The 1153433-nt window shown below is 37.9% G+C and overlaps 45 protein-coding genes, 21 long non-coding RNA genes and 1 other non-coding gene across 82 annotated transcripts; 33 read left to right on the top strand and 34 right to left on the bottom strand.

Annotated features, from left to right (window-relative positions):
- Window positions 1–5001: 5001 nt before the first annotated feature.
- LOC135078820 (uncharacterized) lies at window positions 5002–5741 on the bottom strand. Its single transcript, XR_010258678.1, has 2 exons — window positions 5470–5741; window positions 5002–5340 (listed from the first exon to the last, which is right to left on the bottom strand). It is a non-coding gene; the product is annotated as an uncharacterized LOC135078820 (long non-coding RNA).
- Window positions 5742–8800: 3059 nt separating this feature from the next.
- LOC135078817 (uncharacterized) lies at window positions 8801–26443 on the bottom strand. The gene is made up of 2 exons (XR_010258675.1): window positions 25045–26443; window positions 8801–8836 (listed from the first exon to the last, which is right to left on the bottom strand). It is a non-coding gene; the product is annotated as an uncharacterized LOC135078817 (long non-coding RNA).
- Window positions 26444–36326: 9883 nt separating this feature from the next.
- LOC135078440 (uncharacterized) lies at window positions 36327–43517 on the top strand. Its single transcript, XR_010258609.1, has 2 exons — window positions 36327–36627; window positions 42602–43517. It is a non-coding gene; the product is annotated as an uncharacterized LOC135078440 (long non-coding RNA).
- A 12454-nt stretch (window positions 43518–55971) lies between these two features.
- Window positions 55972–59061, top strand: LOC135078622 (uncharacterized). The gene has a single exon (XM_063973151.1). The coding sequence runs from the start codon at window positions 55972–55974 to the stop codon at window positions 59059–59061; it is 3090 nt and encodes a 1029-aa protein (XP_063829221.1).
- Window positions 59062–72367: 13306 nt separating this feature from the next.
- Window positions 72368–117589, top strand: LOC135078788 (protein 5NUC-like). The gene is made up of 4 exons (XM_063973337.1): window positions 72368–72487; window positions 101992–102215; window positions 104743–104896; window positions 115187–117589. The coding sequence occupies exons 1-4, from the start codon at window positions 72485–72487 to the stop codon at window positions 116597–116599; spliced, it is 1794 nt and encodes a 597-aa protein (XP_063829407.1). The 5' UTR covers window positions 72368–72484; the 3' UTR covers window positions 116600–117589.
- Window positions 117590–119247: 1658 nt separating this feature from the next.
- Window positions 119248–121716, top strand: LOC135078618 (protein OSCP1). Its single transcript, XM_063973147.1, has 2 exons — window positions 119248–120823; window positions 120911–121716. The coding sequence occupies exons 1-2, from the start codon at window positions 120712–120714 to the stop codon at window positions 121714–121716; spliced, it is 918 nt and encodes a 305-aa protein (XP_063829217.1). The 5' UTR covers window positions 119248–120711.
- Window positions 121717–124385: 2669 nt separating this feature from the next.
- On the bottom strand, window positions 124386–140834 carry LOC135078616 (uncharacterized). The gene is made up of 11 exons (XM_063973145.1): window positions 140762–140834; window positions 140130–140336; window positions 139515–139670; window positions 138183–138283; window positions 137484–137768; window positions 134010–134188; window positions 131339–131478; window positions 130164–130345; window positions 129169–129361; window positions 127652–128119; window positions 124386–127361 (listed from the first exon to the last, which is right to left on the bottom strand). The coding sequence occupies exons 1-11, from the start codon at window positions 140832–140834 to the stop codon at window positions 127135–127137; spliced, it is 2211 nt and encodes a 736-aa protein (XP_063829215.1). The 3' UTR covers window positions 124386–127134.
- A 343-nt stretch (window positions 140835–141177) lies between these two features.
- On the bottom strand, window positions 141178–143508 carry LOC135078787 (uncharacterized). The gene is made up of 3 exons (XR_010258668.1): window positions 143392–143508; window positions 141735–141845; window positions 141178–141364 (listed from the first exon to the last, which is right to left on the bottom strand). It is a non-coding gene; the product is annotated as an uncharacterized LOC135078787 (long non-coding RNA).
- A 3891-nt stretch (window positions 143509–147399) lies between these two features.
- LOC135078439 (uncharacterized) lies at window positions 147400–149119 on the bottom strand. The gene is made up of 3 exons (XR_010258608.1): window positions 148926–149119; window positions 148219–148461; window positions 147400–147536 (listed from the first exon to the last, which is right to left on the bottom strand). It is a non-coding gene; the product is annotated as an uncharacterized LOC135078439 (long non-coding RNA).
- Window positions 149120–149413: 294 nt separating this feature from the next.
- Window positions 149414–161144, bottom strand: LOC135078614 (nuclear pore membrane glycoprotein 210). Its single transcript, XM_063973142.1, has 16 exons — window positions 160890–161144; window positions 160659–160800; window positions 160285–160405; window positions 159581–159668; window positions 158965–159195; window positions 157803–158274; window positions 157566–157651; window positions 154654–154833; window positions 154156–154287; window positions 153836–153967; window positions 153017–153102; window positions 152391–152554; window positions 151403–151531; window positions 150825–150967; window positions 149970–150177; window positions 149414–149578 (listed from the first exon to the last, which is right to left on the bottom strand). Exons 1-16 carry the CDS (start codon window positions 161051–161053, stop codon window positions 149414–149416), a joined length of 2643 nt encoding a protein of 880 aa, XP_063829212.1. The 5' UTR covers window positions 161054–161144.
- Window positions 161145–161406: 262 nt separating this feature from the next.
- Window positions 161407–175170, top strand: LOC135078613 (uncharacterized). The gene is made up of 10 exons (XM_063973141.1): window positions 161407–164146; window positions 164228–164389; window positions 165089–165307; window positions 166627–166781; window positions 168037–168262; window positions 168950–169130; window positions 169242–169361; window positions 170590–170696; window positions 171504–171620; window positions 172317–175170. Exons 1-10 carry the CDS (start codon window positions 161564–161566, stop codon window positions 172422–172424), a joined length of 3978 nt encoding a protein of 1325 aa, XP_063829211.1. The 5' UTR covers window positions 161407–161563; the 3' UTR covers window positions 172425–175170.
- A 3348-nt stretch (window positions 175171–178518) lies between these two features.
- Window positions 178519–182861, top strand: LOC135078438 (homogentisate 1,2-dioxygenase). The gene is made up of 10 exons (XM_063972996.1): window positions 178519–178676; window positions 179041–179213; window positions 179443–179539; window positions 179647–179830; window positions 180002–180122; window positions 180200–180330; window positions 180473–180627; window positions 181164–181290; window positions 182034–182215; window positions 182658–182861. The coding sequence occupies exons 1-10, from the start codon at window positions 178662–178664 to the stop codon at window positions 182790–182792; spliced, it is 1320 nt and encodes a 439-aa protein (XP_063829066.1). The 5' UTR covers window positions 178519–178661; the 3' UTR covers window positions 182793–182861.
- Window positions 181666–181747, top strand: Trnas-uga (transfer RNA serine (anticodon UGA)). The gene has a single exon. It is a non-coding gene; the product is annotated as a tRNA-Ser (tRNA).
- Window positions 182862–183036: 175 nt separating the features above from the next.
- LOC135078796 (chromatin assembly factor 1 p55 subunit) lies at window positions 183037–195197 on the bottom strand. Its single transcript, XM_063973352.1, has 10 exons — window positions 195013–195197; window positions 194709–194886; window positions 194339–194454; window positions 193889–194093; window positions 193720–193794; window positions 191738–191920; window positions 189944–190061; window positions 187084–187214; window positions 185391–185568; window positions 183037–184761 (listed from the first exon to the last, which is right to left on the bottom strand). The coding sequence occupies exons 1-10, from the start codon at window positions 195032–195034 to the stop codon at window positions 184669–184671; spliced, it is 1299 nt and encodes a 432-aa protein (XP_063829422.1). The 5' UTR covers window positions 195035–195197; the 3' UTR covers window positions 183037–184668.
- A 649-nt stretch (window positions 195198–195846) lies between these two features.
- LOC135078786 (uncharacterized) lies at window positions 195847–197642 on the top strand. Its single transcript, XR_010258667.1, has 2 exons — window positions 195847–195970; window positions 196056–197642. It is a non-coding gene; the product is annotated as an uncharacterized LOC135078786 (long non-coding RNA).
- LOC135078785 (transcription factor A, mitochondrial) lies at window positions 197570–202124 on the bottom strand. 2 transcript variants are annotated; one of them, XR_010258666.1, is made up of 6 exons: window positions 201942–202124; window positions 201431–201638; window positions 200953–201111; window positions 200683–200876; window positions 200223–200593; window positions 197570–197695 (listed from the first exon to the last, which is right to left on the bottom strand). XR_010258666.1 is itself a non-coding variant. In XM_063973336.1 (5 exons), the coding sequence occupies exons 1-5, from the start codon at window positions 202013–202015 to the stop codon at window positions 200482–200484; spliced, it is 747 nt and encodes a 248-aa protein (XP_063829406.1). In that variant the 5' UTR covers window positions 202016–202124; the 3' UTR covers window positions 200104–200481. The 2 variants fall into 2 exon arrangements, 1 of the variants encoding a protein (XP_063829406.1); XM_063973336.1 differs by lacking the exon at window positions 197570–197695 and having other exon boundaries at window positions 200104–200593.
- Window positions 202125–203881: 1757 nt separating this feature from the next.
- Window positions 203882–204419, bottom strand: LOC135078783 (uncharacterized). The gene is made up of 2 exons (XR_010258664.1): window positions 204327–204419; window positions 203882–204127 (listed from the first exon to the last, which is right to left on the bottom strand). It is a non-coding gene; the product is annotated as an uncharacterized LOC135078783 (long non-coding RNA).
- A 4073-nt stretch (window positions 204420–208492) lies between these two features.
- On the bottom strand, window positions 208493–253575 carry LOC135078782 (frizzled-4-like). The gene is made up of 3 exons (XM_063973334.1): window positions 252416–253575; window positions 213792–213970; window positions 208493–210077 (listed from the first exon to the last, which is right to left on the bottom strand). The coding sequence occupies exons 1-3, from the start codon at window positions 253324–253326 to the stop codon at window positions 209434–209436; spliced, it is 1734 nt and encodes a 577-aa protein (XP_063829404.1). The 5' UTR covers window positions 253327–253575; the 3' UTR covers window positions 208493–209433.
- LOC135078784 (uncharacterized) lies at window positions 224849–232634 on the bottom strand. The gene is made up of 2 exons (XR_010258665.1): window positions 232023–232634; window positions 224849–226893 (listed from the first exon to the last, which is right to left on the bottom strand). It is a non-coding gene; the product is annotated as an uncharacterized LOC135078784 (long non-coding RNA).
- Window positions 253576–253987: 412 nt separating the features above from the next.
- Window positions 253988–254416, bottom strand: LOC135078612 (frizzled-4-like). The gene has a single exon (XM_063973140.1). The coding sequence runs from the start codon at window positions 254414–254416 to the stop codon at window positions 253988–253990; it is 429 nt and encodes a 142-aa protein (XP_063829210.1).
- Window positions 254417–255910: 1494 nt separating this feature from the next.
- LOC135078781 (uncharacterized) lies at window positions 255911–264288 on the bottom strand. The gene is made up of 3 exons (XR_010258663.1): window positions 264215–264288; window positions 263416–263520; window positions 255911–261343 (listed from the first exon to the last, which is right to left on the bottom strand). It is a non-coding gene; the product is annotated as an uncharacterized LOC135078781 (long non-coding RNA).
- A 24651-nt stretch (window positions 264289–288939) lies between these two features.
- Window positions 288940–290825, bottom strand: LOC135078779 (glyceraldehyde-3-phosphate dehydrogenase 2-like). Its single transcript, XM_063973333.1, has 2 exons — window positions 290734–290825; window positions 288940–289941 (listed from the first exon to the last, which is right to left on the bottom strand). The coding sequence occupies exon 2, from the start codon at window positions 289937–289939 to the stop codon at window positions 288941–288943; it is 999 nt and encodes a 332-aa protein (XP_063829403.1). The 5' UTR covers window positions 289940–289941; window positions 290734–290825; the 3' UTR covers window position 288940.
- A 704-nt stretch (window positions 290826–291529) lies between these two features.
- On the top strand, window positions 291530–296338 carry LOC135078609 (uncharacterized). The gene is made up of 7 exons (XM_063973138.1): window positions 291530–291716; window positions 291789–291912; window positions 291979–292094; window positions 293330–293432; window positions 293648–293808; window positions 294036–294196; window positions 294268–296338. Exons 1-7 carry the CDS (start codon window positions 291633–291635, stop codon window positions 296249–296251), a joined length of 2733 nt encoding a protein of 910 aa, XP_063829208.1. The 5' UTR covers window positions 291530–291632; the 3' UTR covers window positions 296252–296338.
- A 27-nt stretch (window positions 296339–296365) lies between these two features.
- Window positions 296366–302961, bottom strand: LOC135078802 (PI-PLC X domain-containing protein 3). Of its 5 annotated transcripts, none has more exons than XM_063973359.1 (7): window positions 302728–302961; window positions 299690–299803; window positions 298997–299159; window positions 298659–298788; window positions 297931–298089; window positions 297349–297545; window positions 296366–296839 (listed from the first exon to the last, which is right to left on the bottom strand). In XM_063973359.1, the coding sequence occupies exons 1-7, from the start codon at window positions 302780–302782 to the stop codon at window positions 296599–296601; spliced, it is 1059 nt and encodes a 352-aa protein (XP_063829429.1). In that variant the 5' UTR covers window positions 302783–302961; the 3' UTR covers window positions 296366–296598. The 5 variants fall into 5 exon arrangements, with proteins under 5 accessions (XP_063829429.1, XP_063829432.1, XP_063829431.1 ...); XM_063973362.1 differs by lacking the exon at window positions 302728–302961 and adding an exon at window positions 300129–300282 and having other exon boundaries at window positions 296367–296839; XM_063973361.1 differs by lacking the exon at window positions 302728–302961 and adding an exon at window positions 299904–299968 and having other exon boundaries at window positions 296367–296839.
- Window positions 302962–305278: 2317 nt separating this feature from the next.
- LOC135078778 (6-phosphofructo-2-kinase/fructose-2,6-bisphosphatase-like) lies at window positions 305279–333642 on the top strand. Of its 2 annotated transcripts, none has more exons than XM_063973332.1 (9): window positions 305279–305772; window positions 314090–314433; window positions 321254–321388; window positions 322545–322705; window positions 323103–323492; window positions 324375–324596; window positions 329295–329529; window positions 330795–330922; window positions 332180–333642. In XM_063973332.1, exons 2-9 carry the CDS (start codon window positions 314100–314102, stop codon window positions 332285–332287), a joined length of 1713 nt encoding a protein of 570 aa, XP_063829402.1. In that variant the 5' UTR covers window positions 305279–305772; window positions 314090–314099; the 3' UTR covers window positions 332288–333642. The 2 variants fall into 2 exon arrangements, with proteins under 2 accessions (XP_063829402.1, XP_063829401.1); XM_063973331.1 differs by having other exon boundaries at window positions 330795–330931.
- Window positions 333643–336807: 3165 nt separating this feature from the next.
- On the top strand, window positions 336808–381680 carry LOC135078795 (NAD kinase-like). Of its 7 annotated transcripts, XM_063973347.1 has the most exons (10): window positions 336808–336964; window positions 339234–339365; window positions 367425–367508; window positions 369058–369187; window positions 373065–373259; window positions 374130–374232; window positions 374921–375118; window positions 375924–376081; window positions 379268–379350; window positions 380127–381680. In XM_063973347.1, the coding sequence occupies exons 2-10, from the start codon at window positions 339235–339237 to the stop codon at window positions 380338–380340; spliced, it is 1296 nt and encodes a 431-aa protein (XP_063829417.1). In that variant the 5' UTR covers window positions 336808–336964; window position 339234; the 3' UTR covers window positions 380341–381680. The 7 variants fall into 7 exon arrangements, with proteins under 7 accessions (XP_063829417.1, XP_063829420.1, XP_063829419.1 ...); XM_063973350.1 differs by lacking the exons at window positions 336808–336964; window positions 339234–339365; window positions 379268–379350 and adding exons at window positions 341316–341571; window positions 378808–378890; XM_063973349.1 differs by lacking the exons at window positions 336808–336964; window positions 339234–339365 and adding an exon at window positions 341317–341571.
- Window positions 343867–345761, top strand: LOC135078798 (uncharacterized). Its single transcript, XM_063973354.1, has one exon. The coding sequence runs from the start codon at window positions 343972–343974 to the stop codon at window positions 345142–345144; it is 1173 nt and encodes a 390-aa protein (XP_063829424.1). The 5' UTR covers window positions 343867–343971; the 3' UTR covers window positions 345145–345761.
- A 5317-nt stretch (window positions 381681–386997) lies between the features above and the next one.
- Window positions 386998–387664, top strand: LOC135078437 (large ribosomal subunit protein mL41). The gene has a single exon (XM_063972995.1). The coding sequence runs from the start codon at window positions 387111–387113 to the stop codon at window positions 387597–387599; it is 489 nt and encodes a 162-aa protein (XP_063829065.1). The 5' UTR covers window positions 386998–387110; the 3' UTR covers window positions 387600–387664.
- Window positions 387665–389346: 1682 nt separating this feature from the next.
- Window positions 389347–403837, top strand: LOC135078809 (1,4-alpha-glucan-branching enzyme). The gene is made up of 14 exons (XM_063973374.1): window positions 389347–389549; window positions 390946–391115; window positions 392527–392744; window positions 393037–393181; window positions 396014–396104; window positions 396565–396774; window positions 396987–397058; window positions 397601–397772; window positions 398451–398660; window positions 399390–399561; window positions 402510–402694; window positions 403067–403204; window positions 403308–403421; window positions 403523–403837. The coding sequence occupies exons 1-14, from the start codon at window positions 389437–389439 to the stop codon at window positions 403568–403570; spliced, it is 2058 nt and encodes a 685-aa protein (XP_063829444.1). The 5' UTR covers window positions 389347–389436; the 3' UTR covers window positions 403571–403837.
- Window positions 403831–405883, bottom strand: LOC135078793 (glutathione S-transferase C-terminal domain-containing protein homolog). The gene has a single exon (XM_063973341.1). The coding sequence runs from the start codon at window positions 405689–405691 to the stop codon at window positions 403850–403852; it is 1842 nt and encodes a 613-aa protein (XP_063829411.1). The 5' UTR covers window positions 405692–405883; the 3' UTR covers window positions 403831–403849.
- A 3447-nt stretch (window positions 405884–409330) lies between these two features.
- LOC135078801 (mitochondrial carrier protein Rim2) lies at window positions 409331–420087 on the bottom strand. 2 transcript variants are annotated; one of them, XM_063973356.1, is made up of 8 exons: window positions 419799–420087; window positions 418582–418741; window positions 413692–413849; window positions 412306–412484; window positions 412020–412132; window positions 411320–411539; window positions 410278–410380; window positions 409331–410088 (listed from the first exon to the last, which is right to left on the bottom strand). In XM_063973356.1, exons 1-8 carry the CDS (start codon window positions 419837–419839, stop codon window positions 409968–409970), a joined length of 1095 nt encoding a protein of 364 aa, XP_063829426.1. In that variant the 5' UTR covers window positions 419840–420087; the 3' UTR covers window positions 409331–409967. The 2 variants fall into 2 exon arrangements, with proteins under 2 accessions (XP_063829426.1, XP_063829427.1); XM_063973357.1 differs by having other exon boundaries at window positions 413692–413759.
- Window positions 420088–420148: 61 nt separating this feature from the next.
- LOC135078812 (uncharacterized) lies at window positions 420149–424980 on the top strand. Its single transcript, XR_010258670.1, has 6 exons — window positions 420149–420594; window positions 420690–420847; window positions 421210–421266; window positions 421699–421768; window positions 422222–422412; window positions 423051–424980. It is a non-coding gene; the product is annotated as an uncharacterized LOC135078812 (long non-coding RNA).
- Window positions 424981–425536: 556 nt separating this feature from the next.
- Window positions 425537–427618, top strand: LOC135078436 (superoxide dismutase [Mn], mitochondrial). Its single transcript, XM_063972993.1, has 5 exons — window positions 425537–425693; window positions 425772–425950; window positions 426519–426657; window positions 427052–427206; window positions 427359–427618. Exons 1-5 carry the CDS (start codon window positions 425662–425664, stop codon window positions 427502–427504), a joined length of 651 nt encoding a protein of 216 aa, XP_063829063.1. The 5' UTR covers window positions 425537–425661; the 3' UTR covers window positions 427505–427618.
- A 6842-nt stretch (window positions 427619–434460) lies between these two features.
- Window positions 434461–597036, top strand: LOC135078608 (kinesin-like protein unc-104). Its single transcript, XM_063973137.1, has 41 exons — window positions 434461–434588; window positions 450308–450340; window positions 514511–514674; window positions 529514–529596; window positions 535983–536061; window positions 537104–537264; window positions 537850–538034; window positions 541409–541520; window positions 541927–542070; window positions 543312–543475; window positions 543848–543987; window positions 544501–544545; window positions 546168–546302; window positions 546739–546939; window positions 547395–547552; window positions 548757–548922; window positions 549328–549500; window positions 558984–559098; window positions 559747–559880; window positions 560730–560941; window positions 562592–562798; window positions 564546–564683; window positions 565142–565272; window positions 565605–565775; window positions 566190–566370; window positions 573056–573146; window positions 573325–573423; window positions 574319–574531; window positions 575205–575343; window positions 576111–576231; window positions 576599–576701; window positions 577031–577205; window positions 577753–577865; window positions 578734–578866; window positions 579319–579401; window positions 580391–580523; window positions 581413–581578; window positions 589940–590138; window positions 590984–591120; window positions 592001–592102; window positions 593460–597036. Exons 3-41 carry the CDS (start codon window positions 514575–514577, stop codon window positions 593500–593502), a joined length of 5385 nt encoding a protein of 1794 aa, XP_063829207.1. The 5' UTR covers window positions 434461–434588; window positions 450308–450340; window positions 514511–514574; the 3' UTR covers window positions 593503–597036.
- On the top strand, window positions 455571–456837 carry LOC135078435 (uncharacterized). Of its 2 annotated transcripts, none has more exons than XR_010258606.1 (2): window positions 455571–455815; window positions 456675–456837. It is a non-coding gene; the product is annotated as an uncharacterized LOC135078435 (long non-coding RNA). The 2 variants fall into 2 exon arrangements; XR_010258607.1 differs by lacking the exon at window positions 455571–455815 and adding an exon at window positions 456097–456590.
- Window positions 521474–523628, top strand: LOC135078800 (uncharacterized protein K02A2.6-like). The gene is made up of 2 exons (XM_063973355.1): window positions 521474–522089; window positions 522794–523628. Exons 1-2 carry the CDS (start codon window positions 521692–521694, stop codon window positions 523557–523559), a joined length of 1164 nt encoding a protein of 387 aa, XP_063829425.1. The 5' UTR covers window positions 521474–521691; the 3' UTR covers window positions 523560–523628.
- A 5734-nt stretch (window positions 597037–602770) lies between the features above and the next one.
- On the bottom strand, window positions 602771–638705 carry LOC135078807 (vacuolar protein sorting-associated protein 11 homolog). Its single transcript, XM_063973372.1, has 17 exons — window positions 638554–638705; window positions 638222–638290; window positions 637949–638122; window positions 636943–637095; window positions 635743–635873; window positions 635232–635382; window positions 634282–634719; window positions 633025–633300; window positions 627855–628074; window positions 626850–627072; window positions 619712–619870; window positions 613946–614103; window positions 613320–613401; window positions 612712–612927; window positions 611641–611763; window positions 604380–604570; window positions 602771–603295 (listed from the first exon to the last, which is right to left on the bottom strand). Exons 1-17 carry the CDS (start codon window positions 638566–638568, stop codon window positions 602913–602915), a joined length of 3162 nt encoding a protein of 1053 aa, XP_063829442.1. The 5' UTR covers window positions 638569–638705; the 3' UTR covers window positions 602771–602912.
- A 391-nt stretch (window positions 638706–639096) lies between these two features.
- Window positions 639097–644480, bottom strand: LOC135078797 (beta-1,4-galactosyltransferase 4-like). The gene is made up of 8 exons (XM_063973353.1): window positions 644251–644480; window positions 643841–644046; window positions 643592–643724; window positions 643327–643418; window positions 642993–643179; window positions 642436–642558; window positions 640856–640945; window positions 639097–639346 (listed from the first exon to the last, which is right to left on the bottom strand). Exons 1-8 carry the CDS (start codon window positions 644403–644405, stop codon window positions 639139–639141), a joined length of 1194 nt encoding a protein of 397 aa, XP_063829423.1. The 5' UTR covers window positions 644406–644480; the 3' UTR covers window positions 639097–639138.
- Window positions 644481–644636: 156 nt separating this feature from the next.
- Window positions 644637–645444, top strand: LOC135078816 (uncharacterized). The gene is made up of 2 exons (XR_010258674.1): window positions 644637–644804; window positions 645069–645444. It is a non-coding gene; the product is annotated as an uncharacterized LOC135078816 (long non-coding RNA).
- Window positions 645445–645536: 92 nt separating this feature from the next.
- LOC135078805 (beta-1,4-N-acetylgalactosaminyltransferase bre-4-like) lies at window positions 645537–661518 on the bottom strand. Its single transcript, XM_063973366.1, has 8 exons — window positions 661515–661518; window positions 660852–661117; window positions 658091–658226; window positions 657685–657782; window positions 653115–653304; window positions 651180–651302; window positions 650980–651075; window positions 645537–650696 (listed from the first exon to the last, which is right to left on the bottom strand). Exons 2-8 carry the CDS (start codon window positions 661003–661005, stop codon window positions 650564–650566), a joined length of 930 nt encoding a protein of 309 aa, XP_063829436.1. The 5' UTR covers window positions 661006–661117; window positions 661515–661518; the 3' UTR covers window positions 645537–650563.
- An 8132-nt stretch (window positions 661519–669650) lies between these two features.
- LOC135078815 (uncharacterized) lies at window positions 669651–900804 on the bottom strand. The gene is made up of 3 exons (XR_010258673.1): window positions 900492–900804; window positions 828214–828258; window positions 669651–669741 (listed from the first exon to the last, which is right to left on the bottom strand). It is a non-coding gene; the product is annotated as an uncharacterized LOC135078815 (long non-coding RNA).
- LOC135078434 (uncharacterized) lies at window positions 743075–744115 on the top strand. Its single transcript, XR_010258605.1, has 3 exons — window positions 743075–743475; window positions 743661–743799; window positions 743885–744115. It is a non-coding gene; the product is annotated as an uncharacterized LOC135078434 (long non-coding RNA).
- Window positions 900805–901527: 723 nt separating the features above from the next.
- On the bottom strand, window positions 901528–914889 carry LOC135078777 (beta-1,4-N-acetylgalactosaminyltransferase bre-4-like). The gene is made up of 8 exons (XM_063973330.1): window positions 914797–914889; window positions 914425–914487; window positions 912641–912785; window positions 912246–912343; window positions 911584–911767; window positions 910852–910974; window positions 901757–901852; window positions 901528–901676 (listed from the first exon to the last, which is right to left on the bottom strand). The coding sequence occupies exons 4-8, from the start codon at window positions 912304–912306 to the stop codon at window positions 901529–901531; spliced, it is 612 nt and encodes a 203-aa protein (XP_063829400.1). The 5' UTR covers window positions 912307–912343; window positions 912641–912785; window positions 914425–914487; window positions 914797–914889; the 3' UTR covers window position 901528.
- Window positions 914890–915669: 780 nt separating this feature from the next.
- Window positions 915670–922053, bottom strand: LOC135078776 (uncharacterized). Its single transcript, XR_010258662.1, has 3 exons — window positions 921720–922053; window positions 916741–916903; window positions 915670–915753 (listed from the first exon to the last, which is right to left on the bottom strand). It is a non-coding gene; the product is annotated as an uncharacterized LOC135078776 (long non-coding RNA).
- Window positions 922054–922101: 48 nt separating this feature from the next.
- LOC135078775 (uncharacterized) lies at window positions 922102–923319 on the top strand. The gene is made up of 4 exons (XR_010258661.1): window positions 922102–922130; window positions 922322–922444; window positions 922797–922892; window positions 923083–923319. It is a non-coding gene; the product is annotated as an uncharacterized LOC135078775 (long non-coding RNA).
- Window positions 923320–923325: 6 nt separating this feature from the next.
- LOC135078774 (sperm flagellar protein 2-like) lies at window positions 923326–928836 on the bottom strand. The gene is made up of 2 exons (XM_063973329.1): window positions 925473–928836; window positions 923326–925369 (listed from the first exon to the last, which is right to left on the bottom strand). The coding sequence occupies exons 1-2, from the start codon at window positions 928775–928777 to the stop codon at window positions 923326–923328; spliced, it is 5349 nt and encodes a 1782-aa protein (XP_063829399.1). The 5' UTR covers window positions 928778–928836.
- Window positions 928837–929011: 175 nt separating this feature from the next.
- On the top strand, window positions 929012–930972 carry LOC135078773 (uncharacterized). Its single transcript, XR_010258660.1, has 2 exons — window positions 929012–929138; window positions 929222–930972. It is a non-coding gene; the product is annotated as an uncharacterized LOC135078773 (long non-coding RNA).
- A 316-nt stretch (window positions 930973–931288) lies between these two features.
- LOC135078794 (PAT complex subunit CCDC47) lies at window positions 931289–945431 on the bottom strand. Of its 2 annotated transcripts, none has more exons than XM_063973342.1 (11): window positions 945290–945431; window positions 944572–944712; window positions 944144–944238; window positions 943674–943778; window positions 942828–943002; window positions 941774–941907; window positions 940833–940991; window positions 935619–935809; window positions 934269–934422; window positions 932617–932751; window positions 931289–931496 (listed from the first exon to the last, which is right to left on the bottom strand). In XM_063973342.1, exons 2-11 carry the CDS (start codon window positions 944705–944707, stop codon window positions 931392–931394), a joined length of 1389 nt encoding a protein of 462 aa, XP_063829412.1. In that variant the 5' UTR covers window positions 944708–944712; window positions 945290–945431; the 3' UTR covers window positions 931289–931391. The 2 variants fall into 2 exon arrangements, with proteins under 2 accessions (XP_063829412.1, XP_063829413.1); XM_063973343.1 differs by lacking the exon at window positions 945290–945431 and adding an exon at window positions 944924–945086.
- Window positions 945432–945865: 434 nt separating this feature from the next.
- Window positions 945866–946885, bottom strand: LOC135078433 (uncharacterized). Its single transcript, XR_010258604.1, has 2 exons — window positions 946619–946885; window positions 945866–946503 (listed from the first exon to the last, which is right to left on the bottom strand). It is a non-coding gene; the product is annotated as an uncharacterized LOC135078433 (long non-coding RNA).
- Window positions 946886–953622: 6737 nt separating this feature from the next.
- LOC135078772 (lysozyme-like) lies at window positions 953623–964991 on the top strand. The gene is made up of 4 exons (XM_063973327.1): window positions 953623–953787; window positions 960230–960415; window positions 963049–963122; window positions 964458–964991. Exons 1-4 carry the CDS (start codon window positions 953721–953723, stop codon window positions 964605–964607), a joined length of 477 nt encoding a protein of 158 aa, XP_063829397.1. The 5' UTR covers window positions 953623–953720; the 3' UTR covers window positions 964608–964991.
- A 1823-nt stretch (window positions 964992–966814) lies between these two features.
- LOC135078431 (uncharacterized) lies at window positions 966815–967944 on the top strand. The gene is made up of 2 exons (XR_010258603.1): window positions 966815–967148; window positions 967701–967944. It is a non-coding gene; the product is annotated as an uncharacterized LOC135078431 (long non-coding RNA).
- A 245-nt stretch (window positions 967945–968189) lies between these two features.
- Window positions 968190–971086, top strand: LOC135078771 (lysozyme-like). The gene is made up of 4 exons (XM_063973326.1): window positions 968190–969276; window positions 969754–969930; window positions 970323–970396; window positions 970912–971086. The coding sequence occupies exons 1-4, from the start codon at window positions 969222–969224 to the stop codon at window positions 971050–971052; spliced, it is 447 nt and encodes a 148-aa protein (XP_063829396.1). The 5' UTR covers window positions 968190–969221; the 3' UTR covers window positions 971053–971086.
- A 459-nt stretch (window positions 971087–971545) lies between these two features.
- On the bottom strand, window positions 971546–987351 carry LOC135078770 (low density lipoprotein receptor adapter protein 1-like). Its single transcript, XM_063973325.1, has 6 exons — window positions 987123–987351; window positions 978379–978555; window positions 977804–977909; window positions 973594–973768; window positions 972904–972963; window positions 971546–971966 (listed from the first exon to the last, which is right to left on the bottom strand). Exons 1-6 carry the CDS (start codon window positions 987169–987171, stop codon window positions 971886–971888), a joined length of 648 nt encoding a protein of 215 aa, XP_063829395.1. The 5' UTR covers window positions 987172–987351; the 3' UTR covers window positions 971546–971885.
- Window positions 987352–993216: 5865 nt separating this feature from the next.
- On the bottom strand, window positions 993217–994988 carry LOC135078430 (inhibitor of growth protein 5). The gene has a single exon (XM_063972992.1). The coding sequence runs from the start codon at window positions 994782–994784 to the stop codon at window positions 993963–993965; it is 822 nt and encodes a 273-aa protein (XP_063829062.1). The 5' UTR covers window positions 994785–994988; the 3' UTR covers window positions 993217–993962.
- An 8544-nt stretch (window positions 994989–1003532) lies between these two features.
- LOC135078811 (actin-binding protein WASF3) lies at window positions 1003533–1037264 on the bottom strand. The gene is made up of 10 exons (XM_063973376.1): window positions 1037034–1037264; window positions 1021177–1021340; window positions 1018735–1018886; window positions 1017723–1017991; window positions 1016322–1016502; window positions 1014948–1015079; window positions 1014159–1014312; window positions 1010415–1010539; window positions 1009289–1009504; window positions 1003533–1003808 (listed from the first exon to the last, which is right to left on the bottom strand). Exons 2-10 carry the CDS (start codon window positions 1021296–1021298, stop codon window positions 1003615–1003617), a joined length of 1545 nt encoding a protein of 514 aa, XP_063829446.1. The 5' UTR covers window positions 1021299–1021340; window positions 1037034–1037264; the 3' UTR covers window positions 1003533–1003614.
- Window positions 1004470–1005261, top strand: LOC135078813 (uncharacterized). Its single transcript, XR_010258671.1, has 2 exons — window positions 1004470–1004983; window positions 1005074–1005261. It is a non-coding gene; the product is annotated as an uncharacterized LOC135078813 (long non-coding RNA).
- Window positions 1030290–1032168, top strand: LOC135078429 (alcohol dehydrogenase 2-like). The gene is made up of 4 exons (XM_063972991.1): window positions 1030290–1030423; window positions 1030832–1031002; window positions 1031200–1031354; window positions 1031945–1032168. The coding sequence occupies exons 1-4, from the start codon at window positions 1030319–1030321 to the stop codon at window positions 1032099–1032101; spliced, it is 588 nt and encodes a 195-aa protein (XP_063829061.1). The 5' UTR covers window positions 1030290–1030318; the 3' UTR covers window positions 1032102–1032168.
- On the top strand, window positions 1033004–1035656 carry LOC135078607 (15-hydroxyprostaglandin dehydrogenase [NAD(+)]-like). The gene is made up of 5 exons (XM_063973136.1): window positions 1033004–1033108; window positions 1033270–1033506; window positions 1033645–1033818; window positions 1033951–1034105; window positions 1034296–1035656. Exons 1-5 carry the CDS (start codon window positions 1033004–1033006, stop codon window positions 1034447–1034449), a joined length of 825 nt encoding a protein of 274 aa, XP_063829206.1. The 3' UTR covers window positions 1034450–1035656.
- Window positions 1037265–1038898: 1634 nt separating the features above from the next.
- LOC135078767 (diphosphomevalonate decarboxylase) lies at window positions 1038899–1040244 on the top strand. The gene has a single exon (XM_063973323.1). The coding sequence runs from the start codon at window positions 1038986–1038988 to the stop codon at window positions 1040159–1040161; it is 1176 nt and encodes a 391-aa protein (XP_063829393.1). The 5' UTR covers window positions 1038899–1038985; the 3' UTR covers window positions 1040162–1040244.
- A 202-nt stretch (window positions 1040245–1040446) lies between these two features.
- LOC135078768 (small ribosomal subunit protein RACK1) lies at window positions 1040447–1042354 on the bottom strand. The gene is made up of 5 exons (XM_063973324.1): window positions 1042176–1042354; window positions 1041676–1041884; window positions 1041188–1041394; window positions 1040829–1041080; window positions 1040447–1040714 (listed from the first exon to the last, which is right to left on the bottom strand). The coding sequence occupies exons 1-5, from the start codon at window positions 1042282–1042284 to the stop codon at window positions 1040532–1040534; spliced, it is 960 nt and encodes a 319-aa protein (XP_063829394.1). The 5' UTR covers window positions 1042285–1042354; the 3' UTR covers window positions 1040447–1040531.
- A 726-nt stretch (window positions 1042355–1043080) lies between these two features.
- LOC135078764 (serine/threonine-protein phosphatase 2A catalytic subunit beta isoform) lies at window positions 1043081–1066099 on the top strand. Its single transcript, XM_063973322.1, has 7 exons — window positions 1043081–1043353; window positions 1047133–1047342; window positions 1054994–1055298; window positions 1057513–1057698; window positions 1059238–1059291; window positions 1060858–1060937; window positions 1062112–1066099. Exons 1-6 carry the CDS (start codon window positions 1043252–1043254, stop codon window positions 1060928–1060930), a joined length of 930 nt encoding a protein of 309 aa, XP_063829392.1. The 5' UTR covers window positions 1043081–1043251; the 3' UTR covers window positions 1060931–1060937; window positions 1062112–1066099.
- A 135-nt stretch (window positions 1066100–1066234) lies between these two features.
- LOC135078762 (solute carrier family 25 member 16-like) lies at window positions 1066235–1089584 on the bottom strand. The gene is made up of 6 exons (XM_063973320.1): window positions 1089182–1089584; window positions 1088818–1089044; window positions 1072000–1072188; window positions 1071200–1071356; window positions 1069542–1069683; window positions 1066235–1068112 (listed from the first exon to the last, which is right to left on the bottom strand). The coding sequence occupies exons 1-6, from the start codon at window positions 1089243–1089245 to the stop codon at window positions 1067935–1067937; spliced, it is 957 nt and encodes a 318-aa protein (XP_063829390.1). The 5' UTR covers window positions 1089246–1089584; the 3' UTR covers window positions 1066235–1067934.
- A 207-nt stretch (window positions 1089585–1089791) lies between these two features.
- Window positions 1089792–1091208, bottom strand: LOC135078765 (uncharacterized). Its single transcript, XR_010258658.1, has 4 exons — window positions 1090855–1091208; window positions 1090460–1090770; window positions 1090296–1090358; window positions 1089792–1090104 (listed from the first exon to the last, which is right to left on the bottom strand). It is a non-coding gene; the product is annotated as an uncharacterized LOC135078765 (long non-coding RNA).
- A 9032-nt stretch (window positions 1091209–1100240) lies between these two features.
- LOC135078761 (putative nuclease HARBI1) lies at window positions 1100241–1103476 on the bottom strand. Its single transcript, XM_063973319.1, has 5 exons — window positions 1101489–1103476; window positions 1101137–1101418; window positions 1100595–1100982; window positions 1100381–1100514; window positions 1100241–1100291 (listed from the first exon to the last, which is right to left on the bottom strand). The coding sequence occupies exons 1-4, from the start codon at window positions 1101741–1101743 to the stop codon at window positions 1100384–1100386; spliced, it is 1056 nt and encodes a 351-aa protein (XP_063829389.1). The 5' UTR covers window positions 1101744–1103476; the 3' UTR covers window positions 1100241–1100291; window positions 1100381–1100383.
- An 8976-nt stretch (window positions 1103477–1112452) lies between these two features.
- Window positions 1112453–1129690, top strand: LOC135078759 (sialin). Its single transcript, XM_063973316.1, has 11 exons — window positions 1112453–1112773; window positions 1116317–1116531; window positions 1121216–1121306; window positions 1121389–1121537; window positions 1122957–1123104; window positions 1123641–1123810; window positions 1125534–1125683; window positions 1126273–1126405; window positions 1127381–1127536; window positions 1127716–1127801; window positions 1128151–1129690. The coding sequence occupies exons 1-11, from the start codon at window positions 1112740–1112742 to the stop codon at window positions 1128328–1128330; spliced, it is 1512 nt and encodes a 503-aa protein (XP_063829386.1). The 5' UTR covers window positions 1112453–1112739; the 3' UTR covers window positions 1128331–1129690.
- Window positions 1129691–1129738: 48 nt separating this feature from the next.
- LOC135078758 (5-methylcytosine rRNA methyltransferase nsun-4) lies at window positions 1129739–1136860 on the bottom strand. Its single transcript, XM_063973315.1, has 10 exons — window positions 1136715–1136860; window positions 1136439–1136625; window positions 1136084–1136327; window positions 1135606–1135781; window positions 1135201–1135329; window positions 1133227–1133410; window positions 1132452–1132572; window positions 1131531–1131655; window positions 1130967–1131104; window positions 1129739–1130255 (listed from the first exon to the last, which is right to left on the bottom strand). Exons 1-10 carry the CDS (start codon window positions 1136799–1136801, stop codon window positions 1130108–1130110), a joined length of 1539 nt encoding a protein of 512 aa, XP_063829385.1. The 5' UTR covers window positions 1136802–1136860; the 3' UTR covers window positions 1129739–1130107.
- A 1646-nt stretch (window positions 1136861–1138506) lies between these two features.
- LOC135078606 (uncharacterized) lies at window positions 1138507–1149589 on the top strand. The gene is made up of 10 exons (XM_063973135.1): window positions 1138507–1138855; window positions 1139453–1139633; window positions 1140084–1140703; window positions 1141048–1141225; window positions 1143848–1143995; window positions 1144849–1144951; window positions 1145554–1145651; window positions 1146248–1146379; window positions 1146792–1147053; window positions 1147842–1149589. Exons 1-10 carry the CDS (start codon window positions 1138698–1138700, stop codon window positions 1148032–1148034), a joined length of 2073 nt encoding a protein of 690 aa, XP_063829205.1. The 5' UTR covers window positions 1138507–1138697; the 3' UTR covers window positions 1148035–1149589.
- Window positions 1149590–1153433: the final 3844 nt, after the last annotated feature.

Here is a 1153433-nt window from a genome sequence, read left to right as displayed (position 1 = left end):
TTGGGAAACGGAAGATAGTGATTAAGAGAGAGCTGTAGCTTTCAGTGTGTCTTTTAGCTTTCAGTGAATTGTTACAAGCATTTAATCTTGTGTTAAAAACTTTTTATGCCTATTTTCAGGACTTTACACTGTACATTCTTACATTCTGTACAGAGTGATTGTTTATCTTACTATGCTGTCATCCGTACAACTTTGTAATCTATGTAATAAAACCTTGGTAGAGGTAAGAATTTATTAGAAGAGCCTTCATCTGTTCTTTTCCCAGAAACTTTCAGAATAAAGAAAAAACAATCAAGAAGCAAAAAGTAAATTTTCGCGCACTTAGCCCGTTGGCTAGAACATTTGGTGTTACGAATGAAATAGGCCTGAACATTAACTATCTGAGTGCCACAAGTTAAGTACATTTCTAATTAGCTTTTTTCTGCGGCTTTGCCCATAAAAAGCTTATGGTGCTTCAAAAACCGCTATAGAAACTTGTAAATTTTCTATAGGCTACACATTTCGGAGAGGAATTAATTAAGGCAGATTATGTACCATCCTAGACTGCACCTCACCTAAAACATAAAAAAATCTTCTTGGCAAAACACCTAAACCTATTGGTGAAAACCACGAGAAAATCCGTATAATAGTTTTTCAGTTCATCGCGTAAAGACTGAAAGGAAGACTTTGTTTCCTGACTGCTTGTTGAATACAAGATATATTTATCTATGCTCTTAGGTCTAAAGTAAATATATTTGAACCTTTATTTTCCCAGTCCCATCGTCCTTTAAATGTTTAAGTAGATTAGGTAAGAATAGTAAATTGCTCGTGCTAATTTACTGTAAATTAAAGGCGCCTACCAAAGGGACTACAGATCTGACCCGAGCAAGCCGCCACATGTGACGGGTAAAATTGGAAAAACCCCAAGGGACTGTACTGTACTCTCTCACTAATCTACTACATTTGTAACGGAAAGAGACTGAAAGCAAGAACACATGAACCCCTCATGAGCAATTAATCTTTATTTATGTAACTTCAACTACACATTGCGAAGAACAGACGGCCGATGAGGCAGCAAGGTTCTGGTGTGGAGGTCACGTACCAGAAAACGCAGCATGAGACGTGGTGACAAGGTGGACGACGTCTCATAAAGGTAGCAGGAAGGCACTGGATACAGACCGCTATCAACCGGATGATTTGGAAATCATTGGGGGAGGCCTATGTTCAGCAGTGGACGTCCTGTGGCTGAAATTATGATAATGATATAATTACAACCTGAATAAATTACACAACACTATGAAGTTGTCTAGAAACAGGTTGCGTTGTTCAATCTGCTGATACAATTTTTTCATGTGGAAACTTAAGTTCTTTTGATGTTTGTTATTTGTTATTATTAATTTAGTAAATTGGTTAAATTACCCAGACGTCTAGACAGTATCGCTACACAATAAAAACACGTTTCAGCTCAAATCGACTGTCAAATGATTACATTTGTGTGACTTGTTCCCAACGAGTCACACCGACACGAGTGACAGTGTATTCGTTGGGAAAATAAATTCAGTCACACTGTTATTGATTCACACATTTATTATCTTTTTTATGAAGGTATAGGACATTTTGTAGTTTAGCAAAAAGGATCCAACCCACAAAGTCGTCGAATATGAGTGAAGTATACAAAAGTGGTCATTACGATCTATATTACCAATATTATCATGTAGCAAAAAGTGTCAAATGTAACATGGTGTGGTTTGGATCCTTATTGCTAAACTGCGTACTTATAAAGAAACAATGTACAGAAAAAAATACATAAAAAATCAAAACACTTCTAAAGTTTACTGCAAGAAAATACAAGTTTGAGTGTGACCGACAAGTAATAGTGTGACTTGGTGGGATTTTTGCCCAACGAGTAACAGTTTTGCTCGTTTTGGTGTGACTCGTTGCGAACAAGCGATCTCAGTTGATGAATTTGTTAGTATGACCGACGAGTAAATGTGTGACTTTATGGGAATTTTCCCAAATAGTAACACTGTTACTCATTTCGGTGTGACTTGTTTGGAACAAGCGATCGCCGTTGATGAATTCGTGCCTAAATAAATCAAAGTACTTATTTTAAGGTTCCAAGGCCAGGCCTGTTGGTTAAAGGTGTACAAACGACCTCGTATAGACAAATACACATAATGAAAGGACGAATATTCATGACAACTCTGTGGTTCACGCATTTCCGTTTTCCTTAATTAATTTATGTTCACGGATTTAATTGTTTGAAACGGGATCACTGGAAAGGCCCATCGGCACAATTAATTGTTTTAATTATCATTTGTCTGTGGCATGTTTGTTAATTGTGTGCTTTTAATAATTAATAGCTGAGTATTTCTCAAAAAAAATGTACGTAACGAAACGGTAGTAACGAAATAGTAAGGCCATAAGGCTTGTTATACATTGGCGAAATATTGTGAATGCTCTTCATTTATTCAATTCGAAATATTTGTAAGTATGCACCCAAATACGGGGTAATATTAAGGGGTTAGAAATAAAATAAGGGAGTAATCATTCATACTATTTTAATAAAATTATTTTTGTTCCATCATGTTTATCCATTTTGAGTCGTTCTCTGTAAGCTTTGCCTTTCGGCATTGGTTTTTGGCGGCATTCCTAAAAAAACAAAAGAAGTTTTCACATAAAAACGTAATCTAAATGATTTGATAATTTTTTGCTGGCGGCACTTCTGTAAAGCAGATAGTATCCAATCCTTTTGTTATAACGCTCTATATTTTTTGAAATAAATTAAGTAGTGAATATTACTATGCTTAGTCAGGTAATAACAGTATACACTCAGCATTATGTTGTACTTTTTCGTAACGTAACGAAATTCGTAAAAAACGTAACGAAATATTAGACAAAATGAGATCAGAAACAAGTATTTTTTTGATAAAATTTGTTACAGCAAATATAAAAGCTTACTAAATGTTCGTACCACACGTATTACAAAAAATGGTTAAATATAAAATCGCTGATTTTACTGCCTGTTACGAAAAAGTAATCCCACAAAACACACACGTTTTCACTAATTTTCGCGATAGATGTTATGGCGGAGACGTCAGGCCAACAGCCATTCAGAGTGCAGCTATTGTTGTCCGTGTAAAATAAATACGGAATTGTTCAGAAACCATGGGAAAGTAGAAATAAATCGTAACTAAAGAGTAAATAACGAAATAGTAAATGAGAGCGACTCATTTTGTTTTTTTGCTTTAAATTGCCAATTCATTATGACACCCCATAGAAAATCAATTTGATACCGAAACTGCGATTACTGTAGAACGATAATACAAAGAAATTTACAATAATTTAGTTACGTATCGCTTTTTATGAAACAAAAATACATGAAAAAGCTAGGGTGGCAAACAGGTTTTTGTATGAAAGGTAAAAAAGGACTATTTTTAAAATATCTAAATATTTGGTAATAAGTAGGATTATAGCTATAATTCTTCGTTATCTTAAAGATTAATATTCATCCTTCAAAATTGTGTGTGTTTTTTTTGTGTGATGATTTATAAATATAAAACTTTTGAACTGTTTCAAAGCACACTTTTTTTTTTCAAAATGTACATTTTTTTTGAGAAATACTCAGCTATAAAAAGATATCAAATTACTTTTTAAAGAGCCGATGTAAAGTTCTAAAAAGATAAGAGAAATCCAAAACTGACAATCACAAGAAACATTTTAGTAATTGGATCAGCATAATTAATTTTCATTTTATTTACAATATTATAAATACTTATGAAACTGGTAGATAACTACTTACCTACATCTATAATCTTTATTTTGCACAAAGTAAGAACCTATGTAATTTATATTACAGTAATGTTATTAAATAACAAAGAAAAAGTAAATTAGTTACATCTTCTAGTAATCTGTTGGCTTCCTGAAAAAAATATTTAACTATGACCTCATAGAGAAAGCTTCAGATGACTATGGTTTGTGACGAGATCCCATTCATCGATTATTACTTTTGCCCTCAAGGGACACCCTGAAATAATTTCGTATTGCTTTTCCTTCTTCGTCGTATCCATTTTTAAGATACCAACCACCATCGAAGCTTATTTTTTTGTTTGTCATTTGCGATAATACTCTGTGATGAAAGAGATTTTTTGGCTGAAAATTCAAAGTTTAAATTCCTGTAGGTAAATACATTATAGAAAAACATCGACATGGGTATTAATGGTCTAGTCTAGTATCAGCCGCTAATATTAAAGTGAATAACAGTCATATTTTATAGACAATTATAGACACATTTATTTAAATCCTGAAATATCCAAACCAAAACTTCAAACAGGTGCAAAACGTGATTTTAAATCATTTATGTGAGACACAGATATAGATCTGTGCGAGTCCATCTTTCCTCCTTCCATATATTTCCATACATAAAGAGAGCGTAATTTTTAAATACTAATAAATTAACTTGAAGATTTCGAATAAAGTATAATAAATGTGATTGATCCAACGTAAATCAGATTAAGTTCGTTTAAATTCATTCGTACCTAATAAACAAGTAACTTTTTCCTTATCCAAAACAAGAATTATTTAAACTTTTCCCGCTTTTTTCAGGCTGAAAAAAGCTCCTAACCACGTCGAACCAATAATTCACAAGAGTCGTGCTCTATTAGCCACAGCGGGCACTAAAATATAGGCTGCGGCACATAAAACGACCGTAAAAGCAATTGGCACCGCTGTAAAACTGATGCGTGAATCCACCGATAGATGGCGTTGTTTGATGAAATGGTTATTTTCTTAGTATTTTCAGAGATAACACTATCAATAAGCCCTTGTTATTCATAAAATAAAATAAAATGCAATTTATATTTAGATTAAAATATTTTTTGTCGCCGACAGCTAGCTTGCTTTGATGCAGTTTCAAATTTTCAGATATACAGTAACATATAGGTGTACCAGAATCTCATGGCAAATGGGGAAAATAAACTTTGTTGAGTGCAATACTGGGGAAATTGGATTAAACGATCTTGATACTGTTTAATTTTTATTTATGACTAATATTAATGAACATGAAGTACGAATGCCTACCTATACATTTTAGGTATGTGTATGAAGAATGTTGTTATACATCGGGTTTTTAACATAGGAACATGTCTTGAAAAATAAGTAAACCGTATATTACTGTAAATAATTTTATTAAGTATCATACTTATAACTTATCACTTCATTTAGAACTAGAAAACGATTCTAAGAAATCCACTTGCATTTCTTGTTCTTCAAATAGATGAAACTTGCTTGAAATCTTTTTCAATTTTCTTTACATGGTCATAACATTTTCACCATTCCTCTGCACCAATGCATGAAATACACCTGATAACCCCGATAAAGCAGCTACTAAGTAAGAATAATATAAAAATAAACATAACCCTCCTTCTGACGCAGTAAGGTAATAAACTAAATGTAGGTAGGTTAGTATAAAAACATTTCACTCCAACTTACTGTCAACTCAACGACGCGCTTTAAAATCAAAGATTGACTTTGAATTATGCCTTATTTTACAATACACTTTGAAAACAATATGACTTGCTTGAGTTTTTTCGTCTTTTTCACAAAAATAACAAATAGGCATGAAGAGATTACAAAATTTCTGCAGCGGCTGACAGATCTCTTGATTTACTTTGACAGGTGACAATAAAGCCATAGACAATGGCCATATGAAAAACACACTTTTCCAATATTTTTGTTTGCCATGAGATTCTGGTACACCTATACCAACCAAGACTCCTTTCACCGTTTTCTCTATTTTTTTACAGTTTCCACGCAGGTGATAATTACTTCGGTCCTTATTTGTCATTTTTGTGAATATAAAAAAGGTATTTTTTATGATAAGAAGAGTAGAGTCATTCGTGTTAAGTAATAAATCTTTAAGATATTGTTAAAAAATATATTATTTTAAAAATCACAGGATCGCAGCATTATGTAAACAAACATAAGACCATGATACACATAAACATTTTGAAGATAAGCAGCTCAAAATCCAATGATTTATCTTTGGTGAATGCGGAAATTGCATTCTACAGGAAATTGAACCTGACACTGATCTACACCGACACAAGCAATAACCAGGTAAAAACCAGCCGTGACGTCAAATAGAAAAATATAATAGAACATAATTCATTTTTATATGCAAATGCATTAAAGTAAAAGTAAAAAGTCATTTATTGCCAACAAAAGGTTAAGACAATGTATTTCTAGCGGCTGCTACACTAAGCGAGTCTTCCAGTGACTTGGCCCACTTTTAGCTTGGTCCACGGGCCGAGTTGCTGGTTTGAATTTTTAAATAGTTTTTCTTCCAGTGACTGGGCCCAACTTCAATGTTTTATTAATAAATTAAACACCAAATCAACAAAAATCTACTCTAGAATCTTGTGGATGGTGGGCCCAGTCACTGGAAGAAAAACTATTTAGAAACTCAAACCAGTGACTTGGCCCATGGGCCAAGCTAAAAGTAGACCAAGGCTCTGGAAGCTGTGCATGTGTCGCGGCAGCCTTAACAATACCTACACAAATTATAATTTTATTTTAAGTATCCATGCTTTAAAGCTCCTGACAAACTGAATTTAATTGACATAAAAGACAATATGGTCATCTAATTTATGCTACAGTCATGTATTCACTTACTTTACGTGACTGGACCACCACCTTAACAATAGATAGGCGTGCATAAAATGTAGACAGTCAGATTTTAATTTCAAAGAAACTTATTGAAAAGTATTTCAAAGATTTCTAATATTATACAATGGCAAAATTATGGAATTCTTCACTCGAAATGATATGCCTGCCTCGCTGTAAATTGGATCCGAGACCTCACGACTAAGGTATACGAGTAGCTATGTAATAGTCATGAAAATTGCTCGCATATTTTTCTATTTAATTTTTATACACGCACAACTAAATAAAATGCCACTGCGAAAATTGAAGTGATGTCTGTACCTTCATTCGAATGCTAATTTTATTGATCTAGGTAACTGTCTCTTACGCCCGTATTCACAATTAAAAACAATACTATGAGGTCTAACAGTGCGCGTGGACGCACAGGGTCACACGCAAACTAATCACAGAGCTCTATTGAACGCTGTGTGTTCGATTTGCTGCTTCGCTTTAGCAAGTACCGTTTGTGAAAACTGTTAATTATTTTAGATTTTCGACATGCGTTGTGATTGCAAGGCAGACGCACATGATGGTAGTCTAGTTGTAAATCTGATGCAGATGGTGGTCTACTGTAGTGAATTTATTTTATTTGATTTTATTTATTAGGACAACCAACAAGACAAACACGCATACATGGAATTACTATAACTAAAAGTGCTTAGAACTAAGTGCTGTCTTAATTAAAGGCTGCCACGGCATGCAATGTGGACAGTTGCAAATTTAAAAACTAAGAAATAAAAACACAATTATTCAGGTATTTGCTGCCGCTGTAAGGGACCTCAGCACAGCGCGCCTAAATTTCAATGGCGTATAACAAAAAATGTCGACGTCACATGCTTAATTTAGGCATTCTGTAGCTTCTTTCTGACAGTTTCAATTGAGCAATAGCTCAATATTAATTACAATAGTAATAACCAACCTTGTCAGATTGTAGGCACTGACATAGCCTGATCAAAGCAAAACGAGACCTTTAAATTTTCAATCAAACTGGGAACCACAACAAAGTGGTGTATTTCTCTTTTGTGTGCCTACCTGAAAATTGAACTAACCTAGTTTAAATCTAGGTTAGTCTAACATATCGGATTTTAGCATCACGGATTTTTATATTTTTTTAACCGTATTTAGATTTTTATGGTCATAGTATCTTTATGTTTTCTACCAAATGCAATCACATTTCAAAACGTATTTATAAACCACCCTATGTATACCTGAACATTTATAGGTTAAAGATTAACTTATAAATGTACATTTTCTTTCACGGAACGCATGGATTTTTACCCACGTCTTGGCAATTGGCACGTGACTCGCCCCAAAGGACACCAAACATACTGGATGTATGAAATTGACGTAAAAAACCAAACTTTTCTATGTATCCCCTTTTTTCACCCCTTTAACCTTTTTTCAAGCTTAAGGCCCGGTTTCCACCAAGGCAGAGCGGAGCGGAGAGGTGTTTTGAATAACCTATCAGATTTCATTATTCAGGAAACCAAAAAATCCGATTGGTGATTCAAAACATTTTTTCGCTCTGTTCCGCCCTGATGGAAACCGGGCCTTATGGTTGTGAGAATTGTGAATTTTACATTAATCGCTCTGTAAGTCGGTTATTATTCTGAATAATTACAGCCAAACTTCATTACACGTTAATTAAACCAGTGAAGTAGGTACAGGTCATCGTCCTTTAATAGCTTTCCATTATGCAGCCTGCGTAATTAACGTGATAGTGCCGTAATACTCGCAAATATTAATTGGAAAAGTCCAATAAGTGGTAAATAATTTGGTAGTTTCTGTACGTGTACGGGCGGGAGACAGTGGTTGTAAGGCACCGCTCCCGTGCCCGGGATATGCGGTCAGGAAGGGAACTAACTCCCTAGTGAGCCTAGAGTCCCTATTCCCTAAGACATTAAAGTCCCTAGAGCCCTAGCCCTGCCTAACAATAGATACTTAGACATAATAAGGGTTTGATAGGAAGGAAGCTGTGCCCAGGTCGCCCAGGGTAGCAGCGTTAGGACGGCAGATAGGCGGCGGGGACCCGCTGCCAGCCCGGCAGACTCACCGGACTTATCATAGCGACGGCTAAGGGTGTCTTGGCCGCAGCGGGGGGAAATGAGACACAACGACGGACGGTTGATATCTGGTTTATTGGTATTATGTTATGCTATTTATACATGGTTTATTGTTTGTACACATTTAAAGGTATTTGTTAGTGTGCCGTCGGTGTAGAGTGCCGACGGTGCACGCTGAGGGTTCATGGGTCGCCCGGCGGTCGATGCTGACGGTGCAGCAGGATGTACGATCGTGCTCGTACAGTACGTAAATACATTGTTTACTTTTTGGTATAAAGCTTTGCTTTTTACTGCGTATTATATACCAACAATAAAATAGCATGAATAAACATACACAATGATTATAAAATTGATGGCAGAATTACTCTTTGAAAAGTCTTCAGCATTTAAAGCACCCTAACTTTTTATTAAATTTATTTTAAGACTGTTTTCATATACGAGTATAGTTTGGACACTGCAGGGGTGGTTATGAATTTGTAATAACCATTAAATTTTATCAAAAAAAACTGTTGACAAAATTATAACAAAACCAAAGCAACGACTTTTGATACTTATGTAGGTATATACTTGATGATATTAATTTTAACCACTCGCATGAAAACCAATAGAAAATCCAGACTTATCAAACCCCAATTATTAAATGAAATACGGCATAACCCGTATTGGTTTACGTTTATTTGGTCTGCACGACGTGGACGTTCCCTTTGCACGGACAACAGCACATCAAGGTCAACACAGTGAGTCTTATCTCGATGAGATACAGGCTATTTTGCAACAAAAATGAAGTCTGATGTGCTGCCAACTGTACGTGGAACATGAAGCCGTTGTTAGTTTGAAATCCAACTGTAATTTGTGCACAATGGAATTCTGAAAACAAAATGGAAGAATCCTTTTGATCGCTCATACGGTGAAGTGGATATCCCAAAGCGAGTGTAGTTCCATTTACATTCCGTTTCCAACTGGAACTAAGAGACCCTTTTAAATTTTTTTGTTTTATGTTTCGGTGTCCACTTTTTATTCCGGTGATTTGAAACTATCAACGATTGCTTTGTCTCTATGATTGTACGTGGTTACAGGTGATATTTGATTTTAGATTTTAGTGTTCATCTTTTTCTCGGTGCCTGGGACTTTGTCTGCATACAGTTATAGAGACGCCTATTATTATATCTATTTATGCACAATCTTCTAAGTCGGACACTCTTGTCAGAGTGGTCGTAATTAGTAGGTGCATGCACCTCGTCACCCCACCATGGTGGGGTGATGTGAGCTCTCCTGGCGATGTGCTTCCATTTCTGACGGTTAGAGGCGTCGCGAGTACACTGGACCATGGTAGACTCAGTGGCCTTTGTGATGGCGTCTATCCAGCGGGTTATGCACAATAAACAATCTCTTCAGCCAAATGACGTCCACTGCTGGACAAAGCCTCGGGACCAAGGATTTCCATAACGACCAGTTCTGCGCTGCCTGCATCCAGGTACTTCAGGCGTCCTTCACCAGATCGTCAGTCCACCTAGTGAGGGGCAATACAGTGACTTATTCTCTTTATATTTTACTAGCGGCCGCCCGCGACTTCGTACGCGTGGATCCCGTTTTACCCCTTAAAGGTTGAGTTTCGTAAAATCCTTTCTTAGCGGATGCCTACGTCATAATATCCACCTGCATGCCAGATTTCAACCCGATCCGTCCAGTGGTTTGGGCTGTGCGTTGATAGATCACTATGTCAGTCAGTCAGTCAGTCAGTCAATCAGTCAATCAGTCAGTCAATCAGTCAGTCAGTCACCTTTGAGTTTTATATTTATATAGAAAATAGAAAATAGTCAAAAACACATCAGGCTGTAATTTTTTGTTGCAGAATAACACCCTTTTGTTGTTTACACAACTAGTCCTGTATGCTAAGTACTTGTCAATATATGCATTATCAAACATACCGTAACATTTACGCCAACCTATTAACATACTTAATATTCATAAATCCACGTTTTCCCAGAATTTTCCACCGTGTGCGTTTCCCAATTGGTTTTCGTTTCATCGGTTTTATTACGTCCAGTGAAATTGACAGCCTGTATTAAGTTTTCGTAAAATTTCACTCTATTTTACAATCAGTACAGTCCAAAATATCTGCATTTGCATAAAACTTATCGATTTCAGAGTTATTAAAAACCGTCATGGAGATCTGACGACATCATCATCATTTCAGCCATAGGACCTCCACTGCTGAACATAGGCCTCCCCCAATGATTTCCACATCGCCCGGTTGGTAGCGGTCTGCATCCAGCGCCTTCTTGCTACCTCCATGAGGTCGTCGGTCCACCTTGTGGGTGGATGTCCCACGTTGCTCACGATAGTATAATATTTGTATTACATAATGTATTAAAGATTGCTTACACAAGCTTATCGATAATTATGTATAGGTAGGTAATTAGGTAACACGTGTATTAATTATGTTTAGCTAAACTAATTCGCACTTAGACCGCCACTGCTCGCCACAGATTCCAATCATTTGATTATAATCTAACTAAACCATAATTTACACAAGATATTAGAAACTCATTCATTATACATTAACTGCTTGAGGGATGTTTCCTGGGTAAAAAAGCAAGAGTTTTAATTAGTCCGTCAGTTAGCCTATCAAAAACTACTCGAGAAGTATTTTTCACTTTTTAAAACTAATGAAAATGTAAAGAGATAAAGCGTGCCAAAGTTCTAAAGAAAAGGCCCGTGACGTCAGTGAGTGCGTAAAAGTGCAGCACTTTGTGATGTCGCGCGGAACTTCAACGCACTATATCTTTGTAATTATTTGTTTGATTGACAATTCAAAATATACGTGTCCATTATTTTTTTATATTAAAATTGACGGACTAAAAAAAAAATTTTTAGGAAACTAGCCTATTCAAGTCACGTCAACAAATCGTTTAAAGTAAATTATCTTTGGGTATTTTTAGCGCAGCTAATCCAAAATACAGTTATGTACTTTATTGAAGTTAACGTAAACATTTACAGATTTGGGGCAATTTTTTTTCAAATAGCGACGCTTGATTTCTCGAAAACGGTTCGAGCAAGGTTCGAGCTAGGGACGTGTGGGTGTGATGGGAAACTGCATAATTTCATGAAATTTTAGTCTTGGAGCGCTTCATGAAACACCATTGTGCTTTTTGTTTATCATTTACGCATCAAAATAGTTGTTTCGAGGAATACCTAGACGCGTCGCCGCGACACATTACTTTCTATCCATTTCTATGAAATATCGTCGTCATAGCTACCATACTTACAAATAAGACGTGGTTCTCACTCAGACTTCAAATAATTTGCACAGTCCAATAACGATTTCTAGCACAAAACCATGTAATCATGCGTGTAGAGAACTTCTGCGAATAGAATGTTACATTATTCATATCGAATAGCCACTGAGCCGTAACACATTATCAATATGAGTAGTATTCAGTCAGTTTAATGTACCTACCTAATATGATAATATACACGTATTGATTGATACACATATTTTTAGGAATCACTACCTCTAAAACTATACAGTCGTATTTATTACTTTAACCTAACTTTATTATGACCCTACAAAGTCATATCCAGTTTAAGAAAAATCAAACACCAGAATCAACCATGAAAAATACGTTACGTCTTACGTAGGAAAAAAAGACATGAAAAATCCCACTCTAGAAACATCGCAAAGCTTCTAGGCACTCGAATGCAACGAATAAATAATAATATTGAAGAAACGTGGGAGAGAGACGTAATGAGCGTTTTTGTAAACAGTTCTCTATTTTTCTATCATTAACTTGTTTCAATATTTTGCGTTTTCCAGACTAAGTATTATAATTTGCTACAATATTAATCTTTAACATGCACTTAAATGGTCTCTGATTTATATCAGAAAATATATAACATAATTAAAATTCATTAATGTTAATACTTAATTAATTTTGTATGTTTGTTGTTTTATTTTACGCAAGCATACAACAAGCATACAAGTCAAAGTGGCGTTTGAGCTTGTCTCATTTAATTGCTATTTTCTAAAAATAATATTATTATTAAGAAAATAAAAATGTTTATTCAATTTCAGTTTATTAATAATCTATTACTTATAATAAATCTGTAGAGAGGTCAATTCTGTACATGAAATATATTTTCAAAATAACTATCAGGGGGTGATTAGTGATCGATACTGATGCCAAAAATGCAATCAGTAAAATTTTTGTCTGTCTGTCTGTCTGTCTGTCTGTCTGTCTGTCTGTCTGTCTGTCTGTCTGTCTGTCTGTCTGTCTGTCTGTCTGTCTGTCTGTCTGTCTGTCTGTCTGTCTGTCTGTCTGTCTGTCTGTCTGTCTGTCTGTCTGTCTGTCTGTCTGTCTGTCTGTCTGTCTGTCTGTCTGTCTGTCTGTCTGTCTGTCTGTCTGTCTGTCTGTCTGTCTGTCTGTCTGTCTGTCTGTATGTTCCTTATAGAAACAAAAACTACTTGACGGATTTTAACGAAACTTGGTACAATTATTCTTCATACTCCTGGGCAGGTTATAGGATACTTAGGAATTCCCACGGGAACGGGAATCAGAAGGAAAATCCTTTTATATGAAAAATCTAAACCGCTTAAGTTAGACGCTTGAAATTTGGCATGCAGGTACCTCAGTAAACATAAAGCTTAGTTACAACAGGATATTGCAAAATTCCCACGGGAACGGGAGTTAGCGGGAAAAAACATTTGTATGAAAAATCTAAACCGCTTAAGTTAGACGCTTGAATTTTGGCATGCAGGTACCTTAGTAAACTTAAAGCTTAGTTACAACAGGATATTGCAAAATTCCTACGGGAACGGGAGTTAGCGGGAAAAAACATTTGTATGAAAAATCTAAACCGCGTAAGATAGACGCTTGAAATTTGGCATGCAGGTACCTTAGTAAACTTAAAGCTTAGTTACAACAGAATATTGCAAAATTCCCACGGGAACGGAAGTTAGTGGGAAAAAACATTTGTATGAAAAAATCTGAACCGCGTAAGATAGATGAAGGGGGGGTAAAACGAGATCCACGCGTACGAAGTCGCGGGCGGCCGCTAGTAAGAAATATACTGAAATTGAATAAATATAAACTTTGTTAAATGGATATTTATTGTAATTACAATAGGTGTTATTTTGCATCAAAAATGTATAGTCTGTTAAGATTTCTCCTGTATATTATTTGACATCTACAGCATAATTATCTTCCCTCTAAAGTAATGAATCCTAATGAGTCTACGACTCCAGACGTCTCGTAATCTTACCAATCAAATTGCGTTTGTATTGCCTCTAGTTCAAAAGCGACGTGAAATAACGAAGATTTACTTATTGGTTCTCTTATTAATGTCGAAACGTTGAAATTCCTTTGAAATGAATGTTGAGTTGAGAATGCTGAGAACTTTGTTAAAAAATATTTATAAGAGCTCTTGCATACACAAAAGTAAGAATTTAAAAATTTATGGAAATCCTTGGGGGAGGCCTTTTTCCAGCAGTGGACGTCATTTGGCTGAAACGAACGGACGAAGAATTAAAAAAACCTTTTCAAAACAAATCAAATCATATTTTCATGGGTTTACATAGGTACATACAGTAGTGGTTACAAGTGTTTAAGTTATTACATATTGTTACAACTTTTCTTCATGAATACTCAATTTATTATTGATGTTATCCCCTTTAAGAGTCACTAATTATCAAAACCCACTTTATACTCGTAAGTATGTTTAATTTGCATTCTTGTCCTTCGAATATGTTTACGGCTAGTTTCAGCAATCTGGAAATTCTGGAATTTCCATTTCCAAGAAAATTCCATTGCGATCTGCAGACAGGATATTCTGCGCATGACTTAAAGCGAAAGGCTGCATTCCAGAAACCTGGAAGCAAAACGTTAGGTTCAACATCGATCCGATAACGACACATTGCTGGCATAAACTTGTCACTTCTGACTTGCATGCTACTTGCATCTAACGCCCGTATTCACAAACGATGCTTGCTTAAGTAAAGCAGCAAATCGAATGCATAACGTTAAATAGAGCTCTGTGATTGGTTCATATGTCACCCTGAGCATTTACGCGCACTGTGAGACCTCATAGTAATGTTCGTGAATACGGGCGTAAGTATCGAACAACATAGCGCAGGCAGAGGTAAAATTATTCGCTTAGATTTGTCTGGAGAGCAAAGTAACTGTACGATTTGAATTCGATTGGTTAAACGGTTCAAAATGTATCATGAATGCTTTATCGTTGCATTGCATTCCATCCGGTAACTTTCAGAAACCCATCTATTATTAAAAAAAAATTAAACAGTGATGTGTATTATACCTCCTATTTTGTAAGAGTATTTTACTTTTCCATAACTAAAGCACAAATACTCATGTTTTTCCTCTAAATGTCCGTGGTATCCTCTGGCAACAGGAATGTCGTCTATTTTCAGTTTTCAGTGCGAGCTTTGTGGTCGGGGACTGAAAAAAGGGTAATATTATTATGGAATTTACATTTTAGTTTTGCTTCCTTAGCTTAATTTATTTTTAAGGAAACTGTGAATGTATGGTGTATGTTTTGTTGGTTGTCCTTAAATAAATAAATAAACATACTTTGAAGTAAGTTTTTTAGGTTGTCAATTTAATAGTACCACCTAGTGTTGTGGACATTGATATCTTTTTACAGTCACATATTACTTTGCTGCCAAGCAAAGTTCTTTACACGGCACCTTTGAAAGAAGCTTTTCAAAAGCTTATTATGTTTGCCGCCATCGAGAAAATCGAAATTTCCAAACTGGCAGCTAGCCAAAGGCTGTCCTTCCGCCGTGAAAGGCCTTATGGACATTGAACACCTATGTCGTGTATTATCCAGTAGTAAGGATGTGCTGAGATTGGTTTCGCTCGAATATTGATAACGTTTCGATATGATATAGGTTTTTAAGTAACTTAAATAATTATGTAAGTTCACAATAAAGGTAGATTTTACTTTGTTTCAAGTAGAAAATTAAAACAATATTTTTCGTTATGACAGTAGACCTACTCATGACAAAAAAGTGCCTGTTTTATGATATAGTGCTCCGTATTGCTCCGACAGTTTAACAATAAATTAATAATTAATGCAATAAATCTTTAAAATCTTCCTCTCTCCTAAAATGCAGTGGCCGACAGGGTCCATAATTGTATCTTACCTTACCAATAACACCTTTTGTAAACATTATGGAAGCAATAAACTATTGAGTATTGAGTAATAAACCGTAAACAAACCACCCTAGTAATCTTAAAGCCAGAGCGCTAGGATTATTTCATAGTGTAGTAAGTATCGACTACACACAGCACTAGTAGGGCTACCTATCTCCTTATCTATCCGAACCACCGATGAGCCAGTCAATGTAAAGCCTACGTAATTGAAATCCGTCCAAGGGATCGTAGGTCATATTAGAGAGCTAATTTAGTCACTGATGGAAGCTTATTCTTGAAGAGCTTTAAATTATGTTTAAAATACTTCTGTAGAGTAGCGGAGCTTTCAAAACTGTCAAAGAGTAAAAGGATCGCATCGTGATTCACCTCTTTACGTATTTTTCATTTCAGTATTACTGAAGTCAGGTTAGACTTTTGCATGTAACCACAAAGAAAGTCTGAACTTTCTTTGTGGTTACATGCAAAAGTCTAACACAGCTTTAGCGATTATTATTATTATCTTTGATATTTTTCTTTCTTTCTTTCTTTCTATTTAAACTAAGAATATCTGTGGCTGAATTTATTCAACTTACTGCACTAGAAGCAATTGGCATGTTTAGTATGATTCCTTTGACATACTTACCGTCCACACTTCGTTTATTTTAATTTCGTATTACAAAGGCTCATTTGCATTTTACTGTTTACTGAATGGACCTAACAACGACTAATTGTCATGTTCACATCAGGAATGCTTTTAAAGCGCTTTACAAAAAGCCTATTTGCAGATAATAAATGACTCTTATGACTTTCATAAGTGTCCTTAATGCCCTAGTAGAGCCTAGACATACAGTGAAGCCACTGGGTTGCCATTTACGTCGATTCAAATTAAGCTCTCGCCAGGCTTTGCGTAAGGTTAGATTAATATTTTATGTGAGATAACGAAATGATGTAAGTAAAATTTTGACTTAATTCGTAACTTTTGAATAATTCTGAATGAATAAGTGAAAAATATTCCTATTAATATTTAGATAATACTTATTATTTACATTTCAATTAATGACAACATTAGAACGCTTGTTTAGTGTAAATAAATAAGCGTTAAATATTTAAATGCATTTAATTGGTTTTGAAACCCTACTAAACTACAGCTTCGGGTGAAAATAAAGAATAAGGGTTTCTTTGTCAGGACTACGGAACCCTAAAAAAGTGATATTAGATATTATTTTATCATTAATTTAAATGTGAAAAGTTACTACCACAATAATGAATGTTAGTGGGGTTTAATTGTTAAGAAAAAATATTTTTTACTTCTTAATCTGCATTGGAAAAGCTTGTAATTCCCTTTTATTCTGTTTTCTGTAACAATAATAGACTTATTTCAAAGAAATACTGTAACAATTACCATTTTTTATGACATTAACTTGTATAATCGTCTTATAGGAAGAGACGCGTTCATTAGGCAAATCTCAGAAACATAATGCTCAAACGTAACCTGGAAATTCGTCTTTATTCTAAGACGAGAGCTTCACAAGGCAAGTTTGAAGCGGATTATTGGAAATTTCATTGCTATGCTGAGCACAACAGCGTTAACAGCTCATAGAGCTAGCCTGAGACCTAGGACCTGGTAGGGAATAAGAGCTATTTTAGTACACAATGATGATGATGATAATGATCATAATAATATGATAACATTACATAAAGTTTAATAAAGTTAAAAACAATATACGAGTAAGTATTAAAAGTAGGAGTTTGATACAATATTTTATGTAGTGTTGGATTATGTAGGTGTTAACTGGGAGTTATTTTTACCCATTACAAAGGACACGCCTAGATCGTAGTTACACAGGCAGGTAATAATTCTTAACAAACAATGGAAGAACCTCTTGTAGACTTGCTTATTAGGTATTTAAAGTCTTTATTCTGATAATATCTACAAAATCTATTTAAAAAATCTGGTCCTAGAAATTTTAGTACTTTCAGTGTTTCTAAAAAAACTTATTGCGGAAAAAGCAAACATAAGGTTTATATAAAAGCTCAGATTCAATTTAAAACGGGAGACCTAGACCACTATGTACTGCCAGCGCGTTTCCGGGACTACATAAACTGAGTATTGATTTTTACATTTTACATAGTGAGCTATCGGCACATAGTTTGATGTCCGGATACAATCCGAGCTGAACAATTTTCAGCCGCAGGCTACTTTCAGCATTTCACAAATTGAATGAAGCATAAATCCGTTACCTGGGAAATTAAGATGAGCTTTACAGCTTTTATACGGTTTCTTTGTCTTCTTATATTCTAATTTAAGGCTTATTTCGTTTTTATGAAAAATACGACTAGACTGCGTAGCTACGAGTAAGTTAAACGAGACGTTCAAATTAAAATTGAACTCAAAGTTATTAATCATTCAATCCAAAATCTATTAAACCTTTGAACTGACAAAGGATTTATATCGTTAGACCCGTGATCTTAGGCTGTGCTTTGTTTACGTGCGTCAGTAAACGCCTTAATTGCCGACGTCGGCACCTTGGGAGCATGTGGAATCACCTGAGCGCGGCAGATGCGTCGCAGCTGCCGGCCGGGCCGCTAGCTCCGCACCGCGCAATCCGGGATAACAGTTTTATTTCCCCGAATAAACTTTATCAAACAAAGCGCCCCGCGCCCTGCATCTGTCCGCCCAGCTGGCCGGTGCAGCTGGCGGCCCCGTCTCCCTCGCACGCACGCGCGCACCCCGCGCCAGAGCGAGACGGCGCCCTCGCTGTAAGCGCCGAGGCCCTTCAATTCCCTGCACGGCCCATTCGCAGTCAGTATCCCGCCGGCGACGCAATAATGACGAGCAAAAGGAAGTGCGAGCGCGACATCACCGACCGCCGCGCCAAGCGGCAGCGGCGTCGCAAGCGGTCCCACAGCGAGCCGGCTATCGACACCGACAGCGCTGAGAAGCGTCAAGCGCTGAAACGTCTTTTTGGGAGATTGTGCTCGGTGGATGTGGACTCCACACGCGACGAGGAACCGACGCTGATGGAGAGCGAGCCCGAGGAGTCCATGTTCGGAGACGAGAACGAAGACCCTCTGCTGGATTCGGTGCCGGAGGACATGGACCCGGAGCAGCTGGGTTTCCTCGTGTGCGCTCAGGAAACGCTGCGCTTCCTGAACGTGCGAGGAATGCCGCCGCAGCACCCGGTGTTCATTCGCCTGCGCTCGCGCCTCCTGCGCGGGATCGACGAGATGTCCGCCGCCTGAGATACGCTTGGCCCTGAGCCTCCAAGAAGAACCAACTAATCCCCCCTCTTCGTGCCTCCCAAAGACCCAGTCTATTTTCTGAGTGTTTTATGTTTTGTGTATAAAGTGTTTTACTCTTCTATCCCTCCGGCCTTACACGGATATTCCGGATCTGACCCGGACGTTGGTTCTTAATATGTTTACAAACAACAGGTGGCCCGGATTGGGTATCTAGTCATATTCTAGTCAAAATAAGAAATATATTTGTTGAACATAATGTGATAACTTTATTATAATACCTAATTTGCGAATTATATCTTCACTTATTTTTCCCCTAGTGGACTGGTGAACTATTAATTGTGTACATTTTAGTTGTATTCACGCTCAAACTTACTTTAACTCGTTTAATTTATTGTTGAACTATTCTCGTAGCTATGTGTAAGAAATAAATGTTTGTATATCTTATATAAAAGTTGGCGTAATTAAATCAAAAAGAAAATGTTTAGATCATGACAGTTTGTGAAACAATGTTCTGATACGTTTTGTTTCGAAAAACATTATAAATTAGCACCAAAATGTTTAAAAACGTTTAAAATTATGTATGTAATGGTTCTTAATAAATAATCCATATGTGACAAATAGTTTATTTATTTTACGAAACCCCATTTAGTAATATTTCTTTGGATAAAGTTGAATTCAGGTAATAAAAGTAAATATACGTAGACACACACTTCTGATTCATGAGCAATTATCCAGTTTGTGGAATTCAATTGAAAATCAATTTGTATAGATGGATTTTATTAAAATTTACTACAAAATTAGTATAAATACCATTTCTTAATCTAAAATTTATAATAGTTGGAATTTCTTGATACAAAAATTGCATAGGTATATTATTATATTGCAACAGCCTAGGTAATTATAAAAATAAATATGATACGATAAATACATTTATTTTTCATATCTTGCAAAAGTTTACCTTAAAATCTAGACTAGACACTTTGGTTATATAGTTACTAATTATTGCTAAAAATTACAATACTTTATAAATCGTTAATTTCTAAGTAAACACATTGAGCTTACAAAATATACATGATTGACAAAGAAAATGCTATGTCATGCTCAGAGAATATAACATCATGCTAAACAGTCGGAGATCTTACACAGTGGTAATAGGCTCTATTTTGCAAACAAAAATATTTAGTCTAATATGCGTTCGACTGTACCTAGTCACCTCTGTCTGTCCCAGGAGTATTGTGTCTCCACACAGCACAGATAGATCAAGACAGATTGGAAGCTATATTTACCCCCTTCTAAACATGAATACGGAGAAAGGCCGTATATGAGCGATAGAGTATAGAGTATTCCCAGGTGTCTAAAGTGCTCAATATTCTGCACTACTACGCTATATTATTGCGTCTACACTATATTACAAATAAATAGGTATATTAATATTATATAGAGGAGAGATTTGACTGATTGTTTGTATTGAATAGACTACGAAGTTACGGCACTGATTTGAAAAATTCTTCCACCATTAAAGTTCTACATTATCCCTGATGAACATAGCAATAGAATATGGATGCAATAAAAATGACGGTACGAAATTCGCCGGGATAGCTAGACAAATACAAACACAAATACGGAGGAAGGCTATACAGGAGACATGCGGTATTCCCAAGTGTCTAAAGTACTCAGCATTCCGCACTTGTGTTGAATATGGTGCACAAAGTTCAATATTGCTGTACAAAAAATTATTGCTTTTACGTTACTTTGTTTATAGAACAATATCAAGAAGGCTAGTTATAGTTTTGCAACTGCGGGAGGAAATAATTTCATGTTAATTCATATTTAAAGGACTCTACACACCAAGCCCGTTATTATCCTTTCTGTAGTTATAAGTAGGTATGTAGTACAATAATTACAAAGTTAAGGACTAAATAACGCATATGCAATAATTATGGTTATTTGTACCTTGTTTACTTACAATTTCTCAATTTGAAATCAAAAAACATGTTGTTCGAGGTAAACATTTTTGTTTACTCCGAAAAACCTTTTAAGTCTATTTTTATAAGTAAACATTTTACGAATCGCTATTTCTAATATTTTGTAGAGCGTACTTGATACCTGTCGCACCCACTCAATATTGAAGGATTACTTACCCTCGTACTAAAATAAATAAGAAGGTATTTAGTCTAACTTTTTACTACCAACGCACTATTTCAAGATTTTGAAGACTGTAAAATGACGAATAGAATCTATCAATAACTCTAATTGAATAATTTAGTATATCAATTTATTTTCCAATAATTGCAAAGGACACTTAGAAAAGTTGATTATGATAATATGGTTAATGTTTTAGTTTCTTTGAAAATGATAAAAAGTTAATCAATTGAGTTACATAGTTAATTGGTGACGTCATTTGCTTGCACGTCAATTATGGTGGTGGTTGCCCCTATTGGCCAAAAATAAATTAATATGACTCCATGCTTTTGATTGCCAGTAGCTAACAAATAGAAATTAATCCTCCGTGACATTTGCTGACCTTTCGCTGTAAATTCAAATTCACCAACTACGTTGTGCCCAAAACTCATGCACTAATTTTAAGCTAGTATTGAAACCACAATTGTGCACACAATATATGCCTGTATCTCTTTAATACGAGTAAATGCCTATTGGTTTGCTTTCATCAAATTTAATATTGGAAAATGGACGGCAAAATACAGAAGTACCAAAATACGCGGCTTAATCCTTTATCCAATAGGTAGAGATTATGAATCATTCATTTTGGACCTTAATTCATTTGCATAGTGCTCAAAATATGTTGGCATTAAAATTATTGAGGATTATGAATCACGGTAAAAAAAACAACGAATACTTATCAAATAAAGTACCTGACAACAAATTCTTTACAAATCGAAAGTTTAAAAAGAAAGAAAGATTGTTAAACAGTTTACATATAGTTCCAAAATACTGGACTGTCCTGTCGATGACATTGACAGTGGGGCGCCACCGTCAATACCGGATCGCTGGTTCAGATTTTTGCCATGTTGGAAACCATATAGTTGAACGATGGTAGCGCCCCCCTGTCATTGAGTTTGGCGGGACAGTTCAGCGTGGGTCATCTATACCAAAACCGCCAAGACGACGTCATAAGTCAACGACTTTTGACAACTTGTCAAAAGTCATTGAAATCACAAGTCGTTAACATGATCCTTTTGAAATAAAACCGCCGACACTAAGGCTGGGTTGCGCCATCTTACTTTAACTTAACAGGGTGGAAATTTGTAATGCCACCTGGAGGAAAAGTACTACATGGACCTATAAAAAAAGTCGGACGGATTCTCATCAACAAAATACTGTGGTACATTAGGATATACCAGCTCGCCTGTACGTACAGGCCGGCACGCACACATTCATACCCTGATACACCACTTCGAGTGCAAACTTCACACAGTTGACACATTTACGCGGCGAAAAAAAAACACAAATACGACATGTCTTGCGTGGTAAAATTGTGTAAAAACCGTTCTGATCGAACGAACAAAAATCAAGGAATCACATTTCACAGGTAAACTAATAATCTAATCACTTATTTCCCCGATTTTATAAACATTAAAATATTAAAATCAAACGTCAATCACCCGACAAAATAATACGTTAAAGGCCAGTGTTCTCAGTTATTTACGTGGGAAAATTACCCGAAAAGTGGGAAATCTATAATTTTAAGACTTTTTAGGTGTTTATTACGCATACTATTGAAATAAAATAATTTATCATAATAACTGTGTTTTAATGGGATATATTTTCGTAGGGCGTGGAACTGCGAAATTCAAATTTTCTTATATTAGTGTCAGGTTGTATGTTAAAATCTATCAGAGATAATAATATTGATGATACATAAGATTATGATTACGTAGGTACACAAGATTGATCATTTGTAACTGCGTGAATCGTACCTGACACTGACTTGCAAACAAAGTAAGAAAATTTGAAAATTTCGCGTCTACCTCAACGTATTCATCTATACTTATAATAAATCTGTAGAGAGGTCAATTCTGTACATTAAATATATTTTCAAAATAACTATCAGGGGGTGATTAGTGATCGATACTGATGCCAAAAATGCAATCAGTAAAATTTTTGTCTGTCTGTCTGTCTGTCTGTCTGTATGTTCCTTATAGAAACAAAAACTACTTGACGGATTTTAACGAAACTTGGTACAATTATTCTTCATACTCCTGGGCAGGTTATAGGATACCTAGGAATTCCCACGGGAATGGGAATTAGCGGGAAAATCGTTTTGTATGAAAAATCTGAACCGCTTAAGTTAGACGCTTGAAATTCGGCATGCAGGTACCTTAGTAAACTTAAAGCTTAGTTACAACAGGATATTGCAAAATTCCCACGGGAACGGGAGTTAGCGGGAAAAAAACATTTGTATGAAAAATCTAAACCGCTTAAGTTAGACGCTTGAAATTTGGCATGCAGGTACCTTAGTAAACTTGAAGCTTAGTTACAACAGGATATTGCAAAATTCCCACGGGAACGGGAGTTAGCGGAAAAAAACATTTATATGAAAAAATCTAAACCGCGTAAGATAGATGAAGGGGGTAAAACGGGATCCACGCGTACGAAGTCGCGGGCGGCCGCTAGTCTTTCATCCTTTTCAAATGGCACGATATAATTTCGTCTAAATTTCCAAGTAACATATCTGCCCATCTATGTTTTTCTTAAGATAAATGGGTAAAATGTTTTGGCTAACATGGCATCCCTAAATTCACTCACACAATAGACAAACGCCAAAATTTTGCGTCACAGTTTTGTTGTAGCGCGAGTTCCGTCCGCCTTTTTTTATAGGTCCATGAAGTACTATTAATACTGGATGACTGACTGACTGACTGACTGACATAGTGATCTATCAACGCACAGCCCAAACCACTCGACGGATCGGGCTGAAATTCGGCATGCAGGTAGATGTTATGACGTTGGCATCCGCTAAGAAAGGTTTTTACGAAACTCCACCCCTAAGGGGGTAAAACTGGATCCACGAAGTCGCGGTCGGCCGCTAGCTCATACATAAAGCGGGCTGCGTTCCCTTTAACCTGACCGTAGACCGCAGAACGCATCCTATGTGGTAAATCCTTTAAAGGCTCTCCAATAAAACCATTATTTGTCTCGCTTTAAATCACGATAATTAATTGATTGACATGACTGAAGAGAGAGGGAGCACTAACTAGACAGGCTGGAATGAGTGAAGTTAGTTACAGATCGAATCAATTCAGTCTGAACGTTTGATTCTAAAATAGATATCTGATTTTTCCAGTGGAAAAGATTCAGGAAAATGGAAATCGGAACGTAGGCGTTTGTGATTACCCAGGAAATTGCGGCAAATCGATGTTGAAATAACTTTTCTCTAAGCAATTTTAGTATTCACAAGGATTTATTATCACATGCTATCATCACCTGTCTTTTGGACAGAGTTGAACGCTAGTGGTTCTAGGTTCAGTTTCTAAAAAGGTCAAACATCTACTAATTATTTTGCGTACTTATTTCTCGCTTAATCAAAATATCAAGCTTGACTTGATCAACCTGATTTTACGGGGAGAAGGATTACGTGCTACGATCTAAGCCATTTTAAGCTATGACTCAGTCTGACACCAGCATTTTAAACTCTGTTTTACACCTAACATGAAAGAAAACATAATTATAGAAAATTCGACGACAGATAATGATGTCATAATGATTTTTCTAAACGCTCGAGTTCTACAATGTAGAATTATAGAATAGATTATGTAGAGCCTACACTACATTCATGTGGATAAAATATTCATTCAGCCTTAACACACCTACCCTACATTCAAACACTTTTGGCTTGCTTGATTTCTTGCCGTTGCAGAAGTAAAATATTAGGGATGTACTAAGACCGCTCAGAATACAGAACAAACCAGAAGGAGTGTTCGATAACATTTCTACGCGGCAACTTGTGTCCAAAATACTTCCCCTCCCGCGCCCCTCTACCCCCTTTAGTGTTACTAGCGCCGTGTGACACCCCCATTTTTGGGGTAAAATTATGTAATTTTTTAAAGAGATGTTAAACAAGTAAAAAATAAGTAAGTGAAATAAGTACACACGGCCAGTGTTAACTATCCATTTCCGTTTTTGCTCTCGCTCTTATCAAATGGTGATTCTTTGCGATAGAACGAGACGACATGACTGGCCATAGGCATAGATAGTACCTACCTACCTATGAATTTAATTTTTACTCCGAAGTAACTAAGTGTAAGATGATTATTTATTTCTATTAAATAGTGTAATATATGTACTATATTTTATGTAGGTATAATATGTTATTTAAAAGTCAATTACAAAAGTCGAATATAAATTTTAGAATGCCAAGTAAAACAAAAAAGAAACTTAAGGTTCTTTATTATGTAAACATATCGACAACAAAACATTTGTTTACGGCGCAGTAGTGCTTTTAGTTTAACTTTTCTTGGAGTGAAAAACAGAATCCAAATCAAAAACATCACCAATACTTAAATTTGATTGCGAGGCAACTCTGGCTGTGTATCCTGAAAAAAAATCAGAGTAAGTATGTAAGCAATAATTAATTACTTAAAATTATTATTAAATATACAAATATTGCTGCTGCTGATCTGTTGATACCAATGCCTTACTTTTGAATAAATGGGAAAGTATGAAATTCACGATAGTAATTTATTATCTCCTCATTATTAGGGAGTAATATTATAAATTAATTCAATATATTGAAATCAAATCAAAATCAAAAATATTTATTCAGTTTAGACCACAAGTGGCACTTATAATTTAATTAATCAGGTTGTCATGTCATGGATGAAATTACACTAAAAACTAATTAAAACAAAAAGGATGGGGAAAATATTCCATTATTCTGTGGTAACGCTAACAAAATTAACGCGTGAATTTTTTATAAGTAGACAAATGTAATTCAATATAAAAAAGTAGGGTAAAATATTCCGTTGACCTGTGGCAACACTTACAAAATACAACCGTGATTTTTTTTGAAAATTATTATTTAATTAAAATGAATTGGAAATGTGCTACTTACGGATAAAACATGATCCCATGCACTTTCTTCGTAATTCCAGTAGCATTCTTACATGTTGGAACGGCACAAGACGGCATAATTTAATTATAAAGTGTCAATCTGACGGATATGTAAACAATGCGCGCGCCGGCCATTGACTGATTGCTTTAAAGTCAAAGTAGTGCGATTTGGAGTACTTTATATGAATACACATTTACGCCCGTTGACGGTTTCTGGTTTGTTCCGTATTCTGAGTAAGACCGTAAAGTAACAAATAATTAATATACACTTACACATTTTAAACGGCGTCATCTAGTGCATAACTAATCAACACAGATTTGAATACATTAATAAAATATATTTTTTTATAAATACACCCAGACCATGTTTTAGTTACATCACGCCACATCATTTTCAAAGACAAAGTAACGAAGTACTAATTTTACTACAGCCTTGTTATACGTCCCATAATTCATTTATTTGTTACAAAGAAATTGCTTTGTAATAAATAAACGAATTACACAAGCTTTCAGTGCTTCAGCCTTCAGCTTACATCTCTGGAATTTTTCCATTTTGTAACCGAGGTTTTCTATTGCAGCAAACTTTAGAATCCTTTGACTTTGAGACTTAATAACTAACATTCCCCGTAAGTTTATTTGCTTTTAACCTTACAAATAAGTTAATATGGAACTCTACTTCTTTTTCAGAAAGTCCGCAATGATGATGGAATCAAAGATGAAAGATTTTCTTTTGTTATACGTAGTGGCATATTGCCTTCCACGCCCATCTGGTCAGCGTGAGAAGTGTAAGTCAAATCCTCCCTTTGCCTCTCGTGTTGAAAGAGAGAGCCATGTTCCTACAGTAGAGACCGAATGACGCTGATGACTCGAATATCTACATTTCTTCTTAAACTAATATTCTTTTAATTTTAATTTTATTGCACGATTACTACGATCTGTAACTAATGTCGCTTCCTTTATACGCGTATTCCAACAGCATTCTGTTCCATTGCTCTTGTGTGAAATCATCCAGTTTTTTATTAACGTACTCTCTCAACAGCGCTTTATAGAATTCGTGTGCTGACTCCGATGGCTTCGGTAGCGTTTCACCTTTTGTCGTCGGTGTTACTGTTTCGGGTATCATTCTGAAACAAAAGAAGGTTTTGAAATTGTGAAAACTGCCAGACTATCGTTCCAATTTTAAACTATTCGATTCAAATATTTTGAATTTCGATATTGGAAGGGTGACAAATCGGTAGATTGTAACTTTGTGGCAGGCATAGGCAAGAAATTCCTGTACCAATCTAGCCACTCATGTTTATATTGAGGTTGGTAATCGTTCTTTACCCTGCACAGCTACTACGGAGATACCTAAGGGGATCAGTAAGACCAAATTCACTTTAAGTAGGATTGTAATAAGTGCGATTTATAAAAAAAAATATTTAATAATGTGCTGCATGGCTTACAGCAAATATTAATCTTAAAATATTCCACATTAGCACAATGAACAGAAAAATTCAAATTCAAATTCTTTATTGCTCCATGTTGATATACAAAGGTTTTTACTTAATAGACATTACAACTACTGCACATTGTCACAGAATAAGTAATAGTCATTGTGAGCTATGTAGTTATGATAGATGCAATTTCACAACAGAAATGTAGAATCTGAATTCTGATGTGCTGTAGCCTGTATATTCACTCAACGACACAACTCAAACTTTAACTGTAACAATTAGGTACATAACACAAAAATCACTCTTATTCCTAAGGGAATACGGGCAGTCTGAAGCCCAACATTTCATGTCCAATATGATCTTGTTGCTTAACTCAAAATGCAATTTCATGATATTAACTTCGGATACTGAAACCTTTCAGAGTTGTAATTTTCCTCGTTTACGTGTAAGAGCTCTTTCCCATGGAGACGTTCCGTTTTTTGCAGTACTGTTTTTTTGCAGGATGCCGTTTAGTATACGTCTTGTAAAATATTCACTCATTTGCAGTGTCTCGCTATAAACCGATCTGTTAGAAATTGGAATTCGGTTTTGTCATTAAACTGGACCAGTAAAAAACAGGATCCAGTTTAATTACAAGTATTGTTTAATAACAGTGTTTCCATTAGCAGCTTCAATACCACACAAAAATGTAACTGTATAGTGCATACTTACTCTCGTGTGAACACACAAGTCCACTTTTACGGGACCCAGTAATGCAGGATCCCGCAATACTGAATAGCCTTGTAAAGGGGCTTTTAGTAAGCGTAGCTACGAGAAAAATCTTGAAACTACAAGAAACGAGTTTACCGTAACTCGCCGCGAAAATATCATAAGACGATTTTGTAAAGAACTTCCAACCAAGTTTATTAATAACTTCGTAAGAGCGATAACTTAAGAGTGCCTACTCTTTGCAAAGAAACAACCTACTTATTTTCATATTATGTTTTCTGTTAACCTCTTTTTGAAAACAGAACGTTTAAAGAAAGCATTCAAATATTTCATTTCCTTTGTTACTACATCTCTAACTTCTACACCTTATTTTGTTTGAGGAAGGAGGGTGTTTTATTTTTCTTAATTTAAGTAAATGCTCGTTTCTAGAGATCCTCTGTATAATAACTGTATCGCTTGCTTTTTGTTTGGGGCCGAACCCTGACCTTACCTAACCATTATGTTTTAACCCAGTCACGAAATAGAAACCCAAAAGAAAAGGAAGATTTCTACTGACAATTTCTAAAGAAAAAAAAGAGGAATAAATTATATGCACGATACAAGCTTTCCCAATTATTATTATACAATAATTATTGTATAAATCCTTATAGTACAACTGCATTTCAGAATAAAAGCTTGTTTTAAAAAAGCCTTTTTATAATCGTCCCTTTTGTAATGAATGAAGTACCTATACAAAGGATAGAATAATAACACAAATAAATTATGTATTGTATTATATCATGTAATTGCGTCATGTAAGACGTAGGTATAATTATATTTTGCGGTAAATTAATATTTATAGCGGCAAAACACAATGTTTGTCCATTTTATTCAGAATGTAGACTTAAGGCCTAAAATCCAACAACGAAACGCAATAAGTCTAGCCTATTTCGAGAGTTCAAGAGGGCAATTGTCTCAATTGGTCTCAATATTGATATAATAAGTCTTTATGCTATACATTTCTGTTGTGAAATCGCCCATATTGCAACTGAATAAGATGCCAAGTGTTAAGCTTAACGTGCCGTAGTGTTGTCTGTATTTTAAAAGTACGAACTCTTTTTTAACGATAGTCGAAGCGATGACAGTAATAATAGAAGGGTTTGATGTGATTGTAGTTTTTTCGGCGAATATCGTACCGCCTATGTTCATCAGAAATGATGTGGGATTCTAATAGTGAAAGAATTTCAAAATCAGTCCAGTAGTTTCGGAGCCTATACAATACAAACAATCAAATCTTTTCTCGTTATAATAATAGTGTACATAAATAAAAAAATGCCTTTATTTTAATTATTGATCTGTGAAACACAAAGCAGCACCCACAATAATATTTCTATATAACCGTTATCGCTAACAAACCCGATGCACCGCTCGAATTCGTTGAAAAATAATAACAAAAATATAGGTTACGACCAAACGGAAGCAGGGGCACCTCGTATGAATGACTCAGACACTTGCCAGACCATATGCTACGCAAAAAAAACATAAGAAAAACAACACACCTTGTCTTAGCACCCAGTTCTTGGACACCTCAAACTTTATAAACACACTTCACTACGGGCTTGCGAGCGGGAATACACTGCACCGAACGTATCGACGGGGACCATTCACGACATTTTTTCTCTAACAATATCCCGTCAAACAATTATAAACTTTGAATGAACATAACAGAGTAAGAATTACAATGACGCCGTTTGCATAGGGGTGCGATCTATTTGTATTTTACCCCAACATGTGGCCCTGGATGAGGCAGTAATCCGTACAATGGGCGTCAATAAAACATTGTATTTTGATTCTTGTAGCGTTGATTTAAAAGCGGGATAGAATGATAGGTTGAGGAATATTGTTTTCGATGACGGTTTTCAAAAGAGGTTCGCCTTTGTGGGCCAAAATGATGTGTAGGATAGTGGAGCAACAGTATGATAGTGATTGGCAAGTTCCACTGAGAGATTTTAGTTTGTTTAATTAAAACTATATACTTAATAAAGTTTCGTGAATAAGGATATGATAAGTATCTAACGCCCGTATTCTCAAACGATGCTTGCTTAAGTTAAGCAACAAATCGAACGCACAGCGTTGAATAGAGCTCTGTGATTGGTTCATGTGTCACCCTGTGCGTCCTCGCGCACTGTGAGACATCACAGTAATGTTTGTGAATACCGGCGTGTATGGTACTTTTTACTCTTAAAGAAGAAGGCATTCTAAGCAGAAAAGTTTTCGTGTGGCGATGTAGTGTAGGCAGACCCACTAGGTAGACTGACGATATGGTGAAAGTCGTGAGAAGTAGGTACCTAGATGCGAGCAGCGCAGGGCCAGTCGATGTGGAAATCCTTGAAGGAGGCCTTTGTCCAGCAGTGGACATTATTTGGATAAACAAACCCTCCAAGCTACGCATGTCGCGAGCTTCAAACCGTAACCGCTCGGAAAATCGGAAAACAAGCGCATGAATGTGTATGGCTAAGTGCAATTGTGGAACTGTACATCGCAATTTACTGACAAATTTTCTGAATTTTGTTGGTGCCAACCTCTAACGCACGGCAAAATTCACGTCGCATTTCGTCGCATGCGATTGTGAACGCAGCGATATGGATTGAGTTTCCGAACGCGCACACAACGCGTAATTGGAGTTCGCGTTTTGTTTTTTTAAAGACCAATGCCTGTTTTCACAATCAATCTCTAATTTTTAAGTGACCCCTATGGTAACACATAACAGGAATTTTGTTTGCATAGGGGTCACTTAAAAATTAAGGATTGATGGTGAAAACGGGCATCAGTCTTTTTTATTATTTATTCAATACCAATCGTTCCTTAAATACTGGCATTCTTCTGAGCTGGATGATTTTGGAAAATGCATATCTGTTTTCCGTTACACTTTCAACCCTAAACTACCCTATTTCCACTCTTAATACCTTTTCAGGAATTTTGATCAATGAAAATAACTCAATAGTTGGTGAACAATTAGAGTTTTCATCATTTCTTGTATTACAAACATTGATCCATATAATTTCTGCATAAAACCAAAACTTACTTATAATATCTTTATCACATGGTTTAATACCGCTGACTTACGAGTTTATCTACACTGTAAATAATATAATAACGTAAATACATACTCATACTCTTTGTCGCGCTGATTGAAGTTTTATTAGTTTACAATATTATGATAAATTGCTAATTTATATCTGATAACAAATAATAGCAAGGGTTATTATTTACAATCACCGGCACAACAGACTTATATTTTTTGTTTTAAAATATCCCTTGTACAGTCGCGGAATGAAAAGGTTCGTCACCTTAGTGTCGGTTTTCGCTTGCACTAGGTACTGTAAGAGGCAAACCTGCCAACATAACCGTGCAAGAAACAGTGCTGCTAACATTTAAATAAATATGACGTTTGCTAACGAATAAGGTTTTGCTTGTTTATTTTTCTATCCCATCAGTGCAATGCTACAAAATGTAGTTTTTATTTATTTAATAGATAATGGCAGGTTGAACCAACAAGAAGGTTTTAGTTTTTCAATCATAATAATCTTCTTGATAAGTTAAATCGTCAAACAACTTTGATCTGAATAATTTTGAACTTTACTGGCGAACAGTTAAAGATTATTTTCTCTAACTCGAGATTATTCTGTAACATAGTTTCAAAAGGTAATATGTGCTCGCGATTCGTTGAAGGAATCAATTTGAAAACTGACGAACCTTTTCATTCCGTGACTGTACCTTATACTTGTAGGTACTTGTACTGCACAATGCACATGGTACCAATTACAATGCTTAGCATGATGTGCTGTCCATACATACCAAATTACACTGAAATAGATTGTATGACAAGGTGAACAGACGACCATTAAAGGTAGCAAGGAGCTGGCTGCAGGCCGCTACCAACCGGTCAATCTGGAAATAATTGAGAAAATTGTATGTTCAGCAGTGGTCGTCCTGTAGCTGAAATGATGATGACGATTATGATGAATTAAATGAAATAAAATTACTTTACTTTTTATTTTACTACGCAAGGCAGAAGAGACAATAACCATACAGCTTCTAAAAATAAAAATAAACACGTGAACTTTCCTATAATGATGTTGAAAAGCTTATTAATAGTAAATCTATAACGTTGTCAAGCTGGCAACCCATTAGCGTGCTCCTTTGTGTATGACGCGGTTCCTGTTACAGAAACATAATCCCGACAAACTAGAATGGCAACATTGGCAACAAAGACTTTGAAGCACAAAAGACTTGAAATAGTTTGGTATCTCTTACGCTTTAAGTCATATTAATTAAGAACTAAAATGTTTATATGCACTATCGAATTTTCAATGCATACTGGCAACTCACGTAAAATGTAACGGTGGTTACAGCCACAGAATAATAATAAGTAGGTACTTTACAGCTAAATATGTGAGTTTTGTAGTGAATGCAATTATTTTCTTCCTCTAATTCCCTTCTTTCCCTCTAATATAACTACTGTGTGTGTTAACCTATTTGTTTTTAATGCTGTTTTGTTATTTTCCTATAAGCCTAGGCGCAGACCACAGACTTTTCATCGGCCGATAGTTGGACCCGATTCTAATTTGTATGAAGAAGAAGTGCACTTTCATACATCTCCAATCTCCATTCTGATTAACAGCCCGACTCAACTACCGGCTATTACTTATTCTGTGCTACGGGTCAACTAAAAGTCAATGGTCTGCGCTAGGCTTAAAATATCGATTTGTTTCACTTTTTAAACTAAAAGTAAAAATGTAGCTTGTTCAAATATTGTCATGAGACTTTTCATTCCACACTCTATTTTAGTAATAAAATTCACTGACGCAAGCAATAATAGGCTTAAAGTGACGGGCCTTTTCACTCCCCTCTGCATACGTCCAGTAACGGGATACTGTCAGATTCAATAATAGGGCAGTGCAGTGATAAACCAAATCAGGCTCTAGATGCGTTTGGGGGCCTTAATTGGATGTGTTGCTCGCCACGTCAGGATATGTAGACACGCATTATTCTGTTTGCAAGGAGTTAAGCTGAGTTAGTTTAGGATCTACAGCTTGACCGCCAATAAAAACCCAACCAGTGAAGGTCAAGCTTGTGCCGGGGGAAAGTTAAAGTGTCATTGAATCCACAATGTTATAAATCAGAGGAACATAAGAAGGGTTTGAACTTTTGAAGTTAACGTTCGTCTCCAGTGCAAAGCGGATGACAAGTGTGCCAAAACAAAAGTTAAGTAACCTTTTCTTAAAGCTAAGTCAGTTTGCACATAGCTGAAGCAGTTTTCCAGAGTTGTGTGCAGACTGCCTCTCCAAACGCTTCTTCTCAGCACTTGGCCATATTACTGTCCCCAAGCATTGGTAGGATTCATCATCATCATCATTTCAGCAACAGAACGTCCACTGCTGAACATAGGCCTCCCCCAATGATTTTCATAATGCCAAAACCGGTTGGCAGCGGCCTGCATCCAATGTTTCTCCGGTCCATCTTGTGGGTAAACGTCCTACGCTGCACTTTCAGGGTACGTAGCCTCTACTCCAGAACCATGCTGCTCATAACAATGTGGTAGAGTTGGGACGTGTAAAAGTACTCTTTGAGAGCCTACTGACAAAAATCAATAAGTTTTAAGGAAACTAAACTAACTTATTTTATTTAGCTCTTGGCCTGCAACTGGTTTTATCGTCGTTATTCAAGGATAGTATTCACTAACAGGTATATATCTATTTTAAAGTCTGTAAACCTTTGAAAAAGAGGCACACAATAGTGACCGTGTTTCTTGCGCTGCTTCTTCTCAGCACTGGCCCATTTATTGTCCTCCTGAGGCAGTGGTAGGGTTAATACTGAGACGTGTAAAAGTTTTTTTAAAGCCTATTTGCAGAAATAAATGAGTTTTTATGCTAACAGTATCGGGCCAGATTCAGTCGAAGCCAAGATTAGAGCAAAGCCGGGCTTGATCAACCTATTGTCAATGTGGTTGTTTAGGCGTCCATTGTATTGGATTGATGTCTCCTAAGCTTAGCTCCTGAGGGATTAATAATGTTGCTACATACAGAGAGCTGTCTTCTAGATAAAGGGCTAGATGAAGTAATCAGTTTTAGTGGTTATCACGTGTACTTACTGATTATAATAATTATGCATGAATTACTTACTGATTTTCTTCAACAAAGAATAAAGTTATTGACTATTCATCAAATGCAAATGCAAAGATCGAAAGCAAAATATTTCGCTAAGTACCTACTTACTTAATCATTACAACATACAAATAAAGTTAAGATAATAATAATCACAAAACAATGCACTATCAATTTCACGCAAACATTACTGTGTAGGTAAATAAGTGAGTTATGTCTTAGGGACTCTCCCTATCAAAGGAAAAACCTGTGTCAAATGATTAGTATAGAAAACATGTCTCATTTTTCAAAATATTGGCAGGTACTTTCCTACCATGGCATGGCATTAAATTAAAAAACAATTTTATGAAGTCTAAAGTTTGGAACTAGTACTGTTTGATTCATGTCACTTAAATCTAAATGAAAGCATAATTTTTTCGTGGCTAATAATACAAAATATCAATTATTTCAGGTATGTCCACTAAATCCTCATGGTATCAATGTACCCTGTTTGCCGAAGGGGTAAATTATGCTTTTTCGAGGGGTGCATTATAGTACACGTCCAAAATCAAACGCCATCAGCAGATTCTTTTTAGCAACAATTAAATTGAAAACTGATACTGACGTTCTTCCTCAGTTGGATTCTAAATAAAGTGATGCGTATCGACTTCACTAATCAGCAATAGGTATTCCTAGGAACGAAAGAAGAAGTCCATAGAATAGGAAATCCTGCATAAATCATAGGATTTAAGTGATGCAGCTGTGCTATTAATCAATGATTGGTCTATGTTCAGAAGTGCATGTCCTGAGGCTGAAATGATGATGAACATAATAACAAGTGAACAGCAAAGTTCTTTATGAAAACTTCCTGCTGTTATCTGACAACTGTCAACAGCACGTAAACCATAACCGTCATACTCTCCGACGAACCTTAGTTTGACCTAGAAAAAAACAAGATTTAAAAATAAAACCGTAATCAAAAATTCTCAAAAACTCCACTAAATAAATCCTAGAGCATCAGAGAGGTAAACCAGCCTCAATTACACCATCCGATAAGAACAATAAAGTGAAACAATACAGTTATCAGTTATGTCAAACTTTACGCGTCGTTTGTAGGCCGCGTGCACACTCGTGGGAAGTGTGGCACGGACACGTGACTTGCATTATTGTATTGAAAAAAGGGTTGCATTTCATTTAGTTTTTTTTTTCTCATTTTTTTCTCATGATAATGAATTTAGGATTAAGAGACAAAGGGAGATAAAAAAAAGAAATTATGTCTTCCTAAAGATTTATATTTATTTACTCTTAATAACCTGCGTTGATTTGCGCGACACTAAATCACATGTCTTATAAAATAATAATGACATCACTTCTTAGACATTCTTGTGCTTTAAGAGACTCTGATATCACTTAATAAAATTTTCCACATTATAAATTACAATTTTCTTTCAATATTGACAAATTTACATAGACACGGACTCACTATTACCAATTTCCGCTGTCCTTTGGACCTCTTCATACCCGTACTACAATGTTTGCATTAACTAACATCCGCTATATACTTTAGTTTGAAAAACTCATCAACAATGCAAATAATGTAACACGTGTTTCACAAATAAATATTTTGTATTTGTTTAAAAAACGTTTGTCCAGCATAAGGGCGCTTTCAAATTAGGCGTTTTGAAACGGACAAAATATTTAAAAATTCTATGACTGCTGCAATGGAATAAAAATGTCAATTACCAACAGTTAGTGTGCGGCCTTGCAAACGCACGACAAACGTCCGTCTCAAAACGTCTAATTTGAAAGAGCTAGACTGATCGCACATCCATATTCGTGGCACGATTTTGCCACGCGCCGCGCATGTGTGCCGCGCCTTACTCGGCCACGACGTTTATGTCGCATAAACGAGCTAAGTTTACAAACGGCGCCTGCGCAGATCGCACGTTAGCACGTTAAGAGCCGCGGTTCGTGACACCTGACAAATGTGAAGAATCAACAAAGTTGTGTGATAACATGAAGGTGGCAAATAGTGGAATTGTTTCGAGTTAGCGAAAGTGATTGTCACGTGAATTATTTAATTCTTTCATTTCATTTTTTAAACGCATCTGGAAGTTTTCACCTGTTTGTTGGAACTATTGTTATAAATGTAAGTACTCGTACAATACAGTAACTTTAGACATGTGCGTTAATGGCCACTCTCCTTTTATGGCTTAATCTTCATGAAGGATACTTATGCATACAATTGATATTGTTACCATAATATTGATCTCGTCTTTGTATGTATCAAAATAACTATGACTGTACCTTTAAAGTGATGAAGTATATTTATCCAAAATATTTTTAATACGGAGTATAAAACTTCCTGGTTGCCTAAATAAGTCTTAGGCTGGGTTGCACCATCTTACTCTAACTTTGACAAACGTCAAAAATTTGTCAAACTCCATACAAAAAGCACCGGTTATTGTTATTATTACGGTTAAAAAAGGTTGTGGAACTCGGCCTTAGTTATGATACTTGACAGTTAAAACAGCTGTGTCAATTCTAAAACACTTGCATAACTGTAGATTCATTTCCTAGTCTTCGTGCAGTTTCTTTGATAATAACTCTTTTACAACTTCTTACATAGTTACGTGCAGATTTTATTTTATCGCAGGTGAATAAAATTTGTTAATTAAGGCAAGTGTACACATCAGTGCAAAACCGTGACTTCGCTAATTATTGAAAATTGCTCATTAAAATCAGTCGTGTGGATAATAATGTAGGATGTTTACAAATCATACCCCATTAACCGTGCAACTAAGTTAAATAAATAAATTGGATGTGAGGCAAAAAGTCACCTCGTATTTTTCACGTTTAAAAACTAATTTTGTCTGTTATAAAACCTAAACCTTTTTAAGTTCTTCAAATCCTCGTACTAATAATTGGTACCTACTACATAGGTATATGCGAACTTGATCTAAAAAGAAAAAAAAATACTCTCAAAACGTTGGGAATACTATTAGCTATCTGAAAGATATTTCATAATTAACTATTTATTCTAAACATAATTTTAATGGTTTTTGGAACCATTCAAATTATCTTTATTGGAACTTGTATTAGAACTGCTGTTTTTTATACATAACAATCAAACTATTTGTCTGCTCATCCAATTCCATACGAACATAAAAAAGATCAATCTACATTTCATTTGCTATGGTTAACACTAAATTGAAATGAGAGGCAATCAAAGTAGAAGCGTGTAATACTACGCTCAATCATCTAACTCTACCACTCAGCAAAAAATCAATAGATGGACTTTGACCGTTGTCTTGTAACTTAAACCCTTACCTAACTCAACACTAAAGACTGAGTCGATTCAGTTGAATTTATAAGGGAGTAGATTCTGCCCGCGACCTTCCTCAAATGAAATTCGCGTAGTTTTCAAAATATGCTCTCTTTATATCAAAATAAAAGGTCACTGACTCACTCACTAATCACGAAATTTCAGAAACTACAAGTTCGAGTAGTCTCAAATTTTGCGTGGGGGTTCCTTTTAGAACGTAGGTGCTGCTCACTAAGGCGGGATTTTGCAAAATTCCACCCCTGAGGGGTAAAACGGGGTCCACGCGCACGAAGTCGCGGGCGGCCGCTAGTCTTATCGTAACTGTAAAATAAAATAGAATAAATAATGTAACGTTAGTGAATTCAGTCAAAGAAAGATTCTTCTAACTTCCAACTTCAATCACATGATTTACATAAAGGTAATTTGGTTACAGGAGACTACAGAGACACTTAGGTACGTACCGTATTCACAAACAATGCTTACTTAGGTGAAGGAGCAAATCGAACACACAGCGTTAAATATAGCACTGTGATTGGTTTTAATGTGTCACCCTGTGCGTCCACGCGCGCCGTGAGACCTCATAGTAATGTTTGTGAATACGGGCGCTAATTATTAACATAGTTTTTCGAGTGTATGTATGTGGGTATGTGGGTATGTAGTATGTATGTATGTATATTGTATATTTCTTTGGCACTGCCTACAGCCTAAACGGCTTGACCGATTTTAGCGTGAGATGTATCGTTAGATTCGTCTTAATCGTGAGAGTGACACTGGCTATATTAAAATTGAAAAAATCAAAATGGCGGATTTTAGGTGCCATGTCTTAAAAAAAATATTTTTCTCAAAACCTATTTGAATATATTTTTTAATAAAAGATTGGACGATTTTTCCCCATTTCCTTTATTAGATCATAAAAACTTTTGGCTACATAAGTTGTCAAGTGTGAGCTATAACACTTGCTTTTTTTACAAGGTTTACCTTCCAATTAAGTAGGCTTTGTCGTTACATGAGCCTGAATTAATAATGCTGTTGACGGATTAGGTGTTAAAGGTCATAATCCAACGCCTGCTCCTGAGCGGCTCATCGTTATCGAAATATTTTGTACCCTAATTGGGTCTCCTCCAAAAAAAGTGTATTAATCTATCTTTTATTAGCTGGTATTTTTCCATTTTATACTACAGAGCTATTTGGAAGGTAGAAATATTTTTTGTATTTAGTCTAAAATCCTTATTAAGACTACAACAGAAATCCGTGTAGGTACATGTAACTTGTTTAATTTTGAACCAAAATGGCAGCCACTCAGCATGTGTTATTCTAGGCCAGGACTAAGTTATGTAGTGTTAAGTTAGTAGTGTTAAGTAGTTAGTAGTAGTGTAATGTTGAGTAAATTAATGTAGCAATAGAAGAAGTCCTTTCGCCAAAAGATCTATTATTCACAAAATGTCACTACGATACAAAGCAAAATTGAGCGTGAAGTCATTGAGATAAATGTACTATTATTTTAATGCGTGAAGCATGCACGGTCTGTCCATCATTTTTCAAATTTGCTATGCATTTTATCTAAAAAAATATTATGTCATCACGACTAAACCAATTTGCTGAGCCATTATGTGTTGCTGCGAAACACATCATGACTGCATGAGTATGCAGCCGGGTTAAGATAATGCGCGCTGTGATATAATCTTATCGATGCTTTTACATGGCAAATGTATGGACTTATCACATTAAATCGACAAAATGCCTCAATAAAAGTTTGTAAATAACAAACTTGTTTCAGCTGAAAGTAGCTTTACTTTCTTGTAACAACTTTTTATTTAGAAACTTAGTAATCAGATGCTTACTTTTGATCCTTTTTATCCCAATCCCAACTAATATTATAAATGCGAAAGTAACTCTGTCTGTCTGTCTGTCTGTCTGTCTGTCTGTCTGTCTGTCTGTTACGCTTTCCCGCTTAAACCTCGCAACCGATTTTGATGAAATTTGGCATAGAGATAGTTTGAGTCCCGGGAAAGAACATAGGATAGTTTTTATCCCGGTTTTTGAAACAGGGACGCGCGCGATAAAGTTTTTCTGTGACAGACAAAATTCCACGCGGGCGAAGCCGCGGGCGGAAAGCTAGTAAGTAATAATATGTCTTCTTTAATGCAAACAAACATTCTATGTCTACTTGTAACATGTCCAAATATTAAATAAACGACATCAAACGGTACGTTTAACGTTATCCAAATTCAAACAAGTGAGTTATTAAGGGGTGCATCACAGAAGCACAGTGTTTGCTTCCGTCCGGAAAAAAAGTCGTGTATCGTGCGGAAAATCCGGACGTTCCGGGAATTACACGGACCGTATCCGGGCGTTTGCGTTTGTGCAGTTTAGGGAACTCGCAGACGAGCGACAGTATATCGGCGACTGATCTCTCTCTCTCTCTCTCTATCTCCGAACTCCTAATCGGAACCGTTTAAGATCAAAGTAAAAGATCGTGAATTCATTACAAGACTGAAAAAAGTTATAAGGTAATTTATTTTCATTTTCATACATTTGGAACATAGAATCTCACATTATGAAGTGTAAACGACGAGACGAGAGCCGTGAATACTATATTATTTAATATTTTGATATCTTCAAAATACCTGCATACTTTAAAGTGCCAAAAGTAACACTTTTCGATCGCAAGCAGTTGCCGATATTACTATTGCTCGTCTGTGAGCTCTCACAGACGCAGTGGTGCGTCGCGCTGAGAAATGCACAATATTAGCTGGCAATAACTACTTCACTTTTTCATCGCTTTACGTAAAGGTATGCGTAAAAAAAGTAAACATGTGCATTTATGTTACTCGTACGTTTGCTTTGAGAAAGGCACTTTCAGAAGAAAAAAAATCTTGATAAGAACACGTGGTGGTCTCTGTATTTTTTTAAATAGTTGTAGAATAGGTAGATAAAGGGGTTATTCCGTATTCGACCCACGACAACTCAACCCACTCATTATTTTTCCTTACTCAACCCAATTTTGCTCCTTACTCTACCCACAACAAATTTTTAATTTTATGTTCCTTATTCACCCCAAAAACATTTCTAGCTCAACCCATTTTAAAACCACTTAAAAAATATAAGATTTTTATGTACGGTCGGAATAAAAATATATTTTTTAGAAATTTAAGCTCAGTTATTTTTTGTGTTAAGATCGTTGTATTAAATAACACAAAATCTCATTAATTTTCTTGTGTTGAAGTAAAATATGTATAAATAAAGGTACCTATTCTAGATTCTTGTATCGGATAACAATTTACATGAAATATGTTTGTCACAATGTACGAATATTCTATTGTCTTAAGATTGAATAATATTTTAGCTATGCTGAAAATACAGTTCAACGTTTGGAAACACAATTGTTTTCAGGCGTTTGACGTCATAACTAAACCTCTTTCTTAAAGTGAAAAATTAATAAAATTAAATTTACATAAAAAAAGAAATGGAAATTACTACATTTTTTTTATAAATATAAATAAATAAATATCTTTTGGACAATTTCACACAGCGCTATCTAGCCCCAAAGTAAGCTAATAATGATATATTAAATGAGTGTGACTGTTCTTTGGTAACAATAACAATTAGTATGCAGGAAGGAAGACTCGTGTCAAAGCCACAATATTCATACGCCATATCAACTATAAGGGGGCGTCCATTAATTACGTGAGACAATTTTGGCTATTTTTTAACACCCCCGCCCCCCTTGATGAGATTTCATGAGATTTTGCCAGACCCCCTCTCCCACCCCCTTATCTCACGTGAGATTTTCCAAAATGTATATTTGCAATGTAAATGAGATAATTCATGCTTCGAAAATATTATATTTTTTAAAAAACACCCGACTTGCGTAAAAAAATTAACTGAAGTGATAAAACAAAACAATTTAGGCCCAGTTTTTACTTTTAGTACAATTTTTAACTGTTAGTTAACATTTTGTTAATATTAAAGCATTGGTAGCAAAATTCGACAAAAAATGTATTGGTTATTTTAACTGCGGATCTAAAAACTGGGTCTGTGTTCACAAATGCAGACGGAGGATTTACTCTGTTTGTTGTGGAAAAAAATTACGTGATATTTCTCGACACCCCCCCTCTCCCCACATGAGATTAAGTGAGGTTTTTCTGGACCCCCTCCCCCCCTAAAAGTCTCACGTAATTAATGGACGCCCCCTAAATGCTCAATGTAGAAAAATGAAAAAAATATCAATAGAAGCCCGGCAATACTCTATCCCCAAAGTGGCCACTCCGTTGCATGCCACCATATTTTAGATTACGCACCGTACAATAGTTTGTGACGCCCAAAGTGGCCAAAAGGTTGACAAGACAACACAACCTTATTCCAACTGTAACAAAGACGTGTTGCGAACTTTTTGCCCACTTTTCGTGTCACGAACCATTTGACGTTGACTGAACCACTACTGCCGCGAAAACCTACTCGGTTTCAATCATAACAACCACTTGGGAATACACCGTGATCAAAGTTGTGAGAAGTAGCTAATAAAATTCGATTTCAAAATAAATACGTTTTAAAAATCCATGTATCGAATACCAATGAATGCGACGCAATTAAATTCCAGTTTAAAATGAAAAATATTTTTCAGTAATCTCCAATTTTCGTTTTCAACAACATTTTGAATCTGCACTGAATATTTTGCTTTATCGAAAATTTTCGCTGCGTTCCAATTAAAAATAAAAACACGGTTCCATGTACCGACAGGTTTTATTCGAAGTATTGCTCTTCAAACAATGGTTCATTTATTTATTTTTTGTTTCAGATACGGTGGCTGTATTTGCACAAATGTGGACCTACTCGAGTGTGGACATCCCGGGCTCTCGTATGAGCCGTACGGACAGAATAAAAATCTACTTGTCAGAGTGTGTTGTGTGTTTTTGTATAGTGTTCTTTATAATCTGTGTGGGGTTACTGTTGTACTTGTTTTTCCATCTGTACAGTACTGTGACGAGTGCGGGGAAACTCGCGGGCTCTTTGGTAGCTGAGAGCTAGTGTTTACACTTTGCAGCCTAGATCCTTCTATTGATGTTAATGTGTTTAGACATGTGACAGTATTACAGCATGGACCAACAAACCAAACCAAATGGTGCCAACTTCGTGACGTGAAGCGACTGCAGTGAAGTATCTCAATAAATTTATTATTACAATGTATTCTCATAGTTTAATGATGCAATTTGTAAAATAGAAAATAGATAAACATCCATAATGTTTCTCCAATTGCAATATTACTTTACTGGAAAATAGTTGTTTTTCCAGGTATAGTTTTCCTAGATTATTTGAAAAAATATGAATACTAAAAAAAATACATTAATTAATATTACTTAGTATACTTAGTTTCAATAAAATGTTAAAATATTCTCAAATATTTTGTAATAAAGATAATACTTTAGAAGAACAATACAAAATAGACTTTTTGAAAACAGTTACCCCTTATTCATAAATATACACCGTACTCTTTACACCTAACAAGTAAATGCGACGTCAAATGATAATTTTACAAAGTAGAGACGTTTTAATGTAAACAGCAATAACTGTGCTGCTTTTTATGAATAAGATGTAACTGTTTTTATTTAACTTTTATTCCTTAAGAAAACCGTCTGTGATGTTAACTAGTAGTTATAGTAATATGTTATTTGTTAAACAATATCCAAATACATAAACGTTTTACCTAAAAGAAACGTTTTCTTATTTACCTTTGTTATCAGCATTGTGTGGGGAATGCAAAAAAGATTTCGTTCTGAATTAGTAGGAAGTCTTTGTATGGCAACCTTGGAGGTTTTTATCACGTTTAACATCACAAAGGCATATCTTGTGTACAGACGGCACATCAAGCTAAATACTGAGCTTTATGTAGTTGTAATTGAGTCTATTTTCCAACATAAATGCACAGTTTGATGCGCTGTAGAGACGGTACTACGCAAAACAAATTTAGCCATGTTGACTCCACTCATAAGTCTCACTCTTATGAGAAGACCGATGTAAATATGTAGTTTAGAAATGGCGAAAAATTATCATTTTTTTAGGTGAAAAGCAAGTTGGATACATAATATATTGACTATTCTAGGACAGCCTTCGTAGCCTTTAAAATGTGAGTTTTAGTTTCGAAATCGCTTCGCTCTGGCGTTTTTTATGTTGTTACTTCGTTCCCTGAAGTGATTTCGAAATGTGAACTATTATGCAAAATGTCATTTTGTCTCTGGAGGGTGAGATTTATTGGAATGGTCAATAGTCAGAATAGATAAACTTGATCCTCACCCATCCCAAGAAAACAAACGAATTCCGTACTTTTCTATTATCAAAATGTTTTCGAGTGCACGAGAATCACATACGTAGGTATTTAATACTGATTTTTTCAGGGTAATCAAAACACAAATTTAAATGTATTACTACTACTTCAAAATGATTGAATCATTTTGAAGTAGTTAGGTAAACTGTGATAGTAATTTACAACAACACGAAAACTGAAACAATACCGTACTCTTTAAAATTCGCGCAGCATATCCGTTTCAATAACCAACTGCATTCAATTCTGGTTCATAACTCATGCAGGTAAGGTGCACTTTATTGGGCGGTTCATTTTCCTACTACCCTCCTGTATTATTACGTGTCTGTTGCCGAATAAAATCAATATCCGGTTCGGTTTAATAACCGTAGTTTTGCAGAGCGCCCGGATGGCTAATTACGGAGTAAAACTGACAGAGTCCATGAGCAATTACAGGAATAACCGGGATATATTCGCCATCGAGTGCAGGAACAGCGGGGTATTAATTTTGATCAAGCCCATTTTTAATTATGCAGACGCAGGTTCCATGTTTTAATTTTAAAGTGCTTGAAGCCGCGATAATTAAGGGAGGAGGTCGACTCTATCGAAGCCAGGTTGAGCCACTGGTCGCCAATAACTGCCAAGACCGCCATGGCCGCCACAAGATTTTTCTTATCTTCTGACATTACAAGAAACTTATTATACTTGTTTGAACACGGTACGGAATTCCTGAGTTCTAGGAGTAGTAGCCAAATGTCTGACTACATATTTAAGCGAAATAGCACCCAACTAAATGTATATGGGAAACAAACAATCTCTACTTTGATGTACACTTACGTCCTACTCAGACTTTAGGCTTCAAGATGATTTTTTATATCTACCTACCTACATTCATAGTTCATGGCGGCCATCGACTAAATGAAGCACTACCTTGTCCAACCTGTGGCGGCCACAAATGGCCGAGTGAGTGGTGGCCCTAAAACACCTGACCACTACCTAATGGATTATAATGGATTTTAAAAATGAAATCCATATAAAGCTTGCAACAGACATTTTCAACGAACACACGGGTGAGTAAAAGGTTTTTCCATTTCTGTAATCGAATATCAAAAGTAGAAAAGCGCTGGATAAATACAAACCACGAGTTCACTCCGTTAGCCGTTGCAGAGCACACAAACTAAAATACTGAATCCGTTCGGCTTTACTAACTCATACTGAATTTCATACAGCGAGATGTACTCGAATGTAAAAGTAAGTACTAGGTTTAAGTAATTATTATTATTTATGACATGTAGTAGGTATAAATTGTACGTAATAGCAGTAATAGACGTAGCATCTTTGTGTCATTTCGTGTTTCATAGTGACACCAATTACAATAAATATCTTGAAAAACTTATAAAATTAAGAAACTGTGTTCTACGTAGAGAAATTATAATTTCAACATTAATAATACTGTCAGTCCACATCTTACAGTCTTCGCTAAATAAAGGTGTATGTAATACGACTGGAATAGAGATTTAATAAATTGATTAATGTAAAGTCGAATACCTCTATTCTCAACACCAAGGACAATTCTTTAATAATGTAGTCATCTTCATTTGTTTGCTAGAAAGCCTAGCCTAGCCTAGGCGTCGACTTTATACCGGAGCAGTTTATAAATATCCCTTTTTATCGTTCTCCTTGAACCTGAAGCTCGTTCAATATTCATTAGGAGAACCTTCTGGAAAGTTTCTCACAGTCCATCAAACTCGACCTGTATTTTGTAATTAAAGTTACATACAGAGTATCCCAAAAACAATGGATAACCCTGCAACTATCGATAGGCCTCCTCATGATTTCTCTATATCAATTTTTGACCTTATTAAAAATATTTTTTAGAACATTTTTTTTCTATATTTTTTAGAAAATTGCCTCCCGCGATTAGTTTTTTCTGAATCCAATTTAACAAAATATGTAGTTCAAAAGTATTTAAAAAAGATAGAAAATCAAGGAAAATTGAATTGTTTCGCATTGCAATCACAGGTGGCAATTAAAAAATTTTAAAATCTCGAAAATTATGACTAGTCATAATTTTTTAAGTAGAGAAACCATAGTAAGGGTAATCAATAGTTACAGGGCTATCCATTGTTTCTAGGACACGCTGTATTAGAATATTATTAGGTAAGATAAGGAAAATACTCAATGTATTTGCTTGTATTGTACCTTTCGAACAAAACGTTACATTGCGATGTACAGATAACATGGCTCTCTAGCGAATACTCTAGGTCTAGTATATGCATGCACACCTTTAGCCTAGGTGCAGACCACCAATTTTTAATTGGCCGATAGTTGGGTCGAGCTGTTGATCAGTATGGGCATGTAAGGAAGTGCGCACATTACACCGATTTGGTATCGGCCGATTCTTCATACAAATTAGAATCGTGCCCAATTATCGGCCAACTAAAAGTCGGTGGTCTGCACCTAGGCTTAAGCTTCATGTTCAGTGCTTCAATACAGGTATGAAGTTACGGCTTAGTTTTGTAACTCGTTTGCAATTTCATTTTGGCTATTCGCAGAAATTCAATCATTTCACATTGCTGGAATTTTCCACGGCAAACACATTACAGCTAAAATCGAGGCCCAGTTAGGGGCCTTCCATTAATGATGCTCTTATGAAACGAACGTAATTGTGTACTGTGGTTTATTTTTGTATTTCAAAATAAATATGGTTCGCATAATATGAAATAATGAATATGAGTTTTCATTGAATCATCAAATATAAATTTTATTTCTGCTTGGCCGAAAATTCAACTGAAAAATGCCACATGACGTTAATTTATAACCAAATATGCAAATAATTTTGAAATAAATAAGTAAGAAAAATATTATTTACTAATTACAGTGATTATAATTCAGTCCTTAAATTCCCCGAAAAAAAAACACTGACCGAAATGTCTTCACTTAGTTACCTACTTCTTTGAAATTCTCGTAGTAATACCAGGCCTGTTCATCTCCGCGAGTTTACATCGAAAACAAAACACGCACGATTGCCCCCTACAAGAGTACTATTCGACAAGGCCTCACATACGAGCGAACATTGACTCACGCACGCGTATTCTTGTGTATGATGGAAAAAAATAAAGAAAATGGTGTACTAAATACTGTGCAGTATTTAACTGCCTAAATAATAATAAAAACACAGAATGTACTTTTTTAAGTTGCCTCAAGACTGAGAGATTTACTGAGAGATAAATAAGTAGTTAATATTATTCATGATAATTCATGCTAAATCATGTATTTCCCCCGCCATTTTTTGCAGATTGGCACCTCACGTCACATCATTTTACCGAAGTCAGCCCTATAGCTTCGGCGCAGTACCGATCACTGACGTTTGTCAACAAAACTTCTGACAAACTTGCTTGACTCTTGAGACAAGCTAAATTACACCATATTGTTAATGACATTGAGCATACATTTTTTTAAATACCTTCGCGAAGTAAAACTTCTGTACGTAGTACTTATTATTATTCTGTGGTAATACAACCTAATTCAAACTAAACAGTAAATTAGTTAACCTATCATAAACAAAGAGCTAATTAAAGAGGTCTTAATCAGCCTCAAACTGTAACTTTCGAAAGGTCTTAACTTTAGCTACTAACAAAACTTAACCGAGAGTTACTAAATAAGTATTGAACGAACGTGTGCTCATAATAGGTTTGCAATATTAGGCTCTTACTCAATTTTGGTTAAAACCGTCATTATTATTAGGGGATTTGTCTCTAAAAGGAACACAACCCTTTCTTAATCGCCAAAAGCAACATGGAGGATTTGGCCTGCACACTATTTTATTAAAGTACTTACAATTTTCAGGTCTTTTTAAGGTAAGTTAGAAAGACCTCGTATTTACCCGACTGCGCCAGAAGAAGGGTTATTACTACTATTTCTTTCAATCCTTAGCGAACGTGGGTACTCAAATGGGACCCAGACACTGTATCTAATGCGTAACCTTGTGGCGGAATACTTAGTTTATTAACAGATATGATTATGCGTTCAATGATTCCTCGCCATACTTACAAAGGAGATCAAACAATTCATGTGTACAAAGCATTTGACAAGCCTATAATTCTTTTGTTTCATAAGAAAACGAAAGACAATGCAGTAAAAACTTAAAGATATGGTGTAGACACATTTTTTCGCGACAGCGTGAAGTGAGACGAGTGTATTTAATTATAAAGACTCTACCATGGGGCATTTCACGCGAAGCGGACAGCGAAAATCAAGTCAGGTTTTGGATTTTGTTCATATTTGGATTAAATGTACTGCTATATGACCTGAATGGATGTGCATCATTATAATTTTTTTATGAAGCTTAGTTTATTTTTTATGAGCGTTCAAAAAATTGGTAAAATTTTAGGAACAGATTTTTCTGAAGCTATTACTGCTATTATTACATTTGATTAAAAACAAACTGACTATTGGACTTTTGAGAATAAGTAACTGTGTTTCTTACTATTTACTACAAATTTGAAATTTCTTTTTTGTTCACATAGAAAACCGGAAGTAAAGTTTTAAAATCGAATTTTACAAAACTTCGGTATTTTTAATTTTTTTTATTTTTATTTTAAAATATACCTAGTAGTCTATAAATAACGTGTGTAAAGTTGTAGAATGGAGTCTGTATTGCTTTTTGATTTAGACGCAGTACAGTGCCAGCGCGCCGCAATGAGCGTCATACTGGCTATCGACATTTGGCTACTGTATAAAAATTATTTGTTCGAAAACAACTGAAACGTTAATATTGTTGCATGCATACTCTTAAACAATTATAATTTTGACTCGGCGAACTTCGTACCGTCTAACAGACAATGATTGTTGGCATTGAGATGGTGCGTATTACGTCGCGGACTACCCACATCACATCTTATTGAATAATACACTAAAAACATAATTCTTCTTTTTTAGGTAGTTGGCTAGCTACCTCCATATCAAATTTCATCAAAATCTGCCGAACCGTTCTTGACTTATAAATCGTGTAACTAACACGACTTTGTTTTATGTATAAAACAAAGAACGGCTGAACAGATTTTAATGAAATTTGGCATGAAGTTAACTGGCACCCCGGACTAACATATCCCGACTACCCAAAAAGAAGGGTAATGTTTTAATAGTATTATCCAATAAGTTGTGGGTGGTCTGCGACGTAATACCATCTCAATGCCAACAATCATTGTCTGTTAGACGGTACGAAGTTCGCCGAGTCAAAATTATAATTGTTTAAGAGTATGCATGCAACAATATTAACGTTTCAGTTGTTTTCGAACAAATAATTTTTATACAGTAGCCAAATGTCGATAGCCAGTATGACGCTCATTGCGGCGCGCTCGCACTGTACTGCGTCTAAATAAAAAACCAATACAGACTCCATTCTACAACTTTACACACGTTATTTATAGACTACTAGGTATATTTTAAAATAAAAATAAAAAAAATTAAAAATACCGAAGTTTTGTAAAATTCGATTTTAAAACTTTACTTCCGGTTTTCTATGTGAACAAAAAAGAAATTTCAAATTTGTAGTAAATAGTAAGAAACACAGTTACTTATTCTCAAAAGTCCAATAGTCAGTTTGTTTTTAATCAAATGTAATAATAGCAGTAATAGCTTCAGAAAAATCTGTTCCTAAAATTTTACCAATTTTTTGAACGCTCATAAAAAATAAACTAAGCTTCATAGAAAAAATATAATGATGCACATCCATTCAGATCATATAGCAGTACATTTAATCCAAATATGAACAAAATCCAAAACCTGACTTGATTTTCGCTGTCCGCTTCGCGTGAAATGCCCCCCATGACATTTGAAATTGTTGCTTATTGTTCTAACATTACATAATAATGTATACAGGGTGTCCCAAAATTAGCACGTCACACTGACACTGGAGGAGTCTAAGACGTATCGAACAAGCATAATTTATGTCCATAGAAAAGTTTCATAAGTTTTCTACTTATTTTTATTTGACTATATTATCAACGCTAGTTACAAACTAGCGTATAGAAAGCCCTGCAAATGCAATTAAGCGTTAGAATCTATTCTCTATGCCATTCTTATTAATTATTCACACATTGAGTCACGAAGCAACCGAGCCGTTATCATATCGTCGGGTGTCAACGTCACATTATCAACAATGTAGAGGACGAAAATAGTACTAGCACCTGACAGCTTGTATCTCTTTCAGAGGGCCTATTCCGTACGAATGTGCCCTTATTTTCGGCACTTTCCATCTCTTTTATTCATGTTGAGGCTATATTTAGAGTGACAAAGAGAGTGGATGTCATGAAAGCCTCCAGTGAAAATCAGAGTTCTGTTCTTAATTATCTGGCTGTCATTTTGAGTAGGTACTCAACTTTACACGTAAAAAAAACCTACACTAAAAAAGTAGAAAAATAATTACTAATTACCTACTTATTTATTAGGACGAATTATTAATATTTATGTAGGTATACCATGATTGATACTTCTGGAGTCGGTGCCAAGATTATGAAACATGTAAAGTTTGCCTGCACCGACTCCAAAAGTATCAATCATGGTATACCTACATAAATATTAATAATTCATCCTAATAAATAAGTAGGTAATTAGTAATTATTTTTCTACTTTTTTAGTGTAGGTTTTTTGGAGTCGGTTTTAATTTTTTTTATAAAATTTTACTTATTTCTTGCTTTTTAGTTAACTAATTATTACCTTGATGTTACCACTGAAGGTAGGCAGTACATTTAGACCATATTCTTAATGTATATTATAAAAAAGTTCATCCCCAATTTTCCACCCTTGGGGGTGAAATATTTTCTTCAAATTCACATGAAACCACTCTTTTGATAATACCTATTCAACAAAAAAATAATCGTTCAAATTGGTTCATAATCGGCGGAGATATTTCGTATAAAAAAGTTCATCCCCAATTTTCCACCCTTGGGGGTTGCTTTTTTATTATTAAATTTAAATGGGACCACCCTTGAGGTATTACCTATACGCTGAAAAAAGATTTGTTCAAATCGGTTCATAATTGGCGGAGTTATCGCGTAACAAACATAGAAAAAAAAAAAAAAAAAAAAAAAAAAACATACGGGTCGAATTGAGAACCTCCTCCTTTTTTTGAAGTCGGTTGAAAATCATACCTTACAGGTGTATTGACGATTTTTACGTGTAAAATTTTAGTACCTACCAAATAAAGATTCTTCTCTTTCTTTTTATTTTTTTCTTTCTTTATTTCGTCCGACGCCTACCTGCCTCACGCTGAAACGATGACCAGGTAAAGGTGGTAGACCTGCTGAAATTCTAGATTCAGAACGCTTGCAACTGGTGCTCATGATGGCCTAAAGGAAGGTAATAATGGGTTATATTTATAAGACTTTATAGCTGATGCCTCACAACACTCACTGAGAGGATTTCGGCACATGTGCGTGTAAAATCACGCAGCTGGTTGCACGCAGGACAAATATTTCGTATTAACTTAGGTAAGTGCCTAAAGCCAATCCGCGTTCCTGTGTAGGAAAAACATGTATTAAATAAAGAAATGCGGGCAGCAGCACGCATGCTGATTAAATCCACTCGCGTGCTGAAATCCGCATTTCAGGAAAAAGGCACTAATGAACTAAAGTTTTTATAACGGGACTATTCCCATCTCTCTATCCCACCGCTGCAACTCCTGTGTAGCCAGGATCTACAGCTTGACCGCCAATAAAAACCCAACCAATGAAGGTCAAGTTTGTCCCAAGAAAAACTAAAATGTCATTGGATCCGCAACGAAATTAATCAGAAGAACAAAGGAGGAGTTCAAAGTTAAGGTTCGACTTCCCTCCAGTGTAAAGCGGATGACAGGAGACAAAACAAAGGATAAGTAAACTTTAAAAAAAAGATAAGCACCTCGAACAGTAAGTATCAATTATGGGGACCTATCTGAGCTGAAGTTTGATTAAAATGAAGTTAAAATTTGCATCTTTCTATCAACCGGGTCCGGATGAAACTAATTACCCCTGTGACCCAGACAAAGGTGAGCCGGCCGTGCCGCTAAAAGTCGAGGCAGACCGGTAAACCGATAACCGGCAATTGGCACATCCTCACGGAATTTGCGTATCGATAATACGCTTAAGACATCAAACATGCAGGTCGTTTGATGTTTTGTCGCCATCTCACTTCTATTTTATGACTGATTCATTTATGGTAATATGGTATCAATAAACAAGACTATTAAATACCAATAAAGTAGCCAATTTGAAATAGCCTATAAATTATATTGCATTCATAGGATTGGCGAACCTCTCTTCTATTTTCTGTGATTTTACCCCTACACCTGCATAGAGGCAATAATGTGGACCAGGGCTGTATGCATTTTAACAGACTTATTTAGGAATTTGCCAAACCCTATAGCGCCCATCAAAACAATCAGACTTATCAAATCGATAACAAAAAGAGATTCTCGAATTTATTCACAATGTAGCCATTCAGAAACGTGGTCTCGGAATGAAAAGCGCTATTTGACAGTACACGGAGCTATCGTGCACAAATCAAAACGAACCGGAAATTATCACACACAGGGCCATTTGGTCCGGCATTGAAGCAATACTACCGGTTACAGGAGAGAAAACCGGTTATAGGAGGGAAAATCGGTTGCGAGGGAGAAAATCTGTCCTTGTGTTGGCTGACTATGTGATCATCTACCGAAAAACATTACCAGTGTATGTAGAGACATTCATAAAGTATAGAAAAAACTTCTGTAAATTAAAATAGAGCCAAATAAATAAATATTCGCGACAGTTTTATAACAAAATGGTTTCATGGACCCTTTAATTTTCTTCTTCTATAATTTTACACGGAAAATACCATGTGTACTTATGTAACTACCTGTAGGTAAGTCTATACTAATATTATAAAGAGGAAAGATTTGTTTGTTGTCAATAAGTTTTTTATTCTTAACGAATGTAAAATGGTTTATAAGATATACCTAGTACTTTGTAAGACAATATAGTCAACAATGTTAATCTATTTACGGAATTGGCCTAGAAAGTGGAGTCATTGACTCATTGATAAGAAGCATACTTACACCTACGAGAATAATGTAGTTTACCTTATCTATAACAATAAATAAAGTATTTTTTGTTAACATTGCTAAATGTTTAAGAGAGCTGGTGATAACCTTGTGACTTACAAATAACAATTAATTTGTTTGACACTTATTCAGATATTAAAGATGTTGCAGCCAAAACTCATAATCAGTCAAAAGTAGTTTTGACTGATGCCCTTGGTCAATATCACATTGACCAAGCGCGTTAGTCAAAATCACTTTTGAGTGTAAAAAAACAGTCAATAAGTGGTTTAGCCTTATTTAAAATTTTACCAATCAGTGAAAATTCATACAAGGTGTTAGGATTAGTGAAAATTACTAGGGAATCATAAAAATGTGTTATAAAAACATTTTTAAGTGTAACATTTTTGTGATTTGTGCATACAAAATGATCACGCCTACCTTGGGTACTAGTTTTAAGACATATGGATATGTCACTTAAAAAAGATATACCTACTGAAACTCTTTTTACCTGGTGGTGGCTGAAAGCCCATTATGTCAGTCCCTTTCATTGAACCATGACGCTTGATGATAGCTTATTAAATCTGCCACCCAGGAGAACTGAGCTGTTACACCCCACACGAAATACAAAGAGGACCACAAAAAGTGTTTTCTTAAAACAATCATCATCATCATCATTTCAGGCGTAGGACGTCCACTGGGGAACATCTAGACCTCCTCCAATGATTTCCATATTGGCCGGTTGGTAGCGGCCTTCATCCAGCGCCTTCCTGCTACCTTTTTAAAACTATCCCAATGACGTAATTCTTGTAGTAAAAATCGTTGGTGCTTTCAAAATACAAGTGTATGTTGGTATGCTTTTACCTACAAACCACAACACAGCGCCACGAAGGAAAATCGATGTAAAGGGACGCAGATCTATCCAACTGAAGCCCAACAAATTCTAAACTTTAAAAATTTTCCACATAAGGACGAAATCGACTCAAAGGGAATACTTAAGTTTGTAAGTGCGCTTTAGCGTCAAGGACTAAGTTTATTAAGACGACATTTTCTTTGTAGTAAGACACGGTCAGCTGTAATCAATTCTGAACCTTGCGGCCTAGATTTGAAAACCGGTTTTGAGGTTGGTTTTTAAACTAGCACTAGCTTACTATTTTCAATTTTGCTCTCTGATATTTTAAATTACCTACGAGCCTCATTTTTCAGAGAAGATTAAAAATTGTTTCTAAAGATTTTTTGTCAGTCATACCTACATCACTCTATCTTTCAGTTAGCGAAAATAAAATATGGAATTTACAGTACAAAGACAACCAAAGCAAGGAGATCGCAAGGAAAATCTTTCCAGGCTTAGAATTGCAGTTAGTATGTAGCTGAATTTAGTTAGTACCAGAGATTGATCTTGCCAATTTGCGATCTACACTCTGCTTCAGTTCACGCCCGCTTCTTAAGCTCCTTTTGATAATTCAACGCTCATTTTGTAGGTGTACCGTGTACCAATAACTAGTTAAGTAGCAACAGTTTGCAGGATTTCTTCAGAGCGCACGTTTTACTTTTAACAACAAAATTTAGCATTTTTTCAAAAGCTGGACGCACCATGAGTGGATTTCCATACACAAGAAACACCGCCGCAGCGCTCGACTTACTTTTGCGATCAAAATAGACAATTTTGGAAGCGACGGTAAACACTTACCATCAGGTGATCCGTCTGCTCGTTTGCCTCCTGTCACATAAAAAAAAGAAAGTCCCCAGTACGCCATTTTGATAGTGCAGCGGAACACGAAATCGCTGATCCTAAAAGTAGCACATCCTAAAGGTCCTAAGTGAGGAAATGATCTAGTCCATATCTATGTGAATTTGACAGGTCACTTTTGTATTTCTTACTTACATACCGATTTCCAACTATCCACCCAGGAATATTGGCTTGAATGAGACGTGATGGATTAGATAGTACAAAGGCGACTCGACTTATTAAGAGTAATGCGGTCAGTTGCATCCTTGTGAATTTGATGCTAGTATAACGTAAGGCGTCCTTCGTTTTGTTCTCTAAAATATCTTTCATGCTCTCATGTATCATTATGTGAAATAACTTATTTAAATAATGCCATTGTTAGCGACGTCAACCGAGAAAATACGCTAACTTATTAATTAGAATCGATTAGCAACGTTAACAGTCAGATAATGTTGTAAAATAATCAATTAGAGTCGATTAGAGATAAATAACATTCCATCTCTTTCTCACATTATCTGTCATCTCGCTTGCACATCAATTACTCTTCCACAAACTTCTGGAATATTCGAGAGAAAAAGAAACAGGACGGCAACATCGGACCTCTCGCTTCGAACATTCCAGAACATGAGAGACAGAGACAGGAATATCGGGAGAGAAAGGGATGGATATAGCCCGGGGCCCTATAAATACGGAGCGAGGCGCTCCGGGAGACAAGTTTGAGTTTATATGTATTGTTATGTTCAGTTCAGAGAACAAGTGCTCCAAGCAACAAGTGATCTGAAGAAGCAAGAACTGAGAAAAGGAAGCGAATAATAAACGCGAGAAGTCTCAGCAAGTGAAATAGTGGTTTTATTCCTGCAAGTAGCACCTACTACGCCTGACATAGTAAGGGCAAGCTCTCAACGGCAGTCATCATCGTCCGGTCAGCGCTCTCGAACACACACAAACGCATACAGTCCACTGCAGTCCACCACATTTTCCTGGTCCTTCGAGCCGGATCACCACATTTTCCTGGTCCTTCGAGCCGGATCACCACATTTTCCTGGTCCTTCGAGTAGCCGGATTACGGGAATAGCGAAGATGCCTGTCACCAGGTCGGAGAAGCTACGAGGTGCCGCCGCCGCGGCTAACGCCGCCGCCGCAGGGAGAATTACGTCGTCGCCGGTTCATGAAGGAAGTACTCCGACGGAAACCACGGATACTTCATCAACGCTGACCCCGTATCCCGCCGGGGGCGCGTCCTCACCGCGCATCGCCAGGGACCACGCCGCGCCGGCTGTTAGCACCCGGGTTATGGGAGAGCCCGGCGTGCATTTGGGAAGAGGGGAACCAGCACCGCGCTCCTCCACAGAGCAGATAACCGCCGACGTCACGAAGCCACACGAAGCACTAAGGGCCCGTATCGCGGAAGCAGAGAAGAGACGTGCCGCCGCCGCCGCCGCCGCCGCCGCCGCCGCCGCCGCCTCCACGCCCACCGCGGCCAATGTTGCCGCCGCCTCTGCCGCCGCCGCGACTCCCGCGACTACGGTGACCACCGTGCCGACTGTTGAAGGACAGTACGCGCCACCCACGCCGCAAGTGCATGAACAAACGCCGCGACTGTCACGAGTGAATCAAGACACGCGCTCCGTCCGCTCGTCAAGAAGAAGGGCAGAAATAGAGGCCAAATTAAGAGTGGCCCGCCAGGAACTGGAAGTTGCCAAAGCGGAATTGGAGTTGGCCCAATTGGATTCCGACATGGAAGAGGATCCAGAAGAAGTGCAGTACAGGCAAATGCAGAACGAAGATTGGTCGGACCACTTGAGCATCATCGCCGAGAAGGTACCGCCGAAACCACAGCCGCTACAGCCGCCGCCGACCGCCGCGCCGCTGCCGCCGCCGCCACAAGTTCTACCGCTGCCGTCGCCGCCGCCGCCGCAAGTGTTGCCGCCGTTCCCGCCGCAAGTGTTGCCGCCACCGCCGCCGTCGCAGCCACTACCTTCGGAAGGGAGGACCGATATTCAAGAATTGGCCATGGCCATCACCAAGCTGTCACAGAGGGCAGAAGGTGGCCTCACAAGACAACTGGTCGACCTCCCAAGTTTCAATGGCGCATGTGAAGAATGGCTCGCGTTCAGAAGGTCATATGAAGACACCGCGCGCTCCTTCACGCCGGCACAAAATTTGGCGCGACTACGAAGGTGTCTCCAGGGGCACGCGAGGGAGGCAGTCAAGAGCCTCCTGTTCACCGCCGAGGATCCGGAAGAGCTGATGAAGAGCCTGGAGGTCCGGTTCGGCAGACCTGGAGCCATAGCCCTGGCGGAGTTAAAGAAGATGGAAAGGCTGCCAAGGGTCAACGAGTCATCAGGGGAGATCTGCATGTTTGCCAGCCGAGTCCGCAACACCGTGGCCACCATCAGGGCACTCGGCAAAACGGAATATTTGTGCGCACCGGGGGCCGTGGAGTGTCTTTTTGAGAAGATGCCGCCGACCATGAAGTCTCGGTGGCTGATGTACCAACGTGAGCGCCGGGCAGAGGGAAAACCAGCGCTCGAACTTATGTACGACTTCATGGAAGTTGAAGCAGATATGAACAGCGACTACGCTCCCCCGGAAGTGTCCTGGGACCAGAAGAGAAATATGTTCAAGAGGCCGGTTCACCATGTCCAACAAACAGAAGGACGCCGTGAAGAACCGAAGACTGACGCGAAGAAGTGCCCAGAATGCCGAGAAGATCACTGGCTGTACGAGTGCAAGAGGTACAGGGAATCCAGTGTAGACGGAAAATGGGAAATGGCAAAGAAGGCAAGAATGTGTTTCAAATGCCTGCGCTTCAAGCACGCAAGGAACACATGCCGGGCACAGCCGTGCAAGAAGTGCACGAGGTGTCATCACACCAGTCTTCACTCGGAGAAGTCCGCAGCAACGAAGACTCAAGAGAAGCCCGTCAAAGGAGTTGTGTCGTCGGTGCACACCACGAGCTGCGGAAAGGCCTACTTGAAGATGACGCCGGTAAACCTCTACGGGCCCAAAGGGACGGCAAAAGTGCTCGCGCTCCTGGACGAAGGGTCCACCGTCACGCTGCTGGACTCATCAGTAGCAAAGAAGATTGGGGCGCAAGGGAAGCCGGAAGCCATCTCCATCGAGATGGTCGGGGGGAACGGAATGGTGAAGAGCAACTCTCAGAAGATCAACATGAAGATCAAGGGGGTCCATTGTAGAAATAAACTCAACATGGAAGCGAGAACAATCGACAACTTGAAGTTGACGAAGCAAGGTGTCGAAGAAGGAATGCTTCAGAACTGGAAACACCTGAAGAAAATTAGGAAGAAGCTGGTCTACGACAAAGAAGTACCTAGACTTCTGATTGGGCAAGACAATTGGGGGCTGATAGTCACACGGAGACTACGCAGAGGGAAGGCCTCCGAACCAGTTGCCTCTTTGACCAGCCTTGGATGGGTTCTGCATGGATGCAACACTGGAAGAAGTGATCCAGTGAAGTTAGTGCCCCACAGCAGATTAGTGGAAGATGGAACGGAAGCCTTGGTTCACCAACACTTCGAGAAAGAGGACATCGGAGTGGAACCACGTCGGCCATGCAACGACGCCGACAAACGGGCTCGCAGTGTCCTGAAGAAGACCAGCAGAGGGCATCAGGCACATCAGCGTCTCATCAAGAGGAAGTTGGAAAAAGATCCAGCGTTGAAGACTTTGAAGAAAGATCGCTTCGAGATGAAGGATGAATACACCGGAGAGGAGAAGAATTCTCAAGTTGTTGCCACATTAAAGGTAACACCAGAAGTCACTCCGGACCCGAAGAGATTCTCCGATTGGACTCAACTGCTACCTCATCGGGAAGGCAAACTGGAGGACAACGCAGCGCTTCTGGCAAAGATGGCTAAAAGAGTACCTGCCAACTTTGATGCCAAGGAAGATAGCCGGACGGGAGACAGAAGACCCTTAAGTCGGCAACGTCGCCTTGAGATTCGACGCAACGCCACCAAGAAACTCTTGGCCACGAAGGAGAGTACAGCGGGTATACCCTGGTCCGGACGGAAGAGTACGAGTCCTCGACGTGCGAACACCCGGAGGAGTGCTACGGCGACCGAAGCGACGAGTGGCAGTTCTGGTTCCTACCAAGACGTCGCATCCAGAAGAGGGAGTGCTTCGCACTGCGGGGGAGATTGTTAGCGACGTCAACCGAGAAAATACGCTAACTTATTAATTAGAATCGATTAGCAACGTTAACAGTCAGATAATGTTGTAAAATAATCAATTAGAGTCGATTAGAGATAAATAACATTCCATCTCTTTCTCACATTATCTGTCATCTCGCTTGCACATCAATTACTCTTCCACAAACTTCTGGAATATTCGAGAGAAAAAGAAACAGGACGGCAACATCGGACCTCTCGCTTCGAACATTCCAGAACTATGGTCCAGAACATGAGAGACAGAGACAGGAATATCGGGAGAGAAAGGGATGGATATAGCCCGGGGCCCTATAAATACGGAGCGAGGCGCTCCGGGAGACAAGTTTGAGTTTATATGTATTGTTATGTTCAGTTCAGAGAACAAGTGCTCCAAGCAACAAGTGATCTGAAGAAGCAAGAACTGAGAAAAGGAAGCGAATAATAAACGCGAGAAGTCTCAGCAAGTGAAATAGTGGTTTTATTCCTGCAAGTAGCACCTACTACGCCTGACATAGTAAGGGCAAGCTCTCAACGGCAGTCATCATCGTCCGGTCAGCGCTCTCGAACACACACAAACGCATACAGTCCACTGCAGTCCACCACATTTTCCTGGTCCTTCGAGCCGGATCACCACAGCCATAGTAGACAGACGAGTTTTATCTAAATACCTAAATATCAGATAAGCAAGCAAAATCTGTAAGCAACAACTAACGTCGCCGCGTCGTACCCAAAAATTACCCCTAATTTTAGTTTCAACAATCATTCATAACGTAAATAGCAAAGCAATACCCTAAAGCTCCTACTGGAAACGCAAATGCAATGGTATTACGACAAAGAGTTGCTCTAACGAAGCCTGAAGATGGTTCAAACTATTGTCAGCTCCGGGAACTACCGATTATTGTTGGGAGTTGTTTTGTGTACTTTAGGGGGTTCACAGTATGCTGCTTTCAAGTATTAAGCGCTTTAGAGCAGGGATGCACAGACTTAAGAGTTATTGGGACCAGGTTCACTCGGGCAAATTATAAACTAAAAGCGAGCCGCAGAAAATAAAAACAACTGAATAAAGGTAGCAGGGAGGTGCTGGATGCAGGCCGCTACCAAACGGTCATTATGGAATTCATTGGGGGAGGCCTATGTGTGTGTGTAAAGATTATGAGACATGTAGAGGCTCCTTAAGAGCAAAATGACGATTTGTAAGAACTATTTATTAGTCTAAACAAATAAAGAAATTTTGACTTTGACTTTGATTTTGTGGGCATTGGACGTCCTATGGCTGAAATGATGATGATGATGATGAATAAAGGTTCAGGTTCCTGACGGGTACCATGTACAATTGTACATTAGGGGGTCGCAATGATTTGTGCATCCTTGCTTTAGATGTAGTCTTAATACTTCGTCTAATATTTAAAATTGCTTAAAGTTATATGATACTTTGAGTAGTTCGCTGAAGCGAGCGGAGCTTATAGGCAGGAGCAAAGTAATGGAAATGTATTTCTTACGAGTTTCATAATAATTTGTCGTATAATATCCCCGAATATCTTTCCAAGTAAGCTAAATATAACTTGTGTTAAGAGCGTTCACCACAATAAGTCTAGCGGTCGACGAAGATCGAACTACATAGCCTTAACTTAGGTACAGTCGAATGCACATCACACTACACTACACATTTTTATTGCAAATTAGTTCCTATGACAACTACATACGATTCAGGTGTGTTTAAAAGCGTTGTCGTTACTAAATACATATGGGTCTAAATTGAATAAAGATTTTTCATTTTCATAGGACCAAATATAAGATGATTTATTGATCAATCTTTCCTTTCGTCCTCTATTAAGTAATGTAGACCATAAACAACAATGTACCACAATAGGTACGTATTCAAAGTCTGTCCGTGTAGGTGAGCCCCGAGCGAATCTAACTTTGTGTGAGACGAACCCGTTGCTGAATTAGTTTTGCTGTGCGAAATACTTTGTTATATTTATCTATTTTAGGTTTATTTTTGCACAACAACAAACAAGCAAAATGCATTATTTCCGTAAAATTAAAAACTTCGTAGCCTAAGCTGAAGTGGTAAATTTTTTTCTTCATATCGAAGACGAAAGTCAAACTCTACGTACTCTCAGGGCTCATAATAGAGGATTCAGGAAAGTTTCTACTTAAAAAAACCGATTAAAATAATTAATCGCAATTGAAAAATTTTGGTACGTAATTTTGTTGTGATTTTTTACAGGAAAATCCGCTTTAGAATAGTCATTTGCGTCTAACTTACTGATAAGGATTGATGATAAAACTAACAAGACTCATGACGTCTGCGAGACAGTAATTCCAAAAAGTAACCGCAGTCAGCATTGGGTTAAACACATTTGTAGATCAAAGTCTCTACTCTAACGCAGTCTTATACTGTCACCACGTGGTTTCTGTCCAAAAAGTCAAAGTATGCCACCATCTGAGATGCCGTCACCAAGTTAGTCGTCAGTTTGACGCTATCAGCTGCTGAGTTAGCTACACTATGCTAGTGTAATATTACAGGTTGACCAGAAATGGATGCGGAATAACTCTTTTTGGTAGTTAATTTGGTCTCCAACGACAAAGTAGGTATATCACGATCTGAGATGCCGTCATCGAGTTATTCCGTTTGGCACGATCTACTGCCGAGTTAGCTGAACGATGCTGGTCTATTTATACGTATTAACCAGAAATGGATGCGGAATAACTCTTTTTGGTTGTTAATTTCGTCGCCGCCGACAAAGGCCGACAGTCTATTGTAGCGTCACGTAATTTCCTCTAGCTTTTTTGCCATGTGACCGATCGTTCACCCCTGCCGATTGACGTTCCCAAAATATCGCGTTTTAAAACTAGGCATTGCCAAAGCCGCCGAAAACCGGCGGGACTGTCACAAGTTTTCATTAGTGCCGTGGTTCATTTACGGCCCCGGTGTGCAACGGCTAGTATGTACATTAGAAATGTATTCACACTTGCAGGGGAAATTAGACTTGGTGAATCTAATGCCGCCTTTTGCAATGGGAAACAATAATACCTAAGTATGTTCGTTCGTTTGTTAGTTCGTTTCAGCCAAATGACGTCCACTGTTGGACAAAGGCCTACTCCAAGGTCTTCCACAATGCACGATCTTGCGCGCTGCCCACATTCAGGCTCTTCCCGCGACCTTTACCAGACCGTCGGTCCACCTCGTAGGAGGCCTGCCCACGCTACGCCTTCCAGCTCGTGGTCTAAGTATGTATTTCCCCAAATATTTATTGCTGTAGCTTTTGAAATATTAAAAAGCTTTCTTAGAATTCAAAAGGAGATAAAATTTCGAAACCATTTTTATTGAAAAATGCCTATTTATCATTAAAGTTCTGTAAAAGCTCGCAAGAATTTAACAAACATTTGTAGACTTAAACTGACATTTGATATCCACTGACAAGCTACCAAAATAATGATTGAAAAACAAACCAAATAGGGTTCTAAAAACCTCTAGGTGACTTCCAAAGAGAGCCCTGTCAAATTAAAGTTTACTTGGAAAAGCTTCAGTGAAACCTTACCTGTTTACGTAAGAAAAGTTTATGTTACGTCTCACTCAAAATTGTTTTGTAAATAAAGTGTTGTAACTTGTACTGTGTTAAGTAATGTTTAGTAATGTATTCTCATTTAAAAGTAGATTTTCACTCAGTAAAAAACTCAGTAAAACTCATTTATTTCTGCAAGTAGGCTTTAAAAAAGCACTTTTACACGTCCCAGTATTAACCCTACCACTGCTTCAACAATAAATGGGCCAGTGCTGAGAAGAAGCAGCGCAAGAAACTCAGACACTATTGTCAGCCTCATTTTCAAAGGTTTACAGGTTTTCAAAATACATAGTTATAAATTTTTATGCGACTAGATTCAATTACCTTCTAGGGAACAATAGTTCTTGTAGAGACGTTGTATTAGATATTTTATTCTTAATTCTTAAAATTTTTTAGTGTTATTTTGCCTACCCTACATGTCCTCTTTAGTGATGGTACTTACTCGTTGACATTATTACTTATGGGTAAGTATCTAAAAAGAGAATCTTCTGTATCATAAAAGCAATTTAATTATTTTTTCTCAGATCACAGATCTAAAGGAAATCACAAATAAATTGGACCTCTGTACAAATTCATTTAAGCTCATTATTCTTCAAAATGAAACCATAAAAAATCTTCAGCAGATCCGAACACGTAGTAACAGGAGCCATTTTTCCTGATCAATAACCATTCGAACTGAAAACATAATCGGATTACCGTTTTACACAGACTAAAAAAAGCTAAATTGAAATTGCTAGCTACTAATGATCGAAACAGGGATTATTTTTACTTCAAAAGATTCTTATCTGCAGTTTCACTTGCTATAGATTCATGCTACAGGATGAGTCTTTCATTACATTATAACCTATTTTCAGTATAATCAGTATTTTCTTAGGCTTCAAAGTAATTTAAAATTCGATATCAAAGAAAATTGCTATGCTGTGTTCTTAAAAATTGTAACGTTTCTGCATAGCTACGATGTAATCCATCAAAAATAGGTAACTGAAAAAGATACCGTATTTTCCTTTATTTCATTCTTTTGAGCTTATGATAACAAAAGAAATGTTCAAAAAAATCACAAACTTCCCGTTTTGTCAAACAGCATCGGTCTGAAAAAAACCCTTTGTTGTGGTTCCCGTTCGATCTAACCGTTTAGATGGCGCTTCATCCCGCGCTTCAGAGCCAAGCGGGATGAACTTATCCCGCGTGTCAGAGCCAAGCGGGATGAAATCATCCCGGTATGCTGTCCATCAGTGAATACAAGCTACAGATTGTCCCTTTGCAAGCACATTCCATTTGTCTTTCACTAAACGTAGTTTTTATCCTTTGGTAATCACGACCAGGATCAGCGGTTAATGTAGGTGAAGACAGTGGCTTAACTCTCATTAAACTCATGGAACAAGTCATAAAAAGTCGTTTATTTTCCGTAAATAGGCTTTATAAAGAGCCCTTTTACACGTCCTGGTATTATTTTAACCTTATAAACTGTGCTATCACTAAAAATAACTAGGTTGGGGGTGGTAAGAGGAATCATTTTACATGTTCACGTTCATTACTCGTATACTCGTAGTTACGCGTAAGTAAGTAAGTTACTGCAAAGTTATTTAACCCGTCCTCCTTTCGCAAGGAAACAACTTATTGAGTTTGTTTTCATGAGCAAATATTATAAGCATTTTGAAAGGCATATTTGCAGAAAATAATAACTTGTTATAACTTTATTTTTAGAAAATCAGGTCGATTCGAGCTTGAGAGGTCACTTCCTATTTCCGTTTCCTTATTTACGGGTTTATTAAATAGGCCTGATTTTCTATAAATATAGTTATAATAGGTTAATTATTTTCTGCAAATATGCCTTTAAAAAGGCTTATATACGTCCCTGTATTACTTTAACTCTATCATTGCTTCAGGATAAAAATTAGGCCAGTACTAGGAAGCGCAAGAAATTCAGTCAGAAAACACACGTCACTATTTTGAGGGTACATTTTACCATCAGTCCGTATTATATTATATCTGGATTTTGTGCAGAGTGATATCGCAAGTGTGAAGAAATCCGTCATCATTTTTATGTGATTTTTATAAACTTGCATAAAATACACGTTCCGCCGTTACATGACCACTATGACGTCCATATAAACAATACACACCCAATTTTACACACCAATAAGTAGTTATTTCTCGTGTCAATAAGGAACAATGTGTTCTGGATCTCATTAGCGATCCGATAAAATGATTACACAACAATATACCTTATGTGTGACCAAAGTATTATTTTCATAACAAATTAGTTCGGTAATTAGCGTTTCGATTGTTCTAAGATTAAGATATCTCTGCGTGAGGTAAAAAAATAGGTCATTCTAATAATTTAGTTAACTGTAATTACTAATAATTATAATTAAATCGAGATTCCTAACATGCGTCTGACATAAATGAATAAGTTGATATTTCAACAATTCTTCTTAAGCTGCTAGAAATAGACACCTAAAAATATTTGGTGACTTCATAGATTCATCGAATAACAATACCAAAGAAGGCACCTTCAAACCGAAGAATTATTTGGTCTTTAAGTGGAATTTGGCATTGTTATTGTAATAATTATTTACTCGTAAGATCAAAAAATACCAAGTGTATACTTGGTAAGGATTACACATAATACTCAAAAAACCTTATTTTTCAAGTATTTTCGGAGAAAATTTTATTTATTTAATTCACGCTATACGAAGTTCCGAGAAAGCGTGGGTGTAACAAACATGGATCAGTGAAAGGAATAATCACGCAAAGGAGAAAAGTTAACTACGTCATGACGCGTCAGTAGTTAAATGGCGTCATATCTGTGACGGAAAAACGTCTTAGGTTCGAGTTACGAAACGACACTTGAGTATAAAATACACTCAAAATAAATACTAATTAAGTACACCTGTAAACTAATGGAATACAAGTATGTGTATGCGCGACGTTGAATCAAGCTTAAAGCGTCTTACAAAATACAGCTCAAGGTCTACCTTGAGCTGTATTCTGTAAAACTCTAGTTTTAGGAGAGATTTCAGGATAGAGTTAATATACAAGGTTATTTTTAGTATATACGAAACCTTAAAACTATTTGTTCAGAATCAGTAATAGAATCCATTGCAATATTTTTTATATCATATTACATTTTGACTAAATAATATTTACAAATCCATAATTTTTATTTATTTATTTTTTATTTTTATTTTTATTTTTATTTTATTTATTTATTAGGACAACCAACAAGACAAACACGCATACATGAAATTACTATAACTAAAAGTGCTTAAAACTAAGTGATGTCTTAATTAAAGGCTGCCACGGCATGCAATGTGGACAGTTGCAAATATAAGAACTAAGAGATAGTAGGTAACACAGTGAAAAATTGAAATGTAATGAACATTATGAATAAATTTCTTTTACATTATTTGCTGTGGCTGTAAGGGACCTCAGCACAGAGCGCCTGAATTTCAATGGCTTATGATGAAAGATGTCGACGTCACATGCTTTGCACAGTCTGTTGTACTCCCTTTGCAGTCTGCTCATGGTGGCGTGGTAACCCAGATTGGTTTTACTAAATTTTGTTGCGAAGGGGACATACTTGCAGGAACGTGGGAGCTTAAGCGGTACGTTAAAATTAATTGAGCTCAAAAGTGAGGGACAATCGACGGCTCCGTTGATGAGTTTATACAATAGCATACAATCCAAGAGCATCCTACGCTCCCGCAAGCTGTGCAGTTTGAAGTAGGCCAGTCGCTCTCCATATGAGGGCAGCTCAGATAATTGCCACAAAAAACGTTTCTGAACGCGCTCTATACGCTTTATGTGAACATCGTAATGTGGTGACCAGATCTGACTGCAATATTCGAGACCAGAGCGGACCAAGGACCTGTACAAAAGCACTTTAGTGGAGGGTTTTTTGAATTCCTTCGTACTGCGCAAGACGAAGCCGAGCATCTGAAAAGCCTTGGTGACGATATGGTCGATGTGTTTATGGAAACGCAGTTTCCTATCCAAGATAACTCCCAAATCGCGAATAGATTCCACCTCCACCAAGTGGTGGCCATCAATATTATAAGTTGGCAGCTGAACTTCTTTCCTTCTTGAGAATCTGATAAAATGACACTTATTAAGGTTTAAGAATAATTGGTTTTTGGTGCACCACCGAGCCAGACCATCCAAGTCCTCCAGCAATAATAAAGTGTCATTCTGATCTCTGATTTGCATAGCTAGTTTCATGTCATCTGCATACAGAAAACACTTAGCGTGATTGAAGCTGGAAGTTATGTCATTTATGAACATGTTAAAGAGGACCGGGCCAAGATGGGAACCCTGAGGCACGCCGGATGTTGACAAGAATGGCCGCGAAGAATAGCCGTTCACCACCACCCTCGAATTCCTCTGTCTAAGATAAGAGGAGAACCATTCAAGAAGATTACCAGAAATACCGAATGTAGAGAGTTTGTGTACTAGGATATTATGATCCACGGTGTCAAAAGCAAAATAATTTACGGATACCTTACTAAAATGTTCTGCGCGTATGGAAAATGTTGTCAAAGCTTAACAAACATTGCGTTGTCAACAACGAAAGTGCCGCGCGCTGTACGATGTCTACACTCGCGTCCGGATAATGGGACAACAAATAAAGCTTGGAACTTCGTGAGTTTTTAAGGTATCATTTTAATTTTTTTTTATACTGATTCTAAAAATTAAAATACGTGACACGTGTTTCGGCTTTCGTATATACAAAAAATAACCTTGTATAAGTTGTATGTTTTCCTAAAAAAGAAAATAAAAAGTTTGTTATTGGCATTTCCTTGGGTTTTAATTCTTGATTCATTATTACTCTCTAAGAATGAATGAAGAATTAAGACCCAAGAAATAAATTAATTCTTGATTCATTCTTACTCTCTAAGAACGAATCAAGAATTAAGACCCAGAAAATAATGCCAATAACAAACTGGAATCAAGCTTGATTTAAGCTACAGTACTTCTGTTTTAGTACTAATTAACAAACAGTTGACAGCACACTGCTGTATTTTACCGCTACTCGTAACACGATGGAAAAGCCGGATTGTCCACTGCAATACCTAACAGCAAGCTATGTTAGACGACGGCACATCAAGCCAAACACTGTAGCATCTTATGCAATTGTAATAGAGGCCAGTTTGCAACAAAGATGTATATTCTGTAGAGCCGTAGACTGCACGCGTCAGGACGAAATTTTGCCCATTTTCGCCATACCGCGCGATAACCGTCGCCGCCCGCCCTGGGCAATTCGGTGCCCACAGCTTTCGCATGAAACGAATTTCATAGCCATCGATATTAGGCTACTCTTTGAACGGAAACTACCAGGAAAGACCTTTTAAACTACGCTATTGGACGACATATCGCAAACAACCATTTGTTTTTACTAGAAGTCGGAAAACAACACAGATTTCAGGTACTACTCATACCCGTAGGAGCATTTTGAATTTCTAGTAGTATTTCTACATTTTTGTGAAACAAAACTTACTACTTTAATTAATGTAACTTAATTTGGTGATTATTTTATAACGTCTATCTCACTGTCGGCAACATAAAAAGTAGAAAATACGGAGAACGGGCCTACCAAGATTTGTAAAATAAATATGAAAAATAAAGCGCTTAATTTTAATACTTTACCTTATTATAAGCAGAGTGCATCTATGCGTTCATCCCTCTCAAACATACCTAAAACATGTCTGATCTTTGAAGGATAGATACTTACACAGATTGAACACAGTTTGCCGTCGCTACACTCTACAGTGAGGTTGAATACTTTACTGTATACTAAAGCAAACTTGTATGAGAAGCTTACGAAGATTTGCTTCACTGCAACTGAACGTTACAGGAATTTATGTTACCGGCAAGTTACATCCCTTTCACACAAGTTAAACATAAGTAGAGTTTCAAATATGTAAGCTCTTAGAGCAATGAATAGACGTTGCTAAATAAAGTCAGTCAGACAAATAAGTTTGCGACCTCACAAATTGATGCAACATTTCTGTAGAGCTTTGAAAGGTACCCAGAACTGTTTCCATGTTTTTAGTTTATTTTAGCCAATTTCTGTAATATAACGTCACAATTGGATTGTCAGCTCAAAATATAGTGTTCTGATCTCAGTATTGTGTTGACTGTGTTTATTTTGAGACCTCGCTGTAAGGAGCTTATAGCTTACACGGTAGGAAGCTTATATTGCATTAGGAAACTACAACTTACTTGATTGTGTATGTATGTACTATGTAGTACCCACGTATTATTACGAGTACTACGTTCATGAAATCTGGGAAAGCTACTTAGAATAGCAGAAAGTTTTTCGGAGTTCTAAACAAAATTATTTGAATTCCTTCCTCCTTTCTGCTGATGCATGCAACTTATGTCACAACAACACTGATGTTTTCTGTAAGCAATAGGCGAGAATCGGAAAAAGTGACTTTAGTCATGTAGGTTGATTATACAACAATGCTTAATTACGTTTTGAGTTGTAGTTGAAACTACAAATTATAACTTGCTGCCATGCATCATCGGATCAATTAAAAATATGAAAGCGCAGCCTCTGATAACTGCATTTGCCGACAAAAGAGGGTTCATCAAACAATTTACAATCTATACAAGTACTTAGGTAGTGTTAGCACTGGCAAAGGGCGCATCCCTTTGTGCTCTACTCGGTACACGTCCAGTGCCCGCGAATTAATAGGAATTATTTTCCCCCTCCAATGACGGTGTGCCTTTCAAAATATTAACTCACTCCGGCCCTGGCGCGGTCTGCCAATCGCTCAATTAATTGTGATTTAGTCCGTCCCTGTATGAACTACAAAACAAAGCATTTCGCGTTTAGAGCTTTGAATTTCAAACGTAATTCAAATTCCTGGAAACTATTGAAGGTTATTATATGGAGTATACTCGTAGCTTGTTTGAAATGGAATTTGACTGTAGCCCGTAATATTAAAATGTTTATTTACGTTTATCTTTTTGAATGCTTTATTAATTGCAATCTGATGCGATAGCAAATTGAATCCAAATGACTGATATAAATCTATCAGATGATAAACTACACAAAACAAGAAAATAAAAATACTCGTATAAGACGATACAGTTTAGGTAATAATATCGCTATGAAACGACCTCTTTCAGGCCACCTACGGATAGGGTAGGTTTAAAATAAGTAGATAATGTAAAATTAAAAAGATGATCAAAGGTGACTACTGCCCGTTTTTACCATTAATACCCAATTTTTAAGTGACCCCTATGGTAACACATAACAGGAATTTTGTTTTCATAGGGGTCACTTAAAAATTAGGGATTGATGGTGAAAACGGGCATGAGTTTCTTGCGCCACTTCATCTCAGCACCATCCCATATGGAAGAGGCCTATCAAATACTAAATAAAAGATTAGATTTGATGTTTTTTTATTAATAAGCTTTATTTTGGTTGGGCGTTGCATCAAAATGTAAGAGGCAATCAATATTCCTGTCATTTATCCACTATATTGTTTCTCCCTGCTGTCCCTCTGATGATGTATTCTGCGTTCGCGCGACGCTATGAACTGAAATCAACTGAAATAATTTGGGGTTGCATTCATAATGTCACGTAGGCAGTCTGTTTTCAAAATGTAGTTGGTATAGCTTGTCTTTTGACATATGAATATCACCTATCTTTGACCTCTTATACTTACTTAATAAGTGCAACCATAACGAGTGCTTTTTGTACGGATTTTCACAGATTTAAACATTTGTCAAAGTTAAAGTAAGATGGTGCAACCAAGCCTTAAATCTATACTAATATTATAAATGCGAAAGTAACTCTGTCTGTCTTGTCGGTCTGTCTGTCTGTCTGTCACGCTTTCACGCCTAAACCACTGAACCGATTTTGATGAAATTTGGCATTGAGATAGTTTGAGTCCCGGGAAAGAACATAGGGTAGTTTTTATCCCGGTTTTTGAAACAGGGACGCGCGCGATAGAGTTTTTCTGTGACAGACAAAATTCTAAAGCTAGTCCTACTTATATTTTGGGTACCTAATTAGGAATTTCATGCTTACAAGAAAACACTATTTAAATTGTGATACCTATAGCTATAGCTACTATATGAGCGCAAATTACCATAATGTAGAGAGAGTCATTTCCTCAAAATCCTGTAAAAGATTTAATTACCTAAAATACCCATATTTTATAATTCTATTCAGATATGATCCGATAACTGTTATTTCTACAGCAAGTTTAGTACAGTTGTTTTATAGAAACAGTATGTCAGTATAAATCAGTTCAATAATAATTATCAAGTGAAAAGTTATACAGCGATTTAAATTTTAAGCCCTTAATACATCTCCTACCCTCAACGAGAGCATGTGTAGTAGACACATGCCGTCTTATTAACTGAGTGTAAGTATCCCTTACATATATTGACTCAGTCCATCCCTGAAGCTCGGAGACGCGTGCGCTTTGAGAGGCTAGTATTTAGATCCAGGCCTGTGCAACCATTGAGCAAACACTGTTACGGACTCTCCGTACGACTTCAATCTACTGTTTGATTAAACGTCTCTACATTCTAAGTCCTACTCCTATGTAAAGAAATAAAATTAATAAAGAAAGAAAAGAGGTTTTTTAGCAAGAAACTATAAATAACTTAGTCTACGTCCACGTACCTACTCGTATGTTTGCGGAAATTGGAACTGAAAATTATGTAAATGCATGCATTCATAAAGATTTACTCACCAAGAGATTGAACGGTCTCAGTCCTTAACATTAGTTCACGTTCCGTTTCATTTGTTACAAAAAATCTATTATCGCAGAAAACTAGACAAATCAAATCAAATGTCTATGATTCTTAGGCTGAGTTGCGCCACCTAACTTTAAGGCTTAACTATAACGATAACCAGCGTTTTTCAAGCTCCATACAGTTTGACAGATTTTTTCGTTTGTTAAAGTTACAGTAAGATGGTGCAACCCAACCTTAAAGTTAACCATAAAAGAGAGCAAGTTTTGAAGGTATATACAGTATTAATTTTACAGCTAACAATTATTAAAACGTCGTTTATTCATTTCACCATATAAAAGTAGGAAGTAAATACCTAAAGGACCTCTACAGGTAGTAAATACCTACTTCTATCGCTTCAAATGTTCCCAGTACAGACTTGAAATAATAAAAGCTTCCGCTAAGAATTTCCTCCGACGACTAGTCGACACTCGACGTGCATAAATGGCACTTAGACTGAATTTTTAACCTACTTCGAAAAGGGGGAGGCTTTCAATTTGTGACAAGTTCTAGGGTTTTTCATGGTGAGTCACTGAAAATACTTACATATTCCTTATTATTTCAGTATGATGGCTATAACATTTCATATTTCATTTTAGCAAAGTCGTTTACAGAAGCGAAAAAAGACAGTTTTAACATTTTTAATATAACGTAAATGTAAATTTATTGGGTCTAAAATAACTCCTTATAAATAAACTATGTTATTTAATATTTTCGAACCAAATGTTTTTCTTTCTTTATCTCTTTACTTTAACAAAGTTAAGAGGCATTTTGACATCTATGTGTCGTTATCATTTTAAACATTTAAACATGTAGATTCCATAATGTTTTAATTGTACAAAAAAAAACATAATCCAATCAACTGTAATTACAAACAAAATCATGCAAATTAGTTCAATGGAAAACGCGATCGCGAGATAAACGGCGCGGTTTCTTATCATTATCGATATCAATGAAGACGCTGCGCTAGCGCATACAAGTACAGCGGGCCGCGCGTGCACCTCAGTCTGCCGGCAACCGCGACGGGGGACGCACGTATCTTTCGCGCGCGGACCGAAATATCCTCGTGGCCGACCGCGTGTCACATCGACTAATATGGTGAGTGCTCCTATTAGAATACAGTGCAATTTTAAACAGTGATTTTATGAATTCTCATAATTTTAAAATACAACACACGTGGTGCGTTTCCGCGAAATTGCCATGGCGTGCAGAATTTTCTGTTTTCTATGCAAATTTTATGGAGTATAACTAAATTAAATTCTAAAACTTAGTTTCTCGATACTTTAAACGTGTAAGGGCTTGAGCTGTAAGTGTCTTTATAATCCGTATTATTTAATTTATTGTTAACAAAATATTTTATTTTTAATGGCCTAATTTATTGAAGCACCCACGTAAATTTTATTAATTATGTTTATTTACTTATTTAAGGACAGCTAACATAACATACGCCTAAACATTATAATAACGATATAATGTACAGTGGACAGATATAAAAGAACTTACTACATAAAGACATAGTTAAAATCTAATATTTTAACATTATAATCGCGAATTTATTATCCAGCGATATATTTTTTATGCTCTACATAATCGCCAAAATGCAAAAATCTTTTTGAAGATTAGATGACCGCCAATTTTTCGCAGTCCAGTGTATTAACATAACAAATAACATAATATTCATGAGTTAATTATTTTCATCTGTAAGTAATTCAGGTGAAAAACGTGTCTCAAACATTAATTTGTATTACACTTATCTTTATTGTGACGATAAAGGCGCAAGGTGAGGAAAACACATTTTATCTACCGTGCAAAAAACAATGTGACTTTGTGGATTATAATTTGCTTAAATTGCATGAAAATACAGTTTCAGTTAATTAAAATACAGAAACATTTTTCTTACAATTAGACTTTTCAGCCTCTCTTTAGTTTCAAAAAACGTAAAAGTTTTGATTTTTCTGACCATTTAACGCCACCGATCGCAAAATCTTTTGATGCAGTGTCAAGGAAAATATCTTAAAAACTCACCACACCACACTACGTAGAGTGACTATAAAATAGTAGAAGATCTAAATTAATATCTATTTTGTACCTTGCAAAACCAAAATGCCGACTCTTGTAGAAACAAACCTCAATAAAACTGATCTAAGACTGCGAGTAATAAAATTGCAGAGTCATAGACAGCACTCGTATTGCTCTCAGACAGTTCCCGATCAATATTCACATGACTGACTTTCCCTCAGTGCTTTACCTGTATTTTGGTATCTCGTAAGTGTCAACATAGACTATTAAAGAGACACTTTCTGACTGTAGAGTCAGGACTCAAGTAGTAAATCACTTGTTTATAGTCGTCTATTTCGAAAATTATGTTTTAGGTTGGTACGAAAAAAGGTTCTACAGTAAAAAGCTTTGCGTTAGGCCCAGCCTCTTTACTAATAACATAATAACAATAACTAATGGTAAATTAGCAATAAGTAAAAACTGCGACTATGAGTCTACCTTGGTAAAATTACTTGCTTTTTTGCATCATTTTTTTATAAATTATGATCAAACGAAAAAAAGGAGTAAGTAGTGCAAAACATTGGAATTTTTATTCTTACAACCTGGCTAATTCAAATTATTTGCAACAAACATTTAACATTGCTCATGCAACTGTAATTACACTAATGAATACGTTTATCCAAATGTTGGCATTTACTTGTCTTTCATTATCTAAGGCCCTTTCAAGGATAATGAACGAATGAAATAAAATAATCGGCTTAACGAAACCAAATTTTTCTCATTAACGACATAGGTACTGTGGACGATTTATAATGTGAAAAATCATCACAGATGAATATACCTAAGTACTTGTACTTACATTATGATATGTGAGTAGTTCTCACATATTAGGAATGCAAAATTAGTAAAATTACTATTCATTTCATCAGTATTATAATGAACCTGGTTACCAGTTGGAACCAGTTTAATTAGTGAATGGTTTCTATAATAAAGGTTCAAAATTAAACTTCTATATAAAACTAATACCCGCTCTTGCTTTCCTATTCATCTACATTATAATGAGGAAAGATTTGATTGTTTGTATTGGGCCGATTTCACCATTAGAATCCTACATTATGTTGAGCATAGGCGGTTCGAAGTTCGCCGAGTGAGCTAGTAAACAATATTCAGCTACTAAAACAAATAATAATTCTAATATCCTCGTAATAATCAGGTCGCGTCTACGTATCAAGGCTTGCTCTATTATCCTCTTATGAATAAAAGTAATATGATCCAAAAACATTAGCACCGAAAAACACGTATTTGGGGTGACAATAGAGGCAAAATTATCTCTAATTAGAACAGCCTTTCTTATCCAATATTATCACAAATCAGGAAGCAAAGTTATTGAAGCTAATTCGCAGTTAGAATCACACGAATAAGATTTACCTTCTTCCCGAAAACCTAATCATTTTACTTTACCATAATCAGGTATTATCATAATTATCAGTCATCATTATACGAATACTTCATATTTTATGTACCAAACCTGAGAAATTAAATAATTAATTTACTTAAAATTTCAAAACTAAACAATGCTATGACGTGATGTTATTATAAATATGTAAATTATGTAGAGTCATAATTGCGAAACATATTTATAACATTACTTTCGATTAATGATTCATTTGTTATGTTAGGACTTATTCTTAACAAAATGGATGTATTTTGAGCAATTATCGAATATGTAAAATAATTCAAAAAATATTTAAAACCTTAAAAAGTGCGAAACTAGAGCTACGTACGTAGGTACAGTCTCAGAAACCGAATTTTTGGACAAGAAATATTATTGCTGTTTGAAATGTAGTTTCTAGTATACCTATAAGAACGCAATGCGTATTTCAAATAGGTATGTACACAAAACTTACTTGTTTGAACAAGGAACCACTTTATCTTCAACTATCTTTATTGTTTTAATCTTCGTGTTTAATATTATACAAGATGCCGTGATAACAACGGAGTTATTTCTTTGATATAAGCAAAAAGAATTACGGTAATTCGACAATATGAATTTAATTATTAAAACTAAGTAATCTACTGCCAATTTGATACTTACGGGCTTTATTGCTCAATTTGTCATAATTTTATCAGCACATGTTTGCAACATAATTTGAGTCCAGTGACTGAAGAAAAACAGGGGAAGAAAAACTATATAAAAATTCAAACCAGCGACTTGGCCCATGGACCAAGCTAAAAGTGGGCCAAGTCACGGGAAGACTCCATATTTCTTGTCATTAACTATTTTTCTCTCTTTCGTATCCTTAGCATAAAATATTTTTTCAGTTCACCGTCCCCTATTAAACTAGTGAAGATGTTATTAGGTTTTTAAAGACTGGTATTCTGTGATCGAGGGTTGAATTGCGTTGCCTTGGATACAATAGGGGAGGAATGGGACAAAATGTTGCTAGACGTCACTCAACAACGTCTGCATCCGAGACACAATGTCGCACGTGCACTTGGTTTAGATAAAGCTGGATTTAGATGCTTCACGTTCTTTGATTAATCAAAGTTTGCGTAACATAAAGCATCGCGCAGTCTAGTGTGAGGCAAACTTATAGTATGAGCTAAGCTGTCAGTTTTTCTAACTAATAAATCTGAATAAAAGTGACGCAAAGCTTTAAATGTATATTAATAAACTTGTATTTGATTGCAAAGTGAAGTACTTTATATTCAAAATATTGAGACAGTCATACAGTGGCTGAAACATCACACCTCGCTGTTGACATTTTAGCTATTCATAAAAATGCTCATTTTGAGATAATCATTTATCATGATCTTGGGTGTCTAACGATCCTATATCTCTAGCTCTCATCCTAAAAGATATATTAGACCCATTATTAGATATTATAAGAACTGATCGTGTAGATTTTTCAAACCATATTTTACAAAAATGACAGTTTATATTAGCGCAACGTAGCTTAAACGCTGCACGTCATGTTGGGCCACTTTATAATCCCTAGTGAGTTCGGGGCCTAATCACGCAATTTCAATCACACATAGTATCGCCGAAACGCGATGCGGTACCGATGCGGTCGGTAAACCATTAACCGGTGCTAAAAGTAGCGCCATAGCGCGTCTGCTATGTGCTATACAGGGTGAAATTTAAGTCTTGGCATCCTTTTAATATAAGTCTGGGTTCCACCATCTTACTTTAACTTACACACACGTCAAAAATCTGTCAAACTCCACAAAAAACACTTATCTATCGTTAAAGTTACTGTGAAAGTTAGGTGGTGCAACTGAGCCTAATCCCCGTTTTCACCATCAATCCCTAATTTTTAAGTGACCCCTAGTAACACTTAACAGGAATTTTGTTTACATAGGGGTCACTTAAAAATTAGGGATTGATGATGAAAACGGACATAAGACTCTACTCATGATACATAGTGCATTCCACAAATATGAGACAAATCCAATGAGATTTTTTGACTTTATTTTTACTATATCTTTGTATTATAGTGTGCTCTTATAAAGAGTTTACAGTCAAGCAGTTGTGTACAGTCAACGGCACATCAGCCTATACATTTTTGTTACAAAATAACACTTATTTAATACTACATCGAAATAAGATGCCACAGTATTAATCTTGATGTGCTGTCTGTACAAGATTTAATTTATTGAAATTTTAACTCATTGGATCATAAGTAGAGTCTACGCCCGTATTCACAAACATTACTATGAGGTCTCACAGTGCGCGTGGACGCACAGGGTGACACATGAACCAATCACAGCGCTCTATTCAACGCTGTGCGTTCTATTTGCTGCTTCACTTAAGCAAGTATAGTTTGTGAATACGGGCGTTATATTAAAAGGATGCCAACGATTTAAACACCCTGTGGTTCCTTTTATCTGACAAAATAGTAAGACAAGACAATCACAAAAACAATTAAAATGATAAGTAGCCACGTTATCAGCGTACCTGACCCGTTGAACAAATTTAGAAATGTCCCATTGCATTCTTCAGAGTTGACTTACTCGTATTTGTTCTTCGTCACCTGTCCAATCATGCCCTACTTCTCGTGTAGAATCTTGACAGCAAACCTTCGTTACACTCACAGACAAAATGTTTATGTAATCTGCTTTATAATGCAATTAATCAAAATAAATTTATAGTTTGGTCTATTGTTATTATTGTTTCACACAATCCCACAGTTTTTTTTATATAAATTGTTATGGATCAATTATAATTATTTTCATCTTTAAATACTTATCACAAGTATAGTGTTTTCAAGAGCATTATAAACATAATCATACTCACTTTCCTATTAATCATAATGCATAATGAAAACTTGTTATTTTTTTGATGCGTTTTATTTTAATTAAAGCCATGAACTTACTAAATTTTAATTAGTTTATACTTATCGTACTTGTGGAACTTAGCAATTTTCCATGAATCGCATAACCTTTTCATTTAAACGCAGTATCATAATAAGCATGAGAAAAAATATAAATACTTAAGTAACTTTTGACTTGGGTCTTTAAGGTTAATCATAACTTTTTGTTACAAGATCTCTCTTGCGTTAAATGACCCTCATTTTATTATTTAAAAAACTGCTGATCGACTTGTTATTATACTTTTATTAAACTTTAGAGCATTTCATTATAATAATTTCAATAATAATGACCTATTAGCACCCACCAACACTAATAAATAAACGTTATTTGTATGTTCATAATGCAGAAAATATTATAGTATTTATACACATTTTTATTCACCAAGAACAGCATTTAACCAGCCAGCAAAAACATAAAAACCTTGGTCCTCAAAAAGCCTGAGTTCAAAACGAATATCATGTTTAATACAGTTCATTCTAAAAATATCAATGTCCTTTCCTCGTAAAAAAACAAACATTCCGAATTCTTTCAACATTTATCTACACCTCAGTCAATAGGTGTTCCAGTGCCATAAAAATTCCCAAGTCAACAAAAAAATTACTCTACACTCTATGGCGACAAACACAGATTACAATAGCGGGTTTTGGCGCCAAACCAGAAAAAAGTTGTGAAAAACTGTTGTCATTGAGTGTTTGAGATACACCGACCTATTGTTGCATAGTTAGTTTGTGTTAGAGTCTATTGAAATCCTGTTTAGATCAATGGTCACTTGAAAATTATGGATCAATAAGTTTGTAAAAAATTAACGAATTTATCGGATTATGAACCAAATTAAGATAATTATGATAAAGATTTTTGTGCTATGTGTATTTGTGGGATTGCGCTGTCGTTATAAAATGAAATGATTGATTAACTTTGTAACACAAAAATGAAATGCTTTATATCAAAAATCAGATGTGATATTGGCGTGGCATGACGTGGGCGTGTCGCGGGCGTTATGTTATCACAAGATTATCTAGCTTAGGGAACTCAAATTAAAGTTTATTTTTCACATTCGTTTGCAAGTCAAGCCAAAACAAACATCGACATTTTGAGGCTGTTTACGGCTGTCATAGTCTACTAAACGCTAAATTAGACGGGAACTACGTGACATTGGCGAAATCGTGGTTCTCAAAACCAAGTCGTGGCCAAAATAAAAGAAGTAGACGGGAACTTATTGAAATGCATCAAAGGATCAACTCGTCAGAAACAAAAGACATTCAGTGGTCTATTCAGTCTCCATTCAGCTCTATTTGCCACCCTCACTCGCATCAGCTTCTCTTGTGGAACGAAAGAGACATATACCGATTATAAATATTGTTTTGCAGAATAGGGCCTTGAGTAGTAAATTGTACAGACGACAGCACGTGAAGCTAAACACTGCGGGTTCTTACGTAGTTGTCATAAAAGCCACTTTACAACAAAATGTCTGAGGTGCGGTAGACTGTATCTGGACGGCCGTTGTGAATGGGAGCCCGCATATATTATTTTATTGTTCCTCAATGGACCGTAATCGTCTCGAGGGTTACGAATACGTTGCATTATTGCAACTAATAGTAAACGCTTCCTTGCGGTTATTGTTCTAGTCTAGCTAAAGTCTATTGAGTTAACGAAAGTTATCGTTTTTATTTTAAATCTTGTTACTTATCTATTATTAGAATTCGATATACATATTCTAATTAAAAGAAAGCAAGATGCGTTGACATAAAAAGAGAGGATTGTCTACGTTACAGTAAGCTCTATGCGCATTCTGGAGTCACTGGAAAATCAGGAAACGCAAGCCGCTTCCAACCAGCTATGAAATCATCAGGATGAGGCCTATGCTTAGTAACGGACGTCATATGGCTTAAATGTTGATGATGATGATGAGGCAAATCTGATATATCATTCACACACACTAATATTAAATTAAATTCACGCATAACCATACCACACTATCAATTTATCCATCATAAACAAGACTCATTTAAACAAGTTTGGATAGATCGATATTGAGATTTGATACGCATCACTAACCAAATTTTTTGCTTGTTTCCGAAGGACTTTTTTGTGAAGTGTTCTGTTTAGATACTCTTTAGTGTCTAGTAAGTAAATTACGACAGATATTGATAGTATGCCCATGGCACAATAATGGCACAAGACCCACGTAAGTACTGGGTAAACCAAGCAAAAATATTCATTCGGCTTTGCTTTGATTTTACCTTAAGATTATGTCTTCTTATGAAAGAGGAAGGAAAATAGTAACCATGAGTCGCTATGAAATTACTTAAAGAGGTAGGTAATAAGACTAATAAGTATGTTGCTTTTAACTGTCCATTTAATAATTCTCATTCGTCATTAACCTAAAACATCCTTGGAATTCTCAAAAGATACTTATATACTTAATGTCTTATAACAAGGAATCGTTTCTTAATTATCGTTTAAATACAGCTTTTAAAATACTTTGTAATTAAATAATACTTTAAAAGTAATTCAGATTAACTCTTTCATACCATAGTTGATGTATGATAAGATTAACAAGCTGTTCATTTTTAACCGACTTTGAAATTTGACACAGTTTATTTTCGGTCTGTAAATTAAATAGGTATTATTAGCCTTTGAACAGCGGCAAAATTAGCTTATTAGGAGTAGTTCATACTTAAGTCGAAAATGAGCACGATCCAGCTACGAATCTCAATTCAAAAACGGCGTTTTTAATCCCATCCTCGTATTTAAGTAGTAATGCTTCCGAAGCAAAATGTAGATAAGTCTGTTCCGGTTCGTTTGACTCGTGAGTAGTCGCGTTCAGCGCTTTGTAACTTTCCAACATGCGCGATAATGCATCGGCCGTATTGTTATCAGTGCTAACATATTCGATAGAAAAATCGTAGGCCGACAATAACAACGCCCACCTTTGCAACCTACTAGCCGTCATGCTCGGTACCCCTGTATCCGGGCCAAAAATGCTTACAAGGGGTTTATGGTCCGTCCGCAAAGTGAAGTGTCTACCATACAAGAACTGATGAAATTTTTTTACAGCAAAAACTATAGCAAGGGCCTCCTTGTGAATTTGGCTGTAATTAATCTCGGCTCGGGTGAGCGCCCGCGAGGCGTAGGCCACGGGCCGCTCGGCGCCCGCGCCGCGCTGCGCCAGCACCGCGCCCAGCCCGTGCGCGCTCGCGTCGCACGTCAGCACGAGCTCGCGCGACTCGTCGTAGTGCACCAGCACGTCCGCGCCGATTAGTAGCCTTTTTACTAACTTAAAGCAACGATCATGAATATGTTCCCAATGCCAATGTTTTCCTTTCCTAAGCAAATCATATAAAGGTGATAAATGAAAACTTAAGTTTTTTATAAATTTGCCGTAGAAATTAATCATCCCTAGAAATGATTTAAGTTCAGAAACATTTCTCGGTGGGAGAAGGTTTATTATCGGTTTAATTTTGTCTGGATCAACTTTAATCCCTTGATTACTGATTATAAAACCTAAATATTTTACCTCTTTGTTAAAGAAATCACATTTCTGTTTTTTTAATTTTAAACCATGGTCCTGCAATATTCTTAGTACATTATTTAGGGTTTCCAAATTCGATGAAATAGATGTACCTCCTATTAAAATGTCATCCAAAAACACAGTGACATTGGGCATGTGGGCAAATAATTGTGACATAATTCTTTGAAATATTCCTGGACTCGACGACAGTCCGTAAACAAGTCTATTATATTTAAAAAGACCTCGATGAGTATTTATCACCGTTAAATTACTCGTATCATCTAACAATACCTGATTGTAAGCTTGAGATAAATCCAGCTTGGTGAAATAGTTATAACCGCTTAATTTAGTGAGCAAATCATCTATTTTAGGCACAGGGTACTTATCTACTTTTAAAACTTTGTTCAACGTCACCTTATAATCAGCACAGATACGTAAAGCGCCGTCCGGTTTATGTACAATTACCAGCGGCGTGGCCCAATCCGAGCAGTCCACGGGCTCGATGACGCCGGCGCGCAGCATGGCGTCCAGCTCGGCGTCTACGCGCGCGCGCGCAGCGCGTACGGCAGCGGGCGCGCGCGGCAGAACACGGGCGCGGCGCCCTCGCGGATGCGAAGTGTCGCCCGGCCCCCGTTGAAGCACCCCAACCCGCCGTCGAATAACTCCTTATATCTATCGACAACATCATTAACGATTACATTTTTTTGTACATTGTTCAATTCCTTTACTTCCTTTAAATTACAATTATTATTTAAAGAGTTACATTGTATAGGTATACTTGGTATGGAAATATTTAATTCAGCTATCCATTGACGCCCCAGGAGCGATGTAACCCCATCATTAAAAACGTACAAATCTAGCTTTCTACACGTTTTGTTATAATTTACTGTTACCTCCAAATAACCTAACGGCTTAACTTTACTTCCATTATAGAATCTAACCGATAAATCACATTTTTGAATAGGCAAATGTTGGAAAAATAATTTGTATGTTTGATAAATGCAAGATAAAGGTGAACCCGTGTCAACTTCCATTGACAAATTTACATTATTAACACATATTGTCATGCTCACCGGTCGGTACTGATTTAAGGACATTTGATAAATTGCTTCTTCATTTCCGTCGTCTTCGCTGCTATATGTAGCCCCGCCTTCGTCCGCTTCCTCACGATAAGTTTCCAGCCGATTCACCTTTGACCCCGAGCGGCCGCCTCTGGAACGTTCGATGCGGTTGCCGGCTTTACCGCCGCCGTGAACGCCACCGCGCCCCCATTGTCCGCCTTGATAGTTACCTCTGCGAGTTCTAGGCTCGTGGGCATCTATATTCTGTTGGCATACCCGCCTTAGATGACCCACTTTTTTACAACGGCTGCACTCGTATGTCTTAAATCTGCAGTCATTTTTCTTATGCCTATAATCACCGCATGCTAAACATCCTCCCTGTAGATGTAGCTTGTTTAGTGTCCCAGCTAAATCCATTCCCGCGGAACTACGTCGTCCCGCCGCCTCCGGCCCCGTCCGGCCCCCGGGCGCAGCCGCAGCCCGCGACGCCGATGCGCCCTCGCCGCCGTTGTGCATGCTCACCGCTGCTGAATCTCTTTCCGCCGCTTCCATGGAGTTCGCTACTGACACTGCCTTTACAAACGTAATTTTTCCCTCCGCAAACAACCGCTGTCTGATGACGTCACTCATTATTCCGCACGCGAATTGGTCCCTTAAATTCTCGTCCAAGCTTGTTCCGAATTCACAATAACGCGACAGTTTTTTTAGTTCTGACACGTAAACTGCCATATTTTCACCCACACATTGACGTCTTTGTCGAAATTTGTATCTTTCCGCTAAAAACGATGGACTGGGTTGTAGATGGTTTAACATCGCCTGCTTGACCTCTTCCAATGTCATTTCGGCTGGTTTGCGCGGGCTGCATAGATTTACTAGCAGTTCATACGCCTCCTCACCCATGAATGCGATAAGCGTCGGTAATTTGAGATCGTCTTTCACACTATTTACTTTGAAATACATATCCAGTCTGTCACAATACGACTGCCAATTGCCGTCCTTCACGTTGAATTCACTCAATTTCGACATAGTTCCGAATCACAAGTAAATTAAGTAACACTACGAGTAAATATAACGGTCGCGTCACTTTTTCAAGTCCACCCGCAGTCGCCACTGATAAAATGAAACAACGGTCTGTTTGCTATTACTTCTATTTGTGAACTGGCGAACCACACATCATACAGGAGTATTTATAATAAGTTTAAGGTTTACCCTCCATACATAACAGTTCTCAGGATAAATGTAGAGTTCTGGTGAAAAACTTTCAAAATTAGTTCCGCAGTTCTTCTTTATAAAAATGATGGAGATAACTGATCTTCGTACCGATTCCAAACCATAGTTCAAGTATCGCTGCATTGCACCAACCTCATTCTAAAACTAGCTCAGCTCACCTGTGGTACAGTCAGCGTCGAATAGTTCGTGACACCCAAGGTGGCCAAAAAGTTCACAACACTTTCTTATTCCAATTGTAACAAAGACGTGTTGCAAAATTATTGGTTACTTTAGGTGACATTAACACGTCGTTGACTGTACAACATCGGAGTGACGTTTTGGTCAACTCTCGACCACAAGTTAGAAGTCAGGGCACTGTTATGTTGTTCCCTCAAAAAGCATTTTCATCTTTACAAGGACACCAATGTAGTCACGTTGTATTCAACAACTACCTGACTTGTGTATCACAAATCAATTATTTGGTTTAATTTGACTACAAAACACACGCCTTCAAACGAGTTTGCAAATTACAGCATGCTCATAAGAAATACATCTAACTTTGTCTAGGCGAATATATTTGCTAATTCTATTACACAATACGTCTGCGTCTCAGCAGGTTTTCTTTAAAAAATAAAACCCATGCTTAATTTTTTGTGTTACAAATTATGTTAAATAGACTACGACACTTGGAGGTATCGTATTCTTTAAACTACGAAGCGCTTATGACCAAATGAAATGTGTTAAATAATTAGATAGATCATTACTTTTAAAAGAGATAACTCAAGTAGATTTGTTTAACATGTCAGTTTTTAAAACACGCGTTACTTTAGACTTTAGAGATAATATAGAGCTATTTGGGCTCTCAATTCGCTGCCTCTTATTCTAAGTTACTTAATGCCTACTTAACATTTTAGCTAGCACAACGTCAGAAAATATAATCACGTTATATTGTGCCCACGAAGAGACAAACCCCCGTCACGCAAATGCAAGTGCCATTTTGTGTTTAGAAGCTACATTGATCCTTTTATTGCAATAATTAACGCGGTTTTTCTATAGAAGATACCATCTAAGAAATTATCGTTTCTATTACCTATATCTCTAGCGCTAATTTGTATAGTTTTTTCGGCAAACACAAAGCATGACTCAAACAAATTGTTATTAATTGTTTGCTTATCGTACACGCATCTATCATTCGTCGGCGAATGAGTGGCATGCCGCGAATCGTTCTAAATCGCCTAATTACGTACCTACGTATTACCAATTGCTTCATGGCCGACACAGAGACGGAGTAAAGGCCGCCCTTATGGACAACTAGATGGTCTTTTTGGAACTGATCTAGTAGCCCAACAAAGAACAAAGGCAGATTTTTATGAATTGCATACATTTTATACACATCGTGCATTCCTTGGAGAAAAAAATCTTTTTTCAAGTTAACAGTAAAATATAACAACAATGTTCCATCTTAGTGACCCTAAAAATGTAAAGTCAAGTAACTGAAACGTGTACAACTTCTTTTATATCAAAGCTTACTAATTTAAATATTATTTTCCAGACACAATCCACAAAAAACAAACGAATTTCAGTCAACAAAACGATTTTCAAATATCAAATGGTTGCAATACGAAACGGGAGAAACCAATGAGCAGACTGCCAGAAAATCGGTGCAAAAGGCACAAAAACAAAACACTCCGTCTCATTGCACTCGGAGTTCAGATGAGAACGCCCTTAGTCCGCTCCCTAGTCAATAATCTGCAATCTATTCGCAACGACTCGACGTTTTTCAATTTTCAACGAAACGACTCACAAAGTCGACACAATCAATTCCCTGGAACTACTGGATAAGTTATGTAAATAGCTTTAGTGAGAGCAAAAAAGCGTATTCACTTACGAGTGAATGAAATAAAACTCTTTTGTAGGTACATCCTAAAATTTATCTGAATTCGACTCTGTTTAAGCGCAGGTAAACAACTCCTTGCCGAGGGCCAAACTCATTGACTTTTTTTTATGGAGTTGTCAGGATTTAGCAATAAAATTATATGAAGCAGCCGTTTGACTAAGTTGCTCTTTATGAGAAAGTTTAGTCTTTTACAGTTCGAGATAATTAAAATACTTAGTTGTAATCAACTAACGACAGTTCTGTTGAAAGAATGCTTATTAAAATTGCATCACTCTAAACTCTTCTTTGAGGTGCTTTACTTGTTCTAATGAAGTCGAAATAAAATACCATCCTCACCAAACCGTGCTAGATCCACGTGGTGAACGGGCTGAACCATTCCATAAACGACCTTTGAGACCTTTGCCCCTCAAGAAAATACCACGATCATTTTCAATGCATAAGCACCAACCTACCTAATACACTTGTTTATTTAAAGGTCATAAATCACCTACCTTGTATTTGCACTTACTGCAAGTGCAGGTGTCTTAAACAACAATCGCACCTAATTCTAACGAAATACGAGCCCAAATCGCAGTGAAGTTCCAAGCTATGTGTTCAGTTGTTAATAAAAAGTGTCCGATTGTCAATTGTCTCTATGTCTGCACGGAGCACACGGCAGCATTCTTAACCTAAAATTACGCAACTGCAGACAAGCAAAAAAGTGAGTTCGTTGAACCTAAGCTAATTGGAGAGGATTCCATCACACACCGGCCCTTGCCCGAATGTTATTAAAGGCTTCCAATAAAAACCCTTCGGGAGTGAGGAATTTTCAATTACAAGTTTGAGTTGATCTTCCGGGCCAATGGGAAATGAGTTAAACAGGTGTTGTCATGTGACAATTTAAATACTAGAGTACCTAGCTTATTTATCTGTGATACTGGTCCTTTTTTAACAAGTTAAGATATCCTAACCTGCAGGAAAAAACTATGTTATGTGAAAGGACTCTACAAAACAGCACTATGGAAATGGATATAGATAGAGTCTAAACGGCTGAACTAATTTTGATATTGAGATGGGACCTAAGAAATAAATGTGCGATATTTTTTGTGAGGAAGCTGAAGATGTTCCTTAGTTTGTAGTTTTGTAACAATTAAGCTTTTATCGTTCATGTTGGTAAAGTTCTAATTAAGTAATTCAGTGACAAACCGAACATTATTTGGGTAAAACCACAGTGACAGTTATTATGTTTTGATAAGGAATCGTATATGTAAGTTCGTCATAAAGTTGGAATTTTTATCTTGCAAAACTACAGATCATATTATTATTGTTGTGTTCGACAAAATTATACTTATGAAATTGAATGAAATTACTAAAAGATAAAGCAGCATTTTAGAAACACGTGTGAAAATTGCAAAAAAACTGCTTATTTATCTTTGACGAATATTGATCTCATTAAAAACGATAAGGGGAAGTATTACCCCCCGATATGATAACGGTAATACTCGATAAGAAAATAGGCGTTGATATCAAGTACTAATTAAAAGTTTATCTTTAATTTATGACGTATTAAAAATACAGTAAGTTAAGATAACGATTACAAAATAATTCAAATGCTCAATGAATCTTATAAGATAAAATTATTTTAGTAATTATTGTAAACAATTTTCCTTCTTAATAAACACACTTAATGAAATACCTACTCATACATATCCAGGCGTTAACGTCTTTAGATTTTAAGGAAAATAAATCGAAAAGACTGTACTTAAAATTCAATGGCATGCGATGATATAAGCCATTAGGATATAGATTAATTAATTAAATCAGTAGTTTGATTAGTAATTGCCTTGAAGTTATAGTTAACTAGTGTCCGCGACTCATCATCATGATGCTAAATGGCTGGATATTAGTCCAATCAAATCATAGATCACGTTTTATCGATCAATCGAATGATTCGATGGATACGGAAAACTTTATCGTAGTCTATATCGGGATGTCTATTGGCAAGTCACGATTCTTGACATAACCTGTCGTAAAATTTCGATAATGATCAGTAAGATGGACAAAAACCCTGGCGACTTCCGATGGTGTAGGACGCATTATAATTTTTCAGATTACAGATAAGCTTTGATATTTCAACTGGCCAACCGTTAAGTAGTCAAATCAGTTAAAGATACATACCTACTATTACCTAAATTAATGTGTAAAAGATTTTTCCTTCCTCCAGTTTTACTGCCATTTTATCGTAAGAGCACTGCTTAAGATCGTAGCCGTAAACTGCGTGCCGAGAGTCGATTCTCGACAAATAATTCTTACTAAACAATACAAGCTATTCAAGAAAAAGTCGAACTAAAATTGACCAGAAATTGATGTTTTGTGAGTTTGATAGAAGACATAACTCTGAAGTTATTGAGAGAATTACTGATAATTAGGAAGTTCCAATGGTATGTAATTTTAGGTGGTACTTAATTAATTTATGTCAATTGTGTTATTGTTTTGTACACAGTATTGAATACCAGATGCCTATGATAGTTTCTTCTTAACCAAGTAAAAATATGCTAGAGATCTAAATACACTTGAAAAGGTTTACATAGTTAACTAACTAAATAAAAAACAATAAAAATTTTAAGACATAACTTGCACAATAAATAAACGTTGAAATATTTTAGCTACTTCGCGAGCTGCACTAAGCAGACTCCAATCTCTGAGAAATAAAACCCAGATTACTTGTATATCTTATATGAATGCATTATGTATGAAGTTGAATAACAAATAACGTTCCACTTCTGTCTACTTAAAATTTAGGGCACAGTTCATGTCAATTAATCCTGATATGATTGATCTGCCTACTCCATGTTAGTAAATAAAAGGTCTAGATCGATTGGACAACCGATTGCAAAATAATCTCCTGAAGCAGCGGACAGAGCTAAATCGTATAAAAGCCGTTCACTGAAAATAGAAAAAGCTCTGAAATATAAATATTCTTTAAAAGGTATTGCAGAAAACCAATAACTATGTTTGTGCTCTTTTATAGGGCAAAATTGTTTTTGCGTCTCATTTTCTCTGTATAACATCTATGTATATTATTTTCAGTGTACCTACAAGACTTCTGAAAGAAACTGTACCAAACCAAATCTTGAATTGAACGCTACGCACGCGATGCGAATTCATTATAGTTTATACTTTAATATTTATTGTAGGCAAGGACATCACCGCCATAAATGTTACATCAATTTTATTGACGTGCTGCTCTAATGCAATGTTGATAAGGATTTAAAGACATTAATAACGACTATTAAACGTCGTTAAAAATAGTTCTGGTGTTAAAGACGGGTTTTGCTTGTTAATCGTGTTTTAGTTTTAGGTAGGTATTCTAAAGTAGCTCTAATATTTTCCGATCACTACGACCTATGTAAGTATCTACTGTGATTTTGATCCCCCTCGCCTTCCATTTTAGTTTTATTATGGAGCTTTTGCCAGCGACTTCACAAACGTGAAATTTTGTCTGTCACAGAAAAACATTATCGCGCGCGTCTCTATTTCACAAACAGGGATATAAAAAACTATCCTGTATCCTCTCCCAGGACTCAAACATATCTCTATACTTTTCCTCAAAATCGGTTTCGTGGTTTACAATATTACTAGGGATTTTGCACTTTAAACTGGCAGTTTTAATGTGCGGTTGTAACGGTTAGCGATACCGCTTACTTTTATCTTAGATCTAAATTCTGATTTAATTACTATTATCTACCTAAATAAAATATACTTAAATAATAAAATATCTAAATCTACGTAAACTACCTAAATAAATAACTTAATTAAATAATTCATATTGTTCTACACTAATAAAATAAATAAAATAATAAATCTACAAGCAAACCCGCGCGAAACAAGTTGTTAAATATTTCTTTTGTTCTCTGTCGAGCGGGCGGACTGTTTTTTATGCATGCGCAAGCGACGCGCCTACGGCCGCGATGCTCCCGCCGCGTCTCCTAGTCCGAGCCAGAGCGTTATTGAGCACGGACGTATCGCTGTCCGTCACCGCCGGACCCGCGATGTACATAATATCTTAGAAACTAAAATGTAATCGCGTATTGGTGGACCCCGCTACCGGGGTTCACGTTCACCCTCACCTTCATCTTCACCTCCAACTTCACTACAACTACCTGCCATGCATGGCCAGCGCACTACAGCCGAACTACCACCTGGCTCCTCAACCCGGCAGAGCTGCCTGTCGTGTCGGACGGCCCGTACGCACACTCTAAGTGGCCCTACACCACAGTGCGTACGGTCCCTAACCGTCTGGCGCGTCGACGACCCTGCGGGCTCACCACCAGCGAGGAACCAAACCACATAACCATCAATGCTAGCGAGGACAGTGGTTTGAATATACTACCCCGGTGACGAATCTCGTGCGATATGATAGTTTGCTCGTAACTCACACCCTTAAGGTCTCTTGCTACTTTATCCTAAATAAATGACTTGTTAACTTAAATCTATCTTTTATTTCTCTAACTAAATCTCTAAATTCTAAATATGTCACTGCTCCTAAAGCTTATAACCGTGACACGGTGTTAAAATTACGCCGACATATTAAATTATTCTTGTTCAAGATTATATCTAAAGTTTAAGGAAAATGTTAAGAATATCGGACGATGCCGTTTGAACTACTACCTGTATCAAAATGATCTTGGCGTCCAAGGCCACCAGTGATTAGAATCCTCCACGCTACGGTAAAAAACCAATCAGTTCATTTTCTCGGGAGTCACGAGTTAAGGTACATTTACATTATTACCTGACGTAGTTGGAGCTAAGTAATGGTTTTTAACCTAGCTTCTCTATTCAAAAATTCCTATTTTGTTTTTACTATTAATGTGTGTTTGGAGAGTCACAGATGCTTTGCAAATAAGTATTTTCATGCAGACCTCGTATGAATGTGAACGTATCATTAGAAACATGATGTGATTTGAGAAAATGGTAACATACGAGTATAAGTTTTTGCAATTCTCGACGTCACATGTGTGGTGGCGCTACTGTTCGTTTTTCAAAAGTTTTGACAGTCATTACACTATCGTTATGTGCATGTACACGTACACACACAAGTAAAGCTCACTCGCCTTCGTGAGTAGCAAGAACTATACCTATAATGGTACGTGTCTCTTCATTATTACAAAGCGACATCAATAGTCGGTTTTTATTGCGTTTTTTACGTCTCTGTATCTGTAGTGGCCGTTTAATCTCAGAATTAAAGTAATAATAATAGTTTGCGGACTCTTTTCTCTCTCATTCCGGTCAGTCCCCCAGGATGTAAGAGCAAGAGTGAAAGAGCAGAATAATTTCGAGTCTAAATCGAATTTCGTATCGCGCCTCTATTATTCTCCGTCACACTATAGTCACCGGAAAAAAGGGGATTATAACGATTAGATAACAGATTAAACAAACACCCCAATTTGTGTAGAGCGATAATTTTAATTGTATAACTAACTAAACATTGTAAGTCACCTCCTGTGGTGACATTACGAAGAAAGTACAGTACAGTCAACAGTCAGAAAACACAGGTACACTAACTTAAATACTGAACTAAATACTTGTACACATGACGGCAAATCAAGCTACACACAACGTATTTAGCAACGAAAGTAGTCCGCGGTAATAGAAGTAGCAACTTTTCTAACAAATAAAGCTCAAATTCACATTCTTTATTCGTATGTGCCTTTTAAGGGCACGTCCTAAATACAGCTGGTTAAAAAACATTGTCATCGAACAGTCTATGGTATGCACCTAATGATTTAAGCAAACCTATCATTGAATGTTAAGGATACTGAGATAATTCAATCCTTGAGTAGATTCTTACGAGTATCATCTGTGTTGTCGACTGTACAAGTGTACAGTCAGCGTCAAATAGATCGTGACACCCAAAGTGGGCAAAAAGTTGACAACACTAATCCCAATTGTAATAAAGAGGTGCTACAAATTTTAAGGCCACTTTAGATGTCAAGAACTATTTGACCCTGACAGTACTTAAATAGGAACAGCCTGTATATTCCATATCACGTGTGCGATCGACAATGCTGCTCACGAGCCTCCAAAGCGGACGTGTGGCTTTCGGTGTGACTGTCATCAGCAAACGGAACTGTCACTCCAGCTGTTAATAGGTACAGCCAGCGTTAAAAGTAAATATTTTATACTTCATTAGATCTTTTTGCTGATAGAACTACTGATGATAGCTGTGTCAGCTCCAAGAAAAGTGCAATAGTCATTTGCACAATGTACTCGTAGATCTTATTCAAATTGCCAAGAGATTCTTGAAATTGAAATAATTAAAAAAGTTGGATTTTTAGCTCATTAAAAGTTCTCTATCTAAATCTCTGTTAAATCTATAACATTAGTTAGACAAGCAGATAAGCGAAGCGTTCCACATTTTTACCAAACTTTAATCCCATCTGAGCCCATTAGGAAATGTACCCGTGACAAGTATTAAAACTATGCCATTAAAACCAAAGCTAAATAAAAGCTTTCAATCCATTCATGCAAGCTTTAAGTCAATATATCATATAAACAATGTAATTGGAAGTCCCAACATTGATCCACAGGTAATCACATCGTTTGCGGTGGAGTTAATGCAAATCACAAAGGGCTGCGGTCGAGTGCCATCGATTTGCGACATAATACACAAAGCGATGCTGCCACTAATTGCTATGTTTATATTGTATTATCGCATACAAATTAATTGTCTAGATTGCCCCACGTATCGCCCCCAATTCAGTGAGATCACAATCTGGGTAATCTGTAAGATTAGCCATAGATGATATCGATGATGATGATGATACCTACTGATTTCGCCGACAAAAGTGGTCAAATTAGCGCAATTTTTGGAATTCGATATTTTGTATATTTTTTTCATTAATAGCAAATAACATTACTGGTGGAAACACTGATACACTTCAGATAGATGCAGTTTATTCTGTGACCTATTATGGATACCGTTTTAAAGAGCTCCTTAAGTACTTTCATTATCAGTAACCAGTTTTTCGATATCTTGAACAGTTTAGGAATAATCGAAAAAGATCACTTATCGTTTTCCCCTGTATTATAAGGCATTATGGTTTATGACCTTTGCCTGTTTGCCTTATTTTCAAATAGAGAAATTTATTTAAAAAACCCGCGAATAATAAGAAACTTAGCGCGGTAGCATTTTTTAACACCTGGAAAATTCGCGCGGACCGATTTCCATTGTTTTCCATCCAAGGTCAAATGAATTTGAACAAACCTCAGCAGACAAATAGATCCCCGGATTAAAACAAGAACTTTTAATCCCTGGATAATATCCACAAACATACATGTAAGATTATGAAGAAAGAACGCATAATGACGCAACTCTTTAGCAAATACAATATTCTCATTATAAGAAGGACGAGTAGAAACTCTACATTTTTTATTTGATTGTTTATTTTCTTTATTTCGTAGTACCTAGTAAGGGTTTCTTCTTATTTGTGGTACATTTATGTGGAGAAAAATGTTGTCAGACTTAGGCTGAGTTGCACCTTCTTACTTGTGCAAGTTGTTAGATAACTCTTTGTTAACTTTATAATACTTACCTAAAGACAGGCACGTATATTTTTAAACATTTTAGGGCAGCTATGGAACCCAGCGCGTGAGCCAACACGTAGGTACTTGACGGACTTTTCTCTCAAAGTCTGCAGTGTCGTTCTGCATTTCCATTTTTCAAACAAACACATTTTACATTGAAATTATTTTCTCGTATTTTCTGTTTCTGTGTACTTACAGCTTAGACATAACAGAAAAAGGCATAGAATGGCCGCCGTTACCGATTACGTGGTTTAATACGTGTGGTAGTTAGAAAACTATTTACTACCGGTAATCCAGATAAGCATGCATTATCCTATAAAACAATTTTTTCTTTTACTAAAGATGGGGAAACTCTTGGGCTTGTCTTGATGGAAAGTGACGGTCAGGCCGAAGATGAAAGCAAACCTCACTTGGAATCCTCAGCCAGAGCGAACTTTTGTAACAATCCTCTTAACAATAATTCTTATGGCGAAAGACCTAGGTAAGATGGTGGTAGCTTTCTGGGCTGATTAAAAACCAACCTTACCGCGAACCAAATAGAGAAAATCATTTTGGCCCCACAGGGAATTGAACCCAGGACCTAGACTCTGCAACTAGACCATAGAGGCTAGATATTTCTAATATCTAAAATTCTGAAAACTGACAATAAAATTCAAATAGTGCAGTGCAGCAGTCTCGGAACAAAATGAAATTACTTTTTCGAGAAACTTGCTTTAGTCCATCCAAAGCGTACTGGAAAGTGCAACCTCGTAGTATGATTTAAACTTTGACACGAACATTTAACTGCTCCATGTTTGTAATTTACTCGTATGCGAATTCGCTGGGAAATATGGAAGCTCTAAACTTTGTTACATACTCACGATTTCACAATTGGTGTCTGAAGACTTTATTTATTTATCTTTACTCTGAAATTGAAATTCACTTCGCTAAATCCGATGTCAAGATACATTTTAGTACAAAGAAAAGTTCTCGAGTGACGACCACGGACTGGAAAACGAAGTGTAGGCAGGCCTCCCACTCGGTGGATCGATGATCTGGACCAAATACGTGTCTACTAGTGTGGGCAGGCCTCCCACTTGGTGTATCGACGATCTGGTGAAGGTCGCGGGGATCCTGAATGCGGGCAGCGCGGAATCGGTCAATGTTGAACCCTATGCTCAGCGGTGCACGACATTTGGTTGAAACGAGAACAAGACACTACATAGCGTTAAATGGCGTAAATAGCGATAACAAAGCTAATTTCGCTATGTGGCGAAAGCTCAAATCATTTCTCATGTCATCCTATGGCAATCCACTACTGGACCTTAGCCACAGGAGCACCATAAAGCTCAATGTTTAGCTACTTTCATTCAGCCGATGCCAGCCATTGCAGTAATATTAGGACGTAGTACATAATAACTCAATGTTGCCAGCTATCTTCTTAGTTTCTTCTTTCTTTTTATTCTTTTATTCTAAGAAATGGATTTTGCGAATAAAATATGCTCGTTTTATTAGGTAGGTGCTTATATTCTAATTTGGTACGAACCTAGCCTACTCTACACTCTGCTATCACTGTGTAAAGTGCCGCAGGAAATAAGCACTTTGTTTCCATTTTGCTGGTATAAAGTGATTTTAAAAATAAGGTGCTTTTATGCAAGTCATCTAATAACGCCGATTTCAATATTTTATTACAGTACGAGCACGGTATTAAAATTATGTATTTCAAAATAATAGTTCAAATTCAGGGAGAATATTTATATTAAATTCGGCGATTTAACAAATAATTTAAAAATCTTTTATACGGCCGAATACTGAAACGCCATTTAAATATTTGACGGCTTCTCAAATAGTTAAGCAGCTCCTAAACTTACATTTCGCATACTCAAAACAATATCTGAGCAGTTCTCAATTTTTAAGCACCTCTCAAATTAAGTTGCACTCAAACGCCACTTAAATGAATTTTCGCATACTGAAACGCCATTCAACGCTAAGCATTACTCAAACAACTGTCAAATCGTCTTACGGCCGAATACTGAAACGCCATTTAAATATTTGACGGCTTCTCAAATAGTTAAGCAGCTCCTAAACTTACATTTCGCATACTCAAAACAATATCTGAGCAGTTCTCAATTTTTAAGCACCTCTCAAATTAAGTTGCACTCAAACGCCACTTAAATGAATTTTCGCATACTGAAACGCCATTCAACGCTAAGCATTACTCAAACAACTGTCAAATCGTCTTAAGCAGCTGTTAAATTTGAGAGTGCTTGCGCGGTATCTTAAATCCTATTCTTATACCTAAATCGACCTAAATAGTGGTAAATAATGTGTGTCATCGTTATCATTTCTTTCGAGCCTCGAGGAAATACCTAGATCTAATCGCAAGAACGCAATAAGGCTGAACGCTATTGAAAAATATTATTATAATGACATGCAATTCCGAGCGAGGTTCCGCGTCTCTAAAGAAACGGTGTTGTTTCTGGATTCATAATTTGGAAGCTCTTTGAAACCCACACCAAATGCCATACAACCAGTGGACCAAATACTTATTATAACCCTACTGTTCTACGCAACGAGAAGTTATGAACGTGTACTAGGTGATATCTTCCACATCTAACAGCCAACTGTGCATCGTATAGTGCACGAAGTAACAACCAAAATAGCTGCTATGAAATCGCTTTACATAAACATGCCTATTTCTGAGGATTAAGGGGACATCGCATAGCAGCATTTCCAAGAGTTGTTGATTTGTCAATTTGATGCTCTGTCAGTCAACAATGATAAATGTCAATTGTGGTTACGTTTCGGTCCACGATCGCCACTTAATAGATTTCAACAATAAAAAGTATCACATTTAAAATTATTTTATTAATTAAATAAAAATGCAAGCATTAATTTTTTTATATGATAAAACGAGATTTATATATAATAGAAACTAAAAATAAACTGTTCTATGTTAAGCTGATTGAGTATATTTCCATAAAAGACAATACATAACCAAACGATGCTGCGTGTAATGGATAAAAGACGTAAAGTTATCATTTGTGTAAATGAAAACATACTTTTTTTGGTAAATGTTGCCATTATGTAAACATTTGAGAGCTGCTTAGCTGATCACGGCTTCAAATCCGTTGAGTAGCGTTTGAGAATACCATTTAAAATTGAAGGATACTTAAATTTAGGAGCCCGTCAGCTGAGTGACAGATTTGAGTAGTGTTTCAGTATTCGGCCGATAGACACTTATTATGTACGCACAAGATAGTAATCCCAATGAAGGCTTAAGTAATTAAGTTAAGTCCTGGCTTTACATGATTGCAGCTGGAGAGACAGGAATATACGGACTATCATATATTTATTCCCATTTACAGTTTATTCACAAAGAACTAAATACTACTAAAACCTAAACAAGACTGCAGTAACCGGACTTGAATATTCTCAACACAAACTAAAGGAAAGTCCAATTAAGTTACCGGATTAGAAACCCTCTCAGAAATATGGACTAGCTGGTAATAAATTAGAGTTCTCCGAAGCCAGCTACTTAATGCCCAGAGACCAGAGTTCTGAGAAAGCACCCCGGGAACAACTCTAGGTCTCTCTAGGGCTATCTAGGTCACCCGGGCTGTAAGATGCATCGATCTAAGCTGGGTCGTACATCTCGACATACGTTTACAGTACACGATTATGTACGCTAGTCTGTTTATTTACGTACTGAAGTTATTAAAAATAATTAAAATTTGCATGAAGGAAATACACATACTCGTAGGTACGCAAGATGTCGACTTTAAAACTACTACACTTCTAAAAGACTCAAAACCATTGCATAATATTTCATATTTGACATATTGTTACAGTTTGAGTTGCTGTCGTACGTATAATATACTAGCGGCCGCCCGCGACTTCGTATGCGTGGATCTCGTTTTATCCCCTTATAAGTTGAATTTTGCACAATTCCGTCTTAGTGAGCACCTACGTTCTAAAAGGAACCCCCATGCAAAATTTGAAATCAACCTTACAGTCAACTAGGTATGCAATACAAGAGAATAATAAAAACTGCAAATACAAATTATATTCACATAATCCTCAAGTCTCAATGTAGAACTCTGCCCACTTGTTTGCTCTTTTATAGAGTGCATCTAATTAGCAGGAAAGCTCTTATAAACGTGCCTTTTCTATTCAATTAGTGAGATTATACTGCCATTCGCTTTATAGAGAACATCTCTACCAACTAGAAAAATAATATTGGCTTCGATTTATTTCTTATTATCTTTTGCCCGCGGCTTCACCCGCGTGAAATTTAGTTTGTCACATATCGTCATAAATTATAGCCTATGTGTTATTCTGGATTATAAAGAATAATACTGTAAAGTTTTATGAAAATCCGTTCAGTAGTTTTTGCGTGAAAGAGTAACAAACATCCAGACATCCATACAAACTTTCACATTTATAAAATTAGTAGGATTGTTAGTGGTAAAGCTAATAATATTTATTAATCGCCATTAGAGAGATACGAGTAGGATATCTGGTCTGTTAAAAACATGATATCTAACAAGATAAATTGATGTTGTTGTTTTTTTAATATACAAAACAAAATAAGGAAAAGACGTTTTAACTTGAGTTCCAAAAATACTGTTGTTATAACGATATTTTTTACCGATGAGGATTATTATGTTTTCTTGCTAGTCACTTATCACTAAGCCTACCTAATTTATGATGAAATTGTATTTATTTTGTTTTTATTAAAAAAACCTACAAATAGGAAAAATTATGACATACTCAAGAAATCTATACTAATATTATAAAGAGGTAAAGTTTGTATGTTTGTACATATTATTTGTTAAATTGTAAGGGGTAATCTCAGGATCTACTGAACCGATTTTAAAAATTCTTTCACCAATAGAAAGCCACATTATTGCTGAGTTTCATAGGTCATATAACCGAAAAATTCCACGCGGGCGAAGCTGCGGGCGGAAAGCTAGTAAATAATAACATGAATGATCAAATTAGGTACATAATTATGTAACTAACAATAGCAAATCGAATGCGAAAAATTGGAAGTGAATTTGATACAGTAATTACTTTAACTGCACAAACATAAAACTTCCACTGAAGTTCATCAAGGTCCGTTTATGAAAGGACATTAAAACTTGTTAAATATATTGTTTTGCTATTAAGTAACAACGCAAAAAATGTCATAGAGCTTCCATGAACGTGGCCTAGAATCTACTCTACTCGTTTTCGTAGTACCCGTCTAAATAATACTAAAAATATATTACCACCTAAAAGATGTGGCTATGATAAGCTTAATTTTGCTTTTCTAGGTCTTTCCAAACTTTAAGCAGGTACGCCATGTAAAGCTATCAATTTCAAAACACCTTCGATTAATTGGTCGGATGATATTTTCACTATTCAAACAAGACTATTAAGTGTCCTCAACTATCTTCAAACCAAATTAATTCCAGACTGCAACCTGAGACATTTAATTTCGCTAATTGATTCGTAACTACGTTCGATCAATTGATATTGAATACAACGAAAACAGTCTGAGTAGGCGATACTCGTGGATGGAAATTTTCAACTACCCACGCGTAAACGACTTATATCTTTCAAAATCTTACAAATTGAAGCAGTGGGCGATGATATAAATACAAATAATCAATAAATAAACAGCTTTAAATGGCTACACCAGACGACCGTCAAAGTCATATTAGTTAAGTTATTACGTTAATGCAAAGACACACGTCAGAGTCAGCAGGCACTTCGCAGGCTTAGTGCCAAATAGATACCAAAAAAATTACATAAGTTGATGCTTATTTCAAGTTTCTAGCTTTTACAATGCAAGTTCTGTACATAAACCTAAAGATATTACTAGTATTACTACATTTAACAGTGCCTTGTCTCTAACTTAACTCTATCATAGAGTGAATCAAGAAATGATTAGGCTCTGCTGTAAACTTATCTCTCATTTTTACTAGTATCTTAATATGTATTACATTTCTACTAGTATCTTAATATGTAAGTCTAGATATTAGCACGTCACTACCTTGTTTAATATACCACGCAATCTTGTATACCCATTCTTATAAGATACACCATACAAGAATGCATGGTAAATTCAGTGAACTGCTCCTGAATCGAATGTACCTACTACTACTATTTCTATTTATTTATATTAACCGGCAGACAGTGGTGACTGAGTTTGTTGCAGCGCTTCTTCTCAGCACTTGCCAAATGTTGGTCTCGAAGCGCTGGTAGGGTAAAAAGATTATGAGACATGTAGAGGCTCCTTAAGAGCAAAATGACGATTTGTAAGAACTATTTATTAGTCCAAACAAATAAAGAAATTTTGACTTTGACTTTGACTTTGACTTTCTCATCATCATCATCATCATCTCAGCCATAGGACTTCCACTGCTGAACATAAGCCTCCCCCAACATATCTCTATAAAGAGATACCTTCCAGTCAGCCATCATGACAGGGTCGTTAAAAATAAAGAGAGTACATATTATTAGACAAAGAAGGTCCCGAACTATGTATACCTATAACGGAAGGTCAAAAATATTGCATACTTTTTAATTTATACTTAACTCTGAATGGTAAGCCTATCATTAATTTACGTTGCATTTATGCATCTAACAATACATTATGTACTTACTAACATTATGTACTTTTTTGCTCTATCATGATGACTGATTGCACTGCCTAGATAAATGCGTGGAACATCATTACTATAGATCTTAGATAAGAGAACATAAAAATGACGTCATTTATGTGCGATGTGAATCTTATTAACATAGAATTGCACATGTTTACGACTTTAGTTTGACTCTAGCTTTAAGAACCTATATGCGGTTACGTCAATAACACAAACGGTAGAACTTTTCAATCTTGAAAACCTGTGGAGTTTATTTTTATCGAATTGTAAAAGATACTGCAATTATTGTGACTTTTGAACTTAATCAAAATATGTACAGAAATGGAAATTCATATAAGGAAAATGGTTTCTATTCAAATTAAAATTAATACGGGTAAAATTCTAATTTCATTCATAATATTCTAATTAATACACGCCAAACCGCAAAAAAACTATAATACATCGTAATCGTCATAAATCTTTGTACTCGTATTTAATAAAAATCTAGAATTGTTGTATATCTTTAACATTAAAATGTCAAGGACTTATTTAAGACTAATAGAGTACGTTATTATTATTCTGTGCTAATAGAGTAGTTTATTATTTGCACAACTAAAAATAGCTAATAATTATTGATAAAACTGGCCAAAATCAAATTAAAAAAACCTTCAAACTTTACTGGCGAGGTGAAGAGTTCATTGTTTGAATGGGTGTTGAATTATTTAATTGTTTGATAGCTAGCACATATAGCCGAACACTTACTATCGAAGATAATATTTTAGTATTCATGTATAATAGAAAAATTAGCGTTTATTCCCGATGTCCCCCACTATTTGTCCACCACTGGTGGACATCGAGAAAAAAAGTTGCAATGTCCACCAGTGGGGGACAGCGCTACTGAAATCTTCCCGTTGGGCCCCACTGGTGGACACTGAGAAGAAATGACTTGCTCTGTCCCTCAGTGGTGGACATCGAAACCAAAAAAGTTCCGTTGTCCTCCACTATTATATTTGTGTTCATGAATACAAACATTTTAAGTAAATCTTATACTAATAATTATAATACATACATTTTTAAAGCATTTTTATTATAGTTTAAAACAATCCTTAATTTATACTGACGCCCCTAGGAAGTGTGCGTTAATCGGAACGGTTTTGTCATTTTTAATTTTCCAAGTACCCACAATGTTCATGTTATCAGAAATTATTGTGTCGGTAATGTTACTATTTTGCACTTATTATCTGTATTAATGTCGGAAATTGCAGGATCTAGTTCACGACAAATTGAAAAAGTTTACATAAATAGGAAAGGTGGGATGTTAAAAAACTGAGAATTATATTTGATACGAATTAAAAAAATATATTTTTAATAATCACGAAAACAAAACAAATAGTGGGGGACAACGGAACTTTTTTGGTTTCGATGTCCACCACTGAGGGACAGAGCAACTCATTTCTTCTCAGTGTCCACCAGTAGGGCGCAACGGGAAGATTTCAGTAGCGCTGTCCCCCACTGGTGGACATTGCAACTTTTTTTCTCGATGTCCACCAGTGGTGGACAAATAGTGGGGGAATAAACGAAAATTAGCACTAACTTGATCTATAGGCCTACCTTTAAAAAAAACAAAGGCAATGCCGTGAACATAGATATAGGCATTACGCTTCCATTTCACTTCCTTCTTCTTACTTCCTTTCGTTTCAATGCACTGGTTCGCAAATATGCGCCCCATGCCGGTCAACACAAAGAGAAAATTAACTGTCGTTTTTTGTTTCTGCATCCTCTGCTTTGTTAGAGGATAATATTGTAATGGACAAATGATAATAATTATTCACGGTTTAATTAGTCAGTCAACGTATTTTCCATCATCGTCAAAACTGATTTAAATCACATGTAGGTACGTAAATATCACTATCATGCATACTCGGAAATCACATTTACCAGAATTAATTAATTGAGCTTTCCAATTCCATCCTGTTTGATTATTGAGTTTTCGATATTTCAGCGCTACATTTATAGGGTACCTACATCCATTTTTTTTCCTGTAATAAAATTAATGTATGGACAAAAATATGGCATAAAAAGCTAAATAATGGATCTAATAGGTGCTAGTATATTTTGATATTCTAAAGACTTAATAAATAAAACGAGCACGCTTAAACCATTCGACTGATTTAGGTAAGGAATAAGTAGTAGAGATAGTAGCCTAGGTAGGAAAAAAACTACATACCAGGAACAACCAACCAGGGAATATAAAAAAAATATATCTAAAACCGAAACCTTAATTCACCTAGGCGATGCTGCGGGCAAATGCTAATCTATTAGTCTGAAACACTGTTGAGTGTACCAACTTGTAACAATGACATTTCTCTTTCCAGAACATCCTAACCCAAATAACGGCCTTTCTGGTCGTGGTGGCGCTGTCGTCAAGCAGTGTGGTCCAGTCACCCAGCGCGAAGGGAGACAACTTCGAGCTGCTCATCCTTCATAACAATGACATGCATGCACGGTTCGAGCAGACCAGCCAGCTTAGTGGCACCTGTACTGCTAAAGACAGGGAGGCGGGCAAGTGCTATGGCGGCTTCCCGAGGGTCGCTTACGTGTAAGTAGCTGGCTTATTAGGCAGTGCTACCCAAAGTGGTCTAAGATACCCTGAGATCAATTGGGGGAGAAAGAATCTTCGAGGAGGTAGCAAGGTGAAAATTAAATTGGAGGATTCTACGATGAATGAAAAACCACCATAGTGAACTTTTTGTTCCCAGTTTTGCACGGACATTGCGGGCTTAAATTAACCATTAACCCAAAGTTTATGCAACCAAAATGCTAACAAAGCACAAAATGCAAATAATATTAATATAAAATGATAAACTAACGAGATGCTCGTAAACGAATTGTATTTTTCATATAATGAATTCTTCGAATTCGAGTCAAAAGCAAGATTTAGAAATGGTTAAAATATACCTGGAAAATCAGCTACAAATTAACTGTAAAAACTTTAAAGTATCTACGCTGCATGTGTTTGTAAACTAGTTATTTAAAAATACCCGGCGCGTTCAATAAATCCTCTCTTATTTTTCAGACCTTATAGCTCGCCCAGTAATGGGTTTGGTCGAGCTGTTATTAACGTGAAATTCTGTTTTTTGTGATCTAGGTCACATGCGTCATTGGGTGATATTGATCGACACACCAGATTCAGTAAATAGTGCACACGTTTATGGTTATTTTACTGGATGTCGATACAATTTTCCGGATAGAAGCGTAACCGTAAGGCGCTCGGACATGGCATTTCTTAAGATATTTGGAACGCAAATATAGCGTAGGTACTTAGCTTTGGACTCGATGAAATATTTGCCAAGCGTTTTACATTTACAGCGTTTTCGTAAACAATGTGTTGTTATTGTTGTCGTCGTATCGTAAATAGTGCGTAGGCGTAAGGAGGAAGGAAATACTTTTAAGGATTCAAATCCCATAGAAGGCAGTCAACTTTTACGAGTACATGTGAATGACATATTATTTTAATCTTGTCTTTTTAGAAAACGATAATCTGACGCAATTCCCAATACCTACGTAAATAACCGTTAATTACCTTAGCTCAAATACGTAATTAAAACACGAAAGTGCCCGTAGCATTTGCGAAAGAGAAAATAAACCACGTAAAGTATTTACCTGACGTTTTATCCAATTGACATTTGGATTAAATAAATGACCAGCTAACCTCATTAAAATCTAAAACTAGTCGCGTCGAGTATTTGATGTCAATATTTAAATTAGTTAAACCTGATCTAGAAATAGGATCGAATTCGCTACCTTAATTGGCTTGACGCTAAACAACTCAAGCCATGTTTGGATTGGAACACAGTTTGGTAATTAATTATTTATTTCTAAAACTTTTTGTAAAATAAAACTATAATTAGGTACCAAACCCGTTTTCTCACTCAGCTTTTTCTTACCTTTGCATTACATTTAAAATATGATACGCAAAGAAATCACATTTTCTACATAATTGACCTTTTTTAATTGACCTTATTTTTACGTCGAGAATCTTTATGCATTTACTGTTATTCAATTTCCTTATTCATGGAAATCTTAGAAACGGAGTGGCAGCGCCGGATATTGAATGTTCGAGATAAAAATCAGGTCTTTTTACCTGGGAAACTACCCTAGATTTATTTTTAGGCTGTTGAAAGAAAATCATGTTTTACGACCAATAACTTCATTTAAGAATTTCTTTACTTAAACCAGTGTAGTTCACTAGATAACCAACTTAAATTACTAACTACATCGGATTACAACCATATTGGTGTCTGATGACAGTGTTGCACGACACATCAACGCTCATCGGTATCACGTTCGAAAGAAGTTGTTCTCACTGCCACCGGAGGACATTACATACAAATTCATACCAAATTACAGCAACATGGATCGACCCCTGACGCATGCATGCAATGACTACTCCCGTTACCTAATAAAGTAATCCGTCCATTGAGCAGATGATCGTAAATTCACGTAAGAGTACATAGTCTTCAAAAAACTTCTTACTACCTTCGATTCTAAGTTCTGGGTGACCTGCTCAGTGCTCATTGACATTTTTCACGTTCACTTTGTTCGTAAATATTACACAGCGCCATCAGGTCCTAAACTAAGTTAAACTGGTACTACGAGGACCAACCAATATCACCAGCGGGTGATCCACCTGAAGACCCGAGAATCTCGATCCATAGTAGTATTAATATTATAAGTTTCCCTAGATTTCGTAATAAATAAAGACCTTAAAGAGGCCCAAGTCAACAGTGAGACGACCGCCTGGAGACGCATGATACGGAGGGCCGTCGTCGTCGTCGTCTTTTCAGCCGAATGACGCGTCCATTGCTGGACAAAGGCCTCCCCTAAGGATTTCCACAAAGACCTTTCTTGCGCCGCCCGCATCCAGGCACCTCCTTCGACCTTCACCAGATCGTCGGTCCACCTAGTGGGAGGCCTGCCCACACTACGTCTTCCGGCTCGTCAGAGGGCGCTAATAAAATGGGAATGGGCCGGGCAAAGAAAGAGTTTCCCTAGATTTCGATCAGAAGCAGCTCCTTATTGTCCTATATAGCCCTAAAAGCTAACCAGCACCAATCTCGTTCCAGGGTAAAGCAGGCGAGAGAAGCAGCAGCATCAGGACAAGGCCCTCCAGTTCTGTACTTGAACGCTGGAGACACCTACACGGGAACTGCCTGGTTCACCATCTACAAGTGGAAGATTGCTGCCGAGTTCATCAACGCTCTGCAACCTGACGCTGTGGTGAGTGCCAACTTTTGATGAATGTTGAGGTGTAAGGACGAGTCATCATGTATCAGTAATACCATTAGTGCTGTGATGCAAACAGTTTGTGGTGTGAACCCCTCCCGATTTTGTGCCGTCCAAGCATTTGTATCGTCCATATTGTACATATTCTCATATTGTCCTTGTGAGCTCGCTTGAGTGAAATTAATAATAAAATTCACATTTTAAAATTATTAGTTTCGAGATGTCATGATGATAGAGAAACGCGACGGAATATAACTTCAGTCGATTTTCACTGAAACACTGTTTTCAGGCTGAATTATTGCTGTTCTACATAACAGCAACTTTTATGCAAAGAGAGAAGCTTTTAATTTAAGCCTCTGGAAAAAAGCAGGCGTAAATGTGACGTGACGTGAACCCAACGTTACATTTTATTATAATTTAATTTGTTGATTGAGGTATAAAAATATGACATGACTTTTCCCGCAATGACGTAAGCTGTATACCAGAATCATTAAATCCTTAATTAAAGTTACTCTTTGCTCAAAATTGATACAGCCTACATAAGCTATTCGAGTACAAGTTAACAAGACTGAGCGAGCAAAAATAAGTAATAAGCAACAATCAATAAATCGATAACCGTTTGAAGGATGCTTCCACGATTCCAAATAGTACGTTATTAAGAGTTCCGAGTAAAGCAATCGAGCATTTTTAATCTGAATTTCAGTGAAGCAAAAACAATTCAGTTCTCGTTACAGATGCATAGTTGACGTGAATGATGAGTACTTATACAAGCAAATGGGACTAAAATTCGTCCACGATTTTTTAAGAGACTGATTTTTATCATTCCTTTATCTAAAAAAAACTAATTATCACGAACATTGACCTCAATCACAATTTGGCAAGGTTCCTCGCTCAGTCAAACTCAACTGCCCCGTTGTGTTAGAGACATTTTGTGTAAAAATATTGTTGTTTAATAATAGGTGTAGTCCGCTCTCAGGTAAATGTCCGTAGTCGGCTATCGATTGGGCTAATTTAAAACTGCGATACCTTTTCAAACGGAGGGCTGTCTAATCAAAGATAAATAATCCCAAAGAGAATAGGCTAGTTTCCTGAAAAAAAAACTTTTAGACTATCAATTATATTATTATCAAAAAATATTGGACATATATTTTGTTATTTGCGTTAAGTTCCGCGTGACGTCACAAAGTGCTACACTTTTAAGCACTTCTTGACGTCGCGGGTCTCTTCTTTTGAACTTTGGCACGCTTTATCTCTTTCAATTTTCAATAGTTTGAAAAAGTGAATATGCGCGTCGAGTATTTTTTGATAAGTTAACTGATGTTAAAACCTTTTCTTTTACCCAGGAAACATCCCTACTCTCAGTTTAAAGAGAGGCAATAAGTAGCCCAATGTTAGCCTACCCAAAGCAACTGCCTATGTGTCGTTACGAATGTGCTTGCCGTGTTACGTGATTTCAAAGTGTGGGATATTTGTGTTATCCATGTTCATACTGACATCAACCTCATCCATAGAGGAAAACCACATACAACCTTGTAAAGAGAATTAGGTTTAAGAATTCACTATACACACACTCATATTAACAGCCGTATTCACAAACGATGCTTGCTTAAGTGAAGCAGCAAATCGAACGCAGGGCGTTGAATAGAGCTTTGTGATTGGTTCGTGTGTCACCCTGTGCATCCACGCGCACTGTGACACCTCATAGTAATGTTTCTGAATACGGGCGTAAGAGACACAAACTACGAAACGTACACAACGGTCTTATCATAGCTCAGTTATATTTACTCTATTTGACATAATCACGTATGCATGCAAACTATCAAATTTTGTGTGATACATAATATTTAAACAATTAATCACACGTTTACAGAACAATTGAAACATCCGTTGCAAAATATTTTATATGTAAACTATTAAGATAAATAATAATGTCAAAATTTTCCCCAAAATGTATCAACTTCCACAGAATACGGAATATCCAAACTCTGATAAGAATTAAGATTTACGTAAACATCGCGGGTAAATAATAGTTAAATATTCAGTCAATGGAAAAAACACAACCATGTTTTAATGTTATCCAAGATGCTGATAAGTGATTTTACGAAGACTTGTGTTCCTATACAAAAAGTAAGTTATTTCAGAGTATTGACACTAACTCACTAACAATACCTAACATATGTTTAAGAATATAAACTAATCTTTTAACACTAACACTAAACCATAATTTTATTATGTCATTCTATTTATTTTATTTTATTTATTCATGTGGTTTGGCTGTGATGAACCATACTGCTTTTGGTTAAGGTGCGTTTTTGGTTTTGGTATTTTAATTTAGTGTAGTAAAATGAACGTCATGTTTATTTTAATAAAAATATACTTTATTGTTTCTTCTCCTAACAACTTTTCAAAAAGACACGCATATTTTTCATTTCTTAAAAATTCCACGATTACCAGATGTCGAAAGACAGTTTACTAACCTAACCTAACCTTTATTATGATGAAAAAGAAATATCATAGCCTCATCAATAACCAACAATTTATGTTTATTTTTCAGTCTCTCGGCAACAATGACCTGAACACTGGACCTAACGAACCATCTCCGTTCTTAAATAACATCAATTCTCCTATATTGGCATCTAATGTTATCCTTAGCAATGAGAAAAATAACAAGAACATACAAAAATCCCTAATTTTCAACATTCAAGGACGAATGGTCGGTCTACTCGGATTTTTAACACCTGAAAATAATGTTTTGGATGGAACAATTAACATTGAATACGTTGACGAAGTCATCGCCTTATCTGAAGAAGCTAAGAGGCTTCAAGAACAAGGCGTCAACATTATTATTGCAATAGGTCACGCTAGCGTGGAGAAAAACATTGAAATAGCTAAAGAAGTTGAAGGCATTGACCTAATTATTAGTGGTAATGAAAATACGTATTATTGGAATGGAAATAATGTAGGTACAGAAACACCACTTGAAGAACCTATAGTCATTGTTCAGGAGTCAGGAAAACGAGTACTGATACTTCAATCTCAATCCTATGACAAGTATCTCGGTAGGGCGGACATCAAATTTGACTCTGATGGAGAACTTGTTGATTATACTGCAGATCCTGTTTTACTCGACACTTCCGTAGCGCAAGATGCGAAGGGGCTTGAACTAGTATCAAAATCCCATGAAGAAATGACCACATTTTCAGAAGAAGTTGTAGGGCAAACTGCCGTAGTCCTCGATGGTGAGTCCTGCAAGACTGCCGAATGTAACCTTGGAAATTTGATTGCCGATGCCATAATGTATTACTACGCAATCAGATACGAAGGAGATACCTGGACTGATGCTGCCATTGCTTTCGTTCATGGTGGTGCCATATTTGGATCCATTGCGCCCAGCAATCGTCCTGCACCAGTGACAAGGGGCGATTTATTGTCAGCACTGCCGTTACAAAGTAACATAGTTGCTGTAACCATGACGGGAGCAATCCTTAACCAAGTGCTAGAACATTCTGTAGCTAACTACAGTATTTCAAACCCTACCGGTCAATTGCTCCAGTTTTCGGGGATAAGGGCAGTTTACGATATCAGCAAAGAGCCAGGCTCTAGATTAGTCAATGCAGTGGCTCGGTGTTGGTCATGTTTTGTTCCGGAATCCTACGTCATCGATGATTGGAGAACATACAAAGTACTGATGCCAGCGGCATTGGCAAACGGTCAGTTTGGTTATACAATGCTGGTTGGTTTACCAGTAGAAGAATTGGAGTATGATGAAGTGACTTGTCTTGCTGAATTCATAAGTTTGCGGTCGCCAGTGTACCCTGATGTGGCTGAACGCATCGTGTTGGCCGGTCAAGATGATTTTGAAGACCCTACTCCAGAGTCCACATCAGAGCCTACAACTGAGCCTACTCCAGAGTCCACACCAGAGCCTACAACTGAGCCTACTCCAGAGTCCACAACTATTGACCCAGAGTCTGACTCGGCAACCATAACTACTTCAAGTATTACTGTACTACTGCTAACATCAATTCCCATGTTTAAATACTATTTTGGTTGATTTATAATTTTTTACCTTTTACATAAAAAAATATTAATTGTATTGTTGTTTTTTTCATACCGTTTCTACATGAATAGCCCTTAAAGGTGACATGAAGAGAGATAAAACAAAACGTTCTTTCTTTTTCTTCATTAGTTGTAAATATTGAACAGAATTATTCGTGAACAATGTATTTAACAATTTAAATACTCGTACGTAAGTACGTAATAATTATGTAATTGTAAAGTGCATTAAACCGTAAAAACGTGAAAGTGCAATTTCTTCAGCTGACATAAATATGTACATAGGTATGTTTTTTTATTTATGAAGGACAACAATCATTAAAGCATGCATAGTAAATTGGAATATTATATTTATCTTTTTTAACGTGACTTTACATTTAAATAATTTTCCTATCCTCCAAGTACATCAAAAACACACACATGTCCTTACTTTCTTTCGATAATGTAACACATTAAATAAAAAATCATTCATGTTTGGTGATGGCCTCATTAACTTTATGTTTATTGTAATAAGTAAATTATTTGTATTTTATTTAGTTTAATAGCAGTGGTTATTCAGTTGCATGGTTACATATTTTCCTTCCATTTATTTACTTGAAGTATCTTTTGAACACAATATCTTATTTATTCGCGTTTATTTGTTTCAGTCTTTGGGCAATCACGAATTAGATAATGGCGTGTCGGGCTTGACGCCTTTCATCGAGAACTTGACGTGCCCTGTCCTCGCTGCCAACCTAGTTCTCAACAAAGTCCCTGAACTAGAAGCCGAGCCAAACCTCATGAAATCAGTCATTTTCGACGTAAACGGGACCAAAGTGGGCGTCATCGGATACCTCACACCTGACACCAAAGTACTGGCTGTAAGAAACGATGTGGACTACATCGAAGAAGTACAGGCCATAAAAGAAGAAGTGAAAAACTTGAAGCAACAAGGAATCAAAATATTAATAGCACTTGGACATTCCGGTTTTACTAAGGATCTAGAAATTGCCAGAGAAGTCGAAGATATTGATTTAGTTATCGGCGGGCACACTAACACATTCCTATGGAATGGAACAAGTCCCGACATTGAAAAACCTGAAGGTCCCTACCCAATGATAGTGAAACAAGCGTCAGGAAGACGGGTACCCGCAGTTCAAGCCTATGCTTACACTAAATATCTGGGAAAGTTACACCTAGTTTTCAATTCTGACGGGGAAGTCGTCAGTTTAAATGGAAACCCAATATTGTTAGACAAAACCGTGCCACAGGACCCAGACGTATTGGCAATCGTCAACCGCTACAGCGGCGAAGTAAAGAAAGTAACTGAATTAGTTGTAGGATCAACTTCAGTGGTACTAGATGGCAACTCATGTCGTTTACGAGAATGTAATATGGGGAATTTGATAGCCGACGCAATGATACACAAGTATGCTTCTGAATATACTGGATATGGGTGGTCAGATGCACCGATCGCAGTGATACAAGGGGGTGGGATCAGAGCTTCTGTAGTTCACATGGATATGCCAGCCAATGTGACGAAAGGTGACCTATTGACTGTGATGCCATTTGATGGGAGTATGTCTGTGGTAACCGTTCAAGGTGAAACTGTCCGGAAAATGTTGGAGCACGCAGTAGCTTACTATAATACGAAAAGGGCGGTGGCACAATTCCTTCAGTTATCTGGCCTAAGAGTTGAATACGATTTTGCACAGCCGCCGGGGAGAAGGGTGTTGAGGGCATCCGTACGCTGTGGCCTATGCGTTGTTCCAACGTATTCCTCCCTTAACAGAACGAAAACATACAAAATGCTCATGACCTCATTTCTGTCGATGGGGGGTGATGGATTTTCCATGCTTCCCGGCCTACCATCTACTCCCTTAAACTACGACGAATTGGAATCGACGATATACTACGTCCAAAAAATTAGTCCAGTGTTTCCAGCCATAGAAAATCGAATAATCATAAACAATTATGATAAATTAGTACCTTTATATAGTTCTGCAAAAATGGCAACAATATCTGCAGCCACTTTAGTATTAGCACTAGTCACTAGATTATTGTAAAATGTATTAAACTTAGTCTGTAGACCTTATGGTTATTATAGTAACTATGTATTTATTAAACCGAGGTTGTCCTTTGTTAAGTGAAAATGATTATGTAAGGAAAACCTAAATAAATTGTAAATAATAACATATTCTGTGAAAGTATTATGCATTGTAATCCTAATATTTAAAATCCATTATATCCAACTTGGGTTTAATACAGTATTATTATTTATCGAGGTCTATTTGCCTTTACTTTATTATTACAATTTATTTTAAAAAATATTAGAAATATCAAACATAAAGTCTATCGTTATACGAATCTTAGAATAAGTAGGTGGATACCTTAAACAAAATTAGAATAGTCGTGTTTTATAGATATAGGTAGAACATTTCATAGGAATCAATAAAGATAATACTTAAAACGGCACAGGTTTAAAGCATATAAATTATAACCTTATGCTTCACCATCACACATTTTAACACAATCTCGCAAATATCATCCATACAACCGGCACTTCACAATGATGAACTTTCTAAATGCTTGCATTTTAATTAACTTCTGCATGTGAATGAATTTATTGTCGAGCGCATGATATCAAATGTACTTTGAAATCTAACACGAAAAGCATGTCCGTAACGAAAATGACACTCCAAAAGTTATAACTCATAAACTTATCGATATAATATTTCACATCTTTTCAGGAATAACCATAATGTCGGTAAATACCGACTAAACAATTTGTTTGTTTCAGTCCCTTGGAAATCATGAGTTTGACAACGGTGTCAGCGGCCTCACCCCCTTCATTGAAAACCTAACATGCCCAGTGCTAGCTGCCAATCTTGAGCTAAGCAAGGTTCCGGAACTAGAGAGAGAAACTAATCTGAAAAATACAATTACAATTGACATAGACGGCACTAAAATAGGAGTCATAGGTTACCTAACACCCGAAACCAAATTTTTAGCAGTAGAAAACGACGTTGAATACATTGACGAAATCGTTGCATTGAAAAAAGAAGTCGCCAACCTCCAGAACGAAGGCATTAAAATAATAATAGCACTAGGCCACTCTGGATACCTGAAAGATATTGAAATTGCAAAGCAAGTAGAGGGCGTTGACTTAGTAATCGGTGGACATACCAATACCTTTCTCTGGAATGGAACTAGCCCAGATGCCGAAGAAATTCAAGGCCCCTATCCCACATATGTTAGACAAGCTTCAGGTAGAACTGCTTTAGTAGTGCAAGCTTATGCGTACACCAAGTATTTAGGAAAATTACTTTTAGCCTTTGATTCAGAAGGAGAGATCGTCAAAGCTGATGGTCAACCTATTCTTCTTGATAATACCATACCTCAGGATCCAGAAACATTACAAATTGTAAATCGGTATAGAGCAGAACTGAAAAATTTAACAGACGACATTGTAGGAGAGACAACGGTTGTGTTAGATGGGCTAAGTTGTCAGTTAAAAGAGTGCAATTTAGGTAATTTAATAGCCGACGCTATGTTTTATACGTATACTGAAGGTTACAAAGGAGACCACTGGACTGATGTTCCGATCGCTATGATACAAGGTGGAGGTATCAGAGCGTCTATAGCACACGTCGACACTTCGACAAAGATATCTAAAGCTGATCTAATAACAGTTTTGCCTTTTGGCGGTAACTTAACAATAGTAACAGTGAATGGTAGTATTATATTAGAGATGCTTGAGCATTCTGTAGCTAACTACGATCTTCTTAATCCACCGGGTGAATTCCTCCACTTTTCTGGTCTAAAAGTTGTTTATGATCTAAACAGACCAGTAGGGCGTAGAGTAGTAAGCGCAAAAGCTAGGTGCTGGTCTTGCAACATTCCCGAGTACTTTGATGTGGAAAATAATAAAACATACAAAATTTTGACTAGTGGTTTCCTCGCGAAAGGTGGCGACGGGTATTCAATGTTGGAGGACTTGCCATCAGAAATCCTACCTTACAATGAACTTTACTGCACGGAGTATTTCATCAGACACCATAGTCCCGTTTTCCCTGAAGTTGAGGGTCGTACAATTTTGCTGAATAATCAAGCGCTGCAAAATTCAGCTATTTCACTGTCACCTCCATTATCATTCCTTATATCGTTGTTTGGATTGTTCATCCAGCTCCTCTTATGACGATAGACTTCGTGGATGATGTTTTAACAAAGTACGTCATATTATGTAGGTACGTCAAGATGCAGCTATAAATTTTAAGCTGTGATTTTAAGCATTGTGTAGATAAGTTTTACTGAATGTCTAACCAAATCCTACTAAATTCAGTATTAAGTAGTTCCTTATTTCATTGTTTGCATTGCTCATCCAGCTTCTTTAATGACGATAGACTTCGTGTATGATAATTTAACTTAATACGTCATTTGTACGTTAAGCTATTTAAATTATAAGTATTACGTAGTTATAATCCTTCCTACTATCCTACTTATCTATACTAATATTATAAAGAGGTAAAGTTTGTGTGTTTGTATATTTGGTAAATTGTAAGGGGTAATCTCGGGATCTATTGAACCGATTTTAAAAATGCTTTCACCAATAGAAAGCCACATTATTGCTGAGTGTCATAGGTTATATAAAAAACCGATTCCACGCGGGCGAAGCCGCGGGCGGAAATCTAGTAATATTATAAATGCGAAAGTTTGTATGAATGTCTGAATGTTTGTTACTCTTTCACGCAAATACTACTGAACGGTTTTTGATGAAACTTTACAGTATTATTGTTTATTAACCAGAATAACATATAGGCTATATTTTATGACGATCTGTGGCAAACTAAATTTCACGCGGGTGAAGCCGCGGGCAAAAGCTTATTTATGTATTAAAAGAAAACTTATTTAGTTAAAAGTGTCACATTTATAGGATTATAGGGTAAGATTTTCATCAGTATTTCTAAGTAAAATTTGTGAGAAGCGTCAATTAATATTGAACCATGAATAATAATTAGTTTTAAGTAGAAAATAAAAAGCAACACTTTAAGTACAAACAATAAATTAATTTTCAATTCGTTTGTGTATTTTATTTAACACTTTTAAAAAGGGTTGATTTTGTCACAGCCAAAATCCGGTTTGGCTAATTAGTTTCAATAAGAAGTTTAATAAGTCAACACGTCAATATCTGATAAAATCAGCCCTGTAATAATATTCCTATTCCTACCTTCCTAACTTGTATCATACCCTGTATCCTAAATCAAAGATATTTTCTAATGAAACGATACAGGTTCATATTATTACAACAAAAATAGTGAATAATAATAGTGAATAGAGCAGTATGAGAGCAAGAATGCAACTGAATCGATGTAGTCATTGACGTAGTACATAATAACAAAAACATTTGACGAATTACATAAAATATGTTATGTAGAAAAATGTATGAATATCTTATTAAATCAATACAATACAATTTTTTATATAGGTATATAAATTATCCAGTTGCAGAATGTAGTAAAAAACAAACTGGAACTGAAATTCTTCCCGGATTTCCCAAGAGAATCCTCTTTTCATTATTAAGTAAATTGTTGCATTTTCGCTCTTCTCTACCACAGTAAAATTATGTTGAATCACAAGTTAATATCTGAAGCGCAATTTGAGAAGAAAATAGAACTTACCAGGGTAGACTCCAACAGCTTTGGTAATCATCAGGCGATGCAGGCATCTGAAAAAAAAAAGAATAAAGATTGCAAGAAAGTTATGTATTAAGTAATAATTAAAAACATACATACCTACTTACAATAAAGTGAAAAGGTATCACTAATTAATTCACTGTTTAATCACGATTTGGCTAAAATAGTTCAACAAGGATTAGTTATTTAAGTTGCGCCACATTTTTGGAATTTAAAGAACAGAAGTGGTAAGCAGATGGTAAAAAAATAAAAATATTTTATCAAGTTAATAATACCTTTTAACACGTGTGAACCTTATCACTCTACGGTGTGGCCCTACATAAAGTACAATCCTGGAAGTGAGTTTTTTGTCGATAATTAATGATGTACTTTCACCCACTTCCGGGATTGCACTATAAGCAGGGCCACAACGTATAAATACCTAAGTATGGAAAATGTACATTGACTCTACCGCTCTACTTCAATCCAGTAGATGTTTGTTTGTTTGTTTGTCCTATATAGGCAGAAAGCAGAATATTTCTTAAAATCCTAAATCATTATCATTTTCTCATTTCAGTCTCTCGGGAACCACGAATTCGACGAGGAAGTCGAGGGACTTGTGCCCTTCATACATAACGTAACGATTCCTGTATTAGCTGCCAATCTCATCTTGGACAAAGTACCTGAACTTGAACATGAACCAAATTTACATAAATCCATCATCCTATTGGTACAGGGCGTAAAAATTGGAGTGATAGGATACTTAACACCAGAAACCAAATATCTAGCTCCAAAAAATAAAGTAGAATACGAAGAGGAAATTATCGCTATCAGACGGGAAGTAGAGGCATTGAAAAAACAAGATGTTAAAATATTCATTGCCCTTGGACATTCAGGTTTCATTAAAGACATTGAAATAGCAAAAAATGTCGAGGATATAGACTTAGTGATCGGGGGTCACTCGAACACATTTCTGTGGAACGGATTTACAAACGAAAAGCCTGAATATCCAGAGGGACCATATCCTACCATGGTGGTGCAACCATCTGGTAGACGGGTGCCTGTAGTGCAAGCTTACGCGTACACCAAATACATGGGCAGGCTACATTTGGTATTTGACGCAGATGGAGAAATCGTAAAATACGATGGAACACCACTATTACTCAGTCAAGATGTACCAAACGATGAAGAACTTTCAATAACTATCGACCGTTATCGTACCGAAGTAGGCAGAATAAACAACGAAGTGATAGGAAGTTCTTTGGTAGGTCTGGATGGAATATGCCGCATCAAAGAGTGTAACATGGGAAACTTCATCACGGATGCCATTTTGAACTACACTGCTAGGTATTACCCTGACTATTCTGACGTGAAGATAGCGGTGGTTCAAGGTGGCAGGATTAGGACTTCGATAGACCAAGCAGCGAAACCAATGAAAATATTGAGAGGGGATTTAATTACAGTGATTCCTTTCTCGGACACGTTAAGCATAGTGACGATGAATGGGACGGTGTTGAAGCAAGCCCTGGAGCACTCGGTGTCGACGTGGCGCCTAATCGACAGCACTGGCAATTTCCTTCAGATGTCTGGCATACAAGTGACATACGATTTAGCAGAGCCAGCGGGATCTCGCATCATAGATGCAAAAGCTGCATGTTCTCAATGCGGAGACCCTTCAATTTCTGAAGTAAAAGACGACTACGTGTACAAAGTGTTTATGCCTTCATTTTTGGCCGACGGTGGCGACGGCTACGTTATGTTTGAGAATCTAACAAAAGAAGTTATTTCGTTCGACGAGTTGAAGTGCCTCTTCGATTATTTAGGCAAATATAGTCCAATAAAGCCAGAAGTATCAAATCGTATTACGCTACTGAATAAGGACAAGCTTAAAAGTGAACCTCATAGAATAAATAATAATACAAATAGATTACTTGCAGTACCTAGTACTATCTTAAGTATAGTTCTGTTGTGCAAAGTATTATACTCATGATGATTAAGCAAACTTATTTACAATTAGGGTAGATTCATAATGTGAATTTAGCAGTATTTGTTTCTCTCGCTTGTACTAGTTACCAAAATTCAAAAACAGTGTTGAGAAATATTCCAGTTGAAATCAAACCAAAAATATTATGTAAATTAACTGTAAATAACAGATGTAGATACTTTTATGAGCAACCAGTATAAATAGAAAAAATCATATTTATTTTTGTACATTCCTAATCTAAATTGCTCTAAAGCAAATGGTATTTAAAAAAAAGATTACAAGAACCATTTCCATTTCATTCCTATAACAACCTGTAAATCTGTTATTATAACAGACCACATTCCCTACCAAAATATGGGGCATTTATGTAAAAGTTCATGTGATCTTAGTTGATAGTTTAGCAATAACTTTGCAGTTAAAGTCTACTTATTTATCTATCTATATAAATAAAAATGAATTGATGTTCGTTAGTCTGATTAAAACTCGAGAACGGCTGGGCCGATTGAGCTGATTTTGGTTTTAAAATGTTTGTCGTAGTCCAGGGTAGGTCTAAACGGTGAGCAAATACGCGCGCGATATTGTTTTTCTGTGACAGACATAATTCCACGCGGGCGAAGCTGCGGGCGGAAAGCTAGTATGTAATATAATTTACATGTACTTACATAAATGTTAAAAGGCTACTTTTCAATTGACATAAATTATAAATACTGTTATTCATAGATTTCAATGTGTAATATTATTTTGTTACCGCAATGTTATTTTTTTATTAAATCTTCTTAATTCAAAGAATTACAATTTTAACAAATATCATGAATAAATTAAATAGCAATTGAAAAGTGGGCCTTGAATAAATAGATATTTAAAGTTAGATAAATTAATCTCATTTATCATAGACTCTTTTTTACTTGTGATTTTTAACTGTTGCCAATTTTTATTTTTGAAACTGAGAACAACTACAACTTGTTACCTATGTGAACAAATGAAAAGAAAACTGAATTTTACGTCTTTTATTTTATCTCGTTACATATCATACCAAAGATTAAAAAATTACAAGCAATTGTGATCTGCTGTGCCTTATGATCAATACAGTTTGAGTATTATTTACTATTCCTATGTTCCCGATTTGGCCGACCACGTATATAAAAAACACCTGGCATGATTCTAATTTGTCATATTATACTGAGTAAGTACGACGTGATTAGCGAGATATGCTGATATTCATAAATCCATAGAGAACACGATACATTCATCATGCGCCGGTTTCTACTAGTAAATCCAATACAAAATATCTTACATTAATGATTACATAAAAGCTTTTTGCATCATAGCTAAGTACTTACAGCCGGTATGACAAAACGACGCCGAATCCATTCCTGAGTATATTCATTAGGCGAACTAACCTAAATAAAATACATACAACCCAATTGAGTTAGCTGCACACCTCGCTGGAATGTGACTCACCCTCGCACTCACCGCACAACACGTCAACGTGACGTCACGGCTGCCAGGTGCGCAGTTAACTCCACGGGGTTGTATAAAACAAATTACTTACATTACTAAAATTATACACTTTAAACAGTCTCCTATTTAATAAATATGGCACCATTGTAAATCATTAAATTAGATTTGATAACTTTAACTTGATACATTTTAGTACAAAACAATATAATAAATCAATATTTGAATATTAATAATCAACTTTCAAGGAACTCGAATAATTTGTTGTTTTTTCAAAACACATTAAAAGTATCTATCTAAGTACAGATCACCAAACTACAGGTAACATTATAACAATAAAATACAACAATATTAAAAATTAAGAAAAACAAAATATTAATAATAATCAGAAATACACAATCTAGAATAATTACCATAATATCATCGAAGAAATCGATATTCGATAATATGACGGTGGAGAAATAATATCCGATAAAGTGGTCCAGAGGCAGTGTATTTATGGAGATATAATAAAGCGAACGCCATATTTTGAACGTAATTTGTTAGACGAGAGAATACAAGATTTTAGAGCCTTCAAATCAAATGCAGAGGTCAGAGATTAATAACACGAAGTTAATAAAAAAACATTTCCTAAAAAAGTAATAACAAAACATTTTCAGTACATATCACTTAATCCTAAAAACTAATAATAATGAGTATGTTTCATTTCCAAATTACAATTTGGGTGGTGCAGCATTCCATTCCACTTGCTGGCTGTAACCATAAGGGACTAACCCACCAAATATTTGCAAGCACTGCTTTATCGATTCCTGACAGTCCGAAAGTTCCAAGCAAGGAGCATATGGCTCGAGAACCTGAGCTATCTCACACAAAGGCTTGTATATCCTCTCCGCTGTCTTCAAATCGCCCTTCTGAAGATTATCCAAAGCATCAGTATTTAAAATATTATCTTTGTGCTTCACAATCGCTGCAGGTAAATTTTTGGCTCGTTGCATTGTAAAGTGTGTAGGCCAATCGTTCACGCAAGCTTCACAGAGGCATGTAAACTTATACTGGAACTTGAGGTTTCCTTGACGTGTTTTCCGGTCATCAATTGCGTGATGGGCACTGAAACGTAAAGAAGACATATTTAAGAATCATTTCAACTACAAATACCAACATAATAACACTGCAAAAATAACGAAACTTACCCATAGTTATCATAGAGTTGCATCCCTTTCTTAATCGGTCTTAGAGCAACTAATGTCATCCGGGCTGTTCCCAATCTGTGACACCTCACTACGTTTGGAGCACAAGAATGATTCAGTAAACTGTGAAAGGCATATGGAGCACTTCCAATGTTGAACTCATCAACGAAATTTCCTTCAGCTGACTCCACATTTCCACTTATTCCATGCATATTAGTAGCACTCGTCATTATATGATGAAGTAAATTACCAGCTGCATATTTCCTAATATTATCTTGTTCCTCTTCATTGTCACTTTCTAAAAACTTTGTTTTCTGTGACAATTGCCATAAAAATACAGCTGCAGTAACTGCCTTTTGAAAAATATTGGATATAGATCTCTTTTCAATATTAGATGCCAAAGTATGTATTGAGGTATAATACTTTGAGTCATATACCCATTCATTGTTTACCTTAACATGACCTCTGAATTCTGAACCAGCATTTTCTTCTGCTTCTTGAATGGTTTTGAATAAACTGTCCCAGTCAGCGTGGTCATTTCTAGCTTTTATTACAGTTCTAAGAGCAAGAAGCTCTAATGTAGTAAATTTCAACTCTACAAGGGTAGCCATCAACGGACATTCAATTTCATGGTAATCCTTCCAGGCACTATCTTTGCATTGAACGCTACAATATAACGAAAAACAGCAGCTGTGACAAGGCAACAAATTCAAGCTTCTGGAGAGACAGTAACTGCAAGTGAACAAATATTGATGTTTCAAGAGCAGCTTGAAATAGGGTTCTTCTTGTATCAGAATATCACCAACTTTGATGTCACATTTTGCTACAACATGCCGTCCCATTTCATTACTGAATACAACTTCCAGCTTCGAACTGGCACATGGAAATCTTGGCATCTGTGGGTCTTTTAAGGTAAGCAATTCACGTATTTCAGGGCTTAACCGTTCAGATTCTGGAGTAACTTTATCTATACATATTGACTTTCTTTTATTTAATTTGTCAGTTAACTTCTCAGGGTATTTCATTGAGAAAACAGTGTCAATATCTTTAATACATTCGGCCCACTTTTCTAATGAGGAAAAGACTGCAGATCTGTTAGCTAGGGCTAGACAATAACACTCAGAATGTAGAGGTGCATGAAGCAAAGATAGATTGTAATACTGCCATGCACCGTAGTTATCGTTTCGTTGGTACTTTTTGTTGCCTTGGTTACGGTAGTATGTAGACACTTTTTCACATTTTTCAACGTCTAATATTTTTGGGAAGGCCTCCAAGCCTTCAAGAATATCATACACTATCAAAACCTTGTCATGTATATCTTTTGTGCATATTAATTGCTGTGATATTGAACGTATTTTACCTTGAGCGTTTAACTTGGCAAGAACGCCTTCATAGCAGGAATCAATACTCATGTTTATGTGTGTAGAAAACTATTGATCTTACAGTTACTCGAGTCCAAGACAGTGGTGCACAATGTCTCACTTCGCGACGCCTTTTATAGTGGTAAATCTGGGTTGTGAGATGGTGTATGTCATCGACCAGCGCTTGAGGGCACAAAATATTACTCTGGATAAATCTGAGAGAGGTTAGATTATCGTCCACCTGAAAAACATAAAACTAATTTAATATACAATGTTTGGGTCGTAAAACTATGTTTTTATATCATTTGCAGTGCTCACCGATGTGGTTACAGTGCTACTTCATCCCAAACTCCTGGACGAGCTATTTATACCGCAGCCGGTGGCCACCCACGTCGTCATCAAGCAACTGCTTCAAGATATATCGGCCACGTCTATTATGAAACTAGACGACTATTCCATGTCCAAATTATGGGATTTGATGACCATGATCTTCAAATGGCAGCTTTCTGTAGCAACAAACCAAAATATTTTTGACATTAGCCGGCGACACTTGAGAAGTGTGGCCACACTCATGCCTCAATATTTCCCAAAATGTATTATTGAGCAGGCGATGAGGAGATTTGAATCTTTAGCCCAAAAATTCACTGATGATGATTACAAATCGCTGAGCAACACCTTGATATTATGGTTTTCTGAATATCATACAAAGATTTCAGTTTTACTGAGATTGGGACTTCAAAAGAAAGATGGAACGTTTAGTTTGCCAGCAACAATAAATTCAAGGATATTACAAAATCTCGGAGAAAACATTTACATTTATGACAATAAGAAAAATCCTGCCGATGAATATGAATCTAAATGTGCTGATACTTGCGAAATCAGTTGCCTCCTTGGGACAATAGATCCTACGCCTAGCAAACAGGGAGTCATTGAGTTGCACCTGCCTATCGAATTCGGGAAAGGACTTGCTAAGAAAACAATTGAACTTCCAAGAGATACACATTTTGAGAGCATTAGCACTAATGTTAAAATAAAGAATACAGAACTTACATTCACTCCAGATATTCCCAAATCGACACAAGAGGACTTGCTGGATATGCTTCTCGAAACAGAGTGAAATAGTACCTACCATAGTACTCAAATAAAATCAATATTACGACTTGTTCCACTTATTTCGGGAAATTCCCGTGTATAAACTGTCCGACTCTACAAGATGAGACTTCTCTCTCACCAGAATTTCTATAGAGTAACGCCCGGTTCACACATGTCTCCGTTTTACTGTTCCGTTTTATCGTGTCCTTTTTTTGTATGTATTACTGTATACAGAATACTGTGTCATTTACGAAGTCGCTCATACAACTACATACGCCATCGACGAAAAAACGGAACAGTAAAACGGAGACATGTGTGAACCGGGCGTAAGTCGCTGTCTCCGCAATAACGGACCGGATATAATAACGTAAATCCCCCGCTCGTGAGGGTTTAATTTAAGGGTCAATTCTTTAACACTGGTGTTATCTTTATAACGAAGTATTAAATCTGTCCTTGCTAGCACACTTTGGAAGCATTATAATCGATTTATTATAATGCACAAAAGCATTAAACACAAGCAAATGTGCATAGTTGGGTTTTGCATAGGATCCTACCATTTAAATACACAATGAAAATCAAAATTTCAAAAAATACTTTATTACAATACTTAGCATTAATTTTACACTCGCCGATTTAAATTAATCGCCACAAAAATTTACACAAAAAACTTATTTGATATCATTTTCAATAACAATTTACACATTAGGTATACTTAACGATTCATTAGTAATTTAAACCAGCGAATGTAATAATAAACAACAGCCAGAATCACTTATTAAATTACGTTCATTTGACAAATACCTACTACCATAATTAATTTACTGAGTTCATCACACATCACCACTATCCTTATGAAATCTGCGAGAGAAAACTACAACTTTTAAAGAAGTGGTGGTATGATTATGAAACCTATTTAAGTAATTATATCACATGTTAGATATCAGTAATAGGGAAGCGGACAACTTGAAGACCTAAAATGTATGTGATATTTTCATACATCATACAAATTCTATTAAAAAACAGTATTTTTCTAATTCATGGAAAATATCACCACTCTATTGGTGTCCGATCCCCTATTAATATTACTACATTAGTAGTCGTTTTTTTAAGGCCAGCAATTTGAAATTAATGAAGGCCAAACAAAGATTATTAATTTATACAACCATTTAAACAACAAAATAATATTACAAAGCAAAGGAATGAGCTTGAATGCTACTTTGAAAACTCACTTTTTGGCAAATCAAAAAAATTAATAAAACATGGAGTTAAATTACGACTAGTCAAATCAATACGTCACAATAATTCTCAAAGTAACAAACAATGCTATTAAAATAACCTATAATAAAAGTCAACCTAAGGTCACCTATGTGGACAAAAAATATAAAAAACGTTACAAAAAAGTCGATTCTATTGAGATCTCCAAATGACCAAATACAGACTTGTAACATTTTCAACAAAAAACATGTGGCAATAAAATAAATGCTTTAAATTTCCGGTTTTTTAAACTATGAGGCAATGAGGATCATTTCGATTTTGAGCTGTGAATGCAGATTTATAGGGCTAAGAAATCCTTAATACACAGTCCAAAAATTTTTGTTCTACGACAAAAATTGACGAAGTTATGGCCAAATTACTAAAAAAGTTCACTGACCGCCCGGCGCGGGGACGATGACGTCATTATATCCGATCCGAACGCTGCCGGCGTACTGCGTGGATAGAAAATATTTTTTTCTAGCCAAACTATCAGTTTTAGAGAAAAACTTGTAATGACATTTATTCATCAGAATAAAGTAAGCTATCGATAGGTAATTTTAAAAAATAGAAATTGTGAAAAATAACGCAAAAAATCCATACGCTCATACGATTCAATGGAACGCAGAGACGCGATTGGGGTCTCCGCGGTGGTATATTTGGCGATTTATTCAAATAAAGTGTTCATAAGTGTTGTCTTCTTCCAAGTAAAATATAAAAATGTATAAGTATTAATAAATTTATTTACTTCTAACAATAAGGTATAGCTGAGGCAGATACACTCTGCCTAGGCTACAAGACATTGCTATGAAGATCATTTCGATGTAGGTACACGCAATACCTACAATGAGTACTGCAATGGGCGGGCCAGCTGCTGCAGGAAAGGACAGCTGCTCCCTCCTGGAAATCTATTTAATCTTAGCCTAGAAGCTGGGTATGACTCCCCCCCCCCCTCTCCCCAGGTCATAAGCTGGGCATGACTTCCCCCTCGGCCAGAAGTTGGGTATGATTTACCCCCCCCCCAGGCCCGAAACTAAGTATGACTTGACCCCTCCCCCTCCCCCCAGGCCAGAAGCTGGGTAAGGCTTGCCCCTCCCCCAGGCCATAAGCATAAGCTGGATATGACTCCCCTTCGGCCAGAAGCTGGGTATGACACCCCCCCCCCCCCCATGCCAGAAATGCCAGAAACTGGGTATGACTTGACCCCCCCCCCCCCCCCTCCCCGCAGGCCAGAAGCTGGGTAAGGCTAGCCCCTCCCCCCAGCACATAAGCATAAGCTGGGTATGACTCCCCCTCGACCAGAAGCTGGGTATTACATACCCCCCCCCCCCAGGCCCAGAAACTGGGTATGACTTGACCCCCCCCCAGGCCAGAAGCTGGGTAAGGCTAGCCCCTCCCCCCAGCCCATAGAAACTGGTTATGACTTGACCCCCCTCTCCCCCAGGCCAGAAGCTGGGTAAGGCTAGCCCCTTCCCCCAGTCCATAAGCATAAGCTAGGTATGACTCCCCCTCGGCCAGAAGCTGGGTATGACTTACCCCCCAAGGCCAGAAACTGGGTATGACTTTCCTCTCCCCCCCTCCCACCAAGGCCAGAAGCTGGGTAAGGCTTGCCCCTCCCCCCAGGCTATAGGCTGGGTATGACTTATCCCCCCCCCAGGCCAGAAACTGGGTATTATTAGCATCATATTATGTATTATTATGTTCAATACAAACAATCATTAAGTTACACTCACCCCAACCGCGTCTCCGCATTGCATCGAATCCTATGAAAATGTGGTTTTTGGACATAGCGATACCTATTTTTCACAATTTTTATTTTTAAAAATTACTGGTCGATAGGTTACTTTATTTTGATGAATAAATGTTATTAAAAGTTTTTTTCTAAAACTGATAGTTTAGCTGGAAAAAAATATTTTCCATCCCAATAGTACGCCGGCTGCGCTCGATTCGGATATAGTGACGTCACGCGGCCCTGCGTACGTTGACTTTTAGCGGCAAAAACGGCCTATGTTTATTACTTAATATCTTCGTAAGTAATGGTCCGATTTGGATAATTCAAAAAGATATATCTTTCTTATGTCTTAAAGATTAACGTAGATACTAGTTTTATTGAATTTTCTACAACAGTACTGATCCTCATTTAAAATTATGTCCAATGACAATTAACAATAAAATTTAGTAGCAAACCAAACCAAATATTTCGCATAGCAACAGCACATCATAGTAAAAAATTTCGTTGCAATGTGGCTCTTGTCAGCACTACATAAGTTGCAAATGTTCAGCAGATGTGCCTTCGTCCGTGTGCCTATCAACCGGGTAACATTACTACTCGAAGTGTTAGTAATCTTTGTCTATTTATTTACATACTAGCTTTCCGCCTGCGGCTTCGTCTTTTTTGTCTGTCATAGAAAAACGTTATCGCGCGCGTCCCTGTTTCAAAAACCGGTGTAAAAACTATCCTATGTCCTTTCCCGGGACTCAAATTATCTCTATGCCAAATGGCAATGCCAGATTTTGTATGGAGAGTGGCGTCTTTTTTTTTTCGCGCGGCCATCGATCAAACTTTGTTTTTTGATTACAAAATAGTGTAATAAACCAAACTTACTATGGCATGTATACCTCTAAACTCAGTCTGAACTGAGTTACGAGCATTAGAAGTTTGATGATTTTCATACTAGATTTGCTTTTTGTGCGCAAGTTTTGTAAGAAATTGCAACAAAATATTGCGCTATTTTTTATTGCACTGATTCTGCTCCATACTGATGTCTGGAGCCTTTAATGGATGGTATTGTTTGTTTACACATACAATCTCACTAGTTTGTTGCAATTTCTTACAAAACTTTGCGCGCAAAAAGCAAATCTAGTATGAAAATCATCAAACTTCTAATGCTCGTAACTCAGTTCAGACTGAGTTTAGAGGTATACATGTCATAGTAAGTTTGATTTATTACACTATTTTGTAATCAAAAAACAAAGTTTGGTCGATGGCCGTGCGAAAAAAAAGACGCCAATTTCCGGCATTGTCTTTTCATCAAAATCGGTTTGGTGGTTTAGGCGTGAAAGAGAGACAGACAGACAGACAGAGTTACTTTCGCATTTATAATATTAGTATGGATTCCCATTTAGGGCTTGCGCGCACGGGTGACTTGTCACCGTGACAAGTATCTTTCTCTTTTACACTTTTATAAAGAGAAAAAGAAAGACAACGTAGTACTTATTCTTATCTATGGAGAAATATACTGTCACGGTGACAAGACACCCGTGCGCGCAATCCCTTGAATTCCCTTGGAGTGGAGGCCAGCGTCTCAATATCATTATAATTATAAGGTTACCTACTGTCTCCCATTATTCCCGTTAATAAAACGTAGCTACTCAACTGTAGGCATACACTTAGGCTCGCATTTTTCGATCCAAATTGAAGCAAAGGTTGAAAAGCTTGTGATTGGTCTAAATATTGAAATTGAAACAATCAGTCTTTAATCTATTAGGGGCCTAAGAATAGGATAGCAATAAAGATAATATAAAAAAGTATACTAAAAGGGAAACATTTGTTACGACCATACAAGACCTTATGCAAACTGGAACCCAAATGTTGACATTAAGTCCCGTAACAGTACTAATGCAGTAAAATTAACCTTTAAACTCATCTCAGCGCATTCCTGCGCCCCGATTGCGCTAATTTCTAATGTCTCCAATTCGTTCGCGTTTCAATTCCAGTCACACCCTATTTTTATTCCAGCTAAGCTAATATACCTACATTTCGGTATCGCGATAAAGTTTACGCGTAAACAAAGACGAAACAACGAATTTATGCACTTTTCATTAAAAGTCCGAACACCTTAGTCTTAAACTAAAACACAGCAATTGTTTGACTAGCGTGTGAGATTTTTCTCACACGCTAGCTTTCTGTCAGCTTTTACTTTTACTCAAAGGCGCAATTGCGCTTCGTTTACGTTACAACTTCGTTTGTAGCTGTCAAAATGACACCGTGATACGATACGATTTGTCAAAATATTTAGCGCAATCGGGGCCTTGATCTTGGACACAAGCTTCAAAGCCTTTTCAGCAGCTTTTTGCTTCAAATTGTTTCAGACATAAACTAGAAAATTTCTAGTAGCACAGTTTGATTTTAATATTACACTTCACCACTTTTTGTCACATGTGTAGTCACGTCAAATTCGGTTACAATGTGTTAGAGAAACCTCGAGTGCACTCTGGTGGAATTTGGTGAGAAGCTGCTATCTGGTGGCAGCATACTCGCGTCTCCGTAAACTGGTGATGACGGCCCGTTGGACGCGAATGGGCTTCTAGAGAACGTTCTGGAACGATTGAAGGTGGGCGTCGTCTCGGCCGGCAGAACGGTTTGCACCGGCTCCATTGGTAACCGGATCGGTGATTTTCTTTGCAGTCTTGCTTGAACTACAATAAAAAAAATGAATTAATATAACATATTCATCATTTTGGGCTACCATAATCAAAATATAAGTCATCTTACTAAAGCTGAAATACATAAAATTAATTTCAAAGATGCGAAATATTTACTTCTCTAACTTAATTTTGCTAGCACAAGTCATAGCTTATAGCATAGCTGCGTTGAATGAATGAATTTCACCCCCACTCCTCTGTTTTTTTGACTTGACTCGGCTAATTTTCGCATAGTGTAAATCCGCCAATATAAGTAATGCTCTGCTTATCATAATAATACTCACTATACATATACGCCACAGCAATAGCAGCGACGGTCATCAAAGAAGGCAAATACGGCATCAGTATTGAGAATAGCGCTCCCAAAAGAGTCCCGCAGGTGACGTCACATTCTCTCTCCACCTCCACTTGAATCTCTTGCGCTGTCAACTTCGATTTGACGTTGACAAGGCCTACGCCACAAGTAGACGCTTCGTTTTTGACAACAACGAAGATCTCTGTATCTTTGTGTGTTATATTCAGTTTCAAGCCAGGTGATGTTGTGAGTTTGACTAGTTTCAGCGCTCGGGGATGACCGGTGACGGCGAAAGTGGTGGGGGGTTTGAGGAGGGAGACTTTGGAATGGGAGACGGATATTTGGGGGAGGAGGAGGACTTTGGTGCAAGTTCTGGCGACGCCCCATTCGGCGCACAACTCCACTTCGGAAGCGTCGGTGATCGGCGCGGCTGGGATGATCGAGCAACCCAGTTGACCTAAAAACATATTTTGCTGTTATTACAAAGTCCAAAGCCATACCGTTCTTTTATCATACGGCAATAATGTCTATTCTGTATCACTTGAAGTAAAGATTGTTGCATAACTCATTCGTCAATAATGAATATGTCTGTTAAACTACACAGGTCTTTAAAATCAATAAGTCGACTATACAGGGTGGAAACGATAAGTGATCTCACTCGATTATTTCTAAACTACACAAGATATCGAAAAACTGGTAACTGATCCTGAAAGTGCTTCAAGAGCTCTTTCTAACGGTATCAGTAATAGGTTACAGAATTAACGGGATCTATTCGAAAATTCAATGTTTTCAGCCTCCATACTAAATGTATGCCAGTCACACAAATTAAGTGTTGATTTTTTTTATTAAATAATAGACACTTAAAATGAACTCGTAAATTGCATTCTTATTTAAAATTATTCATGGAAAACATTGGTTCTAGGCTTTACTTGCTATAATATTATCAAGACATGAGTGCCATGACATGACTGTGGCAGTATTAAATGTATGGAAGTTGGAAACATTGAATTTTCGGATAGATTCAGTTCATTTTGTAACTTATTATTGGTACCGTTGAATAGAGCTCGTGAAGCACTTTCAGGATCAGTAACCAGTTTTTGGATAGCTTGTATAGTTTTAAATATTCAGTGATTTTACTAAATGTATGGAAGCTGGAAACATTGAATTTTCAGATAGATCCAGTTTATTTTGTAACCTATTATTGTTACTGTTGGATAGAGCTCGTTAAGCACTTTCAGGATCAGTAACCAGTTTTTCGATATCTTGCATAGTTTAGAAATAATCGAGTGAGATCACTTATCGTTTCCACCCTGTATTGGCAAGATAATGACTATGTAAAATGTATGGGAGAGCCACTTTTGACAGCTCATAAAACGTATGTCAATTGACTAGAGTATCAACTACTCAATAACATAAGTTCTGTTATTCAATCAGAATCACTGCGTAGCACCTCTACGCGCTTTGATGGAATAGAAAAAAAAGCGGGATCAATAAAAAATGTTTTACCATTGATGATGTCCAGCACAGGTTTAGCCATATGCGGCGCCTTGGTCCGGCACGCGTAAGGCAATTCCACCTCGACTCCGTCCACAGCGTATCTTTGTTCTTCTGAACAGAGTAAAGGACCGCCAGTCAGTAGCGAGGCTTCGATCGTGAGTGGCACCATTGATGATGGCCAGTCGCCAGGCATGAACTCCATCTGAAGAACAAATATTAGTAGAAGCATGACATTTTATTTGAAGAAAGTTATGTAGTAATACTTGACATTTAATTTAATTCTATTAATTTCTATTAGCGTTTGACAATGGGCGGAGTCAAAATAAAATCACCCGTTGTGCATGTCAGTTGTATCAATAAACAATCAATATGCATCAATCGTACAGCAGCATCAAATAGTTCGTAACACGCAGTGGCCAAAAAGTTCACAACACAAGTTATTCCAAATAAAGACGTGTTGAGATCTTTTTAGGTACTTTCGGTGTCACGAACTATCTAAACGAAAAGTACAGGCGTCAGCATATCAACAAGCTCTATGGGATTTTATATGTGTCATTTTGCAACGAAATTAGAAGACTACCGGTATCAGCTGAACGGTGACCGTGAGCGGTGGTCTGTCGAACCGCAGTGCGAGTTTGACAATTAGTAATAATATGCCACAAGGCGTGTTTTAAATCTCCCCCAACATTATAACCTCGGTTACAACTAACTCACAATAGACATGTTGACACTACCAATCAATTGACGTACTTTTTAAAACTGTCAAAACGAAACTCTCCCATAGATTTTGTATGGCACTACAAGCAAGTGACGTCACTATTTTGTCAACTCAAATAAACTACTTTTTTCAATTACAATGCGACCAAAAATCGTAATTTACAGGTAATTTAAAATTAATTAAGTTTTTAAGACCAGAATGAAGTGTCTTTTTAGAAAAGTTGTGATTTCTAATTAATGGGGAATGGTGTCAAATTGTCTATTCATTACCTAATGAAAGTACATACCTTGTCGAACGGTATCTGTTGAACAGTAGCCGTAAGCGGCGGCCTATCAAGCCGCAGGGCATGCTTAGCGGCGTGGTCCCGCGATAATAAAGCTAGTGACACGCCGCTACCGGCGTATAGACTCACGCCTGGTGGCGCACGCCAGCCCACGCCTTCTAGGCAGATCGCCCAGCCGCCGGTCGCTGCGAAATACATACGATATACACTCAACATCAAATAAACCGCACCTTCCGCGACGCGAACTTTAAAGATTTTCTTTTGACACAATCATGGCGCCCCAACAATATTGGTGTTATTTGAAAGCCCAATAAATATCCTTAAAGAAAAACACATTTAATTTTTTAATAAATGATTAACATATACCATAAATGTGACTTGAAAAAAAAACCTCACTTTGGGCTCACCTCTGGGAGCAATTAGACCATATTTTATGGTTATAAAACCACATAATGATCACATCACACGTGTCCTCTTTAACAGATGGATAGCGATTAATCCCAACTTAACAGTTTTATAGCCATCAAATTTGGCACAAGCGTAACTACCTATTTTTTTAAGAAGTGACCCTGGATCCTTCAAAAGACACATTTTTGGGGTAAAAACCTTTCTTTTAATGAAATTAAGTTTAGAACTAGGCTTTTAAATGGCGCCAATATTGGTAGGAAGTAGGGATGCATACGTTTGAAAGTGCTTGTCGCGGGAGGTGCGATTTATTTGCTGTCGAGTGTATTATAACGCCTGTATTCATACATACATTTAAATGAAGCAGCAAATCGAACGCACTGCGTTGAATAGAGCTCTGTGATTGGTTCGTGTGTCACCCCGTGCTCCACGCGCTGTGAGACTTCATAGTAATGTTTGTGAATACGAGCGTAAGTCTACACTGGAATTCACTGCCCGCTGCTCTTTCCCGATACGTTTTATTTAAAGTTCTGAGAATATAAAAACCTAAAAGGCTCTAATGCGAACAGCTAGACTGGAATTCACTGCCCGCTACTCTTTCCCGAGCATTATAGTCCGGGCCTCTTCAAAACGAGAGTGAAAAGCGCTTACAGAGCAATAGATTGCATCTCACTTAATATCAGGTGTGATTGCAGTCAAATACCTGCTTAGTGCTGCATAAAAAATCATACAGGTAGTTTAGAGATATGAGTATTTAGTAATTTTGAACATACCGAGAGTCCTGGATGGGTGTGCTTCATTCCCAGCGAGCCACACCTCGTCTTTGACGGTCACGCCGCCCGCCGAGCCTTGGAAGGCCGCGAAGGCACCCGCCGGTTCCAAGTGCGTGATAAGGAGTTCGTTGCCGAGGGCACTGCAGAAAAGTATAAAAGAAACATCAGTAAAAGATAAATAATTGAAACTATTTCTACGTGTAATTGTACTGCTATCTCTCGCTCCACAGAGTAGGAGTGGGGAAAAGCGACATACACACACCGCTTTTACCTAAAGCTAGAGTAACCGGAAAACGCAGCGTGTGACGTACATCTACAAGGTCGACATCGTAAAGGTAGCAGGGGAGCGCTGGACGGAGGCCGCTACCAATCGATCAACATGGAAAGCATTGGGGGAGGCCTATGTTCAGCAGTGGACGTCCTATGGCTGAAATGATGAGAGTAACCACTCACCTATCAGCCGAACTAGGGCAGTGATGTTACAAGCGGCGTGATAAGCTCGCGGTGTAAAGAATTCCGCAACACCGATACCTCTAGCACAGAATACATAATAGTAGCAACAGAAATTGCACTCCTTTGTGTAGGATCAGATGCCGGCATTTTAACGGTAATAATAATAATGCAAAATATCCAACGCACATGGTGCATTCGAAATCGCACCTTACTACTACGCTCACAAGAGCGCTATTTTTTTGTGTTCAGAATTGATCTACCTCACAGCTCAAGCGTCAGGGTTGTATAAGCAAAGTAAAATAAATAAAAACTTCATTTTAAGAAGCATTTATTGTATTTACGATTGGTAAACTTTAATCTAGTGGTGTTTGTATAATCGTACCATCTCTAAAGTACCTATTAATAAACTTCAGTGTTACGATAATTCGAAATTGGACAAACAGTTTTAAAAGGTGTAGTGTCGGAAAATAGACACGGTAAAGTAAAAGTTAATGTTTTTATTAGGTAAAATATTTTTTTTGCTACAGTTTTTTGTCATAAGTATTTCAAAATTATTCAAAAAGTGTAGTTTTTTAAATTATTTAAATCACTACAGTTAATTATTATTTCTAAATATTACGATTTTCCATTAAAGAAGAATAACAGTGCTGTTGGAACAATAAACCTTGATTTCAACGATGATCGACCGAGCGTGTATAGAAATACGCGTGTGCTCACAGGCGCGTCACGGCGCGTGGCGGTCCTGACTGATTTGCAACTTGAAGTTGTCGCGCGCTGTAGGTAATTATCTCGGCCGGCATAGGCGAGTGACGGAGGCCTGCCTCTAGCTCCATTGAGCAGTATCGGGTCAAGCGTACATAAGCGGCCTAGAGTTCCGCATCACCAATCAAACCTCAACCTCTCGCTTCACCGAACAGTTTGGGGTAATAAAGCGACATACACGACGCTGCTGTCTTAAACTAGGGTAACTCACCTATCAGCCGCTCGCCTGACGTGAGCGAGCTTCGGAGCTAAGGCGGTGACGTTAGCAAGCGGTGCAATTAGCTCGCGGCCTAGAGAGTTCCGCATCACCAATCGTACCGCCACCTCTAGCTCCTTTGTTATGGTAGGGTAAAGCGACATACTATAACACTACTCTAGGGCTACAATAAAGTGCTAACTCACCTATCAACCGCTCGTCTGACGTGCGCGAGTATCGGGGCTAGGGCAGTGACATTGACAAGTGGCGCGATTAGCTCGCGTCCTAGGGAGTTCCGCACGCATCACCAATCGTACCACTGCCTCTCACTTCACTGAACAGCGTGAGATAAAGCAACATACACAAGACTACTAGGTACTCTTAAACTAGGTTAACTCACCTATCAGCCGCTCGCCTGACGTGAGCGAGCGTCTGAGCTAAGGCGGTGACGTTAGCGAGAGGCGCGATTAGCTCGCGTCCTAGAGAGTTCCGCATCACCAATCAAACCTCAACCTCTCGCTTCACCGAACAGTGTGGGGTAATAAAGCGACATACACAACGCTGCTGACTTAAGCCTGCTGCTGTCAAAAAAAGCTAGGGTAACTCACCTATCAGCCGCTCGCCTAACGTGAATGAGCGTCGGAGCTAAGGCCGTACGTTAGCGAGCGGCGCGATAAGCTCGCGTCTTCGTCTGCGTCTCCCGTCGGCCAGTGGCGGCGTAGCATGGGTTGGCACCCGGGGCGATCACCCCCCCCCCCCCCCCGTCTCAAGTTCTAAGGCACCCCCTGGTACCCCCCAGGATTTTGGGGTTACTTACCGATTCGAAGATTGAAAGACAATCGCACCCCCCTCCCCCCGTATCATGACATAGACCGCAGATTTGCCAGTGAGTACTAATCTGCGCGACACTTGTGTCACCCTCTGATGCTTGGCACCCGGGGCGGACCGCCCCCACCGCCCCCCCCTTACGCCGCTACTGCCGTCGGCTCCGCAGTACAGTAGTAGTGGGGTATCGCGACATAAACAACGCTGCTGTCTTAAACTAGGGTAACTCACCTATCAGCCGCTCGCCTGACGTGAGCGAGCGTCGGAGCTAAGGCGGTGACGTTAGCAAGCGGCGCTATTAGCTCGCGGCCTAGAGAGTTCCGCATCACCAATCGCACTGCAACTTCGTCTGCGTCTCCCGCCGGCTCCGCAGAACAGTAATAGTGGGGTATCGTGACATAAACAACGCTGCTGCCTAAAACTAGGGTAACTCACCTATCAGCCGCTCGCCTGACGTGAGCGAGCGTCGGAGCTAAGGCCGTGACGTTAGCAAGCGGCGCTATTAGCTCGCGTCCTAAAGAGTTCCGCATCACCAATCGTACTGCAACTTCATCTGCGTCTCCCGCCGGCTCCGCAGTGCAGTAGTGGGGTATCGCTACTTCTACGTGAATGACCTATGTAAAATAAACAAGTCTAATTAATTATAAAAGTTCGGAATCTAAAGGCTAGTGAACATGGCATACTATTAAGTTACATTAAGGCCGGGTAGCAGAGAAAATGGCGAAAATGAGGTTTTCATTTTTCATTTTTGAGGTACTAAACAGTAAAATTAAAGGCTAAGATTTTTATTGGGCATAGTTGAGGATATTTTCTAGGGCTATTAACGGATGGAAACACGATTTGATGAAGTTGACTCGATAGAATAAATTCCCAAAGTTACCTCTATTCGTTTTCTATTTATGGTTTTATTTTTAAAATAAGCGATTTGAGATTCTAAATCTTTTACTAAACTAAAGTTCAGAAATAACTTGAGGGCTTTTAACGGATGAAATTTTTATATTGCGTCTTATTTAGTTACTATGTTAAAAAATGTGGAAAAAATCGTCCATGACGGCTTGGACAATCTCAATCAGTCGCGCGGTGGCGCTTACGAAGGACGGACGCGTGTCAGTTTTTTGGACGTGACAGTTCGCGATTTGTCAATATTTTTGACAATGATGACTTTGATGAGTCACAGTATAATAATATCAGTGTTACTGGAGAAAGCTTAAATTTTTGATAATTAAGAATTATCAATTTTGTCTACCTATTGAAATTTAAATCGTTCGCATCCTTTTAAACGAAGACTCTACTCATGATACATAGTACATTCCTCAAATATGAGACAAAACCAATGAGTTAAAATTACATTTTAATAGTACCTACATACAATCGTCTTACACTCTTTAGAAGAGCACACTGACACAAATAAATAATAAAAAATACTGTCTAAGGTCTGTAGCTAAAGGTCTACGCTGCAAGATGGAAGAATCTTCTAACCAAAAAAATAAAACCGACTTCAAATGCGTGAACACAAAAAAAAACTAAAAATTAAAAATATTGCGTATAAAAAAGTTCATCCCCAATTTTCCACCCAAGGGGGTGAAATATTTTCTTCAAATTCGCATGAAACCACCCTTTTGATAATACCTATTCAACAAAAAAATAATCGTTCAAATTGATTTATAATCGGCGGAGATATTGCGTATAAAAAAGTTCTTCCCCAATTTTCCACCCTTGGGGGTTGTTTTTTCTATTATTAAATTTAAATGGGACCACCCTTGAGGTATTACCTATACGCCGAAAAAAGATTTGTTCAAATCGGTTCATAATTGGCGGAGTTATCGCGTAACAAACATAGAAAAAAAAAACATACGGGTCGAATTGAGAACCTCCTCCTTTTTTGAAGTCGGTTGAAAAGATGGCAGATGCAGCAGATGTCAACGGATTTAAAACTGGAGTTGATGTGACTCCTTGTAGACTTGAGTCTCTAGAGCGTCCCTTCCTCCACCATGCGTAAGAATTTTCACAGAAATACTATCTAAGGTCTGTAGCTAAAGGTCTACGCTGGAAGATGGAAGAATCTTCTAACCAAAAAGATGGCAGATGCAGCAGATGTCAACGGATTTAAAACTGGAGTTGATGTGACTCCTTGTAGACTTGAGTGTCTAGAGCGTCCCTTCCTCCACCATGCGTAAGAATTTTCACAAAAATACTGTCTAAGGTCTGTAGCTAAAGGTCTAAGCCGTAAGATAGAAGAATCTTATAGCCAAAAACATGACAGATGCAGCAGATATCAACGGATTTAAAACTGGAGTTCATGTGTATCCTTGTAGTTTTGAGTTTCTAGAGCAGTGGTTCTTAACCTTTTAGTCATGAGGGACCATTTTACCAAATTTCTGTCTTGTCAGGGACCACCTCATAATCGGTCAAAACCAGTTTGACTGCAAAAATCAGTTAAAAGTGGTTTTGACCAAGGTGTGCAAGTGCACATCGTGGACCACTTGGAATGCTTCCAGGGACCACCAGTGGTCCGCGGACCACCGGTTAAGAACCACTGCTCTAGAGCGTCCCTTCCTCCACCATGCGTAAGAATGTTTCAAAAATACTGTCTAAGGTCTGTAGCTAAAGGTCTAAGCTGCAAGATGGAAGAATCTTCTAGCCAAAAAGATGGCAGATGCAGCAGATGTCAACGGATTTAAAACTTGGAGTTCATGTGACTCCTTCTAGACTTGAGTCTCTAGAGCGTCCCTTCCTCCACCATGCGTAAAAGTTTTCCAAAAATACTGTCTGAGGTCTGTAATAAAAATCTAAACTGCAAGATAGAAGAATCTTTTAGCCATTTATGAGCACTCGAACGACATAAAATAATATGATACATTTATGTAAGGGTATTTTAAGATCACAAAGTTGGCAACTCCGATAGTTGGACGAAAACCAGCGCAAAGACCCTATCCTGTTTGACACCTATAATAATTGACAATAGCTGGCTCGGCGAACTTCGGCAAACTAATGTGTGACGTGAAGTGCCAAATCGCGGAAAATGTCGGAAGAAATACATGAATTTGCATGAATTATCATGAATAATAATAACCACTTATTTACCTCTCAGTGTCTTCAGGCAACTTAATTGTGTGTTTTTATTATTATTTAGGCAGTTAAATACTGCACAGTATTTTTTACTCAGTATTTTTTTATTTTTTTCCATAATACAAGAGTACGCGTGCGTGTGTCAATGCTCGCTCGTATCTCGTATGTGACGCCTTGTCGAATCGCCTCCTGTAGGTGGGCTATCGTGCGTGTTTTGTTTTCGATGTGAACTCGCGGAGATGAACAGGCCTGGTTATATTCTATATTTATTCGATTCTAAAATATATTCCCAAAAATTTTGAAAGTTGTTTTAATTTGTATCACTTGGATATGATTTGTATTAGAAAGTGCTGTGAGTGTGACGCTTGAACGGAAGGAAGTCAACCTAACCTAACCAACTGCGTATTTCTAAACTGCGTATTTCTATACTGTGTAGCCGCGAGAGCTCTTTGGCGCGCTGTCTTCGGCGAAGTATTGCGCGCGCAGATTTTGACAGCGCGAAATACCTACTTTAGCAGAAATACCAAGCCTTAATATGTATTTTTTATTTCTTTCCTAGTTTTGTTTTTCGATCACTACTGAACTAAGCGCTTGACCATGACCATAAGAGACCATGAGGGACTTGCTTTTTTATGCACGTTAATGACTATACATAGCACTTATACCTCGCATAAAAAATGAATTAGTACTAAAGTCCCGTCGCCGAGTAGATAGAATTGCGTACAATGACCCCCTTGCTGTGTGATGGGCGGCCGCAGTAAGTGTGCGGCAGGATAGCAATATAATTACGCGCGAGCGATAAGGATGGGTAGCTTAGTTAGATTAAACAAAAGGACTCACAGTTTCTCTGTAAATATTGTTCCTCTCATCCTTATGCTGAGCCACTATAACGCCGTGTCCAGGTTTCAGAGCCTTCAGTTCTCCATTGGCACTGATTTCAAATGCGCCATCTTGGTACGCGTTCCAATTGCCTCTCGGCAACGACTTGAGGCGTAGTGTGGAGCCGACTGCCACTGCAAGGCGTTCGGATGAAGACAACTCTTTGGGTAACCCTTCTACTGAGGCCCGAATGTCGGATATGCCGAGGATCTCGATGGTACTGTCCCAGGATCTTGTTTCTGCTGCCTGATAAACAAAAAGATTAGAGTTATTAACAATTCTTGGTAAGGATATAGTCTTATAAAAATGTGACAATGTAAATAAATAATAATAATAAATAAATCTTTGGACAATTTCACACAGCGCCAGCTAGCCCCAAAGTAAGCAACTTAATGCTTGTGTCATGGGTGCTAGCTTAACGGATATACTACTTATATACTTTTTTTTTTTTTAAATACATACATATTATACATAGTCACACCCAGACCCGTCACAGAAATTAAAATTCATCATTTCAATTTTCTGCCCGGCCGGGAATCGAACCCGGGACCTCTCGGCATAGTAGTCCGTTCTGAACCACTACACCAAACGGCCGAAAAATCAATGTTAACCACGAAAGTAGCAAGTAACAAGTAAAGTAGCAAGTAGTATAAAAATCACCTGTCCCATATTCCGTACTCTGACGTCGATGGTGATGACTCCGGGTTTCAGAGGCACAACACGAACTGACAGGCCCTCAGCCACAGATCTTTCCAGCAAATCTGTAAAATAGTAGAATACCCTTAGTTGCACGGACTAAGTCGAAAAATATTTAGTGATAAATTGACTCTGTAAGTAAAACCAAAACGTCATCTCTATAGTCTGGTCCGCGAGCACGTAGAATTTTGTCCAATGACCCCAAGCTACCCATCCTTATCGCTCGCGCGTAATTATGTTGCTCGCACACTCACTGCGGGCGCCCGTCGCACAGTCGCGACAGCTATATAATTACGCGCGAGCGATAAGGATGCGTAGCTTGGGGTCATTGGACAAAATTTTACGTGCTCGCAGACCAGGCTTTAGCTGCCGAGAGCCTGCCGCGGCCTAGACAGACTGCTTGCGTTTTGGGGTGATCAGGTTGGGCAGAGTACGCCGTGCGTGTTTTGTTTTCAATGCATACTTGCGGAGATGAACAGGCCATAAGTAACTACTCGTAACTAACCGTCAGCATGTGTAGTATACAGCCTCGCAGCAGTAGGGTTCTATAAGTAGCGTTTGGAACAAGCGACGAGTAATTTTTTCTGCCAGCAGCGGGTAATTAATTGATTCGCAATTCTGTCCTGCTTCCTCACTTCACTAACTGTGGATAGAGTCTAACTAACCGTCAGCATGTGTGGTATACAATCTCGCAGCAGTAGGGTCGCGCACAGACCACGTGAGGCGGGGCAGCGGCATCAGTGACGCCAGCGCCGAAGCTGGTAGTCCATTTGCTTCCACCCATATGGGGCCCGGAGACCCGACTAGTAGACTCAGGCTCAGGGAGGCTGGATATCGGGATTATCCGGGTAGCGGAACGAAAGAGCAATGCCGAGCGAAATTGCGGACTGTCTGTCCATAGACGCGGAACTAAGTAGTTTTTTTTTAAAGATTATTAGTAATTTGTTATTACACAAATTACTAATACTCCCGTTAGCCCCTCGTGCTAAGCTAAATATGCTTGTATCACAAGCGAGCTCACCACAATAGTCGAGCGGCGGCGGGGACCGAACCCGCGTTCTCCGGATTACGAGTTGGCCAGTCCGACCCCTTCTCCGTTCGGCTATCGTGGCTTTAGTCAGTTGAGCGATTGTAGACTGAGTAGACTATTTTCTATAAGTAGCGCTTCGAGCAAGCGACGTGTATTTTTTCTGTCCGCATCGAGTAATTGATTCGCCTGCGTTCTCTTCTCCAATTCTGTCTTGCTTCCTCACTCCGTCATCTCACTTCATTCACTATAGATAGAGTCTAACTAACCGTCAGCATGTGTGGTATACAGCCTCGCAGCAGTAGGGTCCCGCACAGACCACGTGAGGCGGGGCAGCGGCATCAGTGACGCTAGCGCCGAAGCTGGTAGTCCATTTGCTTCCACCCATATGGGGCCCGGCGACCCTACTAGCAGGCTCAGGGAGGCTGGATATCGGGATCAGCCCGGCAGCGGAACGAAGGAGCAATGCCTATCGAAATTACGGACTGTCTGTCCATAGACGCGGAACTAAGTAGTTTTTTTTAAAGATTATTAGTAATTTGTTATTACACAAATTACTAATACTCCCGTTAGCCCCTCGTACTAAGCTAAATATGCTTGTGTCACGAGTGAGCTCACCACAATAGTCGAGCGGCGGCGGGGACCGAACCCGCGTTCTCCGGATTACGAGTTGGCCAGTCCGACCCCTTCTCCGTTCGGCTATCGTGGCTTTAGTCAGTTGAGCGATTGTAGACTGAGTAGACTGTTTTCTATAAGTAGCGCTTCGAGCAAGCGACGAGTATTTTTTCTGCCAGCAGCGGGTAATTGATTCGCCTGCGTTCTCTTCTCCGATTCTGTCCTGCTTCCTCACTTCACTCACTATAGATAGAGTCTAACTAACTAACCGTCAGCATGTGTAGTATACAGCCTCGCAGCAGTAGGGTCGCGCACAGACCACGTGAGGCGGGGCAGCGGCATCAGTGACGCCAGCGCCGAAGCCGGCAGCCCATTCGCTTCCACCCATATGGGGCCTGGAGACCCGACTAGTAAGCTCTGGGTGACCGAAGGCTGGATATCGGAATCATTCGGGTAGCGGAGCGAGAGAGCAATGCCTATCGAAATTACGGACTGTCTGTCCATAGACGGTAGTTGAGCGACTGTAGACTGAGTAGACTGTTTTCTATAAGTAGCGCTTCGAGCAAGCGACGAGTATTTTTTCTGTCCGCATCGAGTAATGAGGGCTATCGTTTTAGCGCTCACCAGTTAGCGCCACTGTAGAGTAAGGTCCTGTCACTTGCTAGTAGCGAAGACAGTGGCATCAACTGGTGAGCGCGAAAGTGGTAGAAGGACTATCGCATTTGCACTCATCAAGATGGCGCCACTGTAGAGTAAGGTCCTGTCAATCGCCAGGGGTGCCAACTGTTAAGTATAAAAACGATAGCCCTCATTGATTCGCCTGCGTTCTCTTCTCCGATCTGTCCTGCTTCCTCACTCCACCACCTCACTTCACTCACTGTGTATAAACAGTCTAACTAACCGTCAGCATGTGTGGTATACAGCCTCGCAGCAGTAGGGTCGCGCACAGACCACGTGAGGCGGGGCAGCGGCATCAGTGACGCTAGTGCCGAAGCTGGTAGTCCATTCGCTTCCACTCATATGGGGCCTGGCGACCCTACTAGCAGGCTCAGGGAGGCTGGATATCGGGATTATTCGGGTAGCGGAGCGAAGGAGCAATGCCGAGCGAAATTGCGGACTGTGTCTATCCATAGACGCGGAACTAAGTATTTGAGCGACTGTAGACTGAGTAGACTATTTTCTGTAAGTAGCGCTTCGTACAAGCGACGAGTATTTTTTCTGCCAGCAGCGGGTAATTGATTCGCCTGCGTTCTCTTCTCCGATTTTGTATTGCTTCCTCACTCTGTCACCTCACTTCACTAACGTCTAACTAACCGTCAGCATGTGTAGTGTACAGCCTCGCAGCAGTAGGGTCGCGCACAGACCACGTGAGGCGGGGCAGCGGCATCAGCGACGCTAGCGCCGAAGCCGGCAGCCCATTTGCTTCCACCCATATGGGTCCTGGAGACCCGACTAGTAAGCTCTGGGTCGCCGCGCGGACTCGAAGGCCGGATATCGGGATCACCTATAACAAAATGTGCCTTTACATCTTAACATAATACCGCACCGCACCAATAGAAACTGGTAATACATATTTCTAACAAATAAAGTCATCGTCACAAGATGCCTTCAGCAGTCCTGTCACTCGCTAGTGGCTATAAGAGGGTGGTGCCAACTGGTGAGCGCAAAAGCGGTAGGAGGATTATTGTAATTGCAGTGGCACCACAGTAAGGTCCTGTCATTCGACAGTAACGCCAACTGGTGGAGCGCTGTTACGATACGTTAGAAAAGTGTCTCTGCAAGAAACTTGACTAATATTTAAAAAAAAATCATGTCCTTGCATAATATCAAAACCATGACACCGCAATTCGTACCTAAAATGTTTCACTACATACCTCCACTTCAGCCTCAGCACTGGCCATCTCCACGTGAGCGATATCCGTGGCGACGAGCCGCACTCGACCCGTGCCCGTAGACAGGCCATGGACCGCGCCCGATGATGACACCTGGCAAAAGATAATAAACATGTCAAAGCTGACAACATACACATTTTATTGTTTCTTCTTTGTGGCCTCCACTCCAACCTTGCTGCCTCATTAGCCGCCAGTTACATTCCCAGATTTTCCTCAATAAATAAGAGACATTGGAATTTCAGCGGCAGAAACCGGATATTTAAAATTCCAGCGGCGAACCCTAGAGATACTTGAGTTCCAGAGGTGGTAACGAAATGTATTTTTATCCCACCAAAATCATAAATGTAAAAAAGGAGAGCCAAGTTCAATACAAAAATTATGCTTGGCTGTGGGCTTCGCCGTAAAAAGAATGGAGATCTAATTGAGTGCCAAGTCCAAATATGTATTCAAATGTGAGATCTTAAAAGAGGTTAGATTTGACTTGGCTTGACTTGGTGTTGACGTTACCGCAATGTACTTATGCTGGGCCACAGCTCGGTAATGCAGCGAGGCGAGGTAATAGCTAGATATATCGGAATTTTAGTTGCGGTGATGAGGACTTAGTAGTCCCAGCGCAGTAACAAGGTGTCTTCTTCTTATTCGTTACGCTCTAGGCAGAGCGGTCGTGGTCACGTTGAGGCGTTGTTCACATCGGTTGTAGAGGCGAATACAACTCTCCGCACGATCTCCCGCCATCTCTCTCTATTGGCAGACTGTCTGGTGCAGTCACATACGCCGTCTCCCACTGCTACCACAGAATAATAATAAGTACTACGTACAGAAGTTTTACTTCGCGAAGGTATTTAAAAAAATGTATGCTCAATGTCATTAACAATATGGTGTAATTTAGCTTGTCTCAAGAGTCAAGCAAGTTTGTCAGAAGTTTTGTTGACAAACGTCAGTGATCGGTACTGCGCCGAAGCTATAGGGCTGACTTCGGTAAAATGATGTGACGTGAGATGCCAATCTGCAGAAAATGGCGGAGGAAATACATGATTTAGCATGAATTATCATGAATAATATTAACTACTTATTTACCTCTCAGTGTCTTCAGGCAACTTAAAAAAGTACATTCTGTGTTTTTATTATTATTTAGGCAGTTAAATACTGCACAGTATTTAGTACACCATTTTCTTTATTTTTTTCCATCATACACAAGAATACGCGTGCGTGAGTCAATGTTCGCTCGTATGTGAGGCCTTGTCGAATAGTACTCTTGTAGGGGGCAATCGTGCGTGTTTTGTTTTCGATGTAAACTCGCGGAGATGAACAGGCCTGCTGCTACTTTCACTTGGTCGGTGGTGTAACAACGTGTAACCTACCTCAATGTACTTATGCTTGGCCACGGCTCTGTAGTGCAGCTGTAGTGATAGCTAGATATATCAGTTTCAGCGGCACTAGCGAGCAATATCCTGCTTCCAGTGGCAGTAACATTTATTGTTCCGTCATTTCATATTATTAGTCGTCGCGACATGTCGCGGAGTCGCAATGACAGCTAATATATGAAATGACGCGCGCATTCGTTTTCTGGCCGCGTCTGTCGCCGTGTTTTGTCGCCCAATGTGTGCTGTCGCCTCGTGCTCCGGCGGTTTTAACCTACCTCAATGTACTTATGCTTGGCCACGGCTCGGTAGTGCAGCGAGGCAAGATGGGCGGGCGGCCCGCCCTGGTGACGTAACTGTAGACGGGCGCCGGGCGGCAGTCTTGCAGTGTCAGAAATAATGCGGAGAGGGAACACTCAAGCTTGGTCCGTGAGCACGTAGAATTTTGTCCAATGACCCCAAGCTACCCATCCTTATCGCTCGCGCGTAATTATGTTGCTGTCGCGCTCGCACACTCACTGCGGGCGCCCGTCGCACAGTCGCGGTAACAGTGGCAGTAACGAGCAGTATCCTACTTCCAGTGGCAGTAACGAGTAGTGTTCTACTCCCAGTGGCAGTAACGAGTAGTATCCAACTTCCAGTGGCCGTAACGAGTAGTGTCCTACTCCCAGAGGCAGTAATGAGTAGTATCCTACATCCAGTGGCCGTAACGAGTAGTATCCTACTTCCAGTGGCAGTAACGAGTAGTGTCCTACTCCCAGTGACAGTAACGAGCAGTGTCCTACTTCCAGTGACAGTAACGAGCAGTATCTTACTCCCAGTGGCAGTAACAAGCAGTGTCTTACTGCCAGTGGTAGCAACGAGTAGTAACCTACTTCCAGCTGCACTAACGAGCAGTATCCTACTTCCAGTGGCAGTAACAAGCAGTATTCTAGTTCTAGCGGCGGTAACTTACCTCAATGTACTTATGCTTGGCCACGGCTCGGTAGTGCAGCGAGGCAAGATGGGCGGGCGGCCCGCCCTGGTGACGTAACTGTAGGCGGGCGCCGGGCGGTAGTCTTGCAGTGTCAGGAATAATGCGGAGAGGAACACTAGACGTGTCGTTACAGTGGCAGTAACGAGCAGTATCCAACATCTAGCAGCAGTATCGAGCAGTAGCCTACTTCCAGTGGTAGTGAAGAGCAGTAGTCTACTTCCAGTAGCAGTAACGAGTAGTGTCCTACTTCCAGTGGCAGTAACGAGTAGTGTTCTACTCCCAGTGGCAGTTACAAGTAGTGTCCTACTTCCAGTGGCAGTAACGAGTAGTGTTCTACTTCCAGTGGTAGTGACGAGCAGTATCCTACTTCCAGTGGCAGTAATAAGCAGTGTCTTACTTCCAGCGGCACTAACGAGCAGTAGGTATCCTACTGCCAGTTGCAATAACAAGCAGTATTCTAGTTCCAGCGGCGGTTGTAACCTACCTCAATGTTCAGAATTCAAATTCAAAATTTATTTATTTGGTAATAATAGCACACAGCACTATAACCACCAAGGTTATAATGTAATAAGTAACTAATTATCCGACCTATTCGACAGGTTATACAATATTCTTAGTAAGTACCTACTTATAAATATTAAAACACTGTAAGTACATCTAATCAAATTTTTGCACTAATGTTAATTAATGGCATTATCGCAGCACAAAAGTAGTTTACAACTTGAGTTTTTATTTTATTTTATTGGTGTTAATATCAACAATAAAACCATTTCATTATCGCATACATTGTGTATCGCAAGTTTTATCAACTTGCTTAAAAGAAATAGGTAGGTACGTATGGAAAAACTCACACGAATAAGCAACTAGTGTAAGTGGCGGCTGTGTTCAAATTTAATGAGCCCTACCCACCGCTAAGTTAAAAAACTGAGTTGCGGCCGGTAGTGTTCATCGTTCGTCCGTCAGCGCGCTTCTATGCGATACCAGAGAACTGGTTTTGCGTACTTATGTACTTATGCTTGGCCACGGCTCGGTAGTGCAGCGAGGCAAGATGGGCGGGCGGCCCGCCCTGGTGCCGCAGCTGTAGGCGGGCGCCGGGCGGTAGTCTTGCAGTGTCGGGAATAATGCGGAGAGGAACACTAGACGTGTCGTTACAGTGGCAGTAACGAGCAGTATCCTACATCTAGCAGCAGTATCGAGCAGTAGCCTACTTCCAGTGGTAGTGACGAGCAGTAGTCTACTTCCAGTGACAGTAACGAGTAGTAGCCTACTTCCAGTGGCAGTAACGAGTAGTGTTCTACTCCCAGTGGCAGTAACGAGTAGTGTCCTACTCCCAGAGGCAGTAATGAGTAGTATTCTACTCCCAGTGACTGTAACGAGCAGTGTCTTACTCCCAGTGGCAGTAACGAGTAGTAAACTTTCAGAGGTAGTTAACATGCGGTATAGTAGATCCAGCGTCGGTAACCTAATTCAATATACTTAGCCACGGCTCTATAGTGCAGCTGTAGTGATAGCTAGATATATCAGTTTCAGCGGCACTAGCGAGCAATATCCTGCTTCCAGTGGCAGTAACATTTATTGTTCCGTCATTTCATATTATTAGTCGTCGCGACATGTCGCGGAGTCGTAATGACAGCTAATATATGAAATGACGCGCGCATGCGTTTTCTGGCCGCATCTGTCGCCGCGTTTTGTCGCCCAATGAGTGCTGTCGCTTATTGCTCCGGCGGCGGTAACCTACCTCAATGTTAAGTACATGCTTGGCCACGGCTCTATAGTGCAGCGAGGCAAGATGGGCGGGCGGCCCGCCCTGGTGCCGCTGTAGGCGGGCGCCGGGCGGCAGTCTTGCAGTGTCGGGAATGATACGGAGAGGGGATCACTATAGACGACTCGTTACAGTGGCAGTAACGAGCAGTATCCTACTTCCAGTGGCAGTAACGAGTAGTGTCCTACTCCCAGAGGCAGTGACGAGCAGTAGTCTACTTCCAGTGACAGTAACGAGTAGTATTCTACTCCCAGTGACTGTAACGAGCAGTGTCTTACTTCCAGTGGTAGTGACGAGCAGTATCCTACTTCCAGTGGCAGTAATAAGCAGTAACCTACTTCCAGTGGCAGTAACCAGCATCATCTTAGTTTCAGTAGCAGCAACGAGTAGTAACTTACTTTCAGAGGTAGTAATATGCGGTATAGTACTTAGTTCCGGCGGCGGTAACTTACCTCAATGTACTTATGCTTGGCCACGGCTCTATAGTGCAGCGAGGCAAGATGGGCGGGCGGCCCGCCCTGGTGCCGTAACTGTAGGCGGGCGCCGGGCGGCAGTCTTGCAGTGTCGGGAATGATGCGGAGAGGGAACACTAGACGTGTCGTTACAATGGCAGTAACGAGCAGTATCCTACTTCCAGTGGCAGTAACGAGTAGTGTTTTACTCCCAGTGGCAGTAACGAGTAGTGTCCTACTCCCAGAGGCAGTAATGAGTAGTATTCTACTCCCAGAGACTGTAACGAGCAGTATCCTACTTCCAGTTGCAATAACAAGCAGTATTGTAGTTCTAGCGGCGGTAACCTACCTCAATGTACTTATGCTTGGCCACGGCTCGGTAGTGCAGCGAGGCAAGATGGGCGGGCGGCCCGCCCTGATGTCGCAGCTGTAGGCGGGCGCCGGGCGGCAGTCTTGCAGTGTCGGGAATGATGCGGAGAGGGAACACTAAAGCTTGGTCCGTGAGCACGTAGAATTTTGTCCAATGACCCCAAGCTACCCATCCTTATCGCTCGCGCGTAATTATGTTGCTGTCGCGCTCGCACACTCATTGCGGGCGCCCGTCGCACAGTCGCGGTAACAGTGGCAGTAACGAGCAGTATCCTACTTCCAGTGGCAGTAACGAGTAGTATCCTACTTCCAGTGGTAGTGACGAGCAGTAGCCTACTTCCAGTGGTAGTGACGAGCAGTAGCCTACATCCAGTGGTAGTGACGAGCAGTAGCCTACTTCCAGTGGCAGTAACGAGTAGTGTTCTACTTCCAGTGGCAGTAATGAGTAGTATCCTACTCCCAGAGGAAGTAATGAATAGTATTCTACTCCCAGTGACAGTAACGAGCAGTGTCTTACTTCCAGTGGTAGTGACGAGCAGTATCCTACTCCCAGTGGCAGTAACAAACAGTGTCTTACTTCCAGTGGCAGCAACGAGTAGTAACCTACTTCCAGTGACAGTAACGAGCAGTAACCTACTTCCAGCTGCACTAACGAGCAGTATCCTACTTCCAGTTGCAATAACAAGCAGTATTCTAGTTCTAGCGGTGGTAACTTACCTCAATGTACTTATGCTTGGCCACGGCTCTATAATGCAGCGAGGCAAGATGGGCGGGCGGCCCGCCCTGGTGCCGCAGCTGTAGGCGGGCGCCGGGCGGCAGTCTTGCAGTGTCAGGAATAATGCGGAGAGGCGGGAACACTAGGACCTGGAATATTGAGAACAAATAAGAAATGTAACTCCCCATGAAATCGTATGACATTTACAAACACTTCCGTCCAAACCAGTGAGTTTTCCACGCCTACTACCAGGCCTGTTCACCTCTCCGAGTAGGCATCGAAAACAAAACACGCGCGGGTGTACGCCGTCGGGTTTAATCTACAAGGGATTCCCGAGCAAGTAGTGAGTGACGTACGCGCGCGTATTCTTCACTTGTTAACTATCAAAAGTCTGACTGTTGGCATGTTTTTCAATTTACTCATTACATGTACTGAAGAATGTCTGAAATAAATGTTTGATTTGTTTTAATACTGTGCTGGACGCAGGCCGCTACCAATCGATCAACATGGAAAGCATTGGGGGAGGCCTATGTTCAGCAGTGGACGTCCTATGGCTGATATGATGATGATGATGATGATGATGAATACTGTCCCTACCATTTTGCAACGGAGAAACTCATTCATTCGTAGGACTAATTCAGTTATTTAATTGAAATAGTGTTGCATTAGCATCGGGCAAATTAAACTATGTAACTGTTGCCGAGTTGAACTGTGATGGGTCATTAATGATCTGATAAACTTAATTCTCACGGTTTTTATTTTCAATTTCAGTAAACAAAATATTACACAATATTCAGTAAACAACAAAACTTTGCATGTAAGTTTACTTACCTCAACTTCAGGACTCCACACGCCGCCCAAAGATGCTCGCACCCGTCCCGTTCCTTCTTTTAGGCCACAGATCGTGCCATCTCTCACTAGCACGTCGCCGCTCACTCGCCACTCGGGGGCGTGGCTTGTGGTGAGGTATCGGTGGGACACGCCCTTCACTAGAGCGGTAATTGGCACGCAGCCTCCGACGCAAACTGCTCTTGAAGTTGACACCTCTACGCTGAGGATTTCTTCTACGTGGACCTAGAAGTTAAAATTGAGGTAAAATCAATAACTAATTTGTAGCGAGCGAGTTTATTACATTCGGTAAAAAAAAATTTTTTCTTTTTCTAAGAATCGAATCCAGATTTTCAAATATTTCATAGACTTTCTATGAAATATTACGATTGATTTGATATTACGATGGTGTGTGTCATCATATTTTATTGTATGTTTCACAGAGCACTAAAAAAAGATGGCTCCTCGACTAAACGAATACAAACTGCGTATACATGGTTATAAGCCAAAATTTTACTACTAAAAAAAATCAAGAGTATTATTTGATACACCATACAAAAAGTTACATTCTGGTTGAACTCTAGTTTAAATTGTCATTTAGTATGGAAATGTCATTTAAAAAACCTGTGTTCGTCCCGAGTTTAACTTTTTTGTAATAACACAAAAGTTACTGAATACAAAAACAATACAGAAAATAGCAATCCACATACCTCAACGAACTGTTTCTCTCCCTGCACGCACAGGTCCGTTATCAGCAGATCGTATGACCCGGGCCCGGGCACGTTGACACTCAACGCCCCGTCTAGCACTGTCGCCGACACTCCTTTCGGGGCGTCCACGGCGTAACGGCCGCTTCCGCCGGACACTAGAATGACGTTGTTAACTGTCTCGCCTTCCCACGCTACGTTGATCTGAGAGGAAAATTAACCACATAAAAGGTTGAAAATCTTTTGTTTTATGTGTATTATCAAATCAAATGTAAAAAATTATTTAATCAAGTGAGACAAGTAGACGGAGTTTTACCATTTTATTTTTACATTTATGTATCTTATACTAGATTTGTCATCCAAAACATGATACATAAAAAGAAAATAAATATTTTTACCACTTTTTGATTGACTTATTTTCATTACACAATTTTGCAAACCAATTTTTTATAACTTAGGGATTTAGCTTGTAGTAGCTTGAAGTCTTATTTTTAATAAAGTAATGGATCTTTCAAAAGGAACCACAATGTATTTACCTTCAACGGGTCACACTTGAGCGGTCCCACCACTCGTGCCTGGATGCTGGCGGTCGCTTCTGGGATGCTTATTTTGAGAGCGCCTGTCCAGCCGACGGCTTGCTCGTCGGCGACTACCGACTATAAGGAATAAAACGTTTCAAATTATTGATATTTACAAAGTAGAATTTACATGTCAATTAAAATAAAATCCGAGCGTCATTATTGTAGTGTGCGCGTGCAACGCATCAAACAATCTCGGATCAAACTCCCCGCACCCCGCGCTTCCCTCGACCAAATATTGGTGGGGCGTTTTCATGGATGAAACGATCTATACAGTGGTCAAATAAAAACAAACGAGCTGCTTAAAACCTTAGATTTACTACAACTACCATTTTTATGAGATTCACTTTTTACAACTAAGCTTTTAAATCCTTTTAAAAATAGGCAAATTAGGTGAGTACGATGTATGCAAAATCCTTGCAGTCAATGTTTGCAAAATAACAAGGAATGTCAGCAAACTATATCTTACCTGATAATACTTGTACGGCACTGGCACGGGCGCATAATCAGGGTGAGTTTCGACCAGCAACCTGTCTGTGGATTTGTACTCTATGCCCGGGTGGTGAGGTTCAAGATCCCACGTCGCTTTGGGCCCGCGTTCGTCTAGCAACTCCCTGCCGATTGCGTCAAGCAGTACCACTCGTACTGTCACTTCGTGTCCCGGTCGCAGCCATACTCTGTAAGCAAGAAGTATTGAATAAATAAATTATTTAATGAGCTAACGATAGTAAAGAAGGAAGAATATAACAGTTTTAGTACCACAAAAATAGAACAACAGAACATACAAGAAACACCAAAAGTGTGACGCAATAAGGTCATAGTATTTACATAGAGAGATCCCGAATTCCCGATCTCTGACACACGTTAGGTCGGTACTCTTTACCCACTTGCTTTTGTCTCCTATTGTTTGTTCAAAATTGTAAAATTTTGCTAATTTTGTGTCAAATGTCAAATAAATTTATCATCTATCTATAATTTATTTATTTAAATTTCTTGCACATTATCATTATACAGTGGCGGACTTAATGCCAGATGGTTGTCTCTACCAGTCAAACACAATCTATCTAAATCAGTGTTTTTCAACCTTTTTCATGACACGACCCCCCTAGCATGAAAAAATTTTTCGCGACCCCCCGACCGCTCGCTTTTTTTTTCATACAACATTTACGCATTTTCATAATTAGATTTCTGATAAATTTATCTTTAAAACTTTACTGAGGTATTTTGTACGACCTCTCGCGACCCCCCTATAAAGGCTTCGCGACCCCCCAGGGGGTCGCGACCCACAGGTTGAAAAACACTGATCTAAATTATGTACACTTACCTAGGTCCCCCAGTACAGTTCCCAGGCGTATCGGAAGGTTCGAGTCGCACGCGCGATACGAAAGGCGCGCACGCAGCTTCAAAGTCTGCTGATTCCCGCTCGTCATCCGCGAGGGAAACCAGCTCCAAGCGAGAGTCGCCTTTCTGCACGCAAACAATAAGGTCTTTTATACACTGCGAGTTATTGCAGCGTTGCAAGCGAGAAGTCTCGACGCAGCGTCGATTAAGTCGCTATTCTTTATTAACCTTTTGGGCGCGTTACAATGTTATCCATGGAGTCATGCGGCTGTTCTTAGTTTTTAAAGTTTCAAAGTTACTATGCAATGAAATTGTATTCATTAATTTCTTTGTTCTGTTTTTTATTAAAAAGTACACCCTCATTTTATATCAGCCTTAAAAAAGATTCGATTGTAATGATTTAAACCTGCTTATTGAATCTGTATTTACGGAGTTAGCGGTTTGTCTTTTATAACCTTCTTTTTGAGCTCACTATCGAACGAGTTTGTGGTCATATTGAATTAAAAGATCAAATAAAATCCAAGGAAACATAGTGATTACAATATAAGTTGTTTAACTTACCCTACGGCACTTCAGAGTGAACAGCTGTATATCCGGGTAGCGGTGGGGCGTCGGTCCATCGCGGCTCGATAGCTCTACTATGCGGGGTTCGCTAGACTGAGGGACGAGGGCTTCGCCTTCTGCTAGCACCTGGAATAAAAATGTCAATGATAAAATTGTTGCTACTTACCGGAATTGGGTAATTATAATCTTAAGAAGTATTTGGGGTGGGGTTTTCAGTTTAAAATTAATTACTATTATATCGATTTTTTCAAACACGTAATCAAGCTACTGGTGGCGGTCGATTCGGGACTCAATATCCCCATCATGTTACCGATGGCGGTCACTCAATAATTACAAATTGTCGCGGCCACGGAACACTGGTGGTAGCTACCGACCACCACCGGCCCGTGACAGCGGCGAACAATGAACTGTGAAATGCTGAATGAATTAAGAATGTACCCACAGGTAAAGTAGCAACTGAGCGACGGGCGGCCGCAGTGAGTGTGCGAGCGCGACAGCAATATAATTAACCGCGAGCGATAAGGATGGGTAGCTTGGGGTCATTGGACGAGATTCTACGTGCTCGGCGACCGGACTTTAACACGCAGGTACTCACAGGTAAGGTAGCACCAACTAACGCGGCGGCGGCGTGCGGCCATAGCAGCGCAGGCGCAGCGCGCACTGCAACCCGCGTGGTATCACCCGCTCGGCCTCGGGACACGCGAATCGTGGATACACCGCGCGTTGTGTACACGCACTCTATAGTCCGGTCGCCGAGCACGAAGAATTTCGTCCAATAACCCAAGCTACCCATCCTTATCGCTCGCGCTTAATTATATTGCTGTCGTAACTGTGCGACGGTCGGCCGCAGTGAGTGTGCGAGCGCGACAGCAATATAATTACGCCCGAGCGATAAGGATAAGTAGCTTGGGATCATTGGACGAAATTCAACGTGCTCGGCGACCGGACTCTAACACACAGCAAGCGCCTAGGTCAGTATACTCACAGGCAGAGTAGCACCAACTAACGCGGCGGCAGCATGTGGCCATAGCAGCGCAGGCGCAGCGCGAACGGCCACCCGCGTGGTGTCACCCGCTCGGCCTCGGGACACGCGAATCGTGGATACACCACGCGTTGTGTATACGCACTCTAACACGCAGCAAGCACCATCTATCATACACAAAGAATATCATCATGATCATCAGGTCTTTAAGTCTCCATATATTTGCATGACAGAAATGACTAATTGTGAGACCTAACCATTAACTGTATCCATTTTCTGTACCACATTTAAAGCAAATAAATGATAATTCTGATTCTGATTCCACTCATAAAAGTACCTTATAAAGGTAGGTACTGGATGCAGGCCTCTACCAACCGGTCAATACAGATATCATTGGCGGAAACCTATGTTCAGCAGTGGATGTCCTGTGACTGAAATAATGATGATGAAAGTCTCCACTGCAGAAGTAAGGGCATCCGTTAAAACTCGAGCGGGCGCCCGCACTCTATAAATAGTATGAGCAGCGCATGCGTATGACATGACGCGTATGCATATTCGCGCTTATCATCAAAATAAGGAGCACAGACAGTTCAACTGACGCAAATGTTTCATGAGTAATATTGACATACCTGCCGGCTCAACCCATTGTGCGGATGTCACATTATGTGGCTCGGGGCCTTCTAGAAGAGACACCGCGAAAGACCCACAGTTGCACCTGAAACATAAATATCTTTTAAATCTCTGTCTGTCGGAACTACTACTTATGGCTGAGTCGATTTTTATCATAATACAATGAGTGCTATCGTTTTAGCGCTCACCAGTCCCAGGAGCGAGTTCAAACGCGAAGCTCAAGACCGAACGCGATGGAGGACTATTGTGGACGCCCTCTGCCCCTTCTAAAGGACATAGGACAAGTCCTCATTACAATATTGACAGTTATTGGCGCGGACTACAGTAGATAGGGACTCACCTGTGGTAGTTTTACAATATTGTCAGTTATTGGCGCGGACTTCAGTACGGCTAGCACGAAAAACTTTCGAGTTCAAATCATTTGCGTATTCGAATCGCCATCAACTCAACAATTTAGTACGAACACTGCAACAGCGCCCTTGTGAACATGTCGTAAAGTGAACTTAGTGTGAGAAATGGTTGCACGGAACTTATTTTGAGAATCAAAACTGTCACGTTATCGTTTAATTCGAAGATTGAGTATCGAATTTTGTCGAATACGCAAACGATTCGAAGATGAAAGTTGTTCATGCTAGAGGTACAGTAGTTATTGACTTAACTATGGTAGTTATAGTATTCCCCAGTAACAGGGTGCGTGGCCGTCAGCGCTATGTGTAGCTGATGCGGACGCCCTACGCGCGCGTGCCCAGAACTGGACACTTGCACCAACTCGGGCGGGATTGACCAAGCTCTGACGTCACAGTTACTACTGGACTCACCTGTGGTAGTTATAGTATTCCCCAGTAACAGGGTGCGTGGCCGTCAGCGCTATGTGTAGCTGGTGAGGACGCCCTACGCGCGCGTGCCCAGAACTGGACACTTGGACCAACTCGGGCGGGATGGACCAAGCTCTGACGTCACAGTTACTACTGGACTCACCTGTGGTAGTTATAGTATTCCCCAGTAACAGGGTGCGTGGCCGTCAGCGCTATGTGTAGCTGGCGCGGGCGGCCCACGCGCGCGTGCCCAGAACTGGACACTTGCACCAAATCGGGCGGGATGGATCAAGCTCTGACGTCACAGTTACTACTGGACTCACCTGTGGTAGTTATAGTATTCCCCAGTTACAGGGTGCGTGGCCGTCAGCGCTATGTGTAGCTGGTGTGGACGCCCCACGCGAGCATGTCCAGAACTGGACACTTGGACCAACTCGGGCGGGATTGACCAAACTCTGTGAATATTTAAACGGGAGATTACGATTAATGCAACAGATAAAACACAACTTTTAGTTTCACAAGTTTCGAATAAAGATACATAAATATGGCAGATAAAGCTACCAGAAACCAGAGCAAAGTTTTGTTGGATAACGTTTTGTTTGATAACTATCTAAGACTTTATCAGGAATTTATGAAACTGGCCCAGAATTCGTCTAATAGCCTACCTTCTGATAAAATTTCGACCTAACCTAACCTAATAAAAATTTATGCCTATTTAGATGATGTGTTATGGTAACATTTTAAGACCAATAGAATTCCAGTCTGATCTTAAAAAATTTCAAAAATCATTCAAATTAAGCATAGACAAAATTGTAACTCACTTTCCAAAAGCACGAACATGCGGGTAGTTCTTCAACTGCACTTTAACTTCGAGCTCGCCTTCGCCGCGAACGCTCACAACGCCAGCGGGTGTGAGCGAGATGGCATTAGTTGTCGCCTTCTCGCTCACCGACCAAATGACCGACTCGTTACCGCCTCCGATGTGTTTTAGCGGTACCTCTCTGTGAAAGAAAAAATAACATGAAATATATTTTTCTAATTACTCCTATGACTTTCTTTTATACTATTACCCTTTCAACTCTGCTAAATAATGCTTGGTATTAGAAGTTAGCTTTACGACAATTAGCAGACGGCGGGGATCCAACTAGCGTTCCTAGGATCTCGAGTGGGCAGTCAAACACCAACGCAATATTGAATTATTTTAGCATCAAAAACTATTAAGAAAAAACCAAATTATTATAATGAGGATCATTTCGATTTTTAGCTGTGAATGCAGATTTATAGGGCTAAGAAATCCTTAATACACAGTCCAAAAATTTTTGTTCTACGACAAAAATTGACGAAGTTATGGCCAAATTACTAAAAAAGTTCACTGACCGCCCGGCGCGGGGACGATGACGTCACTATATCCGATCCGAACGCTGCCGGCGTACTGCGTGGATAGAAAATATTTTTTTCTAGCCAAACTATCAGTTTTAGAGAAAAACTTGTAATGACATTTATTCATCAGAATAAAGTAAGCTATCGATAGGTAATTTTTAAAAATAGAAATTGTGAAAAATAACGCAAAAAATCCATATGCTCATACGATTCAATGGAACGCAGAGACGCGATTGGGGTCTCCGCGGTGGTATATTTGGCGATTTATTCAAATAAAGTGTTCATAAGTGTTGTTACAGTCATATCTTCTTCCAAGTAAAATATAAAAATGTATAAGTATTTATTTATTTACTTCTAACAATAAGGTATAGCTGAGGCAGATACACTCTGCCTAGGCTACAAGTCATTGCTATGAAGATCATTTCGATGTACACGCAATACCTACCTGTTATTTAGTTTTTCTGAGTTAAACCTACGTAACCTATCTATTCGCCGTTCCCATGGGCGGGCCAGCTGCTGCAGGAAAGGACAGCTGCTCCCTCCTGGAAATCTATTTAATCTTAGCCTAGAAGCTGGGTATGACTCCCCCACCCCCCTCCTCTCCCCAGGTCATAAGCTGGGCATGACTTCCCCCTCGGCCAGAGTTGGGTATGATTTAACCCCCCCCCCCCCCCCCAGGCCCGAAACTGGGTATGACTTGACCCCTCCCCCTCCCCCCAGGCCAGAAGCTGGTTAAGGCTTGCCCCTCCCCCCAGGCCATAAGCATAAGCTGGATATGAGTCCCCTTCGGCCAGAAGCTGGGTATGACACCCCCCCATGCCAGAAATGCCAGAAACTGGGTATGACTTGACCTCCCCCCAGGCCAGAAGCTGGGTATGACTCCCCCGCCCCCCTCCTCTCCGCAGGTCATAAGCTGGGCATGACTTCCCCCTCGGCCAGAAGTTGGGTATGATTTACCCCCCCCCAGGCCCGAAACTGGGTATGACTTGACCCCCCCCCCCCCTCCCCCCAGGCCAGAAGCTGGGTAAGGCTAGCCCCTCCCCCCAGCCCATAGAAACTGGTTATGACTTGACCCCTCCCCTCCCGCAGGCCAGAATCTGGGTAAGGCTACTAGCCCCTTCCCCCAGTCCATAAGCATAAGCTAGGTATGACTCCCCCTCGGCCAGAAGCTGGGTAAGGCTTGCCCCTCCCCCCAGGCTATAAGCTGGGTATGACTTATCCCCCCCCCAGGCCAGAAACTGGGTATTAGCATCATATTATGTATTATTATGTTCAATACAATCAATCATTAAGTTACACTCACCCCAACCGCGTCTCCGCATTGCATCGAATCCTATGAAAATGTGGTTTTTGGACATGGTGATACTTATTTTTCACGATTTTTATTTTTTAAAATTACTGGTCGATAGGTTACTTTATTTTGATGAATAAATGTTATTAAAAGTTTTTTTCTAAAACTGATAGTTTAGCTGGAAAAAAATATTTTCCATCCCAATAGTACGCCGGCTGCGCTCGATTCGGATATAGTGACGTCACGCGGCCCTGCGTACGTTGACTTTTAGCGGCAAAAACGGCCTATGTTTATTACTTAATATCTTCGTAAATAATGGTCCGATTTGGATAATTCAAAAAGATATATCTTTCTCATGTCTTAAAGATTAACGTAGATACTAGTTTTATTGAATTTTCTACAACAGTACTGATCCTCATTATACATTAGGGTGGTCCTTATTCCTAGGAAAAAAAATTTTTTTCTTATATTTTGCGGGGCACCACGTAATTTGAATATATACCATATGAAAGTCTTTCGTTATTTTTTTTTTAATTTTTAAAAGACATTTACGGGTCGCTACCAAGGTTTGAATTTTAAGTAAAAACACAAAATCTGTATTTGTTAGATTCATTTATTTTTAGCCAAAGCCAAATAAAAATATTACAAAATTATTGTTGTTACTATGAACTAAGATATTATGTACAATGTACATATTTGAATCAATTATTTTTAAGATATAAGAGTTGACTTGTTAGTATCTCGACGCGTCGGTACCATGGTCGGTACAGAATAGGGGTTGAGGGGAGAAGGGGACAAGAAGCGATTGTCTATTCTATCTATGCGATGTTCATTTGCACGTAAAATGTGATATAAACACTTAAATAAAACATTTATGAAACCATGATTTTTGATCTTCAAAGCTTTTTGTAAATATTTTGACAGCTGGTAGCGACCTCTAAATCTTAACAAAAAAAAAAACAAAAAAAGCTAATTTCATATTTAGAGGTATATAATCGAATGAGAAAGTGCCCCGGGGATAATTCAAAAGTCGAAAAATAAGGACCACCCTATTATACATACTGAATAGTGTCAGTCCAAGCCACAAAGAGTTCCGGTGGAACTATCTGCAATGGATCCACTGCAACTCCAGTCACAGTTCCTTCAACCTGAAAAGCCATTAAATAAGTCAATATAAGTATTCTATCTCTTTCCATTGAATTGATACAGTGGCTTGTCCTTAATAGCCTATACATTGGACTACAATATTTAACTTAATGTTTGTCATTTGTATTGTACATAATAACATCTACAACTCACCTTCTTATGCAATAATTTCCCTGCAATCGAATGTAGCTTAGCGGTTACTATAAACTGGCCGGCATCAAGCGCGACCGCGTCGGTAATCGTTCCATTCTCCGTGGATCTGAGCAATTCCACATTGGCTTCACCGTTCACTGACAATCGAATCAATGTTTCTTGTCCCGCGAACAAAGTATGGCCGTCTCTGTCTAATACAACGCAGTGGATGACAAAATCCTCTCCTCTTATAAGAAGTTTTGACGGTCGTAAAGACACTCTTATGCTGTGAGGTTCAGCGATCGTTAATGTTGCAGTGGTCACTTCTGTCGACCCAGACATCAAGGTGACAGTGGTGCTTCCGACCTCGGTTCCTCGGACCAGGCTGATTTTGTCCTCTAAATATGCCAGTCCTGTATCGGGAACAATCATGTTGTATAGAGTGTCGCCGACGTCTTGAACTGTTAGACGGCCGGCACGCATTCTTACGACCCTAAAAATAATAAAGACTTATTTTACGGTCGGGATAATGATAATGGATAATATGTGAATAACGTCAATAACCGAGAAAAGTGGAGATTTTCAGAGTAACCCCTGGTTCAAGTGTTTTTTAACACAAGAATTGATACTAGACTTCTCTGCTTTGTGCAGCAATACAACAAGGTCAATTTAAATTTATTTATTTGCACACTACCTATATCTGTTATGTAGGCATCTGCATCTATATAGATGGTCTTTCAAATACATAGATAGAAAGAAAGAAACTTTATTTGACACAAAAAGGAAAAAATAAAAAACAAAACAAAGGGACTTAAACCTATACACGCATATTATTTATGTGCCAAAAAGGCGCCCGCTCAGCATTAATCGAGCCACGCGTGCATGCACGCGTGCCCCGACGCTGGTTTTCAGCGGGCGCCTATCCAACCAACATTATGAATTTAAAAAAAAATAACATTAAACAAAACAAAACATTGACAAAGAAGGCGCCACAGATGGTATCCTTACTTCTGTTATTCTTTAAATGACATGTTGCATGCTATGCTTTTTGCAATCGAACATTACTTTCATTCATACACTTCTGTTTAATTTTTTTTTGGCTTATCAATGGTCACAGCAAAGAGAGAACAAAAGTAAGATAAAATAGGTATTAATTCATTTTAAAATGTTACCACAAACTCACTTGTATCGTATCGTATCCCCAGGCGCGATGTAAGCAGTAGCAGGAGTGAGCACAACACTAGCCACCACTTGCAAATGGAAGTCGGTACAAATGTCGTCCAAGCAGACGGTCCCGCGCGCGTCTCCCATTGCCTGGCCATAGAGCAGGACGATGTAGGCGCGGAGCCCGACTGCCTCTAGTTCTGTGATGCCGCGCGGCGCTTCGTAATCTGTGTCCCGCCAGCGGACTAGACTGGAAACAAATGAACAAACTGAACAATGATGATGTGGAGTATTAAGGTATAGCACACCCTTTCACAAAGTGGGCGATAACGCCCCCTTGCGGGCGCTGCAAACCTAAAGAAGGTAAGCGACCCAGAAAAATAATGGGGGCGTTGTGTACAGGTTTGGGAGGCGATTTGTAATTTTATCTATTATAGTGGTTTTAAGTTGGTGAGAAAATGGGGGTATTAAAAAAATAATTAGAAGTGCAATTATTATAGCGCTATGGAATGGCACATGAAAACGTAACATAGGAAGTACAAGGAGAAATGTGTTTTAATAGCCACTCCAATTAACTGCATTATGCATGTAAATTCAATTTATAAAATGATAGAGCATGAGAAATAAATACTTACGTCACAATATTGTCTTCTCCAGCTGTGCTGCCTACATTCTCTATAGTCCAAGTGAAACTGACTCCATCCAAACTAGAGAATCTGTTACCTGTGATAAACAAATTCACATTAAAATTACGAACAAACAAAGAATAAGTTACTAAATAAATATATCACTAATAATAAGATAACTTGATTTGTAAGTAGCATTGTAGGCTGAGTTGCACCAATTTATTTTAACTGTGATTAAAACCATTCTTCTTCTTCTTTCTCGGTCCCTCACTGATGAGGATCGTGACCACAGATAGTGTTCCTCCACAGACTGCGGTCATAAGCTGTGTGGACCGCACGATGCAAACTCCCGACTAAAACCATAACCGGTGTTTTTTGCATGGAGTTTGGCAGACTTTTGAAGTAAGATGATGCAACTGTCTGGGTGTCCACGGAAGACCAGTGTCGTAGCATTATCTACTGAGATGATACGACACCATGCTGAGTGGATACCTTTTCAGTATCATTGTATTTACCTACTCATTAAATAATTTAAAGTTTTGTTGTAAGTTAAGTGTATTGTCAATGATACTGAATAAGCATTTTTACTTTCTTTCTTCTTTCTTTCAACCCAGCCTAAGTGATTGTTACTAACAAAATATTAGACTAGGCCTCGAACAAAATAAAGATTGATGTAAGTAAAAGATGAAAGATATTAAATAAATAATAGATACCTTTGTCATCATAAGCTATGACTTCAAATGCCTCAGGAGCCTCTTCCAAATACAATTTCATAGTTGTACTCATAACTTTTAAAGAATGGATTTTATCAACATCCACATCACCACGAAGTAGCTGAAAACATACAGATTATTTAGTAATGCTACATATACTTGGCATAAAACCTTAATATTTACTCTTTTAGGGCTAAGACTCAGCCCAGTCTCTATTTCATTTTGATCTCACCAGAAAGTAATTAACTGTAATTTCTTGAATGAAACATATAATTTATGTCAATATTCTGTTCTTAGAACACCCAGGTTATCGAAAAGAGGTATTATTTAGTGCAAATTACATATTCCCGCCATTTCCAAACTTACGTGCTTACCTCGCCAGTGTGGATTTCCTCGGCCAGGATAATGACCGTGCCCGGCGCAACGCATCTCTTGGACACGGTAACACGCGCAGCCCGCGAACATCCATCTTCGTACAAAGGTTCAAGATCTATGATGTCATCGCGAGACAAACTCCTATAAATACACAAAATTACAGGTTGAATTGAATTAAAATTTAGACAGGATTTAGGCTAGATAGTTTATAAATATTAAATAATGCTTACCAGGTATAACAACCCCCCTCGATGATCTCAAAAGTAAAATTAACATTCAAATTATCAAACCACGGCAAGAGAACTCGAGGTGTGTTTATTTTGGCGCTTTCACATGGGCACATATATAAACACAATGCAAAAGCAAAAACCACCCTTTCCACCGTAAATGCCATTGTTAATTTGAGTAATTACATAGGAAAAACAACTTTAATTTGCTATTCAACCAAATATAACCTAAAAACGCAACAACTCGCTGAATTTCGATTTGAAATGTTTGACATTTTACTTTTTAAATCAAATGTCTCAAAAAACGTTCAACAACAGAAAAAATAATTTAGTTTACGTGACATTGGCGAAATCATGGTTCTCAATACCAAGTCGTTGCCATAATAAAAGAAGAAGAAGAAGAAAAATAATTTAACGGCTATGTCCTCGACAAAGATGACGTTCAGCCTACTTATTTGCTTCACATGCTTGCATTGAGACAAGAGAAATATTAAAAAACAAATATGCCAAAATGGTAGAAATGGCTGCTTGTGTTCGTCATAGTTTGTGTCGTATTTTATGTGAATTTTGTAAATATAACTCAAGATGAATGCAGAATTGAATAGAAATTGATCCAAACTCATTAAGCACTGTATAATAAATATACACATACCGCGCTAAAAATATAAGACACCACCATGTCGCTTGACAAGGCTACAGAAATAAAAGGCAATGAGATCGATAAAAGCAAACGTCGTCATAAAACTGACGACACTGTTGTTGCGACAGCGGCAATGAGTGGTGGTGATGATACATTGCAATATACAAAGATGGAGAATGTTGATAGTGCAGGGAAGCCCACGGAGTTGTGTTTACAAGGCAACTCGCACTTGATGTCGAGTACCACAAGTAGTTTGGCTGATACGCCCGGTGATTCTGGTGTTTTGTGCTTAGATAGTGAAGCCTCGGAAGCTACAAGTCAGGCTCTTATGTCACACAGCCTCATCGGGGCCGAGGAGTTAGCCTGCGACAGCCAGTATGACGCGCCACCATCCTGCTCGCAGGACATGATCAAGAGCACCACCAGCAGTCTCATGACTCGCAGCGACATAGACAATCAAAATATCGGAATTCCCGATGACATAGTTCCAGAACTTCTGGTCGAAACACTCAAAAAACCATATGAAAATCTACCAGATGTAGTTTTAAAGGCATTAGAAAGTGAAAAAGTTTGTACAGATGAAGTCAAAAAGCCTGCATTAAGAACAAGTGAGCCTAAAAAATCTTTGTCAGAGGATATTGTTTATAGACGAAGATGTAGAAAAAAGTCTCAAAGTGGCCCCAGTTCACAAAAGAAGAGAGTTTCCTTTCATGAAGATATTTTGAATAATACCAAAACAGACAATATTCATATAGAGAGAGGATTTGTGTCGTATGGTCCTGATAGTGCGTACTGTGATAGATTTAGACAAAAGAACAATATAGGTGTGACTGATAGGTTCTCCTGGTGTGCAAGTGGTGACAGGACACCCAAGTATGCAGCTGATGTGGCCCAGCAGACTATGTCTGACATTCTGACCTATGGTGACCCAAAAACAGACAGAAGTGGCATATTTGAGTACTGCCAGAACTTTGAACAAGAAAACCAAGACAATAATGATAAAGAGAACAATAATGAATCTAGACCTACCAGTAAACTTTATGGGTGTGATTCAAACAGCTCAGATTCTAATTTTAGTTGCGATTCTGAAACTTCATCCACTGATTCATCATCCTCACATTCCAATTCAAACAAAACAGAGACCACTCTCCTGCACAGGAAATGTGATAAAACTCAGAAATCATATTCCTGTGATGGTTTTGAGAATAATGGGCATGTGGCATTTATGAGAAAAACATATTTCTCTGAAGCAGATATTGATCAGTCCCATGATCGCATGAAAAAACCTCTAGAAGTATCCCAAAGCCCCAACACTGTGAAATCTGTGTTGAAAAAGAAAAGGTACATACCAACAAATATTGTGGAGGAAAGAAAACAAAATAGGAAACGGCTGAATTTACTTGATGCCAATAACATCATGGATTCCCTGAAGAATTTCTATAAGAATTTTAACTTTAACTTTGCTCCCGAGAAAGGCTTGCCTGAGAATAGTTTAGAATTAAACAATGTGGTTGAAGCTTTGCCCTGTGATGTGAATCAGAACAAGAGTCTATCCAAAAGTTTAGATTCTGGCATTCAAGCTGGTGATGAAGATGACTTTGTTGAAATCAATCTAAATGGACACCCATTAGAGGCTGAAAAGCCAAAGGATATTACAGTATCATCCAAGAATAATGTGCCTGGAGACAGAACACCAAATGAGGGATCTCCTCGGCATAAGCTGACTCTAAACATGAAGAATCAACTAGACAAGAAATCCATGAGCAAGGCTGATGCATTCCCCCCAGTCACAAAATATGTTGTGAATTGTGAGAGCACTGTTTATGAACACAAAGGTGTCTCTTACAGCTATGTACATGACACATTCCAGACTGCTTTTGATGCCCCTAAAGAGACATTTGTTCCAATCCCTGAAACTACTCCAGTCAAGGAGCTGGTCTCTAGTACCAGTAAAACAGACTTGACTCCAAGGTTTTCTGATATTGAAACATCCAGTAGGACATCAACTCCTAAAAGACAGTTCAATAAGAACATTCAAGATGAAACTGAACAGAAGAATGGTGTTCCCAAGCACTTGTCGTCACCTAAGAAGCAGAATGTCAATAGGTACAGCCGAAAATCAGCTTCAACAATTCAAAAATCTGCTGCAACTGATGAGCCTGCTCAAGCAAACAGTGACAACTGTTCCAATACTGATAATTCGACGCTAAAAGGTGCAGAGGACTTCAATGAGGAATATTTTGACAGCCCTGCCAACCAGAAACTACAATCAAATAAATCTGCTATGTTGAATAGGTACCTAAAGAATGTCTGTCAGAGAAAAGACCTGGAGCTGAAGATAAAGAACAATAAGTTCTTTCAATTCAAACTTAGAATGGAAAAGCATTTTCCCAGCATAATATTTCCTTTCAAAGATGTGTCCAACACATTCCATGTTTCCGCCGAGAGAATGTCAAGGCTCATAGACAAAGAAGTGATTGAGAACAAAAGGTTGTCGGTGAGAATGCTGACTGCTGATGAGCCTTCCTACTTTGATAGTTTCGAGGACAATGTTGCGATTGAATGCAATGAAAAGTTACGGTTGAAAATCTTCACCTACCCCAATGAAACATTACATAGGGTAACTAACTCACTTTGTATTATTTGTGATCTGTACCTAATGCCATTGCAAATATTCTTATTGTTTTTATTTTTGTTACAGATGATGAAGGTGCAATCTCCTTACAATATGGAAGATGGTTCATGGACACCTCTTCTTGTATTCATCACAGACTATGCTTTGTATGTGGCCAGTGTGAAACAAGGAGGAACCGAATACGAAATCTTATGCAGACTTCCCCATAACGAACTTGACGCAATTGCGGTGAGTGACCCGTAATAGCTGTGACATAAGAGGCTTCTTTACTTAACAACAATATAATTAAGTTATTTATGGCAAATTATCCCTGATAAAAAATGATTGCTGCTAATATCAATATAGCATAAATTTATCTCAAACTGTTATGACTACACTTGATAACAATAATATGTTTGCCTTAATATTTAACATTGTCAGTACATTAAACAAAAAACACTTTCACATTAGAGCATATTATGTTTGTTCACTTACAGTTTTAAAATGGAAAGTTATCTTATGGCTTTCTTTTTAACGCTCTAAAACCTATGCATAATATCCATAGTAGTTGTGCTCTACAAAATTAAAATATTTTGTTTCTAATATTTCATGATTGCAGTGGTTTAAAAGAATTTTGTAGTTTCATTGATTTGATTCAAGTTCAACCCATACAAAATGGTCTTAAAACCGCCATTGATTTGTGAGATGAATAAGAAAACTGCAAATAATTAATGAAAAAGAAAAGCAATCAGTCTGTTAGTTACATTGCAAAAACTGCTAGCCAATTCTGATGTACCTTGGAGAGAGACATAAAAGGATAGGCTTTTGTTGAAAATAAAACTTCTTAAAGAAGATGAAAGTTTGCCTGAGTTTTCTTATATAAGGATCATTTGCACTTAGATAACATTTAAACAGAATGATAGGCGTTAACTCGCGATTATCCTGCAGGTTGGCCCAGACCACCAGTACATCCAGATAGTGGACGTAGCAGGCAACATAGCCTGCTCAGTGGTGACTGCTGAGTCGTCACTCGGTGCTCGGCTGGCGTCTTCCCTGGAGTGGAGCGCTCGCACGTCCCCGCTGAGGATCTCAAGACCACCCGCCATGTTGCCTCTAGACTGCAGGCATCTGGCGTCCGCTGTCGCTAGGCAGAGGCTGGAGAGACGGGTATGTAATGAGCTCTATGACTACAGTAATAAGGTATATAGCCTGCTCAGTGGTGACCGCTGAGTCATTGCTGGGTGCTGTGGAGTTCCAATCGAGTTTTAAGCGTTGTTTCAGAATGATTCTGGGCTGCATTGCAAAACAATACTTCTTATGATTGTTCTGGTTCTTTTTAGTTGACTTCCTGTCATGGTATTTCGATTGTGGTCTATAGGAAAAGTTGTTGTAAATGTGGTTGTATGAAGTGTCATCTCTATCCAAAAACAGTTTCATTCATTCATGCGCATTTTCCTCCTTTGTTATTCACTCTATGCCTATGGTTCTAATTTATACAGTCAGTAGGTACTAGTGTTGATTTCCTTATTATGCAGCTGTAATAATTTAATAGTCTAGACCCAGCTAGGGACCGTATACGGTAGCTATGACTCATCCTTAACAATGTTGTGATATAACAACATTGTGCTGTGTTATGTTAACATGTATAACTATGATTAGATCGTCCAGTTAAAGAATAAGTGGTGACATCATTCATTAAAACTGTTTTAATATTTATTTATATGCTAGCATTATCCTACTGCTTGAGCAGCTTGATCTGCGTAAATTATGTTTTTGTTTTAAAAATAGTCGTTCTAAGATCGCCAAACAAACAAGCAGCTATTTTTACTGTCATTAGTGATGACGTCATCATCCTCAGTTTTAGGACGTCCTATGCTAAACACAGAGCTTCCCTTTAGACTTCAAAAGTGACTACATCCAGAAAAGTTTTGGATACCATCTTTACTGGGTCATGACTCTGCCTTTGCGTTCTCACTAAACTTTGTATCCCATTCATAATCTTCTGGGACCCAACTGCGTCTCACAATGTGCCCCATCCCGCTAACTGCACCAATATTATAAAAAAGTTAGCTGTTAAACCTGGCTGGAACAGCAGTGTTGCTCTGATAGAAACAAGTGAGTAATGTTCTTCTTTTTCTTAGTCGGGCACTCTTGTCAGAGTGGTCGTGGTTGCGCTGACGAGGTACACGGTGGGGTGTTCGATGTCATCTCCGAGGGTAGCTCTCCTGGCGATGTGCTTTCATTACTGACGGTTAGAGGCGTCGCGAGTACACTGGACCATTAACCGTCGTGATGGCGTCTATCCAGCGAGTTGGCGATCGACCGCGTGCTCTCCTGCCTTCCATCTGGCCCTAAACTACTAATCCATCGATTTCTCTTTTCTAGAGACGTGACCAAAGGACTTCAGTATTCGTAGCTGCACAGTTGACGATAGTCTGTAATGTTACCCATGTATAAAAATAAAACTATGCGTGTATTGTCTCCAGATACCCCAGATCCTATACTACGGGCGCGCGTGCTCAGGAGACGCGGGCGACCGCCTCATCGAAGCACCCGGTGCCTTCGCCCCGCCTCTCGAAGGCTATCTCATGTGCCGGACCGACAAGACCCGCCGGTTTGAGCCCTGCTACTTTTTGTTGAGGTAATTATTATATTGTATTAATTTAATTAAGACAGCACTTAGTTTTAAGTACTTTTAGTTATAGTAATTTCATGTATGCGTGTTTGTCTTGTTGGTTGTCCTAATAAATAAAATAAATAAATAAATTGTTTTAAATACCACGCCAATACGTATGCCGTGCGCACGCTCACACTGACAAAATTCGGCGCAACACCCCGCTAATCCACGCTAAATTTTGTCAGTGTGTGCGTGCGCGCCGCATACGTATTGGCGCGCTCACATACAAACCGCGCTCGGTGCGTTTCTATGAAGATGACCTACTCATTTGTATTTACTCTGCTGATATGGAGACAAGGGTGAATGTAGAAATCCCAAAGATTTTAGGCACATAAGTACTACTTGTAAGGAAACATAAATTATTACATTCTCTAATTAAACATGAAAATACAGTAATTTTCATGTTTAATTCAATATCCGCTTTCTTTTAGTTATTAGGTACATAAAATAAAGCTTTAGTAAAGTTAGTGATTATAGTATACAATATGAGTTGACCTTTATAGTCATTATTGTAACTTGTTATGAAATCAACAAGTGATTATAAAAGGCAAAAGGAATTATGACTTCATTCACTAATGAGCGCATTAGCCTCTTTCATTATAAAATAATACAAATATTTTAAAGAAGATGTTATTTTATTATATTAAGCTATTTTTATGTTGAATTAAAGAAGAATAATGGTGTAAAAATCACTTTGATTTTTGGGAATTTCGCGTTCTTTGAATTTGTGATTTCTTATTGTAAAATGCTTAAATCTTAGAATTTTCTCAATTAACTATTTGCCTAAGGACCTATGCTATAGGATATAAATGTTTGTTATATCGTTTTCATAGTATTTTTATAAAAATTTCAGCTTGTAAACTGACGCTAAAGTGGAAATTTGAAAACCTGTGTGGACTTATCTTGATAGAATTCTTAAATACTATACTAATCGAAATATTTTCTCAACTAACTATTTAGACGACGAAATTGCCTAATTATTTATGCCTATAACGTATTTGTAATGTAACTGGTTAATGATTGTAACGGGTTGAAAAAGTACTGTTTTTGGGCCAAACGGCGTAAACGCTCTTAAAGCGACATTTATGAATGAAGACCCGTGTTGAAATGGAACGTGAAAGTTTAAAATCTTATCTTTCTATGGAAGATGATGCAGCGACACCGCTCCATCGTCGCACCGCCGCCGCAACGCGTCTAAAATGTTCACTCTCTTAAACAGAGCTGGTGTTCTTCACTGGGGTCCCCATTCTCCAGACGGCGTCACCCCCTTGCCAAATAACATCGCGCTTCGAGCAGTGGTGGGAGTGAGAAGGCACCTGGACTCTTCCAGACGTCCTCATTGCTTCGAGATTGCACTGGGAGACTCCAGCCGCCTGCTATTGGCAGCGCCTGATGATGCCACGGCTTCTTCGTGGCTACAGTCGTTGCTACTTCATGCGGCCCAGGTTAGCTACAAGAGAACCGTTTGATGCCTCTGTAAGACCTTTCCTGGACTTGTCTAGATATCCGCACTGCTTTGAGATTGTATTGAGAGACTCCAGTCGCCTGCTGTTGGCAGCGCCTGATGATGCCACGGCTTCTTCGTGGCTACAGTCGCTGCTACTTCACGCGGCCCAGGTGACCTACAAGAGAACTGTTTGATGCCTCTGTAAGACCTCCTTTCCTGGACTTGTCTAGATGTCCACACTGCTTCAAGATAGCACTGGGAGACTCCAGCCGCTTGCTGTTGGCAGCGCCTGATGATGCGACGGCTTCTTCGTGGCTACAGTCGTTGCTGCTTCATACGGCCCAGGTAAGATAACACACATGAAGTATGTATTAATTAGGGCACATGAGATGTTCTCCTAAATTGAAGGAGCATAATATGGTCCTGTCAGTTTTGCTATTTGGCAGATCCACAACCTTGATTTCTTGAGTCACCATTATCGATATACCTTCAATAGACTTCAAATGATCACATGGATCTGTCCGTGGTTTTATACCAACTCTCACGAAGGTGACCAGTATCTTCTTTTCCGATATTGGGTTGATGTAAAGGTATTGAAGCAATACGACAAGTACAAGATTCTAAGCTTCAACAAAAACTCCCGATCATAGAGCACACTAAACTGATTTTAACGATTCCATTGCAGGCCTTAGAAGAAAAAGACGGTGTGAAGAAAGTGGACCCCCGGGCCGGAGAGCCGCCGCCCGCCTGCACCGTTCTGGTCACGCCCACTGAGGTGATCAGTGTCAGAGACACCCTGGATTTGGCTTTTGTGGCCGGCGCCGCTGCTTATCTGAAGGACCGGGGCTCCGAGGCGCTGCTTAAAGGTACGTTCGATTTGGTACAGACTCCTATTTAGCAGGATTTTCAAAGTGGAGAGAGCCATAGACTTGCTAGTGATCGTAAAGGATCCGCGGCAAAACTTGAGTAGTTATTAGCCTGCACTGTCCTGGTCACGCCTACTGAAGTGATCAGTGTCAGAGACACCCTGGATTTGGCTTTTGTGGCCGGCGCCGCTGCTTATCTGAAGGACCGGGGCTCCGAGGCGCTGCTTAAAGGTACGTACGAACCGGTAATCTTACTATTTAGGAAGACTTGAAAGTGGAGAGTTTAAACCGCCATGGTGACCTTGTGATCATAAAGGATTCGCGACAAGAATTACCCATTAAGTGTCTATGGGCCGAAGAATCCAAGGATTCGCGATAAGATTGATTGATCTTTCAAATTACCAAGTATGCACCTACGTCGTAACAACGGTGACCCCATCTATTGTTCAGAACGTATCAAGACTTTTTCATTGCTACAACGCGTTGTGAGCTGTTACGGTCTTTGAGCGTAACCTATACACCAGATGCATTTGTTCTAAAACTAATTTATAATAAGATAATATTATAATTTCCATCTACGGAGCAACATGGTAGTTACCATAAACTTGCAAATTACTATGTTCCTAATATAATACCTAGTTATTATGTTAAAAGGAAACCACAATTAGAATTTCCTATAACAGCTAAGGAAGTTATGTAAATGAATGAGCCGGTTTTACGTAATACCGACGTAATTCGATGGAGGATTTTCAACAATATAAGGTATTTCAACAATAAAATGATTGTTATATTACACTCTATTCATCCCAACTAATATTATAAATGCGAAAGTAACTCTGTCTGTCTGTCTGTCTGTCTGTCTGTCTGTCTGTCTGTCTGTCTGTCTGTCTGTCTGTTACGCTTTCCCGCTTAAACCTCGCAACCGATTTTGATGAAATTTGGCATAGAGATAGTTTGAGTCCCGGGAAAGAACATAGGATAGTTTTTATCCCGGTTTTTGAAACAGGGACGCGCGCGATAAAGTTTTTCTGTGACAGACAAAATTCCACGCGGGCGAAGCCGCGGGCGGAAAGCTAGTTTTACAATAAATAATAAAAATAATGAGTTATGAAAATGTATGTATAGTATCGGTACAATGACTTTAAAATATTACAAAGAAATGAATATGATATAGAACAAATTGATGCACTTTGTTTACATGTAGGTAAGAGAAGTAATGAATAACCTTGAAATAATCAATTGTAATTGTATCGTACATAGTATTAGGTATATTATATTTGATAACATTGTTTTGCTAATAACAACTTTATCATAAAAGTATCAATTTCGTTCGTCAACAGATGCAAAGTTATCGTAAGTTGTTAGTATGATAGGATTTGTCGTTTTATCATTTGAATGAATTAATCAATAAAGCATTTATTGTATCAGTTGAATGAATAGTTTATTTATCTTGTTGCAGAATATTTGGAAGAAGTGAGAACTGACGTGGAGATCCTTGCTTGCGGATCCATCAAGAACTTGACGGCGTTCAAGATTCCCGACACTGACGAGAACTGGTGCTGCTTGGTAAGAGATCTAAAACTAAGTTATTGTAAAATTCCTAAATATCGATAAAAATATTCATTCACATTTACCGGAAGGTTTTAATTCAATCTATTTCATGGCGTTCAGTGTCAGCCGACCACTGAACTATTGTGGTAAACTCACCCCTAAAACAGGCAGAATGGTTTAGCTTAGCTGGTGGGGTTAACCACCATGGGCGTACCCAGCTTTTGCAGGATCCTGGACACTTAAGTAGAACTATATCTGTCAGTCAGCGTCAAATATGTAGTTCGAGACAAAGTGGCTAAAAAGTTGACTGTAATTGTCAACTTTAGGTGTCACAAATTATTTGACACTGACTGTACAAAGGCAATACACGCAATATCCAGTAGGGCAGACGGCAGCTGCTCTCCCCTGCCAGCTCCCTTCTAGGCGTGATAAGCGACCGAGACAAAAGGCCGAGACAGGAGACTCCGACCGTTACTTAGGTTTCTATCTCTGTCTCTCACGAACTGTCGCTTATACCAGAGCAAATACAAATGAGTAGGTCATCTTCATAGAAACGCACCGAGCGCGGTTTGTATGTGAGCGCGCCAATATACGTATGCGGCGCGCACGCACACACTGACAAAATTCGGCGCAACCACGACTGGCTCCCCGCTAACCGCGCCCGTGCGTTTCTATGAAGATGACTTACTCATTTGTATTTACTCTGCTTATACATTACCTAACGTCAATTAACGATCGCGGTCTTCCGTCTCGGTCTTGTCTTTGTCGCGGTGCGTCCCGCCATCTTTATGTAACCTGGGCTTACCATATTGTGTTGCGCAGGAGTGGAGCGTTTGCGAGGCGCGTGAGCGCGGCGCGGGGCTGGCGCTGGTGCTGTCCAGCAGTTCTGAGCTCGAGCGCCTCATCGCCGCCGTCGAGGCCGCCTTCTGCGCTAGGACCGTAAGTTAATTCTTTCAAAAGATTTGCCACACTGGATGCGGTCTCCGGTCAGGCCAAAGTGAACGCAGCCTGCCATCAAGTATGAACAACATTAATGCGTTAGCTAAACTACTCGTACTCGTTTCAACGCTTCGACGAAGTTAACGAAGTTCGTAGCGATATCTACATATTTGCAACCTCGTGAATCCAGTTTCTCAGCTGCCATTGCAATATGCAGAAGTGCTAAAGATAACTGTCGACGGGAACCGAAGTTAAACGGGTAGAGTCAGACGATTCATAGATAAAGCCCAGTCTGTGAGCACGTATAATTTTGTCCAATGACCCCAAGCTACCCATCCTTATCGCTCGCGCGTAATTATATTGCTGTCGCGACTGTGCGACGGGCGCCCGAAGTGAGTGTGTGAGCGCGACAGCAACATAATTACGCGCGAGCGATAAGGATGGGTAGCTTGGGGTCATTGGACAAAATTCTACGTGCTCGCAGACCAGACTATAGATAAAACACTAAAGTCAAACTTAATATTTGCAATGCCACAAGAGCTCACACGCCTCTTGTATTCCATCAGGTTGTAGTTTATAAAAAAGAAAAGTCTAAATCATTCCAGGCTGAATATTTTTGAACTATCCTACTACTACTTATCCTAGAAATTATTTATTTTTTCAAGAATGGTTTCTAAAGCTAATTCTTATTTCCAGAGCGAGCCATTCCCGCTGAGCGTAGTGGAAGCAAGCAAGTCGGCTTGCAGCTCGGCACACAGCAAGTACGAGGCGGCGTGGTCGCACATGCTGCCTGCACACCAGTAACATTCTTGGAGGGGACTTGTGGTCAGTTAACGTAATTATTACTATTCACAACAGGACCTAGTGGATGTAAACCTTTATAAAGGCACCGGAGATCAATAGCCTATGTCCAGCCGTGGACTGCTATTCAACTACTAGTGGGCTACTTATCAACTTCTAATCAGCGTCAGCATTAGAAGAAGCGCCTAATACAATGAACAATAAAATAGAGGAGTAACATACTCACGAATTCGTCAAATCAACATCTTAGATGGTATCTGCAGAACCAAGGCAGATGCACGATCAAGAAACGACGTAGCCGTATATGAAGGCCACCCATATGAAGATGAAATACTCCATTGGGCGATTATCACACTGCACCGCGGTCCGCGTGGCTACATATAAAGAATCCCGCGCGCAGACGCGTTGTCAGTGTGTTGTGCCGCGCGTGTTTTCTATACAAACTGAGGTACTTGCATACAATGATTAAATCTTTCGTCCCGCGTACCGCGGCGGAGCGCGGTGCAGTGTGATAATCGCCTTACTCTTTGCATTTGTGATGAAGCGTTTTATGCAGTCATAATATTTAATACATAATTTGATTCACGTAGTCTATACCGTCACAATTTGAGTAGTAATAATTATGTCAAACATTTGTTTGACTCAAAGTTATTTGGGCAGAGAACTCGAATCGTACGCATAATAATTTGTTTCTTTTGTATGGGATACTAAAAGTTTAACACTTACGATATTAGTTTACAATTATTATTCTTAATCATTGGTGTTACTTTATAAAAATAAGATTGGTTAATAATTTGGAATCTCTCTATTTATGATTATTACAATGATAAAGTTTTAGTATCCTATGAAAAATATTCAACTCGGAGTTGATTTTGAAAGGGTGAAGGGGAACCATGGTTGCTGAATGCACAACTTAGTTAAAATGTACTTTAATTATTATAATTATTGCTTATCACGTTATACATAATTCACTTGTGTAAAACGTAGTTAGCCTAGCAGCTAATTAGGTAAGTAGGTTTCAAGATTTCTTAGAATTAGGTCACAATTACTCCATAGTCATATTATAATACTCGAGTTATATATTTGCTTGTTATTGTAAAATCATATCCACATTGTTGTAAGTCGATCAAAATTATTATCACAAAATATATCAGATTCAATAGGAAGGAACTTTTTAGTTAAGGGGTAAATAACTAAGGCGTATCGTGTGTAATACTGCATATAAATAATATTACGTGGTTAGATAATTTTCATGTAGGCGTAAAAGTCGTAGCCTACTGAACACCGCAGCGATGCGTATGGATGAATGAATTATTTTGTATCTTTGATTACCAACAGCAATATGGATATTTTAATATATTTTGTTGTTCAACGAATGTTACGTGCAATCCTTTATATTATACAAAAATACTAATAATGATATTTATTATGGAATGTATAATTATGATATTATATTAATGGCGATAATAATAAAATCTCGTAATGGATTAATATGTATGTATATGCCTTGCCCCCGGTTTCCTAGCCAATTAGGCTCCAATTTTACAGTTGATTGAAAATTATTAAAAGTATTTTTAGAGGACTGATGTCTTGACATTATTGGATTAAATTATTATCTATCAACCATTCATACTCACAAAAGAAATCATTTATTTGTTTATAATATAGAGCTCTAAAACCGGGGAGATTGCATCTCCCTATGTGTAGTCTATGTAAATTAATATTATTGTCCACGTTTAATAAAACTATGTATTTATTCGTATATCGTATAATAATATGCTTCCTGATACTATACAGGGTGGATGATACAAGTTGGCAAACACTTAAGTAGTTCAGAAATCTTTTGAAAATCTGCTATCGGAAGTTTCCGAAACGAGTCGGAAGATTTTTTGTTGTACTTTTAACAGTAATCTGTGTAAAAAATACAAACCAATTAGTAGAAACCAATGAATGAATGTGATAAACAAAACACACTACTCTGGTAGAATTGACAGTATGGTGTAAAATTTTATTGTGTACATTGATGTAACTAAAAATTATAAATTCTCCTTAAGTTTTTGCCAACTTAACCCTTTCACCGTTTATTTATTAAACTTCCAATTTTATTATATTTTTAAGGGTCAGTGGTCTGAGTGTGAGTTTATATCAATAGTCCTCACTAGTGAGCGCGTTAAAAAATTGAATAAAAATTTTAGTTCTTGAACGTTTCCGCTAGAGGCGCTGTACAATCCGTTATACATTTCATGTAATTTTTTTACGCGCTTAGTGTGAGGACGTTTGATATAAACTCACACTACGCCCTCAGATATCGCAGAGGCTTATGTATCGTGGAGGCGCTATTCTGAAACTTGTTGAGGAATTCCTTTTCTGTTTCGTCTCGATAGAAACTTGCGCACGTATATCGTTACTGAGCAACTTACGTGCTGAATCGTTGCCAGATCAGGAAAACTTAACGCAATTACAAGTTTCACAGAATAAGGCTGAATTGTTCGGACGCGTAGCTTGTAGATTTTGTACATGGACAAAATTCAATTTGTACCACGAACCTTTTGTAGCTTTAACTGTTTTAAAGCTAATTTTAATGGTTTCGTTACTTTAAAATTAATTTCATTTAATTGGCATTTTTTGGCGTTTAAACATGTTGATCGGAGTGTTGCATTGATGTTTTACCATACTCTTATAGTTAAAGTCCTTTTTGGCTGCTTGTTATATTATATCATTCATATTTATTCACAATGGTTGTCTTTCTACAGTGTGAGTCACGTTAAAGTGTACATATGAAAATAGATGAAACTAGACCTATTTTTATCGACAAAAAAGAGGTCAAAAAATTTTTGAGATTTTTTTAAATTTTTTTATAGAATTTTTTTTCTTCAAATTACTTATTGCAAAGAAAACGTAATAACTTTTAAACTAAGAGGTATATCCTGATAAAATAAAAACAGTAATAATGCTAAATAACAGGCAATACTAAAAAAATACATAAAGTACACAAAAAATGCCAACAAATAATAAAAAATTATACTTTTTGAAAAAAATCTGCTTTTAAATTCGTGTTTTTTTGGTTTTTGATAAATTTCTCCAAAAAATGCCCCTATAACCGGTTGTTTTTATTACTTTGTATTATTCTCTATCGTATTACCTTCGTAAAACCAAAAATCGCATGTCTCTATTCCTATCAAAACGTTTGCAATGATCGTGTGAACTAAGCCTCGCCGGGCGCGCCATTCAAAGCTTCGTTATCAACGAAATTGAAAATGGCTCTAGATTTGTAATTTTGATAAAGGCAAGTTAGATTTCAAATAAAAACAAAAGATTTCGAAGTAAAATAAGCATTTTAGTTAAAATTAAAATTGTCTCTACCTGTAGCGGAGAATAATGTTGTGGCAGGCCTTTGTTCAAACGATCATAGCAAATGTTGTGATAGGGATAGAGACATGCGATTTTTGGTTTTACAAAGATAATACGATAGAGAATAATAAAAAGTAATAAAAACCACCTGTTATAGGGGCATTTTTTGGAGAAATTTATCAAATAACCAAAAAAACACGAATTTAAAAGCAGATTTTTTTCAAAAAGTATCATTTTTTATTATTTGTTGGCATTTTTTGTGTACTTTATGTATTTTTTTAGTATTGCCTGTTATTTAGCATTATTACTGTTTTTATTTTATCAGGATATACCGCTTAGTTTAAAAGTTATTACGTTTTCTTTGCAATAAGTAATTTGAAGAAAAAAAATTCTATAAAAAAATAAAAAAAAAATCTCAAAAATTTTTTGACCTCTTTTTTGTCGATAAAAATAGGTCTAGTTTCATCTATTTTCATATGTACACTTTAACGTGACTCACACTGTATACTAGCTGTTACCAAATAATATCAATGTATTATAATATCATTTCATATGTGTATTAGGCCACTGTAATGGCCGTGTGATATTAATATATGTTAGGATAGATTCTAGTTGATTGATCGCGGGACTCGTGTATAACTTTGTAAAAAACATATACCTCTTTTCATTGTATTTCACCGAGTGGTAAAAATGTCAGTTACGCAGTTATACATTTGTGTTGCGTTAGTGTAATTTTAATGTAAAGTTGTATAGTTTACAACTCAGTTCCACATCTCAGTGTTTATCAAAAAACATGTTTTTTTTATTAAGTTGGTGTCGCAAAGGTTAATTTTACATTTATTTGCACCAGTGAAATAGTTTGTACCAATGTTTTTACCTTATTAAGAATCGATCATTTATCTAATAAATCCTTTGATATTTTGAGGTTAACCCGTGTATAATTTTTAATTTATTAACATAGATTTTTTTATCTGTAAAAGGTATTTTTTTTATTTTTGTTGACAAGGTTGTACACCGTTTTACTGCCTTTATGCACTGAAATGTAATAATGTAATTTGTTTGATTGTTCTCCAGGCTTATTGTGTTAGTGTGTATGCCTGCCTTATATTATATTGTTATGTATCTGTGATTAGTGTCGTTTTTAAGTTTCGTCGTCGCATAATATACAATTGATGTTTTAACTATTAATGCTATCGTTTAGTTGAGAACTATTTACAAAAACTGTGGTAAAAGCGCTTCAGGCCGATTTATTGTCTGTTATATTAATCCGTTGGTTGAAAATGTGAGTTGTGTTTCTATCAATACTAAATCATTTATCAAGCTATCAATTTGATAACCAAATATTTAATTAATCTCTATACAATTTATAGAAGGCCTGGCCACAAGTATTATAGTCAAAAGCTTCTTGCCTGTGTACTATAAGATATATTTATATTTTTTGAAATTTAAATTATTGGCTATGAATTTTCATTTTAAACCAATTTAGAAATTGCTGTAATCAATCAGACAATATCTTCCGTTTGATTTGTAAAAGCGGTAGCTATGTGAAGTATTATAAAAACAATAATAATGTTAATGTCATGCTGTAAGTTGTAGGGGCTACATTTAAATATAATCGTACATTTACATATTTTAAATAATGTTATTAAACTCCCTCCATAGTTGTAATAAACAGTGTCTCATCAAAATGCCAATTACAAAACCAAAGTACTTATATCTTCGAATCTAAGAGGTATTTTTGTGACTTAATTATTCGAATCAATGAAAAAAATCACTTTTTTCGGTTTGATGAGCCACTGCTTATAATCCTGTAGTAACAATTTTCTGCCCTCAACTGATCTCAAATACAACGTTCTAGAATTCTAGATCATTCTATAAAATACTGCTTACATTTTTATTCATATAAAGGGTTAATAAATATTTGCGGAAGTATACCTTGGTTTTATTTAAATCCTTTTAGTAAATTCCTAGAATATTAGTACATCTAATAAGTGCCTTTTTCCTGTGATAAGGATTTCGGCACGCGTACGGTTTTAATCCGCTTTTCCGTTTCATTATTTCACACATATTTTTTCTATTCCAAACAATACGAAATCTTTGTACCTACTGTGTGCAATCAGCAGCTTGATTTTATACGCACGTGGACTAGATCCGCACGGAATCCGCATCACAGGAACAATGCACTAAAATATTAGGACATCTTAATAAAGCTACAGACATTAGTGCAACGGTAACAGAAAAAGTTTTATTATTTTCGAATTTATAAAATTAATAATATGGATTGCATCACATTATGCAATTGCTAACAAACCAAGTATTCGCATATTGTTGTAAACAAGAAGTTTTAATAGTAAACAGGTTGAAATGCCGCGGATGCCGACGTGTTTGCGCGGACCAGTCGTCATTAGCATACTGGAAAGCCTCCTTCCAAAGCGAAGCGACGTAATAAATAGGTAATAATTAAATTCCAGAGTTCTAATAACAGTTTAGGCACATGTTTTCTTTTTAACCATATCCTAAATATGATTTATATTCAATGTCTTTACGCGTGATAGCACGATCACTACGACTAATAGTCATGAACGTGTAGGTACAAATATTTCGGATACTACACGACCTATCTCCATCCCAAAACAAATTAAGCATAAAAGTGAAAATGATGTTCACATAACCGTTGATAAGATAACAGTGTTATAATACTGTACCAACTCGAAACGTAGGCCTACAGTGTTTTTTAATTCTCCCATTTATATCTTAATAAACATCACGTTTCATTTGCATACCAGTCTTGTCGGGCAAGATATAGAATAAACAGGGTATAGATTGTGTGCCGGTGGGCACCAGTCAGTAGTGCGCTCCCGGTACACAGATCGAGTTGTATCTAGCGACATGTCCGAGTTGAAGGTGAGCCTAAAGCCTAATAAAAGTTTTATTTATAAGGTTTTTAACCCTAAAATAAATCTTAGTAGCGGTTTGAATAAGTTACGTGAATATACTATTCATATTACATAGAAGATTTAAGTAGTAGTAGATAGACGTGTATCCTGCATACCAATTACATACCTAACTTTTCGAAAACGCAAAGGTCACTTGAATCTTGAACTGGTTAGAAACCCTTTCACGCAAAAATTACTGAACATATTTTGATATCCATATTTAGTACTATTATTTATACACCAGAATAACAAGGATATAATTTACAACGATACTGACAAACAATAAATAAATAAAATGGAAATATCACAAACTTACCTACGTATCTTTTTAGTACCTCTCAGGCTTCGGTTCGGAGTTCTCTTCGGAGGACCCGAGGAGGCCTGGCTCCCTACCAGATGGCCAGAACAACCCCCAGCGGTGTCCTTACGGGCTCTACGCGGAACAACTTTCTGGTACCGCCTTCACTGCGCCGCGGCATGATAACAAGCGGTCTTGGCTGTACAGGTAAACACAACAGTATTTAAAAAACTTGATTTCCTTCTTGAACAAATCACTTATTAGTTCCATTACTTTACATAGTGTAAGTAGGATCAGCTAGCCTTTGACATGTGCAGTTGTGTTCTGTAGAATGAAATCCTTGAGTAATTTCAAGTAGATACTGCAACTTAAGGCACAACTGTACTATCCGTTTCTGAACTTGTCTTTTACCGAAACACATGTTTTTCTTCCATAGAATTCGCCCCTCAGTCATTCACAAGCCATTCAAGAAGTTAAATGTTGCAAAACATCTGACACACAATTGGGATGAACAGGAGCCTGATCCGAACCAGGTAAATACGAAATCTCACCCAATGCCTTTTTTACATAAACAATAATAGCATACAAATGAACAGCTTTTAAATAATGTTTACCTAAATTAATTCTCCTTACTTGTCAGTCCCGCTGGCTACCCTTCGACCTTCCATCACCTAATGAGAAGGTGGACTTCGTAGCCGGGTTACATACCGTATGCGGCGCGGGAGATGCTCGCTCTCGCCATGGGATCGCTATTCATGTGTACCTGTGCAATACGTCAATGGATAACAGCGCTTTCTACAGCAGCGATGGCGATTTTCTCATAGGTAACTTCCCATGTATCAAAAAGTAGAAAGGGAATTGTAATGGTCCCATTATACTGCCTTGGGGAACACCTTGATTCCATTTCATAAGCTCGACTGTAATTAATACTTCATCTACATTAACTTTGTTCTCGTAAATTGCTTAGTTTTATTTCTATTTGTTTCATCTTATAGTTCCACAACAAGGCTTTTTGAAAATAACAACCGAATTTGGAAAAATGGAAGTGGCGCCTAACGAGATAGCTGTTATTCAGCAAGGCATGAGATTCGCTGTTCACGTAGATGGACCTTCCAGGTACGTATCGAAATTAACAGTATCAATGAAGTTAAAACAATAGAGTAAATTATAAATAATAATGCTTATTCCTTCAGGGGTTACATCCTAGAAGTTTTTGACGGTCACTTCAAGTTACCAGATTTGGGACCCATCGGCGCTAACGGCCTTGCCAACCCTCGCGACTTTCTTACTCCCGTGGCCCATTACGAAGACATTGAAATACCTGGTAAGATATCTTGGTCTACACATCTACTCCTGGTTACCCGTATCCAGATTTTAGATGTTCTTTCTCGCTTCATCCAAAACATGTTTTTTTCTTTAGGAGATAACATCGGATCACACATTGATCCTTTATGTTTATGTTTTAGGCTTCAAAATCATCAGTAAATACCAGGGATCGCTCTTCGAAGCGGTACAAGACCACTCGCCATTCGACGTTGTGGCCTGGCACGGTAACTATGTGCCATACAAATACGACCTAAGCAAGTTTATGGTCATCAACGCCGTGGCATACGATCACTGTGTAAGTCACTTTTAGTTGCTCCCAATTTTTCACAGTTATATTATAAATATTGAGTGTTTCAATTAGTCGGAATACCACCACTTTTTTGTGTTGGTAGCGAATAACGTAACCAAATAATAGGGATGATGATTGGGTAATGAAATCGAAATTCTATTTAGTCCGTCAGCTCATATTTTTTATTTTTTTCTATAATCGAATAATTACAGTATTATATTGAGTTGAAATGTCGCGTGACGTCACTTTTGAGTAAAAATTCTACTCAAGCGTGACGTATCGCGCCATTTCAACTCGATGTAGCACTGTTATTTAATTATGAAAGAAAATAAAAAATATATGTCTAACGGACAAATAATTGAAATTATCTGTCTGACGGACAAATAATTGAAATTTTGTCATCTAGCCTATTCCAATGCACAACTCATAGTGACGTCAGATGTATCCATATCGCCAGCAGGCGACGCGGCGATTCCATGCTCTGTGATCAAAGGCTTTCCCATAATCCAACAGAATCTTATGTATTTACAATAAAATTCCAGGACCCTTCAATCTTCACGGTGCTGACCTGCCAGTCTACCAAGCCTGGCGTGGCAATCGCAGACTTCGTGATATTCCCGCCGCGCTGGTCTGTGCAAGAGCATACTTTCAGGCCCCCTTACTACCATAGTGAGTTCACCTAACTAAACACGACCAAACAAATTACTAGATACTTGATGAAAATTACATAAAATCAGTAAAACACATACAAGAAACAATAGAGCCGTTAGCTAATAAAAAAATACGAAAAACAAGCAGTGGTTTCTCAAAATACTATCTAATAATTCAAAGCGAATATCTCATTAAGTTTGTAGTAAATGGCTTTTGTCCAGCAGTGGACGTCATTTGGCTGGCCTGAAACGAACGAACGAAATGGCTAAAATATAAACGAAGCTGTGCAAACAAATAACACACAAGAGAGCTTAATTATTAACATCTGTGTTCACCGATTCCATGTTAGTTTGAAACTTTGAACAGCTCGTTATTTTGACGATGCATTGTATAGCTGGGGTGTCCGAGTGGTTAAGGAGTTGGACTTGAAATCCAATGGGTTATACCCGCGCAGGTTCGAATCCTGTCCCCAGCGAAAAATTTGGAATCTTTTTTGTTATGCTCAATTCAATAAAAAAAATATTTCTTTACTTTAAGGCTGAGTTCCACCATCTTTAACTTTAACAAACTTTAAAAATCTTTCTTACAGTAACTCTATATAACAAACATCTTTTTTGTCATAATTACAGTTAAACTTAAGTTGATGCAACTCAACCCAAAATTTCGTTATTCAGAATAACTTCTATTTTTTAACTCTAGCCAATCATAATACGTAACGTAAGTTTAGGTACGTAAAAAAAACTTACGTCTCCATTTTCAAGGGAACTGCATGAGCGAGTTCATGGGCCTGATCCTCGGTTCTTACGAAGCAAAAGAAGGCGGCTTCTTGCCGGGAGGCGCGTCACTACACTCCATGATGACGCCACACGGACCTGATGACAAGTGCTTCCAAGGTGCCTCTAATGAGGTACTAAAGCCGCAGAAGATTGCTGTGGGCACTCAAGTAAGTATAAATTACGAATGTACGGACGAATATTCAACACTTAAATACAAATATTAGTAAGGATAAAAAATTATTAGCAAAACACTGTGGCATCAAAGAAGCTATTGTCTAGCTTTTTAGCTATTTCTGACTGGACAAAGCGTTTACATAATTTTACTGTGTAATTGTAATTAAATGTAGATTGTTTACATTTGTCAATTTACAATATTTGACATATTAAAATTATTTAATTAATGTAAAAATTGGTACTTACGCATAGATCCCAATTATTTCATCACAATGCAATGCACTCACAATACACAAACAAAATGCAGTGGCCATATCACATGCTTTATCTACTAATTTAATTAGTCTAAACAAATAAAGATAATTTTGATTTTGATATCATAAAAAGTCTTTGGAAGTTTGGACGGCTATTAAATTAAAATTCTCCTTTTCACAGGCGTTTATGTTCGAGTCTTCCCTAAGCATGGCCATCACCAAGTGGGGCGCCGAGACATGCCAGAAACTGGACGCGAAGTACTATGAATGTTGGCAAAAACTGCCTAAGCTGTTTTCTGATAAAGTTAACATTTAATATTATTGCTGTTAGTAATTCACAAAGAATAAGAATATCCTTGTTATTTTAATAAACGGTTTTTTTCTATGATGCATTTTTACTCAGACTTAATTCAATAAGCTACTGCAAAAAGTGGTTGTTTATAACATGAAGATAAACGGTATTATTGCATACTTCATGCTAGTTAATCTAAATTTTCGTAGACATGCAGAATTCGGAAGAAATAAAATGATGAAGGAGGTGATCATTATAAAAACAATAATAATTATTACGATAGTTTTAATCATAATAATAATTAGCAGAGCTTAAAATTACATTCCATTGCTGAGTTAGCTTTATAAAATACCCTTGGTCAGTCATCTCAGACTAGGCATATCCTTACACATGATGGAAAGAAACTCAAGTTCGAAGGCACATTCATTCAGAAACCATGCAAACAAAGTTGGAAGCGACAACTATTGCCATATTATGCCTCTTTGATATAGGCTTCCAACATCACTTGCGTGTTTTCTACATAAAAGACCACGGAACCACGAGGTGCTTTCAATCCAGAACAATCCAGAATCAACCAGTTTTACCGAAAATACCATAATACCAACAGAAAAATCTTCACTTCTTGTGCCATAAGGGATACAATAAATTAAAATGGAATTCATTTCACGGTGTAAGTGAACAGTCACAACTTAGAATTTTCAATTATTTTGTTCCGCATACTTAGAAATAAAGCATCTTTTAGTGGTTTACATGCACGAATATTTTTGGCTAACTCACTTTTCAAATACAAAAATAAAATATCTAAAGCTTTCTCGAATCAAAATACGTATTTCACAAAATGTCCCCGAGATTCTGGTGCACATAAACCACTTTTTTGGACAAAGTCCGACTCATCCGTTGTCAGGAACATACCAGATATTATTACCTAATTTAAATATAATAATTACAGTACTTTTTACCCTAAAAGTAAAAATACAACCCCCTGAGTTACAAAAATGGAACACTACAAAAATAAATTTATGCATGATGCCTGTGAGATCATGGTGAATAGAACATAAATGGATAGCATTCAATCAAGTCCTATTGTTAATTTGAGTTTGCTAGCATAGCTTTTTGTCGTTGCATATGTGTTGTGGAGAGTGAGGGGGTTTCAGACGTAATAATAATTGTCGTAACATCAAATTAACATCCACTTATTGGCTAAATTCGCGTGTTCACATCGCTGTTCTGCGCACGCGCCGCCGAACGACGCCGAATGTAATTACTAGTTAAGTCAACACAGAATTACTAGTTTGTAACAGTCTTTAAACTGTTGTATCATATCTATTGCAATAGATAAAGCATTAGTGATCATGTCTACATTATCGAGCTATTGCATGACTGTTCATTTGAATATCTAATAACGCCTATTGCGATCGGTAACAATATTTTAAAGATGATTTGATTATTTAGTGATTCGAGTAAAATACAAATAAGACGTGAGAGATAGTCAGTGACTTGCCTACACATACTTTTGATACATTAATATTTTTCATTGTATGCAAATCACTCGCATGATATTATTATGAGTCTCTACTGGCAAAAACACCTTGAGAAAAAGTATACACAGCATTTAGGATCTAATTTTATAATCTTTTGTGTAATGTAATTTAGAGAACACAAAGTGGCCGTATTGCCGTATTCTTCACGCTGAATTTCTAAAATGTGTGTATACCCATTTCAATATACCGTTAACTTCAAAACAGATGATGACAGAGACTTAACGGTCGAGTGAAAGAACAAAACAAAACTAGTGGAACCTGAAACATGTAGGGTAGACGTAAGTTCACGCGGCGCGCGGTAAGTGTGTGGCGTGGCGTGACGTGGCGCGGCGTGGCGTGGCGTGGCGTGGCGTGGCGCGCTAACCGTGGTTGACGTTGACGCCCGATTCCAACTCCGACGCCGGCGTTTCCGGCTCTTCGTCGTTGTAGATGTTTTCAGCCATTTGCCACACCTAGACAAGAGAACTTTTGTAAATACGAGCAGAAACAGCACAATCTCTCTATGTGTACCTTCGCATTGAAAACTATCGTTTTTATACTTGACAGTTGGCACCACTGGCGATTGATATGACTCTACAATTTCGTCATCCCGATGAATGCAAATGCGATAATCCTTCTACCGCTTCAGCGCTCACCACTTGACGTCACTATCTTCGCCAGTAGCAAGTGTCAGAGATCTTACTTTACAATGGCGCGAACTGGTGAACACTAAATCGATAGTCTAATTACATTATAATAAATGTTATTAATGAAAACATGCTTAAGTTAGGTGTGAGTTGACAACCATAGTGGATCGAGCTACTGACCCTCGAAGTCACGACACATCTTTGGGATATTGTCGGTTTAGTCCAAGTTTTAAGCATTTAGTTAAAGGGTTAGTTAAAAGTAAAGAGCCTCATCTTTTCTGAGACTTAACCCTTTAACTGGTAAAGAGAAAAATATTTATCATTAGTTTCGTACCTTATGTTTTCTCAATAAGGTTCAAAATATGGTGGCAACAATTCTGCCACTACCAGGTAAAGGTTTAAGGGAAAGGGGGCATGCCATATTAAAAAAAACGTAAGCATAGAACAAGGCTGACCTGCATGATATTGTCCTCGGAGACGGAGCAGATGACCCAGGGCTCGTTGGGGTTCCAGGAGAAGTCGGAGATCTTGGCGGTGTGGCCGCCGTGGATGAACAGCAGCTCGGGCGGGCCGTCCTCCGCGTCCTCCGCCGTCTGCTCCTCACCGATCTTCGACAGGTCCCACACGTGCAACCTGAGACAAGAGATGGATAATATTACTACTAAAGTCCGGTCGCCGAGCAGATAGAATTTCGTACAATGACCCCAAGCTACCTATCCATAAAGCTCGCGCGTTATTGTATTGCTGTAGCACTCACAGTCACTGCGGCCGCCCGTCGCACAGTCGCGAAAGCAATATAATTACGGGCGAGCGATAAGGATGCGTAGCTTGGGGTCATTGGACAAAATTCTACGTGCTCACAGACCAGACTATAAACATACTACCACCATTCGATAAGGCCCACAGATCATGGAAACTAAAGGGAGATGTGACAAGGGGGCGGGGCCGGTGTCGCAGCAATATGCATAAAAACAGAACACATTGCTCGTGACAGCAATGGTGACAGCAGCGACGTCATAATGTAAACAGTTTATATTGCTTGCGTAGAACTAAAGATTATTCGAATGTTGAGTACTGATACTGCAGTGGATGATAATGAGCACATATTTTGACTACTAGCTGTGCCCGCGACTTTTTATGCGTGAAAACCCGATTTTGCAACATTTTTCATTTTTGCTCTGCTTCTATTACTTGTAACGTGATGGTATAGCCTATACCTTCCTCGATAAATGGGCTTTCTAACACTGAAAGAATTTTTCAAATCGGACCAGTAGTTCCTGAGATTAGCGCGTTCAAGTGAACAAAGAAACTCTTCAGCTTTATAATATTAGTATAGATTTGTGTGTATGAATTTCTAATGCGACACCAGGCCTGGCTCACTCCGCTCGGTACATCCGATAATTACCTACAGCGAAGCGCCCCGCCGGCGGGTATTATATCAGTCGAGTGTCACGCGCGCGCCCGTCAGGATGCTGGCGTGCGTTTTAGTAACTAATTCTATGATCGAAGTATTATTTAAAAATGGACATAAAGAGAAAGAAATATTATTGTGCGGCGTTCGGGTGTTTAAATTCGAAAATAAATCTACCGGATTTATCTTTTTTTTCGCTTCCCAAAGATGCTGAAAGGTATGTTGACCATGTAGGTAATCAATAATTCTTAGGATAGTATAGGAACCTAACCTACCATGACTACTGCTCAGAATGCGTTCGTTCGTTTCAGCCAAAATAAATGACGTCCACTGCTGGGCAAAGGCCTCTCCCAAGGTTTTCCATAATGAATGCGTACATACGTACCTCATAACAAATAAGTAGATTAATTATTTTTTTACTAGACACTACTAGACAGCAACCCTAACAGCGTAAGAAGAGTTCAGAGGCACGCGATAGAAAGAGACAAAACTTGTAGGTGAATAAAATTGTAGGTACGTAGTGCTGTGCGAGCTGAATTCCACTGTATCGCGTCGTAGCAAGACTCGCATTTATTTAAATCGTCTTGCGGAGTAATCCTTCTGTATCTGTACTATTACTTATTCTGTGGCGACACTGAGTTTTTTACTGAGTGCATTAGTCAGCTGTATAATTATTATTTTTCTCGAACAATTTAGTATTCCTCGATTTCAAAGCTATTCCAAATCTGATGCCATACCTCCTATCTGTGCCGCTGCTAGCCAGGATGGTCTCGTTGTGGGGCGACCACTGCACCTGGAAGATCTCGTCCTTGTGCGACTCAAACGAGTGCAGCTTGAGCTTCAGGTTCCTCAAGTCCCACAACGCCACCTGCAAAAGGAACCAGAATGAAATGATTTCTTATTACTTTCTCAATCAATCTAAGAATTAATGTAATTTCTAATACACTTTGCTCGGAAATGGATAGTATGTGTAGTAGGGTGGTCCTTATTCCTATGAAAAAAAATTTTTTTCTTATATTTTGCGGGGCACCACGTAATTTGAATATATACCATATGAAAGTCTTTCATTATTATTTTTTTAATTTTTAAAAGACATTTAGGGGTCGCTACCAACGTTTGAATTTTAAGTAAAAACAAAATCTGTATTTGTTAGATTCATTTATTTTTAAAGCCAAAGCCAAATAAAAATATTACAAAATTATTGTTGTTGCTATGAACTAAGATATTATGTACAATGTACATATTTGAATTAATTATTTTTAAGATATAAGAGTTTACTTGTTAGTATCTCGACGCGTCGGTACCATGGTCGGTATAGAAGAGGGGTTGAGGGGAGAAGGGGACAAGAAGAGATTGTCTTTTCTATCTATGCGATGTTCATTTGCACGTAAAATGTGATATAAACACTTAAATAGAACATTTATGAAACCATGATTTAAGATTTTCAAAGCTATTGTAAATATTTTGACAGCTGGTAGCGACCTCTAAATCTTAACTAAAAAAAAAACAAAAAAAGCTAATTTCATATTTAGAGGTATATAATCGAATGAGAAAGTGCCCCGGGGATAATTCAAAAGTCGAAAAATAAGGACCACCCTAATGTGTAGAGAGACACAAGGGATTCCCTTCGAGTGATGTACAGCAAAAGCTGTAGTTATTTGTCCTCATAGATGTAAGATTGTTTGTAAATGCTATTGAGCGACATGTTCACTCAGTGAAAAAGCTCATAAAATAAAGATAAAAACTAAATAGCGTCACGTACGACAGCACATTATAACATCTTATTTAGTTTGACTATTAGGACAATAATAGGCTTTTCGCCCAAATTTCAATAATTAGTTAATAATATACCTTGATGCCTATTTTATACAAATGCGTTCTTATTTTGGAAAAAAATCTCATCTCCAAGGATTATTTTGGATTTTCAATAATATTTGACATATAGCCCTCAAAAACGCTCACGACCGTCATGGCGTCTTGAAAGACGTCACGCCTTGCAAAACACAGCTGTTTTAGTACGGAAATTGTAAAGTTAAATTAATTACAAATGGATCCATCGTATTTCAAGTCCTGTATAGTGCCCCAATGTACATGCACAAGAATAAAAACGCCAAATAAGTTATTTATAGGTATACGTACCAAACAATCAGCAGATACGTAAAATATGATGTCCATTGTTTATCAACAAAATCAAGGATGTATTTTTGTGAAGATCATTTCAATGTAAGTTAGATATTTCACACAACATAATCTGATATCATGTACCTACATATTATAATGAAATTGTTGAACTTTGTTTAAGAATAAATAACAACAAAATGAGGTTAGGAACTATTCATGACATATTTACCAACAAACTTCACTTTTTTTTTTTTTATAGAAATTCACGGCTCTGGGTCAAGACTTCACATGAAGAAAAGTGTTGCCAGTCGGGTCTTGTCAGAAATTACCAGAAATGTAAAAAAATGTAACCTATTTTTAAAATGTACTCTCTCATCTTATTCATAAATGGGAAACTATAGTATTATTATACTATTTATATCACTTAGTTCTACTGTACAGTACCTATATCTAACATTATTTGCCAAAACTCGAGACATAATGTAAAATTATTTGTTGAGCCCTATAAAGAAAAAATATCTACAAATTTCGAAAAATCACCTAAACGGTTACAAAAATAACCTTCTAGCAACACTCAAATGTTGGCAATGACAATCTGGCCTAAAAGGGCTTGCACCCAGAGCCGTAAAAAACTATATTTAAAAAGATAGAAAAAATGACGTAACGCTTTCTGATTGGTGTTTGCTGTCACGTGACTTATGGGCCATTTTTTCCGAATTTATTTGCTAAAAATATAAATAATCTTTAATTATTATTTTATGTAGTTTCGTTTTTCATTAATTATACGACTATCTTAATAGTTATACAATCTTATACTGCAGATTTATTCACTGTGGATACAAGCCTATTATGTGAATATTTCAACGAACTTCGACCTCCCGCGACCTTCGCCAGATAATCCACAATATGTCTTTCGGACCGTGGTCGTCACTCGAGAACTTTTCTGCCCGGGTGGCGCAGGCCCGGTCGTTGTGGAAATCCTTAGGGGAGACCCTTGTCCAGTGGCGTAACTATACCATCCGAGGGCCCGTGGCAAATTCTGTGCACGGGGCCCTTGGCGTATTATTATAATATTCAGGGGGGGCCCGAGACCATCGCCCTGAAGCATCGCGATTAGGCGGCACGATTAGGGTCTTTACGCAGGCCGCTACCAGCCGGGTAACATAGAAAACATGGAAGGCCTATGTTCAGCAGTGGACGTCCTGTGGCCGAGATGATGATGATGATGACCACTGGTCCAGCACTCAGCAGTGGGAGTCATTGGCTGAAGCGAACAATGTGAATATTTTGTTTTTCTTCTTTTTTATGCTAGACAAGGCAGGTATTTGACCGCAATCGCACCTGGTGTTAAGTGAGATGCAGTCTAGGATGGTACATATCTGCCCTGTAAGTGCCTATTCACTCTCGCCTTGAAAACGCCCGGGTGTTCAGGAAATACAGCAGCAGACAGACAGACAGATTGTGGAGTGTACTCACAGTCTTGTCGGCGCTGCCGGTGGCGAGGATGAACTCGGAGTAGGGGTTGAAGCTGAGGCAGTTGACCTCCGCCGTGTGCGCGTCCACCGTGTGAGACGGCTTCGATGTGTTGTTGCATCTGCGGCAGAATTCTCAAATAGGCATGTTTCTTGGGTAAAAAAGCAAGAGTTATAATTAGTCCCTCAGTTAGCTTATCAAAAACTACTCAACACATATTTTTCACTTTTTAAAACTAATGAAAATGTGAAGAGATAAAGCGTGCCAAAGTTCTAAGACGTCAGTGAGTGCGTAAAAAAAAGTACAGCACTTTGTGACGTCGCGCGGAACTTCAACGCACTATAACTTTGTAATTATTTGTTTGATTGACAATTAAAAATATACGAGTCCAATATTTTTTTATACTAAAATTGACAGACTAAAAAATTTTTTTTAGGATATTAGCCTATTAGATCTTAAAATGACTACATAGTATAAAACAAAGTCGCTCTCCGCTGTCTGTCAAAGTCAAAGTCAAAGTCAAAATTTCTTTATTTGTTTGGACTAATAAATAGTTCTTACAAATCGTCATTTTGCTCTTAAGGAGCCTCTACATGTCTCATAATCTTTTTACCCTACCAGCGCTTCGAGACCAACATTTGGCAAGTGCTGAGAAGAAGCGCCGCAACAAACTCAGTCACCACTGTCTGCCGGTTAATATAAATAAATAGAAATAGTAGTAGTAGGTACATTCGATTCAGGAGCAGTTCACTGAATTTACCATGCATTCTTGTATGGTGTATCTTATAAGAAAGGGTATACAAGATTGCGTGGTATATTAAACAAGGTAGTGACGTGCTAATATCTAGACTTACATATTAAGATACTAGTAGAAATGACTCGCATACATAAATTTGAATAACCCTTTGAATGTCCCTATGTATGCTTAGATCTTTAAACTACGCAACCTACTTTGATGCCGTTTCTTTCAAGTGGAAGGTTTTTAAGTAAGTTTAATAACATTAGAGATGCAACAAAGCCAACATGACTATTCTATGATCATTTAGTTCTGACTAAAGAGATACTTTATCATGTAATGGATAGGCAAGATAAAGGAGGTGATTATGAATAGGTGCTTCCTAGGCAAATAAATGGTAAAAATTATAATTAATCAATGAGGGTTTTCGCGATTGAAAAATCCGCCAGATGGCGGGATGCGGACGTGGGGTCCGACCGCTGCGTGATTGGTGGATTTTGACATATCTGTCAATGTCATGTCAAAAATAACCAATCACGCAGCATCTGGACCCCGCGTCCATGTATCGCCATCTGGCGGATCCTTCAATCGCGAAAACCCTCATTCTTTGATTCTGTTAAATCTGTGAATTTCGATCTAACCAGGATCACCAGGAGTCAGGAACTTACATAAATTTATTGTCCCAGGTCTGTCATAAAATATGTCAATAGCAATCAAATGGCAATGCCAGATTTTGTATGGAAGGTGGCATCTTTTTTTTTTTTGCGCGGCCATCGACCAAACTTTGTTTTTTGATTACAAAATAGTGTAATAAACCAAACTTACAATGACATGTATACCTCTAAACTCGTCTGAACTGAGTTACGAGCGTTAGAAGTTTGATGTAAAATCATCAAACTTCTAATGCTCGTAACTCAGTTCAGACTGAGTTTAGCGGTATACATGTCATAGTAAGTTTGGTTTATTACACTATTTTGTAATCAAAAAACAAGGTTTGGTCGATGGCCGCGCGAAAAAAAAAAGACGCCAATTTCCGGCATTGTCTTTTATCAATACATTACCTCGTGTCCCAAATCATGAGCTTCTGGTCGTCCGCCACGGAGCCGAACAACGATTCATGCAGCAGGTGCCAGGCCACGTCTTCCACCACGGCCGTGTGGCCCGTGAACACCGACTTGGCCTCGATCACGCGGCCCTCCTTCGGCGTCGCGTTGATGTCCCACAGGCAAATGGTGTGGTCGTCGCTGTGGGATAAACATTTTTTTTTTTTTTTTTTTTTTATCTACAACGTCTTCCCATCTTGTTTGTTGGCGACCTCTACTTCTCTTTCCATCCCTGGGATACCAGTCAGTGACGCTTTTACACCATTTTTCTACTGGGTCCCGGATCATATGACCTTCCCATCTCCATTTTTGTTGGTCTATTCGGGTAATTATGTCGACAACTTTGGTTTTTTCTCTTATTGTGCTACTTCTCACAAGATAGGAACAAACGAGATAGGAAGACGACCTAAAACCAGGCCTGTTCATCTCCGCGAGTTTACATCGAAAACAAAACACGCACGATGGCCCACCTACAGGATACTATTCGACAAGGCCTCACATACGAGCGAACATTGACTCACGCACGCGTATTCTTGTGTATGATGGAAGAAAATAAAGAAAATGGTGTACTGTGTAATACTGTGCAGTATTTAACTGCCTAAATAATAATAAAAACACAGAATGTACTTTTTTAAGTTGCCTCAAGACACTGAGAGGTAAATAAGTAGTTAATATTATTCATGATAATTATTCATGCTAAATCATGTATTTCCTTCGCCATTTTCCGCAGTTTGGCACCTCACGTCACATCATTTTACCGAAGTCAGCCCTATAGCTTCGGCGCAGTGCCGATCACTGACGTTTGTCAACAAAATGGTGCTTGACTCTTGAGACAGGCTAAATTACACCATATTGTTAATGACATTAAGCATACATTTTTTTAAATACCTTCGCGAAGTAAAACTTCTGTACGTAGTACTTATTATTATTCTGTGCTAAAACTCACAGTTGGACACTATTGGAGAAGGGTAGCATGTGGCAGGTCCCAATGGAAATCGTTGGAGGAGGCCTATGCCAAGAGGCAAACTGAGCTTCGGGATATTTTATAACACAGATCTTATTATTTAACATATTTTGTAACTATTATGTAACCAAGTTCAGAATAAAAAGGCTTATTATTATTATTATTTTTATCTACAACGAGGAAGCTCTTGGCCTGCATCTCACCTGATGGTAAGTGACGATCAGGCCGAAGGTGGAAGCGAGCTTCTCAATCACCCGGAATCCTCAACCACAGGTGAACTGGCTATCTTACCTCTAACTGCCGGAACACAACAATGCTGTTAACATTGTTGTTATGGCGACAGACTTAGGTAAGATGGTGGTAGCTAGCCAGGCGAACTTAGAACAAGCCCTACCACCAACCAAGCCGAACAGAAAAATCTGCCCCCACTGGGAATCGAACCCGGGACCTCTGTGTCTGAAGCAGGTGGTCTTTCACGTTATCAAGACAGGGGTTCCCAATATTTTTTATCCCGCAGCGCACATCCGAATTTAGTGTTTGTCGGCGCCCTACCCTTTGAAAAAGACAGTCGTAAGCCAGGCGGGTAAAGACGTGGGAGTGGTAGAGTGTGAACGGTTTTAAAGCGCCAACGCGATGTAAAGGATTGACTCACGGCGCGTTCTTTACTTTCTACGACGCACACTTTGGGAACCCCAGACTAGCTAGCCCAGTGAACTTCGTACCGTCTATGTTCATCAGAAACAAATTCTATTTCTAAAATCTTTCCTCTTTATAGTATTTGTGTAGAGTCTACACCACTACTATAGGGACTCATTCTCACTGCTGCTGCAACACCTGTGTAGCCAGAATCTAGATCTTGACTGCTAAACACAAGCTATTGTCTTATAAACTTTACCTAATAGAGTATTACTACTATTCTTTAACATGATAGATTAGGTCCTTGCTAATGCAGGAAATTGTTGAAAATAATGCTTACCTAGCTGAGAGCAAGTAGCCATTCAGGTTGGGGTTCCATGATAATCCGTAACCTTCTTTCTGATGACCTCGTAATCTGGAAAAACAAGATAAAATGTTAAGTACATAAATTTTTTATCACGTAAACAAGTACATAAAACAAGTTGAAGTTGCAATCATTTAAAACCTACCTAAGATCCGGGTGGCATTCTCCTGATGGTTCTGGCTTGGATGGGTGCTTTGTGTAGTCAAAGACGAGAACGTCTGACGATGGTGTCTTTGTTGCTATGACGCAAGGGTTCTGAGGCATGTATCGTGCCCTGTTCACTTCACCTTCATGGTTGATCTTGATTTCAATATCAATCTTACCGGATACAGAACCAAAACCTCCAAATTCTGAAAAAATACTTTTTTTGTAAAATACCACATATTTGGAAAAACTTATACTATACTCTGCCATTGTGAAAGAAATTTAGATTCTTTTTTTGGATGTAGGTACCTAATTATCTTTTATATCAAACCAAGTAACAAAATATGTTATAGCAGTCTCAGAGAAAGAGGGTTGAATGCCATTCATCAACATCAACTTTGAAATTAATTTAATACCACAAGTTTTGGTATGAATTATGTTTTTCACTTACCACCCTTGTCATTATCATAGTGACTGGCATCAAACTGGGCATCCTCATTGGGCAGCTGGACGCTAGCAATCAGCAGGTGGTTCTGTTCGTCTGATGTATGTGTGCCCAGGATCAATCTACAAACATCATGTTATTAATAAATACCACTCTTCCATACAATATATCATTATTCTACTGATAAATCACACAAATAATGAGCTGGTGATTCTAAATGTTTTGATTGTGCTTTAGAAACTGGTATAATTTGTATGTAAATGTCTAGGAGGCCTGATAATAATTGCCAGGTAGACTGGAAACAAAGACTATGATAATGTACACCAAACATAACCTCACATTGATGTAAAATGCATAGCGTTCTGCACATACGAACCTGTGAACCGAGTAGTCCTTCCCTTCAGGCCTGGTAACGTCAGGCAACCACTGGGCAGTCAATGAGGGCCACTCCAAAGCATGGGTCATCACCAAGTCGTACAGAAAAGGGGTGTTCTTCTTCCATATCTTATATTCTTCGTTGATAACTCTTTCCTCCACCGCATCATCGAACGTTTCTAAAACCGAATCAATTGAAGCGATTTACATTTGATAACCAATAAATACAATCAACTTTGTCCAAACGAGCTGTCATGAACTAAATCGGTAGATGCATTTTATAAGTAGCACAGTTGAACAATTACCTCCGTCTCCTTTGTCACCCATGTTTTAACGTTCACTAAATAAGATTTACTTGTTTGTTCACTAACTAATTGAGTGATGAATTTATTATCAGATCAACCGCCCGGCCCCAAAAGGCGCCAAACAACAAAAATCCTCGGCGTTGCTACTCGCACAGAAGGCACACACACTTCCGGCTTATACTATCAGTTTAATACTTTGTAAATGAAGAAAATTAGCTGGGTTATTTCACAAGCATAAAATAAAAGGACTGATAAGATTATAATTTTAAATAGCTGAAATAATTAAGTTTTTAAAAAAATCTGCAAGTAATGATAAACAATAAATAAAATGTATTACAACTGATAGGAACAATAAATAAATGACTGATATTTTTTTATCTTTATAGATTGTCTCTGGTTTGCTGTAATCGAGCATCAAACCATCATGGAGAAGACATGGGCTAGTGGTTTATTATGGGTCACTCAACGAGAGCGACCTTTGACCTTTGAATGATTTGTATTTTGCAATATGTATGCAATATTTTGTATTTTTTTTATATGCTGACATCTTGCGTAGTTATGGGGGTAAGTAAAAGGGGTTTTGCAGGTTGGATGGATGCAGGACTACGTTAACTGCTTAATCTACTAGGAATACATTTTACCAACTCATTATTTATTTTATAATTTGAAATTCAATGGTATTATGTTATGGCCCATTCATAAGAGCAAGCATAAACTTTGCTTATGCCCTCTCCCTTACAATCCATCATTAAAGACTTTTTTAATTCTCTATGGTCTTCCTTCCTACTACGACGCGCTGTCATAACAAATGTCAAATCTGTCAATCGTAGCATCTGTCAAATCGTGAACATGGCTGATGCTGCAGCTCGTCGTGAGGCTCGCAGAAAAAGAATTTTAGAGAATTCTCACAACAGGCTTCAGCTTATATCAGGCAAAAACAGTGACGAGTTACCCAGAGGTCATTAGCGAGAACCATTTTTGTTGTGATACTTGTATCCCATGTAGCTAAACGTGCTTAACATCAATCTTATTTTTCTTTCCAGAGTCAACAAATAAGTCTCCGATACCTGAAATTTACGAGCCTACCATAATAACAAACATCGAAGTGTCTACTGATTATTCTCTATTAAATGGTATTCTTGGGAATGTCGATTCTGAAGTGGAGACCACTCATACGTTGCCATCGAGGCATGACGTCGTTGCAGCAGGTGATGGCGAGGTAGTGAATGACTTGGCAGCTTTTGCACCCTCGTCACCCCCAGAACAACCTCAAACATCGCCGTGGACGACTCTCGTGACCTTCAAATATGACATAGTACTGTTGTCATTGTTGTTACAGTTCATTCATGGTGTGGCTTCAATTCCAATGGACAACACGTATTTTTTTCTCCCACTCATAATATATTCTGTTACAAAATTAGTCTGGTTCCCCAAGCAGAGCAATTCCAATATTGCACATGTACTGTTACTGTTAAACGGATTGTCTGCAAGTAGACTGCATAAAATGTTAGAAATATTAAAATGGAGTAGCGCCATAAGCCAGGACATTTGCGTTTATTTGTTTACTACCATTTGCATTCAGACACTATTTATCACTTTGAAAGACAGTTTAGTTACTTAGTAATAGCTTGAATAGCCGAGTGGAGGGCATTGTTTTGACTGACAGACAACTTACAATAGCTGGCTAGATGAGCTCTACAGTGTTCCATAGTTTGATTGCTTGTGCCTTTATACATAAGTGAGAGGATTGACATGTGTGCGTTTTAGTCACATATTGCCATTTTAGTTTTTAATAAATCAAGAACCAGTTTTTATATAACAACCAATTATAGTATAAATTAACAGTTTTTAATTGCTCATTACAACAAATGCACATGACTAAAGTAAAATGTACTTACGTAGTGTGTAAATTCTAATCATTATTTTATTTCTATTAACTTATTAACCATATTTTTGCTTAGTTATGTCATGTGCGTCTAATATCTCTTACACTCTAATGCATTTATTTGTATTTATTCACTAATACCCCTTAAATACATAAATAATATATTCACCTGTTCTTTATATGTATAAGTTGTTTAGATAAATGATAGTAAAATTTTAATATGCCAAATTAAAGATTATACCTATCAAAGCAATATTTTCTGCTTCATATATTGACAAATTATAACATTTTTATATGAAAACAAGTTCAGCAAAATTGTATATGGCCTAATAACCTGATATTTCAATTTTTAGAAAATAATTTCCTTTGTCTTTTATATCTGCAATTATTATAACTTTGTGCAATTTTACATTTATATTGTAGTTATTATTAACAATTATGTGAATTACCAAAGTACATAATTCTTATGCAAACAAACTCAGGGTAGATTTTTTAATTATCAGGCAATATTTATACAAAATATTAGAATATCTATTTATTCTTATGATAATAAAAATTATAAAATTAGTCTGGTGATTGAAAAAGCTGCTCTGTTAGAACAATATACTTGCACTTTTACTTGTATAGTTTAAATTATCAATTTAATTCCGTTGGTGTAAATAAAAAGGTCACTCAATTGTAAATAAAAGGTTTATTGTAATTATATTTTGTAACAATTGAAATAAAAAAGGGTCTTTAAAACAGAGTTGTTGTTTATCATTGATCCCCTTCTGCCATCCACACAGCATCAAATAAAAGCTGTAATGAGGTATTAGAACATTAAAGAAATCTTCACACTAAGATTACCTACTTTTAATAAATTAGAACATCAAGTACCCTTTATTATGTAGGCCCTCTACATACTAATAAAGCATTTTAAATATTTTTTAAATTGAGACATAAAATAATGTTACTTATGATAGGAGTAATAAAATGAACAATGACAACACACAGTCGTTGGGAGAGGCTGAGGACATTAATTGCAATGTGTGGTTGCTATTCTAAACAACTTTACCTGGAAAAGTACTTTAAATACTATTCTAATGAACAATGAGATTTACACAATATTGCCTACCAAGAGATGGCGCTAGTTGTACATAAAATCCCATCCTCAGAACCATATTTTCCCATTTCATATCATTGAAATAATAAAAATATTTACTCTTCATCTTTCCCACACAATTTAAAATATTCCACATTATATGGCACTAGGATTTAATGTTAATATTATTCATTCCAAAATGAGGGGACCAACATTATGCCATTTTTAAAGGAATTTTACCATGTTATAAACAAAATAAGATGATTTACGTCGTTTATTCCTGATGTCCCCCACTATTTGTCCACCACTGGTGGACATCGAGAAAAAAAGTTGCAATGTCCACCAGTGGGGGACAGCGCTACTGAAATCTTCCCGTTGGGCCCTACTGGTGGACACTGAGAAGAAATGTGTTGCTCTGTCCCTCAGTGGTGGACATCGAAACCAAAAAAGTTTCAGTGGACACTGAGAAGAAATGTGTTGCTCTGTCCCTCAGTGGTGGACATCGAAACCAAAAAAGTTTCAATGTCCCCCACTATTTGTTTTGTTTTCGTGATTATTAAAAAATTAACATTTTTAATTGCTATCAAATATAATTCTCAGTTTTTTAACATAATATGAAGGTTGACCTTCGCGTTACTCCACCTCACCACTGAGGGACAGAGCAACTCATTTCTTCTCAGTGTCCACCAGTAGGGCCCAACGGGAAGATTTCAGTAGCGCTGTCCCCCACTGGTGGACATTGCAACTTTTTTTCTCGATGTCCACCAGTGGTGGACAAATAGTGGGGGACATCGGGAATAAAACGTTACATGCTACTAATAAAATAGCAATGTCTAATAAGAACAAAATGGAAGCAATGAAACATGTTCATGTAGTCAAAAGTATATTTACATAAACTAAAGTACATGCTAATATGTAAGAATGTGTGAAGATGAAATATCAGTGGAAAACAAATGTGATAAACATCGAAAACAAATAACTTACACCCAAATAATGAAACAATACTCAAGGTGTGGTTTAAGAAGCACTTGATACTGCTAGTATAATGTCAATATTGAACTGGCGCACTATGTGACGAAAGGCCGATCTAGATGGACAAAAAGGGTTAACTCAAATCTCCAATAATACTAGCAAGATCGATAGCCGACAATCTGGAGGTCACAATTCTGGTGATAATTTTGTGCAAGTACCCTCCAATAAATTAATAAATATTTTTGAAGTGTCATTACGGGTGGAATTCATGAAAAAATCATTCACTTTTCTGCATTTGGTCTGTCGCTATTTTAAAGTGTTTATTAAATTAATTGTGCTAAAGTTAGTGATGGATCGTGAGGTTGATGGTAAGAACTACCATTTTTATTTATTCACATTGCAAATAACTTTACAGTTGCCGAAAACATAGCTGTCGAATGTGATGGATATTACATTTTTAATGCGAACTTTGTGTTTGTTGGACCAGAAACTACATGTACTTTGTTGTACCATGGCTGCAACTTATATATGTTGTAGTCTCATTCATATTCTATTGATCAAAGTAAATTAGAAAGTGCGGACTGGTGCGGAACCTTGTCAATTTTTTTAGTAAAGCTGATGCCAAAATTTTTTTTTCGTTCTTTTTTTTTCAGAATACGTAATATTTATATCTCGAAGGGAGTTCTACGAACAATGGATAAAATATCCCAAAAATGAAAAAAATAAGCGGAATGAATATTTCGATAAAATACGAAACTTACGAGGTAACGGAGGAGTTATGAAATATTGAAATGAACATTTCCCGAATTTGTTGTAAAAATTGGCTGGAAAGTGGCTGGCATGGCATTCTATATTTTTATTCACTCATCCTTTTTATTTATTTTCAATTGCCATAAAGAATTCAGCTTTGTTTTTCTTCTTAGAAAAATGTCCATTTTAAGCTGACCTCCTATCAGGTAGTAATTCTTTATAACCGTGTATCAACGTATACTGGTTTATGTATTATAGCGTTAAATGTACCAAAACTGAATGCAATTATGACTGTTTTTGCTATATATAGTCAAATCATCAATAGATACCGCCTTTAAAGCTAATTAATATTGTCAAATAATATTGTCCATCTAGATCGGCCTTTCGTCACATAGTGTGGCGGTGAGGAATGTTCTTTACAGATGAGAAAATAGAACTTAGGAACTTTAGAGTTTTGTTTCACTACTCAGAAGTTAATTTAAAACTTAAAGAAGCTTTTAATACTACTAATTATGGTCTTACTCTTCTCTTTGTTAGTGGACTGGTTTTCAGGCTCAACTTTATCTGATTGAGCTTCTTTTAGGTCACCCGTGCTCTGATGCTTTTCTGACTTTAGCTTTTTTTGCTCTATGCTAACTTTTTTCTGATTTTCTGGCTGTTGCTGACTATTAAAATTAACGCCCGATTTAAAACTAAAACTAGTTTGTAGATCAACATTGTTCTTACTGTTAAGATCAGAGATATTGTTTGAGTCAGTTAAATCATCAGAGCACCCGAGTTCCTATTCTTTGCTCTTTTCGCTCTTTGCCTTCTTCTCACGCACAGGCCTTGCTCGTACCAGGTCAGAACGTCCTATGCCTAACATTCTTAACTCCCAGGCTTCCATGTCTTTCCTGAAGTAAAAAAATAATACAATTAGTTATCGCTAACTGATAGAATGTCAATTTCTTATTTTAGTAAGGTCATCATAATACACACTTACTTGTACTTATTCATGAGATCTAGGGCCTGCTTTTCAAATTTAACTCTTTCAGTTCCTGGTAATTTTAACCAATCCTCTTTCACCTTTTCCTGAAATTCTTTCATGTGTTTTCCAGTGAATTGATCTTTCTTTGATTGAACAAATAGGAAATAGGAAGACATTGGCTTCTTAGGGCGACCTAGTTCTTTGTATTCCTGGAAGAAGATAAAATATAAATATTAAAATTAACATTTTAGGATTTCTACTAGATTTTTTTTTATGTGTACATACAGCCTTTAATTTCCTCTTTTCTTTGGCAGCAGCCAATTCTTCTTTAAGTTTCTTAATGTCTTCTTTCTGTTGGTCTGTTAGTGATTTTTCATACATTTCTTTTATTTTTTTGTAGTCTTCAAAGTCTTTTTCATATTCTTTAACCATTTGTGACTTGGTCTGCAAATAAAGAAATCAATTTATGATGTCATAAAACAGTTTTATGATTCAGTAAAGTAGAATTTTATGATTAATTTGATGCATCATGTTTTAAGCACATTATTTAATTCAACCACTATATTAGTTGTCTTTTGCGTCTATAGATATATTATTTAATTTCCTACTAATATTTATAATAATATCTTTACCATTTTTAAACAAAATAGACCTCATAAATAAACAGTCAGTTGAATGCTGAGACTCCAGACAACAATGTAAAAGTCATTGTCTCGTACTGATCAGTACTTTGGCATATGAAAGGTTTATTACTATTACTGACCTCTGAATCAAGCTCCTGCCAGTGTTTTGAGCTCCACGCTATGGCCTCTTTGGAAGTAATTCCTGGATTTTTGGCCAGTAGAGCTGGCCGTAGTTGTGCCATGAATTTAAAAAACGGGGTCAACGGACGCTTTGGCTTTTCGATTCCAAGGCGTTCTTCCGCCGATTTTCTGGTGTAGGTGCATACCTGCTGATTTATCCATGTATTCCTGAAACGTGATTATAATGGGTTTCAATAGTGTTTAAACATTAATATGTAGGTATAAAATTGTACTCAGAACATGCGGACATAGCCTAGCTCAAATAATCTGGACATTCTTACTATTGTTTGGTTATGAAGTTATTATTTTAGTCTATAATAATAATTGCCTCAGAATTTCAAGATACTCTTCGAAAAACATTAGACCTGGCTGTAAGATCATATTTATAAAATTTGGAAAATAATTCAGGCTATCCATGATTTGATTATTTCAATAAAGTAAACAACTCAAGCATCATAACCTCAAACATACCTTCCATACAAAATGGATCTATAACTATTTGTTATAATATTATTGAGACGACAAAGCTGACTAAACGAAGTCATTATTATGTGAACTTCTAGTGATAAATCTTTACTTTCGTTTATTTAAAAATAGCATCACCAAGCAAGCAAGCAATACGAAAAATTGTGAGACACGAATGTCAAAATGACAGTTTTTTTTTCGTGACCCATGATGCTGTGACGCAAAGGCATTCAAAAATATACAAAAACCAAAAATTTTATCTTTGACGCCCAAGGTTTCATTCAAGGAGCACGTGTTTGAGTACTTATCAGTAGAGGAATCGAACCCCTAACCGGCAGCTTCACCAACATTTCTGGGAACTTTATGTATTATGTACCTATTTGAAATCCAGAGTACCTACTCGACTTTAACTGTACTGTAGGTAACTACAGTTTCGATTTGGACGACATCCAGCATATTATTGGTGTTTCTTGTTTCTCCATCGAGATCAGTTTAGCGTTCCGGGCCACAATAAGGCCTTGTAGATGGGCCGTCGTCGACGGTGTGTCATGGTACTCGTGGTAAAAGTCCAAGGCTTTGGCCGGATATACTCGTGACACCACCCTTTCGGGCGATGCTGGACGGAACCCCGTCCTGAAAAGGACGCCCTTCTCAGGGCACCGGGTTTCCTCCACACAACGCCCTGTCTCCCGGCAGTGGTGAAGTGCGCAAAGCATTTTATCTAAATCAATCATGGACGTCCACTGCTGAACATAGACCTCCCCCAATGATTTCCAATATATTGATCGATTGGTAGCGGCCTGCGTCCATCGCCTTCCTGCTATTCCTTATAATGTCGTCGGCCCATGGCCCCTCTAAGCTGTGAGTAGGGTGCCTACTTTTAGCATCTCTTTTGCAAATAGGGTTACATTTACATATACACTCGCGAGCAAAAGTATGGAATCACCCTACTTGTTCCGAGCGATCGTAAGAACTAAATGACTTATAGAAGATAAATAAAAATGGCACCATTTTAAAGGTAATATTTATACTTTAAATTAATACTATAGATACATACATAGTCATTCAGTTTTTAAGATGGCTTAGAACCAAACACAACGGGGTGATTCCATACTTTTGCTCGTAAGCACAATCGTAAGTATAGTTCCAAAATACTGACTGTCCTATGAATGACATTGACAGTAGGCGCCACCGTCAATACCGGATCGCTGGTTCCGATTTTTGCCATATTGGAAACCATATACCTAGTTGAACGATGGTAGCGCCCCCCTGTCATTGAGTTTGGTGAGACAGTTCAGCGTGGGTCATCTATACTCGTAATATCAGTTTCAAAAAAGTATCTCAATTGTTTCAGGAATAAAAGTTTAATATTTTCTTTAAAATTTTATTATTTTACACTTATTACATATTTTACATGTTATATAAAAATAACGGGGATATTTTTTAAATTTAGCACAACTATCTAAAGTCTGTCAATTAACAAGTATGCTGAAGTCTAAATTAAAACATTTCAGAATAATGCAGTTCAAAATACTCATTTATGTACAATAAAAATAGAACTGTTTTGCATTACAACAAAACAGTTATTATGTGTAGAATAAAACACAGCGTTCTGTTGAGAGAGCTGTCTATGATCTTTGCCTTATTTTAGTCTATGGTATAAGAAAACTTACCAATTGTCTCTGCTTTATCATCTAGTTTACCTTCTTCATACACCAGCTGGCACCACTTTCTATGGAAATTGGTGATCTGTCAACTTGACATTTCATAGTCGTCCAACACCAGCAAGCACTTGCTGGAACGCTGTGTTTTATTCTACACATAATAACTGTTTTGTTGTAATGCAAAACAGTTCTATTATGTGCCTTAATAAAACACAGCGTTCTGTTGAGACCTGTTTGTTATCTGCTGGTGTCAAGCACAAACGCTATGTGATATAAAATGTATTAAGAATGAAAGAATATAAAGAAGTTTAATATCACAATACAAAATAATACATTAAACAACTTATTGTACTCTCTGAGAAGCAGACGAACCAATAAGAAACTTATTAAACAAATAACCAGTCTTTAGGTTAAATAACTCAAATTATTTAGGACATCTCCTTGAGATCAACATTATGTCATTAACTTCTTATCAACCAATAAAATCATTCTGGTACTTATGGTAGGTTAATAGTAAGATCTCCCCATCTGAAAATATAAATATGTATAAACATAAACATGTTTTCATCTTGAACAATTAAAACATTACTAAAAACTTGTTATGAATAACATAACATTAAACAATTAACTATTAATAACATGCTTGTAAAATTATAAACTCATAAATACAAGATGTTATTGTTCCTTCGTAGGTCTCTGCAGTAATATTTCATAAAGGTATACATACCCCCACCTCCAATTAAATATTGGGGGTCTTATCAACTACTCTCTTGTCCAGCCAGTATCTGGATGTTACTGCAGACCAAACACTTCATGGAGAAGCAAATATTCACTGCACTTCTTGGAGAAGTAATTATTCACTAAAAATGATCTTAATCCAATTTGTAATATTTGACCTGGAAAACAGGCGTTATCATATTGTTTATGGAAATAAACAAATTTCACACATAACTCTGGGGTCTCCATTAAAATGAAGTCTTTATCAGCTCACTAATATGAAACTACAGGACATAATTATGCGTTCATCTGGGTGCTTAGCAGTCAGAGACAGTCTGTAGGTGGTTGAATCAGATTCAGATCCAAATATCAGCCAAAATGCTGACGTCATGTCTATAGCGGGGAGGTTCTGGGCCCCCCCCGCAAAACAACCCTAGATACGCCAATGTCACAATGTGATCATATTCTGATACTTCAACAAAGTAATCCTGTAATGTGTCCAAAGGAATGAGATCATGGATTCTTCGATCTGAAGCAAGAAGAAGAATGAGAGCTGTTTATCAAGTAAAATTCAATGCTAGAAGAAAGTCCAGCAGCCGGCAACCAGTCAAATTAATTCCAGTAATTTAATACTAAAGACCGGTGATCTCGGTGTACTTGGCCTTGCAAGTGAAATGGCCTTAAGGAACTGATGTACAAAAGGTAAAGGTAGATACAACTGACCTAAGTATCAGTTTTGTACTGCAAGTTTTTGCTGTAAAAACAGCTTGGCTAACAGCAGCGCTATAGTAACGGCGTAAAACATCTTTCATCTTCGAATCGGTAACCCAAAAATCCTGGGGGGCACCAGACCAGACCATTCTGGGGTGCCATAGCCCCCGGGGGGGCGGATATATATGGGGGGGTACGGACCGCCCCGCGCGCCAAGCCACGCTACGCCGCCACTGGCTACCACATCACTACCAGTTGGTAACTTGTGGTCAATGCTGTGAGATTGACCCACATAATGCATCTTATGATTGCTCCTTCCACCACCAATTTTAAATTTTGGAGAGATAACTTATCTACTTGTTGTAGACTAGGGTCTCTAACAGATCCTTTATTAGCACTGGGGCCGATGTTATTAGAATGTATGTTCCGTCTGCCATTCAAGTATGGTAACGTCTGTAGCTGGGAGGTGAAAACACTCATCCAGCTGATAATCCCAGAGACGGCTGAAGGGCGTCATAAAGAATCAGAGTTCTGATCTATTTGCCTTAATGTGGTACAAAAGATGGATAATACTATTTATTAGCTAATTTTCAATTATAATTTTACTTGTTTATTTAAGGAACACAAACAGTATAATTTTATTTAATATTTAACATCCATCTTTTGAGTCCAGTGTAACATAGTTAATACTACTGCCGTGGCCCTGGAAGCCAATAAGTCTATTTTGGGACACCCCTACATAATGAATATAGCCTCTGTGGCCGGGGGTACTAATGGATTCTAACTGGAACAAACAAGTCTCTGTCTGCGACTCCCCATACACTGAGTATGGCCTCCGCGGCCTGGGGTACTAATATATTCTAAATGGAAGCAAACAAGTCTCTGTCTGGGACTCCCCATACACTGAGTATGGCCTCCGCGGCCTGGGGTACTAATAGATTCCACCTGGGTACTACTCGACCCTTTGATGTTACAGGTGGTCTGGGATACCGTGCCTATGGCCCGGTCTGCAATCCCATCTCCTGGTAGATAACAAGCCGACAGCGTCATGTCGAGCTGTTCGGTCAAGTTCATGAGCTTGGTGGTCAATTTGAGGAGGGCCCGTGATTGAGTACCTCCTTCGTTTCTGACTGTGTCTGTGTCAGAATGTGACCTTCAGGAGCTTGGTGGTCAATTTGAGGAGGGCCCGTGATCGAGTACCTCCTTGTATCAGGATGTGAACTTCATTCAATCGATCCTGATGACTTAATGCTACATCTCCATCGCATTGGAGTGTCATCATCACTAGTAAAAATATATATGTATTTTTCAAAAGTAAATGCCAACATTACATTTTAGGTGTGCGTTGTAACACTGACCTGTAAAATTTTTGTAAAGTACTGTCTATTTTCTTTCTCTGACCTTTAATCTACTGTTATAATAATATTTTCGAAAAAAAAATAATTAGCAACCCTAGTTGAACGCCCCACTACGCATCCGCTGCGTCTGTGGACTTGGAAGTCTGTGACTTCTTTTCGCCGCAACGGCTTTGAACTAAAGTCTATGGCGTCTATACCTCTTAAAATCCTCTCAGAAACAGCTGTATACTATTGTGTATTTAGTTGACATTGACAGTTTATAATATTGTAACTAATTGTGGGTATACAAATAATAAATCAGTTATGCTTTGACTTGAGTTGATGTTGTATCTTTTACATACCATACCTATTGCTTGAAGAGAGACGTCCTCCGGGGACAGTCAATGTTGCAGTTGGCAAATGTATAAATTTTTTTTTTTTTTTTTAAATAAAGTCCCAAGTTTTTGAGCTTGTCTTAGTGCACAAATAAGATCCCAGTCCTTTAAGATATTTAGAGACATTATTCTGCCATGATGCTTCTGAGAGTATTCCAGGCTTGGGAATTTAGGATATTTGTGTTGGCTCTATTTACTTGCGATTGACATGCAAAAAAAAAAAAGGTTTCTGAAAGTCTCAGTGTCTATGAGACATGAGCGATTAAGACAGATCTGTTCTGATGACCCAATAGAATAAATTATATTTTCAGTATATTATTACTCAAATGCCACTGGCACGAGGAGTTTCCGCAACTCCACTTGACACCGCTGAGAAAAATCTGCAGTGCCGAAGACAAAATAAATGGCAGGGCTTCAGTTGTAAGATTCCTTGGAGGAAACGCCTGTGAGTCTCTGCTCTGGCAGATGAAAGTAAGTGTTCTGAGAGTTGACCTTCACTAACCGGTCGTGCATTGTGATCCTGAAGAAGATCTACATACTATTTCAGAAACTAGATAAAAATGTCTTATCGCAACATGAGCATAAAGCCCATCTTTGAAAAGAAACATTGTTTCTATTAACTTCTTATCTTGAACTCTTTTGAGAATTTTTAACTAGGTATACTCGCATATTGTTTAATTTAAATATGATAAGGTGTTCAACCAGATCTGTGACCCACCCATGACTAGGTTGGGGGAGCCTTTTGTAATGTTGTACGAAGGTTAATATTAGCAATTACCTTAAACAGTGCTCGCGTTCATTAAAAAGATTCCGCTCTTTTTTCCACAAAGAATTGCATTGTGGTTTCAGGGTTCTTGGATTATCAAGCCAGAACCAAACATTACAAAATAAAATTTTTGAAATAAATGATTAACATCTAAATTTAAGAGGCCTTTTAAGCCCAATCTAAAATAATTTTACTTATTTATGAATAGAATGGTAGTAACAATTGCATCATTCAAACAGAATGTTCAACTAGCTGCCTTTAACCCGCTATAAGGTAGCCAAAATGCTGCAATTTATCTCATTAATAATTCGCTCAGTCAGCAGGAAAAGGAAAAGTAATATTCTATCTTCCTTATGATTGATCTTAACTTCACTTTACGATAACGAAGTAACTGAAATCGTTCTTTAGAGGAACTGAATACTACTTTGCAAGCTATTACCATCTAGTAGGCTTGATGTAGAAGGTAAGTGGTGCGCAACAAAGTTGGAAATAACATTCATCTGAGTCGTCAAAGTTTCGACCGAGTGTCTTACGAGTGGGGTTAACACTTACATGGCCTCCGTCGCCTATTTGGAGGTGGTGAAGCAAACATTTCCATTTCCGAGGATGATGAGGATGAATCTGAAAAAGACGACTCGGATTTCGAGCTTTTCCTTCATCCGGGCCGACAGAAGTCAACCTTTCACCGTCACCACTCTTTACCCTTACACTCTGCATCACTTATATTTCCTATTTGCACATTTTAACTGTGTTTTATTCTTATTTTATACTTAAAAAACAAGAAGATAAAAATTTTTGCTGTGTAGGCGGCAAAAATCACAAACGCTATGAAATGTCAAGTTGACAGATCACCAATTTCCATAGAAAGTGGTGCCAGCTGGTGTATGAAGAAGGTAAACTAGATGATAAAGCAGAGACAATTGGTAAGTTTTCTTATACCATAGACTAAAATAAGGCAAAGATCATAGACAGCTCTCTCAACAGAACGCTGTGTTTTATTAAGGCACATAATAAGTGATAATAATCATTATGTATTTACATTAGAATACTATTTTGGCAGGCGGTATTCCATCCCACACAAATTGCAGGACGGAAAAGTATGTACAAAATATTTAATTAGCTTCGAAGTGATTTTTACGCAATAATTAAAACTCGCTAGAGTCGCAAGCTATTAACACTAGTAGCATATTTTCAGATCTAAGATTGAAACACAAACCTACTGAGCCTGTTATTAGCATCTTGAAGCTAATGTACCAGGACGAGAGCACATCAAGCTAGACACAATGGCATCTTATCTCGTTGTATTACAGGCTATTTTGCAACAAAAATGTATAATCTGATGTGCAATCGACTGTATGATGTTAAAGACTTAATATGATTTGAAAACATTTAAATGGCGTTTCAGTAACACTTAGATCGCAACGAAAAGCAAACAAATCATAAGGCATTTCAAATTATAAAGTATCTAACCTAAAATCAAGTGTAAAACTTCCCTTGTTTAACTATTTACAAAAAGCTTTTATATACAATATAAACACTTTAATAGGCAGTTCAAGTTAATTTCATAGTCAAACTTAAAAACTACAATTGTCTGTACAAAATTTTCTTCTAAATACGAGTGTAATCGTATCTACTTTTCTGGTTTAATTAAACACGTATTATTATATTTTTTCAGTATAGTAATAATTGTTTCATCGTATACATTTATGCAGATTGATTATTTAATTATAATATTCCGTTCAAACAAAATCTTTCACTCATAAATAATAACATAATGGCACTTACGAAATTTAACAATACTCTTATTAATACACTATTCAAACACAACATAAACTAAAACTATAAATGCATATCAGAGGAACAGCCTCGTAACTGAGTGTCTTTTAGTTGAGCAGGCGGGTGAGTCGGTCAGAGGATGGTCTCTCCCGCGGAGTAGTGGTAGTGGCGAGGTTTGCGGTAGGAGTGCTGCTGCGGCGGCCGGTAGGTGGCGTACTTGTGCACCTGGCTGTGCCGCGACAGCGAGTGCGCGTGCGAAGCGTAGCAGTGCAGCGTGAGCGGCGTGGGCGGCGGGCCCGCCGGGCACTTCGCCAGTGGCGGCTTCCGCGGCCCCGCCATCTTCCGCCACAGCGCCTTCAGCCGCGGCGTCGCGATCCACACCGCCACCATCACGCCCAGAATCTGCGACGCGAATATCCGGAACAGGAACACCCAGAACGCGGGGCGCGGCTGAGTCGACGGCTCCGGCGATGGCACCGGTGCGGCTAGCCAGTCATCTCTCCACGCGTACTCGTACATCCACGTTGCGAGGATGCACGTCGACGGAACCGCGTAGAGCGCCGCGAACGCCCCCAACCTGAGCAGGCTCTGGTCGGTGAGCGGCTGCGGCGGCGAGTTCAGGAGAGCTGACGGAGCCGGCACCGGCGCGGGCCGCCGCAACACCGCCCGCAGCCCCGACGCCAGGAACACCGAGCCCAGCAGCAGGCAGATCGCTTCCGGCACGATGACCAACGCCAGCAGCGATTTGCTGGACTGATTGCCGACGAAACATGTTCCTGTAAAAATAAAAACAAAACGCTTTAGGTAAACGAACCTGACTTCAATGAGTTGGCGGATACGGATTCTCTCTGCACCTTTATCGAGCTGAATAACATTCCGATTTCCACTAAAGCCACTCTCAAAGCGAACACCTACACAAACATACGGCGAGAAAAAAGGCTTGCATTAATAAGGCAGCGGTTAAAAGGGCCGATTTAAAATTGAAATATGAGCGTGCGAGGAGGAAAGGTGTCGTATTTAACGGCTCGAATAATGGTCGCGCATTTCTTTCGGCCGCCATAATGGAAGTGGAAATAATAAAAATAAAAGCACAATACTCGTGGCATGATTGAAACTGCAATATGCCTGAGAAACGGACCGAGAGGCACTTCGCTCGCACTTAACATAATGCTCTTCAAAATAAAGCTTTATGTGGAATGCCAATCTAATCTTAAGCTGAGATTTTGGAACTTAAGCTCTTTTTTAATTCATTTTGTTACTTTTGTATAAAAACATTTTTGAAAGTGTAGAGTCGACCTCAGACTTCATATTTGCATATCGTTTAACAAATGTTAGCTTTAGGCAGGCACTATTTTATTCATTACGGTGCCTCATTTCAATTTTCAATGCATCGTTCGCGTCTCGCGTGTAAGTGAGTGCATGTAAGTCACACAGCACGAATTATTTGCATGGGGCAGTAAATCCCGGTTTTTGCCGAGACTCAAATTTATAGCTGCGAGGCTCTCGCGCGGGTTTACACCTGATTTATGCGCAAACGTTGATACAGAGGCGGAAAATATTTTTATGTTATGTCAGGAACAGAACAGGTATGCATTTCATCGGTGAATAATTACGAACACGACGCAAAGCTGTGAGTACCCTTGTTATTTTTAGTTCATTGGTGATAGATTTATGGATAAAATCCTGGATAAGGCTCTATTATTCCAAAAATGCCTTCAAACTTTATAATTTTCACGGTTTTCCGACTCTACATTTCGTCTTGCCACCAATAACTAAAGTAAAATACGAATACGATAGAAAGAAGGGTACCAAATTCAAGAAAAACATTATTTAGCTGTATCATCATGTATTGGATACTGTACTGTACAGTTAAATTATTGATTTTATCTTCGTTATCGCTATCACAGAGCATAAGTCAACCGTAGGGGAGACTTAAAATAACTTTAAGTTGGCTGCTTGTTTAAGAAGTTTGCGTCTGCGAAGAGGTCTTAGTCGTATCTACAGAAAAGCCGCTTGAATTTACTTGTTGCTATCAGCGGCGTCCTCAAATGGTCGGTAGTCCGGCTGAAATAAGTAATAATCCCAGCTTATGTGATAAGGACTCGGTGATACGGACGTCTTCCACAATCGCCGCCTGTCTTAGTTGGAATTAAACGAAGACAAACAAAGCTACTGTTCTAATTCATTAAATATTTGTTTTTTGCTGTTTAGTCTCGCCGCCGATTGCTTAACGTTTTTTAAACGTTTAAAAACTTCAAATTCGCCGCTTTTACGGTAAAAACTATCTCGATTAAGATGTGCTTGTTATTAACTTAAAAGTAGGTTATCTTAATCACATTTTGTAATTAATAATTGCACGAGTCGGGGTTTCTTGTGCACACAAAGCTTCGGTGCCTGAATACAAAACACTCAATGCCATTATCGTTTGAATGCGTGCCCCTGCGCACTCGTACCAGATTTAATCGCTTTGAAAAAGGCCGCCGATTAAACAATCGAGGACTATAAACCGAGAATTGCTAATACCTTTGTGGCGAACGTGTGATAGAAAGTAGGTACGGAATGGTTTAGCACGGTAGAGACTTTTGGTTAAACAACGTTGGGAAATAAAATATTATAGCGTATCGACGCTACATACGCTACATTTTGTTAAGTTTATGTGATTTCAACTGTTGAAATTGTGAAAATTAGTAAAAAAAGGTTTTAACGCGACTCTACGAGTATGTGAGCAAACTCTATCAATTGATGTATTATATTTTACCTCGTAGGCTAGAGAGTGATGTAACATTTTTTGATGTCAACGAAATAACTTATTATAAATTAATAGAAAAATGGTTGTCTATAATTGATACCTTGCTGGAGGTATACATGCGCTGACCTTACCGCCATAGATGTACGTAGGATTTCAATATTTATGAAATTCATTACAGTTATGGCCACTAACTTATATGGACTCGTTCAGCCTTTAAAGGCGCATAGGTGCAGCCTCTGCGATGCATTGAACTTGTTACCCGCTCGAGTAAAAAAGTTGGTTGCACCAGGCGGTGTCTTTGGCGAGGTGGTCTACGCAACACGGGCCTGTTATAGATAATTGTGTGGTATCCAGAGTAGCTTATTGAGAAACGAGCTGTTATAACGAGCCCTGACGGATGTCCTGGCACTAGGAACCTGAACATGCATTTTCCTCAATTTAACATATATTTTTACATGAAATTATTTTCTAACAACACGCCCGAAGCTATTCAATTGGAATTTCTTATTATAAGTATCTTAATCCTTCGCCTATGATTAAAGAGGGCTTGCAGTAATTATACTAGGAAACAAATCATCAATTAAATTATTATCTTTATGATTGAACGATATTTAATTAGTTACAGCTTTTTCTACGAGTATATCAGTTCTTTAATCTACAAATTATATTAAAATAATAAATATTATGCAATTATACGATAAAGCTATATCAAAAATAGAGCCGTTGATAATGTTTCTTTTGTTTTTGTTAAGTAGGTACACTGAAGAAGTCAACAACTACCTACTCTCTGTCTATTTTCAACCGACTTCAAAAAAGGAGGAGGTTCTCAATTCGACCCGTATGTTTTTTTTTTTTTTTTTTTTTTCTATGTTTGTTACGCGATAACTCCGCCAATTATGAACCGATTTGAACAAATCTTTTTTCGGCGTATAGGTAATACCTCAAGGGTGGTCCCATTTAAATTTAATAATAGAAAAAACAACCCCCAAGGGTGGAAAATTGGGGATGAACTTTTTTATACGCAATATCTCCGCCGATTATAAATCAATTTGACTGATTATTTTTTTGTTGAATAGGTATTATCAAAAGGGTGGTTTCATGCGAATTTGAAGAAAATATTTCATCCCCAAGGGTGGAAAATTGGGGATGAACATTTTTATACGCAATATTTTTAATTTTTGGTATTTTTTTGTGTTCACGCATTTGAAGTCGGTTTTATTTTTTTTAAAAGTTAATTATTGTTTATCTACTGAATCTATCTATTCTTAAACTGAAACTTTAATTTAAAATGACGGGTTTTCAATAGCTCTCTATAATACATTAGTATTTAATGAGGAGTTTGGTTGATTAGTTAATGTCCTAATGTAACGTAACTCTCTCGAGGTTGTTACGAACACGCAGTCGCGAATGTCGCGTAGAATACCTATGTCAAGTTGATCGTAACTGTAGGTAGAATCCAGGCGCAATATAATACTTCAAATTGATGTTACCAGTGAGATGTCGCAGGTCAAATCATATCAAAGCCCTCTGAAGGTAGAACCAAGGCACGGGTTTGCGTCAAATAATACTTCAAGTTATTCTTAACGGGACTATTCCCACCTCTCATTCCTACCGCTGCAACTCCTGTGTAGCCAAGATTTACAGCTTGACCGTAAAAACCCAACCAGTGAAGGTCAAGTTTGTCCCGGGGGAAAGTTAAAATGTCATTGGACCCGCAACGAAATTAATCAGTTATTCTTACCAGTGAGCTCATCAGCATCGACGTCTCTCGTCACCAGCACAGCGGCCGCCAGCGCAGCGGGAACGCCCCACGCCGCCAGCTGTAGCAGCGAGCTGTGGCGGTTGTTGCGAGCTGTGGTGCCCGGCGCTGGTGGTGGTCGCAGCACGCTCGCTCGCCACGCGCCTGCTACGACGACCCACCTGGAAAAGACGGGGGAAAGTTTAGCATGTAACTAAAGGCACATAGAGCAACAATCTTGATCTCAGATAATCGGTTATTAACATTATAAATGCGAAAGTAATTTTGACAGCAATAGCAACCTATGACGTCACCTCTTTACCAACTCATGTGACTATTTTTAATTTAAAATAGTGAAGAAGTTTTACAGTTAAAAACTAATTGATTTTTCAGGTCTAACCATGAAGTTATTTTTTAGGTATTGTGCTTTTGGTAATGATCAGCTACCTACTTAATTGGTTGTTAAACCATAAGGAGAGTTTCTTCAACAATTACTGGATACAGATCAATCATCATTAGGAGTATATAACATTGATCTATGTACTTAACGGAACTGCATAAGAAAGCACACTGTTTAATTACGTAAGTTTCTTAAAGTAACGTCGACAGAAGTAGGTTCTTCTTAATTACTTAAGATTATAAATTCACGAATCATCATAAAACTTAAAGCGTTGTTAATTAACTAATTAATGATTTCAATTACCTATCTCGAGCCAATAAATACCGTTCTAACTTTTTTAATGAGTGATTACTTATGAGTTAGTGCACTAAGATGTAGAATTGTAGAACTCTATCAATTACCCACGTTAAATATCAAATAAAGTTGATTCAATTATTCGCTTGAAACAATTCATTAATTATTCTTAAGTGTTTAAAAGTACTTATTATTTATATCTGAATCCAGCATGAAACAAGACAATTAATTTCAAGCTTTTATTTGTGAAATGCGCAATTATAACAATTTATTACTGGTTAATTATTTATAACTATTATTTATTTGTTAGTTATTCCTTAAAAACCTAGTCCAGCCGGCTAAATTCCTATAATTCGTGGTATTGGTTTAATTTTTTCCCTACATCTACCAGGGTTTTTCAAATATATTTCTTTTTAGAAGCTTTTTTACCCAATTATTTGTAGTTTATGAGTTATATTTTTAGCGGATAAAGGCTCATTAAAAACCATTGAATATGTTATCATAAAAACTGATGACCTTTTATTCTTTAATTTAAACTCTGAATCGTTCAGACAAAAATTATTAACATTCAATCAAACAATTTGCACTTAGATTATGCGAGTAAATTCAACTAGGTATTTTCCACTACTATTCGATTATTTAAACATTGCCACCTACATAAACGGTCGTGGCAGTCCTTGAAATTATCTAGGTATTTATTTATTGACTGTTAGTATTTACCCTTGATAGGTCAAGCCAGGCAATTAAAGTAATTAAATAGCCAATAAGCATGTCGTTAAGAGCGGCCACCAGCTGTTTAAGGGCAGGTGTTTCGGTAACTAGCCGTTTAGAAAATGGCAAAACTTGTAAAATGACTGCTAGAATAAGGTGTCATCTCCGGATGGCCTAGAAATAACATAGGTTTAAATAATAGAGTCATACTCCATGACACGCAATGGAATATAATAATAGGCACAAACTCATTTTCTGTAAGGACATAACGAAAAGACTGAATTTTATAATCATAACTTCGTTTTCAAAAAGTTACCGTTATCTGTCAAGACTTAAGTCCTATATTAAAAACTCTACCGCCTTGAAAGTTCGTTACTCGTGTGCGGACGTTTGTTGAACTAGCTCCAAGTAAATTATAGCCTTTGTCAACCCTTACTTAGCTCGTTAAAAGGTCTGACAGGTAAAGCCTTCCCGCTGCGCGAGAAAGGTGTCGCCTTGTTTCGACCGCGCCAGAATAGGTTGGACTCAGTACAGGTGTGAGATGGAGAGCAAATCTTTAGTCTCTGAGAGTTTTAAAGGTCTAAAAAGGCTGGTCGAAGGTGCTCGCGGTGGCGTGTCACTGGCACTTGAGCAAACAAGAGCCCTATTTGAACAGAGCCGAAAGTGGCGATAGTCCAAACAGCGGTGTTTGCCGCTCGCCAGAATGTTTGATCCGGCCTCCGCCAACACATGTTGGTTAACATTTTACTAATGTTCTTACGATTTGCATTGTGATAATTAGGTGCTCGTTCTTCGGTGTGTATTTAAAGTGGGCCTACTTCTCTTGTGATGTTTGTAACAAAGACTTTTAAACTTCTAAGTAACTTTACCTGAAATAATTTCAAGTCCATACATTTTATTAAGCAAAGTTTCAGTCAGTTTAGAACAGCTCGACTACTCGTCTACATAGAATAAGCCTTTGTAGTTTGTAACTTAAAATTGGAACCCGTAGGCGTATTATTGTTAGTAAATACGGCAATAAAATTAAGTAATTTCGTAACAAACGTCCAATAATTGTTCGACTTAAAGGCCAATAAAGTTGTCTTCTCACTGTTTCCTTGAGCCGGTGTGTGCAGTCGTAAGGAAATGCAAATGATATTGCGGGAGAGGCGCGAACAGACATACGCTTTTAAAGTGTTTTTTTTTATTTTGGCCGAGGCTCCGGATCGGGTTCCAAGTGGCCATTAGGCGATAAGGTTATCTGGCGCCTAATGATCGGATTCACGCCGTAAAATTATGGCCAGAGAATCGAATTTACATAGTCACACGTTTTCTAATAACTGTAAAATTTAAATGTGCTTATTTTTAACGCAATATCGTATGATGTTTATTATAAATAGTATGCATAAAATCTTGAGTTTACTATTGGTGAGATAAAGCTAAGCTACCGCTATCATTTTATATGCGTAACTTTACATAATAAAAAGATTGGTTTAAAACTTGTCTCGAAAACTGAAGGGAGACCGACAGCTTGTTGTTGCGATATTTGATATTTTGAGTGAGGTTAGATATTTGAACTTGACTTAGGAGGCCACACACGAGGCAGCTTGTTGCATTCTTATTTCGACGCTCGTAAACGTCGCGACATGATGTGGTACGCCACACCCTCATCTCCAAGTGGGTCTATTCCGCAAACAGCTTCAACATTTGGCGCTATCTGCCTCTCTCACTCATAAAACGAGTAAGAGGGACGAGTACAATGAAAATATTGAAATCACTTTACAGAGTGGGACTTCAAGTTTTACAGCTGTCGTTGCGGAGGATTCGCATCGTTAAAAGCTTTGGCCAGCCCTGACAGAATTTAATATCGGTACATAAAAGCGAACAGTCCGCAATATGACTGCTTTTGTGTGATAGTGGGCAGACACCAGACACAAACCAGAACATGAAAACAATATACTCGTATTTTAATCGAATTGCAGTCTGTCTATCGTTGCCCACTAACTATTCTACGACGGAAGGCGTCTCTACATTCCTGAAATAGGTAATTTATTGACAGCCAGTATTTTACTACATCATGAATTTAGAATGTTTCAGGTATGTTACTTACATTACTTACATGTTGGCAAATCATAATATTAAAATCCTTTATCTGCTAATTTTAAGGGATTAGGTATGTAGTAGGTTAATTTAAGTAAAAATATGTATCTATAAATTCATACATAAGACGATAATGATCGTAGTCTCGTAAAAAGATGAAATAACATCAGTAAAAGTTGTTAATAAGAAAGCTCTACTCTCTACTCACATTCCTGACTAAAATTACAGGTGTTTCAGTGCAAGCATTAAGGTTAGCTTGTAAAAAGGCGAGGATGACGAAGTAAAGTCAAAAAGCAAATAGGTAATGTATCAATATATAGCGAATCAATATTATGAATGTAATATGGTGCATGCAGCAAATATGCACTACTGGCCAACTAGAACATGAGTCTTAGGTCTATTTAAAACTTAATGAATCTTGGATTATTCACTCGCTGCAGTTCGAAGAACCGAATGTTGAAGCTGCAGTGATTTCTCAGAAAACTGTTTCTCGCCCATGTTCACATCTGCATGAATGCAGTTCTCGCTTTTTTTGGTTTTGAATAAACAAGATTACAACATGACACGTTATTATAATTTTAAGGCCTTAAACCCTCGATCCTTGATAATGTAAGTCTGAGAAAATGGCGGTGAAAACAGTAAATGCCCCCCCGGGGTTTTGGCCAAACCACTAGAACGGCGCCGGTTTGGCGCAGACTAGTTTTCTTATGAAAATTTTGAGCATATGTGAAAACTAAAAAATATCGAATGAACCTGAAATTATTTTACTACCTTAGGTCTGACTAGTAGCGAACAGACGATTGATTTGTTGTAATGGCACCTTAACAATAACAGTTTTCCACTTTTATTGTTTTAGCCATGAGACCTTCACTCCTGAACATAGACTGATATTAATTCTAAATAACATCTAAGCTCAACAAATTCAGAAAGAGTAGGTATTATGTAGAGTAGATAGGTAATATGCACTTAGTCGCTAACAAAAAAAATACGGAATGACCATTAAAAGTAACGACAGTCGTAACAATAACGTAACGTAACTGCCACTACACCCACTGTGGGTGAACGCTCCCATATATCGGCCTACACTCACGTCATGCTGAAAGGGAGTTTTCGAACTATTACCGGTATAGTTAGGTATTGAATAATAGTTACTGAATTAGATAAATTATTGAATGTTTTTCCATGCCCTTGCAACATGCACAACCTTGGAAAAAATGGTATTTGAACTTTTTTCCAAGGTTGCAGAAGAAGCTTGAAATGTTATTAATTGAGAAATACAAGTTATGATAAAAATCTCAGATGATGAATGAATGACCCAGATTGATAAGACCGGATTACTGCACCTCTAATCTTACCTAGATTTGCATATTGCACGATAAGAAGGTAGATACTATTGTAATACATTTCGCCATGTAGCCATAAAAGAATCTAGAGTTCTAATGTCAAGAATGCGATCATTAAAAAGCTACAAACAATTACAGAGACGGTTGCAGAATGCGTACACGCATGATGTATGTTCCGTCGCAGGGACGCGGTTTATTTCGGGAGCTCGTAAAATCGATTACCCGTCCGATGCGTCGCGGCTGCGCGAGCGCCGCGCAGGATGCACTATTTCTGACGCGTCATCACAAACACATGTAATTGCTAATGTGCCGATCTCCCAGGCTTCGTAATTACGCGGCACGACGTGTTCGAGGTGCGAATAATTTCTGTTTTAATTATATAATTATATTTATGACTAGATTCGAGTGCAGAATAATTTGTGGCGGTGTCTTTGGGAAACTCGTAAAACCAAGCTGCTTTACAGCCTGAATATTCATTTCGAGTCGATTACGATATCTGTACGATACCTTCTTGGTTAAGAAATGGAAGCCTTAACACATCCTTAACGCATTGCAGTAATCTATCTACTTATGTGCTGCGTCTATGGTCAGAAAGCAATCTAAGTTGCCGTAGGTAGACGGACACCTTTGAACTGCTCCTTAGCTGCTCAAAATGGCGAACAAGTTCACAGCAGGTGGCTAAATATGGGCGCACTTAACTGACCAGCACCACATACGTCAGGCCAACTTATACGGACCCACCACGTCCCTCGATCGCTTATACACACACATCCTAAAGGGGAAGATTGATGGACTCGTCGAGGCCTGATATAATTGGTCGTGTTATGCATACGGATGATGGAATGGATACTCGATCAGTGTTGAGATCGTTTATGATTGATGTTTTTGGTAAGGAAAATAAATGAGCGCCCTCGGCTGCTGCGAACACAAACATTACCTTACGCGCGGTAAGTCTCAAAAATTTCAGGTCTCATTCCAGCAATTTGTTTAAGTGCTATAGATATTTCGTCGAAGGCTTGTCGAGAGCTGTTTTATACGAGTCTCCGGTTCTTGTTATGATTGCTTGTTCTTGCGAGGCTCCAATTAGTTGAATTAATTAGTGGAGATTTATAATATCCGGCGTTGTTAGCGAGACATGCTGTACAGTGTACTATTTCCACTACGAATATTTTACTCAAACGTCTTAATAGTGATTTATTTGTGCTTGAGAGAATAAGAATAGGAATACCTCTAATTAGACAAGAATAAACTTAAATTAGGGCAACGAACTTTATTTAACGGGAGGGCAATTATGAAATTAGGAGGAAGTTAGGCTTGGAAGAGCTTCAGCTTTTTGACTGTCATAAATTTTAACGTGGTTAAAAGTGGTCGGTGGATTCGTTTTTAACTAGTGCGTTGTAGAGTGTTACGAGAGCTTGGGAGAACATATTAGTTGCTATAGTTTTCAAATAAAATAAGTTATGAAAGACGGTTTAGTACGTGCATTTAGCGCTATGAGTTTATTGACTCAGCCCGGCACGCATGTTACAAAACAGACTAGTTATGCGCCTTATTCCGTCCACGTATAGAACAAAGCGCAGCAGCGTGCATGTGCAACGTTCGGATTCCAATGAACCATACCGCAAAGTAAATCACTACTTCAGAATTTAATGAAAAACTATCCGATATCGACCGGTGGCGTCTCGTTAGCCCACAATGTATAATTACCGCCTTCCTCTCATATGTTATTCCTTTAACTAATAAATATTGAACGCCGTACTGGGAACTGTGACTGGACGCATTGTACAGAACCGGTGCCGGTTGATAGGCGAGTATCGACTGGGAATAGTACAAATATCGATAACGCCAACTCGTTTACTGGTAATGTCGATAGAATTATTTTATAGGTTAAGAACGGGTTTGATCCTTAGGAATGGAATCATACCTGATTTGTTAGGTTTGTAGAGCTTTTACGTTTCTCTCCATTTGATAAATTGATATTGGATAAACCGATTCCAATGGATTCTAATTTCGGTATGTTCGGTCTTCGCTATTAAAATAATCGATGTAACTATCGATCATCTTTACCAACTCACGTTCGACATCGATTCGCTGATAGTGCGGCATCACTAAGAACCAGTTGCGCTCCTCGTTATAGAGCCGACACGACTTGTCTTTTATGGTTAGGCGTTCGGCTGATTGAGTATATTTTACGATGGCAAATTGTGAACACGCCCCAGGGGAGAGAACATATTTTCTCGTTAGTGTACAACTGCCCTTCGCTGAATAGGTCCCGATAGGTTTTAAATTCAGGCCCGTATTTATTGGCGTTCGTTAGCGTAGAGCTTACAATTAGCGTATCGTAAATCTGTTGGTAGTTTATGGAAATATTTACACCGTGAATGCAAATAACTCGTGTAATGAATAGGTGTTTTGTTTAGATTTGCATTTACTTCACAAGTTTCATTAAGTAATTTTAAACATTTCGTGTCCGAAAATCGTCTGCTCGTTTGCCTCCTATGACATAAGAAAAAAAAAAAAAAAAAAAAGAAAAAAAAAAAATATAAATAACCAGTTTTTGTTCTGTACCTATGTGTAGATTTCTTGACCATTTGCGAATGATATCTTTCAGCGCACCCAAATGTCGAAAATTTAGAACTTATTGATCAAAATTAACCCAACCAAAGTTTACCAAAGTGAATCATCAAATGAAGTGGTATAGCACCTATTGATATTTTTGGCGCGTCCAAATTAGTTTTTGTTTTTGCTTTTGAATGGAAAATGTATACATAATCAGAGATGTGCTATCGACCACCTTCGTTATTGAATCGAGAAACTTGGCACGCGTGTAAGCTCGTACGACAAAACGCACATTAAAAGCGCTGATCTGAAAGGACCTAAAGGTCAATCGTCCCCACGTAAAGCTTTGCGCAGAATTATCCAACCTCATGTACAATTGTACATAATTTAAAAATGTATTGTATTCGTGGCTCACAATTATCGCGTTATTGAAGGGCCACTGTCGAATACATTAACAGGCCTTCTGGTTGATTAATCTTGGGAATATACGGTTCCCGAAGGATGACCATCGTTGGTCTGTCGTTAATAATAATGACACCAAAAAACATAATTTATTCGCAACATTTTGTTCTCGGGTTTCACAATTGTTTAACGAGTTATCGAACAAGGCTTCTTCGGTTACGTAAAGCCTTAGGGTGGTCAATAGGTAAGTAAGCTTGACACAAAATAAGTTTCTAAAAAAATTGGAGATTCGCCTTAGTTTAATTGTGGATAATTTTAAAATGCTCGGGGCTTTTTCAATGCACTGAACTGCATTTACAGTAAACCGCTTGATCGCGGAAACATTCAGTTCTGGAGGATACCCGTTAGTAAATATCGTTGATTAGCGATAAATAAAATTAATAACAACTAAACTTACGTAAGTAATTTCAGTGTACAAACATTCGATAAAGCTTGGATATAAAAACAGATAGCGATGGGTTTTTCTTTTGATTACCCAACTACCGCTGTTTGTAATTTATCAGCAACATACTGTTTTCCCGCTCGTTATTATAACTAATGGAGGGGGGATTAATTACTAAGGTTGATTTATTTCAATACTTACTGAAGGGATCTCGATAACTGTTTGATTGACTGTTTGGCAGCTATACACACTAATTTCTAAATATTTTGTTTGATATTTTAAAAAGTACACGGAAATCACGTGACTTAGCGATAAAAACAGTCGCTCTGGATAGAAAACTACAGGACTGATAATAACATATATGTAAATGGGTACGATAACTGAAGTGTTCCTGTCAACGTCTCCGCGTTAAGCCATGTAGTAATTTATTCGTACATATTGTTTTCTCGGTTCGCAATTATCGAGTTATTGGCTATAGGCTGTAGGGGCTAGTGTCGATTACATTACAGCCTTCGGGTTGTAATTGCCTCCGAGATTGATGGAGCTGGCCGTGCTGTGGGAAGTCAAGCCATAATAACCGGTACGCAGATAGGCCACTGATCTGCAATACGAGTATGTTTCTTATGTCTTATTACTGGGAACTTCCTCCGAAAGTAGACTTAGATCATTTGGGTAAATGAGTGAGCAACTCCAATTGAATGTTTTCTTTCTTGAGACTTACATAATATACATAACATGGATAAAGATCTGAAACTCTTTGTAGATGTTATGATTTTAGAATCTAGATAGTTTAGATGCTTACATAATTTAACATGATATCATCAGGCAATTTTGACATAATTTTAATTTTATCGACCATTTTATTGCCTCGTTTGCCACATGACATTATCAGATCACAATAAACTTCGAAATTAAGCAGCGGAAATTGCTAATTAATTAAGGCGTACCATCATTTTATTAATTTAGGAACCAGACCGTTAAAGTGTAGCCGTGAATAATACAAAAACAAAAGCTGCATATTTTAAAGCACATTCGATTATAGTCTTTTTCACCTAAGATGATCCGTATGACGTTTCGAGTTTGAAAGATTTAGAGATGTCACATAACTAAACCATAGCGATTTATCTATAGATTTTTTTCGAAGAGTTAGTAAAACCTACTTTTAGAGAAATATTTTGTATAGGTGTTATTTAACAAAAAACATGTTTTTTTTAATTACAAATATTATTGTAACAATTTTTTATTGATAATATTCAAATTTCATGGTTCGTGTTCAAAAAAACGATTCCTAAAAAGTACTGGTTCTGTTTCTTTAAATTAAAAACTATTAATTTACTTTCAATGCGTTTATTAAAGTCAATAATCGAAAAATATAGTTGATTTTTGTGATATTTTTAATAACTAAGTATTCACTGCAATCGATTTATGAACCGCGGAAATAATCGATTTATTATACAAGAAATACCCCAGCACTAAATCTATTCCGTTTCACACATTGCGTACATTAAATAAAAAATATTTTTACATCGTATTTAATTAAAATATAATCAATAGACTCAGATTTTACTATATATTTCAAGACAAGTAGTTAATTTATTTTTATTATATTGCTAATAAAATACAAATATTTTTTCAAAAATATTCTGCATAATGTAGTATGCGTAATATGGATAACCTTGAAGTGTCATACGGATCATCTTACGTGAAAAAGACTATAACAAAATGTAAAATGTGTATTAGAAAACTCAGGCTGGGTTGCACCATCTTACTTTAACAAACATTAAAAGGCTGTCAAACTCCATACAAAAACACCGCTTAAGGTCACAGTTACGGTTAAAATAAGGTGGTGCAACTAAGCCTCAAGTTTTATAAGCCTGTCACTTGTCAGTCGCTTCAATAAAGTTGTATGTTTAGACGCAACGATAAATACTTCAATATTAAATATGTGTTGCAATAGCAGCTTAAAGTTTCAGAGTCATCAAAATATTCGAGTGAAAGGCCATCAGATTTTCAAATCAAAACAAACGCGTGGCACTTAAGACCGTCTTAACTAGGCTTTTAAGCCGGTGAATGACAGGCAGCCCGGCATGACAGGGCGGTTGTGAGTCTTGTGAGGCGTGGGTGATTCAAAGGGATTCGAAAGCTGTTGTTGCACCTCGGATTGTTAGGGGGCGAGCATAAGATTAACTTTTGAGGTTAGGATTAGTGCCGACGAGCTTTTATTTAAGTAGTACGGAATCTTTAGGTTCTAGTATGATTTGCCCGCGTCCATTTCAATGAATCTGATTTAAATTCGTGTTCTGTACAGAATCGTACTTATTTGGAACGTAAATTAATGTAATAATAAAGTTCAATTCTGATCACACAGCTTAGAGTTAAATATTTAACTGTAACGTACCATAAAAATCACTAGCCTAAAACATAAACCACAGATTTTCATGCTTGCAATAAGCTTCTGAAATCTATGCCATAATAGCGTTTGTTCCAAAAGCTCCTTCGTAGTTGTGTCCATTACCTTTTAAACCTTATCCCAATTCACTGACCGTGTGCCCTCCGCCTAACGATTTCGAATTAGTTCCGATTCCAAACGGTGATTATCGGTTTGACGGATTGACGCGCCGACGCAGAGCAATCGCCCAAATTGTTATAATGGCCACAGTGCCCATTGCTCATTCCACTCCCAACCACAACAAACATTACATAAACAATCACTGTGTTATGACAGCCAGCTTAATGTCATTACAGTGGTTTGTTAGTAAATATTTAATCAAGTCAAGCAAGTAACTAGTCAAGTTTGTGCGGCGAGCAGACTTTATAAAAAAACTACAACTTTAAACTTTCAATGATTTTTAATGAAATTATAAAGTACAGAAATTACAACTAAGTGTTCAGCGATTGAACGGTTCTAACCTAACTAGCCTAAGGTGCTTCGAAGTTGGAAGCCTAAAATATAATGTGTCATACCATCATCACGGGCTCTTTATATAGAGCTGATTATCGGTCCGGTGGCGTGAGGCGTCTACCGGGAACTGCCGGATGTTGATTTCGATTATAATATGTCTTTGTTCCCGACTCGGCAGTTTAGATTGTTACATTGTAATACAATATGCTTAATATGCTTATTTCGTTATCTTATATGCCTATTTAGGTACTTGGATAATGCGTGATGGCATGTTGGAGGACATAACTCCTCCCTCCTTAAGTTCGAAATCATCCGATTGCTTAATTGGAATCGGAGGGTTTCGATTACATAAATTTGGGTACATTTTCTTTATTTTATAAAATATAACTATACTTATAACTAACACAATTATAACATATAAAATTACCGTGCCAACACTAACACTTTTTATATTTATCACTGCATCACTTAACACTTGTTTTTCGGGAGATTTCAGCGCGTACGCCAAAAGCTGCAAGTTGTCCAAGTTGATGTCGTCCAGGTTTACAGGTTTTACTTCATCTGCGTTAACAGGGCCTTGTGCTACTTCAGGTAAGTTTATCTTTGCTGTTTTATGGTATTTGAAGCCTCTCGCTCCAGAGTGGCGTCGTCTGAGAGTTACCTTTTGTATTTGGAGATCGCATACTCCGTCCATTCCAACCAGGTAAGTGCCACGAAGTTGTTTTCTCGTGATTTCCCCCTTACAGGTTTCCTTCAGGGTTACCGGATTTCTGGAATACACAATCCACCAGTTTTCATAAAAAGATCTGATGTACAAGTTATTGATTTCCACGGCTATAGGTTTGCACATGGAAGTGTTAGTTTCCGATTTCATTAAGCTTGAAGTGCATAAGTCCTGTTCTTGTGTAGTAGTATCCACATTTCTGCATAGATGAAGGTTTTCATCGATCTCCTGGCATGGTGAGGGGAGTGACCAAGTTTTCGCCTCTTGTACCAGGATAAAAGGGGATTTAGGTGCAAGGATGGTGGTGATATTATTTTTATTAAGGATGGGTAAAGGAATTATTCTATAGTAATTATATATGTATGGTGTAACCAAGGGAATGCTCATAATAAACGTTATCTGTCTTTCTTTTAAATATGCTTTTAACTCTATGGTTTGTTCAATTTTAATTAAATTCGCTAATTTTGCTGGGAATACTAACTTATTAGTTATTTCAATTTGTTTTAATACATTTAACAATTCTTTATTATCGATTATTGATTGATGTAACACCTTAAGTCTACTAAAAGCTATAGCGGTTTCAATATCGTCCAAATGCGTAAAGATCGTTTGAAAGTTATGAATAAATAAATGAAATACTTGAATGATCTTGTTTTCTAATTTTTCTACGTTACTTTGATTTATCTGTCTTCTAATTATTAATAGCTCTTTATTGATTTGGGCGAAATTGTGTCGAGTAGCATTGGTATTATTGGCTATAATACCCGCCATTTCGGATAAGATCGTTACTTTATTGGCAATAGCGTCTTGATTCGTTTTTAATTCTTTAATCATGGTATCGTATCTCTCAGCGTCATCGTTATCGAGATTACCTGTGATAGCTTTAATGAATGATCCCAATGGATTTATTAGGCCGCGCTTTTTACGACTTACAGGTACTACTTGCTTAAACTTTTCTACAGTAATGAGCATTATATTATCAGTTTGCATTTTAATGTTGTTATATTCAAATGCATTTCCTATTTTAACCGTGTTACTCATGTGAGCCTTAAATTCCCTATATTTGTCTACGTTATGATCTAAATCCCTTTGGATGTTGGTCAGATTTAAGGTTTTTATCACCGTCCAGTTTTCTTCACTTATCAATGCTTGACCTTCCTTCACTGGTAGCAATCCCGGATTCTTTTCAATTTTGTCGAGTTGAAGGGCCCGGGCGCGGATTGTCAGGATCATCATCAGGATGAGGCACCTGCGGAGGACGCCTTATGTCTTTAATTGGAACTTTAGTGGGTCTATTTTTTGATATTACAGGGACTGTGTTTCTAACTATTTCACCTGAGACTTGTGCTTTTTGATAACGGGGTTTATCCTTACTTCGTCTTTCATTCACGCCTTTTATAAACACTGTATCACCCATTTGGATGTCGAATTCAGTTTCACCGCCGCGTTTGTTCCTAATGCCTTCTTTAGTTTCAATAATTTTGTCGGTTAAATATCTGTATAAGTGTTTAGTCTTTCTTACATGTTCCTTTACTAGCTGTTGCGTATATTGCTGATTAAAATCTACGTTAAACGGGCTTGAAGAGTCCGTGTGTCCGAAAGTTACTTCAAAAGGCGTTAAACCTGTCGTTGAGTGAATCGTTTGATTGTATGCCAATATTGCATACGTCATTACGGCTGCTGCGTCTGTGAATTTTTGTTCGAATTTAGCGAGTCTGTAGATCTCGATTAGTGTTGAGTGGAATCTCTCAACGATTCCCATTGAGTTGGGGTTATGTGGAGTACCTATGTGTAATTCCACTTTATTAAATGTTAACATTTCTTTTAAAAGGGCGTTATTGAATTCTGAGCCTGGATCGCAATTGATTTTTGTCGGAACTCCATAAAATGAGAAATACCTTAGCAATGCTCTAACTACTTCCGGTGTGGATCTATTAGATATTTCCATAGCCTGTCCTAGCTTGCTAAACGCGTCTACGATTGTAAGATAGTATTTGCCTTCTATACTAAACAGATCCATAAAAACTTCCTGAAATGGTTTTGTTTGAGTTTGCGTTAACTGTAATTCGGGCTTAAAAGGTTTTCTATTATATTTCATTCGTTTACAAGTTTCACATGCATTTATGATGCTTGAAACAGTTTCTTCCATTTTACTCCAAAAGTAGGTGCGTTTAAGACGCATTATTGTTTCTCGTATTCCACGATGACATGTTGTTCCGGTGTGATAAGTTAGTACTATAGCGCGTTGTTCTTGTTCATCTGTTATATGAATGATACGCTCTGTGCATTCCAAGAAATGTACAGTATCTTTTTTGAACAATGCTATTATTGTTTCCACAAATAATTTACGATGATTAGGGTCAGTGAAGTGGATAAAATGTTTTACTTTAGGTCGGGTATATCGTTTTAAGAAGTCTTTAATTAAATCAGGTCGATTTAATGGTAAATTGATTTCTAATATGCGTTGTTTGGAATTAGATACATCAACTACTTCTAACTTATCTAATCCCCGAGAATCTACTATGATTTGATTGGGTTTCGTGTCTATTGCTTCATTTAATATGGGTATACCTATGGTATCTATATCTTTAGCAGAGTGTGCTGTTGCGGAATGTGAACTACTTTCTGGTGCTGATATTGTGCTACTATTTGATGGTGATCTAATAGCTCCGTAATCATCTTTTTCTACGCGTTGCTGGGAATTAATTGAATTACTGGAATCTGATGAAATTGTCACAATACTTGATGGTTTATCATTGTCTATATTTACCTGCATTGACATATTATCCTCATTGGTGAGTACGTTTAATTTAATTCGGGATAACGCGTCAGCGTTGCTATTTTGTTTACCATTTTTATATATGATGTCATAATCAAATTCTGCTAAACGTAACTTCCATCTAGTGAGTTTACTGTTGGGTTCCTTTATCGAATTTAACCATGCTAGTGGTCTGTGATCGGTGTAAATTGTAAACTTCCTACCATACAAATACGGTCTGAAATGCTTTGCTGCCCAAATTATGGCTAATAATTCTTTTTCGATGGTACTGTATCGCGTCTCGGCTTCGTTCAGTGTACGACTTGCGTAGGCGACCGGTTTATCGCTGCCTACAGTTCCTTGTGATAATACGGCTCCGATAGCGAAGTTAGAGGCGTCTGTTGTTAAAACAAACGGTTTCTCGAAATCGGGATATTGTAACAATGGTGCGTTTGTTAAAAGTTCTTTACATGTTTCGAAAGCGGATTTGTATTTGTCATCAATTATTATTTTATTACGTTTTTTTAGACAACTGGTAAGTGGCTGTGTTATCTTGGCGAAGTCTTTTATGAACTTCCTATAGTAACCTATAAGACCTAAGAAACTTTTGATTTCTGTTGTAGTTGTGGGAATAGGGAAATCTAAGATGGCTTTAATTTTGTCATTGTTCGGTTTAAGACCTTCCTTAGTGATTGTGTGTCCTAAGTACAAGACTTCCTTGCGTAAAAATTCAGATTTATCTAATTGGATTTTAAGGTTGGTTTCTCTTAAGCGATCAAATATCTTTCTTAAGCTCTGAATGTGTTCCTGTAAGCTATTACTGTAAACTATGATGTCATCAAGGTAGACTAAACAGTGCATTCCTTGTAACCCACGCAGTACGTTATCCATTGCGCGTTGGAACGTCGCCGGCGCGGTTTTTAAACCGAACGGCATGCGCAGAAATTCGTAATGCCCCGCTTGGGTGCTGAATGCTGTTTTCTGTCTGTCATCCTTATCTATCTCGATTTGATGGTATCCACTTGCTAAATCCAAGGTGGTAAAGTAAATTGATTTTCCTAGTTTATCAAAAAGATCCGCGATATTGGGTAATGGGTATTTATCGTCGGTTGTGATTTCATTTAAACGTCTGTAATCAATGACCATCCTAAATTTTCTTTCACCTGATGCATCCATTTTCTTTGGAACTAGATGCACTGGGGCATTCCACGGGGAATGTGATTCCTGAATTACATTATCTAATAAAAGTTTTTCCACTTGTTTATTAATTTCGTCTGTCTGGACTTGAGGTAACCTATATGGTCTTACGTAAATAGGATCCTCATTTTTAGTACGGATTTGGTGTTTTACATTGTTTGAAAAGCTCAAAGGTATTTTTTCACAATAAAATATATCACGGTATTCATAGCAAAGATTCCTAATAACCTTTCTTTCCTCATCATTCATATGTTCTAACCTGAGTTTTTCCAGATTCTGCTGTAACACTTCGTCGATCTCATAACCTTGCGGTACGTCACTGATATTATTAACTGGTATTTCACTGACACTGTACGGTTCTACTGCGAATGGTTTAGATATAGTTATTGTTATATAGTTATCCGAACTATTTTGGATCACGGTATACGCGTAACCTCGTTGACAGCTCACGAGAGCACTGGGCATACGGACGCCTTGTCCGAAGTTAGTATAATTAATTATTGCGTCACCCTCTGACACAGTGGTGGGGATTTTAACACGTGACTCGGATCGCGGTGCTATACTTACTTCATATGGTGGGCTATATATTATTCGCAACTGTGCGTTATGAGTTTTTAATATTTGTTTGTCCATGTCTATGGTAGCGCCCAACTGTTTTAACAAGTCGCTACCTATCAAGCCATCGAAACGATTGTCTACGTTATATACGTAAAATTTATGACTTCCTGTGGTTGCAAATGATTTTAATAATGGAATATGGATTACTTCATTATGGCTACTACGCGCGTGCGTGCTAATGACTTCAAATGGCTCTTCGTATTTATAGGCGTTGAAATACTCGTTAGCCTTTTTCGGGCTTATGAACGATCGTGTACTTCCCGTATCTATCATAAACTTTGCTTTAATTTCAGGTATTAACACGTGTGGCAATCTTAACATTCCGTCATAATAATTTAGATTTATCACTTCCGATTTATATCCGGTGAGGCTTCTACTTGAAAATTTTCGTCATTATGAGTTTCCGGTTCTACTATTTGTTCTGATTCATACTGAGGTACGTCCTCGTACTGACCGTCGTAGTAATAATAGTACTGGTCCTCGGGACTCTCTGGCTCGGGCTCGTAAAAGAGTGTTTCCGGGGTTTCAGGGTTATTTATTAAGTTATGATGGATTGGAGCTGCTGAACGCATTGAAACATCAGTGTCCAACTTGTATGAGGGACGCTGCGCCAAAGGTGGGTTGCTTAATCCGAATTTAAATTGGTTATTTTGTTGTGGGAATTGATTGAATCGATTCATTGGAACCGAATATGGATTAGGTCTGTAGTGATTGTTATTATTACTAGGCATCCTATAAATAGGTCTAGGATTTTGATTAGGCTGGAATCTGAAATTTTGTGGGTTCTGATTTGAGAAAGCGAACTTAGGTTGATTGGACATATTATTAGGATTCTGTGGCATATTATATCTGAAGTTTTGTCCATTTGGATTAAACCTATTGAAAGGTGTGAAGTTTTGTTTGAATGGATTATTATTATTGAAAGGTATGCCAAACTTAAATGCTTGAGTTGGCGATACGAAATTCGGTTTAAATGCCGGTTGAGATTGGGTAAAGCTGGGTTTACTAGGAGGCACACCTCCTTTGTTCTTATTTTTCATATTGTACTGAAATTGGAAGTTTTCCTCCTCAGACACAATGCTTAGGGCTTGCTCTAAGGTGGTACAACCTCTAAGTCTAATCACTCTAATCATGTCTTCAGTTAGATTGAATAAAAAGACATTTAACGCGGTATTATCGTATATAATTACTTTAGCTGCTTTAATGCCTTCGTCCTCGATCATGTTGACTTTGGACATTAGCGTGCTCTTAACATTCTGAATACGATGACATAACTCGCTATACGACTCTCCATGTTTGATTTTAATTTGTTCTAGTTCGATCGCTATGCAAGCTTCCGATCTGGGGTCTCCAAAATGCTGGGTTAACACTTGTTTTAATGCTATCCATGTATTAATATCTTCGCGCTCGCTTAACAATGCCGCTGCGCGTCCTACTAATCTACTAGTTATCGCATGAAATACATAACTGTTTTGTGTTACATTTTCATCAGGGCCTCTATATATATTTATAACATATTGGCATTCCCTTAGGAATAAATTCAACGTTTTACCGTCGCCTTCAAACTTCGGTATTAAATTTAACATTTCACTAGGTATAACATTTATATGTTCCATTTTAATTAATTAACAATTTTCTGATAAAATAAACAATTTCAAAATATTTCTTTCCTATTACTAAGCGCTGGCGTAATCCTTAAAGTGGAAGGAACTACGAGCAGTAACGTTTATTATGATTTGGGATAAAGAACGTTACAAAAATTTGGGAAGAATGGTACAAAAACGGTAGCGAAGAGGTTTACTCACTTGCCGCTCACCCCCATATCTTCTCGGTGTGCCGCTGCTGCTGCTGGTGCTGCTGCTGCTGCTGGTGGTGCTGCTGCTGGTGCTGGTGCCGCTTGACTTATTTGTTTGGTTCGTGGATCCCGCCGTTGTAGACTTGATAGCCTAACCGCGATTGCTCAAGACCGATATAATCGTTATACTTTGATTATCGCGACGCGAGATCCTACCGGCTGCGCCAGTCAAGTTTGTGCGGCGAGCAGACTTTATAAAAAAACTACAACTTTAAACTTTCAATGATTTTTAATGAAATTATAAAGTACAGAAATTACAACTAAGTGTTCAGCGATTGAACGGTTCTAACCTAACTAGCCTAAGGTGCTTCGAAGTTGGAAGCCTAAAATATAATGTGTCATACCATCATCACGGGCTCTTTATATAGAGCTGATTATCGGTCCGGTGGCGTGAGGCGTCTACCGGGAACTGCCGGATGTTGATTTCGATTATAATATGTCTTTGTTCCCGACTCGGCAGTTTAGATTGTTACATTGTAATACAATATGCTTAATATGCTTATTTCGTTATCTTATATGCCTATTTAGGTACTTGGATAATGCGTGATGGCATGTTGGAGGACATAACTAACTATACTTTAATACATAACTGAATGTTTTCCATGGTTCCAAGTGGAAAAGATTTGTCTTGTTTTGAAATGTTAATAATAAAAAGAAAACTGTCGAAGAACAGAATGTCATGAATCATGGAAACTTTTGTTTTCGAATGCCGTTACTTTTTTAAGCGTTACTTACCTAATTTTAATGAAAAGTTAATTAATAATGGATATTTTTTTATACCTACTTTCGGTGTTGGTAGTGAAACTTTTGGAAACGACAACGCGGTAATATAAGCACTTACTAACTTAAACCTGTGTTACGCGATTATAAAAATTCGAGTAAAAATCTGTAATGTCATCTCGAGTCTCGAGAAGTCGTTTTACGGTTTCGTCCAATCGATATAACATACCGAGACGTGAAATCGATACAAATAATCGTGTTTGTATCGGCTGGCCGGTCGAACGGCTGGTAACGAGGCAATCGAGGGGCTCGTTTTCCTCAGAAATGCCACTTTTTAGTCTCGTTTCTTATTTTTGTGCGGCGCGGGCGCAGCGCGGGTGCATTGCCTCTATAATAAACGAGTGCAGCCATCGCAATCGTTTGGTATTGGCTCGATATAATGTTTTGTAATCTTCTTTATTGTAATTTGGAAAATAAACATTTATTGGGTTAATGTTTGCTATAAAACGTTTTATCGAAATACAGTTTAAATGGCGTAAGGAACATAAAGTTTATGAAGGTGCTTTAATTTTTTGGCCCATATCTGTAATTTTTTATCTAAGTTATCCCCCCGTGATAGTCAAAATAATCCAGGATAACATTGCATAAAGTATAACTTGGTTGCATGATGCATTTTCCACTAAATATTCGAACAAAACGAACTCTTAAGTTTTTATTATCAAAGGTTCACACATAAATAGGTACGATAAGTTTCCTTGCACTTTGCAGGTGTGAAACACTTCAGTAAACTTACGAGCTTTTAAGAATTTTATCCACTTCTGTAAAGGTTAGATCTTCCATCACTTTTAAAAACAAGCAACAACAATGTTATTTATTTAATAGGACATTTGCAACCTGTCATTGCGTGTTGTAATTTATTACATATTTAAACATTGAAATGGTATTAAGTAATGCATTACTCCTAAATAATCTAAAAATATATGTACATATCTCAATGATCTAAGAACCTTCACGGTACCAAAACTTAAGTTGAAAGTTTGAGCATCAGTTTAAAGCCCCCGTGCTTTTCCATCGCCTCTCGTTAAGAGCTTTTAACGAGCCGACCTTGCCGTAACAACTCAAACGAGACAGAGAACACCACTGTACACATTGCTATGCGCCAGACAAGGACGCACGATCGTACTGCCAACAATACCTTTACTAACAAGATAGACTCACCCACTGGAAAAAAGCCTTAAGCGCTGCCGTCATACGTTGAATTATGTAACGTATTTTTATTTTGTTAAAGCGTAATTTTAAATAAACAAACATGGTGGTTGTTTGACAGCTGCCGACACGAGTTGCTCGGCTAACGAGAATGACTCAGGCGCTGGGTGTTACCTGTTATTCAAATATACACCTTGTTTTCAAATAACAAGGCTGACTGTTGATTAGCGACCTTCTAGCGTGGAGCTTTTCTCATAAATGCCTTTTTGAAATTTATTTAAATTAGTTTTTCGTTGCGGAGAGATTCAGAGATTGAAGCTATAAAGAATGTTACAAGCGCATTTTATGAGATCGTATCGTGCAATTATAATTATAGTGTGTTTTGTAATCATAGGCAAAGAATATGGACATACGAGTTACTATAAACATCGCGTCAGGCGTTATCACACGTGTTTTTGTCACAAACGCAAACAATTTACTTTTTTGCCCTTCTTCTAACCATTAAAATATTAAAACACTTAAAAACTTGATGTTTCGAAATATTAACCACTTATTTAAAATATTATTAAAACTTTTTGTCAACACTTCATACAAAAGACATCAACGCCTCAGTCACGCTAGCAGTACCTAGTTAATTATTTTTTACTAAAGCCTTTTGTTATTAAAGCAGGGAATTATTTTAATTGATAAAATAATTAATTCCTACAGCACTGAAAGACGGTTTAATTTGAGATAAATTAATATTTAGCGGAATAATTAGTTTGCACAGCAAGTCACGGTGATGGTCACAGGGTAGTGAAAAACGAAACTATGAATAGAACGCACGGAATAATGTAAAGCATAAATAAATAATGATAAAAGGCTATCCATATATTCATATTTATTTACCAATAATATAATAATCATATTGAACTGCTTAATTTGACTTCTACATGATATAACTCGTATTTTAAAGCACATCGATATGCGATTCGCGGAACCAATAAAAGTCAAGAACTATGAAATTGGATTTAGCATGATTGCAATTAACGACTCCTGTTCACACACACCTGCCTCGTATAGGTAATTTATTAGCTGCTCCATCTGTAAATTATTGTCTAGATAGATGTAGGTAGGTAGGTACTCTTTATTGTACAGCACTAAAAACTATAATTGCACACGCTCAAGTAAAAATAATCTGGTATGGAAGAAATACAGGTTGTCCCAAAAATTAGTGTCAAGCCGAAGCCCAGAGGTAGAGCATCACTAGGGCTACCCAAATCATCGTGACTTTTGATAGTTTTCGAGTTATGATTTTTTTTACAACATAGAGGATTTTAGTTTACATTCGTGTTATGAATGTAAATACTTCTGAATCAGTTAGGCCTAGTATTCATCTAATAATTAAAAAAAATTAGGCATGTAACTTGACTATTCGCGCCACAGTGACCAAAAAAGTGCCTAAGCATAGAAAAAAACAATCATAACTCGAAAACTATCAAACATCGCAGAACATACATGGGGGTGATTAGGATAGCCCTATTGATGCTCTACCTCTGGGCTTCGGCTTGACACTACTTTTTGGGACACCCTGTATAATGAGAATGACAGCGCAAACTCGGGCTGAAGGCGTAGAAAGCACGCATTTGTTTTGTTCATCAGGCAATGTCCTTTCTTTGTCCAATCTTTATGATTTTGCTGTTGCAAGCTGAAAACAGAATTGTATGGAGCATAAGCATTATGCGGTTCCTATCAGGTAATCGATATTTTATTGATGAGTTCAGATTTATGTTTTATTTAAACGGCAAAGCCAATTAATTAGTTTTGGTTGAGTGCTTCCAAGGTGAAGGGGCAAGCAAAACACGATAGTACTCACAAATAAGCCAATTCGTTTTTCAGCAGGAATATTAAGCTGAAGAAGAAATGAAAAAAGAGAAGAAATTGACAAATCATGAAATTGGTTTCATTATTATGATACAAACTCATACTGTATACAGAAGATCCTGAAACCACTAATTCAGGATCTTCTGTATACAGCGCACATTTTAAGACAGCTTAAGTTTTGTGATCGCTTCTTCTAATAGAAAAGTTCGTTCTTTCATTCGTTTCAGCTTAATGTAGACGTCTACCGCTGGACAAAGGCCGACCCCAAGGATTTCCACAACAACCGGTCCATCTTCTGAAGTAATAATGTTCAAAAGGAGACAGATTCCTTTTCTAAAAGCCCGGTTATGTTAAAAAGAGACAGTTAATGTCCTTTTCTAAAGGCCCAGTTCACATACTCGTAGGTACACCTGCCAAGAAGTTTATTAGCTGCTCTCTGTAAACTGTAAATTACCCTAACATAATATAAACCCCGCTGTTTGCTTTACGAGCGACCACGCGTCTAAATCCCTTTATCGATTACATTTATCTATGTAATGGAGGAATGCATTCTTACTGCTCGATAAAAAATGTTGTTCCTTTAAATTACGTTCATTTTTATTCCGTATTATATCATGGGTTGAAATTGGGTAATAAATAAATGCTGTGTGAGAGAGAAGTGTTCAAATACGAAAAAAAAGTTTATATTTGAATAGTGATATAGAAAGAGGAAAAACCCTTAGTACATTATGATGCCTTTGCCTATACTTTCGACTGTCTTGTTTGTTGTATAGAAAACCTTTTTGGAATGTTTATTTATATTATCAACGATTTTATCTATTTCTCGTGCAGAGTGCTATATGAAAATCCTTGATAAACATTATTATGGCTTTACAGAGTGCAAGCATCACATTACAAACTCGTGCCCTCACATTACTGAAGGAAGAATACGTCATCATTCAACTCTTTTTAAATAGAACCTCGTAGCTCTCCATCTCGTGACCTCGTCAAGACAATAGTGCTTTAGTGATGTGCTTGGACGTGCCGGCATCGGGCACGTCCGTCAAACCTCGTTACGGCCTGCCTCGTTACTCGATACACGAAAAACGATGTCGAAAAACTATGGCGGGCCTAAGATGCTGCTTTACTTTCACGCGTGCTCCGGGCTAATATTTATTTATTATTCATTTTATTTCATTTAAAATTTAAAAAGTCTAGTTAAATTGGCTCACATCAGTCACATCACTAAAGGAAATCGTCCATGTTTTCATTACTTTTAGAAATAGTTTAGTTAATGCCTCACGGCACGGGTACAGTTAAGCATATCCGAAGGACTTTATTTTTGAATAAACTATAGCCTGTTTTTGCAATAAGTCAATTATTTACAAACAAGTGCGACTATTAAAAGAAGAAGAAATACTAGATCCTCAAGCTACAGTGTAGTAGCTCTGTAATTTACATTTTTTATTTCAAAGACAGAGTAATTTCTGCTCTATGAATTTTTATGACACACATCTTATGTTTTTTATTTATTTATATCTTGTTGGCTTCCAGCGAGGTGTGATAGCATCGGGCATCATGCAGCAGCTTAGCGCCCTAATAACATGTGCTCAGAAAGTTTCGTTGTCAGTCCGGTCCACGATTACAGCTTTGATGTGCCGCCATCTGATGCATATAGGGCTGCTGCGATGTCTAATCTCGCTTTAGAAAATTACCAAACATAAAAAAGCTACATCCTTTTAAAAGAAGTAAAATTTTACTGGTGCTTCACATAAATAAATATCGAGTTAGAAAGGTACAAACTAATTTTAATATTACTTTTAGGCAAACTGTAATTTGAATAACGTAAGTAATTAAATAAATTTTACCTTTTCTCTTTCAGCAATGTGACACTCAAAATATTCTTTTCGCGCTAGTTTTAACTTAAATAATCTTTAAACTTTTTTATCACTAGGATTTTTTTATTTTGTTAAAGAAAGAATTTTCGCAATGTAAAAATTCATATAAACTTTCGGTTTTATTCGCGCAACTGACAACCCTAGATGCAAAATAGAGTTTAAACTCGCCGCCTGTTTAGAGTGCCTAGTGTTTGAAATTATAGTAATGCTCAAGCACTTTAGCACCACGGCCACGTGATTGGCAACTTTAAATAGTTTTTCAATGGATCGACTGAGAAATCTTTTTGTGTGATCGGTAACCATAATAAGTAAAGAGTCATCGTATATTTACGATTTTTTTAAAATTTCATCTAAAAAGTAGGTACATTATGAGCTGCTTTAGCCAACTCACTGGCCTTTTTACTGTAATTAATATTATGTTATGCAACGAAATTATGCATAATGTAGAGTAGCCTGTGGGTAACTAGATATTTCCTTTTCTGAAACATGTTATTCATCACCGTTTTCCCTCGGATAAAATTAGCTCAAGTTTTAATCAGTATAATTTTCTATGCGATTAATTTCATCCAAATATGTTCAGCCGTTGATCCGTGATTAACTTTAACATAAACGTAACTTTCTTTATAAGTACTGCAGTAATTTTACTGTCTGAATAGTGAAGGGTCTTCTGAGGCGGTTCCTCGACGCGAAATTATAGCGATATTTCAACGAGAATAGTTTCTTTTTGACTTTTTAAACGATTGAATGAATTTGGCGTTAGATTTTTTAATTTTAATTTATTACAAAGCTAATTCAAATTCATTTATTTTTGCCTACTTTAAGACTACTTGTAGGCTTAAAGAAAGCTCTTCGGGACAACAAACAGACCAGTGCTGAGAAGAAGCAGCGAAAGAAACTCAGTCACTAATCGTAATCATTTTGTTATAATATTTCAACTCTAACCTATTTGTTGGTTATGAACATGATGTTTATTAAACCATACATTTTAAGTAACAAAATTGTATTCTCCCAGCGATTAAAGCAAGGAAGAGAAACGCCGTGGGTCACGTCAAGGTTTAATTTCACGCGCTCTCGTACCGTCTGCGCATGCGACTTTGTTGCGAGAGGTAATTGAATTGGACACCATTGTTGTATAATGTTCTTCGGGCTTTGTTTTACTCGTGGAAAATGCATGTTTACGGGATATGTTATTAAATTAAGTGAAGTCTGTGCCTATGGACATAGCAGTAATTTTGTTTTACTTCACATATCATACAGTTATTAATTTATATTTATTGACGATAACTATACGGGCCTTATTACAAAAAACTTAAACCCGGGATGAACACTGGTTTAATATGACATTTCCATACTAAATGTCAATTTCAACTAGTGATCAACGCGAGTTTATTTTTTTGTAAAAAGAGGGTACAAGTTTTCAGCTAATTTGATCAAGCACAAGTCAACACAAAAGTATCATTTTAAATGCAGGACATTTCAGAAACTATAACATAAAAATTCTGCAGTAGTGTGTATAAAAATAATTCTCGACAGTTAAACCGTAACAACGAGGCTTAAAACTAAATCCAACTATGAAGCGCTATCTCGGATCCGGCGCGAAGTGGAATTAAAAGCGGAGATAAAAATCCAATATTTTAAATTGGGCAACAAAATAAATTGCTGTGAAATGGTAATGCGAGGCAGGGGGAGCGCGTGCGCACGCTATGTAAACTCGGGCTCGTTATATCCAAGTTTATGGTTCATTTATGAACGCGTGTTTTACATACAATTGAGCCTTCTCGATGTATAAACTGGTTATCCTTTGTTGAAAGTTAAGGCTCGATGGGGTCAATCGCTGGGCATGAATATGTAGCTGGTCTCCTAACGAGGCTGGAGCCCAGCATGTAACAGAATATGTGAATCTGATTTGCATGAGAAACAGGCTTTGATAATCCCGAACTTCGTATTACATGCGCGTGGAAAAGTTTTTGTAAAAGGCGGCGTCGGCATAGGCATTCCGTTAGTTTAGATTTTATACGGAAAATGGACCACTGATTTAGACTGAAATTACGAATATATTGCGTTGGATAATATGCACACATTATAGCCCGTAGGCATATTTAGCGTTTATTAAAAAAATGTGTGAGATTCATTTAATGAATTATCTGCACATTAAGAATGTAGGTGTTAAGGTACCTACTACCAGAGATAGCTTTTAAATTAGTGGCAGACATGCCTGCCTAATCATATTTTACATTTATCCCATAAAAGTACCTAGTCTCGTGAGAAAAATATTGTAAAGAACCTAATACATAAAATAACAAAGCTGTAGCACTTATCAATGTATTTCCTAGAAACTGCTCTTGCATCTCGTGTTTCCCTATCTTTCCCATGGATTTGAGGACGCTGATTCAAATGCTATAGAGGTAAAGTCACGAATAAACATACATAGAAACTATTCCTAGACATCAGATCTATCCAGCTAGTCCAGACACAAACAGTAAACATAAACGTTTTAACTTAACGCATTCCTACCCGTAATATGGGACAACAGCGCAATAAAATAATTTGTTGAACTTGATTTGTTGTCTTTTGTGCTCTAATTGGAATCATATGAGGTGCGAGAGGGACAGCGATGGTAGTAAAGGGATAGATAGTGGGAGGATGCAGGTACCCGTCGGGACGGCCATGTGCATCTGCTTAACGACGTGGCTTAGACACAGGCTAAGAAAACCGTGGAGAGGTCTTTTGTTTTAACTATTGTAACTATTTTGTCAAAAAAATGTCTTCGCCGTATTATTTTTAGGAATAATATAAATAATAAAAGTTAACTGACTAGTACTAATACTGATTAAGAGAGCTAAAAGAGAAAATGACAAAACGAATAGCTATGCGAAATTATATTTAATATTAAGTTGAAATATAATAAATAATAGATTTAAAAATAACAACGATAGCGAAATTAAACGCAAGAAATAAAGAAATTAGATGTGCAAGTAGGTACAGTGACAACAGCAAATCAAAATATTTTCAAGTTAAAAGCACCTATCGACTCTACAGCTTCCCTATGCAGCGCATCTCCCAAAACGATTCGGTCGGCTTTTTGGCCTCGTGTTTAAATTACAACTGTCGGGATTTCTCCTTACGATCAATAAATCAATAAATATATGCGGCTATGTGTTGGCCCGTCCCGTACGGACATTCGTGGAAATGGTTGTTTGTTTAGGATCCTTGCGTGCATCACTATTATTACATAGGAGCTACGATACCATTTTGGTCCTACTTCCTGTAATTATACATGCGTAAACGATTTGGATTCGACGTATGATTCATAAAAGTTTCAGGGTTCAATAACACTTTGACGGGTTAAGAAATGAGAATGACTCTATGGATGACTAAAACGGAATTTAAAATTAACTGAATGCACAGTTGTATGCAAACAGAAATATCACAAGACAATGTTAGAAATGTTTGATATATCACAGCCAACTTTGAGTAAACTTCTACCGAACAGCGTTGACAATAGAAAGAAAAAGTGTGTGTAATTGTATGCACAGGTTGCACTAAACTACTGTTCAAATTTTAAAAACAGCCGGCGACCATAAATTTTGTATTTTTTTCACCGCCTTAAAAAGTGGTGGAAAAAAGTCTACCTGCGGGCACAATGGCGGTCCATATTTATTTGGGCGAACGTCGTAACATTTCACATTCGGAAAAAAGAATAACAACGCACCACGAGCTTTCTGCGAACAATAGTGACCTTGTTTCCGAAATGCAGTCAACTGATGGAAATTTATACCATTGTTACAAAAGTTATGGTTAGATTTATAATGCGCGGGCAAATATGCACATAGTAATTTTAAGTCTACATAGTCTGAGGACTCAAGTTACAGATTTGGGGTGCTAAACTATGGCTGAGTTCCACCACCTTATAACCATAGCCGGTGTTTTTTTGTATGGAATTTGACAGACTTTTGACGTTTGTTAAAGATAAAGTAAGCTGATGAAACCTAGCCTATGTGTTATTGTTATATTATACTTCGTGACTGCTTCTCTACATTCCATATATATTTCGAAATCGAATAAAAGAAATGGAAGGCTACGTGCCAACACAATATCGTTCGCAATCTTTATAGGCATTTTTGTAGACCTAAAACTATTATGACACTGCTAAACAAGTTCTCCTTTATTGAGTCTTGTTCAATTTCGATGCGTTAAACGGCAAGTTATAAAATGTTAAAAGCATGCAGTGATAGTGTGAAAATGACCCGTGAAAGCTTTTACGAACGTAAGACAAGAACGCATCGCGCTTACTTAACTAGTGATGTGGTAGAGTCAGATTTTGGAATGATGGTCGAAAAATGAACAAAGTATGTTTAATAATTGCATTTTATTTTTATAGTAACATGTACCTGATTGTACCTACATTTTATAATTTTATAGTACACTAGCTTGCCGCCCGCGGCTTCGCCCGCGTGGAATTTTGTCTGTCACAGAAAAACTTTATCGCGCGCGTCCCTGTTTCAAAAACCGGGATAAAAACTATCCTATGTTCTTTCCCGGGACTCAAACTATCTCTATGCCAAATCTTATCAAAATCGGTTGCGAGGTTTAAGCGGGAAAGCGTAACAGACAGACAGACAGACAGACAGACAGACAGACAGACAGAGTTACTTTCGCATTTATAATATTAGTTGGGACTTAATTCATTTCTAAACAGATTTTTGGTTTCCATGACTTTATAATTAGTTACTGATTACTAATGAGTAGTATAATTAATATTTGATCACATGACTAATTCATTTAAGTTTACATCCAAACCACAGATTCTTATGAAATTCCTAAAAGAAAGCGTTCTTAGGAAATTAGGCAGTATGCAGTAGGTAAGTATACCTACCTACTACCTAAATCTTCGAATGCCTCGAAATAAAGCTAAAGCCCGCCACTGCCCATCACTAGCAGGCTCGTTTGCGCGGCAGGCGCTAAATGGACGGCGCGTACGCATCCGCTGCGATGACCACACCACCACACTTTAGCTTTGAAGTTTTAGTACCAGCTCATTATAAACTAACCGTAACCAACTAAAAACACTGTTTGAAGGATGTAAATTCTAGTTTTAATAACTTACTAAATAGATTTTTGCCGCTATATCGACAAAAGTAATACTGAAGCTCTTAGCAGTTTTGCGATAGGAATTTGGTCCCATTATAAAAGACTAGCTTTCCGCCCGCGGCTTCGCCCGCGTGGAATTTTGTCTGTCACAGAAAAACTTTATCGCGCGCGTCCCTGTTTCAAAAACCGGGATAAAAACTATCCTATGTTCTTTCCCGGGACTCAAACTATCTCTATGCCTAATTTCATCAAAATCGGTTGCGAGGTTTAAGCGGGAAAGCGTAACAGACAGACAGACAGACAGACAGACAGACAGACAGACAGACAGACAGAGTTACTTTCGCATTTATAATATTAATTTGGGTCTACATTTCATTTAATGTAAGGTGTTTAAAGTTATTTAGAGATCTTGACCGTATTTCTAACAAAATGCATTAAATGTGTTGTCACCCTACTGGTCCATGGAATTGCTGAGTGCACTGAGAGCAAGTCAGCGCGACACCCACTCTCTTGTTCTATGAAGTGTGCCCACCACATTTCACGAGGCGGCCAGAACGTCATAAATAATCATAATATTGATAGCTACAGACGCCCCTTGCACAATACCGCCTTGTTTATATACACGCTGACGAAACACTCTACCAAACAAGGCTAATTACTATAATGAATTTCGCGAAAGATTTAAATATAAAATAATTACAGTAGAAAATACTGAATTACAAATCAATGGGATGTGCGAACATGCACCGGTTGTCTGCATTATATTTATGTTTTGCAAAATACATGTAACGTTAAGTAAAAGCAGTTTTCTGTAGTTACAGAAAATTGCATGTGAAGACGTGTGTATTTTTTTGCGATGCCCAATTTAAGGAAAAAATAATTAACTTTTTGCGACTGAAGTTGATAGCGACCCGCCGCTTGTGCAAACTCGTCAGGCTACGTGACCAGTTATAGTAAAAACCATGTAGCTTATTTATTGATTCTGGTGTCGGACAACCGTTAACATCGCGGTGAAAAAAGGATAGTACTGGCCGGGAAATTACTAGCTCGATAATAAGCTGCTTATTACCATAACCAACTGCGTAGAAATTAAAGTTAATTTAAAAATTCTTGTCATGAGGCAAAGTTTCCAGCGGGGCGGGGCGGTGGATAATCGGCCTTAATTACATGGCTATCCATCATCGAAAACCAACAAACGATGTGGGTTTGGGAAATGAGAGGCCACCCGCGCGGGCTGAAATTGGCCTGAGCCGCTCGCCCGTGTAACAGTCATAGGTGATAATTTAACCCCTGGAATCTGTAGGTAGGCCTTGTGTACCATAAATACCAAAAATTGCTTAGTTTGATCAAGTTCATCCGTATAAAACAAATGGAATGCTATTATCGAGCGTCCGCTGAGACATCCTAGAAAGAAGATTAGATATACTCCTGTAGCTCTGCAAGCAAAGTGGTTAGGAAAGAAGAACAGTATAAAGGTTCAAAAGCTTTTGAGGATGCATAGTTTAATTCTGCCTTTTATCATGGTTCATTGCCGTTTTAAATAAATAAAAACTCTTAGAAAGTGTGCAAATCCTGTATCCAGTTGCAGGGCTAGTTTATTCGGCGATGCGATCAGTTCGCAGCAGCGTGCGGTATCGCGGCGTGCATCGCGCAGCCCTAACAAGCCGCATTGTTGTGGAGGCTGCGCGAGCGCGGAATCCTGATTTCCCCACAAAGTAACGACGGATTTATGGGCTCGACTTCAGAGGAAATTTATTTAAATCGATATTTTTATGGCTTTTATTATTTTTAGGAATACAACGGCCAATTACCAAGAAAATGCTTTAAAAAGCAATACCTCTAAGAAGTGCTGAAAGTAGGCAAATCGTTTTCCAAAATCTCGATGGGTTGTTTTCCTTCTAAGATGACTCCCACATCACCAATATAAACATAATGAACTTAAATTAAATGAAAGCTAGAATATAGTCCAGCCACTATTCTGATACTCTCTGAAGTAGTAAGAATTTATACGTACGAGTAAGTTCAAAAATGTTATAATATCTAGAGACACTATACCAATACTTCGCTACATATCTAGTCGTTAAACTCAAACCGATCAAAACAAGCCCCCATGCTGCATCTCGTCTTATTTTTTCAATCTAGATGTTCCCAACAATTCCGAGTATACTATTTGAGTCCAACAAAGCGTGTTCCAATAATGAGGATCGGCGATACCATCGCGGTGCGCCCGCGCCGCCGCGATCCCGCGCGCGATACGCGCCGCGACTCCTTTGTGGTCGCCGGGCAAACACGACCGAGAATACATACACCAGTCGTGACCCGAAGAAGAATATCGAACGTTATTGGGAGACGTGGATCAGTCTGGATTGTTAGATGGATCTCAGTCTATACCTAAAATGGTGGTTTCATAATCAAATCTTACTTGAGTCTTCCAAAGCTTGGTGTAGATATTGCCTGGTCTGGTCTTTCTACATCTTCGATCTATCATTGTATCCCAAAAGCTTTCAATCATCCAAAGTCTTTGACTTCACCGTCTCACAATTCTCTACTTTTATCGCAACAATTTCTATGCACGTAGCATTTATTCCATCGTATCTCATCGTATAGATATTGCACCTCAATGTAATTTGCAAACTCATCAAATTCCAGGCGATTCAAGCCCTTGAATCCTTAACACAAGTTCGCTGGGTGTGTACACGTTGTTAAAAATGAAAATTATTCTGCCAGCGCAAACTACGGTTATTACATATCAGGCGGACTCGGCCGCGGGGGATCGTCTCTCTCGCTTATTGCCACATGATTGAAGACCCGCCACCTCCAGCGCAGACTTGCTGGCGTGCGAACGAGACACAAAACAAACTCTACCCCGTGAAAGACAAAGACGCAAACAGCTCAGCATCTGATTAGCATCCCAATTACAGCGCGGGCGCAGGATCGAATCTTCGGACTTTAGTGCCGTGTTGTTAGCTTTTATCGATATTGAAACAAGCCGAAACGTAATAGGCTTCGGTGATTGATAGAAAAATAAAAGCCGAGTCACAACAAGCAACGTTTCGTTAATTGCCTCGCGGAGTTAATGGATTCTTTCGTTTTTGTTTTTGCTATCGTTTATGGGTTTTCAAAAAGTGCCGGTATGATCAACCAGCATGAATTTAATATTTACTCGATACCTACTTATTCAGAAAGAGCGCCGACAAGTTAATGAGCCTATTTAAATTAATTATTTCTTGATTAAATATTTAATAATTCATTACTGTACTATTTTATACCAGCTACGTGGGTTTGTAGAGTCGGTAAGTATAAAAAGTATTGCAAGTAACGTAATGCAAAACGTAGCGTGCTACACGAGTCGTAGTTGTCGTAGTGTAGCATGCTACGTGATGCTACGTGTTACGAGCTTCACGTAGACGTACAGTGTTATTTGTAATTCGAGAACTTAGACCGAAAATGGCTCAAATGTGTGCTCAATTTTCAAATCATTTCCAGATCTGTGGAGCTTTATTTCCAAGGTGTGATATAAATAATGTCGATAAACTCTTGGCTCGCGGCAGCCCTATTAACAAGGATGCCGGTCTCGAGGCGGGCCGGTCGTGTTGAGATTACATCGGCAGCGGCAAGAAAATTTTAAATAAACAAGAAATTATGAACCCGCCGAGATTATACACCTCGCATCTGAACGGTAACTAGGAAATTACGACGCGACCAATTATTGTTGGTACTTCGTCGAATTAGTGTTGTGCCGGCCAGGCAAATGCAAGAAATATTTTGTACCACGGCTATATCGAAGTGCGAGAATCTGCAAAGCAGTAGTACTATCTTCGACTTTCAATCGCAAGTTTCAATTGCATAAAGACTTTTCGATCGAGCAGAGATAATGGACTTAACCCTCCGACCGATTTCGAACGTTTGAACTCTAGTCATGACTCAGACTGTGGTTAGACATTATTTTTCTTTGAAACGATCGGAATATGATGTTCGATTATGGAACCCAAAATTATAATAAATTGTGGAGCGTTGAGAAAGAACGAGATTCCAAAAACACAGTAGTTAGGTCAAAAACCCGGATATCGCTGTCAACGGCTCAGTAAAAAAGCCGCAATAAAACGTACAGAAACTGTTATGATTGTAGTAACGCATAAATTACAATGTGTTATATAAATTGTTCTAAACGCCAACAGTTGGATCTCGTACGGAGACTTTACGGCCCATCCAACGTTCTACGACTAAAATAAAATTACTGTTATTTACGTATGGCATTATTATAAAACAAAACCCGAAGATAAAATTCTTAAACGATTGTGCGTTGGCTGTAAGGATTAGAACACACAACCGCACCACCGATATAAATCATAGCATTAAAATATTTTATGATATTTAGCTTCTATTTCAATATCTGAACAAATAAAACTCTTGGATACTTACTAGATGATATGATTTATAAATAAGTCTCTCTCTACCGCACACAAATTAAAACAGATTCAAATAGTGCGAGGTAGGTGCTGTTTATCTTGTTAACAACAAACAATTTAACATATCTCGAGTCGAAATTATTTGAATAACAAATATCTGTGTGTACCAATCGTAACGGGCTGCTCGACGCAGCGCTTGCGCATGCCCACAAAACCAATTTGACGTTTCTCATTACGCGGCGACCACAATATGCGCTCAACTAGTTCCGTGCACACCGATCTGTTATTATGTTAATGCTAGCAGCGCGGGCGCGGCCCTACACGTTCCTTGTAAACAATTAACCGGCCTCTTTCATGTGTCAATAAAACGCGATAACTGCCTGTAATTGATGCTGCGAGTTTTGTAACTGGTGCGACGCGGGCGCACCGCTGCAACTATTGTTTGGAGGCAGCGTCCACCGTAATTACTAGCGCACGGCCCGAGCTACTTTGTATGACTCTACCTAGAAACGTTTAACATAAAAATATCGACCATTTCCGCCAATACAAAGATTAATTGATCATGAATGGACCGAAGATACTCATTTGGAGATACCGATCTACCTCCTCCCATAAGCGGCGTAATAATAAGTGAATTATTGTCTAACTAGCTTTCCGCCCGCGGCTTCGCCCGCGTGGAATTTTGTCTGTCACAGAAAAACTTTATCGCGCGCGTCCCTGTTTCAAAATCCGGGATAAAAACTATCCTATGTTCTTTCCCGGGACTCAAACTATCTCTATGCCAAATTTCATCAAAATCGGTTGCGAGGTTTAAGCGGGAAAGCGTAACAGACAGACAGACAGACAGACAGACAGACAGACAGACAGACAGACAGACAGACAGACAGAGTTACTTTCGCATTTATAATATTATAGTTGGGACTAGTTGGGATTGAAACGATGAGTTATTGCTCTTGAGTGATCTGATAACATTTGATAACTGTACACACAATGCTTCACAGAATACAAACGACACACACGACACATTCGATATTAATCAGCAGTATTAATGTCTGTCAGAGAGGGTCACTATCAAAGAGACCGACAAACATAAATCCATTCAAAATTATCATAACGAGTCTGTTTTGTAACAAATCTGGCTTTCTATGATATTCGTATCGTTAGTCATAAAGCCGAATTTACTGCTCTACGCGGAGAATACGCACACGGTCTTCCTGTTTAGTGCCTAAGGATATATGGCCGCGAATAAAACTAATTGGGTGCTGTCCGATAAGCTCGTTGATGAATATAATAAAGGAAGGATCGTAAGAGGCGATTAAAAGTTTAATCACCTTCATAAAAATCTCCGCGATTCGAGACAAAAATAAAAACTTCAGAGAACGTCCATTCGTAGGCAGAACATGAATAGTTATAGCCTCTGTTAGGATCGAGCGCGCTATTTTAGTTTTTATGTCGTGTTTCTACTGCCGTAAGGGATAATGGCGTTTTTAATGCGTCCGCCGATAGTTTCTATAAGCAATGGCGATCAAATACCTCGTATATCGAATGCCATGTACAAAACATGCCTGCGATATAAATAATCAGAATGTTCTCCGAACGTCAGTCATGTTGTCAGACCTCTCCACTTAAGTGGAGTAAAATGCAGATTTTGAACAACATAATTGTGTTCGGCTCCTTCAATGGCGGGTAGTAATCGAGCCGACGTTAAGAGCTTTCAATGGTTCAATCAACGTGACTTTTCACATGAGCACTAACTAGGCAAAGCGTCCCTCTAATTGAACTAAATAATTTCATGCTAAATTGTGAGGTTTAATTACTCACTTGATTTAAAGACAATTTTAATGATCCACAATGTTACTCCGAATGTTTTGGCTGCGGTTAAACCGGTTGAAACAATTAATTCGCTGACAATGCGTGGAATGTAAAGAAATCTCTCGGGTGTGATATAATTTCGAGAAATGTCTTCTTTAATTCGTCAGTATCGTGCAAAGTATCTGCGTTTGAAATAACTCGAATAGCACGTTGTTATAACTCAGGTGATTAATTTATTATTTTCATTCTGGCGAAGAAATGTGATTCAACAAGTATAATACTTAACTAATCACCTAAATACATACGTGGTTGAACATGAGCAATGCAAGTTTTAATTAATTACTCATATTGCGACATTTAATCAATCAGTTAATTAAGTTTTAAGCGTAAAAGTATTAGTTGTATTAAAAATTGTACTTAATAAATTTAATTGCCTTATATTACGAGTACTATTCTATGGTATATTACCTAACACTATTTAAGGAAATACAGTTAGGTAAATATGTCTAAGTTCACACAACTTTTATTATAAGTTTTGACTGCAACATGTACTTACATAGGAATAATGTGTTCGTCAATATTTTTTTACACGCCGATATCGTTCGATAGCTTTTTCAACATCGTTAAGCCAATATTTATGTAGAAATGCGAGACTGCAACTTTTTACAGCTCTTCCCTTGGCTCGAAGATTCCTAAACTTCAAAACGCAAGTCGCAACCAGTAGATAGCACTTTTATTTCACGGTAATAAAGTTCCTTTTAGCCTAAGTCCGATTAAGCCTCCCAAGCACTCGGAGGGCAAGTTTTTCTCGTATCCCATCAACAACATGTATTTCGTTACAACCACGTGAAGTTTTACAGCTGCTTCGTATTACATTTTTTGTGTACGCCGTAACTCATTTCCTATGCAGTAAAAACTGTCACTCGGTGTAATTAATGATGATAAGTTTCATAGAAACATTAGTGAGACTTGTCGTGTAGGTTGCAAAAAATATTTGCTGATATTGCGCATATTTTAGACGTGAGACAGGTAATAGGTATTTTTATCGATAAGTAAACTCATCAATGAGTTCTAATGAATAGCGTGTATAAATAGCGCGGTATTTAAATGAAGTGCGCCGGCGCATCCCACGGCGTCGTCGTCGGCTCCGTCGCCTAGCCCGTGATTTATTGGGTCTCGTTTATTTTATTTCCCAATTCGTTTTGCTTTATGGCCCGACCTTCTTCTAATCTTTTACGAAACAGTTTTTCGAGGAACAACTCTGATTTATACTGTCCGTTTTAAGAAATAGAGAACGGTGCTTTGATAACTTGATGAGATTAAAAGTTACTGTGAATATGAGGAACTAAAACGATATTGTCGCAATAATCTGAAAATTTTATAATGATAATGATGTTGCATATTCTTTTAGGTTTAAAATCTTCATTTATGTTTTGTTACAAGCTTTATATTGACTTCACTTGTTAGTATGTGTGGGACAAATCTTGCAACTGAATTTAAGACCAGTTCTCCTCAACCGATTGAGCTGAAATTTGGTATACTTATGTAAGTACGATGACAATGCAATATTATGGTACCATTGAGCTGGTCTGATGATGGAGTCGGGAGGTGGCCATAGGAACTCCTAAACAAAACGGCGGAAACTCATCGAGTTTGGGTTCGTTGGATTTGTCTTTTGGAGCACTTTAGTGTTAGATAATGTCCAGGGTCCTGAGATTAAGATATAACTAAAAAGTGTAAAATAAAATTAGAAAAAAATTCAGAATAAAAGCTTGTTTTTAAAAAAGTTTATTTTTATTATAATTTTTTTACTATCATAAGCCTGTTGAATTACCTACCATAAGTAAACTAACTGATAATACAGTTAGTACGTCAGAAATAGAATTATGGCTCGTACGATTAGTTACTGTTCTAAACCGTTTCAAAGCATAACTTATTACCGAGCAAACAATACTCGGTAGCCGGTCAGAGGAATTTGTGCCCGCTCGCGGTCGCCAGCCTTTGTGCCCGCTCTCCAGGCTGACTAGAAACAATGCTAATTACCACGATTTGTATGACAATCCTAAAAGGAACTTTCTTCATCAACTAGAATGTGCTTTCATCTCACGATTCTTTGAAATCTTTTTGTACTAGGCACTCATTGTGTAAGTACCAATCCGAGGACAAATTGGAAAACGTAGGTACCTCGACAAGTGACAAAACATAATTGATCGGCGACAAAGTTAAACCTCGGACGAGCCGCGACAAAAGAAGCAGGTATCGGTGATCCGAGCACAAAGCCAGAAAAACTATTGTGTCGGTGCGCTCGGAGGTGTCAATGAAGAATGTTCACTAATTTTGTTTTTTAGCTTTCTGTATTCTCTGTTAAAAATAAAAAATACACGTGAAAGAATTATTTCGATACGTCAATTAGTTTCCAAGATATTTAATTTTAAAAGTGCGGGCGGCGGCCGGCCCGCCATTTTATGCGCGTGACGTCATATTACAACGACTGGCTCATATTTGTATGGGTGGAATCTTGCAAACTGAATTAAGACCCACTTCCAGGCAACCGATTAAGCTGAAATTTCGCAAACACATGTGATTTGGATGACCATGCAATATTATGATGACATGGAGCTGATCTGATGATGGAGCTGGAAGGTGGCCATAGGAACTCTATAATAAAACGACTTAAATGCATCGAGTTTGGGCTCGTTCGTTTTGTATTGATGAGTATTTTAATTCTTTATAATAATCGGGGGCTAATGATGGAGCTGGAAGGTAATTCGCAATAAAACGACACAATCGCATCAAGTTTGGGTTTGGTTCAATTTTAATTTCTGTGATGGGTCCGGGTGTTAATATGTATAATAAGTTTGTATTTACAAAAAAAATTTATTTAAGTATGTTTATATCCGTTTTCTAGTGAGCGGACGCTGTGAATGTACGTCACACGGGGTCACGTGACCGTCGGCGGGACTCAATATTTAAGCGAACTTTGAATGCCTATAAAATCATAACTACTGGGTATTTTTGAAAGAAATAAAAACTAATGTATTTGTAAATGTAAAAGCTTAACTGTAACATAGGTTTCAAGTGATTTTGCATACCTAGTAACATTCTCAATTGTCAAACGTGTGTATACTGCAATTTTTTTCAATGTTGATTTTCAATTTCACTAAAATTTTGCAACATAAAGCTTTTTGGGATACCAATAAAAATTTTAGATCGTAAAGCTGCGAAGTTTATGATCATTGCACTGGAAACAAGCGTTTACACAGCGATAAACTAAAAATAAGAACCTAGTTTTTGCAATACGGTCATAAAATAAGTCGTTTATTTCGCATTTTGAATAACAAGAAAACAAATAGCAAATCACTCACCAAACCGACGCCGCCAGCCCGAAGTAGTACAGCAGGAGGAAGACGACGGCGCAATTGGGGTTGGCCAGGCCGTCGTGAGCGAGCAGCATTCTGGTTGGGGTGGTGGAGTCCTTGGCGCAGCCGGCGGCGCTGCGGCCGGCCGCCGCGCGCACGCCCCAGCCCGCCGCCGCCGCGCACCGGCACAGCGCCACCAGCACCAGCGCCCGCTCCCCGGCGCCGCCGCGCTCGCCGCACGCCAGCTGCGCGCCCACCGCCGCCAGCGTGCACGCGAAGCTCAGGGCGGCCCACGTCGCCAGCCACACCTCGGCCGCTCTTCTCTCCCCGGCCTCCCACAGCACTTCGGCTTCGCAGAACTGTGCGCATCGTCCTGAGCCCCGGACCCAAACCCAGCTGTTCGGCTTGATGAGCCGTCGGCAAGCGCCTCTCCCGGCGGCGTTGGCCGCGTCGAGGGTCACCGTGCCCACGGGAGCGGCCCGCTCGCCCGGGCCCTCCATGCACATGTGCTCGTGGTTGTTCTCAGCCGGGAACAGGGAGCAGTCCAGCTCCGCGGGCCACGGGAAGCCGAACTCGCTGAGGACCGGGTAGCACCTCTCGTATACGCTCTCGCATAAGCCTCGGCACGGGCCTATCGGCAGGGCCACCTTGTCCGTGCACATCGGCACGTAAACCGTACACAGAAACAGGTCCAGCTGGGACGAGCAGCCGTACTGGACGAGAGGGCTGAAGGTCTGCAAAGTCACATCGGCGTCCGCCTGGAGAGTGTGCCTCGCCAGGTTCGGCATTCCGGTCTGATTGTATCCGATATTCTTGCACATAGCCACTTTGATGGGTTCACATGTCCGCACGGAGGCCTCCGAGGCGGCACCGGTAACGAGGGTCACAGTCACGAGGATCGCGGCGAGGCGGTTCATCTTGGAAACGATATCCGGCGATCAGATGAAAGGATTCATTGTAGTCGAGCGTGTTTACGCGCGAGCGCCGACGGTCGGCCGCGACGCGAGCATGCGTACCGAGGCGCGCCTCAAGACGTTGTGTTAAGTCGGAGCGTGCGCCCGCCGCGGGGGGAGCTCGCGTAAACAAAAAAAGGTCCGCAGGTATGCGCAACACTGTGGCCGCGGGAAAGGGAGAAATGATGAGCGTGGTCGCAGGGCGCTCGTAGCCGCTCGGCGCCCGAGTGCGCTCGTTAGGCGCGCTGTCCTCGCGCTCGTTATCGCGCCTTATCGTAATCCTCACTTCACGGGTGACGCGCTTTATGTCGCTACATTTTTATCCAGTATCGATTTTTAGATTACACTGATAGCGCTGATAGTACTTAAGTTTAGATTTATGTTTTTAGGATCTAATTAATTTGTTACTACTGTATTACACACACCCATATTGCACCTATGTACTTCCATTAAAAATACTGTTAAACTTTTACTATGTTATTTATCTACCTATCTAAAAAACAATTACACTAATTTTCTAAAATAGTGTAGGTAGGTAGGACGTAGGAGTATTATAAAAAAACAAACAACACATCAACAAATATTTAATTCATCATAAACATGATCTACTTTAATAACTAATTACTTAAATCGCATTGGACATGATACATGCTTGCTCGTAATCATTTTCATGTTGAAAATTATCGCATTCCAGTTCCCTTGGCCAGGGGTACCCCAGCCTCTGCATGTGGTCGAAGCAGCCTTTCTTAACTCGCAGGCAGAGCCCACGGCAGGGGCCCACGCGGTCCATGCCTGGGATACACATGGGCAGGTAAGCAGCACACATGAACAGTCTTACGTGGTCCGAGCATTTGGATCTGATGATTGGGTTCATGTCGTGAAGCTCGAACTCCGCGTCCTTTTGGTCTACAAGTCCAGCGTAGTTGGGTAAAGCTGTGATGTTGTACCCGATGTCACGGCAGATGGACACTTTCATCTTCTCGCACGTATACTTTGGCTTCGTGGGGACTGCTGCTGTAGACAGCAGTACTACCGAAAGGAGTGCGATCTTCATGGTGTGTTGCCGGCACATTGGTATTCAGTAAACTAAGTGAAACACACGGATGACTTATTCTTATGAACAGTAAATCGATTGTTTATAAACGAAAGCAGAATTTGTGCACGTTTGTTTCAATAACGGATGGGAAAGGTTGTGGTTTAGTCAGCGTATTTGTTTCACAAGTGGCACGTATACAGGGTGTTAGTTAAATGGGTATATGAGCCGACTCTAGCCCATGTTAACATATGCATATAAATGGTATGGTGAAGTCAGAAATTTGATATCATCATTTTATTTTTTAAATTTTCATACAAAATAAATTTTATAAATTCCGATTCGTATGAAAATTAAAATAATTAAAATGAAGATATCAATTCGCTGACTTCACCATACTATTTATGCCCATGTTAACATGGGCTAGTGTCGGCTCATATACCCATTTACCTAACACCCTGTATACAACGTGTTAATGAAAAAGCGCAAAACCTGAAATTATTTTGTTCACAATCGAGAGTAGAATCGATTCCACTAATCAAGAATTTGAGTCAAATTTTAACAAAAAAATATTTTAATTTTAATCGTTACTTAACTTTTAAATGTGTGAATGTTGAGTTAACTACTAACCGTGCATGCCTCATAGGCGTGCATGCCTTGCAATCAGCGTGTGAAAGGTCAATACGTTTCCAGAAATGCGTAAAAAGAGATAACAAGTGCGCGGGGCGAAAAAAAAAGAGTGAATACTTATCTCCGTAAATAATCCGCGAAAATTAATTTTAATAATTCTTTTATAATAAAAATAAGTTGGGGTGTCTGAGGTTTTGCGCTTTTTCATTAACAGGTTGTAAACAAAGTTACGATTTAACCTTCAGTTAGAATTTAAGATGGATAATCGCAATCGAGCCATCTATATTTCGGCTATTATTCACATTGCGAAAACAATAACAAGGCCGTTTCACAAATTATAATACCTAAAATTGGTAACAAGAGAAAATTAAAATATGTTGACTGTTGTTGTTCAGTAAATTAAGTATAGTCAGCGAATATGTACAGTGACAGACTTCAGTATATTCATATTTTTGTTGCAATATAGCTCCAGTTACAACTGTATAAGATGCTAAACTCTTTATTTTGATGTGCCAAACTGCCAATCTAAGATTCTGCTCACGCCAAGTGTGCGCGATGACAAGCCTGACAAATTGTGGCCACTCATGCAGAAACATGCCAATCCAGCAATGATTAATTTCAGCTGCAGTCACGTCTAGACAATTGGAGCTGTATTTAAAAGATATACAAATAATATGACAGCATGGCAAAAACTTACGGCGCACTCGGATCTCTGTTAATCTTTATTCGCAGATATAAGCTTTTATTTAACGTTTTTGAAAAAAAAATCTTTCTCAATTTCAATATACAATCACCAGCATATCTCAAACAATCTGCAAAATCGCATCTACAACAAATACATATTTGAATAAATTAAAACAAAGGGGGTTAAAATAATAATACTAATAAAATTTGGAAATAAATTTATTGTACATAATTTACTACAATATTTTAAGCAGTACTGTATAAATTTTATGAAACATAATGGACTAATAATGGTACAATTTAGTAATAAAAATTGGACCAAACTGTAGATTGATAAAATCGCGCGGTTACAGCAGAATCTATAGATTTCACGTTTAATACATAATAAAAAAGTTTTTGATATTTTAAAGCCGATATATTTCTTTGCACAAAAGTTTTATTTTATTTATTTAGAGACTGAGTTTTTAAAATAGTTTGAACATGAAAATCAACCGCGCGATCTATAATAAGCTTGTAACATATACCAACATAAGAGTCGCAATAAAATATTATATTTACACTGCAAAAGGTAGTCTGCCCGCGGAGATTAATGTCCTTAAAGATACAACTAAAATAAACGATAAATACTTTTACAATAACCTTATATAATACAGGGTGATCTCAAACGATACCGGCAATAAAGGAGTCTCAGAAATAAGTCCCACCAGAAAGCACAGTGTAGCATCTCAAATAATCGCCAAAATTAGTAGTAAAAAATTACCTATTCCTAGTGGTCATCCTAATTGACTAATAAACAAAAAATTATTACATTTATGTATATTATTAAACTTTCGCTTTCAAACATAGAATGGAATTCACACAACTGACGACGATCGTATGACGACCATGAGTTGAACCACTGAGTTTGAGCTTTTTTTTAATTTGTATCTGTAGATTTTTCCATTAAGGATGACAACCGGAAATAGAACAATTTTTTCTCATTTTTGCCGATTTTTGAGTTACTACACTTTACTATCAGACGAGGGGTTATTTTCAATGGGGAGTGAGACTTCTCCTTTGCGTTGTTTATTCCTAACTAAGTATATGCAGAGGCTCCGATCAGACGTGTGCAGTTAATTGCATGGGAATGTGTACATTGACGCTTTATTTGAACCTTAATTCCTTGCAATAAAGATTAAAATACATTTAAAAGAGTATACATTCCTAGTCAAATGACTGTACCTATGCCAAGTCTTGGACATGGCATCTCCTCTCTTATAGTTCTTAAGCTTCACATTTTTACACTCCCTATACTAACTCTTTTTTTACATCATTCACATATTTTTAACAAATACTCTTTTTGATGGTAAATTTTGGTTATTTTACAATAATAGCAAAGCAAATTACAATTTTAATAAACATAAGGAATGCTATACAAGCAACTTTAGCGTTACTCGCTACTAATAAATAATTGTTTTTCAAACAACATTGAAAATAATGATAACATTGAATATAAATTTCAATGCATGTTACGCATGCGTCTATACTAGGTAAATGCCACAATATATTTTGTCTTCAACCACCTGAATTTGCTGGGTTTTTGTAAAAAGGTCTTAATGAGTACGCCTTCAGACTCGCAATAGAGAACAGTAGCATAGACACCTAATTTTATAATCATTATTTATGTATTAAATAAATAAAATAATTATAAGCCCAAATGATTTTTGGACTCGAAAAGAATACAAATAATAATGTTAGCACAACCATTCATACTAATACGATTTATAGAACACGAAAAAGAATAAAGTATCATCGAACTTCGACGGATTTCGATACACAACAATATGGACACTTTTTAGGGCAGTGGGCCTAACTTAATTTTAAGTCTAAAAGTAATTACACTTCCCAAATTACCAGACATAAGTTTGAAAGAAAAAAAGAAAAACTGTCAAGTGCAGGAATCAAAAAATGAATTTGTTAAGGTATATTCACACCGCTTATTCGCACTATTGATTAACGTCAATTATGTTAATGATCTCTTTTGTATAAAAGTTCGGCACGAAATAATGAGAATACTTCTTTACTTGAATTCAATTTTCCCTTTTAATCACCAATCCAAAAACATAACCCTCCTTCTACCGCAATCGGGTAAAAATAAAGGCCCACCGTCCTAAGTAGAAGTAATGATTACAGTACACTAACGAAATACGTTTCTAGCATAAAATATAGTAAGCCTTGTTTTATCACTTAAAATAGTTTGAAGTCTTCACAGCATCTGCCTGACTTGTGGAAATGTACTAGCTCGGTCTCTTCAAGGTGTTTACTCTTCAGTAGTTCATTAGAAATGGCACCGATGGAACTTAAAGAAGTAAATAATTTTTGAATATGATCCGATTTCAATTAAATATTTTTTAAGCATAATACTTTTCAACTACACTTAATTAATTATATAAATCGTTAAAAACATTTCATAATATAATTTTTGAAGTTTCAACTTGAAGAACGCACTCAAGAATAAAACAATATGATTATAGATCAATCTCGTTTTGAACGTTTCTCTCAACTCAAACCTCTGATATTTTTTTAAAATTCAATCCACTCATGCCATCTCCATGAAAACTACTTGCACACATCAATAAAAATAAAGTAAAAATAAAATTGTGACAAAGTAGTCTAATCATAAGTTACGAAATACTGTGATAAGCAGCAATGATGACGTTTAAAATGTTTATAGCCTCTTAACATTAAAGTATTCGTAAATAAATACAGGGTGTAAAGGACAGGTTTCTAAAGGACAATGACCAAAAATATATGGAGTGTGGTCCAAATGTCCACCACTAACGAGACCTATGTAGTAAAATAGTCTACTAAATACTGATTCATTATAACCAAACCGCAATCAAAAATATGCTGTCAGTAAAAAGTTATGACTGAATGAATAGTATGTTTTTTATCTTTTCATCCGAAAAATGTTCTTGATATCATTCTATCAATCGCACATTTTGGATTAATCTATGTGTCATAGTCAAAGGTCGATATGCAGTCTCTTCGCGGAATGACTGGTCTATCCTAGGTTTGACCAAGGCCTTCAGGCAAACCCCGAAGTAAATTCTTATATCGGCCTTTGACTAAGTCAAACCTAGAAGTGCCTAAACGGTTCAGTCAAACGTCGAAACTAAAATAATCTGTTTCGGGCTTTGCCTAGTCAATCCTAGAAACGACTGACAGACTCGGTCAAAAGTAGACGGCAAATAGAAAACCAGCCATGTGTGAGTCGGATTCGCTCACGAAGGGTTCCGTGTGACTCTTTTGTTGTATGGGAGCCCCCTTAAATACTTATTTTATTTTAATTTTATGATTTATTTTTAAAATGCAACTAAAATCATGTGAATATTTCAAGGGTTCACCTGTTTACGTTTTAATTAATATCAAGTAAAAAACTGCAACAAGTCACGTTTGCTGTATGGGAGCCCCCCTTAAATATTTAAGTATTTTATTGAATTTTTTATTTTTTAAGTGAATGATTCATGAGATGCGAGCCTGGTGACAGACAACATTTAGCGAAGTCATAATAATAGGGTCTAAACTCTTTATCCTTTAAGGTAACAGAACCCTAAAAATTAGTAATTAATCAAGATCGATCTAGAAACACTGACAACCAACCTCAGTACTGTATAAGTTTAGTTACTCGTACCTTCACCTAAAGAGATAGCTGCGCGTGCGCGTGAAAACCGACCGTCGTAACGCCTATGCAATAAGTTCAAGATCAGAATTAAGTATAGTTTAGTTTAAAGTCTTAATTCAGGTTTGACTAGTCAAACCCCGATTTCATTAAATTGAGTTTCGACCTTTGCCTGACCAAATTAGTTACTCCTAGGTTTGACTAACATTATTTAGTCAAAGGCCGAAATGTTTGGGCTTTGACTAAGACTTCTAGTCAGACCTGAGGATTGACTAGTCAAACCTAGGAGTGCCGGAACTTCGAGGTTTGACTATAACATATGCATATTGTCATGTCGCTTAGTGTGCCGTGTTAGATTCTCGCTAAAAGAAAAAAAAAATAAGCTCAGAAGAAAGACAACAATATTGGAATTATGGTCGGGTGGTCGCTGCTCCACCCCTATTGGTTGTAGGGTGATGTTATATAACCTAAAACCATCCTTGATAAATGGGCTATCCATAACAAAAATATTTTTTCAAATCGGACCAGTAGTTCCTGAGATTAGCGCGTAAACTATTACAATTTTTCATACGGTCATAACTTTTTACTGACAGCTTATTTTTTTTTCGTCCCATACTGAAAGTTAATCTGTATTTAATGGACTATAAGCCAATATAGGTCTCGTTAGTGGTGGACATTTGGACCACTTTTGGTCATTGTCCTTTTTACAGATGTCCTGAAAGCAGATTTCATCTTGAAATACAACTCCGATGAAAAAATTACAATCCAGATTAATTTTAATCACTTATGATTTTACTAACCTACCCCTTTCACCCTGTATATGACTCATATCAATAATACCTCTGTATTTACTTTTTATAAAACCAGTTAAAATTATACTTTTTAAAAAGATTTTTGGAAAAGATAATTTGAATTTTTAAAAACCGTTTATAAAGTTTTTATTCATAATTTTGTAATATTTTTTCTTTCCAGCAAATGTAATAAAGCCAGACAGTAAATAAAATATAGGTAGAGTTATAATAGTTTTGGTCGATTTTTAAGTTTAAAATTACACGGGAGACGTTAACTGCCAGGGTCGCAAAAACATTTATGACCCGTTAGAATTCGAAGCATTAGTCGAAATCGCAATAAATGTAGATAAGACAGGATATACACTTAGGTTACAATAGCTTACGAGTGATAGAACTTCGCGGGATAATATACAAAATCGGGTACAAAATATGAGGATAGATAAACGTAATTCGCATTGGAATCGCAGATTAGATTTGGCCTGAAAGTACGGTAATAGGGTAATTCATTAAAATTTTCAAATCTAAGGGGCGAGGTAGTTCGATGGGGCGCTACCAATCCCCTGATGCGTTACTGATCCACGGGTTGTCTACTGTGTCACCTTGGATTCTATGGATATCTATGGACTTGTGTGGATCCGGTTGAGTTTTGTATCAATTTCACAGACTATAAAAGAAAAATTCCACAGTTAATTAGTTCCAAAAAAGGTTTGCCAACTTTTTTTTCAGTTCATTGAAATGTAATTTAGGTTATAGAAGGTACGTAATAAGATAATACTTGGCCAATTGCGGGACAAATGAGAAAAATAAATCTGTTAAGATAGTATGTAGTAGAAAAAAAGGAAAGTTATAGTCTATAAAATAAAGAGTACATCCACGAGTCAACAAACCACCGTGACACAGCGCCAACCTCGTAATTCGAAAGACAGGAAACGGGGGACATATGAACCATTCCTTACGCAGGGCGTTTAAACGCCGCGTTTAACCGCTTCTTTATACACGTGCTTACTAGACGGGCGTGTGTGTTCCCAGGCGCACGCGCAATGCCTCTCTCTCGCGCTGTGCGTCGGCGAGCTCTGCGCATAGTGCGCGGCACACGCGGTGGAGAACCGCGTTCTGTTCCTGAAGCGACTTCACGTCGGGATCCGCCTCGCAGGACGACTCGCGAGATGGCTTGCGGTATACCTTCAACAAAAAACAGTACAACATTACTAAAGTACGGTCAACGAGAAGCGATACCAAACGTAAACAAACCCAATGTCATGGGTGAACCCGTCTGGCTTTGACATATTTTGGCGGGAGAACGAGACATTACGACAAGTACACAAGATGGGAAGAGACAGAACATATTGTCAACTCGACAGTCGTATCAACCTTTTGTATCGCTGCTAGTTGGCCGTACTTTAATCAATCTTCTTCTTCTTATCGTGTCGAATACAAACCTACACAGTGTCAGCCCAAAACTCCGCTACAAGAGTGGCGGTATCAGCAGCATTCATTAATCCTCCTGCGTGCAGTTGCTCGGACACTCAGGGCACATCATGTGCTTCATCGACTGGGGATTCTTGGAGGCTCAAACATAGAGCGTAGGTGCGGTTTTGTTCCCCAGTCGATTACTAGTCAATTGAAACTGTTTATGATCTCTCAAATCCCATATATATTGTATGGCAACTTTAAAAGCAAATTATGACGTCACGTTTTCACGAACAGCGCTTAACTGAGTCTTGGAGCGGTCCGGGAGAGGTGACTTTGACATATTATGACGTGATAGAACAAACAAATCTGAAGATCTAGTCTCGCTGACGCTTGACTGTCATAAGAACACCTTCCCGTGCCGGTCCCATATTTCAGACACTGACTCGGTTACTAGACCTATAAATTGACTAACTACACGGTAATACTATCTATACAGTATTCCAACTCGGCCATATTTTTGAAATAAATGTCAACAGCCGCGCGGTACGTCACCGTATGACAACATGCGATAGGGCTTCGCATGTTGTCATACGGTTCGGTTCAAGTGGAGTTAAAAAAGAAAAACTCTAATTAACAGTTGATTAGTTAAGTGACGCTTAAGCAGTGTTTATAAGTGAGAAAATTTAATGACTGATTAAGAAGTTAACGAGTCATTAGTTAATTAGTTGCTTAGACGTTGATTAGTTGATTTTTATAAGTAAGGCTTTTAATGATTTCGAAGACATCAAAATCATATTTTATGGTTCATCCATCATCATCATCAGGTCATTTAGCCTCCACTGCAGAAGCACGATCTTCTCTAATTTACTGAAGGCAAATTTTTATGGTCAGTTGGAAATAAATGTGTTAGGACTAGACATGTGTTATTTTTGAGAAGTTGTGCCTTGGAGTTATTAGTTTATGGTGTCAGCTAGCTGATCGGCATATGTCAACAGTGGTCATTGTTAGGGTAAAGTTATCTTTAGTATGTGGTTAATTGGAAATAAATAGTGTTAGGACTAGACATGTGTTATTTTTTAGAAGTTATGCATTGAAGTTATTGGTTTATGGTGTCAGCTAGCTGATCGGCATATCTCAACAGTGGTCATTGTTAGGGTAAAGTTATCTTTAGTATGTGGTTAATTGGAAACAAATAGTGTTAGGACTATGGCCCGGTCGCCGAGCACGTAGAATTTCGTCCAATGACCCCAAGCTCAAGAATCTTTATCGTTCGCGCGTAATTATATTGCTGTCGCGACTGTGCAACGGGCGCCCGCAGTGAGTGTACTTGGGGTCATTGGACGAAATTCTACGTGCTCGGCGACCGGACTTTAGACGCGTTATTTTTTAGAAGTTGTGCCTTCGAGTTATTGGTTTATGGTGTCAGCTAGCTGATCGGCATATCTGAACAGTGGTCATTGTTAGGGTAAAGTTATCTTTAGTATGTAGTTAATTGGAAATAAATAGTGTTAGGACTATAGTCCGGTCGCCGAGCACGTAGAATTTCGTCTAATGACCCCAAGCTACCCATCTTTATCGTTCGCGCGTAATAATATTGCTGTCGCGACTGTGCGACGGGCGCCAGCAGTGAGTGTACTTGGGGTCATTGGACGAAATTCTACGTGTTCGGCGACCGGACTTTAGACGTGTTATTTTTTTTAGAAGTTGTGCCTTCGAGTTATTGGTTTATGGTGTGAGTTAGCTAATCGGTATATCTTCAGTTGCGGAGATTGTTAGGGTTAAGATGTTTAGTATATGATTGTAGTCTGTATGCGTACTTGTCCCCTTGTACTGCTAGTTACCTCGAAGGCGCCGTGCATCTTGGGCGCGTCGTCGCGCGCGTAACCGAACCCGTCGCCTTCATACTCGCGAGGCGCAAACGCGTCGGGAGGAAAGGCTGGTTCACCCTGTTGAATATAATATACGTTTTGTACAAAAATATAAGTTGACTGTCAGTTTTAAAGTGTTGCTAACTTGAAATTATTATTTTGACAGTTCGGGTGTGGTGTTGATGGAGATGATGTCGTTATAGATATGGCAATAAGGGCTATTTTCCACCAATGCAAAGACGAGACGTGTTATAAACTCAGCTTCAGCAATAACGGTTGAGCAGAGTTCCGTTATGCTTTGGGCAAAATAATCTGCATAGCGGCCGCTTGTCTCCGCACATCTCGCCTTGTCTCTGCTTAGGTGGAAAATGGCCCTATGTTATGTCATGCCTGTTCTAGATGAAGCGGCTGCCTGGCACTCTCTTTCTGAGCTGCTTCGAAAACGGGTCGCGAGGCGAGCTACGTCCAGGTATTGAAGAAAGTGGAACCTTATTACAAGGCAGTAAGGCGCGAGGTGTCCGCGTTCGTCCTCGTTGCGCTAGTTAGAGAGTGAGCAGAGAACGCGGCCTCGGGGGAAATGGAACCCTATCTCAAGACAGTAAGGCGCTAGCTACTGAAACTCTAGCGGGCAGCGAAGTGACGTCACTGGAGATGGAACCCTATCACAAGGCAGTAAGGCACTGACCCGCTCGCCCTCGGTGCGCAAGTTTGTTAGCGGGCGATGCGGTGTCAATGGAGATGGAACCCTATAACAAGGCAGTAAGGCACTGACCCGCTCGCCCTCGCTGCGCTGGTTGGTGAGCGGGCGGCGCGCGGGCGGCGAGGCGTGCGAGGAAGACACACGCGAGGGAGATGGAACCCTATCACAAGGTCACAAGGTCACAAGGCAGTAAGGCACGTGGCACAAAATATAACAGAAGGTAAACTCATGTATGTACCTCGCTTTGCATACCTCTCTCGCTCGCACGCTCGGCCGTCGCGCCAGGGTTGTCTTGTCATGTGTTGTGTTTATTTCGTTATGATAGAAAAATGTTACTCTTAATACTATGCAAGAAAGACAATAACAGATATCCACGTATACTTATTTATATTTAGTACGTTATTATAGTAATAGTTTGCAAACAAATACACGAGAAGGAAGTAGTATTTAGTTGAGTGGTTGACACTATTATCCAACTAATATTATAAATGCGAAAGTTTGGATGTCTAGATGTTTGTTGCTCTTTCACGCAAAAACTACTGAACGGATTTTGATGTAACTTTACAGTATTATTGTTTATAACCCTGAATAACATATAAGCTATAATTTATGACGATCTGTGACAAACTAAATTTCACGCGGGTGAAGCCGCGGGCAAAAGCTAGTTATCCAATAATTCCTAAAACCTCTCTAAAACAATTCGATATTCCTAATAATTGAGTTGGCTTTCAATTTCAATTGAAATTCAAATAAATAACTTACTTACCTCCCCGAATCAACTGGTAATTTAAAAAATGAAAATTCGGTATGTATCAAGTATGAGTTTAAGCAACCAAATACGGAACAATTATAATACGACTTTTTCTGTTCACTCATTTTCGTCAATTTCGCAAAACAAAATAATATCACAGGCGGTTGACCGGCGCGTAACTCAAGCGAACCACAGCGAACGTGTGGCGAACGTCTGTCGCGCCACGTCGCGCTCGCATTCGTCCAAGACAGTCTTGCTAGGAGCGGTGTCTATGTGTGCGTGGCTCGAGCGCGTTTAGTATGGAGTTTGTCTTCTGTTATATTTTGTGCACGTGGCGTCCGCGCCAGCTTCTGCAGAGGTCGTTGACCCACTATCTGTCGCTGCTACTATAAGCAGCCAGCACGGCGTTACTGCAGATGCAACCCTATCACAAGGCACAAGTCTCTAGTTACTAATGTATTGACCCGCTCGCCCTCGCTGCGCTGGTTGGTAAGCGGACGGCGCGCGGGCGGCGAGGCGTGCGAGGGATATAAGCGCGGAGGAGATGGAACTCGATCACAAGGTCGCAAGACGCGTTCACGCTAGCTTCTGCAGAGGTCATTGACCCACTATCTGTCACTGATCTGTTTACGCGCGACATAGATGGAAATGGAACCCTATCACAAGGCAGTAAGGCACTAACCCGCTCGCCCTCGCTGCGCTGGTTGGTGAGCGGGCGGCGCGCGGGCGGCGAGGCATGCGAGGGAGACGCGCGGGGGAGATGTAACCCTATGTCAAGGCGCTAGCTACTGCGACACACTAGCATGTGGCGCGCGGACGGCGAGGTGGCGTCACTGGAGATGGAACTCTAACACAAGGTCTCAAGGCAAGAAGGCGCGTGACGTCCGCGCTAGCTTCTGCAGAGGTCATTGACCCACCATCTGTCACTGATCTGTTTGCGCTCCATATCGATACGCGTGAGGGAGATGGAACCCTATCACAAGGCAGTAAGGCACTGACCCGCTCGCCCTCGCTGCGCTGGTTGGTGAGCGGGCGGCGCGCGGGCGGCGAGGCGTGCGAGGGAGATAAGCGCAAAGGAGATGGAACCCTATCACAAGGTCGCAAGGCAGTAAGGCGCGTGGCGTCCGCGCTAGCTTCTGCAGAGGTCGTTGACCCACTATCTGTCGCTGCTACTATAAGCAGCCAGCACGGCGTTACTGCAGATGCAACCTATCACAAGGGACTAAGTCTCTAGTTACTAATGCACTGACCCGCTCGCCCTCGCTGCGCTGGTTGGTGAGCGGGCGGCGCGCGGGCGGCGAGGCGTGCGAGGGAGATAAGCGCGGAGGAGATGGAACCCTATCACAAGGCAGTAAGACACTAACCCGCTCGCCCTCGCTGCGCTGGTTGATGAGCGGGCGGCGAGGCGTGCGAGGGAGACACACGCGAGGGAGATGGAACCCTATCACAAGGTCTCAAGGCAGTAAGGCACATGATGTTCACGCTAGCTTCTGCAGAGGTCATTGAAGTTCATTGAACTGTCACTGATCTGTGTTTGCGCGTCGTCGCCGGAGGGAACCCTATTACAGGGCATTAAGGCTCAAGTCGTTGGGGTACTGACCCGCTCGGCGCGGGGTAAATGGAACCCTACACAAGGTCTCAAGGCAGTAAGGCGCGTGGCGTTCACGCTAGCTTCTGCAGAGGTCATTGAGCTGTCACTGATCTGTGTTTGCGCGTCGTCGCTGGAGATGGAACCCTATTACAGGGCATTAAGGCTCAAGTCGTTGGGGTACTGACCCGCTCGCCCTCGATGCGCTGGTTGGTGAGCGGCCAGAGCGGCGTTACTGCAGATGCAACCCTATCACAAGGCACTAAGAGTCTAGTCTCTAGCGTACTCAAGGTCGTAAGGCAGGAAGGCGCGTGGCGTCCGCGCTAGCTTCTGCAGAGGTCATTGACCCACCATCTGTCACTGATCTGTTTGCGCTCCATATCGATACGCGTGGGGGAGATGGAACCCTAACACAAAGCAGTAAGGCACTAACACGCTCGCTCTCGCTGCGCTGGTTGGTGAGCCGACGGCGCGCGAGCGGCGAGGCGTGAGAGGGAGATGGAACCCTATCACAAGGTCGCAAGGCGCGTGGCGTTCACGCTGGCTTCTGCAGAGGTCATTGACCCACTATCTGTCGCTGATCTGTTTGCGCTCGGTATCGATGGAAATGGAACCCTATCACAAGACAGTAAGGTACTGACCCGCTCGTCCTCGCTGCGTTGGTTGTTGCTGCTCTCTCTTGTAAATTTCAGAGCGGGCAACGCAGCGCCAATGAACATAGAACCCTATCACAAGGCAGTAAGGCACTAACCCGCTCGCCCTCGCTGCGCTGGTTGGTGAGCGGGCGGCGCGCGGGCGGCGAGGCGTGCGAGGGGGACACGCGCGGCGGCGGCGCGGGGGGCGCGGTGCTCTTCAGCCGGTTGAGGTCGAGCGAGCTGGAGCGCGTGTGGTTGGGCGGGGGAAATGGAACCCTATCACAAGGCAGTAAGGCACTAGCTGTTGCGACACCAGCTGGTGGCGCGCGGACGGCGAGGAGGCGTCAATGGAGATGGAACCCTATCACGAGGCAGTAAGGCACTGACCCGCTCGCCCTAACCCGCAAGGCAGGAAGGCGCGTGGCGTCCGCGCCAGCTTCTGCAGAGGTCATTGACCCACTATCTGTCGCTGATCTGTTTGCGTTCGGTGTCGCTGGAGATCGAACCTTATTACAAGGCAGTAAGGCTCTATACCTTAATTCTTTAGAAATTTCCTTAAATGTAAACAAACACTTCTGCACACAATTACACCATAATCACTTACGTGTTCATAATATTATTTCACAAGCCCATGAAACCAACTTTATTCTCACGATTATACAAGTTTGGAATCAATCTTTAAACAAATTATTTTAGCAAAATTATGTGAAAGATGAAAATTTGTGAGACTTGTCAAATTGACTTGAAGTTTAAAATTATGTGTTATCTCCATGTTGTCTCTGACACATCAGTGTTGTAACCTGTAAGTCGTAGACAATAATCGGTAAATTTAATCGATTTTATTTCCATTATTCAATTATTTTTATTACTGATTGCATTTAAATAGATTTAAATAGGGTCTTAATCAACAATGTATTTTTTCTTCATTGAATGTACTACTAATTGTTTAATGCATTGCTTTATAAAGCATTATAAATTATTTCTATAGGTACGTAAGTACTACAATAATTTCAATCCGCGATTAACGAGAGGTTTTGTCGTCTCACTAGGGCACAGATTAAAAATGTTTTAATGTCAGTTGGCCATATTTGTTTACATTTAGGGAAATTTCTAAAGAATCCGACTTTAGTTACTAGTATACTAACCCGCTCGCCCTCGCTGCGCTGGTTGGTGAGCGGGCGGCGCGCGGGCGGCGAGGCGTGCGAGAGAGATAGAACCCTATCACAAGACAGTAAGGCGCTAGCTGCTGCGACACTAGCTGGTGGCGCGCGGACGGCGAGGTGACGTCAATGGAGATGGAACCCTAACACAAGGCAGTAAGGCACTGACCCGCTCGCCCTCGCTGCGCTGGTTGGTGAGCGGGCGGCGCGCGGGCGGCGAGGCGTGCGAGGGGGACACGCGCGGCGGCGGCGCGGGGGGCGCGGTGCTCTTCAGCCGGTTGAGGTCGAGCGAGCTGGAGCGCGTGTGGTTGCGCAGCGGCCGCGGTGGCGGTGGCGGCGGCGGTTCCTTCTTCGGCGCGTATTGGAGAGACGCGGGACCCTGCAAGTGGAAATCGAAAGATAAATGGGGCGTTCGAAGTCAATCACCGCGGGCTAGAGAAGTGAATCACTAGAGAAGTGACACACTAAACTCTGAATCCTGTTCAAGATGAGGAAACAGGTATCCTAGATACTAACAAAACACTGTGACAATAAATGTGAAATACACATAAATATTCTGACGTACTTATTGTTTAACGTGCAGGAGCCAAAGATAAGAATGCAGACAGCTTGATAGCTACCTCAGGTCCATCTTTTGAATTGATTTGAAATTCCCCTTTCCACCCAAAAGTTCTTAAAACTGACCTCATCACTCATCGCGACGAGCTCACTCCAGCCGTCTTTTAACAGGCCAGCTCGAAGGCGTACTCAAAGTCGTCTCGCCGCGGTGACGCGCTAGTTCTCATATACGGTACGTACGGTCACAGAAGACGACAGGATAGAAGATAGTAGAGTCACTCTCTACTACCGACTTACCTCATCTTGTGTAGTCACAGGCTCACGCGCGGGCGGCGGCGGGAGCACTCCAGCCGTCTTCACCGGCTTCCGTGGCTGCGGGCGCTGGATGGATTTGATCTCGGCGCCGTTTAGCGGCGGCTGAGAATGAAGCAGCTTAGGACTTGCCAGCTCGAAGGAATTAACCAAGTGGTGAGGTACTAGTTCTGACGTCATCATGCGGTCTCGGTCACACAGCGGGCGACTGGACTGAAAGATAGTAGTCACACTCTAATACCGACTTACCTCATCATGCGTAGTCACAGGCTCACGCGCGGGCGGCGGCGGCAACACTCCAGCGGTCTTCACCGGCTTCCGTGGCTGCGGGCGCTGGATGGACTTGATCTCGGCGCCGTTTGGCGGCGGCTGCGAGTTGAGCCGCTTAGGGCTGGCCAGCTCAAAGGCATGCGCGAAATCGTCTCTCCTCGATGAGGCACTGGTTCTGACGTCATCATGCGGTCACTTAAAGGGTTAGGCACGCTCTAGTATTGACTTACCTCGTCATGCGTAGTCACAGGCTCACGCGCGGGCGGCGGTGGTAACACTCCAGCGGTCTTCACCGGCTTCCGTGGCTGCGGGCGCTGGATGGACTTGATCTCGGCGCCGTTTGGCGGCGGCTCCGCCGGTGGTTGCGAGTTGAGCCGCTTAGGGCTGGCCAGCACGAAAGCATGGGCGAAGTCGTCTCGGCATGGTGAGACACTAGCTCTGACGTCATCATGTGTTCACTTAGAGAGTCTCCAGGTTAGGCACGCTCTAGTATCGACTTACCTCGTCATGCGTAGTCACAGGCTCACGCGCGGGCGGCGGTGGTAACACTCCAGCGGTCTTCACCGGCTTCCGTGGCTGCGGGCGCTGGATGGACTTGATCTCGGCGCCGTTTGGCGGCGGCTCCGCCGGCGGCTGCGAGTTGAGCCGCTTAGGGCTGGCCACCTCAAAGGCATGCGCGAAGTCGTCTCTCCTCGGTGACGCGCTCGCTCTGACGTCATAATACGGTCACTCAGCGGGCAACTGGACTGAAAGATCTTAACTACCGACTTACCTCATCATGCACTCCAGCTGTCTTCACCGGCTTCCGTAGTTGCGGGCGCTGGATTGACTTGTGGAGCCGCTTAGGTCTGGTCAGTTCGAAGATGTGAGCGAAATCATCCCGTCTCGATGAGTTACTGGCTCTAACTTCATCATGCGGTCACTTAGAGGGTCTCCGGGTAGAACATTTTACAGTCACTCTCTATTACCGACTTACCTCATCATGCGTAGTCACAGGCTCACGCGCGGGCGGCGGTGGTAACACTCCAGCGGTCTTCACCGGTTTCCTTGGCTGCAGGCGCTGGATAGACTTGATCTCGGCGCCGTTTGGCGGCGGCTGCGCCGGCGGCTGCGAGTTGAGCCGCTTAGGGCTGGCCAGCTCGAAGGCATGCGCGAAGTCGTCTCTCCTCGGTGAGGCACTCGCTCTGACGTCATCATGCGGTCACTTAGAGGGTCTCCGGGTTAGGCACGCTCTAGTATTGACTTACCTCATCATGCGTAGTCACAGGCTCACGCGCGGGCGGCGGCGGGAGCACTCCAGCCGTCTTCACCGGCTTCCGTGGCTGCGGGCGCTGGATGGACTTGATCTCGGCGCCGTTCGGCGGCGGCTCCGCCGGCGGCTGCGAATTGAGCCGCTTAGGGCTGGCCAGCTCGAAGGCATGGGCGAAGTCGTCTCCAGACACCAGCTCTGACGTCATCAGGCAGTCACTCTTGGGGCTGGCCAGCTCGAAGGCATAAGCGTAGTCGTCTCGGCATGGTGAGGCACTAGCTCTGACGTCACCATGCGGTCACTTACAGGGTCTCCGGGTTAGGCACGCTCTACTACCGTCTTACTTACCTCATCATGCGTAGTCACAGGCTCACGCGCGGGCGGCGGCGGCAACACTCCAGCGGTCTTCACCGGCTTCCTCGGCTGCGGGCGCTGGATGGACTTGATCTCGGCGCCGTTTGGCGGCGGCTCCGCCGGCGGCTGCGAGTTGAGCCGCTTAGGGCTGGCCAGCTCAAAGGCATGGGCGAAGTCGTCTCTCCTCGGTGACGCGCTAGCTCTGACGTCATCATGCGGCGCCGCGTCGGGCGTGACGCGTAACGCGACGGGATGGAAGATCTTCGGGTCGCGCTCCACGGCCGATTTGTGGAAGTCGAAGTTGACCGGCTTCGGACCAGGGCTCGATACGCTCGATGTGGGGGAATCGACGAATTTTGTCCACTCCTAGAATTAGTATTTATATCACGTTAATGATAGCTTATGTCTGGTTCTTTATAATTTTGGGGTTGTTAGTCACGTAGTTGCAGACTAGGAAAGATTTTTGGATTGTAGTAAATAAAAATATTCGTATTTCTTGACATTGTCTTGACTGAGTAAGCTAAGTTGTGACAGCTAATAAGTTCATATGAACTTATGTCAAGGCAGATTAAATTTTAAACATAGATGTAATAACACACAATGAATAATTATTTATGTACCTTGTTATTTAGCTGTGGCTCCGGCTTCGGCGGAGACAAAGAAGGCGGCCGATCGGGCTCCGGTTTCTTCGCCTCAGGTTCGGTTTTATGAACGAAGCTGAAGTCTGCTGACGACCCAGAACTGAACATATCAGAGCCTAGATCCACTAGATCCGTAGTGAGTGCGGTTTGAGAGAAACGCGAGTCCACTTGAGGTATCAAACACGCGGGCAACGTGTCGGGCACCGGAATATTGTTCCGCCTCAGCACGATCAGATGCATCGCTATACTGAACTCTTCAAGCGTCAGCATCCCGTCTTTGGTTATGTCGGAGAGTTGCCAGATCTTCCGTAGATCCGGCACTGAGAGTCGAGACTTTTCGAAGAACAACCTTGAATGATAAAAAACATAATTGTTAGCAAGGCAGGAATACCAAGAGATTTGGTAATTCCCAAAAAATGTTTTAGGAACGTGTGTTGAATGAGGAAGTGTCTATTCTAGATTGTGCCGTACCTTGGCCCACAAGGCCTCTTGATCTTGGGGCCCTTTCCTTAGATCGCGATATTGGTCGGACAAACATGCCTTATATAGCTAAAAATTCTCCCACCAGGTGATTTTGAACAAGGAACTGTTTATTTTGGCTACACTTCTGCATCTGGCGGTGGGCCCCGATAGCAGGCCGCGATCAGACTGTAGCTGCGCGAACTGAGCTGCGTAGTGACGTGCCTGCGCTTCGCTGATGGCCCACGCCTCCGCCTACGAGAGTGCGGGCCGGTGTATAACCGCGGTACGTACCTAGCGGTGGGCCCCGACAGCAGGCCGCGCTCAGGCCGCAGCTGTGCAAACTGCGCGGCGTAGTGACGCGCCTGCGCTTCGCTGATGGCCCACGCCGCCTCGCCTTACTCCTGTGAGTGTATACAGCCTCGTCACGAACCTAGCGGTGGGCCCCGACAGCAGGCCGCGCTCAGGCCGCAGCTGTGCGAACTGCGCTACGTAGTGACGCGCCTGCGCTTCGCTGATGGCCCACGGCGCCGCCTCGCCTTACTCCTGTGAGTGTATACAGCCTCGTCACGAACCTAGCGGTGGGCCCCGACAGCAGGCCACGTTCAGGCCGCAGCTGTGCAAACTGCGCGGCGTAGTGACGCGCCTGCGCTTCGCTGATGGCCCACGCCGCCTCCGCTTCGCCCTCTCCTTCCTCCTCCGAAGAGTGGCGGTCCGAAGACTCCTCCTCCGTGCCTGCGGGAATATAATGCCTAAGTCACAACAGAAGGGTCACTTTGCAAACAAATTTTAGGCGCTATTTGCGGCCGTCCGCGATGGACAGTAAAATGTATAAGGCCTATACAACGGGTTCGGTACTACACGAAGCGTCCTCCCGGACGCCTATTGATCTTAATGTATAGCTCAATTCTCGAAGGATGATCATCATGCGAGGTGGACGTGACGTATCACAGCTGCAAACTATAATCCGATAATCCGGGCATTTTCAAGGCGAGTGAATAGGCACTTACAGGGCAGATATGTACCATCCTTGACTGCATCCCATTTAACATCAGGTGCGATTGTGGTCAAATAACTGCCTTGTTATGCATAAAAAAAAACGCGCAATCAACTGTCAATCAGATCCGCGTATAATTTAATGACGAATTAATACGTTGTAGATGAATTTAGCGGTATGTTAAGAACATTTCTTTCTACAATCTACCGCTTTTTCCTTTTCATTCGACACAACAGGATCTAGTTGTTAGAGTTTTTTGCATATTATCCGCCTCATTCGTAAACACCTCAAATATGAGTTCAAGTCAAAAATTAGCACAAAGCAAAACACACTGAAGGTTAATAAGTGTTAAATGTAACTAGACCAATTACTTATGAGTAAACTAAGTATGCTAATGGAATCTGTCGGCTAGACTAACAAAAACTAGGTTTTCTTTGATTACTTAAGTGTTTCTAATTGACTAATGTCCGTTTTCACCATCAATCCCTAATTTTTTAGTGACCCTTATGGTAACACATAACAGGAATTTTGTTTTCAAAGGGGTCACTTAAAAATAGGGATTGATGGTGAAAACGGGCATTATTCACTCAATTATTTAAATTCCTTTTCTTAGCTCTATCAGGGGGAACTATTGACAATATTTGACACAAAGTAAATAAATATTGATTGATATTTTTTAGTTTGTAATATTATTAGCTAAATCACCAGTTATCAAAACACATGAAAGAAACATCATTTACTTTAGTTATTTTGTTAAGAGCGTTTACGTCTAGCGTGGCATGTCAAGTTTAGGTAATTTCAATGCTATTTTTATTCACACTTAAACAATTGTGACTGTGTGCGTGTTTTCGCGCTCTATAGTCAAACCCAACTACTTTGATCCACCATCGTAAAAGTGTGCCAGGCTGTCAAGTGACAAGCTCAAACACTGACTCCAATATTGTAAATCATGGTATGGTATAAATGAGTCCTAATAAATAAATAAATACGTAATTTTATTATCAAATAATGTATTTTTAATAGTGTAAGTACATACATGTACTGTTGGTTGGTTACCTTTCTAAATAAATAAATATTAAGTTATCAAAGTTTTTTACTACATATTTTCAGAATATTTTTAGCTTATGTTCAGCAGAAAAAAATAAATTGTAATTCTGTTATTTTGTAATTTTTGCTATGTTGCAATACAACTGTTGAAATAATCTATACTTATTTAAATAAATCTGTAGAGAGGTCAATTCTGTACATGAAATATATTTTTAAAAGTCAAAATTTCTTTATTTGTTTGGACTAATAAATAGTTCTTACAAATCGTCATTTTGCTCTTAAGGAGACTCTACATGTCTCATAATCTTTTTACCCTACCAGCGTTTCGAGACCAACATTTGGCAAGTGCTGAGAAGAAGCGCCGCAACAAACTCAGTCACCACTGTCTGCCGGTTAATATAAATAAATAGAAATAGTAGTAGTAGGTACATTCGATTCAGGAGCAGTTCACTGAATTTACCATGCATTCTTGTATGGTGTATCTTATAAGAATGGGTATACAAGATTGCGTGGTATATTAAACAAGGCAGTGACGTGCTAATATCTAGACTTACATATTAAGATACTAGTAGAAATGACTCGCATACATAAAATTGAATAACTTGGATTGACCAGTCCCCGAAAGCAGCGCCTGTTCACAGACATGACGAGTGAACCAGCCATCGCTTCACTCGACCATATTAGAGGGAATGTAACGACATGTAGTAAAATAACTATAACTATTATACAGTGTGAGTCACGTTAAAGTGTACATATGAATTAAGGTAAAACAAGACCTATTTTTATCGACAAAAAATAGGTCAAATTTTTTTTGAGATTTTTTTTTATTTTTTATAGATTTTTTTTCTTTCAATTACTTATTGTAAAGAAAACGTAATAACTTTTAAACTAATAGGTATATCCTGATAAAATAAAAACAGTAATAATGCTAAATAACAGGCGATACTAAAAAAATACATGAAATACCCAGAAAATGCCAACAAATAATAAACAATGATACTTTTTGAAAAAAAAAACTGCTTAAAAATTCGTATTTTTTTGGTTATTTGATAAATTTATCCAAAAAATGCCCCTTTAACAGGTGGTTTTTATTATTTTTTATTATTCTCTATCGTATGACTTTTGTAAAACTAAAAATCGCATGTCTCTATCCCTATCACAACGTTTGCAATGATATCTATCGATCCCACGTCTCTTGCCGATTGGTAGGGGGAGGTCATTTCCAACACCCGCTCTGGGAGCCGCTCGTTCGCTCAGGGTGGGCACTGTTGGAGCGTGTCAGTCTGCGGTGGTGACTGACAACCATCTTCAGGCTTTCAACCTAAACTGTGGAGGAATGGCCCAAAGCACCCATGGCCCGTTAGAACCTGGGTCGCCCTATGTGTCGCACCCGCTCCTCTAATACAGGCAGAACTGCCTCTGTGGTGCGACGTAAAACTTGGCTGACGGTCAAGCGTACCCTTCAGCACTCTAGAGCCTAGATTCTCAAGCCTCTACCTTTCGGTTTTCACCTCTCGTGGTGCAGGCATTTCCCCTTGGGACCTCTGGTCACCTCGCAACTGGCGTCTATTCTCGGTTGTCGCCACTGAGGATAAATGGGATAAATAATATGGATTGTCACCAGTGGCGACGTATAACACATACTTTCCCAAACAAAAATGAAAAAATACTTTATTTTTTTATTTAATTTTACTTTACTTCATTCGGAAAACAAACAGTGTTAAGTAACTTATTAACTGTCTGAATATAAAGCTTTAAACCAATTATATGTTTTCGCATACAATAACTGAGATAATGTTTACTAATAAACTCAAATTATTTTATAATTCTTACGCTACAAATACATCCCAAATGTCACAAAGTCAAGTAAGACCAGATCAATGCAAATATTATTATTGTTATTTTAAATATGGGTTACAACGTCACCAATGGTGACAATCGGGATTATTTTTCCCATTTATCCTCAGTGAGACATAGTCAGTGTCCACAACCGGAAATAGACGGTCTGCGGATAGGTACTATGCGGTTTCCACGAACTACAGCAGTAGGATACTCCGCGACGACACAGTTCTGTGTCATACTCGGGCCCCTTAGGGCCATAGAATGCACGACGCAAAAGTATCCGGCGACTCGGTACGGCCGGGCTTCCGAAATTAGGCATCAACTGACTTAGTACGTCGGCGGTAGCCAAAAGCTTAGGGGTCAGAAGCTTCAAGTGGCCGTCAAATGACCACTGTCCAACTAACTACAACCCGAGGTACCGCAAAGATTTTCCGACTGGAATAGGTGTTCCCCCTACAACTGGGTCGAACCCTGTTGGCGGAGCATTCCTATTAACTATTCTGTAACCACCTATTTATGGAAAATAAATTATCAGTATTATCCTCTTTATAATATTAGTATACATTCTAATTCCAAAGAACTAAATTCTTGCTGTTCCAAATTTTCGTCATTCGTTTTCGTTTCATCGCTAAAAATAACTTACTTTTATTTCTCATTACGTCTGAAATATAATTTGTTGTCGCAAAATCTACCACCACGTGATCGCAAAATCTACCACCAAGATTTTGCGGATACACTATAAAAGTCCAGCTACGTGTCAAATATCAACGTACGCGTGACACATGTCAGCAGAGCACTGAGCGACGTGACCTCACTCTGGAACGCCTCGAGGCGGACTGAATTTGAACGATTCTTGCGCGGCGTTTTATAGTGCTTTTGAAATACTCATAGAAAAAAAAATTACAATGAATTATTTTAAATTTCAAAGTAAATATTTGAGATAAGATATTCTTCTATTATATTAAGCTATTTTTGTGTAGAATAAAGGAAGAATATTGGTGAAAAAATCACTTTGATTTTTGGGTATTTCACGTTCTTTTAATTTGTGATTTCTTATTGTAAAATGCTTAAATCTAAAAATTTTCTCAGATAACTATTTGCCCAAGGATCTATGCTATAGGATATAAATGTTTGTTAAATCGTTTTCACAGTATTTTTATAAAAACTTCAGCTTGTAAACTGACGCTAAAGTGGAAATTTACAAAACCTGTGTGGACTTATCTTGATATAATTCTTAAATACTAAACTATAGTCTATCCAATATAGCTTGATTAGAATGACAGCTGTCATCAAAAGTAACGACATAACTTTGTAGTAGCGATCAATGAGAGCTAAATATTGACGGACAAGAAATAATTCACGTCTGACCTACAAACAATATTTTCGACGACAGTGCTTCCAATAAAAATGATAATTTCGTGTAAATGCAGCGTTAAATTACACCAATAAGTAGTAATTCGAAATTATAAAAATCAAGCTAGAGTATTAACGACGTCTCTACAAGGTTATCTCGAGTTACAAAAATGTTAGTGTTGGGACATATCGACAAATGTCATATTAAATTAAAACTATTTTTTAAACATATTTAACAATTTTTTTTCTAACTAATTTTTTAACATATTTAAGTCAAGTTATACGTTTTTCTAAATGTTCACTATTAAAAACCAAAAAACATTTCATTCTTAAATAATCAAACATCGGAAATCAATCACCGGTAATTTTTTGGGTATTCATAGCACCGTTGCTCTAGAAGAGATGCCTACCGCCCTCTAGCGAGAGGAAAAAACCACTGAAGAACACTGATGATAATGACTACGACTTAGGTTGTACACCCTTGACATACATTTTAAATTTTACTATCTTTAAATTTATATCATAATTGTCATTTTTATGAATAAAGATATATGAAGAAAAATTGGGTGCATTTTTTCATATATTTTTTTCGAAAACTTATCGATACATCTATGTGAACCGTACGAAACATACCCATCACTAGTCACATTCGTTTGACAGCCGTCATTCTAATCAAGCTATATTGGATAGACTATAATCGCAATATTTTCTCAATTAACTATTTAGACGACGAAATTGCCTAACTATTTATGCCTATAACATATTTCTAATATTACTGGTTAATGATTGTAACGAGTTGAAAAAGTACTGTTTTTGCGCCAAACTGCGTAAACGCTCTTAAGTAGTTACGAACAGATAAAAAAAAGTTTATTTATGTTTTTGGCAACTATGTTTTTCATTGGTAAAATAATGCACAGAATTAGACTATTCCTTAAACAATTAGCTTAATTAGTTACTTGTTTGGGTGTGACTTATTGGGAACAAGCGTTTTATCCCATAGCATTCACCATCCATCGCAGTACATCCCATACCCAATGGACAATTTGACACCATTCTCCAGTAATTCGAAATCACAACTTTTCTAAAAAGACACTTCATTCTGGTCTTGAATTTTAAATTGCCTGTAAATTACGATTTTTGTCGCATTGAAATTGAAAAAAGTACTTTATTTGAATTGACAAAATAGTGACGTCACTTGCTTGTAGTGCCATACAAAATCTATGGGAGAGTTTAGTTTTGATAGTTTTAAAAAGTACGTCAATTGATTGGTGGTGTCAACACGTCTATTGTACATCACTTCGAGCACATACCCAGTAGCCTCGTGTGCTCCTCCGCAGTGTTGGTGGGCCACACGCCGCGGCCCGTCGCGCTGTGCTCCCACACAGGGTGCACCCGTTCCGCGACGCTGTTCGTAGGCGTGGGACTTATTGGGAACAAGCGTTTTATGCGCAGTACATCCTATACCCAATTGCACATCACTTCAAGCACATACCCAGTAGCCTCGTGTGCTCCTCCGCAGTGTTGGTGGGCCACACGCCGCGGCCCGTCGCGCTGTGCTCCCACACAGGGTGCACCCGTTCCGCGACGCTGTTCGTAGGCGTGGGACTTATTGGGAACAAGCGTTTTATGCGCAGTACATCCTATACCCAATTGCACATCACTTCAAGCACATACCCAGTAGCCTCGTGTGCTCCTCCGCAGTGTTGGTGGGCCACACGCCGCGGCCCGTCGCGCTGTGCTCCCATACAGGGTGCACCCGTTCCGCGACGCTGTTCGTAGGCGTGGGACTTATTGGGAACAAGCGTTTTATGCGCAGTACATCCCATACCCAGTTGCACATCACTTCGAGCACATACCCAGTAGCCTCGTGTGCTCCTCCGCAGTGTTGGTGGGCCACACGCCGCGGCCCGTCGCGCAGTGCTCCCATACAGGGTGCACCCGTTCCGCGACGCTGTTCGTAGGCTTGGGACTTATTGGGAACAAGCGTTTTATGCGCAGTACATCCCATACCCAATTGTACATCACTTCGAGCACATACCCAGTAGCCTCGTGTGCTCCTCCGCAGTGTTGGTGGGCCACACGCCGCGGCCCGTCGCGCTGTGCTCCCACACAGGGTGCACCCGTTCCGCGACGCTGTTCGTAGGCGTGGGACTTATTGGGAACAAGCGTTTTATGCGCAGTACATCCCATACCCAGTTGCACATCACTTCGAGCACATACCCAGTAGCCTCGTGTGCTCCTCCGCAGTGTTGGTGGGCCACACGCCGCGGCCCGTCGCGCAGTGCTCCCATACAGGGTGCACCCGTTCCGCGACGCTGTTCGTAGGCTTGGGACTTATTGGGAACAAGCGTTTTATGCGCAGTACATCCCATACCCAATTGTACATCACTTCGAGCACATACCCAGTAGCCTCGTGTGCTCCTCCGCAGTGTTGGTGGGCCACACGCCGCGGCCCGTCGCGCTGTGCTCCCATACAGGGTGCACCCGTTCCGCGACGCTGTTCGTAGGCTTGGGACTTATTGGGAACAAGCGTTTTATGCGCAGTACATCCCATACCCAATTGTACATCACTTCGAGCACATACCCAGTAGCCTCGTGTGCTCCTCCGCAGTGTTGGTGGGCCACACGCCGCGGCCCGTCGCGCTGTGCTCCCATACAGGGTGCACCCGTTCCGCGACGCTGTTCGTAGGCTTGGGACTTATTGGGAACAAGCGTTTTATGCGCAGTACATCCCATACCCAATTGTACATCACTTCGAGCACATACCCAGTAGCCTCGTGTGCTCCTCCGCAGTGTTGGTGGGCCACACGCCGCGGCCCGTCGCGCTGTGCTCCCACACAGGGTGCACCCGTTCCGCGACGCTGTTCGTAGGCGTGGGACTTTCGCTCGCCGTACTCCACGGAGAACCGTTCTTGCCTCTCCTCTGAAAGTTATATTGGCATTGTTCAATTGAAAATCGTTTTTGTCAGATGGAATTTAAATCTACAATACATTTACTGAGTGGAGGTTGCCCTGCTATAGATCGTTTCACCCACGAAGACGCGCCAATTTCTGGTCGACGGAAGCGCGGGGTGCGGGGAGTTTGATCCGAGCAATCCAAGCGTCATTATTGTAGTGTGCGTGTGCACTCATGGATAATTTAGCGTGTACTGATAACACTCAAACATTAGCGGAAGAATGGTGGGGCGCATCTTCGTAGATGAATTGATCTATACAAATAACTTACTAAGGATTCCTAATAATATTGTCGGGTGTAAGTCCAACAAATTAATAAGTATGAAATAATATAAAACGTCAAAATTGGTTAAACTTGGTATATTCGTAAAATGGTTAAAAATGGTTAAATGGTATGCTGAGTACACGCGGCGATGGTAACCGAACGCGAACTAACTTAAAGATATTAAAATAATGAAAAGGTTAAAATTGGGTCAGATTGGTAAATGCTGACCGCGCGCTTACGGGCGAGTTGAATGCACTGTACTTCGTACATATTCCCGAGGGAGGAAGAATAAGCAAATGAGGGTGCAAGGTGATACAAGATGATAAAACAATAAATTGGTGCAATTTACAAGGTGATGGTAAAAACATGGTAAACTTAAAAATTCAATTCTTATAGTCTCTATTCAACAACACTAAAATTAAACGAATTTGGCAGTTTCACTTTTTTCACTTTAGCATACACATGGTCACTTGCACTAGTACACTGGACACTCGCACTATCACACTGGTCACTTGCACTAGCACTGCGCTGCAGGGTAGCAGCGCGGGCGCGGGGCTGCGGCTGCGGCGGCGCCTGCTCAGCTGCCGGCCACCGGGCGCGCGCGCGGATCCTCCGCACGCCGTAGGCCACAGCAGTCACGAGGCCGGCACCCGTCAGGAGGTAGATGGCTATGTAGTGGTGCAAATCATGGTTGTCGAAGGATGTGTCGTCTAAGTCTTCTTTGGTATTATTCTTTATTTGTTCTATTTTCTTTCCAATAATCTCTAATTCCTTGTCAATATCAGTTTCTTGGTTTGTGCTGGTTAGCGGTGTTATATTCATGGTAACGTTCACAATGTTATTTATTGATGGAATTTCAATATTAAGAATATCTGGTTTCATTTTAATATCATTGGTCGATTGTTTGTTATGTGACAGCAAGGTGATCCCGTCGTCCTTGATGACGCATCCACTTTCCAAGGCGAGTATCCCGACCTTGCTGAGTCGCTCGATGGTAACTTGATAGTCACATATGATTTGAATGGTGCATTCACTGCAACATGAGTACAAGTAATTGTTTACTTTGTGTAGTTGCATCCAAGTGTTTTTGCATTTTGTGCTCTCTGTTTTACAACTTAGTGACTCATTTACTTTAACACAGTAACTTTGATCGGTTTTAGTCATAGCTATTGGTATTTGATGGGCACACAGTAATGTTTCAGAGTCATAGTTACTGCATTGTTGTAATTGCAAATCGGAAAATGGTATTTGTAGATCTTTTTGTATATTAATTGCTAACAGGTCTGCCACAGCAATGACTTTGTGCATTTGATTTTCGCTTTTCATAGGAATTGGTATTAATTTATAGATTTCAAAGTTATCTCTGCCTACTAATGGTATTTTAATCTCGAAGATCAGAAATTCTTGTGTAAATCGGGCCTTGACAGTTAATAAATGGTAGATTTTCATTAGGTCGGTTTGAATGTTGTCGATTGGTAATGATAGTTCTTTGGAAATTTGTCCCGAGATCATATGAAGTTCTGTAGTCAGTTGTTGGGGTTGTAACAGGTGTATATTAAACTTTCCATGAAAGATATCAGTGATGGTGGTTAATAACATTTGCTGTATGTCTTTGAGGTTCATAAGTATTCCGTTTGCTGTGATTGATGATAATGCGAACTCATTGGCATCTGAGTTTTCTTGTATTTGCTTTTGCATGGTGTTGGCAAGTTGATCTAGGCGGTTCAAATGCTGGTTAAATGCTTTATGTTGCTGGTCGATAGTTTTCTCCATTCGTTTTATAACGTTGTACTCAGATTCTATTATCGATGTGTGGTTTTTCAGTAGCTGGTGTAGATATTTTTGGTCATGTCGAAGCTTGGTTAGGTCTTTCTGGTATTGTTGTGCGAAGTCATCGTCGAGTACTCCGAACAGAGTATGGGCGATGGAACCTATGGCATTCACGAGGCCACGGCGACGACGGTGGTGGTTTTCTGGCAGTTGTCCATGGTTGATTAAAATTTCATTATAGTGTTCGAAATCTGCTAAACTATGGCGAAGATGTAGCAATACTAGTTGGCAGTGCGATGGTATTTTTTGGCAGAGTTTTTCTAAATAATCTATGTATTTTGTGACTAAAGATGTCCCGTCCCAGTATGCGTTCATATCATAAAATACTACCAGCTTCCATTCGTCTCTTATTTGTCTCATATTACTGATTTTGTCAAAATATATGGTTTGATTTTCTTTCAGGTTGGTAGTATGGTACGACTCGCAATGTGCTGGTGTGGCTAATAGCATAAGAAAAATAAGTGCCATGGATAGAAAACTAACAGTCTTTGTTTTATTTCTCAGGTTCATGGTTGGCTTACTTGGTTTGGTTTCATTAACATTTGATGTCATCTCTGGTTTTGGTTGGGGTGGTTCTTGCGATGCGTTTTGGTTTTCTTTAGGGTTAATTGGTAGAATAGACAATTTGGTTATTGGTCTTTTCAATATACCTCCCTTGGTTTTCAATGTGACTACTCTGACTAGACCGTCACTACCAGGGTGAGTCTCTAACACTCGTCCGAGTGCCCACTTTCCGGGCAACACGTGTAAATCTTGGATGATTACAACATCGTTCACTTCAATATTGTTTTGGGTATGATGCCACCTTGATCTTGCATTTAATTGCGTCAAATATTCTGATTGCCATATTGACTGAAATAGCAGTTTCAACTTGGTGGTTACAGGGGACAGCCATCCCAGAGGGTCAAAAACTTTCGATATTTCAGAAAGAAGCTCCCGTTTGGTTATCTGTAAAGTTGGTAATAATGAGATTTTTATATCAAAACTAAATTGGTCTGTTGATGGTGTCCATTTCAGTCCCAAGGTTTTGGTTGACTCCTGTTGTTTAAATTCAAATGGTTGTTGTTTATCATTCACATCTCTTTCTATTAATTTTGGTTCGTTTGATTTCCACTTCCGTAAATTGAATCCCCCTGCTTTGCACAACTCTATTAATTGGGTTTTTAGATTTTCAGCATCTTTAAGGTTATGTTGACCGTGTAATAAGTCATCCATATAAAGGTTGTTCTGTAATGCTTTGGCTGCCTCTGGATATCTTAAGGTGCCCGCTTTGGGCCAGTCTCCCCTAACCGTGGTTAATTGAAACTCTTGAAGTGGTTTATTTGGCGAATCTCTCCATATGATTTTCTGGTATCGCTGATCATCTTCATTTATGAGGATTTGTCGGTACATTTTTTCTGCGTCCGCTACATATCCTATTTTATATTGTCTCCATTTAATTATTACTGAAAGGAGGTCATGTTGTAAGTTCGGTCCGCTGTACATAAGGTCATTCACACTTAGTCCAGTGGCCGTTTTTGCTGATCCGTTGAATACGACTCGGATTGCAGTCGTGGTTGACTCAGAACGTACGACACAGTGGTGTGGTAAAAAACATTCTATTTCTTGGTTATTATGACTTATTTTCATGTGGCCGAGATTAAAATATTCATTCATGAACTGTTTGTATCCAATTGCTATTTGGTTATTTTTACATAATTTCTTTTCTAATTGGTAAAATTGAGCGATGGCTTTTGATTTAGATTCTCCTAGTTTTTCATCTGCATCTGGTTTCATAGGTAATCTGACGACATAACGACCATCTGGTTGGCGTTTTGTTTCTGTTTGGTATTGTTGTATGCAATATAAGTCTTCAGTTGATTGGTTATCTTGCTTGTCTGTCAAATCTTCTATCTCCCAAAATTTTTGTATGTCGTCATAGTTGTTCAGAATAACATTACAGTAATAAGATTTGATATTACCACACAGTATCCACCCTAATTGCGTTTGTTGTGCAATAGGTTGGGATTGGTCTTGTCTTATAATCCCGTGTAACATAATTTGGGAATATACATCGGCACCAAGTAATAGGTCAACCGGACGGCTTCGGTTAAAATCGGGGTCTGCAAGTTGTATATTGTCGAGATATTGCCATGAGGGCTTGCTGAAGGATTGATTTGGTAACTTTTTGATGAGGTTTCGCATTATGAAAACATCAGTGTTCATGGTGAAGTCATTATGTAATGATCCTACGGTAATGGTAATAACGCCCTTGCAAGTGTTTTCTTTCGCTCCAATGCCAAAGATAACGCCTTTACATCTTTGGCGTGGTATTCCAAGTTGTTGTGCTGCATTTTCAGATATTATTGATGTTTGAGACCCTTGGTCAATGAGGGCTCTCATAGTCTTGTAAGTTCCATCAGCTGCTAAGACATTAACTTGGGCGGTTGCTAACAAAACGTCGGTCATTGACTGGTGATCGTTCGACACGTGTGACACATAATTTGGTTGATGACGCTGATTATTAAAACTTGGGTTGGCAACTGGACGATTATACGTGTAAGCATTGTGCAATAGCGTGTTATGCTTTTCGTTGCAAATGCGACATGTTTTTTGTGAATTGCAATCTCTGCCATTATGATTGATTAGGCAATTTTTGCATATATTCAATTGAGAAATCGCTTTCCGTTTTTCTTGGTTGGTTAATTCTCGAAATTTGGTACACATATACAAAACATGATCCTCATTACAGATAAAACATTTTTGGGATGTATTGGTGGTGGAGTGGTTAATAAAGGGTTTATTGTCAATCTGTCTCCAAGCATTTGGATGTCTATAAATTCCTTCTTTTGGTGTCCTATATTGATTGTTGTTGGTATAATTATTTTGGTTATACTGGTGTCGTTCATTAGATGTAGGTTGTGAGTATTTGTTTGTCTCACTTTTTCGGCGAGCAGTCTCTAGTGCAATAAAGGTCTTACACCCGACAAATTTGGTCCGGCTCGAAGGACCAAATTTGTCGGGTGTAAGTCCAACAAATTAATAAGTATGAAATAATATAAAACGTCAAAATTGGTTAAACTTGGTATATTCGTAAAATGGTTAAAAATGGTTAAATGGTATGCTGAGTACACGCGGCGATGGTAACCGAACGCGAACTAACTTAAAGATATTAAAATAATGAAAAGGTTAAAATTGGGTCAGATTGGTAAATGCTGACCGCGCGCTTACGGGCGAGTTGAATGCACTGTACTTCGTACAAATATAATATAAGATACTTATAATAAACAAGTTTAATTGCATTTAACTGTTAGCTTTATGATAATTTATTTCATGATGGATTAGGTACTTATAAAAGATATAAGTAATTTTTATGTCACTCCCTTTACAAATCATTCATTTTATCAATCAATGTTATCATTTGAGTGTTTATTAAAATGATTAATTGAGGTATATCAAAAAAGTGTAAACACTTTTATTATAGGTAGGTGCTTCTGAATCTGAATATACAAATGCATAACAAGATTTTCATTTAATAAATTCAAATTAAGATTTATTTATTCATTTCTACATTGCTAAAGACTCTTTATATAAAGTCTTTATCTATGAACTGATAAAAAAAACATGGTTCCCTAAATAGCCTAATTGGTAATGATGCTAATTGGTTTTCGAACTAAAACAACGCACGAATTTGTTCTTATTACTTCAATAAACATTAAGTTCAATCACAAATAATGATGTTTACTTAAAAAATCTTTATCACAAAACCAAGTAAGGTCATTAGGTTAAGCAGTGAATGAGTGCAGTGTTCCATCAAAACACTGCACTAAGAAGGTCGAGACCTTAAAATGATAACTCAAATGTTGTGAACAATGACATTTTTCACCACTTTACAACAAACTAAACAATATTTTTTGTCGGAGACAAAATATTACTTGTATCACAGCACAGTTATTTGCTGCATTGATACAAGTAATCTATATTATAAAAGAAAGTCGTGTTAGTTACTCCACTTATAACTCAAGAACGGCTGAACCGATTTAGCTGAAAATTGTCAGGGAGGTAGTTTAGAGCCAGGAGAAGGACATAGGATACTTTTTATCCCATTATTTATTGCCATTAAGGCGGAACAAAGTTCGCCGGGTCAGCTAGTATTGTATAAATGTCAAATTATTCTTATAAATTATTCGTAACTTTGTGCTATTAAAATATTATAGAAATTGTAAGAAGGCCCATACTAACATAGACAATAAAACATTTGCATATCATCATTACTTTTGTTTTACCTGAAGCTGTAGGATGCAACAAAGTAGAAACATTTGCAAAATATATCATAACCCTAAGACATCAAGCAATAATACAATTTTCTGAGCATCTGCCATTGCTCTTTATTTTTCATTTAATGATTCATGAACAAGTTACCTAAAAGTGCTACACCAATATTTTTTTAATACCTTTTGCCCTTCCATAATTAAAAACACTTACCCCATGTGAACCTGATCTTTGTGACATGGTTTCTGATTCCATTTCCGAATCTGTGCTCAAAGCTTCTGTCGCATCGTGAGATAGAGTCTGAGGAACATCACTGTCCGATAAATTTGATGAGACTCGTATTGGCTCATATGCACCTAGATTTCCACCAAAATTTCTTTCTCGCTTTGAAATATGCTGTTCTTTTGGGGAATTAGATAATTGTATTAGGTCAGCATTCGCTTCAGAGTTCAGTGCCCATGTAAACCTTGGCAGGGGCAGGTCTAAGGGAGTTGATAACAGTTCAGGCTTCAATGCCATGTTTGTTTGATGTGCTGCTATTAGTTTCAATGCGGAATAAAATTGTTTCCTTTTCATATGATTCAGAGAAGCGTAATTGTTAGGAGCGACGCTTATGTCCATGATCTGTAATGGATAATTAAATCTTTATTGGTTTATTCAAGACTACAGTTGCTATAGTCATATTAAAGGCTACACATACCTGTTTGAGGACATCATTTGATACATTAGACGATCTAAATAATTCCATTGCCTTTAGAATAGGTATTTTCCCGTTGGACTCCTCATCGCAACATAAAAACAAATCACCGAAATATCTCATTTCGGTTTCTGTCAAATTCAGATCAGTAAATTCCATTATAGAGTACAACCACGAATTTATAGCTTCTCACACAGTTCTATTGATACACAGTAAAATGGGCAACAAAAATATCCATTATCTATTAATGTAAACCATTATTCATTGATAAAATAGACGGATTTGTAACTTGTTCATCACAAGATTTACACGAAGCAAACGAAATGTCAGTGACAGCTGCCTTGGACAACTTCAGCCATTATTTAATAGTGTAGTGAAAATGTACAAAACCGGTTTAGGCGATATTCAGTGAGCTATAAAATATTTAAATGAGCTACATTAATTTGAGTATTAATTTTCTTATAATTTATATAAATACTTAAATGAAATATTTTTAATGATTGCAAGTGGAGCACTACAGAATTAAGCTTGCTGCATCCCCTCCCTCTGCCAACTTACCCCAGCAGGGACTTTCGACCATGTCTTTCGCACAAAATAGATTTCGATGTCTTTATACCGACGGAAGAGTACCCAAGGAATCACTGTTCGACTGTTCTGTTGCAAAAATGAGTCATACAGAGTGGAATTGTGGTGGAATTTTGTAATGCCACCTAGAGGGAAAGTACTCATAATACTGTAGATAGAAATACCCGCGTGGGTGGTGAATTCCGCATGATATTCAAAACATCCTTATATATACTTTCGATGCAATAAAAATACAGGGTGAAATTTTTTAATTATTTTAGTTGGTAAAGTTGTATTTCTTTTCAAAAATAAAGGAATGTTTTCTTTGATTATTTTCTCTCTACAGTACAAAGGGTACTTTCCCTTCAGGTGGCATTACAAAATTCCACCCTGTAGGCCTCCTACCTATACCAAGGGCTGCATCACACTAAATTCCCTACTTTATTAATGATTTCTTGCTTGTTATTAAGTCAATTTTCAGCTTTGTGTAACTTTTATCTACGCGACGTAGGCAGAATAAATAAAAATACTGAAATACCTACTTTGAAACTTCTCATAGACAAAGTCAACTATTAAAGCTTTTGTGGGCCCTCTAACTCAAGATGGCGACCCCTCGAAGTCGAATCGAGTATCTATATTTTTTTTTCTTTCCACCTTTTGTAGGGCAGTCTTTTTTTCGTTCTAATAATACTTGGGCTATAAAGGAACTAAATAATGAGAAGAAAAGTACCAGTTTCTTTTGAAGGAACTGTTAAAAGGAACTACTGAGGATCTATGAGGGATAGGTATTAATGAAAGCAGTTTTTTTATATTGTTGTTATTAGTATTTCACATTCACATTTGCATTCTGATAATTTTTGAACAACAAACGATAAATTACTTATACTTAACACTACTTTCAAAGTAGTAATAATCATGATTTTATAACACAGCTATAACTTAGAACTTAAAATTATAAGCATCGATAATCTCGATAAATAATAATCATCATCGCATTTAAGAATCTACATCTCGTACTATTTAATCCTTGGTCTGGATGTACTTGATCAGATCGATGACTCTGCTGGAATAACCGTATTCATTGTCGTACCAGCTGATGAGCTTGACGAAGTTGTCGTTCAGAGAGATACCAGCAGCAGCGTCGAAGATGGAAGAGTGAGTGTCACCAATGAAGTCCGAAGATACAACTTGGTCTTCGGTGTATCCAAGGACGCCCTTCAAAGGACCTTCAGCGGCCTCCTTCACCTTCTGCTTGATAGCTTCGTAGGAAGCGGGCTTGCCGAGGCGGACAGTGAGATCAACAACAGAGACGTTGGCAACAGGGACACGGAAGGCCATACCGGTCAGTTTACCGTTGAGAGCAGGAATGACTTTGCCAACAGCCTTAGCTGCGCCAGTGGAAGCAGGAATGATGTTCTGTTGGGCGCCACGGCCGTCACGCCACAGTTTACCGGAGGGACCGTCCACGGTCTTCTGGGTGGCAGTGGTGGCGTGTACAGTTGTCATCAAACCCTCGATGATCTCGAAGTTGTCGTGGATTACTTTAGCCAGAGGAGCAAGGCAGTTGGTGGTGCATGAGGCATTGGAAATGACTTTGGCAGAGGGGTCGTATGACTCGAGGTTGACGCCGACCACGTACATGGGGGCATCAGCACTGGGAGCAGAGATGATGACCTTCTTGGCACCACCTTCCAAGTGAGCCGAAGCCTTCTCGATAGTGGTGAATACGCCGGTGGATTCTACGACGTACTCAGCACCAGCCTTACCCCAAGGAATGGCTTTAGGGTCCCTCTCAGAGAAGACGGCAATCTTGTTACCATTGACGACAAGGTTGTCACCCTGAACCTCAATGGTTCCCTTGAAGCGGCCGTGAGTGGAGTCATATTTGAATAAGTAGACCATGTAGTCCAAGCCGATGAAAGGGTCGTTGATGGCAACGACTTGGGCGCCCTTCTCGATGGAAGCACGGAGCACCAGACGCCCAATGCGGCCAAAACCGTTGATACCGATCTTCGACATGTCTGTAAAGAAGAAATATTTTTAATTTAATATAGGCTATTTAAAAAATATTCATAGTATTTATAGTATGGGCGGGTAGTATGTATGTAGTATGCTTTCAATGCGATCAACTAAGATAAAATTGTTTTATTATCGAAGGTATCCCTACCCTATTTTAATAAAGTACCTACCTACCTATGAATGTAGAAAAGTGAGAAGTATTTTATAAAAATACTTTAATATCGCTAATATCGTTATTATATTTAGGTAAATAAATATTTTTGAGCTTTCGAGTAAAAATCACAATCATTAACATTTATGATTGATTATTGTAGGTAGGTATAAGAAAAGCAATATCACATTAAAGATAAAGATGACTCAAGTCACGTAGCTTTCCAGGATCAAAATAATGCTTAATATAAAGTAGTATTATGTTCTTCATCTACTGTGACCTTGATTTCACTTTGTTATAAACCACATCCCAATGACATAATGTGGGCCGGGATACAGCCGGCGTGTGGAGGTCACATAGAGGTCAGACAAATCAGCGATGAAATATCGGCATTTATAGAAAATATATTTCATTGTTATGTAATCACAACATTTAGATAATAATATCAAAGCGTTTTAGTTGTGTTAAACCATCAAGTTGAGAATTCTAACAAGAAAAAATGTCTCAATACCCGGTACATGTTACGTGGAAATTGTCGATAAATTATTGCTAACACAATGCAAGAAACAGTGGTCAAGTCAATAAATAAAATTAGGTAGACAATGCAGCTATTATCATAATGGTAATAAGTCGAGGCACTTACCGGAATAAATTTGATGTAATATTCAAATATCACTAGACACGTACGCTCTCCACAAGACGGAGATTGGAAATGTCAAGCCAACGCTTTGAAGGTCACTAAATACATGGCGGTCGATGAATCAAAGAATAAGTAGGCATCTATGTGAACGTTTCATGAATCTTTGTTACCTATTTGGCCAAGCATAATAAATTAATATTATGGTTAAAATTATTAGTTATGCTTTTATTTGTATGTTTGAAGACTTTGAAGTTGCGTCTAAAGTTCAAAGTCAAATATTTAAATTTGATACAAATTATTTTCATAAAATCAGTTCAAAAATATAAAATAGACCTATAACGAGAAGCTGCTATGAGTTGTACCTACTTTTTATTTTCATTAAGCAATTTATAAAATTAGACATGGCATTGGCATCACCAATCTTAGCTATTAAAATGTGTTTTTTTTTTTTAAATTTTGTATAGGAATATGCCCCTAAAACGTTAGCTCATCAATTTGATGAAATATTCACAGAATGAACCTTCTGTCCGCCTTGTAATCTTTTACATCCTTATAATACCGTACATAGTGTGGTTCGGTAGCTCACCAATTTACGGTTTTACCGGTTTATAAATTAGAAAATAAAAAAACATGCAGACGAATATAAGGAAATAAATAAAACTAAAGTTTTGAATAATATGGTGTGAAAAATTAAGTATAAGATAAATGCAATATGTATCATAAACTTACCCTCTGAGTCTCCAATATATTTTATCGGAACAGAAACGTTCTGAAGTGACAAGCGCGGGTATTTCAAAAATGTCTGTTTTGTGAAATCTATCTTTCTTTCATAAATGTTTTATAAAGTTAATTCTTAGGATTTTACCATCAATATCTTTATAAATTAATTAGTTACAGCAGGAATGGTAGTTAAATTAGGGATAAATGGATTTGGACGCATTGGTCGGGTAATTTTTAGAGCCGTCCTTCAAAAAGCAGATCTAGAGGTTATTGAAACAGTAAACAACAATATAATTAGATTTTTACCAAACCAATATAATAATTCAAAATGTTTGTAGATAGCTGCGATCAATGACCCTGCTATCGACGTTGAATATATTTGTTACTTGATAAAGTTTGATTCAACTCACGGAAAACTTAGTGGCAGTGTTACACACACGAAAGATGAAATTTTTGTAAATGGTAAGTGATAAATGTTCGGTTAATATTATGACGGTGCAAGTTACATTAAAATAATATTTTTACTAGATACTCGAATAAAGATATTTCACGAAAAACTGCCCACGAGTGTGCCATGGCAGACGGCGGGGGTGCAGTACGTGATCGAGGCGTCAGGAATGTTCACAACTTTGGAAAAAGCATCGGTAAGCTTCTGTTTTGCTAATTTAATCATTCTTACGATATTCTCCTAGTTCCTAAAAAGTTTTTGTTGCCCATCGATGAATTCTCATTATGAGCAAATGTACTGCTACTAAGAGTGCTAAGTGTGAGCCGGTCTTGTCTATACCTTGATGAGAATATGTACTACGATACTCCTTTGTCAACCCTAAAAACCAAAATCGGTAAAAAATATGGTCATCGAGCATCCTCTCTATGTTCCCTTGAAAAGATGGCTTCCAATTAATAAATACCATTTACTGCCAGGTCTTGCTTCTGAAAAATGTTTCATGATTAACAAACCATCATATTTACTTAGTTCTTCACTCGTGCAACTTACGCTTTACAAAGGAGGCGCGGACGACGGGCCTCTTTTGACCCTCTCCGTAGATGACATCACAATAAAGTTTATCTGAGGGTGACCTTATCATTCTGTTATTGTTAAGTGTTTATAAAAGCGCTTTGTCTTTATTGTCTGGTTGCCAACATTATTTTCATCCCTGATAGGTTGACGAGAAGTTACATCATTTTATGAAAAAGTTTTTAAGGTGTCACCCTCCGAAGTAAACAGATTTTCAGTTTGAAAACGTCTTCTGCTTTGCTTGCCTTCGCCTGAAGATTGCACCTGGTCTAGATTTGTTCCCTTAGTTAAGAGAACGTTAACTAACTTTAAGAATATTAATCCTTCAAGCTCCGCGAATCTAGACACAATAGATAATCAATTGTTATGACATTAATTAATGCCGTCTGGGACTCAATCGGTTAAGGAACTTAATCTGACTGAACATTTTAGCCTAGTTGCTATTATGAGGCGCTGCATTGCACAAACACCTAAAATTATAATATCGGTAATTTGGTAGTGCCCGCGGTTTTTGGTACTGAACACTCCATTTAAGATTTTAAACTTTCGTGTTCCATTTCAACAAAAATAGAAAAACACGGGTCTTAACGCGACATTTATGAATGAGTTACATTATGTACTTGACAATATGAGGGTAGTTGAAAAATTTTCAAGCCCGCCCGAACAGATGACGCCGCGAGCCGCCAGTCTGCTTGTGTCCACGGCTGCAGCATAGCAGCCGAAACGTCAAGCCGTGAGTACATAATGTAACTTATCGCGTTAAGATACGTGTCTTTCTATTTTAGTTGAACACTCCATATACCTAGACCTACCTACTTACCTATCTGTTCAAAATGTCTTTTTATTTTGTTATAACCGCAGGGGCACCTTGCAAGCGACAGCGTAAAGCGAGTGATAGTGACTGCTCCCAGCGTAGACGTTCCCATGGTCATACTGGGGGTCAACGAAGATAAGTGCAATACAGGTGAGCTGGTGATTAACTTTTTACGTGATATTAGAGGACTTTCATCATCATAAATCATCATTGACTACCTTGTGACAACAAAGATACGGAAAAAATACCTTCCATTTACTTCTAATTCTAATAGCTGTTCAATTTAGACGAAGAACTCGAAAGAGTCAAGTTTTTATACCATTAAGACTAACACCAGCTTAAATACATTTTGACGTTTTTCATAGGTCAAAAGGTTATTTCCTGTGCATCGAGCACACTGTATTGCTTGGCACCCATCGTGAAGGTGCTCGAAGACAGCTATGGAGTGGCTGAGGGCTTTATAACAAGCATACACGCGATGACACCTTCTCTAAAACCTTTGGACGGGCTTTGCTTACGGGGAAAGGTAAAATTTACACGACACACCCTGACCATAAAGTACGACTCAAAATATGACTGCGATATTAAATAAATTTAAAAAAATGGTTCGCTTTCGCTGCTACCCGACCTATAGGCAGCACAGCAATCTGCCAAGTCCTCAATGAACCTTCGCGATATGATTAACACCTAAAGTCTTGCAACTCCTCATTATACGACATGCACCTAATCTTATTTTCTTTAACCTCTGTACAGCATTGGAGGGACCACAGAAGCATCCATCAGAACATTATACCGGCAACGACCGGAGCTTGCAAAGCGCTCGGGAAAATCATACCGCAAGTCAAGGACAAACTTGCAGGCCTCGCATTTAGAGTGCCCATAGTTAACGTATCTGTGTTGGACATCACTATACGGTATAATTTAAAACAATTTAAAAAAGAAATTCAATTACACAAAAAAAAGTCATCTATATTTTGTTCCACAGATTAAGCTCAAACACAACAATGCGTAACATTATTGAAAGCATAGAAAAAGCTAGCAATACTACGATGCGAAACATAATAAAGATTTCCAAAGAAGAAGCGGTATCTTCAGATTTCATTGGAGAAAATCACTCTTGTATCCTAGACGCAGATTCAAGCCTTCAGTTAAAACCGAACTTCTTTAAACTGGTGTGCTGGTATGAAAACGAATACTCTTACGCATGTAGAGTAATTGATTCAATTTTTCTTTCCGAAAAACAATTGCAAGCACATTCACAACCTAAAATACCATTAAAAACCAGATCACTCAAAAAACAAGACATGGTTCAACAAACCGAATGCTGTAGAAAAGAAATACTGTGCAGTGCATCCACGGATACAGGGTTGAAATCAAAACAACGACTACTTATGCTAAGAAAGCAAATATCATCAAATCATTCTGGGACGACGCAGTCAATAAATATCACCAAAGACACCAAAAAAAGGAACGAAATATTTAAAATATGGAACGACAAAGAAAGCGTTACGACTACTCCTCGCCAAAACAGAAACTCCTTCTTCCATAGCTGTGTTGCTATCACACCCCAAAGTCAGGAAGAGATTGACTGCATCAAAGCGCATGAACGATTAGAAATGCTTAAAAAAGAATTCTCTAAAATGGTGAACATCACTGAAAACCTGCTGAAGAAATCGTATATAAGCAATATCCAAGTAAATACGGAAAATAAGACCATGCATGAAGAAAAAAGTAAATCAGCAAATGTTCTACCAGACATCAACGTAGAATCGATTAAACGTAGCTGTGAACAATTTTCAGAAATTTACGATAGAGCTCAAAAGTCTAGTCGCACGCTTGACATGGGCGGTGATAACACAACTAAAATTAGTATACAAGATACCAAACTATTAGAAAGTCAACGTCCAAACTTATTTCCCAAGAATATAGCACAGTTGCACTTAAATGCACATAAAAGAGCAAGTTCCGAAATACAAAATAAGTTGATAATATTTGAAAACATTCCTAAAGAAAAGTCGGCACCTATGGTACCTATGAAATCCAATCAACAAGTTGGAATGAATAACTCTTTCAAAGCTCCCGTTTCTGGAAATCAAGAACTAAAATCTATCTCAAAGGAGACGACAGTTCAATGTGTATTAGTAGGAAATAAAAAAACTAAGAGTGAAGGAAAGGAAAATGATACGACAGACAGAATTAATGATTCAGATAGGGTGAACTTCAATAATAAAGTAAGAAAAACAGAAAGTAGATTTTTCCCTTTACTTGCAAGAAATAATGGAACGGAATTCATTCGCACCAATGAGGTGACGCCTGAAAATAATAATGAAAACGTGCCGCTTAAAACAATAAGCGACACTAATGATAAAAGTTTTGTAAATAAATTAAAGAAAGAAATTATTGAACTGGATGAGGTGAATAAGGTATGTATCCATGATAGCCCTGTGGAGATAGAATCCGGGCCATTAGAGAAAACTTCAATTGTTAAAGTAACAGAATCTGACAATTATCAGGATGATGATCTCCCTAAAAGCTACTTGGAAAACGTTAACAGCTTCTCCCCTGAGCACATATACACAGAATCTGAGCACACATCTAAGTGTGAAAGTCCCGACACCACAAGTGTTACTGTAAGCAATGTCGAAGTTAATAAACACAAGCAAGATATTTATGATAAATTGGACAGTATCAGTGGAACAGATTCTAATAACTCTTTTCAAATTCATGAGAAAAAGTCTCAAATAATCAGTTTGTCTGATTTAACAACTTCTTTGGAGGATTTAGCACGATTGGATAAGATATGTAAAATTATTGAAATATCTGATGAGTTATCAAATAAACTATTTTCGGCTCTTGATACCGCCGAAGGCATCGATGTAAAGAAAAGGAAATGGTCATTTAAAGATTTGTGCGAGAGAATTAAACTTGATGATTTCTGTGACAAAATATTTGGAAAGTCGAGTGGTTAATAAATTTGTTGTGAATCTTGATAAAATTGTTTTGTTAATTGAAAGAGTGACGTTTTTTTATTAAAATAAACTTTATTGCAAGATCTCTGTAGAAGTTTCATTCATTCAGTAAGTACAAAATATAAAAAAAACTATAATATCAATAAGGCACTGAGTCACCCTTTCAGATTATTTATAACATTTAAAATAAACATAATGCAACATATCACAGAAATTATTTTGTAAATAACAGGTACGTAGTCAATAAAGTAGATTCTTAAAATAGCACTTATTGTTATGTAGCTACCAAAAGTCCCATCCAACCTATCCCTATTTATTATCAGAATGTACTGTAACATTTTAATATCTCACCCGTGGTTATGATAAACTTGATCTGTATTCTTCAGGAGTTTTAGATTCATTTGTATGATAGTTCTGGGGAAGATTGCATCTTCCATTTCGACGAAGTCCGCTATAACGACGTTGACTGGCGTACGTGCGCCGGCGATTTGAGCGAGAGGAGGCCCTGGTTCGAAGTCCTTGGCCAGTTTTGGTAGGATTTCGTCTTTTACAGGAGCAGCACACTTGTCCCGTAAAGTAGATCTCCATCTGAAATGTTTATAGCAAAATCATTTAATGATGAATATTTGCCAAATAGAGGCTGCAGTTAACAAATGCACAATTTCAAAGTAATATACAGGGTGTTAGGTAAATGGGTATATGAGCCGACACTAGCCCATGTTAACATGGGCATATAAATGGTATGGTGAAGTCAGAAATTTGATATCATCATTTTATTTTTTTAAATTTTCATACAAAATAAATTTTATGAAATCCGATTTGTATGAAAAATAAAATAATTAAAATGAAGATATCAATTTTCTGACTTCACCATACCATTTATAACCATGTTAACATGGGCTAGTGTCGGCTCACATACTCATTTACCTAACACCCTGTAAATAGACAGACTAAATAAAATGTTTTAACCTTGGTTTATACAGAATGGAGCAAATCCTAGCTAAGCCCTTTAGAAGTAGGTATACCACAAGGATCATTTTTGAGTCCACATCTATACAATATTGAATTTTTTGTAAAATCTATCAACATTAACCTACCTAAACACAATGAACCTAGGCGTCGGCGTGAGTACGGCCTGATGCACGAATCCCATGCCAGGGTGGCGTCTGACATTCGTGAGGAAGTGTAACAGGTCATCCACGGTATCCTTCTGCGGCCAGGGTGAGGGCATCATCTGCGGCTGCCAGAACTCATCTGTCGCGTATACCGATTGGTGGCGGTACACGACAACTACCTGGAAATGTGTTGGTCCATTGTGTGATTGGCATGTTACTGAGCTCAAAGCAAAAGAGGTTTTATTAATCTCACCTAATGGAAGCGCCCTATGTCATTAGGACGCCATGGTGGCGATGTCTTGAGCTACCAAATAGCTACAGCTTTGGTATTTCAACCAGGTTTGGTCAGGTCTCATATAACTGGACTTTTACATTTTATTATTGGCGCGAACTGTTGGCGCCATGGTGTTCTAATGAGATATGATAATTATGGCCCTTATATGCAGATGTAATATTGGCAAATGTGCCTATTTACACTTGCCATAAGCAGGCCCAAGTCTTGTTGCTTGTGGAATACATCAGCAGTTTCTTGAATGTTTGCATTTTGTTTCAAACTTGACTTACTTGTTGCCTAAGGCGTTCGAGTGAGTTGAGGGTGATCCTTTGGAGATCCATTTGCCTCGGGACCAATCGAGGACCATATAAGTTGAGTAAATATCGCATTAACTTCTGGTGGTCTTCAGGCTGGAACCCATAGAAGTGCTGGAAGTCCAATATCACCACCTGAAATTGAAAACAATAATTTTTGCTGATTATTATTTATATAGAAATAAACAGAATTTCTTAATGTTTCTAACTAATATTGATAATAATTGATGCACAATTAAATCAGGGTTCGAAAATATCCGATATTTATTATAAATATCAAAATATCGGATATTTATGATATATATCCGATATATATCAACTTTGATATATATCAAATTTGTATGAAAGCTATACTATTATTTTATTGTATTATTTATGAATACCATTGCATATGTGTCACATAAACATGTTTTTAATGTTTTTAAAACTTAAAATCAGACAAATAAAGCAAAAACATAAAATCTTCTTGTAAATACAGCAAAATCAACTAAAAAACAAAAATCTTATGTGAAAAAGTACAAATACAGTTACAAATTTTAAAAATTGATATATATCATCAAAACCGGCTGGATATATATAGGATATATATCCGATATATATCAAGATATATATCCCTTGATATATATCCTTGAACCCTGAATTAAATTAACGAAACTTTGATTTATGTGTGGAGTGGGAAAACTGCTGCAAGTTGTTATAATTACCTCTCCAGGATGTGAGTCAATAAAACTTTTGACTTGATTCAATCCTTTCGATATTTCGTCAGCATACAACCCATGAGTAAAGTAGAACTTATCCGTGTCTTTTTTTGTTGCAAGCCTCAAGTCAAAGTATCTGAAAAGTCATTGAGGCACTTTTTAACGTCTTAATAATCCAATCAGATCAATTACTAACATTAAAGAAATTACAAGCATGAGGTACAATATTGCATACTTACTTGTTTTCGAAAAGAAGTGTAACCTGTTTTTATTTATATCGATAAAAAAGTTAATTGATTGAATACTTTGAGCCAAAGCAAATGTTAAAGAAATTTTGAAGGTACCTAATGCCTATAAGGAGTTGCTGCATGGTATCAGTGGCCTGTGTTATGGTCCAGCGTAAGATCGTACCTCGGAAGAGAGGAAACAGTCGGTGGAGGATTGGTTCTGCATCGGGAGCGAGTTCACTTGATCTGTTGATGCCAAATGTCATCGAGTCGTGACTACCTGAAATGATCAAGTGACTATCTAAATTAATACAGAATGAATGTTTACAAATGAGCAGAGCTACTTGAATAATTAAAATAACTCTAAAAAGTAACATATTTAAACTGTTTAACCTAATAATATATTCAAAGATAATCACTTCTTTCACACACTGAAATAAATAAGGGACTGCACGTTTCATGAAATAAGTTAGACTTATTTCGATGTTGTTTTTCATGCATTGTGTTAATTCACTGGGAAATATTACTATTTAATCCATTAATATTATGACATAAAATAGAACCACCTCATGAATTGATTTGGCTTTAGATACAATGTTACATTTTCATGGCAATTCTAAAAATGCTGGCTTGTGCCAATTTTATTTCAATACTCATTGGTGATACAATACATTAAACAGTGTGAAATATTTTGGTGTGCAGAGAGCTGTAATAGACAGGTAAGAAAAGAAAAAAATTTTTGTTTTACAATAAATATTTGGTGTGTAAGAAGTCTCATAGTTTTGATAAAGTAATTAGAAATATTATTACCTGGGATAGCCAAGTAGATAAGTGGTACATTCTTCAACGGCTCTGGTAGACTTTTCATCCAGTATTCCAAATTGATAATTTGAGCAGAACTATCCTCCATGGTGATTGCAGCTACTAAGAAAGGACATAACTTTTTATTTTATATGAATTATAGTGTATCTTATTACCTCTAAATGACAATATTTTGTAACTAAAACAGTGCAATAAGACTTACATACACTTTTACAAGCAAAAGACGAAACAATGAATTACAGTCACAAAGTATACAGTATCACGTCATCTAAATGGTATAATTTAACCTTACCCGCCCTATAATGGTCCCGTTGTAAAAGCCCTTCATATTGTGAACATTCTTTGTTGATTTGGTTACAATAAATTGTCGCATTTTATGTTACAAATCTATTTTAATTAATGCAGCAATTTCGGAGCTTTTTCTTACCCAAAACAATAATCCGATAATTATGATTGGTACCGGAAGTGCATGAAAAACGTTCTGTATAAAACCTTCAAAATTTTGCAGGATAATACAAATGTCACTTGTAAAAAATTGACGTTCGGTGAATGTCAAGAAGCGTTTCGTTTTCATCGGTATGTCATTTTGTTTATCACAATTCGCACTCTTTTTTAATTAGGTATATAAATACCTAATTAACTTTTTTAAAAAATAAAACCGACTTCAAATGCGTGAACACAAAAAAAACCTAAAAATGAAAATATTGCGTATAAAAAAGTTCATCCCCATTTTTCCACCCTTGGGGGTGAAATATTTTCTTCGAATTCGCATGAAACCACCCTTTTGATAATACCTATTCAACAAAAAAATAATCGTTCAAATTGATTTATAATCGGCGGAGATATTGCGTATAAAAAAGTTCATCCCCAATTTTCTACCCTTGGGGGTTGTTTTTTCTATTATTAAATTTAAATGGGACCACCCTTGAGGTATTACCTATACGCCGAAAAAAAATTTGTTCAAATCGGTTCATAATTGGCGGAGTTATCGCGTAACAAACATAGAAAAAAAAAAAAACATACGGGTCGAATTGAGACTGAACCTCCTCCTTTTTTGAAGTCGGTTGATAATAAACTAATTAAACTTAGTTTTTTGTTTTTACTACTAATGCAAATAAGTATCCCCAATATTTTTTTGCGAATATTGGTAGGTCATCCCTCTTTCTTTCATTTCGTGTGTTGGTTGGTCGCATTCTAAAATAGGCAGGGGCAGGGTGCGAGTTGTGGTTCTGGGTGCAGGCACAGGTGCAGGGTTCGATTCAGATATTCATTGAAAGTATTTTATTACAAAAGATCACGGCTGGAGCCCTTTGAAAGAATGATAAGTTCGGAACTTATTTATTATAATTCTTCAACGAAATGCGCCAGGTGCCATTTCGTCTTATGTATGAAAGAATACGTAACAAAAACGGTACTTTCGGTTAAATATGAATTAAGCTTAGATTAATAAATAATAATACTTGTTACTGATATCATTCCCGTATTTAATTTTTGAAAGCCAAATTCAAGCAAAATACGCGTCGAATCGTAGTACTTACTTATGATATGTAACACTAGTCACTTTCTTTCGTCTTTCTGATGTATTTAGACACCCTTTCACAGCACAAACCGTCATAATTAATTAAAATTCGTCAGACGTGTTTACCAATTTTTCACTTTTACATGTGACGTTTACGAGTGAGCCGTTCCGGCTCATTAAAAGCTGCCTCACCTTTCGTGCACTGACTATCTATCTAGGCTTTATTAATCTAAGGAATTAAGTATTAAATATTAACTTCTGAAATAAAGATTTTGTTCTATGAAAGTAGTTGGAAAGCACATGGGAACATGGAAAGCATTGGGGGAGGCCTATGTTCAGCAGTGGACGCCCTGTGGCTGAGATGATGATGATGAAAGTAGTTTACCTAGATATTGATGAGTTACCTAGTAGGTTGCAGACAGGTAAGCAGCTGGTAGAATAGCTACTTAAGGCTAGACAAGTAAATAAATAAATAAATATCCTTTGACATTTACACTGACACTGCGCTTCTAGTCCCAAACTAAGCAAAGCTTGTGCTATGGGTACTAGACAACGGATATAAACATACTTAAATACTTTTTTTTGTAAATACATACTTATTATACATAGAAAACACCCAGTCCAATACAAACAAATATGTTCATGCACACAAATGTTTGTACCTACTGTGCGGGAATCGAACCCGCTACCTCCGGAATAGTAGTCCGTTTCGAACCACTACACCAAACGGCCGAAAGTTATATTCATAACTAGTACCTACTTAGTCTAGTAGGTAGCAGGTAGGAAGGCTATAGTTCACAGAGATCAATCTAACATAACAATGAACTACCAAGTACCTTGCTATAATAACTATGACAATATTATGAATGTGTTACCTATTGTGTTTTGTATAAAAATATTTTATAATAAATTAACTTACGATAAAATTGCTGCCATGGTGCTTATGTAAATAAGTTCATAAGTTTTGAACATCCAAATACTAAGTAGGTACCTACCTACTTACTTTAGCTATCAGCATATTTTGACCTAAGTGACTTCAGTAAACGACAAACAAAAAACATTACAAGATAGGTAATCAAATATAGTTACTTAAATAAAAGAATAAATGATACGATTAAATAACCTAGATGAATATGTAATGTAAATTGGTAATGCTCGTAGGTGCGCTATAGATTAGCCAAGTTCAAGAGTTCAATCTGGTTCAATTAGACCACTGGATCTACTTAAATCTACAGAAAGTGGGTAAGTATACCCTACTCTCAAGAATGTTTAAAACGAAGTAAATACTAATGAATGAGGCCTATACTAATAATGGAAATGTTGAAATTTTATTGAACGCACGCACTGTTTTTCTTTCTTTGTAGGTAGGTACCTCCTTTGTTTATGTCATCGATCACTGATTCACATAGGGCACTGAGTATAGAATGCAGGCTGTTAACCAAAGCTTCCTTCACCACTTGAATTTGCATAACGTGGAATGTTAGTTTGTTGAAACAAAAGCACGTACCGGTAAAAAAGAGGACAACGCCGAATTTCATTTTTTTAACTCCACAAACACTCATTAAGCAGCACGCATGTCCTGTAAATATTTGCGACTACCCACAGTCCTCTTCACTAAACACCGTTAGTTTGTATGTGATCGTAATAAGAATTATTACACGTATGATCGTCGAGTCGAGAGGTAAACTAATGAACTTATCATGCAAGTTCCGAGCAAATACAGACTAACTGGTACAGTGCGGTTAATAAAAGCAAAATTAAACACACACTTGATAGGGAGTGCTTTGTTAAAAACTGTGATCCAACTGATTTTCTGGCAGATTAGGTGAAAGGTGGGTAAAACGAGCCGTCAAGTTTTTGCACTCGGTTTACTTTGGTGCGTTAATTTTATAGCTGACCTTGATTTTTTATCAATGTCCCCATGTTTAGTTAGTACCTACTTAGCAAATCAGAATTTATTTACGCACGTGCTGATTCTTAAATGCCACTCATTTCACTCCATTGCGAGCTTAGTATTAATTAATTTCATATTATAATTACATTAGACGTCGATAAAGTAAATGAAATTGTCCTAATAATATATATGAAAGTGTGTAAACCTCAGCACTTGATTACGTAGACCCAGTTTCAAAGATTTTTCAGTTTTAGTACGCATTAGCATTGTCGTGGTTAAATTGAATGATGTACCTATTGTTCGTAACTACGAATTTTTCTCGTAGCTTTTTTGTTTAATGATACTTTAGCAATAAAAAAGATACAAAAGAAAACCGCGCACCGACTGTAGCAGTTGATTCCTAAGTTATAATTCGGAATCAAGATGATTTAAAACTGATTTTAAATCACTTTAAGTAATTACACGCTCATTAGATGAATTTTATATCAGCCTTGACTTAGGTTTTAAGAACCTCTTTGCTAAAGGTCAATAATTATGCAGTTAGACCACTTAGTTCAATCAACAATTAAGGAATAATTAATTACTTAGGTTGCTTAGGTTTTATTTCTTAAGAGAGGAGAGAGGTCACATACGTACTTACTTACTGACTTGATCGAAATAGTTTTCTTTACTATTTCATTTATCTTAATCAGTTTTAGTCGGCAATTAAGAAAGCTAATTACTCAGACACTTACTAATTTTCCTTGTTTTTCTCTTTTAGTTTTTGCTAAGTACACCTAAGTGTTACTTAGTTAACTGTACTTGTGATATAAGACATATTGTTGTTTAATATACTTAGTTTAATTTTTAAGGAAGGATACAATAGTTGACTGAAATTATAATTTTCTTATGAACCGCATGCATGTCGGTATTTTCCATAATGATTAAGTAAGTTTGGAAACAACTTCCATATTTTCCCGTTGAGATGTTTTGAGGGGCTTACGAATTGAGTTGCTTTAATTTGATCTTCCCGCAGGACCGTTCATTGTGGAGAACCTTGGGGGAGGCCTTTGTCCAGCAGTGGACGTCATTTGGCTGAAACGAACGAATTTGATCTTAATCTAATTTTCACTGAAGATTTTCAGTTGTTTCTATCTTCAGCCTGAACAATGTATAATTAATGTGATATGGGACATAAATGGCCCACGCAGAAACTGGGCTTCGGGCTAAATGTCTACTTTTTATTGGATAGGTTACTATACATAGATATTGTACATACATAAGAAGTTCAACTTGGAAACCTGTTACGCTATATATATAATTGGTAAGCTTTGTGTACTTTATGTAAATTTCATTTTCTTTACCTATGCTCAATAAATCATACATTATGTCAGTATAGGCTGTGGTATAGGCAGCAATGGCGTACCTGCGTATTAAATTATTATTATATTATTTACCTTCATGCATACTTTGCCTACCTGAATCATTAACATTTATTAGGCATGCATTAAGTAGTCATCATATGGAGAATTCCTGATCGATCAATAAGGGTATATATTATATAAAACTATCATTATAACTACCTATATAAGGAAAAACTACATTGTGTATCGAGAATTTATTAACTGTCGTCAATTATATCGTCATCAATGTGCAATCCATTGAATATTAGCCATCATTATCAATTAGCCCATGTAGGTAATAAGTCATAATTATTTACTTTCATTTTGAACCTGCTATAAAGGCATTGTATCCCGAAATGATTCTACTCAGTGCACAGTAAATTGTAGAGCTGCACCTGTCTAGTTTTAGTTGTCAACTATGAGTACTTAGAGCTAGAAAACTAGCTTTCAATTAGTTAAATTATTAACTGACATCAATGTTTAACAATGACCAAGGTAAGCAAAAAAAAAGATCCATTAAAATTAGGTAGAGGTAAGTTGCCTACTTAGGTAAGTGGATCTGTGGATTTACCTATACTGACGATTCTTCAGCGCATTTCATTGGCCTGCATCCTGTACATGAATGTGTGGTGTGGACAGGAAAAGCCACGAAAGGCACACAGGCAGGGCACGGCAGGGTGCCCACATTACACCCACATGCAAACAAAACAGCCGAGTTGCCACGAAACTTGCCGAGCAAGAATCGATGTCACCCGAGCCCCGCGTGTTGTTGGCTGGCTGCCTCGCTCCCTACCACATTATCTCGCTTTCGCCACGCCACACAACATCACACGACCTCGCAGTCCACGCTATCGTTCACATTGGTACGGCCATTTCGTCGCACTGCGTAAACAACCTCCAAAAAATCGTCTTCAGAATCCTCAAAAACACAACTCGAACATCGAAAGTTCATTAATTTATCGTTAAAATGAGCAAAATAAGATCCGGTGTGAAGTAAACCAGAGAAGATTTTGTTCGGACTGTGATTTAAACAGAACGCGTGGAATAAGACTGCTTCAAACTGTATAATTACTGTGTAGTATTCCCAGTGAGATGTTGGGGGAAAGTGTTGATTGACAAGTTGAGTTCAGTTGTTATTTGGGACTTGTTGCGAATGTGTATTGAAACGTTCACCGCTATCCACGGGCGCACTGCTATGCGCCACGATTTGGTGCATTTTATAAGACACACTTCCTCTGACCACTATTGCGAAGGAAGAATTTAGTTATCCTGGCGGGTAAGAATTTTTATTTATTTACTTTCACTAATAAAAATCACCCAAAAATACTACGTATCTTAAAGACCTGGAGATAATAAAGCACGCTGGACAAAGGATCCCACAACTAAGGAACATCATAACTTTTTATTAAATGCTTCATTCATCAGCCTCCATTTTTTAATTGACTTAAAGCAAAACAAAGGAATTTACCATCCACCTCCACTAACTAATGGTTTAAACTTTGCATGCATGGTACAGACTGCATGCAATCAAACAAAGGAATAAATTAGTATCATACTTGACTCGTCTACCTTGCACGCAAGTTTTGCCAGTAGAAGCCAATTTCTGCACTTTTTAACAAAACCAACACTGCATTCACCATTTAAAGGCGCAGAAGTAAAACTGGAATACTTAATGCAAATAGTAATGTAGGACAACTAAATCCAACGTTCCATTCAAAAGAATGGTCTAGAAGATCTTAGAAGATTTCTACTCCTATTAGATAACTGTAGCTTTAAATTCATCTACTTTACGTCCATTATGAGATTCATCTACTTTAGCTCCGAGAAATTGGAGCGAAAAACTAATCAGTACTTATTTAGTCCACCCGACTAAACGCGTTATTTTTCGGCCTCATTACGAAATAACATTTAACTTTAAGATAATATCGAAAAATACCAACAGAAGACGATTGATCTTTAAAAGTAGTTTCAAACCAGTTTCAGCTTGATGTTCTGTTACCAGTTCGACAGTTTCGGTAATCATGCATGAATAGAAAGCTTCCTAATGAGATCCTGTTATTATCTGTCTGGTATCTGGGTTATCTTCGTAACCTCTGATAAAATTCATAGACGGGACAAGGGACAATCTAAAGAGGAATACCTAACTGACACGCGTGTAATAGAACGTGCATCTATCTGTTCACTTGGTGCACATAAAGAAATACTTTATTCTTTGCGCCGGAGACTAGATGGGTCTATGTCTAGTCTAGACGTTTCTCAGCTCAATGACTTCAACATGTACCTAATGCGCTGCTTTTAACGCTAGAGTGACAACACTGTCTACTTAAAAATACCTACGACATTTTAAAATTATGTTTGAAAAAGTCAAGAATGTTCTGGAGAAATCTAGATAGGTGTTCCTACACATTATGTAAGGTTTTCAACTCCGAGGCTGAACTCTTCGTTGAGGATTTTTCCAACCTGTACTGTGCCTTACTTACACATTATGCAAACAGAAGTTCATTTTCTGAAGGAAAATGTAGTTAGGTCGTTAGGTTGGATATTCTAACTTTTATGTTTGAAGGAAGCAAGTCACAATCATGAAAGTGCATGCATTGCTAGCCTCATAGTCCAGTCAATAAAGCATTGTAGATGGAAAACTGTAGAACACAATTTCTGACTTCAGGACTTTATTTAGACTAGTTAGGAGGTAAACATAGCAAAAGTCCCCGCCCTTAGCCCTTGAGCCGGCGGGGAGAGGGGCGTTTAAAGGTGCCACTTTTCGGTTTTTCGCTTAATCCTCGGAAACTATGCGTCCTAGTGACATGACTACTTTGAACCAAAAAAAGCATATTCAATTTGCTACAGATGAGATAAACAAGTTTTTCTATAAATTGTATAGTTTTCGCGGCATCTGCTCTAGAAGGTCTGTAATATTGGAAATTTTATTTTTGTCTTACATGTTCCCATCAGGAGAAAATCGACTAAATCAACATTGAGCAATCATTCTAGACATGCGGGAGCATGTTAAGCCTAGTTCCAGCGAGGGGACTACACCGTGCGTATATTTAGACGAATCACTTTGAGCCACTTTTGAGTCCTCATCACTCAAAAACTACTGTGCATTAACACTTCAAATTTGGCTCATGTGTTGAGACTTACAAGATATACATCAGTTTCAAATTTCATAAATCTGCCTCAAACGGTTCTTTAGATATTGACGTCCAAAAATCTACATGTCTGACCTATAGACCAAATTCTAACCACTTCCAGATGACCTCGAAGGTTCAAATTTGGCATCCAGAAAGGTAGTTATGTAAATACAAAGGAACAAATAAAAAAACAGTAAATTTTAACATTTCACATGTGATAGATAGATAGTAGTGCTCTAAATATCGATTTTTAAACGTCAATACCTAAATAACCGTTTGAGGTATATTTATGAAATTTGAAGCTGATGTACATCTTGCAAGTCTCAATACATGAGCCAAATTTGAAGTGTTAATGCACAGTAGTTTTTGAATGATGAGGAGTCAAAAGTGGCTCTAATTGGTTCGTCTAAATATACGCACGGTGCAGTCCCCTCCATGGAACTAGGCTTAACATGCTACCGCATGTCTATACCGTTTGCTGAATGTTGATTTAGTCGATTTTCTCCTGAAAGGAACATGTAAGACAACAATAAAATTTCCAATTTTACAGACCTTCTAGAGCAGATGCCGCAAAAACTATACAAGATATAGAAAAACTTGACTGTCTCACCTGTAGCAAATTGAATAAGCTTTTTTTGGTTCATAGTAGTCATGTCACTAGAACGCATAGTTTCCGAGGATTAAGCGAAAAACCGAAAAGTGGTACCTTTAAACCCCCCTCTCCCCGCCGGCTCAAGGGCTAAGGGCGGGGACTTTTGCTATGTTCACCACCTAACTAGGCTAAATAAAGTCCCGAGGTCAGAAATTGTGTTCCACGGATTTCTCTCTACACCGTCGTTAAGGCATTCATTGACTGGACTATCAACGTTCAAACTATATCGCAAAGTCGCACTGTTAAAAAGAAATGGCCTAGATAATTCAACAGAATACAAGGACATTTAATTTAGAAATCCTGCAGAAATACCAAGAACTATTTATAACGCTGTAAAAGTAGAGTTTTGGGACTAAACAACAGGTTTCAATTTAACAATATAGTTAGTGTTTTTGTTCTATGACAACGGAGTACTAATGAGTATCAACATCAACTGATTATGATATTTTTCGTAACTGTAAACTCATAATTTGAGGTTTGTCACAGTAAATATAACTGTTATTGATCATTACTAGAGCATTAACGTTTAGAAATGGGAGCACCGGCTTCAAAACGTGACCCGAACACGTGTAGTGAAAAAATATTTTGGCATCGTACGATACCTATCTAAAATACCTACGTCATGTTCAAAATGGAGATCTCCTCCAGGCGCCCCACCCAGATGGACTTTGGACCAAAAACTTAAATTTGCATGCGCATCGCGCAATCTATTTTAATGCTGAAATAAAACGTAAACAAACAGCTCTTAAAGTATTTCCGTACAAAATTATGTGACTACTCTAAAATGTTGGATTGAAGCACATTTTCCAGCTGTAAACATGTAAGCTGGAATGGTATAAATTCAGTTATAATTTCAAACAGAACAATGTAGATAGGTAAAAGAAGAAGAACAGGACAGGTTGAATGAAATGATCATGTACTATTAAATTACTATTTGGTTAGTCATATTGTAAATGATAGCACTTCGTACACAAGTAGTATATTATTATATCTCTAGTTCATTGTAACCTAATTACACTGTACCTACATAATGATAAGAATAGTAAAAAAAACTCAATCAATCACGTTAGATGTGGGCGTTTTATTTGAAAATAGTAGGTACTTACTATAATGTCTTTGGATTTATGAATGAATAAAAATAAACTGCATCGATAATAAATATTGTTCGTTTTGCATGCATTTAGTTACTAAAACCCTCTTTATCATGTAACATTCGATATAGTCGCTTACTTTATTAACTACTAGCGGCCGCCCGCGACTTCGTACGCGTGGATCCCGTTTTACCCCCTTCATCTATCTTACGCGGTTTAGATTTTTTCATACAAATGTTTTTTCCCGCCAACTCCCGTTCCCGTGGGAATTTTGCTGTTGTAACTAAGCTTTAAGTTTACTAAGATACCTGCATGCCAAATTTCAAGCGTCTAGCTTAAGTGGTTTAGATTTTTTCATACAAATGTTTTATCCCGCTAACTCCTGTTCCCGTGGGAATTTTGCAATATCCTGTTGTAACTAAGCTTAAGCTTTAAGTTTACTAAGATACCTGCATGCCAAATTTCAAGCGTCTAACTTAAGCGGTTTAGATATTTCATACAAAAGGATTTTCCCGGTAATTCCCGTTCCCGTGGGAATTCCTAAGTATACTATAACCTGCCCAGGAGTATGAAGAATAATTGTACCAAGTTTCGTTAAAATCCGTCGAGTAGTTTTTGTTTCTATAAGGAACATACAGACAGACAGACAGACAGACAAAAATTTTACTGATTGCATTTTTGGCATCAGTATCGATCACTTATCACCCCCTGATAGTTATTTTGAAAATATATTTCATGTACAGAATTGACCTCTCTACAGATTTATTATAAGTATAGATTTTGTGTAATATGCAATAAAGATTCTATAAGATTATTGATTTTTATAATAATGCTGATTATGGCTATTACGAATCAGTTATCCTGACAACTGGGTAAACACTTCAAGTGAACTAATTACCTGTAACTTCAATGTAAATATTTATCTTTTAGTATCAGTTGTAGATCGAGTGTAAATGTAGAGCGGAAAGAACCTAGGTGTTTTGCCTACGTAGTTTATTGAATTGTCCTATTAATATCGTAATTTGATGCTCATAATAATTTTATAGCAGTTGCATAAACATGTTATTTAATAGCAGTCATCTCGCATTTCAAACAGCATTAACAGAAACAGAAATATAAAATACGCAACACGCCTTGACCTAGTACAGTTATGCGGGTAAACACACTTTTTATTACGAAACATAGTACCTAATAATGCGTTAAAAATACTTGTATTATCTCTAAATGAGCTTGACAGAGTAATAGCCATAATATAACACTTCCTTTGGTAAACAATATTGAACTTAATTGAGTAAGTTATCGATGAGAATTGTTTTTCAGGTTAAATGGCTACTTTATAACTATGCCACCTTATATGGTTATTAACAACCATACGCTATGCATTATAATCAACTACCTACACAACACTATAGCGGTCAAGTCTTGATTTTCCATAATGACCTAAAAATAAATAAATAAGTGCTAATTTAGAAGTTTTTAGTCGCTGTAACTGACGTAAATCGAATCGTTTAGTCGCACTCGTTTTGTTAAAAATGTATAGGGTCATTAATGTCTTCGCCTTCAAGTCCGTTTATTGCGTCATCTAGCCTTAGCTAACTACATAGTTATGCTTGTAAAATATGTAGCTGATACGGTAACGCCTGCTACACATTAGTGTCTGACTTGTAAGCTAAACAAACATTGGTTTATGAGCGAATAAACATCGTATACAGCTGGTATTGTAGAACTGGTAATTTTAGTCCAGACGGTTGTTGTAGATAGGGGGAAAAGGGGGTAGTAATTTAAATTTTAGTAAGTACTTGATTTGCAAGCGAAGCAAAACAAACAAACGGATTAATCAAAGAACAAGCGAGAGCTAATAAAATGCGCAGTCGTTGTACCTAACTACCTGTCGCAATGAAGATTTACTCCACACAGTTGTTGTAAGTAGGGGGAAAGAGGGTAGTAACTTAAACTTTTGTGCTTGACTTGCAAGCAAAGCAAAACAAACAAACCGATCAAACAAAGAACAAGCAAGAGCTATTAAAATGCGCAGTCGTAACTACCTATGGCAAAGAAGATTTACTAAACACAGTTGTTGTAAATGCTTAGGGGGAAAGAGGGTAGTAACTTACTAGTAACTTACAAACTTACTTTAGTGCTTGACTTGCAAGCAAAACAAAATTAAAACGGATCAAACAAAAAACAAGCAAGAGCTATTAAAATGCGCAGTCGTTGTAACTACCTGTGGCAAAGAAGATTTACTCCACAAAGTTGTAAGTAGGGGTAAAGGGGGTAGTAACTTAAACTTTAGTGCTTGACTTACAAGCAAAAAAAACTTAAACGAATCAAACAAAGAACAAGCAAGAGCTATTAAAATCCACACCTATAACCAACCGTCGCGAAGAAGTTTTTCCTACGATTTATCTGTAGTAATAAAAATATCACCAAGCCAGCTTCTGCAATCGTACCTCTATTTACATCAGCTGTCCCTGAGAGTTTACTGAACTGCAGAATGTGAACAGAGAGAGGAATAAAACGGACAGATTGTACGGTATCCATCCAAACTCGTATATCATGCTGATTTACATAATTAATTATATAAAACGTATTCACATAAAATGTAAAACATTTATAGCCAGAATCTACCTTCGTTAAGAAAATAGATAAGGTACTTATTTTTCATTACTATATTCCTATCCTATCACTCTAAACTAATACGTTTGCTAAACATTTCAGGAGCGAATGTTGAAATTAGAATGGACTTTTTTCCTATTTATAGCACCTAAATATTTGAACGATATTTATGCCAGCCAAAGTCAAGTGATGTATTTTTTTTTTAATAAATTAAATCTTTATTCAATAACTTAAACTCCAGGCTAATCTTATGCTACAAAAGATAAAATTATACATGTGCCTGAACTAGGAAAATTTTCCTGTATCTCAGTGTTTGATATAAATTGGACGGTAAAACTTAAGTGCTTTCTTTTCATTAGATTTTGTACAGATAATCTCTTAAATGCAAGTTGCAAAGTTACAAAAAGCCGTTAAAATATCTTCATTTAACAATGTCCTGTCGAACGGTGGAAAACAACACGTTTAGTAGGTAGGTATGTATACACTAAATATTCAACATCCGCGTTGCACAAAGCGGCGGTGAAACAAGGAATAATGCTAACAACATATGAATTAAACATCGGCGATTATACAATAAATGTTTTTACTTTTATCACAGAAGCATAACAAGAATGAGTTGTGGTTGCAGAATGACTCAAAGAATAAAAATTTGCTGACTCGCGATTTAGAAATTTTGAAAACTGAAGTTTATCTACTGAAATATACATTTAATTGTCTCAGTGGTTTCTTAGACTGACTCCACATTATTTTTCTTTCGAATCAAACGAGTTAGAAGACACTAACACAACCCAGGTGCATTTATTTATGACTCTACATTCGTCTACTCGTGGCAGACTCTACCAACATTTTTACCAAACCACGCGATGCAACTGATCATTGGGACTATTACATACGTACATATAACGTTGTTTATTCTAAGAAGGCGAATGTAAAATATTGGAATTCTTTAAAAGCTTTTTTTTCATACAAAAGACTTCAACTGCATCCTTTCAAGGCGTTTTTTTCCGCCAACATTTTTTAGCTGTGTTAAATCGAATTTTATAGTCGGTACTAACTAGTGTACTGATATAATTCGAGACAGCAATTTGATCATTTATCTAGCATTTAGGCAGACAAAAATGATAAGATACCTATAAATAATATTTATGAACTCATCACTAGCTGATATTTTTTGAGTTCATTCAATTTAATTCAAATTACTAAAAACTTCTTCTTTCTCGGTCCCTCACTGATGAAGAGCGCGACCACAGCTGAGGTGTTAATTATAAATTCAACTACATTTTAATTTTCATTTCATGAAACTATAAATAAAGACCAAATTAAGGACACAATATCGCTAAGTAAGCGTTTTCACCGACCAGCGAAAACACCGTGCATTCGTCTTGCATATTGCGTCGCTCTCTGGGTTCCATTTTTTTAGACAGTTATTTTGGACTTGGTTGTGACAAAGAAAACTTAGTATTTGCAGGACTTCCCGAAGTGCGTTTAATTTATTAGCTTAAATAATGGCTTTTCATAAAAGCTTTACCGGCCGCATGTTACTGAATTAAGCTCTATTTTCGAAGTTCTTTGAAAGTATCAAATCTTCCACTTTTAGTTTACAACTCCCTGATAACTTGTATAAAAATAAAACACACTTAAATGGATCCAGGCAGTTAATCATTCAATATAAATATTTTATGTCACGATCCGATATTTAATGACAATTATCATGTTCCTTGTGCTCTAATTTGCTTGAAAATAATATTGAGATGAGTAATGCGTGTACTTAATTACACTTCAATGAATTAATCACGTCGTGATAGATAACTTAGGTTAACTGGCAAGGCAAATGCTATGGTTTGACATATACAGGGTGTCCCAAAAAGTAGTGTCAAGCTGAAGCCCAGAGGTAGAGCACCACTAGGGCTACCCGAATCACCGCGATGCACCCAAAAAGTAGTGTCAAGCCAAACCCCAGAATATCTGGGGTTTGGCTTGACACTACTTTTTGGGACATCCTGTATATTTGGTTATTAATATCGTGTACCTACACATCGGTTTTACGCATTTCTGCCTGTTCTCGCTGCAGCTCCAAATTAAACCCATGTCGTTTTGTTTCAGGTCGCTATTGATGGCGTTACTCCGCATCCAAGGCGATTGGTATATTTATATTTGGCTTATTTACTGCAAAATCTATTCGGCCATTATATGGGTGTTCGGTAATCACTGTCGCGGAGCTGATAAGGTCCGTTCGGTGATAACCGCCGGGGCCGGCGTACAGTCGCCCGCAGGCCTTCACCGAGTGCGCTCGCGCCGCAGACGATCGCAGCACCAGACCCGAACCAAGCTCGTCGCGTTAGCCAGGAGACCTTCGCTGAGGAGAATCGTGATGGCCCCAGGAGCGAACGCCGCACACGCTATGATGGAGGATAAAGAGAAGACCCTTCACGGAGCTTTAGCCACCGGTGAGTTCTTAATTTTTTATTTTCACACCGGTTTTTCGAAGACATAAACATTTGGATGTGCAGGTGCGGAAGTTTAGGAAATTCTGTGAAACGTTGGTCGCTGCCCAAATCGGTCAAGTGATTTCTTCGCGGCCCTTTCAGTGCTCTGCATCGAGAGTTTGCTCGTGTCATTGACACACATTCTCGAGCCTTTAAGTTTTATAAAGTGAAAGCAATTTACTGGCTTTAACATTGATATAGCTGCTATAAATGCCCAAACATACAATCTCTACAACAACAACGACTATTTTGACCGATGAATTGGCATAGCGAATACTTAAATCACATAAACATCATCAATCGCATGTGCTTGATTTTTTGAGTTGAAGAAATAGAAAATACAAAGAACTTTTTAATACCTTGCTAAATTCGAGTAATTTGGATGTCTGTTTATTAAAAACTATGCCGCTCTCTTCCGCAACCACTTCCTTACAGTCACGTCACTGCTAAGGTCAGCTTATAAGAATCAATTATACTTTTAGAATAAAATCGGCTTTTAACAAAAAACAAACTTGATTCTCGTCGGTACATTTATAGATACTTGCACAATTTGTAAGTGGATTTACACGACGATTTTCATGATTAATACTTGCTTATCTATTATCTTTTTTTTAATAAATCAATGTGATTAAGGGTATAAAAAGATCAACGTTATTATACGAATCGTTAGTCATTCAGTGATAAATCTATGTTGATCAACTTGCCTAATAATTGCTTCGGTTACCGGTAATTAGCACTAGTTTCTTGGCACCCGCACAATAAGAGAAGGTCCAAGATCGGGGCTAAAAATGCTACAGCAACATTCAAGCAAAACTCAACCAAAAGTACAGCACATAAGAATCATTGTTATGTGCAAAATGGTATGCTGTCTGGTGAAACCAAAGGCATTGTCTCTGAGTGGGTAACATATTGACACAAAGAACATCTTGCTGTCTCCAATCACAGAGAAGCGCATCATCATGGTTCGAGCCAAGATAGCTCTTATAATTTGGCCAATTTCTCCAAAGAAGCTGATCATTAATTTGCTACTTACTTCACAACACCATACAAGAAGTACCTATTTTAATTATTTTGAGATATACCTCTACAGTGATATATTTTTAAAATAAACAGCTATGCGAGTCCGAAAATAAAGCAAAGACTCACCTTGCCGAAAGAAACATCTAGATTTTTTGTGAATGCACAAAGCCTTGAATTATTTCACAAAAAATTAGTTAATGCCACTTTTAGTAAATTATATTAATTTTATAATTAAAAAACCTATTTATAATGGATAGACTACATCGTAAAGACTATTCATAATAAACATTTGGCAACGACACGTTTGCCCTTTTGAGAAACCACTTTCTATCTTCTAACGCTGTTAGGCGGTCAAGTCACTGAATTAGACTTATTAGAGAACTTTAAACCATGGAGCCTTTTCTTCAGAAGTCACAGTTAGATTCAAAATTACCGCTTTCAGCAGTGTATGGTTTTATTTTAACCATTTACCTGCCTGAAAAGAAGAGGCTAAGGGCACACAAAGACCAGCTAATCTAAATTCATCTTAGAAGTTAACTGTTTCTGGATCTATCTAGTATTAAAACGAGCTTCAGGAAAATTTCAAATGAAATAGTGTTGTTTAGAATATAATCGTAAATGATCACGTTTGTGGGAGTGTGGAGTTTATGATCATTCCAGTATCTTGTGTACTTTTCCATGCCATGAGTAGGCATAATGATACTGCCCAGCCTTCTCTAGATGCGGCGGGTGATCATATATCAGCGGCTACAAAACAATGTTACGTAGGTTCCCGACCTCTGAATCAATGGCCTTAAATGAAGCCGAGCTGATTAAAACAATAAGATAGCAATCGGGAATATTCTGAAGATTAATAATTAAGGAACGTGTAATCAAACAAAGTCTAGAAATAGTCTTATTGTTAGCCTTTCGTTTTTGGATCTTCATTTTTTAGTCGTCTCTTTGACATTTACAACATGTTTCTTTGTCATGAGTTCACTCATCTCTCACAAAAGGTCAGGAATAAATCTTGAATCTTCATTATTTGTACTTCTTCAGAAAACTCTACATTACCAATAAACTACCCTACTCTTAATTAATTTTTTTAAGTTTCATAGTCTTGTTCAGACTTTATATTACAATTTTTTGGAAGAATAATCACTGAAATGAAAATGAAGTTTCATTCAACAAAGCGTAATTAAGTGTGAACATTTGTAACTAGAGTAGGTAATAGTGTATTTTTACGTTGAGAAATTTTAAAATAGCAGGGTCGCGGCTCGCATGTTGAAATACGCAAAGTCGCCATTTTTTGTACTGTTCATGCGAATACTGAAACCAGTCGATCACTCATCTTTGAGACAGAAACACAAATGTAGAGGTTTACTGAATGTACTTAATATTTTAACCAATATACGTCATAGGAAGTAATTTTAATGTGAAACAGTGTAAAATAAAAATATGTTTATAGAAACAGTTCAACGATCAACAAAACACACGAGTAACGTATAACCATTTTTATTGCGTGTAACAAGATAAGCAATTGCGTTCGCTTATTTTCAGCCTAATAATATTTGGTTTCCATGCTGAAATAATTGTTCGGGCGACGTGGAAGCACGCCGTGTGACGTAGAGCCACGCCCCCGGGCCTTGCGCAGGCGTCGATCGTCGGACAAACAACTGCCTATGTGGCCGCCGATTTATCACGAGTAACATTAATTGCCTATCAAATTCCTATCTTAAACGAACGATAAACGCGAAAAATATTACAATAAATCACAAAATGACATCATCTAAAAGCAGTTTTGATTAAATGTCATACACACTCGATCAAACAAGTTTGTTTTCCTTTGTTATCACGTTACCCCCTATAAAGCTATCGGTGGGAGTGTTGCTACGTACACTATCGAGCCTTCGGTAATTATAAACTGTTTGCTCGGCCAGCATAACAAAGACATTGACGAAACTCAATATTTTGCTATTAGAGGCGTGACCTAACACTGATAAAGTGGTGTGATAAACAGGTTTTGTCAATATGTTAATACTATTATGGTACCACTCCAGCGCTAGCATTTCGGGTTAAGTTTGAAGCAAGTTGGTCTCTATCTAGCTAGAGGCTTAACATGTAAACGAACTCTTGTTTGATAATGAAAACTTCTTAACAAACAAGCGGTTATTTAATGAAGATAGCATAGGTACTTGCCTGTAATGCAGGCAAGAGATACAAAGCCTTAGCCAAATACCTTGGTAGATTTTTACAGTCTGCGACTTATTCATCCTTGTACATATTAACCACATGAGGAATTATTAATTCATTAATGATCTTATAGTCATTATTTGCTAATCTTAATCGTTAAAGATTATGTTATGTTTAATTTTATATTAAAAACAAAAAGTTGCAAATCCCGTTTTAATTTTTTATAACATAGCTTATGCAGATTGTAATGATAACATTAATTAACAATTCAGGTTTGTTTATGGTCCATTAATATCCAGCACTTCAGACTAGGAATGATATTGCAACCATTCTAGACGTTGACCACAATTTACGACATCATTGTCCTCTGAAACTGCTCGATTATCTTTATTTATTGTGATGACAGTTATATTGAGAAGTGAGGGTAGAAAATATTTCTCCTCACTATTATTTTTAGCCATTGTCCAAAATAACTCAATCTTATTAACCAATCGAATAAAGTATTTACTTGATGCTAATCATGCCTTAATGATGTTTTCATATGATGATACGCTCGGGTTTATTAATAATGATCATGTTTTCCAATCTTAATCAGAGATTGATCCTAGGGTCACTTCCAAGGAACTACGTCAGGAACTGAATGATTGAAAATAAGTGCGCTTTATTGATAATGACACGGTTTTACGGCGTGCTCTCTAACGTCATCTAATGGTCAGGCCACTGCGTGCATCATTCAGGGGTCTAACTATTTCACGAATATTTTATCTGTAAGGCAACTTAGTCATTGCAGTCAGTCAGTGGATTCTTCGAGATTTTACTGAAAGCTAGGAAACTGCTTTCATTAAAATCTCGAAGAATCCACTAATGATGGATGAAAAAAAGACTACGGACAGACACTTACTCGAAGACAGTGGAAAGATAGATATTTTTTCTTCATATAATTTGACTACAAGTAGACGAAGAATGGTGGGAACGAGAGGTGAGAATAGTCCCGTGAAGTAGACGAAGAATGAATAATACTCGTATATTTTTGCACTCGGTGGAAAAACATACGACTGTCAACGTGACTGCTAAATCCACCAGACCACACACATTTAAACAGTTTGGGTCGACGGTATTGATCTTTTTTATCAGCTCCAAAGGCCATAGAGTCGCGTGGATCGTTCTGCTAAATATATCCAAGCCATTTCGGTCGTCAGCTCTATATCTTAATCAATCTCTAAGCTCTCGTTTCAATTGCAGTTTATGAGTCTAATTGAGATGGTTACAAAACTGCGAGGTTATAACGACCGCGACCACGTGTGGCGTTGACGTCAACATGTTGGAACATGGGTTATTTTAGAATTAAAACATTATGAGAAAACACATTAGCGAGGCATTTTTAACTTTAACGCGATTGTGTGTGAAGATCGATTTGAATTGTTATCCAGAGAATATTATCAAAAGTATCAGTCCTATCTATCCTACCTACGTGTATGAATCAAGATTTATCATAAATTCTGATGTGAACAAGTCTTGGGGACTTCTTGTAACTTTCCCTTATGACCTTTTAAAATAAGCAAGCATTAAAGGATAGTGTCGTTGCGTGTGCTAAGTAAATCGATCGCTTCCTACACTACACGGAGAGAGCAAAGTCCACGCGCGTTGGCAACGATCGTCCACTCAACGCGCTCCATCGGACCTTGTTACGATGCTAGCATACTATTTCTGGACCTAACCTATACCTTTCCTAGCTCGACCATCTATGAACCATCATTTGGCATTATATTAAAAAAAAATTACAAAACTTTGGCTCTCACCTAACAGGTTAGGTAATAACTAAAAATATTTGCATTACAAATTGACGTAAATTTTCCATCGAATGGTTCAATAGAATAGAATCTGCAAATGGCTCTTGGTTATAAAATGATGTGATGGCTAAAAGGTACGTCATTTATAAACGACGTGTAACATAAAGAGCATGAATGAAAAGCAATAATAGTAATGATAATATTGATAGGTAAGTAGTACCTATTTTCTCAAAACAATCTGTGTTGACCATCATAATAACTGAAATGGCCACGTGTATGTAATCTAAAAGAGAAAGAGGGAAAACCTATTGACTTTTACGGGTATTAAACTGTTTGTGTTGGTCGCTTGATGAATAAAACAAGCGAGACGAGGGCGCGCCAGCACACCGCATTTTTATTGGCCGAGCGTGCAGAACGTGTATAATTGTATATTCAAGATACGAGTGTTGCTGATGACGCAAACGCCCAAGCCCAACCGGTTGCAATTGGCACTTGATATTCTACATCAAGTTAAGTTTCACATTCAGTCGCAGCTTATCGACAAATGAGAATTTTCAATAGTTTTTACCTAGTCGAATGTTATTTCAACACTGGGCCGGACGTTATTACGACGTTAACATTTACAATCGGCATTTTATTTTTCAGTTTTCTCACATACTTACAGCTGTTTAAACTTTGAGTCATTGCTAAGAATTTCAACACAATGCAAAAGTGAAAGACGGATGATTATTTCATTATTTAAATAACCTTACATGAGTATAGGGGACAGATACTTGTTTACTTGGCTTTGAAATATTTTGAACTTACCATATCGTTGTGACCCGGACAGACAGCGACGGTCTTGATTATAAACTATAGATAAAGTTTGACAATGTTGTTCTATTATAATTAATTATGCATAACATGTTAGAAATGCGAACACATACTAATTTAATCTAAATAGTAACTACAAATTGCTAAGTGACTGGCGGAGTGGGCGGCGGCTAACTCTATTATTTTATCAAGAACAAATAAAACATAATAATAAAGAAGAGATAACCACGTATCCTTCTTATCGAACCAAGAAGCCTTAGTTAAATATTCTTCTATCTCAATGCAATATGTTATCCATATTATCATTTATGTCAGTTTTATAACTACCGGGTACTGAAAAATCTACACACTCAAAATTTTCTCCGAACCACCAAAGTTCCACAAATTCGCTAAATGAGTAGTTAAATTTATTTTTCAGGAGAATTCTGAATTTAGCTTCAACACGCGCACGGCAGAATCATAAAAATATTATCTTGACCGCACGTCGACACCATCCGAAAATAAAGATTTCATTATCGTTTCAGTGGATGAGTCCGAAAGGCAATATAATTCTTCCTTTATAGGAAGAAAATATGGTGATTCATTTTGTCCATTCATGATGAATGCAATTTTTATTATAATTATAATCACATTTCATACTATATAAGTAGTAAGGCAGTAATTTATGGCAGTTTACTGTTTGACTTAAACCTAGAAACACCACAATGCGGGATCTCCAAGTTTTTGCATCTGCTACCAGCCATCTTTCTGAACATCTACCAAGTGAGCATTATGCTACGTTTGAGGATGTGGTTTTTATTCGCGAACCCGTTTACTTAATTCTTCTTTTGTTTTACTTATCCCAAATATCGTGATCTACTTTCAAAACCCTTTCGTCTTTTGTTTCACTTATTCCAAATTTCGTGTTCTCCATTCGAAACCGTTCGTATTTTGTTTACTGATTACGAATTTGTTTTGACAGCCAATGTTTTTCTCGTTTGCTGCAGTGTCGATGCGCACGCGCCGCATCAGCCAGTTCGCGCCGCTGCTGATAGCGCTGGTGGGGCTGCCTGCGCGCGGCAAGAGCCAGTTGGCTCACCGTCTCTCCAGGCACCTGAACTGGAATGGAGAGAGCACTAAAGGTAATTAAAGCAAAATTATTCTAGTTTAAATTGATTTGAATAAGCTATAATAAGTAGACTTACAAAATCACTCACCACAATTTAAATAAATGATTAAAGCAAAAAGTTGAGTTGTATCACCAATTTATCCATTTAAAGCTAAAAGTCAGCAACATTAAGACATAATAAAGCGTAAATGAATATAATTTTATACATATTGGCGTAGTGTTAATGTTTCTATAAACATAGAGGCGTAGTAGACTCACAGTACCGTGACCTAGATAGTACCATACTGTTGATCTTGGTTTCGCTAATATTATGATCACGCACAGCTTCAGTAGGTACATTATCTATTTTATTTGCTCCAATTTACAATGGGGAACATCTCGTGACAGATTTAGGCCTATTTGGACTTTGGACTGATAAAATTAACAACTGATCTCATGCAAACAGATTTTAACAGGCTGATATTTAACTAAGTATGTGGAACACATAATACCTACAAAGCCTTCACCAGACTGCAATGATGACATAGTACTTATGTGAGGTCATCATACAGCGACAGTAAATATTTGCTAGTGCAACAGTCATTGCCCAAATTACATTTGAACATAAGATATAGGTATCTATAGCGCCAGCAATAAAATATTGTTCATAATATTATGATCAAGCAACCTTCACGTGATCAGGTGTTTACCAATTCCAACTATTTTCGTGTATTTGAACTTGTTTGACCTCTTCTTTCTGTTTTTTCACTATCGTTAGGTATAATAGGCAACTTTTACCTTTAACGCTAGGTTATCCTCTGTTTTGTTTACCTTAACATCTCTCCGACTCGTACAATATTTACTACTGATTGCCTCATTAATTAAGAACTCTGCCAATATCATAGACGTTTTTCCTCGTGGAATTATGTTCTGTTCATTTTTAAGTTGATTGGTTTAAAATACTTATTGGTGTAATCTAAGGTATGCGCTGAGGTATTTCTCATGCCTATGATTCGTTCCGTTTCATTTTCTTTCTCCGTAGCCAAATGGAATTTAACGTGCAGGTATGCGGTAATGCTTCTTTCTTCTGGGTGCCAATTCCTGCCTCATTTTCAATTTCGCGCGTCGGGTTATTAGTTTTTAAGCCAGAATTTGTTATAGGTTTTGACTTGAAGTATTTTTTGTCTCAGTGTTCGACTGCAGCGAGTACCGCCGCCGGCACATGGCTCTCTACTGCAGCCACGACATCTTCCGCGCCGACCACCAGCAAGGATCCGCCATCCGCCGCCAGAGCGCGCGTGAGGCGGTGCAGGACGCAGTGCTGTGGTTGAAGGACGGGAACAGTGTTGCTGTGAGTTCCACTAATAATCAAACCCTATCCGTTAAAACACTCCATTCTATATCAAGAACCCATTCAAAAAAAGTTATTTTTTACCTATTCCAAAGTTCGGTCTATAGCGATAAGATCATAAGACCTCTGAATAGTGCTGCTCTACTTTCCCGTATTTATCTTAGCTTAGTAACTGCCTTGACACATTCTTATGTTTCTTTAATAAGCTGATGAGAGTAATATCTGAAGGTTTGAACAACATCATACAAATGATATTTAAAAGAAAGCCGACAATCTTCTGTCTTTCTCTACATTTTCCTTTTTTCAAAGTTTCGGATAAATCCATGATAATTCAGAAGGATCTATTTCCAATTAGGTATTAAAAAGACGAGTTTAAAACTCAGTTTTCTCTTTCCAGATTTTTGACGGCACCAACATAACCAAGGAGCAGCGTCGGGAGCTGAACGACTACTGTCTCAACGACATGGGCTTCAGGATCCTGTTCATCGAGTGCGTCTGCGAGGACCAGGACATGCTCGAGAGGAACATCATTGAGATACTCCACTACTCCGCCGATTACAAGAACATGAGCGAGGTGGAGGCGGTCGATGATCTCAGGAAGAAGCTGGAGCATTATATGCGTCAGTACGAGCCCATTGACGCTGGTGTGGAGAACATCAGCTTCGTCAGGGTCGAGAATATGGGCGAGACCGTCACCGCTCATAAAGTGGCCGGGCAAAAGGAATCCGGCATCCTTGGATACTTGTCCGGGATGAGGGCTCTGCCTCAGACTCTTTACTTCACACGGGTAATTATCAGACACTAATTAATCTAGTATTTCTCCGTTACGTAATATTGAATGATCTTGCGGAGCCATTTATACTTATCATAGTGAGTTAGATAAACATGTTTTTCACATAGAATCCTATTTAGTCTGCAGCGTAGTTCATTAATCAGGCACGCGGATCTACAAGAAATAGTACTCGTAGATTGAGTGGGACGCATTTGTAAAATTTATTTAATAGTATTTTTACGTGTGAACAGTTGCTCTACTTTTTTGCCTTTCAATGCTGAGAATGGTCCTTCGAAAATCTAGTGATAGTTATAAGGATATAAATATTATCTACTTTGGATCTCTGATTAGAAACGACAACCATTCCGTGTGCCAAGTGCGTCAATAAGCCCAAAATATATTTTGGAGAACACATTTTCCTAATCTCTGCATTATACCAGTTTTCCAATTAGTCATTTAACTATTTACAAATAAATGAATGAGTATTGTTACAAAATTTTTATTTGGTTTTTATGCAACTATCCGCAACAATATTTTCATAATATTTTTTCCATCTAGCACTTAGTGTTATCGAGTTGAAATGTTTCACGTTATCTATGTTTACTTTTCATAGCAAATGTAATGGCTGAACTTTATTTCGTCATGACCGTCCGATGTTTTATCAAATCCGATTATTATCTTTCAAGCCTAAAACAAGTGTTGAATTTGAATTAGTTGCTACAACATAATTAAGTTGTTGGCATATCCTGTTTCACACCTAACAGTTTTGAAAAAAGATAAGAAGGCTATGATTCGTTTTAAAATGTGTTCTTCTTGCCAACTAAAGAATTTATGTAACAGTTCTAGTATTTCCATAAGAATTTTCGCTTTATATCTGACGATAAAATATCTTTTCAGCACGGTGAAAGCGAATACAACGTGCTCGGGCGCATCGGTGGCGACGCATCGCTCTCGGCCCGCGGGCAGCTGTATGCGCGCGCGCTGGCTGAACACATGAACGCGATCGGCACCCGTGACGCCATTAACGTGTGGACCTCAGAACTTAGGCGCACCAAGCAGACGGCCGCGGAGATCAGGGCCCCGAAGCGAGCTGTGAGGGCGCTCAACGAACTCGATGCTGTAAGTTTTTTTTTAATTTTCTAATCGTTTTCAAATGGCAGTGACATTTGGTGAATTATTGTCACCAGGGCAGTCTCCACTGCAGAAGGATCCTCTAATTTACCAGATACAAATGGAGGATTTGGGCTAAATCTCATGTGGGATTCTCAAAAGATGACTCTTTAATTTACCAGAGGCGAATAGAGGATTTGGGCTACATCCATATTCCAGATGTTCCTCATTTATATCAACTCCTCCTTTGCTCGTTGTGGGTTCTAAGAACATATGCCATCCTCTGGAACCAACTCAATTTTACTGGTTTTCTTATCGTGATGGACAAATGTTAGTGTAATGACCCTATCCAATCAGTACATGAGCCAAGGATCTTGTCCACTCAAAAGAACATCACCTACTTAATGATAACGAACTAAAATTATAAAAGTCATACATAAACATTATGAAAAACCCGCGAAATTATCAAGTTGACTACAACGCTAATTAAATTGATATCGGAGTTTAAAATAAAAAGGTAAACGTGTCTCTTACATCATCATATCAGCATAATAAAAACCGATTACATAATAGTAATTGCCAAGATGAAGGTTTTTTCGCCTCGTATATCTAACAACTGCCCGTAATGAATAATTAACTAGTTGTACCTATAGGCGGTCCAGATATAGATCGATATCCTAGCTATACTAGGGCAGGTGACCCGGTTTTGGCCATTTTAAGAATTTTTTAGACTTTGAGGCTATATCATTTTACAGTTTTTGTTATCACGGACTTATTTCTTGTAAAAAGTGATTAAATATATTTAGATCTAGCCTAAGGATACATTTTTTTTTATAATGATTCAATGGAAAAATAATCCTGTAGAAAAGAAAAAGAAATGGGAATTTGTGCCATTTTTGGCCAGCTTTACCCCATTTCTGGCCACAGTCATGTGCCAGTTCTGGCCATCAAAATTCATAAAAAAAAAACAAAAACTACTCGACGGATTTTAACGAAACTTGGTACAATTATTTTTCATACTCCTGGGCAGGTTATAGTATACTTAGGAATTCCCACGGGAACAGGAATTAGCGGGAAAATCCTTTTGTATGAAAAATCTAAACTGCTTAAGTTAGACGCTTGAAATTTGGCATGTAGGTACCTTAGTAAACTTAAAGCTTAGTTACAACAAGGAATTCCCGAAATTCCCACGGGAACGGGAATTAGCGGGAAAACGCTTTGGTATGAAAAATCTAAACTGCTTAAGTTAGACACTTGAAATTTGGTATGTAGGTACCTTAGTAAACTTAAAGCTTAGTTACAACAAGGAATTCCCGAAATTCCCACGGGAACGGGAATTAGCGGGAAAATCCTTTTGTATGAAAAATCTAAACCGCTTAAGTTAGACGCTTGAAATTTTGCATGCAGGTACCTTAGTAAACTTAAAGCTTAGTTACAACAGGATATTGCAAAATTCCCACGGGAACGGGAGTTAGCGGGAAAAAACATTTGTACGAAAAAATCTAAACCGCGTAAGATAGATGAAGGGGGTAAAACGGGATCCACGCGTACGAAGTCGTGGGCGGCCGCTAGTATGAAATATAATATCTCAGCTTGAATTGAAATCAACATTAACCTATAGTATAAGTTTATGCGGTTAGTACTGGAACAATTTTCTTTTCACAACACCGATTTTTTTAGTATTTGGTTTCGATGGTAACTCTGAAAATGAATCGATTACTTATATCAAAATAGCTAAGTAATTAAATTGAAAAATCACGATAAAAACTAAATGGCCAAAAGTGGGGTTCTTCGTGCACCACTTTTGGCCATTCATGTGGCCAAAGATGGGAAAAATCATTCATTCTGGCTCCATTAGTGGCCACCTCTCATAAACCCCTTAATAAACAAATAGCGATAAAATATCATTAGTACCACTTAGACAGTGTATTCTTTATTAAGGATTAACATAAACATTTAAAAAAATAAGAAGGATTTAGAAAATAATGATTGTTTACTCACCCGCTCGCCTTAGCCTTTTTGCTAAGACTTAAAACAATTAACGCTTCTCAAAAAATAATGACTTGTTGGATTGAAGTGAAGCTTGACACATCAAAGCTGTTAACGCTATCAGTGTTGCTAATATTAGATATTTTTATTCCCGTAAACCATAGAGTAAAATATTAGTCTTTGCCTTAGTTATAACGATTTGAAGTTCTAAATGGCCACAAAGGGGTCGGTGGCCACAACCGGGTCACTTGCCCTACTACTTACAAGCTATACTCAAGCTGTAGGTAGGAACAGAATTTATCCCGAAATGTCGCGCAAATGCAATGGTCAATCAACTCTTTCTCAAAGAAAATCAACAAGACGCACGTCATGTTGCTCAATCGTTTCAACAAACATCTTTGGCGTCACATTTACGCATTATTGAATTTATTTATGTGACAACTAGGTTTAAAAAAACCCTGTCTACTTACTTGTGCTTATGCATGCACGTATGAGATTATCTTTCTTAAGCGGACAAAAGCCTACAATCATGGCTTATCAGCAGATTTTCAGGCGTGATGTTCAAATACGAAAAGTAAACAGCACCTACCCTTACAAATCAATCTAAAAATACACCTGTAAAATAGATATTTCTAGACAACATCTGCTAACAACCTAAATAAACAAAAAGATGAGTTGACATTTATCGCATAATAATTTACAAAGAAAATAGAACCGTGATGTGCATCATAGACCGAAGGTTTATGGGCTAAGTAGACACGACATGACTTCTATAAATACATGGGCGGAGTCATCTATCTTGTTAAAGTGCTCTGTAACCGTTACCACAGAATAAGTAATAGTACAGGTACAGAAGGATTACTCTGCAAGACGATTTAAATAAATGCGAGTCTTGCTACGACGCGATACGGTGGAATTTAGCTCGCACAGCACTACGTACCTACAATTTTATTCACCTACAAGTTTTGTCTCTTTCTATCGCGTGCCTCTGAACTCTTCTTACGCTGTTAGGGTTGCTGTCTAGTGAAAAAATAATTAATCTACTTATTTGTAATGAGGTACGTATGTAGGTAAGTATGCATTCATTATGGAAAACCTTCATAGTAGGTTAGGTTCCTATACTATCCTAAGAATTATTGATTACCTACATGGCCAACATACCTTTCAGCATCTTTGGGAAGCGAAAAAAAAAGATAAATCCGGTAGATTACTTTTCGAATTTAAACACCCGAACGCCGCACAATATTTCTTTCTCTTTATGTCCATTTTAAAATAATACTTCGATCATAAAATTATAATCATACTACAACGCACGCCAGCGTCCTGACGAGCGCGCGCGTGACACTCGACTGATATAATACCCGCCGGCGGGGCGCTTCGCTGTAGGTAATTATCGGATGTACCGCGCGGAGTGAGCCAGGCCTGCCGTTACTTTGTATTGTTTACAATAAAGACCATCCATTATGATAATTTAAGCTATACCTAGAATTATCTTTGCAAGCAAGCATTACGGGAGCTGGGGGGTTTCAGTATAAAAGTACTAATCTGTACTTAACTCTCTTTTATCAACATAAATCTGTATCTGCTAAATCAATCAATATCTACGATATCAATATTAACATCAGTAGGTAAAATAGCTAAGTGCGATGTCAACTGTAGGTAGCAAACACCGTTGTTTACAAACCTCATTAGCCAAAGTAGGTCGCCCTAAACAAATTGGCTTGGCATGCAATTCTACGTATGATGGATTTACGACCGTATGCTCTATGGCGACCTACATCAATGCGATCGCGTGGATATTTCCGATCGACGTTCAGCGAAAACTACGGAAAATTACCTACGACTTCTTCATTTCTACGAACTATCGAATAAATTTTCGACAGTGCACTAAATCTATAATTAGTGCCAGACAATGTGACGGCAATTCAGTCGACATTGAAAACATTTCGGGAACGGAAAATACGCAAATTGTGAACAAAGCTTTAAATAAAGACCAGGAACTTTCATTTGTGATGTCAATGAACCGATATCCGAGTTTCTATAGATAGTAATTACTTAATTGAGATTTAAAAGAAACGCATGTGCCAAGAGTAAGAAGTAGGAATAAAACGTCCCGACAGTAGTGTATCGAGACTATATCGGTATCCCGACCATGAACCGAAAGAGCGAGTGATACGAAACTTATTGTATTTTATCTCGTGATGCGAACTTTGAACTACATCTTAAAAGTGATCGATCATCGGCACGATCCGTGATGTTCAAGACATGAGACATGACTGATGATAGGACTCATTCTTATCTTTTCAGGGACTTCTTAGTAATCTAATAAATGCCATAAAAATGAGTGATAGACCTACATTTTTAATATTCAAGGAAATGCAAAGAGTAGAGATCGTTTGAAGGCCAATAATCTTAAATGTAGGTACCTACCTCTCCATTTCGCTCTACCTACACTATTGTCAGATTAATTATGATCTTAATGTTGTATGTACCGTGTCTGAAAGTAAACAAATGATTTGATTGATTAATTGATTGTAATAAAATCTGTGTGTTATCAATGCACCGCTCAAAGATAAACGATCAGACTCTGTTTGGTTCACCAGAATATTCCAGCGATCGAAGAAGATCGAACATGCGTTCCTCAAATCTCGTAAGCGGCAGTCCTATATCATAACTGCCATATCGACGCCTAATCTTAATTGTTTTTCTATCTTTCAGGGAATCTGCGAAGGCCTAACCTACGAGGAGATGCAAGAGCGGTTCCCGCAAGAGTTCGCCTGGCGTGACCAGGACAAGCTGCGCTACCGTTACCCGTGGGGGGAGTCGTACATCGATATCATGACGCGCCTGCGCCCTGTGCTGTCGGCTTTGGAGGACGAACACAATGTAGTGGTGGTTGGCCACCAGGCAGTACTGAGGTGCATGCTCGGATACTTCCTGGATGCTAAGCTTGGTGAGTTGACAATCTGTTCTAAGTTGTAGTAGTAGTAACTAGTAGTAGGACAAAATGATTAAGTATTTAAAAGAAAAATGTTTGGGATGCTTAACTGCCTAGCTTGCATAAATATTTATAACTATGACTGTATATTTTTAACTCTGTTAACTCTTGAAGTAGAGCCTGACAATAGTGACTAAGTGTCTTGCGCTGTTTCTTCTCAGCACTGGCCCATTTATTGTTCTGAAGCAGTGGTAGAGTTAATACTGGGACGTGTAAAAGTGCTTTTTAAAAGCCTACTTGCAGTTTTTACAAGTCACATTTTTCTGAGCTGAGTACACAGGGAAATCTTCATCTTCATTGACTGAGTTTCATAGGATTTGATGATGCAAATTCTAGACTTCAAAAAGTTTTCATGATGGAAATAAGAGATGGGATTCTCCAGCTCTGATTAAAAATGTTACTATGATTTTTTTTATTAGATGTTAGATTCTACTAGATTTTGATGTAAACGGACCCCACCCATCACCGATCAGATATGGTTAAGTGCAACGATAAAGAATGGTAAATACATCGATAAAGCTTAGATCTTGAGCGTGATATGATATGGCATTGTAATATGCGTATTTAACAACAAAAAACATCATCGTTCTACGTCATAAGGGAAAGTTTATCCTTACAAAACAAGTTTATCTGAAACGGAGATCTGTAAACAGTTAAAAATAATATGGACAATGCGAGTAATGAGATTTGGCTCTGAGATTATTAATAAGCCTTTATCGTCCAATTTGACGCATATCTTTATTGATTAGTGTCGTTTTAAATATCGATAAAGGTTAACTGTAAATACCTATTAGACAACTTCTATTCTTAGAATTTCGTCACATTTGCTCGAGATATAGATAGTTTCAACCTTGACAAAGACTGCCTGTCTCAATACAAACAGAACTTTACAAAGTTTTAATTTTATCTCCAATTTATCGCAGTCTCAAAAATACTGGATGGATTAATTTTAATGAAACTATCATACACTGTTAAATATCAGAATAGCTTTTCTATATTTTAGGCATAATAGTGCGGGCAAAAGCTCCACTAGCTTTTTGGGCAAAATCTAGTTATTTTAACATTCACGGGTTCAGGGGAGAGAGCTGGAGAAGGTCTATGCCGAAAGTCACGCCGAATTGGGAGACATAAGTACTATGATAAATAGAACTTGAAAATGTGTTTTGCCACAGGTAGTAAATTCGAAAGAAAGAGGCTTTATAATTATTGTTATTTTACAGACGAACTGCCGTACATGAACGTGCCTCTCCACACCATCGTGAAGCTGACCTCGTACGGGTACAAGTACAACGTGGAGATGATCAAGATGCCGATCGACTGCGTCGACACGCAGCGCCAGCAGCCCAAGGTGAGCACGGTAAATATTTGGCTGCAACGCAACCGTCATTTTATATTATTAGTTTATATTAGACTACAATATTGCAAATATTAATTTATAACATTGACTCCGGAAAACGCAGCGTGGGACGTCCACCCAAAAGGTGGACCGATGACATCATAAAGTTAGCAGGGAACGCGCTGGACGCAGGCCGCTACCAATCGATCAACATGGAAAGCATTGGGGGAGACCTATGTTCAACAGTGGACGTCCTATGGCTGAAATGATGATGATGATGATTGACACCATTTGTCAATGAGTTAGCCCAATGGTGTCGCTGTCGGACTGGCCGAATCGAGATCCGAGGAACGCGGGTTCGAATCCCCGCCGCTGTTTGTGTATTGTGGTGGACCCACTCGTAACACAAGTATAAATTAGCTTACCAAGAGGGGTTAACGACACTGTTAGTAATTTGTGTCGTTCTCGAATAAACAAACGTACTGTCCGACAACAGTATAATTAATTAGACTAAAATTAAATGTTATGAGCGCTAAGGTTGTCAACTTTTCAAACCTTTGTGTTAGGCTACTGCGTTTCTGGTCGACTAGCAGAGACTGTTAATTAATTAAACCAGCATACAATTTATTTATAGCTACGATTTAAGCTAAAAATAGCAAGATTAAATGTTCAATATCATGTTCTGCCCCACGCTCTCGTGCTGGCACTTCGGTCCGCGCACGTTTCTATCACATTTTGTGATTCTAAAAATTTATTGGCTCCATCTGATTTGCATCGGTCGGTTGAACTCATGACACTTTATGTAGGTAATGACAACACCACCGAACAACACTAATGACACGTGTAAGATAAATAGCAACCTCAAAAGAAAGAAATCCACCTCTAAATTGCGGTAGATAAATTATTTTAGTCAAGATAACTTATTTTTAGTCATTTACGAATGATAAATAAACTATGAAATCATACGATAATGGATTATCTTAATCATACGAATTTACGTTATTTATGATAAAACTAATGACTGGAAATAAATTACAAAATCATACGATGTCGGAATAATCATACGAATGAAAGTACCGAATGATAAATGATTCATTTCAGTCTGTAATTTCTGTATGGTCCAAAGGTTGACTGAAAACTTGTTCACTTGATAAAAAATACGGAAAATAATATAAAATATAGATAATAGTAGTAACTGTTTTTATTATTTTATAAATAAATAAGAAGTTAATTTTTCAACTCATCCTAACCTTCTTTTTTAAATTCCAGAACTGCTCCATCACGAGGAGTGCGTCTGACGCGCTGGTGACGGTGCCGTCGCACTACGACACCCTCCCATCCAACCTGTGGCAGAGCGCGACCGAGGCGCAGGTCTAGGCCTCCGGGCCCGGGGCCAGCTGCCCCGCACCTAGCACTAGGGCTCCGCCCTCGAGTGACGCCTGACCCGCCCGGGAGTGGTCCGCGGCTGTGAAACGCTGCGGACCGAAGACGCGACGCACACCCGTTGTGAGAGTCGACCTCCACGGAAACAGACTTTGGAGTGCTTGATTCCTGTGTCGAAGCGCGTTGAATTTACCTAGCTTTTATTCTAAATCTAGTATTAGTCTGCGAGCGTGGAACGCTCGCCAACGATCTGCGATCACCCCGTTAGCTCAATCGTAATTTGTACAAATTTTCACATGTGACAGTGTAAGCTTCCAATTATTGTAATAAGACTGAAAGGTGTAACCTATCCATGATCCAAACCGAGTCAAATTCATTCGTTTTACACTAGAAACATTTATAGATTAATTATTGTGTTCTTCGTATAAGCAAGTATGAGATAGCTCCCTTATCTTATCGGTTCATTATTTTGGTTAGGTAATAGTACGCTATTTTATCTAGTATAAGCACGTCGAATCTAAATATTTGCACGTAATTTACTCTTAGGTTGCAGTTTTCATTTTAGTAAATAAAAAAATAAGAATCATCTTTTTAGCACTTATATTATTCGCAGTATAGAGGGTCTTCAGTAATGCTTGTAATGTTTAAATTAAGTAATTTAGTTTTACATTAATTAAAAATTGAACTAATTAACAATATTTTTAAGTGGAATGGAATTAATCTTACGTTTAGTTTAGATAGTTGGTGGTTTTGCGATAATATTTTGTGCTATGCCTAATTATACGTTATGTTCATCTTTTGCATTATTATCTTTAGTCCTAAGCCGGGATTTGTTTCGCAATTTATTTTCAAGGGTTTTTGCTATCAACTTGCTTACTGTAATCTGTAATGAATGGACATGGTGGCAGTATCTGAGATACTGGTCAGTTAGGGTAAGACGTACGTACTTATAGTTTTTAAGATTCTCTCTTACAGTACCTAGTTCTCCATGTATTGGTGTTATTGAATTTCTAAGATTGGATCACTTGCAAAGTTGCAACTGATGTCATGTTTGGCATTTAGGATCTAGCGAAGTAGCTGTTCGTATTTTGCCACCGTAGAAGTTTAGGGTGGTAAAATAGTAGATTTTATTCTATCATTCAGCATTTCACAAGTGTTGTTTTGAAAGATAGGACTAGGACAGCTTTGTTCTCATTGCCTTTGACTGGTCAAATTATGGTGGTCTTTACACCTACATAAACTGCAAGTTTATTGCTATGATGTTGAGTTTCGAATTATGTTTGATGAGATAATAATTTTTAGAATTACAATCTCACTGTCTTTTTAAAATAAATACTGTTTAGTAGGCACCAAGGTTGTTTTATTTTCCTCCTTAGTTATAAATAAGTAAGATAGAGCAGATATCCAATCTGCATAAGTATTCTTATTGTTATGATAATGCATCTTTGGATCGCTCTCTACTGAAAAAGCACCTGGCATTTGTTCGTGCTATTTGTAGAAAGACGTGCCAAATGCGAATTTAGAAATAAGACATTTTCCTCATCTTGCAACTACATTTTTTTGAGTTTATGCGGATTAAACAAAAAATATTTTACATAGCTCGTAATTTTCTAATTAGTCATTAAATTACCTATTATAAAATCTTGGCTCCGCAATTTGTTACAGAAGTACTTACCTAATAGTTAATTATTTAACAATAGTACTAGGTAATCACATAATGAATTACTAATTAACCTTTTTGCCCTTTGCTTCCTGAGAGTAAAAATATATTTTTCAACATCTCATTGATTCTCAACTAACATCAATCCGTTATTGTTAGGAAGAAACCTTTATGAAATTTTGATGAATGGTCTTTCAAAACTTAACTAGCCCCAGTCGTTATTTATTAGGCAATGCCATTGTTTAACACATCAGATGCACGACTAGTCGAGGGTGCAATTAATCACGAGCAGACAACATCGTGATCGAACGGCCAGACGGTTTGCTGACTGAGCGTTCTGAAGGTCACGCTCGTGCCACTAGCAGATTAACATCTGTTGGTATGAAAGCGACGTGAGATAAAGTCGAGTTGGTATTGTCAGGAGACAGTCACGAACGTGCAGGGTCATGCGCAGGTTACGGTTTACGGTCCTATGAACAGATTTTATTATTTTCACTCACACACAGAACACCCAACTTATGTACCTACAAGATGGTAAAACACATACACGAGCCTATTGAATAGGGTTACCGCTTATCTGATAAGGTTTTAATGACAAGTTGATAGCAGAAGATTAATTAGTCTCCTAGGTAGATCCTTAAGATCTAGGGAGGAATGGTGACGAACTGTGACGCTTGCCACCACACCAGATGTGACTGACCACCTCACCACCATGACCATTCTGTCAAGAGTGATGAAGAAGATGGTAATTTCGGCAATACCTATTGGCTCCGTGCACGATTACAGCGCCAACTAGCGTCCACAACTTTGTGGGTTCTGTCACATTGACATTTAGGTCGTATATTTGTGAAAAAATATCGAAATGAAAAAATAACAAATATTTTCAACGAATAAATTGTTGTGATACCACGATTTGGGTGGAAAAAAGGTTTTGAAATCATTTTGGTCATTCAAATCAAATGAGGTAAGTCCAAAAAGTGTGTTTAATTTTGATTGTGTCAGGGTTTGTTTACTTCATTTATAGTTGTAGTTTTACAGTAAAACAAAAAGAAAAAGCTACTTTAACGGTTTCATTATATAACAGTAAATATATTTAAATGTTTCTGTATCGCTAGTAATAAATTAAATATCGTTTTCAGATCGAAATGAGTATCGTTTTGAAGACCGGGTTTGTGAGAGTTACAATATCAAATTCCAACCACAAACCGTATTTAAAGGAAAGTTGTTGGTATTGGCTGGACAAGTCCGAGATGTAGAAGAATTAAGAACAAAACAAGGGCAGAGTTCTATAATTCACGCTCTCATCATAAGGCAAACATCTGTGCACAACAACTACTGTGACTCATTTTTGTACTACCACGTTGTATAGTTTAGTTATTTCCAAATTGTAAACGGCTATTAAAACAGCCCTATCGAAATACAGTCCACTCTTTTATTTAAGTTCCCAGTAGGACCCTTTTCATGCGATTAATTAATGATATTAAAATGTATTATGTAGAATCGCTTTGCCATTGACAGATACATCTGATGACAGAGCTTACATTATTTCTACTTTTGACCACCATGAGCGCTGCGATAGATTATGTCCCCCCCACCTAGTACTTCGCACCCAGCGAATACCTTTGATTTCACTCCAAAACGAGATAGACGAAAATTTACATACACTCTTCCCAAGGACTACAGACTGTGCTACAGATGTGAGAAATACCTAAGTTCATTTGAACAAATGTGGTCATTTTTACCCAACTGCGTCAGAAGGAGGGCTATTGACATATAGATTGTAGACGGATAAAATCTATTAGTGTCATACCTTTCCAAGTTAGTGGTAAGCTAGCTAAATAAAGCTATTACGGATCACGCCCTTCATTACACCATATGGCACAGTCTCACGATTGAAACGTGAGAAATTATTTCATTAGTTAGATAACACCGCAATAATGAAATGGATATGAAAAAAATATCTAAGGTACATCGATGACTGAATAGCAGTTACAATGAAGAAACTTAAAAAATCCACAACTTACTAAATCTATAAAAAAATATGACTCTCCTTCTGACGCAGTCGGGTAAAACAAAACAGGCGGTCTTATAGCTAGGAAGCAATATCTTTCGCACAACCCAGGAAATGAACCGAAGTGGATAAGATTAATGCAATTCTGCTGATGTTCCAAAGATTTATACCTTAGACCTTAAATTACCTACATATGGGCGGGTTAGATACATACTGGATTGAGAGAGAGACGGGTGGGTGAGTGACCATGACTTTACTATGTAGCCTTGATTTTGACGACATAGTAAATTTACTTTATGACATAGAAACAAGCAGAACTGACAGCCGATGGGGCAGCAAGGTTCCGGAGTGGAGGCCACGTACCGGAAAGCGCAGCATAGGACGTCCACCTACAAGGTGGACCGACGACCTCATAAAGGTAGCGGGAAGGTGCTGGATGCAGGCCGCCACCAACCGGCCATTGTGGAAATCATTGGGTATATCATATGGCTATGCTCAGCGGTGGCTGGAATGATGATGATGATGATGATGATGATAATGATGATGATGATGATGATGATGATACGAAAAACACATATTATAAAGCTTTTGCATTTGGTCAATTTTCTAACATATCGCTTAGGTGCATCACGTCGTTTCTGTTTGGTGAATCGAAACTGAGTTTCAACCGTCGAGAAAACTTGTCAATATCATTAAAACAACAGAAGGTAGGTACATTTCTGGGATGGCGAGAAAAGTGCTACAAGCAATAATGCATCTCCATTGAGAGTGAGAGGCTTCGACTTGAGCTTCGACTTGACCGTGACTTACTTCATTGACGGATCGCGCCCGGCTCTCGGCGCACACGCACGCATTGTCATACAAATCGCGCAGTGGCGTACACGCGACGTTTCCGCGGTAAACAATACGACACTCGTTTGAATTTCGAACTGTGAACATTTGTGATGTGCCAGTGACAGTGTTGAGATATTTTTAAAACTAAAAATCTTCATTTAGTTATGTAAGTAGTTATGTTTTCGACGTCTTCCTTCAGGTATTTAGGTATTCTGGATGTCGAGCGATTCAGGATACCCCCATAACTATGAATTTACGATTATTTTGCTGTAAACAATATTGACATTGGGAACTATTATAACCCCAAAAGTATAACGTTAGGAACACAGAAAAGAACTTGTTCCTAGACTAATTACAAAATCAATTTATTTTCTCTTTGTCTAAGTTAACGCGTTGACAAGATGTAGATTTCTTGTGTTTAATCCTCAAAACCAGTTGTGGAGTTGAGTTGGTACAATGTAAACACCTACGATGACGAGTTTGTCTAAATAAAAATTTGATTGCCAATAACAACGCTTTTTGAATCTTCATTCTGACGGCTGTTTAAGAAAACGAAAGATCTGCCAGCATTATACAGTTGATTATCAGCTTTACTGAATGATAAACAATTTCCTTAAGTGTACCTGTGCATTATTTTTAGTCCTATCGACAAAGATATCATCGTAATCATGAGTAGGTAGGCTTACTCATCAAACTGTTTTTACTCTGCGATATTATGCCTGACCATGATATCACTTTCTACCTACGATATTGTAAAGAAAAATACCCAGACTAAACCGCAAATGCATTTAATTTTATTTTACAAAAAGTTCCATACAGGAAAAACCACTTCCAAACTCTTGATCTAAGTAACTAGTCTGACAAATCTACTTACGCGCTATCTTGAATTCCAAAATAACGTTTCAAATAATTAAGAACAAATACAAGTAGATTCTGTACCTACTTACTGGGGTTAATGTATGGAACTCGTATACAACAATAAAAAGTATACAGGGTGTTAGGTAAATGGGTTTATGAGCCGACACTAGCCCATGTTAACATGGGCATATATAAATGGTATGGTGAAGTCAGAAATTTGATATCATCATTTTAATTTTTTTAATTTTCATACAAAATAAATTTTATGAAATACGATTTGTATGAAAAATAAAATAAATCTTTAGACAATATTTTAGTCTTCCTCATGAATCACTGTTGGTGGAGAAACCCTCATGAAAATCCGTTCAGTTTTTGAATTTATTTTTAGTTTTGAGGCAGACAGACGCGCGCCGGTGGACTTTATAATAAATAGGACTTATGTAGTGACAACAAGAAATAACGAAGAAAATAAATTACCTAAGTAAACTGATTATTATGTTTTTTGCTGCCATTATAAATCATAAATTCTACCCTGTCAGAAAACAGTTACGTAGGTACCTACTACCAATGTGGAAGGGTAATACGTATAGTTACACAGGCCCTGTGACTTCTTTCAGAACTGACACCTCTATACACCTCAAACTTTCATATAATGCTTGAGATTTTAGTATTCTGGGCCACCTATGTTAAACTAACGGCTACTTTAAGCCTTCCGATGATAACCAAAGGTTATTTTACCATTTACGCTATCACATTCGACCCTGTCAACATAGTTCGCCACACATGATGCTAACCGTCAGTAATTAAGTCTCAGTAAGCTGTCGAGGTGCTCGCCTTGAGAACTGGATCCCAATAAAATTTATTTAGGTACAACGCCTATGCATTCAATGATTCGGCTACTCCCAACCCAATCGCTATTATCTTCGGATAAGGTTTAAAATTGCACGAAAAAAATACTGGGGGCAGGTGAATGACGGCGGTGTCATACGAGATACGACATTGATGAAATAGGTCACAACTGTAAGTGAAATTACTTGTTGTTATGTATGGCAGAAACCTATTATACTTGATCGTCTCAGGCAGGCTATGCCTATGGGTAATAACACCTAATAAATAACCGATAAAGGCACGACCCACGAGTTCTAATTAACAGGTAGATACTAGGTAGGTGATAAAGGTTCTTTGATGAGGTTTATAATTTAAGGCTTTGATAAAGCGTTAATGGTACTTAATTAGTAAGTAGTCCATAGCGCAGGCCTAGTTGACTCTATAAATGTAGGTAGTAATTTATTACATCCATGCAGTTCTGGTACACTTGCGGGAAAGACACAAGCGCGAACACTCAAGCACGAATAGCCATTGCCCATTTGTGAACATGCGCTTGCGCATGGACACATTAATACGCATTTATTATGTTCTGTCCACCCTCACCCATGTGAAATGCAATAAAATAATTTGAATTTGACACTGGCGCGAAAAGATATGTAGGCCAAAACCTCCAGACTAATAAAATGACCCAATGATGATGATGATGTAGGTATAGACATCACGTATTAATCAGAATTTCTTTGTTACAGAATGAACGAACAGGATTTAATGGTGGCCCGAGCTTTGGCAGCGGAGACGAAGGAGAACTCACCCGGCGGGTCACCAGGGCCCCTAAGGAAAACGCTGCTCACAAAAGTAGCAGATAGACTAAACACATTTAGGTAAGTTAAAATAGGAATCTAATAAGACACTGCCAAATACCCAGAAAACTCACAAGGAACATGTAGACCTACCTATTCACCTACATACTTAATACTTTGGTAGGTAAATCGTGGCTATAGAAATCGCAGATACAGGTCAGCTAATTATTCGTCCCTGATCAATAAACCACACGAAGCCATTTATTTTTGTGACCAATTTTAGTAGGTAACTCGGAACAAAAACGCTTGAAGACAGAATCGGACTGCTGCACATCACACACACTGTGTCATACACATGAAGCTAAAGATAAAAATGGAGGCCACACTTGGAACAAAAACTTGAGTCAAATACCTACTTATCTCTATCTCGCTCTCTGTGGGCCGACCTCTCTTTTTAGTGTGGACTGTAGTATTGCCATCTCCTTATTTAAATCTCCTAGTAAATTCTTCGAAATAGCCAATTCACTAACCAAATCAGAAGTTAAACAAATAAATAATTAAATATTTGACCTACGATTACCTAATTAAATTATAAATCACAAAATTGTCGGCCGTCTAGGCTAAATGTGTTGGCGAATCAGGGAATTACAATCCCAATTTCTGGGAAATCGGTACCATGTGGCAACATCGGCCCAATCCGGCCCATCATGGCGGTTGTTTACTAAGTATTTTGTTTACTATGCAGTTAATTTCGTTTGAGATGGACCTAATCATTGTTTTATCACAAGAAATGGTGCAAAATTTTGTAGTGCGTGGTTGCGGTAGTACGTGGTGTCCCGGAAGTGACTTAAGATTCCACGCGTAAGTGTTTATTTCGTGATTTCCGACATTGGATCATTGTAAACATATTTCTTTGTATAGGTGTACCAGAATCTCATGGCAAATAGGGAAAATAAACTTTGTTGAGAGCAATACTGGGGAAATTAGAATAAACGATCTTGATACTGTTTAATTTTTTACTTTTATGACTTTAGTATTTTTGAACATGAAGTACGAATATACATTTTAGGTAGGTATACGGTATGTGTATGAAGAATGTTGTTATACATCGGGTTTTTAACATAGGAAAATGTCTTGAAAAATAAATAAATCGTATTATTACTTTAAGTAACTAATTTTATTATGCATCATACTTTTAACTTATCACTTCATTCAGAACTAGAAAACGATTCTAAGAACTCCACTTGCAATTTCTTGTTCTTCAATAGATGATCAAGATAAAGAGATAAAATCTTTTTCAATTTTCTTTACATGGTCATAACATTCTGACCATTCCTCTGCACCAATTTGTGAGATATACCTGAAAACCCCGATAAAGCAGCTATTAAGAATAATATAAAAAACATAACCCTCCTTGTGACGTAGTTGGGTAATAAACTAAGTGTCAAAACATTTCAGTCCAACTTACTGTCAACTCGACGACGCGCTTTAGAATCAAAGATTGACTTTGAATTAAGCCTTATTTTACAATTCACATTGAAAACAATATGACTTGCTTGAGCTGTTTTTCGACTTTTTCACAAAAACAACAAATAGTCAAGAAGAGATTACAAAATTTTTGCAGCGGCTGACAGATTTCATAATTTTCTTTGACAGGTGACAATTAAACCATAGACAATTGCCATATGAAAAACACACTTTTCCAATATTTTTGTTTGCCATAAGATTCTGGTACACCTATATTTACACAGTAATTTCTTCATAAAACGTTTTGCCAGTATTTACACTTATTATTTAATGATACCTATGTCAAGAAATAAAGATTTTACATTGAGTTTCATTGACTTTGAGCCAATTTATAATTTTTGTTTATTTAGAAAGAGAGAGTCTGCCTACAGAGAGCGAGATAGTGATACATAGGTTGTGCTTCAAGTAAGTATTCGAAGTGTGGCCTCCATTTTATCTTTAGCTTCATGGTCACACACAGCTGACAATGTCAAAGTTGATCTGTCAAAGACTGCAAACGTCAGTCTCTCAAATATTTTCTATTTTCAATGAATAACCTATAAATGGTTTCATACTATCTGCGTTTTTACTGTGTAAAATTATTTAAGTATTAAATTAACCGCTTAGAATAATGGCAGTTATCTGACTTCATGTACTTAATTCATTCAATGCTATGATTGAAACATGATAATGTGATAAAGGATTGGAATATGACGATGGAGACTAAAAGTAAATCTAAATACCCTTCCACCAGTAAAGAATCTGCTGAAGAAGAAGATCGGTATGTACTAAACTTGCCCATTTATGTAGGAATAAAAGCCATAGCTAAAAGCACACCAGTTTGATACTACTTAATATTTTAACTCATAAAAGTTTATTACTCACCTTTTGTGGACAGTGACTTCGTTCGTTTTGTTTAATTTTTAACTTATCAATTCAAAATCAAACATAGACCGCTTAAAGTAGGTACTCAAATTCCATCCAATTTGTTTTCGGTTTTGTTTTACGGTTTTTCTTGCTAAGTTACATCACTAGCTCAACTATTATTTTTTTTATTTATTGTACAGCTTTGGCACGGCTTTGGGTACAAGCCTTTTTAGGCCTAGTTACGTGTCAAGAAGTGTAAACACTCACGTGTAATAATATTTTTCAAAATAAAAATTGCAAACTTATTAGACGACCGACAGTTTTGTTGACAAGCACAATGAATCACAAACTAACTTTTGAACAAGATTTTACACAATAGATTAAGGTCTTAGGTATTTGTGCATCTTGTTGACACTTTTTTGTGGCTGGCATTACGTTGCAATCGTATCGCAGAATCGATGAAGCGCGTCTGGATTGGAGACGTTAAAAATTACCGTAATCGGGGCTCTGTTTGTGACTAAACTAATTTGTGAACTGCAAGTAACGATTTTGACTTGAAACGGAACATTACTGTCATTCTATAAAAAAAAAGTGTCTACAGTAGGGGTGTCCACTTTGAAAAAACATCGATGTTTTTTTCGATTCGATATATTGAAACTGTACATCGATTTCTTTCGATGTATTGGAAGAAAACATCGATGTTTTGTATAAATCGAGTACTTTTTTAAGATTTTTTATAATCCACTAATTTAAGAATTGTATTATTAAAAAACAGTAAAAGCCATACATGAGAAAAATCTTCATTATACAGTGTGAGTCACGTTAAAGTGTACATATGAAAATAGATGAAACTAGACCTATTTTTATCGACAAAAAAGAGGTCAAAAATTTTTTGAGATTTTTTTTAAATTTTTTATAGTATTTTTTTCTTCCATTTACTTATTGTAAATAAAATGTAATAACTATTAAACTAAGCGGTATATCCTGATAAAAAAACAGTAATAATGATAAATAACAGGCGATACTAAAAAAATACATAAAATACCCAAAAAATGCCAACCAATAAGAAAAAATGATACTTTTTGAAAAAAATCTGCTTTTAAATTCGTGTTTTTTTGGTTATTTGATAAATTTCTCCAAAAAATGCCCCTATAACAGGTGGTTTTTATTACTTTGTATTATTCTCTATCGTATTACCTTTGGAAAACCAAAAATCGCATGTCTCTATCCCTATCAAAGCAGATTTTTTTCAAAAAGTGATATTTTTTATTATTTGTTGGCATTTTTTGTGTATTTTATGTATTTTTTTAGTATCGCCTGTTATTTAGCATTATTACTGTTTTTATTTTATCAGGATATACCGATTAGTTTAAAAGTTATTACGTTTTATTTACAATTAGTAATTGGAAGAAAAAAAATTCTATAAAAAATTAAAAAAAAAATCTCAAAAAAATTTTGACCTCTTTTTTGTCGATAAAAATAGGTCTAGTTTCATCTATTTTCATATGTACACTTTAACGTAACTCACACTGTATATTAAAGTAAGAACAAAAAAAAACATCCGCATTTATTTTTATAAGTTTGTCCTAAGTATTTCCAGTGTTCTTTTGGAAGACTTTGCAAAAACAACAGTTTATTTCAACGTTTGCCTTTCAGCCTATTTCTTTGTTGATTGACACAAACAAACTCGCCAACCGACACGCGTGACGCGACATTGACATAGCAGAGCCCCGATTACGGTAACTTTTAACGTCTACAATCCAGACACGCTTCATCGATTCTGCGATACGATTGGTCAAAACAGCTGACGTACGCTGTTGAACGACCAATCGTATCGCAGAATCGAGAAGCGTGTCTGGATTGTAGACGTTAAAAGTTACCGTAATCGGGGCTCAGTTTTTTTTATTGTCACTAGAGACACTACTCACTGCACTCGTACGCAGTGTTGCCAACATTTTTAAAATACAAGTTGGGTTGTCCGTATAAGTAAAATTTTAGTGGTCAGACTTGAGTTTTATGAAATTTTAATTGGTTATCATCAATTCGATGTTTTAACACTGAAAACTTAAAAACATCGATACATCGAGTATTTCAATAGCTTTTCAAAACATCGGATCCATTCGATGTATCGCATTGTAAACATCGATGTTTTCAATACATCGATGTATATCGAATATCCCTAGTCTACAGTCTACTGTCAAATGTGGCGTCAAATTGTCTTTGTCAATCAATCATTGACACAATCAATCAATCTCGAAACAAAATCAACAAAAAAGGTATTCAAGTGTGTAAATAATTCTTTTAGAATTTAAAAATGGACTCCAGCGTGGAAACGATTCAAAAACTTATGAAATGGATATCGATAAACACCTACGAGATTGGTAGTGCACATTGGGTTGACGTTACTCATATCAACAATCCTCACAGTTTTTACGTTCGACCAACTTTTTGCCGTAGATATTTGCCTAAAATAAATGACTTTATAGAAAATACACTTCCAGACGAAATGATTGTGGGTTCAATCGTAATTTACAAGTCGAAAGTGTTGCAATGTTACGTACGAGGTCGTATCATGTTCGTGAAAACTGAGAATGATGTTACAACGTGTGACTTTTATGCCCTAGACTTCGGTTGTTTCGAAAAGCAAATACCCTGGAATAAGACTCGTCAACCGTGTATTGATACTATCGACGTTCCACCCCTGGCTTTACATTGCCAGTTGGCAGATTGCAAGCCCTTTGATGAGACTTGGAGCATGAGGGCTATAGAAAGCATGAAGTTCTTTGTAGGAAAAGAGCGAGCTAGAATGTTAATTAGAGGCAAAACTCCCGACGCTCTCATTGTGGAACTTGTTAACTCATGTCCTGAAGACATTGCTACAATGTTAGCACTCAGTGGTGATACTACCCTCGGTTATAGTGATAATATGATCAGTAGATTCTCGCAAACAGAACCTGAAAAGCATTATTACACCTATAAGGAGTATGATTGTGGCAGTACATTGACTGTGAGAGTCCAAGCAGGTGATTCTCTGGAGGGTTTTTATGTAGCAGAAGTAAAGGATTACACGGTTTATTTTAATGATAGAGAAAACTTTACATATTTCTGTAAAATTCAAAAGGATTTGGAGCCCGATGATGTGAAAGAGGATATGGCAGTGGCAGTGCTAACGATGGCCAACGGGAAATATGAGCGTGGGCATATTAAGGAAGTCAACAAACAAGAAGAAAAAGTGACAGTACTACTGGTTGATTGGGGCAAAACGGTAACTGTTCCGTTCATGAGACTGAAACCCATGACCAACGAGACGTTTTTCCTCCGTCCTGTGCTGGCAATGTATTGTAAGGCAGAAAAAAGTCAAGCTTGGGACAATGGACTTAGCAAATTTTTGTTTCCTGGCTATCAATTCAAGATAACTATTGTTGAAAGTGGAAATGGAGAGGGATTACCTTATGTTGTAAATTTAGAACCTCTGAAAAAAACTTAAACCTCTTTATGTTATTTTGATTGGACTTAAATTATATTAGAAGAGAGATTAAGACATAAAAGTAATACAACAAAATTCTGAATTATGTGCCACTTTTAAGATATAGGAAATATTTACTTTGATTACTTCAGATAAGTAATTTATTATTTTTAAGGCACAGTTATAAGTATGTATGTATGTATGTAGAGAAGAAACTAAAAAATAATATCATTAATGAAAAAATATGTACTTACAACTAACCTGTATTAGTGATTTCAATCAAATAAGTTTCAGAAGAAATATTAATATTGTAAGCCTTAATTTAAATTTGATTTTAAATTCTAAATTTTGTACATACCTACATTACACATTTACTGCATTTTATCATTATAATTCAATATTATGTTAATTTAGAGTTTATTTTAATGTTAAAACCTAAGTCATTTTGCTCAAAGAGTAATATGCAATCAATCTGTCTTTATTGGCTGTTTATCTGATTAGTGTAATATGTAATTACCTAATTCATTTTAGTTCTTATTATATTAGTCTTAGGTAAATATATTCAGTCTTGTATGAGACAAATATTTACATTTATGTAGTAACAAAAAAGACTTAAAATACATTTATTTTATTGTGAATTTGCATTTTCTTTTCAATTAACACCCAAAGATCGAGTGACTATTAATGCAGTCTAGTGTTTAGAGCAGCGGTTCCCAAAGTTGTCTGGGCTAGGACTCATCTAATACAAGTTGCCAAACTCGGGACCCACCTATAGGAAATTTCGCCTGCTGCCCAGTGGTTGGATCAGTAGGGTGGTGTGTCGTTCTACAGGTAGGGCCCACTCAATGTTCGCTCGCCCACCACTGGATCGCGACCCATAGTTTGGGAAACCCTGGTTTAGAGGATTGCACATTTTGTTATAGTGACTTGTCTGTCCAAAGAACCGTTCTCTCTCTAAAATCTGGACGAGATCACTTCATAGAAATAAGACCGCCTAAATTTTCAATTTAGTATTTATTCTATTAGGCGGTTTTGCGTGGTATGCCATAAAGATAAAGAATGTAACGCCCATACTCACAAATATTACTATGAGGTCTCACAGTGCACGTGGACGCACTGGGTGACACACGAACCAATCACAGAGCTCTATTCAACGCTGTGCGTTCGAGTTGCTGCTTCACTTATGCAAGCATCGTTTGTGAATACGGGCGTAAGTACCTACCATATTTATCAATGCAATTGTACATCTCTGATTAATAGCGTCGTTACATATCAGGCGTTTTCATAAATTACGTATTTTATTAAGAAAAAGAAATCTATTCTAAATAAAGTCTGTTTATAACTAATGACTTTAGTCCCATCACAAACTACGAGTTACTTACGAGAAAAAAATTGAGGCGGCTGCTTTGCCTTTACTTACCTTCATAAACCATATTGCACATCATACTGTTCCAAATAATGAAGTTTAATTTATATTTCTGATTTACTTTTTATAAATCCCACGCGTTTACTTCTGTGACACGGTTTCATTCACAACAAAAACGAATACCCGTTTCCATTACACTATACTATTTTCTTGCTCGCTTGTTTTGAAAGAAAGAAAAAATGTTTATTTAGTATCAACGACAATACATTTCATGTTTTCGCACGCGTTCGTCGTATGTTCATAAGTCATTATAATGTGCTCTACACAGCCCATCTAGTCAGCAAGAGGATTGTAGGACAAATCCTCTCAAAAGTAAATTGGAGAAGATCTTCCTCCTGCAATGATGACAATAATTTCAACTCTAATGCAATACAAGAGTCCCAGACTGAAGACTTGTCGACCGATAGTTTAATCGGACTGTTTCAGCATGAAAGTATCTGCACATTACATCGATTTGATTTGGATTGTTAAAAGCCTTCAAACTATTTCGATTAAAAGTCTGCGTAGACACTAAGGCCCGTTTTCCACCAAAACGGAGAGGAAAGATGTGTTTAAATAACCAAAAAGCTAAACATGGAGGTGTGATGATGACGAAATCTGATTGGATATTCAAACTCATCTCTCCTCTCCACTCAAAGTCAAAGTTTTTGTCCGTACTTAGAGGCCTTTTCCATGGCGCTTATACACGTCCCGAATAGCTTGCTCTACCGTTACCACTGGTGGGAATCCGTACCGAAAGGTTCGGCCAAACCAACGCGTGCAGCCTGTATGCGCGACGGCAATGGGCGATCAGTAGGGTTGCCAACGCGCACTCAGGCTACACGCGTTGGTTTGGCTGAACCTTAAGTAAAAAAATCTCGTTGCACAATGGAAACGCAGCGACCTGGCTGGCGCAGCCGCGCGGCCGCCGCCCCGTTGACTCATGCGGCACGCCGCGACCCGCCAGGAATGTAACAGTTTTAGGACGATGCCTTTTGGCTTCACTGACCGCACCGCGCCTACATTTCCTACACAAGACTTAGAACATGTGGCAATATGCGCTAATATTAGATTTTATGCAGTTTGAGCTAGACAAAAGCTTTAGAACTACTAAAATACTTACCCACCCATGTCTCTGGACTTACTGCACACCGAACCTTACATTTCTATAAAAGTTTATTGGTTTCTCAGCTAGGTTGTTCAGCCCCCTTGATAGTACAATCAATAAGCACGCTATGGGTTTATTCCAAGCTATTAACTTTCCAAATATCCAATTGGTTTCTTGTGAACGAATAGACAATGATGTGGGTGGTAGCTCCTAATGACCTTAGACATTATCATCATTAGGGCAATTTATGTCATGTCAGTCTCCACTTCTCCAGTGCAGGTCGAGGAATATGACGGATCCTCTCTTATTTTATGTAGAGTTTTCTTCATAAGAACATAGACGGACGTCTTCATCGTTCAATTCCAATTACTTACGTCTCTACTAAATTACACGAAAGCAAACAAAACATTTCTCATTCGAATACAATTTATTATTTGCAGGTGATTACAATTATCTCTAATGACCAATTAAAATTACTTTAATGTTTCTTCGTAAAAAAGTAACAATTAAGAAACGATATTTTCTGCCTCTGTACTTTCCTCATTTGTCTTTTTGTTCGTAATATCGCAATGAAATTATTTATTATTGTATATCAAATTGATCTGCTCATAATTTTAATGAAGCACGAAGGAGAAAATCTATTTCTTATTCATTAGTATAATAGTGTCTAATCGTGAAATAAAAATGTTACTTCATTTGGCAATTGAAAGAAAGAAAGAAGAAAGCAAGTTATGGACCATTTTTACTAATACGTGTAATTAAAAACTGAATCGTCATGTTTAGTCGTGATTAGCCCTTAAAAATCAATTCAAGTCTAGGTAAATTTCGTTACTTTTCAAGCTTGCCTAATTCAGGAAAAACGTTATAATGGTACTTAGGTATTATCTTTAGAACTTTTACTTCCATTTAACAACAATTTAAGATTCAACATTTCCTGAAGTCTGTGAAACAAAAGTAAAAGCTCAAAAGCTGTTTTGTGCAGTCTCTACATTTGAAACTGTTCCGCATTGTTTGTGCAGTCTCTACATTTTAAACCGTTTCGGATTGTTTAAAGTTGTTGCGCTTAGCCATAGACCGTTGAAGACAAATTAAGCTCCCGAATTTGTGTCACGAATCGCCGCCGCTTATGATCCGTAATTTGCGATAACGGGCGTCCAGACGGCTTTTGTTTGCAATTTTCGAGCACTCTACAGCGTCGTGTTTCGCTCGCAGCAACATACACCGCGCGGATAACGCCGGCATCGCCGTACAGTCGGTCCGGGGCTCCACGCGAGCTCTCACGTACGCTCTGGCGTGGCCGAACTCCGCATACGTTTCCGTGTAACTCAATAATTCACAAACTGCAATCCCGCGTAGCCTTGCCATACACAAGCATCCAGTCAAACGAGCTACATGTGTCAATTTTGCAACGCGATTTCGCGCCGCACAGCAGCAATCACCGTGCCCAAAATTTCAAGTCAAACTTTAGCGGAGTTTTGAAATTGGACGTTGAAGTTAACGGATCGATGGTAGTGTGATAGTTGACGGTAAACGGCTTTGGATTCTCGTACAAGTGTGATGTTTTGATTGCTGGAAAAATGTTATCAATGGAGTCTCTTTGGTCGGGGTCGGAGAGCGAGCTGACGACGCTGCGGTTGTGCAAGAGCGCCGTGGAGAGGACCGAGTACCGGCTCAGTCGCCGCAAGCCTTCCAAGAGCCTGATCCCGCAGGCCTTGCTGCACGCTCTGCCGGAGCCGCAGCCCAAGGCTCACCGCCGGCGGCGATCTGGCACATGGCCGTAAGTCCGTCCACTCCTTAGCATTCACGTCACAAGCACGCGAGTCATGTGTTTTGTCTCAAAACACGCCGAAAAATATTCCCACAGCTCCATATGTATCAGAAGTTAATACTGTTTTCTAGAACCACATATCGTGTCCTTGGGCAAACTGCATGCTTGTTGATGTTGTAATGCAATGCAATCCAGTGAGCGTTAATAAATCGGTGCATAATCAAATTAGGCCCTAATTATAATTCAAGTTTTACCTACTTTCGCCGTGATAACTCATTTCTTGCGTTCTGAACGATATTTACAAGTACCTACTCTGGCTCGTACAGCTACAACGATAAAATTCATTTGTGTGCTTTTTTACTACACGAGTGTATTGTACTGATAACTCGTGTTTGTCTAATAGATTTTGTTTGAGGAAAACCTTTAATATTGTTATTCTAGTTTATGCTGCGTTACCTCCTCCTCCGGCCCTGCAGTATCTAAGTGGATGTAATCTTCAAGGCTTGGCGTGCAAAAGGATGTTATGCCCCAATTACTACTGACAACATTGCTTTGCCTTTTGGCTGTTTTCTGCTTTTCGAATATCTTCTTTAAGTTTATCTTTTTCAAAGAAATACGTCTTCTAGGCATTATCTTGCTCCGAGGCCATATCGGTCTTAATTTAATCATCGCGTTCGTTATCATAATCATGACAAACGAAAAGGTTTGATATAATCGTTAGTCCGCACCTGAAATTATTCGCATGATAAGCTACTTTATTCAGGTTATGCCTTCGCTCGTGACCATTTTCACGAATATTGATGTCAATTGACTGTCAAGTGCTAATTAATAATATCGGATTGTTTTATAACAATATTTCATATTTGCCGTTATAAAATAAGCGACAACATGCAATATAATTTATGATCCCTGTGTGCGATATTTCAATCACAAAATTCACAAATTGACTGCAAAATCAATTTCTCTATTTTGTGGCAATTTTTTTATAAATTGTCCACTTTACCCGGTTAAAATAGACATAAATAAACAAGATGCGGAATGAGATATAAAATGGCATTTCAAATGGATGAGTCACCATACGAAATGCCGTTAATGGTCCAGTCTCACTAACATGGTTTAGCAACTTGCATCCAGCTAGACTTGTTTTTGACCTGTCGTTTGCAAACCGTTGTATTGACATTTAGGTCTCTATTATTAACTTCTGTAGTCCTGTATAAATAACATTATATTTTTATAAATACATCAGTTATTGTTGTCTGAAATCTTTTCCTACGAGGCAAATGTATTTTACGTATGTTTATCCGTTGTTTAATTAGTAATTACCATGGTACGAGTACAACCCCCTGTGCGAGAGAGAAAATGTATTATCTAATTAATATTCTGGTAGAGTTGCGTAAACTTAAATCTTCCCCAATTTATGACAAGTTTAAAGAACAAAAATATATTTACTAAAAGTCTCAAAGGTAAACCTCTCTACATGTAGTATTTTTCCGATGACCGCACTTATTGATCTTTAAGAGATAGTTTTCCTTTTAAAGAAAAAAATAAGCCACCAGTTTTGCGGTGGTCTGCTGTCTGTCGCTGCATGCATAAGGTTTCTCTCAGGTTACCCTATATCTCCGTAAACACATTTGTGACGACCCAGATAGCTCTCGGTGCGCGACTGCAACCTTCGCACAAATTGCCCATTACGGCTCTAATCATTACTTTTATCTGAATATTCAAAGGAAATGCTATTTCGAAATCTTACCTCCATTCGGCTCCGGCTAATAAGCAGTTTTGAATGCCTTTTGTTTCTGCTTAGAATTAATCAATCTCTCTCATACGTAAATACTGCGCTCTACATAAATGCTCTGCTATAAAAGACCTGATATGTCGTTTATACTGTATACGGGTTATGATATAGGTATTAGAAAACAGGGGTAGTAGCCTAGGGGCTACCCCCTGAGCAAAATATTTGACGATTTGTACCTACTATTTAGTCATTTTAGTCTATTACAAATAAAGATATTTTGAATTTGACTGTCTTCTTGGAACAGTGTTCGCTAGCAAAGTGGGTATGTGAGCTTTCAAGTATTTATTTATTGTTAAAGATTTACCAACAACATTTCAATTTACATGCATCGTTACAAAAAGTATCACCTGGTTTTCAAATAATTGGTCTATCCTCAGCTGGAAAATCCATCTAAATGATACCTTTAATATTGTTTTCAGGAAAATCTCATGAAAGTCGGAAAATTTTTTAGGGTACTGGTATTCTTTGTCATGCTTTGCATCTACCGAATGAAAAAGATTTTTCCACATTGTAAACAAGTGGCAGTTAGACGGAACCTTAGAAAAAATCTAGGTAGATATAATTGGCTGAAAGCTGGTCAATCAACGCTCGAGCGTGTCAAAAGGTTCTTAGAAACTTCCAGTCAGTTCGACTTTCCCACATTGAAATGCATAGGAAAATGCAATAATTAAGTCTGTTTTAGTATGACCAGTTCCATCAGTAATGGCATGGCACTGCGCAGGGAATCTGGTTCTACACGTTTTAGCTGCGGCTAGATTCTAACTTGGCTAGGTATTTATTGATTAATAAGATTGATACACGTTTAGTAGGGATGTTAGTTATTAATTTTAAATTGAGTTTATTAGAAAGTTGGTTATTATAGCATTTATGAATAAAGTTATAAAGATTTTGTAATCAAACGTCCGGCGGAATGGGCTTATACCGTACATTGACATGAGCAAAACCAGATCTTTTTCCAAGGCGTTGCTTGCCATTAAAAATATGATAAAATTGTTTTACAAATTGTCTGTGATATAATCAAATATTTATGTAAAAAAAACTGTGTTTTCGCTCTAATTTCGCACCCGGCGCGTGTTGCACAATGCTCGTGCGCATTGATTGCAAACATTCATTTTGCATAATACAATGTTAATCAACGATCTTTCAGGATTTCTTACTTTCATTACTGGTTTTTGAACTGATACATTATTAAATTATAAATAACTTGAAAAGACCGAACTGTCTTATTCGATTCGATTCCCGCCTTAGGCAGTTCGATTTTTTCAAGTTATTTATAATTTAATTTGAGATACGACTCTTGATGCTAGAATTTGTAATAACTATGATACATATTAAGTAGTTCCATTACTTCTCAATTATTATCTCAGCGATAATAAAACTGTTTTTATCCGAGTTCAGGCATTATCAGGAACTCACGAAGCAAGTTCATCAGGTTTGATATAATGTAGCATTGTAGTGAAGATTTTAAATTTCTGGAACTTTTAGTTACTGTTTACATACGAGTACTTACAATTCAATTTCATGATCTTTCCGTGTTCTACTAGCTATAGCATTGCTCTAAGAACTAGGTGATGCATGAATTGCATGTGTGTTTATGGATCTACAAGTGTCCCTAGTCCCTACTTGACAGACTCTACCTAGATAGCTAGATTTGAAATTAAAATTACTGATTGGTTGAATTAGTCATGTTTAAAAATAATTACTATTGTTTCATCAAGTGATTTTATATCCCATCCAAGTACTGCAGTAATCGATAGAGACTGCCTAACATTACGTCTTGCGTGTCTACGCCGAGCGTTTGGTGTGCACATGAGTTATTCAACAGATAGCCTGGCTCTGGTCATGCCGACTTCATTAATGCATGGCTGTATCATGAGCCGACCTTTACTTGTTTGTTTTGTGACTAACCAAAACCCGCGGTTTCTCTTGCTGCCAGAATTGAACTTTCTACTTTGTGGATATTTTTCGATATTATTGCTGCTTCATTCATCCATTGTATTTTGACTTGAAATTGCAAGTCGCACAACATTAACAGAGAATTCAGTAAAACTGAATTTTCCAAAATTAAAGCAAAACAATCATTTGCATATGTTCCAGCCCAGTTCATACAATTAGTCTAGAAAGCATTGAATATTATAATCGAGTGAAATTCTCGTACGTCTGGATCATTGTGTGTTTGTGGCTGCTTTCTAAAATTCACAAATCCTTTTGTGTTTAAAGCATTCTCGTAAATCTCACCAGATTTCTGTAGATTTTCTCAGGACTTAGATGTCTAGTTAGTCATTAAATCTGCTGCTAATTACCTTTTTTGGAACAATTTGCGCTGGAATAATCATCTACTTTTATCTCTGGATGTACATAGATTGTTATTGTTTACTAGCGGCCGCCCGCGACTTCGTACACGTGGATCCCGTTTTACCCCCTTCATCTATCTTACGCGGTTTAGATTTTTTCATACAAATGTTTTTTCCCGCTAACTCCCGTTCCCGTTGGAATTTCGCAATATCCTGTTGTAACTAAGCTTTAAGTTCACTAAGGGACCTGCATGCCAAATTTCAAGCGTCTAACTTAAGCTGTTTAGATTTTTCATACAAAAGGATTTTCCCGGTAATTCATGTTCCTGTGGGAATTTCGGGAATTCCTTTCTTAGTGCACCTCTACGGTACCTAAGCTACGTCCCTTATAAAGTTCAAGTGCCTACGTTTAGCCGTTTAGGCTGTGCGTGGGTATGTCAATGAGTCAGTCATACAAAAGGAATTTCCCGCTAATTCCAGTTCCCGTGGGAATTTTGCAATATCCTGTTGTAACTAAGCTTTAAGTTTACTAAGGTACCTGCATGCCAAATTTTAAGCGTCTAACTTACGCGGTTTAGATTTTTTCATACAAATGTTTTTACCCGCTAACTCCCGTTCCCGTGAGAATTTTGCAATATCCTGTTGTAACTAAGCTTTAAATTTACTAAGGTACCTGCATGCCAAATTTCAAGCGTCTATGTTACGTGGCTTAGATTTTTTCATACAAATGTTTTTTCTTGCTAATTCCCGTTCCCGTAGGAATTTTGCAATATCCTGTTATAACTAAGCTTTAAGTTTACTAAGGTACCTGCTTGCCAAATTTCAAGCGTCCAACTTAAGCGGTTTAGATTTTTCATACAAAAGGATTTTCCCGCTAATGCCCGTTCCCGTGGGAATTCCTAAGTATCCTATAACCTGCCCAGGAGTATGAAGAATAATTGTACCAAGTTTCGTTAAAATCCGTCGAGTAGTTTTTGTTTCTATAAGGAACATACAGACAGACAGACAGACAGACAGACAGACAGACAGACAAAAATTTTACTGATTGCATTTTTGGCATCAGTATCGATCACTAATCACCCCCTGATAGTTATTTTGAAAATATATTTCATGTACAGAATTGACCTCTCTACAGATTTATTATAAGTATAGATAATTTTGGCACAGCAACGCACCATCCATTATAATGCTGCCTTGTCCAGCTGCCATGTGTAACTGATTCATTGTGAATCAATCAATGGCCGACTAGATCCTATTGTGGTCATCAGGACATAAAACGTTTAGACACCTATGCCATAAATACATTGGCTATGCTCTATTACATAATATACTCGTACTACCTACTAGTACTAGTAGATTGTATTGTAGGTGAATAAAGTTTTATTTCATTTTGCGACTCTATTTTTTAATTATTTTACTTTTAAATCGTTTCCCTACGCAGTTTCAATCGATGAATAACTTTTGATCGTCAAAATAAAGTGAAAATTTTATAATTCTAAACTATTTCTAAGCCTGGAAATGTAATAGGCCGTAATTGGACACGAATGTATTTTCTAATTTTCAGTTTTCTAACGCGAAAAATATGTCTACCTAAAATTATTACTATACAGACTGGCCGTTTTTAGCTGGATAGAAATTAATGTTCCTCTATATTGAATCCTATTGCTTGATAACAAACTTGCATACCATCCTAGGTAGGTATCCTATAAAAATCCGGTAAATGTTACAATATGTATAATAACATTTTATTCCATTACCTCCGTCCAGTAAAGGTTTATGTTTATGCCTCGGTTGTCATGGCAATTTTACGTGTCTGGCTTTATTTTATTGATAAAAATGTTTTGTTTTGACTGAATAAGTAAAAACCTTCTGGCGTGAAATTATTATTTTAACGCTAAAAACAAAGTATGTACAAAGTTTATCAATGTCTGCCTGTTTGTGTGTTAGGTAATACAATCTTGTTTATTTGCGAAACAATAGATGTTCATTCAATATTGCTTTATAATTATAACAAAAATAATATCAGCTGATTACAAAGTTTTAATTGAATAATATGTAATATTTATTAGTTTATTTTAGTTACTACTTACCTACTCATTGAATCCAACTTACATCGATTAATAAAGCCGGGTTTCCAGCGCGTTTTGACCTACACAAACACGATTAACAAGAACATGTCAACATCCAACCGAATTGCCTACAAAAAATGTTGAATGTTGATATGTTTTGTTGATTGTGTAGGGAAAAACGCGCTGGTGACTCAGCTTAACTTTAACCAAATACCTGCTATACCTAGGTACTCGTATCTATGTCCCATTTACATTTTAATGCATAATTATACTTTTTATATTTATTTATTACCCCAAAATTGGACTTACACGCGCTGACTATTGTTGCACCAACCTCCCAATGCGTCTGTGACGCACATTGCCCCCAAGTAGATAGTGAAAGTTATGTGGACTGTGGTACAGCCTTAACTCCGCACTCGCAAGCTAAACCCGCCTTTATTACAACACGCATACGAACACCAATCGAGGTAATCCGTAGGACCCTGTTTGATCATAAATTGTACAAATTCACTTTCTGTGACTTTTTGATCAATCGTGAGAAAGTTTGCGGGCAAGGGATATATTCTCGAGATATCCAACCAATTTAAGGAAAGGTCATCTCCTAAATGCCAGGCTGTAATATTTATTACCTTCGTTATAAATCGAAAGCTAGTCTTTTCTGTTTTTTTTTTCACATTTCAGCAGACCAATCTTCCTCATCTTCTGGTTCAATTCATTGGATCCCATGAGATCACAGTTCTCTTAGATTTTCATGATTGCCCCATCAAGCTCCCTATCTCCTGTTCATGTGTGACTATCTCAGTTTCAGTTCTGAAAAACTATGACACCATGAGCATGTTCAATGACTACTAAAAGGTCAGTTACGTAGGTACTCTCAGTCTATGGTAGGTTTATACAATCTTGTGAGAGGTTATTAAAGTTATCTTTGACGTGATAAGGCTGCACTGGGTCACATCTGTCACAACTCCAACACAAACCATTCGAGTGATTTATAATAATACACTATACGTACACGGCTCCTACGATTCTAGATAAGCATAGTCGAGAATATACTACCACCGTGAGTGATATATGTTTGCTTTCTCATAAAATTGAACTGTATTCAGTTTAATATACATGAACTATGAATATATCTCTCTTCATGCATCATCTTCAGCCTATCTTACAGATGTAGAGTAAGAGAAGTTCATCCGAAAGAACGAATTCCTCTTTCGTTAATGATTCCGGGTGAAGCTCGTTTCCACCGTAGTCCTGATCATCACTTTCCATCAGGTGAGGAGTTGCAGGCTAAGAGCTTCCTCGATGTGGATTAAAAAAATCTATCAATCTATCAAACATATTGTGACTTTGTCTCGTCAACCGAATTAAACATAAAGGTTTTTTTTTTCTTTCTATTTGGTGCCCAAGGGATGGTGTATTATTTTCTTATGCATAACAAGGCAGTTATTTGACCACAGTCGCACCTGATGTTAAGTGGGATGCAGTCTAGGATGGTACATAATATCTGCCCTGTAAGTGCCTATTCACTCTTAATTTATTACCTATTGGCCAAGGAAGGTGCACTTATGCTTAAATTAAACCTACTTACTGTCTGTCACCTTGCGGTAAGGACCTCGTACTTTGGACCCCAAACAACCGAACACTAGCAATATTGTGTCCTTATAAAGATTCGCCAATGGATGATTATGTTATCAAGTGCATATTAAAATTTATTTATGTGCAATCATGAATTGCAAAATGAGAACCACTTTAAAACGCGAAAATTAAATTTGTACGTTTGTTATCGCTTAGGTATCTACGTAATTTATTAGAAACTCTTGTACTCGTATAAATAGATTTTGTAAAATTATATCCCACCAAAAACATTCTGTAAAAAACTAGCCAAGTCTCGATGGAGCTGCTTGTTTATCTCTAAAAAGTAATGAAATCTAGACAAAGTCGTGCCAAGTCTATGGTTCCTTACTGCGATTTCTTTATTATTATAGTTAATGTTGTGTGACTTGGCCGTTGAAGGGTACAAAACCAGGTGCTCCATGACACCATTGCACCAATCTGTCGCCAGAACCGCTACCCATTGACGATGGAAAATTGCACTTTGAAAACGTTGATTCAATAACCAGTCAATACTCAATACTCAATACGTTTATTGCTTCCTTAATAGTACATTTAGTTGTTACATAGTTATATTTGGAGATCATTAAGGACCCTGTTGGGCGCTGCAAACTAAAAATTTATAAGAGAAGGAGGCTTCTTTTTATCATAGATAGAAAATTATAGTTTAGGTACATTGCTAATGAATTTTATCGTCTAAATATTCTTTTATGGTGTAAAATCAAGTCAATGTAGGCTTAATAAAGCTGGGTATTTCAATAATACTTTTGTATGATTATCTTAATAAAGATTGTTCAACGGCCAAGTCACACAACATTAACTATAATAATAAAGAAATCGCAGTAAGGAACCATAGACTTGGCACGACTTTGTCTAGATTTCATTACTTTTTAGAGATAAACAAGCAGCTCCATCGAGACTTGGCTAGTTTTTTACAGAATGTTTTTGGTGGGATTTCACTTCTTTTTGTAGAAAGTGGCATAATTATTTAACGTCGTCGCCTTATAATATTATTGTCATTTTTTTACGATATTAAACACAAATAAACTCAACGACCTTTAAAATGGACCTTAGCTAACTTTACGATATAATAAAGGAAATCAACGAAATGAAAATTACACAACATTAAAGTTCATTCAACTTAATCGACGGGGGGGTCTAGAAAAGAAAAAAATCTGGACACCACGGTGCAGAAAATCGACGCTCAAAGTGCTAGCGCCATCTAGCGGTGAGCGGTACAGGCAAACACCACGGTGTCGGTATAGCGCTAGTAGTGAATGTGGTGTTACTCCAGATCTTCGATTTTACTAGTTTTTATAGTTTTCCCTTTAAGTGGCCATTAAACCCTAACTCTGTACCAAATTTCAGCTCTCTGAGTTTATGGGAAGTACTAGTTCCATTTTGATGATCATCAGTGAGTGAGTGAGTGAGTGTCATAAATGCGAAACTTTGCTGTCGCTTAACTTCGGAACTAAATGACCTACAGACTTGAAATTTTGGATTTTAAGTATGTGATTATAGCTTACTAGATGACGAAAATTTCTACGTTCTGGTCTTATCCAGAGGTTCTCAAATAGGCGCCTGAAAATGCGGCGAAATGGTTCCAGTAAAGATGGTACGGCAGTGTTTGCTTCGCGCTCGACTTGGCGGGGGCACTGCCGTGCCCCCAGATTATTGAACATTATCTAAAACATCCATGTTCAATGTTTAATTATTTTAATTTCCTGTTACATACCTTCATGATTTTCGCAGACAATTTATTCTGTAATTCCTTGATTGCTACTGAAAGTTTTTCGTTTCAAATTACTTTTGTGCATTTTGTTTGCTTCTCCAGTTTGGACTATGCAGTTTATTGTCTCTTTCAATTGAGGATAAAATGTTATTTTTAGTGTCGTCTAATATTTTTAAAGTGATTGACAAACGGAAATATTTCTATGTATCAGTATTCCGTTTCCTATCAGTGTAATCTACACAGATACTACGAGTAGATACTGTTCATCATCTCTTGATGACACTTATGATGTTCTCTAATACAATACAAATAATTACGACTTGTTTAATAGCCATGGCAGGTTGTATTTACGTCATTCACGTGCATGTACCTACTATTAATGTAGTATTGTTATATTTAGTATATAATAATTAGTATTTTCCTTAACAGTTCGAAACATATTCCATACCATAAGTCCAGCGTACTTCGTACCACCTATGTTCATTAGAAATAATTTAGAATTAGTTCTAATGATTAAATAATTTTCAAATCGGTCGAGTTGTTTCGGAGCCTATTCAATACAAACAAACGAATAATCAAATCTGTCCTCTTTAAAATGATAATAATAGTGAATAATGATAATAGCTTATTTGCAGAAGACTTAGTATAAAGGTTCACATTGCATTAAATTAAATGAAATTGTAGATAAATATGCGAAGTATTTCTTTAAATGGGTTGCTTGCGTGACATAACAGTAAATATTTTGATTTGCTTGTGTTTGTGACCTTTTTCTGTAATATTGTTATCGGTCATTCTCACGATTAGGCGTTCTCAGCCTAATTACCATATTATTTTTGAAATTTGGCTTAATTGACTTAAACTCATTTAAATATAAAACACATGAAAAGTACGAATTTAACAATCGTAAAGGCGTCAAATTATTCAAAGCGGTTTTCGCGTAAATGAGACCCAAAAATTTTATGGTCACGGTAATTAGATAAGGCTAATACTTAATCTAACGGTAATTAGAAAAGATGTGTAAAATAGCAAAAAAAAAAACATCTTGCATTGATAAATTTGTACACAAATACATAGCGTCATATAAAAGGCTGTAGATACTCTTAATAACCCTTTGCAAAAAGAAAAACACTAATTTCTATTATTTATTGTATTATATTTTCAGTATACTGCAAGAATCGAGGCTATAACAGGAACACTTAGTTTCAGCAAGAAGGGGCTATGTGTCACATTTGAAATGAGAGCATTTAGCTGAATCAGAATCTAAAATATCATCATTTATTTGCTTTAAATGTGGTACAAACGATGGATACAGATAATGGATCAGGAGGTTTCACAAATTTGACTTTTCGGTAATGCATATTATATCGAAAAATGTATTAATAAATATAAGTGTCTTTTTCCTCTTTTTAATCTATCTGTGATCAGCCATTACCCATTATCAGATTAAATTGAATTTGTAATAATGACAGTTCCAGCTCTGTATATCCCATGATTTGTCACCTCGATTCTTTTACAATAAGTTTTCAGATTGATGCTATTCGCTTTCTCCTGAGCCTGAATGCAGAATTCTCAGAATTTAGAAGGGATGCAGCAAATAGATTTCATGACGGTCTAGTCTTTGTTTGTAAGCTTTACAGGAATTTTCTACACCCTCTTTGACGTTTGGTATCATTTCAGTGGACTTTGTAAACCGATGCCATAAATGTCTACATGGGTCTTAGGATGCATTTGTATTTAGTTTGTTCTCCAAGCTTCTTCTGCCCAGTATCCATTGCATATCACGAAGTTTTTTTTCTATGCATGCATAACAAAGCAGGTAGGATGCAGTCTAGGATGGTACAAAGTGCCTAAACACTCTCGTCTTGAAAAGGCCCATTGTCTGTTCATTTGTTCCCTTTTGTTCTTAATGTGATCACGTCAGGTAAGTGTTACTGTTGGACCATCACATCTTCTTAGGGCAAAGTTAACATGGATAGATTTTAATGGTATTATATTAGAATTAATTAATGATTTAACATTATCAATGAAATTAATATTAAACATAAATAACTGGTACGAGACATGTTTCACGCAGGGGTGACATCTCCTGGCCATCAGGACGCTCCGATTTCACTCCAGCTAACTTCTCTTTGTGGGGTTACCTTAGGGGTTAAAATATACTCTAAAATCCAACAACCATGCAGCAACTGAAGCTGAACATTCGTCATGAAATCGAATCTATTTCGAGGTAACTCTAACGAAAGCTTTTCAAAATTTTGATGTCAGATTGGAAGAAAAGTCCGTAAAGTTGTAATGCGAAAGTCTAGGTATTTTATAATCATACTTATTCAATCGTGAGTGCAATTTAATGCATGCATGTAGGTAATAACTGCATACAACGGTGATTATAAATATATGGTAATTAGTACATGGAAATTAGAAAACGATAGTTTTTCTTCAAAATTTCCAAAATCTGCAGGGTATGCAAATACTGTCTTACTATAACGTATGGAGGCCAAAGTACTGATTCTATTTAAATCAACAACGTGGATCTACCTTCAAAATTCTAGTTTAAAAATAAGGACATGGTAAATAGAAAAATTGAAAACCAAAGATATGGTAATTATACTTTTACGCAATTCATCGACGGTACGCCAACGCAATAGACGTCTACTTGCTTACAGGTCATAGAACTAAGGGCTCGCGCCGCACGCGTAAATGATGTGTCAAATATTATTATTTAGGCTTGTGTGCCCAAAAACAAAAAACGTCACGGGAATTAGGATTTTCCCTCGGACAAGTAGTTTTTTAATTCTAATTATTTACAGAATGGTTCTATTAAATAGATATTTTGCTATGCATAAGATAATCTTTTATACTCTTTAAAATGTTGAATGGAGTAAACCAAATCTTTACGACATAAAAATTACAGCCAACTTTTAACATTAAGTCGGTGTGCGGACGCGTAACGGTAATTAGAGAACAGAGGTTCGTGAAATTAATTTAGACACAAATACTTAAAATAGAGGCCTATGATTTAATGCACAACTGGATAGGGTTGTTAAGTAACATATAAAAATACTTGCATGTCTCTATTTTGTCATTTTTAACGATTTAACAGCCCGGACACGCAAAAACTAGCTCATCTGAGAATGGCCGTTATTATTCGTTATCACAACTGTTAGATAAACCCCGCTTTTGTCATGACTAGAGCATATCACGATATGCACACGGTGTTCACCGGCTATCCTCGTGTTTTATTGATAACGGATTAATGAACTGCCAGGTCAGCTATACGACCTACTTATTATGTTGCTAACGAAATTGAAAACGAAAATAACACAGCAGTGTGTTTTCACTTTCATGCTTAGAAGTTAGAGAAGGAAGATAAAATGTTGGCTGATCCTGGGCAGTATTGGTTCTTTAACAAGTGCTTAACTATTCTATACTCATTTTGATACTAGTGTTTCAAGGAAATCATACGAGGAGAAAATATGCAGTGTCATGGTTATAATGTTATGGCACAAGATACCTACTTTAGGACTGTCAGTAACGAATTTAACTTATCTTCTATGACTACTTATTTCTCCAAAGGATTTTCTGACAACAAATAATATTGTCTATCTAATGATCTAATCTAACGTTTACAGAGATGAAATGGACTTAGAAACTAAGCCTACTAATACAACCAATGATACTGCTAAAGGTAATATGACATACAAATTCAAAAACGACTCTACACTTCGAATCTTTGAGGTGAATACGAAAGAGAGTAAAATTTTAGAATTTGTGAGACAAATTATGCTTCTGAGTGTACAGAAGTCAGTAAGTCACAAACAAAAAGATTACGTAAGTCACATAACATAAGTAACGCAGTCGTAACAGCCTAACAATCGCACTTGGATCGTAGAGTATTGCGAAACATCGCAATTTTCTCAAAAACTAGTTATATTTTCATCTTTGTAAGATAAAAACTAGAATTGTTACCAAATCAAGAGTCTAATAACTTACTTTTCCACATTTGTGGAAGTCGTGCCATTGAAAGAACAATGTTTTGTAAGGTTACCTAGTTACTGATTGTTGTAAATTCAAATAATTCTGGAAAATAATATGACAATCATACTCACTTTTCTCATAGTACCGAATATCAAGTTCATATTCAGGTAACTTAACTACCTTCAATTTTTTAAGGGGTACTTCTACATGGCTGATGTCCAAGCTCATTAAGGTGCACATGAACGGTTAGAAAGATAGAGAACGAAGAAAAAATTAGACAAGAATTCATAGGGAACTCGGGAAGGAATTAAATGATTCCCCCCACCCTAGATTCTAAGCGTTAGACTGCATCTTAACATGAGGTGAGACTGCGCTCAAATACCTGCCTAGGTTTATGCAGTTGAATAAAAATAAAAAAAACAATTGCAGACGTTACAATACTCAACTTAGTGGAAGGTCGGACCCACGAAGGCTAGCCAGTAGCGATCGCGTCAAAGCGATCAGTTTTGAAATCGCGGCGATGCGCTATGTCGGTCAATGCTGCGAGCTGACACCTCGCTAGCGCCTGCCCCCGGCCCATGGCCCATTCTTACAGCATCGATGGTAACTACTAAGAATTTAGACATTTTTCTTACCTACGAAGAACGAGGCTCTTCTCGCGAAAACGATGTTATTCTTGGTGAAAATGTAGAGTCATTAGAGTTTTTTTTTTTATCTAGAGATTTAAACAAAATAGTGTCATAGATACTATTCCAATTACATACCTATTCGTTTAATTATTGAAATTTTGTTTGATCATTAATCATCATCATTAGTAGGACGCACATAAATCAACAATAAATTAGAAATTATCATTGGACGAATTAAAAGCTCCATGAGTTAGAAGTAAACTTAAAATTCTGCTACCTTGGAATTATCGTATCTACCTTCTGCTGGTTTGAATGTGTCAACTCGACCAGTAAACACGGTCAGCCATCATGGACTGTCGCTTATATCGGTCAATGTCGATTCAGATTGGATTCGTAAACAACTCTTCATTAAGTTTTTTATCTAAATAAACTGACACAGTAGTCGAGTTAAGCACAGTGGATGAACATTGTTTACGCAAAAAGAAAATATTGTGAAACGTTTTCAATTTATCGACAGCAAAACAAAGGGCAACCGTTCATGATGTGCGCCAGCGCAAGAGGAGGTTGGTGACCCGCATAAACAAATCCAAGCGCCTCACAGACAAGGAACGTCGATACTGATAAGATCGTCCCCGCCGCGAACTGTCACTACTGTCAGATTTGTAATCTTGCCCGGCGTGTTCACATCAAGGTCGCGACTGTCACTCGAGTGACTCGAGACGATCGGAGGCTTCGGAGTGCGCTCGCGTCAGTCGCTTGCGCGTCTTCCGCGCTCGCTATTCGAGTACCCCCCCTATTATTTCACGTGTAATCTTCAATAATGCTTCACTCGATTATAATCGAGTGTTAGCAATCAAACGTTAATAGTGCGTCAAGTTCCGGCAGTGTAACCTTCGTGGATGCGCGTAGAAAAATGTTTACGCGTTCAAATCGGCAGTTAGATCGTGGATGTGAATAAAAATGTGTGTTTCGTGCATGTGATTAACTTAAACAATGTTGCGGAGGCAGTTCTCTTGCGAGTCCGGGAAGACGGAGCTTGTAAGGGCTAAAGAGGAATATTTTGATCGAAGGTAGATTATGCTTATGTTAAGATTGCCGTTCGCGAACAAACTATCAACCCAAAACTTTTTAATTTATAAGTTTCGAATAACAAACAGTTCCCAAACATAACAAAAACATTGTTTATCTCGGTCAATAAAAACACGCACTGCTAACCGAATCACTATTGTTGCTGATTTTGCCACAATTGCAATTAAAAAAGTAGGTAAAGTAACGTAGCGTTAAAACGGACACTAATGAATGTATGTGAATAGCGCGATGGCGTGGTGGTTCGCGAGCCTGGGTACAATGTCCAGTGCAGTGTCGGGTTCAAATACCAATGAATTGCTGGAACCAAATGCGGGAGTTATTTATTTATTTATTTTATTAGGAAAACATACAGCTTATATAATACAAGTAGCATACAAAAAATAAGTCTTACTTTAATAGTTATGCTCTTATTTTGAACCGACTTAAAGTAACAGGAAAAAAACAAAGTTAAAGATTATCAGATTATTATTAGTTGAGAAACAAAGGTCAGTGAGTCCAATAAAAAGCGAGAAATAAATAAATAAAAAATGACTCCAAATATGACGTTATATGTTATTTACCTTATTATTGTAACACTTGCATCTTACATTCCTGTTTTGATAAAAAAAAAACTGAATTCCAATGGACTTCCCTATCTTGTGTAAATAAGTGCTTTATTTAAAAATTTATTTACGGATGAAAGTTAATTATAAAATTATGTTAATGTATTCCAATTTCGGCACAACCTGATACAGTGGTAGTGCTTTATTTTTCAACTAGTTACAACATTACAACATTTCCTGAAAACAAACTACCATTATATCATTATAAGGACTTTTAATTTTAAAAATGTATTATTGAGGGCATTCATAATATTATTTACCTATATTTACTAACTACAAAAGAAAACAATGCTTAGAAAGATCAAGCCACTATTACGAGTATCTAAAATATTTTTTGTTAAGTGTTCTGTGTGTACAAAATATTTCAAAATAAGAGAAGTCATAGCCTAAATACATGCAACTGGATTACTGGATGCAAAGAATGAAGGCATAGGCAATGAAAATGATGACTCAGCAACTGAGCAATTTTTTTGCAATGGGCAGTGGGAACGGAGCACGAAGAACCGCGCAAGATTTTTGGACCGAGATAATAATATAAACTTAACGTGCTATGACGTCATAACTCAGAGGCACTTGTAAAAATGTTCTAGGGTCATGCTAACAGTGTCACATCATGTCAAGTGAAAAGTCGTACCTACTAAAGTTTCTGCTCGATTGATAGTAAAGATATTTCTTTTGAAGATGAAAATTGAACGATTCACCGGACGAACGTGACTTTACTTGGTGAATACGATTTTCCAAGCAGAAAGTTTGAAAAAAATCCTTCACTAAGCTTTTTACTGACAAACTTTTCTGAAATCGAACCATTGATGAATCAATCAATTATTTCTGTTTATTTTCTTTATTTATGGTATCACAACACTGTACAAGTAGGTACTCACTAAGTACCTTCCTAATGATTCATCCTCCATAACAATGGGCCTCAGTAGACGATAACAACCGTACTTAAGCAGTGATTTCCGTTTTTATAAAGTTTTTCGATATCATGTCATATAGACAACATTCAGAAACTGTTGTACGACTCATTTGCAAGGTCGTCAGGTTAATGTCAGGTTCTTGTTCCATCGCATTGTATTTTAATTCTTCACTAGTCAGGGTGCTTCATTTAGAAAGACACTGTTAAAAATTTGTAGCGCTAAGGCTGACATTTTTTGCACATTGCACCACCTAACTTTAACTGTAAATACAACGATAACCGGTGTTTTTTGTATGGAGATTGACAGATTTTTGACGTTTGTCAAAGTTAAAGTAAGATGGTGCAAGCCAGCCTAAGAGTCGCATTTCGAACAAAATTTTGAATAACTTGAAAAAATGTATTCATGTTATTAAAAAAAACTAAGTTGTTGATCGTATGAATGCGCCGACGCAGTAATATTAGAAACGCAGGAAAACAATAATAACAATCTCAATTATTAATCGTTGAAGCGAAGCAGAAAGATCTTTTTAAGATTATTTTAACTCTGCATTAAAACTAACAGTTCTATTTGACTTAAGTTGATAGAGACAATTATTTTTGAACCTAGGGAAAACTAAACAGTGAAAGTGGACCTAGTTTAATAAACTTATGGACTAGATGAAACTAAAACCAAAGAGGTTATAGAATTACATTTCCTGGCATAATATTTATCCTGTCAATGTTCTTGCATTGCTAAAAAGATAAGACTACAGTCCGAAAATTTGAAAACAGTATCACCCTGTTTATAGTATAATGACGAATACGTTATTAAATAAATCAAAATAGCGTTTCCCTGCAGTACATTGTTTGGATGTGGACAAGTGATACACTACATAACACGGTTTGTCTTTGGACATCGCCATGGAATACGTTCAGGTATAATGACGGTGAATCAGCGTAATTTGTCCGTGACTCTTCGTATTTTCTCGTAGTGAACCTACGAGTTTTTTCAATGAATAGTTTTCTGGTACTTTAAATACCTGTGCGAGTTTATCTTCGAAAGCCCGGATGTACCACACAAGTAGCTAACTAAAACCTTGTAGTCATTAACGCCGAGACATGTACGAGGGCAATTTGGAAGATTCGCCGGATGTGCCTCCAGAGGAACTGAAACTTTAGCGATATTTAAAAAATCGCGCATATCGAAGTTCCTTATCTGGAAGCACATTCGGTGTTACTAAGAACTCGAAAAAGTTTGTCGGTTAGTCTCACAAGGTGATGTTTTTAGTCAAAATGGTGTCAGTAACATGTGATTGTTTATTGTTTCAGGAGAACTAGATCTCTGAACGCCCCCTCGCCTATACAACAGTTCGGACCATGCGGCAGGATAATGAAAAACTCGGCAATGGTAATGTGAGTAACTTTTCTTTATTTATAATAGATTTTACCTGTTTTACTCCAAAACGCAGCGTGGGACGTCCACCTACAAGGTGGACCGACGACATCGTAAAGGTAGCAGGGAAGCGCTGGACGCAGGCCGCTACCAATCGATCAACGTGGAAAGCATTGGGGGAGGCCTATGTTCAGCAGTGGACGTCCTATAGCTGAAATGTTGATGATTACTCCAAAAAATCACTATAGAGTTAAGTCATTATAGTCTATTTTTAAATTCGAATCGGTAACGTTTCAATTAAACCGTCACGTTTTACGATTCAAATGTCGTGATGACTTATCGCGTGAATACTTTTGTATATTATTGTCATTGGATCTAAAATAACAGTCGCTAATTCAAATTAACAGGCCACTTTTCGATATTTAGGCAACAAGGCCTTTCCACCCATCTTAATGTGCCTTTTGTTGATGTAAAGGCTCAAAATGGACGTCTCCAGATATTATTGGGGAAACACCTAGGTAATATGGAAAATTAAAAATGTTAAAGCTAAGTTACCACTCCAAGTATTTTTTTCATTTATTTAACAACTAAAATAGGGTTACGTTTAGATAGCTTTAAAAACCACTAGGGTTTGAAATAAAGCTAACGAGTTCACAATTTATGTTATATCTTGATTATTCTGTCTGTACCTACCTATTTCTGTCGCTGCCGAATAGGTAGAGTTAATGAATATGTAGATAGAAGCGCTTCGAATACTTACGTAAGTATAATGCAAATGAATTTATTTTTATTCCAAAATGCAAATACATGAGGTCCACAACAATACAATAATAAATAAAAATCGGCTGTAAGTAAACACACACTCGATATTTTGTGTTACCATCAGCACTAAAAACATTTTATTTCAATCTAATTCTCTCAAAAAGGAAATAATATTAATACTTAAATGATTATTTGATGAATAAATTATATTAATTAAATTACCGTAAGTAACATTTTTTTGTTTAATCGGAATCAGAAGTCAATTAATTTGACACAAGTGCATACGTAATGAAGTTAATAAGTTCCGCATGCATTTTATATTGACGATACTCCTACGCAAGTCTGGTTCCTTATTTTAGAAATTGTCCTTATTTAGTACCCTAGCTCTACTGTCCATATCATGGTGTTTTTTTTTCATTGATTTTTAACCTTATTATGATAAGCAAATGTGGTTATTTTTCTTTAATTACAAATTAGTAATAGTCCCATTAACCCCTCGTGGTAACCACCTAATCATTAACTCAATCATTAATTAGTGAGTTCACTACAATAGCGGGGTCGAACTCGGGTTCCTTGGATATCGAGTCGGCCAGTCCGACCCCTTCACCGTTCGGGTGTTAACCATCTCCCGGCCCTACACTACAGTTTGTTGCGGCGCTTCTTCTCAGTACTTGTCAAATGTTGGTCTCGAAGCGCTGGTAGGGTAAAAATATTATGAGACATGTAGAGGCTCCTCCAAAGCAAAATATTTGACGATTTGTAAGTACTATTTAAATGGTCAATTTTTGACGTTGACTTTGATTGCAGGCAGATCCAGGACCCGGCGTCGCAGCGGCTGACGTGGTACAAGCCGCCGCTGACAGTGCTGGTCATCAAGAAGGTGCACGACGCCACCATCTTGGCGCCCTTCGTGCAGCTCGTGCACTGGCTGGTTCATGTGAGTGACTTTCTTATTTATTTTATGCATGACCAGGCAGGTATTTGACCGCAATCGCACCTGGTGTTAAGTGAGATGCATTCTAGGATGGTACATAATATGCCCTGTAAGTGCCTAGTCACTCTCGCCTTAAAAAGGCCCGGATTGTAGTTTTCAGGAAAGACGGCAGCAGGCAGCGAATTCCATAGTCCCCTAGCTGTTTGCATTATAAAAGTCATCGAAACGCTTAGTGCGAGCTTGTGGAATGTTGACAATGTAGGGATGGTACGCTAACCTGCGTCTGGTTCCCCGGTGATGGAAGGGAACTTATTATTACAGCTCATTCCCTGGGCACAGGCCTCGCGATCGAGGGGGTTCTGTCTGGTCAAAACATTTTGAACAGCAACCCTATTATTTTTTTCAATTGCCCTTTCCCCTTAGTGCAAAGCAGGGCCTCCAGTAAGTAAAATATACAATCCGTACCTACATAAAAAATATCCTAAGACATTTTCCATAAACAAACATAGCCGCCTGGAGTCTGGACTATGAAAGTAGGTACACTACTGTGTTAGGGGTAGCAAACAACGGATGTAAATGATTTTATTCTGAATAATATAGATGAGGTGCACATTCTAAAAAAAAAAAGATTGATGATCTGCGAAAAAATTGCACTTTGTTTTTTTGTTACTGTGTTACATTTTTATGACACAAACAAAGTGTGATTTTTCCGCATTTTAGGTAATAATAGTTACAAATTAAGCTACGTGCGATATTTTTTAAAAACAATTACATTGTAGAGTTTGGATTTCATAATTTAATAATGATAAGAAGCATAGGAAGATTATCGTTAAACTACTAATATTAACATAAGAAAAATCTTATACAAATGGATATGAATTTCTGGAATAGCTGGAAACTAATCACGAGTTCAAGGAACAACGCATCAGAGATGATTCAAACCTGCCCTAATTATAGCGTTCTCCAGGTTGATTCAACTTTGTATCGGTTTGTTGACTCAGATCCACCGGCCCGATCGATCCCCAATCGAAGAAACAAATGGCATAGCAATAAAACTGAAACTCTTCAGAAACTCGTGACTTTCTTTTGTTTTAAACTTTCATTAGTCACGAATTGAAATTAACTCTAATGGATTTTAAGATAAAAACATAGCTAATGTTGATAGCATTAGTTAGGTATTGTGAGACTATGTTATTTATTTTATTTTACTAATGAAGTTTTTCTTTTTCTTTCGCTTAAGGATTTTCTGTAATTATTTTCATTATCGAACCCAAATCGTTAAAAATATTAACTGTCAAACGACACGGTTAGCTTTTTTAAACTATTTTGAAACTCGAGAAGTATCCACTCTTACTTGAGTGAGTCACGGTAGCAGTAAGTCGATACGACCTCTCGAGGCGACAAAGTGTCGGATTTGAGTGTAATAATTCTTTAGTAGGAACCCGTTCAAATGCGATGGTTTGCCATTTGATGTAGGTACTGTAGGAATTACTGTAGCACTAATAAATAAAAATTATCTGTGAGAAAAAAGTTTGCGTAATCCCGTTAAAGATTATGCCAAAGGGACTGCTATGAATAAGTCATCCAAGTCGATGGCCACTAGACGAGTAATTAATTAAATGTCCCCGGAAGGCGGCTAACGTGGGCATTTAAAGCGAGGACGCTTGTCCCTCACGCGAACCTCGATCAATACAACATACAACGACCTCATACTCGTACAATTATAATTAGCGCAGTAGACGTGGAGGTGACCTAACTACGTTTCGTTGTCCTAACACAAAAAACCTGTACTTACTTACTAGACTAGCATCTGCCCGCGACTTCGTGCGCGTGAAAATACTTATTTTGAATTATATTTCCAGTTTTTGCAACATTTTTCTTTACTGCTCCGCTCCTATTGGTTGTAAGGTGATGTTAATAGCCTAAAGCCTTCCTCGATAAATGGGCTATCCAACACGAAAATAACTTTTCAAATCGGACCAGTATTAGTTCCTGAGAATAGCGCGTTAAACCAAACAAACTCTTCAATAGTAAAATTTGTAACATTAGTAAATTAGTAATATTAGTAATTACTAATTAGTAATATTAGTAGGTACTTAGTAGGTAGATTAGTATTAGATATTTGTTTCTTTTGTCCAGCCAGAAATAAATGAGCTGTAGAGAACTTGATTGATTTTCTGGACACACATAATGGTGCAAACTATGTAAATAATTAAGATTTTTATTTAAAAGATGTAGTTAGTGTCTCTTGGACACCACTTTGCCTTGATAAGGGATATATCAAAAACAAAGGTTGATCAAAGCCACCCACGTTATGCGAGGTGGCTTTGATCAACCTTTTGTTAATGAAAAGGCCATTTGTTTTTATTACACTACTTATGTTACTTTATTTGCAACAAATAAAAAAAATGTAAGTTATCCATTAGATTGCCGCGCACACGCCAAAATATTCCACGTTTTCGTTGCCTCCCATTCAACATTCACATAATGTCAAAATGTCTGTGTCCATATCGAGATTTGAGTAGGTCTACTCAACCTGCTTTCCTTGTGTAATTAGATCGAATGCAACTCGCTTTCCCACTTCGACCGATATTAGCATACTCGTACGACGCATAATAAAGGGCAATCCGATGTCTGTCCGGCCGATCTGGATTGTTTGTAAAATGATCTTTGTTTCTTTGAAGGACCATGTTATTTTGGTGTCAAAATAAATCACTATCTTCTTTTTATAACCCTGCCTTTGCAGTTCTTTTTTAACCGACTTCAAAAAAGGAGGAGGTTATAATATAACCATAACAACATATTATGTTCGACTGTATGTATTTTTTTTTCTATGTATGTTCACCGATTACTCCGTCAATTGTGGACCTATTTTCAAAATTCTTTTTTTGTTCGATAGGGTACACTTGATAGGTGGTCCCATTGTTACCAAGTCAGAATCTGATGATGGGATCCTAGGGAAATCGAGGGCAACCCTAAAATTTTATAGGCACTTATATCGTTTTTCAAACTTTTTCTTAAGTTATTCAAGTATTTGCTCCTGGAAATCATCATCTCATATTGATGAGCTGATGATAGAAGGTAAAACTCCTTAATGCTTAGGAGTTGGAGGATAATTCTTTTAATTTTATAGATAAGTATAGTTTCTAAAGTTATTCAAGTGTTTACATCAGATATTCATCATCTCATCACGATGAACTGGTCATGGTAGGTACAACTTCTTAATGCTTTAGGAGTTGGAGGATAATTCTTTAAATATTATAAGTACAAATAGACCAAAAAGCAAGAAATAAGTAAAATTTTATAAAAAAAAAACCGACTCCAAAAAACCTACACTAAAAAGTAGAAAAATAATTACTAATTACCTACTTATTTATTAGGACGAATTAATATTTATGTAGGTATACCATGATTGATACTTTTGGAGTCGGTGCAGGCAAACTTTACATGTTTCATAATCTTGGCACCGACTCCAGAAGTATAAATCATGGTATACCTACATAAATATTAATTCGTCCTAATAAATAAGTAGGTAATTAGTAATTATTTTTCTACTTTTTAGTGTAGGTTTTTTGGAGTCGGTTTTATTTTTTAGTTATTTTGTTATAAATCTTTCGGGGTGTTCGGGATGCTTAATCAATACTTTTTAGTGGATATCTGATAGTATTATTGAAACTTTAACCAGATAAAAATATTATTATTTAGGATTGTGATTGTAGTTAGAATAACTTTATAGCCCTGTGAAATTTTTGAGACTGTTCAACACACTTATTATTTTAATCTAATTGCCTCAAATGGGATTGAATTCCCGACCTTTCGCTTCGTGGGCGACTCTTTTAACACCACTCCTTAACTTCTTTTATCATCTTCTTCTTTCCAGGACAAAAGCATGGTAGTGTTCGTAGAAGCAGCGGTGCTGGATGACACGCTGCTGGCGTCATACGGCGACTTCTCGTCGGTGCGCGAGCGCCTGATGACCTTCCGCGCGGGTACCGACGACCTGACAGACAAGATCGACTTCATCATCTGTCTAGGTGGAGACGGCACTTTGTTACACGCCAGCTCGCTGTTTCAGGTAAACAAACGAAGTTTCAATCGAGTCAAGGAATTTGCAAATGAGCTAAATGCCATTAACAAAATCACAAAGCAGCAGCAGCAGCTTTTGAAATACCTTCGTGTTGCTAACAACGAATGGCATTTCATAGAAATACATTTAAACTAGTAGTGTCCCGACAAAACATCGTCTGCCACTGGTACGTGGAGTCTGCTACTAAATCATACCTTTACTGCTTAGTTAATGAATCGTAATTCCATTTCCACAACTTATGTACCTCATGTTTTTGTTTTTAATTAATTTATTGCATGATGCTTGATAAATTTTTCACGACCAAAAACACAGAATGTTCAAAACAAAGGTCGACTTTTGTTTACCCTTGGTAATTGAACATTATGAGCGTGACAGCAAAAAATTAAAGGTTATAATAGGATTTTAATGGCTCCTGGGTGTAGGTAAAGTTTTCCCAAATGAGTGGTCGTTAACTCCATCAACTGAGGACTGCAAAAAGTTGAGTGATGAAATTAAATATAAGAGCTGTAGTTTTTGTTACATAAGCTAATGAGATTATGGTTCAATGTTTTAAATTAAGCAAACTTTTAGTAAGGATATAAATTATTCGCAATTAGTGTGATGGCACAGATTCACTTATAATATTTATGCGAATTATTTTACGTTATGGTGCAATTGAACTTATTATATTTTTTGCGACAAGTCCTCTTGTTTTTCGTGCATTCAATTTCCGCCTGATGCGGAAAATGGGATTTTACGTGTGAAGCTGAAACAATTTTTCTCATTTTCCCCTATTCAATTCAGAGAAGCATGTCAGGGGAAATGTGAATGTCCCCTTAGTTTTTCAATATTATTAATGTATTTTTTTCTTAATTTCAGCAATCGGTCCCTCCTGTGATGGCATTCCATTTGGGCTCGCTAGGATTCCTCACGCCCTTCGAGTTCAACAACTTCCAGGAGCAAGTTATGAACGTTCTAGAAGGTAAATACATACATGCTTACAAAGATGCAAATAGATTACGGCAATCGTGTAGGTAAATCGGGCGGGAGTTTGCATCATGCGGTCCACACAGCTTATGACCGCAGTCTGTGGAGGAACACTATCTGTGGTCGCGATCCTCATCAGTGAGGGACCGAGGAAGAAGATTGAAGTAGGTAAATAACATGAAATCTAGAACTGAAATTGAACTGTCTCTACTAAATTATTTCGGTTTGCAGTCTATTAGTTATTTATTTAGACAGCTATATGCTTGCATGATTGCAAAAATATTTTTATTGTTGTGACCACACCGGCTTAAGTACAGCGTTAATTACCTCGGCATTGTTACAAATGATGACGAAGTGATATAATGAGCCAAGTGGGTTTTTCGACACACAGTTAAATAGTTTGAATAAAGCGATTACGCACTGCATTAAATTGTATAATAACGGTCTGCTTGGAATCGGATCGAAAGCAGTGTTGATCACCCTTATGCGATAAATGTTCTAGATCTTTGGACATTTAAAACGCAATTTTCAAGAGCATTTTACGCTATCCTAGGATATTAGAGATAGTTCCTCTTGCACTGAAGGATAAATGGCTTTATCACGAATAAGCTTTATATGAAATCACACGCATGTATTAAAGCCATTTAAGGATATTGATTAAAACCTACCAATTTAACTTCCAGGTCACGCGGCGTTAACGCTGCGATCGCGACTGCAATGCGTGGTGCTGCGCAAGAGTAATGACCACAGCAGCGACAAGAAGAAGCCCACCACTATTCTAGTACTTAACGAGGTGGTGGTGGACCGCGGGCCCTCGCCCTACCTCTCCAATATAGACTTATTCTTGGATGGGAAACACATTACCTCTGTGCAAGGAGACGGTAAGTCCATGCGATATTAGTCCTTCTCTCTCTCTTTTTTTTTACTATCCCGCGGATTTATTGCCGCGGTGATTCTGCCAATTCTTTCTTTTGAAAGTTCAATAGCCCAGTAATCTATTGACGTCACTAGCGAGCGTCAGTCAACGTCAGTTCTTCGTAAAGTTAACTGACAAATAAATAACCGAACATAGCTAAAGGCTGATTCATATTCATTCATCGTGGTAGATAAGTAGGGAACTAAATTTTTACTTGATTTTTCTGTCAAGTTGGTGGGCGGGGTTTGTCAATTGACACGTTCTGACAAGCAATTTCATAGTAAACAAGAGCTTGACGTTTAGAATTAAGTTAAAATTTAGTTACGATGCTATTTGATTAATCAAAATTAAGTTAAAATTTAGTTACCCACTTAACTACTTAATACGTGTAACTAAACCAGCCATAAATGAGAAACTTTCATACATCGCTGTACTGATAAACGAACTCATCAACAATCGAGTCGTTCGGTGGTTAACGAATATTCGCGAATTTAATGGTACTAAAGCCTGGTCCGTGAGCACGTAGAATCCCGTCCAATGACCCCAAGCTACCCATCCCTATCGCTCGCGCGTAATTAATTATGTTGCTGTCGCGACTATGCGACGGGCGCCCGCAGTGAGTGTGCGAGCGCGACAGCAACATAATTACGTGCTCACGGACCAGGCTTTACCCACATGTGATTGATGACCGCTGTTGTTCACTCAGTTGCCATTATTATTCGTTCCAAGCCTTATTGCAACCTATTAAAGATCCAAATCGCTCGTTGCAGGCCTGATCGTGTCGACGCCTACCGGTAGCACAGCATACGCGGTGGCAGCGGGCGCCAGTATGATCCACCCTTCGGTTCCAGCCGTGATGGTCACACCAATCTGCCCACACTCGCTGTCCTTCCGCCCCATCGTCGTACCGGCTGGCGTCGAGCTCAAGGTATGGTATCTTTTTAATGAGGGCTATCGTTTTAGCGCTCACCAGTTAGCGCCAATGTAGAGTAAGGTCCTGTCACTTGCTAGTAGTGAAGACAGTGGCACCAACTTGTGAGCGCTAAAGTGGTAGGAGGACTATCGCAATTGCACTCATCAAGATGGCGCCACTGTAGAGTAAGGTCCTGTCAATCGCCAGGGGTGCCAACTGTTAAGTATAAAAACGATAGCCCTCATTGAACCAAACTCCTTAGAGTGTTTCATTCTCTGTGGTTTTGAACTTTTGACATCTTTCCCGCCAAAACTAAAAGAAGAGTGGCGGTGCCGGCCGTCATAGTCACGCTCATCTGTCACACTCGCTGTCCTTCCGCCCCATCGTCGTACCGGCCGGCGTCGAGCTCAAGGTACGGTATCTTTTTTTTGTTGTCTAATGGCAACAAAACTACAGTAGGCGCGCGAGTTCATGTCCATCCTGAGGAATGCGGTAGTGCTGTTACCTAACTAATTATGCTAATGTCGATATCGATAATTATTACCAATTAAGTAGGTCAACCTTATCTACTTATTCCATATTTTTTGCAACTTATAAGTAAGTATAAGTAAGTAAGTAAGGCCCCGATGGACATGAACTCACGCGCCTACTGTACTTAGGGTGTATTCTCTGTGGTTTTGACATCTTTCCCGCCAAAACTAAAAGAAGAGTGGCGGTGCCGGCCGTCATGGTCACGCTCATCTGTCCCACTCGCTGTCCTTCCGCCCCATCGTCGTACCAGCTGGCGTTGAGGTTAAGGTACGATATCTTTTTAATGGAACCAAACTCCTTAGTGTTTTATACTCTGTGGTTTTGAAGTCTTTCCCGCCAAAACTAAAAAAGAGTGGCGGTGCCGGCCGTTGTGGACATGTCTATCTGTCCCCACTCGCTGTCCTTCCTCCCCATCGTCGTATCGGCCGGCGTCGAGCTCAAGATATCTTTTTTTATTGTTTAATGGCAACCAAACTCCTTAGAGTGTTTCATTCTCTGTGGTTTTGACATATTTCCCGCCAAAACTAAGAGAAGAGTGGCGGTGCCGACCGTTATGGTCATGCCTATCTGCCCACACTCGCTGTCCTTCCGCCCCATCGTCGTACCGGCTGGCGTGGAGCTCAAGGTATGATATCTTTTTAATTGAACCAAACTCCTTAGAGTGTTTCATTCTCTGTGGTTTTGACATCTTTCCCGCCAAAACTAAAAGAAGAGTGGCGGTGCCGACCGTCATAGTCACGCTCATCTGTCCCACTCGCTGTCCTTCCGCCCCATCGTCGTACCGGCCGGCGTCGAGCTCAAGGTACGGTATCTTTTTTTTGTTGTCTAATGGCAACAAAACTACAGTAGGCGCGCGAGTTCATGTCCATCCTGAGGAATGCGGTAGTGCTGTTACCTAACTAATTATGCTAATGTCGATATCGATAATTATTACCAATTAAGTAGGTCAACCTTATCTACTTATTCCATATTTTTTGCAACTTATAAGTAAGTATAAGTAAGTAAGTAAGGCCCCGATGGACATGAACTCACGCGCCTACTGTACTTAGGGTGTATTCTCTGTGGTTTTGACATCTTTCCCGCCAAAACTAAAAGAAGAGTGGCGGTGCCGGCCGTCATGGTCACGCTCATCTGTCCCACTCGCTGTCCTTCCGCCCCATCGTCGTACCAGCTGGCGTTGAGGTTAAGGTACGATATCTTTTTAATGGAACCAAACTCCTTAGTGTTTTATACTCTGTGGTTTTGAAGTCTTTCCCGCCAAAACTAAAAAAGAGTGGCGGTGCCGGCCGTTGTGGACATGTCTATCTGTCCCCACTCGCTGTCCTTCCTCCCCATCGTCGTATCGGCCGGCGTCGAGCTCAAGATATCTTTTTTTATTGTTTAATGGCAACCAAACTCCTTAGAGTGTTTCATTCTCTGTGGTTTTGACATATTTCCCGCCAAAACTAAGAGAAGAGTGGCGGTGCCGACCGTTATGGTCATGCCTATCTGCCCACACTCGCTGTCCTTCCGCCCCATCGTCGTACCGGCTGGCGTGGAGCTCAAGGTATGATATCTTTTTAATTGAACCAAACTCCTTAGAGTGTTTCATTCTCTGTGGTTTTGACATCTTTCCCGCCAAAACTAAAAGAAGAGTGGCGGTGCCGACCGTCATAGTCACGCTCATCTGTCCCACTCGCTGTCCTTCCGCCCCACCCATCGTCGTACCGGCCGGCGTCGAGCTTCAGGTATGGTATCTTTTTTTATTGTTTAATGTAATGGCAACCAAACTCCTTAGAGTGTTTTATTCTCTGTGGTTTTGACATCTTTCCCGCCAAAACTAAAAGAATAGTGGTGGTGCCGACCGTCATGGTCACGCCCATCTGCTCCACGTGGAGCTCAAGGTATCACATCCCTACTGTGTTTTATGCTCTGTGGTTTTGACGTCTTTCCCGCCAAAACTAAAGGAAGAGTGTTTCTGTTCTCTATGCTGCAAAAAACCATTATGGTGGGAGCACACGTGTTTCACAGTGGCGACGAGAATAACTGATGATGATAATGAATTCGTCCATAGCTCAGGGAACAATCCCAGTCGCGCAATATCCATTTTAATAGTTGCTAACAGACTGGCCCTATAGATAGGCATAAAACTCCATACATGTTCTTACCCGACTCTAATACTTTATTATTTTTTTACATAATGACACACACTTATACACATACAATTCTAGATCGCACTGTCCCCGGAGGCGCGGAACGCCATGTGGGTGTCGTTCGACGGTCGCAGCCGCCAGGCGCTTCAACACGGAGATAGGTACAAAACGCCGTCGCCCGCCGCAATCCGCATGCCGTAGCACTTCTGTACACGCTTACATAACCTTTGCCCTGTGTAGACTAATGCCACCTCTGACTAGTGTTGTTTGTGTCATTCGTAATACCGGTTTTTAAAAGATTATTTTATTAGATTTATAGAAGTTGACGGAAGCCGTTGTAAGATGTTTAGAAGCCGGTAGTGAAATGTTAGATTTAAACTGGTCGGTAGTTTGGTAGGTACAAAATAGTGTTCGTGAAATAGATACCAAGTGTTGCGTGTATGATCGTTGTGGTATCGATAGTTGTTGATTATGAATCGATGTAATTAGGGTGAAATCCTAGTTCTACTATGTAGCTAAGCTGAAAAGCTTGTTTCAGATAACTCCTAGCCTAGAGGCCCGCTCGGCGGCCAGTGTTTCCTTCGACGGCCGGTCTCAGTTGGTACTCAGGCCCGGTGATAGGTAAACAACTAAACTCGCCACACATCATTCGAACATAAACTTCATTACTAGGGCACAAAGACTATAATCCGATGCCCGTTTCACTTGGGGAGTAGGTTGAGGTGGTCATTTAGTTGTAGTATGTACTAATATAGTTATGTATTGCTTTGCACGTGTTTGTCGCTTTTGTACATAAGTAATTTTGCTTTAGCAACTAATTAAGTAAACCTGTTTAAATTGTTTTAACCAAGATCGCGTCCAGATGCTAAAGCTATACAGGGTGTTCGGTAAATGGGTATATGAGCCGACACTAGCCCATGTTAACATGGTGATATAAATAGTATGGTGAAGTCAGAAATTTGATATCATCATTTTACTTTTTTTAATTTTCATGCAAAATAAATTTTATGAAATCCGATTTGTATGAAAATTAAAATAATTAAAATGAAGATATCAATTTTCTGACTTCACCATACCATTTATATGACCATGTTAACATGGGCTAGTGTCGGCTCATATACCCATTTACCTAACACCCTGTATAAATGTTTCGTATAATAATATGTTTGTGTTTCAATATACATATTACACGATCATTGAAACATCGAGTTTATAATACGTGACGAGCGTGGTGTGACGATTTTTAATTACGAAATGTAAATTAAGATTTATTAACTTTTTACTATCTCACAAACTACATTCTGTTTATCGTATCGCCATGTAAAACGACCGTCACGTATTATTACTGTGCGTCTGCGCGCGATATAGAACTAGCTCTAACGTACCAATCGTTCCAGCCTCTACGTGACCACGTCGGTGTACCCGGTGCCGTCGATATGCGCACAAGACCAGATCTCGGACTGGTTCGATTCCCTGGCGGAGTGCCTGCACTGGAATGTTCGCAAGAAGCAGAAGCATATGGATGAGCTGAGTGACTTCACGCACTCCTCAAGTGACACTCTCGACGACCTCGAGCAGAACCACGACGCTCCCGCCAACGCACACGCGTGACTCGCCTCAGCCACTGTGGCGTGACAGCCACAGCCACTGCGGCGCGAAGCCACCCGGCAACGAAGTTGACAACAACCTTTATAAGGCATCGACTGACTCAACTTAGTGTTTTCAACTCACGATAGCCACTATAATAATGTTCGTAATCACATCACTAGAGCTAGGTATTGCCTTCGGTCGTGACGTCACTGTTGCAAGCACTAAATTGAAACGCCTCTATTCCACAGGGTCTCATTCTCGAAAGGCGAAAGATAGTTACGAACCTCGTGTTAGCATGTCGATAGGTTAAGTTTTTATATCGCATAGGTGTGTAAGGCAGTGGTTATGTTCGTTGCGCGCGAAATTGTTGTTAACTGAGCTATATTGCTCGTCGTATGTTAAAAGAATTATTGTTGGACTTATTTACATTCCCTTAAAACAATGTAACCTACATGGCGCATTGAACTGTTCGTATTTTTTTCTACACGAAGGCTTTTATTTCCAATAAAGTTATTTTTATTTAACGAAAGGTTACAACTGAATATTTTACTTTTGTAGTTGGAGCTCAATATACAGGGTTTCCCATAAACAATGGATAACCTTGTAACTATCGAGAAGCCGCACATGGCCTCTAATATTTAATTTTGGCCAGGTAAAAGTACCTATCATGGTTTTCGAGATGTTTAAGTTTTTTGTATTTTTAGAAAATTACCACCTGCGATTACGATGCGATGTAATGTAATAAAATTATCTTTTATTTTCTTTTTTTTAATACATTTGAAATAATTTTCTAAAAATACAAAAAAAAATCTTGAAAAGTTTGATACCAAGGTCCAAATTTGATATTAGAGAGATCATGAAGAGGCCTATCGATGGCTGCAGGGTTATCCAGTGTTTTGGGACACCCTATAGACTCCCACTTAAAATGAAAATGGGACAACATTTGGATTATTGCTTCTGAATTTAAGTTTATATTCCAAAACGTTGTGGTGCTACCTAAATATTTCAGTGCCAATATAAATAAGAATAAGATTTGCCACTGGTGTTCAACGGAGCACAAAAATAGGTGTATTAACTCTTGCATAATTTTAGGTTGCGTTTCAATATTTTTATAAGTGCAGGGGTTGGATTGTTCCTAGGTATTTAAATAGGGTTTGCATATACCTAAAATGATCGTTATCTTCTCTGTACAAAGTGTACAAAACAGATTTGTTAATCCAAACTCCAAAGGACTGGAGTATGTTTGATTCTTTTAATTTTGTCTGTTATTTGAATGGAGGTTTGTTTGGTGTTCACAAGTTTAAATAAGATGAAATGTATATATGTTTTACTATTGTAAATTATACAAATTTGACTTTAAATGTGTTATACCTATTATTTTCCATGACCTAATGTCCATCATTGAATGCTCTCTTAGCGTGAAATCATATAGTACGAGAGCCCACAACCAAAATTTTTGTCTCATAGCAATACGGCCAAAACCGCATCAAATCGATAGATACGATTATCCTGAACTCGAAAATACCAATATCAGACATTTTCCGCGTAGCGTTTGATCTGACCGAATTTTCAAAATTGTCAAAGAATTTTACCGAACTGCATCATAGCAATATGTCTGATTTGCAGACTGTAGTTGAATGATAGTTCTGAGATACCGGAAACATTATTTTCAGACGTTAGTGGTGTAGCGCAAACCCATAAAATCACTTAAAAAAATTAAAAATGAGACAAAAAAAAATGTCTCATAGCAATACGTCTGAAAATCTTTTTTATTAGTAAATTTTGGTTATTTTATGCGAACAAAACAATTTTCAGACGGAAATGTGAACGCATTAAATTTTGAGACCGTTTTGAAAATGTTAACAAATTTTACCGATCGGTATCATAGCAATATGTCTGAAAATTGTTGGACATGATAAAATAAGTTATCCACATGTGAAAAAAATTTATATCAGACAAATTAAGTGTAGCACCTTCTCTATCATACAACTTTTTGATACACTTAAAGTGTCTGAAAACAGGTTTTTGGTAATCATGGCAGCAATACGAAAAGTTGAAAAAAAAAATTATCCGTATTGCTATGATACAGGTCGGCTAAAGGACAATGGGCAAAATGGTACCCGGCTCCAATAGATATGTGTTTAGTATCGTTTGAAAGGTCTTACCAAGATGAACAACTTTTACTATGACCACCATCCTCAGATCTGGTTGTGTACGAAGATATACATACTTTTTTGCAGAATGGTACCCGGCTCCAATAGTTATGTGTGTAGTGTCATTTGAAAGGTCTTACCAAGACGAACAACATTTACTATGGCCACCAGCCTCAGATCTGGTTGCGTTCGAAGATAAAGATACTTTTTGTGTAACCTAAGTATCATACAGTATGAAGGGGGACGCGCTCGGGGCAGGGCATCGACGAGATGGTCGGACGCGGTGAGGAAGACGGTGGGCGGGAGTTTGCATCGTGCGGTCCACACAGCTTATGACCGCAGTCTGTGGAAGAACACTATCTGTGGTCGCGATCCTCATCAGTGAGGGACCGAGGAAGAAGAAGAAGAAGTATCATACGTGTCCATCGTATGGTACTTAGGTTATGCGAGGCAGGAAGCGTTTACTGCTCCAGCATCCTTCCTTAACTCTATAATTATTGATGGGGATAATTGTGAAATAAATATTTTTATTTAAAGAAGTACTACCCCCTTATTAATAAAAAGTTACACCTAGGGAGAACCTTGGATTAAAATGACATTTCCATACCAAATAACAATTTAAGCCAGAGTTAACTAGGGTGTAAAGAAGAACGGTCACGCCCCATACAAAAAAAACCCAGACCCGACAGAAACGAGACATACCTCAGTTTTTTTGTCATGTCTTAATTAGTTAAATTATATATTTTTTATATTCGAAATCTATGTATAACACCAAAATATTACCCTTTGTTTTTGTTTAGGCGTTATACAAAAACTAATACAAAATGCTTATTTATCACCAAAATTGGTAAATGTATGTACCTAAATGTCTATTACAGCTGCTATGGAATGTATCTAGGTGACCTGGAGATACAACCGGATTATACAGGATGGTTATACATATGGAACGATAAGTGATCTCACTCGATTATTTCTAAACTATACAAGATATCGAAAAACTAGTTACTGATTCTGAAAGTGCTTCACGAGCTCTTTCAAATGGTACCAATAATAGGGTACAGATTATGGAAGCTGGTAACATTGAATTTTTGGATTTTGTAACTTAGGGGCCGTCCATAAATTACGTCATCGATTTTTTCAGATTTTAGACCCCCCCCCCCCCTACAATCATCCTATCGTCATTTCTTGATGACCCCCCCCCCCCTCTCCCAAAATTGACGTCATTACCAGTTTGACAAAATTAAAACATTGCAGATTTGAGAAAAATAGGGTATTATAAAATATGATTAAAACACTTGGTTATAGAATCACTTTTTATTATTTTTTTTGTATGTTTATTATGAGTTATTTTAGTATTATACGCGCCTTAGCCGCCTCTCACATTTGGAGTCTCACTTACTAGGTGTGCTGGAAGAAATTTCTTTTTAGAAATAAATTTAAAAAAAATCTTTTTGTACGTGAACAATAAACTATAAATAAATAATAAAAAAAATATAAAAATAAATCTTTGGACAATGAGGATCAGTACTGTTGTAGAAAATTCAATAAAACTACGTTAATCTTTAAGACATAAGAAAGCTATATCTTTTTGAATTATCCAAATCGGACCATTACTTACGAAGATATTAAGTAATAAACATATGCCGTTTTTGCCGCTAAAAGTCAACGTACGCAGGGCCGCGTGACGTCACTATATCCGAATCGAGCGCAGCCGGCGTACTATTGGGATGGAAAATATAGGTCATAGTCATAAGTCATAAGTCATACCCAGCTTATGCTTATGGACTGGGGGAAGGGGCTAGCCTTACCCAGCTTCTGGCCTGGGGGGAGGGGGGGGGGGGGGTCAAGTCATAACTAGTTTCTATGGGCTGGGCGGAGGGGCTAGCCTTACCCAGCTTCTGGCCTGGGGGGGGGGGGGAGGGGGGGGGGTCAAGTCATACCCAGTTTCTGGCATTTCTCGCATGGGGGGGGTGTCATATCCAGCTTCTGGAGAAGGGAAGTAATATCCAGCTTATGCTTATGGCCTGGGGGAGGGGCAAGCCTTACCCAGCTTCTGGCTTTGGGGGAGGGGGAGGGGTCAAGTCATACCCAGTTTCGGGCCTGGGGGGGGGGGGGGGGTAAATCATACCCAACTTCTGGCCGAGGGGGAAGTCATGCCCAGCTTATGACCTGGAGAGAGGATGGGGGCGGGGGAGTCATACCCAGCTTCTAGGCCAAGATTAAATAGATTTCCAAGAGGGAGCAGCTGTTCTTTCCTGCAGCAGCTGGCCCGCCCATGGGAACGGCGAATAGATAGGTAGGTACGTAGGTTTAACTCAGAAAAACTAAATAACAGGTAGGTATTGCGTGTACATCGAAATTATCTTCATAGCAATGTCTTGTAGCCTAGGCAGAGTGTATCTGCCTTAGCTATACCTTATTGTTAGAAGTAAATAAATTAATACTTATACATTTTTTTATTTTACTTGGAAGATGATATGACTCTAACAACACTTATGAACACTTTATTTGAATAAATCGCCAAATATACCACCGCGGAGACCCCAATCGCGTCTCTGCGTTCCATTTAATCGTATGAGCGTATGGATTTTTTCCGTTATTTTTCACAATTTCTATTTTTAAAAATTACCTATCGATAGCTTACTTTATTCTGACGAATAAATGTCATTACAAGTTTTTCCTAAAACTGATAGTTTGGCTAGAAAAAAATATTTTCTATCCACGCAGTACGCCGGCAGCGTTCGGATCGGATATAGTGACGTCATCGTCCCCGCGCCGGGCGGTCAGTGAACTTTTTTAGTAATTTGGCCATAACTTCGTCAATATTTGTCGTAGAACAAGTTATGGGTGCTAGCTTAACGGATATACTACTTATATACTTTTTTTTTAAATACATACATATTATACATAAATAAGAATGACGTCAATTTCGAAACACCCCCCCCCCTATCTGTCATTTACCGTCATCCACAGACCAACCCCCCCCCCCCCTAATTTTGAATGACGTAATATATGGACGGCCCCTTATTATTTTTTCCACCCTGTATAATCCGGCTGTATCTCCAGGTCACCTAGATACATTCCATAGCAGCTGTAATAGACATTTAGGTACATACATTTACCAATTTTGGTGATAAATAGGCATTTTGTAGTAGTTTTTGTATAACGCCTAAACAAAAACAAAGGGTAATATTTTGGTGTTATACATAGATTTCGAATATAAAAAATATATAATTTAACTAATTAAGACATGACAAAAAAACTGAGGTATGTCTCGTTTCTGTCGGGCCTGGGTCACAGATGACCGTTCTTCTTTATTTATAAAGGAGTTAAAGTTTTATTACTTCTTAATGGTTTTATTATGAGTTGCTAAAGCGAATAAACCCACAAGACCCTATAAGTCCACCCACAAGATGGATCGACGACCTCATAAAGGTAGCGGGAAGGCGCTGGATGCAGGCCGCCACCAACCGGCCACTGTGGAAATCATTGAGGGAGGCCTATGTTCAACTGGACGTCCTATGGCTAAAATTATCATGATGATGATGATGAAAGCGAATAAAGGGCTAATAGCTTGGGTAGTTCATCGTAGGTATAATCCTTTCCTTTTCAATGCTTCTTTTAGTTATATTAATAGATTGTAGTCATAATACATACTCGTATACATGGATGATTGTGTTATACTTTCATTATAATACTTAGTGGAATTACTGCTTTCAAAACGTGAATTAGAACTGGCCCCATAGCAGACATTTTCCTACATCTAAAGGCCTTTTAAAATATATATTGGTTATGGCTATTGGAGCGGGTACCACTTTCCATACATTTGTGCCCATCATCCTTTGTTGACATTTTCAAAAATGCGCTCAGGCTATATGCTACGCGCAAAATGTCTGAAAACAAACTTTTTCGTAATACAATTATAAAATCTATGTACATTTTCACTATCAGACGTATTGCTATAATACCGACTGTCTTTTTTTTTGACACAGCAGAAATGGCCTCCCACGCATTTGCTACACTTTCGACCGTTACTACACACCTAGTCGGGTTCAGAATCATACAATCTAACGATTTTATAGGGTTTTTGCCGTATTGCTATGAGACATGGTTTTGGTCGTGGGCTCTCGTACTAATAGGACCAGTTTCAACCAAAGCTGAGCGAAGAGGTGGTGTGGTGTGGAACTTGTGGAAGTAATGAAATAGTTGGTTATTTAGACACATATCCTTTCACTTTAGTGGAAAACGTGCTTTATTCTCTTGACGATCATTTAGCGTTAATTCCTCTATGTAGTTTAGTAATGACAATGAGTTGACACGATCATAAATTATACCCAGAAAGTACTCTATTTCAAAAGGCATTCAAGCGCCCGCCCTTTTGAATCTTTATTTCGAAGTATAGTAAAATGTTTAGTTGATGATATTATGGCAACTTTCTAGTCATTCTAGCTCATAGCTCAATACGTTAACAATTTAAAGATTAATATCGGTTTTATGCTACACTATCATTGACACTTGGTGTCAAATTTTTAAAAAGAAAAATGCCAAAGTGACAACTAACCTAAAAAATTTATGAAATCAAAATAATTTGGTATTTTGCAGTATTTTGGTTCTTTTGGCAAAGATAAACTGAGCAAAATGTCCAAAATTTCTAATTTGATCAACTTCTTTTCTAAAAGAACTATCTCCTTGTCAGCACCTAGAGAAGGTAAGAGGAATTTTAGGAAATTTATAATTCCTAACAAAAGGGGTTCTCGTATACACAAAAAACAGCAAATGGGTGAAAATCCTGAACTGCCGGTGGACAGGAGAGGTGTGCGTGAGACAGGCTATAGGCTCAATGGTCGATTTGTGAATGTTCCCGAAATGATACCAGAATTGATTGTACCTGACCTGAAAAACTGTGACCTAAAGCCCTATGTCTCGTATAGAGCTGCTGATGTTATACAGAGTGAATTCACAGCACAACAGTTGTTCGACGCAGTCTATAGCAAAAAGATAGTCACTGATTACAAAGAAGGAAAGTTGGATGTAGAAGGAAACCCGTTAGAACCATCAAAAGAAGAAAAATTGCAACCGGAAGAGGCTGTGGCTGCTGCCAGAAGAACAGGCTCTGACTTACTTTGAATAATTTGTTGTTTATGTAGTAATATAGCTGTAAATAATTAAAATGTTAGATAAATTACAAATAATGTTTTTTATTTAATACACCTGCCTAATTCTAAAATATTTGCATAGACTGTGGGGCTTAGCTACATAAATCATTTTAGGCTCATATCCCACTAATATTGTACTAACATTCTTAAATACCTACCTTAATATAATTAAATTAGCCTTATAAAAATTAAAAAAGTTTTTCTCCACCCAAATTGAGATTAACTCAACCTATAGTAATTGAATCTGAAACCCGTTGCCATCAGGCACTTCAGAAACCACACACAGGCACCTATAGCATCAAGCCCTCTGCCCTATATTAACCTTAGGATAGAGCGTGAAAATATGTAGTAATGTCTAAATGGCGCCAGACAGCAAGGGGTGCATTGAAAACGCATTTGTTTAATATTGTGGAATACCAAATAAATGTGATGCGTAAATTGGTCATCAGTATGGTAGGGCGGCAGCCGCTGCGCCGCACTGGCTGTGGATGATCGCTCATTCATTTGGGTGGACTATGATCTGAGGGTGGAGCCCTCGCTCTATGTATTCAAATCTTGATTTACCCTGGCACTGACTCAGCATGTTATGATATAGGTACCTAATATCTGGTAAGCTGAAAATGGACCGACCGAGCGAAAAGTTTTTAAACGGTGCGCGGTGCGTTATTGGAACTCGCAGATACAGCGGTCGCGTTGGGACTCGTAGTTACTCCAACTTTTTATCAGTTTAATCACGCCTGTTTACAACTTTATACCACGCGACGAAGTTATACGTTCATAATAAATAGATTTGTTATCATTTTTATTTTATTTACATTGAGCCGAATGATTTGATCATGTCTAAGTCGTGCGTGATATTTTTCAGAGACATCCATCAACTACAAAAGTATGTTGTTGAACCTAGGTTCTGAAAATGAAAACTCGATTCGTAAGGCATGTTTCAAACAGCGATAATCGCGTAGTTAGTAATAGGTACCACCTTAGATTAATAAAGCCGGCACCACCTAGTTACATTACAAACTTACATTACATTTATATTGTAGTTATCAAATCGTAATGGCGCAGTTACCGCCGGTCGCGACCGGCTAGGCCACACGTGGTTAGGATTCAAATTCAAGTATTTTATTCAGTACATAGGCCCTTTCCAGGGCACATATACATACGAGTATAACACTTAATACATGGATACTGGCACATGATCTATTCTGTGCTACGGCTACCGCTACCGCCTCGTCAATGAAAACTAGCCAGAAAAGCGCGCCCTGACTGACCACTCAACACGGCCTTATACAAAATCAGCGACCCTAACAAAATGTTACAAGTACACTCGAAAAGTTATCTTATAACGAATGAATGTAGGTACTAAACTGTACCCGGAGCACGAATAAATTAGTTCTCGCTATGGTATGGTAGTCGTTTTTTTTAAACAAAACCGCTACGGTTTGTGTAAAGAATAGGATTACGAAAGTTATTCGTGCTCACGGTACCATGACTGTTATTTATGAATGACACACAAACTAGACTAGGCACCAAGCTTAGATTAAATTTTAAAACTATTTTTTAGAAGAGTGAGGGTATTTTATAATAAATATCAATGCGAAGTGGCTATAATGACATCGAATATTATGTGCATGTGTTGTTTAACAGGCACGGAGACAACGTTGACCCCAAAGTTTATCAGATGAAGCAGTCTGGAGTTCAGAAAATAATCATCGCTCCAGTATCATTTAAACTAAAGATACCAATTCGCGCGGTTGTGAGGCGCGTGCGCAGTTCGAGCCGGTTTGATATCTACATACATATTTATAATGGGTGGTAACTATTCCGCGATGGATCCGATGGAAGTTCCTGTCCCGGACCTAACGAAATTATTCGAAAGAGATGGTTATTTGAAGCCGTACGAACGGGAAATTCGTCGCAGGTAAGTCTTAACTATCATAACTATATTCGTGTATGAAAATTACGTGTGTTTATAAAGTTTATTTACGATAAAAGTGTTCTTTTACTTCTTTTGAGGTTAACTCAGCTGTGTTTACTAGTCGCTACCAACTAAGCAAAAAAGCGCTTTAATCATTCACGGAGCGCTGTTTGCAGTATTTCACACTTCTTACTACGTTATGCCAAATTAAAAACGAAACTTTAATGAAAAGCTGAGTTAATCTTAATAATTTTGTTATTTGGTGCCCAAATCTTTATTTTTCATGTCATAAATAAATGTAAAATGTAGGAATTTCATTAGAAAAATATCTTTGTCAATACAATAAGCAAAGTTGTAGGTAAGCGCTTTATTCCCGTGCATGTTGCTTACAATGTCAAACGAAAGGTCATTCATTGATATGAAAGAGAAGCTCGAAAATTATAATCCTATGTTCGATAACAAACTAACAACCTAGGCCTAGGCCTAAGTATTGATTAAAAAGAACATGCACGTTAAGTCGTAATATCAAAAATTGTTTATATTAGCTTGCTGTAGGTAAACTGTTGAGACACCAGAATATTTGTTGTCTACAAACAGTAACTACGAGTTTATTTGTAGGTATTCTATGTAGGTAGGTAGCAGCGTTGCCAGACGTCCCGATTTTGGCGGGACGTCCCGATTTTTAAATCAAATTTAAATGTCCCGCGCGGGACAGGCTCGGTCCCGCTTTTCGGAGAGAGACACTCACTTCACCAGACTATTGTTTGAAACGCCATAATATGGCCATAATATTATTCTAAAAAATAACACTTTTTTATTTTTTTTTCTTTTTTTATTCTAAAGACGAATTTAACGATAGAGTAAATCTGATTTAAAATATTATTTTTTTGTTAAAATACATTTTCTATGGCTACCTTTGCTATCTATTGTCACGTAAACGTAATTTTAAGTCAAATAAAAAGATAAATATTTGAAAACCTTTGATTATATACGTTTTTTTACTATGTCCCGCTTCTGACGGAAGAATCCCGCTATTTTCACTCAAAAAGTACCAAAGTCCCGACTTGGCGAAAAAAAAAACTGGCAACGCTGGTAGGTAGGTACTATAGGTATTTATTTACCTACCTTTACCTTCCTTATGAACTTACAATACTTAGATACTTTTATAATAGGTAAACGACACAAACTTAGGACACAAAATATAACGAGTAGGATATATAACGAGTAGGATTGGCTTATGCAGTTAATTATGATGAGAATTCTTAATTACTAAACTCCGTTTCGAGTTCGAGCTATCAAATAAAACACCTTACTTTATAAGTTAGGTCGTAGTTAAGAGAAAGCTTTAAAGCTTACCTTGCTTTATCATTTCATTACTCTCCCAACTTATACCTACCAGATATGCGTGCTACAAGGACCTCTGGGAACGCATCGAGTCTTGGGAGGGAGGCGTGGAGGGCTTCACCCGAGGGTACAAGTACTTCGGGCCACAGTTCCACGCAGACGGATCAGTAACATGGAGAGAATGGGCGCCGGGTGCCCACACCATGCATCTACAGGGAGAATTCAGTAAGTCTCAAGTCTCAACACAACAGATGGGGAAATTACTCTTTATTAGAATCACTAGAGTGATAGAGTTGGCTGCCACTCTCTTTAATCTCTTTTCTTTTTTTCTTTCTTTAATGGCAATCCGCGGCAGTACTTAACTATGTGCCGTGCCAGAGTCGAGTAAAACGGGGAAACGGGGATATTAAAATATTTTCGGCAACGGATTTAAATTTAGCAGAAAAGGTTATAAAACCAGCATCCGTCATTGAGATGGAATTTTTGATAACGAATGATTTCGTTACGAAATGCATAGGTAAGTACTTACAAGATTTAATGTTTATTCAGCTAAGTAAAAACTGCAATTCAGAGTGAAAATCAAAATGCCTGTTACTGTATGTGGGTACCTACTTTTATTTTAACCGATCGGACATAAAACTATTCAAAAGAATGTGATGTAGGCCCAAAATACCGTGTGCATTCATTCAATGCGTGGCGAACTCGTGGGCGACACATGGGCCCGCGAGTTTCAGCTAAACTTGTACCACCAACATGTACCTACATAAACACGGTTGTGTGTCGCGGCGATCGAATGCAAATACTTTACCTGCCACTTTAAACTTACTTTGTTTGTTTGGTATTGAGATAATACTTTATCAGATATTTATTATAGACACAAAATTAATTCATCATTAACAACGTATTCACTACGCAGACGCGTTAGACGGCCGCATAAGTAACTTAGTAGTTTGCGTACCGAACCTAAACCGAAGTTGCGGGTTCGATATTACATGTAATTTATTTATTTAGTAAACGTACTTACTTACAAGTTTAAAGTTTTTCGCCAGTAGATAATGTTGATAGATAAGAGATTGCAAGTCCTTGAAAATATTAGTTATGTAAGCGATAACACTAATGTTGTTGACGCCGTACTAAGTATACAGGGTGTTTGGTAAATGGGTATATGAGCCGACACTAGCCCATGTTAACATGGGCATAAAAATGGTATGGTGAAGTCAGAAAATTGATATCTTCATTTTAATTATTTTAATTTTCATACAAATCGGATTTTTTAAAATTTATTTTGTATGAAAATTTAAAAAAATAAAATGAAGATATCAAATTTCTGACTTCACCATACCATTTATATGCCCATTTTAACATGGGCTAGTGCCGGCTCATATACCCATTTACCAAACACCCTGTATACACGGGTTACAGGTTACGGTCATTATTTTCTATCTTAATCAAACCAAAAGATACCACAAAGTAGTAAAGTACCAGAGTACCTACCTTTACTTGTTAAGAGATACTATAAGTAAGCACAGAATAATAATAAGTTAGAGATTCTATCTACCACATTTTTTTATTTTTTACCTTTAGCACCAATGCAATGCAAATAATTTTATTACTTATTCATTCTAATATTTTCCAGACGGCTGGAACTCAAAGAGCCATCCATTCAAGAAGCTGGAATTCGGCAAATGGGAGCTGCACATTCCCGCCAATCCTGACGGCTCCTGCGCCTTCAAGCACGACAGCCGAGTCCAGATCATCGTGAATGACCACCTCTACAGGATCTCTCCCTGGGCCAGCTACGTGAAGCCGTTCGAGGGATTCACGTATCAGCATTTCATTTACAAGCCAGAGCAGGTATTAATAGATTAGGTTTACTGATAACCTGCATGTCTGCTATTGTTGTTTTGTACACTGCATAGAAACCATATTACAGAACGATAACCTAAGACCATAAATCGATAACACGTAGGTAATTACTTATCCAGTTTAATAGTTTACTTATTGCTGGTCAACAATCTTATATGTATTGATATTTTAACTTAATTAAAGTAGGAGTATAGGTACAAATACCTGCTCACCTGCTACGTATTTAATATCGACAGTTTTGAATCAATTTTCTTTTCTAACTTAATTTTAAAACTTTTAGCCATACCAATTCAAACACCAGAAGGTGGATAAGCCAGCGTCACTCAGGATTTACGAATGCCACGTTGGTATCGCCACTTCTGAGGGCAGAGTTGGCACCTACACTGAATTCAAAGACAACATTCTTCCCAGGATAAAGAAACAAGGTACAACACCCAGACTTATTTGAAAGCTGTGTTTTTTCTGTTTTGATAATAGCAGAAAATGATTAAAGGACAATGGGCAAAATGGTACCCGGCTCCAATAGATATGCTTCTAGTGTCGTTTGAAAGGTCTTACCAAGACGAACAACTTTTACTATGGCCACCAGCCTCAGATATGGTTGTGTTCAAAGATAAACATACTTTTTTGCAAAATGGTACCCGCTCCAATAGCTATGTTTGTAGTGTCATTTGAAAGGTCTTACCAAGACGAACAACATTTACTATGGCCACCAGCCTCAGATCTGGTTGCGTTCGAAGATAAACATACTTTTTGTGTAACCGAAGTATCATACGTGTCCATCTTATGGTAAGGTAAACGGCTACTAGTTCGTGATAGTACGTAAGTTCGTAAGTTTTTTTTCTGGCTCAAATAATAAGCAAATGGAATATTATTTATAAAAATTCTTCATTACTACAAAAACTCTATTATTTAAGCTATCTATAAAACCAAGTACCAACATTGTGGCGCCAAAAATGAGAGCAATACGAAGCTTCAAACTCTCAGAGAGCCAAAAACAGCCGTGCGGCTTGCAAAGGTTGCTCTCACCGTAAGGTTAGCGCTCCAACTTCTTAAGCTTATAAAAAGGCGAAGGAACGTCCATTTAAATAAAACTTGTAATAGTGGTTTCATGTGTTCCTTGACAATTGATTTGGCTTAGAAAAAAGTTATATGAAAACGTAGAATTCCTTTAAAATTGCGATTAATTGACTCACGAAATAGCGTACATATTATTTTTCGGGTGTCCCCTATTTCGTGACACTACCGATTCAAGGATATTATGGATAACATTTTGATGCTTGGTTTTTAAATAATTATTTATAATAATTTAAATGTAAGTTATGAAACAAATAATGCATTTATTTAAGTTTCTCATGACCTAAATTCGGTATATGTTTCGTTCACTAGAATTTATATGACACGAGTTTGAAGTTCACATATATGACCAATTTTAAGATAAATTAGCATAAGTAGTACCAGCATAATTTTGGTTTTATTTCGATTTGTTTTATTTATCTTTGTTTATTTGTATTGTATATGGGATAGATAATAGTTAATTGACACATTTTGACAATAATCCATGAATTTTACTTGGGGAATTTGGAATAATCAGTATCACGAAACAAGGAACCGTATTATTGTTACTTTTTTCCAAGTTCGTGATATATAAATGTATGGTGTTAGGTACTTTTATGACACACACCATCAAAGAAATCGACATATTTTTTAGTTTTTAATACTTACCTACCTAAGAAATTAATTAATTACTTACTTTTTATTATGAGTCATTGGCGTATCTGGGGTTATTTTCAGGGGGGGGGGGGGGGGCTACCCTCACTTGAAACAGCTCCAGGGGTGGGATTATGGGGTTACAACTCAAATCAAAATTTTATGAGTACGAAGGGGGGGGGGGGGGGGCAAGTCCCCCCCACATTTCTAATGGTTGATATAAATATTTTCACATATCGCTAGAAATAACAAATCTAAATTTTATGGGTACGAGGGGGGGGGGGGGTTAGGTTCCCCCCCCTACATTTCTAATGGTTATATAAATATTTTCACATATTGTTAGAATTAACAAATCAAAATATTATACCAGACTCACATTATTTCTTATGAATATTTCAGGTAAGTAATATCGTCAATTTCACATAATTATTTTATTCTAAATGTATATTTTCGTTTTTAAATTTATTAAACCCTTAATCATTATTAAAATATCCTAACTGTATGCATAAAACATTATCCCGAAATAGGGGACATGAGTTCACGAACTTAGAAACAGAGCAAAATTTTGTCACGAAACAGGATCCAAACAAGAGGTCCGCAGAACAATTAATATAAAAAAAAGTTCAAACTATATAACTATAAATTATGTATTAACTTACTGTCAAAAGACCAAAGTTTAGCATACAAAAGCTTTCATATTGATATCATGCTTGGTTATTTTTAAATAAAATGTTAAAGTCGTAAGAGCCTTAATATACCGAAGTAGGGGGCACTTACCTTACTTCTTAGGTTATGCGAGGTACGAATGTTTACTGCTCCAGCGTCCTTCCTTAACTCTATAATTATTGATAGAGATAATTGTGAAATAAATGTTTTTATTTGAAGAACTACTAGCTACCCCCTTATTTAAAAAAAAGTTATTCCTAGGATGTACCTTGAATTAAAATGACATTTCCATACCAAATGACAATTTAAATCAGAGTTCAACTAGGGTGTAACTTTTATTAATTAAGGGGTTGGAGTTTTATTATTTCTTAAGGGTTTTATTATGGGTTGCTAAAGCGAATAAACCCACAAGACCCAATAAGTCCACCCACAAGATGGACCGACGACCTTATAAAGGGGTAGCGGGAAGGCGCTGTATGCAGGCCGCCACCAACCGGCCATTGTGGAAATCATTGGGGGAGGCCTATGTTCAACTGGACGTTTTATGGCTAAAATGATCATGATGATGATGATGAAAGCGAATAAAGGGCTAATAGCTTGGGTAGTTCATTGTAGGTATAATCCTTTCATTTTCAAGGCTTCTTTTAGTTATATTAATAGATTGTAGTCATAGTACATACTCGTATACATGGATGATTGTGTTATACTTTCATTATAATACTTAGTGGAATTACTGCTTTCAAAAAGTGAATTAGAACTGGCCCCATAGCAGACATTTTCCTACATCTAAAGGCCTTTTAAAATATATATTGGTTATGGCTATTGGAGCGGGTACCACTTTCCATACATTTGTGCCCATCATCCTTTCTAATATCTTTCAGGATACAATGCTATCCAGCTCATGGCCATCATGGAACACGCGTATTACGCGTCATTCGGATACCAAGTCACAAGTTTCTTTGCGGCTAGCAGGTATGTAACCTTACCTAGTCCTTTCATTCGTTCGTTTCAGCCGAATATGACGTCCACTGTTGGACAAAGGCCTCCCTTAAGGATTTCCGTAACAACCAGACTAGGCTGTTCGCATCCAGGCACTTCCCGCGACCTACACTAGACCTTTGCTCGGTCCACTTAAGTGGGGTCCTGCTAACACTACATCTTCCGGCCTGCTCCTTTCATTTTAAGTAGAATCTTAATAAGTACTTAAATAGAAGTTTTTAAAAAAGGCGTTTCACTAGGTACTTAGGCTTCAACCACATTGTCCAACACCTGTCATTGGTCGCGCGCCCTGTCATTGGCGGCGATGGCGATCTGCACGCGTTGGTGTGGTTGAAGCCTTAGCCTAAGTTTTAAGATTTAAATGTTACCTGCTTATATTATTGCTCAATCTCGAATTCTCGAGTAACGGACGATAACATTACTCATGTTTTAGTCGCTACGGCACCCCTTGCGAGCTGAAGCAGCTGATCGACAGGGCGCACGAGCTCGGGCTCTACGTGCTTCTAGACGTGGTCCATTCTCACGCCTCCAAGAACACCCTGGACGGGCTTAACGAGTTCGACGGAACCAACTCGTGCTACTTCCACGATGGGCCGCGCGGCACGCACTCGCTTTGGGACAGCAGGCTGTTCAACTACTCAGAGTGAGTTTTAAGGGATTTCAAACAATGTATTTTCAGAGTTCTCAAGTCGATAAATTCACACATAAATTGCACATTCATTAGCATATATGCTACAATGAGTGAGAGAAGAGTTTTCTGAACTAAATAAAATCGAATAACATGTCGACATTCATTTTAGAAGGAAAAAAGAAGTTCTCTGAACTAAGTAAATGTACCTTTTGTCTTTGTTTCAGAACTGAAGTCCTCAGATTTTTGCTATCCAATCTCCGGTGGTATCAAGAAGAGTACCAGTTTGATGGATTCAGGTGAGCATTTACAAAAAATAATTAAGCGAAATAAAAAGAATAAAGCAATTAGGTAACTAAATAGCTTTTTTTATGCATACAAGGCAGATATTTTACCACAATCGCACCTGATGTTAAGTGGGATGCAGTCTAGGATGGTACATATCTGCATAAAATATCTGCCCTGTAAGTGCCTATTCACTCTCGCCTTGAAAAGGCCCGGATTACTTATAGTCTTTTATGTATACTTATCTACTATTATCCTACTTATTCTAGACTACGTCTACGTGTACCTAACACCTTCTTTTAGGAATACCTGCTTTCATCATCATCATCATTTCAGCCATAGGACGTCGACTGCTGAACATAGGCCTCCCCAATGCTTTCCATGTTGATCGATTGGTAGCGGCCTGCGTCCAGCGCTTCCCTGCTACCTTTACGATGTCGTCGGTCCACCTTGTAGGTGGACGTCCCACGCTGCGTTTTCCGGTACGCGGCCTCCATTCCAGAACTTTTCTGCCTGCTTTCCCCTGACATAAAACTTATGGTAAATACTTCTCCAGGTTCGACGGCGTGACGTCAATGCTGTACCACAGCCGCGGCATCGGCGAGGGCTTCTCGGGGCACTACGACGAGTACTTCGGGCTCAACGTCGACACCGAGGCGCTCATCTACCTCATGCTCGCCAACATGCTGGTTCACAAAACTGACAACAGGGCCATCACCATTGCTGAGGTATAATATGTAGGCACATTTAAGTAGTTCGTTCGTTTCAGCCAAATAACGTCCACTGCTGGACAAAGGCCTCCTCCAAAGATTTCTATAACGACGGTCCTGCGCTGCCCGTTTCCAGGTACTTACTTCCTGCGACTTTCATCAACTTAAGTAACTAGGTACACTTTTATTAGAGTAACCTAGAAGTGTGTTTCTACTTAGGTACAGTCAACTCATGCTAATGGAATATTCAAAATCATAAGATACTGACAGAATAACGGCCGATACGTCGATGTCCGACCCAACACAGGAGTTTTTGAGTGAAGGCTACACGTGTCGTTTTTTATCATCTCTTTTACCAGTTTTAATTTACTAGGAAAAGTGTTCTTTAGATGCCAACTTACAGATTTTTTAATGATTTTTGCATCCATTGTTTCATCCATAGTTGTTTCTGTCTGGAACTCTGCAGGATCTATGTAGGTACCTACCCGTACGTAGTTAGTTACTGCACTTGCCAAGGCGCTATTCAATCGCCAGATGAGATAATATAGATGTCATACTAAGCATTAAGTCATTATTTATAAGTAGGCATTAAGTCCGCCTTATGTACAATGTGTTATGTGCATTTAAGTTTAAAATAAATAAATAAATACTCCTCCGCACAATGGATATCCAGCTAAATGCTATTAACCAATCCAGGACGTATCCGGCATGCCCGGGTCCTGCCGGCCGGTCACAGAAGGCGGCACCGGCTTCGACTACCGGCTGGGCATGGCCATCCCCGACATGTGGATCAAGCTGCTGAAGGAGGAGCGCGACGAGGATTGGAAGATGGGACACATCGTGCACACGCTCACGAATCGACGCTGGATGGAGGGGACAGTGGCTTATGCTGAGAGCCACGATCAGGTGGGAAAGAGTTATTTAACTTATGCTTCAACTACACCAACGCGTTCAGATCGCCATCGCCAGCGCGATTTGCCGTTGTTGTGGTTGAACTTGAAGCTTTAGTGGGTGTTCCATTTAAGGCTTTACTACTTTGATGTTTTTTTAGATAGGGACAAAATTAACAAAGGAATTAAATTTGCTGTAGTAGGCATCAGGCAATGCTTTGAGCACACGTTATGTCGTTTTGGCGAAATTTTTATTAGCAGCTCTTTGCAGTCATTCTTTTACTACACACGACACGACCTGATAATTTGCACAGTGTATTTTCGTAATTACGTTAATTACGAAAAGACAAGCCTAAACTATTAGTTATAGTGGCGGGTGCGTCTCAGTCTGAAAAGACAACGAACGAAAATTTTTCACAATACGCTAAAACATTCGGTTTAGTGGTGCAGTGGTCGACATAAACCCTCAGAATACTGTCTTCTTTTGTTGTCTAAGTAATGAGGGCTATCGTTTTAGCGCTCACCAGTTTGCGCCACTGTAGAGTAAGGTCCTGTCACTTGCTAGTAGCGAAGACAGTGGCGCCATCTGGTGAGTGCTAAAGTGGTAGGAGGACTATCGCATTTGCACTCATCAAGATGGCGCCACTGTAGAGTAAGGTCCTGTCAATCGCCAGGGGTGCCAACTGTTAAGTATAAAAACGATAGCCCTCATTGGACCATGTTTTAATCAAAACACATTCCCCAGGCGCTAGTAGGCGACAAGACGATCGCGTTCTGGCTGATGGACGCAGCAATGTACACGCACATGAGCACCCTGAGCGAGCCCAGCGCCGTCATCGAGCGCGGCCTCGCGCTGCACTGCATGATCCGGCTCATCACGCACGCGCTGGGAGGCGAGGCATACCTCAACTTCATAGGTCAGTGGCTACCATGCAGGAGGGGACTAAGTCCGGTCGCCGAGCAGATAGAATTTCGTTCAATGACCCCAAGCTACCCATCCTTATCGCTCACGTGTAATAATGCTGTCGCGCTCGCACACTCACTGCGGCCTCCCGTCGCACAGTCGCGACAGCAGTATAATTACATGCGAGTGATAAGGAAGGGTAGCTTGGGGTCATTGGACGAAATCCTATTTACTTGGCGACCGGACTTTAGACGGTCGCCTTCTGGCTGATGGACGGGCGATGTACACGCACATGAGCACCCTGAGCGAGCCCAGCGCCGTCATCGAGCGCGGCCTCGCGCTGCACTGCATGATCCGACTCATCACGCACGCGCTGGGAGGCGAGGCATGCCTCAACTTCATAGGTCAGTAGCTACCATGCAGGAGGGGACTAAGTCCGGTCGCCGAGCAGATAGAATTTCGTTCAATGACCCCAAGCTACCCATCCTTATCGCTCACGTGTAATAATGCTGTAGCGCTCGCACACTCACTGCGGCCGCCCGCAGTCGCGTGCGAGTGATAAGGATGGGTAGCTTGGGGTCATTGGACGAAATTCTATTTACTTGGCGACCAGACTTTAGACGGTCGCCTTCTGGCTGATGGACGGGCGATGTACACGCACATGAGCACCCTGAGCGAGCCCAGCGCCGTCATCGAGCGCGGCCTCGCGCTGCACTGCATGATCCGGCTCATCACGCACGCGCTGGGAGGCGAGGCATACCTCAACTTCATAGGTCAGTGGCTACCATGCAGGAGGGGACTAAAGTCCAGTCGCCGAGCAGATAGAATTTCGTCCAATGACCCCAAGCTACCCATCCTTATCGCCCACGTGTCACCGTGCCACCGGACTTTAGACGGTCGCCTTCTGGCTGCTGGATGCGGCGATGAGACGCTAAGTAAGGTAAACGACTACTAGTTCGTGATAGTACGTAAGTTCGTAAGTTTTTTTTCTAGCTCAAATAATAAGCAAATGGAATATTATTTATAAAAATTCTTCATCACTACAAAAACTCTATTCTTTAAGCTATCTAAAAAACCAAGTACCAACATTGTGGCGCCAAAAATGAGAGCAATACGAAGCTTCAAACTCTCAGAGAGCCAAAAACAGCCGTGCGGCGTGAAAAGGTTGCTCTCACCGTAAGGTTAGCACTCCAACTTCTTAAGCTTATAGAAAGGCGAAGGAACGTCCATTTGAATAAAACTTATAATAGTGGTTTCATCTGTTCCTTGACAATTGATTTGGCTTAGAAAAAAGTTATAAGAAAACGTAGAATTCCTTTAAAATTGCCATTAATTGATTCACGAAATAGCGTACATATTATTTTTCGGGTGTCCCCTATTTCGTGACACTACCGAATCAAGGATATTATGGATAACATTTTGATGCTTGGTTTTTAAATAATTATTTATGATAATTTAAATGTAAGTTATGAAACAAATAATGCAATTATTTAAGTTTCTCATGACCTAAATTCGGTATATGTTTCGTTCACTAGAATTTATATGACACGAGTTTGAAGTTCACATAAATGGCAAATTTTAAGATAAATTAGCATAAGTACTACCAACGTAATTTTGGTTTTAATTCGATTTGTTTTATTTATATTTGTTATTTGTATTGTATATGAGATAGATAATAGTTAATTGACACAATTTGACAATAATCCATCAATTTTACTTGGGGAATTTGGAATAATCAGTATCACGAAACAAGAAACCGTATTATTGTTACTTTTTTCCAAGTTCGTGATATAAAAATGTATAGTGTTAGGTACTTTTATGACATATACCATCAAAGAAATCGACATATTTTTTAGTTTTTTTTAATACTTACCTACCTAAGAAATTAATTAATTAGGTACTTACTTTTTATTATGAGTCATTGGCGTATCTGGGGTTATTTTCAGGGGGGGGGGGGCTACCCTCACTTGAAACAGCTCCAGGAGTGGGATTAGGGGGAGGGGGAGTTAGCCCCCCCCACCCCATTTCTAAAGGCTTGTATAAATATTTTCACATACTTATCGTCAGAAATAACAAATCAAAATTTTATGGGTACTAAGGGGGGGAGGGGGGAGGGGGGGTAAGTCCTCCCCACATTTCTAATGGTTATATAAATATTTTCACATATTGTTAGAATTAACAAATCAAAATTTTATACGTAGGTACGTACCTAGCTAGACTCACATTATTTCTCATAAATATTTCAGGTAAGTATTATCGTCAATTTCACACAATTCATTTATTCTAAATATACATTATCGTTTTTAAATATATTAAACCCTTATTCATTATTAAAATATCCTAACTCGATGCCTAAAACCGTATCCCGAAATAGGGGACATGAGTTCACGAACTTAGAAACAGAGCAAAATTTTATCACGAAACAGGATCCAAACAAGAGGTCCGCAAAACAATTAATATTAAAAAAAGTTCAAACTGTATAACTATAATTTATGTATTAAGTTACTGTCAAAAGACCAAAGTTTAGCATACAAAAGGTTTCATACTGATATCATGCTTGGTTATTTTTAAATAAAATGTTAAAGTCGTAAGAGCCTTAATATACCGAAGTAGGGGGCACTTACCTTATGGTCTCAAACTTGAACCACTTGAACTTACAGTTCAAGTCAAGTTTGAGTGCACTGCGCACTGTAACGTTCACACTGCGCACTCTATGCTTATAACGTTCAAATCAGTGATGAAGATGCCAATTTAACAAAAACGAACTACTTATCGCAAGTGCAACCCTTTCTTGAAGTTTGAAGGTGAATGTAGTTAATATTCGTAAGATTACTACGTTTTCTCTTTCGAGAAGAGGTTTTCAATAGAAAAGTATATTTTGTAACAGACGCTAGTCATATACAAAGGTTACCTACTCGTAAAATATCTTAAGTAAACTTATCTTCTTCTGTTTCCCCACAGGCAACGAGTTCGGTCACCCCGAGTGGCTGGACTTCCCGCGCGCGGGCAACAACTCGTCGTACCACTACGCGCGCCGCCAGTGGCAGCTGGTGGACGACGACCTGCTCAAGTACAAGTTTCTCAACCAGTTCGACCGCGACATGAACGAGTTAGATGAGAAGTATCGCTGGCTCGCCTCCGACCCTGTGAGTATACATACCTAAACTACGTAACATAAACGCAAGTTTGAGATGATGGTGCTTTTTCACGCAAAAAATATTCGATGGATCTTTATGAAACTTTACATTTGGGTGGTTTTCGAACGCATTAAGACATGTGTTAAAGAGTCACATGAGGCTGACGCCTGGATTGGGACAGATGCTTAGTCTGTAATATTTTGTGGGTAGGACAAAATTATACTGTCGTAAGTTCGTAACGTCTGTTGTTTTAGCAATTACCTAAATCAAATATGGCGGACAACTACGTCACTTGTAATTAATTAAATGCATGGGTGGTAAATATACCCGACCCATAGAAAACCTAATCGTGATTATATCTAACGATTATACCGTTCCCAGGCCTACGTATCTTGCAAGCACGAGGGCGACAAGGTGATCGCGTTCGAGCGGGCGGGCCTGCTGTTCGTGTTCAACTTCAACGCCTACCAGAGCTTCACGGACTACAGGATCGGCGTCAATCAATCGGGCAATTATAAGGTATTTTTATATATTTCGGCAAAAAGTAAAGCACCTAAGTAATTCATATAAACCACCATTTATGAACTTAACGGAAATAACGGATTTGTTTTCTCTATTTCAGGCTGTACTTTGCTCCGACAGTAAGAAATACGGAGGTTTCGGCCGTGTAGAAACTGATGGTGACTCCCATTTGACGCAAGGCACACCTTGGGCCAATCGAAATGATTCTATACAGGTAAATATATTTTAATTACCTACTAGACTAATTTTTGAACTGAGATTTTTAAATTTCAAAATTTACCATAATTCTACTGAACTTTTATTGTTTGCTTGCAGGTTTACATCCCCACCCGTACTGCAATAGTGTATGCCCGAAGTGATTAAATATTACTAAGTTTTTAATTAATTTTATTTCTGATAATGTTGATTTTATTATACAAGTTTTGGTTCTTTTAGGACAATAAAAGGGCTTCAAATCTTAGCATGTAGGTATGTGTAATAAACTAGTTACTAGTCTCAAATTGTTATTGAGTCAGTGATATCACTGAAATTCATTTTTTTTTCTATTATAGATTTAATTCATTTGTTATAAAAATGAAAGACTTATTTTAGTAAGAACTTATATTTTCCAAATAAAATTGTTTATTTTAAGATTATCTTTATTTATGCTGGTATTCCAATAAGTAAGTTATTCTTAGGTGTACATGTTAGTGGCTTTAATCTTGATAATGTGACTTTATATCCAAATTCTTCAGCTAGGCGGGCTCGGTCTGAATCTATTATCGCCATGCAGCGAGAGCCTCTGACCATTAATGGATGCTCTTCATGAGTCTGGTCTGCTGCATGACCTATGCACAGGTACTGGTCAATGTTTACATTGCTGAAATTATTGCTTCTAGGATAAGCCAACCTGTCAGTGGAGTGTAGGGAGCCATAACAACATGGACATAGGACAAATTTGGCATTGGCCTTCAAACATTTGTCCAATACTAGATCAGTTGCAATACCACAAGCGTGCAATGCAATTCCAATGTCAAACTTCCCATTGAAAAAGTCCAGGTTACATTGAAAGAAGAAAACATTCTTTAATTTCATTTCATGTACTCTTTTTCTTGCTCTCAAAAGGGATTGTTCTTTATTTTCTAACAATATAATGGTGCATTTAGGCAACAAGTAAGCTATAAGGATGCCCAGGTGACCGCTGCCACTGCAGAAGTCTACAATTATGTCACCATCTTTGGCTATGTCTAACACAGGTAAAGTCAGATTCTCTAGTTGTTGAGATTTTCTAATGATTCTGGCATCAGGTAAATGTCCAGCTGTAGGATTTGCACCATCTGGAATATCATTCCAGTTGACTTCTGAATCAAAGTTATTGGCTGTGATATTTAATTCCATTCCTTCCACTAATGCGCTAAGAGCATTTTCTATATCATGTTCTTTGGTAAATAATCTCTTTTTGGGGTTGTGTCGAGATGGATCTCTCTTGTAAAGGCTCACTCCTTGCATCTCTGGCACAAATATATTCTCAATAAACAAAACCTTACTTTCTACCATGTTCATTAAATCTCTAATAATTTGTATTTCAGGCTGCTCCAGTAGATTTGTAAACCATTTAAATGTTAATGGTAAATGTGATTTAAAGACATCTTCCCCAAGAGCTTGCATGATGATGTGATATGATGGCAGCAGTACCATATCAGCAAGGGTAAAAAATGGACCTTCAGCAAATTGGTGACTGATACCCAAATCTTCAATTTTCACAGAACTTTCTATTTGAAGCTCTTTTTTTGTATTAGATTTCCATTTCCTTGGTTTAGCGGCTCTACTAGTTTCCTTCTTTTCCAGACTGTTTAGGCTGTCAGCTGCCTCAACTTTGGCTTCAATATTTTTTTTGTTTTTATTTATGTCTCTTGCCATTTTATAAACATTGTGAACTCTAACTGGTTTACTCAAATGGCTCTCAAAGCATACCAAAGGTTTTGAAACCTCATAGAGCTTTTCTGTTAAGTCATTATTGGTTTTATTATTTACAACAGCAAGGATTTCTTTAGCCGTTTTGATTATATCAACTTCACAGAATTTAGTCCAAACAGAGGCTTCATTGGGCACCTGCAAGCAACCCTTGCGGAATCCTAACAGGCCCTCTTCGTGTTCTTTCGGACTCTGAGGTCGAGATCTGTATTTTGTGATGTGTCTGGCGACTGCACACAGACCAGTTATGATTGTATCTTCACACATTACTACCGGATAAACACATGATGTGACTAGCCATGGTACATTCAACAAATCGGCGAACACTAATGTATCGTCATAATTATTAAGATACACAGCCTCCTCTGATTTAGACTGCGGACAGGATATAAATTCCAATTTAACTTCGGCTGGCGCACAATATTTAAATAAACAGTAGGTTATGAAAGATTGTAGTGGAATAGCTAATTTATGTGATTGAATAAACTCATCATAACTTGTATACGTTTCTAGAAACACAATATTATCCATTTTATTGCACTTTCATTTACAAAATTCAATTAAAAGCAAAAGCAAAGGAGAAATAACCTAACTTTTTTACCCAACTGCGACTGTCAATGTCAAAATCAAAGGCGTGTTCCTTTATTATTAGTAACTTTTACATATTGAACTGAAAAAGTTTATAAAAACGTAACTATATGCATTGCATTAAAGTGAATCGGTATTGTCACCACACTACTTTTTTTCAGCATAAATTTGACATTGACTGACAGACAATTGACATCACAGATGAGACAAATTGACATTTTCTAGTTTGTATGTAGATGTAGGTTAAAACCAGATAAAACTTATTTATTTTGAACAAAATATAAATTGATCGAGGTTGCCATTCATTATTCATCGCTCTTTAAGTTTTTCCAGTAATAAACTATATACACCTATCATACTTTGAAGTCATAATGTTGGAGGTTATAAATGGATTTCTTATGATTTACTTCATTGTCTTATGTGTCTTCAATGTTTTTGTCCCCTATTTAGTGAAGCCAGTAAGTTATCTGTTACAATATCCTACTAATATTATCCTCACAATGTACGATCAAATAATAATATGAAATCATTATCTTCAGATTGCAGCTTGCTTTAGCAGACCTTCCAATGAGGAGAGAACAATATGGGCAGAAGTTGTTAAACTAAAGGCTGAGCAAAAGACTATCTCCATGAAGGATGAATTTGCTGCTTATTCCAAGATTCAACGCAAAATCAATAAATTAGAAGGACAACTCAAAGAAGATTCTCAGTCTCGCATGAGTAAGAGTATTGCAATCAAGGGCTCAATCCAAATTATTCTACAGGTAGTTTTAGCTTTAGTAACAGTTGTGTCAGTAATTTGGTTCAGACGTGAACCAATAGTAGCTTTGAAAACCAATCTTTTCCCATTTACCACCATGTTACGATACCCAAGTGACATGCCTAACTCAATTTCCACACATGTATGGGTATTGGTGTCCAATATATCTTTGAGAACTCTGCTGAAACCTATTATTTCATAGTTTTATTATAATGGAGAAAGGTTTAGCTTAATATTATTTATTTGTACATAAATAAGGGTTTAGAAATTTAAAAACTGCCAGATTTTGTTTTAACCATTTATTTAAAGAACTTCATAGAATTTTATATTCAGTCCAACTCTGTCCCTAAAATTATATAATATTTAAAGATCTGCCTACCCACAATAACCATGTTTGTATATAATTGCAATTTTTGACAAATTATGAACATATAACATACAAAATTAACATCTTGGTAGCTTCATATAGTACCATAAACAATCAATTTCGATCAGATATTGACTTTAGTAAATTACTATACTAATGTGATTTCTTTCTATATGAATATGAGGGACAGGATGTCCTAAGTTGTGCTTTATCTGTGCGTAATGTAAGGGATAAACTTCAAACTAATATATACAAAAGCTCTATATCACAGCTTACCATTTACATTGTGAGCTAAAGCCCTTTCATTTGTGTCAAATATGAATTTACAAACTTGCACTTTTTAAACATTAATAGTATAATAATTGTTTTGTAATAATAATTTCTGGACTACGGCTGTTTCTTTGTCATAATTTTTAATTTGATAAACATTATTCAAATTATAATTTTCAACTGACAATAAAAATTGTTTACTTTTAATGACTTACATATTTTTGGACAAATATCATTATTCTTCTACACAGCTATTGACTAGTCTAATTGCTAACAAAAGATTTGAGTTTAACATAATAATAATAATGTTAAGGATCTTTTCTATCAAGTTGTGGAAGTAGAAAAAGAATTATTTTATGCAAGTTATTAACAACTCTGATTGAACACAAATAAACTATGTTAAAAATCAATGAATTTACACAAACCATTTTATATCAAAATAAAGTAAGTGAATAAACATGTTATACAAAATATAGACTGGCTACCAAAGGCAAAAATGGTTTTGTTAACTTATTTTGATCACTGACAAGAACATAAATTCAATGTCACTGGGGAAGTAATCTTGAGACTAGAACTATGTATGACTAAATTTTTATCAAGTTAATCAGGTTTAATCATTTTACTGATGTGATGATGCATGAATGAAAGACACTATATTTGACATGTGTTCTACTACAGGCCTAGCATATAACCGAGTCAGTGCTTATGGTATGGGAGGAATGATGTGATAACATATGACGTGACAGAACAAATCAGTACGGCTAGCACGAAAAACTTTCGAGTTCGAATCGTTTGCGTATTCGAATCGTCATCAAAAGATTTAGTACGAAAACTACAACAGCGCCCTTGTGAACGTGTTGTAAAGTGAACTTAGTATAAGAAATCAAAATTGTCACGTTATAGTTTAATTTGAAAGTTGAGTATCGAATTTTGTCGAATACGCAAACGTTTCAAAGACGAAAGTTGTTCATGCTAGAGGTACTGAAGCACATATTAACCTCTCCTATGCTTTGTCTTAGATCTGTGCAACCTCCGTCAACTGCTATGTCTCAGATCTAAGACAAGACTACTTTGTCATTTTGAAACATCATTTGAAAACCGTAGCAGTTGGGGGGTGCAGTTTTGCGCGGCTCAATAGCACGCCAAAGGTTAAGTTTTTCTGACGTTTGACGTCACATAAACCCCCTCCCGTGCCGCCCCCTTACCTCAGGCACTGAGTCAGTTATGTGCTACCAGCCTTACTTATAAAAATCAACTAATCAACGTCTAAGCAACTAATTAACTAATGACTCGTTAACTTCTTAATCAGTAATTAAATATTTCTCACTTATAAACACTGCTTAAGCGTCACTTAACTAATCAACTGTTAATTAGAGTTTTTCTTTTTTAAATCCACCTGAACCGAACTTCAGACCAGTTCTAATGCCAAAATGCCGAAAGCCAATGCTAAAATTAAGAATAATAAACGTCAAAGTTATGTCAAATGAAACGCTGTCTGTCAGTCAACTGTCAAGTCTACAACAACAAACAAACAAAAGTACTGTAGCGACTATGTCCCACATACGCCATATTAAAATTATGTACCAATTATAATAATATACACTAGATAATTGTAATACTTCTTGTACAAACTTAAGATGTAAATGCTTTGTTAGTTTTTAGCGCAATTTTAAGGCATGGTAATTTTAGTTTCTCACGCACATGCACCCTTAGGAAGCCTTTAGGATTTTATTGTCGGAATGTTTAACTCAAGTCTTTTTAGTGTTTCGGGTTTCGCCGACGTAACATGTGGTGTATTATTAGTCCATTGAATTATTTTAACTGTGTAGGTATTAAGAAACACCAACCGTTGTAATGTCTATCTATTGTTATACTTTCACTTTGTATTATGTTTGCGTCAACCTTTGCCATGTGTTTCATGCTATTTTTTGTGTGTATCTTCGCGCAGCGCAGCAACACAGCGCGTTGCATGGCACGTCACGCATCAGCTGTTAACTTTTTGATCCGCCATTTTGGTAATTAGGGCTTTAAACAAGGGTCCGACGCTGTTTAACTTGACAGTTATTTAAGCAGTCACTAAGACGTTGGTTAACACTAATTATCGTTTTTAAGTTAAGATATTATTTAATAGACCGTTAAACTGTGTCTTAATTTTAATAAACGTTTATAAGTAAGGCTGTATATCTTTAATCTGTAGTTCAACTCATTTAGCGTCAGATTTTTGTGCTCTAAATTAAAAATTATGAAGTCGTGTATGGAAAAACCTAGGACGCGTGTCGTTGACACGGAAACATCGCTTTGTTGTGCTATATTGCCAAACTGAGTGATCTATCTTGAGCCTTACTTGGTAGGCTGGCTGCCTATAGAATCAATATAAAATTTAGTGCTTTCATTAATATATTTTATCATTACGAATAACAATCATGATTTTTTGATCTTAGTCATAAGTACAACTGTTATAAACAAAAATTCACTTAAATATACAGTGAATTAAAATAACAAATGTAAGCAAGCTTCTATAGTTACTGTACAACACTAATCAACAACATCTACATAAATCAGTCACTTATGTGGCACAGTGAACGGTTCACTACTTTATTACACTTACTAATAACACCCTTAACTAAAAACAAAATAGATTCGGCTGAATTATATTTACCAATCTAATGCAAAGCTCTGCAGTAGGTATATCTTGGACATCTACAGTCTCCTTGGACAAGGTCTAGTAATTTTCAAATTATAAATCAACTACATGCAGCTCATCCCGCATGGGAGACTAATAATTGTTGAAGTTGCTTGGTAGTTCTAAATTTTCTCAATTGCTAAGTGTTTTCATAGAAGGAACTATTGAAGTGTGTCGTGAGGAGGTAAACAACAGCTTCGTACGTTGACATCATGATCGCCGTGTTGGGTATTTGACGCACCAGTTGTGTGCCAAGGCCCCTGTAAAGAAATTTATACTTATCAATAACTTTCAATCCTTGACATAGGTTTCTGTTTGCTAGAGTAAGAGATTAGGGTCATCTAAATTTTTAATGCCCGAGTAACTTAACTATGACGAAAGACTACTGTGATTCGAATGTTAATGTGTACAAAATGTATTTAAAATGCGTGTTAGTAACAAAATCTTACCTATAAACTCCGCGATACCCCTCCTCCATCCAGACCGTGTGCAAAGTTTGCCAGAACTTTCGGTACTTGTCGCCTTCCTCTCTCAGTCTTGTTCTTGCTACCTCTGTAATGAAAAACAAATTAAGATGAGCTTGTTCTGAGGCGAGGCGATTGCGTTATGGTTCCGATTACGCGTGCCCAACTCCATAGGGAGTTTCATAAAGAATAGATCCTGTGCTCCGACATCAAAACTTGTATTACCCTCGTCTTATTAATCATTTAGGCATGCATATAAATACTGGTGGCGACAGTACGACCACACAAAATGAAAACATTTTCCATCGTAAGTCTTGTCCTTTTTGTGATTATAATAAATAATTATGTATGCAAATGCGGAAACATTACAACAGCTAATATCCGGTCTCTGTTGAAAAGCGTGTAAAAAACATGTAAAAAGTAGCAAAGAAAAAATTCATATCGCACTTTAACGAAATTTGGATTTTGCGGATTGTTCATTTGTGAAACTGATCATGAAGGGGAATCCTCAACATGTGGATAGTATCCATTATGAAGAAGAAACTAAGATGTCGATAAGAATGAAGATGCGACCGTTTTCAGATATTCTGGTCCAAATGGACATTGTGACATCAATATCTGTAATTATGTGAAACTAATTATGAAGAATAAAATAAGCACGATGCGACTGTTTCCGAGATATTCTGGCCTAAATGGACAACAAAATTTGTCGTGGGCGTAGTTCTGTGAGTGATCATGAAGAATCCTTATCATGTGGATAATCAATGCACGAAGCGACGATCGCTGGCGCCGTGTTGGAGCATGGAAATGGGCATTTCTGGATTTTTGGTATTTGTATTTTGCTGATCGATTGACCGACGACATCATTAAGGTAGCAGGAAGGCGCTGGACGCAGGCCGCTACCAACCGGGAAACATGGAAAGCATTGGGGGAGGCCTATGTTCAGCAGTTGACGTTCTATGGCTGAGCTGATAATGAAGATTTTGCTGATTATCCTGTGAAACTTCTTATGACATAAGACCCTCACCATGTGGATAAGCAATGCACGAAGCGACCGTCTTCGAGAAGGCGCCTGCTCCCATGAACTCCAGGAAATCCCGCGGCGAGCGCTGGTCGCTGGGAATCCCCTCCCGGTTACGCGCGGCCATCAGCCGAGCCTTGACACCCTCGTACAACACGAAGTGGACCACCGTCTCGCTGATGCCCATGTAAGACGCTGTTATGCCTTTGTAGAAACCCCGTATACCCTGTTAGGAAATGTGCCTTTATTAGCTATCGCTTTTGGTTGCAAATGCTCTCCTAAACAATGTCGACTCTACAATAATAATATAGGTAGATCCGCGTAACTGTCGCTTCACTCGTTTTACATCCTATTTGTCGATAAACCATTTGTAGAATTTATAGAAACGTTGATACAGCACGCAATGTCATCAAGGCGTGTGGGTAGTATGGTATATTCCTTGTACTAGTTGGCATAAATCTTAGACTCCAATAATTCTTACAAGAAATATTCGAATTTGTTATTCTAAACATGGCCACACGAGTTATTTTTCAAAATTAATTAATAATAATAAGTGATTATTGGGAAGTGTTTAGTGAAAGAATCTACACAAGACGATAAAAACATACAACGGAAATGTATTGTACAATACTTTGTATAACCGGACGACTTTTTATTTAATAATTATCGTATCAGTCATTCATTCATTATATTAATTACTAATTACCGTTCTAGCGTATATCCTCTTGATACACTGCACTGCCGTAACGTTCTGCCCGTCTAGTTGGAGCCGAGTCTTTACGAACCATATTGGGTTGGTCATTGTGCACGATACGAAACCTGAAATGTATGACACCGTTACAATCTCGTTTTCGCTGTCAACGACCTTAAAACTAAGTAAAGGTTCAATGAGTAAAACAAAGACATGAAGGTATTATTTTTTTATTTTATACGTAACCGTCTTGTCTTGCAAGTTACATAATAGGTACTCGGGAAATATTCAAGTATCTTACCTGCAGCGCTAGCTGCGGAAAGGTGAACTATAGGTGTGTCTGGAGGTATGTTCTGATTCAGGATAGCCTTAGCCTGTGAATACGTGCAGAAGTAGATGGCCCTGGAGGGCGCCACCCCCACAATGTTCGGGCCCAGGCCCTTGAACAACGCTCGCGGTCCCTCATTTTTGACAATGTGTCTGCAAGCGTTAAGATCAAGGTTAATCAATCACCTTTAACACAAACGTAGGAGATAACGTCCATGACGTAAATCCCAATCGACTCCCTCGGAGATAATATTTTTGTTGTCAACATCTGACTAAAAATATCATGTTTTGAGTTTATCCCGTCAGCTACAGCTGAAGCGAGCCGCGGGCGGTGTAAAATGTTTCACGGCCAGCACTTGTGATTCTCGGGGATATCGTCTAAGTATGAAAGGCCAACTGATAAAGATAAGCGATCAGCCAATATTAGCGGGAGTCGCTAATCAGAAAATATTTGGCGAACCAATGGGTCCAGTGCAAATCCGGCTCACGCGTGCTTCTCGTGACAGCGCGCGCGCATTTGCTTCTTATCTATTAACACAAGCGTGATAACAATGTCAGTTCCAGGCGGTTCAAGCTCCTTCTATTTGCCGGTGGCAGATTATTGTTTAAACAAACATAATCTCGACATGATATATTTTTTGTAGTTTTCCATTGTAATTCAATTGGCGTTGCATCTAATTTCGTGAATCATTCATAAGGTTGACAAGTGAAACAAGATAATCGCGCGGGGAACAGTATGCGATCACGTTTGGTCTTCACATAATAGTCTGGAGCACGCGATGGCTCGACGCCAATATGTCACTTAGGCTAAAATACATATAGGTAAACGATACAAACACACATAAAACTGCACATAACACTTACACTAGTAGAAAGTTGTGACATGTAATGTTGAATGAACTTTTGGCTCTGATAAACGGATATTTCTAAGGCACTGTACGCACCGGGAGGATTTGTGTTGCGAGCATTCGTTGCGCGAGCGATTGTTACGTAAAGCACAATAATATTTTGTCGCAAAAAATCGGCTACACCCTCTATCAGTCTAGGGTTTGTTATTTATTCAAACTAAATTCTCCCAGTGTGCACTCTCATTTCATGATGACAAAATGGTGATCTGTTTTTTTAACATTTAATTAATCGTAAATCGTGCCGTCGCAGTACTCGTATGAATTCGTAAAATGCGCCGTGAAGTATAAAAAGTTGCATTTATGATTCGTTCAGCGAGGTAACAAATGGTAATATGCATTACGAACCATGTCACGAGTTACGTTGCTCAATGGTCTTACTAACAAGTTCTACAATGGAATTTCATCACGACAACAATGTTATTGACGGTAAATGGTTGGTGAAGACTGCTCACCTGATGCATTGGATAAGGCTCATCCTGGAGGTGGTCCTAGCGTGGCCAGCCCTCGCGTACTGCTGCACCTGACAATTGTACGACATCAGCATACGATCGCCCTGCTTGCTGTATGCGAACATCGCGCCCATCGTCCGTCTGTAGCCCCATTTGGCCTCCTGCATACATGGCCAACGTTATGATGGGACCATCGCTTGTGTGAAGCGTCATAGCTCGGCCAGGAGTTGCCGCTTTGTGAGCAGATTTTATTTTACAATTTATAGAAATGTAGAGACGCGCTTCCCGCTTTCAGTTTACAGCTTCAACTCGTGGCCGAGCTATTTTTTATTAAAAGAGTGAAACTGCACTGCAATAGCAGATGTTGAGAAGTGTGAATGTTGAGCTATTGAAGCTGCATTTATGTTATGTTTTCAATTGATAATAATATTGCAAGTCGCACATGCCAGTGAAACGGAACAACGTTTGGACTTTTTAATGCTTTGCACATATTTACATCTGAGAAAACTACAAGTGAATCAGTTATTACTTATAGTATGCACGTTTGCTGTGTTTACTACTTTGTGACACAATAGTCAATAACTACGCTTTACACAAGTGATGGCGTAGGTATTTTTGAAATCACATTTCAGGGCTAAATGTTTCCATACGGCTACGGACCTATATCCTACATCATTCGTTCAATATTCGACGTTATATTATTACATCAAAAGAAGTCAACATCTTTGTAACACGCTTCTCTGTGCTGTACAAACTAATGTAACGAGATAGAAACCCTACATGCGCTGATTACACCCATTACACAAATAGACGAGATAAAAGGCAACTTACTACGCAAAATATTATTATCTCAAGTATTGACTCGATAAGTAATCCAATACCTAAAGAATAATTGCATTATTAATAAGTTTTGATTACAAAATAAATACCTAAGTGCACACCATTATCTCAAGCCAATCGGATGCAAGCGTCGGCCTCCTCCTCCATGGCGTGCTAAGTATAGCTCGACCTTGAAACTTCGTTAGGTTCAGTACATCTTGACATTGCGTAAGGTCAATGGGAATTGCGTCTTTGTGGAAGGATAATAACTTAATAAGCCAGAAGACAACAGTTTGATCAATCAACGGAAATGTCGAGCAACATGCAGCTAAAGTCATTTATTACTTTATTACGTGGTTTTTGTACACCAGTGTTGCCTTCTAAAAGAAGTTGAATGCAGATTATAAAACTGTAAATATTATATGAACAAACATAACATTACTCAGATTAATGGACTCTAAAATACAGCTGAATGTGTAATTTATGAAGGACGAACTACGCAGCAAATTAAATAGACGGCGCTAGATTCTAACTTTATTATGTAGTAGACGTGGAGGCCTAATAATAAATTAAAACTTGGACGAATAAAACTATGGATAAAGACAAAACGGTTTCAAGTGTTATAGAGATTGATAAAAGAGAATCATCATCATCATCATTTCAGCCATAGGACGTCCACTGCTGAACATAGGCCTCCCCTAATGATTTCCACAAAGGTCGGTGTAAGCATCTAATGCCTTCTTGCTACCTTTATGAGGTCGTCGGTCCACCTTTTGGGTGGACGTCCTACTAAAAGAGAATAATTCAATAAAATGTAGTAGCATGTTAGAGAGAGACCACTTTGATAATTTGATTGTTTTTTTTTATTGAAATAAGTCGACTGTCGAGTATCTATTACGATTAGTAATCTCTTCTGAAGTAACATGAAAATCTAGGTGAGGGATGTACCCACCTACATTGTAATGGGATCAGTCCGGTCATCAATCATTGAATTGTATTTAATACTTTTGTACGAGCCAAAATCAAGATGTCCACGACCTACTTTTCTCACACTACAACGAACGGATAATCTGCTATCTATGAACTACATTCTGAAGGCAAATAGGTTTTTTACAAAGATAAACCTACTTGCTGAGACAATATGTGCACGTAACATTCTGTTTCATACAGTATCGCATAGGATCCGGGACACTATAATTCTTGTTCTTGTTTGATGTTCTGACTAACTTTATGCAGTAAAATTATTTTAAGATTTTAAGCCTAGTCAATCACAGCATCTAAAAATAACAATCGGTTTTACAGTCTATTACGAGACATTGAACTGCTGATTTCTGAAGCAAGAACATGGCAATTTTCGTAGGTACAACGGAGCAACATGATTTGGCTTGCAAAATGTTTAGGAGCCAATCTTTGGACTCGAGCCAATGTGGCGGGTCACTAGCTCCATAATTTCTTTTAATCTGCCGTAACGCCAATGAGTACACAAATGTCATCGATAAATAATAAAATGATTCTTACTATCACAACAATTACCTAACTCCAAAGTCAGAGTTTGTACTATGGCGACTAGATAACGGAGATACACGTGAATAATAATACTTTACGTACACAAAAAACGTCATTGACTCCGGATATTATGTGCTAGAGCTTATTACGCTAGCATTTTTTACCAGTGGGATTCGAACCCATAACACCTGTCGATTTAGTCGTAGCCGTTTAAAGGGTGCTTTAGAAAAATATATTGAAACAAATTCGATTAAAAACATGGCATCCATGTGACATTACACCCAATTATGCGAATCATTATCGTCACAATAATAAGTAATAACAACGTCTTGCTTGATATTACTTAGCTTGATAGATCGTTATTCGTTTATGATATCGTAAGAAGTGTAGTTACGTCAGTATACAGCACGATGATGATGACCGTAGAATACTGTTGATGAATTGATACAATTGTCCCTATTATTCTTTCCAACCACTTATTGTAATATTATAATAAGTTTAGAAAAATACCTATATTTCTCATTACCAGAGCATTTGAGTTAATCGTGGGTAAGTCATTAAAATTGTAATTTACTTACCTATAAAAAAAGGAACTGTATTATAAGATTTTAATTTTATTTTAGTTGAACTGTATCAACTCAAATATTTGAAGAGCTTATGATTTCATCCATTGTGCAAACAATCCGTGTTGTTTTGGTGCAATGCTACAAAATAACAACTGGATCAATAATAGCTAAGCTGCTAGTGCCAGATGTCTTTCAAGAGAGAGACAAAGCATTTCGTAAATTACTTGAATTTAAGTAGATTGAGACAAGATAGCCCAGTGGGCCATTCATAATCTGAGGTCGTACGATCGATGCTTGGCCTGTACTACGGAGTTCAGGGTAGTAAAAAAGCGTAAGAACAATAATATCGAAGGAAACCTAGAGCTTAAGACTGGTTACGTTGGGCTTACAGTGCCTACAGTATACCTATATAAATAAATAATAATAATAAATAATAATAAATTAATATTTGCTTATATTAATTATGTTTAAGCATGCTGCCAGCTTATCACAGTAAATTCTCTACAGGGGTTTGTTTATCAAAAGAATGTCAATAAACAATCATATTTAGTTCGATCCAGTTTTATCCGAATTCGACAGACTGATTACGTTTCGTAGAAAGATGTCGCCCTTCTTTTGACGCAGTTTACAACAATTTAAGATTAAAAAAGTTGATACTCATGGCCATAAATAAGACTGGATTATAATCAATTGATATTGATTAATCGTATTTACCAAAAACTTATGAGTAAAATTACGTACGCCTATATTTTCTTTTGGTTAGGGTAAATAAACAGGAATGTTGTTTGGGTGGACGATCAATTGGCAAAAGGCGTATAATTAAATTATATCGACTTTTGTTGACTAGTTAGCAAATAAATGCAACAGAAAAAATATTTAATTGGTAATGTTCCGCGATGACTTTCTTTAAATATTGTTTATCAGAAAAGCGAAAGGATATAAGAATTACACACAAATGTGTTAGTTAGGTAGGTATTTGAGGACCGCGAAAATGCTGATAAACCTACAATAAGAATTCGCGCCGACAACAATTATACTTCATCGACTGTTTTATGTTTATTCTTATAACCACACCTATTTTTACATTAACTTACGTATGCAAACATAATCGAAAACCGGGTGATAATACCTACCAGTTAATGATAATCTTTTTTAAACAACAATTGCTTTGTTCCTTTAGGTATTACACTTATTACATTATATTAGCAGTGGTTCCTTCATACTGGGTAGGTATTGCGTCATATGTTATAGATTTTCTCTTCTAGGAAGAAGGGACATGATTTTCGATTGTGCAATATTTTGAATTGAAACTTATAAGTTGCTGTTTGCCTACAATAATTAGACAAGTCAAAGTTACTTTGTTAGTTTATTTAAAATGAAGGAAATATTTTTAGGATTTTAATTTTTACTTATTTAAACTTTACATAATTTTACTTACTACATGAAGTAATTATAAAAATACCTTAAGCCACTCTATAGATTTAAACAGATGATAGAGCACTTTTTGGTTTCTCTGTTTCTTAATTTTCTATACATAATACACCCTGTATAGCCAACCCTACAACTTGGGCACCAATTTAATCAAGGGGAGGGGATTTTTTTTAATGAGAATTCAGAATTAAACCATTAGTAAACATAGTAAGCTCTCTATCCTTGATTACATATTATCTTGCTGTTTATGTATATTGTGTAATCAATCACATGGCATATTTAATAGTAGGTATACTTGTATACTTAAAAAACAGATAATGAATACCAGATACTTGTAGTTAAGTGTTATTAATTATAGATAAAACACTGTTGGGGAACCACTTTAGAGGCAAATTATAATGTTCTTAGTAAAGTACCTAATTTAAACATTTAAAGTATGCATAAGGCTGTTGTTAAGTGTAGGAATACCAACATTAATCATACGAAATATAATCAGTAAATGTCAAACATTTGAGATAAAACAAAACATACTTTAGGTATGCAACTGAAATGTAAAGAGCAAAGTCCGTACCTGATGTTTGGGAATTTTTGAGCAGACTTTCCTTGTGCTGGTAGCATTATCAGATGGAGGGGGGCCCGGTGGTGGCACCCCTACTCCTTTGGACGACTGAAGACGAGTTTTGACCACTTCTAAGGGGCAAGTTACAACAGCACCAGCAGTTCCAGCCACTCTGGAATCAAAACAAAAATATGATGATTTCCAATTCAATAAAAAACTTGCTATGCTGTCATTTCCTCTTTTTTTCTTCTGGCAGATATTTAGGGTTTCAGACCAATTGCTAAGGAGATGAACATACCTAAATTGACACCTAAGAATATATGATCATCCATTAATCCAAAACTTTTATAAATAATATTCTTTCTTTCTTTCAAAACATTAAGTCAAAAAGTAAGTCATCCATGAATCCTGATATAAAATGGTCAGGCCTATTACAATTTTATGTACTAAAGAACCTCCTAGAAACATTTTTGGTGGAAATCACCTACTGTACCTAGTTGAATTTAGCGGGAATCTCCCACTTTAGTTGAATTTTCTAACATACAGTTTACTGGAAAGTTTTTGTTTTGACTGCTCTATGTAGGTGAGATAATTGCTGATAGTATTCCAGCACTTATCTGACTGTGATGGATGGATGTGTTCAATTACAAAAAGCACTTTTCACACCATATTGACCTGGCAACACTAGACTTGGGTAAAATTAACCTCGCATTGGTGCTGAGCTGAAACCATGTGATGTTGATTTTTTAACAGTCAAAGTCAACATTTTTATAGGTGTTTTGTAAAAGTTAGAACCATAGAATATGAACTTAGGTGAATGTGTTGTGCTATAAAGAGTTTCCATCAATATTTGAAGTTGAAAAACATATTTTCAATTGTTTATTTACATTTTTACTGCTTTGAAAGGCCATCAAAATATCATAAAAACAGGTCCAAAAATACGTTCAATACACAATAAAGATAGTGACAAGGTCTTGTACTTTTGACATCACAAATTTTAGCCTTGTAAACTTATACATTTGGGTTCTAGTTGGAAAATTAGGGTTAAATAAATATTAACATACCAAAGTTAATCAACCTTTAATTAGATTTAATAAAAGCGTTGGCGGAGAGCAATCGTAAACAACCTTTCGCCACATGTGCCAATGATCAGTACGATTATATTAGTGATATAGATGAAGGTAATGATAACTACAAGATTAAGGTTCATACGGGGAAACTTTACTCACCCGCCGGCAACAAGGTGTATAGCAGTATCTCTCTGAGACATTTTAGCGCCACAAGAATAATTACATGACTGCAAATTGCGACTGTCTATAAATAAACAAATGCACTACTACTACTGCTCAATATAGTAACATACACACAACTTCGATACTTGAAAGTGGAAACAGGAAAAAACTTTATTCTCACGAAGATCGATTATTGTCTATATGTATTGAGATCTGATTTTCATCAGTTTTACGTGTAATTTAAAATATAAATCGGCGAAATCCTTCACAACACCGCACTTGCACGTCGTACCACGGGGTGGAAACGCCATAGTGTTTGACAGATGGTTAGTCAAATGTCATTTCTAGGAGCATCCACATAATCTCAGCAAACATAGCCTGTAGGATTGGGCCAATTAAAAAAAAAAAGAGCATCCTTTACGTCAACTGTCATTTTAATGACATTGACAGGACAGTATCCACTCATTCATTCGCTGATTTTGCTCGCTCATTCAATCAATCATTCATTCACTCAATTCTTTTCGAAATTCCGAGAAAAAAATCTTGATTCCGAAATATTCGGAAATAAAAGCAAACAAATAATGGCCATTTTACCGTATTTACATTGTTTACCGTATAAACAAGATGGTTTCTTATTATCACCAAATGCATCGTGACTGGTTGCTCGTCCACCAAGTCCAGGGTTTTTTCTCTAGCACGTGATGAAGCATTGCAGGCTCTAAGGATACAGTACCTCCTGCCTGCAAATCCTTTATCAGGAACTATGACAAAGGAGCAACTTCGTCAAAGAAAGGCAAGTCATATTTTTAGGTTATTAAACAACCTTCCAAATTGCTATAAAATTTGCTGCAATTTCCCTAGGACTGAACTGACTGATTTTTGTTTCAGGTCTGCCAATCACATTTTGAGGATAAATAAATCTAAAACAATCTATTGGTTATGACAATGATGAATGGATGTCCTATTTTTTATTTATCCATGAAGAAAATAATAACATCTCGGCGACCATCCAAGCTGTTGCTGATCAGGTCATCCAGTAAGTTAAAGTAAGTATATACCTAGATTCAACCATAAAGTGTTTTGCAAGTACTAATTTAATTAGTCTATACGAATAAAGAAAGTTTAATTTTTTGATTTGACTAAAAAAGTAAACAATGTTCTTAATAAGTATTACTTTTATTTTAAGATCAATCTACTTAGTCAATAAAACTAAAATAGAAAGAGATATTTTACTACATTTCAATAAAACAAATTATCCTTATTCTATTTGTTTGGATTAGGCACCTTACATAAATTATATTATTGACACGGTAACTTACCACTAAAAATTGAAACATTAATTTTAACATTTAAGATTTCAATACAGGATGTTGCAATAGATGATTATTTATATTTTTTTTCTTTCTAGCTGCTAATAGAGATAACTTCAATTCAATGTTGTTGCCAGATAATGCTGTGAGTGAAGGTATGTTCAACTCAGTTGTAAATAATACCTAAGTACTTTTAAATTGATGAGTCACCTACAATATTCTTTGAACATAATTTATAATTTCAATACGTAATTTAAACTGATTTTTCGTGATAGTAATTTTTCTTTTGTAATGTTTTGTAAGCAATACCTATATTAATTCTGCAAAGAAAACTCTTTCTTGAGTTATTTAAATTATATTGTTTTGTATGATAATTAATTGTACATTAAGTTTTACAGGATTTTGCCAATATATTTATATTTAGTAGAGGTTGCAGTATTCTATCTTATAAAACTATCTTTTTAAATTAATTTTACATAGTTATAACACAGGTTATACCATCATACTTAATTAATTTTATAGGTTTATTTTATGCTAATTTTTTAATTGTGTAATAAATTTTAATTATGTTTTATTAAATATTTCAGAAACTATATCCTGCCATCTACATCAGAGCCACATCTGTCATTATGGATAATATTATTGCTGCGTCCTAAGGTATCATAATAATGTATTTAATTTATTTAAATTCCTACGGGAACGGGAGTAAGCGGGTAAAAACATTTGTATGAAAGAATCTAAACCGCGTAAGATAGATCAACGCACAGCGTAAACGGCTAAACCTAGGCACTTGAAATTTGGAAGGGACGTAGCTTAGGTACCGTAGAGATGCACTAAGAAAGGAATTCCTGAAATTCCCACGTGAACGGGAATTAGCGGGAAAAAACATTTGTATGAAAAAATTTAAACCGCGTAAGATACATGAAGAGGGTAAAACGAGATCCACGCGTACGAAGTCGCGGGCGGCCGCTAGTATTCTTCTAAAATTATTAATATTAAGTATTTCAGTTACATATTTTGATGCTTTTTTCAAAGTAGATAATTAATTTTACGTAAGCGTTTATAATATGTTTAATACATGTATTATACTATTGTTATTAATTATTTCAGGTTCAGCTTGCAAATAAACCCATCAAGCAGAGGCGGTACACACAAACAAAAGGTGGACTCTTTGGTTTTTTTAAAACGGAGCCCGAAAGCGTATGAGCTATTGCGCCACATATTTATATTGCCTAGTCAACGATCAAGAAAATGAAGGTATTGAGTGAAAAAACTGCCGCAATGATACAGCCCCAAATTTGGTAGGTTTGACAAACGCTCAATAATATCATTTAAATGTAAATTATGTACAGTCGAGTTCATAAATATAAGTGCAGTGCCAATTTAAAAAAATATTGTAAGCGTTTTAACGATCATACAAATCTAAAACAAATTCAGACAAATGTAATCATAAGCTGTTCATAAATATGTTGCGGTAACGCAGTATTGACTACGCTACTGCTCTATAATCTGTTGATAATGCGCATGTGCATATACCTTAAGTTGTAAAGGCATTAAAGGTTTATTTTCGTGCGCCATAATGACTGTGATTTCATGGATAAGTCCACGCATGCTGTTTTTGATAATATTAAATTATGAAATAAATAAAAAAAATCTGCTCTTTACGTAAATCGATTAACTTACTAATAATTCTGAGTCGCTCATAAAAAATGGCAACACCTTAAAGAGTCACCCAGTATGTAGTAGTATTATCCTTAATAATATTGTAAATGTTACAACAAATTGAATCTGGTTTAATATGAAAGGAATAAGCGTCGACAAACATCACGTGCGGGTACAAGTCGCCAATTTGAGTTCTTTTTCTATTATTATAAACCGCTTATTCAGTCTGTTATTATTTGTAATAAGAATCATAATAATGTAATTCAAATTGTTTCAGATTCCGGCCCAGTGTATAGTTTTTTTAACTAAAGTTTTTTGTTATTTTTGCCTCAAGAATGTACTTATTGTGAATTTATTTGTTAATGGCTGTATAGTTTTACTTGAGTCAAAGAAAATCGTAGTTGTTGTATAAAAAAATAATTTATAAATCTATTAGGGTACATTTTACTGTCGTCTTTTTTTTCTTAGAAACTTGCAGTAGATTATTCACTTTTTTGGAAACTGATAATTACTTGTTAATACCATAATTTATTATGGAAAATTGTACTGTTAAGTAGGTAATTTTTTTTCATTACCTTATAGTAGATAATGTCTTTTGTTGATGGCTGTATAGTTTTACGCAAGTTAAAGAAAATCGTAGTATATTTTTTTCTACACAAATTTTAGTTATAAGATGACATATATGATTGTTTGTTTGTTTGTATTGAAGAGGCTCCGAAACTAAGTACTGGACCAATTTGAAAAATTATTTCACAATTATTAGAATCCTTTATTTTCCCTAATGAAGATAGGCTATAACCGGATTTTTACAGGCGGTACGAAGTTCGCCGGGTCAGCTAGTTTCTTATAAACATGCAAATACGGTAAAAATGATTCATTTTGTTAATGGCTGTCTAGTGTTACGCAATTACAGGTAATCATCATTTTTATTGTAAACAGAATTAGGTACCATTTATTTATAACTAGCTTTTGCCCGCGGCTTCACCCGCGTGAAATTTAGTGCCACAGATTGGCATAAATTATACCCTATATGTTAATCTAGATTACAAATAATAATACTGTAAAGGTTCAACCAAATCCGTTCAGTAGTTTTTGCGTGAAAGAGTAACAAACATCTACACAAACTTTCACCTTTATAATATTAGTAGGATTTATAGTCAGCGACAATAGAAATGTTCGCTCGCTTGAAATTTTGTAAACAATTATTGCAAAAAGTTAATATTAATTTATATTATTCTGTTCTGTTGGCTTCAATGGTGGGTAACCTATTAATTTCAATAAGTTAAACTCTAGGTAAAATTGACATTTAGTATGGAAATGTAATTTTAAACCAGTGTTCATCCCTTTCATAGAGGAGGTTTAATTCTCTAAGGTTCATCCCGGGCTTAATTTTTTTTGTATAATGGGTTTTATGACTGAAATTGACTCAAACAGAGATAAAATAACTAAGAGTCTTTAACATTTACTTACTTGGCAATTAAAGATAGATTTACTCAAATCCTACTTCGTACTATGTAATATTATAAATGCGAAAGTTTGTATGGACGTCTGGAATCTGAATGTTAACAGGTTTGTTACTTTTTCACGCAAAAACTACTGAACGGATTTTGATGAAACTGCAGTATTATACTTTATAACCCAGAATATCTTTGAATGCAGTTCCCTTTCTTTACAAAAATAAAGGAATGTTTCCTTTGAGTAAAATTTTCTATCTACAAAGTTCCACCCTGTATAATTTATGACGATCTTTGACAAACTAAATTTCACGCGTGTGAAGCCGCAAGCAGCAGCTAGTTACTAAATATTATGTTCATAAATAGTTCAGTCTCAATGTTATTGATGAAAATAAAGCCCAACTAGACTTTATTTTCTATTGGCGCGGTAGGTTTTCTTTTATTTTTCTTAAAAACCTACAGTTGATGATTCTGTGAATTAATGACTGTATAGTTTTACTTACTAATAGTATTTCATAGTTTCCTAAGTTTATGGTGCTTACTTATAATTATCGAGTTCAGCGGATGATTTTTTATTCCATTATTATTTTGTAATTTTCCTTACGGAATAAGAAATCATCCGCTTGGTATATTATCTTCGAACGTGTAGATAATTCTAAGATGTACTTCATGTTCAGACTCAAGTGCTCAAAAGATAGGACCACCTTTGTAATTTTGTTGATAGTTGTATGCATTAGTTTTTAAGTTGTATTTTTATGAAATAAATTTTTTAATAAAACTTATGTATTTGGTTTTTTATTTCTATAAATAATTTGAAATAATAATGTACCCGTACCATTATTGGTGCGGTAACGTTACTCGTTATAAAATATATTAAAGCGGTACTGCAACGTCGCTAAGGCAGTCGTTATTAAAAAGTTACGATCTTTTTTTTTTTTTTTTAGCGCTACCCAATGGAAGTCCATAGATGCCGGAACTTTTACTATGAACGGACCAATCATAGGGCCGTTTCCTATCTGTCCCTGTCTCATCTGTGCGTCGTACTTCGTAAATAACACACACAAACATAAAAAAGTCTCGTGTGAATATGAACGGCGCGCACACAACGGAAGTTGCGTACGTGACGTGATCCGCGACGACATGAAAACACCAACTGCGGTCCAACAAAAAAACTTTATCATTGTAAAAAAAATAGCTTAATGGAATACGCCCAGTCTCAATGATTTGAAATCGATTCTCGAATCGATTCAACAACATTGTAGCACAGTAGATAAATCAAAATCTACTGTGATTGTAGTGCCCATCCTTAGCTTGTCAAACTGACAGCTGACTTTTCGAGTTGCATAATTTTTGCAGCTGATTAATAAAATTTCTCGAAATACAGAAAGAAAAGTGCCGGTTCTTCGGCAGTAACAAATCAATCGTTTTATAAACATGTTCGCTTCACGCCGGGTTGGATCTTTAGTGTAATTACAGTTTTTTTGAAAGGATATTGATTTTTCTTTCCTAGCTGAACTGTTATTCAATAATCGTATTTGTTTTAGTTGGGCGGTGGGTGGTGCGAGGCAAAAGCACTGCCTGCCCAACCTGCCGTACGAGTACAATGCGTTGGAGCCGGTGATCAGCCGCGAGATCATGAACCTGCACCACAGCAAGCACCACGCCACTTACGTCAACAACCTGAATGTTGCTGAGGAGAAGCTCGCTCAGGCACAGGCTAAAGGTAAGAGTCTTTCAATATAGATCTATCTACATTAATAACAAAATGTATACAACCTACTTGTGTGACTAGTTCTTGTTTAGGCATAGTTTCTCCATCTTATTATTTTGCATAAAATGTAATGAAGTTAGCTAATAAATGTCCCCAACCTTTAAATATGGAAACAGTCATTTACATTTTTAATTGGTTTGATAGCAGCCGATACTAACGTTATCCTGGGCCTCCTAAACACCATCAAGTTTAATGGAGGTGGCCACATGAACCACTCTATACTCTGGAATAATTTGACCCCTATCAAAGCTGATCCCTCGTGTGAATTTTATTGTGCAGTTGAACAGTAATTTTTTTTCTTTTTATAACATGTTTTATTAAATAGTTATGCATAGTTTTGATGTAATTTACCAGATTTTATAGCTTTTAATTTGTATTTACTGAATAGTATATGAATTGATGTCCTAAATGTAATAAATTAGTCATTGTAGTCTTGATTATGTATTTATGCTACCTTAATTACTCTTTACCTTTAACCATTTTAAAGTGTGACTTTTGTATTATTGAATATTTGCTACAGGTGACATTGAGACGGTCATTAACCTGGCCCCAGCCCTCAGGTTCAATGGTGGTGGCCACATCAACCACACCATTTTCTGGCAGAATCTCTCGCCCAATGGGGGAAAACCCTCTGATGAGCTCACCAAAGCCATTGAGAAGTATTCAAAATTATATTTGCATGATTTTTTGAATGTCCATTGTACTATAAAATGTTTTTAGTTCATTAAAGCTTTTATGTGCCTTTGTGAATGATAAGAAATCTTAAACTACAATAATATTCTGCACTACAATAACATTAAGTGTTATCAGTCTACAATAGTCACAACAAATATGATAAACAGCTACCTTTATTTGCTTTTTATTTCGTAGTAGAATTCTTTATTTTTATATTCAGTTAAATTATTGCAGTTGTAGTTAATTTTTATTATGTGCTCCAAAATTTATTGTATTTTTTTCTATTAAATAAGAACACTACCAGCTTTGTGTATACATTAATCTATTAAAATATCTATACAATACATAACTCAGTGACTCATTATTTGAAATTTCCAGAGACTTTGGGTCATGGGAAAACATGAAGAACCAATTAGCGGCTGCGTCGGTCGGCGTCCAAGGCTCCGGTTGGGGCTGGCTCGGCTACAACAAGCAGATGAAAAAGTTGATGATTGCCACATGCCAGAACCAAGACCCTTTGCAAGCCACCACTGGTGTGTACCACATGTACCTTAATTGCTTACCCTGCTATAATTGATTTCTGCTGGAAGAGACTAGTATCTTTTAGTTGCTGTCATTAGTTATATTTTTTATACTTATGTATTTTGAGAGCCTTCATTTCAAACTTACCTTTCTATATTTACAGGTTTGATTCCCCTGTTCGGGATTGACGTTTGGGAGCATGCCTACTACCTGCAGTACAAAAATGTTCGCGCTGATTATGTGAAGGCAATTTTCGATATCGCAAACTGGAAAGATGTCTCGTGCAGATACGAGAATGCCCTGAAGTAAAATAAATACCTCAGCATTTTTAGGATTAAAGCTTTAAAAAAATTGCAAAACTCACAAGGTGAAAGTGCATTAGATTGTGATAACCAAGTTCTTGAATAACATGTAATGTCCTTATTTTGAGTTTTATTTACATAAACATTCATAGTCAATTAACTCATTCCTAAACTTTTACAATTTCAATTTGTACCACACAATCAGCATGACCCGCTATCCTTATTCTCCAAAATCCCCAGCTACTGAATTAAACTTGGCACAGAGGTTTAATGTCTGCTACCTTTGAAGTCATTACTTTTATCCAACCAGGTATTTGTGATCGGTTGATTTTGCTAGAATACAGCTTTTTATTGTAATAAACTACAAACGAATGTACCACTTTGTAACGTTAAACTGAAAACTACTGTACCGCTTTGTAACGGTATTTTTTTTAAAATAACGTTACTGGTTATTTTAATTTCTAGAAAAAATATTTTCCTGTGAAACGAAACGGAGCGTTATCTGTCAAATCAGCCAGAGCTGTCAAATCAAAGAGAATGTCTCCAACTTCCTCATTGGCCCTAGAGCAATTCCAAGTATACCATCAATAAAAGCCTAATTAGAGTCATCAAACCTCTCAGTCATTCAATTAGAGCCATTAAAACTTCATAACTATGAGTTGTTTTCTATGTGTAAGCTGAGGACACGTGTCTCCAGCTGACACATCTGTATCTTCGTAAATATTTATGCTACGATAATGTATTATACCTCAAAAATTACAGTCGAATCCAAATAGTAGGCTTTCCACTTTTCAAGACTTTAGCTCAAATACTGTTAAAACCACGATCAAAAAACTATGTGCGAGCTGGAGTACCGTGTCTCCAGCTTACACATCTGTATCTTCGTAAATATTTAAGCTACATCAATGTTTTATATCTCATAAATTAAAGTCGAATAAAAAAACCCGACTTCAATTCTTTCAAAGCTTTATTTCGAACCGTTTTCGAACTACGAACCGATACGTATGTGTAAGCTGGTGACACGTAACACACGGTGGATTATTAAAACCGTATAAGTTAGAGTTGCGTTTTAAAGATCAAATAATTCGTTATAATTGAAGTACACACGAGACATAATTTCAAATCTCTAGGCCTCTTAGTTTCAGAATTAAAAGCCAAAAACTATTTTCCCGCCAAATAATTCAAATAATATGGGTCGACTGCGACGTTGCCGTTCCGTGCGTCCACTAGAGCAGTCGAATTTGAACCTAAAAACTAGTACTGTTTGAATCATTTTTATTTGTAGTTTAAATCATTTAATTTCGATTATAAGAATTTTAAACTAGGAGCCGGCTGATTTCTGTATTGAGTACTTAATAACCTATATTTTATTAATAAGAAAAAGCTAGGTAAAACAAAATTATATTTTAATATACAAGTATACAGTGTGAGTCACGTTAAAGTGTATATATGAAAATAGATGAAACTAGACCTATTTTTATCGACAAAAAATAGGTCAAAAAAATTTTGAGTTTTTTTTTTAATTTTTTATAGAATTTTTTTTCTTCCAATTACTTATTGTAAAGAAAACGTAATAACTTTTAAACTAAGCTGTATATCCTGATAAAATAAAAACATTAATAATGCTAAATAACAGGCAATACTAAAACAATACATAAAATACACAAAAAATGCCAACAAATAATAAAAAATGACACTTTTTGAAAAAAATCTGCTTAAAAATTCGTATTTTTTTGGTTATTTGATAAATTTCTCCAAAAAATGCCCCTATAACAGATAGTTTTTATTACTTTTTATTATTCTCTATCGTATTACTTTTGTAAAACTAAAAATCGCATGTCTCTATCCCTATCATAACATTTGCTATGATCGTTTGAACAAAGGCCTGCCACCACATTTTTCTCCGCTACAGGTAGAGACAATTTTATTTTTAACTAAAATGCTTATTTTACTTCAAAATCTATTGTTTTTATTTGAAATCTAACTTGTCTTTATCAAAATTACAAATCTAGAGTCACTTTCAGTTTCGTTGTTAACGAAGCGTTCAATGGCGCGCCTGGAGAGGCTTAGTTCAAACGATCATTGCAAACGTTGTGATAGGGATAGAGACATGCGATTTTGGGTTTTACAAAAGTAATACGATAGAGAATAATAAAAAGTAATAAAAACCACCTGTTATAGGGGCATTTTTTGGAGAAATTTATCAAATAACCAAAAAAATACGAATTTTTAAGCAGATTTTTTTCAAAAAGTAATTTTTTTTATTATTTGTTGGCATTTTCTGGGTATTTCATGTATTTTTTAGTATCGCCTGTTATTTAGCATTATTACTGTTTTTATTTTATCAGGATATACCGCTTAGTTTAAAAGTTATTACGTTTTCTTTGCAATAAGGAATTGGAAGAAAAAAAAATCTATAAAAATTAAAAAAAAAAATCTCAAATTTTTTTTGACCTCTTTTTTATCGATAAAAATAGGTCTAGTTTCATCTATTTTCATATGTACACTTTAACGTGACTCACACTGTATTAAATAACGAACTTGTTTCCAAAGACTCAAATATTTGTGGCGTTTCTAAACGCAACCACTTTAATTTTTATTTAAATACCGTGAAGTCCCACGATTCTGCCACGTCAAGTGGCAAAAATGGGCAACAACTATACAGGGTGGAAACGTTAAGATAACTTAAGTGATCTCACTCGATTATTTCTTAACTATACAAGATATTAAAAAACTGGTTACTGATCCTGAAAGTGCTTAATGAGCTCTTTCAAACGGTACCAATAATAAGTTACAGAATAAACTGGATCTATCTGAAAATTCAATGTTTCCAGCTTCCATACTAAATGTATGCCAGACACACAATATTAGAAGTGTAATTTTTTTAATTTAATAATAAATACTTAAAATAAACTCGTAAATTGTATTCTTATTTTAAATTATTAATGAAAAACATTGGTTTTAGGCTTTACTTGCTATAATATTGTCAAGAGATGAGTGTCATGACTGTGGTAGTACTAAATGTATGGAAGAAGGAAACATTGAATTTTTGGTTAGATCCAGTTTATTCTGTAACCTATTATTGATACCATACCATTGGATAGAGCTTGTGAAGCACTTTTAGAATCAGTAATCAGTTTTACGATATCATATGTAGTTTTTAAAATAATGTGACTTTACCAAATGTATGGAAGCTGGAAACATTGAAGTTTCGGATAGATCCAGTTTATTCTGTAACCTATTATTAATACCGTTTGAACCGTTTGATAGAGCTCATGAAGCACTTTCAGGATTTTCCAATCGCGAAAGCCCTCATTGAATTCTTCTTCTTTTGTTGAAAAAAAAAAAATTAACAATATTAACATCACAAATCACAATCACTACTAAGACATCACAAAATAGACGAAACACAGCATTTTGCACAGAATTGGCCGTAAGGATCTATATCCATAGCCGTAAAACTTGTATTAAAAAAAAAGATGACAGTTGACTGCAATATTGAGAAACAGTCAGTGTTGCCAGAAGGTTACTTTTGTAACCTTTTAGCTGATTTTTGAACTGCTTTGGTTACTTTTAGGTTACACTAATGAAAAGGTTACTTTTAGGTGATTTTTCGGAATTTGTAGAATTAACTTTTACAGGTTATTCAGTAAAAAAATATTAATAGTGTCAATTTACAAATTATTTAAATTGAAACGTGACACTCAAAATGTTGATGATTTCCAATTAATTTTAACACTTTGTATGAATTTTGGCTGATTGGTAAGATAAGAGTCGAAGATGAAAGTTGTTAGTACGAATCAGCTTTATGAATCAATATGATAATAATATCAATCGCACGTGTGAGGGTTACTTTTTTTTCTATTTCTGGTAATTTCTGACAAGACCCTACTGGCAACACTGGAAACAGTTTAAGTTTAGTTAGTAAAATATGATTTATCTGTGGTAATTAAATAGATTAATTAGATTTACGAATCTCTGATGGATGAGTGATACCCGACCCGAGGTTTCCGCCAACTGGGACCGCAATCAACTAGGACCGCGGTCCCAATCGCCAGATCAGTAAAAATTAAATACTTTTCTGGGACCATTCATAAAGGACAATGATCAAAAATGTATGGAGTGTGGTCCAAATGTCAACCACCACCTATGTAGTAAAATAGTCTACTAAATACTGATTCATTATAACCAAACCGCAATCAAAAATATGCTGTCAGTAAAAAGTTTAAGACTGAATGAAAAGTCATGTTTTTACCTTTTCATCTGAAAATTAATGTTCTTGATATCATTCTATCCATCGCACATTTCGGATAAATCTATGCATATTATGTCATGTCGCTTAGTGTGCCGTGTTAGATTCTCGCTAAAAGAAAAAAAAAACTCAGAAGAAAGACAACAATATTGGAATTATGGTCGGGTGGTCGCTGCTCCGCCCCTATTGGTTGTAGGGTGATGTTATATAACCTAAAACCATCCTTGATAAATGGGCTATCCATAACAAAAAGAATTTTTCAAATCGGACCAGTAGTTCCTGAGATTAGCGCGTAAACTACTACAATTTTTCATACAGTCATAACTTTTTACTGACAGTTTATTTATTTTTCGTCCCATACTGAAAGTTAATCTCTATTTAATGGACCATAAGCCAATATAGGTCTCATTAGTGGTGGACATTTGGACCACTTTTGGTCATTGTCCTTTTAGTACGATACCGATTTTGGAATGAATAATATATTTTTTTAAGTTATCTATGAGTGAACCTAGTCGCTGGAAGAAAAATATTTAATTTTTATCGATCCAGCGACTGGGACCACTGTCCCAGTTAATTGCGGTCCCAGTAGCCGGAATCTACGGCCCGATCGCGAACGTCTTCGCTTTCGCTTCGCGAAGCCCACACTCGGCCTCGTCGGCACGCGCACCGACGATCGCCAAACGGCTAGAGTACCTTCTGTACTCGCCACTCTGCCTGGTGAAGCTGGAAAAGCTCCTCCAGCTACCAGCGCGCGTCCCTTCAAAAAAAAAAAAAGCCAGAAACCTCCCCGACCCGACCGTGGATCACCAGTATTCTACTACACAGTAAAGTATAGGGTAAGGTGGGGCACAATGTTACAATGCATATTTCTCCGTCCCTTTCTATTAGTTGTATGATGTTCAGCGGCTCAGTTCAGCAGCTCTTATGAGCTTGACAAACGTGTATACCAACATCATACAACTAATAGAAAGGGACGGAGAAATATGCATTGTAACATTGTACCCCGTGTAACATTGTGCCCCACCTTACCCTACCTAGGTTATTAAAAGTTGATCGATCTGTGATAAATAATTTACCTGATTAATTAGTTTTATGAAGTAGGAATTTTATTTCATTAGTGATACCCGACAAGAACGTAGATCATCGGATTTCTAGTAAAGTGTATCTACCTTAATTATTAAAAATGTTAATTGATCTGTGATAATAATCGAGCTGAATAAAAACGTTTTTGATTGTTATTTTAGTATTTCATTCTAGCTATTATATTTCCAAGAATAACCTGGTTTTGCCATGTCTGAATACAGTTTTTTTTTCGGTTTCGGTAAAACCGGTTTTGTGAACCCCTAAATCTCACCCTTACGTTCATATAAAAAGAATGTGCGTAATCTATACGTACATAAGGCACCTAAAATAATAGAGAGGAAAGAATTGATTGTATTGAACAATGAACCGTCTCAGCTATAAAAGACCCACTAAACTGAACTGTCCCACCAAACACATTGATAGGGGGCGCCACCATTGTTCACCTGTACAAGGTTTCCCAAAAAGTACTGTCAAGCCGAAGCCCAGAGGTAGAGTATCACTAGGGCTACCCGAATACTCGATTTTTTCAAGTTATTTATAATTTTCAGATGATATGATAATGATGAAAATCTTTATCATATTTCAAAAACTGGGATAAAATCTATCCTACGTCCTTTCCCGGGACTCAACCATTTCTATGCCAAATTTCATCAAAATCGGTTCAGTGGTTTAGGCGTGAAAGCAAGACAAAGTTACTTTCACATTTATAATATTAGTATAGATGCAATGTTTTTGCCTCGATTAAATAAAACATTGTGATCAAAATAAAAACTTATTATCAAAATATTTTATAGGTTATTAGGTACTCAATACACAAATCAGCCGGCTCCTAGTCTAAAATTCTTATAATCGAAATTAAATGATTTAAACTACAAATAAAAATGATTCAAACAGTACTAGTTTTTAGGTTCAAATTCGACTGCTCTAGTGGACGCACGGAACGGCAACGTCGCAGTCGACCCATATTATTTGAATTATTTGGCGGGAAAATAGTTTTTGGCTTTTAATTCTGAAACTAAGAGGCCTAGAGATTTGAAATTATGTCTCGTGTGTACTTCAATTATAACGAATTATTTGATCTTTAAAACGCAACTCTAACTTATACGGTTTTAATAATCCACCGTGTGTTACGTGTCACCAGCTTACACATACGTATCGGTTCGTAGTTCGAAAACGGTTCGAAATAAAGCTTTGAAAGAATTGAAGTCGGGTTTTTTTATTCGACTTTAATTTATGAGATATAAAACATTGATGTAGCTTAAATATTTACGAAGATACAGATGTGTAAGCTGGAGACACGGTACTCCAGCTCGCACATAGTTTTTTGATCGTGGTTTTAACAGTATTTGAGCTAAAGTCTTGAAAAGTGGAAAGCCTACTATTTGGATTCGACTGTAATTTTTGAGGTATAATACATTATCGTAGCATAAATATTTACGAAGATACAGATGTGTCAGCTGGAGACACGTGTCCTCAGCTTACACATAGAAAACAACTCATAGTTATGAAGTTCTAATGGCTCTAATTGAATGACTGAGAGGTTTGATGACTCTAATTAGGCTTTTATTGATGGTATACTTGGAATTGCTCTAGGGCCAATGAGGAAGTTGGAGACATTCTCTTGTCAAATCAGGTGATTGTCAGTTCGCTTTGTTCAAAAATTGTGGTGAAGAAAAAATAATAAATAAAGATATTTTGAGGAACTTTCTATTGAACATTCGTGCTCTGTAATCGTGAACTTCTAGTGCACAAACGGGTAAGTTGTTAAACTAGATAGTTTATCACATTTTCACAGAATTCAGAAGGCTACGATAGCAGTGGTCTAGTGTTATTGATTTTTCAGGGATTGGTCATAGCTGACCGAGTTGTACTTTATAATATTAGTTCCATTACTTATTATAACAGGCTATTTAATAAGTTAAATAAATTTACGAAATGTCCCTACAGTTTTCCTTCTTATTGTGCTAAGTATTTGGTCAATATCAGATACTTTGTGAGATATTACGGAATTCGTGCCTGAAGGTCGATATTTAATATTTTGAAATAGATCACCGGTTATGCTTTGTGCTCATCTAGGTTTTCGATTAGTTTGGTGTCTGTTATGATCAAACATTCCTTTTACATCTTTGAAACATTGCTTTATTGTGTTACTTGAAATTGATTAATCTTTTTTTAATTGGTTTTGTAGTTATCAGAAATAATAACACTGAAAAAATATTTTATATAGCCAAACTAATTCACTGACCAAAGTTAGAACTGCTATCCTCTTAATTACTAGTAGCTACCTATATTTGGTCTAGTAGAAATTAGATTTTCCTCTAATATTTATTTACTTTAAAATTAATTAAACTTTAGGCAATTAAAACCTGATACATTTCCCATAAGTATGTTTTCCTCTTGACTGTGAAAGATTTTTTCAGTTTAAAAAACTTTATAAAAATATTACTAAATAATCCATTCATCAGTTTCTGAAGACAGCAGTGTGACATACTTTGTACTATATTTCTTCAAAGTAAGTAACAAATACAAATTGTCAGTATAGTCATAATATCCAACTATTTCGATGGGTTGGATATGCATTAATTGAATGAAAGATAAAGTATGAACTGAAAAGATATGACGGCAAATAAAGATTGAAATAATAATAAAAAATAATAAGCAAAGATGTTGCAATCTGGAAAGACATTTAATGCACATACAGGCTAACTAATGGTTGATTAATAATAATATGCTGCAAGGTTACTACTTATATTATTGGTGAATGCCTCATTTATTACTATTATTTATTTATTAAAATTATCTTTTTATTGATTTAGATTTCCAAATTGAACAAATCAATATTTTATGATGTTATGTTTTTCTGTCATGTTAGGTCAATAACTCAATTTACCAATTGAAACTTGAGTGCATGGGGTGCTTAAGTGACTCAAATGCAAGTCAATTTATATTTAATATCTTTTATTGATTCACTTGAGTCTGGATGTGACGATGGGATATCTTTACATTAAATGACAAGATTTCTTCCATCGTGGTTCCATCCATAAATTATTTCTTTGATTGTAATTTAGTTTCATTTCCTAAATGCTACTATGTATTATGAAGAAAGTGCTAAGAGATAGGTCATATTTTACATAGAGAACTAAGGTGCCCATCTTTTTTTACCAAACTCATTGACCAAGGGTCTACCTACATGATTTGTCAGATGGTAACCTGGCTATAGCTCTAATTTTTTTTTTCTGTGCAATGAAGGCTCTTAAAATCTGTTACTGTTTCGCCATCCTATAAGACCATAACAGAATCAATTTAACAAAGGCATGGTAGGACACAAGTGCTGTTGAAATATTGGTCACTTTCCTGACATGTTTCAATAATTCATATAAACACCAATTTATTCTTACATAGATCATTTATGTGTGTTTTAAAAAACAGGGTTGTTTTTCTTGAATCATATGGTGGAACCAGTCATTCGACAATTTCTGTTCCATGTGATGAAAATTAATCACAGATAAAACGCATTTTTCGCAAACCCCTAATAACCAGACCATTCCCCGACTTTTATAGCGCAACTTTGTTAATGCCGTTATCCAAATCAATGGTTTCCCTATGGGGGCGATGGTTTATCGCACTGGCGCCGCACGCGATCCGACGGTGAATGCACCCGGCGCAGCCGCGGGCGCCCAGCCGGTGGGAGCCCCATAATTGAGGTCCTTGGGTTATTGTGTCGCGTCCATGGAAATGTTTTCTGCGAACAGACACTTTTCCACCTCGACTGCCACGTTGGGATAGGTCGGAGTTACCTTCGTGATTCACCGCCATGCCAAGGAAAGCATTCCTGGAGGGACCCATAAGCGAGGCTAAACCGAGTTCTTAATTGCGAATTCCAAGCAAACATGAAAGCTTTGGCATTGCACGTTTGGGGTAGGTTATTAAGCGAAGGATATATTTCCATGTTTCCCCCATTAATTTAATGATAATGGCAGCTCTGCGTGAGCCAGGTTGTGGTGTGTCCTTTAATATGAATTTGGGCCGTAATATCTTAGACCTGGCCATAAGCAAATTAAGAAGAAGAAGTGGTATTCGTACTTTGTTAAGTGCATCGTTACGAGTTGTAGATGTAGAAAAAATATTGACCTCCAACATGCTCCAATCCATATATGATATGATTGAACCGGTGTCCATTTTAGGATCACCAGTCGTGTACTTTACAATGCGGTCAAACCGGTCAATCTGTTAGAAAAATCTAGCGAATCTTTTTCTTTCATTGCCGATTTATTTATTTATTTTTCTTTAATCAGAAAACCACAGCTCTTTATATCGATTTGGCTAGATCGTAGAGCAGTTGTCTGTGTTTTCACGATGCACTTGCTAGTGTGACTCATTGTTCTGAGCGATTGTGGGAGTGAGCGCCTGATAAATGAAATCTTGGGTTATTGTGTCGCGTCTGCGGAGCTTTTAACGATAATGACTTCTATAGTCCTCCATTTACAAGGTGGACCGACGACATCGTAAAGGAAACAGGGAAGCGCTGGACGCAGGCCGCTAGCAATCGATCAACGTGGAAAGCATTGGGGGAGGCCTATGTTCAGCAGTGGACGTCCTATGGCTGAAAATGATGATGATGATGATGACTTCCATAGCCTAATTGGGATAGGTTTAAGGAGTTTCAGGTGCTTTCATGATCTAAGGAGAGTGACTCGTTGCACTTTTTTCTTTTAGAGGCTGGCTTTACAGGAATTCGAGCAAAAGAGTTAGTGCAGGTGCTTTTGTGATCTAAAAGGAGTGACTCGTTGCACGCTGTTTCAGCCCCGGCAAAATTAGGGCAAAGGGTGTGCTCAATATTGTTAAGCGATCATGATGTGTGACGTCACACCTTATGCGTCGGCACATAGCACGATCTACGAGCTGCAATTCACTTGTTTGTGTTTTCGTGATGCATTCGTTATGTAGGATGGTGAGTCATTGCTTGGAATGGTTGCAGGCATCCAGTTAATTGATTGGGTTATCGTATAGCATCGTGTAAAACATGTATTTCGCTAAATTGAAAGTATGAAACAAAGAGGTAGGTCTTCTTTTAGGATTTTGCTTGCTTTTAGAGACATACATATTCCACATTCATAATGTATACATTTTTATCTACTCAGCAATCTTTAATGCAATGTAATTACCCAATCTAGTCACAGCTGGAGATACGGAGGCTTCAAAATTATATCTCTAAATTAATAAACATAGGCCTCCGAACCGAAACCCTGTTTGTATTTATAGCATGGTCGTATAAAATTTTATACTGTCTGTAATACGAACGAAGAGTGATGTGGATATTATTCGCGGAAGGGGCTATTCAGGGAATAGGGGCGAACGAACTACAATATACACACCAAGAAATTGTATACAACCTGCGCCCTTATTTTCACGATAAGAAAGCGATACATTATGTGTTGATCAAATAATGTACCTATTGTGGGAACCAGGCAAGGATTTTTTGTAATTTTAACGCTTTTCTTTACGTAAATCATTTCAAACAAAATGTAGAACAACGTGATTCTTTGTAATGGATAATTTAAAAGTGAACATAGTAAACTTTTTATCACGGTTTCAAACTTGTTTAATTTCGAGTAGATAAAAAAGCATTTTAGTCATGTAGAGAAAAACTCTAAATACAAACGGACTTTGCACCTGTACTAACTTTTCCCGGAATATTACTCTGTATGCCGTATTGTTACGTAAACGCTTTATACAGAGCCATTTCAGTGGAAAATAACGAATTTTCTCTCATATTCTGTTGTTCCGTAAGCTTTGTGTCGTGTCATCATTATGTGTTGAGAGTTTCAAAGAGGCTCTTATTAGTTAGTCACTAATTTATACTACACTATTAATGTATGTAGTAACTTTGATCTTTAATATTTGTCAGATTTGCTGTTCGTCATGATGTTTATTGGTATCATCTCTACAAAGAGCTTCCATCTTTCAGTCTAGGCATTTCAACTGCATTGTGTTAAATATAATCAAAACTAAACCTTATAATTAATACTAAATCGTAAAGGTAGCAGGGAAGCGCTGGACGCAGGCCGCTACCAATCGATCAACATGGAAAGCATTGGGGGAGGCCTATGTTCAGCAGTGGACGTCCTGTGGCTGAAATGATGATGATGATGATGATGAAACCTTAAAGTTTTACACAAATAAGAAACATTTCACTGAAGCCAATCTTTCAACCTGAGACCTTGTTACTAGTATAAACTAGGTAGAGCCGAGCTCTACGTACCCATTTGATGAGATATTTCGTCGGGCCTCCATTGTTCTTGGATTGAAAGAGCTTTCAGGTTCTTTATAACCGTAGACAGTACAGTCGGTAGCCTAAACACGTTATTTCATAATTCAAATACTAGGTATTGTGGAATACTACTTCCATCTGCTTCAATCTTGTTATACAACATGTTTAGGATGCGCAACGCGCTATTGGAACGTGATATCATTACAAATATCTGTATTACTCAGACGTTATTTAATTTATCACGTTACAAGATTATGACAGTTGTTTAAACAAAAGTTTTATGGCGAGAAAGACTCCATAAAAGATGAAATTGACTTTGTGAAATAAGTTCAGGGGAAGAAAATGAGTAAGTTTTATTATTGGCGCTGATGTTACACGGTAGCGATAAAATGTTAGCAAACTGCAGCAGGGTTGTTGCGAAACTGTACCGGTTGGTTTCTTGTTTTAAATGAAGTGTCCATGACGTCTTAAGATCCAAAACCTTAACATATTATAATTTTGTCTAAAAATGCGGCTCTCCCTAAGTACACTCTCTATCTCCATTCGATTTATGATGGTAAATGTGTTTGTGCTTTTTTCATATTCTTTGTCATCGTTTTTACCCACATTGATACAAATAAAGTGATTTGATTTGATTTAATTTGATTTATGTGGCTATAATATTGTTCAACTTTTACAATAGTATCGAGTGACTCATTTCGGATTACCACATATTCAAACTTCAAACTTTATCTCATAATTTACAGGAATATTCCAATAACTTAAGTATTTTATCATGCCAGCAAAGTTTACCATCTCTTTAAAATATTGCAATGTTTATAAAGATGGTAAAATGGAAGGAGGGTGGGAGATGTAGATATGGCGCATACGCGAGGAACGTAAAAGAATAGTTTTGTCGCAGTCATAACCAGTGAAACTTTTTAATGTCCTTACTGAGTAGTGGCATCCTGCCTTACCCAAGTTAGTGGATAAAGTGTTCAGTCCAGAATTTCAACATTTCCACAGATGCTCGTACAATTTCGCGAAATAAAACCGCCGTCGCCAGGCAACCCTGGTCGTAAAGAGTGCAGCGGTGTTTAAACGAGTGTTGCCTGCAGCGAGTTGCGCTTGAATTATTTCCTCTCGACGTGTCTTGTATATGCTGCATCCATCCATACTACTATGTAGGATGTGTTGGGCTAAGGTTGGATTGAAAGGGACTTATATTTGTTACATTGTTGTTTCTCTTGCAATTTGTAGATGAAACTGAAAACAGCGGCTCTAAAATGGGTTTTAAATATAATGGAACGAGTAACTTAAAAACCTACATAGCATAGTTCCATCGTTCGTTCGTTTCAGCCGAATAACGTCCACTGTTGTCCATTGCTGTGCTTTGTCCAGCAGTTTGCATAGTAGATTGAATTTATGTATAGCTGTATTTAATATTTTGATATAACATACAATATTACTAGATTCAGTGATTAAAGGTCGTGGGCATGCATATTAAATAAGCAATTACAGCTAATAATATGAATGAATAGCCACTTTAGTCTTTGATTGACATGCAATGAGCAACACACAACTGGAGGAAATTCCGTGGATTCATTACTTCATTAGGCACCTAGTTGTGACTCCGCTGATGCAAATTTGATTGCTCTAAGCTCGTCGAGGTACCGTAATTGAATGCCTTGTTTGCTATGTCTTCAACGTTTAATTATCTCATCTGAGGACTGATATTGCTAATTGTTTGATTAGTGTAACGAGGGGCTTGAAGCTTGAATTGCATCAAAATTGGAAATGTTTATTCGTCATATCCTTCTCACAATCCCCTATTGAAGGGCCATGGTCATGATTAATATCTAGCATGTATTGTTACAGACTTGGCAACTTACAAACATGATAATCTCTAGAAAGTGAATGCTGTAATTTTCTAAAGTTAATGAGTGTCTGCCAAAATCCTGTTATAACCAAACTATGTATACCTCTATAGGTCGGCAATCGCATTTACGCCAGCGTCGCGACACCCACACATAAACTTCTTTAAAATATTCATAACTCCGAGTTATTGATGAGAATAATTCTTATATACCATTTCAATACTCAATTAAAACTTTCTTTGTACGATACGATAACACTGGGGAACAGTCATTTTGCGGCATGGTAGTTTAGAGTCAATTCTGTATGCGACTAGTGTGCTGAATACTAGAAAAATATTAGATTTGTCAAATTGACTCTAGATCTTGAGATAAATACTATTAACTATTTATATGAAAAAAACCAAAATAAAAATACCAATCTGTATAAAAAAAATATTTACACTAAGATCCTATTTAAGAATGATATAAAAATTAAAAATATATGTATTTGCTTTTCATCAAATAATACAAAAAAACTACAAAAAGCTTTTTCTGTAAGCTTTTATGTTATGGTTTTGGTCAGGAAAATTCCATAATTATGGCAACAGTAATCAGCCATCATCTGGCGGTCCCATTGACCGTGGATATCATTCTTCCACTATCCTGATGTTCTGGTAGAACCGTTCTGCTTATTCCTCACTGTAATCACCCAGATTATGGGAGAACGTGTCCAAATGGCTATTGTTAAAAAAAAATAATACTCAAATTAGATCCTTATGTGTTAAATTTTTCAAACAACCAATTCTGAAAAGTCTGGTGCTCTATGACTCCCCAAATATTGTTTGATTACTAAAACAAAGCTTAGCCATGCTTCAGATTCAATTTGTGTTATGTGGTTTTCAAATACAGTGTCTTAATAAGAGTACGGATTTGCGGTCAATCGAATTTATTTTTTCCGTATTCATACGGACGTTTCAGGACGTAAAGGACTTTGATTTGGCTGACTTTTGATCATTTTAGTGATTAGAAAGCTCAGTTCATATCTTTGGCTTTCCAAATTGAAGTCCTTTACGTCCAGCTTGACTCCAGTATGGCAAAGAGTCTTCACGAGTCTTGCAGACGATATTGAACCCCCAATATTTATTATTTTATGGAAGTTTTATAAGACAGTATGCTTGGTAGGTTTTTATCACTACCTCCGTGATCTTATTTCTTTGCTTTTGTAAGTTTAGAAGCCAAATATTAACAAAAACTGTTGGGATTGTAAACGCAAGGTTTTCATAATGAACTCATATTTATGAGACAAAAAAGCTCTTTAAAAATTAATTTAAAAGACACAAACTGTTAATTTCAAGGTCTAGTAGCTGATTACTTAATTGTTGTAACTACAACTACACTAATACATGAGTAGAAAATAAAACTTAGTGGTTATAATCAAATTAATATAAGTTTAGGGAGGGTCGTTTAATTTTTTTCATTGATTTCTTGTGTCTCGTTTATCTCAAGAACCAGAGTCAATCCAAAGAAAGTAAATGCACACCATTTATGTCTAATACAAGTATTTACAAAATCCATTAACAAAATAGATGCCGCAGATTTTTTTATTTTTTTTGTTCCGCAGTGTAATTTATTTCAGTTCGTCGTTTCAGCCAAAAGACGTCTACTGCTGGACAAAGGCCTCCCCCGAGGATTCAAACTCCAAAGAGCTTCAATTTGTAATTCAAGGACTATTTTAATTAAGAGCCATTTCACAAAAATATTCCGCGCGAATTTAGGTAAAAGCTGTCAACGCAACGTCAAAAGAGTAAAAAGAACGCTGAAATGGACAAAAAAATCTTGAGCCGTGACCGTATTAAGACTTGATTTAAATTATTAATTTTAAGGTAGAATGAGGTATTCAAACTTGATAAATTAATTTAACTTTTTAATAGAGTTTATTAAGTCTTTTATATTTCGATTCATAATGAAACACGAATAGGCACAAGCCCAAACTCCATAGGGTTCTATTGTTTTGTTACGGAGGTGGCCATTGCATCTCCTCCAGATCCATTATCAGATAGAGCTAAGAAATAAAAAAATAAATATTATTATAAGTAAACAAATAACTAAAATAATTCATCTTACTATCTTACTTCTTACTAGTCTTACTAATATTATAAATACGAAAGTTTGTGTGGATGTCTGGATGTTTGTTACACTTTCACGCAAAAACTACTGAACAGATTTTGATGAAACTTTACAGTACAGTACAGCAGTACTAGGCAGTCTGTGTTCAACTATCACTCGGGTCGGACGTTCCTATCGCAAGAACTTTGGTTCACTCAGTTCCGATACGACTCTAGTGCTGTGTGTGATTTTCGTGAATACAATGAGTTTATTAATTTCTACGAGTGGATTTCATTTTGCCTGAGACCTACGCCATGAACCCTGAACCAGAAGACCCTGTCGCCAGCTACAGCGACGCTCATCCATCCCTGGCGTCGACCAGAATAACAATGATAGGCTATAATTTATGACGATCTGTGACAAACTAAATTTCAAGCGGGTGAAGCCGCGGGCAATACTACATATTTCATACTAGCTTTTTGCCCGCGACTTCTTCTGCGATGAAGTGGAAAATGGTTCTAATAGAATTAAAATATTCTAAGAAAATTAATTTTGTTAAATGATTATATTTTTTGATATAAAATCTACAAACTATTATGTTTAAATATTTGAATACTTACAAAATTATGAGATCTTTCTAAAACAAAATTAAAACACTACACCTGCCGCAGATTTCTTTTTTGTTTTTCTTTCGGCTATTGTGTGCGCATACTCTGGAGTATTCCACATACAACTGGTCGTCGGAGAAGCATAGATTTCCATTAAGTCTACTCCCGCTACCTTATGGCACTCCGCTAAAACTCGTGAGGGCGCCAACACTTGCTTTTGTATCGAAAATTAGTATGAGCAGCTGCGCACGCGGTTGCCCGTTGCAGGCTCTATGCAACCACACTATTTTAAACCGTGGTCCCTAAGCATGAGATGGGAAACTGCACTCTCTTGAATTCTCTTGAATTTGATGGTGTTAGGGGAATCCTAGGAATTAATACATACTTTCCAATGGAATCTCCTCATCAATATTGCGAAATTGCGAGTTGCAATGCAATGTTACGTTTTCACTTGTTATTTTATTGTAATCTGACCTTGATTTTTCAAACACGTGTCAAAATAAAAAAAAAATTTAAATCAAAAGTACTAAGGAATATTTCATTGATATCAACTTAGAAACAAGCACAGATCACAGAAACTAAAGGGAAATGTGACAAGGGACAAATTGGAACATATTGCTTGTGAAAGCAATGATGACAGTAGCGACGTCATTATGTAAACAGTTTATATTGCTTGAATAGTACTAAAGATTATTCGGACGTTGAATACTGATACTGCAGTGGATAATGAGCACATAATTTGATTTCTTTGTGTGTGTGAATTTCTAATACGACACTGAGTTTCGAACTCAGCGCATTACTTAGCATCTCTCTATATTTCTATGGAACCAAGTTATCTCCAAAATAACATTCCACACCTTTTTAACCTAGTCAGGTAATAATTTTAATAAAATACGAAGCACGTCATCTATCAATAGGATATTATGTATATTTTAGAAGTTAATAAATTATGCATTAAATATAAACACTTTAGAAGTTTAGTTAAATCGTAGAATTTCTGAAAAACAACCTACTAAAACCGTACTGAAAAAAAGTATTAATAAATGTTATCTAATTTATTTATTAAACGTCGAATTTTATCAAATATTTTGGACTAAAGTTTTTGAAAATATTTTATAGCCTACATAGAAAAAAATTAGGATTCTAAATCGTGAAAGAATTTTTTTTCTGAGCCTATTGCCTCCAAACAAACAATTAAATCTTTCCTCTTTTATTAGTATAGATTTAACAACAAAGCTTCCCTCTCGAAACAAAACGCTTCTTTTTCTTCTTCACGAAACAAAACTCAAAGCGGATAAATAAATAAACAAATCTTTGGACAATTTCACAGCGCCATCTAGTCCAAAAGTAGGCAACCAATATGCTTGTGTTAAGGGTGCTAGCATAATGGATATACTTTTTTATAATTTATTTATTAAATTAAATACATGGTACCTACATATTATACATAGTTACACCCAGATCCGTCAAAGAAATTAAAATTCATCATTTCAATTTTTGCTCGACCGGCCGACTCGAAACAGCCTCTCGGCATAGTATCAAATGTATTTGGTCGCCGTACAAATCACCGCTTCACGACACGAACGCACGTAAACGTCATGGCGGGAAAAATGACACAGGTCCTGCCTTGACGGGCGCTCGCGCCATACTAATCGATGTCGGCTTGCGCATTGTAATTTATACTGATATTCACATCAATATTTTGACAAAGTGGTTACTAATATTTAAACAATAACTGTAGAAATCAATTCTACAATGAATATTCTTTATTTTGGGATACTTTTATTGCAGTTATTGCTGTGTTTTTAAACCAAAAACCACGATCAAAATGTGACGTTAATCTTCAAATTTGCCAAACTATTTTTAGATTTTACTCAATAATGGTAATGAAATTCAAGAATCTATTTCATTAATGGACTACAAGAATATATGTCCGATGATTACTATATATTTTTAAGCTTATTATACGAGCATAAATAATAGATACAGGACTTTGAAAATGAGTCTGCGGCAATTTTTCCGTAAAATGGTTGTGGGAGATGGGGCACTGTGAATTAAGCAAAAGAGTTTTAGTAAATCCGTTTCATTAATGGTCAACGCCAAGGATTGACCTATCTTTCGCAGTTATTAAATAATCTCTGGGTGTTGCTTAAGATAGTAATTCATGCTTCCAAAATCTTATAAATTCGCACGAAAATGTAAAATGGCTCTTAATACTCCTCAATACAATGGAATAAGAAAAATATAAATACTGCCTACATATTTTGAATTTAAAAAACGTATCCTAAAGAATATTTATTTTCCGAAGTTCAGTGATTTGCTGGAGGAATTTGCGTTCCAACTTCGGCGAAATTTAGCGATTCAAGTGAAATGGAAGTATTCAGGGTATGGCAGGGGCGCAAGCTCCAATTTGAAGGTTCCAAAGGCCCTCGGAAGTCCTTTGAAAGGTATTAATACTGTTCCATGACAGATATACTTACTACCAAGATCTTTAGAGCTGGAAATTGGGAACATTCTTCCTGTTAAGTGCTCTTGTGTGCTCTTTGTGAAAGTAATACGAGTACATTACATGAAGAGAAAATCTATTGAACTTATTAATGTATGGATGACGGCACATCAAGATAACACTGTAAGCTCTTATGTAGTGGTAACAGGTGCTATTATACAACACAAATGTATTGTCTGACGTGCCCGAGTGTACACTTTATACCTATGCGGTGAAAGAGTCGGGATAATTAATGGCCAGTGAATCATAAAGATCTCATCTCTTTTTAGTCCAGTCAATAAAGCATTATAGATGGAAAACTGTAGAACACAATTTCTGACTTCAGGACTTTATTTAGACTAGTTAGGAGGTGAACATAGCGAAAGTCCCCGCCCTTAGCCCTTGAGCCGGCGGGGAGAGGGGGGTTTAAAGGTGCCACTTTTCGGTTTTTCGCTTAATCCTCGAAAACTATGCGTCCTAGTGACATGACTACTATGAACCAAAAAAAGCATATTCAATTTGCTACAGGTGAAATAGTCAAGTTTTTCTATAAATTGTATAGTTTTCGCGGCATCTGCTCTAGAAGGTCTGTAATATTGGAAATTTTATTTTTGTCTTACATGTTTCCATCAGGAGAAAATCGACTAAATCAACATTGAGCTAATATTCTAGACATGCGGGAGCATGTTAAGCCTAGTTCCAGGGAGGGGACTGCACCGTGCGTATATTTAGACGAACCAATTGGAGCCACTTTTGACTCCTCATCACTCAAAAAGTACTGTGCATTAACACTTCAAATTTGGCTCATGTGTTGAGACTTGCAAGTTAAACATCAGCTTCAAATTTCATAAATATACCTCAAACTGTTCTTTAGATATTGACGTCTAAAAATCTACATGGCTGACCTATAAGACCAAATTCTAACCACTTCCAGATGACCTCGAAGGTTCAAATTTGGCATCCAGATAGGTAGTTGTGTAAATACAAAGGAACAAATAAAAAACCAGTAAATTTTAACATTTCACAAGTGATTATAGATTTTAGTGGCTTAATGTCGATTTTTGAACGTCAATACCTAAATAACCGTTTGATGTATATTTATGAAATTTGAAGCTGATGTTTATCTTGCAAGTCTCAACACATGAGCCTAATTTGAAGTGTTAATGCACAGTGCTTTTTGAGTGATGAGGAGTCAAAAGTGGCTCCAATTAGTTCGTCTAAATATACGCACGATGCAGTCCCCTCCCTGGAACTAGGCTTAACATGCTCCCGCATGTCTATAGTGTTTGCTCAATGTTGATTTAGTCGATTTTCTCCTGATAGGAACATGTAAGACAAAAATAAAATTTTCAATTTTACAGACCTTCTAGAGCAGATGCCGCAAAAACTATACAAGATATAGAAAAACTTGACGGTCTCGCCTGTAGCAAATTGAATAAGCTTTTTTTGGTTCATAGTAGTCATGTCACTAGGACGCATAGTTTCCGAGGATTAAGCGAAAAACCGAAAAGTGGTACCTTTAAACCCCCCTCTCCCCGCCGGCTCAAGGGCTAAGGGCGGGGACTTTTGCTATGTTCACCACCTAACTAGGCTAAATAAAGTCCCGAGGTCAGAAATTGTGTTCCACGGATTTCTCTCTACACCGTCGTTAAGGCATTCATTGACTGGACTATTTGTCTCTTCTATCATGCAAATTAAACTGGCCTGACGGCGCTTTATTAAGCGTCAGTTAATGGTGACATAGCAGCCATATTGTCGTTTCTGTTTTCCGTTCCTTAAAGTGTATTAGAGTACTTGTTACATTTTCGGTGATACTTAGATAAAACCTTATCTTATTTCTTCCTCGTGCCAGAATTGCCTGATCCTATTTTGAAGCGTGAAATTCTTGTTTGCGTTTTATTCTAATTAGAAATTATATCCTTAATATTAATTAAGCTGGTATTAGGCGAATAGCTTTTCGCCTTCCTTATTAGAAGGATATTCTTGTATCTTGAAATTTAGATTAGAGCGTTGGATTATCGTTTAATTTTGCCGAACAACCAAACAGGCGGGTTTTAATGCTTCATAAAGCTTTGACGAATAAAACTGTCATTTCAGTCTCTCCTGAAAAATGTGTATCATTTTCATTAATGAAATTATTTATATTCACGTCGCATTACGCTTCTCCCGCGTGTAATTCCCGTCGACAGACGTTATCAAATTTCCATTACATGAGATCCGTAATATTCGACCTCCGTCCTCTTCTCTTAAAAACTTCACCGGACGTGCTGTTCTGTTTTCGTATTTATTACTGGCAGCCGTTGGGCTGGGGCAAAGTGGATTCTATCGGGAGGGAGGTAGGTGTGTTTCGGCGTGTCGGAATGCGGTTGAAAGTCTGAGGTGTCGTTTAGGGAGCTTACTCGGGTCGCGTTATTAGAGTCTTGTCCTTCTTTATTGGAATATACGACGGGCCGATGTCCCCCTCCCGCTCGAACGCAAGAGGCTGCGGTATAGCGCCTGTGTTCCTCCACCTACAGATAATGTAAGGTCACCGCTATCGTAATTACCGGGCTATTTATAGATGATAGACATGGCATTTTCGTTATTTATGCAAACGGTATCCGATAGACATCACATCGTTAACGAATCTATTTTCAAATATCGTATCAATAAATTAACTAATTGGCTTCATCAGAAACAGCTAGAACGTTGCTTCAAATTCGTAAAAATGCAATAGAAATAACGCCTTATTTTTTACAAATATAAACGTGGACTCAATGCCATCCCCAAATACACGTCCAAGTTGTAGATAAAAAGTAACCTAACTTACCTCTATTTAGCCTACCCATATTATATCTTCAAGTTTCATCAAACTCCATTTTTATGTCAATAAACATCCACCCGAGAAGATATCGCTTTCGTTTCGTATCGCTTATCGGTGGACGAACACCCCAATTCCAGAACTTGACGTGGGATCTAGATTGGTAACGTCAATCCGTGTCGATAGCGCCGGGAAAAGTCGTACCCAGAAATAGCTTAGCACATTCTGCTTTATTGGACAAAAAGAAAACAATAAACGGACAAGTTGTAACTTTCTCGGAAATTCTCGAAATAGCAGGCTTGGGTATTTAGCTCAGAAGCCAGTAATAGAATTTCCAATAAGATTCCGTTACGGATATAATGTGATTTTATAAAAGCTTTCATAGTCGCTACGACTGCTACGTATCTACATGCTACGGCCTACGACTACGAATAATCGTAGCGTGTTGTTAGGGCTGTATTATAAAGTTTTTCAAATCAAATGAAAAATGTATGTATTTTTTTAATAGATTTGTGTTATTTGTAATTGAAGACCACGGGCTGGAAGACGTAGCTTGGGCAGGCCTCCTACTATCTGATAAAAGTCGCGAGAAGAGCTTGGATGCGGGCAGCGTAGGACCGTTCATTATGGAAAACCTTGGGGGAGGCCTTTGTCTAGCAGTGGACGTCATTTGGCTGAAACGAACGAACGAACGAATGAATTGAAGACAATAAAACAGAATCCGAACAGGGCTTTGTAAAAGTGTAGTTGCTCTTATGTAAAAACATAGGAAGGAGCCTATATAAAAGCTTTTCCTTTTAAAATGTTACATGTCGTATATCGGTGAGTTATTTACTCTTGTGGCAGGTCACGCGTGTGTATCGTAAAGAGAGATGCACCGTAGGTGCCGCTGAATACAGTTTTATAGTTCTTTAGGGCTGCCCCTAGTTTGATGTACTATTTTGTAAAGACGATAGGCATACAAAGCTATTATAGGCTTTATTTTCTTTCTAGTTTTCCTATATGAATTATTGTCAGCCAATAAGTTATCTTTAAATATGGATACTTATGTGAGAAGGTGAGCAGATATTTTGCAATTTCTAAACAAAGTCTAAAGCATTTTAAGCATTTTAAGTCTTAAGGTGATGAAATTAAGTCAATATGACGTCAAAAGTTATTTGTAACTTAATAATAAAGTGGCAACCCTACAAAACAGCAGTAAAACCTGTTACTACGGCACGTTTATCTCTAACTACATAGCCACTGCTCTTTGGATTTTGCAACTGAATTTTACAGTTCCTGTGGATAATGGTCGCCGTAATTCAAGGAATTTACTACACCTTTGGAGTCTATAATGTTATCTAACAAGTTAATTCGTGTATTTGTTACAGATGCGCTGAAGTTAGAAGTTCACACAGCAAGAGGTAAGTGCTTTCAAGATAATTATAATAATCGTTTTGATTTCAAACAAGAGACTACTCGTATTTTTTTAAGTCCGTGATCGATTTGTTATGACAAAGCTGTTTCTCTCTCTGCGTCTATCGTATCGACTACGTGCGATTCTGAATCTTTCTTTCCAAGTCTCTGCACGTTCAACTAGTTATTGGTACTCCAATGGTGCTTTGTGCCAAACAGTAGTGAATCTTTAAGATAGAAGCGTCAGATTTTTAAAAATATCTACAACTAGCCCCCCTAGACAAAACGCACTTTTTGATCGAATCGAAAATCGAATCCGTCAAAACTCCATACAAAAAAGGGGCTTTTCGACCACTTTTCGACCGGTTTGCGATTATAATTTGCACTTTGTCTAGACCCACTGTTCCGGTGTTATGGATGTCAGTCAATGAATGACAACATGCCAGTTCATCTCTTTCATAAAATCAAAGAGTAAAAAGTTACTGGCCAGGTTTGTACTAAATTATGGCCATTTGATGAAAAATACCTACGTCACTTCTACAGCTTTTTCAGCACTAAGCTCTACCTATTAGTGGCGTAGTGCTGGTATTAAAAACGCATTAAATCCTCGCAGGAGTTGGCGCCGCGTGGTCGCGTTTTGGCTTGCTAATGGGATTATTTTTCATTAACGTGAGTGCCGTCTAGGATCGTGAAAAAATATGAGAATATTTATGAAGCATCGAAACTGTAAAGTTCATTGTTTTAAAAGAGAACCACTAGATTTCATATACTTTTCTACTGTAAGCAGTTCTAGTGTTACGAGTTTAAAGAGTGGCAAGATATCGATTTAGTTAGGTACAATATCTTTGTAGAAAATTAAGATATACTATTTTTATAACACAAAGAAAATGGTACTAACGGAGTAGTTTTATACGAGACTGTTCCACCATTTAATTTGTATGCGTGTAACTTAGGACTTGTGCTATTATAGGTGTACATAATGAGCGGTTGACCCATAAAACCCCAATATGCGGTACAAACTGCTCTTCAACGTGACATATTAATTATGTTTCCCGCCAAAAAGGTCTCGCAGTCAGGTGCGCACGCTAATTGGTTTTGAGTTACGCCGCCAGGGCGGCGCTGGCGACACCTGCTTCGTAGAACTGGCCCATTTTTGAGATAAGATTTTTATATAAATTCATGAGATCCAAATTACTTTAGGATCTTAATAAATCTGTAGGCGTAAAACTTATCTAAACTTTAAAGTCAGTGGTTTTAGTGAAACGCTGTTAAAACATCTGCAATAAAATAGACTCAGTTCAGTTCATTTTATGATAGTTGCAGTTAGGAACGGTTCAGTTTCCGATAGTCTGGCAGTGTTTCAGTTTCCATTGTATTCGAGATCTGGATATTCGATTTCTCTGGCGAATACGATCTCTAGCTAGGGCTCTTTGTGTCATCTGATCTGAACTAACCTAGATAAAGCTGCAAATGAGGCTATAGTATTTCATTTAAAGGAGGTTTATTTTTCACTTTGTTTATTAATATCTCTATTGTACTTTGTTGATATAAAAGGTGTGATAGTTGGGAAAATCTATTCCTCAGTATTTTATTGTGTTGAGTCAATAAGGCAATTTTGTGCATGATTAAAATACTGACCTTTTCAGTTCACGATTGAACATTTTCTAGAATCAAGAGTATACAAACATACCTATAACGGTTGTGGGCAAATACCATGGATATATTGTTCACACTAATTATATTATTAAACCTTGCAGGACTATTTCAATTTTAAATTATCCAGGAAATGGAAAAAACCGTAAGAATCCTATAAATAACTTCAAACGCTAGTTCCATTTATCATGAGTTGAAGTGAATGTACAATTTAAATAGTTTCTTCCACGAGGCGGATATTAAAATCTTTCTGCTCTTGGGAAGAGCAACTAATTTCCTTTGCATACAGTCCATTTGACATTCTTTTTCATTAGATTTTTATTGATCCAAGCCTTTAGTGGCTATCGGTGGTGGTTTTGGTTTTAAGACGTACCTAAATCAGTTGAAAAACAGAAAACTTAAGTACATAGTGGCTTTTCCAAAAAACTATTTCAATTTTCTTAGCCATGAAAATCCAAGTTTAATTAATTCTAACTTGTTGACGTACGAGTGATGACATCAGTGCTTATTGCTATAAAATTCTATCGTCTAATTAAGAGCTTTAGGTCTATCGCAGTTGTAAGACATGCTAGTATGACTGTATCAGCATTGTATTAATGAGTACTACGTGTACGTGTAGGTGTGGTGACATTATTATGTATGACGTCTAGGAAACATATTTCTGGCTTTTACCTACCGCCTTATTTTTATGTGTCCTTTCTCCCACGCTGGCCTTATTAGTGGTTTAACCTCTAATCGTCTCTATAAATAGTATTCCAGACGCCTGTATCCTGCCACTGCTGCGTCATGGGCGCGACGCTCTGACGCCATAGTCTGCTTACCATAATATTGCGTCGCTGTCGAAATTTCGATATCTTTCGCTCATCCATCTCATTCTTATATGTAACTTTCCCAGTAGTGTGAGGGAGATGGATAGATTTCGTTTACAAAGTAGAGTCGGGATCGTTTTGGTTGTTAACTTGTAGACACATGCGTCTCCGTTTGATTAGTACCCAAGTAGCATTTTACTCCATTTAAGAGTTCACTAGTCGTTCACATGTACTCCACAAGCTGTGTATGTCAGCTGTATACGAGCTGTATAGCTTGCTATAATGCTTTTATAGAACCAGTTTGGGCACAAATTAGACAGCCTTAAGTTCACTATGGCTGTACATTAGCAGTATAATAGCATTATAATAGCAGTTTAAGTAGTAACGTCGGACTTAAGGCTGACTTACGGCACTATATGGGACGCAGTGTGAACCATACAACGTACGTGAGTGTAATAAAGAGTAACAAGTGGCTAAATGCACAGCTTTCAAAGTTATAAAGTCCGACAAAAGTACTCCAATGCTACATAAAGTTCACGTGTGTCCTAAATTATTTCCACATTTTAATATTAGTTTGGTATTTGTACGTGAGTGCCAAGAGGGAAACAACTCGGGCGGATAATCATTTATGCAAATAATAACACGGGTTTTAAATACTTAATAATGTTAATGCCATTGGGAATGCAACTTAATGAAATGTATACATATTTAAAGCTAAAATATTTACGCGCCTCTGTAAAAACGCGATATTCATTTTAAAATATTTAAAACTGGCTGAGAGGAAATCTACAATTTTCAGTTTTTGATATTGTATTGGCATTATAATTATATTACGGTAATTAATTATAACATGAAACCAAAACTCAATCGCTCTATCTGCGAATTTTGTGATAAATCTGCATTAATTTTGGAGATTTATTTGGTAAATATTTTAGGTTATGTAGAACAAAATGGTGGAAATGAAATACGGCTATGTGAACTGTTATAACTCCAATTTAATGCGGTGAGCGTATATTAGGTTCACATGTGTTCTGTTAGAATGCTGTTATCTATATGAAGTTCCACATTTGTACCACTACAGCGCTAATGTCTATAAATTTATTCTAATGTGAACTTATGTACAGCTTTAAGATGTACCTAGTTCAGGTCAATTGTGTATCTTTAATTCTTTCAAATACTGAAATTTTAGAGATCCGCAATAAAAATTATTCATCATCATCATCATCATGTCAGCCATAGGACGTCCACTGCTGAACATAGGCCTCCCCTAATGCTTTCCACATTGATCGATTGGTAGCGGCCTGCATCCAGCATCCTGCATAATAATAAAAATTATTAATGTCCGTTAAATCGCCTAGCCCAGCTACTAATAGTCAAGTATGAATACCTAAAGCATCAGACGGTAGTGTTCCCGGTTTAAATTCGTTTATTATGCCTGACAATTTATTCAAAGCGGAATGAGGAATACGATTTTCAATAGCCCATGTTCTTATTTTTTTGCGAAAGGTTAAATAAATAATTGTCCAAATCAAAATTGTATTCACTATCACTAGAACTGCAATCATCACACTCTGATATCTGTATATTTTGAAGGGAACTTTCAGGTTCAGGCATAATATTTTCCTCTGCATCATGTACAGAACCACCATGAACAACTAAAAACAGGCTTGGGGAAATGTGTAATAGAATATCACATTCACATTCATGTTCAGCTTAAAGCAAATAAGAGTAGTACTTGTGGACAAATAAACTGCTATTGATGTTAATGGACAACACATATAGTCCTTTTAACAGCCTACAGTGCACATGCGAACCATTGAAACACTTTTGTACAGATAGTAAAAAAAGGTTATTTTAATTATCACAAACAAGTCCTACTACAGCTACTAGCTGTATAACAGTCTAAAACAAGTAAACATAACAGCCTTTGGCTTTATAAATGACCACGTGTGTTCTATTAAAATGCTAGCTCTATAACATCGTACAAGTAGGCCGTTAAACAGCGGTTGCCGTATCTCTACCCTCCTATAATGCTCTTAGTCAGACGGCTGACTAAAGGATAGTTGTTAGAGTATTATAACACCAACAATCGTATTAAAGTATAACTCTACACTAGTCTACACTCCTATAAGTCCCTTAGACAGGTATAGGTGTAATTAATTGCAATAATAGAGCTTATACATCACGAGTGAACTGTACTAATGCTTTAAGTACACATTGGAACGAAATGTGAACTCTTAAATGGAGTAAAATGCTACTTGGGTAATTTGTATGAAATGAAGATATAGTTCTTAGAATCTGTATTTATTCAAAAGTATGAGGCAGTTCAGTGATGCTTGTGTTTGTGGATGATTCAGTCATTTTCGCTGGCTAGATCGATTGAGTTGGTACTTTCAAAGTAGGGTAAAGTATTGTAGGTATAGTTTTAGATATGGTGCACTTGGTGCAGTTAATATGTTTCCCTGCCAGGTATATCGTTTATACGCCCTTAAATCTGCATTTGGCAGTTATTCTAAATGAAAATTATTGACTACGGGTCGCCCAAGTAACACAAAACACAATTATAAGAAGCGTACAACAGCATGAACCTACGTGCAGAGCAGTATATGAGCAGCATATGTAGCACTATATCAGCCGTTTAAAAGTCTATAAGTGTCTTGTAAGCGCAATTTGGGCCCCAAATAATACGGCTTTGAGCATTATTAAATATTATTAGTGCTGCTAACCAGCGCTTATAATGTTATTGAAGACAGACATTAGTAAAGTTGTAAGACAGCATATTCTAATGTAAAAAGCATTTTATTAGATGTTAGTACAGCTTTGAAACAGCTTTCAGAATTACAATGCCAAAGTTACGTTTTATTCTAAGGCTGAACGTTTTATTTTGTTTGTTTGAAAGTATTCGAAAAAACTTATCGCATTTTATTGTCCGATTTGATTATTTTTCGTTTAGAGTATTGCAGTGCAATGGTGTTGTGAGGAGATGTTTTAATGTCTTTATTTAAAATAATTTATCATAAGGTAAGTATCATTTTTTTTTGTTTCAAGAATGAAAATGAGCTGGGAGTATTAGTCTTATGTGAAAATATATATATGTTTGTGGTTTATAATTCACGCGCCCTCACAGAAATCCTTTTTTTAATAAAATAGGGACAAATTTAGAATCGACATATGACACTTTTTGTGATTTTTTTAACGGTTTGATTAATTTTAACTTATAAAATTGCTTCTATCGATACTCCGCTTGTAAGAAAAGGATAATAAGTAGTATTTCATGCATATGTGTATTATAATTATATTTTCTATGTTAGAGAAAACAGAAAGCAAATGGCGTCAGATAATATTAATGTTTTAAACTTTCAACTAGTGTCTTTTAATGTTGTCAGTCTTATTATAGTAAAAAGAAAATGGTTAAGTCATTCAACCTACATATAAAATATCTAAGTGATATCTTTAGCATTACTGTAACACTTTTTAGGTATGTTATAATGTTCATTAGGTTTAAACGTCATAAAAATGGATTGCTTTAGTGTTAATCAGGGTACCGAAACAATAATTTAGAATCCTTTAATCACGTCATGATCCCCTACTCCACGTCTTTCAATTTTATCTGTCTCCAATTAGGTAGGTACCTAGTTTGACAAGTGTTAAGTATAAAATCATTATCACTACAAATGTAATTTGTAATGAAACACGATATAGCTACCTATCTTATTTTTCGCTCATTGTAATAGTAATAATTTAAAGGAACTTTTTGTAACTAGTTAGTAGTGTTGCTGTAGTCGTTTTTTTAAGGGTATGCGTTATACGGGTAATTATTTAGTTTTCAGGTAACTACTTCTCTATTAAGTCATAAATAAGCTTATTTGTTTTTTTTCAGATGCCTTTTAAAATAGTGCAAACGACCGAAAGGGATGAAGGAATGTTCTACGGAACTTCTTGACTCACACAACAACCGATTGTACTGTATTTTGTGTATGAGGTGTATCATTTTTTGGAACACGTTTTGCATTTCTTAAACCAAATATAAAGTTTGAATATTCCGTCTTTATCTTTCTCTTTTACTCCACCTGTTCTCTTAGGCTGAGTTGCACCACCTAACTTTGACCGTAACTATGACGATAACCGATGTTTCTTGTATGGGGTTTGACAGATTTATGACGTTTGTTAAAGTAAGTTGGTGCAACCCGGCCTTAAGTCTTTTTCCACTGTTTATTCATATCAATAACGTGACACGTTCGACATAAATTTTCTAATGAATATACAGGACCTACTAACGCACAAATGAATATAATCATACGGCTCGTGGTTTTATGGCCAAATTATGACCTAAAGTAATAAAATATTTTTTTTATTTATCTAAATAGTGCTAAAAGCTTTAAAGTAACAATAAAATAAGAAGATAACAGAGCTAAAACTTTAGTAAATGTTTGGCTAATGCTGAGCAGTAAATAAGCATAAGAAAAGATCATAAAAATGCGTTCAATCTGTAAAATGTGTTAATATATCTGAATGCACTATAGAATATTTCGACAACGTTTATTTAATGCATTAGGTTTTCTTATTTACTAATATACGGTTTTAACCTTTGTGTTAGTGTAAATGCTGTTAATAAAGGTGCTGTATATTAAAAGTAATTAATGTTTTAGTATGATTATAAGCCAATTAACTTATTTTTTTTAGACCATATAATAGCTTCATGCATTGTAAATTTTACCGCATTCTACTCAAAAGCATTTAAACTAAGTCAAAACTGATTTAAAGTGATAGTCTGACTTTAAAACGTAAATCAATCTTAACTTCAGTGAATATACAGATTGCGTGTTACTTGGGCGTTGATATCACCAATGAATTAACGTGCCTTTAATGAGCTGTCAAAGTCAAATAAAGATATTCTACTCTAAAAGGCGATTGCTCTATAGAATCTCACTTCAAAGAAACTAAAATCCAATTTTACAGTTGATTGAAAACAAATTATATTTCAGGGCAAAAATTAGGTGTTTTAAAGCATTGTGTTATGAATTGTAATAGTAAGTATCGAAGTAGAGTTAAGCTTACGGCTCTAAAAGACAACCTTTATTGATAAAGTTCCAGCTTCACGCACAAATCGATAGGTATTTACTTCTCTTTACAATACACTCGCATTCACACACATATTCCCAACTTCATTGCCATTCCCTGCAAACCCCTGTCCAACTGACCTTGCACAAAGGAATCCGCTTGCGCTGCATACCAAATATCAACCTGAAAACGAGTAGACCCGCACGTGGTTCCCAGTAATGGTGTAAACCAGGGTCTCTCAAACTTTCGGCTCCACGAACCCCTGTTAAAGTTTCCAGGGGACAGCGAACCCCTTAACTAGCTATTTAATGCCCGTTTTCACCATCAATCCCTAATTTTTAAGGGACCTCTATGGTAACACACAACAGGATTTTTGTCTTCAAAGGGGTCACTTAAAAATTAGGGATTGATGGTGAAAACGGGCATAAATCTCGCCAAGAAAATAATAAAATTTACTATTGAAGAAAAATAAGGTTTTAATTTCAATAAAAGATACCAAAAGTGCCAAAGAAATGATGCCTTTTTAATATGTGATGAGTGTGCCTGTTTCTTGTCGCAAATGGAGTCAATTTTACTAGTAATTTTGGACAATATTTCAACCTTAATTCTGCCAGCATTACGTAAATCTTGTCGCGAACCCCCTAGCGTCGAATGGCGAACCCCTAAGGGTTCGCGTACCCCACTTTAAGAAACCCTGGTGTAAAGCGTTTTTCTCAGTAAATACTTGCTTGCGTGATCAAAGCGGGGTGAAGTCGATATGTTGATTGGCCTAGCGCGCCGTGCTGGCGCCCGCGCTTTATCTAAAACAATGGTTAGTTTGCTGAGCACGGGAATTGCTTCGGGTCTAGTTTCAAATTGGAATAATGGTTTTATTTATTGTTATGGTAGATGAAAATTAAAGATAGTGGATCGAGGCGTCTTTTGTTTGAGAAGTATCTTTGCCTGGTCTACGTGATTATGTACGTGGAAAGCTTGTTTAAAGTTGAATGGTAATTCTAACCCGCAGTTCTTCATAGAAAACGGTTCTCTACATATGAGTTAAAATGGAAAATGTAGTTTAACTTTTCCTTCTGCATTTGTGCACTATTTCTTTAGCACAAGTGTAACATAACCTTTCAAAATGTAGCATATGTATAGTTGTAGTTTATGAAACTGATGGCGAGATAAGTTGACGTGCGTTTCGGATGTTTATTTTTATTTGGTAAATCAGTGTTATCATACGCATTCAGCGAGCTTTCATGTAGCTAGGTATCAGAAGAACTACGCGTAACACGGGACATAAACAAATATAACATATTGTCACCCGGGGACGTGCCTTCGGTATTCTGCCTCGTCGTGATGAGAATGTATTGGTGAAATTATTACATTCTTTTTGCGATATTGCACTACATGATTTTATTTTTTGCGTTACTTAATTATCTCATTACAATACTACGATTAGGGTTTCTGCTCGAGCTTTCTCGAACTCGAGAAAACTCGAGAAATTTGGCTTCATTCGAGACGAGAAAAAAATTACCGGAGCTCGAGAATTCTCGAGTTTCGATTTTGAAGCTTTAATATTCTTGAAAGCCTATTTTCTTAGACAAAAGTAAGTTTTTAATTATTTAATAGGTCAACGTTGCTTTAAGACTGGCCTAGTCTTTCCTTTTTTAACTGATTTGATTTGCAAGTAATGATCTTAATCGAAACTAAGTAATAATAATGTTCACCAACGAGTATGATAATTATATTATTATGTATTTTTAACTCTGCCTGATGTAAAGACTGAAAAACTTGTTAACTAGATAGTTACCTTACCTAACAGACGTTAGGTTAGGTACTCGTGCCTCCTCGTAAAGTTTATTCAAGTCGTTATCTGTAAGAAATTTAAAAATTTCTTCAAAAGTTTTTTTTATTCATAAAAAAAAACTATTTATCGTAATTTTGCTATTTGGACTTGTGTTCTTTAGAAAACAAGTGATTCAATTGTAGCTTCAGATTTTTATTGTTATTTATCCTTAAAGTACACGAGACTTTATGACTTTTGTTATGATTATTAGTAAATATTAATTATGAAAGAAGATTTTATTTTTTGTTTCTTTCCTTACCAAATAAGTGGTACTAAATTCTAATATTGATTGTTGTGCATAAAAGTAGGTATATTAAATTAAAAAAACCTGTGTTTTTATTAAATTTCAACCGATTTCAGCAGTTTTCATTAAAAGACTCGAGACTCGAGAAAACTCGAGACTTTGGCCTCGAGAATTCTCGAAACTCGAGAAAAAATATAAGTCGAGAAATCAGAAACCCTAACTACGATGCTTCAATCAATAAATACTGCATTTTGTGACCGAGTTCAATCAGACTTTGTTATTAAAGCTTTCAGAAGTATAATAACTAATAAAGGGTGTCTCGATTAGATTAGATTACCAAGCTATAAATAACCTATCACAATAGCTTAATATGATTGATAATGTATATTATTATCTGCCTTTTGTGAAATGGTTATTATTATGTTATAGGTTATATTATCATGTTACGTGAATAACATATTTTTGTAACATCAATCTTTTCTAGTTGCCTTTTATCTGCTGTTCATGTAACGTTAAACAATGAATGTGGGTGGGTATAGTAGAGCTCCGAGATTATTGAAGTGATCCCGAAGGTTCTGTTTATGAATTCTGAATTCTCCTAAACGCCCCCACGAATTCTTGTCTCAAATAATGTCAGTTTCATCAAAACAAATGAACATACGTCTGCAATATGAAACGCGGGTGGTGATTGCACCGGTCCCGGCAGAGCTAGCGAGCTGCTGGAATACTCCGAAACGCTTGGTTTCGGTTCTATTTGTCACCGTTACTCATGCTGGCATCTCGCTTTGCGCGAGAGGGATAGCAACATTCGATACTTCGGATAACGTTTTTCGGAGTAACCCTGCTGATGCTCTTATGAATTCGTAAGCCGCCGCCGAGAAATTGGCTCATGTTACATTTAACCGTGATGGTGTTTGTTGCTGCGCGTCCTTCATTTATCATAGCTTATTTCTTTCAAGTATACAGAAGTAACGAAGATGTATTGTGGATTATGAAAAAACGCGATTTGTATCTCATCTCTCTCAGACAGTTTGTTTTGCTAGTATATGCCCTGAAACTGCATTATTAAGTAGCCTAACGTAGTTACATTACCTGCAAAAAAGGTTTTAATTTACATAACATAAATAGTATGGCTGACTTATTTTTATGTACATACTTGCCAATCAATCAAAAGCTCTTCTATTTTCATAGAACGAAAATCCCACCAACGTGTGTCATTTATGATTGAGTAAAAAGTTAATCGATTCTTACACAGTTTTATTACAATATTGCGTCTTCTCTATGATATCGAATATCGATTTACGGCATTACCCACATAATTCATGCAAATACGGTACGAAAATAACTCGCAGTAAGTTGAGGACCCGATCTGTTATTCCTGTGTGATGTATTCCTTTTCCGAGAAACAAATATGTTCCAAAACTGTTTTGTAATTCACCCTCAGAAGTCCTTTTTCTTTGCGAAGACTTAGGAAAATGATATTCGAATTCATTATAAGCTAATATAAAAGAGATGATTGTTTGTGCTAATGATGTTCTAGTCGGTTGTATAACTTATTGATTTGTTACAAGTTTCTCAAGTTCTATGTATTTTGGTCGTCATCATCGTCGTTTCAGCCAAACAACATCTCCTGCTAGACAACGTCCTCCCACGGATTTCCACAACGAACGGTCGTGCTGCCCGTATCAAGGTGCAAGTATTTTGGCACACTTATGTAATAGTGTAGCATTTTGATTTTCAAGATATTATAGTTTTGTTTCTTTACGTTGAAATACTGTGGTATTTTGGACTTAAGTATGTTGCGAAGCTTTCCGAACGCTGCCCAACCGAGTCGGATTCGATGACTGTCCTCTTTATCGAAATTGAAACGACGACCTGGTGAAGGGCGCGGAAAATATCTAGATGCGGGCAGCGCAGGAGCGATCATTGTGAAAGCTTTTGTCCAGCAGTGGACGTCATTTGGCTGAAACGAACGAACACTATATTTGTATGGAAGGTTATACATTTTGTAAGTGTTTTGCAAATTAATAAATAAGCGTCGGGCAAAGCGGAACGATACAGACGTGCGTGCGGATCGCAAATAACACGCGAGGGATGCGGGCGCGCGATTTATGGACAGCCTTCGAATTTGTGCTCTCCTTGGGACGATCCCCCGTAATATTGAAGCGGTTGTTATGGATATGTTTTTTTTTACAATACTTCACCTAGTTTTTAACTGAAGAGATAATACATATTCACATTTGTCATAAGGAATTTGTTTCTGGTCATAAGTAGGTTAAATTGACCTGACAGAATGGTAGTTAGCATTATTTTTGAAGGGTAGGCAGTATAGTATCTGACCTTGCCCTGCGGAATGGGCTAAATTACCAGTCCATAAGACGAATCACCCAAGCTATGCCAAAACTACGTAAATTGTTTTCTTCATTGTTTGAATTTGCCAAAAACAGTCCAATTAAGATATGTTATGCTTGGTGTTTCTTTGCGAGATCGAATCAGAAATGAGGAGATCCGTAAATGAACCAAAGTCGCTGACATAGCCCGACGGATTAGCAAGCAGAAGTGGCAATGGGCAGGGCACATAGTACGCAGAACTGACGGGGCAGAAAGCCGCTACCAATCGATCAACATGGAAAGCATTGGGAGAGGCCTATGTTCAGCAGTGGACGTCCTATGGCTGAAATGATGATGATGATGAAGATGTTAGTATTGCTAGTGAACATTAATCTCCTTCCTTATTCGTACATAGATATACACAAAGTAAAGTATTTAACCGGAAAATATGTCAGCATTTGTGCTCTCCTTGGAATATTCACACGCACACACAATGTTATTATCTTAATTCACGATCACGTTACGTAGAATAAGGTACTTGATACAAATAAGGCCTACCTAACTTTAAATGCTTATATTTCAATAAATATTAACGCCAGTCAACAAAAACAAGGTTAGTTAACTTCTTCCATCCTTTAATTTTAGCAATTTTACAAAAAATATTTTTTTTTTTAACTAAATGTATTCAAAATAAGCAAATTACGAAACCACTGATTTTGGCTTTATTAAATCACCTACACTGAATAAGGCCTATATGATTCAAATGCCTCTAGACCTTAAAATTGAGGTTGTATTAAACAAAATGCGGTCTTATAACATTAAACACGTCGATTTGTATGCGTTATCAAAATTTTACATACCAAGTAAACAGAAATATACTGTATATCTCTAGATACACTTAAATTTTACTTATTAAGAATAATACATAAAATATAGATAAAATTAAATATTCATAGTAACGAAGTAATGATTCCTTACTTAAATTATCAAAAAAAATATCAAAAACAAACAATATTATTTTTTTGTATAGGGCTTATTAAAACACCGTGTTCGAATAAGGCCTACACATAAAACCTTTTAAATAAATCAGTTTAGGAACATCATTTAGTCTTAAATTTTTGTAAACAAAATGAGATCTCAATTTTTGTTAGAACCAGGGCATAAAAAGGCTTCTGAATCATCTTTACGAACTCCTACACAATATTTGTGATACCACCAAAAGCAGTCCTTTATGGTCGCATATCTGCTACATTGTCTTCGAGACAGGCATGATAATATCAGCTTTTATTCTCCTTTCCTTTAGAATTATACAAACGGCTTTTTTTTTCTTTTTTTTTATTGGTTTTGTATTTTGTTTCTTTTTTTAAAGGTTATGTAATTTTTTTCGACACTGTTTTCTTTTTCTTTTCTGTGCTGTTAGTAACATTATTATTAAATAAATATTTAGTTACTCTTTGACTCATTTAGTTTAATGAATTTGTCCGTAATCAGGTGTTGACATAAGTATCTAATATGGCCTACCATGCTGAAATAAGGCCTAGGCCTTATTAGATATCTCGCTCTTGTTGTCTTTAAAAAAATACAAATAATGCATCTATAGCCAGTAGTACAAATTAAGGTAATTATTAGCTAGTAAGAAATATTTAGAAACGATTATTAAGAAAAGCTTAATCTAAAACAGCGTCATTTTACCGAAAATTTAAAATGAAATCGCCAAATTTTTATAAGAGAGCACGAAATCACCCACCACGTTAGAAGAACGCGTGCCAATTGCTCCTGGGATCGTAGGTCGGGACGTTCTTGCACTCTACCGGGTTATAGGGCATATGAGTACGTGTCCTTGAAGTATTATCCCGGTTGGATTTATTTATCTGTGTTTTCTGATGTATAGGCCTTATTAGAACGTAGGCCTTATTTGTATCAAGTACCTTACAAGTTCATTTTGTTACATGAATCGATCATCAATCAGCAACAATATTTTTTTTTTACTATTTTTGTAGCTAATAAAAAACGTGCTACATAAAAGTTGAATGTTGCTCGATGCCAACAAAGCTCCAGCACTTGCAAAGTACTACTAAAGACCCATTGAGCTCGAAAACGACCTGAGACAAAGCCCAAGTTAGCTGCTTGCCCAACGAACGAGTTTGTTCGGCTTCTTATAAGGTTTTTTTTGCTAAAAATAAACCTTTTTCAAGTTGGTACACTTTTGCGCCGTTTAATTACTTTTCCTGTTATTTTTCCATCTCCTTGGGGCAACGATAGTGTTGTTTACGAAGCGAGTTGACTTGGAAATCACTATACGTCTTTGATAGTTACATTTTTAGATATTCATTAAACGACGGGCACTCAAGTATCTAAGTACGTAGGCACGTAACCCAATAATATGAAGACTCATAAGATTGCTATAGATATTTTTAATTTCTGCTTAAAACCAACTCAAATACCTACGTTGTTCATGGTTGTCGAAATGTAACGTTTCATTTCTAGTGTCGTTGCAGAATCCCTTTTCATGCTTTCTGCCCAATTCTAGACTTCAGCAATTTAGGTGAAGCGAGAATTAGGCGTAATATATCAAAAGGCCTAGGCTATAAGTCGGCCCGGTATTTACGGACGCGTCGGGACGCGTGGGAGTCTAATAAATATGCCTCAGCGCCTGGCGAATGTTTCACAAAGTGACAACATAAGTAAAATCTTTATTTATTTACTATACGTATTTACGCGTTTATTTATCTTTATGTATTTACGCGTGGAATTATATTTTTAACATTATCTTTATGTTATTCTGCTGTAAAGTCCGTGCAATAATTTTTGCGTGAATGAAAGAGTAACGAACAAACAATCCATCTAATCCTCACAAACGTCCACAGTTATAATATTAGATAGTAGGATTTATCCACTGCGATACACACACCATACATTATCTTTATAAGAATCCCAAAAATTCACATACATATTTGTTCAAGTAATTTCCTGCTGAGGCCGGTGTAATGTCTTGTGATGAAATTGGGATATTTGCGTCACATCCTGAACATTTGAAATGTAAGTACTCTTTGCTGGAAACGATGAGTTATTGAGTTCATTATTTTTGTAAAGTAGCGTTGCAGTATCTTTTTGAAAAGCAATAAAGTGATTTTCGTAAAGAAAATTTTGATTTACCAAATAATAAGCATTTATCAACAAATTAAAGTAAACATTAAATTCCCTACATGACGCTACACGTCCATAGTGAAATAGTGCGGCATTTTATATGTCCACCAAAGCCTTCTATCCAACTTAATGAGGCATCACTCTTTACTCTACATGAGATCTCACTACATTTTATGGCCACGAGCTCGCAAAACTTCGCCACGCTTATAAAACTCTCGTGTAAAAGTTTTTCGATTGCCGAGAGCGTGCAACATAGCCACAGATATGAAGTTATTTTGGTATATAATGTGATATTAATGTGAGCTGCCTTCGTAGACTCATCAATCATCGTGCTCAACTTGTAAGTAGCTACAGTCCCTTTAGGTAGTGTTGTTACTGTTCAGATTCGTTATTTGGGAATTAGTTTGTCGTTTGTAATTACATTCCAGTTTGCGTCTTCTAAGTCACTAATGAGCAGTCCTAAGTTTCTGACAGGGCTCAATGAAACCGACAGCTAAGTATACTCGTATAATAATTTTCTTATCATAAAACAGTCATTCCTCATCAATCACATTTTTTTTACAATCAACTGCCAAAAATGTTGATCGATTATTATTTATTGTATATTGTATTGTGTGCCCTTTGATTCAGAATAACAAAGGCTTCTATTCCAGAACCTTGCTGCCCCATCGGCCGTCAGTTTTGCGTACTATATGCCCTGCCCATTGCCACTTCAGCTTGCTAATCCGTCGGGCTATGTCAGCGACTTTAGTTCGTTTACGGATTTCCTCATTTCTGATTCGATCTCGCAAAGAAACACCAAGCATAGCCCTCTCCATAGCACGCTGTGCAACTTTGAGCTTCTGTATAAGGCCTATAGTGAGAGGCCACGTTTCCGAGCCATAAGTTATCACTAGTAACTAGAGATGAGACGTATTTACTAGAACAGATCCACACACTAGGTATTTTACAGTACTAGGCGGCACCTATTCCAATTTTTGAAATACTTGATCCACCTAGTATTTTATAAATTACACGATTTCCGACCCTACCGTCATAGTAATAGAGGTTATTATTGCGTAATCCGTAGTCGTGTATTACGCGCACCTAGTATTTCTCGCTAAGCTTATGTGCGAACGTAGAGATTCACTCCGTCTCTGTCTGACCAAACAAATTTGAGCGCGACCAAGCAAACGCACACAAACGTAGTCAAACCATATTCATGTAAATAAGAAAAAATACGTAAATATTTTTATGAAATTGATATCTTTTAAATACGCCAACTTTTAAGTCGACAGTCCTATGCCTGTTGAAGTATGAAGGGAGGAATTATTATTCAATTTCAAATTGCATTATTCATACTACGGTTGTATCTTTTAAAAAAAAAAATATTTTAAATTCATATTACGTGGATTAGTCCGCACTAGTCGCGTCAAGTATGCTAAATTACTACGTACTAGGTGGAATAGGTATTTGGATCGAGTATTAATAAATACTAGGAATAGGTGCACCTAGTATCAAATTTACCTAGTATAACCCATCTCTACTAGTAACACACATTGGTTGTAGACTTTCGTCTTCAGGCACTGCGGTATTTTGGACGAAAAGATGTTACGTAGTTTCCCGAACGCTGCCCAGCCGAGTTGGATTCGACGATTGACCTCCTTCTCAAAATTGGACCTACCAAGCTGGATCGTTTGTCCGAGGTAGACAAACTTGTCAACAATCTCGAGAGTTGAGCTCCCAACTGAAACTGGGTAGGGCGCAACATGGACATTCGACATAAGCTTCGTTTTATCCATGTTCATCCTCAAGCCTACCTGTTGGGAAACTCGATTAAGGTCTTCGAGCATTGTGCCAAGATCTTCCAACGATTCTGCCATGACCACAATATCGTCGGCAAACCGAAACCGTCGCGTACCGGAAAACGCAGCGTGGGACGTCCACCTACAAGGTGGACCGACGACATCGTAAAGGTAGCAGGGAAGCGCTGGATGCAGGCCGCTACCAATCGATCAACGTGGAAAGCATTTTAGGGGAGGCCTATGTTCAGCAGTGGACGTCCTATGGCTGAAATGATGATGATGATGATGATGATGATGATGAACAATGGCTTTGAAATTGACACATTGATTATTGTGCTTAACTGTATTTTCTTACAATATTTATGACACAAATATCAAACTTCTTATTGTATTTTAGCTATCAACTTCGTTTATCTTCATAAGTCGTTGCACTTTGTATCCAGCACTAGGGCCGTAATAACCTTCGGTTATTATTAAAGTACAAGTCTTCGAAATTGACACATCGATTATTGTGCCTGAATATACCTACCTATAGTCAGGCTTCCCAGTTCCCATTGTATGTTGGTTTCAACGTTATCTACATCAGTCGTTGCACTTTGTTTGTATCCAACACTAGGGCCGTAATAGCCTTCGGTTATTAGAGTACATTCTGTCATGCAAGGTCGTCGACCGACGAAACTTCACGCGGCAGTTAGCGTGGCATCGCTTAGTTAACGTCACGCTCTGGGGTTATTTTTGGCGTAGGCTGTATAAAAAGGCAAACAGTGCCTTTATTATGAATTTGTGGAACACTGACAGTGTTCTAAAAAGCCTCTAACCTCTTTTGTTACTTTGTGGAAGTTGACTTTTAAAGATACATTGTCTTGAAAGATCGTGTGTGAACAGCTACGATGTTCTAACGTTTTTGTTGGTCTCTTTTGTAACTAGACAAGGGGATCTGAATAAAAAACTACTAAACGTGAAAAAGGAAGCCAAAGATCAGGCTCAGTTATGTTCCTATCTGTTTTATTCAGAATCCTCTAGGCTCTATCTACTTTCATTACACACAGTAAACCACGCCCTACGAATATTTCTTCGCCGTATGCAAATTGATTTTCATATCAAACAAAGTAATACATTGTAGTTCCATCCCTGTAACCAGACAATTGTGTAAGCATTCATTAAACCATCACGGTCGTACAAAGCTCACCGGCTTCACAAACCATTCCCTTTTATGTAACGACCGTGTCGTCTGTCGTCACTCCACATGTCTTGTGTCACAAGAAACTGATTACCGGCACGCGACGTCCAACATTTGTGACGCGTTTGCCAACAATGTTATTTTTTAATCGTAATTCCGACCTTTATTTAGGACAGCTCAACGTTGGCATTTGTGTTAAGCCTTTTGCGTAAGCCTACTTTGAAATAATTTGGCGTGTTGTTGGCCATATAATTTTGATTAAGTACAGAAATGTTTTTTTTATGACATATTGCGATCATATGCTGACGATGCTATCATATTCATCATAAAACAATCGTTGTTGACCTTGGAGAATCTTACAAGCTGTAAAGTAGCTGTGTAACTACGGTCAAATGTTTTGATACCGGTTTAAGATTCAAAACATAACAATAATCTGTTATGTAGGCATAGCCGTTATGTAAGTGGTGTAACCGTCCTAAGCTATACTTATCGGTAGCTATTGATCGCAAACACTTATTCAAATGGGTACTCTGCCGAACACAGAATTAGCATTTATGAAAATACACACCCACGGTTTTGCGAACTCTCACAAAGTCAACGCAATTGGAATCGAAGTTGCTTTGCTTCGAAATTGCTTTAAAAATCTACATAATTTGGGGTAAACAAAGTGGATATAAATAATAATGTTCCTAATATAAAAAATGTAACTTTGTCGAAACTTTGCATAAAGGTTATTTTCTTCATTCACTGAGAGATGTTATTGCACACCTTAAAGTTAAAGAAAACAGATTAGGTAACATAAATTAGGTAGGTAGTGCTCTATATGTGATTGATTTATATCCAGAATATGTTCGGACTCTTTTTAAAAATTAATTAACCAGTAAGTTCCCATATTCTTATTGTCAAAGCCATTATCTGATTTATCCCATTGTTATTCATAAAGTTATAAGCAAATTAAGCTGGTTATATCCCAATTTACATTGTTTCCAAAAAATTGCGTTTAACAGAAATCTACACATGCAGAGCCGCGGCCCGAGAATAAGTCTCATAGTGCTCCAAAGCCCTTTCATTATTAACCGCAATTTCCATGCGCAATTTGTACGTACCTTTTAAGCAGTTTGTTCTAATTAGTGCCAGGAGTTTTTAAAGCGTTCGCAATTTGCTTCAGTGGTTCGTTCGCGAAGAAATAGTGCAGTTTTACTTTCATGCTGCGTTTGGGACTAGTACGTTTATGTTGCTGCAGTCTTGTGAACTCCTCTGTATTACTAAACGCCTCGCTGTTGCACTGGTGAATTAATAACAGACCACTTTATGTAATTACGAAACGGCTCGCAGCTTTACTTAAAAATGGAGTGGTTTTAGTCTGTGTAAAAACTAAAAACACTATAAAGCTGACGTAAAGAGATCTTGGTTTAAAAGCTAATTCTACACACATCTACTTTATTTATGACGTCACGCAGTTGAAAGCTTCGAACGCGTTCGACTAAGGGTTTGAGTGTGACGTAGTTGGAATTCAGTATTGACGCAAATCCTTTCTATTCTTTGTTTTACTGCTGGAAAGCTTTCACGAATGAAACTTGTTTTTTTGTGTGTTAATGAAAACAGTGTTTTTTCACATTATACAATCAGCGGTACAAAGGTACTTACAATTGTAATTACCACGAGAAAAACCACTATAGTACTTACTAATATGACCACTGTAAACTTGAATTACTACACAGGAGAGATCCTTCTTTTTTAATAAGCTCCTGAAAATTTACAAAAAGATACGAGTTAGTAGTAGTTAGTACGCAGTCTGTAACATACGAAAAACATGCTTAATGTCTGGGACTGCGACGTGACGGCGGACGTCCGTATAGCATTAGAATTCTAGATCAAAGATAACTCGCGGCACGTTTGCCAAAAGCATACAGAGTTTTACCCACAGTTATGCATTGTGGAATCCAGACGTTAAAAAGAGACATAAATTCTGAATCATCCAGACTTTTCTACGAGATTTATGTTTTTGTGACAGTCTGATAGCGTGAAACTACTGTAATTGATGGATGATACTCTATCTGACCAATCGATCGCTATACTGTTAATGGCTGTTAACAGCCGAGTGTTAATTATCATTGACATGCTAAAAACTGTAGTTAACTTAAACGACTGATTTGATTCGACCAGTTTTTCAGCATCTGTTAATAGATCTGGATGTTATGAATGTTCGTGGTAGCGCCAAAGCGCGTGTTGTGGACGGTCGAATGTCCTTGTCCTACGTCTTCGCTTATACTTAAATACATTTTTGTATAAAAAAATAGTGTAGTATGTACTTCTGTAGCGGGCAAAGTTTTACTTGTGTAGGTACAGAAAATCACAATCATTGCGACTTTAGGCCCAAAAATGTTCATTGTTTTAATTACATTCAGCAGCTAGCAACGAATTAAAAGTTTTCTCGCCAATTGCGCGTCAAAAGCTTTGGACGGGGAATTCTTGCGGTCTCATTCCTAATCCAATAAAGTGAGCCGATATTTTAGCGACCACAGAGGTCGACACAGGTTATTTCAAAGGCCATTAATCCGCTTTCAATCTATGATTAAAATTCCAGGGATTCGGCCTTAATCGAGGATTCAATTGATGCGGGCATGAAATTTACATTCCTAACTGAAAAACGTTTATCCTTTTACATTTTTGGGCATTATTTTTGTTTATGGTTGTTTTAGCTCAGCTTATGCGGGTGGATCTTAGGCATGATAAATAGGCAGGCTAAATTATTCATTGCGCATTACGCTTTATCTTCCAATAATACCGCAATTTTAAAACTTTCCGGGCATACAGCTTGCCCATAGGCGTGCTAACAATGAAACTTCCATCGTGTCTGGAGCTGTATTCCAGAACATGTGAAAGTAAATATGTATATGAAGTAATAAGACTCAGTATATTTCTAGGAAAACGATATTGAACATTGTTTGGTCAACCCGACGAATCTACGATACACATTATTGGAGATATTGTTTTTGAAAACGATTGCGTCAGATAATCCCGTTATTGTATTGCCATCAATCATAATTTGGACGTTGTAACACGCAGACGTTTGGGCGGCCCGTGGTCGTGACGCACCGTCTGCCTGGCCCTTGGCCTTGCGTGGACCAATCAATGAGCCTCTTCATTTCTCGATTCCTACCGATTCAGCTAATAAATTCCGATTTAGCGATCGGCTTTTGTTTAAAATTCCAAACAGAAAAGCCTTTTGAAAACGAAAAATAGAAAAATGGACGCATGCTTGCAATTCGAATGCGTTTCGAGCTTGAATGACAAAGAAAAACTACGCGGACGTGTAGTTCTAACTCGTTCTATTGAAAGCTATTGCATTTGAATTGAATGCGATTTCGAGAAATTACTGGAATATTTCTGTGGAACAATTTAATCGATTGAATACCATTCAATATTTAATCCAAGTCACGATGGGTTCATAATTTTATTTGGCTATGTGATGTACTATGACTATTATAAAGAGATCAACTTCTTTAAGAGAAACGTAATAAACAATGACAGAGTTATTTGAAATGTTTTTATTGTAAAACTGCGAAATCATACGCTTCGTTACTCACGCGCCAACATTTCGTTACCTAATTGAAAATAAAATTAATGTTTGTTTCTTTTAAATCAGCACCAACCCGTCAACAAACGCGTCGACCAATCGCGTTCCAGCTCGCGCCGCGACGCATGCGCGCCCGTGGGCGTCGGTCGATAACGCATGTGACGTCACGTGCGGTGACCAATGGCGCGGTGGCGCCGGCCCGTCGCCCCTCAATCGATAGCGATGTGAACGATTCAGCCGCCTCCATTTCCTTTTGTTCTTATGAATCGAGCACCATTGTCGACATGTTGAAATGAAGGCTGCCAGTTTCAGTGTCAAACAGACAGTTTTATTTCGATATCTTGGTTGGACAGCATTATTAGCAGATGGCTGATTTGAAAAGACGTTCTAAAATAGTTTGTATTTCAATGATATTTTTTTCCAAACATTTCGTCTTGTTATAAGCTGCTATATTTTCATAACACAATTTTCTCATATGACAACGCCTGTTGGTTGGGACCCGAGTATGAAATTGAGTAATTACAGCGCTAATGAACCATAATATCTCGGCGTCGTGTGTCACTTAGAAATTGTCAGCTACAAATTGAGTTAAATTAATTTGTGCTACTTGATCATACGCTTTATACTCGTACATCTAGATTAAATTAGTTTGAAATTCTTAGTAGACAGAACAATATTTCAATCCAGTATTATGCTAATTCATAATCCCTAATCCGATCAAATCCTTTACACAAAGTAACTTTTGATTTACTTACAGAACTGTGTAAGTAAATCAAAAGTTACTTTGGGTTTTGTGAATTGTCCGAATGACTTTAAGGGCTCGTTCCCACGGCATTCCAGTTTTGCGGGACTGAGTAATGCAGGATCCCGTAAAACTGTCGTTTGAACACACATATTAAGTGAGTTTGGTTATTTACAAATTTTGAACGGATCGGTTTTTTGCGGGACACTGCAAACGAGATGTTCGTGTCAACCTTAATATTAAAACATACTACTTATCGGGTTACTGCAAAAATCAATTCCTGCAAAAAACTGTTTATCTCCGTGGGAACATGCCTCAATACTTATTTAAACCCATCATTTAAAAAGCGATGTAGCAAGCTTTATATTGGTGTACCTAAGGTCGTATAAGGTCGCTGAAAGGGACACCTCCAAAAATAGCGTTCAACATAAAAAGTCTATATTATCTCATGAATGGTAATGTGTCGCATAATGAGGAATCTTTCCATGCATCCCCAAGGACTGAAGGACAAGTGTATCCTGTACGGGCTACGGACCCTTCCACGGAACCGTTATAGACCCGGGATGAAGAGATAAAGGGTTGTGTTGGGTGCCCAATATTGCGTAGGTTAATAGCTTGGATAGACGAAACGGAATATCCTCATATGAGGTCTTTATAAGAAAAATAATAAAGTTTATTTTCCTCTTTGTGAACTTCCTTTGATCAATTGTTCATAAAAATCTATATCAATATTTTTGTTCAATAAAGTCGTGCTCATTTTCTTCGCTATGTTTTATTTAGTCAATTTACTCGTACCTTTAGCTATTAATCAACACAACCAAAAGTCGAGTCTTTTATTGACAGCGTAGGCTAATGTGTAAATAAATAGAGAAAATTAACAAGGTTTATTCAGTTAAATAAATACATATTTGTCATGGAAGTAAATAAAATATCTCCATAAATCTTACAAAGGTAAACCCTTGCCAAGTGAATACAGATAGGCTTTTGAAGTTGTAAATAAGTAAGTATTTATTTAAATCAATACTTATTTTAGGCGGCAGCGTAACCTGAACCTGAAAATGCTTTTAAAGTATTATTTGTCCTTAGGTTTTTGGGTCTGAAATTAATTTACAATTCAAGCTTCGGGCTAAGTGATTGTGTTAGGATCTTTAATGGCACTGGCGGCGGAAAATATATTTCCTTTCCTTTGTTACAATAATTTCCTTATTATTTCTTGATACTCGAAAATAATGTTTGATGTTTTATTATTATCTGTTGTAGAATAAATAAAAAAATCACATTATGGTTAAAAATCACATTATGGTTTTCTGTCTCAAAAAATTATAATAATAACAATATCTTTTGTATTAATTTCGTCATCTTCATTTCTGTGGTTGAACAGAACAGTGCTATGATTTATAAAGCTTGTCCTGGGTTGACTGTGTCCCTAGCACATATCTCACTTATAATGCAAAAACCTTTTTGTACTTTCTACAAGATGCGTTGCCTAAATTCTAACCCCCTTACTAATAAAAACTTACACAGGTGTTGATCACTGTTTTAAAATGTCATTTCCATACTAAACGTCACTTTAAAACACTGATCAACGAGCGTGTAAGTTTTATTAGTAAGGGGGTAGGATAATAGAGTAGTCATATTGATGGGTTTTTACCTCACGCACCGCTTAGCATAGCTGGGCATTAACTCGTTAATCCGTTAATCGTTAATTAACGAAGTGTAATGATTTTAGAATTTATATTGTATTTTATACGATTATTGGTTACTTTTAAATAGTTATTGCAACAATTTTAGTATTTTTATTGTATTTTAGAAGAACCCTAAAACCCATTATTAAATTAAAATACTTTATTTGATTACTTCCTAGGCATTTTGCAGACATTAGAATGATTTTAGAATTTATTGTGTATTACATCCAATTATTTCATATTTATTATTTAATATAATTATTTTAGATTTTTATTGTATACATTTTAGTATTTTAAAAATTAAAAAACAGCTAATTATGAAATAAGTATTGCATTTGACTAGTTCCGGGGCATGCCGTCGATAAGTCGTTTTGAACCGGTCGACTTTCACTGATGGAAGGGGAAGTTACCTTATCGCTGGCATGCCGCTGGACAGTCAGTTCGATTTGAGCGTTCGAAGCGAGAGGTACTATTAGGTTGACGTCATAATGTCGGAATTGTGTAAATCAGTGGTGCTGAAATACAAGTTCAACAACCTACAAGAGTGTTTCATTTCAACTCAGAAGTGGTACGTGATCTACAGCTCATAAGGTACGTCTTAATTTATTTGGTTAAAAAGTAATTGATTTTAAAAGTTCAAGTAGAAAGAAGTGTGAATATTTCGTTTAATGCATGGAAAAGTTATGTTTAAAACGAGGCTAGACGCGCCTCCAGATTATTAGGCTAGATGCGCCTTAGACTATGACTATGACCATGACTATGACTGTGACTGACTTAGTATATCGAGGCTAGACGCGCCTCCAGTTTATTAAGCTAGATGCGTCTTAGACTATGACTATGACCATGACTATGACCATGACTATGACCATGACTATGACTGTGACTGACTTAGTATATCGAGGTTAGACGCGCCTCCAGTTTATTAGGCTAGATGCGCCTTAGACTAGATGCGCCTTAGACTAGATGCGCCTTAGACTATGACTATGACCATGACTGTGACTGACTTAGTATATCGAGGCTCGACGCGCCTCCAGTTTATTAGGCTAGATGCGCCATTGACTTTGACTAAGTATGAGACCTGTAGAGGTTCCTTAAGAACATAATATTCGACCATTTGTAAGTACTATTAATTAGTCTAAACGAATGAAGATATTTTGACTTTTGACTTTGACTTTGACTATAACTATGACTATGACCATGACTATGACTTAGTATAACGAGGCTAGACATTCCTCCAGTTTATCAGGCTAGATGCGCTTTTAAATATGACTAAATATAACGAGGCTAGACGCGCCTCCAGTTTATTAGGCTAGACGTGCCTTGGACTATGACTATGACTTAGTATGACGAAGCTAGACGTGCCTCCAGTTTACCAGGCTAGATGCGCCTTAAGGGCCCCATTGTTTAGGATGTCTCTAGAATAAAAATCCTTCTATTGCTGACATAACAAGGAAGCCGTCCAGTTGTCACATGAGTTGTGTGTGTAGGTCGCACTGAATAAAATACAAATATAAATACAAAATCTTTATTTGTGATGCATAAGTATAATAGAAACATGTCACAATGGTATTTTACTACACTTTGCTCAGGGAGCATAATATTAATTGTCAAATAAAAGATTTTTTAGATTTATTTTTGAGATCTAGATTTTTGGAAAAGATATGAATCAAACTTTTGCTTAATATAACATGAACATAGCTTCCATATGATGTTGAGTTGATGCTGGTCAGACACAGTTTATTTCGTCGAGTACTTTATTTCACAGTTGAATACAACGACGACTGAAGATGGAGCTCGTATACCGCCAGGGACAACCGTCAGCTGACGATGAAATAAGCGTGCTAAGCGGAAGAAGTTGTCGTCGTCGTCCAGTAAGAAGGCGCCACCACGATCGTCTTCTATGGAGCCAAGGTTGAAGAAAAATACGCGAAGGAGCTCATCTTCTTCCAGCTCTACTGAAAGAGCAGTGCCACATGTGGTTCGTAAAATTTCTGATAGACTCTAGTGAAGAAAAGAATTTCTTCATTGGTAGTTTTTTTTTATTGCGCACACATTATTGAATATTACGCATACCTACAGTAAAATGGGAATATTAGCTTATGTAGTAAATCTTTAATAGTAATTATTAAAGGTAATAATAAATTATTCGATTATAATGTATAAAGGAACGTAAAAGTAAATGTGCTAAAAAAATACATTTGAAAGAAAATATTTTTACACAAGTAAAGTGAATTAATTAATGATTCGTTTATTTTAAAATTGTCATCGGTTCGGACTTTCGGTAGGTACTTTTGCCAAGTACAATATCTTGTCTATCTATAATTCCACTTCAAAAATATATTTCGAATTATTCTGACCTCTGGTTACATTAGTCTGACCTAGATAGGACCTGTTTCTAGGTGAATTATGCTTTTTCTTCTAATTTAGTTTTCTCAAAGAACTAAATCAGTTAGCGACCTCAAATAAACACAATATTATTATTACTGTAAGAAGTCAGTAACTATAAAAAGAAGGTTTCATAGATAGGTTATGTTAGGTTAGGGTCACTTTTCATTTTTTGGTAGAGCAAAAGATATGAAACGTCAAGGTTCCATAAGAGCAGAAGTTTAAAGTTTTTCTTTTAGTAGTCTTTCATTTTTTTTATGAGCGCTATTATAATAGCTAATGCAAATAAGAGAATTTTGTCTTTAACTTAGACATTGCAAAAGTTAATTGGCTTGGCTAAGAACTACGGAGTCCGTTAGAGGAAATTTTGAATCCTACTACTTGAAAGGATGAACAGTTTACGTAGTTATTTTAATGACAGAAAAAAGAAATATGAGACTGTTTTGGCAAATAAAAATTCCTTTTAAATGTTGGTAGTGAGTGCACTTGTTGACGCAAAACCGATGCTGAAACTAAGTATAGTTTGGCGGATCATTTCAATATCAATTCCAATTGTAAAAGTTGTGGTCAATCATCAGTCATACCTCTGTGTATAGGGCGAACATAAACAAAAATGTTGATGAGATTGACGCTGTTATAGAAGTGTTAGTGATTGATGATGCATAGCAGACTTCACTGACAATAGACGATTTGACACCATTCCCCATTAATTCGATATTACAATTTATTAAAGACATTCTGATCTTGAAGACTTAATCTGAAATGACCTGTAAATTACCGTTTTTGGTCGCATTGTAATTGAGAAAGGTAGTTTGATTGAATTCACAAGATAGTGACGTCACTTGCTTGTCGTGCCATACAAAAAAAAAGAGTTTGATTTAACAGTTTTTAAAAGTACGTCAATTGACTGGTGGTGTCAACACGTCTATTGGTCAAAACTTCACGTAACTGCAATTTCTCACGGTTTGGAATACTGACATTATATAAAATTCCTGGTCAGAATATTTTCGAGAGCCACGAAGATGACGGACACAGGTGAATACCAGTTAACATAAATTTCTAGTTTTACAGAGGATAGTTTCAGACTTTTAGAGTTGCCTTTCGATTTAAATTTTTTAAATAACTTGACACCTGGCGAGCTTAAGGCCGTGGGTTCGATTCCCGCCTTAGGCGGTTCTATATTATCAAGTGATAATAAAAAAAAAAATATACAGGGGATGTTTAGATAAACTAATATTTTATAATGCGAATAGTTTTCCGCCGAGGGTTCGCCCGCGTAGAATTTTGTTTGTGACAGTTGTTTGTTTTGTATGTCCTTCCCCGGGACTCAATCTCTATGCCAAATTGCATCAAAATCGGTTCAGTGGTTTAAGAGTGAAAGCAAGTATACAGAGTTACTTTCGCATTTATAATATTAATATATAAATTAAACTGGGGGCCAAGTACCGGATGTTTAAAAGAGCCTTTTTTTAATTCACAACGCCAAAGGTGAAATCGTTTTTAGTAATTTGTCGCCTAGTCCAATAACACTTAAAGCAAATGTTTTAATAGCTACTTCAATGCTTTTTGGAGCATGTCCAATATGTCATGTAAATCGAATTGTTAAAGACCCCTCAGCTATGGATACTCTCGATAGAGCTGGTATTATGACTAAGCCCGGACTTAGTTCCGACACGTTCTGGTTAGTTAGATAAGCTTTATACTCTTTTGTGAAATTATCGCGATTGTATTGCTATAAATCTGACTGAGATAGGACGTAGGTACACGTGCAGTCTTTGATGTCAGGATGAAAAATAATGTACAAATACCACCATTACCACTTATCTCATTACAAAAGGGAAAAGGGTTCAGAAATCCATAGATGACTAACTTGATCCATAGCTGCTTATATCATTCAGGACTCTTAAATCATATTTAGGTCAGATCTTGATGATAAAGAGAAAAGTCTTCAATGTTCTGTAGCAGTCACTTACTTTAGTCGATGAAAGACAACTTCCATGAGTTGGAGACACTAGCTGTGGTGTGTGTGCTAAAAAAAGGTGTATATCTTTTAGGACTTAAAAGTTTCTACTGGTTATGCTGCTTTAAGAACCACGTTAAAAAAAAAGAGAAAAAAAAAATTAGTTCCGCGAATAGTCCAAATACCAAAATTTAGTCATAGAATCTGACGACAACCCATCCAAACATCATAATCTCTTCAAATAGCAGATACAGTAAGGTTGATACCAAATTATTTTTAGTGGTCCCACGTACAGCTAGATGGCAAATATGTTGCGCTAATCGTGATGAAATTGAGCATCACAGACATTCAGAAACACATAATATAAGATCACTGTAATTGTACCTATTGGTTTTAAAAATTTGGAAAATTTGTAGAGAAGAAAATTATGTTAAGGCCTTAGAAATACATAATTCTGACGAAAGTACCTTTAGTGTTAATCATAAATCGTGACCATAATTCATTATTTGCCAGATTACGGTTACAAATGGATATAATTGGATATTTTTTTATTTTTTTTTTATTCTTTATTTGATTTGGGGCTTTTATCCACATGGATATGTCAGCCCCATTGTATCTTCATAATTGGATATAATATTAACGTTTTGACATGTTCTTAAAAACTTACTAACTTTCACATGGCAGTCATGGCAAGATACACTGTAATTAAATTGATTATGTACTAACATCTAATGGACGTGTATTTTATGTGAAATAAAAATTTGGATTTAAAAAGAGAAGTTTCCAATATATACGATATGAGAAGTTTTGAGAAAATTATAAAGTAAAACGATTAATATCTAAATTTCATGCAAATATCCGTTATTGGTTATAAAATAAGTCATTACGAATAATATAGATTAGGTGAAAATGTATAAGTACCTACAAGATTTTTCTCCGTTTCTTAACATTTGTTACTGGTTCAATATGAAGAATATAGTTTCTAAAATACATTATTAATGTTAAAACACTTGTTAACAAGTTGTCATAGAATTGTTTATCATTCTACTATATATGCTCCATATTGTTTTGAAAAGTAATATTAATGATTTTAGAATAAATCCTTATTAGACGTGAATGCCGGGAGGCATCACGGTGTCGGATGGCCGAATGTAATGATTTTAGAATTTATATTGTATTTTATACGATTATTGGTTACTTTTAAATAGTTATTGCAACAATTTTAGTATTTTTATTGTATTTTAGAAGAACCCTAAAACCCATTATTAAATTAAAATACTTTATTTGATTACTTCCTAGGCATTTTGCAGACATTAGAATGATTTTAGAATTTATTGTGTATTACATCCAATTATTTCATATTTATTATTTAATATAATTATTTTAGATTTTTATTGTATACATTTTAGTATTTTAAAAATTAAAAAACAGCTAATTATGAAATAAGTATTGCATTTGACTAGTTCCGGGGCATGCCGTCGATAAGTCGTTTTGAACCGGTCGACTTTCACTGATGGAAGGGGAAGTTACCTTATCGCTGGCATGCCGCTGGACAGTCAGTTCGATTTGAGCGTTCGAAGCGAGAGGTACTATTAGGTTGACGTCATAATGTCGGAATTGTGTAAATCAGTGGTGCTGAAATACAAGTTCAACAACCTACAAGAGTGTTTCATTTCAGAAGTTAACATTTCTATTAACGGATTAACTTTTAAGTTAACTTAAAAAAACGTTAACGGACTCGTTAACTTCCGTTAAATTATCCTAAGTCCGTTAATCGTTAATCCAGTACCTACTATTTACCAAAAGCACGCTGAAAAATGCAATGTTATGGTACCCTTAAGCTGGTCTGATGATGGAGTCATGAGGTGGCCATAGGAACTCCTAAATGAAACGGCGGCATCGCATCGAACTTGGGTTCGTTGGATTTGTCTTTTCGAGCACTTTAGTACTAGTTAGATGATGTCCAGGGTTCTGATGATGGAGTCAGGAGGTGGCCATAGGAATTCCTAAACGAAACGGTGGAAACTTATCGAGTTTGGGTTTGCTGGATTTGTCCTTTCGAGCACTTATTGTAATTGAACCAAGGCTCTGAGATTGAGATACTACTAAAAAGTGTAAAATAAAATTATAATAATTAAAAAACTTTTTTAAAAACAAGCTTTTATTCTGAAATGCAGTTGTACTAAAACGAAAAAAATAATTGTTCTTATGCAAGGTTCAAATAATTTCGAAAGCTTGTAGCGCAGTGTAGGGTTCCGTAGTGGTCCGTCGTTACCACAGTATATTTCTACCTACAGTCTACCTATAGTTTCTATCTACATTCACTTTTCATATTTTCTTCTAAGGAATTTTCACTAGTTAAGAAATTTTTTAATACATGAGTTAAATGACTATTACTCTCAAACTAATTGATGATCTTAACTGCTATAGCTTTCCTTGAAAGTTCATGAATAGCAGTATAATCACGAATTTTTCCAGATTTTTCAAGCCAACAGTTTAGTTTTTAGAAGGGGGGGGGGACGCCGTACTCGAACAAAAATTGGCACTTTAAACTTTAATAATATGCAAACAGATCCTTAAATGGAAAAATAGTCTTAGAAACCCCTAAGCCATTTTAAAATACCTATCCAACGATACCCCACACGATGGGGTAGAAGATGAAAAAAAAAATCATCCCCACTTTACATGTAGGGGAGCTACCCTAAAAACATTTTTTTTGCAATTTTATTCTACCGTTTTGTCTGCGTGATTAATATACATACCTCCACAAAATTACAGATCCCCAGTGCCAACAGTTTCCAAGCAAAACCTCGGACAGACAGACAGACAGACAGACATATCGAAACTATACTCGACAGCAAATAAATCGCACCTCCCGCGACAAGCACTTTCAAACGTATGCATCCCCACTTCCTACCAATATTGGCACCATTTAAAAGCTTAGTTCTAAACTTCATTTCATTAAAAGAAAGGTTTTTACCCCAAAAAAGTGTCTTTTGAAGGATCCAGGGTCACTTCTTAAAAAAATAGGTAGTTACGCTTGAGCCTTTGATGGCTATAAAACTGTTAAGTTGGGATTAATCGCTATCGATCTGTTAAAGAGGACACGTGTGATCATTATTTGGTTTTATAACCATAAAATTTGGTCTAATTGATCCCATAGGTGAGCCCAAAGTGAGGTCTTTTTTCAAGTCACATTTATGGTATATGTTAATCATTCATTAAAAAATTAAATGTGTTTTTCTTTAAGGATATAATTTATTGGGCTTTCAAATAACACGAATATTGTTGGGGCACTATAATTGTGTCAAAAGAAAATCTTTAAAGTTCGCGTCGCGGAAGGTGCGGTTTATTTGATGTTGAGTGTATAAAGGTTCCTTGTCAGGACTACGGAACCCTGAAAAAGAGGAATAAATTCCATGCGCGATACAAGCTTTCGAAATTATTTGAACCTTGCATACAATTATTTTTTTCGTTTTATTATCATGTGTTAACGGATTAACGATTAACGTTAACTTGCGTTAAATCTTGTGAAATGTAACGTTTTAACGTTTAACGAAGTTAATTTTTTTATTAACGGTTTAACGATTAACGAAGTTAACTATTTGATTAACGGTGCCCAGCTATGCCGCTTAGCAACATCGTACATCACAGGCCTAAAATGGAGTCTGAAATTTGATATTAGGTATCGTTAAAATCCTCAAGAGGGCTTAATTTAGAGCTTTTGTTTGTTGAGTAGATTATACCGTTCAAACAAGTTGTTTAATTTTGTAAATATTTAACTTGGCGAAGATAAATGTTTAATTATTCTGCTTTCCAGAGATCTAGACCTCCAACATTTATTACGGCCTGATTCTCGCTACACGTGCCTTCATTATAAATAATCATGCTTGCTTGATATAACTTTACATAGTAGATATGTTTTTTTTTCCACTTGTATGCCAGATTGTCTTTTTGCGATCGTTTATTGACTACTTTTTATGTGCCACAATACCTATAGGAAGCATACTTGCCTAAATTCATATAATTTCGTTACCATGATTTTAAAAGAGTACAACTTCAGGATTCACGATGGTGTTGTAAAACGCCCAACAAAACTTTATTTTTACTGCCAGTGACCCTCATCAGGACTGTTCGTCCAAGCCGAAACCTGTAGCACTTCTTAGCTTTGCTTTTTATGCAAAAGTATAGTACTCGTAGTAGACTTCTAAGGCCCAATTCGACCATACTTTTATCCGAGAATAATTTTTATTTTATTTTTTATTTTAATATAGAGTTACATATAGAGAATTCCTGGTATAACTGGCACATTCACAGTTTCAGTATGGGAAATTATGTCAAAATGACAAGTTTATTCTGAGATTAATATTTACTCTTGTTTGGTCGAATCCTCCCTAAGCAGAGTGACGTTCTTTTAATAAACATGCTCGTATTTGGGTTACGTAGTGCCAGTACTCATGAGTCTATGAAATTGTCCATTATTCATTCTCTGTTGTCACCTCTATTATGAGATTATGAGACAAATATACTCGTAGGTCAAGAAGTCATCTATTTAGAATGTTTTCTTTTATTTACTATTTTAAAAAGCAATTAAAAGCAGCATAATTTTCCAAACAATTTATTTACAAATTAGGGTTTTGTCATTGCGTTGTCGCAGTCCCTTGAAATGTTCAAGTAATTATGTGGTTGTCATCACCATAAGGGCGTAGGGTCGTTCAGAATTAAGCCTCTTTGTACACCGCTACATTGCCTCTAACTAGTACTTAGTAAACTTCAGCCCCATTGTTCCCTTATTTCAACGCTTGCTTGCGCAATAAACATTTTAGGAACTACATTCAAGCAATAACAATAATTAAAAAATCTTTTTGCAGTATATGTACAAGTAGTTTTTCTTCTCTAAACAGGCTTTAGATAGTTTTTAGATAGAATATAGTACCTAACATGAACGTGGTTCGAATTATGATTATTATTATGTCTCCAGTACTTTCATAACATGTCTGTACTTTTGACCTTATCCGTCTTGTTAAATGAAGCAACAATATAACTTGCTACGACAATTTTAGGGCCAATGGAGCATTTACTTACTTTCATGATGAGTCACTTGCTCAACCTATGTTGTATGACATCTGAAGGTTGTCTCTTGACTTGACTCCTTGTACACTATTCATAGCGCATATTTTGCTCGCTTCAATAATGAACGGCGTTGACTGCTCGTATCGCAATTTTGATATAACAGGCAGTTTTATCCCCACTGTACATACGTAGGTGCTTCAAAATATGTTTAATGTATTCAAAATTAAATAAATAACGAGCGTCTATTGTTTACCCGGGTTGTTATGATATTAGATTAACATAATGCCCCCGCCTAACGCGCCTCGCACCCGTGTAATCCAGTGTACGCTTCGAGCGCCCGCTCGCGAGCATTTGATAAATGAACGCTGTCTGCTGTTCGCGATCATGCTACAGTGTGAAGAGAACAGTTTGTTTCATCTTTGATAGCTTGAAAAGAAAAAAACTTAAAGAATTTTCAAAAATTAACAGAGCTTATCATAATGACGTCGAAACAGCAGAAAAGTGCCATCGTCCGTCATATAGGCCTTAACAAAAACATGTAAAATGTTGCCAAGGCAAGACTATTAGATTTCATGTAGAGCCAAGTTTCTAATTCTAGTAGCCCTAACTCTATGTATAGTGCAATGGTGTAGTAGATAGAAATTGTCACGACAACATGATATGTTCCTTGTGTTTCTTCAGTGTTTTCTCAGAGCGCTTTCAGTTCTATCTCAAGAGAGCTGGATGTTCTTATTTAGCTAGGGTGTTAGCGCTATCAAGAGGAATTAGTTGGCATTCCGTTATAATTCCTAGCGCCCGCCAACATAACGCCCCAAGGTGACCTTCCGATAGGTACACGTCTCCACCAAGAATTTCTCGACTAAGAATTTTACTTAGTTTCTTTGCTTATCACAAAAAAAGCTTTTATCATATTCAAATATTCGCTTTATTCTTGAGCTAGTATCAATATTTGAGCTTTCTCTTTTTCATGTACGAGTGTAATACATACAAGTTCACTTTGTGGAGATACATGAAAGTACAGTTATTTTAGTATGGTTCTGTCTTTGATTAATCGATTAATCAATACGTTTATACTATACCAACTGAAGGATTTTAATCTATAATGTGAATAAAAAGTGAACTAACCGTAGAACTTAAAATTGTCTGTCATTGTCACATGTCCTTGAAAGAAAAGGTTTTAATCATTGACTGAAAAAATATCATCATTTGAATTGTAAATGACATACGAGGTCTTTCCTAATTGTGGACATAAAAGTAAAGCCTATCAGTTTGATATGAACAAAATTTTTACCAACCGGTTAATATGGAAATCATTGGGGGAAACCTATGTTCAGCAGTGGAAGTCCTATGACTGAAACGATGATGATGAAGTTTCCCCAAGGCATTCGTACGGTATATTCACTTAAATAAAAAACAAGCACGCAAGTGTGGCATATTCTCATTACGCAACTGTAGTTATGATTATGCCAATATCGGTGCTACACGACAGCGTACTCAGACCCGAGTTTTTATTGTGCCCCAGATCCTTCCGAATAATGTACCGTAATGTGCCAAACGCATTACTCTCAATATTTAACTTGGGTTTTTATATTACACTTTTTACTTGGTGGCAATATTCGTTGAAGAAAAGTAGTAGCTGAGTTTCGCATCGTGTTGCACGCTCTTAATTCTGATAAAGTGTTATTGTCTCAATATTTTTCTTTGTAATTATTATTTATTGTCTCGCTAGTTAACTCGCGAAAGGAAAATTTAATATTTTTGAGATAAGAGTACAAGAATCCTTTAGGTGGTTTGTGCCAAGCTCTCTGAAAACTCTTTTTTAGATGACTGGTAATCTTGCAAACCATGGCCAACGAAACTTGAAATCTGAACTTTCTATGATGGCCCAAGTATATGGCCCGACCGAGTTAGTATTTTATTGAGAAAAAATTGTTAGTATCACTGGGTCTGGAACAGTTTATACTTTTGTTTGAAACTTTGCAGTCGATAATTAGCACGGAATATACGTTTTATGTTAACTAACTATACCATCAAGTTATTTACACGTTTTATTTCTGGGCGCCTACGGATATTGCAATGTTTGTATACTTTTGTTTAGCAAACAGTTTGATTGCCCCTAAGCATGTTTTGTAATTGACTTGCGTAAAGAGCTGGTCACGTTGTCATCACGGACCTGTGGGCGGCGGTAACGTGGCACATTCACGCAATCATTTGTACCTACACGTCTACGTCACAATGGCAAAAGAGACCTTAAGGCTACGTTTCCATAGAAGATAGCCGAGGAAAGTTTGCAGTGGAAATTCATGTAGTTATGCTGCGATGAGTCACTGAGCTGTGTGAGATGATAAACACTTTTTTTTCTATCGGTTGAGTGACGACATCACATTAAGCTACACTTCGCGGTATCTTATGTTATTGTAACAACTGCTATTTTGCTACAAAAATATGTGTTCTTATGTACTGAACTCAAGAGATTAAGGTCAGGTTACTATGAAATGAGCCGCACAGTTTTAAATATTTTGTTTTGCAAATCATTTTCTGCGAGAACTGCGCTGCTGAGAATGCTGAGATGTAAATGATGTAATCCTCGTGTTCCGCATAGCTTCGCATTCAAGTGGAAATATAGCCTAATAGGTCGAAGCGAAGACTATCTTCTTCTTCTTTGGGTTGATGGCGATGAACTTGCGCTTTTTCGCCACTGAGGGCACACTGTTCCGCCAATGCAATGTCACGTGCTATAATTAACCCCGGAAAATTAGACGGTGGTGACACTTTAAATTACATTTGTAATTTACGACTGTTTCAATATACCTACATAGTGTGTTATTAAGAAATCATTACCACTAGAAGTTGGTACCTAATCTTTGTTTTTAAGTGCTTACTGTAGTGGTAATAACACTAACTAGATTAGTGTCTTCGGTTAATTTATGTGACTATGTGATTATGTTAGGACTTCATTTACAGTTACAAGCACGAAGACGGTACATCAAGCTAAATCTGTAACATTTAATTGTAATAGGTGCTATTTTACAAGAAAAATCTAGTGTCAACTCTACAATAAACCATTGAAGTATGCAATGCAACGATCCTTAGATAATACGTAAAGCTGTCATAACATGTATGACTCATAATAAAGCCTGACCATTGATCGACCTTTCTAGAATTCATCGGCGCGTTTCAGCCTGGCAAATCCCAGGCCCGCGAACGAACGCCCACGTTCGGTCTAGATTCTAGATATTTCCACGAGTAAGGCCCCGTCGAAACCTAGTTAGCACAAAATTCATTCCACACCGCAGCGAGGCGTAATTTGATCGTGTTACAACACTATTTTCTTCATTATATTTTATGAGAAACATAAACTTGTGTATTAAAGTGTTAATAAACACCTAAGTACTCATGCCAAAAAATACAAGTAACAAGCGATTCTATTTATCTACGCTCCTAATACAAAAGTAAAGGTCTATTGGATTAGGGAAAAACAAAAACCTTTTGTATCTTTTCTTTCATCTGAACATTATCTGTTTCCTAAAATAATTCCATACTGCCCTGAAAATTAACTAACGACATTTTGCTTTGAACAACTTAATTTAAAGGCCAATGATTTCTAAGAATAAATCAAAGCAAACCGTTCTACCGTTTCCTTTGTCATCTAATTTTATTGTAGCTGTGACGTACACCCACACAGTTTAGATTATTTGCTGTAAAATTTCCTATTATTTTCATTTATGAGAACACCCACGCATTCCATCAGGTTTATAGGGCATCTATTGGCGAGGTACGAGTAGATTGGTATTGTAAGTATACTGAATTGAACGCGCGAACAATATTTATTTGATACAGTTTTTATGCTGTGGTTATAATTTGATAGAATTGGAATCGGTAAACAAATGAAAATAGACCCAACACACGCGTGAAGCTACGGGTAAGGGCTAGTTCATGACATATTCGTAGCGCTTCGTAGCACACTCGTAGCGTATTGACATACATATGCTACGAGAACGCTACAAGTATTATACTGAGGAAGAAAAATGAAATTAATAATTTCTGATTTTAACAACATTGTGTTTTAATAAGTTTTTCGTAATAGGAACAGAGGTAAAATTATTGTTAAGAAAACAAAAAACCCGTCTGCGTAAAAATGAACTGAAAAGATAGGAAAGACAATTTAGTGTTCACAAATGCAGTTCGTCATTTGCGTTGCGCAGTCAGGTAATAAACACATTACCACTCCTTTGCGTTGCGCAATCGGGTAAAAATAGACGTTTATTTTACAAAAATGTTTATTGTGAAAACAGTAACTAAACTTCTATTGTGTTTCGTAATTCAATACTGAGTTGTAGTAGCCTCGTGGTAAAAAAGACGAAAAGATACCAAAAAAGTGTCAGGTATTTTCGCAATCGAGAGAACTCGTGGCAATATTGTTGTTTCGTAGCTTTCTCGTAGCACGTGTCTACGGTGTGTTGAGGGACAGCGCTTTTCATCACGATCTACTCGGTTAATGGATTGGCGATCGCCGGTATTAATTTGCTACAGTATTTTGTAAATAGCTTACTGTGTGTGACTCAGTTTGTCGGCACTTGCCAAATGTTGGTCTCGAAGCGCTGGCGGGGCAAAAAAATTATGAGACGTGTGCTTCATATTAAGAGCAAAACTTAAAAGTTTTTTTTTAAATTTGTCTCTTATTTTAATACTTGACGATTTGGAAGCACTATTTTTAATAGTCCATGCAGGAATTTTGATTTTGACTTGACTTTGACTGGGGGACGATCATGTGCTATTATTTATCATGCGCCACATGTTGATTTTTTTCTTTTTGCTTTACTCATTGCAATATATTGTCTAAAATATTTCTCGTAGCACGTGTCTACGGAGTGTGGTGGTGAGGGACAGCGCTTTTCTTTACGCTCTACTCGGTTAATGGATTGGCGGTCGCCGGTATTAATTTGCTACAGTATTTTGTGTACACATAATATGTATATTATACTGGGGAAACGATTAAGTATATTGTGCTAAGTGGTCGTGTAATATTTAGCAATACGCCACATGTTGCCTTGCTGATTAACATGTCCAAAATCGTCACATTTATAATTTAGTATTAAGAATAAGCTTGCTCTAAATATGTTCAAACGTTTATTTAGCCATTGATATTTACGATGATATTAATTACGCACGCACAACTGCACGCATTTGGAGAACAACCATTTTGGGCCCAAGTTTGTACAGAGTTGTACATTGGTAGGTTTTTGATATTATATTACGCATACATTAGGGAGTATTTTACGGTAAAAATGATAATTTTAACTGATGTCGTAAGTCGTATACAATAATAAAAACGAATTAATGATTTAATCTAAGATAACGTAAAATGGAACGTTAAAAGTCAATCGATTAAAGACTCAATACACTATACTGTCCCACCAAACTCATTGACAGGGGGCGCCACCATCGTTCAACTATATAGTTTCTAACATGGCAAAAATCGGAACCAGCGATCCGGTATTGACGGTGGCGCCCCCTGTCAATGTCACGGGTGGGACAATTCAGTGTATAGTTCCAAAATACTGAACTGTCCTATCGATGACATTGACAGCGGGGCGCCACCGTCAATACCGAATCGCTGGTTCCGATTTTTGCCATGTTGGAAACCATTTAGTTGAACGATGGTAGCGCCCCCCTGTCATTGAGTTTGGTGGGACAGTTCAGCGTGGGTCATCTATATTTGATCTTTAAGAAGGTTTGTACTGACAGATGACAAAACTAAAATGATTGAATGAATTAATGAATGAAAATAATTCGTTTTGTCATCTGTCAATGCAGCAATGTCACTTGCGAATCACAGATGAGACCACAGATTAGAGAGTATGACTAAAGGCTTAGATAGATTAAAAGGTGAGACTGTTGCGAATGCTTGTTGAATTGAATTAAAACGAATTAAAAGAAGAAGAAGAAATAAAACTATCGATTAATAACATATTATGCTATTTCTAACGGATTCTGCTTGCGATTTGGGTAACTGACGACTTGATTTTGTATAGAAGTAACATTATTTCTAGTTTTTTCTAATTTAGTTTTCTCGAGAATGACACTAGTTAGCAACCTCAAATAAACACAATAATAAACTAGTTTATGAAGGCATAAAAACGACATAAAATTTGTAGCTGTACAAATAACTTAGTACTGGGCCCAACGCTTCATAGAAAGTGGTTGTTCTCCTTTAATGAATGCTACTGACAACGCCACTCTTGTAGCGGAATTTTAGGCTGACACTGTATAAGGTATGTTGTCGACACGACAAGAAGAAGAAGAAGATTACAAAGCTGCTGCCATTTCTTTTAAAAATGTTTGCTTTTAGACAAAAATAAGAAGAAGAAATCTGCAAATTAACACAAACAATGGGTGTTTTAAGCAACACAACGAGCTGAATACCAATGCTGCTCCCATACGGCACTCACAAACTTGTGTGATAAGCATTGGCGACCTTCCCTTGACCCGGACAAGTTGAATGAGAGCAAGGTTGCAGATGCTCCTTGTGCCCCAGGCCAGGATAATGAGTTTTGAGACAATGAGAATTAGCTTTGTTTTAGATGAGTTTTATAAATATAAATGCATAAACTTTACATGTTTCCCGAAGTGTACACTCTGATGAAAAACATGTTCTGAATATTTCGCAAGGCAGATTAAATGAAAGAGGTATTTCAGTCTCAAATAACAAATTCGTTCAGTAATGACAGAATGTGTATATGTACTCCCATGTACTGCTCTTTAATATTTATACTGCAAACTAAGCAAAGAAATTATGAGTGCCTACTTCAGTTCTTTTCAGCATGGAGCATGTTTTAGACTGAACAACTCGTCTTACGTACTTAAACTTATCACATCGCTGCTTTTTAGAAAAAGGTCCTTTCAATTTAATGGGTCTCGCTTCTCTAAATATTTAACACTAGCTCTAATGTGTTTTGTATTCCACAAAAAATCCATTAGTTTGTTTATAGATGATACTAACGTGTATTGAAGACCTCTAGCGTCTGGAGAGGGGTTGTATTGATTGCACTCCGCGAAGCTTTGACCTCTGCCCTCTGATATCGAGTTACCCGTACCCTTGGTAATCTACATCACTAGTGAGGTATAGACAAAATTACAAACATGTCAGTTGTAATCCCAAAATCACTTCGCTCCGCCGATTTTTGAGCTTACTTTTTTTTATTTACAACTAGCTTTACGCCCGCGGCTTCGCCCGCGTGGAATTTTGTCTGTCACACAAAAACAATATCGCGCGCGTATTTGCTCACCGTTTAGACCTACCCTGGACTACGACAAACATTTTAAAACCAAAATATGCTCAATCGCCCCAGCCATTCTCGAGTTTTAATCAGACTAACGAACATCAATTCATTTTTATTTATAAGCGATGTTATAAACGGGAACTGATATTAACTTACAAAAGTGTATTGATGATATTGTTAATTTTTGTGCTTTCAGTAAGGCACCTTGATTGACAAACTTTTTATAACTATTAATAATTACGTATTGATTTCAAGGCGTTTTTAGACAAGGAAGTGTATCAAACGCGCTTTTTTAGAGTTTTGGGTGAAATTTTATTTAAAATTTGCTCAGTGCTATTTCAGGAATGAGAACCTTTCTTTTAGAAGATAAACGAAAAGAAGCGCTATAAATTAACATATTATGTTAAATGACGATGTGACTTCGTCAATTTTGACGACGACTACAACTCCTTAAGTTTAGTTTCAACTCAGTTTTTGCTATCATATTTAATTTAGTTATTCATCTCTAATACCAACATAACGCGGAGCTAATGGAAGTGCATTAAGAGCACATAAGTGTTGTTATAACAATGATAACCATAGTTCATATTTGCCCTATTTTATGAAGTGCATTGTTACAAGGTACACCAGAGTGCGTATTGATTGCGCGCCGTGATGCTTTGACCTTTGCTCCGCGCTGCAGCTCCGAGCAGATATTGTGTACAGACATACATGGTATACTGTATACTACATTAATAAATGTGAAACTCAATAGCACAGACGACGGCACGTGAAGGTAAACACTAAAGGTCTTATATAGTTGTAATAGAAGCGAATTTGCAACAAAAATGAGTAGTTTGATGTGCTGTCGTTAAAAACTAAGTCGTTGCTTGTTCAGTGCTTCTTGTACTACTCATAATTTGGTTGATGCTGAAGTTGTACAGTCGACAGTACGTCAAAATAAACATTATGTTGCAAAAATGAAACATATCACACCAACATTACAATGTTTAATTTTGAAGTGGGTCGTCTGTTTTATACACTAAAACATTTACAGAATATTATAAGTAGTGTAATAGTCATAACTTTTTATTGAAAGACGACTGTGTTGACTTGCTGAAATGGCTATTTGGTGTAGTTTATTGGTTTTTATATAATTTTAGGAGTGACATTATTTTTCGTCTGTGCCCTAGGTATTTACTTTTATGACACATACCTACAACTTACATACTTATTTAGTACAGTTTATAGAGACATTGTTTCGAATCGCTCTAACATCCTAACGTAGTAATGCTTACTTTTGGAACAATAAGGTACGAGTATAATTGATGTGCTGTTTGTAACTAAATGAGTGTGGAGTATACGGATCCCACGTTGTTAGTCCACACATACCAGAAAGACAACTTTATATAAGATAAGACATAAGTACGTCATAACCACCATAATTATGTTGCTTCAATATGCTGTCTATTTTCCAATTTTATTTATGCGCGTCACTTTACCTCTGACGTCAATACAGTTCGTAAACACATACAAGTTCGAAGGATCTACTCTCCCGGTTTGACCTTTGCCCTATGCTAACAACCTAACGACCTTATGAAATACTTATATTTTATTAAATTAATGTTTACATGGAAAATGAGGCGGGCTGGAAAAAAATCAAAGGGCCATAAAAGCCTTTCTATGTTTAAATAAAAAAACAACTTTGTGTGTAGGAGTCTAATTTGTTTCGTAATCATGTTGCTTTTTCGAAATACAAAGAAAAATAAGTACAGTGGTTATATACCATCGTTAAAGCCCTCTAAAGGTTAAATATTTGGGAAAATACCTACATTTGTGAGCGCAATTCGGTCGCCTTAGTAATAACATAACATACGCAGTTACCACAACCGAGGTCAGTCTAAAGTCAGATGTCTCACAAACATTACTCCCAAGTTTAATGCAATTTTCGCTTCAAAATAAAACTACATTTTTATGTTTGAGAAAATATGATGAAGCCTTATTTGATCTTATCATACATCCTACTAATCCTACTATAATATTATAAACGCGAAAGTTTGTATGGATGTCTAGATGTCTGGATGTTTGTTACTCTTTCACTCAAAAACTAGTGAACGGATTTTGATGAAACGTTACAGTATTATTGTTTACAACCGAGAATAACACATAGGCTATAATTTATGACGATCTCAGACAAACTAAATTTGACGCGGGTGAAGCCGCGGGCAATAGCTAGTAGGTTATAAGGGAAACGACGCGTCTGTTTAAATTGTTTATGCTTTCTGAATGAAAAAAGAACCTAAGTAAGTTTTTCTTTTTCTACAAAAATTCTTTGAAAAATATTTATTAATACTATAAGTATTACCAAAATCGCTTTTCGTTACTTTAGTTTCTAAACAACAGATTTCTCTGCTAAATATAATTATTGAACTCTCGAGTTACCAAAATAAATTAACTTGTAACTTTAATGTGGTTTTAGGCCAAGTTGCTATAAACATCTGTTTGTTAATAACATAATTTAGACCCCTGGGAGGGTCTTTCGGGCGTTGATCTGTTGGCAGACCTAGGCATTATAGGTCGCAGGTCGGCCTGTTGCGACCTTTCGCCACATTGCGGTAAACCAAAGGCCTACGCTATGACTACAGCTGATTTTAATTAAAGTCTGATTAGGTATAGAACCTAATGTTGCTGATGATTATTTTATACTAGCTTTCCGCCCGCGGCTTCGCCCGCGTGGAATTTTGTCTGTGACAGAAAAACTGCGCGTCCCTGTTTCAAAAACCAGGATAAAAACTATGCTGTGTCTTTTCTCGGGACTCGAAACTATCTCTATGCCAAATTTCATCAAAATCGGTTCAGTTGTTTAGGCGTGAAAGCGACACAGACAGGCAGAGAGTTACTTTCGTATTTATAATAATATTAAGTATAGGTTTTTATCTATTTAATTATGCTTCAGAGGCCTTAGTTTGTGGGACTTTAAAATTAAAAGTTGTTTTTAATTATATTCCTTTTGAAGCCGAATCGCTTTTATGTGAGAATGTTTATTTTATTTTGAGTTTAAAGTAATTGATTATGATAAGGGTAATATTTCCAAGCCCCAGCTTAGAGGTATTCATCTAAATCTTAAGTTACAGTAATTGTTTGTTTTAGGTCGACTTAATCTTGACCTTTCACTTCATCGTAAATAATTAAACTCGATTTCTTACTTCAGCCGGCTTAAACTGAGGTGTTTTTTTGATAATTTCAGCGGATTATATTTATTTATTTACATAAAGGCTTTCAGGGCGTTGATCTACGGCTTGAGATAAAGATGTTACAGACTGAAGGCGAGCTTTCACCGCGGCTGAAACAAAGCCTATAATTTGATAGATTGTTGGCTTTAATTCAGGTATTTCGGTTAGGTATTACGGAAGATTATTTATTTACACAAAGACTTCAGAGGGCCTTTGATCTCTAGTTTGAGCTAGAGATTTTAGGTAGTAGGTACATCGACATACTGCGACCTTTCACCTCTTCGTGGCTTGGCAAAACCTATCAGATATTTTATTAGGAATTGCAGAACAGCTTTGTAAAGTGAGGGTAAAAATATCTTGCTCTGTAAAAAATATCTCTGAAACTTTGTTTGTTCAATAATAACATGAAATACCTCAGGTACCTACTGTACTATTAATCGTCTAATTATCATTATAATATTGCTCCTTTTATTAAAGAATGTCTACTTTAAAAATTAAGCTCCTATAAGTATTTATTATTTTTATTGCGCTATATTGCAAGCGTCTGCGTCTATTTATCACATTTTAAAACATTAATCAAACCTTTATTGTTCAATTAATAAAATATGTTCTTATAAATGTGGCTTTAATATTATTTATTCTGTGTTAAGAGTGAACCAGAGTCTTTCCTCAATTTGATTGTTCGACTAATGTATAAACCCAGCACAAGTGCCTGTAATCCTTTTCCACGTTTCGGGTAAATGACACGTGTAAAAAGTTCGTTCAACTTCAGATCTTTCGCAATTACCGAAGTATTTACTTCAAAGGTAATTGCAAACCGCCCCCGTTACCTGTGAATTCGTTCCTGAGTCTATATTAAACCACAGCTTCACGGACCCGTAACTTCTAATTAATTGTATGGTTTCTGGGTTTGTTTCATTTTACGTGACGTAATATTATTGTGCTCGAGACAATATGATGTAAAACTGTATTTCATTAACTACTCTTGTAAGTTGCCCTTTCTAATTACTAAAGCTGAGTTGCACTATTTTACATTAAGTACTACAATTTTACAATCTGTCAAACTCCATACAAAAAGTACCGGTTATTGTAATTGTCACGGTTAAAATAAGGTGGTGCTACTCAGCCCAAGCATTTAAATCGATTTTTTTCAGAGTAGTTTTGCCTCGCGCTACCCTGAAAAAAGGCAGCAACTGCAGTTTTATGAGAGGCCACCAAAATCAAGATCAATCCTCTCACCGTAGAGTAGTGGCGGGCGAACCAATCCATAAGAGCTGACTTTGATGTCAACGTGAGGGTAGATATCAGAACGGAGTATAAAACAGGACAGTTCGGTTAGAATGACGTTCATCAATCTCATCGTCGTCATCTTTCAGTCACAGGAAGTCCACTGTTTAACATAAGCATTCCCGAAAAATTTGAATTTGAATTTGAAAGGGGCGTTAATTAATTCAGTTAAAAAATAATCCTTGAACTTTTATGTTTTGACTGACGTCATTTTCAGAATACTTCGTAGTATGCGTATGCGTACCATGTTAACTAATATAACTGATGACCTTTCATCTCGGAGTAGGATCAAGAGGATGGCTATTACGATGATGAGTGAATACAATATTTCCGTTCAGGAGAAACATAAAAAATTAGATTTTCTTGCTGAAATAGTCTAGCCAGTCCGTAAAACCTAAAATAAAATGGTTACCTTTCGCCGCCTGCGCTGCCCGTCGGACAAACAACCCGCCCGCCTTTGACGCCGCGTTACATATTAAAATATTCACGACTACCCCCGACATGTCTCAGACGACGTCACAAGCGATAAAGTACAAAAAGGAACAAAAAGTTACGGAGGAAAACTAAAAACACGTGTTAGGAAAGACAATAGGTACCTACGTTTCTGTATTTTTAGCCGAATTTTAGGATTGTTAGAATGTTTATTTTTAACCTACTTACATAGGAATAAATAATGTTGATTGAGATTATAAATTGGACTACAGTTGACTTAATTATAATTTGTTTCTATTCTATTATTTAAATACACTTTCAATAAAACCAAGATTGTTTAATTTTTTTGGTTTTTCTTTTTAACAGTATGTTCAAAGCCAGGTTTCTAATGTGTATGTAGTAAGAAATATGGAGTTCTTAATCGTACGACGCGCTAGACACCATGTCTTAAAGTAATCCAAGTGGAAAAGGCCAGCTAATTTATAACATCAGCAAAGATCTCAATGTCTATTAGCAGGCAGGGGTGGGACAGCAAAATTGTGTCTAATAGGGTCAGGGCTCCAGTTTGTATCTAATTAAGGCACTTATTTCGAAATTAGGGAAGCTGCGACAGTTCTCAAGGCGACTTCGTTTGTCGTTATTGGATTCTTGTTTCTATTCGACTTGGGTCATTGATGCTTTTGGATTTTTGTTCAAAACAAGTGATGTTGTATAATACGTGATGAGTCATTGTGTGTTAGTCGATACTCAAATTGTCTCGAGATACAAGCAAGAAAACATTAAAAGATGAAGTTATGCTATAGTTCATAATTGTATTGTAACCGTTATCTTGCTAGATTCTTTACCGTTCACAAAGTTCTCATCTATAAAATTATCTTTTTCAAGAAAGAAACATTTCAGCTAAACTGCGAAGTAAAAAGCTGTTTTGTAAAATTCGTTACCGTTATCATTTTATATTAACGTGTCTAATACTAATATAACTTACTAAAACAAGACTTCTTTATAGGTCTCTAGCTTACGTATGGTAGTTATTTGTAATTGGATTTATTGTTTGTTTGCTTAGACAAACTGGTCTCGGTGGGAAAAGCCGAGTTTATTTTGGCCTGGAATACCTTTTGGCTTTGCGTAGGTAGTTGCTGGTCTATAACTTTTAATTGCCGTTACACGAGCTAGGTTTCAACTGTAATTAATTAAGTTGCGACCATTTTAATAAAACAGGCTTTTGAGATGAAACGTAGCCAATTACACTTAGTCCAGTCAATAAAGCATTATAGATGGAAATCCATGGAACACAATTTTTGACTTCGGGACTTTATTTAGACTAGTTAGGAGGTGAACGTAGCAAAAGTCCCCGCCCTTAGCCCTTGAGCCGGCGGGGAGAGGGGGGTTTAAAGGTACCACTTTTCGGTTTTTCGCTTAATCCTCGGAAACTATGCGTCCTAGTGACATGACTACTATGAACCAAAAAAAGCTTATTCAATTTGCTACAGGTGAGATAGTCAAGTTTTTCTATATCTTGTATAGTCTTTGTGGCATCTGCTCTAGAAGGTCTGTAATATTGGATATATTATTTTTGTCTTACATGTTTCCATCAGGAGAAAATCGACGAAATTAACATTGAGCTAATATTCTAGACATACGGGAGCATGTTAAGCCTAGTTCTAGGGAGGGGACTGCACCGTGCGTATATTTAAACGAACCAATTGGAGCCACTTTTGACTCCTCATCACTCAAAAAGTACTGTGCATTAACACTTCAAATTTGGCTCATGTGTTGAGACTTCCAAGATAAACATCAGCTTCAAATTTCATAAATATACCTCAAACGGTTCTTTAGGTATTGACGTCTAAAAATCTACATGGCTGACCTATAAGACCAAATTCTAACCACTTCCAGATGACCCTGAAGGTTTAAATTTGGCATCCAAATAGCTAGTTGTGTAAATACAAAGGAACAAATAAAAAACCAGTAAATTTTAACATTTCACAGGTGATAGTTAGATTTTAGTGTCCTAAATGTCGATTTTTGAACGCCAATACCTAAATAACCGTTTGAGGTATATTTATGAAATTTAAAGCTGATGTTTATCTTGCAAGTCTCAACACATGAGCCTAATTTGAAGTGTTAATGCACAGTGCTTTTTGAGTGATGAGGAGTCAAAAGTGACTCCAATTAGTTCGTCTAAATATACGCACAATGCAGTCCCCTCCCTGGAACTAGGCTTAACATGCTCCCGCATGTCTATAATGTTTGCTTAATGTTGATTTAGTCGATTTTCTCCTGATGGGAACATGTAAGACAAAATTAAAATTTACAATATTACAGACCTTCTAGAGCAGATGCCTCGAAAACTATACAAGATGTAGAAAAACTTGACTGTCTCACCTGTAGCAAATTGAATAAGCTTTTTTTGGTTCATAGTAGCCATGTCACTAGGACGCATAGTTTCCGAGGATTAAGCGAAAAACCGAAAAGTGGTACCTTTAAACCCCCCTCTCCCCGCCGGCTCAAGGGCTAAGGGCGGGGACTTTTACTATGTTCACCTCCTAACTAGTCTAAATAAAGTCCCGAGGTCAGAAATTGTGTTCCAGGGATTTCTCTCTACACCGTCGTTAAAGCATTCATTGACTGGACTAACTGGTCAACAAAATTTTGTAACAAGAAAGATGCTTGCTAATTTTAAATTACCTACCTACCCTCAATTTATTCCCATATTTATTTTGATTCCATCAGGTCTAGTTTTCGTGTTACAGCTACTACCAGGCCTGTTCATCTCCGCGAGTTTACATCGAAAACAAAACACGCACGATGGCCCACCTACAGGATACTATTCGACAAGGCCTCACATACGAGCGAACATTGACTCACGAACGCGTATTCTTGGGTATGATGGAAGATAATAAAGATAATGGTGTACTAAATGAACTGTGCAGTATTTAACTGCCTAAATAATAATAAAAATACAGAATTTACTTTTTAAGTTGCCTCAAGACACTGAGAGGTAAATAAGTAATTAATATTATTCATGATAATTCATGCTTAATCATGTAGTATTTCCTCCGCCATTTTCCGCAGTTTGGCACCTCACGTCATATCATTTTACCGAAGTCAGCCCTATAGCTTCGGCGCAGTGCCGATCACTGACGTTTGTCAACAAAATGGTGCTCGACTCTTGAGACAGGCTAAATTACACCATATTGTTAATGACATTGAGCATACATTTTTTTAAATACCTTCGCGAAGTAAAACTTCTGTACGTAGTACTTATTATTATTCTGTGCTACTACCCACAAAATTAAAAATTAACCGTTTTTGTTTCACTTTCGCATTCAGAGAAATTGTTTATTTGAAGAGCGTAGTGTTTTGTTCTGTTTTTAGAGTTAAGTGATTCTTAAATAATGTCAAGAAAGTGCAAAAATGATCCTTACAAGTTTTTTTAAATTTGTGGTGACATTACAATCAAAACTCAGCGAAGGAATTTGACACCATTAGTAACTAAGTTATATGAACAGTATTTTGGCTTTTCCATCGGACAACAAGACAAAGTGAGGGTTCCATACATCTGTTGTGTTACATATGTGGGTCTTTTCACTGGGTGGGCGAAAAGATCTCGATCTATGCCTTTTGCAATCCCTATGATTTGGTTGGAACCAACGAACAAATCATCTGATTGTTATTTTTGTCTTACTGGTACAAAAAAGGTATAACAATTAAACCAAAAAGTAAAATTAAGTATCCTGACCTGCCTTCAGCTAAAAGACCGATCCCTCATAATGAACATCTACCGGTAGTCCGCTACCAGAACCACCTCAAACTAGCGATCTGGCCGTTACGCCAAAAATCGAAAAGACACATTGGATCCTGACTTTGAGGGCATATTTGTTGGCCCTCCAATCAGGCAATTGATGAAAGATGATATATTAATTAAAGAAAAGCTTAGTAATTTAAAAAAATCAGCTTGGGAATCTTTCATTAAAGTAACTTCAAATTTTCTAGGAAATCACCGATTAAGTGACCATAAATGTACTATTGCGGAGCTTTTATCTACTTATAAGGCTTTGGCCTGTAATATATCATTGAAAATACATTTTCTTCATTCACATTTAGACTTCTTCCCTGAAAATTTGGGCGCCATCAGCAATGAACACGGTGAAAGATTCTATCAAGACTTCTACCATGGAAAAACGATATCAAAGCAAGTGGAGCCCACGAATGTTAGCGGATTACTGCTGGACATTAAAACGAGACATTCCTGAAGCAAAATACAGACGAAAATCATAACAGGAAATTCATATTAATGTTGCAATAAATCGAAATAACTTCTTTTTGTTGATAAAAATTCAAAATTTCTAAAATGTTATAAAATGGTATTACAAAAAAACTATTCGTATTTAAAACATTTAAATTGTATTTCTAGTATCCTTATCCTTGTCCTAATCATAACCAGACAAAAGTTTTCATGTTACATGCAAAAGTTATTTTTTTGTTGACCAGTGATTATTAACAGGGAAGAAGGTAAAGTAAAGGTGACTAATGTTGGAGCTTTATTTTATTCTTAAAGGATCGATAACATTAATCAAAAGTCGACGAGATTCCTGTTTGAGGAACTCGTTTCCCTCGGGGTTGGGGGCGGAATTGAACTTCCATTTCATTGCAATATTTGCTGAAAACCCCCAGGGGGCGCGCCTAGATGCCTAGGTACGCAGGTTGAAATGTAGCAGTCTACCATCGACTTAGGTTCTCACTACTGACTTATTCACGTGTAAAACTTCATGAAAGCAAAGATGCTCTACGTTTTTTCTCAAAAACGTATGATTTTATTAATATGTAATATCTAGTAAGGTTCGATTGGTTCCTCTCATAGTGATACGCGATTTGGTATTATTACCTTCCTCCGTGGGAGTCCAATTTAGCTCAATCTTTATTATGATTTGGCTCATAACTGATATCAGATGCGATACGATCTGAAATTGATTTTAGTACGTACGGATTGGTATCTTACCTCTTATTATTAAGCAATATCGTACACAAGTATCTGTTCTTTGTTTAACATTGTTGCTTTGAACAATCTCATCTATCTATACATATAAGAACGAAAGGTCACACTGATTCACTCATCACGAAATCTCAGAAACTACAAGCGCTAGGAGTCTCAAATTTTGCGTGGGGGTTCCTTTTAGAACGTAAGTGCTCACGTAAAGACGGGATTTTGCAAAATTCAACCCCTAAGGGGGTAAGATATTTAAATATCACACTCAAAACGGGGGTCGGAAATTTCCAGGCGTATGAAGTCGCGGGCGGCTGATACCTAGTTCTTTCTATTAATAGTACATATCCATTTAGGTAACAGCCCTTAGATTATAGCTTATTGTTTACCCAGCTTCCAAAATCTAGTCCATTGACCTATGTAACGTTAGGAGGACTACATGTAATTTTTGTCTCATATCTGCGAACGTGTCATTGGCTTCATATCACCAACGATAATATAAAACAGCAAAACCACGAACATTATGGGCACGATGTACTGCTAGAACAATAACCGAAAAACGTTTTATTTATCCGCTTTTAATATGACCCAATAGTTTGCTTCATTTTGAGCAAATGTAAACTCAAAGCATAAATTATCCGGTATTTATCGGTTGGAAAATTTAAACCGTTCCATTGACATTATCATTAATTCGCAATCGGCACGTTTGCAGCCCATTCGCAGCAATGGCCGCTGCATTGTTGGTTAAAGCCGTGATCCGGTCGAACGCCCCGTGAAGGACATTGTTTGGGTGATCGGCGGTGGCTGGCCTAGGACAAAGATTGAGAGAGAACAGCTTGCTCATTTGAATATAGAGTCTTCATGAAATAAAATAAAAAACACCATAATTTAAATTGTACTGTGTGTGTGTATTAAAGTTAAGAACAAATTAATGTTGTTAGATATTTAAATATCACACTTATGACTCTACCACACAGCATTAAGTTGCTTACTTTGGGGCTAGCTGGCGATGTGTGAATTTGTCTAAAGATTTATTTATTTATTTATTATTATTCAGAACGTCGAGGCGCGAGGCAGGGGAGCGCCCGGCATACGAGGAGGTGGAGCGCGTCCGCGAGCTTGCCCGAGAGGAGCTTCTGCGGCGCTGGGAGCGGGAGTTGGTAGACTGCCGCTATGGCGTGAGAACCATAGAGGCGATCCGCCCGGTCCTGGACCAGTGGGTGCATCGGAGGCACGGCTTCCTCACCTATCGTCTGGTGCAGGTGCTAACTGGACACGGATGCTTCGGTTGGTACCTGCATCTGATCGGTAGAGAGCCGAGCCCTGAATGTCACGAGTGCGGCGCTGCGGAAGATACGGCTCAGCACACCCTTGAGGTGTGCCCAGCATGGGTCCAGCAGCGCCGGGCTCTGACTGCGGTGACTGGTCCGGACCTCGCGCTCCCCAGCGTCGTGGTTGCGATGCTCCTGGGCGAGAGCGCGTGGGACGCCATGGTCTCCTTCTGCGAAGAGGTGATGCTGCAGAAGGAGACCGCGGAACGGGCTAGGGAAGTAGATCCCGAAGCCCACGCGCTCCGGCGCAGACGGCCGGGGGGAAGAAGGAGGAGATTCGCTCGCCTCCTTCCGCCTCCCTAGGTGAGACCAGTGGGTGTTAGGCCGGGGGGCCCATCACCCACATTGCACGGTCCCACCCTGTCTGGGGGGTCTGCCAGTGTACCGGCAGACCCCCTCTTTAGCGCGGGAGGCCCGGCAAAGGCTGGGCCATGCGTCGGCACGGCGTGGTCTGAATCTGTAGGACCCCACGTCGTGCCAGTAAAACGCAGAGGGTGCACCGCAGGTTTTTAGTGGGTATACTTGTCGGGTGACAGCCGCTATTGCTGCCACCCGACAAGAGAGTCCCACATAACCCGTCGCTTCCCCCGAGGCGGCGGGTATACGCAAAGTATTTTCCTGCGCAAAAAAAAAAAAAAAAAAAAAAAAAAAAAAAAAAAAACCATGTTCGCATGACCGCGCGCAGAGACTATCATAGATTTTAGCTGTCGAGGTCCGAGGATGGTTGTAACATCGTATTAGCTTTATCCACCATAGTACATATTTTTTGAAAGCTCTCTTAGCAGTGTAGAGTAGGTACCTATAATAAACATTTTGCAGTAGCTCCTTGTTTTTTTCTCTACACTGAATTTATAACCATTTTCACTTTAATTTTTACACGATTACGTCTAGAATGTTCTGCATTGAACTGGCTGTATTCTCCAGCTTGTAACACCGTTAGACAAGGGCTAAATATCGTAAAATTGTTCCGGTCCGTGCCCCAGCCCGCAACATGGCGGCCGATACGTGCCGCGGCCGCGTTGCCCGATATTTATTTAACGGTCGCCGGTATTAGTTCGTGGCAGTTAATTTCGTGGCAAAAGGCTTACGGAGTTACGACTATGTGTTTCGATTTAAAAACTAGTAGCTCGATTTTAGTAGTTACTTAATATTATAGTGTTTTGTTTCAATTGGTCTATTATATTTTCCAAACTCTACCTATGACTTGATTTTTCACAAAAAAGCTTACTGTCATGCGTTCATCTAAAAGCTTAGATAGTTACACTTGATTTTTCATGAAGTCTACATACGTAGGAAAGTTGACTCTCACACACGGTCATATTAAAAAAGTAAATAATAAAATGTTTTTCTTGAACCTTAACGTCTAGGAAACATTTTCTTAGTAGGGAATTTAGTGCAATGATTTGTATGGAGACCCCTCCACTTTGGTATAGAAGGCTCATTTTTGCAACAGTGGTTCTTTGGGTGCTCCTGAGTAGATTTCCGTCGGTAGACATCGGGAGCCCCCCCTGTGGTAACAGGGGGAGGGGGGGCAAGTTTCCTTCCGCCGCGCTTCACTTTAAGGCCCATATCTTCAAAACTATGGGTATTAGGGCAAGTGTGGTATCATTTTCAGATAATTAAAGGATGGCGAATTCATTTCTAGAACAAACTTTTTGCCTTTTCATACAAAAAAATAGAAATATTGAACAAAATTCACAAAAACCAAAAAGTATTTTTTTAAATAAACGTAATTTACTTTTAAACCACTAGAGATAATCTAAAAAAAAATATGACCTGAAAGCTACATTTATCAGGATTATAAAAATATAACATTGTATGGTACTTTTTTCGCAAAAAGTAGGTGAAAAAAAATTTTTCTTCAGGACACAGCGGGCGAATTTTATTGCGCATCGGAAAAAAAGATTTATTTTATCCATGAATTCATACTATTTGGTTCATAAACAAGCAAGGATTATTATTCTAGAATTTATTTAGAGTTGCTGGCACATCAATCTACCATGATTTGTATTTTTTCGTCAATTGATTTTGAACTCTATGTGTGAGACATAAGGTTGAAAATACCTTAAATACATTTTAATATCGAAAATACCATAAGAAGATAGCACTAAATAAAGAACTTTAATTTCTCTAAACGTCTTAATGATTATTATTATTTTAATTAACACTTATTTCTACATACTATTGTACCAGTGATTTAACGGAAAGGTAAGTGTGAGGAAAATGAGGTTTCACAATCATAGTACGGGAGATATTTTTAGCACAAAGGTTACGGCTGAGACCGTTTTAGTTGTTTTTTTTCAGACAGCACCAGCTTCTGCACTACTTCTTGCACTTACATCTCACCATTTCCAGGCAAGCCTCGGCAGCTACGGGCAAACCGGTCCATGTAGGCTCCATGTTGCTATCGACTCTGGTCCACCCCCAACCAGTCGGGTAAAGGGAAGACTGAGTCGGTTGCTTGCACCTGATCCTATACGCGAATCCCTTGATATACTGCCAGTAGCCAATGCTGATACAAAGCTGCTGCTGCTGTCTGGGTTATCTTATGTAGGGCCTAAGCTAAACTAAGCTAGGTCTAAGCGTAGCCCACAGAGACCATTAGGATCTTTATGCTCCCTTTTTTTATTCCCTATCATCCAAAAAAATCCTATCCATTAGGTGAATTAAGCGTCTGAGTGAAAGCCATCTAAGTAAAATTATCATCTAAGTCTTTTGATGCCGGATATGCTGACCCAAGCAGACCCATCCTTACAGTATTGATTCATGGACCCCACATGTATTCCACATGCTCGAGAGCTGTCTTCTGTTCTTAGGCCCATTTTGTGGGACATGTGGTTCGTTCCGGCATTAGCCCAGTTTGCGTACCAGTAATTGCTTGGGCTTACCTTTTATTTCCGCTTAATGAGTTTTCTCCATGACCCTGTGTTTCCCTTTAGGAATGATTTGGAGAGGCTTATCTTATATCGTTGGAGCTTTCCCATTCAGCACTGTGCTTCTTGGATATGGCCATATTATAGCCATGAGGTATGCTGTTAGATAAAGGTAAGTATCAGTTCTGACCCAATAGGTATCGCCTCTGACCCTAGTTTCGCTAGAATGTCGGCTCTCCCATTGCATTTGATCCGTGTATGTCCAGGTATCCCACATCAGGGACATTTTTTCATGCCTTCCGAGTTTGTTCATCTTTAAGATTGCATCTAGAATAATTCTAGACTCAAGCTTCACTGAGGCGATGGCTTTTTGTTTGAGTGCTGCCTGGCTGTGGATCAGGATGTAATTATTGCGTTTTTTAAACCCCTGTTCTTTAGTGCACACATAATTATAGCGTAGAATTCAGCTTTAAACACTGTAGCAAACCTCCTTAAGCATTCACTATCTTCGAAGTGTTTACAGTAGATGCCCGTTCCTAGTCGTCCCTTGTTCAAGATCTATCCACTTACTTATTAGATCAATCCAAGGGGTTCGCGTATAGGATTAGTTGCAAGCAACCGACTCAGTCTTCCCTTTACCCGACTGGTACCCCCAACCAGTCGGGTAAAGGGAAGACCAGAGTCGATAGCAACATGGAGCCTACATGGACCGGTTTGCCCGTAGCTGCCGAGGCTTGCCTGGAAATGGTGAGATGTAAGTGCAAAAAGTAATGCAGAAGCTGGTGCTGTCTGAAAAAAAAACAACTAAAACGGTCTCAGCCGTAACCTTTGTGCTAAAAATATCTCCCGTACTATGATTGTGAAACCTCATTTTCCTCACACTTACCTTTCCGTTAAATCACTGGTACAATAGTATGTAGAAATAAAAGTGTTAATTAAAATAATAATAATCATTAAGACGTTTAGAGAAATTAGTTCTTTATTTAGTGCTTTCTTCTTATGATATTTTCGATATTAAAATGTATTTAAGGTATTTTCAACCTTATGTCTCACACATAGAGTTCAAAATCAATTGACGAAAAAATAAAAATCATCTGATATCATAGTCTTTAATTATCTGAAAATGATACCACACTTGCCCTAATACCCATAGTTTTGAAGATATGGGTCTTAAAGTGAAGCGCGGCGGAAGGAAACTTGCCCCCCTTCCCCCTGCTACCACAGGGGGGGCTCCCGATGTCTACTGACGGAAATCTACTCAGGAGCTCCCAAAGAACCACTGTTGTAAAAATGAGCCTTCTATACCAAAGTGGAGGGGTTCTTGCACTAAATTCCCTACTATTCTATACTTATCTTACGATTGATGAAAATGAGCTTACTCCCCAAAGGAATAGGTTCGCTCGCGTGATGCGATAGCTTAGCGATGTCAGATTAAGATTGAAGGCCTGTGCTTACCTCATTCATTCCCCCCACCACATCTCGGGTACCCTTCGCAATGTTCTGTTTACCCTCTGTCTTGCACGACTTAATTTTCAGTTTTAGCTTTAACTAATTGAATGTCTTATTTTCATATGCCTGCTTTCTAGCGTGCGTGATGCGATAGTTAAGTCGATGTCAGATTAAGATTGAAGGTCTGTGCTAATTTGATTCATTCCCCCCCAGCACATGTGTTCTGTTTACCCTCTGTCTTGAACAACTTAATCCGTATTTTCATTGTTAGCTTTAACTAATTGAATGTGTTATTTTCAGGCGCTTTGAGTTGCGATATTCTAGTTTTCTTGGCTTATCCATTTATATTGCATAGTTTTGAGTTGGTGACTATGTCAATAATAATTTATTGTAATGTAACAATTTATTTTATTGCAATGTAAGACAACAATTACATATTTGGAAAAAAAACAAAAAATAACCAAAGTAGTAGTTAATCGTATTTTGGTAAAAGAAACGATTAAATAAGTGAAAAATATACTAATTTTGACACACATTCTGATCATACTCCAAGTCAATTTCGACGGGTTCATCCAGTATCTAAGTAGCTCAGTTGGAAGAGCAGTCGCCCGGCAAGCGGAAGGTCGTGGGTTCAATTCCCGCCTTAGGCAGTTTGATTTTTTCAAGTTATTTATAATTTTCAAAATACTCCAAGTCGTCTGAACCAATGTCTGAAAAAAGTAAGTAGCCAGCTAAAGCGCTATTTACAAGAAAATATCATAGAGACCAAAGTATCCGTAACATTCCTTTCTTACTAACAACAATATCACTTCAATAAATAGATTTATAGCTTCGTGATGTGTGTAGTCAGTAGCAGATATAGTCGACTACAACAAGAATATCTAATCAAGTGAAAAGGAAGGGAGGGCCGCCCTTGAAATGTGTGCTGTAATAAAATCCGAGCCTTCGTCGGTGACGCAATCAGTCTACGCAGTTGTCTATGAAAGCCATGGGTATAGACCTAGATATAGATAGAGTATATGTATGTATACAATGATATTTCTACTTCGAATGTTTTTAAAACGCTAAAGGGCAATCTTGGTATTAGAGACTGAAAATTAAATACCTACATTTCTAATGCGTAGGCAAAAACTGAATCAGTAATGAACACGTCCTAAGTAAACTGTTTGCAAAAGGTTCAGATTGTGGTTTTAGGTTTTTGAAAAGCCTTCAGCTGTAAAGGCCTCGATTATACGTTTCATTAATTATGTACCTAATTAGATTAATGCGAATTTATATACTCTTTTCGCTTGGGGATTCATAAAATGTAGTAAAATTGCTCTTTGATCATGCTTATTTGAGAACTGTCGGTACTCATTTGCGGTAATGAGATGGAGGCTGGCCTTGATGTGGTGAAACGTGTCACGGCACTATTCTATGATTACAAAATCACGACATGGTTGTGAAGATGGTTGCCATTATTCTTCGAAAACATCTTCGGGTTTTTAATATATTTGATTGAGGAAATTACATGTTATTGTATGATATTATACTTTAATATTGATATGGTAGTACAAAGAGTCCCAAGTAAAAAAAAAACCATTTTCCTGCTGGAGAGGTCCCTGGATGCGAGAGTGGCGCAGGACAAGTTGTGGAAATCCAGTCCAGCTGTGGACGTCTTTCGGCTGAAACAAACAAAACCATATTCCAAGTGTAAGTTGGGGCAAACATTCTCAGAATCTTGCAACTTTTATACGCGGTTACAGTCGACTACAATAATTTGCACTTCTTAGAATAAAATAATAGGTATACCACGGCAGTTGTTTATACCTCAGTGTAATCCAATTGGTTAGTTTTGTTCTACCCTCGTGCCATGCATTTTTTGTCTATTTCATCTGAATACAAATAGGGTGTAATGAGTCCAACTGCGTTACGTCGTACCAGGAAACATTAAGCTTTATCAGAAAAACCTTTAGCACTTTCCTTATTAATTTAATCCCGTAGGAAAATACTTTTTCCCCTTGTATTTTATTCCCGAAAAGTTTTTTCTTGTTTTAATTATTTTCTGTGTTAGGTGAAAAAATAATAATGGATTCTATGAAAGTTAGTTTGTAACGTAAATCCATGTTCGTTTCAGTCAAATAACGTCCACTGTATAAAGCAAACCTATCTCGACCAAAATAGGTACCAGGCGTCATACGAGTATACGAAGCTTCCGTATCCTTCAAAAGTCCTGAATGTGAACGAAATGACGCAGTTACACAATTTGCGGAGTTTTCAGGATTTACATATCGTCTGCCTTTCTCATTGGCTGCTGTATTGATTGGCGATACGTATTACGTCACTGGCGAAGCTGAAGTGCGTACTTCGACTAGTTCTTTGACCCTGCCATTGCCAATTTGATCATCAAAAGTAATGATGCGACTTGATGCCCATTGTAATGACGTTATTATAAGCAGTAAAAGTGCTATTTTCAGAAATGAGCCCATTATAGTTTTGAAGCTTAATTTTATTAAAGTTAAATGCATATAAAACTGGAAAGCAAGGGTCATTACTTACTATCGAATGGTAACTGACCATGAACAAATGTTTGCGCAAATCTCTCTCATTTACCACAGACAAAGACGTTGAAATTCTTATTTCCGCAGAAGCGAATTAAAAGAATGACCATTGTTGTCTAGCACTAGAGTTGAATGTTGTAAAAGGTCAATAGTTTTATTTTAAAAGATAGAGTTTTTTTTTTTACTAGTGCATGTGTGCATACTACATGTAGAGTTAATAATGCAGGGTTGATTTATGATGAATATTACGTATACTGGGTATAACCCAGTCGTTGTCCCCGTGTGTCAGAAGCTTTACAAAATGCAATCCACAACAGTAATGGTTTTATTAGAGATAGCAAAATGGTGTAATTGTATGAAACGAGAACATTTCTCATCACACGGGGTTTATTGACGTGGGCGTGAGGCGCAGGTGCAAACACTCATTCAGAGCTTTATTGCAGCGCAATTTGCTCGATCTGGGGGTCTTCTTAAAAACAACACTAATTTTTTATAATGATTGTATGTTAGAGATGTTTTACAAGAAGCCAAATAACTGAATTAATGAAAGATGAAATGTGATTCATAATTTATAGGAATACATGAGAGTTGTGTAAACTTAGTTTAAGTTATAATTGTGCGTCTAAAATTCAAATCATGCCGATGAAGTTGATCAGCAGTGCTGAAATCAAAGCGCACGTGCCCCGAATGCCCTTAACGGGTTCCATTTCGCTTCGGCTCGACCCTCGTCTCGTTTGCATTTTCAAGTATCCAATCGGATAACAAGCCTCCGCCTGTATTATAGGTAACAGCATTGCTCCTTTGATAATATCCTCGACTGAAAAAGTCCCTTATTACATCATATATACCTATATAATTCATAAAAATAGATCAAGATAGCTAGGGGAAAATCATGTTAGACTCGCCCATTTAACATTTTCACAGACGGGTAAAGGGATGTCCGTTAAAAATTTCGAGAGTCAGTGATTAAAGCCAATCTTAGTGTGTTTAGGGAGTTGTCGGCCAATTGAAACGGTCAGGTTGAGTAGATTGTGTTATTTGCGGTGTCGGCCGCATGCGCGCTGGAGGGTCGCGCAGCGGCGTTAGATCGAAGGCTCGGGCGCGCCAGCCCGCATGCGCGCCGCCGCGACTCCGCCGCCTCCGCCGCCGGCCCGCAGTCGCACCGCGCTCCCCTCCGCGACGCCATGTCGCCGGCTGCGACCTGACCGAGCACCTAGCTCAAGGAAAACAGTGTACGCTCTAGTGGATCAACACCAACGATCACTACAACTCTCCGGTAAGTCCCCTCCGCCGCCCGGACCGCAGTGCAAATTCCCAGGCCTTTCCCGGACACAAACCCCCGAACGGGTTGTAGAGGGCGCTGCGAGCGCCGTGAGTCATCTCTGCGACACGTTTTTCATGGCCGCCCCCTAGATCTCGCCAGTCTCGTAGGTGTCCTCCGAAGACGGTTGCAGTGTGTTACGTAAGTGCGTCGGGGCAGTGCAGCGGCCGTGGTGCCTACACTTTCAAGCAGAGCGCTGCGCACTCGAGCGCAGCCAATTACGGCACGCGAGGACTGCTTTCAGGAAAACATTCACCATTTTGTACGCGAACCTTGTGCTGGCAACTGTGGATTCAGTAAAAACTCATTCAGCAAAGTGTAGTTCACCGTCATGAGATCCAAAGTCGTGCGTTCGGTTGTTTTTCTTAAAGGACTATGCGTTTTGTGTGATATTTCTGTCGGATTGTGAAAGTGTTTCTTGAATTTTCTTTACTGATCTGTTGTTGAAGTGTTCTGTTACGTTGCATAATATTCGTGCGACATACAGTAGGTATGGATGTTTTTTCAGCTGCTTTTGGCAACAATAAACGATAATGATTGCACTGAGCAATGCGCACTCACTTGTTTTAATTGCAACTTTCATATTTGGTAATTGCGCAATAGTTTGCGGACAGATGTGCACGCAGATGCCGTTGCAAATGTGCGTTTGAAAACCGCACCCGTGACTCTACATTATTGATTTTATTGCCTTCTTTTATTTGTATCCAATATTGATAGCACTTTGAATAAGCAACATTAATCCGGCAAAACGATGCCAAGAATAGAAGGGAAGTCATAACATTAGCCTAATTTTGTTTATAATAAATAATTCATTTAAATTTATACAACGATAAATTTCTTGTAAATTATGTTATGCTGAACTGAATATTTGATACACTTTGTATTGAAGTCATCAACCCGTTTAAGTGTAAGTAGTTAAAAATCGCAAATACCATTTAGTTAGAGATAACTGTAGTTTAAATTGCAACGTCTTTCAACAATTTCCGACACATCTCATCAAAGTAGCTCCGCTTAAATTCCTAGCTATTAAATACTACAATAAGTTTAAAATGAACAGTAACGCTCCGTGAAATTGGATTCGTCCGCTAAAGTAGTAGATGTAACACAGTAGCCTAGTTAGGCCAGCGAATCAGCTGAGAGGCGCGCGCGCACGCGATGCGCCGCTTGACCGCGATCGAACTGGGACCTGCCCTTATGAATGTTAAACTGTATCAAAACATCTTTGTTACATACGCAAAATACCTATGTATTAACGGATAAAACAAAACAAGATCGTTAACTTAAAATAATACCACAGATTACTAATTTGTTACTGAAATCAATTGAATCAATCAAATCAAAAATATTTTATTCAATTTGAACCAATATTTTGGCACATGACTATACTTATTAACTAGTTTTAACAAAAAACGAAAACAAAACAGGATCAGTTTATAATAATTCAGTTTTTACAAGCAATAAAGAGAAACCGAACGGGCTCATCATCACATATTGAGTAGATAGTAATAGTAAGTAATTAGCAACATTTCACTTTGCAATTTGTCGGACTATACTACAACGCCAACTGCTTGTGGGTTTGGATCCTATTGCGGCTATATTATGTTGATGAACAATGGCATTTATATCCAGTATCCAGTCTTGGACTTTGTTTTTTACTCTAATAGGCTATGCTTAGCTTGGGACTACATAATGGTAGAACTGGTGTTTATTATTCATTTACATAACATAGACAAATCGATGTCACTTAAACTACTCTATTTGATGTAACATTAACATTGAAAATCTGTACGCGCTTGTATCAGTTTCGGTTTTTTCTACTTTGTCTAAAGTATTTGGCCACAATACAGACAAAAATTAGTAAACATTAATTAACTTAGTAAAACAACGCCAATTACTCACCACGAGTTTCCACTTTAAACAACTTTATTAGAAGCAGTTTAACAAAATGGGAACGAAACTAGATGCACATATAAAACACGCTTCTATTTAACACAGTAACACTTACTCAGAATTACAAGTAAAATAGAATCATAACCCTCCTTTTGCTTTGCCGTAGTCAGGTAAAAACACGGGTCTCTTCGCGTAATTTTTTATATGCGTTACATATTATGTAGGGTCTCACGCTTTGACATTTCGGCTGCTATGTTTAAAATATTACAGAATTACAAGTTTCTTGTACAATTTAAGTACATGAAGCTATATTTTGATTACAAGGGACTGGAACATAAACGTTTGCGTTTTGCTAGTAGATGTTAAGATTGAGCAAAATTTTGAGTAGTACCTAAATGAAATTATAGCGAAGTAAAGGATGCCCGTAACGAAATTCTACAGATTTTTACATACTTTACTTTTGAATGTATCTACTTTGATTACTTCAATCGTATTCGTAGATGTAATCGTATACTTAGTGCTTTGAAGGTCGGGAAGTAGTTACATTAACGTAATAACTCAATGCGATACGAATAAAAAAAGAACATTACTTTTAGTACGATTTCTATCGTGCCGTGCTTCGAAGACATTAAAATTTCAAACGTGATTTAGGTAAATAAGATTTTTTAGTAGGATAGGTATTTATTGAAGTCACAGTATAACACTTGAATCAATGTAAATATGAAGAAAGAAATAATAAACTTGTAGTTACTCAACTTAGTAAATAAACAAAAAGCAAAATTAAAATACTAGAAACAAAACCGAGAACTGATAGTCTACAATACTATTAGTAGTTCGGTTTGTCTAATTCTCCTTTTCAAGCACAATACTAATTACTTTGCTAAAGTTATTATCGAGGAAACTACTAAAATTAACAAGTTAACTTTTCCTCAATAAAGTTTTATCATAACTGACAAAACATGTAGAATGTCCTTAGCTAGAAAATTGTAATGTTTAATTTTGCGAGTCAAGACACATCAGATGCATTTGTACAAATAAAGTTTACTAGTTACCTCTCTGCTTTTTACTACCAATTTTCAAAAATTTCTACTAAGTTTATACTGGGTACTATGCAATAAAATGTAATTCTTGTGAGATAAATAAAGATAAACCACAAATAAGTATAGTCTCGAAGCGTGCGCTGAAAGCAGTGCCCAACCAACCAAGAGTTTCAATCGCGTGAAAAATTAAGGGTGTTAAAGTGTGTATAGTCTAGTTCTAACGACACACCTTTTTCTGAAACCTCTAAATAGCCCCCTTTCATGCAACCGAACGTCGTAAATGTTTACAATTTACAAGGAAAGTTTAGTAGAGATAGGGACTTCGCCTATTTTCCCCCCTCGATTAGTCCGCTGACGTCACCACGGCATTTACAGTAATACCCAAAGTCGGATAATTGTTATCGCTACGACGTCTCGCCAACATTAGGGCCCCGGCTCCCACATTCTTAGCCCGTTTCTGGGGCTTTAGGAATATTCCAGCTATTTGCTCGTACTCTTTTACTGCTTTGACATTAGGCGTTAATTTGGGACGGGCGTTTTGGCCAGTGCCTATTTAGGCAGTTATTAGGCGTCAAAGTTATTTTGAGGTTGAGGGATAGTCTTAATTTCACGTTGCAACTTTTTGAAGTTACTGCCTCTCTAGATAAAATAAATGTTAGTGACAGATTAACTTTGCAATCGCTTCAGGGGCGAAGTAATTACCGTGCAAAAAAGCCGTGTGAAGCGATTTCGGAACTAAACCTATGACGAATGTTGCCTTGTCCTGTTTGTCCATCGACAAAAAGTAACAATGTATTTTTCGCAACAGAATCTGGGACCAGAGAAGTGCTGAATTTTTCATCTCCCGCTCATTTGACGATTTTTTCAGTTTGTGAAGTTTAAGGCTTGTAGAGCTAGGGCGTATAGTTGGAAGTTTGGCACATCATGAGGTCTGATAACTTTTACACAGAGTGAGCCATAATGGTTTTGTTTTGGCAAAAATTTTTCGTGTTTTTGGTAGGATCCCTGATAAGCTCGGCAAAAATATAGTTAATTGTTTTTCTTGGCATCTAATGGTGTTCTCCCTTCCAGGTACAAGTGGGTGCCAGCACCGATGCTCTAGAAGGTCTAGCAGCGAGGAGCAGCCACAGCCGCCATGTCGTCGGTGAAGGTGGCGGTCCGGGTCCGCCCGTTCAACTCGCGCGAGATCGCCAGGGACTGCAAATGCATCATCGAGATGTCTGGCAATACTACAAGTAAGTACTTTGATTGATATAAGATACATATTTGATTGCACGTCTCTAGGTTCATTCAACACTAGGTACGCGAACCATTCACTGAATGGTTGATAGCGATTTCACTCAAAGTTACAGTAATAAGAAAAGTAACAAATGCTCAGATCCCCAATATCCCCTCAAATGCTAGTACTTAAATGTTCGTTTCAGCCAAATGACGTCCTTTGTCCAGCAGTACTTAAATGTATTTTTCGTAAAACAGTAAACCTGGAAGTTAGACAAAACAGAACAAGTAGAAAGAAACAGCATACATACTTCTACTATCATTGGTAAAACAATTGTATAAGTAATACGTTTTATCTAGAACTTACAGTCAGTATAATGTGGTTGTGCATTCATGTTGACTGTTACACAGCCCTCACCATAAGTTAAAATTAGGGACGAAATGGCGTTTAACGCGCCCTAACTATTTGACCCTTTGACGAGAAGCTTCAATGAACCATTGTTAAACAGATTTAGTGGACTTGACCTTCGTAGTTCCTTGGAAGATTTTAGATTGTAGGAAGGCACAGAAACTTGTGTGGGGTCCAATACTAGTGTTCTTACAGCTGTTTTTTGAAAACAATAGTTATTGTAAAAATAGCAACTGATCATAAAACTGTCAGAATTACGCAGCACGTAAGGGTGTAAATGTCGTGCTGCTATTTCAAGCACTGGCTATATTGTTGGCTCGATCATCGATGTAAAGGCAGGGTAATGTTAAAAGCTTGGTTTAAGTTGAGGGAACATTTTTGTCTTCAAATTACACGTATATTTCTTACACTCTCATGAAACTAAACTTTCATAACAGCAAATATGTCAATAGTTACCTAAATCATTTGCTTATTCTACTTTTGTCACACTATAAAACCGTTTTCTAAGTCAAATGGTTTGGTTTTCTATACGTTCTTACTGCGCAGTAGAGAATACGGTGCCAACTGCTGGAAGGTCGAGGGAAGCCCTTCAAGTGGCAATGTCAGGAGAAATCAATCGCCCGCTGCTTTATGTAATACCGGAACTGAAGTACCCACTTAAACTGATTATGCGTATCGTAATTTTGGATATGAGAGTACTTGTTGAAAGGAGATGGGGGTAAAAAGAACACATTTTTTCGATATATTGTCGTTTATTCTTAATGACCATTGTATATCAGGAATTTAGGTTATAAGTTCTGTTGATACAATGTATTTTACACATGCAAGGCGAGGATGCATTCATAAAATTTCACGCGTTTTTTTTTTGTCAAATGTCGGTGATCAATATTTGGACGATGTAAAGTGCATATTACATGCTAAAAGAAAATTCACCCTGAAACATCTCAATGTATTTTTAGACACCCTTTTACTCTAGAAATATTATTGAGAGTTTCAATAGTGAAGGTAGAAAGCTAGAAACGTCTAGAGAAGAATGTGTGCGGAAGCGTGTGGTATGTGTTTTCACACGACCCCGATATATTGAGTCCATCCGTACTCGTGCGCGGATTTAGTTTGCTAGATAAACCCTGAAGCAATAGACTATACAGTGTTTTTAACCTGTGGGTTCAAGCCTCTGGGGGGTCGCGAGTGGTCGTAAACTACCTCAGCATAAACAAACATTAGTTAATTGAAGTATTCGGTCCCTACAAACATCTTTTTAACATTATAAAATGCATGAAAAAAAAGCGAACGGTCGGGGGGGTCGCCAAATATTTTTTTATACTAGGTGGGTCGTGTCATGAAAAAGTTTGAAAAACACTGGACTATATGACACCTACCATTCCACAATAATTCAAAATCACAACTTTTTTAAAAAGACTTCATTCTGGTCTTAAAAACTTAATTCATTTTAAATTACGTATAAATTAAGATTTTTGGTTGCATTGTAATTGAAAAAAAATAGTAAATTGAGTTGAGTAAATAGTGACGTCACTTGCTTGTATTGCCATTTAAAATCTATGGGAGAGTCTCATTTTGACAGAACAGTCTGTTTTTTGTATTTTTAGGTACTTCTATCCTATAAATCTCATTTAGAGCTGCACAATGCAGAAAGCTAAAATGTCTAGAAAAGAATGTCTGCGGACAGCGTGCGGTCTTTTCGACCCCGTTATCTTGACTCTTCAATTTATTGCTAGAGAACCACCCTGTAACAATTTATTGTTGTTGAATAATCAACTTTGCTGTTAAAAGATTAAGGTTTTCGGCGTTAGACAAATAGGAGAGATAAATTGTTTGTTCAAGTGGACGTGAAGAACAAATTGAAGTTGGTTACTTAAACTAAAGCTGTTGTTTATTCACACATTCCTGATCAAAATACATGTAAATGATATCATCCACAGTTAAAAAAACGTACATTACACATTTCTCATTAAACCTTATTTCAAAAACCTGACGTTTTTAACGAGATCATCATTATCAGTTTTAACCTATGACAACTTAAAATCTACGTAGAGCTCACATTTAAACTCTGCGACCAATTAAGGCTTTTGCCAGTCTAGCCTTTTGAACTGTGTTGCAGCTAGGGTTTGCAAAAGTCCAACATTCGTTCCTAGAAATATTTTGTATGTTTTTGTTTAAAGCTATTTTTTATCTAAACATTTGAACTTGAAAAATCTAGTCTATTTTTATAAGAAGCCTGAGAAAAAGCAATCATGGCAACTTTGCTTTTAAATGTTTTGTTCGAAAAAAAAAAAACTGAAGTTTTTGGTCCCAGACAACCCTAGCTACACATCTAACGAGCGTTGCACCTCGTTAACTGCCACTGACTCTCAATAAAAATGAGGTTGCAAAACTCTACACTCAAAAGTGGCCTCTACGATTCAAGCACACAGGATATAGTTGCATTCGCTGTGACTAGGTACGCACACTCAGCTATTCAAATACGTCTAGACGTTTACTGGATGGAATTATTTTGTTTTTTTTTGGTGTTTTACAGTTGGTTTTTCCGTTTACCTCGGTTCACGTAAAGAGTGCCGCAGCTTTGCAGTTTAAGAGTGCAACTATAAAAAAATTCTAGAAAAAAAAAAACAATCAGATTAAATATTATTAAACATACATGTTGGGTTTATTGGGTAGTTTACTTATAAATAATATAAGTGGGTAGCAAGCAATCTTTGTATGTTAACCAGTTCGGAAATAAATCTTGTAGTGCACACACGCGTCTCATTTAAATCCCAAAAGACTGGTACATAATAGAGGTGGGCGCCGATATAAAATTGGCCGGCGGCGGCGCGCCGTATTTTTGACCTCGGCGGCGGCGGCGTCGGCGGCGTGACCTTGTTTGACCTTTGTTCATTAGGTTTTTTTTTTAAATCTGCTTTTTTAGTATCTGTCGTCAAGACTAATCAGGCGATTTGCAGTTTGTTGGGGTTTGAGCCACTAAAGCAGTGGTTTACTTATGGTCGGGTATACTATATTACATGGGTCATACTTAGGCAAGGGAGTAAACGAGCAAGAATGATCCTTTTCCGTAATTTTAACAATACAAATGTCAGATTAATTGAGCGATAAGAGAATTCGTTAGGCGACTTGCCAGCCTTATGGATCATTTCCAAAGTTAAGAGACTTGCGAGGTTCTTCTCACTCAGTGTGGTCATTGTCAAGACCATGGACTTCATGGTGATCAGATCAAATGCAAGTGCTTTACGAGGGTCCATTTTGGCTATTTCTTTAGCCATCTCTCTTAGCGTTAGTTCTTTCGTTTCAGCCGAAAGACGTCCTGCGCCGCTCGCATCCAGGCACTTCCTGCGACCTTCCCCAAATCGTCGGTCCACCTAGTGGGAGGCCTGCCCACGCTACGTCTTCCGGCTCGTAGTCGCCACTCAAAAACTTTACTGCCCCAGCGGCCATCAGCTCTAAGAGATATGTGCCCCGCCCACTGCCACTTGATTTTAGCGATTCTGTGGGCTATGTCAGTCACTTTGTCCTCCTGCGTCTTCGTCCTCAATTAGCGTAGTAGGAATCAATCTTCTACTTTGAACTTGAGGAGGGTAAGCGGAAACATGGCGGTCAATTCCTCAGATAGTCAAGTACAAAGATATCCAGAAGCAGCATACCAAAAGATGCAAAATGAGCCCTCTCAAATCACAATGGGAAGGTTTGGCAGCACAGCACCTAGAATGGCGGGAGATTGTGTTGTGTAGAGGCGAGTCCGCGAATTCAACAAGCAGCGCACAACTGAACTCGACGCAAAACGCGATGATGTAAATCCCGTCCATCTGCCGCCATTCACTATAATTATGTTGGCGGCGGGTAATTACTCTCAATGTGCGAGGAGTTTGCCGCGAAGATCGGCTATGTAAGCCATCTTCGGGCGCACCAGCGCCGCTAAGACAGCTAAGTCGAAGTGGTCACCATGACCGAAATCGGTCGGATGAATCATCATCATCAGTAGGAATCAAAGGCAGGCATAGCTGCAAGTCTCGGATCAAGTCCAATGCTTGATCTTATTTTTTTCATTGAATTGTGGATTTTTTGGATTATCCGTGTCAATGGGTTTATAAACCGGCTGGTCATGTAGCCAAGGTCTGAGATTTTTCTTGTCAGTTCGCACTCATATATAACCGGACCTAATAAGCGGAGAACACTTTGAGGGAGGTACTTTGTTGCTTTCCAGAGGTTGTGGTTCCCATTTGCATTCCGAGACATATTTGGCAATCTCTGTGTGAGTGATTCGCTTAAAGTAAAATCCAATAGTGTGGGTTATCTGCCAGACGAAGGCGGGGATTTTTTTTTTGACAGCAAGAGGGACCGGCGCCTCTCGCGATCAATTATTTACTAGACGAAGCAGTAACTTGAATAATGTACTTGATTAACTGTTAATATAGTTAGTATTAAGTTATTCAATCAATCATTAGTATATCAACGGCATTAAGTTCGCCTTGTGTACCAATTTACCTATATAGAATTAAAGAATAAATATTATAGTTAGTTCTTCTGTTATATGGTTTACTGATGGGTCAAAAATGGGCCCTAACGTAGGCTTTGGCGTGTATGGAGAGCAGCCGAAGCTTAGGCTACCTCAAAGCCTGGGCAAATTTGCCTCTTTCTTTCAGAAGTCTACGCCATTATTGAATGTGCGGAAGCTAATCTGCGAAAAAATTATGCCAACCACATAATTTACATTAGCTCAGACAGTCTGGCCTCGCTGATGGCCTTAAACTCCAACTGAATCACCTCAAAGTTGGTAGAAAACTGCATGACTTACTGACTTATGGTCCTATGTCCCCTAGATGGGGCAGAGGGCGTCCACAACAGTCCTCCATCTCGTTCGGTCTTGAGCTTCTCGCTTGATCTCGCTCCAGGTCTTGCCGATCTTCTTCGCCTCGTCCGCAACAGTGCGCCGCCAAGTTTGCCTGGGTCGACCACGTTTGCGTTTTCCTTGGGGATTCCAATCCAGAGCCTGCTTAGGGATGTGATCGGGGTCCCTTCGGAGAGTGTGGCCAATCCAGTTCCACTTGCGGCGCTTGATCTGCTGGTCGATCGGAATTTCGTGGCAGCGTTCCAATAGCTCGACGTGGGAGATTTTCTCGGGCCAGTATATGCCGAGAATTCGGCGAAGGCAGCGGTTGATGAAGACCTGCAGCTTGTGCGAGATAACCTTGGTGAACTTCCACGTTTCACACCCATAGAGCAGAACGAATTTAACGTTGGACCCGAATATTTTGATCTTGACCCTTCGGGTCAATTTCCGTGACTGCCATATGGGGCGAAGTTGTGCGAAGGTAGCTCTGGCCTTGGCAATGCGCAAAGTGATGTCCTCTTCGGTACCTCCAGTTGAAAACTGCATGAGTCGACTGAATACCCTAGGAAAACGTAACAGAGTAACGCTGAGATGGGTTCCAGGACACGCGGGAATCGTGGACAATGAAAATGCCGACGAACTGGCCAGAGCGGGAGCGGAGGGAACACAATATGGTCCAGAACCCTTTTGTGGCATTCCCAAAAGTCTCGCTCGAATGACCCTGGAGAACATCTATTTAAACAAAATCCTTTAAGGCATGGTCAGACACGCTAGGATTAACTCATTCCATAGCTCTTATAAAAGCCTATGACCGAAAATGCTCTAAGCAGAATCAGATCATAGGACTGAGTAGGATCAAAATGCGCATCTTAGTTCGAGCCTTCACTGGACACAGCAGCTTAAACAAACACTTGTCCACCATGGGACTATCCGAATCAAGAACGTGCAGGATGTGCCAAGAGGCAGATGAAACGCCACTACACATTCGCAAGGACTGCGCGCGCACCTTTGATGCGCAAGCGGAGCTTACACCTGGGCAAACACATCCTAAGCCTACAAGATGTAAAACATATCGCCCCCCAAAAGATACTGCAATTCCTAATGGATGCAGGACTCGGAGGCGAACTAAGGAAAATAGCGGCGATCACAATAGATCGGTACCGGTCGCAGTGATACTAGGACTTTATTGAACTAGAATAGCCGCTCAACTCAATAAAAAAATTGTTCTTCTGCGTTTGAAACACAAATTAGTACAGTATAGGAGAGGAATACATTTCAAATAGTTTGTACAGTATCAGTATCGGCGCGCCGACAGCTTTTCGTCGGCGGCGGCGGCGTGAAAAAATTCGCGGCGGCGGCGGCGCGCCGGCGTGGCGCCCACCTCTAGTACATAATAGTGGCGACAGGACTGGGTTTTAAGTGCATTACATTAATAATATTATTTTAAAAATGTCGGTCGGAAAATTGGGCGCCGTGCTGGCGCAGCGCGCCGCCGACGGCCGCGTGGCCTACGCCTCGCGCGCGCTCACCCCAGCGGAGCTCAATTATAGCCAAATACACAAGGAAAGCCGTGATAGTTCAGGGGACAGGGATATAGAACAAACTTATCTACACTTTGCTACCGAGGCATTATTATTGAGTAACGAAACTATAAAAAAAGAAACGCAAAGAGACCCATTATTAGGTAGAATTATAAGTTACATACAAGATGGTTGGCCTGCCGATGTTGATATTAAAGAACTTAAACCATATTTTAATAGGAAGTCGGAACTATACCTAGAAATGGGCTGCATTATGTGGGGACATCGTTTAGTAATCCCTAATGTCTGCAGAGACAAAGTATTGAGAGAACTGCATGACACACATACAGGTATAGTTAAAATGAAAAGCCTGGCCAGGAGCTACGTGTGGTGGCCCGGGCTGGACGAGGCCATCGAGCGCCAGTGCGGCGCGTGCGGCGTGTGCGCGGCGCTGAGCGGCGCGCCGCCGGCGCACGCGCCCCGCTCGTGGCCCTGGCCCACACGCCCTTGGTCTAGGATTCACATAGATTTTTTAGGGCCTATAGCAGGTATGAAATTCTTGGTAATTATAGATGCAACATCTAAATGGATAGAATGTTTTAAGATGAATCAGACCACGGCCAGTAAAGTAATAGAAAGACTGAGAGACACTTTTGCTAGGTTTGGTTTACCAATCGAGAGGGCATCGAGGATTCCGCGCCGAGAGGGCATCGAGGATTCCGCGCAGCACACACTCGAAGTGTGCCAAGCTTGGGTGGCAGAGCGCGAAATCCTCGTGGAACAGGTAGGACAAGATCTCTCCTTACGGGCCATCCTGCCTCGTATGCTAGAGAGCCCAGATGCATGGCATGCGGTGCTCCACTTCTGTGAGGAGGTCATGTCGCAGAAAGAAGCGGCGGAGAGGGAGCGAGAGGCCTCGCCTGACGCTCCACCGAACCGTCGCCGACGTCCAGGACACCGCATGAGACACTACCATCTCCATGCCCCCTCTTAAGGGTCCTCGGCTACTAGACACGGGGGTGTTAGGTGGCCGCTAAAGGAGGACCCGTGGCGGCGGCGCGCGCATGTGTTCACGCGCACCGTCAGCGAAGACCAGGGGAGGTACTACTCCCCTGAAGCCAGTCGTCGCTTGCTCAAACAGAGCGAGCCACAGTCCGGGGCGGAGCCGCGAAAGAATGTCTAGGCCGTCTAGCTCGGACAATAACTCGCAGCTCCGTCCCAAAGACTTCGGGAGGACACCGTCAGGTTTTAGTAAGTAGGCCCTGCCCATCTGGTAGGGAGAGCCTTACATAACCCACTGGTTCCCCCGGGCCAGTGGGTATGCAATTTCATGCATTTCCTGACGAAAAAAAAAAAAAAAAAAGGTTTGGTTTACCAAAACAAATAGTCAGTGACAATGGGCCACCGTTTTCGAGTTCCGAATTTTCACAATTTTGTAATAATAATGGAATAGATCATATATTTACAGCTCCGTATCATCCTTCTTCAAATGGAGCCGCAGAGAACGCAGTAAAAGTATGTAAAAGAGTAATTAAAAAAGCAATTATGACTCGTATGGACGTAGACACAGCTTTGTATAGGTTTTTATTAATATATAGGAACACCTCTCACAATACTACGGGAGACAGTCCGGCTAAACTGTTGTTAGGTCGAAATTTACGTACTAGACTAGACTGTCTCAAACCTGATCGCGAGAAAAGAATTGGAAAATTACAAGAAAAACAAGAAAATAGTGCGGGAGGAGTGAGTAGGGAAGTTAAGGTAGGTGAGGAAGTATGGTTTAAAAACTATAATGACGATGTACAATGGAAAAAGGGTAAGGTCATAGAAAAGTTAGGCGATACCGATTATCGTATCAGTTTAAAGGACGGACAATGTATACATAGACATATTGATCAACTAAAAATATGTAAGGGGTTTGGTGTATCTGCACAGGACGATAAAGTAACACAAAGTAAGGAACAGAGAAACCCCGGTTGGTTGTGGTTGCCGGGGGCTGGACCGGCGGAGTGCTCCGCGGCCGGCCCGGGCTCGGCCGCGCCGGCTCCGCGCCCGCCTGCCCCTCAGCTCGCTCCAAGGAGGTATCCTCTCAGAGAGCGACACCCTCCAACACGATATGGCTTTGAATAATCCTTATTGTATGTATTTTAGTTAAGAACTAAGTTAGTTTAGTCATTAAGAAATTGTTTTGTGACTGGCTCCTCTTAGAAGTTTACTGTAAATGTACCTAAATGTATTACTTATTAATAAATATAGACCGACTTATCTTTATGTAATACCATTCAAGTACACACGGAGTCCAGTCACGACACTGGAAAACATGTAAGACATATCTGGTAACGAAAAAGGTTACTGTACTTTAATTAAATATAATCTCTAGAATAGTTAGTAAATAAGGGTGGAGGTATTGGGTAGTTTACTTATAAATAATATAAGTGGGTAGCAAGCAATCTTTGTATGTTAACCAGTTCGGAAATAAATCTTGTAGTGCACACACGCGTCTCATTTAAATCCCAAAAGACTGGTACATAATAGGGTTACCAAATAGATCAATATACACTCGACAGCAAATAAATCGCACCACCCGCGACGCGAACTTTAAAGATTTTCTTTTGACACAATAATGGTGCCCCAACAATATTGGTGTTAATTGAAAGCCCAATAAATATCCTTAAAGAAAAACATATTTAATTTCTTAATAAATGATTAACATATACCATAAATGTGACTTGAAAAAAGACCTCACTTTGGGCTCACCTCTGGGATCAATTAGACCAAATTTTATGGTTATAAAACCAAATAATGATCACACGTGTCCTCTTTAACAGATGGATAGCTATTAATCCCAACTTAACAGTTTTATAGTCATAAAAAATGGCTATAGCGTAAATACCTATTTTTTGAAGAAGTGACTCTGGATCCTTGTAAAGACACATTTTTGGGGTAAAAACCTTTCCTTTAATAAAATGAAGTTTAGAACTAGGCTTTTAAATGGTGCCAATATTGGTGGGAAGTAGGGATGCTAACGTTTGAAAATGCTTGTCGCGGGTGGTGCGATTTATTTGCTGTCGAGTGTATATTGTACACTGCTACTACAGATTTTCATGTTCAAAGAAATACAAGCCTGGTCTTCTTTTAAGGTTTAAGTACCTCATGCTGTCGTAAACCACCACGTGGGGCGTCAAGCGTGGGGTGTAAAACGCCCGTGTCCCAAGCAGTGACGTGTAAACTGCGCGTGACGTCACCGGTGCGTCAGTCCTCGCCCACGGCACCATTAATATGCATTAAGTGGACAGCAAATGGCTCTTTCACATCCGAAGGCTTATATAAAAAATGACTGCCTTTTACAACAACCTATTAGGAGAAAATTTAACGTCGCTGAGAGAGCAAAACTAACCATAGTTAACCTTCAAGCGGGCGCGCGGTCTTTTGTAACGGCAGCGGTCGCGCGTAAACGAAAAGACCTATAGGGCCTAGTAGAGAAATAAAGCACTTATTTTCCAAAAATCGTTTATTATTTTGTACTTAGATATATTATGATTGTATTAGAGTCATAAGTAATTTGAATTAAGTTAAAGAAACAATTATTTAATCAATTAACATAACGCAAATATTATTTGGATCAAAAACCAATTTTGGAACACAAAATCTTTTAAAATACCTCAGAATAGTTCATATACCTGATAAAAACGATAAAAATGGCAAAATAATGATAAAACATAATTTTATAATTTTGGTTCAGTTTATCTTGGTGTCTGAGCTCCGATTCACTCTCTTTTTCATCTTTTCGTAGTTATGCCTCTGTTATTTTACTTTGTACTAGCAGTCTACGACTTATTAAATAAGAAAAAACAGTATTGCAAGCTTAATTCAATAATATTGGGTGATAGCCGAAGAAATGTTATGTCGCATAGAGAGTCGCGCGTAACCTTTTCGACGACAGGCGCGTGGCGTGCTTTCGACGCCGGCGCCGCAACTAAAACAACAGCAAGCCATGGGGTGGGAAAAGTGCGGAGAGCTGAGGTAAGCTCTTTATTTCACTCACAATGAGCAAGCGACAGGCTACTAAAAATGAGAAATATGTGTAACAAGTAAAAAAAAAGTTATGAACGAAAATGTGTTAGGCGCGGTCGATTCGACGCCGCGCGCCCGCTTGAAGGTTAATGATATTGCCTCCAGCTTTTTCTTCGTTTTTGTGTGATATTGCGAAAAAAAAGCCATTTTTCACATTAGGCAATCACGTTGAGTAACGTTTATTCAAATAAAATAACTTTTAAGCGAGATTTTCACTGGAGTACAACGTTTTTGTGAGTTCTTTTATTAATTTACGTTACGCTGGAGGGCTTTTCTTTTGATTGAAAACCACTCTATTTGCTTTCATGTATGCATGCACGACCCTTACATTTGAATACAGGACCATTATAAAAACACGAAAATAAATTTAAAATGCCTTTTATATTTTCAACGTTGGATTTTAGAAATCACGTGAAACACTCGTGTGGAACATAGCGCAGTTACGCTATTTCGCGTTCGAGGTAATTGGCGATCGGCGGCCGCAATGCGCCGCGATGCCCCATAAACCCCATTATACCCCGTAAACCTTGTCCATGGGCCGGCATGGCGTCGTAAATCCCCCATCATGCTCCACTCGTGCGATTCTCAGCAGTTAATTTCACTTACTCTGATTAAATGAGCTCTGGGTTCGTTTTCAGAGCATACAAAGAAGATATAAATGAGTATATTCTGTTACTTTAAAAAATTAAATAAAGATTTGCAGATTTATTGGTTTCATGCCACTAATTATCGACTAAGTATTCCTGTCATACGTCTCTGATTTGATTACAGCTAGATTTCGACCCAATTAGTTGATGCGTAAAAATGGCGACGCCAACACTTAGTACTGCCAAAGTCAATTGGCGTTCATTCACAGCACACTGGCGTTAAGTTGGCCCAAACTGCCTGTAGAGGGCGCCCTCATTTTCCGCACCATCGCGCCCCGTTCACAGACACTCTCAGATAAATCGCCGCACTTTGACCTCTGTGGTTCATTGTTCCCCAGTTTCCCCACTTCACTCGGTGCGATGATCTTTTATGCGAAAACTTTTTGCACAGATTAAACTTTCACAACTTTTTTGGGAAGTAAAAAAACGTGATGACTCATTTTCACTTCAGCGGAACGCTTTTGACAAATCATCTTTACCTTTTGTGCCTTTGACCCCGCATTTCTGATGTCAATTTTATACTTTCTGGCGTTTGTGTTCCATAAAACTAAATACTACTTTCCAAATAAACCCTCGCTCCATTAGATTAGTAGGGCCAATAAAGGAACAATAGGAATTCATACAAAGTGCGATGTCGCTAGTCACGCTACCCAGCGATTACACACGGGAAAAAATAGAATTTGGCCGCTTGGTAGGTCATTTGTGATATGGATTTGTTTACTTTTTAGTAAAGGAGTGTGTCCCATTTTAGTTAAGGCACACCATAATCTTTTATCTTTACTACTGTATCGGAGTGATTGCCCTCTGACCTCCGTAACTCTTGGACCAGCCGTTTGGATAAAGGGCACGCAGCACATCCAATATCCATGGAATGCGCATGTTTTTCTTCCCATTTCCTCTAACCTTTATTCGTTTATGTCGATCTCTTCCCTATACAGACAAGTAAATACGGCATATTATTTATTGCCTAATTCATCAAAATAAAGTTACAATACCTGAACTATTTTACATCGATAATTATCCCTATCTCAGTATGTGTAGGGAAGAATATCGAAGTTAGCAACGTTTGCAATTTATTCAAATAATGGTCTTCATTGCCTGCTGCATTATGCATCGGCAAAGCGTCGGTTCTTTGTTCAAACTTCAGCAGGGACGTGTAAAGTTACAGGGCTGCCACATTTGGTTTAGCTCAGAAAACCTTTACCACCTATAAAAACATTAAGTTCAATAACACGAAGAAGCATGCATTGAAACCTCAGATCTTTCTATGATCTGAGATTGAAACTAACTCCATTAATCACAGATTGTCGAGTTTTATTTTAAACGGGCTCGCAAACTGTAATCAGTGAGCTTCGTTCATGATCTAACTAAAGTAAAGAAAATAAAACATTTATGAAGTTCGATTTTCATTTGTAAATTGAAACGCAAGTAGGTAAAGTTTACGTTAGTGTTTGCTAAGAATTGCCACTTGTCCAGAACATATTATGTGATTAGCAAGGCTAAATGTGTATTTCGCCCTTGGCACAGCCCTTCTGTCGGTAGATACATGCGGTTATTCACTTCCGCTTCCACTCTCTGGCTGTTGCCGCTGTTTCCAACATGGCGCCCGCATTGTTCTCAATATTGATTGACTATCGGGAATCTACCTATGAGTGTATTGAAAAGCTCTCACGTACTTTACATTGTGTTCAAAGAGATCTCATTTCGATGAAGGTTCATGGTTTTATTTGATCTACTTATAAACAAACTCGTTATTGAAGTGAACTGTGATTTGAAAGTTTAAAATAATACGAAATAGAAGACCTCTTTAGGTTTTATAATGACAGTCAGCTGGCAGTGAAATTGATAAACCTCTGCCGTTTCAGGCGCGACCTTATAAGTTATGACGCATTTAGGTACTCTGCTGGTGAAAAGATGGTGGGCGTTAAGAAATAAAATCTCTACCTACGCGATATTCTTGCTGTATCACATCAAAACGAATTCAGCAGGGGTCGTCTACAATTCCACCCGACGTTATTATTTTAAAACGCATTCATAAACCATCTCGCTGCCAATAGAACGTTTTACTGCTTGTCCCGGCTCACGGTCCCTAATCCATAATGCTCCATTACATCCGAAGAAGAGTGAGTCAGCGACATATAAAAATGTCATTGCTTGCACTTGGTTTGATTGCTCAGCCATAACGGAAGTGTGTAGCATCCTGCTGTCTCGTTCTCACGGTGCATCGTGACTCAGACGCACCGAAGGGGTGGGATGACGCGACACTGTTTTGGGATGGGAGGAAATTGCTTTTGAGTTACCGTCTAGTCAGTGGATTGGAATAAATATTGTCAGGGGAACTTATGGATGGATAGGTGCTTTTATTTGGTATATTTTCATTTACATTTTTTGAACGTTACGGAGAGAGCAGGCTAATATATGCCAATAATTTCATATCTAGGTAGGGACCGTTATTTGTCGTCCAGCCTACTACTTAATGACTTGACTACGTATGTATATTTCTTGCTCTTAAATATCGTGTCCAAAATAGGCTACCTATTACCCTAATTTCTAGTTAACATATTCAAATAGCTTTTATCTTAATCTTTAGTCTTTTGATTATCGTCGCTAAAAATACCCCAAAAGCGTTCATCCGTATGTAAACACGCCAATAAGTAAGCTTCAACTACTGACTGGCGACGGCGCGGCGGCCCCGGCGGTCGATACGGCGCGACTAGAAGCGTCGAGGACGAAGTACAAACCCAAGAAGGAGATTTGATTAGCGCTTACAGACAGCGCGGTCACTCAACCGGTAGCGCTGAATGCTTCAGTAAAGGTTTAATGCATCCCGACTGGTTCCGCTCCCTCTCAAGTGTATTTCCACCTCTAGACGGCAACTTCCGCTTTAAAGACTGATTTTACCCAAAAACACCCCGCGAGACAGACTCTACCAAAAGCACAGGATTGGCAGGATAAGTGATTTTGTAAAAGGAGCAATATGACGTGGTACTTAGGCCGATAGTTAGGCTCGATTCTAATTTGTATGAAGAATCAGGTGATACTAAATCGGTGTAATGTGCGGCACTTTCATACATCTCCGTACTGATTAACAGCCCGACCCAACTATCGGCCATCAAAAAATCGGTGGTCTGCGATTAGGCTTAATCATGTAATTTCGGAGGTAATAAAAGTCGGGCAAACAAAAGTCAAAAGCTTTTACATTATTTTCATCATAATAATTTTGTTAAACATCTCAGGCATTTCTTTACATTTTGGCAAAGTAATTTGATATCTTTACAATATTGGATGAGGACAATTTTGACATATTTTAAGGGCATTATACCTTAATGTTATGTGTCTTAAATACGTTTTTTATTGTTTCAGTTATAACAAATCCAAAAGCACCGCCGGGCAACAAGGAGGGCGTGAAAAGCTTCAACTTTGATTTCTCTTACTGGTCGCACAACGTAAGTACCCTATCTTTCCTACGTCACCTTATACTTTTCTATAGCATTAGTGAAGTAAATTGGTAACACGATAAGCCTAGAGACTAACGCGTAGGTACAAAGTAAACTGCAAACGTGTCAGTTGACTGAATGGATGGTAAATAGCGGAGATTGCTTCCCTCGAATCGAGTTTCCGTGCTCGGGGCGGGACTTAATGGAACTACGCGTTCGGTTCAGCTTTCTTCCCAGTACGCCATGTCTGATGCGTGAATTTCAGCCACGTCCACTGCTGAACATAGGCCTCCCCCAATGATTTCCATATTGTCTGGTTGGTAGCGGCCTGCATCCAACGGCTTCCTTCATGAGGACGTTCCACGCTGCATTTTTACCATGAATTAATTATTAAGGTATAATATTGACGTTGCCTTTAAAGGCAATGTCTATTAATACAATAGTCTACGATATTGCATACTATTGAAGTGGTCTATCTTGCAGTGAGACATTTATACTTAGGCTTATTTAAGAGTAAAAAAGGTTTTTTTATGTAACTAATGGTGGGTCATGCATGAGTCACAAAGCAGAGTTTACAAGCTCGATGAATAAGTTTCAGGTGACTTTGAATTCTTCTTCATTTGATGCAAGACTTATTTGTTAGAATTAGATACAAATATACGATATGTATGCCTTAATACGTTCATGGCTTGTTATAACGTAAGTGTATACGTATGCATAAGTCCTATCATCCTATCAAGAGCAACAAAATAATTATGCAATATACTGACAATAGACCCGATGGCGAACGATAATGAGATTTCCTGCCAATCGCCGACGCAGCATTTCCCCCATTAGGGCTACCAAGTTTCAGATATAATATACGGATATGTTCGAGACTTCCTTCCGCCTGTGTGTTCTACTAATTTGCTTGATAAAATTAGATCCTATGTAATAAAGAAAGAGGTATTTTGTTGGAACATAAATAGTAAATACATAACTTCTTCCAATCGTCAATGTAGTTGTTAAAGCCCTTCAATAATGCAAATAGCTTAGAGGTACTGAATCAAAATTATTTTGAGCAGTGTTTGAACAAATAATATAATTTAAAATAAGATACAAACTTCAATAGAAATATCCTGCTTTTGCTAGGACTTTTGTAGCAGTTAATTTGTATGGTAACCCCAACCTGTTTTTGGCCGGCCGCCATATTGGATTTAACCGCAACGCGATTAACGGATTTGCTCCGCGATGAGCTCTACGGTTTCTGTAATGTGTTGTTCAAGGCTCTACGTAATCATCTTTGCTGCGTTCTGAATACTGTTTTTGTACATTACAAAAAGTACAAAAACAGTATGTTAAACTTGATTACTGCTGAGGATCTTTGCAAAATTATTTCGATGCCAGTAACCCACGCAAATTGAAATAAAATGGTACATAACGTAGAATCTGACGGCCGATGAGGCAGCAGGGTTCTGGAGTAGAGGCCGCGTACCGGAAAACGCAGTGTGTGACGTCCACCCATAAGGTGGGCAGACGTCATCATAAAGGTAGCAGGAAGGCGCTGGACGCAGGCCGCTACCAACTGGTCAACTTGGAAATCCATGGGGGAGGCCTATGTTCAGCAGTGGACGTCCTATGGCTGAAATGATGATGATGATGATGAATGTAAAATCGAATTCGTGTATAGTATGCAGAATAATATGGCCTTATTTTTGTAATATTTGTAAACAAACTTTAGGCCATTGTTATTTTTAAACCGCGTTGACTTTTTCGAACAAACGGAATGTAGCGTTTTTGTTTTTTCCACCTTTGTGTCTTTCGTGAAGGAATTCGCCTGTGGGCGTTTTTCCATTAGCCGGCGACGGCAAGGCCAAGGTCAGGAGAAATATGACTCTAGCACTCTAACACAATAGTTAACAGCTAACGCCCCGGTGACATGTCCATAAAACATAAAAACACGTAATATGTATTTATAACTTGACAATGTTATGTTAGTCGCTGTTAGCGGATAACGGAATGAAAATGGGCTGTATTGCTGTTATATTGTAGGTACAATGTTTAGGCCGTCATCTGGTATATGATGACATGATAATGTCGGCCGTTTGGTGTAGTGGTTCAGAACGGACTACTATGCCGAGAGGTTCCGGGTTCGATACCCGGCCGGGCAGAAATTTAAATGATGAATTTTAATTTCTGTGACGGGTCTGAGTGTGACTATGTATAATATTTATGTATTTAAAAAAAAAGTATATAAGTAGTATATCCGTTAAGCTAGCACCCATAACACAAGCATTAAGTTGCTTACTTTGGGGCTAGCTGGCGCTGTGTGTAATTGTCCAAAGATTTATTTATTTAGGAACTAAAAAAAAGGATTCTAATTTCTTTGGATATTAATTCGGAATGGTTTGTACATGAATGAGATTAACGGCTGTGCTAATTACTTGTTTGTTTTATCGATTAAATTGTGACGCGCCCCGCGACGCATCGACAGCCCTAGCACCGAGCGCGGAGATTTTGACAACCCTACGGATGCGCGGCCGCACGCCGCACGGACCGAGCTAATATAAGAGACGGCGGCGACCGCGGGCGCCTAGCATTCGCTCGGGAGCCATTGTAATAGCCAGACGTTCGCGCGCGCGTCTATCATTCCCTCGGCTGCATTGCAAAGAGTCCCTAGCGAATAGCTATCCACATTGTTCCTTACTAACCCTAACTGTTCGACTCTGGCTTGATCCGATACCTCGTCATTAATCCGCGGCTTGCCATAAAGCGTCGTGTCGAGACGTTCTATCGTTGATAGCCAACCGGTTCTCGTCCTTACCGAGTAGTGCATGAGATACTCATCCTGAACCTGCGGTAGCGATCCTGCTGCCACCCTTCCTGAACTTCACACCCCCTCGCCCCGTAGGTCCAACGCCTTTCCCCAGTGGTCGCGCTCACTATTGAGGCTTCGGTCTCTGGCTCGAGCTAATCGGACCACATCCTACCCCCCTAGTTATAAGTATCCAGACTAACACTCGATAAACCTCGCACAGGGCGCCGCCCCTCTCGCGGATACGAAAGCTAGCTAACGGGACGCGAACCGGGCGCGTCGTTATTCCTCTTGTTGTAATTAGTGAATTGTGATATAACTTGTAAAGTACTTGTAAATTTGCTCATTATTGAACGATAGCGATTTAGAGTCAGTGAAACTAGAATAAGTAAACCATTGTGGAACCTAGATTATAAAGTGCCATTGTGTTATTGATTGTGCGTTTCCTTGGTCAAATATCCCTGTAGGCATCCTGGATAGGTACACATCCCTCATCGCAGAAGGCGAACTGGGACTTAGTACTAAACAGCGGGGTGTCAGACTGAGCTAGCTAAGACGCCCCGTTGCAATGGCGCCCAACTAAATAACCCACGGAACCTACAGGGAACACCAGATCGCTAGAGAAGCGAATGACCACAAGGAACGCAAAACTTCGCACCAAATCGATAATCACATTGTTTGATTTGTTGTAATTGTGTATGTGTGATGCCGTCTCCTTGTGTCCTTGATTTGTGCTTGTTTCGTGGTAGTTATTTCGTGGTTCTCGTTCTGTGAAGCTAGTTTGACGTTCTGCTGTGACATTTTCATAGTCGTTTGCCAGTTGTATTAATTTGCTTACCGAGTCGACTTCTGATTTCTTGATATAGTACTTGTATTTTGCGTTCATGTTTTCGTAGATTCTATTTATTTCTTCTTCCTTTGACATTTTCGCGTATCTGCGCATGAGTGTTTGTATTTCAATGAGGTAGTCTGTGAATTTTTGGCGGTGATGTTGCCTATAATTCACTATTTTAGCTAACAGGTCACTGTCACGGCTCACAAATGTCAACTTGAAGAGTTCTATGAATTCGTTCCATGTAGTGAACGAGTTTTTATTATTTCTATACCACAGTACGGCCTTTCCTTTCAGGAATCTGGGGAGCACTTTGAGCACTTTATCTGGCTTGACCTCACCCGATGACATGAGTTCGTCCAGTTGCTCTAGGAACTCCACTGGGTCGTTGTATGTATCGAAGCTTAGGTTCCATCTGGCCGTTATGCTTTCAGTCTGATCTACGGTGTACGACATGTTTGGTTCTTGCTGCATCTCTGTGTCTTCAAAATCGGTTTCTGACTCACTGTTAGACTGTTCTTCGGAGGATTTACTGGCGGACTGGACGGGTTGACGGGACTGCTTGGTTCTGAGTACTTCTGTGAGGTTCTGTCTCAGTTCTTGTACGGTTCTGTTCTCCGTTTTTATGTTTCTTCTTTTGCACTCGTTCTCAAGTTCTGTCTTCTTGAGTTTGTATATCCAAGATGTCGGTTCTGACATGTGTGATTATCGATTTGGTGCGAAGTTTTGCGTTCCTTGTGGTCATTCGCTTCTCTAGCGATCTGGTGTTCCCTGTAGGTTCCGTGGGTTATTTAGTTGGGCGCCATTGCAACGGGGCGTCTTAGCTAGCTCAGTCTGACACCCCGCTGTTTAGTACTAAGTCCCAGTTCGCCTTCTGCGATGAGGGATGTGTACCTATCCAGGATGCCTACAGGGATATTTGACCAAGGAAACGCACAATCAATAACACAATGGCACTTTATAATCTAGGTTCCACAATGGTTTACTTATTCTAGTTTCACTGACTCTAAATCGCTATCGTTCAATAATGAGCAAATTTACAAGTACTTTACAAGTTATATCACAATTCACTAATTACAACAAGAGGAATAACGACGCGCCCGGTTCGCGTCCCGTTAGCTAGCTTTCGTATCCGCGAGAGGGGCGGCGCCCTGTGCGAGGTTTATCGAGTGCTAGTCTGGATACTTATAACTAGGGGGGTAGGATGTGGTCCGATTAGCTCGAGCCAGAGACCGAAGCCTCAATAGTGAGCGCGACCACTGGGGAAAGGCGTTGGACCTACGGGGCGAGGGGGTGTGAAGTTCAGGAAGGGTGGCAGCAGGATCGCTACCGCAGGTTCAGGATGAGTATCTCATGCACTACTCGGTAAGGACGAGAACCGGTTGGCTATCAACGATAGAACGTCTCGACACGACGCTTTATGGCAAGCCGCGGATTAATGACGAGGTATCGGATCAAGCCAGAGTCGAACAGTTAGGGTTAGTAAGGAACAATGTGGATAGCTATTCGCTAGGGACTCTTTGCAATGCAGCCGAGGGAATGATAGACGCGCGCGCGAACGTCTGGCTATTACAATGGCTCCCGAGCGAATGCTAGGCGCCCGCGGTCGCCGCCGTCTCTTATATTAGCTCGGTCCGTGCGGCGTGCGGCCGCGCAGCCGTAGGGTTGTCAAAATCTCCGCGCTCGGTGCTAGGGCTGTCGATGCGTCGCGGGGCGCGTCACAAAATATGCAACATCGTTTTCAATTATTATTGGTCGCGGCCGATAGATATTGTATTTGTATTTAAGAATTAGACGTTTCCTAATCCGAATAAAATGGAGCTGAAATTCTCAAATTAAATTATTTTGCTAACACGGAAAAGCACAATCTTCAAAATAACTAGACGCAATTATAACACTTGCTGGCATCTGGCATGGCAAATTAAAAAGGAATGCGGCGTAGAAATGGCCGCGTGGTGAGGGCACAATGAAAATGGATCCAATAGGTTTGACTCCCACTAACCGGCGTAGTTAACCAACCCATAAAACTTTTTTAATATTCAACCAGCTTATTAGTAGAGTAATTGCTCTACCGAGCTTTCGATCCAGATATGACGTTTAAAAGGTGGTTTTAACTAAGCAAGGGACATGCCTAGCATATTACTGATGCATAAACTCGATTTTTTACAAATTCTTTGTCACTAGCTATCAACCGTGCTTAGATTTCGCAGAACTGTGTAGTTGACATTTTCCTTTTTAGTTTCGGCAAATAATGCGGTTAGGATCTTAAGGTGCAGCAATCATCAACACTGCCAAAACGCATATCACTTTCTGAATCTTCTGAAGCCCAGCCTTGGAGGCTTCCAAGCTCACTTTATCTATGCCCACTGTGATGAGATAGTAGATCTCATTTGCAATTTCAACGAGTCTCGCAATTCGGGCGATTCATTCAAATTTATGCAAGAGCTGCGTCGCTTTTCTGTTTCGGGTACGATATTATGTTAATGCCTTTATTTTATTAACAATCACAATATAAATTTGTACAAAGCGACGTTTGTTTTATGATCAAAACGTATTTTAATGTATTCATTTATTGTATTTACATTTTTATTTCCGTTTCCCTCTCGGATATGCGCGCAGCGTTTAAATTGTGTAATCGGATTAAGCCTGTAAGCGTCTGTATCAGAATTTATTTGTTTACTTAGTAAAAGACCTTTATTTGGGAACGTAGATAAAGTGAATATTTTATTTGGTAATTTACTATTTCTCATTTCCTCTCTCTTGTTGCAGCCAAATGATCCGGAATTCTCTTCCCAAATTATGGTGTACAAAGACATTGGCGAAGAAATGTTACAACACGCTTTCGATGGTGAGTAAATGATTTCCAGGTTGTTCTTGTACTTTATAATATTCTAGGTTATGGAGATACATATTTTTTCTTATTACTGAGGTCTAAGCTTATTATTATAACTGGTAACGTCTGAGCGTGTATCATAACAAAAACAAAACAAATTATTGGTCATCAACCCTTGGCAATTACTGAGCTACTTTGTTCATCTATGTGAAGTCTCATTAGCGTTGTGGTAATGAAACAATACTTCCTATTCCGTGGTAAGCGTCACTCTCACTCCACCATCGTCTTCACGCCACATAAACTTGTGGCTGACCACTCTCTCTCATTATGCAAACTAGAGCCAAAATAATCTACCGCACAGATTTGAAGAAGATATACTCGTACATTCATAGCGTAATAGTTATAAATATAGGCAGGTTGAAATGGACTGTATGTTACATAATTACCGCTTCCTGAAAGTAAACATTTGTTTGCTTTGAGCGTAGGGCTGGAATATATGTAAACAATAATATTTTTCGTGTTATTCCTAAAAATATAAATTCTTCTGATAGCGATGGAAAAGTACACGTAAAATAGACTGCTGCACCTACTTTTAACTATCAATCAAACCATAGTTTTTATGTACTATATTAAAACAATAATCTTCAGTAGATGATCAAATCTGATAAACCCTGCATCCCGTTGTCTCCACTTTGCTATGGCATGATCAACAATATGTTAAATAGATTGAATAAGCAATATTTTTCTCTAACTCAAGCCACATGATAAAAGACATTTTTACTAATGTGCTCAAGCGCTTGATTGAGCTGATCTAGTAAGCATTTAGGTAATGTAAGTACGAGTATTTATTTTAAGCTAAGTAGGTACCTATGTACCTAATAATAAACTCAGTGGCGGATTTACAGTTTTGCCGCCCGTAGGCTAGGGTGGGGTTGGATCTTTATTTAACTTTTATCTTCTGAAATCGAGTAAGCGTCATCTGAAATCTGCCGCCCCTAGGCCGCGGCATATACGGCCTATTGACAGATCCTGGACTGAATAAACTGTTTGTCCTCAGGCTACAACATATGCATATTCGCGTACGGGCAGACGGGAGCGGGCAAGTCGTACACGATGATGGGGCGTGGCGAGGACGGCCAGGAGGGCATCATCCCGCAGATCTGCAAAGACCTCTTCAGGCGCATCAGGCAGACCACCAGCGAGGATCTTAAATATTCAGTAAGGCCTCTACTACTGAAAGTCAAAAAATCGATTCGTCTAAAGCTTCAACCATGACTGTCTGTGCGACCTGTCATTGGCCTATGATCGCGCCGCGACCGCGCCGGCACGCGTTGGTGTGGTTGAAGCATAAGAAAGAACCAAAGCACACCCCACCCCGCTTTCGCCGTATCGCGCGGCGCCGCTCCGCTCGTGTGCCCGCCACAGATATCACACACAATTTATAGTACTTTTAAATACTTTCAGTAATTTATACTGATTTACAATGTATGGGACTTCCAAAAGTGTGGCAAATTGAATTCGTGATAACTAAATCGATATAACCCAAGTTCCGAAATGGTTTAGATATTCACCACTGTGTCAAAACTTTGGCATGTTGTAATACATTTTATAATTTAGGAGGAGCTCAGATATAACGATATTGTTAACCCGTTTTGTGGATTCACATGCAATAAATATTTCACTACTGTTCGCATCGTGTTGTTTATTAGAAAACAGTATTTTCTGCAATTGTAGACGATAAATGTCGCAAAAACCTCTACCCTAGCGATTAAACTCACAAAATATCCCTTCCTCGTCACACAGGTAGAAGTATCCTACATGGAGATCTACTGCGAGCGTGTCCGCGACTTGCTGAACCCCAAAAACAAGGGCAACCTGCGCGTGCGAGAGCACCCGGCCCTGGGCCCCTACGTGGAGGACCTCAGCAAGCTCGCCGTCACCTCCTACCAGGACATATACGACCTCATCGACGAGGGGAACAAGGCTAGGTAAGACTCGGCTCTGTTGGGTGCTAGCACCCTATATCCCGGGCCTATTATAACGGCGCGTGCGAGAGCACCCGGCCCTGGGCCCTTATGTAGAGGACCTCAGCAAGCTCGCCGTCACCTCCTACCAGGACATATACGACCTCATCGACGAGGGGAACAAGGCTAGGTAAGACTCGGCTCTGTTGGGTGCTAGCACCCTATATCCTGGGCCTATTATAACGGCGCGTGCGTGAGCACCGCTGGTCCTGGCCCTTATGTGGAGGACCTCAGCAAGCTCGCCGTCACCTCCTACCAGGACATATACGACCTCATCGACGAGGGGAACAAGGCTAGGTAAGACTCGGCTCTGTTGGGTGCTAGCACCCTATATCCTGGGCCTATTATAACGGCGCGTGCGTGAGCACCGCTGGTCCTGGCCCTTATGTGGAGGACCTCAGCAAGCTCGCTGTCACCTCCTACCAGGACATATACGACCTCATCGACGAGGGGAACAAGGCTAGGTAAGACTCGGCTCTGTTGGGTGCTAGCACCCTATATCCTGGGCCTATTATAACGGCGCGTGCGTGAGCACCGCTGGTCCTGGCCCTTATGTGGAGGACCTCAGCAAGCTCGCCGTCACCTCCTACCAGGACATATACGACCTCATCGACGAGGGGAACAAGGCTAGGTAAGACTCGGCTCTGTTGGGTGCTAGCACCCTATATCCTGGGCCTATTATAACGGCGCGTGCGTGAGCACCGCTGGTCCTGGCCCTTATGTGGAGGACCTCAGCAAGCTCGCCGTCACCTCCTACCAGGACATATACGACCTCATCGACGAGGGGAACAAGGCTAGGTAAGACTCGGCTCTGTTGGGTGCTAGCACCCTATATCCTGGGCCTATTATAACGGCGCGTGCGTGAGCACCGCTGGTCCTGGCCCTTATGTGGAGGACCTCAGCAAGCTCGCCGTCACCTCCTACCAGGACATATACGACCTCATCGACGAGGGGAACAAGGCTAGGTAAGACTCGGCTCTGTTGGGTGCTAGCACCCTATATCACAATCCTAGTATTATACATGCGCGTGCGTGAGCACCGCTGGTCCTGGGCCCTTAAGTGGAGGACCTCAGCAAGTTAGCTGTCACCTCCTACCAGTACATATACGACCTCATCGACGAGGGGAACAAGGCTAGGTAAGACTCGGCTCTGTTGGGTGCTAGCACCCTATATCCTGGTCCTATTATAACGGCGCGTGCGTGAGCACCGCTGGTCCTGGCCCTTATGTGGAGGACTTCAGCAAGCTCGCCGTCACCTCCTACCAGGACATTTATGACCTCATCGACGAGGGGAACAAGGCTAGGTAAGACTCGGCTCTGTTGGGTGCTAGCACCCTATATCCTGGGCCTATTATAACGGCGCGTGCGTGAGCACCGCTGGTCCTGGCCCTTATGTGGAGGACCTCAGCATGCTCGCCGTCACCTCCTACCAGGACATATACGACCTCATCGACGAGGGGAACAAGGCTAGGTAAGACTCGGCTCTGTTGGGTGCTAGCACCCTATATCCTGGGCCTATTATAACAGCGCGTGTGAGAGCACCCGGCCCTGAGCCCCTACATGGAGGACCTCAGCAAGCTCGCCGTCACCTCCTACCAGGACATATACGACCTCATCGACGAGGGGAACAAGGCTAGGTAAGACTCGGCTCTGTTGGGTGCTAGCACCCTATATCCTGGGCCTATTATAACAGCGCGTGTGAGAGCACCCGGCCCTGAGCCCCTACATGGAGGACCTCAGCAAGCTCGCCGTCACCTCCTACCAGGACATATACGACCTCATCGACGAGGGGAACAAGGCTAGGTAAGACTCAGCTCTGTTGGGTGCTAGCACTCTATATCACAATCCTAGTAATATATCTGCGCGTGCGAGAGCACCCGGCCCTGGCCCTTATGTGGAGGACCTCAGCAAGCTCGCCGTCACCTCCTACCAGGACATATACGACCTCATCGACGAGGGGAACAAGGCTAGGTAAGACTCGGCTCTGTTGGGTGCTAGCACCCTATATCCTGGGCCTATTATAACGGCGCGTGCGTGAGCACCGCTGGTCCTGGCCCTTATGTGCAGGACCTCAGCAAGCTCGCCGTCACCTCCTACCAGGACATATACGACCTCATCGACGAGGGGAACAAGGCTAGGTAAGACTCGGCTCTGTTGGGTGCTAGCACCCTATATCCTGGGCCTATTATAACGGCGCGTGCGCGAGCACCCGGCCCTGGGCCCCTACGTGGAGGACCTCAGCAAGCTCGCCGTCACCTCCTACCAGGACATATACGACCTCATCGACGAGGGGAACAAGGCTAGGTAAGACTCGGCTCTGTTGGGTGCTAGCACCCTATATCCTGGGCCTATTATAACAATGCGTGCGAGAGCACCCGGCCCTGGGCCCCTTCGTGAAGGACCTCAGCAAGCTCGCCGTCACCTCCTACCAGGACATATACGACCTCATCGACGAGGGGAACAAGGCTAGGTAAGACTCGGCTCTGTTGGGTGCTAGCACCCTATATCATAATCCTAGTATTATACATGCGCGTGCGAGAGCACCCGACCCTGGGCCCTTATGTAGAGGACCTCAGCAAGCTCGCCGTCACCTCCTACCAGGACATATACGACCTCATCGACGAGGGGAACAAGGCTAGGTAAGACTCGGCTCTGTTGGGTGCTAGCACCCTATATCCTGGGCCTATTATAACGGCGCGTGCGAGAGCACCCGGCCCTGGGCCCTTAAGTGGAGGACCTCAGCAAGTTAGCTGTCACCTCCTACCAGGACATATACGACCTCATCGACGAGGGGAACAAGGCTAGGTAAGACTCTGCTCTGTTGGGTGCTAGCACCCTATATCCTGGGCCTATTATAACGGCGCGTGCGTGAGCATCGCTGGTCCTGGCCCTTATGTGGAGGACCTCAGCAAGCTCGCCGTCACCTCCTACCAGGACATATACGACCTCATCGACGAGGGGAACAAGGCTAGGTAAGAAGAATAAGAAGTAGTAAGTAGGAATGGGCTTTTTTGAGTCCTTACTTCCCTGTATCCATGATGTTGGACCAAACCCACCCGTGACACCCGCATCACGCGTTGTCGCCAACCTCGTACAAACGTTGGTTGGTAAATTTAGTGAGAAGTCCGCACGTTCGCTTTATACTGTCCCGTCAGAGCAAACGTGAAGATGTTCCAACGTTGGTGCCAATACTATTTTCTAGTTTCAAACGTTCAATGAGTGGGCCAAAGTTAGGGCTTACATGTGGAGCTGGCCTTCATATTTAGCAACTATTTACGTTTTTCTTTTGTTTTTGAGGAATCAAATTCATATAATCAAGTTTATATGCTCCCCCAACAGGACAGTGGCCGCGACCAACATGAACGAGACCTCGTCTCGCTCGCACGCGGTGTTCACGATCTTCTTTACACAGCAGCGGCACGACAAAACCACGGACCTCATGTCAGAGAAGGTAAACCTTTAACAATGATTAATACAACTTATAAATACTAGTTGACGTTATACGTGTTGAATTGAAAATGCCAAAAATAAATAAAATTGACACGGATGACTTAATCGTCAAAACAACATTTACAATATCTACAACGAATCACAAATTAATCTTTCTTTAGCTACAATTTACCTTTAGGGTGATTGACACCACTAATCAATTAACGTACTTTTTATGAGCTATCGAAACGCGATTCTCCCATAGATTTTGTGTTGAAATCGTTGACATCACTATGTTATCAACATTTACTAGCTTTGTCTTTTGTCGAAGCAACTAAAATTTAGGTTTACAGTTTAGGAAGTCGTTTCAATATCCAATTATATTACATGATTTACTACGAATGTCATCAACCATTGAATGTCATCAGGTGTCAAAGATCTCCCTAGTAGATCTGGCCGGGTCCGAGCGTGCCGACTCGACTGGCGCTAAAGGCACCAGGCTGAAAGAAGGCGCTAACATCAACAAATCTCTCACTACCCTCGGAAAAGTCATCTCGGCGCTGGCTGAAATCGTAAGTCATTGTTTTGATGAGTTTTGGTGGTGGGATCTTATTTTTAGACCATAGATAATAGGGACTGCAAGTGAAATTTTAATCAACGCTAAAATAAAGAGAGTAAAGCTGAGAAGAGAAATTTATTGGTCACACTTCCAATTTCCTTCTGATAACGTATAGTCGGTATAATGCAGCTAAATAAGCACTAATATTCAGTATACTGTAAATTGTATAGCACTTGACAAAACCTGCAGTCCCTACACAGGTTTATTTTAAAATACTCGTTATTTTCGTAATTTTCATATGCAGTTAAGAAAGTAATTGAATTACCTACTTGAATTTGTACAGCACTAATAATTTTCTTGGTATATCCATTGCACAACATCGATTCATGTACAAATATTCTGCTAACTTGAAACTTAATGCATTAACATAACATTAATTTAAATAACTTTGAATTGTTTTATGTATTATGCTAATTTTCACGTAGCTAACTCATGTATTAACTATTTTCACTGCATCACTTAATTTCGGGATTCGGGAACAGTCGGTAAGTACTGTAAGTGGCATCGTTCCGACTCATTACGACGTTACAAGCACATCCAGCTTGGCAGAGAGTGCAATATCGCTTGAAACGTGCAGAGGCTTTCACCGAACATCTCTACTATGCCAAAGACTATCCTTTCAGACAATAACCACCCTAATGATACGTCTATTGGGAACGCTTTCGTGTGCCATAAATATTTAAGCATTTTTACTATTGCAACTGTTGAGGATTTTTTTATTATTTTATAATTTCATAACTACGGGCAGCTTCATAATGTGTAGACCACTGTTTTAAGATCAAACTTTTTTGCCTACTTCTGTGTGTTATTTCTGAAATATAGGTATAGTGCAGAACACTCAAGCGAAGATCCGTTGCAGGCACTATTTCTAGAGCCCTAACTCAGCTTAGCATAACACTACAAATACCTTATTTGTAGCTAGGATATCTGTTCTCCAAGCTTGCCAAAGCAAAACTGCTGATGAAGATGTAACTTCACCATCTTCGAAAGTGCCCTTCCAGCTTTGTATAGGATTACAAAGACCTTATCTGTAGCTAGGATATATTTTTCCAAGCTTAGCAAAACAAAACTGCTATGAAGAACTCTATCTACGAGCCTAAGTAAAGCTAAGGAGCTTAGCGAAGCAGAACCACAGTGTACCACATGTAACCTTTAATCCTATAACGGTTACTATAGCCACAACTAAAATTCTAGGCGTCAAAGAGTAAGAAGTCAAAGAAGGCCGACTTCATTCCGTACCGAGACTCGGTGCTCACGTGGCTACTGCGTGAGAACCTCGGCGGGAACTCCAAGACGGCCATGATAGCTGCCATCTCGCCCGCTGATATCAACTTTGATGAGACACTCAGTACACTGCGGTACGTATTATTGTCAATTGATTTTCGACCTTAAGGCATGTGATTATGGTAGATGTAGGCGAAATAAGCGGACAATTAAATCTTTAGATCCCTTTAAAGTATTAAATAAAACATAAATAGAAATATGTTACATAACTATTGCTATTCGTGACATTAACTTGGTAATAAAATAAGTTACAAATAAAAAATGACAATAATATCAGTCAGTCCAAATTGATACTTTAAATACGTGGACTATAAATAAACTTAATAATTAGACGATTACACGTTAGTTTACTGTTCAACATTATTAATTATTGCTGCTACATTGCAAAATTATTTAAAACTAGTTGTGTATTCTAGTTTAAGCTATGTATTACGGATTGTCCACAGATACGCGGACCGTGCCAAGCAGATTGTTTGCAAGGCGGTTGTCAATGAAGACGCGAATGCAAAACTCATTCGTGAGCTCAAGGAAGAGATCTTCAAGCTCCGAGAACTGCTCAAGGCTGAGGGCATCGAGGTGGAAGAAGGTACGTGTGCACGCGACTCTAGCCACTTGGGCTTGGCACTGGTGACGACGGTCGATAGATGATGGATTTTATGACTTTAGCAATTAGGTTCATTTTCTATTTGTATTCTTAGGTTGTTATTCAATGGCGTTGTAGATATTTTAAGGTCCAAACTTCAAATGCAATATCCAGAACACATTATTTGAAATATTAACAGTTTACGTGACCTAGTGCTGCAATAATTAAGCGTTAACATTATGCAGGTAAATTAATGTTATACAGGATTATGTTGCTTAACAAACTATTGAACAACGTTCAATTAGGTAATTCGGAATGTATTAAACTGTAATGACCATCTATCGACCTCGGCACACAACCACGTGCTCCAAATGTTTAGGCTGTTAGTCGTCATGTGAGATAGAGCGTCTTGTGTGAGTGTGTGCATTGTGAGAACAGAGCTAGATGAAACGCCACAACGTTGTCAATTCCTGATACTAAAGCTGAACTTTTGTTTCCAAAACCCACACGAACTAGGACCAGATGGTAGAGTCGTTTACGAAAAGAAAGAACCGCCTACCAGTAAGTAAAAACGAAGAGGCTTGCGCATTCTGCATTTGTACACCCCACCTGTACTGTACGCTTAGCCTCCATCTTGGTTTGAGGTTGCCAGACACAAAAATTCAAATGCAATTTGGTACGAAATCGGTCATTAATCTGGCAACCCACACATGAAAAAAAAGCAATTTATTTTGCACCCTTGTCCGGCTTGTGGCGTTCGTAGGCATAGTTTTACTCGTATTCACTCCACGATTATGCGCAAAAAATATTAAAGCGGAGTGAATTATACATATCATACGTATTTGTATATGCGCTTGTTATTGGTGTTGGTTTTGGTACACTATATTTAGAACGATAGAGTTAGGAATATGTATTTTACTTACGTATTTATTGTTGTATGTAATTAATGTATTTAGCTTGACCAGGGATATGGGATATTATATCGTATCTATGTGGTGTCGGAAAATAAAATATTCTAAAATCCATTCCTTTTTCTTGGCTCATGTTTATATTTTCTTCCGTATAAAGTAATCGACCTTCTCCGTTCACTGAAGTCACGCAACAATGTAACTTAAATGTAAGCAAGCTCATTATAATAAAATGAAAAAGGAATGGAGTGAAATATTTAACAGAATTTTCCAGAGCATATCACTTTTCGGAGCGATATGTATGAATAAATAATGTATGTATGCTCTGAATGTTTAGTATTTGTATCACAATATCTATCTTGTTGAGATACTCAGAAACACTATACTATCTATGTATAAACGAGACCGTTCGCGGCCATAATCATAATAATTTGAAAGTATTGGCCATGAAACGAAATTATTTCTCAATATGAGACCGCAGTTACTGCAAAACAGAACAAAAACATCTAATATTCACTTACAGCAAGGTCGCGAACGGCTGTTATATTATTTTATGCAATAAAAACAAAGCTTTATAGCTTCATCAGCCTTTGCATGTTTCCCTTATATTTGTGTCAATTTTTAAACCTCTAAATGTATTTTGTTCTTCGTAATTATGTTTAAAGTTAATTGGAAGTTAAGTACACTTGGATCTTTTATAACCATTATTCAACTTGTATTTGATTAATGGTTATATTAGATGAAGATGTACCCACAAAACAAAATTGGTGACTTGAAGATTAGAAACTACACACACGTGCACACCATAATGTGTGTTCCTTCACAAAGGCACTTCTAAGCCTGCAATGGGTAATCCCAATGGCTTACTCTCACTGAACTAAGACCACCATAAATGGGAATGGTGTTGCCAAATATGGGAATGGAATAACTCGATTTTGTAGGGGCTGGTATAATATGAACGCATTTTCAATCTAGGATTCTTAATGTGCATAGAACCATTTCAATTCCTAGTCTTTATATTTGGTACAATAGTTTTATTTAGTATTTTGTATAGTATGACCTCAACTATTGTTATCAACGAATGATAGCCAGTACCAGCTCCTATAGTGGGCTTCAAATACTCCGTGACACCCAAAGTGTCCAATAATTTGACAACACAACCTTATTCCAATTGTAATAAAGACGTGTTTTGGGTGTCACCAACTATTTGACGCTGATTGTACCACATAACACCTACGGCCTATACATAAAACTTTAACAAGTAACCCCCAACAGCAGGCGAAGAGAACGCCTCTCCCATCCGCAAGAAGAGCGAAGCTGAAGTGCTGTCTCCGAAACTGTCTCGAGCCGGCACCACCATCGCCGAGGAGGCTGTCGATCAGCTGCAGGCGTCTGAAAAACTTATTGCTGGTATGTTAATAATACTTGTAGTTTCTAGATAGTATAATAATATGAAATATATTGGAAGGATTAAACACTGGTTTCATTGCGTAAGAGGGATGCTGATTATTCTCAGAATATTTCATTTAAATTGACCAATAAAAGATGTTTTTTTTATCTTTGGACAACAGCATGAGATTTTTATCGGAATTATTGTAGGCTAATAGTATGATCACACTTCTAATGACAAATTATGCTTCTTTTACTATGATTGAATCCGGCTCGAAGGACCAAAAGAAACTAATGGTCAGATTCTCATTTGAGTAACGCAATACAGGTTATTGTTACTTTTGTTTTAAAATAGTAACTATTGTTGCAACTACATAAAGATGAAAGATATTTTCCTTAATGTGCCATCTTCTATACCTTATGGTCGATGATATTTCACTAAACACATTTGTTCCAGAACTGAACGAGACATGGGAGGAGAAGCTCAAACGTACCGAAGAGATTCGCCTGCAACGCGAGGCCGTGTTTGCAGAAATGGGCGTCGCCGTGAAAGAAGGCATCACGGTGGGCGTATACTCGCCCAAGAAGACGCCGCATCTCGTCAACCTCAACGAAGACCCTAATCTCTCTGAGTGTCTCATCTACTACATCAAGGATGGTAAGTTATCACATTAGGGAAGCGAACACCGCCAGCTAATTAAGATTAAGCCTTCCTTCCTATGAGCTGTTAAAACGCTGTTCTTCCATTCATAGAGTTTGTATAGGTACACGATTGACGTTACATGTAGGTGTTTTTCAAACTATGAAGACGCTGCATCTTGTGTATTTGAGAGGTACTTCATCATAATCATTTCAGCCACAGGACGTCCACTGCTGAAGATAGGCCTCTCTCCCAATGATTTCCATACCACCCGATTGGTAACGGCCTGTATCCAGCGCCTTCCTCCTACCTTTATGAGCTCGTCGGTCCACCTTGTAGGTGGACGTCCTACGCTGTTGAAAATGTTAGAATGAAAGACTTGATAATGTTTAAAGCCAAAGTATCTCAAATAATTCAGATTTATTTTCGCTTCATCTGTTTAAACCCCCATAACCAAACATTCTGTCCCCCAGGCGTGACCCGCCTAGGTACAGCCGAGGCGAACGTCCCCCAAGACATCCAGCTGAACGGTTCCCACATCCTCAGCGAGCATTGCATCTTCGAGAACACCGACGGCGTCATCTGCCTCATACCGCACCACGGCGCGCTCGTCTACATCAACGGACGCGAGGTGGGTACAGAATGTACCTTTTTGTTGCAGAATCGCGCTTAAGGCCGGCAATACACGGACCGCTTGAAGCAGTCAGGGTCGACAGCTTCAAGCTGCGACTGAACAGTGAACTGCAGAGTTCTATGGACGCACATACACGAACCGCTCGAGCAGTTGCAACTGATTCGGGCAGTCGACAGCACGGTGAATTTTCATCGTGCGGTCAAGCAGTCGCCAGCCATACACTGACCGCTCGAGCTGTCGACAGCTCTCGCGCAGTTACCTCTGCCCACTTTCTTCATTCCACGGCGCGCGCTTGTGATTTGTTGAGCAGTTAATACCAACTGCTCGAGCAGTTATCACTGGCAGCTTCAAGCTGTTGACTCTTGACTGCAAGAGCGGTCCGTGTATGTTGATCACTGACTAACTGCTCGAGCTGTCCGTGTATTGCCGGCCTAACCCTTAACCAGGTCTAAAAAAAAGTAATTGGTTTTCAATAATATCTTTACAGCATACGGTTCAAATTGATGTGGTTGGTCTCTGTGGATCAGAGAGCAGAGCCTGAAAGGGTTAAGATCCCGCGATATTTACCTTGACGGGATGTTGATTGTTGACTGTACTTACTACTAGATATACTGTCCTGAACAAAAATATTGCTCACTATAGGATGACATAGCTATCAAACGTTCATTCAGTTAATTGCGAGCCAGAATAAGTATGATTGTCTCAAAAACAGAAGTCCCAAAAAGATAGGAAAGGGTGTCAGACTAAAACCGCTGATATTCTTAACTTTAATTTGCATGCCCAAACTAGTAAATATACACCACAAGTTAAATGTAACAACAATGTAGGTAACATTAATATCATTGACGACCTGACGATGCTATTTATTATGAAATGTGAATTAAAAAAATAATTTCAGTAAATTAGTTCAATAATCAACTGTTAAAATGGATTATTATTTCCTGATACATAAATGTAAATGTATGCTTATTTATACTTTTCATCGTTTGTGATTGTTTTCAGCGTGTTTATTATTCGATAGTATAATTAATCAATTAAAAATATATATTTTACCTCATTTGCGGAAAGTACATTTCAGTTAGCGTTTTGATTGGTAACAATCAACAAGTACAAACACAAAGTTGATTATTTCAAATTGTATTTCGAATTGTTAGTGGGTTTAGTGTGAATGAGATATCCAAAAATGTATCTTATCACGTAGGTGACAGAGCCGATAATTCTGAAGACGGGCTCCCGTGTGATCCTGGGCAAGAACCACGTGTTCCGTTTCACGCACCCTGGCCAGCCGCGCGAGGAGCGCGTCAGCAAGGAGAACAACAACAAGGAACAGCCTGCCGACAATACTGTTGCTGAGCCCGCTTCTGACGGTAAGATCCTTAAGACGTGTCAATAGTCAAGGTATCAATCCAAGATTTCGTAACCTATTAATGCTCCCATCCCACTGAGCGCGATTCAAGGCAGCTTTTTTTTTGAAAGACTGATTTCGTATCACTGATTTTTCTTGGAATAATGGCTCTTATATCCTTGACAATTATCTCGCAATTAAATGTTAATTTCAGTTAGATGTATGTAATCACAATCGAAAGAGATCTCGTCTTTTGACCATACAAAATTCTATTTCCAAATTACAGAACGAGTCACGAGTTTTTTTCATGGTGGTTTTTGACTTCGATAGTTTGTATCGATCTTCATTCTGATCACAAATAAGCTGTTCCTAATGTAGACTGTCTATAGGTACTTTCATGATGAACCAAAATAATAAACTATTGCAGCTGGCAGCGACACAGAAAACGGCACCATCGACTGGGACTTCGCCCAATGCGAGCTGCTTGAGAAGCAGGGCATTGACCTTCGTGCTGAGATGCAGAAGCGCCTGGTTGCTTTGGAAGAGCAGTTCCGCCGCGAGAAGGAACATGCTGATCAGCAGTTCGAGGAACAGAGGAAGGTAAGAGTACCATTACTAAGTGTCCATATTTCAGCTGGCAAAGGCATAGAAAACGGGACCAGGGAATGGGCCTTGCCCAGTGTTAGATGCTTGATCAGGGCATTGATCTCTGCGCCGAGCATTTTTAGGTACAGAGGAAGATGACAGTACACTTTTACAGCTGGAAAAGGCAGATAACGAAACCATTGGCTAGAACTTCGCCCAGTGTAGTTTCTACATCAGATCATCGACTTCCGCGCTTGAGAAATATCTGGTCAAGTTAGAGGAATATGGTGATTAGCAATTCGAGGTACAGAAGAAGGAGTGTTCATGATCTATGAGGTGCCAAAATAATAATCATACAACGTATGATAAGACAGTCATAAGACGTACTTCGTGATACCACAGAATAATAATAAGTACTACGTACAGAAGTTTTTCTTCGCGAAGGTATTCAAAAAAATGTATGCTCAATGTCATCAACAATATGGTGTAATTTAGCTTTTCTTATGAGTCAAGCACCGTTTTGTTGACATACGTCAGTGATTGGTACTGTCTTGATGCCTAGGGCTGACTGCTACAAGAAGCTACTGCGTCGCCATCTAGCGCACCACACTTGCATTCATTGCTCTTCGCGGCAACGCGCAGCTACATGCGGCCGCCAGTTATATAGTGTAAGAGCTAGCACCTAAATATTTTATAACACACATAACTGTGACAATTTATTTCACGTGGGCGAAACCAAAAAGCTAGTAAGAAATAAAAATTCAATTCAGTAGGTATTTCAAACCAAATTTTATTACATAAACAAACATTATACTAATTTCATTATGGGCCCTTAGTATGTGAAAACTGCAATTGACGATATTTCGCACTGTTTTCAATATTATGTATTACAGAACGTATGTGTGATGGGATGACATTTTCGAAAACACGATTAGAAAAAATTTTTCTCGCAAAAAAACATTTACCTCTGGATTTTTTTATAAAAGTTTAATATGACCGTGTTTTACAATAAAATTCCTATAAAATCACAAAGGTATCATGTTTGCCTCTTTGATTTCCTGGCTGTTTTAGATTTCAAAAACCTAAATATATTAATTTATTAACTTTCTGATAAAAATGTGAATGGCTCTTACGATGTCCCCTCCTTAAATCAAAATGTCTTTATTTGGTCTATATGCCCATCATCACTACGTAATAATTATAAAAAAAAGTCGCTTTCCTGTCTGTATGTCCCTATGTATGCTTATATCTTTAAAACTATGCAACAGATTTTGATACGGTATTTAGGGTTCCGTAGCCAAATGGCAAAAACGGAACCCTTATAGATTCGTCATATAGTCTGTCTGAACATAGAACGTTTTTGTGCACTTTTTAAAATGTGTTAACCAAGTATATGGCTATTACACTTGCACACGTCCGTCCGTTTTTTGTAGGATTAATATAATTATAGCCTGACCAGGAACATAAAAACCCTCGCCATGTTGCGGAAAACTAATGGTACTAATTTCTTTTAATGGCAACAGTAACTGAAAACTTCATGTGTCAAATGGACTGACATGTTTATCGTATAGTACAGTCCACTATGAAAATTAGCTGTGGTTTGTTTCAACTACCTATTTTAAAGTTTTTTGTCACTTTCTAAGTGTTGAATTTTATGGAATTGGGAAAGAAGTACCGAGTTTGTAGCGTTCATGAGCAGACATTGCAGTTGAATATTCAAGTTCTGAATTTGATTATTGATGAATAATAAAAAAAAATCCTACTAGCTCGATTGATGTTTTCATTTAATTTATTTAAACCAGGTTACCTATAATAATATTTTTTTGTTAATTCATGAAAATATCAAATTAGCCCGTAATCCTGAATCCTGATACATAAAGTTAGCCTATTAATTTAACACAGGTACGACTGTACTCAGTGTTGCACTATCAAATGCAATTGACGCGCCTCTATGCCAGGGTTTTTATGTTCCTGGTCAGGCTATAAGTAACATTTATTTTTTGCATTCGGCTCTTGGTCTAACCCAAACGAAACACGAACAACTAATGAACTAACAATGAACAAAGTTGATAAATTAGTAATATGTAAATAATGAATTTGTTTTACGAGCTGTCCCGGCGTACCCGCAAATTAATATAAAGTTGTTTAAGTGATTTATAAAATCGCAATATTAATTTTTGAAAGTAGGGTCATTGTGCTGGTTTTCTATCTAACTTCGGTTTTCGTCCATTTCACTGAGCTGCCATAAACACATGCGTAAAATTTGAATACAAAGTATTGTATTCACAGAAGGCAGTAGCCATCCCGCGCTAGTTTTGTTGCAATCTATAATGCCTAAGCAACAGTTCTACCTAAATGAAAATGTAATTTAAAAAGTAGTGAGTTCCAAAAAATTACGTAAATGCGCGGCCATACACCGGTCACCGGTACATTGCAGAAATCATCGCGCTAGAAAAAAAACGTGCTGACAGGAAAAGTTTTTGGCACGTATGTCTAATTGATAGCATTATAAACACAATTTTAAGTGTTTATTAAACTTCTTCATACAAAATTAAATCTTAGATGACTAAGGGTCATTTTTTTAAAGCAAAGCTCAGGTCATATAGCAGGCAAATAAACTCGGAAAGGGATCAACAACGTATCGCCTTTTGTGGCATGGAGGTAATAGTGGAGAGGAAATATAGATCTATACAAAAATTCGACAAATTAATGACAAACAGCTGTTTATCTCTTTCTAACTTACCCCTGGTGATGTATAAAAAAAAGAAATAGATAATGTTTGGCCAGTACTCATTCTGGCAACATTTTCATGTGACGTCACTAACTACCTGACTTGTGCCGAGTAGGTACCTACATACAAGATTTAAGAAAACAACATATTTATAGGCAATCAGCTGACAACTACATGCACACACACACACACAAATACCTGTCAGCTGATTGCCTATATTGCGGCCATGTTGTTTTCTTAAATCGTGTATGTGTTACGGTCAAAGTGATAAATGTGAAAATTATGAATAATCGCCGGTTATTATGAATAATTACCGCATGATTTGGTAAACGTGATTAATATGAGGTCATTTATGTGTGTATAAAACTAAATAGGCGGCTTAGGGGTGGCCCAAGGGCCACCCCCGCCGCACCTTAACCTATTTTTCACTTTAAATCAAAACATTATGTAATAGGCATCATGGAAAAGTAATATTATGCAAGAAACATTCCAAACTCATTATGCCAAATTATATTATACTTCGTATCTCTCCCGAAGATGATTACGTTTTACATGCAGCAGTACCTGGGATGATGCCGTCCTTATCACACTTTTAGAGAATATTTATTTAAAAATATAAGTTTTAAATATAATAAAGTACGTGTTTTGACTCCTCAGCACCGTAGTACATTCCGCGGTCCGCCATATTTCTTGTCATTACTTGTGTTGGTGTTCGTCCGACTCACACGTACTTTTTCAAGAAAAATAACTTAGCGTAAAAAGGGTTAAAGGAAACGATCAAGTAATGGTGATAATAGTGATATGGTGAAAAGTTTGTTAAGAAACCTAGTATGTACATAGACAACGACAAATTATAGTTTTATCTGATGATGATGAACCAGAAAAAACATCGTTGTCTCCATCGTGCAGTCACTGCAGATTTGCAGACACCCATACATACATATTTAAAACATTCTGGTAAGTTGTGAATCGTGTATTTTGAAATTGTTATGAAATAATGTGAATAATTTCTATTTTTTGTATTAAAAATGAATATTTTTAACTACCCTCCGTGGTAATACTTTGTGTCCCGACTTAATCGTGTGTGGATACTAAACTACACGTACAAAAATCGTGTTGTATAAAATACATAAACATCCCGACGTAAATCGTGTGTGGATGCTTTATTGCTTATCCCGGCGTATATCGTGTGTGGATACTAAACTACACGTACAAAAATCGTGTTATACAAAATACATAAACATCCCGACGTATATCGTGTGTGGATGCTTTATTGCTTATCCCGGCGAATATCGTGTATGGATACTAAACTACACGTACAAAAATCGTGTTATACAAAATACATAAACATCCCGACGTAAATCGTGTGTGGATGCTTTATTGCTTATCCCGGCGTATATTGTGTGTGGATACTAAACTACACGTACAAAAATCGTGTTATACATACAAAATACATAAACATCCCGACGTAAATCGTGTGTGGATGCTTTATTGCTTATCCCGGCGTATATTGTGTGTGGATACTAAACTACACGTACAAAAATCGTGTTATACAAAATACATAAACTTCCCGACGTATATCGTGTGTGGATGCTTTATTGCCTTTGAGCGTAATAATTATACCGGCGTATATCGTGCGTGCATAAGACATTTTTAAACTGATTGCATTTTGCTTTAATTATTTTCCTAACGTATTATCTTATAACGTGGGTAGACGTATCAACACGTCGTAAAACAGTATAACATAATTATAAATATAATAATATACAATATATACATGGGGTATTTATAATTGGTTACCCTATCAAATACAAAAATCTTTATTGTGAAGTATCACTAAAAGAGCATACAATAATTACCTACATCAGACGAAAATACCGGGTATTTTTCAAGACAAACCCTTTCAAAGACTTTCACAAGAATCTAGAAACAGGTTGGAAAATATTGATTAATGGATTACCTACCTACAAATAAAAAAGACTTGATGAAACATTATTTACTTACTAAAAATTGCGCATAATAATTACTTCAACAAAGGCATCAATAAAACTGAACATCTGATTCTGCTTCTGTTTGCTGTACGCATCCTTATTGCAACTGATTTCACCGAGCCTTCAATATGATTTGATGACCTAGCTATGTCACAATTGGAATGATATTCCGTAAGGAATTTTGAAAAACCTTGAGCGATGCTAGCGGTTACTTTGTGACACTCATTAGAGAATCACTGTCAAGAAGATATCACAAATTCCATTAGCAAGCAAAAAAAGAGATATCATAAAAGAAATCAAAATGAATCTCTTGTTTGGTTCAGATTTATCAAATGACTAATATAATTCAGTAATACCAGCCCAGCACGTCTACAACTCATCAGACTTTAAACGCAAGGGGGGCATTGTGAGAGGCAGCCGCTGAGCAGCGAGTGAACCCCGGCCAGCCCAGCAGCTGCCGGCTCCGCCGCCGCCGCCTGCGCCGCGGGGCCGTCTCCGGTTAACCCGAGACCCAACTATCGTCAACCGAATCGGAGACGATAATTTTCTTCAGCAGATAGGCACCAAGGTGCTAGTAGCTGGTAGACTTAAATACTACTAAAATAAATGGCTTACCTAACATAACAAAATTAAATGATACTACTATTTTGTCCTGGATCAGGGTTATAAAATTCCATTTTATACTTAACCATGCCAAGTTGGAGTACCCCAATGTAGGTCACATACTACACCTGAGGGGAGTAGTAGGTATATTCGACAACTGTATAAAAGCCAAATTGTAGACATAGATTTATTCTACATTTAAAGGAATTAAATAACCACTGACTTTAAATTATTAATTAGATAACAATATATCTTATTATGTGAAAACCTTAGATTTGAAAGACTCCTATCTTTTATTACCAATTGCTGAAAATGTATGAATTTGGCTTCGTTTGTCATGGAACTCCAAGCACTTAATATTCAGTTGTTTGAATTTCTTCGTGATCGATCGTTTTTGTCTTACATTCGCACGGTGCCTTTTGTCTTTACAAAATTATCAAAAACCAGTTTTACACTTTTTGCAATCACTCGGCCATCTATCTGTACCAATACCTGTACCAATTTGTATGTATTGGAACGGTCAGAATGCTGGAATAATATTCAAACAACGGGAGATTTATAAGAGCACCTAGGGTAGGAGGACAAAAGAATTTTTATCCAATCAAAATAATAATGTTACCTACATTTCTAAAATTTACATTTAATATGATAGAAATGAATTTAACTTAACAAAAGTGCAAGACACTAGTAATGCTAAAAACTACAAAAAAAAAAAAATATCATTCGAGTAATTTGCTTCATTCTTGGGGTTATTGACCTCAGCGTGCCCCGCCGTTAAAATTACGGCTGGATGTACACGAAGTTACCGGGAAAAACATCTTGGCACTCAATTACTCAAATAACTACAATAAACATTATAATGCATCTGCCAAGTATTTAAAACATAATTTAGCATAGTGGAGACTGGAGAGATTACATTGACACAGCACATCATGTACCGTGCAATCAAATGATTTGTTTCGATGCCTCAACCACTGGTCAACCTCAACCGCAATCGCGCAACGTGTAACAGCCATCGGAAATTGGTCCCAGTTACAGTTACTTTTACATTTAAATACCCTGGAATTGCTCGCTGCACTCTATGATCTTGAAACATTTGCATCTCACCTACTTATTAAGAATAGACAATACAACGGTTATTGCCTAGTAAAAAAGGGGTAGTATACAGCACACAAATTTAAATAATATTGCTCGAGAGTTATGGAATTGGTGTGGTTGGGTGTAAAACGTGGTCATAGATTTCGAATCTCGTCAATCAAATATGGACACGTACTATGAATTTAGCAGACTACGCATTTACAGAAATTACATTTGGTATTCCAGAATTCGTCTTATTTGCAAGTACATTTACTATTCAAAATCACCAATGTTCTACGAATGCATCTTGGGAGTTAGACCCTATTTCCGAAGTTATTGATACTTTCACATTTAATGTAACTCTCTAAAGTTTTATACAAAACAAAAAAGAATGGCGCTAAGGGCATAGTAGTAACAAAAATCTGTTGTGTTCGCCCTTCAGAGTTGATCATCCTCTCCATGCGGATTTAACCCTGATGGTCGGCAACTTATCAGGCAATCGCTGTTGAGGCGGGGCGCACTTACTAATTCTCTGGATATGTTAATGACATGTTAATGATATGTTAATGACATCTTTCTCACATAGTACATACTAATATTATACAATATACTTCAGGTCTAAAATCATGGTTGTAATTCAAATTCAGCTCATTTATCGGAATACTCAACGGACAAATTCAATTATTCTGGTGTTAGTTACAGTACAGTACTCTCAATGGTTACCGTTTGACTTTATCTATACTGTTATATCAGGATATTACTACTAATGATTGTATCAAAAGTTTTCTCAAAAGCGTGTTTCGCCTTAGACCGCCTAAATATGACACTACTTGGTATTAAATTATCATTTCCCTGAAAAAATTTACAGTTAAGTGTATAACTCTTCCAGTTCTGGTTTCTGCACAGATAATGAATACTCCGAGTTTATCTAATAATATTACTAATAATATTTCATTGTATCCAGACTAAATATAAATTAAAGTAGGTAGATGAAATTGATAAAACATTAAAACCGGACTCGATTAATTTTATCAACCATTTATTATTGTACCTATATATTACCGTACATTATGGAAAACCTTGTACTATGCCCAGCCTCAACACTTAAATCTTACATTGACAGGACTATTGGTATACGCACAGATGATAATCTTTTTGTCAGTTACCAAAAACCACTTAAAAAGTGGTAACTCAGTGGAACTTCAAATTTGATAATATCGATTTTTATAGCGCTCATAATACCCGCCATTGGGGCTACGTCTGCGTCCACCGGGCTGGCGTTAATTTAATAATAATAATAAATAATTTAAAATTTGTAAGTCATTCGTAAGGCTTGCAAGCTGGTGGACCGAATCTTGTCAAGTAGGCATTTCTTAAATATTAGACTAGAAACTTACTTAATTTAACTTTTTGTGTGATTGTGATTTTGCTTACTGTTCGTTTCAAAACCATCATTAATTATTACGAAAGTAAACAATGTTTTGTTTATTTACTAAAATACCTTGAACAAGTTAATAGTTTCTACGGTTGTAATTTTTTCGATGCTCTAAACATCTGCATGTAAAACGTAATCATCTTCGGGAGAGATACGAAGTATAATTAAGAATCAAACGAACTTACCTGTGATGTTTGATATCTAATTATACGAGTGTCTTGACCGAAGATGATTACAGTCCCACCTCACCCGAGAATAATTACCCTTAACCGATCGAAAAAATTTGCTCTAAAATAATGACAAGAAATATGGCGGACCGCGGAATGTACTACGGTGCTGAGGAGTCAAAACACGTACTTTATTATATTTAAAACTTATATTTTTAAATAAATATTCTCTAAAAGTGTGATAAGGACGGCATCATCCCAGGTACTGCTGCATGTAAAACGTAATCATCTTCGGTCAAGACACTCGTATAATTAGATATCAAACATCACAGGTAAGTTCGTTTGATTCTTAATTAATATATGATATCAAAACGTTCAAAAGTTTGGCTGTACACGAGCACGTACACAAAATGTAGTGCTCTTTTATGAAATTTGTTAGTACTAAGGTTGAATTATTAAATAATCACTGTTAAATGTGATTAATTTATCACTTTTACCGCGACTGTCGGTAATTATTCATAATAACCGGTTATTATTAATAATTTTCAATTTATCACATTGACCGTAACATATGTATTTATAATGCGTGTAAATGTGTGCGTAATGTACCGAGTACGTTTATTTTAAAGTTACGCCAAGTCCATGAGACATTGATATACGTCAGTGTTTTGCGAGCTGTCATTGCCCTTCGCGCACTGTCATCGGCGAGGCAAGGCGTTTACGTTACGGTGCGGATTGTGTGTGCGTTGCAGTATGGACTTTAGTTGACTGCCTTTATGAGCACTCGAACGACATAAAATAATATGATACAATTATGTAAGGGTATTTTAAGATCACAAAGTTGGCAACTCCGATAGTTGGACGAAAACCAGCGCAAAGACCCTATCCTGTTTGACACCTATAATAATTGACAATAGCTGGCTCGGCGAACTTCGGCAAACTAATGTGACGTGAAGTGCCAAATCGCGGAAAATGTCGGAAGAAATACATGAATTTGCATGAATTATCATGAATAACAATAACCACTTATTTACCTCTCAGTGTCTTCAGGCAACTTAAAAAAAGTACATTGTGTGTTTTTATTATTATTTAGGCAGTTAAATACTGCACAGTATTTTTTACACAGTATTTTTTATTTTTTTTCCATAATACAAGAGTACGCGTGCGTGTGTCAATGCTCGCTCGTATCTCGTATGTGACGCCTTGTCGAATCGCCTCCTGTAGGTGGGCTATCGTGCGTGTTTTGTTTTCGATGTGAACTCGCGGAGATGAACAGGCCTGGTGATACCTTTAATGGTCACACAACATGTATTACCGCAAAGGCAACGAGCTTTGAACGTAAAGTGCGGACGTAATCTTGAGTGCTAGAAAGAAAAGACGGACATTATAGCGGCACAGTGTCTGGTTGTAACATCTCTTTGCTACTAAACACTTTCAAAGAGTATTGTCTTGAGACGATTTTGATCTGTCTTAACAAATGCTCTTTACTTGCAGAACTACGAAGCCCGCATCGACGCACTACAGCGCCAAGTTGAGGAGCAGAGCGTCACTATGTCTATGTACTCCTCCTACACGCCAGAGGACTTCCACAACGATGAGGATATATTTGGTAAGGCCTTATTACTATCTAAATAATAATATGTTTATTGACGCGCCGATTGACATCAATTGAATATCTAACTATAGGTCTAGTACTTACCTGACAATATGTCAGTGGCCCACGTATAGTTCCAAAATACTGAACTGTCATATCTATGACATTGACAGTGGGGCGCCACCGTCAATACCGGATCACTGGTTCCGATTTTTGCCATGTTGGAAACCATATAGTTGAAAGATGGTAGCGCCCCCCTGTCATTGAGTTTGGTGGGACAGTTCAGCGTGGGTCATCTATATTGGAGCGGCACGCGATGGTCTTTTTATGACACCAAACGTCAGTGAGATTTCAATTGTGCTTCAGACTTGTATGCTCTGTCTCGTCATAATAATATGTCAATGTCACCCATTCTGTGCCGCTCCCATACCTCGGCTACTGACTCATTTATATCTGACGTTGCATGACCTCACACTAATTTTCTTTTAGGGTCGCCGCATACGGGCTTCACTCATTCATAGTCACATTCACAGGCGGTCACCGGCGTCAACTTTGTTTGCTTGTGATTGTGGCGTGAAGCCCGTGTGCGGTGACCTTTATGTGTTACCTTTTATGTTATAACATTTTACCCGTGCCCATAGTGACTATACGCTCCCGTTTTAGTGAATCCCCTGTTTGAGACAGAGTGTTGGTCGGCGCGCGAGGTGGGGCTGGCCGCGTGGGCGTTCCGCAAGTGGAAGTACCACCAGTTCACCTCGCTGCGGGACGACCTGTGGGGCAACGCTATATTCTTGAAGGTCAGTGACGTTGACGTATAGATGACGTACATAGTGAGAGGAAAAAAGAACAGTGATATGGGTGGACGATCCGCGTGGGCGTTCCGCAAGTGGAAGTACCACCAGTTCACCTCGCTGCGGGACGACCTGTGGGGCAACGCTATATTCTTGAAGGTCAGTGACGTTGACGTATAGATGACGTACATAGTGAGAGGAAAAAAGAACAGTGATATGGGTGGACGATCCGCGTGGGCGTTCCGCAAGTGGAAGTACCACCAGTTCACCTCGCTGCGGGACGACCTGTGGGGCAACGCTATATTCTTGAAGGTCAGTCACCTTAGTGACGTATAGATGACGTAGATAGTGACAGGAAACTTTTCAGAGATCTGGATAAAAATAATACCAGTTCACGTCGCTGCGGGACAACCTTTGGGGCAACGATATATTCTTGAAGGTCAGTGCCCTTAGTGACGTATAGATTACGTATATAGTGACAGGAAAGAAGAACAGTGATATGGGCGGATATAGCGCCAGTTTAGCTTGCTGCGGGACGGCCTCTGGGGCAATGTTGTGTTCTTGAAGGTCAGTGACCTTAGTGACGTATAGATGACGTAGATAGATAGTGACAAGAAAGAATTTGCTTCATGATTATCTCCAGAGCAGGGTGCATTTTGAAAGTTTCCGATCCTGAAACCTTTTTAGGCGGTGACCCTCAAGGAAAATTCTTTTACTGACCTGCATTTTTATCCCGTTGCTTTTGAAGTGACTAACAACTGGTGAGACATACAACTGCATGTTTTTAAGCCATCATAAATTCCTACCCTTCGAAACTATCTACTCCACCCCACTAACACACCATACCACCCACAGGAAGCCAACGCAATATCAGTCGAACTCCGCAAGAAGGTGCAATTCCAGTTCACTCTGTTGACCGATACCGCGTACTCGCCGCTCCCTGCTGAGCTGGCCCCACGGGACGATGCCGATGACGAGTATAGACCCAGCGCGCCCACTGTCGTCGCCGTCGAAGTTACTGACACCAAGAATGGCGCTACGCATTATTGGACCTTGGAGAAACTGCGGTAAGTTCATATTTGTTTATCTCGAACAAAGAGTTATAACACTTTTGACGTTTGAGGTCATTGAAGGTTATGTAGGCAACAAGGTCATTAATTAGGTTAGGGAATATGTAACTGCTTATTCCCATGCAATTGAAATTACGAGTATTTTGAGGCTTTAAATAGTAATCTTAACGAATTGTTGCATCAAAAATTTTGTGTCATTCTACTAGGATAAGAAAATAATACGTTCTGAAACCAGTCGATTGGAGTATATTCAATAATTCAGCATCCAATAAGTAATGAGAGACAGAAATAATTTGACACAGACATAAACTTGAAACCTAGATAGTACAAATAAAAAAATTTTTTTGTCTGTGGTATTACATTTTATTTATAATTTCTAGTTGTACATAAGTATTTTAATTTTTATTCAAGCGTGATCCTGTCTTCAAATAACCCTCGTTGCAGTCATATCTTTATTTATTTATAAACTATTTCGTGTGAATTTATGTTATATGTACTTTTATTTTACGTATTTTCTTTAGGTACAGTCTCGACTTCAGTACATAAGAACTAATAGGCCTATTTTCAACAGTAATGGCCAAAAATAGTGTACTATTTATGTATTTTCACTGACTGTACTCCTATTTATGTTTGTTTCTTTTCCGTTGCGTTTTTTTGTGTTATTATTTCGTTTTTCTTCTCGTATGAGAAACGTAACCGACCTATTTTGCTGGTGCCGTGTTGGACGAACCCGTTCTTTTGTACAATTGTACGGAAAAATATGATTATGTATTATTATATTATGCTCTGTAGTTAGTTAACAATATCTACATATTTATTCAAGGGTAAGTATTTTCTATGATATTTATTACTGTATAGATTGCGATGTTTCAATCTTATAGCTTGTTTTAGTTGCCGCTTTTTCATTTTAGTTCTCCATATGTTTACGTGCTACCTTTTACATAATACTTATGTATAATAGATTTTTCATATTTATTAGAGAAGCAAATGATGAGAACGTGAATGTATAGTATGAATAGTAGTGTGTTTCGTCGGTGTGTTAGATGTGGTGTACATACACGACGTTACATTAGCTCTCATGAACCAACATAACGACCGAGTCTAGTCATTTGCTGGGAACGTGGACCAATGAGAGGACATGCTACCGAAATACGTAATAATGGACCTTCTTATTATCGATGTAACGTCACTAATTGATTGAAATTAATTCATTGCATATAGCGTTCAACATATTTCAACCATCTAATTGATTACATACATTATGGGCAACATGTAAAATAAAATGATTCTATAGATTTTAATTGACGTGTCTAAATCTTTCGCCAATGTGTGGCACAAAGGAGCTTGGAGATTAATGAGCTTTTGTGACTCATATGTCTTAGAAAATCAATCAATAAGTGCATAATGAATCTATGGATAAATAAATTCTTAAGGTAGTGTTAGTAAAATTTACAAAAAAAAAAAACAAGCGCAAGAATAATGACAGCGCTTCCAAAGTTTAACTTATTATCCGACCTTTTGAAGAATATTTTAACAAAAAATAAAAGTGCAAATGAAAAGGTCCAACGCACAACTCGCATGTCATCCCATACTCTCGTCCACCGCGGGGCGTTCGGGCGGTGCGCTGCAACCCTCTGTTATCCGTAGCCACCGCCTGGAGCTCATGCGGCAGATATACAACATGAACGGGAGCGCGTGCGAGGAGGACGACGAGCCGGTGCTCGAGCTGGCACCGCCGCCCGCCGTGGCCGCCCAGCTGGCAACAGCGCCCGGCGCCGCGCCAGACATACTGCAGTGCATATCGGCGTGCGCGCAGCAGACGCGCTTGTCGCTAGCCAACCTGCTGCCCTCGAGGTTTGTGCTCGCCTCGCCTCGCCTCGTCTCGCCTCGCCTCATGCCGGCAGTAGTACGTGTGCTCACACAGCTTACACTTCTATCGATGAGATCGTAGGTTTATGATGCTGGTGTATTCACACACTAAGTTACGCGTGATATTGGTTTCGATACTGACGCTCGAAAATGACAGTAACTGAGGTAAATTAATGAAAAAGTGTCGGGACCTCATTTCAAATTCATCAATAATAGAGGTTTATCTAATATCCAAGGGCCCTCTTTACTAGTAATAGAATATACCTTCCGAAAAGCAGGTTATAGCGTGAGCAAAATTCTTGATCTTTTAAACGCATCATTTAATCATATCGATGATATGCTGGCAGAATATTGCAATTTCAGTGTACAACTCGTGATTAGTATTCCTATTGGTAAGAATACAATATCTTATTGACCTGCTTACAGTGCTGTAGGTAGATTAATTAACCCGCTTGAAGTCCAAAATGATAGGTTCAAACAACAAACTCGTGATTGAGGCAAGGTGATGAAAAGGTAACTAATAGAGCACATTAATGTAGGACCATTTAAAATCAAAATCAGAACTCTCATACACTTAGAACTGTTATAACCAGCGTAGTATTTTAGATGGAGAACCTGTAGAGACCAAAATGTATGATAGACCATCCAGTCCTGCACTTGATCACCGTATTAGATAGTGAACCATATACTTGTGAAACCATAACCATGCTTGTGAAACCATCATTCTATTGACTATTGTTATTGACAAAATAAGGATTTACAAATTATTAAAATATGGAAATGTATGTAAATAACTTCGCCAAGATGAACTTATTTAAATAAAGCACTTTAGAATGATGGTATAGCTTTTAAGCTTATGTGTAATACCTGTGAAATTATTATGATTTGGTGTTTCCACACATTTTTCTTTGCGTATGCGTCGATGTTGTGTTGACGGAGTGATTTTGTAATGTATTCTTGACATTTAAATGACATTTTATTTTTAGGCATAAAAGTTAAGGTTTTTAATATGAAGAATTAATGCATTTCAAAATCAACTCATAATCCAGAATCCTGCACAAACCACCCTCATAATCAAACTACAAATATTACGATATCGTTATTTAACCAATAGCATTGTATACCTACTTAGATATACTAGTAATGTACACTTAGTTTGTATGATATAACTTTGTATGATATAACTTTCCCTGTCCTGTAGTATGAATACAACCTAGTAACTCACATTGTGAATCGATATGTTTTTGTATTCCTTTGTTGATTTATTTTATGTAACGATGTTGTGTATTAATCTGATTGTTCAAAATTTCGATGATACAATACCTATCGCTTTGTCATTGTCTTTTTTAAAATCACAAACTGCAATATGATGAAGCTTGCTGCGGCTGAAAGCTTTTTTTATACTAAAGAATGAAATATCTGTGTCTAGTCGAAAAAAAAGTTGTTGTAATTTTTTGCCAAATCACCGGCTATTTATGTTGTATCAAAATGTTTTTATAATGTCACTCTTTTAATCAAAACTGCAATGTTTGCTTAGCTGCAATTGTGTTGTTTAGATTTACATAAAATGATCACTATGTTACATAACCTTATATACGAAATTCCATTAAACTATTTGCAAATTGTCGTAATGGGATTTCGTGATACCCAAACTATCCCAATCCAATTTGCACAATCCTGTCAATCCAAATTCAATCTTGGACCCGTCACAATAAAGTTGTTTGTTCGACAGACAACGCCTGGAGCTGATGCGTGAGATGTATCACAATGAAGCGGAGCTGTCGCCGACGTCTCCCGATCACAACATCGAGTCCGTCACCGGCGGGGATCCATTCTATGACCGGTTCCCCTGGTTCCGCCTGGTGGGACGGTGAGTGACGTCATCAATTCATATCTTCCAACAGAAAGGTTGTAACAACTTCGAGTCAAGATTTCGTGAGTGCCTTAGGATCTTCCTAGTGCGACTGTGACTGACGTCATCAATTAGTATCCTAATCTTATTTTGGCTTGGGGATATTAGCAAGTGGGGTCAGTTTTCCTGAGCCACCATAGGTGTCGTACAGGACTCAATCATACTGAACAGCTTCACATAATTATTATTCATCGAATCATGGAATATCAATGTGCCACTTTTTTACCTGAGAAATCAATATAAACCAGTATCGTTCTAAAGCTGGACGCATATTTTATCTTTATACGAAAACCAATTTGCATGCCCAGGGATCCCGCTGTTTTTATCTTGTCTTCCATTCATCTAGTAGAAGTTGATCCATATTTTCGTCTCTGGCAGTAAGTAACGAAGTTAATAAATGTCATTTCCCACAACAGGAGCTTCGTGTACCTGTCGAACCTGCTATACCCGGTTCCACTCATTCACAAGGTAGCCATCGTGAACGAGAAAGGAGACGTCAAGGGCTACCTCCGCGTGGCCGTGCAGGCGGTCATCGACGCCGACAAGAGTGAGTTGTCAATGTCATGTTGCATAAAACTATTTGATGTGGATGATCCTGGAAGGATTGACCTGAAATAGTGACCTTTCTAGGGCACTTATACACGTCCCAAATATAGCTTGCCCTACTACCACTTTGGGACATCATATGGGCTGGTGCTGAGAAGAAGTGGCGGAAGAAACTCAGTCACCTTTGTCAGCCTGGGCGACACATAATTTAACTTGTTCTATACCGTTCTGTGTTCAAGCTCTACTGCTTGTTCTATGAAAAAACGATCGATCACACTCCCATAATTGCTTCATTGAAGCGTATGTTACTGATTGGTCCGGTATAATTTGTAGACAATGCTGAATTCGTAGCCGGCGTGAAGCAGTCGGCGAAGATATCGTTCGACGACGACGTCGCGCCCACGCGTTCCCGGCTCAAAGCGCTCACCAGCGTCGAGAAACACAACGCGCTCAATCTGGAGGAGCGCATCGCGGATGGACAGGACTCCAACATCAAGATTGAAGGTGAGTGACGTCACACGAGATGGCTTCAGAGCTCTAGACTTGGAGACCAGCTTCGAAAAGCATACAAGAACAAAGGAGTGTTACTTCTTTAAGTCGATAGTTGGGCTCGATTCTCATTTGTATGAAGAATCAGCCAATCAGTGTAATGTGCACACTTTCATACATGCCCATATTGATTAACAACTCGACCCAACTAACGGGCGACAAAAATCGGTGGTCTGCGCCTAAGCTAAAGAGGGGCGAGAATGGACCACTGTCCTAGGCTACCTAGTCGCAGTGAAAATCTATCTTAGATATAAATCCCGCCACGATTGTAAAATTGGAATCTGAACTCAGAGTTACGTAGTTTATTGTCGCTGTCAAGATTTCGTGGTTTCCTTTTTCAGCCAATATTAACCAGCTTGCTGTTTACAGAGATGGCCGTGGGCGAGTGCGACGCGGACAGCGGGCGCGGCGACAGCTCGCTAGCCTCAGAGCTGAAGGACGAGGAACTACCGGAGCACCTGGCGCTCGGCCGCGAGTTCACCTTCCGCGTCACCGTGCTGCAAGCGCACAGCGTGGCCACCGACTACGCCGACGTCTTCTGCCAGTTCAAGTGAGTGCGTAGGCTCAGCTGTCACCTGGCGCTCGGGTGAGCTCACCTTCCGCGTCACCGTGCTGCAAGCGCACAGCGTGGCCACCGACTACGCCGACGTCTTCTGCCAGTTCAAGTGAGTGCGTAGGCTCAGCTGTCACCTGGCGCTCGGGTGAGCTCACCTTCCGCGTCACCGTGCTGCAAGCGCACAGCGTGGCCACCGACTACGCCGACGTCTTCTGCCAGTTCAAGTGAGTGCGTAGGCTCAGCTGTCACCTGGCGCTCGGGTGAGCTCACCTTCCGCGTCACCGTGCTGCAAGCGCACAGCGTGGCCACCGACTACGCCGACGTCTTCTGCCAGTTCAAGTGAGTGCGTAGGCTCGGCTGTCACCTGGCGCTCGGGTGAGCTCACCTTCCGCGTCACCGTGCTGCAAGCGCACAGCGTGGCCACCGACTACGCCGACGTCTTCTGCCAGTTCAAGTGAGTGCGTAGGCTCGGCTGTCACCTGGCGCTCGGCCGCGAGTTCACCTTCCGCGTCACCGTGCTGCAAGCGCACAGCGTGGCCACCGACTACGCCGACGTCTTCTGCCAGTTCAAGTGAGTGCGTAGGCTCGGCTGTCACCTGGCGCTCGGCCGCGAGTTCACCTTCCGCGTCACCGTGCTGCAAGCGCACAGCGTGGCCACCGACTACGCCGACGTCTTCTGCCAGTTCAAGTGAGTGCGTAGGCTCAGCTGTCACCTGGCGCAAGGCCGCCTTAGGCCGAGTCCGCACTACGACTAAACCGCCGCTGTTTTTAACCACGTGATTTTATATAACCAAGTAAAACAAATTGTTGTGGCTTTTTCCTGCGTATACGTTTCGAGCGGTCTCGCGGTTTGGCGGTTTACCGCTTGCGGGAAAAAACCGTAGTGCGGACTCAGCCTTAAAGTGTATTTCCATTTTGTCTTTTTAGCCCTAAGTATTCACAACCAACGCAAATAAATGTGTATAAGCAGTGGTGTTTTAATTGCTGTGTTGATTCTACAGACGACGGCATATCAGGCCGCACACTGTTATATCTTACGAACTTGTAATGTGAGCTATTTTGCAATATGTGTGGTGTGATATACTGTTGACTGTACTTCATATTTATTAGTATAAACTAAGGCTGAGTTGCACCACCTAGCTTTGACGGTAACTATAACGATAACTGATGTTTTTTGTATGAAGTTTGACAGATTATTGATGTTTTCAAAGGTAAGATGGTGAAACCCAGCCTAAGTATGTTGGCCAAAGCTGTTTGTACCTGTTATTAGACATACTAAACTTCTATAAGTAAGATTTTCATGTAATTACTTTGTATGTAATGTTGTTGGTATGCTGGTTGTTATGATAGTATAACCATCTCTGTATAACATTTCTAAATAAGCTGAGTGAACTATCAACAAAGTTGACGCATGAACACCATAAGGCTTATATTTCTCCGCAGCGATTAGACCTAATCCCCGCCATGTGTCATTTGCTTCGTTTTAAATATTGGACAAAATCAAACCAATTGTGGGCTGGTCATTTCTCGTGCAAACGTACATTTTTAAAATTGATCATGCGTCGACTTTGTCGATAATATAGACAGCGCACGCTGAATGCGACGTAAGCAGCGTGCGCTGGACTATGCCAACATTTTCTGCCATTTTGTGTGAGTGGAAATAGAGGAACAGATGTACACAAGAATGTAAACAGAGTACTACCCGTTCGCGCTAAGTTTGCCGGTCCGTGGAATGCGCGTCCCCTCCCCCAACCACTATTAAACGCAATTAGTTAGTCATTAACGCAATTAATGTGTCTTATTTTACGCAAATACACAATATTTATCAATATTAATAAATAAAAATTATTTTCAACATAGTTTACTATAGTTATTATAGACACTTCTTTTCGAGTGACGTCATATCGCCAGCGGCAAACTTATCGCGAACGGATAGTACGACGCTACGACCGCGGTCCATTTACTAGCGGTGCAACAAATAGGCGGCCACCCGCGCCGGGTCATCTATGAGCATACTTTGTTATGCCCAATGGCGGCGCGCGAGTGCGACGCAGACGGACGCCGCACTATGCTAATGTCTTCTGCCAATTCAAGTCTAAGCCTGGTCCGTGAGCACGTAGAATTTTGTCCAATGACCCCAAGCTACCCATCCCTATCGCTCGCGCTTAATTATGTTGCTGTTGCGCTCGCACACTCACTGCGGGCGCCCGTCGCACAGTCGCGACAGCAATATAATTACGCGCGAGCGATAAGGATGGGTAGCTTGGGGTCATTGGACAAAATTCTACGTGCTCACGGACCAGGCTTTAGGGACTACGCTAAAACGCAAGAACGTGCCTGTATCGAAACATAGTATAAGCAGACGGTGTGATGCGGACGCGTGAGACGGGATTTCACGAGCGAAGGAGAACGGCACCTTCGCGCTGCCATTTCTGGATCTACCAGTAATAGATTGAGAGATGGCGGCGCGCGGGTGCCATACACAGCGGGCGCCGGACTACGCTGAAGACTTCTTCAAGAGTAGGGACTACGCTTAAACTTATGCAGGCTCACGCAAGAACGTATCTGTATCGTAACATAGTATAAGCAGCCAGTGTGATAAGTGTGATGGGATTTCACGCGGGAAAGGGAGCAGGCACCCTCGTGCTGCCATTTCCGGATCTACCATGTGTGGATTCGGAAATGGCGGCGCGCGAGTGCCACACAGACAACGGACCTACGCTGACGTCACCAGTTCGAGTGAATGCACAGATTAGAATATACTTATTTATATTAACCGGCAGACAGTGGTGACTGAGTTTATTGCGGCGCTTCTTCTCAGCACTTGCCAAATGTTGGTCTCGAAGCGCTGGTAGGGTAAAAACATTATGAGACATGTAGAGGCTCCTTAAGAGCAAAATATTTGACGATTTGTAAGCACTATACAGGGTGACTTTGTTATCAGTATCCAAATTTTTTTAATAAGCTCGTTAGAACAATTTGACAATACAACTTTATCGTAATTATTTTTAATTGTGGTATTTTTCTAAAAATAGATATTGAAAGTCTAATCCGCGGGTGCCCATATCTTAAGTTTTAAAGGTTATTGCTTATTTTCGCTCACCATTATGTCTATTAAGCTTTGCAGTTAACTGTGTGTACGTATTTTTCCATGAACGAAGCAAATTTTCCACGTAAGTCAATTTGGAAACCGCGCGCAGCGGATGAAAATAATTAAATATGGAGAAAAAAGTTTTGTTTTCTTTACGTAAATCAATTAAGTTACTGATTCTCAGTCGATCCTGAAAATTTGGATACTGATACAAAAATCACCCTGTATAATAGTCTATACAAATAAAGAAATTTTGACTGTGACTTTAGAAGCCTACTCTAAAACTACGCTAAGTCTACGAAAAATTCATACGTGATACGGATTCTACGATTCAACTAAGGGGAGCCGTCACTCGCGCGCCGCCATCTCTGGGTCCGCCGAATGTACGCACTCAGAGACGGCAGCGGGCGAGCGTGACGCAAACATCGGCCCGACTACGCTTATGTCTTCTGCCAGTTGGAGTAAGTTCTTCTTTTTGTCACCAGCCAGGAACATTGTATACCGCCACAATGTGTAAAATAGGAAAAAAAGGATAAATGATGTTTCAATTCAACATGGTTTATCCTTTTTTCCTCTGTGTATTATGTGTTGTAAAGATTCATATTTAAATCAAATGTGCCGATTGTATTGGTTTTGTAATTTGTAGTTCTTAATGTGTCCAAACAAATGTTTTATCTTTATTTGTTTGTTATAAATGTAAAAGAAGTTGCAAAAACCAACCCAACCACGCTCCAATTTCCGACTTCAACAAGAAGTATCTCAAAAAATTGCTAAGAATTTGTATGAAAATAATGATATACTTTCAGTGATCACCCTTACTGTAGAAATATTACTATAATAATTATATAAATATAAATAAATTGTGATAAATCGGGAGAAAAAAGCGACAGCTATTAAAAGACTAATCGGAGTTCAGATTTAATATTGTGCTATGTTGTTGTGTTAATTGTATAGTTATTGTCTGTTCTCTATAGCTGTGCCTTAAATAAAATAAATAAATGAGATATTATTATTTTTCATAGCTGTCGGACGTGGGGTAATTTTCTATGAACGTTGCAACTTCTCCTTTAAGATCCAAGTAGAGATGGGTTTGTAGCCAGCTAGTTTGGATAATAACTGATTATTATCTATTAATAGCCATTAATAGCCATCCATTGGCTAGTAACCCTGCTATTAATAGTTTCTTACGTTTTTTCTTCCACCTTTAAAATCAAATCAATATTAAAATCAAATATAACTCAAAGAAACAAAAAAGAACTAAAAAAACATCAATGTAATTTATATAAACGACATTGTAGTTAAAAAAGAATCTAAATATATAAAAGGAGAAACTGACTGGCTTAGTGACAGATCAACGCACAGCCTAAACGGCTAAACGTAGGCACTCGAAAGGAAGGGACGTAGCTTAAATACCGTAGAGGTGCACTAAGAAAGGAATTACCGAAATTCCCAAGGGAACGGGAATTAGCGGGAAAATCCTTTTGTATGAAAAATCTAAACCGCTTAAGTCAGACGCTTGAAATTTGGCATGTAGGTACATTGGTAAACTTAAAGCTTAGTTACAACAAGGAATTCCCGAAATTCCCACGGGAACGGGAATTAGCTGGAAAATACTTTTGTATGAAAAAAGTATACCGCTTAAGTTAGACGCTTCAAATTTGCCATGTAGGTACCTTAGTAAGCTTAAAGCTTAGTTACAACAAGGAATTCCCGAAATTACCACGGGAACGGGAATTAGCGGGAAAATCCTTTTGTATGAAAAATCTAAACCGCTTAAGTTAGACGCTTGAAATTTGGCATGGAGGTACCTTAGTAAACTTAAAGCTTAGTTACAACAGGATTTTCCAAAATTCCCACGGGAACGGGAGTTAGCGGGAAAAACCATTTGTATGAAAAAATCTAAACCGCGTAAGATAGATGAAGGGGTAAAACGGGATCCACGCGTACGAAGTCGCGGGCGGCCGTTAGTGCTTAATAACAGGCGACACTAAAAAAATAGGTACATAAAATACCCAGAAAATGTCCATAAATAGTAAAAACTCACATATTTTTTTACTTTTTTTGTCGATAAAAATAGGTTTAGTAGTTCCGCCTATTTTCGTATGTGCACTTTCTTAAGACTCACAATGTACTAGCGGCCGCCCGCGACTTCGTACGCGAGGATCCCGTTTTACCCCCTTCATCTATCTTACGCGGTTTAGATTTTTTCATACAAATGTTTTTTACCGCTAACTCCTGTTCCCGTGGGAATTTTGCAATATCCTGTTGTAACTAAGCTTTAAGTTTACTAAGGTACCTGCATGCCAAATTTCAAGCATCTAACTTAAGCGGTTTAGATTTTTCATACAAAAGGATTTTCCCGATAATTCCCGTTGCCGTGGGAATTTCGGGAATTCCTTGTTGTACCTAAGCTTTCAGTTTACTAAGGTACCTACATGCCAAATTTCAAGCGTCTAACTTAAGCGGTTTAGATTTTTCATACCAAAGGATTTCCCGCTAATTCCCGTTCCCGTGGGAATTTCGGGAATTCCTTTCTTAGTGCACCTTTACGGTACCTAAGCTACGTCCCTTCCAAATTTCAAGTGCATACGTTTAGCCGTTTAGGCTGTGCGTTGATATGTCACTAAGTCAGTCAGTTTCTCCTTTTAACGTGGTTTAGATTTTTTCATACAAATGTTTTTTCCCGCTAACTCCCGTTCTCGTGGGAATTTTGCAATATCCTCTTGTAACTAAGCTTTGAGTTTACTAAGGTACCTGCATGCCAAATTTCAAGCGTCTATCTTACGTGGTTTAGATTTTTTCATACAACTGTTTTTTCCCGCTAACTCCTGTTCTCGTGGGAATTTTTCAATATCCTCTTATAATTAAGCTTTGAGTTTACTAAGGTACCTGCATGCCAAATTCCAAGCGTCTATCTTACGTGGTTAAGATTTTTTCATACAAAAGGATTTTCCGGCTAATTCCCGTGCCCGTGGGAATTTCGGGTATTCCTTTCTTAATGCACCTCTACGGTACCTAAGCTACGTCCCTTCCAAATTTCAAGTGTTAAATTTGTAAACTATGAAGGGATATGTTTAATCATTAGTATAACATTAATAGCAGGGTTACCATCTGAAATCGGCTATTATTGGCTATTAATGGCTAATAACTGCTTTTAATCCGTTATTAGCCAATTGCTATTAATCGGATTATTAGCACTTACCCATCTCTAGATCCAAGTAATAAATGTATGTACTTATAATATTATTTATTAGTAACTAATTATATAAGCCAAAGCTGTGTGTAACTGTTATTGTCATGCATATTGCATACATACTAAAATTATTTAAATAAGATTGTCATGTAATTGTTTTGTAATGTGTTCCTGTGCAAATTAAATGAATTTGATTTTGTAAATGTAATGTAATGTTTATTTTAATTTTTTTCGCAAAACATACAGTGAAACAATAACAGACTAAAAACCACTGCTTAAGAAACTAAATACCATTTACATGTTTTCGCATTTGTGTAACAATATAATTAAATAATGTTGTTGGTATACGTTAATAAATAAAATAATTAATTGAATGACATTACATATTGTTACAGCTTCCTACATCGCAACGAAGATGCGTTCTCGACGGAACCCGTCAAGAATACAGGAAAAAATACACCACTCGGTTTCTACCACGTACAGAATGTAAGTCCTTAGCTGTTTGGTCTTGATTTTATTTTTAACTCCCTTAACCAGGCTAAAAAAAGTCATTAGTTTTCAACCGTATCTTTACGGCATAAAGTTCAAATTGATGTGGATACCAGAGCCTGGTTTAGGGTTAACAAAATATGTGTTACTAACTGACAATCGCATTTTTCCGCAGATCACGGTACCTGTGACGAAATCGTTTGTCGAATACATAAAAACGCAACCGATTGTTTTCGAAGTGTTCGGTCACTACCAGCAACATCCATTGCACAAGGTGAGAATTTATAAACAAATACCTACATAAGACAAAAGTTTATGTCTAAATTGCACCGTTTCTTTTATTAGTTTTGTGTGGTGTGCAGTAAAAATAATATCTATCTATCAACTTTATCTATCCAGGTATCTTAAATTGAGGCACTACAAGTTTCCTTCGTTCATGAAATTCCAAATTAATCTTGTTGTTATTAATTCAAAGTAGATTCACTTTAAGCTGGCACTTTGCACGTTAAAACTTGTGTAAATATGACAACCACATCACTAAAGTACGGCCAACAAGAAGCGATATCAAATGTAAACAAACCCAATGTCATGGTCATTTAGAATAGCAGGGGTGCATAACTTTTTAATAGTTAGATTACATATTTTTGTAGACAATATAGTTTTAAAAAATATCTGGCAAACCATACCACATAAACCATACCATACAAATAGATGTTTTATTGAATTTTGTTATTGTTATAATTTTATTGTATAATGTAGATTTAAATTAAATAACCAGAATAATAATAACATTTCTGCCTTACAATGTGCCCGGTGTATGGCAACAGGCTTACCCCTTTTTCATCGAGACTTAAATATATCGGAATAATAAAATAAGAACCGACAAGTAATAGATTCGCCCTCGTGAATTGCAACAACTATGTATGTCCAAATGTTGACGAACCCGTCTAACTTTGACATGTTTTGGCGGGAGAACGAGACATTACGACAAATACACAAGATGGGAAGAGACAGATTAGATTGTCAACTCGACAGTGGAATCGACCTTTTGTATCGCTGCTAGTTGGCCGTACTTTACACTTCTGTCCATATTTACCGGCGTGCAAAATTCGCCGTATTAAAGTGTTGAAACTTTTGTTGTTCGATAGCAGCAAAGCTTTGTTATGCAGGACGCGAAGCAAGACGGGGTGGTCGCCGGGCGCACGCCGCCCCGGCGTATGCTGCCGCCTTCTATTCCAATCTCGGCGCCGGTTCGCAGCCCTAAGTGGGGCGCTGCTAGTGTTGCACCTCCCTGCTGCTCGAGCCATCTGCATTCTAAACACGATCTGCTGGTCTGGTTCGAGATTTGTGAACTGGCGCCTAGTGGCGATTACGTGCCTGCGGTGAGTATTGTGCTCTCATAGGCTCTAATATTTTAATGATTTTAATCGAAATTAGTCACTAAGTTACGGCCAATTCTTCACGACACCACAATAGAGAATTTCTTGGTCTGCATCTCTCTTGATTTAAAGAGATGATAATACTGAAGTGAAATTCAACTTCACCTGGAATCCTAAATCCGAAGACGCCTAGACAAAAGAAGCCCTAGTTTATTGTAAAAACTTGTACGTACCTAACTCCAAACCTCTCATTCGTCGTTCCGTATAATTTCTATTAAACCTAACCTGATAATAGCTAAAATAGTAAGACACGGGTCTTAACGCGACGTTTATTAATGAGTTACATTATGTACTCACGGCTTGACGTTTCGGCTGCTATGCTGCAGCCGTGGTCACAAGCAGACGTTAAGACCCGTGTCTTACTATTTTAGTTGAAATGGAACGCGAAAGTTTAAAATCTGATAATAGCTGATCAATTTCTACCGGATTTTGAACTTACCAAATAATTTTCTAATTTCATTTTGAATCTCATTGACGTGAAATATAAGGTTCAAATTGCAGTAAATTTGAATAATAACAGTAAGTTTCAAATACATCCACTCTATTTCGAACCTTACCCACACCCTCATAAGATTCAACATCCATCCACCATCTGAACACAACATCTCTTTACCAGGTGGTAGAACACAGCGACGACTTACCCTGCCGCGGGCTATTCGTGCTGCACCAGGGCATCCAGCGCCGCATCCGCATCACCATCCTGCACGAGCCCTCGTCTGACCTGCAGTGGGCCGATGTCAGGGAGCTCGTTGTTGGTAAGTAAAGTTAAGCTTTTTGTACTCTGTGATAAGGGCAATAAAGTTTAAAGTCCAGCGACGCGTCCGCATCACCATCCTGCACGAGCCCTCGTCTGACCTGCAGTGGGCAGATGTCAGGGAGCTCGTTGTTGGTAAGTAAAGTTAAGCTTTTTGTACTCTGTGATAAGGGCAATAAAGTTTAAAGTCCAGCGACGCGTCCGCATCACCATCCTGCACGAGCCCTCGTCTGACCTGCAATGGGCCGATGTCAGGGAGCTTGTTGTTGGTAAGCATAAACAAAATCATCCATTGCTTTTATTTTTATGAATGCTTTTGTTTTCAAGTTTTAAAAGATTCACTTTGAGATGCAATAGGGTATTTGACACCACCAATCAATTGATGTACTTTTATGAACAGTCAAAACGAGACTCCCATCGATTTTATATTACAATACAAACCGATGACGTCACCGTCTTGCCACTTAATTGATGAACTTTTTATCAATTACAAGGCAATGTATTGTTAAAAGCACGTGAGGTTCCTGGATATTAATATGTCAAACAAGTTTTTCGTTTCACTATACAAACTTTGGATCCCTCTTTTATCCCATTTTGGAAAATAGTTTCTTAGTGAATGACTGCGTCATATTAACTCATCTGCGAGCCAAATTGCATCGAAATCCGATCAGTGGTTTGAGCTTTGTATTGATAAATCAATCAGTAACGGTTACCTGATTATACATAGATTTTGTGGAGCTACTTGCTGACTTTGTAACCTTGTTTCAGGCCGCATCCGCAACACGCCAGAGGCTAACGAGGACACAACAGACGGCGACGAGGATGGCGCGCTCTCGCTCGGACTCTTCCCGGGAGAGAGGCCCACGCTCGACGACAGGGCCGTATTCAGGTACATTCCTTCTTTTGTTTCTTTGTGAATCTAAAATCTAAACTACACTATATCGGTCAGATATCTATTTTCTAACATGTTGCAGTAAGATTATTGAGATTGAGATTAACCCCTAATAATATGGCCATTGGCCAGGCCACAAATTTTGACTAAGATGTGTGGTTTATAGAAAACTTATGATTCGGATTTACGTAGATAAAATCACCATAAAACTTAGTACTTTTTAGTTTGCAAGCAATAGGTATGTATTAGCATATTTTTACCGATCATTTTCTATTGCTATATCTATCAAAATAGGAGCAAAAGGTCTCTATTTTTTTAGCATCAAATGAAATAGGGATTATTGTATAACTTCTCTCTTCCCCAGGTTCGAGGCGGCGTGGGACAGCAGCCTGCACGGCTCGCCGCTGCTCAACAGGGTCAGCGCCAATGGAGAAGTGGTCTACATCACGCTCAGCGCTTACCTCGAGGTAAATAATAATAACCCTGCTAGAACTAATATAAAACTAACACTAACCTTATGTAGCGCTAATAATTCTGTAGAAGAATAGTCAGATTATTAATGGGTGAGAAAACCTGACGTTTCATCGAAGCTGCTAAACACCTTTGACAGGTGTTTATATTGACAGTTACTACAAATCATAAGCTAACGATACCGAATACGCATCTCTAGATAAAATACGCTTGCAGATCCCATCTCTCAAAATGCAAGTTTGTATTTTTCCATCTCTGTCGATGTGGCCCTTAGATTTGATGTATACTTTGCAAACTATAACCATAGTATTATTTTTCACTATAGGTGGAGAACTGCGGCAGACCAGCCATCATCACAAAGGACCTATCCGTGGTAGTGGTGGGTCGCGAGGCCCGCTCGGGACGTTCCCTAAAACGGGCCCTGTTCGGGCCACGCGCCGCCCGCGCAGACCGCATCGCCGGATTATACGAGCTGAGCCTTCACCGGGCTTTGGAGCCAGGTACGGTTGCTACATCACTAGGACCCGTCATTTGTGGTGGGTTGCGCGGCCCCCGGGCGTTCCCTGAAACGGGCCCTGTTCGGGCCGCATCGCTGGCTTTTACGAGCTGAGCTACTTCTTCTCTTGGATGTTTTTTAAGAGACGAGTATAGAAGAAATAATTTTAATAAGCAAAACATCAGGATTTCCCAACCCGTTTGATCAGCATAGGAAGTCTAGGCAAAATTTTCCATTTGTCTTTGGTAATTTGGAGAGGTTCGTGTTCCTAACAAAGACTAAAGCCCATATTCACAAACGTTACTATGAGGTCTCACAGTGCGCGTGGACGCACAGGGTGACACACGAACCAATCACAGAGCTCTATTCAACGCTGTGCCTTCGATTTGCTGCTTCACTTAAGCAAGCATCGTTTGTGAATACGGCCGTAAATGACCTGATGAAAATAATAAATATTGATTGAGTTGCAACTTTAACGTAAACACACAATTAAATCTGTTTTTAATTTATTATGCTACACGTTTATTTTGACGACATTATGGTTTCTACAGGTGTACAGCGACGACAGAGGCGCGTATTGGACACCAGCGGGACGTACGTGCGAGGCGAAGAGAACCTCCACGGCTGGAGGCCACGCGGGGACTCGCTGATATTCGACCACCAGGTCAGTGGATACTTTACGACTGAATATATAAAATTAATGTCTCGTCAATCACTTGGTTTTATCCTTGATTAAAAACTAACGCTGTTTTCGTCAGTGATTTTTTGTGCCTTTTCTGAATTACTACATATTTTTTATGATGGTGTTTTGATCACTTGGTGGTAGAACAACGAACAGAACAGCTTCGAGCTTAGCTTAGCGATGTGGTGCCCCATAAAAAATCCAACCGTATTCTTTTCGTTTCATACCAGGAACATTGCGACATTCCAGTTCAAATTCAAATCACTTACTGCAACTGCTTCTGATGTTCAGTGTTGGCTCATGGCTTTAGTGTATGGATGGATACTCGATCATATGCAAGCTACTGTGGTGTAATTTGGCTCTTATATCGCATATTAGGGGGCGTCCATTTATTACGTGAGACGTTTAGGGGGGGAGGGGGTCAAGAAAAACCTCACTAAATCTCACGTAGGGGAGAGGGGGGATCTCGACAAATATCACGTAATTTTTTTTCGTGTAAGAAAAAGGATGACATTGCGAGAAAACTGGGTTATTTTAAATTAAAAAAAAAATATATTTTGTGATGATAATGATAAATTATTCAATTTTTTATTCTAAACCTTCTAAACAATAAAGAAATTAGGAGAAACTGTTTTTTTAATATTAAATCCTAATCTAAGCATAGATAACCCATTTACATTGCAAATAATATGCATTTTAAGAAATCTCACGTGAGATTTTGGGGAGGGGGAGGGGGTCTTTAAAAATCTCACCAAATCTCACCAAGGGGAGCGGGAGGGTTGAAAAATTGCCAAAATTGTCTCACTTAATTAATGGACGCCCCCTTACTAAGACGTTACTTTGTCCTCAGTGGGAGTTGGAGAAGATGACGCGGCTGGAGCAGGTGGGGCGCACGCGGCACTTCTTAGCGCTGCGCGAGCGACTGCGCCACGGGCACGACAACTCCGTCGCGCCCAACGACTTCACCAAGACGGAGAAGGTGGGTTCTGTGCACTTGTGTTAAGGTTCAAATTGGTTTGAACATCCACGACAACTCCGTCGCGCCCAACGACTTCACCAAGACGGAGAAGGTGAGCTAATAATGTGGGCTCTATGTGCGTGTGGTAAAGTTCAAGTTTCTGGGAACATCGTATTTGGGTTAGGATCAACGATTGTAATTGGAAGACATTCTGGCGCTGCGCGAGCGTCTGCGCCACGAGCACGACAACTTCGTCGCGCCCAACGACTTCACCAAGACGGAGAAGGTAGGTTCTGTGCACTTGTGTTAAGGTTCAAATTGGTTTGAACGTCTTATTTGGGTTTGGATCAACGATTGCAATTAGAAAACTTTCTGGCGCTGCGCACCAAGACGGAGAAGGTGGGTTCTGTGCACTTGTGTTAAGGTTCAAATTGGTTTGAACGTCTTATTTGGGTTTGGATCAACAATTGTAATTAGAAAACTTCCTGGCGCTGCGCGAGCGCCTGCGCCACGGGCACGACAACTCCGTCGCGCCCAACGACTTCACCAAGACGGAGAAGGTAAGACGATCGTGGAAATTAGGTTCTACGTACTTGTGCTATGCTATGGTTCAAACTTGATTGAACTTTGTTAGGTCAACATAATGATGAACATTAAGGTAACACTGGAATTTGGATTCAATTCACTCGTATTAAAGTTCACCGACTTAAAAAATACGTTTAAGTGATTCTGTTTAGGCTTGTTTTCCCAATGATCCAACTTCTTCAGCTGAAGTTTAAGGACTCAAACTGAAGAAGCTCTTAAAACTACCAGCGCGCGTCCTTAGAAATAGATAGGCTCATTTGTATTCTTATAAGTAATGCAAGTTTAGTTTAATCTTCTTATCATATAATGTCATACGTCAAACAATAGCCCTCAAAATTGATTTTTTGTGATCTATGTATGTATGTGTAACCAGGCCTGTTCATCTCCGCGAGTTTACATCGAAAACAAAACACGCACGATGGCCCACCTACAGGATACTATTCGACAAGGCCTCACATACGAGCGAACATTGACTCACGCACGCGTATTCTTGTGTATGATGGAAGAAAATAAAGAAAATGGTGTACTAAATACTGTGCAGTATTTAAGTATGATGGAAGAAAATAAAGAAAATGGTGTACTAAATACTGTGCAGTATTTAACTGCCTAAATAATAATAAAAACACAGAATGTACTTTTTTAAGTTGCCTCAAGACACTGAGAAGTAAATAAGTAGTTTATATTATTCATGATAATTCATGCTAAATAATGTATTTCCTCCGCCATTTTCCGCAGTTTGGCACCTCACGTCACATCATTTTACCGAAGTCAGCCCTATAGCTTCGGCGCAGTGCCGATCACTGACGTTTGTCAACAAAATGGTGCTTGACTCTTAAGACAGGCTAAATTACACCATATTGTTAATGACATTGAGCATACATTTTTTTAAATACCTTCGCGAAGTAAAACTTCTGTACGTAGTACTTATTATTATTCTGTGGTATAACCATCACACTTATCACAGGAGGTATCCAACATGGCGGCGAAGGCGGCGGCGGAGTGCGCGCACGCACCACGCGATGAATCCGCGCACCAGCCGTGGGAGATGACGCCGCGCGAGCGCGAACTGGCTACGAAATACATCAAGCTCATACAGGGTGAGTGTATACACAATGTAGCTGTGCAGATTCTGCCATACAGCAGAAGCAACGGCCATGCATGATCTCTGCTCATGCGGCCCGCTTATGAGCAAAAGAAGTATCCATCTCGGGCGACACATCATGCACCCGGATGAGATAGCAGATATCACGCTCCAAAGAATCTGGAAATTTACAGACTCAACGGGACTCAGCAGTGAACTCTAAACACAAGGGCTGCCACAATAGATCAAATCTGGTCGAGCTGGCGCAAATGAAGGCCCAAAAAACCAATAATAATAATAATACACAATGTAATACAACAACCGTAACTGTGTAACAATCGGGCTATGTGGAAATTGAGGGAGGCTTATGTTCAACAGTGTACGTCCTGTGGCTGAAATGATGATGATGGTGAATCTAACATGTAACTGTAACATTTTGTAGTTTGTAAAGTATGATATCGTGAAAATCACGCAGAACTGACGGCTGATGGGGCAGCAAAGTTCTGGAATAAGCCTCATATAAATTCTGGAATGGAGTCAAAGCATCGAGAAGCGTAGCGTAGGACATCCATCCACAAGGTGGACATGACCTTATAAAGGTTGCAAATATGCACTGGATGCGAGTTGCTTTCTGAGGCTGATCTGGAAATAATTGGGGGAGGCCTATATATTCAACATTAGATTCTTGAGCTGAAATTGCGATGATGAAAAAAGAGTTCTGTTCGAACTTATGGAAAGTGGTAACTTCCTATCGATACAACCGCCTGAATTCTACCGTTTTGATTTTGTATTTGCTTTATTATGTTTATTTTGTGTACCTTGAAAATTATCTATTTATCTAGCTCCAATTATTTCTTAGGTGTAAGCCCTTTGCAGGGCACTTACCCAGCCATATCTATTCGCAGGTCGGATAGGCTCCGGCGGCAAGGAACTAGAAGCGGCCGGGTCGCCCGCTACCCCAGTCGACGAAGGCGTGTCGGCCGACCTGTCTACGCCCAGCCTGCTGTCGTCCATCCACAGCGCGAGCAGCTTCGAGTTAGTGCTACACCTTTGCGTTAAACTGATATCTAAGTTAGATCCCATCTTTTGTTTTTTTCACCGCTTCGATGGTGGCTGGAGGGGAATGGTGTGACAGTTGGGAAGAAGAAGAGGTGCGGTTTCGGTGTATTGGTGTGGGTGATGGAGATGGAAATACATTGAAATCGCTGTTGGAAAGAGTGATCAGTTAGCTTTAGTTTCATAGTCCTAGTCCTATTTAGTTTAAATCTTTTTGACATTCACGTAAGTGAAACGTTTTGAACAATAAAGTCAGGCAACTTATTACTTATTGTGTTCAAATTTTCAAATTTAATGAGATTGTTTATCTGATTTCATAGGTAATTATTTGTATTTTATTATAAACATGAAAATTGTGTTTTTATGGTCCAGGAAAAAAAACATATCAAAGTAGATCATAATATCGCACATTTGGTCCAATAGCATTATACCAAACTTAGTAACTTGAGCAGTGTTTTTGATTCGCCGAATTACGCTATTCAAAATTTTATTACTGACTAAAGCTACTCGATCACTCGCCGCATTTGTTCCCTTAGCTCGCGTCATATCTCGTCAGCTACTATGACACCCTACGAGCCGAGCACCACTGGTAAGGGACTTCGCTTCATAACATGGCCCTGAAGGTTTGGGAGTTTTAGAACCGCACAGTGCGTTAACTTTTGCTCGCTATTTATATTGGTTGGTGAAACCTGTTATCTTTTCTATCCCTTTTCTGTTTATTTTTCTCTTCATACATTATTTCGCCTAGCTTATTTCAACAAATCAATAAGAAATCTGCTGACGAATCTGTACTTACTTCAAAACATTGACTTATTTAAAAAAAACTTATTTTATGTCACTCACATGTTCGACTATCTAACCTCTATTGAAGATATGATTTGTCAGCAGATTTAGTAATTTATTTTAGATACAAATTTTACTTTTACTTTACAGGATAACTTTTATGAAGTCCGTTGGTTCGTTTGTTCAACTTTGATTGTCAATGCGTATATCCTTACAGACTATGCTTGTTTCGAGAAATCCAGCCTGGCTCGTGGTAGCGGGCGCAGTTTACGTGCCCGAGCCATTTTGTTCTTTCATATTCACAGACTATGCTCTCCGGAGCGCGATCTTCTGGAAAAATCTGTCCTAAAAATCGAATGACGGGCTTCTTTCTGTACTTGCGCTAGTGATGTTTCCGATGTATATTTATCGAACCTCTGCTAACAACGTCAACTGTCCTTTTTATAGACTTTGCACGCTAGAGCGCGTTATTTTTGAGAAATCCAAGCACAGTTAGGCAGGCAAACGCGGGCGCAATTTACGAGCGCGAGTAATCAGAATGACCTGATTCGTATTTTTTCAACACCACCACTGAATCCCGGTCGTCATATACCATCCCTTTTGCAGACTGTGCTCTCCCGAGCGTGCTCTTCTCGAAAAGTCCATGTCTGGCTGGGCGGGCGCGGTGGGCGTGGGCGGCGCCCTGGCAGCGGGCGCGTTATACATACCCGATTGAGATCTTTTTTTAATCAACCCCAATTGTTCTGTTCTTACAGACTGCATGATAATGGAGAAGTAGTCGTCTAGGCGAGAGCAGCGCCTTCTGCCAGCCATTTATCTGATCTCAACCGTCATTGTCATACTGTCCTTACAGATTATGCTCCCCCGAGCGTGCGCTTCTCGAAAAGTCCATGTCTGGCTGGGCGGGCGCGGCGGGCGTGGGCGGCGCCCTAGCAGCGGGCGCGCTGTACGTGCCGGAGTGATAATGTCCCGTCTTTACATAATGAAATCGATGTTGTACTTTCGCGGGCGCGTTTTACGTTTTACAATGGAATCACAGGGGCACGGCTTTGTTTATTCATCTCTGTCAATGAGTATATCGTTCTTTCAGACTGCTCATCCGAGCGTGCTCTCCTTTAGAAATCCATGTCAGGTTATGGGCGCTGTGACCGCGAGCGGCTCATTATACGAGCCGGTGTGATTTTGATCATGACAAGCTGTCAATGAGTACACCATTCTCTCTACAGTTTGTGCTCTCCTGAGCGCGCCCTCGAAAATTCGATGTCAGATAGGGCGGTGCAGGAGTGTTATACGTGCATGCGTGCTCACGATGATGACGTAATTCTTACAGGCTATGCTCTCCCGAGCGTGCGCTTCTGGAAAAATCCATGTCTGGTTGGGCGGGCGCAGCGGGCGTGGGCGGCGCCCTGGTGGCGGGCGCGCTGTACGTGCCGGAGTAGTCATACTGATTCCTTTAAATGTTACTACCAACGCGAATACAACTTTCTTTACATACTATGTTCATCCTACCAGGCCTGTTCATCTCCGCGAGTTCACATCGAAAACAAAACACGCACGATAGCCCACCTACAGGAGGCGATTCGACAAGGCGTCACATACGAGATACGAGCGAGCATTGACACACGCACGCGTACTCTTGTATTATGGAAAAAAATAAAAAAATACTGTGCAGTATTTAACTGCCTAAATAATAATAAAAACACACAATGTACTTTTTTTAAGTTGCCTGAAGACACTGAGAGGTAAATAAGTGGTTATTGTTATTCATGATAATTCATGCAAATTCATGTATTTCTTCCGACATTTTCCGCGATTTGGCACTTCACGTCACACACGTCACACATTAGTTTGCCGAAGTTCGCCGAGCCAGCTATTGTCAATTATTATAGGTGTCAAACAGGATAGGGTCTTTGCGCTGGTTTTCGTCCAACTATTGGAGTTGCCAACTTTGTGATCTTAAAATACCCTTACATAAATGTATCATATTATTTTATGTCGTTCGAGTGCTCATAAAGGCAGTCAACTAAAGTCCATACTGCAACGCACACACAATCCGCACCGTAACGTAAACGCCTTGCCTCGCCGATGACAGTGCGCGAAGGGCAATGACAGCTCGCAAAACACTGACGTATATCAATGTCTCATGGACTTGGCGTAACTTTAAAATAAACGTACTCGGTACATTACGCACACATTTACACGCATTATAAATACATACACGATTTAAGAAAACAACATGGCCGCAATATAGGCAATCAGCTGACAGGTATTTGTGTGTGTGTGTGTGCGTGTAGTTGTCAGCTGATTGCCTATAAATATGTTGTTTTCTTAAATCTTGTATGTAGGTACCTACTCGGCACAAGTCAGGTAGTTAGTGACGTCACATGAAAATGTTGCCAGAATGAGTACTGACCAAACATTATCTATTTCTTTTTTTTATACATCACCAGGGGTAAGTTAGAAAGAGATAAACAGCTGTTTGTCATTAATTTGTCGAATTTTTGTATAGATCTATATTTCCTCTCCACTATTACCTCCATGCACCATGCCACAAAAGGCGATACGTTGTTGATCCTTTTCCGAGTTGATTTGCCTGCTATATGACCTGAGCTATGCTTTAAAAAAATGACCCTTAGTCATCTAAGATTTAATTTTGTATGAAGAAGTTTAATAAACACTTAAAATTGTGTTTATAATGCTATCAATTAGACATACGTGCCAAAAACTTTTCCTGTCAGCACGTTTTTTTTCTAGCGCGATGATTTCTGCAATGTACCGGTAACCGGTGTATGGCCGCGCATTTACGTAATTTTTTGGAACTCACTACTTTTTAAATTACATTTTCATTTAGGTAGAACTGTTGCTTAGGCATTATAGATTGCAACAAAACTAGCGCGGGATGGCTACTGCCTTCTGTGAATACAATACTTTGTATTCAAATTTTACGCATGTATTGTGTTTATGGCAGCTCAGTGAAATGGACGAAAACCGAAGTTAGATAGAAAACCAGCACAATGACCCTACTTTCAAAAATTAATATTGCGATTTTATAAATCACTTAAACAACTTTATATTAATTTGCGGGTACGCCGGGACAGCTCGTAAAACAAATTCATTATTTACATATTACTAATTTATCAACTTTGTTCATTGTTAGTTCATTAGTTGTTCGTGTTTCGTTTGGGTTAGACCAAGAGCCGAATGCAAAAAATAAATGTTACTTAATTATATTAATCCTACAAAAAACGGACGGACGTGTGCAAGTCTAATAGCCATATACTTGGTTAACTCATTTTAAAAAGTGCACAAAAACGTTCTATGTTCAGACAGACTATATGACGAATCTATAAGGGTTCCGTTTTTGCCATTTGGCTACGGAACCCTAAATACCGTATCAAAATCTGTTGCATAGTTTTAAAGATCTAAGCATACATAGGGACAGACAGACAGGAAAGCGACTTTTTTTTATAATTTTTACGTAGTGATGATGGGCATATAGACCAAATAAAGACATTTTGATTTAAGGGGGGGACATCGTAAGAGCCATTCACATTTTTATCAGAAAGTTAATAAATTAATATATTTAGGTTTTTGAAATCTAAAACAGCCAGGAAATCAAAGAGGCAAACATTATACCTTTGTGATTTTATAGGAATTTTATTGTAAAACACGGTCATATTAAACTTTTATAAAAAAATCCAGAGGTAAATGTTTTTTTTTCGAGAAATTTTTTTTCTAATCGTGTTTTCGAAAATATCATCCCATCACACATACGTTCTGTAATACATAATATTGAAAACAGTGCGAAATATCGTCAATTGCAGTTTTCACATACTAAGGGCCCATAATGAAATTAGTATAATGTTTGTTTATGTAATAAAATTTGGTTTGAAATACCTTCGTTTCAGCCAAATGACGTCCACTGCTGGACAAAGGCCTCCCCCAAGGTTTTCCACAATGAACGGTCCTGCGCTGCCCGCATCCAGGCTCTTCCCGCGACCCTTACCAGATCGTCGGTCCACCTAGTAGGAGGCCTGCCCACGCTACGTTTTCCAGCCCGTGGTCGCCACTCGAGAACTTTCCTGCCCCAACGGCCATCGTCTCTACGAGCTATGTGCCCCGCCCACTGCCACTTGATTTTAGCAATTCTGCGAGCTATGTCGGTTACTTTGGTTCTCCTACGGATCTCCTCATTTCTGATTCGATCACGCAGGGAAACTCCGAGCATAGCCCGCTCCATCGCCCTTTGGGTGACCTTGAGCCTTCTTATGAGGCCCATAGTAAGCGACCACGTTTCGGATCCATATGTCAACACTGGCAACACACACTGCTCGAAGACTTTCGTCTTGAGACACTGCGGTATTTCGGACATGAGTATATGGCGAAGCTTCCCGAACGCTGCCCATCCGAGTTGGATTCGACGATTGACCTCTTTCTCGAAGTTGGACCTACCTAACTGGACTGTTTGTCCCAGGTATACATAATTGTCGACAACTTCGAGTGTAGAGTCTCCAACCTTCAGAGGAGTGGGTGCAACACGGACATTAGACATGATTTTTGTCTTGTCCATGTTCATTCTGAGGCCCACTTGTTGAGAGGCTCTACTGAGGCCATCGAGCATTGTGCCTAGATCCTCCAAGGTCTCAGCCATGACTACGATATCGTCCGCGAATCGAAGGTGGGTGATGTACTCGCCGTTGATATTTATGCCAAATCCGTTCCAGTCCAGAAGCTTGAAGACATCTTCCAGGGCGGTGGTAAACAGTTTTGGAGATATGACGTCTCCCTGTCTTACCCCTCGCTGCAACTGGATAGGTTTCGAATCCCGATCCTGGAGGCGGACCGACATTGTGGCGTTTTTGTACAAACCCCTCAACACTTCGATATATCGATAGTCAATTTGGCACCTTTGGAGAGACTGTAGCACTGCCCAGGTCTCGACCGAATCGAAGGCTTTCTCATAATCCACAAACGCCAGGCAAAGTAGTTGATTATACTCCTCGGTCTTCTGTATAATCTGCCTTAGCGTATGTATGTGGTCTATGGTACTAAAGCCTTTTCGGAAACCGGCTTGTTCGGGAGGCTGGAAGTCGTCGAGCCTGCGAGCGAGACGATTCGTAATGACTCTTGAAAACAGCTTGTAGACATGGCTCAGAAGTGAGATGGGTCTATAATTCTTCAATAAGGTTTTGTCACCTTTTTTGAAGAAGAGTACCACCACACTTCTGTGCCATGTCGTAGGCGTTTTTCCTTCGAGGATGACGGAATTGAACAGCTTCTGAAGAGCCCTCAGTACCGGCGTTCCGCCTGCCTTCAAAAGCTCAGCCGTGATTCCATCATCACCCGGTGCCTTGTTGTTCTTCAGCTGTTTGAGAGCCATTCTAATCTCGTACAGACTGACGTCCGGGATATCTTCGGTATAGTGTCGGGTCAGTCTAGCTCTTGGGTCTTCGGCTAGATTTGTGACAGGTGCACGTACACTCGTGTATAATTGTCCGTAGAACTTCTCGACCTCTTCCAATATCTCCGGCCCCGACGAAATGGCTCTGCCATCCTCTGTCTTCAGCTTGGTCAGTTGACTTTGGCCAACAGACAGATCTCTTGCGAACACTTTAGAGCCCTTGTTTCGCTCAATCGCCTCTTTAATACGGTCTGTATTAAATTGGCGTAGGTCGCGAGTCAAAGACTTGGAGATCTGTCTGTTAAGGCGCCGATACTGAGCAGCATCTTCAGAGGACTGCAGAACCAAGTTCCGTCTCTCTTCCAAGAGTTGATTGGTGAGGTCAGAGATCTTTTTGGTTCCTTTTGAACGACGGGTTTTAAAGAACTTAGACCCAGTCGTTTGGACAATTTCCACGAACCTGTCATTGTATTTGTCCACATTTTCGCAGTCTCCTAGGCATTCGAAACGATTTTGCAACTCGAGCTGAAAGCTTTCGGGGTTTTGGAGTTGGATGGGCGCTGGGCGGAGCGTAGACTTCATCAGTCGACATCTCTCGAGCTTGGGTCTGATATTCAATGTGCCTCTTACCATTCGGTGATCGCTTCCTGTTTTGACCGAATTGATCACAGAGACATCATTGAATATATGCTTCTTCGTCGACAAGATGAAGTCTATCTCATTTTTTGTAGCGCCATTGGGATGCAGCCATGTCCACTTTCGCTGTTTTGGCTTTCTGAAGAAGGAGTTCATCATAAAGAGGCCCTCCCTCTCCATAAAGCCAGCCAGCAGTTGGCCACGTGCGTTCCTCTCTCCGTACCCAAATTGCCCCACTTTCGGCTCATTATCGCTTCGTTTACCTAGCTTCGCGTTGAAGTCCCCCATCACAACGGTCAAATGGGACCGGGAGCCATGTATGGCTCTGGAAATATCCTCATACATGGTCTCCACTTCGTCGTCGGGGTGTTCCGTGGTCGGTGCGTATACCTGTATGACCTTCAGCGAATACCGTTTGGTGATTCTGAGTATCAGGTACACTACCCTCGCCGAAACACTCTCGATCTGGACCACGTTGTTGACAAGGGACTTGTGGACGATAAACCCGACACCACCCTGGGACTGCTGGTCGCCCTCCCGGAAATAGAGCAGGTTTCCAGATTTAAGAATTATGGTGTCCTCCCCCTCTCTTCGGACTTCACATAATCCTACGATATCCCACCGTAACCTGCTCAACTCTTCCTCGAGTTCCATTAGCTTCACGTCTGTACGCAGTGTGCGAGCGTTATAGGTTGCCAGGGCCAGAGGTCGTCGGTGTTGGTAGCCTGGCATCCCCCGGGGATTCTTCGCACCCCTTGCCCCACCGTTACCGTGACCGCTACCGTGGTCCGGGATAGTGGGGCCGCCGGGGACTAGGGGCCGTTTTTTTGTTTTTACCACCATTTGGAGGGTTTTGCCCTAATCGCCACGCTTGGCAGGCGGGTTGGCGATCGCAGTTTTTTTTGCTTGGTTTCGCACGCAGACGCTGCTGCCCGTCCGGTGCTACAGGAGTTTGTCGCCTCTTACGACACGCCTCCTGTTGGCGGTGGGGAAAAGTATTCTTTTACGGCCGTCCCCACACAGCACAAAATTGAAATACCTACTGAATTTAATTTTTATTTCTTACTAGCTTTTTGGCTTCGCCCACGTGAAATAAATTGTCACAGTTATGTGTGTTATAAAATATTTAGGTGCTAGCTCTTACACTATATAACTGGCGGCCGCATGTAGCTGCGCGTTGCCGCGAAGAGCAGTGAATGCAAGTGTGGTGCGCTAGATGGCGACACAGTAGCTTCTTGTAGCAGTCAGCCCTATGGCATCAAGACAGTACCGATCACTGACGTATGTCAACAAAACGGTGCTCGACTCTTAAGACAAGCTAAATTACACCATATTGTTGATGACATTGAGCATACATTTTTTTGAATACCTTCGCGAAGAAAAACTTCTGTACGTAGTACTTATTATTATTCTGTGATCCTACCTACAGCGCGCGCGGTTAGAGAAGTCAATGTTAGGTTATAGGGACGCAGGCGTTCCTTACGTGCTGGGGTAGTGGCGATATTGTGATTCCAATATACGATATTCATTTCGCCTTACCTGTTGCGTATTTACAGGTTATGCTCTCCCGAGCGTGCGCTTCTCGAAAAGTCCATGTCTGGCTGGGCGGGCGCGGCGGGCGTGGGCGGCGCCCTAGCGGCGGGCGCGCTGTACGTGCCGGAGTGCGAGGAGGTGCGCGTGTCGGCGGCGGTGGCGCGGCGCGGCCATCTCAACGTGCTGCAGCACGGCACGCATGGCTGGAAGAAGCGGTGGCTGGTATGTGACAGTTTTAGGCTGAGTTGCACTGACTTACTTTAATGGTGCGTCCACATTGGGCGAACGAGCTCGCGCGGCACGCTGGTCATTCTGCTCACTCAAGAGCAGGGTGAGGAACTCAACATCCTGCCAGGATGTCGAGTTTGCCGCACGAGCCCGTTCGCCTAGTGTGGACGCACCAGTAACGGCGTCTCGTAGTGCAGGGAAAAGTTGAGGGCACCGGACCACGTGGTAGATCACCAATGAGATGGACGGACGATCAAGGCCGCAACTAAGTGCTCGGTTAGCGAAAGTACCCGGAAAGCTGCAGTCCGCGAGGAATGGCGCCGTATTACGAGGAACATCACTCTGAATCGTGATTCACAATGATGACCACGACCACTCTGACAAGAGTGTACCGACTGAGAAGAAGAGAACAGTAACCGGTGTTTTTTGCATGAACTTTGATAGATTTTTGACGTTTGTTAAAGTTAAAGTAAGATGGTGCAACTCAGCCTTATTTAGGTTTGTCTTTTTGGAATCTTTTAACATGAATTATGGGCTAAGTCATAATGAGACTTTGTTATGCGTATGGCATTGGCCAATTCATGGGTGGTAAAGGCTAAGTATTTTGAGAACTTTTTATGTGAATAGTAAAATCTTATTGAGACCTTTAAACGTCAATTGTGATCTTGTCTTGGGACTATTTACATGGATGGCGTGGTGCCAAGTTTTTTTAGGAATTACTTCTTACGCCAATAATATTTGGCAAGTCTTTTTGGGTTTTTTTATACTGTCCTTTTGGGACGCAGAAGTATCGAAGTATCGGACCGGCTCGATATAAATATCGATGTTTTGATCGATAGGTGGTGCGGCGACCGTACGTGTTCATCTACCGCGACGAGCGCGACCCCATCGAGCGCGCGGTCATCAACCTCGCCAACGCGCACGTGGAATATTCTGAAGACCAGGAACAGATGGTCCGCATGCCCAACACATTCAGGTAACTACCGCAATGTGGTCTCTACTGCTGTTGAATTAGGAACTAGTTTGCTCTGCACGAGCGCGACCCATCGAGCGCGCGGTCATCAACCTCGCCAACGCGCACGTGGAATACTCTGAAGACCAGGAACAGATGGTCCGCATGCCCAACACCTTCAGGTAACTACCGCAATGTGGTCTCTACTGCTGTTGTATTAGGAACTAGTTTGCTCTGCACGAGCGCGACCCATCGAGCGCGCGGTCATCAACCTCGCCAACGCGCACGTGGAATACTCTGAAGACCAGGAACAGATGGTCCGCATGCCTAACCCCCTTAGGTAACTACTCTATTGCAGTTGTAATAGGTGCTATTTTGTTACAACGAGTCCGCTAGGGACGCTGTACAACCGTCACACATTTAATGTCATTTTTTACGCAGTCACAAGCGAAAACGTTTGATGTAAACTCGCACTAAGCTCCCTGATGTGCTGTTGACTGTACCCTACTGTATATGCTGTACACTTACAATCTACATATCACATAATGATTTAGAAGAACCAACCCTTTTGTCACCTACCAAGTGTAAATTACTTGCTTGCAGCGGAGTAGTACGATGTTGAACGACTGACGAAGGATAGCCTAACTATCCGACCACCATCCAATCCAAATATCCAAGCCTCCCAAGCGTCACAAGGCCCGATTCAACCAAACTTTTATCCGAGAATAACTCCTGGTATAACAGGCACATTGACAGTTTCAGTATGGGATATCTATATGTTAAAATGTCGAATAAATAACGATTTATTTTGAGATTAATATTTATTTATTCCTGTTTGGTCGAATCCACCCGTAGTAGGTTTACCTACATAGACTTTAAATAAAATAAAATATATTTTTTCCAGCGTGGTGAGCAAGGAGCGCGGCTACTTGCTACAGACGCTGGGCGACAAGGAGGTGCACGACTGGCTCTACGCCATCAACCCGCTGCTGGCCGGACAGATAAGGTGAGGCCGCTGCACTGCACCGCACTACACTATACGAGTACTGCACTGCACTACACTACACGAAACTGTACAGAATTACACTACGCTATACTGTAGAATACTGTACTACACTATACTGCTCTACACTAGACTATATTGCACTTATACTACATGTGCCCGTATGCACAATATTTGATCTCTACATATTTTATCTTGATCACGTTCACAGTGTCAGCACATTTATCATGTATGTATAGTGTTGATGCTGTGACGTCATTTACCTTTAATCTATATCGTATAAATACTCACGTAGTTCACGTTAATAAACAGACTAACAACAACCTTTGTCTCATTCATACGGTCCCCTACCATGGCACACTACACTATACTGCACTACACGACACTGCTCTACACTACACAATACTGCACTGCACTACACTACATTATACTGCTGCACTACACTTCACTATACTGCACTATACCTACACGTTCACATTGCCATGTGGCAGCACTTGAGATCTTGTTGATAGCGAATTTTTGGCAATCTAACATCGATTGGCTGTATAAAGTTCCAGTAAAACAATACCTAATTAAAAAAAAAAAGATTTGTTGATGCATTAATGTATTACCGAGTAATTTATACAACTTTGTTATAAATCTTACAAAATTAGCTGGCCACATGATCTCTGTATTCTACAGTTGACGATTCTTGAGTGCGATCAATAAGTTAGCCTCACGAATCGTAATATTGTATTTTAACAGAAAAATATAAACGTTACTTTATCGTTTGTCTTTCAAGTTTAATGATGAGTGAGACAAAAAGTAAATATTTTATTTATTACGTCTTCTATAGTATTTGGCTAATTTTGCATGCGACCTCGTTCAAATTGTTTATAGAAGTAGTTAACATTTTCAACTCCATAGGTTTAATTACCTTATTTTAGCGTTTACATTTTGGCCCTTTACTAATCATATTTTAATATCTTTCTCAAATTGTCATATTTTTAATATGAATACGTAATTATTTCATCACACACAATTTTGTAATTCTGTAAGTGCTACATTTACAAGCTATTTCAAATAGTCACTTATTCTTCGCGTAACTTTAATTGTTTTGCTACAAAATTACTAATTCATTACTATATTCCTTGTCTTAACTTGACCAAAAATATATGAACAAAAATCATTGGATTGAGTTGGACGATGATGATGAATTTATAAACAAAACAACTTGAAAAAATCGAACTGCCTAAGGCGGGAATGGAACCAGAATTGTTGATAATGAAGTAAATTATGATTAGTAAAGGGCCGTAACCTGTGCTTGTGGTGTGGTGGTGCGACCCCGTCAATATACACGTCCCAAGGTGTTCTCCGCCAGGTCGCGCTCGGGCCGGCGGCTGGCGGGCGCGGCGCCGGCATGAGACCACCTCACAATGGAGTCTATCCTCGTTTTTTAAGCGGCGCGCGCGCACGCGTCACGTCCGCAGCAAGCATCCCGCCGCAAGGTATTGAAACGGCCCAGGTATCACTTTGTGTCCTCGCTTCACTTGATCGGGTAATGAAGACGGATAGGATTGTTATATCGGTTGGAATTGACTAGTAAGTATGTTCTCTAGACAAAGTTACATTCATGACAGATTAAATCGAAATCGCTTCATGGTTTCACAAAAAGCCGCAGCGAAGCGATTTCAGAATTAAAACTGTCACTAAAGTAACTATCTCTAGGGAGCTGAAGGCATACAACGCGAGTACTCAAAAGGAATGTCAAACTGTAAAACACTATCCTTTTGTTTTCTCTTCAGCGTTGTAAAACGCAATTAAGAAAACTCGTAAATATTATAAAGTTACGCTGACAATGCGTTAACGCGTTTTATGAGATAAAAAAGGCATTGGGGATGTAAGTTATAAAGAAGAATGAAATCCGTCGTCATTACGTGATAAAGGTTGTGGTAGTATACAAAAAGCCAATTTTATGTGCTACACGTAGGTAATATTTTACAATGTTTATTAAACTTGATGTTGTAATTGTAACTCTTATTACACAAACTATTTCGTAGAGGACCTAAAGTGAATAGAATCCGTCAAAACAGAGGAATTATATTCGTGGCTGGTTTGGTAGAAAGTTTCCTTCGCTTGAACATTCGTGTTTAAGCTCGATGTGCGAAATGATCGATTGTGGTCCATTATAGTCTGATTTTATTGATATTTCTTTATATTTTAGGGACCACAAGATAATGGTATAGGAAAAATATCACTAAATATTATGAATCAATTATTTTAGCATATCCCCAATTTTTTAACAGTATTAATGAAGTCTGCATTTAATGCAAATACGATCTATACGTAATATATATTTATGTGTTATAACGTTTTGATCGTTTACAGTAACCATGTTTGTAGTAGAATGCCAAGTGTGAGCGGGTGGGACCAAACCGGTGCACTGATAGGGATCGGGGTAAAGATAATAATACTATTTACAGAAAGACGAATTTTACCAATCGGAACAATAAAATGTATGGGTATAGTATATCATATGGCTGTTTCAATGTCTATTAGGGAGGATGCTCGTTGTTTATAAGCTGTTTACATTAATCTATCTTATTTAATTGTATTTGTAATGTATGGCGGTCTTTGGATCACGATGTTCTTTACTTATTATTATTGTAATTTGGAAGCATTGATCAAAACGTGGATGTTAGATACATTTGTGTATTAACAGGTTAATCATCATTAAATACTTCTTCATTGTTATTGAAATATCATCAATGCTTGATCATAATTATATTGGAACATTGTCGACGTTCGTGATGCGAGAGGCAGCGACGCAACCTGCGAGTTGCGCACAAGTGTGCGTCGGCGTTGCACGATAGACTCCATTTCTAAAGGCGAGACAAGAATGAATTTAATATGAATTGTATTGTGAAAAGACAAATCACTGAAAATACTATATAAAATTTCTTCTAATGTTGGATACATTTATTAATGTAATTTACCTTGTATATACGTATGACCCGAATGGTAGAATAAATATATTTTGAGGCTCAAAAGGCCGACTCGATGAAGGCATAGTCCGTATTCGTATGATGTCATACGTAAAGTTTCTTTCACGTTTTAGTATCTATTGATTGTAAATACATAACATTAATTATAACATTGTAGTTAAATATAGACTATGCGTTACAAAAACGTAAGACATTTTTATTATTCTCTACTTATTTGTAGTCCAGATTTATACTTTATGTTGATGTTTTGTCTTTTACTATCGGTTCTATTGAGATCTTTAAACGGTTTGTATAAAGTAGGTTAATATGGATGTTACTGGCGTAGTTTGACCGTTCTATCCCGCGCCTGCGGGCACATATGATTGTATTCTAGTCATGTACTCTCCGCGTAGTACATCGTATGTGATAGAGTAGCGCCATAGTTACATCAATTCTGTGCTGCAGATCACTTTGTAGTATGTTTATAGATTGTCTATGTTACGTTGTTCACAAACAAGTTCACAAGGTTATTCGAGTTGTCCATAGACACCGTAATATTTATACAAAACATTTATATCATCGTAGCTAGTTAATGTATGTGACTGTAGTTTTATATGGATGATGTTTAGTTTTATTCCTTTCGTCTAACAGTCTAAGTCCAGCATTCTTAACTCTCGTTACCGCTTGATAAATGTTGAATAAATAAATTATTATAAAGTCACTGTACTATCGCTTCTAGGTGACTATTTTCAATTCGTAATAAATCGAGCAAAAATAGTTCTATTTATGACAACATTGTAAGCTTAAGTGACTCAGTCGTTGTAAATAACTTAACCATTTGGTACATAACCCTCGGATTACAGACGGCACTCGAGTTGCTCCGCGTTGTCCGGTCACCGCTTACACACTGATGTAGACATACTCGGCTAACACTAGGTAATATCCTGATAATAATTTAGCATAGACTAAAATAAATAGGTGTAAGATCAAAAAGTATTATCCAAATTTAGACATGCTGTGTGTTATAATATTTCTTAAAATTGAAATTAATACAATTATTGTCGTTGAGATTATGTAATGTATTACTTCCGTTGTATGAACTATACTATCGTTAGTTTTCTTCCATCTAACTCGAGTTCGTTTCGGCGGTGTTAAAATTTTTCAGGAACATATAATATGAGGCTTATGAATGTCCAAGAATCTTAATGTATAGTCGTACGTCCTTCTTTCTCAATGAAGTACCTAGCTTATTTATTTGAATTCTCTAATATTTTATGTGTAATATGAACGAATAAAGAGATCTCATATTAAAATGACATTATAATATTGTAAATGAAACGTTTTCTTTTCTAGTCATTTTGTATAACATTACATGTATGTTTACCGTTTCCTTTTCAAATAATAGGGTAATGTATTTTGCATAGCAAAATGGTGTTTACGTAGTTGAATAGTGGGCAGGAATAATAAATCACGTGTGAGTATGCGGTGGGTGTTATATGATGTTTTTTGTAACTATTTATTTATTCTTTTTTCGAACACTTCGTTTGCAAAGTATGTTTATTTGTTATATTTTTGTAATTCTAAAGAGAAAATTTAAATTAGAGATTGCAGCCGAGGCTGGATTATATTTTTATAGAGTATACTGTTTAAGCTATACCGCTATTTTTATAGGAGTAGCAGTTGTTTTGTGTTGAGTTGTTTCCAGTTCGATTGGTTTGTGCCGTCGGCGCCTGCGCTTCTCTCGGCTCGCTTCGGGCGGCGCCCGGTTTGTGATTCGATAGTGATTGTTGATTGTTGGGCGAGAATGATATTTAAAAAATTATATATTCTATATATAATTTATGGATTTCATTCAATTTATGAAAATAAGAACAATGTAATGATTGGTAATATTACTCATTGCTCTAAATGTACTATCAAAATATATTATACACAGTGTTAAAGGTCATAAATAAAATGCTTTGAAAATTTCCACACCCTTGTTTCCATTAATTCCTGTTTATTTTAATACCCCACTAGGAAAGATTTCAAGAAAAAGAATATTATTAATTTCACATGGTATTTATTCATGTCATCAATATAACACGACATTATGTATTCATTTGATCTTATATTACAGTACAAAATACATCGCTCATTGAATTCAAAACGGCCACAAACCATAAACTATACTTTTTACAGGAGAGTCAAAACAAATTTTGAAACATGTTTTTTAAGAAAAAATATGTTTCTTTTTATTTAATAGTATGATGTTAGTATATCATTGTTTACGTCAAATTTTGTATAATTTTTTAAAATAATTACCGTTGTTACAGCTCTAACACAACCTGAAAAAAACTACAAAAGCCCTTTTTGCATTCAATATTAGATCAAATGTTTAAACAATTATCTCAAAAAAAGAAATAATTTTTAAGTGAAATATGCTATATTTATTGTTTTGAAAGAAGAAGACATTAAAAAAACAACAAAAATAACAAAAATATTCTGTATGTGAAACAAAATATATGCCTTTGCACTATTTTTAAGAGCCTTTGCTTTATTTCTTTTCCAAGATGCAGGGTCACATTTTCTTTTACGGGATAGCTGCTGAGGTTCTACAGTAGTGTCAACACTAGGGGGTTGTGTGTCAACGCTAGGGGGTTGGGTGTCAATACTAGGGGGCTGGGTGTCAAAACTGGGGGGCTCGGTGCTAATACCAGGGAGCTGGTTGTCAATATTAGGAGGCTCGGTGTCAATACTGGGTTGTTGCAATTCCGTTTCTGAAATAGGTGGCTCAGTATCTGTATTTGATGTCTCCATTTCGATATTTTTGGGTTCGTCTTCCGCCCCGGAAGGTCCAGGTTGAGGAGAAAAAAGACGGTACCTATGACGATCAGTCTTCACGAGTTTCTGAGGCAGAAAATTAGGATCCTTAGCACTATCGTCAGAGGAAAAATCAGATGAACTACTTGACGTAGAGCTGTTTGTATCACTATCAGAGTCGCTTTCAGATGAGTCACTTGGTGGAATAATTACTCTGAGTTTCGTCTGCGTTCTTAGCTCTAGACTCTTCATCATCACTCAACGATATATTGTGATCAGGCTGACTGTCAGGGTAGGAGTCCGTATCAAAATTACTTTCAGTCGATTCTCTTCTTTGTCCAACTATTGCTGGTATTTGAGTTACCTGAGTGTTGACAAGAAATATGGTTTGTTTTTCTTGAGCTGGACAGGCTAAATGACTTTCCGCGTCATAAACCGAATCCGTTATTGTGTTCTGACTTCCAGTTCTTGCTGGAATATCACATTTTTTAATTTGTTGAGGGTTGATAATGCGCTTATCTTGCACCCTAACTGATTCTTCATTTGTATTTCCAACTGCCATGCTTAAAATCATTTTTGCTCTGCTCATTCTGTAAATAATAATGCAAGGTTACTCAAAAAACTACCGTGAGTCGAGCCCAGTTTAGCATTTTGCTTATCTACTTAACCTAAAATAAAAAAATAACGGGGTTTTCTGAAGGGCATGTCAGTTCTTCGGCAGCCTTCCAAGTGTAAGGTGCAAAGGAGAGAAGAATAAAGGAAGAATCTCTAATACTGGAAGCATTGTTTCATTAAAGAAAAACTCTTGTTCTATTCAGAAGCCCGATTCTCTGTCGGAGCATCACCGCACCACGGTAGTTAGAGCCCTAGCTAGCCTGGTGGCTAGCCGTGCCGGCCAGTGGCCCCGGATAAGATTACGTCATACAGTCCACTCGCTCTGGCTGTCGACCGAACTGTTGTGTACATTCTTCTTTTTTGCAGTCGGTTAAAAATAAATATTCATTTAGTTTAGTTGTCCATGCCTTTTTGTATTAATTTAAAAAAAACATATTCCTGAATATGGCATAGCTTTGGAATGCAAAATGTACCAGATTTGTAAATGTGGCATTGCTTTGTTTCATATTAGAATTAAAAATGTACAGATTTGTAAATATGGCGTTACTTCGTTTCACATTGGAATGCAAAACGTACGTATCCTAAAATATGGCACTATTGCATTAATAGATTCCGAATGTACTTACTTGAAATTTGAAAGCAACACGGCCGCATTCCAAAATGTGGCTCCTTTGCACAGAACACCGAGGTCGATCTGGCGTGATTATTTTACTTGTGGCCGTTTTGTACGAAACTGACGTGCGTTCGCTCCGAGCACTGGGTCGCAACTGACAAAATGGCGGTTTTGATCTGACGTGAGCGCGAAAGTCGGCCCAATACAAAAATGGCGGTTGACCAGTTTGGCATCAAAATTAACAAAAATGACGGGTGTCTTCAGCAAAACGTAAAATATATTACTTTTAGAGCCTAATTTCGAAATAAAACGATTTTGAATTATTTTTGAAATGTGGCTGTGTTGCATTCGATGAGCGACATGTCAGTTCAATCTTACAAAATAGATAAAAATAAAAATAATATGTGACATAGAACGTTTCTTATACAAATATATCATCGGTTTTTACTATATTCATAGCGCTATTTTTTATTAATACCTATTAAATAATGGAATAAATATCTGTAAATGTTCTTTACATGATACAACATGTTATATTTCACACGATGGCTATACGTATGTGTGACAAGCTGAAATGAATGTGTACGAGTGTTCAATTCCATAGATTATGAGCTCTCTACTTATTGCGTTTTTATGCTAACATCTAGTTTAAGCAATACAATCAGTTGGTTACATTTTTCGACTTGCAAATATTAAATGGCGAAAGTAGAACCAAAGTGATTTAAAATATTAAAGGTATACTGAGTGAGTGTTTGAGGTATGGGAGTGGCACAGTAGAGGTGACATTGACATATTATCAGGGTATCAAGATAATTACGATTCATGATAATTATCGGATAATTATCAACAGTATAACATACATTTGTCATAATAAATTCTTATTGCGAATGTTGCTTTATGTTTTTGGTTGCTGATTGTTTTCAAGTCCATCGCTAGTCGCATATAGCTTGGAAAATAGATAAATGTTTTGACGCTAGATAACTAGTGATCATTGTGGAGCTAAATAGATAGGTTTTTTACTATCTATGTTGGTTAACGCCCACCACTAGACGCAAGTGCGGAAATATAAATTCAAAACTTCTAATACAGTTCATTTTGACAAGGGCATTGTTTTGTTATTATCAACCGATAATTTATTATCCATCTGTTATTATTGATATCATTGACGATTATCCTTTCGAACCCTACGTATTATGACGTGCATACAAATCTGAAGGAGATCTGAAGTCTCGCTGACGTTTGATGTCACAAAAACACCCTCCCATGCCGCTCCTACACTCAGTTAAACGCTAACCCTATAGTAGGTGACATGCGGTATTTTGTTTGAAACTAAATTTTCAAACTATGTACCTACGGTGGCTTAAATCACCATGGTTCTACCTTCCCAAATAAGCTCGTATAAAATGGCGTTTTCTTACTACTACGAGTAATCTTGCGTCAGGCCGGCACCAGGCAGGGTCATAGACCAGTATTAGATGGTATTCAAGTATGAATTCACAAGAATAGGTTCGAGCCTGTCATTGGGCTTAAGCCTAGACGCAGACCACAGACTTTGTCGACCGATAGTTGAGTCGGGCTGTTAATCAGTATGGACTGTATGAAAGTGCGCACATTACACCGATTTGGTATCGGCCGATTCTTCATCCAAATTAAAATTGGGCCCAACTATCGGCCAACTAAAAGTCGGTGGTCTGCGCCTAGGCTTAAATATTATAATTGGACTAATAGTCCAGTCAAATTAGACATGAACCCTGCAATAATTCGCATACAGCTGAAAATTGGTACGAATGTTCGAAGCACCATTATGAATTAACTGTGAAAAGTCCCCATCGAACCGACGTGTGCTAAAAAAAAAATTCAAGGTCAAACTTAAAAAATACGGGTTTTTGAGATTTTCAGCCAAACGGTAAGTTTTATCACAAAAACATGTATTACAAGGTTTAAGACCATACAATTATCTATCAAAATTGTCTATACACTTTCTCCTAAGAGTCAGCGTTTCTGAGATTCGATGATCCGAAGAGTCAAAAAAGTGTTTTCTTCATAACGGTCTTACACATAAATCCAATGTGATATCGCCTCGTGCCACGACTCAGCATTGTATCATGATGTGTTGTCGACGTCGAATATAAAATGATTAACCTCAATGTCATTTGTCATCTTTAATTGTCGAAAAATGTTTGCAACTTAGACGAAGGACTGCATCGTGAGTTTCTAAGATACGAAGTTTTCGTGTCTATTATGTTTAAGAGCTCTTATATGCACACGTCACTACTCTACTTGCAACTCTATGGTCACTCTTTTAGCCCGGTCAAGTTAGAAAATCCAGGTTATAATAATTCGCATAGAGCTGAAAATTTGTGTGCTTGTTGAGAACACCATCCTTAATGAAATGTCAAAAGTCCCCAGCGATCCGTCATTTGAATAAAAAATTTACGAAGTCCAAGTTTTTTGCATTTTTTCGCCAAACAGTAAACTTATCATAAGAAATGATAAGAAATAGTAGTAGATCATAAAATTATCTATTAAAATTGTCTTTGCCCCTTTTTCCTAAGAGTCACCGTTTATGTGGTAACGATGCAAAAAGTTGGAGAATTCGCATTCTGTTAACTACTCCAAAAGTCCACAACTTCAACTCTATTAAAATAGTTTTGAATTGAACAGGATAACAAATACATCTTAAAAAAGGCCTACTGGGGAAACCTGGTAAAAAAAATACGCCAAATAACCCTCATAGGTGTTGTGGAAACATGTTCATATAACGAGAACATCAAAACTAACTTTTTGAATCGTTCTACCTCATAATCGGTGACTCTTAGGAAAAAGGGGCTAAGACAATTTTAATAGATAATTTTATGATCTACTATTTTTTCTTATCTATTTTTATGATAAATTTACTACTTGGCCAAAAAATGCAAAAAACTTGGGACTTCGAAAACTTCTTTTTTAAATGACGGATCGTCGGGGACTTTTGACATTTCATTTAGGATGGTGTTCTTAACATTCACACAAATTTTCAGCTCTATGCGAATTATTATAACCTAGACTGTCTAACTCGGTCGGGCTAAAAGAGTGACCATAGAGTTACAAGTAGAGTAGTGACGTGTGCATATAAGAGCTCTTAAACATAATAGACACGAAAACTTCGTATCTTAGAAACTTACGGTGCAGTCCTTCGTCAAAGTTGCACCCATTTTTCGATAATTAAAGATGACAGACGACATTGAGGTTGATTATTTTATAATCGACGTCGACAACACATCATGATACAATGCTGAGTCGTGGCACGAGGCGATATCACATTGGATTTATGTGTAAGACCATTATGAAGAAAACACTTTTTTGACTCTTCGGATCATCGAATCTCAGAAACGCTGACTCTAAGGAGAAAGTGTATAGACAATTTTGATAGATAATTGTATGGTCTTAAACCTTGTCATACATATTTTTGTGATAAAACTTACCGTTTGGCTGAAAATCTCAAAAACCCGTATTTTTTAAGTTTGACCTTGAATTTTTTTTTTAGCACACGTCGGATCGATGGGGACTTTTCACAGTTAATTTATAATGGTGCTTCGAACATTCGTACCAATTTTCAGCTGTATGCGAATTATTGCAGGGTTCATGTCTAATTTGACTGGACTATAATGACAGACTCGAATTGATGAGTTCCAATCGAGTTTCAAGTGTGCTTTCAGAGTACCAGCCAGTATGTGTGGCATTAGACCGAATGTCGATAAGTTACAACCACTAACGAACACTTGCCTTCAAAACACAACGAAATAAAATATAAATTAGAACTACTTACAGTAATATCACTTCACGAGAACGGGTTCAAGTTCTTATCGTAGTCGTCTTCTGCGAACGGGTTGGTGGGGTCATCGACCTCTTCGTCGGCGAAGGGGTTTTTCGTTTCGTCGTAATTTTCTTCTTCGAATGGATTTTTATTTTTAGGGGAATCGTTGGCGATAGCTGAAGAAATGTTCTTTGGTGACGCAGTGGGTGCGTCTAGCTTTCTTTGGGGGTGCGGGGAAGCGAGGGGAGACTTGGCCACTTGGTGTACCCTTGGCTCGAGTTTATTCATGTTTGCTTCTAGGCTGGAGCTGTAGCGCTGTTGTTCTAGTACCCGCATGCGGCCTTCCGGCATCGGGATGACTGCCGTGCCTTTGGGCGCCACTTGCTTGGCGGCTGTTGCCACGAATACTGGAAAATTAAATTGTTTGGTTTAGAATACAGAAGGGATTTTTAGGATGTAGGTAACAGAACTGTTTAAATAAGGTGTCCCGTCAGTAGCAAGAATATATTTAATTTTACAGAAACACGTTTTAAGTTTTGTCTCTAAAGACCAAAATTCAGCAACTCTTCAACCGTGATATTAAAAATATCTTGGACCTACAATATTTCACATGCGTTAGGTTTGAAAAACAGACTTGAATTATTTCATAAAAAATGATAAATGCATTCAGTAGACCGACGGCTTATAAAGAAGTTTCACGAAGCAAACTGGTTTCGGGTAGGGCAGGATCAGTCAGAAATCCTTTTTTTTTTCAATAGTAGACGTCTTCCGACTGGAAAGAAGAAGACCGCTTTCACATTAGGACGTCAGAAGCGCGATAGCAGTGTCTGCCTTTACATTATATAAAAATACCAACTGAAATGAGAACCTCTTCCTTTTTAAAGTCGGTTAAAAACAGCGCTGCCGCGCTGTCATATACACTCAACATCAAATAAACCGCACCTTCCGCGACGCGAACTTTAAAGATTTTCTTCTGACACAATCATAGTACCCCAACAATATTGGTGTTATTTGAAAGCCCAATAAATATCCTTAAAGAAAAATACATTTCATTTCTAAATAAATGATTAATATATACCATAAATGTGACTTGAAAATAGACCTCACTTTGGGCTCACCTCTGGGATCAATTACACCAATTTTTATGGTTATAAAACCAAATGAAGATCTCACGTGTCCTCTTTAACAGATGGATAGTTTTATAGTCATAAAAAATGGCTATAGCGTAACTACCTATTTTTTTGAAGAAGTTACTCTGGATCCTTGTAAAGACAAATTTTTGGGGTAAAAACCTTTCCTTTAATGAAATGAAGTTTAAAACTAGGCTTTCAAATGGTACCAATGTTGGTGGGAAGTGGGTATGCATACGTTTGATAAGTGCTTGTCGCGGGAGGTGCGATTTATTTGATGCCGAGTGTAGTATGAAATTAACGGCAGCTGGTAAAGTCGCCTAAATGTGAAAGCACTTTTAGAAGTTCAATCACTACGAACCTTGTTTACTCTGCCCCTCTTGCAGCCTCAGTTTGGCCTCAGCCCCCGGCCCGTAGGCCTGAGCGGGCGGTGACGTCACGGGCGCGGCGGGGGGAGCAGGGGCCACCGGCGACTGCGCATCGGGCGAGTCCGTCACCACCGTCAGCTTGTTGAATAACCCGCGCCCGTAGTACTCTGATACTACTGCGTAGCTGGGAAAGTGATATTGTGATGTAAAAGACAGTTGAAGATTTTGACAAGAAGACAAAACAGCGGGGCTACTCCAAAAAACGTTATCCAAAGTTTAGAATGTTGCCATCCCTCTCACGCAAAGCGAGTTGTTCATAGCGACGGCTAGGTTAGATACGAAACTATGTAAATAGCGTTTCGGAGTAGCTCTGTTGATCTCATTTGGAAATATAAATTGTTGTTTAATTTTATTTTGGCCAACAGACTGATCCATCAATCAGACAGAAAGTCAATAAATTAATTAAATTGGTAAGTATTTTTATACATGGATACTTGGATAGGTACAGTCAATATTACGAATTTCTCACAGTGAAGTCAAAAATATACTACAGGTAAGCGAGTAAAAGTGTTTTAAGATATTTTGACTACTTCTAATATAATTAAATATTACAAAATGTCTGTACAATTATTTATACCCAATTTATGACCCTAGAACAGAAAAATTATTAAAAAAAAACATATTATGCAACACGAAAACGATCGATCAATCACAAGTCATTATCAAAAATAATAAACAACGCGAATTAATCAACGTAACCGATAAGCAAATCGCACGATAATCTTTACACTGACCACGTTGCAATGTTACAACACAATACACACGTTAACACAAATATTAATTACCCTTGGTACCTATCGTCACTTGTGCTCGGGAAACACCACGAAAACGGGGGGATATTTAAAGATTTGAACTTTGCTAGATACATCACTGTTATTAATATAAATAAATAATGATCAAGACATTTTCAACGCGGTGGAAACGTTTACTGCCGCGGATTATGGCCGATTGATAACAACTTCGCGTATGTTATGTGAATGTTGAGAACTGTGCAGTAAAATGACTCAAGTGACGTACTTTGGCTGAACTTCTTAAGACATATTATCGCGTATACATAATATTGTTTTTGGGCTATGTCTTTGTAATTCACAAGATTATTTGTTTTGAATATATAAATTGAAATGACCTTGTTAATAATCGCAGAATACTAGACAGAGTATTTTTCGTGCATTTAGAGCGACGTGGTTGCATACACGTTGTCCTAGAAAGTAAGGTCAAGTGACAGTAGGGCAGGTGACCCGGTTTTGGCCATTTTAAGAATTTTTTAGACTTTGAGGCTATATCATTTTACAGTTTTTGTTATCACGGACTTATTTCTTGTAAAAAGTGATTAAATATATTTAGATCTAGCCTAAGGATACATTTTTTTTCATAATGATTCAATGGAAAAATAATCCTGTAGAAAAGAAAAAGAAATGGGAATTTGTGCCATTTTTGGCCAGCTTTACCCCAGTTCTGGCCATCAAAATTCATCAAAAAAAAACAAAAACTACTCGACGGATTTTAACGAAACTTGGCACAATTATTTTTCATACTCCTGGGCAGGTTATAGTATACTTAGGAATTCCCACGGGAACAGGAATTAGCGGGAAAATCCTTTTGTATTAAAAATCTAAACCGCTTAAGTTAGACGCTTGAAATTTGGCATGTAGGTACCTTAGTAAACTTAAAGCTTAGTTACAACAAAGAATTCCCGAAATTCCCACGGGAACGGGAATTCGCGGGAAAATCCTTTTGTATGAAAAATCTAAACTGCTTAAGTTAGACGCTTGAAATTTGGTATTAGGTACCTTAGTAAACTTAAAGCTTAGTTACAAGGAATTCCCGAAATTCCCACGGGAACGGGAATTCGCGGGAAAATCGTTTTGTATGAAAAATCTAAACCGCTTAAGTTAGACGCTTGAAATTTGGTATTAGGTACCTTAGTAAACTTAAAGCTTAGTTACAACAAAGAATTCCCGAAATTCCCACGGGAACGGGAATTAGCGGGAAAATCCTTTTGTATTAAAAATCTAAACCGCTTAAGTTAGACGCTTGAAATTTGGCATGTAGGTACCTTAGTAAACTTAAAGCTTAGTTACAACAAAGAATTCCCGAAATTCCCACAGGAACGGGAATTCGCGGGAAAATCCTTTTGTATGAAAAATCTAAACTGCTTAAGTTAGACGCTTGAAATTTGGTATTAGGTACCTTAGTAAACTTAAAGCTTAGTTACAAGGAATTCCCGAAATTCCCACGGGAACGGGAATTCGCGGGAAAATCGTTTTGTATGAAAAATCTAAACCGCTTAAGTTAAACGCTTGAAATTTTGCATGCAGGTACCTTAGTAAATTTAAAGCTTAGTTACAACAGGATATTGCAAAATTCCCACGGGAACGGGAGTTAGCGGGAAAAAACATTTGTACGAAAAAATCTAAACCGCGTAAGATAGATGAAGGGGGTAAAACGGGATCCACGCGTACGAAGTGGTGGGCGGCCGCTAGTATGAAATATAATATCTCAGCCTTAATTGAAATTACAATTAAGGAGATCAACATTAACCTATAGTGTAAGTTTATGCGGTTAGTACTGGAACAATTTTCTTTTCACAACACCGATTTTTTTAGTATTTGGTTTCGATGGAGGCATTATAATCGTAACTCTGAAAATGAATCGATTACTTATATCAAAATAGCTAAGTAATTAAATTGAAAAATCACGATAAAAACTAAATGGCCAAAAGTGGGGTTCTTCGTGCACCACTTTTGGCCGGTCATGTGGCCAAAGATGGGAAAATTCATTCATTCTGGCTCCATTTGGCTTCCAACGCGCGAGGTGGGATTTCAGGGCGTTGCCGAGTTTTAAAATAACATCTATAAATTAAATTAAAATAAATTAAGTTACTAATCCTTAGTCGCTCCTAAAGCTTGGCGGTGCCTTTCGGTTTCACCCTGCGTAAGTATAATGTATATAAAAAGAAAGAAATGTATAAATACTATATAACTATATAGTCAATATGGTCTTGGAAAGACCATATTGACTATATAGTTAGCAAAATTGACAGATTTGTTTACGCCCTCCGCAGAGTTAGACAAGTAGCATCTAAAGATGCAGCAGTCATGGCTTATCATGGATATGTGGGATCTGTGCTACGATATGGTCTCATATTATGGGGAAACTCTGTGGATATGCCAAGAGCTTTTAAAGTGCAAAAGAAATGTATTCGATCAATCTGTGGGGTACATTATTTGGATAGTTGTAAACCTCTATTCAAGGCTCTAAACATTTTGCCACTTCCCTGCCTATATATATTGGAAATTTCGATTTTTGTTAAAAGATACATTCATCTCTTCGATAAAAACAAAGACTTTGATAGGTACAGAGGCAGGAAAACTGAAAATTTGAGAATTCCTCCACAAAGATTGACCCTCTACTCAAGGAATGTGTATTGTATGGCAATAAAAATATTTAATAAATTACCCGAAGATATTAAAACATTGACATTTACTAAATTTAGAAATAATTTATTAGAATTCTTAAAACAAAAGATGTATTACACAGTCAATGAATTCCTGACAGAAAAATCTTTTTGACATTTTGTACTTGACATCTAAAAATTTCTTATAATATGACATTATGTATCATTGACATTGTATGAATCTAATGTAATAATATGTTTGTGCTATTTCAATAATTCATAATCATTTTCTGACATTTGCATGACATTCAATTAATAATGATACTACTTTTTAATATTAAAAACATAACCGTATTTTTTGTAATATTTGCACATCGTATGTACGATAGAATATGTTGGAAACTTCTCTTTTTATAACCATTTGTAACCGTATTCTGGCAAATAAATGATTTATTATTATTAATAAATAAAAAAATAACAATAGATATTATAATGTACGAACATTATTGCATGTCATGGAACTCTTTTTTAGCTTAAGTGCCACCATTGTAAGAAAAATATTCTAAAAAAATGTAATATAGCTGTTGAGTTTCTGAATGAACTAAATAAAAAAAAAAAAAATAAAATTAGTGGCCACCTCTCATAAACCCACTTAATAAACAAATAGCGATAAAATATCATTAGTACCACTTAGACAGTGTATTCTTTATTAAGGATTAACATAAACATTTAAAAAAATAAGAAGGATTTAGAAAATAATGATTGTTTACTCACCCGCTCGCCTTAGCCTTTTTGCTAAGACTTAAAACAATTAACGCTTCTCAAAAAATAATGACTTGTTGGATTGAAGTGAAGCTTGACACATCAGAGCTGTTAACGCTATCAGTGTTGCTAATATTCGATATTTTTATTCCCGTAAACCATAGAGTAATATATTAGTCTTTGCCTTAGTTATAACGATTTGAAGTTCTAAATGGCCACAAAGGGGTCGGTGGCCACAACCGGGTCACTTGCCCTACGTTCCTTAGCAAGTTTTTAATAAGGTATTCACTTACATAGTTTGAATTATTGAGAAAAAGTACAATCAGACAGTGTGCAAGAGAATAGTTCATTATGATTGTTTACATTACTTTTCTCACCTGTGACAATATCAGGTTATCGCCACCTTTTCTTTTAAACAAGGTTAAATCGTTCAGTAATTTTTGTTTACTTTTTACCTGCTGGTAATGGCCGCGGGACCATAATAATAATAATTATCAAAAGACTTATGTCTGTGTATCAATAGCTGAGAGCGCTTGCGAAATGATTCGCAATAGTCGTTTTGCATTTAGTCCTTAAGGTCTAAAGTTCATGACGCTAAAAGGCATAAATGTGTGATAGCGTTTAGAAAATGAATAAATATACTGTAAATAAAATTAGCAGTCACACTGACACCGGAGGCCTAAGACGTCTGGTGTCAGTGTGTCGTGGTATTTGGACGCCCTGTATTAATACTAGTATACAGGGTGGAATTTTGTAATGCCACCTGGAGGGAGAGTACTCTTAATTAGAGATGAAACGGATAGTTGTTTGGCCGGATACCGGATACCGGATATCCGGCCAGCTGCTAGGCCGGATAGCCGGATATCCGGCGGCCGGATAGTTGGCCCATTGTCTCGTTGCATGTTGTGACGAGTTTAGAGCCGCACAGGTGCTTCGAACGCGATCAGTGGGTTTATTAGTAGACTAGACTAGTCACACTTTTCGAAAATCGAATCAGTCCGAATAGAATGTCAGATTTTGCCACTTGTCTAGGGGGCAGATCAATTCGGGCGATTTCGGTTGCCTTCGTGAGTGTGTGATTGAAGAGCGAAAATTAAATTAGTTTACTTGCTGCATAATCTGACTGAACTGCATCATGACATCAGATGATCAGACCATCATCAGTGAAAAAAAGATCGCCTATTTTATTTGTCAATATTTCGACTTAACAGATATTTACTATTTTATGTATTCGTCATTACAGTGAATAGCCCAGAAAAAGAAATTAGTTTTTTTAAAGGCCTTAATATAGCTTTTTGTAACTTTTAGGACTTTAAATAAAAGCCGTCATTATTATAAGCCATTTTGTTGATGTTTACCTCAAAGATTAATGTATTTCATTTTATTAATAGGAAATGTCGTAGTTTTTTAATATCCGGTATCCGGCCGGATAGTGAGTTACTATCCGGTATCCGACCGGATAGTAAATTTAGGCCGGATATCCGGCCTACCGGATAGTTACCGGATATCCGTTTCATCTCTACTCTTAATACTGCAGAAAATTTTACTCAAAGAAAACATTCTGTTATTTTTTAAAAGAAATAGAACTGCGTTCAAAGATTTCCAAAAAATTTGGTTGCCACACCCGGGAATCGAACCAACTAAAATCTTTTAAAAATTTTCGGCCGTTTGGTGTAGTGGAGTTTGAAACGGACTACTATTCCGGAGGTTGCGGGTTCAATTCCCGCACAGTACAAACATTTGTGTGCATGAACATATTTGTTTGTATTGCACTGGGTGTTTTCTATGTATAGCCTGACCAGGAACATAAAAACCCTCGCCATGTTGCGGAAAACTAATGGTACTAATTTCTTTTAATGGCAACAGTAACTGAAAACTTCATCGACATGTCACCTTGCTTGTCAATAATTAAACTGTCTATCTGTCAAAGTGTAAACAAACTTTATTTTAAATGTGTGCAATTGATTTTATGAATAAAATTGCTAAAATCTTTTTATAGTCGTGAAAGAAAAGTGGTTCACTATGTGTTAAAGTATTTGTCGAAGAGAAATACTAAGGGTTCGGACAATATTTTCATTGAATAATGTTTCCGACAAAGGTTGTCAAATTGACTGACATGTTTATCGTATAGTACAGTCCACTATGAAAATTAGCTGTGGTTTGTTTCAACTACCTATTTTAAAGTTTTTTGTCACTTTGTAAGTGTTGAATTTTATGGAATTGGGAAAAAAGTACCGAGTTTGAAGCGTTCATGAGCAGACATTGCAGTTGAATATTCAAGTTCTGAATTTGATTATTGATGAATAATAAAATAAATCCTACTAGTTCGATTGATGGTTTCATTTAATTTATTTAAACCAGGTTACCTATAATATTATTATAATATTTATTCGTTAATTTATGAAAATATCAAATTAGCCCGTAATCCTGAATCCTGATACATAAAGTTAGCCTATTAATTTAACACAGGTACGACTGTACTCAGTGTTGCACTATCAAATGCAATTGAGGCGCCTCTATGCCAGGGTTTTTATGTTCCTGGTCAGGCTATATAATAAGTACATATGTATTTACAAAAAAAAGTATTTAAGTATGTTTATATCCGTTGTCTAGTACCCACAGTACAAGCTTTGCTTAGTTTGGGACTAGAAGCGCAGTGTAAAATGTCCAAGGATATTTATTATTATTATTTCACCCTGTATTTATTGCATACAACCATATTATTTTTACAATCCATTTAATATGCCGCATCCAATTTACAAAGTTCGCTCAGTGCGCATTACATCCGTGGTTGACTGGCGTGTGGCGACTCGTTATGCTTTGGCTCGAAGTTTTTTGTTGTGTACCGTCACATTATTTTTATTTTTGGTCAATGTTGATAGTTACCTTGATTTTGTTTGTAATTAGTTGTACACTCATTATGTTTAAATAATTTAAATTGAAATGTTTCTCAGGAAGTGAATTATTGTTAATTCTTATGAGAAATAAAGTTCTTAAACCGTATTTGACTGTGGAGAAGTGGCTAGTGTACTCACGGCTCGTGCTCGTTGTGTAGTCTCGCGTGTAGCGTTTCGGCGCCGTGTGGCGCGGGCGGCGCGCGTCGTGCGGGCGAGCACGCTGGGCACTCCGCTTCCGACTCCGAGTACGATTGGAAGCAGCTGCGGACGAGAACGTGTTAATGTTACTCTTAAACTTTCGGGTTGCATGATTTTTATGTAGTAATATTTATTATTGGTGACGATTTTCAATGAGGGCTATCGTTTTAGCGCTCACCAGTTAGCGCCACTGTAGAGTAAGGTCCTGTCACTTGCTAGTAGCGAAGACAGTGGCACCAACTGGTGAGCGCTAAAGTGGTAGGAGGACTATCGCATTTGCACTCATCAAGATGGCGCCACTGTAGAGTAAGGTCCTGTCACTTGCTAGTAGCGAAGACAGTGGCACCAACTGGTGAGCGCGAAAGTGGTAGGAGGACTATCGCATTTGCACTCATCAAGATGGCGCCACTGTAGAGTAAGGTCCTGTCAATCGCCAGGGGTGCCAACTGTTAAGTATAAAAACGATAGCCCTCATTGAGTAAAAAGTAAAAACCCTAATGCTATAAAACATTTATCGCCTTCGTAGTGTCAAAGCAGTCATTTTGCAAGCGACAAGTTGTACTCGAAATGGTACCATAGGTTATGTTACGCCTTCGATGAGACAATTACTTTAAACATAGGACATCTACCACTGGACAAAGGCCTCCTCCAAAGATTTCCACAATGACCAGTCCTGCGCTACCTTCTCTAAATATGCTGCATCTTGCGGTTCGTGTTCGCCACTTAAGGACTTCTGCCCCACTGTCAAACTGATATGACGTTACTCTCATATGTAGCTTGCAAATTTTATACTGACCATATAGATCGTTTCGTCCACGAAGACGCGCCCCACCATTCTCCCGCTAATGTTTGAGTGTTATAAGTACACGCTAAATTCTCCACGAGTGCACACGCACACTACAATAATGACGCTCGGATTGCTCGGATCAAACTCCCCGCACCCCGCGCTTCCCTCGCCCAAAAAGTGGGGCGTGTCTTCGTGGATGAAGCGATCTATAATGTGTAACTCACTGCTGATGGAAGGAATGCTGACACAAGAAGTGTACAGAAGGCAGTTCAAGCGGTCGGTTGCAGGCGGCGCAGCGCGAGCTCTGAAACGTCACGGGTTCGTTCTGTATCTTCTGTATTTGCGCTTTCATCTTCTCGCTCTCGCTGCGGTACTTCTCTGCGAGTTCTTGCTCGCGGGATATGACGTCACTCTCGTTTTTGAGCACGTTCATTAAATACCTTGAACAAATCATTAAGTGATAGGTATATTTATTGGTATGCAGAGAGAAATTAAATAATGCTATTTTTTTTTAACAAAAATGTATAGCCAGATGTGAAACGGATAAAGGTCCGTGAGCACGTAGAATTTTGTCCAATGACCCCAAGATACCCATCCTTATCGCTCGCACGTAATTATATTGCTGTCGCGACTGTGCGACGGGCGCCCGCAGTGAGTGTGCGAGCGCGACAGCAACATAATAATTACGCGCGAGCGATAAGGATGGGTAGCATTGGACAAAGTTCTACGTGCTCACGGACCAGGCTTTAGACGAACTGAAACTGCAGAATAAGAACCTTTGTATACCAACATGGAGAAATAAATAATTCGAATTAGAATATATGATACTCACTTTCGAACATCTCCTAGGGTGTACGTGGGTGTACTCGCTAGGCAATCGATGACTAGAATAGGCGACAACAATTTCTCACTATCTGTAAAAGAAAGGTAATTTTAGTAAATTGTATGATCAACAACTTAAACTTAACTAGCCACACTATTATTGATTAAATTGTAAATTTGAATGGCTGCGACCTTCCTAGATCGGTTGCAAACTTCTTAAAACAGTTGTGAAATTCCCAGACCGCATGTTGTGACCTTCTTAGAACGCAAGTGACTTTCCTAGAACGGTTACATCCTTCCTACAACAGATACCTCCTTCCTAAAACATTTGCGTCCTTGCTAGATCGGTCGCATCCTTCCTAAAACGGTTGCGTAGAGACGCCTAGGAAGCCCTAGAATGGTTTCGTTTTTCCTAACACGCTTACTAGAACAACTGCGACCTTCCAGCTCGGGCAAATAGGCAGCGGGCGGCGGCTACCAAAGGAGACACACACAACACGAGGACACACCGCTGGCGCTCCCTTCGCGTCACCGGAACATTTGTACTCTTAAGGCGCCCTATGTTCCTAGAGATCTTCCTAGCTCGATTGCGTCCTTCCTAGAACGGTTCCGTCCTTTCTAGCATTCGCAACTTACCAATGACTCTTAACAGCTCGGGCAAACAGGCGGCAGGCGGCGGCCACCAAAGGACGTCAAGCCAGAGCCGCGGGCACACGGCGCCGCGTCGGCGACACACCGCAAGCGCCCCTTCCGCGTCGCCGGAACGCATATGCAAAGACACCTGCGCTCGCCATCTACACATAAATGCCAATAACTCGTCATCATTTCAGCTAAAGGACGTCCACTGCTGAACATAGGCCTGCCCCAATGATTTCCCATACTAACTTGACAAATTTAAACTGATAAGATCGTTCTGCATCCTTCCAAAAGTTGCTGTGCCCTAACTGGGTCGACATTGAATAAATCTTTGGATAATTTCACACAGCATCATCTAGTCCTAAAGTAAGCAACTAATATGTTTGTATTATGGGTGCTAGCTGAACGGATACATACATAATATTACATAGTAACACCCAGACCGGTCACAGAAATTAAAATTCATCATTTCAATTTCTGCCCGCCCGGGAATCGAACCCGGGACCTCTCGGCATAGTAGTCCGTTTCGAACCACTACACCAAACGACCGACATAACTGCCTAAATGGTAAGACCGAGGCAGGGTTGCACCATCTTACTTTAACTTTGACAAACGTCAAAAATCTGTCAATTTCCATACAAAAATCACCGGCTATCGTTATAGTTACGGTCAAAGTTAGATGGTGCAACTCAGCCTCAATACTTTATAGCTTCACCACTAATGTGCTAATGCGCATTCACACTACGTCTCACAATTTAAGCAGAACAATGTGGGCATGGGGTGGCTTGGGAGGGTGTTTTTGTGACGTCAAACGACAGCGAGACTGATGTGATTCATACTTGTTTGCTCGTTTGGACTGTGACGTCATATGTCACCCCTCCCATGCCGCTCCCATTCCATAACATTTCATTAAGTAAAAAAAAAACATTCTAGATGCCTATAACTATAGCAGGCTTAAAATGAAGAAAAGTTGCGACTTCTTTACAATTTCCATCATATTATTGGCCTACAAAATCTAACTAAACCTAAATTGACATAGTGCTGTGTACTATTCTTAAATAAAATAATGAAATAAATTTAAACTTTCGAAGTAACTCGTGAACAGGTGTTAACAACCCACTCAGACAATGAACGTAGGTGGTTATAGTCAATTTGCTGTCAGACGAAAAGAAAGTATGAGAATAACATAAAATAAGCTTTATTTATTAGTTATCGGAGAGTCCTGAATCGCCCTGTTCGGAAGAATACAAATACGATCGTAAAGCTTGTTTGTACCACGTGTACAATTAACTGTGCAATGCAAACAGAAAGTTGATTGTATGATAATAATCTGTTTGAAATAATTTCACTTGTACAAGTTTCAACACGCGAACTTCCGCTACACGCACTCCAGTGATATTTAGTTATTTCTAGGTCAGTAAAGGTTATTCACACACAGAAATCTATTTCCATAAAAAATGACTCATTCACAAAAATATTTGATTGTTCGCAAATTGGACGAATACCAATACCGCCTCTCTATTCTTGTATAGTCTATCTGTTAAGATTTCACTGTAACATTTCATTAATTTATTCGAATTACAAAATTCATTATGTAGGAAAATTGATTAGTTTTTAACATTAAATATTCACATTTACAATACATTATACAGTCGATCTAGTTTGTTTTTAAAATGTTTTCCTTACTGATTACCAGGCCATTTATGTGGCCTATTTATATAAGAAAATAATGTCCAAATGAGTTACGTTTGAGGAAATAATTAGGCAAAATTTATTAGTTAAAATAAATTACATGTAAAATATTTTTAACGATAAGCTTATTTGATTTCGATTTATGTTGAAACTACTATAGAAATAAACTAAATTGAAGTACTAAGGACTCTGCATAGATACATTTCAATGTCAGCGTCTCCAATACCTATTAAATTAACTAATGTTTTTATAAGCTAGCCATTTGTGCGTGTTTGCATACTTCAAAGGGATCTATTTCGGTGACCTGTTGCGTGCGAGACTGCCTGCTGCCTGCGAGTCCCGGCCTCCCCTCGGCAGGTTGTTTACGCCCGCCGCGCCCTATTGCGTCAGACACTATCGACTGGGACTTGGCGCCTCACTGGCGGGACGCGTCTGGAGTTACTTCAGTTAGTCCTTACACAAACTCCGCGTGGAGCACGCGTGTGAAATGTATTTAATACTTTTGTTGCTGCTTTTTACGACCGCCGACGCTAAGAAATTCGGTGGGGGCAGGACGCATTCTGGCGGATACGGTGGGGGCCACGGCTACGGCGGGGGCCATGGCTACGGCGGGGGCCACGGCTACGGCGGGGGCCACACTTATCCTGTGTCCACGGGATTATCTGGCGCCGGTACCGGAACCCACCAGACCGGCACGCATCAGACCGGGTCCCACTCCTACCCTGCCTCAACTGGCCTCTCCGGAAACAATAACATCCCGAAGAAGACATCCAACCAGCATAATGTACACAATACGCACAAAACTGAAGTACACCACCACCATCATTACAGCCCCCCTCAGCAAATTGGATACGGGGCACAGAGCTATCCCGTCTACCATTCGCCACCGCCCGTCTACGTGTACCAGTACAGAGATTCAGGCAGCCGGTTCGACAATCTACTGACGGGACTAGCACTCTACAACTTGGGAAGGATGTCGAGCCGCCACAGCCATTACGACGCGAACACGCAATACGTGGGGAGTCACGGAGAAGTTTGCAAGTTGGGGATAAGAAGAAGGAACGGGGACTACGAAGAGACGCGCATCGATTGCAAGCTCATGACGAGTTTTATATGGGAAAGCGATTCGAGGTCCAATCACGTCACTGACCAGACTCAGAAAAAGACCGTGGTAAGTTCGGAAGTGAAGGTGACACAGACGAACACTACTGCTGGGAATATGTCTGTAACGACCACCACGACAAATACTACGTTAGTGGATGCTGTAGACGTGAAAGGGAAGTCGATGGACGTGACGCCAGACATGACGTGCTACCTCATTCGCATATCGAGGGACACCTCGATGTTGAAGAAAGAAGTGACTTGCGGTTTGTTGCAGACGTACGCGACGAACTCGTTTCGGAATAGTGCCGTGAAAGTATATCCAGTTCTATCGTTGTTTGTCTTTCAAATGTTTCTTATCCAGGTTATTTAAATTAAATTATTAAGGACTATATTTGTTCACTTAATTAAATATTATAGCGAGGTAAAATATTCGTCGATTGTAAGGAAAAAGTTGTTTAAAAACTTTAAACTCACTCACTGTTTACTACGCAATTGATTTTATAAATAGCGATATGCTTTCTTGGGAAATCCTCTTTTTTGCTGTGAGTCACGTCATATCGTCTGAGGAAATTTCTAATATGTTGAAATTTGCAGTGGGAACAGAAACTGATTTTTTTAAAGTAAACAAATACGATGGTAAAACATTATTTTTCTTTTTTCGAGTTTCAATGTTGCTTCTCTCTTACACATTATACGTTTATACGACAAAAAAGAACTGGAATTTCCCGGGACGTCCAATTACTTTTTAAATAGTATTAGAAAATTTAGTTCAACGAGTATTAGAAAAACAAATAGTCCAGCTATCCTCGAATTTTGCGCTAAGCTGTTACATTTAGTGATTTTTTTTTGTTACAGTTTTTTAAAATTAATACTAGGTGTTTATTGATAAGTAATAATAATAAATAAATATCTTTGGACCTTTTTACACAGCGCTATGAATGTAGCCCCAAAGTAAGCAATTAATATGCTTGTGTAATGCGTGCTAGCTTAACGGATATACTACATTATACTTTTTAAATACATACATATTATACATAGTAACACCCAGACCCGTCACAGAAATTAAAATTCATCATTTCAATTTATAAGTACTAGCTTTTGCCCAGGGCTTCACCCGCGTGAAATTTAGTTTGTCACAGATCGTCATAAATTACGTCATATATCCGTTCAGTAGTTTTTGCGTGAAAGAGTAACAAACATCCAGACATCCAAACTTTCGCATTCATAATATTAGTAGGATTGAATAAATAAATGTAGGTATAACACGTGAATTTATTGTTACATCAACCAAGACGTGAAAGTTAAATGTAGCATAGCAATGTAGAAACAAATTGAGCGTTGATAGTTTTGTTTTGCGCCACCAATAAAAACGAATATATTAATTGGCTCAAGTGGACGGCAAGATAATTTTTGGCTCTCATATCATTGTCCTTAATTGTTGAGAGTACGAAAAATTACATCATGTTCGCACTAAATTTTAATAAAATGTTGAGAAATTACAGCCGTCCTCGTATTTCTTTTGATTGTTAAATAAACGTTTGATATTAAAATTGATTGGTATTTTTAGTCACCTTTTTAAACATAATAATTGGGATAAAGAATGAAAAAGCCGCTAGTGACTGCCAAAATCTACACTGCAACTATCATTTATCATAATCAATCATTCATTTGAATGTTGTCTAATTCTCCTGTAATGAGAGGGGGCGTCCATTAATTACGTGAGATGTTTATGGGGGGGGGGGGGAGGGGGTCAAAAAACCTCACTAAATCTCACGTAGGGGAGAGGGGGAGTCTCGACGAATATCACGTAATATTTTTTCAGCAAGAAACAGTATAAAATTAAAATAGATATTTTACAAGTTTTACATTCTACAACGAAACTGAAAAGGTATCCACTCAATTCTACGAACTAATTGAAACATATACAAGGTTATTTTTAGTATATACGAAACCTTAAGGGCTATATTTCACCGGGACACCATGGCGGCGCAACCAGTCGCCGCTACCAACAAAATGTATGCAGCTTTGCGCAACCAAACGGACACCAAATGAGTAACTCTCTATAGAGTTTTCAAGGTATCATTTTAATTTTTTTTATACTGTTTCTAAAGATTGAAATACGTGACACGTGTTTCGTATATACAAAAAATAGCAAATACGCATTTTGAGAAATCTCACAAAGGGGGGAGGGGGGGTTGAAAAATAGCCAAAATTGTCTCACGTAATTAATGGACGCCCCCTAATTTGTTTAAAAATAAATGATTTTATTCTTAAAAACATATACTTGAAATATCGTTATAATTTATGTTTACTGGCTAAATGTACAAACAGATCGAGATCGAGGAGTTATTCAATTTTTTTAAGCGTTATGAGTTGCATCTCAAACTAAGTAAATTGTAAATTATAAATAACTTGAAAAATTTCGACGGGTTCATCCAGTGTCTAAGTAGCTCAGATGGAAGAGCAGTCGCCCGGCAAGCGAAAGGTCGTGGGTTCGATTACCGCCTTAGGTAGTTCGATTTTTTCAAGTTATTTATAAACTAGCGGCCGCCCGCGACTTCGTACGCGTGGACCTCGTTTTACCCCCGTTAGATATCATGTTGATAGATGGCGTTTCACGGCTTCCCCCGCATGAATATTTACGAACGTCAAAAACCGTAGTTTGTCCAGCACTGTAGATTTTAACCAATGACGATAGATGGCGCTTTTTAGACACGTCTTTTTTATTTATTGAAATTTATTTATCACATAATATCATCATAAATTATATCCTATATGTTAATGTGGGTTATAAACAATAATACTGTAAAGTTTCAACAAAATCCGTTCAGTAGTTTTTGCGTGAAAGAGTAACAAACATCCAGACATCATGACATCCTGACATCCAAACTTTCACCTTTATAATATTAGTAGGATGTCTTTAGGTTATGAAACTCACGAAAGTATAATAAAATTAAGAAGAATACTCACAGCTTGCTCTCCTCGTACAGATAGAGTATGCCGGCCTTGAAGTTGAGCATCTGGCAGATGACGAGCGTTTGGTCCTTGTCGTAGTTCGCTTCGGGGTCCTTGAGCACCTTCATCACCTTCGCTTCGTATTGCAACTTCTCGGTCGCTTCGGATTTTGCCCTGGTTAAATAATATTGGCGTTAGATTCTGATATACACTCGCGAGCAAAAGTATGGAATCACTTACATGAAGTTGTTTCCACGCGATCTTGTGTACTAACGAATTTGTTAATAACAAAAAAAGTGGCACCATTTTAAAGATTAAACTTTTAACTTTAAATTGATACCAAATTCATTTAAATCACACCAGTATTTAAAAAGATATCCCGCCTGATGTGAAGAAGTAAGGAAAAAGACATGTATCAACTGTTTGATACGTCGCGAGTTGCGGCCTATTTACCGCCTATAAAAGCACGTGTTTTCGGATTTTTGCTTTCACACGTTGATCCATACACATCTCCGCTTCTTTTGACACTTTACCTGGGATTCTACACTTTCAGAAGCAGTACAAATCGTTGCATTATTGCAAGAAGGGCTCAGCCAGCGGGCTGTCGCACGTCAGCCCCAGATAAGCCAGTCCTGGGTTTCGAAAGTTTTAAGACGCTTTTGGGAGACTGGTGGCTTTATCCCGAGACCAAGTTCTGAACAGCGCCGGTGCACATTGCAGAGGGATGACCGTTTTTTTCATGTCAACCTCTCTATGAAATCGTCATTTGACTGGTATCGACGTCCAGCAAGACCTCAGAAATGTTCGTAGGATAGCTGTTAGCGAGTGGACAGTTCGTCTAAGATAATAAGCAATAGAATTTGACTCCAAAAAGGCCTGCCACAGGCTCGAAACTGACGGCAGGTCACCGATAAGCACGCTTTCAATTAGCTCGCACTTATTTTGATGGGAAGGCGAATAATGGAGGCGAGTTTTGTTCTCCGATGAATGCAGATTGTGTTTGCAGTGCAGCAGTCGAAGAGGTCGGGTCTATAGGCGGCCTGAGGAGCGATTTGTGCAGTCCTGGTTCGCTTAAACAGTGGCTTATGGGGGTGGCTTGCTCGACTTTCCATCAAGATGTGTACGAGCAAATTGAAAGCGTGCTTATCGGTGACCTGCCGTCAGTTTCGAGCCTTTGGCAGGCCTTTTTGGAGTCAAATTCTATTGCTTATATCTTAGACGAACTGTCCACTCGCTAACAGCTATCCTACGAACATTTCTGAGGTCTTGCTGGACGTCGATACCAGTCAAATGACGATTTCATAGAGAGGTTGACATGAAAAAACGGTCATCCTTCTGCGATGTGCACCGGCGCTGTTCAGAACTTAGTCTCGGGATAAAGCCACCAGTCTCCCGAAAGCGTCTTAAAACTTTCGAAACCCTGGACTGGCTTATGTGGGGCTGACGTGCGACAGCCCGCTGGCTGAGCCCTTCTTGCAATAGTGCAACGATTAGTGCTGCTTCTGAAGGTGTAGAATCCCAGGTAAAATGTCAAAAGAAGCGGAGATGTGTATGGATCAACGTGTGAAAGCAAAAATCTAAAAACACGTGCTTTTATAGGGGGTAAATAGGCCGCAACTCGCGACGTATCAAACAGTTGATACATGTCTTTTTCCTTACTTCTTCACATCAGGCGGGATATCTTTTTAAATACTGGTGTGATATAAATGAATTTGGTATCAATTTAAAGTTAAAAGTTTAATCTTTACAATGGTGCCACTTCTTTTGTTACTAACAAATTCATTAGTACACAAGATTGCGTGGAAACAACTTCATGTAAGTGATTCCATACTTTTGCTCGCGAGTGTAGTTTAATGCACGAATAGAACAGATAAATATTTATTTGGAAAAAAACCAGAAAAATAGCACAATTAACAAATTAAATTTCATATTATTCTAAAAATATTTGTATGTAAAGCCCGGTCTGTGAGCACGTAGAATTTTGTCCAACTGTGCGACGGGCGCCCGCAGTGAGTGTGCGAGCGCGACAGCAACATAATTACGAGCGAGCGATAAGGATGGGTAGCTTGGGGTCATTGGACAAATTCTACGTGCTCGCAGACCAGACGACGGTTACGATACTTACCAAACATGAATGTAATGTTCTATGAGCGCGTTGTAGACTAACTTCGAGCACTCGAACTGCGCCGCGGTCATGTGCTCGAGGAACTCTATGAGCCGCTCGGAGTTGCTGAGGAACATGTGTATGTAGTCGTCGGGCAGCGCGCGCTCGGCCGAGCGAGTGCGGCCCTGGAGGGAGCTCTATTGAACTAGCTAGAGTCTTGCTAGGCTACGCGGCTTGTAGTACTAACTTGGAGTAATCTATTAGATACGAAGTGTTTTGTTTCAGAAACTAGGAGCGTTTCAGAGTTGCTGACAAGTAAGATAGCTGCTGCTGACATGTAAGACAGCTGCTGACACCTGAAAAAGTTGCTGATATTTTAGACACTTACCACACATGTATGTAATGTTCTATCAGCGCATTGTACATTAGTTTAGAGCACTCGAATTGCGCCGCGGTCATATGCTCGAGGAACTCTATGAGCCGCTCGGAGTTGCTGAGGAACATGTGTATGTAGTCGTCGGGGAGGGCGCTCTTTTGGACTAGCTAGAGCCTTGTCTCATCGTCTAGCTAGAGATTTACTATGTGGCTTATTATAGGACTAACTTGGAGTAATTTAATTGGGACGAAGTGGTGAGTTCAAAAACTGGAGACTCTCGAAGTTGCTGACATTTTTGGAAGGATGCTGACAGTTTAGAAAGTTGCTAACATCTAAGACACTTACCACACATGTATGTAATGTTCTATGAGCGCGTTATACACCAGCTTAGAACATTCAAACTGCGCCGCGGTCATGTGCTCGAGGAACTCTATGAGCCGCTCGGAGTTGCTGAGGAACATGTGTATGTAGTCGTCGGGCAGCGCGCGCTCGGCCGAGCGAGTGCGGCCCTGGAGGGAGCTCTATTGAACTAGCTAGAGTCTTGCTAGGCTACGCGGCCTGTAGTACCAACTTGGAGTAATCTAATTGGGACGCAGTAGTGTATTCAGAAACTGGAGTTTGTGACCTATAAGACAGTTGCTGCTGACATGTTAAAAAGTTGCTGACATCTTAGACACTTAGGGGCCGTCCATAAATTACGTCATCGATTTTTTAGGCTACGCGGCCTGTAGTACCAACTTGGAGTAATCTAATTGGGACGCAGTAGTGTATTCAGAAACTGGAGTTTGTGACCTATAAGACAGTTGCTGCTGACATGTTAAAAAGTTGCTGACATCTTAGACACTTAGGGGCCGTCCATAAATTACGTCATCGATTTTTTCAGATTTTAGACCCCCCCCCCCCCCCCCCCCTACAATCATCCTATCGTCATTTCTTAATGACCCCCCCCCTTCTCTCAAAATTGACGTCATTACCAGTTTGGCAAAATTAAAACATTGCAGATTTGAGAAAAATAGGGTATTATATGATTAAATAAAACACTTGGTTATAGAATCACCTTTTTTTTTTTTTTTGTATGTTTATTATGAGTTATTTTAGTATTGTACGCGCCTTAGCCGCCTCTCACATTTGCAGTCTCACTTACTAGGTGTGCTGGAAGAAATTTCTTTTTAGAAATAATCTTTTTGTAAGTGAACAATAAACTATAAATAAATAAATAAGAATGACGTCAATTTCGAAACACCCCCCCCCCCCATCTATCATTTACCGTCATCCGCAGACCAACCCCCCCCCCCCTAATTTAGAATGACGTAATATATGGACGGTCCCTTACCAAACGTTCTATCGGCGTGTTATACACCAGCTTAGAACATTCAAACTGCGCGTAGTTGTGTTTCAGAAACTGGAGCCTTTCCGAGTTGGTGACCTATAAGACAGCTGCTGCTGACATGTTAAAAAGATGCTGACACGCCAAAAAGTTGCTGACATCTAAGACACTTACCACACATGAATATAATGTTCTATGAGCGCGTTATACACCAGCTTAGAACATTCAAACTGCGCCGCGGTCATGTGCTCGAGGAACTCTATGAGCCGCTCGGAGTTGCTGAGGAACATGTGTATGTAGTCGTCGGGCAGCGCGCGCTCGGCCGAGCGAGTGCGGCCCTGGAGGGAGCTCTATTGAACTAGCTAGAGTCTTGCTAGGCTACGCGGCCTGTAGTACCAACTTGGAGTAATCTAATTGGGACGCAGTAGTGTATTCAGAAACTGGAGTTTGTGACCTATAAGACAGTTGCTGCTGACATGTTAAAAAGTTGCTGACATCTTAGACACTTAGGGGCCGTCCATAAATTACGTCATCGATTTTTTCAGATTTTAGACCCCCCCCCCCTACAATCATCCTATCGTCATTTCTTAATGACCCCCCCCTTCTCTCAAAATTGACGTCATTACCAGTTTGGCAAAATTAAAACATTGCAGATTTGAGAAAAATAGGGTATTATATGATTAAATAAAACACTTGGTTATAGAATCACCTTTTTTTTTTTTTTTGTATGTTTATTATGAGTTATTTTAGTATTGTACGCGCCTTAGCCGCCTCTCACATTTGCAGTCTCACTTACTAGGTGTGCTGGAAGAAATTTCTTTTTAGAAATAATCTTTTTGTAAGTGAACAATAAACTATAAATAAATAAATAAGAATGACGTCAATTTCGAAACACCCCCCCCCCCCATCTATCATTTACCGTCATCCGCAGACCAACCCCCCCCCCTAATTTAGAATGACGTAATATATGGACGGTCCCTTACCAAACGTTCTATCGGCGTGTTATACACCAGCTTAGAACATTCAAACTGCGCGTAGTTGTGTTTCAGAAACTGGAGCCTTTCCGAGTTGGTGACCTATAAGACAGCTGCTGCTGACATGTTAAAAAGATGCTGACACGCCAAAAAGTTGCTGACATCTAAGACACTTACCACACATGAATATAATGTTCTATGAGCGCGTTATACACCAGCTTAGAACATTCAAACTGCGCCGCGGTCATGTGCTCGAGGAACTCTATGAGCCGCTCGGAGTTGCTGAGGAACATGTGTATGTAGTCGTCGGGCAGCGCGCGCTCGGCCGGGCGAGTGCGGCCCTGGAGGGAGCTCTATTGAACTAGCTAGTCTTGCTAGGCTACGCGGCCTGTAGTACCAACTTGGAGCGATCTAATTTGGACGCAGTTATGTTTCAGAATCTATGGAGCCTTTCGGAGTTGCTGACAAGTAAGATAGCTGCTGCTGACACCTGAAAAAGTTGCTGACACTTACCACACATGAATGTAATGTTCTATGAGCGCGTTGTAGACTAACTTCGAGCACTCGAACTGCGCCGCGGTCATGTGCTCGAGGAACTCTATGAGCCGCTCGGAGTTGCTGAGGAACATGTGTATGTAGTCGTCGGGGAGGGCGCTCTTTTGAACTAGCTAGAGCCATGTCTCATCGTCTAGCTAGAGATTTACTATGTGACTTATTATAGTACTAATTTGGAGTAATTTAATTGGGACGAAATGGTGAGTTCAAAAACTGGGGTCGCTCGAAGTTGCTGACATTTTTGGAAAGATGCTGACAGTTTAGAAAGTTGCTGACATCTTAGACACTTACCACACATGTATGTAATGCTCTATCAGCGCGTTATACACCAGCTTAGAACATTCAAACTGCGCCGCGGTCATGTGCTCGAGGAACTCTATGAGCCGCTCGGAGTTGCTGAGGAACATGTGTATGTAGTCGTCGGCCAGCGCGCGCTCGGCCGAGCGAGTGCGGCCCTGGAGGGAGCTCTCGCCGACTAACTAGAGCAGTGTTTCTTAACCGGTGGTCCGCGGACCACTGGTGGTCCGCGGACCACTGGTGGTCCCTGGAGGCATTCCAAGTGGTCCACGAAGTTCACTTGCACACCTTGGTCAAAACTACTTTTAACTGATTTTTGCAGTCAAACTGGTTTACTTTTGACCGATTATGATTATGGGGTGGTCCTTGACAAGACAGAAATTTGGTAAAATGGTCCCTCATGACTTAAAAGTTAAGAACCACTGAACTAGAACCTTGCTAGGCTATGCTGCTTGTAGTAGTAACTTGGAGTAATCTAATAGATATGAAGTGTTTTGTTTCAGAAACTATGAGCATTTCGTAGTCGCTAACGTACAAGACAGATGCTGACACGCCAAAAAGTTGCTGACTTTTTAGACACTTACCAGACATGAGGCGAGTGAGTGCGGCCCTGGAGGGAGCTCTATTGAACTAGCTAGAGTCTTGCTAGGCTATGCTGCTTGTATTACCAACTTGGAGTAATTTAATTGGGATGCAGTAGTGTATTCAGAAACTGGAGTCTCTCAGAGTTGCTGACCTATAAGATAGCAGCTGCTGACACTTGAAAAAGTTGCTGACATCTTAGACACTTACCACACATGTATGTAATGCTCTATCAGCGCATTGTAGACCAATTTTGAACATTCAAATTGAGCCGCAGTCATGTGCTCGAGGAACTCTATGAGCCGCTCGGAGTTGCTGAGGAACATGTGTATGTAGTCGTCGGGCAGCGCGCGCTCGGCCGGGCGAGTGCGGCCCTGGAGTGTACTTTCGTCGACTAGCTAGAGTCTTGCTAGGCTACACGGTCTGTAGTACCAACTTGGAGTAATCTAATTGGGACGTAGTTTTATTTCAGAAACTGGAGCCTTTCGGAGTTGGTGACCTATAACACAGCTACTGCTGACATGTAAGACCGCTGCTGACATGTCAAAAAGTTGCTGACGCCTGAAAAAGTTGCTGACATTTTAGACACTTACCACACATGTATGTAATGCTCTATCAGCGCGTTATACACCAGCTTAGAGCACTCAAACTGAGCTGCGGTCATATGCTCGAGGAACTCTATGAGCCGCTCGGAGTTGCTGAGGAACATGTGTATGTAGTCGTCGGGCAGCGCGCGCTCGGCCGAGCGAGTGCGGCCCTGGAGGGAGCTCTCTTGGACTAACTAGAGACTTTTTAAGCTATGCGGCATGTAGTACTAGCTTGGAGTAATCTAATAAAGACGCAGTGTTTTGTTTCAGAAACTATGAGCGTTTCGTAGTCGCTGACGTATAAGACAGCTGCTGACACGCCAAAAAGTTGCTGACATTTTAGACACTTACCACACATGTATGTAATGTTCTATGAGCGCGTTGTAGACTAATTTCGAGCACTCGAACTGAGCCGCGGTCATATGCTCGAGGAACTCTATGAGCCGCTCGGAGTTGCTGAGGAACATATGTATGTAGTCGTCGGGCAGCGCGCGCTCGGCCGAGCGAGTGCGGCCCTGGAGTGTACTTTCGTCGACTAGCGGCTTGTTACGCGGCCTGTAGTCCGTGCAGAGCGCTGGGGGGAAAGGAATTTGGGTTTTAAAGTGCATTTAAATAAGGGTTATTTTGGAATACTTTCTATTCTACGCGGCCTAAGCTGCAGTTAGTGCAGACCGTTGTAGAGATGGTGCGTCCACACTGGGCGAATATGCTCGCACGGCAAACTCCACATCCTGCTCACCCTGCTCTTGAGTGAGCAAGATGTCGAGTTTGCCGCGCGAGCATATTCGCCAAGTGTGGACGCACCAAGAGACATTTGGGTGTAAAATGCACATTTTGAGTCACTAAAGACTTTTTGTCGGCTGATACTTGGGTCGGGCTGTTAATCATTATGGACATGTACGATAGTGCACATCTGCCGATTCTTCACGTAAATTAGAATCGGACCCAACTATTGGTCGACTAAAAGTCTGTAGTCTTACAGTATGTTCCGTTACAGGACTGAGTGTAGAATGGAGCACTGAGGAGTGCTCGCAGTGCTGTATCGAACAAATCTTAGTTTTGTGCGCTACTTCTTAGCATTGGCTCACGTTATTGTCCCGAAGCACAGCTAGGGTTATTGCAAAAACTATCTTAAGAAAAAAAATATCTTGTGTTTTGTAATTCATTTCTATAACGTACTTCACAAAGTTCTTGACAAACTTTTCGTCATAAAGAAAAATATGTGTATGTATAGACAGAATTGCTTCGAAAGAACCATTTAGAATTTTATGCAGACACAAATAAAGTTCAAAATTCATCGTACATTTCTTTTTGAAGCTTAATCTACTTGATTACAGACACAGATAAAATACTTACATTTCAAGAACTTTGTGCTCTCCTCTGGCTCATGCTGTATTAACAAATGCCCGTGCCTCCTCATATACAAGTCCGCGTCGTCAAACTCCAAGTCGTGCATGTAGTCCAACGCGCGTTTGTAGTCCTTCTTGTCTTCTAGAACCATCTTGAGGTACCAGTCGTGGCGTTTGTGTACCGCTGCTAAGGATAACGCGTCGTCTACGCTCACTTGACGGACTACCTGCAGATGAAAATAAAATGAATGACGTTGTCTCGCTCGTTCATTGTAGGGTATGAGTGAGAGGTACTGATTTAAGGTAGGATTATCGCTGTTAGTCACTCATTCAAGAATGAGTACATGTAATTTTGATTCAAATCATGAGGGCTACTCCGAAACGTCGTTTACGTAGTTTCGGTTCTCTTTGTCACAGTCGCTCATGCCAGCATCTCGCTTTGCGTGAGAGGGATGGCAATATTCGAAACTTCGGATAACGTTTTTCGGAGTAGCCTCGCTGAATTCTAAAGTTAAGATTTATTATGAGAACTTTTGGGTCAATATTTTTGTATTTCCGTGCTTAACTGACTATAATGGAACGTACTGTATGAAATTATGAAGACTCGGAGCAGATGGAAACTAAGACTATCTGTATTAGAATGGACATGGCGCACAATTTTTGTTGAAGATGCCAAAAAATACTACAAAAAATTAGAATGAATACTGTATTTTTACTTTTTTGATATCTTTAAAAATGACTGAAATATTCAAGTTCAAAGTGCGCTCTTCCGCTAGGAGCGATTTTCCGCGCGGATTTTGAAAATGTGACGTAGTAACATGAAAAGCTGCATGTAAGATATTATCTGTGTACAATGGTTAGAATGGTTAGTAGGGGAGCCGAAGCGGGGATTTCGGGACTTACTAAAGAGTGGCAGACTAACATACAAGGAAATACTTTGTACCTGGTTGATTATCTTTAAGTATGAATTTTTGATATAAAACGGCGTTAGTTCTTATGCCTCTCACCCAAAAAATACCTTAACTAAGCTCAAATTTGAGACCGCAGCCAAACTTTGAGTGACGATGGAAACTAGCCTAGATGGAGGACACATGAAATTGAACTTCTGCTTCTTCATTGATAAAGACTTATCATTTACCATACCTTATCATTTTGTATTCCATTTTCACTTTTTTTTCGCTTACTGTTTAAACAAAACGTGGGATTTTTTTTAAATCTCAGGTCTTTTGAACGCACATCTGAACGATGTCTGGTTTTAATTTCTTCAGTTACCCCGTGACCATGGCGCTTGCAACAGTGCCGAAATATTGGAAACTCAAAACTAAGGTACATGGTAGCAATCCCGTCAGTAATAATAATAGGGAAATGTCTTGAAAAATAAGTAAATCGTATATTACTTTATGTAACTAATTTTATTATGTATCATACTTATAACTAATCACTTCATTCAGAACTAGAAAACGATTCCAAGGATTCCACTTTTCTTCAATAGATGATCAAGATAAAGAGGTATTTATTATAAATTGCTCTTCCACCATTTCAATTATTCTATCTTACATCTTACTTGATGAAATCTTTTTCAATTTTATTTACATGGTCATAACATTTTCACCATTCCTCTGCACCAATTTGTGAGGTACACCTGAAACCCCCGATAAACAGCTATTATAAGAATAATATTTAAAAAAAAACCCTAATTCTGACGCAGTTAGGTAATAAACTAAATGTATCCAATTTCACTCCAACTTACTGTCAACTCAACGACGCGCTTTAAAATCAAAGATTGACTTTGAATTATGCCTTATTTTACAATACACATTGAAAACAATATGACTTGCTTGAGCTTTTTCGACTTTTTCACAAAAATAACAAATAGGCATGAAGAGATTACAAAATTTCTGCAGAGACTGACAGTTCACTTGATTTACTTTAACAGGTGACAATAAAGCCATAGTCATTTGCCATATGAAAGACACACTTTTCCAATATTTTTGTTTGCCATGAGATTCTGGTACACCTATACCTATCATTTAATGAAAAGATAAACTAAACTTTTTCAGCACAACGAAAATCTGCTTTGGCGCGTAGCAATGCAACGTGACAACTGCAGTTCGGACTTCTTTATGCGTCCACTACACATACAATAAAATTCGAACTAACGCACATTTTTTCTTTGTAATTCTAATTCAGTAAAAAATGTTTTTGAAACCTTCATTCAAAATTCAAAAGTTATTATCATATGACAGAACTTATGACCAGACTATGTACATTGAATAAAATATTTTTCTTTTTATCATCAAGCTTAGCAGTCTAATAAGTTACTATGACACTCGAGTTAATCCACATTCAGCACCATAGCCTCCCCTTCTACAAGGCCCTCTACAAATGTCAAAACGTCACTTAACCCTTTTAGCACCAGTTCTTTTGTTTTTGAGAAGATGTACCCAAATTTTTATATCAATTTAATTGTAGTCCAGTCGTTTGGTACAAATTAACGTGGTTACCTGGAAAGTGTTCCGGGAGTTTTGAAAATTGGTGATTAAAATAGATTTCGCTATGCTCTCTGTTAGTTAAGTGTGATTGCCGCGCTCGTTGCGAAATTGGAAAAATGCTGCCTTAGAGAAGATTTTTGATAGTTACATTCTTTCCTATTTCGTCGTTACAGCCAAATGACGTTCACTGCTGGACAAAGGCGAGAGGCCTTTGGGTTTTCCATAGGTTTTTCATAATGAACAGTCCTGGTCCGAGTCCTGGAAGTCAGGTTCTTCCCGCGACCTTTACCAGATCGTCGGTCCACCTAGTAGGAGGCCTGCCCACGCTACGTCTTCCAGCCCGTGGTCGCCACTCAAGAAATTTTCTGCCCCAACTCTGTCTGTCTCTACGAGCTATGTGTCCCGTCCACTGCCACTTGATTTTAGCAATTTGCGTGCTATGTCGGTCACTTTGGTTCTCCTGCGGATCTCTTCATTTCTGATTCGATCACGCAGGGAAACCCCGAGCATAGCCCGCTCCATCACCCTTCGGGTGACCTTGAGCCTTCTTATGAGGCCCATAGTAAGCGACCACGTTTCAGAACCTTAAACTTTCCTATTTATTTCACGACTAGCTTTTGCCTGCGGCTTCACCTGCGTGAAATTTAGTGTCACAGATCGGCATAAATTATAGCCTATATGTTAATCTGGGTTACAAACAAAACAATAATATTGTACAGTTTCAACAAAATCCGTTGAGCACTTTTTGCGTGAAAGAGTAACAAACCTGAGACACAGGAATCTTTCTAGTTCAGGTATCAACCCACCAACATTCTTACTTTTTGTTTTTCCTGATTGTTTGTTATCATAATATTATCTGTTATGTTGGTGAGAAATAAACATTACTTTATTTTAAACTTCCAGACATCCAAACTTTCGCATTTATAATATTAGTAGAATACAATTATGTAATGTAGAAACAAACAAGACAAAAAAAAATGTATACTTCAGCATATTTAGGACACCCGGCAGCGTGTCCTGTCAAAGAAAAAATAACTCGCAATTTAGCAGGTATAGCCCGCCCAGGAACATAAAAACCCTGGCATAGAGGCGCCTCAATTGCATTTGATAGTGCAACACTGAGTACAGTCGTACCTGTGTTAAATTAATAGGCTAAATTTATGTACCAGGATTCAGGATTACGGGCTAATTTGATATTTTCATAAATTAACGAAAAAATATTATTAAAGGTAACCTGGTTTAAATAAATTAAATTAAACCATCTATCGAGATAGTAGGATTTATTTTATTATTCATCAATAATCAAATTCAGAACTTGAATATTCAACTACAATATCTGCTCATGAACGCTTCAAACTCGGTACTTTTTTCCAATTCCATAAAATTCAACACTTACAAATTGACAAAAAACTTTAAAATAGGTAGTTGAAACAAACAACAGCTAATTTTCATAGTGGACTGTACTATAAGATAAACATGTCAGTCAATTTGATAACCTTTGTCGGAAACATTATTCAATGAAAATATTATCCGAACTTTTAGTATTTCTCTTCGACAAATACTGTAACACATTGTGAACCACTTTTCTTTCACGACTATAAAAAAATTTAGCAATTTAATTCACAAAATCAATTGCACACATTTAAAATAAAGTTTGTTTACACTTTGACAGCAATAGACTGACATGCAAGGTGACATGTCAATGAAGTTTTCAGTTACTGTTGCCATTAAAAGAAATTAGTACCATTAGTTTTCCGCAACATGGCGAAGGTTTTTATGTTCCTGGTCAGGCTATACATTAATTTGACTGTTTCACAACTCTAAATCTATTTAACTTACATTACATGAAATTTATCACATTTATCAAAGCTTCTTAGCTTGTCTATGTCCCAAAAATTATAAAATGAAAAAAGTAGTTGTCAAAAACCTTTATAAGGCGGATTTTTTTCAATAAGGCGGGCGCGCGCGCGTCTATAAACGAGGTCACAAAATTCGGAAAGAACATAGCGAAATCTATTTATTCACCAATTTTCAAAAAATCTGGAAAACTTTCCAAGTAAAATTAACAAATAACTGGACTATTTACTCGTTATTGAGCACAGAGACACAAACTTGGTTATTTTTCCAGAAAATTTATATTTAAGTGCATAAATGTAAAAATGGCTTCATAGTGCACAAAATTGGCAATAGGTGGCATAATAATGGTTACTTTTTTAGCGCCTAGTTTGAAATGTGATTGAACGATGACAACAAACAACAGTTGTCAGTTAGGTAAAATTTTATTTTAGTTGGAAAAGACAAAAAGTGGTAAATGGGTTAACGTGCGGGGGCTGCAAAATCATGTTGTGACGTCACGCGCGAATATTGGAAATTTTTGAAAATTTTAAAATGTCCGTAAACTTCTCGAGGCTCTATCTTCGGTAATACTGGATGGATTGAGGTGAAATAAAAACTAGTGTAATGTGTGTGATCTAAACTTTAAATTAAGTCATAATTTAACTTAACATTACAACTTATGCGTGTTGTCCATTGCCTTTGTCAAAAAAATCATAGAAAAGGAAATAGGCAAAAACTATTTCTAAACTTAAAACTAAGGATGCCGTTTTGCTCACTAGTTTACATCAATGAAAAATATTACAGTTATTTAAATTAAATCCTTCAAAGTTAAGGTTAAAGATAAAGTACCTTTATAGCGACGTCCACATCAAAATCAATCGCCTTGTCCTTCGAATTGATGAACTCCTTCAGCTTCCCTTGCTGATCGTGCTGGTCTATTTTCACATAACAAGTCAACAATAATGTAGTATGGTCTTCAGTGGCGTAGCCTTTCTTGTGGAGTTCCTCAAGGTACAACACTAGGGGTTCTAAGTGACGGGATTCTAAATACTTGCGGATGACGTAGGAGGTCTCTAGCCAGCCGATCGTTTTGACGTACTGGTCGATCGCGCCTTTTAGGTCGCCCTGTGGGAAAAAAGCGGTATTGGAAACAATGTTTTTGAGGTTTAGAAGAATAGGGTTAAGGGGGCTAGTAGCGCCCGCATTGGGGAAAAATTCTAGATTTAATATGAGTACCATTACGTTGTCAGGACTAGTAAGCCCAAGAGCAGACCACCGATTTTTAGTTGGTCGATAGTTGAGTCGGGCTGTTAATCAGTATGGAGATGTACTGATTAACAACCCCAGTTCTTCATAAAAATTAGAATCGGGCTCAACTATCGGCCAACTAAAATTCGGTGGTCTGCGCCTAGGCTTATGTGACTTTCAATTCGCCCTTTGTTACTTTGATCTTGGATCTATGCGCAATAAACACAATCCAACGTCGTGTTTCTGGGTCTATTTAATGTGCACATCAAACATTTTAGAACATGTTTATTCCTAGTTACGTTTAGCAATGATACTATACTCAACATCAAATAAACCGCACCTTCCGCGACGCGAACTTTAACGATTTTCTTCTGACACAATCATGGTGCCCCAATAATATTGGTGTTATTTGAAAGCCCAATAAATATCCTTAAAGCAAAACACATTTAATTTCTTAATAAATGATTAACATATATGTGGCTTGAAATAATACCTCACTTTGGGCCCACCTATGGGATCAATTAGACCAATTTTTATGGTTAATTAACCAAATAATGATCTCACGTGTCCTCTTTAACAGATGGATAGCAATTAAACCCAACTTAACAGTTTTATAGCCATAAAAGTTGGCTCTAGCGTAACTACCTATTTTTTGAAGAAGTGACTCTGGATCCTTATAAAGACACATTTTTGGGGTAAACACCCTTTCCTTTAATGAAATGAAGGTTAGAACTAGGCTTTTAAATGGTACCAATATTGGTGGGAAGTGGGGACGCATACGTTTGAAAATGCTTTTCGCGGGAGGTGCGATTTATTTGACGTCGAGTGTATTATTTGTTTCCAAAGAATGTTAGGTACCTTACTATACAAATGGTCTCCATACTGCTTGTATATCTCAGTCAGCCCCTCCACATCGTAATGCTGACTGCTCGCTATCCTTATCGCCACGTCATAGAGGTTCTTTTTGAATAGCAGCGACAGCTTCGATTGTAGGTCTTTTTCGTCCAAGTATATCAGCTCTTTATTCTTTGTTAGGAGATAGAAGGAGCCCCATTCTGTGATGACAGCGTCGATAGCTTCAAATGTTTTGGAGAAGACGATGAATTTGTTCTGGATGTCTAAGATAGTTATGTGGTGGGATTTAGGGGCGGGGGCAGTGCTGGTAGACGCAGCGGTTTTAGGAGCTGGTTCGTTGGTGGTGATGACCAGGTATGATCGGAACCAGTTGAGCCGCACTTTTTCGCCTTCGAGAGCGTAGCACGGCCCGCGGCCTTCCGTCGTGTAGCAGTATATGGCCTGAAATTATAAGTGTGTTAATGTTTTAATATGTGCCGGGGAAAAGTACAAAATGTGCCCTGGATCGTATAATTTGGCCCAGAATAATATAATTCCGGGGTCAGTATAACATGTGCCACACAACGTCACGCAGCGCTCAGAGTTTATCCAGTACAGCATCAGACGCGCGCGCCATAGTGCCCGTAGTATAATATCATGTGCGTGAGTGTAATGTAATATGTGCTTGGAGGTATAGTCTGGTCTGCGAGCACGTAGGATTTTGTCCAATGACCCCAAGCAACCGCAGTGAGTGTGCGAGTGTCGCGCTCGCAAACTCACTGCGGGCGCCAGTCGCACAGTCGCGACAGCAATATAATTACGCGCGAGCGATAAGGATGGGTAGCTTGGGGTCATTGGACAAAATTCTACGTGCTCACAGACCGGGCTTTAGTGTAATATGAACGCCGCGATAGTATTTTGTGCCCGGGAGTAGTGGAACATGTGCTCAGGGGTAGTAGAATATGTGTACTTACATCGTCAATAGCTACTGTAAGGCGGTGCTTGTCGGCAAGCACGCAACACCCGGGCGCCGCGCCTTTGGCGTCCAGGGTCACGCAGCGCTCAGAGTTCAGCCAGTAAAGCATGATGCAAGCGCGGGATACCACGAACAACTTGTCTGCACCCCTGAAGGAATAGACCAGACAAAAAATATTATTTTCTCAAAATAAATGGCTACAACAATACTTTTTGATGGAGATAGAAAAAGAACTAATTTCGACAGATATTGACAGATTAATTTGCTTAATTAAGGCTGGGTTGCAACATCTAACTTTGACTTTAACAAACGTCAGAAATCTGTCAAACTCCATACAAAAGCACCGGTTATCGCCAAAGTTACGGTCAAAGTTAGGAGGTGCAACTCAGCCTAATTCTATCAATTATTATTTGTTCTACGCATTGAATTCTGTAATACTATTTTCTTCTTCATAATGTGGATTATTTTAGGAATAACATAACATGTGGCAAATGATATAAAACACTTACTTGAAAGCTAGTCCAGTGATGGGACTGGTGCCGGAGTCTGGTAACGTCTTCATTTTCCCGCTGCGTTGCCGCGCGATGTCGCCGCGGAATAGCGACACCGAACCATCTTGGAATCCAACGGCAAGCAGGTTCTGTAATCCATAGAAGTGTAATGTAATCTTTTATTACTTGCCTACACATATTTTATTTAATAATGTAACAAATAATAATAAGTTAATAATAATAAGTTATTTATTCGCTCCAAAATTACAGTAAGTCTTAACCTATTTAGAGATTACAATTCAAGTGAACTATTGGGTTAGGTTACGTCGGCAGCCGTACTAGTATAAACTGTGTCACAGCTGCCTGCGCCTTCCTCCCGAGGATCTGTATCATAATTCTTTTAACAGGAAAAGAACAAAACAATCTAATTAAATTAAATTAAAAAAGTAGGTTTAATGTTTGTTTACCACAATCAATCAAGTATGTGTGAGGTAAGTATATGTGTGTGCGTGCATGCAAAGGTTTGTTTTATGTAGGATATTGGAGAATTTTCTAAATCTCATCGTAATTTAGATTTAATAACCAGTCACGTATTTTGTCTTTAGATTCTTTCGATGTAAGGTAAATTCATGATATGATAAGAAAAAAGTTTTCAAACATTTTTTTTGTTGCTTGAGGTTGAAAGCAAAAAATATCTGGAATCACCTAGTCTGGTGAAGCTGGAAAAGCTGCTTATGGCTACCATAAGTTCACCTAACCCACATGTTACCAAGTGATTCTGTAATTTAAAAAAAGCTAGCTAAGAGATTTTTTTCACAAAATGTGCTAGATTTCTCAAGAATATGCCAGATTTTCAGGTTGTCAGTCGACCTTGTGGGTGGACGACGCACGCTGCATTTTCCGGTACGTGGCCTCCACTCCAGAACCTTGCTGCCCTATCGGCCGACTGAAGGTGGACCGACGACCTGATAAAGATAGCAGGAAGGTGCTGGATGCAGGCCGCTACCAACCGTGCGATGTGGAAGTCATTGGGGGATGCCTATGTTCTGCAGTGGACGTGCTGTGGCTGAAATCACTGAAATGATGATGATGATGCCAGATTTATGTTCAGCAGTGGACGTGCTGTGGCTAAAATGCTGATGATGATGATGACAGATTTTTGACGTTATCTCAAAAATATCAAAAACTATTTTGTTTTCGACTTAAATCTATCATCACCTTATTGTCATGCACTTGCAAAGCAGTAGCCGGTGTGGGCCTCATATGCGAGGGTACCGCTCGCGATACTCTAACGCATGTGGGGTTCCCGTGCCGGTCGCTGCGGGACCAGTCCCACACTTTGATTAGGGGGTTCACACCGGACTCGTCATCCTGGAAAGATAAATAGTAATAAATCTCTTTTGAGCTTATAAAAAAATAACTATAAAAAAATGTAGCTATAGTTAATAATGATTTGTACATTATGTTCAGTCATGCATTATAATCTGAGTAACCAATTCCACGAGCACTAGGTAAAATGCGAAAGTAATTAAAAATGTTTATGATGACCACATAAAAGTTTATAGGCCTTTGGATCATAATATTCTTGGACAGTAAACTCTAGTCTAGATTTTGCAACAAAAATTAGGTAATACTCTAATGTGTGTTTAACCACAGAATAATAATAAGTACTACGTACAGAAGTTTTACTTCGCGAAGGTATTTAAAAAAATGTATGCTCAATGTCATTAACAATATGGTGTAATTTAGCTTGTCTCAAGAGTCAAGCAAGTTTGTCAGAAGTTTTGTTGACAAACGTCAGTGATCGGTACTGCGCCGAAGCTATAGGGCTGACTTCGGTAAAATGATGTGACGTGAGGTGCCAATCTGCAGAAAATGGCGGAGGAAATACATGATTTAGCATGAATTATCATGAATAATATTAACTACTTATTTACCTCTCAGTGTCTTGAGGCAACTTAAAAAAGTACATTCTGTGTTTTTATTATTATTTAGGCAGTTAAATACTGCACAGTATTTAGTACACCATTTTCTTTATTTTTTTCCATCATACACAAGAATACGCGTGCGTGAGTCAATGTTCGCTCGTATGTGAGGCCTTGTCGAATAGTACTCTTGTAGGGGGCAATCGTGCGTGTTTTGTTTTCGATGTAAACTCGCGGAGATGAACAGGCCTGGTTTAACTAGGTATATGAATACATCATTTATGTAAATTTTTACTCACACCAATAGTCACCAAGTACGGGTCATGAGGCAGCTGCTGAGCAAGGCTGACGGTGAGCTCGTAGGCCTTGAACGAAGTCACCTCCCAAGACCTGGTGATGAGGTGTGCCCAGCCCGTCACATCGCACAGAATTACGTGACCGTTGCCACTTGTGGAGACTGTTACGTGAGTGTCCTAGAAGTATGTAACATTTTAAAGGTTAATTATAATCAAATTTGATAAACTGAGTCATTTTAATCTCTGGTTAAAAGCACAGATTACAATAAAACATACCTGAAGACATTCTGCAATCTTGCCGTTGTCTACATTCTTGTGAGTATCAAAGAAAGTGAATCGACGCCACTGAAAACAATAAAACGAATATAAAACTGATCCTACTAAATGACTAATATGATCAATACCATTATAAGTACCCAATTATCTACGCTAGAAGTCTTTTGTGATAATAATGAGCTGTACATCATATTAGCTAACAAATGTTGTGCCTAATTATTAACAAACGAATGCACTCCAAACAAATCGTAGGGCGTAAATTTAAGTAAAAGGCAAATAGTATTTAGTAATCCGAATGTTATAGCACGAATAACACATTAAACCAATCATACCTCTAAAAAAGCCATGGCGTATCTCGAAACTAATTCATTAAAATAATCAACTTTAACATTTTGTTCGTGAAAAACGATTAAATTTTATCAGTTTCTTAATTATTTTCCTCCTTTTGTTGCACAAAATACACTGCTGCTGAATGTATGTGTCACTGTCATTACAGTCAGATGAAACAACTGTCAATGTCACAATCAATAGAGATGCTCCTACGTATCAATTGAAAAGGAAAACGATTAATTAATCGGAGGTTTCTCATATTATGCATGTAGAGGAGCAGCTCTATTATATTATACAGGCTGTTATTTTTTTAAATAAAGAACGTCGTTATCATAATTATCTTTCTGTTGCATGAAGAAAATGAAAATGATGTTGATGTGGTCCTCTTGTTTTATCATTCTATTATTTCGGGAGTGTTATATAGAGCAGAAGGATCCCTAATATTCCGACCAGTGAAATTGAATAACTGTAAGGATTTAAGGAATAAGGGTTATTACAATACATCTACTTTAAAATTGAGAAAAAAGTATACTCAAACCATTCTTTGCGTAACTTTATTGCCAGTAAATTTTGATATTACATAATTTTTAAGTCTTATTCACTGTTACTGCACCAGTAGTAACTTGGTTTAGTAACCGGTTCCAAATACTGGTGGAGTTAACTGGAAGTTTGTCAATATCTACATCGATCAACGTGTATAGGGGCTTCAGATCGATGATGTTTAAAATGTATGAAAGCGTGGAAAGTCCATCGATGAGATTCAAAGGTGCCGAGGTCTGCATTGCTTGGTGATATCTGGGAAACACAAAATATTCCAGATAATTATTAAAAAAACCTAAAGTGAAGAAACACTTGAGAAAGTTAAAGATACTTTGAATGAAATTGATGCTTTAAAGGATGATGGGCACTTTTCTATGGAATCTGGGCGTAAAACCAACAGAAATGTAACTACTATCATTTGTTAGGACTTAGTATCAGAAATATATTTTCATATAATTAACTACCAAAAACTCCCGGGTTTGCTCGGAAATTGACATAATGTATAATAGTCATAGGTGTTTTATTGCGCAAACAAAAAATATTATTAATTAATATACCTATATTGAAACATTAAGTTATTTTATCAATTATTATGTCCAATAGTTAAGGAGTGGGGCCAACAAATGGTATAAAATAAGTACCATGTTCTATATTACGTGCGTAGGACCACACCTACTCGTAGATACCATTTAGAGAAATAAAATGAACACAGTCATGTTTCAATGGGATTTCTACCAGTTAAGCTGTAGTGTTGTCGTATAATCGATCACGGATCGATTATTAATCGATATTGCCAAATAACGATTTATCGATTAACAATTCGATTAATCGATTTTATTGATTACCATCATCACTATCATTTGATTGTTAGTTTGATTCCTTATTTTCAGCATTATACTCGATTATTGCAATCGAATAATCGATTGTGATTTATTCGGTATACTTACATACTTAATCGATAGAATCGATAGTAAGATATGATACAATACTATTAATATGATCGATACAAGCAACTAATTGACTTAATACTATTTTTATTACCCTAGTGTGATGTGAAATACTATAGAAACTTTGCATATTCAATGACCTCTATCTCCGTATCCCCGCGTATTTCAGGATTGTTGTCATACTATAAAATAAAGTACTAGTATTAAGCTTAAATTTAGTACACTTTTTGTTTCTGTTGGTTTAACCACAGAATAATAATAAGTACTACGTACAGAAGTTTTACTTCGCGAAGGTATTTAAAAAAATGTATGCTCAATTTCATTAACAATATGGTGTAATTTAGCCTGTCTCAAGAGTCAAGCACCATTTTGTTGACAAACGTCAGTGATCGGCACTGCGCCGAAGCTATAGGGCTGACTTCGGTAAAATGATGTGACGTGAGGTGCCAAACTGCGGAAAATGGCGGAGGAAATACATGATTTAGCATGAATTATCATGAATAATATTAACTACTTATTTACCTCTCAGTGTCTTGAGGCAACTTAAAAAAGTACATTCTGTGTTTTTATTATTATTTAGGCAGTTAAATACTGCACAGTATTTGGTACACCATTTTCTTTATTTTCTTCCATCATACACAAGAATACGCGTGCGTGAGTCAATGTTCGCTCGTATGTGAGGCCTTGTCGAATGGCCCTCCTGTAGGTGGGCCATCGTGCGTGTTTTGTTTTCGATGTAAACTCGCGGAGATGAACAGGCCTGGTTTAACGCCCAATATGCCCATCATCCTTTGATCATACATAATCAATCGCTTACCTCGTTTCATAGAGTTCATCGCTATTTTCCACTCGTTCATATTTTCCAAAAGAAGCGCTTTTTACAGTCGTAAAATTAGCATGTTGTAATCTGTAATCATCAATGTTTGTTTTATACTGAAACATATATTTTTTAAAGACACATTAAATAAATGAAATGATTTGTCAATACATTTGGGTATCTCGTAATGCAGCTTTATCGTTTTTTCTATACGATACTCGTACGACGACGAGTACGATGCTCATACGATTTTATACTTTTTTGATCTGTGGTCGTATCGTGTACTAGCGGGTAAAATATACGCGCGCCATTTTATTACAAACTAGCTGACCCGGCGAACTTTGTTCCGCCTTAATGGCAATAAATAAGCAGACTTTTTTTTTAATTTCGAACCGGATAAAAAGTATCCTATGTCCTTCTCCTGGCTCTAAACTACCTCCCTGTCAATTTTCAGCTAAATCGGTTCAGCCGTTCTTGAGTTATAAGTGGAGTAACTAACACGACTTTCTTTTATATATGTCACCGGAAAATAATAAGACTCGTAAGTTGATCAATTTTCTAGGTAGTTGATCAACTCTCGGAAAATAACAAACGGCAGTTGAAATGTACTATTTAACGTATGTATTATAGTAAGTTGATTAATTTACGGCGTCTTGCCGTTAAATCATCCGACAAAGGCAAGGTGCACGTTGATTGGTTAAAAGACTCCCGTGCTTTTATACCGCTCCCCGCCACCCGGCCGCGGCCATTACCGGTTTAAACGTAAACAAATCTATCTATTTTCTTTATTTAAAGTAGTAAAATTAGCAATTGTTGTTTTGTGTGGTAATAATTTTCATTATAACGCGTCATTTTATTTATGATGAGTGAAATGCAGTCTGTAGTAGTAGAAATAAAAAAACTTACTTATTATTAATATAACTTACAATAATAAAACTCTAAGCTCCAATATATTTTTTTTAAACATTTTTCATTTATTTAACTATAAAGCATAGACGAACTTTAATATCCCTATCTCTAAAATGTAAATATTAAAACAATATAATCTAAGTGTTTGTAACTTAATGAATAACACTTGCTAAATGCTTATAATTAATGCTGTCGACCAATCAGAGAAAAGTGTATTAAGTGACGGATAATAGTGTACCGTCAAATAGTACACTGGGCAACGATTGGCCCATTTGTGGATGATTTTACTTGTAGCAATATAGTTAATTATTAAATTACGGCTAGGTACCGTAAGTTGACCAATTAGCTAAAATTCGATGCGTTAAATAGTACATTTCAACTGCCGTTTGTTATTTTCCGAGAGTTGATCAACTTCCTAGAAAATTGATCAACTTACGAGTCTTGTTATTTTCCGGTGACATATATATAGATTGAAAAAGTTTGTAGCTATGAATAAAATTTATTGCTCGAGTTTGTGCACGTTGTGCAGTTTTTATCTATGTAAGTACCTAAACCTACAGCTTCAACTGCGCTTCCGCGTCAATTGTTTTGGGTTTTTAATAACAAACTTAAAATACTTAATATCGCTGAATAGTCTGTCACATTACACTATGATCACGAAAAACGCTCACCTTTTCTGTAAATCTTCGAAGATGGCATCATTACGAATGTTGTATTCATTTGAAAATCCGTTAACTTTCAAAAACTGCTCAGGTTTTACGGCGATAGCTCCTCCGAATTCATATTCGTACGTCCTGCAAGTGGCAAGCGTGAACTGAACTGTATTGTCGTTTATCATAATTAAGTTATTTATTCCTTATTTTATGAAGATGAATACAGAATAAACCACTGCAAAAGTTTGTTTGTTTGCTAAACAGCTTGATAAGTTTTAGAAAAAGAACAATCGCCGGGTCAGTCTTGAAATCCTGCTGTATCACTGCTTCTTTTCCGTTACAAAGTTGAAATATGACCTATATAGGTATTTAACTATGTATTTAAGAACTATGTATTATCCTTTCAGACGAAGACTGCCTAAAATAAGTATGGACAGAAGATATCCGGCAACAAGCTGCAATAAACTGGATGCTAGTGGCCAGGGACAAAAGTCGATGAAAGGTTGAAGAGGAGGCCTATGTTCGAACACGAACCCCAAAGGCCTATATAATTAGATAAATTACACTTTTTTCACCTATTCCCAACATGCGTGACCAGCTGTAGCGGGTGGTCGGAGCACCGATAGAGGTTGCGCGAGTCAGCAGGCAGGATGTTGTGGTCGTGGAATACAACGCAGTTCCACTCGCTCTTCTTCAGCCCTTGCGCTTCTGAGAAGCCCACGTTGAATAGTTTGCCATGATTCAGGGGCGATGACTGGTTGCCTTTTAAAATAATTAAATTAGGTGGTTGATCATATCGTAAGTTCTATATGAGCAAAGGTTACATGCTAGTTAAATCAGTCGGTATCTTGCTTATTGACCGTGAAGTGTTTCATTTTACATGATTTTTTCCGTGGGGTTGATACTTACTTTGCTTAACAACGAATATCTGGTATCCTAATTGTTGTTTCATCAGAAAACAATGCAGTGAGTACAAAAATTCAAGCAATTGGTTTTGCTCTCTGTAACAAATAAAATTAAAGAACTAAAGAGATGTTGAGACTGTAACCGTAACATCGCGATCGGGACCTTTTGTGCAAAAAACTGCTGATCGTTCATCTTCATAAAAACCTAAGTAATTGTAGTTATCAATAATTTTTAATTATAATGTTAAAAATTCAAATTGGTAGGTAACCTGTGGGTGACAATAACGGCGACATTTTGACGAGGAACGCATTCATTTTCTTCGTAGAGACCACCGGGTTGCAAAACGTCGTACAGTTTTTCTATTTCTTGGGGGCTGACGAATTGATTGGCTTTCAGAGGACCTAAATGATATAAAATACTAAGTAGTTTGTAGTTTAAAAACAAAAATTTCCCAGGTAAGTATCTCTCATCTCAACTTCGTAATCACACACAACGTAGATGCCTAATATTTACTTACCTACGCCTGGGGGTGTCTCAGGGCATAGATATTCTCCTTTTTTAATCCCATTGTAATAAAATACGGAGTCGGAACCCTGGTCACGGTAGTCCTCTTCGCTGCTTGCTGATACCTTATTATTTGTTGGATTGGTAGAGCTCTTGTTATCGCATAGCAGAAAGTTGGACCATTTTGGGATGCGAGTCATTCGACGCTTAGTCATGAACCTAGTAAATCAAAAAGCGATAAATGACTAGACCAAAAGATAAGGAGACATGTAAAGTGCCCCTTAGGGGCTACCTTTTTTGTTTGTGCCAAAATATTGGTCTCTAAACTGATTAAAATATTTTTGATTAGTATAGTAATAGATAAACGGGGTGTTTACACGTTCAATGTAGGCACTCGATTTTAGTGGCAGTTATTTTTTTTACCTTACGAACTTCGTATGCTCCGAAACTTGAACTTCTACCCTCATCGCCTGCCGCGACTGCGGATTGTAGAGGCAGTAGAACAAATAGTTCGTTACGTTCAAGAGGGCGGCCGCGAGGATAAACATTACAAGCATTTTCATCGTTTGGGGCGTCATAGTCGCTAAATAAACCTAACAATTTATATGAAAGCAATGTATGAAAGGACTTTTCTCCTTCAATAAAATTGACACTAAAAAGTGACTGACAATAGGTAACAGCAAAAAGACGCAGTATATTTGATAAGATCTTACTTTTTGGTGGAAATCAGCGAGTAGAGTAATTAAAATAAAACCTATTCTAAAAACAAAGACAATAAAAAATACACATTTTGATACAAATCGTGACATTTGATACCACAAAATGACATTTTGGTATCAATGCGTGTGTATGTTCATTTAATATTTTTTCCAAAATTCCTTTTGTAAGATGCCGAAATACTACAGGTTTAGGGCGACGACGCCTACTCGAAAAATAAAAAGATGCAGAGAAAAGGAGAAAGAGAAGGGAGGAGAGAAGTAAGTAAATCCAATTCAATTTTTGTCTTTGCCTCTTTCTTTCCTAAATCATGTATTTTTATTGGCCTCCTTTGCACGATAATACGAGACACGTTCGTGTAATGTCTTTGGCCCTAACCCTTTAGCCAAATAGGTATTTTTTTCCTTCCTTTAGTTACGTAGTTCACAAGTGATATACTTTGAAAGCGCCACGAAATATTATGCATTTATGATGCGGATTGCTAATATACAGTGCTTTATTTATTATATTTTTTTTGTTATCAGGGTCAAGTTCGTAGCAGAAAGGAGTTGGCTTGACGTGACCCTAGCATGCACACCGGCGCCATCTTGGTACTTACGACGCACGTCCTGGCGCGAAAGCCCGCCACTAATGGGCCTGCCGCGGGAGCTCGCAGCAGGCCTTAGGGCCTCAGTCCATTTAAGCAATCGTCCTATTTTCGTCTTCAAAATTCCACCCACAGCCCTCTCTCAGGAGGGCATACGTCCCATGTGAAACGTGCATTCAAATGTCAAAATTTTCCCGCGTTTTTCCGTTTTAGGTTGAAGGATTTTTTTTATATTTTTCAGTGATTTGTTCATTAGTTATTCCGTCAACCACAGATTGTCCTATCGTGATGGGTATTACAAAATTTATACGGAATACTCGTTTTATTTTATTTTAAAATGGTTACTTATTTCATTAGTTTATACATTTTTTAATGAAAATACCGCAATGGAATAAAACAGCATGAATTATTTTAAAAACAAACAATATATTTAATAAAACAAAAATTTGGACAGTGGAAAACAAATGAGTTTATACATATCACCTTTTAAGTAAGTAACTCAATGATTTACTTAAAAGCATGTCCGTAAGTTTTGAAATGGATGGCTAAGCAATTATAGTAACACAATAACGTAGAAATACATTTATTTACTTATATTAGTGAACATTAATTCAATAGGTAACAAGCTTACCAGATGAAAAATTATAAAAGTTGCTTTAAAATTTAATTTATGTGATGGTAGGATTCTAAAGTAGATATCAAACTAAAGTTAATCGATTATAATCTCAAGAGTTTTCACTTTAAATAATGAACAAACTTATAGACCATTGTACAATAGTACGTTAGGCGTTATAAGTAGAGAATTAAAAATGCAGATGAGTTTTATCAAGGCCTATCTTTTTTAACTATGCTCTCCTATTTTAAATAGGTCATACTGATCATGCTGTTATATGAAACGAAGCATCACAACATTTACCACATTACGTATTACAACAAAAATGCATACTCTGTCGCTCTCAATCGCAGACATTTTTTTTTTTCAATAATTGCAGCTGGAATGTTTTTGAACCATTCAATAATACAGCGGTACATGTAAAATTATGGTAAGAGCGAGGTTGTTATTTTTAAAGATTTCTTTGCAACAATATTAAACAATGTAAATAGGGTGCAGTCCTGTTGTCCCCCCTGCTTGGCCCCCCTAGGGGAGCCAACAGGATTTCGAAATCCTGTTGTCCCCCTGGCTAGGGGAGACAACAGGACTAGATTTTTAATCAATGATTTGAGGACTGTTGTCCCCCCTGGCAAAAATTATTTAAAAGCCATAAAATTTTATAACATTTAAGAAGGACTGGAGTACCTGAATGAATGGCTTATTGCCAAACTGAATACCTAAACGTATGTCAAATAATATTAACATTTGGATAACGAAAAAAATATAAGTTCTTGGTACCGGTACTATTTCAGACTATTTCAAAATCTGCTTTACTTGCTTTTGACAAAATCGTTATGAATTATCCCTACTAAATCCCAATCCCAACTAATATTATAAATGCGAAAGTAACTCTGTCTGTCTGTCTGTCTGTTACGCTTTCCCGCTTAAACCTCGCAACCGATTTCGATGAAATTTGGCAGGGACATAGTTTGAGTCCCGGGAATGGACATAGGATAGTTTTTATCCCGGTTTTTGAAACAGGGACGCGCGCGATAAAGTTTTTCTGTGACAGACAAAATTCCACGCGGGCGAAGCCGCGGGCAGAAAGCTAGTAATATTATAAATGCGAAAGTAACTTTATCTTTTTTTATAAATAAATATAAACATATAGCGGACAAAGCCGTAGGCAAAAGCTGAGTACCTCTATTATGCTATTCTCATGTATAAAAAATATTATCTAGGTACTGTAAAGTTTATCAATGTAAGTAAAAATCCGTTTAGTAGTTTTTACGTGAAAGAGTATCAAACATCCATACTCACAAAGTTCCGCATTTACTTACAACATTAGTAGGTAGGATGCTAAAACTGAATAATTTTAAATCTATACTTAATATTATAAAGCTGAAGAGTTTGTTTGTTTACTTGAACGCGCTAATCTCAGGAACTATCGGTACGATTTGAAAAATTCTTTCAGTGTTAGATAGCCCATTTATTGAGGAAGGCTATAGGCTATATACTATCACGCTACGAGTAAGTAATAGGTGCAGAGCAAAAATGAAAAATGTTGCGAAAACGGGTTTTCATGCATACGAAGTCGCGGGCACAGCTAGTTAATCATAATATTCAACAAATTACTTGCTCAGTGACAGTGATTCAACTAGCAGCCGCCCGCGATTTCGTCATATTATTTTCAATCCTTTAATAAATAAATTTCGTTCTTAGTGGATGTCTACACCCTATAAGGAAACCTACCTGCCTTTCAAGTTTGTAAGTGTTAGTTAATACCGGCCGACACCAATACCTATCAAAATTGTAATTATTACCTTGACAAACGTTTAGGTATTCAGTTTGGCAATTTGGCATTCAGTCAAATACTTCAGTTTTTCATAAATTATGCTATAAACATTTATGGCTTTTAAATAATTTTTGCCAGGGGGGACAACAGTCCTCAAATCATTGATTAAAAATCTAGTCCTGTTGTCTCCCCTAGCCAGGGGGGACAACAGGATTTCGAAATCCTGTTGGCTCCCCTAGGGGGGCCAAGTTGGGGGGACAACAGGACTGCACCGTAAATAGGTACGTCCATGCTATACAAAAAAATAAGACAACATTTATAAGTTTTCTTAACTGATCCCTTGCCACAAAGTTTTGGACTTAGGTTTATCGTCTAGTTTTTGTATTTCAATATACAGCATGATGCGAATAAAACCTTTACTTATTGAATTATTTTAATTGAATATTGTATAAAATTTCATCTACTTACTTACATTTTAATTTATTGACTTCATTCTATATTTAAAATGTTTTGGCTAAACGATGTTACCAAGGTAGCTAATAAAAAAATATACGGAAAGTTACAAAAACAGACAATATACGCTATATATTGTACGATATGGCTTTTTTTAATTTAAAAAAATAAATGATACGCAATATCGTCGTTGCACTACACGCAGGCCTTACCCAACTTTGAATTGGTATTGACGGTTTTACAACATTACGCGGTAACACATTTTTATTCTGAATACTTATAAAAATAATTGTGACAATGTTTTAAACCATACCATAAGCTAATTAAAAACCCAAGTAGGGACAACTACATCTAAGAAATGACTTAGTATTCCCATGACGACATAAAACGAGGCATTTTCGGACATTCAACTAAGTATTTGTAATTTTGTACCAGAAGATATTACGTAAAAAGAATAAAATTACTAGTACATAGGTACCTAATTAAACATTTTCCAACTTTGAAGTAATTTGTATACGTACGAAAGCTTTCAGATTTTGAATAAGAAAGCGACATCGTTTTATGTTTACATAAAAAGCAATATTTCTAAATATAGGCCAACCCCAAAATAAGCCACTGCTCAGAAAAAAATACCATATCATACAGAAAAGTAGTCAAGTGACGAAAATTTATTCACTTATAATACAAAAGTCAATTTGATTTTGGAAAAAAAGCGATATTCATTTCGGCACGCAATACATTATTGTGAATATAGTGTATGAGAAAAACGGGATATTTTGTTTTCCATTTTATCACTTGCTACTCTCTACATAAAAATATTAGGTATCTTCAATCTTCGCAATTCTTCACTAGAAAATAATACAAAAATAAATACTATTATATTGGATTACCGCACATTACCTCAATAACTTAAACATTCGGATACTTTTGTTTTGAGCAGTGTTATTTTTCCTTATTAAACTCTGGTATCACATTGTATCCCTTAAAGCTAAGCAAATAAGACATAAAAGGTATATGCTATATAAAAATGTGATGTATCGGTTATTATCACTGATTTAGTTATTATATTTAACAGTATTTTCATTTTATATTGGGGTTATCGTTAAACATAGTTATTGGTAGTGGGTCAGCAAAAATTATGTTTAAGAAGTATACTAGATGATTATTTGGATTTGCTACCCTATCTATAAAAGCTTTATACATTAAACTATATCTAATAAGTACGTTATATATTTCATAACGGAAATAAATTAACTTTTTAAAAGTTTTTTAATAACTGATTTTTATTGAATATGGTAATATAACTTAAAATATCTACTTAAAGTAAAAATACTCAATAATACAAAATATAAAAATAACGTGACAATTTAGGCCGATTAAAATTATTCTTTGAAAAGAAAGTGTTGCACATATTTTTTTTATTTCATTACATATTGTGCTTTTTATATAAAACTTTAATATTTATATTTGATTTCATTTTATGGTAAAAATTTAGGTGATGTTGATGATTTATTATAAAAAAAAAGAAAATACGTTTCCATGAAATAAATAATAAATTGGCTACTTTTTACAAAATTCAATATTGTCATTATCCATAATCTAAATATTTTATGGCCTGTACAAATGGATCTCTTAATACTATTTATTGTTTGTTCTAAACTTATTCCTACAATATACAACTGTACTTATGTAAACTTCATACATTATAAAAGGAACAAAAATAAAAAAATAAGCAAACACTATGATCAGTTGTACTAACGACTAGCGATGCGAGTAAAAAACTTTATTTATGGATATTTTACATGTCATGCTCACTGTCCACTGCTTACATCCAGTTTCATCGATTGAACAAACGTGGGATATCGCATTTGTGCTCATCAATTTGCCCCATCAGCGAATAAAATCCTGTTACTCGTTAATAGGGGACAAATAAGGTTGCTTTTTGTGGTCAAGTCGGTTAAACTACACTTAAAACTCATTCGTCGAAGTTTGACCCCGAACGATATTATATAAAAATCTAGATTCACTTTACAAAGGCGAAAAGTAATCAACAGGCATTGTGATTCAGTCAGATTTTGGTAAAAACATTACTTATTGATACGTAATTTATGGTGCCTATTTTCAGAACGATTCCTTTAACTAATGAGCAGATATAACTCGGTCATTTGGCAAAATTAATAACTTTTAGGAATCGGGCATTGCATCGAATGTACGATTGAATCCATAAAAGTTGCGTAAATATTTTAAATATAAAAACGCATGGCTACAAAATGTAATTTCATGAACTAGTTTTATGTACATATTTACATGCTGCTTACTGTAATATTTGGTTAACAATAATACAAGACTGAATCACTCTCAGCCCTTTCTGTAACGAATTGTGCTTTGCTGTCTTTAACTCCTCTAAAACGACAGAGTCAGTTGATTTGTAAAAGTCTATTACGTTTTTAGGTTACAGAATCAACCCCAGTGGACTCACTTAACTTGATGTCTTTCGGAGATCACAAGGGTAACCACTTTAACAATATCACATAGTTTCACACCCGCTTCGTTACCGGTAGTCGCCAAACAACAGTTTGGCGAGATATGTCCATCAGCTACGCTCGTCTATATTTACTAAAATGTGGGTGTATAAGTGCTTCAGTGTGATTTCTACTAGTTGATACTCTAGGGTTGTTAATCCATCTTTCTGGAACACTTTGGTGGTCTGCGACAACAGTTGGTACCTGGAATTAATTACAGGAAAAATTAGGATAGGTTTACAAAATTTAAGTAGCACAGTAAGCTCACGATCAGTGTAAGTACGTGAGACGTGCCCGTGAAGTCATCGTCATAAGTTATTGATATGTGTATTGCTTTAACACTTGGTATTGATTGCCACTCATTCATCAAAAAAGGTACTACGATTGTGATTAAGTTTGTCATTTAAATAAAAACAAATGAAAACTCTAAACAAGTCGAGATTTTATTAACGAAGTACTAACTTAAAAAAAGTATACGAGTACTTGCCTCTTTGGATTGGGTGAAGATTTCTTATGATCTAGCATGGCGTACCGCGCAATGGACGTCTTATACCTTGCTATGTGATAGTTCATTTTTCTCAACCTGCAAAAAGCAAACACAGTGCATAAGAATATTATTTTTGTCTACAAAAGATATCGAATTAGTTTGAAGTGTTTTTTCACAAATGAAGTTTAAATTATAATTACCTATAAGACATGTCGTCATCCTCGCCTCCCCAACCCCAGTATTTGTTGGAGAACCCGTTGACGCTGATGAACTGCTCCAGAGACAGAGCTGATACTCCACCGAAGAGGTCTTCATATGGCAGCCTGGAAATAAAAACGATATGATTAATAATAATACTAGCTTTTGCCCGCGGCTTCACCCGCGTGAAATATTGAAATTTATTTTGTCACAGATCGTCATAAATTATAGCCTATAATATGTTATTCTGGGTTATAAACAATAATACTGTAAAGTTTCATCAAAATCCGTTCAGTAGTTTTTGCGTGAAAGAGTAACAAACATCCATACAAACTCTCGCATTTATAATATTAGTAGGCATAGCTGGGCATTAACTCGTTAATCCGTTAATCGTTAATTAACGAAGTTAACATTTCTATTAACGGATTAACTTTTAAGTTAACTTTAAAAATGTTAACGGACTCGTTAACTTCCGTTAAATTATCCTAAGTCCGTTAATCGTTAATCCAGTACCTACTATTTACCAAAAAGATACAGCAGGCACGCCGAAAATCGCTAGAAAAACGCGTTCTGACAAGTACGTTCGGGCTTCCAGAACTTCCAGAACCCAAAACAACAGTTTTTGTAACCAGATCACTAATGACACTTGTTAGTATGTGTGGGACAACTCTTGCAACTGAATTTAAGACCAGTTTTCCACAACCGATTGAGCTGAAATTTGGTATACCTACTTATGTAAGTACGATGACAATGCAATGTTATGGTACGATTGAGCTGGTCTGATGATGGAGTCATGAGGGCCCCCTCATAGGAACTCCTAAATGAAACGGCGGCATCGCATCGAATTTGGGTTCGTTGGATTTGTCTTTTCGAGCACTTTAGTACTAGATGATGTCCAGCGTATTGATGATGGAGTCAGGAGGTGGCCATAGGAATTCCTAAACGAAACGGTGGAAACTTATCGAGTTCGGGTTTGCTGGATTTGTCTTTCGAGCACTTTGGTGCTAAATTGTATTGTAATTGAACCAAGGCTCTGAGATTGAGATACTACTAAAAAGTGTAAAATAAAATTATAATTTAATTAAAATACTTTTTGAAAAACCAGCTTTTATTCTGAAATGCAGTTGTACTAAAACGAAAAAAATAATTGTACTTATGCAAGGTTCAAATAATTTCGAAAGCTTGTAGTGCAAAATAAAAGAGGAATAAATTCCATGCGCGATACAAGCTTTCGAAATTATTTGAACCTTGCATACAATTTTTTTTTCGTTTTATTATCATGTGTTAACGGATTAACAATTAACGTTAACTTGCGTTAAATCTTGCGAAATGTAACGTTTTAACGTTTAACGAAGTTAATTTTTTTATTAACGGTTTAACGATTAACGAAGTTAACTATTTGATTAACGGTGCCCAGCTATGTTAGTAGGATTATTAATTTCTCCATTGGACAGTGCGCCATAATCATCATCATTAAGTAGAAAGCCAACTCTCTCTAATTTCCCAAAGGCAAATGGAAGACTTGGCCTACCCTCTGCACGCCGACTTGAGTGGGTGAGTAAGCCTGATTTTCCCTTGGACATCTTTTGACATCCACTGGTAAAGCAGGAATGATCCTATGCTCTGCCGGAATAACTTATTTAATTTATTTATTACATGTATTTAACCGTTACATCTTTGATAAATAGTGTTTTAAATCCTTCTGAGGTTTCTCCAGACACTATTGTTCTCTATACAAATAAAATAAACGTAACTGGTACCGTTTGAAAGAGCTCGTGAAGCACTTTCAGGATCAGTAACCAGTTTTTCGATATCTTGTATAGTTTAGAAATAATCGAGTGAGATCACTTATCGTTTCCACCCTGAATAGATGGTAGTTGGAAAAGCCTGTTCTGATACTTTAAGTTCAAATACAGCATTTGTCTGTGACAACTCACTTGAAGTCCAGCTTGTCTACAGACACAGACATGTGCCTCGGCTGCCGCGGGCAGGAGTACATGTTCCTTTGATCCAGAGGCAGAAGGTCGATGTCGTGGAAGATGAAGCACTCCCAGCCTCCAGGCCGCTGTTTCTGGCTTTCCAGGAAGCCCACGTTCATCACCTTGGCTCGGTTGAACTCGCTGTTGCCTGGTAAAGGGAAAATTCGCTTAAATCAGAGACTTGTTACGTCTTTTACACTATAATAATATTTAATAACATCCGAAGTTCAATCAACTGTGAGCGCATTATTAGGTAGGTCTGTACCTACCTACTTGAACCAAAATCGCCAAAGTGCCGAAGACCAAACAAGTGCGTGTCGGACTCACGCACAAAGGGTTCCGTACCATTGATATACGAAATTATTTTTTTTTTAATTTAAGTTATTTGTATGAAAGATTACGCGGTAATAAGCGGTTTACGATTTACGAGGTATTAAAAAAAAACTACTTACTAGATCTCGTTCAAAACAATTTTCGTTGGTAGTTTTTATAGTAATGTAGGGTGATTGCTACAGTTATTGGCCCTTTAAGAGCGTTGTGTAAGTTAACTTGTGTAAAATGTAACAAAAACTCGACTTTTGTTTACTTTTTATATTTTATTATGAGAAAACAATATTGCTGCTATTTAAGCTAGTACCTATTTGGTGTTATACGATAAGAAATACAATAATAATTTTAAAAATATCAGAGATCACATTAAATTTAGCTATTGGCCCCAAAAACACAGTAGTTGGCTCCTAGAAGTACAGTTATTAGCCACCGAAAAAAACCCATAAAAATCACTGAAACTTCACGCTTTGTAATCCTAACTCATTTTGTCTTTCCTTAAGATTAGCTAAGAATTCGTCATCAGTATCACTCTTATCGATTTCTTCATCTATCTCATCATCGTCAGTACATTCAGTAACATTGTAACAATTGTGACAAAGATAACTGTCTCCTTCTTCTTCAGGAATATGCTGTTGCACTTGAAGATTTATGAAAGACACGGTGACATTCAGAGCATACTAAAAGTCATTTTTTTATAAGCTTTTTGCAAATATTACAGATTTGCTTGGATACACTTATTTAAGCAGTTTTCTTTTCTTCAGCTTTCCGTTTTCTGTCCTCTCTTTTTTGTTCTCTTTCAATTTTCCGTTCCCTTTTTCTTTCTCGAGGATTTCTTTTTCTTTAGCTTTTTCTTCCAGAATCCTCTGATATTCTGGCCTGATATTTGATACGGTAATCGCGACATATTTCTCTTCCCTTTTCGAGCTGGCTCTGGGGGAATCCGTAGAAAGTCCTTCAGACTTGTTTTTTTTTTTGCCTGTTGGCGTGATGCAAGTTCATCTTGAATATCTAGGTCTTCTAAAGTTTCTTTACAGTTTTCGTTTTCTATTTCTATTAAATCAAAGTTGTTTCGTTCTACTTCTTTCAACTTAATGTACGTTTTGGTGATCAATGTCTTTTTTTTCGTCAATTTAGCCGATAGTGGGTGTACTTCTGCTGTGATACTAATAAAAGTATTGGTAGTCCTAGTTTTTTCCAGGTCGTCAAATTTATTTTTTGTTGTGTTCTATTTTCAGATAACGCTGCTTCATTAACTGTTATTTCCTTTTCTTGGGCCAACGGTTCATCTCGATCTATGTCTACAAGTATCGCATCTTCTTGGGTCCCAGTTTTAGGGTCTTTTGTCTCTCCTAAGTGTCTCTCTTTCTTTATCTCTAGTTTGAAGATCTCCTATTTCACTTATAGCTTCAGGTTCATCTGTAACTTCCGCTTCCAATTCATTTTACTTATAATAGTCCCACAAACGATAGAGAATAAAAAAATGTTCATTGTTTTGCATTTCAGGTATTATTTGTTTTATTTTTTAAACTGATTAAGTGTTTCTGTTCCAACTACTTATACCAACCTTAGTATACTGTGGTACCTACGGCATCTTGTAACAACCTAGGTAAAGTAAATCAATAAAAATAGTTATTGGCCGTGCATAAGTGTCAGTAATTGGCCCCCCGGCTAATTACTGATCCCAATAGGTTAGGACGTTAGTATTTTAATATCAAATATTTAAGGGTTAAATTAACTTAATCTTGAATAAAAATACAATAAAAGTAAAATTTAATTATTGGCCACCCATGGCCAATAACTGAAATAAATTGAAATGTGGTGTAGTTATTGGCCGGTATAATTTTGAAGTTATTTTATTCCAAAACAAAGTAACTTAATCTATCTACATAAGCTACCATTTCTCTCTTTACAAAAAAACAGTGAAAAATTACTATAACAAGGAAAAACAATTAAATTACGAACAATATTCATAAATATGTTCCTTAAAATTTTGACAAGCATGCGGCTACTCGGACGACTCGTTGTCGAAAGAAAGCTTCTGCTGTTTAGAGTGCCATCTGTTCTTACTCTGACATACTACATTAGACAGCGTATTGCTCAGAGAAAGTATGTGTGTCTCTTTTCCACTCTTAATAACGTACATATGCTTGTTTATTTTTATTTTAGTCAAGGTGGCCAATAACTATGTACAGGCTAATTACTATAGCAATCACCCTACATCATATGTTTTTTTTAGATTTTTCATTTTCTTATTTTAGAAGTTAGAGGGGGGGGGGGGGGGGGACCAACTTTTTTTCACTTTGGAAGCGTCTGTCACGCAAACTATTCGGTTTAGAAAAAAAGTATTTTAGAAACCTCGATATCATTTTTGAAGACCTATCCATAGATACCCCACACGTATGTGTTTGACGAAAAAAAAATTTTTGAGTTTCAGTTTTAAGTATGGGGAGCCCCCAATATTTATTATTATTTTTTTATTTTTGCATCAAAATCTTAATGCGGTTCACAGAATACATCTACTTACCAAGTTTCAACAGTATAGCTCTTGTAGTTTCGGAAAAAAAATGGCTGTGACATACGGACGAACGGACGGACAGACAGACAGACATGACGAATCTATAAGGATTCCGTTTTTTGCCATTTGGCTACGGAACCCTAAAAAACCGTCTTGCTTGACGTAGAAATATTTTTTTATATTATGAAGATAGAAATCAAATCAATGAGTTAACTAAACAAACACGCCCGTAAGCTCGCCTACGCGCACGCATGCATTATAATATTTTTTAATCCAATAAAAAAATATATAATCTGCTTTGTTCAAAGATTCAAATAGAAAAAGGTCAATTTTCAATATCCAATGAAAGGCAGGGGAGAGTTCACCCGTATTCACAAACGATACTTGCCTAACGCCCGATTCCCTTAATTGATCTATTTGAAAATCGTCAAATCTTACCTACGATTGGTGTTACCTGCTTTCCAATAATGTACCCACGACTAGAGATTGCAATCTGCGCTGGCAATCTATCTATGGGAGGGTCAGATCAGAAAACGGATAGACCCTCTGTATGAAAATGATAGTTTTGTGGTTTCCTATAACCTATCCGCCTATTTTGACGTTTGCTTTGATAGGTGTTGTCATCCAAATGTGCAATCCTAGAAATTTCTAGGATTTGTCTAAGGATTTGTTAGAAAATTTTTACAATTCTATCAGTTGTGTAAGAACTAGTAGCTACTGTACTGTAGGACTTTTTGTGAAAGATGACGTCGGCAAATTGTTCTCACGCTTCAGGAGCAGTGATAGCAGTGATTTGGAGGACCTCATGATCATGTCGAGTTCGCGCTTAGAGTTTCTGTAGGTACCTACGTGATTGATTAATTAATAATTAGAAGATCCCCAGGCATACACAGCCCACAGAATTGCTAAAATCAAGTGGCAGTAGGCGAGGCACATAGCTCGCAGAGTTGATGGTCGCTGGGGCAGAAAAGTTTTCAAGCGGTGACCACGGGCCGGAAGATGTAGTGTGAGCAAGCCCCCCATTATGAGAACCCATCTGGTGGAGGTCGCGGGAAGTAATTATTTATTACTAGCGGCCGCCCGCGACTTCGTAAGCGTGGATCCTGTTTTACCCCCTTAGGGGTGGAGTTTCGTAAAATCCTTTCTTAGCGGATGCCTACGTCATAACATCTACCTGCATGCCAAATTTCAGCCAGATCCGTCCAGTGGTTTGGGCTATGCGTTGATAGCGGCCGCCCGCTACTTCGTACTCGTGGATCCCGTTTTACCCCCTTAGGGGTGGAGTTTCGTAAAATCCTTTCTTAGTGGATGCCTACATCATAACATCTACCTGCATGCCAAATTTCAGCCCGATCCGTCCAGTGGTTTGGGCTGTGCGTTGATAGTCTCTGTAATTGGTTCGCGTGTGACCCTGTGCATCAACGCGCACTGTGAAGCCTTGATCACACGTACCGAGTAAACGGGCGAGACAGTGCTCTCGGCCGAGTAGGTACTCGGTGTGTAAGAACATTGCGCCGAGTGCTCGGCCGAGCGCTCGAGTATGTGACTCGCTCACCCAACTGTCTCGACCGAGTAAACATTTTACTGTCTCGCCAGTTTGACCGACGTGTGATCAAGGCTTGAGACCTCATAGTAATGTTTGTGAATACGGGCGAGAATTGAAGTAATAGGAATTTTTCTTACCAGCTTGTTCTACAATAAATATGCCGTAGTCGATCTGCTGCTTCATCAGGAATGGGTGCATATGATTTAAAAATATGGCTAAATGCTGTTGGCGATCCCTGAAATTAAATAAAGTCCGATAGTATCTTTCATAGTAATGAGCTCATAAAATGTATCTTACAAATATCTGAGACGTGCTAAATTTAAAGAAAGCTGTATAAACAGCTTCGTTCGTTCGTTCGTTTCAGTCAAATGACGTCCACTGCTGGACAAAGGTCTCCCCCAAGGCTTTCCATAATGAACGGTCCTGCACTGCCCACATCCAGGTTCTTCCCGCGACCTTTACTAGATCGTCGGTCCATCTAGTAGGAGGCCGGCCCACGCTACGTCTTCCAGTCCTTGAATAAACAGCTCAGTTTTTTCTTACCTGAATGGGATGATAATTGCCACTTTGTCGCGGGCAGTGCAGTTGGGCGGGGCGTACCGTCCGCCCCACTGGACTTCGGGATACTTCTTCTCCACCCAGTCCAGTTCTAATTCAGTTTTATTCACTGGTATTGGTCCTGAAAATTTTAAAAAGATTATGATTTGTAGTAGTTTAGTAAGTAACTTCGGAAATGTAGGCCCAACAAAAAACTACAAGCGTGGATTTTTCACGTCAGATAGGCAGATGGGTGAGTACTATGTTTTGGATTATGAAATGAAAATTCACTCTGAAATGGATATAAAGGTAACTGAGTCGACTTAACTACCTACTTACTAATCAACATTGAAATACTTCAGAGGGCCTAGTATGAGTTTACATCAAACGCTGGTTTTAGAGTCAAGCTGATGCACGCTGACCGTCAGCGCTAACAGCCGAAATGTATGAAGCGTCGGCGCCGAGCGATCAGCGTCACTCAGGAATGTTCCCTTCAATTGATCTGTCAGCGCCGACGATCAGCGAGCGGTCAGCGCGATTCTAAAACCCGCCTAAATGTATGACGGATTGTACAGCGCCCCTAGCGGAAACGTTCAAGAACTAAAATTTTCATACATTTATAACGCGCTCACTAGTTAGAGGACGTTTGATTTAAACTCACACTTAGCCCACAGTAGGTGCGTGGTAGGTAGGTATATGGGAGTAGCGGCAATGCACTGTGATTCACGCTCCGTACTAAGGCGGCCATAAATACTCAACTTCAAAATAAAGTGGTTTTCTTTATTTTATACGTTGAAACATGTACTTCATTCTTTATTTTATATGTAGAATATACACAAATAATTAAAATTTCAACATAATTATGATATTTCGCAACACAAATGTCTACTTTCAGGTGAAAAAATGTCTCATAGTAATTTTGTTTTAGACAAAAAAATGTAAAACATTTAATATTGCTACTTTTAATGTTAGAATGTTGTGATAATGGTTATTTATATGAATAGTGAACTATAAAGGTATAAAATAAAATTGCAAGAATACATAATAATTAATTTTAAATACATAACAATTCCAATTTTCAACACAAAAAATAATATTTTAAATACATAACAAATCCAGTGCACATTTTGATAGGGCATCTTTTTTAACCTTGACTTACGTAGACTTGATAAGAGGGGGTCTGAATGAAGAAGAAGCCTGTTGACCTAATCTTTATTGGTCAAGATGCGGCTCAATTTTCGTGTGTAATTAATTGCGTCTAAATGATTTAATGTGTTTGTTCTTCAGACAACTCCCCGATTGCCAATAAAGCGTGATCTATAACATTAGTACCATGGACTAGTACTTTGTGAACGGAAGCAGGTATATTATACCAAGGATACTTGGCAACTAATTGTCGAGCTGTCTCTAAAGCGAACTCTTCGAATTTCGTCTTATTAATGTTATATCTTGAATTTAGACACTGAAGTATGGTCCAGCACCGATCTAGTAGACTTTTCTTGATACCAGTAATTTCAGTTGAAATTTCAAATTCAAATTCAAATTCAAATTCAAATATATTTATTCATAAAACATAGGTACAAAGGGTGATAATTATAATTGCAGTGAGCTCTATGCTTAACCTATTCAGGTACATGAATTATTTTGTGACTTCAGTCAGAATACATAATCAAATTTAAAATTATTATTAATTGTCAATTGAAATTAAATTATAGTTCGTTCGTTCAGAGTTCAAGAAAAACCGCCTAGCGTCATCGTGATGAGGTAAACGAAAATCAGTTAGCTCAACATCAATGTTTTCGACATTATTCCACCAATTAAAGTGCTTTTCTATTAATTTAGATTTAGTTCGAATTGTTTTTGCCCATAAAAACTAAATTCGTGTACATACATAGTTAATTTTACCACTTAAAGTCTCTAAATCAATATTTTCAACGTTATCCGCTAGGCACGAAGTTTCGATCAAATTGTTAAGAATATGATCATTTTTTCCTTTGAACTACCCTATATAGAGTGCCAAAGGTCAATATCATCATCCCCGAAACGAAACATTTGAAAATTTTACCTAAAACAACATAAAAGTAATATTTAAAAAATGATTTATTTTTAATACTACCGAAAATTATACTTTGATACCCTATAACTTAAAAAGAGGCAAAAAGCGGCAGATGAAACGTATATGCCCTTATTAGGGACAGTCTCTTCTATTAAAAAAAAAAAAATTCATGGCATTACAAGGCATTTCAAAAGTTATAAGTCTAATTGAAATAGAAGTTAAGGATTTTTTTTTTCGAAAAAAGTGGGTCTCTAAAAAAATTAAATAAAAATAAACCGAGCATTATAAAAAATAAAAATGTTTGATAATAAAAGTACATAGCCTTGTTCTTGAACCTCCATATTATTATGATCAACACACTTAAACATTTGATTTGGCACAGTAACACTCAATAACATAGTGATTAACTTTCGACGACTCACATCTCGCGGTAAATAGACTCGAGATGCCCTCACTTCCGATGCACAAAAGTGAATGAAACCTTGACCTTATTACATTACTATTTATAGTTTTTGATAGCTTGGTTACTAGTTAATAACCTAGGGACATCATCGGACCGGGATTAGACAGTGACATTTTTGGATTTTTGGCCTATGGGTGAATCACCGTGCAATGTGGAAGTTCTTGACTAGCTGAAATACGAGTATGCCCACTAAAACCTTCCCACAGATCGCATGCGATCTATTAAAGGTTATCTTTTAAAATATTTACCAAAGTCTGACGGTACAGTATCATCACAGAGCGGCAGGAAGGTCTCATTCTTCTTCAGGTCGAGGTTTTCGGTAGTCGCGTCATTTCTGATGCCTTCCATAATTTTGTTGATGAGCACGGAAGTGACATTTTCTGGGTCTGCTGGCCGCGTCATATTTACTGCGGTTGTGTTTCTGGAGGTAGTAGAGTTCTTAAACTCGTTCTGGGGCTGGACGGGTGTCGTCGGTGGTTTTTTAGGCCAGGCTGGTGGTAGTTTGTCGTCAACCCTGAAATAAAACAGATACCTATCCATCAATATTTTATACAAGTTTTCTCGTGGTTGTGCCTGAAGTAGGTCATTAGCGGGGAGGTGGTCACGTAACTAGATTATCTTTACGAGTCTCCAAAATTTTTTTGACTAAACGTAGGCTTTGTAGCGTTGTACAACGGCTAGTAAAGGTCTAGAAGCTCAAGCCTCAGCTAGAAAATCGGCATCATCAAGTTTTGCTAACTTTGTGACTAGACAGGTCAGTACCTTATATGCTTGCAGAATTCGGCTGCAAAAAAATATCGTTCTACGTACAGGGGCTGGTAGAGATTGGTCCTCAGCGGTGAGATGGGCACTTAACTACATATTGTAGTCCTACATATTTACCATTACAACGGCGCTCCTAAAATACTTACTTGAGCGTAGACTGAGTGGCGTTGTACATTAGCTTGGTTAGTTTGGGACTAGATGGCGCAGTGTGAATATGCCCAAGGGTAATGCATGTTACCTGAATTATGACGATCATTCCATGATAGCTTCATCCAGTGTCATCAGTTGTCCTCAGTGGCCAATGTATAGATCATCTCTGTCTAGTACCCAAAGTGCTTTGCTCAAAAGACTACTTACTTGAGCGTAGGCTGCGTGGCGTTGTACAGCGGCTGGTAGAGGTACGTCCTGAGCGGGGAGGCGTCCAGGATGGAGCCGAAGAGGTACTCCACCGCAGCCAGCGCCAGCACCAGCAGCAGCAGCAGGCGGAGAGCGCGCGCCGCCCGCCCGCCCCCGCCCCCGTTTCCGCTCCCGCCCAAGCACAAGCTTGGTTAGTTTGGGACTATAGTCTGGTCGCCGAGCACGTAGAATTTTGTCCAAAAACCCCAAGCTACCCATCTTTATCGCTCGCGCGTAATTATATTGCTGTCGCGACTGTGCGACGGGCGCCCGCAGTGAGTGTGCGAGCGCAACAGCAACATAATAACGCGCGAGCGATAAGGATGGGTAGCTTGGGGTCATTGGACAAAATTCTGCGTGCTCGAAGACCGGGCTTTAGATGGCGCAGTGTGAATATGCCCACGGGTAATGCATGTTACCTGAATTATGACGATCTTTCTATGAGAGCTTCATCCAGTGTCATCAGTTTTCCTCAGTGGTCAATATGTATAGATCATCTTTGTCTGGTACCCAGAAAACTTTGCTCAAAAGTCTACTTACTTGAGCGTAGGCTGCGTGGCGTTGTACAGCGGCTGGTAGAGGTACGTCCTGAGCGGGGAGGCGTCCAGGATGGAGCCGAAGAGGTACTCCACCGCAGCCAGCGCCAGCACCAGCAGCAGCAGCAGGCGGAGAGCGCGCGCCGCCCGCCCGCCCCCGCCCACGTTTCCGCTCCCGCCCGCGCCCATCAACGCATGCGCTGCGGGACTCGCGCGCACACCTGCAAGAGAATTGAGACCCATGTTATTTTAATTTCTTGTTTATCTAGCCAGCTACGAGTGTAGAGGGATTTTGTTTTTGATTTTGAAAAATCATTAAGACTAGGCGCAGACCACCGATTTTAATTTGGCCGATAGTTGGACCCGATTTTAATTTCCAAATCAAATCGGTGTAATGTGCGCACTTCCATACATGCCCATACTGATCAACTGCCCGACTAAACTATCGACCGACGAAAAATCGATGGTCTGCGCCTAGGCTAAACCTAACGTCTAAAATAGCGAAAAACTTTTTGTAACCTATGGAATGCAATAAAATTATTGAAAATTGACTAGGTACAAGGAATTGATATGCATGTTACACTTTTACTTCTCAATTAATTTTCTAGACAGTTATACAAAGCTTTTTATTTGTTTAATTCTGAAAAATCACTTGTGGGTATTAGCACAGAATGATAATATGGAATTAGTGTCAACCTTGGCTTGCGATGTCATATATTATAACATGTTAATAGCATCATCCCATAGCTGTTTATTTACACTTTATTCATGTAGGTAATTATACTCCATAGAAGTTATACCAATTCCACGTGGAGTTCCACATCTCGAAGAAAACAAAGCAGCAAGCATCTCACTAACTAATAATAAAACATAAAAATATTTGCTTATACTTTTTCCTTCACTTGAGTTTTCCTGACGTACCAACTTCAAAGTCTACACGTACCCATGTACGTTTCCAGTTTTCCACCCAGTGAACTATGAAAGATGTTTCTCAATTGCGAGGCAATGCGGGTTGGTTGGCCAGCAGTCTCTGGATCGTGTACCATAGTGTGTACTTATTGCGTTTCTTTCTCTTATTTACATTTTAATGTGAATTAGACATGTTTGTTGCAAAATTTATACTTCTATACTAATATTATAAATGCGAAAGTAACTCTATCTGTCTGTCTGTCTCACTTTCACGCTTAAACCAATGAACCGATTTTGATGAAATTTGGTATAGAGATAGTTTGAGTCCCGAGAAAGGACATAGGATAGTTTTTATCCCCGTTTTTGAAATAGGGACGCGCGCGATAAAGTTTTTCTGTGACAGACAAAATTCCATGCGGGCGAAGCCGTGGGCGGAAAGCTAGTAGCTCAAATTATAACCACATCCCAAGTAACATTTTACTCCATTTAAGAGTTCACATTTAGTTCCAATGTGTACTTAAAGCATTAGTACAGTTCACTCGTGATGTATAAGCTGTATTATTGCAATTAATTACACCTATACCTGTCTAAGGGACTTATAGGAGTGTAGACTAGTGTAGAGTTATACTTTTATACGATTGTTGGTGTTATAATACTCTAACAACTATCCTTTAGTCAGCCATCTGACTAAGAGCATTATAGGAGGGTAGAGATACGGCAACCGCTGTTTAACGGCCTACTTGTACGATGTTATAGAGCTAGCATTTTAATAGAACACACGTGGTCATTTATAAAGCCAAAGGCTGTTATGTTTACTTGTTTTAGACTGTTATACAGCTAGTAGCTGAAGTAGGACTTGTTTGTGATAATTAAAATAACCTTTTTTTACTATCTGTACAAAAGTGTTTCAATGGTTCGCATGTACACTGTAGGCTGTTAAAAGGACTATATGTGTTGTCCATTAACATCAATAGCAGTTTATTTGTCCACAAGTACTACTCTTATTTGCTTTAAGCTGAACACGAATGTGAATGTGATATTCTATTACACATTTCCCCAAGCCTGTTTTTAGTTGTTCATGGTGGTTCTGTACATGATGCAGAGGAAAATATTATGCCTGAACCTGAAATTTCCCTTCAAAATATACCAGATATCAGAGTGTGATGATTGCAGTTCTTGTGATAGTGAATACCATTTTGATTTGGACAATTATTTAACCTTTCACAAAAAAAAATAAGAACATAGGCTATTGAAAATCGTATTCCTCATTCCGCTTTGAATAAATTGTCAAGCATAATAAACGAATTTAAACCGGGAACACTACCGTCTGATGCTTTAGGTATTCATACTTGACTATTAGTACCTGGGCTAGGCGATTTAACGGACATTAATAATTTTTATTGCGGATCTCTAAAATTTCAGTATTTGAAAGAATTAAAGATACACAATTGACCTGAACTAGGTACATCTTAAAGCTGTACATAAGTTCACATTAGAATAAATTTATAGACATTAGCGCTGTAGTGGTACAAATGCGGAACTTCATATAGATAACAGCATTCTAACAGAACACATGTGAACCTAATATACGCTCACCGCATTAAATTGGAGTTATAACAGTTCACATAGCCGTATTTCATTTCCACCATTTTGTTCTACATAACCTAAAATATTTACCAAATAAATCTCCAAAATTAATGCAGATTTATCACAAAATTCGCAGATAGAGCGATTGAGTTTTGGTTTCATGTTATAATTAATTACCGTAATATAATTATAATGCCAATCCAATATCAAAAACTGAAAATTGTAGATTTCCTCTCAGCCAGTTTTAAATATTTTAAAATGAATATCGCGTTTTTACAGAGGCGCGTAAATATTTTAGCTGTAAATATGTATATGTTACGGTTAATGTGATAAATTGAAAATTATTAATAATAACCGGTTATTATGAATAATTACCGACAGTCGCGGTAAAAGTGATAAATTAATCACATTTAACAGTGATTATTTGATAATTCAACCTTAGTACTAACAAATTTCATGAAAGAGAACAACATCTTGTGTAGGTACGTGCTCGTGTACAGCCAAACTTTTGGCGTTTTGATATCATATATTAATATAATTTGGCATAATGAGTTTGGAATGTTTCTTGCATAATATTACTTTTCCATGATTCCTATAACATAATGTTTTGATTTAAAGTGAAAAATAGGTTAAGGTGCGGCGGGGGTGGCCCTTGGGCCACCCCTAAGCCGCCTATTTAGTTTTATACACACATAAATGACCTCATATTAATCACATTTACCAAATCATGCGGTAATTATTCATAATAACCGGCGATTATTCATAATTTTCACATTTATCACTTTGACCGTAACATATACATTTCACGATAAAGTTGCATTCCCAATGGCATTAACATTATTAAGTATTTAAAACCCGTGTTATTATTTGCATAAATGATTATCCGCCCGAGTTGTTTCCCTCTTGGCACTCACGTACAAATACCAAACTAATATTAAAATGTGAAAATAATTTAAGACACACGTGAACTTTAGGTAGCATTGGAGTACTTTTGTCGGACTTTATAACTTTGAAAGCTGTGCATTTAGCCACTTGTTACTCTTTATTGTCCTCACGTACGTTGTATGGTTCACACTGCGTCCCATATAGTGCCGTAAGTCAGCCTTAAGTACGATGTTACTACTTAAACTGCTATTATAATGCTATTATACTGCTAATGTACAGCCATAGTGAACTTAAAGCTGTCTAATTTGTGCCCAAACTGGTTCTATAAAAGCATTATAGCAAGCTATACAGCTCGTATACAGCTGACATACACAGCTTGTGGAGTACATGTGAACGACTATTGAACTCTTAAATGGAGTAAAATGTTACTTGGGATAAGATGCTGCTTTGTTTAGCTTAACTTGCTGTCATCTGTACCCACTCTATTACGTAGTGTCTACGCCATTGTCTGGCGCCATCAGACGCCTTGCGTCATCGGGCCTAAAAATAGCTGTTTTCAGGTGCTACATATGGTATTTGTGTGTATCAAAGCATATTGCGAACCCCCAGTAGAAGTTTTATGTACGCAAACAAAACTGCTAAGTAAAGTTATATACTTTACTCCCACGCAGTTTATTCAATAATTTAGACGGGAGGTCCTAAAATACAATAAGCTTTTTATATGCCCACCCAAGACATGACGGCTGCCGGTTATATGCCAATTTTATAGGTATTTCCCTACGTGTTTGGATACCTAAGAAGGCTATTCTGTCCCAGATTTACGTACCAATACCCTGTTATTTGAAAAAGTAACGAGCAACGACGATTTCAAAATTCATACGGACGCAAACAATCGTAAAAACATATCCCATAGCTTTTGCGTGGAAAACAAACAAATTAATTATGTACGGAGAGTTTGTAAAATGTGGTTTTCGTTTCGTTTGACTGTTTATTTCTCTCGTAAATGTCGTGGTCAGTTTATTCGGCTTCGTTACGATCATTGAAAGCATTTTTGTGACTTGTTTGCAGTTTAAATAAGCACTAAAAAAAAAGTAAGTACTTAGTGGAAGAATTTTGCCACATTTGTCTTTTAAGATACATTTACATACCACTTAATTAACTATTAAACAAAAAGTTTCTCAGCTATATAATTCTTTAGTTAGAGCAGTATTTACAGCTTACCGCACAAAAAAAAAGATTATAAGCAATTTGTATTGCACAAGTTACCAATAGTCCCGTTAGCCCCTCGCGTTAAGCTAAATAAGCTTGTGTTACGAGTGGGCTCACCATAGTCGAGCGGCGCGGTGGGATTCGAATCCGCGTTCCTCGGATCTTGAGTCGGTCAGTCCGACCCATTCACCGTTCGGTTATCGTGGCTCTAATTATTATTCCTCTTATCATTTTCCAAAATCGCACATATTACCTACTACTGCCTCAGTGCTTAGCTTCACATACCACTGTTTCTACAAATCTACATGTAAAGCAGTCTACACACAGATGCCGCCGAATTGACGCCATGTTAATTTGAAAAATGCCCTACTTTATGCTCCAATGATGTCACCGAATGACCCAAGCCACTAGCTGCCGACATGATGGCGACACCGATGTGCAAACCGCCTTAAACAGTACGCAATGTTTTACAGTCTCGTTGATGGGCAGTCGATGTTAAAATCTCTCTATAATAGCTAGCAGTTTTTTAACTTAATGTACTGTGAAAGAAAATCATAATTTAAGTTTTCAACAGACTATGTTAACACGTTTCGCGACGTGGAAAAATTGTTATTCGTACTTTTAATTTGTAAACCGTGTCGAAATATCATGACTCTTCGTTTTTTGTACTGATTCATTGTACGAATTTCAACCCAAGTAACATTTTACTCCATTTAAGAGTTCAATAGTCGTTCACATGTACTCCACAAGCTGTGTATGTCAGCTGTATACGAGCTGTATAGCTTGCTATAATGCTTTTATAGAACCAGTTTGGGCACAAATTAGACAGCTTTAAGTTCACTATGGCTGTACATTAGCAGTATAATAGCATTATACTTAGTGAGCAAATAAATGAATATGAATATGAATATAATAGCAGTTTAAGTAGTAACATCGTACTTAAGGCTGACTTCGGCACTATATGGGACGCAGTGTGAACCATACAACGTACGTGAGGACAATAAAGAGTAACAAGTGGCTAAATGCACAGCTTTCAAAGTTATAAAGTCCGACAAAAGTACTCCAATGCTACCTAAAGTTCACGTGTGTCTTAAATTATTTCCTCATTTTAATATTAGTTTGGTATTTGTACGTGAGTGCCAAGAGGGAAACAACTCGGGCGGATAATCATTTATGCAAATAATAACACGGGTTTTAAATACTTAATAATGTTAATGCCATTGGGAATGCAACTTTATCGTGAAATGTATACATATTTACAGCTAAAATATTTACGCGCCTCTGTAAAAACGCGATATTCATTTTAAAATATTTAAAACTGGCTGAGAGGAAATCTACAATTTTCAGTTTTTGATATTGGATTGGCATTATAATTATATTACGGTAATTAATTATAACATGAAACCAAAACTCAATCGCTCTATCTGCGAATTTTGTGATAAATCTGCATTAATTTTGGAGATTTATTTGGTAAATATTTTAGGTTATGTAGAACAAAATGGTGGAAATGAAATACGGCTATGTGAACTGTTATAACTCCAATTTAATGCGGTGAGCGTATATTAGGTTCACATGTGTTCTGTTAGAATGCTGTTATCTATATGAAGTTCCACATTTGTACCACTACAGCGCTAATGTCTATAAATTTATTCTAATGTGAACTTATGTACAGCTTTAAGATGTACCTAGTTCAGGTTAATTGTGTATCTTTAATTCTTTCAAATACTAAAATTTTAGAGATCCGCAATAAAAATTATTAATGTCCGTTAAATCGCCTAGCCCAGGTACTAATAGTCAAGTATGAATACCTAAAGCATCAGACGGTAGTGTTCCCGGTTTAAATTCGTTTATTATGCTTGACAATTTATTCAAAGCGGAATGAGGAATACGATTTTCAATAGCCCATGTTCTTATTTTTTTTGCGAAAGGTTAAATAATTGTCCAAATCAAAATGGTATTCACTATCACAAGAACTGCAATCATCACACTCTGATATCTGGTATATTTTGAAGGGAAATTTCAGGTTCAGGCATAATATTTTCCTCTGCATCATGTACAGAACCACCATGAACAACTAAAAACAGGCTTGGGGAAATGTGTAATAGAATATCACATTCACATTCGTGTTCAGCTTAAAGCAAATAAGAGTAGTACTTGTGGACAAATAAACTGCTATTGATGTTAATGGACAACACATATAGTCCTTTTAACAGCCTACAGTGTACATGCGAACCATTGAAACACTTTTGTACAGATAGTAAAAAAAGGTTATTTTAATTATCACAAACAAGTCCTACTACAGCTACTAGCTGTATAACAGTCTAAAACAAGTAAACATAACAGCCTTTGGCTTTATAAATGACCACGTGTGTTCTATTAAAATGCTAGCTCTATAACATCGTACAAGTAGGCCGTTAAACAGCGGTTGCCGTATCTCTACCCTCCTATAATGCTCTTAGTCAGATGGCTGACTAAAGGATAGTTGTTAGAGTATTATAACACCAACAATCGTATAAAAGTATAACTCTACACTAGTCTACACTCCTATAAGTCCCTTAGACAGGTATAGGTGTAATTAATTGCAATAATACAGCTTATACATCACGAGTGAACTGTACTAATGCTTTAAGTACACATTGGAACTAAATGTGAACTCTTAAATGGAGTAAAATGTTACTTGGGAAACTGATAACGTATTTTCTAAAATAAAATAGTAAACCACTAGAATAACAAAATAAATTACTAAAGATACGAACCTTGGGCTGAGGAGAGGATAAGGAAGGAGCCCGGTGGAAATGTCCCATTCTCTTCACTGCACGCTTGTAGACCGGCTTGCCGTTGAGTTCATGATCTGTAACAAACAAATAATAAATTAATAAACTAGACGAACTTAAACGAACTCGCACAGGCCTTAAGTGGAGAAGGTAGACTACAGTACAATCGACTGAAAAGACAAGGCATTCCCAGTCTCGCCCAAAGATTTGTAGACTGAGCCAGGAAGAGTTTGCTGGAAAAAGATCAGCAATTGATTGGCTCTCGAAGACAACATAAAACTCAGGACTTGTAGCTCCAGCCAAACAAGTGGCTTATTGTTTTCGAACAGATTGCCATAGGGCAGAAAATACATAAAAAAAACGACAGATTATTCGACTATCACGTGAAACTCTTAAGTGGTCGCATGAAAGCGCGGTAACAATTGATTCCTATTGTGTCTCGATTCGCTGGTACTTGAAGGTTTACACAAGATTTTAAACAAAAATCGGCTCTTAAAGCATTAAATGCCGTAGTGACCGACCCAAATACTTAATAAATTTTTACTGTGTCTAGTTTCTTGACAGGTAAATGCTTAAATATTAGACACGTCATTCAATAACTTTTATATTTTCATCTATTTGATAGAGAAGGTTCAAACAAATAATATATTTTAGTTAACTGTTAACCACATTCGAAAATGTAACTGAATTAACGGACACTTAACCGCTAACAATTTAAATATTGGCCAGTTTTCACTAACGAGTTAATTCTAGTCGGTCATTATACAACATTCTCGATAAGATTAAACGTTCAACGATAAAATACAAAAAATCCTTTTGAACTCAGTAATACTTATCTAAAGTTAAATATTTAACTTAAGCGTAATTTTAATAAACGATTATGAGAACCTACGAGTGAATTTCTCTTCAATATTTATTTCGAAATTAAAATTTTGAAAGATTAAAATAATTGAAATTAAAGACGATTACGATGTGATTAAATATCGATTCGTTTTATAATATTTTTCTGGGGAAATTTATGGATATGAAGTAGATTAATGAAGATTAAACACAGATATTTCTTCAATACAAATAACGGCGTAGTCCTTTCAAGGCAGCCAGGTAAAAGGCCCTATTTTCGGCAAATAGATTATTTACGAGCGCCAAATAAGCACAAAACGTGCCTACTTTGTATGTACTCTATTCACTTTGAAAAATGTTAGACCATTTCGTACATTCCAAGACAAAATACACGCCGTGTATCGTGTACAGTCTGCTCCAATAAATAGAGTCTCTATTTATGAGATTTGAAAATATGCTGTCAACATTAATTTAATTGACTTTTACAATGATATTGCAAATCAAATTCTTTATTATACTATCTAACCTCAAGAATTGATTTAAACTACCGAATAAATAAAGCAACATTTTGCTGACCAACTACGTAATGTTTCCGAGGACAATTTTTTGAGCGTCAACACGAAACATGTCACGGGTCCCATGTCACTGAAGGACAGTTCGGAGCAGTTTGGTAGCGTTGCTGCAACACGTAGAAACTGAGTAGCACGGGACATCTGTCCCATGTGTATCCGGGGCATACATGTGAATAGAAAAGTTATCGAGTGGCGACAACGGGCCGGAATTGCCGGAAAACGTATGGGCAGCAGGATCCCCACCAAGGTGTACCAACGATCTGGTGAAGGTCCCGGGATGAACCTGATGCGGGCAGCGCAGGACCGGTTGTTATGGAAATCCTCAGGGGTGGCCGTTATCCAGGAGTGGACGTCATTTGGCTGAAAAGACCGAACGTATTCGGGGCATTAGCCGTACCTACTTGTCTGTTATTTCTGATGCGGACTGTACAGGTCGTGTATCGTGTAAGAACCATACAGCATGGGTCCCACGTGGGTGTTTTGGGTGATATCGTCGATTTTTTATCATAACGATATGAGGAACAACTTGCGGAATTGCTGTACTTCCTCGTCGTTTATGGATGTAGTTTGTACAGTTATTTTTTGCGACGCTTTCAGGGCTTTTATATTATCTAAGTAACATAAAACATCCTTTAATCATACAGGAAAATAAATTATGCATTTCTATTCTACCATTTCTTTCTCTCTTTCTACATATTTTCATACAAAAATGCTAACGATATTTTATAATAAACAAATGAGATAAGAGTAACGTTAGACAGTCGACAATCTGTTTGATATTTACCTTATAATATTTACAAGTTGCTCGTTTTTATTGGCATTGACCGTTATTGGAAAGAATTTTCCTCAATTGCTTACCACTCACCAAAGCGTTTGCGAAGCGAAAGCGAAATGTTGTCAAAGCCAGCTGTTGGCGGAAAAATACGACAAACCGTCCAACAAAAGGTACGTAAATCAATATAACGAAACACTCATACAGAATGTATTTGTTTTGTGGAAACAACGTTTCATTACATAGAAAATGTGGCTTATGTCCACAAACAAATATTTACGTACAAAATGCCAGGGTTCAGCATGTGTTTCGACGTTGTTTTAGTATGGGCATTTTGTTTATATTTCATACGGCCTCGAATATGTGGTTAATTATAGGTACAATGCAATTTTATGGCTGCATCGACCTTGTTTTCACGTTTATTTACCCACCCATGACCCACCATATACAAACAATATCAGCTAGAGATGGGAATATTTCGAATGAAGTCGGACGGTACGGGATTCGAAATCTTTTCAGTCACAAGATGACGTCACTATGGTATGGTCCTGTCACTCACCATTGACGTCAAAGGGTAATCGAATTGCAAAAACGACAGGCCTCGTTAAATAATGAAATAGAACATCATCCTTTTGTTTGGTTGGATTCGAGTCTGGAAAAGATAATGAAGCTGCCTACGGGGAATCTAATTTGAAACCTTTAATCTATAAAGATGTCAATATTTCCATTAAAAACTTACTTAATGAGTAATCTTTATAATCTGATGTTTTTATCTGAATAAGTTCAAGATGCTTTATAAAATTAACATTCTAAAACGGATCTCTAAAATATAATACAGACGGCGAGTCCCCAAAAATCCCCCGTTCATTGAAGGGTTGGGTCATTTTCCGGATGACCGGGGTCATTCGGACCCGGGTTTTTTATGTCACGAACCGGTACATTTGTCAATGGCTCGATAATGTACGCTCTCGTCGATTCGGATGAAAATGGCGCTATTTATATTACAAACGCGGGACTTTGGTATACTTGGTTAAAAGCATTTATTTGTATGCTTGTATAGCATGCACGCACACACCTTTTTCGGGGAATTGGACACTAAGCGATGAGAAAAAGGTTCTTTTACTACTCTTGATAACCGATACCTATGAAGGTACACTTTGAGAAAACTACTACTTTGGCTGGGTTGCGTCATCTTACTTTTAACTCAGACAAACGTCAAAAATCTGTCAAACTCCATACAAAAACCACCGGTTATATTTAGGGTCAAAGTTATGTGGTACAACTCAGCCTAAGATGAAAATGTACTAGATCATTTCATAGTCAATTTATGGCTCTACAAGTTAACTATTACGTTAAGCGTACTAACCGTACTAGCATAATAGCCACCAACCCCCTTTATTCGGTTAAGGACAGATTCTGTTTAGGACAGATTAGGTTTACGACAGATTCTCTTTATGACAGATTCGTTTTATGACGGATTTTGTACAGTCAAGAATAAAATGTTTTTTTAACCAACGCAACGTCTCATGAATAGAGTTAACCAATTCCCCCTACTATGTAATATAAAATTATGGAAAACTTCTTTCTATATAATATGTTACTCTGGTACCTATTGTGCATTTATTTTAGTCGTATGACTGCTTATGAGTTGCCGAGTATTCCATTAATAGCGTCGTGTATACGACGAGAGCACAAACTGAATATTTTGAAAATGTTTTTTATTTTAATTTAAAACGTGTGACTGAAATATGTATTATGATGTGATATTATGTAACTAGCGGCCGCCCGCGACTTCGTACGTGGACCTCGTTTTACCCATATCGTTTCATGTTGATAGATGGCGTTTCACGGCATGAATATTTACGAATGTCAAAAACAGTAGTTTGTCCAGCGCTTTTTTTTATTTACTACTTGCTTTCCGCCCGCGGCTTCGCGCGCGTGTACTACATATTTTACGGAACCCTATTTTTTTTCCAAAATAATATTTAGCCTATGTTACTCGTGAATAATGTAGCTTTCGAATGGTGAAAGAATTTTTAATAACGGTCCAGTAGTTTTTGAGCCTATTCATTACAACCAAACAAAGTTTTCCTCTTTATAATATTTGTGTAGATATTTTGACGTTCATAAGTGCCACCTGTGGTCTAAATTGAATTAAATATTTTTTATTTTGATTTTGCTGTAGATTTTAACCAATGACGATAGATGGCGCTTTTTAGACGTCTTATTTATTTATTGAAATTCATTTGTCACAAAATCCGTTCAGTAGTTTTTGCGTGAAAGAGTAGCAAACATCCAGACAATCATGACATCCAGACATATAAACTTTCGCCTTTATAATATTAGTAGGAAGTAGGATTATATTATAATCTACATCTACACTTATATTATAAAGAGGAAAGATTTATTTGTTTGCATTGAATAAGCTTCGAAGCTACTGGACCGATTTGAAAAAATATTTCAAACTATTGTGCAAAGTATAAGTGCAATTAATATTTTAACTTTTTTTTTGTTCAAAACTAGTTAGCTAAATAAACTTTTTTTTAAATAATCTGTCTTTTGAATTTATGTACTCAATTGTATTTCTGTCTTAAAACGAATCTGTCATAAAGAGAATCTGTCGTAAACCGAATCTGTCCTAAACAGAATCTGTCCTAAACCGAATAAGCCATACCAACCAACCATTACTTTTATTTCGTCGTATACTTAATTCAAACTTTTTTAATAGAATCGCGTCCTGTCACTACTACCTAGGCACTGTCTATTAGCCTTAATTGACCACAAAACATGCTTTTTGTAATTGAACTATTTTTCTTATAAAAACTTCGTGTGAACTAGCAGACAAAAGCAAATCAACTGAATAGAAAAAATGGGTCAGAAAGTAACATCAGGTAATGAAAAAGGCAATTACTTAAATAGATATGCCCAGCCAACAATGTAATTCATTAGATATCAACAGAATGATTATTAATTTCATATGAAGGCAATCTTATTCAATATAGGGACATTTTATGCATTTATTCATTAACCATCTAGTAAGCTCATAGCGTAAGTATACCTTCTTTTTTAATTCGAATTCTATCCCGCGCGGGATTTTTAATTAATTTAATTAACCCTTTCGGTAAATACCATCAAAGATCCTTTGAAATCCTTTTGTATAGATTAGGCGATAAAATAATTGTATAATATGGTATAGGTACAATAAAAAGAAAAAGAAAGAAGCTAGCTAGGGCTCTTTAAAAAAGACAAGTGATGCTTCAATAACTTTTCTGCCTACTATTAGGTGACGTATCAGCATAGGCATATCAAAAATCTGAAGTTCGAAGTTTCGTTCGTTTCAGCCAAATGACGTCCACTGCTGGACAAAGGCCTCCCCCGAGGATTTCCATAATGATCGGTCCTGCGCTGCCCGCATTCAGGTACTTCCCGCAACCTTCACCAGATCCTCATTCCACCTAGTGGGGGACCTGCCCACACTACGCGTTCCGTCCAGTGGTCACCAAGTTTCCATGTAATACTAAATAAAGTACAGTTTCAGATGTAAGAAAGATTACTTACTTCTTGGAGAAGGAACTGTGTATTTCAGTTCTAAGAATTGTGTTTATTACGAGAAAAGCTTATTATTGCTTATTTATTTAATACAAAGCGAAAATCCAAAGAGAAAAATGCGAGCAATAAAATAATATTTCAAGAAAACTTCTTCAAATATATTAGACCGTTCCCGGGGTACCATGAAAAATTTCCGAGTTAATTTAAAATAATATTTCTACGTTATTTCATAGCGTGGACGTGACGCGGTTCATAAGAAGTCACCTTCTTGAGATTTTCATTTTAAGTCTGGTTGTATTTAAGTTTGTACTCTATTTTTGGAGTCTCTAGAATCTAGATGAAACTAATTACTTGAGTCTAAGGTAACCTAACGAATTTTATACGATGCAGGTGCTGAAATTTTATAAATCTAGCTTTAGTTATGCACAGTAGGTAATGTGTTGTTTGCCTCTAAAACAAAAAGTGATTGGTTCAAAACTTCAAATATTGGTGCACATATTGTTTAAGTTTGAGTTCAGTCACAAACAAAATAGGGTTCCGTTTTGAGTACCGTTTTATTGTAATATAATTAGGTATCTGTAAATGTGAAATAAATAAAGTACCAATTAATACTGAGGTTGATAGAGCAGTTGCTACGTTAACATGATAGTTCTCTTTACATACTCGTAATCTGTTATTGTTATTACGAAAATTAAAATGGAAAAGAACAAAAATATCCACTTTATGACAATATCTCCATTTAAATAACGCTATTAATCACTAAGTCAACAACAAGGCGACATTTAATATCTTGGCATTACCGTAATTTAAAAGTTGGAAAAATAACTACACAAAGAATAGCTTGTACTAAAGCGATTATGACGTGGCATTTTCCAGGCTTTGAAGGTTATGGCGATCATATTTAATCTGATTAACTACCCTCCGTAATAGGCTTACGCCCACATAGACCTCTTAGGTACGAACTCAGGTATAATCTCCAGAGGCGATTATTTGATTGCCTTTAAAACATTAACTGAAAGGACAGAAAGTGTGTATTAGTGTGCTTCAACGAGTCGACTTAGGAATTTAATTAAATGTTGAAGTTACTTTGATAATTTGAGCCATCATCTGTAATGTAACAAGATTTACTCTATTAGTTTATTTGTTAGTTTGTTGTTTTCAGGCTTTCAACTTTGATGAGTCTTAGTAGAATAGGTTTATGTTCGCAAATCGCAAATAAAAACTTGAAGGATTGAAATAGGGGATTAAAGTTCGTTTAGAATCATTAAATAGTAGTAATATACAAATATATAAAATATAGTCACTTTCCTGTATGTATGTATGCCTAAATCTTTAAAACTGCGTAACGGATTTTGATGCGTTTTTTTAAATAGATAGAGTGATTCAAGAGGATGGTTTTTAAGTACAAAACATTGTACTTGTGCGAAGCAGGGGCGGGTCGCTATTTAATTAATGTAACCTATCTCATAAATAATATTCATTAATTGGTAGGTAATACGGTAGCCCTACTTGACAGCCTAGTCAAATTATTTCAAATAGAAAATGCTATCACACCGTTCAAAAAGATCTTCAAAACTTTCAGATCGTACAACTTGCTGAGCAATTTTTCATTTTGCCAAAGGAAATTCACCCTAAACAACAGGGTTTAATAACGTGCGCGAGACAGGTGATAACTCATGCGAGTAGGATGGAACTCCTGCGTCGGCATCCCTAGCGCATACTTCACGTAACTTCAATGTACAGTCGGGAGAACATCTGACTACACATTTCTAAGGCTGTGTTGCACCATCTTATTTTAAATGTAACAAACGTCAAAAATCTGTCAAACTTCATACAAAAAACACCGGTTATCGTTAAAATTGTTACGGTCAAAGTTAGGTAAAAATATCTTAAATTGACATCTCACGCTACTCGGTTAGGTATTAAAATAAATGCTTATTAATCCTTAATAGAGTTTCTAAGTGCTAATCAACTGTGAAGTTTATTTGCAGATATCCAGAACCAATTAAGTAGTTTTGAAGAAAATGCTAGCTTTAATAGTTTGACTCAAAGTTAGAAGCGAGTTACGAAGTTAAAAGTAATATTTTAGAAAAGTTGTATCATAGAGTTTCTAACATCTTTATACTAATAAGCTAGTTTGCCGTAACGATAGTTGGTTGCAAACCAAAATACTCATATTAATATCAATTTTCGTCATTATTGGACAAAAACAATAATCTCAGCTACTGATAAACATTGCTACTGAAGAAGAAACCAAATCAAAAAAACACTAACAAGTTTGGATGTTCTACGAACAAGAATGACTGAATATACCTTGGGGCACGATATAGCAAAGAATCAATCACAATCAAATAGATAACTTCAGAGTTGTGTTTATTCCCATTTGGTGCCTCTAATCGTGGGATAAAAGTAAAGATACCAGGCACCAGCCCATTTATGTTGTCCCAAAGTGGTGGTAGTGCAAGCTGTATTTGGGATGTGTATAAGCGCCCTGAGGGCTTAGTGTGAGTTTACATAACCGTCGCCACTAGTGAGCGCGTCAAAAAAGTTTATGAAGATTTTAGTTCTTAAAAGTATCCGCTAGGGTCGCTGTACAATCCGTCATACATTTAATGTCATTTTTTATGCAGTCACTAGTGAAGACGTTGAGGTCAACTCACGAAAATGGAAAGAGCCTAAGTACCTACTGAATAAATGCAATAGACAAAGACATGCATTCGAAATGACAAATAAAATAGTAGGTAAGTTTCCTTCCATCTCCTTGAAGATATTGAGCTAAATAAGTAACCTAAAGCACTCAATTCAGAACACAAAATAACACCAGATATTTCGTACAACGAAGTGTACTAAACAATAAATTAAAGCATTAAACCCATGATTTCCCTTCGACGTCTCAACAGAATCCTGCAACGTCTTCTAAATTGGTCTGTGGATTTTATTCTGTCAAGTCAGTTTACATAGAACAGACAACTGAATCAGCAATGCGGTCGGAACCTCCATTAATAACCCGAATACGCCAACGACAGTACGAGTACATGCAGATGCCGAACGAAGGCGTTCCTTCGTACAATCGACGGCATATAGGGTTGCCAGATGGTCGGGATTCTCCCGATTTTTTGTATTTGTTCTCCCGACTCCAGACAAAATACAAAATCTCCCATCCCATATTTAAAAACTAGCGGCCGCCCGCGATTCGTACCCGTGGATGCCGTTTTACCCCCTTAGGGGTGGAGTTTCGTAAAACCCTTTCTTAGCAGATGCCTAAGCTACGTCATAACATCTGCCTGCATGTCAAATTTCAGCCCGATCCGTCCAGTAGTTTGGGCTGTGCGTTGATAGATCACTATGTCAGTCAGTCACCTTTGAGTTAAAAGGCCTATCAAACAAAAAAGGGCCAAGTCGCCGGAAGACTCCAAACAACTTCATATTACCGCACTTGACCTTGAAACAATAATATTGGTTGTTTTTAATTTACTTTTATTGTTTATCCTAACCAAAATCCCAAAATACCGAAAAAAATTCTCCATACAATTGGGTCATTTGATCTGCCAACTCTAGAACATTAGACTTTACATTTTCGTTTCAAAATAGCATCTATCACAACGACATAAAGTAGCCCAGTGTTCAGCTCGATGTGCCGCCTGTACAAGTTCACCCTCACTGATTAATGGGCCAGGACCTCTGCAGGTCATATGCCGCTGCGATTGCGTGGATTTTGCCATGAAAAAATACGAGTGAATTATGTAAGAATTTTGTGAGATAAAATATTTCCGTTTTGTTCCCAGCTCGTCGTATTTCAGACTCATTGTAATATGAACAGTCGACGGCATATCAGACACAGTCAAACAATTTCGGTGCCATATCATCTAATTCACAACTACAGACATGTCAAAATGCCTAGCCTCTAGTGTCGTCTGTACAGCAGGGTCAAATATTATGTAGTTCATGTGGTCCAAAATAGTCAAAAAGTTAGCAACACGTCGTTGTTACAATTGAATAAGGTTGTGTCGTCTTTTTGGACATTTCGGGTATTGACTGTACAATCTTTTGATATGTCGGTAAACTTGGTTGGGCTCATTGTTTAAAAGTCTGGTCGCCGAGCACGTAGAATTTCGTCCAATGACCCCAAGCTACCCATCCTTATCGCTCGCGCGTAATTATATTGCTGTGTTTGTTGTGCAGTACTTTGAAAGAAAAAAAATAGCGCTCTCTACTACTGCGACTACGTTGGCACTTGGCAGGCAAGACTAATAGACTCGTATACACTTTCTTTGATAAAGACGCTAAGTGAAAAATGTATCACACACCGCTGGGTAAAAATGGCGGTCGTTTAATGGCTCAGCGGCGATTGCTGGGTGGCTGAGTGGCTGGCGGGAATTACACACACATAAATACTGCAGACATGGCCACTTCTAAGTAAGAGCCTTTACACGTGAAGATTTTTGCAATGTGGCTCTGATGTTGTGTGGCTTTTTCCCGCGGCTCCGCACGCATATAACCTTGAACTTCCGTCTCATCCCTTATGGGGTGAAATTGGAAAACCCTTTCTTAGCGGATAACTTACTGAATAACTTTTACATTCGTACAAAATAATAGCAGATGCTATTTTCCTAAAAAATCTTTTAGTCCGTCAGTTAAATTATCAAAAAATATTGGACACATATTTTTCATTTGTCAATTAAACAAGTAATTACGAAATTATGATTCGTTGAAGTTCCGCGTGGCGTCACAAAGAGCTACACTTTTAAGCCCTCCTTGACGTCACGGTCCTCTTCTGAACTTTGGCGCGCTTTATCTCTTTAATTTTCATTATTTTGAAAAAGTGAACAATACTTGTCGAGCATTTTTTGATAACTCAATTCAAATTCAAACTCTTGCTTTTTTACCCAGGAAACATCCCTATTGGCCACAAATAACAAATAACAGACGGTTTACATTTTCAGGCTGCCAATTTTATTGCAATTAACTTTATCAATTTCCATTGCGTCTGCAGAAAAGAATACCATAATGCCTTTGGAAAACTATTACAATATGTCTCCTCTAGTAAATTCAGTTGAAGGGCCGCCAGAATAGCACGGGCCCTACATACATTTGCGTTAACTGTCTCATGAAACCCTATCGAGTGAAACTCACTATTTTGACCAGAGGGTCTGTTATAGCCCACAGAATCACAGAATGGGGACGTTGACAGCACTTAGATTAATTCCAAAATTAGTATCATTGCAAGTCATTTAATTTACTAGCACATTAAAAAAAATCTTTTCAATTGTTTTCTAAAATTAGTTCTAATAGCTTTACCAAAAAGCAGTGAAGTAACTAACCTAATATCGTTTAGATACAGCATAAAAAGTAAGTTTGCAGTCAAATGCATAAGAGCTATAATACGAACTTTGTGAAATTCTTGTCCATATCAAATAAACGACTTTGATACGATTTGACTTCAACGTTTTTTGTAAGATCTTTGTTGAACCCATAACCATCCGAGCAGAATGGGAAAAGGACGAAAGATTTTAAATTCAAAAACTTATTCTTTAAATTAGATTGAAACAAAAGGTTTGATAATGGAATTGTCGAATTCAACGCAGCGAACTTGGACAAAGGTGTGTCTAAACTCTGCCACAATGCGTCTCAAAGATAATTATAATTAACTATCCCATGAAAGAAAAGAGTAGAGCGATAAACTAGTTGTATCTAAAAATTATGACTCAGTAATGTCGTAATCTAGTACTTATTTATAAATAATGATTCAAAATTATGCAAAACTTTAGTTACGAGGGTACTTCTCATAATGATTTGTGAGTGCCGTTGCAAAAGTTTGAGGGCGACGTAACTTTTTATGGGGCCCTTACGGGGTCCAACGGGCTATAGAATAAAGGGTCCCGGATTACGATATGATCAATATCGATATACAGCACGGTTTATAACCCGCTCCTTAGGACACGAGCCATTAAGCGCCAATGCCCACAATTTATTAGGTTTTATTAAGGAAAATAGAGAAAATGCATTATCCTAGTGATAGACTGCGAACAGTTTTGGGCTGAGTATTATTAGGTCAAACCGTTAAAAAATTATGAAAAAAGAATGTTATTTCTTTATTTCAAATATATTATATAATACAACTAAAGCATTATGCTGGTCCTTTTAATAAAGAAGTGCATAAGTGTATTCCTAAATGAGTCTAAGCTCGAGTGATGAAGGAACATGTAACTCTTTTTTTTTTCAGTTACCAATAATTGAACGAATTATTTGATAAAGCTGTCGATACTTTTAGGCTAGGCTGCACCATCTTACTTTAACTTTGACAAACATCAAAAATCTGTCTAACTCCATACAAAAAACACCGGTTATCGTCATAGTTACCGTCAAAGTGACCCCCTCACTCGGCATGGGGCACACTGAAAACCAGCGCCGTGGCCTTCGTCACCGTGGACACACCGTCACACGGCATATGCTGAGTGGGGTCCCGTTGCAGTGGGCATCTTGTTGGGGAATGGGTGGCACTGCTCAGTTTACTCTTGTTTTTATTTTTTCTTCTTCCATTATTGTGTGCCACTGTCATGTCTATGTAATTGCCTGTATTTGTGTGATGTCCATTGTAATAAATGTTTCTTTCTTTCTTTCTTTCTAAAGTTAGGTGGTGCAACTCAGCCTTAAAATATTCCTTTAATATCGGATCCGACCTGCAGAGAGCCAGAGATGGATTAAAAATTAAACCCAATAAATTGAAATTCAGTGTGTAACTTAATTTGCTCTTATACATTTCCATTTCAAATTTCATTGAATAAGTTCGGCAGGCTTATTTGGAATTAGAAAAGCAAAACCTGGCGCTCGCCATTCACCGCGGATATTTGGAGTGTCGCCGCTGAGTCGATAGCGATATTGAGCCCTAGTGTTGGGACCAGAGAGTTCGTAGTACGAAAGATATTGTTTTATCGAGCTAAACATAGTACTAATGTCAGTTATAACGAAGGCTACTTACAACAAATGTGTAGTTTTATATCCTGTGGTGTTACTAGGCAAGTTGTGTGGAACTGAGATATTACTTACTAACATGTTCATATAAGCATCAATTACTAAATCGAAGTTTGTATTTGAAAAACTGACACAATTTTCCATAAGTCATGCACCACCAGTATTAGACTATCAAGTCTCTAATAAGTAGTCCTCATGAAAATAAACGAGACCGAGTTATATTGATACCGTAAAGAAAATTATTCTGTTAAGATATTTTTCGAATTTCATTATCTACATACTCTTCGCTGGCGAAAGCAATATGCCTTCGCACAACTGAGGCTTCAAGAAGAATACAGTGGAACTCATTTCAACTAATTATGAACCAGTTTTATGAATGGGTAACAAATTCCACTTCCAAAACTTAAAACACGAAGTTAATTTGCGAACGAACAACGGAACATCACTAAACTTTCGACGGTGTTGACGTTAATTAATTTGTTATGGCAGCGAAGAACTCAGACTTATAAATATTCATAGGGATCATGCTTAAATTATTTTGTTTATAATCTAATTGCACTGTAGGCACTTGAGCTACCTGCTTGTATCAAGCGAATAAGGTAACAAAGGATAGAGAAGCTATCGTAAGCAAAATTCTTGCTCAATTTTGAAAGAATAGAAACTAAAGTTAAGTTCGCCTAATGTTAATTTGGCATTGAAGTATAAATAAATAAAGTTAGCTGCAGCTGCTGCATTAGTTCTGTCGTGTAATCAAACATAAAACATGCAGCGCTAGATCGCTTACATGAACAAAAGAAATAAACTGGCACTAAAGTAAGGTACACGGATTGCAGTGCAGTTCAGTTGAACAGAGCGAGTGTTCGGATCGCGAAATCTAGTGCGTAGTAAATATACCTATATCAATGGCTGGTGCATTATATTTTATCAACACTTGGTGACGTATTAATTTCTGGGACTTTTTAACCATTTAAGTTGGCTTAAAAAAGAATACATATAACATAGGTTTGCTATTGAAACAACACAAACGAACACAAGACTCCTTGACATTTGTGGGTATTCCACTTTGATCACCCATGTGCTCAAAGTGGACTCCAAACGACAATTTGATGTACTTTGATCACTTATGGATAAGATGACCTGGGTGGTCAAAGTGGACTCCAGTTAAATTATTATTTTAGTTTCCACACATCCTCTATTAGTCATATTAGTCCAATTTGTTTATTGCTGTTTTTAGAAAATAATTAAAAATGTTACAAAACAAAATACCTATGTTCTTAGCTATTTTGCATTTAAATACCAATTTAATACAGTCGACAACACGTCAAAAAGATCGTTCCAAAATCTGATCTATTACGACTACATAAGACACAGTGCTTGCTTAGCTTGTACTACCGTCATACATTACTATAGATACAGCAACATGAAGAGCTAACCCCCTCTAAGCGCCGTTGGTAAGGAAATGCAATATCGCATTATTATAATTTCAAAGGAGACTCACTCGCTTTGTCTAATGCTCGCGTATATTCAAGTTGCATGCATGAGATCGTCTTCTGCGTCTGAGGATAATGTTATCTAGTGAAACCCTCGCTACGAATGATAGCGACTGCTTATTTTAATTTTGCTCTGTTAGAAGAGAGTATATGATGACATTAAGTTGTTTCCAGCGTGTAATGTCGAGATTCGATTTGATTGTAGGCAATGCTTGGTCGTACAACTCTCATGAATGCTGCCGGTAATTGAGTAATTATAACAAACGCCCAATAGGCCCATAAATTTACTTAACACTGAAAACTATATTAGGTACCTAAATACTCAACTTCTCAATCAATCAAAGCATAAAATGTCTAAAGCATTGGGTTATGGGTTGCATCATCTTACTTTAACTATACAAACGTCAAAAATCTGTCAAAATCCATACAAAAAACGCCAGTTATCATCATAGTTACGGTTCAAGTGGTGCAGATTAGCCATAATCTTCACATAAAATGGTTTTACAGTTTAGATTTATCGTTCCTTTACAAAACACGAAAAATGCTGAAAAATTGGTTTTCATCAGATTCTTCATACAAAAAGGTAGGTTAGTAGATAAGCTTAGTATTTTTTTAATGCATATACAAGGCAGGTATTTGACCACAATTGCACCTGATGTTAAGTGGAATGCAGTCTAGGATGGTACATATCTGCCCTGTAAGTGCCTATCACAGAGTACTTTAATTTATACTGGAAACTGGTGCCTATTCACTCTCGCCTTGAAAAGGCCTGGATTCTTCGATTTGATTATGCGTGTATGTCTGCGATTTTATTATCCCACAGGACTTTAAGGCTCCAGCAAACAGGCTTAGCAACGCGATTGATCCACATTAGGACTGACGACTCGGAGCGATTGCTTCATTGAGTCCATTTGTTAAACCGCTTGCCAGATTACGATGGCGATTGATATCTTGAAATGGATGATTTATGAGGTACAAGTTTTATATTTGGTAAGATTTAGAAGGTATATTTAGGGAGTGCAATGTTCTACCTTACTAACTAATTGTGGTTATACTAAACAAAAACCATTATCTCATTATTTTTTTATTTGTCCCTAGCGGAATTCGAACCTGCAACCTCAACAGGATTTGTAGTACGCAAACGACCAAACTTGGCAGCTGTCTGAAATTCTGAACAATGCAGCGGGGTATGACGTCAGCTTTGCATTCAAGACGTATTTGCGAGTCGTGCAAGCGTTTGTATACGAATTGTGTCATATCAGAACCGAACTATGAGCTGAAGCTGCTTATTCGAGATAAAGGGTTTATTTGATGCAGTTACTGTCTTTATGTACCTACCTACAGGTCTTTATCTTATTACATACCAACTACTCCTTGAAAAAATAATTACCTTTCTAAGTTGAAACTACACGAGCGTCACCGCTAGTTCATGTGTGTAATACAGGTACCGTTAAAGAGCGCAATACTGGCACAAAAGGTTATTAGATGGTTTCATTCTACGAAATACGACCTCCTCAACGTATTCGTCAGTTTACTTGAGTTTAATAATTATTAACAATGTTCAGATTCAGAACAACAACGTATGAAAATCTATACTAATATTATAAATGAGAAAGTAACTCTAAACCACGGAACGAAATGATAGCATAGAGATAGTTTGAATACCGGGACAGGACATAGGATAGTTTTTATCCCGGTTTTTGAATAGTGACGCGCGCGATAAAGTTTTTTTATGACAGACAAAATTCCACGCGGACGCAAAAGCTAGTATGAAATTAATACAATGTTAATGTATGAAAATTGAGTATGCTACAGAATCGAAAAATGTAAATAATCCCTAACATTCTTAATACTGAGTTCCGCCATGAAAAAATCAATCCATGCCATCACGCCTCAATCGCCAGCCGACCTATTACGGACGCCATAAATTCCCCCCAGTTAATAAAAAGCTAACGGCCGCAGACATGCGATAAACGTCTTAATTAGATGGGCCCTGATTTCTAAGGGACTTCAAGTAAGGCCCGTATTTAGAAAGGCTACTCCAAATTCGAATTAAACTCAAGCATTTGAGGCCCATTATTGGTTGAATTTCATTGAATTATGGACTTGAATTGACATCCCTTATTTCTGTGTCCTGATTTTGTTCTTATCCCACCACACTTTCCCACCACTGCAACTCTTGAATAGCCAGGATCTACAGTAAAACCCAACCAGTGAAGGTTGAGTAGTTCCGGGGGATAGCTAACTATCTGGGTGCTATTTTACATAAAATAAATAAATGTATAAACGACTGCTACCTACATGGTTATCTTCAAGTAGTTCTTACATTTAATTTGTTGTGGATTCAAAGATCCTAAATGCTTATAATAGTATTTATATAATTGTTTTGGCAACGATACCAGAAAAACAAGGTTGTTCAAGGAAATGGACTACTTCCTTAGTCCTTGAAGTTCCGATAAGTCACAACTTTTACTATGAAAAAACATTGACAGCAAATAAATAGAGTTCAGAAAATAGCTCCAGACGTTTTTGTACGAACACGGTTTTGTATGATGATAATAATTGATTAATTTGTCGAAACGAACGAAGGAATGACATTACCTAATTAATGTCGTCAAGTTACAGGTTTGTTGTTCTAACTAAAATGTATTATTTAATGCACGAGTAGGTACGAGCATAATTGCTATTTAACCAATTTTCCCAAGAACATCATTCGCCAGTATGAAAAGTTAATAGCTCTTTTCGCGCCAGAAAGCAAAGCTTAACATTAATAAATTAGATGAACGCTTTCCTTTGAAGAACGCTTATTAAAAAATAATTTTCTATTTTAATGTGAACGCCGGTTATAAAAGTATCTTTTCTCCGAACTTTCTACATTTAAAAGGCTTCAACACGCTGGAAAAATCATTTTATAAGTTTAAATGACATAGCGTTCAGACCACGGTACATCAAGGTTACAAGTACTTTATGTAGGCTTATAATAATAGGTGATATTTTGGAACAAAAATGTACTTTAAGTGCTGTCGACGGCACGGTTGGTTGACGTCAAACGTCACGTCAGCGAGACTTCAGATTTGTATGCTCTGTCATGTCATATGTCAATGTCACCCCTCCCGTGCCGCTCCCATCCTCAGGCACTGACTGAGTTAACCTATACAGTGAAACCTGGTTAAGTGAGACATCAAGGGACATGCAATGTCGTTTTACTTATAGAGGTATTCCACTTACCCAGTGTCTCAGATATACAGGTATAAATAAATATCTGTCTCATTTTCAGAGGGTTCCATTAATAGAGGTGAGAATACAGGTTATTTCAGTTATACAGGTGCGATCATTAAATTCGGCACAAACTTCTTCGCGTGTCTTCCCACTTTCATAAACGTATATTAACTTCAGTTTTTCACGTAATGATAACGATTGTAGCTTTCGTTTTGGCATTTTTCAAATAAACATCTGTATGATAGTAAAGCGAAACTAAAACTGAAGGTAATTGAAGCTCAAAATTTGTACTTACGTACTTGGAATTACGTGTGGAATTTGTGGGTAGAATAAGAATGAGTAAACAAACAATGTTATCTCAGTTACAGAGGTTTATGCATATAAAATTTACTCGCTGTCTCAGTTATAGAGGTAACTATGATGATAAATCTAAAGAACAAATCCCAGATATAGAGGCTTACCTCGTCCCACTAACAGAGGTAATTCAGTGCCAAAGTGTTGGGACCTCAGCATGAGTTCCAGTTATGGAGGTTTCTCACTTATCCAGGTCCCACTTAACCAAGTTTTACTGTATTACCATGTTGATCTAACGCCCGTATTCACAATCATTACTATGAGGTCTCACAGTGCGCGTGGACGCATAGGGTGCAACACGAACCAATCACAGAGCTCTATTCAACGCTGTGCGTTCGATTGGCTGCTTCACTTAAGCAAGCATCGTTTGTGAATACGGGCGTTAATCATACGAAACTTTATTCTTCCTTAACATAAACCACCTTGTTATATCGGTATTCCTTACACCGACTTCATACGGAATCCACGTAGTTTAGCCAGGTTTAGCCCCCCCCCCCCCTCTTTTTATGACCGCCTCGTAAAAGAGACTTACTTCCCGCGGGTGGAGCGGGTCAATCAAGCCCGGGATCCGCGGGATTCGGGGTAATCCCACCTGTCTGCGGCGGGGATTCCCGGGATTAAATTGTAAAAAGGTGATGGCCCAAATGATTGAATTGCACACTGGCACGTCCTTGAATTGATAAAAAATACACAAGGTTGAAGATTTTTGAGCAATAAAAATAAGTTGCTTAAGAATTTATTAGCAATCGACAGCATTGCTCAGCTTTTCCGACTTAAAAAAGGGTAGGTTCTCAATTCAACTGTATGTTTTGTTTGTCCTTCAAGTTTCAGATCTATTTCGAGAAAGAGTTTTTTTGGCTTCAAACTTACAATAACATATCACTGTTAGTCTGTTACGTAACATTTGATCCAAAAAGGTTGGTCGCTTAAAAGCGTCCCACTTCCGAGGCCGAAGCGTTTTTAATATGACAGTTAAACGTTAAACCCTCGTTTCTTTGAGGACATTTTATTCAAAACGCATGATTGTTCCGGATTAGTGGGATTCTTTCGCCCTAATTAATGAGAGAAAGCTTTTTACAAGCTTTATATTGACTTCACTTGTTAGTATGTGTGGGACAAATCTTGCAACTGAATTTAAGACCAGTTCTCCTCAACCGATTGAGCTGAAATTTGGTATACTTATGTAAGTACGATGACAATGCAATATTATGGTACCATTGAGCTGGTCTGATGATGGAGTCAGGAGGTGGCCATAGGAACTCCTAAACGAAACGGCGGAAACTTATCGAGTTTGGGGTCGTTGGATTCGACTTCCCGAGCACTTTTATGCTAAATGATGACCAGGTCCAGATATTGAGATAGTCACAACTAAAAAGTGTAAAATAAAATTATAATAAAAAAAACTTTTTTAAAAACAAGCTTTATCCTGAAATGCAGTTGTACTAAAACGAAAAAAATAATTGTATGCTAGGTTCTAAGAATTTCGAAAGCTTGTAGCGCAAACAGAAGAAAGGGGGATAAATTCCATGCGCGATACAAGCTTTCGAAATTCTTTGAACCTAGCATACAATTATTTTTTTCGTTTTAGTACAACTGCATTTCAGGATAAAGCTTGTTTTTAAAAAAGTTTTTTTTATTATAATTTTTTTAAGATAAGTGACTGCTCGGTCGTTTGTCACTGTGGTTACATTCATAATAAATGTATTCTTCTTGTAATTTTTACGTGAGATTATTGTTTCCCACCAGAAACATTTGTAAAATATTCTAGCTCTACAAGCCGTAACTTCACAAACTCTACATCTTGAGTCAAAATATGTGATTTGGCCGTTTCGTCACTATGTGTAAGAACTATTGTTTAACAGAAAAGTAATGAACAGTAAAATTTTTTTCAGCTTGGATTAAAAACTGAATTTTAGATTGGAAGATAGCCTAAGAACTAGCACTAAATCTGTATTATGAAGAAAAATGAGACTTCAACTACGTAGGCTTTTACTTGAATTGGTCATTGAATATTTTATTTTATTTACTCGACCAAACGAACCTTTCCAAAAATGTCAGACGGCCTTATTATATCAGGACAAACAAACGAAAGTAATTCCTTTGTACATATTAGATCGGGTCCTCGCAAACAAATACCTGCGATAAGAACGAATTATGCGACGGGCCTATTGGACCGGTGCAATAACAGAGGGTTAGATAGGGTGATGTCACCTGTTTGCGTCCATCACATTATTCGCGTCCAAAGAGTATTTATTCACAGAGATAGGTACTGTAGTACAAAAGTGTCTAAGTAGCTTGAGGTCGTAGGTTTCAGTTCTCACATTTGGCAGTTTGATTTTTTCAAGTTATTTATAATTTGGTACAAAAATGGTCTTAGGCTATATCAAACGACGGATTACTCTTTAAAATAAAGGAACAAAAAATAACCATTAACGATAAAATTAAATAGTTTATTTGCCCCAAACCTGCATACCTGCAGAAACTCTACATATTTCTTCCAGACTACCAAAACCGAAAGCTTTGAAGACTTGAAAGGATGTATTTCCAACTCATTTTCCTCTGTTTTAAAGAGTGATTTGTATAGTTCTTACGAGAATAGGATGTGGACGCAAACTGGCGACATGACCCTAGACAAATAATGTCAGCACCCGTTTATCGAAGATAAGGGCTTTATATGCAAAGCTTTTAGAGCTTTCTACTTTCAATGCTATTTAGATACAATAACGATACATCAGTAGTTTAATGCGTATGGGTCCTCTCAGTTTGGTAGGCTTAGGTGGACCTATTATTTATGATATATAAAATTATATGGAATAGTGGTTTTTAGTTTGGTAAATACAGCCGCGAACACTCTAACCTAGCATAGTTTTTTTAAGAATAGAATAGAATATCTTTATTTGTAATAAATGTGGTACATACATAGGTGTTTTAAGTTTAATTGAGCTTTGGACTTTTAGCTGAATTTTAGCATTACAAATATTCATAATTAAAAAAATCTCATACTATTAAATTACATTACATTAAAGATTGATTATTTAGGTATTCGTCAATTGTATAAGCCATTTTCGAAATGTCGACTTAAAACTTAGTGTAAGGAAGCTCTTTCATGCAAGCAGGAATTTTATTAAAAATCTTAATGCACATTGTGTAACATTTTTTTTAAAAAACATGCAGTTCTAGGCGTTATGCATGTCAATCGATTTTGAACTTAATACAAACAATATTATATTATCAAATTATCACGTGGGTCACTAATGGTAAACAATCACCATCATTGTGCCTGCTTTTTGACTGCTTCTAATTTCGACATCCTTTCAAAAGGGATTCACTTTTACATAATGGGATTTTGAAACCATGTTCTGAAATATTCGCATCAATTTCGCAGGGGAATCCCCTTTGTCCCGCCGTAATTTAGTATGATAGTGATAGGAGATGCAAGAAAGGATTTTTTCCTGGCGGCTTGGTGACTGGAATTGAACCGCCACCGGTGCAGACAGAGAAGATGGTGAATTGTCTGCACGTGGAAAAAAGAGGTTGTCCGGCTTGCAGAAATTTATATAAGTTACCGTTCCTTGTGTGAAATTAAAAAATGTAAATAAAACAGCTCCCTCTCAATTGACACAATTTATTTTTATCTCGTATACTCGTATATAGTTAACAATTACGATATTATAATAACTACTGTAATAGTGCCAATCTCAAGGGATTCAGGGTCGTTAAATAGGTTCGGTTTGGTGAATATTATTGCCACTACAAATTTCTTAAAACTCAGCCTAAATATTAAAAGACTCTACTAGTTAAGATAACTGCGCGAAGTCAGGTCGGAAAGACTCCTACTTGAAGGATGGAAAAAGTGGGTACCTTGGAAGCCATGCGGTTATAAGCCGTTACCCTGAACGTTCCTCTCTTCTTCCGGGGTCCAACGGGTCTCGCACACTTTTAGGCTACAAGCAGCATCCTCCACGGCCTCAAGCGCACAGTGCCAGATGAAGCTCTTGCATATCCTCGGCAGGAAAGCGTTCACACTCTTGCAGAGACAGAGGTTTGATGACAAGGAGGAAATGCGAAGAGATCAGCAGTTTAGAAAGGAGAAACAATTCATCATGATGATGATGATGATAAAATATGTAAAATATGAAATGTGAAATTTGAAATTATGAAATTGTTTAAACTACAAAATATTGTAAAATTTGAAATCTATGAAATCCCGCATCTGAAACGAAAAATACTAGTGTCAGAATCACAAGTGGAACGTGGCATTAGGTTATGAAAAAAACCGCAATGGGAAACAAATACTCACGAAAACCGCTCGCTAATTTAAACCTCACTCGCAGTTTTCAGCATCCCAGCCCTCGTCCAACATAACGTTTAGGAAACCTCTGAAAGAAACGATCACATGAAATAGGTACCACGTACTGGAATACGAAAACCATCAATCACGAAAAAATAAATAAATTCTCCGACGGGAACCTACCTCATGTGTGAATATTTTTAATTATATTAAGAAATTATCGTGGATGCATTCCGCATCACACGATTTAAAACAAAAGGGGATTACATCCCCGAAAACAATAAAATTGCGGTTGCGCAAGATCGACCAAAATTCCAAAGTGATTTGACAGCTCAACTGACAGCCTGCGAGTCATCGACATCGCAAGACGTTTCGTTTCGCCGCTTAGGTAAAAAGCAAATACTAATAAAAACCATGAATCTCCTGAACACTGAAAATATTCTATTAAAAAATAGAATAATCAAAACAAAAACATTAGGAAATGTTTCAATAAAATATATTTGAATTGACCGAGCAAAAAGCGCCATCTATTGCAAATTAGTTCAAAATCACGCCAATAGATGTCGCCAGTGGTATCCCAAATCCAAATATCGAGAAGAAATATCAATTTGTGAAAACAGCCAAAACTGCAACGCTACAATACCCTCCCCCCTAGACATTCGCACGGAGAAAGAATCTGAGCTGCCCTCAGCGAACTACAAACTGAAAAAGAAAAAAAATGTGTCTAAACGCAGAAAGACCTCAAAAAGAAAACATTCCAGCAGAAACTTCAACTGAAAAAAAAAAATCGAAAAAACAAACAACGAGTTGTAGGGTATGCTGACATAACAGGAACAAAAACAAACTTTTCACTAAGCAAAACAAACCAGATGAAAACCAACTACCAGGACTGATGTTCTTCAAACCTAAAACAATCTCTGCTGTCCGAGCATAAATAAAACCCAACACTAACATACAATCATCTTTCAAACCTCTCTTTCATACCTGTAAGCATCAGTTTCAAATTACACTGCTTGCCACCTGCATTCAAAATTCCCCATAGAGTCCCAACTGTGAACCAGTGGTACTCGAATCCCCAGTAACGTTGTAAGGCTATTTCGGCCATTACTAACATATTTTCTGGAATAGCCATCCAGTGGGCCCTAGGGAAAGTGTATATTTCAACACATGTCATCCCTAGAAAAAATGTCTGGGTTAAAAACCACAGAACAAAAATGTCGCTGGCCACAATATAAATTGGACGTCATCGCAACAAAACACAAAACACAGGGAATAGTGCATAAAAGCACATGATGTCATCCCTGGAAAAGACAAAACAAACGAGGCATGTATATAGGAGATACATAGCACTCAACAAAACAAAACAAAAACACAGAAATAATATCTCTGGAAAAAAAAATTCTGAACTATAAGTTACAGAATAAAGCACCGAGGCAAAACTGTAGCAGCTACCCGACAACTCGAATGTGTCCAAAAAAAAATTTTGCTATAAAACAATCTATTAAATTCCCAACAGAAAAACTACACAATTACGATTGTGTCCAAAAAAAAATTTAGCTATAAAAGAATCTATTAAATTCCCAACAGAAAAACATTTCACAATACGATTGTGTCAAAAAAAAACTAAACTCATAAGTTAGTTATGAAAGTAAAGTACCTACCTACCCAGAAAAAAAAAATCCTAAGTCCTACGACTGAGAACCTTGGCATAACAATAATTAAAAAAAACTTCCTTAAAGAAGGTAGCTTGATAAAATTATTTTTGAAAAAAAAAAAAAAAAAAAAAAAAACTAAGTGGCAAAAATATTTTCCAAAAGTTAAATGAAAAATTATTATCATTAATTATTTAAACTACAAAAAAGTTATACAAGAAGAATGGCACTTAACAAGAATTAATAAACTTAATGTTATCAAAACCAAAAAATAATCAATTAAGTTATTCCCGTATAAAAAAACAAGTTAGTAAGTGTACCCACAAACAACTCACTAGCCAGTAATAACATTATGTACCAAACCTTATAATACATTGCAGTATAATGCCTAAAAACTAATAGGAATATCTGCCATAAGTTATAAAAATTTTGCCAAATTAAATTAATTAATTTCAAAAAAGGTTATAATATTATGCTAACATTATGTAATACAAACTAATGTGTACTAGGTAACATAAAATAAAAGTTATATGTCCATGGTGACACAAAAGCAATTTGTTACCTAAGTACATAACATAAACAATATTAAAGTTATCAGTTAGCTTTAATTAAACAAAATATCCAGGTAGGTACTTTAAAATACATTATGTACTTACTTATTATTAGTACAAATGAATAAACACTAAAATTAAAATTAAAACTGTGTTTGTCTTGTATGAAAAAACAATATAATTAAAGTAAGTAACTAAAAGTTATAAGCTATAAAGCCCAAAAGCAGTGTAGGTATAAAATAAATATAACCTAACAAAAAAAAATGTTACTTACTTGTCCCAACATAATATACAAAATAAGAGTTGCAACACAAAAAATATGTAACCTAACATCATGTAAACTAACCTCATATAGAGTAGTACGCTCTGTTATAATGGTTAACATAATAATATGTAAAAGGTTGACAACTTGGAAAAAAAATTATGTGGGCATCACAAATAAAATAAACAACAAAAAATAACAAGACAAACAACAGCACACACATGAGAGATTCCCTAATAAAAAAAATATTTAACAACAAAATAGAAGTGTATGAGCGGATAGTCAGCACACAATGTTGCTTCTATTATTGGCTTTCCACCCATAAACTTCATAAAAAAATGTGGCAATAATAAACAACAAAAGATGGGCGCCACTGCAAGAAAGGATTTTTTCCTGGCGGCTTGGTGACTGGAATTGAACCGCCACCGGTGCAGACAGAGAAGATGGTGAATTGTCTGCACGTGGAAAAAAGAGGTTGTCCGGCTTGCAGAAATTTATATAAGTTACCGTTCCTTGTGTGAAATTAAAAAATGTAAATAAAACAGCTCCCTCTCAATTGACACAATTTATTTTTATCTCGTATACTCGTATATAGTTAACAATTACGATATTATAATAACTACTGTAATAGTGCCAATCTCAAGGGATTCAGGGTCGTTAAATAGGTTCGGTTTGGTGAATATTATTGCCACTACAAATTTCTTAAAACTCAGCCTAAATATTAAAAGACTCTACTAGTTAAGATAACTGCGCGAAGTCAGGTCGGAAAGACTCCTACTTGAAGGATGGAAAAAGTGGGTACCTTGGAAGCCATGCGGTTATAAGCCGTTACCCTGAACGTTCCTCTCTTCTTCCGGGGTCCAACGGGTCTCGCACACTTTTAGGCTACAAGCAGCATCCTCCACGGCCTCAAGCGCACAGTGCCAGATGAAGCTCTTGCATATCCTCGGCAGGAAAGCGTTCACACTCTTGCAGAGACAGAGGTTTGATGACAAGGAGGAAATGCGAAGAGATCAGCAGTTTAGAAAGGAGAAACAATTCATCATGATGATGATGATGATAAAATATGTAAAATATGAAATGTGAAATTTGAAATTATGAAATTGTTTAAACTACAAAATATTGTAAAATTTGAAATCTATGAAATCCCGCATCTGAAACGAAAAATACTAGTGTCAGAATCACAAGTGGAACGTGGCATTAGGTTATGAAAAAAACCGCAATGGGAAACAAATACTCACGAAAACCGCTCGCTAATTTAAACCTCACTCGCAGTTTTCAGCATCCCAGCCCTCGTCCAACATAACGTTTAGGAAACCTCTGAAAGAAACGATCACATGAAATAGGTACCACGTACTGGAATACGAAAACCATCAATCACGAAAAAATAAATAAATTCTCCGACGGGAACCTACCTCATGTGTGAATATTTTTAATTATATTAAGAAATTATCGTGGATGCATTCCGCATCACACGATTTAAAACAAAAGGGGATTACATCCCCGAAAACAATAAAATTGCGGTTGCGCAAGATCGACCAAAATTCCAAAGTGATTTGACAGCTCAACTGACAGCCTGCGAGTCATCGACATCGCAAGACGTTTCGTTTCGCCGCTTAGGTAAAAAGCAAATACTAATAAAAACCATGAATCTCCTGAACACTGAAAATATTCTATTAAAAAATAGAATAATCAAAACAAAAACATTAGGAAATGTTTCAATAAAATATATTTGAATTGACCGAGCAAAAAGCGCCATCTATTGCAAATTAGTTCAAAATCACGCCAATAGATGTCGCCAGTGGTATCCCAAATCCAAATATCGAGAAGAAATATCAATTTGTGAAAACAGCCAAAACTGCAACGCTACAGAGACAACCAAGCGAAGAAGTTATCGACCGACGGTATTTTGCAATTTGCATACCGGACCTCAAGGGTTCGGACGGACTTCCACTGTATCGGTTCGAATCCCGCTAGGGGCAAATGTTTCTGGGATGAGTGAGCTTTCTGTATATCTTGAAAGTAGTATAAATTCATGTAAGAATTGAAAAAAATTAAAAGCGGTAATATTTCTCCAGCTTTATATGTAACTAGCGGCCGCCCGCGACTTCGTATGCGTGGATCCCGTTTTACCCCCTTAGGGGTGGAGTTTCGTAAAATCCTTTCTTAGCGGATGCTTACGTCATATCATCTACCTGCATGCCAAATTTCAGCCCGATCCGTCCATTGGTTTGAGCTGTGCGTTGATAGATCACTATGTCAGTCAGTCAGTCAGTCACCTTTGAGTTATATAATTATATTTAGATTTTCCGGGATAAACCACATGAAAAGTAAAGTCCTTGCTCCGTCGTAATACTATCGTCTTCTGTTCTTTCTTCCAAAAAGGTCTTTCTTACTCACTCACTCATTCATTCATTCTTTTTCACTCACTCCCATGCGTTCCGTTTCACACTCCCACATTCATTTGGAAATATATCGATACTAATAGGTAGATTTATGCGAAAGAATTATTGAGACGTGTAAATACAAAATACCGTGACAGTAACGATAACCGTGTGCTTTTTCTATGGTATTTTACAGATTGACGTTTGTCAAAGTTAAAGCAAGGTGGTGCAACTAGGCCTTCCTCTTCCAAAGTGAACTAACAGTTAAGTTGATAGTTTTTAAATGGTAAAAGCAGTCCTTAAACGAGCTCGATCCTGTTTAAATAAAGCCAGATAAATTAAGGCTTAACATTTTCAAATCGTGATTAAGTGGTGGTCTCTCAAACTTTCGATCCGTTGTCGTTACGTAATTTTGTTCAGAGTTTATCTTTACCCCCTAAAAATGTACTCCCAAAACTGAAGGGAAATACCAATTTCATCAACAAATATTTGTCTGGATTCCGGTACAAAATAGTAATGGATTTTCCAATACATAATAAATAACTGGTTAGTTATGGTTTTAAAAGGAGCAAGAAAAGATTATTACGTATTTTTTTTTAGAAAAAGCACGTGCTCTATGTTTATAGAGCTCTTTCCTATGTATGTATGTAAAGATAATAAAAAAAACTATTTAAGTTTGTATATTCAGTAATTTGGTCACCAAGTGATAATGATTGAAACTCAACTAGATAACTAATGAAAAAACAAATGTCATTAAACTATGCAAGTAAAACCGGCACAATCATAAGTTAGTAATCAATAACCTCCCATTTACTAACGTAATCTGAGTTTCAGTTCGACATCTTGAATTCATTTATAGTTCGGTCTCCAGAGGTGAGGAACGGTAGAACATTATTGAAATTGCCAGTTTCCAATCTGCGCCACTCTATCAAGGCTCGAGTTGGCCCATAGATGTGACCTGACGGTAGTAATTTCCCCTGACAATGCACAACAATAGATTCACTAGAAACAGGTCAAATTCTGACTTGATAACTATTAAAGTACCTAAATAACAATGCTATAACCAATAAATCTTTGTTTCAAAATTGACCCAAAAATACGGTCAGCTAATCATTTGATAAGGAAACTCTGTTGGAGTAAAATTGATTACATCCGATGATAAGAAATCCTATGTCCGGCCGGACCGTCCCATGTCAAAGAAAGGAACACTTCGTTTATTCGTTCCGGCATATATTCTATTTCCCCAGAGCAAAATACAGAAAGATAACAAAGGCCGAATATTTTAGCGAGTGTATATTATACGAGTAATATTAAACCGCATGCACACTGCAGTGCTAAGAATTAAACTTTTTGCTACGAACATGTGAACGTGACTACGGCGTAGACTACGAGTCTACGAATGTACAAGCTCGTAGCAACAACGAATTTGGTACAATCTGCTACGACGTAGATTGTGCGAAACCGTAACGCTGTGCACGCTACGTTAATTTGAGGTAACTAAATGTACCTATATTTCTGAACTGTTGAAACGTTGTTTCGCCAATTTTTGTTTAAAAATTCTGCCTGATTACGTCACTAATAACAGTATTATTTTCTAGTAGATAATTGATTTGCATATTTATACACTTCATAATACTTTTTAATAGAATAGAAGATAACAAAAGTCCGTTAATACAGGTATTTCCCCGTAAAAAAAAGTATCCAATTGTAATGATTTTTCTAACAAAAGCAGAATATCTTCCCCGACAGACAAAGCCCTAGCAGAAAATTAAGTTAAGTAATTACATTTCTTTTCAACTTTAATATTTCCTATAGAGTTACGATTCCACCCTAAAAGAATTGTGCAAGTTGTTTAATTTGCTTACGGGAAAAATCCTGGTATTTTCGGGGGCTAATAATGGCAAAAAGTTGGATTAGGACGTGAATACTTAATAAGCTTTCAAGGCTTTCGGCGAGCTTTTGCAATCCTTCCAAAGTCTTACAGCCTTTGTACAAGGCAAGGCTAATAAGCTTTGTCAGGCTTGGATGATTTTTTCAAGTGTATTCGTGCAAGAAAATGTAATAAAAATACAAGATTATTAAGTAATCTTTTGAATTAAACTGAACACTGTGGGAAGTTCAGTAGTTGTCATATGTTCGATTTTGCATCATAAATAGTCTAATGTGCTACTTACAGCACATTCAAAGTTGAGATAGATTAAAGAAAGAGGTATCAGGTGTGTTTTGTTTTTTGGCAACAAATTAATACAAAAATGACGATGCTAATGGACAACTTAAGCCCGTGGCGTGAGCGACGTTCCGATTACGGTAAAGTTCCGTAAAAAGCGCGATATTCCCCGAAGCCGGTCAAATCCGACATAAAACTCCCCATTAAAATAAAGTTATCGGGCAAAAAGTTTAATTGCCCGGTCCCGGGGAGATTGGACTTCAAAATTGCATTACTTTATTGTTTTACCTCATTTAAACTTAACATTTTGGGACCGCAACACAATTAATTAATTGTACAATTAAGTAATTTAATTAAGATTGGAGAAATTATTTGATTATGAAACTCATGGCTTAACTGACGGCTTAAATGAGGCTTATGAAGGTTTATTGAGTCTGACATTAGGGTTGTATCCTCATTTGTTACAACCAAATTAAAACAAAGGCCCTGAAAATATTCTAAATAGTAATAAAGAATTTGAATTTCAGACAAACACATTTTATAGAGCAGGAGACTTTCGAAGCACCAGCATCGCAATAAATATGTACGCATCATGTAGATACGGATCAATATTTATACATAAAACATATAACCAGATTATCCTTTGGTCTCTGCCACAGTAAATCTAACCCTAGGCAATCTTCAACGAATAACAAAAGTTAGAATCTATAGAGATTCCAACTTTTGTTATTCGTTGAAGACTGGTACTGGTATAATACTTTTTTTGCCTTTACCTTTTCAATCCCCTTCTATGAACGATTGTGTACACATTCACATGTCTCAGTAGCCACAAATCCTTGTTTGCGGTTTACGGTCAGCCTGCTAGGTAGGTATACAGGGTGGAATTTTGTAATGCCACCTGGAGGGAAAGTACTCATAATACTGTAGATAGAAAATTTTACTTAAAGAAAACATTCCTTTATTCTTGAAAAGAAAGAGAACTGCATTCATAGATTTTCGAAAAATTTTCGAAAATTCTCTACAATACCATACAATTTTCTGTAAATAATGAAGATAATTTAAGATTTCATGGTTTTCCTTTCATTTGATTTATCAAGTTTGTTGGAGAGATTTAATTCTTATACTTAACCCTAAAGATCGATACAATAAAAATACAGGGTGTAATTTTTTACAGATTTTAGTTGGTTCGATTCCCGGGTGTAGCAAGCAAATTTTTGAAAATCTTTGAATGCAGTTCTATTTCTTTTCAAAAATAAAGGAATGTTTTCTTTGAGTTTTTTTTTCTATCTACAATATTAAGAGTACTTTCCCTCCAGGTGGCATTACAAAATTCCACCCTGTATACCTGAGTCTATACTCAGGTGGTCAGATTAGCGCTGGGACTGGAATGCTCGATGCTGGAACGCTATTGTACGTGGGACACTATTTAAGTTGTGAGCCTAACTATGAAAACAAAGTAGTTTATTATTACAATGGTATTGATTGCGTTTATTGGTATTGTCTTTCATGATTTATGTACTTTTTAATGTGTCTGAAACACTTTTCATAGCATTTTTTCTACTCAGCTTGAGGCACCTCCAAAGCATGGTTTTTGACCGCACCGACAGTTGCTTCTGGCTACATAAATCGCTGTTCACGCATTTAATTTTAATATATGGGTACCAAAAGAAGTGTTTAGATTCCAAGCAAGAATTTTGTAGCGTTGGACCTGTTTATTTCATATTTTGAGTGTTCAAATAGTCAGTTGTTTGACGAGACGTGTAAAAGCTCACATTTTCGTCACGAATGGCGATTCGACTATGCTGGTCAGTTTCCCTTATTAAACTGAAGACTTTTGGGAAAAAAGTGGCTGTTTACTATTAAGAATTAACCATTCTAAATTTCTCTAGTGACGTTTCTGTCATATAATCGGATATTTCGGAAAAATAGGCGACCGTAAGTTTCAAAGTGTTCCGAGCGCATGGGACTTTTGTTGGAATTGGTTCATCTTAAAGCACCTCCATAGTCGATAGCTGTTTATTTTCAGGATCATTATGCATAGATCCTTAATTTGTCAACTGTCACAATTTTAAAAACGGCTTTTAAAGCTTTTTAAACGTATTTATCAAACATTTCCAAGGACTAAACGACACAAGCGTCCTATTGAGCGTTTGAAAAATTTTGTGACATCCAGCGAGAAAAAAACGTATTAACCATAATATGGTCATACAATATTTTATTGCTGCTAGTGGAATTAATGCCTAGGATTATCTCAATCCTACGATATATCACATGACGAGGTTTCACTTCCATTTTTCTGACAACATCAATGTTTTCCGCCACTATTAGTCATTTTGGACGACTTTCGCAAAGTTCACTGGTGAGCCAATGACATACAATATTATACTTCTTAAACTAGCGTTTTACAATGGTAAAGGACAGATCTTTATCACCAAAAGTGAAATTTAGCTGACCGCTTCAGTTTTGTATTGATTAACCACGTCGAAAGTCATAATAAATCTTCGCGCGAAAATTTCCGCAAGTCAATTCCATGTTTTTGTAGTCAAGATAATTTTCAATTCAATGTTACTAATACAAAACGTGCTCAAATGATAAAAAGTTTTGAATAAGGTTGTAGTCAAAAATGTCAAACTTTTCATTAAAAGTATCAGATGTCGTCTAACAACACGTTATGTTGTCGAGGCTCACAACTTAAATAGTGCCCTAGTATCATGATATGCTGTATACTACATATCGTGCGTCGAATCACAAAAAGACGTAACTGAATTTTATCAATTTTACAGAAGCAACATTTAATGAAAAACGAGTTTTCCCTAGTATGCAGTAGACGCACAAAATATTACTACTGTGTCTCAATTTTGAAGGCAATAAGTTAAAATTAATTATCATCTATGCAAATAAAATTTGATAGGTATTATAAGCAAAATGCAAAACATAAAAAAACAAACCACTAATTTGTTTTTAAACTTCCAGCTTTAACCCTTAGTTTACAGTTCAATTAACCGTTCGGAATCAGTGTAACCAGCTGTTACCGGTTGTAATTAAGGCGCTCTTTGTTTTAACGAGAAAACAACAACCCTGTTTAGATTTAGACCGAACAGATTTAAGATAATGATTTCATTATTTCAGAAAAATAGGACTTGGGCACGATAAATTGGGTTTATCGCCCTTTAAAGTTCTTTTTTATTAGATTTAATTTGAAATTTGTTTTTTTATTACTTCGTGCAGTTTTATGCCAGTGTCAAGTATAATTAGGCATGGATAGAAAGTAAGTTAAAATAATTACTAAAATAACGATATAATTAATTAATGTAAGAGAGATAACATCCCCTGCTCCCTATAAATTTGATTAAGATGTAAAGATATGGCACTTTTCTAAGACTCGGACTTTTGGTAACAAACTTAAAGTGATTTCGCACAAAATTGCTAAACATGACGCTTCACTTTCCCGCCAAGAGATCTAAGATTAAAAACAAAGATCGTCATTTTTTTCTTTAAAAATAATTACCTACTACGTTTATAACCAAAAGTTTTAGTTGCCAGTATTATTTCGAGTGAAAAGCTATTAATCGTTTATCATTCTTTTAAAAACAAAGAGGTCCAAATTTAAAGTCAAAGATCGTAATTTTTTTCTTTTTAAATAATAAATGACTTAAACAGCCAGAAAGTATTAGTGGCCTGCATCATGTTGAGTTAAAAGCTGCTAAGTTTATCACTTTTAAAAGTAAAATAACAGGGAAAAACCGAACCAAGTTTACTTAAGAACGTGTCTCATCTTCGGGTTCTTGTTAAGAAATTGCCTCGACGTTTTGCTCTGGGTAATGTCTTAAAAATAGACATCGGACCGGATGATGGGAAAGTTTGCGATGGGGAAAATTTGTTGGGGGAAAATGCAGCGGTTTATGAAACTTCTGGCAACAATGACGGAAAAATTAATAGCGTTTTACATGAAAAATTGGGGGTAACGTTTTTGGACAATTTGTTTAGGGGGTAAAAAGAGACTTTTACAGTCCCGTTAACTAAAAGTTTACGAGTGTAACAAAGTTATGTAAACTCTCAAGGCTTAGGTAAATGATAAAAGTACGAATATGATATACGTACGTACAACGATGGCTCCTACGTATAAAGGCGAAACTGCCGCTTACGCCTTTTTCCAATTATTTAAGCAATGATTTCACTTTGCTCTAATCTATAACGTCAGTAAGAAAAAAAAATTTTTTTCCATTAGATACAAAATAAAATTTTAGGCAAATAGGCGTATGTGCAAAACTACGCCACGTATAAAGCCCAATCATACGATTCGTCAATCTATACGAGTAGTTGCTTACATACATATATATATATTTTTTAATCCAAATCTTAAATAAAGCCATGAAAATATTTAGCAAATTGTTTTATTTATAAATTATGACACATTATATAGTTATTTAATTTTTAGCGTTAAGAGTCGCATGTCAAACTAATTTGAAAATTATAAATAACTCGAAAAAATCGAACTGCCTAAGGCATCGTGGGTTCAATTCCCACCTTAGGCAGTTCGATTTTTTCAAGTTATTTATAATTTTTAAAAATATGACGTATTAATGTTAAAGACCTAACTAAATCTCGAGCACAGTGTATGGGCGTATTTGCGTTAAAACGTAATAACGATACATTAAACAACTTTTTCTAATTGATTTATTATTGATATAGCACATTATGATAACAATTAAAATAATTACATGCATAATTAAAGAGAGTAATCGCTTAAAATATTATATTTATGTTGTCATTTAAGTCTCTTTACGTTGATCAATATACATGAAATTATAGAAATATGACGACGTAAAAGGGCAATGCGTAAAATCTCAAAATATATAAGAAAAATATAAAAATTGATAACAGCAGTAGCAAAAGCATTACATGTTAAGGCTAAATGTGAAATTTCATTAAATTCGTTTTAGTAGGTCAGAAGATATGACCCAAAAATATGGTTCTGGCCACTTAAATGGCTCTCCTGTAAAATCTATTTTTTTCACTTACGCCAGTATACGTAGGAGCCATCGCATTGTACATAGTTGTAACATGTCTCTTTCAAGGTTTCTTCATAATTATTAATCCTAAAAGTTCTATCATCATCGGTAATAATACTTCCATTCGCTGTATTATTTTTTTTCCCTTCCTTCCCTAAATTGCCTTCAAGTCTATACCAGAAAAACAAACAAGTATCTTTCACATTAATAATTTAGTATATCTATCTCGGACCGACGAAATACTCTGTTGTATCATTCACCGGCTTTTCCCAAAATCCATTAACGTAGATTAAATAATGTAATTTAGTGAAAAGCAAAATAAAATTTTGCGAAGGTGTTCCCGGAAATTTTAAAACATTCGCAACAGGATAAATGCAGAAAATGTAATTAAAATCGCAAACAATTCGATGTTCTTTTGTTCCGAAAAACCTAGGCATTTTGACCAACGCAACGTGCATGAAAAATGCGTCGAGTAAAATCCAAGATTTCATAAAATACACAATACACTCCGCATGCTTCGCCTTCGGAATTCATACATGAAGCCTATTTCCACAGATTTTGAGTTCAAAATAGATCGTTACTATTTTGAAGCTGTAGTCACTTGGTTGAAGCCCATTGTTTAATGAATGAAGAGCTTATTACAACGAGATTAAGTTGGAAATTGGTCAGCCATTTTTGCGGGGCTGCAGTAGCTTGGTTCTTTTGTTTATAGGTGACGTCATGACGTGATATTAACCCCTGCAAGGTTTAATTAACCCTCACTATAGCTCGAGTTACGCATTGATGCGTTAAATTAAAGCCTATATGGGAACTTGGCGGTGAGAGCTTTTGAATAAAGCTTTATTCAGATCGCCATTCAGAGTATTTGTACAGTTTAAACGAAGTCTTAATTAGTTTTATTATGTATCATAATTGAAGCTTTATTAACATATTTTACTGCAAACAATAACGTTGTTTTTATAAAAAATATGTTATTAGTAAAATGACAACAGGGGTAACCTTATTTTTGCAATTTTATTAACCTACTTCGCTCGACTTCGTACGCGTGAAAATAGTTTGAATAATATTTCCCGTTTTTGCAACATTTTTCTTCACTGCTCCAAGAATCTAATATAAATATATTGGATGTGGGTGATGCTAAGCCTTCCTCGATAAATCCTATCCAACACAAAAGGACGCTACGTATTTCGTTCGTTCGTTTCAGCCAAATGACGTCCACTGCTGGACAAAGGCCTCCCCAAGGTTTTCCATAATGAACGGTCCTGCACTGCCCGCATCTAGGCTCTTCACGCGACCTTTACCAGATCGTCGGTACCACCTAGTAGGAGGCCTGCCCACGCTCCGTCTTCCAGTCCGTGGTCGCTACTCGAGAACTTTCCTGCCCCAACGGCCATCGTCTCTACGAGCTATGTGCCTCGCCCACTGCCGCTTGATTTTAGCAATTCTGCGAGCTATGTCGGTTACTTTGGTTCTCCTGCGGATCTCCTCATTTCTGATTCGATCACGTAGGGAAACTCCGAGCATAACCCGCGCCATCGCCCTTTGGGTGACCTTGAGCTACGTATTTAATATTGTCATAAAATAAATTAATACCGTGTAAATGTTATATTGAATTTAATAAATGGTCAAGTGTAACCGATGCAGTTAGATAATTGTCAAACAAACAAGTTAATCAAATTAGCCGCAGTTTAATTAATTTAGTAGTTATTGCACCAACATGCCGAGTGATTACATTTTCATAATGGTATAAATATGTTAATCCGGGGGACTAATTAGTGATGTCATTAATCCTGACCTCATCAGCTCTGCTTGCTTTTGTTGTAAAATATGATAACAATTATAATATTGTGAATACATTATATTTTAATTTGTACATTTACCATGAGCCCTGTCTCACTCCAAAAACAAAAAAGAAAGAAAAGGCCTTATACATTAATTGATTATCAAGTTACCTAAACTATTGAGTGTTATAAGATATAAGACAAGAGAAAAAAGTTAGAAAAAGTCTTCATATCGTAAGGTAATTTTCGACTTTATTTTCAGATCCTTTGGTGATATTGTTCAATACCATCTATTATTTTGTAACTTTTCTTTAATTTGTGAAAATAAGGTTTTATGGTTTATTTCGCAAAATCCATTGATTAAAATTTTATTAATACATACCCTTCATTCGCCCACCTGTAAAACATCACTACGCGCGTAGACTCGCGGGAAAAAGCTTATTAATCATAATTGTAAGTTAATGAAATATTAACAAAGATAATAGCCGTAGAATTAGGGTAATATATTCTGGCACGCGCCGACAGAAGACTGGAAGGCCGTGTTCACAGTTTAGCATTGACTCAATACAATAATTGTACATTTGCACGCGAGCGGCGGAGTGCAAAGTGATGTAACTTCTTGTCTGGCTATTTTTAGAATTAGTACTTACTTACAATTTAGCTCAAAAGTGGATTTAGTATGGAACACAGATTGGGGCCTTTGATTGTTGATTTGGGAGCAAAATTCTATGATCAAATTGACCTAGCATTAAGATTTAATATTTCATCAATATTGCGGAGTAGGTAATTGTAGGAACTTACTAACTACTGCTGCAAAAGGGATACAATTTTATATTAATGAACAATGGAAACTGTGAGCTTCTTTTAGTCTTTTTAGTTACTTGGCTAAAATACTGCCTATTTTTATTTTAATCTATTTTTTATTGAAATGAAAATATGTACGGCATAAATTTTGGTAAAATTAGTTGGGCCATTATCCACACTAGTTGCCAAACCGAAATTATAGACACGTAACATAATAATATGGTCTAGTAGCGGCGTCATAATTACAGGCCATCAACTGGCGGCAAACGCTTTGGATGGCGTGACTGGCCAAATGTATACGTGACAAGGACGTAATATTGCTACTTAGAGGCTAGTGCACTTACAAAGTTGACAGCCTTTTAATTAAAAGTATTGTACTGCTTAATAAATGCGTATTAAGTAGGATATAAGCCATAACAGGCCTAGATTCTTATTTGACTCCAAAAAAGAAGTTGTTAGGTGGAGTAGGTAAGTACTCTAATAATTTTCGGTGTTTTTAGCGCACTTATTAATTTAATATCGTAACTAGCTTTCCGCCCGCGGCTTCGCCCGAGTGGAATTTTGTCTGTCACAGAAAAACTTTATCGCACGCGTCCCTGTTTCAAAAACCGGTATAAAAATTATCCTATGTCCTTTCCCGGGGCTCAAACTATCTCTATGCCAAATTTTATCAAAATTGGTTCAGTGCTTTAGGCGTGAAAGCAAGACAGACAGAGAGTTACTTTCGCATTTATAATATTAGTATAGATAGATAGTATAGATTGTGTTGTTGTGGACGAGTCTTTAAGAATTAAGGTCTCAAGTTATCTAAAACTTTAGGGTATCATCAAATACCATAACATTCCATCGGTAAGTGTTTTGACCATACGGATATAATAAATCAAAATCATTTTACTTTTATGTGCCATTTTTCAGCAATGTAATTTCACCTCGGCCTCACTGCATTGAAAAATTGACGCCCAACAGCGTTCCTATTCCACATACACATAAATAATATTGTACATGAGTCTACACATACATAATATACGATACAATATGTAATCCGGGCGTCGGGGATAGTATCAATCTTCATTTATTAAGATATATTGCACGGGGCATGTTCGTGCTGGTAATAGTGACGCGTGAAACAGCTAAGGCAAATCAAATTATCGTAAAGCTACTGTATTCAAAGTTATTGAATAAAATTTGCTTTACAAATAATGTAAGAGCAAGGTTTTAAGTTTTTATTTACTTGAGACAGGAAAAATTGTGTTATATTTACGTTGGTTGTGGGAACAAAAGTCCAATTTTATGTCCTTTATACACGAGACTGCTTACACAAACTTTTGGACCATACCTATTTTGCTTTAATAAAGATAAGAGTGTAAAGGTATTGTAGCTCAAAGTAAAATATTGTTACAATACCTATTTCATAGTGTTATTAAATAATTTCTGCAAGCGCCACAATAACTGGGAAATAAACTCAATTCTACGTGTGGTTTTGGAATTTGAAACGTTCACGGAATCGCTTTGATACACCATGCAAGGTGACAAGTATGGAGCGGTGTGGGTACAAATAGGTACAAATTGTACACTGACTAGCAAATATATGAGCACGTGTGCTCGTATTCTGAAACGACGCTAGGAATTCACAGTACAAATGCAATTTCAAATTCAAACCTCTAGTTAAATACTAGTCTGAATATTGCGATTTTATCAACTTTAAGCTGAAATTCTCTTTTAAAACTTAGCACAATTACAACTCTTTAGTTGATCATTCTCTTCTTATTTCTATTATAGCCATGAACTTTTATTTATTTGCCACGGTGGGCATTAAAATTTAAGAGTTAATTTAATTTAAGAATACGTAGATATTTCAATAGATTAAACGGTCTGATTATGTTATTACAACCCGATGCATGATCACGAAATTGAATTATTTACCAAAGATTTCATAACGGAAAATGTTGACCGATTTATTTGCCATCAAGTGTATTCACCTGAACACAGTGTTTCACACAGTGAGCAAATTTATTTATGTAAAAGGTTTCGTTCGGTTGTTCAATCCCGTAACGACATTAAAGTAACGAAATGGTTTTGCTCCATCAATTAATTAATTTAAACCCGTGTGGATGTATTTAGGTATACACAAGCTACTATTTGTTAATGAAATACCAAGTTTTGAGTCAATAGTTTACTAGGGGAGACGAGGTGAGTTGTAATAGAGGAGAGTTGTGACATTGTAGATTTTTTTTAACTTACTTATTAACTACTAGCGAGCTCGTATTAGTGTGCGTTTAAGAGTAGGCGCACACCGTTGATTTTTAGTTGGCCGATAGTTGTGCCCAATTTTAAATTGTATGAAGAATCGGCCAAATCGAATCGGCGTAGTGTGCGCACTCCCATACATGCCCATACTGATCAACTGCCCGACCAAACTATCGGCCGACGAAAAATCAACGGTGTGCGCCTACTCTAATAGTTCAAGTCTCGAGCTAACAAATACGCGCTGTTGCGAGCTGACAGTGGATAGGTTTCCAAAATTCTAGAATGTCACAACTCTCCTCGGTCTCCCCTAAGTGTATAGAGAATTAATATCTCTGTCCGGAGGTAAGAGGAAATAAAGCCTATTAAATAAAACCAGTACTACTAGGAACTCTACAAAAATACACGGTCGTTCCCTCACCTCTCTCTCTTCTTTTTCTTTTAATAATTTTAGTTCTATCAGCGCTCTATTAAATTCCTAAATAAAGAACTGATAAAACTCATCTAATGTGAAAATAGGTGACCTACTTAATGAAATTTGAGTATCAATTATAATGATCTTCATAAATTCAACTTCTTAACCAAAGTTTGACAAGTTTAATACAATTAAAACCAAATTATTATTAATTATACTTAGACGGTATTGAGGCTAACCAAAACTCAATTTTTGTTGTGTAAATGGAAAAGTTACTTGTTTGTTTACAATTCAAAAGTTGAATTAAATTGTCTGTGATATTTTGGGCATGGCGTAAGTTAATTATTTTCCACGTGCCCTCGTCTTAAAGGTCAATGTAAATAATTATTAACTCAGTACAAATAAATGAATAAATACATGACTACTTGGTGGCTGATACGCCCACCAGACTACTTTGTCAGAGGCATCGGGTTCGATTTCACTAAAGAGCTGCCATTAGCATCTGATACAGCTTAATGAAGTGACTCACTTTATGATTTTAAGTAGGGCGTGATTTGTTGTATCTTCAAAATTGAGTACGCAGTAATTACCTGAAACAAAAAATGATTAATATTAAACAACAACCCAGGAGTCAAATATGTCTCTGTAATTTTTTAAATTAACAACGTGTAGGCGTTTCAAAGCAAAAAAAAATTCATAATTTCATCCACACTTAAGTAAAATCCTGACAAAATTCGGTGAATCAAGCTTCTTAATTAATAAAATTTTCTGCGAATCTTTTTCTAATACTTTTACATTATTACGTTTGATCCGTAATTTTATTCAATTGGCCTCAGCAATAAGTCATGGTGAGTTACAATCTTTATTAACTCCAATAAAATTATTTTGCGGTTTTACTGCATGAATACGTTGAACGTTACGTTGTATAATGCGTTATAAATTTACTCAGTAGGTACTTTTAATTAGGTGCTTTTTGCCTAAAATAAAAGGTATCTTTAACGAATAAATTCGTTATAAAAATTAGTAATATGTCTCTGAAAATTTCGTTAAAATTGGTCCAGCTGTGTACCTACCATGAGTTTACGTTAGGTGTGCTCGCTAGCGAGTACGTCAAAAATCTCTATGAAGATTATGTTTCTTGAAAGTAGCCGCTAGGGGCGCTGCACAATATGTCATACAATTAAATGTCATTTTTTTGCGCCGTCGCTAGCGAGCACACCTAACGTAAACTCATGGTAAGCACACTGATTCGGTGATAACCTAGACTAACATTAATTTAAATTTTTTGAACCTACCTTCGTATAGCTGTTACTTTGACATAACAAACAGACGTTTCAATTTGCACAGACTACGAATACTCGGTGCCTGTGGTACCCAGTGTGCAGATGTAAATTATGAAAGCCAATGCAATGCAGGTAAGTCCGTAAGTCCCTTCAAAATTGGTTTAAAGTTTTGTTTTAAAGTACGACATCGCTTTCCGTGGGCATAATAGCCGTTGTTATTTTGACATTACAAACAGACGTTTCAATTTACACAGACTACAAATACTCGGGAGCCTGTGGTACCCAGTGTGCAGATGCAAGTTATGCAAGCCAACGCAATGCAGGTTACCGCAGCGCTGCGGAACTAATCGCACTGGATATGCACGAGAAGTTTCGTGTATTGTTGTTTTGCTATTCTCTTTTGACATTAACAATCTGTATTAGGCGATGTTATACAGCGTAGGTTTTTTAAGAAATTCATGACATAATAAGGGCATAAGAATAGGGTATTTGCCACCTCCAATCAATTGACGTACTTTTTTAGGGTTCCGTACCTCATAAGGAAAAAACGGAACCCTTATAGGATCACTTTGTTGTCCGTCCGTCCGTCTGTCAAGACCCTTTATCTCAAGAACGCGTGAACGTATCAAGCTGAAATTCACATGAAACACTCAGGTCTATTGTCCCTTTAAGCTGTGAAAATATCAAACTTCTAAGCCAAGCCAATCAAAAGATACAGCCGATTATGTCGATATTTTCAACAAATTTTCGACACTCGCAAAGGAATCAAAACCTACAGGATACTTCCCGTAAACTCAGAATCTTGAAATTTGGCATAAAGCATTGTCGTATAATGCAAATATAGGAAAAATTGCGAAAATTTCATTTTTTTTGTATATACAACGTGTCCCAAAATTCAAGGATAAGCCGACGCCACAGGATAGACATAGTCATGACTACTTTAGGAAAAATAAGGTAAAAAATCTATCTCAATTAGTTTTTAACTTACACAATAAATTATGAAATTCGACGAAAATTGACACCCCTTATGATATTTTACATTACCAAGACCACAATTTTTCAAATATTCCTGTTTTTCTGTTTATATCGGCAACTTAAGTAGTGCTGCTGTTCACCCCAACTCTTAAAACCCCCAGAATCCTTGCAGTTTTTACATCATCAGGACCCTGGACATCATCTAGCACTAAAGTGCTCGAAAAGACAAATCCAACGAACCCAAACTAGATGCAGTTCCGCCGTTTCGTTTAGAAGTTCCTATGGCCACCTCCGGTCTCCATTTAGCTCAATGGTACCATAATATTGCATTTTCATCGTACTTACATAAGTATACCAAATTTCAGCTCAATCGGTTGAGGAGAACTGGTTTTAAATTCAGTTGCAAGATTTATCCCATACTAACTAACAAGCGAAGTGCTTGTAAAAATGGTACGCATCTCTTTTTTGCGACTAGGTTTCTTAGAGTATTATACCATTTTGGAATCTTGGATAGTTGCGTCAACTTTATAAAAAACTTGCCGCAGTAGTGTTCATACTTATTTTTTACAAAACGATGAGTCAAAGTGGAGTGAAAGTAAAAATCGTTCAAAATTTTAAGGAAATAACATATTTTGATTAACTTTTATGTAAAAGCTGCAAGGATTCTGGGGGTTTTAAGAGTTAGGGTGGATAGCAACACTACTTAAGTTGCCGATACAAACAAAAAAACAGAAATATTTGAAAAATGGTGGTCGTGGTAATGTAAAATATCATAAGGGGTGTCAATTTTCGAAGAATTTCGTAATTTATTGTGTAACTTAAAAAATAATTGAGATAGATTTTTTTCCTTATTTTTCCTAAAGTAGTTATGACTATGTCTATCCAACGGCGCCGGCTTATCCTTGAATTTTGGGACACGTTGTATATATTCATATAATAAAAATATTTTAATAAAATTAAACTTACTACCTTATTTCTCACGAACGAATAAAGGTATCAAATTGAAATTTATACCAAATACCTAGATCTATTGTCCCTTTAAGAAGTACAAAAATCAAACTTCTAAGTTAACGCGATCAAAAGATACAGCAGTTTATACCGACACCTTAGACGAATTTCCGTCACACGCTAGGGAATCAAAACCTACAAGGTACTTCCTGTGAACTCAGAATCTTGAAATTCGGCACGAAGCAACGTTATATAGTACAGATAAAGGAAAAATTGCGAAAATGATAAATTTGAAGTTATATAAAATTTAAAATATTATTTTTGCTTACATGACGTAAAATATTTTTTTAATAATTATAAACTTACTACCTACCCTTTTTCACATGAACGCGTAGAGATATTAAAGTTGAAATTCATATCAAACACTTCTTAAATCTAATTGCCTCTAAACTGTGAGAAATTCTAAATCAACGCAAAAATTCAAAACGCTGAGGTAGGTACCTACCTATAATGCAAATATAGGAAAAATAAATAAATAAAAAATAATCATACCGCATATTTTGAAATTCGCCACTACTCGCAACGGAATCAAGTAAGTAATTTGATTTAATACGTCATAAATTGTAAACCGCTACGTTTGTACGGCGGAACCCTCGGTGTGCGAGCCCGACTCGCACTTGGCCGGTTTTTTAAAATTGTCAAACGAGACTCCCATAGATTTTGTATGGAAATACTAGCCAGTGACGTCACTATTTTGTCAACTTAATTGAAATACTTTTTTCAATTACAATACAACCAAAAATCTTAATATTTTATAGGTAAATTTTAAAAAGAATCAAGTTTTTAAGACCAGAATGAAGTGCGTTTTTACGGGAGTGGTGGCAAATGCCCAATTTAATTTCTTTGATTCGGAACAACAATATTATGTGTGTAGCTGTCAACATAAAATTGTGAACTCTGGCAATTTGCAAGAAACCTCACCTATAACGCGTGAGATAGTAACCTAACAGTGGATTAGGTTAGATTAGATTGTAAATTACGTCAGATTATAAGCTGACGGAATTCACACGGTGTCATAGATACAAAGATTATTGGTAACCTGCTTTATGTCTGTGTGTGTATATTTTCTAAAGTAGGTACTCTAAATAAAATAGTCTCGGTAAGTAAATAGGTAGCGTTGCTCTACCACTAAGATTAATGTGCTGTAGTCTGTACAAGATTTCAAATATTGAAATTTTAACTCATTGGATTTGTCTGATATTTGGGGAATATACTATGTACCTATCATGAGTGGGGTCTTATTTTAAAAGGATGCCAACGATCTAAAAGTCAACCTGTATTTATAGAAATACTTCCTCTTTCAGTTAAAATTGCATTGTAAGCTTTCTTCCCACATTAAATTCTGCAAGAACACTTAATTGTCCACGATAAATATGTAGCCGGTTAGTTATCTTCGGATTTAGCTTTGGCCGCGGTCCAGTGTCCCAGGTGTGTCCCTGTTTTGCAATCCGTTGCACGCTAAGCCGGGCTCGTCCCGCTACAATAGCTATGCTGTTAAACATCGGCTAAATACTTCATTCCAGTAAATCATATCTGGCTATAAAGAATGGAATGTTTCCTAGAGATATTAAAACAAAGTGATTTAACTAACACAATTATATAAATTATTATTTTTTTAACTTATTTAAAAATGTTTTAGTAGTAAAATGTGTTTCTTTAATTGGCTTATGTTCAAGTTGTATCTTCCTGCACATTTATGTACAATTTAATGCTGTTGTAACATTGTTAAACAAATAAAATAAAATAAAATTAACATACAAAAGAGTGGTAATATCAAGTTGTATAATAAAATTCATTCTTGATGTTTTTTTATTATAATGTTTGTTTCATGAGGCAACTGACTATACTCGACGCAAAGACTCGTGGTAGGCGGAAAACGAAAACGAATGTGGAAAACGCAGCGTGGGACGTCCACCCACAAGGTGGACCGACGACATCATAAAGGTAGCAGGAAGGCGCTGGACGCAGGTCGCTACCAACCGGGCAGCATGGAAAGCATTGGGGGAGGCCTATGTTCAGAAGTGGACGTCCTATGGCTGAGATGATGATGATAATGATGATGATGATGATTATAAACAACGCTATGCCTGCCTCTGTGTGACGTCAAAAATGACCAGTGTGAATGCGAGAGAAAACGTGATATGCACTGTTTTATTACACCGCCTGGCATGGGTCTTTGCACCGAGTATAGGGAATAATAAAAAGTTCGTGTCACTATCAAGAGGGTTTACCTACTGTATTATTTACTAGCTTTTCGCCCGCGGCTTCGCCCGCGTGGAATTTTAAAATTTGAAAAACTTAATCGCGCGCGTCCCTGTTTCAAAAACCGGGATAAAAACTATCCTATGTTACTTCCCGGGACTCAAACTATCTCTATGCCAAATTTCATCAAAATCGGTTTAGTGGTTTAGGCGTGAAAGCAAGACAGACAGACAGACAGACAGAGTTACTTTCGCATTTAAGTATAATATTGAGTATAGATAATACGTTATTTAGTGCACTACATATTCCCCGGTATTTGATAAGATATTTTTCAAGTGCAGAATTCTTATTTAATTTTGCGACATTATTATTGGTATTCTTTGAAAACTTTGGATCCCAGAGTCAAACAATCAGCCACAGTAAACAAAGCTGGGTCATCGGCAGGCATCAATCTGCTAATAGAGGCGCTTCAGCCTATCTGTGGCAATCTGCCTAATGCATGCAAGTTGTGCTATGAAAGATTGGATGTACTTGCTATGGTTAGCTAGTATAGTTAGATAGATAGAAATGTGGCTGCATAATACCACCATCAGCAGATTTACACCCGTATTCACAAACATTACTATGAGGTCTCATAGTGCCAAAAACCTAATCATAGACAATACTTTAGTGGCGGAGTGACACATAAGAACCAATCTCAGAGCTCTATTCAACGCTGTGCGTTCGATTTGCTGCTTCACTCAAGCAAGTATCGTTAGAGAATACGGGCGTTAGTCTACTCTGAAACACGCGGTTACTATTTGGCCGAAGATGGACTGCAAGACGGGACTATTCACACCTCTCGTTCCCACCACTGCAACTCCTGTGTAGCCAGGATCTACAGCTTGATCGCCATAAAAATCTAACCAATGAAGGTCAAGTTTGTCCCGGGGGAATGAAACTGTCATTGGATCCGCAACGAAATTCATCAGAAGAACATAGGAGGAGTTCGAAAACGACTTCCCTCCATTGCAAAGCGGATAACAGGTGACAAACACGACTGCAAGAGAATGCTATAAGTCCTAGGATATTGATTTTACTCAAAAATACCACATTAATATAAATATTTCAAACAAAAGTTCTTGAACTTAACGCAATCGAAAGTCGCTAGTATTTCAAATAAACTTTTCACAAGAAAAGTTTCATCCCCTTCCATATTTGAAGCCAGCTTTATTACACACCAGTGGAGGTTCCAAATGCATTTCAAAAGCACGTCCTTTGGCGCATACCAATAGTGCGATCAAAGGGCCCTCCGGCTGTCCAGGCTTTGGAAGTTGGCGTTAATGAAAATCCCCACGTTTTGGAGAGCAAAACGGATTTGATACCCTTCTTTAATAAAAGTCTGGGGACTACAGAGATAGGATATTAAAAGGTGAAATTCATGGCTGTCGTTTCCAATACCAAAGAAAATGTAATTAATTTGGGAGCAAAAGCACCATTCACGGTATTTTATACTGATTAATCTCTTACTATGAGTAGAGTAATGATTTATTATTAGTAGAGTAATGAGTGCCATCTACTTTTTGAAATGAATTTTCTCACATAGTATCAAGAACATGCAGTTGTTCTAGTTTTTTGTTAACGTTAATTTTAGAGCAATAATTTACGAAATAGTGACTAAACCAAACCAGCTCGTTAAGTAAGATAATAATTTCTGTCGAGTGTGCAAGGAATTTACTAATGGTTTCAAATTGGCCATTTTCCTCGCAACAATCGATATGAAACTTTAATTGATATCGATTACTCGTTAGTCGGTTTAATACAACACTAGCGACCTCTTGAATTACTCTAATCTATAAAAAAACAGCATCAAAATCCGTTGCGTAGTTTTAAAGTTCTAAGCATACCTACATACAATAGGGACAGACAGTGAAGCGACTTTGTTTTATAATATTAGTATGTATTATAGTAATGATGATTAGCTCGACTTTAACTAATTTGCCGACCCTTCAAATTCAATTAGGCGGTTAAAACAAATATCATGTTTGGTCGTATGTGGTAGAGTGTTACATATAAACGTGCAATGCTTACGTGACCGAACTAATTTGATTATGAGCCATTTGGGAGCTTGTTTAGTTAATGATTAAGTAAGTATGATTAAGGGTGCTTACTTAATCAAGTGATTAAAAGTGCTTCAAGGGATGAGAATGGCGATCACTAGAAATCAGTAGGATCGCCATCGCCATCGCGCACGCAGGCTACACGCGTTGGTTGGCTGAACCTTGAAATTAAAAGCTAGCAATTGAAAATTTGCGCTAATAAAAAAAACACATTGTGTTGAGTAATTCAGTTGTGCTTAACGTTTTCAGCTTAAAGATAATAATTTAGGATTAAAAAGTATGAATAAACAATACAAAGATGACGACTCATTATTTTTATATTCGTTCGTTTCAGCCGAAAGACGTCCACTGCTGGACAAAGGCCTCCCAAGGTTTTCCACAAGACAACGTCTTCCGGCTCGTTGCTATTTTTATATGATTACTAGTTTTTTGTTTTACTTATACCACAGAATATATAACTTATACTTTACCAACATTCCTGTTCATTCCTGCACTTACCAACTGTATATTCAATTTGGTGCGAAACTGCCTAAATCGATGGCTCAATGGCACTTACTTGTAAACTGCTTTGCTGGCCCTTCACCCATCACTCAATTAGCGAGTTAAAACAAATACCATGTAAGTCTATTAGAGTGTTTGCTCGAATAACATTCGTTAGTGCTTTCATGACGAAAATAATTAGATTACGTGGCATTTGGAACTTTTTTTTTACTATAAGCACTCTAAAAACTTTACTTAACTTATTAAAGGATAGCAACCTCTAAATAATTTAACTGTTTACAGCATCATGTAGTACAGCGCAGCAGTACAGCATCATTAGTAGTAAATTTTTTATTTAACTTATTAACGAAGAAAAGCAGTGGTGGGCCTTTCTTTTGTTTGTTTTATGGCATGTATATTCGTAGTCAACATCACATCACTATATTAACTACGATGTTTCAATCCATTTTCAATATGAATTCAATTAAAATGCATAGTCTGACGTGCTGTCAACTGTACTGTACTAAACACATTTCAAACGATTTTTATCAATCAATCAAACACCATTTGTAGATAAGTATTGACCTATAGCACGCAATGCGCGCTCCCAATCAAGAGTGACGAATGTTTTTAAAATAAAATTAAAAAAGCGAACAGCAAAACGCTATCAGAAACATTAATAAAACGATGCTTATAACACAACAACTGGTACATTAATGATTGATTGCCTGTATGGACGTGTTAATTGATTACAAGTTCAATATACTTGCATGTAATAACAATAAAGGTTTATAAATATAGCAATATCAAGGTCTTTTTATTTTATAGTTGGGAACAGATGAGTTCACAATTCTGGTGTCAGACATGTCAAACAAACGGGCTTATTGTGTCATTTATCACCTCATCATCATCATTTCAGCCTAAGGCCCGGTTTCCACCAAGAAGTGTTTTGAATAACCATCACATTTTCAGGTTTCCTGAATAATGGAATCTGATTGGTTACTCAAAACACATCTCCGCTGTGCTCCGCCCCTCTTGGTGGAAATCGGGCCTAAGTGTGGCAGGAAAGTTCACTGCTGGACGTCCTTACCCAAAAAGTACCTACCACAAAGCACGATTAAAAAGGCGGTTTTAATCCAGTCTCCTTCTTGATGATAATTTATTAGTAACCTTCTTTAGATGGTCGGTCCGACTTTGCTTAACCCTATACTTAAAGCCAAGAAAAAAAATTATGTAATACTGCGAGTCAAGTACGGATAACGCCATCTATGAGTGAAAATTAGAACTACATTTACAAGGCGTGACGCCATTACCCAGTGCTACGTTTTTAGTTGAACCTAAACATCAGACTAAGGCTGAGTTGCACCATCCTACTTTAACTTTGACAAACGTCAAAAATCCGTCATACTCCATACAAAAAGCACCGGTTATTGTTAATGTTACGGTTAAAATAAGGTGGTGCAACTCAGCCTAAAGATTTTGCCAGAGATTTACAGCCAGCTGGAGTTGTGTTGATGAACATCAATTTTATCATTCATCAAACGACAACCTCGAAATAAGACAAATTTATACGATTATGATTGAAAAGGATCATCAGATAAACCAAACCAATAGCCTATAGAAACCGTGAGAATGACAAAATGGTTTCCATTAGCGTCGGTGGACCGTTAGAATTAATTAGATTGGGACACCATGTACCTTTATTATTGAGTTCCCTTTCCTTCATCGCGCATCTGTTACATTCGAAAGGGCCAAGGAATTAGGGTACTTTAGTCTTAAGATATAGAGTTTCAAATTCATTGGGGTTTGTAGGTTATTGGTAGGTGATGCTGACTATAGATTTTGATAGTAACCGAAATTGCGATTAATAAATTTCTGACTCTATAGCCTTTAACTTAAGTTAAATATGCCTAAGATAATGCATTTGCTATACTTAATAGTTTTCAATTTACGTAAGAGCTAAATTAAAGATAAAATAGTGTCATTATTTCTCATTTAATACGACACTAAATCTTTTCATAATGTTCTTATATCTGAGCCCTGGCGTATTCCAGATAAATTACTTACTATTGTCTGTTTGTACGTAGGAAGGTATGACAAAGTACCTATTAAGATAAGAACCAGATTCTTCGGAGTAGTAATAAATATTACGTCTCTTATAAATAGCAGCCATTATAACTAAGGCAGAAAAATAAGATTAGGGATGAAGGCAGTCCAGGTTTTGTTAATAGGCCGTATAGACCGCGGCCTAGAGGCAGCAGCGTCCTAGGGGCGGCAGATTTTAAAGGACGAAAGTCAAAAAGGAAAATTGTTTTTTAGAGACGTAGGGAAATGAAGTGGCCGTATTAAAAATATAAGTCCAGAACTAGATGTGAGCACGTCAAGTTAAACATAAATGGCACCGTAAGCTGTTGTAATAGAGGCCAGTTTGCCACCAAAATGAATAGCTTAATGTGCCCGTAACTGCACCTACATTCCCGAATTACAATTGGGTTGCGAACCGATCCACCATAAATTATTATAAGTATGTTTCAATGCCCACTTAAATTAATATATCACCTGCAGAAATTGAGCGATCAGGGTATCTAATGGAAGCGATCCCATAAAATCCGCGGCAAAACCAATTTCACCCTTTCCCATGAAAAATTGCCTTAAAACGGTGTGCAAATATTTTCGCCCCCGACGGGGAGTAATGATGTGCTTAGTTACCTGACACGGGGTGAATCGGTGTTACTTCTCGATTCAATTGTGCTAGACTATCTTTGCATAATGCTTTTCGAATGGCACTTGTGAATAAAATATAGTAAAAATGTAGATCAGAAAAAAGCAGAGTTGATAGTGGTGTTCCTATTTAACTGAATCGATATAAATGAACTTCTTGATTGAATAAAACGATATACAGGGTGTTAGGTAAATGGGTATATGAGCCGACACTAGCCCATGTTAACATGGTTATATAAATGGTATGGTGAAGTCAGAAAATTGATATCTTCATTTTAATTATTTTATTTTTCATACAAATTGGATTTTATAAAATTTATTTTGTATTAAAATTTGAAAAAATAAAATTATGATATCAAACTCTGACTTCACCATACCATTTATATGCCCATGTTAACATGGGCTAGTATCGGCTCATATACCCATTTACCTAACACCCTGTATAAGCGATTAATCCTTTTTTGTTCAGAGCAACGATGGTTCTGACTGAATTATGAAATACCAGTGGAGTACTAATTATTTTTATGTGGCGGCATTTAATATACCTACTGATCTTCCCATCATTATTGTGATTAATTAGGTAGATATGGACATGATAGTGTTTAGATTAATATCATCTTACAGTTGTATACATGCCTTTCGCATATAAAATATGACTTACCCAGCTGTTTACTTACCAAATCGATAACTAATCGATTGAGAAAAAAATCGCTTCAGCAAATCACTACTTCCCAGAGGTGGCAAACTGGATTCCAACCCAATTTACCCTGAGGAAACCATTATAGGGATCTATTGGGCATCCTCACTTTGAACGGGATAATTTGTTGCCAACAATCCATTACGTTTCCGATTAATATTGAACTCTTTACATTTTCTATCACCTGGTTTTGATGGTTCAAACAGAATTTTAATTGAATTCAAACATTTTAATCGAATTGTTACGTAAAGTGTGATTTAGATTTAGAGCAGAGGGATTATTTGTTTGATTATATTGGAAAAGTTAATTGAAATTTCAATTTTGTACATTCTAAAACCGAAAAGGTTTTGCTTTTTATTGTTTTACGATTTATTCGATGAACTTACGATACCGACTTTTCTTTATGTAATAATGATAATGTCTTTCTATGAAGGACTAAATTTAGTAGACACTCAAATACCATCGATTTTTATTCGAATCAAATATCTTATTAGCGATGACGTAGCAGTCTGAATACTTATTGACATACCCTGAACTGCGTTTGAACGTCAACAGGTAGATGACGTAATAAGATTATTTCACAGGTGTTTTAACAAAATTGATATAACAAAGTACAACACAAATTCCTATGCTACTCGTACATAATTATGTCAAAGTATACTTATAGATGAATATCAAATTCATCATAAGTAGGTAGATACTATTCATATGCATAATATTTTATGTTAACATTAGGCTAGTATCGGCTTGATATACCATTTACATAACTGCAGATATTTCAGTCAAATTATAAAATCGTCAAGTTTCCCAACGTCGACAAGCTTTTCTGGGAATAATATTAAGCCATTATTTTTTCGTTCTTCCAAATAAACAATACTTTTGCTTCTTTATGGATTGTAGAATATCAAGTACCTAATTGCTTGTTTTCTGTTTTGTTTTTTACAAGGGGCATTACAAAGTACCTATTACAAAAACTCGAATAAAACACTCACTGCAATACGCTTTTGAGTGGCCAATTAGGAAAAAAAGAGAATTGTTTGTTTCGTTTGCATCAGCTATTTGTACTTACACAAAAAAACAATTTATGGAAATACGTACCTACCTATTTCTTTGTGCGTCTAGTAGGCAGTAAGTAATTATTATTTCAACTATTTTGGCCGTTAATGTTGAATGAAAAATGTACCTCATTGTGTAGTGAACTAGTGACTTACATTCAGTTTAGAGATAAACTAAGCACGCTAGATGTCCTTGCTAAAAAGGGGTAACTTGACAAGGCCGCCTTATCAGACGGGGGTTTGAATCCTTCAGGGGGCAATTAGTGTCATTATAATTCTAAAACACTAGCCTAGTGATTGGGGTACCGACTTCTACACCAGAGGTCGCAGGTTCTATTCTCACATAGTAATATTTGTGAATATTAAAATCCTATTTGTAATAGTGTACGTGTATTTTATAGTCAATATATTGCAAACTGTTTATGATCCTAAATATTCGGCGTGAAATTTTACTTACGCCTTGACCCTTTACACAAAATCATTGAGACAAAAAACTGTCGATTTTATGTATCAAAGGGCAATCCACAAACTTAACATTCCTGTCCTTTGCTACAAAAGAAACGGCTCCATGGGAATAATCCCTAGCCCTTCCTAAGGGTCTTCATAAAAACTCGGGCAAATGCAAATTGCGAACAGATATAAACTTCGTGAATAAAATACTGATTGCGAACTGTAACTGATTTTGTTTGAAGGTAAAGGGTGTTCCAAAGTTGGGTAAAGTTGGCCAGCGTGGGGAGTGAAGGCCAAATCCTTCATTAGCCTCTGGTAAATAAGAGAGGGCTGTCCTCCTGCACTGGAGACTATATGGCCTGACGATGACGACGATATGTTAAAGTTAAACCCTAAGGCTGTGTTGCACCACCTAACTTTGACCGTAACTTCAACGTTATCCGGTGTTTTTTGTATGGAGTTTCACAGATTTATGACGTTTGTCAAAGTTAAACTAAGATGGTGCAACCCAGCCTAGATTCATGGCGAGCACGTGTCTGAATGCCAGTTTCGAACGTCGACAGATAAGAATATGCCACTAATAACATACATATACACGCTCATGACATATGGCTAACCAATATTGGTCACTAATGAGTTAAATGTAGTCGGTCACAATTAACATTATTGCTCTAAAGTAATTAGGTAGATTGGACAACAGCATATGAAGGTCAACATGAAATTTTTTATGCTTCTAAATTATGTGCTATTTTGCATCAAAGTATGCTATGTTCTGTCGACTCTACATAAATAACGTTTTTAAAACGTCTTACCCACTGGCTATTGACAGCAGATGGCTTTTACAACTTTTTGATACAGGCTGGCCGGGCTATACGATTTTAACGACAATAATAAAACATAAACTGCTTTATTTGTCTCAATCATAAGATTTTGAAACGGGGTAAATAATAGCTACTGAAATAATTCAAGATCATACCAAAACCATAGACGGCACAGAAAAAAAATACCTGAAACAAGAAAAAATCTATTAGTTAAAGATATTTATAACAAACATCAGGGTCAAAATATAAAAAGAACTTTATTAAATACGCCGAAGGCCATAAAAATGACATAAAATATCGTCTATGGACAGCGCACAACAGACTTCCCTTCGCATAAAGTCCGTAAAAGCATGGTATTAACGTTTAAACAACGTCATATTCCCGTAAATATCTTGTAATTTACGATCCCATGAATAACAACTTCCTTTTGAATATTTTAACAGTGTTTTTTCTTCGCTAAATCCGATCCGGGTCAGGATTATCATGTTGAAAATGTACACTCAACAATTTAAACTTGCTATGGAGGCGTGAAGCAGGATAAAAGCTTTAAAATAATTTTAGAAGCGCCTGCCGTTAATAGATTACGTTTTTTTCTGATTTCGGATGTCATTTTGAAAGATTTATAGCTTTAGATAACGTTAATACTTAGAAAACTTTTGTAAGACTTCATTTTTTAATATCGGGAAGGAAAAAAAACAAAATAAAATAATATGATTAAGAACTATTTGTAAATAATAAAATATATATGTCATAGTCAAAGGTCGATATGCAGTCTCTTCGCGGAATGACTGGTCTATCCTAGGTTTGACCAAGGCCTTCAGGCAAACCCCGTAATGAATTCTTATTTCGGCCTTTGACTAAGTCAAACCTAGAAGTGCCTAAACTGTTCAGTCAAACGTCGAAACTAAAATAATCTGTTTCGGGCTTTGCCTAGTCAAACCTAGAAACGACTGGCAGACTCGTTCAAAAGTAGACGGCAAATAGAAAACCGGCCAAGTGCGAGTCGGATTAGCTCACGAAGGGTTCCGTGAGACTTTGTTATTGTATGGGAGCACCCCATAAATATTTATTTTATTTTAATTTTATGATTAATTTTTTAAAATAGATATGCAACTAAATATTATGTGAATATTTCAAGGGTTCACCTGTTTAAGTTTTAATATCGAGTAGAAAACTGCAACAAGTCACGTTTGCTGTATGGGAGCCCCTCTTAAATATTTAAAGTATTTTATTGAATTATTTATTTTTAAGGTGAATAAAAAACTAAATATTTTGAGAATGATTCATGAGATAGGAGCCTGGTGACAGACAACCTTTAGCGAAGTCATAGTAATAGGGTCGCGTTTTAACTCTTTATCCTTTACTTCAAGGTAACAGAACCCGAAATTTGTAATTTCAAGATCGATCTAGAAACACTGACAAACAACCTCAGTAAATAAGTTTAGTTACTCGTACCTTCACCTAAAGAGACAGCTGCGCGTGCGCGTGAAAACCGACCGTAACGCCTATGCAATAAGTTCAAGATCAGAATGAAGTATAGTTTAGTTTAAAGTCTTAATTGAGGTTTGACTAGTCAAACCCCGATTGAGTTTCGACCTTTGCCTGACCAAATAAGTTACTCCTAGGTTTGACTAACATTATTTAGTCAAAGGCCGAAATGTTTGGGCTTTGACTAAGACTTCTAGTCAGACCTGAGGATTGACTAGTCAAACCTAGGAGTGCCGGAACTTCGAGGTTTGACTATAACATATACAAAAAACCTCTATCTCTACCAACAAGCGCGGTCCTTACAGTCTTATTTTGTCTCACGTAGTTTTTGAAAGAAATAGTATGTCTGTTTAGGAAGGTAATATCTAAAGGTGCGTACGGATTGCGCGTACCCTGGTACGCGTACTCAGTTTACGCGTATCCGGAACGCCTAGTCCATGTATGTATGGACCAGCCCATGTATGTATGGACCAGTCCATGTATGTATGGACTAGGCGTTCCGGATACGCGTACCAAGGTACGCGCAATCCGTACGCACCTTTATAGGTATGGGATAGTTTATAGCTCATGCATATCTCAGTACAAACTTACCTATCTGACAACTAAACTGAAACATTACCGTTGCTTCAGTTAGTTACTGATTTAACCAATGTTTAGGTTTTATCTTCCATCTGTCAATCAATTGTTATTATCTCACAGAAATTCCGTAATTGAAAACGCTTTGTTTGTGAAAATTAATTAATACACCACGGTGTTATTTTACAATCAATGTGATGAATTATACCTATAGTCTGTTCAACGTAAACTCCACCATTTGATAAATTGATGAATTGAAAATACCACCTAGAGCGGTAAATAAATTAAGGCTTTTTATATTTTCCATATACCTACCTCCATTAATTGGTCTAAATATGAATCTACTAAAAATTCCTATCATGTGTTAACATAGGGGTCGCTTAAAAATTAGGAATTGATGGTGAAAACGGGCATCAGCCTCCTTTTATATCCATAGATTTTCTACGCACTCGTTAGAGGGTGCGTTTGGTGTGAACTCATGGTAAATCTACTGAAGCCTGCGGTAAGTGTGTGCCCGACAGGAAAAATGTATTTTTATTCGCAATCAACGCGCCCGCCCGTCTGATAACATCCCGGAAATTGAAATAACAGCCTGTAGCGACCGGAAGTACTCACGGTTAAACATATTGACTTTGTTATTGGAGACGTTTCTTTGAGTAGTTTAACCCCGTGTATGATAACGGTGTTACCTATGGTGTCAATAAAGTTAGTAGTCCAGTCAATGAATGCCTTAACGACGGTGTAGAGAGAAATCCGTGGAACACAATTTCTGACTTCAGGACTTTATTTAGACTAGTTAGGAGGTGAACATAGCAAAAGTCCCCGCCCTTAGCCCTTGAGCCGGCGGGGAGAGGGGGGTTTAAAGGTGCCACTTTTCGGTTTTTCGCTTAATCCTCGGAAACTATGCGTCCTAGTGACATGACTACTTTGAACCAAAAAAAGCATATTCAATTTGCTACAGATGAGATAGACAAGTTTTTCTATAAATTGTATAGTTTTCGCGGCATCTGCTCTAGAAGGTCTGTAATATTGGAAATATTATTTTTGTCTTACATGTTCCCATCAGGAGAAAATCGACTAAATCAACATTGAGCAATCATTCTAGACATGCGGGAGCATGTTAAGCCTAGTTTCAGCGAGGGGACTACACCGTGCGTATATTTAGACGAATCACTTTGAGCCACTTTTGAGTCCTCATCACTCAAAAACTACTGTGCATTAACACTTCAAATTTGGCTCATGTGTTGAGACTTACAAGATGTACATCCTCAAAACGGTTATTTAGGTATTGACGTTCAAAAATCGATATTTAGAGCAGTGTTCTACAGTTTTCCATCTATAATGCTTTATTGACTGGACTATAGATGGTAATTTAAATAAACAAAATAAATAATTAAATATCCTTGGACTTTTTACACTGCGCCGCTAGTCCCAAACTAAGCAAATCTTGTACTATGGGTACTAAGACAACGGATATAAACATACTTAAATACTTTTTTTTTAAATACATACATTATTATACATAGAAAACACCCAGACTCACACAGAAATTAAAATTCATCAATTTCAATTTCTGCCCGGCCGGGAATCGAACCCCGGACCTCTCGGCACAGTAGGCCGATTTCAATTAAATGCTTGCAAGTTTACTTATTAAATTGATACCTATAAGAAAAGAAAACTGTAAGCTGTAGATCTTGGCTACACACATAGGAGTTGCAGCGGTGGGAACGAGAGAGGTGGGAATAGTCTTGTTTATACAAAAAGTTGATACAAACTAGTCCTTAGTCTTTTTTTTATGTGACAGGAGGCAAACGAGCAGACGGGTCACCTGATGGTAAGTGATTACCGTCGCCCATAGACACCCGCAGACCCAGGGGCGTTACAGGTGCGTTGCCGGCCTTTAAGGTTAAGATACGCTCTCCTCTTGAAAGCTTGCAGGTCTAACTAAACTTCTCTCTCTGCACTCTCAGGCTCTCTGAACTGAAATGTGTTTTTTAATTCCAAATGCTTAACATTTTTGCTTTAAGAATAAAAATCATCCACCTGAAATTTTAAAAGTATTTCATGATTTACGTTTTATTTTCGAAAGGTTACTTACCGGAAAACAATAATATGTTACAGAATAATTACAATAATTCGCTTTAACAATTTTTGCTCAATGAAATATTAACGGTAAAAGCATCACTCGAATCAGCATTCAATTACGGAATGAATACATTAACTGAATCTATGAATACAATATTGGAATCCGAATGGTTAAGTACCACTGGAAAACTGTTGGCGAGTTATAATATTGAATCACTTTATTTCAATGGGCTTTTTACGACTTCAATTTAAGATAATATGAAATCCCAAATGTTTAATAAAGCATTTAACATTGAGGGATTCAAGATTGGTTCTTGTTAAAATTGCGTTTTAGCAAGAATTGAAAAGTAGAAAAGAATCAATAGTCCGTAAGACAAAATAGGGTTAACAAGTCGTTAAGTCATAATTGGATATTTTTGCAATGTATGATGTATGTAGAGTTTCGTACAACTGTTAAATGTTGCTTGCATATCTTTATAATATTTATTTACAAGGTACCTACCTCCTTGTACATTTTGTAAACTTACAATCAAAAGAAGGTTGAGGATAAAAGGAATACTTATACGCGAATGCTTTTTCTCATAGATTTAGAAGAAAAATAGTTGCAAGTCACAAAAATTGTTATGTTATCAATATAATTTTAATTCCTTCAAGAAATCAAGACGTAAACTGAACGGAACCCTCTGCACTCGGTTACAACTCCCCTTGGTCGCTTTTTATTATATTTCCACGAGTTTCGAGTACGCCAACAAATTATCAGAATATTCTTATTGTTGGAAACAAGTCGACCGAATGCACGCGTCAATTTCGACGAAATTCCAGCACCAAAGCCCTTCCAAGCTGTTTTGTGATCGTGCAGTACCGCAAAGTGATTTAATTAGTGATTTTTGAATAAATAAGAAGAATACAACCAGGAAGAGAGAAAGGTCAAATACCAATGTAAATGAAAGTCAATTACAATGTAAAAAATATATTTTCGCAGAATTTTAATTAAGTTTTTGATGATCGATGTCAACCAGTATTTCAATTTCTAAGAACGAGGTCCGAGACCTCGAAATGAATCTAATATTTCGGTATTATTCATCTTGCTCACTCTGACTAATAGAACAAAGAGAGCGAGAGAGACAAATAGCCGACGTCATTTCGCGACGGGCCTCAAAACATTTTGTATCAAGAGAAGAAGAAAAATTAATCTAAATCCGTGCCATCATTACATTTTATGTAACGGCTTTCATTCTCACATTTTGTCACCCATTTTAAATAATCTTCATTTTATACAGATGTTATCTTTTAAGAGGAGAGGGCGTTACATTTTTAAAATAATAAGAAAATCAGAATGTGTTTTCAAGCGTATTTTTATACTTTGCATATTTTTGCTATGGTTTAGTTGGGGAATCTGTTTTAATATAAGGCTTTTGCGTGTAAACAACATCTTGAAATGGCGTGTGATGTTGGGATCAGGGAAAAGTGCCACACATAAATGGGCCATAAAGAAACGATGGCGACACACTGAGTTCAGAAGGGGTGAGATTTTAATGCTGTTCTGTATTAACCTTTTTTATTTGCTTCGTACGGTTTGCATATTTAACCAGTATAAAAAAAATTAAAGTGAATATTATGATGACGAATGGTAAATGACATTGGATACTCTTTGCCTTTATTTAGATAGAACATACTTTATTGTATACCACACAAGACAAGAGAAGAAAGGAAAGAAATTCACAAAGGAGGGCACAATTTAGGCGGTCTTATCGCTATACGAGTACTGCAATCTCTTCCAGACAACCTAAAGGATAGTTGTTTAGAATAGGTACAAGGGAAGGTTTTAGCTTCAATAAAGATGTGGCAGTTCTCAAGTAGGCAATTTTAAAATATCAAGATTAAAAACATATAGCCCATAAAACTGTTTAAGTGTATATTGCTTTCAAATGCATAACGTTAAAAACGCAATAAAACCCATAATTTATTCGTGCCATATCTAAAACCAATTAATAATTCATTGCAGTAGTAAATCTCAATATGATATAGGTTTATTACGGCCCGGACGCGACCTCGGTAATAGCATACTTATTTATCTGACAATTACGGCAATAAAAAGAAATTATTAACAAATAAATAATATTCGCTTGTAATAAACTATTTTCGCTTCTATTTGAATACATTTGGCAATGGATTTTGGCATCTATAGCAGCTAATATGGCGCCGATTGTCAGTTTCGTTATGTGATTTACCCATCCCGTATATGCCCATGTGTACCCCATTATATTAACTAATAATTTCCCGGGGGACAGTTAACGTTCGATTTGCCGTATATGTATTTCGTAGATCCTATCAATTCTACTTCGATCTTGGGAATTGCAGGTAGATACTATAACTGGTACAACAAAATTTGTTGTCAATTTACATGGCAATTCCCAGTACATTTAATGTACTGTGTGGTACCTTCGAGTATTGTGTGTAGGTAAGAACAGAGTCACGACCTTGTCAGATGTCATGAACAGTCTTGTAGTATGTAGCAAGTCAGATTAAAGAAAAAAGTATTTTTATTATATCCGTTGTAGTACCCATAGTTCACGCTTTGCTTAGTTTGGAACTAGAGGCGCAGTGTAAAATGTCTAAGGATAGTTATTTTCATTATTCCACATAAGCCCACCACTATTTATAAATCCATAATTCATGACGACACAACTCATATTTGGTAATACTTTTCCTATTCCAGTACCTAGCAAATGCGATAAATCGACGCTCCATCTTGCTGGAGGGAAAACTGCGCTCGCCAAGATTCAATATTTCCAAGATGGATGGATATAAAATAAACATTTAATAAAAGTGCGATACATTTTAAACACAATTTTTGAGAATGTATTTAAATTTTGCTTAGTTTGAGATACTGTTTGCATTCTCTAGAAAATATCTTATCAAAACTCTAGAAAAGATGCTTCAGAGACGAAAAAGAAAAACCCTTTGTCGTTTATAATTTAGGTTTATTATGTTTAGGTCTAGTTTATACTGCATCAAAGCTTGACGCAATGACACTGACTGATTAGAGATATTAGTTAGGTATGTCGATCCACTTCGACGGACCCATCCACTGATTAAAAAATGTCATGAATGCAAACACATAAAACTTAGTGTGACCGAATGACAATTACTTTGATTGCAAAATAAATTCTTCAATTCCATTCGAGGCATATGTAGAATCTCGTTTATTTTAAAAATACTACAAAAGTCTGTCAAACGCATAGACTTTTATTTTCGAAGTTGCACAGCGCACCCAAATGTCCTTTTGCAACGGGTGCCCAATTTAGCTGTCCAGTTGCGGCAAAATGTTTCAGCTTTTATAAGCCCCGACCTCAGGGCCGTTTTCATAATTGCTGCTTGTTTTCGTGAAATGATCAGAGATATTTGATTTGTTCGGAGAGCAGTAATTGGTAGGAAATAACAGTACCTCTAGTAGGAAAAACTTTCGAGTTCTATATTATATATATTATAGCCGCCCTAGGGGGCGCTGTTTAATTTTTCATACAAAATTTTTCGATGACACTTTGAATACGCAACGAAACGAACTCGAAAGTTTTTCCTACTAGAGGTACAGAAAATCGCATTAGTTGAGAGTGACTAAGTTTCGACTGAATTTTTATCTTTGCTAAGTTATTAAATCACTAAATTGGTACAATATATTAATTAAGTAGGTAATTCTTTACTGTCTAAAAAGCAGTAACCACCAGCGTATCAACGCATATTTTTTATGATTTACTCAATTCTTTAAAAATAGTTTACTTACTCGCAGATAAATATAAATAAACACAAGAACTAATAGTTCTCGAGTTCTCGTCGAGCGCGCTAAGGTGCGGACGTGTTCTTTGCTAAAAAAACCTGGTGTCGAAATTCAAGTGTGAAGAAAGAGACAGTAAGAGTGGACACAGTGATAGAACAAAAAAGGATAATACAATTACGCATAACTACGGCTGCAGCGCAAGCGCAATAAGGAACGCCTACGGGTGGGACCCAAATAAAGCCCCGCCTGCTGATTACTCATTAGTTTTTCGGCAGCGCACCGTGTTGCATCTACGTAGGCCTAAATGGAACGGACACCGCCGGGTTTGAGCGCGAAGATCTATGGATCAGAGCCGAATATACACAATATCAAACAGAGAATGATTGAGGACTGGGTCATTACCAGACAGGCGAAAAAGAAAAGGGCATGCTACGAGTCTGAAAGTGATACAAATGAATCGCAAACAGATCGAGACGCAGAAAATAAAACATGTTGCTCAACGAAGACTACAAATCTGGCACTAGAATCTTTTCGAGACGAAATGAAGTTGATGTTAAACACGCTAAACGAGATCAAAGAGCAACAGAATGAGCGTTTTTCTTCATTCCAAAGAGACATATCTGATATAAAAAATAAATTCGACCAGTTGAAAAAAACAAACGAAGATATCGAAGAGTCGCTTGACTACCTAGGCAAAAAATACAAGAATATAGAGGACGGGAACAGAGAATGCACTGAAAAGATTAAACAACAAGAAAACCAAATTAAAGACGTATTACAAAGAAATATTTATCTCGAAAAATATAACAGAGCATTAGAGGAGCGAATATGTGCAATAGAACAAAAGGAACTAGATTTAAATATAGAAATAATAAACTTGGAAATTCAGGAGGGGAAAGGAGTGATGGAAACCGTTCAAGTCCTTGCAAACGAATTGAAATTGCCAACTGAGAAAATTGAAAAAGCGTGGCGAACTGGAAACGAGAAGAACGGCAAGACTACCCGATCAGTAATTGTGACATTAAAGTCTCGTGAAGCTCGATCAGAATGGCTAAACTGTCGCAAAACTCGAATCACTAATCACAGCATCTACGGGAATAACAACAGTACACCAATCTACATAAATGAACATATCACGCGCCACACTAAGCAGCTGTTCTGGGAAGCTAAAACCAAAATGAAAACAACCTATAAGTATATATGGATTCAGAATGCTCGTATTTTAGTGAGAAAAGATGACAGAGAGAAAAAAATCTACCAAATACGATCGGAAAAAGACATAATTGCATTATTGAGTAGCACTGAACGGGAACAGGAGTAGTATTAACAGATATCTTCCTATTACTAAATTATGACCTCTAATACTGACCCACATCCTGAGATGCAAGATATAGAATACACTAAATTTGAAAACATACAAACATGGTCGAATTATATCAACACACAGAAAAATGCTCTAAATATAATACACATGAACATATGTTCTTTAAAAAAACACTTTTGTGAGTTTCTAACTCTAATAGAAGACAGCAGTGAAAATATAGACATTATCTGTTTGACGGAAGTAAACATAAAAAAGGAGGATACAACTTTATTCAACATAGAAAACTTTAACATGTACTCAGAAACAAGAGAGGATAAAAGAGGGGGAGGTATAATAATATTCGCAAAGAAACATCTACACATAGAAACGTATAAAACGAAATCCAAATATTGCGAGCTCCTGCACTTCAATCTTAAGATGGACGGGTATGAAACAGACGTATTGGCTGGATATAGACCTCCACATCTAAATAAAAGGAGTTTTATAAAGGACTTGGATCAAATATTGGGAAATATATCGACTACTAAAAACATAGTAATTATTGGTGACTACAACATAAATATACTGGAAAATGAAATGGATACGGTAGCCAATATCTACTTGAATACATTATCGGTTTGGGGGCTACAATGTGGAGTGCAAGATATTACGCGCGAGGCAGTGATGGCGGAGAGGTGCACCGCGTCATGCATCGACCACGTCTTCCTGCGGACTGATAAGACGAGCGGCGCCGACGCGTTCATACTAACAAGTAAGGTCGCTGACCATTACCTAACGGGACTGTCAGTGTGTGTTGATAAACAAAAGCCATACGCGAGGCCAAGAAAGGGATTAGACAACAAAAAAGTCAATCAAAAGTTAAGTAACTACGAATGGTTGCACTTGATGAACATTAACGACCCAATTACAATGTATTTAGAAATTAAGAATGTATTTAGTGAAATATATAAGGCATCAACTGTAAACATAAGTAGTAAAAAAAGGGAAAGCCAACCGTGGATTAGCGATACGTTAAAAAATATGATAAATATCAAAGATAAGCTCTTCAGAAACTGGAAAAATAACCCTTCTAATAATAATTTAAGATTAGAATATACAAAATATAGGAATAAATTAAACAAATTAATAAATAAGACAAGAAACACATACAGGACGCAGGAAATAAGTAATTGTAAGGGAAATATGCGTAAAATATGGGGTAAAATTAACAGCTGGCTAGGGAGAAATAAAGCATCAGTAGACACTGTCATACAAAAACATTTACTTCGAATAGAAACACCAATAGTAGTATGTAACAAATTTTGCGAAACTTTTACTAGAGAAATTGATACAATTAAACACAAGTGCAACCAACACTTTTTACCGAGACATGAATATGTAAACGAATCTTATGTCACTTTCAGATACAACCCAGTATCCACTGACGATGTATCAAAGATGATAGATAGGTTAGACTGCGGCAAATCACCGGGATCAGACCAAATTAGAGTTATAGACCTGAAATTAATAAAGAAAAGCATTAGTCCTATCATCGCGAAGTTTATAAATCTGTGTCTAAAGGAGGGAACTTATCCACCTGAGCTCAAAAAATCTATAATAAGACCAATATACAAACAGGGTTCACACCAAGAATATACTAATTACAGACCGATCGCCATCTTAAATGTAATTAATAAAATAACGGAAAAACTAATAGTTAATCAAATGTCAAAATTTCTTGAGGAAAATAACATCATTACAGACGTACAATACGGATTCAGGCCAAAAAGGAATACTGGCATGGCACTATCAAAATTTACAGATGATGTTAATAACGCGCTTAATGATAAAAAGATTGTATTAGTGACTTTTATTGACTTCAGGAAGGCATTTGACACACTGGATCACGAGGGTTTGCTGCAGTCTATGGATGAGTGTGGTATACGGGGACCAGTAAAGGCGTGGTTTAAAAATTATCTAGAAAATCGAACCTTGGAAGTAAGTATTGTAGGAACAAAAAGTGACATAGGAGCTATTAAGACCGGTGTACCAACTGGATCTGTGTACGGACCAGTAGGGTACATAATACATGTCAATAGTATGGTAAATGTTATTAAATCATGTAACACGTATATGTATGCAGATGACATGTGTTTGATGTATTGCGACAAGGATCAGAGTTTAATGCAAAAAAATATGCAACAAGACATTGACAGTATTGTAAAGTGGGCACACGACAACGGAATAATTATTAACTTAGAAAAAACTAAATGCATGTTAATATCGTCCCCTTATAGCCGCCAAAAGCATAATATTAATATCAATATAATAGGTCACTCGTATGAATGTTTACATAACAACTTTAACAACTGTAAATGCCAAAACCTTGAATTCGTAGACTCTTATAAATACCTGGGGCTAACAATTGACCGACATTTTGTGTGGAATGCACAGGTTGATCGGGTGTGCACAAGGCTGAGAAGTATAATGGGTAAATTGTACCACTTAAAGTTTATGGTAAATAGAGGAATACTTTACATGCTATTTCACGCACTAGCACAGGCGACTATTGACTACGGGCTGGGTAGCTATGGCCTCACATTTCCAACATACATCAATAAAATTAAGCTAATACAAACAAGAATGTTAAAGATAATAGTAGACAATAACCTCAAAAATCAATACAAAAACGACTATGAAAAATTATATAAACTATGTAAAATCGTACCAATTGAGAAAAAAATTGAAATGACATTAATAATCGAGCAACAATATAACAGTGAGTTTAAAATAATACGAGAACATGGCTACCCAACTCGGCAGTCTAAACACAAACAATTAAAAGTACCAAAAGTCCTAAATTACTATGGAAAGCGTACGAGACGATGGTTGATCCCAACAATTCACAACAATTTACCAAAAAACCTCCTAGATAACGAGAACGACATATCGAAGATACAGCTAAAGAACATTCTAAAAAAACACTACCTGTCGATGTGCCCGTAGGATAAGTGAGATGATAGGGAGATAATTGGGTATAAAATATGAATGAGTAGTTGTTAATTTCGCGGGTGCGAGTGAGCTTTGCATGTGTGGTGGCTCGCTACTGTTCGTTCGTATTTCAAAAGTTTTTTGATAGACATTGCACTATAGTTTAAAGCATGTACACGTACACACACAGGTGGGGCTCGCTCGCCTTCGTGAGTTGCATAAGAACTAAGCTCAAGAACTGTATTGTTTGTTGTAGTGGTTGTAATTTTTTAAGTATTGCATGAGTAGATATAGTATAGTGTAGTAATTAGCAGGAAACACAATGAATGCTCGGGCTGGGTGGCGCCATCTTGCTGTAACTTTAATAATCTTTAAAAATCTATTAAATTCCATACAAAAAACACCCAGTTACTGCTATGGTAACGGTTGAAGTAGGCTGGTGCAACTGAGCCCGAAAAACTAAGGACGAGAACTATTGCCGACAAACTGTAATGCAGTTTGGCAAGTGTATCTTAATATATTTGATGTGTATCCTTTTGTGAACAATAAATAAAAAAAAAAAAAAAAAAAAATAATTAGACTCTTTTTATCGCGAGAAAACACAAATGTTTGATGGGAAAAGTAGTCAGTTTTTTCAATTAAAAAAATATTTACCCCTTTTCAGATCCGAATGTTAAAAACCAGACATAAACCGGAAAAACGCCCAACTCGCGACTACCCATTTAGCAGGGCAGTTGATTTTAAAAGTCAAAAACGTTGCCAGGAAGGGTCGCATCTAATTTATTGGCCGGTGTTGCCATAAATCCCGTTGTTTTGTTCGCTATAATTGCCGCCCGTGTTCAAACAAACAGCTCCGCAAGAATTAATTGTGTAATTACGGGGCCAATTTTAAGGCCCCACATGATCTAATAAAGCCCGAAGGAAACGAAATTGCGACGCTCACCAAGAAGCCAGTTTGGCATAATTAAACTGGGAAAAACAAATGCGAGGGCAAAAATTAAGTGAGGGCATTACGCAAGAAAGATGTGCTCTTTTTTATTTGACAATGTTTTGACTGACGCAGTTTAAACGGCTTTGACCTTTGAGATATCTCTTCTTCTTTTTCTTCTGCCTCGCCTTATCCCGTTACGCGGGGTCGACTTTCCCAATCATGCGCTGCCATATGATAGTACCTTGAACGTCTTATTCGTGGAATCCCAATACTTTCGTGTCCTTTTGGAGTTTTGGACATTCGTCAAACAGGTGGTTTGAGGTCTCCTCTTCCTTTTTTTTGACTTTGAGATCTTTCTGTGTGTAATTATTTTTAGATACTTAATACATTGGCACGGGTTGTCTACACACGGAAATCCGGCTCGAAGGATCATATGCGGGCTTCTCGATAGTGGAGTAGAGCATGATGAGGAGAGGTTGGCTATTCGGAATCTAACAATTTAATAAATATAAACCTGTAGAATATTTTTTTTATGCATAACAAGGCAGGTATTTGACCACAATCGCACCTGACGTTAAGTGGGATGCAGTCTAGGATGGTACATATCTGCCCTGTAAGTGCCTATTCACTCTCTATTTAATTTATAGTTTAAGCAAAGATTAGTGATAATGATTTACAATAGATCACTGTTAGCGACGTCAACCGGGAAAATACGCTAATTTATTAATTAGAATTGATTAGCAATGTTAACAGACAGAAAATGTTGTAAAATAATCAATTAGAGTCGATTAGAGATAAATTACATTCCATCTCTTTCTCACATTATCTGTCATCTCGCTTGCACATCAATTACTCCACACACTTCTGGAATATTCGAGAGAAAAAGAAACGGGACGGCAACATCGGACCTCTCGCTTCGAACATTCCAGAACTATGGTTCCAGAACATGAGAGACAGAGACAGGAATATCGGGAGAGAAAGGGATGGATATAGCCCGGGGCCCTATAAATACGGAGCGAGGCGCTCCGGGAGAAAAGTTTATTTAAAGATGATGTTGTGTTGTATGATGTTGTGTTCAGTTCAGAGAACAAGTGCTCCAAGCAACAAGTGATCTGAAGAAGCAAGAACTGAGAAAAGGAAGCGAATAATAAACGCAAGAAGTCTCAGCAAGTGAAATAGTGGTTTTATTCCTGCAAGTAGCACCTACTACGCCTGACATAGTAAGGGCAAGTTCTCAACGGCAGTCATCATCGTCCGGTCAGCGCTCTCGAACACACACAAACGCATACAGTCCACTGCAGTCCACCACATTTTCCTGGTCCTTCGAGCCGGATCACCACAATCACAGTCGTGCAATAATGGCGCTCGCGACGCAATTTTGTCATTTTTATTGCAAATTCCTATCTGTCATTCATAAACTGACACTTGAGAAAAGCCATTGGCCACAGACCACGAATATTTGATATCAAAAGACTAACAATACAAGCATAATGCAGATTGCTTTAATATCATAATGGGTCGATAAGGCGACAAAGGTGCCTTATAAATTGAAAGGCAATCCATTATCCAACAATGTTGAACGATGTGTGCACACACAGCAATTTGTGTTCTGAAGGTTACCTAATGTGTATTGGGTTTTATTAGCCTGTTGTTTGCTTTCTGTAATAAAAAGAAACATTGTGTTTCGTAGCTATAAGGTATAATTGGGTAATTTGTTACAACTTCTATACTATTAGAGGCCGGTAGATCTACAGGGTGTTAGGTAAATGGGTATATGAGCCGACACTAGCCCATGTTAACATGGGCATATAAATGGTATGGTGAAGTCAGAAATTTGATATCATCATTTTATTTTTTTTAATTTTCATACAAAATAAATTTTATAAAATCCGATTTATATGAAAATTAAAATAATTGGATACACATCAAATCACACATTTTTTAATTTTCATACAAAATAAATTTTATAAAATCCGATTTATATGAAAATTAAAATAATTAAAATGAAGATATCAATTTTCTGACTTCACCATACCATTTATATGCCCATGTTAACATGGGCTAGTGTCGGCTCCTATACCCATTTACCTAACACCCCGTATTATCATAAATAAAACACTGGATACTTAACTTTCACATTACATTGCCACATAACCTCGTAAGACCGAAGAGTAAATTTTGTCGACTTCTAAGTATCGCCGAATGTGCTTTCAGAAGAACGAATAATTTGAAGTAGTAAACGCCGAGCACTTCGAGTAAAAAAAATTCTATGTTTGAGATTTTTTTTTGCATTCATATTTTCAGGGGCCCTATATATAAGGTGTTATTTTTTGTACTGATCATACTTTACCAACACATCTAATAAAATCATACAAATAAGACCCAAGTGTTTTTTCAAAAAAATTCAGGCTAGTTTTCGAGTAAAACGACAAAGAATGTTTCGAAAAAAATAAAAAATAAATCATCCTTTGAGCGCGGTGAGTACTCGTTTACGCACTATCGTAGTAGCCGGCCGAGGGCAACGACCGCTGCCACGTGCCGCGCCGCGTGAGTCGGCCATATTGATATCGCTGCCAGTCGCTCCGCGCCCACAGCCCGCGCCGAGCCGCCGATCGGCATGCGGGAGCGCAACAACTTACAACATAAACAATCGTCCCAGTCCGTCTAATGTCCCCTAACGTATTGCAGTGTATGTGCGAGTTATTACAATGCCGCGCTTGATAAATAACAAAACGCAGGTGAAATTATGTTACGGGCACACTGACTGGCCGACGAGAAACATTGACGAGTCGAAAACCTTCACACCTTGCCGTATCCTGACTTGACGAGATCCCGTGCGCTTCGAGGACGAAGTTCTGGATTTCAATTTCAATCACCGGCACAGTGCTGGCGGTACCCAGATGCGAGCGCCGCAGACGGCGGCTTTTGCGTAAAAATACTTACGGAATGCCTTATCAAGGAGTTGTTGCCAGAGGGCCACGACCGCGACCGTGTTCTATCGATGGATATTGCGGAAGTCTACCTAGGTACATACCTACAGTGTGATTTGGACAGATGAGTGCTTGTTTACGCGAAATGGACTTTTTCCGTAAAAAAGTTAGTGCGCGAATTGTGAATACAACATCCGACATGGTGTCTAGTGAACAGCAAGCAAGTGTGCAGCCCGGAAGCATTACCTCAATTCGATCGTGGCTAGATTAGACAGTGCAAGACAGTGTTTACGTGAACAAAGTACAACAAAGGCTTGACGTTCAAAATGTATTGTGATTAGTGTAATAATAACCTAGGAACTTTAAATAACAACATTCAAAATCGGTAAATGTGTGAATAAGTAAAATCAATGAATGTAAAGTGTGATGGCAAATCATAATTTAGGAATTAAAACCAGGAAAATTGATCAGTGAGTTTTATTTACAACACCTATTCATATTCAATATTAGGGTGCATTTCCACTGAAGCGAAGCGAAGTAGTAATAGGTATGTACCTATCAATTTTTTATTACGTCTCTAAATAAATTGCGTAGGCATTACGAAAACGTAGATATTGAATTCCAATTTCTATCCTTTTTTAAATTTCTAGTTTAACGCGGATGATTCGCCTCGGTTCGTTGGAAAAATCCCTGCTATTACACTAATGAAAATACACTTATTTACCTACTTATGTGGCTAGATTTTGTTTCTCCCAGCGCGTAGTACCTATTAACATGACGTAACATCGTACATACTCACGAGTGATAATTTTTGGTAACGTAGGTTTAGTGTAATCTAACCTTAATGTGTGTGAACGTTGAATGAACGCCGCGCGGCCATTGTTCGTACTCGTATGAATGAAATGAGTAAAGAAAGAGAGAGAGGCAGTGAGTGAAGACAGGATGATTGTAAAAATAATATCTTTTTTTTGTTAGGAAAAGTAAAAACAAAAACTAGCCTGAATTTTTTTTTAAAAACACTTGGGTTGTATTTGTATGATTTTATTAGATGCGTTGGTAAAGTATGATCAGTATAAAAAATAACACCTTATATAATAGTGCATAGAGCTTATTTTAGGTGAAAAATATTATTTTTCACCTAAAATAATTAAAATGTTTTCTTTTAAAAGAACATTCGGTATTACAGACTTTAAAAAGGAAAAGTAAATAAATTGTATTTTATACTTTAAAGTAAAACACAAATGTAACCTTCTTAATAAATTAATACTACATAAAGATACAATAATGATATTAATAAATGTAACTGAAAAGGTACAACGGTTTTTATTTTATTTAATGTTTCATAATTAGTACTTTTAAAAGTACTATCGGTTTTATAACATACACTAATGATAGGTTAGAATGTATAAGAAGTAAAGTAAAAATTCATGTTAATTATAATATTTACTAAACTAAAAATCAGAACGTTCTCATTGTAAATTTTCTCAATCACATCATAATTTTAAAAGTCCAATACTCAATTCCATTTCAATAGAAAAAATATACAAAAATAAAACTTTCACCATCAAGACCGAATGTTCCTTGCAAAGAACTATTATTTTCAAATGAAAAAAAATCTTACAAAACTACTTCAAATTGGGAAAAATAATTTTTTTGCTTGTTTAGCAGTATTTTAACTAAAATTTTACTGATCAGTTTTGCAATTAAACTACGTTAACGCGAAGAAAAAAAATTAATCGCACATCACGTCTTCTCGGACGAACCACCTTGTCAAAGGAAAATGCTAATTTGACAGTGACGTTTTGTTTTTTTTATATTAATAAGTTTGGATACCTGATTTTGATTACTTTAAGCCATAGACTATCACTCTTTTTTTTCGATAGGCGCGAATTTTTGAACTTAAATTTATCGCTAAAGTTTTAGTTCCTCGGAAGGCACATCCGGCGATACTTAGAAATCACCTCCGAAAATGTCTCGGCGTTACTGACTACTAAGTTTTAGTTCCTTCTGATGCACATCCGGGCTTACGAGGATAAGTATTACAATTAAAAATGACGTCCGCGCGCATGCCTCTATGCTGACGTTTCTAGTGTGACATTGACGTTAGTAACGTCAATGTCATTATGACAGCAGCTCATTGACTATAACGATACAGTTATTTTAACGTTTAGATTTTTCAAATTAACAGTACTAATAGGAAAAAATACAAGTACCTACTTATAGGTATGGGAAATGTCTGCAAGGGATAGGAATCTGGAAACAGCAGGACTCGCTCGATTTTATGCGTAAATGACAAAAATAGTTGTTTGGTAAAATTCGGTACTTTTTTGCCAACGCTATGCTACGATAACTCTTGTTACTGCATTTTACGATTAATTTTTCTTAGGTAAATACGAATACTATCTATTTATACCTACTTACAAAATACATTACTTGACTTAAGAATACAAAGACAATTAAAATGAAACTATTAGTAGAAATATTTGAAACGTCTAACGAACCGCTCTTGCTCAGCGAAAATTACGGCAAATAATGCAAACTACACTGCGCTTAAAACATTAAACTCTAGTTAGGGTTCGCAGAAATACTTTTTGCTAGCTTTTTTGGTACCGACTCTAATAGCTATAGTTACTCTGTACATGGCTAATTGCGGCTTAAGTTTGACATCAGGGACTCAGCTGTTACCACAAGATATGAGTTGAAGAACAATGTGGACTTTTTAATAGTAGGTAATTATTAAATATTTTTAGCCAACCATCGAAGCGCTAGACATTTTCTTTTCAATATTAGTGCCATCATTTCTATCTGGCTACGGTTGGCTCTTTTTTGTTCATGCTTATAACATTTATACTGTTTCTCCTAATTTTGTTTGCTCAGAGTCTCTTCATAGAGTTATTTGTGACTCTACCTTACTACGTCTGTACGCGTTCCTATTCCGCATTTTATATATTATTATATCAGCCGTTTATTCAGTAGAAAAAGCGTATGCTAATAAAATATTAACCTAGTTATGTGATAAATTGTAGCCTTTTTTCACTGCCGTTGTGTCAGCTGGTACCAGCCCTGGCTTGGCAAGCTGCCAAGTAGTACCAACAGCCGTGGGGACTGCAGAGACCCGGGGTCGATTTAATTGAAGATTGACCCATTCTGCTCCGATTAATGGCGTAGAATCGCATTTGGCAGGGATTGTCTATTATCATAACCTTCTTACTTGGCCAAGTTATGCAGGTATAATTCAAAGTCAAAGCTTTTATTCAATATTAAGGCCTTTTAGGGCGCTTAAACACGTCCCAAATATAGCTTGCCCTACCACCACTTCGGGACAACATATGGGCTGGTGCTGAGAAGTGGCGGAAGAAACTCAGTCATCTTTGTTGACCGCGGTCCTGCTTATGGGTTGTAGAAAGAATACAGTCTTATTTCGGTGCATAGTCTTCTTTCAAGAAGTTGGTTTCTGCGCTCTATTAAAATAAAATAAAAAATAAAATAAATAAATTCTTTATTTCCACCACAACATTACATGTTCACTATATTGCATTACATAATGAAGTTGAGAGTTGTTAAGTTGAAAATAGGGTAAGTAAACACATAATATTGGAGAGGACTGGAGCCTAAACTAGGAAATTCCTGTATTTCAGGCCTCCAGACTCTCCGCCCGAACCGTGTGTTATTGTTTAATTTTGCTTATTACTAGTATACAAATATAGAAAAAGAAATAAAAATATACCAGAGAATCTAAGATAATGTAAACCTAAGTAACTCAGGAGGTGTGTGTGTGTGTGTGTTTGTGTTTGTGTGTGTGTGTGTGTGTGTGTGTGTGTGTGTGTGTGTGTTTGTGTGTGTGTGTGTGTGTGTGTGTGCTTGTGTGTGTGTGTGAGAGAGAGAGTGTGTGCGAAATGATGAGTGTTGTGTAAGCGTGTAAGTATAGTGTGTGAGTGTGATATGGATGTGTGCTTCGTGGCGTCTTTCCGTTCTATACATGGCCAGAACGCACCCATAGGAAACTGCTCGTGTATATTTTGTAGTGCCCGTTTGTAAATCTGTGACTCCAAACTATACACGAATTTTGCGTACTGTGCCTCTACCATGAGTTGCCATCGAAAACTTGTATTCGTATACTACAGTCGTTAGAGTTTATACGTGGATCGATGAAGTTTGCATTAAAATCATACCATGAGTTCAATTACCGTATACTTTAATCGCTAGCGATAATTCGATGGTTTTGTGATGTCATGTTGGTGAACATGTTAACGTATCCAACTTCACACTCTATGAATGGATGAATGAAAGAACGAATGCCGCTCCTTTCTAACTATATAGAAAAGATAGAGTAGGAAATAACAAAAATGTCAAAAATAACACTGCAAAATTTAAGTGTCCTAGAACAGTGCTTAAAGCTGAATTAACATGATGATTTTAAATTTGTATTGTTTATTTCTTGTCATTGCGACTTTGACGCAGCTGTTGTCATGACAACAGATAACAAAACATGTTTTGTTGAAGGATTATTGATGAATAATTTTCCACAAAAAATTGGATTTTAACCACGATAGGAAAATGAGAACCTGCGCCTATCCGTTTAAACCGATTGTAGAATTTATGGAAAGGTAAGTTAAGTAAAAATAAACATACTATGTAGTGGAGGAATTTCAAAATTAAACGAATAATTTTGAGCTGATTTTTTTGGAGAAATACAACCTTTCCAGCATAACTTCCACGTGCCTAGCTAAAATTCAGTAATATGAGTGCTAGATTTATATTTTCTAGATACAATAAAGTTGTTTTTCTATAGATATGGCGATCTGAGTATGCCCACTGAAGGGCCCCAAGAAAGAGCCAACAATAGTCAATGGTGGGTGGAACTAACGGACACGCGAACGTGAAATGCTGATGCCACCGGCGACACCAAAACTACTGAGAAATTGAGAAAAGTGTGTATAAATACCTACTACTTTATTCATTTTAATTGCTGTTATCTTATTTCGTCATTATTATTTGTAATGTTTATTTGTTAAGGTGTGGAGTGACTTTAAACAGCAAGAAGAAGGCAACTCGCATACACAGAGCTGCCAAGAGAACACTGGACTGGTGGCGGTCCAGGTTCTTCCCTGAAGCCAAAGGATTTAGAGCAGAGTGCTTGTAAATAACTACTTGTAAATTAAATCCATAATAAAGACCTAGGGTAACTGGATGGATATACCTACCTTATTATTGTAAAACTTAAGATATTATAATTAATTAAATACATTATATTGTTTTAATCTTTCATGGTCACTAAATATACATGGTAGCAATCTCGTCAGTAATAATAATTAAGTAAATACATATCCTACTAATATCCTACTTAATATTAAAAATGCGAAAGTTTGGATGTCTGGATGTTTGTTACTCTTTCACGCAAAAACTACTGAACGGATTTTGATGAAACTTTACAGTATTATTGTTTATAACCATTAACATATAGGCTATAATTATGATGATCTGTGACAAACTAAATTTCACGCGGACGAAGCCGCGGGCAAAAGCTAGTTGAAAATAAAATGATTAATTTTTATTGACTATTTATTTCACAAAACCTAATACATAATACACAGACTGATTAAAAACAAAAGTAAATTTCAACTTATGAAAATACATATTCATTGTCGGATTAGCTTTCTATCATGATCTCTTAAGGCTGCGTTTCCACCAGAGATGTGCGAGGATGCGTAGCGAAGGATGTGTTTGTAAAGAACCAATAGAATCGCTTCATTTACCTCGCCTCGGTCAGCACATCTCTGGTAGAAAAGGCTCAGGCTGTACAACACTAATGAGCATTTTCAAATCTCTGCTACACATCCTCGTACGATACATTTTCCTCGCACAGCTTTGGTGGAAACCCGCACACATTTTCACAGCACAGCTAGACATCTTCGCACGACACAATTCCCTCGTATATCTCTGGGAAACGCAGCATCCTCTCCCTCCAAGGATCTCCACAATGTGCCCGCATCCAGGTTCTTCCCGCGACCTTCACCAGATCGTCGGTCCACCTAGTGGGAGGTCTGCCCACATGCTGATAACATGTTCCATCATAATAAACTTCTTTCCGACATAATTTAATAAAGAAAACACCTAAAATGACCTAAAACCACAATTTTATTTTGCTTTTCACACGTCAATAAGCCAGTGAGTTACGTTACTGTGACAGCCAAGGTATTTTTCGATGACATCTTTGAAAATTGCAACTCATGGTATGTTATTTGTATGAAACTTAATAAAAACTTTAGTCGCTATCGTATTCATTTAGATAGGTTTTTTACCTAACGATTTGAGATGAACTCATGGTAGTGTTTTTAGTTTTGCTGTGGTTCAGCTACTAACCGCTAGAGGCGCTGTACAATTTGCCATACATTTTTTTACGCCCTCGATAGCGAGATGCTCGGTAGGTAAACTCATGGTAGAGGCACTGATCGTGTATAGTTTGGAAGAGCTTAGTAAAAAAGTCATATCCAAACTATACTCGATTAGTTTCTACTACACCACTTACACTTGACTAGAGTGTGTTTAGTTGATATTGATTTAGTAAAATATGGAATTATATTTAAAATTGCATTTATTCGATATTATTACATAAAATATTATTATTTTACTGAATCTAGATTTTTAACACTATTGTAAGTGGTTTTTGAAATTAAATTGATTAGGTAGATTTCAAATTAAATAACAATTATTAGTGTAATCATAAATTCATTTAAAATGAGAGAGAGTGAGAGAAGAAAGTTCAACGTGCATTATGAATACATTATGCGAGACTTTAAATGCTAGGTTTGTATTATCGGCCGTTTGGTGTAGTGGTTCGAAACGGACTACTATTCCGGAGGTAGCGGGTTCGATTCCCGCACAGTACAAACATTTGTGTGCATGAACATATTTGTTTGTATTGTATTATGTACCAGTCTTTTGGGATTTAAATGAGACGCGTGTGTGCACTACAAGATTTATTTCCGAACTAGTTGACATACAAAGTTTGCTTGCTACCCACTTATTTTATTTATAAGTAAACTACCCAATACCTCCACCCTTATTTACTAACTATTCTAGAGATTATATTTAATTAAAGTACAGTAACCTTTTTCATTATCAGATATGTCTTACATGTTTTCCAGTGTCGTGACTGGACTCCGTGTGTACTTGAATGGTATACATAAAGATAAGTCGGTCTATATTTATTAATAAGTAATACATTTAGGTACATTTACAGTAAACATATCTAAGAGGAGCCAGTCACAAAACAATTTCTTAATAACTAAACTAACTTAGTTCTTAACTAAAATACATACAATAAGGATTATTCAAAGCCATATCGTGTTGGAGGGTGTCGCTCTCTGAGAGGATACCTCCTTGGAGCGAGCTGAGGGGCAGGCGGGCGCGGAGCCGGCGCGGCCGAGCCCGGGCCGGCCGCGGAGCACTCCGCCGGTCCAGCCCCCGGCAACCACAACCAACCGGGGTTTCTCTGTTCCTTACTTTGTGTTACTTTATCGTCCTGTGCAGATCCACCAAACACCTTACATATTTTTAGTTGATCAATATGTCTATGTATACATTGTCCGTCCTTTAAACTGATACGATAATCGGTATCGCCTAACTTTTCTATGACCTTACCCTTTTTCCATTGTACATCGTCATTATAGTTTTTAAACCATACTTCCTCACCTACCTTAACTTCCCTACTCACTCCTCCCGCACTATTTTCTTGTTTTTCTTGTAATTTTCCAATTCTTTTCTCGCGATCAGGTTTGAGACAGTCTAGTCTAGTACGTAAATTTCGACCTAACAACAGTTTAGCCGGACTGTCTCCCGTAGTATTGTGAGAGGTGTTCCTATATATTAATAAAAACCTATACAAAGCTGTGTCTACGTCCATGCGAGTCATAATTGCTTTTTTAATTACTCTTTTACATACTTTTACTGCGTTCTCTGCGGCTCCATTTGAAGAAGGATGATACGGAGCTGTAAATATATGATCTATTCCATTATTATTACAAAATTGTGAAAATTCGGAACTCGAAAACGGTGGCCCATTGTCACTGACTATTTGTTTTGGTAAACCAAACCTAGCAAAAGTGTCTCTCAGTCTTTCTATTACTTTACTGGCCGTGGTCTGATTCATCTTAAAACATTCTATCCATTTAGATGTTGCATCTATAATTACCAAGAATTTCATACCTGCTATAGGCCCTAAAAAATCTATGTGAATCCTAGACCAAGGGCGTGTGGGCCAGGGCCACGAGCGGGGCGCGTGCGCCGGCGGCGCGCCGCTCAGCGCCGCGCACACGCCGCACGCGCCGCACTGGCGCTCGATGGCCTCGTCCAGCCCGGGCCACCACACGTAGCTCCTGGCCAGGCTTTTCATTTTAACTATACCTGTATGTGTGTCATGCAGTTCTCTCAATACTTTGTCTCTGCAGACATTAGGGATTACTAAACGATGTCCCCACATAATGCAGCCCATTTCTAGGTATAGTTCCGACTTCCTATTAAAATATGGTTTAAGTTCTTTAATATCAACATCGGCAGGCCAACCATCTTGTATGTAACTTATAATTCTACCTAATAATGGGTCTTTTTGCGTTTCTTTTTTTATAGTTTCGTTACTCAATAATAATGCCTCGGTAGCAAAGTGTAGATAAGTTTGTTCTATATCCCTGTCCCCTGAACTATCACGGCTTTCCTTGTGTGCGGCTATTAAACGTGAAAGTGCGTCCGCCGTATTCTCCTCTGATTTAATGTACTCTATGGAAAAGTCATAAGCTGATAAAATAATGGCCCACCGTTGTAATCTACTCGCTGTCATGTTAGGTATGCCTAAATTCGGACCGAATATGCTCACGAGCGGTTTATGGTCGGTCCGAAGTGTAAATTTCCTACCATAAAGATATTGATGAAATTTCTTCACCGCGAATACTATGGCCAAGGCTTCCTTGTGGATTTGGCTATAATTGAGCTCCGCTGGGGTGAGCGCGCGCGAGGCGTAGGCCACGACGCGCTCGCGGCCGTCGGCGGCGCGCTGCGCCAGCACGGCGCCCAGCCCGCGCGGGCCGGCGTCGCACGTCAGCACTGCGGCGCGCGACGCGTCGTAGTGTGCCAGCACTCCCGCGCTTTTCAACAGGCCCTTCACCTTTTCAAAAACTCTTTGCTCGGTACTACCCCATGACCATCTGTTATTTTTCTTTAATAAGTCAAACAGAGGAGCCAGATAAACGCTTAAATTTTTAATGAATTTACCGTAAAAATTGACCATTCCTAGAAAAGATTTCAATTCCGACACGGTTGTAGGTGCTGTCATCTGGATTATTGGTTCCAGTTTACTTGGATCTACTCGCACACCGTCCCTATCTATTACGTAACCTAAATATTTTACTTGGTGAGAAAAAAATTCACACTTCTGTTTCTTTATCTTTAACCCATTGTCCTTTAATATTTTAAAGACTTTTTCTATGCTTTTTTCGTGGTCTATTCTAGTAGTATTTGAAATCAGGATATCATCTAAGAACACAGTTACGTTTGGTAGCTCTCTAAACAGATTAGTCATTATTCTTTGGAATATACCTGGGCTAGACGCTAGTCCGTACACTAATCTTTTATATTTGAACAAACCTTTATGCGTATTAATGACCGTTAGAGCTGTACAATCATTTTCTTTACTGTCATCTAACAAAACTTGATTGTACGCTTGTGATAAGTCAATTTTTGTAAAATATTGACTGCCATTTAAAAGAGTAAATAAGTCTTCTATTTTTGGAACTGGATATTTATCTACCAACAAAACCCTGTTTAAAGTAGTTTTAAAATCTGCACAGAGACGTAAAGAACCATCCGGCTTGTGTACGATTACCAGAGGAGTGGCCCAGTCGGAGTGCTCCACGGGCTCGATGACGCCGCTGGCCAGCATGGCGTCGAGCTCGGCGTCGACGCGCTCGCGCAGCGCGTACGGCAGCGGCCGCGCGCGGCAGAACACCGGCTCCGCCCCCGCCCGCAGCCGCAGGCTCGCTCGCCCTCCCGTGAAACACCCGAGTCCGGGTTCAAACACTTCTTTAAATCTGTAATTGAGATTTTTAACAAATTCATTTTTGTTCCAACCGTCCATTAAAGGTGTACTAATTGTATTTATACAAATTTTAGGTACAGACATCTCCAGCTCGGCTAACCACTGTCGGCCTAATAAACTAGTTGTACCTTTATTTATTACATATAAATCTAGCTTTTTTGTAACGCCCTGACATTGTACATCAACACTTATGAAACCTAACGGTTTTATGTTACTTCCATCGTAGAATGTTAAAACTAATTGGCATGACTGTAAAGGTACATTTATAAATTTTTGTTTATACACTTTATCATTAATACATGAAATTGCCGATCCCGTATCTATTTCCATATTAATTAAAATTCCATTAATTTTTACAAGAACGCTCACCGGTCTATACTTTGCTAAGGACATCTGGAACATGGGTTCTTCATAGTCACCACTCTCCTGGTCCGCTTCATCGTCCTGGACATATTCGGTCGACATGCCCGTGACGTCACCCTGCCGGTTCCCGGTGTCCCGCGAGTCCGACCGACCCGCCGCCGCCGTCGATGACTTGTTCTCCGTGCCTTGTCCTATGTAGAATTGTCTTCCGCCGCCCCGTGCTGCACCGCGGCCCCGGTAGGTGCTCCGAGCGCCCGCTCGGCCGCCGCCTCTCGATGACGTAAACGAGCCGTTAAAGGTCGTTTTGCGGTCACCGTCGTTTACCTCCGCCAACGAGCACATTCGCCGCAAATGTCCTACATTTTTGCACCGACTGCACACATAGTCCCGAAATTTACAGTTTTCCACCTTATGTCGAAAATCTCCACAGGCCACACAACACCCCGTTGTTCTTCTCACCGGCGGTTTTTTCATAAAATTAACGCCGGTAGTTTCAACTGCCAAAGCGTCCCGTTCCGCCGCCTCTAACGATAACGCGATCGCCGTTGCCGTTGAGAAAGTCAACTTTTTTTCCACAAACAGCCGTTGTCTAATACCGTCACTGCACAGCCCGCACACAAACTGGTCCCGCATATTACTGTCGAGTTCGGTCCCAAAGTCACAAAAACGCGATAATTTCTTTAACTGTTCCACAAATTGAGCAATAGATTGGCCTTCACATTGTCTATATTGGCGAAACTTAAACCTCTCCGCTAACATTGACGGGGTAGGTTGTAAATGCGTAGACATTAGTTCCACCACTTCTTTATAAGTTTTTTCAGCTGGTTTTTTAGGTGAGCACAAATTAACCATGAGTTCGTATGCGGCTTCACCCACGATTGAGATTAATGTTGGTAACTGTAACTTATCGTCCACATTGTTCACCAGAAAGTACATTTGTAACCGATCACAATATAACTGCCAATTTCCACTTTCCACATTAAACTCGCCCAATTTTCCGACCGACATTTTTAAAATAATATTATTAATGTAATGCACTTAAAACCCAGTCCTGTCGCCACTATTATGTACCAGTCTTTTGGGATTTAAATGAGACGCGTGTGTGCACTACAAGATTTATTTCCGAACTAGTTGACATACAAAGTTTGCTTGCTACCCACTTATTTTATTTATAAGTAAACTACCCAATATATTGGACTGGGTGTTTTCTATGTATAGTATGTATTTACAAAAAAAAAAGTAGGTATTTAAGTATGTATGTTTAATACTTAGTATTATGTACAAGCTTTGCTTAGTTTGGGACTAGAAGCGCAGTGTAAAATGTCTAAGGATATTTATTTATTATTTATCTTATTTACTAACTTTTATCTCAAGAACAAAATCATTTTGACAAATTTCCATACCTACATAATTCTTAATTTAAGAGTTATTCGAGAATTGGTGAAAATTAAATATCAGCCCCAAAACAAATATCTTTTCTATGGCAGAATACGTGTCGAAAGATGATTCAATGTTTAAAGTAGACACGCAGATATTAATTTATATGTAATAGAGAGAGAGGTCAATAAGACAAAATGACTAGCATGCAACTACTCGCGTATAAATTGTAATCACGCACTTATTACAATACATACGTGATTAGTCCGTATGCGTACTGGCGATGTATATTTTGGAGTAAGATATTTGCCCTAAGTCACTACAAAGTATACGCGAGCAGTACGCAGCATATGCGTACTGGTCGTGTATAGTTTGGAGGAGCTTAGTAAAAAAGTCATCTCCAAACTATACTCGATTAGTTTCACACCCTTGCGTTCTGGCTATGTATAGAACGGAAAGACGCTGCTTCGTGCTGTATAGAATAGTGATTGTTATTGTGTAAGTAGTGCTTCCGTTTCCTTACCCTTCCCTAATTCCCTCTTTACAGCATAACAATGAAATGGATTGAGCATATTGAGCTAGAGTAGAATGAAACCTACTCCACTCTTCGCGTGGATGTCTTAAGAGGCGACTAAGGGACAAAATATGCGACCATCAGGCCTCCCTAACCCGTCTGACTATCGTGGGGACTTGGGGAGTGTAGACCTAACCCATTTGCCTCTGGTAAAATCGAGAGGATCGTGTGACCTGAATATGAACATTGTTCATTATCATTTCATTCCTTAACCGAATTAAAATGGCAGGCAGTAATAAATTGTCTTCTACATTACCTATTACACCTCGCCTTAGGAGTAATGGGCTGCTAACTTCAACCTTCAAGGTACACAAGACACCGCACCGTCAGCATAACGAACAAACTTAATGAGGGCATACTTTGCCTTCGCTATTTTCTGTAGCCGTCAAACACAGTTTTGCTGCCAGCGCTCCAAGCTATGAACTTACTTAAGACTTGGTTAAGAGTCTCACGTAAGATCCTCAAAAAGTTTGGTAACTGTTTGGTCTTTTACACCCACAAAAGAGAAATGCCTACTGTTTATCAATCTAAAGGTCTAGAAGTAAATTAAATGATACAGTCATAAAAATAAGCGAATCTTTTCAAGTAGAATACGACAGAACCAAGTATAAGTTTTTTTTAATAAAAAATCTAAAATTCGTTTTATAAGTTCCAATGAGTATACCATTTCTTTGAACAATTTTTAACTTGTAACCGTCTTTAAGCTTCAGTTGTACGTGGGGCTCTTAATTCTTACTTAAATTTGAAAGTTGCTTCGGCTCTTGAAAGCATCTGTCCTCTTCGACCCTAATTCATCCCGGTTCTTGATGATAATGTATTTTTGATGTTTATATTGATTCACCGTTCTGTTAAATTAGTTTGAAAGCTTTGACTCATTGGAGAGTATTTTGGTACTTTTTGAACAATCTGTGCGAATAGCTATTTGTCAAGATCAAAATTTAATTATAGCCTGACCAGGAACATAAAAACCCTCGCCATGTTGCGATAAATTACTAATGGTTCGTTCGTTCGTTCGTTTCAGCCGAAAGACGTCCACTGCTGGACAAAGGCCTCCCCCAAGGATTTCCACAAAGACCGGTCCTGCGCCGCTTGCATCCAGGTACTTCCCGCGACCTTTACCAGATCGTCGGTCCACCTAGTGGGAGGCCTGCCCACGCTACGTCTTCCAGCTCGTGGTCGCCACTCAAGAACTTTCCTGCCCCAGCGGCCATCAGCTCTTCGAGCTATGTGCCCCGCCCACTGCCACTTGATTTTAGCGATTCTGCGGGCTATGTCAGTCACTCTGGTTCTCCTACGGATCTCCTCATTTCTGATTCGATCACGCAGGGAAACTCCGAGCATAGCACGCTCCATCGCTCTTTGGGTGACCTTGAGCCTTCTTATGAGGCCCATAGTAAGCGACCACGTCTCAGAGCCATACACCATCACTGGCAACACACACTGGTCAAATACTTTTGTCTTGAGACACTGCGGTATTTCGGACGTGAGAATTTCGCGAAGCTTCCCGAACGCTGCCCAGCCGAGTTGGATTCGACGATTAACCTCTTTCTCGAAGTTGGACCTACCTAACTGGACTGTTTGTCCCAGGTATACATAATTGTCAACAAGTTCGAGTGTAGTGTCTCCAACCTTCAGAGGAGTGGGTACAACACGGGCATTTGACATAATTTTTGTCTTGTCCATGTTCATTTTAAGACCCACTTGTTGAGAGGCTCTACTGAGGCCATCGAGCATTGTGTTTAGGTCCTCCACGGTACTAATGGTACTAATTTCTTTTAATGGCAACAGTAACTGAAAACTTCATTGACATGTCACCTTGCATGTCAGTCTATTGCTGTCAAAGTGTAAACAAACTTTATTTTAAATGTGCGCAATTGATTTTGTGAATTAAATTGCTAAAATCTTTTTATAGTCGTGAAAGAAAAGTGGTTCACAATGTGTTAAAGAATTTGTCGAAGAGAAATACTAAGGGTTCGGACAATATTTTCATTGAATAATGTTTCCGACAAAGGTTGTCAAATTGACTGACATGTTTATCGTATAGTACAGTCCACTATGAAAATTAGCTGTGGTTTGTTTCAACTACCTATTTTAATTTTTTTTGTCACTTTCTAAGTGTTGAATTTTATGGAATTGGTAAAGAAGTACCGAGTTTGAAGCGTTCATGAGCAGACATTACAGTTGAATATTCAAGATTATTGATGAATAATAAAATAAATCCTACTAGCTCGATTGATGGTTTCATTTAATTTATTTAAACCAGGTTACCTATAATAATATTTTTTCGTTAATTTATGAAAATATCAAATTAGCCCGTAATCCTAAATCCTGATACATAAAGATAGCCTATTAATTTAACACAGGTACGACTGTACTCAGTGTTGCACTATCAAATGCAATTGACGAGCCTCTATGCCAGGGTTTTTATGTTCCTGGTCAGGCTATAAAAAATATATTTTAATTATTTTTCTCTTTATATGGGATGACATATAACCTACATGGTTGTAGCTAGGCAATTTTAAACCGCATTAAAAAAGAATTCTAATTCTTTTTTTTTACAAACTCTAGTTCTTTTTTATGCGGTTTTAAATTTAGTGTCATAGTTTGATTATGTTTTAATCCTGGCCACAAACAGAACGCGAAAAAAAACAAAGAAAAAAACAAACTTTAAATACTCAACCTCTTTTGAATCACAAGACAAACAGCGCGACGTAACTTCAAAAGTTTTTCAGCCAGTGTTAGTTTTTACTTTGTTCCTCGTTTGAATATTTATCCTGAAGGGACGCAGGAGTCTTACGTAAGGGTTGCTACACACATAAGCGAGCCAGCATTTGATTAAATACAATAGTAAGTGTTAATATGTGGTTTGACCGTTTAGTTACTACAAGAACTACTGTATAAAATAAAGTAATGATTACTAATACAATAAAGTTGTAGAGTTTGGGAATTTAGGGCTTGTAGTTAGACTAGAGATGTGCCACTGAGAAAGTTCTCGTTGCCGGCAATATTCCCAGTGAGCATATTCCCGAGAACTGAGAACGCTCCCGAGAATATTCTCAGTGTTCTCACCAAAATAAATTTATTTTTCATATTCATTTTGTTGTTTATTTATATGTGATATATGTAATGTTTCTATGTTTTATTATCTGGGCGCTAAAACTAGTCGTTATAAACAAGGCATGACACGTGTGGGTGAGATATTGCTGTCTTGCTCACTCCTTCCGTAGCGAACACGTACCGCGGTGTGCCGCTCAGTAAGTCTGTAGGTAGGTACTTGTGCCTCAGTGTGCTTCTAAGTTTTGAAGGATGAACACGTTGCGTTCTGTTATCTAATATTAAAAATGAGTAAAAGAAGCCCGGTGTTCGCACATTTTACGCGTATAGAAGATAACGACTGTATCAAATTTAACTGTAATTACTGTGGTGAAGTGTATACCAATAAAAACGCTACTAGATTTGTTCGTCACCTCGTAAATAAGTGTAAAAAGTGCCCGGAGGCTGTAAAATGCAAGTTCGATAAAAATAAAGAAAATGTATCAGTTAATAATTCAATTAATGCTACAAGCCATGATGAACAATCGACATAATGTCAGAATGTTACAAATTCCAGTAAAGCTGTCTTGAATCATGTAAGTACATAATTCTACGTTAGTAATAAACTTGAATTACCTACTCGTAAAGCCTGGTCCGTGAGCACGTAGAATTTTGTCCAATGACCCCAAGCTACCCATCCTTATCGATCGCGCGTAATTATATTGCTGTCGCGACTGTGCGACGCGCGCCCGCAGTTAGTGTGCGAGCGCGACAGCAACATAATTACGCGCGAGCGATAAGGATGGGTAGCTTGGGGTCATTGGACAAAATTCTACGTGCTCACGGACCTGGCTTTAGATGTTTCTATTTCATAAATATAAACTAAGACAGTTAATTTTCATTCCGTTCATATTAGAGTATAATTAAGCCTCCTAGGTAAGTCATATCAGTTGTTTTTTTTAAGTTACTTTTTCTAAGTTTCAACACTACTTCATATTTGCAAGCTGCCACAACGATAATTTTTAGTTATATTTCACATCACTTATTTTTTGTTTCAGGATGAAATACATCGTCTTCTCTCAAGAGCTGTATATGTCACTGGACAACCTCTATCACTGTTTGATCATCAACTTTGGAAGGAGGGGTTGCATGCATTAAATCCTACCTACAATCCACCGACGCGTAAGATGATGGCGACAACACTCTTAGATGTACAATACAATGATGTTAGGAGACAAATTCTAGAAAAAATTGGCCAAGCAAAAGTATTACACTTGGCAGTGGACGGCTGGTCCAATGTACGAAATGATTCGATTCTTAATGTCATTATTTACACGCCGCAACCATTTTTTCATCAGTTTCTGGAGACAAAAACCCAAAGGCATACGGCAGAGTTCTTATCAGACGAATTATCAAAAATTTTAGAGGAGCTAGGAGTTGAAAAATTTGTGGCTATCGTTACGGACAATGCAGCAAATATGGTCAAATGTGGGCGGATACTCAGTAATAAGTACGCTAATATTGTGTGGATTGGTTGTGCAGCTCACACTCTACATTTGCTCATAGGAGATATTTTGAAAAATGACAAGATAAAAGAAATATTTTCTTTCATTGTTTCGATTGTGAAATCAGTCACGCAGTCACATCTCCTGAATGCGGAGTTCAAAAAAGTTGCACAAGAAAACTCCGTGACAGTATCACTCATCTTACCAGTCAAAACACGCTGGGGAAGTTACCTGCACTGCATTGAAAACTTTAGAAAATCGAAATCATTGCTACAAATACTGTCTATCAACGAGAACAACAGGGAGATGCTTAAATACAAAAATAAAATTCTGGATGAAGCTACATGGGTTGAAATAGAGCGGCATGCAAAAATTTTGAAGCCAACAGTAGATTGGATAACAAAATTAGAAGGAGATGAAGGGAAAATTCATTTAGTTTACCAAGCATTCACTGAAATCGAAGAAATGCTACATTCCGACAATGCAAGTCAAATATTCGGAGACCAGTTAGAAGAAATATTGACTAAGTGTACACAAAGAAAACAAAATGCATTAAAATCTGTTCATTTTGCGGCCACTATTTTGGATCCTGGTAACCAAGGTACAACTTTGCCTGCCAATGCGAATCTCGAAGGTTGCCAGGAAATAATGAATATGGCGCAGTGTGGATTTGGGACAAACGGACCAAGAATTCTAGAAGATTTAGCAAATTATAAAGGACGAATTGGCATTTATGATAAAACATTTCTTTGGGAATCAGCATGCACGATTCAACCTTTGTCGTGGTGGAACTTATTTTTTCCCAACTCTGATTTGGGAAGAGCTGCTCTGAAAATTTTATCAATACCATCAACTTCGGCGACTGTGGAAAGGAGTTTCTCCACATTTTCTAACATACATACCCAGAAAAGAAACAAGCTAAAGACTGATCGAGCTGGAAAGCTATGTTACGTTTCTCATAATTGGAAGCTCATGAATAAATCTCCTAAGTCCTCAAATAAAAAACAAACACAGAGTCATGAATCGTTTTCTTCTACAACTCAGTCGTCGGGCACCTCAGCAAACCATGAAAGTGACTCTGAACATGAAGAACTTATGCTTGAATCCATAGAAACATTTGATTTTGACGAGTTTCAGGATATTCAAGAAGAACCATTACTTCTTGAAGATCCTCTTACGATAGATTAAAAATATTTTCTCATTTTTAAATAAGATCTCAAAATGTGTTTTTACAGATTTCAGAGAGTTCATTGTAAATCAAGGTCGTTAATTATTGTTGATTTAAATTTTTTTGTTGTTTTAATTTTCTTTGTTGATTTTGTCATGTTTAGTTTTGATTTAACATTTTAAAATTTTAGTCCGTTGATTTTATCTTCAGATAGTTGTTGATTTATTTTTAGTTGTTATCCATTAATCCGACTGAATCTTTCAATATTTTTAAACCTGAGCTTTTTCAGAGCGTTTACTTAGTGTTCTTAGTCAATATTGTAGTTCTGAAGTTGTGTAATGTTTTCTTGTTTCATTAAACAAAGTTGATTACGAAAATTTTTTTAATTTTGACCTGTTTCACAATTGTTATATTATTATTATTATTCATTGGATAGTTCTTGTATTTGCACTACCCAATGAATACATTTAATTAAATAACACATTTCGTATGAAGTATCTGGCAGATAAAACTAACCAAGACTTATGGCTTATATCATCACTACTGGATAAGTTGCGGATAGCTCATCTGACAGATAATTTGACGTATTTTCTACAAAAAAATATGTCAAATGATCCGTCAGATAGACCATCTGAATCTTATCCAGAAGTAGTGAAACAGGTCCTTACTTAGCGATTGTGAATTAATAAGCCCTTAATGTCTAAAAACGAACAAATTGACTGTCACATTATTTAATTATGTGTAAAAAGAAATTTCTGTCATCTTACATATCATTAAAACGACATTTCACGACGAAAAAAATAAAATATAATAAAGGTGCAGTAGGCAAGAATATTGCCGAGAAAGTTCCCGAGAATATTCTCGGGAACACTGAGAATATAGCCTTTCGCTGCAAATAGAGTGTATTGTTTAACATACACTTATCTGTTGACTTAATTTAATACTATTTTACTTAACAAAGTTTGTTTTTTTCCATTTAATAAACATGATTCTCAACCTTTCTCACTTAGGAGAACGCTCCCGGGAGCGCTCCCGAGAATATTCTCAGGTGGGAGAGCGTTCTCGGGAACGGCACATCAATAAGTTAGACAGTGTAGAGTTAGAAGCTTAGCATTAGATTCGTAGCTTCATTTAATATCAAAATGTTTTGGTGGTATGTAAGTATACTCATATTTGCGATAAAGAATAGTGGCATTTTTCCCGAACATTCTACATCTAATTAGATTTTCGATTTTAATGTCCTGCTGTGCCGATTAAGCTGGCCCTTTTATGTGTGTAACAACCCTAAGTTTTATTAAAACGCACATCTGTTGGTTTCAACACTTCCGAAACTTGGTGATAGAGTCGCGATAGGAATATGAATCGGAATTTTTACTTTGTCATCGTACCTTCGGCACATCAGAATATACATTTCTATTGAAAAATAGCCTTTATTACAACCAAATAAGATTCCATAGAGTTTGCCTTGTCCTGTCCGTGCGATTTATAACAGAACTTTGGTGAAGCTTTGACAGCCGGTTTGCGGATATGCAGGAATAGTTGAAGCAACTGAAAACTTTTCAAGTTACCGTAAGTTAGAGTGCCGAAATGGGTGAATGGTTGTTAAGTAACAACCATTCACCCATTTCGGCAACTTTATACGCGATGAAGGAGAAATATGGCACGCATTTTGGATCTTATAGTATTTTGTTAAGAACCTTGCATTTTTGCTTTTAAATGCACCAGATCTGTGTCTTCTCCAAGGTCCACTCCACAAGTTTATCTACCTAAAAACCAAAGTTCTTTTTGCCGATAGTTGGGCCCGATTCTAATTTGTATGAATGTTTGTTTGTATGTTCAGATATCTGTTCGCTTTACAGAAAGTATGTTCGTACGTTCGTACGTTGCGTTATAGTCATGCCGATTCTATGCTTTCAATAAGTACCTATTTTTTTATATTTTTTATTTATCTAATTATTATTGACATATCTTTCGTACCTCAACAAAGTGTCTTTATTCCCATGTCAATTAGGTTGAAATATAAATCAAATATACTATCTGTATCAGACTGCGCGGGCCGCGGCCAAAGCGCGGCGCGAGCCAAGACTCGCCGGCGCCCGGTAGCCGATGCGGGCCACTCTCACTGCAATGCGTGTCGTTACGTAAAAACTGGTCAAGGGTGAGTCGGTGTCGGGGACTGGGGGTTCCGTATCCTCATCACCTCATCATTAGATTTAATTCATATAATGTGCGGTATGTGCGATACTATAATAAAGCTGTAGGTATGTAGTTCTTGAATGCCAAAAGCAGAAGCTACTGGCAGCTATCAATGCGACCCACTCTCGCTGCAATGCGTGTTGTTACGTAAAAACTGGTCAAGGGTGAGTTGGTATCACGGACTGGGGTTCCGTATTGTCATCTTTTTTCACCAATCTAGGATTTGAACTTAGGAGCTGTATTTTTTAAAAATGAAATAAGGCTACTTAGTCACTGTAGAACATTATCGTTCCGTTCCCTGAAACTATCTAATCACACTCCCATTAATATCGCAGACTACATAATAAAACCAATTTTCGAGGCTTTTTTTTACTCATGTTTGTACAATGGGATAACACCATTTCTTCATCGAGGGCAGAACTAAAGCTAACAGTTACTATACTCGTACAGATTTTTATTGAGATTCCTTATCAAATAATGTGCATTGCATACATAGCGAATCTCGTACAAATAAGGCCGTTAAGCAGAAAGTTTATGGAACAGCGCATGCACTCCCCATGCATAAAATAAAAGTTCAGGAACTACACTTTATTCAGCTTCAGATGGGTTTGCAAAGTGAATTTATTGTTTTAGACTACTCTGTAGTCTTTACCATAGATACGAATAGCATAAACATTACTAAGGCCTAGTACGATTAGCCTGTTTTGATGCCTATAAAATATATTTTTTGGGCTAACACTGTATACTGTATAGGTTTGTTGTCGACACGACAAGAAGAAGAAGAAGCGCGTCTACGCTCTTTGATCTCCACCTTGTTACGTATACGCGCTTATGAAAACGATATGCAAGCGAGTATCATACCAGTAGCGTATTTTAAAACCAGAAAAATGAATTAAGAATTTTAAAACATATAGTTTTCATTTTAAATCATAAGCTAAAGCTTATAACAGTATTTACCTAGCTTATGTTTGTATTTATTTATCATGTAGGCTCGTAGGCAAACAAAATTGGTATTTTCATTTTACGCGGCTCATAAATAAGAGGAATAGCGTGTTTTATGTCGTCATTTGCGCTAATCACGTCGCGCTGCGAGCGGCTGACAAAATAAAGTCATATGTTTTTTGACAGATTATAGCCATTCCTGGTATTCATGAGGCTTTAAAATTTTTATTAGAGAGGCATATAGCAAAATACTTTGTTTACCTACAAATAATTATTACTACATAGTATAAAACAAAGTCACTTTCTGCTGCCGGTCCCTATGTATGCTTAGATCTTTAAAACTACGCAATGGATTTTGATGCGGATTTTTTAAAAGATAGAGTGATTCAAGAGGAAGGTTTATGTATACTTAGCACCCGTGCGAAGCCGGGGCGGGTCACTAGTTACTAAAAAAAATCTACAAGTAAGTAGGTAACCAATATTCACTGATTTCATTCCTTATTTTAGTACCCACTCTGATGTATCAAATGATATCGTAATTATTCTCTTTAGCTCTATCATACACCGTATCTTTACCAAAAAATGTACCAAATTCGGTACCTTAATATGTGAACACGACTTTTGCATTTATTTAACTTTTTCATATACATAATATTAGTATGGCAGACTGCGTCGTTTGTAGGCGTATCTAATTTGTTTCGCTCTATAGTCTCTAACACACGTACGGCCTACTAAATTAGTTGAAGGTTAAAGTTTTAGGTAGAGCTCCAAAAACTATGCGCGGTAACTGGCGAAACGTACGCATTTATAAGTTAGCTTTTTAGCGTGGCAGAAATAACACGCCATTATGGCATCCACGGTGTGTTTCGAATTTAATATTAAAGTAGCGTAGGTATAAATGAGCAACCTGATCACGGAGGGGTTAAGTAATTTACTTTTTAATACACTTAAAAACACTAGGTAATTCATAACATTTATTTCATTTTTATTCATTTCATGTCAGAATGAAAGAGAGAGACATATTCTCGTTTGTGTTGTCATAGTGGTTTGAATATTTATGTTACTATTATAAATAACTTCAAAAAATCAAACTGCCTAAGGCGGGAATCGAACTCACGACCTTTCGCTTAGCGGGCGACTGCTCTTCCATCTGATCTACTTGACCTTTCTATATTTATTAATTTAGACTAAATAACAGTCGAGGTATTCATCATCATTTCACCCACAGGACGTCCACTGCTGAACATAGGCCTCCCCCAATGACTTCCACATCGCACGGTTGGTAGCGGCCTGCATCCAGGTCAGGTCGAGGTATTTCAATACGAAATTAAACTGAAGCTCACAATAATAGACGGCCAAGTGGCCAACCCAAATTCTTTATTAAATTCGATATTTTACGATCTCCCAAATATTTCTGCTGGGAGGCGATATTGCTAATGCCGGCGAAGCTAGGGACTATGTATTATTTGGGACCAATAAAATTCGTCGCGAAATACTCAGTATTAACATAGTGTAAAGAAATTCAATAGACTCGTTTAGGTGTCGTTTAGGGATTAGTCATTTAGCCTAGTCGAAGGTTTTAGCTTAGGGCAGTTAGATGACAACATCTGACATTATGGTAGCCGAATTAAGTACATTACACAATGTCCAATTCACAATGATATCGCGTGGCAGAGTACTTAATTAAGGTACCCCTCAGTTTGGGTGAGGCATGTGCCTTGATAGCCTTACTTTGTTACGTTTGTTTCATACCCTTGCACCCACAAAAATGTAAAGTCGAAGTACAGCCTAATAAGTAACCTTCGTATAGCTACAGTGCATATTCCCCCTGATAACTTGAACTTGTGACCCTTCTGCTTTTTCCCACAGAATGGTGTAGTATACGATATCGCAAGGGCGGAATGTTTCATTAAAACACATAAGACCCATCAATCATTCGGACAAAACGCCAAGGAACACTCGCGGAGATATTGTGTCGAATAAAATGGATAAAAAAAGAGGATAATATATTTTCTATCAGTCAGTTTTTGAATAGAACTTCCCTTGATGGATTTAATAATATTAAAGCATGCACATTACATATTGGTTAAACGCAAAATAATTAAACTTTTTAATATAAAAGAGATGCTATAGCAAACTTATACCAGATAAGATAAATTCCAGATAGATAGATGAAGTCTAGGAAAAGAAAATATTTATGTTATTTATGTGTGATAGTGAATGTAAGTTTTGAAATCTATTTGTTATGTTATTCTGATAATAATAATTTTTGTTTCACGCGGGCTAGATATGCCTACCAAAATCCACGCAAGCCAAATCACAGGCAGTAATAGTTAAATGAAGTAAGTATATTTAAATACAGTCATTATTTTGTGACTGCTGTGTACGACCTGGAAGTTCGTGTACTGGACTACTACGCCTGTTGTAGTTGGGTCCACTCCCGCGGGGCTAATGTTAATTTGATGAACACGAGCATTTAGTCTGAAGTCATGTTTGTATTGTTACATTACAGGGTATATTACGAGTATCATGTACTGTTTTCTGTTTAGATTGAATAGTGTTATTCAGTTTCGATGCTAAGCTTTAGTTTGGTAGGGACTAGGCAGGTGATTAGTATTATTATATGAAAATAAAATTGGGTTAACTTTCTCTGGCGGTGTCTCTCTAAGGATTTTACGAAACTCCACCCCTAAGGGGTTAATACGAGATCCATGCGTACGAAGTCGCGGGCGGCCGCTAGTATAACATAAGACAGCTTTCAAGTTGACCTTATTACGACTACTTAATGTACAGTCGACAGCACTTCAGACTATACATTTTCGTTGCAAAGTCGCCCTTATCGCAACTACGTAAGATACCATAGTGTTTACGTTGACGTGCTGTCGACTGTACAAGTACGTACTATAATAAAAGTCACTTATTTTCTGAAATATAATTTTAATTAATCCTAATTCGGAACAGTAATTGGGCCAGTCTAAGAAGAAGTAGCGCAAGAAACTTAGTCATAATCACAATATCTTTAAGATCTCAGCCAGTTACCACAGCAGTAGGAACTTTGTAACGGGATTACTGGACCTAGTACATTGTATTATTGTACTAATTACAATCCCCGTAGCAGAGCAATTCCTACATTTTAATATGGAATGTGAGTACCTATCCCCATTATACGGATTTACAAAATGTTTACCACGCTTTTTACACTTTGCGATTCAAGACAATCCTAGGGGATTAAGAGCAACTGGATTCCAAAATAGGATCCCGAAAGTGTGCAGGAATGGACGCGGGTGGAATATGAATAAATAACATCTGTATGGAAATAGAGTGAATTTGTTTTGGATATCGCCTATAAATATGCAAGCAACAACATGTGAGAGACTTGGAAATATGGAAATATCGTTATCGGTGGCTCTTTGAGGTGCTTACTATATTACATTAGGCGAATATTATTGTATAAGTACTTTATTTATAGGCCGCTACCAACCGGACAACATGGAAAGCATTGGGGGAGGCCTATGTTCAGCAGTGGACGTCCTATGGCTGAGATGATGATGATGATGATGAAGTATTTTATATCCAAAATAGGCAACTAAGTATAGAAATCTTATAAGATCCGAATACTCGCATGCGTCAACATAAAACTATATTATTTTTTGTTGGATTTCAGTAACCCAGTGATTCATGTAGGGATTGGACTAAAATGTCAGCTGCAGGTCAAAATCCAGCAGGAGCTAAAATTAAATGTTTTTCTAATATACCTACTTGAGCATTTATAAGTACTTAGACAGAATCACGGATGTATATTTCGTAAATAATTTCATACTTAATGTACGTATTTAGGTATGCCAGTCGTTAACCTGTCGCCATAATATTGACAAATGCTTCTTATACAAAACTGGTCTTTAAAAACACGTTAATGGTACCCAAATGGCTTCAAACAATGTCATGACTAGCCATAAAAGTTATCAAAAACAACTTACAAACACCTTAATTTATTATCTCACTTAGCGAGACCTTATTGAGGGCATAAAAATATAGGGTGTAATGTAAGGGACGACTTGGCAAAAAACCAAACTGTAAATTCGGGCCATTTTTTGGAGTGTAAAATCTGTTGAAATTTTTGCCAAAACAATTAAAAAAAGTGTAAGTAGCAACATTTATGTAGGTAGTCAAAATGTCATTATAATACTATAGTATTACAGTATTTTTTAAAAGTGAAAACGTCAAAAATAAATTCACTATAGCATCCTGTATAAGGATCTCTGTAAACTCCCTGAACTTTATCGGGAATATTAGGCAAAATTTATCTTTATTGAGGAACATACAATTTTTCAATTAATCATGCTAATGATGTAAGAAATGAAATCATTCGTAAAGGAAAAAATATTTTTTTTTAAAGTTTAGTAAGCCGTGTTATTTTTAGCGCCAAAATAGCATCTTTTAAAATGTAACATGATATACTGTGTATAATTTGATAATGCCATCATCTGTACCTTGAAATTATGTCTAGTTGCCGGTTTCGATCTTAAGTCATAAATACCTGAAACAAAAAATATATTTATGAATTAATTGTAAAAAAAAACATTATATTTCAAATTTCTTTTAGCTAGGTATTTTGTATACAGTCTAACATGAAGTACAAAGTTTTGAAAGACAAACAAAGGTTTAAAAGTTTTTTTTTAAATTTCAATCAACTCGATCTGTAAGGTCTACAGCTACAGAAAATATCTTCAGTGTCCCATCCTGAAATTAAAATGTTTCTACACAATTGCTTCACAGACAATGGGAGCTAAGCAATTTCTTCGCAAGAAAATCCAATACTTTGAAATACCACTGTTCTATTTGCCCAAGCACAGAAGGGTAATGTTCACCACGATAAGACTACATTCAGTTCTCACAATGAACGTCGGGTAGTGTTGCTAAGCGTCCCGACATGCGCGGGGTGTCCCGATATGTGTGGGGTGTCCCGATTTTCAGAGGTCTGGTGACACGTCCCTATTTACACCAAATATAGAGATTTTTCACTCTCTTTCATTCTCTACTGTTTTACTTTATCGTCATTGATAAGAATCAAAAAAGTTATAAGCACAAAAAGTAATGATTCCTGTCTTTTCAATTAAATTTTAGTTATAGTTAAAACTTTCGGCTTATGTTAATGGTATGCTAACTTTTAATAGTGTCATCTATCTTAAATCAAGACTTATTTTTCTAAAAATAAATATATAAGATGTGCAGATATGACTCTAAAACTTTAAAAGTAAATGCCCCAATTTGTAGCCTTAAGCCCCGATTATTTTATGTCCCGATTATTTTTTACCTCACGTCCCGAAAAACACACTTCAGCTGGCAACACTAGTCCAAGCAAAGCCTTGAGAGCCACTAAGAGGCGAATAAAAACACGTTTTTCCGTTGTTTTAAACCGCGGGAAAATGTTGGGCTCCTTTTTGTTTGGACGCTTTGATTTATGGCGCGAACCGTCAATGGAGGTCGCACTCTATTTGATATTAGTTGTTGTCAAGACTCGTTTGTGTTCGATAATGTAAGTTTAATAGTTCAAGTTAAAAATCGAGGTCACAAACAGCTCACTAAATGAGGTATTTCTACAGGCACACCTAAACTATACAGAGAAACTGTACAAGTTACTGTAACAGTAAAATCATTTAGGAATAATTTCCCAGTAATCGATTTTTTTAAATACAATACGGGACTAATCCCACCTCTCGTTCCCACCGCTGCAACTCCTGTGTAGCCAGGATCTACAGCCTTTTAAAATACGATAGTAGCTTTACATTATAATGAGTGTGATCGTTTCACAATCCCAAGTAAATACGGCTCGTCAGCTTCTAGAATTACATCGATTCGTCGGCCACATGAATCAGTTATTCAATCGGAATCTATTTACGGGTAATCTTGTTTTCTATTTAAAGTCCTCTTAAATATGCATAAAGGGCAATTGGATTGGATCGCATGGCTTCTGTGCCCGCGCATGCAAAGGCCAGACTTAGACTGATTTAGACCTGCCTGGAGGTTAAGTATTTTAAGACCTTAGTTATTCTGATTTCTGACACTTGTTAACCTCATAAGAGTGGAGCTTCCTTCACTCTTGTGAGTTTAGTAGTTCTCTACTGGACTGCTATGTCAGAGGCGCAGGATCTATCCCCGCACAATAAAAACATGTGTGCCAATATCTTTGTATTATTCTGGTTGAGTCTTGCCCCCATAGTACGAATTCTTCTTCTTCTCAGTCGGTACACTCTTGTCTTAGTACGAATGGTCAAGCTTTATTTGGGATTCCATTCGCTGTGCGAAATTTCATAAAATATTTTTATTTATTACTATTTGCACACAGATTTAATAAGATCAAATTGTAACGCTAAGATAACCGTAGAATTACTACTTTCCTCTATTTAATGCTATTCCTAGTTCCTGTTTCATATTTCTCTTAATAGGTCTATGAAATAAAACAGCCCACTTTACTAAAAAAATAAATAACAGTCAGCTTCAATAACTCGATTAGTGAATAAGTTATCAAGATTTACCCACACCAATTTACTAAATTGAGATCCTACAAACCAGCTTTCGCAGCGATTGAATTGCAATTTATTTTCTCGGACACAAAATGCATAGGCAATATCGTAACTACTACTTTGGTTATCACACTGAGTGACTGTAAGTCCTGTAACTCAGTTACGAATAAATGGATTGATTTTATCAGAGCTAAAACTAGTAATTACAAAGTACGAGTATCAGATAAAAGTTTTGATATTTTCATGGCAATAAAGCTGTTTTGTTATCGAAAAAAAGTATGTGTTTAGTTTATTCACTTATTACATGAAATTACGAGCCATGCTTTGTTAGAGATATCATTAGCGATTTAAGTTAATAAAAAGATTTGTTTGTTATCTATATAAATAAAAATGAATTGATGTTCGTTAGTCTGATTAAAACTCGAGAACGGCTGGGCCGATTGAGCTGATTTTGGTTTTAAAATGTTTGTCGTAGTCCAGGGTAGGTCTAAACGGTGAGCAAATACGCGCGCGGTATTGTTTTTCTGTGACAGACAAAATTTCACGCGGGCGAAGCCGCGGGCGCAAAGCTAGTACTTAATAGATTCTGATTCAGGCATTTGTACCAATCCAGATTCAGACTAAACAGATTTTATTTAGTCCGATTTCCAGGTGTGGCAAGCGAATTTTAGGAAATATTTAAATGCAGTTTTGTTTCTTTTCAAAAATAAAGGTACGTTTTCTTTGAGTAAAATTTTCTATCTACCTAGTAAGAGTACTTTCCCTTCAGGTGACAATACAAAATTCCACCCTGTATAGATCGATTAAGATCACTCAGTTCATAAGGTCGTAAGTGTCAGCAAGTAAATACTTAACCTGACACGGGCTAGTAAATATTTCCCCATTATAGCAACCAAGTAATCTTTTTGGGGCAAGCGATCAATCTTTGACGATATTCTTTCATATACGAGGATATTGCATTAACTACCTGGACGTTAGTCGGTCGACCTTATGGCGCAAGTACACTATGCGGAAAATTGATCGAGACACAGTGTAAACACGCACTTCAGTTTGTTTCGTCGTGAGTCGCCCATGCTTCGGTGTGCGTGCTCGTGCTTCGTCTCTGTCAATTTTCCGCATAGTGTACTTGCGCTATTAGGTTTGATGTTCGCTAAACCAGCTAAACATTCAATATTGAACGGTGAAATGAGGTTTATAAAGGCTCAAAGATCAAGAATGATAATAAATGAAGCGATATTTATCTTGGTTCTATTGGCGTCTATGATAAAGGTGACTGATGCCTGTTTTCAACATCAATACCTAATTTTTAAGTGACTCTTATGGAATTTTGTTTTCAAAGGGGTCACTTAAAAATTAGGGATTGATGGTGAAAACGGGCATGAGTTTCTTCCGCCACTTCTTCTCAGCACCACCCCATATGTTGTCCCGAAGTGGTGGTAGGGCAAGCTACATTTGGAACCTGTATAAGTGCACTAAAAAGGGCCTATTAACTATAAAAAAATATTTGATTTGACAGTTGTATATCGTAGCATATCGTAGCTCGTAGTCATTAACTACGACTACGATGCTACGACGTAGTATCCTATTGAAGTAAATTATCTACCAAAAATTAAACTGTCATATAGCAGCGTGGATTGACGAGGGTACCAACTTAATATCGCCGACCGGATTGATTTTGTCGTTTATTATAGGTTGCTGGATTAACTTCGGAATATCTGATAATGTATCTACTACTAGCGACACTATTTTTCTTACTTACTCTAAAATTCCATAAACAGATAAGTAATATCAGATAGAAGCGAATACTTATAACGAAGCGATTTGTTAGAAAGAGAAGCTCTAGGATGATGAACGTTACAGCATACTGAAAAGGCTGAAGAACTAAATTGAAAACGATTCCTAGCCATTTTTTATTACAGCTACCTAGCCACTTTTTTATCACAGCTACCTAGCCACTTTTGATTACAATCTCACGCAGGTAGACAGTAAAAATCAATTACATAACGCCTTCACCTTCTCGATAAGGTTTTTTAACCTTTAAAGTCCCAGACGGCATACATTAATGCCATAACAATTGATTATCTATTGTGTCTAGATTCGCGGGCCTTGAAGGATTAATGGAGACTGCCCCTTATTAAAACGAAGCTCTGGACTCAAACATAGTTTAAAGCCTGTTGTAGTAACAATCATAGGCATTTTAAATTTTTTAAGTGCAGACTTTTTGTCTGTCCCTTTATTGTACAAGGTTTGAATTAAAGCTAGTTTAAGTGGTAGGTAGGTGGGTAAAACACATCATCATCATCATTTCAGCCACAGGACGTCCACTGCTGAACATAGGCCTCCCCCAATGATTTCCTTCCTTCCACTTACAAAGAAAACATAGATACGATAGATACCTAACTATTCATAGATACGATAGATACCTACCTAGTCGAAGGATTTTAGGGACTTTGGAGAAGAGGTTTAAAGCAATAAGATACGCGTATTTGGATTGATGGGGGTGCAGACGTTAATCTCATAGGCCACCCTGATCGAAGACGGTATCTTGGCCTGGTAAATGGTTAGGGAAGATTTACCGAGCTTGGTTGCAGGAACGGAATATAAAGGCTTATTGTTATTCTTTATATTTTAACTTGTTTAGCTATGTTCTTAAATTAGAAGAAGAAAAAAGGTTTTTAGGTAGAGCTCAATAACTAAAAAAAGTCATAAAAAAATTACATGATAGCACATTTTATCGGCTTTAAGATTTTTTTGACCACTTTGGTGTATGTTGATTGATGAATAACATAAAGTGACAAATAAGAGTTTCTTTTCTCTTTTTTCCAGAACATCTAGAATACTTGGATAAAATTCGGAAGATCAAGCAGAAACCATGGAGGAGATTGCGCGAAATATTTGGCTTTTCTCTGGCTTTTCATCGACACAACCTCGATCGAAGATGCCTGTGACATTATGGGATAATTAAACTAAGCTAAAACTCATGCGTAGTAAGTTAGTTCAATAACAAATATATCAATGTTAAAACCTTATCAGACTTTAATCTACCTATGCTTACATGTGATACACACACACGTAATAGTCTTCTAGTGACTTGACCCACTTTTAGCTTGGTCCACGGGCCAAGTCGCTGAATTGAATTTTTAAATATTTTTTCTTCCAGCAACTTATTTGTTTACATTAAATAACATTTTTTACCGATGACGGAAGATTTCCACCTTTTACGTCACAGCCTATGTGACGTATAAAGAGATTGGGCATTAGCAGGCATAGTTGGATTAATGAGGGTGCAGACGCTAATCTCATCGGTCCTGATCGATGCTGGACCCGGCTGATGTATGGTGGAGGGGGCTCAAAGAAATATTACGGTGGTCCCAAAGAATCAACGTAATTACGGACGACGTAGTATCACGAATTTGGAGTCAAAATTATTTGAAACTAGAATGGGATGGCAAAATTAAAGAAGACTTATTTGCCAAGGGATTTTTGTTTCTTTTCAGGGCAGTCGAAGGAAATGTACTTAAGAGTAAATCTGCATCAACTGAATATGCATTTTTATATTATCTTTTGATCACATTCAATGATTACCTAAGTTTTAACATTTCAGAATAGGGACTAGTTCTAAGTCAATCATCACCTTAATGGGGATAGAATCACCGACAGTGGCGGTTAGGCCTCAAACCGATACCTATACAGGTACATGCTGAAAAAAGGCTCTATGTCCTTACCATGAGTTACCAACTTTACGAGTACGTTAAGAAAATCTATGAAGATCTGTGTACCTACCATGAGTTTACGTTAGGTGTGCTCGCTAGCGAGTACGTCAAAAATCTCTATGAAGATTTTGTTTCTTGAAAGTAGCCGCTAGGGGCGCTGCACAATGTCATACAATTAATGTCATTATTTTACGCAGTCGCTAGCGAGCACACCTAACGTAAACTCATGGTAAGCACACTGTCATACATTTAATGTCATTTTTTACGTAGTCGCTAGCGAGCACACGTACTTAACGTAAACTCATGGTAAGCACACTGGTCATCCTACTAACATTTTCCTTAGCGGGATTAGAAACTGCAACAGCTACCCAGTAAGGAAACTACCAGTTTAGGATAAAAACGGTCACGTCAACTATGTTCGAAAGTAAAAATTGATTTAAACCAAAAGTCACTATGACTGTAGCCTGAATAAACTGCGGCGCGTCAAAGCTAGCAAATTAATTTAAACGAGGGCTCTTAATCGCCTTCATTGGGCAAAAGCACGTACTTTCCAGCTTCAGGTCACATTGGCCACTTTAGAAACCTTACCTTATCTGAGTAAATTATTACGTGCTACAAACGTGTAGTATTGGTGTTAGTACGGTAACATGTGCGGTAATAAAATTAATTAATAGGAATTTGTTGAGTGAAGAATTTTATGTACGTGCTTGCGCGGCGTGTAGTGGTGTTGGAGTAATTAGTAAAATCGATTTTAAGTTTCGTATTTGGAAAGGAGAATGGAAAGCTTTGCATTAATATTTTATCCACCAATTTGTCCATTAGAACAGATTCAGATAACATTCAGAATTCTGAGTGAATTTAGATTCGTTTACTAACTAAAATAAACTTCCATTTTCAGTTTCAGGTAAGATTAAAACTGTTTTGATACCTCTCAAAACAACTCTCTGGAGTGCTTAGTTTCTGATCTGTTATTTGAAGAAGCAGGATCGTTGTTAAGCTGATGTAGATATTATACAGCGAATACAAAGTCGGTACTTTACTTATTAACACCGTTTATTAACAATGTTTGCAATATCATACTGACTGAGTAGATATTATTAATCATCACAACGAAAACGAAAGTCGGTGAGACGTAATACGACACACACAAAGATGACTGAGTTTCTTCTGCCACTTCTTCTTACCAGCCGATATGCAGCCCAGAAGTGGTGGTAGGGTAAGCTGTATTGGGTCGTGCTTTGAATAGGCCCTGCTTATAATTCGAATTTGATAACACGACACGACGACGATCCGTAGAAGAACCAGAGTGACTGACATAGCCCGCAGAATCGCTAAAATCAAGTGGCAGTGGGCGGGGCACATAGCTCGTAGAGCTGATGGCCGCTGGGGCAGGAAAGTTCTTGAGTGGCGACCACGAGCCGGAAGACGTAGCGTGGGCAGGCCTCCCACTAGGTGGACCGACGATCTGGTGAGGGTTGCGGGAGGTGCCTGGATGCGAGCGGCGCAGGACCGGTCTTTATGGAAATCCTTGGGGGAGGCCTTTGTCCAGCAGTGGACGTCTTTCGGCTGAAACGAACGAACGAATACGACACGTACTTTTGGTAAGAAATAAAGAACATAGCAAAAAAATGCGTTCTACGTCAGATTAAAACCTGAAATTAAACAGAACCTCAAAGTTATACTTTATAATGCGGATATAGAACTATCGGCTGTCTAATTTCGCTGTTTCCAGCCGTTATCCAACTTCTGGGCACCTGCAGTCGAATACCGCTCATTTGCATGCCAAACGGGAACTATTCGGAGCCTCTCGGACGGACCGACTGGCCGTCGTCTTGTGCTAAGTATTTGATATTACCTCTGGAAATGGTGGGAACAAAACGCTGAAAACTGTACAAAAATTAAAGGAATTATTGCTAGTAAGGCAATAAAAATAACTTATTGCCAAAATAGTGGTATGGTGTGGTGCTTTCAAACTTATTTCGTTTATTTATAACTAGATTTTGCCCGCTTCTACTGTTTTACACTTGTGTAAAACATTTGCATGCTGGTTCATATCTGGCGAATGTGTTTTGCTCCATTTCATTATGTAACATCTAATGTAAGTACCACATTCTGTAAATAAATAATTTTCATTTCATTTCATCGTGAGCGTGTTTCCCTTCAAGAAGAACTACCCTTTGTTTTTCACTGGGCCTTAAACTATCTCTAATACAAATTTTCATCTAAAAAGGTGGTTTCAGCGTGAAAGGGGAACAGACAGATTTTTTTATCCAAACACATAAAATAATGTGTAAAACAAGACAGTCGTTTCTTGAAGACTCGCAGACGTCTTCTATGATTTCACGCCTAAACTACGCGAAATTCTAGTCGTATTGTTGGAGAATTACTCGTAGAACAAGAACTTGTTATTGAAACAATTCAAACAGTTAATTGTTATTTGCGTCCCCAATTAAAACGTAATTCGAGTAGTAATTTTATTCTGCAGGAATGGCACAGGATAATCTATTCAAGCTAAACGCGAACTCATGGCAATACAACAACGAAAGAAATGTTAGTGGATCCAATATACCTGTTGGAAATAGACATAATTGTATCGCAATTAACGTATTTGTATTGTTGGACTAGAAATATGACATGGCAATACTCACTGAACGCTTAGCCGTAGAAAGAAACATACAGTCGCTACAGAGCAACAATATATTAAAGGCATAAGCTTTGGGAAGATCATGGGGAGCCAACCCCAAATAATGGGAAGAATGGAAAGAAAGAAAAGTGTGAAGAAATCCTTACATTTCTGCAAAGAATCTACGCTGGAATGCAACAGCTATTAACGTATTTACTTGTTTTTTTTTACAGGGGCCCCTCTACATATTCATTAGGTTCAAAGACCTCCAAATTGCCATATGTCTATGGACCCCCAAGGTTCCAGAACTCTGGCATAGATTGATAATTTAGTTACCTACCTACTTTTCAGTAGATAAACACAGTATGTTTAACGTAACTAACTTGGCTCTACAACAAATCTCGTAAACAACCCCATCCCTTCACTAAATCTAATTATGTGCCTGTCAATAAGGCATTAATTGAACCGCTTAATGGCATGGCAGAGATACCATCGAATACTGCAAGGTGACATAACGCGATGAGTACCTTGGTATAATGTAATATTGTTCATCTACACATAATGGAATTGTGTAAGCCTCGGTCTTATAGTAATTCAAGAGCAAACTGTCTTTAAACTGAAGCACGACACACTGGTAGCGCAAGGTTATAAATAAGCCTCTTAATTAATTAGAAACAAAAACATTGAAAATTACTCATAATAAATATTTACAAAATAAAAAATATATTACCCCTAGCGCCGTAGTCGGGAATGGTGCCCAAAAGACTGGAAGCATGCCACGTTGTATGGCCAGGCTTATTCTTTGACCGAAATAACTGCTAGCCTTTTGATCACCAGTCACCTCGGTGAGCCTTTTTGCTAGTTCCTTATAAAAGGAACGTGCACTTGGACCCCATGGGCCCATACTCTCAGTCTTAATTTATTTATTTTTGATAATGTTTAAATCGAGTTGGCGTCGTTTTTGTACGAAATACAAGACTAAACCTGACAGAAAATGTGGAACCACCTTCAAAACTTCCATTAATCCAGTAGTTGCTGAAAACCTATTTTAACGCGATGAAAAAGAACGAGGCTACTTCTTCCATCTCTATTGTATAGCGTTAGGTTTGACTTGCTAATGAAACGATCGCCTTCTGTTTACGGTTCCGATATCGATGGACGAATAACTGACTTCTCATTTATATGTTTAGGGTAACTGAATAATTCTATACGCTAAAAACGGCTTGTGGGTACTTCGAATTTTATGTGAAACTTTACTGCGAATTGAAAACCATGCATATTCTCAATAAAATAAAATACAAAGTAGCTAAACTTTGCTCAGCAATTCTTACTTCAAGTGGCGGTTTCGGGGTTGGATCAAACTTAAGATTACCTCTTACAATAACCACCAAATTAACCTCTTTAAATACTTGTCGTAGTTATTTTATTTGCGGCTTTCTTTGAGTATACTTATAGATTTATTATGGTAACGGAGACTACGAGTGTAACAGCAATTTCTGAAGTACCTGGAGAACAAAATGTTCCTCAGGATGATACGCAACGTTCAATCTATGATATGCTGCCATGTTTCAGAAGATGTCACGTGTCTTACGCCCGTATTCACAAACGATGCTTGCTTATGTGAAGCAGCAAATCGAATGCACAGCGTTCAATAGAGCTCTGTGATTGGTTCGTGACTCGTGTGTCACCCATGCGCACTGTGAGGTCTCATAGTAATGTTTGTGAATACGGGCGTTATTCGCATACGCTGGATATCTTGCTAGCTGTTACTCTTCTTCTTCTTTGCCCTAGCCCTTTTTCCCATTATTTGGGGTCATCTCTGAGGCGCCAAGACAGTCTGTTCTGGGTTTTCGAAATATTTGTCTGCTTTATTTATTTGCTAGCTATTGAGTACTCAATTTTTTTAAAACAGCAAAAGGCAGGTATTTGTACGCAATTAAACTTGATGCTCAGTCGCTGTGTGATATTGACTTTACTCGTAGTTGATGAGCTAGATCATCCGCTACATTGTTACATTTTCTCATCAGCAAGTAATTATTCGACATCAGCGATTCTTACACTGCTGAAACCTCGAATACATAAACCAAATCTCCAAGCAAAATCAACCGAGTTTTCTTTCTAGCGATAATTTCCTCACAGCCTGTTGAATTATGCATCCTATTCGGTTGAGCCCCGCCCAACAATTATTTGGTCTACCCTACAGACTGGTTCAGTTTTTGCTTCAATAATAAAGTTGGGGCTCACCGGTTAATCCCGGAGGTCGCCGCTGAAGTTGTCCGGTCCGATGTTTGGCCAGATGTTGTTGGCGGAGGACGGAGCCCTTTTGATGTTTGTCTAATGATTTAGAGTCTCTCATACATACTTGTGACACCACACACCCAAAGGGCTCTCTCTATAAGTAATTATCTAGAAGTAAACACATTTAATTCCGCAATATTTTATTATATCCACAACGAAGAATGGGATTGAAATATCGCAATTTATAGATAAAACCCTCACCCTTGACCTTTATTTAAAACATTTGTCTACTTTTCAGTCTGGTAGTCCCGATTAGTAACAAGGTTTTTTCGCCATGAAGGTTCTGGAATGGAATTCTTCAAAGTTTAGTTTTCCACTTTGACATTTCACAGGTCAGCATTCGTCCTTTCCATCAGGTAAGGTTAAGGTCAAAGATTTAGTCTCAAAAAGAAAAAATAAAATAAAAAAGATAATAAGAAAAAATATTAAAGCGTGTTTCCGATTACTGTCTAATTGAGGAAATGCTTGACCCTGAATCAAGTTTCAAGCATGGTTTAAGAATACGATTCTAAGAAAATGGGGGAAAGGAAAGCTCAACAATTAAATTGTCGTAAATAATGAGAAGATACACCAATTAAATAATGATAAAAACCTTTGAAAAAGTAGCGATTAATATTGTATTGGTTCCTTGAATTTACCAATAATCAATAAGGAGAAAAAAGTATGTATGTATTTAAGTACTTTTACCGTTGTCTGGTACATTAGAAAAGGAATAGATCGAGTTAAAATGCTCAAAGACAATAACAAAATAAGTTCTCATGTCATTATCATCATCATTTCAGTCATAGAACGTCCACTGCTCTCCCAATGATTTCCATAATGAACAGTTGATAGCGGCCTGCATCCAGCGCCTTTCTGCTACCTTTATGAGGTCGTTAATCCACTACGTCACGCTGCGCTTATGTAATAATTGCTAAAATGCCTTACAACAAAATAAGATCGCCATTTTTCGCCTAATTCCGAACATCAAGCGGCAATCAGACCCAAAAACCAACCCGCATTGGTAATATCGGTTCGATTGGAATCGCAAATGCGTCTGTGAGTAAGTTATAAATGATGAGTATTCCTGGGCACAACAAGCTTTACATTTTATTGCAAAATAACCTTTATTAAAACGAGATAAGACGCCACTGTGTTTGGCTTGATATGCTGTCGTCATTTTTGATTTATTGTTTAGGAGTATTTGGACAGGATTAAGGGGGAAATTCGGAGGGAAAACTTATGGGAAAAAAGTAAATTCGTTTTGGGGGAAAGTTTCTAATTGGCTTACATCTAGTTTAGTGCGACTTTGATTGGTTTTACAGAAGAAGCGCCTAAGAGCATAGCCTCCGACGTTTTTCATCCATTAACGAATACTTTAGTAAAATTATAGTCTCCTACCTATGAAGTCATTGTTTTTTATAAAATAATCTATACTATCTATACTAATATTATAAATGCGAAAGTAACTCTGTCTGTCTGTCTTGCTTTCACGCCTAAACCACAGAACCGATTTTGATGACATTTGGCATAGAGATAGTTTGAGTCCCGGTAAAGGTCATAGGATAGTTTTTATCCCGGTTTTTTAAGCGGGGACGCGCGCGATAAAAGTCCACGCGGGCGAAGCCGCGGGCGGGAAGGTAGTATAATATAAATATGTATAATCCAGAGTAGTTTTTTCGATTCATTCTATTGCGAGTCGATATCACATAAGCCTACACATGTTTATTGCAATATAGTTCTTATTACAACTGTGTAAGGCTGCCTTTAAATGTATACACGTGTACACGTACGTGTAATAGTGTGTTCGTGTAAACACAAGGAAGCGTTTCCTAATACGGCTAATCGGTGGCTGATCCCCTTATTACAATTTAAGTAACATCCTGAATCTGTACTTAATTGGAAGCCAATTAATTATTCCGATACTAGTCGGCTTAAAATTTACCTACTTTTTTTTATTGTTATCCACAACAAGGAAGCTCTTGGCCTGTATCTCACCTGATGGTAAGTGACGACGACGTGACTATCTTACCTCTAACTACCGGAACACAACAATGCTGTTAACATTGTTGTTATGGCGACAGACTTAGGTAAGATGGTGGTAGCACCAACCAAACTTTTGTATAATATCATTGCATTTATACAATGATGTTCCTCCATCTCTTGGCTAAGATATTCTAAAATTAAAGTTTAGTTGGCCGTCAGTAATGGCTACAACATCCTGGCTATATCCTATACTAACAATTGCAGAAGAACTAACGGGAGGTAGTATCCCAACCAAATGTACTTTTTTTTTTTAAAGATTATTAGTAACTAGCGGCCGCCCGCGACTTCGTACGCGTGGATCCCGTTTTACCCCCTTCATCTATCTTACGCGGTTTAGATTATTTCATACAAAGGTTTTTTCCCGCTAACTCCCTTTCCCGTGGGAATTTTGCAATATCCTGTTGTAACTAAGCTTTGAGTTTACTAAGGTACCTGCATGCCAAATTTCAAGCGTCTAACTTAAGCGGTTTAGATTTTTCATACAAATGTTTTTTCCCGCTAACTCCCGTTCCCGTGGGAATTTTGCAATATCCTGTTGTAACTAAGCTTTGAGTTTACTAAGGTACCTGCATGCCAAATTTCAAGCGTCTAACTTAAGCGGTTTAGATTTTTCATACAAATGTTTTTTCCCGCTAACTCCCGTTCCCGTGGGAATTTTGCAATATCCTGTTGTAACTAAGCTTTGAGTTTACTAAGGTACCTGCATGCCAAATTTCAAGCGTCTAACTTAAGCGGTTTAGATTTTTCATACAAATGTTTTTTCCCGCTAACTCCCGTTCCCGTGGGAATTTTGCAATATACTGTTGTAACTAAGCTTTGAGTTTACTAAGGTACCTGCATGCCAAATTTCAAGCGTCTAACTTAAGCAGTTTAGATTTTTCATACAAAAGGATTTTCCCGCTAATTCCCGTGCCCGAGGGAATTTCTAAGTATCCTATAACCTGCCCAGGAGTACGAAGAATAATTGTACCAAGTTTCGTTAAAATCCGTCAAGTAGTTTTTGTTTCTATAAGGAACATACAGACAGACAGACAGACAGACAGACAGACAGACAGACAGACAGACAGACAGACAAAAATTTTACTGATTGCATTTTTGGCATCAGTATCGATCACTAATCACCCCCTGATAGTTATTTTGAAAATATATTTCATGTACAGAATTGACCTCTCTACAGATTTATTATAAGTATAGATTTGTGTAATTGTTAGTCCCTGGTTTAAGCTAAATATGCTTGTATCACGAGTGAACTCACCACAATAGTCGAACGGCGACGGGGACCGAACCCGCGTTCCTCCGATCACGAGTTGGCCAATTCGACCCCTTCACCGTTTGGCTATCGTGGCATCTTACTTACTTACTCTTTAGAGAGAAAGAACGAGAAAGTAAAAGATTCTGCTAGTAAAACTTTTTCAAAGTAAAGCTAAGTAAAGCTTTTCCTGAAAAATTTAACATTTAGTTTTTACAGAAAAGGCAAGCGTTCTACAAATGGATTTGCATATCCAGGTAGTGTTATTTACTACTTAAAATGGAGGCTAGTTAGGTCAGTCGGCGGATTGAAATAGTTTCGTTTGGCATTCAAATGAGTCCCAGTTCGGTTTTGTGCAGGGTTACCAGGGCAAAAAATACCCTACAAAATGCCAGACTTTTACAGAAGAGCCTACATTTTTCCTCTGTTCCAAAGAGCGACTAAAAGCTACTTAAGACATTCAATATGACTTGCAAAGTTTTGTGTCACATAAAGCGGGTTAACAAAAAGTTAAACGCCCATGAAAAGTTGTTTAAAATTGTCATATATTATTAAGTAGTCATTTTAAACCAATGTTCAACATGTTTTTAACTTGTTTGTAATAAGGGACTTACATTTAAATTTGATCCAAAAATTTTGGGTTCAGGTATTCCTATGATGAGCAGCATAATATTATACTTTGCACATTGACCTACAAAATGACGCATTTCCTCAATTCATTTTGAATTTTTTGACTTTCTGTTAAAGTTCAAAATTGATCGATCTAGATGGACCGTGACTAAGTGCCTGAATGCGGGCAGGCAAGACCGGCCTTTGTCCAACAGTGGACGTCATTTGGCTGAAAAGTACGAACGAAAGAAGTTGCCGAGTAATTCACGAAGGCGAGTGAGCTTTAATGTGTGGTGGCTCGCTACTGTTCGTGTTTTGATAGACATTACACCATCGTTATGTTTGTTGGCGCTTCTCGGGTCCTCAGGCTTCATCGACATCGATCGGCCATCATCGTCTCCGCGCGAGGCGCCGGCACACTCCGTACGTGCCCGACGCCCACTCAGCCTCTCGACCGTCACCGGTGTCAGACGCGGCCCTCCCACGTAGGCGCGAACTAGCGATATAATATTTTATAATCATTACACCTATGAAATACAGTCCGCCTTTAATTTATATCTTAAGTCTAGTCAGACCCTAACATGTTCATGATTGATATTACACATACACATGATTTTTGATTTTTTTTGACACAAGTAAAGCTCACTCGCCTTCGTGAGTTGCAAGAGGTGACAGCCCTAGGAGGGAAAGTTAGCCCGATTGGGATCAGCTATTGGACAGGTAAGTTTCAGCTAAATGTATCTGCTTCGCTTGAATACATTAATGTAAAGCTCTCTTTATTTCAGGGGATCTTCATCGTTAACTTTAAGAACGAAGGCACCATTTAGGACGGTTTTGCTATGCGTACTTTGCGGTGACCGTTGTAGTAATCAAATATTTTTATGGACCATTATGTGTAACAATGGAAAGGAAAAACGCTCTAATTACAATTTGCAAAAAGGAAAATTCTCGTAACTCGTCTTGTTATGCTGTCGAATTTACATTCCGTACATTTGATGTATTTTTGGAAAAGCAATTATCATGGGTGGATATAAAAATAATGCTGGAAAATTTACATGATAAACGTCAATATTTGCGACAGTTCAATTTTGGCTTCATCAATGCAAATCAAACACATCAATTTATTTAGGCCCAATCAGTGTCAATAATACATTAATTTTGTTTCATTTGAAGACTTTCCTGGAATGAATCTCGAATGTTCCCAATACATTGAAACAACATCCTCGTATAAGAGTAAATAAATCCTCACGACACTCGGAAAATCAAGAAAGTCATATTTCGATTACAAGGTTCAAGTTATAATTTCGGATGGAGTGCTTCGAAAGCTCTCGAGGTATTAAAAGCTCTAAGAATAACTTTTTGTGAACTTTTTTAGAAGTGGAATCTTCGACCGGGAATTTTAACATCATTTTGTGACATAAGTATTTGTAAATTTTACTTGTTTTACTGAATAAAGGATAATAAATAAATATAACTATTGTACCTGTGGCACTGCACTCGTAAAAATAGTTTTATAGAAACTACAATGCCTCTCACGACAAAATTGTTTTAATTCAAAAAATTTAAAAGACCTCTTATGTAAATAGGACTGTAATCCAGATGAGTTGTCAATCCTACCTAAAGTGATTTTTTAAGTTACTATTCGTAACTCGCGTAAAAAGCACCTGTTACACTTGGTCCATGATATACCAGTATTTAGCTTGAAGCTCTATCGTCACTGTACAAAAATAACTTTTGACAACGAAAATAAAAGGTAACGAAGCTACCTAAATAACGGTTAATTAAAATATGACAAAATAAGTCTTCCACGAACTTCCCAAACTTTTTAGGCAGTAATATAAAAAGGTCCTGCTTGTTTTTAGTAATTAATCGTTGCACGTGACTTGCCCCGCGGAAAATTCGGAACTTTATTATACTTTGGTATAATTTAGTTGTGAAATATGACACCCTTAGGAAAAATAACGAGGCGGTCCGCAATTTGTTTATAAAAGGATCAAGCATTTAATGAAGAGGATTAACCTCACCCATCAATAAAAAAGGGCTCGACCTACGAGGTTATTTAGCTTTACCTTTTTTAATTCTATATACCTGAGTACTACAATTTTCTATTAAATATTAGTTGCCGTAAGATGTACCCAATATGACACGAATTTCTGCTTACTGCAACTGGAAAAATGCCTTATTTATCGCAATAAGTTCACCATGAACTATATACATCTATACTCATATAAAGCGAAAGGTCACTGACTGACTCACTCATCACGAAATCTCAGAAACTACAAGTGCTAGGAGTCTCAAATTTTGCATGGAAGTTCCTTTTAGAACGTAGGTGCTTACCAAGACGGGATTTTACGAAACTCCATCCCTAAGGGGGTAAAACGAAATCCACGCGCACCATGGCACTGTAGAATAAATAAATATATTGACTGGAATGATAGCTTCATTGTAGCGATACAGCTTAAATTGTGTCGTTATAATTTGGTATTTCTTTTATGTACAATAAATAATATGTCGAGATGATTTACTTCCTTTCAATTAAGAAAATTGTCTTATAATAAGAGCAGCTGTTTTAAATTAATATACTTCCATTATAAAAGACGATCCGAAGTTAATTAAGACAAAACACCAGGCTAGATACTAATTACAAATTGCTGGAGTCCTGAAGTCTAGCTGGTTCCGCTTCATTAATCAAACTCAATTGAAGTTTTCGTCTAAAGCTAATGAAAGGGTTCAAGAACTAGATTTATTTCACAAAAATCTTCTATAAAACGTCTAAAAATAACCTTGACCGATACGAAAAAAGTGTTTTTTTGAGATAGGTACCTACACAATACTTAAATTTGTTACCCATTTGAACAAAATAATCATCCCTTTTGAGCCTCACTCGACGCAAGGTTTTTTTCATGCTATACTTACATATTTTTCTACGATTTTAAACGTGTTGAAAACCATTATGATAGCTACCATTGTATGGCACGGGACGTAGTCTTACCTGAAACAAAAAATGCAATTCATAATTAACTTTTAGGTCATTTACTCAGTTTTTTTTTTTTTTTAAGGCAAGGCAGGTATTTGACCGCAATCGCACCTGATGTTAAGTGAGATGCAGTTTAGTTGCCTAATAGTTACTTTTTCAAACGGAAAACCACCTTAACTATGATACTTAGGTCCTATTTTAGTAGTAACACAAAAATATTTTAAATTTTTCCAGAACGACATCAAAATTTTATAAATCACTTTTCAGTTAACCCCAAAATTAATAACCTAAAATTACAATTACATTAGGTTAACGATACAAGCTGTAATAACGTTTCCAAATTACTTGTAATTACAGCCCTTGTATCAGACGTTAGAGCCGCCATAGGCGACTGACGGCCTTCTAATTACCGAAAATGATAGTCGTTCCCAGTTTGATACGCGTAATATAAGGAAAAATATGTACCAATAAACTGTGGTATTTTATATTATATACTATGTATAAATATTACAGAACAGAACAGTTTGTTTGTATGGGTTATACTACATATTTCCACTTCTCGTTCCCACCTACAACTCTTGTGTAGCTAAATGTAGATCTAGCTAGAGCTAATACCAGTAACTACTGATCAGAATTCAGAATATATTCTGGTGTTAGATAAGTCCATTCATAGAGGCGGAGTAGCAATGAAAAATATTGCAAAAACGGAAAAAAACCTCAAGCTATTTTCACGCGAACGAAATCGCGAGCACAGCTACTCATACATAGGTGCAATTTTTCAACAAAAAATATATATTCTGACGTGCTGACGACTGTTCTACGTCATAAGTCTTGCAAAATGGCACTCATAATTCAAAAGGCACATATGGAGCGCAAAAACACTCACCTAATTTCAGCCGGAAGCATTATTATTCTGGACCGGAAGTAACAATAGATAAGAGAGTCAATTGCTCTACTTCCGGTTATGGGGCGCATAAAAAATGTCTTATCCTTGCTGGTAATAGAAAACATAAAACCGGTCAAGTGTGAGCCAGAGTCACGTACATTGTGTTCCGAACTAACGTAGTACAATATTTAGCTGTACTTTTTTACAGAATACATCAACATAATTTAGTTGTAATAGAGACAGACTTATTTGCAACAAATATAATGTGACGTTTCATAAATATATAAACAGTGACTTTACGTTTCACTGCTTATATTTTTGTTATTTGTTATTTGGATTTTCTGCCACTAAAAATGTTTTTTAACTGAATGATTCATATTTCTCAAAATACTTGGAAATCCGAAAGCACTCAACTGAAAGAGTGTTACTGGAAAGTGAATAATAAATGCGAGGAGTGCTTATTTTTTACGGAGAAAACTGCAAAGTATTCCAAGAAGCATTTATTTAGACAGATTAGTAAAAACATTTATTTATGTTACAGACAATTTAATTCCATAGGTTAGAAATAATTTTTGACCTTAGAGTGTGTCCGAAGAGTTAAGCTTCAACCACACCAACGACAGGTCGTGCGACCCATGACAGTTTGCGCGACCTATCATTGGCCTATGATCGCGCCGGCGATGGCGATCGGCACGCGTTGGTGTGGTTGAAGCTTTAGTAACAAAGGCCTTAAAAATATCAAATGGACGAAAAATATTATTTCAGTCTTGAAAAAAGCAAAAGAAACTTCTTGGAATAGGAATGTTTTTACAAAATTCACTGCCAATCATCCGTCATCTTTGACATAGACCTCATTTCTATGCCTTCAAATGGGACCTCGTCACGTGACCGAAACTTCCGACTCGGGAAATGAAAAAAAGTTCACATTTAATTTCCTGCCCGCATTAAAAGGTGGTCTAATTTGCGGATCTGAGGCTTTTATAGCTGTAATATAGACGAAATGGACTATTACGGACAGACTAGGGATGGTCTGAGTGAGAATTTTGAAGTTGGGCCGAATATTCGGTGTATTATGCGGCCGAAATTCAGTCATTGTTCTCGTGCTTGCACTAAACAAGACACAATGTGTGTTCAGTGGATGAAATTCGTGCATTCGAACATGTCCTTAATTCGGGAAACTGTATCTTTTACGACATGTGGCTTGTTATTTACTGTAAATAACAAGCCACCGATGTAACTAATTTACATCAAGGAATAATTTTGTGCGAATACTTTAAAACTAAAAATATAAACAAACCAATTTTCTCTGCATATAAGTAAAAGTTTTACAGCGACAGATCCAATTCGGCCGAATACGAAGAGTGCCGAATATTGGATACAACCGAAAGTTCGTTTTGACTTTGGCTCATGATCTCTAGTAAATGCGAGGATATTGAAACTTTTAATATCTATAAATCTAGGTGCTTAGAATCGAGTGGGTGCGATTTGAGTCAAGTACGAAATGGTTAATAATTTTAACACGACAAAGTAATATTTTGTAGTTTTAATTCCGAAATCTACGCAGCGACTTTTTAACTTGACATCTTGACTTGTACGTAACTATTGCGATCGGAGAAGCAATTGTGAGATCGATTCTCTAAGGAATGTTATTTTGTCTAGCTAGCTAGAGGGACTGGGAAAATAAGTTTAAATCAATAGGCATGTAGGAGAAACTGGCCCAAAGCGATAGTGATAGCGAATAGCGACTTCCTCCCGAAAATGTACGCACATTTCACTTTTACCAGACGGCCGAGCGGAATCACTGCGTTTATCACTCATAACTGCTTCTATCTCTCTCGGGTCCACACATAAATTGTCGCAAATCGATTCCTAAACGAATTTTCAATTTATAAGGGACAGAATATCGGTTTACTGACCTTGAATGGTACGAGTAATAGCTGGTTATCGATCTTTGTAAGATTTTTATTACCTTACATAACAATTTAGGCTTTTAAACACTTTAATTATGCGAATCTTGATAATTAAAAATGGTAATTAAGTAGTTAAAACACAATATGAACAGAAAAATTGTTATGATATATCGATAGCGCAGTACTGAAAAATAAATTGCAAAATTTACACCGGTTGAATCAATTTACAATCATTAGTTTCATTCTTATTATGACACTAAAAGTATCGTTGCATTTATGCTAGTTCTTTAACGTTAAAAGTAGTGGTAACAAACAAATTAAATAAATGGACAGTTCTGACCACTGGTGAAGTTTCCAAGAAAACCTTCGAGTGTCTGGACAGCTGTTTACGATTCACACGCGTGGAAACCGCAACCTTGCCCTTTACTTATTAAAGTTTAATTTGCAGCTGACTGTTTTCTCAAGGAACCATTACCGTAATAAAGGTAGCAAACGTGGTAGGCTTGGTAAAATTGGCTAGGGTACATCAGTCCCTTTTGAGCATTACTACATTTACGACTGATTTACAGCCGTAAATGTATTAAATGATTCATAGTTGGCCAGCACTTCAAGCTCTACATTTTCTATGCAAAATGACACCTATTATACTTTTGTAATGCTTCCACTCCTTGGCACCAGCTTATTATAAAAGATACAGACCAAGTAATGAACAAGAAAGCGAATACATACAAACCTAAGGCAATATCTAGTAAGAGTTTAATTTTTTTTAATATGAGCTTTTGATGTGCCTTGCTTAAGGTGCTATTGGATTACTCCGGTTGCAAGACGGTGTGCTATTTTTTTGGGGTGAGTTGGATTACATTCTATTTGTTATACTATTTACGATCTGGTAAAAGTCATGGGAAGTACATGGATAGGAGCAGCGCAGGACCGGTCTTTATGGAAATCCTTGGGGGCTTTGTCCAGCAGTGGACGTCATTTGGATGAAACGAAACGATGCATTTAATACTGCGCGTCGTTGCATCTTAAAAGGGTAGAATTGTAGAGATTCTGTACTTAGAACATTCGACTTTGAAACAAAACATCTAACTGAAGTGTCTGCTAAACTAACATTTTGGAATGGGAACAACCTATTTACCTTATATTTTTCTACCATCGAGCCATCGCAAAAAGACACGCAAAGCGACAGTTAGTCTCTTTTTTATGTTTTTGCGAGAAGCATAAAAGCCACAACAGTTTGTCGGCGGCCGCAGCTGTTCATTAATCGAATGCGGCCTCTGACGTCAGTGGAAAAATTGTGGAGGAATACCACGAACTTTGAACGTAAAAATACGGGACTATTCGCATCTCTCGTTCCCAACGCTGCGACTCCTGTGTAGCCAGGATCAACAGCTTTACCGCCAATAAAACCCAACCAGTTAAGGTCAAGTTTGTACGTAGTCAGATTACACATTTTGTTGGAATAGATGCTATCTATTACAAAGATATAAGAGACCGAGAGAGGGTTGATGAGCCACGGTCCGTACATGATGCTAATCGCTAATCAAGTTGATTGATTGGTCATTCATCAATTAACGATTAACAAAGTGCTGCTGCGTAGAAGTCTCATTAATTGTTGTATTTTAGTAGAAGTTAGATCTAAGTATCATGTTAGGTACATGTACTTTAATAAGTCTACTGAATCAATTTGTGTTTTCGATGTTACGATAGTGTTTAGAAAATAAATACCTTTTACCTAGAATTGACCGCAAGGTCAACACATGTTACACGTATAAGGCGTGCATACTCTGCCAGTCTTTCTTCAAAAAATATTTTAGCGTTGGTAACTATAGACGGAATATAATATCCAATGTATTTTTTAACTAAAACAGCCCTTATTCAAACTGCTTTCCGTCCTCTGCGTGTCTTATAAAACCATAAAACAAATAACGTGGTAGTTTAAACAAAAGTCTTGCCTAGAGCTTTTGGCAACGTTTCAAAATCTGCAAGCTTATCCTAGCAATCTTTATGGGCGGTATCTATTCAGAATTATATCATTACTGGCCTTTGCCATTGCATGAAGGATTAGACTTACGTTTAGAACAACTAAGGACTGGGAAATTGCTGCCTTGATGTCTTTGCCAAAGATAGACTCTTTTAAGGCGAGAATGAATTGTCATTTAGGTACTGGGCAGGTATGTAGGTACTACCTATCCTACATTGATTTTACTTAACATTAGTTGCGATTGCCGTCAAATACCTGCCTTGTTCTGCGTAAAAAAAGTCCAATAAATTCTACTATACCGCTACTTTTCCATATCGTGCCAATGACCGGAAGTTAAAGGAATAAAAATCAATGGATTGAAACTTATTTATAATGCTTTTATAGTCTTAAATAAAAAGACCGCCCACCGCGCCGCCGCCTTCACCAAATCAAATACGATATTATATTACATGTTTCAGAAACACATGTTGCATCTGTCTGATCGAGCTTTATTGGATATTTCAATGGTTTTCCTCCATGGTGTTTGTGTACCGCTTGGGCCTCAATACGGGGATATATTGAGGGGACCTGCCGTACAGCGGTATTATTAAATTACGCTTAAATGGTTCCATGCGAATATTAGAAACATAATAGACAAATATTATAACCACAGTAGATAAATCAAACAGTACGGAAGCTTCATACAAACGCTCGAAATCAGACTCACGCACACAGACGCACGCTTTACACGAGCTCTAAGCGAACCTCGCAGTCCATCCGTCGCGGGTGTCGCGCGCGTTGCGTTTTCAACCGACTTCAAAAAAGGAGGAGGTTCTCAATTCGACCCGTATGTTTTTTTTTTTTTTTTTCTATGTTTGTTACGCGATAACTCCGCCAATTATGAACCGATTTGAACAAATCTTTTTTCGGCGTATAGGTAATACCTCAAGGGTGGTCCCATTTAAATTTAATAATAGAAAAAACAACCCCCAAGGGTGGAAAATTGGGGATGAACTTTTTTATACGCAATATCTCCGCCGATTATAAATCAATTTGAACGATTATTTTTTTGTTGAATAGGTATTATCAAAAGGGTGGTTTCATGCGAATTTGAAGAAAATATTTCACCCCCAAGGGTGGAAAATTGGGGATGAACTTTTTTATACGCAATATTTTTAATTTTTAGTTTTTTTTGTGTTCACGCATTGAAGTCGGTTTTATTTTTTTAAAAAGTTATTAATACTAATTTTATTGCATCCACTGTCCGCTGTATTTTTAAAAACATGCCACGAGTGTATTGCGTAGTTTACGGCTACTTTAACTCGGCATCTACAAAACCAGAACTTTCATTTTTTAAACTTTCCTAATAATTCTGAATAGTAAAAATTATTGAATATTACTTTTTAAATAAAATGCTTACATCTGATTTTGTAATAGTTATTTTTAAATTACGTAATTACGCTTCTTAACAATTTGTGTGTTCTATTTGATAAAGTAATTTGCTTAGCGCGCTTTTGTACTAAGTGATGAATTGTACCTAATTTAATATTTTTTAACTACTTAGTCAAATAATTTATTAAATTACGTATTTGATAATTAAATAACCTAAATAAACGTTTTAATAAATAAGTAAGTAAAAACCTTGACAACCCTAACACTCAGTTGAAGTGTAGGTATTTAACTCGACGAAAGGGCTTAGTTTCCGTACTGCTTTAGCTCATATATTTACTGTGTTATAACTCTTATAATACCACTACAAAACTACAGAATTTCTTTAGTTCCAGCAACGTTCTGGGAACGAAAATGCAGTTATAGATGCCCATAGCCATTATTCTTCTTCTAATATTCATAATTTCAGAAATAAACAACCCTCCTATACATTTTCATTCGCTTCAGCATTTTCAAGTAAAAAAGAAGGTTCAGTGCTATAGTGTTGCAAAGGTAACAAAAAATACACAAAGTTCCTTTCGCATTTGTATTATTAATAAAGATTGTATTTGTTCAAAAACGTTCTTCGTTCAGCTTTATTAAAATTCCATCTGCAGTCAAAAAGGCAGTGCAATTTCATTGAAACGCTAAGATGTTAGTCCATTTTTGACCGTTACTGGAATTGCATGTCGAGTGGCGAGCACAAATCCAATAACACCCTGCACCGGCCGCTCTTTTGCAGTTTTTAGTGTTGTTCTCATGTTTTCGTCCCGGACATTTAGGTTTTTTTTTTTCTATTTTGTCAGTCAAATTGGCCAACAAACTGAGTAGAGCGCCTGGCACAGATCCGGCTGTTGGCTTTAGGCATATTTTATGCAAATCTAGATTTTGTTTTATAGACATTAGATTAACCTTCATTTACAGAGATTATTAGTTCGTTTTTCTAAAATTCTAAATCATCACTAAATTGCAACCTGAAATCTTTGGGAAATGTAAAATAAAAGAAGGAAGGCGCTGGATACAGGTGAATCTGGATATCATTAGATGAGGCCTTTGTTCAGCACTGACCAACCTGTAGCTGAAATGCTGATGATGAAAATGAGATTCAGGAGGAAAACAAATATCAGAATTTTATGAAAGTAACTTTTTCACCACTTTTTTGAATGTAACGCTTTTCCACCAGTACATTTTTAGACTGTAACGGAGGTAGCCTGGAGTAGTTTCGTAGCACATCACTAGTGTCCACTCAGAATGCCAGGCATGCTCACAAGTCAATAGGTACAACTTCCGATTCCTGGCTCGGCGTCTTCGGAAAGCCCGAGTTACGAGTACATATCTATATCAAAGGACCACTTTAGATTTGTTGTCTACAGGCTTTGGTTAGCAAATCACTTCAAAGCTATAAAGTTACATGCTAGAGGAAGATTGAACTTATCTTATTTAAGAGCCATGCTATTATTATAGTAAACAGATCTAACAGCACTTTTAGCACAGTTGACAGAATTATGGTATGGCAGAATTATGTTTTTTAACAGGTTTGACCAGGACTGTTTTGCTGAAAATTAAATTCAAATTTGGAAATTCATATTTAATTTATACATTGATAAGCCTATTATAGTAATAAAATTACCAACACATGATTATACTGGGTGGCGCAAAAGTAAAGACCCTATTTGGTTTAGCTATAACATTTTTTCTAAATTAGAAAACTAGATTTAGGTTTTTTTAAATGTATATTTGTGCCATTAAATTTCGTACCAATAGGATTTAAAGATGATGTCTTTTAAATGGTGACCTCCAGAGTTGATACACATTTGAGCCCTATTTATGACATTTTGCATAACTTGCCGTAACACTTCCTGCGATATGTTCGTTATTTCTTGACGAATGTTTTCTTTTAGAGCTGCGAGAGTCTGTGGCTTGTTCACATACACCCGAGATTTCAAAAAACCCCAAAGAAAGAAGTCTGGACTGGTCAGATCGGGTGATCTTGCAGGCCAAGGCAAATCGCCAAAACGAGAGATAACTCGGCCTGGAAAAGCGTCCGTAAGAACATTGACACAATTATTCCACGTTCTTGGGGAGTAAAACGGTCCATGTTTATTTTCAGTGTATTTTACATTTGTTCACTACACAATTTTCAACAAAAAAATGACAGAAAATGTCATATAAAAAAAAAAAAGTATTTTCTTTAGTGCCAGTACTTTTGCGCCACCCAGTACATACTACCGTATATGTATAACCGTCTTAAAAGTCCACAGCTCCCGATATAAAAAACTGTAAAAAAACGCTGTAAATCTTTTTACAATGACTTCTGGTATCCACAGCTCAGGGAAACCGCCGAGTCCTTTGTCCCGGGGGATCAAAACCCGGAACATAAATTGCGTGTTCCCGTGTGTGGGTTGAACGATCACTGCTTTAATATAATGTCCCGTAAAGTTACAATTTTGTGGTCAAACTTAAGGCTTGGCGTACATGTATGAATACATTTTAACACTATACTAAGCCGCATCGTGAGTAGGTACCTACTACATACCGTTATGCGACAAAAATGTATACTTAGTTAGTTAGTCAATACGCATACAGCGGTAAAAAAAAAACTTATGTCATCTTCTGAAAATGGAAACAAACATGTATTTATAATAAGTTATAGATAGGCTGGAAACTAAACATAATAATATGATGCAAAGAAGAGTCATATTCTTATTCATTTATTCACTTTACAAAGGTTCGGTTTTATACTCCGCCATTTTCCGAAATTGAGAATCAATGTCACACATAGAAGAAATTAATTGACTGTGTTAGACAGTACGAAGTTTGGGGCAACTAGTTGGATACAAAATAAGGTCCAAATATTTTAAGTGAATATGTAACAAACACACAACGCTACGTATTATAATTTTTCCACATAATATACACAAGTAACAACGCACATCCCAATACAATGAACGTCGTCCCGAATCAGCAGTTACATTCGATGCGAGCGTCCCTTTACAAACTAGGGACTAAAAAGGAACGTCATTTGTCAAAGGCCGAACTTACTCGTAGTTCGCGATGGACAAACGTGAGGCAGCTATTTTTTCACAGCTCTCACAATAGCTACAGGTACTGTTCTCTAAGCTGATGTATTCCACTTAGAGCACCCGCCCAAATAGCACCTGGCCTATCCCACTTAGAGCACTTATTGTCAATTTTGGCAAGTGCTATTCGTAGAATTCAATTTATTTTTATATTTTTACGTATCTGAGCTATACCTAAGCTACATTATGTGGTTTACGTCCTAGATATTAAAAATATACAATACAGAGCCAGAAGTACCCAGTATTTCGCTAATCATTTGAACTTTTACTAATTTTCATTGGCGACTAAACTATAAATCCTGGTTTTATATGAACCTGGGATTATGTATTTCAGTTTAGATACTTCATCATTATCATTATCATCATTTCAGCCATAGGACATCCACTGTTGAACATAGGCCTCCCCCAATGCTTTCCATGTTATCGATTGGTAGCGGCCTGCGTCCAGCGTTTCCCTGCTACATTTATGATGTCATCGGTCCACCTTGTGGGTGGGTGGACGTCCCACGCTGCGTTTTCCGTTAGATACTTAATTTCGCTTAAAAATCGAAGATAGTTATGGTTAAACGCCACTATCTACGTACATAGACAAAGTTTTACGAATTACTAGGTACATAATAATTATAATACTGTCGCTGTAAAGTTTTTGCATATCCAGTTTGGGTAAAGCGGGAAATATTATTCAAACTATTTTCCGCACGAAGTCGCGGGCACAGCTAGTCATATAATACGTTTCTTTATAATATAAACAGGTCACACGCTACGTTTTGTCGGAAGTGGGCACATTCGTTAGATATTTCGCGGCATTCAGCGACCCGACCGAGTGTGGTTGTCTACATTACTTGAAACAATTTTCACGTTTTCATCTCTACCCGTCTCTTTTACTCAACTTGACTTATTACCGTGCCTAAGTGAGAAAGATAGAGAGGAATCTATATAAATCTTTTTTCGTGAAATAAGCCCCCTGTTAACGTTTACTGCGATAAATCAGACCGTTCATACATAAACATGTGTAAATCCAGTCTGAGGTTATAAATTGCTGGTGAACTATTGTTATTTACTACGTAAAGTAAACAAAAGATTAGCTTCAGTGATTGGCATTACTTTTATTTTATTTTAGCTAGATTTATAGACATAGATGTCAAGTTATCTGACTACCTCACAAGGTGGACTAACGACCTCATAAAGGTAGCAGGAATGCGCTGGTTGTAAGCCGGAACCAACCGGTCAATCAAGAAATCTATATGAGGCCTATGTTCAGCAGTGGACGTCCTGTGAACTCCTGTGGCTGAAATGATGAAGATGAAAGTTTTTTTTACAAGGCAGGCATTTGACCACAAACGCACCTGAGTGGGATACAGTCTAGGATGGTACATAATCTGCCCTGCAAGTGCCTATTCACTCTCGCCTTGAAAAGGCCCGGATTATATTCTTCGGGAAAGACAGCAGCAGGCAACAAATTCCAGTCCCTAGCCGTTCGTATTATACGAGTAAAAGAGTCATCGAAACGCTTAGTTACCTGATAATATCAGTTCAAATTAAATTTGATTTGATACCTAAATATGATTTAACTATACTCGTAACTTTTTAGGAAAACTTTAACAAAGGTAAGAGAAAAGGAATTGCCATTAAAGTTTTGAAATTCAAGTCCTAAGTTTCGAGATAAATCCGTTTCAGAGATCCAAGACAGGGCTGTCACAAGGCAGAATGATGAATAGCGGGAAAAATATAAGTTTTGAAAACCATCTGAACTTTATGATTGGTTTTAATTTTTACATAGTATAAAAAATCGCTCCCACGGCCACTGTCTGTACGTATACTAACCAAAGGATTTGAATATAAAAAGTAAGTCCATTTATGTAATCTTGCAAGTTTCTAGTGTAAGGCCCGGTTTCCACCAACTGTGCAGAAAAGTGTCAGTCTGTCAAAGTTTTCTATAGAATTTGACTTTCGATGGGCGCGGAGCGGAGCTGTGGGGAGAGAAAAGAAGTGGAAAAGGAATTAATGAAATCTGATTGGTTGTTCAACACACTTCTCTGCTCCGCTTTGAGCGGAGAGGAGAGGAGATGTGTTTGATCAATAACCAATCGGATTTTAAGACTTTCAAAACACCTCACCCGCTCAGCTACGGCTCGGAAATTGGTTATTCGAACAATCTCTCTCGCTTTGGTGGAAACTGGACCTAAGAAAACTTCGTCAGCGTTCCTGTTGTAACTTATTAGTTTAATAATTGCGCTAATGTGTGCCCCTTATCGAGTTCAGCGGTTCAGAAAATCAATTTGGTACGATTCCATTTTAACTTGTTTCTGTGAAGTTTTGAATTATGTTTGTTAGACTAAACTTAACACATCGTGTGTTAAGTTTTCTGTAATATATTATAAGCTCTGTGTAAACCCGTAGTGTGTAAATAGTAGAGGAAGGGGTGGTAATTTGGACCCTGCTGTTTTTTTGGAACCCTTTAATATCACAGAAACAGGCAGTGATATCTACCAAAAAACTATGTAACTACGTTGTACTGATACCATAGAGCATATTTGCTATCAATAACGTCAATTTTGCATCGAATTTGATCTGTCACACACAGCTCACATTTCACGTCAAAATCAAACGTTTTTTTCTCTCCGTTGGAAAAACTGTAAAAGGTTTTTGTTTTAGTATAAGACAAATTCTGTGCGTGTTATAGGGAGTCCATACAGACTAGTTTAGATTGTCGAAGGTAAGTTTTAATGTATCTTTTAACTAGATGTGATTTTCTTGGTTATTTGTTAATTTAGTTAGATTTTGAATTTGGAACCCTATAGGTGCGGGTAGTATGGAACCGGGTTGCTGTGAATGGATTCAGAGTAACTGGCATTTACCCGATGAATAGAAGTGTATTTACTGAAGCTGACTACATAGCAAGTTCAGATGGGAGTAATGTGACCACACTTCAACTTCAAGCTACTGATGATGACCTTCATCTGCCGTCTACAAGCACGCATGTGGCCGTTCAATTGCCGCAACCAGAACCTCAACCAGGCCCTAGTGGACAAACAAATCAAACTTCCCTGCAAGCGATTGATAGCAATCCTGTTGTTCTCCCTGAAGATATTTTACCGGTTCCAACACCAAAGAACAAAAAATCTACCAGAGGCCGCAAGTCGTCTGCCGCTACTTTGCTGACTGGATCTCCCTACAAACACCAACTTGAGGAGTCAATCAAATCTATAGCGCAGAGAGGAAAAGGTCGAGGAAGAGCTCGGGGACGTAGTGGAAGGCAGGGTATGCCAAACCCTTCTAGACCTCGCTCGAACAGGCGGGAATCTTCCTCTTCGGATACTACGATGTCATTTGTTTCTTCAGGTAAAACTGCGGTGGCAGAAAATTATACCACACAAGCTCAGCCCACAAGCCACGATGATTATTGTATTTTTTGTTCATAATGTTTCTCAAATAATCAACAGGGTGAAATTTGGATTCAGTGCCAATCTTGTGAGTTGTGGGCACATATTGATTGCTCAGGATGCGAAAAAGAATATTATATTTGTGATTTTTGTAAATAAATTTGTTTCATACTTGTAATTTGGAACCCGGGTTCCGTAATACCCGCACCAAAACTCAAAACACGTTTTTTTCATTTAGTCAATAAAGGTAATTATTTCCTATAACGAGTTGTTTTATTTTGTTAATCGTTCCTAATATAATAGCTAATAAGTTTTGAAGTATACAAAGCCACTTTTCAAGATGATTAGTTAAATAGTTTTATTTAAATATTCAAAAAACAAAGTAGGGTTCCAAATTACCACCCCTTCCTCTATTAAATCTCTTCCTGAAAAAAAAAAGCATTCCTAGCTAACTAGGTACTTGACATTTTGTGATTGATCCATATCAATATATGATCAATCCTGTTCAAACAAATATTTGTATTATGGGAGGATCGAACCAGCGACCTCTGAATAGTTTGGTGAAAATTCATGATTGATGGGGTTCACTTGGCTCATCCATAGATCATTAACTACTCCCCACATCTAGAGTTACAAGAATTCATATGACGTGAAGTCAAGAAGAAATTCAGCCTTTCGAGGACACAGCTGCCTTTCATCCTTTATCTTCACCATATCATCCGACATGACGTTTGGGAACGAGTCAAAGATGACATGTAAAAACATTCAATTCGATTCCACGTATTTCATCTAGAATCGGATCCTAAGACAGTCAGACAGCCAATTAATATCAAAAGTATTTTCTTTGAAATAAAGTCCCAGCAGCAGACACATATCAATAGTTCTCATTAAATGTTTCTTTCAGACTACAGTTTTACAGACACATAGAGCGGGTATATATTCCCTATACATGGTACATATCTAAAAACGTCTAGACAATCTGTTCATAGTAAAATTGTGTTACAAAGTAAGCGTCCAGTTACCTAAGTAATTTCAAACCACGTAAACAAAATGCGCACTTAATTCACGACAACAACGGTTCTATAAACAATATGAGTGTAACGCCCGTATTCACAAACAATGCTTGCTTAAGTGTAGCAGCAAATCGAACGCACAGCGTTGAATAGAGCTCTGTGATTACTTCGTGTGACCCTGTGCGTCCACGCGCACTGTGAGATCTCATAGTAATGTTTGTGAATACGGACGTTAGTTTCCGCCTCAGATCATAGAAGGGACCGGCGTTGTAAGTTTGTCTACTACTAGACTTAACCTTCACAGACCTTGCGACACACGTGCTCCTCTAGCTCGCTCGCATGTCTAAATGAGTTGTAAGCCTAGGTGCATACCACCGACTTTTAGTTGGCCGATAGTTGGGCCCGATTCTGATTTGTATGAAGAATCGGCCGATACCAAAAGGGTCTAATGTGCGCACTTTCATACAGCCAGACCTACCTATCAGCCAACTAAAAGTCGGTGGTCTGCGCCTAGGCTAAATGTTTATTAATACTTATCAGCAACTTTTTAAGCTCTCATCAGCTAGCCTAGTATTACATTAAAGTCTGTGTAGGTAATTTCGGCGCCATTAATTTTCGTAATTTATAAGCCAGCCCCTAGCAAACAGTAATACGGTTATATTACATCTTATCCTTGTACTACCCTCGTCTCCCTGATAGCTATTAACATTGAGCATCTAATTACGGTACTCTAATCTCAATGGGGCATATCAAATTTAAATATCGTGATTAATTTTGTGAGTAGCAAGAATGTAATTTTGAAAAGTGAGATGGTTTGGTTGACGAATATAAATTTAATGAGCGCCTACCTTTTAATTTGGTAATCTTGTACCTATAATGATAAAAATATTTTGAAACGGATTTAATTTCGTATGGGTGTGAATCTTTTAGATGACATAAAATATGCAGTAACACTGGCACGTTCAAGTATTTAGAAACGTCATGTGTCAAAAAATCGGAACTAACAACCTAGTAAGTATTGATATAGATGACCCACGCTGAACTGTCCCACCAAACTCAATGACAGGGGGGCGCTACCATCGTTCAACTATATGCTTTCCAACATGGCAAAAATCGGAACCAGCGATCCGGTATTGACGGTGGCGCCCCACTGTCAATGTCATGCATAGGACAGTTCAGTATTTTAGAACTATAGTAGCGCCCGCCTGTCATACCTGGGACACTTCAGTGTATGAAATGAAGTTACTATTCCCTTAGCTGTCGCCTAAAAGCTGTAATCATGAAACGAACTACGTATAACCATGAAACTAACTAATATGATAGTGGCATTTCCACAACGTCATAAATATTAAATGTAAGTTTCAAAGCATTAAGATTTTCAATAGCCTAAATAAGTGTTAACTAATTAGAGCTCTACGCTTATAATTTTAGAGCACACATTCACGTGATGAAATCGCCTTTTGTGCATAGAATGAGCAAGTGGCTTAGCCGGAAAACTCGGTCTTCTGCGATATTGTAGTTGAAGTTCCAACTTTACCCATTACTTGGAATACAGGAATAACGTAGCCTGTGGAATTCAGCCATTCCACTTACAATACAAAATTCTATAATCACATAGATTGTAACAACTGAAATCATAAGACTCAAACAACTCTAATACATATATTTTTAAGCTTTTATTTCCATGAAAGTGTGACTAACAATACAATCTTCTTCTATCGCATGAATTGTACAACTGAAATATCATAAGTCTCAATGAACTAATATATTTTTAAGCTTTTATTTTCATGAAAGTGAGCCAAGAAGGCCTAATAAACAAATACATTATAATTATCCAAAACACTATGACTTCACATACTTAGTCGTACTTATTTTATTGGTCAAACAAATGCACCATAAATAAGTCTCAAGATTGAAAAATATTTCAATATGATGATGACTCTCTCTAGCTAGGTAATAATCAATATCGAATAGAGCATTCCGTTGTTAATAATTGCTTTATGTATAGCAGTTTGGACCAGGGATGTTAAGGATATCCGTAACCGTAACCGAAACTTTCGGATATCCGAAATAAAAAAATATCCGTAACCGTAGCCGAAACCGGTATAATATTATTCCTATATCCGTAACCGTATCCATAACCGAAACTACATATCCATAAAATCCCTAGTTTGGATACGATACGCTCGAACTGCATCGCACATGAATCACATAATTAACGCTATCTACACGACTCGTATGTTACCATATTACTATCTTGATATGATTAATTGTAATTTCTGTTTGCAACCACAATGAGGCAATAAATCAATTAATTGGGAATTAATGACTGGTTTACCACTATAAACTCCGCAATGCCAGACGGTATTTTTTGTGTGATAATAAAACCCAATATTTTTTCAATATTATTAGTAATTTGTTATTAATAAGAATAGTCCCGTTAGCCCTTCGTACTAAGCTAAATATACACCTGTATCACGAGTGAGCTCACCACAATAGTCGAGCGGCGGCGGGGACCGAAACCGCGTTCCCCGGATCACGAGTCGACCATCGGCGATTACGTCTCAAGGTTATGGAATAAAATACGCAGAAGCCGAAATTATAATTAGAAGAACGATATGGCTGACTTATTTAGGGCATTATAGTGAGTGGGAAGCAAACAAGCGATATGATTTTATCTCACGGACATCACCCGAATGTTAGGTATCTATCCCAATTTGGCCCAAAAGTTACAATAGTATGGGATGGTTACGTTCGTTTTAACGGTGTTTTGAGGCAGGGGCTGGCTATTTAAACAAATAGATAAAGGTGTTTTAAAGTTATAGAACACAACATAAAACAACCGTAAATGTTGATTATATCTAAGGTGGGTTCAGACTGCTTAAACTAGGATAAAACATACTACCCACAAGGCTACAGTACCTACATTTTTTACACACAAGTGACGACACTATGTGCCTGGCCTGGAAATCTAACACACAATCTCTGAATTAAGGCTTGGTTGCACCATCTTATTTTAACTTTGACAAACGTTAAAAATCTGTCAAACTCGATACAAAAAGCACCAGTTATCGTCATAGTTACGGTCAAAGTTAGGTGGTGCAACTCAGCCTAAAGCTGGGTTGCACCATCGTACTTTGACTTTGATAAACGTCAAAAGTTGTCAAACTTCATACAAAAAACACCGGTTATCGTTAAAGTTAAGTGGTGCAACTCAGCCTAAGAGTCATGCTCTCTAACTAATTGATCTTGAAATAATATTTACAACAACTTACTAACAAGCTAACCGTAAACTAGATACTAAAAAGTAGCCAAAGAACGTCTACAACCAAAAACTTCTAAAAGATTACTCAGCAAAACCTTTCAATTGTTTTAGGAGAGACAGCTACAATCTCTGAAAGTACGTACTAACAGGTAAAGTGTGAAAGTTTCATATCCTGTAAGACTTGCTGAGTGGAGGGAGACAATGGAGGCTTCCAAGCAAGGTTGCCAATTTGCAGGGGATTCCCCAAACTGCGGGGAAAACGAAGCTGGGGGAATGTGTGGGCTTCATTTGGGGAAGATGCGGGGATTTAAGTATGAACACATATACGCGATATTTAACTTTGAATTTAGTCTTGACTGGAATTAGTTAATTATTAAAAAATGATTTTTTTTTTAGGATATTTCTTGGTAGCTGTGCACTGCTAACAAATTACTCAGAGAACAAGTCAATGCGATATCGACGTTTCTACCAGGTAGGGCTAAGTGACAGGCTAACTAATAACATAATGTTCAGACAACAGCAGATCCACATTTTTCTTGCAAAATGACTTCTATTGTAACTAAATAAAGTGTCACAGTAATATAGTCACTTGTGTCTATATTTGCAACTATTCCGGAAAGCATCACAAAGATCACACCCACCTGATTGCATTTGCATAATCGCCTTCAGTAAGGTTTCATATGGAAATTGACGACAGATGCTATCATGTTAGTGGTAGGTAAGGAAATTACTTAATGAAGGCTTTAATGGGGGTGTTATGCAGTGGCACATCGCATTATAGAGGTAAACTCGAGCGTGTCTGAATATGAAGCTGTAATGACAAATTCTGTGCTAGCTTTACATAGTATGAGTGTACACGATTAAGGAGTTAGGTAAACCATGCCTTTAGGCTTTTATTGAATCATCGATTAAATATAAATAGTTCTTCTCTAAGTTCTAACTGGCGCTGACGATTTATGAACAACTACTAATTAACTGCAAGTCTTTATTGACCCATATTGCACTATTTTTCTTCAGTCTTTCAGCTGTTTAGGACTAACAAAGAAATCTCTTTAAATATGATTACAATAATAAATCCTTAATTTGCTAGTGAAAATCCGCAATAAATTTACAGGAAACATGTCAAAATTAAATCTAAATCACTTATTAAGCATAGTTTTGGGTTTTGTGCATCGCGATATTACAAAATTCGTACCTAAAAAATGTCGTATCGTGTAGGTACTTTCGTAACTCGTAGGAGTTTGGCACCGCTCAAGTGTTCTAATGCAGTTGCATAGTAGGTATATTCAAGCCATATTAATAAAGTAATGAAATAGTCATGAAACTGTTATACCTAGTGCATAAGTTGTTGGTGAACCTATAAAATAAAGCCAGTGGCACTTCAAACTAAACTCTATGATATCTTAATGAAGTTGTAATAGAGGCCAACCCACCACCACCCATGGCCATACCAACCTTGCGGTTATACTGGCCGAATCGCGGGAGGTGTGCGCGGAATTGCGGCTGCCTACGGCAGATTGCACTCCACCGCGCCACACTTCTTGACTCCCTACAAGTTATTTTTCTATGTCCTTGTCCCTAAGTTGCAGGTCTCCCCCTTCTGGGGCCTGACATACACAGCACGGATGACACCATCTGGTGCCGTGCAGCGCTAGCGGTCCTCCTCCTGTAATAGAGGCCAGTTTGCAACAAAAATTAAAACCTACCTAAGATTATTACAGAACGCTCGTGTGCTCTCCTCCTTATGTCAAATCTATTTACACATGGCGCCACCACACCTTTGCTATGGAAATGAGATGGATTGAGTTTGTACGAATTCGATTCAAACGCGCAAAACCGTCATTCACTACACAGAATTTGATTCAGTAGGTTTTATAAATCTTCAGATGTTAACTCTTTTATTTCTACTTTGTATGCAAACCGCGAAAGCTAAGAAAAAAACTATTTTATTCAAAAACAACTTATTTATTAAGCTTTTTAGCGGCAGTTTTCTTTTTACCCGACTGCGCTCTAGCTAGTTCTAAGGAGGGATATGTTTTATTATTTGTGTATTTAAAATATTCATTAAATCATAACTGACTGGTATACAATGTGTAAAATGCAAAAAGCCATAATGAAAATAGACTTCCCATATTCTGAAGTAGTGTTCTACTTAGCACGTTTAGAAGACGTCTTTAAATAATCCAGTCAACCAAGACTCTTCATTTATATTTACGAGGCCGCATGCAAGTACTTCTTAAAAAAGTATTTTATAAAAGGTTTTTATTAAAACCGTGATAGAACGAAACCCACGGAAATACATTGAATTGAAGATGAATTAAAGACATCCATCTACTTTGTATAACTTGGCTGTAAAACAGACACGCATCGCGCCTTATGCTAATGTCGCATAAAAGTCCCGGCCTGCGAAATTTGGACGTGTGACGACGCACTGCGAGCGGAGTATTATGCAAATTGTTTGCATATTTTCGCATTTAAAAACGCAAGCTTTTCATTCCTAAGTCCATGAAATAAAAATTACAGAGCAAAGAGATTCTGTTAAAAAATAAGGCATCGAACAAACCAAGTATTATAGTAGGTAATATTTAAATTGAAAGCCTAAATTAAGCTAAGGGCTCATCTACCAATGAACATTCAATCACTGGCCTCTGAGCTCTGGCGTTAATTTAACATGTTTTTTTACGAATATAAGGCAAAAATTACTATATTCCATTTAACAGCTTCAATTAACCTACATACTATGCTTGTGTGGGAGTGGGTTCATAACAATAGTCCAGCCTGTGGGGATCGAAATAGCATTTCTCTAATCTCGAATCAACAGTTCGGCAATTGTCAATGATTTTACATCCAACTCCTTTCGGCGAATAAGTATGTTTACTCTGTACAAACCTTACAATAGTCTGCCATAAGTTTATCCATCCATTAAATATATACCTGTAACAAACAAAGGAAAATTTATTAGTAACAGCAGCGTAACACAGTTGTAGTGCAACAGAAAGCTGTATAAATGTCTTTGTAAGCGAAACTTGGCTTGAAATTTTAATGAAATATCGCGGTCGGCCGGCAGCGAGGCGTATTATAAAATGTTCAGCTGGTTTAAGGGTCCGACGTAGATGTAACAAAAGGTCATTTTTATTTCAAATCCAAGACATTTTTAAGGCAAAAATCTGGCTAGGGCCATGGAAGAGACAGAATTCGTCGGGATCAATATACCTTCGGTCGTTAACCGCTAGAAATACCTAGACATTAATAAAGTTAAGTTTATTATAAATATCTTTCTATACTTTTTAGGTTTGAAATGTTACATTTCTCTTTATTTTTGATCAAGGAAGCATTGATTTACTAACATTACAATGTTGAACTGGAAGATAATGTAGGAATTTTATCATTTAGAAAATAACGACGATCTTTTAGAATTTAGTGACACATTCAAACTGATAAATGTATTTTACGAATAGTAAGCACTTGGTTAAACCTATGATTTTGTATCAAATTGTATATTTGACGAATTTGCTAATGACTGATATTGCCATGTTTTATCGGTGGTATAGAGGTAACCGTACGTAGGGCCCTTAATGAAACAAGGGTGGAAACTTCCAAATAGTTGTTTCGTCAGTCCGAGATTAGCGGGATTCGTTATTAATTGGCGAACTTTCATCATAATTAGCCTTTAATATACTTGCTTTTGTTTAGGCATTGTTGCTATTCTACCTTTTCATTTAAGCAATTCAATACACTTTATTTGAAGTTTGTTGTTTGCCTAAAGTCCTAAACAATTGGTTTGGGTCTAACCAATTTGAAGAGAAGACGCCAGTATTTTGCGACGAGATATTTTAAACAAGATTAAAGCAGTAACATTATGGCCTGAAACTTACAATAGCTTTTAATATAGTGGAAAGACTAGCATTTTCTGGGCTAGGAGATCTGAAAATCCTTTTTAATTTACATAAAGAGCTACATAGAGTAGGTAAATAAAATTTTCGATTAAAACGTGGAACGTCAGAAAAATAAAAACATTGCAAATTGCCAACACAAAATTACCTCGTGGAAAACCCTACACATACGCCGATATTTTTTCTAGAAAATATATTTTGAAAGCCCAAGTTGATTGGTACTCAACTCAACATAAACACGAGATCGTAAATCCGAGTTCCTTATTTGTTAAAGAATCAGGGATTGCCGTCTCAGACTGGATGAGTGTACATAATTCAAACTCAAACTGTGGATTGAATCCACGACATTTCAATCCAGCCGGGTGACAAATGAAGCTCCCACTGATTACCGAGCGGGATGAGTCTTATTTACTGTGTCTTGAATTAATTTAGGCCTGATACATCTGCGTAGTGTAGCGTAATTAATTCGCGAGTTTAATGAATAGGCGTTGTCTGTAATTTGATGACATTTCGTAACCATAGTGTTCAGAGTAAACGTGTTAATTACACACTTTCACACGCATTTGAATATGATCGCTAAGACAATTGTAATGACAAGTAAATTTTAGCTTTGAATTAAACTTTAGATACTTAGTGTGAAATAAGCGCAATGAAGAAAATATAAATACAAAACGAATACTCGAAAAGTGACATAGGACAAACGTAGTATTTGACAAATTAATGAACCAAACTCTTACTTTTGAAAGCAGAAAAAATCCGGTGTTTAGATATGCCGTATCTTAAGAAGTAGGTAAGTAATGTATAAATAATTCAAGTCAGGAACCAATCTTGAAAGTAAGCAACAACTCACTAACAAATACGCAAGAGTGTAAAAATAGACTCGGAAAATAAGGCGAACCAATAAAAAGGGGAAAAAGTAATAATTTTACAAATCCAATACATTATCGGAGTTGTAAAATACGTGTTCAAAACAACCAACTCATAACATGGAGTATCGATAAAGTGCCGAGAACTCGAGAACTCGAGTCAAAGTACGAATCGAATCGAATGGATACAACGTCGGAAGTTTGTCAAGTAACTCAAAGCGAGCCGAATATATCGAGCGTTCAGACGAATTTAGGCTGTATTCAAACTGCTGACCTGCTGGGATTGGTTTTGATTTTCAGTTTGTGGGTTTCGATAGTTTGCTTTTGCTAAAATCTAGAAGAGGTTAACTGAAATGAATGTTACTGATAAGTCTTGTTGTGGTTTAAGTTCTTACTCTAGTTAGAGCATACATTTATCTTGTAAGATCTTAAGACCAAAAATACTTACGCCTGTATTCACAAACGATGCTTGCAGCAGCAAATTGAATAGAAAATTGCGTCCAAGCGCACTGTGAGACCTCATAGTAATGTTTGTGAATACAGGCGTTAATCTAATCGTCCGGCGAGATTTTTTATCATGCAATACATGAGCTTTTAGAATCTTCATGACTTTCTCCAATTTTTCCCGTTCATTTGAAAATGAAAAAAAAATGAAAATGAAATATTTTATTCAGCGACACAAATCAAAAATATTTAACAAAAGTAAAGAGAGTAGGAAATGTGCGTGTCACCGAAACGGTATCCACTCAGCATCATGTCGAGGTGTCGTAAGGGACACCACGACGCTGGTCTTCCGTGGATACTCGGAGGGCAAGAGGCACTGCTATAACACAGCAATACTACTCCGGTTGCAGTACAAGTAACACAGTTATCACTAAAAAAACACACCGATTTCCTTACTGGTAGGCGAAGAATACAACACTGTTACTTAATGAACAAAGACTAGGTAGGTACAGTCGACAGCACATCAGGCTACACACTCCGATTGCAAAACAGCTCCCATCACAAGAAAGTAATTATGATGTCAAAGCGTTTAACACGATGCACCTTCGTCCGCACACCAAGCGAAAAAATAATCAAAATATTCATGCGTAAGAATAATAATAATAAATGGTAGGTCCCAGAAAAAATAATAATGGTGATAATATGATATACTGAACTAAATACCTTTTTTCTTTTTTTTTTAATAATTTAAGATTCCTTTTGTAAATTTAGCAAGTAACCCTTAAATCTAACACGAAAAGATCCGATACTAGGACAACACCTTATAGGTGGTGGTATATTGTTCCAGCACTTCGTGGCAGAATAACGAAAACTGCCACGAAATGCCGCACTGCTGTGACTGGGACAAACCATCCGAGAAGCAAGTCTGATTCTACGTTGAGAAAATGAAAGCTTTTCATACAAGTAGGGCGGCGATTTCCTTTGTACAATACCAAATAACATACATGCAAAGTGAAGTGAGCGCCTAGACGTCATGTTCAATAGGTTTCCTTGGTTAAGAAATGGGGTGATGTGAGCCCTTGGCGGAACGTGAAAACAGAATCTAGCACATGAGTTCTGGACGCGCTGAATAAGTTTCCTCGTATATCCGAAAATACACTCGCCCATGACCGTATCTGCGTAATTTAATTTGGAAAGTATTAATGCTTCACAAAGTTTAACTCTTATGTCGATATCTAAATAATTACGAATCCTATACAGAACTTTAAGCCTATAAAAACAGTTTTTGACTGTCACCAAAACGTGATTGTGAAATTTTAGACGACTGTCCATAAGAACTCCAAGATTTCGGGCCTCTGTCACTTGTTTGATAACAGTTTCTCCAATCCTGACCTCAAGAGGAAACGTGTTAATTTTATTTATTTGGTTCTTAGAGCCCAGCACCAGAAACTGAGACTTACAAGGGTTTAGAAGCAAAGAATTATTGTTTGCCCAGTTGCTGATTCTTGTCAAGTCCTCATTAATAATGCTTAGTGCATTAAGAGTCCCATCTGGATGGAAAGAGTGGTAAATCTGTAAATCATCGGCATAAAGATGATAATTACAATGCCTTATACAGTTCACCAAATCCGCACTGTACAATATAAAAAGAATTGGCCCCAAAATAGATCCCTGAGGAACGCCGCGGGTGAGTAGGGCAGCCTCGGACCGCGATCTGATACCGGTTTCGCTGCAGATCTCAACCCGTTGTGAACGATTAGTGAGGTAGCTGGAGAACCATTCAATAGTGTTTCGGTGGAACCCATAATATGCCATTTTAGAAACAAGGAGTTTATGGTCTATTGAGTCGAATGCGCGAGAAAAATCTAAAAGGGCAAGTATAGACCCATTACCTCTATCCTCCGCAGCCAGGACATCGTCGACAACATCCAACAGAGCAGTGGCTGTGCTACGGCCGTTTCTAAACCCAGACTGCTTTTGAGGCAAAATGTTGCTGCTGTCAAGATACTCCGTTAGCTGCTGGCACACAATTTTTTCTATAATCTTTGACATGAAAGGAAGAATGCTAATTGGTCTGAGGTCTTTTACCTCATTAGGGGTGTTGTTTTTAGGTATAGGTTTCACTATGGCCTCTTTCCATACATCAGGGAAAACACAAGATTGAATAGATTTATTAACAAGTGCGGTAATAACTTTAAGTGTTTTTGGCAAAGTCAATAGTATCATATCGCGTGTAATACCATCTGCACCTTCCGCATTAGACGAGATACTCATAATTATTTTGGAGACGCAGGATTCGTCAACGGGAGAGAGTCTGAAGGACGCAGGTCCGAAACGATGGAACTCATAATAGGTAAGTTCAGAAAGAGGAACATTTTTGCTGCCAGGAATATTCAGAAAATGCTGATTAATTTCATCTGGACCACCGATACCAGAGGGCAAGGAAAACGATCTATTATTGAAATCAGCAATATGCGTTTTGATGTTCTTCCATAATTCCTTTGGATTATTAGATTTTTGGCTAATTGCAAATTTGAAGAATGCGGACTTTTCAGAATGCAGAGCTTTGTTTACCACAGATTTCATTTCTTTATAATATTTAATGTCACTCTCGAGCCCAGTATTGCGACTTTTAGCATGGGCTTTATTTCTTAATTTTATCATTTCTCGGATTGTCGGGGTTATCCAAGGATAACTACGATTTTTAATACATGATTTGATAACAGGCGCATAAATATTGAAAATGTGTAATATATATGCATTAAAAGAAGGAACTGCCTCATTTACATCTTCACCCAGTAGCCGATCCCATAAGATAGTGTTGACAAGAGCGTCAAACTCTACGAAATCAATGTCTTTGAGCGGTCTATAAGAAATCCACTTAGGGGCCGATTTAGGCTTATTTAAACGCAACTTGAATGATATAAAAGCGTGACTACTCAGTTCAGGTATATAATCGACAGATACCTCGAAAACTCTAGTGGTGCTACAAACTATATCCAGCAAGGTTTCAGAGTGATTAGTGAAGTGGGTGGGCTGGGTAACGTACTGATCGAGACTCAAGGATTGAAGGAAAGATGTTAATTTCGCGGTGTTGGGGTCATTAGAAGCAAGTAAATTAATGTTAAAATCTCCCATAAGTATAACATGTTCAAACGTGGCAAGTGAACTCACAGATTCGGCCAACGCATCAATAAAGGTATCCACGCACAACCAAGGTGGACGATACGCGGTACCAATGGCCAGCTTGACCCCGTTCAATGTGACGCTCAGCCACATCTGCTCAACAGTGGATCCCTGTGGAAGCTGAATTTGCCTGGCATAGATACCGTTGCGGATATAAAAGCCCACTCCTCCGCCACGCGCACGGACACCCGCGGGACGCGGTACATGGCGAAGCCTATAACCGGCCGGCAGCGGCGCTCGCCCTTCCTCACCATGTCTTAACCACGTCTCGTTCAGGGCCATGATATCGACAGAATGACTCTCCAGCGCAGCCAGAAACTCCTCATGCCGCGTTCCAAGTGATCCGGGGTTCAAGAAACCAAATGTAAGATATTTACACTTATCAAATTGAAATGTAAAAGCAAATGATATTAGAATGAATTTAGAATTAATTAGATATAATTTTACTAATGAGACATGACGCCAGTTTATAAAGGTGTTCAAGGCAATGAATTTGAATAAACAAGTTTGCACTGTGCCGACAGCCAAGATACAATAACAATAATAATTATTATTATAAGCTATTTTAAACAGATTATCATTACAGTTACCAATCGATATTACACAGCAATAATATAGCGACTTTAATGTTGCGCGCAAGAACACATTGACATTGTGCATCGTATAGAATACATGACAAATATGCATAAAATACATGAACCCTAATTTCACCTTCCAGAAATCTAAAAGTCAAAAAACAAGAGGTCCAAACACTCTGGCGAAATCATCTAAGGATCGAAGATGGAAGACCTGCGATCCGTCACTCTTACGAACGAACACACGTCCCCGTCTCGTCCAAGAGTATCTCCACTGCTGCTTGCGACACTCCTCACGCACCCGGTAGAACAGCTGCCGATTGGAGCGAGTCAGGCGCTCGTTGATGTACACCCGGCCGCCGCCCTCGCCCGTAGAGCCGCGACGCACGCGCGCGGCCCGCAGCAGGTCGTCGCGCAGCTGGCGGCGCGCCAGGCGCACCACCACGCGGCGCGGGCGGGCCCCGCCGGTCTCGGCCGGGGGCGCACCCACGCGCTCCGCGAACACGACGTCCCGCTCCTCCAGGGTCACCCCGAGGCGGCCGGCGAGCACGGCGACGCTGTGAAAGACGCTCTCGCCCTTCTCGTCCGGGAGGCCCCCGATCTCCAGGTCCGCGAGGAGCGCGTCCTGGTCGCGGTCGTTGAGCTCCAGCTTCAGCTCGGCGACGGTCCGCTCCAGCGCCGCGACGACTCCCGACCCGGCGCCGGTGCCCGCCTCTGTCTGCACGCGCCCCACCGCCTCCAGCCTCTTTTCGACCTCGTCCAGGCGCTCCGCGTTCGCGTGCCCGACGCCCGTGAGGCAGACCTCGATGGTGTCCATCCGCTTGTCCAGTGCGCTCGTGCGGCTCTCGCAGCGGTCCAATCTGCCGGACAGCGCCGACACCTCATCTTTGAGCGCGCCCATCTGCTCCCTCAACGCCTGGAGCTCGGAAGTGAAGACCTCTCTGAAGTGCCTGATCTCCAGAGTGAGCGCCTGGATGTCCGACACCTCGACGGTCATGTTAAGCGCGGTGTCGTTTTGGTCGCCGTGCCCCTGCTCCGGCAAGGTGGTGTCCAGCTGCATGGGGCTGAGCTCAGAGGCGCCGCGTCGCTGCGTGATGTACTCGGGCGAAGCTCGGACCGGCGTGTTTGTATTGTCCGTCTTGGGCTGACGACTCTTACATGAGACGCACTTCCAGCTGGCCCGGTGGTCCCCGGTCAGCGTGTTGTAGAAGCGCTGCTCGGAAACTCCAGCGCATTCTAAATCGTAGGAGTCCCGGCACAAACTGCATACCAGGAACCTACGGTCCTCAATCTTCTTAAAGCAGCCACTGCAGTTCTTATTGCTTTTCTTCCCCTTTGGCGACATTTTGTTGTATTAAATAATGGGATATAAAAACAAAACAAAAAATAAAAACAAAAAAAGAAACAAAAAATTTTTAAGTTTTGAGGTTTGAACCCACAGTCCCTGCGTCTATTAGTGTTCGCTAGTCCCACGGCTACCCAACCGCGCCACCGTGTCACTTATGAAGCGGGCGAAATTTGACACCTAAGTAGACAGTGGCACGGACGGTCGTTGAACCGATCAGCTGTGAGTTCAATGTACCCGCCACAACACATATGATAATTGTTTGCACCGATCACTGTCAATCCATTTAATGTCTCACAGTCGCAATTTCCCTGCACTTCAAGTGTTGCTTCTATGCGTGACGCGACCACAACACCCCGGGGAATGCACTGACACACAGCTTGGGCGATAACTTGCGTTTTTTTATTTTTAAAAGGCAAAATGCAGCGGAGCTAACGTAAACGCGGCCGTCACGGATACCGCCTCCCGCGCACCATTTGGGAATCCTTACGAGTTCATACTGCTAACTTGTTGTATTTCAACGCCACTTATCATAAATATAGAAATATGACATAAAATACTGGCAAACTTGGTGGAATACCTCGCGAATAACAAAGTAAAGCATATCGTCGACTTCCAGCCTTCATCTGCTGAGTGTAGTAAAGATCCGAACTCGGCATCCAACAGATTCGGATGCCGAAGTTTGGCTCTACGCCACAGACAACTAAAAACATAGACACCAAGAAGGTATAAAGGAGATTTTTTTTAATGGCTCGCGCAAAAGGAGAAATTGGCAATAACTTAAAAATTAAGTCCAGGCTGTACAATATTCTCTCATAAGTTAGAAGTAACGTCTTTATAATAATGGAACATTTCTGGAAGAAAAACCTACTGAAACATATTTAAACTTTTAATGAATTGGGTAAAAATACGCGAATTTTTTGTAAGTGCATAAATGCATAACAGCTTGTTAAGCAATGAGGCGAAAATTAAGGAAAGGTCGCGAAACAATGTAATGACTGACAACAAAACAGGTAAATAAACGCTTTCGCTTTTTATCAGCATTACTGTAGTAGCTATTACCTTCTACCCCCATATTGCAGTGACTTACGCCCGTATTCACAAACGTGAAGCAGCAAATCGAACGCACAGCGTTGAATAGAGCTCTGTCATTAGTTCGTGTGTCACCCTGTGCATTCACACGCACTGTGAGACTTCATAGTAATGTTTGTGAATACGGGCGATAGTCTTTCATTGTTCATTCATGGTGGTATCTGTAGATGCAGTAGTCTGTGTTTCTACCCCTACAGTCCCATAAACCTGAGGAGATATCGTGCTTTCGGATTTCACCACGCCAAGTTCTTTCGATTAGAATGAACACTGATAAAATACGAGTTTGAATGTTTTCAATAGAAAAGTTTTGTTATGTTGAGTATAAGATTGTATGTAATCTAGTAAATCATATCCTACTCCTATCCAACTAATTTAGTAAATGAGGAAGTTTGGTGGACGAATAAATGGATAGTTTGATTCTCAGGGAAATAGGATAGTTTTCAACCAGGCATTTGAAAGGAAATTCAAGTGGGAAAATCCAGCGACAAACCTATAAAGCTTAAAACATTGACACTGAATCTTATATTATATTTAATGGGCTATTGATCACACAATCTTATCTGAAGACCACCGATATGATAAGGGCTAAGTAGTATAATGGTGTATCGAAATTGTCCACACGTACCTTGAAAGCCTTAGGGAGTTTCCGAAAACGTAGAGTTCCTTTCCATTGCTGCACACCTTAAAATTTTGGAATTAAAGCGCTTTAAATAACCATGTAGAAAATATTGGAAATATTATCCAATACAAACAAAGATAGTACTTACCTAAAAAATTGAATGTCACCAATTTCATATGAAGCTTCGGCTTTTACAATAATTATTTTTGAAAATTCATATCACATTTGAATAGCGTAGCGAGGTTTGGGTTTAAATGAAAAATATTTTTATCCGCACCGTGACGCTATGCTTGCCATGTTAGATTTAAATGGAAATTGTTTTTAAAACAAAATTTTGTTTTATTCATGGCGACGGTGTCGGATTGGCAAAGATTACATAATATTCATTTGTTGTAGCAAAAAAAAATTTTACAGTACAATTTTGTAGGTACAGAGAATTGATGGAACTAAGATTATTAAAAAATAAGCAGTGAGAGATGAGGAAAGAACCATGTATTTAGGTAGTGACAGATATAAACAATACTAGTAGAGTATAAAAGCACAAATTAATTATATTTTGTGATAAAAGTCACATTCAAATTAGCTAATAAAAATATAGAATGTATAGTAGGACTTATACAGCCAGTTCTGGTTAATAAGAAAGCAGGTTTTCTCACTCTGAAACCTTCAATAAAACAAATCCCAAAATTAACTTAAAAACCCTGGCAGTCGAGAAAAAAAAACACTAATAAAAACAAAAGGTATTATGACAACATTACAAAATAAAACCTCATTTGTTTCTACGATAAAAATGCTTACGAATTACGAGTTTTTCCCCAAAAACAATTGTATTTTTATGGTCCAGCAAACCGGACCTATATTATTTAATACAATTTAGAACTTTTTATAACTATAATATGGCGCCACATTATTTACGTTGTTGTGCTTGTCTCTACTATTATGTTTCAAATCAAGGGCCGCTGGATTGGTGACATAGGACCGGGCTTATTCCGGGCCATACCAGTTTATTTGTATTTACCTTCAAAATGGACAAGGAAAACAATAACAGTCCATTTGAAGGGTTTTATGCGAAGAAAATAAAACTACATCATTGATAATAATATATCTATAATAGGAAGAACAAAAATTGATTTACTCTGAGCCGATTTCAAATTCCATTACAAAACAACGAGAGAAAGGTAATTGATAACGAGATTGTATGCGAATCTACTACATACGAGTACATTGTCACTTATTTGCCAATCAAATTGACAAGCTCTTAATAATAACTAAAAATCTGCAAACAGATCCCTAAATGGAAAAATAGTCTTAGAAACCCCTAAGCCATTTTAAAAGACCTATCTAACGATACCCCACACGATGGGGTGGGGTAGAAGATGAAAAAAAAAATCATCCCCACTTTACATGTAGGGAGCTACCATATTTTTTTTTTTCAAAATTTTATATTACCGTTTTGTCGGCATGATTAATATACTTAGGTACCTTCACAAAATTACAGCTCTCTAGTGCCAATAGTTTCCAAGCAAAACCTCGGACAGACAGACAGACATATCGAAACTTTAAGGGTTCCTTGTCAGGACTACGGAACCCTAAAAAGTAATTGTGTTTTCGAACTACACTCTAAAGAAGTTGTATCTTGGCATTTGTTAATGATGTCAAACAACAAATTTACTTCTGCTCAGAAGGAAAACAAGAAAAGCATTTCAAAGGCAAACTATCTAACAGATAAAGCGGGTCGTTTTCCTGGAAGCATTGAATAAACATCGCTTTGACCGACTAAGTGTTGTTACTTGTTAGCGTATACTGCAGTTGCTTTGCCGTAAAAGCAATTTCCTTCACCGGCCGCCTCAAAGCGACCCGGTATCTATTACTGTCTCAAAATTCGCTCGATAAACGTCGACGGTTGATGGTAGTCTACACAAATATTTACCAGTTTCAGCTAAACTACTTACATTTAACTCGATTCAGCATAGAGATATTGCAGATACAACTTACTACGATTTCTATTGGCTACAATTATTTATCTTGATCCTACAAATGATAGATAAAATGCTATAGTTAGAGTACGAGTATAGTAATATTCAGAGATCCACAGGATGTCTCTTTCATAGAACGAGAGTAAAATAAGTAAATAAAAGTTTAAAAAAAATATTTGGTGCATAAACAAATATTTTTCTGTAGAAAATCAATAGAATGTCACGAACCATAACGATGATTATGTTTTCGGAAAACGGCCTATAGTTTTGTAGCCCATTAAAAGACTAGTTGTCTTTTATGTTGTAAAACTATGGCTGTAACCGACAAATGCCAAGACCACCATAGCCATAATAATGAAGACGGTACCGGACGACATGAAATAAACATCTCAAGGGTCACTCGACATTTATCGAGCGATCCTTTGAGACTGTAATGAAAGATTCTGTCGACCGTGGTTTGTGAAGTTGACGAAAACCTTTATAGAAGCCTTAAGACTGTATATTGTACCTACTTAGTTGTATATTTATGCTGTTTTTGACTGTCTGAAAAAGGTGCTTAATTAGCTACACACAAACTCAATTTACACCAAAGCATAGACATAAATTCAGTATTAATTAGGTTGCTCAAAACTTACACATCAATCATAATGACATAAAAGTATTTCAGAACTAGCTATTGCCCGCGGCTTCACCCGCGTGTAATTTTGAGTCACAGATCGGCATAAAATATAGCCTATATGTTAATCTGGGTTATAAACAATAATCCTGCAAAGTTTTATCAATATCCGTTCAGTAGTTTTTGCGTGAAAGAGTAACAAACATCCAGACATCCATACAAATTTTCGCATTTATAATATTAGTAGGATGTCGTAAGTAACAATAACATTACGGTCACCGAAGCATTTGGGTGATAAAAAGTAGTAATCGAATTCTTTTGACTCGATCTTTATCGATGACCAGAGCTGTTGGTAATAGAATCAGCTCCTAATAAGTGCTGAATGCTGTTAATGAAAGGGCAACCAACCTTACTTGGGACTTAGTAATTAACTTAAGGTCTGAGCGATGTATTCACATGTATTTTCCTAATTGGAGACCAGCTTTTCCTTCCATCTTGAATTTCTACACGTAACGGTGGCAATATGTTTAGTTTGGAATAGAAATTAAATATTTCCTCTTTTTAGGCTGGATTGTCATCTTACTGTCAAACTCCATACAAAAATCACCGGTTATCGTTAGGTGTTAAAGTTAGGTGGTGAAACTCAGATAACAAAGAAAATACATAACACAAAGTTAGAATATACAGTCAGGAGCAAAAATATGGACTCATCCTATTTATTTTGAACGGTCTTAACAACTAAAGATGCCACTCTTACGCCCGTTTCACAAACTTTACTATGAGGTCTCACATTGCGCGTGGACGCACAGGGTGACACACGAACCAATCACAGAGCTCTATTCAACGCTGTGCGTTCGATTTGCTGCTTCACTTAAGCAAGCAGGCGATATGCTCGCAAGTATAGTTTTCCAAAAGAGGAAAACTCTAAAGACTTACAGGTAAAGTACCTAAGCCTAAAAAACTACCAAAAAATCTATTTTATTCACCCACATCGGTGAACTAAAAGTAAGTTCTCGAACTAAAAAGTTTAAGTAACAAAAGCTCAGAACGTTCTTTGTCCATTGTCGGGTAAAAACTAATTCATCGTCTATCTTTTGTTGTATTTTTTCTTTCATACAGTTTCTGCAGATCCTGTTTTTTTCGATTGTTTCAGTTCATCGCGATTTATTTAACCTTAGTTAAATTAAATCTATACTTATAATAAATCTGTAGAGAGGTCAATTCTGTACATGAAATATATTTTCAAAATAACTATCAGGGGGTGATTAGTGATCGATACTGATGCCAAAAATGCAATCAGTAAATTTTTTGTCTGTCTGTCTGTCTGTCTGTCCGTCTGTATGTTCCTTATAGAAACAAAAACTACTCGACGGATTTTAACGAAACTTGGTACAATTATTCTTCATACTCCTGGGCAGGTTATAGTATACTTAGGATTTCCCACGGGAACAGGAATTAGTGGGAAAATCCTTTTGTATGAAAAATCTAAACCGCTTAAGTTAGATGCTTGAAATTTGGTATGTAGGTACCTTAGTAAACTAATTCCCACGGGAACGGGAATTCGCTGGAAAATCCTTTTGTATGAAAAATCGCTTAAGGATCCAATTGCAGCATCCGCCGTCTTGCAAAATAGCCTTGACAAAGTCGACGAATGGATCCAGAAATGGAGAATAAAAGCCAGCACAACTAAATCCGTGCATGTCACGTTCACATTAAGGAGGGGAAGCTGCGCTCCAGTGAAAATGGGAGGCAATGTATTGCCACAGAGTGAATCTGTTCGATACCTCGGTATGCATCTGGACAAAAGGCTGACCTGGAAAAAACACATCAAAACAAAAAGAGACGAGCTGAATATGCGGTTTAGGAATATCTACTGGCTAATGGCACGTAACTCCAAACTGTCGATCGACAACAAACTGTTGATATACAAAGTGACCCTGAAACCAATATGGATGTACGGCGCACAGCTGTGGGGAAGTGCTAGTGACTCTAACATAAACATAGTGCAGAGACTGCAGAATGGCATCCTAAGAACCATCTCAAATGCACCATGGTTCATTACCAACAATGAAATCCACGAAGCTCTGAGCATGAGAACTGTTAGGGAGGAGCTAAAGCTGACAGGGAATAAATATAAAACGCGACTGGAAAATCACCCAAATCAGTTGGCTACTGCGTTGGCAACCATCAGCTACACTAAACGACTGAAGCGCCACGATGTACTTGGTGACAGATGGTGAATGAGGAGTATCCTGCTGGGGAGCTCCTTCAACATGTTAAAACTGCATGGAACAAATCTGCTTATAGTTTGGGACTGATCGCAGATGAGCAAAAAAAAAAAAAAAAAAAAAGTTAGACGCTTGAAATTTTTCATGTAGGTATCTTAATAAACTTAAAGCTTAGTTACAACAAAGAATTCCCGAAATTCCCACGGGAACGGGAATTAGTGGGAAAATCCTTTTGTATGAAAAATCTAAACCGCTTAAGTTAGATGCTTGAAATTTGGTATGTAGGTACCTTAGTAAACTAATTCCCACGGGAACGGGAATTCGCTGGAAAATCCTTTTGTATGAAAAATCTAAACCACTTAAGTTAGACGCTTGAAATTTGGCATGCAGGTACCTTAGTAAACTTAAAGCTTAGTTACAACAGGATATTGCAAAATTCCCACGGGAACGGGAAAAAACATTTGAATGAAAAAATCTAAACTGCGTAAGATAGATGAAGGGGGTAAAACGGGATCCACGCGTACGAAGTCGCGGGCGGCCGCTAGTAGAAAATATGGCTATAGTAAAATAAATATTCTGATTAATTTCTTGTGGGTCTAATGACAGTTTAACTTTCCTCCAGGACAAACTTGACCTTCACTGGTTAGATTTTTATAGTAGCCAGTATGTGGATGTGGAAACGGGAGGTGGGAATAGTCCCACTCAGTAAAATAAGCCAAGTTTCATTCACTGCTTCTCAGCTCAGCACTTATCCACATTATTCATGTCGTAAAAACAGCTAGTGAAGAAAGGCGTAAAAGATCTTTTTAAAAGTCAACCGTCCGAGAATATATGGACAAAAGTATTGTCCATTGTCTTGTAAAGGATTCAAGAAATCAATTTTACTGCCAGCAGTTTCGTAGCTGCTGAAGCTGTGAAAAGAAATATATTCTTCACAGCGTTGTCACAAAAGGGTTAAAGTCCACAAAAAATCTGAATGCTGAGTCGCCCAGTGCAGTTTCGGGGCGAGAAAAATTCACCCCCGCTTGGAGTTATCCCACTTTTCCTTATTTTGTTTCAGCGTTAACGCTTGCTAGGGCTGGCACGTTTAAGTGGCATCGTGTAATTTCGATAATGACAGAGCAATCGTTTTGATAATTGAAAATGTAAATGGTTTTTAAGTTAAACAGTCCGAAAATCTACTAAAAGGGACAGCTATACTAAAAAAATACGATTGCAACATTTGAGATATTTTAACATTCATGGTGTCAAACATAAGCCGCCTTCCAAAGGCGTCTGAAGGAATTGATATAGCTCCAAATGACTAACGAAATAAACGGCTTAACTAACATGCTTTTAGAATGAATTTAAGTTGCAATGTCCTAGTTATTAAAATTGCGAAAAAAATACAAAAAAATGTACTTCGGATGTGGGAATCGCATTTAACAGCCATTTAACCGCAGGTCCACAGAGGCGAATAAGTTTAAATATTTCTTTTGAATTATTAATCCAATTTAAAAATTATGATATTCCATATTTCGCCAACCCTATCAGTGGTGAATGTGTTGCGGATAAAGCCATGAACTTAGTTTGTGTTTGTATTTATTTACACACGATAAGGGGCAGATTTATGTAGTACACCAGACGGGCGTCTTCTGAGGTTTTGTATTGTTCGAATGAAGATCTATGTCTATGGTGTATAACTGTTTATGTGGTAAGGGTTGGGATATCAATTATCATTTGGGGAATGTATTGTTGTATTTGAATGCTATTGAATCTGTATCAAATTACTAAACGCAAAAGTAGGTAGGTATGTGTGTATTTGATGATTACAATTTCATGGTTAATCTACTAAAGATTTTCAGCAAACAGATTAAGCTTGAGAAAATGACATAGGTACTTAATTAAGTAGCTACTGATATCAGTTGTTATTCTGAGAGTAAGTAAGTAATTTTGATTGCGACAATGTATTTTAGGGTCTCGGTGATAGACTGATATTCGCGTATCTTATCACTAAACCAGTAGAAATTAGCATGATACAAATTGATTAAAAAACACTACAAAAATGTACCTATGTTTTTTCTTCTTTCAATAGCGACATAAAATTGTTTTAGTACATTATGTATAGGCTCTCGTCCTTCGTGAGTGTCCCTTTTAATTCTAATCCGTATAAAAAGACGGCACTTATGTATAGCGCAACCCTCGAGAAATGTTTGTCATAATTTGGCTTTTCCGGGGACAAAAATGGGCTACATAAGAACTGTAGTATGGCCATCGTGGGATAGCAAGAAAGAGTCTCTTTAAGTGGTATACTATTGCAGGCAGTAATAGACCGTTCTCAGAGGAATACAAAAATAAAGTGTACCAAATATTTCAGGAATTACCTATCCCCAAACTAAGCGAGTACTACATAGATACAATCGCTTTAACCTCAGTCTTATTATAGTTGTAGATAAGTGTGATTATACAACAAAAATGTATACTCAGATGTGCTGACAATAGGCTAGATGACAAATAGAATAAATCCGTCAGATAGATAATTAGAAAATATTAGACTCATATTTTTTATTTTCTTTCATAATTAAATAATAACAGTGCTACATCGAGTTGAAATGGCGCGATACGTCACGCTTGAGTAGAATTTTTACTCAAAAGTGACGTCACGCGACATTTCAACTCAATATAATACTGTAATTATTCGATATTGTATTATGGAAAAAAACCGGCCAAGTACGAGTCGGACTCGCACACCGAGGGTTCCGCCGTACAAACGTAGCGGTTTACAATTTATGACATATTCAATCAAATTACTTACTAGATATCGTAGAAGTCTTTAAGTTTTGATTCCGTTGCGAGTAGTGGCGAATTTCAAAATATGCGGTATGATTATAGGTAGGTACCTACCTCAGCGTTTTGAAATTTTGCGTTGATTTAGAATTTTTCACAGTTTAGAGGCAATTAGATTTAAGAAGTGTTTGATATGAATTTCAACTTTAATATCTCTACGCGTTCAAGTGAAAAAGGGTAGGTAGTAAGTTTATAATTATTTAAAAAAATATTTTATGTCATGTAAGCAAAAATAATATTTTAATATTTTATGTAACTTCAAATTTATCATTTTCGCAATGTTTCCTTTATCTGTACTATACAGAGTGAGTCACGTTAAAGTGTACATATGAAAATAGATGAAACTAGATCTATTTTTATCGACAAAAAAAGGTCAAAATTTTTTTGAGATTTTTAAAAAAAATTATAGAATTTTTTTTCTTCCAATTACTTACTGTAAAGAAAACGTAATAACTTTTAAACTAAGCGGTATATCCTGATAAAATAAAAACAGTTATAATGCTAAATAACAGGCGATACTAAAAATTTCATTGCAAACGTTGTGATAGGGATAGAGACATGCGATTTTTGGTTTGACAAAGATAATACGACAGAGAATAATACAAAGTAATAAAAACCACCGGTTATAGGGGCATTTTTTGGAGAAATTTATCAAATAACCAAAAAAACACGAATTTAAAAGCAGATTTTTTTTTCAAAAAGTATAATTTTTTATTATTTGTTGGCCTTTTTTGTGTATTTTATGTATTTTTTTAGTATCGCCTGTTATTTAGCATTATTACTGTTTTTATTTTATCAGGATATACCGCTTAGTTTAAAAGTTATTGCGTTTTCTTTAGAAGTAGTAATTGGAAGAAAAAAAAATCTATTAAAAATTTAAAAAAAATCTCAAAAAATTTTTGACCTCTTTTTTGTCGATAAAAATAGCTCTAGTTTCATCTATTTTCATATGTACACTTTAACGTGACTCACACTGTATAACGTTGCTTCGTGCCGAATTTCAAGATTCAGAGTTCCCGGGAAGTACCTTGTAGGTTTTGATTCCCTAGCTTGTGACGGAAATTCGTCTAAGGTGTCGGTATAAACTGCTGTATCTTTTGATCGCGTTAACTTAGAAGTTTGATTTTTTCACTGCTTAAAGGGACAATAGACCTAGGTATTTGGTATAAATTTCAATTTGATACCTTTATTCGTTCGTGAGAAATAAGGTAGTAAGTTTCATTTTATTAAAATATTTTTATTATATTATACAGTGTGAGTCACGTTAAAGTGTACATATGAAAATAGATGAAACTAGACTTATTTTTATCGACAAAAAAGAGGTCAAAAACGCCGACGACAGTGCGAAGTACCTACTGAATTTATTTTTTGACGAATTAACCATGGACAAAAAAAGACTTAGTACGCCCGTATTCACAAACGATGCTAGCTTAAGTGAAGCAGCAAATCGAACGCACAGCGTTGAATAGAGCTCTGTGATTGTTTCGTGTGTCACCCTTTGCGTCCAGGTGCACTGTGAGACCTCATAGTAATGTTTGTGAATACGGGCGTTAATGTTCTCGCCTACAATACCTACCAGGCCACTCAGAAGTATTGCGAAAAGAAAGTTTTTATGAATTAAAGACTGGCCAGTTATAGTCTATTTTGAAAATATTATTATTTTTATAAATAAAAATAACATTCCAATTTCGAAAATTTCCTGCACATTGTTTGCGACCTCATTTTACTATCGAGTCTCATTGCAAAATGGATCTATGGATAATTGGATATGGATGGATGTGCGGGGAACGATTATGATTTCAAATGTCGCTTGAAATCTCGGACGAATAGTACGATAGACTTGGCGATGGAATTCATAGACGAAGACTAGCGTCAGTCCATGCTATCATATGTTTCTTTATTTTCAATTTCTTATCATTTTCACAAGTTAAACCGTATTTTAGCATAAGTCCTCATTAAAATAATGAGGCTTCTATAACCCTTAGCAGTCTGCAGTTAATACCCACCAAAGGTTTTACGTCTTAGTGCCTCTTCTCACGAAACTAGGCTAGATGTGGTTAACTACGTGGATTCCCTGGGTTCGAATTGGGTCTTGATAGTCGTGCTTTATTGGAGACGCCCGAGGGGTTAAGTTATTTCTAGAATTGTCGAGAATGTTCAGCGTAATTGTAGGTAGAGTTAGAATATTTTAAGTGCTATATTATTCGCGGATGAGATAATAATCACAGACATTATGTTATATTAAGTATCTACTTAGTTTTGTTATCTACATTATCTTACATCGCAATGCTATTAATAGGTAATTAGGTTGATAGTAGTAACAATAAATTATTATACTTATTTTTCGAATTTAATCACATAAGCACTTTACATTACCGCTTTGAGCACAACAAAACATTGAAAAAAGGGGTACGAATAAAAATACAGTACGAGTATGTTATTAATACAATTTTGGTAATACTCGTAAATGTACCGTAATTGTCATCGAACGCGCAATATGAACTTTCTGAGACGCTGAAATTCACCCAGGAAAAGTCGAGTGCATAATCTCTTACTTCACAAACATTCATTTACTTCCTAAATCTTCCAAAACAATATTCATATTCATATTCATTTATTTATTGCATCACATATGTATGTATGTACAGTACAGTAAGATCTCAGTATGTACAATAACCATCCAAGCAAAAGTATATGACCTACAAACATAATAGTCTGAATCGCTCTCAGGCGCCCTCGAGGGCGCGGCGCCCTACACTCGACGTGGACAAGTGCACGAGGGCCTTATCAAATTTCTGCAAAGGGCCTAGAATCTGGGCCGCGTATGACGTCACTGTACTTAAGGGCCTGTAAAGGTAACATAGGGGACAGTTTTTCTTTTTGATAGACGAATTGTTGAATTATTGCGACATCATTTGCGGAAGGAAGCGATTTATACCAGACAACTTTGGAAGAGGAGATTTGTTTGAAATAGGCGGCATTAGATTCTTCTTCTTTTTCTTCCTCGGTCCCTCACTGATGAAGATCGCGAACACATAATGTACATATAGTGTCCTCGGTATTAGATACACATACGAAAATGCTCATCTCGCTTTAAATTGCCACCTACGGGATTTGAATCCCTAACCCCAAGTGCCTTCATAATCCGAGCTGGGTAAATACCATACCGCCCGTCGATTCCAAAATTTTTACGATTTATCATAGTACTAGCTGTCCCCGCGACTTCCGCGAAGTACGCGAGAAAACCCGTTTTCACAACATTTTTCATTGTTGCTCTGCTCCTATTGATCGTCGCGTGATGTTGTATAGCCTATATATAGCCTTCCTCGATAAATGTGTTATCTACCACTGAAAGAATTTTTCAAATCGGACCAGTAGTTCCGGAGATTAGCGCGTTCAAGTAAACAAACAAACTCTTCAGCTTTATAATATTAGTATAGATTTATTTTCCATCAAAGTCAATAAGTAACCCCGCTGAATGTCGTATAAAAGATTAAAAGTCTTATTCAAATCCCAAGTAAGTATGCCTCAGTAATAAGATTTGGAAATATTCCATCGTTTTCAAGACGAAGCCTTTTTATAGTCCTTCAAAGTACGACAAGAGCACATCAATGCTAACACTGTAACACCTTTATGTGGTAGTAAAAGGAGCTATTTTGCGCCAAAAATGTAAAGACTGATGTGACAACTGTACATTTATTATGCGATCTGAATGTATAACCAAAGGTGAGGTTTTTACATATGTAAAGTGGTTTGGAACTTCTGAATGGGGCAAATAAGCTTTTGCTTGATGGATTCACAAATTTCAGCGGGTTCTTTTTGACGTATTTAACGTACTGAAATGTTTGCTTTGCTTCGCGGTCATAGCCTTTGAGTAGGCAGAATTCAAATGAGTAAACTTTGTGGTTAAGATCCTTGCGATTTATCTGTACTTATTTTATAAAGTTTAAGTATAAAGTTTGTTGTAGGTATACAGGTTATATGACTTTTTAGAGTCACAACTTTTCGCTACGCATTAATACGAGTAAATTAGTTGGTAATTCAGTACGATATTATATTGTTCTAAATCGGTTTGCTTTGAGTAGTATTCGTCCAGACACCAGACGATATGTTGTCCTTAAGTGGTGATAGCAATTATAGCATACATATATTTTGGACGTAAGAACTATATTAGGCCCTGAAAATAGGGAAGATATTTTAAGGGGTGTGTTCTCAGAAACTACAAAGGTACAAACAGGTTTTCTTCTTGATGGAAAGCATTACTCGTACTACCCCAAGTGTCTCAAACAAAAACAAATAACATCACTCGTATGCGATCCACCTGTTTATACGAAGCAGAGCGAGTGCAAATGGCCTGATATGCCGTGCTCGTAAATACATGACAATCGCTCCCAGTCGTAATTTCATACGGAACCCATTCGTCACAGATACAGAATCCACATTTGCATCTGGGACTGTATCAACAAGGAGCAATAAACTGCGACCTCGTTTTGTGGGACAAAAAGCAATTTGCCAATAAAAACACCATTGGGCTTGAAAATGACGGGATGACAATTTACTTTTAAACACTTTTTAGGAAGGATTTATGTAATAAACACAAACATTGTTGATCTGTGATTCGGCCAAAGGACACCGTGGCCCAGGGCTACCAACTTAAGAATGTCATAAACGTCAGACAGAAAAGAATCTCGCGCGTCCTTTCGCACCAAAAATTGTGTCATAGTTGTAAAATTATTATAATTGTATACAGAACTGATCTCTTGCCTGCCTCCTTAATATGCATTCTATTGATATTTATAATACCCTATCTGTTTATATGAGTAATAATAACATTAAAATTTAATCTACCTAATATTTTGTTTTCTCCTTAACTTTCCTGATCCTTTGCAACCTTTTTTTTTCGTTCTCCATTTTTACTTTCCTATACGTTTCCCTAACTTTACCTTACCTCGTCGTGGCTGACGCACAAGCCGTGCATGCCATCATAGGAAAAAAAAACTAATCTCTTTTGAAATTAATCTAACCAAAGCTTATAAACAAACTAGCATTGAAATATCGGTTAGTTTAAATAGCACCGATAGAATGCCAAAGCTTTTGAAAAGCCGTTAGTTAAACATTTGTGTTGTAAAACGTATCATGTTACCACAGTTACCCACAAATCAACTAATACACACTATTAGTCCTGATACACCAGATCAAATACCTGAAAATACCATCCCAACCGCCATAAATGTTTATTCCAGCTTTCAGATGTCACTGTTCAAACATGGCGCGTATTTACCCAATTTCAACTCTTTGACTCATGTTATACGGTCCAAATTTGCTCAGATATGATGCGCAAAGGTATTTGTGTTCGTTCGTAACTTCAAAGGGTCACTGGATTTAATTTGGAACTGTTGGCAGCTCTGTGTCGCACGCACTCGGAAAGTCAAACATGAAGTTGGCTAAATTTTAGCTGTATTTTTCATGTATTTATTTACAGCTTTCCAGTTAAAGTGTCTTATCCGTGTTTATGGATATTTGCACTATAAGGCTGGATTGCACCATCTTAATTTAGCTTTAACAAACGTCAAAACTCTGTCAAACTCCATACAAAAAGCACCGGTTATCGTTATAGTTACTGTTAAAGTTTGGCGGTGCAACTCAGCCTAAGAAAATTAAGATTATTTCTATAATTAGAATCTATTACACTAAGGCTGAGTTGCACCAACTCACTTTGACCATAACTATAACAATGACCGGTGCTTTTTGTATGGAGTTTGACAGATTTTTGACGTTTGTCAAAGTTAAACTGATGGAGCAACCCTGCCTTAATTGAGTTGCGTAGTTTTGTAATAATACAGATCTAAAACTTTTTACTTACTTATATTAGCTTTAAAAGTCTGAGTAAATCAAAGCCTAGGCAACAAACCTCCCATCTCATTACCATCTCTACAACGTAGTTTCAGTATTTGAGTTCCCAACTCCGCCAGAACTTGCTTGTAAACAAAGTTCTCTGACATGTCAATACGAATTCACAACAAGCTGTAAGCTGTACACGTTAATACGAGGTCGTTGAGAACTTATGGCAGGGGAAATTAATTCTATCAAAACTTCGCTGCATTCGAACGCAATATGTAAACGAGGCGCGCAAGTGATAGGCGATAAACAAGTAGAGTTAACAACATTTTGAACAAATCTGACAGTAATATACATAATTGTGCATCTCATGTTGGGAATTGTATTAAAAATAGCTATGCTATGACTTTGTACGCGTGAAAATAGTTTGAATAATATTTCCCATTTTTGCTCCGCCCATACTTATTGGCTGTTAAATATTCTTAAGTCTTCATCGATAAATGAGCTAGCTATCTAACACAAAATCATTTTTTGCGAAGCAAACAAACAAACTCTTCAGCTTTATAGTATTAGTATAAATAGAGGGATGCGTAAAAAAGTATTTCTTTTATCACAAAGAAAATTACTGGTAGTAAATGGCTTTCACTGCTTCGTCATGAAACATACGGTCTCCCGCCTTTTTCAGATACTGTCAGCTTGATTAAAAAAAAAAGAAAAGAAAAAATTTAATATTGCTGTTGAGTTTCGGAATAAACTAAAATGAAAGAAAATGCATTTTTCTATTACAACGACCTTCACTTCAGTTCTATTTACGGTTTTAAAAGCTCGACCTTTCATCTCTACGCTGCATTGACAGACGGAGCCAATATCTGCATTGTGCAGCGTACTCCAATAAGCCATTGTATGGCTGTAATACACCAGCCATCGGTTCCCTGAGCCAGCAAGCGTGAATTACACGACATGAAAACTGTAACTGGGACTTTTCGAACTAGTTTTGTAGCCCGCCATTATGTGGGAAACGTGAGCAATTATGTTGGGGACGTGAGGTTGACTTTTTAAGGCAATTCATAGTTTCAGCAGGTGCAATTATATTGAGGAAATAAAAGAAAGTATTATTTATTACCAACAGTACATAGTTAGTTCTTTTGATTAATTATTATTTATTTATGTATGTTTGGTTTTATTAATGTTACGTTTTTCGAGTCCCGGTTACGTGTTTCGGTTGCATTTCAAATGAATCAATCAAAAATGTACACGCTTTTTATGCTTAAAATTTATCAAATGCTTTCACTTGTTTGTTTTGAAATAATAGATCTTTTTTAACAATTTTATACATAATCAATCACACCAAATGTGGTCAACTTCATCAACTTTGGCCGTATCTTCTTTCTAAAACATTGTCTAATTCACTGACTTTAGATGCAGTCAAAAATACGTCTTATATCGGCACACTATAATCTCATTCGCATAGGCTCTTAATCTACAAACTCACAATAAAACTATCCACTTTAGCCCTACCAGTTAAACAGTAACCCAAAACAATACAACAATCAAAAAGTGCCGCAAAATCTCTTCAAATTCCGCAAACACAGGCAAATTCCGCAAATCAACGGGTAACAAATGACCGGCGGGATGCGGGATTAGCCGAGGCTGGGGTATCTGGCCTTATCGTAAACCCCGTGTTACATTTATCTTTAGATCATGCAAATCCCCCTATTCACGGTTAATAGTGATGGGCCAATCCCGTTTATATTTACAGGGCCTGGACAATGTAACGTTCATGTAGTTTATGTGAACTTATTAATGTAGCGAAATCACTAGGTACTAGTTTAAATCTTCCTAGATAAACCACCTAAATTGTGATGTTGAAACTGAACATGAAAGTTGCGTTCTTCTCTTCTATTACCTCTCTGCAAACATTGATTAAAAAGAATAAGATAAAATTAATTTAGTCTTTAACAAAGCTCTAACGACGTCCTGTAATTAAGGATAGAATTTACCTATAGAATGACTTAATTAAGCTCAATTTGTTTTTTTTATTGTGTTTAATGCTGTATCTCATTTTGACAGCCCAATAAAATAAATAAATAGAGCCATACTTTTTATCTTATTTGATTAATCTCAATTAAAAATATATATTTTTTAAGTTAGAATCCCCAACCTTACTCGAAGAGCCAATCCATTGTAACGTTTAGATAACTAACCCCAATTATCGGAATTTGAGTGATCGGTGTCACAAAGGAATACCAGTGATTGGATCCGAATATATTATAATCGAGACAATCCTATTGAAACTCGTTTGTGTTAATAGAGTACGCTGGATCAAATCCGATTTTAGTTTGAGTATCATATACGATGGAGGTTTGTCGGAATTTCTAGGCAAGAGTTACTCTTATTTCAATAATAATAATCTAATAATCTACTATTATGAAACAACTAATTATTATTTTGTATTATTATTATTTAGTCATTATCCTATACAATTATGATTTCATACAAAACGTAAATATGAATTTTAAAATAACGATATTAAAGTATGATAACTACATTCATAGTCTATGTAAAATTTCGCGCCTTTTACATTGTCATTGGCTATGATCTCTGTGAAGTCACTTGTTAATTTTGTCATAATTATAAGTTCGTATAATTAATGAAACTATAAAGTTAATCCCGAAGAAATAACTCTTTGACTCAATGAATACGAGTTACTTTTTATAAAAGAACCACTCGAAACATAAACAAAGGATGAAAATTTAATATCAAGAAAAAACAAAGTGGATTTTTAAATTAAAATGGCAACAAAGTGAATGCTAAATCTAAACCGCGGCAATCTGTTTATTTAGCGGGGCTAGACGGTTCTCCTAATCCGTCTTGGGTAATCCGATAATGCCTTACAGCAGTCCGCCTCGGGAAAACTAGGCAGGAAAATACAAGGGCCTCGCCGGCGGGGCACTACACTGTGTTACAAGTACTAGTAATTATTCTGTGGTTTTAAGACGCAAGCTGTGATATCAAAGTTTAATAAATAAATTAGATAATCAAACACCAAACGTTTATTTATAGAATGAAAAACGTAAAAAATACACTTTAGGTGGAGATGCAATCTAACGCACATGACAGTGTTGGGTCGTGGTACACCTGCTTAGTTCACCTGGGTGGACCACGGGCACTTTTAATGGCACCATTGAGTCGTCTACTAGACGTGCGTGCGTGATAAATCTTGTCTACATACGAGCAGAGTCGATGCCCAAATGCCAAACATGTATGGTAGGCCTACTGATTCTAATAGGTGCGACGGACACGCACAAACATTGAATGAACCAAAATATCACACATCAGGTGATCCGTCTGCTCGTTTGCCTCCTATCACATAAAAAAAAAAAAAAAAAAAAAAAAACAACCGAAGCTCCTCTTTTTAATTTGACAGTACCATTGGCACAATGTGAGACTTCTGTAAACTTTTATATTCTTTGCCTAAGGTCGGTTACTCTCTTGGATATTCTTAGCGGAACGCAAACACGATTAAATTCAATTTGCGTTAGTAGAGATACTTTGTTTAAAGCGCTGATTGGTTTAAGATTTAAGCATTTAAGTAACAATAAGAGCATAAGCTGATAACAAATAATTAGTTATAAAAAACAGAATACCTTAAGTTGCAGAGTTCAGGTATGCCAAGACTTGAGGATTCGTACCTTCAAAAAGAAATACATAATTTTAGAAATGAATTTTCATATTCCAGTAATGTATGTGAACATTTAAGTAACTTTGAGAAAGACTAAAAAGTAAATAAAATCAAATGAAAAATATAAACAGGTTGGAGAACCATCTCAACTCGAGCAAAGTTAATATTAGTTATAAGGAACTTTTAAAAAAGTAGAAAATGTTAAAACTGACTGAAAAATAAAAATATGTTCGACGTTAGAGAACCATCCCAACTCAAGTAAAGTTAACTTAATTTTAAGTTCTTTCATTATTGCACTCATCTCGCTACTTTGAAGATTTGAGTGTAGACGCATCGTACCTATTATAGTTTTCTATAAATAGTGTTATTTGTAGAAAAATCTAAAACTTAAAAATAACGCTATCGTTATAGCTGTCATTGTGACATTGACGTAATGTCAATGTCATACTAGAAACGTCAGAATAGAGGGACGCGCTCGAACGACTACGCGTGCTTTTGTGCTAAGTGATAAATTGTATCTAAAATGAGGCAATATAATGTAAAAGTTAAGTATCTAGTGTTTTATTTATGAAAATAGATCCACCGGCCTCTAATAAGTAGATAGTTCGTTGCTCGTGTAGAGAGCCCTTTACAAACCACCATCAATTATTATTACGTAAGGGTCACACCGATTTTTAGGACCACTCAATACGTTCTATTAATAACCACTATCTTCGAATCCGGCGCACCTCGAATAAAAGGGCAAATGGGCCAATTACGATCGTCTACAGAGGCGGCCTTGGCAACAATTGTTGTCCAGAGGTAGATACGTCGAAACGACAGGCCGTTTAACCAATAAAAACGGTATAAGGATAAAATAAGGATGAAATTCTTCCACCAGTGCACGTTTTTGAGGTAGCCAAGAGCACAATAGAAATACTTACTAAGTTCATTGCAGGCCCAAAGATGTCCCTATGTCCCGTGACATAGGTCGTGTTTTCTGTTAATAGGCTTAATTGGGCTGACATAAAGCTACTAAGAATATCCCTGTACTTCCATAAAGATGATGACTTAAAACATAATATTTATTTACATTACCACCTAGGTGATTCATTTGCCTCAGACATATACTAGTGAATCCGCGGTTTCATATGCATGAACAAATTACGACTTTTGACTTAACATAATGCAGTTTATTACTGAAACTAGAGGCCGCCCGCGACTTCGTACGCGTGGATCCCGTGCCAAATTTCAGCCCGATCCGTCCAGTGGTTTGGGCTTGATTGCGTTGATAGATCACTATGTCAGCCTCAGTCAGTCAGTCAGTCACCTTTGAGTTATATGTATTTAGATATCTAACTAGGATAATTTAAACAATAGAAATATCAACTTTTCCCCTTCATATCTCATGTTTTATCCTCAACAAATGCCTTTTTGTTGATTAAGCGGTGTCACCGCCGACATGAAAGCTGCGATAAACTATCTGATAAGTCTAACACGTCACATGTGTCTGATATCACAAATGACATCGTTTACTAATCACTTTAGTGGGCGTACACAACAACCAAGGGTGAGTTGCACTATTTAACTTTAACCGCGACTATAACGATAACCTATGGAGAGGGCTATGCTCGGTGATTCTTTACGAGATCGAATCAGAAATGAGGAGATCCGTAAACGAACTAAAGTCACTGACATAGCCCGACGGATTAGCAAGCTGAAGTGGCAATGGGTAGGGCACAAGTACGCACAACTGACTAGTGACGGCCGATGGGGCAGCAAGGTTCTGGAGTGGAGGCCGCGTTCCGGAAAACGCAGCGTGGGACGTCCACCTACAAGGTGGACCGACGACATCATAAAGGTACATCACACACAGAAAACAACTCAAGTATCAACCGTAACTTACAGGTGTATTCAGCTCTGAAAGGATACTTCACGTCACTACCAAGCGGTACGACTCCACTTTCACGGCGTTTCCTGACACATGATAATCATGACGTGTATTTAGGGTAAACGCCCCTAAATTTATAGCTTGACATACCATCGATAATGATACATCGGATAGATAAAGGGTGGACTGATATAATGTTAATAAGGTCGTTAACTAACAGCAATTATGGCATGGAGGGTCTTATCCTAACGATCTTAAGGATAGAGGAGGCAAACTAGAACAGTATGTTCTACTTCTCAATTTGGCAACGTTGGTGAATAAAATTGACTGGTCACCTCTGAAAAAGTATTTGAGTATGATTATATCTATTACCCATAGGACAAGCTTTGCTTAGTTTGGGACTAGAGGCGCAGTGCAAAAATGTCCAAGTATATTTAAAAAAAATCTTTAGGAGAATTGTTGGTCTTTTGGTACAATGCTTCCTTCTCTCCACGATACTACATGTTAACAACTGAAGATGTAACCCTGATGTCAGACTTCATGAGCTACTTATTACAACCTGATCAAGTTAACTGCGCACCTGGCAGTCGTGACGTCACATCTACGCTCGGGGCGAACGCGGGGTGTGCGGGTGAGTGCGAGGGAGAGTCGCATTCTAGTAGACTAGTACTAACAGAATTTAGCAGACGTCTGAAATATTTATTGCCTAAGTGAAATCGCCCTATACGTTTGACAAATACACACGTATCAAATTGTACAAAAACTTCATGTTGTTATATTTTCGAATTATGTGAAAATAGGTAAGTTAAATGCGAAAGGGCTGAGTGAAGTAATCAATCTTCATCTTTCAAAGAAATTGGGTTTAGTAAGGGATTAATTGGTATTGGATCAGTCGAAGAAAATGTGATGAGTATTTTGCAGTTAAAGTCCTGTCAATTTGATTTAAACCATAGATATCTAGAGAGATGCCAACCAATGCGCTTATTTCGAAACGTCAACTGCATGGTACATTGCTGTCGTGAATAATGTGTTCTGAGGGCCTCACTAGTGAGCGCGTAAAAAAATTATTTTAAATGTATGACGGATTGTACAGCGCCCCTAGCGGCAAACGTTCAAAAACAAAAATTTTAATACATTTTTAACGCGTTTGATGTAAACTCACACTTAGCCCACTATTTTTGGCCACGCCACCTTTTCACATCTCCCTTTAGTTTTTGTGATCAGTGGTTTAAACCCAACAACCGACCCTTAACAAAAACAATTCAAACGTAAGATGAATTGTTTCCAAAACGTATTTCGTAGCCGACCGCAGACTGCATGTAAGCACCGTTTAAAATCGAGGTCGACCTATTACTCTTTTATGCTATACTCATATTTAAAGCATCGAAGAAAATGCAAAGAAAATGTGTATTATTTAAACTTGTTTGTTTTTTCATAACTTCATGGAAACCAATGGCTAAATCGGACGCCTTCTAAGCACGTAATTGTGTTTCTTTTCAACCGACTTCAAAAAAAGGAGGAGGTTCTCAATTCGACCCGTATGTTTTTTTTTTCTATGTTTGTTACGCGATAACTCCGTCAATTATGAACCGATTTGAACAAATCTTTTTTCGGCGTATAGGTAATACCTCAAGGGTGGTCCCATTTAAATTTAATAATAAAAAAAACAACACCCAAGGGTGGAAAATTGGGGATGAACTTTTTTATACGCAATATCTCCGCCGATTATAAACCAATTTGAACGATAATTTTTTTGTTGAATAGGTATTATCAAAAGGGTGGTTTCTCAGCGAATTTGAAGAAAATATTTCACCCCCAAGGGTGGAAAATTGGGGATGACTTTTTTATACGCAATATCTCCGCCGATTATGAACCAATTTGAACGATTATTTTTTTGTTGAATAGGTATTATCAATTTTTTTTAATTTTTAGTTTTTTTTTGTGTTCACGCATTTGAAGTCGGTTATATTTTTTTAAAAAGTTAATTATCGTGAAGTTATTTTGATTGAAAGTACCTAATATGTTCCCCGTTTTATTGTACTGTCAAACTAATGTCACAAATTGAAATATGATAGGGTGAAAAAACTTAAATTAATCTTCTACTCGTATACAAAATACCTGTTTGTTATTGTTTTAACAAAGTTTAATTGCGATTGAGAATTATGTCTATAAGTTTCTATTTTGCAATTAAAACAATTAATTAAAGTGTATCTTAATATAATAAGGCTAGTTACGAGTCTTAAGATAGATACTTAGTCGACGTAAATTAGGTAGAGCTTTCCGAGAAAGCTTCTAAGCTTGTTGAAACTTTGATTATCCTAATTGATCTTGGCTAAGTTGAGGATATTAGACTTTTAATAATCTAATCAAATTATTTATTATTTTATATTTGTTTTGAGAAGACAGGAAATAGCAAAGATACTCTTCTTAAATTACTTCATTATTTTCTTCATTCTACTAAAATTAGAAAGAAAACCTTCTAATTTCCATATTCCAACTAATTACGTTAGAACATCTCTTCTTAATAATCGTACCGGAAAGCGCAACGTAAGACGACCACCCACAAGGTAGACCGACGACCTCATAAAGGTAGCAGGAAGGCGCTGGATGCAGGCCGCCACCAATCGGCCATTGTGGAAATCATGAGACCTATGTTCAGCAGTGGACGTCCTATGGCTGAAATGATGATGATTATGATGATTTCTTCTTAAGGCGATTAGAGTCCTCAATGACCTTGGGCGTTTGACCTTCACGCCGCGAGCAACACCCGCGTACCCCGCACCAAAAACTCCGATTTGACACCGATCAAAAATACACGGGCATAGGTAGATACAGAATAGAAGCTCTTTCTTCATACATTACTGCCTATTATTTTAAACTTAAATTGATGAACCTTGATGTCGGTGTCATTTAACTCAGGCGTAAAGGTATTTAATAAAAATAACAAAATCCATGAACATTTTGTACGGGATAAAATTTTATTTTATTTTTCGTAAATTTTCTAATGCTTTTGTCGGTTCAGTCGTTCTCGAAATTTGAACAAACCCGACTTTATTACAAGCTTTTATTTAGCTTGCAATTTATGATGTATGTAGGTAATTACATAAATGTTTGTTCGGGTGGAATCTTGCAAGCTGAATTAGTTGCAAGCTGAATTAGTTAGACCAACTTCCTGACGACAACTAGGCTAGATGACAAAATTTCAATTATTTGTCCGCCAGACAGATAATTAGAAAATATTAGACTCATATTTTTTATTTTCTTTCATAATTAAATAATAACAGTGCTACATCGAGTTGAAATGGCGCGATACGCCACGCTTGAGTAGAATTTTTACTCAAATGTGACGTCACGCGACATTTCAACTCAATATAATACTGTAATTATTCGATTATGGAAAAAATTAAAAAGTATGAGTCTAATATTTTCTAATTATCTGTCTGACGGACTAAATAGAATTTCGATTTCATTACCCAGTCATCATCCCTATTGGAACGCATTAGTACCTAGTATTGTCTATGGCCTAAAAAAGCAAATGTTTCTGCTTTTGTCTATCACTTATGAAGAATAAACTGAAAATGTATTTGTCTTTTTATTAGAAATCCTTCATCAATTGATTGAGTTCAAATTTCGGATATACATGTAATTCGGGTGACAGTGCAATATTGTGATGACATGGAGCTGATCTGATGGTAGAGCTGGAATGCCAGTGGCCCCATAGCAACTCCGGGAATAAACGATTCCATCGAGTTTAGGCTCGTTTGATTTGTATTTATTTATTATTATACCTAAATAATTTCATTTCAATCTTCTGAAAATGCACAAAAACTTAAAAATCTTGAAAACGGTGATATTTTTACTGGGGTCAAAATTGGACGTTAGGGAGACCATGGCGAGGCCTATCGATGGTTGAAGGGTTATCCATTGTTTTTGGGACACCCTGTATAAGCAAGTACCTAATGTTATGTAAGTAGGTACGCTACTTTGAAAATCATGAGTCTTCAATTCTCCAAGGGAAACTGCAGGGTCTGATGATGGAGCTGGAATGTGGCCATAGGAATAGGCTAATTTCTTTAAAAAAAAACTTTTGGTGTGCTCTTCATCTCTTTAAATTTTCATAAGTTTAAAAAAGTGAAAAATACATTTAGAGTTTTTTTTTGGTAAGTTCACCGACGGACTTATTCAAACTCTTGCTACTTTCTTGCTTTATCCACGAAACATCCCTATTGTTCGAAATTATTACGATCTACAAACGGAAAATCTCTGCTACTACGCCGCAGTAAATTCCCCATCATAAATAAAAAGTTTTTTTTTAAAACAAGCTCTTGTACCTATGCTAATAATTTTGGTTTCATGACATGCTCCTAAAATTCATCACCTTATAAGAGGATTTCAGTTTTTATCTGCGAAACTTTTTAATAATATAGGTACGTTTCATGGTTTGGTAATTTAGGGAAGTTTATTTGCACTTAACATGAAAAATATGGTATCAATGTACTGAGTACCTATGCACCTTCAGTGGCAACAACAAGGTCTACTGGGTACCTATAGTTTACTAAAGGCATGAAATAGATTAATTTCACTAAAAATTAAAACCAACTCCAAAACGAATCACCAAAAGGTAGGACACCGACACCGACTCCGAAAATGGCTAATTTTGTTATCAGTATCCAAATTTTAAATAAGCTCTATAGAACAATTCAATACCACTTTATCTTAATTTTTTTTAATGTGACAGGAGGCAAACGAGCAAACGGATCACCTGTTGGTAAATGATTACCGTCACCCATAGACACCCGCAGACCCAGGGGCGTTACAGGTGTTATTTTTAATTGTGGTATTTTCGCGAAGAAACATAAAATCTAATTCTAATAAGTATGAAAAATATAAATTGTTTTCTTCACGTAAATCGATTAAGTTACAGATTCTGACTAGCTCCTAATTTGGATACTGATTGCAAAGGCCTAGTAAATAAATAACGTAATAATTTTTCTACTTGTATTTATCTAGTGCAGTTGTTTTGGAGTCAATTATAGTTTTTTTACACTAATAGATTCTATTCAGGTAGAAAATAGCGTCTGTGCGCGTCATAATTCAATTGTATTGTCTGACTTCACGTACTCTATGAACAATTCTGACATAAAATCTATTGTCGAACAAAAGCTGGGTTGCACCATCTTACTTCAACTTTGACAAGCGTCAAAAGTCTGTCTAACTCCATACAAAAAACACCGGTTATCGCCAAAGCTACGGTCAAAGTTAGGTCACGTCAGGTGGTGCAACTTAGCCAAAGAAAAAATTCATTTTGATCGCTAATGTCAGTTTGCAGCGATTGACACAACCTCCCCGTCTGAAGGCCAGCGGCCGACTGCCGCCCGCACCCCGCGAAGGCCCCCTCAACAGCAAAACGTTCGGAATTTATCAAAAGTAAAATTTATGAATGAAAGTAATGTTCGATTGAAAAACGCAACGTGTCATTTATAGATTAAAGAATTCCCAATCTATTCGTGCAAAAATCTTTTACAAATTTTTTTAAAAATCTTTTTTTGGAGGAGTAGGGAATTTAAGTAAAAAATCGATGTCCCGTATTTATTTTTTTAATCCAAAACAAAGAGACGTAGCGAAAATTCAAACGTCACAAATGTAGTCCTTGAAATGTTGTATAACATATATTTTTTTCAACTATTTCTGTCCAGCAGTAAAAGAGGAGTAGTCTTTACAAAATGCCCATTTGGCGCGGATTGAGGACACTAATCGCCTTAAATTGCTCGCGTGAATAGTGTAGCATTCGGAACAATATTTATTTTGACTATGGATGACAAATATTCAACATGTAACTCATTGTATCACATATGATATAATTATAACGTAACATATTACAACAGATTAACTATTGTTTGCTAGTTGTTACTAAAACATGTATTTGTTTTGATGAGTCAACATTATAAATATTTGTTGTACCTACCTATCATTTGATTTAAATAACCAACCCTCAACATGAACAAGCAGGGAACAACTAGGTAAGCATATTGAATTTACACAATGAGTAACTTTAACTTATTAGTAATCTTTGGTATAATAACTGTTAAACCGGGAACTTGCCAATAACCGACAGACTGACTCTCGTACCACTGGGCTAGGAGCGTTAAATATAGCTATAGCACCTAGTTACTTTATTGAAGAAAATAATCAAATAATGAGCGTAGTAAGTTAATTAAAATATGCAACTTTTTCCTTGTTATGAACGTTGTTTTATCACCATTTAACCTACTCGTAATAGGTAAATATCTTGAACTAATTATTCCTGGAAACTAATAATCAGATATAACATATTTCCGTTAATATGTTTAACAAAGCAACATATTTGTAGTTAATTTCAGATTATGATGAAAATGAATTCCCAAAGCTCACAAAATTTAATCATTAATTTCACTTAATTAAATCAAACTTTTACTTGAACAGTTCCAATCCCGATAGTAATTACAAGTTTTTCGATTCAATTTAATCTTTCAGCTCCACTAAAGTGTTGTGACTACTTTATTGTATAGACTCTGCATCAAAATGTACACTTTTTTTTAAAAAGCAAGCGTCAGGTACTATTCTTTAATAAACTTCTTTTCTGAGACAGTTTCTATTCAAGCCGAAAGACTGGTAGTATTTTCTTTGCTGTATAAAGACGTTATAATTAATATCCATATCGACCGGTTCTGCGCTCCCGCATCCAGGTGCTTTCCGCAGTCTTTACTAGATCGTCAGCCCATCGAGCGGGAAGGCCTGCCTACACCATGTTCTCTATTTTCCATACTCCTGCCTACACCATGTTCGCTACTCGAGAACTTTTATGCCCCAACGGCTATCACTTTAACGAGTGCCTCTTGCGTTTGGCTTTTATTACCATGTAATTATTTGTTAGTACAGTCAGCGTCAAATAGTTCGTGACACCCAAAGGAGCCAAAAAGTTCACAACACGTATTTGTTACAATCGGAATAAGGTTGTGTTGTCAAATTTTGGTCACTTTGAATGTCACGGACTATTTGACGCAGAAAATTTTACTTAAATTAAATTAAATTAAAATAATTATTTATTACAATCATGTTCAGATCATATTAGTTCAGGTTTTAAATTTTTACATTCAATTTTAAATTAAATAAATCAATAAAATATATCCAACATTACAATTTAAATATTACAATAATTTCAATAATGTCATGGTTATTTTAAATTAGGCAGCACATGAATCATGCAACAATGATTCATGTACTGACAGTCAACACGCTCAGAGAATAGCCTCAGGAAAATGCAGTTTCTTCTATTCAGTTAAGTTGTCTGTAGTTTCAATACTGAAGCTCAACATTTCTCTTCAATAAAGATTCAGCTATTTCTTATATTAAAAGCGTAAATCGCTGAGCTGTCGCTTGGAACGATAAAGTTTTCTTCGATATTAACTGTGTAGGTAGCTGAGAAAGTTAAGCTGATTTACTTGGTGATATTTTTAAAAAATGTTTAAAACCATTTAATTTTTATACAAAAAATTGTACTTAATATACCAGATCGCTGCGACATAAGGCTAATTTACATGCATTAAGTAAAGTAGTCAAGTAGGTACTTACCTAACTAATAACTTGATTTTAAGTCTATGTCCAAACGTTATTTAAGTTATCAAGCTCTTGTTTACTAGGAAACTGCTTGTCAAAACGTGTCAAGTGACAAGCCCCGCCCACCAACTTACCCGAAAAATGAAGTTAAAAGGTTACCTATGTACTTAATTTACACAAAACACTACCTAATATTAAACACACTGCCAACACTGCTGCTAATATTGCTGAACTTTGGTGACCAGCCGGGATGGGATGAGTACCGTGATAAAATCTTATGGATGTTATTAGATTACAAGTGCTTATCGCGTAAAATCGATTAAATGACGAGATAAAAGATTATATTGATAAATGTCTATGGACATATGAAGCCTTTATAAAAACCTATCAAGACTAACCTTATCACGTCAAATATAAACATTATCATTTATTTCCTCGACCTGCTTCTGGCAGGCTCATTAGTCAGGAGAAACCGGGTGAATAATGTAGAGTGGTAATGAGACGTATCAGAGTTAACGGTGCACGTTTTGTAATACAGGATGTTAAATTGTTAAAAGGTTACAAAATTAAATACGGGGTATTAAAAAGTGACGTTAAAAAGTTACAAAATTAGTGATAATGATAACTTCTAAACTACGAAAAATCGTAGAACATACATGGGGTGATTCAGGAAGCTCTACTGATGCTCTACCTCTGGGCTTCGGCTTGACACTACTTTTTGGAACAACCTGTATAATACTGTATACTTTTTCTATGAGATTACAATAGCAATTACAGTAGGGGAGACCTAGGAGAGTTGTGACAGAGGTGAGTTGTGACAAGGGCGATTTCTCCTTACTTAATATAGTTAGGAAGCTGGTAAAAACGCTTGTTTGTCGCTTTTAAGACGCTCTTCTTGACTAAGTACCTGCGGGCGGCGCATGAGGCACGGTTACGTAAATATGACGTCTGTGTACAAAAAAATGCGAAAAGTAAGTTTTTCTACAGAATTTTATTTCAATTTATATCATGTTTTAGTATATGTGAACTGTTGTGTTATTTTTTCTCAAGTTGCATGGTTATTCAGGTCTCAAAATGTAGCACTGATCTTTTGTGTGCGCATCGTGTTTAGAAAATAAAAATTATTATTCGAACCAAGTCGTCATTTTAAACACCTAGGAGAGTTGTGACAGGCTGTCACAACTCTCCTAGCTTACTTAATTTTTCTGATGGGCCATTTCCACGATGTTTTTAGATGTTTTTTTGTGTGTCAGCAGGTTCATAATTTGTAAAATTGCATGCTGTTACTTTTTTGATTCAGAATGCCTAATAACTATACATGAAAGCCATATAGAGGAACTGCTTGCTAAAGTCGAAATCTAGGACCTAGCTTATGAAATGATTAGGTTAAAGGGTTAAAGTTTAAGATATGCTGCGACCTCTTACAATCTAAACTTGTCAAGATATATTAAGAAGAAAGAGGCTTATCAAGTAAACCCAGAAGGCGAAGGCGTTTTTTGAGCGAGATATGGCCCCTAAAGTAAAAATTGTCACAACTCTCCTAGGTCTCCCCTAAAGTTCGCTAGTATTTGTCATTACGGTATTCGAAACGTCTCAGAGACAGACAGCTAATATACGGAGAATCATTGAATCAATGCCGTATGACGAAACCGCGAGTCAACTCGGCATAACAACGCCATCTATGAGTGAAAATTGGAACGAATATTTCAAAAACGTGACGCCGTTATGCAAAATGCAGCACATTTTTAACCTATAAATTAACACTATGAAAGCGGAGATGGAGATAATAATCATAAAGGCTAACATGTATCATTGCAACAAAATATCACAGGAAAGTTTGTTTGGACTTTCGATTCTAATTAAGGAAACATAAAGCAGAATATCCTACAGCAAAACCTCATCTAACCGTACTAGTTTCAGTTTTTGCATGCATTTCAGTTGGAGTAATGAAGTGGGCGTACAAACAAACAGCCGAATTCACAGAACTTTCGGGAAACAAACTATTAGGTATTCCAGTAGTTTTCGCACTAGTTTCCCGGTGAGATAAACACGTCATACCTAGTTAAACAAGATAAATACATTTTGTATTTTAAGCTTTTACTACTTTTTAGTTATGTAAGCTTTGCTGAGAAACGCGATAACAATTTTGAGCTTCAAATGTAAAAAAAAAATACTTTGAATCAAGGATTTATTTTCAGTTGTCGTACATTAAAGTACGATTAGTACGGTTTGGTAATAAACGATTGATTGGAACTGGGAATTGAAATTTTATTCATAAACAGAGGTATGCAAGTAAAATATAGATAAATTATTTATCTACTAGCTTTCCGCCCGCGGCTTCGCCCGCGTGGAATTCTGTCCGTCACAGAAAAACCTTATCCCGCGCGTCCCTGTTTCAAAAACTGGGATAAAAACTATCCTTTGTCCTTTCCCGGGACTCAAACTATCTCTATGCCAAATTTCATCAAAATCGGTTCAGTGGTTTAGGCGTGAAAGAGAGACAGACAGACAGACAGAGTTATTTTCGCATTTATAATATTACTAGCTTTTGCCCGCGACTTCGTCCGCGTTTTCGTCGTTTTTCGTAAAAAAGTAGCATAAATGTCCTTCCTCAGGGTTCAGTGGTTTTGATGTGACAGACAGATTAACTTTCGTATTTTAGTAGGGAAATATAATAATGTCAATCCACAATACTGTTAAAAAATATCGCAATAAGGAACCGCAGAATATTATTATTAATAATAGCTGTGCCCCGAGACCATCAGCGTGTAACTCCTTGTATGTTATTATGTTAATGTATTGGTAATATTGTTTAGATCACTTTCACATGAGGCTTAAGTACATATACAGGGTGTTTCTTGTAAGGTGTCAAGCCGAAGGCAGATGATAGGTGAGGACTAGACCTATCGATTTCACCCCCATGTATGTTCTACTATTTTTCATAGTTTAGAAGTTATCGTTAATTTTGTGATTTTTTTCAAATTGTATGACCCAGTAGGCTTTAAATTTTTTTATCTTTTTTTGGGTCGACTTTTCTCAGATTTCTTTTTTTTGACAGATTCCCTATTAACTGCAGATTTTTGAAAAAAATAATCAACTTCCTATCTTTGATGCAAGATACAAAATTTTTGCTAGAAACATAAAAAAATATGCTTTTAGCGGAACATCCTAAAATTTTCAACTTAAAAGTTAAAAAAAAAAAGAAATTCCATAGGTCCAAAATAATTTTAAAAACTGCGCAGTTTTTGGAACTTTCATAATAACACAAAAAAACATGTACTTAATAGGCCATTATTTTCTGTAATCGCTCCACTAAAGTGGTAAGTCGGAGATTCCGTTACATGTTTTTGACTTTCTTAGGACTAACTAATGTTTGTAATTCTCTAAGTTTACGTTACGTAGAACACATTTAAAGACAATAACTGAACAGAACATTTTTTTATCCACAACGAGGAATCTCTTGCCATTCATCTGACCTGATGGAAACTGATGGATGATCAGCGAGCTTCACTCGGAATCCTAAACCACAGAGGAATTGGCTGTCCTAAATAGGTGGCCTTACCACTAGACCACAGTGGTGGTTGTTACTTTACGATTAAATTCGATATACCGACATATTAGAGTGTGAGAGAAAGGGAAAGAGTTTGTGTGTGTGTGTGTGTGTGTGTGTGTGTGTGTGTGTGTGTGTGTGTGTGTGTGTGTGTTGTGTGTGTGTGTGTGTGTGTGTGTGTGTGTGTGTGTGTGTGTGTGTGTGTGTGTGTGTGTGTGTGTGTGTGTGTGTGTGTGTGTGTGTGTGTGTGAGAGAGCAAAAATGGGTGTAATAATTTAATTTAAAGTAAATGTTCAAAATGTCCGCCGTTGAACTGAATGCACATTCGACAACGACGCAAAAAAATTCTTTGTAAAACCTTCTTCTTCATTTTAATTTGGTTTTGTGCTTCAGTCAGCTTTGTCCGCAGTTCATCAATATTTTCATATTCCCTATTGTATACCAGATGAAGGGCAAGAGCTTCCTCGTTGTGGATAATAAATGTTCTTTTCAGATATTGTCTCTAAATGTGTTCTACATAACGTAAACTTAAGGGATTGCAAACATTACTTAGTCCTAATAAAGTCAAAAACATGTAACGGAATCTCCGACTTACCACTTTAGTGGAGCGATTACAGAAAATAATGGCCTATTAAGTACATGTTTTTTTGTGTTATTATGAAAGTTCCAAAAACTGCGCAGTTTTTAAAATTATTTTGGACCTATGGAATTTCTTTTTTTTTTTAACTTTTAAGTTGAAAATTTTAGGATGTTCCGCTAAAAGCATATTTTTTTATGTTTCTAGCAAAAATTTTGTATCTTGCATCAAAGATAGGAAGTTGATTATTTTTTTCAAAAATCTGCAGTTAATAGGGAATCTGTCAAAAAAAAGAAATCTGAGAAAAGTCGACCCAAAAAAAAGATAAAAAAATTTAAAGCCTACTGGGTCATACAATTTGAAAAAATCACAAAATTAACGATAACTTCTAAACTATGAAAAATCGTAGAACATACATGGGGGTGAAATCGATAGGTCTAGTCCTCACCTATCATCTGCCTTCGGCTTGACACCTTACAAGAAACACCCTGTATAATGAAAATACTTCAGCGCAAAGCTTCCGGGTAAACTACGTTGAAAGTTGACCCGTCCGGCACGTGAACATAAAGATTTCTAGAACTGCTAACCCGGGAAAGAGCGACATACAACTGACCATGTGAAAAACAACTGACACCGAGATCTACTCCAGCAACACGAAAAGTCTGCCCTTGAGCCTTATTTATTGTCATTGCATAACACACCGATACTGGGAATTGCGTTCTTTTAAATTGGAATGGAAAATTATTTGGTATTATGGGAATTCTGGGAATAAAGATGGTTTCTCCTGCACCGCAACCTGTTAAAATTTGAGCCTCGATTACATTTTGTTGCAACTGGGTTACTTTAAGCCGAGTTCCATTGCAAAGTTGTGGTGGTCTTAAATTTCGGAGCAGAATAATCGGAATGCCAATTTTTAAACAAATTTCATGAGAAGGAAGTCCGGGCATATTTAAAGAATTTAAAAATTCTATCGGGTAATTAGTGGCTTCTTGTTCATCGACCATTCTATTTATTGAACTATAAACTTTGCTTTCCCCCTGGATATTCGACAGTATTTTATTATTAATCTCAGATGCCTGGTCATTGCGAGGAGTTAAAATGGACCTTTCGCATAGCCAAGAATTGTCCTTATTTAATATATCTGTTACGTCACCGTAAACTGACGATATAAGATGTTGTTGGGATTGCACTATACAACATAACTCAGGCGTCAGAATAAGTTTTCCTTGGTGTAGCAGTGGATAGGTACCTTCACCAATCTTTAATAATATATCAGAAAATTCACGATCATCCGGGTTATCTCCAGTTCTCACTCGCATGTTTATAGTCAAATGCACCGATTGTATATCACGCCACAAATAAGAGCTTTTCAGGCAAGCCCTAACCTCATCAGCTCGGGTTCCCCGTGGTATTACCGGTAAGGTTTGTCGGAAATCACCACAAAATAATACTGTGATACCGCCCATTGGTCGGTCATTTTGTCTTATATCCCTTAAAGTTCTGTCTACCGCTTCTACACCTTTTCGATGGGCCATCGTACATTCATCCCATATGATTAAATTACACTCACGTAATACCTTAGCTTTGTCGCTATTTCTTGAAATACTACAGGTTGGACTTTCCGTGCGATCTAAATCAATTGGTATTTTAAACATAGTGTGAGCAGTTCTTCCTCCTGGTAGCAATGTTGCAGCTATACCTGATGAAGCCACGGCAAGAGCAATTTTACGCTGATTTCGAACATAAGCTAATATTAATTTAGTCAAAAAGGTTTTCCCAGTTCCTCCGGGTGCATCTAAAAACCATATTGTTCCCAAATTATTCTGAACACTTTCGCACACGCGATCATAGACTGAACGTTGTTCTGCAGTCATCATTGGGACACCGTTTTCTAATGTTGCTAGCAGTTCCATTGAGCTGTAACCAATCTCTGCGGAATATTCCCTATTGGTAACCTCTCCGACTGAGGTTGGTGTTGGCAAACCATATTCACAGAGTGATTTACCGCCTACTGCTGTTAAGTCTTCCTGAAGAGCTAATAAGCACTGATTTATGGCAAGATCTCGGAAATTATCATTAGTTGCGCCTTCATCATTGTGAGATATATTCCGAAGAAAGTCTTCTGCAAATTTTTCTTTATATTTTTCCCATAATTCGACAGGATCTGACAAATGACAAAATGTGAGCAATGTTACAAATAAATGACGTAACCGTCGTGGATTCTCACTAACACAGGATTCTGCTAAAGCGTCATCCCAATGCTGATCATTTTCAAGCAAACGACGCGCTTGGCAAGCTGCATGATAAGTTGGATGAACAACATCGTCTACTTTTCTCAAATCTACAAATGATGTTGGTCCTCGTACTGTATGTAATAATAATCTCAAATAGAAACACTCGGCGTTGTTAGGATGAACGGTATACACTCTACCAAGAACATGTTCTTTGAAAATATCTGACTCGCCATCTACAGGCCTGCCACGGCGTCTACGGTTAAAGACACCTCGTTGCTTATCGTAAGTATAATACGACGGAACTTCCTCATACAAAAGAGATTTTGCAAAATTATCAGTTTGGCAAAGTCGAAAGAATGCTAATAAAGTTGTTTGTCTAGGGTTCTCTAATCGTTCTGTAACATTTTCGGCGTTGAAATATATACGTTGACCGCCTTCAAGATGAACATCCAGATGGGTCACAGGTGGATATCTTTCGTGGATGTTGAAACTTAAGATCCGCCACACAGCTTCTGAAGAGCTGATATACCTGCCTGACTGAAATCTAGTAACTTCATCATGTTCATTTCTCAACGCAAACGTAGCTTGGTCACTGCCCTTGTTAATGTACTTACAAATATATTTTATTGACTCTACACTATTACACATTTCTACATTTATGTGAGCTTGAAATGCTCTAGACAACACAGGCGAATACGGAACGACCCACCTATTATCTAAAGTAACCTGTTGTCCAGATACTCGCTTTTCAACAGTAAAACCACCATTGTCTCTTGAACGGCGACGATATAATGGATATCCATCATGACCTGTTACAGTTTCGTCCACTAATGCTTTTGGATATCTTTTAGTGCAACGACTGTCCTGCATGCAGGGAGCATTTCTGTTAAATGCACCACATGGACCATGTATCATATGAGTTTTAACAATGTCATATAACAGGGGATCTGCAATCGGATCTGGAATTTCAGCACTGATTGAACTGTCTACATCATTAGGTCGAACCTTATCTTTTAACCAAAGCAAGATATGTGCGTGAGGTAAGCTGCGTTTTTGCCATTCAACACTATACATATAACATAATACTTCCCCAAAAATGTTATCTTTGGTAAGTAGATCAATCATTGATTTTAATTTTAAATGAAAAACTCTTGCGATTATATCATGGCGGTCATGCGGTGCTTGACCCTCAAGAAGCTCCCGAGTGATTTCATCCCACTTGGGATTGGTAGTTACAGTAATAAATAAGTCGGGACGTCCATATTTTCTTACGTAACAAAAAGCGTCTTGAGTACGTTCGTGCATGTAGCGTGGACCACCAGTAAAAGAAGAGGGTAAAATAACTAAACGGCCCATATTTACAGTATCATTATCTTGCTGCATGGCGTCGCGAAGGTGCACGTATTCTTCAGCGCGCAGTTGCCTTTGATTAGATCGTATATAAACTAATCTTTCGGTTTCAATTTTTGCGTACATATCAACAATAAACTGATTAAATAAGCCACGAAAACGTTGAAAGTATACAAATCTATTAAGTCTCATTTGCAAGTGGTAACAATAAAATTGAAGGCATGACACCTTTTTATTATAATTAATTTCGCCTGTACGCGGATCAGTTTGGTATACAGCGAAATTATAACCATCTTCCCCTCGACAGTATATCAAAGGATATTGCAAACTGTCGTAAGCCCTGTGGGTTTCGAAAATACGTTGCAAACGATTGTCTCTGGAACGGATAACGATATCACGCCTATCACATTCCTGGTCGACCAATACTACAGCAACTTCATTCGTGGATGGAACGTTATAACGCCCAGGGTGTTCCTGAGTTGGACGCCTATCAGCATTTATAACAATTTTATAATTGTTATCACCATCTTGAGGAAGAGCTTCTAATGCCGATTTAAAACTGCATACATACGAATTAACCTGATGCAACATGTTCTGAAGTTGTGAAATGAGTTCAGTATTTAAATTCGGGAAATATTGATTTCTTATATTCGACTGTTCGTTGTAGTCGGATATAAAATATATTTGAAGAAATTTAGGTTGGTTTTCAGGCAAAAGGGAGCCTATCAAATGGTAAACCTGACCTTGTATCTTAAAAGTAGGCATGAAAGGACCTTCTGTGATTTGTTGAGCACCAAAGGATGTCATTTGAAATGCACTATTATAATTGCGAATATGGTCTAAGAACTGTTTAGATTGCACATGTTCCCCTAAAAGTAGTGATTTCAAAGGTTCCGGTGGGTCTTCGAACGAAGGCAAATTTATTTTACCTCCATAACAACAGAAACCAGCAGACTCCTTCCTCCACTTTAAAGCATTACAAAAAGAACATACTTCGTTCATATCGCCTATTACAGAAGATGATCTGTAATCAATTGAGAGGTTATAAGCAAACCCACTTTTATATTTGTCGGACCACGCCACCGAATATGTAGCTTGATCTTCTATGTGTACATCTAAGTCGTTAAGACTATGTCGAAATCTGTCTGCAGTAAGACGGGCCTCTCGCTGTTCGTCTGTTTCATGAGACCGAATATTTTCAATTCTTAATCTTTCATTAGACAAAGTTATTAATCGTTCTTGTCTCAAAGAATTGTAATAATCGCGCCCCGACTCTAGTCGTAGTTCATGCTCATGTTCGTCTTCAAGAGATCGAATAATATTGTGTTGCACCCTATCATTTGTCAAACGGTCTTCGTATTGAGTAAAAGTTTCAGATTCTCGAGATAAAATATGACGTTCGCGATCAGCTGTAAGCCGTAATTCCCGCTCTGTGTAAGTTTCAGACTCGCGAGATAATGTATGCCGTTCGCGGTCAGCTGTGAGACGTAATTCCCTCTCAGTGTAGGTTTCGGACTCGCGAGATAATGTGTGCCGTTCGCGGTCAGCTGTGAGACGTAATTCCCTCTCAGTGTAGGTTTCGGACTCGCGAGATAATGTGTGCCGTTCGCGGTCAGCTGTGAGACGTAATTCCCTCTCAGTGTAGGTTTCGGACTCGCGAGATAATGTGTGCCGTTCGCGGTCAGCTGTGAGACGTAATTCCCTCTCAGTGTAGGTTTCGGACTCGCGAGATAATGTATGCCGTTCGCGGTCAGCTGTGAGACGTAATTCTCGTTGTGCAGCAGTTTCAGCTTCTCGGGATAACGCATGTTGTTCTCGGTCAATGGTACGCCTTAGCTCTCGTTGAGAAGAGCTTTGAGACGTCCGTGATGTAGCTCGTCTTGCTTTGTCAGCTGCTAATCGCATCTCTCTCTCTGGAGAGTTTTCATTGGCTCGAGAAGTTGAGGCTCTAACTCTCATAGAGTTTAACCGATTTGCTCTTTCCTCTGCCGATTCTTGAGATAGCGTAATTCTCATTCTCTTAGCTTTACTCGAAGTTCGAGATAAAGATAATGGTCTTTTAGGTGGCATTGTGTAATAATCAACGGTAACGAAAAGCCTGTCAGTTACCTAACAAAATAACCTACGTTAGAGATCCTAACTTTAGCTACCTTACACTTAAAATCTTAATAAAACACTTTATACACTAAAATATTCTAATAGAATTATATACCCAGAAATATATACAACTCACAACAAAAAAGGAATGAAAATAAAGCTGAAACGCCTATGCAATAATATCTACTTTAATTAATAAAAGTACCTACGCTTAATATTTTTTAATTTGAACGAATATTTAAATACTACCAAAACAACTAATACCTATTTTACAAAATAATTTTTTTTTTTTTTTTTTTTTTTTGGGACGCGCGCTGGTAGCTTGAGGAGCTTTTCCAGCTTCACCGGGCAGAGTGGCGAGTACAGAAGGTACTCTAGCCGTTGGCGATCGTCGGTGCGCGTGCCGACGAGGCCGAGTGTGGGCTTCGCGAAGCGAAGCCCAGGCTCGTCCGCGTCGGTCGCAGACCGACGTTCGCGATCGGGCCGTATCGAGCGCATAAGGCGCCCGATCAGTGGCGAACCCAACTAGAGGGTTGCCCACCGCGGTGTTGGACCGAAGTCCAGCCTACGGCAGGCTCACTCTAGTGGGCCCGATCGAGGGGACTACGGACGCGGCCTGAGGGCGCCACGGTAGGCTCGGACCTCGGCTCAGGCCGTGTCCGGGGGACGGATAGGGGAGAACCGGCCCGGTACATGTCTGTACCGTCCGAAATAGAAAGCATGAAGCTCGCTCTCGGATCTCCCGCCTTTTATACCCTGCCGCCGCGACCCGTGTCGAGCGCGGCAACCGTTAGACAAAAATAATCCTTATAGCATGCTTCAGTATTCACGTGCGACGGCGCGATGGCTTATTTCATGTATAAGTTTGGTGTTTCTATACCGATTTCTATGATTCTTTTTTTATTGAATAGGTAATAATGTTAACTTTTTTAAATTAAGGATGAGTGAGAGTATTATAAACGTAAGAGTAAACAAATATAATCAGAATGCTCCGAACTGCTAAGCTATCAGGAGTTACACGTGTTATTGTGAGTCAACCATAAAAGATAGACATAATTATGCTGTTGCGGGATATTTTTTAGACAATTTTATGTAGTCTATCATACGCGGTTTAGATTTTTTCATACAAAGTTTTTTCCCGCTAACTCCCGTTCCTGTGGGAATTTTGCAATATCCTGTTGTAACTAAGCTTTAAGTTTACTAAGGTACCTGCATGCCAAATTTCAAGCGTCTAACTTAAGCGGCTTAGATTTTTCATACAAAAGGATTTTCCCGCTAATGCCCGTTCCCGTGGGAATTCCTAAGTATCCTATAACCTGCCCAGGAGTATGAAGAATAATTGTACCAAGTTTCGTTAAAATCCGTCGAGTAGTTTTTGTTTCTATAAGGAACATACAGACAGACAGACAGACAGACAGACAGACAGACAAAAATTTTACTGATTGCATTTTTGGCATCAGTATCGATCACTAATCACCCCCTGATAGTTATTTTGAAAATATATTTCATGTACAGAATTGACCTCTCTACAGATTTATTATAAGTATAGAAGAAGATATTTTACTACCATCTTAGACTGCATCCCACTTAACATCAGGTGCGATTGTGGTCAAATACCTGCCTTGTTATTCATAAAAAAAATTTATAGACGACATGACAGCACATTAGACTATACATTTCAGTTGAAAATTCACCCCTACTACAATTACATAAGGTCTCCGTATTTATCTTGACGTGCCGTCGTCTCTACCATTTCTGCTACAAACTAAGAAGTAACCAGAGACGCGAATTCGCGAACATAAAAGGCGGCCATGTTGATGGCATAATTAGTTCTCGTCATAAACAGCTTGACAGAAGCGCATAATTAACTCCAACGACTACTAACGAGCTTTCTGCTTTTAGGCAAGGAAAAGTTAAGTTTGCAACAGACATGTTAACAGCCCGAACTCGTACAAATTATGTTAGCAAGGGTCAACTTTAACTTATAAATGTAGGCAGAAAAGTCACGCTCTCGAACGTGTATCGTCGTCGTCGTCGAATATACCTGCTATGCTACGGCGCGTCGCGATGCGTTGATATACGAGGGGTGTTCAAAAATCAATGAGAATGGGATATTTCTAACCATCACAAAAATCTAAAAAAAATTGGGCACCTTAATTCTTCAGTAGAAGCTTACGAAAGAGAGAAGAAAGAGAGATAGAACAAGAACAGAGAAAATTACGACTGAATCACAGATGCGTAACAATTATAAAAAAATCAAAATTATCTTTATTTGCTTAGACTAATTAAATTAGTACTTGCAAATCGTCAAATGCTCTTACAGCCTATACGTGTCTCATTCTTTTTCTGCCCTACCAGCGCTTCGAGACAAACATTTGGCAAGTGCTGAGAAGAAGCGCCGCAACAAACTCAGTCACCACTGTCTGCCGGTTTAAAAATATAAAAAAGTACATTCAGAAGCAAGTTACTTACCACGCGCTCCCGTTAATAGAAGGTGGCCTATAAAAATACACAATAAAGCATTGAAATTAAAACTCACAACACACACCGGAACTTGAAAATCAACTGATTAAACATATTGTAATGAACCAGATATCTTTTATTTTAAGGCTTGGTATTTCTGCTAAAGTAGGTATTTCGCGCTGTCAAAATCTGCGCGCGCAATACTTCGCCGAAGACAGCGCGCCAAAGAGCTCTCGCGGCTACACAGTATAGAAATACGCAGTTTAGAAATACGCAGTTGGTTAGGTTAGGTTGACTTCCTTCCGTTCAAGCGTCACAGCGTCTTTCCATTCTATACATAGCCAGAACGCAAGGGTGTGAAACTAATCGAGTATAGTTTGGATGTGACTTTTTTTACTAAGCTCCTCCAAACTATACACGACCAGTACGCATACGCTGCGTACTGCTCGCGTATACTTTGTAGTGACTTAGGTCAATTATCTTACTCAAAATATACATCGTCAGTACGCATACGGACTAATCATGTATGTATTGTAATAAGTTCGCGATTACAATGTATACGCGAGTACTTAGTTGCATGCTCGTCATTTTGACTTATTTACCTCTCTTTCTATTACATATTAATTCATAACTGCGTGTCTACTTTAAACATTGAATCAATTTCGACACGTGCCATTGTTTTGATAAAGAGCTTTTTGGTGTTTCATATTCTGCCATAGAAAAGATATTTGTTTTGGGGCTGAATAACTCTTAAATTAAGAATTATGTATGTCAAAATGATTTTTGTTCTTGAGATAAAAGCTTATGAATAAAAATAAATACCCCTGGACATTTTACACTGCGCTTCAAGTCCCAAACTAAGCAAAGCTTGTACTATGGGTACTAGATAACGGATATAAACATACTTAAATACTTTTTTGTAAATACATACTTATTATACATAGAAGACACCCAGTCCAATACAAACAAATATCAAAATAATATGTTCATGCACACAAATTAATGTTTGTACTGTGCGGGAATCGAACCCGCTACCTCCGGAACAGTTATCCGTTTCGAACCACTACACCGAACGGTCGACAATTTTAGTTAATAATGCACGTTTAACTTTCTTCATTCACTCTCACTAATAAATAATTATTATTTAATTTGAAATCTACCTAATCAATTTAATTTCAGAAACCACTTACATTAGTGTTATAAATCTAGATTTATTATAATAATATGTAGATTCAGTAAAATAATAATATTTTATGTAATAATTAATGAATTTAAAAATGGCATCACCGTACGTGATCTACATAGGTAGTTCTTATTTCTAATCTCGACGACAAAGCACGAGCATAATATCTAATAAATGTAATAATTTTAAATATAATTCCATATTTTATTAAATCAAATAAACTAAACACACTCTAGTCAACTGTAAGTGGTGTAGTATAGTTTGGAGCGAAGACGGAATCCATCCACGATACAAACTATACACGATCAGTACGCAAAATTCGTGTATAGTTTGTAGTGACCGACTTACAAAGAGACACTCCAAAATATACACGAGCAGTTTTCTATGGGTGCGTTCTGGCCATGTATAGAACGGAAAGACGCAGCGTCACACTCACAGCACTTTCTAATACAAATCATATCCAAGTGATACAAATTAAAACAACTTTCAAAATTTTTGGGAATATACATTTTAGAATCGAATAAATATAGAATATAACTGCCAAAGTAAACACGGTTCAAAGAGGCGTGGCGTCACCCGACCTTCCGGAAGTTCCGCGCCGGCTAAAAGAATTTAAGATTACGTCACCCGACCTATCGGTAGATCCTCGGGAGCTTGAGCGATTGGAAAAACATTTTATGATCAGTTACTCGTAGTAGCGATTATTTAGAGCTTGGATAATAAATTATAGTTGTTGCAATTCACAAAGCTTTGCATGTGGTTAATTACATTAATCAGTACACGCATCAAATTTGTTCAGTCTTTTTGTTTATTAATAAATAAAAATATCATACTAAAATTGCATACATATTTGTTTGTATTGGTCTGGTTGTTTTCTTTCCATAATTTATGTATAATATGTACGGGGCTCTGTATCGAAAATCACTATGAGCATCACACACGGTTACCTGGAGTGCAAGCTTGCCATCTTAAATGAACGGTATAATATCGAGGTTTCGTCAGTACATTTGCGAACAAAGGTGTTTGTGTAGTGTAGTTGAGTTGAGAGTTCAGATTATTGAAATAATAAAACGAACATTTTATTTTTTAAATACATTTTATAAATAACTAGCTTTCCGCCCGCGGCTTCGCCCGCGTGGAATTTTGTCTGTCACAGAAAAACTTTATCGCGCGCGTCCCTGTTTCAAAAACCGGGATAAAAACTATCCTATGTTCTTTCACGGGACTCAAACTATCTCTATGACAAATTTCATCAAAATCGGTTGCGAGGTTTAAGCGGGAAAGCGTAACAGACAGACAGACAGACAGAGTTACTTTCGCATTTATAATATTAGTTGGGATTTACATTACAGATAACAATGAGAGGATGACATTGCAAGGTGGTGCCAGTCCAGTCTTAAATCCGTTGATATATGCTGCATCTGCCATGTTTTTGGCTAAAATATTCTTCTATCTTGCAGTTTAGACTTTTATTACAGACCTCAGACAGTATTTTTGGAAAACTTTTACGCATGGTGGAGGAAGGGACGCTCTAGAGACTCAAGTCTAGAAGGAGTCACATGAACTCCAAGTTTTAAATCCGTTGACATCTGCTGCATCTGCCATCTTTTTGGCTAGAAGATTCTTCTATCTTGCAGCTTAGACCTTTAGCTATTACAGACCTTAGACAGTATTTTTGTGAAAATTCTTACGCATGGTGGAGGAAGGGACGCTCTAGACACTCAAGTCTACAAGGAGTCACATCAACTCCAGTTTTAAATCCGTTGACATCTGCTGCATCTGCCATCTTTTTGGTTAGAAGATTCTTCCATCTTGCAGCGTAGACCTTTAGCTACAGACCTTAGACAGTATTTTTGTGAAAATTCTTACGCATGGTGGAGGAAGGGACGCTCTAGACACTCAAGTCTAGAAGGAGTCACATGAACTCCAGTTTTAAATCCGTTGACATCTGCTGCATCTGCCATCTTTTTGGCTAGAAGATTCTTCTATCTTACAGCTTAGACCTTTAGCTACAGACCTAAGACAGTATTTTTTATTATTTATTTGTGTCAGTGTGCTCTTCTAAAGAGTGTAAGACGATTGTATGTAGGTACTATTAAAATGTAATTTTAACTCATTGGTTTTGTCTCATATTTGAGGAATGTACTATGTATCATGAGTAGAGTCTTCGTTTAAAAGGATGCGAACGATTTAAATTTCAATAGGTAGACAAAATTGATAATTTTTAATTATCAAAAATTTAAGCTTTCTCCAGTAACACTGATATTATTATACTGTGACTCATCAAAGTCATCATTGTCAAAAATATTGACAAATCGCGAACTGTCACGTCCAAAAAACTGACACGCGTCCGTCCTCCGTAAGCGCCACCGCGCGACTGATTGAGATTGTCCAAGCCGTCATGGACGATTTTTTCCACATTTTTTAACATAGTAACTAAATAAGACGCAATATAAAAATTTCATCCGTTAAAAGCCCTCAAGTTATTGCTGAACTTTAGTTTAGTAAAAGATTTAGAATCTCAAATCGCTTATTTTAAAAATAAAACCATAAATAGAAAACGAATAGAGATAACTTTGGGAATTTATTCTATCGAGTCAACTTCATCAAATCGTGTTTCCATCCGTTAATAGCCCTAGAAAATATCCTCAACTATGCCCAATAAAAATCTTAGCCTTTAATTTTACTGTTTAGTACCTCAAAAATGAAAAATGAAAACCTCATTTTCGTCATTTTCTCTGCTACCCGGCCTTAACAATGACAATTAATTTATACAAAGCGTATGATATCAATTTGATAATGATGACGGCATTAAGCGGACAAACGACGATTTTATCACTACATCATTTTAAACGATTCCAAAATATACTTTCATACAGTAACTACATAGTCACCCTAAACATTCCTTTAAAAATCACTGTACCTATTGATGAAAATCCTAAATCAGTTGCGGCGTGGTTTATAAATCAAAGCGGACAGACAATGTCAAAATAAATTTCCCCATGAACTAAAAAGTATTTTTAGTAAAAGAGGTGTGGTTTATATTGCAGGGTAGGATATTTGCAGGATTTATTAAAAAATCTTTTTTTCTCTAATCTAAACTTCTTTCATCGAAAACAACCACGTCTGTCAAAGTTTACTGAGATAATAAGCATGTGAGATATTAAACGCCCGTATTCACAAACTATGAGGTCTCACAGTGCGCGTGGACGCACAGGTTGACACACGAATCAACCACAGAGCTCTATTCAACGCTGTGCGTTCGATTTGCCGCTTCACTTAAGCAAGCATCGTTTGTGAATACGGGCGTAAATGAAACAACTGAAATTCACCTCGAATGTGGTCTAACCTTGCCTTGTGGAATATGCTATTGTATCATCAACAACAAAATATAGTAAAATCATGTGGATATTTGCCTCTATTTAGAAGTATGTAGTGTGAAGGTCATTAAAACAAATGTATTGTAAGTTTGTATCTATTCATCTCACTGTGATTTAATTGATACAAAGGTAACACAATGGTTTAAAAACAATACAATTGAGTATCGCGTTAAAACCTGTTAAAAATTCAATTATATGCAACGCGATAGTTTAAAATGAATTAAAATAATTGTCCTTGAATTCTGAGATTTTGATCTAAATATATAATTTTAGTCCAATTCACATTATGATTGAAATATTGATAGAAAAGATAAAACTTTTTATCTAAAGCTTATTCTACAAATGGTTCTATGAATAAACTCGTACATGGCACAAAATGGCATAAAGACACTAACTAGGTACATGAAACTTAATTGATACTTATTAATTGCTAAAATAAATACATAATACATTTTTTATCGTGATTCCTAATCCTTTCGCTAGTAATTTTATTATGCGCTACCTCTAAATCGATCCGTCTGGTAGACACGTAATCTACAAACTCTCATAAAATAAATACTGTTATTTATTACTACGCCAAGGCAACGTTTTTATACCTACAGCCTCGCTACCCGGCTGAAACGTCAAAATTAAACTACAAACGCTAACCAACGATCGCCCATAAATCAGAAAAGTTAGAGCGAAACTTCTAGAAATTCTAAACTTGAATTTTTCTAGCGTTCCACACTAATAGGCGGAATTTCTGAAAAATCGGACGCGGGTGTAATACGTGGAAGTCCGCTCGAATATCCTGAACGAGAAGCGAAAAATTTCGTGGTGTGGGAAGGGGATGATGAATGACCTCTCCCTCACACTTGAACCAGGCATCCACTCGGGGCGGCCCTCTTATCTATTGTTTGTGGAGAATGCAGTACACACGATTACTCAAAGCGATCCCGTAGCCGTATTACTATAGGGGTAGAGTTGAAAATGGGACAAAAAGTGGGTTCTGGATCCGCTGCGTATGCATTTTGCAGCACGGTCGAGCCCAAACTCAAACAAGGATTAAAGAATGGCATTGTGACGACCCATCGCGACTTCTGACGGAAGTGGGACGCGGCTCTTTTATTGACTACAAAGGATTTTGAAAAGTGAGTGTCCTTGGGTCTACTTACTGAATTTTCTAATCAAATGAGGGTCTACTTACTGAGGAATTATAAGGCGTATGATATCAGTAAAAAGGTGTTTCAGTAGGTATATTGAAACAAAAACATAAGTGCTCTTAACATGTCACACGAAACTTAAATATGCAACACCTATCTAAATTCTAGGCTATGTTTGTAGTGCAGTGTAGTGACTGTAGTGACAAAAGAGACCTTAGTCGCACACACACACACTTTGAATATGGATAACAGAATGTCACCCTTAATGGCAATTTAACAACTGAATTTATTTATTTAATGAAAGAAACATACAGCTTTAATATTCCATATAGGTACAGAAGAGTTGTTAATACATAAACCAAAAGAGTTTAGAACGTTAGTTTGTTAATAGCGAAGACATATTATAAAAAGTTTCGTAGTAAATACCAAAGCATACAAAACACGTCACAAATCCTATCCTTACTTTAATGTCAATTAACTGAGGGCTCCTTAACATAAGTAGAGCAGTAATGGAGGGACATAAAAGCCTGTTTCATTAACAGTAAAACAACCTATCAAAACCTCCGAAACCTTCTCCAGAACAAGCTCCCAAGGGTTTGCGAAAATTCGGGATTCAATGAAGAGGAAAATAGCTAAAGAAGGAGACTTATCTTTAAAGCAGATTTCGAATTCACATTAACATTAAACAAATCTAGCAGGACTTTGTGTATAATGATGAATTCAACATCATCATTTCAGCCATAGGACGTCCACTGCTGAACATAGGCCTTCCCCAATGATTTACGTGTAGACCGGTTGGTAACGGCCTGCTACTTTATGTTGAATTACAATTTAAGTAAATTGATCCGATGTCCGATTACCGCTACCAATTAGTCAATAGGGAGGGAAATAATTAAGGTTTAGCAGTGTGGCTGACATGATGATGATGATCATCCGAGAATTAAAAAAGAACACGTTATTTTATGGCTATGTATATTATGTAAGAACCTTTGTATACCAACCAACATGAAGCAATAATTTGAATTTGAAAACGTTTTATTGACAATTAAAAAGCTTAGCCTAACCTGTGGTTCTATTTAAAACTTAATTTATATTGCTATACAACCCAAATTCGTAATTACGTAAGTTCAGAATATTCGTTACCTGTAACGAGTTTGTTTTCGAAACGAATCTCGAGTTTCACGAACGCAATCTACTTCCGAAGTTGCCTGATTTCCATGTCAGCTGGGTAACAAAAATGTATTTTCGTTCATAAGTATGAAAACCTTTTTGGCGACATGGTTTTGCAACTCCGGAGTTTAGGAACGACCAATTTTTATACCAATAAGTAAAGGATTATAGAAGAAGACTAATGCCCGTTTTCACCATCAATCCCTAATTTTTAAGTGACCCCTATGATAAAACATAACAGGTATTTTGTTTTCATAGGGGTCACTTTAAAATTAGGGATTGATGGTGAAAACGGGCATAAGCCAATGGTACAACAACAACACATCCTACACATCTTGTTGCAAAGTCGTCCCTATCACAACTACTTAAGATGCCACAGTGTTTAACTTTAGGTTGACGTATCGTCTACAGGATGTTAGGTAAATGGGTATATGAGCCGACACTAGCCCATGTTAACATATGCATATAAATGGTATGGTGAAGTCAGAAATTTGATATCATCATTTTAATTATTTTAATTTTCATACAAATCTGATTTTATTTATTTTGTATAAACATTTAAAAAATTAAAATGATGATATCAAATTTCTGACTTCACCATACCATTTATATGCATATTATTATGTTAACATGGGCTATTGTCGGCTCATATACCCATTAACCTAACACCCTGTATACGTTACTACAGGTCTAGCGCTCAACTAAGTGCCTGAGGTATGGAAGCGGACGGGAGTGTTTTTGTAACGTCAAACGTTAGTGACACTTCAAATCTTCTTCAGATTTATATGCTCTGTCACGTCATAAATGTCACCCATCCCGTGCTGCTCCCATACCTCAGGCATTGACTGAGTTAAACGCTAGTGTGCCTACCATGAGTTTACGTTAGGTGTGCTCGCTAGCGACTGCGTAAAAAAATGACATTAATTGTATGACATATTGTGCAGCGCCCCTAGCGGCTACAAAATCTTCATAGAGATTTTTGACGTTCTCGCTAGCGAGCACACCTAACGTAAACTCATGGTAGGTACACTGATCTATGGAACTCACAACCTTTTCCAGCGATTACTTTTAAAATAACGCCAACATCAAACAATTGAACTCTTCCCCAATTCCAGAGAGAAAAGTTCGAATTTCGAAAATTCAAACGTGTTCGAAACCACACCTATCGAAATAGTAAACCAAAAACCGGACAAAGCACCGTCCAGAGACAAAGGATAAAACTACGTACACGAACAAAATGCTATCGGAAAACCAAACGCAGACCGTGCAATACTGGTGTTGTAGAGTTGCCATCGTGTTTTTTTCTATTTTTTTTTTTACCTCAGTTACATTTTCAGCAAAGGCATCGAGTTTTTAATGCCTGAATACTAATTACTTCGAAAGCCTTTGATTCCAAGGCTTATTACTTAAGACCTGCAGACGCGTCCTTCACAAAGAATATTAGCAAATAAAATCTTCTAAATTCACGAGAACTTGCGCAATATTCAATCTCTTCGAACGTTAATTAAACTTGAAATTGCTGAAGGAGTTTGAAGGTTTTTGTTAAAAGGAATCTTAATAAAAGAGGGTCCGGTTGATAATAGTGTTTTAAATAACTACGATAAATCTCTAGGGATAAGAATTTCATTTAATATTGAGCATCCTTGATACGAGAATTTTCGCAGTGCGCTCTATTCTTTTCCAAAGAATCATAATATATTTTTATCAGCGTTTATTATATTGCACCAGTGTCATAGACAATAAATAATACTTGTTTAGGTATGTAACTAAATATACTAGAAATTCGCAACGTGGTAAATCCTAGATTTTACTCATCACACTTCGGAATTTCGTCAGTAAAAAGAAACGATTTTCAGGCTGATACCATTTGTCACACACTAGATTTTATTTCGGTTAGGTAATTTTAGTGTTGATTTTAGGAATAACAGTAATCAGTACTTAACTCTTAATTATTTTAAGAAAGTTTAATAATCCGTAATTTCACCTACAAAACCTACAACATAATTATTTATGTATCGATTCGTAGTTTGTACGTAGTGTTGTTTCCACAAACTTTTATTTCCAGCCGATTGAGAATGTATAGCTTTTTCTTTTTCGTCCTTTGTTCGGCACGAGGCGAAGGAATACAAGTTTATCGAGCCGGAGAAATAGTGCATCCCCGACGCTGCATTTTATTTACAACACACGAATGCATGAAATTTTCCACTCCCAAAATGCAGTGTTGAGAAAATTGTGTTTTGTTTAAGTAACACCAGGTGGCGCTGCTAAGTGTTGATACTTCTCTGTAATTTAGTTGATAAGATACGGTATCGTTTCCGTTCCAAATTTAGTCAATATTTAACAGTATCATAACGCATAATCAGTCCTTGATTGTGTTATTACTGCCATTTCCTCATTGTTATCGCAATCAAAAACTAACCAACGAGTAGATAATTAAAAGGAAAAAAATACATTTTCAGGAAAAAATTCAAACTTTAACGCACCATCAAAACATAATGTCTCTGTGGGAAAGAGCGCTTAGTTGCAAAAATCAAACCTACTACAACAAAAGACACCAGTGTTTAGCTAGATGTTCATACATGAACTCACTCTTTTCCTAGACGTTATTACTTTTTATCAGGCTCTGGTTTTGACCCAAGAACTCTACATCGGCACAGAACAGAGTACACAATATAAGTACCTAATATTCGTAAACATTTATGCGTCATGTCCCAACACTAGATACGTCTGAAAAATTATAATTGCCGCCAAAATTTCACATGCGAGCGTCAAATACGTGCCTCGAATACAAATCTTCAATATTCGAGCAGGTGTTTCCATATTGAAATCTTCTGTAGAATTGTTTCAGTTACTCGTATATTCCGTAGCGAACTGGGTATGAACCTAATAAAGTTTTCAAATGTTACTTTTGTTATTTGTATTAGAAGTCTTTTGTAGAATTTTGAAGTCATCATTTCAGCCATAGGACGTCCACTGCTGAACATAGGCCTCCCCCAATGACTTCCATATCGCATGGTTGGTCGGCCTGCATTCAGCGCCTTCCTGCTACCTTTATTAGGTCGTCGGTCCACCTTGTGGGTGGACGTCCCACGCTGAATTGAATTTTAAAGTAAAGTCGGGTTATTATAGGACTAACGCTTAACTGAGTAAGTGCCTGGGGTATGGGAGCGGCACAGGAGGGTGTTATTGAAACGTCAAACGTCAGCGAGACTTCAGAGCTCCTTCAGTAGGTCTAGACAAAGTGCAAATCATAATCGCAAACCAGTCGCAAAGTGGTCGAAAAGCCCCTTTTTTGTATGGAGTTTTGACGGATTCGATTTTCGATTCGATCAAAAAGTGCGTTTTGTCTAGGGGGCCAGTGGGTCTAGACAAAGTGCAAATTATAATCGCAAACCAGTCGAAAAGTGGTCGAAAAGCCCCTTTTTTGTATGGAGTTTTGACGGATTCGATTTTCGATTCGATCAAAAAGTGCGTTTTGTCTAGGGGGGCAGATTTGTATGCTCTGTCACGTCATAATATGTCAATGTCACTCCTCTTCAATTCGGGGGTACTTGAAGGGAGTGTCTCCTATTGCATACACTAGAGCAATAAACAACATCTCTGGATGTGACGAAAGAGTGGATTTCTCTCAATATATGTAGGTTAGGTACTTAAACAACTAGACGTAGTGTGGGCAGGCCTCCCACTAGGTGGACCGACGATCTGGTGAAGGTCGCGGGAGACGCCTGGATGCGAGCGGCGCAGGACTGGTCTTTGTGGAAATCCTTGGGAGAGGCCTCTGTCCAGCAGTGGACGTCTTTCGGCTGAAACGAACGAACTTAAACTTAAAGAGAATTCCCCAACAACTTGTAACAATCGTATTACCTATTTCTATTTTTCTATATTCTATTAGAGCAATAAACAGACAGCCAAGAATAAATAGTATGTTAGTAAACAAGCCCTTATTAGGCAGTACATAAACTTCAAATTAAAACTGAAATTTTAACTTTTTGCAGCTACTTCAATGTATATCATCTGGCACCTCCATAGAGAAATTAAGAATAATGTTATTATTCGTAAACATTTAACATCGGCCTTAATACCCTTGAATTTTCATTTACGAATGCTTTCCAATTACAATATTAATTTTATTACATATCCCATTACATTACTTCGTTTCATATTATAAATTCAGCAGGGAAAATTGGCTCTGAAGCCCAACTTCAGAGCAATTTTAATCTTTGAAATGCCATCATTGATTATGGGAAATATTATGCTGGACATGGGTGTTAAAAATGCTATAAAATCTTTTTTCTAGTCGTTATTTAGCAGGATGTACGATCGTGCTCGTACAAATATTATAATTTAAATTGTTTTAATGTGATGGACGTCAAGTATAGAATGTGGTAATAAATTAGTGCTGTTACGCTTAATTAGTTCATATTTGCATGTCTGAAAGTGTTAATTATGAGATCTATACTCATTCGAATATAAGCTGTAGGTAGGTATCAATCTTTTGTACCACATTTAAAGTAAGTAAATCGAGATCCGGGGGACGCGGGTTCGGTCCCCGCCGCCGCTCGACTATTGTGGTGAGCTCACTCGTGATACAAGTATATTTGAGGCCGTCAGCGCAAAAGTGGCCGAAGCTTAACATGTTAGTATGGAGCTTAAACTTGGTTAGGCCACTTTTATACTGCTTCGTAGGCAAAAACAATGCGCGCAAAAAAAATGTTTACAACGCCCCATCTCTTAACTAAGGGTGAAACTAGGGATAGACCGCTTTAGCATCAAAATTTATTAGGTTTTGAATAAATTGCAATAGATAAGTACGAATATGAAAAATGTGGGTTAGGCCACTTTGACGGCCTCATTTAACTTCTTAGTACAAGGAGCTAACAAATTAATAATTTGTGCATTAACAAATTACTAATAATCTTTACAAAAAAATATTATTTAAATCCGTTAAAGGCCTATGTCCAGCTTTAAATACCTACACATGGATTATTCATTATAGCATATTTTAAAAATAATTTTGGTCGAAAAGTTTTTATAGTACTCTTACAGGTCTAAAAAAAAGGAAAAATTGGGGAACGACAACAGGGAAATCAATAACCATTATAACCTACGTCTGTAATGTTAAGTCAGACTACTAGTAATGCTCAAATGGATTGTCAACTCAAAAATGTCAACCACCCGACACTGCGCAAACACTCAACTCTACCTTCGGTAGAACCCGCCTGACGGAGCTGTCAATAAAATGTATTGATGACATGGGAAAACGTTTCTGAATCAACAAGTTTGAGCCACATTTGCGAGTGAAATATTCCGCTATCAATTGAGCCAAGTGTCCTATACATACAGCCCTATATACAGGATTACTTATTTCAATACATTCAACTGTTTTTTTTGTTGCAGAATAACATAATTATAAATTTACTAATAAATCATTCGGTTTCGGTTTCTTCCCCAGTCGACGAAGCACATGATGTCGTGCCCAGACAACTGCACGCAGGAAGACTTGTTGCACCACCTAACTTTGACCATAGCTATAATGATAACCCGTGTATTTTGTATGGAGTTTGACAGATTTTTGACGTTTGTCAAAGTTAAAGTAAGATGGTGCAACCCAGCCTTAATGAAGGCTACTGACAACGCGACTCTTGTAGCGTTGTTTTTGGCTGAGACTGTGTAGGTTTGTTGTCGACACGACAAGAAGAAGAATAAGTAACTTTCATCTGAGTAGGCTTCTTGCTCAGCGTTTAGCTCTATGCTTGGCGCTATTTGTCAAAATAGAGAATCATGGGTCTTAGCAGCTTAAAATCTTGCTCTATTGTCATATACATGGGACATCACGTAGCAGCCGGTAAATGGTAAAGTTTAAAAAGTGACTTCAGTGCACCGGTTTCTGATAAGTTTTAAACTGCTTATCAAACAAAATTTCCAATGACTTCATCTGCTAAATACTTAATGAGATAAGTATCTGTCTGGAGATAACTTTTGATTTCACAGGCTAAGCTGAGACATGTGTGGCAGATAATTTTTATATGCTACTATCCACATTATCAGCATCAGCAAGTGACTAAACAGCGCGTTAATATGCTAGTGCATTACGTTACTACATAAATTATGGTATTTTTCGATGACATCTGTCAAAAATTTAAATGATACTGATTTTTTATGAAACTGCTAAAAATCTTTAATCGTTATCGAATACCCAACAACAATCATACAGACTCATACTACCGATTATTAATTCTTGAAAGTACCGCTGTACAGTCGGTACATATTTTACGCACTCCCTGACGAAATCGTGGTTCTCAAAAGCAAGACATTGCCAAAATAAAAGAAGTAGCGAGTCCGTTAAACGTTAACTCATGGTAGAGCTACAGGCCCTAGCTCGCTAAGCCTCAACGACTGAAATGCCCTAACAACAGAAATCTGAAAGTTTGAGGCAGCTGACTTGAGCCCCGCATAGTTCCCACACTAATTGTGTTACCATCGCGTTGACGTCAGATCTCATTACCGCTACATTTGGCGGAACGTCTTATTACCCTACCTCAGGCGGTCTTGGAAACCACGGAGCGATTTTCGCATGCCAACCGCCACGGTTTTTTTTGCCTTTTTTTATGGCCAGCATTTTCTTTTTTTTTATGGCCAGTAGTGCTAAGATGCGCACCACGATAGTGTCATATCGATATCGATGGCATCTTATTGATTTTAGCTGATAAAGTTCAGTCTTTAATCGTTGATAAGATTTTATCAAAGACAACATCCTAGCGCTGATCAGGGACAATGGTACACATAATATAACCTCCCCATTGAATGCCGAAGTCACGGTTAAATAATAGTATAAAGGTTAAACCCCGCTGCAATTTTTAACACTCAAAGTGCTAAAAAAGTAAAGTGTAGATGCTGAGGTCAGCCTACTACACAAAGTAGGTAGTATTCGTGATATTAAACACAAGGTTTCATCTTAGCAAGCCGCGGTTACCTACAAATTATAGTCCCGTATGTAAATAAAACTCGCTTCGCGCGTTTGCAAAACGTAAACTTACAGCAATCTTCATGTTGTCGCCTTCGCAATGAGCGCCCTCTGCCTCAAAATTTTGACAACACAGACCAGGAAAAAAGCTTTTTTTTATAAATAAATTGTGCCTTACAAGAGCATTTGCATTGCCTTCATTAACAAGCGTATGGAATATGTACGAGTAGCTGTATTTTGTTCCATGTTCCTGCCATGGGTTCTAAAAATATATTTTAGGGAAAATATGAAGTTGATTCGATAAGGGTACGGCAAATGACGTTATTTGAGACTTGAGCGTCGTATTTAAGATGCATTCTGTTTCATACGAAAATCTTTTTGATGTACACGACGATGAAAAATGAGTGGGAATCAGTGTTGTGGAAGTATCGATAGATTCTTTCGATAAAGATCCTGTAAAGTTACTCAATCTATTGTTTCGATTACTATCATACCGTAGTTTTGCAATCCCTTACTTTGATAATATCGAAACTATCGACAATATTGTATTCTCTCTCAATACTGACATTAATCAAATATTGTCATAACGATCGATACCCTTACCATCGATTAAGTACTATCGATACACAACACAGGTAACACTACTGGGACATGTTAATTAATAGAAGAAACTGAAAACCAACAAAATAACGCTCAGTTTTCCTTCGTACCTAAATAACCACTAGCTATTGTCTATTTGGTTTCAAAATTGATAAGCAGTAACACCGCTTGATACGGGCTATATCGCGGCAGCTTTGTATCGCGTTGACTAATCTAAACGACATGTGGGCGTTGATTTGTAATACAAATTGTTTTAGCTAAAAGGGTAGAGTTAGTCCATGTCAATATTGACTTTATAATAATTCTCAAACATAGATAAAAGCGCAACTAAATATAACCCAAAATTGAGTTACCAGCATCTGCGTAAAAAAACTCTGAAGTACTTGCTTCTGTAAAAATAACTATTTTGGGTTGTACTCTTTTTATACTGGTGCGATATATCACATTTTCTGTTACACTCCCTACTGATACAAAATTACACGCGAAAAAACATCCAGTTAGAGTTAAGTTTTGCACAAAAAATACCACAGGTATAAAGATTTCAAAAGCATTGATACCAATTCAATACTTTATGAGGAAAATTCAATACTTTGAAAAGCAAGTAAAATATAGGTCAGGTTACTTTTGTCCCTGAACTATGAGCGGAAAACTATGGGTTGATTACATTACATTAAAAGTACGAGTATGTAACTAATGATTTTAGGTCAAAAAAGTAAGTAGGTAAACTTTTACGTTTTTATTACTATCAGATATAACTAAAACCTTGTTGATAAAAAGGAGTTTCTAATCATTAATTAAAGGAATTTTCACCATTTTCTATTCATTAAAATTGTGTGTGATATAGCAAGGTTAATTACAGTACTCCCGAGGTGCGTCTTAACAACCTTCTACTCATTTGTATTTTACGTTTGCAGATCTTATTTAACATTCATACAGCCGTGAGGGCTCGAGTGTGCTCATCTCGGTTGGAGGCTTTTTATGCAAATTCTATAGTTATCTTACTAATAACGGCTTGAGTACTCAAAATGAGAGCTCTTGGGGGAATTTTAGGGCTTCTAACAAAACTGTAGGCTCTGGGTTTTGGCAGCGAAAACTGAAGAGGGGTGAAGCGGCAATAAAATTCAGCGAGAAATAGTAGTTGTGGGTTTATTAATTTTAGCATAAAATTAATATGAAATGGTTAACTTGCACCGAAATTAGAACTCAACTTGAGCTCGTATTTTTAAACGGCTCAATAGAATCAAGATTTGTTTGAATTTTAAAGAGTAGCTCGCTTCATAAAAAAATAAGTTATTCATAGAAAGATACCGAATGATCTTTCCAACTTTTATCACGGTTCCATTTATATTTTTGGCATTTCAAGTCAACTCTTATAAAATGTATCTCACACTTCTCTCTCTCTCTCTCTTTTGTTTTCAATTTACCCTGTTAGCAAAATTCAAACTATTGAATCACATTCGGGTGATTCACGAATATCAGTGCGAATTGTGCGAGCGTTCAGGGATCATTGAATGGCGTCGAGAAGTCCTCTCGCAAACAGGACATTCCGCACTCGAATGTGATCGACTCAACGAGCGGAACGATGTTCTGCAAGTTTGAATTTAGAAGTTGATTTCTTTTTTTATTTGGCGTAGGAAAAATATATTTCTTTTTTTTTTCTAAGAAAATTTTGGCGAAGGAATAGTTAATTGAATGAAATGACTCCATGAAAATAATTAAAAGAGGAACTATTTATTTGTTCAGGTAGAGAAATAATAAAAGTAGGTAGCTTTATTATTTTGATTTGATAATAATGATAGGTATTTGAATATTGTGCATTAATGTGCATTGTGCATACACTGTATTTTTGAGAAGAAAATGCTTTGAAGTTTCTTGAGTTAGAGGAGTTTTTAAACCAGAAAAACTCGGCAACTTTTAGAATAAAAAGTGTTTCTCGTTAAAAAGCATAAACTTTACTTATTAAAACCCTCATCATGGAACGAGTAAAGAAGCAGAAGAAACCCCCATCCCACACCTTGAATATTTCAGCACTCATTGTCTGCTGTACGCTGACAAAGTTAATCTTTGAGCAAACGGTTTAAATTGTCAGCGCAAATTGAGCTTGCCGGGGGCCATTTAATATTCTTTAATGAAGAGGGCAAGAATAACGTTGATAACTAGGTTTACACGGCGCTGCTGTCGTTGGCGGCAGGTGGCGACTTGGCGAGGTGTCAAGTGGTTTCAAAGATATTGCGGTCAAAATGAATATTGTATCTATCCAAGAATTGCCCTACAAGAGATGGAAACATAATTTATAGGGCTTATACTATCAAATTCTACTCCAAACAGGGTTAACATTAATTTTGGCCATTAAGACTATTTAGATTTGATAAAATAATTGGGGAAAGGAAAGCTATACCTATCTACTTAGGTAGGTAGGAGAAAACTACTATAACGAACCGATAATACTATGAATGAACCTACATCTTTTCGCTTTTTCAAGAAACTCAAATTATTTTTAAATGTACGTTCTGTTACAATAGAACTTCTCAAACTTAAGGCTCAATCAACAGTCATCTCTATTCGTCCACAAAGAAAGAAAAGAGATAGTTTTAGCTACATTAGTGGCGTATATTTCGGATTCGAAGCCAATATTTCACCTCTATCCAGTCTCCGACCACGTAGAGGAAACCAAGTTAGAGACGCCCCAGCGCCTGCGGAGTGTCGCCATGATTTATCAAAGCTAGATCTCTGGGGGTTCCCCGATTTTTCCGGATTTACCGGATAAATCCTCAGACAAGATACTCGGTCCAAAATACGAGTATCACTGGCATACAAAGTAAGCGAATAAATACTTTGTTAATGTACTTAAACTGAAACCCCATATTACAAAAAGTTGGACTCTGGTTGAACTCTAGTTTGAATTGACATTTGGTATGAAAATTAAATTATCAAGCAGTGTTCGTTGGGTTTAAGTATTTTGTAATATGGAGGAAAGAGTATCTACATTAGCGTTTCATCTTATAATTGTCTCTTTTATACCAGTTTTTGATAGAATGTGTTAGCATTGAATTAGTAAACTACCCAATAGCAGAAATTTTAATATTATGAGTAAAGCCACGAATTCATAAAACTAAATGACATAAAAAATTCTTGCCATAAAAAATAAGAAAAATAACGTTACCTCGTTACTTAAAATAACTTCGAAAAATAACGTTGCTTGATTCTAATAAAAATAAAAAGTGGGAATGTCCCGGGGCGCAGTGACATAGCACATCGTCGGCTCTAATATACTCGTAGTTCAATTACGTTAATATGTACCTCCGAAATGGAATTAGTATTACTACTTACGTTAAAACACGAATACGGTATGACAAATGGCCTTTTAATTATTAGTGGTAGAATAGTTATCATTAAAATAATGGGCAGTTGTAGTTCAAATAGTTATTACCTAGTTATTTGTATCATACGGAATTATTGACGTATCGTACAATTAATATAAACTGTAAAATACAGTTTTAAAAGTAGACTAAACTAAATGCCATGAAAAAATGGGAAGATTCATGATTTAATTACTTTTTTAAGGTCTGCGTACTTACTATTTTATTCAGGCGATCAATTTCGGAAGGAATCGTGCCTGTAATTTGGAAATCTGCATTCATCACACCCGTGCACAAAAGTGGCTGTAAGAGTGAGATAGGGAATTATAGGCCTATATCAAAACTTTGCATATTTGCAAAAATCTTTGAAAGAATAGTGTATGCTGAAGTTTATGGGGCTCTGTCATCGAAGTTTATCCCAGAGCAACACGGATTCTTAAAAAAGAGGTCAACAGCCTCAAATCTGTTACTGTTCACGGACTTTACCACTTCTTGCATGGACTCTGGAGGACAAGTGGACGCCATTTTCACTGATTACAGTAAAGCTTTCGATCGGATTGATCATGTGTTGCTATTGCGAAAACTTCTCCTTGCAGGAGTTCATGGTAACCTGTTTAGATGGTTTACCTCATACATTGAAAATCGATCTCAGGCTGTAGTGGTGAATGGCTTCTCTTCTTGCTGGACCAATATTCCCTCAGGCGTCCCTCAAGGTTCCTTATTGGGACCCTTGCTCTTTAATATCTTCATAAACGATGTGTGTACTTGCTTCAAACATTCAAAATTTCTTCTTTATGCTGATGATATGAAGATATTTAAAAATATTTGCTCTTATGATGACTCTCGTTTTCTTCAGGAGGATCTTGATAGGTTTGAGCAGTATTGCTCCTTGAATAGGTTGGATTTAAACGTTGCAAAATGTAATTTTATATGTTTCACACGTAAAAGGAAACCACTGTGCAACACTTACTATCTTAGGGGACAGGAACTGAAGGAAGTGGCGGAGATACGAGACCTAGATATCATACATGATACTAAATTGACGTATGAGAAACACGTGGACAATATTGCTAAAAGAGCTAGGAGAGCAATGGGCTTTATTATGAGAACGTGTTCACAATTCAATGATATCAAAGTACCCAAAATTCTATTCTGTTCCTTGGTGCGAAGTACCCTCGAGTATTGTTCTCAGGTCTGGAACCCTCGTTATAAGGTCCACTCTGACAGACTGGAATCCGTTCAACGTAGGTTTATGAGGTTCTTGCAGTACAAGTGTGGGATTCGTGAGTCTGACTATGAGACCAGATGTCGTAGATTCCATATTTTACCCCTTAAACACAGAAGAGCAATTGCGGATATCATATTTTTAGTAAAAATCGCACAGAATTATATTGATTCTCCAGAACTGCTCTCGAAAATCTGTCTCAAAGTTCCAAATAGAACTGTTAGGCTGCCTATTTATTTAAATATCCCCCGCTGCAGTACCAACTACAGACAGAATTCATTCTTTTTGCGATCGGCATGTGAAGTGAACAAATTGGTTACCACTCCTGAACTCGATTTGTTTAACTCGAAATCAAATCTCTTTAGGGACACATTGGCTAAATCTTGGTTCGACGGTTCATCAGCTGTTTAATGTAGGTATAGATCTTAATTTAAAAATAACTCTCTCATGTAAGCGAATTGGCTTTTGTTGTATAATTGTATTGCTACACATATGCGAAAACATGTAAATGGTGTATAGTTTCTTAAGCAGTGGTTAATCTATTATTGTTTCACTGTATGTTTTCCAAACAAAATAAAATAAAATAATAAATAAAATAATTAACTTATTTGACAACTGTGATAACTGGGGCTTAACGTGTTCCGAGGCTCAGCTCCGAACAAAATACAAGTTTTCATTTTTATAGAAAATCTGTTTGTTAAAAATAATTAAAAACAGATTTTGAGGCAATTTGTGTTAAACAATTATTTATTTTCAACTCTATATACTTTTTATTTACAGATTTGTTTATTATCTAGACATTGTTTATTAATTAATTCTGTTTATAAAGATATGCAATAATAAACATTGAATTTAATCCACCAAGAGCAATTTAAACAAAATGTTGCATTTTTAGTCATAATAAAAATGATAACGCCATATTTAGCGACATTTTGCCACACTGATTAACGTGCATTCATTAATGAGAATGCATTATTTTAGCAACATTTGCCGCACTAATTGACGTTCCATCAAAATACTCGTACCTACTATTCCCAAAACGCATAATCCAGTGAAATCATTCGAACGCGCGGCGCTCGGGAATCCGACAAAAGTGGAAATTAGAAAATGTCAGCAATTGCCAATCAGTGCATTCCGATATGAGAATGGCCCAAATGGCTAAACGAACCCGCGCCGGAATCCAGCTGATGGAACCAATGGAGGGTGCCATTTGATGACGTCAGTTTTGTGATTTAGAACGCAGTCTATTGCTTTAGTAACTGTTTAAGGGGGGATTCGACCAACCAAGAGTAAATATCTCAGAATAAATCGTCAGTTTTGACTTTATTTCCCATGCTGAAACTGTCAGTGTGCCAGTTAGGTATGTAGTTATTCTCGGATAAAAGTTTGGTCGAATCGGGCCTAATAAGAAAAATCACAAGACTTTAAAAAGGGAAAATTTCATGAAAATTTTCTTATTTTGTGAACCTCGAAACGTTTAATCTGTAATCTAGGACTCATGACCAATTCAAAAATTACTCGCTGCCAATCCTGGGTATTGATGTATGTGATGTTATTGTATTTTTATCTAATTATGTTTATCTAATTTCAACAAAAGTGCCAGCTATATTATCCAGTTCTTTTTTATCCACGAGGAAGCTCTTGGCCTGTATCCCACGGCTCACCTGATGGTAAGTGATGATCAGGCCGTTTTATAAGAATGTAGTAATTAAACCGATCATTTTTAATTATTTATCTAAATGAAATAAACTTATGATAAACCAATCAGAATGTAAATAATACTGCGATAGCCTTTATTACTCGCAATTCAATTTAGTGATAAGAGCCTTTTTTTTAACCTGAAGAAGGTCACATACATCCTCAGATATAATTATCGTATTAATTAGTGATTTAGTCAATAGATACGAGTAGAACTGATATAAACACGGAGGTGACATGGCATAAATATTTCCCTATATTTAGAATTTTAGATAGGTATATTGATAACCAATCCATCAACATGGAAAACATTGGGGGAGGCCTATGTTCAGCAGTGGACGTCCTGTGGCTGAAATGATGATGATGATGATGATGATATTGATAACATTCTACGGACAGATTATCTGTACATTTTCTGCATGTATAATAGACATCGGTTTTTCAGGAAACTGAAATACCTAGGTAAATTTATTAAAATTATTTTTTCTGGGGTCCCATAAAAGCTAAGAAAAGAAATCTGTCACTGTTGTATTTTAACAAAAAAAACGTTAGTTAAATTATTTTAGTTCTTTCCTATCTGTCCCTTCCTTCAACGAGCAAAGTAGGTACCCGAGATATCTATTGATTAAATACTGATTAGATATCGATTAAATTATAACAACGATAACGCTATCTTTCGAGTAACAGTTATTAACATTTTCGTAGGAAAATAGCCCCTATTAAAACGCAACAAGAGTATTTATTTTATATAGATAAACACAATTTTATTTTTATATTTCACAATCGGAACATTACTTTTTCTGCTTATGTTACGCTGAAATTATTTAGACGAAAATCATATTACCCACCTCAACGATCGTTGTGCTGAGCTAACGGTTACTTTACCTGAAACAAACAAGAAAACAATTTATTAAAACCTTATTACTGTAAGACAACATTTCTTTATAAACCTACCTAATTAACAATGTTTTAAATAACAACTTAGGTAGGTAATATTAACAACTGAGTTTGTAACATAATAGCCGCTAGAGCATTTCAATACTCTAAAATAAATACTTTAAGACTGACTTGCATCATCTAACTTTAACCGTAACTTGACGATCACCGGTGCTTTTTGTATTTTTGTATGGAGTTTGACTGATTTTTGACGTTTGTTAAAGTTAAAGTAAGATGTTTCAACACTTTCAACCCAGCCTAAATGTATTTAGGCGCACGGAGTCGCAGGCCAAGTTAGGGCCCTCGCCCACGGCGACTATTTGTAGTGATGCTGTCGCGCGTTTCGTAAACAAGCGACAGCATCGCTACTAACGCGCGCTAGCCGCATTTGCAACGCACTACAGAAGCGATGCCAACGCGCTACTAACGCGCTACAGCAGCGCAACTGTATCGATGCAAACGCGTGACCGTGTCGGACGACATCGTGGAGAGAACGGAGGGAGAGGTTACTGAATCGCGTTTGAAGCGCGACAGTATTGCCTTTTTTCATCGTGACAGCGCGTTTATGTGGACGAGGGCACAAAGCTAGCGACCGCATTGTGACTGTATCGATGCGAACGCGCGACAGAATCGCTACGCTACAAACAGTTGCCGAGGGCGAGGGGCCTAAAGTCCCAAATAAATCTACTTCGGCAGAATGTTCACTGTTTAACGAGTTCCGTATTTATATTCAGATCCACAGTTTCGTGTTTGCCGGCACTTGAGGCGATGACAAAGTGCTGAACAAAAGCTTTTGGCCCCTCAAAGCCTTCTGTTGACGCTAATGCCATCCGTATTTACGTAAGAAGTAAATAAACCGTTGACTGAAGCACTTTAATGATTAAGTTATTGTCTTAATTAATAATGAAGTTTCTTTATCGATAAGCATGTTTTATCATTGTATAATTAAGGGGCAATATGTCAAACATCGGACTTATTCAGTACGATTCCCGTCGACTGCTTCATTAATAAAAACAATTTAAAATACATACACCTATACATGTTTGGTACAAAGATTTGATTTATTAGACAATCGCTAACCAGCTGTAAACACCGTAGCGTGTTTTTCAACTAAATCTAATTGAAGATTCGCAATATTTTGATACAAAAAACACCATTAAATTATAAATAAGTATTATTCTTATAAATGCCATTACTGGCGGTTATTTATCTCAGTAAATACGACACATCTCTAGATGCTATCAGGTAATGTGTTTATTGCACCACTTGCGATTTCTCGTAAGTGTTAGAGATTGCGAATCGCTGAATAAGTATGAAAAACAGCGAATCATAAAATGATAGTGCATATTCTACGCTGATAATATGTGTAATATTATATCTACCAACCAAGCTTTCTTACCTATAAGACGTGATCAAGGGCGTGATTAAATTAATTTATCAAATCTTTACGTAAGTAAGTAGTATAAAACAAAGTCGCTCCCGCTGTTTGTGCGATTAGATCTTTTAAACTACGCAACGGGTACTAAGCTGTGTTCATCAATAGATAGAGTGATTCAAGATGAAGTTTTATGACAAACATAAATAACTAGCGGCCGTACGTACTACGTACTCGTGGATCCCGTTTTACCCCCTTCATCTATCTTACGCGGTTTAGATTTTTTTATTCAAATGTTTTTTCCCGCTAACTCCCGTTCCCGTGGGAATTCGCAATATCCTGTTGTAACTAAGCTTTAAGTTTACTAAGGTACCTGCATGTCAAATTTCAAGCGGCTAACTTAAGCGGAGTTAAGCGGTTTAAATTTTTCATACAAAAGGACTTTCCCGCTAATTCCCGTTCCCGTGGGAATTTCGGGAATTCCTTTCTTAGTGCACCTCTACGGTACCTAAGCTACGTCCCTTCCAAATCTCAAGTGCCTACGTTTAGCCGTTTAGGCTGTGCGTTGATATGTCAGTCAGTCAGTTTCTCCTTTTATACGAGTATATTTAGATAGATACAAGCTAGCCCGAAACTAAGCGGAGCTTGTACTGTACTTATACTAACATTAGCCACTGATGGGACTCGAATTCGTAACCGCAACTGGTGTAGGTATACCTCTAGGTCAGGCGGACATAATTAAGCACAATCATCACATATCAAATCACCATGTTATCTAAAAATCGATATTTCAGTGTATGAAGTCATCGTCATCTATATGAATACTCATGAATCAACTCAATAATTATAATTATTTGCTAAAGTCCCTAATCTCAACTAATATCGTGATAAGTAATAAGCATTGATATAATTATTTGCCAAAGTTCCTAATCTCAACTAATATCATGATAATAATAAGCATTAATAATTTGATATTTTAAATTACGCCGACTTAAAAAGTACAAATCAATGAAATGTTAACAAATGCTTTGAAACAGCGAAAATTTTTGCTGTAAGTACCATAATGTAGGTAATTAGAAAATTTTATCTGCTGTAGTAACAAAACCTAAATTACAAGTGTTATCTGGTAATTATAAATTATTACGTCGCGGTAATTACAATTATTCACGGTCTGGAACTAAGACGATATGAAATCAACAATAGCATTAATGACCTAAATACAAAGTAATTACGAATGTAGCCAAGATTTACTTAAAAAAATATTGTAAGTCTCAGCCGAATAGTGTTGTGGACAATTCAGAATAAGTAAATAAAGATGGCTAATGAAAAAAGAAATAAAAATATATCTACCTAATTTAATTATTATGAGACCGTCGGTCACTTGGTTGGGGCAGAAAAGTTCTCGAGTGGCGACCACGGGCCGGAAGACGTATCGTGGGCAGGCCTCACTAGGTGGACCGACGATCTGGTGAAGGTCGCGGGAAGAGCCTGGATGCGGGCAGCACAGGATCGGTCGTTATGGAAATCCTTGGGAGAAGCCTTTGTGAAGCAGTGGACGTCATTGGGCTGAAACGAATGATGAGACCGTCACAGATGACAGCAGCAGAAGACAATATCTCTAGGCTAATCAATGTTGCTTGTTGGTTCGGTCAAAATAATTTCGAAAACACACTCAGAAATAAATTAACAGCCGCTGATAAATGAAAACTTGCACAAAGTTAAAACGGCTTTTTTAAAGTACACGATTACATAAAATACAAAGGCAAGGACCAAAATGTTTGGAACAAAGTTAAAATAAGATTAAACTGAAACTCAGCTCTTTTCTATAGGAAACTAGGACGTACAGACATAATACTGGAATGGATGCTGAATAGAGCAGCTCCTTATTTTAAGAAGCTTAAAAGCACCGAGCTACCTTGCTCCTGTATCCGGTTTACAATGGGGAAGGCTTTATTCTATCTTTCCAGTGGCAAGTGAAAACTTTTGATTGGATTTTGTCCCAGTCAAAAGGCTTTTTAGTTGAATTAACATGACGAAGAGCTTACAATTAGTAATGCCAATTCAAGTGTAGTAAATTTGTAGCTTTCGGATAAAAAAGTTGAGCTATATTTCAGTGAAATACTTATACATTCCATACTTTATATAGCACTTGCTGTTTCTACTAACATAATTTTCAGGCATTTTCTAATGTAATGTCCATTATTGCTTTTTTATAAACACGTAAGTACATCTATTTCCTAAAAATGTAACGTTTTTGTTAATTAGTTCATTAGAGACGCGAAGTACTAACATAACTGACTATCCAGAAATCAGCTTCAAAATACAAAATGCAAAAATACGTGCATTCTGCTTTATCGTTTATCACGAAAGAGTGGATTTTATGAAAATCCGTTTTTTCGTTTTCGAACTAAGCATCTCGCGCATTCTAAAAAGTTGTTTGTATTAATGAGCACACTCGCCTATGCTTAGAGGTTCTCACTGAAATTTCATTTTAAAATTCAAATGTGCTTCATATTAAAACCTGGTCTTCCAAATGAATATAGAAGTAGGTATCTATCAACAGTTTTATAACTCTATAAAATTAATCTTTCACTATGTTTAAGGAAAAACGGGGACTTATCCTATTAAATATTATTATGTGCCTGAATGTTTGCGCTAACTTAATATCTTTCTGTTTATATACGCGTTCAAGTATACATATATCAAAGCTCCTACGCTAGCTGTAATCTGGAATTTACACAGTACATAACAGCACGTCAAATACTGACATCTTACGTAGTTGTAATAAAGCTGAAATTACAACTGAAACGTACAATCCGACGTGCTGAAGTCTATATAAACTTACAAAGGGCCTTAAAATAAGACAATAGAATTGAAACATTGATCAGGGCCGAATCAAACACTATACATTAAACCTTAGACTCAGGGATGTTATGGATATCCGTAACCGTAACCGAAACTATCGGATATCCGAAATAAAAAAATATCAATCAATCTTAATATTTGTTACTTGTCTGGCATTCTCTGGCACCATCTAATATCCCCGCGTGTTTTTCCTATGTCATAGGTGTCGTCAATAGTCGTCATAGTACATAAAGTGGCTATATGGGTCGCGCAGCATCTAGCTATTTGAATTTTACCTTTTTAAAATTCTAATATCCGTAACCGAAATTATCCGAAACTTTCGGACAATCCGAAATGATTTCATATCCGTAACCGAAACCAGTATAATATTGTTTTAATATCCGTAACCGTATCCATAACCGAAACTTGATATCCTTAACATCCTTGCCTTAGACTACGAGCCCATTTCACACAATGCATGAAGTAACAAAGGAATCCCCGATAAACCTGAATCATTATTGATTTGACGACTTGACGGGAACTCCACAAAAGGGGTAACTAATGTATTTAACAGCCGTCAACGCTGTAATGCGATTGGGTTCTAAATAGACGTGTTGACACCACCAATCAATTGACGTACTTTTTAAAACTGTCAAAACGAAACTATCCCATAGATTTTGTATGCCACTACAAGCAAGTGACGTCACTATTTTGTCAACTCAATTAAACTACTTTTTACAATTACAATGCGACCAAAAATCAAATGTACAGGTAATTTAAAATTAATTAGACCAGAATGAAGTGTCTTTTTAGAAAAGTTGTGATTTCGAATTATTGGGGAATGGTGTCAAATCGTCATCGTTGACATATTTACAGGCATTTATTTAGCTTCAACTTGTATGCGGGTAATCAAATCTACTTTCCAGAATAGTCAGACATTTTGGATTTGGATATCTTTGTCCATTATGCAATCATGGTGTCAAAAAAAACTACTAAAAAACTAGTTCAACGATGATCACGTATGAAAAATGCAGGTAGAGTCGGAAGTAGAAAAGATCGTAAGTGTTGAATTGGAACTGGAAGTTAAACATTTAGGCTGAATTGCGCCAACTTACTTTAACCGTAACTAAAACAATAACCGGTGTTTTCTGTATGGAGATTGACAGATTTTTGACATTTGTTCAAGTTAAATAAGATGGTACAACTCAGCCTTAATACATTGGTATTGACAATGACACAGAGCTTTAAGTACCACTTTAATTTTGTAGACGGTTTATGTAACTTACATAGAAAATATAAGAAACTTATGAGATTAATGCCCGTTTTCACCATCAATCCCTTAAGCGTTTGCTAACTAAATATCACTTTGGTTAAACGATCGCCTAAACTGCCCACTAACCTAAGTTCGTTTTCACCATGCTGTAGTAAACCTAAGTAGGGACTCTTTTGTCAGGTGGCGTTTCTTCGTGCGCCTAGTGACGTTTGAAAAACCGGTACTTTCCGATAAAATATTTTATTGGGAATATCTTACGTACTTCACAGAAACAAATGAAATAAAAGTAAAAGTAAGAAATAGTTGACCAAAACTGATGTCTTTTTGTATTTTTGAGTTATTATTAAAGACAAAAAAGATATTTGGGCTATTATGTAATCTGTGGTTTGGGTGCATAATGTAATTCCTTTGCCTTAAAAAAAGTAAATGTCAAGATGACTGCTGCACAATGAAAATAAAAATGTACATATTGATTTTGATAGATATTTTGTTGAGTTCTGTGTGTAGTTTTGTGCGATTTAACGATAAAAACGACAATGTAAAAAAGAAATGAAGCAAAATTTTTCCCTCAAGGAAAAAGATAAATTGGTTATAATTTTACTTGCCCACAAGGATACTGTACGAGCAAGTCAGCATCGACCGCGACCTACAACATGCTAGCCGACTGGCCCATGAACCCTCAACGTGCACCGTAGGCAGTCTACACCGACGGCACATTGGACTGGACACATTGAATTGTGTAAATCTTGTATATAGCAATAGCATAACAGTAATAAACCAGATATCAACCGTCCGCGTTGTGTTTATTTACCCTCACTGAGGCCAAGAAAACCTTAGTGCAGCCCTCCTTCCTATCAAATCTTTATTATATCTAATTATAAGGTATTGTTAGGGCTCTAGGGACTACAAACGAAGCCAGAAATATAGCTTGGTTAAGAGTTAAGTTATGAGTGACCAATACCTACTATCTATACCGTATGTCTCACTCTGTAGTATTATTATGTGGCCGCCTGAATGCACTTGAGTGAAAAAGTGTTTCCGAAAAGCGAAAAAGCTTAAAAAAAATCATTTAATTCAGTTTCAATTTTGCCGAATAGGCGTGATTGACAATATAACTGTCACCTAACACTTAGGCGGCCGAAAATCGGGCCCCTGTTTTAAAGTGATCCCATAAGGCCTAAGGTGTCCCTTATGTGTTGGTGAAAACGAAATTCCTGTTAGGTATTACCTAATATTTCATAAAGTTCGCTTTAAAATTAGGGATTGATGGTGAAAACGGGCATAAAAGGCATATTACATACTACAATTTTCAAGAAACGGCCATCAAAATGACATCAGCCTGCGTAACGATGCTGTGTCGAGGAAAATGTGTGATCGCAGCATTACTATGTACAAAAATGTAATTAGGACTCCAGGGATGGCGGAGAATTTGAATAATACTCGTATAACGATACTTAATGTATGAGAAGTTTCGCCATGCGGTCGGAGGTCAGAAGAAATGAAATGTCTTTATTCAGTTTAGCAGCCTTTCCCAAAGTGGGCGATAACGCCCCCTTGTGGGCGCTGCAGGCCTAAATGGTGAGGTAAGAGACCCAGAAAAAAATCTGGGTTTTTGAAGTTATAGACAGACTGTCCCGTGACCTTCACCAGATCGTCGGTTACGTAGTGGGCGGACAAATAAAAAAGATAACCAAGTGTTAACCAGCACTTCGAGACCAACATATGGCAAGTGCTGAGAAGAAAACTGATGTCTCAGTGACACTTTTTTATGTGCAGCTTATACGTCAGCCTAGATAGAGAGATTGAACTCTACTAAGTAGTCTTTATTTTTAATCTGCATACATTTTCAAGCACTATAGTTTCTTATTACGTATCTCTTCCATTTCCCCGTCCACAAACGACATTGTACTTTGGACTACAAATAGCTCCTTCCTTGGATTACAATACAGATCTTTTCAACTGAAGAAACGGCGCTGTATCAAAATGCTTTCAATGCGAAATCTTCTTACGTGAGACATCGGAGGCAAATCCGTCGTATTATCCGGCCCGGTTCGGATGGCGGAGGAAATCCGCATTTAATTCTTACGGATTGTATTTAGCTGTTTAAGCTCTGACTTTAGTGACTTATGTGACGAAGCGCTGTTAAACTTCAACCACACCAACGCGTGCAGATCGCCATCGCCGGCGCGATCATAGGCCAATGACAGGTCGCGCGATCCATGACAGTTCACGCGACCTGTCATTTCCCTTTCGCGCGCCGTGATCGCGCTAGAGCGGCGATCTGCACGCGTTGGTGTGGTTGAAGCAATAGGGCAAAAATATTATAAGACTTACGTCTTCATTTACATAAAGGCTCTCAAGGGCAAAACTTTATAGTGTTTTATTTGACGATTTTTAAATACTATTTATAGTCTACCTACACAAATAAAGAAAGCTTTGACGGTGAATTTAGTTTTGAGGTAAATTAAATTGAACTCCGGCTGAACACGATGGAGGATTGTTGTGGACAGCCTCTGCCCCATATCTAGGGGATGTATGCCCGTTTTCACCATTAATCCTTAATTTTTAAGTGACCCCTATGAAAACCAAATTCCTGTTTTGTATGTGTTACCGTCACTTGAAAATTAGGGATTGATGGTGAAAATAGGGGCTTTTCGACCACTTATCGACTGGTTTGCGATTATAATTTGCACTTTGTCTAGACCCAGCTGTGGGTCGAAAAGCCCCTTTTTTGTATGGAGTTTTGACGGATTCGATTTTCGATTCGATCAAAAAGTGCGTTTTGTCTAGGGGGGAACCTTAAGTAAAGGTAAGTTGAACTGTTTTATATAATAGTATATCGACCACTTATCGACTGGTTTGCGATTATAATTTGCACTTTGTCTAGACCCACAGCTGGGTCTAGACAAAGTGCAAATTATAATCGCAAACCAGTCGATAAGTGGTCGAAAAGCCCCTTTTTTGTATGGAGTTTTGACGGATTCGATTTTCGATTCGATCAAAAAGTGCGTTTTGTCTAGGGGGGAACCTTAAGTCAAGGTAAGTTGAACTGTTTTATATAATAGTATATTTCAGTCAGTAGCTTTAAATGTAAAACTTTACTTTTTAAGGTCAAAACACACTGTTAATAACAAACACGTACCTTAATTAAATCAAGCGTAAGTAGGTAACTAATTTGTGGATTAGGTACTTCCTACACAGTCTTATTAAGAGGATAATAATAGGTACTAATTAATACAGGTTTCTGCTTCCTGAGGATTAAACTAACTGTATAAATAGACCTATATGCATAATTATTATTATCAGAATTTGTATTATAACTGGCATTATGTTACAGAAATATAAGGTAATTGGTATAATATTAAGTATTATCAATTATTAGCATAACTAAACGTTGAGCCCTGACCTTAAAGGTGAACTATAAATATTCCAAGTGCAAGGTACATAATATTATTCACGCAATTTATCATAAGTCAAGCAATAAAACTTATCCACGGTGATAAAGTGAAATCGCTCGCGTATGAAAACTGCAGAAATATGGAACATTTTTTAACAGACTTCAAGCACAAGTTTCTGTTTCATTTTGAAATTGTAATAGCCTTCAAAAACGAACAAGCAGTCTATTCAATTGCTTTTTATTTTAATTGTAATCACAAGACTATTGTTCAAGTATAAATTGTGATAAATTAGTAGATCTACCCTGTTACATTATGGTGATGCAAATAAATATCTATGTATCTATCAAGGTATTGTAAGTAGGTGAGTGATAGAGATCCTTAGAAAAAACAGTTTCTGATTTATCGATGGCTTCTGTAGAGCCAACTTTATCAAAATCTATTTTTAAGAGTTGTTCCTAGAATTCTCTGGTTTTATTTGCTCTCTGAATCATATAAATTAATTCCACGAAAACTCACTGTGCATGTTATTCCAGCTCAGAGGGAATAAAAATTCAAGAGAAATAAATTAATTGACGTGTTCGTGTCAAAAGTAAGTACAAAGTAAATAAGGTTGTGTTAATTTATACCATCCAACAACTTTTATAACTCTGGAAGTTTTGTTTTTTGTTTTGTCACAATAAAAGAGTTAGCGAAACGTTTAGTGCTAAAGTCTAATATGTATTTATGAGGTACTAGCTTTCCGCCCGCGGCTTCGCCCGCGTGGTTTTTGTTTGTTTCAGAAAAACTTTATCGCGCGCGTCCGCGTTTCAAAAACCGGGATAAAAACTATCCTATGTCCTTTCCCGGGACTCAAACTATCTCTATGCCAAATTTCATCAAAATCGGTTCAGTGGTTTAGGCGTGAAAGTAAGACAGACAGACAGAGTTACTTTCGCATTTATAATATTAGTAGGTATAGAAGTATAGATTATTTGTAACAAAAATCCTTGTCCACACAACATTGTATCAGTAATATCGGTCAACTGAAGAGCCGCTTATCACGCCTGTTTCCTACGCACGGCCTGATATGGCGCCGTTAAAATAATGAATGTCACATCCTAGCCCGCCCACGCAAATTGTAGCTAGCTTTGACGCGCGGGGCCACTCGCGCGAATTTTACTTCGTCGAAGAAAACAAAATGAACTTTTACTTACAATTCATTCAAACTTTTTCTTTGCGATCAAGCCTCTATCTATCTAGATTTAGATCTATTTGTACGCCAATTACAAATAAATTGAAAATCACGGATGTACAATGTACTGTACCGTACCTACTACTGTACATAATAATAACCATAACCGGTGTTTTTGCATGAATTTTGATAGACTTTTCACGTTTGTTAGTAGTTGGCTTAGTTTGAGGTACATTTGCTCTATTATGTGGTTTGTAATACATCTATTTTGTTAAATACATATAAAGTCAAATGCGTAAAACGTCCACCCACAAGGTGGACCGACGACCTCATAAAGGTAGCGGGAAGGCGCTGGATGCAGGCCGCCACCAACCGGCCATTGTGGAAATCATTGGGGGACTGTCGACTGTACATGTACTACATAGAAGGAGTATTTGCTTTCCAAAACATACACAGTCCGATCCCAAGCAGTATATCAAACAGTATTGTACAGCAGTATGTATATCTTCGACCCAAATCCATACACACTAAAGACAAACATATTTGCAAACATATCCTTTTCATAATAATATGAGTAAGTAAGTATAGATAACACAACCGTTCCCTGTTTTGCAATTATGTGCCTAGATACGGGAAATATAATACCGTTATAATAAAATAGAAAACGAATTAGATTGTTGTTGCTATTTGATATAATAAGGAAAACGTATCCGTCATAAATGAACTGTTTCATCAAAAGGCAGCAGGTGTATAGGTACTTTGTATGGGGTAAGTAACAAGTTTAATTTGACCCACTTCCCGAAATTCAAGGTGTAGATATACTTTATGTACAAGTATATGTAGACTAGCTTCGTGCGCGTGGATCCCGTTATACCCCCTTTAGGGGTTGTTTTTGCAAAATCCCGTCTTAGTAAGCGCCTAACTTCTAAAAGGAATCCCCATGCAAAATATGAGACTCCTAGCACTTGTAGTTTCTTAGATTTCGTGATGAGTGAGTGAGTTAGTGACCTTTCGCTTTTAATAGATAGATGAAGGTAATGATGAATAATGTGAAAATGTCAGATTCGAAAATACCAAAGTACCAATCAGTCCGAGATTCGAATTATAATGTTAGTCAAGATTAATTAAAAATTGTATCTTAAGTACGTTTCAGTATTATCTGGAAAATAGGTACAGACCTACTGTTTACCAAAGGGAGGTATTTTTATTGTGAAAATTTCTCGGCCTTCGCCACGTTGATCTGGAAAGTTTTCTTATTTAGACTAAGCGGCCCAGCCGACGCTTGGACAAACTCCGGCTTGTTCAAATGAGAAATAAACTTTTGAAGAAATATCAAAGCTATCCAAATAGGATTTATTAAATTCTTGTTGGTACTGAACGTATTACCGTACTGTAGGTCCTGGCTACAAAGTTGTTGCAAGAGGTGGGAACGAGAGTTGGATTTGGGACTAAACCTATTGGCACAAAATTCATAACTTTTTATTGCACACCAAATATCATAATAAAAAATTATCTTCCAGTAAACTAAGCCAAGCATAAAGTTAAGAGTTTTTATGTGGGCGGTGCGGTGCATATGACAATACTGTATGCAGTATTTAGAGAGGAGAAATAAATATATTGAATAACCGTAATATCGATGCTGGAACGAAACTCTTAATTTATTAGTTGCGAAAACAAAAAAAAGTTTTTTTCCTGCTTGTATGTAGGTATCACAAAAGCCCGCAGTTAGCAACGCACGAGTTGTTCATTAAACTTATGGTTTCCATTATTACCCCATTATGTTTCTTCATTAGTGTCCATGTGTAACAACGCACTGAAATAATTAGCGTGGCCACTAAACCGCCGTCACATTTAGACTGAAAATGAAAATCATACGAATACACGTTGAATACCTGTAGTATTTAATAAGAAACCAACTTTTATTCCTAAAGTCAGCCATTACAGTTAAGTGCGGTTTAAATCACAGAATATTTCATAATTATAAATTAGTCAGCATACTGACAGTAAAAGGTTTGTAAAGAAAAAATCCACCAAAAGCATTTTTTGTAAAATGTTTCCAAGACAATATCATGGCTCGCTCTGTCAAAAATCCTCATATACTTTCGCTCTACACATCTTGACTCTACAAGCCTTAACTTCACAAACTCTACGACATCTTAGTCAAAATGTGGCTTATTTGGCCTTGACTTGGACATACCTAGGACTAAAATGATCTTGAGATTTATAAATACATATACTAGCGGCTGTCCGCGACTTCGTACGCGTGGATCCCGTTTTACCCCCTTAGCGGATGCCTACGTCATAACATCTACCTGCATGCCAAATTTCAGCCCGATCCTATGGTGAAGCGAGCTTGCCCACAAGATAAAATAAAAGACGAAGAAGAATCTCATTTGCTCAATAAGAACGTAATGAAACGCAAACGGAACGGCACGAACTGGGTCTCATTCCCGACAAAAGTCAATCAACGTCCGAGTTACTTTTATTAATAAGTGGGCGATATGAATCATCGAACGTGCGACACGCGGCGCATATCGATGTCCGACATTACGTGAGTACTCGCAATCGCACACATAATTGTGACATTAAATATTCCCCAATACAGACGCGTAGTGACAGTTGTCTTTCAACGAAGTTTAGGACAGTATATGACACCTGGAAAAATTCCTATCGATAGGGCATTTCAGTTACTCAGCATAGGTGTATGTCCCTGCGATGGGTCATAGGCCCCTTGATAACTCACACGTGTATAGTGTAACAGCCTGCGAAGGTCTCATGCCCCATTGATGGGCCTTAAACGTATGGTGAGTAACTAAATTTTATGGGACATGTACTATTTGAAATCAGAAGGAACTTGCATCTTTTGCTCGGAATCTCTGAATTACAAAGAGATTTCATCATCATCATCATTCAGTCTTTGGTAGTCCACAGCTGGACTTATGTCCAGCAGTGGCCACAAAGCACGAGCTCCCGTTACTTGCTGCTATCTGCCTCAGGTCGTCGGTCCATTATGCCGATTTGGTTTTGAAATGTATAAGTGATTGTTACGCTGTCTGCCAGAGTCATGTTACGAATTGATTACAAGAGACAACAATATCTCCATTTTCGTAGGTAGATTGTGTCATTTACATAAATGAATAAGTGACTGTTTATTATAATTTAGCAACTAATATATATTTGCAAGCAAATACTGTTAAGTTTTTTACAGCAGTTAGCATAAGTAGGTACCTATAGATTCACGTACCCATTTCTAAAATATCACATTTCTTGTTTAATTCAAACAGCACACAGTTCACTAATCCCAGTTTAGAACATCAAAAGAAGGTAATTAAATACTTCACAAAATTACAGCAAATTAAATTACATACATGATACTAACACCCTCTGGGAGTTTGCGTTTCAGATCTACCAAATAAGTTACTACAAAATTAACTCTCTTTCATACCTTTATTATTTAACAGCACATCCAACTATTTAGTATTTTAATGCAATATAGTCCCTAATAGAGGTACATAAGACAGTGTTTAACCTTATGTGCTTTCGTCTGTGAATTACTAGGAATTTTAACCCTTTTCCAAATATTGCGTTAAAAAGGATTACTAATAAGAATTAAAAGCATAATCCAATAGCGTAACTTGCCCAGACCTTTCAGCTATTTGATTAATGGCCTGCCGCTGTGAGTTCTGTTACCGTTTGACCTTAAGAACTTTAACCACAGCCCGCCCTAATCATTTAATGCGTCTGTAGTGGATATTAGTTAATAACTAGCTTTCCGCCCGCGGTTTCGCCTGCGTGGAATTTTGTCTGTCACAGAAAAACTTTATAGCGCGCGTCCCTGTTTCAAAAACCGGGATAAAAACTATCCTATGTCCTTTCACGGGACTCAAACTATCTCTATGCCAAATTTCATCAAAATCGCTGTACTCCTAAAATAGCTTCGCACTACCATCACTACAGGATTAGAGGCATTATGAAAGCCTGATAGGTCCGACTTATATGCTTAAATAGTATGGATATTACTTATTATAATCATCATGCTGTATTTATGAAGATTTTGAGCAATTTAAAACTGGAATCTCTGTTTCAATCGCGCTCTATCATATTTTAATAAGTAAGATCATCGATTACGCACGCTACACTGTACACATCATCGCTAGAGCATGGTTTGATTAGAGATAGCTGCATTAGCAAGTCGTGACATGACAAGTTCTTTCCAAAGTCAAAGTGGGACAGGAAACCCAGTATATTTCCATTGCTAAGTTGCGCCCGGAACCTCATAGCAAGGTGCCATGACACATGGCCACATAAATAACTTATCAATACAATTCACCGTGCACAAAAATTGGTTTTGCGAACCAATGTCATGAATACTCTCCAGTGGCCATAACTTCACATCCAATTTTCTCTTGTGACGTTAGAAACGGCGGGAAACGCCCACAGAATAATAAAAATTATATTCTCTAACGCAAAGGAATACCGCTCGCAGCCTTTCCCTAGATTTGGGCTAAAAATAGTGCGGTCAATATCAGAGTTCAGACACGGATCGGAATATAAATAAATATCGATAACGAAGTACAGAATATAAAGACGTTTTCACAGTCGCCTCTTCGAACTTTATAGTATAGCTTTAGACAGAAAATTAGAGACGGAATTACACATTTATCGTAACTTAAATGTTTATGGACAAATCTTTATAAAAATCTAAAATCTTTAAGTACCTATCTTTAATAAAATTGTGAATGTTCCTGTTGATTTTACTGCTCAATGTAGAGGAGTAATTACTGCAATTACTTTGTATAGTATACACTCTGTTGCTGTAGAATACCTACTACATAATGTTACCAAGTCATCATTATTCATCATCATCATTCTCTCGTCACCATATTTCAACTCCTTTATAATATTACCTCACCTCCTTACCTACCTACATTCAGTCATCAATATCACTGGGTATTTTTAAGATATACCTAAAATATCATCATACGAGAATAGCATATCGCAAATTAAATAAAGTTTAATGTAGTTAGATAAGATAGGATTCAAAATAAACTGTCGTTTAAAAAAGTCCTTTATGGTTGCGTCAAAAGTACCAAATTTGATAAAATCGATACATTTATGACGATAACGTTCACGTGTATACTTTGCACAGATACCAATCTTCTGATAGGTGATAATAAATTAATGTCTGTCAAACATTGTGAAATAAATTTAAAATATCATCAAGATATCACTCTTTCAATGTAGGTAATTATTTCGGTATCCGGGTGTAGAAAAATACAAAATAGCAAAACTTTTATGCAAAGATACAAAAAAATACACAATGAATTTAAAACCACTAGTCACTTTTCTTAGCTACACGACGACCTACACTATACACTTGCAGAGTCACTATTCAAGACAGACGTGATTTTCAATGATGAACAGACGACAATCACCGTACTACCTAGCTAAATCAAGTGAAATTGTCGAGTAATCGTATTCGCCAATACCAACGTCCGAGCTTTAGTTCCAAATCCTTGTTAAACCGAAACAGTTGTTTAATCGGTCGGAATCGATATCCGCTGTCGATGACACAATGTAAGGTGGGGCAGAAGTCATTTATAAACGTATAGTTCTTGCTACTCACGAAGGCGAGTGAGCTTTCCTTGGGTGTGTGTACGTGTACATGCACATAACGATAGTGCAATCGTCACATTCATAGCCCTCATCAACTCAATAGTCCATCAACAAAACATAGCTTGTAAGCTACATTTTGTTGGATCTCTCTCATTTCACGTTTGGTAGACTGTACCCATTAGAAGACTGCAACCAAACGCCCTTTGAGCTCAGAACTTTCGAAGTTCAATAAAAACTGTGAGCACATTATTAGGTACTTTAACCAAAATCGCAAAAGTGCCGAAGACGGAAAAAAAGTAATGTCAGTCAAAAGTTTTGAAAAACGAATTTCAACATTTACAAGGAAGATTAAGGTATTTATAATGAACTTAATGCTTTAAGTATTTCAAATAGATGTAGGTATAAGCTGGCTAATTTGGTAGATCAATATTATACCAAAGATTCTACCAGGCTTACTGTTCCTATTTACATTACAGTTTTGTCATTTGGCTTCGGATTATGTAGTGAGCGATCAATCTCGCGGGGTAGGGACAAAATGACGGCTTTTTGTGCAAACAGTCCGCAGTTAAAAACCCATTTTAATATTGAAAGTACAGATGGTTTTTTTCATGACTGCTGGGTTTTTTTAGTAAATATTTACTTCGCTTTCATAATTTAATGTTAATTGTAGTGATGTGAAAGTACGTCAAACTACAGTTTTTAAACTCTTCAAAATTAATACATAGAGAGGGTAAATATGAATTTATATCCAATCGAAAATTCCAATTAACAAACTAATTACTGGCTAAATGGAATCTTCTCCTGCAGAGAGAGAGAAGATTCAAATATGCATATTTGCATATACCTAAATAAATCACATGTTATGTAGGTGAAGTCACGAATAGGTGTGAATTGTCGATTTAAAGATGTATTCTTATTCAACTTATATACTCTACATTACCATAATCTCTGACCTACGTTAACTTGATTATCGACTGCACTCGGCGTAACACAACACTACGTATACAAAAATTACAATATACACCTTATCATACATAAATAAAGTGTAATTTCAAGTGGCAATACCAGCAACTGTTGATGTCGTTGCATTATGAAGTGAATCGTATTAGTTTTGCGCAACTTGAGCGGGAATTGCCAAGTCGATGGAATTGTGTGGAATTTTCGCTAAGCCCGCTTAGAATGATAAAACAATAGAAATACAGATTGCGTTAAAGATTGAAGAAAACAAAGGTAGCTTTGGTTGCTTAAAGAAAACTTAAATGGTTTTCCATTTGCCAACGTATTTATTCAGTAGGTAGGGTACTTAGGCCCTTTCCAATGCGCTTATAATACACGTCCCGAACATATTATAGCTTGCCCTACCTACCGCTTCGGGACAACATGTTGGCTGGTGCTGAGAAGAAGTGGCGAAAGAAACTCAGTCACCTTTGTCAGCCTCTTTTTCAATTCAAGAGTTAGAATATAATAGCTTTATTGATGTAAATACACTGTAACATTTTATATTGAAACCCAGGCTCCTAAACTAGTGTGAACTGTATTTCAGGAGAAATTCATATTTATCAAAATAAGATTAAAATAGATGTTAGGGTGAAATAGTGAGTTCAAATTCAATTAATGTTTGTTATTTTGGTACATAGCTAGTGAGAAACTACGGGAGCGTTTCACAGGAAAGCCATAGTCACATAATAATTCCATTATACATTTTAATGGGATAATGATGAACTTGATAAATAAATTCAAAGCTTTACTTACTTAAAGATGCATCTCCTATAAACGTGATTGAGTAATAAACTTTGGATTATCCTCACAAACTTGTTTACTTTTATCAACTTGCAATAATAACTGTTGCCATTATGAATGCAAACTGTATTATTGTATGTGCTTCCTAACTTCAGTTAGACATAAATAAAAGAACATCCTACTAATATTATAAATGCGAAAGTTTGGATGTCTTGATGTCTGGATGTTAGTTACTCTTTCACGCAAAAACTACTGAACGGATTTTGTTGAATCTTTACAGTATTATTGTTTGTAACCCAGATTAACATATAGGCTATAATTTATAACGATCTGTGACAAACTAAATTTCACGCGGGTGAAGCCGCGGGCAAAAGCTAGTAAAATATAATAAGCAAAATAAATGTTTTGCTGTATCATTTTATGCTTCGTGAGATGTTTTAATGGCATATTATGAATTTTATAGGCCTACTAGATAGACATGGCTACATTATCTATAGCTACTAATTTATAATGATCAACGACAGATGAAAATTTTGCAGAAATTGTGTAGAAATTAATCATGTTTTTCATTTTACCGCTCTATTACAACGTTGGACAAAAACAGATCTCAAACACAATTCACTCAATACATTATTGAGTGAATAAGAAATGTGATTACACACGGTAAAACCCCAAGTCGGATTTAAAGTATTTTCCCGTTTGTGACCAATGACCGTCGCTTGTCGAGAAAATCCTAAATTGGATACCCAAGTACCTACTCAAACGTTCTTGGAATCAGTTTATTTCTAGGTGAATACTCATACGAGTACCTACATTTATTTTTCGTTAATAAAACACCAATAGTTAGTTAATTAATTACTTATTTACAATACATACACACCTAAAAGCCTTTGCTTGGTATTGATTCTTTTTTCACAACAGAAGGCAGGTGTTTGACCGCAATTTCGCCGGATGCTAAGTGTAGATACAGTCTAGGATGGTACCTGTCTAGTAAATGCCTATTCAGTGCTTGAAAAGGCCTAGGTCAAAGACTTCTCAGACCGTGTCCAACGTAGACTCTTTTGTGTCGCTGTATGTGTTAGTCGCTTCGTAACCAAGTACCTATATTGCTAGGTAGTTTACTACTTTTTCTATTGGGACATCTGACCCGTTAATAACTTAACATGACGTTAATGAACCATTAACTTGGCTTGAACATAATGACTAATGCGTCTAAGGGCGTATGTCAAAGATAAGGAATCCTATTTCGAAAGACAATATCGATTCATTTGACTTTCTCACACACCATGAGATGCTGGGATAAATGAGAGAGACAGGCAGAGTCGATAAATTGAGATCATTTAACAGAATAGAGCCCGGCCTAAGGGCTGCCACAAAAAACAGTCAAAAGCATCGAGATTCAAGTGGTTCGTGGGAAAGTAAGGGTGCTGTACTCGTAACTTCTCGATAGTGTTTCAAGTAAGTTGTTAACAAGTTGAACAAACTGTTGTAGATTCTCTCGGAATTACAAGCACATGTGAGAAGTACTTAAATGAATATTAAGGCTAAGGGCTTATCAATCTGTGATTTTAGACGCAAAAATATGTAAGCACATTACTTATAAACGGAACATTATCTTCAAGTAATGCGCTAAAAAATGGAATTTAATCACAGCTATAACTCAATCGAAGACTATAACTATAATAATTCGATAATACCCTAATCGTTTTAACCGATTTGATTAGTCCTATGTACCATGACAAAATTAAGTAGGTAGTGACTTATGAGGTAGCTACTGTGCTACCTTATAAGGATCATATTGTCCGGGATGTAACAGCTAACAACCCTGGATAATACTGCCAAAATAATAACCGCTCTATTACGATAGGCTTCGTTAAGTCATATCAAAGGTAGGGTGGCCGTTTACAAATAGGGTAGGAGGGAAGTTGGTGGAACTTATTAAGGGTCTTGTGATACACCATGAGATTATTTTTTGTAAGCTTCAGTAACTGAAAATGTGCATGGGTTGAGTAGATAAGCATTATATTTAATGTACTATCGTTAAATTAAATAAAAGAACTAGAAATAAGAGGACCTCTAATTTAAGAACTCTACCTAAATATCGAATGTCTATAGAAATAATGTAGAGTTCCTGGGAATAACAAAAATTAGACTGAAAACTTTAACAAAACTTAAAAAATCCTCAGCACTGACCACTACGTTTAGAAATAACCCAAACCAAACTTACCTTTATTATTGTTAGCGTTCACGACCTTTGTTTAAAACAATATGGCTACTACAACGGCCATAATGCCTTGAGCGTGCAAACAAAACGTCGATTGACAACTCGCAGACGATTCAAGTGCGCAAGTAATAAACATGGCCTTTGTTTCCTGGCACGAGATTAAATCATAACTTTATTATGACACAGTAGAAGAACGCAGCCGAGAAGCTATCCCATCACTGTTTGGATCTATTTGTCACGGTCATTCATTCATGTATCTCGCTTAGAGTGAAAGGGATAGATTTTATTCCTCTCATGAACTATCGGTGTATCGGTTGTATGATCTTTTTTGCGTAAAATTATGTCACTTGCGTACGCGCAGCAACATGTAATAGGCATTCTAAAAAGCATTTGATTTAAGCACTGCATTACACGCATGAGTGCGCAAGTCATTTATGCGATTTATGGGCAATATAATAAGTTCTCGAATAGTCTACCTAAGGTACTCTTATGTAAGAGTAAGATCGAATCCATACGATAACAGTTGGTTTTCCAAACTCTAAAGTTACGAAAATCTCAAGAAATAACATCTCAAAGGAAACCACGAAAATAAAGCATAGGTACGGCTTTAGGTCAGTGCATCTTTGTCTGCATGAATCGTTCTATTGTTGTTTATGTAGACGACATTATACTCAGCACTGGAGTCTGGAACTCTACAAATCAAAGTTATCATGAAAGCGAATCTACCGCTTCTAATTGCGTTGTTATCGTCCACCGCTAAACCAACAGCTTTCAATCTGCAAGCAATTAGTATACCAGTATCTATCAGAGATGCCGCGTTTATCTTATTTATGACTTAAATGAGAGAATCGTGGCGTTAGCTGTGAACTAGCGATGCGGGATAATGACTGCATAATTTTCCTTGGCATATAAATTAATCAATGGTGTCATACTATTGTAAAACGCTGGTAAACAACTTACAATAGAGGCAGGATATTCTTACCTTTTTATACGAGTGCTCAATGCCATTTGAATTAGAATATTTGTAGATAGGAACATTTTCATACTATTGATTTGAGAGGTAGTACCAAATTGCCTATTATGATTCACACTGATAAATCTATCATTTTTATGCCAAAAACTTAAGGCAAAATCAGGCAAATTTTAACGCAATTTAGGGCATAAAGGCGTGCGAGACCCGATATTACATCCACGTCATTTAGCACCAGGCATCACCGCCAAAACCATTGCCCTCTGCCTTTCTGCTCGGCTTGGCTTCAAAAGTTAAAAAGTCGTTAAAGAGCTGTCACTTCACACCGATGTATCGATTACCACTCACGCACCCTACGTGTCCCTCCATTATGCATTCCCGATTACGATCTAACGATTGTGTGGCCACTCGATTGACCGACTTTTGCACATCGAATCATAAAACTTTACACTGCCAACAGGTAGAGTCAAGATTTCACTATCGAATCGATGATAACGAATGATAAATGGTATCGAACCACTGTTTTGCAAATAGTTTTGGGAGGTAGCGAAGCGAACTTGAATGGGAATGAAATGTTGCGTTGTCTACAGGCCTCTAAGATAACCTTCGTAGCGCTAACATTTAAGCAATTTAATCTATCTTGGACGTTCACACGCAAAAAAAGGTTATCTTGACGGGAAAATTAATCTAGTTTTCGGGCGGAGATTGGAAAACAGCCGTTCTGATAAAAAAAACATCCCCTTTGAAGAAAGAAGATGGAAAAGTAAGTTAAATCTGCTAAATTCCCAATGTGATAAATCTCCATCATATGCATGAATAACGATAGCTCCCCAATTGTTGCTCTTCCATTGAACCTGTAAGATTGTTGCGAACTGAACGAAATACAAATCGTACCCACATTCAGACTTTTATTTCAAGCTCGATTTAATATTCTGGAATTTGGATGTACAGTGTTTATTGGCGCATGCATTTCGTAAAACATTGCGCTCCATTGATTGCATGATTTGCATATTTGATCCGTGAATGAGATCAAGTCCGCCAGATTACTCCGAAAAATATTTTCCGAATCGAATCACTATCCCTCTCACACAAATAGGGACGTCTACATGAGGGACGGTGACAGACAAACCCGAAATACGTAAATAGCGTTTCAGAATAGTCCTGCCCTGCTGCTTCGGTTTTCATTTCCATTTCGTAGATTTGCTTTCTATTGTATTAGCTTATTTTGCACAGTCACGTCTATTTTATGTAGAGTGACGCATGTGGAAAACAGAAGAATGATGTAGTAAATTTCGTAGCAAATTAGACTGTAGGTACGTACCTGTAGACTAAGTAGAATTAGGGGCAGATTGAATTTCGCATTCGCTTCACAGAGCGACGTATATCTATGTACTAAAGAAGTAGACCCATCAAAAACAATACTTGTCAAAAAAACCAAGTCTCGCAACTCAGTTGTTCTACGGTAAAAAGTTGTGAGATCCATGTAATACCAAGTCCAGGCCAGGAAATCTTTAACGTTTTACATAAATTTATTGACTTGGCCATCGCACTAAATAATTTAATTTACACGTGTTTTCATGCGATGGCATTTGATGGGATCTCATTTCTTTTTGTATTTTGTAGACAGCAGTTATGTATCTAGAAAACTGGACCGAAATTTAAAAATTTTACTCGACTTGGCGGGGACACTACCGTGCGCCATTATATTTATATGGTATTACAAAGTTATTTAAGTAAGTTTAAGTAAGTAGTTAAAATTTTATAAAACTGGACCGAAATTGAAAAATTTTGCTAGACTTAGCGGTTGCACTACCGTGCCCCCAAATATTTTAGTTTTTCCTTGATATATACACCAAACACTACTTATATTCCAAATTTGAAGCTTCTAGGTCTGCTAGAAGTGCCTTAGAATTTTGATGATCGGTGAGTCAGTCAGTCAGTCAGTCAGTGAGTGACAAAATTAAGAAACTTTGACCCGTTATAATTCTTAAACTACTGGTTCAAATTGAATGAAATTTGAAATATACCGTGTCTTTACAATGCCTGCATAGCTAATGAAAATTCAGCCTTCTAGTTTTATCCACAACGAAGTTACAGGCGGTCGTGGCTGTCTGGTGTAATGGCCTGAATTGCTTCGAGAAAAGGATGGTACGGCCGTGCCGCTTTTTTGCTCGACTTGGTGGGGGCACTGCCGTGCCCCCAGATGTATGTAGTAGCGAAGTCGAGTCGAAGAACTTTTCCGAATTAAAACTGTCACCTATGTAGGGGTTGTCTAGAGGAGCCCTAATACATAAACGAAACAATTAACTTACGATTTCTGCTTTGTATTTGACACACAATTGTTTTAAAACAAGGTGGAAAGGACATTATTTCTCTTATTGCAGCAAGAACCGCTGAGAAAAATAAAGTAACTCTTACTACATCAGAGACACACGTGATAAATATGCATACAGTTATTACCCAACATAAACTATTCGTGTAAAATTGTCCACATTACTGCCTCCGTATCGAGTCCAAGGTCGCATTTCCATCTCGTTTGGAGTCTCGTTGTTTCGTGAATATTCTAGTTAGAATAGAGTTGCTAATATCCTCGTCACGGTCCTCAAAGTCAGCCTAATTCGATAAGGCCGGTATTCACCAGACTGCCAGTCACGGTACGTCTGGGAAGCCAACAAAAGAAAACCGCCATTATCGCCAGCCGACTTATGCTAAGAAGATAGAACATCAAATTGTTTACTTTACTAAATATTGTGTAATTTCCATTTTCATTAACTCTAGTAGGATAAAATAAAATCCAAGAGACATCTGACTGAAAGATAAAATGTTGCTTTACCTCTAACAAGCAAAAACGTTACATAGTTTTCTAAATGGCTAATCTAAAGAATTCCATAATTTCGAGTCACTAGTTTAGATTTTAAGTCTTTCAGCAGACTACAGACTTTTATTCGTCCGATAGTTGGGCCAATTCTAATTTGTATGAACAATTGGACGATACCAATGTGCGCACTTTCATACATGTCCATTGTCCATACTGATTAACAGCCCGACTCAACTATGGGCCGACAAAAAGTGGTCTACGTCTATTGAAGTTTGCCTGTCCATTTGCACTAAATTACATTTTGTATAACGTTATACCCTCATGTAGGTACAGTAACTGATTCTATTACTGGACTTTATAGACGTTTGAAGACAAACAAAAGTCTTCAAATAAATCGTTTAATTTAAATTACACAGTGCAAAACAACGTCGTTATTCAATAAGCATGTTTCCAGTGGGTGGTCATGAAGCGAGCGGATCCAAATTCTTAAAGCTGCATAAATTGTACCCTCCGTTACAATAACCGTTAAATTAAATGTGTTTTAAACTTTATAAACATGAATAGCTGGCATTAGTGTAACTTCTATGTAGGTTTAGAAACGGCAGGTCAAACTGGATATGCCGAGTATGTAGTCTTAATAATAGGTGTGAAACACATACGGGTATTACCTATGTGTGGCGACTTCATACATCTACCATTACAGGTTACTTATCCCAATAAATAAAAAAAAACATAGGCCAAATTATATATGTAATCAATAAAAGCTACTGAATTGGTTACAGTACAGACGTTTCAGAAATGGTGTTTTAAATGGATTTCTTTATCAAAATGTGGGCGTATAGATAGTGATAAAATATGTATTAGTAGAATGCTATTTCTGTAGGACAGTGATACTCGTAGATCAGTCACACTTTCAGAAATTACATGAGAATATGCATCTGTACAAAATAACATATAATCAACCTTTAATTTGCTGGAGCCCACGCATTTAATTTACTATCACATGAAAATTACAGCGTTACTCCAAGACTAATACAGACATAGCACAAAGCATTTTGTAGTTAAACCAAATAGATATTAACTTAAAATTCGGTTAAGTTAACGCAAACATACTTCCTATCATAAGAAAGTGTTGATTCTTGTTGTATTTCTCGAAGATATACAGATACATACTGTATGTCATGAGACACGCGAAAAAGAATAAAAAAATACAGAATACTTTAACTTTGAACCCAGACATGGTAATTAAGTTAATTAAAAAGAATATAAGTGGATAAGTAGGGTTTTCAGGCACGGGAAGGTCTTGAGTTTTTCGTTAGGATAGGTCGGGATTGTCGGGAATTCGGGATCAAGCTGGAAAGGAAAAAAACATGGATGAAGCGAGGTCACATTATAAAAATAAATAAGGAAGATTAACGCCATGGTATATTTTAAAATTTTGCATCGGCTATCAGGAAAATCCTTTAAATAATCATAAACCGGATCAACATACTATTTTTATAACTCCAATTGGACGCGAATGTATAGCAGATGGCTGTTTAATGCCAGGTTATGTTGCAAGAAGGATGTGAACCCTATACTCGCAGGAACACCAATCGCTGATGCTATGCTAATAATAGAATATCAGATATGATCTTTCAATTTTAATAATAGAAGCTTATAGAGGGCCTTCAACTTAGAGGCGCCCATTAAATCATAGGTACAAGACATATGCAATTATGTCAATGAGGGCTATCGTTTTTATACTTAACAGTTGGCACCCCTGGCGATTGACAGGACCTTACTCTACAGTGGCGCCATCTTGATGAGTGCAAATGCGATAGTCCTCCTACCACTTTCGCGCTCACCAGTTGGTGCTACTGTCTTCGCTACTAGCAAGTGACAGGACCTTACTCTACAGTGGCGCTAACTGGTGAGCGCTAAAACGATAGCCCTCATTGTCACACTGGATGAATTCTGCGGTCTGTACGATATGTAGAAAGCGACAAAGTTGTTCATACATGAGGGCTGCGTTCACTTCGACCTAAACGTAAACCCCAGAACGCATCCAGTGTGGAAAATTCTTTAATATTATAAAATGTTAAAGAGCATTAATAATTTAACTGCGCATTCTTAAAACTTAAACAATTCAATGTCGCGATTCACTGCAGTAGCGAAATACTTGTGTCAATTTGTTCAAAAGACGACCTCGTGCTGATAACCTTGCTGCCAGTTCTTAGCGCTAAATTCTCAGGTAAACACGCCTATTTTGGTGCATCCACGCCGCAGATATTTTTTGTGGATCAACATTGCGCAACACGGTAACATTACATAGGTCTAACCATAACTTTTGTGGCTACCTATTACAAATTGCTATCGAATATTATTGTTTTTGTTATCGAATGTGGCCTAGTCATATTCGGAAACGTTACTACACAAAAATTATGCCATTAGCAGTTGTCGCAAACTGTTACACTAGAAAGCTAAAATATCCGAATAAATTTGTAACTAAGTTGTTTTTTGCCTACAGAAAACGGGGATAGACGAAGTGAGCCTATTTTAGAAGAAATTGACTGCTGAAATAATATTTACTTACTGAAATTAGAAACTCAATAAGCCTACAAATTGTATGTCGCATTTTATTGTGTGATTAGTAACATTTGCAGAGACCAATTTCGTAACATTTGTTTACCTTTAGTCACGTTATGAAATACAAACGTGCGATCTTCTTCAAATACATATTATGTAAACAGTCAAAACTGAAATATATATTTTCATATCATAAATAACTATGTCGTATATTCTATATCAACTTTAAATATATTTATTATAGTGGAGTGTACATGTAAAAGCTATCAAAATGCATTTAAAATAACTAGGTATTTATGTATAAAACAGATATGTTTTAACATAAAATAATCGCCAGTTACATTATTGGGTAAATACAAAATTATGTAACTGTTGATAAAATCATGTGTTGCATAGTTTCAGTATATGTACTTACCTTGTAGCTAGGGTTTCTGCTCGAGCTTTCTCGAACTCGAGAAAACTCGAGAAATTTGGCTTCATTCGAGACGAGAAAAAAATTACCGGAGCTCGAGAATTCTCGAGTTTCGATTTTGAAGCTTTAATATTTTTAAAAGCCAATTTTCTTAGACAAAAGTAAGTTTTTAATTATTTAATAGGTTAACGTTGCGTTTAGACTGGCCTAGTCTTTCCTTTTTTTAACTAATTTGATTTGCAAGTAACGATCTTAACCGAAACTAATAATGTTCACCTACGAGTATGCTATATTTTATTATGTTTGTATAACTGACTGATTTAAAGGCTGAAAATTTTTTGTTAACTGTTAGTTTAGTTACTCGTAAATACGTTTATTCAAGTCGTTATCTTTAAGTTTAAAAATTTATTTAAAAGTTTTTTTTTTGTTTGCAAATGTAGGTTTATTATCGTAATTTTTCAATTAATTTGGACTTGTGTTCTTTGGAAAGCAAGTGATTCAATTGGAGCTCCAGATATTTATGGTTATTAATCCTTAAAGTACACGCGACTTTATGACTTTTGTTCCTTTAGTTAATTACTAAGTTATAATTATCCTACTAATATTATAAATGCGAAAGTTTGTGTGGATGTCTGGATGTTTGTTACTCTTTCACGCAAAAACTACTGAACGGACTTTGTTGAAACTTTACAGTATTATTGATTATAACCCAGACACATTATAACATTAATAAAAACCCGTGTTTTTATTAAATTTCAACCGATTTCAACAGTTTTAATTAAAAGACTCGAAACCCGAGAAAACTCGAGACTTTGGCCTCGAGAATTCCCGAAACTCGAGAAAAAAAATAAGTCGAGAAATCAGAAACCCTACTTGTAGCTGATGTAATATGCAACTTTAGAAGAAGAATCTTTCTTTATGATACGGTATTATAGACTAAAATGTTTCTTACAGAAAATGAAGATTCAGATGAGAGTTAGTTGTTTATCCAGTTAATAGAAAACCAAGTGGAAAATTGTCCATGTGCCATTTTAAGTGTTACAATTTGACCATAGTGACAAACGTAATGGACAACATCCTCAAGTAGGTTAGGCATCCAGACGTCAAACTGAAGGTCATTTCAATAAGATCTTCGCTGCAAAATTGTGTCCACACAGTGCGGTGATAGGAAACAAGCAATTACTGTGGTCAGGTAAGCATGCACAATAAACGGTGTTGATTAATTTAATTTGTAGTCGGATAAAGGGAAAATAGTTATTGCATTTCAGAGGGTAAAATTATAATCATTATTGCAAGAGCAGTCTTTCAACAATTTTATTATTTATATCCTTGTTACATTAATGACATAATGGCTCTTTCTAAGTTTTTTAAGAGCAATTGAGGATTTGCAAGCCTACTACATATGTCCAGGCAAATGTTTTTTCAAATTTGATTTGAATATGTTAAAATTATGAGTCTTTTAATTCAGTTTTTTTCTTTGAATACTTAACCATCTAGTAACTTACAAATCTTATTATACTAGTCTAGCTAAATAAAGAAATAGACTTTAATTTTTAACCGACTTCAAAAAAAGGAGGAGGTTCTCAATTCGAGTGCATGTTTTATAGTTTACATATATCAGACTATGCCACCAGCTTCGTTATACGAATAAAGCCCACTACAAAATTACCTTAGTACAAACCACAGCACATCAAGGTATACACAGTGGTGTCTTATCTCTTTGTATTACAGACTATTTTCCAACAAAAATTCAAAGTCTGATGTGCTGTAGTCCGTACAAGCTGTGCTTAGTACTTAGTGTGTAAATAACTTTTAATAAAGATACTATGAAATTTTAAAAATTAACTAATAGTTTAAATTTTATCTACAATCCTTTCAAATCAAGTCAACAATCACAAGTAGACTAGATATTCATAATAATAATTGATTGATCAGGAAAGGATAGTATCCGTAATTTACATGTTGGTGTTTCAAAATTAATAACAAAGTATTAATATTCCAATTTCATAAACCATGATTAATTAGCTATGTTGTCAAAGTTGTTAGTATTTTAGTCAGATTTAGGCTCTATATTTAATTGAAAACCAATATTTTTGATCGCAACAATTTAAGTTGAAATAAATAAAAGTTGAGGCATACTTGGAGTGTAACTGTGCCAGTTTAGTTAATTAATATATTAAATTATGGATTAACCTGCTAAAGATATATAAAATTGAACTAATATTATGGAGCTGTCAATATTTAATTGAACTTAATTTATAAAATAATTTAGAGCTTTGAATTGCGTAGCACACTAAAAACACGAATAAGGCAAAGTAATTAACTGAAGAACAAGAATGTCTTACAAGATCCTTCAGTGATTTTCTAAATTTAGCACAAAGCGTGGGTGTATCAATAGGCAATGTTTATTGATAGGCGGTAATATAATTAAAAAACTTACCTTAGAAACTGCTTGCCGATGAATTATGAAGTCACAGCTTTATAAACGAACCAAATTAATCACAAAAAACAAGTCTTTCCAAGGAAACAGCACTGTTTCTGTAATTTAGAATCCCAAAATCTCGTACTTCACGATGAGCGGAGTAAACAAACACCTTTATTTAATTTACTGCACGATTTAAACAGTAAAATTCGGTGAAAGTACGAGAAATCACTTAAAAAATACACAGAATATTCCGACAGAAAATGTCACCATCTGTGCCGCAAACCGCAATAACAACTGACATTTCATCGACAGACAGCTAGACAGGAACGATGTTGCCATGTTTTGAAATAAAATACCAACCAATTAATAACACAATATGAAGAAAAATAATTTCTTAAAATAATTTCATTAACAAAATAAAAAGAAGGATGTAGAATAAATCAATTATCTTAGAAGTAAGGTTTATTCCCAATATTATTGTACTTTGTGTATGTTTTTAACCTTCCTAATTACTTATTTAATATCGTTATACTGAAATGAATTTCACCCATTAAATACCAACAAACGAGACAAAATAAAGAATACAATAGGTACCTTGATTAATTGATTCGCTGTATTCATTCAGATTTCACACGACTTGACGTTAAATTAAACCCAAGCTGACAAGAACCGCCAGCAAGCCGCGCGCCGCGCGCCGCCCCGGACCTTATTTGTATCATTTATGGGTGATGAATGGGAGGTTGATAATCTGAATAACCCCAATGAGAGGAAATTCGTATTATTACTGAGACCCCAAACGTTACATCTCCGCAGATATCCATTTTCTGGGTAAATTTCAGCATTGTGGCAAGCCTGTCTAAATTACGTTCCGTTCAACGCACGATTTATTTAGGAATAAAATATTAAAAAAAAAAAACAAAATGTAGTTTCTTGGCGGGCTACGTTGGCGGGGAAATTGAAATCAATACAATTAGTTGGTAAGGTAAGTAGGTACTGTGGTAGGCACGTAATATAAAAAAAATGTTTAAACGAGAAACTTTATTCCTAAGAGCCTATGACATTGTCTTGTTAGGATTAATATCGACTAAAATATGTGTGTATGTATGATACATAGTTTTGGATACTATTTTGTAGTGGCAGTTTGACAAACCGTCGATTTTGTAAGATTTCTCATCCATTGCAGTTTTGAGAAGTTTCTTTCTGGAATAATACAAAATTTAAAAAAATCATCTAATAGCCCACAATGTACAGTAGTTACAGTACAGGTACTAGTACAGTACCTTGTAGGATTCTCTGGTTCCTGTTTATGTGGTAGGGCCATATATTTAGCGATAGATTTGCTATATCTGGTCAGAGCAAGACCTGAATGCTTAATTCTGAAACAATAAGATCATTAACACTATAAATAAATATTCTTGGGCATTATACAGCGTATTTGGTAGAGGGTTAAGACTACTTCGTGGGTGTGAGTAAGGTAATGCTGGCCAAACTTCATTTGTCTTGTAATGGTGCGTCCACACTGGGCGAACGGGCTCGCGCGGCAAACTCGTCATCCTGCAAGAGCAGGGTGAGCAGGATGTCAAGTTTGCCACGCGAGCCCGTTCGCTCTGTGTGGACGCACCATAAGAGGAACTGTAGGATAAACACAATTGTAATGGCGGATTTACAATAATAACCATTAAAACGATAGCTCGTTCGCACGCGTCGAGGCGATGGGCGCGACTGGACAATAAGGTCGAGTTCCGCGGATCACAAAGCGCGGCGGCCGTTGAAAAGAGCGCGCCGGGTGAGCGCGCGAACCCGCGAACCTCAAGCCCGCCAAATGCGAATCCGAGCGTCAGAGCACAGATAATACAATACTGTTTGGAGGGCCGTTACATACTCCCCCTCTAGTTCGAACACAGCGTCCTCGCGTTCGGACTAGGACTATACCTGCGTGGGCGTCCGCGCCTACGCTTCTCCCTAACAGGGGCCTCTACGTCACCGATGAATGGGCTTAGGTTGGATGCGTGATAGCGACCTATAAGTTCGCTGTTCCTAATCCCCTCCAGCAGGTAAGTCGTAGGACTAACAACCTCGCGAATGCGATAGGGTCCATCCCTACGGGGTATGAATTTGGCGGTCTGGCCAGGTGCGGCGTCGTTGGGCCCTTGGGTCTTTAACAAAACAAGGTCACTCACCTTATAATCCGGGGGTGCGCGCCTACCTTCGTCTGCGCACGCCTTCTGGGTGGCCTGCGCGCGCTCGTGCACGTCGCGGGCCTCCAGCAGCGCGGTGGACAGCTTCCGCAGGTAGGGTGTGATGCTCGCCACGAAGTTGTCGCTCTCCGCGATGGCCTTCATATCAGCCACCGCGTCAAAATCAAAATCAAAATCAAAATCAAAAAATATTTATTCAGTTTAGACCACAAGTGGCACTTATGAACGTCAATAGAAAATAATAAAAAAAGAAAAGGTAGCCCTTATGGGGCACTTTACATGTCTCCTTATCTTTTGGGCCCTACCAGCGCTTCGAGACAAACATATGGCAAGTGCTGAGAAGAAACGCCGGAACAAACTCAGTCACCACTTATTGCCAGGAATTATCTAACGGTAAGAATAGTCAAATTTAAGTACATCAAATATGTGCAGACTGAACTGACCACGCATCCTTGTCATCAATATAGTCTCGAACCTTGTAGTACCCTTTGGACATAAGGGTATTTTTTATATGTATCTTAAATTTGTTTATTGGCAATTCGACAAGGTTGTGTGGTATTTTGTTAAATATGGTAATACATTTCCCCAAGAATGAATTACCTATCTTATGCAACCTAAATGATGGAACAGCAAGTTTATTCTTATGTCTCGTGTTAAATGAGTGGACGTCACTTTTCTTAGTAAATAAATGTATATGTTTACGGACATACATAATGTTATCAAATATGTATTGCGAAGCCACAGTCAATATATTGATTTCTTTAAAAACTTCTCTAAGCGAGTCACGTGGTTTAAGACCGTATATTGCCCGAACAGCTCTTTTCTGTAAAATGAAAATTGATTCTATGTCTGCTGCTGAGCCCCACAGTAAAAGACCATAAGACATAATACTATGAAAATAACTAAAATATACAAGCCTTGCTGTTTCAACATCAGTCAAGTTTCTGATCTTTCTCACCGCAAAGGCAGCTGAACTAAGTCTTCCCGCCAAGGCAGCAATATGGGGGCCCCATTGTAATTTACAGTCTAGGGTAATACCTAGAAAGACAGTAGAGTTTATCAGTTCAATGCGTTCATTATTTACTGTAATATTAGTATTAACTTGTTTGACATTAGGCATAGTGAATTTTAAACATTTAGTTTTTTTTGCGTTTAATAGCAAATTATTAGTTGTAAACCAGTCTAATACTTTGGAAAGAGCATTATTCACGTCGTCAAATATTTCCTGACGCCTGTCAGTTTTAAAAATTAAAGAAGTGTCATCAGCAAATAATACTATCTCACAAAGGCCCTTTGAATAAAAAGGTAGATCATTTATATAAATCAGAAAGAGCAATGGTCCCAGTATTGAGCCTTGGGGCACTCCCATTTTTAGGGGGGCGCCCGAAGAGTTAGTTCCGTGAATATTTACTTTTTGTAATCTGTCTGAGAGGTAAGAGTGTAATAGGCTTAAGGCCTTGCCTGATACGCCATAATGTTCTAGCTTAAATAACAGAGTTTGATGATCAACACAGTCAAACGCCTTCGATAAGTCACAAAATACACCAATAGCATCCTTTTTCTCCTGCCAAGCATCGAAAATGTGTTTGATAAGAGCAACCCCTGCATCGGTCGTACTTTTCCCTTTTGTGAACCCATATTGTTTTTCATGAAACAGTTTATTTAAGTTAAAATGAGACAGTAGTTGATTGAAAATAATTTTTTCAAATATTTTACTGAGCGCAGGTAGTATCGATATAGGTCTAAAGTTGGATGGGTCACTTTTGTCTCCTGCTTTAAATAATGGTATGATTTTACTATGTTTCATCAGGGTAGGGAACTGACCTTCGTTAATACATTCATTAAAGATATGAGCTAAATGGGGAGCTATAAGAGGAATGATGGGTTTTATTATGTCTGTTGATATGCCCCATATATCCTCTGTCTTTTTTATATTTAGTTCTTTGAAAGTTTTTATAATAACTATGGGGTCTATTTGTCTAAATTTTAATGGGCTATTGCAAACATCAACACAACCCTCGAGAAGAGACATTGCCTGATATGAACATGAATTAAGATTGCTTGTTGTTATGATTGGTACATTTGAGAAGTAACCTTCGAATGCGTTTGCTACCTTATCATTGCATTTAATATACTTATTATCAATTTTTAATGCGAATGTGTCATCCCGAGATATAATTCTACAAGTTTCTTTATTAATACAATTCCAAGTAGCTTTAATTTTGTTGCCAGAGTTTTTAATTTTGTCACGTATGTAAATAGATTTTGCCATGGTACAAACTTGTTTAAAAACTTTTGAGTATTTTTTTACATATTCTATAAAGTCCGGGTCGCTACTATAGGCTTTTCTACCATATAATTCAAACATTTTTTTCCTACTAATATAAATACCTACTGTAGCCCAGTCACTGAATTTAGTTTTATTGTTTTTAATAATAATTGTTTTCTTAGGAAAAGTTTTATTGAACTCATTTTTAATTAATTCAAATAATTGCTCATATAAAATATTTATACTACAGTTAAAATAATGCAAAAGTGGGACCTTATTAGATATTTGAGATTTAAATTTGTCTTTCTGGGATGCAGTGACTGGTCTATATTCTATTTCCTTGCTCGATGGCACAAAATGGTGTTGAAATGACACTATTTGACCGCAATGATCAGAATTAACAAAATTTATTATTGATTTCTCTAGCACTAAGCAGTTACAGAATATATTGTCTAAGCAAGTAGCTGATGTTGGAGTCACCCTAGTTGGTTCAGAGAAAAGATTTAACAAGTTAAAAGATTTGAATAAATTTAAAAACCGTATTGAAAGAGAGGAATCTTCTATTATATTAATATTAAAGTCTCCACATACAACTACTTTCTTTGAACTATTACACACTCTTCTAAGTACCTCTTCCATTGTGGTTTCAAATAATTCATAGTTACTAGATGGGGGTCTATATACACATACAATAACATAGTCGTCCAGTTCTGCACATGACAGCTCAATAGTTCGCTCGACAGAGAGAGATACAATATCTTTACGCTCTTTACATTTTAATTTATCATTGATTAATATTAGTGACCCTCCACGAATAGCTAACTCTCTAGTGAATGAACTAATAAGCTTATAATTATTAATGCTCAGCATTAGTTCATATTGCCTGAGCCAATGTTCCGTTAAACATAAGACATGAATATTCAATTCTTGGATAAATAACTCAATTTCCAAGTCTTTGCCGGAGAAGCCTTGTACATTTTGATGCACTAAATTAAAACCGTTAAATTTCTTTGTACCCGAATTTTGTATGCCAGAGTTATCCTCTATTGTCTTACGATGTAATTTAAATTATGATTTGGAACAGATTCCAAGGGTCGAACATCCATGTTCTGCTCAATAAAAGCAGTTTGGCTAGCCAAATTAATGGCTAAATATTTAATAAAATATGATAGCGAATTCGCTATTCGTCTTTTACAATATTTATTTAGATAATTATATTTATCTATTGTCAATAAACATGTATTTTTTAAATAATTGTTAATGTCAATTACATGGAATTTGCATTGATTATATGTCAGTGTATTCAATGTCAAATTCAATTTATATCTTAAATTATTTTCCTCCTGTGGCAAGCTTCTACTGTAGGGGAATGTGAACAAAATTATTTTATCTACATTAAGTAAACATAAGCTATCAAAAATATTTAGTAGGTCTTTTTTGCCTACATTGCCCCTATTTCATGCCCCATTTTCAGACGGGGCTCTCAGCTCTCTCCCGAAGGTGAGGTAAGCCGGTGAATGTCCAGTACTCGCCGTTACAGCGGAATTCATCGCGAACCTGATGGCAGCAAGGTGGGCATCCCACGATGTGTGGTCCTTCCCTACGAGTATCGCCAGTTGGGGCTTCAGGTCGCGGTTCTTGCGTTCGACGGGGTTCGCTTCCGGGTGGTACAGCGGCGTCAGCGACTGTTTGATACCCATCACGTGACAAGCCTGCTGCATTACTTCACCAACGAACTGCACTCCGTTGTCGCTGATCATCCGTCGGGGAACTCCGTACCTCAGGAACACTTCTGCGACGAGGACCTCAGCACACTCGGCGCTAGTGGCGCTCTCCAGGGCAAAGAGCTCAACCCAACGGCTGCAAACATCTTCAATTATCAAAATCCAGCGGTTTCCCTTCGCGGTCTTCGGTAAGGATCCGAATAAATCCACAGAGATGACTTCAAATCTCCGGGTTGAAGCAGGGGTCTGGAGTAGTCCGGCCGGCTTCCTGTTGTCTGCCTTGTAACGCTGACATGCAACGCACCGTTTGATGTACTCGGTAACAAAGGCTCTCATGCCTGGCCAGAAGTAACGGCTCCGGATGCGTTGTAGAGTGCGATCGACGCCGAAGTGTCCTGCGGTTGGAGCGTCGTGTAACTCGGCGAGTATCTGCTCTCTCTCGTGCTGTGGAACTACGAGACACGTGCAATCTTCATCGTCAGACTCAGGTAAGCATCTATACAGTATACCGTCGGATATCAGGTATCCTCGGTTCGACCAGTTCCTCCCGCTGAATGGATCGTCGGTCTCTTCCAGGTCTTCAATTATCTTCTTCAGCTCGAGGTCCTTCAGCTGGTTTTCTCGCACGTCAGCTGGTGTCCTGTGCGGTACGTCGACGGTCACCAAGCATACTTCGCATCCACCTGGGTTTTCTTCGCAACCGGCGGGGCGGCTCAGTGCGTCGGCTATGACGTTAACCTTCCCGGGCGTATACTGGATCTGCAAGTTATACGCCTGGAGCGTCAGCGCCCACCTCGCCAGGCGGCCGCTGGGTGATTTTAAGCTCATCAACCAGCGCAGGGGTTGATGGTCTGTCTTCACGACGACTTCCGATCCCTCGATGTAGCCTCTAAATTTGGTCACCGCCCAGACGACGGCAAGGGCTTCTCGCTCGGTGGTCGTGTAGTTTCGTTCTGCAGGTCCTAGGAGACGGCTGGCGTATTCTACGGGCCTCTCGTCGGGGCCCTCCCCCTGCATCAGAGCGGCTCCGAGGCAGTACCCGCTGCTATCCGTCCTCAGGGTAAAAGGCTTCGTCTCGTCCGCCTGGCGCAGTATCGGCGCGGTGACGAGGAGCTCCTTGATCTTGTTGAATGCAGCTTGCTGTTCTTCGTTCCACACCCAGGTGCTGTTCTTCTTGAGGAGGTCAGTCAGCGGCTTAGCAACAGCAGCGTAGTCTGGTATAAACCGCCGGAACCAGCTGGATGTGGCCAGGAAACCCTTCAGCTGTCTTTCATTCTTCGGGGCAGGCATGTCTGCGATCGCTGATGTCTTCTCCGGGTCGGCCCGTAGGCCTCCAGGCACGATGATATGGCCCAGGAACTTGACAGAGTCTCGGGCGAAGCAGCTTTTCTTCCTGTTCACGCGCAAGTTGAACTTCTCTAACCTGTCGAGTACTGCTTCAAGGTCTTCTAGGTGTCCAAAGAACGATTCTGATAATATAATTATATCGTCGAGATACGCTAGGACGTTTACAGGCCTCCTTTTCTGCATAGCAGCGGTGCCTCCTCCTCTGTCCTTTGGCTCAGCATTATCTCCGTTAACGAACAGGTTCGTTTTGAATCTGTCGATCAGTCGCTGGAACGTGGCGCCAGAGTTGCGAAGTCCCATCGGCATCCTCTTGAAACAATAGGTACCGGACGGCGTAACGAAGGCGGTGACGTCACGGCTCTCATCAGCGACGGCCACTTGAAAATAGCCAGATTGAAGATCTAGCGTTGTCATGAAGCTGGTGGTCTTGGCTGCATGAAGAACGTCCTCAATCCTGGGCAGCGGGTACCGGTCGGGTTCTGTCACGGCGTTCAGCTTGCGGTAATCTACGCACAAGCGTACTCCACCATCTTTCTTGTTGACAAGAACCACGTTCGAAGCCCAGGGGGACTCACACTCTTCAATAATATCAGCCTGCAGCATCTTCTGAAGCTCTTCTTCCAGGATCTCCTTCTTGCCTTGTGACAAGCGGTAGGGCGGTGAGGCGATAGGTTCTTGCCTCTCATCGACCCGGATCCGGTGCGTAGCGTAGCTGGTAGGTGGGCCAACCTCGGCGAAGCGGTCGGCGCGGCGCGCTAGCAGCTCGTTCAATTGTCTTCGCTGAACAGGTGACAGCTTACAACCCTCGTCATCTCTCAGCGTCAGGGCCGCGGCATCGAGGCGCATCAGCTCTGCGGCGTCGGCGGTCGGCGGGGGCGCTGGTGACAGCAGGTCGTAAGTATCTACAAAAGAAAACTTCTGTTCAGGTAAATCGGAAAAACTCCAGCTACGTTGTGGTACATCTAACATGACGTCAGCGCGCACTATGAAATCATGACCGAGGAGGGTACGATTCTCAGCCCCAAGTATCACGTAGAAAGTGGTAGGTATGCTGCGTCCAGCCAGCACAACGGCGGTATTACAAATCAAAACATCTCGTACCTGCGAGGTTCCATCGGCGAGTCCTACTGTGTGACGTGCGGCGTGAAACTTAACACCATTCTCCAGAAGGATCGCGTACAGTCCAGGGCTAGCCACGGAGTGAGTAGCGCCGGTATCCAGCATCGCGACACCCGCGCGGCCGGCCACCGTGATGTTAACCAGTGGGCGCACGGCGCGCGTGTTGTCAACAATAACATTCTGAAAGTCAACTTTGTTACTTTCCCTACTCACACTCGCACTTTTATTCGCACAAGTGGTACATTTAGAGCGCACTGTACCTTCCTGACCGCATCCATAACAATACAACTTACCTGCCGGTCGGTTATTAAGAACAGGTGGTGAAACATTCGCTTTAGCAGGTGTAGATTTCGATCTACATTCATCGGTGACGTGCCCAAAACGCTTACAGACATTACAACGTGGACGATTACGTATAGGTTTCGCTGTGTTCGTACTAGAAGAGGCCGTGCTATTATGATTGTTGTCAACATAACTAGACTGAGCACGGGATGGGTTAACATGTATCGTGGTATTGGATTCACGCGAAATATCTTCAACACACCTCGCCTGCGCGAGTAAACTATCAAGGTTAACAATATTGTTACGCGGCACTAATTTTTTAATGTCATTATTAAGTAGGCCGTACACGATGTCAACTTGCACTTCTTCATCCAGTTTGTATGGTAATCTCGAGAGATTAGCGCGCACTCGCGATATAAACGAATCGGCGTTTTCTTCGCCTTGTTCCGAGGCGAAAATGTCCCGGAACACGCGGTAGGCGGGACGAGGGGCGCCGTACATGAAGCGTAGCCGGCGTATCGCGTCGTCCCAGGTCGTCACGGTGGTCCGTACGCCCTGCCACCACACGGCGGCGTCTCCGGTCAGCAACATGGCCAGGCCGCGCAGCGCGTGTTCGTCACTCACTGCGGCGCACTCTTTGTACACGACGATGTTCTCGATGAACGCCTCCAGTACCTCGGCGCTCCGGGTGGCACCGTCGAAGCGTGCGGTGCACCGTGTGAAGTTGCCGCCTTGCGGCGCGGTCGCGGTCGTTGCCGCGGGGTCGGTAACTCGGGTCGGAGTCGCCGGCGGCGGCCCGTGTAGGTCGCCGGCCGGGGTCGGAGTCGGTAAACCTCTGATGACATTGGTGATCAGTCTCGCCAACTGGTCCTCTGTGATGCCGATGACGTCGTTGCGGCTGGTAGTAGTCGGCGTCGTCGCCGAAGCTTCGCGGGCGGGTATGGCGGCGCCGGGCCCCGCGATCACAGTCGCGTCGTCGTTTTCGTCATCGCTGGAATAATATCTCTCCTCTTCTTGGCTATCTTTGGCCGTGCCTCGGCGTGTCTTCGGTGGCATTTTCTCACTTCAACACAATTTTCAATCAACACGACTCACTGGGGTCGCGGTACTTGTGGTTTCTCTCGAACGTTCTCGAACTTAGAACGCGAGGCCACTCGTTGGGCGCAATTGTAATGGCGGATTTACAATAATAACCATTAAAACGATAGCTCGTTCGCACGCGTCGAGGCGATGGACGCGACTGGACAATAAGGTCGAGTTCCGCGGATCACAAAGCGCGGCGGCCGTTGAAAAGAGCGCGCCGGGTGAGCGCGCGAACCCGCGAACCTCAAGCCCGCCAAATGCGAATCCGAGCGTCAGAGCACAGATAATACAATACTGTTTGGAGGGCCGTTACACAATTTTATTAATGTTCTGCTTCTTCCTCTGCAACTTACCTCCAGAACATATCAGTGTCCTCCCCGCCCCACCCCCAGTAACGGTTGGAATACCCGTTCACCTTTTCAAATTGACTCGGAGTCATTACAGATACGCCGCCATAGTGACTTTTGTAATTTTCTCTGAAAATGAAAAATACATAAAATAATATCATCGCATCACTCAATGTGACTACATTTCTTGAAGGAATAGAAGGTGGTGGACTAGGTGGACCGACGATCTAGTGAAGGTAGCGGGAAGTACCTGGATGCGGGCACCGCAAGACCGGTCGTTATGGAAATTAGGGGGAGGCCTTTGTCCAGCAGCGGATGTCATTTGGCTGAAACCAAACGAAATGAAACTATCGAAGGTTCTTGAAATTTGTATGTAGGTACATTATCGTTCCTTTCCTTATTATTAAAGCAGGAAGGCGCTGGACGCAGACCGCTACCAACCGGGCAACATGGAAAACATTGGGGGAGGCCTATGTTCAGCAGTGGACGTCCTATGGCTGAGATGATGATGATGATTAGTTAGAGCAGGGGTTCCCTAAATTATTTGAGACACCCCCGCCTTTCAGCCATTTCGCATCGAGCAGTCTGGATTTTCTTAGCGGTCGCAGGATTATGTGGCTCGCATCCCCCTTTCCAGGTCCCTGCGCCCACCCTAAGGAGTACACCCCCACTAAGGGAACCCCTGAGTTAGAGGAGAGGAACCTAGTTTGTTTAAAAATAAAATAAATAGATACAAACGATTCCGGCCTCCCAATGACATACGCGGACATATGTCGCGGCCAAGTCGGACAGCTGTATTTTATCCTGTCGGTGGTCGGCAGAAGGTCCACATCGTGGAACACCATGCACTCCCAGTTGCCGTGCTTCTTCGCCTCCAAATAGCCCACGTTCAGAAGGCGACCCCTGTTGAATTGTTCTCTCCCTGGATAGTGTTTTTCAAATGAGCGAGCATGTAACAGAAACAGTGAATGGATACCCCACCAATTTTAGATATTTAAACACACTTACACCATAGTAGGGTGCAAGCGTAAGAGTATTCCAATTTCGGTAAAGACATAGAATCGACATCACAGATCATCAGAACTGACGGTCAATGGGACAGCGAGGTTTTGGAGTGGAGCGTGGGACGTCCAACCACAAGATATACCGACGACCTTTAAAAAGGTAGCATGAAGGCGCTGGATGCAAACCGCTACCAACCGGGCGATGTGGAAATCATTGGGGGATGCCTATGATCAGCAGTGAACGTCCTGTGGCTGAAGTGATAATGATAATGATAGAAAAACAAATACTTAAGATAGGTAACTATTTACACAAGTTCCTTTCAATATCACTCGGTTCTATTAAAAATAATTTGGAACTATTTAGTCCATTTAGATAAAACAAAAAACGTCGCTTACCATTTTGCTCTATAACAAAAATCCTATATTCTAATCCTTGTTCGATCAAAAATGGATGCATCACATATAGAAACACGACCAAATTCCTCTCTCGATTTCTACAAATTAAAAGTAAATAGGTAAGATGGTACTTTAAATAGTTTTAAAATACAAGTCAGTCAAGAATGTTTACTCATGTAGGTACTTAATACTTACGCCCGTATTCACAAACTATGCTTGCTTAGGTGAAGCAGCAAATCGAACGCAATCGATTGAATAGAGCTCTGTGATTGGTTCGTGTGTCACCCTGTGCGTCCTATACTACGCACTGAGAGGCCTCATAGTAATGTTTGTGAATACGGGCGTTATTTATTTTTATATACATATTTACTTTATTTAGACAGATACTAATCTACCTGTAAGGCACAATAACTGCAATCCTGTGTCGAGCCCGGCACAGCGGTGATTCGTAGTACCCTCCCTTCGAGAGCTGGTTCCGATAATATACAACTCCTGTCAGGTTATATTGATTAAAAATATAATCATCAGTTTCATAAGAACCTGAAAAATATTAAACTTCGTTGTTACAAGCATAAATACAGGCGCCCTTTAAGCAGATTTTACCATCGTCGGATAACTTTTAACTGAAGAATAAGTTTGGCACATTGACAGTTTCAGTATGGGAAATATGTCAAAATGACAAGTTTATTCTTCAGTTATAAGTTAACCGACGATTTCAGGAATGACAATTGCAAAATAAAACATATGAGCAGTGAGTATGTAAGTACCTATTTATTGTGTTATTTAATTTATTTAACTTCGGCCCGCGTTCTAAAACTGATAAATTAATACAGTGTGAGTCACGTTAAAGTGTACATATGAAAATAGATGAAACTAGACCTATTTTTATCGACAAAAAAGAGGTCAAAAAATTTTTGAGATTTTTTTTTAATTTTTTATAGAATTTTTTTTCTTCCATTTACTTATTGTAAAGAAAACGTAATAACTTTTAAACTAAGCGGTATATCCTGATAAAATAAAAACAGTAATAATGCTAAATAACAGGCGATGCTAAAAAGATACATAAAATACACAAAAAATGCCAACAAATAATAAAAAACGATACTTTTTGAAAAAAATCTGCTTAAAAATTCGTGTTTTTTTGGTTATTTGATAAATTTCTCCAAAAAATGCCCCTATAACAGGTGGTTTTTATTACTTTGTATTATTCTCTATCGTATTATCTTTGTAAAACCAAAAATCGCATGTCTCTATCCCTATCACAACATTTGCTATGATCGTTTGAACAAAGGCCTGCCACAACATTATACTCCGCTACAGGTAGAGACAATTTTAATTTTAACTAAAATGCTTATTTTACTTCGAAATCTTTTGTTTTTATTTGAAATCTAACTTGTCTTTATCAAAATTAAAAATCTAGAGCCATTTTCAGTTTCGTTATTAACGAAGCGTTGAATGGCGCGCCAACGATCATTGCAAACGTTGTGATAGGGATAGAGACATGCAATTTTTGGTTTTACCAGGGTAATACGATCGAGAATAATACAAAATAATAAAAACCACCGGTTATAGGGGCATTTTTTGGAGAAATTTATCAAATAACAAAAAAAAACACGAATTTAAAAGCAATTTTTTTTCAAAAAGTATCATTTTTTATTATTTGTTGGCCTTTTTTGTGTATTTTATGTATTTTTTAATATCGCCTGTTATTTAGCATTATTACTGTTTTTATTTTATCGGGATATACCGCTTAGTTTAAAAGTTATTACGTTTTCTTTTCAATAAGTAATTGGAAGAAAAAAAAATCTATAAAAAATTTAAAAAAAATCTCAAAAATTTTTTGACCTATTTTTTGTCGATAAAAATAGGTCTAGTTTCATCTATTTTCATATGTACACTTTAACGTGACTCACACTGTATAATAAGTAATCTACCTACTCGTATTATCGTACTTCTGGAGGAGGAGGAAAGGTTCGGGAGTGGAGGCCACGTACCGGAAAGCGCAGCGTAGGACGTCCACCCACAAGGTGGACCGACGACCTCATAAAGGTAGCAGGAAGGCGCTGGATGCAGGACGCCACCAACCGGCCATTATGGCTATCATTAGGGGAGGCCTATGTTCAGCAGTGGATGTCCTGTGGCTGCAATGATGATGATGATAATTACGGTACTTACTTACCTTGTACTGGGCGTGTAACTGAAGGACATACTGGCTGGTATTTCTTTGATCCTTTTCTGGTATCTGCAAAAGAAAATATCGTAATAAACGTGATTAGTATTTAAATGACCTACACAATAAAATTGATAATAAAAACAAGTAGAGTACGGCTACTACACTTGGCATTACTTCTGAAAATATTTCACCTAAAGGCGTTAAGTTCGACTTATAAATTTCAAAGCAGAGAATTATGTTTAAATTATATGATACGGATGTTTAGTAGGGCTAAACATAAGCACTAAAATCATAGAGTTTATGAAAATCTACCAAAATAAAAACAAATAGCTTATGATATTTTAAAATCACATCAAGCACGTAATTAAAGTAACGTACCATTGGAAAAGTCATTTTTTTCATTTCTAGCCGGAATACGCGCCAAGAAAGATGAATTCTTCTTTCTTTTCTTTGGTAGAATACGACTAGTGATGTTAGCTGAAAAAAATCGCTATGTAGGTAGGTACAGATGACGTTCATTAAGCTAAATATTATAATATCGAATAATAGGGGCTATTTTGTAACAAATATTTAGAATCTGATGTGCTGAGACGACTGTACGTAACGAAACGCAAACTACAGAGCAGAGCGGAAAATGAGAAAAAACTACATTCTTAACAATACACTACGGATGCGCCTGCTACGAAATACACGAAGCTGTAGCAATGCTACGGATGCGACCTGCTACGAATTGCTCATAGCTGAAGCAATGCTACAGATGCAACCTGCTACGAAGCACTCGTAGTTGTAGCAATACATTACAGATGCGTCTGCTACGAAATACTCGTAGCTGTAACAATGCTACAGATGCGACCTGCTATGAAGTACTGGTAGCTGTAGCAATGCTACGAAACGACTTGCTACGAAGCACTTATAGCTTTAGCAATGCTACGGATGCGGCCTGCTACGAGATACTCGTAGTTGTAGCAATGCTACAGATGCGAAATTCTACAAATCACTCGTAGCTGTAGTAGCAATGCTACAGATGCGCCTGCTACGTAGACCATACTACGGGTCTAGGAGTAGGTTCGTAGTACGATGTTCGTTTTTCAGTGATAATAGTCTTTCGCCCGGGTGACGAACCAATCACAGAGCTCTATTCAACGCTGTGCGTTCGATTTGCCGCTTCACTTAAGCAAGCATTGTTTGTGAATACGGGCGTTTAAATTGTTAATAATCTATCGAACTCTAGCCGGTTTTTCCCTACAGCACTTACTTTCTTGACGCAACAGAAACACCGAATTGAAGCTTACAGGCACGGACATAAACGAATGTTGTTCTTGTTCCATCTCGGACCTAAAATCAAAATAAATATGAGGTTATATCTGAAATACGTATATTATGTAGTAGCCTTACCATGTTGATGACAACGAAACGACTATGCCACATATTTTGACTAAAGTGTAATTAGAAGCAGGCCCCTCTTTCCCACTGGGCACTTTGGGCACGTGCCCAGGGCCCCGCGACTGAGGGGGCCCCCTGTCTACTCAAAAGACCTTTCTCCAGATGATATGGGCCCCCCTTGATCCTTAAGTGCCCAGGGCCCCTAGTAGGTTAGGACGGCCCTGATTAGAAGCTTGGCTCTACACGAGATCTGATAACTTTTTCACAGTGCAAGGTTCATACGGTTCGTCTTAGCAACATTTTACATGAAAATGATTTTGGTAAGATGGTACTATCTATCTCTATCAACTACATTAACATTCGTTTTTAAACAAGAACGGTCACGCCCTATAGAAAAAAAAACCCAGACCCGACAGTAACGAGACATACCTCAGTTTTTTTTAAGACCGTTCTTCTTTATAGGTCTAGCCTTAACTCAGTGCCTGAGGTTTGAGAGCAACACGAGAGGAGTGACATTGACATTTTGAGACGTGATAGAGCATATTAACCTGAAGATCTGAAGTCTGGCTGACGTTACAAAAACACCCTCCCGTGCCGCTTCCATAACTCAGGCACCTGAGTTATGGAACTGAGTTAACTGAGGCTACTGAGTTAACGAGCACGTAATTATGTATTCTACGAAATAAATTATTGAATTTGAATTTCAATTTAAGCGCTAGACATATAGAACAGGTACAAGATTCTTATACAAGTTATGCCCAAAATTACTGGTTTCGTATGTTTCAGCCGAAAGACGTCCACTGCTGGACAAAGACCTTCCCAAGGATTTCCATAAAGACCGGTCCTGCGCCGCTCGCGTCCAGGCACCTCCCGCGACCTTACGGTCCACGTAGTAGGAGACCTGCCCGCGCTACATCTTCCAGCTCGTGGTTTACGTACATTTGATTAGTATGTGTCACAGGTGTGGTGTCAATACATGCGACGACCAGGTAATACGCCAGGGGAGCCAGGAGAAAAACCAGGAACCAGCTGCGTCTGTACCCTGTTTTAGACGGGGGAGAGTCCAGGCACTCGTGCAGGGATAATGGCGCGCGTTCATGTTCTGAAAACAATAATCTTATTTGTAAGTCTAGATATCTATAGATGACGTCAATCGTCGTAAATATCGATAGATGACGTCACTACCTTGTCTATAAGCAATTTTGTATAAGTACCCATTCTTATAAGATACACCATACAAGAATGCGTGGTAAATTCAGAGAACTGCTCCTGAATCAATAATGTACCTACTACTGCTATTTCTATTTATTTATCAGCAGACAGTGGTGACTGAGTTTGTTGCGGCGCTTCTTCTCAGCAAAAAGATTATGAGACATGTAGAGGCTTCTTAAAAGCAAAATATTTGGCGAATTGTAAGTACTATTAACAATAGTCTACACAAATAAAGAAATTTTGACTTTGACTTAATAGAAACAGTCTTTAGGGTTATCCCACTTTGTTCACTTGGGTGAACAAAGTAGATTTTTTAGTATCCTCATTTCACCTCGGAACTTAACCATTTTTACCCAGGTGATATCACTGAACTGACTGAAGGAAGACTGAAGCAGTCGCCTTTGTTCACCTAGGAATTAATTCACCTAGGTGAACAAATGCGACTTAATTTATGGATTATTCTCTGTATGATATATAGTCCCTAAGTCGCCTCTTACGACACCCGCTATAAGAGTAGGGGTTGGTGACAAATGTATTCGACTCTGCCGTCACCACACGCTCTTTGAAAAACATCAATCTTTTAAACTGCTATCTCCAACCCGCCTGCCAAGTATGGGGATTATGGCAAAACCCTCCACTATAGTGGAGGAGGCTCATAGTCCAACAGTGGACTGTAAAGGGCTGTTGATGATGATAATGATGACGAATGGATTATTATTTTTTTGCTATTCGGTTCTAAAAACTGTTTTTACGAGTTTCATTACGAGTGTGATTTTTGTTAATGCAAAATAAGTAGTAATTTTTATGTAGCATTAAATTAAATAAATGCATAAAAAAGCTTAAGTGCGCTTTATTAATGTTTTAATTGATTGTATTTTAAATTTATGTTCAGCCAGCGATGGTTCTGAAATTACTATTTAAAACTCCGCTGTTCGTTTGTTTGTAAGATAGGGCTCTATCTTATGAGATAAATATAATATTACTATCTTTTAAGATAATTGTACACACAATAATTAGGTAAGTACATATGCAAAACTTTAGACACTTACTTGACCCAAGGTACTGTGTCTTGATGCTCTTCAATATCCTCTTAAAAAGTATTAATCGGAACATTTTATTTTAACCATCACCAAGTAAACACCACACTACAGACACGAGTGTCGCACGCGCACCTTCACTCGCTGTGAGAATTCAACGTGAAATGAAAACACGGGGATGTTTGCATTTTTAAAGACATTGTTTTGGAAAGTAGGTATTGATCAATTTGCCGACCTAGTGGTCCTAACGTTTCTGCGGTCGCGGGTTTGATGCCCGTTTTCACCAACAATCCCTAATTTCTAAGTGATGGTACCTAACACATAATTATTATTTTCATAGGAGTCACTTAAAAATTAGGGATTGATGGTGAAAACGGGCATGAATGCATGCTCTGAGTCATAGGAGTTTAGACTTTAGTGGATTAGTATAATTATATCTTCTCTAGAAAGTTGTCTTACTACTTTCTACCTCAATAAATAGTCTAAACACGGGATGATTCAACAAACGCATCTCTCTACGTCTTATAAGAAGGCACTAACGTCCGTATTCACAAATATTACTATGAAGTCTCGCAGTGCCCATGGACGCACAGGGTGACACATGAACTAATTACGAGCTCTATTCAACGCTGTGCGTTCGATTTGCTGCTTCACATAAGCAAGCATCGTTTGTGAATACGGGCATAAGTATCTTAAATGAAATATTCAATGGACATACAATCTTAAAGAAACATCTCTTTACAAATTCTGGTAACACGAGTACCTACTTTCTCATTAACATAAACATGTGTAAATCCCGTGGTGCCTACGGGATATAGGCCTGTACACCCACTTTCCTAAGAACCTTAGAAAATTACACAACTCAGTAATGTTAACTAACATTAACGCCGACAATAACAACCTGTTTGTTTGCAACAAAAAAGGAATGCGTTCAAATAACGTAAAGAAGTTACAAATAAAGTGAAATGCTTATTGGATCGATTTCATTGCCACAGTGAGTAAATTGTGTTAGCAGTGCATACCTACTTTTCAAATTAAAATTCATTATTTGTTGATGTATAGGTAAGCTCTTTTTAGGGCACTTATACACGTCCCAATATAGCTTGCCTCACCACATTTGATAACAATAAAGTTCAATTTAACATTTCTACTGCAGAGCTTTTTGAGTGACCATGAAGAATGTGGCTTCAAATATAAAGGGCTGCAAACACTGGATATTCGTAATAGGCATTATTGTAATTTGTCTTCAACATCACTATGTTAACATTGATCATAAATCTCAACGTGCAACCCATGCCACGAAAACTCCCAAAAAGCGCAGAGAAGTAATACGTAAGTTATTTATTTTTATGTCATACTGTTCTCTGTGTTCTCCTTTAACTGTAAGTTGTGTAAGTTTCATCATTTCATCCACGAAGACGCGCCCCACAAATTTTTGCTTTGGAAGCGCGGGGTGCGGGATTTGATCCAAGCAATCCGAGCGTCGTTATTGTATTTGTAGTATGCGTGTGCACTCATTTTAGCGTGTACCGATGACACTCAAACATTAGCGGAAGAATGATGCGGCGCGTCTTCGTAGATGAAACGAACCTACGTTGAATTACGTATATTTTATCTTAACAAAGTCGCTAACTGTCTGTAGGTACGCTTATTAAGTCCTACATCTTTGAAAGTACGCAACGGACTATAATGCAGTTTTTTATTTATTTATTTTTTATGCATATACAAGGCAGGTATTTGACCACAATCGCACCTGATGTTAAGTGGGATGCAGTCTAGGATGTTTTCAGCAAGGGTGATTCCAGACTCCAGAGATAAGTTTGTTCACTCTTAGCTCGCTAGTTTATTGATAAAATCTAAAAACAGTGTGATTACGAAAACTCTTTAATAAACGTAGTAGAGATGGATGGACGAAATTGGTGAATGAAAGTTTGTATAGCGTAGAGTTTGGTTCCGGGATGATATTTGAACGCCATTTTTTGGATAGACTGAAATGTGGGGTAAGCAGCAGTATTAAAACCAATTTGATTTCAGTGAAGCTTGGTCATCACCGTTTAATGTCTTACCAAAGATTTAAATCCATGAATTTGTCGTTGAAAAATGTGGGTGAGTATTTTTATTTATAAAATGTTATTATTATTCCTTTTTCACCATTGTAAGACATAGTTGAAAAATATATTTTACTTAATTTCATTCTACTTTTTATGAAACCAACTCAAATATTTAAAAAAGTTTAGTGTAGTTGCTTACTTTATAATACATAGACATGAGCATGAAGTTCAATCGAACTTGCATAGAGAATCACAAAACAAGCATCATAAAAATACAATTTATTTGTTCCCATACCTGAAATTTTCCTGCACAGAAAAATAACTTGCACTCAATTTGACTTTTGTTTTACAGGTAAGAATGAAGTTATCCCTCCCTATCCCGAAAACACACCGATATGTTTCTTCAACAAGACCAATTTAGGTAGCTCAATATCCCCAGTTTACTTTTACACCTGAATTTCATAAAAACCTTGCTTTACTAGTCTTGAATTCTTCTATAGTCCAGTCGCCGAGCACGTACAATTTCGTCCAATGACCCCAAGCTACCCATCCTTATCACTCGCGCGTAATTATATTGCTGGCACGCTCGCACACTCATTGATCTTGGGGTCGTTGGACGAAATTCTACGTGCTCGGCGACCAGACTTCACCAATAATATCTATAAAATTAAAAAGCAATGTTCCATGTAGCAAATCTTTAAAATTAGGTACCCCTTCTGACGCACGACAGCACGTTATTGTTGCAAAATAATACCTATTACATACAACTATTTATACAGGGTGATTGGGATACTCGACCTATTTATTCCTTGAAAAGGGTGATAGAGATTAGCAATAAATTGCACTGTAATTTAACTATAATATGTAACAGTAGTTAGCTTGATGAGCGTGTTGTCTTCTCTAAATATCTAATTATATATACAGGTAGAATCCGCGTCGACCGGTCGTACATAACGCCACGTAACGTGGAGAGACTGCGACTGGGAGTCAGGCCTGGTGGCTTCTATGCACCCCCGCACTGCCGGTCGAGGCATAAAGTGGCTATTTTGGTTCCATTTCGGTAAGAAACCTAGATACTTAACGTAACGCAAAGTAAGACGTCTACACACGAGGTGGACAGACGGCATTATGATAGCAGGAAGACGCTGGATGCAGTCCGCTACCAACCAGCTAATCTGAATCTGCAAATCATTGCAGGATGCCTATGTTCAGCAGTGAACATCTTAAAACTTATATGGCTGAAATTGCTAAAAAGATGATGATGATGATTTTATTTTTGACTTCAAGAATCCTAAGTAAGGATTTATTTTACTTCTACTAGGAATACCAGTATGGAAATACTTGCTAGAAGATTGATTAAACAATTCCTGTTTGTTCTAGAAATAGAACGACCAATTTGTCCAAATTCCTGAGGCATATTCATCCATTTCTGCAAAAACAACTCCTACAATATCGAATTTTCGTCATTGAACAATACGGTAAGTGTTTGCCTCTTGTATCTGATCAAAACTTAATTAAATGCCTTAAAGTCTGATTGAAATATGTTAAAAGATTATCTTGTTAACATTTTCTGTAAATTATTACGAAGATCTTGTCAGAAAAAGTAAGGTTTACTCACAGTTAAATGTTTCACCAGATAAGCACAAATTCAATAAAGGCGCGTTGTACAATATCGGCTACCTAGAGACCCAGAGGTTCGGCAACTGGGACTGCCTGGTCTTTCACGATGTGGACCTCCTCCCGATGGACCTGAGGATCCTGTACACCTGCCCGAGGAGACCTACCCACATGTGCCCTGCTCTGGAGTGTTGGGGTTACCAGTAAGTACTTCGGTGACTGACACAATCATTATCTTGATTTATGGGCAGAAAAGCTGTTTTTAAATACACATTACAGGAGGTAACGTAACGGGTAACAAGTGTACTAATAAAGTTCGATCCTCTTAGAAAATTGTATAGATAGAGCATGTACCTATTGCAATTGCATGCAAGGGTTCAAGTAGTAGTAGTATGTAATCAGATCAATGCAGGTTTGAATCAGCTTAATTAATTATATCCTATGAGAAAGAGGAACCCCGTGCTACGAGGGGCACATTACAGCACTTTATCAAAGTGTTGTAACATCCTGGTGTATTGCAACATCCTAATAAGATTATTAAAGGAAGGGAGGGGACCAAACCCAATCAAATTTAAGATAATTTTGAGTACACTTATCTTCCAGAAAGCCGTACTATAAATTATTTGGTGGAGTAACTTCGATGCCGACGGAGATGTATTTAAAAGTCAACGGATATTCCAACGAGTACTGGAACTGGGGTGCAGAAGACGACGATATGTTTATACGGTATTTTATAAGTTTTTTCATGGAATGCAATGCCGTCGGATCCAGTGATCCGATTATAATGATCGCCATATTATCTGTATTGTCGTTGGGAGGATAGGACTTGAGAACAACGGGAGGTAATTTTAATTATTTTATTCAATTCCCTTTGTCCCCATCATAGGGACAACGGGAATACAGGTTCATTCCTGCCCTGCTGCCGGGTGACCTCAGTGTAATCATCAATGTAAACCTCATCAATTTTATTTTACAATATTGAAAACTGTACCAGCTCTTTTTATTAAAGGACGCGAATGATTTTGCATGAAGCCAAATATTCTTAGATTTAATTTAATTTATCCCCATAATGTTGCAGAATACATGCGTCCAGGCTTGCCATATGGAGGTATAACATGAGCATCGCTCGCTTCACCTGCCTGCCCCACCCGCGTGGTATCCTTAATGATGACAGGTAAGTTACTATCATGGCTATTGTGTAGGTGATATTATGGGTAATTTTCTTTTTATTTTATCTGAAATAAGAACTTTAATCTGTATCACACTTATCTATAGACGATCTGCGCATATTTGTATTGTTAATCTGTATTAATAATTAAATTTTAATTAAATCCCACTCATACATTGATATGTCCTTCCTACAGGCGAATAAAGTTAGCAACGGCAAAGAAACGTTTTAAGTACGAAGGCCTGAATAGCTTGGAGTACAGGTTAATAGCAATTATCCAGAGAAAATTATTCACGCACATCCTGGCCGATGTAAACCCTTTCAATTATACTGTTTGAGTAATAAGCCGATGGGAATAACAACGTTTTATTTTAATGACACAGGTAAGGAATAGATAAAAATAAAATAAATACTTAGTACTTGACTTGCCAAAGTCGAATTAAATGAATATCTTACGCACTTCCTCTGCTAGGTTGAGCGCAGTAAACTTCTTTACTTTGTGAAGCAATTTGCAAATGTTTTGATCGGACACAAATTTACATACGTAAATGTCTCCATTATCGGTGTCCACTTCTAAACGTTTCAGTGCATTTTTCACTTGATCGATGTAAGGGGTAACCCTTTCTTCTGGTATTAGCTCAAAATGCCAGGGCAAACAGATTTTGAGGACATTCCATATGGCAGCTTGACTCACAGCATACGCCAAATTGAGATCTTCTTGAGGTTCACTTTTATGCTCTTCTTCTACTTCTTCTTTTTCAGGAGGCTTTTCCTCGACCACCTCGGCTTCTTCTTCGCAAGGTCTACAGATAAAAGTTGTCTTAACATCGGTATCCGATTGTGCCTGCTTGCTTCGCGTCGTAACAAGACTCTTCTGAGATTTGGGCAAACGAGCGCTCTGGGAACTGTCCAATTTCTTGCCTTTTGGTGCACCTTTGCCTTTCTTGCCTTTTTTATCAGCATCAGGTGGAGGCTCAGAGTATCCTAACTCTATTATAGAGGTTCCCTCACAGATATTTACCACCGCTGCAATCACTTTGTCTAAAAACTGATTAGTACACTTCAACGCACAAGCCAGACAAGCATCTCTGTATTGCTTTTGTTTTATTAATTTACAAACAACCTCTTCGCAATCGTCAAGTGAAAAACAAGTCTTTTTACCAACTGCCATCGACAATGCTGTAACAAACCCTTCAATAGGATCGACATTTTTACAAAATGCCAAAAGAAATGCTGAATAATTCATTTTGTTTTCAGCCACCTCAAATAATTCAAAAAGGAAATGCTTGATTAAGTTCTTTCGCAGCACCATGTATTTATCTTCTGGGTCGAATTCTTGTTCAAACCAAAGCTCTTCATTGATGAAATCATCTCTATAAATAAGCTCTGTAGATTCCAGATCATTGCAGCGAAATCTTTTGCGGACTTCGAGCAATTCTTCAACCGTTGGGTAACGTACGTTCAGACAGTAAATAAGGAAGTCTCTCCAGTCAATATAAGCAGTGTCGCCAAACATTAAAAACACTAACTTTGGGATTTGTTCAGGATCTACTCGCTTCCAGATTTCTGGTATAAGGGGACCGTCACACGACTCTTTACCAAAGAAAATAAAATCCTGTAGCATGTAAATGAAAGCTTGCTGCAGAGAAATACCTGTTGGAGCAACGATCTTGAACTGGGTTCTTAGTCTCGCTAATTGACCTACTTTGAACTCTGACTCCATAACCATTTCTTTGATCTCGCCAGTTGTTGAAGGAGGCTCTGGTGGAGCAAATTGTAGAAGATTCGGATCAATGACAAAAGTGTCGTGTTCAAGAATTAAACTTTCTGAAATCTTTCTTCCTCCTTCAACCGCCATTTGGAGATATTTGCAAAGCCTATCAACAGACTTAATTTCATTCATGTAATAACTGTTTATGTCGTTTTGCACTTCCATGAAAGTCTTGTAAATATGGTCATTAAAAAGTTTCATATCGCGGTAGCACTTGTATTGTAGAGCCAGCATACGCAAACTAGCTCGATACATTTCTCCGTTGATTCCCATTATCCATTCATCGATACACTTCAAGGCGTTTTGCTTGAAAATTTCTTCAAGGTTGATAGATTCTTCTGAAGAATTTTCATCCTTTCTTTTAGTCGGCGGCACAATCTTAGCAACTTCACTATATTCACGACTTATAAGAGAACGATAAGTATCGTTGGTATCTTTAATAACCTTTAAAGCAAACTTAACATTGTTTTCAATTATTAGATTGAATGGGTTATTGCTGTAATCAATTTCAATGTTTTTCAACTGTAAATCTTGAAAGGCATTTTTCAACTGCCTGTAAACTTTATCTTCACCTCCCTTCTTGCTTCCGGAAGTTTCGTCAGATTCTTTAAAGATTTTGGTCAAGTCTTTTGACGATAGTCTATCATTCGGAGGCATTTTCTTAATCATAGCGAAATAAAAGTCATGAAACGTTTGAAACGTTAAAGTGGACCTGAAAATTAACAGATGGTATGTATTAATCTTATTTATCGAGTAATTTTTGAAAATTTTAAAAGAAATATTAAAAATATAATATGACGTAGTTAGTAGATTACCGGTTTAATTCTGTTTGCATGCACGATATGTACGTGTTCACCATTGTTGTGAGTTCTTCCATAGCCCAGTTTTCGCATATAAGTGCCTGCCTTTGATTCTCTGCATATAACTTGCGTTCATCACAAATGTGGTAAAGTCTGTTTTGTAATTCTTTGACTCTACAATGCCATTCGTTTTTAGTCAAATGAATATCTCTCCAATCATTTTCAAAATCATTGTACTCCTTTTGGAAACGACTAACCAAATCCTGTTTGTGTGATGGTAGCGTTATAATTTGTTCCATTTTATCTTTGATGAACCTGGCATATGGCACTAAACAGTTCATTTGTAAGCGTTTGGCAAAAAATAAATTCTGCATGTCATTGATATACGTTTTCTCAATTTCCTGCCAACAGGTTGCAAGTGCGACTCCTATTATTTCTGCAATAGGGATTTCACCATAGTCCCAATCTTCTTCCCCGGGTAATATTTTTACCTCTTCCGAACTTAAAGAGGTTTTACTCTCAATATGTTCCTCGCCATCTTCCTCTGCGATCATCAACATTTCTTCGTGTAAATCTTCTTTGGACTCAGGTGCCTTTACTACTTCTAATTCATTTGTTACAGACAGTCTACTTAATTTAGAAGATCGGCGAAGCTTTTCCTTTGATCTACCATTTGTAACCTCTGGTTTAACGATTTTAGATTTTGTTCTTTTATCATCTGTACTAGGAAAATCTAAGAGACTCAAAACATTTTCACCAAAAAGCCTATCACAAGATTTTAATGGCATTAAATAATCCCCAATCACATATTTACATATTTGTGCAAGGAATTCTTTTTCTATTAGCTCATAATACATGCTGTAGTTTATGCCCAGTACAGCATAAAAACGATCGATCATCTCAGAATTTTCTTCAGTTAAATCCCAAATTACTAGTTCTTGGAGAATATCTTCTGTCTCTTTCAATCTAATATAACAAGAGAAATAGCTTTCAAATGGCTTTTCAATTCGCTTTTTATGTGGATCATTAACTAGTTTAGATACCCTTATATCTTTGTATTGATCTGTCTCCTTCTTTCTATGTTTTGCAATACTTTCTTCCAAATAAATATCGTCTCTATCGTCTAGTTCACCTTCATCAGGCGGAGCACGACCAGAGAATGTCTCTTCAAGGATTTGTGCCTCGCGATATGAGTTTGGATAATTAATTATAACAAAACCGTTAATATCGTCTTGATCTTTTAGGTACTCTACTATCATGGCTGATAATAAATGGTCAGTCAACGTATCGCCAAAATTAAGCGTTTCATATGCATATCTTCCCAATTCGGCTGCAGGTGATAAAACTATTTCTTCTTCTGGAATAGTCTTGGGCGTCTGTGTTTGTTTAGTATTCGGAGGAATCACCCCCAATATTTGTGAAATGTTTGGTTCGCTACTTTTACTCGCTGTTTCTTCTTCAATCTTCATTAGCTTGATCAGCTCCTTGTCTTCTTCTAACTGAGCAGCAGCAATAAATTTATCAAATGATAACTCAATATCAGTGCATCCGACCATTTCAACCTTAAACCTCTTCAAGCTAAAGTTAATAGCAGACTCAAGCCGAACGACGTGTATTTTACGCATATTGAGTAAAGTTTGCATTGCCACAGTAATTGATCTGTCCGGAAGACCACGTAAAATCGCTTTAGCTGTATATGCTGGCAAAGCAGCTGGTGGTCTTGGTGGAGGATAAGGGTATTTAATTTCAAGTAACGTATACACGACGTGTCCAAGAATTCTTGTACCTAAATACTCGTATTTCCTCTCTTCTGATTCTGGGTCATAATTAGGGATTAACAAATCCAATGTCCAGGGATATGAATAATTGTGATATTCCATAAATTCACAATCATTTAGGGATTCTTGTCGGTCTAACTCTAGTCTTATAATTTCTTCTTCTTCTGGTGCGGGCTCTTCTTCTAAGCCTTGTTCTTTTAAAATATTTTCCATGGGATCAAGAATATCGAAAATAGGTTGCTGTCTAAAATATAGATTTTTCCATTCATGAATAAAATGGTTAGGTATGTCATCGCCAATCAATTTAGTAAAGTATGCATATTTTGTAGCATAATCAACTATGGAAAGCATTGTTTCGTAACATATTTCATAGTAATGCTGTCGTTTTCTCTTCATTTTTTCAGCATATAATTTTTTGTGCAACATGTTTTGTCTTTGCTTCTCAAAATCTATTTCAGTTACTTCTAAGTTTATTTGCTCTTTGACATTATCGAGAAACTGGTTGAATTGTTGTTCTCTTTGATCTGCAAACTCTCTTTCTGCTCGAATCCTGTTTTTGACCAAATCACGAGCTTGCTGTTTGGTTTCCATTATTTTAGTGCACATTTGTTTTTCAAACTGAGATAATTTCATTACTTTTTTGGCTAGTTCTCTATCCAGTTTTCCTTCTTCTTCGGCTACCGAGAGATCCCACAACGACCCACTGAGGACATTCCTTACCTGCTTCTGGAACTCTTTGGAGTCTGATTTCTTACGCAATCTGCAGTACAAATTGTCCATGTAATCTCTAACCCAGTCTGTATCAACCATTGATTTCTTTCTTTGTACAGCTTTTTCTTCCATTTCAAGCAGTTCTTCGTAGGTATAATTTTTGAATTTACAAGGATATCGTAATGAAAATTGTTCCATTTCTTTTCTCGTATTTGGCATCTCTGTAGTCTTATGAATCTCATACTGCAGTAGAGTTTTAGATTCCTCAATTTTTCCTAGCATTTTTGAGTATTTGTGTCTAATATAATCGTAGGTATCTTTTACTTGTTCCGTTTTCTTTCTCTGCCAATCGATAAATTGTTTTTCATTTAATAATGGCTTGGAAAGATTATCAACAAAAGATTCTTCTTCTTCTGGTATCTTTTCCACTGTAAATCTACTTTTCATCTTTTCGACGAGACCGGAAACCATTTTTCTTTCGCGTTTGATAAAGTTAGTGCGGTCTCGCTTATCCAAGTGGAGAAATAATTGGTAAAACAATCGGAGTAAAGCAGTGCCTTTACCTTCCTTGACACTGGCAAGGTCTGTATCGTTCAAATGAACCTCCAATTCTTTTAACCACTCGGATAAATATTTCCAATTATTTTTGAGGTCCTCTGCAGCATTGCTCGATCTGATAAGAAAATGTTTCTCTTCGTTGATGACATTGTAGCTTAGAAGCACGCTGGCGATTATGTAGCCATTTTTCATCATATCACCGAATTCTTCTGGTTCCCATTTTATGGGTCTTCGTAGTCGTTCTGTTAACCACTCTTTTAGTATCTCAGCCATAATGAAAATTGGGAAAATACATGAATTAAATAAATTGTTTGCGTGTTGTTGTTGACATTGATAACGTGAATTTGTCAAATTAAATACTTTTTTATTACCCAGTCAAAAAAAGGAAAGCGGTTTTAAATTGTATGGTAGAGAAAATATTTTGAAAAAAGGATTTTCAAAAAAGGTAAAAAAACGGCAATAGTAGAAACTTCAGTAAATTGGAGCACTCTAGGCAGGCAACACCAACTTCAGTTGTCAATACTGTCATTCATTATTATGACTTTTTTGTTATGTTTATTTTCACTGTTTTTGCACATTTCGTGAATTTCACTATTTGTATTTCAGGATGAAATGCAATGAATTCGAAATGAGTGTAAGCACAAACGTTTTTGCAAAGTGAAATAATAACCTTAAATGTATGCAGTTTATGTTATCATCTTATTACGTTGTTTGCAGAAACCTCGTCACTCGAAGAACTTGGATAATTTAGACAAAGCTCTTCAAGATTTGGGCATGCTAAGTGCTATTACGGAAGCGCGTCGTGAGTATTTACGTGAATCACACACTACTTTGGGAATGATGCGGCTAAACACGCGGTTCGTTTCCAACGTCACTGTGGGGTATTGTATGCGGAGATCGACGAATAAAAACAGGCTGTGCCCTTATGTTTTGCCCGTCAGACATAGAACCAAGAGTGAGAACTCTGAAGCGATTACTGGTGACGTGAAAGACGGTGGGAGCGAATTCAAAAGCATACTGGAGCCGTCCACGAGTGGATTCGGCAATCACGAGTGTGCAAAGAGTCCCGCAAAGAGGTGTCAATCTCTGGAAAACCTGAATCTGTCATTGGAATCCCATTCCAACCCAGAAGTGTCACCCGATATGGATGGTGTGTCAACAAGGATCCAAAAACTACAAGTTGATGAATGACACCAAAATGTTTTATCTTTGTCAATAACATAGCAAAGAGATAGTAGAGTAGTTCTCAGTGGATGTTTGTAAAAATATTTTTCAGTGTATTTGTACCAATGGATTTGGACCCTTACTAATGTAAATGCGCTTTTTATTTTTGTTTGTTATTTTGTTCATAAGGTTTTATTTAATTTTGGGAGCTTCCATGTGATTTGTAATAATATTCATAGTAATGTAGTGGAAATAGGAATTCATTAGGACTTTGTGCGATGATATACTTATATGCTTACTTTTCTAAGTTCAGTTCACACTTCAGTACAAATGTGATTAATCTCTAATTATTTCAAGTTAAATACCTGTTAATTTAGTTCATACTTATTTAAATCTTATTTACAGTCATTTGTTTTAGAGTTTTCCAATGAATTGCCATTAACAGAAGTGTTTGTAAGTTTTATAAAACAGGATGTTTTTGTTTGGAATCAGAGATTTATGTTTGGACAGTTAGTAAGGGTAGGTGAGTGTAAAGTTGATTGTCAATGTTCCTAGTTCCTTGGCATAATACAAATAGAATTTGCATGTGTAACCCAGTTTAACACAATTTCAGGGCAGCTGTGTGTGTTTGTAAAATAAGCAAATTGCTCAAAATTATTTAGATTGGGTACAAAGTAACATAATTAATGAATTTATTTTGTATCTGCACTAAGACATTGTTGGTGATGAGTTTGTTAACTGTGAGGATTACAATGATTTTTTATGGTTACCTAAAATAAGTACCACATAAGTGTATAATATTAAGAACAAATTACCTTGTTTTAACTAAGTCACAGTTGCACTTGAAGCCTAATCATGAGGACATATTCTTGGTAAAGTACCCTCTACTACCTATTTAGTTCAAATCTGTGTACCTACATATTTTAAAAATTACAGTATTACTTAAATATTTTATTACTTGTTTTTATTAGGTATAGTTTGAAATGTTTGTTTGAAATTTAATACATTAGGAATTGTTTCCTATAATCAGATTTTAGGTGTGTTTTTTCATAATATTACGATATTTTAAACTAAGGCACCGGTTTGTCCACACTAAGACTGTCATGAGATCTCATTAATTTCAAATGCATAGTTAATTTCGCTTTAAATTGTTTAAATTATTCACAGCTACTCTTGTACACAGTTCACTGCAAATCTGCTTTTGTGACTTAGCAAAAAATACTTATGTTTGTTAAACATATTTTGTTATTTTATCTTATTTAATAATAACAAATATTTGAAATAAATATTGCTTTGATAAATTACTCTGTGGTTTATTTTTAACTATACCTACATATTATTTCTAACATGTAACCTTAGGTAAACAGACCATGAAACGAATGCCCTTGACTTAACAGCATTGTTTTCCTTCTTCTACCTTGTACAATAGGGGATCGGAAACTGCAAATAATTTCTTGACTCACATAAGTCGATCATTATTATGAGTAGGTACATTAAAATATAATTTGATTTGATATGAGTATATCTAACATAAACATAGATCTAAATTCACAGATATAGGAATAGGTACTTAGGTAGGTTAATACTAAAATAAGTAATAATAACACTACAGAAAACATGTCAACTTAAAATCATTTATTTGCATCCATTGAGTATGTTTAACACTTAATATAAATAACAAAATCCACTGTAAATAATGAATTGCATTTGATTTGACTATTGCTCACATAGCTTTGACTTTCAGTTGCTTCATTTTGGGAGTCTTGCGTTTCTTCTCACGCTTCTGTTCCTTGAGTTCCCAGCGGCGCTGCTTCTCGGGGTCATCCTCCTGCATACAATAAAAATAGTAATTAAATGCTTAATGTACAACCCGGTCGAATTAACTGCGCAACTGGCAGCCGTGACGTCACACGCGGGAGGAGTGCGAGGTAGAGTCGCATTCCATTGTGGTGCGCAGTTAGCTCGATCGGATTTTGGCCCTATTATTACAAATAAATTTTACTATGGTATTAATACTACCCCTGGGCTACTATTCCCTTCTTTAGAAAAATTGTACCCAAAACGTCATTCATTTTTTTGGTATGTTTGATTAAATTTTAAACCAAAAAAATTTGTCATAAAAAAAATACAATGAATAAACCTTGACCATAAACAAACTGTCGTTGACTTACCAATGCTTTCAAAAACTTCAATGAAAAAATACTATTACCTTTAAAGCTTTTTTTTTATGTCAAGGATGTGCGCTTACTTGTGATTTTGTTTTCATTTAGCGCAAATAAACTTTGATTTATTTTATACTAGCTTTTGTCCGCGTGAAATTTTGCCTGTTACAGAAAAACTCATGCGCGTCCCTGTTTCAAAAACCGGGATAAAAACTATCCTATTTCCTTTCCCGGGACTCACGCTATCTCTATGCCAAATATGGGACTTTGTTTAGACGTGAAAGCGTGACAGTTACTTTGCATCTATAATTAGTAAGGATAATATCTACTCAGAATTTCGCCGATCACGAGCGGTTACGTGGCTATAGTACGCCTTGCAACCGGTTGCTAAGATCTGTTAACCCTTTATACGACAGTGGGAATATAGTTCCCATCATATTGTCCTTGTATATGTCTAAAGATATTTAAGATTTATATTTGAAACTTTATTGGCTTGTCGTGGTCCAAAAACATAAAAATTTAATTATGTTGCACTGTTATAGAGTTAAAGCATGCTGGTGTAAATCCCGGTCCGTGAACACGTAGAATTTTAACCAATGACCCTTAGCTACCCATCCTTATCGCTCGCGCGTAATTATATTGCTGTCGCGACTGTGCGACTGGCACCCGCAGTGAGTGTGCGAGCGCGATAGCAACATAATTACGCGCGGGCGATAAGGATGGGTAGCTAGGGGTCATTGGACAAAATTCTACGTGCTCACGGACCAGACTTTAGTCAGGTCTTACCGCGAGTATCTTCTCCTTCTCCTGCTTGCGTTTCTCCTCGCGGCGCTGAGCCGCTTGCTCTTGGCGCGCCGCGTGGGCACCTCGCACCCAGGCTTCGGCTACCTTCTGACGACGCTTCTCGCATTTCGCTAGGGCCTAGACAGAATGAATAAGGTGAATCTTTATGGTGGTAATTTTATTGGGTTTAAATGCCTAATTGCAAAAAAAACAATACTAGTGTTACATCCTTCCACCGTATTTCGTTAGTTACAGCGGGGCTACTCCGTGATACCATTTACGCAATTTTAGGTCTGTGTGCCACTATCGCCCATGTTAGCATTTTGCTTTTGTTTGGGATACATACAAACGAAACTTCGGTCAACGTTGCAGGAAGTAGCCTTGGTAGATTTGGTGCCTCCTGTAACACTCGCGACTAGGGCATGGAATACCGGAATAAGTTTTATACCGGTATTGATACCGGTATTGAAATTTCAATTACCGGTATACCGAAATTTCGGTATTTTTCGGTATTTCTTGAGATACTGCTATTTACTGTTTAAATGTTTCCAAGAACGATTAGTAAGTCTCGTTTGCGAAAAGTTATTAATAGGCCAGTAGAATAAGACGTGAAAATTAATCAAATCGGAAATAATTCCTAAAGATTTTGTTTTAATAGCTTCATTTGTTGCTCATTAAGACTATCCTAAGTTTTCGACTTCGACGGAGGTGTGGTGGGGCCGCCCGAAAGGGGCATTTTTCCGGTTTTATGGTTATACCGTATGAATAAAGGACTTGCAGTATAGAAAATTGATCTTCATGGCAGGTGAAGGGCATTTAATCCTGCATTGAATAAGACGAAATTCATATATTTTAGACAAACCGTTTTCGTGCTTATCTTCGACAAAGTAAAAAATATGCGTATAATTAATGACCCTCTCTAAGTTCAATGGCTCGTCACCCGCTGGATCCCAAGCCTTGAAAAGGGTCACCTTAACCAGCGTATTCCTGTCAAGCCTCGCGAGTTGGATTCGCCTATCCTTATTCATCCCAGCCGTTCCTTTACTACGGTTACTGCGCCTCTTCCTTGCTCTCTCTTGAACGATTTTCGTGTTATCTACTGTGGCTGCCCCTCTTCCTTGCACCCTCCTGTACGACTGCGTTGCCTATTCTTATGCCTGGTCCTGGTCCTGGTAGTTAAGGATCGGCTGGGAACAAGGATAGGCAAATCCAACTCGTGTGGCTTGACAGGGATACGCTGGTTAAGACGGCCCTTTTCAGATTTGGGAGCCGTGTGGTGACGAGCCATTGGACGTAGAGAGGGTCATTAATTAATACGTATATTTTCGTGCTTATTAAGATGCTCGTGCTCGCTTCAATGATATCAGCAGAACTGACTTGACTCAATCAATTATTGGAATCGATATGATGATTCGAATCATTATCATCTGAATCAATATTAAAAATAAGTATAAAAATAAAAAGAGATGGTGTAAAACCTATCAATGACTTTCCATTAGTTGAAAAACTGCCGATATTGCAAAATTAGATCACTTTTTTCGAAAAACCGAAATACCGGTATTTTCCCCTTAAATACCGGTATCAAAATACCGAACCCGCCCCCGCTCGTGTATCACCCGCCCCCGCTCCTGTATCACCCGCCCCGCGACACTGACCTCCTTGCTGAGCCGCAGCCGCTTGATGCGCTCCAGCAGGTGGAAGGCCAGCAGCAGCAGCGGCCGCACCTCCGCGCCGCCGCCGTCCGCGCCCAGCGCGATGTTCATGAGCAGCACCCGCTCCGTGTCTGGGGGCTTGGTTTGAGCTGTCTCTCTGGAAGGAAACATAAATAAATAAAAAATATCCTTAGACATTTTACACTGCGCAAAGCTTGTACTATGAGTACTAGACAACGGATATAAACATACTTAAATACTTTTTTTTTTGTAAATACATACTTATTATACATAGAAAACACCCAGTCCAATACAAACAAATATGTTCATGCACACAAATGTTTGTACTGTGCGGGAATCGAACCCGCTACCTCCGGAATAGTGGTCCGTTTCGAACCACTACACCAAACGGCCGACTATGTGACATGCAAGTTTTAGTAGCGTAAACGGTACGAGATTCCTAGAATTTGTCTAACAAACGAATGAATAAATGATGACAAGGAAAAGCAAGGCTCAAGTACATGTTTCTGACAGATATGATGGGCCTCCGTTAATCATGAACGAACGACTGAACCTCTTCATCAATCTGCGTTCATTCACGCGTATGTATGAGCCAAACTCACTATGTTCGTGAACTCGGTTTATCTCTTTGAGACGCGTGCACACTACTCACTGAACGAATGACTGAATGAATTATGACTCGCTCCGTCTCCTCAGGATCACTACCTATCTCTTTGAGACGCTTGCGCAATAGCCATGAACGATCAAGTACTTTTAGAACTACACAGTTGAAAGAATAAAGCGGATGAACTACAAAACGACTCACTTCATCTGCTTCGGCCCGGTGTATCCCTCTAGATGCATTTGCGCTAATCATTGACGAATTGAACGAATGAACGACTGATGTAGCGCGACACACGCGCGCGTGAACGAACTTGCACTATGAATAAATGAATGAGCGTATAGGCTTGCTCTAACTAACTATGAATGAATGAACTACTCACTCCATCTGCTTCGGCCTACTAATCTAACCATGAACGAACGAATGGACTATTCACTCCTGTGCTTCTGCTTGCGCCCAGTGTGTCATGACGTGTTCTTATCTACGTCATATCTAAAGCCCGGTCTCTGAGCACGTAGAATTTTGTCCAATGACCCCAAGCTACCCATCCTTATCGCTCGCGCGTAATTATATTGCTGTCGCGACTGTGCGACCGGCGCCCGCAGTGAGTGTGCGAGCGCGACAGCAACATAATTACGCGCGAGCGATAAGGATGGGTAGCTTGGGGTCATTGGACAAAATTCTACGTGCTCGGCGACCAGACTATAGTCATAAACAAATGAACGACTCACTCCATCTGCTTCGGCCCGGTGTATCGATCGGAGATGTGTATGTACTGCACGTGGGCGGCGTACTGGTGCAGCGCGGCGCAGGTGCGTGTGTCTAACACGCCGGCCGCCGCCTCGGCTGACTCCGACATGACAGACATGCTGACGGGGAGCCCGTGCGACTCGCCCGGCCGGCGCTCGGGGCAGAACACGCTCTGGGAATAAAATGATAAATTAACGTGGGAAATGTTTGAGCTCTCTTTCTTTTTTTCTTATTTATTTATTAACTAGCTGACCCGGCGAACTCTGTTCCGCCTTAAAGGCAATAAGTAAGCAAATCTTTCATTATTTGCTCACCGTTACTTTAGACCTACCCTGGACTACGGCAAACATTTTAACACCAAAATCAGCTCAATCGGCCCAGCCGTTCTCGAGTTTTAATCAGACTAACGAACAGCAATGGACATGGCGCACAATTTTTGTTGAAGATGCCAAAAAATACTACAAAAAATTAGAATGAATACTGTATTTTTACTTTTTTGATATCTTTAAAAATGACTGAAATATTCAAGCTCAATGTGCGCTCTTCCGCTAGGAGCGATTTTCCGCGCGGATTTTGAAAATGTGACGTAGTAACATGAAAAGCTGCATGTAAGATATTATCTGTGTACAATGGTTAGAATGGTTAGTAGGGGAGCCGAAGCGGGGATTTCAGGACTTACTAAAGAGTTGCAGACTAACATACAAGGAAATACTTTGTACCTGGTTGATTACCTCTAAGTATTAATTTTTGATATAAAACGGCATTAGTTCTTATGCCTCTCACCCAAAAAATACTCAATTAAGCCCAAATTTGAGACCGCAGCCAAACTTTGAGTGACGATGGAAACTAGCTTAGATGGAGGACACATGAAATTGAACTTCTGCTTCTTCATTGATAAAGACTTATCATTTACCATACCTTATCATTTTGTATTCCATTTTCAAGTGACTTTTTTTTTTCGCTTACTGTTTAAACAAAACGTGGGATTTTTTTAAATCTCAGGTCTTTTGAACGCACATCTGAACGATGTCTGGTTTTAATTTCTTCAGTTACTCCGTGACCATGGCGCTTACAACAGTACCGAAATATTGGAAACTCAAAACTAAGGTACATGCTAGCAATCCCGTCAGTAATAATAATAGGAAAATGTCTTGAAAAATAAGTAAATCGTATATCACTTTATGTAACCCTCCTTCTGACGCAGTTAGGTAATAAACTAAATGTATCCAATTTCACTCCAACTTACTGTAAACTCAACGACGCGCTTTAAAATCAAAGATTGACTTTGAATTATGCCTTATTTTACAATACACATTGAAAATAATATGACTTGCTTGAGCTTTTTCGACTTTTTCACAAAAATAACAAATAGGCATGAAGAGAATTACAAAATTTCTGCAGCGACTGACAGTTCACTTGATTTACTTTGACAGGTGACAATAAAGCCATAGACATTTGCCATATGAAAGACACACTTTTCAAATATTTTTGTTTGCCATGAGATTCATGATTCATAATTATCATTTAATGAAAAGATAAACTAAATTTTTTCAGCACAACGAAAATCTGCTTTGGCGCGTAGCAATGCAACGTGACAACTGCAGTTCGGACTTCTTTATGCGTCCACTACACATACAATAAAATTTGAACTATCGCACATTTTTTCTTTTTAATTCTAATTCAGTAAAAAATGTTTTTGAAACCTTCATTCAAAATTCAAAAGTTATTATCATATGACAGAACTTATGACCACACTATGTACATTGAATAAAATATTTTTCTTTTTATCATCAAGCTTAGCAGTCTAATAAGTTACTATGACACTCGAGTTAATCCACATTCAGCACCATAGCCTCCCCTTCTACAAGGCCCTCTACAAATGTCAAAACGTCACTTAACCCTTTTAGCACCAGTTCTTTTGTTTTTGAGAAGATGTACCCAAATTTTTATATCAATTTAATTATAGTCCAGTCGTTTGGTACAAATTAACGTGGTTACCTGAAAAGTGTTCCGGGAGTTTTGAAAATTGGTAATTAAAATAGATTTCGCTATGTTCTCTGTTAGTCTGTTAGTTATGTGTGATTGCCGCGCTCGTTGCGAAATTGTAAAAATGCTGCCTTAGAGAAGATTTTTGATAGTTACATTCTTTCCTATTTCGTCGTTACAGCCAAATGATGTTCACTGCTGGACAAAGGCGAGAGGCCTTTGGGTTTTCCATAGGTTTTTCATAATGAACAGTCCTGCGCTGCCCGCATTCAGGTTATTCCCGTGACCTTTACCAGATCGTCGGTCCACCTAGTAGGAGGCCTGCCCACGCTACGTCTTCCAGCCCGTGGTCGCCACTCAAGAAATTTTCTGCCCCAATGGCCATCGTCTCTACGAGCTATGTGTCCCGCCCACTGCCACTTGATTTTAGCAATTCGGCGTGCTATGTCGGTCACTTTGGTTCTCCTGCGGATCTCCTCATTTCTGATTCGATCACGCAGGGAAACCCCGATCATAGCCCGCTCCATTACCCTTTGGGTGACCTTGAGCCTTCTTATGAGGCCCATAGTAAGCGACCACGTTTCAGAACCTTAAACTTTCCTATTTATTTCACGACTAGCTTTTGCCTGCGGCTTCACCCGCGTGAAATTTAGTGTCACAGATCGGCATAAATTAAAGCCTATATGTTAATCTGGGTTACAAACAATAATATTGTACAGTTTCAACAAAATCCGTTGAGTACTTTTTGCGTGAAAGAGTAACAAACCCGAGACACAGGAATCTTCCTAGTTCAGGTATCAACCCACCAACATTCTTACTTTTTGTTTTTCCTGATTGTTTGTTATCATAATATTATCTGTCTTGTTGGTGAGAAATAAACATTACTTTACTTTATTTTAAACTTCCAGACATCCAAACTTTCGCATTTATAATATTAGTAGGATACAATTATGTAATGTAGAAACAAACAAGACAAAAAAAAATGTATACCTATTCAGCAACGCGATTTTTTTTTATACTTCAGCATATTTAGGACACCCGGCAGCGTGTCCTGCCATGATCAAAGAAAAAAGAACTCGCAATTTAGCAGGTACATTAATTTGACTGTTTCACAACTCTAAATCTATTTAACTTACATTACATGAAATTATCACATTTATCAAAGCTTCTTAGCTTGTCTATGTCCCAAAAATAATAAAATGAAAAAAGTAGTTGTCAAAAACCTTTTTTAAGGCGGATTTTTTTCAATAAGGAGGGAAAGAACATAGAGAAATCTATTTATTCACCAATTTTCAAAAATTCCGGAAACCTTTCCATGTAAAATTAACAAATAACTGGACTATTTACTTGTTATTGAGCACAAAGACACAAACTTGGTTATTTTTCCAGAAAATTTATATTTAAGTGCATAAATGTAAAAATGGCTTCATAGTGCACAAAATTGGCAATAGGTGGCATAATAATGGTTACTTTTTAGCGCCTAGTTTGAAATGTGATTGAACGATGACAACTAACAACAGTTGTCAGTTAGGTAAAATTTTATTTTAGTTGGAAAAAGACAAAAAGTGGTAAATGGGTTAACGTGCGGGGGCTGCAAAATCATGTTGTGACGTCACGCGCGAATATTGGAAATTTTTGAAAATTTTAAAAAGTCCGTAAACTTCTCGAGGCTCTATCTTCGGTAATACTGGATGGATTGAGGTGAAATAAAAACTAGTGTAATGTGTGTGATCTAAACTTTAAATTAAGTCATAATTTAACTTAATATTACAACTTATGCGTGTTGTCCATTCATTTTTATTTAGCCGGGTCAGCTAGTTATTTATATAGATAGATTTGGACCACAAACAGATTCACAATTTGTATTCTTAAAAGCTAGTTTTATGGATAGTGCTCATCATGAATCCAACAACGCTAGTCACAATTTAAGATTACGTGTTTAATGGGGCGGAGCCTGTCTAGGCATCCGGCGCATACTCTAGTTCTACTCGTTCTTGTTTGATTAATGAACACAAAATGAATGTCATTTATTGGTTCAAATAACTACCTCGACTAAATTTCCGACCGTTCTTTTTGTCTCACACTCTTTTCATTATCATCATCATCATTTCAGCCATAGAACGTCCACTGCTAAACATAGGTGAGACATTTATGAGATCGTCGGTCCTGCATTCAGCAATGGACGTCCTATAGCTGAAATGATGATGATGATGATGAATCAATCATTAATCCGGTCCGGTCATAATGTCATCTCACCGTTCTGTTTCATTCACTCACAACTCATAAAATTGTTTGACTGTAGGCAAATGAAACAAGTGAACGGCGGGCTGAGTGTAAGTTCAACTCACTAGTGAGCGCGTTAAAAAAATGTATGAAAATTTTAGTTCTTGACCGTTTCCGCTAGGGGCGCTGTACAATCTGTCATACATTTAATGTCACTTTTTTACGCAGTCGACATCGAATGCGTTTGACGTAAACTCACACTAGGCCCCCTGTTCACATCAATTGAAGTAGACCGTGTGAGGTCTACCTTTAAACTCAAGACCCGTCCTCTTGAGTTTAAAGGTAGACCTCAACAGGATTGGGGGAATACCATTTATTAATCATCATTACTAAGTATTACTTGACACTATCGCTACGCTAAATGTAATAAAAAGCTTATTAGAATGTAGACTACCACAGAATAATAATAAGTACTACGTAGTACTACAGAAGTTTTACTTCGCGAAGGTATTTAAAAAAATGTATGCTCAATGTCATTAACAATATGGTGTAATTTAGCTTGTCTCAAGAGTCAAGCACCATTTTGTTGACAAACGTCAGTGATCGGTACTGCGCCGAAGCTATAGGGCTGACTTCGGTAAAATGATGTGACGTGAGGTGCCAAACTGCAGAAAATGGCGGAGGAAATACATGATTTAGCATGAATTATCTTGAATAATATTAACTACTTATTTACCTCTCAGTGTCTTCAGGCAACTTAAAAAAGTACATTCTGTGTTTTTATTATTATTTAGGCAGTTAAATACTGCACAGTATTTAGTACACCATTTTCTTTATTTTTTCCATCATACACAAGAATACGCGTGCGTGAGTCAATGCTCGCTCGTATGTGAGGCCTTGTCGAATAGTAATCCTGTAGGTGGGCATCGTGCGTGTTTTGTTTTCGATGTAAACTCGCGGAGATAAACAGGCCTGATACTACTTACAAGGTCCTGCATCTCCTTGGCGAGGCGCGTGGCGTGTTTCTTCTGCGCCACGCACAGCACAAACGGATCGCCGTCGTCTTTGCCGAGTTCCACGCGGATCTGTAACGTGTCCGGCGTGGGCTTCACGATGCCGAGCAGAACGTGCACTAGGTCTTGGCGCTGTGGGAGAAATGAAATAATATAATACACCCTGTATTATGTTCAAGGATCTAGTTACAAAAAACTGCTGGAAGACTGTACCTCCGAGTTTATAACCATAACTATCACCATCATTAACATAGCAGGCACAGCCAGTCCTTTCTAATTACGCGTCATTTTCCCTCGTCTAAAACTTCAACGATCAGCGATCAAGCAATGGCGATCTGCACGAGTTGGTGTGGTTGAAGCTTTCAGCATATCACATCCAGTTTGTACTACGACCTTTTGTATGTCGTCACTGCAACTAGCTACATAGAGGGTCGTGCTAGACGAGCACCTGTAGATTCGCAGTCTCCACTCAAATAAAAACAGACGCCAAAATATTAACATTTCTAATATTGCAAAATAGCCGCTTACTATCTGATGACACACATGCAATAAACTCCTAACAAGCAAATCGAACGCTATAGACCTAAATATTTAAGCATAAATTATGTTCTATAGTAAAAATAGATAGTGAGAAAAACTGTTTGGCCAAGCTTTGGTGGTAATACGAAACGAACAGCAGTGGACATAAACAACACATTTGATGGCCGCCCGTGCGGTCTAGTCGATTTATTGTGGGTTCCAAGACAGTAAGCTATCCCCCAGCACTACTCATCTTTGATTAGTTGGATTTTATTGGGGGCCAAACTGAAGATCCTGGCTACGCAAGAGTTGAAATGTTGGGCAAGAGAGGTGGGTTTAATTCTGAAATGCCGTTTAGATCACTGTTCTATAAAACAGTCAACGCTCTGACTGACCTTGATGAGCTTGAGAGTGAGCAGCATTCCTTCGCAGCACACTCGACCGCTACACCACATGGTGAAGACATGTTCCGCCTCCCGTCGCCAGCCGCGCTCGTCCGGCGCCGCCACCACGTCTAGACCTGTCTCACCTGCAAACAGATAGTATAGGAATAACACAAGCGAATTATTCGTTAAGCCTAGACGCAGACCACAACTTTTAGTAGGCCGATAGTTGGATCGGACTGTTAATCAGTACGGACTTACGGAGATGTATGAAAGTGCGCACACTACACCGATTTGGTATCGGACGATTCTTCATACAAATTAAAATCAGGCCCAACTATCGGCCAACTAAAAATCTGGTCTGCGCCTAGACTAAGGCATATCAGGTGCGATTTCAGTCAAATACCTGCTTTGTGCTGCATAAAAAATACTAGAAACTAAATATGCGAACATCAGGCCTCCCCAACCCATCCGGCCAGTATGGGAAATGTAGTCATAATGCTCCATTGTCCTCTGTCTGATAAATTGGAGAGTCATTCTCGTGCAGTGGACATTTGAACTATACCTGAGGATGATTATGACATTAAACATAAATTAATGTTTCTTCTTTCTTAGGACCGAAATAGACGGGCTGAAGTTTGATGAAGGCCCAGAACAGATGGTGAAACGCAACAACAACGAAACTGCAACTTTCTGATGAATCTGATGAATGAAACTGAAACGGAAAGTTTCAAACTGGTCGCGTCATGTGTGGTCTCTCAACAGACGCTATGGCAGAAACTTAGATGCAACTCAAAAGTAACTAGCAGTTGCAGTTTCGTTGCAGTTGCGTTTCACCGTCTGTTCTGGGCCTAACTCACGCGGCCTCGTATTGACGACCCCGTGCAAGTGTCAAGTCGATGTCAAGCCATAAATTTCGACAACCCTCGTTAATTTTCACGACATATGATACTCGTTTGAGGCTTGCAATTGGTTGAATTTCCAAGCTTAATACACCAATCACAGGACAGAAATCTATGACTTTCATTGAGTTTTTAGGGTTCTTTCATATGGAGTATTTACTCACCGACTAAAGTGAAGTTATCGTCTAACAGCGGCTTGTGCATCTTGAGGAAGTTGAGCGCGATGGAAGTGTTCTTGGAGCGGCCGAGCGCGTAGCCTAACGCGTAGGCCATTAGAAGGCAGCATAGCACGCCTTCTAGCCAGTACGCGTCCCAGCGCGGCCGGACTGTTATAGGAACCTAAAGGGGATATTATTGTGTTAATTATTGTTGTAATAAAGTCACTTCATGTCTGTATGTTTATTTGTTTTAAGCCACGCAACGGATTTTAATGTTCATGAGAAAGGTTTTGATCAGTACCTAATATTACACCCTTGCGAAACTGGGGCAAGTTGCTAGATTGTTTGATTCTAGCTTTCCGCCCGCGGCTTCGCCCGCGTGGAATTTTTCGGTTTTTTACATAACCTGTGACACTCAGCAATAATGTGGCTTTCTATTGGTGAAAGAATTTTTAAAATCGGTTCAGTAGATCCCGAGATTACCCCTTACAATTTAAAAAATAAACAAACACACAAACTTTACCTCTTTATAATATTAGTATAGAAGTATAGATTATTGAGGCTACAATAACACATGGTTTAATCCTTCCTTTAGTTTATCTGGAGGGATATAATCTTCAACAAATCTAAAATATTCTAAATTAACAAACTATGCAGGTACATTTTTTTTTTGTGTAACAGTGCGAAAACCACATATAAGTGGTACAATAATATTTATCTTTTGATAAAACATCTTAAGATTTGAACAAGATACATGTACTTCTTGCTTCAATGTAGGTTGTGATATCGAGATTAAATACGTTTAACAGTGTCTACAATAGTACTGGAGAAAACTATATTTTCTCTTTTTACCTTAGAAATAGTAATCTTTGGTTGTTCAGACGTGTGAGGGGTACTGTCTGGTAAACCCTCAAACTCCTCAGGGTCTTGAAAGTGTTCAAATTCATTGTCCTCATCCTGAAAATAAAAGAAAAAGTTCCTTTAACTTGACAACTATAACAGGTTGAAGGAAAATTACTCATATACAGGGTGTTAGGTAAATGGGTATATTATTATGAGCATGGGTGGGCTAGTGCCGGCTCATATACCCATTTACCTAACACCCTGTATACCTATAATCTTTTATACACAAATTATCCTATTCTGAAATTATTCTATCAAAGTATGTTTTACTAACTTTTAAAATACCAATTCATAAAAAACTTAACATACCTACTTGCATTTAAACATACTGCATATTTAACTCGTCATTTACATTTCTGAACAATGTATTGTTAGTTGTTACGTAAACCATTACTTATGCTAGTAATGTTAACACTCACCTCTACAATGATTTCATCTTCAGTCTCACTGTGAGCCTCAAAATCATTGTCTTTCGCCTTTTGTACTGGGACTTCATTACCATCTTCGATGAAGTCTGAAAAACAAATAACGTTGAACTGAATGGACGTTGCGTTGTTGTCAAATCTTTGGAACATCTTTTCTGGGAAAAACTTAAGGATGTTATTTGGAGAAAACCAGTACATTTGTGCACTTCTAAATATAGACTAGTCAATAACAGGTATTACCACTTAACTCAGTCTGTGTCTGAGGTATCGGCATAGGAGGGTGTTTTTGTAAAGTCAAACTTCAGCGAGACTTCAGATTTATATGCTCTGTCACGTCATAATATTATTATGGCAACGTCACCCCTCCCTTGCCACTCTTATACATAAGGCACTGACTAAGTTAACCTAGGGTTTACACACACCGTTGATGGGCTCATCATCAGCCTCAAACTGTTCAAACTCAGCGAAATCATCGTCTTCTAGATTGTTCTCTTGAAAGGCTTGCACCACCAAGGCACTGCATAGGAGCAGTGCCACGGAAAACACCACCACGCGCATACTAACTGAAAAGACATCACAATGTAGATCAAAAAATTGTTGTAGCTAGAAAAAAAACTATAGGCTATTGCCTTGGAAATTCTTTATCAGTGTCCTTTACTAGGTCATAAAGAAGCATAAAATTTGCTCAAAATGTTAACTAGTACGTTATAATTACAGTATTATCTTTGTTTGTAGTACCGTGAAAATAATAACTACAAACAAACCTAATCTTACCTCAAGGTTTTGAAGTAACACTTTGTATGGCTTCAGGTAAGCAACTAAATATATTATGTATTAATATAACTAACGACGTACTTAACGCTTAACTAATAATAAATAGGGTCAAAGAATAACCACAATAGCTGAATTTTTTGAATCTATGCCAGCCTTGAATTTAAAAATAGTTGTAAGAGATTTTAAATAGGAGTTTGAGACCACATGTCAGTAACATTCTAAGAGGCAAGGGTATTAAATAAAAATAATAAAATACCCCAAATATGTACAGGAAAGGCAATAAAGACGAAAATAGGTAAAAATGACTTGGTATTTTTTGCCACTTCTCAAAAAATACGCAACACAATTATTATAAAAAATAGTTACCTGTACAGTTTACACTACGATAACACTAACTATATTACTTCATTAACTTAATAATTAGATTAATTTGTGAATAAACTATTTCAATGCGACAAATTCATACTAAAGCACTTCTAGGACATATCAGCTAGTTTTCAATAAGTGTTTTTGATTATAATACAGCAACACTATTGGCTAAAACAGAGTGACATACTCTTAGGAACCAATCAAAACTAAGATGATTTGACAGATTGTTTAACCTCTACAAATTGTAAATGAAAACATAACATGAAGGCACGTCACAAGACATCTGTCGAAATTGTTGCCAGTAATAAATAAATTAATGTTACCTTCATTTTAAAATAATAAAAAAAACTGATTTTTATTCTATCCCACTCACGACATAGGATGAATTTATTCATAGATTAATTGAATTATTTATTTTACTAAATTTAAAAAATATTGGACGCTTTGAAAATATTGAAAGTGTTACCCTACTTGAAAGTGTTAGTGTTATAGGTGTACCAGAATCTCATGGCAAATAGGGAAAATAAACTTTGTTGAGAGCAATACTGGGGAAATTGGAATAAACGATCTTGATACTGTTTAATTTTTTACTTTTATGACTAATATTAATGAACATGAAGTACGAATATACATTTTAGGTAGGTATGTGTGGTGGAAGAATGTTGTTATACATCAGGTTTTTAACATAGGAAAATGTCTTGGAAATTAAATAAATCGTCTGTGAGAAAAGAAATGTCTGAGAAATTAATTTATTATTTAAATTACCTACATATTTTCGCGTGGAACTGAAACATAGGCGGTGCCGTTCTTTTTGTATATGGCCAGGTCTGGGTTGTTTAAAAAAAAGGTTACATTTTATTAAGAAAGAATCTTGAGTGACCCTAGCTGAAAAATTAAAAACTGCTAGATTTAAAAAAAATGAACTGGCTGGATCAGGGGTGATTTACTGTTTGTACTCCGAATGACTGTGTGAATACACCGATCAAAATGGCGTGAATAGTTATGCGCAACTTAAGGGCCCTGTAACTTATTTATTTGTAGAGATATTTTCATGATTATTTCACAATTATTATTAGTTCTACTTATATTTATTTCAAGTTTATTTCAAAGAAAAAAATTGGAAACTTCTCCATTATTCAATCTTGCTTTATGAAATCTTTTTCAATTTTCTTTACATGGTCATAACATCTGCACCAATTTGTGAGATATACCTGAAAACCCCGATAAAGCAGCTATTAAGTAAGAATAATATAAAAAAACACAACCCTCCTTCTGACACAGTTGGGTAATAAACTAAATGTATCAAAACATTTCAGTCCAACTTACTGTCAACTCGACGACGCGCTTTAGAATCAAAGATCGACTTTGAATTATGCCTTATTTTACAATTCACATTGAAAACAATATGCCTTGCTTGAACTTTTTCGACTTTTTCACAAAAATAACAAATAGTCAAGAAGAGATTACAAAAATTTTGCAGCGGCTGACAGATTTCATAATTTTCTTTGACAGGTGACAATTAAACCATAGACAATTGCCATATGAAAAACACACTTTTCCAATATTTTTGTTTGCCATGAGATTCTGGTACACCTATAAACAAAATTCCACACTATTATAGGTGTACCAGAATCTCATGGCAAATAGGGAAAATAAACTTTGTTGAGAGCAATACTGGGGAAATTGGAATAAACGATCTTGATACTATTTAATTTTTTACTTTATGACTTTAATATTAATGAACGTGAAGTACGAATATACATTTTAGGTAGGTATGTGTATGAAGAATGTTGTTATAAATAAATCGTATATTACTTAAAGTAACTAATTTTATTATGCACCATACTTTTATCACTTCATTCAGAACTAGAAAACGATTCTAAGAACTCCACTTGCATTTCTTGTTCTTCAATAGATGATCAAGATAAAGAGGTGTTGTAAATAAATTGTTCTTCCAACATTTCAATGGAGAAGTTTCCTGATGTTAAAAAAAACTGTATTTCTCTGAATGGGATTAAAATATATACCAAAACTAAAAAGACGATGAAGTTTTTTTTTTAAATCGATCTAGAAATGTCTGTGAAATTAATTATTTAAATTACCTACATACTTATTTTGGCGTGGAATTGGAACAGGTGGTGCCGTTCTTTTTGTATAAATGGCCAGGTCTGGTATATTTAAGAAAAGGTTACAAAATTTTACTAAGAAAGAATCTTGAGTGACTTAAAAAAATAGAAATAGATTTAAAAAAAATATGAATCTGTCAACAGCACTGGATCAGGGGTGATTTACTGTTTGTACCCCGAATGACTGTCGTGCGTGAATACACCGATCAAAACGTCGTGAATAGTTATGCGCAACTTTAGGGCCCTGTAACTTATTTATTTGTAGATATATTTTCATGATTCTTTCACAATAATTATTAGTTTTACTTATATTTATTTCAAGTTTATTTAAAAGAAAAAAATTGGAAACTTCTCCATTATTCAATCTTGCTTCATGAAATCTTTTTCAATTTTCTTTACATGGTCATAACATTTTGACCATTCCTCTGCACCAATTTGTGAGATATACCTGAAAACATCGATAAAGCTGCTATTAAGTAAGAATAAAAAAACATAACACTCCTTCTGACGCAGTTGGGTAATAAGCTAAATGTATCAAACATTTCAGTCCAACTCACTGTCAACTCGACGGCGCGTTTAGAATCAAAGATTGACTTTGAATTGTGCCTTATTTTACAATTCACATTGAAAACAATATGACTTGCTTGAGCTTTTTCGACTTTTTCACAAAAATAACAAATAGTCAAGAAGAGATTACAAAATTTTTGCAGCGACTGACAGATTTCATAATTTTCTTTGACAGGTGACAATTAAACCATAGACAATTGCCATATGAAAAACACACTTTTCCAATATTTTTGTTTGCCATGAGATTCTGGTACACCTATACTACTAGGTGGCGCAAACTTTGAATTCCTTAAACGCTGACTGGAGGTTCTATTGAAACTCCTTAGGTAAAATGATGATGTGGTGTGTGGTGGGTGGGTGGGTGCTATTAGTATTATGCTATTACGTTCTCTGTGTTATGCTCGTCGTAAACCGGGTCATTTTCAGCACTTAAGTAATACTGCTATGGTATAGAACTATCTCAAGAAATAACAGTCCTCTGCACTATGATAGGAGTGTAGGATATTTCAATTCTCTCATACACCCACTCTCAATATATGTGTGTGTACCTCCATAATGTGATATTGCAGAGGACTAATTTTCAATTCGGAACCTGTGTAATGAATCTACGTCTGACAAAAACACTCAAGGTAGTTTATTTTCAAAATTTCAGGTCCCTAATCCAAAAATACTTATAACTCCCTATAATCAGGTTGTTGCTAAGTCATTTAGTATTTTATGTGGCAACAAACTTCTTATTAGTTTGTTGAACCCAGTCGTCGCACCTATAATGATCCAGAGTGCATTGACATGGCAATTTTTAAACGAACGACACGAACAATCACAATATACAATCGTTAAGATTACTATGTAAATGAAGATAGGATCAAGCAAGCCTCGTAACGATGCCTGAATAGGCGAACAATCACTACAAAAGATAAACTCAATTGCACTCTACCACGAGCACGATATTATCCTGATTTTTTCATCCAGCCACTGACAATAGTGCTATAGGTACTTAAAATTCATATCGTCTTGAGGTTGTCGATCTACTAATACATTTATCAAGCAATAAATGAGAGCTTTAACCATTTAGATCACTTAGAAAAATGTAATATTTAATTTAATACATCATCTACATTTCAGCCACAGGACGTCCACTGATGAACATAGGCCTCCCCCAATGACTTCCACATCGCACGGTTGGCAGCGGCCTGCATCCAGCGCCTTCCTGCTACCTTTATCAGGTCGTCGGTCCACCTTGTGGGTGGACTTTATTGACTGCATTGCGTAAGCATACGTTCTCTGACGATATTTTACATAGCTTTTTTACAGCAATGTTGAGCTAAATACACGCGACAGAATTACATTAAAAAGTTTACTGCGGTTATAAAAAAACAAATGAATCACCGCGGAATTATTCACTAAACCTTGTTCGATTCGCGGAGTTTATTGTTCCTGCCGGTTCGAAACAACTTATTTGCGCTGATTTCAATCTAAACTTACATTACGCCTAATATCCTCCTTCCGAGGTCGTGACAACTTACTCACATGCCGGTAAAGTAATCTTTTTGTTTACATTCTAATCTGAGCCCCGATTACGGTAATTTTTAACGTCTCCAATCCAGACACGCTTCTCGATTCTGCGATACGATTGGTCGTTCAACCAACAGCGTACGTCAGCTGTTTTGACCAATCGTATCGCAGAATCGATGAAGCGCGTCTGGATTGGAAACGTTAAAAGTTACCGTAATCGGGGCTCTGTATTCTTTGCAAAGTACTTACACAATGGAGGTTGCTTCTATATAGTAACATATTGAAGAACTCGGACAAAGTGACTGGCTACGAATGTACGAGTTGAATCGATTTAACAGAGTTTCAACTAGCGATCTAACTCACTGTCTTCTTCTTCAAGAGTTCATTATATTCTTGTTCATACACACTGGTAGCATTTTTTGTTTTCATAAAACAATGTCCATTGTACAAAAAATTGCCAAACTGGATTATAGTAACTCATAGATTGTATATTGTAGTTTCATTAACATATAGAATAACGGTCACAGCGTTAATGTAGAAAACCTATCAGGAGTTCAAAAAAGTTAATTCTATTTGTAATTAATAAAGCCAATACCGGAATCTATTCTAGATTAAATAAGAATTATGATACGATGAATGTGTAAGAGGTACTACTTTGTAGATTAATACATCCGGTCTTCGTCATAAGACCATTTAAAATTTAATTAAGATATTAATTAAAAAGTGATTTGTGCAAATCCTGCTAATGCCTAAAATATTATGCTTGTTATGACGATCGACTCGACCTTAGAATAAGTTAGTAATTAAGATACACGAGTAGAAAAGATAATTATCAAATATTCGGCCATATTAAAGACTTCAACGCGTTAGAAACGATGTTAGAAACTGAATAGCGATTAAAACCTATATGTATTATTTATTTTATTTTTAAAGAGAGTAATCATTAACATTACCCGATACTTAGAAAATTATGGGATAAGGGTTTGACTCCGTTTTATAGAGTGAAAAATAAAAACGTTGTTTTTATTTTACAAATAACAGAAGATATAGCGGATTTTCTAATCTGGTCATATTAATAAGGCTCATTATAGTATGATATTTAATTGAGTTTGCATTTATTATGGGTGTAGATTCAAGCCTGATCATGCCTATAATACGGGCCCTAAAGACGATGGAAAGTTTAAAGTAGAAGTTTTCAACGAAAACCAGTTTACAACCCTACACCGTTATCAGCCTAGAACATGTCTAATCACTAGTTTACTGCTCGTAACACCTTCTAAGGGTTGAACGGGTACCTAACGGTTTATTCCTATCTCATTCTGCGCTTTTTCCCACGCAACCGGGGAAATATAAATATATACAATTTATTTAAAACTACCACACGGTTTTGTATGGTGCCTTGCTTTTCTCTCTAGAGTTTTCTTGCCTTGTCTCCTAAATAGTTTTTTATCTGGCACTTGGCCAGAAGGATATCTTGACTTGTCATGCTCACTAAAATGTCTCTGGGGTAGTGGCGTGTGAGGCGGGTCGTTACATTCCCTATAATATGGTCGAGTGAAGCGATGGCTGGTTCACACGTCATGTCTGTGAACAGGCGCTGCCTTCGGGGACTGGTCAAGGAAAGATATACCTGACATAAAATATATAATGTATCAAAACGCAACAATTAACCTAGAAATTAGCACGGCACTAAAGAAATATACTCAAAACTGCCACGCGGTCTCGTGCTGGATGGGCGTCTTAAAGGCCACCTTCTATCAACGGGAGCGCGTGGTAAGTAACTTGCTTCTGAATGTATTGTAACTTCCTACTTTTTTATATTTTTAAACTGGCAGACAGTGGTGACTGAGTTTGTTGCGGCGCTTCTTCTCAGCGCTTGCCAAATGTTTGTCTCGAAGCGCTGGTAGGGCAAAAAAAGAATGAGACATGTATAGGCTCCTTAAGAGCATTTGACGATTTGCAAGTACTAATTTAATTAGTCTAAACAAATAAAGATAATTTTGATTTTGATTTTTGAATTGGAATTTGAAGAAATTGATTCAATATTTTAGAATCTTTAGTAGTAAACTGCACAGTAGACCCTTGGGGAGGCCTTTGTCCAGCAATGAAGTCATTCCCATGAAACGAACGAACGAACAGTATAGCTTCCCAGTAGCCAGTACCTATGTGTTTCTAAAATATGAAGTAATTAAAGGTACCTACGATATATCAATGTAATAAAAATCCAAAACAATGGTTCGCGTGATGTAGGTGTAACTGTCTCAGTTCGTGATACGATGACATTTAAAGTTTTCTGAACCAACTCAACTGCAGAATCAGGAAATAATAACACAAAAACAAAACTAGTACGTATTGCGAACGCAACCAGCTACTCCTCCTTCTTACATCCGCAATTTTGTGGTGTAGTTGCATTCTTTTAAAATAAGTCAGTTGTGGTTAAACCTAGGTAGGTACCTGCTTGTTGTTCTGAATCAAACAAGAACAAATGTTCTAGATTCGCTATGTTGTATTCTTTGATTAATTTAATACAAAGGGGTGTTTATTCCACTAAGGGTGGATTCGACCAAACAAGAGTAAATTAATCTCACAATAAATCGTCAGTTAATACATATTTCCCACAGTGAAACTGCCAATGTGCCAGTTATACCAGGAGTTATTCTCGGATAAAAGTTTGGTAGAATCGGGCCTAAAAGAATCATATTGTTTTTATACTATGTACTTAGGTAAAGTTTTGTTCTTTGGCAGATTTTCTCTTAAATTTGGCAGGTACCTTTATGTTTCTCTTGCTTATATTAATAATAGAAAATGCCCGAAACTTAAGGCTTTAGTCAACTAAACCTTCATCCTATAGATAGGGAAGTACGAAGCAGGATGTAATATTTTAGAACTTAAGAAGGAATTAGTCCTAAGTCGTACGTGACTTTACAATTTCTTGTAATGGTATTTAAACTCTGAATCATATTTTGCAGATTTATCCTGGACCTAATACTTGAGTAATATAACAAAATAACGGACCTACTTACAAGAAATATGACACATAAGTAACAGGACATTGTCAACAATCTCCATCAGGGAATGCAAGGTCAGCTAGGCTTCTTTGTCATCATCCTCATCATCAGTATACTCTCCCGTATCCTGCAGAAGTGAAATAGTGACACTCGTAAATCCCCCTACAAAGGTACTATAATTTCTTAAGCCATACTTATTATACTTAATGTCTGCTTAAGTATATGCTGGACTTTGAATTGACTTCTGTCTGAGCTTTGCTACAGAATATGTAAGTAAGAAGTACCTACTTATTACAAGTCTCAATTAGGTGCTAATCTACTTTGGTTTCCGCCCATCTTACTAAAATATCGCCCGCCCACCGTACTGAAGGGCGTATACTTGACCTATTGTTTATAGCTGCTTAACCTCGATGGTTGAAAACCTAACTGACCAACAAAGTTTGCACTGCACCACGCTAACATTCCTTTACACCTTTTGTGTTTTGTATGACATCACAAAGGCATGACGTCACTAACACGTCACATCTAAAACAGATGACGCGATAGCAATTATAAAATAAATGCAGTTCCTAGTATGATTTATGGGCATTCGGTATGAAATTATCCTGGACATTGTTGAATGTCATTTTGGATGTCTTAAAATAAGAATGCCTTATACCTGATAATAATACATAATTTCTGGGAATTATCAATTTAAAAACAAGTGTTGGGATTTACCAAAGTAAGATTAAATTAGATTTCATCTCTAAGGTCATTTATTAAGAAAATGTATGCGTGCCCTTATATTGCTCTTTGTATGCTAAATTACATTTTCCAAATGGTGAACCTGTAATTTTTGAGGACATCTCGTCGATATACATACCTATGAATCTAGAAATGATACATAAAGATACCTACAAGAACAGACGTTTTAGCTACGCAAACTTGACCGCTAATTTTCTGTAAGAACCGTACCTCTGGATCTATGATTTAAATACTGTAATCCGTTTTTAGGTTTTTACACAGTAAGCCTATAATCTCAATAAGAGGAAATCATCAAACTGGCCATAATAAATATGAATTCCAATAAAAATTTCACACAGCACTGTGAATCCCATCCATATAAGTCGATCGTGGCCTCGGCCGCCGCCAGTCGACCGCAGTGCGCGAGCAACTTCGTCGCGAACCTAGCATTTAGTTTTGTTTTTACTTTTTTAAATTTTAATCGACGCAATGGCGTCCGCCGTGATCAAGTTCAGTGCCATATTAATGTTAATCGCCGTGTGCGCCGCCGATGTCTGTTAGTATACCGCATTTTTTTACATATTTTTAAAGTTAAGCTAGACTAGATTACTTACCTTAAACCTTTTTTGCAATATCGCAACATTTTTGATGAGTTAGTGCTATTATTTAAGTGAAACAGGTACATAAAAATGCTTCATGGCCTATTTGTGGAAGCACTGCACGAAAGCTTTGCTAGAAAAAAAGCCTTATAATACTCTATTTAAATTAAAAGACAATCGATCAATCAAGACATTCAGTGATGACCAATACCTATATTTACAATATTTATCTTAACTGACCCACGGTTCAACTGCTAAATTATGTGAGTGTTGATTAAAAACTTCTCTAATGACATAATGTCAGTTTTTAGTTAATCTTCAAACTTTTAATATAGCTTTTTTTAACACACTAAGATAAAAGGATCACTCGTATTTACCTACCGTCCAATTTTATTGAACAACTTGACATAAAATTATCATAATCTTCGTTTACACAAAAGTAATGCCTACTTTGCTGATCTCAAAGGTAACTTTATGAATATTTAATGCCAAGTTATTCACTTTATAGCAAGTTTAACCTTGTAAGAAAACTTTTTTTCAATTCATACCATAAAAATAAAGCGTGATGAGTAAATCGTTATTATTAATACTTATAAGTTTTAACATTTTATAAGCATTTTTAGGCGCTGTTAACTTTGAGTGTAAATTATTTAAATAAAAAGACAAATTTTTTAAAGCTTATTCAATTAATGAAAAAGCTTTTCTTACGAATAGGTAAACCGATAATAAACCGATCTTTGTAAATGTTAAATGCCTAAAAACTTGGTTTAAAGATTTTTTTAAAGTTTTGTAGACAAGTTTAAGTAGTTTGTGATTGCATTTAAAAAAAACCTACAAGTAGATTTACATTTGACTTCCGCAATACAGCATAAATAATGACGATTAAAATGATCATAAACATCGAACCTGAGACAACTCAATGCTGACAAACATCGCATAATGACAGTTTAATGCAGTATTTATTGCAAATTAATTTCCAATCAATTACTCACCATTGTTAGTGATATGATCAGTATAATTATCGTGAAATAATCATAAACAATTATGTAGCGAAGTTAAAATTATAACGCCTGTTTTAATTGTTGCAATTTGTTTCTATTAACTACGTCGCTTTAAACTAGGTGTTCATTGTCAAGCAAGAACTTGTGTCAGTTTAATTAATTAAATTACTAGTTGTCAAAAGCTAGTTTTTGGAACTAGTCTTACATGCACTTAAAAACAAAATAAGTAACTTAATATTTCATTTTCTATTTGTCGCAGTTCGCAATATAGGTAGTAGGTTTCAAAGTCGTATAATTTTAGAATTAAATAAAAAGAAGATGCGCATTTTTCTCACTATCTACATACCTACTTAATGTTTGTTTGTGTGTCAAGTGTCCGTGATGCGGTCAAGTGCTTGACATTGACACATAACGCAATTTAAATGCAAACAGTCAGTGTTAGGCTAAATATTGCTAAATTCTACTCTGAGAGACAGATCATGTACCTACAATTGTAGTTACATACGCAAAAGCTCAATATAAAATTAATACAGAATATCCTATATGTGCAAAAGTACAATATACCTGTCTTTGATAAATACAAAATAAATGAGTCGTACCACATAGGGCATTCGCTTGACGAATACTTACCTATGTCTAGCATTCTTTCATGAACCTTACCTACACGCCACAGATAAGTAATAGTACCAAGCCTACGCTTTATACGAGTATGCTCACTGAAAAAAAATTCAGTACAGCACAGAGAAAAGGAATAATTTTCAATAGAAAAAAGCTTAGCTCCAAAATGTTTTTCTTTATAAATACTTCGCTCTATGAAGCGATAGCGAAATTTGATCTCAGGAAAGTTACATTTTCTAGAGGGACAGCAAAGTATTCTTGATTTTACTAGTTTTAAACATAGTATACAGTTGGTCCAGGATCCTAGCTGAAGACCTAATTAAAATATCCAGCTATCATGGCAATAAAGGCGTCCGGCTGCGACCGGTTCAGGACTAGACCTGATACTCGTCCGACGACATAGTTTTCTTGTTCATTATAGATTTAAAAAATACAAGAAGGCTGTATAATGTAGCTTCACACAGTTACTGTGCAGTTACTTTGTTTTGCAAAAATCGAATACTCGTGAAATCGATTTAAAATCGTTGAGATGAATCACTAGAATAGAATGTGAATTTATTAATATTGCATTAGTATTTTTATGTTTGCGTTGTTAATTATGAACCGGCCTTTGTTAGTATTGGTTTCTAAAGTTGTTCCTTTTTAAATTTTTAATGAACTTAGTTGTTTTCTACAATATTGACTACACGCAACTCGACACTCTAAAAGTACCTATCTATTGGAAAAAAACCGGCCAAGTGCGAGTCGGACTCGCGCACCGAGGGTTCCGTACAAACCTGCAAGGTTTACAAAGTTCGTTCATTACGACAATCGAGTCATAACTATGGTATTTTTATTGCAAAATGAAATTCATAAGTTTATATTTATTAAAAAATATATATTTTGTAATGTAACTAAAAATTTAAGGTTTTCGGAATTTTTCCTTTATGTGTGCTATAAAACGTTGCTTCATGCCAAATTTCAAGATTCTAGGTCGACTGGAAGTACCCTTTAGGTTTTGATTCCCTTGCGAGTACTTGCGAGTTTCAAAATGCAGCTTAAATTGCTGTTTCTTTTGATTGCGTTGACATAGAAGTTTGATTTTGTTACAGCTTAAAGGTATTATAGACCTGAGTATTTGGTATGAATTTCAATTTAATACCTCTACGCGTTTATGAGGAAATGGGTAGTAAGTTTAAAATTATTAAAAAAATATATATTATGTGATGTAACTAAAAATTTATGGTTTTCGTAATTTTTCCTTTATCTATGCTATAAGACGTTGCTTCGTACCAAATTTCAAGATTCTGAGTTCACGGGAAGCACCCTGTAGGTTTTGATTCCCTTGCAAGTGTCGAAAATTTGCGGCATAAACGGCTGTATCTTTTGATTGCGTTGGCTTAGAAGTTTGATTTTTTCACAGCTTCAAGGGACAGTAGACCTGAGTAATTGATATAAATTTCAGCTTCATACCTCCACGCGTTCCTGAGAAAAAGGGTCTTGACAGACGGACGGACAGACGGACAACAAAGTGATCCTATAAGGGTTCCTTTTGAGGTACGGAACCCTAAAAACTAACATTATTTAGATATAGCACGGTAGATATCTTTTATTTATCCTTTCTTTCATAAAAAAATAAATAAATAAATAAAATAAAACTTTTTTACATGGTACATACACCCACCCACTCACACATTGAGTGCAGAGGATAAATTAACAATTTCAAATTCTATTGTACCCACAGATGCACAAATTGACAAGCCAGTTATAACAGCACCTCATTTATTTTCCCTAGCATCCGTGTGTCTTCTTTGTATCTAATTTCCTTATTTACGACAACCGCAACCGGACCTCGATCCCTATCAATATTATACCTATGTTACTCGTATTTATCTTAATAACATAAATGATGAATATGACCTGTTGATCTGCCTAGATCTACAGCCAATCTGAAACTAATTAAGACAGGAAGAAATAAATAAATTGGTCTAGATCGGAGTTCATAACGGTCTTTTTAAACTTGTATTAGTTAATAAAACTTTTAAACATTCAAAATATTAAATGTAGGTAACCGTAAAGTTTGGTAACAGGATTCTTTTTTGTGAGGGGTTATTTAATATTTTGGGTGAAGTTTAGGATTCATTTTAGGTCTGCACCCAAATAACATAGATACTTTTTTTACAATTTTGACGCAGGAGCACCTCATTGTCACATGTTCTGGAAGAAAATTCTGAAAATTACGTGAAAATCTCGCTCTTGATATGAATAACCACTAAATATTGGCACCACAATTTACTTTACTTACAGCGTTTAAACAAAACATTGTGTTCTTACGTAAATTAGAAAATTCAACTCTACTATTATACATATAAAAAAACCCATTTAACTTAAACTAGTCATAGCGCTGATAATTTCCATCGTATCATTAATCTCAATTATTATACAATGCTTTGCAAATTGTGGCTAGGCAAATAGCGCGAAAATGTACGGAAGCTCGTATAATAAGTACGCGGAATAAACTCCGATTACATCGTGTCGGAAAACCACAATAAAGGTGTGTACAAACTAGAGTAGACTTTGTTGTCGTAATATTTCACCACTGCTGAACATAGGCCTCCCCCAATGCAATGCTTTCCATGTTGCCCGGTTGGTAGCGGCCTGCGTCCAAAGGCTTCCTGCTACCTAAAAGCTTGAAAAATAACAATTAATCTGGTGAGATACAGGCCAAGAGCTTCCTCGTTGTATTGTGTTCCTTTTTCCTTTTGAGCTACGGATCCCAAAAATATTTCTAACTATATGCACTTTTCGTAAAGTTTCCCATTGAATCTTTTTTTTTTTAATGTTTCTTAAAACAATAAGAATTTAAGTATACATGAGAGTTAAGTTTATTTGTTTATCATCTACTTAGTTGGCATGCACCTTAAAATTTGATAAGCATCAAGTTGAACGAATCATTTCCTACAGTACCAGGAGGTACTTAAATGCTGTTTCGTTGTTTTTTTTACTCTAATCGTCTCCAATTACGCATTTTCACAACCGGAATTGTACTCTAATAGATTTTGGCACTAATTAATAACTAGATTTCAATGACGAACTAATTTCGACTAATAGTCTCAAAAATATCGAAAATGGAAAACAATCTTTAAGGGAATTTCATTCATTTGATCAAATTCATTTAATTCCACATACTTTTCTTACTTCGAGATGAGAAATATCTAATTAACAGGATTTAACATGATTATTTTCAATGGAGATTGATTAGATCCACTCTATTTTATTCTTTAGGACTTTCCTTGCTTTGTCTTGGGAAACACAGATGTTTAAAAATAAATAAAAAAACTCTTATTGATCGAAATTTTTTGGCGTAACGTTATGCAATTATTGGAATGATGACGTCTATTGTATAATGATCATTGTCATCATTTGTTTGCATAGTTGTACTCGTAATATCTTAGCCTATTTAGTTACAACGCGTCTTTTGTTGTCCAGTAAAAACCAATACGTTTAGCTACTTACAGTTAGCTGCTCATGAATGTCCTAACGCCCGTATTCACAAACATCACTATGATGGACGCACAGGGTGACATACGAACCAATCACAGAGCTCTATTTAACGTTGTGCGTTCGATTTTCTGCTTCACTTAAGCAAGCATCGTTTGCGAATACAGGCGTAAGATCTTGTTGTAAACCTTCCCTGTACTCTTGTAAATCGAAAAGGCCGATGAATTTCATCGCTTTATCATGTGGTCACACCGACACGATGCAATGTCCATTCTAAATTCGTTCTGGCAAAGTTTTCGGATCTTCGCATTGTTAACGTAATTACTTTTTCTCTAATTTGCGACGTTTTCTATGCCTCGAGAATATCAGACTCCTGTGAGAGGTAGGGACATCTACAATCTGGTAAAGGTCTCGGGAAGAGCCTGGATGCAGGCAGCCCTGGACCAGTCGTTATGGAAACCTTGGGGAAGGCTTTTGTGAATGTGTGGAGTCTTAAGCGTCGCTTAGACCCCACTATTTCATCTATTGTTTGCTTGAGAAGAATGAAACCTTCGAAGTTGCCTTCGTTCTTCGGAAGCCCATAAAATATAGAGCTTTAAATCCTCTCCATATTATACGTTATTTTGTTCTCCAGAAAGCAAACAATAAGTACTTACTTGTACATTTTTATGTACAAATGTGTCATCTTGGTTAAACTTGGACAAGGTCCAGTGAGTAGAAGCGCCTTGACCCCATCGGCGATTTACGCTCAAGATAGCGGATGTATGGATTTACCAGACATTCCGATTTTACACGTTTCGAGGTGAATACTAAGGACTCTGGAATGATATTTCAAGGGTACTTTGTGGTCATACGGTCAACAATTTCTTGTGAAAAATAGTGACGACATACTTTTAGGTAGAAGTCACAACACTATATTCTGCATTTTACTTTTAATTGGTTTAATTTGAGTTGAAGCTTAACTATTTACTGTGGTACTAAGCAAACACCTACTACGGTATATCCCTAATTTAAACTCACTGTGCATCTTATGTAGTAGTTTGTAATTAATAGGTGTGATTTGCAGCAAAAATGTATTTAATGTGCAGTCGACTCTACAATTTAGTTAATGCCTCCTTTAAAATTGAATGTCAATAATTACCTAAATATAATAATGACACATTGTTTAAAATAGTCACGGTCCAAGCTGCGAGCAGTCATTAATTAAGACTCTAGAACACCAAGTAAAGGCTCTGGAGGAGCAGTTCATGATAGACTCAATAAAAAAACATATCTTAACTTATATTCTTTCTGATTCCAGCTGAACTCAGAGGCAACCCGCAGCCTGTCACAGAGGTGTGCCTCGGCTGCATCTGCCAGGCCGTGTCAGGCTGCCAGAGCAGCGGCTGCCAGGGCGACCACTGCGGCCTCTTCCACATCACCTGGCCCTACTGGGCGGATGGCGGCAAGCCCACCATCAACAACCTGCCGGCTGACCATCCAGATGGTAAGCAAAAGCCATGTTAATGCAAGGGGCATTTACAATTGAAGACTTGAGAATCAATCGCCTTGTAATACCTATTTTACATATTGAAATTATTTTATAAATTATCTGTATTGTATAACTTGTTGGCGCGTTGGACTTTCTTTGAGCTTTCAAGCAGATTATAAATAAATAAATACGTAAGATGAAGTAAGATTCCTTCCCAGGTTCGATTCCTCACTTCACTTGTTAGTTTTTCTTTTCAAGAACCAGAGTGAATTGCCATTTTGTATAATTCAAAACTAAAATTCATCCAATTTCTAACATTTTGAACTCATATTAGGTATTCAAACTTTTGCTAATACAATGCCTATACTTAAATTAGATTTATGATCCGTAAAATTATTCACAAATAATAATTCTTACTTCTTACTCAAGGTTGCTAAGACGGAACCAGTTTTATATTTATGTTTAGTAGGTAACTGGGTAATATTCAAATATACCTACTAACACAAAGTAACATGGAACCTACTTATACAAAAAACTAAAAAGACATGTTTCCAAAACATTCTATAAAAGATTGTCCACAATCCAGTTTTTTAAATAACTTGAAGAAAATAAAAGTTTTAATGTTATTAAGCTTACTCATTTTATTGTTATATGACATTGAAAGAAACATGTGCTTGCGCATAGATTTGACCTTTTGCTGTTCACAGGAAAAACCATTATTGTGACCTTTGACATTTTACTATAGCCAATTTAGATAATTCTTTATACCGTAATTTAGAACAAAACTAAATATTTAATATGAATACAATTTATCAAAATAAATAACTACAAGTACATTATAGCACTTCTCCAATTGCCCCAAAATATTAGGTAAGGCAAAGGCAAAAGATTTAGTTTGTCTAACGCCCGTATTCACAAACGATGCTTGCTTAAGTGAAGCAGCAAATCGTACACACAGCGTTGAATATAGCTCTGTGATGAGGTTCATGTGTCACCCTGTGCGTCCACGCGCGCTGTGAGACTTAATTAATAGTAACTAATGTTTGGGTACTTCTCATTTACACTCAAATTTGATGGTCACACAATAATAGTTCATAAACGGTATAAGTTAGAACAATAACTTTGGAATCAGATGATAAAATATCTATTTAGCTACATACAAAATAAATTTTATCGTAATAGAAGCAAAAATAATACGAAAAAATCACATGAAACGATAAAAAACGGGGTCATTTTTCGCGTTCTCATCGTGTCACACCTTCGGTTGCAATGAAACATTTGGTTACTGCATTCACAATTTTCATTCAATTTGTGTGTAGCATATACTAAAATCATCGTAATTAAATATACTTTCCACACAATAGTCAAAAAAATATCTTCTTATAATAATTTTGAATTGAGAAAGCGAAATACGTTGGTCACACGATTTTAGGTACCTAAAATTTTGAGTAATAATACAAGATTGCCGTTAAACCGAACACCAGCAACCCATCACAGCATTCTATTCGGTTAACGTCAGTCGCGCTTCGACCATTGGGGAGGTGAGATAGGTCAATCGTCTCTCCGCGAAAAAAATACGTAACTTTTTGTGATTATCCATAGATATACCGTCGCTTGCTTGAACAATATTTTCTACCTCTAAAATTTAAACAATTTAATTGAAACTTTGCCATTGAAAACTTAACATGTTAGACTTATTTGTGTAGTATTCAACTTGAACCGTTAAATTCAAATTTAAGCATAATTCATAAAAAACTAAAATTTTCGTCACCTTCGTGGCATCACCTTCGTGGTGTTTTATACACGAAGGTGATTTTAGGCCACGAAAGTGATTTTTTGCTTTGGTTTATTTTAAAACATAGTGACTGGTGTTTATGTTTTTACAATATTTTAATAACTAATAAATTATACGTGGTAAGTAGTACATCAATAAATAAATAAGGGCCTCGTATTTTTGTTGTCTGTCTGTATGACTGTATGTATGTCTGTATATGTGACTGTGTATCTGTTTTGTAAGATAAATTTAATCTGAAGTTTGAGTTAAAAGTTGGCGAAAATACGAGGCCCTCTGGCCTAAATAAAAAAAATATTTTTGTTGAGGGACTGATAATCAGTTAGAGTTCTTTTTTATTGAGGTACTGATAATCCGTTTTTTGCTTCTTTAGCATTTCAGAATGCCACCAGTGTCACCCTTAAAATCAATTGCGTAGAATCTTGTAACTTAGTAGGTGACGTAATCGGTAAAATTTTATTTTGTATTTAAGTAGGTACCTATTTATATTATGTTATTGCTATTTATCTATGAAAATAAGACAAAATACATGTTTTATAAACACTTAAGAGTCATTTACAGTAGTAAAGTTTGAAAAAATTATTGCTGTGAAGTACAGAATCACTTTCGTGGCATCAAAAAATTCAAAACGTTAAAGCTTCCAAACGAGACTCACTATTTGACTGATTTATTGAGAATACAATCTTCACATCAAGCGCTACAATTTTTGTTTACAAAAAGTTGAAATAAGTTAGAAATAAAATTCGCCACGAAGGTGACGATGAGAACCGTGGCGATGAGAAATACCCGTTTGCGAAAATGAGCGTAAGAAACGTTTTAAGCCAGTTTAATTTATGTAAATATTTATAATTTTCAGCATTCTCAAGCTGTGCCAACGACCCCTACTGTGCAGCCAGGACCGTCCAGAACTACATGGCCAGATTCGGACAGGTAATTAAAATTTATAAAATTTGTAACACACAGGTCTATCATTACATTATTCTATCATTGGATTAAGTATAGTATTAATCCACCAAAAACTTTAATGTAAAATGCTGACAAAACGAGACCCATGGCTCGCACCATCAAAATGTAGAGCCAAGCTTCTAACGCCCGTATTCACAAACATTACTATGAGGTCTCACAGTGCGCGTGGACGCACGGGGTGACACACGAACCAATCACAGAGCTCTATTCAACTCTGTGCGTTCGATTTCCTGCTTCACATAAGCAAGCATCGTTTGTGAATACGGGCGTAAATCTACGCACCCTCTTCACAAACTCTACTTACTCAACTTTCGTTACTTCAAACTATTGAGAAAAGTAATGCACAGTGAATGAGGTAGCGAAAAGGCCAAGCTAAGGAGCTGGCACATCGAAACTCACGAGTTTTTAATAAATATTCGAACTTAAAAGTGGGTGTGGAATAGTGTGAATGTCACATCTGCACTTATAATACATAATAGGTAACTATAATGCGTGTGTTTTGATCACGTTAAGATGCAAATTATACTATGTCACCACATTAACATACTAAGCCAGCACTGACATCATCTGGGTGGCCTTAAATATCATTGGGCGAAACAAAAGCCAACAAATTATTATTCGATTGCTCGTCGATTCATTCAGGGATCGAGACAAGGTTGTATTTGTTTATTTAAAACCGAATGACCCGTCATACAAAAGCTCATTCGTTAAGACATCATACTTATGAGCGAAGCCATCTAAATATTATTATGAGTAAGAAATAAACAGTAAGATGCGTTAAAGAAGCTCAAACTAGAAAAATAGACAAAGGTCAAGGACAGAATCTCGGTTTATAAATGCAATTAGCTTTCCGCCCGCGGCTTCGCCCGCGTGGAATTTTGTCTGTCACAGAAAAACATTATCGCACGCGTCCCTGTTTCAAAAAAATGGGATAAAAACTATCCTATGTCCTTTCCCGGGACTCAAACTATCTCTATGCCAAATTTCATCAAAATTGGTTCAGTGGTTTTGGCGTGAAATAGAGACAGACAGACAGACAGACAGAGTTACTTTCGCATTTACAATATTAGTTAGTATAGATGTTTTGTAGAATAGACTAATACCTGTTTGAAACAACATTAAAATAAAAACTTTTGAACTCTTGAACTCTTGAACCTACGTATGTGTTTAAGTCGAGTTTTCGATGTCGTTTCCTAAGACTTCCCAAATCCTATTTGCGCCTCAAATCCCTTCCTTAATTTTCAACCTAAACCCGTTCACTGCTGGCAACTAACATTAAAAACCTGTTTCATTTTCCAGGACTGCAACGGAGACGGCCAGGTGAACTGCTACGACTACATGGCCATCCACAAGCTGGGAGGCTACGGGTGCAAGGGTGCTGACCTGCCCTTCGCTTACGTCAATGTATTCAACCAATGCGTGGCCGCAGTCGCCGCCCAACAAGGCTAGAAACTCTACAATGACGCAGCAAGTGGTGTGACCTAGGGGCCTAATACGCAAAACTTTTTTTTGTATTCAGCCAGCATTTGTCAACTTTGGATGGAGAAACTTTATTCACAAGGATTTATTCAAAATGGAATGAAAATACTTTCCACCCATTAATTTTTTTATTTTACTTTTTAAATGTTTTGCGGGATTGGGCCTCAATTCTGACTGAGAACAATATTTTTTTTATGACCCATCATTAATTTTCAAGAATAAAAAATATCACAAACTGTTTAGTAGATAAATAAGTATGAAAAGAATACTCGTGCTTTTTTTTCAAGTTTAGGTTGTAACTAGTCTTATGTTTAAGAAATGAGAGAAAAACAATAAACATTGATTTTTTCAGTACCTAAAATAAAAACTCCAAACTATGTTTATTGAAATAAAAGAGATAAATAAATTAAAAGAATTGGAATCATTTATCTGCCTGCCTGTTCAACGTTAATAACCCTTCCTATCCAACCTTAGCGTACAGTTCTTCTTCTTCACTTGTTTATCACAAGGTAATGGTTGTAGAGACTTGAGTTTTTAAAGTATAGAAGCATGTGAAATCGTATCAAAATCATCGAATTGGTCTTCATAGAGTTATGCCCGTTTTCACCATCAATCCCTAATTTTTGACCCCTATGATAACACATCAGGAATTTTGTTTTCAAAGGGGTCACTTAATAAAAAATAGGGATTGATGGTGAAAACGGCCATTGGAGCCCTAGAGACCTAGGTCTCTAGAGTTAGAGACCTAGAGTTACAGTTCACATTCATAAAGTTCTTTATAGTCAAACACCAGGGTTATGACCTCAGTTTCAGTTGTAAACCACACAATAGAATAGTTAAGAAGAAGATAAAAATACGTAATTGATTCAACTCCACAATATTGGAAAACTCTAAAAATAGCAGACACAGTGACATATTTATTATTCGCTATGATTTGGGAATCGACAGTTGACAGAGTAGACTTGAAAACGATAGATAATATGAACTAATAATGGCGAATTTGTATTCTCAAAATGAGCCTACCTATACACCCACGAAGTTTGTCTAACATTCCACCAAACACCTTGTATATTCTTAGTCCGCCTGGCCAACTATCACCATCTAAGTGCTAAGTTTATTCCCATAACAACAACTTAAAAAGCATTTTATTTTATTTTATTTTTATTTTTCTTTATTCAGAAAACCACATTGTTGTCTTCCAGCAGTTTGAGTTAGAGATTCGAGCCAGGTCCTCTGTGGTTGAGGATTCCGGATGAAGCTCGCGCTTCGCTAAGTAAATACTGGTACTCAAATGCCCAAGGTCAATGTGTCAAAATCATCCGGTTATTCACTGTTCATTTCGATTTGCATATAATGCTGAATTTATTATAGTTTAGTCCCCTTGTCGACTTTATTACTCAAACACATTTTTTGCTCATCAACATTTTGGCGACAGCTCCAATGGCACTTCTATTCTACCTACCCACGTCACGTAAAAATAGTTCATCCACAGTACAATGCATGCAAAAAAGTATAATGCCGTCTTTGATCAAAACTAGGTAGGTACCTACTTGTAACTTCAAATAATGAATGCCAATGAAAATCCAATAGCCCGTAGTTTTTACGCTTGGTTTTCGTTCTGGAACAAAATATTAACACAGAATGTGTCCCTATTTCATTCCCTTTATTACTTTTGCCGTAGGTACTCATTAAAAACTACAAAGAATTAATTTAATTACTTTGATTTATCTTCACTTTGTAAGCTGAAAGTTTATCGCGAACTGAACTGGGGTTTTCCGCAACATGGACGATATTGGACAACAACAAAATGAAATTAAACTAATAGGTAATGAATTGGAAACAAACAACATGTGTAGTTAATGATAGTGTTGACACATGCTTGCTTATCAATTTAGCTATAAAACGATTGAACAGTTTGTCTGTTTGTTTTTATGACAGAATAGGTAAATAGGAAAAGCACCAGTGCTACCTATGCTCGTAGATATATCGTTATTTCTGAAGATCTAGAAAATTAACTAATGTTAATCGTTAATTTAGCTTTATAGAGACTCCGTGAAGAAAAATTTGGTAACTTTTTATATCTTTCATTTCAATCTTTAGTTCACAAACTAGCACATCTTTAAGTATAAATTGTTGTATGTACTATTGTGTAACATATTATGTTTTAAATCCAAACGGGTGAAGCTGCGGTCTCACAACTAATGTTCAAATAAGTAATATTTTGAATCATAATATATTTAATTACCTAGCTGGTGCTATTATAAAATGCCGGACACCCTGATATCGCTGCTTTGTTTGTGAGAATTTGTTGGCAAATCATCTCTCTCGTTTAATTTATAGAGTTATCCTCAAAAAACATTCACACTAGATTCAGAACAATGAAGTCGTGGCAACTGTTTCTTCTAACTCTACTGCTGGTGCTAGTGACGGTGAAGAGCTATGAATCAAATCCAGAGAAATACTGTGGAAGGAGGTTGGCTCAAGTAAGGGCGGTGGTATGTGGTGACTCTGGTAAGTAAAAAAACATGTTCAATACATTTCCTAATATTTCAGTAACTTGTATTCAAACACATTGCGATTTAAATCTGTTGCATTGTGAGTTTCCTGTAAACAAACATTTTACACAAAAGTAGGCAAGTACAAAAGAATTGCAGTTTCGCCATGTGTAAGGCCCTCTCTCTAAGCTCTAGCTCTCCCACGGGACTCTCAACCTTAACTCGTTGGATTTCAGTAACGGCTAAGCTAATAACATAGATTCAATGATGAAAAGGAAACGAGTATTGATATCAGTCCTAAGCTGTCCTAAGACTTTCTTATATATACTTTCTTATAGCGCATTTATAACTTCTTTAACGTACCAACTTAACGTTTAAATCAAAACGTTCGACAGTAACTAAATAGATAGCGGAAAAACCAATGTTTTTATTGACGTCTTGAAATGTTTTTTGCATCGATCCACTGGTCGATCCTATAATAAAATTACTGAAGATTGATAATATACCTATTCCTATACCTATTCATTGTAAGGTTAGCTTGCTCATTGCTTTTTCCTAATTTTTACAGATGTCTTCCTGAACAGAAGAAGGAAGAGAAGCCTGCATGAAGAGTGCTGCGAAAGAGTGTGCACCCTGGAAGATATCCAAACATATTGTTAATTTTCATACTGCCAAGAGTGTAAACAGACCACGAATCAAATTGATACTAACTAATTGATATTAAACATCTACCCCATACTAAAAGTGCAATCAAACTATGTATTTTTAATAAGCTGAATGTTTTACAAATAAATGCAGATTACAAAAACTATTCATTACTTATTTTAATTCTACTATCCATGATCTGACACATCTTATTTATTTTGTTTATTTAGTATTTGAAAATACAACAAAGAATCATATTTTCATATCTACGTAGGTACCTAATTAGTACTAGTGGCCGCCCTCGTCTTCGTGCGGGTGGATCCCGTTTTACCCTCATAGGGGTTGAATTTTGCAAAATCCCGTCTTGGTGAGCACCTACATTCTAAAAGGAAACCCCATGCAAAAAAGACTCCTTGCACTTGTAGTTTCTGTGATGAATAAGTGAGTCAATCAGTGACCTTTCGCTTTTATAGATATAGATATCTTATTTTGATGCTTCTTAGATCAATTACTTAAAACAGCTTGCCAAAAGCTCCCGGATGCACGCAAAGTTCAAGCACACCGATGAATAAACCATAAGCCTCGCGTCCTAGATCCGCTAACAATAACACTGTAACAATAATGTGTTCAAAGAAAACACGACACAAAGTTAAGGGTCTCCCGTTAGCATTTATTTATTAACTACAATAATATCATACGGAAAAGATTGTTTGTATTGAACAGGCTCAGCAACTACCGGAACGCTTAGAATAATTTATTTCACCATTAAAATCCTATAAAAAGGCGATAAGTTTGCCGGGTAAGTAGTAGGTAATTCTTAGTTTGCAGTTTCCTTTATACTTAACTGGATCTTTATCCTAAATCCTAATAAATAAAATAACGGAATAATACCTACCTACAGGGTGTGTTTATCTTATCCTCTAGATTATATTTCGGTCACACGGTCGAACTTCATTATGTCCTTAGTTTTCACGAAGTTTTAGTTTTCAGCAAAATCGGCTTCAAGATCTTTCAGCATTTGTCGCTATTTTTTCGACTTGGCCAATCTCGCACACTTGAAAGTGTATCCATAAAAAGCTCTATACGGGGGACGCTTAACAAATTATAAGTAAACCACAACCACGGCGCATAATAAATAAAATAAAATGGATTGAATTTCTGATGATCTACGCCGTTATAATGATCCTATAGTTAGCCTGCGGTTATCTATCAACTGCCCAAAGTTTTTTACGCATATTTTTTCTCTATTCCAATTCTAAGAATAATGAGCATTCTGATTACTATTCAGTAAGTGAAATAAGAACAATCTGCGTGTACCTCAGTATTACTTGTGGATCCAAACAATATTAACATGTTTTTGCACACTGAATACTATTTGTACGTGATTGAAGTGGTGAATTTGCTAAATTAGTGCACTAGTTTTAAGTTTTATTAAGTTTTTACCATGCGGGTGCTGTATTTGATTGTGTTTATTGTGTTTTGTTTGTCTTCAGTGTGTGGTAAGTGATTTTTTAATTTATTTTGATGAAGTTACTGAAATTAGCTACAAATGGTAGCAGAGATTTTATTGTTTTCATTTTGTAAGTTTGTTAACAGTATTCGCTAGTTATTCTCTGGTAAATCCAACATAATTTGGGGTTATAATGAAGTAGGTGTTAAACTCACAACAATTTAATTACTTATATAGTGTATGTACTGTACTTGTTTACTTTTTAAATAATCTAATGAAAACACTCTAGCGTGCAGTCTACAGAATTTCTTTGCCTACGAATGAAGGGAAAACCATGAAATCTTAAATTATTTTCTATACCAAAAGTGGGATGATTTATGGTGGTGAATTTTCGGATAACTTTGAACGTTACATACATTCTTTTACTTATTTATTTTTTATTTTCTATCTACCTACAGTATTGAAGAGTACTTTTCCTTCATTATTTTTCTTATTACGAAATTACCACCTACTCTACCATTTTCAGGAGTGTACATAACGAACCTGAGCGGGGCATGTCTGCGGTGTCTCTGCCACGTGGCGGGCTGCGACATGTCGCACGGGTGCACTGATGGGTACTGCGGGCCCTTCTACATCTCCCGTGTGTACTGGGTGGACGCGGGGAGGCCTACGCTGCCCGAGGACAACCCAGACCGAGTGGAGGGTAAGATTGGCAGAGCATACTTATAAAGCTGATGATTTTATAGCTTAAACTAGCTTTTACCCGCGGCTTCACCCGCGTGAAATTTAGTTATTCACAGATCGTCATAAATTATATAGCCTATATGTTAATCTGTTATTATAACAATAATACTGTAAAGTTTCATCAAAATCCGTTCAGTAGTTTTTGCGTGAAAGAGTAACAAACATACAGTGTATCGCAATTATAATATTAGTAGGATTAAAATAAAGAATTTGAATTGAATTTGACTTAGTTCGCACAAGATACCTTCAGAAACAAAGACTTCCTTGCATAGTCCACTAATATTTTGAACCCATAACAATAAAGAATCTCTACCAACCAAAACTTCAAATTATTTTTATTTTATTTTTCAGCATTTGAGGACTGCGCTAAGGACTACTACTGCTCTATCAAGATTGTGGAAAACTACATGGCGAGATTTGGAAAGGTGAGCCATAAAAAGCTTGTTTAAAGCACGTTAGCTTCCGGAAATATTTTCCCGTCTAATATTTTAGCGCTCACCAGATGGCGCTAGTTTCTGAAAAAAATTGACGAGCAGCTGCAATCTATTGCCGCTTTTAGTCAAGTCTTGGCTAATTTCCGCATAATGTAAAATCGGCATCTGATTTTCATAACGGCCGGTCCTGCACTACTACCCGCGACCTACACCAGATCGTCGGTCCACCTAGTGGGGGCCTGCCCACTGTCTTCAGTCCCGTGGTCGCCACTCAACTTTTCTTTTTTTTTTTTTTAGTCTCTGTAAATTCTTTGTCTGTGAAAATCTTGTGAAAAGTCACGTGCGGAACGGTGAAGGCGTGGGACTGGTCGACTCGCGATCCATCCCCGATTAACAGTCACCACAATTATGATGAACCCACTCGTAAGCATAATTAGCTTACCACCAGGGGTTTAAAACGTTTTAACTATTCTTTAAAAACAATCTTATAATATTTGAATTTCCAGGACTGCAACAAGGACGGCGTGACGGACTGTTTCGACTACATGATGATCAACTACCACGGAGGGCGCGCGTGCACCGGCCCTCTCTTCCTCACCATGCATGGACTCCGATGGCTCAATAAATACAAGCAGTGCAAACTTTAATACCTTACAATAGACCCAATAAAGACTTCAATAATAAATAGGTCTTTTGAGAGCGTCGACTAAGGCTTCAATAAACTTTTGGAAGCGAATTTTTAAAATCTCGCTCGATTCAATGTCAGAATACATACAATTAGGTATATTTACCTACCCAAGTTTACACAACAACTTCTCGCTTACATTTAAAGTAGAAATTATAAAACTGTCATGTTATCGGAGCTGAATAACAGCCTTCTTTATTTTATTTCTTAACTAGCTGACCCGGCGAACTTTGTTCCGCCTTAATGGCAATAAATAAGCAGACTTTTTTTATTTCGAACGGGATAAAAAGTATCCTATGTCCTTCTCCTGGCTCTAAACTACCTCCCTGACAATTTTCAGCTAAATCGGTTCAGCCGTTCTTGAGTTATAAGTGGAGTAACTAACACGACTTTCTTTTATATATATAGATTCTGTTAGTATAAAATCAATCAACAGAACAGTTAATAACCAGAAATATCTTCTTCAGTTACGTTTATTCAATTACTTTGTAAATCTAAAATTAACCTTAGAACCTAGAACAGATATTTATATCTTTTTATACAATAAATATTTGTTAGGTATTTCTTCTCTTGTCTTTTTTGCTAATAACTTTAAAACAGACATAACTCGTACAAATATAGCTTTTTAACTTTAAACTATTGCAATTTTGCGACCGAAAACTTATCTACATAAAATATCTCTTTGTAACTTATACCTTTAACAGTCAAAAAAACTTCCATACATTTCTTATATTAACTAATTACAAACTTAAAATAAGCTTAGTTTAAAATAGAAACAGTCGATTTACATGAGGCTCAGGCAAAGGTGACGAGCGGAGCGGGCGACTGCCACTCCTCGCTATCCGCTTCCTCGTCTGATTCTTCGGGGAACCGCACCTGAAATGGGGAATTTAGGTTTTCAATGCTATCGTAGAATACTCCTAATGGGCATTTCTACGGGGACGACCGATCGACCTACTGGGGCGAAAAAAGTACCTTTAAAATTGAAGTACGGACTTGAAAAAAATCACACGTATTTATAGGACTCTTGACTTGATGGAGAGCATATTTAGAACACCGCCAGGTTTTACATCTCGCCTTGAAAAAATCCGAAAGTTCAAAAACGGGCGAAATTTGGCCTAAAATGGAGTGTCCGGTTTCCAGAATTTACTCGTTTTTGCTTCATAACTTTTGAAATAATAACTTCCCCATTATGAAACCCACATTCACAAAACAAGGGATAGTTAATAAAGCTATATAAATGAGTTTCTTTATTGCAAGACCTTGGGTTTTAATACAGTAACACATTTAAATTTTGTCCGACGTGTGTGCCTCAATTCCGTGATTTTTACTTTTGTGCTCCTATATCACTAACAACGCACAATACGAACACCCACGCCTGATTCCCATAAACTAGCAGTTGCACTCGAGTGGTCGAGCAGTATAAAAGAGGGATCAGTCGCTTTGAGGAGCATTGTCTCCTCAAAATTTTAGCACCGAATTGAGAAAAAATACACCGTACAGTAGAAATGCCCTAATACAAGACGTTCAAGAAATAAATGGCGCCACATGATTTTTTATTTCTTTGAAACAGTCGATTTTTTTTTTTTTCATTTTTTGAAAGCCGCCCCGCGTTGCGGCATAAGGCGGGGCAAAAGAATACTATCGTAGACAGAATTACAATAATTTAAGACTGCAGTTGTCACACAGTCGCTGCCAAATTAAAACACAAAGTCAAAAAGCAATTTTGCCTGACCGTAGAACTAAAAGTTCATAATATACTAAGACTGACTCTCACAAAAATCCACACAACATCTTATAATAATTTTCTTACCCAAGGTGCTAGGCGCATGGCAGATGACTGCAGTGAGCCTTCTTGGTTAGCTTGCCATGCCTGAAAAGAAAAACACATAATTACTTATTTAACGCACAAGGCTGTTACGGCGCTAAGCGCAGGAAAATCAGGGGAAGTCTTGTCCAGCAGTAAACGTCAGCTCGAAGATAATTTGTACTGGAGGGAAGTCGAACCTTAACTTCAAACTCCTGCTATGTTCTTAATTAATTTAATTATGGGTCCAATGACAGTTTAACTTCTCCCCGGGACAAACTTGATCTTCACTATTCGGGTTTTTATTGGCGGTCAAGCTGTAGATCTTGGCTACACTTGATTTTTTCTATCCTATTTTTATCTATTATTGAATGCACGAGATGTAAAGGCTAGATACAGTGGAAGTACAAAAAATCAGTGAAAGGCCTTTGTCTAGACGTAGTCAGTCTACTTTGAAAGAACACCTGCCTAAATAGCATATCTGGAGTGGACTAGTCCACATAGAGCACTATCGATATCTCGATATGGCTATTCTTGGATTCAAATTTATTTTTACATTTTTGTTCACGAGAGAGAGAACATAATATCGATAGGTGCTCTATAAGCCTAGTCCACGGCCAGGTGCTATTCGTGCAGGTGCTATTTGGGCGGGTGCTCTAAGTGGACTACATTTGTCCAGCAGTGGACGTCTCTTACCTGGTAAGCGTCATTGAACGCGTGTGCAAGGGACAGGGCCAGAGCGCGCGCCTGCTTCCGCCTTGCACAGACGAATACGTGCACCACGTGGGATTCACTGGCACCGTTGGCTGCCTTACCCTCCACCACAGCGAACACCCTCGCATTGGCGGCGTCGGCTGAGCAGTACGATATCCTGAAAAGGAATTGAATGTCAGACATTTCACAGTCAATTAAAGTTCATGATGGGCTGAAAATCTGAAACGGTCTCTTTCAAATTGGAAGTTCTGAGCCGGACGTTAGTTTTAAAATTTTATAACAACTGCGCATGTCAATTTTTTTTGACGCCCTGCTCAAAACGTCTCATTTTAATTAGCTCTTAAGTTCCACAAACTTGCATTATTCTGATACAAAATAATTTTAAACTTTAAAAAGACATCGAATCAGAAGGAAAGAAGTTGAAGAATGTTCACTAATTTTGTTTTTTAGCTTTCTGTATTCTCTGTTAAAAATAAAAAATACACGTGAAAGAATTATTTCGATACGTCAATTAGTTTCCAAGATATTGAATTTTAAAAGTGCGGGCGGCGGCCAGCCCGCCATTTTATGCGCGTGACGTCATATTACAGTGACTGGCTCATATTTGTATGGGTGGAATCTTGCAAGCTGAATTAAGACCCACTTCCAGGCAACCGATTAAGCTGAAATTTTGCAAACACATGTGATTTGGATGCCATGCAATATTATGATGACATGGAGCTGATCTGATGATGGAGCTGGAAGGTGGCCATAGGAACTCTATAATAAAACGACGAATCCATCGAGTTTGGGCTCGTTCGTTTTGTATTGATGAGTACTTTAATTCTATATAACGTAAATGCGCCTATTACCGCCAGTTTAAGCTGTCTTCGGATAAACGTTAGAAAATTAGATATAAGACGTGGTGATAGAAAAGACACTTTAATTTATTTATAACAATGATGAAGTAATCTTTGAATTCAAGTAGTAACAATGAGTATACAATCACACAATAATTAATAAATAGCAATTTAATCTGAAAAAGCAGTTGTTTCTATTACCGACCTATAGACGAGGTGTGTTTCTATTAACGTTTTTTCTGTTTCTATTACCGACCGCTAAGAATATTGCTCTTCAATTGGGTATATTCCAAGAGGCACGGGTTCGATTCCCACTCAGAGGCTCGGGAACCACTTGATTTTTTCAAGTTAAATTTGTTTTGCTTTTAGTTTTAGTTAAATTTGTTTTTTTTTTGTTATTTTTTTTTTAATTATTAAAAGAGAAAAGGCATGCTTCTCGAAAACAAATAAATAATCAAGCAGAAATAGTAAAATAATAAATTCCTCTATTATACTTGATTACGCGGTACCCGGTGTTCTAGTGAGTAGTGGGGGTCATTATTTAAACTGTATTTGAGTTTTAATAAAATTTAATATTCATTTAATATTTTATTTCTATTTTTAATTTGACTATAACTTTTAATTAGTTTTTGATTGATTTTAATTGTGTGTAATTGCGTATTTTAATTTAAACTATGGACAATTGGACACTGTCTGTATAATTATTTTAAATTATTTTTTTATTATTCAAAAGATCTTAAAAAGTTACATAGTAGTTGTGATACATGTGTTGTGACGCATGATTGGTTTGGTGTTATGTCATAAATGTTAGTTATGTACAAAATAAAGGCTTATAAGTCTTCGCAGGTGGCGTTATAGTTATGAGGCGGTAATAGAATTAAGTATGAATATTACTTTATTCTATTAGCGACCGTAAAAAAAAACAGTAACCAGCTAAAATATCTACTTTAATGAAGACGTGATCAGTGAAGTGCCATTTTTATTATGTTTTATTTTATATCAAATAGGTACTAATTAGAATTTAACAGGTTTTTATAAAATCTATTGTCATACATTATTAGAGATATTCTTTAATGTTCATTGCAGTTTTATGCCAAACCTATGACAGTTAAGATATGGCGTTAATTGATTTAATTATGTGAAATATTCTTATGAATCGATAAAGATAACAAAATGGAGGTTAAATGCGTAATTAAAGATATAAATACTAAAATAAAAAACGTTATCAAAATTCTAACAACGCCATGGGTCGTTATTAGGAACCAAATTATTAAAAGTGTTTCTATTACCGCCCTTAATTAAAATTGTATTTAAGCGACAAAAATACAGCGAGAGGGCTATATTGAAGTTTTATTAAGGAAACTAAAGTACGAATTAATATTGTTATGCAAAAACGTGTTGGTATACTCATTTTAAATGTGTTAAAATCGCTAATTAATAACAAGGTGCACCTTAAGTAGCTGGGAGCGCGTCAGTATGAAAAGTGCGCCCGTTGCGGGCGCGTCCCATTTAATGTCAAATAACTCCGTTTACTGGTTATTTACGAACACAAACTTTAATCGTTGTGATAGTCAATAAACATATCTAGATATTTTTTAGGTAAAGTGTTTTCTGGAACCTGTTATTATGTCTTTCATGAAAGAAAGAAAAATAGGGCGGTAATAGACTACAAATTTTGGGGGGTCGTTAATAGGCGCACTTACGTTAGTAATCAGGGTCTAATGATGGAGCTGGAAGGTAATTCGCAATAAAACGACACAATCGCATCAAGTTTGGGTTTGGTTCAATTTTAATTTCTGTGATTGGTCTGGGTGTTAATATGTATAATAAGTAAAAAAAAATATATTTAAGTATGTTTATATCCGTTTTCTAGTGAGCGGACACTGTGAATGTACGTCACGCGGGGTCACGTGACCGTCGGCGGGACTCTATATTTAAGCGAACTTTGAATGGCTATAAAATCATAACTACTGGGTATTTTTTAATGAAATAAAAACTAATGTATTTGTAAATGTAAAAGCTTAACTGTAACATAGGTTTCAAGTGATTTTGCATACCTAGTAACATTCTCAATTGAACTCACAACTTTTCGCTTGCGAATTTTCTGACTATTATCAACATTATGTTGAAGTTGTAATTAAAATCACAACTTGAAATAAAGTAAATATTTGGCAAAACTACTACATCTCTACAATAAACAACAAAAACGTTTTCGTTTTATAAATAGGAAGTCCGATAGTCCACTTGACGTTATCAAAACATAAATATTGATATCAAATTATCAAAGCTAAAAGAAGCCTGTACCAGCTGGTGCCAGCACTGAAAACAATATTTCTTAACAGATAACGGCGGCCGTGTACGACTCAGTTCGACATTGATTTATTGGTTCAATAACATATTTTTATAGAAATTATTATTTAATTTTCTGAAGTAAACTGTCGTATAATAATATCATCAACAAGACCTGTCGATCAATTACGTCTCGTTAATTATGGACTACAAGATTCATCTTTGCGTTCTTTGATAGACAGTCTTTACGCTTCGTGCTATGGATATATAAAAAAAGTATTTATTTCTAAAAAATGTTACATGTACAATTTATTCTGGCGGTCTCTGCACTAAGCTAGAAAGCTTGTATCGCAGCGGCCTTTCAAACAATTACCTTTGTACAGTCACGGAATGAAAAGGTTCGTCAGTTTTCCTTTTGAAACTATGTTACAGAATAATCTCGAGTTAGAGAAAATAATCTTTAACTGTTCGCCAGTAAAGTTCAAAATTATTCAGATCAAAGTTGTTTGACAATTTAACTTGTCAAGAAGATTATTATTATTGATAAACTAAAACCTTCTTGTTGGCTCAACCTGCCATTATCTATTAATTAAAAAAAACTACATTTTGTAACATTGCACTGATGATGGGATAGAAAAATAAACAAGCAAAACCTTATTCGTTAGCAAACGTCATATTTATTTAAATGTTAGCAGCAATGTTTCTTGCACGGTTATGTTGGCAGGTTTGACTCTCACAGTGCAAGCGAAAACCGACACTAAGGTGACGAACCTTTTCATTCCGCGACTGTACATTGACATCGATGTATCTTTTAAATTATCATCATCATCATCATCATCATCATTTCAGCCATAGGACGTCCACTGCTGGCCAAAGGCCTCCTCCAAAGTTTTCCGCAATGAACGGTCCTGCACTGCCCGCATCCAGATTCTTCCCGCGACCTTCACCAGATCGTCGGTCCACCTAGTAGGAGGCCTGCCCATGCTACGTCTTCCAGCCCGTACAAATTATACGTACTTATACTTAGTTTATTTCTAATATTTGTTGTAATGGCTTTAACTTACCTATAAATTGAGATACTCAGGACACTCTCCTGGGAGTCCGCGTCACTCACGACGATACCTTTGGAGCTGATGTCCAGGTTCACCCTTTGCAGCTTTTTGTTGAAGGCTGAAAAGTAACATTAGATCTGTTTTACAATCAGTCGATGTCAAATTGTTTCACACCAATCGTATCGTAAGCAGCAATTCTACTCTTTTATAGCCAAAAAAGTAACTATATTCGCAGTAGGTAGACCGTAGAGAGATCTTTCGCTGGCGTGCATCGAAATAGGTAGATCTATATTGGCTTCGCAGAGACGAATTTTCGCGGTAGCGTGCGTCGCAATCTTGTAGCATGATGCTACAAGATTATGCAGTTTGAGAAAACTTTAGGTACTAAGGGCCCTCGCCCACGGCGACTTTTTGTAGCGATGCAGTCGCGCTGCTGTAGCGCGTTACTAGCGAATTGGCATCACTTCTGTAGTGAGTTGCAAATGCGACTAACACGCGTTAGTAGCGATGCTGTCGCGCGTTTCGTAAAGTCGCCGTGGGCGAGGGCCCTTATGTCCTTTTGAAATTACCAAAGATATCACTCCTACCTTTAGCGGAGTGTAAGGCAGAGCGCACAGCAAGAGCGGTAGCGGGAGCCGACGATGCCCGCTCCACCGGTGCTACACCAGCGTATCTAACGTCCATGTGGCCACTGCTTGACTCACGCGCCTCTCTCCACCAACCCTCACCCTCGCACTCAGCTAGGGCCCACTCTTCACATAGTTCTGAAAGAGAGACAAAAAAACTGCATGAGATGGAGCCTGATGCAATGGGGGCACAATCATGCTACATATTTTCATCATCATCATCATCATTTCAGCCACAGGACGTCCACTGCAGAACATAGGCCTCCCCTAATGACTTCCACATCGCACGGTTGGTAGCGGCCTGCATCCAGCGCCTTCCTGCTACCTTTATCAGGTCGTCGGTTTGCTACATATTTTGACTGGGTCAAAAGCTTGACTCTACATGATATCGACGTAGAGTTAGGGCGGGCATATAGCGTTAAAAGCTTGGCTCTACATAAGCTCAATGTAGAGTTGGGGCGTGTAGTGTTAAAAGCTTTGCTCTACATGAGATCTGAAAAGTTTTTCACAGTGCTCACACACCATAAACACGGTTAGTCTTGTCAATATTTTACATGAAAATGTATTTGGTGGGATTGAAACCTCGTAAGTAGATGAGCCGCTTACACGAAAATGGTTGACTTTCAAGTTAAGAGTACATACATGAAATTATTGTTGCAAGTTGTTTTATAAATATCCGAATTTTTAGAAACGCCCTTTCAAATCTGATTATCTATACATTAACGGACGTTGTCGCCACTGGTTATTAGCGACATAATTTCTCCACAGCTAGACTCGGCAATTTTCTTCATTGCCAGTCACATTAACTTATTACAGATTACAGGTTGTAGCTAGTTTCGCAAACGGCGTCTACGCAGCGGCCATTGATCATGCAAATCGCTCCAAATCTCGGTTTAATTAAGATCGATATAGCGGAAAGAAAATTTAGTCTAATCTCGTAGAACTACGTTAATCAAACCTAGAATCGGACTCAACAGGAATAAATTACTGTATACACTTGTAACATTTCAATAAATACTTATAATGCCCCTTTTCGTTTGGTAAGTTGATTGAATATGCATCAACATAAGTTTGTGTAAAATAAAAATGCTTAAAATGGTTTATTGTTACTCAAATCAAATTAGGTAAAAAATTAGTAGGAATATTGAAACAAAACAAGATTTTATCAAATACTTTTATTCATGTTTTTTATTTATGTAATTTAATATCATCGATGTTTTATCTTTTCCGAGATAAAAGTATTGACTTCTAACTTGTGATTTTTGGTTACCCTATTTCTACACCGCCTAATATGCTAAGAAGCTTTTAAAATGTGGCTTAGATAAATTGTAATTATAGGATAGACATCGATTTCATAAGTCTGCGCTTTCATAGGCTTTTCTAAGCAAAATTAAAAAACCAAATGGTGTACTTTCTACGAAATGTATTAGGATCATAGAAATAGGTAGAGCAATAAACTTAGACCGTATCCATCATCACATCATGGTTAAATTTTAGAGTTAAGTTTAACTATGTGGGTTTACACCACAACCTTTAACCCTTGCGAAGGAAATTATTTTGGCAGAAACACTGAAAATACGGTATTAAATATAGGTAGGAGTGGAGTGACATAATAAACAGAATTTATGAAATCTTTTGCATTTTGGAAATGATTGTTGTGTTCCGACAGTTAGAGGTAAGATAGCCAGTTCCTCCGTGGTTGAAGATTCCGGGTGAAGCTCGCTTCCACCTTCAGCCTGATCATCACTTACCATCAGGTGAGATACAGGCCAAGAGCTTTCTCGTTGTAGATAAAAAAAGCTTTCATGTTTACTTTTACCATGTAGGTAGGGGCAGTATCTATAGGTCTCTACATACTTTATTATGGGTCTAAGATTATCCTCAATGCATCTAATGCGAGGCATCAATCAACCGATGTTTACATACGTCAGTGAAGGTCTCGGGTCCAATATTCGCGAGATATCTCGGCGGCCGCTTTACTATTTCAGATACGTTATCTAGGCCAGACTGCGCGCGCGCAACTGGGCCATAGGTCAGTATTAGGCGCAATAGCCAGGGCCGGATTTAGAGGTCTGGAGGGGCAACAAAGAATTGGAGAGGAGCCTCCAATTCTTTGGCCCTAAATTATTTTCCAAATAAAATGGTAAATTGTTATTAAAATTTCTTAGCGAATAGAGTCGCTTCTCAAACTAAATTTTAAATAAACAACTTGAAAAAATCGACTCTAGGGTTCGAGTCCCTCCTTAGGCCTTCCAAGTTATTTATTTTAAAAAAATGTATTTTTTTCAGTCGAGTATTCAATAAATAATTTCAAAAAAAGCGAAAAAAATATCAAACGAAAAGTAAAAACTTTTAGTTTACTTGTATTTACTAGTGTGAATTTGTTTTTTTTTTTTACCGAAGTCTATAACATTGTGGAGGCTCAGTACTGTTGCCCCGGTCGCCCTCCCCTAAGTCCGGCGCTGGCAATAGCGTCGAAGAACTGATTGCGATCACGCTATCACGCAGCGGACGCGACGCGTCTGCACCGTTGCAACCGCGTAGGTGGTATTACGCATTTGGTTCTGCAGTTGGTATAGCAAATTCTGCGATAAGCCCACGCGTTAACTTAATGTTTGCAGAAAAATTAACCGTCAAACTGGGTTTCAGTGGAAATTCAGAGGAAATTTCGTATCTTTCGTAATTCGTTCTAAGATACTCGAAAAGCACGTACTCTTCAGTAGGTGTGGGAATATAATGGATCGTTTCCTATGGTAAAAGAGCACCTAAATTGTACCTACCGTTACTTTTAAAATATTTCAGCTTATTTGGAGTAGACTCTGTCAGCTCTATTGATTTGGAGAAATTAAATTCTACCTGAATAATTATACAAACTAGGCAAATTCAAATGGACAAAGCTAATTTCTATCCCATCTGGGAATCGAACCCTGAGCCTCCGAGTCAATAGACTCTAACTACGAAGACTAATAAATACCTAATTTAATTTACTTATTAATTATCTAAAAGACACAAGGATATTGACCTGAGGTTATTTGCAGACTAGAGCGCGCTCTCATTTTGTCAAACTTTGAAATATGAATTTGATAAAAGCGACCGTCTACCGCATAGTTCAAGGCTGCACGAATACACAATTAGATTAGAACTATAACATAAACAAATAGACCAAAGTAACATTTTTTATGTTTAATAACAAATGTTTATATGGTAATTAGTAAATTAAATATAATTTAATACGGTATCGTATCCCAAGGGTAATATTAATATTGCTCTTTCCGTATAGTTTCTTTTGAAAACAAAAGGTTTTTTTAACTTTATAGTTCTCTACTCGCAAGTTCAAACCCAATACCAAATGTAAATAAAAAGCTCTCTAAAAATTTACGCACGCATAATTTTCTGCAGCACGACAAAGGACGTATCCAAATGATATGCTTACTTTCATCTTTTTCTTCCTGAGTCTATCAGATAAAAATATTGTCATTGGACAAAACAACCCTTGAATTTTCTTAAAATGAATATTCCTTCAAATACAATGAATATTCCTTCAAAAAAACGCCCTATCAGTCGGAATCTCTCAGTTGTTAAAATAGAAATGCTATTTTGAATTCAATAAATAACTGTCCAGTAACTTTCTTAAGTGTCCAATGACTGGCAGTTTACCCTACTTTGTTTAACTAATCTTTCGTAAGTTATGTAGCTACTCTGCCCTACCTGTCCTGATACCCCTAGAATCTGTAGATAAGTACAGATCCGTATCAAGCTTAATTTTACAAGAATGCTGTCGCGGCAGCGAGCCCGTGCTCTCTATATGATCACTCCCTTTCATCCAATTAATAATTCATATTCATAGGAAATGATCGAGCGATCAATGGAGCTAAAAAACTAGATCGACTTCAAGTCTAAGCTGCAGCTTTCTCAAAACTGGAGCTGTGAAAAACTAAGCTCTTCAAGTATGTAGAATGTAGAAGCTTTTACACAAAAAAGTTTAAATATAAAATATCTATCTAACTACGTGTACTTTAAAGAAATAGATTTATTCTACCTAAGCTGAAATAATGACTGTCTACAATTTTGAACTGTATTAGCAATATAAACTTATTTCTAAAAATAGTAGAGTCCGAATTGTAAGTTACTTAAGTTCATCAATATCATTAGCCATGCCTTCAGCGCGTGCAACATTTAACAAAAATGGCATCATCAACACACGCAAGGAAAGTCCGACATTTCTGTGAACAACGCTCCCTTTGAGTAGGCCACGCTGCTCTTCCTGCACATACCAGCGATGTATAAACATCGATAGACAGACAGCCAAGAAACTTACAGGACAAGTTTTTCCAGCCGTTTAAGGTTAGTCGCGAGAGCTCCTAATTCCGATATAATTAGAGAAACCAGCGGTGTTTGAGCGCCTTATGGGCAGCTCGAGGTCCGAACTTGGTAGATATAATGAACACATAAAAAGCTGCGACTTGGAGAGAAGTAAGCGAACTGTTGCGGTTGTACCTTAATAATACTTAATATACGGATGTGATAGAGAAAATTATTATTAGGAATCTGTACTAGTAGGTATTATAGCTCTAACTGTAGGTAACATGTTCAATGTTCATTATTCGTGATCCTTCTTTTTGAAAAGTAACTTAGGTAGAGGTATTATGGGTATTTCTCATCGCCACGGTTCTCATCGTCACCTTCGTGGCAAATTTTATTTTTAACTTATTTCAACTTTTTGTAAACAAAAATTGTAGCGCTTGATGTTAAGAGTGTATTCTCAGTAAATCAGTCAAATAGTGAGTCTGGTTTGGAAGCTTTAACGTTTTGAATTTTTTGATGCCACGAAAGTGATTCTGTACTTCACAGCAATATTTTTTTCAAACTTTACTACTGTAAATGACTCTTAAGTATTTATAAAACATATATTTTGTCTTATTTTCATAGATAAATGGCAATAACATAATATAAATAGGGGTACTTAAATACAAGATAAAATTTTACCGATAACGTCACCTACTAAGTTACAAGATTCTACGCAATTGGTTTTAAGGGTGATACTGGTGGCATTCTGAAATGCTAAAGAAGCAAAAAAAAAGGATTATCAGTACCTCAATAAAAAAGAACTCTTAACTTATCAGTCCCTCAACAAAAAATATGTTTATTTATTGAGGCCAGATGGCCTCGTATTTTTGTTGTACAACTTTTAACTCAAACTTCAGATTAAATTTATCTTACAAACAGATACACAGTCACATACATATACAGACATACATACAGTCATACAGACAAAAAAAAATACGAGGCCCTTATTTTTTTATTGATGTACTGAACTCTACTTAACACGTATAATTTATTCGTTATTAAAATATTGTAAAAACTTAAACACCAGTCATTATATTTTAAAATAAACCAAAGCAAGAAATCACTTTCGTGGCCTAAAATCTCCTTCGTGTATAAAACACCACGAAGGTGATGCCACGAAGGTGACGAAAATTTTATTTGAGTTTAACGGTTCAAGTCGAATACTACACAAATAAGTCTAACATGTCAAATTTCAATGGCCTAAGTTTCAATTAAATTGTTTAAATTTTAGAGGTAGAAAATATTGATCAAGCAAGCGACGGAATGTCTATGGATAATCACAAAAAGTTACGTATTTTTTTCGCGGAGCGATGATTGACTTATCTCACCTCCGCAATGGCAGGAGCGCGACTGACGTTAACCAAATAGAACACAGTGATTGCACAAAATATAACAGAAGACAAACTCCATACTAAACGCGCTCGAGCCACGCACACATAGACAGACACCGCTCTAGCAAGACTGTCTTGGACGAATGCGACCGCGACGTGGCGCGACAGACGTTCGCCACACGTTCGCTGTGGTTCGCTTGAGTCACGCGCCGGTCAACCGCCTGTGATATTATTTTGTTTTGCGAAATTGACGAAAATGAGTGAACAGAAAAAGTCGTATTATAATTGTTCGGTATTTGGTTGCTTAAACTCATAATTAAATACCGAATTTTCATTTTTTAAATTACCAGTTCATTCGGGGAGGTAAGTAAGTTATTTATTTGAATTTCAATTGAAATTGAAAGCCAACTCAATTATTAGGAATATCGAATTGTTTTAGAGAGGTTTTAGGAATTATTGGATAACTAAACTAGCTTTTGCCCGCGGCTTCACCCGCGTGAAATTTAGTTTGTCACAGATCGGCATAAATTATAGCCTATATGTTATTCAGGGTTATAAACAATAATACTGTAAAGTTACATCAAAATCCGTTCAGTAGTTTTTTGCGTGAAAGAGCAACAAACATCCAGACATCCAAACTTTCGCATTTATAATATTAGTTGGATAATAGTGTCAACCACTCAACTAAATCCTACTTCCTTCTCTTACTATAATAACGTACTAAATATAAATAAGTATACGTGGATATCTGTTATTGTCTTTCTTGCATAGTATTAAGAGTAACATTTTTCTATCAATAACGAAATAAACGCAACACATGACAAGACAACCCTAGCGCGACGGCCGAGCGTGCGAGCGAGAGAGGTATGCAAAGCGAGGTACATACATGAGTTTACCTTCTGTTATACAGTGTGAGTCACGTTAAAGTGTACATATGAAAATAGATGAAACTAGACCTATTTTTATCGACAAAAAAGAGGTCAAAAAATTTTTGAGATTTTTTTTTAATTTTTTATAGATTTTTTTTTCTTCCAATTACTTATTGTAAAGAAAACATAATAACTTTTAAACTAAGCGGTATATCTTGATACAATAAAAACAGTAACAATGCTAAATAACAGGCAATACTAAAAAAATACATAAAATACACAAAAAAGGCCAACAAATAATAAAAAAATATACTTTTTGAAAAAAATCCGCTTAAAAATTCGTGTTTTTTTGGTTGTTTGATAAATTTCTCCACAAAATGCCCCTATAACCGGTAGTTTTTATTACTTTGTATTATTCTCTATCATATTACCTTCGTAAAACGAAAAATCGCATGTCTCTATCCCTATCACAACGTTTGCAATGATCGTTTGAACTAAGCCTCTCCGGGCGCGCCATTCAACGCTTCGTTAACAACAAAACTGAAAATGGCTCTAGATTTGTAATTTTGATAAAGACAAGTTAGATTTCAAATAAAAACAAAAGATTTCGAAGTAAAATAAGCATTTTAGTTAAAATTAAAATTGTCTCTACATGTAGCGGAGAATAATGTTGTGGCAGGCCTTTGTTCAAACGATCATAGCAAATGTTGTGATAGGGATAGAGACATGCGATTTTTGGTTTTACAAAGATAATACGATAGAAAATAATACAAAGTAATAAAAACCACCGGTTATAGGGGCATTTTTTGGAGAAATTTATAAAATAACAAAAAAAACACGAATTTTTAAGCAGATTTTTTTCAAAAATTATCATTTTTTATTATTTGTTGGCATTTTTTGTGTATTTTATGTATGTTTTTAGTATCGCCTGTTATTTAGCATTATTACTGTTTTTATTTTATCAGGATATACCGCTTAGTTTAAAAGTTATTACGTTTTCTTTACAATAAGTAATTTGAAGAAAAAAAATTCTATAAAAAATTAAAAAAAAATCTCAAAAAAATTTTGACCTCTTTTTTGTCGATAAAAATAGGTCTAGTTTCATCTATTTTCATATGTACACTTTAACGTGACTCACACTGTATTTTGTGGTGATTGGTTGATGGTGTTCGGTTTAACGGCAATCGTGTATGATTACTCAAAATTATAGGTACCTAAAATCGTGTGACCAACGTATTTTCCTTCCTCAATTCGAAATAATTATAAGAAGATATTTTTTGACTATTGTGTGAAAAGTATATTTAATTACGATGATTTTAGTATATGCTACACACAAATTGAATGAAAATTGTGAATGCAGTAATCAAATGTTTCATTGCAACCGAAGGTGTGACACGATGAGAACGCGAAAAATGACGCCGTTTTGTATCGTTTCATGTGATGTTTTCGTATTATTTTTACTTCTATTACGATAAAATTTATTTTGTATGTAGCTAAATAGATATGTTATCACCTGATTTCAAAGTTATTGTTCTAACTTTTACCGTTTATGAACTATTATTGTGTGACCATCAAATTTGAGTGTAAATGAGAAGTACCCTTATACTTAAATGAGGTAGATAGGTACAAATTGAGTATTGAGTATTGAATTATTGATTCTTTGCGTTATATTAGAGCGCATATAATGGAATAGTTTTTCATTATTATTCGTATTATCACAACTTTACTCGTTAAACATAATGAAGTGGCTATTTACTTACATACAATTTTATAATGATGTATTATCGTAAAATGTCGTCAAAAAGTTAATTTGTTATGTTAACTGCATATTACCACCACCACTTATAGGGTTATTCGCTTTAATAATATTTATTCTTGAGCAAATAGAGTAATACCAATAATATATTACTCGTTCTGTTTGCTTTACTGGTTAGTGCGTAATTATTGATAAATAAATTAACATAATTATTGTCAACAAAATGAAATGACGGCAATACAAGAAACAAAACAATAATAAAGTGGAACTCACTTGATTTGATTAATAAATTGATAATTTATCTTACATAGAACTTCGTGTTTGTTTTATTTACTCAACTGCATTAATTTATATTTAAATAAATATGTCTTAATTTATTTCAAAACAAAATGAAAAACTTACTTCTGTGCTTCGAGTGGTTTTTCCATATTTTCCTCAGCAGAGTAGTCATATTGAGATTTCAATTTTAAATTACTTGTCTTCGGGTAATTTTAGTGACTTATTTGAATAAATTTAAACCAACTCGTTGCGAAGTTGTATCGGTTTCTTCCCGCGCGAGTTCCCGTTCCTATGCGCACGCGCGTCCACGATAACCACCCTCGTCAGTATGAGTGCGGACTGACGACGCGCTATCACTCAACTTAAGTATAACTTGACAACTTTTATTATGTTTATTTCATCCAGAAATAACAAAGGCGAAATTCAAGAGTTAAGTACGCCAATTTGGTAGTCACCGTGAATTTGCCGCTTCTCTTAACGAAAACTGTTTCAGTAAAAACATTTTAGGAACGACTTAGGATTCTATATTTGGCGTGTAATATTAAATTGACTTTTAACACTGCCTGACTACAAGACAGAGCTGTATTTGAAATAAAATGTTGCCTATAATTAACATCCGTTACATAACAATCGTGGTTATAGGTATGTTAAGAAATCTTCTACAAAAAATGAATAATGGAAATTAAATAGGTATAGAATTGCCTTTTAGAAATAAACTTACAAATCTATACTTCTATACTAATATTATAAATGCGAAAGTAACTCTGTCTGTCTTGCTTTCACGCCTAAACCACTGAACCGATTTTGTTGAAATTTGACATACCTAGAGATAGTTTGAGTCCCGGGAAAGGACATAGGATAGTTTTTATCCCAAAACTGACAAAAGCAGACAGAAAGGACAAAAGAAACCGCGGGCGGAAAGCTAGTATTTTAGAAATAAAGACGTTTATTTTGAATTGCCTAAACGAATTACTATCAACAAAAGACATCAACGCACTGGTGAATGACCTATCTATGCCTAGACAAAAATTTCGATTTGATAGAGTCGCAGATTGTTTTGTACGTAATTTAAGTATCTCAAACAGAAGTCGAATATCACATTATCTGCAAGAACTTTGTTTAATTTTGTTGTAATTTTGGACTTCTGAGGATGTAATGTGCGTACATGTGCAAGACGCGTGTCTCGGTAGCTGAATATGAAGATACATACTTTATAAAAAGTTATTTGTGCCATGTTTAGGGAGATAATTCTTATTACCCACATTATAAGTTCTAAATTCATAAGATATTTATTACTATACACCAACATTACCTAAACGATGACGGTAAAAATGAAATTTTCAACAATTCTGATCAAAGTCAGTTTTTAAATTATTTACTTATCAAAATACATCCGTATGGTATAAAGTGCAAAAAAATGCAGCATCAAAGAGTGCTGATTTACACAAACAATGTTTATCACGAAGAAAAATGAGTTCAATGCAACAAAACGATTCAATAAATCCATTTACATTGATAAGACCATTGCAGTAATATAGCGTTTATTACGTGATTGTAGAGCAAATTAGTATTATTAGGTACTTATTAAATAATAATTGCTGATTACTTAATAAGATTTACTGTCTAACCCAGATTTTAAGCAGACGCGAAAGGATTTTGATGCAGTTTTCACCATCATTTAGAAATTATTTCATGCCCGCATGAAATTCAGTTTGTAACAAATCGATGTTAGTCTATCGCATAAACAATAATTTTGCAGTTTCATCAAAATCCGTTCCTTCGTTTAACTAAAGAGTAACAAACACCTTACTTCCATACAAACTTTCTCGTTATAATTTAAATAATAAGTAGGATTATGGAAAGGATATTGCAGCAGGTATGTAACCAGTAGGTATCTAACCACTTAAAACAGCTATTTTTCCAGTGAAGAAAAACAAAAAAGCATACGGAGCTTTTAAACCATAGGTTCTAAGTAAAATGTGCCCGCCAGCCGCCTGATGCAAGCTCGGGTATTCAGTGGTCATGATCTGATGCAATATCGGTCAGTTCGCTCTCAGATCAGGTTTTAAATTTGCCCTTAGTTAGTTTTTTGCCGTGCCACCGACCGACCAAAGCGTGTACCTAATTTCGTATCGAAACATATCCCGCTCGCTTGGGCTGGTCCCAGTTTTACTATGCTATGAAAATGAAACTCTTTTCTTATTAGTTACCCCAATGTAGAACATAGGTCGATTTGTAATTGCCTTACGTAAGAACTTCGGACTTTTGTTAGACCTATGTACAGCGACTTAGGTTTCGTGATTAATTTGTGCTACTACTTTACGGGTGGAAATGTTATCCCAGCAGTCTGGCTAACTAAAACTTTACATACATATACACTTTTTAACTTTCGTAGAGATGTCAAGAACTCAAGACGAGTAATAGTACTACATGAGTCACAACAACTAAGTAGGTACCTACTCAAACACTAAAATCTCTTATATTTTTCGCCTTTTTCAACTGCACAGGTTCCTACTGTAAATCGTTGACCTACATTTTTATAGTTCTTTTTCTAGAAAAAATATTTTGTACAGTACAAAGTGACGCTAGGTCACTTTGTACTGTACAAAATAATTTGAAGAGACAATGGGAGAGCATCACATTTAAAATAAAATGACAAAGGACTACATTAAAACACGTAGTAATATAATTCAAAATTTATTTAACATATTAAAATGGCATTATTTAACAAAATTATGATATAAATTAATTAACTACTATTCTTATTTTAAATGCCTTATAAAAACAGCGAAATAGCATAAAATGAAAAAGAATAATTATAATCTATGATAAGAATCACAATATCATGATGTTCTAAAATTGTGCATAATATGGTGAGAAAAGTGAAAAGGTGAAAATAAAAATTGGTAAACATAATAAAGACTACATTGGAAATACTACATAGTAAGTTATGTAAGAATACACACAAAAATAGTTGACAAAATTGTGATTTAAAACGTATGAATTATTATTACTACCGAACGAGACGCAAAAACACACACTAACAATGTAGGTAAGTATGTATAAAGTTAAAATCATGTCTCAAGTATCCTTTCATAGAGGTAGTATTGGAAGATAAGGACAATATCGCTTAACGGAGATCTCAGGTAACATTTCATGGTTTTACTGATTCCTGAATAACACATTGGTAATTTGAAAATAAAATGCTCTAATAAAACATTTAGCCTAGCCGCATACCTACTACAAACTTTTTGTTGACCGATAGTTAGGTCGCGCTGTTAATAAGTAATTCAGTATGGAATGGACATGTATGAAAGTGCGCACACTGGTATCGGCCGATTCTTCATAAAAATTAGAATTGGGCCCAACTATCGGCCGACTATAAGTCTGCAGTTTGCGGGAAGGCTTACGATTCTCAGCCTGCCTGTGACTCTGGCCTGAGCGTAAGTGCAGTGCAAGGCAGAAATGAGGCCAAATGCCGGGGACCATAAGGCACACATCTCAAGAACCGAATGAACTATTTTTTACATTATAACTTTGGTCCGAAAGCGTATTTAAGTAAATAAGACTCTGTTTCTACCGCGACATAACGCTAAAACCAGCGGTAGATTAAGGTGGGATACAATACAATACTATTGCACACAATATACATGCTACCTATATCCAGTGGCGGCGTAGCATAGGTTGGCACCTGGGGCGATCACCCCCCCCCCCCCCCCCCCCTCATAAGTCCTAAGGCACCCCCTGGTACCCCCCAGGATTTTGGGGTTCCTTACCAATTCAAAGATTGAAAGACAATCGTAACCCCCCCGTATCATCGTGAGTACTAATCTGCGCGACTTGTGTCACCCCCTGATGCTTGGCACCCGGGGCGGACCGCCCCCACCGCCCCCCCCTTACGCCGCTACTGCCTATATCGGGAATTTGTGATAGATAAAGGTTGGTTGGAAGGCGGTACACGACGAATTATATTCGACTTTAGTGACTGTCAGATAGAGCTCCTTTTCAAACACGCGGTTTTTCAGCGCAGACTGATGTTACACGTTTGCGCAGGCGCCATCTACAACTCGCGCCTTAGGAAATAACAGAGCCTTATTTTTAAGAGCAATGAACATTGTAGTCATTAAATCATCGAACAATCAGTAAAGTTACTCGAGTTATGCTGTTTTAGATGCGACTCATACTATCAATAAAAAAAAACAATATTTAATTAATAGCCTAAAGTTACAACAAATCACATCAAACGCAATAAAATATATATTTTCAGGCTTAAATTAAGTATTGCTTGCTTGATAATCTTACATTAAAACCTTACCTATAATAGTCATATTATGAATGCTACCGAATTTTTAATCAAATTTTTATTACATAGTTTTTATATATTATTTTTTTAACTTTATATTTATCAAATTAATTCAAGATTTTACCTAAAAGTCCCAGTCACAGCATTCATTCAAAATCTCTTTTGGAAAATTGACATACTGAAACATTTAGAGTTAACATACTAAAGGATAATTTATGATGAATGACTAAAAACTAAAAATGCTTCTTATATGAGCTAAGAACTTTACTGAAACTTGAAGTTCATTCCAGTATTTGGTCATAATTTATTTTAATACTTGTCCACAAAAAGGTTTCATTCCGGGATGGTTCATTATCTCTGTCAGATGGGTTCTATCTTCGTAATAAAAATCCACGAAATTCCTATAAATCCAGGAATAGATGAATGTAAAGAGACTAAAGTCAGTCACTTTTGATAGTTCACATCACAGAATTATACCCATAAATTGACAAGTTGCAGTCTGAATTATTTATTTATTAATGTCAAAGTAATTACATAACTTAGTACATAATTTAGTAATGTCTATAATCTAAAATAATAAACATATTAGGCAGATGTAAAGTTTGTTATGTGGTATATCATTCACAAATCACATGTTTGACTATGCCCAAACAGAACAATAAATCCTATTTAATATACAGATATTTATAATATTTTAATCTTTTGTTTCAGCCAAATCTGGACAAAGGATATTTCTCATACAAGTTAAAATACAGTCATTCATAAAATGAAATTCTTATTTGTAAAGCAGCTCTTATTATTAACTAGCAATATACAGTGTGAGTCACGTTAAAGTGTACATATGAAAATAGATAAAACTAGACCTGTTTTTATCGACAAAAAAGAGGTCAAAAATTTTTTGAGATTTTTTTTTAATTTTTTATAGAATTTTTTTTCTTCCAATTACTTATTGTAAAGAAAACGTAATAACTTTTAAACTAAGCGGTATATCCTAATAAAATAAAAACAGTAATAATTCTAAATAACAGGCGATACTAGAAAAATACATAAAATACACAAAAAAGGCCAAAAAATAATAAAAAATTATACTTTTTGAAAAAAAGATGCTTAAAAATTCGTGTTTTTTTGGTTATTTGATAAATTTCTCCAAAAAATGCCCCCATAACCGGTGGTTTTTATTACTTTGTATTGTTCTCTATCGTATTATCTTTGTAAAACTAAAAATAGCATGTCTCTATCCCTATCACAACATTTGCTATGATCGTTTGAACAAAGGCCTGCCACAACATTATTCTCCGCTACAGGTAGAGATAATTTTAATTTTAATTAAAATGCTTATTTTACTTCGAAATCTTTTGTTTTTATTTGAAATCTAACTTGTCTTTATCAAAATTACAAATCTAGAGCCATTTTCAGTTTTGTTGTTAACGAAGCGTTGAATGGCGCGCCCGGAGAGGCTTAGTTCAAACGATCATTGCAAACGTTGTGATAGGGATAGAGACATGCGATTTTTGGTTTTACGAAGGTAATACGATAGAGAATAATACAAAGTAATAAAAACCACCAGTTATAGGGGCATTTTTTGGAGAAATTTATCAAATAACCAAAAAAACACGAATTTTTAAGCAGATTTTTTTCAAAAATTATCATTTTTTATTATTTGTTGGCCTTTTTTGTGTATTTTATGTATTTTTTTAGTATTGCCTGTTATTTAGAATTATTACTGTTTTTATTTTATCAGTATATATCGCTTAGTTTAAAAGTTATTACGTTTTCTTTACAATAAGTAATTGGAAGAAAAAAAATTCTATAAAAAATTAAAAAAAAATCTCAAAAAATTTTTGACCTCTTTTTTGTCGACAAAAATAGGTCTAGTTTCATCTATTTTCATATGTACACTTTAACGTGACTCACACTGTATATTATTATATCTAGACTTTAACCTCTTAATTTCTATAGGAAGTAAAAATCTGGAGTTTTAATTATTAACTATAAAATATATTAAACAATATAAATATGCTAGTCTTAACTTTATCTGACAAAGCATATAAATGTAGTATTTATATTTCATATTAAGCCACAACAAGATGTTAAATAAGTTTGATTTATGATCCTTCAGATGCTTTGCCAACAAACAGTCATTCTGACTTCCTGGCTATATCTAGCTTAAATATTGAACTATTCTGTAACTATATGTAACAATGAATGAAGACATTTCTTAGTTGGAACTGGCACTACATCTTTACAACAAAACGGTACCAAACGTTGCAAACAATAGGTACCAACACTACGTAAAGTACTGAGGCACATAATTTGGGATACAAAGTATACATAAATTATTATTTTAATATCAATATCATCACATTTGTCAACTTAATGTACACATGCTACATTTAAAACAAGGTAATTCAAATGTAATGTCTCCATCAGCATGAAGAATCTCTCCATGACAGTTTGCTTAAATTTTATGTAGGAAAAATACAAATGAGTCAATGTAGAATGTACAAATGTACTCTATCAATTGTGATGACATATCAACACAGTAATCCGTACTTAATTTTGGTATTTATTGTTTATAAATATAATTTAGGAATTCATTTCACTTCTTTCTTCACAGTCAAAGTCTTATCTGCTGGCTTAGCAGGCGGTTTCACTGTGGATCATTTCTTCTTTCTATCTTGAGTGCACTTAGGGCAATACCATTTACCTTTGGGTTTGATCTTGAGATCTACACAAGCAAAGTGGAACCACTCTATGGGACAATCTGGGTTGTCACAACCAATCATTTCACCATAAGATACTTGGTGGCAAAGGCAATATGTGGGCTCGTTGGGGTCTACAGGCATATCCAACACATCACTAGGATGAGCCATGCCCGCAACTGAGTCTAAATCTGCATTCTCATCTTGTTCTTTGACAGCGTTAGCTATGGCTGCAGCACCCTTACGGGGAGTCTTCTTCTTGGCTGCGGGCCTACCCGACGCGGCTGCATCGTCTTCACTGGACGCACCAGCGCGTTTCTTTTTGCCAGTGGTCGCAGTCTTTTCATTGCCCTTATGCTTCTTCCTACCTTTCTTCACCGTTGTGGTATTCGGCTCCTGGTCGGCGGCGGCCTGCTGGGCTGCACGAGCGGTCATCACTTTCTCTTGGATCTCGGACTCGAAACGCGCGAGGTCTGAATCCAGGCGCCGTATGTGCTTGTCTACCAGCTCATATGTTTGAATTGCCAGTTGCACTTTGTCATCACCGTATTCCTTGGCTTTATTAAACAGCCCTTGAATAGTGTTCACCTTCTCCTTCTTCGTTTCCTCGTCCATTTTAGGGATATTCGGCAACAACTCATCGGCCATGAGATCGATTGTCCTCATTAGTCCGTGAGCTCGATCATCCAAATCTCGCATTAACTTGAAGTTCCTTTGCAACTCGATCGGCAGATGCTGGAGACTGTCTAGATAATGCTCTAAATACAGCGCTGAAGTCATTTTGATAAAAGTATTTCGTAACGACACGAAAATGAAAGTAAGCGCGAAACTTTATAATATCTTAAAAAAGGCACATTCACTGAAGCACAAATTGTTCACGATGGTTATTTTGATACCTGATGAAATAAAACTTCTCTCAATTCAGCAGCAAAAGTATTAAACAAATTAAAAATTAATTTATAGATGCATCTTGCATTTTTCAAGCCATTTGTATAAACGTTTCGTTGCTCCGTCGTTTTAATTCACAATGTCACAAAACTTAATTTTACCGATAAACTTAAATTCAAACATTCCCAGATATTATCGTACGGTATTTTTTTGATTTTATATTTAAATTTATAATTTCAATATCCTGAAAGTTCCCTGAATTAAATAATAATGAATGATTTTAAATGGAAATCTTAACGAACGAAACGCAAAAAAAAGAAATGGAGGGCATCGAACTACGTTTTCGTTCCACGCAGAAGCTGTTGGTTGTTTGTAGATAAATGACAGATTATTTATAATGAACATCGAGATTTGGCAATGGAGATGTTTCATGTTAGGTTGTTAAAATAATATTTTAATGTAGATTATAATAGCAATTATAGTCAATAATATTGAATTATAGATTCTTGATCAAGTCTACATTTATAAACGTTTTACAGAAACACTCCCTCCAGTATTTGTATCTATGCCTGAAAGCGACTTCGGGTCTCTGGCTGGTTATTCCCATGAAGCTAAAGATAAAAATGGAGGGCAAAGTTGGAACAAAAACTTGAGTCAAATACCTACTTATATCTATCTCGCTCTCTGCGGCCCTACCTCTCTTTTTAGTGTGAACTGTAGTATTGCTATCTTCTGATTTAAATCTCCTTGTAAATTCTTCGAAATAGCCAATTCACTAACCAAACCAGAAGTTAAACAAATAAATAATTAATATTTGAAACTAAGATTACCTAGTTAACCTTCCTATACCCGCGCGTTGGTCTCTCAGACCGACGAACTAATAATTCGAAGATTTTTCAAAAAGTATTAACTCTATGACTTTGCGGTTTTTAGTAGCTTCATGATTTGTGGCCTGCCATTGTTTAGTGTTGGATGATCGCTGCTACCAAGTGTATGTGTGTCACTTTTTGCTGTTATTCGGTCTGTGAGACCGACGCGGGTATACGTGTAACTACTTCAGGTATGTTACTATTGTTTTATTTTACAATATTACTCAATAAAATGCATTGTCATATTTTAGTGGCGTTTCATATCAATTAAGTATTACTGTATTTTATTATTATTAATTTGTTTTAACCATTTTTGTCGTCATAATGAACGAAGAAAGGATAAGGGCGCTGTTAGAATGTGAAGATTCGGACTCCAACTATGATGACCAGAGTGACAGTGATGAGGTGGTGGATGATTTATAAGTGCAGGAGAAGAACACCGATTCTGAGCAAAAGGGTGATTTGTCACATGCAAAAAGTATTTTTGTCATTATACGAGCATGAGTTATGGTATGTTCCGGTTATTATTCCACTGAAACCACTGGTGATAAATACTGTTTTGTTCTTTTATATTACTAAGGATACTTCCATTTATTATATTATATAGTAATTTTTTAGGCTTCAAAAGAAAAAAAAGTTTATTTTTGTTATTAAATTTAGACTGATGTAAAATTTTGTGTAAATTTTCAGTCTGATTTAAAGGCTGATTAAACCAAAATATCTATAAATATAAAATTTGTTTTAATTTTTTTATGTAATTAATACCTTTACGTATAATTTAAAGCAAATTATAGTACAATACAGTACACAATTATACTATAAAACACGAGCTCAACTTTCGGTCTGAGAGACCGTGCGCGGGTATATGTGTAATGCTTTTTGGCGCGGGTATACGAAGGTTAAATAAAAAATCACAAAATTGTCGGCCATTTAGGCTTAATGTGTTGGCGAATCAGGGAATTACAATCCCAATTCCTGGGTAATCGGTACCATGTGGCAACATCGGCCCAATCCGGCCCATCATGGCGGTTGTTTACTATTTTGTTTATTAAGCAGTTAATTTCGTTTGAGATTGTTTACAGGAAATAATCATTGTTTTATCACAAGAATTGGTGCAAAATTTTGTAGTGCGTGGTTGCGGTAGTACGTGGTGTCCTGGAAGTGACATAAGATTCCACGCGTAAGTGTTTATTTCGTGATTTCCGACATTGGATCATTGTAAACATTTTTCACATTTTTTACAGTAATTTCTTCCTAAAACGTTTTACCAGTAATTATACTTATCATTTTTAATGATACCTATGTCAAGAAATAAAGATTTTACATTGGTTTCATTGAATTTGAGCAATTTTATATTTTTTGTTTATTTAGAAAGAGCGAGTCTGCCCACAGAGAGCGAGATAGTGATACTTAGTTTGTGCTTCAAGTAGGTATTCGGAGTGTGGCCTCCATTTTTATCTGTAGCTTCATGGTTATTCCCAGATAATCTCTGGCTGGTTGCCCCCACCTGTCTCGCTCCCACTGGGGGCAACTAGGAAATAATTTACCAAAAGCCAAATGGTCCCCCACTGACCCACTCCCACAGTCGAAAAAGTCAGACTGTCAGATACATAATATTTACAAAAAAAAAATATTTTAAGAATTTGTAATCCCATTTTTTGGTTTACTTGGCTGGCCTCAAAATAATTTATTCAAAAATTGTTAATTCGTTATTTCATGAAAAAAAAAATTCTTTGCGATTGTTATTCGCGACCTATGTCGATGTGGAAGACAGTAAATATTTACTCTGAGTAACATTAACCTTATAATATAAGGTGTTATTTTTTGTACTGATCATACTTTACCAACGCATCTAATAAAATCATACAAATACAACCCAAGTGTTTTTAAAAAAAAATTCAGGCTAGTTTTTGTTTTTACTTTTCCTAACAAAAAAAAGATATTATTTTTACAACCATCCTGTCTTCACTCACTGCCTCTCTCTCTTTCTTTACTCATTTCATTCATACGAGTACGAACAATGGCCGCGCGCATTCATTCAACGTTCACACACATAAAGGTTAGATTACACTAAACCTACGTTACCAAAAATTATCACTCGTGAGTATGTACGATGTTACGTCATGTTAATAGGTACTACGCGCTGGGAGAAACAAAATCTAGCTACATAAGTAGGTAAATAAGTGTATTTTCATTAGTGTAATAGCGGGGGACTTTTCCAACGAACCGAGGCGAATCATCCGCGTTAAACTAGAAATTTAAAAAATGATAGAAATTGGAATTCAATATCTACGGTTTCGTAATGCCTACGCAATTTATTTAGAGACGTAATAAAAAATTGATAGGTACATACCTATTACTACTTCGCTTCGCTTCAGTGGAAATGCACCCTAATATTGAATATGAATGTGTTGTAAATAAAACTCACTGATCAATTTTCCTGGTTTTAATTCCTAAATTATGATTTGCCATCACACTTTAGATTCATTGATTTTACTTATTCACACATTTACCTATTTTGAATGTTGTTATTTAAAGTTCCTAGGTTATTATTACACTAATCACAATACATTTTGAACGTCAAGCCTTTGTTGAATGTTCACGTAAACACTGTCTTGCACTGTCTAATCTAGCCACGATCGAATTGAGGTAATGCTTTAGGGCTGCACACTTGCTTGCTGTTCACTAGACACCACGTCGGATGTTGTATTCACAATTCGCGCACTAACTTTTTTACGGAAAAAGTCCCTTTCGCGTAAACAAGCACTCATCTGTCCAAATCACACTGTAGGTATGTACCTAGGTAGACTTCCGCAATAACCATCGATAGAACTAGGTCGCGGTCGTGGCCCTCTGGCAACAACTCCTTGATAAGGCATTCCGTATTTCTACGCAAAAGCCGCCGTCTGCGGCGCTCGCATCTGGGTACCGCCAGCACTGTGCCGGTGATTGAAATTGAAATCCAGAACTTCGTCCTCGAAGCGCACGGAATCTCGTCAAGTCAGGATACGGCTGCGCTCCCTGAAGCGCTGCGCGGCTCCAAACAAGCAAGGTATGAAGGTTTTCGACTCGTCAATGTTTCTCGTCGGCCAGTTAGTGTGCCCGAAACATAATTTCACCTGCGTTTTGTTATTGATCAAGCGCGGCATTGTAATAAACCACACATACACTGCAATACGTTTGGGCGCATTGGACGGACTGGGACGATTATTTATGTTGTTGCGCTCCCGCATTCCGATCGGCGGCTCGGCGCGGGCTGTGGGCGCGGAGCGACTGGCAGCGAGCGATATCAATATGGCCGACTCACGCGGCGCGGCACGTGGCAGTGGTCGTTGCCCTCGGCCGGCTACTACGATAGTGCGTACAAACGAATACTCACCGCGCTCAAAGGATGATTTATTTTTTATTTTTTTCGAAACATTCTTTGTCGTTTTACTCGAAAACTAGCCTGAATTTTTTTTTAAAAACACTTGGGTTGTATTTGTATGATTTTATTAGATGCGTTGGTAAAGTATGATCAGTACAAAAAATAACACCTTATATACAAGCATAAACATCATACAAGTTTGTACGGAACCTTCGCTCAGCGGCTCAGCGAGTCGAGACTTGTACTCGGCCGGGCTTTATTTCATTTATTGCTGGTCTTAATATTAAATTGAGGGCAAAATACTGAAGAAATAAAACGCCAAACATAATTTAACTTAAATTGTATTAGCAAATAAACAATTTATAAAATATTCTCTTATTACACATGACATTATTTATAGTCCAGTATGTGAAGCATTCTTATTCAATCTCCCATTAATTGAAATGTGATTTATAAGAAAATCGGCCATGAAATTTTCACAGACTATTGAACGGTGGAAAAACAATACAAACCTTGCATGTCTTGGTTAGAAAAATCACATAACAACTAATGGTTCACAATATTTTCAGGACTATAGCGAATACAACAACTTGATTTGATTTTAAAATCATAAACATTTAAGAAAAATGCAAATAAATAATCAGCGTTTGCCATAATACGGCAAAATAAAGAGGCTTTCACGTAATCTACATAATATAAAACATGCTTCATTTATTTTCTTACCGCTATAATTTACATTTCTTCACTAAATACTATCCATGTTCATATATACGTACATTACACTACTATACTACATTGTTGATCATTCCAATAGTAAATATAGAAAAATTTTCGCAACATTTTAAAACGCGTTTCTAATTTATAAAATTATTGATGGTTTAGAATTTCTTAAATAAATCTGCGGATTGTGATGTTATGTGATAGATAATACGTAATTTTGGGATATGTCAGAAATCCGTATTCACAACTTTTAAAGAAACTTTGAAACGCTACTTTAATGACATTACGCTTAAAAAATAACTGAATTATTTTGAATTGTTCATTTAGAAAATAATTAGCTTCTTATTTGTATTATCTATCCGGAAAATACACAAATTAATAATTTGTGCACATTGTTTACACTAGACATTTTTCACAGTAATGTTTCCAATACTATTAAAAAAATATCGTAAAAGGTTTGTGTTACATTTTATAATAACTGTTAAATAAGCGATTTAAACAATTATGTACACAAGAGAAATTGGCGGGGTTAAGTTTTACTCATAAGTTAAAATACTTCCTAAAATTTTCGATAGTTTTTAAAGTACAGAAATTACACTTTAGGTTTTGTTTAGTATGCAATGAGTACATGAAATACCTACCTTCCGAAATTATTACAGGACACTTAAATGGATTTAATACTTACTCCTAGCTAGGTACAACACTACATATTATTTTAGATAATTTGGTACACATTCGTTGCTCATTTACAATTAAAAAATATTAACAAGTGTCGCGTGGGGTCAGCGAGCAACTAAATATTTTGGAATGCATATAAATAACAAGTATAGGAAATGCAGACAATTATTATTACATAGAAAAGTTTAATATTTAGTCATAGAACGGAGAGAAAACCGTGAGATTCTCTTCGCTTAAAGTAGTCATGTAATTTTAATGATATAATTCTTCCACTATGTATTAGATGAGTATAAAATTTTATTACAAAATGGAAGCTATGGATTTTCGTTCATGAAACTATACAATCGATACAATTGGCACTACAAATGCAGGTCACATTAATATGAAATTACAAAATCTTATTTTATTATCATAAGCTTTCAAAGTCGTGTCTGCACACTTTCAACTCATAAGTAAAATTATTTCATAGGTTCGTAAAATAATAGAGAGTTTCATAAGGATCCCGTGAGTGACACATCCGATCGCTCGATCATCTTCATAAAACCACTTAAAGCATTTAAATTCTTCATAAACAAAATATAATACAATCTCAAAAAGTAATTTCACAACCACTAATCAAAACAGGTTCTATAGTTTTGTGAAATATTTGTTACATTCAACAAGCAAAGCACCATTCAGACAGGTCGTGCTCAGGTGCGGAGACAGCGCATGGCCAGGACACCTCGCAATATCATCTCGTACAGCAGTGGTTCTGAACCTTTAAGTCACGAGGGACCATTTTAACAAATTTCTGTTTTGTCAGGGACCACTTTTCTATTTCAAAATCATATGAAAGGAGAGGTCGATTTCTCACCCACTGTGCGCCGTTTGCGTTGTGTTGACTCGACTCATCACGTCATGTCACATTGTATATTACGATGTCTTCGTGGACCACTTGGAATGCCTCCAGGGACCACCAGTGGTCCGCGGACCACCGGTTAAGAACCACTGTCGTACAGCAACACACCCGGGAATAGACTATCATGTATCAAACGTCATCCTAATCAATAAAAAGGGGAAGAGTAGATATTTTTACCGCTACATCTAACCATTTCTCATCACTATAGGGTATAAAGGTATATATTTTTGGTTTAATAGATAAATATTACCATCGTTTTCCCTTCGCACAGACTAGCTCTCGCGATAATCTCATCATTGACTGATATATAATTACATTCATTACAAATTCATTAAATCACACCGATTAATTCAAACATTAATTACAGATCGAGTTCCGTGCACCTGGTTCATTCAAAATACCTAGCTACCTTACCTAGCGCCGCCGCGTCGCGGGGCGACCTACGAAGCGATCACAATTTGCCGTGCACGAAACACGAAGACGGAGGGGACTCAAATATATTTAAGTAGATGACGCAAACGCAACACTAGCGACGCTGCGTGCGTGCAGTGCACCGAACTTGTCCAGCACAAGTTCAGTTTACTCTGACAATGGCGGGCACTTTCACACGTTCGACATAATAGTTTCAACGACTCAAAGATGCATATTCATCGAAGGCAGTGTAACTAAAATTTGATCAAGACAGTGAACGTATGCGCAAAGCTACGTCGTCCTCGTCATCAGGATCGGGACGGTCGAGCTACCCGCCAAGAGAGCCGCCTGCGTCATCTACTTAAATATTCGGTTGGACTACACGAGCGTCTCGTACTTGTCGAGCACGTGCGCCTGCGCGTGGTCGTCGCCGTGCGAGCGCGAGCGCGGGCGCGCGTCGGCGGGCGGCTTGGCGCGCGTCTTCTTGTCGTGGCCGCACGTGCACGCCACCGACGCCTGCCGCTTGAGCGTGTGCGCGCGCGCGCCCGCCCACTGCGGGTCCAGCGACTCGCTGCGGGCGTACGCCGGCCGGCGCGCGCGGCCCATGGTGGCGTGCGCGAAGCCGCCGTCCGACGCCGGCCGCGCCGTCACGCCGCCGCCGGCGCGCCGGAACGAGTCCAGCACGCGCTCCTCGATCTCCTCGATGTCCTTCTTCTTCACGAGCCAGATCTCCTCGGAGCCGCGCGTGAAGTAGCTCGAGCCCTTGCTGACGGAGTACTTCTCCTTGTTTTTTAACTTGCAAGGTTTGAGGTCGTCCGCGACGTCGGCGGGCTTCGGGCGCGCCGGGTCCGGCGACGCGACGTTGCGGAAGGCGGTGCCGTGCGACGGGAACCGGTCGGGCGCCTTGGCGCCGAGGCTCGGCGAGCGGATCGTCACTTCCACCGGCGACGCGATCGGCTTGAACTCCGGCTTGATGATGCGCTGCGGCTCCGGCTTGACCTTCTCGCCCTCGACGGAGCCGCTGTCGCTGCGCTGCCACTTGGCGATTAAATTCGCGTTGCTGTTTCGCGTCAGGCTCTGCTGGCGCTCGACCACGGTGGGGGTCTTGTCGACGGGGCTCGGGTTGTCGAGGTCGAAGGTGGCGTCCTTGAAGGGCGTGGCGGGCGGCGGCAGGTCGTCGGAGCCGAGGCGCTCGGCGCGGCGGCCGCGCACGGAGCCGGGCCGGGACATGCGGCCGGCGCTGGCGCTGGCGTCCTCGGCGGCCTTCTCGAACTTCTTGATCTTGTCGCCGACGCCGTTCGACTCCTCGTTGCTCGCGAGCGGCGGCGGCTTCTCCTCCGTCCTCCTCTCGGGTTCGGTCCGGGTCGCATCCGCGCAGTTCTCGCGCGTCGTTTTCTCCGTCGGCTCGGGGGCGACGGGCAACTTTTCAACTTTCGGCGGCTCCTTTTCCACCGACGGTTCCTTCGCGACGGGCTTCGGGTCGTCGGGCTTCGAGTCCGCCCGGGCCAGGCGGAAGGTCGACACGGGGGGCGAGGTAACGTCGACGGAGTCGGTCCTCGGCGGGAGGACGATCTCCACGCGCTGCGGCTTCGGGGGGGACGTCTTCGGGGGGGTCGTCTCAACGGGCGGGGAGACGGCCTTCCGAACGTCTCGAGCGGGTTTGGGGGGGGGCGAGTCGGTAGCGGACGGCGCGGGCGCAAGCTTGTGGGCGGGGTCAGACGCGAGTTTGTGGGCGGGGTCAGGCGCAGCGGGCGGCGGCCGGGCGCGGGCGGGCCGGCGTCACGCGCGGCTCTCGGTCCACTGGTCGGAGTCGTCGGAGTCGGAGTCGGCGCCCGAGGACGTGTCGGACAGCTCGACGGCCACGCGGCGCGCCAGGATGGAGGCGACGTCGTGGAAGGCGGGCGCGCCGCGCAGCGTGTCGTAGCGGCCCGTGTTTTCGTCGCAGCGCTTCTCCACTTTGCGCAGTTTTATGCCTGGGGACAACACGATAGAATGAAAAATCTGACAAGGATGGGTGTTTCATGGATTCGATGGTCGACTATGTCAAATGATATTCGAGTTATTTAGTTTCAAAGAAGTTATTTAGTGCACCTGAAAAGTTGCATAATTTTCTTAGACGGTGTCCCGTGTCACGACTCGCTGAATACTGCAGGGTTAAGTTATCCGAAATAGACGTAGAACGCAAGCAAGGGATGATGTTTAATCATAATCACACTCATTCGTCGTTCTTACCGCGTCGCGTCGCCTTTACCGCTAAGTCAGGACACCGCGTAACAGGCAGCTTCACATCTTGTTCAACGTAATAACTATAATCATAGCTGGGCATTAACTCGTTAATCCGTTAATCGTTAATTAACGAAGTTAACATTTCTATTAACGGATTAACTTTTAAGTTAACTTTAAAAAATGTTAACGAACTCGTTAACTTCCGTTAAATTATCCTAAGTCCGTTAATCGTTAATCCAGTAGGATAAATAGTAGGTATTTACCAAAAAGATACAGCAGGCACGCTGAAAAACGCGTTCTGACAAGTACGTTCGGGCTTCCAGAACTTCCGGAACCCAAAACAACAGTTATTGTAACCAGATCACTAACGACACTTGTTAGTATGTGTGGGACAACTCTTGCAATAGGCTAGTTGCCACTATTTTTATTATTTGATAAAACGGTTCATTACGATTATATTACACCATAAAAAAAATATGAATTTTTTTCGAAGTACCTATCCTAATATATTTTAAATTTTAAATTATATTTTATCTATACAGCCATAAACGCCGTCCGCCATGATGGTCTATTAATTATCTGTGCCGTGACGTCACTATTCTTGTAAACAATACGCGTGAATAACATAACCTTTTTATCGGAATTTAAAACCATGGCTTCGAAAGGATTACATGATAAATATAGTAATTACCACTATTGTATCGTGCGGGAATGTCAGAATACATCAATAAAGAACCTAGAGAAGTTGTGGATTAAAGTACCCAGTGATGAGAATATGCGGAACTCCTGGTTACAACTAGCTAAAAGAGATCCCGTAACTCTGTCCAGTTGAACTGCAGTGTATTTCTGTGAAGATCACTTTAATGTACGTACAATAAACTAACAGCAGATTATTTTTTCAATTTTCACTTTAAACGTTCAGGTGAGGTTATAAAATATACTAAGTCAGTCAATTTTAATTGCATGTTGATCATCATTTAAATGATTTATTCATGTAATTTGTTCGTTTCAGAATTGCCTAAGGAGGATGCTGTACCATTCTTCTGTTGAGGATAAGATTTGTGACAAAATAATGCAAGCAGAACAATGTAATCCTCACTTCACAGCTGAGCCAGAACATGCATCATGCCAAGTAGTTTCAAATTATGATCACAAGGTCACTCAAGTATCAATAATGAAACACTATAGAAGTAAGAAGGTGCAATTTAGTGCAACTCTGAAAGATGTCATATCTTCACCAATAAAGTCTACGTCCCACCAATCAACTACAAAATCTCCCAAGAAATCTACATTTAGAAGTAAATTGTCAACAAGAAGATTAGTTTTTTCAAGTGAGGAAAAATATGACAGTGATTATCATACACACCTTCTTCAGGATAGCAAATTTACAAGACTCTCATTCAATAAATTAAATGATACATACATAAAGTATTTTATTTTTATATCAGTCTATTGTACAAAATAGCTTTGTTTTATGGGTTATACTCGTATATTCATAAATTATTAAAGGGGTAAGTATTCAAAAATTAGTCTCCCCACTACGTTGTAAGAGGAACTGCTGTGCAAAATTTCAAGTTTCTTACCCTTTTATACATAAGGCAAGAGGTTATATGTTTGATAGCATTGATATTATGTCAGTCAGTCAGGTAGCTTCTTCTTTTATACTACTGGTTTTCCCATGATTTAAGTTTATTCATCTCATACTCTCTGTTTATTCAGATACAAACATCTTTCTTTATAATAATTTACACTATTAGGTAGAGTTGCCGCGAATAGTGGTTATAGCGAATAGTCGAATACCGATTAATCGCCATTCACTTTGGCGAATAGTCGAATAACTCGACATTACTATTCGACATAAAAATAATATAAAAATTTGACCAGTGATCAGTGGGAGGTTGTAGAACATCTGTTAAAGCTCTTAAAACCCTTCGAAGAGATAACAAAAATCACGAGTTCCTCATTATGCACCTATATCAGATTTGATACCTAGCACTGTTTCATTAAGCAGATACGTAATGAAAGATGCGCTGATTCAACAAACTGCACACGTTGATGATTTTAGAAAGGCGTTGATAGTAAATATGGAAGCCCGTTTTAACTTGGACGATTTATGCTTTAGGAAGACATATTACTTGTCGACATTTTTAGACCCCCGCTAAGTACAAGGACTTTTACTTTGACTCTACTCAAGTTGAACGGATCCGTAGAGCTGTGCTCAGAGAAAGTCTTAAGCTTTTTTTAGATGACGAAAATGATGATTCGGATCCAGAAACGGCATCCAAAAGGTCTCGTTCAGACAATGAAAGTGAGCATATCGATTCGGAAACTCATAAACTATTTTGGGCATGTTTTGAAGAATCATCTATAGAGCAACCTACTGAAGAGCACCCCAAGAATGCCACTGCTGAAGAAATCGCCCACTACATCGCATTAGCAAAGGCTGACAAAAAAATAAACCCATATGAATGGTGGACTCTGTGTACCAATAAGAATAGATTTCCTATATTAATTAAGCTTGCTAAACGATACTTAATCACACCAGCAAGCTCTGTTTATTCAGAAAGACTATTTTCCGAGGCAGGTTTAATTTACGAGGAAAAACGAAACCGACTTGCTCCCTAACGTGCAGAAAAAAATGTTTTTTTGCACCACAATCTGCCTCTGTTGGATTTTAAATATTAATTAAAAAGCCTAACTAATTTAATTTCATGAATATGATAGGTACAGGTACATATTACAAATAATAATTGATATTGTGTATCGTTTTATTAGGGAAAATAATAAAAATATGATTATTTTTAACTCATTAGCTTTTTTGTTCACTAAAAGTTTATTTTAGACGACTATTCGCCGAATGCCGAATAATACTAGCTATTACTCGGTATTCGACGAATATCAAAAAAATGTCGAGTAATGCCGAATACCGAATAATAGCGAGTATTCGCGGCAACTGTACTATTAGGTAAACATTAGATATGGAAACAGATTGATAGAAAAGAAAAAAAAATGTTAATATCTTACTATTCAGAGCTTAGGCAATGTGAATTAAATGTGTTTTTGAACAGAACAAGTTAATGAGTATTTTTGTCTTAATACTAGACTTACAAATGGGTAAAAATAATAAAGCTAATACTAAGAGTTAAATGATTTATTATTAAGTTACACTTTCAAATAGTTTAGGACAAATCGTCTTTTGGCCTAGTTTCATTGCAGCCGTCAACACAGACCTTGCACCAAAAATCTTTGCAACCAAAGAACCATCATGCGTTCTGCACCGACTAACTTTTTACCTCTTCATAATCTCCAACATGCTTGATAAACTGACATGATTTAATTTTTCGGTTTTTGCATTCAATTACAAATTCCTCCATAACACTGGTATCTGGTTCCGGAACCTGATGTTTTGTGCTGCCGACTTTTGAACGATTGGATTTTTTTCAGTAGCATTCTACTGATGTGCAAGATGTCTCTTCACTGCGACGATGCAACTACATTAAAAATGCAACAGCATGTTTGCAGCCCCCTGCTGCAGCTGGACAATCTTGACAAACAACATAATCTCTTCTTCTTCATCAATAACTGCTGAAACTGATACTGCTTAGAGTGCACCTTATGTTCAGGACACATTTTACATTTCACATTGTAGATTTTACTTTCCCTTTTAAGTTGAACATAACCAATTGCATCATCACCATAATATGATTCTCCTGCAGACCTGAAAAATAATATAATAGTTTAGCAATAAGTAGTTGGTCAGAGGTTAGAATACACTTATTAGTACTTATTTCCTTATTTTCAGTTAATGATGTGGTCTAAATTAAAAAAAAAGGTTGTAAATGAACTGTACTTACTTAGTTAACTTAACATTCCTTAGCTTAGCTGAGCAGAAATCAGGATTTAAAGCAAACAATTTTGCAACCATCAATGTGTCGATTTTGAGCAGATTTGTGCTTTCTGCTTTCACAAACTCAGGATCCATGATAATTTTCAATAAATGCGAACTGTACAATATTTTTATGTGAAAACAAGGCGTTTATATGAAAGACCACGAATAACCTGAAACTAGTGTTTGACGTTTTGTTGTTTACAATATTGGTGACGTAGAAACATGGCGGACGGTGTTTTCAGTCAAGAGAAAAAAAAGTAAAAAATTAACGGGTTTCAGTTGAATTTTTACAGCAATCCCTTATTTATATTTATTGAAGTTTATATATTTCGGACCCTTGTACAGAATAATATTTGAATTAAAAGTTATTATGATAAATGGTGACATGAGGCAACTAGCCTATTTAAGACCAGTTTTCCTCAACCGATTGAGCTGAAATTTGCTTATGTAGCTAAGTACGATGACAACGCAATGTTATGGTGAGTAAGTACCATTGAGTTGGTCTGATGATGGAGTCATGAGGTGGCCATAGGAACTCCTAAATGAAACGGCGGCATCGCATCGAATTTGGGTTCGTTGAATTTGTCTTTTCGAGCACTTTAGTAGGTACTGGATGATGTCCAGGGTCCTGATGATGGAGTCACGAGGTGGCCATAGGAATTTTTAAACGAAACGGTGGAAACTTATCGAGTTTGGGTTTGCTGGATTTGTCTTTTCGAGCACTTTGGTGCTAAATTGTATTGTAATTGAACCAAGGCTCTGAGATTGAGATACTACTTAAAAAACAAGCTTTTATTCTGAAATGCAGTTGTACTAAAACGAAAAAAATAATTGTACTTATGCAAGCCTAGCTTCAAATAATTTCGAAAGCTTGTAACGCAAACATAAAACAGGAATAAATTCCATGCGCTATACAAGCTTTCGAAATTATTAGAACCTTGCATACAAAATAAGTAATTTTTTTCGTTTTATTAACATGTGTTAACGGATTAACGATTAACGTTAACTTGCGTTAAATCTTGCGAAATGTAACGTTTTAACGTTTAACGAAGTTAATTTTTTTATTAACGGTTTAACGATTAACGAAGTTAACTATTTGATTAACGGTGCCCAGCTATGACTATAATTAAATAGTGCATCACTCACCGATGCGCAAGTCGGAGCGTAGATAGTCTCGGGAAGCACCTAGATTACCAGGCCATGTGGAAATCCTTGGGGGAGGAGGCCTTTGTTCGGTAGTAGACGTCTTTTGTTTTAAGTTAGTGCGGCACTCACCGTCCCGCCGTCCTCAGCCGGCGGCGACGGTTCCTAGCGGCCGGGGACTAGTGATGCACTCACCGTCCCGGATAGCCTTGAGCAGGTCGGAGCGCGGGTCGGGCTGCGGCTCGGCGGGCGGGCGCGGCGGCTTGAGGCTGGAGGCGCCGCGGGCCAGCGCGCCGGGCGACGGCGGCCGCGGCCTGTCCTCGGCCGGCGGCGGCGACGGCGGTGCCGGCGGCGCGGGCGGCGGCGGCGGCGGCGAGCACGAGCCGACTACGTCTTCTGACGACATCATTCCTGGGGAATCATCATTAATAAATAAATCTTTAAAGAACTTCACACAGCGCCATCTAGCCCTAAAGTAAGCAATTATTACACATAGTAACACCCAGACCCGTCGCCGGGAATCGAACCCGGGACTTCTCGCCTCTCGGCATAGTAGTCCGTTCTGAACCACTACACCCAATGGCCGACGAAACACATTTTAGTCATTTATTTAGTATTCACCGCAAAAGCACGACCTTCCCTAATTTAGGAGCTCCGTATTGTAAAGTATCTTGATTGCCTGATTTAAGGCTCGGTTTTCGCGGAAAGGAGTAGGGCGGAGAAGTGTCGGGTCATCAAATTTTTCTTTAGAATTTGACAGCGCGGTAGCGCGACCCCTCGAGGGGTGGAGCGCTTCTCCGCTCCACCTTGATGGAAACCGGGCTAAGTCTCAGACATTCCTATCAATTGAGACGGTGACTAACTACATATACCATCCGAGACCCGTGACATGCCATGATAAAATTGGTGTAGCATAGCTCGTAAATGAGTACTATCAACTATCATTTTCGAATCGGTAACCCAAAAAATGTGTGCATCTCAGTTCAATCGCATTTTGTAAAAAAAAAAATTTGTTGGGCCTGGGGCATTGGCATTTTGCCAGCCCTGCCACCCTGTAGTTACGCCACTGCTATCGCGGCAAGAGCGACACTGGTGGCGCCACTACAGCGATTCCTATCGCGTCTAATTTGAAGGCTCCCATTATGTTAACTGCTATATAATATTTTAAACTATTATGTTGCATTTTATGGAGAGTAAATATTTTATTTACCGTTAAAATAGATACATTGTTGCAATAAATCCCGTGAAGTGATAATTTTATGTTAACTGCTGACATGAACTACACCAGCGAAAGACAAATAAGAAGATTATAACCACTCACCGATGACAGCATGCATATGATCCAAATGCGCATCTAGCGCGGTGCGGTGTGGGGGCGAAGCTCCATTCATAAGTGGCGGGGGCGAAGCGCCTTCGGGCGGCGGGGGCGGAGGCGGGAGCGTTGATCTGAAACAGAAAAATCAACAATAAGCATAATCTACACTAATATTATAAAGAGAAAAACTTTGTTTGTTGAATAGGCTCAAAAACTACTAGACTAGTTTTAAAAATTCTTTCACCATTCGAAAGCATTATGATTATCCACGAGTAACATGGTCTAAATTTTATTTTGGAAAAAAATAGGGTTCCCTAAAATATGTAGATAATGTAGTCGACGCGCGCGAAGCCGCGGGCGGAAAGCTAGTCTTAAATATGTATTTGCGTAAAATGGGGGTACGATGTTGTAGGACTCGGCCGATACTCCCCAGATTGGCCAGACAGTAATATTCGCATATTTTTGTTCCTCAGCCGCTTCTGACCACATGGTTATAATATCATCACTGCGGTGAAATATACCTAGGAATTTAAGCGTTGTTGCGTGGGAAATAAAATTCACATTTGCTATGTACGCGACAGCGCGGTTCATCTCCACGAGTTGGCATCGAAAACAAAACACGCGCGGCGGTCACAGCGTCATGGCTAATCCGCAAGGAATTCACGAGCGAGCAGTGACAGATCGCTGAATAGGTTTAGTGCATTTTGAATCGTTTTTTCGAGTAATAAGAGTGAAATTCGCTTGCAATGGATTTCTCTAAAGCCCGGTCTGTGAGCACGTAGAATTTTGTCCAATGATCCCAAGCTGCCCATCCTTATCGCTCGCGCGTAATTATATTGCTGTCGCGACTGTGCGAAGGATGCCCGCAGTGAGTGTGTGAGCGAGACAGCAACATAATAACGCGCGAGCGATAAGGATGGGTAGCTTGGGGTCATTGGACAAAATTTTACGTGCTCGCAGACCAGACTATAGTATGTAAACGAAACGGTGCTCGACTCTGGGGCAAGCTAAATTGCACCTTATTGTTGACGATATCTGAGTAAATACAAATGAGTAGGTCATCTTCATAGAAACGCATCGAGCGCGGTTTGCGTGGATTAACGGTGAGGTGCGCTGAATTTTGTCAGTGTGTGCGTGCGCGCCGCATACGTGTTGGCGCGCTCACATACAAACCGCGCTCGGGCGTTTCTATGAAGATGACCTACTCATTTAGAATAGAATTTCTTTATTGCGGTAAATGTGGTACAAAGTAGTGATAAACAATGAATGTTCGTTTCACACATCTAACCAACGACAATTGGCATGCAACATACAGTGAAAAATTTGTATTTGTATTTACTCTGACGATATTGAGTTGAGTAGTTGAGTAGAGATGAACAAGCCTGATCTTACGCGGGCGGCGGCACGGAGGGGAGCGGGCGGGCGGGGTGACGTCACACACTGCATGCTACCTGGTGGGCGTGAGCGCGGGCGGCTGGTCGGGCGCGGGGAGGGGCGCGGGCGGGCGGGGTGACGTCACACACTGCATGCTACCTGGTGGGCGTGAGCGCGGGCGGCTGGTCGGGCGCGGGGAGGGGCGCGGGCGGGCGGGGTGACGTCACACACTGCATGCTACCTGGTGGGCGTGAGCGCGGGCGGCTGGTCGGGCGCGGGGAGGGGCGCGGGCGGGCGGGGTGACGTCACACACTGCATGCTACCTGGTGGGCGTGAGCGCGGGCGGCTGGTCGGGCGCGGGGAGGGGCGCGGGCGGGCGGGGTGACGTCACACACTGCATGCTACCTGGTGGGCGTGAGCGCGGGCGGCTGGTCGGGCGCGGGGAGGGGCGCGGGCGGGCGGGGTGACGTCACACACTGCATGCTACCTGGTGGGCGTGAGCGCGGGCGGCTGGTCGGGCGCGGGGAGGGGCGCGGGCGGGCGGGGGTGACGTCACACACTGCATGCTACCTGGTGGGCGTGAGCGCGGGCGGCTGGTCGGGCGCGGGGAGGGGCGCGGGCGGGCGGGGTGACGTCACACACTGCATGCTACCTGGTGGGCGTGAGCGCGGGCGGCTGGTCGGGCGCGGGGAGGGGCGCGGGCGGGCGGGGTGACGTCACACACTGCATGCTACCTGGTGGGCGTGAGCGCGGGCGGCTGGTCGGGCGCGGGGAGGGGCGCGGGCGGGCGGGGTGACGTCACACACTGCATGCTACCTGGTGGGCGTGAGCGCGGGCGGCTGGTCGGGCGCGGGGAGGGGCGCGGGCGGGCGGGGTGACGTCACACACTGCATGCTACCTGGTGGGCGTGAGCGCGGGCGGCTGGTCGGGCGCGGGGAGGGGCGCGGGCGGGCGGGGTGACGTCACACACTGCATGCTACCTGGTGGGCGTGAGCGCGGGCGGCTGGTCGGGCGCGGGGAGGGGCGCGGGCGGGCGGGGTGACGTCACACACTGCATGCTACCTGGTGGGCGTGAGCGCGGGCGGCTGGTCGGGCGCGGGGAGGGGCGCGGGCGGGCGGGGTGACGTCACACACTGCATGCTACCTGGTGGGCGTGAGCGCGGGCGGCTGGTCGGGCGCGGGGAGGGGCGCGGGCGGGCGGGGTGACGTCACACACTGCATGCTACCTGGTGGGCGTGAGCGCGGGCGGCTGGTCGGGCGCGGGGAGGGGCGCGGGCGGGCGGGGTGACGTCACACACTGCATGCTACCTGGTGGGCGTGAGCGCGGGCGGCTGGTCGGGCGCGGGGAGGGGCGCGGGCGGGCGGGGGTGACGTCACACACTGCATGCTACCTGGTGGGCGTGAGCGCGGGCGGCTGGTCGGGCGCGGGGAGGGGCGCGGGCGGGCGGGGTGACGTCACACACTGCATGCTACCTGGTGGGCGTGAGCGCGGGCGGCTGGTCGGGCGCGGGGAGGGGCGCGGGCGGGCGGGGTGACGTCACACACTGCATGCTACCTGGTGGGCGTGAGCGCGGGCGGCTGGTCGGGCGCGGGGAGGGGCGCGGGCGGGCGGGGGTGACGTCACACACTGCATGCTACCTGGTGGGCGTGAGCGCGGGCGGCTGGTCGGGCGCGGGGAGGGGCGCGGGCGGGCGGGGTGACGTCACACACTGCATGCTACCTGGTGGGCGTGAGCGCGGGCGGCTGGTCGGGCGCGGGGAGGGGCGCGGGCGGGCGGGGTGACGTCACACACTGCATGCTACCTGGTGGGCGTGAGCGCGGGCGGCTGGTCGGGCGCGGGGAGGGGCGCGGGCGGGCGGGGTGACGTCACACACTGCATGCTACCTGGTGGGCGTGAGCGCGGGCGGCTGGTCGGGCGCGGGGAGGGGCGCGGGCGGGCGGGGTGACGTCACACACTGCATGCTACCTGGTGGGCGTGAGCGCGGGCGGCTGGTCGGGCGCGGGGAGGGGCGCGGGCGGGCGGGGTGACGTCACACACTGCATGCTACCTGGTGGGCGTGAGCGCGGGCGGCTGGTCGGGCGCGGGGAGGGGCGCGGGCGGGCGGGGTGACGTCACACACTGCATGCTACCTGGTGGGCGTGAGCGCGGGCGGCTGGTCGGGCGCGGGGAGGGGCGCGGGCGGGCGGGGTGACGTCACACACTGCATGCTACCTGGTGGGCGTGAGCGCGGGCGGCTGGTCGGGCGCGGGGAGGGGCGCGGGCGGGCGGGGTGACGTCACACACTGCATGCTACCTGGTGGGCGTGAGCGCGGGCGGCTGGTCGGGCGCGGGGAGGGGCGCGGGCGGGCGGGGTGACGTCACACACTGCATGCTACCTGGTGGGCGTGAGCGCGGGCGGCTGGTCGGGCGCGGGGAGGGGCGCGGGCGGCGCGGGCGGCGGCACGGAGGGGCGCGGGCGGCGCGGGGTGCCGCAGGCGCTGCCGCCGTATATCGGCTCGTTGACCGAACCGTACGGGCTCTCTTCTTGCACTGAAAGGAATAATACATATTATAAGAACTTCGAAAAGTCAAGTTTCCTGACTGACAAAAATAACTGCTCAAAAAGGTGAATTTAAAATTGTAGCAAATATTTTTTCTCTTTTCAAATACGTTTTATGGATGGTAGCGCTTTACCGAGTCAGTGTTTGAGATATGAGAGCAGCACGGGAAGGTAATTTTGTGACGTCAAACGTCAGCGAGATTTCAAAGTTTCTTCAGATTTTTATACCCTCGACAGTACACAACATGGACCCACCAGTGGGTTCCTATAACCATTATAGCGGTGGGACAACGGTTAATAGGGGAATCTGTCATTGTCACCCCTCCCGTGCCACTCCCATACCTTAGCCACTGACTCAACTAAACGCTAGATCTATAAAAGGTGATTAAAAATGTCCATGCCTCGTGTCTTTTACACTTGACAGATTTGACAAAGCATAGATTCGGATATATGAGAAAAAATTGCAGAAAGTGGCTCATCAAATGATGTTTCAAAAGCTTGATTCTAGCATCAATTGATTCCATTTATTATTTAACCTGATTACCATCTTGAACGTAATAATCTCATGTATTCACATTCACATATTACCGTAATTTTAGAATAATAATTATTTCAGAAATCTCACCGTGCCCATTCCCAGTGAGCCTCGGTTGCCTGTTCTGCTGTTTCTCGATTTCGATGGAGTTGGGCCGCGCGGGCTGCGCCGACGGCGGCCGGTTCTGAGGCGTCTTGTAGTTGCCGTCCGGGACACTTGTGTCTGGGGAATAAGGTTCATTTTACTGTAGTGCTAAAAGACGGTGGGTTTTGTTTTGTGACGTAGTTGCTGTTCGGGACGCTTGTGTCTGGGGAATAAGGTTCATTTTACTGTAATGCTAGAAAGCGGTAATTTTTATTTTTGGTCTTGTAGTTGCTGGCCGGGACGCTTGTGTCTGGGGAATAAGGTTCATTTTACTGTAGTGCTAAAAGACGGTGGGTTTTGTTTTGTGACGTAGTTGCTGTTCGGGACGCTTGTGTCTGGGGAATAAGGTTCATTTTACTGTAATGCTAGAAAGCGGTAATTTTTATTTTTGGTCTTGTAGTTGCTGGCCGGGACGCTTGTGTCTGGGGAATAAGGTTCATTTTACTGTAGTGCTAAAAGACGGTGGGTTTTGTTTTGTGACGTAGTTGCTGTTCGGGACGCTTGTGTCTGGGGAATAAGGTTCATTTTACTGTAATGCTAGAAAGCGGTAATTTTTATTTTTGGTCTTGTAGTTGCTGGCCGGGACGCTTATGTCTGGGATATAAGGTTCATTTTACTGTAATGCTTGAAAGTGGACTTCTGTTTTTGTGTGGGTGGGTAAGATGAGCGTTGATCCCAGTTCGTGTAGGAAAGAAGTAGATCGAGGTTTCCCTTCGAAGCCTGGTATACACCAAGCTGCAAAGTGAAAGGTGCCTCCTTCTGTGATTAACTCATATTCTTGCCATCCTTCTTGTTGAGCACGTAAGCACCCTAAGACGGCTCAGTAAACTTAACATTTGAGTTGTGTTGATAATCGTATGAGCCGTGTGGTACCGGCAGAGTAAAATAGAACCATCCACTCTTCCCATGTACGTCATAACATTGGGCATTCCCAACCCGTATAACCAGTGCAGCAGTGTGGGTAGTGTAGACCAAATCGTCCATTTGCCTTCGATGAATTAGATAGGGTTGTTCTCCTGCAGTGGAGAGTAAATGACCTGGGGATGATGATTTTGATGACGAATGATGATGGTGAAGGAAGATGGATGACGTTGATGATGTTGGTGATGATGATAGACCTATTCTATTATTTGGCTCTGGTAAATTATACAGGGTTGTACTCCAGCAGTAGATTACTAAAACACCTGCTAGAACTAAAATGCGCGCCGTGATAACTTTTATCGACGTCAAAATTTATGGGCAAAATCGATAAAATGGCGTGATAACCGCTTATCGCGGCGCGCATCTTAGGCCTACTGATGATGATGATGATATACGTACAGATGTACACGGGGTCCGGCTTGGCGTGGTCGGGCTCGAGCTGCTTGAGTTGCGCGGGCGCCATGATGTGCTCGCCGCGCGTCACCGCCGCCGCCTTCTGTCGCTCGCGCGTCGAATGCGGGGCCCGCACGCGTCTGGTGCCGCGGGAATCCGCGCCGCCGCCGCTTCGTGGCGCACGCACCTGGTAATGACGTCACATTATAGTGAGGAGCACTACTTCGCAAAAATATAGAGCAATTTACTAGAAAGAGTGATTTACACAAGTTCAATACAAGAAACAAAAATAAACTTGCCGTTCCAAATTTCAGACTGCACAAGATTGGTAATTCATTTATAGGGAAATGTATTAAACTTTTCAATAAATTACCACAAACTGTTGTAGAATTGCCCATTCATAAATTTAAAGCACATATCAAAAGCACCTTAATGAAAAAGGGCTACTATAAAGTTGATGATTATATAAAAGATAAAAATGTTTGGAATGTTTAACTACCTAGCTCGCATCAATACTTATGACTATAATTTGTATATTTTAAAGACTGTAAAACCTTGAAAAGGAGGCTGGCAATAGTGACTGAGTTTCTTGCGCTGCTTCTTCTCAGCACTGGCCCATTTATTGTCCCGAAACAGTGGTAGGGTTAATATTGGGACGTGTAAAAGCGCTTTTTTAAAGCCTATTTGCAAAAATAAATGAATTTTATGAATTTTATTTTTAATTTTTACTGAGGCTACGTTCAGAGGACTTAGTGTGAGTTCACATCAAAATGCGTCACTAGTGAGCGCGTAAAAAAATATATGAAATTTTAGTTCTTGAAAGTTTCCGCTAGGGACGCTGTACAATCCGTCATACATTTAATGTCACTTTTTTACGCAGTCGACATCGAATGCATTTGACGTAAACTCACACTACGCTCTCAGATGGGAACATTTCGACACACGTTTTCATGTGGCTGCGTCTACACCGGACGATTCACCGCCGTCCGATTCAAACTTTGACCATGCTCCTAGACCTGTGTTCAGATGGAAACATTTTGAGGCACGTTTACCAATAGCTGGGTCCACCGGACTCTCCTATCGCTCCGATCGCGCGCGGTACTTTAGACACACGGTCTAATGTGGACGGAAAGTGGTAGATCGTCTGGTGGGGTGCCGGCTAATCGAGCGTCTAACTCTAGACGTCTTATAATCACGTATGCACGCGAGTCAATGTAGTTAACGCAGCACTTAAAGATCAACGTTATTTGTGAGCCCTGACTAGGGTACATACATGGAAGAGTACAGTTTCATAAATTCAACATCTACACGTAATAGTAAGTAGCATAAAAAATTAAACCTATGGAAGTATGACACATACTATTAGTATTCTTAGGGTCAACCAAGAGAACTAGTGAAACAACATACCTTCTTCCCCCTATCGTGCTGGATCCTCTCAGTGTCTTGCAGCATCTCCCTACGCCACAGCTCGAAGAAGTAGTCGGGATCCGTATAGAACTTTCTCGCGTCCCGTCCGTCGTCCCGGAATTCGTTTAGCCTCTCCAACGGAGGCGGACGGTCGCATCGCGCATATGTCGCCAACATGGCCGACGGCATAGAGTTGCGCGAGAATAGTTGCTGCTGGAACGCCCGCGAGGAACGGAACGCCTTCCGCATTTGAATGTCTTGGAGGGACACTGAAAAAAAATATTCATATTAGCATAGTCTTTTGTTTTTGGTTGATTTTTATAAACATTTTCAGCACTGTCTTTTGTTAGTCCTGTGCTATACCAGGTCAGGTCTATAGGTGTTCAGGTGATAGGTAGAATACCTAATCATCTCTAACTACACATAGGATGTAATGAATGAGTGTGAAAGTAAATTAAATTAACCTTTGATAAACTTTAGATTGAAATAATAATTATGTTTAGTCAAACTTAACAAAGGTATTGGGTGTGAAGAGGAAATGAAATAAGGAAATACACAATCGTACTGATTCAGCCAAATCAAATCATAACAACAAATATTCCCACTTCCTGCCGCATTTAACGCGCTCAAATCTGGGAGCAAAATATGAATCCCAAGTTTTGGTTAAAAATATTAGTATTGAATCAACCAACTAAGTAATTTTTTGTGAAAAATACACAGCGGATTTTTACTAGTCGTCTATTATCTCTCATCACACCCAAACTGAATCGTATTGGAAAAGACGATTTTCGAAAGAACCCCACTAGGAATGGAAACAATCTGACACCCGTATTCACAAACGATACTTGCTTAAGTGAAACAGCAACGCATTAGGTTTGCACTCACTCAAGGTATTTGAGACCCTGTGAGTCCACGCGCGCTGTTAGACCTCATAGTAATGTTTGTGAATATCGGTGTTAGAACCGCTTAATTCAAAGGTCAATTTTATCTAGTGACCATAAAATAAATGTACCTTCTTCGACCCCAGAGTCCAACTGCGTGACCTTGATAGCGAGCCGGTCTATCCTGGCCTGCAGCACGTTCGTCCTTTCGGCCAGGTTCGTCGCCTCTCGCGTCAGCTCGCCGAACATATCCTCTGCATGCTTGGATAAGGAAGACAGTTGCCTGGAATCAGAGTGTCAATGTCATTCAAGGTCAACCTATTATAAAAATTAAGTATATTTATATCTGATTTCTTGTACCCATAGTACAAGCTTTGCTTAGTTTGGGACTAGAGAGGCAGTGTAAAATGTTAAAAGATATTTTATTCATCATTTCAAACTGCTGAATATATGCCTCCATTATTATGTGCCACTGTTATGTCTATATGTAATTGCCTGTATTTATGTGATGTCCATTGTAATAAATGTATCTTTCTTTCTTTCCTCCCTCAATGACTTCTATATTGGCTGCATCGAGGGCGTTCCTGCTACCTTTATGAATGAGGTCTGTCCATCTTGTGGTCAACGCATTAGCCAGTTTAATCACATAATGGTAAACATTTAAAGCATCATTCAATGAGGGTTTTCACGAATGAAAGATCCGCTAGATGGCGGGACGTGGATGTGGGGTCTGACTGCTGCGTGATTGGTGGATTTTGACATATCTGTCAATGTCATGTCAAAAGTAACCAATCATGCAGCATTTGGACCTCGCGTCTACGTATTGCCATCTGGCGGATTTTTCATTCGTGTAAACCCTCATTTCTACAGGAGAGTTGAGTGTAACAGTGACATAAAACAAGTAAAAACGTTTGTATCTGCAGTCTGAATTTGCCAATTGAGTGTGGGGGAACACTTAGCAATGTTAGAGCCAGTTCTTATAATTGTGTTTTGATCCATATAAGACATCAAGGTGAGATTGAGGTTAAACACGGACTGTAAGACCTAGTACCACAGAATAATAATCTAGTACATTCAAAATTGATTCTAACAAGACTTGTTTTGATGAAACTGACTATAACAAAATGGATATGTCAATTAAAAACTACTGTTTTTGGAAAAAAGACTGGAAACTTGTACAGCAGCTAGATTATATTGTGCAATAAAATAATCCAAAAGTACCTAATTGTGCACTTATGGAATCATTGTATGCTTCAATGCATAAATCATTATTATAATTAAATCCTTCATTAATAAATCCAAAAACTTTCTAGTTATAATTTTATCTTCTTAAATGATTTTAATGGTTGCGATTCAATAATGATTTTCATTAAGTTTTATTTGTTTTTTTTTTTCTATTTCTGATAATAATTACATGTCCAGCTAAACTTCCGTAAGTTACGTGAAGGTGTAAACATGTACCTACTAATGATTTATTAATAATGGATTTAATTTATAATAAATTTTCTGTTATACAATATTTCATATAAGACTGCCACATAAACAAAATGATATTATTACCTACCTACTTTAATTTGCTGTGAAAATGTAAATCTGTGTTCGTAACTAGTTGATTTTAATGAAGCATAATGAACAACATGAATATCATTAGCACATATAAGTATACTTAAGTAGGTACATAAGTTTTGTAACCTCATTTTCCAAAGTTTTCTACAAACCCCAGTGAATTGTGGAACAAAATAAACTGATTGGCTGCTTGTTTGTGCCAAAGAATTGTTGAATTGTTTAAGTAAAGGAATCAGGACAATAGTATTATGGATACAATTATTAATGAATAAATCCGCTGTCTCATAACTCACGAGATTATCAGGGCATTTACTGGGTCACCTCGAAGCTGGGGAAGCGATAAAATTGGTACACTTATCTCGCATCGCGATGCTTGAGCGAACCGCACGCGGCTATACACTATTGTTTTTGCTCAGTGCCACTAGCTCGCTCTATATGCGCCGAACATAGAAGATGTTCTTTAATGCCTTCTCGTATGATTGTGTTGATGACAGATAAGATTTCCATCATTCGTTCATTTTGACAATTAACCTGACATTGCTGTTCGGGGATGTCCCCACATACTATTTTAGCTGCTGCCTCTATCGCCTCATTCAGTAATTTAGTCTTCTCTCTAATTTACCGACAGCAAATGGAGGATTTATTCAACACTCCCCACGCTGGCCAGACGGCCTGATGTTTTCAACTTGCTCCCTTAGCCCGCCTTACGTCATCCAAGAGTCGGGGTGGTCCTATTCTACTAGTCTGCTGGAGTGTTAACGAGGGTTCTATAGTGACGAGCTCAAGCTCACAAAGTACTGGTTTATGGTTGCTCCAGGCCAAATGGATGGACCTCAATCACTCTGGTACAACAGCTGCTACTTCGTACCTGACAGTGTTAGCGAGTGTCCCATTAGTGACGACCTCGAGCTCGGACGGGACGGGCAGCCTTTCGGGGACGTTGCCCCGGGACACGTGGACTTGTCCCACGCACCCTTACAGTTGCTGCTTCAACTACTATGTAGTACCTGACAGTGTTAGCGAGTGTCCCATTAGTGACGGCCTCGAGCTCGGACGGGACGGGCAGCCTTTCGGGGACGTTGCCCCGGGACACGTGGACGGGCTCCACGCAGCGCTTGGGCAGCGGCATGGCTGCGCGCGCGCTGACACCGCGGCTACCTCTCTCGCATTACTGCAATAGAAAAGCGACATTAACTTTTACTTGCGCGACTGAAACTCGATCAACCAAACAGCGAGTCGACACCTTCGTTACCCAATTAGAAATATTATTTCCAATTTGAACTAAAACTGTCTGCTCATGACATCTAAATTACTTCTATTATCAAGCAGCAGTCAGTAACATAAATAAACATAACGGTATGATGATTTATTGACAGTACAATGAAAACAAACAATAGATTACTCGTGATAGTAAACATTTTCATGCGGTTCAATACAGTGCCAATACAGAATGTGTGTATTTTAATTCCGTTAACTGAAACATTTGCGAGCTAAAATAACATATCATCAATATAGACTTGCTCAGTTCGAAGCAGCAACTTGCAAGGAATCTTTTACTTTCTTCACCTGTTTTAAAGGCTTATGGGTAAACCAATACGCATGATTGCAATCCCTACACCCGGGCGATTCTTTCCGCGTTTTCGCTGCGTTCCGTCACTCGTTCCTAGTACGTAATTACAATTAACAGCGAATTAGCCTGCCCGTTCGCCGTGACGACGCCATGCGTGAATACACTGGAAGTAAGAATGAGGATCAGTACTGTTGTAGAAAATTCATTAAAACTAGTATCTACGTTAATCTTTAAGACATAAGAAAGATATATCTTTTTGAATTATCCAAATCGGAGCATTACTTACGAAGATATTAAGTAATAAACATAGGCCGTTTTTGCCGCTAAAAGTCAACGTACGCAGGGCCGCGTGACGTCACTATATCCGAATCGAGCGCAGCCGGCGTACTATTGGGATGGAAAATATTTTTTTCCAGCTAAACTATCAGTTTTAGAAAAAAACTTTTAAAAACATTTATTCATCAAAATAAAGTAACCTATTCGACCAGTAATTTTTAAAAATAAAAATTGTGAAAAATAAGTATTGCTATGTCCAAAAACCACATTTTCATAGGATTCGATGCAATGCGGAGACGCGGTTGGGGTGAGTGTAACTTAATGATTGTTTGTATTGAACATAATAATACATAATATGATGCTAATAATACCCAGTTTCTGGCCTGGAGGGGGGGGGGGGGGATAAGCCATACCCAGCTTATAGCCTGGGGGGAGGGGCAAGCCTTACCCAGCTTCTGGCCTTGGTGGGAGGGGGGGAGAGGCAAGTCATACCCAGTTTCTGGCCTGGGGGGGGGGGGGGGGGGGGGGGGGTGTAAGTCATACCCAGCTTCTGGCCGAGGGGGGAGTCATACCTAGCTTATGCTTATTGACTGGGGGAAGGGGCTAGCCTTACCCAGCTTCTGGCCTGGGGGAGGGGGGGGGGTCAAGTCATAACCAGTTTCTATGGGCTGGGGTAGGGGCTAGCCTTACCCAGCTTCTGGCCTGGGGGGAGGGGGGGGGGGGTCAAGTCATACCCAGTTTCTGGCCTGGGGGGGGGTATGTAATACCCAGCTTCTGGCCGAGGGGGAGTCATACCCAACTTATGCTTATGGGCTGGGGGGAGGGGCTAGCCTTACCCAGCTTCTGGCCTGGGGGGAGGGGGGTCAAGTCATACCCAGCTTCTGGCATTTTTGGCATGGGGGGGGGGGTGTCATACCCAGCTTCTGGCCGAATGGGAGTCATATCCAGCTTATGCTTATGGTCTGGGGGAGGGGCAAGCCTTACCCAGCTTCTGGCCTGGGAGGAGGGGGAGGGGGTCAAGTCATACCCAGTTTCGGGCCTGGGGGGGGGGTAAATCATACCCAACTTCTGGCCGAGGGGGAAGTCATGCCCAGCTTATGACCTGGGGAGAGGAGGGGGGCGGGGGAGTCATACCCAGCTTCTAGGCTAAGATTAAATAGATTTCCAGGAGGGAGCAGCTGTCCTTTCCTGCAGCAGCTGGCCCGCCCATGGGAACGGCGAATAGATAGGTAGGTACGTAGGTTTATCTCAGAAAAACTAAATAACAGGTAGGTATTGCGTGTACATCGAAATGATCTTCATAGCAATGTCTTGTAGCCTAGGCAGAGTGTATCTGCCTCAGCTATACCTTATTGTTAGAAGTAAATAAATTAATACTTATACATTTTTATATTTTACTTGGAAGAAGACAACACTTATGAACACTTTATTTGAATAAATCGCCAAATATACCACCGCGGAGAACCCAATCGCGTCTCTGCGTTCCATTGAATCGTATGAGCGTATGGATTTTTTTGCGTTATTTTTCACAATTTCTATTTTTTAAAATTACCTATCGATAGCTTACTTTATTCTGATGAATAAATGTCATTACAAGTTTTTCTCTAAAACTGATAGTTTGGCTAGAAAAAAATATTTTCTATCCACGCAGTACGCCGGCAGCGTTCGGATCGGATATAGTGACGTCATCGTCCCCGCGCCGGGCGGTCAGTGAACTTTTTTAGTAATTTGGCCATAACTTCGTCAATTTTTGTCGTAGAACAAAAATTTTTGGACTGTGTATTAAGGATTTCTTAGCCCTATAAATCTGCATTCACAGCTAAAAATCGAAATGATCCTCATTGGGTTTTCGTTCCGTTATCTGCCATTCCGTTGATAACGATTATAATTTTAGCGCACCCAAACTGTTGTGTTGATTATACGCTGGCAACGACTTAGTACATATTAACTCTGTTATGTTTGAGTCACAGAATATAATGTACTCATTACTTTGGATTGATACACTAATATTTTATCTATGTCCTCGAACTTTTCTTGTCATCTTACATGACCATGTCTAATTATTTTATTCTAATTTCGATTGTAATGAAGCAAATTATGAGGTTTTTGATTATATCACACACAAGAAATATTTTTGTGGTATTCTCAACAATTTTAAATAACAATTTAACTTTGTACAAGGAAAAACAATTGTTTTGTACGCGGCGTAATTAATGACTCAATACTGTCAATCAATGGCAATATAAAAATACTTTAAAATTCTTTGTTATTTTCACAAAAGTTAGAAATCGGCGTTAATTATTTTTTTTAAAGTCCGACAGAAACAGGCACACACTAATAATTAGAATGCGATTCCAATTGATTTGCTAGCTCATGGTTATTACTGTGTGTCACATATTAGAATAGAATAGCCCAAATAGCTCGTATCGCTTTCAAGCTTCACTACTCATTGTCCACCTCATAAAATGATGATCAGTCAATTAATTCCATCTTGGCATGCACAAGGCCTATTGGCGACTAAAGTCACACAGTGCCTATTCCTATTAAGGTAAGGTTCAATTTTCAGCCACATTAAGAGCTGGTTATAAATGCCTTATGCCCATTGTTTTAAAGATGAATAGTGATGTAAGAACAATATGGCACAGGCGGAATGACATTAAGCGAATGGCACAGGTTATAATGTCAGTGGCGCGCCATTCTATCGGCCGTGCCAAATCAAAACACAGTAATTGAACAGATCTGTTGGGCAATAAGGCTGAGTGGCACCACCTTATTTTAACCGTAACAATAACCAGTGCTTTTTGTATGGAGTTTGACAGAAATCTGACGTTTGTCAAAGTTAAAGTAAGACGGTGCAACCCAGCCTTAGGCTACAGCTAACTGTACGTAACAGCTGGGTGTAGCAAATCAAACGACTTTATTCTAGACTTGCATGCGCTTTTGATTTGTAAGAATTCGCGAACAGTTAAGTATTGTTTCTCAGTGCGGATTGGTAGAGTTAAATCGAAAAGTGATTGTTACTTCTCACGTCATCCTTTCAAGGATATTACTTTTAAAGTACTACCACAGAATAATAATAAGTACTACGTACAGAAGTTTTACTTCGCGAAGGTATTTAAAAAAAAATATGCTCAATGTCATTAACAATATGGTGTAATTTAGCCTGTCCAAGAGTCAAGCACCATTTTGTTGACAAACGTCAGTGATCGGCACTGCGCCGAAGCTATAGGGCTGACTTCGGTAAAATGATGTGACGTGAGGTGCCAAACTGCGGAAAATGGCGGAGGAAATACATGATTTAGCATGAATTATCATGAATAATATTAACTACTTATTTACCTCTCAGTGTCTTGGGGCAACTTAAAAAAGTACATTCTGTGTTTTTATTATTATTTAGGCAGTTAAATACTGCACAGTATTTAGTACACCATTTTCTTTATTTTCTTCAATCATACACAAGAATACGCGTGCGTGAGTCAATGTTCGCTCGTATGTGAGGCCTTGTCGAATAGTATCCTGTAGGTGGGCCATCGTGCGTGTTTTGTTTTCGATGTAAACTCGCGGGGATGAACAGGCCTGGTACTACTCTTAGTACTGTCACAGTATTACATAAAGGAGTACAAAAATATTAGTAGAAGTTTAATATTTATCAACGCGTCTCCGAATAAGAAAGCGACTTCCTCACATACTCGACTGAAAGGCTGCATTTGCATGCGAAAGGCGTTCCTCATAGTATACAACTAAACAATAATTGACATCACCGGCATACGTAAGCGCACTTACGTCATTTATCTAGTTGTTTGAACTTCACGACCTTTAACAAATTCCATCGGGAGTTATGTACTTACTTAATTAACGATTAACACCGCGAGACAATTAAAATATTAAAATTAGACAATGTTAGGAAATGTACAATTTGACAATTATTTATCTATCGTCTGGCTGTTCTAGTGTAACGGACATGCGATTTAATTAGGTTTAATTAATTAGATCAACACTAGATGAGACAAACTATCACGGACTTAATTTTCAATTGTGTCTGAACATTCCGAATATTAATAATCTAACATCTTCTAGTTACCTAGGCAATGAAACAATCTAGGTACATTGAACAGAGCTATTTTCAGAGCATGACGTCCAAACCAGCGCGTCCTGCTTCTGATAAGATTATCCTGACAATATGCTAAACGTTGCGATTTGATCGCTCGCGAGGAAACTCATTTTAAATTAAAAACAGAAACAGTCTATCATTAGGCACATAATAAGCATTATCCTTGTTACACAAGTTAGTAGTTGGTATACTTGGTAATTTAGTATTTTTTTATGAAAACTTGCAAAAGTAGTCTAGCGAAGGCAGAGTGTGAAGAAAAAGGGATAAATTCTCAAATCGATTGTTTTTCGCTGGAAAAGCAAGGAGGTATTTTATCTTGGGAGCACATACCAGAAAATTACCAAATTGCTGTTGTCATCAGAATTAAACTGTATTTTTTTTTTAATTATTATTATTATTCTGTCTAATGGCTTCAATGGTGCAAATTTGAAGCACATGGAATGATTTAGGACTGATTTTCAACCATCGGATAACTTTTAACTGAAGAATAAGTTTTGGCACATTGACAGTTTCAGTATGGGAAATCCGTCAAAATGACATTCTTCAGTTAAAATATAACTGACGATTGAAAAATCAGCCCATAATGTACCTATATGTAACATTATATCAAATAAGAACTACTCTGTAACCACCTATTTAAGGCAAATCAATTATGTATTATTTATTTATTTATTTATTATGTATAAATGGGACTACGGGAGCAAAGAAAGCAGACGGTGTGGGCGTCAACGAGACACGTCGTCATGTGTGGGTGGCAACAAATTGACACTTCCGTCGAGTTAATGCAATCGAACGGTCGTGCACGCGGAAACCGCAATGTACGTGTATACCCTACCGACTGACTGGTGTATTAATATCATAACAAATTAATAACAATGCCGAAAATGTTTACACCTGCAGAAAAAGAGTCAATAACAACGACAAGCGAACTTCGGAATTTGACACCACCATCCACCAATCATCAATTGACGTACTTTTATGAACTGTCAAAACGAAACTCCCCCATACATTTTACAAGCCGAAGACGTCACTATTTGACTAACTTTTTCAACTACTACAAAGCAACCAAAAATCCTTATTTACAGTAGATTTTTAAGACCAGAATGAAGTGTTTTAAAAAAAGTTGTGCTTTAGAATTATCGGTGAATGGTGTCAAACACCCAATTGGCATTCTTACCAAATAAACAGGAAATGAAAAGTCAGATACTTTTATACGTCATTATTTATCGTATTCAGTTTTTTATAAACACGAAATACCTAGAAGTTTCATGAATAAAAATAATGATACAATGACACGATGAAATGATTTCACATTATTAAGGCCGGCAAGTCTAGTAGCAGTTTTTCCGGATTACAGCACGTCAAGCTAAGCTCTAAAATAAAAGCGACTTTTCAGCAATAAAATAATGTCTGTATATTCTGAAATACAAATTTTTGCACAACTATATGCTTTTCAAAATATTAATTACTCCTGATTCGAGTACTCGAGTGTTGTTAATAGAGTCGCCTGCTGAAGCTGAAGGTAATAGAATAGATAAAGAAGGCACCATAATAACATTGAATTTAAATTCACAACGGCTCTACATAGCGCCAGCTCAGTTAGACGATCCATCCATCAGTAGTGGTCTAAAGAGGCTGATGATGATGATCATTGCAATCTGAATTCGGATCAATATCCAACCTTTATCAACATCAACAACGCTGCTGGTCCAAAAAACATTGCAAGCAAGATTTAAGATAATCAAGTGAACGTTGTACATTCACAAAAACTTGAATTAGCGTAATTGAAAGCCGTTGTAACATGTAGTGGGCAGTGATTAACAGTTTAACGCGCCGAAGAGCGGCAGCACACGCGAGAGATATCTGCTGCAAGCATGCGATGCGACTGCGCATTGTCACTGTAATGGCGCAGTTACACTACGCGGGAAATTGCAGGAAAATCGAACAGAAGCGCCCAAGACACACACCGAAGTATGGTCAACGTACGGCGAAACTGAAATGCGTGTTGTTTACACTATAAATGTCTCGATCAATTTTCAGCATAGTGTAACTGCGCCATAATGCTAATGCTGCGCTGCGAGTCATTGCCGATTAATTTGTAACATTAATCTAATACGTACTGCACTTATCTTGATTACAAGGACGGTTTGACGTTCTTGTTGTCAAAAAGATAAAGAAAGCAGGAAGACTTGGCATTCGACTCAGATAAGAGGTTTATGAATACAAAGGCCTTTGCAAGTGTCAGGATGCAAATGGGTTGCATGTAAAATTATAAATGCAAAAGTAACTCTGTCTCTCTTAAACCTCTGAACCGATTTAGATAAACTGATTAATTCTTCTGATTAATTTCGTTGCGGGTCCAATGACAGTTTAACTCTCCCCCTGGACAAACTTGACCTTCACTGGTTGGGGTTTTATATCGATCCTGGCTACACAGGACTTGCACCGGTGGGAATAGTCCCGTAAGGCACTACGTCACCGAAACTCGGCAGTCGACAACAAGACATCAATCTGCCAAAATACTAAGATTTTCCTAATGGATATCTTTATTTCTGTGTAATAAAGTTCCACATCAATGAAAGTAATTTAATATTTTGTGACAGGTTCTGCAAGTGTAGCTGACAGAATGCCATCTATTCATCTTAATTCATGACAGATTTATTTCATCTTCAAATGCCAATTACTCGTACAATTAACGACATTTCAAATCAAAGTACCAGTTGCGATATGATCGACTGACGATAATGAGTTTTGATGTCATTGCAGTAATATAAATCCCGAAAGAAGAGTTTTGAAACATAACATTTCAACCGAAAATGGGGCCGTCCATAAATTACGTCATCGATTTTTTCAGATTTTAGACCCCCCCCCCCCCCCCCCTACAATCATCCTATCGTCATTTCTTAATGACCCCCCCCCCCCTTCTCCCAAAATTGACGTCATTACCAGTTTGACAAAATTAAAACATTGCAAATTTGAGAAAAATAGGGTATTTTATGATTAAAACACTTGGTTATAGAATCACCTTTTATTATTTTAAATTCACTCTTCAGTTTACGCCATATTATTTCATCGCAAAGCTTTTGTGCGGCTTGAGGGGTTTTATCAAAATAACGTCTCTTCACAGCAGAAAACAATCGCTGGTGCACTTTTTTGTAAGTCAATAACCATCGCGGATAGGGTTGCTAGGTCCAAAATCACAAAAGCCGGACTTTGTGCTTCATTTTGGCCGGACATTTTACCCTAAAAGCCGGACATGTGACCCGGGGGGGGGGGGGGGGGGGGTGCAATTAGTGAGCTCACTAACGAGTGAGTACTATCATCATCGGTTTTGTCCAAGGTCCTGATGCGCGGCAGTCTAATAAAAAGCCGGACAAGCCGGACACCGGTTATTTTGGCCGGACACGCAATCAAAAAGCCGGCTATGTCCGGCTTTATCCGGACGCCTGGCAACCCTAATCGCGGATCGACTATAGCAGTGTTTTTCAACCTGTGGGTCGCGACCCCCTGGGGGATCGCGAAGCCTCTATAGGGGGGTCGCGAGAGGTCGTAAAAACTACTTCAGTAAAAAAAAATCTTATAAAGACAGATTAATCCGAAATCTAATTATGCAAATGTTGTATGGATTGAAGTATTCGGTCCCTACAAACATCTTGGCAACATTATAAAATACATGAAAAAAAAAGGCAAGCAGTCGAGGGGTTGCCAAAAATTTTTTCATACTAGGGGGGTCGTGACATGAACTCGCCTCTCACATTTGCAGTCTCAGTTACTAGGTGTGCTGGAAGAAATTTCTTTTTAGAAATAATATTTTTGTACGTGAACAATAACTAAACTAATAAACTATAATTAAATAAATAAGAATGACGTCAATTTCGAAACACCCCCTCCCCCCTATCTATCATTTACCGTCATCCGCAGACCAACCCCCCCCCCCCCCCCTAATTTAGAATGACGTAATATATGGACGGCCCCAATGTTTGAGCGATACCTACTTATTTTGAGCTAAGTGGCAAAGTGGCAAACGACACTATCGCAAAACCACGATTATATTGTAAAATAGTTTTTACGCCGTCTAAAATGGTGTATGGCAATTTAACAGCTTCTCACTTGATAAGATAATGTCTAGACAACTTTTTAAAAACCTAAGTAGGTGTGTGATATTGTTTCAGTGTATCGCGAGAACTGTACCATGTCAGAGCTCAAAAAAATTGAAGGAAAAACATTTTTGATAACCGGTGGCGCTTCGGAGCTTGGCGCTGGATATGCTCAAGCATTCCTAGAAAATGGAGCCAAGGCAAGTTTAATCCTAACACTACTTTTAATTATTTTAATCATAGTGACAGACCTAAGAGTATTGATTGACCACTCGACCATTTTCGACAGAGCGTGGCTATTTTGGACATATCTGAAGATGCCGGTAAAGCAACAGCGAAGAGATTAAATAAAATCTTCCCAAACAAAGTGTTGTTCTTCAAATGTGACGTCGGCAATGAAGAGAGTTTGACACAGGCATTTAATGAAGTAGTCGATAAATTCAAAACGGTGGATGTAATTATTAACAACGCTGGCGTTATGAACGACTCGCCCAACATGTTTAGGAAGTCAATTACGTAAGTGTTGTATCTACTCCATCTATCAGATAGATTCTATCTAATCTTGTTGTATGGTAGAATACGAATTCTAGATTCTGTTTGAATTTCAGAAAGGTTTAGTGTCGCTAACCTACAAAGGTCTGGAGCATATGCACAAAGATGGAGGCGTTGGGGGCACCATAGTGAACATATCGTCAACAGCAGCCTTCGGCAGGTTTCCTTATGTGCCCGCCTACTCGGGTAGTAAGGCAGGGGTGTTACACTTCAGCAACTGTCTCGCGGTAAGCAACTTTATAATACCAGTACGAAGTTCAGGCGGTAGTCGAATGTACGAACAGTTTCGCGAACGCGGCTTGACATAACGGCATAAATAACTCTAATTTATTACAATCTATGTTACTAGACAATAATATATTTGTCAGCGACCGTGGATAATTAGACATAATTACATTACTCATAATGCGTTCAAAATCCACAGGTGGATCCTTTTCACGAAGTTACTGGTGTAAGAATTATAAGTATGTGTATTGGACCCACCGAAACACCAATATTTAACAACATGGATCAAATATCTTATGACGAAAGGAGCGGAAAAGCAATGGCCCAACTTCTGTCTTCCCTCAATTATCAAAGGTAGTGTATCCTAATATTCTATCTAATGTCTGAAGAAATGCAACTTATTATAAATTGCGAAACCTCTAAAGGAGAGATTGAAGCACAGGACTGAGATCTGTATTACAGAATGTAGTTCAAAACTCGGTTCAAACTCAATGTCAAAATATTCAGAGCAATGACAGGAGATAATCTACATTATAGCTGAGATGGAAGCGAATTTCATCGTGTCTTTATAATACAGACCTGAGTGAAGTTATGATTTGACGAAATAGTGAACAGCCCCCCTAGACAAAATGCACTTTTTGACCGAATCGAAAATTGAATCTGTCAAAACTCTATAACACTTACACTTTGTCTAGACCCACAGATAGAGTTGGCGGTGAAACTCAGGGGACTACACTCGGCCCAGCTAAGTCGGGAGTCACGTTCATTAATGAGTTAAATAGCAATGACGATGTTTCATAAAACAAAAAAACCTCCAATTTTAATATAATATTATTCTCAATAAACTTATAAATGTAATTTTTTGTACGTGTTGTTTACGTATTAATTAATTAATAAGAACGAATGTGCGAGTGCAGAAAGCTAAATTGATTTCTTTTTCATAGACCCGAATCAGCTGTCAGTAGCGTCGTGGAAGCATTCAAGCAAGGAACCAACGGCAGCATTTGGTTTTCAGTCAATGACAAGCCAGTAAAAGACATCACCCTAGCCTACAACCAAGCACAAGATTTCCTAACAAAAGCTATAAACTCTGATTTATAAAGTATTTCTACTCATTTATTTATTTTTATCATGTCAATTAAATAAATTTTAATTTGAATATTTCTTCCATGAGTATTTTTATTTTATTTAACCTGTAAAGTAAAAAATGTAAGTTTAGGGCTGTAAATCGTAAAAAACACAAAATGGACTAGATGACAGAGCGAAAAATGTACACTATCAACATTATCAGGTTTTTTGATAAGTTGGCCCCACATGACTGAAAAATATTAAATAATGAAGACTGCCAAATCTTATCAGTGCTTGAGGCTTTGATGTTTTTTTAAAATAAAGATCAAAATCAAAAATGTTTATTAAATTTAGACCACAGCTGGCACTTATGAACGTCAAAGATTATTGATTATTACATAATTAATTTGTATTGCACAAATTACGAACAGTAGCTTTAGCCCCTCGAGGCAAGCTGAATAATATGCTTGTGTTACGAGTGGGCTCACCACAATAGTCGAGTGATGGCGGTGGGATTCGAACCCGCGTTCCTCTGATCTCGAGTCGTCCAGTCCGACCCCTTCACCGCTCGGCTATCGTGGCTAGATAGAAGGGTACAGGGCAAAACAAGGAATGTCCCTAAAATTTTTGATGGCAATATTTTCGATTTCCCGCGTATTTTTATTTGAAATTATACAAAAAGCGTAAAAACAAGTAATAGTCATAAATGTATTCATATTAGTAGTTTATAATTTTAAGTGACACATAAGAATATTTTAAACTTTAAAAAATTTAAATGTTCATTACGTAACTGTTTGTTTTTGTGACATTTCTTGTTTTGCCCCTGTACCCTGTATTATACATGTCATGATGATAAATAAATAGATTAGATAGATAAAAAGTATATAAATTTGAAGACGGCAGATATTTTATGTAATAGCTGTGAAAATTCCAACATGACTGAGTTCAGTGTAGTCGAGGGGAAGACCTTTTTAATCACCGGTGGTGCTTCAGGGCTAGGCGCCGGTTACGTGGAATTGTTCCTTCAAGAAGGCGCCAAGGCAAGTATCACATACTGCACTTACACATGGGCCCTGTATGAAAATTTGCAAACAGGACATCCAAAAGCACCAACCCTTTACATAATGAGTGATTCCGTCCCTGGCGGCCCCGGTATACCTTATATTCACACCAAATACAAAGTTTTTCTTTTCTTCAACAGAGTGTGGCCATTTTGGATATATCTGAGCAAACTGGGAAACTATTTACAGACAAATTAAACAAGGCATATCCTGGCAAAGTGATATTTTTGAAATGTGATGTCAGCAATGAAGAATCTTTGACAGAGGCGTTTAACGTAGTGGTCGACAAGTTTGGAACTGTGGATGTAGTCATCAACAATGCTGGGGTCATGAATGATTCTCCGAACATATGGAGGAAAGCGAGTGATGTGAACTATGTGAGTTTCGCCTTCAAATGTTTTTAATTGAAATAATATCATTATCTACACAAACCGTTTTTAGATAACATCTACCTAAATTACTATGATGTAATAGTTATATTTTGATAAAACGCTTATCTTTATTTTGATTTTCAGCAAGGAATGGTTTCCCTCACATTGAAGGCTCTGAAACACATGAGTAAAGAGGAAGGAGGCAAAGGAGGCACCATTATAAACGTGTCTTCTGCACTAGGTTTTACCAGATTCCCATTTCTACCCATATACTCTGGATGTAAAGCTGGTATCTTACACTTCAGCTACAGTATTGCGGTAAAAACTTTTTAGAAATTTCAAGTACACTAGTTATTTTTTTATTCGACTGCGCCAGAAGGAGGGTTATGTTTTTTAAAAGCACATGACTGTCTTTATAATACTCTGACGAATATTCTTAATGTTCCATAGATGGACCCCTTCCATGACCAAACCGGTGTAAGGATAATAATTATGTGCTATGGAGGTACTGACACACCATTACTTCACAATATGGACAAGCTGTCATACAATGAAAAGCGTGGAGAGGAGATGAACAGCACGATTGACCCTGAAACCATTCAAAGGTAACGATTTTTGCACTCTTGCATAGTGCTTGCTTAAGTGAAGCAGAAAATCGAACGCACAGCTTTGAATCGAGTTCTGTGATAGGTTCATTTGTCACGCGCACTGTGAGATCTCATAGTAATGTTTGTGAATATGGGTGTTTGTTTATGTATTTCGATTTTTACATTAACCCAATTTTTTTTTTTCTAGACCTGAATCAGCAATAAAAGGACTTGTAGAAGCATTCAAGCGAGGTTCTAATGGGACCATCTGGTTTTCAGCAGCCAACAGACCAGTTGAGGATATTACCCCAGTAATTAGTAAAGCATATGAGATGATAGAAAATGCTTGCCCTTGGAAATAATAGATATAAAAATAAATTTCTAAAGTGTATACCTACTAACTTTTTTTACTTGGCTACAATCTAAAAATGTGAAAGCTATAGATCGTTTCATCCACAAAGACGCACCCTACCATTCTTCCGATAATGTTTGACTTTTGAGTGTTATCGGTACACGCTAAATCATACATGAGTGCACACGCACACTACAATAATGACGTTCGGATTGCTCGGATCAAACTAACCGCACCCCGCACTTCGTTCGAACAAAATTGGTGGGGCGCGTCTTCGTGGATGAAACGATCTATGTATAGCTAGCTAGTTACCCCCCAAGAATTGATTTTGTATGCTTTTCTTTTACTAAATACAGAACATTAGTTTTGTAGGTCTAAGGATTTCAACTATGGGTTCCAACTAAATTTTCTAATCCGAGAGTCTAGTTACAAATAAAGGGGCGCTTATTACATTGCCACATTCTGGCGTTTCCGTCCGCGGATGATGATTCCCGGTGGATATAGCGAGCGCGTCTCGCGCATGTTGTAAATATTACTCAGATTTTCATTCCAGTCAATTTATCAGAAGTTTTTGTTTCTGTGAGCAAACTTAACCACATTATCATGTAATACACATTTAGCCCTGTATTATAATCCCAGCTAATATTATAAATGCGAAAGTAACTCTGTCTGTCTGTCTGTCTGTTACGCTTTCCCGCTTAAACCTCGCAACCGATTTTGATGAAATTTGGCATAGAGATAGTTTGAGTCCCGGGAAAGAACATAGGATAGTTTTTATCCCGGTTTTTGAAACAGGGACGCGCGCGATAAAGTTTTTCTGTGACAGACAAAATTCCACGCGGGCGAAGCCGCGGGCGGAAAGCTAGTAATTAATAAATATAGAAAATGAAACAATGATCACTCTCAGTGACTACTTTGCTATGGCATAAAAATTCCTAGTCAATAATATGTCAGCCCACATACCTTACACATCTTTTTGCTAAATGCCATATAATAAATACTTTTAAGGTTTAGATAAGCATATCTATAAAAAAAAAACAAGACGACAGATAAGCAACGCTGGGGATTAAAATTTTTCATACAATGCATTAGTTATTAATAATTAGATGTTATTGCCAATACCTATAACAATTTGGTCTAGGGGTATTTTCTGCATGTACAAAAAAATCAGTATAATAAAAATGAAGGAAATATATGTTACTGGTTTGGTGAATTGAGTCTCGCATTTTATTTTCCACCGAATTATTTGATAAGCATGAAAATAGCAGCACCGTTGCCATGAAGATAGAAATTAGTTAAGAAATATTTATTTAAACAGAAGCCACATGGTAAGGCGAGTGAGAAAATTATTTATTTAAATCCTTCTAATAGTTAATTAATGCTGGATAATTTTGTTGTAGACATTTCTCTTATTTTCCAACAATACAACTATCAATAATGTTTAGCCAATGGCATCAACATTTAAACAAAACAGTTGTGCGAATCTTACAAAGCAAGGATACAGTCAATCTAACAAGAATTAACAGATTTGATGCTATAATTTCAACAAAGTTAAAATAATATAAATGTATCAAGATTTCAATCTCTTACCTTGTAATATTTTCACGTCATAATGAAAATAGATCTTTCTGGCTGGTGTCTCACACATTTTTAAACTTTCTAACTTGTCAGAAAAACAGATATAAATCAGTTATTTTAAGTCTAATAAGAATTTAATAAGTTACAATCTGGAGATGATTGCTATGGATTGAATAATTAAATATATTTTTAGATACTTATCATTATGGGTAGTTCTTGCCCAAATTGTTACTGTAAGTCTAGAGATATATAATTTTAATGTTGTTTACAGTTGAGTAACAACCTAAATGAAGGTACCTCTGTTAATTTTATACCAAAACAAGAAAATTATGATGTGAAACCATGCTTCACAACATGATACTCTATTCTTCAGTACTTAGGTGCAGTATAAGAATACCAGATTTGGAATGCGAATTTGAGGCCTCATGCAGATAATGAACTATCACCCAAAGTTCACACGAAAAGATCATTGTGATAAGTATCTCAATGTTCTCATTTTTATTCATAACTAGCTGACCCGGCGAACTTTGTTCCGCCTTAATGGCAATAAATAAGCAGATTTTTTTTTATTTCGAACGGGATAAAAAGTATCCTATGTCCTTCTCCTGGCTCTAAACTACCTCCCTGACAATTTTCAGCTAAATCGGTTCAGCCGTTCTTGAGTTATAAGTGGAGTAACTAACACGACTTTCTTTTATTTAAATAGATTTTTCGGCTTCAATTACCTAAGCTAGTAAAACTCAACAAGCAAAGTTCTAGTGATCGTGATGACAAATTCTAGTTCCTGATTAACGTGGATAACGTTGGGCACGGTGAGTCGGTGACTGTTGCGAATGATAGGTAAAACCTTCGCTTCACAACGCCCATTTTATTGGTTCAGTTAGCAAGTGTAGTAGCCGTTGATATGCATCGAGGTAATTAATTATATTTCATACATCAATACCTATTGGAAACGTATACCTGAATGAGAATTTAGTGTATTTATTTCTTGAATTATTAGCCAAATAAGTACTCACCCTCTCCGCCCAAGAAGTCAACAGATTAGGTGACGTAATAAACACAGTGTATATTATCCCATTCGAATCACAAATGCAATCTAACACAGTCAGAATAACCACAGCAACCAAATTTAGCAGTAGTAGCCAGTTATTTTATCGAATTCATACACAGACCACCACTGTACCGTGCCACAAAACGAAAATGGCAGCGATAAACTGAAATGTGTAGTGTAGTTCGGCAGAATAAAAAATAGGTCATCCGGTTATATATGAGATTCGACTCTCGCATTTATTACTAGAACGATAAAACGTAATTTCTATTCACAGATAAGACGGAATCGATACTTCTTAATCTGGCCGCGTTATATGCAATTTCAAAAAGCTGCCGCTTGAGAAAATTTACGTTTTGTTTCCTAGAAATTTTAACGTTAATGAAATACTGATAAAAATTTAATCACTTCATATACAATAACAGCAAATAGCAAATTTACGCACAATAAATTTTACTCAATAGATCAAAAGAAAATTATTAATATCACAAACACACGTACGTATTACATGTATATGAACAAAAATAACTAAACGCAATTTTTACATTTTGTTCTTAGTCACGTAGTGCTTACAATAATATCATGTGATATTTTTTGTTTTTCATTAACACTGACACAGGGTCACACAGGTCAGTGATCATTATTTAATATGAATCCGGGATAAGTTCACCGTAAAGCCGGATCTCCAGCGCGTGTTTTGCCTTGCCTTACGCAATCAACAATAATAGTATTACCTAGATGTCAATATTCAACAAAATTGCCTACAAAAAATTTTGAATGTTAATATGTTTTTGTTGATTGTGTAGGGCAAAACACGCGCTGGAGTTCCAGCTTTAGCCATTAATCAATTTTCATCTTGAGCCGCAGTCCATCCAAGAGCTTCTTCTTTTGAATATAAAAAAATATTTTAAAAATTATAAATAACTTGAAAAAAACGAACTGCCTAAGGCTGGAATTGAACCCACGACCTTTCGCTTACCGGGCAACTGCTCTTCCAACTGAGCTACTTATGACACTGGATGAACTCGTTGAAATTTTCAAGTGTAATACGCTGTTACGGCCAGCGTTTACGTTACGAATGGTCGTGGGTTCAATTCCCACCTTAGGCAGTTCGATTTCTTCAAGTTATAATTAGTTTGAGATGCAACTCTTTACGCTAAAAATTAAATAACCACTTAATATAATTTGTTAATTAAAATATTTAATTTAATTTAAATACCCACACACACCTCCCTAGTTTTACCCCCTTCATCTATCTTACGCGGTTTAGATTTTTTCATACAGATGTTTTTTCCCGCTAACTCCCGTTCCCGTGGAAATTTTGCAATATCCTATTGTAATTAAGCTTTAAGTTTACTAAGGTACCTGCATGCCAAATTTCAAGCGTCTAACTTAAGCGGTTTAGATTTTTCATAAAAAAGGATTTTCCCGCTAATTCCCGTTCCCGTGGGAATTTCGGGAATTCCTTTCTTAGTGCACCTCTACGGTACCTAAGCTACGTCTCTTTCAAATTTCAAGTGCCTACGTTTAGCCGTTTCTTGCGTTGATATGTCAGTCAGTCGGTCAGTTTCTCCTTTTATATATTTAGAAGATTACATTGATCGATTATAGACATTGATCGAAAATAAAGTAACGCGAAAGAAATAAAGAGAAATATTATTTCTCCTTAAGCTACTCTCATTTCACATTCACATGAAACGAGGCTATTATTAGGCAATACCTAGTATATCATTAACGTTCCGAGCTGTGTTGACATACCTACCTATTAATTTTCTCTCTCTCTCTCTCTCCAGTGGTGGTGACGTTTTCCTTGGCAAAAAATTTTGAAACTTCGCTCGCTCTACACTTTTTTGATTGTGGAGCAGTGTTGTTTTCGCTACAAAGCAAGTGATAACTATTTAAATTCATTGAATCCAGAAAATGAGCGGAATTATTACAGTGGTGGCACCGGTCAACATAGCTGTCATAAAATACTGGGGCAAACGCGATGAAGAATTAATAATCCCGTTGAACGATTCCGTTAGTGTTACTTTGGACACGAATGTGATGTGTGCAAAAACTTCCGTATGCGTGAGTCCCGACTTCACAAATAATGAAATTTGGTTGAATGGACAGAAAGAGTCTTTTACTAGCCCACGTTTGCAAAACTGCCTAAGAGAAATTAAGTTGAGAGCCGTTGCCGAGCGCAGTGTTGATGATGTTTTTTTGTCGTGGAAAATTCATGTCTGTTCTGAAAATAACTTTCCAACTGCAGCAGGATTAGCATCATCTGCCGCTGGATACGCCTGTTTAGTTACAGCTCTGGCAAAACTTTATAAAATTAAATCTGACGTCAGTTCTATTGCAAGACTTGGTTCCGGCAGTGCTTGTCGGAGCGTTTATGGAGGCTTCGTGCACTGGCACGCTGGTGTGAAAGCTGATGGCTCAGATTCTGTTGCTACTCAGATAGTGGGCAGTTCCCATTGGCCACAGATGAGAGCTTTGATCCTTGTTGTGGGTGATGACAGAAAAAAAGTGAGCTCTACAAAAGGAATGAAAATATCCAAAGAAACTTCTGAACTACTTCATTATCGCATTGAAAAGTGTGTTCCCCGAAGGACAGAAGAAATCTGTGAAGCAATCAAAAATAAGGACTTCTCTAAATTTGCTGAAATCACTATGAAGGACAGTAATCAATTTCATGCAATTTGTCTGGATTCATATCCACCTTTTGCTTACATGACAGCAACTTCACTGAAGATAATAGATTTTGTTCACAAATATAATGAGATTTGTGGGGAACCTAGAGTTGCTTATACTTTTGATGCAGGACCTAATGCATGTTTGTATCTTCTAGAGGAAGAAGTTTCTAAAGTTCTGGGTTTGATTCAGTATCTTTTCCCCACAACAATAAGTGACAGTTTTATCAAGGGCTTGGATACTAAAGCAACACCAGCAAGTGAAGAAGTGTTGCAAAACTTGTCATTGCAGCCTGAGGCTAAGGATTCAGTAAAGTATGTAATCTATACTAAGGTTGGTGATGGACCTACAGAAGTAACTGATGGAAGCTCTCTACTAAATGATGCTGGGTGGCCAGTGAATCCTGTTATTGAATAATTTTCCATCTCAGTATTATGTAGTCATTACTTTGGTATTTGTGTTAGATTTTAAGATTGTGGTGGTCTGTTGTATAGCTTTATATTTATTTATATTTTTATGATAATGATGTTGGAAGATAAGCATCTAAGATAAGCATAATAAGAGAATTCCAAATACAAGAACTTAAATTTTATTTACATTACAATAATAGCTTGTACATTAACATACACTTTGTATCAATAACCTTAACATCATGAAAAGTGATGAATTAATCATTAGGAGATCAAAATGAAAATAGATAACTTCTATACAATTCCATTTATTTTTATCCTCAAGTTAGCAGTCATATCCAGAACAAAAATAAATGAAACTTCATCTCTTCGACACCTTATCGGGCAGAGACTGAAACCTGCCAGACTCTGATGATGTTGTCGGAGTAACCAGCGAAGAGGGTCTGACCGTCAGTGGACCACGCCAGCGAGAGGCACTGAGGCGGGTCAGCCTTGGAGTTTTGTGTCTGGTTGATGATTTCTGGCCTGAGTTCTTCAACCATTTCCTTGCTTTCAAGGTCCTGTTGACAACGAAAATGATTTTTTATAACATAGTACAAATTTTAGTACAATAATAGCATGTAAATCAAGTACATAATATTGTTTATGTACTGTAGGTTTTAAGTGAAACTTACCCAGATCTTGATGGAGGGTCCAAATGCAGCACACAGCCAGTATCTGTTAGGTGAGAAGCACAGGGCTGTGATGATGTCATTGTGGTCCAGGGTATGGAGGTGCTTGCCGTCGTTCAAGTCCCAGAGCATAGCCTTCATGTCCTTGCCTCCAGACGCACACAGGGAGCCATCAGGAGAGACTGTGACTGTGTTCAAGTAGCCAGAGTGACCAAGGTGGTTGATCTTAAGCTTGCAGTTGGTCAAGTGCCAGACCTGAGGAAAAAAACATTCATCAGTTAAGATAAGAGTGAAGATAATGCAAACTGTTAAAAATAATGACAATATTTTTGGTTCTTATTTTACAAAAAAAAAATATTTACCTTGACTGTGCGGTCCCATCCAGCAGAGACAATGATGGGGTTGGCATGATTTGGCGAGAAACGCACGCACGAGACCCAGTCACTGTGGCCATCGTCCTGGATAGTGTACTTGCACTCAGCGAGGGTGTTCCACAGCTTGATGGTCTTGTCGCGGGATCCGGAGACAATTTGACGGTTGTCCACAGAGAAAGCCACTGAGAGGACATCCTGTTATCATACAAATAAAGATTAGAACATTGAAAGTGAAAAAAGGTTATGTTGGGTGCATGTGTTGAATTAAAATGCTTGTTAGTTCTGTGCAAATATATGGAGAATAATAGCACCAGTGAACAGTGAAGCATTCATTACTTACACTTTAGAATACATAGGAGATCTCCACCCTTATCTTCTGCCTCGCATAGGCACATACACACTAATCTTCTGCCTCGCATAGGCACAGTTTTCACTGTTTAGATTTGAGCCCTAATAGAGTAAAAGTTCTATCACACCTTAGTATGATCTTCAAAACGCCTGGTGGTCTTTCCAGCTGCGAGATCCCACAGACGCAGAGTCTTGTCCCAGGATCCGGACAGAGCGTAGTTTCCGTCGCTGGACAGAACGACGTCGGAGATGAAGTGGGAGTGACCGTACAGACGCTTCTGGGGAACGCCGTAGTTGGTCTCGTCACGGGTCAACTTCCACACGATGAGGGTCTTGTCTGAAACAGAACACGACTAATGTATAGACACTGTCAAGTAAAATTTACACCGGCTTTTTGTTCAGAGTAAAATCAGCCCCATATCCGCTTGCCGCTCAGGTATCGCGTGGCAAAGTTTGATTCATCATTTTCAATAAAAATACACCTAGCACGTGCATTGTTCAATAAAAGACTATACATTAATAAAAGAAGATGTTACTGATCGATTGAATATAGTCGGATTATCAAAGATTTAACATCGTCTTAAGACATGTCGTATGTTAGCGTGGAGATTAAAATAGCAATATTTACCTCGGGAAGATGATAAAATCATGTCAGGGTATTTTGGGTTAGTAGCAATTTGCGTAACCCAGCCATTGTGACCGCACAAAGTGCCTCGAAGCTTCAGAGTTTCACTCATTTTTAGAATATGCCTGCCAGCAACCTATCTCCGACACAACCGAAAACGAAAAGAGAGAATCGGCGAATTGAAAGCTGTCAAGTGTCAACGTCAAATAGAAACCGGAAATCAAAAACTTTTTAAAAAGTATTTCACGGTGTTGCCACTCTAATAATAAAGGTTTAACCGTTATTAATAACGGTATTGAAAAAATGTCTTCGAGTGGATAGCATTTAAAGGAGAAGATATTGGTAAAGTTCGTTCCCTGAACCTTGCAGCTTGCACCAGTTTAAAAGTTCATTGTTCTTATTTCTTTCTATAAATTAAATTAATTTGAAATACAAAGATCTTCTTTCTAATAGTCTTCTTCATTTCATTACTATGACCTCTATGACCCAGACCCAGAAGACGCTTGAAGTAAAAAAAGAATGGTGTCTGTCACCTAGCAAAATTTCAAAAGAAAATTCAGCAGTTCAATTTTTCTTTGACGTTCAAGAAAAGTTTTCAGTATTTTATGCAAGTTTATAATAAAATACAAATTATAACTACTGTTTTATAGTTATTCCAGATAATATCGGTAATACCAATAAAATTTGTCTCGCATAATCAGCTAAATGGACCTTAACGTTGAAGCTTTGCAGACCATGGCTAAAGCAAAAATTGTACCTTCAGGTTCATTAAAAGTAAGTTTCTGCTAATTCTTAATAAATAATCAGTCGTTATTTTTGTGACACAATTAATTTAAAATAACTGAACGCATCTATTAGAAGCATCATACAGCAGTTCCAAAAATCACCAGTAGGTGGATTTTGTCGCAAAATTGACGTCACGCAAGTGGTACCTACGCCATTTTGTAAGTGTCCGCCGTAGTCAGTTTTCTGGGCAAAGTGTAAAATAGTTAATTCGCATGGTTTTGTGTACATTTGAGAGATAAAGACATTTCATATCCAAGTTAACGTCTCGTGCGTTAAATCTACAGACACAAAGCATGGAGGACAAGGCGTCGTTAAAAGAACTGGATCAATGGATAGAGCAGCTAAACGAATGCAAGCAATTGACAGAAAATCAAGTAAAAACGTTATGCGACAAGGTAACGTAACATTTTATCTATTGTATAGATTGAAAAATAGATTTACGAAGATATACATACATTACTGTTCGTAGTTTGTCAAAACCTATACACTGCTGAATGATTCATATACCTACTTCAATGGGTAGTAACAACGCGTATAAGTAACGTACTTTAGTCGTAGTTCTAACCATTTAGCGTGTATTTGCAAGCTAATAGTGCTCGTGTATCGTTTCCATCCACTTGGAATCGGTTCTAGCTGCTGAATGCAAGTGTTCTACCACACCCAGGCATCAATTCGTTTTCCGGATTGATGATAGCCTAATTGGTTCAATGATATTTTTAGACCCCGCGGAAATGGTCATAACTTTTATTTGTTGTTTTTTTCCAAAATACCCATGTATGTTTATATTTTTTGGCATATCTGTCATTGATCTTTTCCAAAGAGTGCATCGACGCGCGTCGCCTTTCGGCGCTCATTGATTGACTCTAGGACTGAAGGGGTTTTAGTATTTGTTTTGTTTATAGTTTAGGGTAGGCTCTTCAGTATCCTAAAACCAATAGTAAGCTTGTAAATATTAGTCAATGCAATTTCCATAGTAAACTGATATAATAAACTCATAGAACATACCTTTATTGATCTATGTATGATCTGCCTGGTCATAAATTAGTTTTCAGATTACCTACAAAATTTGCTTTATCTCTAAACACATATGATAATGTGCATAACATTAAATTACACTTAGCCTAAATAAACTGAATTAGATTTGTAATTTGTGTTGGAATACTATGAAATACTTATTTTAACTTATCTTCATAGAGCCAAGGGTTTTTATTTATTTATTTTATAATAAACCTTCTTATATTGGTAATTTAAAATCCACTTGCAATACATGTAGTTGCCATTATTATCAGGAGGATGTTACTGGTGAATGTGCTAATTATTACTATGTGTAAATTTATCCTAAATACATACATGTAATATGTGACTGAATGTTATCTTCGTGGACAGGATTGTTATCATACAACTTGCCTAATTTATGATACTAATTTTAAAACTATCATGACATGGAAAACTGTTACATGTTCATTATGGTATAAATTATACCAAAAAATATTATGCTTTTTTGCAATTTAAAACTTATCTGCACCCCCTCCAATAGTATTTCCAATAGTAACTTTGTCAGGTATAAATGGTTCTACTTCTTCAGGAACATAATTTATTATAAAGCTGAAGGAATCAAAGTATATTATTGCATATTGTTTCATTAGTAGAATATTATTTCATATTCCATTTTCATGAAAAACAGTTTTGTTTTGTACTAAGTATTACCTATTTTAAAACAAGCATTTGATAAAGATCATCAAAGTGTATTTGGTTCAATAATGTGAAGGTCGTTTAGGTATTTATTTATTAAACAGTTTGTATGCAGATTAAATATTAGGATAACATTATGACAGGAAGTGTTTGGCAGGAATTTAAATAGGGCAATGGGCAACATATTTTCAAGAATCATAATAATATTTTCCAATTTTCATTTATTTACATTACAAAGCCAATAACATTGCAAACTGGTAGTTTATTTTAGTGCATTTTATATACCTAACACAGATAAATATAACAAAGGCTATAAACAATGATGAATAGAGAATATAAATGCATTATTTGGTACTTTAGTAGATAACTAGCTAATGCAATTCAGACTATACTTTTTTTTGTTGAAAAATAGCCAGTATTACAACTAGATAAGACCCCACTATGTTTAGCTTGACGTGCCTTGTGGGTTAATTGGTCAATCATTTGTTTGACACAATTGACACACTCCATGTTTATTTGCTCTGATTCGATTGTGGATTTGAGATAATGAATCATTAGCATTTTGAAATGAATCATTATCAAATCATCAGATATTGCAATTGTCCACTCATTGCGATGCAGAAACCTTGAGCTGCCTAGGTTTTGTGTAATTTTTTAGTTAATAGTTAATTTAACTTGAATTAAAAGTCGCATTTGGTTAAACATGCAAGTTAAACAAACCTTTATTTTCTTATTAGCATTTGATATCAATAAAATTACAATTATAGATTTTATTGCTACAATAACAAAATGCTAATTAACCTAGCCTTAGTTGATGTGTAGGTCTTACATGAATGTGTGACCTTCACAATTTACAACGTGCTATAATGACTATTCAAACAAAATACACTTTTAAAGCAAGTTTTGGTTTAAAGTAAGCAAAAGCAAATCCATTTTAAAATATTAATCTGCCCTCTGCATTGTTTAATGCACAAATATTGCTTGTTTGTTATTATTTTTTATTTGTAGTTGTATAATACTCATTTTATTATGTTTAATTTGTATGAAGAAATCTGAAGAATACACAAATTGCAGGTCTAGTCTGCATTTAGGGGTCATACTTCAAGATCAAGTTTGATTTTATTTAACTGTAATACCATTTTCTAGTGACCTCCCAAAATATTAACAAAAAGCAATGATGTTAATTATAAATTCAGAATTCCACACACAATGTATAAGCTGTAGGTGTAGACAGATTCTATTTAAATACTAATATTTCTTCTCTCTTACACCACTCTTTTTTACAATCACAATCAATAGTAATTTATTGTGAATTTAGGGAATCTGATCATCATTAATCTTAAAATCTATTATATCATGAGTACCTAATAGAGGTATTATAGATGACTGAATGAATTTGACTGATGGCAACCATTAATAAGTTGCAAAAACATGTCAAGGTCGAAAGTCAGTGAACTTATCTTTAAGCCACTGATTCTCAATCAAAAAACCATAATCGTCAGTCTCATTAATTGAATTCGGTTATGTAGTCGTATGTGTACCTACCACACCAAATAAAGCTAACTCTGCTGGATAAAGAAAACAAAACCTAGTTGCTGCTAGGCATTAACTACTACGTTAATCAGCTTATCAATGAATGACCTTCCTTTTATTAGTTTGTGATGTATGCAGCGTAAGCCTGTCGCAGGGGCGACTACGTCACAACTTTGGGAACCACTGAAGTAGTTAAAGGACGCGGAGTACCCTCTATGACTAGATAGGGTCGTTGTAGGGGGCAAAAGTACGATGTCACTCAAGCATAAATTAATGAAGCTTAACATCCATTCAGTTAATGAGGTTGCATGTGAAACAATAATTTATATGCCGTGAAGTCTGTGTAGGTAGGTACAATGTGTAATTCATTTGACTTTGACGCGGTTAGATTACATTTTAGCGTTTGCCAAACCAACCATTATAAAGAAGACACAGCAACCTTGACTGCTTTTCTTTAAACATTTCAATATTATTCGATATAATTTTTGCCGTGTGATTCCGGCAGAGTAGAATAGGAGCAACCCCACTTGTTCCGTAGGTGTCGTAAGAAGCGACTAAGGGAGAAACGTACAAACATCAGGCCTCACCAATGTGTCTCTAACATGGGGAGTGTTGGCCAATCCTCCATTTTCCTCTGGTTTTCCTGGTTCCTTTAGTCCTGACTGACATTAGGTCAAATACCTGCTTTGTTCTGCATTCTAAAAAATTACCTGTAGGCCTAGGATGCGCGCCGCGATAAGCGGTTAGCACGCCGTTTTATCGATTTTGTCCATACATTTTGACGTCGATAAAGTATATCACGGCGCGCATCCTAGCCCGGCTGATAAATAATGATGATTCAACACACAAATATTGCATTTTAGCGCCATTTACTTGCGTGTCGAACGCATGCCTTATATGACTGTGGTTAATTTCCTTTTCTTACCTTTATATTTCTTTTTGATTGCAGGCAAAGGAGATCCTGACTAAAGAGTCAAACGTGCAAGAGGTAAAATGCCCGGTGACCGTCTGCGGGGACGTGCACGGTCAGTTCCACGACCTGATGGAGCTGTTCCGCATCGGGGGCCGATCGCCCGACACCAACTACCTCTTCATGGGGGATTACGTCGACCGCGGCTACTACAGCGTCGAGACTGTCACATTGCTCGTCGCTCTTAAGGTTAGTGGATAGAACACGTTTTTGAACAGCAGGAGTTTGGAGGACATAGTTTATTAATAACTAGCTTTCCGCCCGCGGCTTCGCCCGCGTGGAATTTTGTCTGTCACAGAAAAACTTTATCGCGCGCGTCCCTGTTTCAAAAACCGGGATAAAAACTATCCTATGTTCTTTCCCGGGACTCAAACTATCTCTATGCCAAATTTCATCAAAATCGGTTGCGAGGTTTAAGCGGGAAAGCGTAACAGACAGACAGACAGACAGACAGACAGACAGACAGAGTTACTTTCGCATTTATAATATTAGTTGGGATTAGTTGGGATAAATAAATAATAAAATAATAAATATCCTTAGACATTTTACACTGCGCTTCTAGTCCCAAACTAAGCAAAGCTTGTACTATGGGTACTAGACAACGGATATAAACATACTTATATACTTTTTTTTTGTAAATTTATACTTATTATACATAGAAAACACCCAGTCCAATACTAACAAATATGTTCATGCACACAAATGTTTGTACTGTGCGGGAATCGAACCCGCTACCTCCGGAATAGTAGTCCGTTTCGAAGCACTACACCAAACGGCCGACTACGTTAAAATAGGTTCGTGGAATTAGTGGATAAAGTTTTTGTACAACAGGAGTTTGGAGGACATGATACTCAGAAGAGGTTCGTGGTGTCGCCAGTAGGTTCGTGGTAGAGCCAGAACCGTGGTAGACTTGGACACATTTGAGACTTTCTTCTTAGCTTCATTGAAATTTCTTTGACTTCTGTGTTACCATTTTTTGATGGATTGAGGTTAACATACTAGGTTTATGACTAATTTACGGATTTTACCGACGTAAGCAGGTACATTGCAGGATTAAAAACAAAATAAAATTAGAAAAGGTTACCATAAAAATAGATGCCCTTTTTGCGAACGTGTGGATTTGGCCAACAAGGTTTGGTCTTACGTAAAAAATAAATTTTAAATAACTTTCCTATCAGCTACTAACTGCATGCAAGTATCGAAATGACACGTAGAAATAGAACTAGCCCTGATGATGACTCGACTTGGCACAATGAGAATATTAATTAGGCACGTGTAAAGAGAAAGAATACCTATTTCAGTGTGGAAAAGTCGCACATTCGCACTACATTTTCTAATGGCATGTTCCAATAATACTTCGCGTGATACAAGGGATTAAAATCTGTTAGAGCATCTGTCTTGATAAGAGTTTTATAGTGTGTTGAAGTCATAGTTACTTGTGTCTTGAATGTACGCCCATTAACTGTTAAAAAAAAACAACATCAGGGACTTTGGAGTCCAATCTTGTTAGATGACGCGGACGGAACCCTTCGTTTGCGAGACCGACTCGCACTTGAACGGTTCGTATTGTATGTTGCAGACAAGATATCAAAAATCATTTGGCTGACAACTTAAGCTGTAGAATCTAGGTGAATACAATTTGATATCGTGGGAATTACTGTCGCCCAAATACAAAACAGTAACTCGTCATTATGACAATAAGAAACAATATTAGTCAATGAGTCGTAACAATCACATTGTAATTTCACTGTTGATTGTTTATCCTTGATTTAGATTTCACCCCTTTCCTCTTGCTAATATTGTTATGCAAAACTTTTAAAGCTGATGACGTGTCTCGTTTATATCGTCTATTTATGATGTCTGCATTTATAATTCTAAATTAAGTTAACCTCAATTGCAATTATCGATTCTAATTGAACATGGGAATCATGCAATCAATTTATGCAATGATTGTGGGCTGCTTCAAACATTACCTTGCGAAGGAACATAGACACTGTATACCTACTCAATTTAATCTTATCGTTGCTAAAATGCACCACGATAATGCTTGTATTAATCATAACAAATGAAAAATAACAACAAATAGGTATGTATGTTATGTAAAGAATTTATTTCTCAACTTTTTTTGGCAGAAACGAGACAAAAGATGGTTTAGACTTAACAGAAATCGAAACGGTAAAGTTTCTAATATCGCTAAAATAGGTATTGCGTGGGCGATCAGTATTGTCAAATTATAGGCCCAACTTTTTGGTAGAGTACCGAAAGTAATTACAAGTATCCGGATGTAGAAATTACCTCTAATACCTATTTTCTTCGACCTTGAAGTTTTCTCAATCTGAGGATATTGTGGAGAGACCTGTTTCGCTGATAAGCCACTCTTTAACTTGATTTTGATAATGAAAATACAGAGCTCTATCAGTTGCCAGGACTTTGTGGGTTTCATGTATCATTTCGCTACATCAAAGGTTAGCGTGGAGAGATGGAGATAGTGCCTTGAATTAAATAAATAACGATTCCTGCAGCGGAAATAGGCCAATCAAAGACAAGAAGTTAGGATATCCGTAAGTTGCGGACGGTTGTCCAATTTTAGGACACTAACTCGCGGCTCCGTTTCAATGGCACCGGAGGACACCATTGGGTTTTAGGCTGGGTTGCACCATCTTACTTTAACTTTGACAAACGTTAAAAATCTGTCAACTCCTTACAAAAACACCGGTTAACGTTATTGTTACGGTCAAAGTTAGATGGTGCAACTCAGCCTTAGTCTCCGCCCTTCTGGCAGGGAGAAGAATCCCACATAACCCACTGGCAGTTCTCATGGGCCACTGGTCAAAGCATTTCCCGACAAGGAAAAAAAAGTTAAGATATCCGTGATTCTACGATCGTTTATCTTGGCGGAATAAAATTAATTATAAATATTGACCTTTCTGATCAACCTCTCTCTCAGTACTGAAGTAATCGAGTTTTTTTTTATCTTTTGAAAAAATGTTTTAAAGTATATACCTAGAAGAGCACTGACTAAGGAAATGACCCGTACACATGCCGTGATTCATATTTATAGTATAGTCAGGATCAATAAGATTATCAAAAGCGACCTCGGTTGTTTACAATAAGATTGCTCGAGCTATTTGTGTTCGCCACATTATACATGCAAGCCACATTATTGTTTTTTCCGTGAACTTTTACTAGTTACTTAATATCATTCGATTGACCTAATTAGGGTTAAATCAATACGTGGAGTAGAAAAAATGACAACAGAACATGCATTAGTAATGAAGACTTTATTACTTATACATTATGAATTCAAGTCCCTGTCCCTGAGTTTGTTATGGTTTATTTTAGATACACGGGTTTCTACCTTTTTTTAACCAATAGTAAGATGGGTTTTTAGGATAGGTTATTATAGGTTATTTATGAACATTGTCGTCTTTATCTTTAGGTAGTTAGGCCAATTAGACCACTTGGTGCACTGTGAAGGTTAATTTGTCACTATTTTGTCTGGTTGCGTTGTGTTTTCTAAACATTTCATCCAACCACTAGAATGGAAAAGATTCTCACGCTTGTTCTTCCCGCACAATATGGAATTAGCTATCGGCTATGGGTTTCCAATTTCTCAAAAGTGACTTAATAAAGTACTTTCCTTGCGTCATTTGAAGTAAAATTAACAGCGGTCTGTTGTTTTTTTAATCAACTAAATATCTAAAATCAGCAGCAAAGTTTTAATGAACCTCATTTGTTTATTAATCTATGGATTGTTAGTGATGTAACATGTGCTCAATACCGGTGAAAGATTGGATCGGTCGCGTCTGGTTTGTGTGTATGCAAATTTTATTTATTCGCAACACCAACTGTGGACGCGACCAACGGATTGCGCGAAACCGTTCTTAGGCCAGTTTAAAATACTATTAAAATAACTGTGGCTTGCTTTCTTTGTAGATCTACCAGTTTGTTTATGGTTAGAAACATAAACAGTTGAACCAATGAAAAAGGGCGTTGTCAGCAGAACCATGGTATGGAAATCCATAGGCTTGCGTTTTTCAGAAGATTTTAACTGAATCTATAACTAACACTCAGGCCTATTAAATCAACTGGCTGTTACGCGACTCGGATAACAAAAGGATATTGTGTTGCCCCTTCTTGGAAAATGATTTTCCTGGATTAAAAAGTATCCTGTAACATTCTGGGTATACTTAATTCCTATACCGGCTGGCTGGAGTTTTGAATATAGATGGAAAAAGGAATATGGAGCAAAAATTCTTTACATTACTAATCAGCCTCGATAATAAAGTCGTATGTTATTGTATTGAAGATACAAAACTAGTAACGCCCCATTTCTTGTGTACGTGAGTGGAGACAATTTCCTTATCTGCCGTATCTGAGACGGTTTGGTCACTGTGTATATTACTGTCTTATCAACCAGATCATATCGCGGTTTACTTTCACTGGATAGATAGGGCTTAAAAGAAATTCAGATTTAACGAGCCATCGCGGCCTGAGACAATTTTTGATATTCTTCTTTCTTAATCGACTATTTATAACAAACAAGATCTAATTACTTTTTTCATTAGTTTTTCCGTACCGAATAATAAATAAGAAAGTACTCTGTAATTCCCACTCACAAATTGAAACGAATTCAAAATCAATTACCAAAATTAAGTTTGGAGCGAAATTTGTTTTCCCAAACTATGGAAAGCTTATGTACTCTATGCTAGGCTGCACGCTACATTGCGATTATTTTACAATTTTATTTGCATTGGCATTTCATTCAACAATACAAACTCGTGTTTAGTTGTTATTGGGCAATCACGAAGTTTTGATTGACAGATTTTTTTTTCAAATACTAGCACAACTTCTGAAAATGTATATCGACTTGAGTCTCTATCTATCTCTCGCAGTTGACATGAACGCTGAGTAAAGAGTAGCCTGCATTTGTTTTATTTCGTAGTTGAACAAACTCTGCTAGGGAGGCACTGTATACACTGCCTCCTATATTGTAGTGCAGTCCTTTGCACTTAAAATGTACTCGTTTGTTGACGTATACAGATTTTATTTGACACGTGAGTCTCGTCACTACATCATTTGATGCCATTTTGATCAATTGTTCGCAATTGAAATGATCCCGTCTATTATTTAACTTCATATTACAAACAACATACGACATAATTTGTACGTACGCCCACATAAAAACGCTACTGATATGTGGTCTAGATAGTTGTAAACATATTAGACACGTGGTCTGCTTGGAAGGATAACACAAAGATCATTAATTTCACTTTTCCTTCAAGGAGTGTTAGTGCAGTCACTAAGTGACCGATAATGTCCGGCTAAAGGGTTGTAGACACTGTTGGTGCCCATACGATACAAAAGCGACGGGTCATCTCTGACTTTAGTGGTGTTAATTTCTATACATAGGTACCTTGTTTTTCTACTTTAGTCCCTAGATCTCCAAGATCAGACTTTTTCTGACTTCTTCTCTAAGCAGAGTGTCATTAACTCTCGCTTGACCACAGACCGATTGTCACAGAATGTGGATCCAAATTCTTAATTATCTTAATAATTCTTCAAGCTAGCTCAAGATTTGGTGCGTGGAATTATGATTTTTCACTTTGTTAAGCCTAACTTCTATAACTTTTTTTTATGCATAAAAAGGCAGTTATTTGACCATAATCGCATCTGATGAACTCTAGGCGTTATTGACGCTATTATGTATTTTGCTTTTATAAATTCACGTTTCGTCGTCGTCGTTTCAGCCAAATGACGTCCACTGCTGGGCAAAGGCCTCCCCCAAGGTTTTCCAAAATTCACGTTTAATATGATTTAAATGCTAAACTTTTTCTCAATAGTATTTAAAGTACGCAGCGAATGTACATTTTAGTCTATTCAAATTAATATTCATCACCGCAGATCACAGTATTAATGTGTTCTGATGTAATAATAACATTCCTTTACATATAATTTTCCTGTTACTTAGGAATGCATGCACAATAATAGAACAATGCTTAAAATTTTAGGTTACGTATCATTTAACTAAACAAAAAATAAGGATCTGAAAGACAAGTGCACAAGTATTATGTACTTTTATTTTTATTCTTTCTTAATGTACCTACAGACTTGAAGGTAAACAAACACTGGAATCTTTTGAAGTAGTAAAAAATGCTATTTTGCACGAAAATGTATGCATACTAAGAGTACCCAAGGCGTCATAGCGTTTCAGTATTTACGATTGCATTACTTTGCGAGATCTTCCATGCATATAGGATTGGCTGGCTGTCTGTAAAAGATGCGTCTCCGACAGAACCTATGTTATTATTATTATGCAATCTAAATAAAGTATACTCTACTTTAATATAAGTAAAATATGCTCTAGATTTTTGGTTAGCTTATGTGCTATCAAGTAGTGTTGATAAAATTTAAATTAGTCTGCAGATTGTGAGGTCATCATGACTAAGATATCAAATATTATTACTATTAAAACTATAACGTAAGTCTCATTGACTGTGGTTTAATTAGGTATGCAATTAATTATTATAAACACCAGAAATACATGTCAGTAATTATTTTTTATATCAATACGTGATTTTGTATTTCATTGTTATCTCGTCAATCGTGACTTCTACATCTTCTTATTATAGTTACATACAATAATTACACCTAGAATATGATGATTTCACACCTCGGTAAAAACTAACACACTAACTGAGACTTCTCTTTTCTAGACATACTGCAAATGTTTTAGCACCCAAATTGCCAATGTTTAGTCTATGGCCTTTTTAGTCTATGTTGTCTTTGAATAAGTACACGTGTACTCACCGTAAAACTTGTAAACTATTTTATACCTACGAGCAAAGGTTGATGAGTATCAATGATATTGACCTTGTTCTAATGTCAAAATACCTACTTGTTTTGACTACACAATATAGGAAACAGCTAATCAATAAGCAGTCAATTAATTATTATGTAAACATACTATATTTTTCTCTTTCTGTCGCTAAAGAATGTTTATATTATGTATACCATTTCTAAGTGTTTTAGTTATAAATTGGATGTATTAGGTAACAGACGATGTTTATTATCTAATTGCATTATATTCAGTCCGCATGGATGCCGGTTACGAATACGTAACATGATACATGACGATATGTATAAGGCACTATTTACATAGATTATTGAATTTGACGCATCTAATAGAATATAGTAAAGATCTTCATTTTCTGACGAATATTTCATCAGGGGTATCAACGCAAACCACTACGTAACCCGTGAAACGATGAAAATATTGGCCTTACAAAATTGTCTGTAATTTTTGCTTACATAAAACAACATAAATAAAACTAGGAATATGAGTTTTGTGTCGTGCCTTAGTTGCGTTTCAAAGAGTTGTTTAGATGCGTCGTAAGCGCTATATAGTTGAGTCAATGATATAGAGCTATTTTTAGACTAGAACCAAGTTAAATGGCTACTTCAGCGTTTTAAAAATAAAGATTTGTAACAAAACAACGGAATTAGCGAGCGTAGCCTAAGGCTCTTCGGCTCAGTCCTACCTGATAAATCCACGAAAGTATTTCCTACCAAATTACCAATAGTTCTTTGGGTAAAATTTCACTACCGAAAAAATACTTTATCACTACTTTACACTATCAGTAGAACTAAGCAGTAGAATCACGGGCAATGCATGGTTACATTCGTTGATTGCTGAGCATGTGTTACATGGAAATCAATAATCATAATGACAATACATTCCTCTTAGTTAAAATTACCCAATGAGATGTATCAATCCTACCGCTAAAATTTCAAGCTTCTATTAATAACATGTACTGATTCTGACCTTCCTCCCTTGCAGGTCAGATACCGCGAGAGAATAACGATCCTGCGCGGCAACCACGAGTCGCGCCAGATCACGCAAGTGTACGGCTTCTACGACGAGTGCCTGCGCAAATACGGCAACGCCTCCGTCTGGAAGCACTTCACCGACTTGTTCGACTTCCTGCCGCTGACGGCGCTGGTCGACGGCCAGATCTTCTGCTTGCACGGCGGGCTCAGTCCTTCCATCGACACGCTGGACCACATCCGAGCGCTCGACCGCTTGCAAGAGGTGCCTCACGAGGGGCCCATGTGCGATCTGCTCTGGTCCGACCCTGATGACAGGTGAGCCACATTGCAGCTACTTGTAGGAGACGGCGACATTGATGATAGACGAGCTACTCCCGTTAGTTAGCCACAGACACAGCAGGAGATAGCGAGACGCGGTATGATAATAGGTTACGGCGATCCTGATGACAGGTCATTAAAACTTGCAGAGACTGTGGGACGCGGTTTGATAGTAACATAAGGCATCCTCGATGACAGGTGACTTGTAGGAGACGGCGAGACGTGACATGATAGTAGGATACGGCGAGGCGTGACATGATAGTAGGATACGGCAACCGGGGTGACAGGTGCGCGCCCGACCGTCTGCAGGAGGTGCCCCACGAGGGGCCCATGTGCGATCTGCTCTGGTCCGACCCTGATGACAGGTGAGCCACGTTGCAGCTACTTGCAGAAGACGGCGACACCGATGATAGACGAGCCACTCCCGTTAGTTAGCCACAGACACAGCAGGAGATAGCGAGACGCGGTATGATAATAGGTTACGGCGATCCTGATGACAGGTCATTAAAACTTGCAGAGACTGTGGGACGCGGTTTGATAGTAACATAAGGCATCCTCGATGACAGGTGACTTGTAGGAGACGGCGAGACGTGACATGATAGTAGGATACGGCGAGGCGTGACATGATAGTAGGATACGGCGAGGCGTGACATGATAGTAGGATACGGCGAGGCGTGACATGATAGTAGGATACGGCAACCGGGGTGACAGGTGCGCGCCCGACCGCCTGCAGGAGGTGCCCCACGAGGGGCCCATGTGCGATCTGCTCTGGTCCGACCCTGATGACAGGTAAGCGAGATGTTAGGTAGTCACTTTCAGGAGACGGCGACACCGATGATAGACGAGCCACTCCCGTTAGTTAGCCACAGATACAGCTAGATTACTTACTTGACTTAAGATCCTATGTCCCCTAGATGAGGCAGAGGGCGTCCACAACAGTCCTCCATCGCGTTCGGCCTTGAGCTTTGCGTTTGATCTCACTCCTTGCCGATTTTCTTCGCCTCGTTTGCTACAGTACGCCGCCAAGTTTGCTTGGGGCGACCACGTTTGCGAGATAGCTAGATGCGGTATGATAAATAGGTTACGGCGACCCTGATGACAGGTAAGACTGCTAATCATTGAAATTTGAAGGAGACGGTTAGACGCGATATGATAGTAGGATACTGCGATCTTGATAACGAGTGAGGCCTTTAGCTGGCCCCAACTATGCCCTTAGGTTTTTTTACTAAGGCCGAGCCTATTAAAGACGACTCAACAAAAGCCGTAGTAACAAGGTGGCTCTAAATTCATCGAGGGCAGTATGTGGTACTTATTCAATCCATTGGCAAGTCAACTAATGTAATTTGTTGGCGAGATTTTCAACAGCAGTTCTTTTCTCGGCAATAATAATTACAGCATTTTTCCATCCATCAGTGTTAAAAAACGGTGTACAATAATTGAACATTAGTTTCTTTTAGATTGGCTAATGAACATACTTGAAGCGAGAAGATGCGATTGTGTTCGTTAGTACTGTCGAGTTATGAGTTGTTAGAAATACAAGCTATAAACGCAGCAACTGTGTATTGTGTTGTCATTTGAAAAGGGCGTCCTTTGATATATGACACATCAACAAAGATGTGAAATTCAGAATATTTTTGTCCTTGAGGCTGTCATAAGATAATTCAATTTGCAGAGCAACACTGACAGAGTAATTTGCACGTTTACCGCTTGAAAACAAATAGAAGTATTACTACGTATCAAGGTCGCCTTTAAGTATAGGTTTGAAGTAGGTAATTATCGCGGCGATTATGGTAAAAACTCGACACGTTCTGTCTCCAGTACGCATTATCTTTGACTGCTGAAGCTATCTTACTGTGCGGTTGATTAATATTGATTTTTGATTGTGATAGTTGTGGATGATAAAATTATTATTGAGGTACCTATATGTATGGTAAAAAAAGGTACTGATGCATAATATTATTATACTGATGAATTAAATTCGAAGGTTAGCGAACCACGTAAACACTATGTTTTTTGGTTACAGTGCATGCAACGGTTACGTTTACAGCTCGCTAATGAGTACCCGGATTTAGCCAGACTACGGAATGCATACAGGACCTAAGAAAGTACTTTTGGCTTGTCTTAATTCGAGATGCGGATGGGGCATCTACTTATCCATCCTCACAATCTTTTTCTGTAACCATAGACTAATCTCATTTCTTTGGCCCACAGAGGCGGATGGGGCATATCTCCCCGTGGCGCGGGCTACACCTTCGGGCAGGACATCTCGGAGACGTTCAACCACAGCAACGGCCTGACGCTCGTGTCCCGCGCGCACCAGCTCGTCATGGAAGGCTACAACTGGTGCCACGACCGGAACGTCGTCACCATCTTCTCCGCGCCCAACTACTGCTATAGGTGAGTCTCGTCTCACTTGAGACGTCACCACAGCCACGGGCTGACGCTCGTGTCCCGCGCGCACCAGCTCGTCATGGAAGGCTACAACTGGTGCCACGACCGGAACGTCGTCACCATCTTCTCCGCGCCCAACTACTGCTATAGGTGAGTCTCGTCTCACTTGAGACGTCACCACAGCAACGGGCTGACGCTCGTGTCCCGCGCGCACCAGCTCGTCATGGAAGGCTACAACTGGTGCCACGACCGGAACGTCGTCACCATCTTCGCGCCCAACTACTGCTATAGGTGAGTCTCGTCTCACTTGAGACGTCACCACAGCCACGGGCTGAAGCTCGTGTCCCGCGCGCACCAGCTCGTCATGGAAGGCTACAACTGGTGCCACGACCGGAACGTCGTCACCATCTTCTCCGCGCCCAACTACTGCTATAGGTGAGTCTCGTCTCGCACTTGAGACGTCACCACAGCCACGGGCTGAAGCTCGTGTCCCGCGCGCACCAGCTCGTCATGGAAGGCTACAACTGGTGCCAACTACTACTATAGGTAAAAATAGTTAACGGGACTATTCCCACCTCTCGTTCCCACCACTGCAACTCCTGTGTAGCCAGGATCTACAGCTTGACCGCCATAAAAACCCAACCAATGAAGGTCAAGTTTGTCCCGGGGTAAAGTTAAACTGTCATTGGACCCGCAACGAAATTAATCAGAAGAATATAGAAGTTCGAAATTAAGGTTCGACTTCCCTCCATTGCAAAGCGGATGACAGGTAAAAATAGTAATTCAACTAAAGGACGGCTTAAAGATAAGGCTTCCCCCAAGGATTTCCACAATGATCGGTCCTGCGCTGTCTGCATCCAGGTGCTTCCCACGACCTTCACGAGATCGTCGATCCACCGAGCTCCAGGTTATATTTGGGGGGTATAGTACGTCGGCATAGTATAATAATGAGTACTGCCAGGCCTGTTCATCTCCGCGAGTTTGCATCGAAAACAAAACACGCGCGACTACACCTCCTGAGATATCTAATCGACAGGACAATCACGAGCGAGCATTGATTCACGCACGTGTATTCTTCACCCATTTGCATTGTAAAGACAATAAACTATGTATGTAAAAACGGTCTTGTAATTAATACTGTGCAGTATTTTAACTGCCTGAATAATAATAGAAACAAAATAAAATTCATGCTTAATTCATGTATTTCCTCCGCCATTTTCCGCAGTTTGGCAGCTCACGTAACACATAATTTTACCAAAGTCAGCCCTATGGCTTCGGCGCAGTACCGATCACTGACGTTTGTCAACAAAATGGTGCTCGACTCTTGAGACAAGCTAAATTACACCATATTGTTAACAACGTTGAGCACACATTTTTTTTAAATACCTTTGCGAAGAAAACCTGTACGTAGTACTTATTCTGTGGTACTGCGTACAATATGGCCGCTCCCTGAGCCCCCCGCCCGCTGTTAGTTACCTCAGTTGCCAACTGCCAAGCCCATTTGTTTGTAATATTCTCTGACTAATGTTGTTTTGTTTGTTTCAGATGCGGCAATCAAGCCGCTATTATGGAATTGGATGATGCGCTTAAGTACTCATTGTAAGTATTGCACAATTTACTTTTATTTTTATACATATTTACCATTTATTTATTTACAAGATTTTTAGCTCCATTGAACTTTCGAGTTTTTTAAAATAATGAAGGAATATTAAGCAGTGTACATTTGGTAAACAAATTGTAGAAAAAAACAAGTCTTAGGTGTAGATTGTATTTATTATTCAATCATTTATAAAGACTGAATATCTTGGGATGATTATAAGCGCAAAGTGATGACGTAGAATTGGATCAAAGCATCCATATTCTCGATCGCCAGTCGATCTGCTCTGTGGATATTGAAGTTTATGACCTGGCCATAAGGTCCACAATCGCGTGATGGTGTTAGACTAGTTTTTAACGTGTATGTGTGGTTGCAGCCTGCAGTTCGACCCGGCCGCCTTATTATAGATTGCATTTGTTTTTAACATTTTTAAATTCAGAATCTATTGGAATGATTAGAAGCGCAAAGTGATGACGTAGAATTGGATCAAAGCATCCATATTCTCGATCGCCAGTCGATCTGCTCTGTGGATATTGAAGTTTATGACCTGGCCATAAGGTCCACAATCCCGTAATGGTGTTATAGACTAGTTTTTAAACTGTGTGTGTGGTTGCAGCCTGCAGTTCGACCCGGCCGCCTTATTATAGATTGCATTTGTTTTTAACATTTTTAAATTCAGAACCTATTGGAATGATTAGAAGCGCAAAGTGATGACGTAGAATTGGATCAAAGCGTCCATATTCTCGATCGCCAGTCGATCTGCTCTGTGGATATTGAAGTTTATGACCTGGCCATAAGGTCCACAATCGCGTGATGGTGTTAGACTAGTTTTGAACGTGTGTGTGGTTGCAGCCTGCAGTTCGACCCGGCCGCCTTATTATAGATTGCATTTGTTTTTAACATTTTTAAATTCAGAATCTATTGGGATGATTAGAAGCGCAAAGTGATGACGTAGAATTGGATCAAAGCGTCCATATTCTCGATCGCCAGTCGATCTGCTCTGTGGATATTGAAGTTTATGACCTCGCCATAAGGTCCACAATCCCGTAATGGTGTTATAGGCTAGTTTTTAAACTGTGTGTGTGGTTGCAGCTTGCAGTTCGACCCGGTCGCCTTATATATTGCATTTGTTTTTATCATTTTTAAATTAAGAATCTATTGGAATGATTAGAAGCGCAAAGTGATGACGTAGAATTGGATCAAAGCGTCCATATTCTCGATCGCCAGTCGATCTGCTCTGTGGATATTGAAGTTTTGTGACCTGGCCATAAGATCCACTTTAGCATAGCAGTGTTATAGACTAGTTTTTAACTTGTGTGTGTGGTTGCAGCCTGCAGTTTGACCCGGCCGCCTTATTATAGATTGCATTTGTTTTCAACATTTTTATAATCAGAATCTATTGGAATGATTAGAAGCGCAAAGTGATGACGTAGAATTGGATCAAAGCGTCCATATTCTCGATCGCCAGTCGATCTGCTCTGTGGATATTGAAGTTTATGACCTCACCATAAGGTCCACTATCGTATGGTAGGGTTATAGAGTAGTGGTTGATGTATGTGTGGTTGCAGCCTGCAGTTCGACCCGGCTCCGCGGCGCGGCGAGCCGCACGTGACGCGGCGGACGCCCGATTATTTCATGTAGACTGCATGTGAGTATTGAAAAATCGAACCTATTATAACCACGTAAGGTCAAGATTGCTTTGTATCAAATACTACATGACATATGTTTTGACTCCGCCCACTTATATTTATTGCAAAATCGAACCTATTACAATCAATCACAAGGTCTATAATAATTGCGAAGTCTAAAATACTACGTAATTATACATTGTGTCTTCGCCCATCTGTAATGCCCTTCTTCTGCAATATTTGACATGTAAAGTTCTTATTTAATTCTACATCAATTTTTTGGTTCACAAAAGCAGAAGTCTTGGTTCACCAAGCCGTGTTACTTATTGAATATGAAGGCGATATTTCCATTGCAATATTATTCTCAGTTCCACCATTAGCTGTGGATACAACTTGTCTAAAAACGGACTGGAATAACAACTTTTGACTTTCACTGGCCTTGCAGATTCAATTCTAAAAAATATGTTACGCGTGTGATAAAAATTGCAAGTGCAAGTAAACAAAACGAGGTATTTTGAAATCTGAGTCATAAAGCTGTAAAATTGTTGATTAGATAGATTTTATCGATCGGCAAATGACGTCATCGGATATATCTTTCACACAGCTCTAGAATAACTAAAGATTCGATTCATTAATTTGTCAGCGGTTTGATAAAATTTTCTATTAAATCTTCAAATGATACTACAAATTACGCACAATTTTTATCGTGATGTCATATTTAATCGGAATTAAACTGCACGTGAATTATTCCACGGTCACTAACATAAGTTTATACATACATTCGTATTCACAAACATTACTATTACTATGAGGTCTCACAGTGCGTATGGACGCACAGGGTCACACACGAACCAATCACAGCGCTCTATTCAACGCTGTGGGTTCGATTTGCTGCTTCACTTAGGCAAGCATCGTTTGTGAATACGGGTGATATTTTTAAATGTCAGATCAATCCTTATTTACCAAGTTTTGCCACTTGTCTAGGGAGGGCTGAAGTTCGAAAGAGGATTGGAATAAAACTCATAAAACATTTATTTTTGCAAATAGGCTTTTAAAAAGCACTTTTACACGTCCCAATATTAACCCTACCACTGCTTCGGGACAATAAATGGGCCAGTGCTGAGAAGAAGCAGCGCAAGAAATAATTTTTAGGTCCTTTTTAAAGCTAGATATTAATCTATGTTCTTGTTACAGCGGTGGCGCATATCAAGCAGCGCACGCGCCGGGCGACGCCGACCAACGGAGCCGCCGCAGCTACGGAATACAATATCGACACACACTGCCGCCGGCCCTTCGGCCATTTGCTACTCGACGGTCTACCCTGCAAAACGATTCCAATATCTTATGTTTACTTGTCTCTCTCGCTCGTGTCTGTATTCTAGGCTGAGAGAGCAGTAGGAGAATATATCGAAGACGTTTTGCAGAGTAGTTCGTTTTGCATTGTTAGGATCTAGGCCGACGAATGTTTTTGCAAGCAACACGAGTTCTAAAAATTTTAATATATCATTGATAATTTACGCTGCGATATTTGACCGATAAAACATTCGTCGGCGCTAGATATTTAGGCGAGAACGGAAACCCAGAGATTCCTTTACCGCCGCAATAATCGCAAAGTTGGATTAAAAAATTACAGTAGGCACTTATTGATTACTCAGGAACTAATAATATTGAGTTGTTGTATAACGGTGGTCCAGTATGTACTCGCCAATAGGTAAATGTAGTAGTGAAATCCTTTCTCTCTTGGTCGAGGCTTGGCGGTGCCAACCATGTTTGCTACTAGTGTATTATCTGCAATTCCGTGGCGTGTCCTACTTAAAATAATTGTCCCCTTTCCCGGTGAGATGCGACCATATTTGTGCGGCAGTAAGCCCATACATTCGACATCAAAGTTCGAACATACCCAAGCGGTCAGTCGATTTAAAATCTAGTAAGTCTACCTTGCCAAACATTTTCGATGTACTCTGTCCGTTTCGTTCACTCGTGTCCGTGTTTCGGGTAGAGTGAGAGAGATGGACACAAATATCGAAATAGTTTTGTGTGTAGTCGCAGCAGTCACACAACGTCTCCCGCGAACGTCTATCGACTAGCCCTTTCACCCGATAGTCTACATGACGCGTGTAAATATGTTCGATACGTGTATTACAATGACACGTTTTTTACAACAAAATTACAACCGCTCCGAGTGTCGAATCACATAGTAAAATCCGTGAGAATGTGCGAGTTTGATGCCTAGTCAATGTGTGTTCCGTATAACATTTCGTTCATGAAAACTCGAGTTTTATTGCACCGTTCTAATTGACAATTTTGTCTCATTCTGACAATTCCATTGCTCCGTGATGAACTGACAAGACGGTTGATTGAAACGGTGGTGTAAAACTGAATTTATGTGAAAAAATGTGGATAATTTCCAGTAGATTATCTAAATTGCGCGAGCTCCCTCGGTCGCGCTGCGTGTCAGGAGTCGAGCGAGGTTCGGCCGCTGTCCAGGTTATCGAGTCGTGCCTATTCGTTTATTAATCGAGTAAAATATAATCGACTCGATCTAGATCGTGCCCGAACGCTGCTCGTACGCAAAATGGGGGGCATGGTGCCCAGTATTAGCCGGTTTCATACCTGTATGATATTATCGGGCGTGTCCATCCATTATGTTCCCCTATTTCTGGCGTGAAACATCGTGAGACATTTTTATAGCGACTCGGGTACATTCTGGCACAATGTTAGTTTCGTCTGCATACACAAAAGTAATATTCACAGATCCAGACGCGTTCGCGTCCAGTGTCTCGCGATGTCTTTTCGCTTCGCCATCGCTATGGTTTCCAACAGTGCATTTCAAATGGGGAGGAAAGTGAGCAGTCATCCTGCGCGAATTGTCTGTGGTACTCGACCCGCGGTTATTGGTCGAAGCCATTATATGTGAACGAATAACCGCGGGTGCCTTGGATATTGATGAAAATAGAGTTCTTGCCGCTTCCACTGTTTCCGCTGTTGCCGAATTTGTTAAGGTATCCAACTGGGTAGCATGATGGCGTCTCGAGTACCACAGACTCGCAAGGATGGGTGGTCCGGCCGCGGCGCCGCCCCGCTGTAGTTGTTTATGTTGGTATGTTCATAGCAGCCCGGGTCGCCCTCATTATTGTATGTAATATTTACGATGTATCGGATACATAGACCTCATTAAACAGCGTACATTTGCTAACAAGGTAGTTTTATTTCGCAACCGACTCACCATCGTTCACGACCGAATGGACATACCACCATACACTCGTTTTAACCCTTGGTGACCAATTCACACACTCACCACATTTAATTCCCAATGGATCTTATTTCGTTTCGTTCAGACTCGTAGGTGTTAGAAAGGAGCTACTTATAACGTTGATCTAAGTTCCAGTAAATTGATGATTGTCATTTTTTATGATTATTTTTAGTTAAAACCTTTACATTTTAATTGGAATGAATTTTACGGTTTGATAGCTAATTTTACGCGTACCGACAATTTATAAAATATCTCACGAGAATACGTTTCAACAACACAATGCTGTGTGAACATTTGTGGTAATAGTGAGCATTTAATTTTATGTCAGAATGGTGAAGATTTGATGAGGTAGTTATCGGAGTAAAGTATTAAGATTAATATGTGACGTCCAGAGACCATTCTGCCATAAAATGACTTAACAAAGTGCATTTCGAGATTAATTTTTCAAAATTCTCCTTTTCTTGTGCCACAGTACCTGTACAACATGGAATAAAGTGTTTCACAAGAGTGGAGCTTTAATGTTTTTTTATTTACTATTTTTCATTAATTTTAGGTAATTGTGTAAATACCTAAAGATCAAGATCAGTAATAGGTTGTTATCTTTTAAAATAAGTTTCGAATATGTCCCCTTAATTCACTCATTTCACAATTTTATTCTTAAACGGAAGGTAAGTATCAAATTATAATTTTTATGTGAGTGCATACAGGCTGATTTTTGAGATAGGACAGTTCAAGAAGGTATTTTTTAACCATTGTTACAGAAAAAACATTCTACATTATTATACTTTTCACGTGATTTTAATTTCATCCATATACCTAATTATAATTCATTTGTTACACTAATTTTGTTCATTTATAAAGTTTTTTGATGCCATTGATCCTGTTTCCGATAAGGATAATTAAAAATTCTTTCTCGGGACCAACTGAGGTTTGAGTACTATAAACAGAATTATTTTTGTCATAATCGTATGACAGTGTGCTTGGCAAAAAAGGCTAAATTCAAAAACTGTACAAAGAGGTACAAAGTATGTTTTGCTGTAGGTACAATGCTTACAAGGTACCTACTTTCTGTTCTATCTCAGAAATCCGTCCTGTATAGTGATGCGTTGAAATTGAAAGGTGTTTTATACTGAGGGAAACATCTATTAGGTTATGAATAAATCTAAAAGTGGCAATATTATTGTTTTAAAATTTTCCTACTCATTTATTAGCCTAGATGCCTAGTTTCACTTTGAAATGAGGGTGTTTTTGATATACTGACAAAAGCAATTTTATATTCCATGTAGCAAACATATACTTATTAGAATTACGAAGTTTCTTTTGTCAGTGCCATCCTCTAAGAACGTTCTGGCTTATAGAATCGATTTATGGGTTTTATATTTTCAAATTGCACTATAATTTGTAAAAAACTAAAACGTGTGAACTAATCCATACAAAGACTTTACCCACCAATGACATCTGAAGCCACACGTTACGTTGATATAAGTATTAAGTATGTTAGTTATAGGTAAAAAAATAATTATAATACCGAAAATACAAAAAAAGAAATTATGTATGATGTGGAGCTTCGTCCGCGTGAAATAAGTGATATTGGATCTTGATGTTTTTGCATGGTTGGTTCGACTGCTTTCCTAGCGTTATTTCACCCATTCGAAGCTCGAAATAATTTAAGGCTTTCCTGGCAAACCGCATAGACTTTCAATCCAACATTCAATGAATACAATAACTTGTGTGGAGCGAGTGTTCGAAATGTAGTTAGATGGAGTGCAGACTGTTGATATTGCGCCGTTTATATTTGATAGTATTCAAACCTCTGAGACGCTACATGGCAATAATAAAATGTAAACACAAAACCGTTAAATAATTTATTCTTGCAACTGTACTATGCCCGTTGGAGGATTAGATAATAAATAAAATTAATTATAAAAAGGATCTTTTATTTTCAAGTAAAGGTTATTTTAAACCCTAGCTAGAGAGGATATCATAATTTTGAAATTTCATTTTATGTTTCGAACTTATTTTAATTGCTCGGTGAAAACTGGTAGTAAAATAAAACAAACATAGTTCTAAAAATAAATCGATTTATTTATTTATTTCTAATAGCATAATCTCATCACCGAATTTTAGCGTATTAGCTGTATTTTAAAAGTTACATTTAATTGATAAAACATGATGTATGAATTATTTATTAATGGTACATAACATTATGTATTTGTCTTTGGTATTTGAATGTTGTTCAAACCACTGTGTTGTCAGATATAAAAGGCACGTAATAAGATTTACAAATTATTTTAAAAGCGTCCAAAAATAAAATATCGCCTAAAATGCTATTTCAACTTATTAAAAACTAAAGCATTTTTAGGACCCTGTCAATTAAATCATAGGAATATTGCAAATATCCAGAAATATTGGTAGAACAAATTACAATACACAATTTATAACCTAAAGTAAATATTTATTTTATCATTCAAAGCAGGCGCTTTGAATGATAAAATAAATATTTGACTACCTAAATTAATTAATACAAATGGAATGAAGAATACAATTTACATTATCTACATATTTCTTGCAATATGTATGTACCTACAAATCAGACAACTATAACACGTTCGGACGCGCTGTAACATAATTAATTAACAAAAGTAATTACTTACAGCTACGATGAGTACATGAGACATAACCCGGTTAAAATGTACTTAATTGGTAGGTATTTAAAAATAAGTAACTTTTTCACTAATTTAGGTTTTCGTCTGACGAAACGCCTAAACTTATTTTTTAATTATATTTGTGCATTATGCGGAGGTATTAAGCAGTCTATACTAGTCAGAATTAACAAATTGATTTCTTTCTGATAAAGGCACATTTCTTTATAATTGTCGTCATTTCAAGTTGCACTTGTTATAAACTTACAAATTAACATCTATTATAACTAAATCATTTATAATTTGCACATAATTAGGGGATTAAAAATAATATCAATATGGAAGCTTGTTAGGAAAAACAAACGTGTCTCTACAGGGTGGAAACGATAAGTGATTTTACTCGATTATTTCAAAACTATACAAGATATCGAAAAACTAGTTACTGATTGAGCTCTATCAAACGGTATCAATAATAGGTCACAGAATAAATTGAATTTTCGGACAAACGATAAGTTGTGCGCAGTTTGTTCTTTTATTTTACATATTTCAGACTCCAGTCCCCAATCCCCCAAACCGTGAAAGAAATTATCTACCTACACTTCATTTAAATTAATTAAATAATTAAATTGTGACAATTAAGAATAAACCAAATAAATACTGCAACAGTTAGAAAAAATGCCAAAGTATTTACAAGAATTGATGCAATTCAATTAATGTCTAAATATCGTACCGGTCAGTAGTCATGGAATAATAAAAATTAATATAATAATTTCAATACCGAAGATGTATTAGAGCGGATCGGAATCGTATCGTACACGTTACTTTTATAACACCGATCCGCTGGTCGCCTAAACCTAAGTAATTTCATGCTTGAGTTAGGTTCAAGCATTGTCATTACACTTGTAAGTCATGTATAATTTCCTAAGAAAAGTGTATCAATAGTCAATCAATACACATAAAGTAATTAATTATTTGCAACAAAGGCAAATCTTCAAGCCGGAGTCAAAGTGCACCTGCTTTTAAACGCACTGTAAGTATACAAATGTGCAAGCAGTTGCGTCCGTGCCGCTAACAGATGGCGCTGTCTGTACGTTAGCTCGCGGAAGCGCACCTTAGACCACGCTACGCGACCTTCATGCCTGTATCCAGCTGCAGTAGCTGCTTCATAAGCTCGTATGTGCTGAAGGAGGTAGCCACCATGGGGACTGCTCGGAGGTAGTTGATGCTCATGCCTCGGTACAGGCCTTTCACGACGCCGTTCTCGCGGTAGATCAGTGTTAGCGTCTGCACCATGCCCATACTGAAAACGGTGGGTAATAAAAATTATGTTAGTAATAAAACATTTTGTTATTAGACGAAAAGCTCAAAACTATGAAAATCACAACGCCAATTATAAAATTATGGAAAATGTGATATTTTTGTAATCACACCAATTATTGTGGATAATGAGCACAAATATGTGCAGTTATTTATCCTTTTAAAATGAGATGAAAGTGTGATGTCACGTTTCACTTTATTTAAATGAAAAAAATGTGAAATTTTAATAATTGGCCATTTTTGACCGAAAAAGCAAATTAATAACAAAATATGCAATGCTTTATCAATGACATAAATTCCAGTTTTACAATATGTAAAGTTATTATGTGCAAATCCAATCCTATATGAAAGTATGAACTAAACAAATAATGAGTTCACTAAACAACAATAGGGTGTAGACCACGTATCACATTCACGTATATGTAAGGAAAATACAACAATGTTTTGCCCTCCACAATCAACAAAAACCTGGACATTCAACATTTTTGTAGGCAATTTTGTTGAATGTTGAGATCTTTTTGTTGATTGTGTAGGGCAAAAGACGCGCTGGAGACCGGCTTAAACAATCTTTTTATTATGTACACATTATTTTCTATTGTTGTGTAATGATAACATAGCTAATACTGCATTTTAAAATAATATTTTTAACAAACCTCCTGCCATGTTGCCAACACCAGGTGCATAACATGCAAATCAGAAATTGTTTATTAGTTAGTGCCACAGAGAAATACAACAGAAGATTAATTTACGTTTTAGGTAGGTACATATACAGAGAGCGCTGGAGTTTCTAAGCTGTAAGGTTATTGCACAAAGAGTTACAGGTTAATCAATATTTTGCCAAAATTACTATTCAAATAAGATAATCCTATAATTTATTATTAATAGGGTCCATCACCTGATCAAATGTTTCAGGGAATAGTTAATCATCATACAAGGTGGTTAAACACTAGTATCAAGTATATCATCTATAGTTTATCAGCTCCTTCAAGAATTGCGTTTTCGAGTGTATGCAGCGAAAAAGTGGTGGGGGGAAGGGTAAATATAGTTTGCGGTGGAGCAGTAGTGGGGGGCATTCGATTGTCAACCACCGTGATGTGCGGACGTGCTCAAGTGGTGTTAGTGCCGTGCCTAGACTGTAAGTTAAAAAAATAGGTACTACGTTTTAAACCTTCAAAATAATTTATAATTTATCATTATCATCATCAAGTCATTTAGGAGAAGACCTGAGTGTGAGTGTTTTAAGACAAGGGCGCAGTTATAGAATCTTGCACAGGGCGAAAAAAAGGGCTAGTTACGACGACATTGGACAATTTATTGTCCCGAATCAGAGGTAGGGTTAAAGTAAAACTGGGATGTGTAAAAGCGCTTTTTAAAATCCTATTCGCAGGATGACTTCTGGCGCAAGCACTCACCCGAACTTCTCAGTCCTCGGGTCCATACATGCCAGCTGCATTCGACGGCGCGTGACGTCGAGTGGGTATGAAACCGACTGGGCCACCGCGCCCGCTAGCCCGCCGCATACCAGCTTACCCGGCACCGTTAGCACCAGACCCCCTGAAAGACCAAGAAAATAAAATCAAATAGACCGTCAGGTCAGCACCACACAAGACCACCAAGAAAATCTATAGGTACCTATAGCGCTTAATTGAGTTAGTTCCTAAAGTATGGGAGCTGCACGGGAGGGTTTTTTTTAATGGCAACCAAACCTCTCTGGGAGGTTTATTTCTGCCAATGTCGAGTGAAAAATAATTGACATAGTTATCAATAGAACGTGGGTGTTTCAGTTCTATTGATTTTTCATGGATTCCGTGGAGTTAAGTATGCCCGTAAGCAGGTTTCGAGACGCCACCGGGTCCAAAGCGGGTTGTTCATACGACAACCCACTCGACACTCGATGCGCGCTCAAATTCGAAGTATTTCAATGTTTTTTACAATTTATCACTTCACTGCACTTTAGAACACAAAAGAACACCAAATTTGTACACTAAAGTCCATTAAATAATAAATTGAAACCATTAAAACAGATCGACCATGCTTCCCGTTCAACTACCCTCCACGGAATCGCGCACGGGAGGGTGTTTTTGTAACGTCAAAAAACGTCAGCGAGACTTCAAATTTGTATTCTCTGTCACGTCATAATATGTCAATGTCACCCCTCCAGTGCCGTTCCTATATCTCAGGCACACTGTCTGGGTTAAGTGCTAGACCTACATATAAATAATTTTTATTTGTAAATATAGGTTTTTACATACAGTAGTTACCTATTACAGATTTTTTTTCAAATTCCCAAAAAGGGTTATGTCACTCATACCATCAGTCAGTAATTTATGCAAAAAACCCACATAGATTTTATTGGTTCCGATTCTAATGAACCAAACGAAACCGGTTTTGACTGTTTGGTATGTAATAAAAATGCTAATAATAATAGTAATTATTCAGTTAGCAAAAAAGTCGAAAAGGCCGGTTTTTGGACTACACATTACTATCATCACATGTTACTAATGATAAATTCATTATTAAGTCGTGGTCCCTTTCTATGGGCCTCATATGAAGGCTCAAGCAAGGCCACCCAAAGGGCATTGGAGTGTGAGGCGCGGACCAATGTCCCATTTTAGGACAATAACTCGCGGCTCCGTTTTTATATGGCCCCGGAGCACTGTCGGGTTTTAGTGGCTAAGCATAAGCAGCCATCATGGCTGGCGGGGAGAGTTCCATATATAAACCAACTGACTGTCCTCATCGGCCAGTGGGTATGCGCAAAGCATTTCCCGATGAAAAAAAGGGCATTCGAGTGTGCTATACTCTATGATTCCCTACGTAGTAACGTGCAGGCCTTATACTCAGTGACGTCAAGGAGGACAGTCGAACTTTAACTACGAACTCTTCCTATGTTCTTCTGGTTAATTTGTTGTGGGTCCAATGACAGTTTAATTTTCCCCGGGACAAACTTGACCTTCACTGGTTGGGTTTTTATTGGCGGTCAAGCTGTAGATCCTGGCGACACAGGAGTTGCAGCGGTGGGAACGAGAGGTGGGAATAGTTCCGTAATTACTCAGTGACGTCACCTCACCTGTGTTCCTATCGCACTTGCGGCACAGTGACGTAGGCAGGTACTTCATGCAGAGGAACTTGAGCGACTCGAAGCAGTAGAAGCTGAACCCGGCGTACGGCACCATGCCCATCATGGTGGGAACGAAGCCGCGGTATAACGCGCGGATACCACCTTCCTGGAACAGGTTATACTATTTTTTACACACTACACATCAATTTAGAGGAAGATCAAATCAGTACACTTTAGAGGAATCAGTTTTGAATTGAATGATTGTCGCCAGTGCAATATTTCGAGGCAAACGTAATGACTATGTCCGCGAATTATTTTAAGACCCTAACTGCCAAATTGGTGATGGGGTGAGAAAACTTGGACCGGTTTGCCTATGAGCATTGAACTAAATAACATGACAGTGGTGTAAAGCAAAGATTGGAGGGCTTTGTCATGTCCAGCAGAGATCCAGAGGGTAGAGATTACGCCTAGTCGCGTTGATTCCTGCCGGGCCGCAATGAATTAGTTGAAAGTTAATGCTACTGATGAGCGGAGCGGTATCGTGAGCGGATGGTATCCAGCGGGTGCTACTGATGTAGTATCATGAGCGAATGGTATCCAGCGAGTAGGTGAGCGTGACGTAGAGAGTCCCAGGACCCACTCGGTCTTATCCCGGTGTACTTATGTTCCCCGGTGACATGGAAGGCGAGGCGCGCGCGGATGGTGTCGAGCGGGTAGGTCACCGTGACGCATGACGTAGAGACGGCACCCGTGTGACGTAGAGACGGCGCCCGTGTGACGTAGACGGCGCCCGTGTGACGTAGACTCACCGTGCGGAACATTGTGGAGGCAGCGTGCGCTATTCCAGTATATTTGTGTTCCCCGGTGACCTGGAAGGCGAGGCGCGCTCGGATGGTGTCGAGCGGATAGGTCAGCGTGACGGCCGTGACGCCGGCCGCTGCGCCCGCTACGAACTTGTCGCCGTGCTGGACTAGAGGTATGTGGAGGCCACTCAAGTACTGTAACAATAATCATGATTGTGTTTTTACTTCCTTCTCATTAAGACTTCTTGTGATTGTTTGTTTAATCTCTTTTCAATGCAGTATATTCATCATTGGTTGAAAAGTGACGAAGTTTATAGACTATAGAAACCTGTTGCATTAGTACAGTTTAGAGTTCGATATAATGATAATATTCATACTTATATTTATTTCAAGTAATAATTCACAGTTACCTACATATGTAGTGCTATTTGCACTTTAGTACGCAACAAAACTTCACTTGGCAATAACAAAAAAAATATTATTGTAATGTGTTGACATTCCATGCCTGATGCTATTAGGAAAAGCAAGTCAATTTAAATGATTTTTTTTTATTTTTTTATTTGGCTTACAAAACTGGGTACAATCAAATATCATGCAAAAGTAAGTAATGAATGTAAAATCAATTCATACTGATTTACCCTACTCGATGTAAGCACAGCATGCATATAAAAATAATTAATTAAACCTCCTTAAATTAAGAATATTACACGGTTCTATATTGGCTCACATAAAATTCTAAATCCTATTCTTTGTCTTACTACCGATTTGTGTTCATAATAATCTCTCTTCATAATTTTATTTTTCATACTTTTTTTATTCATACATTTTTATTACTACCATCGGAGCTCATAACAGTTAGTAATCATAATTTTTTTATCAATACTGTCACTACCAAGAACCATTTAAAATACATAATTTTTATTTTCAGATCTTTTTTCTTCATAACATTCATTGATCATATTGTTTTAATTAATAATGTTGTTACTAAGAACATACTTCAACTCATAATGTTGTTGTTCAGAATAATTTACTTTATAACAGACATACTCGTATCTTTAAAAAAATCATATATAATTTAATAGAGTAGATAAGCATGCAGAGCATGCAGCATGAAAGCAAGCATGCAGCATGCATTGGTATCTCCTCGTCTCCGGCGCTGCGGGATGTGCAGCCCTTCCGCCCTTGCGTAACGAGGCTGCCCTCCCTCCGCGCCTCCGGCTTTTAAATTACACTCTAGGGGTAGGGCAGACAAGACTACGTGGAGTCGGTTTTGCAGCGATTCGTTTCTATCACGTTAGTATTGTTTGTGGCACAAAATATTGCCTGTTTTGGACCATTTCAAATTAATTTAATGTTAAAATACGATTTAATACGAATATAGACATATCATGATTTCCAATAATATAGATAAATACACTTATGAGTAATAAATTTATGAAAACAAATATTAGGATACATCACATTTATGAATATTATAGTTATTTATTCGAATGATTATGAGTTTCGATCATTAGTATAGAAAAATATATGAAAACAAATATTAGTAAAAACTAAGTGTATGATTAGTGATATTATGAATATCAATGATTATGTTTTTAAATATGTAGGTTTTAATTTTTTTATGAAGAATGATCATTATGGTATCAAATTGTATGAGAAATATTTTCGGACCTCCAATGATAGGAATTGAAAAGTTATGTAAGAAAATGCGCTACCATATTACACAGATAAACCAGATCTTACATTTACACAGAACTAAACAAAATTTAGACTAATTTTAGACTATTTTAAATCAAGAATAGCCATATTGATACGGCGCTTGGCGGAGACGAGAGAACCAAAAAAGATGTCAAAGACAAAACGCATAGAATTGTAGCAAGTAGGTACACATGCGATGTAACGGGGAGTGCTGACCGAGTCGAGTCCTGCACGGAGGGATAGAAAACGTCTTTCGATTTTGCACGCGGCTGCTACTACGAGGTATGGTAAATTTTAAACGTTCCAGTATATCCGGGGCATCGATAAGACCATTAACGACCTTGAAAAGGAAAAGTAAATCAGAAGCTTTTCTACGGATGTGCAATGGAGTAAGACCATAGTGTGAAAGGCGAGCCTCATAGGACTGTAGTGAACGACACATGTTATCTGAATAGCTAAGATGATTACGCAAAACAACGGACAAACAACACCAAAACATGTTTTCTAGTCATTTTCGTAACCTTTCGTATACTAAAACAATGTGCCTATTATTTTAGTAAAACAATGAGTCTTTGTTTTGAAACTGAGATGCATCGACGATTTTCCTTATTGCTTCAGGCAATTTTATGAAATACTAGCTTTCCGCCCGCGGCTTCGCGCGCGCGGACTACATTTCTTTGCTATAAACCTCACAGAGCCCGAGTCCTTTCCAACGAATGCAAAACCGTGGAAATCGGTTCGTGCGTTCTGGAGTTATAGCGTCAGGAAGGAAAACCCGACTTATTTTTATATAGTAGATTACAGCTACAGCAGGTAAAACTTTGACAAATTACGTCAGCTTTAAAGCTATATAAAATGGTGTTACTACAGACAGAGGTAACATCTTATGACATATTACAAAATACCTCAGAGGGCTCGGCTCTGGGCATGTCAATAATGTGCACGGATACCGTGTCCCACTTAGCGTCAGGTCAACCGCATGTGTGGTAACCCTCATCGCTAAGGTCAGTAAATTAAGAACTTTTAATTTTTACTTTACAGTATTTAGGTACCTATACTCTGTTTAAGATTTTGATGAGACTACTTTAGATTATAGCTCATATCGGTTCATACCGGCTCATACTCGACTGGGTTTTTTGGCCCAAAATTAATATTTGCATGCTTCGTGTAAGCAAAACATGACTGAACATTTTGCTGTATAACATCTGTATATACCGTGTTTTAAGAGCCATTTCACAAAAAAGTTCCGCGCGAATTTAGGTACAAACTGTCAACGCAACGTAAAAAGAGTAAAAAGAACGCCGAAATGGACAAAAAAATCTTGAGCCGTGACCGTATTAAGACTTGATATTATAAGTTATTAATATTAAGGTAGAATAAGGTATTAAAACTTGATAAATTAATTTAAAATTTTAATAGAGTTTATGTACTCTTTCAAAAATTTTTATATTTCGATTAATAATAATGAAACACGAATAGGTATAATATGTAAAATATATATTAAGTACAAAATAAAGACAGTCACATAGTGAAAAAAAAATGCCCTCTTACAGCTCTATCATCGGACCCTGGATATCATTTAGGGACGAAGTATTCGTCAAGGCGAATTACACAAGCCCAAACTCCATGGGGTTCTATTGTTTTGTTACGGAGTTGCAATGGAGGTGGCCATTGCAACTCCTCCAGATCCATTATCAGACAGAGCTAAGAAATAAATAAATAAATAATAATAATTATTATTAAACAAAAACTAAAATATTTCTCTATCTTACTTCCTACTAGTCTTACTAATATTATAAATACGAAAGTTTGAATGGATGTCTGGATGTTTGTTACTCTTTCACGCAAAAACTACTGAACAGATTTTGATGAAACTTTACAGTACAGCACAGCAGTACTATCACTCTGTGTTCAACTATCACTCGGGTCGGACGTTCCTATCGCAAAACCGTTGGTTCACTCAGTTCCGATACGACTCTAGTGCTGTGTGTAATTATTCTCGTGAATACACTGAGTTTATTAATTTCTACGAGTGGATTTCATTTTGCCTGAGACCTACGCCATGAACCCTGAACAAGAAGACCCTGTCGCCAGCGACAGCGACACTTATCCATCCCTAGCGTTGACCAGAATTGTGCGCATACTCTGGAGCATGCTACATACAACTGGCCGTCGAAGAAGCATAGATTTCCCTTAAGTCTACTCCCGCTACCATATGGCACTCCGCTAAAACTCGTGAGGGCGCCAACACTTGCTTTTGTATCGAAAATTAGTATGAGCAGCGCACGTGGTTGCCCGTTGTAGGCTCTATGCAACCACGCTATTTTAAACAGTGGCCCCTAAGCATGAGATGGGAAACTGCACTCTCTTGAATTATCTTTAATTTGATGGTATTAGGGGAATCCTAGGAAAGAATACAGACTTTACAATCGAGTTGCAATGTTACGTTTTCTTGCAATCTGACCTTGATTTTTCATACACGTGTCAAAATAAAAAAATAATTTAAATCAAAAGCTCTAAGGAATATTTAATTGACATCAATTTCGAAGCAAGCACAGATCACAGAAACTAAAGGGAGATGTGACAAGAGCCGCCCCCTTGAGCCTTGAGCCGGTGTCGCAACAATATGCCCAAAAACAGAACATATTGCTTGTGAAAGCAATGATGACAGCAGCGACGTCATAATGTAAACAGTTTACATTGCTTGCATAGTACTAAAGATTATTCGAACGTTAAATACTAATACCAGAGTGGATAATGAGCACATATTTTGATTTCTTTGTGTGTGTGAATTTCTAATGCGACACTGAGTTTCGAACTCAGCGCATTACTTAGCATCTCTCTCTATGGAAGCAAGTTATCTCCAAAATAACATTCTACACCTTTTTAACCTAGTCAGGTAATAATTTTATTAAAATACGAAGCACTTCATCTACACTGGTCATCACAAAAATCGGCCCACCTACGTTTTACAGGAAAACTCGTTTCTACTGACACAATCATGGTTCCCCAACAATATTGGTGTTATTTGAAAGCCCAATAAATATCCTTAAAGAAAAACACATTTAATTTCCTAATAAACGATTAACATATACAATAAATGTGACTTGAAAAACTTGAAAGACCTCACTTTGGGCTCACCTCTGGGATCAATTAGACCATTTTTTATGGTTATAAAACCAAATAATGATCTCACGTGTCCTCTTTAGCAGATGGATAGCGATTAATCCTAACTTAACAGTTTTATAGCCATAAAAGTTGGCTCAAGCGTAACTACTTATTTTTTGAAGAAGTGACTCTGGATTCTTCTACAGACACATTTTTGGGGTTAAATCCTTTCCTTTAATGAAATGAAGTTTAGAACTAGGCTTTTATATAGTAATATAGTATAGTAATATTGGTGGGAAGTGGGGATGCATACGTTTGAAAGTGCTTGTCGCGAGTGGGTCGATTTGTATGATGACCAGTGTATTAATAGGATATAAAATATATTTTAGAAGTTAATAAATTAATTATGCATAAAATATAAATGTTACGGTAAATATGATAAATGTGAAAATTATGAATAATCGCCGGTTATTATGAATAATTACCTCATGATTTGGTAAATGTGATTAATATGAGATCATTTATGTGTGTATAAATCTAAATAGGCGGCTTAGGGGTGGCCCAAGGGCCACCCCCACCGCTCCTTAACTTATTTTTCACTTTAAATCAAAACAATGTTTTATAGGCATTATGGGAAAGTAACGTTACGCAAAAAACAGTCCAAACTCACTATGCCAAATTATATTAATAAATGATATCAAAATGTTCAAAATGTGAGGCTGTACATGAGCGCTGTACACGAGCCGGTGTTCTCTTTTATGATATTTGTTAGTATTAAGATTACATGATAAAATAATCACTGATAAATGTGATTAATTTATCACTTTTACCTCGCCTGTCGGTAATTATTCATAATAACCAGCGATTATTCATAATTTTCAATTTATCACATTAACCATAACAGATAAGTATACCACTTACATACTTTTTTTTATAATTTATTTATTAAAATAAATACATACATAATACACATAACTATTTACACTCAGACCCGTCAAAAAAATTCATCCTTTCAGTTTCTGCTCGGCCGGGAATCGAACCCGGGATCTCTCGGCATATTAGTCCGTTTCGAACCACTACACCAAACGGCCGACTTGAAACAGGGACCTCTCGGCATAGTATCAAATGTATTTGGTCGCCGTATAAATCACCGTTTCACGACACGAACGCACGTAAACGTCATGGCGGGAAAAGTGACACAGGTCCTGCCTTGACGGGCGCTCGCGCCATACTAATCGATGTCGGCTTGCGTATTGTAATTTATACTGAAATTCACATCAATATTTTGACAAAGTGGTTACTAATATTTAAACAATAACTGTAGAAATCTATTCTACAATGCATATTCTTTATTTTGGGATACTTTTATTGCAGTTATTGCTGTGTTTTTAAACCAAAAACCACGATCAAAATGTGACGTTAATCTTCAAATTTGCCAAATTATTTTTAAATTTTACTCAATAATGGTAGTGAAATTCAAGAATCCATTTCATTAATGGACAACAAGAATATATGTCCGATGATTACAATATATTTTTAAGCTTATTATATGAGCATAAATAATAGATACAGGACTTTGAAATTGACTCTGCGGCAATTTTTCCGTAAAATGGTTGTGGGAGATGGGGCACTGAGAATTAAGCAAAAGAGTTTTAGTAAATCCGTTTCATTAATGGTCAACACTAAGGATTGACCTATCTTTCGCAGTTATTCAATAATATCTGAGTGTTGCTTAAGATAGTAATTCATGCTTCCAAAATCTTAGAAATTCGCACGAAAATGTAAAATGGCTCTTAAGCAAATAAATGTATTCTTATTCTTCTTACCTATGTCAGATATAGCACATAAGATATGGCATCTTTTATCGAACTCTACGTGGCCAAAAGCTGGTAGGTAGTCAATAAAGTATGTACAGTCAACGTCAAATAGTTCGTGACACCTAAAGTGGCAAAAAAGTCGACAAGACAACCTTATTCTCATTGTAACAAAAACGTGTTGCGAAATTTTTGGCTATCACGAGCTATTTGACGTTGACTGTACTTGGTTGGTCCTCACTTGCCTAATAAGTATTTAACTGCGAGATTATTTGAATATCAAACAAAGATTAAGATCAACATTAAGTCATTATGGCTAGTTTTTTACGATCGCGATGGCAACAATGTTTGCTGATAACATAATGCGTGTACCAGTTGCATAGTTATAGTGTTTAAGGTAGGATTTTGATACTTCCGACAGTTTTCTTTAAAGTAATTGAAGTTAATGTATCTATGGCGCTGTCCATTCCATGCTATAAATGTTTTTGAAACTTTCATAGGGTCACATAAATTGGACTTTCTTATTACATTAGTAATGATGACAAAGCTTCAAGTAGTTTAAGTCAAAATTCCGGGTTAACCGAGGACCATTACCACTTAACGACTCTAGTTTTGTTACAGCAAATCTACTATACATATAAAAATAAGTCGGGTTTTCCTTCCTGACGCTATAACTCCAGTTTTGCATTCGTTGGAAAGGTCTCGGGCTCCGCACTATGGAGCGAAATTGCGATTTATGGACATAGCGATTTTTTTCACAATTTCTATTTGAAAAAAATACCTATCGATTGGTTACGTTATTCTGATGAATAAATGCTGCACAAGTTTTTCTCTAAAACCAATATTTTGACTGGAAAAAAATATTTTCCATTTTCGTTGTATGGAATGAAACATAAAGTGGTCGATTTCGACTAAGCCTTGACAGATCTTGCTTTGAAACTACTTGAGCCTTGTTCTATGGCTTGTTGACTGTAATCCTACGCTATCAGCGCGCATCCAAAGTTGCCCGTTCACAAGTTATGAGGTTCTGAAAAATTTAAAAAAAGTAAGTAAAAGTGACTTTTTTTTGGAATATCTTTAAAGATTTAACAAAAATATAAAGATTTTATACGTTAATAATGTAAATTAACCTTAAATTACTGCTAAAAACACATTTAGGAATTAAATCAGCGATTTTTTTTTCACAATTTGTGTTTAAAAAAAATACCTGTCGATAGGGTATGTTATTCTGATGAATAAATATTATGAACGTTTTTCTCTAAAACCAATAGTTTGGCTGGAAAAAAATATTTTCCATTTTCGTTGTATGGAATGAAACATAAAGTGGTCGATTTCGACTAAGCCTTAACCGATTTTGCTTTGAAACTACTTAAGCCTTGTTCTATGGCTTGTTGACTATAATCCTGCACTAACAGCGCGCGCCCAAAGTTGCCCGTTCAGAAGTTATGAGGTTCCAAAAAATGAAAATTAAAGTAAGTAAAAGTATCTTTTTTTGGGTATAAATCTTTAAAGATTCAACTAAAACATGAAAATTATATATTTTAGTAATGTAATTAACCTTTCTCTTGTCGTCTTATCTAAAGAAAAGTCAATTTTACTTACTTTACTTTTCATTTTTCGGAACCTCATAACTTCTGAACGGGCAACTTTGTGCGCGCGCTGTTAGTCTAGGATTATAGTCAACAAGCCATAGAACAAGGTTCAAGTAGTTTCAAAGCAAAATCTGTCAAGGCTTAGTCGAAATCGACCACTTTATGTTTCATTCCATACAACGAAAATGGAAAATATTTTTTTCCAGCCAAACTATTGGTTTTAGAGAAAAACGTTCATAATATTTATTCATCAGAATAACATACCCTATCGACAGGTATTTCTTTTAAACAGAAATTGTGAAAAAAAAAATCGCTGATTTAATTCCTTTTAAGTTTATTAAAATATGTTTTTAGCAGTAATTTAAGGTTAATTTACATTATTAACGTATAAAATCTTTATATTTTTGTTAAATCTTTAAAGATATTCCAAAAAAAAGTCACTTTTACTTACTTTTTTTTAATTTTTCTGAACCTCATAACTTGTGAACGGGCAACTTTGGATGCGCGCTGATAGCGTAGGATTACAGTAAACAAGCCATAGAACAAGGCTCAAGTAGTTTCAAAGCAAGATCTGTCATGGCTTAGTCGAAATCGACCACTTTATGTTTCATTCCATACAACGAAAATGGAAAATATTTTTTTCCAGTCAAAATATTGGTTTTAGAGAAAAACTTGTGCAGCATTTATTCATCAGAATAACGTAACCTATCGATAGGTATTTTTTTCAAATAGAAATTGTGAAAAAAATCGCTATGTCCATAAATCGCAATTTCGCTCCATAGTGCTCCGTAAGGTTTTTATAGCCGCGCGATAAAGCTTTTCTGTGACAGACAAAATTATACGCGGGCGAAGTCGCGGGCAGAAAGCTAGTTACTAATAAATGTAGTTAAGAACAGTAGTCCGTAGTCGCACTAAGCAAGCGGATAAAAACCACTTTATAAGGTAATGAAACAAGGCAATAATAAGTGCTGTTATAATTGGATATTCTATAATTATAATAATTGAACCATGCTACATGTGACGACTGAAAGACAAGTAAATGGTGCGAATAAAATAGGTTTTAACTTTTTATTTCACATTAACTACGTAGAGGTAGAGTATAACTAAAAAAGTTTAAAGACCGGCAAAAAACCAACCGACAACATTTCAAGTTTGACCCCAAACTTTTCCTTGGAACTCTATCTAAATCAAATATTGAAATAGAGCTACGTTTTAACTAAAACGTTAGCGTTGTACTCGAGCGAATTGTGTCAGGTAACGGTCTACTGCCCATACACCGCGACGGGCAAAGATCAGGGCCGGATTAACCATCTCGGGGCCCCTAGGCACAGCTCGTTTCGGGCCCCCCTTTTTTGTCGCGGAGGAAATGCAATGCGCACCGTCACCACTGCCGGAGGACAGGGTAGTGTGTGGGACTCCCGGCGCCCTAAAAAGGGCGCTGCTCCGTCACTAAAACCTCCGCGGCGTTCCGTCATCGCCCAAGTGGGGGTGTCGCGACTATCCGGCCGTAGCCTTAGACTTCCGCGACACCACCGGCGACAGCTCGCCTACACGGCGGACCCTACACGCCCCCTTTGTGGGGGTCTGACGGGAATGGCCCGAAACACCAAGCCGTTGCCGCCAGACGGTGACAAGGGTGCCCTCGCACCCCCGGCATGCTGGCCGCCACCTGGGGGCTGAGTAAAACGGTCGTACAACCGCCTTCTACACCCCCTTCTCCGCCTGCGGAGTGATGAGGTGAGAACATCGTTCTCCCGCTCGCGCTCCGCTGCCTCCTTATGCCCTCTTCACAAAAGAAGGCGACCGCCATCCAGCATCCTTCACTTCCCAGCATGGCGTTGACCAGGTTCGGAAGCGAAAGATCCCGGCCCACGACCGCAGTGACCGCGAGGGTGTGCTGCACCGTGTCATCCGCCACGCCGCATTTGTGGTACAGCGGGGATTCCTCTCGCCCGATCCTATGCAGGTACGAACCGAAGCAGCCATGCCCGATCAGTACCTGCGCCAGACGGAACGTGAGGAAACCGTGCGGTCGTTCCAACCATTGGTCCAGAACAGGACCAATGGCTTCCATAGTGCGGCGGCCAAACTGCGCGCGAGTCATGTCTTCCTTCCTTCTAGCTCCCAAGGAGGAGTACCAGCGAGGACGCATGCCGCAGCATGCCCTACCGTGCGGTAGGTCCTTGCGACTTTCTGCGCTATGGCCCGCTGGGGCCTGCGCAGAAGGGCAGCATTCTCCCTCTTGTTGAGTGCGTCCGCCCAGATTGGGGCGCTATACAGCGCCATGCTCTTCAGAACGCGTTGAAGTGGCTAAATTGCCACCTCCCGTCAAGCGTGAGGCCCAGATATTTCATCTGGCCTTTGACGTCAATCCTAACGTCCTCAACCACATTGTGGGCGTCGGGAGGGGTGCGCTGGCGAGGCCCCGGAAAGAAGAGCCGAGGCGTCGAATTCTGCGAGCGACTAATGTGCCGCCCGCCGACGCCAGCCGTGCTGCGGCCCCAAAAGTCTTCCCCCGGGCAGTGACCAGAGTGTCATCTGCATAGCATAAATGACACTCATGCCCGCGAGAAGGACGCCCCAGAGGAGCCAGTTGAAGCATAGGTTCCACAAGAGTGGACCAAGCACCGTACCCTGCGGAACCCCGCTACCTACGCCGCGCCGTTTGAGCTGGCCGTCTCTGTTAACACACAGGACTTCGCGGTCCCGTAAGTAATCGGCCAGCAGCGCTCGAAGGTACTGAGGCACTCTGTGATGTTTAAGTGCCTAGAGTATGGTGGAATGAGGGATGGTATTGAAAGCGTTGGCTAATCGAATAATACAGCCAACACACCCTCACCCCTCTCCCTAGCCTCCGCAGTGAGGCTTTTTTTTTTGCCTCTGAAGGGCGTCGACGGTCAACCTGTCATGTAAACCAAAACAGTAATGCCAATGTTACGAAAATGAATTAGGTTCCACAATATCGAAATATGATGATTAAATGTGTAAACCAAAATAATAGCCGAGTAGAATTAAACACAAAAATTGATTAAATCGGAAATAATTCCAACAAAAGATTTAATTGCCTTAATGGCTTCATTGGTTGCCCATTAAGACCACATACTCTCTAATCTGTGATTAAGACTCTCCTAGGTTTTCGACTTCGACGGAGTTGTGTTTTTAAGTGGTGCAGGCCCTCGAAAAGAGCGTTTTTTCGGTTTTCCGGTTATATCGCGTAAAGGACTTACCCTATCGAAAAGTGGTCTTCATGACGGTTGAAGGACACTTAATCCTGCATTAAATAATACCAAATTCATATGTCTTGGACAAACCGTTCTCGTGCTTATCTTCGACAAAGTAGAAAATGTACGTATAATTAAAGACCCTCTCCACGTCCAATGGCTCGTTACCTGCAGGCTTCCAAGTCTTGAAAGGGGCCGCCTCAACTAGTGTAACCCTGTCAAGGCTTACGAGCTGGATGCGCCTGTCTTTGTTCGTCCCAGCCGTTCCTTAACTGCGGTTGGTGCACCTCTTCCTTGCACTCTCCTGAACGGCTCTGTGTTACCTACTGTGGCTGCCCCTCTTCCTTGCACCCTCCTGAACAAATACGTTGCCTAGCCGTATGCCTGGTCCAAGGATTGACGCCAAAAATCGACAACAACAAGTTCATATTAAAACGCTGAAGAGTTTTTTGTTTGTTTGTTTGAACGCGCTAATCTCAGGAATTACTAGTTTGATTTAAATAATTATTTTTGTGTTGAATAGCTCATAAATTGAGGAAGGCTATAGAATATATTAATACGATCACTCTACAACTAATAGAGATGAAGCAGTAAAGAAAAATGTTGCAAGCACAGTAAATAGTATTTAAACTATTTTCACGCGTACGAAGTTGATTTTGTGGCGTCTAACCTTAGACCAGGCATACGGCTAAGCAATGCAGTCGTAAAGGAGAGTGCAAGTTAGAGGTGCAGCAACCGTAGTTAAGGATCGGCTGGGACGAACAAGGATAGGCGAATCCAACTCGCGAGCCTTGACAGGGATACGCTGGTTAAAGCGGCCCTTTACAAGGCTTGGGAGCCTGCAGGTGACGAGCTATTGGACGTAGAGAGGGTTATTAATTATACGTACATTTTCTACTTTGTCGAAGATAAGCACGAACGAAAACGGTTTGTTCAAAACTTATGAATTTGGTTTTATTCGATGCAGAATTAAATGCCCTTTAACCATCATGAAGACCACTTTTCGATAGGGTAAATCCTTTAAGCGGAATATCCGGAAAACCGAAAATACGCCCCTTTCGGGGGCCCCCACCACTTAAGCCCAACTCCTTCGAAGTCGAAAACCTTGGAGTATCTTAATGGGCAACTAATAAAGCCATTAAAGCGATAAAATCTTTAGTAGGAATTATTTCCGATATAAAATCTAATTCTACTGGCCTATAAGGCGAAGTTTTGAGGTGGTTTGAGTTTTGTTGCATAAAAATAATCTTTAATTTTTTTATTTTTTTTCATTTTTTTATCGGGAGTGCTGGGCCCCAGATCATAGTGGGCCCCTAGGCACTGGCCTAAAGTGCCTTATGGATAATACGGCACTGGCAAAGATAATCGTCGGCTCTTTACGTAAACCATGTAACTACAGTTAATCTATCTTAGGCGACCTTGGCTCTATTTATGAATGTATTTTTGTGTTATACGTAAATAGGTTCTCACTTTAGGTGTTTGTAGAGGCGCTAAGTGCATTGTATTTGCATAGAATAGGTAAGTGTACGTGCAGAAGACGGAAAGTCAATGTAAATACTGTGGCCTTTTCTGTATTTGTAATAGATGCGATTTTGCAACTCAAATGTATAGTTTAATATGCTGTCGACTCTACATAAACTATAATTTAGCCTTGTATTCTGCTTAAACGTCGCCAGCGTGCATACGGAAACTCGTTAACTAGATGCAACTATTTACGACAGTTTTATTAGGTACTAGCGGCCGCCCGCGACTTCGTACGCGTGGATCCCGTTTTCCCCCTTCATCTATCTTACGCGATTTAGATTTTTTTCATACAAATGTTTTTTCCCGCTAACTCCCGTTCCCGTGGGAATTTTGCAATATCCTGTTGTAACTAAGCTTTAAGTTTACTAAGGTACCTACAAGCCAAATTTCAAGCGTCTAACTTAAGCGGTTTAGATTGTTCATACAAAAGGATTTTTCCGGTTACTCCCGTTCCCGTTACCAACCAAGAAGTTTTTGGGTGAAGTCTATCGCATATCGGTCAGGGAATCTTGCATTTATTGGGTCTACGTCACAGCTTCTGCAGTATTTCGGTGTTTTGTTTATTTTCCACCAAAGATAAAGGTTTTGCGTCATTGCAAGTCTTCAATGCTCAATCTAAATTGGGAATTTGGGAGCTACTTATACCTACCAAAGTTTATCTACATCACAACATAGACTTTGACCCCACCTCGCAATCGGACGCTTTTACGTCTGGGTCGAAAGTCCAAGCCTGTCACCAATAAAGTAGATCGTACTACAGCTGCGTAGGTGTAATTACTCATCTGTGCAACCGATAAATCTGACAACGGTGGAAATACAAATGATAAAGATATTAAAACTTTTTCGATTGATTTGATAGCTGTTGCTTGCAGTTTTGGGCGCGAGTAAGTAGGCGTCCATAATTTCGAATCAGGAGGATTTTTTAAGGCTCTTCTCTTTTTGGCTGTGATAGATTGGACAAACAATATCATAAGTCTGAGCAAGTGCTAATAAATCCAAATTTATTCTCACATCTTTCTGTTGGCACGGAGAAGTACGATTGTCGGCATAGTAATGTTTTCGTCACGTCTGTCGTTCGAGCCCTCACAGTAAAATCAGTCGATTTCCCAAGGCCAGTTTGGTGTGAGAGAGACGAAAGCGGAAGTTTTTTTCTATGGTGTCTAATTAGGTATGCCTAATTAAAATGCTAAAGTGTGGGCCACAATTTTAGAAACTATGAATTTTTGCTTCGAAAAGTTGAGATTTAGACTGTGTAATGCGCCAACAATTCCAAAGTGCCTCGACTGAGGTGACAGTTGAAAACTAGCCAGTTTTAGCACTATTTAAGGAATGCATGTATCTAAAATGCATAAAACAACGATATTCATGGTAGGTATAGTGCCGTGGAACATCTATAGTCATAAATAGAGTTGGAGTCTTAGGTGGAAGAGAAAATAGAGGAAATACAAAGTACAAACGCATTGAAGTAAATATCAACATCATCTAAATTACATATTTATTGATAAACACTTGCGTTTATTGTAACACCTTGTCATTCATTCAAGTGTTATTCATTATTATCTTTCAAGACAGCGGATAGAATTGATAAGCGGGTAAATAAACTCATGATATGATCTTATAATTCGCTTTTCAAGTCGAACGAAATCTTACTTTTTTCGGCATGACCCAAATAATTACATTGTCACCGTGGACTTTAGTTGGTGTAGTTTGTGGTATAATTTGGCAAAACATAAAATAGAGCGTCTTTGCTTTGATAAAACAACCATACATTTTGTCTAGTAGAGACTCAGAAGTTCCACCTATCAAAATGATTTGGTCTTCAGACTTAACTTCATGATCGGTTTGCTGTGTCTTTAACATACGAAACAGAACCACATGAGATGGTGAGAGCAATCGCCCAGCAAGCGAAAGATCGTGGGTTCGGTTAAGACCTTAACCCAGGCAAGTTATTAAAAAAGATGCATGTGGTATAATCGCATCTTTTTCATTGAAACTTTAAGGTAACCCTATTGGGCCCCGATGCGCAAAAAAATGCACATCAGCTGGAATGACAGTGGAGCGCAAGTCAATGGATGGTCGCGCGATGGAGATGGATGGAACGCGAATGGATTGGAGACATTACAAATTAGCGCAATCGGGGCCCTGATTGATTACTTCGATTCAATGGCGTGCGCTAGCTAACGCATTTATAAATTATAAATACGCAAGACGCGGATTTTCGCCAGAAATACGCAAAATGCAAGGGCGAATGGAAGGAAACTGCAAAGATTATTTGCAGCTGCTCATAGCTAAATTAGCTTCGGATATTCTGAAGGAAGATGAGTACGCATGTAATCAACATAAAAATATAATACTCAATAATTTACTTATAATATGTACGCACAAAACGAGGCGACTACTTGCGTTAGTACTCAGTGCTTTAGTTCTGCTTAATACGTCACGGATTTTGTTATGGTTTTTACAGCAATTTTTAGTGAATATTTAAATGTTAATACTTGTACGAATAATACATTCGTATCATGCGCGTATATAGCGATTTGAAGATGATAGTTGACAGCTAGAATCTAGATACTAATCGCGCCCCCCCTGAAAAAGAAGCCTAGATACGGCAATTATTTGTACATTCGTAGAAAGTAATGAAAACTAGCTAGAAGCCTATTACGGTTCCTACACTAGGTATGCTAGCTATTACCTACTGGAATTTAACAGTTGTCACTTGAATGAGGGCTATCGTTTTTATACTTAACAGTTGGCACCCCTGGCGATTGACAGGACCTTACTCCACAGTGGCGCCATCTTGATGAGTGCAAATGCGATAGTCCTCCTACCACTTTAGCGCTCACCAGTTGGTGCCACTGTCTTCGCTACTAGCAAGTGACAGGACCGTACTCTACAGTGGCGCTAACTGGTGAACGCTAAAACGATAGCCCTCATAGCATTAGAACTATGGGTTTTTCGCGTGTGTGATATTGCAAGTCGATTATGAAGTGCGTGCGCGCCGATAGTAAATAGGTAATAAGCATTAAGTAGGGCTAATTTTTATAATGATTTCCTTGCTACATGTTTGACAAGTTATGACGCAAAAATATTAGCAATAATGGACTCATTTATTTAATAGCTAAATAGCATAGCATATTAAAACCTGTATTGCCATGGTGGGATGGGCCGAATTATAATCTACCTAGGGCTATTATAGTTTGATTGATGGTTAATATGAATGGGGAACATTATTGTCGGTGTTTTCATTGATGACTTGTGAATGTGATAATTCTGTAAGTCTAATAATTAAAGCTGTTATTATATTAGTTTTAATTGGGCAATTATTTGTTTAACTGATAAATAAATAACTTTAAGACACTGACTGATTAGTGTCAGTTTAACAAATCATAGCCTGATTAATTTGTTTACCTTTAACTAAAATATTTGGTGAATTGTTTTATTTTAGAAGTTTCTAAAACATTATTGCTGTCAAATAACACTAAATCAAATAATTCATAATAAATGTTATAATAATGTGCACATTATTTACTTATTTATTATATTACTCATTATGGAGATCTTGTTTTGAGTATACATAACTACCTACTGACTAAAATACATGTGAAAAACATATATTAATTTCTCAAATATCTTACAAAAAAAGAGAACTTCAGGACCTTGATTTTAGAGACTAAATATATATTTTGTTTTGTAATATTATTACCCAATTAATATGCATTTACATGTAGCAACTAACAATGTTGCATTGTAATATTTTACTTTATTGTTATTAGAAAGTTATTTGAAGCCAATAAATTGGCCTTAAATTAGAAAAGTATTGAAGAAATAAATAATATTGTAAAATTCTAGATACTTATACTACCTTACCTTTTTATAAATTTCGAAGCTTGTAAACTGTGTGGCTGCGTATGGGAATATCCGGACCATTTGTGCACCGTTTCCCTTGTACAAAGCAAGGAGGGACTCGTTCCGGACGATAGCAGACAGGCCTCCAAACACTCCGTGGTGTTTGTAGTGCGACGACTGTGCTTGCAGGAGGATCTTGATGCGGTCTAGCGGGGCTACCGTAGTCTTAGCGCACATGCCAGCTACACCTAAATAAAAAGATTGGATTGCTGATCAATCATGTTTCTAGATACTTAGCTTCTATTGGGAATTTTCTATAAAAATATTTTAAACAGAAGAACCTAGAGGGATTTATTTATTCACCAGCAGTATTAAAAGGACTTACCTCCAGCCAGCAGATTCTTCAGTATAAAATCAAGATCGTTTTTCTGTTCCATTTTCAATGCCATTTCCACTTCTTAACAATGATAAAAACTTTTTACTCAACTAAATCACTAGATTCACTTAATATCCCGCAGAGGCACAGTTAAATTCATGGTATTCTAGGTGAATAATTAATTCAGTAAATCAGCACAGTCGTATACATTTTCTTGGCGATTTGGCACGCAGCCTTTAAGGCAACTTTCACCAGTGAGTCCAGCGAGCGAGTCGAAAACGGACACACCAACTTTTCTACCTTCCTAGCTCGGTCGCGGCACACATCCAACCGGCCCGCTACCGCGTCTGGCGCGATAACATGAATGAAAATAATGGCCGCACGGCATGCCAATGAATGATTCAACAAACGAGTCGTCCACAGATTAGAGAGTATGTCTAAAGACAGATAGGAAACGGCCCTAGTATTGGTTAAACGATAAACAAACTGGTACCGAGCTAGATTGTCCAGTAGGTGGCGCTGAATACAATATGGCGTCTGCCGCCCACAGATTAAATATACCTGTCATACTTTTTTATGATCCGTTCCTTTTCATGTATTGCGGTTAAAAATAAAACTATTGAAGTATCAAATGAAACTTTATTGATGAAATATAACATGAAATATTTTGTTTAAGAAAATCAATAAGCATTAAAACTATTGGATTTTAAAAGATTACAGTTACTGTTGTGATTACAGTACATTGTTTTAGTTTTTACATAATGTACTCACGGCTTGACATTTGTATGTAACTCATACAAAATAAGTTGCGTTATGACTTTTAGTAAAATAGTTTTTAATGTTCTCCATAAATTCACACGTTCACTCTCACTTTGGTTCTGTCCAATCCAATAGCCACTGTAAGCAGGCCAGATCTACACGTTTCTCACCACCTGTAATAAAGAGCAAAAAGATGCACATGACATGTCACCGTAAGACTGTAATCTCCTACATCATCAACATTCTACACTAATATTATAAAGAGTACAGCAGATGAACAAGTGATCTGTCTTATCTACCATACCTACTTACTGTCTGTTTTGTTTCTAGATTTGCACTACTTTGTTAAATAAAATTAATTTACCTTGTCAAATGTGTCCTTGTCAATCAATTACATGTACATTCACAGAATCTGGATTCCACCAATCTGTAATTAAATAATTAACTTTTATTTGATCCTAGTCGAAAAGCGTCAGAGGATAGGGTTAGAATCATTTTGAGGGTGTTTTAAATTTTAAAGGTACTTACCAAATGTTCTTATCAACAGAAGTTGTTTTAATTGTTATCTGGGTAATTCATCTAATACAAATCTTCCTAATTTAATGCATTTATGTCATGGCATAACTTGCAAATGAAATGAGTTCATCGTTTGTAATCAAGCATTCTTGGTCTGGTTTTATTGCTTATATAGGTTTCTTCTAAACTTATTTGAATAGGAAGTAAAGGTTGGTTCATCTGGATTTTAAGTAACAGTTGACATTAATGATCAGCACCGGTGATTCCATAGCAAGCACTTTTATTGTAATTGCAGCTTAACACCTTATAAGTTCGATATTAACCTGAAACAAATAGGTACTTAGATTCACTGTATAAAACACGTATCATTCACTGTGTCCTGCAATCTATGACTGCAATGTACCTACGTGTATTGTATTTTGGGTCCAAACTCCAAAGTATGTTGTTACTCCATGAAACGATCCATATTTAGTTTCCATTGATTTAAATGGAGTTATGAATGATATTGTAATGAAGATTTAATCCTTTGTGTGTTTCAATACTTGATAAAACATGATGTTGCTGCAAGCTGCAATAACCTTTCTCGAGTGGATATCTTCCTTGAGAGAAATTTCTTCTTAAAACAAACATCAATCCAACTGGCAATCCATGCACATGTAGTTCTTATTAATATTGATTGAGAAATTATTGATTCTAATTAGATAAAATTTGTTTAAAGAAAAACACGTTTTTTCGATGAAAATTTTTGACGTTTTTTTTTTTAATAATGTCACAGTTGTAGACTTGAGACGGAACTAAATTGATTAAAGTGAAAATTACGACTTCGAATTAATATACTTTTAAATAATCATTTCATTTATAGAATGCAAATAGATTCAATAAAATAATTTATAAAAGTTGAAGTTGTATTTCGAAAATGTTTATTAACTTGATTCCAGACACGCAAAAGACCATTGTCGCATACAAAATAAACTATAAAAAAAGTCACTTCCTCTCGGAACTGTCAAAAAAATTCACTCTCTATGGAGCTGTCAAACTCTATGGCGTTTCCACCCCGTGGAGTCGTCTGTCAGATACCAGTTGCGGAAAGCCAACAAATTATGAACAAACACAAGCCGGCCGCCACACAAACGCAACGTTCGCCATAAAATGTCAACGTCAACTGTCAAAATCAACTGTAAATGTCAATGTCATTCTTGACAGTATTATTCCTTCTTCTTCTTCTTCTTCTTATTATTGGCGATGAACTTGTGTTTTTCGCCACAGGGCACACTGTTCCGCCAATATCATAGAGTTATTAACCCAGGAGTAGCAGCGCGCGTTTATTTCCATACAAAAAATTTCGCCATTTCCTGAGGGGGACGAGGTAATGACATTTGTGTAACAGCTGATGGCGCTGGGACACTATCGATATTTTTGTCGATGAGAATCATTGCTCTATTTTATTTTTATTTTATTTTATTTTATTTAGGATAACAAACAATTGTACAATTCAGATATGCAGTAAAGTTATACATCGACATTTAGTTATTGTACAACCCGCACCGCTATCCCCATCTTACAAACATGCTTTGCCTCTTTGCACTACTAGCTGATTTATGGAAATGAACAGAACAATCCGTGGAGCCCACGGATACCTCTATTCATTCCCACAAATCATTTAAATTGGAATTTCCCAAGTGAACAGAGTTATTCATATATATATATAAACAGTCAGACAGCTAACACAGCATATTTTATAACAATATTCTGATTTAAACAATGAATTTAATTTAATTAAATGAGATCTATCAGTTTTACTATTGAAAATCCACTAAGTTTACTGTTCAAAATCTGAGTACTAAATTTAACAAAATTATAAAACCATAAAATTATAAAATCATAAAATTATAAATTTTACAATCCTTATAATTCTACAATCCTTAGGTTCAATTCAGGTAGCTAAGTACATATTAAATTAAGACATAAATTCCTCCAACTTGAGACGTACTTCCTTTTTAAAAGCTATTGGCGTAAGTTTAAACAAATCTATATCTGCAAAATATGTATTGTATGACTCCATAAGACGATGAAGTGGGGCACGCTTTCCGGCATTAGTTCGACATGATCTGGGCATAAATAAACGATGTACATGAGTGTCACGGATACGTTGAGACCGGCTAGGGACGCGATAATGCAATTGATTAGTTAGTTCATTACAGTCAAGTTTATTTTGACAAATATTAAACAATACACCTTGGTCTAAAGAATGTCTCCTAGCCTCGAGCGACGCGAGTGAGAACTTCTGCAACAGTACTTCATAAGAGGACTTCGCATGAAAACATTTGTAATTAGTAGTTTTAAGGAATTTGCGTTGCACACGTTCTAACTGATCTACATATTTAGCGTAGAGAGGGTTCCAGATGACACTTGCATATTCCAACTGAGACCTGACCAGTGATTTATATAAAAGAAGATAGGTTGATGCCTTTTTAAAGTTACTGCTAGCTCTTACAACAAAGCCAAACATCTGGAATGCCTTACTCACAACAGTAGAAATATGAACATCAAAATGTAGCTTAGAATCGATAAGCAGGCCTAGATCCTTTATAATAGAAACATTTTCTAGGCCAGTGTAACACAATTGATAGTTAAAGTTGATGGTTGACCTTTTTTTTGTAAAGGTTATGGTTTTGCATTTAGCGAGACTTAGGTGCAGCTTATTACTAGCACAGTACGCAGACAGACGGTCCAAGTCCTCTTGAAGCTTTTCGCAGTCACGTATGGATTCAATTCTCCTATAAACCTTGAGGTCGTCAGCGTAGAGTACGAATTGAGAATTTCTGAAGCACATATCTATGTCGTTTACAAACAAAACAAACAAAAAAGGTCCTAGGATTGAGCCTTGAGCCACTCCAGACGTGACATTCAGCTGATTAGAGGAGTAACCATTTATTACCACTTTCTGAGTTCTATTCTCAATATATGACAGGAACCAGCGTAGCAGATTTCCACGTATTCCATTGTAAGCAATCTTTTGTAGTAAGATGCGGTTCTATGGTTCATAGTCTATGGTTTTTGTTTTAAATAATATGAATTAATTTATTATCATAAGGAAGATTCAATGTTTCAGATCTCTATTTACAGGAAAATACGCAGAAGTTTGGCATTTCTTCCTTAGCACCAATACGAATTTTGAAGTTTATGAGTTACATGAAAAAAAAAAACTAACAAGCCATTTATTTATGCAAGTAGGGCTTTTAAAAAGCAATTTAAAACGTCCTAGTATTAACCCTACCACCATTACCCTACTACCCATGAAATAGGTACCTAATATTTATACAGCGTGTAACCTTTTGATATCCCATTACTTTAAGGGTTTATTCTGTACATAAAAATAATTTATAATGTCCAAGAATCATGTGTCCCAAAATGCATATTTTCGAAGATATCATCATTTTTAGTTCTTAAACTGTCACCGCTATGACTGGTTTTTATAATTGCGACGTTTAAATAATTACACTAGTACAGACCACAGTACAGTAAGTGTAACCGTTCCAATGCAATATGCGCTTTTATTTTGTAGGAGATAAAGACGATTTTTAAGTCAACATGGTCGTGAGGTTTATTCTTCTTTTGTATTATTCATAATTTAAAAGAAAGGTAACGGTGTTTTACATAATAGTCGTATTTTTGGCGAATGAATCCATTTTTATCTTTAGCTTCATGGGAGCGGAGTGGCGATGAGCAAATAAGGGAATCTGATTGGTTATTCAAAAACTTTTCTGCTCCGCTCTGCCTTAGTGTAAACCGGACCTTAGAGGATGAACAGGAGGTGGTATTTGGAGTATTAATTCTCTTTCAATATTCAATATTGAATTTTGACGTTGAGAAGGGTAGCTCAACGTCGAAATTCAACTTTAAAAGATGGTATGGAACTCTGTTTCAATTTTCTTTTGTTCGGTTTATACGTAAAATTATTTACAGGAGAAGTGCGACTCTTACATTTTTCTAACAATACAATCACCAAGTCGATGTCGATATCGATATTTCATATTGTGCTGTACCACACTAAAATTTCCGCTGGGTGGCCAGCGTATTGAAATAAAAATGTACACTTTTGGGTTACCAAACACTGACCGTACTATGTAATAATGAAATAGGCAGATTCGACGAACATTATTTTATTGTATTAATACAAACGTTTGGACATAGGATTTATTTACATTAATTAATTAGTATATTGACCAAATAAAAAAAAAACTTTCTTTTCCAAATACTTACTTCCTGCCAATAGGTAGGCAGTATCAAATTTTTAACATAGAATTTCGATTATATTCGTAAGTACACTATTCTTAAAAATATTACAAAATTAGGAATTTGTGCTTTCCAGTGGCAACACTTCTTGAAATTTAGTTTTTTGCAAATTTAGTGTATTAATTAATGTAAAATAAATAAAATAATATTTACTGATGGAAGGTAATATTGTCCTTTTCAAGATTTGAAGTTTCAGATCTCTTTTTACAATAAAATACACTGCAATTCACCATTTTTGTCTCAGCACGTTACTCATCAATAGTGACATTTGGAATATGTCATTGGCAGTGTTGCCAGTCGGGTCTAGTCAGAAATTACCAGAAATATAAAAAAAAGTAACCTTTTTGAATAAAAAGTAACCTTCATACGGGGGGGGGGGGGGGGGGGGGTGCGGAGCGATGATTGTGTAAGGTTGTTCATGGATGGAAAATGAATACAATTGATCATCTAAATTCGAAAAGTGACCAGTCGTATAAAAACGTTTCATGGATTTGCGTTTTATTATCGAAAAAAATTCGCTAAAACTCATTTTTTTTAACAAATAATAAATCAAATTCAAGTTTAAATGCACTTTATGACAATTTTTAAATTGTCACTATTAATATTTTTTACTGAATAACCTGTTAAAGTTAATTCTACAATTTCTGAAAAATCACCTAAAAGTAACCTTTTCATTAGTGTAACCTAAAAGTAACCACTGCAGTTCAAAAGTAACCTAAAAGGTTACAAAAGTAACCTTCTGGCAACACTGGTCATTGGTGGCGCTGCAACTAGTTTTTATAAACTGAGTGAACCACTGGTCCACTCACATTGCTAGAGGGGATTGCCTGTCAGTTCCACTCCTGGGTTAATAACTCTATGGCCAATATCACGTGCGCAGCTTTTACACGGTATAGGTATTTTGATAAATTTAAATTTTCAAAGGTATGCTAAGCAAAATACCTAAAACAAAGAGACATCACAAATAAGACAACACAATACATAAACATAACACATGAAAATAAACACAAATGTGGAGGTTTAGTTTTCTGCTAGCTCTTGCCTGTTATAGGTGTACCAGAATCTCATGGCAAATGGGGAAAATAAACTTTGTTGAGTGCAATACTGGGGAAATTGGATAAAATGATCTTGATACTTTTTATTTTTTTATTTATGACTTTAATATTAATGAACATGAAGTACGAATGGCTACCTATACATTTTATATCTTATCTGTATACTTTTAACTTATCACTTCATTCAGAACTAGAAAACGATTCTAAGAACTCCACTTGCATTTCTTGTTCTTCAATAGATGATCAAGTTAAAGAGGTTTATTATACAGGGTGGAAAATGCCACCTGGAGGGAAAGTACTCTTAATACTGTAGATAGAAAATTTTACTGAAAGAAAACATTCCTTAATTTTTGACAAAAAAAAAAGAGAACTGCATTCAAAGTATTTCGATTTTTTTTTCGAAAATTCACTACTATACCATACAATTTTCTGTAACATTATCAAAATAATTTAAGATTTCATGGTTTTCTTTTCATTTGATTTATCAAGTTTGTTAGAGAGATTTCATCCTTATACTTAACCCTAACGATCGATGTAATAAAAATATAGGATGTAATTCCACCCTGTATAATATAAATCGCTCTTTCAGCAATTCAATTACTCAAACTTGCTTGATGAAATCTTTTTCAATTTTCTTTACATGGTCATAACTTTTTCACTATTCCTCTGCACCAATGTATGAAGATAAAACACCTGAAAACCCCGATAAAGCAGCTATTAGGTAAGAATAATTTAAAAATAAACATTACCCACCCTCCTTCTAATGCAGTTAGGTAATAAACTAAATGTATCAAAACATTTCACTCCAACTTACTGTCAACTCAACGACGCGCTTTAAAATCAAAGATTGAGTTTGAATTATGCCCTATTTTACAATACACATTGAAAACAATATGATTTGCTTGAGCTTTTTCGACTTTTTCACAAAAATAACAAATAGGCATGAAGAGATTACAAAATTTCTGCAGCGGCTGACAGATCTCTTGATTTACTTTGACAGGTGACAGTAAAGCCATAGACAATGGCCATATGAAAAACACACTTTTCCAATATTTTTGTTTGCCATGAGATTCTGGTACACCTATAACATTTTCACTATTCCTCTGCACCAATGCATGAAATACACCTGAAAACCCCGATAAAGCAGCTATTAGGTAAGAATAATATAAAAATAAACATAACCCTCCTTCCATGGACCTATAAAAAAAGTCGGACGGATTCTCATCAACAAAATACTGTGACATTAGGATACACCAGCTTGCCTGTACGTACAGGCCGGCACGCACACATTCACACCCTGATACACCACTTCGAGTGCAAACTTCACACAGTTGACATATTTAAGCAGCGAAAAAACAACACGAATACGACATGTCTTGTGTGATGAAATTGTGTAAAAACCGTTCTGTTCGAACAAACAAAAATTAAGGAATCACATTTCACAGGCAAAATAATAATCCAATCACTTATTTCCCGACATTAAAATATTGAAATTAATTGAAATCAAACGTCATTCACTCGAAAAAATAATACGTCAAAGACCAGTGTTCTCAGTTATTTACGTGGGAATATTACCCGAAATATGGGAAAATAATAATAATTTTAGGACTTTTTAGTTATTTATTACGCATACTATGGAAATAAAATAATTTATCATAATAATTGTGTTTTAATGGGATATATTTTCATAGGAAAATTTGATCCTTCCCAAAAATGTGGAACTGCGAAATTCAAATTTTCTTACATTGATTGCAAGTCAGTGTCAGGTTGTATGTTAAAAAAAATCTATCAGAGATAATAATAATATATTGATGATGCATAAGATTATGATTATAATGTACACAAGATTCGTAATTTGTAACTGCGTGAATCATTTTTGATCAACATTATGTACACACCCTGACACACTGACTTGCAAACAATGTAAGAAAATTTGAACATTGATTTCGCGCCTACCTCAACGCATTCACCTTTCATCCTTTTAAAATGGCACGGAATAATTCTGTCTACATTTCCAAGTAACATCTGCCGATCTATGTTTTTCTTAAAATAAATGGGTAAAATGTTTTGGCTAACATGGCATCCCTAAATTCACTCACACAATAGACAAACGCCAAAGGACAATGTTCGTTCTCCATACATTGTTCGCCTAAAGAACCAACAATTTTGACATATTACTACCCGAAAGCGAAATAATACGATTCTGTGTGTAAGAACAATGATTCCTGATGGACACTTGCCATAAAATTAATGATTAACGGTCTTATTCATAATAAAATGCTAATATAGGTTTAAAACCTACATTAGCTAAAACGTTTGATAGGCTTAAAACACTCTTATAAACCTCTGATAAAAAACGTTATTCATAATCGTTTACAAACCTTTGATAGCTAAAACAGAGTTTAATATTTTCTTTCCACAGACTATACAAAAAGAATGAACGAAAACAGCTTTTTTGGTGATTTAACTTGATGGACCATGTAAAATCATAGACAAATCGCAGAAAAAAAAAACAAAAAATTGGCAGCTGTGACGTTTTACTTACTGACATTGACATTTGGCACGAAAATTTAATAAAGTTTTCGGTTTTTTCGATCAACTCCCAAGTTTTATCAAACTTTTATAAAACTTGGGATTGTATGTTCTGGATTCTGTACCTCTTACCCTGTACTCTGCAATAAGCTCTTACGACGACCCGGCTAGTTACATCGGATACTAATTATGTCCATGACGAAGGAGAACAGACCGCCTAAAAGGCAACGATCAGAAAACTGGTTGGAGGAAGATAAGGTAGTACTTATTTTTAGCCTGATAAAGTGCCTACTAATTTTTGTAGCATGGTTTTATTTATGTTTGACGCCTAGTGTTTGCTTTTCAGTATTTGCTGAAAGAGTTGGTGAAAGAAAGAGTAAATGCAATCGAAAATAAAAATACAGACACTAACACGAATAAACGGAAGGTTGCGGCTTGGGCTGATTTACAAACAACGTTGGTACATCTTTTGATTTCTGCCTTCAATATAAAATTTTGCCTTTACCTGTAATTCAAAATCCTGTCATTTCTTTTTCAGGTTTAATTCAATGTGCGCTGGTATGAACCGCTCCATTACCCAGTTAAAATCGCAATGGAGCCTCATAAAAATCAGTGCGAAGAAAGACAAGACCATTGCTAGGCAGGCTCAAATTAAAACTGGCGGTGGTCCACCATTATCAGTGCCTGACGATAGGGCTGATGATATAGCATCTTGGTTGCCCAATGAATTTGTAGTCGATGTTAACAGATTTGACTCGGACTCAAATAAAAGTGAATTAATTAACATTCAAGAGGAGGAATCAACTCAAAATACGCAAGATCAGGAATTGATAAATAATGAAGAAATCCAATATGAATTGGTGGTACTTGATGAAGAAATAGAAGATACACATGCTTGTACTACTAGAGGCATATTGGAAGATAAAGAAAATAAAAAAGTAGAGGCAAAAGAAAATAAAGCAAAACCTAATTTTAAAGCACCAGCAATCAAAAAAAAAAGGAAACTGTTAAACAAAGAAGGCTTAATTGATTTAAGCAAAGTTAGGATTTCCGAAATTGCAGAAACAGAATCAAAATGCCGGATTGAACTGCATGAAGTTCAAATGGAAAACGAACGGAAGAAAGGGAGAAACTTGGATCTTGAGCATCAATTATTACAGGAAAAACTTAAATATTACACTCACATTAATAAAGAATAATAAGTCTTTTGATGTTAAAGTTTTTCAAGTACTAACAGATTCTAAATAATAAGTTAGTTCCTCCCTTACTTCTGTTTGTTTTTAATTTGTATTTTATGCAGTTCCAATCCGCATTTTGATTGTGTTTCTGCAATATATTTAGACGGCTATGAATATGTTTACTAGTCATAACTTAATAAGAGTTTGAGATTACTATTAACTAGCTGTTGCCCACGACTCCGCCTGCGTAGACTACTATTTCTGTAACCTACAGGATCTGTGCATTTTTCCAGGATAAAAAGAAGCCTATATGTTATTCGAGACTATATAATCTATCTGTTTTAGCAATTTATTTGTTTATAAGAATTGAACTGTGATTTTTAGTAAGTAAGTTTAATAATTGTACTTAAATTAGTGATATAAAGTAAATACACATATGCCTAGTCACAAACATTCGCCTTTATAATAATAGTGTAAATTATGGTTATTTTGTTTTAAATGTAGAAGGTTGATAACCTCCGAATAGAAACGTTTATACTTAAGCAATTTCTTTGTTTTAAAGAATTGAACTGTGATTTTTAATAAGTAAGTTTGTTGAAACTAATTGTACTTAAATTAGTGATATAAAGTAATTTGTTTTGAATTTTTGCAGAATAATTGCTTTTTTAAAGAGAACTACAGGTTTTGTTTTTGTGATAGTAACAAATTGGACTGAAAATTGAAATACAGGTATTTTTCAATCAAATATTCTTTTTATTTTCATTAAGATGCCAGGAACAGTATCTGAAAAATTAAAATACAACATTTTCATGAACTCAAATGACATTACATAAAAGTAAATCGTTGGAATTTATCAAAATGTATTTTAGTACCATTCAAAAATGTTGATTTATAAAATTTTGTAGTATCAACTGCGACCTACGCCTCAACAATGAAGGTCGGTTGTCGTGAACACTGTTCTCCGTCGAAAGTTGCGGAGTTACAGGGACCTGCTCCATATGTTGTTCTGAAAAATATTATGAATTTGTCAACATTTTGTCATAAAGATTTGTATTCCTTATGTACAGTCAAATTGATAACATTTACCTAACAATGTGTCATTCATATCAATGGCTATATTATGTAATACAGCCAATGCTATGATCACAGCTTTTCCATTTTGGAGGCTTACTGGTAAGCCATGGAGTAGGCATTGGAACCGCTGCTTCCACACCCCAAAACACCTTTCAACAGTGTTCCTAGTTGAGATGTGAGCATTATTGTATGCTTCTTCTTCTGGACGACTAGGCCTTAAAATAGGTGTAAATAGATATGGCAGAAGAGGGTAGCCCGAATCGCCAATAAGGCGTCCTCTAAACTGCCTATCCTCAAATCGTTGTTTTATATTGCTCTCCATAAAAATTCGACTGTCATGTGTACTGCCTCGCCATCTAGCCACTATATCCATTATTTTGAGGTCAGCATCACAGACAACCTAAAATAAAAAAAACAGTATCCTGTAGGTAATCCATCCAATAATATAGTGTTGAATGTTGCTAAAATTTAGATCATACAAAGTAAAAATTATAGACATTATTAAAACAAATCTTTCTCTGTTGTAAACTGTATAAAATCAAAATATATTTTACCTGAACATTCAGGGAATAATAGCCTTTTCTATTAATATAGTACTGGGCCATGTCACCTCCGGTTTTTTTAATTTTAATGTGGGTGCAATCTATGGCTCCTATCACCCCAGGAAAATTTTTAATTGCTCTAAATTTGGCACTAATTCTTTCCTGCTCTCCTATAGTGATAGGCATTTTGATGAAGGAATTTGCCTTATTCGCGATTGCATGCGCGACTCTGGCGCATATCCGGCTCACTGTCGGCTGACTTAGGCCATGGAGGTCACCAGCATCATCTTGTACCTGAAAATGTATGAAAATAATTATAGCAGCCACGACAAAGGGATAAAATAAAACACTTTTTTGTGCTTACCTCACGACGTCCCCAACATCTTATGGCCACTAAAACTTGCAGTTCAGGACACGTGCCACCACCTCTAGCGCTCTGAACCAGATCATCTTCCACCAAATCTATGATGGTGCGCACTGTGTCCTTATTGAACCTATATTTTATTTTAAAATTTAGGTCCCGCAAATCGAATGGGTTGCTTCGTTGGCGGTAGAGCTTTCTACGTCGCGCTGGGTCGGCATTATTGGCTAAATGCACAATTGCATTTATAGCATTCATTTTCACAAGCAAGGATCACAGCAAGGATATTTTGAATAAATAAACCAACGAAGTGACATTCATATGAAATGACATTTATAAAAGTTAGGTTAAAATAGGTTTATTATAGCTTTAAACAAGGCCCGAGCTCTCGATAACTTATCACACAGATAAAAGAGGATTTTAGCGCTAAATGACGATTATGAATAACAATTTTTATCAAACGTTTTATAAACCTCTAATAAGCATTTGATAAAATGTGAAAAATGATTATGAATAAGACCGTAAGAATATTAAATCACAGCGATTTTATAATATGTCGTTTATGACAACATGGCGTCTAATGTATTGTGTGAATGTATGAACACCGATTCGCGAAAAATGTTTTGTATTGTCGTCACGCCGAGTCGCAGCCAAATAGTATAAAATAATAGAACAAGTTTTAGAAATACAACTCGGCATTCCACTTTTACAATATGCCCACATATTGCACGTAAATAAACAACATGAATCGTAGGTTGTTTCCACCCTTGTCATCTGACACATGAAATAAACTCCTATTGTATTATAGATATCGAAGCCGAATCGTATATAATAATAGAATGGGTTTTGGAGATCACTCGGGGTTCCACTTTTATAAAATACCTACATATTACATAAAAATACCACGAATCATGAGTTTTCTTTTCACCATTTACATCTGACACGAGATAACAAACTCCTATCTCCATGACTACCATCGTAGTCTATGCCAAAGACTACAATATTTTAAGCAAGAAGTTTCAAACCTTAGCGGCTACGGTAACCCCTGGGCCACATACATCATGATAACATTCGGTCGACACCGGAACGAAGTCTTGCGATTATGCAAAAAAGCATCGTATTCTAGTGCGGCTATATCACGTTCAACCGGGGTTTTAATTCGACTAAAGTCCTGACTAAAGACTGGAAGAAAATACGCCGCATTGTATGAGCACTTCGTGTTCGTTAAAGCGGCTTCAGATCTAGAGCCCACATAGTTTTCTTTCCAATAATATCCGCAAGTAGCGCTGCATGATCTTTACAACAAAAACGGCAATAGTTTGGCACGGTATTATACCTACACGTTCGAAGATTTGTCATTTTCATTCATTTCTTCATCATCATCATCATTTCAGCCACAGGACGTCCACTACTGAACATAGGCCTCCCCCAATGACTTCCACATCGCACGGTTGGTAGCGGCCTGCATCCAGCGCCTTCCCGCTACCTTTATCAGGTCGTCGGTCCACCTTGTGGTGGGTTGACATTGCAGAATATGACTTTTGATAGGTTCATCATAGAATTCGGCGGGGATATCCTCACGGAGGAAGTTCGTAAAAGGGCGGAACAAGATCTTATAATAATGCAAGGCCGAAGCTGTTACGCGCGTGCTCCTACGTGTAATCCGGCGAGTATGCAATAAATAGTAATGTCTGGTAAATAGTGGTAATACGTATCGTTCGTTCGTTCGTTTCAGCCGAAAAGACGTCCACTGCTGGACAAAGGCCTCCCCCAAGGATTTCCACGAAGACCGATCCTGCACCGCTCGCATACAGGCACCTCCCGCGACCTTCACCAGATCGTCGGTCCACCTAGTGGGAGGCCTGCCCACGCTAAGTCTTTCGGCTCGTGGTCGCCACTCAAGAACTTTCCTGCCCCAGCGGCCATCAGCTCTACGAGCTATGTGCCCCGCCCCGTCTATGTCTGTATGCGCTACGATTACAGGGTATCATTTTGCATAGTCGCAAGACTTCACTCCGCTGCTGTCAAATCAATGTCGCATAATGTTATCGCAATGTGTGTGGCCCTTGGCCAAATCACAGAAGCCTATGCGAAGAAAGAGCACTTGAATGACAATAAAAATCAGGGTTACCATTTTATAAGATTTCCTCACTATTGAGGGTAACAAAGTAACATTAATAATCTAGCCATTAATTACATTTATTACCTATACGAGAAAGTAAAGCAACATGCGGTTTTATTTTAATTTGTAAAATATTAAACCCCTCATATTTGTAACAGTTTGTTCCAAGTTTAGTTTTACTGTTTTGTTAACAGTATTGCTGTTTCAGCTGTCACTGTGAAGCTTTGGGAAAATAAATAAATAGAAAAAATATTAACATAAATATTTATTTAAGTTACACTGTGTGACAGTCTTTGACACTAAACAAACTCTTCAGCTTAATAATACCTACCTACAGGGCGTTTTTATAGTTACTCTTGCTGATGAAACAAGAAGGGTTGATTCTACTACTGAAATACAACTACTTTTCTTACAGGACCAATATCAAATTCTCAAAAAAATTCACATCCTCGTGATGGTGATAATTTCTATGGAGAGGTTTTTTTTATATTCGGTCTCTTGGGATAAGTTATTCCATTTGAGCAGTAGAATTAATCGTTTTTATTCGATCACATATAAAAACAACACAAGTGTTTAGGAAAACTTCTTCTTTGGTATGGTATCACTACGGAGTTATAATGTCGGCAACTCTGTATCACTGACTTGTAACTTTCAAACAGCATGAATAATAAGGGCACCACATTGGTTTTCTTTCTGAAAAAAGGCTTTCAGTTTTAGTACTAACCCTTTAGCACTATTTCATTGAAATAAAAATACAATAAACGCACAGAAGACTGAAATTGAGTCAACTGACGTGACATTTATAATTTGTTGACATTATGACAGTTTGACAAGACTAGGGATTGAAAAAGTTTTAATTGAAAAAGTAAAATGACAATTTATTAAAACGATTCACATGGATATAATCGATTAAAAATATTTATAAAATGTTCTGATACTTGCCTGTAGCGATTATCCAATCCTGGTTTCCACTGAAAAACTACCTCGTGGCAAGATTTTAATAAAATAATAAAATCTTTATCTTCTCTTTCACAATCTATAAAAGTTCATTTGGTCTATTATTATACATGTGCTATGAATGAGGGTTTTCGCGATTGAAAAATCCGCGAGATGGCAATACGTAGACGCGAGGTCCAAATGCTGCATGATTGGTGGATATCTGTCAATGTCATGTCAAAAATAACCAATCATGCAGCATTTGGACCTCACGTCTACGTATTGCCATCTGGCGGATTTTTCAATCGCGAAAACCCTCATTGGCATAGATTATGAGAGACTGGCAACTATACTACGTTGATATCAGGTGATCCGTCTGCTCATTTGCCTCCTGTCACATAAAAAAAAAATATATATGTTTCTCACACTTCAACTGGCATTGGATTCAACATCGGATTCTGACACTTTTACAGTTATGATACCATGAATATCAGTTTATGGTCCTAATTATTTTTATTTTATTTACGACCTTCGACCAGTTGGACACTTTAGATATCTTCTTGTAATAGTGTCAAACTGTCAATATCTTTTTAGCTTTTAACGCAAATCTAGTCTTCAAAGCAGTTTTATCGATTTATTTTATTTTCAAAATCGATATTTTATTGTCTATGATGGCCGCAGGAACATCACTATACATGGACTCCCAGCAATAAAGTACGGTAATGCCTCGTACAGATTTTATCGGCAAAAATTATGGAACTTGATAGGTTTTAGACCATGCCACGCACCAAAACGTCCGGAAGTTGTAATAGTATTATAGAATAAACGTTAAAAGACTTATTTATTTAATTTTTCAATGCTTAAGTGTCCATTAGAATGAAAGGGTGCTTAATGTATTAAAAAAAATAGAAAATAATTATGATGGGTTAATGTTTTTGGGCGGTTTTTTAGGCGGTTTCTGACAATGTCCTTTGCGTCACAGTTTTGTTGTAGCGCGAGTTCCGTCCGCCTTTTTTTATAGGTCCATGCCTCCTTCTGACGCAGTTAGGTAATAAACTAAATGTAGGCAAGTATCAAAACATTTCACTCCAACTTACTGTCAACTCAACGACGCGCTTTAAAATCAAAGATTGACTTTGAATTATGCCTTATTTTACAATACACTTTGAAAACAATATGACTTGCTTGAGTTTTTTCGTCTTTTTCACAAAAATAACAAATAGGCATGAAGAGATTACAAAATTTCTGCAGCGGCTGACAGATCTCTTGATTTACTTTGACAGGTGACAATAAAGCCATAGACAATGGCCATATGAAAAACACACTTTTCCAATATTTTTGTTTGCCATGAGATTCTGGTACACCTATACAAATTAATTTTGTTAATGTTAATAAAAACTAGAGATTTCAAAGTATGGGGATTAGTAAAGTTAAGGACACATTTAAGGTTAGTCGGAAAAGGGAATTTTTTAGGAAGGAAGTCGTATAATGAATGGTCAATTTTGGGGCAGTTGAAAAATATGTGGTTAGCTGTTCCTTCATCCAAGCCGCATTCGCATATGGAGCTATCCTTAATCCGCATTTTGGCAAGATGAACAGGGGTACATGCGTGACCTATACGCAGGCGAGAGATAATGGACACTGTCCTTTTTGGCAAGTGGGGGTGTTTGAAGAACCAAGGTCTAGAGGGAATATCCTGTTGGATATCAGCATAATATTTGCCTACTACGTATCTCTTGGAGTTAGCCCAGTGAGTATTCCATGACTTGAATAGGTGTTTACGTGGGAGCGAAGAGACATCATGTGCAAATAATTTATAATGATCAAGTGAACCTGTGGATATAGCATTTTTAGCACATGTGTCTACAGTTTCATTGCCAGGGATACCTCGGTGGCTTGGGATCCAGGCTAAAACGATATTTAAGCCACGCTGTTTACTCTCAAAAAGGGCTTCTCTAATTTTGAAGATGATAGGAAATTTGGATTTGGATTTAAATGGGTTAGCTACGATAGACTGGAGGCAGCTCAAAGAGTCGGTAAAGATTAAGGTGTTATTAAGGTGGTGAGAGATAGAATAACGAATAGCCTCTAATATAGCGACTGATTCTCCGGTGAAGACTGATGTAACTGGTGGACACTTAAAACTTAGTGCTATTCTGTATGAAGGTATCCAGACTGCAGCGCCAGTACATCCACCCTCATCTAGCTTGGAGGCATCAGTGTAAATTTTTAGCCAGCCTTGCCAGTGCTCAGAGACAATATTGATAAATTCCTGACCAGCTGAGCAGGAGTCCTTAGAAATGCCAAAGTTAAGGATTATTGAGGGATGGAAAAGAAGGGAATCATAGCTATTGCTGAAAAGAGGATTCAATGGAATTTTTTCAATTGGAGTAGGGAGGCGGTTAAATTTTTGGTAACTCAACAAAACACAAGGTGAACTCTGAGAGGAGTCAGCAGAGCTACTTAGTGAAGAAAGGAGAGCCAGTTTTTCATTCAAAGGGTGATTGGAATTTTGAGTGATTTTAACGTAAAACCGGTCACTTAGGTATTGTCTACGCAAATATAGGGGAGGTTCCACACATTCAATTTGGAGAGCATTAATAGGTGAGGATTTCATAGCTCCCAGTATTATACGTAGACATTTGGATTGGGTTTTATTAAGTTTTTCAAGAGCAGATTTATTACAGGGGTCTAAAAGAAATGAAGCATAATCAAAGTGGCTGCGGACCACAGATATGGATTAGAGTAGATACCTACAGCAAGTTGCTCGTCAAAGCGTGCCATTCCGATATGTCCAAATGGACATACATGGTCGAGTGATGTTCATGTAATCCGATTACAACAATCGGTAACGATAATTTTACGAGAACAGTAGTACGAACACGGTAGAAAGAAGAAATTATTTACGGATTGAGAATTATAATTAACAGCACAAGTAACAAATAAATCAAGAAGTTAGGTCAGTGATCGCAGTATACGTCTATGTATACGACGGCACTGGATTTTGTCGTTTAAAAATATCTTCAAAACTAGGTACCTGACTTAGCTTTATGAAAAAAAAAACGTATTGGCAAAACTACGCAATTTTACATTTATTAAAAATAAAAAGCTTGAGTTAGTCTTTATTTTATGAAACTAGGTCAGGTACTAGAATATTTAAAAGTATGAAATTAGGTAGGTAGGTATGAATTACTAGTAGTACTATTTAACACAATGGAATAACGATCATTACTTTGATAAAAGCACAATAAAAATATTATTTGCAAATTAATAAGAAAATTAATAATATAGAATGACGTTTACCGCTACAAAATTATTTTAATCCACATTCAGACTAGCTATAAATTTAACAAAATATCAGTTTTATCGGAATTAATTAATTATTGAATCGAGTCACACGATATCATTCGATGACTTTGCGATTGCAGTACGATGATACGATTATTTTTACGTTGCGGCAATCACTAAAATTCGCTAAAATGACACTAATGACGTTTAAAAAGTGGCACGCTCGTCTTCATACAAATTTTTTCACATGCTGCATCTATCAATATCTGTGCTGCGGACAATGGCGTTATAAAGTAATTTTTGTGAGTATGGATGTGCACCCCACCAGGTACCTGAAAGGGCACGGAGGATATTTAGCCCTTTTTCAGCCTTACCAAGAATGTAATTGAAATGGGGAATACCTGATAACCGAGAGTCTAAAATTATACCTAGGAACTTCACTTGGTTGTTACAAGGAACGCTATCACCGTTTAATGTTATATCAACCTCTGGTGTGTTACGTTTTCGAGTAAAAGTGACGCAACTACATTTTGGAACTGAAATAGATAGTCCATGATTTGTCATCCAGGCATTAAGATACTCCAGAGCAGAGTTTAGGCGCGAACTTGTTTCGGATATAGATTTGGATGAATGATAGAGGGCAATGTCATCTGCGTACTGAAGGATACTGCAAAAAGAGTCTACAGTTCTACTAAGATCGTATGTGTAAATGCTGTAAAGTAAAGGGCTGAGTACAGATCCTTGCGGGAGCCCTTTCCAGACTAAACGGGGAACTATAGAGTCTTGGTATCTCACTGCTATTGATCGTGACATCAACGTGTTGCAGATGAGACGTACCAGTTTCTCCGGGATACTCAGATAGAGCAATTTTTGCCTGAGTATTGGGAGCAATACATTATCGTACGCAGACGCTATATCCAAGAAGACCCCAACGAGGTAATCCTTATTTTTAAAAGCTACGCGAATATCCGTCGTTAGAATACTTAGACTATCTAAAGTACTAAAGCCTTTACGGAAACCAAATTGGGATTTATCCAAAATGTTATTTGATTCCAAGAACCATTCGAGGCGATTTTTAAGTATGTGTTCCATTATTTTAAGGAAAACGGAAGAAAGGGCTATGGGACGATAAGAGTTATGATCCAAAGGTTCTTTTCCTGGTTTAGGAATGGGAATTATAATTTGTTGTTTCCAAGCTTCCGGTAGAGTACCTTGGTCAAAAAACGAATTTATTAAATTTAGGAAGAGAAGTTTGGCACTTTCCGGAGATTTAATTATAAAAGAGTAAGGAATTCCATCTGCTCCAGGAGATGAATCCTTTAAGCCGTCAAGAGCTGATAAAAGTTCATCAAAGGAGAAGGGCCGATCTAGAATATTTGATTGGGGAAGAAAACAACTTATAGAAGGGAGGCTATCCATAAAAGGAACAAAGGGAGGGGCTAGTTTATCCGCAAAATCATTTAGCCAAGCTGTAGGGTTGTTAGACGGGGCATTTATAGGGATTAAGGATATACGGAATCTTTTAATTTGTTTCCAGACAATAGAGGAAGGGGTCCTTGGAGACATATTTTCACAAAAGTTTATCCATCCCTTCTTCTTTTTTTTGGCTAAAAACTTTCTTGTTTGTGCAGCAATTTTTTGGTAAAGGATGTAATTCTCCATGGTCATTGAACGGTTGTACCTTTTTTCAGATTCCTTACGTTTTTGGACACTGGCTGTACATTCAGAATCCCACCAAGGAGGAGATATTTTCCGAGATGGATTTTTCAATGGTATGTGATCATCTGCTGATGTTTGTAAGGTGTTAACAAAATCAGAGTATACTGAGAGGGCATTATCATTATTGACTGAAGGTAAATTTTTCAATTTTTCATTGACTGATGCATGATAGGCAAGCCAGTCAGCTTTATTTAAATTATATTTTAAAAGAGGAGGAGGGCGATTTATTGGGGAGTTATTATTAGGCAAAGATACTATAATGGGAAAATGATCACTACCAAATGTGCTGTTTAGGACTTTCCATGAGCAAAGTGAGGTCAAATTTGGAGAACAGAATGACACATCTACGGCCGATGCTGGGTTTTGGGTTGGAGCACATCTTCTTGTTGGACAACCATTATTCAAAATACAAAGGTCAAGCTCATCCAAAAGGTCTAGGAGCAATGAACCTGGAGAGTCGGAATGGTAGGAGCCCCATAAAACGTGGTGCGCATTTAAGTCACCCAAGATTATAACTGGAGGAGGGACAGATAGAATAGCAGAGCGCAGTTCATTGATGGAGGAAGCGTTAGGGCGGGGAATGTATACGGATAAAAGGGAGATATCAAATATTCGTATAGCCACGACATTGATGTCTTGACTATGCGAAGGAAGGGGGAGTTGATTATAGGGAAGGAAGCGTCTTACAAGTAAGGCACTTCCCGCGTAGCCATCATTCCTATCATCCCGGAGGCATGCGTATCCTGATACACGAAAATGTGAACCAGGAACCAGCCACGTCTCCGAGATAGCTAGGACTGATGGAGAGTATTTACTTATAAGAAAAGTTAATTCATGTTTTTTGCGCCTAATACTTTGGCAGTTCCACTGGACTACCTCCTTGTCCATTATTATTAGAAGTTATCTGCGAGATTTGGGAAAGCATTTGCGCAACGTTGGGCGGTAGGGCGGTATTACGACCAGAAACAATATGGATGATTAGAGAGAGAACCATCTGTAAAAGGTTATCCTCTCCCAGGCAAGGAGAAGAGTCACCGTTCAGGGCACAACCATTAGGTAGGGAGGAGGCACAGTTACCAATTATGGCTTGGTGCGCCTGCTTATCGTAACCCTTATCTAACGGAGTATGAGGGCGGGATGTTCGGGGAATGGTCTTTCGGTATGAGATCGTTTGGTTGGGGTGTGAGGAGTGACGTAAGGGAGGTTGAGAAGCAGGACTGGTGGTTTGAGAGGATGGAGATTTAGTAATGTCCGCATATGATTTGCGGGCAGGGGGAAACTGAGAGGAGGCCTGAGAGTAGGAAATGTTATCCTGAGACATTGTTACTTTGATAGCCTTTTGTCGAGAGTGCTCTGGGCAGGACTTGTTTGTTGCAAAGTGGTGACCTAAACAATTGATGCAAGTGGATTTGGCCTCTGTGACATTACATTCTTCTGCTGTGTGAGGTTGAGTGCAACGATAGCACCTAGGTTTAGACCTACATTGAGCCTTGATGTGACCAAACCGACAGCAATTGAGGCATTGGATTGTCGGGAGTTGGTAAGTCTCGACTGGGATGGAATTGTGGCAGCAGAAGACTCTTTGTGGCAGTACTTGTCCCTTGAATGTTACTACAACTGATTGTGTGGGGACCCACGATATTTGGTTATCATCCCTAATCTGTTTTCTATTTAACCGACGAGCCTTCAGGAGGATACCACAGCCGTCGGGGGTTGTTAAAGATTCTGCAAGTTCCTCCATAGACCAGTCAGTAGGAATGTTCCTAATGAGGCCCATGCGGGTCACATTGTAAGTGGGGATTGATGCAACATACTTGTACATAGGCAAAATGTCATTGTTTAGAAAGTTATTTGCTGCACTGGCTGAAATGAATTCGACGGAGATCTTGTTTCTGCCGATTTTTGTAACGCCGTCTAAGATGATTCCCTGAATTTTATTGGTCACCAAGAATTTGCCAAACCTCATAGGTTGAATGAAGGCTGGAGAAGAAGGTTCCGATTCTATGTGAGACACATGAACCAAGAAGGGGCCTTTGTCTTCGTCAGTATATGTTTTTGGGGCTATTACAAGTGAGGGGTGTGTGTACATCAGTTGGTTGTTTTGGGTTAATGATCCATCTGTATTCGTCTTCTTAGCCGGCTCGGTATCACCTACCGTGTCAAGACGGCGTTTGGTAGCCGTTTGGGAAAATAAAGGCGGAGAAAGCTCCATATCGGCGGCCTGATCTGGAGGATCAGGCGGATCGGGAGGATCAGGCGGATCGGGAGGAATCACCTCCATTCTGCTAGGTACTTACCAAGGATAGAGCAAGTTAGTTACCACCACCGTTGTTTTATTGATAATTGAGCTTAGGATTGGTTTTCTCTAAAAATAAACAGTGAAATTACAAAATAAATACGCTCGAATTCCAGAAACACGTGTAGCCACTGACACTCGCGAAACGGACCTCCAAGTATTATTCCAATTTACAATGAATTTCAATGAATTTAACTATTATAATGTTATATGGATGTTAAGATAATAAACCAGTGCATTTTCTAAAGTTTTTTTAATAAATGAAATTAATATGTGCAACAGTGACATCTAGTGAGTTCATTGAAAGATCTTGTCTGCTGACAAAGCTACTACAAGCTTTTCCTCCAGATGTCACTGTACGCCATACATTAATTTTGGCGCCATTTAGAACGGATACGGAAAACAGATCAATAGTTTAGAATTTTATTGATTAGTTTAAAATAGCAATAATAAAAGTTGCTTTATTTATTTAATCTACTTTTTCATCTACAAATACCTTGCACAATATTTCGTGCAACAGTTGCGCAATTTTCAGCGGGAGTAAACGAGTCCTGTTTCATTGATTACAGCTTTCTTTGAAGGTCACCTTGAAGCGCGAAAGCTCAAAAAGGGAGACCGGCCCGCGCGTCTAAAATCGGCTACTACGTGTTGATACGCACGTTGATAGCCGGCGTTGGAAGAACTTGTATTATTTATTTTAAATCCTTTCGAGGAAGAATTACAACATGTTAACGTTTGTTTCGTGGGCAAGTTAAAATTCACCGGCACTTGCGTGCGTGCAGTCGTGGTCCCGATTTTACGGCGTACGAACGCTTTTCGTGTTTTCAGTGAACGAGAGCAAATACGATTTGGATTTAAAGTTTCTTAGTTTTATTCCTGGATAGTTTTGGAAGATGGATGTGCCGGCGAGAGGAAATATTCTGGGACGTAAGTAATAGATTTTATTACCGTAATTTAGTTTTAATTTTATTAATTGAGGTTATTAATTAATAACAAGACGCGAACATTTCGACACTAGACACTTAAATAATATAAGGTTTTCGAAATAAATGAAACAATCTTTATAACTTAAGTAAAACCAAGTAAAATAAGTATTTATTTGATTTTATTCTCTTCTTCCCTTCTACCAAATCATTTTACTTATTTTCAGAAAATAAGTAAGATATTCAAAATTAATTTTAGTTAAGTTTTCTTGGAAGTGGGAGGTAATTGATAGACTCGTATTTAATAGTATTTTATAGTTAGAAAGTTATGAAAGCAGTGGAAGTCTTCTAATGCGTTATTTGTGCAATGCTCTATCACAATTTCATCAAATTAAAATACAATATTGTTAATGCGTAGAAATAAAAGTGGTTTGTAGGTCACATCGCCTTGCTCCTGAAACGTCCTTGAAAGGTCAAAGACGCGCACCGTTGCCCTTGGTTACGCGGACCGGTATAGATACGGAGCCGGGATGCCCTGGGAATTCTCGGGAGCAAAAAAAGTCGCATGATTTATCAATAGATAACATAAAAACCGTCTTTCCTTCCATCGGATATGAAAAATAAGATCAAAGCTAAGCCAATATTGCGCCACCTGAAAAAAAACATTAACGATGCTAACATTTTATCCCATTTTAAAAGCTTCGTATTTAGATAGCTACATTCACATTCGTGTCCATAAATATCACAGTGAAATGAAAATATGATTTTTGAATTTCGGAACTTCCTAAAACAGCACAAAACTTGAAACACAAATAATTGCAGTTATTTTTAATACGAACTTTCAAAAATAATATAAAAGGTTTAAGTACCTACTAATTATGTATAATATCAAGCAAATACAACGCACTTGCGTAGGAAATTAGACTCGTTTTCCTTATTTAAATATTAAGTAAGTAGGTACGTAAATAAACTGAATGTCTGCATTAGTCAGGTTATACCTAAATAGTTACTTTATTTATTCTTAAGCATTAAGTACAAATGTTATTCATTGTTTATTTTTTATGATTCGATTAAGTAGAGTCACACGTAGGCCAGACCAGCTGTGTGCTACATAAAAGTAAATTAAGCGTTTCTTTCTTTCTTGTTTTAATAATGCTCTGAAAGTGAAGTACGAGAATAACCTATTTAAACCTTCAGATATTTTGGCGTCAGTAAGTATGTCATATCAATAGAGAGGTTTCTTTGTTGATTTATGGCATGGCTGTACTAATTTGTCCTAATTTGCAGTAAGTAAAGCACATTTAACATTGTACAAGTCTGTTTTTAAATGACTTGCTTTTGGTGTTTTCTACTAATAAGTACCACAGTAGTCTTTGAAAAAATACGATTCACTTAACAAATAAACGAATCGGTAACTAGTCTTGTGTAAGTAGCTGACACGCAAACGCAAAACTATAAAATGAGTGGATAAAATAAATGAAAAGCCTGAAAGTCCCAAAAAAAGCGCGAAATGTCTTATCAGATACATAAGTTAATTCAGTTATCATGTCCGTTTGAGTTCTAAGATCGATTCCCACCATGTGGTTTACACATGGGATTATATGGCACGAATATTTTAGCTCTACGCATGGGGTTTTAAAAGTAAGTAGGATTTCAAATGGTAGTAAGATAGATAAGTAGACATAACAATAAATAACTATCACAGTAAACACAATTATTAGGCTTAAGTTTGCACAGTCCAGACGGAGTTCTTATCGCTAAAATGTTTTCCAGACAACCTCAATGATATAGAAAATTACTTATACATAGTTTTTTTATTTGTTTTAGCAATAAGCAATGAGTAATTTAAAGTACTCGTATATTCACAAGTGGAGTGCGACATAGGCTTGTTGCACCATCTAAAACAAACTTCAAAAGTCAGACAAACTCCATACAAAAATACCGGTTATGGTTATAGTTACGCTTAAAGTTAAGATGGTTCAACTTAGGCTTAATACTCAATTATTTATTGAGTATTGAGGATTAGGATACACCATACTACGGAATGATGGTTCATCTCACATAAAAATCCGAGGAACGCGGATTCTAACCCCGACTCGCCCTGGAATATTGTGGTGAATCCACCTAAAATAAATCATTTAGCTTATTACGAAGGGTTGCCGGGACTATCAAGTAATTTGTACCTACTTATTTTCTAAAAAATATCTTAACTCGTCCTAAGCTGTATGCTCATGATTTAGCTTTGGTGATCATAATAGCTAATGCTTTGTTACTTGTTTGGCTGTATATTTTATTATGCTATGTTCGACTGGATACATCCGATTAACTTGGAATGTGGGATCGCTTATTTAAGCTGCGGACGTGACTTGAATCACGATACTTAAGACAGGTTTTCAAAAACATAAGTTAGGTAGACCTACCTTTAACTTAAGTTAATTTTAAGTTACCTAGAGTCTTCAAAGCTGTAATTTAAAGGCAATTAGGTATACATAATCTAATTTGATCTTATATGGACCTTCCATATAAGATCAAATTAGATTTAGTAGGTCTGTCTATTCAGGTCAGAAACATTGATTATTATGATTATCTCACTTTATTCGCAATTATGTATCAAATAAACACGGCTATCATATCTATTAGATACCAAAACTAAAATTAGTTTTTTGTAGGTAGATACGTTCGGCGCGGCATGTATAACACTGTAGCACGTATGTTGTTGTGATTCGATCTAATAAAATTTTGCACCAATATTCTCAGTTTAATAAAAAAACAAGGTTGTAATTCTAGTTTCTGTACATATTTGTAGGCGGATTATTTGTTTTGCGTCATTCAAAGCCGTAGATGTACTCGTATCAGTCGACTAAGCCGACTGGTATTCTAAAGGTCATTGTACGCTTGTATTCATATCATTCTTTCATGGTAGAGTTGGACTCTATCGAGGTGGCCGGGTTCATTTTCCAGGCCAGACACCAAACTGAAAAACACTTTGTGTTACTGTTTTCAGTTTTCTTATGCCATTGCAGGCCTATTCAGTAAAATGCATTAAATTACATAAGAATACCCACCAGCAGCGGGTAATTTAATTAAAAAGATAAAATAACATTTCGTGCTTTGGATAAAGGACACATCAACGGCCCTATAAGCCAAGCCAGACGCATACTTAGTCATAAAAAATAACCTGTGATATAAAGGCTCGTGCACACCGCGTTTTTTCAGGCGCGCGTGGACGCTCTATTCTTACTGGAACGCTCTGTGTACGCGATGTTATCGCAATCAGGGTAACTTTGCAACAAAGCATTTACAAGAAAATGGTGTACATGGGCCCTTACTTGTCTCATACTTTAGCTTAGGCACAGACCATCGAATTTTTAGTTGGCCGATAGTTGGGCCCGATTCTAATTTGTATGAAGAATCGGCCGATACCAAATCGGTGTAATGTGCGCACTTTCATACATCTCCATACTGATGAACAGCCCGACCCAACTATCGGACAACTAAAAATCGGTGGTCTGCGCCTAGGCTTAGGAAAGAATCAATTTTTTTTCAGGGGTCGTCCCAGCCCGCTACGTCCTAGCCATCCTCGGCTCCATAGGCATGGCGATTGTCTATGGGCTGAAGGTGAACTTGTCTGTGGCTATGGTGGGCATGCTGAACCACACCGGCGTCAAGATGCTGGCGCTCCGGGAACCCCACCCTAACACCACTGAGAAGGTGGTCGTGGAGGTGGAGTGCCAAGCTACGGACTCTAATGGAACTGTTACCGTAAGTAGCTTCTAGCTTCCTAAAAAAAATCTTTTAGTCCGTTAATTATAATGGTGCGTTGAAATTCCGCGTGACATCACAAAGTGCTACACTTTTAGGCACTCCTTGACATCGGTCTATTCCACTTTGATCACCTGGCTTTGATCACCCAGGTGATGAAAGTGGACTTCCAGCGACAATTTAGTGTCCTTTGATCACCCTAGGATACGATGCCCTGTGGGTGATGTGGACTCCAGTTAAATTATTATTTGAGTCTCCTCACGGACCTGGCGCGCTATCTATACTAATATTATAAATGCGAAAGTAACTCTGTCTGTCTGTCTGTCCGTCTGTCTGTCTGTCTGTCACGCTTTCACGCCTAAACCACTGAAGCGATTTTGATGAAATTTGGCATAGAGATAGTTTGAGTCCCGGGAAAGGACATAGGATAGTTTTTATCCCTGTTTTTGAAACAGGGACGCGCGCGATAAGGTTTTTCTGTGACAGACAAAATTCCACGCGGGCGAAGCCGCGGGCGGAAAGCTAGTCTCTTTATATTTTCATTACTTTGAAAAAGTGAAAAATACGTTTAAAGTTAACTGACGGACTAATTCAAACTCTTGCATTTTTACCCAGGAAACATCCCTATTACCTATATCTGCCAAGCCCAGCCAAGTTATAAGAACTATTGTTTAACAAAAACGTAAATGACCAGTGAATAATTTTTTGACCCTTCCAGCGACTTGGCCCACTTTTAGCTTGGTCCACGGGCCAAGTGGCTGGAAGACTCAAATTTTTCACCTTACGCCCCTTATTTGCCAAATATTTTGACTATAAGGTGTAGAGTTTGTATATTTAGGGCTTTTAGAGTTAGAAACTTGACTCTACTTGAGATTTGATAAGTTTTTCGCAATGTGAGGCAATATTTTACACAAAAAATGCAATTTTTTTTGGTAAGATCAAATAGTTTGGTTAAAGAAGAATTTGACAAGCTTTAATTAATATGTGATTACTTAACCCCAACCGAGGACGCCAAAAGTCTACGGACAGCCGTCTGGGCTCAGTGGTTTGCAAATCTGTGGTTGTGGGTTTGAATCCCGCGGAGACAAATGAGCACGCACCAAAGTCATGGATGTAATATTAGAATGTATTGTTTATTTATATCTAATCCGTTATCTAATCGCTATAGTATTAGCTCTTACTTAGTTTGGGACGAGATAATTACTGTGATAGTTGGAATAATGTATGTATTTGTTTATTTAATTTATAGATAGATTGAGGTAAGTCCAAAAGGTAAGTGGATAACTTACCTGCCTCATTTTTATGAGGTTTGAAAGACCCCAAGTTGTGAACTTTAATTTAATTTACAGAGGGAGTTTAATAGCCTTATAGGTAAAAGTTTCATGATTTATATCAGAAAACATTAGGTCAACTTGAGGACAGCAAAGAAGAAACTGACCCACTCTCCTTAAAGTATTTTCATCAAGCTTCTTGACCCAATTCTCTAAATGCATCATAATAATATTGCGTTGTGCATCGGACATAAGTACCTAATTCATTTCGTTTCGCAACTCCAATATCCTTCATCAACTTCAGCGTAACGATGCCCGCATTTCAATTTGTGAAAGAAAACAGTTCAATTATTGGTGCAAAAAGTGTCGATGAGCATATTTCAATACATTCGTCCTCATAAGTCATGTACAGTCAAATCTATCGGTCGTTACTATCGACGCTGTTTTGTTATTATGAGGTACGCTCTACTACGATTTCTATTGTTCAAGTCGCTATGAACTCTGGTCAATTTCCATAGATCTTCAAATAGATTTCCAATTTCCATAAGTCTTCCCATTGGTCTGGCCATAGCTGGGCACCGTTAATCAAATAGTTAACTTCGTTAATCGTTAAACCGTTAATAAAAAAATTAACTTCGTTAAACGTTAAAACGTTACATTTCGCAAGATTTAACGCAAGTTAACGTTAATCGTTAATCCGTTAACACATGATAATAAAACGAAAAAAATAATTGTATGCAAGGTTCAAATAATTTCGAAAGCTTATATCGCGCGTAGAATTTATTCCTCTTTTATGTTTGCGCTCTACAAGCTTTCGAAATTATTTGAACCTTGTATAAGTACAATTATTTTTAGGGTTCCGTAGTCCTGACAAGGAACTGACTGTAATTTTGTGGAGATATGCATATTAATCACGCCGACAAAACGGAAAAATAAAATTTGGAAAAAAAATTTTTTTTAGGGTAGCTCCCCTACATGTAAAGTGGGGATGAATTTTTTTTTTCATCTTCTACCCCATCGTGTGGGGTATCGTTGGATAGGTCTTTTAAAATGGCTTAGAGGTTTCTAAGACTATTTTTCGATTTAGAGATCCGTTAGCAAAATGTTAAAGTTTAAAGTGAAAATTTTTGTTCGAGTAGGACTAAAAACTTAACTGTTGGTTTGAAAAATCCGAAAAAATCATGATAATAGTGTTCTTTATGAACTTTTAAGGAAAACTATAGCGGTTAGGATAGATCAATTAGTTTAGGAGTAATAGTCGTTTTACTCATGTATTATAAAATTTCATACCTAATAAAAATTCCTAAGAAGAAAATATTAAAAGTGACTTTAGATGAAGTAATTGCTTGCTCCTGAAATATACATATTGTGGTAACGACGGATAACTACGGAACCCTACACTGCGCGTGGTACGACACACACTTGGTCAATTTTTTTTTTCGTTTTAGTACAACTGCATTTCAGAATAAAAGCTTGTTTTTAAAAAAGTTTTTTAATTATTATAATTTTATTTTACACTTTTTAGTAGTATCTCAATCTCAGAGCCTTGGTTCAATTACAATATAATTTAGCACCGAAGTGCTCGAAAAGTCAAATCCAGCAAACCCAAACTCGATAAGTTTCCACCGTTTCGTTTAGGAATTCCTATGGCCACCTCCTGACTCCATCATCAGGACCCTGGACATCATCTAGTACTAAAGTGCTCGAAAAGACAAATCCAACGAACCCAAATTCGATGCGATGCTGCCGTTTCATTTTAGGAGTTCCTTTGGCCACCTCATGACTCCATCATCAGACCAGCTCAATAGTACCATAACATTGCATTATCATCGTACTTATATAAATATACCAAATTTCAGCTCAATCGGTTGAAGAAAACTGGTCTTAAATTCAGTTGCAAGAGTGTCCCACACATACCTACTAACAAATGTGTCGTTAGTGATCGGGTGGAAGCCCGAACGTACTTGTCAGAACGCGTTTTTCAGCGTGCCTGCTGTATCTTTTTGGTAAATAGTAGGTACTGGATTAACGATTAACGGACTTAGGATAATTTAACGGAAGTTAACGAGTCCGTTAACATTTTTTAAAGTTAACTTAAAAGTTAATCCGTTAATAGAAATGTTAACTTCGTTAATTAACGATTAACGGATTAACGAGTTAATGCCCAGCTATGGGTCTGGCCATAGCTCTACCACCTAAAGTCTGTGATTCGGTGCAGTAAAAACATTTGGACTTGTTTGTGCCTCGTTTAATACACTTGCCACCTTGTACTGACCAGAATGCTTTATGTATAATTATTAATTAATACGTTGACTAAAGACTTAGGCTTTGCTCCAAAGTATCTAATTTCTTAGCGTTTCTTAGGCTCTACGAGTTCGTGAACTACTTTCGGTAAGAATTATTTATCAATCAATCTCTATGGTTGGTGGAAACCGTATTTCAGAACGTTGAACTGTTAACTGATGGGAAAAAGGGAGCAAACTAAAAATAGAATGCCCTTGAGGCCTCGGGCCGGCCGTTCAATGGTTGGGCTGGAATTTGGAGCTTATTTTTGGGATGATTCCAACAGTTTAATTGCCCACATAAAACACGACATATTTTGGAAACAATGTGGGTTTATGGATTTTAAACATCACTGAATATTGGTACTTTTGTGCTCATTGACGCGGGAGTTTATAATGGGACTCTCACTTTGCTAATATCAGGCATTTGCTAGAATTTGAGATGATGAGCATGGGTCTCTAAGACACCCTTAACAGTGGAAAGATCTTGTGTCTTGTAGCATTCTTTGAATTTTTCGCTGAAAAAAAGTACATCTGTTGGTGAATTTATCGGCGTCGGCAATAACATTAATTAGGTCGGAGGTGAAGGCCTTGAATTATTTTCGAATATAAATCAATCATGGCCAATAAAAATGCGCGGTCAATGGACACATGGACAGAACGGTCGAATTCGTCATAAGACTTAAAACTTACAATTCAGATCACGATATTGAAGTGTGCCACCAATTTGGTTTCGCATGAGGTATAATTATCATTTTGCGCTCGGCAACACATCAATTGCCATCTGGAATTGCTGGGGTTTCTATTACAAGGCGACCATTTTCGACTCGATTCAATTAATTAAATTGATCAAGATTGGGAATTGAGCACAAACCCTTTGCAGGCATGGACAGTGTTATCAGGTTTTTTAGTGTCCACCTATATTGGCCTATACTCTCCACCCTGGTCAGACTAGTTTGGGAAGCCTGGTGTTCACAGATTTGTCCCATACCATAACCACCTTTTATGTCACCCATGGGAAGAATAGGAGTAGAGTCCATTCTATTTTGCTCTCTCACGCGGTCATACGAGATAGATCCACATAATATGCCGTTTACCTAATTACCTAACATCTCTAACTTTTCTACCCAGGAATTGGACGGCCCCTTTATATGGTCTTCTGAAATCCAAGGCATAGTGCTGAGTTGCTACTTCTGGGGATACTTCGTGTCCCAGGTTCCAGGTTAGTGTCTGTTCTTTTGACCACTTAGACCACTAGATATTTCAAAGAACATGATATTCATTTCAGATCATTTCTTTCCCAGGAGCCAGAGTAGCAGAGCTGTTCTCAGCGAAATGGGTGATGTTCTTCAGCGTGGGAATCAACGTGATATGCACTCTGCTGACGCCTGTCATGGCGCAGGCGCACTACGCTGCTGCGGTGATCATGAGAATCGGCGAGGGCATTGGAGGGGTAAGTTCATTATGAAAAAAGAAGAGAAATAGACGCCATGTTTTTGCTCACAAAAGATTCTGATTCAGATATCACGTTAAGGTCCTGACTGTTTGAAAGGGATGAAGAATTACAGTTACAACTCATATTTCATTCATGAATATTTGTGGAAGATGAAGCCAGAAAAAAATAGATAATTGGCCATTTCTTAAATGTATTTTTATCCTTCAAAACACATGAAAAAGGATATTCTAACTTTTACCATGAAGTTATGGTAGAGTCGATTTTTCGATACCTAGATCATGGTAATTTGAAATATTTGGGCGCCCGGATGGAAACTCAAAACGCGTGCTCCCTTAATGGATTTAACTCATCATTTGTATGCAGCTTGAATCTACCCACATGCCATAATACGAGTATGTGACATTGCAAGCAATGTCAGGGACATTTTGTGGGCGCTGATATACGATCGCGTAAGCCAAGGGGATTAAGTTTCATTTCCCAAATAATGAAAATTAAATCTATTTTTCCACAATATTCAATCAATGCAAGTTTGGTAATCAATTGCGTAGATTTGTTATTTTACTGCTTCATTAAAAACGAAAGTAAGGTACGAGTAAGTACCTAAGTAATAAGTACTAATATGCGAACGCTCGAGCAAAATTTAAACCAATTAGACGTTAAACGCAGTTTATAACTCAACTCAATAAGCGCCTAGTTCATTAACTTTAATTAAATCTTTTAGAATTTTAATGTGATGCAAACTTGGGATATGCTCAATTTAGTCTAGTTAATCAAAAGGCTAACAGTTTGATAATGGCTTTCTGAAATAAGACCTACTTAGTACTTAGACCTTCAGATTAGCACTGGATTTGCGTGGTTTGTTAGACTGTAACTACCTACCTCATTCAGTAATAGTTGGAGTGAGGTCTGTGTCCTACAGGTGCATAATCTTAACGTATGTCCGAATAGGTAAACGAACAGAGTCGCGTTATTGAAACTAGTGGGATTGACGACGTAATCTGCCGATAGTTTCAGCCGAATAATTGGACGAATTTTTTAGGCATTTATCGAAATTGCCTCAAGTATCAGCGAATGGGGACACAATAGAAATCAATTGTTATCGTGGTCTCATGCGACCGCTTAAGGTTCCACAGGCTAGACAAGTACCATTTACGTCATTGGTTCCCAAACTTCTTTGAGACGCGTCCCCTTTCGACCATACAAAAATTCCGCGCCCCTTCTCCAGTCAAGATTATTTATTGGTCGTATCGAGCAGTCTGGAATGCATTCTCTCAGTGGTCGCAGGTTTTTTTATACTTAAGTACACAGATGGTCCGCGCCCCTTGTACAGGTCTTTGTGCCTCCCATAGAGGGGCGCGCCCCCCACTTTGGGAACCAATGATCTACGTGAAGTCAGTATCTGCGTATCTTTGACAGGGCGTAACATTCCCCGCTATGCACGTGCTTCTTTCTAAGTGGGCGCCGCCTGCGGAGCGCTCTGTCATGGCTGCCCTGGTATACGCCGGCACTTCGCTGGGAACTGTCATTTCCATGCTGATGGCCGGGATACTTACTGCTAAAGTTGGTGAGGAACTTAGTCAGAATAAGATGTTCCAATGACTTAAGTCTTAACCCAGGGTTTTGCAGCCCTAACAAGCTGTTTAGACGCGCAAGTTTCACATCAGAATATTGCAGATTAGAAGCCATAGTTTGGCTCAAGTGTTTATCCAAAACGAGTATTTGTCATTGGCGAAAAAGAAAAAAAATCTTAAGTTACATTTCTAGTTAAAAAATGTAGATCTAAGAATTTCCACAAGTAAACGTTATCATCACCATCATCCTTCGTAGATAACTTTGATATCTCCAACATCTGTATTGCGGAACGAAGCTTAAAACGATTCAGTCTGTTGTTTGAACTTCAGAGGCCCTATGTGTTCCTACTAAGAATGAATCGAGTTTCGAGTGTTGTTGTTTATTGAATGCGCGGACCTTAAGTCGGCTCAATTTCTATGACACTTCTTTCAAGTGATCTCTTTGATATTTTGATAAAAGAATGGCTTAAATGTGATTACTGTTATTCTGGATAGGGCTCTATTCTACGTCTCTTTCTTATCTCCAAAGGTTGGGAGAGCGTGTTCTACGTGATGGGCGGACTCTCTTGCATCTGGTGCGTGCTGTGGGTGTTCCTGATCCAGGACACGCCGCAGCAGCAGCCGCTGATCAGCATCGAGGAGCGGGACATGATTGTCACTTCGTTGGGCGGAAAGGCTGGTGACCATGCTGAGCATAAGGTCAGTTCTTTTGCTAATACTGTAATTTTCACTGGATATTACTGCTAAACTGGCAGCTTTTTCTTCTTCTTCTGTCTCGCCTTATCCCGTTACGCGAGGTGGATTTTTGGATAATGGTATGTAAAATGGAAAAGTAGCTTGGCATGCTTGTTAACTGCAAGTGCAGTGATAGTTAGTTATCCCCCGGGACTACTAAAACTTTCAATGGTTGGATTTAATTGGCGGTGCGGTGAAGCTGTGCTGTAGATCCTGGGTTTAAAGGAGTTGAAGAGATGGGATCGAGTGGTGAGAATAGTCCCGTATTTGCAGGAGTTGTAGTGATAGGAAAAAGGAGTGGGATTAGTTCCGTTAACTGAATGTGCAACAGTGCAAGTTACTGGCGCTACTATTCTTGCATACAATTTGTGTTAATATATGCCTTCATTTCCAACAAAAAAACTTTGTGCGATCTACTCGCCGCCAGATATACCTATCCCAGTTAGCGCTACACAATGACATCAGTTGGTGGCACGTGCAAGTAAAGTAACTGGTATGCAAGTGCATTATTTACTGGGATTGAAGATTCAATGAGTGAGTTCAAAACGTGTTTTATACACAATACGGAATTTACTCTCAATTCCTCAACACAATAGCTACGGCAGGTTATCCTCAAGGGTATGCAAACAATGTCAGCACGGCAAGTGTCATGGGGTCTAATGTATTGGCATGATTATATTAATTACTCTGCCATGTTTGCCAACCTTGGTGGTCCCCTCTGACCGATGGGAGTTCCAATAATGTGATACTGATATCCTTGTACGTTGTCTTCGACATCGACATGGTAAAATGCTAATGTAATCCATTAACTGCTATTAATAGCAGTACTTATACAACTAATTTGCATACACATGTTTTTATTAACCTATTGCAGAACCATTTTTGATAATAAAACATTGGTAGAAAGTAGGGATAACATTTAAACACACACGTCAAAAAATGGACCAACTTAAAATTGCAGAAAAACCAGTAGTATAGTATGCACCAGATCTCTACGACGTTTTAGAACTTTAAAGTAACTAATATTTTAAACTTTAGCTGTATGACCTACCGTAATAGTCACGCTCTAGATTTCAGAAAGAACAACCTGATAGCAATCGTCGATAACAGCCATTATAATACTATGCTGAAAGTAACACTCAATCCAAAAATAGACTGTAGCTTAGGGTATTGATTCAATTGTAATATTCAGACCAATTGGTCTTGTTGACACAACAGGCTTCAATAATATTTTAAGTGTCGAGCGTCCTTTTACAATGCGAACCGTGAGTGCGTATTCGCACTACGTCTGATTTGAATCCGTGAAAACACGGTCCGGTTCTTATTTTGTGGTCCGGTGGAGTAGATACCTACATACTTAGTCGTAAAACTATTCGTATGGCAGTTTACGCAATAAGACCGGATTCGACCAAACTATCCGAGAATAACTCCTGGTATAACTGGCACATTGACAGTTTCAGAATGGGAAATAATATGTCAAAACTGACGATATATTCTGAGACTAATATTTACTCTTATTTGGCCGAATCTACCCTAAATCAGATAATCGTTATTCCATTTCTCTTGTTAGTTTTCTATATCCGTATTTTGACGTATTCGGATCGGCAGTAGTGCGAAACCGCTCTAATAGTGTTACTAAATTGTCAATGTGTACAAACAGGAGTTTATGTGGTTCTCTGGTCTGTAGAATCTGGCCGTTCCGTGGGCAGCCGTGCTGCGCTCACCACCGTTCCTGGCTATCCTGGTTTCCCACGCTTGCTCCAACTGGGGCTGGTACATGCTGCTCATCGAACTGCCCTTCTACATGAAGCAAGTCTTGAAGTTCAACATGACTGAGGTAAGACTTTTATTTTAACGGTCTCTGACTGAGTCTCTTGCGATGCTTCTTCTCAGCACTGCACTGGCCCATTTATTATCCCGAAGCAGTGGTAGGGTCAAAATAATACTGGGGCGTGTAAAAGCGCTTTTTAAAGGCTGTTTGCAGAAAATAAATGGCTTTTATGATTTTGGGTGAAGCTCGATTTCTTTGGCCTGATCATTGCATTCTATCAGCTTAGATAAGGAGCTTCCTCATTGCGGTTACAAAATCAGGTTCCAATGGGTTTACTTGCTTATTATGCTCATTGAAATGATGAGATTCAGAAGGCTTTTTGTTGATGATTTGAAAATATTGGATGGAAGCCAAATCCCAAGACATCACTAAGACACTTTGATTTAATGTTCCCATTTGAGCTGTCTCATTATTTTGTTTCATTATTGTTCCTTTCTTTGCCTTGACATTGACTAGATATATCTATTTACTTATACGAGTAGTTTATTGTCCCCTTGTTTCTTCCCGGTTTTTCTTCCTGTAGTAGTGGTGACCTCATAGCAAGAATTCTTCAAGATATCTCATAACTTCAGGATATGTTTCTTGGTGTTACCAGAATGCAGTGTCAACCGCCCTGCCGTTCCTGTCTCTATGGTTCTTCAGTATCGGCCTGAGCAGGACCTTGGACTGGCTGCGCGGTAAAGGAATCATCACCACGACCATTGCTAGGAAGATTGGTACTCTGTTTGGTGAGTATTCAATTGTTTATCTTGTTCCATTGAGGCGGCGTCAAGAGTATACATCGTCCACGAAGACGCGCCCCACCAATTTTTGGACGAGGTAAGCGCGGGGTGCCGGGAGTTTGATCCGAGCAATCCGAGCGTCATAATCTCAAACATTAGCGGTGGGGCACGTCTTGGCGGATGAAACGATCTATAGTTCCATTTCACATTACATTTTTGAATACCTAATGATGATTAGGATCTCTTACAAAGTTACAGCACTTTAATTTTCGGTGCTCACTGGCCCTATACAATTGTTATCTATTGTATCCGGAATGGTTGTGGGCACCGACAATGCCAAAAATGTAAAATATCCGCGCGGCAGCTCAAGGTTGTTGCGGTATCACATTACACATCTACACACCACTTTGGTTATATTTGTACCAAGTATAGTTCTAGAGCCCATCTATGTATTTTACTTGAGTTACATTTTATTGCATGTAGTTCATAGTATTAACCAATCATTACAAGATACAACTTCTTCACTGGACAAACTTGACCTTACTGGTTGGGTTTTCATTGGCAGTTAATCAAGCTGTAGATCCTGGCTACATAGGAGTTGTAGCGATGGGAATAGTCCCGTTTCATAATGTGGAACATGTAACTTTGTGGTGTCGCAGCGTATATGCCTGCTAGCACTGTGCTTCATTTGTAGAAGCACAGAATATAATACTCGTATAATAGTACTGGTAGAGGTGGGAATACTCCCGTTTTATAATATGCAATAATAACTTTGTCGTAGCGTCCGTGATCCCGGCAATATGCCTGCTAGCGTTGTACTTCATCGTTAGAGGTGGGAATAAATCCCGTTTGAGAAGAATCATAAAACATTGTGTTCCAGCGTCTGTGATCCCAGCAATATGCTTGCTAGAGCTGTGCTTCATCGGTAGAGGTAGAAATAGTCCCGTTTGATAATCCGGAACATGTAACATTGTGTTCCAGCATCCGTGATCCCGGCCATATGCCTGCTAGCGCTGTGCTTTATCGGCTGCAACCGCGGCGCGGCGGTGGCAATCACTGCGATTGGTGTCACCAGCATTGGAGGCATGTTCTGCGGATTCCTGTCCAACCATATCGATATCGCACCCAACTTTGCTGGTGAGTCTTCATTCTTATTCATGGCGTAGTTAGCCTTCCAAAAAGTATTTTTAAACTTAAAGGCACTTGTTTGATTTTACAATAGCAATATAGTAACCGTATTTTTTAAACTTTCTTGTCTGATTAAGGATTTCAAAGGGCTATAAATAATACAAATGCTAACGAGTTTTTCATTGCAGGAACTCTCATGGCTTTGACAAATACGGTGGCAACTATCCCGGGAATCGTCGTACCTTTGTTCGTTGGCGTCTTGACACACGGAAACGTAAGTGTAACAAAACGTCTATTACATAATATGTAGGTTATTAATTACTCTATTAGCTATGAGAACTTCAACCTCCAATTTATTCGAGTTTTTGAGTAAGTTAACCGAATGTGACCAATGAGATGAGAAAACGTAACTTCGAACACCTAATACGCAATGTTTTTCTAAATAATTTCGTTGCGGGTCCAATGACAGTAACTTTCCCCCGGGACAAACTTGATCTCCACTGGTTGGGTTTTGAGGTCAAGCTATAGTCCTGGCTACACAGGAGTTGCAGCGGTGGGAACGAGAGGTGGGAATATTCCCGAACATAGAATACTTTTCATTTACACGAAATTTTGTTCACCAGCAAACAATCTCAGCGTGGCGCATAATCTTCTTCGTGACCATCGGTTTGTATGCCATCGAGATCGTCGTGTATACCCTGTTCGGATCCGGAGAAGAACAACCTTGGAATAAAGTGGAAGAAAAGAAAGAAGTGGAGCAGGAAGCCAAGCCCTTGAATAACGATGAGAAGAATGACGTTTAAAAAGCATTGAAAAGGTATAATAACCATGACAGTTTTGTTTAAGGGTAAAATATGTTTTTAATTTTAAAAGAGTTTATAAATAAACACAAAAATAGATATTGTGTAAAATGTGTCATTTATATTGTCGTTATAAAAATATGTATTTTATGTCAATTATTCACTACGACATTTTGCAGTGAAAACGTGCGTATGTTGAGGTTTCAGCAATAGAATCTTAACGGATATCATTCACAAATCTAATAACAACACTATTGCGTCTGCATTAAGATGGAAATGGCTGAAATGAGTAGGTACATTAAGTGAAAAAGTGTATTACGACTACATCGCTGCAAAATATCGCAGTGTGTAAATGGCTTTACTGTATTAATTTTGGTAGGATGATCGTATAGAATAGAGGCAACTACGTATTACTTATTTACTCACTACTTAGTATACAAATAAGAGGCACGTATTTGATTCCGGTTGACTTGTAATGGATGTGGTACTGAGTGCTTTCTGTGTATTTTTTTGTAGTTAGTATATGAAATATAGGAAAATTTTACGCCAGTAACTATATTCCTGCAGTTGTATGGTCTTTTTTACCAACTCTTTTTATAGCTTGTATAGTATTTTTTTACCTTAGTAATTATTTTTGATATAAAAATAGATCCTGGATTGTTATGAATGAATGTGTAAGGAAACGTTTCAAAAAGTATTTTAAATCTAAAAGTATTACTGTAATTTGTATTTTGAATTGACATAATGTATTTTCGGATTGCATAAAAGAACAGACATTTGTGATGGTGTACTTATACATTTATAAGTGATTGCTATTTATAAAGCATTTTCTTTAATATTTAGAGGTGTAAGTAAAATATGTTATGTACCTACTTATTATTTCTTTTCGACTCATTTTTGATAACGTTTAAATTGCCATAATTATTTCTTCTAGCCTAAATATTTGGTATCCTATTGTATTTTCGAAATTTGCATTTATGTAGTGTTTTAAATAATGATAGAAAAGAATTGTGTGGATACTTGGTAATTTGAACGAAGTATTGATATTTTTCTGGATGTCGCTATAATAGAGTATGGAGTTACGATATAATATGTTGTAATATCTGTCTTATATTTGTGTCGTGGATGTTAGATGAGTACTTATGTCGTATGGTAACAAATAAGCAAATATGTTCTAGGATTTTACAACGTTTTTAAAGCTTTTTTGAATGCAGAACTTGTATAACTGATTTTGAAAAAATGCTTTTGATGTGGAATTTATTATTTTTATAGATGTATGTCATTAGGAACTTGCTACCAAAGACACTATCTGTACTTAGAAATAATGTACTTATTGAAATAAAATATATATGATCCTTAAAAATATGTTTATTTACAAAAAATATATATTTACATAACATTACATATTATAATATTTTCATAGATATTACATTGTAGCTGAAAGCACTTTGCTAGCAAAGATGGTTAATACGTAAAGGAAAATACGTTTTCGTTTTAAGTAAATTGACAAAAAATAATAAATTTATGGGTCGTTTTGTAAAAATTAAGGGGCTCCATTAAAGAAAACATGTATCAGTTGCACTCCGATGTCCCACCGCGGCCGTTACACTAGATTCTACTCCATTATACACACGAGTTGGCAAGCAGTGAGAAATGAGTGTGTATCTCCTATAGTTAGTCGGCAGTAACTCGCTTTGCCAGCAGTAGGACAAGTGCTATACTACTTAATAAAAGCTGGTTTCTGCTAGCACAGTATAAAAATTAATTTCTACTACCACAATTACTTAATTCGGACTAGCCTGGCGAGGTACGAAGGGCCGAAGTTGGCAGACACTGACGGTAGCACCAGTTGCCCATAGCGTGGCGCGATGTCGCCCGTAGCTAGCAACAATGTACTGCTGAGCGCTGACATTGGGATTGTGAGGTCCCTGAAAAGCATAAAGCGTAAAAGAATTTAAAATCTATATCTATAAAAGCGAAAGGTCACTGATTCACTGACTTACTCATCACGAAATCTCAGAAACTACAAGTGCTAGAAATCTCAATGTTTTTGCATGGGGGTTCCTTTTAGAACGTAGGTGTTCATTAAGACGGGATTTTGCAAAATTTAACCCCTAACTCGCGGGCGGCCGCTAGTTATGAAATAAAACGTAAGTAGATACTTTTTCAAGCCGTGTGGTGACTGCAGAGTAGAATACATTTGTCACCAACCCCTACTCTTCCCACGGGTGTCGTAAGAGGCGACTTGGGGACTACACATCAAACAAAGAACGGGCAGATGCGCTCTCTGAAATACATCAATCTTTTAAACTGCGATCTCTAACCCGCCTGCCAAACGTGGGGATTATGGCAAACCCTCCACTATAGTGGAGGAGGCTCATAGTCCAGCAATGGACTGTAAAGGGCTGTTGATGATGATGTGATACTTTTTTAAAAAGACTAGGCAACAACGGATTGAATGAAAATGTTACAAAAACATTTCTCTAAAACTCTTTCGATGTTGAGGATTGACCATCAGACATTTTTTTTGTTTTGGCTTCTTTTCTCAGTTAACCCTGTGGACCGCTATCCTAGACCTGACCATAGACAAAAGAGGAACACGTCGTTTAATCTTTAAAAGTTTTGTAGATGTTACTCACTTGACAGCAGCCAGCACGCCGTATTCTTCAAAGGCGCGTTTCAACGCCGCGTGCACAACGCCGTCGTTTTGGACGGGACTTAGCGAGCATGTGGAGTATACTACTGCGCCACCTGGACGCACCAGCCGGAGAGCGTTCCTGCGGGATTTTAGAACCTTAGTAAGTGGGAATAAAGTTCAAATTACAGCAGTAATGGAGTGGAGTACACTAACGCGCAGACCGGACGCGTCAGCTTCGAGACCTTCCTAGAGGAATCATATTTGAACCTTTTTACGTGGAAATACAGTTCAAATTATAGAGGCAAAGAAGTCGCGTGCACCATCGTTCTGCTCCGAGCTAAACGAGCAGGTCGAGTATACTACTGCGCCACCAAGACGCACCAGGCGAAAGGCATTCTTGCGGGAGGTTCATAAACAGATTTTGAAAGTTATTTCGTGGGAATAAAGTCAAAATTTCGGCGGTAAAGGACACTGACATGCAGCACCAGCCTCAGGGTGTTTCTGTAGGATTATTTTTGAACCTTATTTCATGGGAATAAAGCCCAAATTATAAAATCAAACTCACGTCAACAGCTGCGACTGCATCTCGGGCAGCTTGAGCCGTTCCCTCACGCGGTCGGGTCGGAACACGTTGTTTTCGTCTTCGTTCACCGACAGCCGGTCTGTGGTACACGGCACGTCTACTAGCACCTGTAAATAATATAACACTACATCAAGTTATTTAGTTTCCACTGCAGGAGCAAGAGCCTCTCTTAACGCATTGGCTGCGAGCGCCGCGTCGTACATTATCCCTTAGTGCTAAAATCTAAATCTAAATATATAAAAGGAGAAACTGACTGACTGACTGACAGATCAACGCACAGCCTAAACGGCTAAACGTAGGCACTTGAAATTTGGAAGGAACGTAGCTTAGGTACCGTAGAGGTGCACTAAGAAAGGAATTCCCGAAATTCCCACGGGAACGGGAATTAGCGGGAAAATCCTTTTGTATGAAAAATCTAAACCGCTTAAGATAGATGAAGGGGGTAAAACGGGATCCACGCGTACGAAGTCGCGGGCGGCCGCTAGTGTCACATAAAGCGTGAGCGCCCGCACCGGCGTTCCGCGCGCTATCTGGATCCATCGCCTGTGCGGACCAACCACAGATCTGTGGGACCAACACACATTACGTGTTAAAGTTCGACGCTACGGCTGCCCATATGTCAGGGCAGCCCAACACATATGCTGTGTTTTTTTATAATGAGATGGAGGATTTAGCCTGCCTCTATTCTACTTTAGCATGATAAAAGTCGACTCAATCAGAAATTAACTAACAAGACAATTAAATCTATGATTGAATATTTTTTTACTAAACTTACAAATCTACTAAATCCGACACAGGGGTCACATCAAACAGAAATTTCTAGGAGTTCATTTGCGCTGTTAGTTATCACTTATTACGTGGATTAGTTACTACGTTAAATGAAGCAATCACAGAAGCATTTACCTTATCAAATCCCTGATCATCTTTGTATATCCTCCCGTCAACCCTAGTTGTGAGCACCCGTTCTCGCCACTTGTTGCTTGTCTTGAAGTCAAAGAGGTAATCGTTGAAAATTCTCTCCATTCTGAAAAGAAAATGATATTTTTTTCAAATAACACAGAAAATAATAACTTTTATTAGGTACGTATTAAGATTTATTGTTTTCCACCATTTTTGATAACAGAGATGATTTAGCATAAATTTTATTTGTAGATCCCCCATGAGTCAAACACTCCTCCCTTCCCTCTACATTTATCTATTCTGGGCTAGTTTGAGTTTTTTTTTCTTTATTTGGGAAATGCAGCTTTGTGTACAACCCAACCCGATCGAGTTAAGAGGCCACGAATCACGATAGCCGAACGGTGAAGGGGTCCGACAGCCCGACTCGTGATCCGAGGAACGCGAGTTGGAAACCCGCGGCCGCTCGACTATCGTGGTGAGCTCACTCGTGACACTAGCATATTTAGCTTAGTACGAGGGGCTAACCGGGACTATTAGTAAATTGTGCAGTAACTAATCCTACTGATATTATAAATGCGAAAGTTTGGATGTCTGGATGTTTGTTAATCTTTCACGCAAAAACTACTGAACGGATTTTGTTGAAACTTTACAGTATTATTGTTTGTAACCCAGATTAACATATAGGCTATAATTTATGCCGATTTGTGACACTAAATTTCACGCGGCGGAAGCCGCGGGAAAAAGCTAGTTACTAATCTTTAAAAAAAAGATTAAATACCTGTTATGTCTGGATATAGAGGTGTCATTGCACACCACTATATCAGGCAGCAGCGTCTGCAGCGCGACCAGCGACTTGCCGCCGGGCGCCGCGCATAAATCGAGTACTCGGTCACCGGGCGACAGGCAGAGCGCTAGCACCGCGAGAACTGACCCGCAGTCCATTGGGTAGTAGTTGAACACCCCTGGATTGTACAAAGAGAAACATTTTTTCTTGAATTTCAACACATTTGGAAGACGAGCCGAGTCGCAATACATCGAGTAGTAGTTGAACACTCCTATGGTGCACAAAGAGAAGCGTTTTTGTTGAATTTTCAATTCTTTTAAAAGGCTTGCCGCCGGGCGCCGCGCACAAGTCGAGCACTCGGTCGCCGGACGACAGGCAGAGAGCTAGCACTGCGAGAACTGACCCGCAGTCCATTGGGTAGTAGTTGAACACCCCTGGATTGAACAAAATTAAATAGAATCGTTCCATGTTGAATCTATATGTAAATTTGGTAGGCTTGCCGCGCACAAGTTGAGAGCCAGGTCACCGGGCGACAAGCAGAGGGTTAGCACCGCGAGAACTGACCCGCAGTTCATTGGGTAGTAGTTGAACACACCTGAATCGTACAGATAGAAGCGTTTTAGATGAGTTTCAATAGAGCCGAGTCGCAATCTATCGGGTAGTAGTTGAATACTCCTGGATCATACAAATATAAGCGTTTTAGGTGAGTTTCAATACATTTGGAAGACAGAGGGCTAGCATCGCGAGAACCGAGCCGCAGTCCATTGGGTAGTAATTGAACACCCCTGGATAGTACAAAGAGAAACAGTTTTTGTTGAATTTCACTACATTTGAAAAGCTTGCCGCCGGGCGCCGCGCACAAGTCGAACACTCGGTCGCCGGGCGACAGGCTGAGGGCTAGCACCGCGAGAACTGACCCGCAGTCCATTGGGTAGTAGTTGAACACTCCTGGATTGAACAAAATTAAATAGAATCGTTCCATGTTGAATCTATATGTATATTTGGTAGGCTTGCCGCGCACAAGTCGAGAGCCAGTAGGCCTAAGATGCGCGACGTGATAACTTTTATCGACGTCAAAATGTATGGGCAAAATCGATAAAATGGCGTGATAACCGCTTATCTGGTCACCGGGCGACAAGGAGGGGACTAGCACCGCGAGTACGGAGCTGCAGTTCATTGGATAGTAGTTGAACACCCCTGGATTGTACAGACGTCAAGCTTCAGAACGCTGTAGGGTCTTAAATAATAAAGCCTTTATTACTGGATTACAAGGTATTTTACAACATTAACATTTCATTTTACAATTTAGTTGCACTCATCTCCAGTTTGTCCTTGGACATAGGCCTCCTCCAATGATCTCCATGCTTCTCTGTTTCTAGCCATTTGTGGCCATAATGGCCCTGCTAATTCGCGGATATCGTCCTCCCATCTTTTCGCTTGTCTTATGCCCGTTTTCACCATCAATCTCTACTTTTTAAGTGACCCCTATGAAAACAAAATGCCTGTTATGTGTTGCCATAAGGGTCACTTAAAAATTAGGGATTGATAGTGAAAACGGGCATTAGGCACTCATAAATGCTAATTCTAGTAAATTATATGTTTGTGTTAGTAGTTATCAACATCATTAAGGTCCAATCTTCACTGTAGGATGATCACCCACTCTAATATATCAGAGTAAAAAGTGAAAATTTCGCTTCCACTACAGTGAAGTCTGTGGGCACGAAACTGGCGACGGGCCAAGCGATTGCGACAGCGGGGCGGCGCGGCGCTTCGCAATGCATGACAACAACATGACATATGTATATGGTGACGCACACGAAACGGGCGAAGCGAAGCAGGGCGATCGCAATACTATTCCTCATCGCTCGGCTGTCGCCAGTTTCGTGCCCGCAGACATAGTCCAGTGGTTTACAGGGTCCTCATTCTCAAAAGTCTCATTATTATTTTTTTACTAAATCAAGTACCCACCTGTTTTACATCTTTTAGGTTCTGGAAACTTGTGGTATTCACTATCCATTTCATATGTGTACACTTTCAAATGTTCAGGTATTTGGAACTCTGTTTCTGGCTCAATTACTAGAGGAAAGTCTTTGTCAGCTGAAACATTAACAACAATATTAATAAAGATAATTTGTTTCTTATTCCTTTAGCAATATTAGATTTTTAGTTAATTTGGGTCTATTCGCAAAACTATAGCATATCTCTAGGTTCTCAAATGAGGCTACATAGTGCTATTCAAATTTTTTATTTTTTATTTTTCAGATTACAATTCGATGGGTTAGTAGCAATGAAATATAAAGTTAAAAGGTTAGTATCTTACTTAGGTATTTGAATATTTTAATAATATACTAGGGGTTAACCTTGGTTACTTACTTGAATAATAAGAATAGTGTAAAGATTCTGGTATCCACTCGTCCATGCCCTTCAGTTTGGTAGCTGGTATGTACTGGTACAAGACTTCTGATGACATCCCCATTGATGGGTCAATGATTCTGGACTCGTCTAGTTGGGACTCTGATGTTGGGTAATTCATGCTTTGTTTTCCTTCTCTGAAAATTGTAAGAAGTTTTAGTTTAGTTTGTTGTTGAATTTTAGTCTCGAAAATTTTACTGAAGACTTCAGATATTCTAGTAAAATTTATAACTGTACAAGAAAGTTGACAATGCACTTTTTGGTAAACAGAAAGTAGAAGAAACTATGTTCTCTGGAAAAATGTATATCCTAGGTCTGTATCTATGAGATCCCTGTTTAGTTCTTTGATATTTAAATGTAAAATTAAAGAACAAAAGATTTGTATTTCAACATTGAATGCACCATCTTTATGTCTGATATTTATTTGATAGTGACTTACCCATCTGATTTATTTATGTGCAATATCCTCTCATTCCCATCAGGCTTTTTATCCTTGAAGCTTAATCTGTCTGGAGTATCTGCACCTTCTGGGTAAAGACTGGATATATCCTCACTTTGGACTCTATTGACATATTCTTGAAGTTTGTTTGTGTTGTTTATTGGAGGTGGGTCAGCAGACTTTGGGCTGTATTCATTGTGGAACTCTTGCTGGACTTTCATGAGGTTTTTAAGACAGTGTGCACCTAGAATTAGCATTGTAAAATTCAAACACGGTAAAAAATATTGTGATTGTAAAATTAACTAGATAGATAATCGAGTGTTGGTGCTGTGGCATTTGCTAAGTATTAAAGTACCTCTGTGTGTCAAGTATTCAATAGTTTCTTCAGCATCGCCATAGTTATTGACAATAGCAACGTATTTGGAACCCCGCAACAACGCTTGCCGCATAGGCTCCCATTTGGAACCAAAGACTGAGGCGTAGAAGTCGTCGAAGTGGTTCAAAGCTTTGTACTTTGGAGACGTCTTTTTTTTAAGTTTTGCCTGGAAAAAAGCATAGTTTCATAAAGTTTTTCGCTAGGTTAGTCATAAATTAGCTAATCATAAGTTTTGCCGGCATTAAAAATACATACCCAATGCGTCTTCGCTTTATTACGAACTTGTACTGCTATGTTTGAAGTAAAAGAATAATTCTTACATATGTTTGATACATGAAACATTTTAAATTAGTAAATTAAATTAGCCAAAACAAATGAACTTTTAGGTTATTTTTTTGACAGCTTAAAATTTGACAGTGTTTTTTTTATAACCAACTTTCACAGTTCTGTATCAAGGGGTTTGGCCAGAAATTTTATTTTTCAGATGCGTTCAATATTGTAAGCGCAGCTCATGTGCAGCAGCGCAGTCTGCAAATTATTCTAATTATAGTAAAAACACCTTGCCAATGCGTTATCACAGTATTCACTGTTGTTAGAGTATCTTTTAAATATTTAACTAAACCATTTTTATTGTTAGGGATTCGACATTTCAAATTTTATGATTATTGAACGCATTATTACAGGCAGTCATTTTTTGACAGCGCCGTGAGTGAAATAGCAAACCTCAGACATCTATTCGTCTCTCTTGCTCTTATGCCCGGGAACGGCAAATCGTGTCCAAATCAAAAGTATTGATTTGTTTACAAGAGCTGTGCGAAGTGAAGATTTTTCATGAGTTCTATACTATGTGTAGTCCCTTCAGCCTTGTCAAAACGCTTAGGAGATAATATCCTAATGTGAATTATAGCCTTTCGTGCCAGGCCCTTATCAGCGGTTCGTGCCAACTGAGCGGCGCCCCATACCAACTTTCGAGGACCTTATAAGCTTAATTACCTCTCTCTGGGGCGAGTTGTTTTATCGATTGCACCTACTTCTGTGCCCAGATACGCGCGGGCATATTTCTATCATACGTTCCATGATAACAGCTTAAAAAATGTGCCGTGGAGCGTTATATTGTGTCATCGGTCACGATACTGAAGAACTAGGTCACCGGTAAGTTAGCGTTCAGCACGTAAATGTTTAAGTCACGAAGTTTGTCGACTGTATGTTTATTTATTTAAGGTCTAAAAATACCTCCGTGGCGATGGAAGTCGTCGTTGTTGTGAATTGAAGAGCGTTCGTGAGAGCAATAGTCATGTATGGGATGTTGAGCGAAGTTCAGGCGGGCAACAAGGTGGAATGGATAGCGGTAGACTGGAGGCAGTCCCTAACGGGGCTGTGCACTTGGACACAGTAAGGGCGCTGCACCAGACTGTGGTCTCCTTACGGACTGCGTTGGAAGTGTCCAAGAGTGAGTTGAGAGAGCTGAAAGAGAAATACGAGGAGCATTCCAGATGCAACGAGTATGCTGATGTAATTGAGAAGCTGACTTTGGAGAACCACATACTTAGACGGAGGATTATTGACTCTGGGCAAGAGGAAAGAGACCCTAACTCTCAGAATATAAAGTTAGAAGTTACGTACAGTCCTCGACATGCCATTGATGACTATGCAAGCAGTGAAGTTGTTATAAAGACAGCCACTACTGACTTGAATACAACAGCTGATACTTTGGAGACTGAACATACAGAGCAAGTTGAAGATTTTTGTTCTGCTGATAAGTTGAATGAGTCCCATGAGGTGAAATTTGATTTACCTGAGGACGTAGAGATTATTAGTGAAGAAGGTTCTCACACCTTTCAGGAAGAAATAGAGCCTGAAGAACAAGAGCAAGAAGATATTGACATAGAAAGTCCAATTGAGGAACAGAATACTCTCACAGAACTCACAGAGAGCCACATCACAACTTACCCAAAAGAATCAGAGGAAACTTCTCACCCAAGTTTCAAAACTAAGCTAGAGTTGTTGTCCAAATTTGATGTCAGAATTAAAGTGAGAACGTTAAAAGAGGGAGCAATCGTTTCCAGTTCCACTTCAGACACTGATTCTACGTCTGGTGGAGATAAGAAAGCTGAAAAAGATACTTCAGAATCAAAAGCTACATTCCAATTTGAAGACAGAAAAGAGCACTTTGAAAACGCTGAAGATCCGAAAGGGAATAAAATAAGTCTACGAACAGTGGCCACTGAAAACGTGAAAATGGCTGTCCCCGGTGAGACAGACACTAAATCTAAAGTAGACAAGTTTGATGTGCAAGTGAGGATCACTTCTGAGGAGAATTTGGTGGTGAAGGAAAATGTTGAGAGATGCAGGCGGAAAGACACCCTCAATTTGGACGTTGATGATCTGAGTCTCAGGTGAGTGAACTTTTCAAATTTTTTTAAGCTTCATAATGCACTCTCATGTAAAAATGTTTGCTATGAGTTAACATCACATTTTAGACTTGGCAACATTGTATGTTATGGCACATGTCTTACTATTTTAATTGAAATGGAACGCGAAAGTTTAAAATGTTATTAAATGTCTTGTTCTAGCTTTATTATGACTGGTTCGCTTATGAAACAGTGTTTAAACATTTTATATTCTGGCATTATAATGACTGTTTACACATGAAACACTATGTTGCCACATACATTTCAGACCCACTTCCTTATTTTTCCATTGAACTGATGTATAGAGATAGACTCTATCCACATAAACCGCACGTCATGCGCACGTGATGGGCTTCGTGCATTTGTCAAATGACGGATCGTGGACAATATGCCTATGCCTATATCAACTTTTTATCTTGCATACAATTTTAAACACACGGAGGAAATGCTTAGCGCACCGTCACCACTGCCGGGGGACAGGGTGGTGTGTGGGACTCCCGTAAGGGCGCTGCTCCGTCCTGAAATTTTAAATCCCACAGTTTATCAAACTTATCTTAATTTCTACCATTGGTATACTTCCAGGTCGCTATCGGAAGGCGACAACTCAGTCTTCTCAGAAGGCGTAACAACGCCTTTGGAGCCCAACGCAGGCGCGAGCGAAGACAAAGACCAGGAGAACGCCAGCGGGAACGAGTCGGAAGAAGTGGACGATATAGAGCTCATATTCACTACTGACGAGTCTAAGGATATGAGCAATTTACAGGTGAGAATACCACCTGTAAGCTTAGGATGCGTGATACGCCATAAGCCCATACATTTTGTCGTCTAAAATCATCGATAAGATTTCATCACAGCGCGAATCGTATCCGGCTGGTTTTATTGTCAAGATCATAATTTTGGATTCTATCTAACATTGTAATCTAATCGAAAGTCATTGTAGTTCGTTCAGTGCTTTCTAAGATTAACTTATAGACTTAGACTGGTTGGGTTTTTATTGGTAGTCAAGCTGTAGATCTTGGCTACACAGGAGTTGCAGCAGTGGGGACGAAAGGTGGGAATAGTCTCGTAGTCAATTAACCATAATTTTTTTGTGCTATCTACTACTCAATTCATTGAATGCCACACTTTCTCGGCAATCCGTAGCCAGTAATCTCTGTTTCTCCTATTAATGTCACATAGCAGATAAATCTAATATCTAATGTTATATTTCCAGGAGGATCTCGTGTCCATTCGCGACACAGACAACTGGGGACCTTCCTCTGCGTCCACCCACTCCACACCCGTTCTCATCAAGTTCCACACCTTGGATCCCGACTTCCAACCGGGAGGGGACGACAAAGACATCTCTGGTACTGAAAACCAAGAGAACACTGATCTACAAGGAGTTATCGCCGAGTCCTCTCTAAGAAACAAAAGAGTGTCGCTACCTAGTGACAAGGATATTAGACACGTCGCATTCAACGGCAAAGGCAGCCTAGATTTGCCCAGTCGAGGGATTCTGAAGAGTTACGAGAACAAATCGGATAATATGCTGTACAAAAAGAGCCCTAATACCAGCACACGAAGGTTGGACAGCGTTGACAGTCTGACGTGCGAGTACAACCGCGGCCTAAGTTTCGACAATACTAAGTCGTCTAGCTTCGAGTTAGGGTCCAGTATGGATATCCTGCATAGGGAAGAGAGTGTGGACAGCTTTCACAGGACTGGCCACTTCGGGCATAGGTTTTCTGTGTTTGCGGAGACGGATATATCGAAGTGCGGCATTTCGGAGGACGACCTCGCCGCCAATTTGAATGTGCGGAGGAATACTTGCCCCAATCCGTTTCAATACAGGTAAGCTCTAGGACATACTTTTTTTTATAATTAACGGCTCTAGTTAGTTTTTTTTGTTACAATATTGTTGAGAAAACCAACTTCACTCACTTGTACTGTACAAAAACTTATATAAAATACTTTGGTTGCAAATTAGCTTCCGTTTCAACTACATAAGATGCTATGTTATTATGTTTATGTTTGTATGCCAACTACATAAGTTTGATGTCAATCAGTACATTAGGCATTATTCCCTAGCCGTGCTATCCCATTCCGATAATAATGGGCGAACAGTATAAGGATAAGTACTGTTTTGTTTTTCAGTTACCAGTCTCTTATACCGTTTTCCATTTCCATAACTTTAGGCCGGGCGCATACCGCGCGCCGTCTCGCACCAGCGGGCCTCTGAAAGCGGGCAACGTGTGTCGCTACGTGCGGCCGGTGCTACGTGACGCGGCGCTACACCGCCGCAGCTCGGCCGCGCAGACCGACGTGTGCGCGCTGCCTAACCGCTGGAGCTCGGACGGATATTTGGCTCATAAGGTTAGTTGCTAGGCGCTAGTCCCACAGTGTCTATAGTACAATTAGTACCAGTGAGCCTCTCAAAGCAACATGTATCGCTGCGGACAACTAGAATTACGAGACGTGACGCTACACTGACGTAGCTCAGCTTCACAGATAGACGTGTGCGCGCTGCCTAACCGCTGGAGCTCGGACGGATACCTGGCGCATAAGGTCAGTTCATTCGTTCGTTTCAGCCAAATGACGTCCACTGCTGGACAAAGGCCTCCCCCAAGGTTTTCCATAATGAACGGTCCTGCGCTGCCTGCAGCCAGGCTCTTCCCGCGACCTTTACCAGATCGTCGGTCCACCTAGTAGGAGGCCTGCCCACGCTACGTCTTCCAGCCCGTGGTTGCCACTCGAGAACTTTTCTGCCCCAACGGCCGTCGTCTCTACGAGCTATGTGCCCCGCCCACTGCCACTTGATTTTAATGATGAAGGTCAGTTACAAATAATTATAGTCCTACAGTGTCTATAGCATGACTTGTACTAGTGGGCCTCTCAAAGCTACATAACATGTGTCGGTTCGGACGGCCAGAGTTACGAGACGTAGCGCTACACTGACGTAGCTCAGCTTCACAGATAGACTTGTGCGAGCTGCCTAACCGCTCTGGAGTTCGGACGGATACCTGGCTCATAAGGTCAGTTACAAATAATTATAGTCCCACAGTGTCTATAGCATGACTTGTACTAGTGGGCCTCTCAAAGCAACATAACATGTGTCGGTTCGGACGGCCAGAGTTACGAGACGTAGCGCTACACTGACGTAGCTCAGCTTCACAGATAGACTTGTGCGAGCTGCCTAACCGCTCTGGAGTTCGGACGGATACCTGGCTCATAAGGTCAGTTACAAATAATTATAGTCCCACAGTGTCTATAGCATGACTTGTACTAGTGGGCCTCTCAAAGCAACATAACATGTGTCGGTTCGGACGGCCAGAGTTACGAGACGTAGCGCTACACTGACGTAGCTCAGCTTCACAGATAGACTTGTGCGAGCTGCCTAACCGCTCTGGAGTTCGGACGGATACCTGGCTCATAAGGTCAGTTACAAATAATTATAGTCCCACAGTGTCTATAGCATGACTTGTACTAGTGGGCCTCTCAAAGCAACATAACATGTGTCGGTTCGGACGGCCAGAGTTACGAGACGTGGCGCTACACTGATGTAGCTCGGCAGCGCAGACGGACGTGTGCGCGCTGCCTAACCGCTGGAGCTCGGACGGATACCTGGCTCATAAGGTCAGTTACAAAGAATTATAGTCCCACAGTGTTTATAGTATAATTAGTACCAGTGGGCCTCTCAAAGCAACATAACATGTGTCGGTTCGGACGGCCAGAGTTACGAGACGGCGCTACACTGATGTAGCTTAGCTGCGCAGACCGACGTGTGCGCGCTGCCTAACCGCTGGAGCTCGGACGGATACCTGGCGCATAAGGTCAGTTACAAAGAATTATAGTCCCACAGTGTCAATATAGTAGGGATGTTTCCTGGGTCAAAAAGCAAGAGTTTTAATTAGTCCGTCAGTTAACTTATCAAAAAATACTCTACACGTATTTTTCACTTTTTCAAAGTAATGAAAATTTAAAGAGATAAAGCGCGCCAAAGTTCATAAGAAGAGGCCCGTGACGTCAATGCGTGCATAAAAGTGCCGCACGTTGTGACGTCGTGCGGAACTTCAACGCACCATAACTATGTAATTATTTGTTAGATTGACAAATAAGTGCTAACAAATAAAATTAGTGCCAGTGGGCCTCTCAAAGCAACATAACATGTGTCGGTTCGGACGGCCAGAGTTACGAGACGTGACGCTACACTGACGTAGCTCAGCTTCACAGATAGACGTGTGCGCGCTGTCTAACCGCTCTGGAGCTCGAACGGATACCTGGCGCATAAGGTCAGTTACACATCGCTACAGTCCACTTCCCACAATGTCATATGTGTCGTTCCAGCGTGCCTTTCAAAGTGGGCAACGTGGGCCTAACCGCTGAGCTGGAATGGATACCTATCTGGCGCATAGGTCAGTTGCTAGGTGCTACAGTCCCACTCCCACAGTAACTTGACTAATATCATCCCAGTGCAGCAGTGTTCCATTAGCCTTCATTAATTCATATTGGAAGGATTACATTTTTCAATTGTTTCTTTAGTTTTTGAGCGCTCAAAATAAAGTATATCTTGTACTCGTTGCCCAAACAATGAAAGGCAAGTTTGTTTTGGGGGAAATCTTGCAGCTCTTTACTACCGCAGCAACCTACTCAGTTATGTTATAAAATAATAAAGCCATTTTATTGTGCAATACAGGCAATGTTTAGGGGACTCTTGATTCCCCTCAACATTGCCTGTAAAGTCCGGTCGCCGAGCACGTAAAATTTCGTCCAATGACCCCAAACTAACCAGTCCTTATCGTTCGCGCGTAATTATATTGCTGTCGCGCTCGCACACTCACTACGGCCGCCCGTCGCACAGTCGCGACAGCAATAAAATTACGCGCGAGCGATAAGGATGGGTAGCTTGGGGTCATTGGACAAAATTCTACGTGCTCGGCGACCGGGGTTTAGTTAGGTTAATTACCACTAAAAACAAACCACTCTTTAACTCCCCAGATGTCAGTGGTGCCGACGTGTATGCCGACATTGCCGCAGCGCGCGGCGCCGGCGCCCGGGCCGTGTGCCGCGCGGCGCCTCACCGTGCCCAACGCAAGGCCCGCGCCTTCTAGAGACGATTCTAGGAGGATCCTGCTAAGTGATATCGGTGAGAACTGTTTTTAAAATTGTTGTTCATCCCTTCTTTGTCCCTTTTACGTTGACATTCGTCCCCCCCCCCCTCTCTATTTCATTATCTCTCTCTTTACTTTCCCTATTTCATTCTCTTACTCTTCCCCTTACATTATCTTTTTTTTTTTTTTTTTATGCTAGACAAGGCAGGTATTTGACCGCAATCGCACCTGGTGTTAAGTGAGATGCAGTCTAGGATGGTACATATCTGCCCTGTAAGTGCCTATTCACTCTCGCCTTGAAAACGCCCGGATTATAGTGTTCAGGAAATACAGCAGCAGGCAGCGAATTCCAGTCCCTAGCTGTTCGCATTATAAAGGAGTCGTCGAAACGCTTAGTGCGAGCTGGTGGAATGTCGACAATGTAGGGATGGTACGCTAGCCTGCCTCCTCTTCTCTTCATTAATATTGTTAACACTAGCACCCTCTCTTTAACTATCTCATTTGCGCTTATATTTCTCTCTAACTTTCCCTCCCTCGCTCCCCCGCTTTTTTTTTCTTTCACTCATTATTTTTATCCCTCTTTCCCTTTATCGCTCGTCAACCTATTTTTCCAAACTAAAAACACAATTTATGTCCTGTGCTATGAAGTCTAGCATATAAAGGTTATTAGTAATTTGTTTGGCACAAATTACTAATAGTCCCGTTAGCTCCTACTAAGTATATGCCTGTGTTACGAGTGGGCTCACCACAATAGTCGAGCGGCGGCGGGATTCGAACCACCACAACAACCTCTCGGATCACGAGTCGGTCATATCTATCGTAGCTTTTTTGATTTATGACCCCTTTACCGAAGATCTTACAGCAACAATCTATTATCTATCTCCTCAGGGTTCACGTCGATGGTCCCCGAGCTGTCCCGCTCGGCGGACCCGGTGTGGGCGCTCGGCAAGCGCATGCAGGCAGAGTCGCCTGCTTCCACTTCTACTTCCAAGTGAGTGTGGGACAGAAGATTGATTGTTTTCATACAGGGCTGTATTTCACCTATTGAGGTCCTGAGCATTTATGGATCAAATCAAAAACAAATCAAAAACATTTATTTCTTAGAAAGTAGTAACAAGATATTAAATACAAACAGGCTCAGCACCTTCTGCCACTAGTGGCGTAGAAATAGATCAAGAATCATAGGTTCCCTATAACAGTAGATAAGCAAAATTATGTCTATAACTATTCAGCGTTTACGCACTTATATTTCTTCACAATAACTATGAATTGAGTTAGTATTTACAGGATTAACATTTTTTGAAAGCTTGCCTGGGGTCTGTTTTCAAATTAGTGTTTCTTTTTCAACCAAAAGACGTCCAGTGCTGAACAAAAGCGTTCTTAAAGGAATTCCACAACGATTGGTCCTATGCTGCCCTTTGCACAGGCAAGCCGATCCGCTTTGGTTGCAACAAAGCGGACTATCATCAGTCCACCGAAAGACTAGTCGTCCGTTGAATGGTCGCCACTCAAGAAGGTTTCTGATTTTGCCCCATTAAAATTAGTTTGTTGTAAAAAGAACGATTGTAAAAAACAATGTGTGTTTCTTGAAAGGTTTCTGTCGCGCGGCTCGTCTTACCGCTCGCCTTGCCTGAGTATCGACCGCAGCAGCGACTGGATTCCGCAGTCCGTCTACGTTCCATCTTCCAGAAGTAAGTACTCGTACTGACAGCAATAAGTACTGTGTGCTAATGTCTAAATGTCTAATTATAATATGTGAAGGGCTCGTTCGTTTAGTTTTACTACTGAAAGTAATTCCGTTATTGTACCGGATGGACCAAGTGTGAAGTCACGAAAAAAAACCTAGCTATTTCATACATTTTGATCAAGTAGGTATTGAACTTTTGTAATAAACAGCAGATTTTTTGTGATTTCAAAGTTGGTCCCATAGTGAAAGTTGTTCATATTCATGGGTAGAACATCCTCTAAAGATCGAACTGCCTAAGGCGGGAATCGAACCTACGACATTTAGCTTCTCTTAGCTGCTCTTCCAACTGAGCTACTTAGACACTGGATGAACCCGTCGAAATTTTCAAGTGTAATACTCTGTTACGGCCAGCGTTTGTTTCATCAATGTTGGGTATACCTACCCTTAAACATTTCCGCCTGAGACAGTTCAATTTTTTCAAGTTATTTATAATTTTCAAATTAGTTTGAGATGTAACTCTTAACGCTAACAAATAAATAACCGTATGAAGATTTAAAGACGGTAAAGAAACATCTAGTATATTTTTTGTGTTTTGTATAGTGTACGGCGACTGCCGGGCATGGCGTAGTTCGCTGCCCGACGTGCGGCGCGCCGGCACAGAAGAGCTATGCCACGAGGCGGACTTATACCTACGTCGGTCCACAGACAACCTGCGGTACACTTCGCTCGACAGTGAGTGCCGGTTCTACTGATTATTTATTTAGCCTTGTTGTAGACTTTAGGCGTATGATTCGACGAAAGAGTACAGTTTTACGGTTGCTAATTTATCTGCAATTAATTTTGAACCTCATGTTGTAGATCTAAAGTACAAAAAGGGTTCGAATATTTTTATTTGGAAGCTGGTATATCCACATACCTACCCGCCATTTTTTTTCTACTATGGCGGATGGGAAGATTTGTCATTTTGTGATTTGATTTGCTGGTGATTGTACCAGGGCCGATCCACAGGCAGATATACAAGTTCAATGAGATATATATCTTATTGAACTTGTTGGTATCACTTCTTTTTGATTATTATGTGCTCTGTTCGAAACTATACGAAAAATTGGCTTGATTATAATTTTAATTCCTGTCTTATTCACAGTGAACACCGGTTGCGTTTGCGGCTGTTCCTGCGTTTGCGTTCGCAGCGGCGATATCGCAACCACTACCATCCCTGAAGCCGTGGACGTGGACAATGTGGGCTTGGGAAACGTGGGAATAAGCGTGGGCAACACAAGCGTGGGATTGGGCAGCGTGGGCGTGAGCGGGCGGCCTTATATCCCGCGCGAGCCGAAGCAGCTACGTTTGGGGCATATGGTGAAAGTAATCGCGCCGCATGGAAGGCTCGTTATTGGCCGTGTTCGGTGAGTTTCTTTGCTGTTTATGATTTATTTTTGGCGAATGGATAAATGATTAAGACTTAACTACATTTGTATGTCAAATATACCTTGAAGCATCAAACCCTTAATTAAAAGTGAATAGGCCTGGCGCTTATTTCAGTGCTTGAGGTATGGGAGCGGCATGAAAGGGGTGACATTGACGTGACCGAGCATATAATTAGAAGGAGATAAACAACACAAGTCTCATTGCGTTGGACGTTATAAAAACACACTCCAGTGAGTTAAGCCCTACGCATAATCTATATCAATAATGACGGCCCAAATACTCGCTTCCCCCCACTATTTGGGCTTGATTTTTCTTCCGAAGTCAATCTAGGCCCACCTACGCTTCCTAATTGAGTCTTATCAACTCAATGGGATTCTTTGTTTCCTTAAAAAAATCCTGTCCAGCCTCTACTGGCTTTTTAGTTTAAAAGTTTCTAAATAATTGTTTTTGTCTACTAACCATAAGTCCTTACTAACATTAAATGTAATTTCAAATTGGCAATGTGAGCGCTTTGGATCTATCTGTAAGCTCACTTGCATTTTAATCAAATAAATAAATAAACCGTACCGGAAAACGCAGCGTGGGACGTCCATCCACAAGGTGGACCGACGACCTGATAAAGGTAGCAGGAAGGCGCTGGATGCAGGCCGCTACCAACCGTGCGATGTGGAAGTCATTGGGGGAGGCCTATGTTCAGCAGTGGACGTCCTGTGGCTGAAATGATGATGATGAAATGAATAAAGAAACCGTTTCGTCCCCTTTCCAGCTACGTAGGCCTGGCAGGCGGGACCGCAGCATCCAGCGGCATGGTGGTAGGGGCGGAGTTCCCGTGTGCGCAGGCGCCGGCACTGGCCCGGAATGACGGGACGCACCGCGGCCGCCGCTACTTCCTCGCCCCGCCGGGACACGGAGCCATATTTGTACCCTTCTCGAAAGTCGTCATGGCTTGGGCCAACTGAACGTCTTTTGTTTTACAGTAAGTTTCCATTCATGTTCTATTCGAATATCATTCACAGATATGTGTCAAGATGTTCGCAAAGACGTTTGTCAAGGTGTTTGCATAGATGTTTGCTAAGATAAACAAATTGGGGTAGCTGAACGAACAGAGGTACCATCGGCATCAGTGTTAACTATCCATTGCCTGTCATGTCGTCTCGTTCTATCACAAAGAATCACCATTTGATGAGAGCGAGAGCAAAAACGGAAATGGATAGTTAACAGTGTGGCCGTGTGTACCTCGGTATCACCTTTTTGCTTTCGTTGATGTTCTATTCTAATATCGGTCATAGATAATGTGTCAAGATGTTTACAGAGATACACAAATTCGTGTAAGTTGAAAAAACGGTGGTACCCCAGTATCACCTTTTTGCTTCTGTTGATGTTCTATTCTAAGAACAGCGATGCGACTGTTTCAACTTAAATTAAACATAATATGTAGACAGTTTATTTCAAAATGTAAGTTCTCTACACTTACTTTATTTAAAAGTAAAAGTTATCTATACTTTTCAGTTAGAAACCAAAATGTAGATCGATTGCAAGATTATAGTGAATTTATCTTAGCGCTAGATGGCGCTTCCCAATGCAAAAGAAATGTTTTATTATTTACAGTACAGTAAAGGTAACTTTTAAAACACACACTTAGGCGGTAAGCCGTTATAAGGGAAAATGTATTACATAATAGCAATGTTAGAGCAATAAATGAAACTAACTATGCCAAAGAATATGCTTAATACTTTCATTTTTGTTCGATTTATATCATAAACGATTGCGATTGTAAAGAGTACGGTACCTAACTAATAAAATATGATTATTTACAATGTTTAAAAATATTTATCAGTATAATAATTGCCTATAGAAAATAATGTGTATACTGCATCTGAAAACATTATACGATGAAGTACACTATAATGTAAAGTAATAACTGCATAAGGCCTAAATTATTATGTAAACCATAATTACAAATAAATACACAATTCATACATAAGGAATTAAAGTAATGTGCCGATTGTACTCGAAGATAAGCACTATATTTATTTTTAAAGTACCTAAACAAAAAATAATAATTTAAAACCCACATTTTCATCGCCAAATGAAACAGAATATGAACGTGTGTTCACCGTTGTTAATAAGGCTAGTTATACACTGTAAAATAACGTGTATAAATATAAGCCTAGGTGGAGTTTTTGGTATTTCTCTTGCCCTTATATGCTACTTAAAATATAAAGGTAACAGGGAGTAGTAGTGTATTTTGTGTGAACGTAGGCGTTCATGTTTAAAATAAACATATATTCTTCATATAGCTGTGGTGTGTACGTCATTATGAGACCACACGAGACCTGGAGGCGTGTGAGTTTACGTCAAACGCATTCGATTTCGAGTGCGTAAAAAAGTGTCATTAAATGTATGACGGATTTTACAGCGCCCGTAGTGGAAACTTTCAAGAACTAAAATCTGACCTGACGACGTTTGATGTAAACTCACACTGCCCTCAGGATATGAATGGACAATGTTTTATACAAATGTCAGATGGTTATTATCATGTGAATAATTTCACTGTCCACCGTGTCTCGTTAAACACTCGTCATTGGCGAAACCAGTGTGCTTCATATACGCACCATTGAAGCCATTAAACAGAATAATAATAATAATAATAGCCTAAATGTCTTCTACTTAGAACGTGTGCTACTGTGCTATTATTGGTACTAAAAATTACTTCATGGCTTAATATGGAACATTATTTCGGGTGTTTAGTAAATAATAACCAAAGTTTGTTATAGTAAGCTCAACTATAGTGGTCCCTAGGAATTGATGTGGATAAGTGATCTATTTACTTGTGTACTTATACATAATAATTGCATATACGGGTTTTTACCAGTTTGATATAGTGTGTAATTGAAATAACGTAAAAGCTTAGACACCCCAACTGTATTAGGGTACATTGAAGCTACATAATTATGTTTCTGATATTTATATAAAAGTGGAATAAAATTATTCTGAATAAGCCAGGTTTTACGTTTATTCAATTACACGTATATTTGCTATACCAGGCTGATAAAAATCTTACAATTAAACCAATGATAGTAAATAATATTATTTAAAAGATTATACCCTACAGTAAATTTTTACTATGTATATCCAAATCTAATACCAAATTCATAATGTTAGTTTGTTTTATCCTATGTATGTATTTATTGCATAGTTGCAAATTGCTCATGCTTTTTTAAATATTGTGGTGCTCTAGTAATTTATAATTTTAAATTATTTTTTAGATGAAAGTTTATATTTTAAACTATCTACATGATTTTGTATAAATGTTTTGCGTTCTTACTTAAAAGTAGCTCATTTATACTAGTTTTGATTGCCCTTAAAATATGGTTACTTAATATAATGACATACGAGGAAGGGGAAAATTATACCCAATTTTACAAAATTCTTGTCTCATTGCATAAGAATATATACAAAAGTTTTTAACAGAGAGTTAATGAATATATTTTAATAATACAACGTTTTTAAAACTCATGTTAGACAGCTAGAATTTTTCGAATGTATTCCGTTCCTCGTATATCTCACAGTTTTTAGCGTTTCTGCTCTAAACTTGTATTATCTGGATTGTGTATGAGCTGGTTAGATATAGTAGGTACTGTATTGGTGTATAGTGTAACATATATTGGAGTTAATACGTAGTGTCTTAGATCTCTTCAATTTAAATTGAATGTGTATGAAAGATAAAAGGAAAACGGCGTTTTGCTGCGTTAAGAAGAGTCCCTTAGATTGATAACGTATTCGTTATTTGTCAGACTTGAAATTGGTGCATGTAGACAATGTGAAGTTCGCTTTCGATTCGAAGATTTCGAAACCGGATCGAAGTTTAAAACTCGTTTCAATTTGAAGCATATATTGAGGATTTTGATTCGATTGATTGATCGATTTTTAGAAGGAGAATCTATGGCTGAAGTGAATTTTAAGTTTTGCTGATACAACAGCTCATGTATTCAAATAAGAATACGTTTAAAATCTCAAACAATCGATTTGAAATTAACATGGATACATTTTCAAATTGTCTAGCTAATGCACCTTAGACTTTAAGGTTAATACAGCAGACGCCGTTATGTAACCAAAGCAAATGTATATCTATCTATGTATAATATAAATTATAAACATGTTTCTAGTACGTATTGTAACTATGGGATCGGAAGCAAAGATTTTGGTTGGGGCAATCTTCGATAAGTTTTAACTTAGGGCACATAGCTGAAGCCTACAATGAGATTGTGTGCAGTGTCTTATTAGAATACGTGTAGACCAGTCTTAAGGATAAGTAGGGAGTTATCTCTGAGTACATAAAGATATTTGTATATCTATGTATACTTAGAGTAGGCGCACACCGTTGATTTTTCGTCGGCCGATAGTTTAGTCGGGCTGTTGATCAGTATGGGCATGTATGGGAGTGCGCACACTACGCCGATTCGATTTGGCCGATTTTTCATACAATAGTTGTTACAATAGCCGATAGTTGTGCCCGATTCCAAAGAATCGGGCACAACTATCGGCCGACGAAAAATCAACGGTGTGCGCCTACTCTTATGTCATATAATCCGGGCTGTACTGTTTTTTGTTTCAAGAAATTTCATCTACGGCCTATTTGAGTTTTCACGTAGGTACTTATAAAAATATACATTTTAAATTCAATATCGTATGTACTTTGAAGGTAACTTGGGTTGACATATCGTTATAACGTTAATGAAACAGTCAGTGAAGTGATTAGGAGACGTATTTTAACGCATTCGAATTCAAATTCGCCTATTTTACACCAGTCGTATTAGATTCGTAGATTTTTTCCTTGTCGTATGCGAATTCGAATATTTAAAATACGTTTTTTGTGCGGTACAAGTTAAGATACTTTTGATAGCAGTCTACGGCACAAATGATCTCATTTTATTTTTTTTAAGCTTTACACTTAAGAAATCGCTTTACTGTGATTTTAAGCTTTTATTTTATACTTGAAGAGTGAGATTAATCAGTATTATTATTTTGTTAAACTTTATAGAAGTAATTAATTTTATACTTGGACATTTTAGTGCGTTTATACAGAAATACCTCTATTGGCCTATAAATACTTTTAATGTTTTTAAACAACTTATATTCGGAAAGTGCAATGATTTTAAACTAAAAATTAACAGTATGAAGTGAAGATTTCAAAATAGTAGACGTTACTCCATGTCATTGGACGATTTTTTTGTAATAATTTATTTATTACCATGCGTGAGTTTAACGTCAAGTTACTGGCCTATGATGAAGATTGTGTGAAATAAGTCGGCTTTGACAGTGGATGAATATAGTATGAATTAACACTTGATGAATGTGCTGACTATCCTGTTATATGTAATGCACACGTTTGCTAATATTTAGAACAGTATTTTTACATATTTTACATTAAATAAAATATTTTGGTCAATTTGTATGGATTACAGATTATTTGTATTATGTTACAGATACACTACTATCAGATATTTTGGCCAGCAATGTTTAAAGCAAAGATATCACAAAATCACAATATGACTCACTGTTCTACATATTGGCATCGTGGAATTAAATAGGTGTTCATCAAATGTGCCAAAAATTGGCTAACTGTCGTTCAACTTCAGTTCAAAATATACTTAAGAGTGTAAATGTTCGTCTCGTACTAAAATGTATTGATTCGTGTAAAAATAACTGTTGTTAAGAAACTAATGCTTCAACTGTTACTATTACGATTCTCAAAACTTCACTTCTAAATACATGAATTTATCCACAAACTTCTACATGTAACTGTGTGTAATACTTGTGTAAAAACTAGTATAATGTGTAGAATTTAAATATATGTATAGGCTCCTAGTATTGAAAACCATAGTACTTAACATTTACATTTCTGTCTAAAAAAACAACTGTGTGGTAGGTTTTGAATGAATAGGTTTCTGGTATAATACCTTACGTCATTCTCTATAGTTTGACCATAGAGTAAGTTGGGATTATGCTAGGCGTATTGTATAATGAAGTGATCTAAGGAATTTATAATGGCCCACGTCTGTTGATTTTTTAGATAGTCTATATCTATTCTGTAACTCTGTGCTGTTAACGAGATCAAAAGAAATCTATTTTAAATATCATTGTATGAGATTATATGTTAAATGTACTAAATAAAGCCACAAAATATATTTCAAACTTTTTATTTTACACAAAACAACGGTACAAATAAACGTAACAAGAATAACAAAATCATAAAATAACATTAGTGTTTATACTCGCTTCTAAAATTTCTTCTAAATTAGCACCAGGTAGAGCATAGTTCGAAATAAAATAGGAAGCAAAAGAAATAGCAAAG

The sequence above is a fragment of the Ostrinia nubilalis genome, chromosome 15, assembly GCF_963855985.1.
Source record: "Ostrinia nubilalis chromosome 15, ilOstNubi1.1, whole genome shotgun sequence".
NCBI classification, from domain to species: Eukaryota; Metazoa; Arthropoda; class Insecta; order Lepidoptera; family Crambidae; genus Ostrinia; species Ostrinia nubilalis.
Note: the sequence above shows the minus strand (reverse complement) of the source record. Positions and strands in the feature narration are given on the sequence as shown.

Coding starts and splice junctions, on each gene's coding strand:
- LOC135078800 (XM_063973355.1), top strand. CDS start 521,692: ATGGGCTGCATTATGTGGGGACATCGTTTAGTAATCCCTAATGTCTGC. Junction 522,090..522,793: donor CTGAGAGACACTTTTGCTAG/GTTTGGTTTACC, acceptor AAAAAAAAAAAG/GTTTGGTTTACCAAAACAAA.
- LOC135078618 (XM_063973147.1), top strand. CDS start 120,712: ATGTCTCACTTCGCGACGCCTTTTATAGTGGTAAATCTGGGTTGTGAG. Junction 120,824..120,910: donor TCTGGATAAATCTGAGAGAG/GTTAGATTATCG, acceptor TATCATTTGCAG/TGCTCACCGATGTGGTTACA.
- LOC135078770 (XM_063973325.1), bottom strand. CDS start 987,171: ATGACTACTCTGCTGAGGAAAATATGGAAAAACCACTCGAAGCACAGA. Junction 973,769..977,803: donor CTGAGTATCTCAATTTATAG/GTAAGTTAAAGC, acceptor ATTCCTTTTCAG/GATATCGTACTGCTCAGCCG. Junction 971,967..972,903: donor CCATGCGCCTAGCACCTTGG/GTAAGAAAATTA, acceptor TCCCCATTTCAG/GTGCGGTTCCCCGAAGAATC.
- LOC135078437 (XM_063972995.1), top strand. CDS start 387,111: ATGTCCAAAATTTCTAATTTGATCAACTTCTTTTCTAAAAGAACTATC.
- LOC135078762 (XM_063973320.1), bottom strand. CDS start 1,089,245: ATGGCATTGAAAATGGAACAGAAAAACGATCTTGATTTTATACTGAAG. Junction 1,072,189..1,088,817: donor GCTTCGAAATTTATAAAAAG/GTAAGGTAGTAT, acceptor TTATTGTTACAG/TACTTGAGTGGCCTCCACAT. Junction 1,071,357..1,071,999: donor CCTCCACAATGTTCCGCACG/GTGAGTCTACGT, acceptor AACCTGTTCCAG/GAAGGTGGTATCCGCGCGTT.
- LOC135078614 (XM_063973142.1), bottom strand. CDS start 161,053: ATGGCATTTACGGTGGAAAGGGTGGTTTTTGCTTTTGCATTGTGTTTA. Junction 159,196..159,580: donor GGAGAAGACAATATTGTGAC/GTAAGTATTTAT, acceptor ATTTGTTTCCAG/TCTAGTCCGCTGGCGGGACA. Junction 153,103..153,835: donor GAATACTATAACTACCACAG/GTGAGTCCAGTA, acceptor TTTATGTTTCAG/GTGCAACTGTGGGTCTTTCG.
- LOC135078772 (XM_063973327.1), top strand. CDS start 953,721: ATGGCGTCCGCCGTGATCAAGTTCAGTGCCATATTAATGTTAATCGCC. Junction 953,788..960,229: donor CGTGTGCGCCGCCGATGTCT/GTTAGTATACCG, acceptor TTCTGATTCCAG/CTGAACTCAGAGGCAACCCG. Junction 960,416..963,048: donor GCCGGCTGACCATCCAGATG/GTAAGCAAAAGC, acceptor TATAATTTTCAG/CATTCTCAAGCTGTGCCAAC.
- LOC135078794 (XM_063973342.1), bottom strand. CDS start 944,707: ATGCGCGTGGTGGTGTTTTCCGTGGCACTGCTCCTATGCAGTGCCTTG. Junction 943,003..943,673: donor CAAAGATTACTATTTCTAAG/GTAAAAAGAGAA, acceptor TATCCCCTTTAG/GTTCCTATAACAGTCCGGCC. Junction 935,810..940,832: donor CCAAGGAGATGCAGGACCTT/GTAAGTAGTATC, acceptor TTTTATTCCCAG/AGCGTGTTCTGCCCCGAGCG.
- LOC135078764 (XM_063973322.1), top strand. CDS start 1,043,252: ATGGAGGACAAGGCGTCGTTAAAAGAACTGGATCAATGGATAGAGCAG. Junction 1,057,699..1,059,237: donor GCGCCCAACTACTGCTATAG/GTGAGTCTCGTC, acceptor TGTTTGTTTCAG/ATGCGGCAATCAAGCCGCTA. Junction 1,059,292..1,060,857: donor GATGCGCTTAAGTACTCATT/GTAAGTATTGCA, acceptor GTGTGGTTGCAG/CCTGCAGTTCGACCCGGCTC.
- LOC135078759 (XM_063973316.1), top strand. CDS start 1,112,740: ATGGATGTGCCGGCGAGAGGAAATATTCTGGGAC. Junction 1,123,105..1,123,640: donor GATACTTACTGCTAAAGTTG/GTGAGGAACTTA, acceptor TTATCTCCAAAG/GTTGGGAGAGCGTGTTCTAC. Junction 1,123,811..1,125,533: donor GTGACCATGCTGAGCATAAG/GTCAGTTCTTTT, acceptor TCTGGTCTGTAG/AATCTGGCCGTTCCGTGGGC.
- LOC135078795 (XM_063973346.1), top strand. CDS start 349,214: ATGTTATCAATGGAGTCTCTTTGGTCGGGGTCGGAGAGCGAGCTGACG. Junction 369,188..373,064: donor TCGTGCACTGGCTGGTTCAT/GTGAGTGACTTT, acceptor TCTTCTTTCCAG/GACAAAAGCATGGTAGTGTT. Junction 378,891..380,126: donor GCGCTTCAACACGGAGATAG/GTACAAAACGCC, acceptor CAATCGTTCCAG/CCTCTACGTGACCACGTCGG.
- LOC135078802 (XM_063973359.1), bottom strand. CDS start 302,782: ATGAGTGTTTGTGGAGTTAAAAAAATGAAATTCGGCGTTGTCCTCTTT. Junction 299,160..299,689: donor TATCTACTTGGCTATCCCAG/GTAATAATATTT, acceptor TGATCATTTCAG/GTAGTCACGACTCGATGACA. Junction 298,789..298,996: donor CAACTCCTTATAGGCATTAG/GTACCTTCAAAA, acceptor ATGACTTTTCAG/ATACTTTGACTTGAGGCTTG.
- LOC135078785 (XM_063973336.1), bottom strand. CDS start 202,015: ATGACTTCGTTTAGTCAGCTTTGTCGTCTCAATAATATTATAACAAAT. Junction 201,639..201,941: donor AGATCCATTTTGTATGGAAG/GTATGTTTGAGG, acceptor ATCACGTTTCAG/GAATACATGGATAAATCAGC. Junction 201,112..201,430: donor GGCAGGAGCTTGATTCAGAG/GTCAGTAATAGT, acceptor CTTTATTTGCAG/ACCAAGTCACAAATGGTTAA.
- LOC135078801 (XM_063973356.1), bottom strand. CDS start 419,839: ATGTCTCAGAGAGATACTGCTATACACCTTGTTGCCGGCGG. Junction 412,485..413,691: donor AGCCTTATCCAATGCATCAG/GTGAGCAGTCTT, acceptor TAACGCTTGCAG/ACACATTGTCAAAAATGAGG. Junction 410,381..411,319: donor GTGCATTGCTTATCCACATG/GTGAGGGTCTTA, acceptor TTTTCATTACAG/AGGTAGCAAGAACAAGACTG.
- LOC135078796 (XM_063973352.1), bottom strand. CDS start 195,034: ATGGGTGACAAAGGAGACGGAG. Junction 194,887..195,012: donor GGGTGACAAAGGAGACGGAG/GTAATTGTTCAA, acceptor ATTCGGTTTTAG/AAACGTTCGATGATGCGGTG. Junction 193,795..193,888: donor GAATGCCACCCGGATCTTAG/GTAGGTTTTAAA, acceptor TTGTTTTTCCAG/ATTACGAGGTCATCAGAAAG.
- LOC135078607 (XM_063973136.1), top strand. CDS start 1,033,004: ATGACTGAGTTCAGTGTAGTCGAGGGGAAGACCTTTTTAATCACCGGT. Junction 1,033,109..1,033,269: donor TCCTTCAAGAAGGCGCCAAG/GCAAGTATCACA, acceptor TTTCTTCAACAG/AGTGTGGCCATTTTGGATAT. Junction 1,033,819..1,033,950: donor ACTTCAGCTACAGTATTGCG/GTAAAAACTTTT, acceptor AATGTTCCATAG/ATGGACCCCTTCCATGACCA.
- LOC135078771 (XM_063973326.1), top strand. CDS start 969,222: ATGCGGGTGCTGTATTTGATTGTGTTTATTGTGTTTTGTTTGTCTTCA. Junction 969,277..969,753: donor TTGTTTGTCTTCAGTGTGTG/GTAAGTGATTTT, acceptor TACCATTTTCAG/GAGTGTACATAACGAACCTG. Junction 969,931..970,322: donor CAACCCAGACCGAGTGGAGG/GTAAGATTGGCA, acceptor TTTATTTTTCAG/CATTTGAGGACTGCGCTAAG.
- LOC135078616 (XM_063973145.1), bottom strand. CDS start 140,834: ATGCCGCTGCCCCGCCTCACGTGGTCTGTGCGCGACCCTACTGCTGCG. Junction 137,769..138,182: donor GAGTACGGAATATGGGACAG/GTGATTTTTATA, acceptor TTTGTTTATCAG/GCAGCAGAAACAAGATCCTG. Junction 128,120..129,168: donor TGTGCTGGACATCATCAATG/GTAAAACATTTT, acceptor ATATGTTTTTAG/GTCAACTGGGTTGCTCGATC.
- LOC135078613 (XM_063973141.1), top strand. CDS start 161,564: ATGTCGCTTGACAAGGCTACAGAAATAAAAGGCAATGAGATCGATAAA. Junction 170,697..171,503: donor ACGAGAACTGGTGCTGCTTG/GTAAGAGATCTA, acceptor TGTGTTGCGCAG/GAGTGGAGCGTTTGCGAGGC. Junction 171,621..172,316: donor CCGCCTTCTGCGCTAGGACC/GTAAGTTAATTC, acceptor TCTTATTTCCAG/AGCGAGCCATTCCCGCTGAG.
- LOC135078622 (XM_063973151.1), top strand. CDS start 55,972: ATGCCTGTCACCAGGTCGGAGAAGCTACGAGGTGCCGCCGCCGCGGCT.
- LOC135078429 (XM_063972991.1), top strand. CDS start 1,030,319: ATGTCAGAGCTCAAAAAAATTGAAGGAAAAACATTTTTGATAACCGGT. Junction 1,031,003..1,031,199: donor ACTTCAGCAACTGTCTCGCG/GTAAGCAACTTT, acceptor CAAAATCCACAG/GTGGATCCTTTTCACGAAGT. Junction 1,031,355..1,031,944: donor TCTTCCCTCAATTATCAAAG/GTAGTGTATCCT, acceptor TCTTTTTCATAG/ACCCGAATCAGCTGTCAGTA.
- LOC135078606 (XM_063973135.1), top strand. CDS start 1,138,698: ATGGCTGTCCCCGGTGAGACAGACACTAAATCTAAAGTAGACAAGTTT. Junction 1,138,856..1,139,452: donor GTTGATGATCTGAGTCTCAG/GTGAGTGAACTT, acceptor GTATACTTCCAG/GTCGCTATCGGAAGGCGACA. Junction 1,145,652..1,146,247: donor CTACGTTCCATCTTCCAGAA/GTAAGTACTCGT, acceptor TGTTTTGTATAG/TGTACGGCGACTGCCGGGCA.
- LOC135078758 (XM_063973315.1), bottom strand. CDS start 1,136,801: ATGTTTCATGTATCAAACATATGTAAGAATTATTCTTTTACTTCAAAC. Junction 1,132,573..1,133,226: donor TCTATATCCAGACATAACAG/GTATTTAATCTT, acceptor TTTTCTTTTCAG/AATGGAGAGAATTTTCAACG. Junction 1,131,656..1,132,451: donor ATGATCAGGGATTTGATAAG/GTAAATGCTTCT, acceptor TATTATTTACAG/GTGCTAGTAGACGTGCCGTG.
- LOC135078807 (XM_063973372.1), bottom strand. Junction 637,096..637,948: donor CGTACTTGGTGACTATTGGT/GTGAGTAAAAAT, acceptor TTATCTTTCCAG/GATGACGAGTCCGGTGTGAA. Junction 634,720..635,231: donor TTACAGTAGCTATTGACGAT/GTAAGTACACAT, acceptor TTATAATTTCAG/GCCATATACTGCTACACGAC.
- LOC135078782 (XM_063973334.1), bottom strand. CDS start 253,326: ATGAACCGCCTCGCCGCGATCCTCGTGACTGTGACCCTCGTTACCGGT. Junction 213,971..252,415: donor GGGCTGGCGGCGTCGGTTTG/GTGAGTGATTTG, acceptor CGTCTTTTCCAG/GTGGGTCGTCGTAGCAGGCG. Junction 210,078..213,791: donor CGATGCTGATGAGCTCACTG/GTAAGAATAACT, acceptor TTATTTTTACAG/GAACATGTTTCGTCGGCAAT.
- LOC135078811 (XM_063973376.1), bottom strand. CDS start 1,021,298: ATGCCGCTGCCCAAGCGCTGCGTGGAGCCCGTCCACGTGTCCCGGGGC. Junction 1,017,992..1,018,734: donor GGACTCTGGGGTCGAAGAAG/GTACATTTATTT, acceptor ATTTTTTTTCAG/TGTCCCTCCAAGACATTCAA. Junction 1,014,313..1,014,947: donor GCTCACTGGGAATGGGCACG/GTGAGATTTCTG, acceptor TATTCCTTTCAG/TGCAAGAAGAGAGCCCGTAC.
- LOC135078761 (XM_063973319.1), bottom strand. CDS start 1,101,743: ATGAATGCTATAAATGCAATTGTGCATTTAGCCAATAATGCCGACCCA. Junction 1,100,983..1,101,136: donor ATTATTCCCTGAATGTTCAG/GTAAAATATATT, acceptor TTTTTATTTTAG/GTTGTCTGTGATGCTGACCT. Junction 1,100,515..1,100,594: donor TATGAATGACACATTGTTAG/GTAAATGTTATC, acceptor AATATTTTTCAG/AACAACATATGGAGCAGGTC.
- LOC135078609 (XM_063973138.1), top strand. CDS start 291,633: ATGGTAGTTAAATTAGGGATAAATGGATTTGGACGCATTGGTCGGGTA. Junction 291,913..291,978: donor AGATGAAATTTTTGTAAATG/GTAAGTGATAAA, acceptor TATTTTTACTAG/ATACTCGAATAAAGATATTT. Junction 294,197..294,267: donor GTGTTGGACATCACTATACG/GTATAATTTAAA, acceptor TTTGTTCCACAG/ATTAAGCTCAAACACAACAA.
- LOC135078797 (XM_063973353.1), bottom strand. CDS start 644,405: ATGACGCCCCAAACGATGAAAATGCTTGTAATGTTTATCCTCGCGGCC. Junction 644,047..644,250: donor GAGCATACGAAGTTCGTAAG/GTAAAAAAAATA, acceptor TTGATTTACTAG/GTTCATGACTAAGCGTCGAA. Junction 642,559..642,992: donor GTCACGCATGTTGGGAATAG/GTGAAAAAAGTG, acceptor TGCCACTTGCAG/GACGTACGAATATGAATTCG.
- LOC135078778 (XM_063973331.1), top strand. CDS start 314,100: ATGGCGTTACTCCGCATCCAAGGCGATTGGTATATTTATATTTGGCTT. Junction 314,434..321,253: donor TCACGGAGCTTTAGCCACCG/GTGAGTTCTTAA, acceptor CGTTTGCTGCAG/TGTCGATGCGCACGCGCCGC. Junction 321,389..322,544: donor GAATGGAGAGAGCACTAAAG/GTAATTAAAGCA, acceptor TTTTTGTCTCAG/TGTTCGACTGCAGCGAGTAC.
- LOC135078777 (XM_063973330.1), bottom strand. CDS start 912,306: ATGCATCCATTTTTGATCGAACAAGGATTAGAATATAGGATTTTTGTT. Junction 910,975..911,583: donor GTCATTGGGAGGCCGGAATC/GTTTGTATCTAT, acceptor TTTCATTTTCAG/AGAAAATTACAAAAGTCACT. Junction 901,853..910,851: donor GACACTGATATGTTCTGGAG/GTAAGTTGCAGA, acceptor TTATTGTTTCAG/AATTAAGCATTCAGGTCTTG.
- LOC135078767 (XM_063973323.1), top strand. CDS start 1,038,986: ATGAGCGGAATTATTACAGTGGTGGCACCGGTCAACATAGCTGTCATA.
- LOC135078612 (XM_063973140.1), bottom strand. CDS start 254,416: ATGAAGATCGCACTCCTTTCGGTAGTACTGCTGTCTACAGCAGCAGTC.
- LOC135078436 (XM_063972993.1), top strand. CDS start 425,662: ATGTTCGCTTCACGCCGGGTTGGATCTTTAGT. Junction 425,694..425,771: donor CGCCGGGTTGGATCTTTAGT/GTAATTACAGTT, acceptor TATTTGTTTTAG/TTGGGCGGTGGGTGGTGCGA. Junction 425,951..426,518: donor CGCTCAGGCACAGGCTAAAG/GTAAGAGTCTTT, acceptor TATTTGCTACAG/GTGACATTGAGACGGTCATT.
- LOC135078788 (XM_063973337.1), top strand. Junction 102,216..104,742: donor TTCCCGAGGGTCGCTTACGT/GTAAGTAGCTGG, acceptor ATCTCGTTCCAG/GGTAAAGCAGGCGAGAGAAG. Junction 104,897..115,186: donor CTCTGCAACCTGACGCTGTG/GTGAGTGCCAAC, acceptor TTCTCATTTCAG/TCTCTCGGGAACCACGAATT.
- LOC135078805 (XM_063973366.1), bottom strand. CDS start 661,005: ATGACGCGGCCAGCAGACCCAGAAAATGTCACTTCCGTGCTCATCAAC. Junction 658,227..660,851: donor TACTGTACCGTCAGACTTTG/GTAAATATTTTA, acceptor TAAAATTTTCAG/GACCAATACCAGTGAATAAA. Junction 650,697..650,979: donor TCTTCACCCAATCCAAAGAG/GCAAGTACTCGT, acceptor AATTAATTCCAG/GTACCAACTGTTGTCGCAGA.
- LOC135078608 (XM_063973137.1), top strand. CDS start 514,575: ATGTCGTCGGTGAAGGTGGCGGTCCGGGTCCGCCCGTTCAACTCGCGC. Junction 536,062..537,103: donor GTTACAACACGCTTTCGATG/GTGAGTAAATGA, acceptor GTTTGTCCTCAG/GCTACAACATATGCATATTC. Junction 579,402..580,390: donor ACTTCACCAAGACGGAGAAG/GTAAGACGATCG, acceptor CACTTATCACAG/GAGGTATCCAACATGGCGGC.
- LOC135078779 (XM_063973333.1), bottom strand. CDS start 289,939: ATGTCGAAGATCGGTATCAACGGTTTTGGCCGCATTGGGCGTCTGGTG.
- LOC135078798 (XM_063973354.1), top strand. CDS start 343,972: ATGGACTCCAGCGTGGAAACGATTCAAAAACTTATGAAATGGATATCG.
- LOC135078768 (XM_063973324.1), bottom strand. CDS start 1,042,284: ATGAGTGAAACTCTGAAGCTTCGAGGCACTTTGTGCGGTCACAATGGC. Junction 1,041,395..1,041,675: donor GTTTTGAAGATCATACTAAG/GTGTGATAGAAC, acceptor GTATGATAACAG/GATGTCCTCTCAGTGGCTTT. Junction 1,041,081..1,041,187: donor GATGGGACCGCACAGTCAAG/GTAAATATTTTT, acceptor TTTTTTCCTCAG/GTCTGGCACTTGACCAACTG.
- LOC135078793 (XM_063973341.1), bottom strand. CDS start 405,691: ATGGATAATATTGTGTTTCTAGAAACGTATACAAGTTATGATGAGTTT.
- LOC135078438 (XM_063972996.1), top strand. Junction 180,331..180,472: donor CGAAGACATTGAAATACCTG/GTAAGATATCTT, acceptor TTTATGTTTTAG/GCTTCAAAATCATCAGTAAA. Junction 181,291..182,033: donor CAGGCCCCCTTACTACCATA/GTGAGTTCACCT, acceptor TCCATTTTCAAG/GGAACTGCATGAGCGAGTTC.
- LOC135078774 (XM_063973329.1), bottom strand. CDS start 928,777: ATGGCTGAGATACTAAAAGAGTGGTTAACAGAACGACTACGAAGACCC. Junction 925,370..925,472: donor ATGCAAACAGAATTAAACCG/GTAATCTACTAA, acceptor GTTAATTTTCAG/GTCCACTTTAACGTTTCAAA.
- LOC135078430 (XM_063972992.1), bottom strand. CDS start 994,784: ATGACTTCAGCGCTGTATTTAGAGCATTATCTAGACAGTCTCCAGCAT.
- LOC135078809 (XM_063973374.1), top strand. CDS start 389,437: ATGGGTGGTAACTATTCCGCGATGGATCCGATGGAAGTTCCTGTCCCG. Junction 396,775..396,986: donor AGGCTGTTCAACTACTCAGA/GTGAGTTTTAAG, acceptor TCTTTGTTTCAG/AACTGAAGTCCTCAGATTTT. Junction 399,562..402,509: donor GGCATACCTCAACTTCATAG/GTCAGTGGCTAC, acceptor GTTTCCCCACAG/GCAACGAGTTCGGTCACCCC.